General features: G+C 40.7%; 2 protein-coding genes across 2 annotated transcripts in view; one reads left to right on the plus strand and one right to left on the minus strand.

The window, feature by feature from the left end:
- Positions 1-18,593: 18,593 nt before the first annotated feature.
- FHIT (fragile histidine triad diadenosine triphosphatase) lies at positions 18,594-504,491 on the minus strand. The gene is made up of 7 exons (XM_009905926.2): positions 504,383-504,491; positions 471,378-471,499; positions 176,887-177,032; positions 175,990-176,019; positions 116,089-116,157; positions 26,852-26,955; positions 18,594-19,473 (listed from the first exon to the last, which is right to left on the minus strand). Exons 2-6 carry the CDS (start codon positions 471,475-471,477, stop codon positions 26,854-26,856), a joined length of 447 nt encoding a protein of 148 aa, XP_009904228.1. The 5' UTR covers positions 471,478-471,499; positions 504,383-504,491; the 3' UTR covers positions 18,594-19,473; positions 26,852-26,853.
- Positions 504,492-723,943: 219,452 nt separating this feature from the next.
- Positions 723,944-1,153,433, plus strand: part of PTPRG (protein tyrosine phosphatase receptor type G) — a 429,887-nt gene continuing 397 nt past the window's right edge. Inside the window, exons 1-29 of the mRNA XM_054160911.1 lie at positions 723,944-724,094; positions 820,854-820,958; positions 956,388-956,567; positions 961,931-962,079; positions 1,010,765-1,010,860; positions 1,037,772-1,037,838; positions 1,049,310-1,049,467; positions 1,054,196-1,054,388; positions 1,067,834-1,068,018; positions 1,069,973-1,070,081; positions 1,071,905-1,071,954; positions 1,074,117-1,074,915; positions 1,082,850-1,082,982; positions 1,112,193-1,112,284; positions 1,124,558-1,124,649; positions 1,135,161-1,135,257; positions 1,136,912-1,136,994; positions 1,137,212-1,137,346; positions 1,137,583-1,137,717; positions 1,138,103-1,138,275; positions 1,139,330-1,139,465; positions 1,139,800-1,139,946; positions 1,141,625-1,141,718; positions 1,143,472-1,143,548; positions 1,143,983-1,144,111; positions 1,146,331-1,146,477; positions 1,147,264-1,147,406; positions 1,151,280-1,151,415; positions 1,152,103-1,153,433. The exon at positions 1,152,103-1,153,433 is cut by the window's right edge and continues 397 nt beyond it. Of these exons, the coding sequence (XP_054016886.1) occupies positions 724,010-724,094; positions 820,854-820,958; positions 956,388-956,567; positions 961,931-962,079; positions 1,010,765-1,010,860; positions 1,037,772-1,037,838; positions 1,049,310-1,049,467; positions 1,054,196-1,054,388; positions 1,067,834-1,068,018; positions 1,069,973-1,070,081; positions 1,071,905-1,071,954; positions 1,074,117-1,074,915; positions 1,082,850-1,082,982; positions 1,112,193-1,112,284; positions 1,124,558-1,124,649; positions 1,135,161-1,135,257; positions 1,136,912-1,136,994; positions 1,137,212-1,137,346; positions 1,137,583-1,137,717; positions 1,138,103-1,138,275; positions 1,139,330-1,139,465; positions 1,139,800-1,139,946; positions 1,141,625-1,141,718; positions 1,143,472-1,143,548; positions 1,143,983-1,144,111; positions 1,146,331-1,146,477; positions 1,147,264-1,147,406; positions 1,151,280-1,151,415; positions 1,152,103-1,152,249 (4,272 nt within the window). The 5' untranslated portion in view covers positions 723,944-724,009 and the 3' untranslated portion in view covers positions 1,152,250-1,153,433. The remainder of the gene's footprint in view (positions 724,095-820,853; positions 820,959-956,387; positions 956,568-961,930; positions 962,080-1,010,764; positions 1,010,861-1,037,771; positions 1,037,839-1,049,309; positions 1,049,468-1,054,195; positions 1,054,389-1,067,833; positions 1,068,019-1,069,972; positions 1,070,082-1,071,904; positions 1,071,955-1,074,116; positions 1,074,916-1,082,849; positions 1,082,983-1,112,192; positions 1,112,285-1,124,557; positions 1,124,650-1,135,160; positions 1,135,258-1,136,911; positions 1,136,995-1,137,211; positions 1,137,347-1,137,582; positions 1,137,718-1,138,102; positions 1,138,276-1,139,329; positions 1,139,466-1,139,799; positions 1,139,947-1,141,624; positions 1,141,719-1,143,471; positions 1,143,549-1,143,982; positions 1,144,112-1,146,330; positions 1,146,478-1,147,263; positions 1,147,407-1,151,279; positions 1,151,416-1,152,102) is intronic.

Raw genomic sequence — 1,153,433 nt, forward strand, 5'->3', positions numbered from 1 at the left:
ATTAGTAATAAACAATGCATTTGCTACCAGTCTGTCATATAATTAGTCCTCAGAAAGTGTCAGTGCTTTTCATTTGTATTTAGCACTGCCTGAGCTTACTGCCAATTAAACACAATGTTGTTATCAAATCAGCTCACACGTGGTTACATTGGATTAATGTGGTTATTTTATTTGATCCACTATAATTAAAAATCACAGTTGTAATTTTAAACAAGTGTAAAAATATAATCAGTTTGCATAGGCAGCTGCCTTTTTCTTCTAATTTACTTTAATAAAATTTGCCTCTAATTAACAGTTGTGGAAGTCCTGGGCCCTGTTTAGCAGCTCAGTGGAGACAAGCACCGGAAGAAGCCCCACATGTGCCCATGTACTCTCCTTGCCCTCTGTTCTGCCACAATGGGTGACATTTCCAAGCCAGACCTATGGCACTTCAGTCCCCAAATAATCAAGGAGAACTCACCTCAAACTGAAAGAAAATACCCCTTTGAAACTCAATATTGTTTCTCATGAAGCCTAGTAGCTGAGTCTAACCAGCCACCTGCACCATGCTTGACTCCAGGCAGGCTCTAAACTTAGAGCATTGCAGCAGGCTGCATGGCGCAGGCTCCTTGTCCCCACAGGACCTGTCAGCCCCAGCAGCTGTGCAGTCAAGAGGAATATTTAGATACAGGCTTGTGCAACCATGATGTGCTGAGAAGATGTGAGCTCTTGCATGCCGGCACTGTAGCAATGTCTGCTCAGCCCTGGCTTTTCAGGCTTTTCACTGAGTAAGAGCTCTTGATTTTGGAACCTGCCACCTAGGAGGGGCAAGCAACGTGTGAAATGCCAGCACCCACACTAGAAGAACAATATTTTCCATTGCTGCCCATTTCCCTGGTGCTGATTGACAGGGCCCAGGCAGTAGAAATGCTGGAGGAGGCTGCTCCATTGCTGCAGCAGATAGAAGTAATCAGTCAAATCACTGTGGCACAGAGAAGGATGCTGGCCCATCTCCTGGCAGGCAGCAAATGACTCATTACATGACATCAGTATACAGATTTCTTTTTCCTTTTTTTCTCTTCCACTTTCAGCAGGGAGACAGACAGATGAATTTTTCAAAAGGCCACTAAGGCTTTCTCTGGGGAGCTTCACCAATCAGGTCTCCTAAGGCCACTGAGAAAGTCACCACCTAAATAAATGTCACCAGTGGGCATTCTGGAAAGGATGGAGTCCAAACGCATTGCTGCCTCTTCAAGAGGTTTAGACATGGCAAGGTGTGAACAGCTGATGAATAGTTGGTAAGTTGTTATTCACTAGCTTGACTGATCCATATGTACTACAGATGGACTAACTGGTGATGGACACTGCAGGAATATGGCAGCCCTGGATGCTCATCACTTCCAACCAGTGTAAGGACATCATTACTGTGCAATGTTCCCAAAGCACTGCTGGCTGGAGGAGCATTTTCTCAGCACGTAGAGACTAATAGAGAAGTGGTCTCATACTTTCTGCATCACTTCCAAGTGAGTGCTGACCAGCAAGCACCATGTTTGCGGAGATTTGGCCACTTCAGCTGAGTTTTGCCCACTTCAGCTGAGTTTTGCCCACTTCAGCTGAGTTTTGCCCACTGCTGTGCTTCATCAGATGCTGTTGCAAGGGTCTTCTGCACTACAAGATGAAAAGTTTGCCTTCTCACTGTGTAGCCGCCCTCACCAATTCAGAAACCAGATGAGAAATATCTAAGGAAAGAATTAAGCTTGAATGAGTGGAAGTTAGTGAAATAAAGCCATGCCTTGCTGGCCCTTCGGTAAGTAATGCACAGTGTTCTGCTGAGGCAGGGCTCTTTGTGCACATAATAAGTAATGTTCCAGTGAGATGAAACCTCAGGCTCCTGATTCAGCTGATATTTCTGGCAAATTGTTGCCCTATTGCAGTTTATCCAGGATTTTTCTAGTCTTGGTAGAGCAGCTCTAACAGGGGCAGATCTGTCATGCTGTTTCTAACAAATATGCAGCTTTTGTAAGTCTGAAAGTTCTAATATCTTGAAGCACCCCAGATCATAATTGCCTCTGTGCTCTGAAGTAGCGCTCTGTTTATAGGCGAGGAAAAGAATTAATTAAGTATTAATTAATAGGATTTAATATAGCCAGTGCTAGCTTGTCTCATAGCATAACTCATAGGGACAATTTTAATTTCACCTCACATATGTATATTGATGATTTCTTTCCCAGGCTGGAACCAGAGGATTGTGTGGCTGTGGTGCAGGCAGGGAGAAGGGCAGCCCAGCTAATGAAAAGTGGCTGTGGGGAAAGGGTTCAGCAGAGCTGCTTTTGCTCTTCCTTCTGCTTGCCTTGGAAAGGAACAAATACAGAAAACATCTCCTTGCCTGGCTTTGATGCAATGGGCTTGATGGGAAAATACTTTTCCTTTTGAGCAGTTTTCCCTGTTTTATGGTGGCACAAGCAAAACTTCAGTCATGTTTTGGATCTGTGAAAGTTTAGAGGAGTTTTTGGGGTTCCTGTTCCCTCCATCCTGTTTATGTCAGTTCAAAGAGGAGATGTGTCAAATGGAGTTACAAAACCAAATGCTGGCTTGTGCTTCAGCCACCTATTAAACCCAGCAAGAGGCTCTGGTCAAACCCCTTCTTTGAGTGTTGCTAAAAAGCTTTTATTATCAAAGAGCTGCAGCCTGTGGGGACCTGTCATACTGATGTTTCCCTCATTGGGGTCAGAGATCAGCCTAACTGCTACAGCACAATGTGTCCAAGTTGACTTTCAGTAACATCCTTTGGCCTCACATTTTATGTCACATTAAGGCTTTTCTCCAAAATGCTTGTGTTCAAGGTGAATCTCAGGCTGGACCTTGTACAAGCCCATAGGTGTGCACTAGTAGTTGGTCTCTTGGTGATTCTGGGGGGCTGGTGATTGTAGCTCAGAGGTCAGCCAGTGCACAGCTCACCCTTGTCTGCCATTGGGTGGACCTCTGCTGCTGCCCAGTGAGGATGCTTGCAGACAGCTGTAGTCTTGGGAATTGCTAATGAAACCTACTCTGCCAGCAAACTATTCTGGCTCCCCCACTGGCTGTGTAATTAAAATGGGGACAGTGGGATGTGAAGTTAATGCTGTATACGTAATGTATCTGTCCCAAGGTAAGCCTTCATATCTGTACTCTGTAAAACTGTTAAGTGCAGGATATAATTAAGAGAGTGAGGAATACTTTGAGCAGAACATATTGTTGTCCACCAGCAGCATAAAACACCTCTTGCTGCTGCAGCACACGGAGTCTAACCAGACAGAGTTAGAGCTGGTGGTTAAAAACATTCACACTGCATCCCCTCTCCACCCTCCCTTTTCTTCCCCCCTTACCCTTTGTTGTCATTGAGTACAAGGAGAAACTTCAATTGTTAATGCCACCAGTTCTCCATTTCACACTGATGTTCTCAGGGACAGCAGAACTGCCTGTAAAGTGTCTGTCACCCAAGGAAAATGGGGGGGGGGGGGGGGGGGGAAATAATCTTCCAAGCTTCTGTATGGCTGAGGCACTCATAAATAAGCTGTCACTTAATCCTTGCCTGCCTTCCTCCTCCTGCTGCTGAAGCTGAAGATGGTTAAATGCTACCCTCAAAATAGCCACTCTTTTGGGTGCAGGCAGTTGTGGGAGAGCTGCTAACAAGATAGATAGAAAAGAGCGGGGAAATACTTTTCCTAGTGTTGCAGGAACATGCATGGAAGTGCTTTTATGTTGGGGAGCCAGAAAGGCTCACCCAAGAGATTTGTAGGCATACCCAAACACTAAACTACCCACCCAGGCTTATCTTCCCACCTCACCTATTTTTGTTGCTAAATGTCAGTTTGCTTGTCAGCCTCCGGCTGAGGTTTTGATGCTATTTCCTCCCTTCTTTCAGCAGGATCTATTTGCTGGAGAAGGAGAGAAATGCCACAGCATGACAGCTCATCCTTCCTGGCTGGAGTTTTGTGGGCATACGGGAGGTTCTGTCAGTGACCAGGCACAGAGGCCGGACAGACAGACATCACATCTCCTGGTTGTGCTGGCAGCAGGAAAGGGAAGGAAAGATGTCAGGGCACCTGTCAGGTTTGAAACCAGCAACCAGCAAATTTAAATGTAAAATGTGCAGACTGGAAGTACAACTATCAGGTGGTTTCTCCTGGCACAAAGCAGGAGGATGCCACACATACCAGTCACTTTTCTCACCCACCATCAGCCCCCAGTGCTGGCTCCTTGGCTCCTGTTTAGCCAGGGCAGCTTGTAAGTCACTGGTTTGTGCACTGCATGCATATTGCAGGAGTTTTGTCCACTTACACCTAACTTAAATTACAAATGAATACCCACTTTTCATGTACAAACCTTTGCAGAACTACAGGGAGCAGTACTATTCCTTTTCTCCTACAATGGAGGTAATCTTCAGTGATGGGCTGCTGGTGTTCTGCCCTGTTTGTGCCAGCCTAGCCCTAGAGAGCTCCAGCTTTTGCTTGTGAGAGAAATACAAGCTGCTCTGTGCATGGGATAGGATAGGATAGGATAGGATAGGATAGAATTAACCAGGTTGGAAGAGACCTTTGACATCATTGAGTCCAACCCATCATCCAACCCCATCTGATCAACTAAACCATGGCACCAACACCCCATCGAGTCTCTTCCTAAACACCTCCAGTGATGGTGACTCCACCACCTCCCTGGGCAGCACATTCAAATGGGCAATCACTCTTTCTATGAAGAACTTCTTCCTAACATCCAGACTAAACATCCCCTGGTGCAGCTTGAGACTATGTCCTCTTGTTCTGGTGCTGGTTGCCTGGGAGAAGAGACCAACTCTCACCTGGCTACAACCTCCCTTCAGGTAGTTGTAGACAGCAATAAGGTCTCCTCTGAGCCTCCTCTTCTCCAGGCTAAGCAACCCCAGCTCCCTCAGCCTCTCCTTATAGGGCTTGGTTTCCAAACCCCTCACCAGCTTGTATGTACACACATCTGCATATTCTGGGTGTACATGCACATGTATGGTGTGGCCTAGGATCACTAGAGGATACCATGGGCACCTTTTCACTTTTCTATCTGCCAGGCAAAAAGCAAGTACTATAAACCAGGGCTGGAGAACAGTATTCATTAAAAGGCTGACAACTTCTTTGAACCATCTTACCTCACTGCCTGCCCAGGGACTGAAACTGCAGCGCCCTTAACTTGTTTCTGTGGCTTTGTGTCATATTTTTTTTTCCTCTTGGTCATTCATATCCACAAACCTCTACACAAATATAGTTCTATATGTATATTTTTAATGCATATATTTAGATATGTCCATTATACTCATACAGGGAGGCCTTTTAAAAGACCTTAAAAGCACAGCATAAAAATATGATTATATGATTATGATTTTATAATTATAAAGCATGATTATATAATTATATGTAGTATATGACATGCATGACCATATGCATATCATTTATTATAGTATATATAGCTATATGTATTGCTGCATGTATAATTATAATAGGTAATATATATCATCTATATATCATCTATATATATCATCTATATAATTTCTGATAGTATAGAGTTATGTATATTACAGTTATTATTTATATCAATATATAGTCATGTGTATTGTTGTATATATAGTTATGATAGGTTATATATAATCTCTTATAGTATATAGTTGTATGTATTATAGTTATTAATTATATCAAGTTTAGACTGCATGCATATATACATATCCATATAAACAGACATACACACATGCACAGCCATGTATCTAGTCCTTCCAAACCACCTTTATATACTTATATTTATGAGATATGTAATGCATATGTAAATGTATATATAATACACACATTTACATTTGCACATGTATTAGAATTGTATGCATATGTATAGAAAATACTTCTGTGTGCTTATATACAAATGAATATATATACAAATCCTTTTAAAAGTCTGTTTACATACATACACAACCAGCATATATATATATGTATATAAATATACATAGATACATGATGGTAGGCTGAACATGAGCCTGCAGTGTGCCCAGGCAGCCAAGAGGGCCAATGGCATCCTGGCCTTCATCAGGAACAGTGTGGCCAGCAGGAGCAGGGAGGTCGTTCTGCCCCTGTACACTGCACTGGCTACGCCACACCTTGAGTACTGTGTCCAGTTCTGGGCCACTCAGTTTAGGAAGGATGTTGACTTGCTGGAGCATGTCCAGAGAAGGACAACGAAGTTGGTGAGGGGTTTGGAACACAAGCCCTATGAGGAGAGGCTGAGGGAGCTGGGGTTGCTTAGCCTGGAGAAGAGGAGACTCAGGGGTGACCTTATTACTCTCTACAACTACCCGAAGGGAGGTTGTAGACAGACGGATGTTGGTCTCTTCTCCTAGGCAACCAGCACCAGAACAAGAGGACACAGTCTCAGGCTGCACCAGGGGAGGTTTAGGCTGGATGTTAGGAAGAAGTTCTATACAGAGAGAGTGGAATGGGCTGCCCAGGGAGGTGGTGGAGTCCCCATCATTGGTGGAGTTCAGGAGGAGACTTGATGGAGTGCTTGGTGCCATGGGTTAGTTGATTAGGTGGGTTGGATTGGTTGATGGGTTGGACGTGATGATCTTGAAGGTCTCTTCCAACCTGGTCTCTTCTCTTCTCTTCTCTTCTCTTCTCTTCTCTTCTCTTCTCTTCTCTTCTCTTCTCTTCTCTTCCTCTTCTCTTCTCTTCTCTTCTCTTCTCTTCTCTTCTCTTCTCTTCTCTTCTCTTCTCTTCTCTTCTCTTCTCTTCTCTTCTCTTCTCTTCTCTTCTCTTCTCTTCTCTTCTCTTCTCTTCTCTTCTCTTCTCTTCTCTTCTCTTCTCTTCTCTTCTCTTCTCTTCCTCTTCTCTTCTCTTCTCTTCTCTTCTCTTCTCTTCTCTTCTCTTCTCTTCTCTTCTCTTCTCTTCTCTTCTCTTCTCTTCTCTTCTCTTCTCTTCTCTTCTCTTCTCTTCTCTTCTCTTCTCTTCTCTTCTCTTCTCTTCTCTTCTCTTCTCTTCTCTTCTCTTCTCTTCTCTTCTCTTCTCTTCTCTTCTCTTCTCTTCTCTTCTCTTCTCTTCTCTTCTCTTCTCTTCTCTTCTCTTCTCTTCTCTTCTCTTCTCTTCTCTTCTCTTCTCTTCTCTTCTCTTCTCTTCTCTTCTCTTCTCTTCTCTTCTCTTCTCTTCTCTTCTCTTCTCTTCTCTTCTCTTCTCTTCTCTTCTCTTCTCTTCATTAAACAAATAATTTCTAATGCATGTGTTTTGCTGGGAGGGCTGTGGCCCTGGTGCCTGGCTCAGCTGTGCTCTGCAGTGCCCACGTCACCTGCCCAGAGGGTCTGGGGTAAGCTTCTGCAGCTGCTGCTGACCCTCCTGTTCAGCAAAGTGTAACTAAAAATGTGCACTGGGGCTTGATACGAGGTTGTTCCTGATTGTTTGTGTTTGATGCTCTGTCCCTTCATGCCACTGTATAGGGAAAAGATGGGATTTCCATTATCCCCCTTCCTCAGCTCCCCCATTATTTCCAGACATCTGTCTGTGTTCAGACCTGACGAACATGAGCTGTGCCAGAGTGTGTCCTGTGGGGGACACGCAGGTGTGCACACACTCCCAGGGCTCGCCGTCTTGTGGCTGTTAATTTTCTTCTCTTGTTTTACTGACAATTGTTGCCTCAACCTAATCAAAAAGTGACTGCAGAGAGTGGCTGAGGACCATGTAGAGCCAGAGCCCTGCTTCAGGGCCAGCAGTGATGGCTAGGTCTTTGCAGAGGAAACTGAAGGGTGGGAAAGGAATGTTTTTGTCCTTGGATGCTGGAATTGTCTAGAAATTGTCTCTCCAGTCTTTATAGCACAAATACTGATGGTTTGCTTATGATCTGCAGCCTGGTTTATGCCAGGAGAGGTTTGGGATTCAGTGGTCCCTTCCCTTCTGGTTATGGGGCTCAGAGGGGCTTGTGATTGCTGCTGGAGGAGCCTGACGATGTGGGCAGTAGCTGGAAAACTCGATGTAGCTAGGGCACAAACATCTGTGCAGATTCAAGGCACTGGAACATTTCTGCCTGCATGCAGTTAGCTAAAGTTGTTGTGTTGATTTTGTGCTCCCTGGAAAGATCTCTTTTTTCCCTTTTCTTCACACCCCCCCTCCCCACCCCCTTCTTTTGTACATCTCTGGCTTGAAATTTATAAAGTGCTTGATCACCCAAGGAGCTTCACAGCTTTACCATCTGCATTGCTGCATGGAGAGCAGGCAGGGACAGGCCACCTGCTTCAGATCTGGAAAGTGCCTCTCAGTACAAGGGGAAAAAACATAGAAAGGAGTTGTACACAGAACTGGGTGAAAAATCTCTCCTTAGAAAGACCAAGAATTAGCAGAATCTAAGTGGCATAGAGAAGGAAACCCTGGCAACAAAGCAAGCTGTATGTAATAGATCAGGAAGGGAAAGAATGGAGGCTTAGGTACACCTAGGAAAGACTGTTCAATTGTACATCTTCTACAAGGACAGGGCACGAGAAAGACTGCAGAGAAGACTGGAGGGCTACTGGCTGGTGGCACAGGGCAGGATTGTGTGGGCAAGGATGATACATGCCTCTTCCTCAAAGCAGGAGAAATGCCTGGTTTTTGGCTGAAGAGGAAGATTTGGAGCATGGGCTAGAGTCAGCATAGAAAAGGGAGGGAATACAAAACTGGAGGCTAAGATGAACACAAATGACAGCTGAAATCCAATAGCCCATGTTAAGTTAGGTTTTATGGCTCCTGATCACCCAGTGGAAACTTGCAACAGGATGTTTTTCAGCTATTTACATACTTCATTGGGTTTGCTAACCATCTAAGGAGTGGGTTTGGGTGCCCATGGACCCACAGGTGGGTGCTTAACAAGCATATCAGCTCAGAGGTGGGACTGTGTATACATGGCAGATGTAGTGCATCTACTTAGGAAGGGCTTGCTAAGTGAACAGGAGCGAATACTCAGTGTGTGGTGACATTTTTCTGAGAGAAAGACCATTTACAGAGACATGAAGGCAAATGGGATAAAATGCAACATGATTTATCAAGCAAGATTAACCTGAAATCCCTAACTGATCTTGCAGATAAAGGAAATCCAACAGTTCTCCTCCTCTGGGATTTCAGTGAATCCCCTGCCTTTGTGCTCTGAATATCTAACAGCATAAACCAAGCTGGAGAAGATGGTGATTAACTGAATACCTCGGAATTGGGCAGGAAACTGGCTAATAGGGCCCAGTAATGGTGAAAGAAGAGGTTTTTCAAGGACTGGACTGAAGCTTACTTTGATCCCTATCTATCTTCATTAAAGCTCACAGCAGAGGAGCATAGGCATTTGCTGATGGTATCTGGTGAGAAAGGCACAAACTAACAAGGAGCTTCAGGACATTATAGTGAAAGGACCCAGGAGATCAAAACTATCTGGTACAGGATTGTTGGGGCATCCTATTATCCCCCCAAAAGTCCCATGGCAAGAATGAACACATTCAGCTTGCCACACATGGTGAGATATCACGTGGGCATGCACCAAGGTGCTGGCTTTCCTAGTGCCCTACTCTAGCCCTGTGCCTGAAGGAAATCAGAGCTGCATATTGGATGCCATCAGCTGCATAAAGCTGTGATATGACGAAGCAGTGCTGAGGCTACCCACTAGTGGGCAACAAAGCTGGTGAGGGGCTTGCAGCACAAGCCCTCTGAGGAGCAGCTGAGGGAGCTGGGATTGTTTAGCCTGGAGAGGAGCAGGCTCAGGGAAGACCTTATTACCGTCCACAACTACCTGAAGAGAGATTGTAGCCATGTGGGGGTTGATCTCTTCTCCCGGGCAGCCACCAACAGAACAAGAGGACACAGTCTCAAGCTGCACTGGGGGAGGTTTAGGCTGGATGTTAGGAAGAAGTTCTTCATAGAAAGAGTGATTGGCCATTGGAATGTGCTGCCCAGGGAGGTGGTGGAGTCATCATCCCTGGAGGTGTTTTAGGAAGCGACTGGATGGGGTGCTTGGTGCAATGGTTTTGTGGATTAGATGGTGTTGGGTGATAGGTTAATGATCATGAAGGTCTTTTCCAGCCTGGTTAATTCTGTATTCTGTATTGACTGTGCAGGGTACACCTCTCTGTGGTGCACATGGGCTTGGGCTGAAGAGCATCCTGGGGAAAGCTGCATGTTGACATCTAGGAGGGTACATACAGGAGACTAAATTGACTGATGGGAGCATTGCTCTTGGGAGAGGCATGGGCTGCTCAGCCCTGAAAGATGAAGGAAGGTTGTAGACAGGAGGGAGTTGGTCTCTTCTCCCAGGCAATCAGCACCAGAACAAGAGGACACAGTCTCAAGCTGCACCAGGGGAAGTTTAGGCTCGAGGTGAGGAGAAAGTTCTTCACAGAGAGAGTCATTAGCCATTGGAATGTGCTGCCCAGGGAGGTGGTGGAGTCACCATCCCTGGAGGTGTTCAAGAGGGGACTGGATGTGGCACTTGGTTTAGTAATCATGAGGTGTTGGGTGACAGGTTGGACTTGATGATCTTTGAGGTCTTTTCCAACCTTATTGATTCCATGATTCTGTCTGGGGAAAAGCAGTGGCATCACACCTGGCTCAGCATCCTCTTGTTCACAGCTACCAGGGAAACCTGTTACAACCACGGTCTGGGTTCTTTTGCTACATTCCTCCTTGCTGTCACCCATCTCTCTGCACGTCTGATTTCTGACTAATGTAAATACCCGCCCCCTTCTGTAGCATAATGAATACTAATTCCTTAATATATGTTATTTGCTACTGTATCTCCATTTTCCTGCTATCCATCTTAAGAGCACCGACAGTTGCTATCACCATTTGTCTGCTGTGTGTATATAATTAGAACAGTTGGCTCAGGTAATTACTTTTTACTTCCTTCAGTTCCTTCCTCTGCTGTACTCTAGTCTGCCTTCTTGGGGTTTTGCTTCATTTCAGGCTCTTTGGAAGGTGTTTTCAAAGCAGGGTGTGTGCCTTTTTTACTCTACCAGCCATTGAATTGAAGGCCAGCAGCTGCTAAACACTCTAAAACCTCTGAGTTTGCTAAAAACTCCTGAGCAGTCAACTCTTGTTCTCCTTTTCTTATCCCTGAGGCTCTCAGTGGAACTTGGTAAATGATATTTCTGCAGGTGTGTTGCCTGGCTGAGAAAACTGCCCGGCTCGTTTTATTCCTCCAGGGCTGCCAAGCATCCAGCACAGCTAGTGCTCAGCTCACCTTCATTGTGCCCAGGGAAGAGATGTGAAGAAGATGGATCTGGCCAGCCTCTTGCCTTCTGCTGGCATGCCCTACCAGCATGGAAATCAGTGGATGCCAGCGAGACAGGAGGCTGTCCTCACTGTAGCCGCAGGGAAAGGAAAACTCCAGTGAAAGAAACCCACGCTGCAGACCTGGGAAATTCCTTCTCTCCTCTGCCACCATGTCAAAGTTTGTCTTGAAAGATTTGCTTTCACAAGTAAGTATCTGTTTAATTACAGTTATTGCAAAGAGAGATGATAGCTGATGAACACTGAACAAAACCACAGCTCTTGACCTTCCTGGTAAGTGAAAGCTTTTCTACATTCAAAGCCCAGAGAATGTGTGGAGGGACCATCAATTGCTGTTAATGGGAGCCACCCATGTAAATCCTTTTCATGTCATCACAAAACCAAGGTGCTTCACATCCAAATATTTGCATTTCATACAAATATTTTCTTTTTGGAGGGGAAGAAAGCGGGAGAAATGGTTTGTCTAAAGCAGAGTGCTGCAGGTTGAACCATCTCTGGCCACTCCAACCTCAGTCATCCCACAGTAACACATTGCTTACTGCCTTGAAGACTTTGGGTAATTTAATGCCCATGGCTACAGTTTCTCATTGTGATGGGATAGATATGTAAACTAACTACCCCTCTCCTGCCCTCCAGGATCATGACAGGACAAATCCAGGTTTATCCTGGATGCTGAGAATCATTGGCCTTTTGCCTGCGTGGGTGCTATCACTGCAAGGATGCAGAATCCACACCCCCCCCCCCATCATCCCCTTGCCCCAGCCAGCTTCTCTCTTTATTGATTTCTAAGGGGTATGAGCTTGTGATTATAGTTTGCTTGTGCTTAGGTACTTTCCTGAATTGGTGCTTGGGTCCTTACTCCAGCAAAAACTCCCACTGAGGCAGAGTAAGCCCTCAGGGAACCAGCTGCATATTTACAGCTTGGTGCTCTTCAGACACGCAACAATTTCAGGCCAATTTTGTAATATTTAATCAGCATTACTGGTGTGTCTTTAACTGGCCCTAAATAGGACCCTTGACTTGTCTCTAGTGCCTTGATATTCCAAGCTAGGCAGGAATTTCAGTCCTGGCTCACAATCAGACATTTCTCAGGTTAGAGGAGTCAAGAGCTTACTCTCGCCAAACTTCAGCCCATGTCTGTGAGCTGAGGTGAGGCTGCAGCTAACATTCAAGTGCAGGAAGAAGAGGGAAGGCTCCTTTTTTAGGCTCATTAGAGATGGTAAAAAGATAAAAAAAGACCAACACCATTTTACACTTGTAAAAATACCCCTAGCAGCTTCATATTTTTTAATCTTCAGTATAAAAGCTTCATAACTACAGCAAGGCATTAGTTTCCGACGACTAGCTACCTTTTTCCCTGTAGCCTCTGGCATTAAAGCTCTCAGCAAAGAGACACTTTAGAGCTAGTTCAGGCAGTTCATTTTCTGTCAATCAGCTCTCAGGCTGGAAGTAGAAAGGCAGTAACATGACAAGACTTCTATTTTAATATCTTTACTCTTGATAAGATAATCCTAGAGGGACGGCGGTGATCAAATATTTACAGGCAGCGCTCGCTGGCACAGTCTTCTGTAAAATTAAATACACAAAATTATGTGGGGATAATGTTAATGTTGTGATAGGAGGACAAAAGGCAGCGTGCTTGAAATGAAGGTTGACTCTCCTTAATATATCTTCCTTTGTGGCAGGAACCAGCACTGCCGGAGCAGAGAACAGAAGTCCTGCTGTAATTTCGCAATTTGCAACCTTTCTCTGCTTTGTGGCAGCTCGTTATTTAAACACACTTGGGTACTTAATGATCTTAATTTTTCAGTATGTGTTTGTGTGTGTGTATCCTGTGGGTCTCTCTGAAACGCACTAAATGACTAATAAAGCCGGGGAGAGAGGAGCATTTTGTGCGGAGCCATTCCCTTGCCCCACTGGGAAGCCAGGTTTGGTCCCAGCCCCGGTGCGGGCACCGTGGGAATGGCCAGCATTGCCTGAGGTCATGCAGAGTTAGGGTTGCAGGCTGGGAGTATATGTGGGGGTTGCAGTGAGCAGTCACCTCTGGGGAGCTCTTCCTGTGTACCCTGCAGCTAGGCACGTGCCCCAAAACACACACAAGTGCCCAAATCTCTGGTGTTACAGCCCACAAGACTCACAGGAAACACACTCAGTGAGAAAACCTTGCAAAAGTGGATTTTTGTCTTCCCCTCTTCTCTGTGCATCCCTGGTGTGCAACAGTGGGACATGTGGTGACCTGAAGACCCTATCACTGCCCAAGCTGTCCCATATGAGCTCTGGCAGTGCCATGATGCACCAAGAGCCCTCTGCCTTTTAATGCTGCTGTGCTGGGGCTCAGCCGGAGCCCAGGGTATAGGGAATAGGAAGCACTGATTTAGGCTGAAAGGCCAACACTAGCTAATATGGGAAATTACTCCAGCAATCATCACTCTTTTCCTGTCACTATGGTGACAAAAGAAATGACAAAAGCCTGAGCAGAAAGAGAGAGGGTGACACAAGTAAAGAGGGTCGGAGTAAATGCTCAGCAGCTGCAGCTCGGTCAGGGGCAGAGCCAAAGAGGGGACAGGAAGTGCTCAAAAACTGAGCTGGAGCCACCTCCCACTGATAGATACAATTGTGTCCTGCCTGGGCATGCAGGGGTTGGAAAAATGACACAAGTACTACACCCATGTTACATTAAAAGCCACAGCCAATGCAGCTACTGCAGGCCTAAATTAACATAAAAGTCTGGTCTTACCGATAAAAGGTTAAAGATTAAAGCAAAAAGAAATACATCAGGAAACAAAGCTGTGAGAGGGGATATACAAAAGATGGCAGAGCCCTGCAACACAAAGACATAAGAAACAAGGTGACCAAGGGAACCTTCCTTGGCCATTCTGCTGTCAAAAGAAGTGCAGTGTGCCAACAACTGTGTCATTTACCTGTCTGTATTTTTTTTTCTTAGCATTTTGTACACAGGACCTGGCTTGCTCCTCAAGAGATGTGCTAGCTTCGTGAGTTATCATCCACTACCCTTTTCTGCACAGAAACTGAAGAAAATCATTATCTTGACTCTGTATGCCAATTGTTTATTGCACACCCAGTACAGAACCCAGTTTTGGGACAACAATATGACAAAACTATGAGGCTTTCATGATGTAGTTTTAATCCCAATGCACAAATGGCTGATTTTTTTTCCACATCTTTCTGCCACAGCACTTGTTATTTGTCAGCTGCCACAAGGACAGGGTTTGCAACCAGCCTGGTCTCCTCCCCATGTTTCTGCTCTGGGCACCACCAGAGGACACACTGAGGAAGTCTGCTCTTTCCAGACAAAATAATGATCACCTGTGACTGAGCAACACATGTCCAAAGGAAAGAAGAAAGTCTGAGGGATGCATCTGGAGACAACCCAGTACCAAGAGGAGCAGCTGAAGGCAGGTCAGCAACTCTCGCTTTTTGGCCCCTTGTCTCTGTAGCGCTGCTGCTTTGGTTTACCTTGAGGTGCTTCCAGCACCTAGCCTCTCCCTGTGACAGATACAGGGTCACAGATGCCTAACCAGTAGGTTTTTGAGCTGTTTGAGGAGGGGATTATCTCAAAGAAACGCCAAAGAACAAACTGGAGATTGGCAGTAACAATTGCAAGTCCAAGGACAACTTGCTCAGGAGTTTCAGATGGAGAAGGTGCCAGCAGGCTGATGTCCTTCCTGCAGTGAGACTCCTAGCTCTAGGGGCTGGGAGGAGGTCAGATCAAACAGCATCCATTGTCTTTGCCACTTTGAGCGTAGTTTTTATTTTCTTAGAGGTACCTTCCAAGAAAAATGGATGGGGTGTTGGAGGGAGCAGTGGAGAAATGCCAAGCCAAACACCCCTCCCCAACCTCCCCACCAATTTTTAGGGGTTTTTTTTCCATCCTAGGAGGAAAATTGTATTTTCCAGCCAGCTCTATTCGTGACTGATTGTGCAGAGCTCTGCTAATGGGCTATGCCAAGCTGTGGTCACCCTACAGAGCTATTGGCAGGAGAGGTGGCAAGTTGGAGAGGACTACAAGGGAACTCTGCATGATATTTTTTGATGAGCTGATTATTCAGAAATTTCACAAGAGCTGAAATACATCACTCTGTTCTGAAACTCACAGCCCTGCCAACACGCAGGACAGCGTACATGAGCAGCAGCGTTTTTCCTTCCCAGCGCTGCTGGCCTGTGTTAAGAACCAGATGCAGGAATGGGACAAAGCTTTTCAGGAGCCATCGACTGCAGTGACAGCAAGAGATGGGGAGGGGATAGGAGGACACACAAAGCTGAGACAGAAATTGTTTAGGTATTTTCATGATGTTCCCTCTGTGTGTATTTGGGCTTGAAAGCTTTTCATTAGCTCCCCAGCTACTAGGGCATTATGATTGTTATTGCTTTACAGCTAGGATGTGAGATTTCACCCAAATACCACTGGCATTTTTATTTCAGGAGGCCTCAGTCCCCAGTCATATTTCAGGATGCAGTCACAAGCCAGGAGGTGACCTTGACTTTCCCCCATTACAGCCAGGAGTCTCCATCTTAGATGTTGTCCTGAGTCTGCAGCCAAGTCAGACTCCCATAGAGACCAAGCAGTCATTTTCCCTTCTCTGCAACATTAATTAAAACCACAACACCATGTTATTTGTGCACAGGATCAGATGAGAGCCTGATACCTGAGGGGTGGGGTCCAAGTGTGCTGGGGGAGCTTAGAAGCAACACAGAGATTATTTGTGAAATATTGCACAAAGACTTCAAGGACCTGATGTGGCATGTTCTGAGCACATTGATCTGTCCAACACACAGGCCCTTTGGAGCTACATGGGGTGGCAGTGGCTGTCCTGTGCATCTGCATCTGGAGCAAGAATGATGCAGAATTTCTGGAAGTCAATAAAGGCTTCATTGAAAGCACAGTACAATACCTGATTGCCTTAGGGCAAGCAGATTTGCTGCAGGACAATTCATCAGCTAAGCTGCCTTTCTGCACAAATAAACTTAGTTGTGTCCAGATGAGCACACTGGGAGGCGGTGGAATCGCCATCATTGGAGGTTTGCAGGAGAAGACTTGATGGGGTGCTTGGTGCCATGGGTTAGTTGTTTAGGTGGTGTTGGATTGATTGATGGGTTGGACGCGATGATCTTGAAGGTCTCTTCCAACCTGGTTTATTCTATGTAAATTCTATGTAAATTCTTTGTATGTAAATAGGAATGTGCTGGGTACCTGGGACCTTGCACAGGACAGCATGGGCCCATTCTAGTGTTAAAGCCTTCAGAACCCATTTCTAATGTTTTTGCCTGGTCCAAAAAAATATACATTTGTAAAATGATGGCTTCCAAGTGGCCCTGAAATGGGACTGGACACCTGGGCTGTCTGGGGGTGCAAAAATGGGGTGCATGGGCTGATGATGTCCCCATCAGATGTGTGCTCCAATATCCTGGCTCTTCTCTTGCCCTGGGACTAACCATGCCCAAGACCACTCTACTGCATTTTCTGTTTCTAGGCAGGCAGGAAAAAGAGGTCATGTGGAACCACATTGCACTTTTAGCCTAGGCCTACTGAAGTCAATGGTGGGCACTGTGGCTGAACCACAGTTGTTTTGCTAACGAAAGTGGAGGCACATAGGCACAGCCACTGCAGCCCCTAGGAGGAATTGCTTGTGCCTGCCAAATAAGCTTCTAGTAATCAAAAAAGCCTGAGAAACTTGCTTGCATGTAAGGACAAGGAATGAGGATCTGAGCCATGTAACATCAAGCACAGTTAGCTCTGTCCTATTGTGAAGCCACTCCATCAGGACCACTCTACTTGCACCATGTCCATCCATTGCACAGGCAATTTTTTCCAATGTTTTCTGCTTTTGGTGGAGGAGCTCAGCGCTCTGCAGGGCCCTCCAGTTCAAAGGCAAGCCCTGAATGTGACCCCCAGTGAGGGCAAGCTATGGAGGTTAAAAAGGATGAAGTTGGTTACAAAGTCTATCAGTGCCTTCAGTACAGCATTGCCAGCAGCTGTGTCTTTGTTTGCAGTGCTCTGCCTTCAGAAGACTAAGACAGAGAAAGCATATGAATGATCCAGACACCATCCTCAAGGCTCAGGCCTTAAAAAAAGGTGTGTGTGTGTGTTTACTCCATATGCTGCTGCAGGATACTATGTACTTCATGATCTGCCTTTTCTAATCTCTCCTTATCTCTTACTCCAATCCTTTCTCATGTTCCTCATCTATTGCAAATTCCCTTTCTAAGCCGGAGTGAAGCACATAAATATTTTCATGCTGCATAAACAGGTTGTTTTGTTCATAATGCCACAGAAATGTGGTGGTTTGGGTTGGTTTTTTTTTCACTGGGACCTTTAGTGCTGTGATAACGGCCTCCTCACTTACACAAATGAACTCTTCCCCACAGCTCAGCACTCATCTGCTCGGCAGCCCCCGTGCAAAAAGGGTTGGCGCAGCGCCCGCCCCTCCCGGGCTGCAGAATTGATACAGAATCTTCCACACTTAACAGGAAGCCATTGAGCAGCAGAGGTTTGGAAATACCTGATGCTCAGGTTTTTCTTTTAATGCTTCCCTGGCAGCACAGCCATTGTCTTCCTTCTATGTGAAAGCACAGCTACTCTAAATCTTGCAGTGCAAAAGGACAACCATTGGCATTAGCCCATGTGCCAGAATCTCTGACCATCCTGTCACCCTGCTTACCTTCTCCTCTCCGTTGCTTCTTGCCCCCAGCCTTAATTTCCTGTTTATTCAGCCCTTGTTTAGGGCCTGAAAAGCACAGACACTATCAAAATAGACTTTTCATCTTTGCCTGGAAAAAGAAACAGCATTACAATCTCCACAGTTTTTAGAAGGGCTACTAGAAGATAGTGGTAGTCACATGGGGTTATAGTAAATCTTTGACTCAAACTGGCTTTTTTAGGAGCAGAATTTTAACAGCACCACAGTAAAATCCAGAATCAAACAGCAGTGATTTTTGCTTTAGTGTTTCCATTTATATTTGACCAGCACAAAGACTTCAAAACAATGGAGTCAATTCCTCTGCAGTATAGAGCAGAGAGAGACTTAGAGGAAATTATGAGGTCATCCATTGCCCATTTTCACGCTTCTCAGGTCAAGCTGTAACTCTTTGGTACAGACTATGATGGAGCATTTTTATTTGTTCTGGACAGTGTCCATACCGTGTTGCCAGACATGCAAAGCACTGCCAGGCTGCAGTTTGGACCTGACCTTGACCTCCTCAGCATGGCTGTTGCTGAAAGACTTGGCGCATTTTGTTTTCCATCCCAAGTTCAAGGGACATAGAAAGCTTTGGTTGTCACTTCCCCACAATTCAAGAGCAAGATTATGAGTGGTTTTTTTCCATGATTGTCTTGCAGACTGATTTCTTCTCTCTTCCATCTGTTGTTTGACTTCTTTTCCTTTATTACATGTTGGCAATCAACAGCTAACCCATGGCAGGCTTCTTTCTGTGCAGGGTTCCAAACAGAGCATTTCTTGCTGAGGGACCCTTCCATGCAGGTGGCTCCTACTCGTGTGGTTTGCTGCTGGGAGCAGGACATTTGTGCCAGTCTAACCCTCAGGTGATTACTGTCCCCTTAGCAGCTTTGTATGTTCATTGATTCACAGAAGTGTTTTGCAGCACCTTAAACTCCAGAATCATCATGACAATGCATTCAAAAGAACAAAGAAAGGGAAGGTCTTAAGAAGTGTTATATTTCTTGTTCCACTACCTTACCTGACAAAACAGTTGCTCTTTCCAGGTTTATCTTAGCGAGTCTGTACCAGAGCCTGGGGTTGTGTGCATTGTCACACTGCTAAAAGATCTAATTTTTCTATGATATAATAGCCCACATAAAATAACCACATCAAAAAAAAGCACAACATGCAGTAAAGACTTCGTAATGTACCTAAACACAGCAGCAACCTGATTTTGCAAGCACTTTATTTCAATTTAGGCCAAGGGACAATTTAAGAAGATTCATTCCCAAGTACACATTTCAGGAATGGATGAGACACTACTCAGAACAATATTTTGAATCAGGGCTGTTAGTTGTCTTAGCTGAAATTCAACCTTGATGATATCCAAAGGTCCAATAAAATTTTTCATGGAAGAATCCTATTTTTGGAGAACACAATAAAATTGTTCAGCTGCAGCTCCAGGGCCCACTGAGCACTGGAGAGCCGAGGGTTTTCTTTCCGAGGAGTTTCATATGCCACGGGATGTTTTTCAAACACTTTGTTACCTGAGACAGATCAAACACAACAGAGAGTTACACATAATGCTATCTTTGATCTTTGTTAGTAGTGCAAAACGCCAGGCTGTTTGTTGCTAATGAGTTAGGTGCTCATTAGTACCTTCCAACGGGGAAACACTGACAGCGACAGGCAAAAGGAAATGTTTGGTGTTAAACCCACACACAGCACATTTCAGCTCCTGTTATAACCTGTCTCAGGGAAAGGAGAAAACCCTCGCACACAACTCTTAAAATTCTGTATCACAGCAAGAAAGAGAAGCATGTGTTTGTCACCTGCTTTTGCAATAAAGTTCCCTTCCAAATTATCCTAATGTCTGCATTTCACGTTCTGCTTTTCATTCCTAGCTCACAAAGTACCTTCCAAAAGAGGTCAGGATCATTTTACAAACAAAACAAAACCAAACCCCCAGACCAACAACCAAAGTGAAGCCACCTCTGTGATGTTCCTCAGTAAGACAGTAAGACAGCACAGTCCCTTGCTCTGTTGATGACTAGTCATAGGAACAAAGGATTAGAAAGGGCATCTTGTGTCATCAAATCTAGCTTCTTACTCTTCAAATCAATTTTGCTATAATAATCTCAATGCAAGAGTCTTTGGGACACATGATCTCTTATATAAGCTCCTGCAAATGCTCTTTCAAAATCATCATCTTCTGTATATCCTCAGCCATCCTGACCCTGCAGTGGTCATGCAAGCAGTGATTTGGGACCATCACACTGAAGATGCCACCAGTCTCACACCCTGGAGAACAAATGTGTTATTTCTTCCCATGTCTGCTCCGGTTTTTTTGCATCTCTTGGTGGTCCATCCCAGTAAAAAGCCTGTAACTGGCACTGTGACAGACATGCTAGGTGTTTCTGAAGCAGAGAAATAGAAATGCTGGGAGCCTGACAACTGCAGCCAACTGCATCTGGGAGCACTGCTTGTGAAATGCCTGCACAAACTGCAATTGTTACTGCAGAGTTAACTGGAGGTTTGTAGCTGCCCCATGTGCTAACCAGACAGGGCATTTGGGTTTATCCCTGCTCATATCTGTCCTTTTGTGTGAACACTGACATCCTGGCAAACAACAAAGCCTCAAGTATGCTCAGTCCAAGTTGTTTCCAATGTCCATCACCCCCTTCCTTTTTCAAATAACTGCTTACTGGAGTTGTTAATGCCTTTCCACCTACACAGCCCAGATACCAAAACTCACACAAAGGCAGCTTTTAAGCTTTGAGGTCACGTTTGAGTTGCTGCTTAGAGTGTCTCTCTGGGCAGTTCTATTATGCAGCAGCTACAGCAATAAGGTAACACAATACAAACCTTTGCTAATAACTGACCGTGAAGTGGGCTTTTTGCTTGATATCTTCGGTTTTGTACCTTCACTTCAGAGCATGTTCAGAACTGGCTTCAATACTCAGAAAATTATATCAGCTTATTAAACACAAAGTTGTTACCCAACTGCTAGACGAGGGCACAGCCTCCGAACTTGTTTCCTGGGGCTGTGTGAGGCTTGGAGCCTCTCTGCTGCTGCGGCTTTAACTCCCCAGCCACCCACTTCTTTGTTTGATTGTCTTTTCTCGCTGAAACATATGCTTCCCCTTCCGATGGCATTTGTGCAACAGTTTCCATTGTATGCCCCTCTTGACTGACAGTTTGATGGCAGCCTGTAAACTACTTGGCACCTGTTTTGTGAATCTGCTTGAAGGAGGGTCTGTCTGCTTACTAAGTGCATCCTCTTGCAGCTTTGGGGGCAAGAGATTAGCACCATTTTAGCACAGGTTTGGGTATAAAAGTGCTTGGCCACAGCTGATACCATCCTTATTTGAAGCTATTGACTGTCCTGTACTCAGCTCTTTTAGCCCTGGTCCTGAGACACAATGTCCGTCTGTTGTGCTCGGCTTTGTTCGTTTTGATCTCCTACAGAGTGACACACATAAAACTTAATGATGAATCAAGAATGGATCAGACTGAAAATACTTGATATTTGACAGACAGCCCAGGTAAGCATTCAGGCTGCTGGGTGTGCAAGTTGAGAGAACATCTGGCCCTCTGTCAGCTTTTTTTTGCTAACATTAACACATTTGATGCTTTGTCTTTACGCAGTACAACCTTGCCTGTGTCTCCTGCCGTGATATTTCTACTGTGGCTCTAATTACAGGATCCAAGTAGTGCTGTATGGAATTCATGTGCTCTTTACAACTGAATTAAATGGCCACCTATAGGGAATGGAAGTCCAGAGAACAAGGTGTATAACTTTCGGCACAAGTACTAGTTAGATCCTCAAAATAGAGCCCTGAAGTAGTTGTGAGAATGTTGTTATGTTTATGCTGGCCTTCTACAAGAGGAAGGCATTTCACTTACAGGCATAGCTAATTCTACTGCAGCTTTGTTGACAAAGAGTAATCATATGCTTGAACCAGAAAAATAATCAACCTCCACACTGAAGCTGCTGTGCATTAGCACACCACATTTATTTGGAGAAGCCTTTTGTCCTTCTAGGGTGAGTATTACTGCTGCACACAGCCACTGCACTTCATCTGGCTGTTTGTATCTTCCCTTGAAGAGATAATTTAATTCCTGTGCATAAACCTCCTCCCTGCTGCAGAGGTGGTATGTCTGGGTGCTTTTCGCTTCAAAAATAGCAGCAAGGGCCAGATTATGTTTGCCTGTTGGATTTCTGTTGATATTAACTTTCCTTGGCTTCTACTGAAATGACAAAGATTAGTTTATATGTACTTACTGCAGGAAAAAGGGAGAGGTTTGGGTGAAAAACATAGACCCTGTGATCTGATTCATCTATTCTTTACTATTTCCAACTACTTAAAGCATAATGTCACACTGAAGTGCACACTTCGAGCACTGCATTCCCTCCTGACAGATTGTTATGATGTTTTCCAAGGTCACCTTCACGAAACATGTTTCTTTTGAAGCTTCTCTTTCTCTCTCAGGTCATAAGAGTTTCACACAGACAAGCAAACCATTAGGTCCTGCTTTCTAATTAATAGTTCTTGGAGACTTCTGAGTGGAGGATATCATTAATAGCACTTAAGTCTGGAGTGCAGAGAAATCTATAGCTGATTACTAGGTTGTGTATTTACTTAGGTATAATGTGCAAACAGCTCTTGCATCCTGTTATGAACACATCTTGACAATGCTGTCTGGGAAGTCCCAACGATGAGGCACCACCTCAAGTCTAGCTATCACCCTACTTACAAAGTGAAGTTCTGCACCCAAGGAATCCCTGCCTGCTGTACCCCTTTCCCCTGCTCCCATTCTCCATACCGGAGTCCAAAGCATGTTGTATTTTCTATGACTGCATAGTGAGTCTGCTTACCAATGGCCTGCCTACAGTGGAGGAGCATCTGTTGCAGGAAATATCTCTGGCTGACTGTGTTGTCACTGTGGCACCCACCCAGAACACCATCTATTCTGTGGTCCATAATGCAGGTACATCATCTTCTGAGACAGGTTGTCCTCACTACATGGCATGTGTCCCAGACCCACTCTGTGGATCCACTCTAAGGCACAGCCATTATTTTGTGGTTTTATCCCATTTAATGTACTACAAAGGATAGGGGGGCTTTTCTCACAGTAAAGCAGCCAAAGGAGGGTGTTGTCATACTTCTCCATATTTAAGGAAAGTGATGGGATTGCTCTGGTGCTCACTCTCATACATGTATCATGGATTTTCAGAGGTGCAAGCCAAATTGCCAGCTTGAATTCCCTATGGTCAGCTGCTGCTAACAGCGGTAGTTTCCCTGCTGAAATCAATGGTTTTCATGTATGATGAGATTTTGGTGTAGAAGAGGCATCTGTAAGGCAGGATGAGTGCTCTCAAAGCCTTAGATTGGCTCTTTTTCAGTGGGCTCTAAAAAAAATGTATAAAATTCACATTCTCTGACAAAGCTGAAGAGACTGCATTGCCAGAATAGGGATGAAGGACTGACATCAGAAATCCTGCACGATGGTGCAGCCTGCATCATTTGGAGAGGTTTTTAAATGAATTTTGCATGTTGAATGACACAAAATACTCAGCTGGTTAAGCAATTAAAAGCTCCTGAATATTTGTAACTCAAAAAGCACTAGGCAACAGAACATCACTGTCAACCCCTTTATGCAAAGGGACATTTTGACATTGTACTTGAGACTGACTACTTCTCTAATGGTGTAAAAGTAGTACTTCAGTTACACAGAAACTGGGAAAACTTCTGCTGATGCTTGTGCAGCCTGGTTCTTTCTTCAGAAGCAACAACACAGAGCAAAACTGCCTTTGAAGACAAAAATTCTTCCTATACTATCTGAAGGTTTGCAGCTCTCTTAATCTTTAGCCTTTTTGCCAGCATGTGTAATTTAAAATGCACAAACCAGACTGTCAAAATAAAAACAGACTATCAAAATATCCAGCTAGTTAGGAAATTTAAAAGGTGCATCTGAAAATACATTTGGATGTTAAGATGCTGCACCAAATCCTGCTCTTTGAGTAAGGACTCTCCCTGTGGATCCACCTCAAAGAGCAACCAGTTGTCAAACACAGGTGACCGTACGAAAGCCAATACTGAATGAAGAATGGCTCCTCAGAGGTCAAATCTTGGTGCTTCCAAACAAAAGAATGACTAACTGGGGCAATTATATATTAAATATCTTATCCATAGAAAGGATTTTTTTCCCCTTTTCTTCTTTGCCTCCAGAGCCACCCAAAGTTCTGCTGAACTCTGGCTCTGCAGAAAGCACTGTGAGCAGAGCCTGCACCCGCTGGGGCTGTTCAAGAAGTGACAAGTCCTTCTAGTGAGCTGGGATATAGTGGTGTGGGGACATACAGTGAAAGACCAGAAACATGTGCAAAACACTCACTGATTGTGGTTTCATCCACTCTAGGCAATTGTACACACAAATAAATGATTTAAGGCAAGTAAACTTAGCAAGACTAAAGGTGTTCCTCTTCTTTAAGCAAGTGACTGGATATTTGTGATTATCTAGGCACCGGTGTAAAAGCACTCAGCTGTGGCTACCCAACTGGCCAAGAATGATCAGCAACAGCAAATGCAGCAGGGAAAGAATCAAAAGCTTCCTGCCTTGCTCAAGTATTTCTTAGGGAAAAGAAAAGTCATTGCAGACCAGAGAGTCTATAAATGCAGGCAAAAGGCACTACTGTACCTAGTCAAGACATACAGAAGTTGTGACAGTTGGTGAAGAGCTTGTGATAAATATAAGGGAAAAGTCTGAAACACAGCTCAGTCTGTCCAGGCTCATCTAGCTGAGCTGGGCTTCTTTGAACAAAAACACTTAAGTATAATGCATAAGGCCTTAAAAATGGACATTTATTTGCCCCAGTACAACCACATTCAGCTCTTTCTGACTTTCTCTTTGCTGCATTAAAAGAAAAACCAAAAAAACCCAACACAACCTCAAGTCAAAGAGTATCCAGGTAAACTTACAAATGGCAAAATAAAGCCTTTGTAGGTGAAACACAAAAATAGCTTCAAAAAAGGATGCACAGAACCTTGTCAATTTGCCAAAAGTTTTCAATCTTCATCACTTCAGAAGCAAGGTTAAGAGAGTAGATAAAAGTTGAGAAATTCAGGAAGTGCTCAGATATAGCTTTATCAGAGCCTTAAACTTCAGAAGAAAACAATGTCAGGGAGAAGAGATTGACAGTGATGTCTTGGGAATCAAAGGTTGGAAGGACTACCTGTACTAGGCAAAATACTCACATTATAATGATGGCAGTAAGATTTAATTTACCAGTCTGTTCTAGGAAAGGTAATGACCTTACTATCATGGGTACCTTATCAAGAGGTCATCCATGCAGACACAGGCTGATTTATTTTCATAATAAATGGAAATAAAAGCCCAGCCACATGAATTTGCTTGCAGGAATGAATTTATACCATCTATTCAGATTTGTGTTTCATATCAGAAGAGCCTAAGAACATTTTACTGATATGTGAGGATTTAATTCCAACCCCTTTGAGAATCTCTGCATTTCAAATTCAATTCTAACCAGACAAAAAAAAACCTCGCCCTAAACCTTACCACATATATAAAGGGGAACATCACCACACTGGAAGTAGGGTGCATCATTTTATCCTCATTACTTTTCATCTGCTGCTGTGCCATAGATGAAATACTAGTTAATGCCTCTGTTAGGAGAGAAGAGTGCTTACATGTGCATTACCTAAGGATATGCTCTTTCTGGCTGAGTAATTAATTTCTGAGAATCATACTTTTGAGAAGGTGAAAAGTGAGTGTCTAAATACAAACCCAGAAGTCCCTGTGGAAACTTGACTATGTAGTCCAAACTCTGCTGCTCCAAACCCTGTTGCTCCCTAGGTCCCACATGCCAAGGACAGCTTCCTTCACATATGGGAATGATGTGTGTTTACACAGCTTTCTCTGTGCCAGTCCACAGAAGGGTTGGCACAGCTAATTTGACTGGAGAAGACATGAGCGTGGTCATCATCGAAGAGAAAATGGAAGGAGTTTGATGAACCAGCCCAAATGGAGATGAGAGGATGGCACAGGAGATGAGAGCTGCCACGTAAGGGTGCCATGTGCACAATGTGTAGTTTAGCTCAAGATTTCTCAAGCTGGGCTGCAAGCAGTGAGTCACAGGCAGAGAGGAAAGATATTTATGGGATTTCAGTTCTTCAGAGCAAAAAATATAAAAGTCAGAAATGACAGAGAAATGAGAGTGCTGGATGATGGCAAACAACATATGGGGAACAGGGGAGAGGGAGCTTTTGGCATCATTGCTGCAGCACACATCCCAGCCTAACTCATATTGATCTCCGGGGGCCAGTTCATTTCTGCTGGAAGAATCTGGCTTCTGGGACTCCAGGTACAAAATGAAAACCTCTCAATTTCTAGAGCACCAATGTTACTGTTTGCCAAGTATTTTCTCTTTTCTATTCCTTCCTTGCTTTTAGGGCTTGTGGAAAATTTAGCAGAACAGACATTTTTCCAGCAGGCTTAATTTTGAAAGTTGAACTGATCAGATCATTTAAGTTCTAACAGATGAAGTCAGCATTTGCTTATCCACTTGAGAAGCTGAATTCTGCTGGGACTATGTATATATAGGTGCATATGTATATCTTGAGTGTACATAGACACAGAGTTTTCAGCTCTTCACAGAGGTACCTCTGTTGTAAAACCAGAGGGAGGATATAGGATGTTAGTTGCTCTTAAGCAACTGCTTATGATTCTGATTTCCAGCAGCACCTTATTCCAGCCACCATTGGAGTACCTTTTGGAAACAACAACAACCTAAATCTTTAATTTCTTTTGTTCCATTCTACATACTCCACCTCAGTCCTCAAGAAGCCTATGGGGCCTTGAACTGTTTTGGGTGCTGTAGGAATAAGTCAACATGTAAATCATTACCTTTAATTTTCCTGAAAATACTTCTTCAGAATTGCTGCTTCAGCTGCCATTTCTTCCTCTGTCCTCCACTTGTCAGGGGAATCCTCTTTGTCGTGTTGCTGCAACTTTTTTGAGGGAAGAAGGGAAAAAAAAAGGAGGTTTTTTGATATATTTTTTTTCAGTGTCGAATTCAGGGCATGAGTCTATGAAACCAATTTAACTTTTCCACATGTCTGTGGGATAGAGGTACCAGGTGATAAAGAGTTGAAGGGTGAAGGTTACTAGTTTATAGAGTGCTGACAGTAGTTAATGACTCTGATGGATTGATGATGATGATGCAAGGTGCCAAGGCAAACGATAGGCAGTGACAGAGTTCAACCTTTGTGAGCTGATGGTCAGATACCTTGGAAGTCTTTAATGCAAAGCTGGTAGGTAAGGTAATAGGCTAACAAACACACTCAGGTGTTTGGAAGTGCCCATTACATCAATGAAGTGAGCTAGACAGAAGCTTCCTGGACACCAGGTCAGTAATTCATGTAAAATTTTCTTTCTGGCTTTTCCTCTGCCCGTGGTTCCACCTTTCTCATCAAAGACCTATTGTGATAACAAGGCCCTGTTTCAGCTGCCTCCCACTGGCAGTTTATATCAGTAGTTTTCAGAAGAGATACATTCCCTCCCTGCATGCAAGTGATTTGTCCTTCCTTGCCCTTGCTGAAAACGAAACACATTCCCTGCTCTAGAACCAAAAGCTGCTATTTTAAGTAGAACTATATTTCATTGATGATTTACCAAGGAAAAAGACAAAAATTATGTGAAACAATTATTTTTTTTAAATCTAGTTTGCTTAATACACACACACACACACAAAATATTACAGACATGATTATTTCAAATGCATCCTTTACCTCTCCAAAGGTGAGAGAAACTGATAGTTTTGCTGCTTTTCAGAAGGGAGTTCTCTTTTATAGCAACTATAATGTGTCAGCCGCTGAATGACTATTGGTACACTTGTACATGTGTCAAGGAATGCCTGATACTCATCAAGGGAGGACTGCATTTACAAACAGGAAAAACATTTGCATTAGTGACTTAAGTATTGAGATTTCTAGCATGTCTCTAGGTACAGAGCACAGAACAGACTGTATTAACAGCAGCAGTGCTTCTGAGGAACATTACAGCATCGACTTTTTGTTAACGTCACAAAGTTGGAAATGAATGAATGTATACCTTTAAGTCCTGGACAGATTTTAGCACAAAAAATGAAGCAGTGAAAAAGCAAAGATGAAGCAAAACTGAACCTGCTAAGCAAACTGCATTGCTGTATATGGCATGCTTAGCAATAAAATAGGATTGTTAGCATATATCCAACTCACAAATACTTTTATTTGCGCTGTGCTTTTCCTAGTCTGAATTTTGCTGCCAGCTATAGGCCTATGTAATTTTACATTCTGCAGCACAGACTTCTTCCTGCTCAGCAGATGAAGCTGCATTAGAAAGCCATTTCCTTTCATGCCAATACAATACAGTAGCTGTAGGCAAATTAAAGTGTATTACTGTTCGACTAGTAGAGGACTAATCTTCATTGTTACATTAGCTCTAGGTGTGTTATAAATCCATCTGGTAATAATGCTACAGAATTATAGAGCCAGCTTCAAAAGCCAGGAGTTGGTACAGTGCATACCCTGTCAACATGCATCCTTTGTGTGCATGGGTCTGTTCTCACCCACTGTACACATGTATAAGGTATGTAGGTACCACAGCTGAACTGACAATGAGAGGGAGTTACAGGAAACAGCATACATCATCCTGTACTCCCTCTGGACTGTGAGCACTTGCACTTCTCACGAGGACACATCAGGACAGGCCAAGTGGTGGTAAATAATTGCCTGAGGTGTGAGCTGTTTTTCTAACAAAGCAATGCCTTGCTCACTGGAGCTAGCATCAGGACAGGATACAGCAGGCAACAGCTAGAAGGCAAGAGAAAGCATCTCCTCTTAATAATAATAATAACAATAAACCAGTTTGGAAGAGACCTCCAAGATCATCGTGTCCAACCCATCAACCGATCCAACCCACCTAATCAACTAACCCATGGCACCAAGCACCCCATCAAGTCTCCTCTTGAACACCTCCAATGATGATGACTCCACCACCTCCCCGGGCAGCCCATTCCAATGGGCAATCACTCTCTCTGTATAGAACTTCTAGAACTTCTTCCTAACATCCAACCTAAACCTCCCCTGGTGCATGGACTCCTTGCTTAAGCTGCAAAAAGTGCTTTCAGTGCTGTTGTCCCTTTCTGCACAACTCAGGTGAGACCAGGCCCCAGGAGGAAACTAGTCAAGTCAGGATTTGACTTGTAGTTTTTATTTTTATTTCCCCTGTTCAAAGAAAGTGAGCAGTAGTAAGGAGGCATAACTTGAAGTGGCTGTTCTTGTTGCCTAAATTAAAGCTGTGTGAAGTTGCAGACCACAGTCACTTCTCAAAGCTGACAAAGGAGAAGGTTTCTTTTGCTACACAATTGCTAACCTTTAAAAACAATCAATCCTTGACTTAAGGTTAAAACAGATATATGGGGAACAGTAATGATTTTTGAAACTTGCCTGGAAACCTAACCTACCCCAGCCCTGGCTTTTGGGCACACAGCCCACATTCCCATGTAGCGAGACCCAGCCCAGCACCTAAGCCTTGCCTTGCTCTGCGCCAGCAGGTGTTTACACCCTCTCATTCTCAAAAGATGCATCCATATTTTGTGGACATTGGGTATGAAAAACAACAGACACTAGTTTGAAATCACTGCCAGAGCTGACATATTCATTGTTCAACTGACTTTTAAAAATCTACTTCAGCATAAATTTGCTATGTCTACCAAAACCAGGTCCCAGGACTATTTCAAAACCTCTTCAAACCTCTTACTGTGTCAGTAATTTCAGAAGTGCAGTAAGCAATTATCACCCTAGTGCCACTTAGCTTCTGGTACAATCAACCACCGCAGTAGAGGTTTGGAAATCTGTACTACCATCATCCTGCAGCTCCAGTACAAGCCAGACCATACAGATACCCATTTTGAAGCACAACAGTTAAATTATGGATAACCTTGTGAGATGATGTTCCAGATGCTAAACGTCATGTGCCTTCAAGATCAATGGTACTAGTAAGAGGAAAACAAATAAATTAAGGGCTGCTGGTATTGCCTCTAGCTCAGACCCTCTACATTCTGCAAATTAATGGAGGTTGCAAAACACAATGGAGGCACATTCATGCCTAAATCTGCCCAGTTCCTCCAATTCCATAGCATCTGCTAGTGGTCTCCAATGGTGCCGAGACACTTTGGTCACACATCCACAGTTTGGTCTCACCTGGTTGTTTCCTGTGTTCTTATGTGAAACACTTTTCAATGAGGTTCACATCTCAGTGCGAAGGCCTCTATAAGCCAAAGCTGTGTTATTCAAACTTCTAAAAGTAATTCCTAAAAAGAGGCTAAGAGAGTCTCCATAGCATTTTGGCGGAGCTGTAAAGCTACTTTCAGGAAAGAACACCACGCATATTTCAGTATTAAATTGTATTGATTTAGAATCCAGGTGGGAAACAAACATAAGAGTCAATACTCATTTCTAAGGGACTGCTGTGCCTTGGGGTGTGTTCACATTCACATGTACATCCAAATCCCAGCTGTGCATCTTTCAATAGCATGTCAGATGTTTGTAAAGTTTGGATTATACAGGGGGAAAAAACACTCTCTTGCACCTGGCCTGCCTGACATGACTTTCAGAGAGAGAGGTTTTGTCCAGATTCCCTTGGACAATCTGAACAGAGGTGGGGACTAATTGATCCATATCATTCCTGAGACAAGGCTTTCAGATTATTCAAAGGCTGCTGAACAACAACTGTTGCCTTTTTGCAATGCATGCTTGTAGAAGAAAGCAATCTCTTTCCAAGGAAATGTGTGCATTTCCAGTTGTGATAGGTAGCTGCTATTTCAAGTGAGATAAAAATAGGACATGATGAAGTTACAAGAGTAACTTCTGTGCAAAACGCTTAACTAAAGGGAACAGGTATTGCTCAGGGTCTTCCAGGAACATCTGTGGGGTGATGGGGTCATTGCCAGGGAATTTTTGCAGGCACACTGAGCTCTCTTGACAAGTGCTCTTTGGTAGGTAGCAGGAGGCTTGTCTCCTTGATACCCAGGTCCCAGCAGACACAGGGCAGAAGCAAAGAGAAGCACAGTCTGTTTGCAGTAATGTTATGGTAATGTTGGCCAAAGTTGGCCAAATACAGACTAAAATTTGCAATCCCTGCGATAAATGAAAGGAAGAAGCATTAGGAAGATGTAACAATTCAAGAAAATAAATAAAAGCTACAAGGTTTAGGTGAGGAAGAGAGACAATGAGTGCCAAACTACAAGGTGACATGAGCTTAATCATCTAACTCTGACCAAATCCTTCCCCTTCCAGGCTGCACCCCAAGAAGGAAGCAGCATTTCTTGCTATCTGGACAGCAATTCCTTCTGCAGGACGTAGCCTAGGAGCCTAGGGGGGTCTGCCTTGCATGGATGCGTACCAGAGTGCACAGCAAGGCCCAGAGAGGGCAGACAGCAGTCTATAATACTTTTTCTGTTGAGCTCCACGGTAGTCACCGTACTAAAACTGCTGGTAGTGACCCTGTTTTCACAAAAGAAAGGTGATGCTAAAGCACCACACAAGACAGACAAGATGTTCTACTGCAAAGCTCAGAAAGCCTCAAATTCTCTGAAGCCAAACCCGTTGTTATATTACAGGAGTGCCTCAGAAACACAAGCATAACAAAAAGGTAAGCAACCAGATTACTGTAGCTCAGATAACTCAGGAAGGAGTGGATTGGATGAGAAAGCATGAGTATTTCTTTTAGTCAATCTCCATCATGCTTTTTTTGTTTTAACATTCTGAACAAGCACTAAGACACACATTAGTCAATGCTCTAATTGCAGTTGCCCAGCAAATTACACACTGTATATGCTCAACATTCTTCAAGCACTAAGACTCTTGTTCATAACTTAGTACATCTTCCTGCCTTGCAGTACAAATAAATGCACTACTTCTAAGATATGCCCTTCTTTAAGCAGATCATTACTGATGTCTGACTTCTTGGGCTTCCTGATAAATTATCCTCTTCTTTCACCTCAAGCAGAAAATGCTCTTCCACCAATAATCTATGATGTCAGTCTTGATTACTTGTAAACAGTGGAGCTCTTTGAATATTTCTGCTTGTGAAAAGTATTCATTGTCTCACTCATGTCTCCCAGTGTGAGATGCTGGCAGACCTGACAGCTGTGCTTTATGTTATTTTATTAAAGTTGTTAGTGCTGCAGAATGCTCCACGTTTTTATCATTGCAATCCTTAAGGGAAACGCAATATTGTTTTATAGCACATTTGCACTGGGGAACCTCTGCTCCTTGCCCTTTGTGGATGAGCCCAGAATTCTCACTGCAACAGACTACAGGGGGCCTGGGTCTGTGGTGTTTGAAGTAATGTCTCTGTTATGGTTTGTTCTTCTTATGCCATAATACCAGCAGAAAAGCAACCTGTGGTAATGCAGAACACTAGCCAAAAGTACTGGGGAAAACAGCTTTTATGGTAGTTAGCAGTATTCTCACTCCCCATGAATATTTACTGTTTATGATAGTTAAGTTTATAACCTCCAATGTATTTAACTAAAAGAAAAATTATAGTGATGGAGAGTAATTATGCCAAACTGCAGCAACATAACAAAACTCTGCTGCTTCAATGATTGTAAAATATAATATTTTCAAAAGCAGCTACTAACAAAAAAAGCCACCAGCAACAAACCAACCAACACACACTAATTTTTGCCAGCAGTTTGGATCAGATATTAGGTGCCATCCAGCTGCACCTTGGCATAGCCAAATATCTTTTCCATACTTAATTCCCAAACTTGTTTGAAATCTGTAGAGTGATGTTTCAGCAGCAGAGTAACAGGTGAATCATGAGGAGGCTGAAAGTCTCATCTATTCTCTCCAATGGCAACCCTTTTTCAGAGACTAAAGACAAAAAAGATCCCAGAGCTGCTATGAATACCTCTTCTTCCAACTCATTTGTGGGCCCAAAGCCATGTGACGAACAGACACCTACAGGAGCTCCTCGCCCCTTTTCTTGTGCTGCAGCAAGTAGTTGTGGTGGGGCTTCACCCTGGGCATCCCACTGTGTGGAAGAAATACTTGAGGACTGAGCTGGCTCTGACTCCTCAGCCCTTTGGTGATATGAAGGATCTACTGGTCCCAGTGGTGACTTCCAGCTTTTACATAAATTTAACTCCTGGATTGCCAGTACCTTTGCCCTCTTTTCTCTGGTCTTGTCTTCCTCGCTCTTTTCCCCCAGCGCTTTCTTTCCTTTCACTTGTCTTTATATTTAGTTTATATTCTCATAGTAAGACTTCATTTCTACTCCTCCCCATGAAGTGATTAAATGTGACATTTACTGCCATTATCTGTACCTCCTGCTATGCTCTATCCTTTCTTCACCCTCTGCTGTCTTGCTGAAATGAGTGAGCTTTTTGGTGGGCAGCACAGTCTGCTAGTCCATGCCTCCTATCTCCATTTGCCTTCAGTTGTGGTCAGAGAGTGTCTAGTTTATCAGCAATGCAAAGTGAAGGAGTAATGGATGGAACACAGCGGTTTTATAAAGCAGCTTCTCACAGATGCTGCAATCACACGGCCCTAAATCCCATTTTACCTACCTGCAGTAATCATTGCCAGAGCTCCAAGCCCTGGGCATGCCTCAGCTGGGATCTCCCCTGCAACTGCTGCAAGCTGGGCCACAGGAAAGGCAGAACTGCAGGCAGAGAACATGTGTGGCATGCTCCCCCTTGCCCACCTAAGAGATCTCCTACAAAATACTGTGTTAAAAAGGCTGCAAGAGGTCTGGGTTCCTCTAGTCAGCTGCTGCAGGACCAGGACTCGTTTCTGAGTCTTTCTGCCATTGCTCCAACCCTGCAGCCTGAGCTGCTCAGGCAGTTCGATGTTTTCCGCATCTCTGGGCCTGTCTCCATGTTTAATTACAGCTACAAGGCTGCTGTAATTTAATTGCTCTAATTTACAGTGAACGCTGCAGGAAAAGCCCCACATCATTTAATTTCCTCATCGTCTGACATCGCTTAAGATTCTGTATCATACCAAATAGCTGCATTTGCAGGAATCAGAAACCCCTGATTTTGGGGTGGTTTTTACTTGCTGCATGATATCAGAGTTATTTAAGGAGATGGAGAAGCAGCCCAAGTTGCCTGCATTCTCTATGACAGACAAATTTTAATGATCTGCTGGAAGAATCCTTCTCCAATTGTTTCATAACTTCTATATGAAATACTCTGCCACCTCACAGCTGCCGGTATTATTGCTGCAAAGAAGAGATTCCACTGGAAATCTCAGTTTATCAGAGCTGTGTTTTAGCAAGCAGAGGTGATTTTTTTTTCACCCCCCTCTCTTTTCTTCTATGAACTCTGTCATATTTATTCTTTTTCAGCTGCATTGCTGTGCTTTGGGGAAGGATGTGAACCTCACACTTCACATGGACGTAAGAATAACCGCATCCCTTTTAGCAAAGCGCTCAGATGAAGAGGGCTTTGTGTAAACTCACGTGGAGGTTAAGTAAAACCCTTAAGCATGTGTGTTTAAGTGCTTTGCTAAAATAAACTCCACGAACGCTAGTTTCTAACCCTTCTGCATACAAAAAAAAAAAAATATAAGAAAAAGAACAGATCTAAAAGACAGCCTAAGACATCCGCTTTTGAAAGTATAAAAGACAAGCAAGCCCACGAGCAGAATGATGGTTGTACAGAAAACACATCTGCCATTCGGCGAAATGTGTAGATCACACTCCGAAGAGCTCAAATCTTGACAGACTTCCATTTTGGCTCCAGTTGAGATAAAATTCTTGGAAAGTGAGCACATTACAAAGAAGATACTTGAAGGAATATCCACTGGGGTAAGAAGTCCTGCCAAAGATATAAAGAGCTGCTATTTACAACCTGATACAATCCAGACGAGACTCTATAAGAGTGGTTGGATGTGTTTTCACCGTGCTCATTAGCCTCCTCGTTAGCAGATAATGCTACAAACACCTCTGCAGTCTTCCTCACCCAAGAAGGAGAGGTAGATGACTGTGGGGAGCTGCCTAATGTCACTGACTAGAGGGGGCTGCCTACACAAGAGAAATGTGTTGCACAGAGACCTGGGTAAGAAATGGCAATGTCATCAATGTGGTAATGTTGGAGGAAACGTTATCCTCCAACACAGCCTGCCATGCAACATTACTCATTTGGAAAAAGGCTATTTTTAATCAAGGAAAAGCACTTTAATCAAGGATAGAGTCAGTGATTCAAAAATTTCATGCAAGTGCATGTATTACTTGACTGAAAGCCTTTTCCCAAAAGGTCAGAGCTGCAGAGCGATGTGCATGTTCCACTCCAAGAGCAGAGATAACCTCAAGGTATCAGGCTGATGTATTCTGGCTCCTGATGTAGAGTTTCAAAGTCAGAACTACCCCTGCTAATCTTCTTAACTTTAGACAAATATTTGCCATACCCTAAGCACACTCAATGAGATTCATGATGTGCCAAGGAAGACTCGTGTGTTAGGGAGGTTAAGTTGGTTTATTTGTTTCCTTTGTATTTTTCTGCCAGCACAAAGGATATCAGCAGGTCCTATGGCATCTGCACAAAGCCAGTTCAGTAATGTGGTGGATTGAAATTTCCCCCCAGCATTAACTTTTAGCCAGACCAGCTCAGTTAGAAGCAAATGAAGCATTTGCAAGCAAAAACTGCGCTCTACAATTGAATGCAATAAATGTGTACAAAATACACATTATTTAAGATATTGCACAGATATTTACAATTAGCAAACAACACAAACCCCTTCCCCGCCCCGGTCAAAAACCCAGGGAGACCTGTCCCACTGCTCCCCCAGAACCCCCTGTTGTAGAGAAAGAGGGAGAGAGGAGTTGAGAGAGAAAAGCAGTGGGTTAGACTTATCCAAGGCCAGCCAGAAGCACGTTATCTTCTCCCAACTGAAGCAAAAACAGCCAAGATCAAAAGAGAAGAGAAAAGGAATGGGAAACATGAAGAATTGTTATGGTACAGCTTCTCTTATCACAGACATTTATCCAATGAATTTGTTTAGAATAATATTTTGTTCCCCTTTTTACAGCCAATAGTGATTTATTTATATTTTTCAACTTTTCTGCTCGAAATCTGCAGCTGAATTTTAAAGGCATAGCCTAAAACCACCACAAGTAAGCAGGGAGACATGAGCCCACTGCATCTCTGGGAGCTGCAGGAAGAGCCTGCAATGGCCAGAGCAGAGAGATTTCTTAGGGGAATTAGCTTATTCCTTATTGGCTTTTGTTCCCATTAAACAAATCCCAACCCCCACCAACACTTTCTGAAATTAAGAAGAAAGCATTCACTCAATGTGTTCTGGACCAAGTCATATTCTGAGTCACTCTCTCCACTGACTGTAGGATGTTAGGGAGACTTCAGATGTCTAAAGTGACACATACCTCATGCTTGAAGCAAGCCACTGGGGTTTCACAGCCTGCTTTTGTGTGGGCTTCTCAGGGAGTCACTCACTCACCAACAGACTTTCCCAGGATGGTCCTGTCTGCACTTGTTGCAGCATTCAGGATCATGGCACTCCTGGATGAAGCTACATCCCCAGGATAGCCTTTATCCCCAGGCATCCCTCAAGTAGTTCTTTAGCTTTCAGCCTTGCACATGCAAGGCTGTCTTGCCTCTGAGATTGCCACCCCGGGATTTAAGCAGCCAATACCCTCTAGTAAGAAGGTACTAAAATAGGTTGAGGAATAAATTGCTCTCATTTAACACTCACTCCTAAAAATATGGCTGCATTTATGATGTAGCATATTGTTTTATATACTGTTTTGCTATAATAAGTCATGTTTAAAATGTCATGACATTTAAATCAACAGCAGTAAGAAGGAAATGCTGAAAAAGAGCAAGATGATCAAAAAGGATTTGAAAAATCCTGGTGAAATGTTATGGGCCAAACACCCTCATTATAGTAAGAATAAAGTCACAAGGGAGCTTGAAACTCATCTCAGAGAAACCCACTGTAAAGAAACATGCTCCTCCCCTCCAGGTCTCTGAGTCACTTTGGTTGTCTAGTGGCTAAGGAGTAGGTGAATAGCTGGGGCTGGCTGTGGTCAGACTCTCTGGCCCTTGCAGCAAAGCCTTCTCAGTGTCTCTGCGGTCACCTTACAGGTTTAGCCTCTCTCTGTGCTGCCCTTTGCCACTAAGTCACCACAACACTCTGGAAAACTCTGCTGAATATGTCCTTGGAACTTGTTAATGCCATTTGTCTCAGTGAGGAGCTTCATTTCAATGCCTGTGCTAAGTTATATGAATGAACTTTACATATAATATAAAAGCCTATTTTAATGTGGCTTCATAGCCTTTGAGGAGTCACAGAGACTATCTACCACTGATGATCTACATGCATAATGGCAGGTTTTCATCAGAAAGACCTTTAATGTTAAAAAGAAAATAGCTTGGATCAGAGGAGCTACTCTGTTCCTGGAGATTCAGTGCTTGTCTTTTACGTCAGGTATGGACCCATATGCCAGCATCCCTCACTGCTGCCTCCGTGCTCCCTCACCCCCCACCAAGGGAAAAAACAACAACAACTGCAAAAACAAAACAGATGGCAATGCAACGAAACATTAAACCCAGTCCCAATACCTGAGCCATACCATGAATATTTCACTGAGGCATGGGGTAGAAAAGACAACAAAATGACCTTTTTTAGCATCTTAAGGGATATCTAACCTGGTAATTGCTATAGACACACTGAGGATGCACAAGAGGGAGACCAAGACTACTTAAAAGAAGCTGTGTGTATATTTTTTTTTTTAAATTAGCATCTCAATGTTCCCATTATAACCTGCCAATATGAGTGACATTTACTCTTGCTCTGAGAAATGAAAAACTCTAAAAGACAGACTGCATTAAGAGTCTATTGATATTCCACTGACCTAGTGGCAAAAGTATCAGACAAGTTTTGTCAAGGGCAAATACCCCAGAGTCCGCAAATTCATCTCTTAAAGTAGTAGTAAAGGAAAGAAAAAAATCTCTCCAGTGCCTAGAATAGTTCTAAAACTCAGTGGAGGTTCACAGTTCCTGATGTCATGATGGCAGTGGATGGCATCACACCCAGCTATGGGCGCAGAACTGGAGATTTCTGATGGTCAATCACCTTCTCCAGCTTTTCCAGACAGTTAATGTTGCCATGAAACTTATGCAAGACGTTCTCTTGAGAGATATCATTTGGGGTTTTACCCAACTAACTTTTTCCCTGTTGTACAAACTTCACAACATCTTATTTATAGCAGAATATGGTCCAAGATTCACTATGGGATGGATGGATGCAGGAGGTGTCAGCTATGCAAGAGAGTCACGCATTGCCTTCCCAGCAGTAGTAGAAAGACCCATACAAGGGAAGAGGAGGAACAGTGAGGAACAGATTGGTATTGTTGAAGTAGGCTCCTTCATCCCTCAGATGAACTTCTTAACTCACATTAAATGAAATGAGAACAAAAAGCCAGACTAGGAAGCCCTTATTTACTTGGTGAATCTCAGGCTGGGAAAACAGTGGCTTTTTTAACAGGGTTTGAAGGGGCAGAGGCTACCTTCATTTTGAGGAGGAGGAATCTCTTTGTTCCTTTTCCAAAATGCAGTGCCTGCCTTCTGTTCAAGTTGATTTTCTGGGGAATAAGACCACAGTTCTACCCACACAATGCCCACATGGAAGAACAGGGGTGGCAAAATAGCCTAGGAATATAAGATTTTGCAATTAATCTCAGTGAAGGGACTGCGAATTTGGGGAGAATTAATTTTAGCTGGATACATGTTGCAGTTAATTAAGGCCGATAGCTGCTACTAGTAGGAAGGTGGTTTTGATGAAAATACGTTGAAAAATCTTATTAAACTGCCTTGGAAAAATCCAGTTGCCATTGCCCATGCTACAACCTCCCAGACATCCCCATGTTTCTGTGTAGGAATTATGAACTGATAGCATTTGCATAACAATTATTGTTTAATACGTAGACTTCAGTATCACTGCTTTTGGACAGAATTAATATTCAAACCTCAGAGCACAGACATTTCAGAAATATTAATATGGAAAAGTCCCAGAAGCCTTTTTTTCCTGGTTGCAGTGTTTTCACAAGTTCTGTTCCTGTGATGATGCCCCAACAGCAGATCACCACCTTCTGCCACCACGATTCAGAGGACATGCTTCAGAGCTACGGAAAAATCCGACACTGTATGGATGGGGCGATCACATGAACATTGGGGGATGGAGGGTAGGAAGGGCACAAAGACCTAAAAAGCAACCTGAACATTTCCAATTTTCAGAGACAAAAAAGTAATTTTGTTTGCTTTCAGTTCAATCAGTTTGTTCATGCCTTAGGAAACAATGAGATCAACAGGAATGAAAGCAATTTCCAGCAGATATGAATAAAACACGTGGCTCAGCTAAGAGGAGGTTATACATTACTCCAGAAGCTCAGTCAAATACTAGTGGATTAAGTGCTCTGAGAATGGATCTAGCATGGGTTTGCTTCATCTCAATTTGCCAAACTAGGCATTTGCAGGCTTCCCACTCGTTCTTTAGGAGGGAGTTGATTGAGGAATAGGTTATACAGTCACATACTCTGTAGAGGACTTGCAAAATAGCTTTATTTAGATACAATTTGAAGTCAGAGCAGGGTACCTTGCAAGCAGAACTTCCACAGAAGGTTTGCTACATTTTTCTCTCCTTTCTTTAGGTCTTTTCTTTGTTTCTTTGTTTCTGTCCTTTTAAAAAAAAATCTAGTCTTCAAGCAAGAATCCAAAACCCCTTCATGTTCTCAGTCTGTGTTTCCAGGATTTCCCTGTGCACGCACTGGGGTGTACAAAGGCTCACAAGCTCTCCTCATTCATTCCGACCTGTAAGCATTCTTGCGTTACATTTAATTGCAGAAGACACTGGCTTCACAGCTTTATTTCTCATATGACATCTTGTGAATTGCTTTTAAGAAAAGCCATTTACACAACCCCTATATATATGTAAACTAGTACTCTAATGTCACATTCTTGTTTGCACATACCCTTGTACTCATGTCAGCTAATCCTAATGCAAAAAGCAAGTGGCCCTTCATATCTCTCAGTTAGGGAACAGCAGCATGGATTGTCACAAAACAAAAGTTTGACTGATACGATGCAAAATCTGTTCCATTGGAAAACTGGCATCTTGCCCATCATCTTCCACAAAGTTCAGTATCTTTGTCAGTGCTCATCTACTTGACTTCTTAATTGTCTGTGTTCACTGGCTGCATCAAATGGAGTTTTCTTTTTGCTTTTGCTCGCTGTGTATTACATCTTTTAATCGGTATATTTAATTACTTACCACAATCTGCCATGCCAGATTTTCTAAGCATTACTCTAATTAACTTAAGCTTGATAATTATGTTTCAGATATCATAACAGTACGCACAGAACTTGCATATTATGCTCTTGGCTTCGCTGTTTCTGATATTTTTCTTCTATTCGTACTTTTCACTTTTTCCTTTTGCCTTTCCTCTTTCGGTACAGGGTGGGAGTGCAAGAAGAGAGAGAAATTGCTGTTCTGTGTTAAGGACTGGAAGGTTCTCTAAAAGCAAAAGCCAGCTGTTTCCAATAAGAACTCATCAAGTAAGTCAACACAAATTAGAACAGATCCACACTGTGAAGACTTTCTCTTTTTATAAGAATGAAATAAAATTATGTCACTGAAGAAAGAAACTTGAGCTTCTGACAGCAGAAATCATGGAGGAATCAAGTACAGACCTAGAGCACTTACTGGACAGCTATGAAAGCACTCAGACTTTCTGCAGGTCTCCAGCCTGAGCTACTCTAATTATATGCCTGTTGGCGACAGCATGTCGCCAGGGAGGCAATAAATAAGTGATAACATGCGTGGGACCTGGCACGCATACCTTTTCAGCACAGAAAGATCATCCCTCACAAAGTGATGCAGGCCATCTGGGCACATGAGATACACAAGCCTGAGACCTCAAGTATGAGTAACTAGAGGCAAAGGACACTTAAGTCACAGTAATAAAGGAAAGCAAAAGAAGTCTGCAACAGGTTAGAGACTTGCATTTGGCTTTCTGATGAAAGCCAGTTCACTTCACTTCCTACTCACTTGGATATTCTGCTTTTACAATGGAGAATGCATCCTGCCTTGTTTGGTTTGCCTTCCTCCTGAATGGAAGCTCAGTGGGAGATGGGGCAGAGCCAGGAATCATACAGAATACTTTGGGTTGAAAGGGACCTCAAAAGATCATCTAGTCCAGCTCCCCAGATCCCCTCTCCCTGCTCCCAAAGATCTTGGATCTGTCTTGCTGACTGGAGTCCAGCAAACCACATTCAGGATCCAATACCCAATAGGGGTATTTGGGCTGCAAATTCATTGATGCTACACCCAAGCCAACAGCCCATTTGTTTGAATTTTGAGTACAGTGGTACCTGCATGTTGTCAAGCCCACTTCAGGAACCATACCAAAGTCTCTGCAGTTACTCCCAATATTATTGGCGAGGATTTAATCATCCATGAAAGACTGCTCAAATGCTCCTATTTTTAACACAGACATTATGGGTATGGAGACATGGACAGGCAGTTCCTCTTGTTGAAATCACCCTCATTCAAGCCCTTATTTTCAAGTGACTGAAGGGCTGCCACCCTTGACAGAAAACATAAAAAAACCCAGCAGTCAAGGAAGCAATCAGGATGGCCAGCACATAAATAAGCATAACATAAATCTGAATATTAGCAATTGGCATCTGATTCAATCAGACTAAAACGTTAGACCACTGTAGCAGCAATTCCTTATAGGAAACTATTTAACATTCCAATTATCTTTAATGAATTAACCTCAAAGCATGGCTGAGGTGCAACATCCTAAGACTCCCTTTGCTCGTCTACAGTCCACTTGCAACTAATTTCACTTCACGAGCCTACCTCAATTAACATTTCTCCTGTATTTCACACATGAGTAGCTGCAGTACTGAAATATGCAATACTTTCCTAAATTCCTAAGCTGAGATGCCTTAATTTTGGGGTTTTTTTCTGGTTTTATTTTTTTTTCCCTAATTCTATAAATGCAGGAAAATAATTTCCTGCTCTATCTCAAACCAATTAAAATTCTTTTTATATTGGCTTTGTATCGCTTCAATATGTGTATGAACCAAAAAAAATCCTTTCCCCCCCCATTATAATTACTGGGAATTGATCTGCTGTGCAGCACTCCAAAGAAAAAGTGGCTTACAATGAGCAAATTTTAAACTTGGGTTGACATTTTTCATCACTAGAGTTTCTTAAAGAATGGTTTTGGTTGAATGTTTCATATCAGGAAAGCAAACTCAATCAGTCTAAGTGAACCACCTGAATTTGAGCAACAAATAATTTTTAAGAGTGCAAATTTATTGATAGGGTTGGAAGAAAAAAAACCCAAACCAAACCAACAAACCCAAAAGCAAATCACACACCCTCATTGGCAACTATGCAACTATAATAGCACAAAGAGCTATGGCAAAAGGAAGAAAGTTTTTGTATACTAGACCTTGGGGATTACGTAGCATGTTGGCCACAACAAGCCCATGCAGAGCTACAGGCTGGGGTCAGAGTGGCTGGAGAGCTCCCAAACAGAGAGGGACCTGGGGGTACTGATTGACACCCGCCTAAACATGAGCCAGCAGTGTGCCCAAGTGGCCAAGAAGGCCAATGGCATCCTGGCCTGCATTAGGAATAGTGTGGCCAGCAGGAGCAGGGAAGTCATTGTGCCTCTGTACTCTGCACTGGTTAGGCCACACCTTGGGTACTGTGTCCAGTTCTGGGCCCCTCAGTTTAAGAAGGATATTGAGACTCTTGAACATGTCCAGAGAAGGGCAACGTGGCTGGGGAGAGGCCTCGAGCACAAGCCCTATGAGGAGAGGCTGAAGGAGAGGCTGAAGGAGCTGGGATTGTTTAGCCTGGAGAAAAGGAGGCTCAGGGCAGACCTTATTGCTGTCTACAAATACCTGAAGGATGGTTGTAGCCAGGAGGGGGTTGGTCTCTTCTCCCAGACAACCAGCACCAGAACAAGAGGACACAGTCTCAAGCTGTACCAGGGGAGGTTTAGTCTGGATGTTAGGAAGAAGTTCTTCATAGAAAGAGTGATTAGCCATTGGAATGGGCTGCCCAGGGAGGTGGTGGAGTCATCGTCCCTGGAGGTGTTTAAGAGGGGATTGGATGTGGCAGTTGGTGCCATGGTTTAGTCATGAGGTCTGTGGTGATGGGTTGGACTTGATGATCTTTGAGGTCTCTTCCAACCTTGGTGATTCTGTGAATGGCAGATATCAAACTGTATGATTCTGAAGACCTACCAAATGTATTAAGATTGGTTAGACTGGTCACAGGCTTCCCCATCTGCATAGTGGGGCAACTGCTGGACCTGACTCTTTGCTTCCCTGTGGTCTTCGCATAAAAAGGCAGTGGCATTTAATGTAATCCCTGCTTTAACTGGGAAACGTGGCGAGGTTGCTCTTGCTTTGCACCATGGTTGTGGTAAAAGGAGCAGCATTCTTGAACAGATTATAAAGCTGACGTTATTTTCCTTTTCCTTGCATGTTTGCAGCATTATTTTAGCATTAAGAAAAATGAACACACATGTAGATAACAGCATCCACGCAGCAATATGGCATAGCTGTTATTCTTCTTGCAAGCATCCAATTTAATTTTATCATCAAATACCACACAGTACAAATTCCTCTGTTCTGTTCCTTACCGATTTTAACCTAAAGTTTAGATCTCGGTATTCTGTGCTGTGCATATCATTTAGAGCTCACTGCAGAGGAGGGACATGGGGATACAGCACATGAGCCCTCCTCATACCAGGATTTGAATTACTCCTCTCCCTCTGATATGCTCATGTGATGCCACAGAGTTCTGCTGTCATTTCTTCCCTCAGCTACTAAGTAATGCCATAATGAAGTTACACAGAGAGGGATCCAGATATAACTTGCCCATATAGCTGCATAAATAGAGTTCATCTTCTATATTATTTTTTGATAACAAATAGGGCTATGCATGGCCTATTGGGTTACATGAGGAAATCCGTGCCCTGAAAGATGATGTTCTCATTAAGCAAAGCTGCAAGTCCAAATCTTATCTAAAGTGCTGTTTACTGCTAACAGCCAGCATGCCACAGAGCATAAATCTTTCACTGTTGCCACTCAAATTGCAAGCAGCCCATAGAAAACTGACAGCTAAAAGAAAAAAAGAATAAGGTAAGAGGAGAACATATATTAATAATCAATACCTGCTTAATGTAGCTAACTTTATAAACTAACATTTTTAGACAGAACAATGTTTTTTTTCCTTATCACACCATTTCTCTCAGAGAATATTGAATATTGTAACATTTTACCCTTACCTGAATTTTTACCAGCCCTTGGGTTTTGTAGCATACTACGCTCGACAAAGTCTAAATAGCAGTTAAAAATAAACTCTTTGCTATCATCCTATTTCCACTACTTCCATTTATAACCAACACCACACTACATTTATGCATGACTCTGTTCTTCTTTCAAAACCTGTTTCAAGCCTGATTTTACTCATGCTCTTTGTCAAATGTCACCGAGCTCCAGGAATGGATTTGGACCACACAGCCAAATCAGGGAGAAATTCTTTACACCAAGTGGGCACTTTTATTCCTCAGCAAGTGTCCAAGGCCAAGTCTTTGCATGGTGCTCCACCTAAACTAATGCACCCTCCACACCTCTCTCCACACAAGATCACAGGATGTTAGGGGTTGGAAGGGACCTCCAGAGATCGAGTACACCCCCCCTACCAGAGCAGGGCCATAGAATCTAGCACAGATTGCACAGGAATACATCCAGATGGGTCTTGAAATTCTCCAGAGAAGGAGACTCCACAAGCTGTTTGGGGAGCCTGTTCTAGTGCTCTGTGACTCTTACAGTGAAGAAGTTCCTCCTCATGTTGAGGTGGAACCTCCTGTGCTGTAGTTTATATCCATTACCCCTTGTCCCGTCACAGGGTGCAATGGAGCAGAGCCTGTCCCCTCCCTCTTGAAACCCAGCCCTCAGATATTTATAAACATTTATTAAACCCCCCCTCAGTCTTCTCTTCTCCAGACTAAAAAGCCCCAGGGCTCTCAGCCTCTCCTCATAGGGCACATGCTCCAGTCCTTCTCATAACAGTCTTGACAAGGTCATCCTTCTTCCAGGAAGGTAGAGCTATCAGCTACCTTACAGCCAGGTTGAGCCTGCAGGGTAGCAGTTCACTGCCTCCTATCACAACTTACTGGCACTGCTATCTGAACTGATTTTTTTTTCCCCCCTTTTCTTTTCTTATTTATATTTGTAAAGTTTGCTTTAGATGACAGGACGACAGTGCCAATCATCCAGAGGCATTTCAGGAAGTAGTCTCAAGACATGAGGAAAGCTATAAATACTGTATTAGTGAGTATTTCTGTGAGACAGATCAAGCTGAGAATTTCCATTCTTCCAACTCATCTCTGGAGTTTTGGAGCATCAGTAAAAATTTGGCTGAATTCATCATTACAAAAAAAATTTAACCCCAGTTCACAATTTTACAAAGCCTTCTGAAAAATAACATTGTGAAGCTTCTCATGTCCATTGCTTAATAAAGGGGGAGGGAAAGGCTGAGAATAAGCTAAAGAAAGCAAAATAGTTTGCACCAGCTTGCTGCACTGAGCCTTTGCTTACCACATGAAGACAGAGCTTGTGCTGATTTTGGCACCAGTAGGAAAAGCCTATTATCCCCAACTCGTCTAATAAGGTCCTACAAAGGAAGGACATTTTCTCTAGATAACAATTTTGTCAGTAAATCAGAAGCTGATTCATGGCCCCATTCAGCAGCATATTTAAGTTTTCTTTTAATACTAAGTGCGTGCTTAAATCCTGTTTGAACTCACTTAAACTGATCACTTGCTTTAAATGCTAAAGTGGGATTGCACTGAATATCAGTAGGCATATATATAACTAAAAAAACCCTTCTGAGCCTAACAAGCATAGCTGGCTGTGTGTTACTCATTGTCCACATCTGAGGGTAAGGGCTCTTGCTTTAATTAAAGTGATAGAGTGAAGACATCCAATATTCACTTATTAAGGCAGTGAGCACGGTACGGCACGAGAAATTAAGTCATAGTGTGAGCCAGAAAACTGCATGCAGAGCTGGATTAAACTAGGGGAAAATTATGACAAATTGGTTTAAATTCTTCAGGAAGATGTTATCTACTACTCCAAAATAAAACATTCTGACAAATTTTAGGAAAGCAACACTTCCTTCACTCTTAGCATCTCTTCTCTTGCATCTTCAGAAGCTTCTCTTGTTATCACATTTTTCCACTGTCATGTTTCCATTGTAGCTAATGAACACCTACTACTATTTATAGTGTTCTTGTGCCTCAACATAGAAAAGATGCATGGCACTTAAGGGGTAAAAAGAGACCCAGACAGGGAGGATCACATCTTGCAGTGTTTACTCATAAGCATTGTCCTTATTCACCAGCATGTCCTTTGACCCACTGTGATAATTGGGGTCTGCAGGTCTTCCCTAATTGTGAGCTCAGCACAGGGAAAGGGGAGGTTTCATGCAATCTGCAAACCTGTAATAGTCACTGTTGATAAAAACAGCACAAAAAGGAAGGAGTCTGCATCCATCCAAACAAGACAGATCTGAATGCAATCTCAGAACTGTGATGAACACAGAATAAATTAGGAGTAGATCATAACTGGCACATCCACATTCACACTGAATTTGTGAAAAAAATAAGTTGAATTATACCTACTCTAATATTCCCACCTGACTTTGGAGCTTCAAAAAGAGGTAGTGTGAGAACAAAAGGAATGAAATAGGCTCCAGTGAAAGTGGGGAGAATGTTCCTATTTGCTCCAGATACTCAATTTCTGTCACAACTGTGCTGAGGCCAGCACACGTGTCAGGGCTCTGTTCTGCTGCTGTTGAAAGAGGTACACCACCACCACAGACATCCTCCCCTCCCTTTGTGTTTGTTCTCCCTCCATTATGTTCTTCTCTTTCTCTGACTTTCAGATTAATCTGATGCCTAACCTGATGCTGTGCAGCATGACTGGAGGGGGTACCTAATCCAACAGCGGTGAGAGGACAATGACAAGAGGGGCCTGGCATTTCTAATGGAGAAAGCAAGAACTGAGAACCACCAATTCACAGTCGAGTCCTGGTGTCCACAGGACTGTTTCTGCTAACAGACTTTCAAAAGCATATTCAAATCAATACCCCCATACATCATTTAACACTGATGTCAGAAGTGACATGGAATGAACTTGATGCATTTGTCTGTGAGGAGAGGTGTGCTGCTTCCATTTCGGTCTGCTACTGTAAAGCTGCCATGCAAACGGAGTTGAAAATTTCCTGCTGCTTCCCTGTGCCTACAAAAAGGCTATCCAACATCCACAGGTCCTTTCTTTAAAGAGATATATTTAGTAAAGATTGAGTAACAAAAAAAGTAATAAAATTGCATATTTGCATATTTTTCTCCAGCAACCACTTCAGCATTAGACCAGCCTTTGGCTGCCTTGGCAAAGGATAAAATCATAACGGGGCTCATTGTGGAACTGCAGATAAAGCAAACAAACCCTGTCCTGCTGGGCAGCTGCTGCTGCTCACATCTGAGCTGCTGGTAGCAGAAGACCAGGGCACCTCTTGCTGCTGGTTATTCTGCATTATCTGGGATAAGCCCTGGAGCCAGCACGGTAGCTCTGGATTTGCAGAGCTGTAATGGGGCTTTGATCTAATGTCACAACAGGCACAGGCAGCGAGTCAGGCCCCATTGGTGGCAGAATTTGACCCAGCCAGGGTCAGTGGAAAAACACCCATTGGCTTCACTGGAAGCTCATTCAGCATTTCGGTGCCAGCAGGGGGAAAAAAGCTCAAAAGGTCATACAGAGGAAACATAAAGGGGAAATTGTTCCAAAGCATAAGAAGCAGCTTCAATTTTTTTGTTCAGGCTGGCCTACAAGTTTGATTTTCAGCAGAGCCATGTATCTTACCATGCAGTCTCCCCTATCTAACTAACTAACTAGGCAGGAGCCTGATCAGTTTCAAAGAAACTCATGGGTTTGTCTGCAGACAACTCAATATTTCACTGCATCAGGCCCTGTTCTCTCATACTATTTTTTATTGATCAGAATACCTCAGGCTATTAAGTTTATTAATTAAATGATTTTTTTTTTTCCCCTGGTAAGTATACAAGGAGATAAATGTCTTGCAACTAAACTCAGAGCTTGCAGGCTGAGTCATGTGGTGATTTCAAAGTAATTTATCTTTCTCTCCCCCCTCAGCAAAAAATAATCATTGCCCCAATGCTCTGCAAGTCTAATGTTGCTGTGAAATGTGCAACATAAAGAGGTATTTTTCATTTCCAGCACAGTTATACCAAGCTTTTATGTTATACTAATTTGTAATTGCAATGCTAACAAGAGGATATAGATAGCTGCTAATCCATTTACGCACAAATTGCCACCCTTCTGAAGTAGAGAGTGGTCTGACCTCACTGGCCAAAGCCAACCTTTGTAGAGGTTGCATTCGGATTCGATTGTCTCTGTTGTTCAAAGACAAGTTTGCATATGCCTGATTTTTCATTTCTCTTCTGAGCCAGGCCTGAGGTTGACGGGTGATGCTTTAAATCTGAGAGAACTTACCCTTGGTTCTATTTTTCCTGGACTGAGCCACTGGAAACCATTCCAATGGGAAACAAGTGCCTTTTACCTCACCACCCGCCTCAGAGCAAGCAAGGAAAGTGGTCAGGTGCCTGCTAAGCTCATATGGAAAAATATCACAGTTCTTTGATCAAAGTTGCAAGTAAGCTGTGGATGCCAACTGAAACCAGTTAGAAGGGCCAAGTAACAGCAGAAACTCAAACAGCAAGTGTCCAGGTGAACAGAAACGAGTGTAGGTCCACACTGGAAGGGATAGGAAAGAAAGTTGCCAGGAACACATGAGGACATGTTCAGATACAGCAGTGGATGTAGTTCAACAACATGGGCAGTTAATCCAACTAAAATCTCCAGACAGTAAAGAGGCTGCATGAAGCTCCCACTCACAATACATAGTTTTAATACATAGTAGCATACCTATGCTTTAAGTGTTTGTAATTGAATGCACAGTGAAGCTGAACCCATTCCAGCATCCCTTATTTTCCTCTTGCTTTAACAGTACCTTTATTTTAAAAGATCATCATTAGGACAAGCACAGAGTGTAACAGCTGAAAGCCTGGGCAGTCAGAAGGATGTTGGAAAAGGGGAAAATGGTATGAACTGGGAGCAGCCTAAATAATTAATCTGAAACTGGACTGGTGTTCTGCAACAAGACAACCCAGCAACAGTTGACATCATTTATATGTAACTCTGCATTAATTGCAGTAGCCCACAGTGTTTTCAGACCACAGGATGGTAGTAGAACTGGAAGGGTGACACGGGCTCCTCTTGTGCTGAAGTCCACAAAGGTGCTTAGTAAAAGTAAGTGAGAATGCAAATAATGCACCCTAATTTTTGTGGTCTTTGAACTAAAAATTGCAGCTTTTTGTTTCTTCAGTAAGAATATTTTACAATATTCTTTGAAAGTGAAGTGTACTGGACAGCACAAAAAGGGACATAGCAGCATATAGGAAAAGAATGGTGACCTCTTGTGTGAAAACCAGACTCCAACATGAATTGCTTTTCCTTTTCCTCTGACTTGTTTTTCCCAAGCCAAGCCAGACTAAAAAGCCTCCTAGATTTGGCCTATACATTTCTGAACCTTAGATCACCTGCACCTTGGATACAAAATACAAAATATTAGTTTCTTTCCTCCAGCATTTACCAATACCTTAAAAATCACTGCATTATTTCTCAGTGATGGTACCCATGGTTTTAGGAACTAGTTTGGAATAAGATAGGCTGATTTGCAATGTCTCGTTCAAAACTGACTTAGTAAGAGCCAAATTCTCCTACACCTGCACAGTTTGGAACTGGAAGAGAGGCTTAGCAGAAAGAAGCAATTAAAGCAAAGGCAGTATTCACAGGGATATATTTTAAAAGAAATGGCACAGGAATATAGGGTAAAGGCCTCTAATTTTTCATCTTCCTTTCTGCAAGGAAGCAGCTGCCACAGTACCAGCCTACAGGCAGCTAAGGGACATCTGCAATTCCTTGGGGGAGGCTTAGGATGTTGTTCTGATAACACATTTGACAGTAAGAGCAAGAGACCTTTCTGACATCTTCCAGCTAGAAAGTAGGGCATGGTGTTAGCAGCATGCACATGTACACTACACACAAGTCCTTTGGCCTTGAGCACAGAGACCACATTCTCCACAAACCCACAGCCACCATGCCTCTGCCAGCAGCAAGCAGGTCAGACAGCTCCTTGCACTCTAAACCAGGCCGCTTCCATCGAAGCGGCTCAGGGGTGTTTCTGCAACATCCCATCCTGGTTTCCAGAGTGGTCTGCTTACTGTTCCAAGTCAACATCTAATAGAGCTTAAAAGAACCATAAAGTGTTTAAAGAAATCAAGACCATGAAGGTCCTGTGACAGCAGCGCTAAGAAACAGCGAAGCCGCACTGAGTGCTAGTTTGTCAACCTTTGCTACTTACGCAATTCACAGCCAATTTAATTAAAAATATAACAGATCTGAAAGCTGCTAAAATACTTGCAATGACAATCAGTCATTTGATAATGGTTTGAAAGAGCTATTCAAAGGCAACTGTAAGCAAACTTTCCCAAGGCTGAATAACAAGGGCATTACAGTTCCAACCATTAATGTCATGGGTTTTAAAAAATTAGCTGTCCAACTCGACCTAAAAAGTAAGCATTTTTATCCCTCACACACATTTACAATCAAAATATGTTTATAAAAGGTACAGTAAATTTCATGTTTATGAGCTGCACATTTTGCATTCTGAACACTAAAACAGCCTCTGCTGGCTCACTTCATCATTTACTTGATTTAATGGAAAACTTTTTTCCCCCCTCCTCTTTTCTGCTTGTTACTAAGATGAATACTCTGTATTCATTAGTAATAAAACACAATAGAAAATGTAATACCATTGCACAGATGAGCTCCTTTTATTACCAGTACCCTCATCTATAAACTATTTCTTGACTTTTTTTTTTTTTTTTCTAGTTCAGGTCATGAAAGAAATGTTGACAGCAAGGGCTTGGAAAAAGAATGACAAGTTAAATGAGTGAAAACATCCAGAATCAATGGATACTGGTTACACCATTAAAATAAAGTCATGTTTAGCCATCCCCACCAGCCTTGGGGATTGCCATTGTGGAACAGAACTAAGAAAGTATTCTACTGCCAGTCCTGAGCACAAATTCCGCTCAACTGCTTTTGTCAGATGAACGTTTAAATACCGATTGCCTCAACTCTGGGGCATGGATTTGTCTCAGAAAGTCTGCACAGGCCTGCCTGTCTCCCTGGTAGCAGAAGGTACCCACTAGATCAAAGTCAAGGATTCAAAAGTTCTGCAATCCTGCAGGTGTTTTAAGACCTTTGAGCCTCCAGACATTTGAGAAGGTGAAGATTTTCAGTCCCAGGAATGTACAGCTGGGGAGGTCAGAACATTATTAGCAGTGTTATTTGGCTGATCAGAATTCTGAAGATCAGATTTTGAATGCAATTCTGATTTGAACAAACAAAGCCAGAGGTATTTGTTTTATGAGATGCATTTCTCAAATCTGTCTTCTGAACTCAAGGACTTCAAATTATCTACAAAGACAGAGGAGCAAGTAGCTTTGGGTCAGAGCAGTTCAGGTGGTGTGCCCACAGCAAACTGCCAGTATACAAGCACACAAATGCAGATGTAAAAGGAAGCCTGCACTACTATAAGCCAGGACAGCTGGAAACAAAGGTCTCCTAGTGGGAGCCTGAGTCTTCAAAATCGACAAAAAACATGGACCAAAGGAAGAAAGAAGAAAGCAGTAACTTCCTTTGATTACCCAGCACCAAGAATGGAGATTTTTGTGTGTTACATGTGAAGTGCATATATACACACACAGAAACACAGAGACACACACATACAAATACGTATTTATATGAAAAAGAGCTAATAAACTTCATGCTGGAGATCACCCCCTACTCATACAGGTTCTAATATCTGTTTTCAGGGTAGCTTTATACATCTAATCACAAAATATATATATATTCTGTTTAAAACTAGCCCAGATTACTTGCTTTACTGGTGTTGCAAAGTTATAATATTTATACACATAACAGCAGATGCTGCCATATCTCTGTACAATATCATAAAATTTTATATCATATACTGTCTTGCATTTCTACTGTATTCTCAAACACTGAACAGAATTTAATACCAGGAAGCAGCGGATGCAGGCAATATACTGTATAAATTAGAGAAACCAGTGGTGTAGAGACACTGTATGATGAATAAATTAAGGCACTGAGCCATAAGGCCAACAAAAGAGTTAGAAAAAAATTAAGAGGCATATGCAGATGAGAAAATCTACTTTAAAAAAAAGTTGAAGAGACAGAGAGTTGATGAGGCAGAAAGATACATGGAGGCTGCTCCAGATGGTAGAAACAACAGCAAAGGTTTCTATACCAGAGTGGCAAGACTATGTACAAAGCAGCATGGGGTGTTTGCAGAGTCTGCAAAAAGACAGCAAGCAAAAGAAGGGGCTGCATGCATTGCTGAAATGAGTCACTGGGTTTGGAAATGATGAGGAACACTGAAAAGACTTAAGAACTTTTTCTGAGCATGGTCATAGTGCTTAAAGTACACATGAAGGCATCTGAGACTACAGCTGTGAAAGCTCTGGTCCTTGAAGAGTCTCTACTGCCCTGCCAGGAAGGCTTGCAGACACAAGGGCCAGAAGGAAACATAGTCCTGTGTAGTCTCATAACCACTGATTAACAGATAGGACAGACAGCTACATAAACCCATGCAATGAGTACACATGAGCACAAGGAATCACTTATCTACACCACAAATGTTGCCTCAGAGGTATTTGCCCAAATGTGTGGTTGCCCTGACATCCCCATAGTACATACTAGATATATAGCACATACCTGCTAGATATGTGGTACGTGCTAGATGTACTATATATACACTAGGTTCTCCTTAGGGGATCCACATCTTTTATGTGCAGTATATAGAAGCCAGTCCCTAAAAATACCCTGCTACCTGAGTAGTTTTTAGCACAGACCAAAATGATGCACTAGCATCACCATATTGTTTAACATTGAGAAAAGTCAAACATGACTGTGCTATGCTACACTGTTTAAAAATCTTAATAAACAAACATTAAACATTATTTTCGAATTTAGCTCTTGGGCCTGAAGCTATGATTACACAAGGGGCAAACTGGCATAGATGTGTTGGCCAGAATTTACTCAGCTCTGAACTATGTGGCGAAAGTGAAATCACCAAGCTTACATATTTTTGAATCCGTTTCACTCTGAAGTTGTCAGTGTGAGAACAGTGCTGAAAATAAACATTCCTCTGTCGACCTCCACTAAGAAGCCTACAAAACCTTTACATTTTCAGACTAGTAAGGTCTGGTGCTCATACGTAGCTTCCATAGTGGCATTTTCAAGCACAAAACTACATCAGAGACACATTTAAATCTCCTCTCCATATCCTGCTTTACTTCCTTGCCCATCATCTGTAGCCTCTGCCATCCGACTCCCTGAAAGAGGCTGGTATATCAAACCAGGATTTACTTGGAATGCTGGTACATGTGGTCTTGCACACCTCAGAAGACCCAAATATATAAATGCTGTGCTTAACATTCATCAGAGGGATCCAATAAAGCTGTAAATGAAAAGAAATTGAAGGGGCTATGTGCCTATGAATAAAGCTAAATTAAGTAGCAAGTGTTTATAAGATCATGACCTAAACCACTAGCTCCTGCAACATAGAATCAGTCACTTTGGCACATCTGGGCATTCACTGGCCAGAAATGAGCTCCATTCTTACACAGAAACTCAGTAAATAACCTGCAGGTAATTTAAAGGCCCTCAAGAGGGCACACAGAAAAAGACTAAGTCACTTACTGAATTAGTGGTGGGACTACATATGATAGCTAAACATCCATCTCTCTTGTGTCAGCTATGGAAAGCAGTAAATGTAAACTACCCAGAGCACTCAAAACAGCATGCAAACAATTGGTAGCAATATAGATTCACTTTCCTGGCTACCTCCCCCTAGCTCTTGAACTTGGGCATTTAATTTTAACAACAGATGCTTTAGACATCTTGGTATTACCACCTATGGGTAGCCAACTCGCATACACTAGTAAATAACTCTTAAGGATTGTATTTACTCCCAGTTTTGAGGAACAGGTCATTGCAAGGGGCATGCATTAAACAAATGCTGTATGATGTGCTTCTGGGTCACATCAACCTGACAGTCCAGAACACAAAATGCAATAAGAACTGATGCACTAAAATACAACAACTCAAACATAAATAATCATTTTTCAGGTTGAAGACAGGAGAGTGATGGTTTATATGAAACAGGTCTTGAGGGGGGAAAAAAGAAGTTACATTATTCATCTATAACCTAACTTGGCATTTAAATAAATCTGATAACTACTAACACTCAGAGATCATGAATTTGTTTTGCTTTGACTTTTCAAATAAATATCTGATTATTGGACTATTTAAGGGCACAGTGCTCTAAAGAGCATGGAAATGTCACATGTGTCCAATGCCTGTGCAGTATAAATATGAACAATCCCATGAGCAGAAGAATTATATGTTTTCATAATGCATTTAGGATAATGTCAGTTACAATCCCGTGGTTGGAACATCACGCTGAGATGCCAGCTGAGATCCTTAGACTGAGCTTGGGATGTCAGAAAAGCCCAGATCTGAACTCTTTGAAAATTATTTGGTCTTCCCTTGAATCACAGGCAAGAAAGCTATGTGGTTCCTTATGAAATTCAGGGAAATCTCTACCCAAAACTACAGGAAAAGAAAAGCCATCATCTTTCCCAAATCCAGAAGCAAGATGCAAACACTGGTGGCTAGGTGCACACATTATTTGGAAAAAGGAAATCACCAACCACACATAATCCACTAGGTAGGTAACCTGGCTGCATTTATTCAATCTGACTGAGCAGAAAAAGCATTATTAAAAGAATTAACACATCCCATCCTGAGATTTATTTGTATGGAAACAACTGGCAGGTGAGATCATGTAAGATTTGATTTTTCTGCCTTACTTAAAAAATAAGGTTATGTAGAGACCAAAAATCGTTATCTGAGGTGTCCAGAAAGCCTTAAGCAAAACTAAACCATACCTATCATTCACCAAGTGTATGCAAACATCTGATCAAGGGGTGGTAAAAGTTATAGAAATTGAGAAATTACTGAAGACTTTTAAGTCTTAAAGTATATCACATATTTTGAAGACACTTGGACTAACATGAAGTCATTTATTAACTGGGTCAATAAAAATTGCTGTAGCCAAGAGCTCTATTAAAAGTCCATAACGTTACCTTAATGGAGGAAAACTAATAGAATTCTTTTGGAAGTTCTTCACAAAATTAATATTGTGGAATCTTAGTGGGGATGTCTTAAATAGTTTAAATAGACATTTTTATTAACAGACCTAATAATAGAATTAAGACAAATTAAAAGTGTTACTTTCTCTAAATGGAAGTATTTACATTCCAAGCATCTTAATGGAGCTTATTCTTTAAAGAATTTAGAAACAATGCTCATTATTCAACATTGTGAAGTGGGAATTGGCTATCTGGCATCCAGGCACAAAAGATCTGCCAATTTGCAACTACTGTAGCACTGACTCGGAGCCTCTCTGTCTAAACCACTTTGGATGGCAGGCATCCAGAACCTCAACCAGCGACATAATCCACTGCCTTGTCAAGAGCTCTCCTTATTGGAAAGCATAAAACTCACCCAGCAACCAAGTACAAAAAACCACACCACCACCAAAAAAAATCCCCCAAACCAACCAACCACAATAAAACCCCTCAAAACCCAAACCCAACCCAGCAACAACAAAACCCAACAAAACACTGGGCAACCCACAAGGTAGATAACTGTAAGAAAAGTATTGTATCACCTATCTGCTCATACACTTTTCCCTGAGCATTTCACCACACATAATTATGCCCTTGGCTGATCCAAGGTTATGCTGTATTCCTTATTTCTGGGGCTAACTGCTTGCTGATGATCTGAGTGAAACCTTCCTATTTCAATCAGACTGGCTCCTTGACTGGCTACAGACAGCATTCCTAGTGCTGGAAGTGGCACATCCTGCCAAACCAAGCACAGCGCTGGAAGCAAGTTTTTGGCAAACTCTTCCAGCTCACAAGTTAGTATAGGATGGTGCAGGAAATGCTGTGCACCTTGCACAGCTGGATGAGACTCAGAGTCAGAGGTGAACTTGATCTGGTTGATCACCATACTTAAATTCTCTTGGTGGGCAGAAAGCAAAATAGGCTGTAGCTACTTTTGCCAAAAGCAGCCATGGAGCCTATGCCTGGGACTAAAACCTACAGAACTACAAATAATAATTTTATGTTGAGCTCACACAGGCATTTCTCAGAGGTTTTATGGAGAAAAGAGAAGACAGAAGAGAACTGAAGCAAGTTTAGCTTCCTATTGAAGTCTGTAACCTTCTGATTCTATTTCTAAATGAACAAGATGATAAATTTCTGATGAAACCACTGTATATTTAACATCCAACTGCTGCACATGGGCAATTGAAATTAATGCTTGTGACCGTTTGACGCTGTGCCTTTAAGGAAGGGGCACACTGGCTAAATGTCTATAAAATATTTTGGTACTCTAAACGAATTTCATTGGCCAAGTAAGGTGGGAGGTGAGATTGTTAGTCCCAGCGTGGCGGGAACTTTCTCTCAGTCTTCTTTTCCTCGCTGTCCCTTTCAGCTGGACTGCTTCTGGGCTTCTTGCCAAGAGATAAGATACTAACTAACTCCGTGCGCATAGGCCTCTGTCTGCTGTGCTAACCCCCCTCTTTTCTCTTTTTCTACCTCTTTGGGGGAGAAGGGAGGTAGGGGGGTGAAGGGGGCACAGGGGGACGCCGCCTCTGTTGGGGGTCTGGTTTCTGACTGTGTTTATTTGCTGTATATTTCTGTATATATTGTAAAATACCTGTATTTGTTGTGTTACATATAATCTGTTTCCTTGTAAAATATACTCTCATTTCTCCGACTGGGTTTTAGCCACGGTTTCTTTCTCAGTGGGGGGAGGGAAAGCAGAGCCTTTCCTCTCAAACCACCACAATGCTTTTGGAGTTTTATTGCCCTATGAACATTATCCCTGGTCTTAGGTTAGAAGAGTACACTTTCTTGACATGTCAGAATTGCTTATAATAGTGATACCAGCACTGGTTTTGTACCCTGGAGTAATGCATGTGCATGCCTGTTAAAGTGACCAGAAATTCCTGCCACACCCACATCTTCCTTACCCTCATCAGACAGAGGCAAAGAGAAGGTTCCTGAGAACACTGTCTGTGCAAACACAACCTGGCACCAGAAGCCAGCACAGATTCCAGGCTGGGCACTTTCATCCAAACATTTTAACCAAAGGACTCCTCTCCTATGTGCAAGTCATGGCATGCAAACACTGACTTATTGCACCAGAAAGAGTAGAGCGTAGTTTCTCATCATTGTGGAGGTAATACTGATAACCAGATTTTGCTTCTTCTTATCCAAGTTTGGTTGGAATAGATATTGGCAGAAGTGTAATAGCACATAATAATTGTTGACAGCACTGGGAAATGATTTCTTTTCCCCCTCTGAAACAGCTTGCCAGGGAGTTCAGGCCCTTCCCCAGAAACTGGCAGCACTACAACATTAGGAGGACAGACCAAAGTACTGGAAACTATTTCAACCGTTACCTTACCAGCCAGATTAAAGCACCAGATCCAAAGGCCCTAAAAGCTCCAGGAAACTTTCTGTAGTCTATAATGAGGTTTGTATCAGGCTCCAGGTCCCAAGAGGCCATTCCTAGTTTTGGTATTCATGTTTGCTAAAATTACAAAAATGTCTTTCATTCCAGAGAATCTTATCAGAAAATTGATCTCTTTATATAGAGAGTCTTCAGCCAAGGTAAAGTCCTTTCATGAGTTTTATGATTTCCTATCATTCTTTTCAAAACCCTCTGGAAACTGGAAAATATGCTGATACTGTTTCTATGTTAAAAAAGAATGGTTAAATAAAAGAAAAAGATGGTTCTCAAGTGTTTGCAAATACCCAGCCTTTCCTTGTTTCTCTGGCAAAAATGGCAGAGCTCAATAGTAAACAGGTAAAACCAATCATTTAGAACGGCACAACCATTTAAAGAAGCATCTAAACATTATTTCATTCAGTTTCTTATTTATGAGACTTACAACTGTGCTCTCTTTATGTATTTAAATTAAATGATCTAATGCAAATGGTATATATGAACAGCTCAACAAGACACTGCATTGTAACACTGCACCTTAGTCCATGTCAAAGCAGATTGCTAGTTCTGGGATGTGTCAGACAATAGTTTTATTACTTTGCAGATAGCAGAACACCCAATGTTCTGGTTCCCAAATGGTGATTGAGTGACAGCTTTTAATATTGTCTAATGATCACAAACATGTGGAGTCTTGTGTTAGCATCTGGTTTATGGGTAAAGTCACACGCAGAAACTACTCACGAAACAAATAACCCCCCCTGCCCTCCAAAAGCTAGAATTAATTGAACAAGCACAGGCTCTTTTATTGCTGAAGAAAATGCAGCAGGGCATGCCACAAATATTTCTAGGTATGCTTTATGTAGTGTAACTAACTGAATGGATCACTTTGTTCAAAAAGTTCTTAGAATACATGAGCTCTAAAGAGGGGAAAACAGTTTGTCAGGAACACTGGAGGAAGAAAGCAACCACAAAACTAAATCTTATAATTCTGAACATGGCAAAGCTTTCACTGTCGACAAGGAGAGCTTTGCCTAAGGACAGCCTTAGCCAGTAATATATGATGTCCAGGTGAGCTGGAGAACTCCCGAAGGTAAAAATGAAAACACTATGTTGGTTATTCCGTCCTTACGGCTCATTTTTCAGCAATGAACATCACATAACAAAATAAAGCCTCAAGCACTATTCAAAATCTCCTCACTTGGTCACAGCTACCTTTTACTTACTCTTCTACACAACTGTATTGGGCAGACACCACTGTGGGCATTCCAGCCTTTTCATTTATTCCTGTATCCCAGAAGTTGTACTACTGTACATTCTTCCTTTAAACGTTGTTTTGTTGTTTGGGTTTTTTTTAACATCTCTATTTCTCATGGGGGGCTGGACGTTTTTCTGTATGCCTAGATCTTTTCCTGTGTGTGTTCACACCTCAGAGCCCTGCTACTGGTATGACTTGCACAGAAGTCATTGTCATTTTCAAGGCAGAGAAGCAGCTCTGCTCAGGGATGAAAGTGCTTGAAGAGAAGCTGCACACAACTCTGGCATATCCCATTGCGTATCTTTGACCAACCTGCACCTCTTGCTGGGCTGTTCTAGAAGGGACAGCAAATTTATAAGCCCTTGGGCTGCAGAAACTGCTGCAGTGCAGAGATGCAGCAGATGGAAAGGAATTTATTGTAATTGTTTAACAGAGCACCAAGGGCATTGTGATCATTTTGCAGGCATCAAGAAGGGACTCATCTTGTGTCCAAGAGGCTTGTGAAATCCAGACAAAGGATGAGACTGCAAATCTACTATTCTACAGAAATAAGACAAAGAAAAGGTAACTCTCCTCCAAACAGGGTGTGTACACAAAGCCTGTTCATTGCACATACCCCATATGAACCACAGACCTCCGCTCAGCAACGCTCTTGCTTGCGGTACACAGGTGCATTATAAACACCCACCAAAGCGAGCAAGTTTAAGCTCACCAGTACTGACTTGGCCAAGTGCTGCAGAGAGCTATGGGCTCCACGAGCCTCTCCCAGACCCCAAAGCATATCTTTCAGACAAACTTCAGAAAAGAAACAAGGCATGATTAGTGCTACGAATGAGACAGAGAACAGCCTCCAGCACCACTGAAATTGTCACAGATCCACCCCTTTCCCTGAAACAGTTGGGCACGACAGCTCCCCCACCCCAGCAGCAAATAGCCCTGACTGTGAACTGTTTTCCATGAAGAGGAGATTTCTCAAAATCCCAAAATGCCATAGCTGAGATTTGGATGAGACTCAGTATCTCTGTCCTCTGGACCCTAACATATGCATATATTCCCTTTCACATTCTCACCCCTACAATTAATTGAAGAGACATATATTTTAACAAACTAGTTAATTGAACAGAGCTAAGCTGCAAAATTTAAGGAATTTGCAACATTTATATACATAGTAATGAGATCAATTACTTTCAGCTCATGTAGACATATTGAGAACTAATGAGGTACTTAAAACATGCATGGAGAAAGTCTACTTTCTATTTCCATGCTGTAACTTAGAGCTTGTTAGGGATTTAGCTCTTTATCAGTTTGAGCTATGGCACTTACATTGATAGAAGGCCTGTTAGCTGTGGCTCCCGACTGCATTAAAAAGCCTTTTAATGCAGTTTTGTAGTGGCATACATCTCATTACAGTGCAAAAATGGGCAAACACTGAAGACCATGTTGTTGAAAATACTTTGTCTGAGAACACAGCAAGCAGAAAGCTTATCCTTTGAAGGATAACATCCACCTCACTCATAATTTAGATAAGTAATCCAGAGACCCTTATAATGAGATAGCCTTTATCATTTTTTAAAGCTATTAAAAAAGACCTGCAAAGGTAAAGTGCCAAATTCTAGAACTGTTATCTTTATGGGTCACTTTTAACAGCAAAACACTCTTTCTCCCCATACAAAACACAGCAGTAATCTATTTCTTCAAAGAAATTGCACTGAGGGAACATCTACAACACGCTACACTTCATACACTGAGCTCCAGGTTATTACCTGGGAAGCCAATTTTCAGGCAGCGATTTCAACATCTGAGCGCAGACTTGGATACAGCTCCAGGCACATCCAAAGTTTCTCATTAAGTTAGGCATGCAATGAAAATGTTGAAAGTTGTTTAAAGGGTGAGGAGAAAAGGGATACAGATATTGTAAAGGTACAAGAAAGAACAGAAAGAAGGGGAGAAACCTTTGACTCCAGCATGGAGAGTTCCAGGTAAAGTCAGCCCAAGACAGTCTCACCACACAGCAGGTCTCAGTGTCCACCTTCTGCACAAGCATTCTGGCCAAGCCACAGCAAAGCTTTAAATCTTGCTATTTAGCAAATAAAGTTAGCTTCTTTATAACTTTAGTTCTGACCATGTTTCCTGACTATTAGACCCTCTAGATATTTTATTTCCCTGGCCCAGCTATTAAATGACATCCTACCTATGCAATAGCCCTCAGCCATTGGGCTGTTTTCCAAGTCAGCACAACACCTTTCCTTGAGGGACAGGAACTCCTTATCCGTGGAAGGAATACCACTGCACAGAGCTCTTGGCTTGACTCTCTAGGCCCATTCAGGTTATCAGGGGCATCTCTGCAGCATGACTAGGAGCTTCTGTTTTCCAAAGTGCACAAAACATCTCATTGCAGCTCTATCAGTTTAAAGCCTCTCTTTCATCCTTCAGTTAAAATTGTTCAACAGGTTAATTTTACTCACATGTTTGCAGTTCTCTTTTGAAATGCCTGTTTACAGCAAGACAATATCCACCAGGACAGCATCCCTTCAAACACCAAATCAATCCTGGATGTGAGGGTTCAAGGAAGGAGCCTCAGGAACCACCTCCCCTTGGAAACAAGATTTTCAGATATGACCTTCAGCTGCTAAGAGGAAGGAAGCGGGGAAATGGCCATGGCCAAATGAAACAACCCCCAGGCAGTAGGAGAGCAGCATCAAGATCTGGGTGAAAACATGCCCTTATATTATGCAGGGCTGTTCTGATGAGGCAGAAAAGCAGCTTATGCCCTGATTCACTTCAGGTGTGGATGCATCCCAGGGCTGATGATCCCCACCAGTGTCAGAATTGCCCTTGTGTTCTATTAGCCACCTGGTCAAATCAGCTGTGTGGGATTTTGTGGGCTTAGAACTGGCCAGTTTACAGTGAGTACTGGTACCAGCTATGTGGATCCATCAATTCCTCCTCCCTGCAGGAGATGACAACCTACAAAATGGGGGAGAAGGAGACAGCTATGTAGGCTATGCCTGGCTCTGGTTTTCTTTATGCTCAGTATGCATATGTTCATATACAGTATGTTCAGCCTGAATATACTGCTTTCTGTAGCACTGATCATACATTTGCTTGTCATTACAGTGCCTACAAGTAAATACAGAGAAATAAATAAGAATACTTAGCACTTTAAGCCCATTAAAGCATTGGCAAAGTTTCACATGAGATGGTCTTTAAAGCTTGATGTATGGCAATAAAATTAGTTCAGAAAGAGACAGCTGCATAAAAACAATGTATGCCTTCACATAAAACTATGAAAAATATTTTGACTGGCACAGAATTTAAGGTAGGCTTATTTATTGGAGCTATGCTTCAGTAATTTACAAAACAGAATCTGATAAACAGGAGTGTTGGATGCTTGCAGAGGAGAAGTCCAACACGCGCTCATTTCAGCCGGTGGGTTTGAAATCACATTAGACTCACATCAAAGATTTATACTCAGTGTTGGGGAATGATCACACTTTACAGAAACTGACAGCTAACAAAGTAAAATTAAAAATAAGTGGAGTAGCAGGCTGAAAAGACTATCTAAAACTATAATACGAAATGAGGCTCTAAAAATTAAAGATTAATTATTATTTAAAAATATCTGGGAGCATTGAGGTGGAATTAAAACCAATATATATCTTTTAAATTGTGCTTCTGGACTACATGTGTCAGAAAACCCATCCAATCTCTGTCTTTGATCCAGTTAGCAGTAATAGAAAACACTTTCCCAGAGAGTGATGCAAAGGAAAAACAGATTCATGAGAGCCTCCGCTCCTTTTTATAGCTTTATGCAATTTTTATCTCATATCCTTCTTCCTGTCCTTTAATTGAAAAGCAAAATTTATACCTAAGAGCAACAGTGCAATGAGAGATGGTGCCTGTAGATTGGATTTGAGTCTCTAAAGTGAACTGAGTCACATGAATGATGCAGTGTTCTAGTCCTGGTGTGCTCTTTGCTATCTGTTTAATGATGTCAAGACAAAGACACAGGACCAGCAGCAGTAGGCTTAGCTGGCTTTTTCTTCCCCTGCTTTAAAGCGGTGACTACAGCAGACTCAGTCCACACAGCCCGAAGCAAAATAGGACATCTTACTCCCTGGAAGTTGTATCATGAGCCAGAAACTTCATATTTTCAAACAAATTTTTAAGGTTTGTGCCTTTTGACAAGACTTTGGGCTTAAGAAAATAGATTTCTTTCCCTTTTCACACCAGATAAGAAATTCCAAATATCTGATAACAATTTGTACCGGCGCACCAGTTACGCCAGGGCCACCACTGAGCCTGTGTTGCACAAGTCCTATTTATGCATCCTCTTAGCTGTCCATATAATGAATTCTCACCACAAACTGAAGTCTGTGCAGTCACATGAAAGTCCATTTACGTTCTGCTGTGTACATGTGTGTTAATTCAGACTACATTGCTCTAATTGCACAAATTAATTGCTCTCTGATGATTTTTACACCACCTCATTTCTAAGGGTTTCTCCTGGAAGCACACTGAAAAGGTCAACAACACGATCAAGCACCACCCTGTTCAACGTGCTTTGAAGATTATAATTATATCTAATTAGAAGTTTTTGCAATTAGCACATATTGTAATTTTTCCATTCTGTGAATTAATAAGCTCCTTTTGTGTTTATTTACCCTGTATGTGTGCATGAACCACCCAACTGCTATTGTTAATGGATTATTTCAGCTCAGTGAGGACAATGGGATGTCACCATTTGGGAGTGTTCTCAGACAAATTTACCCCCAGTGTCTGTAGCCTGGCCAAGACTCTTAGGACAGAAAAAGAATACAAATGAGCTGATATTTAATGCCACAGATATTAGTAGCAGACTATGTCTTTGTGCAATCTTTTTTTCCCCATGAAAAAATGCTAATGCAAGGAGAAAATACTGAGGTGTCAGGTACTCTGTGGTGACCGCTGTACCTAGCCACTAGGCAAAGGACCAATGCATTCCTGAGTCTGCCAGAAGGCATATTTTTCTCATTCAGAAGGGTACAGATAACAGATTAGTATTCCAGGTATTGGCTGATTTTCAGCTCTTCTCTGAAAGCTACACATGCACTTGTACCCCAGAGAGCAATACAAGAGGAAGACTGTCAAGCTTCATCTTTGCTGTGGACTAATTACAAAACCTAGGAGCCTAGTTTGCAAACCCAGGCTTCCTTTGCTGCCTATCCATGTTAGTTTATGTATCTTAACAATATAGAAGACATTTTATTATCATAACAGGTATGCTCAGTTTCTGCTTATCTTTGAAACAGCAAAACAGAACAGTGGCAGTATCTGCAGCACCATCACGAGGAAAAGCTGGAAGTGTGCTAAATTCACATCAAATTAATTAACTGTTGAAATCACAACAGCAGTTAGTTTTATAACTGGAATTGTACCTCAGCTATAAACATAAAAAGAATAAAATACTTTAAAAGTAAAAATTAGCAATGGTGAGGTTGAGGTTTGATTTTCATCTCCTGGGACAGGATCTCTCACTAACACTCCAACAAAAACATACATGGCAATGATTGAAAGCCCACTGCTCTCAGGAAGATTTGATTCCTTTCCAAACACAGGAAGGAAGCATCATTCCTCAAAAACCTGTCTTCCAGAGTATACCTGGGGCTTTCACATCGTCATTCATTTAGAGTAGCAACTCACAACATAGTTTGTCCCATAGAAACATCATATCAAATTTCATTTAGAGAATGGCCCATCTGTAAGTCTGTCTGCTGCCTGAGTATGCCTAAAATTTCCCATTGAGCTAATGACTAGTTTAATGATCAGATTCTAACATTCCTGAGTTGCCACTATACTTCTCTTCCATGGGAATGGATTCACACATACCCTACAGAGCCATTTGGGTATTTACTTTTATATCCCCAGGCATGTTCTGTGTTGAGTTGCTCACTGTCTTGGGTGTAGCATCTTTGGGGAACACAAAATGCTAATAATACATAAAAATATCGATAGAAAGCATTTTAACCCTCATGGCAAATGTTCTTTGAACCCACATACATTTAGCACGTATGTGGCTTCCATATCTCAGCTTCAAGAATTCTGAATGTAGTATTGTTGGCAAACTCCTCAGATTTGTTTATAATCTGTTGTAACTGTTTATTTATTTATAGTTTGTTGTAACATCTCACTCACATCCATCACTCACTGGGGGGTTCAGTATAACAATCCCTAGTCATCAAGGAGAAGATGAGTCAGGTCTTTCATTAGAATTGTTTCCTTAAATCCTTCCTTGTTGTCCCAGAAAATTCAGGGAAAAGTGGAATTTCATCCATTGCTCAGCTACAACCAACTGTGACATGACTTCTAATTGGCCTTGACATTTGAGAACTTCACAGGATGGAAAATTACGAAGAGGACCTATAAGTCAGACAGGTTAAGAGAAGTTAAATAGAGAATAGCAAGAAGGCCAACACAGCCAACAGTATGTAAATTTGGAATTGTATTTAAGCTAACATACTGCATTATGCATGAAAAGGTGAGCAATAGCAAACAGTTTAAGAAATCTGTCTACAATTAATGAATCCTAAATAGCTCTATTAATGTAGGTCAAATTCCTTCTTCTAGTGGGAATTTGACATTTACTAATATGGCCCATATGAATTATTCAAAGAAGATATATTTTATATATATATATTTTTATATATATATACACATTGTATTGAGAATGGTCCTCAAAAAGGCTGCATTATACTTGCATTAAAAAATCTGCAGGGCCTACTTATGTTCTAATCCAGTAATCATTAATTAAAAGATATGTAAATCATACTCTAATACATCTAAATCCAAATGTTATGTAGAAGCCTGCAAAATATGGTGTGGTTTTTTTTTCATTTGTAGCCTGTAGCACAATGTCATCACCCATCATAAAGCAGGTATTCAAATTCTGTCTTATGTTCTTGTAAAATATAAACCCAGTATCAATTCCGACTGTGAAGGAAAACTATGATTAGTAATTAAATTACAGTGCATTAAACTTACTTAACTTAAGTTCACCAGCTGGGAAAATTCTATGCCTCTGGGCTTAACAGTAACTCCTAATCTTGCTGTTGCCTGTACACATTTTTTTAAGTTGTATGATAATTTCCTTTATTGGAATTCCATTTAAAAATGGTAATGTCATTACTCCTGCTAATGCTTAAAACCAACACCATAATCCTGAATTTTAATTAGTAATTATAATTAATCATTATTTCATTAATGAAATGTTTAGTTGCTAATTGTCTTTTGAGCACCCCAGTCCCTAGGCTTATAAGCGTTTCATAGCATCTAATTTCTCACCGTGTCTGATTAAGTGGAACCATCAACCTTATTCACATTTAACACATTCACGTGATGCAGTTCTTTGGGCCTTTTATTTACTATTTACACTTTGTGTAAATGGATGGCTTCAAGTCCTTATTAGCATTTAATTAATTGAGGAACAAATAACTCGGGCATGCAGTATAAAACACAGATATTTGGGAGGAAAAAGCATAGCTCATTCAGGGTTCTTTCCACTCACTTTGCTTTAACTATACATATACATAGAATAAACCAGGTTGGAAGAGACCTGCAAGATCATCGTGTCCAACCCATCAACCAATCCAACACCGCCCAAACAACTAACCCACGGCACCAAGCACCCCATCAAGTCTTCTCCTGAAAACCTCCAGTGATGGCGACTCCACCACCTCCCCAGGCAGCCCATTCCAATGGGCAATCACTCTTTCTGTATAGAACTTTTTCCTAACATCCAGCCTGAACCTCCCCTGGCGCAGCCTGAGACTGTGTCCTCTTGTTCTGGTACTGGCCGCCTGGGAGAAGAGACCAACATCCGTCTGTCTACAACCTCCCTGTAGCTATAGATCTTAATTTGCCCCTATCCCAACATGGCACAGGTCTGGATTCATCCATCTGATATTCAGCAACACAAAGATGGCCAAAATTAGGATCTGTGCTCTCCACAGAGGGAGAGTGGGTGCTGGAGGGTCTCGTGGTCTTCAAGGGCATGTGCAATCCTGACTATGACAGATGGGGTGTTTGGAGTTAGGTAGGACAATCTTGGGCCAGTCTGGTTACATGCAAAGACATGACACTGAAGACAATCTGTTTTTAGAAAACCTGGCTCAACCCTAGAATGACTGCAAGAAGAAATGTGCCAGTGTGACATCCTGGATCTGCGCACCACAAATTTTTAGAGCTAGACTACAATGTGCAAAATTTTGCAACACATAATTTATTGAACTGTTCCTATGAAAAAGTCTACCAGCTCTCTCAAGATCAGTTAAAACAGATTTAGACTGGGTACTAGGAAGAAATTCTTTACAGTGAGGGTGGTGACACACTGGAACAGATTGCCCAGGGAGGTCATGAATGCCCCCTCCCTGGAAGCATTCAAGGCCAGGTTGGATGAGGCCTTGAGCAACCTGGTCCAGTGGAAGGTGTCCCTGCCCGTGCCAGAGCGGTTGGAACTAGACGATCTATAAGGTCCCTTCCAACCCAAACTGTTCTATGAATCTCTGAAAGCTCTAGAGTTGATTGCAAGTCACAGTGATAATTGTTTTCTGAAGCTGCAGGGTTCTATAGCAATTGGCTCACTGACCAACAAATATATCACTGCTAACACTAATTTATTAACCTTTAATTTATAAATGGAACTCAGTATGGAGTGTAGCCAATTTGATCTGCAAAAGGGGCTGTGAATCTTACGAGGAATGACTGATATTCTGCGTCACCATTTCCTGAGTTAAGGTTCACAGGTTACTGACAGCCTGTGCAGCCCTTGCTGGAAGCCTTATCTGGTCCACGAAGATGTAATGTCCTTTGGGTATTTTTAATTTAATGCTCTTTGATAGGGCTGCATGCTAGCCCTAAGAAATGATGAGGACTAACAAATGGAGGCTGGCTCTAAAGGCCAGAAAGCTGGAGTTCTGAGTTTACACTTGCACTATATGGTATAACAGCGATGCAAGCATAAACCCCAAACTCCACCTTCCCAGCCTTTAGGGCCAGCATCTGTTTGTTATTCAACATTCACTGCATAAAATCTTGGAAATCCAATGCACAAATAACCTAGGATTTTGGTGAAAAACTAGTATTACTGCTTTTGCCCAGATCCTTGCAAGAGAATTAAAACAACAGGAATATCTACCATTTTAAAACCTGTTTGAGTTTTGGTACAACAAAAAAGTAGCACTCCTTTCACTCACACCACTTCAGTGTCTACTTACCTTGTGAATACACACAGGCAGAGCATTCACAGTGGGGAGAGATGCTTCTGTAAATTATTTTCTGCATATTTTACGCTGACTATTCTTTAATAGGCTGAATTATATGCACTCTGTTACAACGAAACACAAAGGACTTATTTTCTCTTTTTCTGAATATGACACAAGATATTTGATAGCTACCCAAGAGAGGGTCAGCAAAAATGTCTAGAATTGTGGTGGGATTTACATGCAAAGAAGTGCTGGATTTTGAAAGAGGCATATTGTGCTCAGGGAGGCACCTCCCTCAGCTGGTGCTCGAGTCCATTTGCACAAGCTGAAGGTGGAGTTTTTGTCTTAAGGCTGAAGGTTCAGAATACAAATCTTGGCCCCAGGGACTCAGAACTGTATGAAATACAGTACCAGAAAAGAGACTTCTTCATGGTTCACCATCTGCATATTATCTAATTATTAATTAGGAGACAGAATCACAGAATCATAGAGTTGTTTAGATTGGAAAAGACCTTTAATATCACAGAGCCCAACCATTAACCCAACAATGCCATGTTCACCCCTAAACCACGTCCCTAACCACCACATCTACATATCTTTTAAACACCTCCAAGGATGGTGACTCAAACAGAAAAGAAGAAGATGCAAAGGAAGATACCTCGCTATAAAATATGGTCTGAAGCCAGGAATATCTGACAACACACACACACAAACCCGTGATATTTGCAGACAAGGGTATTTAATTGAGAGTTCTACCATATTTTCATCTTTTCACAGGAAAGAAACATGCAGAAAGCCAAGAGAAGTTTTCTCTTTTATGGTGGCTGGACAATGACAGAACTACATTTCTACTTAGTGAACCTCTAAGATGGGATGCAACGAGGATGCTGCTCTCTGTATAATGTTATGTTACTAATGTAGTACTTGATTCAGTGAGAGAAATTCTTAAAAGATCATTTCGAAGCAGATGGGGGATCAATAGTTTCCTGTACAGTCTGTACTCTCTATAGACCAAATAGTATTCATACATCTGAAGTTTAGCAGATGGTGTTTTTGCATTAATTTTCTAAACTACCAACTGTAGGATACTCTGTTTTCAGAAAACCAGTTGCCTAAAGGCTTGAATTTTAAAAAGTATTTCGAACGTTTTCATGTGTTGTAAGCACACCTCTTTCTCAGGTTTTCTCTCCCAGAGGTGCTGCTCTGATTTTTGGACCTCAAAAAAAATGAATTGGCAATAGGCTGAGGCAAGTGGGTTCAGACTAGGTTTGTAACAGGAGGGTGGAATAATGCAGCAGCCTTTCACTGGAGGGCATTTGCTCCACTTTGGTCACGGAGCCATTCCCTCTGCCATTGCTGCTTAGAAGGAAGAAAACCAAATTGGTAGGAGGAAAGTACAATAAAAGCATTCAACACAGGATGCCAGGGCCATTTGCTTCTGTTTCAAATCAGTCTCCAAAGCCCACATCACTCTTGCAGCACCTATTTTCATCTACCTGCACTTCTTTTCTGATTTAATTTATTTCTGTAAACAACAGAAAACTTTAGGAATTATGAGCCAGCATACCACCTCTGAATATTTTAAGGAGAATGGATTCTGATTTTTTGGCCAGCTATTGCAAGCAATGCTTGCAGTTTGACTAGAGGTACATATGTCTGGGCAGAAAAAGTCACATGAAGGTCACCATCTCACAGATTTTATCTGAGTTCTTAAGGTCCCCCCCAAAACTGGGAAGTCTTTGATCCACACCAAAGGGGGAGAAAAAGCAAACTTCAAAGAAGAATAAAAATCCTCCTACTTTTCACTGGCTTTAACTGCAGACAGTGTGTATTATTTATCATCCTCACCTCACTTCTGCATTGCTCTAAGCATGTCGAAGTCATTCAATTTAGCTTTTCAGTTTGGTCAGCCTGCCAGGAAGGAGTAATCTTGCCTTCACCTTCTCTAGCCCTCTTCTGAACATAAATATAGTGTGACTACTAATTTGTTGATTTATACAAGGTTTAATCCACTAGAGTCATAAAATATTAAAGGAATCTTTCTTCAGTAAATTTACAGCTAAATAAAATCGTAGCTCTCAAGACCTGCAAGAAACTGGAGTGACATTTTATTTGCTTGAAATGCATTTTCTGATTCGGTGAGGTGGACTGACATGGGCAGCTTGCTTATTTAAACCACAGCGTATGCAGGGGGGTTGGATAGTATCTTCTTGAGAGAGAAAAATTGCTTCCTGACTTCACAGAACAACACAGCTAATGCCTTCATCTTGTCTTTTATTTTTACTGCTAAATAAATGCAATGAAAAAAGGCAGATAGTTTCTGCTATAATTAATGTGAAATAATTAAGAGAAAGCCCTGAACTAGTGTAAGATGTAAGCCTGGCTGACTTTGGCTAAAAATGCACACCCAAGCACTCTGGAAAACCTCGAAATAAGATCGTTCCTTCCTCTTCCCAATTAATGGCTAATGAAGTTGGAATCCATGTCTATAGTGAAGACTGTGGTCTATACACCCAAAAGACTACACAAAGGAGATAAAGTTTCCTGCAGCACATCTCCAAACAATTTCTATCTTGTACACTTTTGCAATCAACAACATTTTAGGCAGAACATACTGAAAAAAGGATAAAAATTTAACCTCCTGTTTATTTTGGATGGGAAGGAGAGCAGGCAAAGCATAGGAAAAACAGTTTGATTTTTAACCCATCATTTGAAAATTAAAACCATTTCAATTTTATCCCTAGGGTGATCCTGTCCATTTTTGCTTCCACACTTCATTTTATTTTTCCTCAAAGTCAGGCTTTCTTGAGTGCAGCACAGGAAGTCAAATTGAACATTTTTTAGCTGTGTGTATCCAGCACTGGATTTCCATTACACAGGGTAGTATGCAACCACTGCACAAAAAGAAAGAAAATAAACATAGGGCCATACTTTTTTTTGAGTAAGAAAAGATGGGGAAATAGCCTATAGATTTCAACTTCCTATTGTAGTCCCCCTATGTAAATACATAGAATACATACAATACACCAGGTTGGAAGAGACCTTCAAGATCATCGCATCCAACCCCTCAACCAACCCAGCCCACCTAAACAACTAAACCATGGCACCAAGCACCCCATCAAGTCTCCAATGATGGCGACTCTGCCACCTCCCCAGGCAGCCCATTCCAATGGGCAATCACTCTCTCTGTATAGAACTTTTTCCTAACATCCAACCTAAACCTCCCCTGGTGCAGCCTGAGACTGTGCCCTCTTGTCCTGGTACTGGCTGCCTGGGAGAAGAGACCAACATCCGTCTGTCCACAACCTCCCTTCAGGTAGTTGTAGAGAGCAATAAGGTCACCCCTGAGTCTCCTCCTCTCCAGGCTAAGCAACCCCAGCTCCCTCAATCTCTCCTCATAGGGCTTGTGTTCCAAACCCCTCACCAACTTTGTTGCTCTTCTCTGGACTCGTTCCAGCAAGTCAACCTCCTTCCTAAACTGAGGGGCCCAGAAATGGACACAGTACTTGAGGTGCAGCCTAACCAGTGCAGTGTACAGGGGCAGAATGACCTCCCTGCTGCTCTAGAGCAGTCTCAAGGAGAAGGACTTGGGGGAGTCAGTTGATGAAATACTCAGCATGAGCTGGCAATGCATGCCTGCAGCCCAGGCGGCCAACTGTATCCTGGGCTGCATCAAATGAAGCAGGACCAGAGGGAGGTGATTCTGCCCCTCTGCTCTGGTGAGACAACACCCCCAGCACAAGAGGGACATCGAACTGCTGGAATAGAATAGAATAGACCAGACCAGACCAGACCAGGTTGGAAGAGACCTTCAAGATCATTGCATCCAACCCATCATCCAACCCATCATCCAACACCATCTAATCAACTAAACCATAGAATACATAGAATAAACCAGGTTGGAAGAGACCTTCAAGATCATCGCATCCAACCCATCAACCAATCCAACACCACCCAAACATCTAACCCACGGCACCAAGCACCCCATCAACTCTTCTCCTGAAAACCTCCAATGATGGCGACTCCACCACCTCCCCAGGCAGCCCATTCCAATGGGCAATCACTCTTTCTGTATAGAACTTTTTCCTAACATCTAGCCTGAACCTCCCAGAATTTCTTCCTAGCATCCAGTCTAAACCTACCCTGGCACAGCTTGAGACTGTGTCCTCTTGTTCTGGCACTGGTTGCCTGGGAGAAGAGACCAGCCCCCACAAGAAGAGGGCCAGGAACATGATCTGAGGGTTGGAGCACCTCTTCTGTGCAGACAGGCTGGGAGAATTGGGGCTTTCAACCTGGAGAAAAGAAGGCTCCAGGGAGACCTTATAGCAGCCTTTCAGTACCTGAAAGGGACCTACAAGAAAGCTGGTCCCTCCCAACCCAAACCATTCTGTGATTCTATGAATCCATGAACATTTGTTTAGACGCTTAGTGTGACTTCTACAAGGCAAGAGAAGGTCTGACTAATGGGCATTTGTGAAGATTCAGCCCCTTATTTAATTGCCTAAAAACAAGATTAAAGAATGTGTCAAGCATCTGTATTAGTTTTGCCACAACAGATTATTCAAGTGTATTGGAGAAATATTAAAGGGTGTGAGCCCAATGAACATTAAAATACGCAGATTATCAATGGGAGAACTAACATCCTCCATTAAAAAAAAAATATATATTTGTTGAAGCTTTGACTTTTAAAAATGGCTACTCTCAATAAAGTAGGCTATTCCTATTAGAATGAAATCTGTTATTAACAAGTAGGCTTCAGCTTGAAATCAAAGTTGTTCCTTAGCGTGGTTTGGAGGCTCTTATCGACAAAGTTAAAAATTGTTAAAGATTTTAAACCTCCACGTGGGGTTTTCTAAATGTAATCATGCTGTGGTTTTCCTGATGTTTCAGCCTACAAGGCAGAATACCCAGTCCTTGATGATGATCAATTAACAACCAATCCCACAAATCCTGTATTTTCCGCGCAGTTTTCAGAATCCAGCAGTTTCTGAATCCGCAGACTTTGCAGTACCGCAGAGAATCTATTCAAAGTGCATCTGTGTCGCTCAGGATAATCTCTTTGATACAACAAAACCAAACCACAAAACAAATCCAAAAAAGTCTGCTCTCTGTGAGAGGTTTTTTTTTTGTGTTTTGTTTTGTTTTAAGGGGATTAAAAAAATTACAGTCTTTAGCTACTCTTCTAATAGCAAGCCTGCATCAGAAGGAATAATCTTCCTTGCCTCTTCATCACAGAAACAAGAGTGTTTTCTATAAGGATACAGCTTTATGGATATAACCTGATTTACAACTAAGATCACTCAGAACTTTACTGTGAGCTTTCAGAACTTGCTGCAGATGAAGATGAAGTGCACTGGCATACTCCTGCAAGGCACTGAAAGCCCTGGCACCAGCTCTGTTGCAACTCAACTGCAGCCACACCCAGGAGACCCTCACCACTCTCTCATCTCTGCATTAGGATTGGCATTGTTTAGAATAGAATAGAATAGAATAGAATAGAATAGAATAAACCACGTTGGAAGAGACCTTCAAGATCATCGTGTCCAACCTATCATCCAACACCACCTAATCAACTAAACCATGCAACCAAGCATCCTGTCAAGCCTCGCCCTGAACACGCCCAGCGACGGCGACCCCACCACCTCCTCAGGCAGCCCATTCCAATGGGCAATCACTCTCTCTGTGTAAAACTTCCTTAAATACAATATACCTTATTTCAAACTCTATAACTTGTTTTCAAAAAACCAAACAAAACCCCCAACAACAAACACAGAAAAACAAACAAAAACTGCAACCCACAAGAAAACCCAAAACCCCAACACAAAATTTCAGCTCACTACTGACCTGTAGTTTCCTAATATTGTTAGGATATTTGAGGTTTACATAGTGTTGACATGTAAACTATAGAGGATGTTTCCTTCCACCTTCAGTTTTTTCTGTTCTCTCCCTGTACTCTGCTGTGTCTGTACTGCATGGGAAGCAGAGTGTCTGCTGGTAAGTCAGCTGCATCACTTCTTAAAACTGAATTTCTCACTATGTTTGCCTCTGGTTTATCTTTAAAAATCTCTGCTGTTAAGCAGTCATCTTTGACAGATCTGCAAGCAGGCTGCTCCATTGCCCTTCATACTATGTTCACTTTTCACCATTAATTTCCTTTCATAACAGATTCTCCTATAATCTCTTTTCCTTTGTTTTCCTAAACCTGCACAGGAGCCACACCAGGGGAAGTTTAGGCTCGAGGTGAGAGGAAAGTTCTTCACAGAGAGAGTTGTTGGCCGTTGGAATGTGCTGCCTGGGCAGGTGGTGGAGTCACTGTCCCTGGAGGTGTTCAAAAAGGGATTGGACTTGGCACTTGAATCCATAGTTGAGTAGTCATGAGGTGTTGGGTGACAGATTGGACTTGATGATCTTTGAGATCTTTTCCAATCTTATTGATTCTATGATTCTATGATTGTTGCTTGACATAGTTTCTGCAAACCTCAGTAAGGCATCAGGTATAGCTTTGACTTCAGCTGCTGGCTAAACTCTGCCTATTTGATCTGAAAACCCTGGGTGGTGCACCTCTGCTCCTGCCTTGGTGAGTCACTGTAGACTGCTGCAACTCCAACACCAGTTCCACCCTTACACTACCCCATACTCACAAATTTAAGTCATCCACCAGTCTTATACTGCTTTTTATTTAACTTAAAGCTGATGCTTATAAAAAAAAACCCACTCCAGCTATCTACGGGCAACTGCCCCATGGCAATGAAATTGCCAATGCATATTTTACAGAGCATTCCTCAGCTGTTGAGCATCCTGAAACTTTTTTGAAACTTTCAAGAATTCAGTTGTGAAATGACCTGTGCTCCAAGCACTAGCCTCTGCTATCAGTGCTTTCATTGTGTTCTTCATTCAAGCAGGGATTTAATGTATTGTTTTGTTTTCTCTCAAAGCCTTCCTTTCCTACTACTGGCGCCACAGCTTGGTCTGACACCATTTCCATCGTGCTACCCATCACCTTTTTGCATACAATATTGCAGCAGGGATGGTTGAAACATCCAGCTCTTGGGGATTCTTGCAATGGGGTTTATCCACCAAGAGATTTTACACCTTCAGCTCTGTTCTGGCATAGCCCTAATACATTCAATATTCCCTCCTTTCACTCTTATTCTTGCAGCTGTTGAATTTATAAATCCTAACCTGTCTCTCTGGGATGGGGAGGTTGTATTGCACCTTGTGTGATTCTCTCTCTCTCCCGAGATGCATAGCATTTATTAACCGCTTGCAAAAACATACGATTGGAAGAAAGCTTTAAGGCAGCACCACAGATTAATCACAGTTCTCAGAGCTCCTTTTTAACATGGATGGCAACACAACAGATACACACAAACACCGCAGTTAAAATTTAAACTGCATTGCTTTTACCATTTGTATATAAATTATGCATCTAAACGGAAGTATTAATAATTTAAGATATTAAGTTGCTCAGCTAACATCAGATCTTAATCAGTCTTCAGTATATCTGTTCAAGTATGAATAGGTTGATTAGAACATGTAAATTTACTACATGTCTTTTCAGCTCATAGTACAAATGAAAAATAGGGTTTTCTGCTTGTTTGGGGAGGGGGTGGCGGGGTTAGGTATTCCAATCATCATGTAGACTTGCCATTCTGTTGTTGTTTTCTCTTAGAGGCAACAAACAGAAAGAAATACTTAAATTCAGAATTTTACTCGTAATAAGTTTTGGACATGCCTGGGACTTTCACTGTAAAACACGCTCTGAGTGAAGGAAGTAAAGATTTACTGCCATGGAACTAGCCGCAAGCAAATATTCTGGTGCAAAACAGTGTATCACAGCTGAATCAGAAACAGGACCCCAGGTTCAACAACACTGGGGAAATAATGATGATGGAAAAAACAAAAATCACTGATTTGAAAGCTGGGCAAGTGTTTTGAAAGTTACTTCTTTTGCCTTCACAAATACAGTGAACCTAATAGTCACCTGTTAGGTCTTTGACCAACAAGAGATGCCACATGCTTGGCTGCTTGCAGTAGACCTTTTCTTTACATATCACATATTCCTAATTGCTGCTTATTCAACTTTGAGTTTTATTTGGGGGTGAAGAAAGCATTAATTTAAACACAAATGCAGGAATGCTTTTTGAAAAAAAAAAAAAGCAGCAAGCATGGTTCAAAAAGGTTGAGAGAAGGCTTGCTCTTCTTATGGTTAGAAAGTTGAACATGAGCCTAGTACCTGAGTGCAAAGGTGTGTGTGCCCCTTGTCAGTGCAGTACCCCATCCTCAGCACCTCCAGCCTTGTGCCCTGCAGAATAGTGATTTGCCATTCAAAGGGACCACTGATGTCTGCAGACAACTGAAAATTATGGAGCACCTCTGTGATGTCATGGATGAGCACAGCTGGTGCTGTTCATCAGCTGCTGGGAATCAATCCCCTAAGTGGTGATAATGGTGATTTTGAACAGTCTCTAATGTCAATGGAGCTCTCAGATGAACCACTTCAGCCTGGTCCTGCATCCCTGCAGACATGGCATAGCCTCACATATCATTAATATATATATATATATAATTTATTTTTTTTTTCATTTGGATTAGGTCCTGTTCCACTCCCCCTCCAGGAAGGGCTCTGCAAGACTTGAGTCCATTTTCTGTCTTCATCTTTGCAGGGAGTCCTGAAGGTTCCCCCTCCACCCCCTCTCCCCCTCTCCCCCCTCTCCTTCCCCCTGCCTCCCCACACCCCCCCCCCCCCCCCCCCCCCCCCCCCCCGCTTTGGAAGAAGCTATCTCACAGTATCCAGAAATATATGTGGAGGTTGGGGTTTTTCCCCTTCATACATCTAAGACATTTTCTAGGACTTGTGAGTTGCATTCTTCAGTACAAAGTCCTTCTGGGTGAACTGTAAGAGCCCTGCTCCACTTGCTACCCGTACCTCTGCAGTTTCAGATTCATTTCTCATCCTCTGCTTTCAGTATTCTTTTTTGGTTTTTCCCCAGCAGGTTTGAAAAGACATGACTATGAAACATTTCCAGATACTGCTCTGTCAGTGTAAAAGTATATTTCATCTCTTTAGTGCTTGATTTTCTTTCCGGGATGTGAGAATTATACAAAACCCCTCACCCAAATAAGCAACTGTCTGTGTTCCTCTGCAGAAGAATATGTACATGCACATGCACAAATACATCTGTAACTTAGGAAATATATCCCACTTAGGCTATGAGGAGGAAGTTTTCTAAACTACATTCTCTATGACAGAAGAATTACAGAATCACCAAGGTCGGAAGAGACCTCAAAGATCATCAAGTCCAACCTGTCACCACAGACCTCATGACTAAACCATGGCACCAAGTGCCACGTCCAGTCCCCTCTTGAACACCTCCAGGGATGGTGATTCCATCACCTCCCTGGGCAAGTCCATTCCAATGGCTCAGTGAAGAACTTTCTCCTCACCTTGAGCCTAAACTTCCCCTGGCACAGCTTGAGACTGTGTCCTTTCAAGAAGAAGTCCAGCATCCGGGAAAAAAAATATTAACAAGAATTGTTAACACAAGGTGGTCAACTTTTACACGTCAGTTATAAAGAGTGACTAGCACCGTCCATATGAGAGAACTCTATCAGCCTTCATCACATGTGGACAAATGATTTTATGTGAAAACTGTGCAAGGAAGTTTTCAAACAAATAAAATCCCTTTATCAATGTTCACCTTCATTCCTAATGTTGGGCTTCATAAATAAACTTTCTAAAGCCATGAGAAGCTAATCATCCTATGAGCACCGTCCTGTGACTTTGCTGAGTTACAGCATTACAGTGAAATTCAGTTCATTCTAACTCCAGAGGACCTTGGCCCTCAGATTAAAAATTATGTACATATCTCCTCCTAAATTACAGGAAAGATGTGATATCTGCCTCATCAAACAGTAAGGAGATCCTAGAGGCTGAGCTATTGCAGTTAATGAGGCAGTCCCAGATGAAGCACACTAACCTAAGAGGTCAGAAACTGAGAATGTGCCCATAATTTGCAAAGTTTTTAATTTAGTATTTCAATTAAAAACCCTCCCTCACTGTTCTCTTGCAGATCAGGGCACTTTGATCAAACCAGGGAACATGAGTGTGGGCATCTCGGCTCTAAGTGAGCAGGTCCCACATGCAGCGTTGCTGAGCACAAGGCACAGTCATAGTGGCTGGGCTCATGATGGCAGTGCCAGATGGGAACAGCTCAGCTACAAACATGCTCCAGAAAAAAGAGTGAATCTGTCCTTGCCAGTGCTGACAAATGTCTGACTCAAAAGTCCCTCTGGCAGACTGCTTTGTTTCTTCTCCCAAGCTTAATAGAGGTTAGCAACAAAAAGTACTTCTTGTTGCTGTTGGTCTCCACATCTAACCTTTGGCTTCCAAGACAGCACTCATTATTGAACAGTCAGGGATTTCCCCTCAAACCCAGTCACAAGGTCTGTGGTAGGGAATAATCCTAAACCAGGACACACTGGGTATCAGTGGGTATCAGCCTGCAATTCAGAGAGGCCCATTTTCTCACTCTCCAGAGGACAGTGAGACCCTAATGTGGTTGCCCCCAGTGCTCTGCTGAAGCTGCTCAGCTCCATGGGGTGAGGAACACGAGCCCTTGCCAACAAGCAAGTCACAGTCATCCACCACTGCCATTTCCAAGGGCCAGGACAGCCATCACAGCTCCAAAACTGCTTTCGATCTCCATGGTTCAACTACACATCACCTAATTCTGCTGTTTGTCTCAAATATATTGCTTCAAAGTCTCATCACATGTCCCCTTCTGCCCTTTCTTTGGAGGAACAGTGAGCAGCCACCTCCTAGTCACTGTCTCCACGTTATTCTACCATTTTCAGAGATCTGTCATTCCTCCTTTGCCTCTTTTCCAGATGGAGAACCTTAACCTGCTTAGTCAGCCTTCCCAGGGAAGTTGTGTGGATTTTTCTGAAGCTGTTTAGTGGAATGGATTGCACTGAAATTTCCCTACATCCCCAAAAAATCAGTTCTGTACTGAACCCAAGTATAAATGCAATATGCCCAAGAGGAGGTTTTGTTTACAGAAAGCTGTGAGCTCTGGGAAGGAAAGTTATAATGGATGCTGCATTTCAACATTAATTGCATCAAAAAGGTTCCTGGCTGCTTCTGCCATTTCACATCTTTGCTGTATGTTCCAACCACATTTTCATTTCTTCTGCAGTTCAAATGCAGATCCCTCTCCACAGGCCTATTTTAATTAGCAGGGCTCCTTAAAAAAAAAAAAAAAAAGATGTTACATCTTACAGTGAACTTCTGCAACCACCACCTCACCAAAATACATGCTCAGACCAGAAACTACGCTTTAGCTAAAGGCAGAATCTAATTTGCAATCCTGATTTGGGCTGGAGACTTATATTTGAAGTAATTTCAGGGTAAAAGTTTTTGCTAGCCTGAGCTGATGAGCAAATCATACATTTTTAAAGTTAAATTGGAAGGATGGAAGCAGCTCAAAGATTCAAATTCAGGGTTACACAGCAACCAGATACCTGTAAGACAGATTGGAATTTACACCTTCAAATTTTTGTAATAAATATGTAATGCCAAAAGAGGGATACTTTTGCTAGGCTTTTAATTTTTCATGACTTGAATAAGGTATTTAAATAATTTACTTAAATTTCTAGCAACTGAGCTATGCCTTCTTCACACGTGGGTTTGAAACTTAACATCTTACAAGGGAAACTAGATCCAAAGTGGGAGGGGAGGAGATCTGAGGAGGGTGAGTGAGACATCTGATTTTAGGCATCTAATTCAAACGACGTGGCACAGTAGCCCTTCCCCTGCAATCAGGACAAGCTGAGGTCTCTACCATCGAGGCATTTACCCAACTTGAACAGATTTGCATGGATTAATAGCAGCATGACACGTCACTCAGCCCTGTGAAACACTCAGGGACAAATAAATGAGAAACAAATATTAGGGTGAAACTGGGTCCCTTGCTTATTTCTCCCTCATTGTGTTAATTAATCTTCTGCTTTGCAGTCATGCCAGCTCTTCCTTCTCATGAAAAGTGGGAGCTTGGCATGATGGTTAGTACACCCCACGCTGCGCTGCAATGGAACTGGAGTGAGCAAACCTCACAGTTAGACCCTCCAGGCAGCTCCCTTCCACCACTGCCACAGGACTTACTGCAGCTTCAAAATGATTTCAGAAGTGCATTAATGGAGCTCATTTTGCCTCAGAACACTATTAGGAGGTTAGCATGCCATTGACTTCCTTTTCTGGGGAGAGTGGATTAATTGCCATTGTTAAGCTATCATTACTGAGGGAAAAAAAATTACTTTCACTGGGAATATCTCCCCCAGGCACCACCAAGTTATCTTATGATCTTCTAAGTTGTTCACTTACTGGTAGAAACTTCATCATTTCCCCCTAATTTATATACACTCATATATAATATATATATATTCTAGACCAGTGACAGCTATCTTGTCCAATATCTAGCAGCCCATCAGGGCTAGTAACAGGGGCCTTAAGACATGGAAAACTACAAATCTCATTTCCCCAGTGGAATATGGCTTTATTTCTAGCCTTGAAAGGCCATGAAATGATAGGCTATAAATTGCAAGTTTTAATATCTATTTATAGGCACTTCTGTGGTGCACATCTATGTATATATATAAAAAAAACTTTCTGATCTCTAAAGTCCTAAAATATATTACTGTCCCCTACTTCCAAGGTCTTTTTGGTAGAAGTCACAGATCTAGAGAAGACAGGGTTTGCAAATGGGAGGGATCCATAAGACATGGGTAAGTTTGTGTCAAAGTACCAAACTGCTGCCTCTCCAGGCACTACACTCTGCTAGAGACATTGTCCACACCAGCATCATTTTCAGACTACCTGTTCCATTATTATCTAATCAATAGTGGAAAGGAAACACAGAGCAGGTGGCCAGGACAGCTGCTGCAATGTGCATCTGGAGCAGAAATCAGTTCCTTTGTGCCCCATCTCCTGTGACTCACACAACACTGTTGCACATTCTGTCCCTTGTGATTAGGAACTGTCAGAGCTGTCAGGACCAGGCAGCTCCTTGAGGCAGTAACTGCCTCCAAGGCTCTTCCCGGCTGGCCTGGAGTCCTGATGCTCATGAAGACAGCTTTTCCCAAGTCACAATGAGGAGACGTTGTGCCAGAGTCTGGACCATCACCCCAGCTGTGCAGCTGCTCTGCAACTCACATTTCTACCTTCATTTCTCTTGTGCAGCACAACTGAATCCATCCCCTTCACAGAAACCACTGCATTCTCTAGAAGAATAGAATACAATAGAATAGAATACAATAAACCACGTTGGAAGAGACCTTCAAGATCATCATGTCCAACCTATCATCCAACACTACCCAACCAACTAACCCATGGAACCAAGCATCCTGTCAAGCCTCGCCCTGAACACCCCCAGCGACGGCGACCCCACCACCTCCTCGTGCAGCCCATTCCAGTGGGCTCTCTCTGTGTAAAACTTCCTCCTAACCTCCAGCCTAAACCTCCCCTGACACAGCCTGAGACTGTGCCCTCTTGTTCTGGTACTGGTTGCCTGGGAGAAGAGACCAACCTCCGCCTCACTACAACCCCCCTTCAGGTAGTTGTAGAGAGCAGTAAGGTCACCCCTGAGTCTCCTCCTCTCCAGGCTAAGCAACCCCAGCTCCCTCAATCTCTCCTCATAGGGCTTGTGCTCCAAGCCCCTCACCAACCTTGTTGCCCTTCTCTGCACTCGTTCCAGCAAGTCAACCTCCTTCCTAAACTGAGGGGCCCAGAACTGGACACAATACTCGAGGTGCAGCCTAACCAGTGCAGTGCACAGGGGCAGAATGACCTCCCTGCTCCTGCTGGCCACACTGTTCCTGATGCAGGCCAGGATGCCATTGGCCCTCTTGGCTGCCTGGGCACACTGCAGGCTCATGTTCAGCCTACCATCAACCAGCATCCCCAGGTCCATTTCCACCTGACTGCTCTCCAGCCACTCTGACCCCAGCCTGTAGCTCTGCATGGGGTGGTTGTGGCCAATGTGCAGAACCCGGCACTTGGATGTGTTCAATCTCATGCCGTTGGACTCTGCCCAGCCTGTCGAGGTCCCTCTGCAGAGCCTCTCTACCCTCCAGCAGATCAACTCCTGAAGAAGGGGTGTCAGTGGCCACTTCAGCCTTCATTGGAAGTCCAAAACATATCAGAAACAAGACCTGGCTCTAATATCAAGCTAATGAGAACTGCGCACTGGGCTTATTCCTCCCTGCCTCACAAAAATCAAGGGAGTTATTCCAGAGTTGTGTCCATGCAGCAAAGCGAGGGGCCAGCCAGCAGCGCCACTTGGCAGGACCTGCTGTAGCAGCACATCGGAAGAGGACGACAGCTGCAGAGCTGCTTTGAGAACTTCAGATGACTTTTCCCCCCCACCTTTTTTTTTTCTCCATGTCAGCGCAGGCCTGAGCAGAATACTTAATGCTGGTGCACACAGCAAGCACAGTATAAGATTTATGATTATTTTCATAACATAGGCCTTCTCAGGGATTTTTGATTTGATTTTGGTCGGATTATCTATTGCAATGCCAATAACATGTTTCACAGGGTTTTTAGGATGCAGTGCAGTCAAGGCTGGTGGAAAGCAGGGACAGACTCACTTAAACGCAATTTGTTGGTGTCCTCAATTCTAGGAGCTGCTCCCCATGGGCAGCAAAGTTTGCAATGCTCTACAAAGGAGTTTCTTACCATCTTTTTTTCTTCCTTTTTTTTTTTTTCCCCTAGTCAAGTATTTCCATTAATTATTTGAATAAGATTTAACTGAGATGAAAGGCTCTGGTCTGCCTTTGATGTGAACGCAAAACTATCATTAACATTTTATTATTAATGGGAGTTGGGCACATACAGAGGGAAGAATAGATCCCTTCTTATTTTAAGCTCAAGCTTTGCATCTTTTAAACTCCCTGTTCCTTTTACCTCTAATGACTAAAACAAGGGATGAACAGCTGGACAAACATCTCAGTCATGTTAACAGCTCACAATACACCCTTGCTGTAATGGGAAGCATTTGCCAGCCTCCAATACAAAGCAGGCAGAGTGACTTCCACTGTACTGTCTGCTCTTGAGTAACACCCTCATGTGCTCACAGGAGGGTCACAGTTGGCTGACTCCTGCCCTGCTAACTACCTTTTGCTGGAAAATTTAGGCAGTAATTTGGTTGTTATTTTTATGTTAGGGGACAACAGAAAAATCCCAGACATTTTTCCACGGAGACCTCTTTGTTAGAGTTAGGTACAAGCTGCCATCTGAACCTTAGAAAGCATTTATCTCCTGCAAAGACCTTACCTGTAGAAGGAAATTGGACTATAAGCATGACAGTGAAATTTGCTGGATGAGAAAACTACTTCAGGAAAAAAATTCAGTCTAGGAAGAGTTACATTATAATGGTTTAACGATAGCAATGCAAGTATTTTACTACGCTATTACTGACTGATCTACAGCGGACAGGCTTTGTACTGCAGACATTCATGAGGTTTTAGGGAAAATTTAAAGGGTATAAACACTGGGAAAATTACTCTGGCATAAGCAGGGCTGACACCTCTTAGGAGTTTGGCCAAGCCTCAAGACCCAGCTCCTCCTAACAAAAATGCATACTCTCATGCATGTCTGTCATTTGAGTTTAGAGGAGGAGATTGTGTTTCCTTCTCAGAAATACCATGCGAGCGAATTAGCGAAGCTACCAGAAAGTTAACTTTTTCATTTCCAGGCTATATTATTTTAACTGTGCTGGGTTTATGGTGCATTAATGTTGTTGCTGGCATTTATATGGCACATTAATTACATTGCACTCAGTTATTTTCTCTGCTAAACTTAAAAGGTCATATCCTTTGTGTATTCTTTTCTATATGGAAATTCAATTTCTTTAGCATACCAAATAGAAGATAAATCAAGGAAATAATGCATTTTCTATGAAACAAGTAAACAGTATTCAGTGAAAGGACAGTTAATCTACAGGCTTGTTGGGAATGTTTGAGCAACAGAATCGATGTTTTATTCCATTTCCTGCAGCAGAGGATCTGCGCCACTCCTCTACAGCACTGCACACATTCTGCCAGTGCCAAGAAAGCTTACATCTGAGAAGGGAAAAAAGAAAAGAGGCAGTGTATATAGCTTTCTGTGTGCATAGTTTTATTTGTGGTATAGAAACACCTTCCCCAAGAAGATGGCAGCATGGAAGACATATGATATACTGCAAGCTATTAAGTTGTCACCACGTCTACACTGTATATCTTCCCTTGAGTGCAATTCTTGGATGTTTACCTTTTTAAAAAAACCTGGTTATATTTCACCCCCAAAAAATTCCCTGCAAAAATGAAGATCAATGGGGTGAGTGGAGAAGTGTAAATATTGTCTAGTGGGAAAGCAGTCAATGCATAAAAATTATTGACAACAGCTGGAGCAATACAATGATTTTCCACAGAGATGAGACCATTTCATCATGAAAAGTTAGTATAACAGGAAAATATTCACTCTGCTAGGGGCTTGCTACGCAGCATTTTTCACAGATTTCCATCGTGCCCCAAGCTGACGTGCAGGACACTAGTAAGAACTGCAACATTAATGTGCTTCTTGATTCTTACATTTCGGGAGTAAGCATTGCTGAGAGCACTCTGCTCCTGTGCTTGGCATTATGTAGGGGGCTCGCAAGATACAGAGGCCCTGTGGGCCTTGGAGGAATGACCCCCTGAAAACCACAGAATTGTGTCCAAGGGAAGCAACAGGAAGCAGCAGGAAGCAGGATGCCAGCAGCTGCTGGCAGCTTCAACAAGATGCCACCTGTGATCAGATATGCACTGACCAGGGTCAGGGGATGCGTGCTCCCCCTTGCTTTCTTAGCTAGAGAAGTGGCTCTGATGTAATGCAGGGAGACATTACAGCTGAGCCCTAAAATGGAGAAGAACGTGAAAGAAATGCACAGGACAGCAGCAGCACAGACAGTGGACTGCGTGCAGATGTGATGGGGCTTTGACAACCTCCTTTGGAGCCAGGCTGCCTCGGCCTCCCTGTTCTTCTTACGAACACCAACAACCTCATCCCCTCCAGGATCTGGGACTGCCCTATAACAAATAAACACTAAAGCCAATGTAATAATTACACTATAGTGTAATAACACCAGTGATACTCTACTGGAAACCAGACTTCACTAAATAAATACACTTAGGGATCTGATCCACCAACTGCAACAAGTCTTTGCACTGATTAGGTGACTGTCTTGAGACAACTATAACTGAAAAACATTTACTTTGACCTCTCAGTGGCTGAATTTCCACCAGCCATAAAATACTGCCTGATGCCTTGTAAAAGGCATTACACAGCTGCAATATACAATTGCCATTATGCTACAGATAGTTGTGCACTGTCTTGACTCTGCTGCTGGGTATCATTGGGGCATGCTCAGGACAAAATCCATGAATAAGGCTATCTGATGGCCATTCTCAACCGTATGTCAAAGTACTTTTCAGGCAGTTTCTGCTAACAGCCCCCAGTGTCATGACATTGTGCAGGGCAGGTACATATGTGTCTAAAGTATTTAGCACCACAGCTCTTAACTACCTGAGTTTCCCTTAAGCTAAGGAAATTACACCTAAACAATCTTGGGCTCAGAGGACAAAGGATCAGTGAATTAAGGTATTGAAGTTTTAGTATTTTAACTTAGTTTTTGAGAGCAGCCAAATTCCTTTCTGACAAAATAGTGCCCATCCTGCAAGGCAGGAAATTGCATATTTTCACCTCAAAAATGCAGGAAAGAAAAAAATGGACATAATGACCATATAGTTCCCTCAGGCCGTATCTGTTTTCTGTCTTACAATAGGCTGAGCAGAGTGATTTGTTTTTTCTATTTCTGCTAAAATGCAGAGGGAGTTATTGCTGCAATTAACAACAACAACAACAAAAAAAGAATTAGGAAAGCAAACAGAAAATAGTAATGACACATATTCAAAAACCCAGGCAAGCACACTGAGCTACAGCATTCCTTCAGCAGCTTAGGCTTTTAAAATATGTTTCCCTTGAAGAGGGTGGTTCCCTCCTATCACAACAAATATCTTGAAGGGCAGGAAACTGCCAGCAGTGGCAACGGCAATATATGAAATTGCTTCTCAATTTTTCACATCTCCAGTATGCCAGCAATTGTAAATCTAGCAATGGCAAAGCAGTATGAAGCCACTGGGCTCCATTTGTGCTTATTGTCGTGTAGAATGGCCAGAAACTAGAAATGAATATACAGCCTGGTGACCATAGGGCCACACTCCCCTGCTCTGAGTAACTCAAATCAAGATTAGGAAAGGATAATTGCCTGGAGTGGAGTTGTTTGTTCCTTTTCATTCATTTTGCAAATTTCTGTTTTGTTATGAGGCCACCTGTTCCTCCATAAGGAAGTGGTAGGGCAGGAGAAGTCTAGAGTCTCCTGATGTTTAAGGATGGGTGCATGCAACGGGGTTTTGAGAAGGCAGTGCTTCCTTTCTCTTTGGCAATGCAGTACATGTTATAGCATTGACTTGGCTCTTACCCCAGGTTTTGGTCATAGAGTAGGGATGACACACCCCTGTGCTGCATGGAAGCAGCCAACAAAGGACTCTCTTCTCTTTCACAGAATCACAGAATCGGCAAGGTTGGAAGAGACCTCAAAGATCATCAAGTCCAACCTGTCACCACAGACCTTTTCATTTCATCCAGTTCTCATACATCCTCTTCAGGATGCTCCAGAGGATGTTCCAGCTGAGGAAGTAAATGGATGGTAGAAGGCAAGGAGAGGATACACCTCTTTCTTAGCTCCTGAAATGGGGCTGTGATATTTCAGGGGAAAGGAAGATGGGAAACAGGTCAACTCTCAGCGCGTAGCACTCCCTGCCTCCTCCCTAGCATATAGCAACAGTGCAGACTGTTTCTGGGGCTGAAAAGTTCGCTGGAGATTAATACCCCAACCTGCCTGGAGCAAGCAAAGCTGGGCTTTGAACACACCAGGACTAGGTCAGCAAGGTGCATGTTCATTTAGAGACATTTAGGAATGGGCTGAAACCCAGCTGGAAGTAATGAGACTTGGTCACAGAGCTGAAAGTTTTGCTGCACTGAAGAAAGACAGGCTCAAAATTCAGGGAGCTCACTCAGGCACTAGCTCTGCCCCCAAGATGTTCTGTCTAGAGCCATCAAGCACCATTCCCTGCTCTGAACCCAGCCAGCTGTTCCCATGTCACCACTTCCCAGAACTTCAACTTTCCTAAAGAGATAGAGAAGAGGCCTGGAAATTAGAAAGGACATTTCTCCTCACACGTCCAGCAAGTTATCAATATTAGAAACTTAAGGTAAATTAATAACACCAGATTAGTACTACAACAGAAAATGAAATCAGTCTTCATCTTTTTAAAACAAAATTCCTTTTATGCTGCCTGTGTCACTGTGATATTAACAGTGTTGGAGCATAAATCCTTCCCTCCATGAAGCCAGCATAATTGCACGCTGCATGCTAGCTATTCTATTCACATCGGAAATGCATCCTTAAAACATTTCAGCTTAAGCCTTGTCAGTACTAATCCTAATGCCTGATGCTGAGATGTGTATTTTATTACTGTGTATAAATGAAAATGGAAAACCTTCATGGAGGATTACAGGGTGCAGTAATGACCTCCACAGCATTACAGCATGAGGATGTTCCCAGGCACCAAATGGGATTCTGGGATAAAAGTGACATGTGTCTATATAACCTTGGCACTGGCTCCCGGTACACATGTACCTACCAGCTGTGGGATTGTAAACATATGTCCCTTCTAGTGAGCTGAATTTTCATTTATGAGGTCGCTAAAAATGAGGAGCGAGCAGGGGAGACGGATCTTGTCTGAGGCAGCTAATGGGCTCTTGCTTGCCCCTAGCTGGGAAAAAGATTGTTGTTGTTTTGCGCCGTCATGAAAGTGTGGACCGAGGGATGGCAGTGAAAACAAGAAGAAATGGCAGAAGAAATGAAAAAAGAGAAGGGAACAAAGCTGGAGGGGAAGATGAGAGGAGGGGGAAAGGAAGTGAAGGAAGACGCTGGAAGAGGAGAGAAAGCAGCAAAGAGTTGGGGACGGAGGATGCATCTTCCTGCTTTCATGTCCCACTCCTCCAAGAGCAATATCCCTCCTGTGCATTTTTAGGGATGCTTTGGTGAGGAGCTATGACTGATGCACCCTACACTGGGTTGCTCCAGTGCAAGTGACACCTGTGCTTGCAATTACGCCAAAAAACAAGGAGAGGGAAGCACATATGGGGAAGGGGAGACAGGAAGGCAGTGAAAGAGGCAAGGTTTATGTCATACATACTCCCTAAAATTGGCCCTCGCTGCCTTTTCCAACAGTGGTGAAATAGAAGTGAGATGCTTTGAAGTCTCATTTTATTTGGCCCAGTTTTCCTCTAATCTGCCTGGGCCCAGAAACACAGCTTTTCAATCTGTCAGAAAGTTGTTCTGCTGACCCTGAAATGTCAAACTGTTATAGGGGGTTGAATCCAAAATTGATTACTTCAGAGGTCAGGCAATAGCCAGTTTCATAGTGATTTTTTTCTGAAGTCTTTCCTATGAACTGAAAAGAAAAAAAAAAAAAAAAAAAAAGAAGAAAGAAACACTTTTGAAATAAGAATAAGTAACCAGGAGTACAGAGCTTTCCCAGACATCAGCAGTGGCTCTTTGCAGAGGAGGGGAAGGACGTGCAGACTGATGCTAAGCATGCTGTAAGCTGACCTCAGGGAAGCGTGAGATCCCAGAGATACAGCATACTGGGCATGTTTTCAGCCCAATACTGGTACATGAACACAGATTTGGGGCCAGTTGGCTGCCTTGACTGCCTCCCAGTCCATTTCCATCACGAGCCTAGCCCTTACAGATGTGCAGAGAGCAATGTGCCTTTTCCCTCCACCCCAGAGCTATCCCAGGGGTTTTGGAATACACCCTGCAAGATCCGAACCTGCCACAGCCATTGCCAAGCCACAGCACTCACCGCAGAGAGCCCCACTCTACCTGTGCCCCACAAAACTCCCTCTGCCAAAGCCCCTTCTTCGAGTTCCTCTCAAGCGATGAGAAATGCCCAGAGGAAGCATTTGGATTACTGTCTCCTGCTATTAGACTGTCACAAATACTGTAATCTGTATGTTCATTCTCTGTAGTAAATATGTCCTCTTGCTAAATTTCTGCAATTACAAGTGCTTCATCCTTTTCTTTAGCCAGCCAGCAATATAAATACATTTAATTAGTTACCACCCCTTGCCAATTACAACATCTGAGGAAAGTATTGCTGAGATTGTTGGTCCTAATTATTTTAATATTCAGGAGAACCACTTTAACATAACAAGATAATTACTCATGGATAAGGGTTTATGAGAGCTGCAATCCTTTATTTTATACAGCACAAGCCTGGGCCTAGTTAAATTTCTGGACACACTTTCAATTTAAGATTAAAAATCACAATTTCTGAGAAATCATCAAAGCACCACATGTTGGGAGAAAAATAACTATATGCAATCTCTGTTAACACTATAGCAAAATAAATTCATTGTGTATTACATGTGATTAAGAGTGGAACCTAGGGGGAATGAGCTTATTTCTTTTTAAAAAGATCATTTTCCATGCACTGAATTGATCAGCTATGAAAAAACTCAGGCTGTTCCTCATTTTAGATGGAACGTGAGTTGTCCTTTATTAATGTAGATTGTATCCTTTTCTAACCATGTCAATCCTCCTTTCCTGCTAACATCCAATGGAAAACTCTCTACTGCATAGCCAAGAAATCATTACTTGATTATCTGTTTGCAGCATGACCATCAGTGGAAGAGCTATTCAGCTGAGAAAAGGTTAGTCTCAGTACCTGCTATATGTTAATACCAAAGTACACCCAAGAGATAGCCCACAAGGGTGTTTTGCATGCCAAATCCCAGGACTATATGCATGTATTCATTTAAAAATAGTTTGGCCAGGGCTGTCAAAAAATAATTGTGTGCTGTTCCCTTCCTATGCATCCAGAAAAAAAGCTTTCTTCCATGTCCCTAAAGACAGCTTTGAAATAGAGCCAGTGAAATGCTTCAATGTCTCTGTTTCTCTTTCTGTATTTGTACTCATGGAAGTACAGCCTGTTTACAGCAGAAGCACATTTTCAAAGGAAAATCTCTGTTAAGAAAGTAATTTGCCCATAACTCTCATGTTATGCATTTGATTGGTCTCTGTACAATGCACTAGTGGGAAAATAGGAAGATGAGAGATCAGCACCACCATTAAATATCTCCATTTGCTCTGTGTCTATAGAAGGCACCTGATGACGCAGCTCTTGCTCAGGAGGACATACTGTACTGGCTTTTGTGTTTTCCCTACCTGACCATTTGTCTTTAGACTCAGGAGATGAATAGACACCAACTAGCAATGTAGGCTCATCATCAGCTGTACCTTCACTACTGCCACCATTACATAGTAGAGCTGACCTTAGATGAAAGATGTTGGGTGTTTAAATAATGAGGAATAATTTAGAATCTGACCCCCCCCAAAAAAATGAAAAACCCAGCATTACCCATTACTTTTAGTCTATAATCACAATAATTTGAATTTATTTACCAGAATATTTACTATTTTCACAGTGGACTACCAGAGCACAGAGGAAAAAGGCTGCCTGAATAAATACACAGCACCAGAAAAGGAAAAGAAAGCTTCTTGTTTTAAGGAAGCAAACTTTGCCTTTAGCTCAACAAGTGTGCTTTAACTCAGTTTCAAGTGTTGCATACACAATGCATACCTAAACAGTGGTGATAAATTAGTGAAATTAATCCAGATAATAGGCAAATGTTAAGGGCAGCATATGCAGAATGATTGTAAAGTTGGATTAATTTAAAATAAACCCTGGAGTTATGTAACCAATTACAAAAATCGCATTGAGCAGTAAAAGAGCAATTAAAACATACCCAAAAATGCCCTAACCCCAGACATTATGTGCTGGGGACAGGGCTCGGAGAACTTGGAGATGGGCTGGAAAAGCAATTGAACAGAAAGTTTGTTTGGTTTTACTGTGTTGTGGAACCAAAGTGCTCAGATATGCCCTCATAACACGCAGATGAAAGGCTCGTTTCTCCCCAGATGGGGCTCAGCAATCAGATATAGAAACAGCTATTTTTAATGAAGACCTGCAAAATCATCAAGGCTTAGACATTGCTGGCTGGGATAAAACAACGGGAGGCAGACGAAGCAATTTGCTAATCTGCCTGGTGGCACAAAGTCAAGCCCGATCAACACATTTTTCATAGCAAATCACATTCCTCTAGTAGGGCTGGCCCAGAAATGCAGCCATGCCAAGCAAGAGGGGAGTCTTACGCCAACTGGCACACGTGCCACTCAGGTGGGAGAGTCCAAGCTGCATTACAGCCTTATATGTTAAAAGACAGAAAACACCTGCTGTATTTTTCGGTCCATCATCCTGACAAAATGTTCACATCAGTTCTTTTTTTTCCTATTTTAAAGGTTCTAGTCCAGTCTATTCAAACTTTTTTCCAGTTGGGGGTATTCATTTGGTATGCAGGCAGATATCCTGGTAATTACAGCAAAAGGGAACATCTCTGCCTTAACTCCTTGTTTTCCACTGTATGCACTGCATATCCTTTAAATTCAACACGCTCTGATATGCAAAGCCAACGTCATCTTTTAAAACAAAGTACTATCTTTTTGTGGCAAACACTCTGAAAAGAAGTGGCAGGGAAGATTTATTTATCTTTGTAGTGCACTAGAATGCTTACCCTGAAGTGTAAAGACACCAAAGAAACAACCACCAAAAATCTTAGTGGAGCAAACACAGTCTCAGGCAAGTCAAATGACTGATTTCCACACTAAGCAAACACATGCTTAAACTGCTGGCCAAACCAAGCTGAAGTTTTATACAGAAAGACTTGCAATGTGCAGGTTCTCTGTGGCACCCACAAACACAGTCTATGGACTGGGCACCAGAGAGTCATCATCATTCCCCACCTGTTGCAAATAAAAGAACTTAGAAAACAACTCTGCAAGAGAGAAGTGCTGTCGGATCCCTGGCAGCAGTGATACACATTGTTCTTGGCAAAACAAAGTCAGGTTGATCCTGCCAGAATAGAAAGGGATGCATGAGATCCTGGCAAAGCAAAGATGGTAGGAGAACTTCTACTCTGGGGGAAAAAACATAATTTAAAAAAAAACCCCAAACTAATAAAACAAAGGAAAGAGAACTTTACATAATTCTTGGCAATGAAAGTACATTGTGTGGGTCTGATTTCCTGACAAGACAACCTGGCACTTGCAGACCAATAACACCACACAGACACGCCACAGAGTTGCCAGCCCAACACAAAAGCAAAAGACGCAACAGTGGTTCTGCAAAACCATTTTCATTTCTTTGTGAATCCTGGCCAAGATATATCTCTCATGCCCACAACAAAGAAGTCCATCTTTCCCATGCAAAAGTTTCCTTAGGAGCAGAAAATGGGGATGGTGGTGGTATTACATTACATGCTCACCTCAGCAGAGTCATGGCTGTAATATTCCCGTAATAGAGCAAGGCAGAAAGGTGGCTAAGTTTCATAAAAAATGTTAAGCACTATTAGCAAGAAGTCAATGTATGGAGCTAGCCACAGCAACCTCAAATCCATTAAAAAGTAAAGTCATGGCTATTAAAGATACAGGACATTACCAAATGTCCATTAGCAAAGGCCAGTGAACCCCTGTAAGTGGGCTGTCAAGTTTACAATGAGCAAAACTCCGTATTTGTCTGTAATCTCATTTGGGTTCAGGGTTCTTCTGACTCACTTGGGTACAACTGGCTTTCAAGTATCTCGTTCAGGCTTTTTCTCTTTCAGATTAAAATCTTCTTAGTGATGTTGAATGCCAGAAATAAAAAAAATAAGAAAAAACACACCATACAGACAAAAATATTGTTTTGATGATAATTTACCTTACTGCTGGCAAGGTACACTGTTTTCACACTTGCTACTACTTCCTTGTCAGATATCTATTAATAAGGCTGTGCGAAGGAGGAGAAATCACAGAAATTCAGCGAATTACAGTTTTGTGCTGAAATATCTTTACCTTTCCATTCTTGGTAAAACAAGTACATTGTAAAGGAGGTCAGAGCATTTCTAGCATGCAGATGATTAGATGAAATCTGCCTTTACTGTGAAATAAACACTTGAGTAGCTAAAGCAGGGAAGAAGCCCTATCAGCTAGGGACTCCGAACTCTACCTGAGAGCTGAAGTCAAGGAACTTGTCTTGGCTGCTCTTTGACCTTGCTGCCTCACTGAAGCCAGTGAAGCTACCCAGCTCACCCTCCTTTTTGTCTTGTACACACCCTCAAGGTGGGAGAAACACCAGCACTGCAGGTATGGCTGTAGTTCTCAGACTCTGAACTGAGAAACTGCAAGGCATTCAACCACTGAGCTGTGTTTAGTCTATAAAAAAATCTTTGCAAATGCAGAGGTCCTAGTAAGGAAGTTCCTTACTGCTTCTTCAACATTGAGATTTAGACCTCTGCTTCCCAAGGTGCAATGCACTGCACTTTAGCTTTATGCATATCTAAACTGCTAGTCAACATAACTGCTATTTTGGATCATCACAGGACCAAGACCTCACTGCAAACATGTCATCAGGCTCTCCAGCCAGCACAAATCAATTACTCAAAGTCATCAGAAACCACACATGTTCACTAAATGAGACCTCTCTTTTATTGGTGGGTGGATGTTGCTGGGGTTTGGGGTTGTTTGGTACTGGGATATTTTTTTGGGGGTACTGGGGGGTGTGTGTGTGCTTGTTTTTATTGTAGTAAAATAAGATGCAGATGCAGCAAAATTTTGCCATATAAGCCTGTATTTACCTGAAAGCCTGAAGTAAGGGAAATTTGAGGACAAGCATGTTGACTCATTCCATTCAAACCCAAACAAGTTGAGCTAACTGCTGAAACTTTTATTTTATATATAGGTAAAACCTAAATGACACCAAAACTCCTATGAGAGGCAGAAGGTGCAATTTGCTAGCATGACACACAGTCTGATTACATGCTCTTCTGCCAAGAACTAGCAAACCCCATGGTCTGATAAAACAGAGTGCACAAGGGGGTCAAAACTCAGGCCCAGGAAATTTCTCTGTACCAATGACAGCAAAGGAGAGATGCCAACAGCCCAAAAGGAGGAGCTCCATCATTTACATAAAGAGGAAAGAGAGGGTTTAGCAATGTCATTTGTACCCACTGGAGAATTTTTAATTCAAGAGCCCAGCTTAATGTCACTCAAGCTTAATATATCTCTGCATTGGTTTAAATAGGAACAGGACTGGACTCTAAGGAGCCTGTGTGAGCACAGATGTCCTCAGCTCCCAATGCACTGAACAGAAGCTGGTGGTCCACATTCCTTCAATCAGGCACTAGCCACCCCCATATGCTATCTCAGTCAAAAGTGTTAACCACCTTCAGAGTTTAACATTCACTCCTGATACAGCCATAAATGAGTTCCAGAAATAACCTGCTCTGCTTTATTTATTAATTTTTAAAATCTTACTCTAATTATTAAGGAACAAAACACTGATGAACAACACTGACTGCATATTCCAAGGAAAGTACCCCCCTCCAGCTGCTCTTCTGGTGAATCCCCTGCTTGCTGCTTGTTGGGATTTACTCTCAGCCCGTTGCATCTAAAACTAATTACTGCAACACTATCCTCAACATTAATTCTATTCTCCTCCCTGGAATCAGAAGCAATATGGTGCATTCAGATGATAATTTTTCATCTCTCTTCCTCAGAAGATGATCTTGGCTGCTCAATGGAGATAATGGTAAGTGAGTCAGAAGGTGAAGCTCTCTGACATTCCTTTCACTGTCCAAAATTTCAGCTGGCGATTCAGGAAACTCTTTTTTTATATGAATGTCACCAAGACCTAGAGAAACCTGTCTGCTTCCTGAAACCTGTGTGATCTTAAAGACAAATTGCAGCAATATCTTGTCAACCACCTCTCTTAAACTTACTATACTCATCATACCTGTTTCACTATTATTTTTTTCCCTGGAATATATTTTGTCCAACTTCCTTTAGCAACACTGGCTTAAATTAACTATTTCTCTTCCTTTTTAATTAAATTCTTTTGTTTTAGAATAGAATAGAATTCAGAATAGAATAGAATTAACCAGGTTGGAAGAGACCTTTGAGATCATCGAGTCCAACCTATCACCCAACACCATCTAATCAACTAAACCATGGCACAAAGCACCCCATTCAGGCTCTTCCTAAACACCTCCAGTGATGGTGACTCCACCACCTCCCTGGGCAGCACATTCCAATGGCCGGTCTCTCTTTCTGGGAAGAAATTCTTCTTAACATCCAGCCTAAACCTCCCCTGGCACAGCCTGAGACTGTGTCCTCTTGTTTTCGTGCTGGTTGCCTAGGAGAAGAGACCAATCCCCACCTGGCTACAACCTCCCTTCAGGTAGTTGTGGACAGCAATAAGGTCTTCCCTGAGCCTCCTCTTCTCCAGGCTAAGACACCCCATGCAGTGGAGCACCTCTGCTATGAAGATGGGCTGAAGGAGCTGAGGCTGTTCAGCCTGGGAAAGAGAAGGCTCTGGGGAGACCTAATAATGACCTTCCAGTACCTTAAGGATGGAGAGAGAGGCTGTTTGCAAAGGTCTGCAGTGACAGAATGAGGAGCAATGGCTTCAGACCTGAGAAGAGCAGATTCAGATTGGATGTTAAGAACAGGTTCTTTACCATGAAGGTAATGGAAGCACTTATCAAGTGACCAAACTTACCAGGCAGCTGTATTTACGGCACAGCAATATTAAAAAGAAAGATTGTGCTGTCAGGCCCCAATACATTGGTGAGATACCCTGCTGCAGTTGGTTTCAGGAAGGAAAGCCACCCTTTGCCACCTGCCTGAGCTCACTCATGCCACTTCATCGCCCTATCACTGCATCTGTCTGGTCTCTGCACTCTTGTGCACCTAAATGTCCCCTCCCATCAGAGATTCTCAACTCACACTTCAGCAAGCAGCAAATGTGCTGCCACCCACCTATTTCCTTGGACCAGGCTTCTGAAAAGCGGTGCTTAAGATGCAGAGCCTTTAGTCCGAGAGGCATTGCCATAGCAAATACATACTCGTACGTTTGCTGCTACTCAGCGAGATGCTATAAATAAAAGGAAATGAAAAATCAGTAATTCATTCATTTCAGCAAGCAGATGTAACTTGTGCCCTTCCACATAAATTTCCCTATGCTAAATATTAATCATAACAATTAGACCTTCCAGCAGATGACATTGTGCTTTCTCAAATTGCTTCAGAGCATTCAGACTCACTGTTCTAGTTCTCTTGTGCCTCAACTACCGCATTTCTATGCAGAATATTAGGAGAACTAAACAATTCAAAGCTGTACTGTTATGACCAGAGTGAAACAACTGAAGCATTTTTTAGTTTTCATGTGAGTTCTCTGAATAGGATCTGACCCTTTCTAACAATATGTACAGAATGTTTACAACCTGACAATGCATTATAAAGAAAGTTTAAGAAGCATCAAGACAAAACCAAACTCAGCTAAGGACCAGATATCTCTGGACATTTAGGTGAAGATAAGAACAAAAAGCTGAATCATTTCAATAAAACTGTAGTACAAGTGCTCTCAAGATCTACTCCTCCACCATGTACAGCCAGTATTTTTTAATCTGTCTGGTGTTGGAGGTGTTCAGGAGGAGACTTGATGGGGTGCTTGGTGCCATGGTTTAGTTGTTTAGGTGGGTTGGATTGGTTGAGGGGTTGGACGTGATGATCTTGAAGGTCTCTTCCAACCTGGTTGTTTACTATTATTATTATTATTGTTAAAATGAAGACCTGCTAGCCTTGTCCCTTGTTATTTTCAGTATGTTGACCAAGTATTTACATTTGACCCTTGCTACTTGTGGCTCACTGATAATTTAAACAACCAAAAAGTTTTCAATGGATGATACTGAAAGAGAACAATTGAATGAAAGCAGCTTCCAGCTACTGAATTAATGCAAGTCCTGGAAGAAAGTCTATTTCTTTTGGGTTTAGTCTGATTTGGTACTGACCTGAAGCTTGGGTCACACACATGTCTTCTGTCCCAGCTGATTTTGTATCATTGCTGCCCTACACAATTCCTTGCATGGACAAGCCCTTATTAATGCCACGCACGAAGATGGTGAACCACTGTATTGCTCCAAGAGGTAACATCCCACTTGTTGTTGCCCCCTTCATTATGTTCGTGGGCTGTGCAGATGAGTCATTGGCACCTTGAGACGACTCTGCTGCATTAGGGGCTGTAATTTCCCCCTGTATAACCCACTTGTGCTTTGAGCACAGTTTTTCATGCCCACGCTTCAGAATGGCAGATTTGCAGAGCTGACAGCCGAGCTGAGAGCAAGCTTTGACTGTGAGGATTAGGAAAAAAAACAACCCTGCAACATCGTGTTTGTAGTGTTTTGTACTCTGTTGTTCCAAGAGATAATGGCTTTGCTTTTACTTGCAAGATCTTTGTGCTCCCCACTACAATCAAGGAGAAGAAATCTGACTCTAAATCTTTTTGTTCTATATTATCATTTCTTGTTGGTTTGGTGTGTTAATCAAAGCATCAATAATGGCTGCAAAGAGAACTCATTCAATCCTCAAATGAAGAGAAATCTGAGCTTTCTAACACTGGCACATTTTTCCAGTGGATAAGCTTTTCCCACAAAGTAATTATTTCATTTTCCAGAAAGATTACTGATTACATCACACCGGGAAAAACTAAGAGAGGGGCCCCTTATCTTCCCCATGTTTCTGCAATTCTTGTACAAACTTATACTTGTTACCATGAAAAATGACAAATTGCCATCTGATCAAAATGTTAACAAGGTAAGTGTCAGTGAGATGGATCACTGACTGTCACTGCAAGCCAGAACATGAGGATACATTGATATTTCTCAATATATTCACTGCTTCCCCAATGTTCGCTAACAACATTTCTACCACGAGTGTAATAAATCACGCAGAAATAACAAGCTGCATAGGATCTCTAGGATATGATAGATTTGTTGTAATAGCAGTATCTGCAAGGTAGAAAACAATTGGTAATGATCTATAGAAAGACCTAATCAACTGTCATTTGCTATAATGTGGCAGATGAAGCGAAGATATGAAATCCATAACACTTCTTTAGCCACTGCCCGCTCCCTAGACATACACACGTTTCAAGTGGGGAATAGTAAAAAGAATGAATGAGCTTTGGGGTCACAGAAGTAGAAAAGAAAGTTAATAGCATGCCCTGGATGCAATCATTAAATTATACACTGCTGAACGAGGCAAGGGATAATCACAAAAGCTGCACAGTTCTTGTAACAACAATAAAAGCTTTTCCCAAGCCAGCTCCTCCCTCTCGTGTTTTTTTTTTTTTTTGCTTTTTCATTGATTTCAGTATTTTTAAAAGTACTTATGTCAAAGTGAAACCAAATGCAAGAGGGGCTGGATAACCAAAGGAAAAGTCTATTATTGGTTGGTTTTTTTTTCACAGAGAGTCTCAAAGGACTGAAGGCAAGATGTTCTGAGATTCTCTAGGTATTTTGTGCAGCTCCAGAGATGACAAACAAATGGCTGTTTTACACTGGACTGTGCCAGGACCCAGACTGGTTACTGATGTTTTACTGCGCCTTTGCCTGCTCCCTTGTGGGAGTGAAACACCAACCTTACAGTTACAGTATACTGAAAAGCAAAAGTTTATTAGAAATACTTTTCAAGGAGCTCAAACTTTGCCTAGGGTAAAATCCTTGATTCTTGCATTTCTGTACAGCACATGCTCTCCCCCATTGCCACCCGGCTAAACTACAGCAGTCATTCCTTCACCCAATGACCCCTTCTCAGCCAAGAAGGAGAATCAGGAAAAGGAGAGGAAACCCGTTGGTTAAATGAGAACAAATCTAATGAGACAGCAAAACTAATATTACCACTAATCCCAGTACAGAGTATATGAAGTTATACTCAGCCTGTTGAATTCACAGTGTGCATGATAAATGGGAAAGCAGTCCTCAGAAGCAAGTCCCTCCAGAGATGAAGACCCTTGAGGGAAAGAGAAGGAGGAGAAGCCCTGTTTCTCACCAAACTTCCCCCTTTATACTAAGCATGATGTTTATGGTCTGGGATACACCACTAACCAGTCTGGGTCAGCTGCCCTGGCTTTTGCCACTCTCAGTTTAAGGTCCTGGTTACCTCGAACCTGCTAATGGCCTGCACTCCTCCACAGCTGGCCCAAGGGTTCTATCCCATTGAAACCAGCTTGCAGGTTACACAAACTGTTCTGCACAGATTTTCCCCTTTCCTTTTCCCTTTCCCTTCTCCTTCCCCCTTCCCTTCTCCTCCTGAAAGGATGGTGGAAGAATAATGGCTGCTTTGTGCTACTTTGCTTGCAAATCACATTTTGCTAAGTGAATGCATTTTTGGGAACACAGGAATTGTCATGCTGCCTCAGCACAGCAGTGCTCTGCTTCAGCATCCTGCCTGGCAGCTGCTGCAGGGGAATGTGCAGGAAATCTCCTAGTGGGCAATTATGGGAAAACCTGTTCAGATCCAAATTTTTCTCCCAGCCTCCCTATCAGTCAATAAAAATTGGCACTCCTTGAAATACAGAGGTTTGCCTCTTCTTAAATAATTGTTTCAAGTCCTTCCCAACATCTGTAGCCTACTATTCTCCATATCAGAGAGTTTGCTGAAAGCCATATTTTCAAAAGTCTTCATCTTCCAGCTCAAAACTGGGGGGAAATAAAAGAGAAAAGGACAGATTTTGGAAAGGTCTCAGCTCCTTGGTGAAAGGGAACTGCTGAGTACTTTTGCAAATCTGTCCTTAAAAGGTCACAACATGAGCTGCTCTGTGTTGAGCAGTTTTGAAAATCTGTCCTCACTGGGAGGTGCTAAGCCTTTGGAAAGCTGGTGCTCAACAGTTTTGATAATCTGGCCCCAAGTTAAGTAACAGGGGCCAACTGATGTGGTTTAGAGGCAAAAATTCCCTACTGACAGCAGTGGAAATTTCCACTCAGCAATGAATGGCTCAGCAGGATTCTGGAATAATAGAGCCATGAAAAGTGGATAATGCAATAAATAAACATCAAAGGGTAGGACTTTCCTTTTCAATCATGTCCCCTCACACTCTACATAAAAGGACTGAAATATTCTGACATGAAAGAAGGAGAAGGAATGGTTAACTGTACAGGCCTGCATTTCCTTTAAAGACTAAACACTGAGCCTTTTTCTTTTTAGGAAGAGTGTATTCATATAAGGTGTAACTGGTAGTTTACATGATATATAAGACACTGGTGCTACTTGGACTAGCCTCCTCTTCATATGCACAGACATGCACCAAAGAGAGAAGAGCCTTACATTTCTCCAGTTCTTTTCTACAGTGGAAGCAAAAGTTTTCTCACTTGAGCTCATCAATCTTCTGCTTATGTGCAAATTCTCTCCTTCCCTCTCTTTTGATATTTTGAACATTCTGCTACTTCCATCCACAATTCTGATCAAAAAGCCAAGTGTGCACACAATTATTTTATGATTGATTACGGCATTTTTGACTGCAAATTTCAGGGGAGCTTGCTGGCATCCATGGGCATCTGGCCACCACTGACCTTGAACCTCAGGCAATTTCCCCTCATTAACATGACAGTCCTGTCCCTATTTACTATTATAATTAAGACTTCTAGCCTTCACTTCTGCTGAAATATCCAGTTAACGGGTTAGCTGTCCCTTTAGAAGGGCAGGATTGAGCATGGAGATAAGAAAGGTATGTATGTTGTGGGCTGGATGGGGTTACATCATGTCTTCTTCATAGCTCCAAGTCTCTTCCAAAGCCCTTGACTAAAGACTGTTATTCATGGGTCCCTTTAATACAGCCCAATGTGGGGGCACAGAGTCTTTTGGGGGCCATAGGGATAGGCTATTCACAGAAGCTGGACACCAAATTAGAATGGCTGGGAAGATCTCAGGGTTGCACACTGAAAAGAAAAGTCAGACATTGGACTAGTTAGAAGGTCATTTAGCAAATGTAAATGGCAGCTTTCTGCTGCAGAAGTTCCTTGACTTGGTGAAACCATGAGGTAAGGCAGAAGTGACTGAATACATTGAATACATTGAATGAACCAGGTTGGAAGAGACCTTCAAGATCACCGCATCCAACCCATCAACCAATCAAACACCACCCAAACAACTAACCCACGGCACCAAGCACCCCATCAAGTCTCCTCCTGAAAACCTCCAGTGATGGCAACTCCACCACCTCCCCAGGCAGCCCATTCCAATGTGCAATCACTCTTTCTGTATAGAACTTTTTCCTAACATCTAGCCTGAACCTCCCCTGGCGCGGCCTGAGACTGTGTCCTCTTGTTCTGGTACTGGCTGCCTGGGAGAAGAGACCAACATCCGTCTGTCTACAACCTCCCTTCAGGTAGTTGTAGAGAGTAATAAGGTCACCCCTCAGTCTCCTCTTCTCCAGGCTAAGCAACCCCAGCTCCCTCAGCCTCTCCTCGTAGGGCTTGTGTTCCAAACCCCTCACCAACTTTGTTGCTCTTCTCTGGACTCGTTCCAGAGACATGGAAGATATCACACATCCCTTCCCCAAAGCAAAGGAGCACGGCAGAGGATGAATATTTCATTTCACCCAAGGAAAGCCAGTTATCAAGATGTAATTTGCTAATAAATGCTGCTCCATGTAATTAAAAGAAAACAACAACAAACAAAAATGACTGTGGACCAGCAGGAAACAAGAAACTCTCCACAGAGAGTGGCAATTCAGAGAACACCCACCATGCAGCCCACCTTCCCCATTCTCCCTCTAGAAACAGACCCATTTTATACATGGTGATTAAGGCACTAAAGAAAAAAAGTATTAGCATGATTCACATGTAGAAAACAAGGTTATTAGGACGGGGGATCATTTCAGCCCATTGTTCTCCCTAATAAGCATAGCAACAAGTAATTGAGTTTCAGGCAATCTCCAAGGTGGTGCTTTGTAGAAAAAAAAGGGAACTTGGCATGATGTCTACTTTTCCTTTAATTACATTGCCCTAATGAGCAACTCTCTTTACTCTCAGCAGATTTATTTCTTGAGAAGAAGCAACAGTAATAAATGCATTAAAAGGATCACCAGGTAGTATCAGAGAAGAAATACCAGCAACTTGAAATGACAAGAGGTTGCTAAAAGTCAAGGAAAACCACCAGATTGTTCTCAGCTTCATTATGTTTACTGCATTTAAAAGTGGAGTAAAGGATGTTAATCAATGGAGCACATTATCTAACCTGGGAACTGTCTTTGTTTTACTGTCACTTTCCTTCTGCATGTGGTCTTGGGAGCAAACCAGAAACATGAAATGCTGATACATCAATACAAAGCTCCTCTGCTCACACACAGCAGAGGGAAATTCTGTCTCATTCCCTTGCACAAGATGAGAGGAGAAAATCACACGCTGATAGCATCCTACTGAGCATCAATACTACCCCCCATAACCTAATGCGGAAGGATGAAGGGCTGGCTTTTCAAAAGTCTTTAAGGCATTTAGACAGCTCACTCTTGTTGAAAGTCAATGGCAGGCAAGGCTCTGGTTGTTTTGCCTGTCTTTCTTTAGGAAACTCCACCTGAAAAGCCATCTATGTCAAAGGACTCCCTAGATGCAAAGGACTTTCAGGAGAAAAAAAAAACGCTGGGATGCTCTATACATGTGTTCATTTTCACTTTCCCCCCACCAAGCATTTGCTAGGAGACACCATGCCAGGAAGGTAGGCCCACAGCACTAATAAACCTGCTTTTATCTACAGGTGGGTGAACATGTCACCTCTTGTTAAAATACCTGAGGTGTAGCACTTGCTACAGCTCACAGGTCTCAGCTGAATTAAACCAGCATACTCCTGGGTGGCAGCCTGACTTTGTAAATGCCAGTAGTATCAATCTCCACAAAAAAAGCTGAAGCAAAGTTCTTTAGAGTCATCCAGGTTTTCAGTGTTGCTCAAAGCTGAGGAGCACATCTCAGCATATGTGTCAGCTGGTTTAGGGCCAGTTTCCTGCAAGGAAACATGAACTTCACGTGTCAGATTACTCCATGTTAGCTGTAGATGGGTTATGGGGGGGTAGTAGATGGGTGATCAATCCACCTCCCTCCTTTTGCTTCAGATATTAATAGATGTAACTGCACTCAGCATCTTTACCTTCACTTATTCCATAACTTCACCTTGTCCCTTCCCCTCTCTGCATTGCACCTGCAAGAACTATTACTTAATGCAATCACAGCACTGGTAGGAAACTTAATTAGCATATATATAAAAATACTCTGAGGTCTCCAAAACCAGGCACTTCAGACGTAGAAGTGTGAAATGAAATTATCTTCAAACAGAAAATTTGAAAGTGCCAGTGGAAGCAGGCACCTAAGACCTTAAGTGTTTATGCAGCTTTATGTATTGTTATTTCTACAGTAAGACTGCCACAGAAATGGCAGGGCTATGGGAAGAAAGTATGTTAGCACTTATAGTCTACTCATAAATGCATTTAGTGCCACTATTTTCCGGAGAAAAAAAATCAGGAGGAGAGCAGAGTCCCTTCTCCTGGGGAGCTAATCTCAATTACTTCTCACAATCATGCTTTAGCTGAAGAAAACCCTGCATAACTCCCATGTACGTGCTCTGGCAGTCGTGTGCACTTGCCACTTCAAAGACACTAATGTAGTGAATGTGAATAGACATTTTTTGTTACAAAAAAGGAAGAAAAAGGTGATCATCTAAGGAAAAGAAACTTAATCTAAAAATAGGTACCCATTAAAACCTCCGTTTATTGCAGTACCTTCCTGCTTCCACAAAGATTACAATCCCTAGCAGCAAGTTGCCAGTAGACAGAAGTCATTTACTTAGGCAAAAGCAAGGTACCAAGGTTTAGTTAGAGATACTTGTACATTTAGCACAAACTCATGATCAGTTTCTACAGTTAAGTGCAGGAAGGGGTTCTTTGCCAGTCCCATACACAATGCTGCTACAGTCTGGGCAATGCGGGACAAAGGCTGCCTTATTTTTCTGCTTTCCCTGCTTGTTGGAATACCTGCATTTGGGTAGTAACTAGGTTGTAACTCAGTCAAGCAGCGTGTCAAAGCTTGCTTTTTCTTGAAGCAGAAAATGCTGTCACTCAATGTGGGCACCAGCAAACACCACCTCCATTTTTCTGCATGCTAAAGCTGAAATTTGGGGTGAACGCTGCACTGCGCTACAGTGATTTCAGTGGCTCATGGCAGCGTGGGGAGGCATTTTCAGATGGAATAAGTTGTTAGCACACAAGTTAGTTGCCAGAAAGAAAAATGTTTCCTATAAATGGGAAAAAAATAGAGTTGGTTTTAAAAGCAGATCATATGTTTCTGGTAATTAATTACATTTTGGAGTTGTTTCATTTTGGCCCCCCCCAAGGAAACACTGCGAGCTCCTCTCTTCTGAGCACCCTGTGTTTTAAAACACACACTTAATTCCACAGAGAATTAACAGTTCTGAAGACTTTGTAGTCATATAGGTATTTAAAGCATTACAAAGTATGGGATGTTAAGAGTGTAGGAGTTAAAGCTCTTCATTTCCCTGACCCTGACAGGTACCTCGTGGTTCAAAGCTGGGAAGCCTGGTTGCTGTGGTCTGCTAGTGGCAGTGCTGAAGTCCACCTGCCCTTGGCAGCACCAAACAAACCCTGTGCAGGGTTATAAGCCCGTGTAATAAATTTGGTAACAGTAGGAGAGAAGGGAGCAGATTCTCACATCATCAGGAGGGAAATAGAGTTTTAAAAAGCCAGTTGTGTCTGTGCACAACAATGAAGCTTTATGTCTATATAAACTGACAAGTCAAATTGTCCTCCTGGGCCCAATTCTCAACATCAGTGCCATTTGATGGTGATAGCTGCCTCCTGCCTCTGCAGCCTAATGGCTCTGTCTGCCAGGAGGGGCAGGCAGGATGATTAAAATAAGCATTAACAGAATGGTTTGGTAATTAGCTTCTCCCTCTCTCTTTTTTCTCTTTGCTTTCTTTGCTTTTTAATTTTTTTTACATATAGTTTTGGTCTGCCAAAGATTGCTAAAGCATTTTCTTCATTAGCAGTGTACTTAACAAGTGTAAATTTAAAGTATTCATTTTCTTAAGGCCAAGGATTAAAGCAATTAAGGAAAACTGCTGCAACCTAGCACTCAAGTCAAGTCCTTGACACAGAAAGAAACAATTGTGCATAACATATTTAAACAAAACCAAATTGTGTATAATTATCCTGACACTCTGTCAAACTAAATTTTCCCTGTGCTGAAATGATTTCTTAAAATCTCCTTTCTGAAACTGAAATAAACATTTTCTTTCCCAGTATGGGAACAGGTCTGTGGTCTCTTTGGACTGCCTCCATGGAAAAAGCATTGCAACAAAAGGTGACTCTCACTCTGTACTTATTTTGCCATTAACCTTCTTCCTGATATCCTATGGGCTTAATCCCTCACCAGGTCTGCCCATGGGAGAGCTCTTGCCTGGGTACTCATGTCATTGGAGCTCAAAACAGAAGAAAATAATTCTGAGCAAATGCCTCTAGGAAGGAAAGCCATATTCCGGCAGCATTTAGCCTCAAATAGTTTTGCACCTTTGCCTTTTATGCACATGAAGTCCCTCTTAGCATATGGCAATGATGGTACAGAACAGGGCCTGAATCTATCTTTGGCAATGAATTTTTTTTTCACTACTGCTTTAAATGCATGAAATTAAGACTTGCCTATGATAAACTCTATGGCATTTTTGCCAGACCAGAAGCTGTAATGTAAAGTGTTGTCTTCTACAGGAAGAGGTGAGGTGCTAACTGTGAAACCACAGAGAGCTGGTAACACAGAAGTGTTAACTATGGAGCCTCAAGGAAGACAATTTATATTGCAAAGTTGTTAACTGTTTCACTGATGACTTTAGTAGCAGAAATACTCAGCAAAGGCATGACATAATCAGATCTTGTGCAAAGATATAAAATGCTCAAATTCCATTGATTTCTGTGGAAAATAGAAGGTCCACAAGTTCCCACAAACACTAAGTTTATGAATAAAACCCAAACACAGAGCTTCGTCATTGTCAGGAGTCACCACCCCTGGAGATGTTCAAGAGGAGATTGGATGTGGCACTTGGTGCCATGGTTTAGGCACGTGGTCTGTGGACAGGTTGGACTTGATGATCTTTGAGGTCTCTTCCAACCTTGGTGATTCTGTGATTCTGTCTTGGTTTTGGCTGGAGTTAATTTTTTTCATATTAGTTATCATGGGGCTATGCTTTGGATTTGTGTTGCAAAGTGTTGATAATACAGAAATGTTGTCATTATTACTGCAGTGCTTGCACAGCATCAAGGTCTGCTCTGCTTCTCACACAACCCAACCAGCAAATAGGCAGGGGGCACACCAGGGGTCGGGAAGGGACACAGCTGCAACAGCTGACCTCAACTGGCCAAAGGGATATTGCAGACCAAATATAAAGCTGGAGGAAGAAGGAGGAAGGGGAGAGGTTTGGAGTGATGGTATTTTCTCTTCCCAAATCACCATTACATGTGCTGGAGCCTGGCTTTCCTGGAGATGGCTGAACACCTGCCTGCTGATGGGAAGCAGTGAATTAATTCCTTGTTTTGCTTTGCTTGCATTTGTAACTTGTGCTTTACCTATTAAACTGTCTTTGTCTCAACCCATGAGTTTACTCACTTTCACTATTCCATGTCTCTCCCCCATCCCACTGTGGGAAAGGGAGCAAGTGGCTGTGTGGAGCTCAGTAGCCATCTGGGGTAGAAGAACAGGCATGCTACAATAGAAAATGTAAACGTGCAGCATTATTCCACATCTGAGAGGGGGCCAAAATAAATACTCCATATGCTTCTGAGACCTCCACTCTGTCCAAATGTGCCTATAATTTTATGTTCATAAAGTATATGCCCATAAATACATGCATGCAAATGGATAAATACCTGCTTATTAAAAATGAGTCTTTTTATTCAGACTTTACCATTTTCACTTTAATTTTAATAAGAAATTGCATATTTAGAAGTGCCTAAATATGAGGTTTGGGGATTTTTGTTTCAACTTAAGCTGTCAGCATATCTTTTTGTTTTCTGAAAACCCTCAAACATTCAGTTCTTTGCTCTCTATTTTAGGATTATTGCCAGCTTTTCCTAACTGTCTTTCAGATCAGCTTCCTTCTACATTTGTATGTCCACAGAAGAAAAGGAAAACAGTGGCAAATATATAAAGGGAAAAGAAAGTATTAGGTTGGGAGGGGGTTTTTTGATTGGTTGGATGGGATCTGGAAGGCTTATTTCTCATATCTATATATTTTTTTCACTCTTTTGACTGAAAAAATAGATTAACTTTATCTTGCACATATTGGTAAACCCATCCCATCAGACTTTTATTTACTTCCCAAATAGGAAGAAGTCTTCTTGTGTGAAGACTTTCAAAACCTCCCTGTATGTGTTCCTGTGCACCCTGCTGCAGCTGATCCCACTTTGGTAGGGGGAGTTGGTGCCATGGTTTAGTAGTCATGAGGTCTGGGGTGATAGCTTGGACTTGATGATCTTTGAGGTCTCTTCCAACCTTTTTGATTCCATGATCTCTAGAGGTGTCTTCCAACCCCTAACATTCTGTGATTTTATAATTCTGTGAAGAGCACTTGGCTTTATTAATATACCCTCAAAGTTTAGGAAGTGTCAGGATTGTGTCTGAATCACTGAAGCTGCCAATTTAGTGCTAGGTGAGCCAACAAAACTGCCAGCAACAACCAGCTCAGACGGTGTCTCCTATGAGATGATCACTTTCCAAGTACCTGAACCTAAACAGGAGCTTCCAGAGGACAAAGCTGATCCCTCAAAACACTGTGATCCATATTTGCAAGATGGCAGATAAAGGAACTGTCCCAAATTACAATGAAAGAGCTCTTTCCTTGTGAGATCACAACCTAAACCATATGACTTTACATAGCTGCATGTGGGTCAGAGGGTTGGACCACTGCAAGCTACTCATTGTATCAGAAGGAGTCCTGTGGATTGAGAAGGGACTCTCCAAATTCTTGCTATCAGTAGAACCAATTGCTGAAGTCATCTGTTGTGCAATGCATTGGATTTCAGTGTGATTTACTTCGTGGGTTACCAACTAGCTGCTCCCATAACCTGAATCTTAAACTGAATGCAGGAGAGTGTTGAATCTTAAATTTATTGCAGCATTTCAGTTCAGAACAGAAAACTCTGTTTGGAAAACACCAACTCCCTGATAGGTTTGTTTACTTTTCCTCTCATCAATTCAATAAAGGTTGGGTATGTTCTTCCCACTAGCACAAATTCCGTTAACACTGTATCAAAAGATAAGCAGAGGTCTGGAGACAGTTTTACCTGAGGGACTGGGAAGCTAGGAGAAGCACCTCAGCAGCTAAGTAAATCCATGCTCTGACAGAGCCTTACTCACTTTAATACCCTTATCAACAACTTGTCTTCAGTTGGAGGCTCTTTGTCACTAAGTTGCTTGCCAACGAACCACCATCAAGGACACAAAAGAGCAAATACTCCATGAGTTAAACATAGCAAACATTCTACAGAAGGGGCCAAGAGATCCTTTGTAATGGTCACAATAATTTGTCTCTGCTATATTGCAGACTAAATGCAAGTGATTTTGGAAAGCTGATATTTTTTACCTATGAGGAAAATGGTTGTAGAAACCTTGAGGCAGGAAAGGGTAAGAAGCAGCCAGAGCAGTGATGGAATGCAGAAAGACAGCTGGGCTAGAGGGCAATGAGAATACATGATGATATGTAAAATGCCAAGTGTACATTACCTTCCAGACAAAGTCTAGGTGTAAAGGGCTTACGTGTGAGGGATGGCTGCCTTAATGGGAACCCTTCTAACCACTTCTAATTTGTTCTTATAGCTGATTTGATTCCACTTCTCTAGATTTGATTGAAGATACCAGTGAATGAAACAGCTCTCAATCAGATCTGATTATGATATCCTGCTATCCTAAAATAAGCACAGCAATATACACAGCCTGGAGGAAGTTCTCCGAGTTTTCAGGTGTCAAATTAAGAAATGCCTCACAAGGTTAGAAAGGGCAGAAAATACCACAGACAGTGGGGTTTCCACCTGGGGAGATACATGTGATGATAGAATGTCTCCCAGTATTCCTGCTGAGCTCTGCTGACAAATTTCTCAATTTGTCTTATGCAGGCTGGGCACATGCAAGGACTTGCTGGGCATGCCAGCAGGCTTCAGGGGGTTTTGAATCATAATTGGATAAAATATCATGGTCCAGAAAACAAATTATCCTGTTTAACTCAAAAAGGAAACTTGCTTGATGGGAAAAAAATTAATTGTCCCAGGTCAACTCAAAATCCCTTTTTGTCTGTTCAGCTACCAAATCCAAAACACAACTATTTGCACAGTTCTAGCTTCTCCTGCAATACCCTCAGTTGGAAATATTCATGCACACTTAATCTGACTTGCCCTGCTGGAGTCGCTGTAATATCGTAAGACTCATGAAGCAACTGGGAAAGGCTTATGCTCCTTGGCTAGCAGAGCCTCCTCTGATGCTCTCAGACAGAAAGAGCAATATTGGCAAGGACAGGATAAAATTCACAGCCTACTGGGAAGAATTTGTTTGCTGTCACATCAGAAGATAGGGAAATAAACTTATACCTGGAAAAAAAAGAGAATTTGGGGTGTGGTTTTTTTGGTAAAGGAAAAATACCACTTTAGATTCTGTGCTGCTTCCCTCCCTTTCCATGGTTTACCCACACAGGGTACAAAGAAAGCAGAGCCTGGCCCCAAGGGAGTTCAGAAGCAGCAGACTGATCTACCATCAGGCTCCAATATGTTCCCAGAAGGTGCAATATAATTGTGAGGCCAAGGAACAGCCTATTAGCTCTGCATGCCATTAATTTTCATGAATAGTTCAATCCAGTGCTCACAGAAGCTGTTGGGCATCTTTCCATTCTGTCTAGCAGGACCTGGATTGGGGCTTATTTATCTTTTCATGATATACCTTAAAGATAAGAAGGAAGCAGCCCAAGGAGTTCAGTGCAGCTGTACACATTTCAAGCCTTCCACCAGGCTCTGTGCCCAGCAGCACACGAGGTGCTGTCTGCAGGTCAGAGTGAAGGCATGTCACAGTTAAAGCCACTCATGGAGAATTAAACTTCAGGCTTGTTTGACTAAACTTCTGAATTCACTGCAGTTCTCCTGTATTGCCAGTCTGAAGAAGTGGCCCAGCAGGTTTTGAGTCACATGCCAAAATGCCTCCTTCATCCTCCCAGGAATTGGAAGTGATTACTAATAGGTATTCTCGCTGAAATGATTTAACATAATGTGGTGAATGAGATCACTAAGTCAAAAAATCTTTCCCTAAGTGACTCTCTCACAGCTTGCCTGAATGCCAGAAGGCAAGAAGGACAGCATGAAGCAGATTCTTTTGCTGGCTTCTGTATATTACAAAATCTTTAAGTTACTGAAGAAATCACATTAGGAATTATCACCTGGGCTCATTACAAAGGGTCCATGATGAAGGTCTGGCATGCAGCCAAGGGATGAAGACACAGGGGTTTGGGTTAACCTATCTCACTTATGCTTTCCTCTTTTACAGTATTTTCAGTTCTCTCCAGTCTAGGCTGGGAACTGAAGACAGGCCAGGACATGAGGTGGGCATGAAAACAAAGCTGGCATGGAGATGGGCACTGTTTGCCCTGCACGCACAGACCTGGAAGTGCATTGCCATTGCATCTGTTACAGCAGGCTGCAACCACCAAGTGAAACATTGAATTTGGGAAGGAACAGGGGTGTGCACTACCAAATACATCACTGCATGCCAAGGATGCTCAGGGTTTTGCTGAGTGGCCAGGCTGCCCTTACCCATCCGAGTCTGTCAGCCTCAAAATTAACTTATTGAGGTCAGTACTCATAACAGCAGTATTGCAGACTTCTGGTTCGGTCTTTCTTTCTGAGAAAGCCCGGTACTCTTGCCCAGTACAGCTATTACCTGCCAACCTAAAGGATGATGAATGTTATTTATATTGCAGTAATGGCTAACCACTCAGTGGAGACCAGGGACAGGCTGTGCAATGGACTTTTCAAACACAGACTGAATGAGGACTGCCCACAGATGGCTGAGTGTATGAAACTGCTGAGACATTTCAGGATAATGTTCTTGAACGCCTTGGACACGATGACCTCCAACAACTCCTGCAGTACTTGTGCTGACTGCAACAACACAGGGTGCCATTCTACAGAAAAGACATTCACTCATGTCAAATCCTTATCAGTTACTGTGACATGCCCTCACAACAGCAAAAAACTTGTCTACTTTGAGGTAGGCAATTGCTTGATATGATGGCCTTTAAATTCCTTGATTAGTAAATGCTTAAATAATCATCTATTTCATACTGAATAGAACATATAGAGGAATAAAGAGGTTTTCTATTGACAAATTTCCTGGTATTTAGCCACTATAATTTTGCTGTCCAAAAAATAAAGTAAACCAATGATTAAGAACTACTCAAGATGTAGATAACTAACCCAGTAATTAAGGCCTGGTCCTGTAAAAAAAAACACCCTGTAAGACCAATTTAACTCTGATGCACACACTTGGAGGATTAGGCTTCAACTAATTGCAGGGAAATATCAGAACTGAAAAACTATACCTTCAGCTTTCCACTCCAGTGAGCCCAGAGGGTGGATAGCTAACACTTCCTGGGAAATACTCTTCCAAGAAATAGCCCCACAAAGCTGCAGATGAAAAACATCTAAAACATTCAATGCAGATTTTTTTTTTCATTATTAATCACTCTCCCTGTAGCTGTGACAGCGACTTCTTTCATATGCACTGAGGTTCAGAAACCTAAAATATTAAGTGACATACTCCATCATGAAATGCCTGAGAGGAGCTGCTGTGGAGTAGGTGTCAGCCCCTCTTTTATCCCTTCTACAATTAACGTCCCAGTGTTGAAGTTCTAAGTATATATCCAGAAACCATCAGACATTAGTGTCCATCAGCAACCCTATTAAAAACCAAGTGCTAAAGACATACCTTACCTTTAGGTATACTCTTCACACATAAAAGCTGCTTTAAACAAGGCAGTGTCAGAGCTTCATAGACAAGAGCCCAGTAAAGAGACTAAGCAGGCATAAACCCTATAGGCTGTTTTATGTCTTTTCTATCAGATGAGTGGTCACTCCCAAAGCAAATGGGAGAAATAAAGCATACGGTAAGAGACTGCAAGTACTTTCTAGCTGTCTCAACTCTAGAAGTCTCCTAAGAGAACTGATGTCTCAACATCTGGGCATTCCTTTCACTGTCAAACACTCTCAGAGCAATGGGATTTGTCAACAAGCTGCTGAGCATATACGGATGACAACTGCTGGGCTTGGAGAGCTCAAAGGCATTTACAGACAGATAGGAGTTTGCAATAGATGTGTTGAACCAGAGCTGAGATCCAGAGTCTGTGAAAATTACACCCAATAGCTGTAAAGTCTTTAGCTGCATCAGTCTTTAGCTAAATCAGGCACCACAATATGCAGAATTTAGCTTAGATGTGCTTTACAACTACACAAACTGTTTAAGAGGGGCTGATGAGCTTCCATGTCACAAACTAGAAAGAAAAGGCTGTTGGGATGATTTTGGAAGGTGGTCTTTGCTCTCTAAACTACAACTCCATCTATCACTCAAAAACATGGAAATGAAGCATCGTTTATAAACAGGTTTTCAATTGCCCTAGGTACAAGTTTCATGGATGATGGATTTAAAGCTTTCTTCAGCATCTCCATCTCACCTAATGGTACTCTGTGCTTCCTAGATTTTCAGCCTGTTGCCCCACCATGACCTACAGATCTCCCTAAATCGCTTAAAAGATCTTGACAAAGGGCTATGTCTTGTTGGCCCAACAGAGAGATGCATTATATCAAAAGATTTTTGCTTTACTGTCATAAGCTCCAAATGATTACTGAAGTCAGCTGTACTTCCAGTAATTTGTCCATTTTGCATCTGTCTGTGTTCAGGTCATGTCCAGGGCTAAACTATGGCAGTCTTTCTATTACCCAATGATCCCTCCCCAGCAGAGAACAGGGATGGGAAAAAGAGAGGAGACCCACATGTTGAAATGAAAATGGATTCAATGAAACAGACAAACTAATACCTATGCCAGTATAAAGTACATAAAGTTATACTTAGCCCAGGGAATGCATGGTGGTTACCATAAATGGGAAAGCAGTCCTTGGGAGCAGGAAGAGCTGAAGCCAAAGCTGAAGCAGGAGGTCCCTCCATCCTCAGCAAACTTCCCCCTTTATACTGGGTGTGGTTTTTATGGTCTGTAGCCAGCTCAGGTCAGCTGCCCTGGCTGACTCCAAATTGCTGATGGCCTGCAGCCCATGGCTGTCCCAGGATTATGTCCTACCCAAACCTATTTTTAAAACTAGGTAGATCCTTTCAGGAGAGCTTATTGCCTAAGTCCCTCCATCCTCCAATCAAGCCAGAACTTTACATCAATTTTTCTTTTATAGCATCAAATAAGTTGGGTTTTTTTTTTTTTGTTTTTCCCCCTGGCACCCTAAAAAATTGAAATCTGTGTCTGTACAAAATCCTAAGTTAGCTCTGCAGTAGTACAGGACAGCTGGTTAGACTCTGAAGCTACACATTCTTCTGCTACAAGATATATTACCACATCTCTGTCTAAATATTTTTGTTCCCTGTCTGCTAAAAGCAACACCTACAATTCCTATAACTGCAAATGACAAGAGAAAGTATTTTTCACCAATTTGTCACCCTTTTGCATTTATCAACATTGTATGTAGAGTCTAGTTCATTAACAGAGTTTTGTCTGTATTTACATATAACAAGGGAGAAATAAATGTGTTAGAGAAGAAGAAAATGGAATTGTAAATGTGACAAAAATGGAAACAGAGTTTGTGGGTTGGTTCAGCATCTGAAATCACACATTTGAAAAGGGAAAAAAACCACCATAGAATCATCTAGGTTGAACCTTTAAGATCATTGAGTCCAACGCTAAACCATGTCCCTAAAGCATCACAAGTCTTTTAAATACCTCCAGGGATGGCAACTCCACCACTTCCCTGGACAACCTGCTCCAGAGCTTCACAACCCTGTAGTTGCTAACTTTTAAGTTTCCTCACTTAATTGCCTTTAACTACAGCAACATAGGAGATGATCACCACCTATTTTCATTTGATCTCCTTGCTCAGCAGCCTTATTGTAAGTTTTTACCCTTATTTAGTGGGGTTCTCAGTCTCTAGGCTTCATGTAACTAGTCAGCAACAAAGGTTTTTCACCACTTTTGAATATTTAAGTCATTATAAAACTTTAAAATACATTCCCATTTTCTTTGAGTGAGGAGTTGTCTCCATGTATATATCACAAAGGAGAAAATACAAAAGCATAAAATGTCATGAATTCTCCTTCAAGTAGATGGTATTGCAGTAGCACTGAACAAGTTTATATTAATTACTTTCAGAAAGAAAAGGAGATGTCATATTTGAGATAGAGGATCCTACCAAACTCACGAAGAGCCATCTGTAAATCTAACAATGAGGAGATTTTTTTCATTAACTCATTGTGACAGCTGTCAGGCTGGGGAAAACTTTTTGTTAATGCCAGTACAATTGTTCATTTAAACAAAAGCCAGTAATTCAGTCACACTGGAACAGCTTCTGTCCCCAGCTCTGCTGTACAATCAGCACACGTGCATATATTACATCTATATGCATAGCTGCTCTTCAGTTTTCATCTTTGGGGCTACAGTGTGATTTGTCCAGAGCCTGAACGGAGCTCTGCAAAAAGCAGGCCAGAAGGCAATTTGTGATTGGCTTGTAATGAGCCTTCTGTATTTTCCTGTGTTGAAAGGGAGTGGCTTGGCACCCCAGGCTAGCAGCCAGGGTAGGACATACCCCCTGCACATTAGGCTAACCATGTGGTCATCCTTTTACCTGTACCCCAATATAAGAAATCATAGAATAGAATAGAATAGAATAGAATAGAATAGAATAGAATAGAATAGAATAGACCAGACCAGACCAGACCAGACCAGACCAGGTTGGAAGAGACCTTCAAGATCATCATGTCCAACCCATTAACCAATCCAACACCACCTAAACAACTAACCCATGGCACCAAGCACCCCATCAAGTCTCCTCCTGGAAACCTCCAATGACGGCGACTCTACCACCTCCCCAGGCAGCCCATTCCAATGGGCAATCACTCTCTCTGTATAGAACTTTTTCCTAACATCCAACCTAAACCTCCCCTGGTGCAGCCTGAGACTGTGTCCTCTTGTTCTGGTACTGGCTGCCTTGGAGAAGAGACCATCATCCGTTTGTCTACAACCTCCCTTCAGGTAGTTGTAGAGAGTGATAAGGTCACCCCTGAGTCTCCTTTTCTCCAGGCTAAGCAGATGTCACCACACTCTGTGAGTAGAGACAGAAGTACCAAAAATGCCAGATGCATCCTCACTTGGTACCCTGTGTGACCTCCGCTGGGCCCAGAGGTTACAAGGAAATCCCAGGTCTTGGTGCTATCTCAGGGTCTTTGCAAGCAGTAAAGATGCAGAGATCCTATTAACTATCTCCACTCAAGGCAGGGCTTGTACCATGAAGGTTATTTTTCTAAATACAAAATCAAATCTGAACAAGAAAGCAAGTGCAGCTCTGCAGCTCTTACCTCCGTGTAGACATCGTCATTCCTGCGGAAGTCTCCGGCCCTCCTTGGAAGCACATGGACATGAACATGCTGAAAATGTGAAAAAAGATAATGGTGATTATCAAGCTCAGGACTTTCCCCCCCCCCTTTTTTTCTGGATTGTCAGCAGTATTCTCAACTCATTCACATAACCATGCATGGGCTCCCGCAGCATTATTTTCAGAGGAAAATACATTAACCTGTTCCATAACTGTATCACAATGCATTGGAGAATATAAAAGATGAAAAACATGAGAAAGCAGTTCTGCTGTATTATCTGAACTTCTGAGTGAAATGCCTGGAAGTTTAGGGGCTCTGTGGAATTATTCATAGTTGTCAGTAAGAGTCATATTTAGCCACAGCTTTGAAATCACAGTGTACCTCAGAGCTGTGTGTTGTGCCTTCAAAACTGAGAAGAACAAAAAGGTGCCAGTGATGGGACATGGCTGTAGGAAGCATGGGCAGAGGGCTCCCAAGAGCAACCCCAGGCTCAGTACTGTGCCACACAGGCTGGAGAAGAGAGGAACAACTGAGGTACACATCCAAGACCGTGCATGTAGAAGGGCTGTCAGAAGAGGCACCTCAGAGGGTGTAGACCACGGCTAATACCATGTCTTTTGCAAGGTTGAAAGGATTTTAATGCCTTTCCCCCACAGAACAGGGGGACACAGGGGGACACAGGGGGACACAGTCTCAAGCTGCACCAGGGGAAGTTTAGGCTCAAGGTGAGGAGAAAGTTCTTCATGGAGAGAGTCATTCGTCATTGGAATGGGCTGCCCAGGGAGATGGTAGAGTCACCATCCCCGGAGGTGTTCAAGAGGGGATTGGACGTGGCACTTGGTGCCATGGTCTAGTCATGAGGTCTGTTGTGACAGGTTGGACTCGATGATCTTTGAGGTCTCTTCCAACCTTAGTGATACTGTGATAAAACATGTAGCTTTAACACAAACAGACCCCAGTGGTATGGGGTGTGTGCTGGGGACACACCTGCAGGGATATTGGCTCCAGTCCGCCAGGTGGTCCTAAAACTTCGAGGCACATGAATTATGAGCCCAGTTTTGCAGAATGAAGCGTAAGTGTCATTCTCCTGATGGTAGGGCCATCACTTGGAGGGGTGGCACAGCTAAGGACCATGATCTGGAGAGGCAGCTTCAGGCTCCCTGCAATGGGAGGGAGGTGAAGGGCAATGTATTTTTGTCAATGGCAAGTTTGCTGGTGAGTTATGGGGGAAAGGAACTAAAATGAGAAAAGAAAGGAAATAGATGACATGCCACTTTGCCAACTTCACAAGATATTGCTACTATTACTACTTATTTTTTTCTGTTAGGAGATTATGGCAATCTTCATACCATATAGAAAGGGTAGCTGAAGATTTTTGAGACTCAAACTCCACAAGGAAACCAAACAAATACTCATCTATCTGCTCTCCTGCAGTAAGTTCAGCTCCAACATTGCAAAGTATTCTTTTATCTTTTCCCCTCTCTCATTCACCTTTCTTTGAGAAAGAAAAAAATACAAACAATCCACAACTGAGAATAACTCTTCAGGAAAAAACCAAAACCAAAACCCCAAACCAACACCATGCCACACTGAGGAATGAGTTGAGTGACAGACAACATTTCTGCATCTCCAGATATTTTCAGATGGTGCCTAAATCCTTCTAAAAAAAAAAAACAAGGATAGCTTACATGTGACTCCATTTGATGAGGTAGAAATCAGTTGGAAATCAAGCACGGCACTGAAACATTCTCAAAAGATGGCTCAAGTCTATAATGAAATCCAAAAATCAAAACAAGATTTTCCTAGGCTATTTGTAAGAAAATTCAAACAGACCTACATTGTGTTAGCTTCAATCCATAAAGCCATTTGCTCAGAGAATAAAGGGAAATCAGAAGGATGTTTTGCTTAATGAAATATTCCTAATACCACTCTTTTTTTTCCCCTCCCTTGCCCTAGAGAAATCGAGTATGTGATTGCTTATTCTTATCATTATCCACAGCTTTCAGTGTATTCAGTCCAGAGATGAGGATGATTCTTGAGGGTTAAAAACTGTGGTTTTTTTAGTAATACATCAGTGATAGTGTTCTGATAGTGTATTTATACTAATATATCATGAGAGCGATAGTGCTCTTGTGATGTATTAGTGCAATGTATCATCTGAACATCACTGCTCTCATGATGTATTGCTCGAAATCACAAGCAAGTTTAAAGTTGGTCTTCAGTAGCCAGAGGCCTGAAATTTTGGGTTTGTTTTTTTTTTTTTTTGCACAAAGGCAGACTTTCAAGAAAAACAAAAGTGAAAATTAGTGTAAAATTTCACTAGTGTGTCACATCTGTGGTTCTCATTAGATTTTAAATTGATTCATAGACAGAGAATAATCTGCCAGCCAGTTTCTTTCTATTCTGCTACAGGAATTGAGAGTTTTGCTACAAATAAATTTTCAGGACAATTTCTTGATGATACATACATAACCTAATATCAGCTAGCAACAACCATAGCCCCCAAAAGTCCAGCCACCCTTAAGAGTAATTTTTATCTCTGTGGCAGGATGTTCCAGGTTACACACAGGAAAATATCTGTGTAGCCATGACAGTTTGGAATACCAGGAAGCACAGAGGGATGTAGTCCAAAGCTCAGTGCAGAGATACTGCTCTGCAGATGCACACACCAGCACAGCAGGTAATGAATGAGCCTACTGTCATCTTCTACTCAAAATAGGCTCTTGCAACCAGCATGGGAAAAAAGAAAGAGGGGAAAAAAAAGTGTTTATGATGGTGTATAGGCCACTTGGCATCACTGGGGACATCCTCAAGGGTTACTACATGCATTAAATTCTTACACAAATACCAGGCTGCATAGCAAAATCTGTCAATCATAATAGAAAATAAATTAATATTTCTAAGGCTGGAGATACCTACAAACTTTATTTTTTTTTAATGTATATTTTTGTAAATTCTGTGCATGGAACACAAATACAAACCTGGATTGTCCCTACTGTTTGTGTAACAGGAACTAACAGGGGCAGCGATAGCGTCTCAAGTAATCTCCTTCTCTTCAGTTTTACCAAAACCAAGGGAAATAGAAGCAGCACAGAGAAGTAGCTACCACATTGTGAGAATCATAGAATCACAGAATCAATAAGGTTGGAAAAGACCTCAAAGATCATAAAGTCCAACCTGTCACCCAACACCTCATGCCTACCAAACCATGTCTTCAAGTGCCATTTCCAATCCTTTTTTGAACACCTCCAGGGACGGTGATTCCACCACCTCCCTGGGCAACACATTCCAATGGCCAACAATTCTTTCTGTGAAGAACTTTCTCCTCACTTTGAGCCTAAACTTCCCCTGGCACAGTTTGAAACTATGTCCTCTTGTTCTGTTGGTGGTTGCCTGGGAGAAGAGACCAACCCCACCCTGTCTACAACCTCCCTTCAGGTAGTTGTAGACAGCAATAAGGTCTCCCCTGAGCCTCCTCTTCTCCAGGCTAAACAACCCCAGCCTCTTGTCATAGGGCTTGTGCTTGAGGCCTCTCCCCAGCCTTGTTGCCCTTCTCTGGACACGTTCAAGAGTCTCAATGTCCTTCTTAAACTGAGGGGCCCAGAACTGGACACAGTACTCAAGGCAACCTAACCAGTGCTGAGTAAAGGGGCACAATGACTTCCCTGCTCCTGCTGGCCACACTTTCTCTAATGCAGGCCAGGATGCCTGGCCTTCTTGGCCACCTGGGCACACTGCTGGCTCATGTCAGCCAGCTGTCAATCAGTACCACTAGGTCCCTTTCTGCCTGGCAGCTCTCCAGCCACTCCGACCCCATCCTGTAGCACTGCATGGGGTTGTTGTGACCAAAGCGCAGCAGTGGCACTTGGACTTAATAGAATAATAGTATAATAGAATAAACCAGGTTGGAAGAGACCTTCAAGATCATCGCATCCAACCCATCAACCAATCCAATCCACCTAAACAACTAACCCATGGCACCAAGCACCCCATCAAGTCTCCTCCTGAACACCTCCAATGATGGTGACTCCACCACCTCCCCAGGCAGCCCATTCCAATGGGCAATCACTCTCTCTGTATAGAACTTCCTCCTGACATCCAGCCTAAACCTCCCCTTGTTGAATGCCATCATGTTGGATGCCAAACACTGAACAAGGGGATTTCACACCCTCTCTAATTTGCCTTTCAGCTCCCGGCCTTCCCAACTCAGGGTCACTGATATTTAGAGTCATTAGAAGTTCTTGAATTGATCATTTTTTGCTCTTTATTGCTATATGCTATAGCTAGAGCCTCGCTCCATCAAGGCACTTAAGCACCAGTTCAATTTTCAACCTGTGAAATTGTTCAGTGGGAGTATTCGCACCTCAGATATTATGTATATATTTTGGTGGTGTGTGTCCACTGATGGCTACAGGGAGGTCTGCCCAACTGGAGGCAGCAGAAATAACTTCAAGGTAGCTGTAAATTAGACTTGCTTCCTTCTATTTTGTTTTCCAGGCAAAACAAAAACCTGCATGCCTCAAAAAGACATTTTCAGTTGACTGAAATGTCTCAGTAGAGAAAAACAAAACATTTGGCTGCATTTTTTTTTTAAAATCAGACAAACACTGCTTGCAGACCAAAAAAACAACAACCAACCAACCAACCAAAAACCCAAACAATAAAATCAAACACTGTGCATACAAAATGCCAAATTTGCAGAATTGTCAGGGTTGGAAGGGACCTCAAAGATCATCTAGTTCCAACACCCCTGCCATGGGCAGGGACACCTCACACTAGATCAGGTTGCTCAGAGCCACATCCAGCCTGGCCTTAACAAGCTCCAGATATGGGGCCTCTACCACATCCCTGGGCATCCTGTTCCAAATAAAGCTTTTCAAATTTAGGGAGCTGTGGTTGCTTAACCTGGAGAAGAGGAGACTCAGGGGTGACATTATTACTCTCTACAACTACCTGAAGGGAGGTTGTAGACAGACGGATGTTGGTCTCTTCTCCCAGGCGGCCAGTACCAGAACAAGAGGACACAGTCTCAGGCAGCTCCAGGGGAGGTTTAGGTTGGATGTTAGGAAAACGTTTTATACAGAGAGAGTGATTGCCCATTGGAATGGGCTGCCTGGGGAGGTGGTGGAGTCGCCATCATTGAAGGTTTTCAGGAGAAGACTTGATGGGGTGCTTGGTGCCATGGGTTAGTTGTTTAGGTGGTGTTGGACTGGTTGATGGGTTGGACGCGATGATCTTGAAGGTCTCTTCCAACCTGGTTTATTCTATGTATTCTATGTAAATTTCTTTGCAGTTATTGGGGGTATCCTCATGTCTGGTGGGTATCAGACAGCCCCATCACATGGCAGCAGGCTCTATTCAATCACTGTTGATTGTATTTCTTTATATTTTTCCCCCTGAATAATTCATTTGCCCTCATTTTTCATTATTTTGTTTAATAAGCACAAAAAGCAGCATACAACAGCTGAGACATTTACACTAATGGGCCAATCGATAGCACCCACATCAGGGTAGACAAAATTCAGACACGTGCTTGCACTGCTTAGAATGTTAGCAGCCATTCCCCTTTCAGGTCAGACAGTGATGGAGAAAGCTGTGTGCCTACACAGGAGATAGGCACACTGGGTATGTCAATATGAGGGCACACAGCAATATGGCCTCAGGTGGGGGACATTGTGTAGGACAAAGATGCTTGAGCCTCACCAACCTGGTTTATTCTATGTATTCTATGTATTCTATGTATCTGCTTCTCATACCAGGGACAAGATTTCTGGTCTACCAGGAATGTCTGGGGCAGGAACAGTTGGAAGGAGTCTCTGGGGACTGAATTTTATAGGACATTCAAAATTAAAAAGAGACTAGCCTAACCATTTCCTGTGTCTGTATCTTCCTCTGTTTTCACAGTGGCTACCACAGTATAAATGAAATCTCAGTTTGGGAAATTCCTAAAGGTGAGAATTAACAAGTAATGCAAAAATCACTCTTAAGAGAAGCTTCCTCCAAACCTTTAAACCCACAATAACCAGAGAGCTAGAAAATGTACTGCAAGCAACAAATCCAAACTGCCATGGGGAAATTGTGAGCCAGAGCCAGCACATGCTGGCTTTGACCCCCTAACACAGTGAAAGAATCCTCCACTCAAGCTCCACAGCATTCCCAGCGTGACTGTGGGAGCACAGAGCTGCTGATGGGTACTCTGGAGCACACTCACACCACCACTGCTGAAATCTGGCAGCAGCACAGCCATTTGTGAGATTATGTATCTAAAGTCAATTTCCAGTGAATGAGGGATGCAAAATGCTCACAAAAGCCTCAGCCAAAAAACCTGGAGCCTGTTTTGTTGGAAAAACACCCATTCAGGTCGGGTGAGTTTTGCTTCAGCACTCAGGGCCATGCAGAAAGCAATGTTCCTAGTTATGGCTGTTTTAATATACTGAATTATGGTCGAATAACCAATGTGCCACCACTGCACTGGAGGAAAAGCAAAAATACTAGGTAAAAATAGACACTGAAAGAGATTTCCCAGGTAGACCAGAACAGAATAGTGAAGAGCAGATGACCCTGCCACACACCACTGGGGAGGACATGGACATTGCCTGCAATAATTCATGAACATTATGTTGTGTTCGCTCAGCTGCTGTGCTGGTTAGCGGAGCAACAAAGCTCAGCTTCCAACAGAAAGGGAGATAATAGCCTGTACAAGAGCTCCTCAGCATGTAAGCTGGGACTATTAGCAGTAAACGTTGCTATAGGATGAATACATAAGAACTGGCAACAGGTCATGCAACCTTGAGGACAGGGGGGCTGCCAAAAAGTTGGCAGAGGAAGGGCTGTTCCACCCTACACCTGCAAGTGCAGTACATGGCTGAGCTGTGCCTTCACGCAGCGAAACCAGATGCCTTTCAGCAGCTTAATCCTTTCCCTCATTACTTTTCATCCTTTCTACAGAGACAAAGCTTTGCAGTTGTGGGCTTCCACGGTCTCACGGTGCAGTGTGATTAGGAAGGGCTGTGATGCGGGGCATGGAGGGACATCGGGGCAGGAAGAGTAAGCTTCGATGTCCCTGCCACTGTAGTGCTCAGGCAAGAGGAAGGGCAGGAAGGGCATTGGCAGCCGAAGACAGCAAAACTTAGTGGCTAAGAGACCCCCATAAGCCAGTTTGCTAGAAAAAAAAAGAATGGTGGCTTGCAGATAAGACCTTGTTTGCTGCAAAGTCCTCTGTCCATTACAGAGGCATGGGCTTCTCATGGGAGGCTGTGATAATGCAGCTTCTAAACTACCAGATTAACTGTAGAAATTCCAAACTAATAACCATTCTCCAAGTAAGACTGTTAGTGTGTGATAAAGAAAATCAACCATAATACTGAGATAGCCACATGAAAAATAGGGCAATTTTGTCCTCTCTGTAAACTGGGCTTCCATGGAGCCCTTGTTTGCTATTCTTGATTAACTGCTCAATTATCCCTGTTACGAAATTATTCTGTGGAAAGCCCTGCCTGTATATCCAGAGCTCATTAACAGAAAGCACTCCCTCTGCCGTCCCTGAAAATACATCACATTACCCAGACACAGGCACACTTGGTACAATCTCTCTTTCTAGGCATTGATAGTAAGTTTCTAGCTCACTTGACTTGCAGGCCCTGGCAAAGATGTCTTCACGGAAAGCAGTTTCTGTTCAGTGAGTATTTATAAGTTTTTCACATTTTTGATAGTCCTGAATTTAGTTGGAATTGAAAAATAAAAGTAAAATATACAAGAGAGTCCTATCCATCCTTACAAACAGAATACTCACTTTTCACAGCCTTCCAAACTATTGCCAGCATTATTATTATTGCTGTTATTGTTAATTTCCAGGAGTTATAAATCCCACAAAGTAACACCACTTTAAAAGACCTGATTTTTATAAAGTACTAAAACCTGACAGGAAACTGCTTGAAACAATTCCTTTCCTACAAAAATGCCCCATTTCTAGGAATCAGTGTTTTTCCTTCCAGTTTCACTGAAACCTCATGCATGAGGCTGTATAGATGCAGACACTGGAATGCAGACACTGGAATGGGCTGCCCAGGGAGGTGGTGGAGTCACCGTCCCTGGAGGTGTTCAAGGGGAGATTGGACATGGCACTTGGTGCCATGGTCTAGTTGTGGGGTCTGTTGGGACAGGTTGGACTTGATGATCCTTGGGGTCTCTTCCAACCTTGGTTATACTGTGATACTGTGATACTCAGCACCTCCTCCCCAGATGCGAGCTCTGGTGGTAAGGGTTGCTGCATACCCAGGAAAGTTGTACAACCATGCTTTTGTAGCACCTTTGTTTTGGCTCTGGTTTATTAACACACAAAACTGAAGCTTGCTTTTCTACCATTGTGAGACACATAAGGATGCCATACAGACAGAAAGTAGTGGCACAGGCTGCCAGTCTCAAGAGTAGTATGTGCAGGGGCATAGAGAAACACTTTGGAAAGGAATGGAAATCCAAATCTGTCTCAGAAAGCTCAGGGGAGCAGGAGAGACACAGGTGGGAGTTGAAGAGCCATCAGAAAGCAGGTCTGGTGGAAGCTGCCAACAAAATGGAGAAGATGGTGAAGTTTTGTGAATCAAAAACACTGCAGAAAGAGGGAGCAAAGGGAGGAAACTGGAAAAGCCTTGGGAGAGGAATCACAGAATTGGCAGAGTTGGAAGGGACCTCAAGGATCATCCAGTTCCAATCCCCCTGCCATGAGCAGGGGCACTTTCCACTAGATCAGGTTGCCCAGAGCCACATCCAGCCTGGCCTTAAAAACTTCCAGGGATGGGGCTTCCACCACTTCTTTGGGCAACCTGTTCCAGTGTCTTACCACCCTTAAGGTGAAGAACTTCTTCCTAAGGTCTAATCTAAATCTACCCTCCTCTAGCTTGGATCCATAAGACTGTGTGACCTGAAGCCACACAGTCTGTCCACAGGCCACCAATCTTGAGTGTGACGACCCTTTCACGAGATACTTGTGTACACATGCATTGAACACATACACCTGGGAGAAAAAAAAGAGAGCTTTGCAATGATCCCTGCCAGCATTTGTGCCATGAATTTGCCTCTGGAACAGTAAGCATCAAGATACTTGCTCAGCACAGAGAACATGTACTTCAGAAAGCCACGAAATGGAGATTTTGCAATTATATCAGAAACCAAGTGAAGTGAGGGACTTGCAGCAGAGTACATCTTCAAACATGTAGACAGAGAAATGTGCAGATTCAGCATCCTCAATAAATAATGCATCTGTCAACTGCTATAAAGTTTTAAAGAAATGAGCTGTGGAGGAGCCAGAAAAGGGATGTAGACCTAATGAAAAAAATGTGCAGAAATAATTTGAAACCCACTTGAGATCTGCAGTTATAATTTCCACAGCTGAAAGTAACTTTAGCACTTGCAAGAAAATTGCAAACCCCTTCCCCACAGCACCAGACCCAAGAAAACTGGCACAGTAATGAGGGTAATTAGCCTGTTTATAGGAAGGAGTGATCCAAATGTAATTTTGACACCTCCTATGAGAGCCTCTGAAAGACAGTAAATGAATAAACTAAGTGGAACTACGGGTGTGATTGTGCTTCTGAACTCATATTTCCTGACTTCTAACCTGGTCCACAACTCTAGGAATGATGGTTCACACATGGTGACCTAGGCCTATCACCAGCTCCTCTCATCTGCCACTATTCAGTGTCAATCCCCTCCTCAGTACCCACACTGGATGGGACAAGCAGACCTACAGGAGCATCAACCATAATTCTGTGTGAATCATTAGGAAGAACACCACCTTAGTCCCACCAATGACCCTGATGGGGAAACTGCTATGCCATGTTTCCTGGATTATATATCAGCAACACTACTCTGTTTAGGCTGGATGTTAGGAAGAATTTCTTCATGGAAAGAGTGATTGGCCCTTGGAATGGGCTGCCCAGGGAGGTGGTGGAGTCCCCATCCCTGGAGGTGTTCTAAAAGGGATTGGACGTGGCACTTGGTGCCATGGTTTAGTAGTCACGAGATCTTGGGTGACAAGTTGAACTTGATGATCTTTGAGATCTTTTCCAACCTTATTGATTCTATGGAACACTGTGAGACCTGCACAGCATCTTCTACTCCCTAAATACCAAAGAACCACTAAAACAACCCAAAACCCTGGCAGCCTCTGCATAAAGTCGCACTTCCATTTTACAGATGGGAAGTCTAATGCACAACCCAATGAAGGTGCCTCCAAAGCTTCTTGGGAAGGAGGTGCAAGCTTAGGCACAGCTGCAGATCACCTGCCTTGAGGTTCTACAGCTTTGCCTTCCCTCAGAGTCACCTTGCCCAGGTGTTTTTTGTGCAAATTTGTTGTTACTGAGATGCAAATGAAAGCACAATTGCACTTCCTCTCACCTCTGATCTTTAGTTAAGACTTGATGAATGCATATTGTTTAAACACTTGTGATACGTATAATTAGGGTTCTTTAATTTATGTTTCAATAAAATGTTCTATAATAAACATTTACTGCTCTGTGAATAAACATTTAAATGAAGCTCCTAATGGGGGTTACATGTTTTGAAGCAGTTCGTGGCTTCACCGAAGTCTCTCCCTATACTTAATGAGAGTCATTTCCATAATCTGTGCATTATTGCTTAAGCCTCCCTTTAGGAATATTTTACAAAGTAAAATTCTGTGAAATATTATCAGCCAAAAGAGAAAATGCTAAGAGGATTATCAAATTGTCCCGTTAAAGGGACAGCACAAGCTTTCATTTCCCCCCTGAGATGCTAACATTGTAATTATGTAGACTGTGCTTACTAATTATCACACCAGTGTGTTATTACTGGCTTTTTCCCTCAGAGATCTGGTCTAAATGAAAAGGATGGAAGACTCCTAAAAGGTCTGATATGAAGGGCAACATAATGTTAATTTACTTTTGGATATTAATAAAGATCGAACCCCGCAGGTGAATCTTGTAGTTCAAGGAAGGTCCAGCTTCCTCAGGAGGGGCTGAGTGCTGTACATACAAAGCTGTGTGCAGCTTCTCCCACAGCATCAGCCCTGCAGCCCCATGATTAACACTCAGGGCCTCACCCCCATTTTGCTGAAATTTCCACCCATTTTCTCACTGACTCCTATAATGGCAGGACTTGGCACCCTGGCTGAGGTATACAATACACTAAGCTTGAAGGAAATATTATTGTTGGAATACAGAGGAGTTGCAACTCTCTTGAGTATCCGCAATGATACAAACACCTGTAAGATATTTCTTCCATGTGTCTGAGTACATTTGAGGAGAGCATAAAACTGAAATATATCTCCTCTCCACTAGCAGGGAGCAAGAGCATTACAGCAGCAATGGCCCACTCCTCCTTTAATGCAGCGGGCAGGGGAGAAGCGGCGAAGATAAATCAGGAATGGTTTGTGGCAGGGGGAAGACAAGCCCTACATACCAGTGACTCATTCTGAGAGAGAAATCATTATCTCTAATTTTTGTTGTTGTAGTGATTTCAGACAACTGTTGTTGTGTCTAGGATGATGACAAGGTTCCTACAGAATTAAAAGAGTGTTCCTATCTCCTTTCTCCTTAGTTAAAGATGCTCATTGAGTTTTCAAGTGTTTTGGTAGGGAGGGGGTGACACAAACAACTGCAGTGCTGGCTTCTTTGAGAAGCTGTTAGAAGCTTCCCCTGTGTCTGACAGAGTCAATACAAGTCAGCTCCAAGACAGACCTGGCAGTGGCCAAGGACAAGCCTGTCAGTGATGGTGGCAATGCCTCTGTGATGACATATATAAGAAGGGGGTGGATTAGGGTGGGAAATTCTGCAACAATAATTTCAACCAGAGAAAGGAGTGAGGCTATGTGAAAGAAACAACTCTGCAGACATCAAGGTCAGTGAAGGAAGAAAGGAAGGAGGTGCTCCAGGTGATGGAGCAGAGATTGCCTTATAGCCTCTGGTGAAGACCATGGTGAGGCAGGCTGTCCCCCTGCAGCCAGTGGAGCAGATATTCACCTGCAGGTGAAGGAGGTTGTGACCCCATGGGAATCCCACACTGAAGCAAGCTCCTGGCAGGACCTGTGGAGAGAGGAATCCATGCTGGAGCATGTTTGCTGCACCCTGTGGAAGGGACCCATACAAGAACAGTTCATGAAGAACTGCACCCTGTGTGAACTCACATTGCAGAATTTTATGGAGGACTGCCTCCCGTGGGAGGAACCTCACACTGGAGCAGGGGCAGAGAATGAGGTGCTCTCTCCATGACAAGAAAGGGGCAGCAAAACCAGTGTGATGAGCTGACCACAGTCCCCAACTCCCTGTCCCTCTGTGCTGCTTCAGTGGCAAGGTAGAAAAAAATCAAGAGCAAAGTTAAGCCCGGGAAGAAGGGTGTGGTGGGGAAAAGGTGTTAAGTTTGGGGTTTATTTCTCAATATCCTGATTTGATTAGTAACAACTGAAACTAATTTCCCCAATCTGAGTCTGGTTTGCCTGTGATGGTAATTGGTAAATGATCTCTCCCTATCCTTATCTCGATCCGCAAACCTTACGATGTGTTTTCTCTCCCCTGTCTGGTTGAGGATGGGAGTGATAGAGCATCCAGCCAGGGTCAACCCATCACAAGACGGAAGCGAGGTGCTACTACAAGGAGAAAGAAAAGGTTTCTAACGACAGAAACATAGCTGAGTCTCATAACTTTCTGCGGAGGATGAAAGGCATTCAATCCATGGTGCTTTCCATCACAGTATCCATCAGCGCTAGGGGAGACTTCCAAGGCTCCACATCCGTACTGAGGCATTTTATACCCTGAAGAATACATCTCCCAAGAAGCAGCAAATATCTCTGTGTGTACCTATAGCACTTACTAGACTGTATTTTGTTATTTATAATATTAAAATTATATATAGCAGCCATGGGTTCCAAAACATGGGCTGCTTCTCTGCTTTATTGCCGAATGTGCACATTCATCATTAAGGTTTAGCTGCTTCAGTTAAACCCTTTTAAATGTAAATTTTTTTCTGTTATAAAAAGCTGATTGTGGGAGTTTCAGTATTTCAAAGATGGTAATTTATGTGACTGGAACAAAATAAAACATTCAACAGAAACAGAATTTTACTTGATCAGAAACACTTTTATGTTTCAGTATAGTTTTCCTTTCATATTTTTCCTCCTGCAGCAGTGGCTTCTGTCTTTCAGTTAGCTTGAAACAGAAGATCTTAGATAAAACCATAATTTAATGCAATTTGCATATGTGTCATTGCACAACATCTTCACCTTGCATTTAAAGTATTTTAAGCTGTTATGAACCAATGCCCAAAATCCATTAGGCAGCTGCTCAGCTGAACTCCCCTTAACAGTCCACCAAAGCTTCTGGGATGATGCAGAAGCAGAACCAAGTCTCCAAACAACCCACATAAGTCTCTTTCCTTATCACCTCCAACTGTTTCAATGGCATATTCAGTGAAGGAGCTGAGAATCAAGGAAATAGATTTTCAGCACAGACTATATATGACTGCTGATCAATCCTGGTTTTTGCTTATTTCCTGCACACACTGATGAATTAGGGGTATAAAATGGTTTTGTGGAATAAATAGCCTCCTTGAAAATCAAACTGCATAGGTCACCTACAACATCACCCACAAATGACTGAAATCTCTGTAACAACTCCTTGGCCTCAGCAGGTATTGGATTAGGCCTTGCAGAATACCATGGTATCAGTACTGACATAAGTCACCTGTGAAGACTTTGACATGAACAACCTATACAAGATATTATCTTCTCCCAGGCTACCAGTGCAAAAGGACTTTCATTCTTGCTTTCTAAAGCAGCTAGGAATTTTCTTGCCATCTTTCATAAAATGCAGCCCTGCTCCAGTTCCCTTTCTGCTCAAGCCAGAGGCAGCACTTACTAACTTCAGGTTAAGTCTGTCATGATTTGAAGAAATCTGCCAAGCTGATGTGCTACTGATGGCAAAGGATACACAACAGCACGTTTCCAAACTTCCAAGCAAAATAATATGCATTACATCATCTTTATTCATGATGCAACGTTTTGAAATCGGGTTAGAAAAAGCACCAATGTCTCAAACTGATTTTTTAACTTCTTAAAGTACTTCTTTTGTAAGCCCTTGCGCGGCATGCAACATTTGCCCATCTCTCGCCTAAGTGCATTGAATGGCTGCAAGGCCAACACTGACAAACACCCAGAAATGCATTCTCCTTTGACAGTTTGCTAAAACGAGAACTCGATCATTTTAGCTTACCAATTTAATTACAGAAATGTATTATTGATTCAATCTCTCTTCATATTCACAAGGTGACTAGAGAGAAGAGTGAACTGTTCTGCTTAGTACACTTTCACCTTGACACGCATGAATTGCCCTAATTTGGAAAGGAGTTCTTTCAAAATTGTTTAAATCCACAAAATCCTTTCAACCAAGGAACTTTGGTGGATTTGTAATGCGCACTTGCATTTGCCAGGAACCCAGCTGAAACCACCAGACTTGCTGTCCTGGAGACCTTTCAACAGACAGTTTGTCCAAATGGACTTTGACTGTGAGTAGCAGGGCCATATGGGCAGAAGGGTAGCAGAGGTGAACAGTTTGTGATTACGTCCCTAAGTCGTTTAACCTTCAGAATTACGATTCCACACACTCTGCCACCCAACAGGAGGCTGTACAAGCAGGTGAAAAGATAGATGTCTATTCTTAATGACTGTTTAGGAGACTGCTGCGCTCTGGTCTGTGCCCATGTTGGTTCAGTTCATTAATGTAATTAACCAACAATCAATCTTTTTAAATTAGTTACACAAAAACAGCTACCGCCAGATCAACTGACATGAAAGTTAGGTCACACTCCATTTCTGCACGATTTAACATCCACACTGGAACAGAACACAGGGCATGGATGCATCAGAAACTGGAGCCAAATTCATTTGAAGCCCTACAACTTAATTAAAGTGTGCAAAATCTGTGCAGCTGGCTTGGTCTTAGCTGCATGGCCTTCCATGTTTGCAGCTAAACACCTTGGCAATATAAAAAAAAGTGCTCAGAAGACAGAAGAGGGAAAGAAAAAAATGCTCCTAAGAAATATTTAGTAGTAAAGGAATTTAAATAGTTTTAAAAGATAAAACTTTACAGCTTGAAAGCTTTCATGATACACCAGTGGTTCTCTTCACAAAACAAAAATACAAAAGGAGATGAAGTAGCTATTAATGTCTGCCCCTTTCTTTGGGCTAGGAAAAGATCACCAAAGTAACCTTGTTTTTCACTGAACACAAATGTTAGCTGTGAAGGGTTACAGCAGGGTTTCATTGTCAGCCTCAACATGCTGGTCCACTGTCCCAGGATCAGAGCTGGGAGCAGCTTATAACTCAGGTTCGCAATCCTCCCTCTTTCCCCTTCCTCTGGGGGTTGAAGAAAGGATTTGGTTGGCCTAAACCTGCTGCATTGTGTTCTCCAGAAGTGCTGGCTGAAGGGTTGCTAAGGTGACCAAATCCTGCCCCTACTCACCTTCCAGCCCCGTGCTGGAGGGATGGGGAGCAAACAGCAGCCCTGCAGAGTCTGGTTCAGACCTCACAGACCTCACATCATACAGACATGTCCTGTTTGCACCAGTCTGAGCTGTCTCAGGGGAAGGACCTCTGTGACCTCTGCACAGCAGCTTGTGCAACTCTGCGACCCTGAGGGCTGTGAGGGGAAGCACGTGCCCCACGTTGCTGGCAGGTTAATGCCGGCTCTGCCTGGCGGGTGTGGAGCATCTGCGAGCTCGGTGTGGGTGCACTGTCAGCCTGGTTTGAGACTAATAGACAATTTCTTTCTCAACCCTCTAATCTGAACCTGAACTAAACTGCTTTCAATTTCCCCAAAAGGCCAAGTTTGCAGCTTTGCCTTATGCTTGTCCATTAAGACAGCATCTGGCTTCTTTTAATCCCTTGCACTAACTGAGTTGATCCAATTGCTTCCACTGGGTATAATGCAGACATTGCTGCTGAATGACTGCCACGAAACCAGGTTCCTCCTCCTAAATCCACCACGAAATGGATGGGCAGGAGCCTCGCTGCGATGCAGTGCTGTAGGAGTGCTCACATTGTGACTCTGCAAACGGCTGAACACAACCTATGAAGTGCTGAGCACCTTCTTTGCCATTTACTAGAAAAGCCACAGAAGGTTGTAGAATCAGGCCCAGAGATTTCCCTTAACTGGAGACTAAGTGAATAATTCACCTGGTTTTCATTTTTGTGAGATCAGGCAATGAGACCAGTGCTGCAGAAAAGGGGGAGTGGGAATTGGGGCAGATGGAGAAGGAGAGGGAGGATGCCTGATCAAGTTTCTTTTTGAAAGCTGAATGTAAATGAACATAACTGGGGGGGGGGGGGGGGGGGGGAAGCTACTTCTAGAAGACGAATAAGGAATGTGCGACCTGTCACTTAACACTCCCCACCCTCTGCAGCATTGCTGCCAGAAACCCACCAGAACAGGTGCCTCTGGAAATGAAACTGAAGCAGACGTAAGTGAATTTAAAACCAATATCAGCAAGAAACTTTAATGAAAGTCTCTCTGCCTAGCTGCAGCAGCTTTTTTCATATAGGGTTTGGTTTTTTTTTTCCATATCTTTGCACTCAAAAAGCACTCTAAAAAGTTGCAGGGAACATAGTATCACTTTGTGCCTCTGTGTGAACACACATGCATCTTTTCTGCAGCATACATGTAACGGGAAAATGCCAGGAGCCCACCTTGCATCATTCCTTATTCATTACCCACTGATGTTTGCTTTCTTGGTATATGTGATCCTATGTCACTGCTCTATGATATATATATATTGGGTTGCTTCTGTAACTGGGGGACTGGATTACAGGAGCTGGAGGAGTGGACATCTTGCCCCAGGAGAAGCTCCCAGTTTGGCTTGGGTCTGCTTCACTCCACAAGATGAGCAAGGAGCCTGAGCTATTCATGGTTTTAGTATCCAACATTGCTGCCAGAGTCGAAAGCAGGCTGCGATGCACAAGGAATACAAAATTGAGACCTAGAGGGCAGGCAAAACTTTCATAAATTCAGCTCATCTACCAACATCGAAAGAATTACTAATCAGAGAAAGAAAGCCACAGAAGTGTTAACATTAATTCCACTCTGTTACAAGTCACGTGGCTAACACCATGACACCTTGCCATTTACTAAGGGAGAGCTATTTATTTATGTAACCTATAGCTCACATTTAAATAATTAGTCTGCCTGATAAATTTGAGAACTTGCAATCTGCATGCCACATTTGTGTAAGCACAGCATATTTAATTCAGGTACAGTTGTTTAACACCTCCAGAATCATAATAAAGAGTTTCATATCATTAGCAGAGTTAGCCACTCCAACTTTCAGGCCAGTTACACATTTTAAAAGATGTGCTAGTTGTACAGGGAGAAGCTGCTGCTCCAGAAATCTAGCCTGCACTCCTAACGAGGGTTTTTTCAGAGAGTGCTGCCTAGGAATAAGCAAATCGGGTCAAATAAGATAGGAATTGATCCAAAGTTCCACCCAAACTCTGCTGTCTTTAGTTTTCTTTCAGCCCACTAGGAGCCAAGGCTGAATTTATGAGATGCTGACTACTTGTTACTCTCTTCAGCAGGAGAAGCTCAGTGCTTGCTTATAGACAGATGCTAGAATACCACCTGCAGGACTGTGGATCAGAGCTGAGGGTTTTTCACATCACATCATCTTTGCTTTAGGCCAGGTTTCTAGCAGGTGAAATGTAACACTCCTGGGATGCTATTCCGGATGCAGACTAACTTTTATTCTGACTCTTTAATACACAGCACAAGTAGGAGTTGCATAAGGATACAACTAATGAGCTATATTCACTCCTCAGCAGAGTGCTCCTCACTTCCATGAGGTGCATCATGGATGAGCTTGATCTTTGTTGCTATTATTTTGACATAGTCAAGTGAGCAGAACCTCAAGTACATGAATAACACCATGGCAGTCTCTTTGCATCTCAACAGAGGAAGAATGCAAGAAATATGAAGTCCACATTGTAAACACAAAAATAAGCCTGGATTTCAGCTTAAAAACTGAATCAGTGGAGCAACCTGAGGTAAAACCTACACTCACAGAGAATGGCTGCCACTGGCATTCCTACTATATTAGAGTTTGCTAAGCAATACAAAGTGAACCAGACTGTATTTCAGCCCTTAGGGTGTGCAAAGTGACAATTAGAGGGCAAGGTCACATGCTGAAAACCAATAAATTCAGACGTTAGAAAGGCTTGCTTAAGAGCTTTCCTTTAGGCACCCCATCTGAAAAGAAGGCCAAAAGAAGTGTATTTGCTTCTTTGGTAAGTGTTGCTCTTAGGCCAGATATTCAAACACTCAAATGTAAAGCCAGATCCTGCAACCTGCAGCAACTGTGACATTGACACTTCTTGTCAGATTTTCAAAGCACTTCAACATTCAGCACACTTCAGAGAAATTAGCCACCTGCGTTATTGCCAATCAGCTCTGAAAACCCTGTTTCATCTATGTTAAGCTTGCATGGAAACTTCTACCTATATGTCTTTCCCAAATGGTGTTTAGACACTTCAGAAGCTATTCTAAGTTTGATGACATGTCAAGGTCCTTTGCACAGGGAATTATTTGCTAGTTCAGTCTATATAAAAATTGTAAGGAACTGACATCAACCCTCACCATACCTGTTTATCACAAAATCTTATATCATCATATGACATTCATCCTAGACAAGCAAAATGAAGCCAAACTTTGGCTTAAAAATAGCACTACACAGACTCCTACTTCAGTAATACAGTAATGCTAGGAGCATTTAACTCTCATACCAAACTCAGTCAAGCAAATAAACACCCTCTTGGTACTGCTGGAGAGAAGGAATAAGGGCCAATATATATTAAAGGAACCTTGATATCTCTGGGAATTAAGTCCTTATCAGTAGATAAGAATGTATTCTCCAAGGAGAACCGATGACAGCAACAATGACTCTTGGCAGGTGACATGGGGAGAAGAAGCACATGATAGAATAAGGTACATAAAAGACTCCTTTACTGGGATAAGAAGAACATAAGGAAAAAAAGGATGAAAGATTCTATATTCTTAGGTATGAGAAAGGAAGCAGTCCATATTCAGATGTCCAAGGAAAGAGGATACCTGTTATGGTTGGACTTAATGATCTTAAAGGTCTTTTCCAACCAAAATGATTCTATGATTCTCTATTCAAGCAATACAGAAAATACAGCCTGAGAAAAAAATGGAGTCTCTTTCTCCACAAAGGTAAAAGAACACCAAAATGCTCACCTGAACAAGCATTTTAAGGAGAGAGTTTTCCCCAAATTTTTTCAACAACCTAAAAACAGCTTCCCTCCCACTGCCATCTCCATGAGCAGCAAACTGCCCATTTCCTCCCTTTCCAAGCACAGAACCAAATCCCTGCCCTCTCCATACAAGAGAAGAGGTAGACAGATAAAGGAGAGAGAAACCTCTTCTTTGCCCTTTTAGAGAGGCTGCTCAACCAGAGAAACGGGTACTCTCTTGCCAAGGAAGGAGGACAATTGGAGTGGGCTGATAGCACTGCAGCAGATAACGAGCAAGGCTGAGACCATCCAACCAGTGTGAGGTCCATCCATGTGGTGCATTTCACTGTCGTGAATCATTTCTCATGTTGAATCAAAGCCAGAGTAAATATAATGGAGTAGGCTGGGAAATCATCCTTTGTAATCTGCAGCTCGCAAAAATCAACCACCCAAAGGGGTATTCCAAAACAGCTTCTGAAGCTGTTTGACAAAACCTGTGCATTTCAGAAATGCTAATCATAGCAGAATTAGCTAATCAGGGAAACGCCAAGTTAGACAAGGACAGGAGGCCAGCAGCAGATTACAGACTAAAAAGGTTTAAATAGACTTGTTAACATCTGCTTAGGGTGCAACTATAATTAGAGATCTCCCTTCCTTTTTTGGGGGTTTGAGAGATTTGTTTGTTTGGGGTTTTGTCTTTCCTAGTTTTCTGCCTTTCCAGTTCTGACAATGAATTTTGTATCAGGACCCTGGGGAAGCAGAGCAGACTTTCAGCATTCACAATCAGCAGGAGAAGATCATGACAATGGAAAGGCAGTTAAGTCCCAGAGTTGTTACATTCTTTTGGAAGCTTTTCATCTTATGAATACAAATCTCTAAGAATTCTCTTTGCTCATGGATATACTTCTTTGGGCAGTTGTATCGGTAAACAAAATCTGCACAAGTCATTGTTGCTCATTTGTCCATAGTTCTGCTACCTCAGTCAGAAAATAGTTAATTAATTTCTTCCAAGTGTATAAGCAATTAAAAGCAGGTGCCCAAATTATGCAACCCTCACTTGATCCCTTATCTCCTTCAAAAGCATAATCTTACTTGTAAGGTAACAGTTTTTATAGTGCCCAAATGCATTTCAAGGGACAGATTTTGAAAGGCAGATTTTCTTTTGACCATCCTGACCAGAAGCCATGAATTGGTGATAGCCAGAGAGCACAGCTTGGAGGGATAGTGGCTAACCACATCTTAACAGGACACCTAGACAATGGAAAACTAGCATTTGACTTTGGTAAGATAATATACATCTTCCTAAGTATTTTTTAGGGCCTACTTTAGGCTGTTGAACCTCATAGGTGGGATGGATCCAATTGTCAAGGAGCACTTGATGGAAGACTCACAAGGACATTATAGCATGACTATCTGAACATAAATTCCAGCTTTGCTTCTTTTTATTATTTTTTTTCTTTCTTTTTTTCTGGAATCAAAAAGGAAAACACAACAGAAATGCAAAGGGCTAGGGAAAGACCATATGGTCCAAAGCATCACTACAGGACTCAGTGATTAAACAGAGCTGGCAAAAGAAAGATACCTGCATCTAAATTTAGCTACCTAAATGGTTGGTTTGATTTTCAGAGGTGATGAATGCCTGCAGCTCCTGTCGACTTCAGGTGCCCACATTTGAAATGTTTGGCCTTTAGTCTTCAACTCAAACTAATTGAAGGATTTAACATTTCAAAGCTAAGGGGATTTATCCAATCCAAAGTGCCATAAAGCTGAAGTTCCTAGGCATGAGAGATATGACACACGAGCAACTCAAAGGCAAAGCAAGAGAAGAAAGATGATTATTCCCCAAAGTGCATACACTTGAAAGACAGGCTAATGAGTTCTTAAATGAAATAATTTAATCCCAAGGCTTCTCAAATACAATGCTGGAGTTTTCCCTTCCTCAGTCATTACAGAGTGCATAAGGAATTTTAATGGTACTTCTCCTGTCCTTTGAAATGGAGGAAAAAATGTGCCCCTCAGTTTAGTTCCCCCTGAGCTGCATAATAGATCAGACTAGCCAGCCACAGCCCTGCATCACAGCTGGGCAGGAAAGCAAGCCAAAGGGGTCCTGCTCTGCCAAAGAGCATGAGACACAACATTCTCACAAGGACCTAAGGCACATCAACTCTTGAAAGCAGCCTGCAGAAGACCATTGCCAGGGGATGAGACAGGCTTAAAGCACCTTGCAGAGAATGGGACACCTCTAGAGAGGTGACACTGATGCAGAGTATTAGACCCTGAAGTTGTTTACACAAGGAATGAACAGGTTTTCAAGAAAGCCTTGCAAGCCATTTAGCATTCAGTTCAACGGATGTAGTGCAGGCTGTGGGGTTTCATAATGGGGCTGTTCCTAGGAGCCTCTAACTGCAGGAGTCCTCACTGGCTTTGCACCAACTGTACTTTGGAAAATTAAACTTACATTGCTCTGTATCATGATAAGTAATACTGTATAGATGTTTAATTACCAGTTCAAACATTTAGTCAAATGCAAGAACAGTGAAAATATTGTGTTTTTAGAGAGGGCTGATAACATCAAATGCTCAAGAGACAGGTCTAGTGGCAGATTGAGGTTAAGTGAGACTTTCTGCAATATGGTCCTTGCTCTACCTGGTAGAGACATTTGAGAGTACAGAGTAAATTATGCATAAGACTGTTACAAGAAAAAAGGTTAAGGACAGATCCATAGATAAGGTAAGCAAACACTGCTTTACAGGCTGAGCCTATCCTTTTCTCTGCCACAATTTTGTACTTCTAGAAAAGCCACTAGAATCTCTCCCATTTGGTCACTTTCTGGGCATCCACATGTAACATGCTGGCCTGGACTGCAGAAATCCTGAGCAATGACAAGTGTAACTGTAGTTTCTAAGTGCCATGAGCTGAATCTGTCGTTTAAGTAGCTAAGTATGCAAAAGAAATCAAGCTCTAAAGCTAAGTTGTCACCCAAAGAGAATGAGCATTACTTAAAATATAAAATATATGTATTAATGCTTCAGAGACTTTCAGATACTCTGCTGAGAAGCTCTGTATGAAAGCTCAGAGGACATTAATAACCTTATATTCAGGGCAGAGTTTGGATGGCATCTAAGCATTGGAACTTCACACTGAATGATGCAGATAAAAATAAACACTTGATCTTGTCCACCCCGCGCACAGAATAAAGTAGCAGCTTGTGATCGAGTCATTAAGACTTTATCATATTTATGTTCCAAATTAAAGCTACACAGGCAGTCCTAATTCTGCCTTTCCCTAATCCTTCACAGTTTAATTTTACAGTTCTAACTTTCTTTAAACATGCAACTTCTCACACATCAGTAATAGTTTACCCACCTCTGGCAAGAACGCTTTACATCCAGTACACCAGCACAGTAAATTCTAATGAAATGATCTGATGAATCACAACATAGAATTAAAGTTAATTGCTATATTTGTTACATAAAAACATTGGAAAATATTTTTTTTGTGTGAAATTGGAAATTTTGAGGGGCTACCAAGTAAGATAAAGCTAATGAGATATGATTTAACTGAATATGTAACTTATATAAATAAGATTTTATGGTGTGCTCAATTCTAGCTCAATTTTAATTTGATTTAGGACACCAACATCAAACTCTCGGCTTTCAGATTTGTTTCAGTCAATTTCATGCCAGCTTTAAGATGTTGCAGGTTTTCTGAGCAACACCACTACCACTCTGCAGAAAACCCAAGAGGTGGGCAGGATTTGTCTAGGTTCAAAGGGGGTCTGCTTACACAATGGAGAGCTTATTATGTAAAAAGCATAAGATTAACTTTGTGGAGATGTTTCTGAGGCATGTAATTGCAATTCCCACCTACGTGCAAAGCTGCCACAGGATGGAGGATCCTATGGTGACAGTAATAGTACAGATAAGGTGGCTGCTGATGTTCGTTTGTACAAAACAATTTCTGTGTTTCTTACACTATTGGTGACTGGCATGCACACTTATAAAGCAGAACGATCTGGGCATCTGTTGAAGAGAAACATCTCTCCTTTGCCCCAGGTCCTGCCTTCCAAAAGTATAGAAACAACTTAGAGGCCTAATGTTCATGCAAACTATGAAGATCTCATCTGCTTTTCTCTGAGAAATACTTCTTTACCTTTGAGCTCCATCTACTTAACAATGACTGTAAAACATTAACATGTATAGTGATTCTCAGAGCACCACAGCTTGCACCCACAGCAAATGGTTGCAAGCATCTGTTTCAATGGCTCTGACATGCCCTTCTTTCTACTTTGTGGGAGAAGGTTCTACAAATGCCCATCCTTCATTTGCAGCCAAAAAAAAAATAGATACAGAGACTGGCAATGAACTGTGACACAAATAGAACAAGTACCTGGAAATGCCCAGAAACGAGAACACAGAAGAAGGGCGTTTCCATTATCTAGTGGGTATGAAAAGCCAGCTTCCAAATGTTGAAATCAGACTTGAGTGAAATAGAATAGAATAGAATAGAATTAACCAGGTTGGAAGAGACCTTCGAGATCATCGTGTCCAACCTATCATCCAACACTACCCAATCAACTAAACCATACAACCAAGCATCCTGTCAAGCCTCGCCCTGAACACCCCCAGCGACGGCGACCCTACCACCTCCTCAGGCAGCCCATTCCAGTGGGCAATCACTCTCTCTGTGTAAAACTTCCTCCTAACCTCCAGCCTAAACCTCCCCTGATGCAGCCTGAGACTGTGTCCTCTTGTTCTGGTACTGGTTGCCTGGGAGAAGAGACCAACCTCCGCCTCACTACAACCCCCCTTCAGGTAGTTGTAGAGAGCAATAAGGTCACCCCTGAGTCTCCTCTTCTCCAGACTAAGCAACCCCAGCTCCCTCAATCTCTCCTCACAGGGCTTGTGCTCCAAGCCCCTCACCAACCTTGTTGCCCTTTTCTGGACACGCTCCAGCAAGTCAACATCTTTCCTAAACTGAGGGGCCCAGAACTGGACAAATCGTGCAAAGAATAACACTTGACCATGTGAGCAGCACAGAAATCAGCAGTGTAAGCTGAGGAGCCCAGTTGGGCAGGATACAGAAAGGCAGGGAGCCTTTTGAAAGAGGAATTGTAATGAGCCAGTTGCGGAGCGATCTTCGAATCACTTCCGCAGGTGCAGGCACTGCCACTTGACAGAGTACTGCAGAAGCATTAAGCAAATGTTATCTCTAAGTCTGAAGAACCAAGAAGACATCAAACAACAACAAAAAAAAAACACAACTGAAAGTGTTCTCAAGATCATCACCAGCACAATGGTGGCAGAACAGCATCACTAAAAGAAACAAATAGCCAGCTTACTTTATTTTATGTTAACTTAGATGCTTATAATTCACATCAGAAAAGCCATTTGCCTCTTACTAATGCCAAGCAATTCAAAGCAAGTTCCAAGACCTGCTAAACCTCATCTGTTTACACACTTCTTGGAGGCATAGACTGAACAACAACATGCACATTTGGCCCTACCAACTTCATAATACATTGTAAAGCACTTCCTGGGCTTTTCCTGTCTTGGAACTGCATACTCAGATATAGACTTTCGTAAGGTCAGTAGATTCGTCTGCCCTTCTGAAGGACCATTACCCCATGCTCTACTTTTGATCCAACTATGCCTTTCTTAAAAACAAATAAACAAAACTCCCTCTAATATTTTTCAATTTTTGTGCCTTTTTAAATACTTCTTCAGAATATAAATATAAAATATGAACAAATCCAAAGACTCTAACATGATTTCTTTAATGCTGGGATCCCTGCATTCCTGCCATATTACTGACAGACAGGTGGAGGATATTGGAGGAAATCTGAGTGCTGATGATGGTTTTCTTTCTAGGCTAATCTATGTAGCAACATAGCACCTCATTAACACTCACTTTAATTAACATACTCTATAGCTTACCAACCCACTTCCAAAAACAGCAGCTTTCAAAAACAGTCCCAGTTCAAAAGGGAGAAAACACCTCCCGCCATCCTTTGAAGTGTCAAATGGGAGCCTCTCTCCTGGAAAACATCTCACTCTCTAGCTATCTACAGTCAGACAGACAGATAGGAACTCACTTTTTGCATGGCCAGAAGGTAAGATGCTGGCCAGCATGGATTCAAGCACCATAATACTTACAAGGTACGTGACCCAAGCTTGCTGGGTTTGGGTGGTGTTGGATTGGTTGATGGGTTGGACGCGATGATCTTGAAGGTCTCTTCCAACCTGGTTTATTCTATGTATTCTATGTATGTTAGCCTCTGTTCACAATGATGCTAGCACAATCTCAGGGCTTTTGGACCAGTGCTGCCTTGCATCCCTGTGACCTGCACCTCAGGCAGTGCTCACTTGAAGCTGTCTTAAAAACCAGGTAGCTAAAGGTCTTACATTACCTTCTGTGATTGTGCCTTTAGGCTGTTTATTTGTCAGAATACCTTTCACAAAGCAAAAAAATGAGACAAATCACTACATACCCTTGCTGTAGCTTCCTGCTTTAGAAGCATTAAGCAGACCTTTCTTGCCCTGAGCAACCTTTTAGATCAGCTGCATTCTGCTATGCCAACATTATTCAAATGTGAATCTGGTCTACATGTTACAGGACATCACTGGATACCATACCAGAGCTTTGGATCAGATATTGTAACACTACTGTCTTCTGTTTTCACACACAAAAAAATCATATCTGTATTGATATTCTAAAATTAGTGAATACAAAGGGCCTGTAAAACCATGATCCACCTAAAATCTAACAAGATTAGGTGGAGATATCGAGGTCCTGTGGTTTTGTGTTTTGTTGTTTTGGTTTTTTTTTCATTAAACCTGCTACATTTGTTGGAAAAAAAATGATTCCTACTAAAATGGAAACTCATTTTGCATTTCTACATAACTTACCTACTACATGAAGCTCCACTGGAGAATAAATAGTGCGTGAAGAAGACAGACAGTAACACTGACAGTCTGTGACATAGAGGGGTATCTTGTCATAAAAGAGATGCATATGCCTCTGATAAGAGTGTACAGTAGGTCCTATTGATATGGAAGGTTTGATAACTCCCACAGTACAGAGCTGTCACCTTAGGTGCTCCATAAAACAGTGACTTGTTTGTGTCTGATACACAGTCATTTACTTCTATGAGACAACTCAATAAAGGCCAGAGGATTTTCTGACTGTTGGTTAGACTGATTTTACTGCTTGAGGAGGAGCTATTAGCTAATGATAAGCATTTCCTTTGTAATATTCCCTTCATATTTGGGGGGAAAAAAATTCACAGCTCCAAGTAATTCAGCACTGCTCAGTTCATTATTCCTGGTTTCAGTTATTGTGTGTTTTGCTCAGGTTTCTGAGCAAGCCCAGTATACATGTTTTAACTTGTATAAGAAATAAACCATTAAACGACAAAAATTTTGATCTTAACTCTTGCCTGGCATTAACATTTATCCTCTTGTCTGAATTCTGGATAAGAACATTATCTTGCTTCTTCTCTATTGCCATGGTTATGTCTGTGCAGGTCATGAAGGGCTGTACCCTGCATAATCTACACTGAAGTAGCAGGAATTCTTAATCTGTTTTGTGTAATATGAAAACATTAGCGACATTTACAGTACTTCTGTGCATTTTTTGTACTGCTGCCCTCACTGGGGGCATTTCATTTTTTCACTGATATCGCTATGGGGGTGTTCTCTCTCACTGATACTCAGTTTGTGCATAGGATTAAATTGAACAGAATTGTTTATTTAAAGGAGACAGACCTGCTATTCATCCAGGACACTCTAAAACTGAATAGTAGCTAACTTTACAATAGGACAATCTGTAGAATAAAGCAGTCCCCAGTGTTACTGTGGCAGGGTGGAATCCAGACCTTCTCACTGCAGGTTTATAATGTGGCTATTTATGATCAATCCCAGCAAAATGAAAATGTAAGTGCTTCATTTTCTACGAAGTAAAAACAGCTTCACTACAATCACTGTTCAAGCAATTTGCCACTTGGTATATTCCATTCAGGTGTAGGTAGAAAGAATAAAATTACTCAGTCAAAGGTGACAGAATTCTGTGCAGATAAAAATTTCTGTAAAAGTAAGGGAGGAAGATAATTACAATCTTTCCAGCACGGGACCATTCTAACGTGCGCAGAACAGCTTTACCTAGTCTCAATCCACATATATTTTCATTCAAATCCAGCCCTTTGCTAATTCTACCACTCTCTAAAGTTTACTGCAGGGAGCATGAAAAAGATGGTCTTTACCAACAGATGGTCCTTTCAAGGAAATGCAGTTACACTTAAATACAGACAAATGTAGCACAAACTAATGGTCCTGTTAGAATGCAAGTTCTGAAAAGGCAAAATACGGGACCGCATAATATGCTAGTCCTTAATTACAGAGGGTTTTTTCCCCTTCTGAAGACAAACTAATCACTAATGAAGCTTAATTAGCAGTAAACAGGTACTAGTGTACAGTCATTCGTGTACAAACAGATGTCTATTGATTTTATTTGACTGAATACAAATGTGAGTAACTGTTGCTTAGGTATTATTAGTATAGGATGGGAAAATAAAATACAACTGCTAGCTCCTCTATGACAAGTAGCAAATTCAGTCTGTCGTGCACAGCTGCATTTGTTACAGAATCAGCTTACATCTGAACACTTGGAAGCAACCTCTTAGTACCCAGGATGCTACCCAATGAGCCTAGCTATATCTGAGAGCAAAGATGGAGAGATTTTTCCATACTACAGGACAAATGCACAATATGGTGGTCTTTGGTTGACAACAGGATTTGCTGATCTTAGAGACCTTAATGCTGGGGGTTTTAACCTTCTGAGACACTTTCTGATATTTGCTGGTTTCCACATTTTGCAGAGATCCTGCAATTTTGTGCATGTTGCTTGGGCCAGCTGTAATGTTGAGTTCAACAATGGACTAACTGGGACATAGAAGTCTGGTTCAGGCTTTTTGGGTACTGGGGATTTTTAAGGAGTCTCTCTTCTCTTAACAGGGTTCATTTATCATGTCCGTCAGGCATAAATCCGTGAAAGGATGCCTCAACTTAAGGAAGACATATGACTTTCATGGAAGCATAATACCTGGGAGTAAACACTGTTGGCTGGGCAATGTAATCATGCTAGGGCAAGATACAAAGAAACCTTGAAATTGAGAAGAAATCCTAATCTTTAAACTATATTGCTTTTTGTGTGCATGTGTGGCTGTTTTCTTTGAAAAGCTCCTTGAGCTCACTGTCTGAAGTTAGGGCAATGCCTTTCAAACCTTCAGCAGCCAGAACCCACTTTCAAGTCTACAAATACAATACAATTAAATCATGGAAAATACAACCCCACTGAATTCTTATTTCAACTGACAGTTTCCTGTTAATTATAATGTCTTGGGGTTTGGGAGCTTTTTTGGAAAACATATGAGCCAAAGTAGAACTCCCTTTCTTTTTTGCTTTCTAATGAGACTGGTGAACCATTCACCCTCCAGAGGTAAGCCCTGTGGTCTTCTCCATGGGTCATGGAAAAGAGCAAAATTATGTGAGTACTAACAACAGCCAAGATCATTCCCCTGCTGTGTTTGCAATAGGAGCAGCAGCACAAACACAATTCCACACTTGGTGGTGCCTCCTGCTGCAGGACTCCAATTTCTAGAGATGAAAAGTGAAGAACAACTTGGAGCTGCACCACGTCCCCAGGAAACCCCACTCTCTGGTTGCAATGGCACAAATGTACCAGGGTCTAACTGAGGGCAACAAAAGTCTTTCTGACATGATGAGGATGGATAGGTATCAAGAGCTACTCCCACTCCTATGGTTATTCAGCATCAGGAGGCTCTTAAGAGTCACCAGGAGACACCAATGCTTTGATAACTTAATTTTTCTCTTAAGTTGGAAGTAAACCTGTAAAGCTGTCTTTACAGCTTTTTTATTTTTAGTTTTAAAATCAGTTAAAAAAAAGATTAGAGATTATTTAAGAGTTTCTAGTAACTTTCCACACATTTCCCCTCCGACTTGACTTTGATTCACAAATCTCATCATTTGCATTGTTTCTGAAACAGGTGACATGTACTAGTCCTGCACAATTTCAGGGTTACAGATTCAAGATACATTTGTAACTGATTCTGCAGCACAGCCATAGATCAAAGTGATGATTAAAACCTAAGTTCTGGTGGGAGTTCAATCGCTTCAAAGCCTATACATAGCAACATTAACATCCAGCCATGCATAGTTTTAAAGAGTGCGTGGCTGGGATCAGAAGTCTCAGAGGGAAATGAGGAGGCATTTTTGTGGGAGCAGATAGCACTCACAATAATCAAAGATTTAACACTCAACTACAGCCAAACCTTCTTGGATGGTGAGAAGTCCTTTTGTGATTATCTCCAGAAGAGTAGCATTTTGTAAAGTTTTTTTCACTTATGCTGAAATAGTAACAGAATTTCCATACATGACACTAGATGCAATGCTGCTACCACTCAAATGCAGCTTGAAGAGCAATCTTTGCATCAATTGCAAACAGACATCTGGCTCCATAAATCCAAAAGAAAGTTATTTTGATATAATAAACTTCTACTGCAATATTCAGGAACTTTCCCATTGTATTCCTTTTTGTCTCATTGGATAATACCTTCACACATAAATGGTACTAAAGCAACCAGTTTACTTCTGCTATTATTCATTATTCATGTTGTGGGAGCACATAGAAACCCCAACCATGGGGCCTTGATCTTATTTGTACTTGCTGAACAAATGCATCCTAAGAGACAAGTTGCTGTCCTGACGAAACATTTTATTTACAGCCTAAACAGACAAGACAGACAAGGAGTGGGAGAAGAAATAATAAGGTGAACTGGCTTGCTACAGTCATGCTGCTAACCACTGACTTATTGAGGACAAGTAGCAAGCCCCTCGGAAGTCCAAGAACAGAAATCTGGTCAATGGGATTGCTGCAAAGGGTCAAACTGCTCAGCCTGGTCACTGGAGTACAGAGTGCTTTGACTTCAGTCACCATATCCATAGTGCCCTGAATGACCTGGCTTGACAGTTGTACAATCCATCACGTCTCAAATGCTTTTGCTCTGAAACCTTGAGGAGAAGCCACTAGGTTTCAGGGGGTTGCAGGGGGAGTATATGCTGTCATAGTTGCAGATCAGCAGGACAGGTTCACCCTGTGAGATGCCCAGTTCCTCCAGCTTTCATGCATATCAGGTGACACAAATTAGATCTCCCAGGATGCCTCAGTTACTAGGCTGCAGGTTTGCCTGGGCAGTGCCAAAAATACATTTATTTATTCATGCCTATCTCAGTGGCATAAGGAACTGCTTATGGAGATTGAATGTAGAAGTCTGCAGTGATTAAAGAACATAGCAAGGAGAACAGCTCGATCACCTTCACCTGAAAGACTCAGCCTAATTAGGCTCATGCGTTCGTGCAGAAGGATGTTAATTCACCCTAAAAAGGATGGCAGGAGAGGTGAAAGGTGGCTACATGTCTCCTGAGCTTACATATGGCACGATAAGCTACAATAGTTAAAAAAACCTCAAAACAACTGAAAATGAGTGTGAAAGGGCCTTGAATCACAATGTGGCTGGAGGTGAAACATCTGTCATAACCAGCTTTTACAGAACCAGAAAGATTCATTTATAACCCAACTCTCCACAGTAACATCTAATAGATGAATGATGTAAAACTTAACAGTTGCAGCTAAAAATGTAGGGAGACTCAGGCAACCCTCACCAAAGTCACAAAATGGAAGTGGTGACTCCTGGTCATCCCTGGTTAGATTCTAGGTGTCTGTTCTGTGTAGATAGGTAGGCTGGCACCAAAGTCCTGGGCAAATAGTAACTGAAATAACAATGTTCCATTCCCCCTCCTTTTAAGTAGCCATGAGATTTTTCTTATCACATTTTCACCTGCTGCTTTCAAATGACAGCACTGTGTTTTTCCAAATATGTGGCTCTGTTTTCTGACAGATGGAATAATTTTTATATATTGTTTTACCTGTCTCACTAGGGAGCTCTGCAGCATAATTAAAACACAGGACAGACGAAGACTCTTACAGCACAACTACATCCCTGCAACATAATGGTCACCTGAGCATCATTTATTTCTTCCTGTTTCACAAGGATGCAGCAGACAGTGCAATGCTTTTGCAGTGTGCCAGGCTGTGTGACTCCTCCTGGTAAGTGACTGGAGGTCAAAGCAAATGCAGTAATTCTGCCCCATAGTTCCTTGGCACCAGCTCGGTATCTAGATCTCTATTGCAATTCCTAACCTAAAATATTACCTATATGAGAAAAATATGTTCTGTGAGAAGGCAGATGAAACAGGTAATGGGTCCTCACAATGTTAGGCATGGGGTAGAGAAGAAACAAAAAAGCAAAACCCACAGCACATAAAACAACCAAACAAAGCAAGCAACCCATACAAAGCTGTGTGGCTATCTTAGTGCAACCATGACCGTACTATTGGTTACCTGGTGTTGGGGTTTTCAGTGGTACTGCCCAATGATATTTGTACATCTAAATCTCTCCATCTTCTTCAGAATCCCAACCTGAAGTTTATCGATAATCTTAGTATTAAAAGCTGTAACAGGAAGTATAAAAGAACTCACAACAACCACTCAAACCAATAACCAACCAACCAAAGCCAAGCCCGCAACCCCAAACAAAAAACTGTTTGGAAAGAGCTATAGTAATAACTTTATTAGCCTTTAGAGATTATACCAACATCAAAGAGCTGTAAGGAGTGTATCCAGAGGACTGATTATTGTATCATCAGCTACAATAGGGCTTCATCCTGACACACACAGAAGATTAGCCATTTGTCATGGATTGAGTTGAATCTGCTGCTGTTACACATACCAAGCTGCAGTCATGCCAGCTTCAAAAATGAAAGTGCTAACTGGAACAAAGTATTACGGGGCTGAAAGTTCAGATGGCAACATGAGACGCTTCCTGTTCCAGTTGCTGCTTCTGGGTTCTTGGCTCCTGGCTCTTTTCTGCCGGCATGGCAGCTCATGTTATATTAAACTCTTGTCTCTATCTCAACCTTGAGTTTTGTGTGTTACTTTTCCCCTCACTTCTGCATTGGGGGAGTAGGCAGTTTAGCCCTTGCACTAAACTATAACACTGTTATTGGTGAAAAATTGTTAGAATGACCATAAATAAATAAATAAATCACTGGTGTGAGCCAGCCAGGCTGGATCTCATCACACTGCCCCTAGGTTATTTCTTAGTGATCTTTTCTTAGTTTCTGTCTTTTATCACTCATTGGGCATGCTGTGCATGGGATTAAGAAGCAGCAAGAGATGCCCAGCAAGTTTCTGGATTAAGAATGACCTTCTGAAGCTGCTATGGTAAAATCTGCCCTGTTACTGCTAACAATGTACACTTTCAAGATGTAAACAGCAGAGAAATAAGATTCTGCCTCAGGATCATAGGGTATAATCCATAAACATGACAACTGCCCATCTCTGATCAGCTATACACATAGAATAAAGCTCAGCACTTTCACACAGGCTCCAGCTTTCTGATGCTATTTTGTTCACTTCTCCACAAAGACAACATAAAACACACGCAATGTTAAAATTCTATATGAGCCTCCAGGCAAATATCTAGAGAATTTTGAAGACTTCACCTCATTCCTAGCCCACTGACAAAGTAGCTTCACAGCACAGAAAATACAGAAAAAGTCTGTCATTTTTTTTTCCTGAGGAAAGGAAACAACAGGAAAAAAATTAGCTTTTAATTTTTTTTGTCTACCTTAGAATGAAAATTAAGCCAAAGACCCACAAAGTCAGCAAATCACCATAAACCAAATACTTGGATAAGGCATGTGTGGAATGAGTGGTTCAAATGGACTTGATTAGATGACATTAACTTACAAATCCATAAAGTAAAAAAGCAGTAGAACATAGGTGACCCACAAAGGCCTTGCAGACAAATGTTGTTATTGAGGTCAAAAAAACACTTTATGTTGTCATGCATTCATAAGCTATAGGGACTGAAGGTATCTATTCAATGGTGTGAACTATCTGCAAGTTCAGCAAAACCAGCAACTCATTGATTATTATTAAAAATCAGTTGTCATGAAGTCCTCTAAGAAGAGGCAGCACTTAGGACCAGAGAGACACTTATTGCCAATCTTTATAGTGACAAGATGAAAAAATTAGACTGACTGTTCAGATAAAACTCTCTTATCATGATTGCCTTAGAAATACCAGTGTTGGGGGTGGGGGGGGATCAAGTAAGATCTGTTGTTTAGACAACCTACAGCATGTCATTAATTTTGCTGAAATTTTAAATTTCACTATTGGTAATTTAAAAATAAAAGTCCCTACAGACAAAATTTATGACCTACTATTATAAACAAAGGGGCAGTGTAACAAAAAAATAGCTTAAAGGCAAAAAAACCACAAACACCACAAACAAGCAACAGCAAAAATCCCTCCCCAAAAAAAAACTCTTCACAAGGCAATATCCAGAGGAAGCAGAGTAAAAGACTGGATGATTTCTGCATGTTAGCAAATCAAGTTAACTCTGTTGTCAAAGAGGTTTTTTGGCTACGATTTTCTTTTTAAATAATTCATGCTCCTTTTTTGCTCCTTCTCTTACTAACAGGCTTATGTTTCCTGGTTTTATGTTTAGCAAAAACAAAAAAGTGTATTTTCTTATGTAAAGCTAAAAATATTCTGGTGTGGTTGGTTTTCTGACACGCATCGTGACAGTTTCTCTACAAAAAGCCTCTAAGATGCTATGGAAGAAATGCAACATCCAGGGACTCATTCCTGTTTAGCTACCTACAAAAATCAGATCTCAGCAAACCTACAGAGCCACAGGATATCTAGCAAGCCCTGCTGGCCATAAACACAGTTTATTGTTACATAAATACGATAATATGAAGAGTTCTTGGATGAGGAAGGCACCTTTGTATTTCTAGCCATCTTTTCCTAGTGAAATCTCCTTCTCAGTCTGTGTTTCTCCTTGAAATCTTGCCCCTTTCCTACTCATGTAAGTTAACTTTCTCTTTGGTCACCTTCTACTTTTTGGTCTTTCTCTTAGAAAAACTTTCTGTTTCTTCCTCATTTCTTCTTCATGGCTCTGTGGAATTGTGGCACCTTCCCTTTCCTTGGCAATCCTACACATGCACAGCAGCTGTTACCTGCTCTTGTAGAGGACTCGCAGGTATAGACCTTTCTGCACCAGACCACAACCACGGCTGCTTGTCTTGCTGGGTTGGGGCATTGTCCAAAACCATGGCAAATTTATACCTATTCCCAAAGCCTTGTAAAGATCTTCCCTTAGCCTGATATTTTTTTGCCATTCTACCTCTTTCTTTCTATCCCTGCATTCTCTCACTCTCTCATCTTGGTTTCACCAAACATGAAAGTTTTTGCTTTCAAGGAAGATCTACCTCCATTACTGATTGCACTTCCCTATAGCATTCTCTTTTGCTGTCAAATACTTTACTTCAAGATAAGGCACCATTTATTTAATTGCAAGCATGATTACAAGACTTCTGCAATGACAGAGGCAATTCCTGATAATAATTTTGTTTTGCTTTCTAAATAGTAACAGAGCTATCACCTGGAAGCAGTCACAATGTAACCAAAACCACTTTCCATTCAGCTGATGTGTAGAGAAATAAAAAATAGGAGGCACTAAACAGGTACCACCTGATGACACCAGATACCATTCGAACATTTATCACTCAATTAGGTGCATAATGCCTGATCCTCTCCCATCAACCAAGCTCTCTCACTAGTGCATTGTGCAGGGGACTGCATATCAGCCAAATCTCAGCAAATGAAACTAAATAGTTGCACAGAAAGAACTGAATGCTTTAAATGAAAAGTTGGTAAGAGATATATCAAGAGATATAAACCAAACAGAACAAGAGATATGTTGTGATAAGAATTCTCCTTTTGATCAAAGAGTTTCTCCTTTTTATCTGAGATGCAGCAGAGGCAGCTCTGACTTCTATCACCTTGAACACTTCTGGGTCTACAGAAGAAAGGTGAGGAGCATCAGTTAAATATTGCAGCCCGTACCAGGAGTCACCTAAATAATTTTTACAGAGATGAGCACATGCAAATCCAACAGAGATTTTTGCCTTGCAGTGTGTGTTGGGCTGTGGACTGTAGACAGTAACCTAATTGAATTTTGCTGTACATGCAAGCACTTTCAGCATGCCTCTTGCTTGGGGTGCTAAGCTTAAGCATCATTAAATTGACATAAATGCAATAAACTTCAAATAAAAAGCTGAAGCATTAGACCTAGAACAAAATTCTTGGGCCATTTTGTCTGGACCCCTACCCCTCCAGGACTGCTCACTGTGATAGATGCTGAAACACTGTTTTACCTACTCCTGTTGTACCTCATTTCACTCCTGTCTAACGTCAGCGATTATCACCTTGTTAACATTCAAACAAAGCAATATTCAAGGGCAATATTTAGTGTACTAGGAGTACCCTGTCCCAAGACACCACCCTGTTTGGAGACATTTGTAAACTTAAGCCTTGGTATTCACTTTTTAATTAACAAGGAAAGCTTAATATGCAATTTTTTATTTTCCACCCATCTGGCACTAAAATTGCTGAGTTGCTTCTGTTCTGTTTTCAGGAAGTTTGGGGCTGTTACAAGAAAATTACAGTATATTTCTCTCTCTATGGTCCACTTGCCTATTACAAAGGCAAAGTGTGTTTGGAATTGGAAAAACAAATGGTGTTACAGAAGATATTAACTATATTTATATTTTTGTGCATTCTTTCTACTGGCAGTAGGAAGGTCTTTTATTTGCCTTTTCATGTGTTTCCACTCTTCCATATCAAGTCTATGCATTTTTGCCCCATCAAATCTTAACATGCAAAGAAAGAAAAAGGGGTGGGGTGGGGGTGTGGAGTAAGAGGAAAGGGGGTGGGGGAGAAAAAAGAAAGCTGCAATTAAGGCATTGTCCATAGTTTGAAAAAGGCCCAACTTCAATTTCATTGTTCCAATTCAATGACCCTGTTGTGGTGAGGTAACTTAGAAGTAGAATATTTTTATACTGCAATCTACCACTTGTTCTCCTCAGTGATTCCTTTATCCTCTTGGGGGTATCTTCGGGGACTGTATATTGAGTTTTTAAATTAAACTCTCTGAGTCTTTTCCTTCTGATACTTTCAAAGTTTTCACTGATGGATTACGTTGGTGAGCTCGACAGAGTATTCTGCAGTACTCCTCTATCCATACCCCACCTGGCTTACTACAACTTCACCAAGTGCCACATTATAAAGAAATTCAAAGAAACTAGAAACAGCTTTGTTTCCAACTGAAAACTAGAGTGTGGAGACCATGCAAGGAGCACATTAGAAGCTGCTCTTCTTCCGACTTAGTTTCATTAGATATCCCAGTGGAAATATCACAGGGAACATATGTTCATAAATAAAGTGAACATCTGATTAATTCTGTTTCTAAGTTTTTAATTGATCCATTTCTCAATACATAATGCACAAATTACCATATCTACATTGCACTGGAAAGCTCACATGAAACCCTAGAATATGCAGTGGAAGAGGCCTTGGGGAATTTTTAGCACAAGGTAAGCTTTAACTAAGTTCATTCCCCTCCCCCTCCCTTCTGAAAAGCATTTAGTACACCCCATCTGAACAACAGCTCCCTGAAAGGCACCACTCTGTGACACTCTCCATACCACAAGTACTACCACCTCCTCCCTGCCACCCCAGCCCCAAGTCAGCCAAGTAATCCATCAGGGCCAGCCTCTTGCTGTGGAACTGGCAACTGCCAGATGCTGCAGTAGAAGCCGAGTATCTCTTAACAATACATCTAATTATCAATATTATCCAGGGGAGGAAAAGAGACTTCTTTATATCTCCACACGGCAATCGATAGGAGATATAATCTTTGATTTAACTATAATTTGTAACTTGCCTAGTGCCACTACAAATGTTATTCTTCAAACAGCAGCTACCAAACACCAGATAGAAACTTCAGAGTTCATTACTGCAGACACTGACAGTAACATCAGTGTTTTCTTTCCCTGGGAACAAAGGGCGTGTCTACAGGGCTATCATTGCAGTCCATCAAATGCTGAGTAATTGTTAATTGCCTTCCCTCCACTGTCATTTGCTGCAGGACCAAATAGGTTCTCTGAGAGGAATCAGAGAGAGATGGAAAATACAGTTTCAACTCAAGGAGGTTTTTGTCTGGATATGTTTTCTTTATCATTAAAGTCCATGTGTGAAGGAACAAACCTGCAAAGCTATGGACTCCAAAGTTGTCAAGAAAATCCCAAGATTTCTATGATGGCCTTGAGCATCAGGGACGTTGTCACAAATCTCAATTTCTCTAGTGAGAATTTTCTTGCTTTCTTGTTGCCCCCCCAACACACTGTGCTCATTTATGTAACTCAGGATTAATTCTTTCATTCATTTACAAACTAAATCAGTAAGTTTTGAAGAGTGTGAAAGCAAGAATCTGTGTCTTTTAGCCTAAAGAGGCTGAAATGCAAAAGGCTACAGATCTAGGCCTACTTCAGAGTTTGCTGTAACCAATATGAAAAAAAAAAAAAGGATACAAATTGATGCAGCTTATTCCCCTGGAAACAGGAATTTGAATTTACATTCCTTTAATCTAAACACATCAAAAGGAGCATCTTAAAGCAGAATGATGTTCCACAGTTCATGTGGCAATTACTATCGGGTCATGTTGTCCATTACTGTGGCTCTTCTCCTGTACTGTGAGTTTTCATTGCTTACTAATTACAGGAATGCAGAATCAATTAAGAGAAAATAATGAAAGGGAATATATAATTTCCATAAATAGAGGGAGCCACTTTCTTTAGAAACATTATATAAGCAAATGAAGGAAATCAGCTTTAATTTAACAGATGGCAATCCATTTGAAGACACTGCTCACCACTAAGCCATACTTCCTAATTAGAGAATTTTGTCGCTGTGAACCTTTACTTATTAATGCGTCATGATCTTTCCTGACTAATCTACTATGAAGGGCTAATTATTAATAACCCACACTAGCCAATGCAGATAGACTGAAGTGAAAAGAGAATTAGATATACATTATCTGGAAATAACCCTCACTCTGAAAAACAACCAAAAGACTTTATTGACCTAAATGTTCAACAGATGACACTTAAGTAATTCATTGACAAGCCAGAACAATGGCAGGACTGAAAGTCTATTAAGTCATTTCTCTAAGAGGCATCACACTGCATTGGCTGTAAATTTCTGGTGTAATTAATTAATTAAAACTTGAATATTTCAGTGATTAATGCCTATGAAAAAATAATAAAATACAATGGTGCTTAGGGATAGAGATTAAGGTTACCAGCACTTATTGACTGGGCTATAAACAAAAAAATCTATTTAGAAAAAAAGACCCTCTTCGAGTTCAGCCTCAGAACATGAAGAGGATTTACTGCAAACATTGTGAAAACAAAGTGCTGATACTGCTCTTACTTTTGGTGCATTTTCATTTTTCATTTGAGGACTGCTTTAAGCAGACTTTATTTAGGGAAGAATATTCAACTCGATTCAGATGCACACAGCATTTTCAAGTCACTTCATCCCAGGCCTGTCTGTTTAAGGGTTTGTTTAACATGGTGGTGCATCTTGCCCAGCTCCTTCTCTGTTCACTGCTGAGCTTGTGCCACATCCAGCCCAACTTCTAGACAAGAACATGCCAGGCTTTCCCACGTAACCTCAACTCTGTGTCCCTCTTTATTACATCTTGAACCTCCTCCCTTCCCAGTATCATACCTCATGTAGTTTTTGCCACCCAATATAATTTACACTTCTGCTTGCAACAAGTGGAGATATCCTTCCCCCCGCCCCCCCCCCGTTTTGCTTTACCACCTTAAAGCAATCCACTCACCTCGGCTTACTCACTAGAAACAAAGATTATTTGCTTTTATCCCTCATCCACGTTAAAGTCCCAGTCACACACAGAGGGACCTGGATACCAGAGCAAAGAAGCAGCGAAGTCGTGAAGGCACACAGTGTCTGCATAGATAAAATTTCCTTCCAATCCGCAGGAGATACTCACAGCTTTTAAAATCAGCAGGGAACACAAGATTACCTACACTGACCTCTGTTTCATGGCACATTAGATTTCTCCCAATTACCATTCCACTGTGATCTGCAGGTTTAGGCCAACCAGCTGACATTGCAGGATCAGGCTAACCTCTTCCATCCCACAGGAAGTAATAACAAGAAAAAGAAACTTAGAGGAAAATGAAAAGAAAATAATTTCCTGGCATTCTAGCCTTAGCTGTTATCAATGCATATTGCATTTCACTTCATCTTCTATAAAACTTGTAGCATATTCAGCACCTCTGATGAAAATCAGCGTGGTAGAACGACAACAAACATGCCCAGGGCTCTTCAACCCTCTTGGCTGTATCATTTTTATTTATCTGTTGTCTGCATAAGTCCCTCTTTCTTGAGGCTAAACATTAATGAGGGATATTGCAAACTCAAAGCTCAAGATTTCTGCAAGCTCAATAGAATTTATAATCATTGCAAAGGCTTTTCATATAAAAAGCTAATATTTTTACTCTTTTTTCTTTCCTTTTTTTTTTTTTTTTAAATTAAAAGCCTCTTTCATATTTGATGTATTAACTTGTATTAGCATTTGTTCTCTATGGATATCATATCTTGATGATAATTATTTGCATGTTAATGCTTATTAGTACACCCAACTGGATGTGAACAATAAATAGGGAAAAGTGTAAAGTGCAAAACACTTCACATTATGTATTGCTGGGAAAGGATGGGAAGCTGTAATTACCAGTGATTGCAGCCAAGCCTGCAATAATCAGAGTGAAACCTAAGGTGAAACTAATGTGAAAACTGTAGCATAGTTTTGTAAGTTAGAGCATTATAGTATTTTATCAAATTTGGCTAGAAAAATAGAATAAATTTAGTTTCTGTACATTTCCAAAGGTACAGCATTTAAAGTAAGATAAGCAGTTAAATAATGTTGTCCCCATAGTCTTCCAAATTCTCGCTGTAAAATTCACCTGCTCTGTGAAGCCCACAGAAATAGCAACACTGCTGGAGCTGGAAAGCCATGGGCTGAATGTAGCTCTAATGTGAGCTGAAAGCTGTGCTGGTGAGCACAATGTGTGACCACACAAGCTGGATGCTGATGGTCACACTTCAGTTCCTCATCTTTCTGGTTTATCAGATCTCTTTTCCTACAACTGCTTTTCATAGAATCATAGAATCAATAAGGTTGGAAAAGACCTCAAAGATCATCAACTCCAACCTGTCACCCAAGACATCCTAACTATCAAGCCATGGCTTCAAGTGCCACGTCCAATCCCTTTTTGAACACCTCCAGGGACAGTGACTCTATCACCTCCTTGGGCCGCCCATTCCAATGGCCAACTATCTCTCTGTGAAGAACTTTCTCCTCACCTCGACCCTAAACTTCCCCACGTGCAGTTAGAGACTGTGTCCTCTTGTTCTGGTGCTGGTTGCCTGGGAGAAGAGACCAACCCCTTCCTGGCTACAACCTCCTATTGCAGTTTAATTATTTTTTTGTTGTTGTTGATTGGTTGGTTTGGATTGGTTTGTTTGCTTGCTTTGATTTGTTTTCATAAACAAATTAAAGAAATATTAATTGGGGTGAAATTAAAGGCCTAGCAAGTACAGAAGAATCTTGTTCAGCTTGCTCTTTGGTGTCATTGTCCAGCCCTGTACTTCAGTCTTGGTTTTGCTCCTCAGGGATGTTAGCTCCTCCCTCTCACACACCACTGCAGGGTTCCCTTCTCAAGCCCAGATGCTTCCCTCCCTGCTGCCTAGTATCCTGGTAGGCTGCTGGCACAATGAGGGAAGGATGCCCACAATGACTCCCAGGAGCAGGAGGGGTAAGATCAAGCAGGGCTCTCACCACCCCATCACGTCTTTGGGGCAAAACTTGTGCCTTTGTGAATAGCCTCAGACAAGAGAGGCTGGCTCTGAATCCCACAGCATTTTGGGGAGCTGCTAGTGTGGGGGAAGGAAACACCTCACGTCCACTCCACAGTGACACACCACCAGCTGCCAGGGTTTGTGTTTGTTCTCTGTGGGAAAGCTTAGGATAAAGGGCTGCACTCTGATGATTGGTTAAATAAAAATCTGCTATGAGACAGTGAACATATTCTTGGACTGGACCACTGTGATTTGGACTCCCATTCTTGAGGGCACTTAAAAGTCTTAGCACAGTCCTAGTCAAATACAGCTCTGATGTAGGACTTGACCCTAATACAATCTTGGCCTGAAGGCAGGAGTCCCAACCAAGCGAGGCACACTAACACCTACGCTATGACAAGATAACCTCTTCTTTCTTTGTGAAAACCGAGTTTAATTGCAGTTTCATTCATGATAATGACCTACATAATTTTCAATAATTGGATACAATTTATCTTTTCTTAATGAAAAAAATGGAAATTAGCAAAGAGATAGGATACTGAAAATGCTTCATTTGAAACCTCTTCATTAATTATGAGGATATCTAAACACCATTTGGGGAATTGAACTTACAGAACAGGAATACAACTATTCTATATATATATATTTATTTTTTTTTTCATTCTTCTACAAAGTTTACTATTATAGAATCATAGAATCAGGCAGGGTTGGAAGGGACCACAAGGATCATCTACTTCCAACCCCCCTGCCATGGGCAGGGACATTCCACACTAGATCAGGCTGGCCAGAGCTGCATCCAGCCTGGTCTTAAACACCTCCAGGAATAGGGCCACAACCACCTCCCTGGACAACCCATTCCCGGGCTTCACCACTCTCATGGTGAAGAACTTCCTCCTCACATCCAGCCTGAATCTCCCCACCTCCAGCTTCATTCCATTCCCCCTAGTCCTATCACTCCCTGATATCCTAAGAAGTCCCTCCCCAGCCTTCTTGTAGCCCTCCTTCAGATACTGGAATGTCACAATAAGGTCACCTCAGAGCCTTCTTTTCTCCAGAATGAACAGCCCCAACTCTTTCAGTCTGTCCTCATAGGAGAGGTGCTCCAGCCCTCTGATCATCCTCGTGACACTTAATCTACTTAAAAGACAGCACCTACTTCTAGGAGGCACCTATTTTATTTGGGTACCATCAGCTCCATTTCTGAAGTGAGTGCTAACTCCACATACATTTTCCTGACCAGGTAGCACAATCACCAGTATAAATCTGAATTCACACTCTGAATTCATTGCATGAAGATGCTTAGGGCTTACTGATACTCTTTAAATTGGTCAGATCTTCCCAGACTTGTTTAGTGGGCTTCGTATCAACCAAATAATTGTTTAAATCCTTATTTCCAAATTAATTGTTATAGTTCACATCCCGTTCCTCATAACACTGACATCAGCATCTGATGGATAGACCAAAACAGGCCTGACTTTGAAAGGAGTGCTATACCTGTTATATTCTTGCAGATGACAATGACTAATGAGGCTCAGTGCGACACGATGTGTACCAAATCTCCTTTTACATTTGCCGACTTACCAAATTACTTTGACTATCTCCAGTTTATGTTCTACTACTGAAGAATAACTACACAACAGATGGCAGTGTGTTTGCATAGCAATTTTTTTTTTCTTTCAGCAGGTCAATCTACAAGGTGGTTATAGGGGTTGATATATATTGGTGAGCATGGGGGATTTTTTTAGCAGTATCAATCAGACAGTCAGTCAGTTGACATGGTAATTTCTAGATCGCAAAGGAGAGGTTTAGTGAACATATATCATTATGGACAAATCTTTAAAGAGCAAAACTCTAATACCAAGGACTATGATTAGAGCAGAGCCACTTTACAGAAAATGACATTTCTAGACAGAAGCATTTTTTTTTTTCCAGAAAAAAAAATTAACAAAGAATGGCTGTGAAACGATATTGGAATTCATTTGGTATGTAATTAAATAGCTGTAGCCATACCTATTGCATTCTTCAGCAATAAGCAATACATAATTACAGACTATGGCATGTCAAGTGAAAATAATATCTTGCAAATAATGAAAATATTATAAAGGAAAGCTGTGCTGCTCTGAGAGCCATGTTATTTATTTATCTGAAAAGAAAAAAGCAAATCTGAAAATAAAAGAAACCAACAACCAAATCCTTGATTCCTGGAATACAGCCAAAGATATTTGAATGAAAACTTGCATTTTCCCTTACACTGCAGACTGAATCAGACTCCTCAATCTAATGGGAATTACTTTGGTTGTCTTACCACAGCTACCACTCTGCAAGGCTACAGAACAGACTGATCCTGTGTTAAGACATGATGACCGTAGAGAAGAGGTAGGAATTGAGTCATTCTGCTGCTCAGGATGCCTGGCTTCAATTCTCAGGGCCACCCTTGTGCTGCTATCTGGCCCTGGATAAGTGGCTTTTAACTAGTTTGCATTTCAGTAATGAAGACAGTGGTTCTTCCTCTGAAACCTAAGAATATAAAGCATTATATCCAAAGTGAGGAACAGTTACTTATAGTTGATATACATTCTAAGTGCAACCTGTGTATTTTGTCAGGTTGTAAGAACTAGTAAGTGACATTGCAATTGATTTTTCAGCCAAAGGGACAGCTAATATTAATGACTCTCTGTCAAAGTCTTGAAACAAAATAATAAGGAAAGAGTTAACAAAACATTACTATTGCATGTTCTAGCAAGGAGCAGCACAAAGGCAAAGTTCTGATTAATTAGTGCATTTGGAAAAAACAACAACTTATTTTTTGGCATCCTGCTCCAATATATGACTGCCTTTGGGGAGGGCAGGGAACAGCTGTTTTCCATGAGAAATTCTAGCTTGTCTCTGTGGGTGAGTATTTCTATTTGTGATGTACCCTGCTTAGTGCCAGACCACTAATTTTTAGTAATGTAGGCTCTGTCTTTGAGGCACAAGAAGGGTGAAGTGGTGTAATAATTTGGAGGTTGAAAATTCACTGCTTGATGCCTCCTGTAGTAAATTTGACCCTGGAATATTAAGGGGTGTTAAATAAATTGGACAAAGAGGTGTTTGGGGAGTAAAAGTGCCAGACACATTGCCATGAATGAGCAATTAGATGTTCATGAACCAGCTTATCACAAATTACATGCCTACAATATCTATTACTGTAATGACCTTGAGAGTTGACTCATATTCTCCCTTAACCTAATGAGCATGCTGAGTATAATCAATTACGTCTGCAATTAAAATTATAATTTGTCTAACAAACTCTTCTTTGCTTTCAGACATTTTAAAACAAAATCTGTTACACACTGGCAAAAGATAAATATTAATTTTCTGTTGTGTTCTCTCCCACCCCCCACCCCCTTACTCTGTGGTTAATTAATTAAACCACGTTACCTCTCTCTATTATTTTTTAAGTTTTCAGCTAAATTTAGTTAAGTTTCAATCCTGAATGTCATGGGATAATTATAACATTTAACAGCAATTTATCATTTCCCAATAGGGTTTGCAATTTGTTTGCATGTTCCACTCAACAGTTGCTGCAAATATTCTGCCTTTTTATACACACACACACACATCCTGTTTTACTGGAGTGACCAGAAGACATTCAGCTGAACAGGGCTGACGTTTATCTGCCAGCCAAGACCTGCAGAGGTCAAGCCAAACCAATATAAGCAAAACACAGCCCTTACCATTAAGGAACAGGATGTCATTCATTGCAATCTGCCACTAATTATAGAGTCAACCAAGCAGGCAACTGCAGAACAACTTTTTGCATATGTATCCAGGTGTTCAACAAGCACTTTGAAACAATCTCATGGAAATTCAACATGTTAATCCTAAGGAAATGCAAAGAACTAGAAGAGAGGTTTAAAAAACAGGTCTATGTATTTTACTTAAACAAGCAAGTGAAACCCTTCCAGCTCTCAAGAAGGGGTAACCTTGTCTCTCCTAAAGTGCCACAGATTTGAAGTACCTGGGGCGGTGAATCCCTGCAGTAAGCTCAGAGTTTTGAGTGAAGCCATCTCTCTAACAGTCACTCCTCTCTGCCAGGGTCCTTACTGGGCAAACTGCCTGGGAACAGCACCCATAATAGCAAGGGGAGTGAGCACTTGGCTGGCTCTGCACCACAAAAGCAGCAGCTTGGCTTCAAGCAAGTGAAGGCCAGGATTTGTAACTGCATGTCTTCAGGACATCACACAAAGATACTCCACCAGACAAAGCCAACTTCAAGTCATGCTCTTCCCAAGGCAATATGCTCTGCTAAACAGAATCACAGAAACATTCAGGCTGGAAAAGACCCTCAGGATTACCAAGTCCCACTCTCCAAGGTTCACCCCTAAACTATATCCCCAAGCACCACATCCAAATGACCTTTAAACACATCTAGGGTTGTTGGCTCCACCACCTCCCTGGGCAGCACATTCCAATGCCTGACCACTCTTTCTGCTGGCCTGTCTGCAGCAGGCTAGCTCAGCACCAGCATGTTCCCAGCACAACGCTCGCTAAATGCATGCCCAGGTCCATAGAGGTGCGCAGATTCCCGCATGGGTAGGCTCAGAGCTTCCTGCAGCAGAACCAGCAACCTGGCCCCCTGCTTCAGCCTGCTGCCAGGCAAACCCAGCAAAGGAAGCAAAACACAGCCTTAGCTGCTAATGAATGAGATGCCATTGCCTGTTCTACAATCTACTGTTAATTATAGAGCCAAGCGGGTAGGCAACACCTGAGCCACAGATGCCATCAGAGCGTTGCTGTGACATGGTGCTGTGCTGAGGAATTACACCCAGGTAGTATCTCGCCCAGGACAGCAGCATTTTGGCACATAGCATTTTTCATGCAGAAGGGAATTAACTGAAAGGCTCATTTCCTGCTCCCATTATCTGCGCTTAAAACTCCCAATTAAGTGAAAGCATGTCAAACTGAAGAGCTTTATTTGCTTACTTTCCTTCTCCAATGTGTCTTTTTCCCAGGACCTTCACATACTTAATGCTCTCTATGAAATATTGATGTCTGCCTCAGAAAAGAGGAATGATGAAGCTGTTATTTATACAAAATGAATTAAGCTGCCCACACAAGTGAGTTTTGTTTCCTCTGGATTTTGGATCTTTGTAGTACATTAGTACTACACCTGGATGTGGCCTGGATTGATGACTGATTGTTGTGGAACAAAGCAAAAGCACAGAAAATGGGGGGGGGAAAAAAGCCCCTTTCAGGTACAGAAACACTCATGAGTCACTTCTCTCAATATGCAACAGATAATGAATAAACTAGCTTATCTTTTGTATTTATTTTGGTCACCAAAATCTAATCAAAGTTCATTTTTTTTAGAAACTCAATAGTTGCACTAAATTAGATTACAAAGAAAATTAAATCATAAATCCATGTAACTAGGGCCCTGCCTCTGTCTCTCTTGCTCTGAAACACAACTTTACTCTCTTGAGCACCTCATTTAAATCTAAAGAGGTTGAGCTTCCAAACCAGTTATGGATTTGATCATTTAATAACATGAAACAAGTAATTGTGTGGGGGAAAATTTATTATTTAATTAGGCCTCACTGGTAATCAATAGCAATTTATTAATTCACTAATTTGCATATCCCTCTTTTTTATCTGTGTCCACAAATTTTGGTAGATGGTTGGTTATTTTTTTTTCCCTTTTTCATTTATGAACTTTCTACCTTCGCTATGCAAAAGGAGGTGCTCAAACTGAATATATTAAGTAGAACAAATAACTGAGCAGCAGGAATACATGTATGCCCTATAGAACTGACTGCAGGACAAGATTTAATACTGAAAACAAGGGAAAAAAATAGAACAGTGCCTATTCTCCCCAGGATGCATGCATAATTCTCATTAATGTTAATGAAAGATAGTAAATGTATATGCACTGAGGGGAGTTTATTAGAACCTAATAAATTCTGGTATATTTTCATATTTTTATTTTGTTTGTAATTTTTTTCTTTTTTTTTTATTTGAACTAGCTGTCAACATTCAACTAGCTATCAGCATTCAACAAATCCAAGTGCTGGGTGCTGCACTTTGGCCATAGCAACCCCATGCAGAGCTACAGGCTGGGGTCTGAGTGGCTAGAGAGCCGCCAGGCAGAAAGGGACCTAGTGGTACTGATTGACAGCTGCCTAAACATGAGCCAGCAGTGTGCCCAGGTGGCCAGGAGGGGCCAATGGCATCCTGGCCTGCATTAGAAATAGTGTGGCCAGCAGGAGCAGGGAAGTCATTGTGCCTCTGTACTCTGCACTGGTTACGCCACACCTTGAGTACTGTATCCAGTTCTGGGCCCCTCAGTTTAGGAAGGACATTGAGACTCTTGAACATGTCCAGAGAAGGGCAACAAGGCTGATGAGAGGCTTTGAGCACAAGCCCTATGAGGAGAGGCTGAGGGAGCTGGGATTGTTTAGCCTGGAGAAGAGAAGGATCAGGGGTGACCTCATTGCTCTCTACAACTACCTGAAAGGTGGTTGTAGCCAGGAAGGGGTTGGTCTCTTCTCTCTAGCAACCAGCACCAGAACAAGAGGACAGAGTCTCAAGCTGTGCCAGGGGAAGTTTAGGCTCGAGGTGAGGAGAAAGTTCTTCACAGAGAGGGTCATTTGTCATTGGAACGGGCTGCCCAGGGAGGTGGTGGAGTCACCATCCCTGGAGGTGTTCAAGGGGAGATTGGACGTGGCACTTGGTGCCATGGTCTAGTCATGAGGTCTGTGGTGACAGGTTGGACTTGATGATCTTTGAGGCCTCTTCCAACCTTGGTGACACTGTGATACTGGAAAAGTTATGCCTCGTGGGCTGTTTTCTCAAAATTCTATTTGGCATTACCAGTTTTACCCATATGACCACTAATTGCAGGATGCAATGATAAACTGTATGAAATTAAAGACTTGCTTATACAAGTAGGGTCCAAAATGTATAAAAATGGCAAAAGAGCCATTAATTTAGTGCAGGTATTTTCACAAGTGAACTGAACCATTTACCATCAGAGAATGATCCAGCCCCAGACACCAAGGTTGTTCTACTTACGAGGGACCCGGAGATCAAAGACAGGTTACAGATTCATAATCTGCTAGGTCATAACTCTAAATGTAACTCAGAGTGGCCTCAGCAAAAAGCCACAACTGAAAGAATGGCTTTTGTTGAGTTCAGAGGTGACTTATTTGCAGGGGGAAAAAAAAGTTTCCATTAAATATGGTCAATATGAACTGATCTGCTCCTCCATCTAGGCAGATTGATCACCATGTAATGATGACTGCTTTCCAGTTGAAGTGTGCTAGAAGGCCAGGTAAGAAAACATTGCAGAAAAATTGTCTTTTCTGTACTTTCTCAGTGGAGCACTAGCAAAGCTCATTCACAGGTCCATTACAAAAAATCTACAAACAATGTACAAAGGTAGAAATGCACAAATGCACTATCTCTGGGCATTATCTTTACTTCAGATACTAAAAACTACTCTTCAAATTGGATATGGAAATTCAACATTCTTGGAATCACAGGGAGGAATTCAGCATTTCAGATTTTAGCATCTTTACAAGAAAGATCAAGACATGAGACTTTTCATTTTGTCTTCCTTCTAGCCCCTCACAGAGAGCATGTGGATCAGTGATGCCAAGCAGACAATAAGAAATGAAGATTTTCATGGTAGCAATGAAGGAGGCAACTCACCAAAACTGTGAATGGAAAAGAAAATGGTTTGATTTTTCAGAGATAATAATATAGGAGATTACAAAAGGAGAAACCATTTTTCTCCTAAAGACCTGAGCAATGCAGCAAAACACGGGATGTCTTTCCAATCTTCTTCCTTTACCACAGGCTATAGATTTCTCCTGCTTCTGGCTGCAGAGCCTTGCTCTAAATCAATACTGGGCAGGAGTTCTTTAGAGGGGATATGTGCATGGACACATCCACACTTAGCACTGGTCCTTGCACAAGGGTACAGGCAGAAACAATTTGTTCTGACTGCATATGTCATTCTGAGTCCAGAAGCAGAGGCAGCCTCTTAACCCAAGCCCAAGCCCACGCTAACAAAGCCAGCCTGCTTGCATCTGTCCATGTAGACATAGCCTGAATGGATTCCATCCATGATGAAAAACAAACTAGTTTCTCAGAGTTCTCCACTCAGACTCACTGTCCCTTCTCCCTAGAACTGCCACCATAGCAAAGAATCCCCTCCACAGCTTGCACAAAGCCCAAGGCCCAGATCATGGAATAAGGGGTGTGAGACAGAAAAGCTCAGAATAGAAGCAAGACATGGTGCAAATATAAAACTTAGAGAAGAAAATGTCACAAATGCTGGTAAGCATTCCTGGCATGGTGAAGGCTGGGCAGTGCCCTGTGACTCTGCACAGCCTGTGAAGGACAGAGCTGATACCAGTCCCAGCTTCTTCATCTGCTCAACAAAACAGAAATAATGACTTGGCCCTTCCTTAAATCACTTTTGCTGCAACAATTTGGTTGGTAAAATTGAATTAGCAGTCTGCTGCACCTATCAAGGGACTGAGAACTCCTGAAAGAGACCAAAGCATTTCAGACTCCAGAAAAAGGCAGATTGTGATGGAAAAGAAAAACGTGTGTGGAGACCTAATGGTAAAAGAGCAAGCTTCAGAATGAATTTTACTCAGCTGGCTAATTATTACAGGTGATTTTTCCTCTCTGAAAGTAAATAGTGTATCTCCAAAGTAAGTAACTGTGTCAAAGTATCTAAGGCATCTAAGCTTCTCTCCTCAAATCTTCTATCTGTAATCTCAGTTAAGGGACAGCGTAATTGTTGAAAGAGTCAGCTGGTTTTCCCCACTCTATGTCAACTGTGGTACCATTCCTAGAAATGTGAAATGTCAATATATTCAAAGACATTTTGAAAACACACAGAAATGCTTTTATTTACAGAATTCACTACTCAGAAGCTGTAATTCTATTTTTGTTTTCCTTTTACATCAAGGGGCTGCAGAGTGATTGTGTATTAAATGAGAATAATGAGCAGCAGCTAATTCAGGCACAGAATAATGTTCGTTTTGTTTTGTTTTCAAATCTTAATCCTGACTGACAACTTATCTACTAGTTAAGCAGGGAATTTCTCTCCAGAAAAAGCCTGGCTCTTGTGCTTAACTGCATCCACAGAATCACAGAATAGTTCTGGCTGGAAAAGACCATCATCTAACTCTACCAAGTCTGGTACAAAAACATGTCTCTCAGCACCACATCCCTGTGTCTTTTAAATAACTCCAAGGATGGGGATTCAGGAAGCTTCCTGGAGAGCCTGTGCCAGTGTTTGAGAACCCTTTCAGTGAAGAAGTTTCTTCTAAAATCCAGTCTAAACCTCCCCTGGTGCAACTTGAGGCCATTTCCTCTCACTCTCTCACTTGTTACTAGGAAGGAGAGACCGACACCCACCTTGCTCCAGCTTGCTTTCAGGGAGATCTCCCCTCAGCCTCCTTTTCTCCATACTAAACACACCCAGTTCCCTCAGCTACTACAGATGCTGGTATCTTCTATGCAATCCAAAACTGAGAGGAGGACAAGCCTATCAACTGAATTTTACCAGGTAAACGCCTACATTCAAGCAAGAATCAGTCTGTTCCATGATTATTCTGTTCTCTTCTTAAAGGCTCTCTCTTAACATTTGGTCTGTGTATGTGTCTGGTGACACTGGCATTCAGACTTCTGCAAAGGGGGAAGGTTTAGAGTGTTTCTCCAGCTCTTCAGGGAGTGCTATACTTCACTGGCCTAACAAAGCACCACAGTGCAAGCAGCAAAGCATTGCTCAATAGCTGCTGCTGAAAGAGTAAAACAAACCACCAGTGTGGAGTCACAGACCCCTGAAATACACAACTAGCTGAGACACTGTGTCACCACATGAGCAGCATTGCATAAGCTGCAGGTTTTTACTCCCATCACCACAAGCAAGTGAAAGGAAAATGCAAAATGGTGAGCACTACACAGGAGGTGTGCTGGCAGCCATCCACTTTCAGCCTCAGCACTGCAATTCAAACAATATTTCCACCACCAGCCAGGGTGGGCTTCTCCTACCACTAACTAAAAGAGGAGGGGCTCTTTGATAAAGCTTACAGATACTGGACTTTACAGGCAGATTTCACATTCTTTCAAACTAGAGCTAAGCTTTATGGAACGAGCAGCATCCCTGTGTATGTGCAGTCTTGCCAGAGGGCACTCAAGCAGCTTTCAGGAGGGATGGTGGCAATGCAGCTTGAGAGATGTGTTTTGCTTTGTTATGCAGGAAGCTCTTGACTTGCCCAGCCTGGATTGCAGTGAACACCGTACAAAAACCACTGCAGCATCCAGAATGATTGACCTTTTTTTTAAACCTGTAAAAATATTACATGCTCTTCACCAGGCCATGCTGTCTGGAGCTTGCTGACCAACTTTTATTCCATTATTTTAACCTTAGTTTTCCATCCTAAATCATTCCAAGCAGAGGCTTTTCTTTTTTCCCCTATTCTTTTCTTTCTTTCTTTCTTTTTTTTTCTTTTTAACTCTTTTTGCTGCAATTCCTGCATGGACTAACACAGTGCTGCCAGAACAGACTAACATGCATGGATTAGATCAGACACCCTTGTGTTCAAGGTCTGCTCAGAATTTCAGCAGTTTACCTACATTTTCATATGATAAAGGACCACAGGACTAGGAAAAGCCTCCATTCCCCTGCCATCACGTACAAAAACTTTACATGCACCCTCTCCCTGTTGACATTTTTAAGCCAAAAAAAAAAATAATCATGGAAGCTGTGCAGGCTCTCTGGGAAGCTGCAGGGACAGCTTTAATTAGACAGCTCTCTTCAGAAGGGGAGCTGACGTTAAGGAGAAAAAAAAATAAATGGAGCCAACTTAACATTTTCTTTATTACTGCGCTGATAAGGCAGCCAGGACTCTAATAAATGGGCTCTCTTTAGCTGAAACTGGGTCATTAACATGAGCAAAGCACTGTGGTTCTGCCCTTCCCTAGGAGACATTGGATGTCACCGCATCCAGCCAGACAGCTGAGGCACCAGTTTAACACAGATCAGTCAACTGAAAATGCCTTTGGGCGATAAACTTATCCACAGAACAGTTTAAGGGTGCCTGCTTACAGAGGGCACAGGTTGGCATGAAGAAGTCTGTTTTGCAGATGACCCTTTGATATCCCCCCTAATCTGCGATCAGCACAGGAATAGTTTTATGGTGGATCATTGGAGAAAGCAAAAGCAGTACCTGGTAGGTAAGAATGCAGAGACAAAAGTGCAAAATCACACGAAGTCAGAGCACTGGAACAAAACATCCTGTTGTAAAGTATTATATTAATTTTTAGAAAGAACTAGTCAGAAACCTATTAAACTGAAATGTAGCTCGGCAACACTTGCTTAATAAACAATTTCCACCTACTACAAAACAGAGAACAGCATCAGGTTACACATCTGAATTAAATGGGAATGCTTTTAGACATTTCTTCTTGAGCTACATGCTAGTTGAAAGTGATGTTTTGTAACAAAAAATAAAGAGAGAAATAAAGTATTCCCTGTTAGATGAGGAGGTTTATAAGATACAAGTTTGGCAAAGAGAAAAAGTATTATGGATGAGCTGGAGCTTGGAAAGAAATTAATATACTAACCACACAAAAACTAATCAGGCAGCCTTGACTATGCTATTAATGATTTTAGACCTCATGCTTTGTCTAGGATTTCTAGAGGGTTCGCATTTACAGTACAATAGGGTATTTGTAGGACCTGTACTCAAGAGTGGCATTTGATTGATTGTATATACTCAGAGAGAGAATGATTTAAATGCAAAACATATTGCTGTAACTTGAGAACAAAGAAGTGAAAGATACTTCCTAATTAAAACATGGGATTTTTGATCCTAATCTCACTCATTGTGGGGCAAATGAAGAGCAGCACGTAGAGCAGCTATTCATGGCTTTCTCAACATCCCTCCCTGCTGCACTGGGGTCTTTTTTCCACTCTTATTTTTTTGTTGTTGCAATTCAGTAAACCAGAAAGCATTTCTAAAAGAGGTTTTGTTTTCGTAAAGAAAAGAGTTTTGTTGTCAAAATACTCTGTTATGCCATTTTCATAAGAAAACTTTTTCACCTTGCTGCCAGAAATACCTTCTCATTTTGAAGTGTAACTGTTCATAGGAAAAAAAAAATAATAAAAAATGAAGAGCTTTCAACCTCTTAAATAAACCTTTCTGAATGACTGATTTGTTCAAGATTCTTCTGTCATGAAAACTGTAAATATCTGAGCACATACCAGGAAAAAATATGCAGAAAGTATATTTAAAATGTTTCTGTCAAAGCAAGAGCAGGCTCATCCAGAGCTGCACAAGAAGGGCAGAGCATGGGGAGCCCTGGCAGTGTTTAACTCTTCCCTTCAGTAACCAGTCAGGTCAGTGTGTGCAGCAAGAATCAGTGTTCCATCATGACTACAGTTCTTGGGGTGACTGCTCACTTTCCACTTGAAGTAGCCACTGGCACTGCCACCCCCAGCCCTGGCCTCTCCCCAGGCTTGCAGGGTCTGCTGGCATGTGATGGGAACTGGGATAGGCATATCCATGCCCCCACTGGCATTCCTGGAAAGTGCACACACCCTTCATCCCTGCAGGTTTTTAAGGCCAGGCTGGATGTGGATCAGACCAACCTGATCTAGTGTGAGGGGTTCTTGCCCATGGCAAGGGCTTGGAACAAGGTCATCCTTGAGGTCCCTTCCAACCCTAACAATTCTATGATTCATGTCAGGCGTCTGCAGGTACCTTTGCAGGTCTGCAGGCACTACATACAGTTTAGCCCTCACCTATTGATCTTTGTGAGAACAAAAAAGCCAGCAGTCATCTGCTGCTGAAGGGGATCATGCCCAGCAAGGGAAGAGCTGAATGCTGGATGTGGACAGCAGAGCCACATGACTTTTAGTATCTGTACACTAAGACATTTTGAACAAGCATTTGAGCCCACTTACTTGCTTATTATAGTTTGATTTAGACACTGTCAATAACTCTGAGGAGCTCTGGGGGTATTTTGGGAATGAAACTACCTAAAGAGAAGATTCATCTAAGAATTCCATATGGCAGGAAAGAAAGGTAGAACTTCTAGCACAGAGTAGTGAAATTTTCCTTCTCATTACTATTCTTCAACTTAGACATTTTGAAACTTCTTTAACTTTCCTCATTTATAGTTACAGGTTAATGTTTTGTTCCAGTGAATTTCTTTAAATTCTAGTCAAACAGACTATTCTATGTTTGTCCAGGGACAGAGAATGATGTTACAATTCAGGGATACAGCATGTCATGACATTTACTACTGGAAATTCAAAACCATCCAGATTCAGAACCATCATAATTCACTGCTAAAGAGAATCTTTCAAAAAATTTTGTCCCCATCCCTTCAGGGAACTTCACAGCCTGGTATTTCAGGATCAGACTTCATTATCCAGGTCATCATTTCAATTTATCAGTGCCTTGGAGCCTTTCGTATTCTCAGTTAGGACGGTGTCATGTCCATCAATCACTAGGCTGTTTCCACATAGCCAATTTTCTTTCATCTTCTTGAGTCCTCAAAAAACCTTTATAACTTCACATGGGTGTTTACTGAACACAGACACCTCTTACTTTTGTCAACTGTTTACAGATCCAGCAGTGCCTTTTTGGACTATAAGCATGGCAAACAAAAAAGGCAATCTGATGCGTTTCCTAGAAAGCTTATAGTTCAATCAAAACCTAAATGTACATGTAATCAACAGAACTAAGGATTTGACAAAGCAAAGAAGAAATTGGGACTCTATATTTATGAATTGCATCACAGAAAATATAGGTCAGGACAAGGGATAATTAGACCATAACAAGGCAGACTTTAAAGAAGGCCCTGAAGTAAAGGGTAAGAATTGTTATTTAGAATGAGTGGAAAACAAAGAGGTAGCAAAAGGCTTTGAGGGAAGTGGGTAAACTACCTGCATATCCCTGCTGCTTCCTCACCTCTGTAAGGGGCAGTATAACCCTAGCTTTGAAAATATACACCACTAACATCACACCAAAACCCACTCCTGACTACATGTAGTACCAAACCAGACAGAAAATTAGGAGCTCGAAACAGACATAGCAGCCCTGAGACTAATGAATTTTCTGCACCAATTACCTATCTGCATTATTATCTAGTCTCCAACCAAATACTATTAGTGTGTTTCTCAAAGCAATTCGAAGAGACTGCTGTATTTCATCAAATCTTTTTGGACATCCCACAAGCTTTCAAGAGAATCATGGTTCTTAAGAGTAAAGGAAACAAGACCATTTGTTCACATTCCAGTATGAGCCAGTTTTCAAAAACTTGTTTCTTTCTTCCATTTTACCTCTACTTGAATTTTTCTATTTGTTTAGAGTTAAGAAAAATCTTTACATTTCTTGAACGCCAGCTTTCTGTTGTTGTTGTCTTTTAAGAGAGCAAAGGGTGGCTTGCAATACCCCATTAAACAAGGACTCGCATCTGCCGGTCTGTAGGGAAAGCAAGCTGAGGCATCAAGAGTACTGCAGTTAGTGAATGTAATCCTTCTGATGCAATCAGTCTGCAATGTGATCTGATTAAATTTAGAGACTCGAACCTTGGACTCCAGTACTTCAGCTCCAGAGATAAGGAGACAAATAGTATGAAAGAGCAGTCTGCTATGGGCTTAAACCTCAGACTCCACAGTTCAGGTTAAGACTTCTAAAGAATGCAAGCCAGGTGGATTGGTTTAACACAGCATTTAAAAACCATCTGGGAAAGAAAAACACAACACACACATCAAAAATATAATTGTAAGACAACCTTCTTCAGTGTAAAATAATTAGTGGAACGTGTGAAATAAACTTCGACACATATACCCACACTGCCACCATCAGCCACAATTTCTCATTTATTTAGGTGAACCTGTAATTGGCAGACACTTACTCATGGATAACAGTGGAGGTGCTGAACTGCTGGAGACTTTAACACTGCTGCAGAACAGAGCATGTATTCATATGTGTTTGTGCAATGGACACTTGCTGTGCAATATTATCTTGTCTCTACAGATAAATTAGTTGCATCATGTTCCTGCCAGCTTGATTTGTTTAGCCTTTAAAGAGTACAGAGTACATGGAGTTTCTTGTGATTGAATCTCACATAAGAGGTAAACCTGAGAGTTTATTTTACATTATGCTATACATCCACCAAGGCAGCTAGAGCATTTGCTGTCTTGATGTTAAAAAAAGGCTATAAAATATACTGGGGAAATCTTAAAACGTCACTCACTTGACATAGCAGTAAGAGTCCTGCATTAAGATGCAGAGCTGATTTCCCCCATCCATGAAATTGCCTGGATATTTAAGGCATTCTCAAACAGAACCCGTGTGAAACTCATCCTCCATTCCTGGCAAAAGGACATTGTGACGTTTGTGTTCTCCAAGAAAAACAGAGCTCAGAATTCCAGAGATAAATATTCATTAAGAGAGGACCTAAACACACTTCCCTTATTTTCTCAAGCAAGAAAAAAAAATAAGCATTCAAAATGTCTTTAATGCTGGAAGATGATTATGCTTGCTGATACGCTGCTCAGAGATGCTCAGGTGAGCTGATGCAAGAACATTTCATGATAAAAAACACAAAAGTGTGCAAGGCTGTGATGACCTTTGGAGAGGGACATTTGTCTCTCTCATAAATAGGTGACAGGACTGGAAAAGGCACAATCTGTGGACAGCTATAATAAATATTATGAAGCAATATATCATATTATTTTATTGTCTGAGACCTGGGATATGGGTCAGAATTCCTTGGCAAACTTCCAGCTGCTAAAGGGTTAGAAAAGACTCATCTACAATTCCAAAGTATTGGTAAGCTGAGGGTCAGGTATTGATACCCATGCAAGGCAAACACAGAGACTGCAGTAGTGGGAGTATTTGAAAGGACCATAACCTTCCCTAGAACACTGTCCTGCAGGCTCTGCTGGCTTAGATTCAAAGGAAGACACAAATCAGAGTACATCAATAGCAGAGTTACTTGTTATATTATAAACAGCTCCCTGTTAGGTAACTACCCAGGTTTTAGTCCATGGGGCACCACTAAAGTATCCTGACATTGCAGTGTGGTGCATCTGACTGAAACCTGCACACACCAGCATAATGAACACATAACATTCACAGCCACTCTTATCACTAATCATACAGAAAGGGCAATCTTCTTTACACTTGGTGCATGCATTGCACATATCATTGTCTTCATCTCCATAGCAAAGAATGACCTGAGACTCACACTAAAACTGAAGTCCATGATTTTTCTTGGACATGGATTACCATTCCTGCTTGCTGACAAATAAAGAGAACTTCCTAAGCTGTTTCTGGAAAAAAAATCTCAGTTTTTGTCTTCAGCTATGCTGATAGTTCATCCCATTTTCCAGTAAAGCTTTGCATTGCCCAATTTAAGAACTAGTAGTCTTCCTCTGCTTCCTACATTCCTGATTCTTTTCCTACATAGTATACACCACAGCCTGTACTTATGCAGGTATACAGAATTATATAAAACATAAATGGAAGGACTCTTGAAGCCATCTGCCATGTGAACCTGTTCAAAGCAAGATCAGCCACACCTAATTAGCTCCTGGATAGCTTGCCTACCCTGTTGAAACACAGTATCCACAAACTCCCTTGGATATTTACTGTGATGCTTTGTTATTCTTACTACTAGAATGTTTTTCTAATGTTTTAGTTTGTTCCAGAAATTTTAATTCTAAGTTCCCCTAGAGGAATACTAGAGGATTATTGTGCATTCTGGTACATGAAGAACACACACACAGAAACACATTGACACTTTGGATTTAAGTTTCGTAAATTATTTGTAGATCACAGGTTATTTTGTCAAACTTTCTGATTCAAAACAGTTTAAGTGGAGCCAGCTATTAATGTATCCGCTGTACTGCTCACTTTACAGATCTTGATCATAGTGATTAGCCCCCCCCCCACCTCCCCCAATTCAAGTTTTGAAAGCTCTAACTTCTCTGAAGAAAATAGTTGTTGGCATTTGTGGATGATAAACATCCCAAAGTGATGATGATAAATTACAGTGTTGCCCAATGATGCAGAAAAATAGAGAAATGCAAACTGCTAACCTCTGATTTATGAATACACACTCTTTATTAGAGTCCAGGGGTTCACAGCTGTAAGAGAGGGTCATTTTCATCTCATTGCTTATTAAAAATGTGAGAAGGAAGCATGAAGGGTGGCTACAATTTTGCAATGCATTGGACACATTATCATTTAATACTCTTCAACTCCAATACAAATACAAAATGATATAGAATTTCTTGGCATTTTAAGGTCTACCTAATAATTTCTAACTGTTCACAATCACAGATGGGAATTTTTATGTCTAGTTTTCTCATTCCTATCAGCAAATTTTCTCTTACTAGAACAATTCGTACAAACCCTTTCTTTACATAGGAAAAAAAACACACCACTTTCCCCCCAAGATATTAAAAGAAACCCTATGATCTTCCTGTTAAAACATGCTAGTCTTAATGATAAAATTTACTTCAGAGAAGTATTTAAACTGTAGACCTTCACCTGTCAACAGGCAGTCCCAGTGAAACCCACCCAGGGCACTCTAAGCCACAAGGCAAGGAATCTGTTTTGTTGCAGTACTGAGTTAAATTGTTTTACGTTTCCTCATCACTCCTCAGCTTTTCAAAGCTTGGGGATTTTCAGATTTCTCTTTATCTCTCCATATTATCTCTCAGTTAAGTATTCAAAGCAGGCAACAAAAAGGAGTAAGAAAAATAAGGTCAAGACAGCAAATTGGAAAGAAGTAAAACGTTTCTATACGCCATCATTTGGTTGTTGCAGTTATCTTAATCAAGCCAAACAGCTTCTTTGAGACATCTAATTTGATTTTACAATGTGCTAACCCAGAGCCATGTTTGACTTTCCTTTGATTCCAAATGTAAAAAATAGCCTTTATCTAATGTTCAGGCATATAATCTAACTACACATGCATTTGCATTTGCATTATGAGGCAGTGAAACATGGCTGGAGAGCCATCTTGGATGTTATCTCTGTTATTACTCAAGTGGAGAGTATAATCATAAATCCTCTCTTCCCCTCCACCCCCCATTTTTTTTTCTTTTCTTTTTTTCCCCCCCCTTTTTTTTTTCCAGAAGTACACTTAAAATCTGTTTTTAAGCTTCACTGGCTCCATTACATTTGAACTTCAGTAACAAGAATGTGATAGGAATATGTAGAGAGAAAGCATAGACAAAAGGTATATTTTCCTAATGTGGTTCAGTTTAACTGTTCCTATAATTAGCTACAACTCATTAGGCAATAAAAAGACAAACAAAGAGACTCTGAATGGAAGGGCAATATTTTCTTCCTAAAACAAACAAAAACCTTAAACAGATGCCTCTTTTCTAAGGCTTTCCTTGCATAAATACACCCAGCAGCTCAGAAAAGACATTTTCATGATTGAAAATTTTTATCCAGAAAGAAAAGCTGTAAACATTGTGTGCAGTTTCAATAAAAAAGTATTTACAGCTATGGGACACTTGGGATTTTTGGGTTTTTTTGATCTCAAGGATGAGATCATGATGCAGCAATGGTCTGCAGATGACTAGTTTTGATCTTTTATTAGTTCTTATAATTGTCTCTTAATTTGTACTCTGCATAATAAGCACTCACCTTCACCGTTTGTCCAGCTTCGGGGCCATCCTGTAGGCAAAGGGAGAAGCCTCTGGTTAGAGGAGCTAACAAGGATCACACAGGAATTCAGACATCTTCCTCAGTAATGATTTACATCCCGTTGCACTGTATCATAATTTAGTGTATTTTCTCGGGGACCACTCGACACAAAGTTTTTTCCCCATCGGACCATGGCAAAGTGAAGAACTGCTTAGACCACAAAAATGACAGTTGTTATTTTTCATTCCTTCAGATCACATTTTTGAATAGCTAGCAATAGATTTCTGATCCTTGTGAATATAAAATCAGAGAGAATTTAATCAAAGCATGCTTGCTTAAGTTCTCATTCTAGTGAAATGGGCTTAGTCTCCTGATTTGCTTTAAACAGAGCTTTGGTTTTTTTGTTATAAAAACACCCTGCACAAATAACAGAAAGGTCATTACTGATAACATATTTACATGGCTACATGTCTTTGCCTGCATATAAATAGCTGTGAGCAGAAATTACCTGTTTCCATCACGAGCAGTGGGTTACCTGCCGAATGGGGAGACGTAGCTGCCTTCCATAGGTCAAACCTGCAAACACTTCTTTGAAAGAAGACTATTTGCTGAAGTACTCACAAACAATCACTGTGCCTGGGAATGTGCATAGGCTTATTGCAAGTTTTGCAGTTATTAATGACCCACACTTTTCTGCTGGTTTGCCTCCTCATGTGTTTTTTCAATGCCAAATCTGCCAGGCCGCAATGCAGCTACTGCAGGCCTTTTTTATTGTTACGATTTTGCATTTATTGCCCCTTGAAGTTTGAATGTCCTTTCGTCATTGGACTAGGGAGGAAGGCTGAAAGCCTGATAAAGCAAACTGTTAAACCTTTTTTAGTTGACTGGTTTACAAACCTGAATGGAAATGGTGAGCGAGGTGCCGCAGAAGTGTTTCTCCACCGCATTGCCAACTCTTTGCGCCGTATGAAATAAATCAGCCACTTCGTCAGGACGCAAGTCACGGAAACGCTCCACTGGCCGCAGAGGGCAAACAAGGACATCTGAAGGTGGTATTGTCAAGGCACCAAACGCAAGTCTGAGTAGTCCCAAAGGACAAACATCTCAATCCTTAGTCTGTAACCTGCTCCTGACCACCTTTGAACCGCCTAAGTTCTTCCTCTCTGAGGGTTTCAGCAAGAGCAACTAAAGCACAAGGCTAAATACAGAGAATCATATGATGCTTCATTCAGAAGTTTCCTTAAACCCCCTCAGATATAGACAAAATGACTAAACTAAGCTCCATATCTTAATAGAGACATCTAAAGGACAGCATGTTTTTCACAGACTCAAAGCTACCATTTTGACAGAGAGATGCTTGTATTTAACGCATCTGAGAATCGGAGACATTTCCTTTGGTGATTACAAATGGGAGAAAGCCAAAGGAATCTATGGAGGGTTTGAGTGTGTCGTTGGAGACAGCAGTTCTACAATGCTTTCCACATATGTGGTATGGATTTTTGAAAATCTTGATCTCACACCTCTAATTTTAGGTACTGAAAGGTGAAAAGCTGCCGGGATGCTGATAATAGCAGATAACTTATTTCTGCATCGGATTAATTACCATTCACAAGGAGTGCTCCCCTGTTATAAATATCATATGTTTTTAGAAATACATTCAGATAATGAAGACTATTCCCTTTTAAGCATGCTGTTCACAACACTGTAAATAGGCTTTGATTTTATTCTATCTGCGCTGGTGACTGCGCTTCATGAGTCAGTGAAATGAAACTATAAAGCAAACAATGGAAGCACACACACTATTCACAGTCATCTGATCTGCTGTGTTCACAGAAATTAATAATTGCTACGATTCCTCCCTTGAAAGTCAATTTAGTAGCATTATTAATAGGGTCAGAATTTTGAGCAGAGCCTCAGATGTGTAAATCCAACAAGCAGTACCTAAGATTTGGTCCTCAATTCAATTCCCTGCAGACAGTATTTATTTGTTTTTTTCTGCCTTACAGTATTGTGTTTGCAGAATGAAGACCTCAAAATCACCTTTAACACCATTTGAACTTTCATGACCAAAGGCTACGAAAATTAACAACTTCTTTTTTCCAGTATTAAAACAAGCGTTCGAAGGAGCAAAGAAAATGAAGTTCTAGGCCATTGTATTATAGTCAACTTAATTTATTTTTACTGAGTCTTGAAGCCTGCAGGTATCAGGAATATTCTCTCTACTCCAGGAAAGGTAACTAGGAGATGCTCTGTAGTTAACAGGTTCACACAAAGGTTACATCAACCTGATTTTCAAGAACCACATGAGACGTTTGAAATAAAGAAAGATTAATACATGGGAAAGATGATTTATTTCCATAAAGAGAGAGACAATATGCTTCCATTCACCAAGTTCATCACAGTAATCACATTTATAATTCTGATTGGAGAGAAAAAGACATTTTCTGGAAATAAAGAAGGAGGGGCTGGTTTTGACCATTTTTTAGAGTCCAGATGAGGACAGAGAAGATTGCAATGGATATTTGCTGAAGTGGGAGCAGATTTTTTTCCAAGTGAGCTCCACAGCTACCAGCTTGCAACAGAACAGAAGAAGACTGGCCCCAGTTTCTGGTGTTAATCTGCTTTGAAAACCTGGCCCTTATTTTTATTTTTTAGTAAATCATCACCTATGCCACTGCTATTCTCTTCTCCTGTTACAATGTAAAAAGGGGAAATACATATTTAGAAAGCAGGTACTTGGAAATAAACCAGTTCTGGGTGGGGGGGGGAAAACTAGCTTAGTGAGTTTTTAGTTCTAAAATGCTGCACCTCTTGGCAAGCTACTGGGTATAATAAAACTCCTGTAATTTATTTGTGCCTTCCCAGCACACTGTACAAGCTTCCATAAAGGATGCTATTGGCTCAAGTTAGGGCCCAAGGGAAGAGTTGGAAACTTGCTTAGCAGATCTGATTTCCATACCAGGAATAAAGAATAGAAAAACTAATTAATTTTACTCATATAAAGGAAATCCATGTCAACACTAAAACAGGAAAAAGGACATTCTTTTAATCTGAGTTCATTTTTCAAAAGGAGAGAAGGGAAGCTTTTACCCTGAGGGCATCTGATACTTAAGTAGATAATTATCCTTCTTCTGCAGCACTGCTTTATTATCATGGGTCAATGAACCATTTATAAATGAAGAATTTCCCCTCACTTACCTCTAGCAAAACTGCTGCTTACATTAAGACAAGTTTCCTTTAGAATTTTTCCCCAGCAGTTTCTCGCCCTCTGACTTGAACACGCCTCACCAGCAATTGTTTGTTCTCTACCTAGCTCAGGGCCACAGCCACAAGTATGAATTTTTCCATTAATCATGGTTTCTACAACCTTCTATTAGCACTGTACGATTTGCCACCGTGATGCATTGTGGAAAACGTGGGCTAAACACCACTTACGAGCGTTTTCGTTTCCACAGCATGCAGCACAGGGAGAGCGCGGAGTGAGTGCTGGCCATGACGAAGACAGGACATCTGTTTTCTCTTCTTAATTCTGTCACTAATCTGCTTTGTCATTTTGGCAAGTTGTCTCTGTACCTCTCCCTCTCCCCTCTTCCACACTGTATCTGTCTTATCTGCTTAGATAGCATTTGCCAGTCAGTGCAATGGATGTTTTGTTACTAAGCTGTGAGGCTTTCCGTTCATGTGGGGCTGTGAAGTGCTCCCACAATATCAAACAACACACCCATAAGCCATGTCATTCTGTAAAAAGGATTTTCACTTCCTCCTTACGTTACCAAGACTCATTTACAACTCAAACTAGATCTTAACCATATTTCTGTCTTTGAATGTGATAAATAATTCAAAGGCACAATCACGCGCCGGAGCATCTTTACTCAACTTACCATCATTTCAAAATAATTCTAAAAGAATAATGATAGAAATTCTGAATCAGAGCTAAATTAACATGAGAATGTAATTAGGGCAACATTCAAGTTATATTTAACTATGAATATATAAAGAGGCAAATGTTAAAATGAATGCATGGATTTGAGGTCATTGAGAAAACAACCATCCCCTGCAACTTCAAATCATAGTTTTTAACTGCTGGTTTTAATACTTGGATAATTTTTAACCTTATATCCCAGTCAGATTAAAATCTGGATAAATGCTCTGCTCACCTCAAAATTCTTCCAAAGCTTAGAATGAAATAAACTGTTCATTGCTTTCTGCAGTTACCTGCTGCAAACACTGCTATGAACTACTGATGTGCTTCATGTGACTGTGCATGAAAGACGCAAGGGAAAGTGAGTCTGTACTTATGTCTGTGTGCAATTACTCCCTAGACACAAGCATCCGATGCCATCTGAGATGCCTCAGGGCATCCAGCTGCCACTCCAGTAGGGCAAGAGCCTTCCATATGCCCCATGCCATATCTGTCAGCCAGGTGGGAAGCCTGAGTCATCCTAGGGTATTGGAAATTGCAGTAAAATGCTGATGTTTGGGCAACAGCCCTCACCTTTGCAGAGTGGCTAAGCAGGACAAGAGGCTAGTATCTACCAGACATGCTGCATGACTCAAGACACCATTCTGCCTGCAGATTGTCTGAATTTTATTTTTCCTTTCTCTACCCACCATAATTAATAATTTTGTGATTCCTTCATTCATTCTAAACTGCTACTGAAATTTCTATTTTTAATCTTTGATCTGCACAGCTGTCATTTCTTTCAAATTCTCTGAGTCACTCCACATCATTAGAATCTGTGCCATTTAATATGTCAACTTCTCCATTTTAAGGGGCGGAAAACCTTTACACCTTATTATAATTTCTGATTGTACATTCCTCTCTAGATCTTGCAGGAGCCTCTTAACAGATTTACTCTTTTCCTAATACCAAAATACACATACACAAATCAATATGCATACCCTCACACACACTAAAAGCTTCATTAAAGATTTATTAAACAATTAGGAATGTCAGTATTTTCCAAAGACTACCAGTAGACAGTAGTCTAAAACTCTAGGCATATTAGTGGAAGTGCATAAACATGAAGTAGCAGTAAAGCAACAGCTCAGCTTCATGCTGAGCTAAAAACAAAGGATGACCTATGATTTCGACAAAATCACTTGTCCTTATATATTGGGCACAGTAGAGCACACTCTGAACAACCTTGGGCAGGTTGTTTAATGCACCAAAGCCCATGAGCCTCCCTCATAACTCAAATTAACAGCCTCTGTCTGCTGGTCTATTAAGACTGTAGCGTGTTTGGAGGATCTCAGACTCATGGCCAAGCAGGCATGGTTCAACAAGTTTCTACACACCAGCAGAGCAAGGATGCTGAAACACGTGCCAGCTCTCAGCCCTCGACAGTCAAGGTTGCACACATGTCTGTAAAACTCACTAATTTATTAACTTTTTAGATCACAAGGACTGGAGCTCTTTGAGACTGGCATTCAGAGGCATTTCCTACTGCAACCTGGCTCTGCTAGGGGCACCTGGACACTATCAAAGCTATGTTCAGTTGCGCTCAGCCCAAATACAAATGGCCCATGTACATCTAAGTATTTAAGGATATGTTCACAGTATCACAGTATAACTAAGGTTGGAAGAGACCTCAAAGATCATGAGTCCAACTTGTCACCACAGACCTCACGACTAGACCATGGCACCAAGTGCCACATCCAATCCCCTCTTGAACACCTCCAGGGACGGTGACTCCACCACCTCCCTGGGCAGCCCATTCCAATGACAAATGATTCTCTCAGTGAAGAACTTTCTCCTCACTTCGAGTTTAAACCTCCCCTGGTGCAGCTTGAGACTGTGTCCCCTTGTTCTGGTGCTGGTTGCCTGGGAGAAGAGACCAACCCCTTCCTGTCTACAACCACCTTTCAGGTAGTTGTAGAGGGCAATGAGGTCACCCCTGAGCCTCCTCTTCTCCAGGCTACCTCCTCTTCTCCAGGCTTCAGCCCTGGAGATTATGGGTCAGTACTGAAAAGTGAGCATTTGTTAGCCATATAACAAATTTAAGTTAAGCAGTCAGAGAGGGCTCAGATTCCACAAGAAAAACAAAACACATGGCCAACATCTGCATGCTGACCACTTCAAGCACTCTTTTCCTTCCACTAATACACTGACTTGAGATTGAAATTCAAAGGCACAGAAACATTTTTTGCTTGCTTTATCTGAATTTTACTTTGAAGCCTAAATGGCTTCACTTCTGCATTTAAGGTCTAAGCCAGGCTCTGTGTTCCCTTCAGTGGGATTCTGATCAATGCCACAAAGTGCCCTTTCTAAATTTCCACACACAACTGTCAAGGTCCACATGTTCTGTACTTCTGAAAGGTTGAAAAAATTGCTTTGGGGAGGGGTCAAAAAAACAGAAAGAAAATTGAAATAAAGAAACCCTAAAGAGGTTAAACTTCTTTCTATGTGACTGAACACAGTTGTTTTCTGGTTAAGTTCATTAGTTTGCTATACAGCACACATACTTTCCGTTTTGTCTTGTGTATTATTTCTGAATTTGAACTTCAAACAGGACAATGCAAAGCTTCCAAAAGGAAAAAAATAAATAATAAAAGGTCTTCAGGTACTGACATTGTAACAACAGGAATAAAGCTTTTTGGTTTTGGGGGGTTTTGTTTCGTTGTTTGAGGTTTTGGGTTTATTTTTGGTTGGTTGGGTTTGGTTTTGTGCATGCGTTCATTTTGTCTTTTAGAGAAACTAATTAAAAACATGAAAGTAGTGAGGTTTTGTTTTGTTTTAAACATGGAAGGCTTTAAAAGAACAAAACACACAGGAAAAATGTAGGACATCTAAAAGTGAAAGGGTAATCACTTCCTGATGAAGCTCCTGGGTTTGACCAAGATTGGCAGTTTTCTAAAACATTTGTTAGGAAAAGAATTTCTTTTCAATGTGTAACCTGGTCACATGGGGATGGAAATACTGCTCCTGTCCAGGAGACTTTCAGAAAGACTTTTTATTAACAAGTCTTTCCTCTCACAACAGCATGAGAAGCAAAACATCTAACCCAAGAACAAACAAAGATGAAGTGTGGAAGCTGATACAATTTCCAGAACTTTTAAAAGTCTTGAAATATTAATTTTATTATTCTACCACTTTTACACAAAAGATGGTTTAGTTAATTAAAGTTTTTCTTAATAATTTAAGTTTGGCAAACTCGTTAAAGTGGACCTTTTCATTACTATTTTGGGTTTGACTAACCCATTTTTCAAGTAAAAAAAGATGTCCCAAACTATAGTACCTATAGAGACTTAAAATTGCTTCATGTATTTCATAAGCTTGGGTGATTAACTTAAATCACAGTAGCCTTTGTCTTTCCCTTCATAAGCTTGGGTGATTAACTTAAATCACAGTAGTCTTTGTCTTTCCCTCTCACAGATCAAACACTTCAATCATTCACAGAGCAAGAACTCCTGCCTTGAAGATCAGGGCTTTGCTCACTTTAAGATTAATAAAGACTGTAGCACCATGGACACCTCTTTTGAACAGCAAGAAGCATTTGAGATACATGTAGAGATGGTGTCCCTTGAGTGCAAGGCTGTTCAGTGACCACATCAGCACTCACTGAGGTGGGGAAACAATACTGTGGTGTTGCTGCTAGAAATACAGTGGCCAGAAGAAGCAGCTGCAGAAGACAGCAATAAATGATTATTCCTGACTATCACATCCATCTGTATGAAAGACTTCTTCTGCACATCCATAAGCTAGCTGATGGGAATGCAGAAATAATGTTCTGTGGGGAGCTGGGTGAGGGATTGTTCTTTTCTTACACTCTGTTTTACATGAATTTGCATCAAGTGCCCCAAGCAGAGAGAATCAGTCAGACGAAGCTTCAGGTATTAAAACTCACCACAATGTTGTCCCCTGACTCAACTGGGGAGTGTATGTAGGGGTATTGAATTCATCACTGCATCTAAGCAGAAGTTTTCTTTGTTCAGAAGCATTAATTGCTAACAGAAAGAAGTCCCATAGCTCAGAAAAAAACCACGGGAGAATGCATGACTAATAAAATTAATATAACTGAAAAACATCTGCAAGTCATTTATCTTTTTTTCTGCCCTTGAACAATTCTTCACATTTTGAAGGCTACAGGAGCAATTTCTCTGTGTGAAGAAAACAATAAAAGTTCCACAGACACTGCTTATAGGAGGAGTCAAAGCAAAACCAACTGAACTAGAGCACGCACCTACACAGGCAAGGCTTCAAAAAGCCTTTAAAAAGAGAATCCAATCCATATTCTGCTTCATTATGACAATATGTGAAGGCATCCTTTCAGTCCCCACTAAACTCACTGAACTAGGATGTAGATAAAACTATAGAAATGCAAGAACTAATGTCTCCCACCCCCCACCTCCTCTCTCCACCCTCCCAGTATAAACTTAATTCAATAAAACAGAGTGACTCACTTTTGGAAGGAAACCTGTAGTGACTATTTGGATTATGAGTGAGCATCTCATAACAGGAAGAAGTGGAGGAGCACTCCTTAGTAGGGTTTAGAGACAGAATGGAATTTAAATATATTTTAGAAGGGTGCTTTGGTACAACACACAAAATAGTGCATAAGAGAACTCGCTAGATTGGGAGAAAACTTACCTGTGAATGATGAAGTTGATTAATAACCAATGAAAATGCAATAAAATCACAATTCAAGTTGCTTCAGACTATTATAACTACATATAACCCTTTTTTTGGTTGATCTTGCTATGCTACATCTTAGCATTAATAAAGTAGTAAGATAAGTAAAATTGTCTAAACAGTTGATGCAAACATTCAAGACCAAAATCAATGTGGCCCCGGGCAACCTGATCTAGTTGGAGGTGTCTCTGCTTACTGCAGGGAGTGTTGGACAAGACCACCTTTGAGGGTCCCTTCCAACCCAATGCAATCTGTGAGGTAGCTGAGTACATGTTTACACTGATACAGAATACCAGATTTTATAAAGAAACAGAGAATTAGTGGTTCCAGTGGACCCATAAGCAATCAGTGCAAATCTTTGGCATGGATCTCTTTGTACTATGATATGTTTTAAGACCACACAGCAGCTTTTATGCAGGGGTTTGTGGGTTCGGTTGCTTTTTTCACTCTACCTGGTCTCACCCTACTGAAGTTACTTAAAATAATTCTTCTACAATAGATCAGAGAAGTGAACAATATTTTTTTTTTCCTGGTAGAAAAAGAAGCCCACACATCGAATTTAAATATAAATCTGGCTGATAGGCTAAGTCATGCTAGATAGCACACCAGAGTACAAAGTACTGCTACTCAAAGTACAGTGACTCCACAAGACAGAAGGCCACAGCAGGGAAATGTGAGATTCAGAACTGTTCACTTTTCATTTTAAACAAGCCTTTCATATATTTGATATTGCCTTTAAATGCCTTTAGGGTATGTCAAGTAGGTCACTAAAAGCTCAGTTCCTCATAGTGAGTGGTATTTTACTGTAGGATTCACTCTTTTCTGCTAGCTACTGACCTCAGGGGCAGCCTTGGGCAATAGCAGGTGCCTAAGTGGAACCACAGTAAGAATAGCCAGGGGAGAGTTTGTGGCTAAAAAACATACTTCTGATGTGTTTCTTTTTGTGGAAATTTATTGCAGACCTAAACTTACATTTGTACCAGGAATTATGATCTCATTCTACAATCACATTAAGCTTTTGATCTTGGAAGGCCCAAAAGCAAAAAACAGCGGCCAGATTGAAAATGCAAAAGTCCCAATATTAAAGTACTTCATCTGCAACTGTTATAATGCTCTGAGAAGATCAGGTAAGGAAATTTCAGGTAAGAACTATATCTATATTGCTGTGGAGGATATATGCTACTTCCAAATATATAATGAAACTATTCATAAAAACAGCCATGCCTGAAGGTGACAGCAGAAATCCACATGTAGGGAATAGAATAGAATAGAATAGAATAGAATAGAATAGAATAGAATAGAATAGAATAGAATAGAATAGAGTAGAATAGAATTAACCAGGATGGAAAAGACCTTTGAGATCATCAAGTCCAACCTATCATCCGACACCATCTAATCAACTAAACCATGGCATCAAGCACCCCATCCAGTCTCTTCCTAAACACCTCCAGTGATGGTGACTCCACTACCTCCCCGGGCAGCACATTCCAATGGCCAATCACTCTTTCTGCGAAGAACTTCTTCCTAGCACCCAGTCTAAACCTTCCCTGGTGCAGCTGTGTCCTCTTGTTCTGGTGCTGGTTGCGTGGGAGAAGAGACCAACCCCCACCTGGCTAGAACCTCCTTTCAGGTAGTTGTAGAGAGCAATAAGGTCTCCCCTTGAACCTCCTCTTCTCCAGGCTAAGCAACCCCAGCTCCCTCAGCCTTTCCTCATAGGGCTTGCACTCCAAACCCCTCACCAGCTTTGAGCAACACTGAGTTTTTAGGTCTAAACATTGGAGCAATGGTGTTTGCCATACAAAGCTAGTATGTTCAAGGAAAGCAGCTTAGCAAGTATGAGTCTCACTCAAATGACCTGCACCACCAGGAAGGGGCACTGAATTCAATTTACCAAACTGAACCCGGCTGGAATTGCAACATGTCGTTGCAAAGCCTCATTTCAAACAGGGGAAGTAACCTCTCCACCTGAGAATAAGAAACAACTTGTGATGAAATGCTTCAGCACTGAGGCTTAATTAAAGCTGTGGCACCATCATATTCAAAAAATAATGTTATCATTACGAAGTTGTATTCTAGCTCGTGATTCAGGGGCCATGAGGGAATAATTAATTTCTGAATATCAGTTATGACAAATTTACTTGCTTGCAATTTATTGGATGCCATATTTCAGACAAAGTTTTATTGGAAACAAGCTTTAACCTGGTAGAAAGATGCCACGGAATGTGTTGGGAATTAAAGTTCTGTACAAGCCATAAGAATTATTGACACTGTTGTCCGCAGTGTTTGAAAGTAAGAGCTTTGGGGGGGGGGGATGGGGGGGGTGTAGGGGGATGTGAGAGTGTGTGTGTGGGTATCTATGGCAGGAGGCTGCAGTAAAATAGATGAATATTTGGTGAATCTCCTTGGGATTTAGCTTGTCTAATTTTGAAGGTAAATTCTTTTGACTGACAGTACAAACCACTGAATTTGGAACTGTGAAAAGCCAAGTATTTTAGGATAGTGTTAAAGTATTTTGCTGCTTAAGAAGTTTCACTCCTCTCATCCTCTTCTGTTTTCTCCAGAATTCAGTTCTCAAGGAAGGTTTGGTTGGACCTCCTGCTTGAGAAGTTGGTAACAGATCCACTTCCTCTAACTATCTATCAATGGCAAATGATCAAGAGCTTTAGATGTACTCTTTATGACTCTGCACTAGGTCTACGTGAACAGCACAGAGAAAGATGAGCATGTGGCAGCACATGGCAGACCAACAGTACCTTCATTCCATAACCAGTCAAGCATCAGATGGAGGAATGCAGAACAAGATCAATTATCAGAGTGTCACAGGGGACAATGAATAATAATAATATAATAATCAAGGTTTCAGGTAATGAAGGTAATTTTGAATGTAATTGATAGATAATGAGGAACATGAATAACAGGGGGTTTTGGAGAACTGAATTTGGATCATTCAGGCTGACTTACACTTAAGTGTATTCCTCAAAGAATATTGCAATATATGCTGGGGTTTTCAAATTTTGAAATGGAATAAACCACCTGATCCCCAATAATTTCTCAGAACTGCTCCCATTAAAGTCAATGGAGAGCTGTGTTTGTCTTAAGCTGGAAGCTGTCAGGGTATGCTTTGCAACACTTAGCTACTGAAATTGCTTCTAAAGCAAAAGGATGCGCTATGCTGTTCCCTGGAACTATTCCATGAAAGCAGAATGTGCCTAAATTTCAATGGTGAGAAAGAAACTTTCCTGCAAAAAGGAGTGCTCTCTACATCCCTTGCAGGAATGGCTTAGCCCTCTGTGAGAACACCAGCACCTTCAGGAACAGCCTGGAAAACAGAACCTTCCATCTGCCTTATGAAAGCTATTCAGCACACTTGCACAGCAGAAACACAAATCTTTGCCCTGCAAGATCACATCTTTGCTGCTGCATCTAGAAATAAATCTGCCAGTGTTCCAGTTCCTCTGAATGCTTAAAATGCAAAGTCCATGGCAAAGACCCTAGTTGAGTATCTCCACTGCATTGACATAGTTGAAGTGAATGTAGTAGAGAGATGACTTTGCATGTAAAAGATCTTACTATTGCTTTTGCATATTTTTTTTCCTGTTTAGAAGGACCTACTGAAAACTGTGCTGTTTTCATCTAAAGGAGTTCTACATTATTCACCAGTGAAGCCCAGGAGCATGCACATACCCTTCTGTGCATTCAGGAGAACAAAGGATGACCTTTAGAAACCTTAACAGTTGGAGAACAAGGACATTGAAATGGAGAACAAGGGCAATGTAACTGGAGGCTGATAGAGGTATTTGAAAACGATGAGGAATACAGCAATAGCCTCTTCTGCAGTTTACTTATCTGAGGATTAAAACAACCAGTGCAGCAAAGCAGGGAATCAGCTTTCACTCAGCTGCAGTGGAGGAAAGGTGGGGTGGAAATACCAAAGCCCCTGTGTAGTGTTTGAGCAGAGATTCAGAGGCAGTCAAACATGAAAAGAAATTATTTTAAGACACTGTTCTTTAGCTACTTAATTTTGACAACTTATTTCATAACTGCTTCAACAGAAAAAGCTTGATATTGACAAGAATGTTCACAGAAAATGCATGTCTCAGGGGAAAATACTCCCAGAGATGCATTTTCTCTCACCTGCCAGTGGAGTCAGTTTTGGATAAGTCATACTTAAGGACTAAGTCTACCAGATGTAGATGACATCTTCAACATGAAACTATCTGTAAGAAACCCTTATTTTAATAAAAATTAAAACTCAAGCAGGGATGGCAAAACATAGCTTACAAAGTGTCTGGGACAATGAAAGCCATAAAGGAAGAGGAAAAGAGAAAATAGGCCTCTGCTCTGTTTTTCCCTTGCATATTCATCATATAGTTTAATCTGTAACGAACCTTAAAGCTGATCTGCCTTAAGCAGGGACACTTTCCACTAGACCAGGCTGCTCAGAGCTCAGCCTCGCCTTGAACACTTCCAGGGATGGGGCATCCACAACTTCTCTGGAAGCCTGTTCCAGTGCCTCTCTACCCTCATAGTGAAGAATTTCTCCTTATATCTAATACAAAACTACCTTGCAGTTTAAAGCCTTTGTCCTGTCATTACATGCTCTTGTAAAAAGTCCCTCTCCAGCCTTCTTGTAGGTACTGGAAGGCTGCACAAAAATCCCTCTTGGATAAGGACAACAGGGCCCTGTGTCATGATTGCCTCCATAGATGCTGTTCTAATGCTATTATTGTCATTAATGCTCACTGTTCCTGGCTCTGCACACCACAGCTCGGTGTTTCAGCATGCACAGTACATAAATCCATGCTCTCATCCAGGACTCCTGCAATATTCAAGAACACGAGAATGAAGAAGACAAACTAGCAGTTTAACTCCAAATAACCTTATTTTGTGTGTGTGTCTCATCTGAAACCATTACTTTAATGTGATTATCTGTTTTTATTATTTCCTTTCTGTGGACTTGGAATAAAAACACAACTGAGACTCTCTCAGACACGGTCATTGGCATCATTACAGTCTTTCTGCTGTCATCAACAGAGATCTGATCTGTAAATCAAGTTAAGACTGTAAGGGCTACTGAAGAGCAAGCACTCTTTATCATCCTATTACATACCCAAGCTACCACTTCCTCTGGCTCACTGAGAAAAACAGACTGTTTTAGTTCCTTTACATAAGCAGAGAAGTTCTTAATGCACAGATTATTGACTTAGTGGGGTTTTATCATGTCCCCATGCACCAGGGGATTCCTTAATCCAGGACTTCTTTACATGATCTATTTTCATGCCTCTTTTTATTGTCACAGTCTGTCATTTTAATGATTTACAAATCCAGAACCACTGTATGCTTAGCTCCTTAACAGGTGCTCAAGGAGCATGGAGGGAGCAGGCATTTCCCCCATCCTGTTTACCCTCTCACCCTTCACAAGCACTGAACCCCATCACACACAGCATGATGAAACCCTGCAGGGCTGAGCACAGCATGATGTTGCATGGCACAGTGTTGGCTTTCTGCACGCAGGAGCTGAATCATAGAACTCATTGGGTTGGAAGGGACTTTTAAAGGTCATCTAGTTCAATCCCCCTGCAGTAGCAGGAACATCCCCAGCTCCATCAAGCCTGACCTTGAATGTCTCCAGGGATAGGGCCTCTACCACCTCGCCAGGCAACCCTTTCCACTGTTCCACCACCCTCATAGTAAGCAACATCCTCCTAATGTCCAGTCTAAAGCCACTCTTCTCTAGTTTAAAAACATTGCCACTCATCCTGCTCCTACATGTCTTTGGAAACAGTGTGTCCTCAGCTTTCTTGTTGACCCTCTTCAGGTACAGGAAGGCTGCTATAAGGTCTCCCCTGAGCCTTCTCCTCCTTGCTGAACAACCCAAACACAGCCTGCTTTTGTAGGAGAGGTGCTCCATCCCTCTGGATTATTTTTGTGGCACAGCCCTGTGCCCACTCCATCAAGTCCATGACCTTTTTGTGTTGAGGGCCCCAGAGCTAGACACAATGTTTCCAGGTGAGGTCTCAGCAAAGCAAAGTGGCACAGTCACCTGTCTCAGTCTGCTGGCCACACTTCTTTGATGCAGCCCAGAATGTGATTGGCTTTCAGGGCTGCAAGTGAGCATTTTTTACTCATGTCCAGCTGTCTCTCCGCTGGTACACCCAAGTCCCTTTTCACAGGGCTGCTCTCTATCACATCATTCCCCAGACTGTATTGATAAGGAGGATTGTCAAGGGCAGACACTGAATGTCTTGCAGCTGTGAGATCAACAAAAAAACCCAACCAAGCAAGGGGTATGAAAAAATGCTTGGGGTATGAAAAAATGCTTGCAAAGATGAAACCTCCTGTGTATCCCTCTGTAGGCTTTTTGTCTGCAGAGGAACCTGCTCTCTTCCCTTCCGTTCCCTTCTCCAGTTTAACAAAACCCAACAAAGGTAACAGCACTCCAACCACATCCTGTCTGTAAGGGAGAAAATTGATACTGCATTTGGTATCACAAACTTTCTTCCAGCAAATACATTTCTAGATCTCTGTGTTTCTTCTTTAAATTACAAACACACAGAGTTTCTTGTGGGTTTATGATCACCATCAAAGCAGTCTTGCTGAGAAACATGGATGTCTTTCTCTTTCCAAAGGTCACAGAGTAGATATTCCATATCTAGAGGCTGAAAAAGCAGGAACATTTGGTGCTCCTCCAAATGAAAGCATCTCCACTGTGATTTGTTCAGCTTCCTCTTGTTAAGCTGCTGGATGTATATCACCCAGTGACCTCCCAACACATCAGGGATGGCTGTATGTACAGTTACAAAACTCAGTCTTGCAAAAGTGATGTTGCTCTGGAAATTAAATGTTCTCTACAGAGGCCTCTTGAAAATGCCTGTCTGCATTTCACATGCAACACCACGTTGATACTTGCCACTGGTTTGAAAAACACTTGTGAATCATTTTTCCTGGGCTTTGTATTAGTATCTTTAGGCTTCTTATCAGATCAGTCAGAAACTGGTGGCACACTCATTCTTGGCTGCATGTCACTGATACAGAATGGAAGACACAGGAGATGCTTAAGCAGAAGCAAGCAGACTAACAGCAGTATAACTAAAAAAAGGCAGAAAACACTGCTCTTCGGTTGTTTGAAGGAACTTCAAAGTTCTCCTCAGTTATAAATCATTCTGAGCTACCAGTCTGCCTAAGGATGGCTGTGCTTTTGAAGGTGAGAGCTTGAATATCAGACCTTGTGTGATAAAAAGAATGTTGGTTCCACTACAGACAAAGCTGATTGCAGAGGAGATAAAATGGTGTCCAAGAATAGGACAGATCAGGCTGAAATGTTTTTGCCATGCAACTAGTCACCAAGAGATAAAAGTGCTTCTATAAGATGGATTTATGGTAGGAGGGAATTAAGCTCTTTTGAGTCATATTTACCATCAGAAAGAGAAAGAATAAATAAGATTTCCATTTGAATGCCACTTTCTTGGGACATTTGATTATAATGGAAAGTAACTGAATGAAATCCCAGCCTTTTAAACCAAAATTTAAAAATAAATAAATAAATCTGAAACCAATAATGAACAATTTAAAAACCCCTTGCAGTCACGATGCCAGAGCCAATTATGTTTGCACTACTAATTTGTGAGTGCAAGACAAGCAAAATTATCAATGGAGATGAGAAGCCAAAGAATTATGAGAGGGAAGGAAAAATCTTCTGTAGAAAAACATGCTCAGGATGTCCTCAAAAGAGGAACCAAAGGCAATTTATTGTTGCTTCAGTCTTTGCTGTTCTAGAAGAGGCTCAGTCAGACTGTGCATGAAAAGAGAGATCTGGCTCATAAAACTTTCAGACAAGCTATGTTTAGAAAGCATTCAAAAAGAAATAATAAAAAAACCCACAACCCTGCCTTTTCCCCAAAGAAGGTGATTTGTATGCAAATATGCCCCAACATTTGTCACCAAAATGAAAAGATTTTGAAGTGAGAGAAGTTTTTTTATTTTCCTTTTTTTTTTTTTTAATAGAAAGTTTATCACTGCTTTGATGCAACGAGATGCCAGCTGCGAGGTTGCTGCTGTCTCCTCTAATACCAATTAAAAGGATGGAAAATGGAGCTCTAGCCTGTGCTCATAGGCAGAGCTGACACCACACATGTAGCACAACTCTTGACACCTAAGCCTCCAGGGGCAGCAGCTAAGACATGAAGGAGTTTCTATTTAGAAGTAAACCCCTAGACTTACTGGCAACATCTATGACCTGCAGTATTATGAAATGCACGAAGACGCCATGATTTTGAAGGTCTCTTCCAACCTGGTTTATTCTATGTATTCTATATTCTGTGTATTCTATTACTTATGACAGTTTAATATTTTCAAATGAGAGGAGAAATGGGGAACAATGTTTGAATAAAATACAATGCACACCGTGCTGCTGGGAAAGAATGGCCAAACTTGTGCTGTTTTCCAGGTTCTAACCTTCTTTCAGTTTGTTCAGAATAGTATGCTTACCCTTGGGCATCTTGGATGGCTTCATCCAACCATTCTAGCCAGCAAGACCCAAAGCAGGAATGAACTACCACAAATTGCACCAAGTAGCCATGCCTTCCTCCCCAAGCTCCAGGGAAGGGATAAGCCTTCCAGCACACTTTAAAGGTCAGCAGGAGCAGACAGAGCTCAGAGCCATGGAGTCCACTTAAAGAATGCCTTGTCAGCAATTCTGTCTTACAGATTTTAGATCTGGAAACATTCAATAACCCTCTGTTCTTTTTAATTACAACTTCTGCATCTTTCTCTCTGCACTTCTGGAAATACTGAAATAATGAATCCCTGCAAGGAGGAGCTCCTCCTCTCCCAGTACTTTTGACCCCTACAAGCACCAGAAAATTGAAAAGACTTGCTCAGACTTAGAAAACCGTCCACACCTCCAGATGCTATCACCATTGCTCTGCAATAGTCAATTGCTAATTGATTTCCTTTAAACTTGTGTGAGCTATAGATATATAGATGTGTACGTGCATCGAAACTCAAAGTGCGCTTCCTTGTTCAGATCTCCGATATCACAACATCTACAATCTCCCCAAGTGTGTTCTAGGACAACTTACAGGACAAAAGTTAATCAGTTTTAACAAAGCAGAAGAGATTATCGGAGAAAGGAACACCTGAAAATATAATTTTTCAAGTTATTTTTGTGCCTTAACTCGTATAGCTGCACAACAGTTGTGTTTTAGAGGATGACAATTCTGAGGCAGCCACTGTTTTATCTCACTTGGTGGTTTAAGTTACATGCCTGCATGTAAACACTTGCTTCCTCTGTTTGCATTTTACAAAGATTTTCCAGAAATAAGAGCCCTAATAGGTGAACACTGAAGTAATTAAACACAGTCTTGGATACATCAGAGAAAAAAAAAAACGTTCCCCCACTGGCAAACACAATGCAAAATAATATATCTGCACATAATGGCAATTAAAACATTGTGGAAGCAGATATCAAGAAAATGGTTTTACCTTGATTCAGTTTCTTCAAGTAGAAGGATTTCAAAATGCTTTTTTTTTTTTTTAACCATGGCTTAACACTGATGGGCAACAGGCTGAGATGAGCTGCTGGAATGTTTGCAGCCCCCTTCTCCCACAAGATACCTATGTAGGTGACAGCACATCTGTATCACAGTATAACTAAGGTTGGAAGAGACCCCAAGGATCATTGAGTCCAACCTGTCACCACAGACCTCATGACTAAACCATGGCACCAAGTGCCACATCCAATCTCCTCTTGAATACCTCCAGGGATGGTGACTCCACCACCTCCCTGGGCAGCCCATTCCAATGACGAATTACTCGCTCAGTGAAGAACTTTCTCCTCACCTCGAGTCTAAACCTCCCCTGGTGCCGCTTGAGACTGTGTCCCCTTGTTCTGGTGCTGGTTGCCTGGGAGAAGAGACCAACCCCTTCCTGTCTACAACCACCTTTCAGGTAGTTGTAGAGGGCAATGAGGTCACCCCTGATCCTTCTCTTCTCCAGGCTAAACAATCCCAGCTCCCTCAGCCTCTCCTCATAGGGCTTGTGCTCAAGGCCTCTCATCAGCCTTGTTGCCTTTCTCTGGACACATTCAAGAGTCTCAATATCCTTCTTAAACTGAGGGGCCCAGAACTGGACACAGTACTCAAGGTCTGGCCTAACCAATGCGGAGTACAGGGGCACATTGACCTCCCTGCTCCTGCTGGCCACACTATTCCTAATACAGGCCAAGATGCCATTGGCCCTCTTGGCCACCTGGGCACACTGCTGGCTCATGTTTAGGTGGCTGTCAATCAGTACCCCCAGGTCCCTCTCTGTTTGGGAGCTCTCCAGCCACTCTGACCCCAGCCTGTAGCTCTGCATGGGGTTGCTGTGGCCATTTATGATTTATGATTTATCCTGCCCTGGGCACATGCAAAGAAAACATCAAATGTGGCTGGTTGTGCTCCTGACATGCAGAAGGCCATGCACAGGGAACAGATGCACAGGTGGCCAGCAGTACACAGCAGCTCCACGGCAGGCAGAAGGACGCAGCAAGGCAGGGTCACAGCCCTCACCTTGTGCGTTACATGTTACCAGTACCCTAGCGCTCCCTCCCAGCGCTCAGGGGCTGTCACAACACAAATCAAGACACGGGAAAAATGCAACTGAAAGATTTCACATGCTACATTATACATCTTTAGGTACAGAAATAGATGCACGCACAGAACGAGCCCCTCTAGAGCTGTCAAAGACGATCTGAAACCCATTTTCTTTGGCAAGGGGCACACAAATCTTCTGCAACAGCTGAAGGAGATCTTGAGCGACGGCAGGAGCGGCACGCCGATCCTGTTTGTTTTGCACAGAAACCGACACAAAGTAGGAAGAACTTTGGGACTTCAGCTTTCCAAAACAGTTTTACTGTTTAGAATTGCTAACCCTTAAGATTAACAAAAAAAAAGAAGAAGAAAAATAGTTTTCCAAGACAACAACATTTTTAAGCTAAAACAACACTTTAAAAAGCCAGCCAAAAAAAATATATAGTAGAGAAGAAAGGATCCAGGGATCCATCCATCCTGCTCCATATAACCCCCAAACAGGCTGTGTGCAATAAGGAATATATTATTATTTAATATTTGTGCCTTACATAATTTAGTACAGCACTGGATGTTGTGCAACCTTTTAACCCCTGCATTTTTTTCCCTCTCAGTTTCCACACAAACTGGTGGCTTTTCTCTAAGGAAGTAAGGCATACAAGTTAATAAGTTGAGTAGTATTTCATCCTCACAACATGAAAATCCACACAGAATTCTTTAAAACACAAACCAGGAGAGATCCCAAACAGAAGAAAATCGGTAGTGATAGAGTTTCGGCAGAAATCAACAACATGGTCTCACCCGGAGCACAGCCCCTCACTCAAGAGAAAAATCAAAGGCATCCATTGCCTCTTCTACAAACGCAGTTTGGAAGCCACATAAAAGCAGCTGTAACACCATGTCAGGCAATGTAAATATGCAGGTAGGTGTCTAATTACTTCAGCTTTAAAGATTGGTGCAGTGTCTCTCTTTATAAGTAGACAGGGTGCACCAAGGTTTTGATACCTGTACTTGATGTATTTACCTTTGAAATCTGGCACTGCTGGTGACTGTTGTTGTTCAACCAAAGTGTATGCATGCAAAACCTAGATCATTTTCATCGTGCTGTGCATTGTATAGCTGTGCCTTTCAGACTACATATCTATACTGATGAAGAACATGCCCTTTTTCTTTTGCAGTAGGAGAGGACAAACTTCAAAGGTTCATTTCTTTGCAATGACTAAGGCCCTAATGAGCATAACCAACACAGTATTATGCTAGCTCCAGATTTACATGCAAATATATCCAAGGTAGATCTCTGTCAATACAGCTCATAGCAAAATCCCACATTGCTGAGAATAAAGTTGATATAAACTATGCTTTCACATATTACTTCATATTGAAAGAAATATTGGTGACCTTATCCAGCATGACTGTTATAATAGTAATAAAACTGAATCTTGGAAGATTACACTTCTGGTCAAGGTAGTAAAATGTGACCTTCTGCTATTCAACATTGACATTTATTATATTAATTCAGACACAAAAACTGCATTAAAATGATGTTAAGTGTCTGGATTTCAAGTGCAATAGCTAAGAAATTTGATCCTCAAGTAAGACTTCTTCGCCAAGTCTCCATTTCACCATTGTACTACATGGCACAAAATCTTTAACAGTCACCCAGAGGATCTCAAACTCGGCCATTTGGGGTCCTTCAGTAAAAATCTACTCGTATCTCAGTCGCAGGAATCATGAAAGGGGCATCACAATGTGTTGCATCTGCAGTGTTCACGCGTGATAGCGTGAATACAAAATAAAAAATACATAAAATAAACAAGCCCAGAATCAGGAATTCATCTTTGCTCTTTGAGAGGAAACAAACAGGACTAAAAGCAAAACTTTTACGAGCAGGCTGCAAGAGGAATGAACATTTTCACAGTCATTTTTAATATTGCAGCAGCATGTCCATTTCAAACACAGAAAATAAAACAATCTAGTCTCAGGTCAGCAAGAAAGAGTGAGGATTCTGCAGTCCCACATACTCTGAACTCCCACTGATTTCACTAAAAATACAGGACAAACAGAGAGAGCAGTGTATCACAGCAGATATGTGCACTGCAGATCTCAGAACAGAATGAGGTCTGGAGCTATTTTAGGATCTAGAAAAAGTTGAAAAGCAGAGTTATATGGCGGTTTTTTGTATTCTGTAGTCAGTGTTTATTCACAGGCAATCATTGCCATGCCAAAAGAATTTTAAAGAAAGAGATTTTTTTTCAGGTTACAAGATAATTTCAGGTTACAAGACCAAGTGCAGGGTCCTGCATCTAGGTCAAGGCAATCCCAGGCACAAATAAAGGCTGGGCAGTGACTGGCTGGCAAGCAGCCCTGAGGAGAGAGACTTGGGGGTGCTGGTGAATGAGAAGCTCAACATGAGCTCTCAATGTGCACTTGCAGCCCGGAATGCCAATCAGATCCTGGGCTGCATCAAGAGAAGTGTGGCCAGCAGGTCAAGGGAGGTGATTCTCCCCCTCTACTCAGCTCTGGTGAGACCCCACCGGGAGTACTGTGTCCAGTTCTGGAGCCTCTATTACAAGAGGGATATGGACATGCTGGAAGGTGTCCAGAGAAGGGCCACGAGGATGAGCAGAGGGCTGGAGCACCTCTCCTATGAGGACAGACTGAAAGAGTTGGGGCTGTTCAGTCTGGAGAAAAGAAGGCTCCAAGGTGACCTTATTGTGGCATTCCAGTATCTGAAGGGGGCCTCCACGAACGCTGGGGAGGGACTTCTCAGGATGTCAGGTAGTGATAGGACTAGGGGGAATGGAATGAAGCTGGAGGTGGGGAGATTCAGACTGGATGTGAGGAAGAAGTTCTTCACTGTGAGAGGGGTGAAGCCCTGGAATGGGTTGTCTCCAGGGAGATGGTTGTGGCCCCATCCCTGGAGATGTTTAAGACCAGGCTGGATGAGGCTCTGGCCAGCCTAATCTAGTGTGAGGTGTCCCTGCCCATGGCAGGGGTGTTGGAAGTAGGTGATCCTTGTGGTCCCTTCCAACCCTGACTGATTCTATGATTCTATGATAATCCCTGGCTTAAAACCCAATAATAATCCAATACTCTACTACTACTAATTTTAAAAGACTCCAGAGCCTAAGTGATCTCAGATCAGGCAACAATATGGGGATTTGGGCATTCATTTGGAGTGTGGCAATCCTGCACAGAAATCTGTCTCCTGTTATGAGTATCCTGACTGTTCTGTGTTATGTGCTCACAGCGATTTTTGATGAGAAATTCAACAGCCATTTCAGTAACAGCACATAACGGGGCATCAGCTAATTTTTCCCTGAACAGAACTCTGATTTCCTGGCCCGCTTAAATTTGCAAATATGCCTAATTTTAACAATTCTGAGAATTAAATAAGAACACTAATGCTTCCCACTGTGTTGGCAAGTGGCTAATTTCTGTTTCAAGTTTCAGACAGATTGAAAAGGGAGAAGTGTTGGATTTTTGAAATCCAAGTTGCGTAATCTGTCAGAAACAATGATTTGCATCTGGCAAATGCTGATGCACATTTTTAGCAGAGCTATGCAACATCAGCTCAGTGAAGAGAGCAAAATCGCATTCCCTCCCCTCTTCCCATGGGCCAGGCACTGCAAAATGAAGCTTCAAAAGAGAGGAAGCAAAAGTGGGTTTGCCAACAGGGTGACAGACAACCACATCTATTTCATTTCAGTAACCTAGAATACAGGCTTTGCTTTTTTTAGGCTACGACTGACAGACCTGCAGCTCTTTTGGAGCAAGGGTAACGTTTAATTTCAACAGCAGCTTCACCCCAAGACATCTTCTGCGCACGTACGCCATACTTACTTTGTTCCCAGACCCTCTAAATTTGCTGGAGCATCTCAGCAGCACTGCTCTTCTGCCTCAGCAAAAGTTGTTACCCCGGGGGGTGGGCTACCAGGGCAGTGCTCAGTATCTATGCAGATTCCTTGATCTGGTTCCCTTCCCCTCTCAGGGGGAGAACTGGGTCAGGCTTCCTTTTGTTTTTTTTCTCCTTTTTTTAATCTCCTTTCTGACACATTTCAGCAGATTTCTCCTAATCCACCCGTATTTATGCCTCATCTTCATACAACGTGCTCTCTTAACAATGCGTAATGCACAGCAGGCCCCAACACCTGGATACAAAAGCCTTCTTTCTTTGCTCTTTCGCTCTTCTCCTACATTATTTGCATCCTGCCACGATCCATCTCCTCTTATTTAAGAGGACAGAAATGTGACTAGTAAGGCATGTTATGAACTAGAGTATTTCAGAAAATATCTGCCAAGCGCTCCATGGCCCAACTAATTATAACTGCGCTCTCTCAGGATTGATGAAGCTAAATGGAGACATACAAACTGTCTTTGAAAATAGAAAAACAGGCAAGTGAAAAATGTTCATATGGAGAAAAATGCATAGAGCATCGAGGCTTCAGGAACAGCAGTTTATAGACCCAGTTACTACTACATGCATTTTAAATTTGAATGCCTCCTCAGTATTCATGAAGTGTACTACAGTTCAATAGTTGTTTTCATGAGTTGTGCCTTCATTAGGTGAACAACATTAAACACCTGGGATACTGTTCAAACTACTCCTAAGGGGCAAATTTTCATGACAAATGAGCTGAGATAAATTTTACAACTGGAAAAAAAAAAAAGAAGTCATCTCAAATTTGCAATGGTAAATTTACTGCTTCTTTCAAAGAACTCAAATAAAGCAACAAAAGAGACACAAACTTAATATTAGTATTACTTCTACAAAATCCCCACAGAGAAGCTTTCTGTTAGCTATGCAAATAAGAACACTTTGAAATACCAGAAGGAGAGTAAATATTTATTGACACGTGCTTTTTCCCCCCTCTCCTTTCAGGTTAACGGGGTTAATTCCCCACTATCTTTGGCAATTTCGGTAAGTTCATTATCCTGATGACTTCTTATGCCTCTGTGGTGAACAGTATCGTACAGGTTTTGTTCAAATCTGTTTTCTTTTCATTTAAGGCTTGTAGCATGCTTGCTTTAGAATAGAATAGAATAGAATAGAATAGAATAGAATAGAATAGAATAGAATAGAATAGAATAGAATAGAATAGAACAGAACAAACCAGGTTGGAAGAGACCTTCAAGATCATTGCGTCCAACCCAACATCCAACACCATCTAATCAACTAAACCATGGTGCCAAGCATCCTATCAAGTCTCTTCCTAAACACCCCCAATGATGGCAACTCTACCACCTCCCCAGGTAGACCATTCCAATGGGCAATCACTCTTTTTATGAAGAATTCCTTCCTAACATCCAGTTTAAGCCTCCCCTGGTGCAGCTTGAGACTGTGTCCTCTTGTTCTGCTGCTGGTTGCTTGGGAGAAGAGACCAACCCCCACCTGGCTACAACCTCCCTTCAGGTAGTTGTAGAGAGCAATAAGGTCTCCCCTGAGCCTCCTCTTTAGGCTAAGCAACTCCAGCTCCCTCAGCCTCTCCTCATAGGGCTTGTGCTCCAAACCCCTCATCAACTTTGTTGCCAACTTTGATTCTTATTAGGATAATGTTCCATTGGAGATGGACTAGACTAGACTAGACTAGACTAGAATAAACCGGGTTGGAAGAGACCTTCAAGTTCATGATGTCCAACCCATCAACCAATCCAAGCCACCTAAACAACTAACCCATGGCACCAAGCACCCCATCAAGAGTCCTCCTGAAAACCTCCAATGATGGCGACTCCACCACCTCCCCAGGCAGCCCATTCCAATGGGCAAATACATATTTAAAGTGTCCTCTCCATTATTGGAAGCCTTCCTTGTTCTGCACTGAGCACAAGTGTCTCAATGCAAGCAGAACCCTCTGTTTTCCCAGACAAAATATTTGGGAAGGCACAGAGGAAGTTTTGTATGTGGGGTTTTCTTTACTCACAGCTGGCCCTGTCCAAATGAGTGTTAACTTTGACAGCTTACTGAATGGTAAAAATATTTAAAATGATTTTGACTGGAAGTCTAACAGCTCAACACTTCATATCAGTCCAGTATCAATGACAGTGTGGATGAGGCAGGACTAATCTTTTTCAGCTGGCTCCACACAATCAAGGCAGCACAACAATCTCAGTCCCATGCCCTGCAGAGAAATATTAACATGGTCACCTGTGAGCTGACACTTGTGTCAGAGGCAATAAAGACATAGAGACAGACTTAGATGTCCATCTTGTTCAGACACCAAGATCAAGAAGAGATTGTGGAGAGGAAGAAAGGGTAAAGAGAACCAGACTGCTACTCCTAACGCTGCCAGAATCATTCAGGAAGTTTCAGTTTGTGGTCCTTGCATACGATGTCTTTTCCTCAGCAATACAAAAGTTGCAAATAAGCAAAAGCAGCTCTATTTTGAGATTATTCCAATAACAGTTACTGTTTCCAGAAACCTTCTTAAGTCACATTCTGTGAATGACACCATCACAGTAAAAGATAATGCTGTCTAGCTGAGTAAGATGTGCAGATGCACAAACACTCCTAGTGCAGCAGAAGCTCTCCAGACTTTTTCTTCTCCGTCTTTTTTACTGTTTTTCTGGTTTATTATATACCCTAAACAAGCCCTCCCTCAGGAGACCTTCCAGCTCTCTTCCAAGCAGCCACTGAGCCTTTCATACTTAATAAAACATTAAAATTAAAGCAATGAATATTAGAAAGATCCATCTTACTCGATTAGCTACTCCACAGTGGACTGTAGTCCTTTGAATGTGGTTGGCTAATCCCATTAGTTGGTCAAGCAATTTTCTCTATTGCTTCGCGGAGTACAGAGCTCACTAGAAAATACATTTAGAACCATGCTCACCCTTTAGATTAGATTAAGCTGCCTATACAACTCCAAAGTGTTTCCCTAAGGTTTAAGACCTATATAGTAATCCCTGTACTTTTCACAATTCAGTGGGTATGCACTGCTCCTAAAAATTACTGCAGGCTCGGTTTCACTTAAAGGTTAGACCCTCCTCCAAAGTACTGATTATTGTGGAATTACAGGCCAAGGGAACCAGGACTTGCTTTAAAGACTACTAAAATGATCTTTTCCCTTGTAGTAAGAAAGAATTCCCTCAAATCTGGTTTAATAGCAAATTCAAGAAAGGCTTCAAAAAGAGCAGGCTCTCTCCCCTGGATCACATTTCAATGATGGCTGGCCTTTGCTGTTCTAGTTGTTGCAAAATCTGACTCGAGTTCCCCCTGTGCTGGTCTCTATTCATAAGAACACAGGTTTATTGCAGTAAGCTTGGGAGAACAGAGGAAATGAAGGAGGACAGACAGAGATAGCTCCTGCAGGGAAGAGAACCTCTAAGAACATAACATCCTCCTTCTCATCTCAATACTTGAGACCACTTCCCTTTCAGAGGTGGTTTGCCTTGGTTTGAAGGTAAACAAAATGGTTCATAATCAACATCATTTGTTTGTTGGTTGTTGGTGTTGGTTTGGGAGATTTTTGTTTGTTTTGGTTGGTGGGGTTCTTTTGTCTGGTTGGTTAGTTTGGGGTTTTGTTGTTGCTGTTGTTTGTTGTTCATTTGTGGGTTTTTTTTATCAGCACTATAAAATACAAATCCCTTCAGGCCTCAAGACCAAAACTAGAGGCGAGGTTCTAGGTCCTGCACAGACTGTCAGAAATAGTCCTTGCTCAAAAACCATGCAGGGCAGATGGGAAAGGAACAAAGAAGAACAAAGGATAACACGAAAGAACAAAGAATAAAACACATGTTCAAAATAGAGATATACAGGACGAGCAAATAAACATCATTTCCTAAGGAAACTGTGCTAAAAATCTGTCATAGCCTAACTCAGCAAAACAGGCTGCAGATGACTGAAAAACAAAGTAATGGGTGCAAAGTAAACTCTAACCATGTGGGCTCATTTTAATACTGCAAGAAAGCAAATCAGAGCCAAACTTTGGCTATTTATATCAGATAAAAATGCCAGAAACACATTATGTGACTCTGTATTATATGCCTAAACAAAGGAAGCTAAAAGAGCAGAAGAAAGATATTTGAGAACAGTAACTAGAAAGGCAAATCATTTTAATTTTAAAACAGTGAAACCTTGGAAGTTTGCTTTCATGAAAGGCTCATAAATTGGCTGGTATTAGAATCACAGAATCAACAAGGTTAGAAAAGACCTCAAAGATCACCAAGTCCAACCTGTCACCGCAGACCTCGTGCCTACTAGACCATGGCACCAAGTGCCACATCCAGTCCCCTGTTGAACACCTCCAGGGACAGCGACTCCACCACCTCCCTGGGCAGATTATTCCAATGGCTAACAACTCTCTCAGTGAAGAACTTTCTCCTCACCTCGAGTCTAAACTTCCCCTGGTGCAGCTTGAGACTGTGTCCTCTAATTAAAGTTGAGTTTAGTTCAGAATATCCTTCATAGGTGAATTATTCAACCGACATGAGGCTACTGAGAAAATGTTCTCTGAGCTGAACCCCAGTTATAACAGGACACAATGTACAATTGCACTAAAAGAGCACAACTTTCAGTGACTATTGTTCTGAAAAATGCTACTTTTTGTAAGCGGTGTGAATTCTCTACATTTTCCAAGCAGCAGCAGAGTAATAGTAAATATTTGGCTGGCACAGCTTGGGCACACAGATCACATACACTGAGATATGAGGGCTCTGAGTCAAGAAAATGCTTCAGTGAATGCTTAAGTTTGAATATTTACACATCAGCTGCCTTCTTTCCCCACAGTTGCTCCCCACAAGGCCCCTGCATGACAGCACAACCCAGTAGATTAGACAGGCTGTGCTCCAGCTAAATCAAAAACAGGTACTGCTGTGAAGCTGGGAATGTCTGCAGAACAATGTCTGCCCTAAACCAGGGACATAAGGGCCTGATTTTCATAAGTGAAACATTTTCATAAGTGATACACAAGTGAGGACTTAAGCAGAAAAAGGGCAGACTGCAGAAAATACGTCAGATCACAGGTAGGCAGAAATATCCAACTGTAACACTTGCCTGAGAAAGGAGATAAACAGGGCTTTGATGGACAGGCTCTTAAATAATTTCCATGGAGATCTTTAATAGGAAATGCATTTAGAAACATGTTTGGCTGCCTCGAATAGCAAGGCCCACATTTTCCTAAAGTCAGGCACACTGAGCAGAGCATACAGAATGCAGAAGGCAGCATACAGGCACAGATCCCAGGCACTTACACCCAGTGTGAGCTCATCAGGGAGAAAATAGAGAACAGTGTGGCTCCCTGGGCACACCAGGGCCCCGTGAGGCCGCACAGACCTATGGAACTGGAGTGGACAGCGTGCTTGCCCTGAACACCCACTGAAATGGAGCCATAGAATGTCACACTGCTGTGGCAAGTGGTCCTGTGGTCGTGCTGATTGGTGTCACAGCTGCAGAAGCTCCAAGGCAGTAGATATCTATCTCTAAAGGCTTCTGCTATGCGCATCACTGTGCTGTTGCTTAACCCCCCCAAGTCCAGCCTGGTTCACTGACACTGTGTGCAATTTGGAGGAGTCTGGGGAGCCTGTGATCAGCCTGGAGTCACATTGTTTTCAGACTTTGGCACCTCTAGCTCTCAAAGAGCCAAGCTGAGCTCTGGAACAACTGAGGATCTGCATCACGATGGATCACCTGGCATCAGAAATACTGGCCACTTCAAGAGCTGAGTCCATAAGCAGGATGATATGAGCAGATTCATCTCATTGTAGACACACCTTTTATCTACTTAGCAGCATTTGACGTGTTAAGGGAGCCAACGTGCGTGGAGGAGAAAATGCATTTCAGTCGGTGACATTTTCACTACAATACTGAGAGTTAAAAATGCATTAGCAGTAACTTTCCATCTATCAAGAGCATGAAGCAGGAAGCAACACTTGCCTGGCAAAGTCTAAGAATGCTATTAAATGTGCCGGAGGCCAGACTCTGGCCTTTTTTATGATCCATTTGCATAAGTAGGACATTTTCACATAAGTCTACATGGCTCTAGGGCAGCATAACTTGCCACCTCTCTACCTGACTGCTACTTGCATTTTCTGACTACCAACCACCAAAGGCTGACTAAACATTAAAAGAAAAAAGTTTATACCCTGACCCACACAATATTTGCTTATTGTTTAGATTTCTATAACGTAGAAAGAGCAAGTAATTGCAATCTCTACCGCAACTGGAATGACTGCTGTGGGTACGAAGCTACCATGTATCAGATGATTTGCAGTTAGCTGTATAAGCATTCACTATCTATCCTCAGTGAATATATAAAGCTTAGCCTATGCTCAAGAAAAGAAAATTACTGCTTAGCAGTGAGATCTGGAACCCCCCCCAACACACTGACATCCCTCCCTCCATATGTGGGATCACTGAGTCTCCATCTTGCCATGGTCTTGCCTTGATTTGCAAACCAGTGAGCTACTCACTCATCCTTGCTTCTATCCAGTTACACAGGAGTGTAGATCACTCGCTACCCCCCAACAGCAGCTCATTTTTGCAGCTCCCCACTCAATGCAGGAAATGCAGCTCCTGTGAGTCCACAGCAGAAAGTCTAGGACAAAAGGAATTAACTGCAGGAATTGCCACTCCACAGTGACATCTTGCAAAATACTCAACTGCCCCACTCAGAAAGGCTGTGATGTTTGTTACAAAAGATTAGCAGTCAGAAGTTCACCAAAGCCTGCCATGTCAAAGGCTGTGCATCCATGCAGCAGGGCCTGGCACCATCCATAATAGTGGCCAGAGCATTCCTAGTTTGGCTGCCAGTGCTCCACCAATTAGCTGCTTCTTACCAGGTGCTTCTGTGTTTGCAGAATAAACACCAGAGTCCAGCATCCCGTGTTACACAGCACATTCAGTTAACTTTTACCTGCATACTCTCTGCAGAAGACTTTCAAAGAATCCTCTTTGCAGTGGTGTAAGGTAAGAACCAGCCACAGGCACACTTGCTCCTGCTCTCTGTGGGAGGAAAGGAGGAGGGCAGGCAAATACCCTTGGTGTCATTGCTTTTTCTGCTGTTCTAATGAATGCTCCTCACAGCTGCCTTTCTGACAGAAAGCTTGTAGTTTCTTTACATAATGACTTCAGAATAAATTGCATGGGGATCAGAACAGAGAGAAAATTATAACTTGCAAGTACAGTTCCCCGTCAAAGGCTCCTAGTTACTTTATTTGGATCTGAGTCTCCATGTTCCTGATGCTATGAATACATAGATGTGTGTAGTGCCTTTACCATGACCAGCAGTTACTCTGGAGTAAAGCCCTATGTGTGTGGGCAGGCATTTGAAGTAGTCAGTTGCCTAACTATGACTAGAATAAAAACAGGTTGCCTTGCCACTTCCTCAGGATCCCAAAAGTTAATCCTAAAACCTGTTACCTTTCAGTGAATTTTAGACACTACTTGAAAGCAACTTAAAGCTTTAGAAGTAGGTAAACTATCTTTTATATCTTCTTTAGACATCCCCGTTGAGCAATATTCTTTAGGAACTGTTATAGGCATCTGTTGGGCAAGACAGATTCTTCTCAGATTATGTTGCTCTTGTGGTCAGTGAAATGGTCAAGAGCTACTGCAAACTTGCCCAGTAGCAGTCAGAATGGCAAACCTGCTTCTTTTACCGAGGACAGGGGAAGGAAAGGAAAGGAAAGGAGAGCTGTTGTTTAAAGATGTAGTAACTAGCTTTCTGCAGACATAAGTCCTCAAGATGCTAAAAAAGAAAAATTTCTTCTGTTCTTGAATCCAAGACATGCTGTGGGGTGAGCCAAGGAAAATTCTCCCTGGGCCTTAAATATAATAGGATGAGAGTCATAAACTCCCCCCACTCATATCTTCCTGTACCTTGAGCTCACTTCACCTAACTTTAGCCATCTAAATATTAGGGTAGTTTAAATGTGTTTAAATCTAGTTTAAACCTGTCCTCAGGGGAAAGAGAAAGACTTCTCTAGAATGCAATTTTCCTGTCCTATGGCAGCTGTGTCAGGTAACCAGGATAAATTGTCTCCTGGAATTATATGCTTCTTTTCAGCCTAGATGACTGCTAGAGACCAGGGCTGATCCATGTGAAATACAGGGCTGGGTAACTACAGGGTATGTGTGTGTCAGGAGGTGATATAGTTAGGTTTCCAGCAAGCATAGAATGAAGATTACCCCAGGAAATGCATGGTTGTGAGGGCACTCTGCCTGGTTCCTGGCTTTATCACTAGAACTGCTTTCTGATCAAGAAAGAAAAGGCTGCCTTTGGCTTTTAAAGACCCTCAGATGCAGGCCTGACAGACTCCATTGACATGGAAAAGCCATCAATCCCTGTCTTCTGCAAACTGCAGTGGAGCAAAAGGAAAGCAGAAAGCAAAAATGATGGCAGTGTTAGGAACCTGTGCTGAATTACAACCTTGTGTATCGGGACAGCAGCCAGGTACACAGTGTGAGCTACAGAGGCAGTACCAATGCTGGGAGCAGCTCCTAATTTCTGACACTTAGATTACGTATTGTGCCCAGGTTGCTTTGTGTTAGCAAGCCATCCTGTTATTTGTGTCACCCTGGTCTGTATCATCTGCAAAGCTGAATAGTAATAGTCTAGAGCTTTCATCCTGACAAATGATAAAAGCGCCAAAAGTAATAAGGATACAGGGAAATCTTACACCAGTATTATCAGCTTTACCAGCACAACGTGGAATCACATTCAAGAAATGCACCTAGACAGGCTCATAAGAACCATTTGCTGCAAACTTAGTGATAAGCATTACCTTCTTTGCATTTCTTCAGAATTATTAATTAAATCTCACATCAACTGCTCTGCTAGTTTGTCATAAGCATCGAGCTTTCAATTTGTAAATAATGGCACAAATTTAGGTTTGTTCTAGTCTCCTGAAAATATCACACAGCTTTCAGAGTCTTATTAAGAATCAGTATTTATGGTCACCTCTTTAAAAAATTCCAGAACGTAAGATACATGGTAAATGTATGAACTGAAAACAAACAGAAAAATCATAGCTGGCTTTTGCTTGAAGACCATATTTCACAGAATCACCAAGGTTGGAAGAGACCTCAAAGATCATCAAGTCCAACCCATCACCACAGACCTCATGACTAAACCATGGCACCAAGTGCCACATCCAATCCCCTCTTGAACACCTCCAGGGACGGTGACTCCACCACCTCCCTGGGCAGCACATGCCAAAGGTGAACAACTCGCTCAGTAAAGAACTTTCTCCTCACCTCAAACCTAGACTTCCCCTGGTGCAGCTTGAGACTGTGTCCTCTTGTTCTGGTGCTGGTTGCCTGGGAGAAGAGACCAACCCCCTCCTGGCTACAACCTCCCTTCAGGTAGTTGTAGAGAGCAATGAGGTCTCCCCCTGAGCCTTCTCTTCTCCAGGCTAAACAATCCCAGCTCCCTCAGCCTCTCCTCGCAGGGCTTGTGCTCGAGGCCTCTCCCCAGCCTTGTTGCCCTTCTCTGGACACGTTCAAGTGTCTCGATGTCCTTCTTAAACTGAAGGGCCCAGAACTGGACACAGGACTCAAGGTGTGGCTTAACCAGTGGCAGTACAGGGGCAGAATGACCTCCCTGCTCCTGCTGGCCACACTATTCCTGATGCATGCCAGGATGTCATTGGCCTTCTTGGCCACCTGGGCACACTGCTGGCTCATGTTTAGGTGGCTGTCAATCAGCAGCCCCAGGTCCCTTTCTGTTTGGCAGCTCTCCAGCCACTCTGACCCCAGCCTGTAGCTCTGCATGGGGTTGTTGTGGCCGAAGTGCAGCACCCGGCACTTGGATTTGTTAAATGTCATCTTGTTTGACTCTGACCATCTGTGCAGTCCAGAATGCAAGATACATGGTAAATATATTAACGGAAACATTTTAATTTCCTAACCTAAAATTCTCATACAGAATTGGGCTAACAACACTACAAGACTTTCTTTCTATCCCTATCCCTCCTGCCTCACATTTCAACAAGTCTGATTTCCACCAAAGTATTGAGCACTTGGGGAATTATGAATCTTTGAAAGTGGTTGTGATTTTTCCCCCCACCCTCAATTATTTTGTCCCATGATTTTAATTTTAGACAATCATTAGATTTACACCCCTCAAAATGTTAAAGTGACCAAGTTGCCATAGATGCCTAGCTACATTTTGAATCACTAGGATATAAAGCTTATGGGAGACAGAGAAAGCACGAGTGAGCAAGCAGAATGACAGATATATTTGTAGGAACCACATACATGTCTCGATTGATAAATATATCTGTCTGCACAGGCATTTATCTAACAAAAGGAAAGAGATAAAATGTGCAAAGAGTAATAGTAATTGTAAATAACAGTCTCTGTTGCTCTTGTTTCTATCTAAAATTAGCCAATTTGATTTCTGAGGTCTTGATCTATATTTTCTATTGCAGATTATTTATTCCAAACACCAAAAGTCAAAGCATCTACAGAACTTCAGTCTATTATTAACCCTGGGACTAGCAGCTTATTAAAAGTCATAGGTTGAGTATTGCAATTATCAGCCAAGGAGATGGAAAGAAACAAACATTGTGACAAACAACAAGGGCATTGTGGCCCACCACATGCAGTAAAACCTTGTTTTGTCTGCTGCCTGTTATTTTGGAATAAAGTTCTCAGAGGCTAGAGATTGGAGATGTTATGCTCTTATTCAGAGATTCTTGTATGTTTCCCTCTGTTATGTAAATCTCTGCACTCATCAGGGATGGGAGCTATTAATAGAGATCACAAGGACTCGGAAAATTGCATATTTCTCTTCCTGTACTACTTTAGACTTTGATCCTGTAAGCACTGATGAACATTAAAATCCTCACAAACCTGCAGTACTTAAATGCGCAAGTGTCCATCCCAAAATGCTTCCTGTATTTCCTACCTTCTCATCTGCTCACAAAGTCATATTTTTTATTTCAAAGATTAGACTTCTGTACTGCAGAAGAGAAACTCTTGCTCTTGAAACCTGCCAATTACAAGCTGGAAATCCACATGTTAAGAAGGTGCCTGCTTCCAGTAGCCTGATAAATTGTAAGTATTGGCTATTTCATGTCACACAGAGATCACAGTTTTTAGCTTACATGACAAAATCCCTAGGTTTGGGACAGATAATCTATGTGTTTGCATATATAAGACACTGTGTTTTACGGTGTCTCAACTGCCTTTTTTATTACTTCCTATTTCTATCATCTATACAACTTTGTATCTACAATCATGCATTTATGCATGATTTGCCCTGCTTGTATGCAAATAGCTTACTAGTGGGATCATAAATGAAGTTTTCTCTGCAGAAAAACTAAGTGGCATGAAGCAGCTGTACCTACTGTTTTCTCCTGTGCCAGTCTTTGCTCAGTCACACACATTGCAGCCTTTGACTCTTCACACTGAATTTGCTAAGCTGATGTAATGGGGAACTGTGTCCAGTTCTGTGCCACTCAGTTTAAGAAGGACATTGAGACACCTGAACATGTCCAGAGAAGGACAATGAGGCTGGGGAGAGGCCTTGAGCACAAGCCCTGCGAGGAGAGGCTGAGGGAGCTGGGATTGTTTAGCCTGGAGAAGAGGAGGCTCAGGGGAGACCTTATTGCTCTCTACAACTACCTGAAAGGTGGTTGTAGCCAGGAAGGGGTAGGTCTCTTCTCCCAAGCAACCAGCACAAGAACAAGAGGACAGAGTCTCAAGCTGCACCAGGGGAAGTTTAGGCTCAAGGTGAAGAGAAAGTTCTTCACAGAGAGAATCGTTCGCCTTTGGCATGTGCTGCCCAGGGAGGTGGTGGAGTCCCTCCCTGGAGGTGTTCAAGAGGGGATTGGATGTGGCACTTGGTGCCATGGTTTAGTCATGAGGTCTGTGGTGATGGGTTGGACTTGATGATCTTTGAGGCCTCTTTCAACTTTGGTGATTCTGTGATTCTGTGAACGAGTTGCTTTTTCCTTTCAGGAAATGGTATCCAGGTATGGTCTTTTCCACTTGAGGACTGTTAGGTAAATCTAAATCAGTCATCTCCATAGATTATTATCTTTCCTTTTTTTTGGTACTGACTTGCAATGCACTATAATTCAGAATTACTTACCCAAATTCATACCCAAGTGCACAGTGGGTAATCATGGTATCAGACTGAGAAGAAACAAATATCCTTAAGACAAAACAAAAAATGGAAGTTCCTATAGAAGAACTATTCTTACTAATTGGAAGCCACAACTGCCTCATACAACCGTACAGAGGCAATTTCTGTGCCCCATTTGGAACACAAGCCCCACAAAGAGATACCGTTTAGGAAGAGATAGTAAGAATTATTACACTGAATACAAAGGAGCCATTGAAAACATTTGGATTGCTCCTGAAGAGTCACAGTTAAAATGCAGATTGGTATAACTTCAACATATGAAGAGTGCTATAAATGCATGGCACATCAGCACTTTGAAGGGAAATATATTTTTCTTTATATATCTCTTACTACTACTTTTGTACTTCAATTCCAGTATCAAATTCTTGCATCGAGTCACTTTTAGTGACTCAGCAAGAAATAATGCATATTAAAAAAAAAAGCTAGAACTGAAGCAAGCACAAGTGTGTAGTTTCTATTTTTTGTGTGTCTTACCACGCCCTAAAAGAAGAAATAAATACTAAAAAGAGATTTTTCTGCAGTGCAAAATGGAGAAGCCCCCTAATGCAGAACAGCTGCATAGCACAACAGCAACAAAGAGTAATAAGATCTGAATGTCATATCATAATATGATTCTCTACAGAAACAAAATACTTTATGAATAATAGAACACTCCCATTCAGAATTACAGTCTCACTCTTTTGTATTTTTAACCTCTCCTCTTATGTGATAAGGAAGGTACCCTTGCCTGCTTTGTACTTCTATCCTCTTGAAGCTGAAATGCACTGGCATATCATCTATGAGGCACACAAGAGACTTCATTAGCAATTCCAGGTTCACAATGCTATGAACTGACATCTCTAGTATGCATCTCCTTGTCACTTTACCCTTCCTTAGCACATATTAAAAAAAAAAAATAGTAAAAAAAAATTAGAAATGCTGTCAAACATACTTCTAGATATATGAGTCTCTAGATGGAAAGAGAGCATTTTAAAATCAAAGCCTCTAACCAGAAAAGGCAATCAGAAACCCAGTTAGTTATGCACAATGATAATATTCCACACTGATTATGAATCTTCAAGCCCAGTGGTATTACTCAGGAGGTTTCCTTTCCGTCATGGAAGTACTAAAAGTAGCTGCTTAAGCATAATGAAATCTACCTACAGAATAAGTGGAACATTCGTGATCAAATAAAACTTTGTGAAGGTCCACAAGAGCAGAATTACACTTTGGTGTTTACCATAACACCCAGGAAATACATCACAAAAACCATGGAATAAGCTTCAAATTTCCTAATTCTTAGTGTACAACAATAAGCAGTCATTTGTTAACTGAGTATCCTTCAGTCTTGTACAGGGAAGGTTTCACAGTATCACAGTATCACCAAGGTTGGAGGAGACCTCAAAGATCATCAAGTCCAACCTGTCACCACAGACCTCATGACTAGACCATGGCACCAAGTGCCACGTCCAATCCCCTCTTGAACCCCTCCTCCCAGTCAGTTCTTACGCCTCCCAGTCAGTTCTTTTGGCTTTAAAGTATCATATGGTGAGCACATAAACAAAGACCTGCTTCCCACTTGGGTTGCTTCTACACTGAGCAGCGTTGAAAGTGATCTACCTTGTGTCTTGGAAAGAACCTTTTAGGGACATACTCCGCCTGCATGTAGAGACACATCTCTCTGTCACAGGGAGAAAGGGCAGTTGTGGCATCACAATTAATTGACTGTTTTAAAGAACTGGAGAGGGTTGAAAATTATGTTTTCCTCCTAAGGAAAATTCTAGAAGACCATAATTTGTTTTCACCCCCAAGAGACAAAAATCAAAGCTCTTCTGAAACAAGATGTTAAACTTTTGACATTCAGGGGACAGTTTTTACATTTTGAAATAAAGATACACACTTGATGGAAAGATTTGAAAATTGTCATCAAGACAGATGTTGCATGACTGGAGTGCTATTTCTAAACATAAACAATTTGCAACATGACATGGCAAAAAGGATCTGTGCTGCTTAAATACGGTGGTCAGAAGACAAATCCTTACACAGTCAGGTTTAATTTTTTTTGAATTAAAATGTTAAGATAAGGGCTAACGCCACATTTGTAATAACATCTTTACTCTTCAGGTTTATATATTGCTCCTAACAGTTTCATCTAGAAGATAGATGGCACTTTGCATTCACAGAATACCATGTGAAACATTAATCACATAATCCTCACTGGCTCTCTGTAATATATATTGGTAAACCCATTTCACAAAGGAAGAATCCAAGGAGCTAGGCAGGTCGACCACAGGCAAAGCTGCCGTTTATATTTAAGCCTCTCTAATTCCACTCTCAACTCAGCTTTGTGCACCCTCCTAGACTCTACACAGCCTTCTCCAGTAATGCATCTACAGCTTCTCAGTGTTTACAGGCTGTCTCATTTCCTGGTGGTTTTGGTTATTTTACAATAAAGAAGCAAGCTAACCAGAGATACTCTAACTACCAAGACAGAAATGCACTCTGCCCAGCATAGAAGGCTCACAGGACACAGCCAGCCAGTCAGCTAACTACCCAGATATTTCTTTCCACCAAAGATGTAACCTAGGGATAGGTTTCAAATACCTGTGGCCCAAGAACTAGTGTGATGCAACACTGCTGGCTGAGCTTGGTCCAGATTTACTGCGAAAGCTATCACTGAGCTGGGATAGAGACCATGAACTAATGTGCTGCAAGACAAAAACAGTAAAAAGACCAAAATGTAATTTTGGAGTTGATAATCATTGCCTACTCAAGTGAAAAAAAACTGACATGAAAATATATAAAACGGTAAGAAACAAAAAAAGGCAGAAAAGCAGAAGGCAGCAACTTGGCAAGACTGAGCATTAGCCTTTTTGAAGAGACAACAGAGGTCAACAATTCCCCTCCTTTCTGCCCAGCCATCACAAACTCTTTGGTGTCTCCTTTGTGGTGGTGAGCATACTAGTGCTAGATACATTATGTTGTGCTTATACATATGCTGTAGAGACAATATAATGTGTGGTCACACAGCACATTTGTCCTAGCTCTTGTATATGATTGCTTCACCACCTATGAATCCAACCTCTTGAGTAGGAAGAGCATTCCTCCTCCCCGAGACAGAGGTTCAGAGCTGCAACATCTGATCTCACCAACCTGCACCATTGCTTCTAAGAAAGAACTGAGGTACAACCTCTAAAATTCAACTTAAAGTCCACAAGCAAAAGTTGAAATTCTTACATGAGCTACAAATTTACACAGTAAAAGAGTTAGCAGGATTAGAAAACCCAAAACAGTGCAACATTAACACCTGCCAAGGATATCTAGGACTCAAACGGTGTTAGACTTTGCGTTGAGCAGAGCAGAAGAGATCGATACCCTCCCATAACATGCATACTAGCAGGCAGGTGTCCCTGAACACGACTTGCTCCCCATTCCTTTTGAAGCCAGCACAAAATTGCCTTTGGTGACTGGGAAAATACACTCCAGGCTCAATCATCTGTAACTTATGAAGTGTTGAAGGATGTTTGGCTTTAGGTGTGAAAGCAGTGTGATATTTTAATAATGGATTTGAGTAGGTTCAAAGAATTTACAAAAAAATTCTGCTTGGTGAGTCTGCTGAAGTATTAGAGGTCTGTACAACATCTAAAAGCAGGCTGTGATCTCCATCTCTTCAAATCCAGACAGGATTTGAAAGGCAATTCATTTCATTTCTGTTCTCCTTGGCATGACAGCAATTTCTTTTTATGCCAAGATATCAGATTCAGAACTGAAGTAAACAGGATGCTCTTCTAGTTAAGAACATGTGACATCACGTTTGTTTCTCACAGGCTTGAATGTGGAGACATTCATTATCTAAACATTTTTCTTTACTCCCTTTTCAAAAACCAGTTTTGGTGAAAGCACCACTGAACCAACAACATGTGAACAGATAGCACATGGCATGGATTTGAACTTACAGTGTAAGATGCTGAATTTCTAGAACCAATCTTAATGACACTTAATTTCACTTCATTGCTCACTGCTCTCTTTCAGCAATAATAGTCTAGAACTTACTGTATCTCCCCAGTAGAGTATTGGGTTTCGAGGCTGACATCAAAGAGCCAGGGAATGACTACACAAAAATGGGAGGTGGGCCAAAAAGTAATTAACCTTTTGTTCTATCATTTCCTCATATTTAGATATACGTGGAAATACACAGCCAAATATCATCCCCAGGTTTTCTTTAATCAGGCTGAACAAGCAATGCTCAGCAGATGTCTAGTGGGCAACTGTCAATGAAAAGTTATGCCTTGGTCTGCTGTGGTTCCCTGACTGACCCTGAACATTTGATTTCTCTTACCATACTTGTTCCCCACAGTGGACTCCCTCCATGTGCAAGTAAGTACAGGCCTCTTAACTGCTGCTGGATTTTTTGATATCCCAGACTGAGCTGTTTGTTTAGCACTTGTCTATGGATTTGGTGACTGGTTTTGATTTGGTTCTTTCTCTCTCTTTTTTTTTTTTTTTTAAAATTTGGGTATTTTCCACTACACTTCTTATTTGCTGAGAGCTCTCCAAAGTCACTGGAAAGGCTTTCAATGAATTGCATGAGTTTCAGGTCAGGTCCTTTGGAGCTTTTTCAACTAAAGCAAAGCACAGCTCCAGGCTTCAAGCAGTAGATAAACAACAGTGATAGATTCACTCTAGGCAATGGTATCCACTGATTTTAAGGGCAAGAGAGAAAACATCTTAGATAGTTCTAGAAATCTTGTGACTTTACATGATCAAGCAGATAATGTGATACAAGATGGGAGTATAAATAATATGGATATAACAAACAAAAGCTCAGCTGCTCATAAAATCTCCCAAGACAGTCCCACTGTGGGTATCCTGTAGAATATAAATGAGACAAACTAATTTTAAATAGTACATTCCATATTTCAAAGGTGTATCTGAGTAACCTCTTTCCTCATATGTACCTAATACTTCACTAACTGTAACAACAACAACATAAACTAGACCAATCAATTCTGTAAATGCAATGGTTCCAAGAAAAAAATCCAGCCATTTCGAGTGCAAGTGTCTGCTCATTTCAAGCAACTTAAGAAGCAAAATAAAACTTTTGTCTGTATACCATGGAGGCCAAATGTCAAACAGCTCCAGATTGATAAATTTCTGGAGGTAAGAAGTTTGTATCCCCTTACCAGTCAATTAGTCTTGAGGTGCTGCTCAGAATCCCTGCAGGGATACTGCTCATTAAAAAAAAAGTCTGATGAATCCACTCAAATGGTGAGACAAACCATATCCACTTCATGCCAGTGCTGGCTCAGGAACAACCTACACATGTGTTGTGGCTGCATGCATCACCTCCAGTTTTACCGTTGCACCCTATATTTGCTGCCATTCTTGTCCCAGCATTGTGATTGGGGTGTAGGCTCACTTCAGACAGTAAGGCTGAAGAAGGGAGTTCTCTTATCTGCTCTATAAGGAACCTAATATGCCTCAGGGCATGACAAAGTAATGAAATCCAGTCATTTCATATCTTAAAGACATATAAAGCATTTGTCCCCCCCCACCCTTTCTTTTGTTTGCCTCTTCTAAATACCTACAGGTTAATTCAGTCAACTGTACTCAACTTATGGTAACTGGTAACTCACTGTAACTAATTAAAGCTGTTGGCTTCAGCATCCTTGAGTACAGCAGCACTGCGAGTCACAGCTATGACCATGAAAGCTATGTTGAGAAGCACTTGTACAATTCACAGAGCCCATTTCAAGTCATGTTGAGACCTATCTTTTGTCAAGAGCAATGCCTAAGTTTTCTGCATGCCTGTATCCAGCCCTTCTTAGTCCATGTCCCCCAAAATACAATATTTTGGTTTTAATCTGAGACAGCATTTTTCTTCTTTTAAAAGAACAGTTTGATCATTCCACATTTTGAGATCTTATATTTCATTTTATTTTAAAACTGTCTCATTCTTAATTGCTTTCAGGCAGACTTTAGGAGGAGCTCAGGATCTAACAAGCTCTCACAGATGGAAAACCTGTGCTGTGTTAAAAGGCCACAAAGAAATGCAACCTTTTCAATTTTTATCCAACCGATCAATACACAGAAACCGTAGTTAAGAAATTCGCATTCTTATGAACATCCGTTTTGAACTTAGCTTCCCACTGGCATCTCCCGAGTGATAATTCATAGCTCAAGACATACTTCACAATACTGTCCTAAATAGTGTTAAATTGGTATTCTCTGCTCCACTGGGCAACCTATCTAGATGTGTAAAGCAAAATCAAGACAGTCACAATTATTTATGGTTGACAGACACCGGCGACAAGGAATTGCAACAAGGAATTGCAACATAACTCTTGGAAGCTCTATACCTTGTTTGAACCATAAAAAGATGAAGCTTCATAGCAAATTCATGATTATGATTAGAAGGAAACAGCAACCACCTCAAGCCAAACACCTACTTCAACAATCACACGTCACTTAAACTACTTTATTCATTTGACATATCTCTAATGCAGAATACACATTACTATAACAAATGAAGAGTGCAAGCAAGATTTCAGAGGACAGCACTCCAGTACAGCCTGAGAAAAAAAATCAACTTAAAATGAATTTAGATCACAAAATCGATATCTAGGGATTAACTAAGGATCACTGAATCCTTCATTATCGATCCACCAAAATACCTTCCTCTTACTATGCAGCACACAATTACTTGTTATTTTTACAAATTCACACAATAAGAATCAACAAACTGTGTACTGATTAAAACTCAGGGCTGAATAAATTACACGAGGAATTAAAGCAATCTCAGAAATGAGAGCATGTTGCTACAAGACACACGGGCTTCATGCTCTCAACTAAAGATGTGAAATGTATGCCTGCTTCCTTGTCATCTCGTTTCAGTCTCTCTCAGATTTTGGTACTAACTGGTCCTCTACACCATCTCCTAACACAGATCTACATTTTAAAATGAAAATTAGTCAAAGAAAGTCTATGAAAAAATTTAGCTATATATTTCTGATTCATAAAGACAACTGGCTTGACTTTGTTTTCTTCTAAAACCCCCTTTGACTATGTTTTATTTGTGCATTTTCCCAATCTCTTATTTTTTCAGTGCCTAACTGCATTACACGAAAAGAACACTGCCATTCAGTTCATATTGCTAATAAATTGTACCATGCTAGAATATATTTCTTCTTTCAGTTTAGCACCTTACCTTGAAAAACATTAAATGGAATAAGACTGGTTAAAAAAAAAAAAAAAAAAAAAAGAAAAGGCTTTTCTGAGAACAGTATTAAACTTAAATCTTGTTCTCCATCAAGTAGCTGCATGTCCACAGAGCACGCAGCTTGTCACTGCTGAAGAGGGTTCTACATTTGCTCTCAGGACTGAAAGGCCCTGGCTGAAAAACCCAGAGTACAGTTGAGTTAAATCCACCAAAGAGCTTTGAAATAGTTGAGGTTTTGTTAATTAGCTAAACTTTGAGAAAAATGGGATGAAAGCTATTTATCCAAAAATCAACCACACTTAGAATAACAATGGCCTTATAAAGATATATCCATCTGGTTTTGAACAGGAACCTCTCAAAATGCCTAAATCATTTCTTTTCCGTGTTATTTTCCCTGAAATAATTATTGCTGATCTATTCAGTATCAGAATCCTATGAGGATATTGTCAATGAGCAAGCATGTTTTCATTTTCTGGTTTTTACATCAGTCAGAGCAGTGGATGTCAAGACCATGCCACAGTTATGATTACTACAATAGAATCATAGACTCAACCAGGTTGGAAAAGACCTCAGAGATCATCAGGTCCAAGTTTTCACCCAACAACTCATAATTAAGTAAACTACAGCTCCAAGTCCCACATCCAACCCTTTTTTTGAACACCTCCAAGGATGGGGACTCCACCACCTTCCTGGGCAGCATATTTCAGTGGCCAATTACTCTTTCTGGGAAGAGCTCTCTCCTCACCTCGAGCCTAAACTTCCCCTGGCACAACTTGAGACTGTGTCCTCTTGTTCTGGTGCTGGTTGCCTGGGAGAAGAGACCAACCCCCTCCTGGCTACAACTACCCTTCAAATAGTTGTAGAGAGCAATAAAATCTCCCTTGAGTCTGCTCTTCTCCAGGCTAATCACCCCTAGATCCCTCAGCCTCTCCTCACAGGGTTGAGCTCCAGACCTCTCCTCAGCCTTGTTGCCCTTCTCTGGACACGTTCAATTGTCTCAAAATCCTTCTTAAATTGAGTAGCCCAGAGCTGGACACAGGACTCAAGGTGTGGCCTACCCAGTGCTGAGTACAGAGGCAGAATGACTTCCCTGCTCCTGCTGGCCACGCTATTTCTGATGCAGGCCAGGATGCCATTGGCCTTTTTGGCCACCTGGGCACAAGACAACATGACAAAAGCTGTGGCTACCTTTGTGTCTAGTCTTAATCAAAATAGAGAAGACATGTCTATTAATATTAGTCCATTTTCTATGTACAAACAGAAATCTCTTGATATATGACAAATATTAGACCAAATTGCACGGAAACCCACTACAAGTTAAAAGATTTGCACCAGAAGAACCGCACATAAACAAAAGAACGAATAAACGTTCATCCCATGAATATTCTTAGCACAACCATGCATAGGTTTTTAGGTTTCTAAATAAATGCAGTCCCAGGACATGCAGTCACACAACAGACTGTGCACAAAGGAGGAGGAAACATTAAAAAAAGCCCCCAAAGTCAGAACAAGAGTGGAATTTTGTAACACTCTACTTGTTAGAATAGAAAGGATGTTTACAAGTCTGCAAAATAGTAACATCCCATCATATAGAAATCACAGAAAACATAAAATGGAAGTGGTTTATAGCTAATTTTTTTTAAATGGTAAATTAAATTAAGCAGTTAGGAGAGGCAAATGCTCTCACTATTCTGCTAAATTATCCTTCCCCATATCCAGAAATCAGCCTCCAAAGCTTCTCAAATCTCACCTTGTGAGGCACAGCTCCCAAAGGATGCCTATAAATACAGCCTTGCTTGACAAGCTTTCCACTCAAATAAAAAAAGCTGTTGCACTGCAAGTAAATTTAATTTCTAAAATTTCATTCCCTAGCACAATCTCTCTATCTTTTCAACATCGAGAGGAAGACAAAGAAAAAATAAATCATTATGTGGAGGCAGTAAAACAATATGGTTTATAATTTTCCTTTTTCTGACCTTTGAATGTGTGCAGCTCTCCCTGAACTTACTTCAGTGAGCTGTGCAGTGGTTGGCATTTTTCAATGTGAAGCAGTAATGAAGGAGTGTAACTATGACTAATGTGCCATAGTTGCCTTGCTCTATTCTGTCATTTCCTTCCATCGTAAATGGTAATATCTACCATGCATTTTAAAAGTACACAGCCAAGCTTTTCAGCACGCTCTCTATACCATCCTGCCACTGATTTCAAACCTGTTGTAAACAAGCTGCAATGATATTCACCAAGGAAAACGGGTTGACTGCAGTCTCAGGAAAGCAACTGGCAAAGAGGCAAATGCAGACGTATCAGGGATGGACAACAAAAGCTGTGAACTTTGCCTATTTTTAGATTGTATTACTTTCTTATATTTTCCATAATGCACTTTTAACATATCACAAAAGATATAATATTTTCCAAGTCATTTTTTTGGGGGAGGTGAAAGGCTGGATCCTTAGCAAAGCAGACAGAAACTGCAGAAATTGAGGTAGCTGCACTGTTCTCTTGAACCTCTAAATTAGCCCCATAATCTACATTTTGTTACTACAGAAGGTGAGTTTAGCAAATCAAAGCACAAGCTCCTTCTGTTGGGTTGCTTCTGAGGTTTCTCCATAGAATAGAATACACCAGGTTGGAAGAGACCTTCAAGATCATCGTGTCCAACCCATCATCCAACACCATCTAAACAACTAAACCATGCAACCAAGCACCCCATCAAGTCTCCTCCTAAATACCTCCAGTGATGGCAACTCCACCACCTCCCTGGGCAGCACATTCCAATGTGGCAATCACTATCTCTATGAAGAATTTCTTCATAACAACCTGTCTAAACATCCCCTGGTGCAGCTTGAGACTGTGTCCCCTTGTTCTGGTGCTGGTTGCCTGGGAGAAGAGACCAGCCCCCACCTGTCTACAATCTCCCTTCAGGTAGTTGTAATGAGCAATAAGGTCTCCCCTGAGCCTCCTCTTCTCCAGGCTAAGCATCCCCAGCTCCCTCAGCCTCTCCTCATAGGGCTTGTGTTCCAAACCCCTCACCAGCTTTGTTGCCCTTCTCTGGACACGGTCCAGCAAGTCAACATCTCTCCTAAACTGAGGGGCCCAGAAGTGGACACAGTATACTGGGAAATGCTATAAATTTAATCAGATATTATCAAGCAAAATCAGTTCTCTTCATAAAGGGTAGGCCAAAGGAAGTGGAAATACATATTTGGGGTTCTTTCAACACAGGAAAAATAACACCTTGACTAACTTTTTTTCCCCCACACAGCTGGAAAACATTCCCTGCTTTGTATGTTAGTTCCACATTGTCATTGAAATCAGTTGAAAATGGAGGGAGGTTTGGTTTTCTCCTTTAAAAAAAGTTATATGGAAGATTTGAATACTGCCTGCAATATCACACACCTCACAAGAGAAACATGAATGAATGCTTGCACCATCAGAATTGCATCCTCCTCCCAAAGTATTAGATCCATTTCTTTTGCCCAATAGTAAAGAACAAAAATAAGGTCTCTTCCTTAGACTGTTAATTCTTATCTGAATTTGTTGTATGATCTTACTGCTAAGTGCATGCTCTGGAAAAGCAGTAGACTCCTGATTTCCTAAGGGGAGAAAGCCCAGACAATAAACCTGTTCTTTTTCCCTTGCTCTGTGCACCAGCCTCTCTTCCTTACCTTTCCCATCCCCAAATGTTTTGCCTTTGGCAATGGGGTCTGACAAACCCTAGCTAGGAATAGCTCCAAAATAAAAATTCAGAGACATTTTCATAGATATTTCAAGGAAGTCAGCAGGTAGGAGAAGAGGAGAGAGCTGGAGATAACACCACACAGGGCAAGCTTGGGGACATTCAGCATCTGTAGCCTCTGAGAATTGTTTGGGCTACTTGACTGTGTGACTCAGGCACATTTAAGATGTCAGAAGACATATGACAGGATGTGTACACCATTATATATTATTCCACTCACGAACAGATAGTTGCACTGAGAGCTTGCAATTTAGGGTTCAGACTGCCAACAGAGGTTAGAGGACACACAAATGTGGATCAGGAAAGGACCTTCCCAAACTCTCCTCACACAAGTTCTGGCTATGCCAGAAGACAACACAAGCGCATAGAGGGCCACAAGTAACTTGGATAGTCTGAATAAATGTTCAATTCAAGAACATTCATATTTTCTAAGCAAACAGAAGGTGTGTGAGTAGGCAAAATGTTGTAATGCTCCTGTTCTAAGAAAGGGATATATCTTGCCCCAAGCACTAGGAGCTACAGTCAGTCTCTAATTAGCAGCATTAGAAAAGGAAAGGAGCACTCTTGTTCCCTCAATGACTTCCCTTGAAGTGACACATGACTGAAGGAAATTTTTAAAGCTCAAACCATTAATCATATTTGTCACAGAGCCTGCAGTGTGCAGAAAACATCTGGCTGTTTGTTCACTGATGCTTGTTTGTCTTGAAGGCTGCTTTACAAAGGTGACAATATTTGCATGGCTCTTGAAAACTTACTTCGTCGCTACTGGATTTCACACAGTACTGCACTTCCTAGCTCCTTTCATAATGTCAGAAAAGAGTGCCCTGCATTTTGCAACACTTGAACACTCTTGAACAAGCCAGAGAAGACCAGATACTCTCTGGCCTACAAGCTGGTGTTGGTCAGAGAAACAATCCCAGCTACATCAGCTGTTCAAGACACACCAGTTGAGAACAGGAAAACCATTTTATTTCAGCAGGGAGGACATTACAGTCTCAAATATTGTTACCCAAAAGAGGTTTCTTAGTGGGAATCAACATCTTGTATTTGCAGAGGCTTTTCTCATCTCCTAGCTCATCTTAGAATACATAGAATAGAATAGAATACATAGAATAAACCAGGTTGGAAGAGACCTTCAAAATCATCGCATCCAACCCATCAACCAATCCAGCCCACCTAAACAACTAACCCATGGCACCAAGCACCCCATCAAGTCTCCTGAACACCTCCAATGACGGCAACTCCACCACCTCCCCAGGCAGCCCATTCCAATGGGCAATCACTCTCTCTGTATAGAACTTTTTCCTAGCATCCAACCTAAACCTCCCCTGGCGCAGCCGGAGACTGTGTCCTCTTTTTCTGGTGCTGGCTGCCTGGGAGAAGAGACCAACATCCGTCTGTCTACAACCTCCCTTCAGGTAGTTGTAGAGAGCAATAAGGTCACCCCTGAGCCACCTCTTCTCCAGGCTAAGCAACCCCAGCTCCCTCAGCCTCTCCTCACAGGGCTGTGTTCCAAACCCCTCACCAACTTTGTTGCTCTTCTCTGGACTTGTTCCAGCAAGTCAACATCCTTCCTAAACTGAGGGGCCCAGAACTGGACACAGTACTCGAGTTGTGGCCTAACCAGTGCAGTGTACAGGGGCAGAATGACCTCCCTGCTCCTGCTGGCCACACTGTTCCTGAGGCAGGCCAGGATGCCATTGGCCCTCTTGGCTGCCTGGGCACACTGCAGGCTCATGTTCATTCTACCCATAAAATTAATATATTAACCCAGCAATGTATCAGTGGTACTGAAAATAACCCAGGAGTGCAACTTATTAATGTTATAGTGCATTGTGGGGAACCTTGCTGAGGCTGATGACCACTATATCAGCCCTTCATTTGGGATAGTTGTAGGTGAACACTGAGCTCACTTACAGACAGAAGGGAAAAAATGTAGTATGATCCGGCCCTAGATCACAGCTATGTCTCCACCCAATTAAAAACTAGTGTCCTGAATATCATGTGTGGTAACACATCTGAGAGAGAGAGAGAGAGGCAGATGAGATACAGATTAAAAAGAAAGCATTACTAAACTTAGCCTCAGTGATACTGAAACAAAAGAGAAAATTTGTGGTCATGGTGAATGAATCGAAGGATCCACTGGATCAAATGCCAGCCTTGACTTCTAATTGAAATAACACCTGCAGATTCTAAAGTTTGACATATTTTTGGCTCAAGAGACTACAAAATTGTTTTGCATGCTCCACAATATATCAGCTCTGAAGGACTGTATTTACTGGCAGATTTGTTATATCAGTATCTATACAAGTAACTGACAACCAAAGCTTTAGATTTTGCTTTGGATACTCCAGATTCTGCATTTGGGAGTTCTAGAGACTTGAAGAATATTTTTAATTGCTTGATCTCTATAGAAAGTCTAGATGCTTCCTGGATTGGTTATTATATTCTTAATATAAAATAAATGATGTCTTGTCAACAATTAGTGATCCAACCTTAGTAACAGAGCAGCATGGTAACGGCAGGGGGAAAAGAGAAAGTCCTTTGGCTAAAGCACTGAGAAGAGACGCTGAAGATGAGCACCAAATACCACATCACACCATCTACTTGTCCTACACACAGTCACCCTTGGGCTCTGTGGATTGTCTTTGACTCCACGGGGATGGTGTGATGAGACCTTTGGTAATAATCAGGGAATATAAAGACACTACACTCCTTTAGGCAAGTGGTTTGCTGGCTATTTCAGTCACGACTGTTGGTCATCCCTTAGGGTCCACGTAACATCTTGCTTACATGTAATTTAATCCCTCCATTGTGTTTCTCCCTAACAGGCAGAAGAATATAGTTCACTGCTCTTTTTGAGCAGTAAAGTATGTTGTCTGTGCTCAGACTGAAATCCTTTATTATAATTTTTCCAACATTCTGGTAGCCTGCCAGGAGATATTTAGAAGAATAATAAATCTTATTGGTGCCAGGGAAGTGGGAGAAGGGCTCAGGACTAATGCAGAGATCTGTTTTATGAGTGTCATCTGTTCCTGTTCTGCCAAAGGATCAATGGCATATTGAAATTACTGTGCTGTAGGCAAGAACAGCAAGGACAGCACATTATCCTCTGTTGGCACCCAGGGAGGAAAAAAAGGATAGAAAGAAAAACACTGATGCTCGTACTAGGATATATAGCAAATGATACAGCAGATGATGTGGTACAAGTTAAAATATTAAGTTACTCAAATACAGAGTAAAAATTCCAGGGAGTTCCACACGGTAGGCTGCTGTTTCTGTTTTTTTGTGGTAGGAAAGATTTTTGGTGGCAATACAGCGAACAGGCATGATAGCCTGTAAGCAGGAGAGGTGAAGGCACACTAGTGAAAGCGAAATGGCTCTCTTAATTCATATGTCTGCTAAGGGAGGCAAAGGAGCCTGGCACAGCTGAAACAACCAATACATATTGACTGTCCACAAAAGGACATAACGAGCTTGGGAAGATTTTATTGCAAAACTAAAGAGATCTTGCACATCTTTAATCTCCCTTGTCAAGGAAACTGCAACGAGGGCAGCTACTTATTTCATACTGTCTAGAAGTGAGCATTTAAATCTTTAATGGGGAGAATACAATAAATAAAGTTAAGAGTAAAGGGATTTTTCTTCTTCTTTTTATCAGATTTTGGTCAGCATCTACAATATCTGTATCGATGATGTTCATTTCTGATGAGCAGTCACACATCACTGACCACTGAGCTCTTTAAAATGTCTTCTGCCTAAGGTGGGTGCTGTGCTGGAGGCTTCAGACAAAAATCTAAATGACATCACTGCTAATGGGCTACAGGATCCTAAAAAAGAAAATGTGGGAGCATAGCAATCTTGAGATATATATGCATCTGTTGCAAAGAGGAGACACTTTTCTCCCTGTGTCTGATGGTCAGAAAGCATGAGTTTAAACTGAAGCATAAAGGAACCACTGGACAAAGGAAAATCTTTCTGTTGGGGGATACCCAGCAGGACTCTTTATCTGAAGAGGCTGTGGGACCTCACACTGCTGACAAAGCCACAGGTGATCCTGTCCTGGGGCAGAGAACAGATTAGACAATCTCCAGAAGTCCCTTTCAGATGTATTTCTGTAATTCTGACACAAGAACGTGTTGCAGTCATCTTGAGGATCAACAGGGCTCTGGGCAGCCTGGTCTACTTGAGGATGCCCCAGCTTACTGCAGAGGGGGCTGGACTAGATAACCTTTGGAGGTCCTTCCAACCCAGACCATTCTATGATTCTGTGATGAGGATGCTGCAATATTTAATAAAGCCATAGTGAATGCCTCCTATGCCATGATGAGGGAGTGGATGAGTTCTAGATAACAGCAGATGCTAAGGTAAAGGAAAATTCAAGGAAAGATGTTCCATTTTCCATTGAACAATGATGACAATTTATCACACACAGTATCACAGTATCACAGTAACTAAGGTTGGAAGAGACCCCAAGGATCATCAAGTCCAACCTGTTCCAACAGACCTCACAACTAGACCATGCCACCAAGTGCCACATCCAATCTCCCCTTGAACACCTCCAGGGATGGCGACTCCATCACCTCCCTCAGCAGCCCATTCCAATGACGAATGACTCTCTCAGTGAAGAACTTTTTCCTCACTTCGAGTCTAAACCTCCCCTGGCACAGCTTGAGACTGTGTCCCCTTGTTCTGGTGCTGGTTGCCTGGGAGAAGAGACCAACCCCCTCCTGTCTACAACCACCTTTCAGGTAGTTGTAGAGGGCAATGAGGTCACCTCTGATCCTTCTCTTCTCCAGGCTAAACAATCCCAGCTTCCTCAGCCTCTCCTCATAGGGCTTGTACTCAAGGCCTCTCACCAGCCTTGTTGCCCTTCTCTGGACACGTTCAAGTGTCTCGATGTCCTTCCTAAACTGAGGGGCCCAGAACTGGACACAGTACTCAAGGTGTGGCCTAACCAATGCAGAGTACAGGGGCACAATGACCTCCCTGCTCCTGCTGGCCACACTATTCCTAATACAGGCCAGGATGCCATTGGCCCTCTTGGCCACCTGGGCACACTGCTGGCTCATGTTTAGGTGGCTGTCAATCAGCAGCCCCAGGTCCCTTTCTGTTTGGCAGCTCTCCAGCCACTCTGACCCCAGCCTGTAGCTCTGCATGGGGTTGCCGTGGCCAAAGTGCAGCACCCGGCACTTGGACTTATTAAATGCCATCCCATTGGACTCTGCCCATCTGTCCAGTCGGTTAAGGTCCCGACTTTTGAATTTGGAGTACTTGGATAGAAAGCAGACATTTGTGGCAATAAGGACCAGCTGAGGTATCATCATTGGGCACACTGCACACACGTAGCTGCCAAGGCAGCAAATATTCAGTCAAGTGTAGAGGACCAGAGGACTACAGACTGGCACTCCTGAGACTTTCCCATGATTTTAACTATGGTTCTGGTCCTTTTTTGGTTTCCCCTTGCCCAAGACCCAGAAAGCTTAAAGTAACAAGCTGTTTTCTCCAACTGCAAAATTTAGTACACATATTGACATACTTTTCAAACTTCAAAAACGTATCATGTCAGTCTGTGGAACAGACTTGGCTGCTTCTTAGGATAACCACACCAAGTGACCCACCAACAGCAGAAACTAATTTTCAAAGGCGTAGCTTTCAAGCATGGCTTTCACCTCCTGAGGAGGAGAAGAAAGAGTTGCCTTTATGTAGAGATCCTAAAACCAGTGCCAAGTATTTATAAGAATCAGCCAGGAAGAATCTCTTCAAATAAAAGCATGGACACACAACAAATGGTATTTCAAGTGAAAACATCTCCTGTTTTTCTGAAGAAACTGTGGAAACTAAAAAGGGGAGCTTCACATGTTAATATATTCTAGGCACTGAAACCCTTCAGATTCACAGCCCTCTTCCCTGCTACCCATGATCCAAAGATTTCACCATTCAGCTGGGGTTATTTTGTGCCATAGAACCAGTGCTGCAAACGCTCCTCATGCAAGGAACAGAAAAAGAGCTGAAATATCAAGGCTTACACGTAACAAAGCAAAGAGTGAAAACAGTGTTCTGGTTTGAGGACAAGGCACAGAGAGGTGTCACAAAGTTGCACTTTTTTCAGGCAGAAGATGTCTATTTTTTAGCATGCCAAGCAACTGATGTTTTCACAGACTGAAATGGGATCAAATCCTCAGACAATGCACTGTAGAGAAGCAGGCACTCTGACTGAGCTGTTCTCATTAAAACAGTCTTCCCTCTGTCGATGCTAACATAACATTCTTTAAAAGGGGGGGTGGGGGGGGTTGGGGGGAGGGGGTGGTGTAAAAAGCCAAACAAACCCACACCAAACAAATCAGCTTTCATTTTCAAGTGACCTTTAAAAAAAAAAAACCCTTGATATAAAATATTAAAAGCAGTGTTGGAAAAAACACTCCTATTTCTGTGTTGATAAACCCACAGGTTGATTATATGCCTTTGTGGTTGTTTTTTTCTCTCATATATTAAGGTAGCATTGTGCAATTGTTGCTGACCTGGGATGAAAAGAAACAAAACAAAAACAAACAACCATAAACCCACAACTATCATTACCCATGTAGGCTCACCATGCCGATGCTGGGATATTAGCTTGAACTGTGCAAATACAAGAGAGGAAGAGACTGTGATAGATGAGGAGATAATGTCGCACAATGTCACCTAGCAAATGGTGATCACCATGCTCATAGGCAGCCAAACAGCCATGCTGATATCCAGCAGCAACATAATTATATTTCAAATTAGTTTTCTGCACTGCAAAAGGGAAAACAAGAAAGATCATCTGATGTGATCAAGCTACAGAAAGAGACTTGAGTAATATATTTGGGGTTCTGGTCCATTATCGTACACAGAAAATGAGGCTGTACAATTCCAGCTCATTTCTGAAGGTTCAGGGTCATCTTATTAGGAACAACATATTTACTGTGAAGCTGAAGAGCCAGTATTGATTTGAATAGAAGTGTTTATGCTTGGTTTTAGGATCCCTCTTTTCCTGTACTGTCCTAATGAGCCATGAAAATAATCTCAGCTAAATCAGAAATGCCCAACCACGGCTGAAATAGGCCTTGTAACTGTGCTATCATTTTGACACCAGTAACGTGAAAGGAACAAATTTCCAGCTGAGTGATTTTTAGGAGATACAGGAAAGCAGCAAGAGGCTATGGGAACACCAAGATTTATTTGCCATATAGTAAAATGCTTTGCAACAGAAGCACAATCCATGCTGGCCACACACATGATCCAGCCCATTTTTGTGCTTTGTCTGACAATTTATGAAGAAAGTTAGCATAGTTATTGCCAGACTCGGGAGTTTTGAACAAGTTCACACATGCATCAAGGAAAAGTAGAGTATAGCTGAGCAGTATCTGAAATGACACAGGCTTGCACTGTAAACTCCATGCTAAAACACAGGCAGGCTTCTCAATGACAGAAATAACAACCAACGAACCAATGCATCATCCTGTTTTGGTTTTTTAACTAGATTCATGACAAAAGCAGAGCCATTTGGAGGATTCTTTTTAAGTAATACATTTTAAAATTAGCATTTTTATATTCCTTTTTACTTTAATGTATTTCCCACTTCTTGGTCGATATTTTGCTAGAAAGAAAATGCCTGCCTGTGCACAGCAAACCTAGGAACTGAGTCACCAGCTACTGTTATGGGTGAAAATTATTTGAGGTAGAGGCATTTGGCAGCATCATTGCATCTGGACTAATTACAGGAAGCAGTTAGAAAGTAGAATAATTGATACAATACTGCCTTACCTACCCAAACATGGATTTCAGGAAAAGATATTTGTTAATCAACCTGGGAGGACAGGTCTCTTCTCCCAGGCAACCAGCACCAGAACAAGGGGACACAGTCTCCCACCAGAACAAGGGGACACAGTCTCAAGCTGTGCCAGGGGAGGTTTAGACTCGAAGTGAGGAGAAAGTTCTTCACCGAGCAAGTCGTTCGTCATTGGAATGTGTTGCCCAGGGAGGTGGTGGAGTCACCATCCCTGGAGGTGTTCAAGAGGGGACTGGATGTGGCACTTGGTGCCATGGTCTAGTTATGAGGTCTGTGGAGACAGGTTGGACTCGATGATCCTTGGGGTCTCTTCCAACCTTAGTTATACTGTGATAGGTTTGTTAGAAATTACCATCATGAGGGGTGAATGGATGTAGAAAGCAGAAAGAGAAGAGAAACACCTTCAATCTTTTAAGTGTTAGGCAGAGAGAAACATTCCAAAAGTTATATAATAAGAACTGAACTGGAAAAGTTGCCCTGAGAGACCAGGAACAGAGCCTTTGAGCAAAGCACTGAGAAAGAGGCCTGGCCTCAGAGGCAAAGAAAAGTAGTCTTGTTATCTGCTGCCTAATGTGTCTGGGGAAACAGGTCACAGGGTGCTTTCTTTGTGAATAAACTTGATGGCAGCAGAGAAACTCCAAAGTGCATCATCAGCTTCTCCTCCTCACGCAGAGTCTGCTAGACTCCAAGTGCTGGCTATCTTCTTGGTACCTTGCTGGCAGTAGTACTGATTTCTGCTTATAGGTAATTTTAAGCCTAGGCATTGTGTTTAAGCACCTCACTGAATAATGGCAACTAATTTTTGCAAGTATTTTCCTTCTGTTTTTGTATTGATTCTAGGAGTGCAAAATGTCACTTCTGTGTATAAATGCAAGCTGCAAGGTGATGTCTTTTAAAATGTAGTTTCTTTGCCTACCAGCAACAGACAAGCACTGGTCCTACTGAGCTTGTTGGCAAATCTGCTGCTTTCCATAGGACCAGAGTTAGACCTATACTTGTGAATCCTGTCACACAAATAAGCTCTGTAAAATATCAACACAAGGCTGGCAGCTCAGGGGCACCATGAGGCTGATGGGGGCAGAAGGCCTTATTTAATTTCATTTCTGAAGGCATCACCCTGTCTCCTTTCTGCTTCCTTTTCTTTCTTTCATTTCTCTCTGTCCAAGACCTTACTGTCCATTCATTCCCTTTTACTCCATCCCTCATTTATTTCTCTGCTGTCACCTGTGAATTTTGTTTTGCCCTAGACCACCCACTTTACTATTGCTTCTTTTAAATAAGCACTAATTCAAGGGTGAAAAGACAATAAAGAAACAAAGGAAAAGGCCTGGGGAAAAATGCTGAATATTCCTGCTAGTGCACTTTACAACTAATTTCTTTGGCTACCCTTGAAACCTGCAACATTTTCTAGCCATCGTGGTGTAACAGTAAAATTCAACCCTGATTATGAGGGTGGGAAAAGCAAGTGGCACAGAAAACTTGGTAATTCTCATCTAAGGGCTTCAGCTATCTATCAGCAGCAGGACTGCAGCGACGCAGTTTGTGATTTAGGGTCCTTACCAGAATATACACTGGTGTTATACCAACTAATAAAGAGTTGCAGCAGAGATGTGCTAATTATATTTTTCCACTTCAGTGTGTACTGAACATAGAAAACTATCATTTAGTGTCATTATTTTAATGATATATTATGTTGATAATACAATCTGGGTTAATTCCTAAATCTAGGGAGAAAAAACTAGTCTGATATTTTTTAAATGTGATGTCTCATTAACCCTAAACCAGAAACTACAATAGTCACAGTTCCAGAGAAAGCATTCATTTCCCAGCAAAGGTAGTAGCTGTAATTATTCTGGAAACAATTGTCCCCAGATGATTGTAATCTGTTTTTCCTTCTTTTATCCATTTGTTTGTGGTGGGTTTTGTTTGTTTGTTTTGTTTTGTTGGGGTTTGTGTTTGGGGGTTTTTTTGGAGGAGGGGACAAAGAAGAGATCAAGCCAGTATTTTGTATAGTAAGGCCCATGATTAAATGCTTTCTTTTAAGGCATCTATCACTGAAAGAGGGAAAATAGTTAGCAGTGTATTCAGCACTGGCACAGAAGGAGGAAATAGATCTACTCTTGTACGCCTGTCTCAAAAGTATGAGCATTAAGTGTAATAAAGTGAAAGCAAAATACATAATTCTAATTATCCTTGTTGCCCATCATTTTAAGCAGTAGCAGCCAACTGAAACTTTCAACACAAGTAATTGTTACCCCTGAAATGCCACCCAAGCCAAGAGACAGGGATTTTCTTGTATGTTCAGCCAATGACTCCAACACAAACCAGGACCTGGAGACACCTCACACAGATATTTCCTTGCTGCTTTATGCTTTGTCAACAGAGATCTCTGGGCTGCTGCAGAAGCAAGGAGACCTTGCTTCACTGCCCACAAAGAATTTAACTAATTGCTCGAGGACAAACTGGAAATGTTTATTATCTTGACTATCAGAATCACATGTTCTTCAGGGAGGTTGCTTTACCTATCTTGGTGTTATGGATTCACGGTTAACATTTGCATCTCTCTTAGTTTAAAGATGATAAATTTAAAAATGCTTTAAAGTCACTAAGAATTCCTAAATGGTGTTCAAATGGTCCTCTAGACATAAGCATCCTGACTTCCTCTTTCCCTAACACTCATGAAACCAGGAATGACCACCTTGAGTAACAGAGGAGTCTGCTAATATGGGATACGTCCATAGGACAAACAAATCAAGTCTAGGATCTTCAGCATCTGCTTCCTGCAGAGGCAGCTGGGGGAGCGCTGATCTACTGCCGAACTGGCAGAACAGGCTCTCTGCTAAACTCCACACACTTTCAATGCCAGCTACTTGTGAACAGAGCCCCAGCAGATTCATTCAGTATTTATCAAACCATGGAAAAATGGTTTTCCCCAGAGAAAGGCGGAAGAATTCAAAAGGACTCACAAAGCATTTACATGAGCTGCTGCCGGCAGCAGCTCACAGACACAAAGAATGAGTCTTTGCTAATGCAGCCACTATACTGGGTGAAGATTCTGGTCCCCAGCACTTGAGGAAGGGCTGCTCCCAGCAGTTACAGGCAGTCAAAGCAGTCTGAAAGACAATGGATTTTACATATTTGGAGACTACATTGGAAAGTGGCTAAAGCATTTCACCTTTTCATCAAAGACAAAGGTTTAAGCCTCACCTCTGACTGTTATTAGTTGACCAAAGCACAAGTAGAAGCTTGCCAAGGAGAGAAGTGATCCAAATTACTTCAGTTTATCCTGTGCTGTCCTATTTTTACCCCAAATCTACCCCAGCATAGGGAAGATGTGAGAACTTGCAGGTTACACAAGCCTGCATTTTCACAGTGCTGTTCAGCACTGTCATGGCTATAATTGTGATACACCGAGAACATTTGCAACCTTCTGTAAATCTCACACTCACACTTCTGCCCAACTGGTGTGATGTGCTCGTGTTATAACCGTTCAACGTGTTGCTACCAAAAGCTGTCAAGAACACTGTCTCAAAGGATTTCTCTCCATATACTGTCCTTTATTTAGGCCTCTACATCTAGCAGTTGGAGCAAGGGATTCAGACGCAGTGCTTCCAATCATTATTATGACACTGGCCAAACCATCTAATCTCCGTGTCTCAGCATCCTTAGCTGTCAGTCTGATATACTAATACACTGCTCACAAAGGCAAGCAATCACAGACTTGGGAAATTAAGAACAAGGTGGGTGGTACCTCTTTACATATAAATTAATCATGTAGATCAGAGAGAGCTTTATGACAGATCAGGTATTCCAGGAAATCTAACAATCTTGGTGTTCCTGGTCATATCACAGAGCAGTCAGATGTCTTTACCATCAGCTTACTAATGCCTTGAGGCAAGAATAAGAAAACGTTTCCCAGCAGCTGCACTCCAACAGCACTGCAAACGTTCTTAGTGAAAGATCCTGAGTGTTATGTCCAAACCTTGCAGAGTCGGGAAAGGAACTAACAACAAATGAAACCTCTCAAAGTAAGCCATTCCTTTTCCATTTCAGAACACTGCTGACTTGTGAGTTTTGCCTGGGGGATGGAAGCGGGGGGGATTTGTTTGAAGCTCTCCAGTTTGTCTGAGGGTTTCTCCTCCTCATACTTCTTGACCCTTTGGGAAGTTTCTGTTCTGTCGCATGCATAATCAAGCCCAAGGGGAAATTGAATGAGCTCACTTACTTAGTCATTATTGGTCTCCACAAAGCCCAAAGGGCTCATGCTTTCTGAGATTTGAAAAATAAACCAATCCACCACAAGAGGTTGCAAAATAAAAGAAATTAGGATGGGAGCAAAGTGACAATACAAGACTGAGGAGGTCTGTTGGAGACACCCTGCTTTTTGCAGCAAACCCAGCAAACTCTGCTAAGATCTGTTGTAATAAAAGAATCCTCATCTCTGAATCACTATCCCTTTGCAAAGTTGTTTCAGTTTGCACCACATGCTTCACCTGAGTGCTCCAGCTGCAGGCAACAAGGCTGGTGAGAGGCCTTGAGCACAAGCCCTATGAGGAGAGGCTGAGGGAGCTGGGATTGTTTAGCCTGGAGAAGAGAAGGATCAGGGGTGACCTCATTGCCCTCTACAGCTACCTGAAGGGTGGTTGTAGCCAGGAGGGGGTTGGTCTCTTCTCCCAGGCAACCAGCACCGGAACAAGGGGACACAGTCTCAAGCTGTGCCAGGGGAAGTTTAGGCTCGAGGTGAGGAGAAAGTTCTTCACCGAGCGAGTCGTTCGTCATGGGAATGGGCTGCCCAGGGAGGTGGTGGAGTCACCGTCCCCGGAGGTGTTCAAGAGGGGATTGGACGTGGCACTTGGTGCCATGGTCTAGTCATGAGGTCTGTGGTGACAGGTTGGACTCGATGATCCTTGGGGTCTCTTCCAACCTTAGTGATACTGTGATACTGTAACTTTGGTCTCTTTTTATCAATAAACAGATTGTCTGAAAAAATGAAAGCAAAAATCAGGACAACAGGCATAACCCATTAGGAAGGGCTGACAATAAATCTCTTATCTTTATTAAGATTCAAATCTTGCTCCACCCCACACAGACTGAATCTATTAATTTCAAAGTAAACAAATCTCTCTGTATGGATAGGCTGTATGGTGGATCTTGAATTTAATCTAAGTGTGCAGGTACCACGATTTAAGCAGTAAAAAAAATGGTACCATCACAACAGGCTAGGAAATCATCTTGAAAAATCTGCGTTCAATCAAAATGTATTCTATCCATGTTATTTGCTAGATTGTGTCCTTTTCTTAGTTCTTCAAATAATTTTAACCCTTCACAAGTGACACAACTGGACAACAGTGAAACACTCATACATAAGAATCTAGGAGGAAAAAAAAAAAGACTGATGAGTTGATCTACAATTTGTTTTGGAAAAAAAATTGTTATCCACTTATACCATCATTGGAGAAATTGCTTTTCAAATCTGTTACATCTCAGGCATACTAAGTGCACTCTAATGAGTTCAAAAATGTGTAATGACACTGTTAATTCTATGGCTAGCTTGGAATCAAGACTGTTTCTTTTCTTCAAAGGAAAATAGGATTATCAAGTGCACTCGGAGAATTTCCTTAACATGATTGATAGGAAGAAAGAGTAATCACCTTTGAAGTGCCACTACATATAATACCTCTCCAGTGTTCTCTTTCTCCTTCTGACATCCATGAGTAATTGAAAGTAAAGAAGCTGCTTAGTGTGATCAATGAAGCCCAGATGACAGCCCCTTCTACAACACCTACCAGCACTGTTGGGTGACAACAACATCATCTTTGATACTTTAGAGTTGACACAGGGCAACATATTTTTGAAGTGCCAGACTTCAGTTTGGCAGGTATCACATTTCCAAGAACACTAATGACTTGTATTAGGTGCTTCTCTGTCAGCACAGTGGGCCTTACACTTTGTGGCAAATAACGCTGGAAGTTTGGGTGGAAATCTGAGCCAGACACATGCTGGGTTTGGACTCAGTCTCAGTAGCATCAGGATTCTGCTACAGAAAAGTCTCAGGACATCAGTTTTGAGGCTATCACAAATGTAAGGTCCCTTCCTTGATTCAGGCTGTAACATCAGCTGCTGACCCTTTCCTAAGCATTCTCTCTCTGATGTTGCACAGAAGAGCTCTGTACACGTTAACAAGGAGGGGAGATGCTACTTCCTCACCAGTGTGTGATAAATAGCCCAAGCAGCATATATCCTTTGTTAGTCACAAATTCTGGTAATTGGACAAAATAAAACAAAATAACAGGGCCCAAGTAGATTGGACTTGACTTCTGAGGGATTACATAGTCAAAAAAACCCAAGAAAGTGTTTGCATTGCTTCACTTTTATCCATGTAACATCCTCTAATATTGTTTTGACATTAACAGCTTGTATATTTCTAACAAATTAAATTATCATTATACAAGGAGGTAGCAAAACAGCTACCTCTTTTATTGAATGCTTTTGCAAGGCGAGCAGCTGCTCTGAGCTGACTTTTTGGAGAATAATTCTCTTAAAATATAACCTTCTCTTAAAATATGAAATGTGAACAAATTGGGCTTCTATCTTGAGCACCAGGAAAGAAAAAAAAAATGATTAAAAACTCCAACACAGAGCATCTCTAAAAGAGAGAAAGAAAAAATGCAACCTTATTGAAATTTCAACAGCTCAGATCTATTGTTTCACAGTCCTAGGCACTGAAATTGGAGGTGACACACCAAGGTTAAATCACAGTATTGACAGCTCCTTGTGTCAGACACTTGTCAAAATGTAATAAGGGATCCGTGAAAAGAAATAAGATGCCAAAAGCACATCACAACAGGGCTTTTTCATTTTCATACATCATGATTCATAAAGCACAAGAACTGTATGCCTATGAAAACAAGGTGGCAGCTACACACCAACACTTCTTGTGTGGCAGAAAATTAAGACTGGGTCAAACCCCCATGTCCTGGCCAGGCATGCTGTGGAAGGCCACATACATCTACACATGAAAATGACCTACATAGGGCAGCAGAAAGTGGCAACTTCCTGCTTCTCCTTGTAGGAGAGGCAGAAGTAGGGTAGACTGCTGAAGTCTGGCCAAATCAATATCCCAACTCAGCACCCCATATCTGCTGTGTGTGCAGCTTCTCCATGGGTGTCTCCAGCACAGCTATTTTCCGTGAGTCCCAGCACACACCTCAAATCCAAGCTCCCTTTTCTGTATAAAAGAACTCAATCAGAATCAGACACGGTGACCCAAAATAACAAAACTGTTTGATTTTTCTCCCAGTCATTCACTGAATCAAGCCAAGATGCTCAAAACCATATTTAGTTAATCTATTTATAAAAGTCTTATCATTATAGCAACTGGACTAAGGCATTGGGGTTGAGGAAAAAGAAAAAAAATACCAGATGAAGAACAGTTTCAAATCTGCAGATGGGTCCATGACCACAGGAAGGGAATAAATCCAGGACAAGGACATAGGTCCAGGGCTGTAGCACTGAGTCTGATCATTGTAATTGAAGTGAAGTGACTTTCACACAGGGGGGCTTTCTGAATAGTATTCAAGTTATCAAACAATGCAGTCACAGAATAACTTATATACCATGCACCCCTCCTGGCTTTCAAGCAATAAGCAACCTCTAGTGAATCCCCTTTTGTATCCTATATTACCTATATTTATGTGAGAAAAGGCATTAAAACAGTAGCCAAAAGTTGTATATACATTATGTAGAGGTAATATTCAATTCCATGCAGACAAACATGACTCTCCTCTCAGAGCCAAGTCAGCTTTTCCTGGCTTGTTTTTAAAATAGCCCACAGGACAATGCTGTGTTTGCTGTGAAGTCTGCTTCTTCAAGTCGATTTCTTTAGAGCTGTGAATGATACTGCCTGTTCTGAACTACCTATGCCAGGCTTTGGCAGTAAGACTCCCACTGGCAGGAAGGGGAGTTTATAGCTGCAGCTTCACAAGAAACAAATAACATTTTCCTGTGATTATTGATTGCCATCTATTTTTATGACACATCTGTGACTTTCAGTGACTTACACAATAAGTGTTCTGCATTAATAATATATCTGCCCCAGTTATTTATATATTTACTTGATAAATTAAAAAATACATATTGCACAATGAGTGTTCTGCATTAATAATATATCTGCTCCAGTTAGTTATATATTTGCTTGATAAATTAGAAAATACTTACTAATAAAGCAAGCCTAAGATTTTGCACAGAGAGGACAATATTAAATGACAACTTTTATATGAAAGGCTACAGAGTAACTGCCACCAAGAGAGCAATTTGTTATTTGTACGTACACATGCATACATATCACATGTCCATGTATCAATGTGGGTACAGCATGTCCTTCTCCCTTTTCCTCCCTCTCCTTCTAGGTGGTTCAGCAACCTCCTACCTCCTCCTGTGTCAGAAGGGCCTGAAGCTGGCCTCAGCATCACAGAATCATAGAATCAATAAGGTTAGAAAAGACCTGAAGGATCATCAAGTCCAACCTGTCGCCCAAGATCTCATGACTACTAAACCGTGGCACCAAGTGCCACATCCAATCCTCTCTTGAACGTCTCCAGGGAGGGTGACTCCACTACCTCCCTGGGCAGCTCATTCCAACAGCTAACAACCCTCTCTGTGAAGAACTTTCTCCTCACCTCCCGTCTAAACTTCCCCTGGTGCAGCTTGAGACTGTGTCCTCTTGTTCAGGTGCTGCTTGCCTGGGAGAAGAGACCAACCCCCTCCTGACTACAACCTCCCTTCAGGTAGTTGTAGAGAGCAGTAAGGTCTCCCCTGAGCCTCCTCCAGGCTAAACAATCCCAACTCCCTTAGCCTCTCCTTGCAGGGCTTCAGGGGACCCAGGAGATACCATTCTGGATCCTAGGCTTGAACCCTAACACAAGCAATTTGAATGGGACAAAGTTACCAACAGTGGTTATTTCCTAGAGGCTTTTCATTCCTTTGCTACTGGCAGGACTTAGCAAGCCCAGCCACAGAAGAAAAATTATTATTAATCACATTTGTTGTTCTGCAAATTTCTAAACATCTAAATCAAACGTGATTAAAAAAGGTCTCACTGTGCTGGGTGCACACATTGCCACCACTCCTCCTCCCTGCAAAAGTACTAAAAACCAAACCTGCCAACAACAAAACCAACCAACCAACCAACAAAATAAAACCAAAACCCCAACCCCAACCACAACCCATCAGAACAACAGCAAAACACAGAGTTTGCCAAAAGGTTTGCAAACCATGTGTTTCAGTACTTTGGTTAGTCCCACATTTATCCATGGTCCAGCCAACGTCACATCCTCTGCACTGCATACTGCAACCATAAGTAGGCAAGAGAAGGAAAAAAAAAACCAACCACAAACAAACAAAACTCCCCAAATATTTAATTTGAAACAATTTGTCACATCTCCAATATTTTTCTTCTTTTTCTGTCTAGCACTGTTTTCCAGGCTGGTACTTACTCCTTAAAGTACCTACACTTGATGCTATCCTCTGTATTTCAACTTCTCTTGCTCCTTCACATTCCCAGCAGTACTGGATCTGGCCTTCTCATGCCTGCTGTGGTCTGATGCAGCACTGTTGAGCTAACTTGTGGCCTGCTAACAAAATAATCCTTTGGCAGAAAGTTCAGAACAAGGGCACACGTGTGTTGGTTCTTGCATTTAGAATTGCAAAGGGCAAACCTCATGTGACCTTTTCTATCTACATTGGCCATCAGTTTAGGTAGAATGTTACAGGATGCAACACTCCAAAACTGTGCCCTGCTGCTTGTCTAGTGGTAGCTACAACACAGAAATATCTTTTAATCAGTTGTCTTAAGCCATCTTCTAGTGCTGTGCATTTTATAATTAAAACATGCTAGCCAGAAGGAAATATTAGATTAACTAGCACTCACAACGTGCCTTTGAGCAGAGATTTACTGAGAACAAGTAATTTTAAATTGAAAAGATACTCCAATCCATTCTCAAAGTTCTGCAGAACATGAGCAGAAGTGTTAAGACAATAACCAGAACTATTCATACAGACTGCTAATGTCAAAGATGATAAAACTACAAACATCTGCATCCCTGTTACTGGCAGAAGAAAGATTCTGCTGTTCACCAAGCTCTGCCATCAAATCTGCCACCAGCCTGCCAGCTATCCCTGGAAATCAATTTTTCTCCACCTGCATCTCCCAGTGCAGAGAGGTTCCTCATCTCTTTGCTCACATGGTTGTCCTTTTAATTAAAATGCACTTTATTTATGATCTCCTGAGCATTTTGACCCTGTATTTGTGAAGTTGGTGACCTACATGATGGTTTGTTGTCTGTCAGGGAAGTCCCTTGATCCACATCACCATGCTGTGCTGCCATAGAACAATGGGTGGCATGGGCTTGAGAGCAGGAGACAGGGAAATATCAAGGACAGAAATCATTAAGCTGCCACTTAATGTGAAACCACAGGCCAGCTGAAATGAACTGGACACCCTTTCATTAAACTTATGAAGCAACAAACTTCAGCAGTCAGGCTGCCAGGGGAAGGAGCAGGTGTCAAAGACACTGTAGCATTATATGTATCTGAGTTGATTAACATGCTCATACAATCCATCTCTACAATCACACTCCTAAGAGAAGCCCCCTCACACTGAGATCCCTCAATAGAGAGATCCTTTCATCCTATGCCTGTCCACTAGCTTTGGAGAAAGCATTCTGGATTGAGCTCTCTGCCTGCTGCTAAACCAGAAGAACCGCGAGCCTAGAGTTAAACATCCTCTTCCGTATTCAGCCTGGCATTCCTGGTGATGCTGTGGAAATCCTTGCCTTCCTCTGCAGGACCTCCAAGCTGCATTAAACACTTTTACAAGCTAAGCTTTCCTTCCTTCAATGTTGATACCATTACCAAAATGGATGCTGACGGGCTCTGCTCTTGACCTCAGTTCAAGCTCCCTGTGTTTCTCTAAGTAGTAAAAACAAAGAAGTAAATGCTAAAGGTGGCTTACAAACACTAATGTCTTGGGAAAGGGTGAAGAAAAACTGCTTATATTATCACACTGCTACTGTGTAAATAGTTAAAGCAAAGGACTAGGTTAGATGCTACATTTAGCGTGCTATAAATCTGGAGGTTTCAGTCTTAAATCCCAAGGCAAATGTTTTTTAGCCAACTCTTCTCTTTCTAGCCTTTAGTGACTGCACCTTTTTCTCAGTCCTTGATAACATGCAGCTATGAAAACGCAAGAGCTGTTACAACTCCATCACTGAGCCCTTTCTTAAAGGGCAGGTTTTCTTTTATGCTTCACACTTCAAAATTGTGCAGCATTATCAGGCCAACAAAAGGAGCATAGATTGCAGCTCCTTAGGTCCTTCAGTTTATGCTTCTGGTTTTGAAATACATCAGCCTTTCTAATTGGATAATGGTTTTGTTGCTGATTTCTTTATCATTTCACATATATCCATTTACTTCAAACAGACCAAGATGAGAATGTAGGTATGTAGGTCAAATACCTACAACTGCTGGATAGATACTATCTACCCAAGCGATATTTGAACGCACAACACGCTGTTACAAACGTTGAAATAAAAGGCATGTTTCATGGCATGTAATCTAAATCACAACAGAAGAAAAGAGGAGCTAATTAAAGTACAAAGGTGAAAGACAAAACAAACAACAAGCAATGAGCCAGATGACAGCATTCTTTAGGTCATTACAAGGAGGCTACCTCTCCATACATGCTTGTTAGAAGCACCCATCTCTGATAGGAAGGTTTCTATCATCCTCTGCAAGGGCTTTTGTTTTTATTGGCACCAATCTTACTTTTCAAATGTACATTAGGTGGGGCAATGATGAGCACAGTGGAGTCTAGACTCCACCTGGGGTCTGTATGGTGGACACTGCAGCTCAATCAATTATTTGGTCAATTCTCTTTCCACCGGCTGAAGGAAGCTCTGGCTTTTTGATGATGCAGATGGGTCACAGGAAACCTTGCACCACAAAACCTCAGAGAGAAAGCCACTGGAGTTCATCTTCCCTTGTACAACCCACATGCCTGCAGCCAAGCAGACAGACTAAAGATAGTTTGTCTCTTAGCTCTTAAATAGTTAATCCTTACCTTCTACAGAAAATTCTAGCTTCTACATACACTCCTGTAAACCACTGAATGTCTGTACATTGTTGCCCTATTCTAGATTGTTCCATTCTGTGACACATACACTTGTGATGTGAAAGCCAATTGAGTTATACCTTTACATACAGTGACAAGGTCTTCCCACAGCATTCAGGAGCATTTCAGGCAAGAGAAGGAAACAGTACACAAAAAATTTGCCAGTTCTCACTCTCACAGATAGTTTGCCTTCAGTCCATCCTAAATGCCAAATCCTGCAGAAAAACAGCTGTAGTACATAAGAAATACTGAAAGAGCAACATAGCCAAGGATCAACACCACACCACCTCCCCCCCCCCCCCGCCCCCTAAAACACAGCAGTGTACTTGATTGCTAGGCAGTAATTTGTGGTTCTCTACAAAAACACATTATTAAAAAACTTCTTTCCCCAAAGAAATACACAATACAGTGATAAATTAAGTAAACTGTTAGAAGACCTTATTCTGAGAATCCCAAGTCATCAACAGTGTCTGGTCCTAAGAGGACACAGCTGTGTCATTTTGCAAATGACACACTTGTGCATTTCACCACAGCTGAAGAACAAGGGCTATATGAATTGTGGGCATTGTGGGACAGTCAACAGGATTTTCAGTGTGATTCACATCTAGGCACCCTGTGAATGAAAGTTGAATGTCCATTTTTGGGTCAATACAGTTAGGGTAGAACGTGGGTTTTGTGGTAATGAAGAAATAGGACCGTGTCCTGAGCAGTGTTCTTGCCTGTAAAAGATGTGAGGGGACAGGATTATGCTCTGTTAGCAGAATAAAACATGGCTGAGTGCTTGACTGCTCAGGAGTTTTCAGTGATTTCTTGACTAGTGCTTTCAGAAAGGGAGTTACTTTCATCATTTTCTCTTCTGTTATGAAGCAAATAAGGAGGTGCATTTCCCAATACAGTTCACTAGAGATTAAGTGTCCTTGTTCCCCAGGATGAAACACAACCTGTGAGCAGAATCTCTGTTTAAAAAGAAATGGTTCAATTACTAGATGTGTACATAACTGAGCCCCACAAGTATGTTGAAGAAAGACTTTTGCTAACTTTAGTAGTCAGGAGTGTTTTGTCAGCTTTATAGTATCCTTTAATAGGTTTTCAGGATAAGTTTGCTTATTAATTAAATCTGTCATATCAGGGACACAAATAACATTCAGATTATTTTAGAAAAGGACAAAAAAAAAGCCAGTGTCACCTACTGACGATTGAAAGAAGCAGAGAACAGAGCCTACAAATTCCCATTTCCACTTTCTTTGTCTCCCTTAGACCACTTCAGGTCACACAAATTTATTGCTACGCATTAAAATGCCAGGAGCAACAGCCACAGCTTCTGAGGAGGAGGTACTAGAGAGCCAGTAAGTAACAGGATGGGTTCTAAGACATGAAATGGATTAGGAATTCCAAATATAGGTTAGATTCTACTCATTTCAGCTCTCCTAGAGGGGATCTACTGTCTCCAAATCCTTAAATTAAAAAGTCAGCGAAAGGATGTGATGAATCCCAGATGTTAATTGCACGAACTCACTGGATTAGAACCACAGATAATTAATTGCCAAATTTTAGTACATACTGAGCTAAATGAATGAGAAGATTTACAGTAGGTAGTTCTGAAGTCCAGCAGGGGAAGATTATTTCTTAAAATGTGAGAGCCCTAGAGGTTAAAGCCATCTAAAATGTCTGATTTCACAAAGTTAGAGTCGCTTGGGAGACTGGTGGAAGGAACAAGTGAGGAGCTCTAATGCTTGGGTATACAGTGCAGCAGCTCGAGGGAATTTATATGCTGCTAAACTCCTTTTGGTAAGAAGGAAGCAGCTTTTTTAGCTTTCAGAAATGGGCAGGCATTGTTCACTATGCTTCCTGTAAGGTCACTTATACACAAAATGCTCCATTAGACTTTGCTTTACAAAAGGAAAAAAAAAAAAGAAGTAATAAACCAACCCAAACCAACAGATATCACACATTTACTGCTGTGATACCATAATCTCATTGTCCCAGTTCTTAGGAATTCAGTTGGTCAGTTAAAGCTCAGAGTAAAATAATGTAATGACAGCAAAACTAAGATATAAACCTTTTTAAGAGGAAAGATACCTATTTTTATGAAAGCATTTTTATCTGGAAAGTGGATAAAGCTAAACCAACAAGACTAACACAGTAAGGGATTATTCTCATCATTTATCAGTGGTAGATGTGGACAACATCAGCCACAATAAAAAGCCACGCCGTGGCTGGTGTTTACGTGCTCATTAAAATCTGAATTGAAAAAGAAGAGCAGAAGCAAATAGTGACAGAGGCTTTAAGACTGGAGCACTCTGTAACGGTTCAGAGAATTGAACCTCAGGCTTGAGTCCCTTGCCAAGTTTCTTATCCTCATCACGCCTTCCTAACTCCACGCACTAGAGCACCACCCTATTGCATGCTGCCTTCCTGGGGTTTTCAATGGCAAAGGCAGAATAAGATTTTAATCTTCTCCCCCCACCTCCCCCCCTCCAGAAATGTGCTATGAAGACTTTCAGACCTAAATTCACAGGTGTCTGCTGCGTACTGCTAGGGTTTTATTAGGAACGATGTCTGAGAGGTATAATTTGAAACCATTGTTATACTGATAAGGCCACAGCTTATTTTCCTATAACAGGTGACCCAAGGGAAGTAATTTCCTGTTTGATGAGACACCTAAATGATGTTTAGCTGTGGGTATCAGAAAAACATGCCCTGCAATTAGATTTAAGGAATATTGAGCTTATTTTTGGTTGATACCTAGCTTTTGAATTATATTTCATCCTTTGCAGTTCCTTTTAAAGGAAGTTTTAGAGTATCTGGTTTGCAGGTTCATGACCTAGAGGTCATTTTTGGTATCAGCCCATCTTTTGATTATCAGTTTAGCTACACGACAAAAACTTCTACATCTGCAGAGGACAGTAAGTATGGCTACAACTAAGGCTGTCTCAGGAGGGTGCTAGGCTATCATTCATGCTTTCATTACATCTCAGCTGGATTATCGAAACACATTGTTCACAGGCCTTCCAGACCAGACACTTCAGAAACTGCAACACAGCAACAATATTGAAGCTGGAAGGTAAGTAGCTGTCAGTGAGCGCAGCCCACTGCACCCATGCTGAGAGCTTAACAAGAACCTCAGACAAGATAGCAAACTGCACTTCTGGTCTGCCAACCACACTTCTAATAGTTCTCCACATCTGCACCAGCAGAGAGTCCAAGAAATAGATTTGGCCCCTCTGGGTGTTGTTTGGTTATTAATGACAGGGCAGACAGAGGTTCAAGACTTGTTGAGGACTCTGTGGTGCTCTGCACATCAGGCACCCAAGGGGTAAGAAGATTTGCCTCCCACTGTCCCAGAGCCCTGGGATTCTCTGTCAAATATAATCAGCAGACCCACTTTTCATTTACTCAAACCTATTAATTTTGTCAAAAAGAAAATGCTCTAGACCACCTGGGCTTATCGGTTTTCCTGGATGTCATCTAATTCACCTGAGTAAACTCCAGCTCTCTAGTTTGGAACTAGAACTGTTCATTTAAAAATAAATATATATTTAAAAATACAATTTTGACATTAAACCCAAGTTATTTATGTAAAATAGAAACTGTACTAACCACGCAAGATCTTAACATGTTACTCATCTGTGAAGTTAAAATACAGAGCAGATCACTCACTCTATTTTCAGACCGCTGCAGCTATTCCTCACTCTTCAGTAGGGAGCTACAGAGGGGTTGTTCACAGAAAAGCCTTGGGTTAGATGGGCTTGGGCTACAGGTGTTATGCAAAGCAGCTCCAGCAGCACTCTCATCACCTGGCAGCATGGTTACAAAGAGATTGTACAGTTTCCTTTCAGTCTGCATGGAAATATAACAAAGTTATACCAAATGCTCTTGGAGACCAAAAATTAAGACAGGCCAGAGATGACCCAAACACAATCAGGACTTCTGTGTTCACAGAATCATGAGAGCTGAAATGTGTGCATCTAAAACAAAGAGGTTTTATATTCAAATGAGTTGAGCCATCTTATCCCACCACATCTCATCACACGTCGCATCTCATCACACCACAATCTTGGGATAGTCTTAAACATTGATTAAACGTATTTCTTCAGCTGCATATATTCACGATGGCATCACAAATGCCTCTTTCCTTTAAGTACTACCTCAGCTTTCATTCTGTAGTTTGCTACTTCTGTGATTTTCTTACATATGAAGGGCATTCAGAAATTTACTGTATTCTGTAATGTATTGGTATAATTACAAAATCTCATTAAGGAGGACTTTATTATTGATTTACTGGTTTTCTATTCATTAAATTTCACTGTAAAAAGGATTATTACTTTTAAAGTCAGCATGCTTAAACACAAATGGAATTATCCTAAGAGAAACAACATAAAATGGAGCTATTAATATTAAAACAGCTATAGTTTGAAGATTATTCATTTAATAAATCTTTGTGATATTAGCAAGATTGATGAGTAGTAGTACAAATGAGGGGAACATGGGAGAGATGATCATTTATTATCATTACAGAGATATAAAGTATGATTCAGTGTTTCATAATGGATTTTAAATTTGATTTAACATATGGCTGACTCATTCTCTGAAAACTATTCTTAAAAGACATAAACTCATTGAAAAGTCAAATCCATTGTCTTAATAATACACATGAATTATCTTTTGATAAGAAAATAACTACTATGTCCTAAGTCAAATCAGGCATATTCTGGCAGAGCTACCATGCTGTATGCTGATAGCACAGAAAATGCACACCTATAGGTAGAAACAATGCCTCGAGCACACTGTAGTAGGCAAGAATTGAAAACAAGCAGAAAATGTCTTCTCCTTTTGCAGCAAACCCACGTGCCCACAGGCTACCTGCCATTTGTGCTGCACACGGACGCCAGACACTGCTTATACCCATACAAAAGACCACAGCAACAGCGTATCTGATTGTGAATACGGACGAGACTTCATAATTCACATGGTACATGACCTGCTTGCACTTCTTTGATGTGCAAACAGGAATCACTTCTCCATACACATACAGCTCATCCCTCACTTCTGCAGAGTAACTTTTTGCTAACACCGATGGGCTTTGAATTAGGTCTCTGCGCAAGAAAAACTACACTGAAGCGATGTAACAAATGCACCAAGGTTCGCTGAGAACACATCCAAGATGTATATTTTGGGTGTTTGTATGTACTGAACAGTACCTCTGAGACAGAAACAAGCACACTTAAGTTAGAACATCTGCACAACTCAAATACTACAAACTCCCTACAAAGCCTGAGCAGGAGGAAGTGAATTTTGCTGCCCTGTTAACATTACTCACACAAAATCAAACATACTGTAAGAAAGGACCATTAACTGCCTGATCACTAGGAAATACTACTGCTTTTGATATCCTAGCAGATTAAAGCACACATTTAACAAATGAGTCAACTTCAATGATTGACTGGCATTTCTTTTTGAATAAAGCCCTGGCAGACATTTTCTGAGTGTACATCTGAAAGAACTGCTATCCAAGTCAGCTGTGTTTTCCCTAGGAGTTCTGTGTCATAACGATGCTTTTACTGAGTCATCTGAAAATACTTCCATAAAACACTTCTGTAGGTCCACAATTATTTTGCTGTAAATTAAGAGCAAACAAAATGGCTTCTCCCCTGCCCTGTCCCCGAGAATTTCACCCTGACATAGAATAGAATAGAATAGAATAGAATAGAATAGAATAGAATAGACCAGACCAGGTTGGAAGAGACCTTCAAGATCATCGTGTCCAACCCATCAACCAATCCAACCCACCTAATCAACTAAACCATGGCACCAAGCACCCCATCAAGTCTGCTCCTGAACACCTCCAATGATGGTGACTCCACCACCTCCCCAGGCAGCCCATTCCAATGGGCAATCACTCTCTCTGTATAGAACTTCTTCCTAACATAAGCAGGGTAGAGATGAGACTGAATGAATACTATGCAGCATTCTTGGTACATTCAACACCTGTATCATGTGCAAGGTGTCCCTGTTTTCCACAGAGGGTACTTCTGCTGCCTCTTTCCTCACCTGTAGTTATTTGCCATAATTCTTAATTAGGAAAATAATTGATTTGATACCTGACCATGTCTCCCCCAAAATGCAGTGTTAATAGGAATTTAATTTATTCTTATTTTTCCCCCACCACCCTATTGTGAGAGTCTAGTCCTTGTTAAAATACTGGCAGCACAAGTCCCAGCAGGTGGTTTACTGGAAAGTTTACTGTTCTGGCCTCCCAGCTTCCTGCTTAGAAATCATCCTCAGAAACACAATCCAGCAAAGGTCTGATGCTTTAATCTCCTACCTCTACAGATCTTTACTTGTTTCTGCACCCTGTTATACGCTATAACTAATCCAGACTCATACTTAATGGAAAAGGATTGCTGAGCTGCCTCTGCTACTGCTTCTTAGGAAACAATTTAAATTTCTCAAGGAAAGGCTTTGTCTAACAAATTACAGGCCTAATCCTGGAGCCTGTTGCAGGATCTGGCATTTAATAACTGACATATTCCTATACACACATCTACCCAAACACCATCTCATTTAAGTGACGTTTGGCAGACTTGAATGCATGGAAGAGGAATGGAGTAATAATGTCTTTATTCTTTGAATATTGTAATAATGTAATCATCTGCTAGAATGTCCTGTTCACTACCTCTATTCAGCTATTTGTTTATTTAGGTAGGAATCAAATGGGCAAATCAGCATTACGTACATTTCCCTACTTTGCCTGCTTCACCTTTTCTCTATCTCCTATATAAGAATTTACTTTCCCTTATGTAGCACTGTTCAGGCAAACTTCCCAGTTGTTAAATGCACTAAAGAAGTATGAGAAGAAAATTGTGACAGGATGAAAAGGTTTCAGAACATTTGGCAATGGATGGATATGCAGATAATCTACTGAGGCAGAGATGATTTATAATAGGAAATTTCTAGAGTCTACATAGGTTTTAACTTGCTCTTCTTTGTAATTTTACAGACTGACAATGGATTCAAAAGCTCCCAGGAGAAAGTGAGCATGGCTGAAATGTAGGAGGTCTGGTACAAAGATGAACAAGCCTTGATAAGCGAAACCTTTTGAATATATATTCCTTTTTGTTGTTGTTGTTTGCTGCAGTGAGTTTCTCCAGTGCTAGTAATTCACTTCTGCTTGCTTACAATTAAAGGATAACATTCATGTTAGAATATACAAGTGCAAAAGTGCCTTCTGCAGGTGATTAAATGTCACAGAAAGTTAAGGATGCAAGCTAGCTGTGAAAGCTGTTAATTGCAAATACGCTCCAACATTAGCAACACTGTCCCTGCTACACTCTCCTTCCTAGCAAATCAGACCAGAAAAAAAAGACATTTGCAAGTCACATGGAGGCATGGACATGTTTTGCTGATGCCTTGCTGGACGATCCATTGATTCTCATTCTTGGCAGTTTCTCACAGGTAAGTAAACTGTCCAAAGGTAAAGCCCTGAATACTCAGTGAAGTGCTAAAGAGATGGAATTAAGAAAGACAGCAAGAGGAAGGAAGGGAAGGAAGGGAGGGAAGGAAGGGAGGGAAGGAAGGGAGGGAAGGGAAGGGAGGGAAGGGAGGGAAGGGAGGGAGGGAAGGGAGGGAAGGGAGGGAAGGGAAGGGAGGGAAGGGAAGGGAAGGGAGGGAAGGGAAGGGAGGGAGGGAAGGGAGGGAAGGGAGGGAAGGGAGGGAAGGGAAGGGAGGGAAGGGAGGGAAGGGAGGGAAGGGAGGGAAGGGAAGGAAGGTCTTAAATTGCTTTTGGAAGGTCTTAAATTGCTTTTGCTTAGTTTGTAATTAATCAAAATTATGCTTCTTTTCATGACAACATAGCAGACATTTGCAAAAATCTTACATTTTAATCAGACAGACAATCATCTTGGGCCAGATTAATCAATGGAGAAAGCAGAACAACCAGATTCAACCAGCGATGAGATTTTCCTGAATGTAGAGAAGTAGTAAACACAACCACAAGATTTGCACTAATGGACAATTTGTTGGTTACATAATGACCAAAAGATAACTAATCATGCAAACTGCGCCTTCAATCGCACTTTACCCCAGCATCATTTATTGCAGTATTGGACCCATCCCAGGTCATTATCTCTGTACCAACATCTCTTTGTTAAAGTATTCATGTTCTGCCAGGCTTGCAGTGTTTCACTGGACAGATCTACAGATCAGATACAGGTTCCTATTCTGCTGATTTTACTTTCCTTCCTTCACTTTGTTTTGGGTTGCCTCTAGTATGCTTTAGTATTGCTCTTTATCTTGTGGCTTTTTTTTCCTTTCTTCCTTTTTATTTTAATTCCTCATATGATGGGAATATTTTATTCCAGAGCTTTATCCTTTCACAGCCTCAGTCTTATTCCATCTGCTTGAGCATTTGTAAATGGAAAAGGTGTCATGTGAACATCTGAACAAAAAAACACCCCACAACTGGTTTGCTGTAGTGTTTGGAATTTCAAATAATGTCCACCTATTTTTGATGCTTGTCTTCTTTGGCCAAGTTGTCAGACTTATCAATTAGCATTCAGTTCTTTTACATCCACTGTAGCTTTTTCCTACTGTCTAGTATGGCATGCATATTATAGATACATAAACTTCATGAATCTTGCAGTTCAAAAATCCATACCATTTACTTTAAATTATGGGATTATACCTCCGTGGTTGTTACAAGTGTTTGAGAATGAAGACAACCAAAGCCAGTTAGTGTCTGGAACACATCAAATACCAAGGATACTAAGTTTATAATCTTGACAACTGCTTTCTTCTAGTGTCGCTTCAGTGGGACTGCCTTAACCTCTCTACACATCCAGTCATCACAAGACATGGTGATTTGCAGTAGCTGGACCTATTCAGGGCTGCCATCTTGGGTGAAGTGTGGAGCACATTTGCAGCACATTTGCACCACTGGTAAAGTACTGCCTATGAAAATGATCACAGCCGTAAAAACATGAAGCACTGCAGCACATTTATACCACTGCTGAAGTACTACCAGCCTACAAAAATGATCACAGCCCCAAGAACATGAACTACTGAGGTCTGAAAATGCTAGGCATATGTATAATTAATTATATCTTTTCCTTCACATGGTCCTTGCTTCTAAAAAGTCTCTCCAAAGAGAAGATGAGGATGTAAATGAGATAAAGATTTTTATGTGTGTGTGCAGCACCATGTTTTATCTGGATCTTTTCATTCTTTCCTAGTCAAGCATAAATGTCATGTAGATGATGTTCAGAATATATGGCTTTTCTGTTCTTCTTTCTTCTTGGGCTTCCAACACCAATGCTATTGTTGGGGACTCAAAGGCTCTTTGTAGCCCAAAATAGCTGTACCAAAGCTTTGTCATATTCAGTCATTTTACACAGAACCTGATTCTTATTCTGTGGAGTAGTGATGAGTCTTTTAAACCCTGCATGCTTTTGCAGGCGTTTAAGGTTCAAAAGTCCCTGATGCCTGGTTAATCAATACTTCAGGAGGATCTTGTGCAATGCTCATTAAAGTCTAATGCATTGCATTTCTCCAGCTCCTCTGTGCTCCATGCTCAGAACACCCTGCAGCTTCTCTGCAGCTAAATGGCCTTCGAGGTCCTCACACAGCTTGTTGAGGTGTTTTCCTGCCCATTTTTCAGTGATACAGCTTAACATCTTCAATAAATCTTTTGTCCTAAATCCTCCCTCTCCTGTAGATGATCTGTTGAGAAAATAAGTAGGGGGTGGGGAGAACCAACTTTTCAAGTGTTAATTCCTGGAGCTACTGCTGTGCTTTTTTTTGCTCTAAAGTGAAAAACCTGCAGGCTGTCAGAGGCAGCTGAGCACACAGCAAGGACATCCCCACACTGCTCCAGTCCACATGGATGAATGGCTGGATGTCTTTGAATGACAGTTATTTTCTCCATCTTGCTCTTTGAACTCAACTGTGGGCAATGCTGACAAAGGTTATATTGCCTCCTCTTCTGTCTGCTGCCTCCAATATCAGACAAAGAGATTCCAGGTCATGCCAGTCCAAAGAACATGAAGTCTCATTTAACCCTTAGCCAGACCTGGCCTCTGTGTGCAGGGTAAACCAAGACTTATACACTAATTTACTATCTCTGGGCAATTTAAAATGTTTAAGGCATTTATCTGCTACATCTCTGCTCAGGACTATATTTCACCCCAAATGAATTCCCTCTACTCTCAACCTGTAGCCTGAGCTGCTTGCAGTTGGACCTCCAGGGGTTGGACCTTCAACAGGCAACTTCACAAAATTTGACTCCAACAATAGTGATTGGGAGAGATATAGGAACAAGCACCACACTGGGCTGAAGGTCGCTCTGGGGAGGCATCATACTACATAACAGTCACTTGAGCATCATTTGGCATATCACTTGCTTGAGAGAAATATTATCAATGGTACAGCAAATAAAATCCCTATTTCACTACTTCTGGCTGTAAACTCAACCCATCTTCCATTCCATTCCGCTGGGGGTGGCACTCAAATGAACATGCTAGTTGCATTTTCTCCTTCCTTCCTTTCTCAATACTTATGTTACTCTGGATCAAACGAGATCTTAGCCAAAGTAAACAATATCTGACAGGAAATTTATAATCAAAAGGTCAAACAATTTCTGAACATAAATTCACATTCCCCTAATTGAGAAGAAAGGATTATAAAATAACCAAACCAATGGCTAACAGCTATTTAAATAAGTTTTAGCACCAAAAATAAGCTGCTCTCTCCAAGTCAGACAGGCAGGGCAGTGTTTAACCTCTGCCTGTGCTTGTTCTACCACGCATAAGCTAGGATGTACTAAGTGACCTAAACTGCAAGCTACTGTCACTCTTATTTGTAGCTGTGCAGCTTAAAATAGAAGCTCAGAAGATATATTTATCTTTTGCCACCTTATCTGGAAAGCACTATAAAATGACCACCAGCCAACCTCAAATCAGAGCTCATAACAAGTGAGAATCACATGTCTGTATTACTAGAATAATTCTGCATTCAGCTGATTTTTTTTCAAAAGTAGCTGTTACAGCAATCAAGCAGCAATATAATCATGCAGGTAACAGCTTCACAATGTAAGCCAGGATGCTTCTTGGTGTGTAAAGACACTTAATTAAAAGACTAGATGAAAACCACAGCTCAGACCCAGATGCATCTATTTTCAGATATAGAGTTCACATGCCTGCCCCATGAGTCTAGCAAAATCTTAGTTTGATAAGGCAGTCATGGATTTGGGAACGTGAAGTACATAAATGCAATCTACACTCCCACACACAGCCAAAGCATTTCCCCAAAGACAGCAGAAAGATCTCCATTCCACATAATACATATTTGCATTCTTTTCTTCTGAATGTTATTAATAACATGGTGTGACAAATTACCAGACTGGAGAAACACAAAATAAAACTTCTTTCGCTATAATTGCTTTACTACCCATACCTGTGGTGAAACACCTGTACTCACCCCACCTTAGCCTCACTCCAATTAAGCAGGGCCCACACAAATGTTGAAAGGAGCTGTCCCCACACACACACAAAAAAGAAAAAGTCAATTAGAATTGACATTGCTTGCCTTGACACAGGGCACAGCTTCCTAATGGCAGCAGCTACTGACTGCAAGGAGATGCTGGCTTCGACTTTCTCTGATGAGAGCTAGTTAATGCCATCAGAACTAGCCATTTCACCAAATTAAATCACAGTTCTCCTCTGGAGAGTGGCTGGCATTTCCAGAGCAAGTTTGCTCAGCTTCCTGCAAACTTAACCTCAGGCATATGAAAGTCAAGCTGTGCTCTTTCTGGTTCACACCGCAGAGGCGGCATCAGCGACAAGATTCTCCTGACCAAATCTTGCCCTCAATTACACTTGTGCAATCCGGGATCTGTGCGGCTAAGTGGAATACAAAGCAAGTATAAAGGTGACAAAGGCAGCACATATGGCTCAGGATATACAGGGGACTGCTTTGTTAGCTAAGGTGGTGACATTCTTAGGTTGATTTTTCTGATCTACTCTAACTGTCTGTAGCAAGCTATTTGTAGCAAACAGAGGAAAACATTACTGCAATTTGAAGAGAATTTAAGTAAGAACTTTTAGATTAAATCCATTCCAAGTCCAAGAAATTCCTTTGGGAACACAATTGGACATGTTTACTCATGCCTGTGAACACTAAAAGAAGGGTCTATTTGTTGTTCCAGTACCCACCAGAGGGGAGTTGACTGTGTTCTAAAGAGTGAATGTGCCAATTTACCTGTTCAGTGACACAGCCTTAATTCCCCTCCAGTCTTCATTTCCATTTCAGAACATCTTAGTCACAGACTCCTGGCATTCATGCAAGCAGCAGGTAACAACTGTTCAATTCATTCCCTCCTAAATGAGGTCTATCCTTTCTATTGCAACCCAGTGTCAGATAAAATATGTATACAAATGTAGTAAGTTCCCAATCACTCTTGATTTCAACTTTGGATAGTCATAGTGATTTCCTAAGGTAATGCTTGGGACAGAAATGTTTAGAGATGATTTTGTTTTCTTCTAGGGAATGAAGCACAGTAAACCTACTAATTTCTCAGTGCTTTGGACATAATTACTCTTTTATTGAGGTGATGCCTCTTGCTCTCAGTCACATGAGGTAAATCCAAAGCAACTACTTGACTTCAGTGAAATAACCTCTTCAATTTCACCCTTTGTTTTCATAAGCTTTTCTAAAAATACTCTACTAGCAAAAGCTACAAATCATAAATAATCATAAACTGCAATTTTAGTTTGACTGAGAGGAAAAAAAAACCACCTAATTTTACCTTAAAGAATAGAAACCAAAGCTTTACAAGTATTGCCAAAAGTTAATGGAACTGTGCAGTGATAACTACAGTAAGGAGCAGCAAAACAAGAGTGGCCTCAGGCCCGACCACAGACGTGACCCTATTAGAAAAGTCAAACCCCTGGCTTCCCACACAACTCTGCAGGATGTGCTCTGCCCAACAAACAACAAAGAGCTTCCTAACACCTTATAAAGCAAGGAACTCTGTTTTACCATGACAGAAGCAGTATCCTATCACCAGTCAGGTAGAATAATCCCAGGCTCTCATCTGTTCAAAAGGATCATATCCATTTATTTATTATAATCCTGAGCTTTTCTCTCACCTATTTCCATGACCTTCACATTTCCAAGAGAAAAGAAAAAGTACTATCACCTTTTAATTATTGCTTTGGTATTTTGTTTCTCAAAGCTATCAAATTCAGTGTAATTCCAGTCTTGCAGGAAGCAGAAATGGGGATGTGATCATTATTAGTAGAAAAGTTTGAAGCTATCCTCAAAAAAATAAGGATAAAACCGACACACACTTCCCCAAAGATGCTGCATATCACCTCTGTGTAATATTTTTGTCAGTTGTGCCTCAAAGAATTAATGCCTTGGGAAAAAATAATTGAAAGTGGCTTTCTGGAGTACTGTAAGCGTACCCTTGGGTTCTTTATTATTCTAACAGCTTCCCATTTTAAAATACACAGGTACTAACAACCAACAAATTATTACATTTCCTTTAAATGAACTGAAACAACAAAGATAATTAACTAAGAACATAAGCCTGCTTTCCATATGGTAATACACATCCCAAGGGCAAAGCACTTCTCTTTTAAGGAATTCCCCACAGACTTCTTATCCACCTTGTAGGGGTAATTAACAACTGCAAAACGCAACTGAACTTGCTTAATGTCACAATATTGTGCAAAACATTGCTTTTTCATGGAAAATGAATATAATCTGTGGGAAAGAACATAGGATCTTGGAAGAATAAGGTGCTATTCTCTGCCATGGAGCATGTTGATGTAGCTAGCAGTATGAAAACTCTGAAAAGGTATTTAGAACAATATTTACATTCAGGGTTATGTCAAAAGAAAGCTAAAATTGAAAGCATGGTTTCCCACTTACCTAAGTAGTAGTTTATGGTATCTCCTGTGAACAACAATTTTTTGGGGGAGGAAAGAAAAGAATATCTTTGTTTATAGATATCCAGTTTGTTAAAATTTAAGTTGTAAAAGGTATTATTATGATTTTATGAGTTGAAGAGGACAGAGAATATTGATGCTTTCTTAGAGTGCACAGCGAGTATTAGAATTCAAAAGCATCTTGTCTGCACTACGTTTTAAGCTTGGCAGGTGCACCAGGCAACAAGCCTATTGTTACTAGGAATAATACAAAGAAGAATGTGTTAAGTCAAATGAAATTAAAACTCAGGAGCTAAAAACAGGGTAAGCACAGGGGAGCAGGGAAGGTAAAGAGATGCCTTTGGATTGGCTGTGGATTTGCATGGGAATACAGCTACAGAGATAAAAACCTCACTTGAAAGAATCCCAGAGAGGAAAGATAAGACCCAAGTAGATCAAAATGCAGTAAGATAAATTATCACTTTTGTTTTACTACAGTAATGGCTCATTTGATTTTCCAAGAGAACTTTTCCGCAGCTGTACAATCCCTTCAGACCAATGATTTGTCTTTCACCATACAGGTGACCAAACTAGAAACTTCCTGTGCCAAAGTATTCAGGCAAAATTCTGGGCAAGTCAAAGTAAAGTTTGCCATCAGCTTCCATGGCACAACTGCTTGGCTTTACACATCTTTGAAATAAACACCCTCTCTCACACACACAGACACATTCTATGAACAAACCCCACCATTCTTATTTCTCTAAGGAAGATGTAAAGTAGCATTTCATCAAGGAATTCTTAATGTCTGCCAATTGCAGGCAGGCAAGCAGACAGGCTACGCAGTGATGAGCAACCCAACTCTGGTTCATGTTTAGGTTTTCATATTTCTTTATATTGCTTCAGTGAGGGATTTGACAACTTACCATTGGTGCAATGTGGACCAGTTTTAAATACAAGAACATTTTACGCGGTATAAATCACTGAGCTGGAAGAAACTGAATGATTGGCATAGGGCAAAAGTACTTTTTTGCTTCAAGGCTCTGGCCTGTCGTTTGCTGGAAAATCTGTTTTATTAAATGCCATTCACACTTCCCAGCTAAGTCACTGAGGGATATGCCAGATTCTTTCCCAAATACTACTTGATACTCAGTGCTGATCACTGATGCGAACACAACATCTCTTTTGATGGTCCTAAGCATTGAAGTGTATACATTTCCCAACATACCAAATGTTTATAAGGCTAAAGGAAAGAAAGATATCAACCTTTTGGAGAGAGAAAGGAAAGAAGAAACTGTAGTTTTATTTAAATCAATATAGCAGATACCTAAATAAGCGCAAGAAAACTCAAACCAGGTGCCAAATGCCTGTGAGATTATTTTTTTTTACTGCTTACTACTTAATTGTAGCTTCAGACAATCAAGTAAACACTTGTTACCAGGAGAGAGGATGTGAGATGGTACTAAGGTTTACTGTGTAACAGTGAGGTACCAAGAGTCCTCATCGTGGTTTCTGATCTGCTCCTGTAAAGTATCTCTCTCTAAACTGCCTATGCAGAGCAGGCTGCAGGATCATCACCTAAGTTTGCAGGTGACCATGAAGGCCAAAGAATAGAATACATAGAATAGACCAGGTTGGAAGAGACCTTCAAGATCATCGCATCCAACCCATCAACCAATCCAACCCACCTAAACAACTAACCCATGGCACCAAGCACCCCATCAAGTCTCCTCCTGAATACCATCAATGATAGCGACTCCACCACTTCCCCAGGCAGCCCATTCCAATGGGCAATCACTCTCTCTGTATAGAACTTCTTCCTAACATCCTAAACCTCCCCTGGCACAGCCTGAGACTGTGTCCTCTTGTTCTGGTGCTGGCTGCCTGGGACAAGAGACCAAACTCTGCCTGTCTACAACCTCCCTTCAGGTAGTTGTAGAGAGTAATAATGGAAAATGGTTTATACACACATTTGACTGCAGATGCACACAGATTCATTTCTTTGAAGTAAAGCCCCTCATTTGACTCAGCTGGTCTTTGTCAGATGTGACAGCTACACACACTGATATCATCTACCTCAATGGCTGCCTTTCACTACTGCTGTGTATGTCAAAGGAAAGTAAACATTCCAGTAACATCTAGCAATCAAGCAGATATTATTAGCATGAAAATACTTGCTATTCAGGGACCACACAAAATGCTTTTCTACTCAGTGTCCTCCCATCATACAAAGCATCTCATTTTTTTTAAACTGTTTTTTTAAACTTATGGACTCAGATTATGTTTAAAGAATTACAAAGTCCTCTGGTATCAGAAGTCCCCCAACACTGACCACTCAACATATATAGTATTTATGGCCACAAATGAAGTAGGTTTGCCATTAAAGCTGTGAAAATCAAGGATGTTACCACAGCATGTCTCTCCATCACCAGTACTTATTTCAAATGGCCTATTCTGCAGCTTAGGCATGTATTAAAATTTCTCAAATCAGGCACTGCACAGATTTCACAGTGCTATGTAATAGCACAGCTCTAACACCTATCATGCTTTACTACAGTGTTTAAAAAAACAATGTGAAGATTCAACCAAGTCTTGCTGAGTATTTTGCCTAGATCGTCTGCATTCCTGCTCTAACCTCCCTTTTTCCTTTGTATCAAAACCAATGGCAAACTGCACGCCCACATACACATTATCAAGAAGACTCACAACTAACCCTAATACATTATTCTAATTATTTTCCACAAAGGAGCACATTATACTTGATAATAACCAGCAGCAGATCGTTATAAATTAAATTTACAAACAGTGGAGGCAGGAAATAAACATTTATAATGCAAGCAAAGATCACTTAACCTCAAATGTAGCACAGTGTTTCTAAGGACTCTCAGTAAAATGAGTATATCCCATGTTGCAGACATGGTCACACAGAATACTACTCATCAGTTAATATCCAAGTGAAAACCAAATAACAGTGAAGGCTCTGATTCCTGGCAACTGCCATATAAGATTTACCTAGTCTGAAAATGCAACCTACAGAGCAGCATTTCCAGCAGAGCTCCAGGCTTCCATCTCAAATGTCCACTCCCAACCCAGATGCTGGGGTGGCATTGTCAGATGCACCTCTCAACCTGGAATTTCCCACCCCGCACAATGAAAATGCTCATTCCAGGTACCAACATATGCTATAAAACCCCACAAAACCTACATAAGAGGCTTTTTACTACTGCTTCAGGCACATGGCACCATTGCAGCTGGGCTCAGCAGGGGAAACCCAGCACCATCCAGGGCTACTGAGGCTGTAATCCACCCTCTGCCTATAGCTGCCCACATTCTTGGGATGGCCCTGAGCTCACTTAGTAAGCATTTTTGATCATTACTTAGGTCAGGTTTTGTTGCTTATGCTTTTGGATCAGCCCGCTGATGGGAGCTCTTTGTGAGAGACAGCACTGCTTGATATGAGAAAACGCCAGCATAAGCTGCTGTAGTTTCTGTATCAACAGGCAAGCACCAGCAGCAAAGCTGACAGAAAAATTATTGATCTTGCACTTCAGGCCTCTGCTGACACTGATACATTCACTATGGGGATTGAAAAATCTCTATTCTTAGTTCTCTTCCTAGTGTTCCTCCCTATCACACCCACCAGAGCTCTGAGCAGGGCCAGCATCTCTTTCACAGCAGCCTCCTTCTCCCTGAAGGCTGCTTCATTCCCAATGTGCTCCCAGCATGTGGCTGGGGAGGCTGAGCCTGTGGCCACTGCATGACCAGTGAGGCCAAGCCTGTGGGCATAGCTGAAGTGAGACTATCAGGAGCAATAAGCATAGCAAGGGAAGGGGTAAGTATAAACATACAGCACAGAGGTTTTACAGTTGCTCCAGATAGAGCTTTGTATCCAGTTTCAAACGGCTGATTAAAGGTAAAACAACTTGCTCTTGGGGCAAGATTTATTACAAGAACATGCTTTTCTCTATTCCTCTTTCCTTCATAAACCTAGGCTTTATCAAACATGTTAGCAGTGTGCTACCTCAGTACATCATAAAATATGCAAGAGTATACACAATAGCAAAGTGAACAGCTCCAGAAGAAGTGAGGGCCTTGATATTTCCTGACTTTGTAGTACTTTTCAGTCTTAGTGTTGCATTAGTCAGGGGCCAGTCTTATTTAATATCTTCATCAGTGATCTGGATGAGGGGATTGGGTGCACTCTCAGTTAAGTTTGCAGATTGAGCAGGAGTGTTGATCTGCTGGAGGGATCTGGACAGGCCAGATCAATGGGCTGAGACAGTTCTATGAAGTTAAACAAAACCAAGTGCCACATCCTGCATTTGGGTCACAACAACCCCAGGAATGCTCCAGGCTTGGGGCAGAATGGCTGGAAAGCTGCTTGGGAAAAAAGGACCTGGGGATACTCATTGGCAGGTGTCTGAACAGGAGTCAACAGTGGCCAAGAAGGCCAGCAGCATCCTGACCTGTATCAGGCATGGTGTGACCAGCAGGAGTAGGGAAGTGATCGTGCCCCTGTACTCAGCACCGGTGAGGCTGCATTTCAAACACTCTGTTAACTTTTGGGCTCCTCACTACCAGGACATTATGTTGCTGGAGCTAGAAAAGAGTCTGGAGAACAAGTCTTATGAGGACCAGCTGAAGGAACTGGGCTTGTTTAGTCTGGGGAAAAGGAAGCTGAGGGGAGGTCTTATTGCTCTCTACAACTACCTGTAAGGAAGTTGCAATGAGGCGGGATTTGGTGGTTTGGCCCTGGCCAGGGCTGAAATGCCCACCAAAGCCACTCTGTCATTCCCTTTCTTTGATGGACAGGGGATAAGGAAAATAGAACAAAAGCCTTATGAGTCAAGATAGAAGCAATTTAATAGGACAAAAAGTAAAAGCAAGGGCCACAGATGGAAGCAAGAGCAAAGAAAGATTTTATTACCTACTTCCCATCACCAGATGATGCTCAGCCACTCCCCAAGAAGGAGGGCTTCAATATGCATAGGGATTGCTTCAGAGGACAGACACCATCAACAAATTGCCCAACACTTCCTTCTTTCACTTAGCTTATATATCTGAGCTCTGAGCTGACAACATATGGCATGGTGTACTCCTTTGGTCAGTTTTGGTCATCTGGCCTAGCTGTGTCCCCTCCCAAGATTTTGCCCATCACTCAGCCTCTCATTTTGGGGGGAGGTGTGTGTGGGAATGTTGGAAAAGCACAGCCTTGGTGCTTCACTCAGGAGCAGCCCAAACACTGATGTGTTATCAGCACCCAGCTACATCACTGCAAAACACAGCACTATGAAAGATGCTCTGGGGAGAATGAACTCCATCTGAGCCAAACCCAGTATATGGGTGTTATTCTCTTCTCTGTAGTATGAAGCGATAGAACAAGACAAAATGGCCTCAGATTGTGCTGGGGGAGGTTTATATTGGATATCAGGAAAAAATTCTTTACTGAAAGAATGGTCAGGCACTGGAACAGGCCACATAGGGAGGGGGTGGAGACACCACCCCTGAAAGTGTTCAAAAAAACCATGTAGACATGGCACTTCAGGACACGGTTTAATGGCCATGGTGGTGTCAGGTGTTTGGACTCAATGATCTTAAGAGTTTTTTCCCAACAGAAACTGTTCTATGATTAGTGTTATTTTCAAGTGTATGATGCAGTATTAACTAGTGTCATGTTTTGAGAAATAGAGCTGTACAATGCTGCCTGAAGGAAAGAGAAAATTCCTTGAAATGAAATGTGTGACCATTTACAGTGCCAAAAGCTTTTTAGCTATGGGCATTATTTCATAGCCAAGGTAAGCACTCTCTCCTATGGGTACTGCTACACAGCTGCTGTTTAAAAAGGGTTTCTGTTTCCAGCCTATTTTTCCTTCTGAAATTCAGATTCATGAGAGTTGATCTCCCTGCTCTGGAGGTGACAGAACTGTCCCCAAACCAGGCCATGAGCAGCTATAAAGGGCCTTTCCTCCAGGCAGCCCCTCCAGCCCTTTGGAGCACATTCCCAGCACACAGAAGTGAACACAGCTGTAGGGAAACTCACAGAGCTGGCATGATATTGCTTGAAGGCAGTAAGGTGCCACAGGCAAGTCACCAGTGTAAGGCCATTATAACTAGCAGGGAGCAGCTGCTCCACAGGGAAGATGAATCACTGGCCACTCCAGAGACCTCACCCTCACACAGCCCTGAGCACAACAGCAAAGCCAGATAAGCCTTAAAACACCCATCAACCATCATGGAAACAGTAAGTGACAGACCAAAAATCCATACAGGACAGGAGATAGACACACCCATAACACAGCTCAGGGCTGAAAGGAAACCGAGTCCTTAGAGCAACAAGCTGAGGGTGTGTGTGGGAGGTCCCAGGTGATGCTGGTCAAGAGCAGTTAAGCAAAATCGAAGCCCAGAGATGGCTGCACATGGATACCCACACCTTGGCATGGGTGTCTACATCTTCAACCCAGAAAGAAGCAGGAGGTAGCAATTTTCAGATATCCCCTGTTTAAATATATTCTGAATCGCAGAGCTGAAACAAAAGGCTTCTGTTAGTCCTTTGTCTTTTGGCTCTTCAAAGCTACCCTTCTTGGTAGCAAGCACAGCAGGAATGAGTGCACACATACCCTCTCCATCAGCAGAAGCACACAGTGAAAAAAAAAAAAAGTTAGAAGTTGAATTAAAGCAAATAAATGCATATAGCATTCCCAGACAGGCATTTTATTAATTTCTCAGGTTCCTTATCCCTGTACAAGAAATGAATTTTCATCTCCTGAAGACCTGAAACCTGGACAATCTCTGGAAAACAAAAAATAATCTGCCTTTCAAGGAAACTAGCAATTGGAAAAGTGTATTCTGTGCAGCATAAATAAACCTCAGCCTACAAAGAGGTTGCCTTCAGCTATACATATATGAATGTGCAAACATGTAATTGATGCATCAATTTATTAATGCAAGCTCAGAAGCTTTACACCTTGTAGTCAAGTTGACATACGATCTTTTTATTTTATTTTCCAATAGGAGAAGAAAGTAGTGCAGAACTGATAAACCTGTTTGAGATTAAATTGGATTTTCCACTACAGAAAGCTGTTTGGAGACAGGTATTCCAACAGCAAGGCACGGTACAAAAAAGTCTCTCAGAGACTTTAATGAGACTGACAAGAGGGGGGAAAAAAGTGCCTGTGCTCTTCTTCAATGTTACTCCAAATGCTGCTTTTGTCATAAAATACTTCTGCTTCCTTGCAAGACTATTTTCTTGTTGTCATTATTTTGCAGTGTTTAGCTGAAAGGTTGGAACAAGAAAGCTGCATTATGTAAAAATGTCTTGTGTGCTATTCAAGCAAAATGTGACACCAGTTTTGGGAGCAGTGAGTAATACACTCATTATGCACTCATATGCATTCAAATATCTACGTTCAATATAATGAATCTAGTATATTTGGGTTCACCTGACAATACCAAGGAGCTGGCACTATTAGTAAAGTTATCACAAGAAATATGGGATTGCAGTTGGCCATGACTCCATAGAATGAGCTCACTGAAATAGTCCAGAGCTTCCTCCATGCTTCTATCTCTTGCTCCATGATGATTTCCTAGGTATTCAGCTCCTCCTTCCTCACACCATCAGGACTTCATGAAGTCCACAACCTTTTCTCTATGAGTGGGGATCACCTTGTCCCTCATCACTGCCTTCCAGGACAGAGGCAGCTGACCATGTCCTTAACACCCTCACATCACTTCTGCCTTTTCAGTTGTCGTCTTCTCCTGTTTCATTTTTCTCTCTGTCACCAGGAAGAGTTTCTTATTCTCTCCCCTGTGCTGAAGACAGCATTCATTCCTCACCACATACTACCTTCCAGCCCATCCCAAAATCTCTCATTTCTTGACTTCACCTCACCTCTGGGTACCTATGTACTTCCTCCTTCTTCAGCGTCCCTGTTACCTCCTGTTCCAGTAGAATGTCAAAAGTATTTTATTCTTTTTATCAGCCAGGATAAAGACAAAAGAAAACCTACAAATCCCTAATTCAAGTCATGAACAGCAGGACAAATGAAAAACATCCTTTCCTTCAACTCCCAGATCTCTGCGGTCTAGTAAGAGATGAGCTCTCATTGAAGCTTAGACAAATTGAAAATCCCATTGTAGATGTGAAGTCCCTTACAATCTGAGTTATTCTGTGACTTGATGTGAATTTGATCTGTGCTGGAGCTGACAAAAAGGTATAGTTGTGGCTCACGAGTACCTGTTGCCAGGAACGTGATGTTAACTTTTTTTTCCTCAGCCAGGTCAGACCGTTCCAGTGTCATTGCATATGCAGAAAAGTTCAACCCCAAAAGATTTCATCTAAAACCCACTTGGCTAAATGAACCAGTATTTTATGGTTTGGCATTGTTATTGCACAAAATTAATCTAAATTCACACAGATCAAAGAAAACTTCAGCTCAAAAAGAAAACCCTGTATGCAATTTATTTGACTTTCCTAAAGTGCAGAAGGATAGCAGGCTGTTGATGGTACTGCTAACTGAGCAGTAAAAGGGAATCTGTCTTTTCAGAAAAGAGCATTTGCAGGCTGAATTATCAGCTAAAGCTATCAAAAGACTTTGAATCAAATACTGAGGATTCAGAGAGTAAATACAGACTGGCTATGCAAGCTGCTAAAGAAGCTATTTATTGTGTCATTCACTAAAGAACCACAGTAGCAGGTTCTGATACACCCAAGGTTGTAAACAGATAATTTAAAACACAGATTAATTGAGCTTATTAGGTGGATAACAATGATAAGGTAGGAACATGTACCAGCACTCTGCTTGGAGTGTCTGGAAAGTTCTAGCTGTAATGTAACACATTTGTCCTGGGTGGCTGGTAAAAGTCTCAACTGAGAACTGCCATTTACTGCACAGCAATGGAAATATTCATACTCACTCAGAAAAGCTATTTCTTTTTGCCCTTTTCCTTTCCAAAAGGCACTCATTGCATATTTTGCCCTAACACCTTCTGCACTCTGAGTTGTTGCTGAGACAAACAGAACATCACAACGTCATGACAAATGCACAACAGCGTCCAGTAGAGTCCATGTTATCACAATCCAGAATTCAATTTGCCCTGCTCGTTACAGTTTCTATCTCACCTCTACCAAGTGAAAATGTTTGTCACCTCTAATAGAGACCTTTGCAATAGAAACTCTTTGAAAACAATGGCTTGAAAGACCTCTTAAAATCAGTTACTGATGTAACATTTGGAATACAGCATGTATGCATTCTTTGCAAAGAGCAAAACAAGGCTTTTCAAGTCTTTCAAAGGAAGCCCCAAGAGCATTTCAGCTCCACAAACCTGAAGTCACAACAGCCTAATACACAACACAGACCATTGCAGAAATGCATCCTAGACCTTTCCTTTTATATCATCACATGCCTATTGTCACAGAATGGGTATCTGTATACTGAAATTTAAGGGACCTCCAGCTGGGAACATTCCCTCTTAATAATGTCACTTTCCACATTGTCTACAGTTGCTTAGCAATGTCAACCAAATTTATAACTTTGAGCTGATATTTTCTATCTGGCATGTCTCAAGATTTTTTGGATTTTAGTTGTTTCTTAGTTACAGATAACTTTAACTTCTTTAAAATCTTAGCTGTGATCATTTATGCCATCCTATACCATTTTTATATAATATTTATCCCCATTACAGAGCAGTTTCTCCCAGTAGCATATTAATCAACTAGATTAACAGCAGTTATGTTTTCTGGTTTGTTTCCTGATGCTCTTTACAGCAGGCACATCCCAGCATTTTGAGGCTCAATCCAACACAAACTCTGCAACAGCAACCTGTTTGTGTGGGACATCCCTTTCAGGAGCAATGCCCACCACACTGAGACACAGATGGTTTACATTCTGATGGAAGAAAAATCACAGAATCAAAGAATGTTAGGGGTTGGAAAGGATCTCGAAAGATCATCCAGTCCAACCCCCTTACCAGAGCAGAATCACCTATACCAGATCACACAGGAATGCATCCAGGCAGGTTTTGGTATCTCCGGAGAGGGAGACTCTACAACATCCCTAGACAGCCTGTTCCAGTGTTCTGTCACCCTTACAGTGAAAAAATGTTTCCTCATGTTTCCATGGAACTTCCTATGCCTCAACTTCCACCCATTGCTTCTTGTCCTGTCATTGCCCTGTCACTGAGCAGAGCCTGGCTCCATCCTCTTGACACTCACCCTTTACAAATTTCTAAACATTAATGAGGTCACCTCTCAGTCTTCTCTTCTCCAAGCTAAAGAGATCCAGCTCCCTCAGTCTCTCCTAATAAGGAAGATGTTCCACTCCCATAATCATTTTTGTGGCTCTGCACTGGACTCTTTCAAGCAGTTCCCTGAGGTCCTTCTTGAAGTGAGGGGCCCAAAAGTGGACACAACATTCCAGGGGCAGCCTCACCAGAGCAGAGCAGAGGGGGAGGACTCTCTTGACCTAGTAACCAGAGCCCTTCTAATATACCCCAGAATGGCGTTGGCCTTCTTGGCCACAAGTGCACATTGCTGGCTCATGGTCCACTAGGACCCCCACGTCCTTTCCCCCTTCACTGCTCTGCAACAGGTGAGGGACTCCTCACGCTCTCCAATGCTTCTAACTCTGTGTTTGGATCCAAGTAGTGAAGCAAAGGAAGCCTCTTCCAGTCAATTGCACAGGTCATCTTAACTTGGGAATTTCCTAACTCCACTTTGCTACTCCGGTATTTGCTTTTAAAGTCACTTTGTGCCTTATGTAAACTGTATATGTCATTTGTTTTTTTAAATCAACTTCCTGGTTCTGATGTTTGACACATGTTAGTAGTTCAACAACTATTCTCAGGCACAGGTAATTGCCTGGAAGGACAGCGGTTACTGACAACACCCAACAGTCCGCATATAAAGGATCATTTACAGAAACCTATTGCTTTCTCCTAGATATTTCACAGGTATGTACCCAAATTGTGCTCAAGTAACCACTTCTTTTAAAAGGAAATATCATAAAAATTCAATGAAACATCTTCAATTAATTGCAACTTCCTAGAGAAAGATACACTTTCTGAACACAAAAGCAACTATTTGCAATCATTTATGGCAAATTTCACCTTGACTTCTTGTCAGCTTGCATTTGTTAACTATCCTGAACAGAACTAGCACATTATTCAAGGCTGTGTCAGGCCTACTAATCTTTGGTATTTCATGACTTCTTAGTTACTATTATTACTGAGAAATGGATTTAGATCTATGCTAGACTGTAGGAAGAAATTCTTCACCATGACAGTGGTGAGGCACTCAAGTAGGTTGCCCACAGAAGCTGTGGAGGTGCCACTCCTGGAAGTGTTCAAGACCAGGCAGGGTGGGATCTTGAACAGCATGGTTTAGTAGGTGTTATCTCTGTCCATGGCAGGGGAGATAGAGATAGACAACCTTTAAGGTCCCTTGCAATGATACTAATAGCTGACTCTTTTGGAGGATGCATTTCAGAGATTTCATTTCCCACTTTCAGCTACAATTTATTTGTATATTTTAAGAAAAATATTGATATTGAAATTAAAACCCATCAGTAACAAAACTGAATTACTCTATAGCATACACATATATTGATCAGGAATTGATCTGACACAGTGGATCAGATCAAGTCAATGTAAGGAAGAATGGCTTTTAACCTTTAGGCTATTTTATCTGGAAAGTGAAGGGGATTCTTTAACAACAGGATAATAACCGCAGTGTGTAAATATCCATATCTGTTTAGGCCTGAAGTACACACTTTGCATATTTTAAATGTGTGGAGCCTTAAAGTGCTGGAGGAAATATTAAAGGGTACTTTGAAGCAATTCTCTGCCCAGACTGACTGTCCCTTATCTGGGCAAAAAGGAAGGAAAGACTAAGCTCCTACATAGTAAGAGCTGGAAGCTGTGAGAGCTACCACATACACCACAGTATCATCTGAAATGTTTTGTACAAATTCTATTTCAGAGCAAGAACAAAACACAATTCTTGGAGATTAGGTGGAAATGCAGAGACTGGCCCAACACTTCAAATTAATTAAAGCAGCAGAGGGAAGATAGTCATGGATGTGTCTCCAAGAGCACAAAGACTGTGATTTCTGTTGCCCTAAAATCTGCTCGAAATACCTACTCAGGAAAGGCAGCTCAAGGATCACTGGACAATTAAACCTGCTCTGCTTAGGGGAATATCATTCTGTGTGAAAAATACAGGTAGGAAAGGAACATACAACCTGTGATCCTCACTCAGCAGAAAATACAGTTAGCATTCAGCTCTGCTATTTGGGCAAAGAAGGAAGAGATGAAGAACTGCACCATAATGGTTTGAACACACGTGGAATAAATTGTGCCCAGTAATGAAGTGAACTACTGAGGAGAAACTTTCCAGAGAAGCATGAATAAGGGGCCCAAGACCCTTTCCTTTGATTAACTCACAATACAGTTACACAAAATCTGCCAGCACATTGTCAGATTTCACCCACTGTGAAGTAGTTAAGTGGTGTCACTCACTTTGCTGTCCTGTGTAGCCACTGAAACATGCAACTATCTGTAATTTATTAGACAAAGAATTATTTCCCTTTGCCCTGCACTTCAGATCTATTCACATATCCATAAAGAAACATGACCTGCAGTAAATAGAACACTTTTACAGTACTTCATAAAACTTGCAAGACACACTTACAACGAGGAAGTAGGGTACAGTGTACCAAAACACTACTGGAACCTGAGGTCAATTTTCAAATAAAGCAAAGGAAAAACAAATTGCTGAAGGTCTATGGCTGGATTTGCAGTTTCCAAAAAATATCAAAGGTATGTGTGACTTACAGCAGCTTCCCAAAACTAAGATGTCTCATCTTACAGATTATGGCATTTTACTTCCCTAAATTTGCGTCTCGTTCAACACAAATTCACTTTATCTGCAGTTGGAATTCTGCTGCAGTGTTTTCTACTTCATGAAAATCCATAAGATAGTAATAGATAAAGAAGGAATACAGCCAAAAAACATTTAACCTTTCATTTGTCTAACTGAATGAAACTGGAAAAGCAGTAAATCAATTGGAATTTTGCCCATGATATTATTAAATCAAACATTCATCATTTAAATTTATAGTTCAAGCTGGTCAGTGAGATATCTTCAAAGGGTAGAGCAGGTAGAATTTTTCAGGGAACTAGAGTTTAAGAATATAGATGGTTTGGATGCAATTCATAGCAAGCATTCAGAACCTGAAACCTGAGTTCTGTTTATTACCAATTGGTCACTCAACTGGAGGCCAAGCAAAAATTTCCTTTAACTGAAGCGTGTAGATATTGTAATCCAGCACAAGCTTGAGTGGTCAGCATTAGGAGCATAACCATCCTTCTCTGTAGGTATTCTACCTTAGCTGGCAAATATTTGTTTTTCTTACAGCCAGCTTGCCTAGTGCATGCATTTGTTAAAATAATCACAGAGAGAGTGACCATGCAAACAGGCATGGACCTAGGGTACAAGCGTTACAAAAACAGCAGCAGAAATTTTGGAGCACAATACAGCCAGCCCTCACACAAGGGCAGGACACCCTTGGATCTGTAAGATTCTAATGAAAATGACAAATTAGAAAAAGGCTTTCAGCATTCAAATGAAACTCTGATGATTTCCCTATTCCAGGACAATAACAATTTATGACAAAGCTTTAAAAACCTGCATTACCAGGGTTTGTTAGAGATGAAGAGATTTTTCTGATAGGTAGATTTCAAAACAGGAACTACCTTAGCTCTTTGCTCTCATCACACATACAGAAAAGAACCAAGAGTTTCAGGGTTGGCTTTTTTTTCATAGCAAGCACGTGCATGCTTAATATATTCTGTGTAATAAACAGAATTTAAAAGCTGTAGGGATAACATTTTTAATTGTTGCCTAGTAACAGTTGCAGCATTGGAACTGACCTTCAGCTAAAAATAAAGAAAATATTTTAAAACAAAAATAGAGAGGAAGACAGTACTACTGTATTAAAAATAGGGGTTTTTTTAATTACTGTGCTACCCTTTGTAAAGGCTCTTTTAAACCTCTCCCTATTAAAATGTCTGAAAGAGTTAAACATTCTCCCCATTAAGCTCTTTCCAATTTCATCACCCAAGCTAACATTTTATGAAGTGTTGCTAAAACACGACACAGAGGATGAGTTTGTCACCTTGACAGCAAAAAATCAAATTGAAATCTAATGTAAGAGAATTTCAGGAGTCTGAGAATCTGCCAAGAATGCCATAAAAAGAGAGACTTTGCTGTATTTGCTAAATGCCTGCTTCCTTTTGTTCTTTTGCCATAAATCAAATATGTATAAAATTTGCACTCATCAAAAGAAATTAACAGATTCTGGGGAAATTCTTCCTTGTTAGAGTGCACTTACATGCAGCTCTGGCTGAAAAATCTTCTTTTACATGACTGAACAAAATGCAGACACATTTTCATAAACACAAATATTTTTACATATGTTAAATTGGAAGCACATAACATCCCAGACTATAGTTCCTCTTAGCTGTTGAAATCCTCACTTGTAAACACTACTTCTATTAATAAAAAGGATGCAGTAATACTCAAACATACAATTCTGATACACAGTAATGCTAAGTTCTTTCTGTGGCTGCTGAGTATTTCAGGGTTGGAACAGATCCTTCAAAATTCAGAGGTAATAAATCTGGAGTCCCTTTGCAGCAGCCATATGTATTGGATAACATATTTTTTCCATAAAAAGAAAATTCCTAGGTGTAAAGGTGGTCTTTATGTTAACCAGATATATACCTAAAGGGCATTCCTAGAACTGGTGTCTGTTTTCAGGTCAGTTCCCTTGCTTGGAAAGCTCAGCTCTAATTGAAGCAGTAAGTTAGCTGATTTTACACATTTGGATGGAAGAGGAAAATGGCTTTTGTGATGAGCATCTGCTGTTTTGTTAAAAATGTGGTTAAAGACATTAACAAAAGTGACATTACCAGCTGTTCTAATGTCAAACAGCTTAGTAAAACTGTTTTTTGTCAAATGACAACATATGACACCAAAATCAATTCCAAACCAATAACACTCTCTTAGCTGCAAAACAGGCTGCAGTCTAGAAAAAAAAAATGTTAATTAAAGTACAAATTATACTTTTTTTCCCCCAAAAGATTAGAACACCAGATTTACTGACAAAACTCAAGCTCTTCTAAATTCATAAAAGGCAAAATATAGTCTACGATAAGTTCTCTGATGTATAAATAACACCTTAGTCCCATAACATACTCATAATAGCAATGGAACATGACAGGCTGTGCCTTTCAGGGTAATTAAAGCACGCCTCAGGTGGTTAAAGTGCTGTGGCCTTTGGACTTGTGGCTTTCAACCCCCCTACCCCCCCCAGCCCTTTCGTGCTGTAATCATCAGGCAGGCGATGCCTGTTGCGTGCTGCTGTTCAGCTATCCCACGCTTGTGTTCCCGTCATTTATAATTATCAGATTATGAGAAGGTGACACATTAGCAGCCTTGTCAGCCAGCATTCTTCTAAGGGGGAGATTATAGTCACAGCTAAAACGTGTGTTTGGGCCAATGCCTTTAACATTCCCTAAAAGATTACTTGGAAAGAAAGAAACAGGGAAATAAACTAGCAAAATACAAATCACATCATTTATACCTCCAACTCAGGATCCAAGTCAAAAGTGGACAAATTTGCCCTCAGCATCTTAATCAACCTGGTAAGATCAGATCAAGTGAAATCCCAAATGCCTGGTGCAGACCTTATTTAAGGGGTACAACCTGCTGCCTTTTTTTACTTCTTCTTTCCAATGAGAAAGTTGCATGTCAGAAATGCTCGGGAAAATGCCTTCCTGAAACATACGGCAGATTACATGAGTGGAGAGACTCGAGGTAAGTTTAGTCCTCTGAGACAGCCATGCTGCAAAAGAGATCGGTGGGAGAAGCAAGCAAACAGCTGTGCCTTCTTGTTAACTAAATAAAGGACAAATGCTTTAAATCATGATCGATGTATGCAAACTCACAAACCTTGAAAAACATGGAAACTGGAATAATGGCTTCCAGATGGAATTGCCAATAGTGCTTAAGTGACCGAGGTACAGAAGTCTGGTGGCATCTGCTGGATTCGACGCTTCTGAACATAAACTCAGCTTGTACGGTACACATCGTGGCAATTTTCATTTCTATATTAAACTCAGCCCACTAAAATGCTGATTTTTATTAAAGTATTTTTAAATGGATGTTGTTTTCCCTTTGAAAAACCCAAACACATTTCAATACAGATTTCTAGCCAGCTCCAGCAAAGAAACAGGATATGTAACATAAGTGTTTGTTGCTGTCCCCTCACACCACAGCATATGGTAGGTGAGTTGCATACACTTGTGTTGCTGCTGCAGCTCTTCAAAACTAAATTGTTACATTAAAACCTTAAGCATATGGTATTTTCAAGTTGTAAAATACCTGCTTACTTAAACACACAGATGCCAATAATCCCCATATGTCTCGAGAAGATTTTGAATTACTTTTAATAATTGATTAGCTCCGCACAATGCAAATTTGAAAATGAAATGAGAAGCAGAAGAATTCCTCATATTTGTCAGAAGTAACTGAAGTGTAGAATACAGCCCCCTTCGCAGGCTGGAAGCTTATCTAGGGTACTGGACCAGGCCATTTAAGCCTTTGCCATTTATTCCTGGTCTACCTTCTCTGCTATAGATACTATTGCTCTTTTCCCTCTTAGCTCCTGAAGCAACTGAACGCAACTGTTGCACCAGCCCAGGAACCCTGGGAAACAGTTGCCTAGGATTCCCCTTCCAACCCTCCTTGATGATCTCCTGGACATTTCAGGAAACTGAGAATTACCTAACAGAAAACACAATTATCTGAATGCATTGTCTCCACAGACCTCTTTGCAAAGCCTCACTTACATATAACCATCATTATGTACAGTAAATATAAAGGACTGAAATCACACAGCGCAGCCATTAATCTAATGCTCCCACTGCATCCACCTAACTAATGAGATGCTTTTCTTTCCAGCCATCTGCAGAGCTACGGATTCTCCTCCCACAACTTCTTGTTTTAGCTTGCTCTAAAAAAAATAATAAATCACACACACACTCAGAAACAAATCAAGATATACATATTCCAAAGTAATTCATTAGGGTTTCCTAGCTGCTATTACTATTGATTACTAATTGTTTGCCCCCTGCAGCAAGTGGAATTTCTATTCTGCAGGTTTAAATGAGGCATCACAAAGGCAACTGAGAAAAAGGAAAAAAAAAGATGCAAAAGACCCACAATACTGATCAAACAGTCAAAACTAACCACACAAAAAGACAGTAGCAGACTGGTGTTTAAAGTGTAGAAGTCATCTGTAAATTTAAAGCTTAACCATTTTGTATGTTTGGACCAGGACACAACCCTATAATAAAATGCACACAACAGTGGGCTGCATGCTCCCAAGTCTGCCATTTCTCCCCAGCTGTGCAGTGGCAGGTTTCACTGGTGAAAATTAGAAAGCAATGGAACCTCAGCTGACAGGTTTATTAAGACACAGAAGACATTACACAAGCCCCTTTGACATTACAATCACTAACTCAGTCAGGAGTAGAAACCTGCTTGCTGCCTTTATTGGAAGTAATTGGTAAAAAAAAGAAAGAAAAAAAAAAAAGAGGAAGAGAGTAAGCAAACAGTCTTGTAAATGTCATGTTAATTATTTAGGATACAGGTGCTTTCAGCCACATAGATTGTGTCCCCTTTGTACTGCGGCAGCTTTCAGTGATCAGAAGTAAAGACCTAGTAAAAGGAGTCTACTTTGACCTTGCTCCATTAGTTCAACTGCTCTTATTTACACTAATGAACCTGTTTGCACTCCTGCTCCACAGCTAATGCTGTAGCGTTGCCACTCGTATAAGCCCCAGGTTGCAAGCATTTATAATTAAACTACACAAAATCGCTGTCGACTGGGAGTTGGTACACGCAGTCACATTGCAAGTCCTTTGACTCTTTTTTTATCATTTCTTAACCAAGTTTGAGTTTAATGGGGTTGTTTGGTAGTGTTATATGTGTTAGGGAAGGAGAAACATGTAATGATTTCTATAATTTCTTGTCCTGTCCTACATGGACTTCAACCTATGTCAGAAAAAAATGAATTCAAGAGAGTGAATGTTTCTTGGAAACATCTAAGTAGCTGTCAGCTCTTCACCTGGTGGGACAGAATCTAGTGTAGGTCAGAAGCCTTCCTAGTTTAAAGCCCTGCTCATTGCAGTTCTACCTCTGCCATGCCTCTGCTCTTCCTGCTGTGTCAGAAACCCTCGTGTGAGGCACTGAATGACAGAAACCCACAATTCCTGCTTTGAGAGTTTGCAGTGTATGTACAAGTGTCTAAAGACAAGAATGAAATAAGTCAATGGGAAGTACTAACTGAAATGGAGATGATATCATCTCTCTAACAAGGAGAAATCTGTCATTTTTATTGACAAAGGACAGAAGTTGTGCAGACTTCTTAGAGCTTGGGTAAGGTTCCCCATGCCTAACACTGTCTGAAGAGTGTGGAGGAAGACTAACTAATACCTTTTCTTTCTCTACTTCATGATTTAAGAGGGACTCAAACACTTTTCATCCAACTATTTCCACAGCTTTAGAGAATACTTGAAAACAAGACTAAGAGCCAGATTTTCAAGAGTTCTCAGCCACACTGCTTCTCTCACTATGACAGGGGCATCTGAGCACATGGAGGTTTTTCACACAAAATGAGTAATATTCCATACTTGACTCCTTTTGAGAGGGAACCAAACAATAATTTTAAACTATTTCAGTCTCAACATGTTTGAACTTTTGCTTTTTCTATGTTTTGTTCTGCTTCTCTGTGCAAGACCTCTTTTGCTCCACGTTTCCTGAGAGAGCCCAAAGCCACAGGAACATCCTGCTGTAGACCTACTGAAACTGCCTCTGGCTGGACTGACTGTTTCTCTCTGCCTTCAGGCACAACACAAGTATCTGGCATGAACTCCAATGGACAGCAGTCTCCCTTTATAGGGGAACAAAGTAAAGATGTTTATATTTGCAGTCTCTTCCACGTATTTTTATAGGACCCCAAATCAGTTCACTTACAAGCCTGATCCAGTTCTGTATGCCACAGCAATCAGGCATTAACAAGTGCAGACAGCAGAGCTCCTCTGCTAGCTTCAAAACAGGGACCACTTTCAGAGAAACACTGTGCCAGTGTTAACTGCAGCACACAGATGAAAAGAAGCATGAGTTCAGAGCAGAGGAGTCCATTTATTTTATCTTCAGATTCTTCTGAATAATAATAAATAGTGCAAAGCTAACAAACATTTGCCATACTGCATTTCCTGATTTCTACTAGACTGTGCCACAAGGGTCCATTTAATACAAAGGAATTGCAGACATTTGAATACACAGTTTTTTGATGCTAAACAGACACTGCAAGCATTAAATGTTCACTCTACCTGCAAGCATGCTTGAAAGATGTTTATAAACACATGTAGTGACATGACTCAGCCAGCTTTAATTTAAGAATCAACCAAAGGCCTTAGATGCACCTGTTTGATATACACACGATAATGTACACCAAGAGTTGTGCCCTGGAGGGACTTAATGGATGCTTTAGTGGGTGTAGAAATGCTTATGCTAGGGGGATTCCTTTCATTTATTTATTTTGCCTTTAAAGGCTTATAGTGAAGAGTAGTCTGTGAAGATGTCTCTGAGAAGGTCATACTGCTTGTATTTTTACACCTTGTACAGAAAGTCCTCCAGAGAGCTACCTGCAAGCCAGCAGTGAATAAACATTCTTTAGTGATGTTTGTTCCCAACATACCTCGGCAGCCTTCGAGGCAGTAGCAGCGCTGTGCTTTCCCTTGCAGAATGCATGCTTTTCAATTTTATGTGAGCTGAGACAAGATCTGCTTTTTGTTTCCTTTCATTTCCAGCTGCCTTTTTCCTTTGTCAGAACTGACAACTTAGAGGACAATCAAAACACTGAGTAAGAAACCTTGTTTGACCTTACTGCCAAAAGTCTTAAAAAATTAATGTTTACAGCTCCTTATATGCATTGGGAAATCACTCTTTCACCTTTGAGTTTAGATGTTTCAAACTGTCTTTTCCAAGCTCTCTGGACATCACCAAACTTTAAGAACTTTTCACAAGCCATGATCTTCATTTTAAAAAACATACAGGGACTGATAAGAAACTGATGTTTCTCAAATACCCAGTGAGAGATCTTCCAGCCACTTGTCCAGTGGGTAAATTCACTCTAACACAATTCCAAGCATAACATGTTTTCCAAGCATGCAGCTTCCAAACCCACCTATATTGCACAAAGTATTTTTCTGCTCCAGATCCATCAGCAGTCATTAATCCAGCAATATTTTCTTCATATCTAGAACAAAGGGGCATCCTCTTGCCTGTCTTTTCAGGAGTTAAAGTTGATCACTGTGCTAATCATATCACTGGACTGTTTTGCAGGCTTAACTTATTTTTTTCCAAATCAAAGATACACTTTTAGTAGTAACTGAAACAATTAAATTGCAGCAGTTAGTTAAAAATGCAAGAATAAGAATGGAAAATAAAATTAAATGATTGCACACACTATTATTCTGTCCCACACTGAACAGTATTTGTGTTCAGCTGCTGTGTATCTGTACTGTTTTGCTTGTCAGTAGAATTGGACACAAAGCCATTTGAAGCTTAAAGGTCAGAGGGTGCCTCTTTAACAATTGATAGTGTTCTCTAAGAAAACACTGGAGTTTGAACAGTTAGGTTTCTGGGTTTTTTTTTCATTCCTTAAAAAAGAAAAGAAAAGAAAAAGTGAATGCTATTTTAGATCTCCTAAGGAAGAGCACCACAAGTCCTGCAGAAATCAAACTAGAAAGACCACCTTGATACATTGTGATTCATCAAGCAAACTTTATCAGACATCAAGTCCTCAGCCAGTGCTTGGAAATATGTACCAGGATGTTCTGTAACATTAGGTGAAAATATGTATGCAAACTAAACGATGAAATGGTCCTTGATATGAAAAACAGTTTATTCCACTGCCCGTGATGGTGTTAGACATTAGCTTTACACAGAGAGGGAAAAGAGATAAGAAAGGGAATGCACAGACTTAATAAGGACACAGATGCCATTTTCTTTCTAGCAGTAGTCTAGCATCATGGAAATGTTTGAAAAATTGTTAAGTCAACTGTTGTGGCAGCTGAACATCCTTAAGGTTAGCCAATGTGATCTAAGCCTTCACAATGGCATTTGAAGATCCCACAAAGCAACCTGGATTGGAAATTGCAGTCGGGGTGAAAATGCAGCTTCTAGGTCTTTAAGTGCCAGGTGGAGATTGTTCTTTGCAATTGCTTCCTGCAGAGGAGGAGTTGGTTACACAGGCATTGTGAAAGGAAACTCTGTCAATCAAATTTTACAATTATTTTTTTTTCAATGGTTTATTTTCACCCCAAAGCAATGCAATTCACCTGAGTGGGAAAAGTGGTTGAAAACCTTTTGAAATGTCAAAGGCCACTTCTGTACAAGAAAGGTAGGGAACATGTCTAGTGTGTGCCATTAGGCTGGTAGTCAAGACAGCACCGGTACAAGGTGGATGATGGTGTGGATGTTGCTTTTTTTCATCCCGTTGTTTTTTTCAGGCAGTAGAGCCCCAAAAGAGCCACTGAGTGAGTAACACCAATGGAGTAAAGCTAAGCAGAATGACACACTACCAATGAATTGAAAAATAGATCTTCATTGATTTTATAGACATGGTTAGATTTCTGAGTAGAATATTATGTCTCCATAAATGCCTTTAATTTCAGCTGCTCTGCAGACTGTACACAGCAGAATCACTATGCCCTCCGCTAATGTGGATCCAGTTCTGGCGGTCAGCAAGAGCAACTATTACAGAAGGTTATGGAACGTCACTGTGGGTGGCTACATATGTTCAGTACAAGGACCAAAAAGCTCACCATGTATATGCTTGGGTGCAAAGCAAAGAAAAATATGCTAATTATGGTGGAGGAGGAGGAGGATATTGATAAAGTAGAAAGTAATCCTCAAACTTGCAATTTAGCCAGGATATCAGATTTAAGATGTAACGTTCAGCAGGCTTAGCAAGACAGCAATGCAATTTTCAGGAATTAGTGGAATCCAAGAGGTCTTCATTGACTCTTGTAGACTGAAAAACTTGGACAAGCTTTGACTCCTCAGCATTCTGCAAGAGCTGCCATGTGATAGACCAAAAGGGCACTTTCTGAGCAAACCAATGGTGAAGAAACTTAGAGAAGTATAGAGCTGAAAGTGAAACCACAGGCACATTTATTCCTTTTACATCTTGCTGTGTCTAATGATACCTGTGCATCCCTCCCACAGACTGGACTCCACTAGGCGGCTGCTGAAAAGGAGAAAGATTTACAACACTGCTGTGAACAGAGATATCACAGGATAATTGTTGTTCCATTGGATTTAGGTTAAATATTTACCACTACTTTGAAACCACAGCCTGAACAGGAATCTTCACAGATGTATGCACTCTTAGCAATTCTTTTTAACAGGGAAAAAGAATGCCAGTGTGTGACACAAGGATTAAGATTTCTCTTGCCCACCTCCCACAACGGTCGGGAGAAATCTTCCCGGTTGTCTCCTCAGCTTTTCTGCTGTGCTCTCTCCAAGCAGCATTTACACTTGTCAGAAAGCTGTGCTATTACTATGCTCTCAAATTTTATCTCACATAGTCAAAATGCTATGTTATGCCTATCTACACATTTCAGCACAGTGCATTGCAGCACGTTCATAAAACAGAAGTTCATACACACAAAGCCAACATTAATATGCAGCAGTTGAAAATGGATAATCTCAGTACACTGAATGCCAGTGTTGTAAAACTGTGAGATACCCTCAACTTAGATATACTGTCACACTAAATACAAAACTAATGTTACTTTAGTGGTGAAAGGGAGCATTGGAATTACCAAAAATATGTTCCTGCTGTTACAGTGGGAACAATTACAGGGTATTGAATATGTTATAGAGGGAATTTGACGATGTGAAACAGTGATGTAACAAGGGAAACGGTTTCCATACAGTTTCTAATCTTAATTCTTTTGGGTAACAGCAATAGAAAAAATATAGAGGGTAAGAGACAGAGAAAGAACACTAAACTATTTCTAATCACCTTAAGTGTACATTAGAGAATCTGACTCCAACATTAGTGAAATTACACAGCATATCTCAGATCAGGGGGACTGGATTTAATATACAGAAACCCTTTCATAGGCTGTACTGAGGATAATATGGTAAGGAACATTGGGCTGGAAATTTGCAGGGTGAAAAAAATGCACAGTGTGCAGTCTCATTAAAAGTTTGAGAACAAATCATGTCCTCCGTAACAAATCTTTCAAGAAGTTGCAGCAGAAAGACACAACCTAAAAGAGCCTTTAAGCTGCTAGCAATTGTACAACAGTTTAAATACAATACATGCTTGGCCAGGACAGCGATTACTGCATTCATAGGCAGTCTGGGCAGACTAACTTGAAGACATGAGGACCAGTTTGTGATATGAATTATTAAAAAACCCAAAGATGATCTTTGATAAAACCAACCTGGGTGGAACAAAGGCACTAGAAATTGCCCAAAGCACAATAACTGAACACGAAATAGTGCTGACACATTGAAGTTCTAAGGCTCAGCCAGCCATGCATGCATGCTTTCAATGCATCTCAGAAAAGAAGAAACATCTGGGAAGGCAAAGGGAAATCGTTAGGGCCATATAGGAAAATGTACATCTGTGGGCAAATGGTGGGGAATGTACAGAGGGAAGAATGTGTCTGCATAATACAGACACATGCTGCAACTAATATTCAGTGCTAGTAAGGCATTTAGCTATCCAGAACAAGTGGATCATGACATAGCTCAAACTAGGGAAACAGAACTTTTACTATGGGAATTGGATTTAATCAGGTCAGTGCCAAGGCTATCAACCCAGGAGACATCCATGTGACCAGCAAAGGGTCAGTAGATCAAGTGTGGTGAGGAGGATCACCAGATTTCTTGTCCCATCTCTCCACAGCTTTCACCTCCTTTCACAATCAGCAAGAAGAGGAGAAGCACTGGATCTTTTACTGCATGGATTAAAGAAGAGACACATAAAAGAGTAAAGCACAAAAATAATATGTGGAGAGAGATACAGAATGACAGGCAACAGATAGGAGTAGAACATCACTGGAAGGAGTTTTGTATGGAAAAGGGGGATTTACAAAGACAGGTGTTCAAAGAAGCTAGAATCTGTCACACAAGTAGAAAGAGTAGAAACGCAGAAAGAGCTGAGGAGGCGGCATTCATCCAGAATGAAAGAGCAGGGAATAAAACATATAGCAAAGACACAGAGAAAGAAGAGGGGCTGGAAAGAAAGATGTGTTTGCACAATTTTCCAGAGGGTGAAGAAAGTTCATGAGTGTACATAGAGGTCTGCAGTAAAGGACTGAATGCTGAAACCCACTTCTCACTCCAGTATCTTAGTCCACATTAATAAGACATGCTATATGGCAGATCAGTTGCTGCAGTTTTAGGTGAAGGCTGTGAAATGAGGAGAGTCATTCATTAAGATGGAGCAGTAGTTTATACTGTGTAGGAGGGTGTTGATCTAGTGTGATGCACTGTGTAGTGTATGCATTTACAGGAGTGCCAATAGCATAGACAGATGCTTTATACAACAAACTACAAACACCTTAAAAGTCAAAGGTACACAGATATGCCAAAACAAGGCCTACACTATGCTTGTCTTTCAAAGAGCATGAACAGCCCATTCACACAGATCAAATGTGGTTAAGGCAAACAAAACTAAACTAGGCTGAGATTGAGATTGACACATTTCCCATTTAAGCACTTGCAGAAGAAATGTTGAGCTTCATTCTCAAGGCACAGTGGTCCTGATCACTCCCCAGAATTGGAAACCTGTACTTTATCTTTTATTGAGAGAATCCATTTATACAATCCATCTCAGTAACTCTCAGATGCCTGCCTGTATCTTACCTCTGGCTGGGATCACAGCCCATCCAGCATGTGAGAAGAAAAGCGATTGCCTTTTTTTCTGGCAATAAAACCAGTGGCAAGCTTTACTTTGACAGGCTTCTCCAAGAGTTCATATGGACATTTGCAGTCTTCCAAAACAGGTTATGGGTGACTAGCATGACCAAAGATAAAGCTGGCTAAAGGACAGCTGCTGAAAGTAAGGAACATACAGACATATAAGCTTAGAAACTGAATATTTGAAAAAGCAATTTTTATCAGAAGGATTTAAAGATCCAGGAAAAATCCAGACAGAGGTTCCCATCTATGATTTTGCTTATGCAGTTGGAGGGATCTCCACTGCAAGGAGGAGGATGGCAGCCAAAGCTGCACAGCTTTTCTCAGTTCTCTCTGTCTAAAGCTCCTAAACAGTTCATATGGAAAAAAAATGCTTTCAAGTAGGTGGCACTGCTATGTGAGAAGAGAAATAATTTCTGCCTATGACCAGATAGAATCCCTTTCTACATAGATTGGAGAAGTGTCATGGGCCTGACCAGTCATTCACTATCTCCTGTGGAAAAAAATGCCCTGAGCAACTGAGGCTGGGAAGAGCATAGACAGGTAGGGAAGATTTAACACATCCAAGTGCCGGGTTCTGCACATTGGCCACAGCAACCCCATGCAGAGCTACAGGCTGGGGTCAGAGTGGCTGGAGAGCAGTCAGGCTGAGAGGGACCTGGGGGTGCTGGTCGATGGTAGACTGAACATGAGCCTGCAGTGTGCCCAGGCAGCTAAGAGGGCCAATGGCATCCTGGCCTGCATCAGGAACAGTGTGGCCAGCAGGAGCAGGGAGGTCATTCTGCCCCTGTACACTGCACTGGTTAGGCCGCAGCTCGAGTACTGTGTCCAGTTCTGGGCCCCTCAGTTTAGGAAGGAGGTTGACTTGCTGGAACGAATCCAGAGAAGAGCAACAAAGTTGGTGAGGGGTTTGGAACATAAGCCCTACGAGGAGAGGCTGAGAGAGCTGGGGTTGCTTAGCCTGGAGAAGAGGAGACTCAGGGGTGACCTTATTACTCTCTACAACTATCTGAAGGGAGGTTGTAGACAGACAGATGTTGGTCTCTTCTCCCAGGCAAGCAGTACCAGAACAAGAGGACACAGTCTCAGGCTGCGCCAGGGGAGGTTCAGGCTGGATGTTAGAAAAAAGTTCTATACAGAAAGAGTGATTGCACATTGGAATGGGCTGCCTGGGGAGGTGGTGGAGTCGCCATCACTGGAGGTTTTTAGGAGAAGACTTGACAGGGTGCTTGGTGCTGTGGGTTAGTTGCTTGGGCGGAGTTGGATTGGTGATGGGTTGGACGCGATGATCTTGAAGGTCTCTTCCAACCTGGTTTATTCTATGTATTCTATGTATTCTATGTATCTCAAAAAGTAACAGTTAGGACAGATAATGCATCATTTTAGCCAGGTGTTGTCAGATCAAATCAGAAATGCTGCTGCTACCCAGCTTCGAGTTAATGTAGGTCAAGGCACTCCATTCCTTTCTTCTAAATAATCTCCCACACTTGTTATGTAGATAAATACAAAACAAACAGTACACTAAAAATAGTCTGAAAAGCCAAAAAGATTACCCAATTCATGCTGTGAGCATGTAAAACAGCAGGAGAGCAACTGCTCTCAGATTTGGGAGATGAGCTATATTCATTTTGTTTAAGATTATTTGGCCTGTTTTCAGAGTACCCTTTAATTGTTCTTAGCTGATGTGTTGGAGAGCAGTGTCACAGTGTACACTGTATTCACAGCAAAGGTATATGACCAATGCAAAGCCTTTCAGTGGAATTTACAGAGGTGATAAAACGGATCACTGCAGAAATGCAGTGACCAAATCAAGTTAGCAAGCCTTTCGTGACAGAGTGTGCACTCAAATACATATAAATGAAGTCTCTCTGAAACAAGCCCTTTTTAAAACAAACTCAAGCTAAAAGCAGCCAGAGAAGCTTAACTGCAGTTGTGTTACACTGTTATCAGTTAAAAGGCTTAATTCAAAAAGATTAATTCTGATTTTTAATTAAAGATAAGAGAAAAATGTTATATATTGGCCCAGCGACAGTAAATGGTGCATAAAAAAATGGTGGGTGGGGAGCAGTTAGCAATATCAAAGTAAATAAGAGAAAAAGTACAACCTTCTGCCTCACACCTGCAGTGGAATCATCATGAAATGACATCAGAGCTTTTGGGTTGCCCAAGTTAAGGACACATTTGCTCTTTCCCTCATTTCCTCTCTACAGCATGACTTGAGAAAATGTAGGAGAAAGCACCAGGTTACACTGCTTTAAACAACCTTTATACAGGAACTTTTAAAATACTCCCATTTGTTAACTCACATCTTCAGCATTATCCCACTGCTGCTGAACCTTTTTGCTCTACAGGCTTCTCTTTTCCCTGAGTCTCTGTAGCAGCTACTTTCTTGGGGTAATAACCCTGCTCAGGCAGAGGTTTGGAAGTTACTGTCCAGCTGTGAGATGCATAGCTTCAGCTGCGACACACCAACTGGGCATCTGAAGCAACCAGTCTTACCTCCATGCAAAGGAAAACACTTCTGCCTAAATCACCTCCAATTATTTAAGGCCACCTTGCTGTGACTTCCACTAGAAAAGCCCAGGCATTCTTATGATTTCCATTGTGAGCAGAGCAGTAATTCCCATGTGAGGCTGCCATCTGCCCCAATGCATTTTCACATGATTTCAGTTTTTTGGGAAAAGGATGCTAATCCTTCCTCACCTATAATGCAGAAAGATGAGGATAAGTGACTCTCATGCAGGCAAAGTGAAGGGCACTTTCTCAGCTGAAATTCCTGCGCCTGTCCCCTGATTTGCTCCTATTTGTTGTACAACATTAAAATCAGCCCAGCTAACAATGGAGGGTGGGGATGCTCTAGTGCCATTAAATGTACTAAAATCTGTCAGGTTTTACTTCTGGTCAGTAATTTCACCAATATCTCCTTAAGTGCAGTGGGAAACAAACATGCTTTCTTGGCAAATGAACTGATGAAAGGGAGGGCGATGAAAGCCCAGGGGAGCTCAAAATGGTTATATTGGTGGCAGTAGCATTTCAGTGGTGGTGAAGACAAGGGAAGTATTCTAGGACTATATAGGTTAAAAAAAAACCCCACCCAACTTCAAAAAGGAAAATGAGTAGCCTTACAGCTTTCTTTTGCAAAATATGAAAAATATTAGTGTTAGCTTACATAGCACTAAATGGAATTTAAATGCTTTTGATGCACGTAGCATAAAAAGAATGAAATCAGTTCAGAAAGCAGTCAGGTGGGTGGTTTGAAGCACTTTGTAAATAGCAGGAATTACCCAAAGTGATATAACTGAGGTATTACTGCAGAAAACCACAGCTTACATCTCCATCCTGGCATATTATTTTTCAGTTAAACCAATTACACACAAATCCTCTTTTGATGGTTATCAGGAGCTGGTAAAACTATTCCATAAAGGCATTGAAAAGCTACATTCTGAAGTTAAAAAACCCCACCCACATTACACGGTTTTATCATTTATTTTCAAGTAAACATCCAACGGATTTGAAATGCACAGCAGGAGCTGGAAGTTGACAGGTACCATCAAATTATGAGGCACTAAAATTTTTAATTCTGGATTTTTAATCAAATTTTCTACCCTAAACATCAAACAGATTTTATGCCTAAAATATAACGTAAAAATGACACTCTTCCCTAGGAGATTTATTGCTTCAGAGCACAAACACAGGAATCTGATTCTGCAAATGCTCTCACACAAGTAACCTCTCAGATACAGATTGTCTCTCAAATAGCTTAAAGGCACAGATCTAGTTGAAGGTGGAAAATGCCCTGGCCCTACCATAATTTACACCACCTGAATGCATATCTCAGCTTCCACAGAATTGAACCCAACATGGATGAATAGCAGAGCTGTTATTCACTGATGATAGTAGCAGCTGCAGACAGCTCTCAGTCAGAATCAGAGCTCTACTAAAAAGCCTTTCCCACACAGAGCCTTCAATGCCACATGAGTAGAGCAAATTTTGAGTATAAAATGTGGAAGAGGCAAGTAACATCCCAAGCATGACACGATGGAATATATGAAAATATCCTGTAGCAGGGAATAAGGGGGGGAGATAAATCTTGCCTCTGTCAAATGAACAACAGATTTGTATTCTTTCACTAATCACGATCTCAGACCAGCCCAAGTCTACTTCATGAAAACATGCCATCAGAGGACAGATATTGAAACTGAAAATGACAAATCAGAATGAGTAAAAGTGGAATAACTGCCTCACACACTAAAAAAATAGTTCCATTTTTTTTCAAACAGCACCATGAGAACAGGTTGTTATTTCAAGGTAAGGAGTGGGAAGGGGACAAAACCAGCCTTGGCTTCATCAATATGGCAACAGCACGCCACCCCAAAACGAATAGACTTGGAACATGAACCTCCTATGGCACACAGCACTAGCAACAGACAACCATGACCAATGGCCACATGAAGACACTGGTTCATTTAGTCTGCACTCTTATGTGTATAAATCCTTCAGTAGCTCAAGGAATATCACCACTGAAAATGCTGCAGTTGAAAGAAATGAAGAGGGAAGAAAGTCTTTAAAATGCAATGCAAGTTGTCTCAAAATCTTCTTCACTGCTATGCATTATCCTACTCAGGACACAGGGCTCTTGCTCCTCAGCATATTGCTCTGGTCATCAAACCTTCCTTCTGTCCATCTAACATTTCTGTGGCCACTGTTTTTCACTCATATGTGTGGGTAACAATTTTACAGTGGCTGTATTCACAAAAACTAAAAATTAGTAAATTGGTGGTTCAGGTGTAAAGAGATGGTTGCAATGATTTGTTTATTTGTATCTGCTTCATAGAGATCAGCAACAGATCCACTTGATGGATACACTCATCATGAATCTCAAGAGGAAGAAGCACTGTAGCTACCATTGCCTTTGTCTCACTCCTGATGGTATTGGAAAGGAGCAGATTTCAATGCAATATGTCTTTTTTCAACACATTTCTCAGCAACAGCATTCATAAGTACAACAGAAAGAAGACAGTAACATTTCAGATGACAATCCAATTCCAATTTCAAGCCTCACAGGGTGCTATTACAAACAGCAGGGGGAAATTACAGAAGGTACTTTCCCACCTTTAACTTTTAATAGTCATTTTAATGCAGATTGTCTTGATATAATTTTACTGCCTATTTGGTAATCTTATTTGGAAAATGGAAAGAACAGAAGAACATCTTGCAATATACAGCAACATATATTTTTTCAGTATCTGTTTTCCTGAGCATCCTTCTAAGGGATCTTATCATAAATCAGTATACCCTGAACTGCTGGCATTTATTTGACTGTGTTGGTAGCTGGTGCTGATAGCTATAAACGAGAGTCACAGAACTGTAAATTAGAATATAGTACATCAAAGGATTTCTTTAGGTGGAGTCACAGGAATAACTGCATTTATGGCACAAGTGGTATCTTGAGTTTCTTCCAGCTTCACTTGTCAAGTCAGTTGAGTGGCAAAGGGACTTCAGCAAATTTTACTCTAACATTTCTCCCTATAAAACTCCCTCTTTTCCGCTTCTTGGGGAAGAGAAAATAGAATAACCAAACCCCACCCAGCTCAGCGGTATGTCCACGCAAGCTAAGATGTTTATGAAGATTCACATGAATTCTTTTGGTCCGTGTCCCTTAGCACTTCTGCATAAAGATTACAAAGCCAAAAAAAAACCCCTTCTATGTACAGCTTTACCAATAAGCATCCATAGAACAAGCAACTGAGCTTTAGCTAAAGTTTTAGTGCAAATCCCAAGGATGATCTGACATCCCACACATTTGGCTCTCTGCCTTCTGGAGAAACTGATGGGCCAAATGGTATGTTTTATATTTACCAATGTTTTTGCCATGACAGCAGGACCTCAGTGCCAGGCTTCCATGGGGTTTGTGTTTATACACACCCTAGAAAGAAAATTTTCTCTCATAAAGCTATTGAAAGAAACTTAATTAGAATGAATATCTTTTCCATGTATACTAAAATAAACTCTCTCACATTAGAAATCAGAGGGGAAAACAAGCCAGATACTTAGATCATTCAACCCTGATGAAAAAACAACAACCCACAAACCCAACAAACAAACAAACAAAGGACAAAAACTGGTTCCAGTTGAAAATAAAACTAGTTATTAAAAGATACTGACATAGCATAAATAGGAAAACAAACCAAACCCAACCAAAATACGTTTCTCTTTGACAAAATTAAAAGCTTGCATTTCAGCCTGGCATTTAAAAATATAACTAACTGTTAAGGCAATGGCTTGGAAGAAATCTTAGTCTGAAAAAAGGAAAATATTTATTTCAGAAAATGAGAAATGTTTCAAAAATGGTTTTGTTTTTCAATGACAAAATTGAAAAAAAAAAAAAATCTACTAATTGGCATTTTTGCCAAATGAAGCTCTGCTCCATTCCATCTGTTATGTATTTCAGGTACCACGATTGTTTCTACATTTGCATAGCTCAAAACGTGCGCTAACAATCTGTATTACCAGAAGTTTCCTCTGCGAACACACAGAGAATTAGCTGGGATCCATCATTATGCAGCACAGTAATTCTGCCTAATCCTTTCCAAAACCCTTGTGGGGAAAAAAAAAAAGCAACAGCAAAGGAAACAAAAAAGTGGGGGAAAGATCCATTTTAATTTCTCAGTGAAAAGAAAACTCATATCATCATAATGGGACGACGGAGACTGGAGTCAATACAGGTGACCAATATGATTGAGTATTGCTCCTTTATTGTTCCAGTATTGCAGGCCTATGGTGCAGGTACAGCACAGTAAAGTAAAGCATGGAAGAAGAAGGGAAAGGAAAGGCAGAAGTCTGTAGCAAGGGAACTTCTACAACTTATATAAACTCGGAGTGCCTTGTTGGCGTGGACTCATTGGTTCCCTATGAGTGACCACACATCGCACTATTACAGATTATTGGTCCAACACGCGATGACACACGAGGTTTGTTGATGCAGGGGCATGTCCTGTTGTCCCAAGATAACTTGCTGTGTTTATAGCTACCAGTGCCCTGCTTTAGTTACATGCTGAAGGCACAGCACTGTTTGGTACACTGCTAGCTGGCTCTGCACTTATGCTGAGCATGGCCTACCACCATGTCGGGCTCTAGGCCTGCACTTCCAGACTGCTCACACTGCTCGTTGCTGGCATTGCCACATCACCACATTCACTGTCCTTAACCAATTTTCAATTTTTCATTTTTTTTAATTGTATGTAGAATCACAGAATGGTTTGGGTTGGAAGGGACCTTAATGATCATCTAGTTCCAACCCCCACTACCATGGGCAAGGACACCTTCCACCAGACTGGGTTGCTCAAGGGCCTAACCTGGCCACAACCTCCCTGGGCAACCTGTTCCAACATCCCACCACCCTCAGTGTAAAACATTTTGAAACTTGAAACAGTTTGAATGTAAGAACAGTCAAGTAATCATTTATAGATAAACCTGATAGAAACAGGAATGAAAACCTGTTATATTCTATCCTCTGCATACGTCTTAATGTATTCACAACGCCAACATGTGCAAAACCAACTTAGGAATTCAGTCTTCCTAGGCTCTCCTCTTCCTGTGGAAAGGATCACTGGAATTACCCTATGGAAAAGCATGTGTGTAACATATAGTCCAATCTGCTAGTCAGGCCAGATGGAGGTAAAGTCAGACAGTGTAAATATATTTTAGATGCCTCTGCTGCAGTGACTGGACTAGTTCATGTTAGACCTCTGAATTGTGGAAAAAAACACATAAATTCTGAAGGCAAGAACCATTATCACATTTTTCACAAGATCACAGATATATAAAGGACCCAGGAATAACTCTATTCTTGTTTTTCAAGTCATTACTCCATCTGGAGGAAGAATGGCATACCCGGTGGTACTGAAGATCAGAAAGAAATGTGGTGTAAATTAGTATCTGGCAATTTGGAGATAACAAAGATTAAATATGTTGTGTTCAGAACACTGAGATTTAAGGAAAACAGAATTTTGTCACACATCAATAATATACCTTTAAACTAAAGAACTCCTAACATAAGTAAAGGCTGCCTGAAATAAATACTCCAGAGGTGGTAGATATTTTAGTTGTGACTTCTCAAATGTCAAGAGTAAAACTTTTCCTCTTATTCAAGCTATGTGATCATTTTTGGTCTATACCTGCCCCACAGCTCTGGCTGCCTTTTCAAAAAAATATTGTTCCTCACCTAAAAAAAATTAAAGTGATCACAATTAGAGTTTGCTGGAAGCAAGTGAAGCCAAAACAAGGGCAAATAAATATTTTTCTCTCCCAAGGGCACCAACAAGAACAAAGTGGTTCGAATTCTGAACCACTCCCCTGTCCTCTTTGTGCTTCTTCATCAATGATAATACCCTCAGTACTGTCACAATGGACTAGAGTTATCATACATTTAGCCTCTTTCTCATGCTTTGTACAAGAAAGGAAGATAGATAAAAATCACAGATATAATGCAAAAAGAGAACTCAAAGACGCTCAAGTTCTGCTAACAGGCTGTCCTTTGAGAATGGAAGTGTATAACTTTGTAATTAGACTTTGGATGAGAGGACTACCATGTCTTAGTCTATTGTTGTTTTTATCAGTGGTCTCTGGAGACGGTGGACAACATTCAGTAATGATTGCAGAATTTGATCATGTTTCTAAATTAATTGCGCTTTGGCCTGTTGGGAGTACGCAGTCATATCCAGTGGAGAGGAAGGGAATAATACTGTATCGTGCCAAATAACCCCAAATAGTCATTGTACTCAGCCTAGGCTGTGATCTAAATCAACTCAATTTACATAATCAAGCTGAACGTATTAATTTGCATAATCAGGTCTAAGTACAGTAAAGGTATGGAACTGCAGCACAAACGTATTAGTCACAATTTGCAGTCATCTGGTTGTATTCAAACGACCCGAAGGTTTTAAGATTTCTCCACTCTGTTAACATGGCAAAGAAAGGGATTTGTTTTCCTGAATAAAGTGGGGTTGAGAGGAAGATTAAAGAAAATCAAACATTCCACTTTCTATTTCTTTAACATTCCTTTGGGTGTGATCAGATGCTGCCTAATGAATATGCACCTCAGCATCTATGACCGCTCTGAATGGGATTCTCACAAGGAAGCAAGCAGCTGTGGAAAACCCTCTCCTGCAAAACCCCAAATAATTAACATTACAGTACTGCAAGTGAAAAAACAGGAAAGACTTTAGATATCATACAATTATTAATGTTGGAAAAGACACCTAAGATCATCAGGTCCAACTGTCAACCTAGCACCACCATGACAATAAAACCGTATCTCAAAGTGCCATGTCTGCATGATTTTTAACACCTCCAGGGATGGTGGCTCCACCACCTCCCTGGGCAACCTGTTCCAGATTATAGAATCATAGAATTGTTTCTGCTGGAAAAAAATCACTAAGGTCATTGAGTCCAACCATTTATCTTATCCTACCATAGCACATGAGTCTTACGAGGAACAGTTGAGGGAATTGATATTGTTGAGTCTGGAGAAGAGAAGGTTGAGGGGACACCTGATTGCTCCCTACAATTGCCTAAACAGAGGTTGTAGTGAGGTGGGTGGTGGTCTCTTCTCCCTAGTATCAAGTGATGGAATGAGAGGAAACGGCCTCAAGTTGCACAAGGGGAGATTTAGTTAGATATTGACAAACTTTCTTTACTGAAAGAGTTGTCAGGTATTGGCATAGGCTGCCCACAGCATTGAGCAACTTGAATGTTTACACCCAGCAGATTTCTAAGTGAAGAACAAACTGTTTTTTCCAGAAAGAGAGAAAGTTTTGGATTGGTGTTTATCAGAATGTGTCCTATAGAACTCTTGAAGGTGTTATAAACTCATTGCCTAAAAAGCCACACAAAAATCACATCAGAATTCAAAGAGGCCATTAAAACCCAGTGCCCTTAATTGAAGAAGATGGCTGTAGAATATGCAGGACTGGCTCAAACACAGCGTTTGCCTGGCTAAGGGCTGCTCTGCCCAAGGAGATGCAGTGCAGTGAAGCCTGAGTGAGCAGAAAACTGGGCTTCTTATCAGCACTATGAAGCTCTGGCACAGCTGGCATCTGCCTCCTGTGCTTGGACATTGACTCAACACTGATCTGTGCATTTCATTTGTAATTCTTCTAATTCTTGGGCTAGGGCACTTCCACTTGTACCCACTGATTCATCCTAGGACAAAGGCCAGAGCAGAAGCATCATCTTTCACAATGGCTCACAATACCCTTCATCCTGAAAACACAACTTCCTCTGCTGCACTGATGCCACTGATGCACTGCTCCTGGACTAGATTTATCTGGTCTCTACTTCTCACCAAAGACTCTCAGTGCTGAGCTGATGAACTCATTTATTGTAAGTACTACTGCAGAGAAGCCCTAATATTCTTCTTTTGGTAGCTGTGCCTCCTCTTGCCAAGCATGAGCTCATGGTAAAGCAGCTGCTTGGGCATTTGCACATCAGCTGTCTGTGCCACATGTCCAGCCCAGGGCATCTGAGCTCTCACAATCAGTACTTCATCACTCAGAGTAGACGCTGCATTTCTGGTCTCCTCATGTTAGCTGCAGGCTATCCCAGGGGATGGTAAAAACTGATTACACTTCAAGTAATTTCTGAAAGAAACACTGCTGTTTAAAATGTGAATGCCTCTATCCTGAAGTTGTTTCATTAGGTATAAAAGAGCAGAAACAAAACCAAAAAGAAATTGCAACATCACAAATAAAAACTGATTCACTTAGAGAGCTTCTAACGTTTCCATTCTGGCACAGCCTTTTCAAGCCAGTTTGAAGCAACCCCTGCCTACCAAATTGCAGAGGAATTATTCTCAATTACAGCCCTCCATCTGTTAAAAAGTATAGTCACTGATCAGCGCTGACCTCTCCCGTGACAGGTCAAACAGATGAAAAATTCTGACAGCCACTCGGTTTTGAAGATTCAGGGAGAGTGAGACACAAGGAAGAAGAAAAGAAACAAGGTTCCTTTGCTCAATTTGATTTCTTTTTTTTTTCTTTTCCTTTTTTTTTTTTTTGGTGTTATTAGTAAAACCACATTTGCTTTCCTGCTACTGAATAAATTGCACATGGCAATGCAATTTTCTTTAAAGTCATTAGCTTAATGTTTTAATTTAGGTATCATTTGTGGAAATCTTCACACAATCAATCACTTCAGCTTTTGTTTCCTGGTTCTGGACAGTTTTGCTGAGCAGCACAACTTTGCTCCTCTCTGCTCAGTACCTATATAACTAGGTTGCATATAAATCTGATAGGATTCAGCAATGTCACACTACTGGGAGACACCTATTGCTGAGGGCACCTTGCCAAGCTACAGAGTAATCACTGAAACACTCTTTCCAAGCAGATTTGGGTTAATTAAACTTAACTGCATGAAGAGAGCTTTCTTTAAAAAAAAAATAAAAAAATAATCTGACATTTACCTGTGACTGTTCCCTCCAAGGAAAGAGTTTCTGTGAAGGGAAGAGACACTGACCTAATGAAAGGTAAACACGAAACAGTCTCACATACAACTCCCTTAGCAAAGTCTATACTCTCCTGCATCCGCAAGGTAGAGCTGTTAATTAGGAGTGGGAACTATTTATATAGCTGGGCTGCCACTTCTAAGGATTTAAAAAAGATTAAAAAGACCAAAGAAAGAAGTGTCCCCTCAGGAGCACTTCCAACCCACATTTAGGTCAGCTCATGACAGATCCTTCAGCTATACCAGATGTGTTTTATTAGAGAATCCTGTGTTCTGCCCCCAAAAGAAATGCACTTACTTAATCTCGCTGGAAAGAGTAGAATCCAGCTAGTGCATGCCAGGCAGGCCAAAGGAAACAGGAAACCAACATTTTAACATTTTGCATATGAATGACAGAGAAAATGCTGATATTGACATTCATCTGCTGCTCTGCTATTTTTTCCACAATTAAATTAAACAAGTATGAGGCACCCATAGCTGTTAAATAGTTGGTTCTTGATATCACTGGCTAAAAGAGAATAAATTTTTCAAAACCATAGATTACCTACTACTGTAGGTAGGTACTGTAGCTATTACTGTGTCCAGTTCTGGGCCCCTCAGTTCAAGAAGGACATCGAGACACTTGAACGTGTCCAGAGAAGGGCAACAAGCCTGGTGAGAGGCCTTGAGCACAAGCCTTATGAGGAGAGCCTGAGGGAGCTGGGATTGTTTAGCCTGGAGAAGAGAAGGATCAGGGGTAACCTCATTGCCCTCTACAACTACCTGAAAGGTGGTTGTAGACAGGAAGGGGTTGGTCTCTTCTCCCAGGCAACCAGCACCAGAACAAGGGGACACAGTCTCAAGCTGTGCCAGGGGAGGTTTAGACTCGAGGTGAGGAAAAAGTTCTTCACTGAGCGAGTCATTCGTCATTGGAATGGGCTGCCCAGGGACGTGGTGGAGTCGCCATCCCTGGAGGTGTTCAAGGGGAGATTGGACGTGGCACTTGGTGCCATGGTCTAGTTGTGAGGTCTGTTGGGACAGGTTGGACTTGATGATCCTTGGGGCCTCTTCCAACCTTGGTTATACTGTGATACTGTGATACTGTGATACCTATAATTTCACAACAAGCCAAAATGTAAAAAACTTGTGAGGGTTTGTTTTTTTGTTTGGGGGGGTGTGTGTGTGTGGTTTGGGGTTTTTTGGGGGGTTTTGGTTTGGGTTTTGTGTTGTTTTGTTCTGGTGTTGTTGTTTTTTTAATTCAAACCAAACCAAACCAAACCAAACCAACAACAAAATGACTAAAACACCTGACACCACTTCTTTATTGAAGAGAAAGCGGAACCCTCCCTTCAATCTATATTAAGTGATTTCCAGGCTGGAATGCTGCATGTGTGTGATGATAGAACTTGCTTAATGAAATCAGACTGATCTTAGAAGAAAATGTTATTTTGGAACAAAACTCCAGAGTATTTTTAACATGTCACAGTTTTCCTACAGCTGTGCATGCCAACCACAGAAACAATTTTTTCATTGACTATTTTAAGCAGCAGAGAAGTCATTTGTGTGGAAAAAAAAACCAACACAAATTGAGTCGCCTGTGTATCTTTGTTTAAGGTGGCAAGAAACTTGTTTTTGTCGCTTCACTAACAGTGGGACAAACTTTAGGGTTTTGTTACCCTCAGCTTTAAACATGAACAACCACAGCAGCCTGGTTGACAATTTCACCCAGTGAAGCTGGTCTTCTACTTCTCATTCCTGCAAAGCTTTCTGCTTTGTTCTGCAAGCCTAAGAAGCCTATTAGCATGCCTTATTTTCTCATGACAACACTTACACCCAGTTGCCACCACATCCCTCAGCTTTCTTTTTGGTTGAATGACCAGGTTGAACAAAGGCTTCTCCATTCTCAGGCATTTTCTCCATTTGTTGACCCACTGTTAATTGCTCTTTTCTGCAGTCTCACTACTTCATCTGGTGAACACCACAGCTAAGCATGGCACCGTAGCACTGGCCTCATTGATGCAACATGCGAGAAAGTGAAAGGCTCTGGAGATCATTTCACCAGCTTCCCTGTTACCTAAAGACTGCTTCAAATTCAACACAAGATGCTATAATCATGCAAACTAGCTTTAAGTTCCCTGCAATTAATAGGTTGTTAATATTTTCAGCATCTTCAATTCTAGATATTTATTTCCCAGCAAACTAAAGACTTTCTTATTCTTAATTTCTCTGGTAATTTCTATAATCTCAGGGATGGGAATCTTGGTGCTGCAGGTGATTTCTAATTAGATTTTGATCACAACTCATTACAAACTTTATTTAAGATATAAAAGGTGGGGTTTTTTTTCCCCAGTTCATATATATTACTGGCCACAGCTATACGATTCCCAGCTCCTTCCCTGAAAGGATGAGCATAACAACTATTGTAAAAGCTCTGGCCTGCCCCACACCCCAGCTTCATCTGTTGAGAGGCTGTCCTAAAACAGCAGAAAATGACCTGTGATCCACCCAATCCTTGAAAACAAAAACCCCACAATAATTATCTTGAATATAATTGCAATTCCAATAATCTGACAAGAGACAGCTCAGAGGATACTCTGGAGAGCTTTGTCAATTAAACTCACCTCCTCAGTTACTGTTGCTACTTATAGAAGGTCTACAGCATTTTTTCACTTTGCTATCTTGGGTGATGATAAATACACTTTTATGACTTTCCAGATACATACATAGAATAAACCAGGTTGGAAGAGACCTTCAAGATCACCGTGTCCAACCCATCAACCAATCAAACACCACCCAAACAACTAACCCACAGCACCAAGCACCCCATCAAGTCTCCTCCTGAAAACCTCCAGTGATGGCGACTCCACCACCTCCCCAGGCAGCCCATTCCAATGGGCAATCACTCTTTCTGTATAGAACTTTTTCCTAACATCTAGCCTGAACCTCCCCTGGTGCAGCCTGAGACTGTGTCCTCTTGTTCTGGTACTGGCTGCCTGGGAGAAGAGACCAACATCCGTCTGTCTACAACCTCCCTTCAGGTAGTTGTAGAGAGTAGATGTTAGTGTACAAAGTCTCTTTCATTATTCATGCTCCAGAAACCCATACAAAGAGATGGGCACAGCTCAAGTGCATGAGAAACCTAATTCCAACCATCTCACTGTATTTTAGAAGTAATTTAGCAAGAGCATGCTCAGTACCCTTATTTATGAAGGTTATCAGCTTTAGAAACATAGAAAGCCTCTGGCTTGTCCTTCAACATAAGTTTTTTGGTACTGAAGATGTAGCATATCATGATAAGTCATGCAAACCAGGATAATGCTTGCATACAACAAAGGATCTGATTTAACTGACAATCTCTGTTTAAAAAGTAAAACTTCCCAAGGAGGTTAGGCAAAGAAGTTGACCTGAAGACTCATCCATCATGACTTGCATTGTTAAACACAAAGACTTAAATAGTCCAAGAGCCACCATGTAACCATGGCTGCAGCTCTTCTTCTTTTTTTACACAGAATTTCTAAAAGTTTATTTTGCATTTTAGCAGACTGGAGATTTTAGCTTAAATTATTTCTTAGCTACCTCATTGACCAGATTACACCATGGAGCTTCAAAATAGAAAATGAGGGGTTTGTTTGTCAGCTACAAAATGCTGCCAAAAGCACTGTTTTATATTAACATCAGCAAAGACTAAAATACTTCACCAGATTAAAAAAATTATAAATCTGTGTTTACATTTTACACATTAGCAGCATTTTGGTCTCCTCTCCCCAGATGTGTTCCAGCCTCTGGGAAGAGAAATCCCCAAACCACTAGTAAGCAGCAAGCAGATTAGCAGAGAGATCTTCAAATCCAAACAAGTCCCCCACCTATTAAAAGGTCTAAGTGAAAAGCAATAGCCCTAATTACTCTGATGACTCCCTTACAAGTGACACCTGTGAAGGCAGAGGGATAAAAGTCATAGCTATAATTGACACAGGGTGTGCAAACTGCCCAGTGAAGCAAATGATTCTCTGAGAGAGTGTTTTCTGAAGACAAGGACTAGGACTAAATCCAACCTGCAAGGATAAGGAATGACGGAACTATTCTGCCGTAAGTAGTAGAAAATGAACCAAAATCCTATCCCACATCTATCCGTACGTAGGTGGATGCTACCATTTTTAACACATAGTGCTTCATTGCCAAGAGATCAGTTAGAACATATGTATCAAATCATCACTTTCACAGAGCCAACTGTGAAGAAAGAAAAATAAAAAAAAGAAGGAAAAAAAAAAAGAAACTTTGTTCCCATTCCTTTAGGGGACACCAGTAGAACAAAACAACTGCAACCCTTTACCTGTACTAAGCACCCTTCAAACTCACCCCTTACCTACACCTCGGATAGCCCAGCTCAAGGGAGCATGTCCCTCAATTTCTGGACCAGCAAACTCAAAGCAGTGAATCCACAGCAACTCTCAGTTCTCAGCCTGGGGAGTGTGCTGAGGTGAATTCATGTTTTCTGCCCTCTCCCTATTGCTGACATAACTCCTACACCACCATGTAAAGGAAATGAGAAGATCAATGCTCTCTGGGACGCACCATCATGTTCCGCACATTCTGCGAAAGCATAACAAAGTCACTCATACACTGCAGGCAGACCTTCCTGGAACAGAGGGATAGACTTGCTCCAGTGAAACAAAAATCCAGTGTTAAAAGAAAGAAAACACTTTACCTTTTAAACTAGACCAAGGTAACTCTGCTTTAATGTACCCCGGAGATCCCTGCAGATTTCAATATGTAGATGCGGTAACATCAAACTATCTTCTGCCCACTTCATGTTAAATTACAGTTCTGCAGAAATTGAAGTGATAAACATAGAACTAATAAAGGCTAAAACGTTTAGACAATTTCAAGGGGATTTGTTACTCTTGAGAAGCTCCCAGCTCCATTTATGACATAAAGGAATTTCATAATTGATCAAAACAAGTTTAAGGAACTCTTGAGGAACCATGAAGGGATTGCGTGTCCACGTTTCTCACCTATAAACTCAGTTCTGTTACTATATAATTTTGCCTGCCTTTCCTGATGATGGATATAACAAACATAATTTGCCTCAGAGGCAAAGCAGAAATTAAAAATGCATTAATTCATGCAGACTGAGATCTGGGATACGGCCATTTTGTTTTGTTCTATTATTAAAAGTGGAAAGTTTAAACAAGATGAAAATTTAGTATGAAACATAATCCTGAAACTCCTGGGGTCCACTACAATGCTTGGACCAAAATCAAAGACATTTTATCCAGCATGGCACCAGCTTCTATCAAAAAATTATATGTTCAGTCACAAATGGTTATTGTAAAATCTTTATTAACCTAAGTGCATATAAAAATTGTGAATTCTTAATACAAAGCACTATTTGACTTTTAAATTTCATTTTAAGCTTGCCCTGTTCACTTGGAATGTGATTACAGAGTAAATTAAAAAGTAATCACATGTGAATTACATTTCCTCATGAATGTAATGACTTCAGTAGACTGATTAATGTTAAGCAGTGCCTGTCCTACCTCATGCATACCTTCCCAGGTGAGATGTACAAGATAGCTGTCGTGAGTTGATTTAATTTCCTTTCTCTGGTAGTCCAGTGAGAAATGCTGAACAGAAACCAATTCAGCGCGTTCATTAGATCTGTATATGTTCGCTTCTTTTGTCCATCCAAGCACCATCTGCAAAATGCTATCAGTGTCAGCTTATGATTGTGTGCAAGACCCAAGAGACTTAGCTCATCCTGTACACTGTATTCTAGCCAGGAAAACTCTTTACATTTAGATAGAACAACTCAGCTGGTGCATAGAGCAAGAGATACATATATGTCAGCATATTAAAGGCTGATGAAAAAGAATATCTTGTCAATAAACTAGGAAATAGGCCTGTCTAGAAAAATACACACATAAATATATATATGTGTATTTTTAAAAGCTGTACATAACTCAAAACTTGCCTAAAATTCTTTATGGAAAATATTTTTTATTTGGATGTATGCATTAAGTAGAACTCAGAATATTGCAGGTATAATTAGAGCTGTATAAATAACTACAAGTAAAAAATTATGTCTCTAAGACAGCAGTCTCACAATGGCCCAGTTCAAACTTTTTTTTCCACAAGTATTCTTTTTAATTTCAATAAGAAGCAGAAGCAATATCAGCCTTATCCTCCACTTGTTCAGATCAGTTCTCCTTACATCTCCTCCCCTCCCTCAGAGAAAGAATCATATCTCTTTTTGATTCTTGACTTTAACAGTAAATAGGAAACCACTTAGTATCATGGCTCAAGTGAGTCACAAGAAATAAATCCACCTCTCTACACAGGTTTGTGTATGTCTATACGTGGTTTCTATTCAGATAGTCATAGTTCTGCACCCTTTGTAAGGAAAACATTCCACAAGATACAGAGAAGCAGAAGGGTGTTTAACATTTATGAAAGTAAGAGGTAAGGAAAGGAAGATGTCTCAAGGAACCAACCCTACATGATCAAACACTGGTCTCAGGTGGTGAGACTGACATTTTCCAGTCTTAGACACCTAGATGGGCAACAGTATGAAGGTGAGATGACTATGTGGAGAACATCATTTACATGCTAACCTCTCACTTATTTTCCAGCCAGCCAGAAAAAAAATTTAAAAAAAAAAGCTAAAAAAAAAAAATTAAATAAGTATAGACCCAGCAATGATTTTAGACCAACCTGTCAGAAGATAAAAGGCTAAAACATTCATTTTGCAGCTTTATTCAGCCTTGTAAATACGAAACACAAAAGCATTGTCTAATTGCTCCAGAGCACAGTTCATTTCTGCTGGCAAGAGGACTGTTTTGAATTCTAAGTGTGCTTTTTAGTGGCAGCATGACAATAAATTCCAGCATCTTAACGAGGCTTTTTGCAATTATATATATGTGTATACATATTCCTTTTCATTACCTTGGGTTGTCACTTTCCATTATTTTTGTGTCCACAGCAGTAAGGCTTTGTTTCTTATTGATTTTCTTCCCCACCCCAAGCCTCTTCCATCTCCTCCTAGCAGTGCTCCTAACACAACACAGCCCAATGCTTCACCTACTTTTGCTGTCCGGGTTAGGTCCCAGGTGAAGCAATCCTCTGACAGCCTCATTTGTTGGCTGGCTCTGCTGCAGTATGTTCTCTTCCAGTGTCCAGCTGTGTCCAAACAGGTCACATTTTGGACTTATTAGATAGTAACTACCCCATTTAAAAATCTGTCTGTGTTCTGAGGCAGTAACAAACTGGACTATCTTCAGATAGGAACAAAATCCCTGCAAGTAATCAATTTACAATCTATATGTGAAAGATAAAAATGTCTAAACCATCTGCTTAAAAAGAAAAGGTCACCTGTAACAAGAGACAACATCATTATGTGACTATAAATACAACTTTTTTTTCTCAAAAGGGAGCCTTTACATGCTGTGTAATGTCATGATCATTTTCCAGCCCATGAGATTATTATTTTAAACTTTCCTCTTGACAGCCAGTTCTCCAGTTTCCCTTCCTGAGAAGGGCACACAATCGCAAGACACCATTTTTCAGACAACATAGAATGATGCTCTGCTTGTATCAGCTGCTTCTTTATTTCTCAGGAGGCTGTTCATAAAGACAGCAAGAGATACTGTCCTGACTACTGTTCCATCTCTTAAGTAATATAACTGGAAATTAATTGGCATTAATCCACTTGTCCAGAGTTGTACAGGACATGTTGTTTACAAACAGCAGTCACGGTTGACTGATTACAGACAGGCAATTAATTTAGAAAAAGGATATTGTAAAATAAGAATCCAATACAATCTCAGCAGGTGTTATTGTAGTAAGAAGAACCTATCAGAGAAAGAATGCTCAGTATTAAGACTGCACTGGCATCACGTGTCCTGCACAAAGGAAATCCTTTTTTCTATTTACCTGTCCTCTTCCAGTTGTAAACATATTTGTAATCACAAATATTCAATTCAGAGCCTGACTTAAGTTGGTTGTTTACTGGAATAAAAATGCAGAGTGCAAACACAGTATTTCTCTGCCCAGAATGAGAATCCTACAGCACACACTGCCTGTAATGAGTATTACCAGCGAAACATTTTTCTGCAAAATGCGTTTCCTGAATTATAAATGAAAAGAAAATGAAACATCTAGCTGGGCACAGGCTACTTCAGTATGCACCTACTGCCATTTTTCAGGGCAGGATATTTTCAGAGGCAAGGCAGTGAAGTGGACAGGATGTAATTGTGGATGTCACGATGCCTCAGTCTATTTGAGTTCTGCCATTCAAGTACCCTACCTCTTTTCCAAATGACATCTTACCTCTGTGCTGCGTTCTCCTGCCATATTTGCTTAGCATACTTAGTTTCCAGTCTCTTAAGTCAATCACTTTGTGTTTGTGAAGCATGTAACATAGCTGAGTTCACCTCTGACTTGGAACAAAGAGAATGCAGACATGGCCCTGATGAGAGGGGGTGATGCACACATGCGGTTCCAAAATTTACCATGCTGGCACTGAACTGTTGTGCAACACCTGGTATTTCCTTTTGAGACCAGTTCAGAAAATACAGTTCAGTCCAGCTCTATTTCTTACTGGCCTATTGTTTCTCCTTTCTCACAATGATAAAACGCAAAGCAGAAACCTCAATAAGCTTAGCATTGCTCTACTATCAGTGCTTCATGCACAAAATATAAAAATACTAGGAGTTTAATATTACCTGATGATGCATAGCTGTGAGAGAGAGATGGCAGCTAAGGCCAGGGTCCATATGCATTTTTTCAGCCATTTAATACATTTTCTCTGTTAGAAGTTAGGTACTGCAATACTGGTAGTATAATCAGCCACACAACGATGTCACTGAAAACCACACAGCAGTCTAAGGAAAACTTAGAATTTTAGACTTTGCTATTCTTAATCAAGTATTCTACTGACTATTTGCCATTTGGTTTTGGAAGGGAGCAAATGAGACAGGATTTTAAAATTGGTATTTACAGGGCACATCTCTGGAGCTTTCTCCTCTCTTATAAAGCAGAACAAAAAGAAAGGAGAAACCCAAAACATCTCACATAAGGCTCCACCTCCTTTCTGGGTTGTAACATAGCACAAGCATTTCTAACACATAACTGTTCTCTAGATCAGTTAATATCACTGGCTTTATACTGAAGATCTGCCCAGCTATCCATTGCAGTAGGCCACTCATGCCCTACCAAAACCTCAGTTCAGCTGAGTGAACATGACTCCCGATAAGCATTATTTGCTTCCTGACCACTTCCCAAAAATCCCCTCCCTGGTACTCTTTTCCTTAAAAGCTTGGAAACTCAGATTTGAGGCCCAAAGAGCGAAGACAGAGTGCTTCAACTACTGCTGTGAATTTGCAGCTTGGCATGCTAGAACAAAATTTAGCCCAGAGAGACTTTCTGAGGAAGCTGAAGGAGCTAAAGGGAATCAATATCACAGTATCACACAGTATCACAGTAACTAAGGTTGGAAGAGACCCCAAGGATCATCAAGTCCAACCTGTTCCAACAGACCTCACAACTAGATCATAGCACCAAGCGCCACGTCCAATCTCCCCTTGAACACCTCCAGGGACGGCGACTCCACCACCTCCCTGGGCAGCCCATTCCAATGACGAATGACTCGCTCAGTGAAGAACTTTTTCCTCACCTCGAGTCTAAACCTCCCCTGACACAACTTGAGACTGTGTCCTCTTGTTCTGGTGCTGGTTGCCTGGGAGAAGAGACCAACCCCCACCTGGCTACAACCACCCTTCAGGTAGTTGTAGAGGGCAATGAGGTGAGTATCTCCTCACCAAAGCCACTGTATTGTTATGGAGCTCCACAATACTGCACACATGGCTGTGACATGGCACTATGGCAATTAAAACCTTCTAAACTAAGGTTGAAAAGCCCTGAAGGAGTGGACAAAACTCTTCACCTGAACACACTTTATAAAAAACCCTTATTTGACTGTTACTACAGGATGAGAAAGCACTACATCTTTAACTGTCAATGCTCAGCCTCTGCAAGAACAAATTTATTATGCAGACAACCTACAGGAAAAGAAACAAAACACCACAACCCACACCCAAAACCATCCAACCAACCCAAAAAAAAACCAAATGGAAAAAAAAATCCAAAACAAAACCACACAAAGAAGTCTACAAAAAACCCCAAAGAAACAAAAAAGAAGACAAAAGATGATCAGTATACCTTCTTAAAAAGTGCAGATGCAGAAAACCCAACTTCAAATCCCTGCACTGTTTCTTTCCATGTCTTGAATCTGGTTCACGCCAAATGAATGCCCTAAGCACTCAGAAACTTTGAATTGCAGCAGGTTACTTACTCTTCTATTTTGTAAAACCTTTCAAAAGTTCTTTTCATTCCAGTGAAAATGAAGCTGATTTCACAATATCATGTCTTTGTGTACCTTGGAATTGGTGTCTTCCAGCCAGCCATATTAACATTCTTCCAGATTTCATTCAAATGTGAGTGAAATTGCCTCCAGTCTTCTCAAAAACCTTAACAGCCATTTAAGATTAATTTTCTCAAGAGCCTTGTCCTATAATTTCAAATACAGTCTGATTCAATAAGGTGTTAAGTAAATATTTCTTTAACAACTGATTTTATCTCAGCATCTGCCTTTACTTCCTATTTTAAGAAGCTGAACTAACACAGAAAAATCAAGGACTTTGAACAAGGAAATCAAAGTCTGCTGTTATTCTAACTGGCTGTAGAGTCCCATTGTCTTGTAAAGACAGCCAGTTAAATCCCCAGCAGTTACAACTGAAGAAACAACCTTTTTAATGCATTGATATTTTTTTTTGTCTGACTTTTGCAGTTAGGCCTTTTGCTACATTAATGCTAAAGGGCAGCAGTGAAAGACACAATAGTAATTGCTTCAAGTGGCACCACAACCTTTAGGCATCATTAAGAAGACCAGCTAGCTTTTTGAAGGTAACAATTACATCCTTACACCATGTAATTTTAAGACAATTGTCTGAAATACCAATTCACATCTTGTGTTCTTTGTCTTACTAATAAAATAAATAAAATATACTCCCCTACTAAGATTATTAAGAGGTACATTTTCCATTTGACAGAGATATAAAACTGTCATTAATATGTTATAAGAGAAGATTATAGTCCTAAATGTAGCTATCCTTTCCACTTCTGACACGTCAAATTAATCTTTGCTTACACCACTACATGAATTACACACAAGATGAAAATTCATGCCTCTGTGAAAGGCACTGTAAGACCTCTGCAATACTCAATTTCCATTGTAAGTGCTAAGTGAGAACATGGACCTCATTGCTGCTATGAGACTCCTGTGAAAGACTCACATATTTCCAGGACTGACAATGTAACCTCCTAAAACTGCAAGCAAGATGGACAAAGCAGTACAAGTGTTGCCTGCATTTGTTGAATTTTACCTGCCAAGGACAAATTAGATATACAGGATGTATTGTGCATATTTATGCTCAGAGTTGTTAATTCGTGATACAGATTAAAAAAAAAGTCCACATGGTTAATAATCAGGCAGAACTTGAACTGCCTTATGAGCCACACAGCAGATTATAAACTCATTTGACTACACATAACATAGACCTAATCTTCACTTCTCCGTGACAATCGCTTCATTCAAAGTTGGACTGCCTAATTTTGAGATTAGAAATGAACTACAGACCAAGATTAATTACATTCACACAATTTAAACAAAGATTGCCAGCTGACATCTTTGAGGGAAAAGGATCAAATTACTTCTGACAGCTTCCTTTTATACAATACGTGTTAGAGTGATAGGAAGGGCAATACTCGTGTTTTAAAAGTCGACTGCAGAGATGCTCAGAGAACCTGAGCAGAACCATGTATTACAGACTCCAAAGGAAAACAAATACAGAGACTGATCACCACAATTAATTCCTAGAGCTTCCTGCCACGACCATATAAGCCCAGTTCTTTTGTAAAATACATTGTAAATTACAGGGACTCAGGAAGCAAGTAAAGGAAGATGAAGTGAGAATGCTTTATCACCAAAAGTTTAAAACAGCTGCATTGCTCCATTAGGCCTTGTTTAGGACAAGAAATTAAGACTGTTCTGACTGTGCATTGATTGGCAGCTAGAGGACAGGGAGAATTCACTATGTCTCTGTGGTGTGTGGTTTGAAAATACATTTCTGCTATAAGGAGGAGATTAATGTTATCAGACAAAAACCCAGAAAAACCCAGATTGCCTTTCTCATTAACCTCTCCGCCCCTCAGAGATGTGGTAAACCTATATCAAAGCATTAAATCACTGAAATCTGGGGAGTTTTTCCACTGTTGAATTTCCTGCTGCCATCACATGTGTTCAGCAGCATTTGCTGAAGCAGGCCCCAGAGAGTCTGGTTCTGGGGAACCCCATGCAGCACCCAGCTGCATTTGGAGAGGCATTGCCCGCTGAAAACCCCACAGGGAGGAAAGGGATCTCCACAATGTCCCACCCGCTGGTAAGCAAGCCATGATGCTGTCTAGAGAGCTCAGCAGAATCTCCCAAAATAAGCAGCTCACAGCAGCTACTCATAATTTAGTTGTGTAGGTGGGTTGGATTGGTTGATGGGTTGGACGTGATGATCTTGAAGGTCTCTTCCAACCTGGTCTATTCTATTCTATTCTGCTTTATTTTTTTTCTGCACTTCTGATTTTACTAAAGCAGTGCAGCTGATACATCTTCTTATGCTGATTTTGGTATGGTTGATCTGATGTTCATCCAGAGCCACTGCAGACCACTCATGTTGAAACAGGAGCCTCTGCAAAATTGGTTCTTTGCAACTATTCTCATCTCAACATGTCTGAGTAATCTCTTTACCTGAAAATGTCACAATTTAAAGCACTTTTTCTCCATACCTGCCAGGTTTAAAAAGGCTGTTGGAAATCTCTGCTACCAGTGCTGAAAAGCTCAAGCAAAGATTTGGTATGTTGAAAAACACTGTACCTGAAATTGGTCCCTGACTTGGAATTCAGGATTATCCTTGAACAGTGAAACCCCTCATTTGGATATGAAATGATGAAATCTCTGTGACATGCAGATCTCCAAAGAGCAATCTGAAACAGTCTGTTACCAGACAGAAAGTTGGAGTGAGTCCAATGAGACATGATGTATACATATCAGGACAACATAATAGATAGAATACACCTATGCTTTCCTCTAATACCTGCAGATATATCAACACATACACATGTGCACATGCTGCTGAACTACAAATGTTAAAACTAGACATTGAAAATTTACAGACTCCATCTCATCAATCATTCAAGATGCATTTACCTTTAATTTACATAAAGAATGTGACGAGAAAGCCAAATATGTCACCCTTAATATCTGCTAACCCAAAGAGATTCAGAATGTTTTGGACAACCCTTTGATGCTATTAAGCATTTTAATCATATTTTTTATAGGAGCAGTCATGCAAATATATGTCATTGATGGAAACCTGACCAATTTTTTGGCCTGAAAAATGTGAAATGAGCCAAGAAGGCCCTGGAATCACCCAACTTTATTTGTAAACTTACTTTGCAAAAACTAGATATGAGGCTGCAGTGAAAGTCAAAATCTGAAAGAGTATCACAAAAGCCTATTAAAACCTACAAAGTCTACTTAAATAAGAAATTATCTAAAGCAGGAAGAGTACAACAATTATAATATTTGCTTTGATAATTTTTTTCAACTTAAACCACTATAGACCTTTTTCAGGTGGTCATTTTCAGGCATTTCAGTGCCTTGAAAACTGAAATACTGTCTTGAAAGAGCTTCCTCAGAGGCAGTGTAGCAAAAGCCAGCCATAAAACTAGCTCCTGGACACCCATCCTTTAGAATAGAATAGAATAGAATAGCATAGCATAGCATAGCATAGCATAGCATAGCATAGCATAGCATAGCATAGCATAGACCAGACCAGACCAGACCAGACCAGACCAGACCAGACTGGAAGAGACCTTCAAGATCATCGCGTCCAATCCACCAACCAATCCAACCCACCTAAACAACTAACCCATGGCACCAAGCACCCCATCAAGTCTCCTCATGAACACCTCCAATGATGGTAACTCCACCACCTCCACGGGCAGCCCATTCCAATGGGCAATCACTCTCTCTGTATAGAATTTCTTCCTAACATCCAGCCTAAACCTCCCCTGGTGCAGCCTGAGACTGTGTCCTCTTGTTCTGGTGCTGGCTGCCTGGGAGAAGAAACCAAGATCCGCCTGTCTACAACCTCCCTTCAGGTAGTTGTAGAGAGCAGTAAGGTCACCCCTGAGTCTCCTCCTCTCCAGGCTTTGTGTTACAGTAGAATCAAAGAAAGGCCAATGTAACAAGAAACCTGTAAAACAGCACGGGAAGCTTCTATTGCCTTTTAAGCTCTCCCACCAATCCAGTTTGTTTATTCTTAATCACTAAATTTGCAGAGTCAGGATGCTAAAAAGAAGCCGGCATGCCTTTCTGACATGCCTGGGCTGACAAACAATCTCTACACAGAATTACACTCATTTCCATTCACAGCAATTTTTGGCAATAGACAGGTTGGCAAGATGTGGGAGAACCAAAATCTGAGGTAATTAGACCATCAGAATATCTATTTGCACCTTGATACCTCAAGAAGGTGAATGTCTAGGAATGGGAGGTGAGATACACGTGCGTGTGCGTGCATGCATGTGTAAATGGGAGAGAACGTGTATATACACACTAAGTAATAAAATTATCAATGTCAATCCATGTCTTGGAGTATAGACACTAAAATAAGAAAGTAACAAAGTGCAATCAGCTTTCATTCAGCAGAACTCTTGCCCACTGTATGATTTGATTAAGCAGTCTCCTTGCAAGGTTTTGGAGAGCGTTTTTTAATGTAGGATGACATACATATGGTGGGCAGAAAATCAGAGTTTCCTGGTGCTCATGTTTCTATATGTCTAAACAAGTTCTGTTCAAAGTACAGGCATTGTTATTAGGCTTGTGTCTCAGTGAGGATGAAGAACTGCCTGAGTGTAGGACTGTTGATACCTAACAATGTTAAGGCAGTTTGTTCAGTGTTACTTCTTAAAAGAAAAGAGGTAATCCCATGATTAAGATATTAGCCAGGAAATGAGGGAATCTTACTTCAACCTTGTTCTTTTGTCATAAACTTAACTGTGTGACATTAGCAAATAACTTAATTTCGCTGTGCCTTCATTAACCTTTCCTGTTGCAAGTGTTTCATGCTGTTTAGTGCTGTACATAGCCCCATAACCATTATTAAACATGAATACCCATTTATTCATGAGATCATACATATGTTTTCTGAAATCAGTGCTGGAAACCAGGAAGGATAACAAGAAAAAAAAAATAAAATTAAAAATTCTGAAGGTAAACAGATGCAGAATGTACTACACAGAGCATAATGTTTTCCACATTCTAATAGCACTCCTCGTTCTTCCACTAACAAGAAGAGTGCTTTCTCCAGCATTTTGTAATTGTTACCTGAAAATCTGCCAGGTGAATATTGGCACCATTGTGTTTGTTTTGACTGAGCTGGTAGAAAAACAAATGTAATTGTTCTCTGAAAATGCAAAATGAAAGTTGGCTAATTTTCCTAAACAAGACAGTGGTTTTCTTTTTTCTTCCCCCACCCCTTTTGTAAACCTACCACAACTTTTTTAACAGATCTCTCAACCCTCATGAGATGAAGTCATCCCTAGTGTTTGACAACTAAATACAGTTTTAGTACTATACATAAAGGCAACATGATAATACTTTCAAAACAAATACACTCCAAAAATTCTCTTAGAGGCTTTCCAGTAAACCTTGTTCAACCTAGCAGAGAAGCAGTCTACCAGTGGACAGTAATCCATCTAGGAAAAATTAGATTTCATCCACATGACGGCATAGATTACCAAAAGACCACAGGCAATTTCATAGCATTACGTCCAAGAAAATAGGAGTAATCTTTCCTACAGGGAGGGGTCCTGATAGTGAGGGGATGATGATGACCTTGAAATATAAATGGAGAAGAAGAGATGAAAGGAAAATTATCTGTAATTTTTGGTCTCAAGCACTGGTAATTCTAAAGAATCCCTAGGTGAACTCCACACCTCCTGACTCTGACAGAAGCAAGGCATTCTCAGCTAGTTAAATATCATCCTGGTGATGGAAACTTGCTTATCCCATTGCTACGTCTTTCATAGGAAATTTCAAGCAGGAAGTTTTCCTGCTCTGCTCATGCACACACAGAAAGCTTGTTCAAACAATAGATACACTTCAGTTGCTTCACTGGGAAACTTTGTTATTGTTTTAAGAAAACAGCTTCTGCCAAGTGATGTTAAACACTAGGTCATAGAACCATAGAATCAATAAGGTTGGAAAAGACCTCAAAGATCATCAAGTCGGGGAGTGCCCAGGAAGGTGGCGGAGTCGCCATTATTGGAGGTGTTTAGAAGGAGACTGTATGGGGTGCTTGGTGCCATGGTTTAGTTGATTAGATGGGGTTAGATGATGGGGATGGACGTGGTGATCTTGAAGGTCTCTTCCAACCTGGTCTGGTCTATTCTATTCTATTTTATTCTACTCTACTCTAAGTCCAACCTGTCCCAAGGCCTCATGGCTACTAAACCATGGCACCAAGTGCCACATCCAATCCCCTCTTGAAGAACTCCAGGTCACCACAATTATTTCTTCCTTGAAATAAATAAATAACTAAAAAAGAATAGTTAGAGTGGTGCTCATTTTTAAACAGAAATAACAGCATATTTTTCTCTATCTGCTTCATTTTAGATATTAAGACTCAAATGTAAATACCAAATAAAAGTTTTCTTTGACCAGTGTTGCTTTCTTTTTCACTTTCCTTGTTTTATAATGGAATTTGGTGCCTTCCTTGCTCAAAATGGTGCCATCTTTAAAGACACCAGGTGAAAGATGCACTCTAACCAATAGAAGATACTGTATTCCTAGCACAACAAATAGGACATTTTATATTCCCTTTCATAGTCCCCAAGAGAGTCAGCCCTCTTGTTCAGAGAGCAGTGACAACATTAAATTCCAGTGGTAGCCCACTGCACTCACTACTATAGAAGAAGTCAAGAAGTAGAGATAGATGCAGAACGAACTTGTAGAGGAGGTAAACACCACAGGCAGCTGCTGAGTTCCTGTCACTCTTCAATCATTTCAGTTAAAAGTTCATCAATGAGCAAAAGCCACACTAAGGGATGGAGCCAAACAGCTTGTTGGTTTGCATTTTGGCATATGCTTTGATAGTATGGAATTATGGACAGAATGAGATCAATCACATTGCTGTAGATTTGGTAACAACATCAGGCTGCAAAGTCACCTCAGTCTGAAGTCCGAGCCAACAAAATACTAAAGGGTAACTAAGAAACAGCTGCATAACAGATAGAAGCACATGCAGAAATATGCAATGAGACACAGAGAAGGTGGGTAGAGTGTGAGTACTGTTCAGGCAATGTATACAGAGTAGGCCAGAATGTACAGTGAAGCATGATGCATCTAAATAGCCAAATTACACATATTGTACTTTAGAAAAAAATTAATGACAAACCAAACTCAGAAGCACCTCATCTAAATTTGAAATGGAAATACACATCTGCCATGTTTATTTCATTATTATTTCATGAGGAGCCTATGCTTGTTTATGAATTCTTAAAGTATATTTAAGCAATCAAGCATAATAGTGGTGTAATTACCTCAAACCTATTGCAGTTCCAGGACTTTATGGGAAATCTAAGTGCATTTCATGCAGCTAGCTCTAAGGTGTCTCACTCATGAGCTTATTCCCTGCTGTGTCTCACTGGAAAAAAAATAAAGAAAAAAGATTAAAAAAAGAAAATAAAAGATAAAATAAAGAAAAAAGAAAATAAATAAAAGAAAAAAGAAACTAAAAGAAAAAAGAAACTAAAAGAAAAAAGAAACTAAAAGAAAAAAAAAGAAAATAAAAGAAAAAATGAAATTTGAAAAAAGAAAATAAAAGGAAAAAGAAAATAAAAGGAAAAAGAAAATAAAAGAAAGAAAATAAAAGAAAAAGAAAAAAGGAAAAAGGAAAAAAAGAAAATAAAAGAAAAAAAAAGAAAAATAAAAGAAAAATAAAAAAAAGAAAGGAAAAACGAAGAAAAAAGAAAGAAAAAAAGAAAGGAAAAAAGAAAGGAAAACAAAGAAAGGAAAAGAAAGAAAGGAAAAGAAAGAAAGGGAAAGAAAGAAAGGGAAAGAAAGAAAGGGAAAGAAAGAAAGGGAAAGAAAGAAAGGGAAAGAAAGAAAGGGAAAGAAAGAAAGGGAAAGAAAGAAAGGGAAAGAAAGAAAGGGAAAGAAAGAAAGGGAAAGAAAGAAAGAAAGGGAAAGAAAGAAAGGGGAAAAAAGAAAGGGGAAAAAAGAAAGGAAATAAAGAAAGGGTAAAAAGAAATGTGAAAAAAGAAAGGGAAAAAAAGAAAGGGAAAAAAAGAAAGGGAAAAAAAGAAAGGGAAAAAAAGAAAGGGAAAAAAAGAAAGGGAAAAAAAGAAAGGGAAAAAAAGAAAGGGAAAAAAAGAAAGGGAAAAAAAGAAAGGGAAAAAAGAAAGGGAAAAAAGAAAGGGAAAAAAGAAAGAAAAAAAAGAAAGTAAAAAAAAAGAAAGAAAGAAAAGAAAGGGAAAAAAGAAAGGAAAAAAAAAGAAAGGGGAAAAAAAAGAAAGAAAAAAAAAAAGAAAGGAAAAAAAAAAGAAAGGGAAAAAAGTGTTGCACTGGCAACACTGGACAAGTAAAAAACCCAGCACACTAGCTGAATGGGGAAGGCAGCCCAGCAGTCATGTAAACTGACACCAGTCCCATAAACTGTGTCCACATCCTTCACTGCACCAGCCTGGAGCCAAAGCAGAGATCTTACAAGATCGTATTTTTATTGGGTTCAAAGATAACTCTGTAATGCATTTCTGAAGCTGGCATCTATGCCTTGCAGCCACTTTGCAATACAGTCGCCACCTTTAGGGGAGAAGAATACTGTTGAGGAGTTGGTATATAATGAAAATGATTGAAAAGAGGCTTTGCACTTAATAACGCTGCTGCCATGGTGATACCTTTTCCATTCTGCTGCTCGCTGGTTAGAAAGCACTTGCCTGTTCCCCTTCACATGTGCTATCAGCTCCTTTTTAGAGACAAAGGTGGTAATGCTTGGAAGCTTACATATCAGTAGGGCAGCATAAAGCAGGAAAAACTCTGTTGGGCCATAAAGAGAACAGACAAAGGAAATAGCTACAACTTGCAAAGAGGTTTTTTAGATGGGAGCAAGAAACTCCGTTTTGTGGATTGTCCCCAGTGCAGAAACAAAAAGGCAACACAAAGGATTATTCAGTGTTCAGTTTTTGTGGAAGACTCACTCTGTAATATTCTCAAGCTCCTATGAAAAGCTAAGAAGAATTACTAAGAAGAAAGCTAAAGCACACCAGGGAAAGTGACAGGCATTGTCAGAGAGCAGCAAAGACCCTTGCCTCCCTTCCAGACTGAAGTAAGCATCATGGCTCAAAAATCAGCTTGCTCAAGTTCGACAGAATTCTTCTCTGGATTTACTACTACCAGGGCACATTTCCAGTAGATGTGTGCCCCTTTTCCTGTGAAATAAAATATGCAGATAGGGTTTCAGAGTCCTATTCTGAAACTGTCACCTTGTATCGGACTCTCCTTTTCCAAACTCTTTCCACTCAGTCAAAGCAAAATGGGGTCAAATGTAGGAAAGATCATTCACTGCACAAATTATTCTCAAGCTAAGCTTTTCACAGACAACATATCTAATTATTAATGATTTGAAGAGTGTGAAAAGTGAGCTGCAGGAAAAATACGTTTGTAAATCTTGCCTGGAGATCTACCTTAAACTCAGCTCCAAGAAGTGCTGCTGCTCAAAATTCTGATACACACCTTTGAACTTTCAGTCTTGCTGTGGTACAATCAGGACAAATGGGAGGTGACAGCTAAGTAGCAATGGTTCTTTAGTATAAAATGAAATTAATTAGATGAACTTTCAAAGGGTCTAATACAGTGTTTCATACTGAAAGAGCAGCTTTTCTACTGCCTGTTTCAAGACATCCAAGACTGTCATGTTCCAGGACAAGTCTGGCTGCAGGGGAGTTTGTAAAAAAAAAAAAATCTGAACTGACACAACTGGATGCAGTCATTGACAAGGATTAGGAGGCTTCCTTTATGGTGCTACTGTAAAAGGATTAGCTCTTTGGTTTTACAGTGCAAATCCCCAAAGGGAGATTTTAGTTTTATTATATTTTTTTTTTAATATATGAACCACAAAACCAGCGCAGTATTTCTGTGTGGGATATGAACTTGTTGCAATTTGTAAAGCACTCTTCATCCTAATCTTTATTGCTGTGTTCCTGTCAACAAGCAACATTTCCCATGCAATCCTTCTTCTGTATCATCCTTTGCTTTGTTAGGTCTGTCCTTTTTAGCCCTAGTTTGACTTTTCAGGTGATACTTGATTAAGCTGTGGACACTGTTTCTGGGCATCATGTTCTTTAAGATACACTATTGTGCAGAGGATTATACATGGGAAATAACACCCTTCGTGTTCACTTCATTTATTATCCTTTCTCATCGTTCAGTGCCTACTTTTCCTTTTGTGCCACAAATACTGCATCATACTTCATGTTAGCCACTAAGTTTTTGGCATGTGAAAAATTCTTATCCAGTGTTATTGCATTTACTGTAGTTGTTGAGGGGTTTGGAACACAAGCCCTATGAGGAGAGATTGAGGGAACTGGGGTTGCTTAGCCTGGAGAAGAGGAGACTCAGGGGAGACCTTATTGCTCTCTACAACTACCTGAAGGGAGGTTGTAGACAGGTGGGGGCTGGTCTCTTCTCCCAGGCAGCCAGCACCAGGACAAGAGGACACAGTCTCAGGCTGCACCAGGGGAGGTTTAGGCTGGATGTTAGGAAGAAGTTGCATACAGAGAGAGTGATTGCCCATTGGAATGGGCTGCCCAGGGAGCTGGTGGAGTCACCATCATTGGAGATGTTTAGAAGGAGTCTTGATGCGGTGCTTGGTTGCATGGTTTAGTTGTTTAGATGGTGTTGGATGATGGGTTGGACACCATGATCTTGAGGTCCCTTCCAACCTGCTCTATTCTATTCTAAAGCTCTGGACATCTCACATTTCTACAATGCATTGAATTACATGGGCAAGTATATATTCAGTTGCTAAAATGCTTTTCAATTAGTAAAGACTCTTCAAAGTAGTTAACTACCCTGTACTATCAGAAACTATGGTTTAGATGCAAATTCTAACAGCACATAGATTATTCAACCTGCTTTAACCTAAAAGAAACTCCTATTACCTGGCATCAAAGCAATATGTACACACACAGTGTAGACCGTACACTAGAAGTACTTGGGCTCATGATGTCTTTTCTACTAATACTGTAGAAAGAAAAAAAACATACAGTATATTCCTTTGAGAGAAGAAGAGAGATAGTCTTGGATCCAAAACTGCTGTATGTTAAAGGACTTATTAGAATTTAAATTGCTATTGTGCATTGGTTTAATATGCCTTCACAGCATGCACTGTAACAGCTCCTTTGCAGCTATTATACTGTACTTTGGCTACATCAATTAACAGAAATGCACATTATATATTATGGAACTACATAATACCTAATACATTTTTCCACAGTCTATTTGTTCTTCCTAATGTGCATGCAGAACATATGAGTTTTCCTAAGAAAGGCATGTATCTGTGCACTGGCTCCAAGAACAGTGTGCCTACATGCCTACATCTGAATCTAGTGACTCCTTGTTAAAACAGAATAGTGCTCTTTTCTTTCCTTTTGCAAATGGGATTGGAATTCCACTGTGTTTATTTTAAACCAGGTAATTTTATAAGTATAGAATTAAATTGATGCTTTGTTTCAAGCTGCACCAGGGGAAGTTTAGGCTCGAGGTGAGGAGAAAGTTCTTCACTGCCCAGAGAGGTGGTGGAGTCACCATCCCTGAAGGTGTTCAAGAGGGGATTGGACGTGGCACTTGGTGCCATGGTTTAGTCATGAGGTCTGTGGTGACAGGTTGGACTTGATGATCTTTGAGGTCTCTTCCAACCTTGGTGATCCTGTGATTCTGTAATGCCAAATTTGGGACAAAACCTTACCAACTACAACCATGCAGCACAGAGAAACAACTTGTGCAAGTTCATGTAACTTTATAAACGTGGAAAATGTCAAATTTAAGTCAATGTGACCAGATGATTTTATATGTACTATTGTGCAATAAACAGACTGAAATATATCTAAGTACAATTCACTACATGAAGACCAAATGTTGAAACTGGCTTTCTTACAGACTGTCATTTCTAACATCAATATTTTAACAGTAAACTTGATATTTGTGACTCTGCCCAGAAAGAAAGAAATAAAACCTTTAAAGCAGTTCTGAGAATTTAAATATTTAACTTTGACAGTCTGAAAAAAAAAACCCAAATACTCAAGCATTTATAAGAATTTGAACCATGTAAAAATGAGAAGGTAACTTATACATATCTGACAAAACAAACTGGGCTGTTTGGGGGCCTGTTAGGGTTTTATTGCCAAACCAAAGTCACCTTTATGTTGAGCATAGCGACTTGTAATCACACATTAACGTTAAAGCATCATATATACATAATGCTACTGAATGCAAAACTCTTTAAGTATTTCCAGGTTTGAAATGAAGCATACATATGCAAAGAGGAAAAAAAAGTCTTTTCTAAACTTTTTGTAGAGGGTTAAGCAGTTCTGGCTGTTCACAATAACATAAAATACCTCTTATTTCAAGGCTGCTGATTTAAATTCTGTCCGTGTTAGAAATAACCAAAAGCTGCTTAAATGTGACATGGTCTGCGCGGAAAAAGTTGCTGGCTTTGCAGTGGTGGATAAGGACTCCTACCTTGGAAAGTTTCCTTGCCAGGGCTAAAAGTCAGGGCCATCTCCCAGGGAGAGGCTCAGCTCCTTTCTCCAAGCTATAACACGTCCTTGGCACAGTCTGGAGTGCTTGATGCTAATGTTTTAGTGAACAATTATTTTAGTGCAATGCTTGGGCTTCAAACCCACAGCTCACAGTGGCTCTGAACTCTAATTGCAGATCATAAAACCCTCCATGTGTAGGGTGAAGACCATTCAAAGGTTTAGTATTAAGGTAAAATTTTCAGAGGTCTTGAGCGGTTATTTCGGTGCAGAAGAGCTACACACAATCCTCTTTTGCCCTGTCCAGAGGACATCCTAGTGGCCTGGCTTATGGATTTAATGTGGGTTGAGGAGTGTACAAAGAGGAAAAAAAGAGTGGATTCCTAACACTTTCACAAATCCTTATTTCCTGCCTGATTCTCCTCCTTTAATCTTTCCTTTCATGTTTCTTTTCTTTTCTTCTTTCTCTCTTCATGCCCAAGTAGTGGTGCTGAATGCTAACTAGACCTGACCCAGTCAGTTAGTCACTTTGGATAACTTCTTAGGGTGATTCAGTTTTTGTGTACTCCACCGAGGTATCACAAGGTTAGACTCTTCATTGAAAGTATTGTTTCTGGTACCCAATTTTCAAAGCCTGCCTACCTGATAGCAATCTCCTGATTCCATATCTATTGTGGCTTTGGTTCTCTTTCACTGAGCCTTTTTATTTTCTCTTCATGGAAGTGCTTCAATCTATCTTACATTTTAATTGAATAAAATTTCATTTAAACCAAATCAAAGGTCCTTTCAGTACATCTACATAAGAAAGCACTTAATCTTAATAAACTACCATTTAAGATGGAAAGGGAATCTACAGTAGCAGTGAAATATATAGCAAATCAAAATTCTCTCTGTTCATATAAAGGAATGAAGCCAAAATAAGCTCACTCTACTGTTTAAACTGTGCTGCATGTAATGTGTAAGGAAGAGAAATGTGCTGCTAAAGTAATGCACTGTGACTGTGAACTATTCGCTGAAATCTGAAAAGAATCCCATTTCCCAAAGCAGCTTAGAAAATGACATTTGCTGGGACCCTGTATTAATGAGATGAAGATCCTTACCCCCTTCAGATTTTATTACATTTCAGAAGACATTTCAAAAAGTCAAATAATTTACTTTGCTTAGGTGAGGAGGAGTTAACCCTCTGGGATTCTCTGTCTCTTTAGCTCTATAGTTGTCTAGCATATGAATTTTACTAGAGCTGTTAACTTTTATTTCCTGCAATGCATAGATATGAAATACTAACTGTTCCTCCTTTCTCTTTTCTGCCTTTGCATTGAGAAGTGTGTACAATGCTTCAAAACCAAACACTGCAGAGTTTTACACAAGCTGGCCTGTATATTATTATTATTTACTACAATTTGCGTAAGAACTAACTCACATTGAAGAACTATTTGTGATCTTTCAACGGGAGTGAATAAGATACATTCATTTATGGCAGACAACTCAATTATCTTTCAAAGTCTTGCAAGAAAAACATTAGCTTTCTCCTTAAAAAAATCAAGAAAATAAAAAAAAAGGCATTTCTGTAGATTAGAAGTGAAGAAGAAAGCAGTGTTAGGTACAACTTCTTAAGTTAATGACTTATCAGAACCTTAAAATAGAGCACAATCTGTTCAAGCTTGTGGAGTCCAGAAAGGCAGCTCTAGCGCAGACTTCAGCTGGATTTTTTTAGCAGGGAGCAAAGAGCAAGCAGGGTCCTCAATAGCCTCTGCACTGGGTTCAGGGTCACTTTGTGATAATACCACACAGCTAAAGAGACATCACATGTGCTCTGAGCGAAACCTTGGGCACATCAGTAACAGCATTTTTGCTATGAGAGGTAAAAATGATCCCATGCATTTGGCCCCACCTGACACAATCTGTAATGCATTGGCAGACAGAAATCAGACTTTCCTCATTCCCCCACAGCTATCATTTACCTGGAGCATGTTTTAGCCAGGGAAGGAGAGCATGCATCGGTAGAGTCAATTGTTCCTAAACTTTCCATTCCTAAAAGTGTTGCTGAGACTGCATTTCATTAACCACTCAACGGCTTTGATGCTTGGGCAAACAAAAAGTAAGATTCTCCCAGGAGCAAACTTCCCTTTTATGCATGACTCAGACATCAAGCTAGCAAAAAAGAAGCTTCCTCCCTAGACATATTTCTTCCCTAGAACATATAGTAGATGGAAACAATATCCATGGCACACCATCAACGTGTATGGCTCCGCAAGGACCTGTCTCCCCGTCACCGGGCAAGAAACTCAACCCAGCTTCACAGTTTTGCCACTGGCTCTGCTGCCTCACTGCAAAAAGCCAGGCTACGCTCCCATATAAGAAAATGTTATTTAACCCACAGTCAGAAAAGGCATGGACTAGCTGTATGGCTAACAGAGACAGCCAAGGTAACAGAAAATCAAAACAAAACCACAAAATCATTTCAAATCTCAAGGATTATGAATTACATCAAGACAACTACTTACTGCATCATTCCTGAAACTACTGGGGGTGCTCAAAAGCAGCTGCAAGATACTATATTGACTGGACCTGAAGGTATTTATTCTGATCTGGAAAAAAGGAGTGAGTTATCTAAAGCACTGAGAAAGATGGCTCTAACAAAACAAAAGGGAGCAAGTTCTGCAAAATACATTGGAAAATTGTGAGGACAATGTGTGATTCTCCCTGTTGTTCTTTGCATTTCCAGCTGGAACTCAAGTGTAAGGACAAGGTAATTCATTAATCTCTCATACTCTTAGTTTTTAGAGTGTTTATATTTGGGACCAAACTGGAGGGTTTATACAAGGTAGCTCCTACTACCCTATGGAATTCACATAGAATATTTCAAAGTAGAGAATGTAAGATACTGCTCATGCTTGATACTTTTTTTAATTACTGGTCCTCTTCTAGGTGGAAATGATATACATTCAAGCAGTTTGAACTAATGAACTGAGGCTTACAAACGGATAGAGATGCTAAGAGAAAGAGGATTCTTTCTTTCAGTGGGTCATGGCAATCTGTATTAAAATTTCTTGCTATACCCAGTATTTGTTATTGTACTGTTTACTACCTATTCACTAGAAAAAAAAAAAATCTGATCTCTTCACAAAAGATAATAATTTTTATGCTCCTTTTGTGACATCTGATCAAAGTACATCATCTATGACAAAACTCATTATATGGCAGATACTAAATAAGGAACAATCCCTCAGAGATAAATAACATCCTATAAACTAGGTCAGCTCTTCCTCTTTAAGCTGAAAGGTCCTCCAGCACCTATGAGTCATCACAGGAAAAGAAAAACAACGAAGAAACAACAAAACCCCCCCAAAATATTCTTATTCTTCCTGACCAAGATATGGGTAACAATTAAAATAAGCCAGAGAAGATTTGAGCCAGAGAGAGAGCAGGTATATTTAAAAGCATTCATTTGCAGACAGTTATAATGACTATGTCTGGTCTCAGTCTAATCAGAATGATGAAGAAGAATTCATAGGCTCCCTTCAGCAGTACTGAGGACATTATGTGGCAGCTGTTTGTTGAGACGGTAAATGTACAACATCATGTCTTGATTATTAAATATGTATTTGAAGGTTTACAGGAATATTCCTCTGTCAGACTTCAGCATACTTTATATTCAGGTGCAACAGCCTTAGCTACTGTTAAGCAACATCAGCATATTAAGTACACTTTGATTTTCTTTCAGTTATTCCACCATGCTCAAAAAATTGAGTTTTAAGATTTTTATCAATGACCTTTAAGGTTCTTTTGGGGATGATTCTCTGCTATCATGAGGATTCACAATGAACTTACATGCCTAGTTGTTGTCCACCACTCCTCTGCAATACTCACTTCTATATATTCAAAAGCTTCTGAGAAACACTTAATTCTTTGTGCTAGATCAATTGCAGGAACATTTAAGGTCTCTTTGAGATTGCTCTTTCTGAGCAACTTCATGAACTATGATTTCTTCTTCTTAAATGTTAGAACTAATGACCAGGAGCTTGCAGTACCTGATTACATTGCATGATAATGAATTTCTCCTTTAATGTAATTTTATGTTACTGATCCAATTACACAGACCTGGTGTATAGATTTTTACTTGCATGCATAATTTCTTTTGCAAAAGTTTAAATGTAAATTGCCCAAAGCCTTCATTAAAGAGAAGCTTTGTACCGTGCTCCAGCCTAGAAAAACTTGGATCAAGCAATTTTTGTTTGAAGGGGCTGCCACTGCTAACGCATCTCTCCATCTACTCCCTGTGTCACACAAAAGAGCAGACCACCTTTATCTCAAATCTCCTTTTCAGTCTAAGAATCAGCTGTGATCTTAGTACAGCTCTCACCATTGCAACAGGATGCTCAGCTCAGAGCCAACAGTCCGGAGGTTCTTTTCTTAGGTAGTTAAAAACAAATTACCCTGATTCATGAATTCAACAGAAGACTCACTGGAGGAGAAGCATTTTCACAGCCCTATGTATACTTGGGGAAAAGGAAGTATTAACTCTCATTTTCCTTACAGCTGACATATCCATTTCTCTAAAAATTAGACACTAGTGCATACAAATTAAATATGTAAACAAACCCAGAATGTACACAGTACATTCCCACACAGTAACCCTAAATGTAATGGAATTCTCAGTCTATTTGTCCTCTCAGCCATGAGTGAGCTGACTCTGGCATCTGAACTCCTTTTTCACTCAAGCACACACCTATATAGGTCAAAGGAAAATTGCTTTTATAAAGACTGTGAAAATTGAGCAAGGAACATAGGGCCTGGTATACAAGTAGCAGGATGCAGTATGCTACAGGGAGATTACACAGTTTAGCTATCCATCTCCTCAGTGCTCAGATTTCTCTTAGCAAAAGACACTGCAGCAGAAGCATAAAATGCAGCCTACACACATTGTACATTTCAAATATAGGAGAAAGTGTCAAAAGCAGCCAAGTGAAAACAATGTCTAATATAGAGACAAGTGGAAACATCATGTCTCCTATCAAGACAATGGAGTCAAATTAAAAGCACAGTCAGTGACTTTGGTTAGGCATCTCCTCCTACTGTGAACATGTATGTGTAATTTTCCTTTTCCAGAGGTATGGTGTATAGCCCTCAGTGTTCTCTCCTATATAGCTGCTTTGCTAAAGAAAGATGCATGCTGGAAGCTGAGAAGTATGGTGGGGAAGCCCAACTCTTTCCTTGCCCTGTTCTGCTGGCCCTCTTCAGGACAAGGCCAGATGGACCTGTGATTGCTGTACTAGGTCATTTATGCTCCTTTAGGCAGAAGAAAGCCTAAAGTGAACGTCTCTTAGTCCTGCTGCCCAAATAATGGAGTATAACCCATACTTAACATGATATTGTCTTTGAAATGTCTGTACAGCTTGTACTTTATACAATTTCTAGAAAAAAAAAATGGACTGAATATATTTACAGAGCCTTAATGATACCTTGAAAGTAATTGTAAAAGGGCTTTCACTTCTAAGATCTGGTAATAAAAGACCGAGGGGAAAAAAACACCACAAAGACCTTTTTTGATTTACTTTTCACCAACAATAAAAACAGCAAAAGGGAAACATTTCAGAATGACTCATTTGTAACCTCACAATTGAAAAAATTACTTAAAAATCCCCCAAACTTGACAGCCTACAATCAAATGAATCAACTAGGAACAGAACCCAGCCAGAAACTCCTACCACATATTGATGTCTGCAAAATGTGACTCTGGGAAGCCATCATTCTTCAACTACAATGGCCTGAAATTATTTGGTAAACAACATGACTGCAATGTAAAGGTACAATAAACAGAGCAATATTAAAAATTCAAGCATGACTGCGGGGACTGAGGAAATTATTACTCTATGGGTTTTGTTTTATTCAAGTGCCAACAATATTTAGTCATCTTTCTTTCTTGTTTTCCTTTCTTGCATTCATTTCAAAATATGCTTGTTGTGGTAACGCACTAGGTTAACCCTAATGGCACTATGGAACAGCAAGCTTGAGCATCAGACACTGCAGTCTTTACAACTCTGAGGAAGGCCTCAGCACTTACTGGTTTTTTAAAAGAAAAATACACAAATGTTAATAAAAAAAATCAATAGATTTCAAGAGAGTGTCCATTGATTGTACTCTAAGGGGATTTTTATCCAAAAGTGCAGGCACAGCCATGATAAGTTTTTTAGCATTGAGGGGAGAAAAAAGCATTGCATTCAGAGAAACTGTACCTTCCTAAGGGCTTAACACACCAAAATCACCTGCAGACCCCAAACTCAGACCACCTCCACTGCCCCAGGAGAGAAGTTTGCTAAATTAGATTCCAGCAATGTAACTGAGGCACATATTCTCAAGTAAAACCTAAATAAACAGACTTGGAACACTCATTAACAAAGTGCTGTCTCTGATGGAGAGATGTGGCTGGTTCACCTCCACACAGCCATTCCCACAGCTTCACTGACACCAGCGATACCATGCTGCAGTGACCATCAGCAGAATTTAGGAAGAACCTGCAGCCAATAAATATAAATATGAGATGTTCATATTCAGTTGGAAAAGTTTGGATCAAAACACTGCTACGCTGTCCAAGCTACAGGTAACAAAATTTCAAGACGATTCTGCCTTGCCCAACAAGCACAGCAACATTTGTATTTTTGCCACGGGAATGCTCAGAGTTTGGCTGATTATAATTTCTGAGGATTAGGGCACAGGACAGAACAAATCTACACCAAGGACACAAGCATCAGAGCAGCATGTCCCTGACAAAGGTAGAGTGAAACAGCAGCCTGTGGCGCCCCGAGGACTTAAACTGCTAGTTTGTCCACATATATGCCATGCATATACGAGGCAACTGGTTCAATTAATAGAAGTGCAGGAAACCTTGCAAGGAGAAGATCACAGAATTAGTTTAATTTTGCTTGGCAAGGGTTGATGCATCTCTTCCATGCAACCTCTGTGTCAGAGGGTCAGAGGATAATGCACTTCCAGGAAAGACACAGAGGGGCTTGTTGAATTTATAGTTATCCTCACTAATGCACCTTTTTCTTTCTTCTTCTTCTTTTTTCTTCTTTCTTTTTAATCCATGTATTGCTATCCTTCAATAATGACCTTTCTGAGTTACAGAGGAAGATATGTGTTTCAAGTGGAAAGCAAATTTCTTTCTTTCAGTTCTATGGAAAGTGGAAACCTTTTGGTAGATAAAAAGGGAGTGAGAGTGACTATCCTACTCTTAGCATTCCCAGTTGTGTTCATTTTTCAACATGAGAAAAAACTAAAATCCAAGCACTGAACTTCACCCTTCTGTAATAGGTCACCCTCATGTCGAGATTCTTGAGCTTGGAAGTTACAAACTTCCAAGTGTGCAGACTCACCCCATGCTAGCACAATGTGAATTGAACTCAGACTTAGGACCCTGGGTTTCATTTGCCTACAGTTGTAAGTTAGCAAGGAACTGCCAGGAAATTCTATAAACGCACAACCCTCAAACTCTTAACTCAAACTCCAGGCCCTCTCACCCCAACCACGAAGAAGTCTCAAGTGAAAATGATGAGATTTTTTTATGTTACTATTCCGAACACTCATTGATTTTTATTGTTCTTGAAATAATTTAAGCTAATTTAAATAAGGTTATTTTCTACATTGCTTTAAGAAAGCTCTGCATTTGCCTAATAATATACCAGCAACCCAACATGGAAAAACATTTGGACCAATTGAAAATATGAAACAAGAAAATTACTCTGTAGCTAAAAAAAAAAAAGTGCTCACGCTTTCCAAATCTGGCCATATGAGTTTCTAACCTCTCTTTAGACACATGATACATTAAACAGTCAAGAACATAGATAACCGAGCCTGGAGCAATCAGTTTTCCTCTCCTGATGCATGAAGTCATTGCCCTCTGGCAGAAGCCCAAAAGAATTGCCCTATACTTTCTGTACTTTCCTGAAGCATTGTGTAATTTGCCTTCTTACAACTTCTACTATATGAGCAAGGAAAACTAAAGCTAAGAGAATCTCTGACTGATGAAACAATTAAACTTTACTGAGACCTCAGTGAACATTGAAGTGCAGCACACTAAAGAAAGTAAAACTGGGTCAGAATGGCAGAGGAAGCAAAGGTGTGTCACTAGCATTTTGAAATGGTAGGAAAAATACAGCTTCATAATGCTTTGAAGTTAAAGAAACAGGACACATACTATTTCTGAGAGAGTAATTCCATGGTGACACAGACTGCAGGCTGGATCTTCCAAGACCTTTATGATGCACCCACTTCCAGAGCCTCTTAATTCAGAATACTGAAGAAAAGGTTACTAGAGATTAAAATCATTAGGCTTCACAATCATTCGATGCTAAAGTGTACCCTGCAGAAACTAAGGAATTTGTCTGAAACCTTTATTCCTGAGGCAAAACTGAAGAAGCAGTACCTCAGCCTGACAGAATATTAAAGAGAAAGAACCACACACAAAAAAAAAAAAGGCCAAAAAAAAACCCCAAATTCCCAACCGACCAAAACAAGTAACAAAAAATAAACTAGGAGGTAGAAAAAAAAAACAGAAGTAAGCAATTTTTATTGCTAGTTTGAGTGCTCTGAGAAATTTATGTATTAAAAATGAGTTTGTAAGAATGTAGCTCATAATACCAATCATGTCTGCTACTTGGTTTTCTTTTTAATGTTAGGGGGGAAAAAAAAGAAGTTGTCAAGTTGATGAAATAACTTCTAAAACCTGCAAATTAAATTAAAGTAACAATGGCAAACATTTCAGCAATTAGTTCTTATCTCACTAGAACATAGATGTGTTTGCATTAACTAGGTAATCAGAACAAGAGCAGAAACTACTACTACTGTTTATTAAACAATAAAAGCATGCCATGGAGGGAAATGTGGCCTCTTTTCATTGTCTTCTCACATTGCACTGACCCAAAAGTTCTTTTCAGTAACATTAACTGATAGAAGCTCTGTTTTCTCAAGCTGTGGACCTTAGATAAATGTTTGGCCATGCAGTGACATTAATAAGGCTTTTGGTTACTATAGGGACCTGCCTTTGTCTAGTGAAAGCAAGCTCAGAGTTCCCACCACAAAGGTCAGGGACTATTCTTGTTATGCACAGTTCTTCCCATTGTCTCTCAATCATACACAACTGGTTTTGATAAGAATCTACTTTATCTTTGAACAAGCTCATGGGCAGCCATCTATAGCTTGCTGCTACATACATGTTAGTCTACCTTTATTTCCCAGAATATTTCTGGGCACTTCTGATTAAAACTTCAGCACTGATTTTCCCTTCAACTCCTACATGCCCCTCAGTCTCCTGGATTTGCCTTATGCCTACCTCTGATGGTTTTCCCTATCCACATTCAGTCCAACACTGCTAGCTTCACATCCTGCAAATCACACACAGCAAATACAAGTTATACAATTACCATTCATACAGTATATTTTAGCACAAGAAATTCAGCCATGAACATCTTTTACATCAATCAGTGCCTTAACAAATCAAAGGCAGATGTACAATCCATAACATAAGCTTACACAATAGAAGGCAAACCAAGCAACTTTGTCTAGAATTGCTGTAAGAATCTTAGGCTATATAATGTTCACGTATATGCTGAGTTATTTAACCACTCTTACTCCAAGAAAGGAAAGAGTAATCAATGTCCTCAATATAAACTATAACCATGTGTAAGCAATTCTTTCAGCTACACAAATTAATTCTTGTTGATAACAACTGCTTTACTGACTGATTTGCTTTAATTAATATCATTTTAAAAGAATATTCTGTGCAGTCACTGCAGTTATTCCTGCAAAGCAACACACCTAAATGTATATTCATTTTGACACTTAAATTCCCAGTATCATACTGTTTTGATCTGAACATGATGCTCATTAATCTGGCACAATTACCACCTTTTAAACATTACTGCGGCGTTTACACTTGTATATAATGAGAAGGACATTGTAAATTGGAGAGCACACTAGGGCAATAGTGTACTTTTGAAAAGAACAAAAACACCCCAGACATTTTGTCAAAAGCTGCAGAGCAGATTTAGGTGACAGACATTTTCTTAGATAGCCTTGTTTTTTAATTTACTTTACATATTCCACGCTGTGGGAAAACACTTTAGCCTTCTAGAAAGGATACATTATTAGTGGCTGCCGATTGATCTGACTAAAGCCTTCATCATAAAAAATGCATAGCTTCATATAATTAAAAAATCCAGGCACTGTGAGTTGACTAAAATACTGTGGACTCTTAAATAATTCAAATTTGTGTTTAGTTACAGCAGCTGCTTAATTAAAAGGTAGAAACTGCAACTAATCCACTATGGTTGAACGAAAGACAATCTATAACAGAGTTTAATCCCCCTGAGACAGAGAACAGTGATACGGATTCTGGAAGTTGGGGGCTCTATTTAATGAATCTCACAAAAGGGATCATAATACATCTGAGCCAGTGCATCTTTGTTTCTCTGATTACCCAAATAATGAATCATTTCCTAGCTTGGTGCTGAAATTATAGTTTCATATTTCAATATTAAAAAGCAAGGTCTTTCCATGCATTATGTAAACTCCTCTGCCGGAATTTATACTCAAAGCTTTACCAGAGTGAGAAATTAGATGCACAAGAATAGACAAAATGTATTTTTTTTGACTGTAAGCTAACTACCTAATTGTTCATAATTAAAACACTTTGTAACAAAATTCTTGCATGAATGGCCTGTAAATATCTTCTGCAGCTTAAAAGTCAGCTAAGGGAACTGCAACACACAGGAGTTCTGCAGTTGCCTGCCCTCACTCAGCTGCAATGTTTCAGGCACAATTTCAACTTTATATCAATTCCCAGAAGGACATTTCGAGGCAGGAACAGAGCAAAACATTTTTTCTTCACTTCTATATTTTTAATTACAAAACAGAATGAACAAAGCTAAAAAGCACTGTGTTTGCCTTCTCAGATGCAGAAAGCATTCATTAGTTTGAGATGTTTGCAATCATACTGAATTTTGTTTATACCAAGGCAGAGGGGCTATCAAAGCAGAAAATGGTAGTCCTTAATTAGAGAGGCCAGGTGGCACGCAGAGCCACAGCACAAGTGCTGCTCTGCATCCCTGCCAGTGATTGAAGACTTGACCTCAGCAACCATTCTTCAGGGGTGAAAAATAATACAGTCACCAGGTGGCCATCTCTTCAACATAGACAGCCATCTGCACCAAAATGTGCTAAATTATGTTTAGCTCTTTTTAATGTGAACCATTATCCATTAGAGTCACAGTGGGAAACCATGAGGTCCTGTTAATTGAAACTTCAACTGTGACTTAAACCTCTGTCCCAGACAGGAGACAGACACTTTACCTGCTGAGTCCTTCAGTTTAACATGGTTAACATTTATTCATAGGTGTCTGAACCAATATAGAACAGGAAAATGCCTGATCTGCAAATAGTCAAGGTTTTGTGGAAAGAGTCACTCTGTGGAAGAGTTTTTACAGGTTTCTCTCAGTGCTGAATTTTGTAGCCCAAAAATCAGTTTGATTTTGCACACCATTGTTTATTTTACTAGTGAGCTGAAACACAGTTGCACTTGTGACTTAACAAGCAGCTATTGACTAATTCTGAGGAATGCCCTGAGAAGAGGCAACAGAATGCAATGGAAACTGAGACATATAAAGAAAGAGGGCTCTATTTCTGCCAAGAGAACCCAAAAATTCTCTCCTAGTCTGTCACCTCTCCCAGGATAGGGAAGGCACATAGTTTGCTTGCTCATCATTCCTCAGGTATGCAGAGACTGAAAATCTACACCATGATGCAAACAGAGGATGAAGATACTGGAAAAAAGCAGAGACAGGAAAATCAAGAGAAGGTTGTATGCATTGCATACATGCTCCTTCCAATGCTCAAATCTCCCTAAAGTACCTTGACTGCTGTAATCACGAGAAGCTAAAAGAGTCCTTCCATCTCTATCAAGACCAGTGTCCAGTGACTCACCAATATTTCCCCTGGACTTGAAAAAGATCCGGCACTGAAAAATCACATGAAGAAAGACCACTTCAAGGACCCTAGCAGAAGATGCACCAGCAAGGCAAGGAAGTATCTGAGGAAGCTGAAAGCTTGGGATGCATTGACTCACTGCATTCTGCACCTCTGTGAAATAAAATACCTTTGACATTTCTGAAAAGGCTTGATTAGAAGTTCGTGGGCACCTCACTGGTTTGTAATGGACCAGTGGCATCATCAAGGTATCCATGCAGATGGAGTAGCACGCTAAGAGTTAACTTCCTGCACTCTTTTACATGTGTGAGGACTTAAGCAACCCTTGTGACATAGGTGGGCGAAGCCAGTCATGGAAAATCATGGCTCCTCACTCAACGATGTTTTTATTCAAAGGAATAAAACAGTAAAGAAACAGAGTGTTATGACTCCAAACCTGCACATTAACAGAATCACGGTTCATCAATTTTTAAATCCACGTTTAAAGCTTCCTCCTAAAAGCCAAAAAGTAGCTACAATAGACAGTCTTGCAAAACACAGCATCTGTTCTCTTTCATTCCACGGTTATAGATAACCTTCATAAGCTGATTTGCTCACGACAATAAATTTATTTTCAGAAATTATACTCCTGATCTAATATGAAACAATAAATAATTCAGAAGTTTCACATTATTACAGGGAATTATATTTAGGAGATCAACTAGGGATCTCTGTAATGAGAAACATTCACCTTGCTAAAGGAATGCTACTCTGCATTTAATCTTATAATATTCCCTTCAGGGTGTACAAGACAGCTTGCTGGAAAATATAATGACTCCTTGACTGTTTTCAGGGGTGGGGGGGAGGGGGGGAAGAGAGTAAAGAAAACAGTGATATGGAAACGAGATCTTCAATTCATTTGAAATTCCATATGCACCATTTTAAAGCCACCTTGTTTCAATATGCAGAAAAATCAAAAGATTTTGATGGGGCTGATGACATTAGTTAGAAAAAGAGAGATGAAAACCACAAAGAAACAAAGAGAAGTGGCACATGTGGTCACATTAATAGAACGTCACTTATATTTCACAAGCAGGGAGGGATCTTTTCCAGCTGTTTTTACTTTGTTATTAGAAGGAGAAATGCTGATTCACAAAGTTCCTATTGGCCAAAAAGTAAAAGTATCTGTTGAAGTTTCGAGTGACCTGTTAATCAAGAGCAGCAGCAATGATGCTTACAGCAGCACAGCTCCTATCTCATCAGCAGGCTTTTTGGCACCGTTCTCAGCTCTACCTGGATATGGAGGAATAATTTAGAGTACGGCCATATATATATGGACATACAACTCAGAGTAACTACATTTTAAATACATACTTTCTGTCTTGGCCACGCCTTCCAGCCATTGTAATATATGTTGGTCAAAAGAAGGAAACCAATTTTTCCAACCAAAGCTAATGTTGGGTGTCTGCTGCAGGCAGGTTAACAAATACTGGTCCAAATGAGGTAACAGAACAACACCATATGTAGTTCCCACCAGTCTGGAGTCTCCAAGAAAAAAAACCAAACCAAACCATTAAATTGCCAGTATGTATGATCAGCTCTGAAGGAAAAATAAATATTATTGATGATGACAGCATGCCATAATATCTCTGCATCATTATGCCAGAGGTGTACACTTTCAAAGGATCCCACGAGAAGCAGGCAGGCAATACCATTAATTGCCTGTGGGATTTCGGTGTGTCATTTAGATGCAACAGCCTGAAAAAAAAAACCCATGTCTAAATCTTCTAAATGCTTTCTTTTTTTTCTTTCTTTTTTTTTTTTTTTTAAAGCATCATACATTCTGCCTCAGAGTATTTCAAATTACACTCCTCAGTGTAATTAAAAATCTACTCACTATTAACTTTGTGGCAAAAAAAAAAAACCCAAACTCAATGATTAAAAATAGATAAAAGATCAGCTTGGATACTTTAAAAAAAAATACAGTGACATACAGTCTATAGTGAATAGAATAGGATAGAATAGGACCAGGTTGGAAGAGACCTTCAAGATCATCGCGTCCAACCCATCAACCAATCCAACACCACCTAAACAACTAAACCATGGCACCAAGCACCACATCAAGTCTTCTCCTGAACACCTCCAATGATGGCGACTCCACCACCTCCCCAGGCAGCCCATTCCAATGGGCAATCACTCTCTCTGTATAGAACTTCTTCCTCACATCCAACCTAACCCTCCCCTGGCACAGCCTGAGACTGTGTCCTCTTGTTCTGGTACTGCTTGCCTGGGAGAAGAGACCAACATCCGTCTGTCTACAACCTCCCTTCAGGTAGTTGTAGAGAGTAATAAGGTCACCCCTGAGTCTCCTCCAGGCTAAGCAACCCCAGCTCCCTCAGCCTCTCCTCATAGGGCTTGTGTTCCAAGCCCCTCACCAACTTTGTTGCTCTTCTCTAGACTCGTTCCAGCAAGTCAACATCCTTCCTAAACTGAGGGGCCCAGGACTGGACACAGTACTCGAGGTGCGGCCTAACCAGTGCAGTGTACAGGGGCAGAATGACCTCCCTGCTCCTGCTGGCCACACTGTTCCTGATGCAGGCCAGGATGCCATTGGCCCTCCTGGCTGCCTGGGCACACTGCAGGCTCATGTTCAGCCTACCATTGACCAGTACCCCCAGGTCCCTCTCTACCTGGCTGCTCTCCAGCCACTCTGACCCCAGCCTGTAGCTCTGCATGGGGTTGCTGTGGCCAATGTGCAGAACCCGGCACTTGGATGTGTTAAATCTCATGCTGTTGGACTCTGCCCATCTGTCCAGCCTGTCGAGGTCCCTCTGCAGAGCCTCTCTACCCTCCAGCAGATCAACTCCTGCGCCCAGCTTGGTGTCGTCAGCAAATTTACTGTTGATGGACTCAATGCCCTCGTCCAGATCATCAATAAAGATGTTAAAGATCATGGGGCCCAGCACTGATCCTTGGGGCACACCACTGGTGACTGGCTGCCAGCTGGATGTGGCACCATTCACCACCACTCTCTGGGCTCGGCCCTCCAGCCAGTTCATAACCCAATGCAAAAGAATTCCAGGAACAGGGATATCAAACGTTTCCACTGTAGTTTCTAACCATGCTATTATGCATCAGACGTACACAGCCAACTGCCATCGCAAAAATTATTAGGCCAAAAAATTTCTCCTGAAGAACTAATTGCAGAGTTGCACTTTGCAACAAGGATTCTGATGTAAAAATGTCTTACTGTAACTTTCCTTTTCTCTGTATCAAAACCCAATGGTCTATGTTATATTATCATAGTAGTATCATAATATCAGTCAGGGTTGGAAGGGACCACAAGGATCATCTACTTCCAACCCCCCTGCCATGGGCAGGGACACCCCACACTAGATCAGGCTGGCCAGAGCCTCATCCAGCCTGGTCTTAAATACCTCCAGGGACAGGGCCTCAACCACCTCCCTGAACAACCCATTCCAGGGCTTCAACACTCTCATGGTGAAGAACTTCCTCCTCATGTCCATCCTGAATCTCCCCACCTCCAGCTTCATTCCATTCCCCCTAGTCCTATCACTACCTGATATCCTAAGAAGTCCCTCCCCAGCCTTCTTGGAGGCCCCCTTCAGATATTGGAATGCCACAATAAGGTCACCTTGGAGCCTTCTTTTCTCCAGACTGAACAGCCCCAACTCTTTCAGTCTGTCCTCATAGGAGAGGTGCCCCAGCCCTCTGATCATCCTCATGGCCCTTCTCTGGACACATTCTTTCTGAAATATTATACAATAAGCTATAGTGAGTTGACTACCTTCCCTCACAGAATGCTCTTTTCCCTGTATCTTAAAGTTCCATGCAATAATGAGAAGACATTGACCCTACAACATTGACCCTACAACTATCTTTATCTGTATTTTTCCTCAGCTTTAATGGCTTTCCTCCAGAATTTATCAAACATATCCACAAATTGTTACCTTGCTGCTTTCATAATTGGAAAGTAGCTTTATTACATGTAAATAATATTGTGTAAACAGCCTAGCAAAGTTCCCTGTGCAATCTATGTGCAAAGAGACTCTGTGAATATGCAGGATGCAGATGTAATTCCATCCATAGGCAGTCAAAAGGATAAAACAGATTCACTGCAAATCCTCAGCCAAATAAGAAAGTGTTCTTTACCATAATTACCCTGGGACATGCAGCTAAACTATTTGTTTCCAGTGTTGCTTAACAGGATTCACTACAAATATGTTAAAATGGCATATATTACAATTAATTAGATTTCCAGAGTAGTAATGTGGTATTTGGACTTTGACATTAAATCAATTCAAGCTTTACAGATACTCTTGACAACCCCAGCTGTAAAATCAATAGCAAAACCTTGTATCACTTGGAAAGGACAATGATATCTATGTGAAAAGAGGAATTCAAATAAAATTGGGATTGTCTGCAGCACATAGCTTTGGGATTATTCTTGAACTTGTACAGTATTTAACATGACTTCTGAGATATTCTTTATCTTAAATTCCCAATCATCATGCAGAGGCTCTTTAAAGATGTAACTGACTATCTGGGATATTTTCTGCACGACATCATGCATGTGGCACTTTTTATTTTCCCCCATTATCAAAGGAAAGTTAAACAGTTTGGGGATTAAAATAAAACATGTATCTTGTGTTAGCACTTAGTCTGCCAAAGTACCTTCACAAATTGCACCCTGATGGCAAGATCCCAAATTACCCTTATAATAGGGAGCTGCTGTAACAACCACTATGGGAATAACTAGAAGAAGAGCAGCTCTGTTCCTTTGCACAGAATCAAACTTTTTATTTTTGTGCTACATAATAGAAATTATTACTTTTTAAGATGGCTTTTGCTGTTGTCACCACTCATCTTCCAGTTTCTCATTAGGCTAAACAACATCAGAGAAAAAGGGTTTTGTTGTTTGGTTGGTTTTTTCCTCCAGAATGATACCATGAGCATCAATCTAGGAACCAAGAGCTGGCAGTGACAGGAGGCACTGGCGAGAAGCGCATTCACAACCACTAAAAATATTAAGACTTGAAATGTGAAATAAAATGAAAGAATCTTGGAGGATGCAGCTACCACAAAACAACTCTCAATCTCCAAGAGAAGACTGGAAGAATATAAATATTCATTGTGTTCAACAGAGAATAGCACATTGCATGCTTGCTGCAAAACTGAGACACTTTAGTATATGTTGAGGCCTCCTAACAATGGGATTTGCCAATTAAATCTGAGGGGTGTGATCGTTTCCGTTGTGATGTGCTGAAAAACATGCTGAGAGACACCCAGATGAAAGGGGTTTGAATCACTGCAATATTCTCTTTCAGGCTGCTTTTTTTTTTTTTTTTCCCCTTGTTCTGTGATTTTTCCATCCTGTGTAAATATGAGAATGAAATGTGGTAGACAAGCCTGAGGAGACTTAAAGGAAGGTTATTTTGAGGTTGTTTTTCTTTACTTAATGTGGCTAAATGCTAAACTAATGCCAGCGATATTTACTTTTCTTTTAAAGCCTGCAAATTGCACTAATTAATAGACACTGATGAAATGAGATACCTGCATTTCCTCAGATTTGTATCTAATGGAATTTTTCTGTTATGTCTCATAATTAAATCTTGGGACTGTGCTGTGTATGTTGAAGAAATGCCTTTGGTTTCTTCCACCAAGTAAGTGCAGAGGGCAGAGGACAGAGGATGGTCACCCTGCCACTACTGTAATCTTAAATCCTTTCATTGCAAGCAGCACAAAAGCCTGTGACTCTCTGAGGCTGAGGTGGGAAAGGGAGGTCCTAATGCAACCTGACAGCATTCACAGAGAGCAGCACTGAAGAACTCACCGCATGCCTGCAGGACTCACTGCTAACAATCCTCACAAACAAATTAGTGGGTTTCATACCCCATCCTTTTCCAGGATGACTTAGGTGAGTCACTGAAAGGCCAGACCCACGACTATCATCACCATTTACACACAGGTACCTAGGACCAAAGTTATGGATCACTGCCCCCAGACTAAGGGCAGTTCAAGCAGAATACAAAGCTGTTTCCCTTGAAAATCTTATAATCCAGCAGAAGACAATGAACACTAATAGATGGAAACAGGTTAAAAAACTGCTGTCCAGCACTCTCTAGATATTAGCAACCTGCCTCAATAACCTTAAACTATCACATTTCTGGTGTATATAGCATGGAATAGGAGGTCTTTGAGGAGAGTTTTGAAGGAGAATCGATATCATTTTATGGGAGAATGTTGGGAGGTCCTTTGCCTGAGGGCATGGAAGCAGGTGCTGGCAGCACTGCTGACAATGTGGCCCATTGCACTCTGCATTCAATTCTTTTCTGAGGTGATCTGAGGGTCCAGCATGGTCATTATTACTGTGCCAATGGCAGGCACAGACAGTGAAAGAAACATAAATGGAAAATTCCTTCATGTATATCTATATTCCATTTCTTTTCAGATGTCTTGTATAAAACCCATTCGTACTAGCAACTACTGAATTATTTCAACCCTTAGCAGCTTCTCTAATACATTTTCTGTCATTTTAATATGACATACAATTATTGATTTAGAAAACAAACCATCCAGACTATAAACCTCTTCTAAAAAGCTACCAAAGTGTATCAATGACAATAGGTGGCTCTGTCTGGAGGATCCTTTAGAAGAAATCAACCAATATCCCCAGCTAATATATTTCATTAACAACTTTTTTGTTCATTAACATGGTGTCTTGTATTAAGTGACAACCAGCAAAGAGTTTTCACTGAGCATAATGTGTCTTACTTCAGGATGTCTCTATGGCAGATACCACATAACCTTCATGCATCAACATAAATTACATCTATGTTCATTGTTCCTCATTTACCCTCTTCCAGCAGCCATCAGCTTCCAGAGTATGTGCAGCTATATGCTAAACCCCATTTTGGCCTCTAAAAATCATTGTCACAATTTCCTTTGACTTCAGCAAGATTTGGATTTGGCCTTGGGAATTTATCCCATTTATTTGCAAAGCTTTTGCTAAGTTTATAAATCCCTGGAGTAATGTTCATATTGCAGGAAGAGAACATTCTTAAATGTGACAGAATTGATAAATTTCACAGGCAGAGAAAAATTTGGAGAATGCTATTGCTACTGTCTGAGAAGTTGCCTGGCACACTGGGTGACAGCAAACTGGTTAATCCAAAGGGCTCCATATTTTTAAACAACATTTCTCCTCCACACTTTTGAATGGCCAAACAACTACGGTCAGATTCTGTATGAATATGCATCACAGGGACAAAGATGTGACTCAATTAACCAGTAGTTCCCTTCTAGGCACTTACTGTTGATCCATAAGCCTTATGATGTGTAGGATCATCAGTTTGGAGGTCACACACTCAAGAAATTTAATTTTGCTCAGTTATCATAAGGACTTCACTGCTGCAAAATAATTCAGATTTAGCTAGAAAAATAACCTCACCAATTAGTTAAGGCTTAGCTCTGGACTCTTCTTGTCAAGAGTAATCCAGAAGCAGCAGAAGAATAAAAACAACTAAAGGGTAATGACAATTTTCATAAGCAAACCAGGAGCAGCTGCCCCAAGGTCAGTAACTGGAAAAATGATGTTAATGATCCTGCATTAGCTTGGTAAAGTGTCACTGTTAAAACAAATCAGTCCAGATTTGAACCATTGTGTGGCTCTACATCAGTACCAATTAAGGTGGCAGATGATGTATAAAGAGCCAGGACAAAGGATATTACTATGTTACGAGTTGCATTGATTCTTACAAGGCTTGTTTGATTGACCGACCGATACTATCAAGTAATTAGCTTTAATCTTGGGTTACGATGAGCAGAAGAAATCCTGAATCAGGTTATATTTGATCCTTGATAGCACTTCACTGATAGGAAAGTGCTTAAATAAAGCAGAATGCTAGCTTCATTCATAAAGCCAGTGTTACACTGGCAGTCTGTCTGTGGAGAACTTGGCACACCCAGGAGATGCCTGGGCTGCGCACAAATTCTGGTCACATAGTGAAGAACAACCCGGTAAGTGACTACAGCAAAAGAGTTCCTTATAACTGGTTTAATGTTTTGGCATATCTGACTTCCAAAAGCATATGCACAAAATACTATGCAAATCCATGGATTTCTTTTAATTTTTATTTTTTTTTTAAGATGCACATTTCTTTTTCCTAAAAGGCAGCCACAGACAATAAAGTGGGGGGAACTTATCCCACTGACAAAGCCAGGACATTTACAAGAGCATTTATGATTTGCAAGCTCATTAACCATAAGGAAACCAGACTAAGGTGGTGTCAGGGACCTGGCTTAACAAGTGAGTCTCTCCACTGCCTTTCTGATCCCAAATCCCAAGATGACACTTTGCTATCTGGAAGGAAATTACATGGGGGCAGAAGATCAGGCTACAGACATTTGCAACACCCCTCCTATGAAAACCAATAGCTAGATGTCTTGGTTTTGTCTTTACCAGCCCCAGCTCTTTCATCTCAGTTTCACAGATACACCTAATTTTAGAGCAAGTCTGTAAGAAAGACTGCATGTTTTGATCTTTGAGTTCCCCAATGCACCTGTTGATCTCCACGTACATATTTGCCTTCTTTCCATTTGCATATTGCATTCACTCAGTGGGCTAGGTCATTCTGCCTCCTTAAATATTGCCATCTATTTATACCCTTTTCCTGTTTCAACTAATAAACCCAGCAATCTGAAAGTAAGAAACCAGAGGCAAATGCCATCACTGAATTTGCTTGCCCTGGCTTCTTCATCTCTCTTCAGCATGTCAGCTTTCTGTGTGATAAGCTACACGTGGTTGCAACCATCTCAGCATACTTGTTTGTAAAGCATCTGTCAAACCTCCAGTAGCATGTAAATTGTAAATACTGCTACTGGAGATCAACAGCAGATGTGCTGTGATTTGCACGACAGGCAAGCCCCTCCGAGTTAAAACCAAGTACAGTGCTGCAGATACCTATATGAAAGAAAACCAAAACATTATTTCTGCTGCTGTGCTACTTATGGACTTGTAGTATATCCAGGCTCAAATATAACTTTCTTTCATCAGGATAATTTTATATTCATAGCATTTAAACATTTGGAAAACAGAGATAGCGTGAGAAAGTTACAGTTCAGCTCATTTCTGGAGTGCTTTTAATGTAAACCCACAGCCCTCAGTCATCGAGGCTGGGGGCAGGGGTGGTGGTGGTGTTGAAACACAGTAAGTTTTCCTGCTAAATCTCTTTTTCCCCTCTTTTATATTGATCTGCAGATCTTTGCTCCCAGAATGAATTCTCAGTTCCTTTTCTGGTGACACATTTTGTGCATTGATATTTATTGTGGCTTTGGCTATATATATGTATGCCCCAGGGCTTCAGCTCTTATCAAGAGAGAGATTCAGTTTCTCAAAGCTGCAGGTCCTGTTTTTTCTGGTTCAACACATCCTTGCTCTGGAAGTTTCTGGGTTTGCTTGCCTCTTGAGAATTCACAAACTAAGACAAAGCTCCAGAGTAAAGAGAAATGTCTGTATATGCATCAGGGGGGGGAAAATAAATTAAAAAAAAAAGAAAAAAGAAAAATCACAGCTGTTCTGATCAAATAACACTGCCAGTTCATTTGAAAACTAGTAATTTAGGTTGAAATAGCAGAAGCTGATGCATGCAGGCAGACATTTGCAACCACTCTGGACCCCAAAATAAAGCTTCCACCCTAAGGGCCTGCTGAGAGCCAGGTGGCCTTCACAGCCAGGGATAAAAGTTGCTTCAGCCTTATCACAGCCCAGCTCATGCCTTTGTGAGAGTGAAGAGGGGATTTGCCACTCTTTTCAGAAATATATGTGAGTTAAATGTCTGTGAGCAACCACTGACTGCATGCCTAAAAGGTCAAATGATGTGTTTTCACCTACAAATGGACTCTGTGAGTGCAAATTACACACACACACAAAACCCAATAACCAAGTTTGGGAAACGTAATTCCATATAAAAGGAACTTATTTTAGTTCCTCTCTTTAAAAGGAATTTGTATAACCTGCCATTGTTTTTACATTCTTAAGATGAAGCAGAATATTAAAAAGAACGTTTAAGGAAACAATAAAGTAAGCTGTTCCTTCTGTAACCTGTAAATGTTAAACCAGTGCTGCTGGCAAAACATCCCTGGTGTTGGAGATCAGGGGATGGGGAGGACAAGATCGAAGGCATCAGGTACAACAGTAAGACAATTCATTTTTGCATCTCTTGCAAAATCATTTTTTTTCACTTTGAAAACTGTCAAGCTGGTAACACATCTATAATTTTTTTTCCTTTCCCCCCACCCCCTCTAATTGTGTCCTCCAGGAGAGAGTTAAAAAGAATTTGAATTGGATAAATGCTTTTACCCATGAGGACAGAAATGGCTGCTATGTATTCTCAGGGATTGCCTTCCCTTTCTCACTCAGTACTGCATTCTTTGTTAAAGAGTGATAAAGCATATGCAGAGCTTCTTACAACAACTGTCCTTTTCCTTCTGATGGGATAACAGTTAAGCTAATGGGATAACCTTAGTAAGCAGAAATTTGACATAAACCAGACAGCAGGTACTTACCAAGCAGATTGCTCTGAAACAGAAATAATGCCACGTATCTCACAGAACATCATAAGCCTCCATCCAAAGCACCAGAAAGCTAACAAAGTTCCTAGTCCCTAAAACAGTTTTTAGCCTGAAAACAGAGGTTACAAAACTCCATGAAATTTAAGGACAAACGGCTCTAGATTTTCTAGGGAAAATAGCCAGATAATAATATGACATGCAGCAACATAAAACCCTGAGATAAACTGATTTAAAATGAAGCCAGTAAAACCAAGGTTGAATCTGTGCAAAATGAATATATTACATACTCAGCAGCAGGAGAATATCTCATGTTCATTCCATTTTGAGAATGATAGACAAATTATTCTTTCATGGATTGAAATTCCACCCCCAGCAAAATCAATAGCTGTATTATCAGAGATTGACTATCATCTCAGTCCTTATGATTGCCAGCTCTTTGGCCAATGAAACAAAATTTCACAGAAAGAATGCTATCTTCAGAGGATCTTTATGCACTCTAATATACAAGCATGGATCCCAAGTAAATTTTTTACTATTATGACAGACCTGATGTTCGTTTTTTGGTCATATGGAAAACAGCAGATGCCTTGCTAGGCAAAATGGGAAAGACAGGAAGGATAATGATAACATAAGAATGCTGTTTAAGAGGGGAAAATGTATTCTGGTGGGTTTGGGGAGTTTTCTTTATCTGCTTTATTGGAAAGAGCAGTATCTTTGTCAAACAGCCAATATTCAATAGCTATATTTGTTCTTTCTCGTTCTAAAATAACTAAGACAAACTACAGATAAAATTGAAGAGTTTGGGTTTGCTCTTATATCCCAGCTGTTGGACTGGCTCTGAATTTAGAAGCAGATGAAATTCAACACCACTGCAAGACTTCTCCACTCCCTCTGCCTGCCCCCCTAACTGATTTATATCCAGAATGAGAAACAGCAGATTCCCAATAAACACATACAACACATGCTAAGGGCTGTGACAATACAGCTGTAAAGGGAGATCCCGTGAGTCACCAGCAGGAATTGCAGCTCATGCAGCCCTGCCTGGGCTGGACACTCTTGTGGGGTAGCTGCAGTGTCCTGATGCCTGCTGTGGGTTGCCCACCACTCCTCCTAGGATTTATTACATTTCTCTCTTAGCCATGCCAATGGCAGGTCTCTTTAAGTAGTCTAAAGCTAATACAGGTCTTATACAAGCTACAGAACTGACTACAGTATAGGAGTGTCCACAGATACTGTGTTTCTGTTAGGACAGAAAACCATAAACTAATTTTGTGGTTTTTCTATTTCAGTTGCTACTGTCTCATTTCTCCAGTCAACATTGAGTTACAAAGCTGTTCTTTGAAGCTGACTGTTATTCCACAACAGCTGTTGTAACAGTAGATACCAAAAATCAGTAATATTTCATATTTTCTTACATTGTCTTGAAAAAGCAGAAAACCCTCTGAACAGGAAGGTTCAAAAGCAATTCAGATTCCTAAAGCCTGAGCAATTACCAAAAGGGCTTCCTCACATACCACATGCATTGAAGAACATAGCTATCTTTATTCCAAACTGTAGCTGAATCTGGTATGGATACTTGAATCATAAAAAAGTCTACCAGTATTTTCTTCTTATGTGTATAAGGAAACCTTAGCATTAAAAAGCAGTGTAGCAAATTAGAACTGAAATGCCTTTGTTTGAGCAACAAAACATGCTCTCTGGTGATTCAAATAGCACTACGAATCCAGTCAACATTAATAGTAATCAAAGCCAGCATCCATTCAAGGCAGCAATTAAAATAATATTATCTCCTGAGTTTTAAGAGGCACTTACTTAACAGGAAAGGACTTTATATATGCACTGACACGCAGATGGCAGTTTAATTCCTGTGAAAGAAACAGACTCAAATACCTTTCAGAAACATTCAGAACCCAACTGGTAATTTTAACATCTCCATTCCCAAGAGAACTGTCTGTATCTGAAGATCAATTATCAAATCATATGACTATCAGAACATGAATACATCTCAAATTTACGGTAATAAAATCAAATTATGTCTTTAACAAGTTCACTATAAGGCTAGGGAAGGGTTTCAAATCACAGCACCCTGTCCTATAGCCCTACACTTCCACTGTGAGCAAAAGAAAGCCCAAAACGGGACAAGCTGAGGTATTTCCACTAGAACAAGGAGCGGGATGATGACCCTGCAGAGTATGCCCCAAGGTCAGTCCCACTTGATTTTGCTAGCCAGGAGCACAGGGAGCCTCAGCAACACGCAAAGAGGAGGTGGGACAGGCACGACTGTGCAGTCCACAGCAGCATGGGAGCATAAGAACAGACTGCCCCTGGATCAGCCATGAAAGAAAGGCTGAGAAATCATCTAGTCTGTGAGTTAGGAGCATAAGAACAGTCTAAGAGCTGATGCAGCTGCCTGGTTCACATTTAACTGTATACACTTAAGGCTTAGATTTGAAGTAATTTACTGGGCTCACCAAATCAAAGTAGAGAGAGGAGATGTAAGACTGACTTCAGGTACTTGAACCGCAGCCCATTAAAATTGAAAGTCCATTGAAATTGAAAATTTAGTATTAAAAGGCAACCCATTTCAACATGAAAACTGAATGGAGCATTTACATTTACTGTATGCACTTGGACATTGCAGCAACCAAATGCTCATAATATAAGTACTTTCATTCCAGTCTTTGGTTCAAATCCAGGAGGGACTGAAGGTCATGACCACCTGGGTGCATACATGTGACCTCTGTTAATTCTCTCCTTCAGCCCATGTTTTCATGGACAGCTATCCACAGCACAGTTGCAATCACTAGCTGGTTTGGCAGTTTCACGGCTAAGCAAGATTCATGGAAGCTGTCTCTGGAAAGAGAATGAAATGTGCTTGCAGTTGGCAGTTGTGCCGGCTGGTTCTGCAACTGCATTGAGAGTTCCTCCCCTGAAACTGCTCATTCTCACCTTTTAAAAGTGCTAAATCTACAGCTGCACAGGCACAGCACGGATAGGCACAGAGAGAGTGGGAAATAGCATTCTTTGCAGCACAAAGGAGAGGTTATGTACTTTGAGAACTTAAAATATCACTTTTCTAAGGGGAAAAAAAAAAAAAAAAGGCTTATTCATTTCTGGCAGATTGTAGTGAGCTTCCAGACAGAATAAGTAATTTTGTGAATAAATGATTATTACTCTGAACTCAGGGTTTCTCTGCCAGCACATCTGCACAAGCACTATTAACTCAGCAAAATGCAACGTTGCCTCCTCCGCTGGCCAGCCTCGGAGCACAGAGTCAGAATTTGCAGTTACCTGGCGGACATCAGAGGAGTTTTAGCGAGAATCCCAAGTAATTGGAAACACCAAGATTTCCCCAAAGCAGCACAGACCCACTGATTTGGTTTAAATTTCAGTTTAAGATAGCAATTCTCAGCTCCAAGGGGGGAAAAAAAAAAAAAAAGGCATAGAATAAAACAATAGTGAGTAGCCAGTGGGAACTGGAACTTCTCAGATTTCTTCACATCCCTCTGCCAATTTACTGCTCAATATGAGCCGCGAGGTATCAAGGAGTGAAACATGCAGATTTTCAACTAAATAATGGAAATGTGATTGAGGCATGGTATACTAAGTGAGAGTAAGAGAGAATCTGGGAATATGCATATGCAATAAGGAATATTAAAAAGTTTCTTGGGCACTGCAGTATGACAATGCACTCTGATGATTATCTCTATTAGACAGCACTGGATAAAGAGCCAATTCATTAAAAATTAATGAGACAGTATTGCGATCCATACATTATACATACCCATAAAGTGGATGTGGACAGCTAAATGTTAAATCTGTTGGAAATAACTGCAAAGTGAAGCAGGAGAGTGTGCCATAAAATAGTAGGAACCATGTAATACGAAGGCCATAGAATAAAACGGGAGGGAAAGAAAGACGACCTCGCTGTGTAAGTCTGTAAAATCAAATAAGGGTATTAGAAAAACTACAATAAACCAGAACTTTTCCCTGAAATGGAAAAAATTCTTCCCAGAAAGTGTACAACAGCAAATAAAAGAACCTTATTAAAGAGCGACACCGGAGAGCGGTGAATACAATGACAAATGGCAGAGAGATGTGTGATTGCAAAACAGCAGAGCTATTCATGAAAGGAAAACAATTTTATTGTGCCTTCTGATGAAAGCTCAACACTATCACTGAGGTGGAATCAGTAATAGGTATCAAAACAGACAGATAAACCTTTTTTTATTCAATCACAAAATGAAAATTGAATTGATATCATGTTCGCTAAAGAAGTTTAATTTTAGAGCCATTTAAAAAAAAATTTACATTTACTATTTCTTAAAGTTTTGGTTTACAAAATGAATGCCTGTGAGAAGTTCCTCGGATTGGGGTTAAAAGCACTCTTCAGAGTAGTCATCTCTGCTAGGATGATTATTTCTGAGGTTTGCAGGAAGCGTTAGTGCGGACTTTACCTATCACAAGTAGACAACCATTTGATACACACAGTCCTAAAAAGATATGCCTTTAGGAACATTTACCTCTTCACATATTTATATAGCAAGATGCTTTCTGAAATTATTTTGCTAACACATGATTACTTCACAGTGCAGTGAGAATTAATGTTGCTCCAAGGTGGTGACGAAGAAGAAGAAATGAAACTGCGAAGAAAAACTGCTTAGCTCAAATACTTTCTTAAACTCTCTTAAACCTTCATATTCCCAAGACTCATTCACAAGGCACAGAGTAAAAATAAACATATTCAAACAACTCCATCCTTGCAAATCAAATTTCAAGAGGAAAATTATATAAAGCACCTATCTGCTTGTCTTTGAAATAGAAGAACCTGGTTTAGGAATGCAACATATACACATGGGTGAAATTGAAGAGCATGCACAAAAATTGGATCTACAATAGTTAGTGTGAGGCCAATAGTGAATTTTGACCTGGCTGGGGCACAGGAACAGCATTATTCATATTAAGAATGCCATTTAAAAATACATCTGAAACAGTCAAAGCTGCACTCATGTCTACAAAACTAAAATGAAATTCTGAACCTGCAGCTCTAAGAACTACTAGCTTGACAGTGACAGCAGGAAAAGCATCCCATGTCATCTACAGCTGACAGGCACTGGCATTTCTGAGCTTCTGCAAATGCCTATGCTTTGTGTTTCCAGGATGTATTTGGCTTTTAATTATCATGTTGCACTGCAATACAAGTCACCCTAAAAATGTATTGGTGAGGCCTCAGTGCAGCTTAACCCCCTGGACTAGATCTGAGCCCACCATTTTGCTGTTTGCAGACTTCTTCCTAATAAAGCCATGTGTTGCACATCTGGTTACATGATGTATTTATCATCATGGTTAGCCTCACTACTTTGATATTTCCAATATAGCTCCCTCAGACAACTCACAACCTTTTCATTGTAGCATCTTCTAATGGCAGTCCTTTGGAAGACGTGAGATACAGACAAAGATGAATACAAAGAGAACTTGAAAAACAAGTTTTGAGTTTGGGGTAGGAAAGACCCCTTCCACTTAGAACTCTGGAAAACATCTATTGCATGCCTCAAAGATCCTTGTGGATTATAAATGTGGAAACTATGAACAGAAAGAAATTATTCACCACATTATTAAACATGACAAAAAGCTTCTGAATTGAAGCTTAAAACAGGCTATTTAAGATTCCAGCAATCCCTGGGACTTTGGCAACAAAAATGTTCAAAAGCCTTTTATAGTTGCTGTCAGATTTATGTAAAGCATCTGAGATTCCTGTGAACTTATTTATATAACAACCTAAAACTTGAAGCCAACTTGAAAGTCTTTCCACTCTAATTATTCAGAATCGAGGTGCTGTACAAAAGATACACACTGTTCTTGCTTGAACAAGCTCCTAAAATGGTGGCTAGCAAAATGAGGTGAGCAGTTTATGGGAATGGATGTTGCTGTTGATGAGCTGCATCACCCGATTTACAATCTATTTGGTGAGATGTTTTCCTGTTTTCTGTTCAGAGTCAACAGGGGAGAGATCATCGTGTGCTGCACTCAATTCTAATTGACTGCTCGCATTCTGCCCCACTTGTGTCTCATAAGCATTTTTAGGAAAATGCTGTAGTATATAAACATAAAATAGGTGTTTGCATCTCTTTTCAGTAATATAGTACTTGAATACTCACTGGAATCAGACTTAGGATGGACATTAAGATATAACTGGGATCAGAGGCCCAGCTGATCTGGGTGCAAGGCACTATCATCCCTGGAGGCGTTTAAAAGACACAGAGATGTGATGGACATGGTTTAGCACCAGACTTGGTAGAGTTAGGTAACAGTTGGACTCAGTGATCTTAAAGGTCTTTTCCAACCACTATGATTCTGTGAAAAATGCTTGGTCTGTATCCTGTATGAACACTCTGCTATCATTCTAGGTCAGTCCTACAGCTCTAAGCTGGAAAGGATCATCACCTGTAAATGCCTCCACCTGTCCTGGCAGCAGAACAAGACCTAACTGAGTCTGCACAATGCAGTTAGAGCTACTATAGGGTAAAACAGCACCCATCCCAAGACAACTATCAAGCTTTATCTTTCAGGATGATTCGAACATGTTTTCCCTTTCATCTTCCTCTGTCAAAAAGCTCTCAATGTAATTTCCTTTTTTCCCAAATCCCAATTTTCCAATCACCAGTTTGCTCTCTCAATAAAGTCACTCAGTTCTCTCCAGTTTCAGCTAGCAGCTTCACTAGTCCATCCTTCACGTCAACACTTCTCAACTATCCATGCTGTGCATGCTTTCAAACACAGACTTGTCAAACAGGCTACTAATTACCTCAAATGTCTTTACACAGATACTGCATCAGGCTGTCTACAGCTTCAGAAAACTATGGGTCTAAGAAGGAATAAATACAAATCCCAGATAAATGCCATTCCATGTAAGCATTGTGAATTATAGACACAACCAAAGGGAATTTGTCTGTATTAGCTGGGGTGTGAATTATATTTAATAACTATTGTGAAACTCAAACTGGTTTATCCCTACATCTCTAAAATCACCCAAAGCCCAGCTGATGGAATTTTCATAGAACTTAAGAATCTCGTCACAAAGGCTATAGTTCATCATTATTATTTCTTTCTTTACCACATTGACCAGAAGCAGCAGTACACGAGGTCACAACTCTTTTCCGTTATCAAAATGTTGCCACGTCAATCAAGAAACAGAAATGTAGATGCAGTACACCTAAAATGAAATCCAAGTATTCAGTACTGCAAGTAGTAAGTATGCTAACCTGTTCTGCTTGGGCTTTTTGTTTGGTTCTGTATTGTGGTTTTGGTTTGGTTTGTTTTGGGTTTTTTTCCTAATTGTGCTGATGAGCATGTTTTAACACCCAGGGTTGTTATAAGCCAATGTAGCTTCTCTCTCGTCCTGTTTTTCTTTCATATAGGATTATTCCACGTACATACCGGCTGTGTGAGTTTTATGGATTAAAACAGAAGCCAGCAGCATCCTTTATTCACTGCTTTTGGCATTAAAACACCACTTTGATTGCTTTTCTTTTTTTCCCCTACTTAATCATGTTTTCGCCAGACAGCATCCAGATTTAACTCACCCAGGCTCTGCTTTGTCATTTCACTTTAGCCAGGAAAGGTAGAGACAGAGGTTACAAAGAGCAAGGAAAAGGTAATGTAATATTTAGTTCAATGACACTTGTGGAAGAATCTTGAGAACCTGTGCTGAGATCTCAATGTAACACCAGAGACTTATGACACAAAATCAGTGACATAAAGGGGTAACATGTTCATAAAGTCTTTAAGAGTCCATTAGCTACTGGAAATAAAATATTACCATCTCTAATATGAGCCTTCTTAAGACAGGCACAATGAATTGCAGGCCCTGGGTCTACCTCATGCTGTTTATAACAGTACATATCCTGCTGAAAAAGAAGATGGAAAACATGTCCATTATAGGGAGCATAATAAAAATGAGCACCTATCATTTCCCTTGTGTTGCTTGAGTCACTTAAGTTAAGCAAAGGGATGCCTTGACAACTTGTGATGTATTTAATTTACAGGCAGGTGTAAGAACAATCCTAGCTGAAATCTTTTTAGACCAGAAGCAAATTCCAGTGTTTTTTATCTCCTATATTAACTCCTATTTCCCAGGGATCAATCTGCATTCAAAGTGAACTGGAACATCTCTCGTCTGCCAAAGACCCTTACCATGAAAACAAAAGCTTTAAGAAAACATTTGAGGACAAACCACAAGGGTTGGGTACATACATCTCATTCTTCTTTGCAAAAGACATATTTTTCACTCTGGCAGCAAGAATATCCAGCAATCCTCTACACATGACAGGCAGGCATGACCTTCCTAAGCATGCTGATCCACACAATAAGCTTGCACTTGCTTCTAAGAAGGGCTTTTTTCATGCTTTTTGATCAGGAATGATTTACTTTGGGGGATTGTATGATACTAAGATTGCTAATAGGATACAGAGCCTTTCACCTGTAGGTCAGCATCTTCAATTTCACCCCAGCTTATGAAGCTTGATCTTGCAACATGCTGTGTGCCCCGCAGCAACTGCCCTCAGCTCCTGCAGACACCAGGAGCTGCTCCGGGCACTCAGCAGGGGACAAGAACACTCAGCACTTGGGAGAAGCAAGCTCTTGCTGACTTAAAGTCAACACGAGCTGCACAGAAACCAAGGTGAAACACACAGCCCTTCTCAGGTTTATTCATATTACATTAATAAAGGAAAATAGCAGGGCTGCCTCATTTGTTGTGTGAAATTGTGGTGACAGATGAGACTTCACCAGGTGTGCACGAGACCTTACCACTTTTGCAGCCTAGAAGAACCTGTTCACAGCAAGCAGCATGGAATGCACCAGCCAAGGGCTGATGATGCCTATGATTAGCCACAGAGTAACTAAATAGAGTGGTTCTCCAGCAACACAAATTCAGGGCTTTTTAAATACATTAAGTCCCTCTTTTTGTTTTGTTTTGTATTGAAAAAAGGATAATGATGTCTCGAATAAACTAATGGCATCCCGTAGTTAGGGAAGAGTTACTCATCTGTATGCATTATTTAGACTAATCTTTTCCCCAGGAAATAATGAGCTGAGTAAGACCCTAACAATTCCAGCCTGAGGTACAACGGTGAAGAAAGTCATCCTCTCATTTGCATTTAACTGTGTTACAGCTTTCTCAATGTCTGCATTTCCATTATCAGTTTGGAAATATACTACGAGTCCCTGGGAAAAAAAAACAAAACTAACCCAAAGTTATGTAACACAGCTGAACTGCTCAGCTGCAGATAATGCCTCTTGGAGTAGAACTCATTAGAATCAGCTAGGGAAAAAAAAAAGTCTTTTCCCTAGAAAACCTGAGTGATTTGTCCATTGGAACCAGTTAGCTCACCTGAAAAGCTAATGCGTTTACTTTTGACTGAGGTCAAAGTCACGTGGCATTGTAAATCCAAACTGCAATTCTGACTATAAAATGAGACCATATTTTGTCCTCCAATCTCAAAAACTGGAATTAAAGTACATTGTAAGTCAAAATGAAATGAGCCCAAAATATTCCCTTCTAGTTATTACAGGAAGATGCCTTTTGTCCAAATAAACATTTTCTGTTAAATAGAAATTTTGTTTTGACAAGATCATATTTTTGCTTTAAAAGCATTTTCCACAAGTAAATCAACCTGCTCTAAAAAACTAGGTGGGTTTGCATATGCTTGTTTTCTCACAGAAGAGGTGTCTGCTCCTCTTTTCTCCTGCCCTGTCCTCTGTCACATAAAACTGCTGTTAGAGAGGCCAGCACTGAATGATGGCTCATAGTAGTTGGCATACACCAGCTCAGTGTTCCAGTACATGTCTAAGTTTTGGCAAGATTTGACTGAAAAAAAAAAAAGGCTTTCAGCATCAAGAAATAAAAATTGTGAAGAAAATCTGATTTCATAATTGCCTTTTTTTTTTTCCTTAAATGTAGAAATAGACAATACAGATTTTATGGCGCTGCAGCCATCAGAAAACACAAAACCAAATATACAAGCCCTACCACTTTATCAATCCTAGGCCCATGACTGTGATATTTAGAGCTTTCTGCTTACTGATATTCTGCTAGCTGTCACATTGTATTTCTAAATTGCAAAAAAGGAAAAAAGAACCAACCAACCACCAAACCCCATTACCTATCAGCCCCTAAGGCATTCATTTTTCCCTGGACTTTATAAAAACTAGAACATGTTTCCGTGATATTTCTTTTACAATAGGAGACCTGTTAAAAACAGCATCATGAATATTCTAGTTCTGACAGGTATGAAAGGACATAATATCCAGGAAACAGTTCTTTCTTAACATATTCATGAAGGGGCCCCTGTCAATCACAGCTAGTGAATGGAATAAAAAAGTAACACTTGGAGTCCTAGGAGGATACAACTGAGTTTTACATGCTGGAGATATAAAGACTGAAGTGAGACCAGGTTCCACTAACAAGATTCCTGGCCTGAAGTGCCTTTGTGAAATTATTCAGAAACCTGCCAATAATAGTATTTCAGGCTGCAGCTATCTCCTTCGTGGCTGTGCTCTGTGTGGGTCCATGTGTTATTGCCACACAGTTAATGGAGTCTCTCAGCTGGCGCTTTAAAGCAACGACGTCGCCAATCATCCATTCATCTCGGAGTTTCAAAACAATGTGTTTTATGTCCTTGCTTCTTTTCAACATTAAAAAATTTACATCTTGAAAAATTCAGGAAATAAGAAATAAAATGCCAAATGCCTCAAGCAGCAGAAGAAATTACAAGGCTACTTATAGATATTTTCAAGTGCAAAAGCAACATTGTTTAGCATTTCTGCTGTGTTATCAACTTTTTCAGTGGTATCTGCATAGGTAATTAAACAAATGTTTATGTTAAAGTACTTTTTTGCTGCCTTTGCTACTTCTAATTTTAATTCTGAAGTTAAAAGTGTATCACCCAGTCAGATAACACTACAGTAAAAAGAGGGAACACGGGCAAACTGTCAAGTAGCAAAGTAAAGCTGCATAAAATGGCAGCCTCACAACTGGTGTTTTGGCATGGAGATCTCTTGTGCAAGTTTGGTTGAGGTAAAATTGACCTTTAAGCCCACCAGCCTCACTCCAGAAGGTTTGCTGCTGGACTCAAATGTTAAGTGTATACAAAACAAAAAACCACAGTCTAAATCCTGCAGGAAGTTATAAACTCCCTAAATTCAAAACACTGGGGTAAATTTACATCAGCTTTCAAACTGAGACCAAGCAGGAAGTGAATGTCTGAGATTAATACACATCTGGAATTTCACAGCCCTCCTCCTTCATGGAGATGGCAAAAATCGTGCACTGCTGGGCACAGCATCAGCATGTACCAATGTGAAAACTGCAAGAATAGTGAGGAACCACTATTTGAAAACAAGACAAAACAGATCTGAAATGTAAAAGGATGCATTTTCTGTGCACACAAGCAATGTATCTCATACACTTCCACTGGGAATCTAAGCTGATTCACCTTTGGTAAACTTGTTTCATTAATGTATTAATTGACAGTTGTTTCCTGTTCTAAGTGATTGCTTTCTAGTTCTATTATGTAGTGTCAGACAGCAACACATGATTAATTACAAATAAACCAAGAACTCTGCTCGCAATGAGATGCTTCAAAGCCTCCCACCTTCAGAAAAGGATATCTGCTACTCAGGTGGCTGGGACCTTTTTGGCAGCTTCCCCTGCAGTGTTTCAAACATACTTAGCTGCAGTGGTCCCTCAAGAGAGCTTGGCTGGCATCTGAGCTTGATACAAATGGTTGGGAATTTTTTGTGCTTTACAAACTGACCCCTTAAACACACAAAGTCCTATACCAGTGTTGGTCAGTACACAAAGCATCTATCAAATGAGAAATTAGAACATATACAGAGGACAGTAAAAGGCAATATAGTAGCCACTTTACCGACCTTCAGCATGAAGCTCAGGTCCAAAAGAAAGCTACCCCAAGCCTGTAGTCTCCCAAAGAATCTTCTGATCGATAATGAGAAATTAAGATACTTCATTTTGTTGTCAATATAGTTAATAAGAACTCCACTGAAGTGAACAAATTATCTACGGTCTAAGAGCTCACCAGAAAGAACTGGAAACTGAACATGTTGCAAGACCAAAGATATAAAGGAAGACAGCTGGATAGAGACCTCTGACAGGATATTTATCACCTACCTCAGCACTAATGGCAGGAGTTCATAATGATTAAGAAGATATAGCCTGTCTGAGGTTGAAGTTGAGGTGGTTTTAACTTTCCCTTTCAAATCTGTTTGCAATGGATTTCCAGGGCTCTTATATGAACAGTTACTTGAATTACAGACCAAGCAGAAGTCCCTTAATCAAAATATGAACTTGAATTCCTTAAATGTTCATATGAGCTGATTGCCTAACTTCATATTCAGTGAATATTAAGTCAGAAAGTATCCCCCTATATTTCTTTTGGGTTTATCTAAAAATTAGTTTCAGTGACTGACATTCCAGAAATTACAACAATAACTCCACCAAGTCTACCCTGTTGCTTTCTTTTCGAGCCTATCAAAACATTGGAATCACCTATACTGTAGCAGTTTGCTGTTCATACCGTACAGTTTGACGAGGCAACATTTCCAAAGGAATAGAGCTGCTGTTACTTAGGAGAAGCACACTTCCGTGAGTGAAACATTTTTCATCGGTTTCAATAACAGAAAATATTTATTACCTCTTGGAAAACGATTGTGGCCCTCATATTGTGTAGCCAAGATCAACAAACCACCAAAGATAGCTACACACTGCAGAAACGGAGACTACCAAATGTTTATTTTAAAACACAGAGCATGAGGAAATAATATTTATTCCTCTGAAAGCTATGGTGAATAATTCTGGTAAGGGCAGGGCTCACATTTTTGGGCAGGTTTAGTATGACCACTCTTAAGAACAAACAGAATTTTAAGTAGATTCATTTTCCTTCCTCCCCTCCCCGAATTAAGCTAGGCTATACATACATGCATATATACAAAGATGGCCCATCATAGAATAAAAAAACCCAACAAACACAACAATTAACTGGACCCTTCAGTGAAAACTGTTAAAATACATATGGTAAATCATGATGTGGGGGCATTCAGGAAAACAAGAGAAATGAAAGTCAGGGTCCACTTCTGGGCCCGTCAATTTAAGAAGGACATTGAGGTACTTGAACATGTCCAGAGAAGGGCAATGAGGCTGGGGAGAGGCCTTGAGCACAAGCCCTATGAGGAGAGGCTGAGGGAGCTGGGATTGTTTAGCCTGGAGAAGAGAAGGATCAGGGGAGACCTTATTGTTGGTCTCTTCTCCCAGGCAACCAGCAACAGAACAAGAGGACACAGTCTCAAGCTGTGCCAGGGGAAGTTTAGGCTCAAGGTGAGGAGAAAGTTCTTCACTGAGAGAGTTGTTAGCCATTGGAATGGGCTGCCCAGGGAGGTGGTGGAGTCGCCATCCCCGCAGGTGTTCAAGAGGGGATTGGACGTGGCACTTGGTGCCATGGTCTAGTGGGCATGAGGTCTTGGGCAACAAGTTGGACTTGATGATCTTTGAGGTCTTTTCCAACCTTGTTGTTTCTATGATTCTACTTTGATCTTTTGCACTTCTTACAACTTTTTGTTGTAAAAAGCCAGCTACACAAAAGTCTATTGGAAAGCAGAAATAACTCATCTGCCAAGACCCTTTGATTCTCAAACTGCCAATGGCCATGATTTACATGGCTTCTTTTACTTCTTGGAAAATTATTTTTGCTTTTGTTTTAAAGCAGTTTTATTCAAAAGAAAGCCCAGTCTCCAGCTGCCAAAGACTGAAAAACTAGAAAAGCCTGAACCTTTATATCACACCAACAAGGCTTATTTATTTCAGCCACTGTCAAGATGCCAACATGAGGCATTTTGCTGGCTGTATTCTTCATTAATATATATCTCTCTTTAAATATTACTTACTAAACTAGTGAGGGGGGAAAAAAAAGATACATAATAAATGGTATCTGCATAGTCTCTGTAACAGTCACTCAAACTTTTACTAAAATTATGCCAGACAACATCATCCCTGGAACCAGTTTCATAACTATACAAGGAGAATTTTAAAAGGTGAATAAATCACTTGCAAAAGCCTTCTTTCTATCACAATATCCTTCTTTTTCTGACAGGATTTTCTCAACTAAGTAATGATTTATTGCCACAAAGCACTAAATACTCATCCAAAAAAAGAATCTTTTCACTTTTGAGAAGAATATTATCTGTTTTATCAGAAATATTAATCTACATTTTTTTATTATTAACATTCTGAAAAACATTCTGCTTACACCCTTTCCTAATCCGTTCCTCCCTACGCTTTTTCTAATGCAGAGATGATCCTGCTTTGGGGATAATTCTCTACAATCTCATCACACTTCCACATTCCATCTCACCGCTGACCTACTTCAGGTCTGATGCAAAGCCCAATGAAGTTAATTGATCACCTTTCCTCTATATAAAGCACACTTGGATCTTTTTGTCTCCCTTCAACACCTGTGTTGTTGTATAGTCGTTTTAATCACCTTGAGCACGCTTTCAGAACAAGATGTATGCAGGCGAAGACCTTTATTACGTTACGTGGCAAAGTTATATAGTCTATCAGAAGGTAGAAGTGTTACATCTCAATTGGTCATTTTCTACTGGCATACGTGTAATTAAGGCATAAAATAGGTCAAAATAACCAAACAATATTTTAACACATCCAACCAAACTCTGCCCAGTTTCTCTTCTTCAGTTACAAGGTGGTTACATTACCCTCAGAGTCAAAGACAAAACGTAGCCCTCACTAATTCGAGCAAAGACAAATCTTCCCTATAGCCTTCCAAAGCTATCTGAAAACAACCCTTCTCCTACACACCTGTGAAAGTTACATTCCTCCATTGTTGCCTTGTTTCCACACCTTCATGTTCAGCTGCTCTCTGCAAAATCTCCAAAAGAGGGAAATTAAGAGAGTGAGTGAGATCTGCTGAGGGAAGGAAAAAGGGAGGCTTGTGGGTTAGGATGAATTGAATTCAACGTATCTGTGAGGCATATTCCAGAAGTGACAGATAAAGATACATTGTCCTTATTAGGAAAACAATTATTAGGGGACTAGAGCATCTCTCTTAGGAGGAGAAGCTGAGAGACCTGGAGCACTTTATCCTAGTAAAGAGAAGACTGAGAGAGGATCTTCTCAATGCATATAAATATCTAAAGGGTGGAGATCACGCACATGGGGCTGGGCTCTTCTTAGTGGTGGCCAGTGGGCAAAGGACACAAACTAGAACACTGGAGAACTTGAACCTAAGGTGAAACTTCTTTGCTTTGAGAGCTCCAGAGCACTGGAACAGGCTGCCCAGAGAAGTTGTGAAGTCTCCTTCTCTGGAAACTTTCTAAACCTACCTGGACACGTTCCTTTGCAACCTGCTCTTGGCATACCTGAGTTAGCAAGGAGGCTGGACTACATGATTTCCAGAGGTCCCTTCCAACACTACCATTCTATGATTCTATGACTAATTTTCAGAAGGAACTTACTCAGCAGAAGAAACCCCAACAGAGGAGCCCAAGTACCTAACTCTGGCCCAGAAACATAGGTCTCAACATGTCTACAAGCCATGGAAAAGTACTATTTTCAAAAATTACTTTCAGAGGCATGCAATAAAATCAAGTGTTAAAAAAAACCCACCCCACCTCAGCATTTGAAAAGGGAAATACATAGAATACATAGAATAAACCAGGTTGGAAGAGACCTTCAAGATCACCGCGTCCAACCCATCAACCAATCAAACACCACCCAAACAAGTAACCCATGGCACCAAGCACCCCATCAAGTCTCCTCCTGAAAACCTCCAGTGATGGCGACTCCACCACCTCCCCAGGCAGCCCATTCCAATGTGCAATCACTCTTTCTGTATAGAACTTTTTCCTAACATCTAGCCTGAACCTCCCTTCAGGTAGTTGTAGAGAGCAATAAGGTCACCCCTGAGTCTCCTCTTCTCCAGGCTAAGCAACCCCAGCTCCCTCAGCCTCTCCTCGTAGGGCTTGTGTTCCAAACCCCTCACCAACTTTGTTGCTCTTCTCTGGACTCGTTCCAGCAAGTCAACATCCTTCCTAAACTGAGGGGCCCAGAACTGGACACAGGACTCGAGGTGCGGCCTAACCAGTGCAGTGTACAGGGGCAGAATGACCTCCCTGCTCCTGCTGGCCACACTGTATGTATGGCTCTGTATGTATTTTATTTGGCTTAATCTTTTATGCCTAATGTTTAGGCACACAATGCAAGGCTATGTAACCCTTTCACTGTCTTTTACAATTATTTAATGGTTCTGGCAATAAGCAATTTAAAACTAACTTGCAAGTAGAATTTGTAAAGATCTCAGTCATGTCATTTTTAGACTGGGAGAAATGAAGTGGCAGATGCATTTTTAAATCATATAACTGATAGAACTTTTCATAATTCCACTTCTGAAATCAGCAGGAAAAAAGAAAATTAAAAATCACTATGTGCTTTGTCAGGAACCATCAAGGACCAGCGAGTGAAAAACAAAAAGGACAAAGTCTTGAATAAACAGAACGAAACAAAACAGTGCATTGTGCGTGATGCAGAATCACTCCTTACTTTTACAGCTGACATTCAGCACAGGCAGGGAGCGAGTATCTTGACAGAAATGAGCCAAACAAAACGCTGCTGAATTCCTCTGAGCTTTAAAGCCAGCTTTGGAAACAAATCCACTAGGTCAAGCTCCCTCTTGGGGCATTTTGCAGCCTTTTCTGAAAGATTTGCATTGGGTGGGGTGCGGAGTGTAGGAGCTGAGCGCAATGAAAGAGAACAGACAGTTGAGAGCCCATGAGATATAGAGAACCAGTGTAAAAGCTCATGCTTATGGGAGCACCTCTGCCATTCCATGCAAATTAACATATATAAGAGAGTTTCATGCAAATTAACATATATAACAATATACACATGCAGAACCCTGGAAACAGCTACATAACCCAGAGTGTAATTTTGGAGCTGTTACAGTAAGTTTGATTGATTTCTTTCACAAATATGAGAGGGGGTGTTTTGCACACACACACTCTTTTTTTTTTTTTAAAGAACTAAACAAAGCTGAAAGCACATTTTAAGGAATCCTGTCCCTTTGGAGTCAGGCACAGAAACATGATATTCTTCCACAAAGGATTTTTATTATGATTTTTATTATGCCAGGACTCTAAAACCCACAGGACAAACGACAGAAGAAGGATTAAGGAAAGCACATATGCTAGCAGAAAATAAGCAATGCTGCTCAAGTGCTTCATCTGAAGCACAAGAAGCTCCCACTCTTGGTAGGACACATGCATCTGAAAACCCCTTAATTTTAAAATGTCAATGTCTGAATAAAAATATTTACAGATATATTGGAACCTGCATATAATTGCATGGTCACTAAATTGTCATGAGAAATTACAGTGCACTTGACCCCACTGCTCATGTGACTCCTCATAGAGCCCACAGTCTACTAAATCAGCAGAAACCTAGACAGGCCAAAAAACTGAAGTTTCAACTATTTAGTTTCAGGATAGTTTTGTTTTGGCTGCAAAAGCACAAAGCTCAGCACAGGGAACTAAGTGAATACTTGTTTGCTTAAACCACAGTGAGCTCTATACTACCACGACGACTAACAAGCTAAAACAAAGCCCAGATCTGTAGGACTAGCAAAGTCATGTCAAGTATGACTGTCCAATGCCTCATGCTGATGACATATTTAAATTACCCTCTTTGAACACTTCCACTGTGCTACCTGTATTTGCAATTATTATTCATTACTGCTGTCACATGCAGCACTGCAGTTCAGCTGATTATGCACTGTCCATCTCTGCTCCCTGCCAGACAGGCTGGTGAACTCCAGCATCCTACCAGCCATGTGCAGCAAGACATCAGTCTCTGTTCCATGCAACACCCAACCTACTGGAATACCTGGACATTGTATTCTTGCTCAGAGCACTCTGCTTCTGGAAGAGCACCACCAGAAGAAGAGAGGAAAAGTAAGTCTTGTTCATAATTACATAGAATATACATAGAATAAACCAGGCTGGAAGAGACCTTCAAGATCATCGCGTCCAACCCATCAACCAATCCAACACCACCCAAACAATTAACCCACGGCACCAAGCACCCCATCAAGTCTTCTCCTGAAAACCTCCAATGATGGTGACTCCACCACCTCCCCAGGCAGCCCATTCCAATGGGCAATCACTCTTTCTTTATAGAACCTTTTCCTAACATCTAGCCTGAACCTCCCCTGGCGCAGCCTGAGACTGTGTCCTCTTGTCCTGGTGTCTTATCCTGGTGTCTGATGTCACTCTCAGTTAAAGATAAAAGGTCTAACTAGTAACTAGCCTCTAATGCTTCCCAGCAGCCTCTCAGTGGTTAAAAGAAAGGTTTTCTAAAATCACATGTTTAAAGCTATGTGAAGGAACAGAACTAATCCTCAGCAAGATCTAACCCACCCTAATGTCATAATGCAATTTTCCTCTATTTCCATTTCAAACATTAATGGCTACTTAGATATTTACCAGAGCACATCATATTCCTCCATTAATGTAGACAGTTGCCTCTTTAAGGCAGGCACTGTGTTATTTAACTCTGATAAGTACCAGGAGCAGTTAGTGCACCACATAAACAACAGGATATATACAGAGACAGGAGAGACACTGAGCCCAAACAGCTAGGATTCTTCCCCAAAATCTATGACTAGTGTAAAAAGCTGTGCAATCAAGTTATAAAGAGCAGAGAATTTCAGAAACAGATCTGTCTCAAGCATAACCTACTTTTTTTCCTAAGAAGAGAAATATTCAGCAGAGCTCAGAGACATATTAGCTATCAATAGACCAGGGGCCCAGAAGATCGGTACAAAAAGGATGTGCCCTGGAACCACCTGCTTTGTGACTGATCCTGGATGAGAGGAAGGGCAGAAGGAAGCCTTTGTGCTATTTTCCGAGCAAAGCCTCAAACTAGAGACTCCTTCATTTCACCCTTTGTCATGTTTCCCCCTCTCCCTAAAAGGCCTGCAACGAGTTCTGGAGCCCCTATTACAAGAAGGATCTGGACGTGCTGGAACGTGTCCAGAGAAGGGCCATGAGGATGATCAGAGGGCTGGAGCACCTCTGCTATGAAGACAGACTGAGTTGGAGCTATTCAGTCTGGAGAAGAAAAGGCTCCAGGGAGACCTTATTGTGGCCTTCTGGTATCTTAAGGGGGCCTACAAGAAAGCTGGGGAGGGACTTTTTAGGGTGTCAGGTAGTGGTAGGCTTAGGGGGAATGGAACAAAAATAGAAATGGGTAGATTCAGATCGGATGTTAGGAAGAAGCTCTTCACCATGAGGGTGGTGAGACACTGGAACAGGTTGCCCAGGGTGGTGGTAGAAGCCCCATCCCTGGAGCTTTTGAACACCAGGCTGGATGTGGCTCTGAGCAACCTGATCTAGTGTGAGGTGTCCCTGCTCATGGCAGGGGGATTGGAACTAGATGATCCTTGAGGTGCCTTCCAACCCTAACAATTATATGAAGATCTAAATATCAAAGGGCTTCAAAGCACACAGAGATAGAATACATAGAATACATAGAATAGAATACATAGAATACACCAGGTTGGAAGAGACCTAAAATAAAATAAGATAAAACTATGCAGGAAAAACAGATCATATAAAAAATACCATCAATAAAAGCAGTTCTGTGTTATTCTACCAGAATCCAGATATCATCCTTCACACTGTTTCAGTACCAGAAGCCTGCAAGCAAGCACAGACTAGGAATCAAATTGCATGCCCTGTCAGTCTAAGTACAAATAAATCAGAGTATCCACCAGCTTCAAACCCACACTAAATTAGTGTTTTCTATAGTAACACATCCTTACTACTACACTGACAAATGTTTAGGTAAAATGTGCTTTAGGGAAGTATTTTGTTGACTACTCATTACAGAACAAAAGGCTGGTTTAGATTGATTTTCTTAATACTAAATACTAGGCTTAACTCTAGCTTAAGGTTGTTCAGCAAATTTGTGCTTTAGCTGCTATACTGCACATTTTCTCAGGGTAGATGAGGATCACAACACATGCATAGTAAAATTTGATAGTACTTTTTTTTTCCCCTCTTTTAACAGTGTTTATTTGAAAACACTAAATAAATAAATGAATCAACCAAAACAAAAATCAACAAAACCAACACAACAACAAAACCTCAAACAAAGAGCTTCTGGAAATTTGACAGGACAGTCAGGTTTGACATCAGAAAAAAGCACTTCCCCCCCAGTGCAGGATCAGAGAATGGCTGGGTTGGAAGGGACCTTAAACATCATCTAGTTCTAACCTCCCCTTACATGAGCAGGGACACATCCTACTAGAACAGGTTGTTTAAGGCCCCATCCAGCTCACCCTTGAACACTTCAGGATTGGAGATTCCGCAGTTTCTCTGTTCCAATGTATCACTGTGCTCATGCTGAAGAATTTCTCAATGTTAAATCTAAATCCAGCTTCTTCAAGTCCAAAGCAGGACCCTCGGTCCTGCCACTACATGCCTTTGGAAAAAGTCCCTCTCCAGCTATCCTGTAAGCCCCCTTCAAATGCTAGAAGGCCCTCTCCAGGATGAACAACCACAATTCTAGTCTGTCTTCATAGCAGAGGTGCTTCAGTCCTCAGATGATCTTTGTGATCATCCTCTGGAACTGCTCTAAGAATTCTATGCCCTTCTTGTGTTGGGGGCATCACATTCCCAGATGAATAGTGTTATATTTTCCTGGAGATGCTGTGAAGCCTCCATCAGCAAAGATCAGAAAGGAAAAAAGGTTAAAAAAACATTTGAGATGCAGAGTACTGGCATAACCTAACACAGGCTGATACTACCCTGGGACAGCAGGGTACACTAAACTATCTCTTGAGACCTTCAAGTCTATTTTCCTATGATTCTAAATTGCCTTTGTATGTATTTTTCCCCACAAAAGGCAAACATACAGAGCCCAAGAGAAAGGCAATATTTAGCTTCAAGATATAAAAGAAAGTGCTTCTCTGGGTGGGTAGAAATGGGAAAGGTTAAGAAATCCAAACATGGCTGAAATATTTTTGATGCTGGCTTGAATGTGTTTCACATTGCTTCAAAAGTTTCAGATACAGAAATAATTTGTGAAAAAGCTGCTTCCTTGTGGCTCAACCCAAACACAGAATCCTGGATGGTGCAGGATGATTTTTATGTAAAGTTGCGCCTGTCAGAAGAATGCAGCTGAGCAAATAAGCATGGGTTCTATCAAGCAGTCACATTTCTACTTCTCAGTGCATCAATACTTCCAGTTATGAGCACACAAAGGATTTCACCTCATATTGTTTCAGAAGAGCCTCCATATCACAGCAGCTGATGCACAAAACACAGCTGCACGTACTGCCAATGGCCTCTCCTCGCCATCTATTAATATGTATGGACTGAAGTTTGGTGGACTACTTTTAAAAGTTTCTCCAAGTGGAGAGGCAAGGAAGGAGGTATGACAGGAATTTTTTAACAGGTAAGGAGGTACACAGGAGATCTTTTCATCTCTGCCTTTAAGGTGTCTGTCAAACCTTCCCACAGACTGGAAGTTAGTGGCACTGCAGTTAGCAAGGCACACGGAGCAGCGACCCCAGCCTCAACAGATCAACTTTTGTTCTGGGAGAGCAATTCCAGAGTGGAAGTCTTTCAGGCTAGTAACAGTTTAAGTACAGGATATTATTCCTGCATGATTTCTAGAGTCAGAGACTTCTATAAATTAGACATGTCATGAAAAATCTGAGTTACGCGTTGTGTGGTGCAGCAGAGGGTAATATACAGACCTTTATTATATAATAAAACAATTGTGTGCTGGGGAGATATTTATGGCTTAATCCTGTATGCCCTCATAGTACACTTTGGAAACATATAATTTAATACACACTGTATATTTTGGCTCTGTGTGTTTACATTTAAAGTAATGCAAACTTTGCTCTCTAAAATCCCAGCAATATATCTGGATAGGTTACTGCATGGCATACTGGTAAATGCCACCAGAAGCGATACACCCTCGGAAGAGACCACTCACTGCTGGCGACTCATTCTGCATATTTCTTTAATATTTTTTTCTTTTTAAGTCATTGCAAGCTTCCCAAATACTTAATGAGTAGGCTCTAAGGCTTTAATTTTCAGCCAATCCTAACTTTATTACAAAAGTTTATCAAGCTATAAACACACTACTTCGCTACGCTGTCATGTTTTTATAAAGTAGTTTATAAAAGGTGACATCTGGCAAAGAGGCAGATCTATAAAAATCATGCTGGTGGATGTAGTGTCATTTTTTCTGCCATCCTCCCAGAAAGAGTAATATTATTTTGACACACACATTCATCCCCACTGTCAAGCTTCTATTTTTATAGTTAGCTTACTGCACATATCCTTAAGCTATACAAAACCTTTGGGCTAATGTAAAGAATGACATTTCTGCATATTTATTATAACACTTATTTTAGGGGTTGACTTTGCCTGATAGGATTTTTCCAAGCACAATGTCATTTTCATGACAATACACTTAGTTCAGAAACAATAAATAAAGATGCACAATAAGTCATGAAAGGCCAAATATGCACGGACAAGTTTAGAGCAGCTCAGCTTGGCAAGCCCTACATTTGTCCTTCTTAAATATTTTATCAGATGTGTGAACTGTATGTTGGAGTTTAATGCAAATTTCAGTGTATGAAACATAATGAAATCTCTCTAGGACATTATAGACTCCAGCAGAGTATAATTTTAATACTGTGGAGTTTTTAGCTCTGACATGTTGAGAAATAATTTTCTTTCAAAGAGTTCAGCTTTTTCTGTGTTTATGTGGGCTCAGGCACAGCCGGGAAATAAGCAAGCAAAAGAGCACTGGAATCAGGAGGCTGACAGAGCACTTTTGCGGTTTTAATTACAGCAAATAACTGATTAATCTCTGCCATGTCTCAGGTTATCTCCAACCTTAATGATTCTGTGACTTTATGATATGAATCCTAACATACCACAGAAAGGTTGTTTCATTTGATTGTGCAGAATGACTCACTCTTTCTAGTCTCCCTCCAATATAATAGATATTTTTGAAATGGGAAGCCTATCATCATTCACCTCTGTTGAAAGCTAGAATTCTATTCCTCTATTCACCAAAAGCCTTTGCAGTGCCCTTTCCCAGTATTTAAATAAGGAACGGAAGTGTGCATTCACACCAACAAGCCCAGAAATTAGAGCTATTTCAGTGCTTTTGAACATGACACTGATGTAGACAAAACCAAAAATAGGAGTAGGAGTCTATTAATAGCAGCATTATTCTGCCATCAAAAGAGTTCAATACTAGAACATTCCTGAGCAAGGATCATTATTGGCAGTTCACTAAATGATAATTTGGGTTAGAAGCAACATTCTGATCCTCAGAGCACAGTCTTTGAAGTTGATTTTAGACTGTTCATTTTACACTGCATTTTTTACTGCTGCATTCCAACCAAAGAACCTCACAAATCTGCTAAGAAACCAATGTCACCCTCTGGATTGTTCACTGTAATTGTGCTACAGATGAAGTTTTGTCTAACTCGATTGTTTTAGGTCAGAAATAACAGTTCAACGCAGTTTTTATTGTTGTTGCCATTGCCCTTTTGCAAATGCTATTTTCAGATGCAATTAACCACAACATCCCACTTTCTAAGATTCCACTTCCACAGCTGCACATGAATAGCCTGATCTTTGCATCTGTATGATGCCCCTACAAGCTTCAATTACAGAATCAGGGACTATTTTGCTCTCTAATTAAAATAACTTCATTTTGAGCCATATAAGAGAAAGTCCTCAAGTGCCCTAAGCCTAGAGTTTCATAGGATTTTGGCTTCTAGGGCACAAGTGAGGGGAAGAGAGAATAAAGAAATAGGAACCTGCTATGAATAGGAACTCTCTCATGAATCCGTCCTCACATCTGCTGCTGTAACATCTTTCCATCTTTATATACAAACTATGTTTAAAAACAGGTCTTCAGAAATACCATAATACATGCCTAATTGTACTGAAATTTATGTATTAACATGCAGCTGTCACCCAATTTGCCAGGCTACCTCCCCAAGGTGCAGTCATAGCTCATTCGTGTCCCCATGCCTCCTTTGACCATTCTATGCTAAATATAATGCTATTGACTACCTACATTGCACATGCACCTGCTGAGAACCTGAAACAACCTTTCACTTCCAAATATTCTGCAATGTCTGGAAGAATCACTTCTTTTACACAAAACTCTTGAGCAGCCTCTCTGTCTTTCAATATCATCAAATATAAATCAGCATGTTATGTTTGGATGGTGAGCAAGAAAAAAGGGGGCCACACATACACAAGGAGAAAAACACCACAGAAAGATTAGGGAGGGCATTCTGAGAAGCCTAGGTTGAAAAACACTTTGCTGGAGAGTCATGTAAATATAATGCACTGGGAATACTCTTTATAGATCTGATCTATTTTGTATTAGTTCTGTGGTGTTTTGTGAGGCAGTACATTGTAGTGTCATAGTAATCAAGGACTGGAAGTATTATTACATAGAGTCAGCAATAAAGAGAAGAGAACCTTTAATTTCAAACTATAAGATAACACATTGATTAATAACCATGGGATGATTAGTCAATCCAAGACCTTAATGCACAATGGAGAAATTCATCCATTATCTGTTCAATGTAATTCTTCTTTCATCTTGGTGACTTTAAAAACAACCAAGGAAAATTACTGTCCCTCAGTAAAGGCTTTTGAATTTCATATGCATTTAATTAGATAACTGCCAGCCCAAGGACAGGAACCATGACAAATAGTTGTTCTTTTCAAATTAGAAGAATAGACTGTTCAATGAGCAATATTGATGTTCTCTTGTACTGAGTTATACAAGAGTTCTGCTATTACTTCCTTTAATTTATCTAACCTTTTAAAACATTTAATGAGTTTTTTAACACTATTTTAGTTACATATGCTAACTGGTCACTAAAAAAAACCCTGTTGGTAACAGTAACAGATACATACCTCACCACAATTCTCTTGGAAAGAAGTATGAAAGTACAATTTACATAGGAATAAGAGCTTTGGAAATTAAGAGGCCATCTTTATGTTAGTAGAAAAACACCAGTTAATCCTGTTTAATCTGTTTAATTGCTTCAATAGCCATAATAATAAAGATTAGCTGGCTGTGAAATACTAACAATAAAACAAGGGAGGATTGTTTTCCATTTCTGGTTTTGAGATGTTTTCTGCTCTTGTGGGATGAGGACAGAATGGGGAAAGGGCTCTTTTTCAGGGTTTGTTCTATTGTTTGGGGGTTTGCTAGGATTCTGGTGGTAGACTGATTTTCAGTCTTCCAAAAACTTTGCAGTAATAGTCTATCACCTTCCTTCCTGCAACATACAGACAAAAAGACTTCTTATTTTATTTCTTTATAGGAAGTCCCTACTTCTATTGCACAGGGAGCCAAGACTTGACCATCTTGAGTTTTGTGCAACAAGAGTATTTTAGATGTAAATGGTCAATGACAAAAAAAATAAGAGACAACTCCTGAAGAGCTTTCTGGGGTTTTTAAAAGCAAGTTAGAATGAAGTTGTGGTGTCAGGCTTGTCCTACCCAGGCACAGCAGAGAGGCAGGATTTCAGCTCCAGTCTTGCCATGGACTTACAAAACCTTCTTTATGATTAGAAAAACTATAAAGGCCAAGGCTGTGTTAACTGCTGCCATCTCCAGCTGCTAGCCTGCCTTTAACTTAGGTTAAGTCAAAGTCAAGTTTAGTCTGAAACTGTCCTGGATCCACGCCTCGCTGTGGGGTCCCATGGAAAAGCTTCCCTAGAGTTCTGGGCACAGATTTTTCTGCCCACAAGGAGATTAACTGCATTCAGTAGTCACCTATCAGAGATGTCTGCCTCAAAGGAAACCTTTCATATGTTAAATGTCAGATCTGAAATAATTTATTCTTGAATGGGTTAAGCCACCAGTACATTTTACTTGCTAAGTAAGGCAGTGTGCTCTCTAAACATGACATACCAATACCCAGTGATAAAATATTTCCCAATCTTCAGACCATTTGATAATTCACTGTGTGTGTGTATTACACACAATCAAGATGTACAGGTTTCAGAGGGATTCTGAGCACATCGCTCAGACTGACAGAGCAAGTATTCCAGACAATTGGCTCCCTGAGGGTCAAGACAGTGATGCTCAATCAGGATTCAAACGGGTCATAAACCCTTCATGGATCTCGCTCAAGTGGGTGGTGATGTCTCCCTGGGGCAGCTCATCATTTTCTGCTACAGTCAAGCACTTGTCATTACAGACAAACTCCCCGTCAGTCTTTGGCACTCATTTAATTGAGTCTTTGTGAGAACAGCAAATATTATCAGTGTCACAAAAACCCTAAAGAGACAAATATATTAATCACAACTGCTGTGATGGTAATTTAAGACACTCTCAAAACTTCGCTGGTGGTCCTTACACTAAGACTACTTTTTAATGTAGACTCAGATTCTCAAACCTGGGTGCTGAAGTTAGACTGCCATTTGGTCTTAAGACTCCTTAAGACAAGTGAACTACTACTGAGAAAAAAGGGGTACCAAAGTACCCAGTTGCTGAGCATGGGGACTGTGAGTGCAGCAGAGTGCTCCCTAATATTGAAAATCTTTCATTAAAAACTCAGGTAAGGATTTAACACACTAATTTTAAGAAGACAAAAAGGAAACAAGTCTTTAAACACCCAGAAATGCTCAAAAAACGCTAAACATTTGCTTTTGCAACAGTTCAGATAACCTGGCATATAACCAAGGCAGCTATAATACACAACAAGCCTGAAATAAAAACCTAACACAATCCTGGCAGCTTGAGACACAATGTTTTTATTGTTCTGTTTTCATATCTAATTACGCTCCCACGGTAAAAAAAAATAAATCCAACAACAAACACATGAAACAAACAAAAAACCCAAACCCCAAACCACCAAAACCAACAAACAGCAAACAAACCAAAAATGTAAAACACTGTTATGCCCTAGAAAAGGATTGTGATTACCCAAAATTAGGCTGGACTGGCTTTATAAAACCTTCCACACGAGGTTTGCTCCCTTTCCCCACACCATCCTACCACTACACAATTCCTCACTCATACAGTCCTAAATTTAATCTAGCTCAGAATCTCTGCACTGCTATAAACAGCTAGGGCTTTTATGTTCAGATCATGTTTTAGAGCAAAGCTGAACACATGATAATTTATTTCTTGGCTTGCTGTAGCATGCAGAATGAGCTCCTCACTCATTTAGCTGCACACGCACAGGTGGAAACGTAAGGCTGGATTATTTTTTCTTCTCCAGCAAAGGAGTCAACAAATGCAAGAGTGATGTTAGGTTCCCATGAGGACAAAATCCCCCAGTGATATAAATCATTGCTGTTATGCTACAAACTAAACAACTTACTGGGAGAAAAAAAAAAAAAAAAAAAAAAAAAGCCCCCAAGCCCCAATGGTTTCCATCCATTCCTCTCCATCTGGTTCTGATCTTACAGGATCTCTGTATCTGTTTTCACTTGTGACACTCCTCACACTACCTGCTGTTTTTCTCTTGCCTTCCCAAGGAATTTCAGTGCTTACACACCCAGAGATGCAGTGGTGCACACCAATAAACAAACCAGGCTCTGCCTGTGCACCTAGTCTCCAGAAAGCCCAGTAACATGCACAGCCCCAAACCTTTTGCAATTACCAATGTCTAGTGGCTTGACTGATCCATCTGCCGTCTCCAGGTACATTCCCCATAGAAAAGCATAAACATCTTTTCTGTCTGGTCTCCCTGAGGGATGGCTGACACTCCCATGAGCCTAAAACTGCTTACACATCAGAGAGCAGTGTTTAGCACCCATCAGTTCCCTTCACACGCACATGTATCTTAGATGCCTCAATCTTCTCTCTGTCTGGAAACAGGAAAGTTAATTCTTATCACTTCAGTTCTAAACCAAATTTCCTCTGCACATTTATCATAAAATCTAGGAATATATAAAATAAATATCTCCATGGCAGGGGGATAAAATATATTTCATTAATGGAAAACTGTTTTAGAGTTGAAAATCTTGCAATTGTATGCCAAAATATTCAAGCACAGACCAAAGAAGCATTTAGCAGGATAAACAAAATCAGAAGGTATATTTCAGTAATGGAGTCTTACAAGCTGCTTGTGTTCAGTTTTCAACACTAATATCAGCAGCACAATAAAAATAAATAAATGAGGCTAACAAGGCTACTCCTGCTATTACATAAGCTTCTTGATCCTAAACTTCTTGCCACTTTCCTTCAAAGGCCTCAGATCTGATCAATATCTATAATTAAACAGGTCTGAAAATCAAGCTATTTGTGCTTTCAATCCCCCCTGTTTTATGAAACAAAACCAAACCATTTCATGTGAAACAAGAGCAGATAACCCCAAAGCAATCTGAAACCTTTTTACAATACTCAAGACAGATTAGTGTAAACAGATTCAGTGACCTTAGTTAATAATAGATAATAATGTTCTATACATAGTGACCACACCAGAAAGCTTTGCAAATAATATAGAGCTAATCATACACAACTAAAAACTTAAGAACACCTGAAAAGAATTGCAATATTGGATACTACAGCACTGTCCAGCAAAGTACACAAATTTTTGATTGACTTAACTGTTCACAAGCTCTGGATCAATTTATGTAGTATTTGTGTAACAACTTACTGAAAATAAACTACCTAGAAGAAAAAACCTACCTATAAGACTAAAATAAAGTTTTGTTTCCTGAACCAGTAAAGATAGGAGGACAAAAATTATCCTTTAAATAAAGATCTCTATCAAAATTGAGATGAAATTAAAAAGCAAACAAGCACCCAAACAAAAACCAGTGATAGCAACCACAAAAAAAACACACTAAAAACACCAAACCACCAAACAAAAGCCTCAGATATGAAAAGAGCTGTAATTGTCCAGTGATAAGGAGCCTAGAAAGGTTGCAGAACTTTAAGTTGGACAAGCATCAATCAGGTATAATTTAGGCTCAGCTGAGCATAGGGATAAAATGGATAAACTCTCAAGGTCTCTTCAAGCCTATGGATTTTCTGAAGTGACTTGGGATCTATAAAGCAAAATCCATCATATAAACATAAAAGGGCAAAATTCTACTCTTTCTCTGGTGTGTAAGGCCCCAAACACAGCGGGAGAAACAAGCTTTCACTTCAAAAGCATGAAAAGCTTTAGTGCAAAGCCCAGTGTTATGATCAAAAGGAGGCCTGAGGTCTTGGATTGGACAGGAAAGAAGAGAGTTTACCACTGCTGCTGCAAAGCAGGCAACAAGGAGGGCCCAGGGTGCATACCTACTCTTGCAGAGTAAACAGGCATCATGTCATGGGAAGTATCTTCTCCTAAATTCTTGCAGACACAAGGAAGAGCAGCTTGCTACCTGGACCCACATTACCTAAGCACACCTCCAAATAACCGGCAAGGTGGACAGCATGAGCTCACCCTTAAAAACTCTGCCAAAATTCTGCATGTCAAACCACAGCTAAAACACATCTTTGGGGACTACTCTAATTTCAAAATGAGAAAATATTTTTCTACTCAAGATTCTTCCCTGATGCCTACTGTTTATGATATGAAACTACAACACTAGGTCTTTAATTTCCACCTCTTTGAATTTTTAGTGTCCTGGAAATAAAGGAACAAAATATGCTTGCTTGAGATTTTACTGAGATACTAAGAATGAACACACAATTCATTGTGTCACCAAGGGAGCATTTAGTGAACTTATAATTGAATAGAAAAATAGCATGCTAAGTTTACAGGTTTCTTTCCATCAACAAGTTCCATTTCTCTTGGCTAATAACAATATTTTTGATTGATCCATACATAGCAGGATATTGCTGTGTTGCAAAACACAAGAAAAGTAAAAAGACTTAAAAACATGAAACCTGAAATAAACACAGGAACAAAGCAGCTGTTCAAAAGCATCCACTTATTTAAACAAGAAGTCTGTTTGCTCGGTGTCTGTGGTGCAACTCAACTCCATTTTAACAAACTTTCTTCAGGCTCCTGTTTGGAGCTCACAGTGACAGTCCTATAGTAAAGGAGGACTTAGAGCAGTGCAGATCATTTAAGCAGCAACATGAATTCACCCTCATTTCCAATGAGTGGAGATGAGAATTCATGATAAGAACAATCACAGCATCTGCCTTGTTGGACTACAACAACTCTTTCTTTCAGAGCCATTGCACAGGTTCACGACTTGGTGTCTAGCAATCAAGGCTATACACTTAATAAAAGGGGGGTGAGGAATACTGAAAAATATCATAAAAAGGCAAATGCATTAATAAAAACAGCACAAGTGGACTGACCATCACTAACAAGTACTACTTACGTAGATCAGAACTTTTCTGATGAACTTTCATTCTTTCCAAACCATGTTCATAGTGTGAAGGTGAAACGGACATAGTGAAAAATAACCCTCATGCAAAATCAACATTTAGCTCAAAAGTCAGCTTCACTTTGATAATTGCCAAGTAGTGGAGCAAAAGCAGAGGGAGAAGAGACAGAGTTCCATTCGGAAATAGCCAGTCTTTTACTCCCCACCATCAAAACTAAAACACCAAAGGCCATTTTTCTAGTAGTGCAGAATACTCTGTATCTTCACAAAGAAACACTCACCCACTAAAGTAAGAGAGTCTTGAATGTACTGCCTGGATAAGTGCATTTGTCTTCAGAATTGAGGACATATTCAAGAGTTCTCCCATTTCGTACCACAAACACCTTTTCTTTTCTGGTTGCACTGGAGGGAAGTAAGGAGAGCTGCCAGTCTTGTGACTTGAAAGTTCTATTTCTGCCATAATCCCTATTCTTTGCTGCCTGTATGAAAAGTAAGAGTGGGTAGTCATTTCTACTTTATTGAATGAACACTAGTTATGAGTGCATGGAAAATTCCATTGAGGTCAGGAAAGGTGAATTTTCAGTTTTTCTCTAAAGCAGCTAGCCAAACTAAAACAAGAACATGCTAGAACAGTGATAGTCCTGAATTTTTCTATCTAAATTCAGTTTACCAAGATCCCACCTAGAGTACTGCATTCAGATCTGCGGCATCCAACAAAAGAAGGACCTGTTGGAGTGAATCCAGAGGAGGGCCACAAAGATGACCAGGGATCTAGAGCAGCTCTCCTATGAAAACAGGCTGAGAGAATTGGGGTTGTTCAGCCTGGAGAAGAGAAGGATCCAGGAAGACATTATAGCTGCTTTCCATTACCTAAAAGAGCCTACAAGAAGGCTGGAGAGGGACTTCTTACAAGGAGACATAGTGACAGGACAAAGGGGTAATGAATGAGAGAAGATTTGGATTAGATACAAGGAAGAAGTTCTTCACTAGTAGGGTAGTGGGGCACTGGAACAGATTGCCCAGCGTGGTTGTGGATGTCCCATTCCTGGGAGTGTTCAAGCTCAAGTTGGATGAGGCTTTGAGCAAGCTGTTCTAGTGCAAGGTGTCCCTACCCATGGCAAGGGGGTTGGAACTAGATGATCTTTAATGTCCCTTCCAACCCAACCATTCAATGGTTCCATAAATTGGTCATGACAACATTCAACATCTAGAGTATGGGGTTAAGTTTTTAAGTACTGGGGAGAGTTTTAAAATATTGTGGCAAATATGATGAGTTTTCATAAGTCAAACCTCTGGATTCTCTGTAGTAATAGGTTACATTAAATATCTTTTACACATTTAAGGGTTATGCTTCAGGTAAGTTCTATAGATCTGAGTACTGAACTACTGTGCTAATTTCTATATTATGGGACCTCTCCTTCACAAAATCTTTCATTTCCTGTAGGAATTGCACATGGGAAATAACCAAAAAGAAGGCATCAGACTCAACACATGGAGCTTAGCTCTTCAGCTTCCCTTCCTGACATAGAATTGCCACCAACAATGAGGAGTTTAATTCAGCATGGATCCACTCACATTTCATTTCATGAGATTAAGAGGAGACATTTCAAATTCAGAAACAGAAAAAATATCCATATGGGTCTCACAAAATCCCCTTATTTGAGAGATTAAAACTCTGCCATTTGACAGAGCAACAAGAGGAGAAGGAACTACCTATGTTTTGATCGGTCACTGCTCTGATCATTTTGTATTCATGCTCTGCCTTCTCCTTCCTCCTGTTGCTTGAAGTCCACAGGGGACAGAATTATGTGTTAGTGGGTTGTCCACTAACATATAATAAAGACAAGATTGAGAAAATAAACTTCTCTTTCCCTGCCTGACCCCCGCCTCTAGCAGTGAGAAGATAAAAAGATCAACTGTCCAGTTATTGCAGATAGAAATAATGGACATCCAAAAAGTATCCAGATCCTCAGAAGTGAGATTGTGTTTTCAGTTAAAGACCATTGATCTACCCCTCCTTGCTGGCTTAAAGGGCCTGAAAAAAAGTATAGAGGAGCAAGGAGAAATCCAGCTTTTGTAATCAAGCTGGTTTGCATTTCAAATGAATATTTTCATATTCCCTATAATTTGAAGATGTTCAGATCAGCACATGTTACTGAGCTGCTTTGGCAAGGCATAATCGGAATTCTTGCAGTTTGTCACTTGCTTTCCAGACAATAATGTCATGTTGTTTCTAAACATGGATCATAGTCACTTTCTCACTTTGTGTGTCCTGCAAATTGCTTTGTTTTACACAGCCATGGGCTGATGTATTTTCAATTACAGTCACATTTGCTAACTTTGACATTCTTAAAAGTACTATATGTTAATGTATTAATTTAAGGAACGTCAGATGAAGTGTGCAGACTTTGCACAGAACGTATTCTGACAGACCTGACAGAAAAACATGAAAAATGTGTGCTTTCTATCATAATGATTATTTTTCAGATAACACCAGCTGTGCAACTATTAAACCAAGTGACTGCTTTTCCACATAACACCAAGTACCAGCATTCAATCAAGAAAGAAATATAAATCTCCATGGGCTTTTCCCACATGCTTTAAATCAGCAGCAATCTGTGCCATTTGTATCTGCACTGAAAACATGGTAAAAACTGGGAATGTCTTCCAGCTGGAAACTTTTTGGCATCTTTATTGATACAGAGTATGAATGGTTAGGTAGTTCAATGTTTATAGGGATGTAGTTCAGTTTTAATCTAAGTTTCAAGTTAAATATCACACACACACAAAAGATTTCACTAAGAAAGTAACGTCAGCAGCTCCAGGAACTACTGAATCTTTCATTTCATCCTTCCCATTATTTTATCCTGGAAGCTTTGAATTTTAGAATTAGAATTAGCCAGATTGGAAGAGACCTTTGAGATCATCGAGTCCAACCTATCATCCAACACTATCTAATCAACTAAGCCATGGCACCAAGCGCCCCATCCAGTCTCTTCCTAAACACCTCCAGTGATGGTGGCTCTAATTTGTCATCAGCTTTAGGTTAAAGCAGTTCAAATCAAATGAACAACAAAAGGGATCATTCCCCTTATGAAAGTCAGCTCCTAAAGGGGTCTTACAAAATTGTGTTTACCAGCTGCATGTCTAAGGACAACCTCTCCTGACTGCTAACTAAATGGATGTCATCCTACATCAGATGCTGCAAGGCAAAACCAGTTTTCTGCCTTTTTTCCCCCTTCCTACTCATTAGAGTTCAGATGTGCTTATCATACACCTTTAATCCTCTTTTATGTTCATTTCAGCCTTAGAATCACACATCATCACTTCTATCTTAGATACTGAGGAGATCAAATGGAAACAGTCATTTTTCTGGGTACACTGTTTGTATATGTGGTGAGCTATGAATTCTCTAGGACCTTGGAAAATAATAATGTTTTGAACTGCTCTGTGCCCTCATAATAAAGTAATGGAAAAAGGTAAAAATGTAATAATTACATTAAAATATCTGATTTGGCCTATGACAGCAATTCTGGAATCAGAAGATGCAAAAAATGCTCTGCAAAGAAAGTTTGTGGGTTATAATGTGGAACAAATCACATACCTTGGGTTTGGCTTGGTACATGTAGGTCATGTAACTGTGGCTTGTGAGTAATAAGGCTCATAAAAGGTCTGGTCACACTGAGTGATAAACAGTTGCTTTGGGCCAGCATGAATTAACCAAAGAAGCAAACTTATGTCAAGGCAAAGCAAGAGCAACCTTGTACAGTGCAATGAAAGATGAGCAAACCCCTTCCCTGGAGCTTCTGCTGGCTCTCTCCCAAATCTGCCAGATTCTGTTACATTTCTCTCATTTATGACTATGGGAGAGAAAAATCAAGTCCTTTTGCAAAAGTTTTTTAATCCTAATTGGGTTGGGCTGGCTGCTTAGGACAAATGTTGCTTATTCTTAGTATTTCACACAAATATGTTGTTGGAACAACACAGAAAAGTAACAATAAAGGTGAAAAAATAAAAAATCATGGTTCTCCTCTATCCTCTTTTCCCCACTCCCAGCTCCAAGAGCCACAGGGAAAAAATGTCCCAGAAGAATAAAAAGTTCATATACCAGTGAGACACCTGGTCAGAAAAATCACAGTATAAAATCTGGGAAAAAAATAAATTAAATCAAATGTTCTACTTTGTCACTGTATTTATACAGAAAATAGAGTTAAGCACTGTCTAAACACACTGGGTACTGACATCCTTTAGTGGAAGACAAGAGAGTACTTGTGACTTGCCCATCGGGCACTCAAGACACTCTAACTTCCCAAACTCCTTCGGCACACACATTACAGCAATGTGCTCTCTTTGTCTCATAAGCACTTAGTTTCTAACAGCTCCGTGGGTCCTTCAGCATTCAACTCTATTCACAAACCACAGCACGCTGAAATTCCTCAACAGCCTAAACCATATCTCCACAGTTTCTTACAAGGATCTTTTCTGGTTTATGGATTACAACAAGAGGTAAAATCCTATCAAAATGAAAACAAACCCATCAAACCAGCAAAAAGCCCCCATGTATGTATCAAATAGCAACAGGTGATTTTCTGTTTCTTAGCAGGTTTAAATCACACGAATAGTTGAAATTATCTGCCATGTAGATGTGCCCAAAAAGGCCTTAGATCTTTGCATCCTCCACTGGTAACTTGCCCAAGAAGGTTATTTGTTATTCATTATCACTCTAGACTTCAGCAAATTACTCTGTTTCAAATGTCTAAGAACAGGGATTTCACTCTGGGCAGTGGACTTTTCCTTCATTAAAAAAAAGGCAGAGCAGTGCACTGCCAATCAGGTGCAGCAAGCATAATCTAAACAGACAGGTTACATTCCTTGGAGTGATTTTTCATGGAAATATTTTAATTCCAGATCAAGCATGGTTTCTCTTGTTTCAGCATCTTTTTTGTTTTGGCTTACCAGACTTAGAAATGTTACTCTTAAACAGTTATGATTCCACAACAAAACATAACATTGAATTACTTGCTAGTTAATGAGTGAACCTATTAAGGAAAGTATTGGTGTATGAAGCTACAAAACAGAGTCCACTTGGAAGTGTCAACAGGAGAAATGTTGTGAATCCTTAGCCATTTCTCTTTGGCCTGGAAAATAAACTGAGACAAGTCCCTACTAGGTGAAGTTGGCCTGCTAGCTGTTGTCTTTCCAAACTGTCAATTCTACCTACCTGTCAGGTCTTGTCAAAAGTAGAGGTATCACAGTACACTAGAGGTTGGAAGGGACCTCAAGATATCTTTGGATCCAATTCCCCTGCTAAAGCAGGATCACTTAGGGTAGTCTGCACAGGAACGCATCCAGGTGGGTTTTGGAAGTCTCCAGAGAAGGAGACTCCACAACCTCTCTAGGCAGCCTCTCTAGGCAGCCCTCACTGCAAAGAAGTTCCTTCTCATGTTGAAGTGAAATATTCTATGTTCAAGCTTGAACCTGTTGTTTCTTGTCTTATTATTGTGCACCACAGCTAGAGGGAATTGGCTTTGATGAGTTTGCTAAACAATGCTGTTTGGGTCACCACCACATGGTTTGCACATACAGAGAAACACACCTAACACTATCAGCTGCACAACATTTTTTTTCAAGGCTAAAACTGAGGAAATTGCCAAAGAACTCATGGTTTCTTTCACTGAAAAGCCCAGCAGTCAGCAGTTTTCTTGACAAAATGGAGCTCTGAGGGCTACCCATGAAGGTTGTTCACTCTGTAGAAGCAGCTGAAAATGCAGTAGAAACAACAATCAGGAATCAAGCATACCTTGAGTCAAACAACTCAGGTTCAAACACATTTGCAGTCTAACTCCTTTGATTTGTGTGGAAACCAAAGAAATTAGTGTTTGAAAGAAGAACTTCCCTACATGAAGCCATGAAGGTCATGAAGCTGCTCTTCAAGCTTGACCAAATCTGTTCAGCCTTTAGATATGTCTTTTCTTCTCAAAGTCTTGTGGATTTTGCCTTTTAAATGGTAGGATTTTCAGTCCAGGAGATAATATCCTTCCAGGTATTCAAATACTTGGTTTGGACCATTAAATATCAACAAATAATAATAAGCATTTCCATAGTTAACTTCTTAATTTTCTCACTGGGACAAAGAGGGACACAGAGAAACTATAGGCCAAGGTGGAAAAAATAAATGCAACAGATCAGGCAGTTCCTTAGTCCACGGTGCAGAATGACAAACATCTACAGTGCAGGTAGGTGCACACACAGGCTTGTCTGATCCATATACACACAATTCCATCCCTCTTGAACAGTAATAATGACTTTCTGAGGTATAGAATAGCCATAGAAGTATTACAGAAAGATAGCTACAGCCTTTAAAGGCAAGTGGCAAAGTGTTTGTTGTTGCACAGCAGCCATTATGCACTCAGCAACCTGACCTACAACCGTGAAAGTCAGTGTTGCTGGTTTATCAGAGTATTAAGTGATCGAGAGGCTGTTAGGCAGAACTTCTCTATCTGCTCTTGTTCTGAATCCTGTCATGTTATCTTTCAAGTTTATCTAAACCACCATGACAAACAAGCAGACAGGCTCTCAGTTTTCAGCTGCACTTCAAGCAGCTTAATCCAGAGCATTGCACTTTTTATTGCCAGGCACAAGATGAAGAGTACGTGCTGCTGGGTCATCTGCCATCGCCCAAGGCAGGGCAAGAACAGTGAAGCACAATCATTTCCTCATTTTTTATGACATGTGGTGTTAAACACTCCATAGAATCCCAGAATCACAGAATGGTTTGGGTTAGAAGGCACCTCCAAAGGTCATCTAGTTCAACACCCCTGCAGGGAGCAGGGACATACTCCATTAGATCACGTTGCCCAGAGCCCTGTTGAGTCTGACTTTGACTACCTCCAAGGATGGGGCCTCAACTACCTCCCTGGGAAAGCGGTTCCAGTGTTTCACTACCCTCATGGTAAAGAACTTCCTCCTCACACCCAACCTGAATCTACTCTTCTCTAATTTAAAACCATTGCCCCTTATCCTATCCCTACAGGCTTTTGTAAACAGTCCCTTTCCAGCCTTCTTGAAGGCCCCCTTCAAGTACTGGAAGACTGCTATTAGGTGTCTCTTCTCCAGGCTGAACAACCCCAGCTCCCCCAGCTCCAGATTTTGAGCACAGCAAGAGGACCAGTAATTGGTCTGGCCAATACTTTTCCATTGGCCTTGGTAGCTCTTTTTGTGCTTGTACTGGTCATTGCCTCTTGCATTGTGTATTTCCCTATCAGCTCGCGGTAGCATGAAATACCTGGGATTGTATCGCACACAGCACAACATATGGTGGATAACAAAGAATCTCACAGTATCACAGTATAACTAAGGTTGGAAGAGACCCCAAGGATCATCAAGTCCAACCTGTCCCAACAGGCCTCACGACTAGACCATGGCACCAAGTGCCACGTTCAATCTCCCCTTGAACACCTCCAGGGACGGTGACTCCACCACCTCCCTGGGCAGCACATTCCAATGACGAACGACTCGCTCAGTGAAGAACTTTTTCCTCACCTCGAGTCTAAACCTCCCCTGACACAGCTCACCTAATACAGCAAGCACTGTGATTATATCTGACTGGTTTTCCATATGTAAACTAGAAGACCTACATCAGGATCATGTGCCTCACACAGAGAACACCAACTGGTCCTTATTCTGGATATGGATTTCACAGTTCAATTCATGGCCAGGTTAGTAGAGGAGCAACAATATGCTATTTTCAATATCAACTATATAATATATGACAGTCTTCTCTATAAAACCTATCCAAAACAGTTCAAGATAATGAACTTAAATCCATTTTTCTCATCTCATAAACGCTTAAGGGATGGAATAGGATAGATTTTTTTTCCCAATTATTTAAAAAACCCCATATTTTCTCATCAGTTCCTTTGTCCAGGTTTGACACAGTGAATTACTTTTCCTGCAACAGAATTGGCAGACTTGGAAGTGCAATATTATGGATTTCTCCTGCCAGCATGCCTAGCAGATTGGTCTAACAGACTGGTAATAACAATACTGCATTTTCTCTAATGGGTGGAGTTCTCCTTCACAACATTCTGCTTACAAGCAAGAAAAAAAGCCAACCTTTTTTACACCTTTCTGGAAAGAAATCCAATCATTTCTGCAGTTCAGTAAGCCAGTAAAACCGCCTGCAATATTTCTGGGGTTTCAAACTCTGTTACACTTAACTTTGCTTCATAGAAATTCTTTTATGAAGCGATTTGGTGCTCTGGACAGACCTCAACCCTCTTTAGAAAACTGGTGCTGTTGACTGCAATAGATTTTTCAACAGAACAGTCAAACAACACAAGTGATTTGCAACATTGCAGGACCCAGCAATTCCCTCTATTCATCTTTTCAGAAGAGCTATGAATCCAATGAAGATTTATAAGCAGAAAGTCACTTTCATTCTCAAATAATGTACAACTGGCAGTACAACACACACAGTTTTAGCAGACTCTGCTTATAAGATGCTGCATCACTTTGTGTTATGACATGCTGTAAAGTCTGACCTAATTTGACACGACAGCTAAAATTTAAAGGATGACATTTCCCACTTCACTTCCAAATGGGATAGCCGCAATGTTCCAACAAAAGCTGGCCAGAGGAAGAAGGGCAGACGGGAAAGTGTTTGTGGTCTGCCAACTTCAAATTACTGTTGAGTAGTTCAGCATATCTCTAGAAAAATAAACCCTTAAAAGAGTAATTAATCATCATTTAGGAAAGGTCTTCAGTGAAGTGCATTTATTGTCTTTTAGTCAGGAATTCCAGTTTATAAACAAACCCTGAACTCTTTTACACACAGGTGCCCAAACCAGTAGCAATTCTAAGGCAGTAGGCTTTGTACAGTCAGAAAAATGTGGTCATTCTAAAACCCAACCCAAAATGTTCTCAGAGGTATCAATATTCTCCAATTGCCTGGAGTTCTTTCCTGGGGATGTTTGAATCCAGTGCCCGGTGACTTGGACACTTCTCCACTATTAATGCCCCTCCTACAATAGTCTCTTTGAAACTGTATAATGTACTGTCCTTAGAAATAAACAAATAAAATCTGAGTTTCAAGGATTGCAACAAAACAACTTAGTAATTCAGGTCAGAAGAGCAAATCCAGAGAGCAACAACTATGTCCTAACCACTACAAAACTTCTGCATTAGGAGTTTAATCTGTATCTGTGTACCATGGGTAACATCCTGAACGATTTCTCCTTCCTACCAGGACCTAACATCTCCTTGCAGCACAGAAGAAAATTATCAAATCTGTTTTAACATCTTAACTCAACATTAATTTCCCTCTTCACCAAAATAGAGTTTTAAAATAACAACCTAATTTCTATCAAACAGAAACTAAATCAAAATGCCACCTCAACTTTGTATTTAGCTCCATTAAACCAATATACACACCCCTGCATTGTAGAAGTGAAAAGGTGTTTTTCCAAAAAGAAGTAATTTCCATAAGTCAAAAACTTCAACCCAGCAACTGCAGCCTACACTGTACTCCAATCCCCAGTCAAGCAGACATCAGAGTTCAGAACACAGTCAAAACCCAAGAAAAAATGCCACTCAATAAAAGCAAATCCTCATCTTTTGTGCATTTTATGACGGTGGGACGTTTAGAAAATGGGATAATTTCCCCAAATCATCTTAATGTGTGGAAGTCATACGAAAATCTCCATTTTCCATCACCTCTGCACTTCTTTCCCTGAATGCATGCCTGAGGCAATCATTTTAAAATGCTACTAAAAATAAAGCTGGGGCAGTAGAAGCAAGCTCGCAGGCAATGCTTGCCTTTATCTGCTTCAAAATTAGGAGTCATTGTAGAAGACCTTAAAAAACACAAGTAAATTAATTTTTCATCCTTAGTGATAGATCCCTTCAAAATCTTGAGGGAAGCGAACTCTTGCTAGTGGTATCTAAATCCTAATGAAACACTTAGAGCAGTGCAAAAGGCACTACTCTCTCCAAAAGAGATATAACAATAATTTTTATACTAACTCTTATTTCTTCAGTGAATTAATAGCATTTCAAAGGAGACTTCTGACCTGTCCTTTCAACCTAAATCATCCAATTATAATTACCTGGTAAAATATGATGGCGTTTCCATGCATGTGGCTAAACCTGGCCTTCTCTTGACTCTGTCTGATTACATTCTAGAGGTGTAAGTGACAGATTTCTGATATCCTTAGAAAATTAAAATATATTTAAAAAAAAAAAAAAATAAGAATCAAGCAGTGTGAATCTCATTAGGGAATCATCTGTGGTAGTTCAAGCAAATCTCTCATTTATAACTTATAACCAGCTTGATTCTTTTTTTTATGCCACTGGCACATCCCTAGAAGTTTTGTGCAGTGGCATTTGATACTGATCTCTCAAGAATTCAAAGAAAATGTTTCTCTCCATCAGGAAAATTCCCCATTCAGCATGGCAGAGGCTATGGCTTTATTCTAAAGATCCCTCTCTGCTATCTACCTTCAGGTATTCCTCTAAGTGCTCATCTCAGAAATACAATAAAGCAATGGAAATCTAGAACTGTTTCAAATATTTTTGTAACCCAATTACTTTTTTCTTCTTTTTAATGTACTGAGCTGCAATGTGAACCCCTATGGGTCAAAGAAATGTTGTTATTTATAGCCACATTAAATGGGTGTGATGGGGTGTGTGCCAGTTTGGTTATGTTCCATGACCTGTCCAGTGTGTTATTTGAAATTATGACCCCACCAGATGTTTCATAGGGATGAGCAAGAATCACTGCAGTGCGCTGAAATAGGACATCCTCCATGAAGATCTCAAACTAATTCTCAGCAGTTCACAGCTGGGTTCAAACACTCATAAAGGAGCCCTTTTCTACTACCAGGCCTCCTTGGATTGTAACAAACTCTGAACATACTTGTTACTCTTTTAAATATGCAAACTTTCTAAGAAAATTGCCTTGGCATTCTTGGGTGTATAATCCATATTCACCACATGAAAGCATGAATAAAAATAAGCTCCAACACCCTTCTGAGACCACAAAGGACCCTCACTATTTCCTACTGGAAAACACTGATGGGGGCTTGCCCAGCTGCAACCTGTGGCAGATATAAGTTTCTCACTGATTTTACCTCTCCCATCCACAGGATCCTTATTTTTCTCCCCATATTGCAGAGCCCTTAGATTCAGCAGCTGAAATATCGCTTTCAGAGATGGCTTCAAACAATGCAATAAAATAAGGCATTCAATTTTAGTGTTTTCATCAAAGACTGAGCAAAGTGTGGCCCAAACCAACTAGGATGCTTCAGAATATACTGCTGAGGTCAAACTCACATCTTACATTGCAGCTCACTCCAAAATTTTAAATTCTCTAGTATATAAATTGCACTTTGCAACATTCTTTGAAGCTCTTCCACTGAATCTAAATACAAAGATTCCCAGGCTGTCTACAAAGGGAACTATTCTGGTCATGAAACATTACCTTCCCAGCATGTGGTATGCCTATCAGCAGAAAAGTGGTAAAAAAGAACTGACTAACTTTATTTATTACATTTGTATTGCTTACAAAACCATTTACTTAATGGATGAGTATCATTAGCAGTCCAACCACAAAAAAAGAATACAATGATGTGTTTCATAGGTTCATTAAAATAATATTTCAAAGCAATCATTAGAACAAGAAGCTAAAGATCCAAGAGACAGTAAGTTATCTGCAAATAAATGAGGCAGAACAAACATGTTTTGAAGTTAAGAAACATGTTTACAAATATATCACACCATAAAGAAAGCAAGGCATGAAGCTTGGAGAGTGCTGCTCATGTAACGTACTAAACAGAACAAAACTGGTAGCTACTTTTGATTCAAGGGTCCACAGACACAATCAGCCTTCTCTGCTGAAGAATATGTGCTTGAATACATGGCACACAAGAGTTCACAAAGCACCATAAATGTAGGGTTATGCATAAGACTCCCTTTAACTAAAGCCAGAGAAAGCTACAGACATTATCATCCCCTATTTTGTTTCAAAACAAACAAACAAAACCAAAACAAAACCCACCAAAGCCCAAACCAACCAATAAGGACCCCACACACTACTGCAGGAACAAAGAGTATCATTATGCTCACAGATTTCCATGGTGAAATAGAAATGTTTTCCAGTAGATAAGGCAAGGTTTGCCCTTATGATAAATTCAGTCATAGAAAGTATGTATGAAGGTTCTTAAACATTATAGCTATTTACTGTAATAGCTATTAGCAGAAAAGAGGAGAACAGAAATAAGAGGGAAATAGATTTGTCCAAGCATAAACATAAAAGGATGGTACTCAAATTATGATGGAAAAATGCAACACAAGCAGTCACGTTAGAAGAAAGTTTAGAGAAAGACAAAACACAAACACATAAAACCTATTTCTTATGAAGACCTACTAAATAAGATTAGGACTCTTCAGTTTAGAAAACAACCACCACCACCACAAAAAAAAACCCCACCAGCTGAGTGAGGATACTGCAGACATCTATGAACTTGCAAGTGGCACTGAAAAAGTGAATTCAGCTGTTCATGGTAACTTCCAGGCCATCAGCCCAGAATTAGGGAGATGCTAAGCTATCCGGTTGCAGTGCCACAAGAGAGACAGCTCCTCATACAGTGTGTGGCTGAGCTGGGAGTAGTCTTGTCCTGCAGTACTAAAGATTGTAAAACCTGTTGTGATATACAGGAGTGGCTGAACGTAGACAAGATATTCGTTGTCAGGTGTAACATGTACAGATGCACTCTGGCTCAGAAAGTCTAGAATTCCAGTGCAAGACACCAGTTTCTTTTGTGACTTCCCTTCTTTCTTGTATCCCTTACTACGAGCCTCTCTTCTGCATGATATTTTTAATGCCTCAGGCTCAAGCAGCCATCAGTGAGATAAGAAGTAATCATCACACAAGCCTGTCCTCCTTGCACCCACTGGTCCTTTCTGCTCCCTTGTGCCTGCTTGCCTTCAGAAACAGGATCAGATTTGAAAAAGCTTCTAGTGCTATGTGTAGTAGTGCCACTTCACTTTAACATATTCCTCTTCTCTCTAAAGAGGGAGTGTGAATATTGCTTTTGGTGATGATTTTTAAATAAAATCTAGTCTAACTAGAGGGAAAAGAAATGAAGAATATCATTAGCAGGAGCACTTTCCTCATTTCATTACATATTAAATGCTCTAGCTGATTTTCATTGTTCTTCTGAATCTTTCATCTTTAAAAAATGTAAACAATTGTTGCTGTCATGAAACTACAAGGACTAATAACTCTAGCCTATAATCAGCTGCTTAGAATTGTCAGCACCTTTAATTTTCTGGACCACCTCCTATCTAATGAAATTAAGAAAGCTGTCTTCCAGGCATCAAAACATAGAGCAGCTGACTGTTTGAGAGGAACTCTTGTGCTCTCAAAACCACCTGTGCCACTAATGTTTTGTTATGGGCCAGCAGTTACACAACTGTGCCTGCGTCAAACAAGAAGCATGATCGAATGATTTAATAAAGAATATACTGAAGGAGGAAGCAAAGAACATTATGGAAAGGAAGTAACAGCTCCTGAGTTAAAGCTGCAATCAAACCTTAGTACAAAGCTCTCTTTTAGAGGTCTTATAATCAAAACTATATTGGAAAAGATGCTCAGCTCAAAAATTGTCAGATTTACTCTGAGAGCAAAAGGGAAAGTTTACATCAGCATCAGCTCTATCCTGTTAAAATATTTCCATGCCTAAAAAATGCCTATCATATTTCTTAGCCCCATTCTCTCTTAAAAAAATACTAACTTTTCTCCAACCCCAGTATATCTTGCAGCTTTAAACCATACCACATCTTGAGCTGAGGAGGACTCATTATACACTGTGATAAGCAACAGTCATTAAAAGCAAGCCTATGCATTGCTGCTGTGGACAGCTTGGATCATATCTGAGATATTTGGAGTCTTGCCATTTGCTTTGGTAAGATTTTCTGCATGCATGACTGTGAACCATCTAGTAGAAAATAATAAAGGACACAGGGGGAACCTATAACCACCCAAACCAGAAAAACACTTTTACAAGTGACAGAGACCTTCCTGCAGAGAGGAACAGATATTTCTTTGGAGAGGAAGTGTTCATGAGACTCATGGCTCTGTGCTGTCACAGAGGGTTAAGTGACAGTTTTCTACAAGGAGCAGAACAATTCAGATTCACTTAAAATTCCAAACCAAGAACTACTACAGGATTTCACAGAACTGATGTCTAAACAAGAGCTCTCTGAAGTCAAAAAGTCTACTCACTGAGTTCAGGCAACAAGAATAAGTTCTGAATAGAGATGAAGCCTGAGTTTAAGTTATAGGAACTTACTCCTTCCTAAAATTTTCATAACATATACTGCATTATAAATCCACACCAGCCCAGCAAATCAAACACTGATATTGACACTAGACACAGAACAGGTAGTTTTTCTGGCCAGAAACAACATGCTGCATTGATATGAAATCAATGTTTTCGAGGCAGATGCAGACACATCATCAGACTGTACAAGACACACTGCAGCGAATGATGTCAATGAACACGCCAAAAAAGCTAGACATGATGTTCCATCGATGAATCAGGGAATGCCTCAGGTTGGGATGGATCTGTGAAGGTCATCTTACCCACCCCTGCTGAATCCCTCTGTTCAGTCAGGGTCTTATAGAGGAGGTTGCCCAGGACCCTATCCAGGAGGATTTTTTCATCTCTCTAAGGACAGAGGCTCTGCAGCCTCTCAGTCAGCCTGTCCCAGTGCTCAGTCCCCCTGAATGCAAAGTCTTTCTTCTGAGATATGAATTCTTCTAAGAAATTATTTTACTTCTAAGAAATGAAATATTGCCAAGAACTCAACCAATACCTTTGAAAAAACAAAGCAGACCCCGAGTTATCTTCAACTTCTAAACTAGTTTAGGATATTACTCAAAAAACCTTTCACAGCCTGGGAAGTTGTGTTCTCATTTTTATCTTACACCAATAGGCTCACTTAATTGAATCAGAAATGTTTTATATCTCTTTTTAAGGGGAGGGGCAGCAAAGGAAGAGGTTATAGTGTTGCATTTATGCAAGTTGAAGTGATTCATTAATATATATATAAAAGATCACACACACACTAGAGAAAAGCAATGCTGATCTTTTAATTTATTCAATTAAGTATTAGTTCAATGCATTAAATATTTAACCAATATATCTTACTATTGGAAAACTCAGACTTGTTTAGTGTATTAGAATAGAAGTTGACAAAGAGATCTCTGTTGTAATATCGATGAGGAACTGGGATGAGATAGAAAAAGAAAAAGGAGGCAAAAGCTGTTAAGCTAAAGAATACAGAATTAACCAGGTTAGAAAAGACCTTTGAGATCATCAAGTCCAACCTATCACCCAACACCATCTAATCAATTAAATCATGGCACTAAGAACAGGGTAAGCAAAAAGATAAATAATTACAAAATCAGTAAGTGGGGGGTTGTTTGTTTAGAATTTAAGTGATGAAGCTATGAATCATATGTCTTAAATAATTAGAAATCATACCCATGAAAGAAACTGCTAGCACACAATGAAACTCCTTGGCTAGATAATGCTCTAAGTGAGGGCAGTTTCTGCCTGGGGCGAGGAAAGCCCTGCTCAGCACATCCAGGTTTGCATGCAGCTGCCCGAGGCAATCGCCGTCAGGCTTCAGACCTGGTGTTCCTTGTCTCAGGACAATTCATGGGTGCAACTGGGGCCTCAGCCTGTGCAAGAATGCCCAAGGGTCTTTGAATAAATAAAACTAGAAAAATATCAACCAAGCAAGCAAGTGACCCAGTTTGATCATGCCATTTTCACTGACTCTGCCCTCAGGCTAACGCAGATTAATCTTTTTCCCTGAATAACAACATAATTAAAGAAAATAAAGTTCTCAAAAAATGTGTGGAGTGTCAGCACCTGCATATTTGCACAAATGGCAGCTTCTAGAGTAAGCAAATCCTGGTGTGGTGGGTTGAAGTTTCCCCCCCCAACATTAACTTTGCCAGACCAACTCAGTTCGAAGAAAATGAAGCTGTATATACAAGCAGAATCTACGCTCTACAGTGGAATGCAATGAACATGTACAAAATATACAGGATTTACAATAGCTATAGATATTTACAATTAAAAAACAGCACAAGGACCCCCCTGGCCAAGGCCCAGGGGAAGCTGCTAGCTTCTCCCTCCCTGCCTCCCTCTTATCCCCCTCTACAAAAAGGGACAAGAGAAATGAGCAGAGAAGTTAGACTAAGCCAAGGCCAGCCAAAAGCACATTATCTCTCCCAAGCAAAGCAAAACCAGCCAGAGCACAGAAGAGAAGTGAGAGAATTGTTATGGTACAGCTCATCTTATACTAGACATTTATCCAATGAATTTGTTTAGACTAATCATTTGTTTCCCTTTTTACACCCAAGAGTGATTTATTTATACTTTTCTACTTTTTCTGCTCAAAATCTGTAACTAAATTTTGAAGGCATAGCCTAAAACCACCACACCTGGCCAGCATGCAATAAAGGGCACAGTGACCTCTGTGCACATCTCTGCCAAAGCAAGGGCTGCACATGCTTGAAAAAAGGAACTCTGACTACAGAACACCATGAAAACTTGTAGGAAAGCAGGTGAGGAGAGTCATAAGTTCATTGATTAGGGCAATGGGCCTACTGCAGGAGAACCAATGCATATTTTTACATTACCTTTCCAGTTACCAAACCAAGACATTTCAATTTAATGAGCTTCATATTACAAGTGTACTACAGACTGTGAACTAGTAAGAGATCTATACCTATAACTTTTACTTGTGATAGAAGAGAATAGAATTAACCAGGTTGGAAGAGACCTTCGAGATCATCAAGTCCAACCCATCATCCAACACCATCTTATCAACTAAACCATGGCACCAAGCACCCCATCCAGTCTCTTCCTAAACACCTCCAGTGATGGTGACTCCACCACCTCCCTGGGCAGCCCATTCCAATGGCCAATCACTCTTTCTATGACAAACTTCTTCCTAACATCTAGCCTAAAGCTCCCCTGGCACAGCTTGAGACTGTGTCCTCTTGTTCTGGTGCTGTGCCTGGGAGAAGAGACCAACCCCCACCTGGCTACAACCTCCCTTCAGGCAGTTGTAGAAAGCAATAAGGTCTGCCCTGAGCCTCCTCTTCTCCAGGCTAAGCAAGATGAGACATGATAGAGGATTACTCATTGCAGAACAATCAGCCAATTTTTGCTCTTGCACTTTCAAGATCTACCATACTAAAAGTACCTATAATTCTGTTAATTACTAAGGATTTGTTCTTTCCTTTGAAGGAAAACTAGAAACACAGAAATGTTAAGTTTCAACAATTTGGGTTTGTTGGGTTTTATTAGTATGAGGTTTATGTAACAGCTGTAAGAAACCTCAATCATCAGAGGTAGAACAATCACTATTTTAAGAAAAGAACATTATTGTCACCAAAAGTAAAACAAACTTGACAACAGGAACGAGTCCAGAGAAGGGCAACAAAGTTGGTGAGGTGTTAGGAGCACAAGCCCTGTGAAGAGAGGCTGAAGGACCTGGGGTTGACTAGCCTGGAGAAGAGGAGGCTCAGAGGAGACCTTATTGCTCTCTACAACTACCTGAAGGGAGATTTCAGACAGGCAGAGGCTGGTCTCCTCCCAGGCAACCAGCACCAGAATAAAAGGTCACAGTCTCAAGCTGCACCAGGGGAGGTTCAGAGTGGATGTTAGGAAGAAATTCTTCATAGCGAGAGGGATTGTCCACTGGAATGTGCTGCCCGGGGAGGTGGTGGAGTCACCATCATTGAAGGTGTTTAGGAGGAGACTTGATAGGGTGCTTGGTTTAGTTGATTAGGTGGTGCTGGATGATGGGTTGGATTTGATGATCTTGAAGGCCTCTTCCAACCTGGTTTATTCTATTCTATTCTAACAGCAAACTCTTCTGCCCACAGGATAAGGACTGTTCCAGGTAGAATGACCTGGAAGCTCCCAAGCCCCAGAATTTTCTGCTGATTAGATAGTAGAAGGTAGAGAAATAGCCTGACTGTTATGTGAAGTGAGAATTTCACGAGGGAAATAAAAATACAGTATAAATCTTTCCACACAACCTGGCATGTAAGCATTCAGCCTATTTTCTGAACATGAAGACACTGATGTAATTCTGCCAACAGAGAAGAATGGGGATTCATAGGAAAAGTAACAACATTTTCAAAGAACTTAAAAATTGAATAATGGACTCATGAATTCATAAAATGAGTCCAATCATTTAATTTTTTTAAATGAATGAATTTCTTGTAAGTTGACATAAAATTCTGGAAAGTCCTAAGCATTGCAGCATTTGCCTTCATCAGAATTTTAGTTTAGTTTGAAATCGTTGGGATTTTATTCCTGGAGTGTTGGAGAGATGTTTGGACAGCAGAGAAAAAGGGAAGCATCAAAATGCTAGCAGTGATAATTACACCATGCACAGTGGTGTGCTGACTCATTCAGAAATTGCAAACATGAACTTTTACATTTAAAATGGAGGAATTCATGTATTTCTTCAAAGGACAGAGCCTCAGACCAAGTTACTAAATGTCTTCATTTCAGACAAAAGAGAGTGATACGAGATTTTCAAGTATCAAAAGCCGCACACTTTTAAGTGCTATAAATGGACTTGCTCTTGAAAGACTGTACACAGTACATTAACACAGATAAGGACAGCCAATTTCATTGCTCCTATGATGGGAAGTAACTAGAATTCAGCTGTGCTTATCTGTACAACAAAGTTTGTCTTCTATGCTATTAGAAGTCTGATATATCAAAGAGAAACGATTATAAACCACAGCATTGGCGACCCTCTAAGTGCTGGTGAGAAAGGAGAACTGTGACACTGAACCAAACCCATGTGAAGAAGTGAAACACTCGATTTCCAGTTTCAGACTAGTTTTCTTGGTTGTGCATGGAATAAAAAACATGAAAAGCACAAAGAAATAGACTATTGTCCTTGAAGCTCTGCCCCCCTAAAATGAATCAAGGTTGCTTGCTCTCTGTTCTCAGGCTAGAACTATTTGATCTGAGATAGTTTTCTTTAATGAAATTTATGCCACATAAATAAGGGTATTGCCTAGTCAATTCAAATGCATTTCTGAGCTCTGTGGTTTGCAAGCAATTCAGTCTTTGAGAAATACCAAGAAACTTTATTTCAGAAGTGAAGAGTACTCAGGAGCAAGAATGGACAGAGTGAAGTGCTTTTTCATATGCAAACAGATACCTGCATACACTCTATTCAGTATTTGCTGCAAGTTTCATCACTGCTTTAGAGTTGAGAATGAAGAAAAATAATTTTACAGGCAAAAAGCACTCAACAGAAACATAGCATGCCTCTCCTTTAATATGAATGGAAATCCTCCCTTGCACAATCAAAAGATAATCTTCAAGGTGTCTGTCCATGCTTGCTGCTTACTATGTGTTTGTTGGTGGCTTGAGGCGTAAAAAGCAGGGATGTGATCGGTCCCAAGACAAACGAGTGGGATCTGCTTAATTGTACCACTTAGTTATGGCCTGAGTTCACTCTTTCAGCAGTCAGGCAATGCTCTTGGCCACAGCTTTACTTGTGTAGAATATATGCAATTAATAGAACACACTGCTGCTTAGCACAGCCCTCCAGTTCCACAGCCTCAAAGCTCTTCAAAAAAGGAGAAAAAAAAAGCCCAAGGAGTGGAAGCAGGGATTTGGAAAAAAGAGAAAAGCTTTCAAGGAGTACTCTTAACATTGCTGACTCCCAGAGACCCATCTCAAGGCATACAAAGAATTAATTACTCCATGAGGTTCACAACTACATCATCACTTGAAACCATGTGACATTTTTGGATAGTTCCCAGACATTTGTAGCCAACACGTGCATCGTAGCTGCACAATTTTCTAATTAGTTCATGTGCTATACTTCAAAACTAATTACTAAAATGGCTGGATTATAATGTTGCAGGGAGTCATTCATGTGCCACCTACCATTAAGGGGAGGGAAGTTTTGTGAAGGTTAATTAGCATTTTTAAAGTACTTTGGAGATGAAAAGCTTTAACTATATGCCTAATAAAAGAAGTAAAGGTAATACTTTCTGTTCTCTGAATTCCTTTTGTAATTGAAAGTGAATTACAAGGGTTGCTTTAAATCCAAGAACATAAATTTTCGTGTACAAGGAATTAAATCAGCTCCCAACAGGATCAGCCTGTTAGGGAGTAGAGAACTCCAACAAGATTCAAGTCAACAGAGGTGACTAAGGTATCCTGGTGCAAAAGCGGCCAGTGCTGGCGTCCAGACAGAGATTCCGTGCAACTAAAAGCAGACATTTTTCTATAGCATGCCTTTGAAGAGGTCAAATAACCTAACAATTATGAATGGGCATCCTTTTAATTAAAATAAGGCACAGGTACTCTCCTTAGGTCATCTCCTGGCTGTTCTCTGCTCTGGAAACACCCACTGGCCTCCCCAAGAGGGAACCTATGTGTACCTTTAACTGAAGTCGCACCCTCAGAATTTTGCACTTTTGTTCACTACTGTGAAAATGTTTGGAGTGACAAAGGACTTTAAACACAGTTTCTATAAACAAAAAAATTATTTTCCCCAGACTTAGAGTTACATCTATTACTTTCAATGAACTTATAATTGCTTTCAGTGAGCTTAGGAGATAATGTGCAAGGCATTATTAAGCATACGCACACATTTTGTGGAAATTCTGTTTCTTCATGAGAACAATAGGGGAAAAAAAATTAAAAGACTATTCATTAATTAAAACCAACCAAACAAACAAAAAAGTATTCCAATTATTTGGTTCATACACTTGCTATTTATGCTGTAAATCCAAAATAGTCACTGACTTAAAAAGTTATTACTGTCATCAATAGAAAGATCATTATAGTGCTACAGATGGTTGTCCTTTTATAGGTCATTTTAATGACTTGTTCTTACCTAATCTGTCAGGCACTAGTTTGTTGTCATTATGAACTTTTTAAGTTTAATATCAATCCATTTTGATGTTTACTAAACAGATGGTGTTACCAAAAAAAAAAAAAAAAAACCACCCCAGAAAAGCATAATAAAGACATTTAGTTTTCAAAAAAAACATACTCAAAGAGCTACATATTTATTTTGTCAAATATGAAATCTGTCATTTGTTTGCATAAAAAAAAATAATAATTACATCAGAAACCAAATTATTCATAAGTTGTAAACTCAAAGAGCGTACAAAGCATAAAATCAACTGAAGGAAGGTTTTTCTGAAAGCAGGGTATTGAACTTCAAAAATGCTTGTCAATTAAGACACATTAGGAACCTGTTTACTGTAGTTCTCAATGCTCCTTTCTTTGTACAAAGTACTATTAGCAAAGAGCTGCAGTAATTGCTACGTGATGTAGATGATTATTTAACACACAGGTGTCACTCAGGTCTGCTGCTTGAAATCTACTTGTGAGTCGCAGCAATTGTGTAAGCACCTTGATTTACAGGAAGTGTTGCCTTACCCTTGCAGTCTTTATGATTCCTTTGTTTAATCAGTGCACCATCATCAAACAGACACAATGACTTGGAAAGCTGAGCACTACAGCAAACAAAATTACTCACACTTAAATGAACTAAGAGCTCAGAAGCCTGTAAATAACAGTTTACATCAGAACAATAATACAGTTGAATCCAACTTCACCAATATGAGCTGAGAAACCTTTCCCTCCCCCAGCTACAAGTTCTAAGATTTTGCAGAAATCTGTCTCAAAACATGCCTATGACAAAGTGAAGCACTCTTAGATTAGGACATTCCAGAGTTGACGATCTCTTAACTCTACCTCTTTCATACCTGCATTACAATACAGGCTTCAGTACTAGGGTTACTTTGCTCCAACACAGAATACCTACAAGGCTCCAAATTTCAAACAGCAAACAAAAACTTTGCTCACCTGATTCTGTTTCTAACAAATATTATAGTGGATAAAAGGGAACCATTATAATAAGCATTGGAATGTATCTCACAGCTTTCCCAAGCTTTGAATATCTCCTAGGATGGGTATCCCACACTCTTCTCTAAGCCTCAGCTCCAGTTTGTAACCACTTCTACCAAGAATCACGTTTCCCCTAACATGGAATCAGAATTTCCCTTGCTGCAGCTGGTGTCTTTTGCTCTCTGTCCTTTCAAGCTGCTCCTTTGAAAAGAGCCTGGTTCCATCTTCTCTCCAGCCTCATCCCAGGGGTGGAGGACAGCAACTAGGTCCCTCTTTTATTGATGGGACTAGAGTAACAGCATCCCAATAACCAATTCCACCTGATGGGCCTAAACATGAATTTTAATGGCCAAGGAAACATTTTCCACTTGCTTTGTAGAACAGGAAAAAGAAGAGAAACCAGGAAAACTGATACTTCACATTCCAAGTATTCTTTCTTAGTAAACTTCTTAGGGAGCTTTCCAGAAATTTAGGAAGTTTTATAGTCATGATAAAACAGTATGCATAAAATGCAACTAATTAGCCTTTGTTAATTGTTACCTGTTTACAGTATGTTGCAGTATCTTTGTAGATCTGCTCTCTTATTTAGCTAACAGATGTGTCCCCAGCAGGAAGTTCCTTCTACAATATATACTTATAATTGCCACAAAATGTGGATTTCTCTTGGCATAGGAAAAACATTGAAAAGCAAGTTTAAAAAAGGCATGTTGTAGAGGTATTGCTTTTGCCCAGGGAAATGAGTAAAGCCTGGCAGTTTGTACAATTGTTTCTAAGAGGGAAGGACACTTCCTAAATTCCCATTGCCCTAACAAGAACAAACATCTGTTAGTGCAGTAAGTGGCTCACTGGACATGACATGGGCCTTGGTGCCTGTGTTCTTGGTATCCAAAATGGGCAAAAAATTTATCTCTGGTACAGCTCTGTTTGAGCCACTGGAATTCCACCAAGTCCGCATTTGATATGATGGTGATCATTAGCAATAAGCTAAAGGAAGGGCTATTAGCAAGGCTGATATCATTGCCTTTCACCAGTCTTCTACAGGGGAAAAATGAGAGCTGACTTGAACTCAGGATGACTTTAGTTTTTTCAAAAATATATTTGGACTCGTACAATATCAGTTTCTCATTAAACCAAACTCATTCAGGTAATGACTGCAGGAAACAAAAGTAAATAGAACAATTTTCACCTTTTCCAAATAATACATCTATTTTTATAGCACTGAAGACTATCTCATTCATTACAGAAGCACAACTGCAAGCCATCTCTAAGCACACTTCTAGAGAAGTGAATGAAACACACAGTACCTGTGGCTGCAAACTCATATTTAATGAGGAGCATTTAGGCTCCTAAACATACAAAATCAAGCTCTTTTAATGCACCAAATACTCCCTGTTTTATCTTCATAGTCCTGCTCCATTTACATGTCTGGTGTGCCAACTGTTATCCTTTAAATTAATGCAATCGTCTGTTCGCAAGAAAAAAAAGAAAACACTGAACTATATCTAACAAGATGAAAGGTTTAGATAAAAGACATCTCAGAGACAAGCTTTATGCCATGTCAGTGATGAGCTGTGCCTCAAATAACCCTGGCTGGAAGCATATTGGTTTGAAAACAGACCCACTGTTCCTGTGTTTTATCTGGGCTATACTGAATGGCCCGGATTCAGTGTACTTTACTTTGGGCCACAGTGGGAGGCAAAATGAAGGCTCATATTCCCTTGTCTACAGACTGGCAGAGGCTGAATATACCACAGTCATAAAGAAATACAAACGCTGAGTATCAGAACTGACATGCCTTTGGAATGCCACATGGAATGGTACTTCCTGAGCAGCAGTCAGAAATCACATCCCTAGCATTAGACTGGATGAGAAACAAGGCTTGCTGTGTACTAAAAGAGAATCCCAAGAGTCTCAGTTCCTCAGAGACTCAATAAATGCTCCATCATAGACACAGTCATAGCTAATTATCAGAGGGCTGGAACACCTCTTCTATGAAGACAAGCTGAGAAAGTTGGAGTTTTTTAGCCTGGAGAAGGGGAGACATTCTTGCATCCTTTCAATACTCCAAAGCTGCTTATAAAGAAGATAGTGAGAGACATTTACCAAGGCCTGCAGTGACTGGACAAGGGGTAATAGTTTTAAATTAAAATAGATAGATTTAGATTAGATATAAGGAAGACATTTTTTACATTGGAGGTGATGAGACGCTAGAACAGAGAAGCTGTGGATGCCACATCCCTGAAAGTATTCAAGGTCAGGTTGGCTGGGGCTTTTGAGCAACCTAATCTAGAGAAAGATGTCCTTTCCCACTGCAGGAGTGTTGCAAGAGATGATCTTTAAGCTCCCTTCCAACTCAAAGCATTTATGATTTCCATCCTTTGATTCTGCTTTTGGTTTGAGGCTTTACCTTTACACTGTATATTTTACCTGTAGTGGAGCTCTTCTTAGGGCTCTCTACTCCATGTCTGGGCTTAACCCAGAAGACAGTAATTAGAAGACAGTAATTAGAAGCAAGCAAGTGTTACTAATAAAAGCAGGAACACCACAAAGATGTGCAGAGACAGATGCTCTTACCAAACAGTTGCTCCAATGTGGGACTTCAGACAAAGTGTAGAGCACAATATTTAAAGAAAGTATGATACAGACCTGAGAGCTCCCCCAAGAGCACTCAAGATCTTTCCAGAGGGCCTGCAGCATTCCCTGGGGCCAGGAACCTCTGGCCACCTGTCTGCTTCTCACAAGGAGCAGGCAAAATGGCATCTGCCCAATTTAAGGTCTGCAAATGTCCCTCTCTTTACTGGGAGGCAGCAAACCTAGGCTCCAACCAGGCTATCCCAAGCTTGTGGAAATAACGATTCTCCAATGAACGGGGAATGGCCCTGTAACAGTTTTGCTGCACCAAAAATCTGTCAGTAACTGGCAGGGCTTTCCTCCTTCCCCATTCCCCATTTATTATTCACATGTAAAGATCCTTCTTTTCACTTTTCTCTGCAAAAGGAATTCCTGCTCACTTGTAACACTGAGGTTATGGTTTCTAGATCAGCAGGGCTCATGTAATTAAAATAGGAGGAGGAAATTTGTAGCAGTTTTCAAGCACGTTGGTCATTCGTTTAAAGAACAATCTTCCCAGTTTCTGTCTGCATGAAAGTTCATTGTTAAGCTTTAGAACTATGTTTGAAAAAAAGAAAAGAAAAAAAAAAAGAAAATAAAAGAAAAAAAACACACCACATAACCAGGGTCCTGAAGAGTTGCTGCTGCTGTCTGGAGCAATTCAGAACAATTTCATGGAAAGGTTAAACAAATTCTGCTGGATGCTTGATTTAATTCTGTACCAAAGATAATGGGACCACCTTGCTGCCTGTAATTTTCCATTATTTAACAAACTCTCTGGCAGCTCTGTCTATAAATATTCCTACTTTCCATAATTCTGTGACTTTCACAGCCAAATCCATTAACCCTTTTTTTTTTTCCCCCCTCCAGTGACTGTACATAGAAGCATCACTTGGGGTCTGAAAGTTATTTTATTAGGAGAGGCTAAAAACACACAGAAATTGCAGATAAATACACAGAAAAAAACTAGGACTGAATGAAAATTAGAACAGCTTTCTGATGTGCTTTTTGGTACTCCAGCTCTTTCATCAGTGAGAAAAATCTCTTCTTGCCTATCAGGCCAAACGCATGAAGTGAAGTTTGATTGGGTTTTCAGCTCCTCTTGTGCTTAATTTCAATGCTGTCTCTTTCTCTCCTTTTTCATCTTTATTTTCAAGCAAAATGAGGGATGTGAATGCTTCAAGTGAAGACTCTTCTCAAACACTCTGTCCCTTAGGAGATGCTGACACAGCTCAGTATCAGAATTCCATGGAGCCTATCAAATTTTTCCATGGGAGAAACCACTGGAACATTTTCAAAGCCAACATTTTCCTTAATATTCTTTTTGGAACGAGATAAATAACTTCATCTCAATGTTGCAATATAATCAACAACGACAAAAAAAGAGTAAGTGTGCAATGAAACCACTCAGCCTAGGATCTAAAATGTGTCTGTATCTTGCATGAAAGAGCTTAGCCCTGAAGATAATACCTGGAAGAGCTACAAGGGAATGAAAACAAGATGTTTGAATGGGATGTTTTGGATGTCTCTGTATCAGTGCCACACATAAAAATGGTAATTTGTAATTCTAGAACAGTTTTGAATGACACTTGCAAAACTACAAGTCCATCGTGCGAAGCTGGCCACAAGTTTCTGTTTAATAATATTGAGCTCCTACTCCATGTGGATTTTGTTACCTCAAAGCAATTTTAAAACACATCAATCAAATCTCTGTGAATCAGCAAAAGCAGATGCTGCTGTTATAGGCAATATCACTTGAAGTTTCATTTTCTGCAGCACTCATTTAATGTAAAATGCAGAGGCAGTCCTTGGAGGGGAGACTAAATCAAGGGATTCCTGCCTGTAACTAAGTTCCCCTAAATTCCCCAAACTCTAGACTGCAGTGTTAGGTTCCCCTTTCTCTCTCTCTGGTTGCTTGAAGCTTGAAAATATTCATAAATCTGTAAATACCTTATTTATTTATTTATTCACTTTACAGAAGGCAGACTCATCTGGAAGAGTGAAGCCTGTCTTCACAGCAAAACAGTCTGTCCTGGCAGAGAAGGAACTTTCCTGAGACATGAGAGCTGAGGCTGGACCTGCTTGATAAAGCCTGACATCCCAAAGGATCCCTTCCTCAGCCATTGTGTGAAAGAGGCATCACCACCATCCCCCTTTCAAGTCTGCTAATAAAGAGGTACCTCCCTGTTGAATTTTTGACAAGTGCCCAACTTCAAGAGCCCTGTGATTCTCTGTCTTAAGTACATTACCCCACACCTGACAATGTTTAAACACCACTTTTTCTTCAGTATCCGTAATGAATAAGCTCAGGTCCAAAAGACAGTGACTGTAATATCACTCTTCCACCCATTACAGTCTGGGAGACCAGACATTAACTTAGCATCAAGTCCAAAAGCCACTTATGCACTGTGACAACTGAGCATTAGAAGGCACAAGCCACTCTGTAGATTTGGTCAATAGGCCACTATTGACCACTGTTTGGTCAATAACAGCAGCCAGTCTAATTTCCTACATGTTTTGAAGAATTATTATGGGAAAGAATTGGGTAACCTTATGTACTATGAATATGTAAATTAAATGTTCAAGTGGCAGAAATGCATTGTGCCTTTAAGCAACAGAATAACTATGGGCCATAAACCACTGCTGGCTCACACACAGATCTCTCACTGCTGTCAGTGGGAATCTCAAACACAGACTAAGCTCTGTATCTGCCCCCGAGAGTCTTTATTCAAATAAGAAATTTAAATGACTGGCAGGGCTGCAGGAAAAAAAAAAAAAGTCAAACACAAACCCTACTGCCTTTAACACTGGTAACTGAAAATTATAGTTTCTGCCAATTTTATCTCTAAGTTCCTTTTTGATGTCATGAAAACAGAGAATTAAGGTTTCCAGCTTTCCTTTCTTTCTCCCAGAAGCCATACTCTGGCTGTGGAAATGATGAAGAATCCCTCTGAAAACAGCATTTGGGCCAAATGTCTCACTTTGCCTACAGTGGAATTTTGCTTATTTAACACTAAGAAAAATGTTTGATGACAGTTTGGGCTCATTTTCATATCAGATCAAGCCCACTAAATTTTATCAATTCTTACAATTGTCATGAAGAACTTTTTTATTCCTGGTGGGGAAAAAAAAAAATACCCAGCAAAAACCCCACCCAAAGTGCAACAAGTTAAATCAAAACAAGAAGAATCATGAAAGCACAGCAGATTAATCTCCTATTAGTTTGGCATGTCTCACAAGAATTTTACTTTCATCAAGGACAGTTTTCCCTTTCATGCAATGGGAATTAAGCAATTTGCCAGCTAGTACAGCTGTCTAGAGAAGTGAACGTTTTCTAATAGGATAAAACCTTCTACAATGAGGACTACAAGCCAATCAATTAGACCTTAGAGGGGAATTACTGATAGTAATAAGTATTTGCTTTCTGTAAGGATGTCTTTATAAGTAGATGTGATCCAGAAAATGTAAGCTAACAGCAAGTGAATCACTCCATGTGCGTATGTGTGTCTAAGTAAAATGAGGATAAACCTGAGGCTAATGGATATTTAAGGAACTCCAACTCTGTGCTGCCAAGACAAATCCACCCCATTCTTCAATAGCAGGTCAAAGAGTAGTTCTGGGAATTCAAAATCTCTGAACTAAATGACTTGAATCAATAGGAGTGAATGCAGAAACAGGGTAAGTACTGACCACAGTATGCTCCCTTTTAGCTAAGACTTAGCTCTACTAAATACTAGCTCTAAATTACACAAAGTATTAGAAAATTCACTGCGAGCTTGATCAATGTGATCTATAGCAGCAATAAACTGCTCAGAAAGCCTGTCACTATATTAAGAACAAAATATTGTTCCTTTGTATTAGTACAGTGAGCTTTGTCTATACTAAATCTGACACTCCGAGGTAGAAAGCATACAATTCTTTCAAAGATCTAATAATTTACTAAGAAAGCTGATTTTCAAAATCACAGAACAAAATGCAAAAGTTTAACCTATTATCTACTGGAATTATTTCCAGAAGAAGAATGATATATATATGCTATCTTTTGTTCATCCTTAAAATGCTTACATAGAAAGAATGGTTTATTATTAGAAATACTAGGAAGCAATCGCATCACATAATCTGACATTGGTGGAAAACCTGGTACTCCATATTCTGGAACTAAAAATAAGACTTCTGTTCCCAACAGTTTTGGTTTGCCCCTATCCTTAGCCTGTATATGGTGCAGCTCACAGAGGAGATAAAAGGTGACAACATTCTTCCACCCCCATTTCTACAGTTAACTTCAGAGACCTGGAAACCTAGAGTGTTATCTTTTATCCCAGGATCAATTTTTGCCTTTCAATTTACAAGTTAGAGGCCACTTCCGAAGGCACAGAGCTTGAGGTCTGTTCTTCCCTGCAACAACTGAAAAGCAGGGCAGGAAACTGGCAAACAAAAGCCTGAACAGAGCAAGTCAGAACTTAAAATTAGTATTTATGAAAATATTAGTATGGAGGCAATTACATCTGTTTATCAAAAGTTATTTCTACGTTAGAAAAAAGTTTGTAAGCAAAGTAGAACCAATGTGCCCTGCCTATGAAAGATGGATACTAGCACGAAGGAACGTGATTTGAAATCACTGTTTGAAAATGTATTTTTCTTCCCCTCTGAAAGTTCTACACAAAAGACTATTAAGGAAAATAAGTACTGAGGGATGAGCAGTAAGGTGTGCCTTTTGGTGAAAATGTGTCTTAAATAGCACAGACATTAATTAAATGACACTAATTAAGACAAAAGTGAGAGGTCATAAAATGTAGCCCAGATACTCCTAATGTATTCTCCTTATTAAATAACAATGTATTTTTAATTGTTAGAAGAGCAATTTCCCAAGACATTCATTCCCTCTCCCCTCACCCATGACATAAAAAGCCCATCAAAGATATGGGCCTAAAATTTTGGTACAGCAACTTGATAGAAACAAACCCCAGATGATATCTTTCTAAGGCACATGCGCAGGGACAGTAAGAAGAGGGAGAACCTCATGTTCACACATTTTAAGTGCTAGAAGACAGAATTTTTCTTCCTAACCTCTACCAAGGACCATGTCACACAGTAAGTGAATTGTTTCATTTTCCTTTCAGCATTTGATTTTCAGCACTGTTAGAGAAATAGGATAATGGATAAGATAGACCACTAGCATGGTACTGTAAAGCAGTTCTTACATTCCCAAGGTACATTAAAAGGATCTGTTCTTCACTGGAGCAGTGAAAGCACAATTTGCTTCTCAGAATTCACACTGCCATGACTGATTAACAATTAATACATACAAGAGAAATGAGACAACTGAATAGGAGAGATGTTTCTGATACCAGTTAGGCATCTTGGTATCATTTCTAATAAACAGTGAGAAAAAAAGTATTAATCATTTGAAATGGCCAACATCTTAACTTAGCATCAGATACTCTTTTTTAAAAGCATGCTTCAATTGAAATGTTTGGGGGTTCATTTGTTTGTTTTTTAAGACAAATGAAGAAATTAATTTTGTCATCAGGCTTTATCACATCTGACACAACACACACAGATGACAACTCCTGGTCACCTCTGTCAAACTAAATCAGCATACTGCAATGTGACACCAACTGCATTAAATCTTTGTAGAGTCCCCAAAATACAAAACACATGAGCATCACACAGTTATTGTGTTGTGCTGCACTTTCCAATGCAGATTAGCATTGTTATACTCTATTGTATTATACACAGTGTATTTCAAATGTGATAAATCAAATTTTGTAGGATTTCTTACTAAGGTTCCATTCAATTACATTGAATGACAGGCAGTGAAAGGGAGAAGAGGAGAAATGAAGTGGACATCTGTCTTTTTTTATGCCTTTTTCTAAAAGCATCTACTAATAAGGAAAAAAAATAATACTAAATGAATGCAGAAGTAGTTCAAAATCTTCAGCCCTTCTCCTGAGGGTCTTCACAAACATAAATCTGTATCAGCTCCTTAGACAAGGCTCTGAAAATGTTAAATATCAATGCCAGCCACCTTAGGAACCCTTAGGACATTGCGAAGGGTCACATGTCCGATGATTCCATGAGCCCTGGACAAACCTCAAAGTCCCTAGACTTCATTGAAATGCCTCCCTGAGTGCAAGCATAATCCAAACTGTCTATCAATAGAAGATAAAATGTATCAGCTGCTTTTCTTGGATATTTGTTCACATTTCTCAAGCCCCAGCTTTTCTGAAACTTTGTAATAGTTCAATCACAACTCTCAGTTCCACACGGTCAAAATAAATACCAAAAGACAGCAGATGCAATCTGCAACAACTATTTGAGCTACAGAAAATCTAATTTATGCAAGAGAACACATTGGTTGAAAGTCTATATACTGTCCAAGACTTGAATGTGTGTTCAATTAGGATATAAATTTCTCATTAAAAAAAAAAAAAAAAAAAAAAAGAATAAATAAAATTATCATGTTGAACCTCAAAGCATACAAGAGTTCAGTATGTAAGTATGTGTCCAGTTCTGGGCCAATCAACTTAAGAAGGACATTGAGACTCGAGCATGTCCAGAGAAGGGCAATGAGGCTGGTGAGAGGCCTCAAGCACAAGCCCTATGAGGAGAAGCTGAGGGAGCTGGGATTGTTCAGCCTGGAGAAGAGGAGGCTCAGGGGAGACTTTATTGCTGTCTACAACTACCTGAAGGGAGGTTATAGCCAGGAGGAGGTTAGTCTCTTCTCCCAGGCAACCAGCACCAGAACAAGGGGACAAGGTCTCAAGATGCTCCAGGGGATGTTTAGGCTCGAGGTGAGGAGAAAGTTCTTTCCAGAGAGAGTTGTTAGCCGTTGTAATGTGCTACCCAGGGAGGTGGTGGAGTCACCATCCCTGGAGGTGTTCAAGAGGGGATTGGATATGGCAGTTGGTGCCATGGTCTAGCAGTCATGAGGTCTGTGGTGACAGGTTGGACTTGATGATCTTTGAGGTCTCCTCCAACCTTGGTGATTCTGTGATTCTGTTCAAAGTACACCACCATTTCCACTGCTAGAACCATCAAATATAAACAAGGTGAGACAGAGCCACAAGTGACCTACCACTCTCCTACCAGAGAAAATTAATTACCCCTTGACACGAAGTATCATTTTTATGTACAGTCTGGACCATAATGAGGTCTTTACTATGCAACCATATTTCAAGTAATTGTCATCTTAAGTAAACATGTTTTAATTACTGTCATTTTTTTTCATTACTCATTTTCAAGCCTACAATACCTGTCAGGGTTTAACGGATTGTCATCTCCCGCTGCTTTCCTGGGGCAACATATGTACCCATTTATTTTGCCACCAAATTAATTAAAATACACTGACTGTGCAATGAATTTAGGGTAATTTTGATGGTGATGGTGCTGCAGTTGTCCATCCTAACAAGTCTTCAGAGCTTTTATCTGCTTCTCTGAATCCTTTCATGGTTCTTTGTAACCGGAAACAAGGTGCTGTGTGACTGTTGTTGACAAAGTGACTTTTGCAACAAGCACTGTTATTTTGAAGAATATCCAAGAAGCAAAAAGGAAATCAATGTAACCACCAGATATCAACTCTAAATTTTCATTCAGTTACATGATATAGACTAGAATATTGAGAACAAGTTCAGTTCATGTAGTGCAAGGAAAGAAGTGTGCCTTCTGGAATAAAATACTGCACTCTCTCATGTCTAATTAATAATACCTTTAAAACTAAACAATTTCACCATGTATGGAGGCTGCTTGATTATTTCATTTATATTGGTTTTCACCATTAACTGTGGTCCACTGAGAACCTGAAAGCAAATTCATTCTACCACTTAACAATGTGCCTAAAATGTCTACTACTTGCATTACAAATAAAGTATCTCAAATGTTCAACTAGCTGCCATGTTCACACTTGCTGAATCTACTTGGCCCAGCAGTCCGTCATCAATTCCTGATAAATGTTTTCCTGGAGTACTGAAGTGAAGGCAACAACTGGGGATTAGTGTTCAGTTCTGTGCCAATAATTCTGACTAAAAGCAGCTTCAGAACAAACTACCCATTTTTTACATTTAAAATGCAAGTTAAAAATTAAAATTAAGAGGGGCAATAGCAGGAGCGAAAGAAGACAAACAGAGGAAAATAGTAACAGCCTGCATTATGTCTATATTAACCTCACTGACCATAGGGGTATTTACATGAGAGATTATACCAGATACATCCTGCCCTTGGAGCTATTTGTGCTATTTGGAAGGTAGTTGTCATATGTACAGTGAATTACACTTGACTCATTTCCAAGATTTCTGTTCTGAATGGAGACAGTAAAAGTGCAGTGCCTGCAGAAAATAAAGGCACAGCCTCATCGGTAGAAATTCTGATCAGCACTATGAAAAAAAAGATTATGTGATTAAAAGTATTAAATTAAAGACTCAGTGGCTTGTTTCTCTAAGTCACACACAGAAGTATCTACTTGAAAATCAAGTTCTGAAATTAGCATCTGTCTGTTTCTGCCTATCAAACACAATCACACTGGGCACGGCTGAAACTCTTACCGCTTTCCTGACAGACACCTGGAGCCAGTACTGTCATTGCTCTTTTTTGTAAGCAGTGTGGAAGTGAATGAAATGGACAGTTCTTCAAAGAAATGTTTAACAAAAAGCAGACTGAAGCCTTTTACAAAGACATCACCTTTTGCAATTCAAAAAGGCTCTGTTTGACTTTCTAGCACTGCCATATTTAGCTGTTCACCACCTCTTTTCTCAGACAGTTTTTCCCTATGATGAACCTACATTGTAAAGAAGACCAAGAAAGTCACCCAAAAGCTGATGGAGGAATTCGGGTCAGGTTGTGAAGGTGACGTAAGGGGAAGATGTGATTCAAGTAGAGGCCTATATGGGCATTACCAGGTCCTGCAGCAGCACAAGCAGAAGCTGAAACCCTGCTGTACTTCTGAGGAGCACACACAAGATTATTCTTCAGTTACAGGGTCACTGGGGCAGCAGTCAAGGCTCTCACTTCACCTCCCGCTCTTTCTGGGACAAGAACTAGCCATGGATTACTCCAGGCAAGCCCTGTGTTACTACAGGAACTGCTTAAAATATTCTTTTTCCATCTGACACTGCAGAAACTGGACTCTATTCATTCCTGACAAAAGCACACCGACATCACTTCTGGGCTAGTGAGCAGCTATAGGAGCTGGGGCATTCACAATAATTCTGGTCCTGTTTGGATGCCCTTAATCTGTGTCAAATAGACCATGCTGACTGCTGTGATGATATTGCAAACATGCCTGTGGCATCCCAGAAACCTTTAAAAAGATTCAGTGAAGCCTCTATTTATGTATGTGCTGGAGAGCTAGTGCTAGAGACATCCCAGCACAGTAAAGATTGTGATACCTTAAGACAGTATCAGCACACCACTGAATAAATCTTAAAATGGCCAACACTATTTTGAAGCTGCCAGGAGAAAGAGTCATTGACTCCTAACTACAGCTTATTTCTAATCACTGCTCCCTCCCCAAGCGATAAGAAATGCTTTCTTTTCTTCATCAGAAAGCAATGGTAGCTGCTGGAGCCATGGTGAATTATTTCTTTCATATCCTTGGAAACATATTATACAGCCTTAATTAAGAGAGATTTCCACAAGAATAGTAAACCACTCTTAATGGAAAAAGGACATTCTGGCTTTCAATGGCAAGGAAAATAGAACACATTTGTTTACTTCCCTTGATATTTTACAAGCCAGGAAAGATCTTCTTTCCATATCTCACCTCCCAAAGCTTTGATCTGGTCTATCGTGCAGTATTTCACTTTTGGGGAAGAGCAGGGGCTGTAACAGGACAGTCTTCTCTTACAATAATTTTATTTCTCCTCTGTACCTACATGTAATACAAGCCACACTTTAAAAAGAAGAAAAATATATCAGGAAAATAGGTTCTCCAAGGCCTCAGGATCCAGGAGGGTTGACAACAAACCTCCTTCAAAAAAAAACAAAAAACAGAGATCAAGAGTAGACTGTAAATCAAACACTAATTTCATTAAATTGGAACACTCTAACAAGCCCCTTGGGAAGCCTCTTAGCAGAGAAAGCAGAAACAAGGTATAGAGTGGTGCAGGTTACACATCACTGAATCAGTCACAACAGTGTCATATGAACCATACCTATGTGAAAAGGGAGGTAAGAAATTACCACTACAGTGCAAATAGACCAAAGATGGTTTGAAAGAAGAAAAATTGACAATTAGGAGCAATTACTCAAACAAGACTCATCAACCAGCCCTGTATCAAAAGAATGGAAAATAGGAGGGGTTTTTTTACAGTAACTACAAAATTCACATGGACTTTTATTTGGGAAATTGGATTTGTTTGGGGATAAGTTGAAACCCAATGCCAAATGTGGTTTAAAAGCATATACTGAAATGCAGCTGCAAATACATTTTAATACAATAATTAAAAAATAGATAGTAAATAAGGACCTGTAATAAACATGAAGGAAAACTAAGATTAATTTTCTCGTATTATTCCTAGGATACACCTCCAGGAGTACAGCATAATTACATTTCTGTTCATTGTCCAATCAATATCTAGGCATTCCAGCAGCAAAGATTATGCATCTCTTAGTATATGGACAAAAAACACCTATGAGAAAACACATACACATTTAGGAAAGAGGTAAGAAAGGCTGTGTGCTGCTCTAAAGGTGTTTTTTCTCAGTGATCATTAGGATATAGTTATTCTGAGGCTGTTTGTGATCACAACTATTTTAAGGGTAGAACTTAGGAGATTTCATTTTTGTTTCTTTTTTTTTTTTTTAAAGAATAAGACACTCACATCTTTCCTAGTTCCTCAGGATCACAAATCAAGCCCTGTTGCAGACTTTCAGTCATTATGTTTAAGCATCAGACTCTTTCTAAAATCAGAGATATACAGTGATCACCTTCCAATGTATTGCCCTTTCCTCATTCCTTTCACTTCCAACAAATGCACTCACCTCAGAGAAATTAGTGAGCAAACTCTTCAAGAATTCTTGCTTCCAGGAAAGCAAGTCTATTGAATATTGAATCTTATTTTTTCTCTTTAGTAACTTTTGGCTTCATTTTTCTTGCTACATTTGACTAAGTTTCTACTGAAAATTGCATAAAGGACAAATAAAATGAGCTACCTTGGGAGAAATTCACAGCGCAGATAAAAATACAGTGGGTCCTCTTAAAGTCAAGATCTTACTCTCAAGACTTTTCTTTGTTAACAAACAACAGAATGTAACCTACTTGACTCTGTGAACATAGTTTCCTGAAATCCATTCCAATTGCTTCAGCTAAATGTGGCACATAAACCAAGAACACAGAATTACTTAGATTATACCTGACACACAGGAACAAGCTTAACCTCAAAAAAAAACAACATCCACAATAAATTAGCCCCTTGCAAAGTCAAGATTGGTGAGGTTAGACAATTTCTGCTGTGAATGTCCTTCCTCTAAAAATTGATCACATGGGGAAAACTGCCAAAGGATGTTGCCAGAAAAATACAAACATGTAACACTGTCCAGATTTCTAAACATGGAAATTATATGCCTTGAATTTTCTCAGTAGATTAGATCCTCCCCCATGAACCACTGAGAATCAGTAACAATGCAGTGCTTACAGCTCCACCTGAAACCAAGATTTTGCTCATGTGAAACTCTTACTTCATTACCATTCACCCAAATGTGAGGTTTTATCCATTTACTTATAACTATCATATCCCACTATCATTCCTTTGAGTCATCCTCTCTGTCCCATAATGCACAGAGAACAGTAAAGCACAGAAAGACAGCCTGATGACACAAAAAATAATTTATTCCAAAGCTAAAGTGTTGACTATCAGAGAAGGAAAGGTTAATCCTCCATTCTCCAGATCTGCACACAAATAGTAACACCAGCCCAGACACGTTTCTCAAAGCTCTCCATGCGCAGAAAGTGACAATGGTATATAAAGAAATTGTTACAGCAATACTGGTGGGAAATCTTTCAAATGTGGAATTAAGTTGTGGAACACACCTCTACAGAACAGCACACAGGACAAGAGCATAAGAGGATTCCTATAGAAAGCAGATAGGTTACTTATTCTCCATGAACCTGTGATTGCTAACAATGACGCAACAAATTTACAGACTCGTCAAGTCTGAAATCATTGGTACTTCAAGATGGAACACTGGTTAGGGCACACCTTGAGTATTGTGTAGAGTTCTGGGCTCCTCAATTTGAGAAGGATATTGAGACACTTGAACATGTCCAGAGAAGGGCAACGAGGTTGGGGAGAGGTCTGGAGCACAAGCCCAGTGAGGAGAGGCTAAGGGAGCTGGGGATGTTTAGCCTGGAGAAGAGGAGGCTCAGGGGACACCTTATTGCTCCCTACAACTACCTGAAAGGAGGTTGTAGACAGGTGGGGGGGTGGTCTCTTCTCCCAGGCAACCAGTACAAGAGGACACAGTCTCAAGCTGCACCAGGGGAAGTTTAGGCTCAAGGTGAGGAGAAAGTTCTTGACAGAAAGAGTAATTGGCCATTGGAATGGGCTGCCCAGGGAGGTGCTGGAGTCACTGTCCTGGAGGTGTTCAAAAAAGGATTGGATGTGGCACCTGGAGCCATGGTTTACTTGTCATGAGGTGTTAGGTAATAGGTTGAACTTGATGATCTCTGAAGTCTTTTCCAACCTGGCTAATTCTATTCTATTCTAATATATACTAAGGGAAAACATGTCTTGTAACTATCCAAGAGCAACCACTACTGGGTACTGGATTCTTACTCCATTTCAAGTATGTGTGCATAGTATGAACTGCACCACTAACCACCCTCGTTGTCAGAGTGTTCCAGAAAAGGAAATGAAAACCTGCTATAGGATCAAACATGCTATAGGATCACCTTAACTTGTGGCCTCAAGCATTTTCTGCTATAATTAAGTATTTGAGGATGACTCCAAGAAAGAGGAGTGCAGTTTTCCATGTCTACAAGAAGGCTTGTAGAGATGGCCAAGACCACCAAGTAACATTTCATGTTCAAAATATTTACTCTCTGTGAGCAAAACATCACAGCTCTTATGTAACATGTTTGGAACAGATAGGTCTAAAAAACCACAAACTTCAGAATGGTTTCTTGAATTCTACTACATTGTCCCAACATTTGCACTAAAAAGATACAACTAATTAGCACATGCTACAGAAAAACAGCAATGCTGCTTGTTCTGACTAGAAATATACTAAAACAACTGCAAAAAGGAAATTTGTTAATCCTACTTCAGAAATGCTCTCCTTCCTCCTGAGGTTGTTCTCAGGAGCTAAGCATTGCTGTGGCAAAGACAAACCTTATTCCATTTTTCTCCCCCCAGACAAATGCAATCAAACAAGGACTTTCTGAAACATATTATAGCTTGTCTCTCAGACATCTGGAGCCAGGGCTGCCACAGACTCTCTGCTATTCAGAAGAAAAGTGAAAAAGACAGACAGCACTTCAAAATAAATCAATTGCATTTATTATCTTCTTTTACTGATGTTTTTGGGAAGGAAGGAACGGAAGGGAGAAGAAAGGATGAGGTTTTCAGCATTGAAGGTCTTATTTTCTTTGCTATTTAAAACTCCTATTAGTTCTAGTCCAGATCAATGGCATTGTACATTTTCCAGTAATTTGTCTGAGATAAAACTAGAGCTATAAAAGCTTCAGGATTTACTAAGGACATCTATTTCCATTCCAAGAGCCAAATAAAACCGGAAAGACAGATCAATTTAAGCCCAGCATAGTTGGGTATATACTTCCATGTCCACACACTGAAGCCAAGTCTGACTCAAGTTTGCCTTAAAGAAGTTCAAAAGTCAAAACATTTGCTTGCACAGATTTAAGAATGTCATAGTTCACACCATAGCTCTATACTGACACTTCAGAAGCACAACTGTTAAGCATGCATTTTAGGAAATACACTGCAGTCTCTGCAACATTCTGGAAAGTGGACTCTTTTCCACCTAAAACCAAAACCTGAGCATTGTATGAAGTCCATAAGGAATTGGCCATCAGAGAGAACAAACACAAAATCTTTTTGGATTGGAAGAATATGTCAACACGCTCAAGGCTTCTCACAGAAAGCTGGACATACTGGTTGTCAACTCAGAAGGAAGTCATCTAGTCATTCTTTCAGACAGCCAAATAAAATCTGATCAATTGTCAGAATAGTGGAGCTTTCTGAGCTGTATGCAATTGCATTGTCTCATTCCTCCTAAAATAATGCTTGTCAACACAATTAAACACAGAAATAGAACAGCCAATTCATTAAATTCAGTTTTCCTTTACAGTGCCATAAATTGGGAGAGATGAGGTAAAATAAACTGAGTTCATTCCTGATCTGTACTGATGACAATCAGAATCTGGCTTAAATATGATCATCTGCTAAAATCATGAACTAAGAATGTCAAAACAAAACTAAGTCTCTTCCTACAGAAGGCGACTGTAAAAAACTGAAGTCCCTGCTGTAAGAATGTTCAGTTTGATGCTATTTATAATTATAAAGGCCAAGATCCATGGAAACTTTCTTCTTGTTGGAAATATAATATGGTTTACTTCACTAAAACAAACAAAATTTGCCTTGTAAAAAGGCCAAACAAACCTACACTGCTGCTGCAGTCATTAACAGTACCTCCTCCATTCCAAATTTCACTTGGTCTTCTCATGACCTGAATAAGGTCCCAAAATACTAAAATGGTGTTTTGAAAGATTTATGATTCTGCTTGACTTCATAGTGAAAGTGCTTTGGTGTATGAGTGGGCGTGGAATGGGAAGGCAAGAAAGAAGAATACTGTGAACTCATTTTTGAGTACAAATAAGCTGTCGCTGTGGGCATCACACTAAGCATTGAAAAAGGCTACACTCAGGTCCATATAATTATGCAGAAAAGAGGTAGACACCTTCTGAGACTACAGACATTGAGTTCATGGTAGTCCCTAAAACTAGCCTGAAATAAATTCTGTAGCACCAAAGATCATAAACAGTAAAAGAAAGGATGAATCTTCCTGTTACCTACAATACTAATCAGCACTCCTGTGACTGTCTACCAACTACAAGTACTTCAAAGCAGGCTCAGTAAAGCAGTCCCAGGCACCTCCAATTTTCCTCCATCAAGCTCTAGGGATTCTCAAGTCTGGCTGAAGCACTGAAATTATTATTTCCCCTACCCAATATTTATATCAAGAATTCCTTTCCCAAAAGACCTTCCAAAATAAACTCTTACCAGAATAGAATAGAATATAATAGAACAGAATAGAACAGAACAGAACCGAACCAGGTTGGAAACACTTGTCAGGTGTGCATCAATTTACAAAGAGAAATAAAGAGGTTTTTGCTCAGACCCAGTTTAATTGAGAATTCTTCTTTTCTAGAGTCTCATAAGCAACATTCCAACCAAGCTACAGCCACTGTACTCTTTTCCTCTATACAAGAAGCAACTGCCAGAACTCTTGTTGAGCCTGGGCTTTCCAGTACTTCCCATTGTCTGTCAGATGTTTTAGATTTAACCATACAAACCACCTCACACTCCTGCCACAAATGGACTGAATGAGACTGCTTACAAAATGTGTAATACAGAAACAGTTAACTTCAGAACAAATAAAACTGAACCTTCCACTTGTAAGCAGGTGACTCAAACAGACCAGTTTTAGAAACTAAAATTCATTATTTGCAGAAACAGATAACTGGTTGAAATGAAGGAAGTGAATTTTTGCTGGTTGACCTCTGTACTTGTGTCTATATAGAGACAGTGATATCAGCTCAGCAATTCATAGAGACAAACATGTGTGGTTATACAATGTTTAACTGTTGACTGAAACAACACAATTTAATATACTTTGTTGCTCCTTTGAGTTGTTTAATGGTACTGGGCAGCTCTGCACCTCCAAAAAGCAGTGAGAATAATGAACAATCCTAAGACTGGAAAAGTTTATGTGGAATAACGTTTGGCACAGAGTTTCATGTGATCACTCTGACTCCCTGATAGAGCTGAGAATCAAAAATATGTTACAGAAATCCAGGGAAAATGCAAAAGACTTCAATTTGTTTTCATAGCCTTGAGACAGACCAAGGCAGTATCTTCCTTATGGACACTACAGTGAGTGTTTTGAGATGAGAGAATGACAACCTGCTACCAGACATTTATACCATTTTTACGACATTTATACCATTTTTACCTTGTCTATTATATATTTCTCAAAGATATCAAATTACTGAAAGGCGTTAGAGAGGTCAAAGTCCTCCTGGAGACACTTTCAAAAATACAGAGCTCTGTCTCTGCCAGTGAAACCTCAGAATCTGAAGGAAACACAACACAACTATAGCTGCCTCTTGCTTTATGAATAAAGAAGAACAGCATTGAGTATTCTGTTCCACCAGCAAATTAATGAGGAACAATGACTGGAAAACAGAATCTACTTTCTGGAACTTACATAGCTTCACAGTATCACCAAGGTTGGAAGAGACCTCAAAGATCATCGAGTCCAACCTGTCACCACAGACCTCATGACTAGACCATGGCACCAAGTGTCACGTCCAATCCCCTCTTGAACACCTCCAGGGATGGTGACTCCACCACCTCCCTGGGCAGCACATTCCAATAACGAATTACTCTCTCTGTGAAGAACTTTCTCCTCACCTCGAGCCTAAACTTCCCCTGGTGCAGCTTGAGACTGTGTCCCCTTGTTCTGGTGCTGGCTGCCTGGGAGAAGACACCAACCCCTTCCTGGCTACAACCACCTTTCAGGTAGTTGTAGAGGGCAATGAGGTCACCCCTGAGCCTCCTCTTCTCCAGGCTAAACAATCCCAGCTCCCTCAGCCTCTCCTCATAGGGCTTGTGCTCAAGGCCTCTCCCCAGCCTCATTGCCCTTCTCTGCACACGCTCAAGTGTCTCGATGTCCTTCTTAAACTGAGGGGCCCAGAACTGGACACAGTACTCAAGGTGCAGCCTAACCGATGCAGAGTACAGGGGCACAATGACTTCCATTGATACAGTGCTATGTAACTTTACAGAATCCATGTGTTTTCTTGTCTGAAATAATATAGAATATGTACACTGCCTGTACTTACAAAATCACAAAGTCAATATCCCTGTGCATTCACAAAAGCCAAAACATCACATAATACTGTCATTAAAGCACTCTGAGAACAACACTAATTTGAAGTGAAAAACACTGAAAAGGGACAGAAAATTCACTTGTGACTAATCATTTAAGACTTGCTAAAGAATCACCGACCTCTGAATTACTAAAACCTACTCTACTTAACAAAAGACATTGCTGAGGGGTGGGAAATACATTCAAACACTTTTCAGACATTTCCAGGAAGTGATTTATCTACTGGAGCAAAGGTTAAGGGCTCAGAGGAATAGACAGGTTAATTTTGAATGCAGGAAAGAAGACTACAGAGCCTGTTCTATATACGTAGGTAAAAATAACATCAAGGAAGAGAAATCCCAAGTTTTGACATCTATTCCCAATCTTCTTTTTATCCAGAGGAGAGACAAAATGCAAAAAAATAAATATTGTTGTGCTCTTTGAAAGTTAAAGATATCTTACAAGCAAAATTAAAGGGATGCATGGTTAACCAGATGGCTTAAGTCGGCAATTATGCAGAACTGTAAGCCCCCCAAAGGTTAAACAAGACCATGCAGAAGAGACGAACAAGGTCTGAAAATGAACTAGAGAAATGAAAACACCTGTCCAGCAACCTTACAAATTGTTACTTGCAAAAGTGGCACAAGTGAATACCACACTTGTCATGAGAATCTATGCAGATTCGCAGAGGGTCTTGTACTAGATCGCAGCACTACAGACCAGGAATACAAAGTTATTTGGCAAGTGATAAGTCCATAATAAGCTTTAATCACTTTTCATTCTTTTGAGGGTAGGAGAAATGAAAAGGAAAAAAGAAATACCAAATACCCATGTTTGAGTTATTGGGTACTTTGGATTATGGCTACTTTGCATGTATATTAAGAGCTTTCCCAAGGAATTTTACCATATATTTTAATGCACATAATAGACAGGAATGGCTCCCATTAGGAAAAATTATATGTCCTTAATAAAAGCACATAGAAAGGTATCTCTCTAACAGAGCAGCCAAGCACCACTCAATACTGGCAACCTTTTCAAAGACAAAATTACACAACAGATATTACACAAACCTGTTACTGCTAAGAAAACAGCACACCACACATTCTCTTGCCTCTTGACTCTGATTCTGGTCTTTCTCTACCTGCACTGGGAACGCTTATTCCCCATCCCCCAGTTACTATCTGGCCCATATTAATCTCCTGATTTTATCCAGACTCTGCTCATCAGAAGTTTGCAATTGGTGTGATCATTTTTCTTTTCTAAGGACAGTTTCTGACTGCATTCAATTTTCCTCCTGCTCTCTCTGTATCTGTGTGATACCTTCATCTCCCTCATTCAGAATTCCCATGTACTGATTCTGCATTGTTTCTTGCCTCACTTGTTGCATTATTTTGTATCAGATGTGCTGATTTTCCCCTGACTTCCTGGGCAGTATCTTAAACCACCTGGGCTCTATAGGAATTGGCTGCTGAGTCCACTGGATCAGAATTTCACTTTTCATGTAAGGAAACACTGCAGAAGGCTTTCTAACCCCCACAATCACTTCAAGGATCTATGATCAAAATCTCAGATTTTAAGTCCTATTTAAATGACAGCATCATAATCTCTCACACCAATCAAAAGACGTATGCCAAACACTGCCAACAGCAGAAAGCATTGTTGTTTCTTCTCTCAGGAACATTGGCTACATGGTTTGAATCATCAAGTTGCAAGACATACTCTTTGGGTAATGCTAATTATGATACACAAGTCCATGTTGTCCTAACAACAACATAGCTGGAAATATTGCTATGAATTTGATCATAAAGGTCCATTCTGACCAGCACAAGTCTTAGAGAAGAACTCTGGAGCAGAACAGCCACTGATACAACCAACTTAATGGCAAAACAGATCTAAGACCCTCAGACTTTGTTAGAATCACAGAATTGCAATATTCATACCAACCAGCTTTAACTTCTGCTTGGAACACCTCTGATTAATCTGGTAAGAAGAATGGAACAGAGGTTGGGTTACCTTTTCCTTTTGGGCAAAGGCTGGAAAGAGATGTAAAGGCTAAATCAACTAAATCCAAAGAAAGTGATAATAAAAATATGGAAACATGAGAACTCATTCCCAACTCTGACAGCACAGGATTCCCCTTCCATGCAAACCATTTGACTGAGTAAAAGTGATCCCAAAGGGTGCTCTAACAAGCAATCTGCTAGCTTCACGCTTGCCATCATGTTCAGAGCTCACCATCCACTCGGCCAACACATTGTTGGGAAAAGCCTAATGGTGATGCAGAAGTTTTTACAATGGTGAAAATGTTGAAGTTGCTACTTGGTGCAATGAATTGTAAAGCTAGGATATCTTAATTAAATCAACATGATAAGAACTTGCATAGAAGACTTGGAAATTATATACTACACCTATTTTTACCTAAGACATTGACAATAATGGTCTATGAGGTTCTAGTTAAGCAGTACTCTAAAACATATTTCAGGACCTATTTCAAGGCAAATAGATATAAAGAGGGACAATAGTTCATCTGCTTGTCCATCTTAGGGGTGGGGGTGGGGATAACTTCAACCCACCACATTAGGCAAGGTAATGCTTTCAAATCTAAGAAAAAAAAAAAAAAAGAAGAATATGTATTCATTAACAGTTCCCACCTTGGGTATTTTGGACTGATTCCTTATGTATTCTAGTTGCAAATACCATCATTCTTCAATGATCATAAGACTGACGGAAGCATTAGGAAAATGTAATGTGGATCTCACTATAAAGCATTCCAGGCTCCAACTGGCATTAGGTTCCCTAACCAGATTAGAGTAAGAGGCGGGTCACAGCAGATGCCCTGTCTTGGTTCATTACTCAACACCTGTTAAACTTGATTAACAGCCCCAGCTAATTATCTGTTAAGAGTAACTCATGCTGTAACAGATCCCAGAGGTCTGGGAAGCTGATTTCATTTACATGTTTGTTCCCTCTCACAAGGTCTCAGTTAAGCATCACCAAAAAAATGCCTTCCAGAAAACAACAAACCCCTTTTAACTAGAATACTATTGGCACTCATATGACCTACTTTATAGTTTCAGATGTATACCTGCAGGGAAAGCTTTACAACAGGATTTGAAATGCTCAAAATTCACACCTGCACTGCAATTTAAAACTGTCTTCATACAATGTGCAATAAACTATAGCCATGTGCACTGTAGCAGCTGAGACAGGTGTCATGGCAGCCAAACAAAAATATGTTCTAATTCCAAATTCAAAACCCTGTGCTTGCACAAACATGATTTTCCTAACATAACTCAAAGGAAGTGATATTTCCAGGTGCTGAATGCAGTACAGATATGTACTATAAATTCTGCTGCTTAGCAAGGTAGAATTGACACTATCACTCTATACAGACTCATGGTTATCACACATGTTTCAGTACTTTTCTAGATCTGAAAATAATTTTAGCTCAGGCTCTGCTACCAATAACTCCTGCAGTCCATGAATTAAGAAATTCTGGGTTTGATGGTTAACCTGTTTTGTAGGACACCGATTCCTAACAAATGAGAGGATTTCTACTCTGTAAGTAAATTGGATGTCTGATCACATGATATGCCCCACAGATTGATTTCCAACATTTGTTAGTCTGTTTTGGTGAAAAAAAAAAATCAGCTGTGGCAGTCATTTTACTCTGTTCTACAGATGTGTAACAACATGTAATAAAATACACTATATCCTCCTCTTTTTCACTGAGTTGATGTTGCTTCCACAAAACAGTACAAAAACATATAGACTACATCAGTGTTTTCCTTTCTTTTCCAAGAAAGTCTCATTGTGACAACTGAACTTCCTTTCTCTCCTAAGACCAGTTCCCTTTGCCCTGGGAACAGTGACAACACGTTCATCTGAGCTGCTGTCACTTCTTCCTTGTACACTTTCCATCTCTTAATCATCCATGATGACTGGTTATTAGACGAGTTGCGTCACATCTTTTGCCTGGTATTGGTGTCCTCAGAACAGAGATTTGTGTATCAACACTCACTGCTGAACTTTGCATGTCTCCATCCCAGGGCACCTCCTCAGCTCTGCAGGAAGACCCACTGGTGTTATTTGCCAGAGCTCCACATCCAAAACCTTCCTCTACTGTATGGTGTAAATGATAACTGAGAGCGCCACAAGCACATACATTCTGCACAAATGCTTCCGTCTAGATTCTTCCAAACTGCAAGGTGATTTTGCTTAGATCCAAAATTCCAAAGAACTGTCTAGGTTCTACCCTTACACATGTAGGTGCCTAATTTCACATCAAAGTCTACTGTGGCTCTATTTTTAAAAAGCAATGGGACACCATGCACTAAAATCACTGAAGATGCAGCCTAGGTATAAGACTGCATAAAAGCAGCATACATGTTTTTCCTTCAGGCAGCTTAAAAACACTCCTCAGGTACAGATTAGATTATCCTGACTTGCTGCATGTTTTTCAGCTCTTCCCTTATCATTTTCCTAAACCTTGCAGTAAAATGAAGGGGGAGTGTCAGCTTTAATGCACTCTCCTTATTCAGTCAATGAGCAAAGAAAATATTGTTTTGAAGCCATTTTGGCATTTGCCAAATTTGCTGTGTGCAAACAGACAGCACAGTTTTAGACCATGCTTACAGAAGTGAAAACCCCAGTGATTTTCCTAAGTCCCAGTATTTCCCTGCTAACTGACCTTTAGAGTAAGCCGACACATTACAACGGTCGCGGTAGCGTCACGCCACACAACCATACTGCAGATGGAAAGGAGAGGTTTGAAACTGCATTAGTATCATTTGGAGTTAATGGGGCACAAAATCTCAAAAGACAAAGCATCTTAACTCGTCCTAATGATGGAAGGAATTTCTGCATCTGAGAAGAAATTTCTGTCTGTTCGCGAGAATTTTAAGACTAAAATTTCTATGGAAATCTACGAAAAATAAAATAACCTTCACAACCCAGTGCCAAGCAGCCAATTCACTCTGTGATTAGGTATTTATTCCAATTACCCACTGTATTTCCTAAGACTGAACTTGAACAGTTCCCAAAACAACTGAAAGATGAATGATTATGTCCTACAAGGATAGGCTGAGCGAGCTGGGGTTGTTCCGCCTGGAGAAGAGAAGCCTCCAAGGAGACCAGTATGTGAAGGGGGCTTAGAAGAAGGCTGGAGAGGGGACTGTTTACAAAGGCCTGTAGTGATAGGACAAGGGATAATGGTTTTAAACTAGAGAAGAGTAGATTTAGACTGGATCTTAGGAACAAATTCTTTGCCATGAGGGTGGTGGAACACTGGAACATGCTGTCTAGGGATGTAGTTGAGGCCCCATCCCTGAAGATATTCAAGGTCAGGATTGACAGGGCTCTGAGCAATCTGATGTACCAGAGGATGTCCCTGCTCATGGCAGGCAGATTGGACTAGATGACCTGTGGAGGTCCCTTCCAACCCGAACCATTCTGTGATTCTATGACTGTGCAAATGTAAGAGGGGAAAAAGATTACTGAGTAGATCAGGACATGTATACTGCAAATGGATGATGACTTAAAAGAGCTAAAACCATGATTTTGTCTCAAAATACAGTGGTTTTTTTCCCCAGCAATACCAGTTGATCTAATAAAAGGCCTTATTTCTTGCAACCACTATATTACTTATGATTATTCTACTATTTCTTTAGCATCTTAAATGTCATATGAATCATTTTTACCTGTTCTTATGCCTTTTATGTATTCCATCCCTTTGATACTATTGAAAACAACCCAGCTACAATCAAGACTATCCTGTCCCTCCTTTCTTTGTGCTGTGTGTGCATTCTTTAAGGCATGAAGTAACTGGTTAAAATGTGCTGAAAGGAAGGAGGGGGGAAAAAATATAGTACCTCCATTTACTGTTATTTTTGCCTGCATTAAAGAAAACAAATTTCTACATTTCTGAAACTGCACAGTTTTGTACAGCAGCTAAAGAGAATAGGTAAAGAATTTGGATTTCATGGGACAAAAGGGTTCTTTAGCTTTAGATTTTTTTTTTTTTTGTCTGGAAGAACTGCACATGAAACAACACAGGAAGCAAAATAAATTGCACAGCTACCAGAAAGCCATATATTTTTGCACTTTGTCTAGATTTCCTAACAGCAGCCAGTATTGAAGTCGTTAAAATATTTCTCTTTTATTCAGCCCACCATTTTCAGCTTAACATTCCTATTTTCATCTCTTTCCATAGTGCCTTATATATAAATATATTTACTAACAAGCTCTTAAATCAATTCTGTCCTTCAGCTAGATCAGCACTGCGTTGTTATTATTCTCCTCCTTTGTAAGCAACAAACATCTAAATTTCTAATTTTCCCTTCCTTGTATCGCATCGAAATGTAGAATTGTGGTTTAACATGTCTGATCCTGATATCAAATACTAGCTAGCTCAGTTATGGAACATTTGCTGTCCCTTCAAAAACTAAGCACTTTTCCCTCATACTTCCAGCAGGAAAAGGGAAGAAATATTTTATAGATTGTCTGTAAATACAGACACTACACACGTTCATTTCACACCTACAGAAGATTTTCATGACAGTGTATGATAGTCCAAGACATGTTTCCTTCAGAAATAACAGACTGTAGATATATAATAAGATGCAATTTCAAGCTCTAGGAGCAGGAGTGAAATTATCATGTCACCAGTCTAAACGTCACCTTTTATTTTACCTCCTACCACCAGGTTCACATTAAAACTGCATGCATTAGCTAGCCTGACAAAGACATCATCACATTCGTTGTCTTCTTTCCTTCATTTCTTTCTTTAGAAAGTCAGTTTCTGATTCATGATAAACTCTTCTTTTTATCCTCATATGTCTGGAAATATTAATTGTTGCACAGCATATATGTGTCTCTATAAATATTACACAGATGACCATAGCGGGAACAGTGAAACAGAGAAAGCTCTTTTTCATCACTATTATGCCTCAGTGAAAGAAACAGCAGGCAACAATTCCATGGGCAACATTCAACTTGCATCCATAGCAGAAACAAATACCAACTGGTCACGCCAGAAATACTCTCTTGTAATCTGCCAGTTTTCCTTTCCACATTACATGGGCTGGATGTATCTTGAGTTTATTTTTTTGAGAGGAAAAAAAAGAAATTTGTCTGTCCCACTGAACAACAACAAAGAGAGTTTAAAATTTGCTTTTGCTTAGGGCAGACAACGAGTTTCTGCATTCACAGATGTGACACAACAAAGGGAAAATGGCAAACAGTAGAATAAAGACATTGCTGTCAAAGAAAGTAAAGACTAATAAGGACCATGCTGATTTACTTGGAAGACAGAGCTAGTACAAAGGAAGAAACCAGTTCATTAGTAGATACATATATTCATAAAGCAGGGGAAAAATGACAAGGGTAGGCTGAAAAATAGTTTAATGCTGTCAGGAGTTTTAAAATTTTCAGAATAAGAGCCCTCATTTTCTTTCACAATTTTGGAAGTCATCATTTATGGATCTACCTAACTTGTTTTGGCAGCTGAACAAAATACTAATAGCCACTCAGAGTACAATTCATCTAACATGAGTAAAATTCATCTAAATTCATCAGCTTTGCAGTGTGATGGGAACTCTCACAGAATCACAGAATGTTAGGAGTTGGAAGGGACCTTGAAGGATCATCCAAGTCCAACCCCCCTGCTAGAGAAGGATCACATAGAGCAGGTCAAACAAGAACACATCCAGGCAGCTGTGGAATACCTCCAAAGTAGGAGACTCCACAAGCCCTCTGGGCAGCCTGTTCCAGTGTTCTGTCACCCTCACAGCAAAAAAACTTTTCTTCTTAAGCTCCAATGTAACTTATTGGAAAGGCTGATGAGGTCTTACAGGAAAATAAAAGAAAGTGGCAGAAAAACAGAATAAAATGGGCTGAAAACAATGCTGAGGGAGGGGAAAAAAAGCAATCAAATAAAATTCATTTCTTTAACAAGAATAAACAGTGGAGAAAATGACTGCTCCATAGCACCAGTCCCAGGCTGTGAAGAGACTCAGACTCCACTAAAACGTATTTCACTTCATACTTTTGAAGTCTGGACTTCAGAGGGGGAAACAAGAAAGAAATTGCAAGCTAAGGAAAATAAAGCATGTTTATTTTACCTGAAAGAAAATCATGGCATAGAAACTACATTTTCAATATGAAAGCTGTAGGCCTTGTTATGAATAAGAAATAGCAAACAAAGCTCAAAAAAACCACCCCAAAACCTGTCTTAATAGTGCAAAGAGCTAATGAAATAAAGCTATTCCATGAGGCAGAAGCAGCAGTCAGAACTGATCTACTGCAGAGGAGGCACAGCATGCCTCTAACATCACAAGAGCAGGTAAATGCTACAGGACGCCGTAAAAATCTACACTTTAATATGTTACATACACACAAGCCAAAAATAAAACCAAAGCGGGGAATTTTTCCTTTCTGGAAAAGCTAACCTCTAAATGCCATTTAAATCTGTTGGGGAAAATAAAAACTTCATTGAATGGACCATAAAGTTAGAAAAGTAATAGACCAAGAGCAAAAGCGACGAAGCTGTGAAGAGAAATTTGAAAACTGGTAACAAAGGCATGAAAAACCCCACCAGGAAATGGGCACCCCATGCCAGTTACCTACCAAAGAGGACCAAAATCAGCAGCTAACTCACTTCACCTAGCCTACTCACTTGAAACTTTCAGCACTTTTTGGTTTGGGGAGAAGTACCTGCTCATCTTTACCAGCAGCCTCATTTTGCAGCTGCAGGTTATTACACGAGCAGCAAAAGATTAACAAAGCTGAAAAAAAAAAAGAAGTTAAAAAAGAATTCTCTTATGCCCACAGGCATCCATAGGATGTGAAAACATGAAATTTATTGTAATACCTATCCTAACTTTTTAATCTATGGTACTTCAACAAAAAGGTAATGATTAGAAACATCACCACTGATCACTTGCCTCCTGTGTGAAGATGCTGGCTGTGCAGACAGAGCCATTTTTGCTTTATTTTGATTGTTTATCACTTCTGTTGAAGTTCAGGATGCATCAGTTTGCATGTGGCTTCCTGCCAGGCCCCCAAGAGATTGACATGCAAACCACAAACACCTTCTGCTACTTAACACCAAGCTGAAGACACAGAATATAAAAACGTGTCCGAAAGAATCAAAAACCCTCTCAGATTTTGATGGATGTTAGGGTAAACTGGTAGGTTAAACAATTCCAGGAAAACCATAGTCATATGTAATGTGCTGCAGAGCTCTGGAGATTGCCTCCCATACATCCAGCCTCGCTGTAAAAGAGTTTCTACTTGAAACCAGCTCTTTGCATCCCTAAGAAAAGCAGCAGATAACATAAATACCTCAAGGTTAATGGAAGCACCATGATTTAGACCTGCTGGGACCCTAGATACTTATTTTACTATAAATATCTTCTTAAACTGTGCAAATTATTTAAAAGCTACATATTCATCCTTTTCAACTCCAGTGCATAGAGCAAACTGTTACGGTGTATTTAACATACCATGCCCAACATTTTCTTTTTTCTCCCCTCTGCCCTAGCCCTTTTACACAAAAAACTTTCATTTACACTTAAAGTATTTTAATTTTGGGTTCTCAAACTGCATCCACATTTTGTCACTTAAACTTTTATGAAGAGTAATGCACATGTGCATCTCAAAATATCAAAATAAAACATTTCAATTTACCTGGGTAAGGATGCATGAAGGCAAATGTCTTTCACAACTTGATAAAGGTAAATTCACTCTTTTGGAAATGCTTTATAATGATGATAAATGAAGACACAGAGAGCGTTTGTGAAGCACACTGAGTGAATGTACATCCTCATAGACTGAGGTAATTCTGTTTGCCTTTCTTTTCTTCCTGATAGCAACAGACTTCATTATGGTCAACACCTTATTTTATTTTATTTTTTAAATGTCTTTGATATTATCTGGCACACACACTAAAAAAAAAAGTAGTTGGGCCCTGCAAGCAGCCCACTGGAGGTTGCTGTGCTGTGTACCACCATGAATGATTTTTTTGCAAGTACTCTGGGTCACAAATCATTATGAAATCATGAAATAAGAGGAACAATGTAAATAACTGTGTTTCTGGATGAATGCTGGGACTGGGAAGTGGAAAAAAAAACCCAAGCAAACACCAATCTAAAGAACCCCAAACTGGTTTTGATTAAGCTATTCCATTATTTATCTTGTTTTTTTCCCATCAGACTTCAATGAAGCAGCACATAATTTTCTCAGTTCAGTATAAGATGGTTAATTCAGCTTGACATAAAATATTTATCACAGGTATCTATAAGAAAAGTGAAGGGAAAACAAGAGCATCCTTCAAAAAAGTTGAAGATAGAGCCAGTTCCCTTTTAACTGTACAGCTGGGGACTTAAAATGCCCTTCCATGAGCCTAGGGATGTGTTCATTATCCTCCTCTTTATCTCCCTGGAGATGTATTATGGACTACTCTGCTGATGAAGTATGCTCATTCTCCAAGTTAATGCTGTATAACTGCATTCACTGAAGCAAGTTTGGTACTCCAGAAATCCTCCATAGAGTATGAAGTTATTCCTGCTCTTTCCTTAAATGATTACTTCAGTGTTTCAAGGCAAAGAAAACACCTCCAGAAGGAACCAAAGGTGCTCAGACAGTTATAGTATTTATCTAAGCAGAATTTTGGCTTAATCCTTATTGTACTCACTCCAAGAAAGGGACTTGGGTTCTTCTTGCAGAAGTCTGTAGAACTGTTCCCTAAAATGGTCTGAAGCAAGTGCATCTACACAACACTCCAAACTTCATTTTCTAACAGAGTGGACACAATCTTACTACAGCAAAAGAATAAAGCAAAACATCACTTTCTATATATTTATTTCCTAGCAATGGGTTTTTTTTCCTGCCATCACTGAAGGACTTGAAGTTACAAGAACTTATAAATATGTATATTCATACACAGAAAAACAAGTAATAAGAAAAACATTTAGAATAGAATAAACCAGGTTGGAAGAGACCTTCAAGATCATCATGTCCAACACATCAGCCAATCCAACACCACCTAATCAACTAAACCATGCAACCAAGCACCCTATCAAGTCTCCTCCTGAACACCTCCAGTGACGGTGACTCCACCACCTCCTCAGAAGCCCATTCCAATGGGCAATCTCTCTCTGTGTAGAACTTCCTCCTAACCTCCAGCCTAAACCTCCCCTGGTGCAGACTGAGACTGTGTCCACTTGTTCTGGTGCTGGTTGCCTGGGAGAAGAGACCAATCTCTGCCTGTCTACAACCTCCCTTCAGGTAGTTGTAGAGAGCAATAAGGTCACCCCTGAGCCACCTCTTCTCCAGGCTAAGCAACCCCAGCTCCCTCAGCCTCTCCTCATAGGACTTGTGTTCCAAACCCCTCATCAACTTCGTTGCCCTTCTCTGGACACGCTCCAGTAAGTCAACCTCCTTCCTAAACTGAGGGGCCCAGAACTGGACACAGTACCCAAGGTGCGGCCAAACCAGTGCAGTGTACAGGGGCAGAATGACTGAGAAGCTCTAAGAAAGAAAACACATGGAAGAAAAATGTTACAACATGTATCTTCTAAAAACACTGACATGACTTAATAACATTTTTATGTTAAATCAAGTGCTAGACCTAGGACAACATTTTCTGATTGGCACCTATTAATTTGTTCAAATGAAGGCAAATTTCATAACTGACCATTTTAAAAAGTAATACTCCACATGTGGCAGTTCAGAGTTTTGGGCATTTAATATATCAGAACTTAATAATTACATTTGAAATTTTTTTGCAAACACAGTTAAGACTGTCACTTCAAAATCACTCATGACAGAGTAATTTTATTTAGCTTGCCCTACTTGAACCTCACGAAGTCCCATTTCTTTGTACAATACAGCTTGACAAACAGCATCAGATGTTACTGTATTTTTACAGAGAGGAAAAAAAAAATCCCCAAAGTTGTTTCTATGCAAAACCACAGCAGCAGATAAAATTTGTGACTAGCAATTTGTTAAAAATAAATGCAGATGCTCTTTCCTAAGAAATCACATCTGCAGACACAGTAAAAACAATCCTACCTAATTTAAAGACCAAAAAAAAAGCACACAAAAGTTTTTAGTGAAGCTCACAAAGGGCTACAGAAAAAGCTTGCAGAAGCCCAATCAGGTTACTCTGGCTGCCTGCTCTCTCCATATTGGGTGTTAAATATCACAGTGACTGCAGCAACTTAGTGAGGGAAAAATATCCTAAGCAGATCTTTGCTGAAGATTGATTTGCTGTCCAATATGAACAGACAAACTAGAATGTGCTTTCTGCAACAAATAGATGAAAGCCAAGTTTCATGGTTGTATGTATTCTACTTTGCAAAATGGACCATTTGTATATATTTAGTAATCAAATTGGTTTATTCTCTTGGTAAATATGATTCACATTCCAATTCTAAAGAAACATGTACAATTACAGTGTTACACAACACATTCAGGAGAACTGTGCTTACCAGAAAATCTCTCACTTTTTAACAAATTCATGTTTATAATGCATTAAGCTTACAAAACAAACAGAAAACCAAACCTAAAAAAAATCAAAACCCCAAACAAAAACCACCACAAAACCCCACCAAAAACTGCTGAAGATTCTGTCATGTTCCTCAAATGATCAATTTCTATATGTCATGCTATAATAAAATATTTAGATTTACAGTTCTGATACCTCACTGAAAGTGCAGACATTCTTTATACACTAAGACACTGAATTAATGGATGCAGAGGTTCCCAGTTGCAGTCCCAAAGGAACTAGCCCCTCCACTCCAACCCCGTTCTAAAGAAAGACTTTAAAAGCATTTGAACATTTGCACTTCAGAGAAGAGCTGTTAGAAATGTGCTGCACTTTTGCATGCAGGTTATGATCCAGCTGAATTCTCATTTAATGCCTAACACCATTGTTTCCAAGCAGCTGGCATTTAACCAGCCTTTTCAGCTATTTTGGTCAACAAGCCTTGTGGTGATTTTTTTTTACCTGTTATAATTTTGGTGACCTTTCCCTTGATTACACACTTGTAATTCAGGTGTCAGCAGTGGGAAGGAGCACCTCACTGGGCACCTTTGTCAAAAATCCCTCTACATTTGAATGTGCAGCTGAAGAAGTGATTCTGACATCATTGTGCCAAACTCCAGCATCACCAGAGAGACTCCATATGCTGAAGATTGCTGCTTCCCCATTGCTTAGTGCTAACATGACAGGATCCACTCAATTCATGAAAACCTTCCACAGGTTTTCTCTTTCTCATATATCTTTCATGGGATACAACTGTTTGTGCAACACCCTCACCACACATTCTCTCCTAAGTTGATTAGATGGTGCCAGATGATGGGTTGGACGCGATGATCTTGAAGGTCTCTTCCAACCTGGTTTATTCTGTTCTATTCTACTACTTTTATTGCCACTAAAAACTGGCCTAAGGCAGGAGGAGAAATAAACCAATTGGTACAACTCACCTTTAGATAAGGACTGCCATACAAAAAAACATTTAAGCTTCTTTGTCCTGATAAGAGCTCAGAGACCAAAAGAATTAGTGGTGAAGAAAGGGAAGCAGAAGAGTTAAGGGTGAAGTCTTTGAAAAAGACCAAGTGAGGAAGAATCTGGTCAGGAAGCCAACTGGACATGACAGAAAAGGATAGAGAGACTGTCTGAAGTGAATGGGATAGGAGGATTGTGCACTACCTAGAAGAGGGGAACAGAAACTAGATCTGAAGGGTACAATGCAAAGTAAGTTACTACTGGTTTTTTCTCACTGAATATTCTTTAGTTTGGTGTAGTCCTGATTTGAAAAACTGCCTCTTTTGTCTTCATAGATGCACAGCAGCAATGTTTATGCTCAAGCAGTGATGTTTATGCTCAGCTTCACTTGCATAAATGAGGATAAACACCATCAAATCATTTCCCAACAGAGACAGAGCAAGTAGAAGTTCATTACCTTTGTGAAGTTCACACATACAGTTCTGATAAGTGTCACCAGAAAGTCCATAAAGCAAATAACACTGCAGAAAGTCCTAGTGCAGTGCATAAAATCTAGGGCCACATACTGAATCATGCAAGGAAACAAAACTCAACAGCTGCTCCTGAAGCTAGCACTTCTCTTTCTGCATACTGAAAGATGCAGAGCTCTTAAAGAAAGAAATAATGTGATCCTATAATTTGAGATGGCACATGTATACAGGAACTAAATAAACCCCTGTACAGATTATCTTAATTCTGGTTATTTCCTATCTCCTGACTGGCTTTGCAATGTCAATTATGTTCTAGGTTTTCTCTGTTTATAGAAACATAGATAAGATTGAGTTATCTCAGAAGGATAACTCTCCTCTCTCTTGCAGACTTCATTAGTTGTGGTTGGACTTCACACAGCCTGACAAGCTGCATCCAGTAAATAAGACCTGTGCTATTTTCTGGTAATAATAATAGCTTCACTTACTCTAAAGAAAAAAAGCTACTGTTATTAAAGTGATTTACAGGACAACAGATATGCTGACTCTGACTGTGTTGGAACAAGATTATTGCTATTGAGATTATAATTGAAGCTTTCAAAGCTGACATGGGAGAAAGGAGGACTCTAAGCAGTTGTCATTTTGGAAAAGCGATAGGATTGTCATATTTAAACAAAATATTCTTAAATGCAGGAGTGATTTCTGAGAACAGTGTGTTTGTGTGTTACATTTTAAATTGTTGTCTGTAAGGATATCATGCAAAGCACAAACAATCACAGCAAGAAAGGGAAACAAGTTGAAAACAAGCTCAGACAGGCAAAAGTGGACTGCAGCTGGCCCTGAAGGAAGGCACTTTGGTGATATGGTGTGTCATCTATGGCTGCAAAACTAACAAAGCAAGGGAATCTTGGTGTCTGACAGCGAGCTTGCTGCTCTTGATATGCTTTGCAGAAAGCAACTGGCTTGTTGCGATGGTTGGTTGTTTTCGGGGGGGCGAGGGGGAGGGGCAGGGAAATAAAGGAGAAAGAATGTACCACTGGAACAGGTGTTTTGGACCTTTTGTAAGGTGCCATTGGTGTTACTTGGAGCACAAATAAAAGGAAAAGGTGGGGGATGGCGGGGAAAACAAGAAAAATCGTATAGTGTGGGTTTTGTACTGACCTGAAATGCTGTGTGACAACAAATTCTAGGAGCACCATGTAACAGCATGTAGATTAAAATGCAGAGGAAAGGCTGAGGGTATGGATATTCAGCAAGAAGTGAACAGAGAAAAATTATGTTCTTTTAACTTCTTTCATGCTGCTTATGAAGTTTTTACGTCATCATATTCTCTTCAGCCTCCTCTTCTCCCTAATGCAAATGAACCCATCCTTTTTAGACCATCACTGGTAGGCAACTCCTTATTTGTTTCAGCCACCTCTCTATAGTCTAAATTAATGCTGTATTTTAAGAATTGAAATAATAGCAGGCTAAACAAGGACTATGAAACACTCTCAGATCAATGTCTCTGGTGACAGGTTGGACTTGTTGATCTTTGAGGCCTCTTCCAACCTTGGTGATTCTGTGTGATGTCTTAGCCTGTATTATCTTTAGCACACAAGTGAAACCACAAGCTTTAATTCTTCACATCTTCCCTACTGCCATACTAGAAAGTTCTTGGCAACATGAATAGCAATGTAAATCTTGCTTTGAGGTCAAAGGCCAAACATATTTGGACAAATCAGACCAGAAGCTGTCTGGAATCAGCAGAGGGGGAACAGAGGTGCTTTCATACTGCTGAACCTGTTCTTTAAGTGAGTAACAAGCTTCTGTATGAGAGTGCTAAGAGTACTTATTTCATTAAGTACACTTTGAAAAAGTGCTAAGTTTCTGCCAGCTTCCTCAGTTCCCCACCAAATACTCTAAGGCAGGTAATACTGCTGCAAACAAGATCTCCTCCTACAGAACACTTCCGCATTTCTACAAACTGCATTCTTGAAGTGTTTCACTCTCTGCCTCACAATGCATAAAGTATCAACAACCTGAAGAATCTATCTGTTGAAATACATAATTTCTGACAAGTGGCACCTTGGTGTATGAAATTATCTTTGATTCTTCTGCCAGTGAGATATGGTTTGTGGCTGTTCAGAACAGACCACCACACACTGCCTGCATACAAGCTGCTGCTTATGATAAGATGAGTTTAATTTCAGCATACAGTAGTATATTTCTTGCTCTAGAATAACCTGACTTTGTAGCAGCTGGACAAATGCCAGTTTTTATTTGTTTGTATTTAGAGTGCTGGCTTTTCCCTAATTATTCTCATCCTGGGATACTTGGCTCATGTACTCCTCACTAGGTGCTAAATATTCCTTATAAAGTCTGTATAAGCTTTCTTGCCTTCTTGTATGACTAGCATTTTCATTACAAAATGAAGTCTTCAATTATTCTAAGCCTGGCAGTCAAAACCTTTCCAAGTTTAAAAGCCCATGCTATCTCAATTTTCCTTCCTTTTAGCCAACAGGCATTTCAGTGACTTCTCAGTACTTGAAACCTGCAGCTCTCTCTAAGTTACTAGGGCATTTTACAGTATGTTACAGGGAGATTGCAAAGCCTTGTTTTTCCTGTTGTACTTTGTGTTCACTTTGATGCTGCATTAGGGTAAATGAAGACATCTTCCTGGCACTTAGATTATAAATTGTCTTTCCATTCCTTCCTTTGTCTGGTCAAAGCTCCATACGTCAAAAGGTCAGGGGACAATGGATTTCCACTGTTCATATACACTGCTATTAAAAGAATTATATGCAATCTGTGTGTCATTTGCACTCATCTTTTGGGGGCAGGAACATCTTTTGTTCGGTGTCTATACTGCAATTAGTATAACAGCCCTCCTGAATTCCAGGCTGTGTCCTCAGGAGCCAATGTAAAATGAATATATACTAATATTAAACCTGTGAAAAGGATTGAGCTGGTTTTAAAATGCTATTGTATGCTGCTGTTTCATGGTGCTACTTTATTACTTGGCATCATACTCACCCTGTCCATTACACAAACAACAAAAGAGGTCAACTGCCAATAGAGCTGTGGCTAGCTACCAGTATTGTTGTAGGAATCAAAGCTACCCAGTATTGTAACTTATTACCTAACTTTTCTTCTTGCAACGGGAAGTTTTATGCACTTCGAAAAAGAAAACCTTTGTATCAAAATTTTAAACCATCTCTCTGGCTTCCAGAGTAAGCACTTGTCTGCTAAAGAAATTAACTATTTTCATTCACCTTTTAATCTCAGACTATTTAGTAATTTATAGATTAATTTATACTAAAAATAGTTCCTTATTATGCTTCATGCATAATAAGAGAAAGTCTGTCTCAAAAAGGTTACAATTTAATGAGTACATTTAAGTAAAAAACATGGGAGAGAAGTGAAACAATTATTCTGTCCTGTTATATGGAGAAACTGAGACACAGAATCTTAGATTCTGCCTAATTAGCAATCCTGCTGCTTTAGGCTCACTCTATCATCCATGGAGAAACTGGCACAGCCTCCACTACATGATTTCAGAACCTACACGAAATCTGAGTTCTTGAAATTACACCGACCATGAGTACAGTTTCACGGTCACTAAAACAGAGAAAACAAGGCAGGAAAAGGCAAAAAACTTTAAAGTTGGTCACAGGAAGACCTGAGACTTGACCTCAGGTCTGGTAAGACTGCAGCTTGCAATCCTCTTTTCCATCTTGATTCAACCATGCTGAATTCAATTGTCAGACTTTCACGAGCCACTATGTTTAAATCTTCTACTAAAACCCTCAAACTGCACAGTTACTCACTCTTACTTCATATGATGAATTCAACTATATGAAAGAGTGCCTTTAAATATCTTAAGATTTAAAGATAGTGCAGTACTAATTGATCACAAGCCTTCAGGAATATGGCTGCTTTAAAAAATATTTTTGCATTGCAAAGAAAACAAAAACCAAAGCAAACACCCCCAAAACTTAACTGGAGGGGGAAACCCCACATGTGTATTTTAAATTATTCCTTGAGAGCTATAAATACATGTCCTTTTTTTAAAGTAAACAAATGAGAGGACAGCATGGACAAAAAAAAGCCACATTAGACTGTTGAACAGACTTAAATAAGAGTCAAATGGCACTTCCCATACTGGATGTCTATGTTAAAACTCACACTAACACAGCAAATGTCTGCATATGATGTGCACATGAAAAATGAAATCATTTCAACCTGTATTTAGGCTCCTTAAAGTACGGAGAACATCTAAAAGAACTAGGTTACCCCAAGTCCTGCATGTTTGTTACAATCAAAGAGAGAGATCAGAAGATGTCACAGGGAATGACTGCATTATCAAACTGATGTAGAAAGGTAGTTGTAACTTACATACTTCACACAAACTTCAAGAGGTTTTTCCAGGTTTTGAGGCTTGAAAATAAACTCAAAGCCATTCCTCTAGGAAATGTTAAAATGGAATTAAACATCATTACAGAGATTTTGACACTTTGCCCTCCAATGATCCAAATTACAGAAACAGGACTGTGTACATAATGGTGTAATTACATGCAGTCATGAACAGTTTAATTACTGTATGCCTGAGTGAGCTTTATTTTTTTAAACTTGAGGGCACTGTTGGAATTTACTTACTTGTATACCTGACTGATTTTTAGTATATCAATAATATAATTTAGACCTAGATTACAATGTCAGCCTTCAGAAATTAATTCATGTCTGAAGCAGCACAGCACAAATAAAAAGCAAGCAAACATCACAGATTAAGAGATCAGTAATAGGCATGAAATGATACTCAGTGCTTCTCAAAAAGGTATTGCCTGTGGTCAGACAGAGCTATGAAAGGTCTTCTTTAAAAATTGATATGCACCAAGGTAATTTTGAAGTTGTTGCTGGATAATCAGCTGCATGTTTAGTGCCTGAACAGTTCTTAAGGCCTCTCCTCAGCTTTACATGGTTTTATAGACTAACCAGGTTCCCCTGAGGACTGCACTGTACTGCAAAGAAAGCTTCCAAACCCCATTTTGGGCCAGGCTAATGCAATGCTGCTCATTGAAGAGCTAAGTTGCAAAGCCATTTGCATTAAAGAAAAGCATGCACTATCCATGAAAGGCTCCACACAACTCTGTGTGCAGGTTCTGCTGGCAAGCTAGGAGTTGTTTCAGATGGACAATTGTACAAGATTGTTACCTGGATTACACTGTTAGGCAATAACAGTTTTCCCTGGATTTTCTGAATCTCAGTAGTCACTTCTTATCTGTAAATGAATTTGACAATTTTTACATCTTGTTCTCTCTCTCTTTTTTTTTTTTTGTTTTAAAACCTTCTCATTAGTGCTTCCACTGGATTAGCCAAACCCAGTGAGAAATACTTCTCCTAAAACCGCCTAAGGTTCATGAGACAGCAAGGAATGAACTGCGTGGCATTGCAAAGCAGGGAGAGAGCACTAAACTGGTTGTCCTTCATTACAGGAAAAGCCAGTGGGACTTGTGGATGAGAAAGGGAAATCAAAAGCAGGTCTTCAATTTTCAATTACAAAGAAAGCAGACAGATGCATGCCTTAACACATTTGTACACTCTGCACTAAAAAGATACGAGGAGTCTTGTTCTACTTTGCAGCACTGCAAGCTACAATTAAGTTAAATCTCCGGTATGTATAACTCCTTAATTAATTAGAATTCACAACCGCATTTCTTAGGCTAGAACTACATCCTTGCTCATCTAACCATCTGAAAACACCACACAAACATGTTGAGAATCTACAGCTGTACTGGCAATCCCACATTTCCACTGACAATGATTTGAAATTCTACTCCCATTTGTGAACAGTCCCACCAAAGAGAGGAACATTTGCACCCACATCAAACCCTCCTCTGTCACATGAACTCTACAGGCTTGACAGTTGCTATGCCCAGTCCCACATCTGCTAGGGAGAGGACAACAAAACAGAGACATATTAGAGCAGAGATGGAGACCAGGTAGAGGGCAATTTAAAATTTAACCATTAAGATTTTTTTTTTTGTTGTTTTATTCTAAGCTTGGCCCTGCCTCAAGCCAATTCTCATTATTAAATGTAATCAGTTCATCATTCCATAAGTGGGAATGTGCATTGCCAAAAAGCAAAAGCACCCAACTTTGCTGACCAGTAAGTTGTTATAGAATAGAATAGAATAGAATTAACCAGGTTGGAAGAGACCTTCGAGATCATCATGTCCAACCTATCATCCAACACCACCTAATCAACTAAACCATACAACCAAGCATCCTGTCAAGCCTCGCCCTGAACACCCCCAGCGTCGGCGACCCCACCACCTCCTCAGGCAGCCCATTCCAGTGGGCAATCACTCTCTCTGTGTAAAACTTCTTCCTAACCTCCAGCCTAAACCTCCCCTGATGCAGCCTGAGACTGTGTCCTCTTGTTCTGGTACTGGTTGCCTGGGAGAAGAGACCAACATCTGTCTGTCTACAACCCCCCTTCAGGTAGTTGTAGAGAGCAATAAGGTCACCCCTGAGTCTCCTCTTCTCCAGACTAAGCAACCCCAGCTCCCTCAATCTCTCCTCATAGGGCTTGTGCTCCAAACCCCTCACCAACTTTGTTGCTCTTCTCTGGACACGTTCCAGCAAGTCAACATCCTTCCTAAACTGAGGGGCCCAGAACTGGACACAGTACTCGAGGTGCGGCCTAACCAGTGCAGTGTACAGGGGCAGAATGACCTCCCTGCTCCTGCTGGCCACACTGTTCCTGATGCAGGCCAGGATGCCATTGGCCCTCCTGGCTGCCTGGGCACACTGCAGGCTCATGTTCAGTCTACCATCAACCAGCACCCCCAGGTCTCTCTCAGCCTGACTGCTCTCCAGCCACTCTGACCCCAGCTTGTAACTCTGCATGGGGTTGCTGCGGCCAATGTGCAGAACCCGGCACTTGAATATGTTAAATCTCATGCCGTTGGACTCTGCCCATCTGTCCAGCCTGTCGAGGTCCCTCTGCAGAGCCTCTCTACCCTCCAAGTTGCTCAAAAACTTTTAGAGGAACACTTTTTCTTGAGAATAACATTAATTTTCTGTTCTTGATTAAAACAAAAAGAGTCCTCATGTAACCATTGCTAAAGACATGCTTCTATTCATATTAAGACCAAAGGTAAAATAACTTTGAGACTGAAAGCAAGGCAAGCCTGATTAACATTCAAAAACCTTCCTCGGGCTGGAATAATTTCATACCTGCACAGTACTTTCTGTTCAACCAGAAGCCCCTTTTCCTCTGTATCATCAGTCCCTTACAGTCCACTACTAATTTAAGCACTGCCCTGTCTAGTAATTAGCTTTAAATGTAATTAAAAGTGCAGTAGTGCTTCCTGGGGGTAAAAGCATCTCAAAATTTAAACTAATTTTAGGAAGAGGAGGATGGCAGCAGCAAAGCAGATGATGGAATGAGCATTACCACCCCCACATGCACTAGTGGCTCAAGTTATATCCCAGCGTTCCATTTGGTAGTTTAAGACCATTCACTGGAGCTCCTGCAGGACGTTGGAATAACTAGTGGTACATCACATGGAAATGCAGATGATAACTCATGTCAGCTCTACTGGGGCCTGATTTTAAAACATACTTTAAGACAACACTAATTGCAGAGAAAACCCTATTTGCTTTAGACTTTTTTTTTTTTCCAAGGGTTCAGCTGTTTATCTCCCTGCAGATCCAAACATTTACTGTACTCTGAGAGTTCACTGTACTCTAGCAATTAAATTAATGGCTGCAGCAACAGCAAGAAATCCTTTAAACCCCTGTGGGCTTGTTCCTTTGATTAGACTAGATCAGTGAAGCTACAGCTATTTGCAGGCAGATTAGATAGGCTAGGTTTTTATTGCCATTTGCACTAGAGATTGAAAGGTCATGTTTGTTGACATCTTACCAAAATCCATCTGCGAAAGTTTACTCTGAAAGTTGTTCTTCAGGAATATTTTTAATTTTTAAAGAGTACCATATGGATTTAAGAATAAAAAGTGACCTAACCCTACCAATACAAAGCAGAGTACTACCCACTGTTTTGCAGCGAGCAGCAGAATATATTTAACACCCACACATATATTTTCTCTTCTCTAAAAGCAAAGTTTCAACAAATTACAAAACCTAGGGCACAATTAATGTCAGGCTTTGGGGATGAATCTAAGGTCTGCACCTCTCATCATGAATCATAATCTGCACCTCTCTCAGATTTTGTAATGGCTAAAAAAATGGATTCAAGGAAGGCTTTTATGTCATGTTTAACTGTACCATGCTAGCTTTACCTGTAACATTTTTTTCCAGCGATTAAGAATTATTATGACAGTCTTGTAGGTACAAAGAGCATCTCAGAACATCTTGCAAACATTTATGTTCCCATCCAGAGAAGGGCCACAAGGCTGGTGAGAGGCCTTGAGCACAAGCCCTATGAGGAGAGGCTGAGGGAACTGGGATTGTTTAGCCTGGAGAAGAGGAGGCTCAGGGGTGACCTCATTGCCCTCTACAGCTACCTGAAAGGTGGTTGTAGCCAGGTGGGGGTTGGTCTCTTCTCCCAGGCAACCAGCATCAGAACTAAGGGATACAGTCTCAAGCTGTGCCAGGGGAGGTTTAGACTCGAGGCGAGGAGAAAGTTCTTCACCAAGTGATTCGTTCGTCATTGGAATGGGCTGCCCAGGGAGGTGGTGGAGTCACCATCCCTGGAGGTGTTCAAGAGGAGATTGGACATGGCACTTGGTGCCATGGTCTAGTCATGAGGTCGCGGAGACAGGATGGACTCAATGATCCTCGAGGTCTCTTCCAACCTTAGTTACACTGTGATACTGTGATCTAAGATGTCAAATGACAAACACTGTGGTACCTTCACAACCCTGTCAGAACAACACTGCAATTCTTGGTTTAAAAGCGAGTGGCAGAGTTGGGACCTCAATACAGTCTTCTGAAGACCTTATCACCTAGCTTACCAATGAGATGTTCACTTTCTCAGATGGTTTGCTGCTTTGCAGTAATACAACATTTGTGCTTTGAACAGTAATAATGCTTTAAGAACTTCTCCAACAAACAGCAAGATGACAGCAGAAGTTAAACAAAAAGCTACAAAAAGAGAGTTCATATTTCCACTGCAGGGAAACAGCAGTAAGCTAATGGGGTTTTGACAAAAATGTGTTAACATTCCATATAATCAACCAGAACAAGGCCTTCCCCCTGCCCATTCACTCCTTAGGCATTAGAGTTCACAGGCCCACTGAGCTCAAACTACTGAGCTGTTTGTTTGCTTTAATATCAACATTAACATCATCAATACTTATCAAAAAAAGACATGGGCTAAAAAAGAAAGTTCTGTGTATTTTGCTAACACATTATTGACATCACCAGAATATTTTACTTCCTTTGTTTCAGATTTAAGTTCATATCTAAAGCAATTAATCATCAAAATAAGTATTATCAAAGATGAGATTTCCATCCCCTAAATGGGATAACTAGAACTTGTCTTTAAGAAACACTTGGTACATCTTGAGATTTTCCGAGTTCTCAATACCTGTACATGTTTAAAGTCAAATTGGTTTAAATAAAGAGAAAACCACAGAAAATATTTATAAAAAACGCAAAACATTTTGCATTTTGTAACATACAACTTTCATAGAATCCTAGAAGAGTTTGGGTTAGAAGGAATCTTAAGTATCACTAGTTCCAAACCCTTGCCATGGGGAGTGACACCTCCAATTTTCACACCAACTTATTCTATGCCTGTACTGCCAGTGATATTAAAATAAGTCACTGTATTATAACTGCATTATCTGGGCCCCATGCTCTTTAACATCTTTATTGATGATCTGGACGAGGGCATCGAGTCCATCATCAGTAAATTTGCTGATGACACCAAGCTGGGGGCAGGAGTTGATCTGCTGGAGGGTAGAGAGGCTCTGCAGAGGGACCTCGACAGGCTGGACAGATGGGCAGAGTCCAACGGCATGAGATTTAACGCATCCAAGTGCCAGGTTCTGCACATTGGCCACAACATCCCCATGCAGTGCTACAGGCTGGGGTCAGAGAGGCTGGAGAGCAGCCAGGTAGAGAGGGACCTGGGGGTACTGGTTGATGGTAGACTGAACATGAGCCTGCAGTGTGCCCAGGCAGCCAGGAGGGCCAATGGCATCCAGGCCTGCATCAAGAACAGTGTGGCCAGCAGGCGCAGGGAGGTCATTCTGCCCCTGTGCACTGCACTGGTTAGGCTGCACCTCGAGTCCGGCATCCAGTTCTGGGCCCCTCAGTTTAGGAAGGATGTTGACTTGCTAGAACGAGTCCAGAGAAGGGCAACAAAGTTGGTGAGGGGTTTGGAACACAAGCCCTATGAGGAGAGGCTGAGGGAGCTGGGGTTGCTTAGTCTGGAGAAGAGGAGACTCAGGGGTGACCTTATTGCTCTCTACAGCTACCTGAAGGGAAGTTGTAGACAGAGGGATGTTGGTCTCTTCTCCCAGGCAGCCACTACCAGAACAAGAGGACACAGTCTCAGGCTGCACCAGGGGAGGTTTAGGCTGGATGTCAGGAAGAAGTTCTATACAGAGAGAGTGATTGCCCATTGGAATGGGCTGCCTGGGGAGGTGGTGGGGTCACCATCATTGGAAGTGTTCAGGAGGAGACTTGATGGGGTGCTTGGTGCCATTGGTTAGTTGTTTAGGTGGGTTGGATCGGTTGATGGGTTGGATGCAATGATCTTGAAGGTCTCTTCCAACCTGGTCTATTCTATTCTATTCTAACTCTGTAATCCCACTCACTGTGCTACTAGTGTGAAGAATATGTCTTCAACACCACTCGCAAAGGCATTGCCTTCTATATGGACTCTGGCTCCTGATAAGATGAGTGGTTTCTACATTCAATTTTGAAGCATATGACTTCACCTGAAATTTTCAGATTTCAGAGTACTTGTAAAGTACCCATTCCTTCAGGGACTAAATCTCAGACTGCATGGTACACTCACAGCTCACCCTCCCTTCCACATGGACAGCAGGGAACACAAGATTTTGGGGGAATGTAATTCAATCCATAATACAAATCAGCTATTTTCAACTTGCACAAAACACCCATCTCCAAACCAAGCACAAATAGCTCTTCATTTCTACCTGATATTTTATAAATATTTATATGGCACTACAGAAGGTGTTCTAAAGTAAAAAGTAGAACATAATAGAATTGATTTTAAATGTATTGTACAGCTTATATACCTGCAGTTTTTCAGTTTGACATCTGTGCAGGAATCCACTGAGCACAAGGACGTAAGAAAACCACAAGGCAGCAAGAAGTCTGAGTTGTGAGTTACCTCCTGATATCATCACTCCTTCATTTCTTCACACCCTGCAGCACCCTCTACAAGATCACACATTTGTTAAATAGTCTTAGGAAAGGTGTTATCATTTCATATGTAAGGCAGTAGCCACAAAAATGGCTCTTAGACTTATTTTTTTTTTATTTCTCTGCATTCTAAAGAGGGAGCAAGAAAGCAAGAAACCTACTGGGTAAAGTTTCCAGATTGCTTTTCTAAAGAGCAGCTGCCTCCTACCAGAGAATAAAAACCTGTGCATTCAAATGGAACTCTCTAACTCTTCCCCAAAATCTCCATTACAGCTGCAAAGAAAAAAAATTACTTTATTCTCTACCTAAACAATGAAGTTCACAGAAAAGAAATAAAGAAATACATCAACTCTATGGCACTTTTGATTTTTTATTTGTATTCTATCTTTATGCCATGCACTGGTAATAAAACAGAGAAGTTAATCATTTGGTGAACTGATCTAATTCAATAAATCACTGAACTTGAATACTCATCTTGGGTAATAGCAGTTTACTAGCTACTCTGCATTTCTGAGGGGAGAATTCAGTTATCAAGTCCAGATTTTCCCTACCTTTCTCCTAGGCTCTACTCTCTCTCATTCTGATTTTATAGTAAAAACCAACACCAACTACAGAACACATTGATTCAGGTTTTCTCATGCTTCACCATCTCTAGAAGTCAGCCATAAGTAACCCTTAACTCAGAGTGACTAAGGAAACATGGCCCAATAACTTTAGTTTATAAAGCATAAATACAATAGATGTACGAAATAAATATGACATACAGAAAAGAGACAAAAAGATGTTCTTGAAATCACTGCATGTACTCCAGAAAAACAATGTTACATACAAGCTACAACTCCTGGATGAATTCGGTAGGAATTTAACTCATTCCTTCCCCTGGGTTTTTACATTAACCAAGTTTTAAACCTTGCCAGCTGTTCTTTCTTTCCCCAGTTAGGAATGAAAGGCTTTATCTAAGGCTGGAAAGGAAATTTTTATACCTAGGAAGGCCTATTTGCCATTGCTCTGCAGTGACATAACTTCCTAGAAAATTTATCAAATGTATGACACCGACCAGATGTTGCTTCTCTGCAGGAAGCCTCTCCAATTGCCTAGCAGATACATTCCCCTTCCTCACAGGGCTGTTTTCCTAAGACATTCTCCTCTAGTTTTATGACATTAAAAGATGCCTCAGTTATCTGCAAAAAGTAAACCAATGCATATCAAAATATTTTAGTACCCAGTTCATAAAAGCATTGGGATCCTATGCTATCATTAGACTGGCAGGCAATTTATTTTTTTTTGGTGATGCTTTCTGTCCCAGATGAGCCTTGGTTAATTTTTCCAATATCAGCCTAGAAGACCTTCCCAGTCTTTATTATCACCAATTAAGAGCTTGCTTTCCAGAGAAAACATGAACAGCATTTGTGTTCTACAGTCTTCCTGCTTAAGGACACCATAAAATTACAGTAAAGTTTCACACAATTGATATTTTAATACACCAGTAAACAGACAGATGGAATGAGGTAATACTCTGGAAAGTTTGCTGCTAACTGCAATCAACAAACAGGTTATAAATTTAGGTTGCTAATTTGTCATGTTAGAACACACTCAGTATCATTCAGAAAAACATGCATGTACAAGGACTTGGATGCATATGTTTTCATTCTTTCTGATATTTTGTTGCTTTAATTCATAACTTGGTCTGCTGGGTGGTTTTCTAGATATTTAATTGTGATCAAACATTAATAGGCATAGGATCTAGGCCAATTGTCTCTGGACCTAGTTCACACTGAAAGCACTTCCTAGGGGAAACATTACCAGCTATATTAAATATCCCACTGCTTAACCCCAGTGATCTTTGTTAGTAAAAATGACTGTATAAAAGTAGATCTGTAAAGCTTCATATACTAGAGCCCTGTCTTGTGACTATGGATATGACAAAGTACTGTATATACGGTGCACGGCAACCTGAAGCACGGACTTCATTCCTGACCACATCACTTCAGCAAGTCTGTCACTGGCCCTACTGCACAAATTTCCATTACATCCAGTAGCATTACAAATCCTTTGGAAGGTGTCAGGAAATCACACAGTATCGACTGAGACCTGCACCCTAAAGAGTTTGTTTGCCTTGTGCTACCATCAAGACTGAGGCAACAGATCACACAGAAAACTACTACCAAAGAGAAGATTAGATCAATCACGGTATAAAAAACACTTTTTCAGGGAGGATGTGAAGTAGGATGGGCTGAACAGCTAGAAATAAGTAAGCTGTCCTAAGCACAGCTTGATAAAATTTCAGAACCAGCTAGAGAAAAAAGCATTTTTCACAGCTATTGTCACCAAAACGGAGTTTGTGTTATGACCGGTATGCCCTCACGCTGCTCCCCAACAAGGCCTCACAGGACACAGCAACTTAAACAGTAAAAGGCTGCAGACACTTCTGCAGTGCTGCAGAGAAAGTATTGAGCTTCTCTGCCTTACAGGACGTAGCACATCCTATAGTCCAATCCCCCTGCCAGAGCAAGATCACCTAGAGTAGGTCACACAGGAACACATCCAAGCAGGGCTGGAATGTCTCCAGAGAAGTAGACTCTACAAAAGCTTGTGCCAAGGGCTGATTCTCAAGAGCCTACATCATGGGAGCTGCTTTGCTACATACAAAACCCTGACGCAGAATCAGGTCCTCGATAAGGATTTAGCACTGGGTGCCCCACAGTCATGCGGTACAAGATGGGAGAGAGGCAGCACCACATCTGTCCACCCCAGTGGCGCTCACCACTGAGCCTGCCCGGGGGTGGCCAAGCAGCTACCGCGGGCCCACTGCTGCACTATCGTAATGTCTAGGTGGGATTCTGACTTAGAAGCATTCCGTGATATACCCAGAGACAGCAGCCTGGCACCAGTGGCTCCTCAACCAAGTGCACACATCAGGAATTTGAACCTGCAGTTCCTTTTGTACTGAGCAGGGTTACTCTTGCACTGACACATCATCAGTAGACTAAAACTAACCTGTCTCCTGACAACGGGATGTCTGTATGACACTCACAATGAGGAGACATTTTAATAAGCACATTCCTGAAAATGCAAAAATTAAAGTGCAGCACTACTGCTAACTGCATTTATTTCTCATCCACAGATATCAGTTTGGGAATATTCTTTTCATGTCATCTTTTATTTTCATTTTCAATGAAGCAGCACTGCTAACACGTCAAAGAGTTCATTTGTTAGAAATCTGAAACTTTCTTATAACACTATAATAGCTTTCTCCCAATAACAGCTTTTTTTTATCTCTAATTGCATATTTGTACACATATACATACATCTTCTTCATTTCAGATGCATTATACTGAAGTTCAGTAGAGAGATGTTTTTATTCCAATACTGGCATTTCATGGATTTCCAGTGTGCTTAATTCTCCCCCACTGTCAAAGCTTTCCATGGTATTCATTTCACACAGAGAGCCATCATATTTCATGCACTTCCTCAAATATATCATAAAAATTGGGGATTTTTTTTTTTAAATGCTTTTGTACATGTTGTATTAACAAAAATTCCCAAACCCCCAAATGATATTAATGATCACAGGAATGGCTTTGTGATCTTAAAATTGCAGCACTTATACTATCTCATAAATTGCAGGAAAACCAAGCAGCTTGAATAAACACTGTTTGCTCCCCCCTCTAAAAAAAAGGAGCATCTGCCTCACTGAATACTAAAGCATACAAGAGAACAGGCTGCTGTCTTTTCTTTCTTTGTTATCTGATGTAGATCAAGTGTCATTAATAATAATATGTGCATAGCATCAAAAAAAAATTCTGTTAAGTCTTGATTTTTTCAAGAAAAGTAGATAAATCAGGATTACTAAGTCTAATTTGTTACCATCAATAAGCCAGTAAAAATGCTGTGTAAAAGCAGAACCCTTTTTAGAACTGAAGAGCTGTGGGATGAGGTCCCTCAGGCCTTAATTTTCCAGATGCCAAAGACTCTCAGGAATTTTTAAAATGCTTGTTAAATCCTCTAATAGAACTTCTCCACAAGCACAGAACTCTTCTCCTATTATGTTGCAGTGTTGGTTTTAACCCTTAATTTTTAAATATAGAAAACAGACTGTAAAGACAATGATAGTATATCCTACTCTCACAAACTTTTCTCTTAGGCAAAATCTCTGCTGAGATTTTAAAGGCATAGACTAAAACTGCCACACTCTTTTTCTTCCACCCCATTGTATCTTATTAACCATCATGTTGCTTTTTATGACTTGATAAAACTTTCTTTTGTATCTGAACATTCCACAGCAATCCATCATTGCCTTAGGCAGAATGCTTGTAAGGTACACCTCTCCTCAAAGAACAGCTTCACTGCCTTCTTTGATAGCAGCATTCACTTTGATATTCATTGTGACAGTATTTATGACAACAAAGTGTCTGAAACAGAACAGCATTCTCCTCCATCATGACTGCTGAGGTGGAAGAAGATACACACTGGAGACTATGTTGAGTCAATATGCCAGGTATTCTCAAATCAACACCAAATATAGATTGCTTTTGGCTTGATATCACTGCACCATGCAGTTTTAAACCATAATTAGTTGATCAAATCACATGACAAGTTTGTTTATTCACCATCTGTCAGTACCTCTAGGTGGTTACCTTCTTCCAGAAGAGTATCTATGCCTGTATTCTTGCTCTCCCAGATGTTATGGTGATTTTTCCTACCTGTATCCTATCCATCAAAGCCATGTAACAACCTGCTGGAAGCACACACAGCAATGTTGGACAAATTTACTGCAAAGCCTTTTGCTATCTGCCGGGAGGCAACAACAGATTTAGCACAACTCAGCTTAATGATACTCAAACATGCTCCTCCAGCTGGAACTCTCAAAGACACACTCTGAGCATTATGAATTGTTTGGGAAGGCTGAAAACAACTTTGAGATTCTCATTCCTGGGATTCTGCTGTTCTGGAGCTGCTCTGCCCTTCCAATATCTAGAATATGTGTCTCTCTTCTGTTAAGAGACTTGAAGAAAGCTAAGGGAAAACATAGCTACTGTTTGGGAAAACAAATCTTCCTCCCACTCCAACAGGAGTGATATATGTGAGGTTTTTTTGCCACTTCCCCCCTGCTATTATGTGAGTACATGGGGTAATATTCTTACAGCCTCCACGGCACAGATGCAGACAGCAGCAAGACAGATGTTTACAGCCTGAATGCTGAAACAGCACAGCACAAAAATATAGGAATAGAAATTCAATGCAGATGACTAGCTGGAAAAGTCTGTCAGGAAAGGAAGGAGTTGAATACTTTCCCTAGAAAAATGAAAAGTCTAATAAAAATAGGTTTTTAGTCATTCCTTAAAAAGATACACTAAAATCATGTTGATTAACAAAATACTTCTGTATTTTCTAAAATAAATAATTTTTGTAACTTAAAAAATAAAATAATTTAAAAAAAAAACCCTGTTATGTTCCAGAAGCAAACAAACCCTTTGGACAGAATCAAAATGAAAATGTTGAAACATTTTCATTCTATTCGCAACATGATAAAAACAGAGGAAAGGAAAATGTTAAGACCACCACTCAACATTACCTTCTAAAGGCTAGGCAGGATTTTTGCCAGTATTGTTTTAGTTACTGAATTTTTCAGTCAGCAGATTTCTCTGTCTTGGTATTTTACTGCATCTCCTTTCAAGTCCACTATGTCCTGAGTTTTCAGTCTTAGCTTTGCAAACAGCTATACAGAGCACCAAAGGGTACATGAGCTAGCACAAATAAACAAGCAACAGAAGACACCGCTCTAGGTGACAGGCTCCCAAACAATTGTATGTTTATATTCCCATGACTGCAACTAAATATACTGATCAAAAAAGGTTGTGAAGTAATTGTAAAGTTTCACTTTCTAACATCAATATGGTTTGCTGATAAGAATTATTCTTTTCTTATTTTATTTCTTTTTTCTTTTTTGAATACAGGAATCAATCTGATCAGCAGAACTATTTCTGTTCAGCTGGTTACCTGTGCTTCTTTCTTTAAGTGAGTACATAAAGAGCCAATTTAAATTAAAACTCAGTGTTTCTACTTTCAAAGTTCAACATAAAGGAAAGGATTAGACAAAAGACTTTCCACTACCAGTTCAGTATATCAAAGAAAACTTGTATGGCAGGAAGCATTGTGGCACACCAAAGAAGGAAAATTTAGTCTTCTTTTTTAACATTTATTAGCTTCTCAATGTAATGTACTTGACACATGTCTCTCTCTTTCACTACTTGGAAATCTTCATAATCCATTCCTTGATTAATATTCAGCAATGCAAGACACAAAGTACATGGGATTCAGCATCCCAGTCACACCAACTCTAGATAAGTTACCCTTCACTATTCATGCACTACTCCATGACACAGTCTTCAATGCTGCTGACTGCAATTCTCATTGCATTAAAAGAAAGGAAGAAAGCAAACCAAAACAGCTCTGAAAGCTGTGCTTTTCATCAATTACAAAGTAGCATAATCTAAATCTTTTCACTGGAGCTGCCACACAATGAACAACCACCTCAACCCTGGGGAAAACATATATATTGCACACAGTGCTTTTCTCAAGCCTTGAGTAACCTTGCTGAGTTCAGTGGGACTTGTTTGTGTACTGTTTATCAACTGTGTGAATGTTTCTTTACAGGAATGAGAAGCAAGAAGAAATACATGAAAAAAGGAATACAGCTGAGAAGAATAACCTGTAACACCAAACCAAGGTTTATTAGGCCATGGCAGATTCTTCTACATTCAAACATATCCAGAATTTTGTGATGAGGTCCTTATATTGTCCTCTTTTATTTGTATCACTGGCTACAGTAGATTCTCTGGATGTTTTGGTTGGATACAATCACAAAATTCTTGGTTGCTTATTTGTTAGAGAGCATTACAAGTAGCAGGCCATCCTCAAAAAAGCAAGAAATATTCCTAGACAATTTTTTTGAGTCCTTTCCTGTTCAGAACCCTATATCCAACCCACCATGTTCCCTTACAAGTCTGGCAATATTGCCAATGTTCCAACATCCATATCTTCAAAGCTCATTCCCTTTCCTACAAGGGCTATGGGAGGAGAAAAAAACTAAATACACAGGATTCTTGTATTCTACTCAGCCTAGAGTACGAAACAGCTCCAGTCTCATACTTTTTCCACCAATACACAATAAGCATGTACTTTAGTAACACACATATGTACTATACAATAGATACCATGATGTTAGTAAGGTAAGGCAGCATCTGTCAGAGAGACAAAAAAATGCATGGAAGTATGTGTAAGGTAGTGTATATTCCCCATCATTTGTGATCTACTAGCTTTTATGAATTAGAATAAGAAGTTTCGAGGTTTATGTTTTCATTTTTAATGTTGAGCACTCTTAATTGACTTCCAGCTAAGTTTTTGTTCGCTGGAATATAAACTCAAACAGACTCTGTTAGTTACTGATTAATTTCTCTTAGTTCAGTCTCAGCACACGCCTGCACTTTAATGTATGTCTAATCAAAAGTCTGAAATTAAACAGAGTCCAGCAGATTCTTACAGGATCACAGTGCAACGCCCAAATTACCTGCCACACATATGCCACGAGAGAAACTGTCTTTTAATTCTCAGTTTATGTATTGTGATAGTACCGTGAAAAAGCTGAACAGAAAAGCAGCCTAAAGTCAGTCGAGTGACTTCAGGGTTGCCATGGCAATTTGTCTGTTTGAGTTCCTCTGTGTGTACTTGGACGTCAGGAAATTCTGTATTGAGTACAGCGAGCAGATAAGAAGGTTTAGTTTATTTTAGGCTAAAGAAGCTTGTAGAAAAAGCCTGCATCCCACAGCCAAATTATGCAAGAAGTTGGCATTAGTAACATTTTTTAATTTCTGTAAGCATCTTACAACTATGAATAATTGATGTATAAACCCAAAAGCACTGTATCACCCTCATTCAACCAGAGAACCCAATGATGACTTCAGCCTCTAGCTGGGTTTCGTATGCTAAGTACCCACCGAGGTGTTTAAAGCGGTTACACACTGATCAGATCAGTGATCAGCAACGCAGCAATCAGACTCCAGTGCTAATGCAAGAAGTTTAAAATGGAAAAATAATTTTAAATGACTACTTTTCCAAGAGCTTACATGCAGACATTTTCTTGCTGTGGTACAATCTTACTGTAGTTTTTGTTTCTGCCCTCTAAAATGGCCCAGTTCTGTGTCACAGTTCTGAATAGAAATACTCAGGTAACAATTGCCTGTAAATATAGAGTATAAGTAAGCACTGCCTTGCACCTGGCAAGTGGTTCCTTCATCAAGGCTCTCTTTCTAAATAACTCTGAATATTTCTTTTTGAATAATGTCCAAAGCAGGAAATTTGAATACAGGCACACTGAAAGAATGGCCTTTTGCTAAGGACTGAAGATTCCCCGCCACCTCTCTGGCAATCTATTAATTCTAACCAAATAATTAGTTTTATTTTCTTTACCAACCTGGTTTCATCTTGAGTGGAGGGAGGGGGAAAAGTTGTACTAAAATGGAAACATTTTTCAAGAAGGCCTGTTTTTGAGTAACATTTCCTACAAGTGAATACAAATTAATTCTCCCCTTATGATAACCTCAAAATTTCCAATGTTATCATTTTAATTTTACTCTTTAGAGAGACAAAAATAAAACATTTCAGTTGAGTAGCACTTATACTTTGTGTAAAAGATTAAATTCATCAGCTGGAGCTATTTCCATACTAGAAAACTTCTATTCACATACCACATAAATTACACTTTCCTTAGGATCCAAATACTGTATTTTCATTACTACAACTGAAACCAACCTAAGTTTATATCAGACTTTTTATTCTGATATATTTCCATTATCTTCATTTATTTATGTTTAAATAAAGAGAATTTTCTACAGGATAGTATTGCTACTTCACAGTATCACTAAGGCTGGAAGAGACCTCAAGGATCATTGAGTCCATCCTGTCGCCGCGACCTCATGACTAGAACATGGCACCAAGTGCCACGTCCAATCTCCTCTTGAACACCTCCAGGGACGGTGACTCCACCACCTCCCTGGGCAGCCCATTCCAATGACGAACGACTCGCTCGGTGAAGAACTTTCTCCTCACCTCGAGTCTAAACCTCCCCTGGCGCAGCTTGAGAGCTTCCTCCCAAGATCTCTCCTACAATTGTGTTAACAGCTTTGTACATTGACATTATCTTACTCCAAAGATATTCCTTATTTTACAATTCAGGATATGGAATCATGGAATCATTAAGGTTGGAAAAGACCTCCAAGATCATCAAGCCAACACCACCATGTCCACTACATCATGTGCCAGAGTGCCATGTCTACATGTTTTCTGAACACCTCCGGGGATGGTGACTCCACCACTTCCCTGCGCAGCTTCTTCCAATGCCTGACTATATTTGTTCTTAATTCATTTGTAAGCAAGAAATACCACTGATGGCCTGGCTACTCTGGGTAGGGATTACAGATTCAGTGAATATCAAGGGTGTGCTCATTTGTCTGTGTGTGAGGACACGTGCATCTACATACACTTTTAATTATTTGGAGGAAAAATAATCCTTTGAGGTCACTTCTCCCAGGCAACCAGCACCAGAACAAGAGGACACAGTCTCAAGCTGTGCCAGGGGAGGTTCAGACTGGATGTTAGGAGGAAATTCTACACAGAGTGATTGCCCATTGGAATGGGCTGCCTGGGGAGGTGGTGGATTCGCCATCGTTGGAGGTGTTTAGAGGGAGACTGGATGGGGTGCTTGGTTGCATGGTTTAGTTGATTAGGTGGTGTTGGATGATAGGTTGGACACGATGATCTTGAAGGTCTCTTCCAACCTGGTTTATTCTATTCTATTCAGGGTTTTTTTATTATTTTTGCTTGACACTATATCTAACAAATTGAACATATTGAAAAAAAAAAAAAAAAGGTTCAAAAATACTTTCCAAAGAACCCTATTCCAGAGTGAACATGCTGCTACCTACAGCATTACTGAAAATCCTATCTAGCTTTGAAAATGGCCAGTAAAACCAGGGAGAACAGAAGGTGCATCAAAAGAATGAAATTTCTGCACTTCTGCCAGAAGGAGGTAAACCATGCAATCACAACCAAGAAATGGGTACAATTTCCTTTTGTGTTTTTCATTCCTCCATTCATGCAGCAAAAGTTCCAGCTCCTTTCCTGATGTTCCTGTTTGAGATAGCATTTTAACAAATGCCTTTCTGATCCCACTAAGTGGTATAACATGTCCTTTTCAGATCCATGCTTTCTGGAACATAATGTTTCCAGTCTAATTACAAAATTCGTAGGAAATCCTGCTACTACCTAGGGCAATAAAGTCCTGGCTAATAGAAATGGCTTCTCTATTTATTTTCAGGGAGTGAGAGTCAATAATTAAAGCCTGAAGCTTACCCACTTCTCTGAGCAGCCGTAATAACTAAAGGAAAGCTCATTTTGTTGGAAGTAGCCTGGTGAGATAGGCGTTTTAACAATAGGAAGAAAAAAAAATGAAGTGAGTATGGTAGTCCTATTTTCAGCTTTTATTTCATATTTCTCTCGTGAAAAGGTCAAGCATGGGCAGCAGCATGCAATTCTTTAATGAACAAAGCCCTGAGTGTTTTCCCAGCTTTCTTTTTGCTCTAATATGTGAGACATCCTTACTTTTAACAGCAGTAAGTGTAAAATCTATTGAATGCTGTGCTCCAAAGTCTATCTCTCAGTTCCTTCATCAAACTTACTGATCCTATTAACTCAGAACCATTGATATCAATTATACAATGGTTAACACTTTCACCATTACTTAGGTCACATGGAAACCGCTTTAAACATTAAGGAAAAACTAAATTTCATCTTCAGAAGGATGACAAATAAACCAATCTACATTATATTACGTTCACTAGTGTACTTCTGGTTAGTAATCTAAATAATTCACTTTGAAAAGCAAACAAAAACAACAGGAGAAGGGGGGAAAAAAGTTTTTCTTACTAATGGATAGTGAATGTTTTGTAATTTTTAGTTTATATTATATCAAGACACAAGATCTCCTACTAAAAGCATAAATACATCTGATAATAACATTAGCAATAAACTGTAGAGCATATACGTTTTCAGATGGTTTATTATCCATTCATTGTTACACTCCAGGTTCTCAAGTATGCAGAAGTTTTTCAAGAAATCTGGGGAATCATTAGCTTGTTGAAAATTCCTTTACTATTATCACAAAATGAACCATTTGAACATGCATTAAGTCACTGTTACACTCACAGGCCTCTCCTTTTATAAAAGCAATTCTACTGGAGATACAAACCAGAGAAGTATCAGAAAGTACCTTTTTGCTGGTAATAATATATATATATTAAAAAAAAGTCAAGCAGTTACAACTGTAGATAGCCTTATTACATTTTCTTTTTAAAAGCGTATTTTAAGGGCAATTAAGCCTTAATTCTGGAGAAAGCAAACCTCTTGCACTCTTATTTGCAAGAGCATCATCTACATTTCTATTATACAAATGGCAGCTTAAAAAGCAAGGTTTGCATTGTAATCACTTAATTTAAATAACACTTCTCTTTTTTTTCTTTCTTTAATATAAGGAATGATCAAATCAAGACATAAGGATTTGACTCAAAGACTCCAGTACCTAAAACCTTCTGTAGATTACAAATGAATACAGGAGATTAAAAACCTGTTTTCATGGGATTTATGCTTAGACTAGCAGGATTTTGAAGAGTTGGACGGTTCTAAAACTTGCAAGTCTCTTTCAAACATGAATCAATCAAAAAATGCAGGTCCTTAAGAGAAGGTCATATCAATGTTTCCTCATACACTACAAAACAAAACTTCAAGCAGATGTCAAGACCAATTCATTACTGACCTGAACAATGAGCTATGCACCACCTCAAAATACATATAACTGCGTCTATGTCTGCAAACTTGCTTCATACTCTCATTTGTTTTGGACCAAAGATCCTCCAGCTGGGCTTGCCACCTACTAAGTCTACTTTTGTTCCTCAAGCTACATTGCCTTTCCAATGTTTTCCCTTAAAAATTTTATGATATGGATACCTGGCAACAGGAAGCAGCACAGAACATTGTTATAAAAAGCCACAGAATCCCCACTAGCTCCGTTTGGTTTACTCTTCTTGAGTCCCTCATATTCAAAGTACAACAGTGACAATTGGAAAGGCAAGATTTCTCAATACTGCATTGTTGCTAGTTTGTCCAAATAACTTCTCTAACTAAAGAATATTTTACTTGTTTTCTCCTGGTCTTGCCTAAAACACATCAATGAGTAAATAGTAATACACAGGGGAAAGCTCTGAAATGATGCAGCTTTATTGATATGCTCCCCTAATAAAGGGCCTGATAGGTTAACAGAATTTTAATTAGCAATTTTAATTAATATTCTTTCTAGAAAAGAACCCCGTATCTCAATGAGAAAATGACAGAATGGAGGGAAGAAAGATTAATTAATAGGTTAAAAATGTCACTGTAATTGTCGGGTCTGCGGACAATTTCATGCCCAGCTTATAAGCCTTGGGGAAAAGCCTTTGTGAACCAAATGCTGCTATAACACTATGGCCATTACAAACAGACCACTATAATTATTTTGATTTGGTTGCCCTCTGGTTGAAAGAATTGCCATTCAGAACAAAACTGCAACTTCTTGCTAGAAACAGTCCATTGGAATTCTTGGATTACAGCAAACAAGACACTATTATCTATACAGCCACAGCCAGAAGATGTCAGGGAATCAATTCATATAACATGCCAGCTTAATAAAATCTGCATACAAAATTTATGAGTACAGTAATATTCCTTTATATCGCTGGTTATTAATGGTCAATTTAATGAATATCTACAGCTGAAGTGCTTCGGTTCTGTATGATATTTTAATCATCTTCAGCCACGTATTTAAATGCATTTCATTTTATAGCCACCAGCTCCTTACAGATAAGGCAGCCTTTACATTTGCATGGAGACATTTGAGGTAGCTACTAATTCTGTCTTTATGCTGTTATTGATTCCCTTAAAATTTACTACATCAGGAAGAGAGCTGCACATGCTTTTATACCACTACTTGTTTTAAAGCCCAAACTAATCTTAAAAGGTGTTTATAATCATTCTAATATTTCTTTATATTGAGATTGCTGGCAATGTAGCATTCTCTTCACACAAAGGAAGAAGTTGAATTCAAATGCCAGTATCTTTAAGATGAAGCAGTATTCTCCTTCTTCCATATTTACATCAAAACGATGGACTTGTTAAAAGCTTGGTTTTATTTTATTGTAATGAAGGTATTATTCAAAAGTTCATTTTGTTATTTATGTATTGGAACAAACAGTTATGAATATAAATAGTCTTATAATAGGTATCTGAAACTCCTACTTTTACACATGGTAGGTCAGGAAGGCACACTAAAAAGGAGTCCTAAAAGTTTTTCTTTATTATACAGGAAAACAGCATCTTTCACAGCAAAGCTATGCTTTTTTCAATTGAATTCACTATAAACACCTCAGAATCCCTACAGGACAGCAGAAAAGACTGAGACTTCAGGACCGGACATAGCAGGCATAGCTTTACTAAAGAATTCCAGCTGCTGAAACCTAACAGCCTTAAAAACACAGGTTTTGTTCATGGTCATTGAATTCTGAAGCTGAAAGTGACAAGATCTATTTGGCTCTATCATATGCATCTCCATTGTCTTCCTGGAATATGAACTCTCTTGAAAATAGCATACCAACGCAAAACAAAACAAAAATAATACTGTGCTCTCATTCTAATCAAGCTTAAGCTTTTACTAACCTCAAAAGTAGCATGTCATCCATTAACAGATTTTCTGAGAAATGTACTTTCTACTGGGAAATTCATGTCCCACTTGTAAGTGTACATAACCTTAACAACTATGGAACTAAATGTGTTTTTAACACCTGAATTATAAAGTTCCTGCTGAACATGTGGCCTGATTAATAATATCTACAAATGAAATTGATGACATCCAATTTTTGTGCTACTATTTTTTTGAGGCAAGTAAGTAATCATAAAATTAGGATATTCTTTTCACTTGCCATTTGTCTGGCACATATACCCAAAAGAAAATGAGTAAAAAGAGACTGCAAAAAGATAAAGGACATCACATAGAACACTTGGCCACGAAAGGTCTTCAAATAAAGTGTACAGCAAATGTATACTCCTATGGAAAACCTAAGGCACTTGGACTTGTAAGAATGAAAAACTCAATCTAAATGTCATGCTCATTTTCTACACCATTACTCAGTTTCTCTTACCATTCATTTTGAGCTAAATATAAATCTTTTCACCCTTATAAAATTTAGATCTACTCCTATTACTCTAACAGCCCACAAAGATATTTCTACCTCAGTATATGTTATGAATACAGGTAATTATAATTCATTTAAATATTAATTTGAATCCATTTCAATTTTCCCCATTGCATCAAGCAAAGTAACATATAGCAACAAACTAACTTGCTAATGGAATCAGCTAAATTACATTATATTGTACTAGTGTTCAAAAATAAAGCAATACCAGGAGTATCTGAATATACGAATTAACGTTCTCAGACAGAGCTGTAGTGTGATTACAACATTATATACATATCATTGAAATATTTCAAAGACTTCAGGAGAATTATTATTCTTAAATAGGAACACAGTTTCTTAATTTCTATATCATTAATGATACTATAAACAAAGGGGTTTATGAGCAGTGGAAATGATGAAGAAAGAAATAAAACCAAAACACCTAAACTACAACACAGCCTTAAACTGTTTTCCTGTGGATTGATGCCTTGAGGAGTCAGTTTAGTGTGACTTCACTACTGCCTAATGAAAGGAAAGACCCTATAAAATCTTCACTACAGGACACCATTAGGATCTTTCCTGCACTCTGCTGCCTGCTTACATTTGACATGTCTGCCTGCTTCTTTTAAGTTTAGTCAAAATTGATACTCTCACTTAGGAAACCAGTTGAATCTCTGAAACAGTAACATACTGTCCTCACGCATAAATCAAACCTTTCATGTTGAATAAGCTACACATTTGTAAGCAAAGGCAGTAATGTGCAATAAGGTATTTTAATTATAATTTTTTTAAACTTTAAAATTGTATTCTTGTTCTATAAATACAACATTAGCTCCCACAAGTTTGACTCCAGCGAGCGGGATTAAATAACCTCAGCTCAATCAGTAGGCTTAGGCTTAAATTAATAAGGACTATCCATAACACTACACAAAAGTCAAATTAGCATCACCTTTACTGCTATTTTGTGTTTGTTTTATTCTGTTCTGTGAGATTTGTGCAATTAGATAACAGAAGGGGATTTTTAAAATCACATACAAATCACGCAGGCTGGGGCTCTGACTTGCAGTTTGCTAGTGCAGGTTTTTAGAATAGAATAGAATAGAACAGACCAGAATAGAATAGAATAGACCAGACCAGGTTAGAAGAGATCTTCAAGATCAACTGCTTTCCAAGCCAGGGACCTCTCTTTTCAGGGCAACACATTATGCATATGTGCACAAGACAGCTCGCAAGCATTTGATAAACACTGTTGCTATTCTGCTACCTTTGCTGTAGGTGCAGCTCCCTGGGTATGTAAGGGATTTCACAACCAACTGCTAGAGGGCTGAACTGATAAACTGTTAAAGTTTTGGAATTGTATTCCAGTATTTTAAAAATAAATTGGTTTAAAATAAAAAAAAAAGAGGTGGCAACAATAATATCTCTCTTCCCCGTTGCCAGACTTTCATAATTGCCAAAGGGTTATGTCTAACATCTTTTGCATAGTCAAGGATAGGCTACTTCTCAGCTCCCTGGTAAAAGCACATACTTCAAACCACACACACCATGTTTAAGGTTTCCATTTACTGCTTGAGCAGTCATTTGACAAGCTGTGAAGTGGGAGTTCTAGTGAGATTAAAAACCTGTTGACTGAGGTAGAAACCCAGAGCAGCAGGGAGCAAAATAAGATTCAGAAGTTTTTAACACCTTGAAAACATCATACTGCAAATCACCTAGCCTTCTATTAGCCCATTCAAGCACATATACCTTGCACAGGGACCCAAGAGAACACATGCTTCCCCATAAATTCCAAGGCTGCCAACTTAAGCTTGATGTTGGGACTTACAAATCAGGAAGAAAAGGTAAATTTGATCATTGGGATTGTGGCTTATGCTTAATATAGAAATCAAGAAGCACTCCAAATTCCTGTGGGCATACCTATAGGGAATCAAAAAGAAGGGGGGGAAAAAAGAGACATTTGAACTGATGCTCTACAGAGTTCAGTAGAAATTACAGAATTCACCAGTGAAGAAAGGCAAAAGCCAATCTTACTAAACTCTATGCTTTATGTGGTTAAACTATGTGAGTACTTACACAGGGAAATAATTTTGGTATCTTCAGATGCAATGTATTTACCTAAGTGCCTACAGGATTTAGGATGAATCAGGAGATTCATATACCATGGGTCATCATGGCTTTTTCAAAGCACTGAACTGTGCTAGGAAGCAAGAAGAGAAATTTATCCCTGACTAAAGCTATGAACATCTCCCATATAAATCAAAGCCAAGGCACAATCCCATCTCAACATAAAGGTGTGTGACCCTACAGCATGACATGCAATTCCATCTGCACCACTTTCCTCTTCACTGTGTTTGCCCCTGGCCACACAGTATCACAGTATCACCCAGTATCACAGTAACTAAGGTTGGAAGAGACCCCAAGGATCATCAAGTCCAACCTGTCCCAACAGACCTCACAACTAGACCATGGCACCAAGTGCCACGTCCAATCTCCCCTTGAACACCTCCAGGGACGGCGACTCCACCACCTCCCTGGGCAGCCCATTCCACACGACACTGACGCCACTGTCCTATCTATACACAACCTCTTACTAATAAAAGCCCATTTGTAACCCAAATATACAGCATAGGGCCTCCCCCAATCCCACGGAAACCCTAAGAATTCTGAGAAAACTGGCTGTCAGTGAAATGATTTTAAGCTTCATCCTGTTTTGTCTGTGAACATAGCAGTTGATCCTTCAGCCACTTCTTAAAATGCCACCTTCCACTGACAAGTGCAGTATGGAATGGATCTGCAGCTGAGGGCCTCAAAATGATCTTCGAGCGAGACTCAGATCCAACAGAAAGCATGTCATAAAACAGTGTTAGTTTTTGTCCTGACAGGCAAAGTTCATTTTCACACAGCTTGTTCATGTCTCAGGTGTAAGACCTTAATTATCCAAATCAGCACAAGTTACTCATCATCTATTTCTGCAGGCAGGTTGTTCCACAAACTGCCTAAGTGTATGCACAGCTTTAGGCACCCGGAGGGCCTGTCTGAAAGCATATAGTAGTTCCTGACTAAGACCATCAACTTTCTCTGGATTTAAGTGAAGGAAAAATACCTAGCTGAGATTTCAGTTTAAAAGTCTAAACACTGACCTCTTGGAAGAAAATTCTGAACTCTGCATTTAGGCTTCTGAGAACAGAGGGTAAAATTGCAGTTCTGCTGCAAACAGCCTGGACAGTAGTTTTTCTTTCTACTGATGAAAAATGTCAACCAGAAAAACTGTGATTATTGATATAATCTTATGCTGCAAAACCCTGCAATCTAAAGATGTTTTCAATATTTAGCAGAAGTAAAAGCAGAAGTTAAAATATTATCTCTAGTAGTTACTCTTTGACACTTAAAACATGACCTGACCTACTGAAAATACTTTTTCTGATATTATTGACATTTGTTTAACCTATAACATTAATTCTTTGTAGCTCAATAAATCTGAGTATCTTCCCCCTGTATCAAGAGATTGGCACTGACAAAGAAAGTCAATCTGTGGCCCACACACAAATTATAGCTTTCCATTAGATTTGCCATTTCACCTGAATAATTCCTGATAATCATGAATAATGATGTTATTTGACATTCTAATGATACCAGGCTGTGCAACTTCAATCCATCAGTCACTGTCAGGAAGGTCAAATATTTGTATTCCATTACATTATGCAGAGTTCATTAAACAGTTAAATGACATTATACACCTTAATTATACTTCCAAATGAAACTAGCACATATCGTTTAGATTTTAGAGTCTATGTGATGCATCTACATTTAAAAGGAGGATCAGGGGTATGAATATTCATCCTCAACAATGAAATATATTGAAACTTCACACAATAGTTTTCCAGCTCTATCAACTCCTGATGTAAAGGTAAGTTTACTTTCTACACCCAAGCACAATGTTCTTCACAGCCTAAGAAAGCTTGTCATGTTTTCTACTGTGTTGCTATGGATTACCACTTACTGATCCTAACAAGGGCTCAAATACAGAGACATGACTGATATAGGAAACCAATTATGGACTAGAGCTATCTGTACACAAGACAAGAATATAATATTTATGTAAGAAAACAGGCAGGTAAGAAGAAGAGAAATTTTGTTGTCAGCAATGTTTTGAATTGTTGCTTTCAAGAATAAAATCTATCTCAACTCAAAAACTACTGTGCATCAAAACTGTCATAAGAAAACAGAAGGAAGCATATTCAATTATGGCATTCAATGAGTACTATTTTATTAATACCTAATAGTTTAACATGTCAATCTTACCTCAGGTTATCAGTGTAAATATTTACTAACTACTAGGGCAAGCAATCTAAAAGACTTGTTTTGCATGAATAGAGTTTTGTTTTTCCTCTGTCCCATCAAACCTATTTTCCTTGGGAAAAACAACACCACAAACAAACAAAAATCCCCAAGCAATATGGGGTTCTAAGATGGTCACTAAGTATCCACCAGAAGCTATATATTGATTTAAGCAGACTTTTTATGAAAGTCTTTGTGATTGTACTGAGAATTTCTACTCCACTACAATCTTATGAGATGCACATAACAGGGCAGACAAATGCAAAGATTAATCCAAGGGAAAATACATTTTAAATCCACAAAAAGTACAATTGGGGACAAGACTTTTGTTAGATTAATGTAGTTTACCATCTTTAAAAAGGGTCATTAAAATGCAGGGTTTTTTCTTAGCTACAAATTGTCTGCTTCCTAAACCAGTCTAATATTAATAGACCAAACCCAACCTTTTTATCAGATCCTCTTTAATTCATTCCAGCATTTTTCATACAGGAACAGCAGCAAACTCATTAGATTACAGCAGACACTAGGTGTGTTCTTCAGTTCTGTAAGCTACCTTGAATCACTGATGGGCAATGTGATTTCAAGCAATCAAAACCAATTCAATTTGGATAAGGAAGGCTATCCCTTCCTCCCACCGGAACTTGTCGCAGTGCATTCACCGCCTGAGTTGGAAGAATTCACATGTGGAAGTCAGATGTGAAAGGTCAGTTCAAAAAAAGCAACTAATGTTTGCTTATTCTTAAAACTTTTTTTTCTTACCTTAGCAAAATTTCAAGAATTCTGTTGAATGTGACCTGAGTAAATAAGAAGGTTTCCTTCTCCATATTAGCTTAGCCTCACTTGTAAGGTTATGTATGTTGGCACCTCTCATTTACAGAAATAGAGTTGAAAAAACCAAACCAATACAGTTTTGAAGGGGAAAAAAAAATCAGACATTAATTGGGTCAGTAACTACCACCATATAGACCGAGACAATGCAAAATGTTTATTTAAGTGTAAATATCTTCCTTTCACTATGCTATCTGCCTTTGTTTTCTGAAGAATTGAGGGGAAAAGTGCTGCTTGCCTTCAGATTACTTCTTTTGCTGTCCTGAATCTCTCACAGCTGCCAAAAGGTATCGGAGGGAACTAATAAATAAACAACCACCTTCTGGTTTGGGAATTATTCTGCATTGTTTCCACAGCTTCAGTATAAGAAGCTTTTGAGTTATTAGAAACCACTTCCACATGTCCATTATTTGGGTTATTTCTATATTCCAAAGTGAGCTGCACTGGTGTCTGCGTAGTCAAACCCAATTAATTGCTTTTCTATTTCCTTTTGGCAGTGCCAAATGCACCACCACATCCTTGTTACCAAATTCTATGTACACTGAAGGCCAGGCTTTGGGCACCAGCTTCTAGCAGAGTAGATTCAAGGCACTGAAAAAAAAATAAAGGCATATAATGCTACATCCTCAGCATTCAGTGTGGCTAACACAACTGATGCCAAGGATTGTAACAAAAAGGTGATGGCTGCCTTTTACTTTTCTATGGAATGAATGTTTTTTCAGCTCAGCCTTCAACTGAACCTACACAGGATGTTTTAGAGTTAAATTAAGCCTTCCAAAACAATACCAAACACACCCACTATTTTCAGGCTAACATTTTTGCATCAAGAGTCGCAAAACAAGTAATATCATAAGATGAAACATGCCTCTGAAATCAATCTTAAACTTCCCTAATTGGGCAAATTGAATTGCTTTCAGTATATGCAGCACACTTACGCTTCCCTTTACTTAAAGGCAATACAAACAATCCAGTAGTAACTAAGGTAATGATATTTAATTACTCAGTGTGAATGGCAGTTTTCAAGGTTTATCACTGTATTGCATATATGTTTATATTAGAAGTAATTCTGGAAGTTTCCCATTTCATTATTATACTGAACAAAGCAGGACTGTCATGAAATAGAATTACAAAGTCACAAAGGACCTTCTTAAACAGATATTCAGAATTCTGTGGCTCTGGCAGCAGAGGCTTTGTGGAGTGCAGCAGCGCAACTGACAATGAACAAAAACTAGATTCAAGATTAAGAATGATTGTAGGTTTGTATAAGTCTGCTGGCTTTCATTGCACTCCAGTACTGTGGGACAAGGAACCCTCAGCCCTACAATAGTAGGGCAGCCAAATACTCACTGTCTCTTGTAAGAAAGACAGAACACATGATTATACCTCCACATGGCTTCTCTTTTCTGTCCAGTATTTGTATTGGCATTTTCAGGTTTGAAATTAAGCACTTGCAAATATTTGTTTTTAAAGGACATATGTTACAAATTATCTGGATTCCAAGTGGAAAATGTTCTCAAATTCCATAGGTTTAAGAGGATCTTACACTATCTTTGTGGGTAGAAACGGACAACCGCCTGTGACTACTGACCAACTGGTACAGCATAAAACACAAGAATACACACCTTGCTTAAGAAGGACAAATAGTGATTGCAAGTTAATGAAACCGATGCCTTCACACCTGCAAGTGGAAACAATTATCACAGGAATCACTTTCAATTTCAGCAATGGCTTTGATAATCTGAGACACCAAACATACACAGATTAAAAACCTTAACCACCATTTTCCCTTTGGACTCAGCTCTGGTGAGGCCACACCTTGAGTAATGTGTTCAGTTTTGGGCACCTTGATACAAGAGAGATGCGGAGGTGCAGGAGTGAGTGCAGAGGCAGGCAACAAAGCTGGAGAAGGGCCTGAAGAATAAATCTTATGATGAGTGACTGAAGGAGCTGGGGCTGTTCTCAAGGTGCAACAGGGGAAGTTTAGGCTCAAGGTCAGGAGAAAGTTCTTCACAGAAAAAGTAATTGGCCTTTGGAATGTGCTGCCCAGGGAAGTGTTGGAGTCACCGTCCCTGGAGGAGTTCAAAAAAAGATTGGATGTGGCACTTGGAGCCATGGTTTAGTTGTCAGGTGTTAGGTATTAGGTTGGACCTTGATCTCTGAGGTCTTTTCCAACCTGGTTGATTCTGTGAAAAGAGGAGCCTGAGGGGAGACCTCATTGGTGTCTACAACTACCTGAAAGGATGTTATAGAAAGGCTGGTGCTGGTCTCTTCTCACAGGTAGTAAGTGATAGAACAAGAGGAAACAGCCTCAAGCTGTGACTGGGTAGGTTTAGACTGGACAGGAGGAAAAAAAAATGTCCATGGAAAGAATGGTCAGGCATTGGAATGTGCTGCCCAGGGAGCTGGTTGAGTCACCAACCCTGGGTGTGATTTAAAGGTTGCTTGAGGATATTGTTTAGGGGTGAACATTGGAGTGGGGGGTTATTGGTTGGATTTGGTGATCCTAAGGGTCTTCTTCAACATGATTGTTTCTATGATTCTGTGATTTCAAACAGCCACATGAATTAAAAACATAATTAGGTAAGTCATTATTTTTCTCCAGAAGTCTACAGGGATAAGTAGCATATGATGTCTCTGTGACAACTGATGATAATATTGACACAAAAATCACCAATAAAGCAAAAAGATTTTATAATAACAATGTATCCTTAAGTTGTACAGTAAATGGGCACAGCAAACACTTCAGGTCTACAACAGTTGACAATTTTTCTTACAAAGATTAAGAAGTTTCAAAAGGGAAAGGGAAGTAATGAGATAGAACATAGTTACTGCTGCTGAATCCTCTGACAGATCAGATGACAATTCTGATTCAGCTTTCATTATTTGAAAAGACAAATAGAGCATTTCTCTGTGACTTTTCAGTTGTGACAAAACACAATAATCAAATCATATTATCTTCTTTACTCTGGTATCTTGTAGGCAATATAAAATGGTCCCCTATGGACAACACTAACTGAAGAACAGTTAATTCATCCAGGTACAATCAATGTGACAGAAAAGATCAAGGAGGATCTCAGCCAAAGCTGGACAGCACAACATTGCCTTTCACCTGACAGCTCCATTCCCCCTACCCATGTTGGAAAAAAATACCTGAAAACCAGTAATTGTTTTGAATATAAGAAGGGCAACAGCAATCCAACCACTGCACAGAACAGGACCTTGCATAATTATTTTTTGCTCCTTTATTTAGCAGTGCCAGACTCTTTGTATCCATTTCATATCAAAACAACTCCTTCTTACACATCCTGTTATTTCATTTGGGAAGAAAATCAAACCCCATTACATTTCCAAATATGTCCTACATGCAATTCTTCCAATTCTGAACTAAGGCAGTTTTGGCAGTCAGTGTTACAAACTTATCCTCTACTCTGCAAGCACATATATGAATAAGGAGAAGAATCCATGGGCTTCTAAGAGACCAATGAATGTTAAAAAAAAAAATAATTATCATCAACTGATACAAAGAATCCACACTACATACCAGGGTTAGACTAAAATAAACAATGCTGCTGTGAATGCCATATAAATGGGGCTGATTTTCCTTGTTTAAGGATGAATAAAGCCTGACCCTGATTCTCACTAAGGATTTGTATTAAGTGGATTCACATACACAGCAAAACCCCACAGCTCCATAAACTGATCTTGACATTGTGTCCCCACAGTTTAAAAATGGGTCAAACAAGTTTCAGATTTGTATATATCACTCTGTGATTCTATAAATAGATAATGTTATAAAAACAATCACCACAAGAGAGAACTCAACACGCAGGCGAAAGAGCACAGCATAGACACAGACCTGCACACAGTGATACCGCCCCTTGCTCCCTACACGCAACTTATTATTTCCACACAAGGCATCTTTAGAGGCTAACCTGAGCCTGATCCACTTTCTAACAAATACTATTTGATTGGTTCTCTCTCTGGTGCTTCAGTTAGAATAAAATCTACAGCAACTCCATTTTTGTTAGTGTCTATAGCTGAACTAAAACATTTCCTCCAACTTTTAACTGTGTAAAACCCAATAAAATTAAGCAATAAACGACTAGTTGCTCTAAATGATAGAAACCAAGCTAGATATTATAAGCATTAAGGAAAGCAGTTAAATTTAATTCAAAATTTTCTCCTATTTTGCTCTTTCAGCTGAATACATAAACGCTCTTGTAAGCTGTTTCTGGGCGTTTGCTCTCTGAAAACACCTCTATGCATCAGATCCTTGCATTTAATACCTAACCTTCATGTAAGAAACAGCTTTATCCACATTCAAAATATATAATTGAATATTTATGAGGTATTTATAAGCAAGTAATAATTGATATTAAATGCACTGCATTTTATTTCCATGAGGAAATGGAGTGAAAATAAGAGACACTTCCACTGTCTGCTAAGCTAAAATAATGCCAGCAAAATATTGTGCTAAGTCAGCAGTGATCCATTAATGTCACTGTTTTCAGATTAAACTAAAAATACAATTACACAACTCCACAATATTTTTGTGATTAACTTCCTTTAGGTCAAATTCAGATATTTGTTTTAAAGACAGTCAACTGATAAAGTCATAGCAGGGAAACCTAAATCGAGTAGAGATGGCATTAGCACCCTTCCACATGACTGGATACTAATTAGGTGGCTTCTTTTTTAAAGTATTAGAATAGAATACATAGAATAAACCAGGTTGGAAGAGACCTTCAAGATCATCGTGTCCAACCCATCAACCAATCCAACACCACCCAAACATCTAACCCACAGCACCAAGCGCCCCATCAAGTTCCTACTATCTAAGAAGGGTAGCAATTCCACATTCTATATTAATTCAAAATTACTGCAGAAAAAAAACCCCAACAACACCATATTAAAAGCCCTCTTGCAATGCTCTGCTAGTTCCTCTGCAACTTTATGTGTGCAGTCATGTTTTTCATTAAAGATTTCCACTAAAACTTAAGGAGAATGATGTGAAAAATCCACTGATCCTATTTCAAAGTGCTGTGATGTTTTCACAATTAGACTCTGGGTTTCATCTCAGCCACCACCACCATTTGCTCATGAACAATATTTTTACCTCAACTTCATCCTCAGAGTATGAATGAAATGAACTATGCGCCAAAGGAGCTAGGTTCTATTCCAACTGAATCATCATTAACAAAACTGGGCGTGAGAAAGCGTTCCTGTAATGTACACCTACAGTAACTCAACTGCAATGCCTCAGTTCTGGAGACATTAATTTCTACAACATAACACAAATAGATAATCTGTCTCATATTTTTTTTCCTACAACAAAATTCTACCTAGGAGTGACAGAAAAATGAAGAACCACACAATGGCACATTCGTTAAACACGTGCATAAATAGTTACATTTCTGCATGAGGAGAGCAAATCCTTTCATTCAACTGCATGAAGTTCAGAGCAGACTGCATAAAGAGACGAATTCCTAAACTCACCTATTTCTAAATTCATCTGTTTAAATTCATATTCATTGCATATAATTTCCAGTTTTCTGCAAGCAGCAGCAATGAGGGTCATCTCAATGCAATTCCCAATTATTAACTGATAAAAATAATAAACCCTGAACTAAGAGAAGTTAGGTTTCGGCAGCTTCTGCAGAGAGGTCACTCATCTGAATGCAGCATGACATTAAACTGAAGAGTATTGTACAACATGAACATCTGCTGAAGAAAGCTTGCTCTGCTTAGGTTCTGATCAGAAACAGTAGAAGTCAGCAGGTTACAAGGAACAGCAAAATGTAAAATACACTAACAAATGAATAGCAGACTATACACACTTGTTCAGCTTCAGAAACCTTGACACAATATGACTGATAAAGAAAAATACCTGATTCAATGAATTATGCACTCCATTTCCTACTGTAGCCTCAATTTACAAGAAAGCCTCCATTGTCTGCTATGTTCACATCTAACTTTACACAAGACAACTTATTAAAACACAATTTACTCAATTACCTTGCTCAGAGAAGGTGCTTGACCCTCAGCTGAAGCTCTGCAAAGCAATTACAGGGCCACTTGGAATCACTGTCTTTGATAGTCTCCCCTGCCAGTTTCAAGTTGCAGAAGAAATCTTTTCCTAAGCAAACAAAGGAGCAAAGTGAGCAGCTTTGGGCACACGGCAACGTGGGAGTCACTGTGTGTGCTACCTTCCTGAGCAGGCAGCAGAGGAAAGCACACCTCTGGGTATGAGTTAACTGTGCTGCAGGGATGGAGAGGAGGAAATGGGGGAGGGAAGGACTTTGCCCTACCTGAAAGACAACAGATGCCAAAAGGGGGAATCCCAAGGGAGTTAGGGCCTTGCACCTCAAAAATTCAATTATTTTGGATAGGAATCCAGAAGTCTAGTACTGCTTCAGAGTAAAGCATCTGTATTCAAAATTATTCCTTTTGTGAACAGTTTTCCTTAAGTTGCATCTGAAGAAATCTGTGTCAGTGACTGGACTCTGTTCAGACCTCCGCATCTGCATTCACTGTGGGAATATAGTAAACTTGATTTACCCTCAAAAGTTAAACATCTACACCAGATATTCTGGTGATCATTTATCACTCTTTATGCCCTGTACATGGTATGTTGATGAGAGGAAGCAGCCTCAAACTGCAGCAGGGGAGGTTCAGATTATAGATTAGAAGAATATTCTCTGCTGAGAGGGTTATCGAACATTGAATATGATCCCCAGGGTTCAATTCCCATCATTGGAGGTATTTAGAAGACACAGAGATGTGGTGCTAGCAGACACAATTTAGTATCAAATTGGTATAGTTAGACAATTATTAGACATGATGATACTAAAAGTAATTTCCAACTAAAATGATTCTATGATTCCATGCTCTTTTGTTCCCTTCCTCATGGTGGGAGGTTGTACTGGTTTTGTCTGGGAAAGAGTTACATTTCTTTATAGTAGCTAGTATAGGGCTATATGTCATGCTGAAAATAGCTCTGATAACACACTTTTGTTACTGATGAGCAGTGTAAAGGCCTTTTCTGCTTTTCACCAGCAAGTAAGCCAGGGGTACGCAAGGAGTTGGGAGGCAGCACAGCTGTGACAGCAGAATCCAACTGATCAAAAGGATATTCCAGACCATAGGAAATCATGCACACCATCTAAAGCTAGAGGAAGAAGGATGGGGAGAGAGGGTCAGACCGGTAGTGTTTGTCTTCCCAAGTCATAGTTACACATGATGGAGTCTGGCTTTCTAGGAAATGGTCTTCTGATTGGGAGCATTGGATTAATTCCTTGTTCTGCTTTGCTTGGGCACACAGCTTTTGCTTTGTCCATTAAACCATTCTTTATGTTCACCCATAAGTTTTCCTCACTTACACCCTTCACTTCCCACCCATCCCACCCCCTCGCCCAATCCCACCAAGGGGAGCAGCCGTGTGGGACTTAGCTATTGACTGCTGCTAAACACTGACAGAGATCCTTTAAATACAAGGACCACAAGATGATTACTTGTGAGATTATGAAATATCTCCTTAAGATTATGGTACACCAAAGAATATTAATGTTGGCTTCAAATTAAAAATGTCTTATATTAGGCTCCTCACAGCAAAAAGAAGAGATGACAGTTTAGCATTTTATCACAGGATTTCCTCTTAGGAGATGCAATAAGAAATTCTCTTAAAAACATGTATGTGAAGAAAACCCATAGCTGTATTACACTGAAGAGCACAAAACATTCCAATATGCTAGAAACAATAAGCAATAAATGAAATTTCCAATTGACTTTCCAGCAAATCTATTTTCATTAGAAATGGAGATTTTTGCATGTACTGCATTACTTATGGTAATTGTGTGACATCTATTATGAATAACCATGTATTCCAATCATCTCTTTTAATTATATTCTGCCATAAAAGCAAACCATGCAATACCTTGCCTAGACTCAGTTAACTGTGTGTGTGCTGCTGATCACATTTTGTCATCTACGCTCAGGACAGAAGGTCCTAGACATGTACAGACTGTAATGGGAATGGCTTGTAACTGTCATCTCCTTCATTAGCCAGAAACTACTTAAAAGAATAATAAAAGCTGAATTTAAACCCAGTTATTCACTGAGGAACTAAGGAAAAAAATCTCTTTTTATGCCTCTTTTTTATGAAGTTCATGGTAATTGGTACCTGAATGCAAAGCATAGGGCTACCTACTAGTAATGCAGGTACTGAAATTTTCTGTAGTGTCAAAATTGCAATGGCAGCAAACTTCTCCTTTGTTATCTATTGTTCATATATAGCTGTTGAGTTTAGGTTTACTGATGTGATAAAAAGGATAAAATTACAGGTCTGTCCAATAACCACACCAATTACAAATTTGTTCTCTACCAGACTAGAAAATAACTGCTGGACTGAATGTATTTATTAGTTACGAACAGGACTGCACGCTTTTTAAACAAGAATGCAAATTATTGTGTTAATCCTCACGAGAAACATTCATTTTATCTCTTCTGAACCCTACCTCAGTTTCTCTGCCACTTTTCCTACAAAGGTCTGCTGCCTTAATTTTGCTTCCTTCTAAACAGCTGTGCTTTCCTGACTTTTAAATTTGATTCTTCCAGCTCTTTAGAATGAGGCTTTTCTCACTAAACATTTAGTCAGGTTTATTGCCATGCTAAAGCACAAATGGGTAAACTTTTTTTTTCAGGTATCTCTGTCACTCCAAAGACAGAACCCTCAAAGTAAATTTACCTTAGTCACTATAAAGGTATAGCTGTAAGCCAATGTGGAATTGCTTCAGAAATTCATGAGGGTAAACACGACAAAACAGGAGGCTGTATCTATCCTGACATACAGTGAAATAATTTTAAATAAGAATCTGAATTAATTTTTCTTTCAACCATCAAAAAAAAAAAAATTAACATCTTCTTTCATATAAAACAGTCTCAACAATTATGTCATAGAAACCATAAGAGACAGTAGGCAGCCTCTATGAAGTTAATCTGCTATAGCAATCATCACTCAGCTGATCTAAAATGTGAATATTCTACATTTTCTCATGATAGTAAGAACAGGTTTTCCACACTGTTCTTCACTTTATGGGCATGAGGTAACTATGCTGAATAGATATTACAATGGTGAGACTAGGTTTCAAAATTTTTTCTGCATGTCCTTGGAGCTTGTAAGGACAAGCAGTTCCACTTCAAGAGAACATACGTTAGTAACATACCTTTTAAACTGTACAGTGAGTGCCCTTGTAGTGCACAACGCAGTAGAGAGGTTCAATGTATAACATGGTTTTAAGTCATTTACAAGTTCCAAATGAAGATGCTGAACAGGTGAATAAAAGGCATAGATGAAAACAGAAGTGGATTTTTTCTTGGATGGATTTCAGCATGTGTTAGCAATGTAGCCAAAAAATTTAATTGCACAGGTCCAGTCTATTATGACATCCACCTTCTGAGCCCATTTTCCAGAGATCACAATACTCTCTGCATAGCTAAGTATCAAGGTCAGTTGAACACATCATTAGCAAGAGACTGCTCCGTGGCATTTGGTAAGATGCACCAGGGTCCCACCTCAGAGAGACTGCCTCTCCCAGATGCAACCTCTAAGACAGATTTTTTCAATACTTCTTCCAAAGCAGGCTGTGCTACAGCATGAGAAATTCTGCATCACCAATCTGCTGAATGCATGTAATGAGAAAGCCAACTGGTAACTTTGGTCACAAATCAGCAAAAAAAAATACTCTTGATTTAATGATCTCCATTTTTTCTTTCCATTTAAAATAGTGGCACGGAGCATTTAGAATGGGATTTCATCAACACCATCATATTACAACAATGCAAACAGAAAAGGTACATCCTTATGGTGAAGCACCTTCTGCTTCAACACTGAGCACCTTTCAAGCAAGACAAGATTTGAAGGGAAAGTACTTTTATCAGACCAAATAATACAGTTGAACTCCATCTCCACAAATAAAACAGACAAGCTTTCGTACACAGAGTCCTGAATCCATTATCTTCAGAAGAAGCATTTCTTAATGCGAGTCAAACACCATCCCTTTGTTTGTAGACTGCAAACAAAATGACTCCAGCCCTGAGATAATTAACTGGCCTCTCTATCACCACTAAATTCAAGTGGTTCGCATACACAGAGCAGAGCAGTCATTCTTTGAGCTGTTTGAGAAGAACCTTTTCCCAGAAGGTAGTTTGAGAATACAGTGAAGCTGATCTACTGGCTTGCTGCTGCCAAGGGTGCAGTCCCACTCCACATACTCTGCACAGCGTAGTTCAATTTAGTTAGAAATAATTAAGCATAGGAACTGCTTTTCTTACTGTCATCTGTGCAAGTAAACATTATGGCATAAATAAGTTCTATTTGAGGGATCATGACTGCTCATATAAGGAAGAGACGTAGTACAGCTTTATCTACGATCTGAGAAGGAAGGGAAACAAAGCAAAACCAATTTGGGGACTATTTCCAACAGCTTTGGTCAGATATCTCAAAAAAGGATGTACTAAATTCTGACAAGACAAAGTCTGAATCTCTTCTGTATTCCTGAAAAAGAAATATATTCTACACTTCCCCCCTATTTTCACACTAGGTCCATCACTTTTCTATGTTCCTCTCATGCAGGATGTCTTTTCTATACCAGTAAAGGTACTTGATCCTTTTCCTTGTATTGTTGTCTTCCAGAGTTACTAGACACTTGGAGAAATTCAGACAAGTAGTTCACTCCTAGTATCAAATATTTTCTGTCCCCATGCGATTCCCTTGCTGTCTCCAGCATCATGTAGGCTACAAAGTCTTTACCAACCCCTTTATTCTTAGGTCTTCTCTAAAGAACTAAAAGGAGCATGACTACCCCTTAGCATTGTGCTAAAGCAAACTAATAATAATAGAAATGCATATGAGGCTTCTGTTACAAGCACTAAAGAGTATTTTACCACAGGGTTTAATACGTGTAACATGTAGTTGTAAAAGTGCAGTGTAGATTATTGCAATATGTAAATGCAAATTTATATATTCTGCAATATAATTGAATTTTATTCTCCAAATCTGAGTTTTATGGAAAATATTAACACTTTTTTTTTAGGCTAAACCCCATAAAATTCATAATTATGTGACATAAACACAGATGTGATAAATGCACAATGCACAAACTGACTAAATCACTATAAGGAGCAGCTCTGTAACTTTATGAAGAATTAAAATTTCATATGCATGCTAAACACCATAGTTTTAAACTAAACTTGGGAGAGAAAACTGCTGCTCTTTCCACAGCCAGTGTGCTCTCTTCGATGGAAATTCTCTCAGGACTGTAATTAAATTGAAAGTTACTTTTAGAACATGTAACGAACAATGCTACTCAAAAATATTGTCTCTTTTTAACTGCAAATATTTTAGCTTTTCTAAAAAGGCATGTTGGCAATATTGTGACAACACAGAATATGCCAGTCTCGAGGAATATAGCAATCCTGACAGCAGACAAGAGGGAAGCTCAGAGAAATCCTACAGCAAAGCTGATGTTACTCTTACATTGCACGACCCTGGATCCTGTCCCACTCCTGCAACAGACACAGAACAATTACACTGCAGCAGCTTAGGGTGTTATCAAGTCTTTGAAGAAGCATCTGGTTCAGCTAATGCTTCCCCCACTCATTAATAAAAGGAACAAGCTCACAGTACAGCACATGGTCTCAGCAACAAATAATAACCATTAACTTCACATAGGGATGAAGTTGCCAGAAAAGTATCACATGCTTTGGGTTGTTATATATGGCTTATTCCACACAACCACTGGTGGGAAACACTAGATCTCTATGGAAGTAGCAATATCAAACAGTCCAGCAAAATCCAATATATAACAGTCAAAAAGTGTCTCTCTTGTTTCCTTTTAAATCTTTTCATAGACAAGATGAAAAGTTCCTGTACCATATTTATTCTAATTCACCAGACACACATACACTTACTGAAGGTGTCAAACTGTCCACCAGAAATTTCCATAAAATTGCTTGGTCCTGATAACCCTCAGCTCACTGTTCCCAGCTGGAAAGTCTGTTCTTTTTAATAACCAATTCAATAGACTGCTGAAAAATGCTTTGTATAATATATTTGTGCCATAGATCTGATGTTTGTCTCTGTCATTACATATTGCATTCAAATCAATTTACAAATGTTGCTGTGTTCCTTTTCTGATAGTTCTTAGAGCATCCTGAACACAAATCCAAAGATCAATACCTTGTCTACTAGGGGGGGGGGGGGGGGGGGGGGGGAAGACACAACAAATTAATAATTTTATTTATAATAAAAAGTCTTAGACCCCAAATGGATTCTACTAATGTTCAAATTCATTTTTCCACTTTTAGCACTAGCTGAAAGCAAGTACACTGCACAATGGGAAAGGCAGTGGTAAAAACACCCAGTTCATATTTACTGAAGATATGAGTAAAACCATGTAAAGCTATGGCATATGGCTGGGAAAGCAGCAATAAAATGCCAGGTCGTTCACAGAGTGCTTGTTACCATATTAGAGAGCAGAAGTCCATGTCAAAGAGTAGATGAATTTTGTTTACAAAGACACTACCGTTCTGCTCTGAACTACAGAAGCAGCAAGGCTCTGAATGAAGTAATTTAAGTAAGAAGATAATTATAAGTTTAGCTCGTGCTGGTTGCAGGAGCTGTTTCCATTTGTCATGTACTTTTTGTGTGACAGAAGCAATGCATTTACTGACAATAGACACATCCCTGCACTATTCCAGTTATTGAATGACTCCCTCCTCTAAAACAACACAGTTGTTCAAGGGAGCCACAAATGACTTCTTTCACAATTATTCTTTGCAGAGCAGCAAGCTAACAGAATTTACAGGAAACAGGGACTCTGTTTTTCAGAGAGAACTGTACAGGTACCTTTATAAGCATACGCCTCACAGCAAGCTTACAGAACAACCAGCTCCTCTCCTCTCCTCCCCACTCCCAGGCTAACTGCTAAAATGTGCATTGCATACAGTTTGCCAACCAAGCTCTTGGCTCCATGACAATTCACAGGCATTAGAAAAACAAAATCATATCATTTCTGTACAAAACAGAAACCCAACATAAAACACTCCAAAAAAATCCAACATCTCATCAGTCAAGACTGTCCAAGATATCAAGTGCCTGGACACTCTGAAAGAAGACAAGAGGGGCAGAAAGGGCAAGGAAGCCACATCTTCCTCTGAATTATATGCAAGAACAGAGAAGGTATGCACTCCTTACTTAGTCATGGGAGTTGAATGACTTGATGTCTTCAGACAGCAATCAGACACTTTGAACCTTAGCTATTTTCCTATTAGGTGACAGCAATAGGACTGGATGTCCTGAGGCAAACATACAATAATCCTGCACACTGACCATGAGTAGCCCTCCCCCTCCATTTGGTTGTGCCAACAAAAGTGAATGACTTTGTCACTACTTTCTAACATATGCAGAAATTTAGCTTGCACAGTAGAGATTCCAATCTAATGCCAGCTATCCCTCACTCAACAGTAAGATACCAGTTGTTTCCCAATTCAAGAATCTGCAATAATCGCTCAAAGGGATCCTATCACAAACAGGGTCCTGAATCCATGAAATACAGTGTGCCTATTAGACAGAAGCTGAGTGCTGGGGAGAATGAGGCAGCTCTCTCCAGGAACTGGGCAACTCCTTACTTGCTATGAACACTATGTTCTTGCTATTCCTACCCTTGGTTACTATTAGCACAGTTTGACTTTCACCTGTCAAGCTGAATTCACAGGACTGGCAGCTGAAAATAAACAAACCAAAAACTTTGTCAAGTTTTAACCGAGCAAGCATGCTTTGGCACTGCTCACATCACTAACTGAACTCCACAAGACTGTTTTGACTGATTTTATTCCAGAGCATAGCTTGATTTTTAAACTATTACAGCAAATTCACAAGTCCAATCCTATGTTCTGTTTCAAGATTGAATTTCAACCTTACTAGTTAATTAAAGCCACCACCTGGAGTGAGCTGGCTTTCAAACTGATTTCCTTTGTCTCTCTAATTCACATACATTAATATTTTATTTTCTACTGAAAAAAAGGGAAGGAAAAGAAATGTCACAATTGTGCCAAAGACAAGGCAGATAAAATTATTGCAATAAAACAAAGAAAATACACTTGTTACTGCCAGATCTCAAGATGAATGCTCATTACACAGACATTTTAAAGGCTTACAATTGCAAAATGCTCTCCTTTACATACTGTAGTCTAGCCTTCACATCAAGATCTTTTATAATTTTTTCTTATTGTAATGAGAAAGGGAAAGGGTTGGGATTTTATTACCTGAACATTCATTGAACGGAGAAACAAAGACTACATCATACATTACAACACATGAGCTATTAAAACAATGTGACACGGTAAAAATGTGCTGCAATACTCATTACGGGATAACAAAGCTAAATCTGAGCAAATAAATCTATCTGCCAAGCAGTCAGAAATAACTACATAGCTAGAGTTTATAATCTTTAATTATTTAAGAACGAAAGAAGCTTGTAATAATTTTTATAGGCTTCTTAAATTGTCATTACCAGGTGCTCACAAAACATTAAAACAAGTATCTTTCATCTGAAATAACTCAGATAACTCTTCTTTATTTGTAACAGATGCAGTTGTTCACTTAACTGATTAACTGGGAAAACCAAACCAAAATAAAATTTAAAAGCCAGCAGAACTTAAAATAAAACAACCCTAAACCACACACACAAAAACACCACCAACCAAACCCAACTCATAAACATTAACTATTGTTTTTGAAACTTCCATTTAACACTCTTTGCCCTCTGATCTGGACAATGCATAGAATAGAATTAACCAGGTTGGAAAAGACCTTCGAGATCATCATGTCCAACCTATCATCCAACACCACCTAATCAACTAAACCATACAACCAAGCATCCTGTCAAGCCTCGCCCTGAACACCCCCAGCGTCGGCGACCCCACCACCTCTTCAGGCAGCCCATTCCAGTGGGCAATCACTCTCTCTGTGTAAAACTTCCTCCTAACCTCCAGCCTAAACCTCCCCTGACGCAGCCTGAGACTGTGTCCTCTTGTTCTGGTACTGGTCGCCTGGGAGAAGAGACCAACCTCTGCCTGTCTACAACCCCCCTTCAGGTAGTTGTAGAGAGCAATAAGGTCACCCCTGAGTCTCCTCTTCTCCAGACTAAGCAACCCCAGCTCCCTCAATCTCTCCTCATAGGGCTTGTGCTCCAAGCCCCTCACCAACCTTGTTGCCCTTTTCTGGACACACTCCAGCAAGTCAACCTCCTTCCTAAACTGAGGGGCCCAGAACTGGACACAGTACTCGAGGTGCAGCCTAACCAGTGCAGTGTACAGGGGTAGAATGAACCTCCCTGCTCCTGCATGTACCAACACACTGTGAAGGCTCAATGTAAAACTACAGAAAACTAAGAAAGTTTTCAATAAACACCTGATGACTTTTCTTCTTCTCCCAAAACACATTCAGCCACTGCCTGAGTTCCTCCTAACATTTTACCATAGATGTTCAGGGAAATGGTCACTCTTGAGTACTCTGAAAAGTTCTATCTCCAACCACTGAAATCAGCACAATTTATGCAGCAGAAGGGTTTTGACTGGAAAATAATATGCACTGAATAGGTACGTTCAGTATTTTGCAGAATCAAGTTCCTATACAGTTTCTAAACTAAGAATTTTACTTACAACGTGGGGCTTCACTTTTCCTTGGGAAATATGTGCACTATACAGATGGTTTATTCAATCCATTCCTACCTAAATTAATCAAAGCAATCTGTGAAACTAACAAACAAACCCCAAGAAGAGTCTTCATACAGAATTCTGCTGCCATTTGACAAATCATGAACATTTAGCAAGAGAAGTGGCAAATCCTCCATGAAGAAGTTACCACAGCTATAAATAAGTGACATTATTACAAGAGAAGAAGGATGTGCTATTTAGCATAAAATGAAATTTAAACAGTAGCACCTCAGGTACATTTTAAAATGCTTTGAGTAGCACCTGGTTGTTTATACATCTTCTGTGGTGAAAAGGTCAATAGAAATTCACCTCTAAGGTCACGGTTGCTAAGCAACCATTTTCAGCAGTTCTGCAACACTGATCAAGCGTATTACGTTCCACTGCCTGGTTTCAGAATAAACCCCCACAGACTCCTACCTGGCCTTTGAAGCGCACCGAGCTCATCCTGCCTTTCCCAAGAGCGTTGGCACCCATGCTCCAGGCACTGCTCAAAAGGATACGGCCTGGGACCACTGGCTTCCGGTTCACGAGAGCAAAGGAGAGCTCAGTCTTCAAGAAGACCACAGAGGGCTTGATGAGGTGTTGCCCAAATCTCAGCATGACAAATGAGAATCTTCAAGGTCTGAAACAGAAAACAGTTAAAATAATGAAGCATAGAATCATGGAATTGTTAGGGTTGGAAGGGACTTCAAGGACCATCTAGTTCCAAACCCCCTGCCATGGGCAGGGACACCTCACACTAGATCAGGTTGCACACAGCCACATCCAGCCTGGCCTTAAAAACCTCCAGGGACGAGGCTTCTACCACCTCCCTGGGCAACCTGTTCCACTGTCCCACCACCCTCATGGTGAAGAACTTCAGCCTAACATCCAATCTGAATCTACCCCTTTCTACTTTTGTTCCATTACCCCTAGTCCTATTGTTACCTGACCCCCTAAAAAAGTCCCTCACCAGCTTTCCTGTACGGGGTGTACAGGAAAGATACTTTAAGATACTGGAAGGCCACAATTAGGTCTCCTCGGAGCCTTCTCTTCTCCAGACTGAATAGCTCCAACTCCTTCAGTCTATCCTCATAGCAGAGGTGCTCCAGCCCTCTAATCACCCTTGTGGCCTTTCTCCGGACACGTTCCAGCACATCCAGATCCTTCCAGTAATAAGGGATGAAGGTATTGACTGTGACTTTCCAAGCAACAGGAATAAGACAACCAAAATGTCTGGGCAGCTTCTGAAAGAAAGTGCCCCCTGTGCTCACTGAGGCATTGGGTGTTTGGGAAAGGTTGGCAAGCCTAAAACTATCACTTCTAAGTGGTGGTGGTGGAAAAGGTTACTTTGCAAAGCAAAAATTGTACATCCCTTTTCTCATCATCTTGGCAGGGCTACAATATCTTAGACAGTTTCTTCCTCAAATTTTCATTTGCTCTGTATTGGGTAATAAGTGCTTGGAGATGCACAAATAGTATTTCATATGCCCTTTGCCCCAATTCAGATTACTGCACAGAGGACTGCAAAATAAAGAAACTACATTTTAAGTATCAGTTTCTCCACTAAACATTTCAGTTGAAGAAATACTGTCAAATTAAGGAAAGCATATTATTTTCCATCCATGCTTTCTAGTTTGGGCAACTGAACATAAAGACAGTCAATATTTCTGTGCAATGTTACTTATTACACAGAGAAGGCCAAAGACTTTTCATTCACAAATTTTTTTTACTGATAAGGATGAAAATCCTCCTTAAATAACTAAGGCACAATCCTAAGAGTGTCTATTTTAGGTCTTTAAGCCCTAGAGTATTTAATTCAATCAGAAATATCCAAGGTGCTGCAGGGTAAAATATGAAGTAATAAAGAATTTCGTGTGACAATACTTTAGACACATCGAAAGCATTAAACTAACATTACCTTGCTTGAACTAAGTGACTCATCAGAAAACTCAGTTTTACAAGTTGTTTCAAATGGGGAAGTCTTTTGCTGCAGTCTACTGGTTTCACTCAGACACAAGCTTGGTTCTTCATCTAAAAGATTTATTCTAATTTAAGGTCCTTGTATCTACTCCAACAAAAAGTACATGCAGCAACCCCTTCTAAGTGTACACAGCTTTAACCTGTCTTTGAGGAGTGCTTGGTCTTTAGAAGGAAGTTCTGTGCTTTTCGGTTTCTGATTCCACAAAACAACTTAACTACATTAAACTAAGGGTAGCAGATGCACCTAGCCAGGCTTTTAAACCAGAAAAACCAACATATATAAAATTCAGAGTAAAATACAGTAACCAATCACATGACTACAAGCAGGAGACATTCAAGAGGCATCAAGTCTTGTTTTATTTTTGAAAAATCACAGATGAAAGGAAATGCTTGAGCAGAAGATATTAACCATCTACTAGAAGAACTGCTTACAGTAGAAACACCAGCTGTTTAGTCCTGATGTCTGGAAAAGAAACCAAACAAAAATCCCCTATTAGGATCTTCAATAAATCTTCCTCATTTCTCTTAAGCATCAACCACCATCTGCTAAGGTTTCTCTTTCTGATTAAAACATGGAAGAATATTCTTAGATAATATGATAAAGAGACATGGGTCTCTTTGCAATGGAGAAAATGTTTCCATAAAGGAGCACGACACATTAAATAGCCAGGACTACCATGGAGGGATGAAATTGCAAGCTAGTATGTCCAGTAGATAGAAAATCAAATGTACCACCACATCTACCACTGATGATCAGACAGCTGGAGCTACTCTATTATGAGGACAGGCTGACAGAGTTGAGGTTGTTCAGTCTGGAGAAGAGAAAGCTCCAAGGAGACCTTATGAGATCTTCCAATACCTGAAGGGGGCCTACAAGAAAGTTGGTGAGGGACTTTTTAAGGTGTCAGGTAGTAATAAGAATAGGGCGAATGGATCCAAGCTAGAGGATAGTAGATTTAGATTAGACACGAGGAAGAAGTTCTTCACTAGGGCAGTGAGAGACTGGAACAAGTTGCCCAAAGCAAATGTAGAAGCCCCATCCCTGGAAGTTATTAAGGCCAGGCTGGATGCATGTGGTTCTGGGCAACCTAGTCTAGCAGAAAGTGTCTCTGCCCATGGCAGCAGGGTTGGAACGGGATGATCCTTGAGATCCCTTCCAACCCTGTCAATTCTGTGATTCTGTGATCTAGCAATACTATTGAAAAAAATCAAAGTACTACCAATCATTTCTTGTTCTCTCTTCTAGACTACTGATAATTAGAAGCACTGTACAAATACATGGAATAGACTTAAACACAGAAGCAAGGATTTCAAACAACAGATGCTGATTTTAAAGTCTGATAATTCGAAATTCAATTTAAGGAGCCAGAGAACCTGAGATATTGGTAATCTGTAGGAGAAGCCCCCTGGGCATTTATAGCCATAAGCAAAAAAGGATAAAAAGCTACAGAATGAAGTTGATGATCTTGGAAATAAAGCCTAGATCACATGCTTCAACAGCTGAGACTCCAGGAAGGCTGGAAATTGGTGACCTGCATTTTTCTATTCTATCTGTCTGAAATTACTAGGAGCTCCTGTGAGTCCTGTCAGTCTAATGGTGACTCTTAAACTCACTGTTTAAAATAACCAAATCCCACTCTGTAACGTTTGTTTTGAAATTTCTCAGGTTGCAGAATAGAACAAATATTGACACACACATAAACCGAAGTTCAATTGGTGTTAAATTCACATTAAGAGCAAGAACATCCCCAAGCATAACATTTCACTAAACCAAAACATCACTACAGGTAGTGGATTTGGGAGAGACAGGCACCATACCAGCAGCAGCAATAAGAAACATTTTTATTTGAACAAAAAATTCAATATGAAGATCTTTTCGCCTAGTTTAAATACCCTGAATATTCAACCACGTACATTAGAATCCTACTATGCTATGATCCATGCAACAAAAATGTATTTCCCCCCTTTTAACCCCGAGGGTTTGGAATTCTATTAGACTTCATAGCAGACTACTAATCTGGCCTTAAGACCTCTACTTAACATCTACTTACAGGAGATGCTAAATTCATGGGAAATCCTGAGCGTTCAGTATCTCAAAATGGGAAGAGTTAGTACTACAAAGCAGTAGGTAGAATCTACCAGAATGATGGAATGGAGCCAAAACTCCAGAACTGACATCTGGGTTTACCTAAAGTCAAACACAGCACTGTACCCAGTAGGTACTGCTCCAGTAGGGAAGTGACAGAATTACCTGGGCCCCAAAAGTTCCTTCACTGCTGGAAATCAAGGCTGTGACTACACAGATCTTTACATCATCATTGGAAGCTTATGAAACCTCCAGTGAACCTATGGAGGATACACTTGCCATCAACTGTAACACCATAAAGAAGGGTATCTTCAGAATACCAGCTACTGACCACATGTTTATCATTGGAATATCCTTATTAAAATTATCTCTAAGCTGCATTGAGAGAAACACATATCTGATGGCCCTAGCAGAACAGTGCCATACATCCTTTTTCGGCTTTCAAGAGAGATTGCCAATAAAGATTTTGTTAGCTGAGTTGACATTCTGTAAAAATATATTCAACAGATGCCAAAATAAGCCCTAACCCTGCTGTCTAACATTGATGAGCATTTTCCTTGCTTGAAAAAAAAAGTTTTCAAATGAATTTTCAGGAAATGCTACATGGATCCATGCAGAGTTTCTGCAGACCACAGAATTGAGGCTGACTACACCACGTATTCATAATGCACTTACCACACGCACCGTCACTTATTTCACTGTCATCTTGTTTTAAAAGCCCAGAAAGGATCAGGAAAGTAAAAACACTGGTCTCTCAGCTCACTATGTGATAGTTTGAAGAATCAGGGTACAGCCCAGCTGGGTTAACTCAGGATTCTTAGAACACTGCTGAATTTCATGCACAGAATTAATGCAGGTATTAAAACTTATTCTATTTGCCTAAAATATAATACTACCTCTGAATAATGTATTTCTATGTCTTGACTCAGACTAAATAAACATAGCATGAGTTTCACACAAATATGTCAGCCATATTGGTTACACTAAGTAATACTACAGACTTCCCAGTCCTGTTCTCTCCAGTTCTGAAAAGGGATTAGAGGGTATTTGGGTTTTTTTCACTTAAACAACTATTTATGATCCATTGTATATTACTTAAGCTGTTTTCTGCCCTAGTGATCCTTGGTGATTTTCTGTAAAGCATGATCATCTGTGCTCAGAACCAATACAAATGCTAAAAAGCACATTAGAGAGAAGAGTAATGGGGACAACTGAAAAAAACCCTGGCTGTGTGGCAAGACACACTGCAGCAAGGCTGGAATATTCCAGAGTGCAGCGAGGCAGGAAACTGCTACCAGCAGAGCAAGTTTTTAGTCATCGGAATGATACCTGCTTATTGCTTGAATGGCCTGTAAACAAGCAGAAATCAATACAACACAGGTGCATGCATGCAGGTCATGAAATGCAAATAGTGTGTGCACAAGGTGTGGTCGTTTGAGGCTGTGCCTTTAAGAACAAACACTGCTGGAACACACTGGCTAATGTTTTTGGTACTAGAACCAAAACATTCTGATATTCTAAACGAATTTCATTGGTTGATAAACAAAAATTCAGCTTTAGATTGTGAAGCGGTTGGAAAATTTTTTCCTCAGTTCTGTTCGGTTTGGGAGTTGGGGGAGTTTGGTGTTTCAGCCTGTTCTCCCTGCCTGCTTCTTCTGCGAACTGCTGGACTTGGCCTTCAGATAAGCAAATACTAATCCTGCATGGGCTTTTGAAGCTTGCTAACAACTCTTTTCCTTAGTAACTTGCCTTTCTCTCTCTCTAACCCCTTTTTGGGGAAAAAGGGAGGTAAGGGGGGGAGAGAGGGGGTTCCAAAGAGGGGATCCCTCCCTGAGGGAGGGATTTTTGTTGTGTTATTTGTCTTTGCTGTGTATTTCTGTGTATATATTGTAAATACCTGTATATATTGTGTTATATATAACCTGCTTTCCATATATGCTTGTAAATATATAGCTTTTGCTCTTCGACTGAGTTAGCTGTGGTTTCTTACTCTGTGGAGGAGGGAGAGCTAAGCCCTCTCTCAACCTACCACATTTATTGGCGCCCAACGTGGGGCCAACTGCAGCTCGGATTGCAAAAGATGGAGAGTTTAAATTTAGTTCTGGGCGTCGGTTTGGGTTTGGAAAGTTGGGGCTCAGGTTTTGTTACCGGGGCGACTGTGTGAACTCCTGTGGACTGCAGAAGGATAGCTGGTGCGTAGCTGATGGCATGGAATTCCCTACTGTTGTTTGGGAACAGCGAGGGGTGGTTCTTTCTGTGACTTTCTGCCCAGGGTAGCTTAAGAGTGCTCGAGTAGCCTAAGAAGGCGAGACCTGCCTTCTCCTCGTTCTCTGCGGAGCGGCAGGGAGCGGAGGAGGGGCAGCGGGAAGCAGAGCGTGGTCGGCCCGCGGCCGCTGCGGGGAGCGGACACCCGCGGCGAGCGGGCAAGCGACTGCTGGAGGTGACTCGGACTCTGCATCGCGGCGACAGAGACGGCGGGGGCCGGGCCGGGCCGCGTTCAAGCGGCGGCGGCGGCACCGCCCGAGCCGGGCTGCGTTCAGGCGGCGGCGGCAGCTGTAAATTTTTCCCTGGTGTTTTCGGACGTGTTCCGAAAATGGCGCCGAGCACCTGGCTCCGCCTCCCTGCTTCTTCAGTGGGCTGTGGCGCAGCTCCTCCCTCTGCCGGGGGTGGAGGTTGTGCAGCCGGATGCTGTCCTGCCTCGGTACGCGAGCGCCCAGCCGGGGGGTGCGGCGTGCCTCTGACATGCATCCGTGTAGCTTTGGTCCGCGTGAAAGCGGTTGGCTGCGGCACCCTGGATGGATTGAAAAAGGCAGTCGTGGAGCCGGATTGCCCCACGTTGGGCGCCAAAAAATGTAATGGGTTGGGGCAGGTCCCCTCCCCACCACAGGCAGAAATAACGACTCAGGCAAACGGATTGCAAAGGTGATGAAAGTTTAAATAGAAAGCAGTGAATGTTACAGAAAACCCAAAGCGCAGTGACAAAGAAAGATCCCATCCCCACCTGAGGGTGCATGCAAAACCCCCAGGGCTCCTTCTTCCCCCTCCCTCTGCTGGGCTAGTCTCAGCTGGCCAGGCCTGAGACTGCCCATCCCCCTGTGGCCTTGGGCCCAATCAGGCCCATGGCCGGGAGATCTCTCCCCCAGTTACCAAGTCTCGGAGAGGGAAGGAAAGAGGAAGTGCCAGACTCCGCACTGGATCTTATAGTGGTGCAAAGAATTATGGTAGGAAATACACAATTTCCTGTGTCCATCCCTCTGGGCTGGACTTCTGGACACAGGAAGTGAATGCACCAGGGGGGCACCCAGCTCAAACTACAACACAAGGTTTCCCAGATGATTGGAATCACCTCACTAAGTCTGTTCCTCAGGGGTTTTCCATTTGTCACATAAAGAGGAGGTCATTGCCAGCTAAAACAGAAACTAAATATAATTGGTGAAAGACGTTTCTTCCCTAATGAGAGCAGTCTTTCTAATTCCCCCATAATAAGGAGGACAATTACATTGTAATATTAGAAAATGAAAGAAATCCATTTCTGATAAAGTTTCAGCCCAGTTTAACACAGTCTCTATTCTGACTGTTCAGATGAAAAGTGTATTTACTCTTCTTCATACTGCACATATACATTACATTACCTATTTCATCTGCCTCATTTTCCTAATTAAATTTCCTTCTAGCTGCATTGCTGCAGCTGTAGGTAGGAATATAGTATCATCATAGTATCAGTCAGGGTTGGAAGGGACCACAAGGAGCATCTAGTTCCAACCCCCCTGCCATGGGCAGGGACACCCCACACTAGACCAGGCTGGCCAGAGCCTCATCCAGCCTGGTCTTAAACACCTCCAGAGATGGCACCCCAACCACCTCCCTGGACAACCCATTCCAGGGCTTCACCACTCTCATGGTGAAGAACTTCCTCCTCACGTCCAGCCTGAATTTCCCCATTTATTAAAGGCCAAAGATATGTATTAAAGGATATGTAAAGATATGTATTAAAGGCTAAGATAGCAAGCAGACTAATTTCACAGCCACCACAAATCTCAGATGTGTATAACTTGTAACAGGAAAAACAATTAAAAATACAGGGGTGTTCTACATTAAACCCTAAAAAATAAGAGTAGTAAAATGAAGAAATTGTTGAAATATTTTAAATATTATTATAGTTCTTCAGTATGCCATGAATGGGCATGTTGCACTTGCTCTACTTGTAATTTTGAAAAGAAATCCAAACACAGGTCTGAACTCTCCAAGTTTGCCTTTTGCGGCTAGGAGGAGAGACTTTTTAGGGGGTCAGGTAATGATAGGACTAGGGGGAACAGAACAAAAGTAGAAATGGGTAGATTCAGATTGGATGTTAAGAAGAAGTTGTTCCCCATGAGGATGGTGAGACACTGGAACAGGTTGCCCAGGGAGTTGGTAGAAGCCTCATCCCTGGAGGTTTTTAAGGCCAGGCTGGATGTGGCTGTGTGCAACCTGATCTAGTATGAGGTGTCCCTGCCCATGGCAGGGGGGTTGGAACTAGATGATCCTTGTGGTCCCTTCCAACCCTACCAATTATATGATTCTACAATTTTTCTGTGAGTCTTTTAAATCACGTGAAATGTGGACTTATTGGTGTCAAATACACAAGGAACTTTGAACAGAAGATAAGGTTCATTGAAAAACAGGACTCTACAACATCAAGATACGTGTCTGATTGATACCTGTCTTCTTTAGAGTCATAGACCAATAGCCTGGAATGCCACAGAAAATTGCTTTCTCTGTCCTGACTCTCCAGAATGATGCCACTAATTCTTTAAGGCTGTCTCTCTGACAGACCTTCCCATTGGATGCTTACTTCATGTGGTGCTAGTTCTCCAAAATGCCTCTTTATTTAGTCATACAATAACTTGTTCTTAACGACAAGGTGTTGAGATCATCACCTGCTGGGAACAAAGCTCAAGGCTTTTGCTAAGCAATCCTGTGAGCACTGTTTCAAGAAAGCTACAATCTGGTTGTCAGGAGAGAACACAAAATAATGCAAAATGGGCTCCTAACTTCAAGGGTATGTATATTAAAGAAAAGCAATTACAATGCTGCTGTCTCTCTGTGCTTATACAAATGAATATTTCAGAAACAATCTGAGGAGCAGTCCTAAATTTAAAGGTCATCATTGCACCATATTAAGGGTCACCTGTCATTAATTTTGCTACTACTGACTCTGCTACTCAATTTCACTGTAAAAACAATGCAAACATATGGCAACATAAGAACTTTGCTGACTTCTATTTCTTTCTGAAGTCTCACCAAAATATTTCCTTTTAATACAGCAATACAGGACAACTTGTATCTCGCACTGTGGCTAAGGGAACACAGCAACTCTCCAGTAAGTGATGTTTATGGATAACTTCAGATTTTCCACTGCATTTTCTAAGCTGCCCTTTAACCTACAGAAGTGTATCTTCACATGTATACTTGTCATTTTTCCCTCTAAAAGATTTGATTATGTAGAAAGTGATAATCCTACTTATACATCTGAATTCTGCACCGTGTTCAAAAAGCAGTGAACTGCCCTGCACACCACCTCCCTTCTCTTCATGCTTTGTTATTTTTCACTCACGCCCTCCCATCACTGCCACTTTGTGAGCATAAAATCTACACAGCACAGAATATATTACTTATTCACCACAAGCACATAGCAATGAATGTCCTTGTTACTAGCAGTTGGGATTTGCCATTTTGATCAAAGAATACTTGCAAATACTAACAAAAAGAAATAATGTTCTTCTAAAATCACTTGGTTTTTCACTTGCTTTTTCTACTAGCCAGATGAGTTTCCTCTCTCAGCATCCTACGCTCCCATCTTGTACAAGATTTAGCTACCTATGCTGAGTTACTCCACATTCAGAAAAGGGCTTTTAATTAAAACAAAAAAAAAAGATTTCCTTCTCAGTGCAACCAAATAATGCACACTACTGCTATTTGTGTTCTAAAAAAGCAAAGAATTAAAATACTTGAAAAGGTGCTCAAGTATCTTTGATAGCCATAGCCTAGATTCTCTCCACTGGGATGTTATTTAATGCACTACATGGGATTGAGGGGAAAAGCTTGTTTGGATTTTTTTTTTTTCTTTTCTCCATTTTCAACACCCACAAAAGCAACTGAACAGAAAAGCCATTAAATGTGATGCCTGCGACCAATCCTGGCGGTGTTGGCAAGGACTGGTTTCTTATGTCATATGCAGATTATGATGGTCTTGAATCCACTACACGTGGCCTCCTCTGCTTAATCTAACAGGGAAGAAAACATCAAAATTACTACTCTTTTGATATAGTGCCATTTTCTTAGCATGGCCAATCAAGCTAAATTACCTCCACTTAATATTAAAATAGGCTATGGTCTGTTGCAGAGTACCAACATACCTTAAAGTTCATGATGGTAAAGAGTAAACCATTTGCAATCCTATAGCCAGCCTTCCCCCTGCAGGTATGTTTCTTTTCACTCAAGCTGAAGCAGCATTTTCCAGTTGCTCTGGGACAGTATTTTTCCATTCCTCCTCTCACAGTGCTGATCTCACAAATGTGCACCTGGAAGTCCTGGTATTGCTGTTACAGCATATTCTGCTAGGGCAGGGCTGTGACCGCCACAAGAATTGCCCCTTCATCTGCCTCCTTCTCCTACTGCCTGTTTGTAGCTTTTGGGTTACACCAGCAGACTCAAGAACACGCCTACACAAAGCTCGACCTAGCAGGAGCCCATCCTGAGCACAGCACACCCCAGTTAACATTAATAACATCACAAGCAAGAACCTGAGGGAGTCCTGACAAAACCTAAACAGTTCCCAATTATACTGAGTCTGACTGAGACAGGCTTAACTTCTACCAGAGTAGCTGATATAGTACTGTGTTTTTGTGACTAGAACTGTGTTGACAACAGACAATTCTGGCTATTGTTGTACAAGGCTTTTTCTTTTTCCCTGCTCTGCCTACCACCAGGATTGATGTATGTCTTCACCTGTGGCTTCTGACAGAAAAGCTGCATGCCTCTAAACCTATTTTAACACCTTTTGCACAACCAGTCTCACTCTCAACATATTTCAAGGGGGAGATGCACAGAATATAGTCAGAGCACTGTTAAGCTATTTAAAGGCTACAGGTCAAACACTAGCACACACCACTTGTATTGGGATCAGAAATCATAGCCACCAGAATAAAGCAAATCCAGTTGATATACATAGAATACATACATAGAATAAACCAGGTTGGAAGAGACCTTCAAGATCATCACATCCAACCCATCAACCAATCCAACACCACCTAAACAACTAACCCATGGCACCAAGCACCCCATCAAGTCTCCTCCTGAAAACCTCCAATGATGGTGACTCCACCACCTCCCCAGGCAGCCCATTCCAATGGGCAATCACTCTCTCTGTATAGAACTTTTTCCTAACATCCAACCTGAACCTCCCCTGGTGCAGCTTGAGACTGTGTCCTCTTGTTCTGGTGCTGGCTGCCTGGGAGAAGAGACCAACCTCTGCCTGTCTACAACCTCCCTTCAGGTAGTTGTAGAGAGTAATAAGGTCACCCCTGAGTCTCCTCCAGGCTAAGCAACCCCAGCTCCCTCAGCCTCTCCTCGTAGGGCTTATGTTCCAAAACCCCTCACCAACTTTGTTGCTCTCTTCCATCAGCCCCACATTGGATCTGGTTTTGTTCTTTTTCTGCTTTATGTATAAAGTTTACTTTTAAAATAAATACATTTTTCCCCCACATTGTTCCTCTTCAGGCATTAAACAGCTTGTCTACTGGACCTGATAAGCCAATGTGTGAGTACACACACGCACAGCTAGGTAAGCCTGTCCTCAGTTTTCTCTCTCTTAGTTCTCTGATCCTTGCTATGAGTTTTACAGTTAAAAAATAATTAAAATACAAACAACCAAAACACCACACCAAAAAAAAAATCACAAACCAACCAACAACAAAATTAACAACACAACTGCCCCCTCTCCCCCAGAAACACTCACACCTAAATATCACTTCAAACGACCCATGTCTTTTGTTGACAAGAAGGACAGACACCTCAAAGGATATAAACAGCTCTGTAGCAACACTATAAAGCCCTTACAACACTGGTAACTTAATCAACAAGTGCAGAATCAACATATGTATCAAAAGCAATAAGCCATCCATAATTCTACTGGAGGACATAAATATTTTCAAATGATGTAGAATTAGTTCTCCAATTCATTTCTATAGTGAACATTTGGGAACACAAATTAGGCCAACTTGTTTGTTTCTTATAATTCAGGTAAAGAGTGCAGTTATATACAATAAATAAAAGGGTTTGTAGAGGGAAAGAAAATAAAAGCCTCATAATGCATTAAACTTAAAGAAAAATGAGGGCTTAGAAGAATCATGAAAGCACTAAACCCATTCTACATTCTTCAGCTGTCCATATATATAATGTGTTCATTAGGAGGTGACTCATCTAATATTTAACCATACTGAGAAAATAATTCTGGCAGTGGAAGATCATTTTCTGCCTCTGAGCACAGCTAACAGCTCAATTTTAGAATAGAATAGAACTAACCAGATTGGAAGAGACCTTTGAGATCATCAAGTCCAACCTATCATCCAACACCATCTAATCAACTAAACCATGGCACCAAGCGCCCCATTCAGTCTCTTCCTAAACACCTCCAGTGATGGTGACTCCACCACCTCCCTGGGCAGCCCGTTCCAATGGCCAATCACTCTTTCTATGAAGAACTTCTTCCTAACATCCATTGTAAATCTTCCCATATACTAGGACCTTTTTGTTATATCAGTTTTTTGTTGTTGTTGCTATTTTGACATTCTAGCTATACCTGCAACTTTACACCTTCCAAAAATTTCTATAGTGACCAACATCAAATAAAATTCCTGTCTTGCCTTATACTGAGTTGGTTTATGTCCATTTTATGTCAGAATACACAAGCAGAAACCTAACACACTGCAATACGACAGAAGATACATTTCAAACGGAATCCCAATCCCAAGATTCGCTCTACAGCTTCACAATCTTCTCTGATAGACATTTGTGCCCACTTTCATTCTATATTCTATTCATTCTATTCATTTCATAATCCTAGATTATGATTCTATTCTTCCATGACCATCCAAGAAGATAGCATGAACCCCAAACCTATGACGTCTTCAAAGTCCATGCACTACATCAGTAATTTTAAGGAGGATATAGATGACACCCAATAGCCTAAGGGATCCTACAGGAAGGCTGGAGAGCAGCTTTTCATAAGGGTGTCTAGCAATAAGATGAGAGGGAATGATTTTAAACTGAAGGAGAGCAGGTTTAGACTGGATCTTTGAAAGAAGTTCTTCAGTACAAGGGTGGCGAGACTGGAATAGGCTGCCCAGGGAGTGGGGGTGTCCAAGGACAGGTTAGATGAGGCCTTGAGCAGCTGAGTCTAATTGAGGGACAGCCCTGCCCATGGCAGGGAGGTTGGATCTCTAAGGTGCCTTCCAACCTAAGCCATTCTATGATAATTTAAGAAATAAGATACAACCAACAGGTTCATTTCCTCACTGACTTCTACTGAAAGTGCAAAATACGCACAAGAACATACATGCAACAAAATGAAAGACATTCATAAATCTTTCTTTAGTGTAAAGCTCCAAGTAAAATAAAAAGAGAGACCCAAAAGAACCCCCCCAAACAAAAACCACAAACAAACAACAACAAGAAACAGAAAACCAAAGAAGCAAACCCACACATTGTATTTTAAATATTGTTTAATAACTTGCATGCACCACAGCTATTATCCTGATGCATGGAGAAATCAGAGGTTTGGGTTTGCCTCTGCAAGTCATTCTGATGAACGAGACCTTTAGTGTTGTAATAACTATTGTGATTAATGGAACAACCAATGGCTTTTATTAAGAAGGAACACTGAATAATGTATTGCCAACACCAAGATCAAGGAAAAATACGTTTTTATCAGGGAAAACATATTAATTTCAATCATGCCATATTTTAAAGCAGAAAGGTGAAAGGCAGAAAAGGAATAAATTTAAGGAAATGCTACACAGTATGAAGTAAATGGCAGAATTTACACTGTGAAAATCCTTTTTTCAAGGGTGGCTACCTAGGGTTACATTACATGCTAAGGGAACAGTAAAAGATTGTGACATATTTTGAGATATGTAAGTGTAAGAAAAACTCTGCCCTGGTAAAAGGGAGAGATGGGGGTGTAAGGTCGCTATAGAGACTAGCGCACTGCACATAGGGACACTTGAGTTTAAGCTCATTTCTTTTGAGGCAACAAACTAAGAGAGCTGACATGATGGAACAACTTGGAATGCTCTTTTGCTATATCCTTCAGTGGAAAAAGGTGGCTGTAAAAATGTGGAGAAAAGAAAAAGCTGGTGCATTTTAGCATTCTTATTTATTACTTATATAGCACTACATAAAGTCACTTTATAGGCTTTAGATATACACAAGACGACTAAGCCTTCCACTGAAGTGCCTTACTATTTCCTTTGAGTGAATGCAATTTGGACATCTATAGTATTGGACAGATGAGATGGGGCAAATAGAGTTGCAAAAATACAGGTCAGTAAGTGCAAAGATTCAAGGACTAAAAGTCCATGGTGATAAGACAGAAATGCACAATCAGAAAGAGAGAGGGAACAGAGTGTGCTACAGAAAAAAAGGAAGTCTACACAACTCTGGGCCAGCACAAGTCCAGACAACACTAAGTATGCAAGGAGCAAGAGCTGTCCCAGTTTCCAGACACTCTCCACCATTTTAAAACTTACATCACAGAGAAATCAGCTGCATCACACCAAAATTCCCTAGGAGTCAGCATGCACTTCTGAAGACTGACTTTCTGTATTTCAGGGTTTTGTCTTTTAAACTTTGATACTTAGCTCCAGAAAATTTGAAAGATGCAAGAAGTTTCACCTTCTTCATATGAAACTACTTTAAGAGACTCTGAAATTGAAGTAAATCCAGTCTTGCCAAAAAGAAAATATTGACAGAAAGATTGAGGCAGCTGACACTTCTGAAAATGTACAAAGAAAAGAAAAAGGCCATATTTATACAGTGAGTCCTGACCATACATTTTGCCCATGTAAAGAACAAGAAGCAACAAAGAGTACAAGTCAAAGATGACTGTCAAAGATGACTGTTATCATACTTCATTCTGAATGCAATGTATTAATACTAGACTAGGATTTTGCCTCTACATAATACTATGAATTTGTTTTATTTGGAGCAATTCCTGCAATGCCCAAGTGCCTCCACGAACATTTTATCTTGCTGAATTAATAAATATAACACAAATATTTAGAGGAAAATGCAGACACTGTACTTTACCTAACAATTCCTCAGGCATATAGATGAAGAGAGTAATTTTAACTACAATTTCTTGTCAGATTTACATTTATACATAGCTAATACTACTAGATAGTGGCTTCTTTACATTTATGTGCAGTGCATTTATGTCTAATGCTAGATGCTGGAGTCTTTAAGACATCTCATTAGCTTTCATTTTACCACCTTATAAAACTAAGTGCTCCAAAATCAAGCCATTTAAGCTAAGTTGTTCCATGGGCACTGGTATTATCAAAGGCTTGTTTTAAAGGATTTATGTCTCCATCTTTCCCACATTTCTCTTTGTTCCCCTCACCTAACAGTGAGAGCCCTCCCCCATGGTCCTTTGAACATTCCAGGCAGGTGAGTTAACAGCAGCACTGTGGTTAACTGAGGCTTCTGAATGTGTAATGCTACAGTAAGGCTTCCCTAGAGCAAAGAAATGGCTACTACACTACCTGCTGAAATAGCCATCATTGTTGCATACATCTCCTAAGCATGTTTTATATTTAATGATGTCTACTTTAAATTGTTTTCTTTGAGTCTTTCCCCACTGAAGGCATGAGCTCTTCACATGTTACCCATTGAAATGTATCATACAGTTTTCTAGCTTCAAGAGCTTACTTTCAGAAGCAGGACATAACTCCAATATTTTCTCCAATGATTAATTTACACAAGCAAAAGAAGTCAAAGATAATACTGTCAATATACTTCGAGTTAAATTCCAACAACATTGTCGCAATAAGGCATTCTCTCCATCGTAATACTTGCAGCAGAAGCACAGTGAAGACAAACCAGAGAAGATGCTGTGGTAAAGAGCCTAGAAAGTACTTTTCAATATGCTATCCTGCACCTTCTTTGGTGAAAGTCTAAGAGCTATTTCTTTATACATAGGAAAAATTGTAAGTGCACATGATTTCTACAAGTGTATTATTTTAATGGTTTTATAAGTATAATTAGTAGCACTAATTATAACACTTAACTGTATAGACACATTTCCCAGCTTGCTTTTTACTTCTTTGCCAAATATCCTGAAAAACTTGGATCTTAAATCCTTAGATCCTGGTGAGTTTGTGTTTTGGGGGGATTTTTTGGTTGGTTGGTTGGTTTTGTTTCTGGTTTTTCATTTTACATAGTAGTCTACATGATTCTTATTTTGCCTACTGTCACCATATGGAATTGCATGAATGAGATAATCAAGCCATCAACCAAGCAAATAGTTTTGCGTGGTTTTGCTGTATTGCTGGCTTCCTTTCCAACTCTGCATCAGCTCAGGCATCAACAAAAACCCCTCACATGGTAGTGGTGGTACTTTTAACTTTTCAAGATTTTAAAACACATTTATGGTCACACAGTGAATTGGAGTAACTGAGACAGTATTATGCTCTCATTTGTCAGTAAACCTGATGACATTTTAAACAAGAATTGGGTGCCAGATGACTCTTCTGCAACTAAATCTGGAACAAATTTCTGTATAATCTACTGAAAGTGCTTTGGCTTTCCTTGCCAGCAAGGCTTTCTAATAAGATATTCCTGAGTAATTAGAAATCTATAGACATGATTAAATCTTAATCTACAACCTTCAGGACAAATGTGTAGGCTGAAGCACAGTAAATTGGCAGAGAACTCAACTGGAGATCTCACTGTAGATTCAGGAATTTGGCTGGCATTTGTCAAAGCTGAAACTCTGATTTATTTGTGAATTCCTCACACTGCACTGGTTTCCAGTGGAAAAATAACTCATAAAATAGACTGCTAGCTCAGTTCCACAGCCCTCCACTTACAGCCTTGACTACTGTATCAAATATTTTACAGAAGATGGGCAAAACCTGGTTATTCTTTTAAAAAAACCTTTGGACTACTATTGCACCTCTTAAATACTGGATGTGATCTACCTGCTCTTTATTATTGAAAAGGTCATCTACATGATACATATGTACTACACAAAATACCCAGTAGGTAGCAATTATACTTAGTCAAGCAAAGTTCTCAATAACTTTCCATTTTCCCTCAACAGCAAACAGTTGTTTTGGAAATAATGCCACAGCAATACCATAATGCTCTGGGAATAGCTAGTTCTAAGCAGCCTGGAAATGGCTGCAATAAAAGAGACTGACTGAAACTACTGAAAATTTCATTTTATCTTGTTGTTGTAAGAGATGTTTTGGTTTCCACAAGTGCACTTCATAGCCAGGAGAAAACCTCCCAACTTTCAACAAATAGAATAGCCTACTATTTCCACAATAGCTATGCACTTGGCACAGTATGAGGAATGCAGTCTAACAACAAGCTAGACCTAGGCTAACACTAAAAAGGTATTTGAAGAAACCGCTTCTGCTAGGCAGAGCTACACTGAACTCAAGTAGCATTTCACTTCTCTAAATGTTGTCTGTTAAAAGTTTCAGAGAGCTTTGGGTAAATATATAGAATTATCCATCTTATGAATAAGAAAATCAAGCACAGACAGATTTAGGAGAGAACAAATTGCCAGAAAAGGATACAGTATAATCTTGTTTCCTTGGTCACCTTCTAATTACATGAACGTTCTCCAAGATTAACAGAAAGACTAAAAAAAATCACTATATTTAGTCTTGATTCAAATCCATACTGCTGGGTTAAAAAGACTATGAAGAACTAAGGTGTTATCTTGAATTATTTATGCTACACTTCTAAGCAGCCAGAAAGGCTAAAAGAAGAACTAACATAAAATAAACTGCCAGCAGAGAAAATATGAGTAAGATCAGGTATGTGCTATACAAAATGTGGGCACAACACAGAAATCACCAAACTTTTCCTGAACAGAAGAATATTATTTTGCTAGACTCAGTCATGCAGCTTATGGTATTTAGAATACCTTCAGAGAGAAAGGAAATCTGAACGTGCTATGAAAATAAATAATAGTACATTAGGAAAGATCCTCTTAATATTTATGACAGAAGAGCAGTACTACATCTTAGGCAATATAGTTTCTCAATCAATATTCATCCCACAAATAAACTGGGTCACAAATTTCAATATTCTCAATTAATCTTCTCCATTGCAAAAAAAAAAATCAAACAATAAGGCTTACAAGGATGAGAATTCAAGTAGTTTTTGTGATTCCAATTTATGTGCAAGCATTAAGAAACAGTCTGTAAGCAGAAAAAGATAGATTAGACTTTTCAACAGGACTCACTGTAAGTTATTCACGTAAGTTTTGTCTCTTTCAGAGAATGCTCAGAGTTTGTGACACTACACAAGGTGTCAAACAAAATTCTCCTTAGCAATCAATAATGCTATGTAAACTTCCAGTTTATACACTTGAGAGTCTGAGGAAGCTACCTAGACACAAGGAAAACACACCTGAAGCAGCCAGGTGTTGTTTTCTGAACACAGTATATACTACATGATCTGAAGGGCTCTAAAACTCCAATCTTATGTCTTAAAATGTGCATCCAAATTTGGGGAATTTTTCTGACCTTAATCTCTGCCGGTTCCCCATCTGCAGAATAGAGATAATACTGTATCCCTCACTGGGGTTTTGTGGAGATAAATTTAATTTAAAACCTGTGAAGCACTTGGATACAGTTGTGATGAGCAGCACAGAAAAGCCTATGAGGAAATTAATAATTCTGACTTCTGAGCAGGGTCTGAACAACGTGCTGTAAATATGGCTTTGGGCCATGTATCAAACACTGAGGATAATACGCCTTGAATAGCTTCTCATTATCTGAGTACTGTCCATCTTGTGTACTGAGTAGAGAAGTCTTCTGTAAAAGTATTTCAAGACTTCATCACAATGCATATTCACAAGAGAAACTGAATTTAGGTTGCAATGGCAGCCGCAATGTTAACGCTCTTCTCTTGACTGCTTGCTTTTGCATTCTTAACGTTCCCTCCGTGCAGTTGGTACACATCACATACACAAAATGAATTATGATCTCACTCAGGATCTCTGATTTCCATGCACAAGTGGTAATGAACAAAGCTTGCTTAAAAAAAAATAAAAATAATCCTTTAGGAAAGCAAAATGCCAAGCTTGCCTAGGCTGGGTACATTCAGCAGGGCTTCTAGTGAATTTTCTCTTCAATTGCTTGAATTGGTCCAAGTGCTACTTCTGTTAACACTTCCTAGCTATTACCAAAAGAGATATGGGAAAGGAAAATATATCAGGGGACTGTCCTTTCAATTTTTAATCAAAGTAATTCAGTTTTAATACTCCAAAATAACAGAAGCTGACTTGTTCCCGTTGCTAGTTCCTGTGAGAATAAATCAGGCAGAAATTAAGCTAGAAGTGGGCACGAGAATCAAGAAGAAATACCATCTCTCCAATATGCTGTCCAATGCCTACTTCTTCTTCCAAAAAAGGTCCCTCTGTACCTTGTACAGCAGGTGACAGATGATCTTGTGAGGGTTTTCTTTTCCAGTGATAACAACCTGCTTCTCCAGACCGCAAAAACACACACTCCAGGCAGATGAGTTACACCTAGCAACAGATGATCAGAACCAGATCCTGCAACTTTCAGCCAACAAATTCCCTAGTACTCAAGCACTGAAATAACAGAATGCATTAAAGTTAAAATGAAATTCTGGAATAAGAAATCATTTGAAAGTGATAATTTGAAAATTAATATTCTCTTTTAACTAATTATCAACAGTCTTAAATATCATCAAGACAAGTGAAATCTATTATATTCCAGATAAAACACGCCTTTGGAAAGTACTGGAAGACATTTTGTCCAAATCAACAGTATTCACACTACTGAACTTATAAATATAGCAGTAATACAAATCTAGAAGATGTTGTACATAAAATATTCTACCTTCTCAAAAGGGCAACAGAAAGCCAACATCTTTTAAATATTTAATTAGGACTAAAATCAAATTTACATAGCAATATGTCACATATTCAGCTACCGATGAAGACAAACATCTCTCCATATTTTCAGTACTCGAAAGAGTAGCCATTTCTATTTCACTTTGCTTACAGAGTGTCTCCAGAGATTTTTCACTCTATTGTGCATGATTTCAAATGCTTCTTTCGGTTTTGTATTTAACTAGTTCACTGTTGATACAAGCTGGGACATTACCCAAAGTTTGAGATATACCCTAAAATAATTGTATTTGCCTTTGGCAAACATTGTATTTGAGTTTTGAACAAAACTGCTGATGGAAGGTGACAGAAATTACTCCAGCTTGGAATGCACTGGCAGATGTGCTATATAGCAAAGGATTTCCCCTGGAAATTTTCTAATTTTCTTTCATTTAGAAAAGGTTTATTTAAAAACTGTTACTATGTACTAAAGTACAGAGGAACATAATACGTGAAGAAAGAGAAAAGGTATCTGAGACACTTAAGCTGTGGCACCTTGAAATGGTAAAAATCCATTCAGAAACCCTAAATATTTTAAATTATTTAACATTTTCCAAAAAGAAGAAGGGGGGGTGGAAATCACAAAACACCAAACCCTACAATTTAATCACCTTTTAACTTACCATTAAATTGAGCATTAATAAAATAGGTATGCATTTCTCACTTTGTAAGCTCTTGGAAAAAAAGGAACAGGGGGGAAAAAAAGTCCCAATGGAAGTTCTTATTTTACCTCTCTAATCAAATACTTAATTGCCAAGAAGCCAAATTTCAGTAAACAAATACACAAGCTCACAAACACTGCATAAAAATAAGCACTAGGGTCATCTCAACTTATTTCATGGTTCTGACTTGTAGCTAAAATTTCCCACACAGATGTTATCACCTCCAAGGAAATTTGCCTTTTGCAAAGTCAAAGAGGTATGAAATAATTTTTACACATTAATCATAAATCCTAAAATGACAATATATCTAAAACAAACAAAAAACCTCTTACCTTCAGTTAGCTAATAATTTTCTTTATTGGAACAGCAATACAACCAGATAAATTGTGCATTTCCCTCTCTCGCCAGCATTAAAGATCAGGAAGTCAAAGGTGCAGAGAGATATAGTAGCTGTTTTTATCAAAACTGCCAAGCTATTGAGAAATGTTGGCTGGAAGAGATCTCTACAGGTATTGCCCCCCAAGATCACAACAACAGTGTAAATACGGCAAACCCCAGGACATTTCTACCATGACTTTGGCCAAATCAGTCTCCAAGGATGGACATTCCACAACCAACCCCAGAAAGTTGTCCTACTAAAAGAATTTGTAGGCTATGAATGAGTACCAAAATAAACAAACAAACATTAGGTTTCCACTAAAAATATCATAAGCCTTCTAGAGTGGCTGAATTTAGGTTAACTCAGTATTACTTCCTCAACTTGTTAGATGACATCTTGCCACAGATTGGCTTCCTAATAATCATTAGAAAGGTGGAAGGTTGTGGTTTTCCCAAGTCTTCCCTTCCAATCTCTTTCAACTGCTTCCTTGCATGTTTAGCACAAGCAAGAGTATCCACATCTCTTTCACTCAAAGTAGTTACAAGTGCACTGAAGAAAGCTCCTTTCATATTGTTGGAATTAAGTTCTCCCAACTTGTCGCTTAGAACAATATTGAGAAAAACCTTTCTCTGCAGTAAAAATAGGTAAACTAGTTGATATTTTGCTATTTGATTAAACAAGATGTTTGTACATATGTACCAATATTGTGAATTTCCAGAAACACATCCTCTCTGTACCAGTTAAGTTTTTGAAACTTTCAAACTTTACAAATTAAAGCAGTTTAATAGGTAAACTATTTAATCATTGCCAAGGGAAGCTTTTCTTTGGCAGTACATGTTAACAATTCTTATGCTGTCTAAAGCAATAGCATTAACAATGTAACCTGAGTTGATCCAGGTTGTTTAGTATTAATCTTGGTAATTGATTCTTATTTTTAACACATGCTCATTAGCTTTGCATTGCAAAAGCTGAGTGAAGCTCCTAGCCTCTAGCAAAGCACCATGGTCTCTATGGGCTCCCCTTTGACCTGTTCAATAGCCCTTAACTGAGTTATATAGCATAGGTGTTCACTTTCCAGTCTCACACTTCTACAACTTTAAAGCTCAGAAGCCCACATTCACAAAACAGAACATTTCTTGAATACAGTGTTTGAAGTGATTGAAACACTGGAAGACCATTTTCTGTTATTTTGCTTGGATATAACACATGCCTAACACAGTTAGCTAAATGGGAAGTGAAACTCAATTGCTACACAACAAGAAGCACCAACATGTCCCAGTTTGTAATATGTACTGGGCACAGAACTATGACTAACATGTGTCTTATCTTTAGTTAATAGAATTTTGGGCATTACTCTTTAAGGTATAAGACTGATATTTCATATTTTTTTGTTTTAACTGCAGAATGTATGCAGGTTGTAATAGCAATAACTGAATACTCAAAATTACTGCTTCTACAAAGTACTTTGGTATGCCTTTATGTCACAACAGACAGCACAGGATGCTACATCTGTAGATGTGATTAGATCCAGGCTCTCAGTTTGCACTCTTAAAACATGCAAGTGTGCTTTTGGGAGTCTTCATATCACTGATAAAGAAGCTACTCTTCAGAATTAACACTTTACAATAAGTAATCCTGGATGAAAGAGTTGCATAGTGTCACAAGAACTCCCCAAAGCAAGTACATCTCTTGAAGTGTGATTTCAAACTCAAAAGTGGTGTGGGGAGCAGCTCCATTCCCTCATGGTGAACCCTTGTAGTTCTGTGAATGAGTGCACACAGAGCACCACGACCCTACTTTGCAGGGGATGTACCTTCTGAAAGGCACAAAGAGGGAACCATGCCTGTGCCTCCCCTGCATGGATAGTGAGGCTATTTATTAGTCAGAGAATATTTTTCCCCCCTCCAATTTCTGTCACAATGTCCATAGAGGAAAGCTGGTTTCATTTGCAGACCAGCTTTTCTATTAAAACAAGAAATGATGAATTATTTGGAACATTGGATTTCATGGCAAAATTCTGAAGACAAATAAGAATATATTATCAGTACATCATTAATTTGACTACCATTTGGTGCACACACTCAAAAAAATGAGGGGGGCTGGGGGAAAGGCCTGCAAACATTTTATCAGCTGTTTTCTTTGACAAAGAAAAACCTCAGTAAAGCATATTTCTCCAGCTAAGTACAAACCCTTTCATCTTTCCCATACTTTGGTATTCCATATCCCTACTGCACACACACACAGAGGAATACATTTATTGGGTAAACAGGAAACAAGCCAAGGCACCAGGAGCCAGAGCTATTTCTTTCTCAAGTTCAGAAAGTAGAGCATACCCACCCTGGTGCAGGATGTTCAGGGGAAAGACAGAAGAGAGTAGGACAATAGATGAATCTGGACTAAGCAACGCTTTGTTCTGCAAAAAGATCATGCTAATACAGTTGCATATGAATGATCAGCTCTTCCCAAGAGGCAGCCCCGTCCCCCAACAAAGGTATGGAATTTGACATGACAAATGCTTATTTCCCCAGAGGAATTTATTTTCCAAACACAGGTGAAGTATTATCTCAAATCAGCAATTAAAACTCAGCAGCAGTTTGCATTTAGAGACATTTAAAACTACTACAGAGTAGAGTGTATAACATGTAAATAACCAGGTAAGCCACAGTGAAATATCTACTTACATACAATTCTTGAATGTGTCAAGTATGTGTCATCATACTGAATTATTTCTGAATCAACACTGTTTAAAATTAATTTCTTGGTTTATTTTGGTTTAATTTACTAAAGGCACAACCCAAAGTCTTTTCACAGGAAGGCAAAATTCCCTTCACACTCGAAGTGACTCGATACATTCTCAGAAATACTGTTTAACACATGAATATTGTGGATCTTGTCTTCTCCGCTATTGTTTAGTGCCACTTCACTTCCATAGTGTTAAACAAGGTAAGTTTCCTCTGATTTATTTTACTGTTTGAAAGAATTTATAGCCTCTTCACCTATTTCATGAGTCAATTATATGGATCTCTCAGATGCAAGACTAGTATTTGACCCAGAGTTAACAGACTATAATAATTTAATGTCCCCCAAACTTGAAGAGGAATAGGAAGTGGATTATAGATGAATAGACCTATTCCATTCACACCTACTCATCCTATTCTTTCAACATGGATATACCAAAACAATAATATGAAATAACATGCAAACTGAAGAACTTAATTCTTCAGTGGTATGTACAGCTCTCTGACATTCCTCTGATGAATAAAATGCATCTGATACTATTGCACTTCTAATTTAGTCCACTAACTCATTATTTGCACAATTTATTTGAACTGCCTATGCAGGGCAAAGAGCTATTTGCAACCAAAAGTAACCCTAAGATGATACTAGTTAACTTTCTGTGTCAGCTGATTCAATTTCAGCAGTACGTATACTCCTGCACTGTTACAGCTAACACATTGTACATCAGTTTTATACCAGAAAAATGTTCATATACAAGAGGGGCAAGACCAAATCAAAGCAGATTTTTTTTCATTCATGAAGTATCAGCTAGAAAAAGTAAAAGTGCCATAACCAAAAACTTACTACCCTCATGTGTCCTTTTTAACAAGATGACCTAGGAACAGTTTCATCTCTTCATTCAATCAAGGAAGAATCATACAATGATCATGCTCATCAAGCTTACACTCAAACTCACCATCTATGGATGGTATTGCTTCAGCATTCAATCTGTCTGTCTCTAACCAGTGGAAAGTCTGTCCACAAGGACAAGTGTTATAGGAATTGTCTTAAGATTGTTTCTATGAGCAAGAAACCAAACCCTTCGGCATCTACAGCAGCTCCACTGAATAGAGATTGTTTCCACTACATGAGATGATCCCTGGGTTACCATGATCTCCAAACATCTCAAACGTAGCCCAAATTTTAGCAGTCGTTTTCATTTGCCTATAATTGCACACATTTCTATTTCAAAAGCTACTAAGAAGTGGAAATAAATGTGACAAGCTATAGTTTAAGAAATAGATTGATCAACCAATCCTAGACTGAAACAGAAAAAGAAATTTGTTGGCACAGTTCTTTGAAGACATTTCAGAAAGTACCACCATCGTGGCTTTGCTTGGCCCTCCCCCAAAACTGTAAGTGACGTTCAGATTCAGGTGCACAAAACACAACTACTCAATACAAGAAAACATACAAACAAGTTACAGTAAACCTTCATAATAAACTACAGTGACCCAATCACTTTAAAAGCCAGCTGAGAAAAAGTGTATGAAGTCAAGCACTGGCTAAGAACATGTCACAATCTCATAGAAAGTGATGAGCAAATAGGAGGTCAGAATTATTGAAAATAAATAAGCTAACATGGTTTAGCTGAAGAGTGAAGGATATATAATTCTGTTCCTAGCAATACATATGAGACACTTGAGCATGTCCAGAGAAGGCCAATGAGGCTGTTGAGACATCTTGAACACAAGCCCTATGAGGAGAGGCTGAGGGAGCTGGGGTTGCTTAGCCTGGAGAGGAGGCTCAGGGGAGACCTTGTTGCTGTCTACAACTACATGAAGGGAGGTTGTAGCCACGTGGGGGTTGGTCTCTTCTCCCAGACAACCAGCACCAGAACAAGAGGACACAGTCTCAAGCTGTCAGGGTAGGTTTAGGCTCAAGGTGAGGAGAAAGCTCCTCACAGAGAGGGTAATTGGCCATTGGAATGTGCTGCCTAGGGAGGTGGTGGAGTCACTGCCCCTGGAGGTGTTCAAGAGGGGATTGGATGTGGCACTTGAAGCCATGGTTTAGTTAGTCATGAGGTTTGGGGTGATAGGTTGGACTTGATGATCTTTGAGGTCTTTTGCTACCTTACTGATTCTGTGATGAGTCAGGACTGAGAAGTTACATAACTCAGCAGGGAAAAATTAAAATATAGACAAATGAATAGCCAGCAGAGTTGAGGACGTTGAGCAAGTTTTCATTAAGAGCACAGAATTTTAAGTGTGCTGTGTATCTGCATGCTTTGTGGCAAAAGTACTAACAGAAATATGAATACATAAAACTCAAAAGTATTCACTAAGTATTAGGCTTCAGGAAAAAGCTGGATGATGCAGTTGCAGGGTGAGGTGCTTTCTACAACAATAATTAGAAGAGAGAGAGATAAAATTAATCAACAATTGAAGAAATTAAGTAGACCTGGATAATGCGCACCACAGAATTTCCACACAGATAGCCAAGCAGCATCAGGAGTGTCAAAAGATTATACTGCAAAGCTTTAAAAAATAAGCAAGCAAAAAAATCAAACTGCACAAATTGGGCAAGTCAGGTAATTGCATTCTTGTTAGCCTGAAATCAGCTAATGGCAAAATACTGGGATGGTTGATATACGACTTCACTAATAAGCTATTAAAATAAAGCAAAACTAATGCTATTTGAGATGGATTTTTGGGACATAAAGTTAGCTATCCTCAATCTAGAAAAATTTTAAATTGCTTGAAAGCTTGACTAATAAAAAAGGCTCAATCTTCAAAATGACATACATATTTCAAACAAAAACTTAGCAGCCTGTGACATTTTCATTAAGACACTGGAATTATGTAAAGTCAACATCATATATACAAAATGGACTTTTGGAAAAAATCATTAATAGACATCAGTAACTAATTGTAAGTAAGGATGGCCTGGTTTCACCTGAACACTGCAGAATTTGGCACTTAACCCCATACTAACATTTTCAGTGGCATTTAAAAGGAAGCTTAAATCATTACAGATAAGCCTTGTGCATGATAAAGTGACAAGTGCTCTAACATTGAGTAGGACACCAGTGCTAAGACAGTAAATGGGCTGACTGGGAATGCTGAGCAAAGAAGAACAGAGGCTGTGCCCAACATCAAGTTTAACCAAAAATGTCATATTTGCATATCAAGAAATTACACTGTGAATCAGCAGCTTAGAAGAGACCTGGCATCATCACAATTAATCTGACAGCAGAAGTTCAGCATCATCGCTGGATGTGCACTCAGGGAAATCCCAAGCACGCAGAGGGAAGTTAAACCACTTCTGTATTAGGCACGGGTACAACCACAGCTGGAATAGGGCCCCATTCAAGGATTTATAACTTCTTTAATCTAGTGGAGACACTGGAGAATTTTCAAGCAAGACAAACAACAAATAAATTAGAAAACATACTCTGCAAAAGGGCACAGAATTCCATCTATCTTGCTTACTGAAAAGAAGTTTGATGAGTGTCTTGAGTGCAAAAGCCACTACAAGCCACACAGAGCCTCACGATCTAGATACACAGAGGTATCAAACCTTCTGTTGATGGAAAATGGTAAGTACTAAAAAATATCAGATTAGAAATTAAGTGCATGTTTTGTGTATTTACCTTAATGAAAATTTATTACTTGAATAAATTACCAAGAGCAGTGGCTTGCTATCAGGGGTAATTTTTAATAAAGATAAAATGTGTTTCTGAAGGATTTAGTCCAACTATGAATTAATTTGGGGAAGTCATCTGGCCTTGTCCAGTGACTGTGGAAACCAGACCAAGGTGACCACACTAGTACCTGCACCTCTAAACGAGGAAATGGTTCCTTTAAGCAATCTTACTGCTGTTCACAGCAGGTTCACCAATATTTTGGTGCTTTCATTGTCATGCTAACAATTGTTGAGGTGTGGTAGGGGACTGGGTAAACGAGGTAACTTGTAATTAAAATTAAATGCACGTTTAATTTCTGTTACACCTTTGATTCTGTTATGAATGCTAGTCCAGTACCTCTATAATAACCCACATTAATCAGCATTATCTTTGCACCTTTTTAAAAACTTGGTATGCAGCCTCTCTTCTCAGTGCCAGCAAAGTCTGCCACCAGAAGGAGAAAAACACTGATTTACATTCAAAATACAACTTATAAGATGGTGGGGTTTTTTTTATGACTGCTGGAAGGCTGGTCATCACTAATCACACACATCTTAATTTGCAATCAGGTATAAAACTGAATTTAAAGAGCTGATTAAAGTGTAAATACTTTAAGTACAATATTTTGGTTTGTAAATAAGTAAACAAACATTTGGCTTTTTCTCTCTGCAGCCTACTCTTCCAAAATTATGTAGTTAGAACTCAGCAAAGCTTATTCAAGTGAAAATAAATGAGGCAGATGGTTAAATGTCTGTATTGTCTGGAATTCCATCAATTTACCAGCTACCAAATTACCACTAGGTACAATTGCTCATCACCAGGACCAGAAAAATTAATTAATCCTTGGAGAGTTGTGTAAACCAGCACATGGAACAGTGGCCTTTCATCTCCAGTGGTCTTTTTCAAGTTTAGATTCCCACTGCAGTTCATATAACATAGTTCTAAATTTTCAGAGATTCAGATCCTGCTGCCACCACCATATGTCACAGTGTCTCTCCAGGCAGAAGAAAGTGGTGTTTCTGCAGCTTGGAGATCGATTTAGAAACGCACTAACATACATTTTTCTCTGTTAAAAACAAACAAACAAAAACCCCAAACCAAACCAATGAAAAAAAAAACAAACCCATGACAACTTTTTTAAAAGCCATTCCTATTCCAGTCAACACTCAAACATGTGTTGACACTTCAGATGAATTTCAATGCCACCTAAAATATAAGCATTATTCTGAACAGGAAACCTTTGAAAAACTTAGGGAAAGACATGCCAACAGGGCAACAGAAAAGTGCAGCAGTTTGGGGATCTTATATTATAGATCAAAGCATGCTCACTTATATTCCATTACAGCAAATGGCTGAATGAGTCTAGGAACAAAGATAAGCAATGAAAGCGTGTCTCTGCCAACTTCTGAAAAGCATATCCACATCCTACAGAGCTGGTGCAAGGTTTATCAAAAGTCTGTTAAAGGCCTCCAGGAATCGTAAGAGAAAGTTACTATGGAAAAAGCCCTGCTGCAAGGGTATGCCAGTACATACTAACCACATCCTGCCTCCAGTGAGGAGGAAAGGTGGATGCAATTCTTACAGATCTGTCCAAGCCAAAGCATTCCAAAGTAACTCTAAAAAGTTTAGAAGGAAAATCAAGTTCTATAAAAGGAAATCAGTTTACACACAGAGCTCAGTTATGTTTCACCGGATAGCAATTCTTGCAACCATAAAGGCATATTTAAACAGATGATGATCTCCAAAGAACCCACCTTTCTTGAGAAAATGGGGGGGGGGGGGGGGGGGGGGGGGGGGAAGAAAACCAAACCCACTATTTATAGGTTATGTACACAAGAGTAATTTCCTTGATTCTGGAAATGTAGCCATCTTTGGGATAAGATATAGTAGTTATACTACCAATGCAGAAAACTGTCATTATCTTCAGCTAGCAGTGATTCGCAATAACATTCAAGTTCATGATCTCCAGATCCCTTAAAAGGTGAACCAGAAGTACCACTAGTAAATCTCTTGTAAGAAACTAGCACTTAGCAGAATATAGTTTTTCTTACTATCTCCATGTCTCTGTGATTTGCTTAACCATATCCAGCCTTCTGTTTGCTTGGTTTTGAGGGAAAATGAAACATTCTCCTAGTCCAGAGAGCTATGTGGATTCTGCTTTCTTCATGTTCCTTTCACAAGGATGTGGAGGGGAAAAAAAAGGTCATTTCCCAGCATTACAGGGGCAAAACCCAAACAAAACCACCAACGAAGATATCCCAAATGCCCAGAAAAGTCAGGAGCACTAGGCCACACCTTCAGTATAATTCCACAAGATAAGAGATGGATTCACAAACAGAGGACCAAAAGTGAGATTTGGTTGACACCAAATACCACCTCAGTGGGAAGCAGGTCCCCAAGACCCAGAGAAACAGTTTCCCACATTTCACAGAAAAAATAGCAAAGACTAGTGACTCCTCTCACACAAAAACAAATCCCACACTCCTCTAGAATTTAAAATTGAACTTTATTAGCCTCACACTCTAATGACTGCAGAGTTTTGAATAGGAAAGCACCCTATTTAAAACCTCTCACTCTGTCTGAAGAAAATCATTTAATGATTACACTGTGGTACACAATGCCTCTGCTCAGGGCATGTTTTCATTTGTTTAAAAACAGAAGTCTTGTAAAACGCAGCTTACGTTCTAATACAGGACAGACTGTAAAAAGAACTGTCTTAGCAGGAGGCCCTGTACTCTTTAGGGACTGAAAAGCAAAGAAAAGAACAACTTAGAATTCTATCGGCTTCAGTCAGCATTTTGGCCTCATGGAAACAGGTATAGAGATCAAGAGCAAACAGATTAGCAGCCCTTTAGGCAAGGCTTAAATCTTGATCTTATCTGTCACAAGGCAGGAACAAAAAACAGTAAGAAAAGCTAAAGAGCACACTCTGTTTGATTTATATTTTTACATTACTGAAAATTAGAGAGGTATAATATTTCTTAAGGGAGAGGATAAACTTTTAATTACCTAAATGTTTAAATGTAAGCATATCAGACCTGAGCTCTGGATCTGCCTTGGAGACTAATCCTCAAATGCAGCCATTCCCTGTTTATGATATCATCTAGGAAGAAATGTCTCTTTCAGTTTGTGCTCATGTGTTATTCTAAATGATGTGAGAATTAATTTCTCTCTAATAAATAGCTAAGTATACATAATTCACATTGTTTTTTCTGTATTTCTAGATTTGCTTGTTTGGAGAAAAAGCAGAAAAACAATTGCTATTCTGGATACCTCATCCTAATATGTGGCAGGAATGCAGATCACCTACAGCAGCACTCAAATGCATGGCTTATATATATTTAATATCATTCTGTGGGTAGGGGGATGATGTGCACTAAGATGCGGGCACTTCTTGGCTTTCTTACATCTGATCTAACCACAAGTAATAGCAAATGCTCTGGAGACTGGCAACAGCTCATACCTAAAGACTTAGACCTAGTGGTTTTTGCATGTTTACCAGTTCAATGAGAGTCAGTCACAATGTCCTTGCAAACCTTTCCTTTGCATCTAAAGGGTTGAGCAGGTTTGCTTCCACTGTGTGGAGGAGCCTGACACTGGCTGTTACTGGTTTACTTCTTCCTCCTAAATTATGGGACAAGGATAATGAATGCAAAACAAGAAATTACCAACATACATGAGACCAAAAGCCAAAACAACACACAGAGAAAAGCTTAGGGAAACTCATTAAGCCCAGAGAAGGAGGGAATTTACCCACCACAAATTGGATAAAGGCAAAGAGACAAACCAGGCTAGCAGAGCTACTTAGTTCCCACCATTTATTCTTTAATAGCTTCTCATGTTATATTTTTGGGGCACATCAAAGAACAATATAGGCTGATGTTGGTAATCCCTGCCACATAATAACAACTTTCATTACAGAGTGTTAATGTTATCATTCTGAGCAATGGGGAGAGGTAGGGGTTAACTTTTTTTCCTGTCCTGGAGAAGAACCTAAGGTTCTTTCTCATGGTGACTGTATTGGAACTGCACAGCATGGTTTTGGTGGTTGGGATGTGATAGTGGCACTGTGAGAAGCTGTTACAAGCTTACTCTTTATCTGACAGACCCAATTCTGGCCAAGGATGACCCCATCAGTGGTGGTGGCAGTGCCTCTGGGACAACAAATATAAGAAGGGAGAAAACTTAGTGCACAACAGCAATTTCAGCCAGAAAGAGAGAATATGAAAGAAAGAACTCTGCAGACAATAAAGTCAGTGAAGGAGGAAGAAGAGGTGCTCCAGGAACCATGCAGCCTGTGGTGAAGACCATGGTGAGTTAGGCTGTTCCCCTGAATCCCATGGAGGTAATGAATGTGGAGCCGGTATCTACCTGCAGCCCACTGATGACCCCACACTGGTGTGGTAAGATGCCCATGGGAAGCCTGCACTGGAACAGACTCATGGTGCGAATTGTGGACGAGTTGAAACAGGAACCCCCACTGCAGCAGGTTTGCAAGGAAGGATTTGTGATAGCAGACCCATGTGGGAGCAGTCTGCTCCTGAAGGGACCCACACTGCAACCCATAGGAAGGGCTCATATTGGACATGACACTGGAGAACTTCTGTGGAAGGAAAGCCATGCTGGAACAGGCAAAGAGTGTGACGAGTTCTGATGAGACAACCCTATTGCCTGTCCCCATGTGCCACTGTGGAGGAGGGAGAAAGTAGAGAATTCTGAAGCAATGTTGGGCCTAGGAAGAGGAAGGAGTAAGGGAAAGGTCTTTTTTAAGAATTTTTATTATTTCCTCAATATTCTACTCTGATGTTATCAGAAATAAATTAATTTTTCTCTAAGTTGAGTCTGTTTTGCCTATGATGGTAACTGGAGGGTTGTCTATCCCTGGATTTATCTCAACCCATGAGCCTTATGTTACATTTTCTCTGCCCTAAGCAGTTGAGGAGGGGAGTAACAAAGCAACTTTGATGGGCACTTAGAATCCAATCAGGGTCTGCCCCTCACAGTGACGCTGAGTGCTTCTGCCAAAATTTGTTCTGAGGGCTGCAGATGTGCAATATGACAAAGAAGTTCTTTGGTAAATGGGAAAAAAAGGGAAAAAAAAAAGCTCAGACCACTTTTCTGTGCCAGTCCTAGAAACTGCTTTCCATTCTAATTAGTCTTAAAATATTTCTTGTAAGCACTTCTCTATTTTTCCTCACAAAGTTGTCAGCACTAGATTTTACAGCAGTGCCTCTACTGCACAGCTTCTCTTACAGAAGCCCAGTGAAGCAAGCTTTATTTTTCATCCATGAGAACTGCAGAGATCCCTTCCCTAAGGAAGTTTGTGTAGTCAGCATGTGCTAGCTAAGGTGCACCTTCATGAAGTCCATTTCACTTCAGTTCAATAGTGTTGCTTGTTTCTCAAGCTGAGATATTGCACTCCATGGCTGTCTTAATTATGCAGTTGTCAAAGGCTACCCAGGGAAGGATTGCATCTTGGAAACCAGCAGAACTACTTATGCATCTGGTACACAGCAGAAGCTTCAGAGGTTTGAAAGCATGGCACTGCATTTCCTAGCAAATTCAAGCCATCTCACTTATATTTAATGCACACATATGGAACTGCAAAAGGAGACTATGTAATAGAGCCAAGAGACTAAATTACCCTATCAGTCTTTAAACAAACAAATTGAATTAGAGTGATATCTGATTTACACAAAGACATTTACAGAGAATTAGACTCAAATTCATAGCTAGCCACAAAAAGCTCTTCTTGGTGCATCAAAAATTTCAGACAGAGGCCATTACCTATCGCCCAGAAAAAGAAACTGCTTACCAGATGCTGAAACCTTCAGCAGAAGAGAATCTATCGTTCTCTTCTCATTACTGTGGTGTACATGAAAAGTACTTCCCCTTGACTTCAGTGCAGTTAGATGACTACAAACTAGAAAGAGAAGAAACAGTCCCTATGTTTTATTAAACACTTTAAAAATTGATACAAAGAGTGCTCCAGTAACAAGAGCTGGCAGCTTTGATTAACGTAGCCACATTTCCTTCTGATCCCCATATCATATCCACTGCAATTTAAAAAAATAAATAAAACCTCTTTCTACTTCATAAAGTTCATGGAACTTCTAAAAGCTGCCTATTTGTAAGTTCAAAGCAAACAGCAAATAAACCTAAAACTTTACTCCCCATAAGTGATGCTACATAAAATAGAAGGGAAGAAGCCTCTGCCACAATTGTGTGGTTAAACATAACATTAAATACTTGACACAGGTGTCTAGAGTCACTACATTACATCCAGACAGAAAAAGCACCAGCATCTCTGCCCTAGACCACATTGTAGTATATACTAAACTTCCAAGCTTAGACTTCAAAGTAAAACCTCTTGAGAAGATTTATGTGAGACATATAAATTAAACTGGCAAGGAAAGAAGTGTTAAGAGCTTGTGGTTGACCATTGGGGCAGTAGAGGACAAAAGGACTGGGGGTCATTTAAATCCTTGAAGTTTATACTTTAATTTTAAATGTTTAAGATAATTAAAGTGACTACTTTCATATGTGTATAAACACTGACTGTAGCAGCAGTAGCTGTTGAGTCCAATTGCCAGGGCATGTGCACATCTACATGCTTCCAGCACTGGAAAAAATGCTCTGCTTTCGTGGACAGAAAGTTCTTCTATTAGTGACAACTATTAATAGTCAAATTCATTTCAGTAGGACTATTTCCATGCTCACCAACATTTCAACTGTGTGCACTACCAGAGCACAACCAAGATTTTATTTTCCTGGGCTCTTCTGGAAGCACTTTAACCACAAAAATTACCACAGAAAAGACCATAACATCTTAGGAATTAAAAAATGAAAAGAAAAGGCTAATGAAAGCCCTGCAATTTGCCTTTTCTTTTCTTCTTCCTTTCTTCTTCACTCTTTCCCCTTCCCCTTCCCCTTCCCCTCATTTTTCTGCTCAAACTGACTTGGACTTGTGGTATTCTTTTAATTCTTGCTTTTGTCTTTGATCTAGCTATTAATGAATGTGCCACTGACCTTGGCTGAATGACAAAGGTAATTGTTTCCCAAGGATGAATTGCTCTTAAACAGTTCTTTAATAATCAGGCAAGCCTGTGTTTTCTTTTAAAACACCATTCATGCCTCTATCTATTCTTTATTTGTTTTGATAAAGCGAGCATGTAGCAAGCTAAAGATCTAGTTTATTTTCAGCTTCATGTATTGCAGAGTACAGATTACCTTCTCATAGTTTCATGAAAGAGACCTGTGTGAACGGGAATGAGACTTTCAAGATGTTCAATATCCAGTAATTAACATTCACCTGACAGGAGCACAGAGGAGATTTAATCTTCAATTTATTTATTTTTATTTTTCTTTACATCTAGCCCCCCCAAAAAATCAAAGTGTTAAGCAATCAAAACCAGCTTATTCCAGTGCCTACATAAGTGATGTGGTAGACTTGATCAGCCTCGACATCTTATATAAACAGGCCAAACCTGGTTGAAAGAAAGAAGTTAGAGAGTTGTGGTCAATGGGACAAAATCTAGTTGGAGGCCTCTAACTAGTGGAGTCCCTCAGAGGTCAGTACTGGGACCAGTGCTGTTCGATATATTCATCAATGACCTGGATGAGGGCACGGAGGGCACTGTCAGCAAGTGTGCTGATGACACCAAACTGGGTGGAGTGGCTGACACACCAGAAAGTTGTGCTGCCATTCAGCAGGACTTGGCTAGGCTGGGGAGCTGGGCAGGGAGAAATTTAATGAAGTTCAACAAGAGCAAGCATAGAGTCTTGCACCCAGGAAAGAAAAATGCCCATGTACAGTCCCATGGACTGGGGACTGACCTGCTGGAGAGCAATGAAGGGGAAAAGGACCTGGGGGTCCTACTGGATAGGAGGTTGACTATGATCCAGCAACATGCTCTTGTGGCCAAGAAGAACACCGGACTAGGCTGTCCAGGGGGAGTTGTGGAGTTTCCCTCGCTGGAGATATTCAAGACCTGCCTGGATGAGTTCCTGTGCGGCCCAGTATAGATGATCCTGCCAGATGATCTCTCAAAGTCCCTTCCAGCCCCTAACATTCTGTGATTCTGAACTTATTTTTTGTGCCAATTAGCCCTCTGGATGCCTCAAAATGGGAAGAATCTCCACCAGAAATGGTGTCATTTGCTCAGAAGGAGGGAACACTTCCCAGTGTTACTGCTACACTTTTGCCACTTTCTGTTCCTTATAGGACCACTGAAAGAAAACAACAACAAAACTTTTTCCTCTTATCTTCTGTGCTATTTTAGCAACTTATATCTCAGGATTTGATACACCTAGACCCTTATTCTGACATAACTTTGTTTTTCTCCTTTCCTGCCCATCAAGTAGTGTGCTGTTTTTCAGTACCACTGTTAAAGGTGAACTTTCTGAAATCCAGACTTCTTATTTGCATTACATGCATTTTCCCACCCATTCTGCCTATAAAGTGAGAAGTACTGCCAAGCTGCTTGACGTAATCTGCATTTTACAAATCTACAGATCTGCAATGTAGCAAACCCCATTCCTGTATATTAGCACAAAATAATTCTCCTACTTTATACAGTGTGACCTCACATAAGTCAAATACCCTTTCTACCAAAGGACAGAATGACACTAGTTTTTTTGTACACATGAGGTTTAAAACGTTGACCAAGATTTGGCTATCATTGACCTATTTAGCTATCATCTCTGTGCCACCCAACAGGCTTCTAAGAAGAATATTAGCTTTATAGCACAGCTTTCTGATCTGAGCAAAGCACATTTCACATACAAGCCTCCAATACATCCCCTCTCAATGCAAAATATCAGAATTAAGAGGAATCTAGACTTCCATTAAGTTGTTTAGCCATTCATTCCCCTGTTTGGATTTTCCCTCCACATCTTTGCTTGCCTCTTCTACACACAATGAAAAAGAAAGTATGTGAAGGACCACGTTTGTTCCGATTTATCTGTGGCCATTTCTCCTTAGAATTGAATTCACTTTTTCCCATCTGTATGATCTTACTCTTCTTTCCTCCCTGTTATTTAGCGATATGAAAGCAGAAGAAGGAAGAGATTACATTAGTCTTGCAAATTCTAGTATGCAGGTTGCTTAATATTATATGCAAATACTTCATTAATATATTGATGTACTCCCTTTCAAGTTCCCTTGTCTCAAAGAAGCTGAGACAAAAGGTTCTTTAAAAACAATTACTGATGTCAAGCATTTCCAGTTCTCAACATTCAAATCAGAACACTATCAAGGTGTAAGAGTTTTTTACTAATGATCATTTTACTGAATGATATTTATCCAAAAAGCCATGAACTAGCTTTAGCACCTACTTCAAAGTAAAACACTCTTGATGGGATACACTCCTGCCACTTTCTTCCCAGGCTGTTCAACCTGCATCCTTCCCTCCATCCAGAACATCCCACTATATCTCTGTTCTACCAGTGTAACAGAACTCCTGTAATTCTAGCAATGCTTCACTAGTTCTCATGTGCTTTCATGTACCAGTAATTAGAAGTACATCAAATCAGAATGGTTTCTTCACTGGAAGCTGCTTTAAAGCATGTGGCTGCTCAGACAGCCAAATCAAACTTACTGAGCTAAAAAAGTTATTCCTCTTAAAACTGGTCACGGTCAATTGATGACTATTGCAGAACATTGTCTGAAAGTATGTATAAGGTAATATCTGAGACATGAATAGCTTGATGCTGCTTAATGCAAGCAGCAATAATCAAGAACACAAATAGTCAATTTAGTTTAAAATTGCTATTACTTAAACAGTAAACACAGCTCTCATAACTTTCAAGTGCAACTGCTAGTACTGGACAGTAATTTTAGCAAGCCATTTGATTTAATTTGCGTGTCTTTTAGTGAAATTCAACTGACAGAAATCAGCAGGTACAAGATGACTCAGGGTTACCACAAAGCACAAGGTCATGCTCCTCTGACTGTGATTTCAAAATCAGTTGCTCAGATATATGGTTTCCACTGAAGAGGCTAAATAAAGCTCTAAGGAAAGAGAGGGAATCAACTCCTTAGCAGTGATTCATTCTCAGACTTCAGATTATCTAAAATGAACAGAATTTACCTCCATGAACTTCCCCTTCAAGATAAAGCCTTCACCACAAAATGCTATTAGTATTTTTAAAACAAAATACAATCAGAGCAGGAAAAAAATTAATATCTGAAATAAATAAGGCAAAGCAATCATATGGTACAATCAAATCTTATCTGAAGGCAACAAAAGACACTTATGACTCTTACCAAGCCTATGAGGATTCCCCCTTACTAGATTCCTTCTTTAAATGGTCAGAGCAATGTACTATTTTCTTTATAGATGTACTTGTAGACATATACACTTACACACACACGTACTTGGATCAAGTGGAGGATACACAATGGATAACAGAAGGTGAGATGCTAGTTCTGTTAAGAGAAAGATATAAGAGACACATCCAGCAACATTAAAATAAATTCAGACTAAACTCACAAACTGAAGACAGAGCCTTTTCCTGGTTAATGCACATACTCTCTGAGACTGCAGTCACGGCAGATAAACAGAAATTGCAGTGTCTGTTTCCAAAGAAGCAGACATGAAGCCTAATAAACCTAACCATGAAACCGAATTGGATAAACTTGCTGTTGACCAGCCAGTACCCTTTCTCTGATTCCCCTTAATGACTGACTTCTCAAATCTTAGTGGAAAGATTTGCAGGTTCCTGTGGCCTAACAGAAAGTGCACATATTTCAACAGCAACAATCTTCATTCTGCTTGTTAGAGTAGAAAACGCAGGGTGGAAAAACAAAGCCATTTCAGTCAAGTTAACTAAATTCTGAGTCAAGTGAAGTACAACTCGAGCACAATTACATGCTAGATTTGATAAGAATCAAGCGCAAAGCAGGGGCAGAGTTTTCAGCATCTTATTCACCTCCCTCTCAAATATATACTTTTCATGTGAAGAAACTGATATCTTCAGGCTACTGTTTGTCATCTTAGAGAAGAGCTACAAGGAGGAAAACTATTAGTAAATGATCAAGGAGCATGAATACAGACAAAGAATAAGAATAGCCAACTGATGACTGATGCTAGGAAAACTACTGTTAGGACTACAGGCCACTACCTGTGCTGCTGCATATTCTTCTTGATAGAAGATGTGCACTGTCCATGTCTGTAATGCTTTACATTCTATGACTACTATACTATGACTGCTTGCAGCAGTTTAAAGCACAACATTTCAAATAATTGTCAGAGTACCTTGGACAACTCCAACTGAAAACATGGCTTGGTACAAAACAAAGGAGAAACCCTGGATCGGAAAAGAAGTGATAGCATTTTAGAATAGTTAAGGCACAGGGAACAGTCACTAAGGTAAGCTGGATTTGTCACTTGAGCTATAGTCAACACACATGGACTTATTATCTACAGTTTAGTTCTCTTCTTATTTCTGCTAACAGGTTATGCTGGGTTTTCTATACTTTTTTTTTTCCTAGCTATCAAAACAGAACCGCAGTGAGCAATATCTCATCAGACCTGCACAACAATCATGGTTTATACTAAAATTGTTGTATCCCTAGGAGCAGCCAGAACACAAGAATCAAATAATACCTATTCAAGGCCAGGACAGGTGGAGACTGAAATTTTAACAGGCTGTGACTGTTCAATTGAGAGACAACAGGAGTGAGAGAGATGCAGGTAGCCCAGACACACGCCGGTTAGCTTCAGGCATCAGGTATTCAGTTATCAATGAAGAGACAGACATGCAAGCAGCCAGATAATTTAGCTGCTCAGCTTCTTCTAAGCACACTATTATTTGGGTTGGCAGATTATTGAGAACACAATATAGTTTTAAAATAGCAATATACTGAACCACTTAAAAGTAAAAGATGAAAAGGAAACTTGCTTGTTTTTCTCTCAGCCTTGCTGGAGTCCACTGGAGATGACGACCATCAGGGAATGCCAGCCAGTTTAATCAAAACAAGACAACAATGGGAATTTTGAAGTTACAGTTAAAGCAGTGTCTGCTCAAAGGCAGATAAAGACACATTCATAAAGGTGGATCTACCACTTACTTTCAAGAGACAGTCAATAAATCTGAACTTCAGCCTTAGAACTCGAATATTTTTCCTACAGTTAGCAATAAATTTTTCCCTTGTCCACAAAGGAAACTTAATCATTGATACTTTTTCCCTAATAAGATAATATCTGGCAATAACAATTGTACTGATGATTTGATTCCAGCTAGCTTTGCAGGACCAAGCCTTGGCCATGAATGAATAATTCTTTTCCCTCTATCAGGGTCTATTAAGTACTAAGACAATGATTGAACTGGTGAAGGAAGCTTTCTGCTGCTAGTCTGTCAGCTATATTTAACTACCACCTACCTTCTTTTCCTAACAAACACACAGTGACTGGACAATTAAGCCTCATGCTATGTTTGCCAAATAATTGAGTTTTCAGAGCCCACTTCTGTTTAGCTCCTCCCACAAGAGCAGGCAGAAAAACCAGACTAGATGAGCAAACCACTGAATTACTGCACTGTCAGGAGCACTCTGCCTTTATGACAGCAAAATTCTTTGTAATTGATGCAAGAGAAATGAGCTTTGATAAATCACCTTATCCAGACCCCTTATTTTTTTAGGTAGAAAGTGGCTTAAATTATGCTTCTAGTGCATGAGAAAAAGCAACCTTCCATCTTGTGTCTTCCACCTTCTCTCTCATGTCCATTAACAATACCCCCAAAACCACTCAACACACCAGATACCTTCACCACCAACTTAGTGTAGGGTCAATGAAGACAGCTGGGCTAAAGTCCAGACACAGTTTGCCACTAGGCTCCTGGCAGTTTACATTATGAAAAATTCTCCACAGTGAATTATAACTAATATGAACAAATAAATACAACAGCAACATAGGGTAATATGCAAATGATGTTTGTAATTAACCACTTGTTCCAAAAATACAAATATAATTCCATTTTGTAGACTGGTTAATACCAAATTGAACAGATTATTTTTATTGCTGTACCAGAGCCTAGGCTGTGTGCATTATGCAGCTACACAGCATTGATAAAACTACTACACTGTTATACAGAAACCCAGAGTGTAATTAGTATTCTACTTTGCATCTGCAATTGCTGCTACTCTATAATAAAGAATTAGCTGATAAACAATATTCAGGATACAAACATTTGCCCTCTTTCCAATCATTGTATTTCATAATGAAACAGCATTGCTCAATTTAGCTTCTAAATATCCTGAGAATAATGAACTTGAGATGTTCTGGAAGGAAGGTTAAGGAATGCTGCCTTGTGTTGCTATGACAAGAATGCACTAGTAAAGTCTGCAAGTACAAATACCACGAAACACTCAAGCTTGCAGAAGCTTCACAGTCTGCCACAATTTTCATACAAAAGAACAATATAACTTAGGAAGGACAGCTCCAGAGATGCCCATGTCCCAGTCTACCTAGCATTTGAGACTGCCTTGTTCAAAAAAAAACCAACTTAGAATACTGAGAGTGGCAGCATGGAGCATAAACCAGAAAGGCTACTCAAATTATACCCTAAAGAAAATAGCACCACATGAATTCTGCTGCCTGCATTCCTCCCCACCCCTTGAAATCACTACATCAACACACTTAGTTGGATTCCATTTCTACCACTTCAGGCATCACTACAGTATTATGTCAAACTCCCTTCCTGCTGCAATCAAAGATGGCATTTTATAGCGGTTATGTCTTCTCTTCCCCCCCCCCCCCCCCATTTTCTGCTCATGTTTGGGATAATATTTTACAAAAGAATGCTGCTTCCTGTGGTGTACTCACCTGACCAAGTGCCACACTTTTAAATGCTCCTACATTTTATGCTTTTACTTCACGCTTCTCTAGAAGGGTAGTATCTAAACAATCTGGATAGGAGCAAAGATGAGTCCCTGAAGAAAGTACTTGAATGGCTGAAACCCCTCAAACACAGACAGAATTTTGCTCCGTTACCTCAAATCGCAGTTCACAGCACTCACAGACAGCATCCAGAAAAGTACTGAAGAAGCATTCCAGTATTTTTTTTCATGGTATCCAACCATATTTACTCAGATGAGGCTGTTAAATTTGAACTAGCGGTTGTTGTGGGTAAGTATCCTCTACCCATTCCCTCCACAAGTAAAACACTTCTTTAAAGTAAAACATACCTGTGAAATGAAAGGACACTCCCATTTCCAGAATACACCACTTGACATCAAAAGCAAAAGCTTTTTTCACTGTTTAAGAAGGAAATAGAATGGCAGGGCCCAAAGCAAGCTGGGATTAATCACCAACAGCTGCCTTCAGTTACATTCCAAATTCCTTTATTTTTCTCCTTAAACAAACTGAAACCATGCTTGATTAATTAAGCCAAGATTTTCCAACTTGGGTAACTCCAAATAAAGATTAGCTTCTCAAAATCTTTAGCCTATCACTAAAAATTAAAGAGCACTACCAAAAAATGGAGCAGTTGCTAATTCACTGTGATACAGCACGAGATCACTCTCAGCTCTTCCGGTAGCAGCACCTTTTAACAGGGCTTTCATTAACTCTCCCAAAGCACAGCTGTTCCCCAAGTCTTGCAAGGAGGATACAGATTAGAGAATGTCTCCTCCCAAAAGATCAAAGTTGTTTTCATTTTCAGAACTGAAGTTTACCAGTAACACATTTAGAAAAGCAATGTCACCACACTAAGTTTTTCACATCTTGAAAACAGTTTACAACATTAAGCTGGTGTCATTATCCCTTTTTTACTGAACAAGGTATAAAAATAACATGGCAAAGTCTTAGCAGCAGCAAAGCTGGAGACAGAATTTATATGTGACATCCTGTTTCTTATCCTACTTTCAAGGCTACACGTCTTCATGTTTATCCTATTATTTATGTGCAAATACAAAGCCTACCAGTATCAGGATATCTCTGTGCCCAAAGAAAGTTAAAATATATTAAAAATACCCTGGCAGCAACCTCTCAAATCTTCACTGAACAGGTTCTACTACATGTCACTGGGAATGTTTCAAGTTAGTCTGTGAAATTAATTCCTTTTTCTTTTTAGATGAACTTATCTGGAACCAGAACTAGTGTTAAGTCATTTGAAAAGAAGAATTGCAATGTCCTATTTTATACTTCATCTGACATCAAATCTGTGCTGGATATAAATCTCAAATATTGATCAGCTCCCAGCATAGGAGTTTGTAACATCTAAATTCTGGCTGCTTCTACAACATTTCAGAAGGAAAGCAGTTGGATCTTCCAAGGGAAGTGAAATAGAACTTGTTTTTCCTAGCACTTTCATTTTACATCAAGAAAAATTAATCTCCAGCATAATTTTACTCAATAAATTGGGGTTGGCTGATTATGTTTCACCAAAGCTCTACTACTACCACCACACTACTCTTTCTTGCTTTGTTAATTAAAAATGCAGGTCCATCAAACCAGCCAGAAAATGAAAAGCCTCCTCAGAAATGGTTTTGTCTATAGCTGCTAATTTTTGCATGCCTAAAGCCAGTTTAGTACACAGGAGAGCAAACTATAAAAGATATTTTTTTTTCTTTATGCCAGTGCAATGAACAATGAGTAATAAAAGGTATCAATTATTCACATTGCTTCCCAGCAGTTTAGAATTTCAAGAGGGGAAAAAAAGAGAGAGAGAGAGAGAAAGAAATAGATGAAGCTATACTACTTTTGAGTAAGGGGTAAAAAATATTTGGCTACATGCAGATATCTCTGAACAGAGAATTTAGATAAATCGATTACCATTCATTTGGAACCAAGATATACCCAGCTCTGTGTTTTTCTCAGTGTTTTAATAATATGGATTCTTTGCCAAAATATAATTTCCAGAATTGAAAACTAAGATCAGAGAAGCCACTGAATAGCTCACACTTGATGTTACCAAGCCAAAACCTATTGTCTTGCAAGAGCTGATGCTTCTGGGAATGTTGAGAAACCACGGCTGGCCCTTTGCCTCCTTGGCTTGAATCTGATGCATTTATGCACCAACAGCTGAATATCTGAACACTTGCTTTCACAGATATGGGGCCTGTCTCCAAATTACTGATGTTAGAAACATAGTGTATGCTTGACAAAGTCAGTTCCCCTTCAGTTTAGGGGGCTTTTTTTTCATTTGGTTTGGCGTTTTTTTTGTTAGGTAGTTTGGTTTTATTGGTTTTGGTTTTGGTTCTGGGTTTGGCTTTGGTTTTAAAAGAGGTAAGGAACAATAATGAAAGAAACAGGAAAATTGGGAGTGTCAAAAATGCTTCAAAATATGATTCATGAGCTAGTAAACATCACCTACTGATGAAGTAAACTTTTCCATACTGATGTAGATTATGCACTCTACATTTAAAAAGTTTTCATCTTGGTATACATGAAGGGAATAACTAAAATGAACATTTCTTTGTATTTCAGTATTAACCCATTCCCTCTCATTTACCCACACTAAAAAATGCATTGATTTAGATTTAGCTTGGTGGCCATTCTTTAACTCCACTTCAAGCATGAAAGAGTAGGAAGTAACCGGGATGTAAGTAGAGTACAGGCCAAGTTCACAGAGGGCTAATCAACAGAAAAGTTGCATGTTGCCTTTGAGAAGATATAGCATCAAAAGAACTAAAAAGAGTGAAGGTGTGCTAGAATTTGCAAAGACATTTTGTAAAATACCAGAAATTGCTTCAGGGATCAGAATTAGGTCTGATAGGTAAAGATCAAAGATGGCTACTGCAGATACCACAAGGACTAAAAGCATGGAATACAGTCAGGGTCCAGATACTCTCCCTGAAAAGCATCTCAAAATTTTTGCTGTCAGATAGAGGGTTGTCCTAGATGTGCCACTGCACATATGAAGGAGGATGTTTCACATAATATAAGCCAACTGAATTGAAACAGAAATGTTGAATATGACAACAAAGCAAAGACTAAAAAAAGCGAAGGCGTAGGGAGGGAAAGCACTGCACTGGAAAGTGAGCAGAATTCTTTGTGAATATCATGATACAGAATCAGTCTTATTAATCTCAAGACAACAGCCTATGGCAAGAATCACAGACTGACCTAGCTGTGACCAGCTCAAAGTACTGAAATCAGTTTTTGGGGACCACATTTTAGGATTAGAATTAGTATTAAAAGATTTAATGAAAGAAGTCCGAAAATAAAAGCGATGGTTGCCCTGCATTGTATTCAGGCAGCTGCCATACCCATGGTAACAGTATTACATGGTTTGCAAAAGCTACAAAGAAAAGGCAGGTTAGCTTTCTAAACCTTGAAAAGTAACCACCCTATCCATCAGGCACTTGACAAATTTGTCCATTTTAGCCCTTCTTAGGAGGAGGGACCCAACAAAAGACTGACTTTTGGTTTTTTTCCCTTCCTCAAAACCCTTAAATGATCACATTGCAGCGGTTTAGAATATTGATATGGCCATGCATTTTTCTGAATAATAAAATATGAAGCAGGGCTAGCTTTGCTTTATGGTATTTTCTTAATGAATTCAAGAGGGGGAAAAAAAGGATATCAAGAGTTTATGAACTGTTTAAACATAAAGCTGAAAAATTATAGATAAAGTTCCAAACCATTAATCCATTATATACTGTGAATTGGACAACCCCAGTGAGATATCATTTCCAAAAATGAATAGAGCAAAGCCATCAGCAAATAGTTAACACCCTGAACCCCTGAAATACTCTTTGATTCAATTCGAGCTGCAAACCTCTATGTTTAGAAGCTAATTTACACTGAAATCTGGAATTTAATCATCTCTTCTCATGCATTTGAAAAAAGATGACTTTACTTCACATAGTCTAAATTAACTTTGAAATTTTGCTTCACTTAGTAATATAATATCTAGTCAGATATGCTGATCTTACCTTCAACAAAATTAATTGCTTGATTCCTCCTCTTAATATTATCCTGCTGCTGATAAAATTTCCCTAGGCAGCACTATGAGATGCTCTGGACTTTGCTCAGATAGGGTAGCTTGTCTATAAACCCACATAAAGATCATCTGTGTTAGGAAAAGAACTACTTTGTATAGATAGGAGGAAAGAAGAGACAGAAGGGAAGTAATTTTCTGCTTGATTCAAGGTTTACTAATTTCAAAATAAATCAGTCAAAGGCTGTTGAAATAAATAAGAAAAAAAGTTGCATTTGCAAAGTGACTGTAATGTTAAATTCTCCTTCCTTTCTCCTCACCCCTTGTTTTTGTCGATTATAAGTCAATGTAACTTCTACCTGTGCCATTATCTTACTGCAGGAACGCTACCAAAATGATTAGCTACGGATTTTGGAGAAGTCCAGATGTTCATGCAGTAGATAAAGGGGAAAGCTTATGGTTTTCTCTTCCTCAAGAAACAAATTCTGCAATCGATAACAAAGGAGGGGAAAAAAAACCCACATAATCAATATGAAGAGAGTCTTCCTATGCTTCAGACTGCGTGAAGGCAGATGTGTTTTTTGATGAGTCCTCTAGCTCAGGAAGAAAAATGTCAAGTATTAGCACATCTAGTGGGTTTATTCTTGTTCAGCATTTGAAGAGAACAGCAAACTCTTTGATCCTTCTAAGCCAAAGTCCCTTTGCAGAATTACAATGCAGTCAGGCTCACTATTAATAAAATAAAACAGTGCAATATTAGAATAAGTTATTATTAGTTAACAAAGCAAACATTTAAAGTGGTTTGTTATCACCATGCCAGGCTCTACTGATCCACAGGTGTTCCTACCAGTGATCTTTCCACCAAACAGGATATGTGAGCTGACATTTTTAAGGAGACTTCAGAAATTCTCCAAGAGGAAACGCTATAGATGGACATCTTAAACGAAATTGCCATAAGGGGATAAGAATTTTATGGCAAACTGGAATAACCATGTTGTGGTATCTCCATAAAGCATACTGGTCCGCAGATTAAAGAAAGGCTTTGCTATTTCTACGTGATATTGGCGTCTTCCATTAAAGAGTAAGCAAGTGCAATGAACTTCCAATCTATTTACAGCATTAATATGCTAGCTAAGTGTGTCAAGCACTTTGTGATGTATTTATGCACCCAAGAAGCAAACCAGCCACATCATCTGTAGGTAAGGGAAAATGCCTAATTTTACAATATTTACATCACAAATAGTAATTGTCCACTGCACAAAGATACTAATCCATTCCACAGTGAAGCACTGGGAGAGTATTCTATGCATGTTTTTCTTCTTTAAGTTGTCAAAACAAAATGCCATTTCCTACCTATACAATAATTTCCTTTTTGCCTCTTACATTTAGTAAATTTTCAGTCAGTACTCAATTGTTTATATAGCTTGAAAAGAGTGTATTGAAAAATTTCAGAGGCAATTAAGGTCAGTTAATGCTCAATATATTGTGGAGTCACCATCCCTGGAGGTGGTCAAGAGGGGATTGGATGTAGCACTTGGTGCCATGGTTTAGTAGTCATGAGGTCTTCGGTGACAGGTTGGACTGGATGATCTTGGAGGTCTTTTCCAACCTTATTGATTCTATGATTCTATGATATTACTTTCCATTTGATGGCTTACACTACACTAAATTTCTATCTCACAACCACTTGACAAATTTCCTGCTTACTAAGCTAGGCTGAAGACTTCCAATGTCCTCTTTTTTCCTTCTGTTAGATTTTTACTTTAAAAGTTACAAGAAAAACTTCTATGTAAACATTTATTCTTTGAGACACGTTTATTTAACATACATCAGCTTTCATTTAAAAACTAGTTTCTCTTTTTTCTGGCCCTGAATATAGGCTAATTGCAAGATACCAGTTTCCCTGCTTGCAGAAGAGTCAATGGCTCTGCAGATGGCAGCTGTACACATTCAACCTGAGTTCCAGCACAGAGACAAATAGCAAGGTTCAATCCATGATGGGAGTAATGCTCCAAGGTGACAAACAAACATTGTGCTGAAACTCTTCTCCTCACTCAAAATTTCATGTGGCATCAGCATTATTCAGCTAACATGAAAATTTCAATCCATTCACTGATGAACCACAGCCACCAGCAGTTAACCAGGCAGAACAGTAAGCCAGGGTAAGCTTTAGCAGCAGCATGTGTGAGGAATCCACAGCACTTGGTTCCGGCCAACAATGAATCCATTTAAGATCACCCAGTACCTTTCTTAAGAACAGTCAAGTTGTGCTCAATTAGCTTTAACATTACTAGAAACATCAGAATCTATAACCATTCATGCCACTGACAAACTGACCTCTCTGGTTTTCCTGTTACTAGCAGACAATACAATAATGCCAGCAAATTGTACGTTTTCATGCATGCAGCTCCTTTAAGTGATTAACCATGTAATGTCTAATTTCATTTGAGAACTAATACATTTCTGCCTTCAGGGAAAAAACCCTGAGAAATAATTAAAATAAGCAGATAGAAGTGTATCTAGAATACAATAGAATAGAGTAGAATAGAGTAGAATAGAATAGAATAGAATAGAATAGAATAGAATAGAATAGAATAGAATAGAACAGAACAGGTTGGAAGAGACCTTCAAGATCATTGCATCCAACCCACCTAATCAACTAAACCTGGTTTACAATTTAAAGGGAAACCAACCAACCAACCAAATAAAATTAAAAGCTTGTGCAGTCATTTTCCAGGAAAAATGTGCAGCCAGAAAACAAAACAAACAAACAAACAAACAAACAAACAAACAAAAGGAAAAAGAAAGGTTGAAGGCAAAAGTACTATAAAAATAGAAGGAATATAAATTGTGGGGAACATTTATGACAACACCAGTTCTCGAAACAAATGCTGTGGGTAGCAGATGCAGAAAATTCAAATACATGGGAGCTATTTTGACTTAGTATTCTTCTTAATTTACATTTGGCAAGTCTCACAAAGTGAAAGGCTAATCTGGAAGAATTATTTCCAAAATGGATTCCTACCCTATAATTTTTCTGTATGCAGAAATGGAGCTTTATAGGTTTAACAACAACAGAGACTAATGACCCTTGGCATTAGAATTTTACAATGTCCTTCATGCAAATACACCAGTTCCTTGATTCTTTTGTAACACAATTGCAAGTAGACACTAGAATGAGGGGGGGGAAAGCAAAAGGAGATGCATGGAAATTACACAATGAAGTAGTTTCACTATGATATTGAGAGGAGTATGAAATGAATACAAGATACAATGATAAAGAGGTCTAGCAAGCCTTTTCCCTCAAACTATCCATTCACTTAGACTGCACTCATTGGGAAAACAAAATAAAACAAAACAAAACAACACCCAAACAAAAAAGCCCCACCCAAAACATTAAACCAAAAAAATACTACATTATTTAGTCTGTTTGGGAACAGCTTAAATAGCAGGAAACAATAATTCATTTTAGCCAGAAAATGAGAAGATTCTTCTCAAAGTTATAGTGCCAAGTGAAACTGACCCACAACTTCCCTACAATCACATCAGCTTTTGGAAAAATTGCACAACAGAATTTTGATATTTTAAAACCCTAGAAAATAATATTTCATATAAGAAGCCTTTTGCCTTTCAGTACTTTTAGCACAAATACAGCTGCACTGCATCACTACATGAAAGTCTGAAGAGTGAATATACAAAGGATGGCTGCACCAGCTCACAGTTTGATTGCAAAAGAAGAATATGTCTGCCCCTGAAATTCCTCCTCCATGTCCCCTGTTCTGCCTGACACACTCCCTCTGGTCAGCTCTGGCACCCAGCATGGCCTTCAGAAAGCACACTCCAACCCACCATAACGCACACTTTGTGTTACAAAGTTGTATTAGTTCAGTTCTCCCCACAAGGGACTGGGGAGGACAGTGACAGGTTGCCTGCTAGTGGTAGGGAGTGATGAGACAACTCAGCTGTCCTACATAACTTTACTTTAAATGCAAGTAAATGTTAAATATTTCATTTTCCGAAATCCCAGAAACAGAATGGAAAAGAAAATTAAGCACCTGTTACTGTAAAAGTATTTTTATAGCTAATGTAATGTGCTTTTAAAAAATGAAGATGTACATTAAGGTCATACCTATCACTGCACTGAAATAACAACCTGAGAAAGACTATCCATAGCAGATTACAAAGTTTGTGACCTTAAAGGACCACTAATGATTTGAGATGGCCATGAACAACTACAGGGTTACATCTCAACTTAAGATGTTTTCCTTTTAACCATTCTGCCTTTTACATGTTTTTAAATGCCTCTAGAAACCCTTATTTCTAAAAGAAGGAGAAAAAAGGTATCGAAAGCATAAATCTTCCCTTAAAAAGTATGCGCTAAATTGGCTGTCTTACTGCTAGCCCTTTAACAAACCAACTCATAGAAACAGACAAATTTGTCATGATGAAAAAAACTCAAAGAGCTCAGTTCAGGCTGGACGTTAGGAAAAAGTTCTATACAGAGAGAGTGATTGCACATTGGAATGGGCTGCCTGTGGAGGTGGTGGAGTCGCCATCACTGGAGGTTTTCAGGAGAAGACTTGATGGGGTGCTTGGTGCCGTGGGTTAGTTGTTTGGGTGGTGTGGGATTGGTTGATGGGTTGGACGCGATGATCTTGAAGGTCTCTTCCAACCTGGTTTATTCTATGTATTCTATTCTATTTAAAAGGACACAGCTCCATTTTTACAGTTTCTAACTGTTTGGTTTACTTTCTCCCACACTCACAATGATCTCAAATATTTCTGTTCAGAACTCCTTTTTCTAGCAGTTTGGTCCTTTTTCATGGACGGGCTTCATTCCAAATAAAATGAATGACCTCCTGCATTCCTAATAGAAAACCAGAGCAATGCTAGGTTGTGTAACTTTTCATTTGCACACTTTCCATCACCTGTGAACATCAGAATAACTCTGAGAACAGTTCTATTAAACACGTATTCCCTCTACCATAGCAAACTCAAATATTCCCTGACAAGATGCAACCAAGGAAAACTGGTTTTAAGATGTAGGAAAAGTTGCCTACCATGGGGCAAGCAGTAAAGACACTGGAATGTTTCTTTTCCTCATATCAAGAGCAGTGAGAAAATATTAAAGTAGTGGAGACATTAGACATTTACTGTTAAAACTCATAGCTAAAGATGTGAATATCACACATTAAAACAAAATAAAAAAGTCTGCAATAGCAAAACACAAAAAACAGAACAAAAATCCATTCTCAGGCCTTGAGGGCCAGACTTCTGTTTACTCCAAAAGAGAAAGACAATGGAACACAAGTGCTTGCCTTGATCCCAAGCAGCTTTATTGCACTTAGTGGTAGCCACAGCTACCTTCCAATAACCCAAACCCAAGATTAAATTGCTGTGAGCCAGAGTAAATAACCACTTGTTTAAGATTTGGAACATACTCCAAATCTCCTAACTACATCTAATGTAAAGTGCTGTAAGTAACATTAAGCATTTTGGGGGGAAGACTGAAATAGAATCAAGTTATTATAGACAGGTATTAGACCAGTCTGATGGGGGTTTGTCTGCATCAAAGCCAGCATACCCTACAAGAATGATTAGAAGATGCTACAGCACAAGTTAAAGAAAGATGAAAATAATTAGATATATAAGCAAAAAAAATCCATTTAGTTTCATTTCCAAAAAGAGTAAATAAACTCAGCTTAAGAATCAGACAAGGATTTGTCTCATGGTTAAAGCTCTACACATCCTAAGAATTAGCTCGAAACTAGCTACTCTAAACTATAAAATAGAATGCATTATGGGTAGACTAAGTGACCCTCAAACTTTAGTTTAACTACATATTACACCAGACAAATTGGAGAAGCAAAACAATTTGCTTTGCAGAACTCACACAATGAAATGCTATTTGCAGAAGGGTAAAAGTGTTCATACAATATTGCATGGTATTTGGATTATTTATTATATCAAAAGGCAAAAAAAAATAAACATCTTGAAAAGCAGATCCACTTGTCATGAAAAGGAAGTTTCTGGGGAACAAGAGAAGAGACTGTAAATTGAACTTAATCAAAAAGCAATCAAATTGCACTAGTACCAAAGTTTAAATGGGAAAACATATGCAAGATATAAAGGTTGTGAGGGTATTTCTTGTCAATTAAAAGGATAACATTTTGAGAGTTCTTTGTTCAGTATTTCTGTACTGCAAGGACTAGAATTACCACAACATTGGCTGTTATCTAACATACGGTCTATAAAGGATTGGTAAAATTCCTAGTTATGATCTGTGATTCCTATTGAATAGAAAAATAAATATGTTGAAGAAATTCAGAACGTGATAAAATACTCAATATTGAAGACTTTGGAAGCAGGAAAAGCTGTAGGAAGAAGAAAATTCCAGTCAGGGATATTTTCAACATAAATATTCAGAAAGGAAATAGAAGCAATAGAAGCTCAGAAACAAATAATAGAATCATAGAATCAACAAGGTTGGAAAAGACCTCAAAGATCATCAAGTCCAACCTGTTGCCACAGACCTCATGACTACTAGACCATGGCACCAAGTGCCACATCCAATCCCCTCTTGAACACCTCCAGGGATGGTGACTCCACCACCTCCCTGGGCAGCACATTCCAATGACGAACGACTCGCTCGGTGAAGAACTTTCTCCTCACTTTGAGCCTGAACTTCCCCTGGCGCAGCTTGAGACTGTGTCCTCTTGTTCAGGTGCTGGTTGCCTGGGAGAAGAGACCAACCCCCTCCTGGCTACAACCTCCCTTCATGTAGTTGTAGACAGCAACAAGGTCTCCCCTGACCCTCCTCTTCTCCAGGCTAAACAATCCCAGCTCCCTCAGCCTCTCCTCATAGGGCTTGTGCTCGAGGCCCCTCCCCAGCCTTGTTGCCCTTCTCTGGACACATTCAAGAGTCTCAATGTCCTTCTTAAACTGAGAGGCCCAGAACTAGACACAGTACTCAAGGCTCACTTTGCATGTATTTCATCCTCACAGGTACATCTGATTGGCATGGGGAGGAGGCAGCACTTTGTTAAGATATTTGAATGCAAGATGTAGTATGAGATCAGTGATGAGTTCAAAAGACTAGGATTTATTATTAAATGCTTTATATTAAAAAAAATCACCCATGGCAGGTGGCATGACAGGCTTTCAGGATAGCTTTGAGCCTTTAGGCTACCATTTCATACTTCTGAACATGTTTCTCAGTGTCGTGGAGCTGTAGTCATTCTTGCTGGGACTTTTAATAAAGTAGGATGCACCAATGTCAGTATTACCAAAAATCCCTCCACACTGAAACTCAGATATCCCAGAATATATCTTAGTGCAAATCGCTGGCAGGAGGATGACTCTTAATGTTACAGATGGGTCCAAGGAGGAGAATATAGACATTAATTTTTAAACCCTACAATACTTTGAGCAAACAAATCCTTCTTGTCACTGCATTTTTTTTTCAAATGATGGAATATGACTGGTCCCATTATGTGGCCACAGTTATGTAACAGCTTATAAATATACATGAAACTCTTCCTAGAGAAGATACAGTTTTTATTCCAGGGAACTTGCTGAGATGACAAATTCAGGAACCAAACCAAAACAACAAAACCACATGCACCCTGACGAATGTCTCTTTCCTTCTTGAAAATGCCAACTCTACCTAAAAACTTCCAGATAAATAGACAACATTTCACAGAACTAACCATGTTGGAAGTGACCTTTGAGATCATCAAGTCCAACCTATCACCCAACAATATCTAATCAACTAAACCATGGCACCAAGCACTCCATCAAGTCTCTTCCTAAATACCTCCAGTGATGCTGACTCCACCACCTCCCTGGGCAGCACATTCCAATGGGCAATCACTCTTTCTATGAAGAACTTCTTCCTAACATCCAACCTAAACCTCCCCTGGCACAGCGTGAGTCTGTCCTCTTGTTTTGTTGCTAGTTGCCTGGGAGAAGAGACCAACCCCCACCTGGCTACAACCTCCCTTCAGGTAGTTGTAAACAGCAATAAGGTCTCCTCTGAGCCTCCTCTTCTCCAGGCTAAGCAACCCCAGCTCCCTCAGTCTCTCCTCATAGGGCTTGTGTTCCAAACTCCTCACCAGCTTTGTTGCCCTTCTCTGGACATGTTCCAGCAAGTTAACATCTTTCCTAAACTGAGGGGCCCAGAACTGGACACAGGACTCAAGGTGTGGCCTAACCAGTGCTGAGTACAGGGGCAGAATGACTTCCCTGCTCCTGCTGGCCACACTGTTCCTGATACAGGCCAGGATGCCATTGGCCATTTGGGTTATAATGAAAACTCCACCAAAACAATCAAGTTTCTTACTGCTCTGTGTTTAAAAGGCTGCCCTTGGTTCTGCCCTGTAAACCTCATCCTGTCCCTTTGGGGGTTAAACCCTTGCTCTTTATTCCAAGGAATCAAAATGGTGGGCCTTGAAGGGATGCCACAGAATAAAAATTCTCATGAAACTGATAGAGCTGATAGAGTTTTATAACAGAGAGCTGAAATCCTGCCTGTAACCTGTCACAGTTATTTTTAAGTATCTTTCATGCATCGATCTGCTTTAGTCTTAAATAATGATTCTCAGACATACACTGAGGAATGAACATGTGTGCTGTCAGGGAAGGTCAAATAACTGAAATATTAGTGTAGTTCTAAGACACACCTGAAATATGTTCAAGTATAAAGTTCCTTAATTAGTAGATGGCTAGGGCTTTTGCTAATGTTTGTCACTCCCTTCAAAGTGCTGGCTTGAAAAGTCATGTTTATACACACATGATACACGTTTTTCTTCTAAGTTGGCCTCTAAAGTTGCCTTTATGCTGTCAAATTGCTTGGCTGTATAAATATGGGTATGCTTTTTTTTTCCCCAGAATGAAGTGTAGAAGGTTTTTAATGGGATTAATAAGGAAGACAAAATATTTTGGTTTTCTTTTATGTGGTGAGGACTTCTTTTAACAGCTTGGATTCTATAATTGTAATGGCTTCTGAAAGAGTGATATTAAATCAGCTAGTCATGAATGAAAAAGGAAAGAAAAGAGAGAGAGAGAAAGGCAAATTATTACACAATCACAGAATATATTTGATTGGAAGAGACCTCAAAAGATCATCCAGGCCAACTCTTGACACAGGACTGAAAGGTCAACACTAAACCATGTCCCTACAAACACCAGGTCCACACATCGCTTCAACCCCCAGGGATGGTGACTCCACTGCTGTCCCGGGTAGACCATCCCACTTCCAATTCCTGCAGCCTGAAACCATTTCCTCTAGCTCTGTCACTTGCAATCCAGGAGAAAAGGCTGTCCCCCTCCTCACTCCAACCTCCCTTCAGGTAGCAGTCTCCCCTCAGCCTCCTCTTCTCCAGAATGAACAACTCCAGCACAGTTCATGTGCTCTAAGCCCTTCACAAGCATCCTTGCCCTTCTCTGGACATGTTCCAGCACCTCAAGATCCTTCCTGTAGTGAGGCACCCAGAAATGAACACTATACTCAAGGTGTGGCTTTACCACTGCTGAGTACAGGGAGATTCACTGCTAAAACACCAGTGAAAGCAACCACAGACATTTCATACCTCAAGTGAAGTTGGTTTGAATGCTTGTCACAGCGCATTTTGTCCTTCCGTGTTCTATCAGCTAAAGGCTGTAAGTTGTGTAACAAAGGTAGGGTGTGCTGTTGCTTGAAACAAGACAGAATGTGCACAGTAAACCCCCCAGAGGATTGTCACCTTGTAAAATGATTCCTTGCTGTTTGAATGTCTTTATTAGATGTCCCCTTCAAGTTGAGAAAAAGGAGAATCAGCATTTATTTTCCTTCCCTTGCTCTTAGCAATAGTGAATACTAGAAGTTGTGAGTGACTGAACATTAGTGTTGAGCCATGGAGGCTCTTCAGAGCATGGTACATGGACTACTCTGTATTCATGGAATATTTAGGACAGGAGGCTCCATTCTTGCTTGATCCTTAGCCACTGATACAGCAAACTGCTTACACTATCAAAAAAAGTAAAAGTAGGAATCAAAAGCAAGCAAAAAATTGCTCTTAACTGTTACTGCTGTCATAGGTAATGCTGAAGATGGTTTCCTGAAGAAACTTCTCAGTCTCAAAAAGTTACTTTTCAGTGTTTTGACCTTCCGTTGAGGATTGGTACTGGAATGATTGGTTGTTGCTGCTTCTCTCCAGATTTGGTTTCCCAGAATTGTTACCTACTAAAATTCAATTACCCATGCATTAGTTTATTCTTATTTTCCCTCAGAGGTACTTTTATCATCTTCTCAGTCCCGGAAAGGTATTTTTTAGTGCAGATCCTTGTCTAGACATGGTACTCAGGACTGCTGAAACTTGTCAATGGACTATCTTGCTCTGGCAGTGCTCCCAGTAGCTGATATTAAGGAAGTCCCAAGTGATCTTTTCAGGGCATTTTCAGTTAGCTCTACAAATCCAGACTCTGGAGATCAACTCTGACATCTGCCAATTCTAATCCAGGTACAAGTAGCAGAGTGAACATCCTAGAGTGGTCATTAGCAGTCAAGTGTACCTTTTAAGGAGTCCTTACATTTTAAAATGCTGTATCCCTACCAACCAGAATTTGTACTTTGCTCAAGCCTTTCTGTCTGGTCTCACCGACCTTTCACAATACCTAACACTGTGCATATTGTTGTTCATTTTTTGTTTATGTTTGAGACAGGTGCTTTGGAAGAATAAAAAGTAAAATATTATTTTCTCCACTCTTCTGATTCAACAACAGTCAAATCCAAACACGGGAATTATGTTTCTAGAACAAGCTATTTCAGTATTCAGTATCACCAAGGTTGGAAGAGACCTCAAAGATCATCGAGTCCAACCTATTTCCTCTTTACAGATGCTTATGATGCTTTAAAAGACCAGAACAGGTTTACTAGATGAAAATTATTCATATTGATGGCAACAAAACAATAGACAAGTTACTGATGAGGAAATTGCTGTCCCACAAAAAGTTCACCTGCATAGAGGAATTTAACAAAATCAACAATCTATTATGTAAACCACTTTGTAATGTTGTCAAACATTCTGACAAAAGATTGTATTAGGTTAATTCTGTTCATGGTGGCTTTGTTCTTGCACCTAGAGAAATCTTCATGTCACTAACTTACAGTTACAGTGTGGATTGTTGTGTATACTTGTCTCCTAAACATACATTTGTATTTCCTCCTAACTCATTATCAAATCACATTTGGAAAAGGGAGTGCTGAGTTGCTTAGCTAGAATGCAGTCACAGGCTTGGCCTTACTCATGACCTTCACCAAGTAAAAGGCAGCTGCATACATCTTGGGCATGACAGGAATGTTTAATCTCCATTCTCCTATAATATACCAGTGTAATTGAGAGTGAAATGCATAGGGTCATACTGTCCCTTTCTTGCACACTACAAAATCTCTCTAACCATCCTCTGCACTGAGATATATGGTATGGATTTTTTTCTTATCCTTGCAGCTAAAATACTTCTGTAGCTAAAGTAGATCCAAACAAGGAGCTCTTAACTGTACAAGAATGAAAAATACCTTTACTTTTCTAGTCTCTTCAGGCAATGCATTGGTTTACTGTATAGTAGTAGGAAGTTGATGTCATTTCATGTTATCCTTTCAGAAGATCGATTAGCTCCAGTTGTGCTATCTGTGAGGATAGGGCTGTGACTTACCCTAAACAGCAGATCTAATTAAAACTCAGAATTAATAACCTTTGGGCTGAGGCTTAGAAGAAAACCTGCATGAAAAGATGTAAAGTTGAAGCTTCTCATCAAAGAAACATTAAGTTTGTCAAGGTTTTGGTTTATGACAAATTTTGGGTTTAGTGGTTTATCCTGTAGTATATGGTATTGATGGTAATGGTTTCCACTTATGGTATTGTTTACTAAACAGACATTTTGGCAACTGGTACTTTAGCAGGCAGCTGAGGATTGACACTCTGTTAATGATTATTGAAAAAAAATTGTATGGTTTTGAGGCAAAAGTATGCTCTTGCTACTATATACACAAAAACTGAAGTCAAATAGGAACTGCGTTACCCCAAACTGAATTGTTCCAAGGAGTTCAGTAATACTCCCATGGAGAATGCACCTCTTCCCAGGCAGCTCTGTAATCCTCTCTGTTCAGACCTCTAAGTTGCATTCTCTTTTGTTAGACTGAGTATTACATAGGAGAGGCCTCCTGCAGCCTCTTCATGTAAGTGTGTATTTCTCATCTGAATGTACTTGCTCTGTTCACTGGGACAGGAGACCTAGTCAGTGGTTTCTTCAGGCAATTCTGATAGCAATGAACAAAATGATGAATAATAAAATCCACACTGCCCATATCCATTTAAGTACCTATTTAAACAGTGTTTGGAAACAGTTTTGGAGTAAAAAGCCCACTCCAAAACAGGTAAGTCAAGTAACAGGAACCTCTGTGAGACTAAAAATGCCTATCTTGTCTTGGAACTGGGAGTACAATTTTGTGCATCAGAGCACGTTAGAAAGAAACAGAAGGATTGCAACAGATCCAGCAGCTTTAGGTACTCAGGGCGCAGGCTGTGTGTAAGACTTTTCACTTGAATATGGAATTAGGCTGGAGAGTCCAACCCCCAGTAGACAAAGCTGGAATGATGGCTGTTGTAATATAGCCCTTCTCCTACAGATGGCTATTTCACAATCTCCAATGGAGTTTAATCCTGAGTATCTCTTGCAAAAAAATGCTTTAATCCAATCACAACAGCAGATTTTATGAAGCTTGGGAGGCTTGGGATTGGTAAATAGAGTACTCAGCTGTAGACCCAAACCTCTGAAGAGAGATTGACTTTCTGATGAAATGTGTTGTGAGGTATGTTCAAATACAGACCTTCTCCTGCTTTCCTCTGCTTTTCCTGCCTGTAGCCTTCTGAGTCTTCTAATTCATTGCCAAGGTAATGTGATTTAATGGGGAACTGAGTTGTGCAGCTGCTGTGCCTATGAGAGTTCTGAAATTAATCTTTAGTCAAACCAGAGTATCTCCAGATACTGGAGCCTTCAGACTTTTTTCCATTCAAATGTATGTGGCAATAATGGGACCCCAAGTGGGTTGTGCTATTGAGCTGGTAATGTAATAGTAATTCCCTGAAGAAATTATGTAGTGAAATCAAGGCCTTTCAATACTGAACTGTTGGTTATGCAGGGAGAGAAAACTGCACTGGCTTTAAAGCTAAAAGAAAAAAAATTAATATAAAACTACTTTCACTTTGTGTAAGGAACCACCATGACATTTCTGATTTGGGACACAAAAAAGGGTTTTTACTGGTCGATGGTAGGCTGAACATGAGCCTGCAGTGTGCCCAGGCACCCAAGAGGGCCAATGGCATTATGGCCTGCATCAGGAACAGTGTGGCCAGCAGGAGCAGGGAGGTCCTTCTGCCCCTGTACACTGCACTGGTTAGGCCGCACCTTGAGTACTGTGTCCAGTTCTGGGCCCCTCAGTTTAGGAAGGATGTTGACTTGCTGGAATGTGCTCAGAGAAGGGCAACAAGGTTGGTGAGGGGTTTGGAACACAAGCCCTGTGTGGACAGGCTGAGAGAGCTGGCGTTGCTTAGCCTGGAGAGGAGGAGACTCAGGGGTGACCTTATTGCTCTCTACAACTACCTGAAGGGAGGTTGTAGACAGACGGATGATGCCAGTACCAGGACAAGAGGACACAGTCTCAGGCTGCGCCAGGGGAGGTTTAGGCTGGATGTCAGGAAGAAGTTCTATACAGACAGAGTAATTACCCATTTGAATGGGCTGCCCAGGGAGGTGGAGGAGTCCCCATCATTGGAGGTGTTCAGGAGGAGATTTGATGGAGTGCTTGGTGCCATGGTTTAGTTGTTTAGGTGGGTTGGATTGGTTGATGGGTTGGACGCGATGATCTTGAAGGTCTCTTCCAACCTGGTTTATTCTAAGTGGAGTTTGTCCGGAGACATGTGGTGCCCCACTCGAATAGGATTGTGGATTTGGTATGGTAAATTTTAGCGGAGTATGATGGATATGATCCAAGAATGTATATGACAATGTATGTGGCTGGCAGCGCAGCATGCTTAAGTATCAAAGCCTTGGGCAGATCATCAATTAATCATCTATGGTCTCAGATATTGTAAGTGGGGTGAAGTATGCTATGTTCTTACTCTGTAAATTTCTTGGCTTTTGGTTAAAGAGGAGACTCACCTGATTTGTCATTTCTTGAGTACTTCTTAGGCTCCAGATTCCTAAGAATGAAGGTTATTTAGCAAAACCAAATCAAACCAACCTCCCGCTTAATGTCCTCAAAACCATAAATGACCAATGCAAAGAGGGGAATTTATTTTGGTTTTCCTAGGCTGAAACAGAAGAGCTGAACCAGAACACACTGAAATTTAAACAACATTTTGGGTTAGATTAAAAATACTGCAAGGCTAGTTAAGCATGCAAATGGATCAGAAACTCAGTAATCGTCCCATTATGAATATGAATCAGTTAGGACAAGACTTCTGTCAGGCTACCTTGCAGCTCATAGCTTCTTTGATCATCTTGGATAACTGTAACAGCCAATAAAGGAATGACCTGCCTTTATCCTGCTGGAGGGTGAAAATAGGAACTAGATAATTTCCAGAAAGAGTTGCTTGCCCTTTGACTCACAGAATGGCATAAAATGAACACGCTGCAGGAGACTGGGGTATCGAACTTCTCTCCTCCATTTGTATTTTTATGAAGACAACGATCTATCCTCCCTCCATTTAAGAATAAAGCCATTGTTAAATGTGTAATGTGAAAGGGAAAATGGTTCATTTGAAGAGCAGCGGAAACAATCTGATTAATTGTTAAGCATTATGTATAAAAATTGTTTTGAAATTGCTACTTGTGCAGTACTCCAGCTATGGAATGAGCAACTCAAGCAATTGATGTATTGGCAGAGACATGCATAGTAAATGAGTTCTAAATTATTCACTCTGACAACCAGCAGCTATCACATATGTTGATATTCATCCCTTTTCCCTTGTATAAAGCTGTGGATGGTCATTATCAACTCTTGTGGGAAGTAATTATTGCTTTTTGGTGACTGGGAGGAGAAGTTGTTTTTTAAGTTTGTGCTTTGTTTGAGGGATTTCTACTTCCTTAACTGTGGGCAAGAAATATTTTTTTGTTTCAACATAGGTCACTTGCAAAAGGGAAACAAAATGCATGGTTGCATCCCTTTCCTTTCCCACAAATCATTTCTTCTGGTTCTCACCCCACAAGCTATGCATTACTCTAGAGAAACGAGGTCTTGTCCAGGAGAGGGACAGTCAACGCTGACCAAATAGCAGGAGATATTTTCCTTTTGGTGAAAGAAGAAATAATGTCTTCCCAGATCCCAGCTTTACAATTACAGTAAGAGAGAGAGGCAGGTGGTGGAGTCTGAGTCTGTTAGAAACAGCCTGCTCCCCAGGGAAGGTAAAACATGGTAGCTGAATGCTGAGAGTAGTGCGGGGGTTTTCATTTTTCCTCTCCTCCAATATTCTGATAGATAAGTATATTTAGTTTAGCCTCTGTTTTGAATGTGTGGGTTATAATTGCTCAAATGCAGTGGCCTAAAGTTATGAATCCAAGGAAATTATTCTCTTTAACTGTCTTGATCTTCAAAGTACTCTTGTCAGATAAGAAGTGTGCTATTTCCTGTCTTACAACTGGATCTCCTCGAGGGCACACTTGGAATAATAAAACAGTTGGCATTTTTCCCCATTGAAACAAATTTTAACATTTTTGCTAAATTCATAATGTATTTTTCTTAAAATCTGAAAACAGTGATTCAGCATTTTGGATGGTTGCAGGGTACATAGTGTACCTGCTTTTGAGAAGAAGTTACAAATGAACATTGAAGATTTTTAATACGTGATGCATTTGACATCAGTTTAGTGAATCAGACAAGAGACGCTTCTGAGTGGCTGCTAGCTGAGAACAAAGCACCTGGTGTTTATGGGGGAAGTACTTAGAAAATACCCTCTTGTTAATGACCTATTGCATGATCAGACATCTGGTAAACTAACATGTTGTCATCCTTGCAGTGAAAGCCATCACAGATCATTTAAGATATTAAGAACCACCCAACTTCTTTATGCTTTCTAAAATACACTAAGCATTGTTAAGGATTGCTCCTGTTAGCAGCATTAGTGAATGACGGTAACCCAAGACCAATCTCATAGTAGACTCTGTTAGCACAGACAGTAACAGATGTTCATTCCAGAAGTAGTTTCCCTCTTAAGCAAGCAGGGGGCTGTGGTTAGTGGAGGGTGTTTTCTGTATTGCATATGGTAGGACAGAGTGGAGATATTGTTTAATTGAATCCTGTAAATTAAACTCTTTTATTGATCCCATCACCGAAGAAGTGAGCATCTGGAGCCGTCTTGATTATATTTGTTTCAATGAGACTTCTCATGGTGAGAGGTGGTTTTTTTCCTATTGAAACTGTATATGTTTGTCCTTGAATATGCAACAAAGGTGATGCCAAGCTTTCTTAGAACTTTCCTGAGGACACAACTCCAAATGCAGCTTGGGCTGTCTCAGAGCCTTGCCTGAATTATGACACCTTCCTTTACCTATTTTAAAGCTGGTCAGACCTTTAAAGATAGTATTCAATTGTTTTAATGCTTTGTAGAATTGGTAAAAATATTGTTTTCTGACTTTTTAAAGTGTGGGATTCAGGGTGATGTCAAGGTGACCCAAGTTTTGTTTGTGAGGGGCAGCCATTTAAGATTATATGTTTGGTATAAATTATGAAATCAGAACTTGTTCAAGAGGAAGAATCATTAAAAGAGAAATGAAGACTCTGAAATAGATGGTACAGGATTTATTCTTGCACTGAAATGAGCAAGCTGAGGCAATAACATTTGGAGATGGAATCTCTAAGACCCATTTCAACTGTCAGGATCTTCTTGTTAGACTCCTCAGTTTAGTTTGGTGTCAATTTTCTCTTTTAGTGGACTTAGGAGGCAGCAGATAGGGATGTAATGCTGGTGATTTAAGGACAGATGGATGCAAAGCCCATTTTTGAAAAGGCCAGACATCTCTCTCTCCCTCTTTCTCTATCTGCACAATAACTGTCTTTCAAATGCTTGTCACCTTCTAAAGTTTATATCACTTGTTGCAAAGGTTGTCATAGTGGTTTATTTTCCATCGTAACTATTACGTGTAAAGCATTTGTTCCAACATTCTCTTTGAAGATGACCTTTCCTTAGCTTAAGTTCATGCTCTTTGTTGCTAGATTTGATGCAAGCTCCTGCAGCTTTATAAACCATACCATTGTTCTTGTACAAAATTCATGTGTCACTTGGCAAGATCTAATTAATTTTTTTTCAAAGGCTAGACCTCCTTCCTCTAAGGATTTTCTATTTCTTGTCATTATTCCAGATCTTCCAGTACCTGCATGATTGCATGATATCTTTATTTTTGCATACTGCCCTTAAAGCAGTTATTTGAGCAGCATTGTTCCTCATGTGCTCTGAGTCTCAAATATAGAATGGAATGGAATGGAATGGAATGGAATGGAATGGAATGGAATGGAATGGAATGGAATGGAATGGAATGGAATAGAATAGAATAGAATAGAATAGAATAGAATAGAATAGAATAGAATAGAATAGAATAGAATAGACCAGACCAGGTTGGAAGAGACCTTCAAGATCATCACATCCAACCCATCAACCAATCCAACCCACCTAAACAACTAAACCATGGCACCCCATCAAGTCTCCTCCTGAACACCTCCAATGATGGTGACTCCACCACCTCCCCAGGCAGCCCATTCCAATGGGCAACCACTCTGTATAGAACTTCTTCCTAACATCCAGCCTAAACCTCCCCTGGTGCAGCCTGAGACTGTACTGGCTGCCTGGGAGAAGAGACCAAGATCCACCTGTCTACAACCTCCCTTCAGGTAGTTGTAGAGAGCAATAAGGTCACCCCTGAGTCTCCTCCTCTCCAGGCTAAGCAACCCCAGCTCCCTCAGCCTCTCCTCATAGGGCTTGTATTCCAAACCCCTCACCGACTTCGTTGCCCTTCTCTGAACATGTTCCAGGAAATATATGTGTGTATTTATGCAAAAGATGACGTTTATACACAAAACCATTCAAAATTATCTAAGTCATACTGGTTGTATTTGAACCCATGGTACTATAGGATTAATTTTTCAGTATTATTTTTCATGGTAGCATTTACTCAAAAAAAAAATATTTCCATGTAACTGGCAACTAAAGAAATGACCCAATTTATGGGCATAATCTGCACTGAAAGAGTCAGCTACCTACTGCAATCTTGCTTTTTTATCAACTGAATAGTTATTCAAGATAATCTACCTGCTTTGACAGTATCCACACATGAATTTTCTCTCAATTTTGCAGTAATTGGTTTAAGCTATTTTAGGTTCTTTAGGAATGAATTTACCACAACTTACCTTCAAGTGTTCTGTCAGAACTGTTGCTAAACATCTTCTTAACCATCTTAAATTTTCTTTTACATTGAGGGCCCAGTTAGCTCTTGTGATCAGGAGTCTCTACTATAAAAGAAATGTCCCTTCTTTCTTTATGATTAGTACTTTCTGGAATATCACAATTATTGATCAAATTACTAGGAAGTACTTTTCTCTTTTAAGTCTTTTGAATACCTTTTAATGTAAATAACTGATTTTCCCCAACTGAAGCTGCATGGAGTCATGAGAGGGTTGTGTTCTGCAGGATAAACTGAATCTGATCTGATTCCAGCTGAGAATGTACTTCATGTAGGGCGAGTCACCCAACACACACCGGTTACTTGAACACTTAACTAAGTAATCATCTTAGAAGTACTGTTACAACTAACACTACAACTAACAAACTGTGGACATCTTCTATACCTTACTTTATTACTTGTTCTACGTGTCCTGCAATTCTATTTGTATCTATACAACTTCATTTTTCATTTCCTGAAATCAGCTCACGCTGTAACATTTTCTTGGTTTTGACTGTGCCACACTGCAGGGCTCATTGCAAGCATCTGTTGATTTCTTTTGCCTTCCTGTAAGGGAAGGGACCAATTTAATAATTGTCACATAAAATTCAGTTTTGCACTGCACAATATGATAGAAAACAGGCTTTAAGGAAACCATCCCAAAGGTTGATTAGATTATTTTTTTTCTAATGTTATTATTTATTCCTGGTAATAACCCTTCTCTCTTCTTATCCCAAGCACAGTTGTGAAAAGCACCAGTCAGATGAATATGATCCATCTCTGTTGACAAAACACCAGTGGCATGGGGACTGGCTTCAACACTGAACTATGTTGTTAGCTTGTATTCACACGGTGCTGGGTTTTCACAGAATCACTGAATGTTAGGGGTTGGAATGGACCTCCAGAGATCATCATAGATGGTTTGAGCAAGCACTGTCTGACTGACCTTAGCCTTGAAGAAAGTAAGTTATTTCAGAGTCTACGGTTTGACTAGACTGTTATATTTGAGTTCCAATAGGAATGGAAAGCTGACAAAGCTATTTAACTATGGGTTGGACGCGATGATCTTGAAGGTCTCTTCCAACCTGGTGTATTCTATGTATTCTATACAAACTATGTCCAAAAGGGATGTAAAGATATGTTCTCCTTTTTTTCTTTATGCAAAACTGACATCATCAGTTCCTACAGTAAATAGAAGCATTCTTTCTGAAGATAAGGAAGAAGAATCCTGAATCCAGAGATTTTTGCATATGCAAACATACAAAACCAAAGGATCTGGGATCATGCATTCATCTGCGCCATGTATTTGGGCTGTTAGGCACAATTCTGTCCAGGTTCTCTGTATAGGAATGAATAAGACGTTCGTCTCTTAAAGGTCTGAAGAGGGAGAACTCAAGCCATACTGGAACCTTTATTTGTCTGAAAAGCCTCCCTAAGATTCTATAGGGTTTTTTTCCACTGTGTAATAATCATCACTGACTTTTACTACAATGTTTTAGTTCTGCCTTATGAAAATAGAAATTATAATATGAAAAGAATTTCACTTTCTAAGTCTTAGACCATATTGTCTCAAATCTGACATCCCTAGCATGGATCATTTTTCTGCATTGGCTCACAAATAGCTGGCAGTACCTTTCTGAGCAGAACAGGCTGTGAATGCAAAATATTAATAAGCCAGAAACATGCAGTTCCAAGACAAGCAGTTTTTAAAAATTGCATTATGTATACTTAATGCCTAACTGACCTTTTCTGCTGTTTCTTAAATCTCTTAAAAATTCATCTAATTTCAAAGCCAGAGTATTAGCCCATTTATATGTAAATTGCCTTTAATTCATGCATTGATTTGAGAGACTAATCCAAAAGATCCTTTACCACAGGTGACCTTTTTGACACCGTACTTCTGGGAAGACTGTAAAGTGGTTTCTTATGACCTCACATCCACATGTTGCATAACATATGCCTACTTCAGCCTGTATAAATCAGTCATAAGAGAGTGGTTTTTCAACCAACATTGAATTATTAACACTATAGCTGTCTTGGTTACAGCTCTAGTTTAAAAAAAAAAGGTCCCATTTAAACGAATTATTATTTTCTGTCGGCATCCTTGCTTATTGTAGGCATTAAGTGCAGTTAAGGTGTTCACTGATTGTGTCCCTTGCATAATAATTAATAGTATAATCTAACTTTTAAATGTCAGGTTCCAAAGGTTGTAAGTTTCCAAAAGCATTTGATATTTATTATTTCTCAGAATTCCATGTCACTACAAGAGCTGCTAGAACAAATAGGCAAAAGCAGTCTTCTGTTCGCTAGAATAAAAGTGAAATGCTTCCCTTTGCAGATGGGAGTATACAAAACTGGCACTATTAAGTGTTAGGGATTATAAATCTATGTTTTCATACATTCATACTCCCAAAGGTGACTCTTAATCTACATTTACTGCAGTGTGCATTTCACTACAGAGAGTGAAATCTCACCTGGTGTGATGGGCAGTCTATTATTTACTATTTCCTCACTGTGGCAGGCTCCATAACAATTCTGCTGAATTCCTACAGTTGTTTGTTGTTAATATTTACTGTTAAAGAAAATAAATGCTAGTTTATTTCTGATTTCTCTTTTCAAATATTTTTTTCCAACAATTAATGCTTCAGAAGCAAAAAAGGTACACAGATCTAACATGGAAGATTGTTGCCAACTTGTATAGCCATCAATAAGACAACAAATCACCTGGTGTTCTGAACATGTATTTTAGTTCAGTTATGATACATTATTAGTTTTTTTTACCAAAGAAAACCAAACAAAAAGATCTGTCTTTTGAAATCTCTTCAGGCAATGAAGTATAATGGAATGAAGTTGGAGGTGGGGAGATTCAGGCTGGATGTGAGGAGGAAGTCCTTCACCATGAGAGTGGTGAAGCCCTGGCATGGGTTGTCCAGGGAGGTGGTTGAGGCCCCGTCCATGGATGTGTCTAAGACCAGGCTGGATGAGGCTCTGGCCAGCCTGCTCTAGTGTGGGGTGTCCCTGCCCATGGCAGGGGGGTTGGAACTAGATGATCCTTGTGGTCCCTTCCAACCCTGACTGATACTATGATACTATGATACCAGACAGAGTATTTCTCTATTATTATTCTTCAGTAAGTGAAGATTATTTTTGTGTTGCATGCTTCATATGAGAAGACATAAAATACTTTACCCTGAGTTATAATAAAGGAATAATGCTTTGCCAAGTTATGTATAGTTGTGGGGAAAAAATGCAGTAATAGAAACACAAATGTGTGGAGATAATGAGCTCCAAATTGGCCCATGTCTATAATTATCACATACTTTTTCTGTCGTGTCAGAGTAGATAAATATTAATGGTCTTCGTGGGAGAACAGGCCTGGCTGCTGTTGCCTGAGGAGATAATTTTTTCCAGAAGTATGAGAACAAGATGGCATCAGAAGTGATGTGTTATCATTTGATGTTAGCAAACACATGAAAAAAAAAGTCAACCCACACCCCCTACCCACCACTGTTTGCAGGATAATGTGTTGTTTGAAGCAGAAGATAGGATAAAACCACATAACAGAAGTGGGTGCTGGAAACAACATATCCTGACAGACATTCTTAATAATTAAGCTATCTACTTACCTGCTTTTTTAAGCATAAGTCATTAATTATATCTTAACTTGGCCTGTGGAGACTTCCTGCCATTAATAAAGTATATATTGCTACTGGATATATTTTTTTTCCCCCTTTTGAAATATTGATCAAGCATTCAGTTATCATGAGTAAATAGCGTTGTCTTGGCATATAAGGATCAGAAGTAGTTTTATTTAATGCAAGTAAATATGCAGGAACATTGGCAGAACATACCTGGTGAAAAAAGAAACTGGCATTTTGATGAGACTTAGCAAGTTTGCTAGAATTGACAGTGTGTGTCGAGAACGTTTTCAGTAAACTCAAACAAAAAACCCAAACCAACCAACTGAAAACAAACAAAAAGCCCCACCCAAAGCAACTACCCAAAACAACTACCCCAAACCCCCCCAGATGATGGGAGGATATCATAATGCTTTGGCCTTGTACTGAAAGCTTGAATGATTGTCGATGTAAAACTGACACACACAAGAGAACCAGACAAGGATGTATGTCAGTATCCATGTCTGCTTTGCTTATGCATGTGACAACTCCTATTTGTTAAAGTAATACAGTTCAGCAAACAACTGAGGAATAGCTACCAAATTAACCACTGCCAATAATTAGTAGCTCATGTCAACAAATGTAATGGTGTTTGTGGCTGAGCCAAGAGCAAGAAATAAGCTGTCTAATGTGAGAGTGGGAATTCTTGAAACATCCTTGTGGCCCTTCGCTGGACTCTGCCTTTTGATAGCTTGTTGGTACAGACCATCTCCTTTGTCACACTGTTTGCTATGGGAGGGTAGAAAGCCTGGTTTAGGCTGGATGTTAGGAGGAAATTCTTCACAGAAAGAGAGATTGGCCATTGGAATGTGCTGCCCAGGGAGGTGGTGGAGTCACCATCACTGGAGGTGTTTAGGAAGAGCCTGGATGAGGCACTTGGTGCCATGGTTTAGTTGATTAGATGGTGTTGAGTGATAGGTTGGACGCGATGATCTTGAAGGTCTTTTCCAACCTGGTTTATTCTGTTCTATTCTGTTCTATTCTGGGTTTGAAGATACCATGAAAAAGTTGAAATGGAAATTTATTCACAGAAAGAGTGATTGCCCATTGGAATGGGATGCCCAGGGAGGTGGTGGGGTCTATGTCCCGGAGGTATTTAAGAAGAGGCTGGATGAGGCACTTAGTACCATGGTCTCTTTGATTAAATAGGGTTAGGTGATCAGTTGGATTTGAGGATCTTGGAGGTCTCTTCCAACCTGGTTGATTCTGTGATTCTGTGATACTGGATTCCATTACCAAACCCAGGATATCAGGGTGATATGTGGTTATAGTGAGGTGGGAGTCAGTCTGTTTTCCCAAATAACAAGTGATAGGACAAGAGGAAACAGCCTCAAGTTGCACCAGGGAAGATTTAGATTTTACTTTAGGAAAAATTTTGGCACAGAAAGGGTTGTCAAGCACTGGAACAGGCTGTTGAGGGAAGTGGTGGGACCCCCATCTACTAAGGGATTTAAAAGACATATAGACGCAGTGCTGAGGGTTTAGTGGTCACCTGGTAGTGCTGGGTTAATGGTTGAACTCGATGATCTTGAAAGGTCTCATCCAAGCCCAACAATGCTGTGCTTCTATGTTGAGGTTATTTTGGTTTGCTGTTGTTATGGTGTGGTGTGATAAAGAGTAGGATATTGTTTACCATTACAGAATTTGTTAGCTTTTGTGCAGGTTGAAAAGAAACAAGTATTTGAATTTGTCTTACCCTGGTGAAAATACAGACATAAATATATCATAGAATCATAGAATTATGCTGTGAGAGAATCTGTCATAGACCCTAAAATCATACAATGATCCTATCCCCAGTAAGATGGGGGGGGGAATAACTTGTTTTTATTATTGCTAGTATTTAAATATTCTCATTATGTTTTCTCTGGCTGGATAATTGCATGGTTACTAAGAGGTGTTTTTCATCATTTTCTGGAGTGTACCTGAGAAGGATGGAAAGGAAAAGCACAGAAAAACAACAAATTTTGAGTGTTTTTTGAATTTGTGAAAAATGTGTTGCACTATGACGTGTGGTGAGCAATAATACTCTTAAAGCATTACTACAGTTTACTGCAACTATGAATCTGTCCCAGTGATGACTGTTCCTGAAAGCTACATCCATTAACCACCTTTCAGTTCTGGGCTGGGGTTTTGTTTAGCTGTTCTGAAAAATGGTGGATGCTGATATGGGGTAGCAGTACAGGGGAAAAAAAGACTTGAGTTTCCATTTGTTTTAAATTAAAGGATTCATCTTCATGTTTTTATGCATGCCAAGGTTTGTAAGGGCTAACCATTGTGCAGACAAATACTTGTCTCTTATTCACTGTGTGCAAAGTATATGAAATTATGAGCTTGATGGGCAGAGTCCAACAGGATGGCATTCAACAAATCCAAGTGCTGGGTGCTGCACTTTGGCCACAACAACCCCATGCAGAGCTACAGGCTGGGGTCAGAGTGGCTGGAGAGCCACCAAACAGAAAGGGACCTGGGGGTACTGATTGACAGCTGGCTGAACATGAGCCAGTAGTGTGCCCAGGTGGCCAAGAAGGCCAATGGCATCCTGGCCTGGATCAGGAAGAGTGTAGCCAGTAGGAGCAGGGAAGTCATTGTGCCCCTGTATTCAGCACTGGTTAGGCCACACCTTGAGTCCTGTGTCCAGTTCTGGGCCCCTCAGTTTAAGAAGGACATCGAGACACTTGAATGTGTCCAGAGAAGGGCAACGAGGCTGGGGAGAGGCCTTGAGCACAAGCCCTGTGAGGAGAGGCTGAGGGAGCTGGGATTGTTTAGCCTGGAGAAGAGGAGGCTCAGGGGAGACCTTATTGCTGTCTGCAACTACATGAAGGGTAGTTGTAGCCAGGAGGGGGTTGGTCTCTTGTCTCAAGTAACCAGCACCAGAACAAGAGGACACAGTCTCAAGCTGCACCAGGGGAAGTTCAGGCTTGAGGTGAGGAGAAAGTTCTTCACTGAGAGAGTTATTCACCACTGGAATGGGCTGCCCAGGGAGGTGGTGGAGTCCCCATCCCTGGAGGTGTTCAAGAGGAGATTGGACGTGGCACTTGGTGCCATGGTCTAGTCATGAGGTCTGTGGTGACATGTTGGACGTGATCTTTGAGGTCTCTTCCAACCTTGGTGACTCTGTGATACTGTGATTTTTTTCCCTGTAACAATTTTAAGTATAAAGAGATATTCCATTATAAAGCAGGAAATGGTGCTGCACTAAGCATTAAATTAAACACCAATTTAAATAAATAAACAAATATTTATTTACGTAGATAGATGTTTATTTAAATAGATGTCAAAAATCAGCTGGAGCTTCCAGTATCCATGACTTGAACTCCTGGTATCCCCACTTGACTGCTGCCAAATGGTTCTCTTCGCCACAGAATGCAACAAATGTGTCTCAATAGTGCTACTTTCAGGTAATGTCTCTGTTGGAGCAGCTAGCATTTAATGGGGTGGGACTCACAACTTTATGGAAGTCAGTTCCTGAGAGGTGAATTTATGTATGAACCTGGAAGGATCAGGGAGACTGATAATGATATATGCACAGGGTAACTGTCAGGAGGGACAGGATTGCAATACCAGGGATAAATGAAGATCTTTGCTCAGCAACATAATACTTCACAGAGTGACAGCAAAAATAAGATGACAGAATAGATTTATATTGATCAAAAGAAATACTAGCCTTGGGCTAAAGGAGCAAAGGGATTAACAAAAAGTGATGCAACTGGCATTCAATGACTACATTCTGACATGATTCAGTGGTCACACCTTGGAATATCTGTAAATTCATGTGCCAAGGAGAGGGTTTGATGGCTGTATTAGTGCTGAAGTATTCTTCAACTGGATGTAAACATAAACCAAAACATCATCAACAAAAAAAGGGTATGTAAAGGGGAATGTCAGATTATGGAGTGAGCTGCTTTCCAATTTTTCTTAAGACTGTTGTAGTGATGCCCCCAATATCACAGCTGGGGAAGGGCTGCATTAACTTGAGTGCCATGGAGATAGCTTTCTTCTGTGACTGTACTGTGTGCATGCAGGGTGGCGTAACGTACTGCCCACTGAACAGATAACTGGACTTGCCTTCATAAAAGATGTTCCAGTTCACCAGGTTTAATGTGCTGTGTTAGTGTGCTTATGTTTTATGAGAGTTACACAGGTTACAAGGAGAATTGGGGCCCTTTCTCTAGAGACAGATAGATGACTGTTATCCCTACTTAATTTCCATGGCTGGAGTTGCACCTAATTCAGTAGTGCCACACTAGTAAAGCAGGAAACGTATTGCTCCTCTCAGAGGAAAGGGGTGAACCCAACCTGTCACATCACCCAGGCATTTAGTGATATGGTGTCTTGGCATACGTGTCAGCTGTTTGGTTATGGGTTCACTGCTCTCCCTGGTCATCTAGTAAATGAGGTGCTTTCATTTCTGCACTCCCTATAAGCTTCTGAAATTAAGGGCTCAAAACTGAAATGCATTCTCTCTGACTTCTGCTATGTCTCAGTGGAGCAACAGCCCTATAATAAATAAGTGTATCAAAGATAATGTTTAGCTAATTTAGTTAATTCAAGTAGGTGAGCTGTAGGTGGACAGCCCTTTCAGTGCCGTTGGATAACAAAACCCAAACTGTTAAAGCAAGGAGTACATCAACATGGGGAAAAGAAGAAGATGGGAATGTTCCAAGCAGCCTTATCTTGCTCTGGATATTGTTAAGGAAAGTCTGAAGGTCATCAGAATTCATTGATTCATAAAATGGTGTAGATTGGAAGGGACCTTAAGGATCATCCACTGCTTATAGACTCTCCTTTTTTACCCAAGTAAGTCCAGAAGCACCTTGTTCATCCATGCTGGCTTCATGGCACTGTTTATTGCCTGCCTTCTTCCTCCTGAGCTTGGAGGAGATGATCCTTGAATATTGCTTTCTTGGGCCCCTCTTCCCTTCAGGGCTTTTCCCCATGAGCCTCTGCAAAGCAGATCCCTGAAGAGGATGAAGTCTGCTCTCTTGAAATCCAAAGTGAGCTTGCTTCATAATCTTTTTAATGCCTTGAGGATCTTCAGCTTCATCATTTTGTGTGAGTTTCACAGCACTCACCAACCCTTCCTTGTTGGTGAGTACAAGATCCAGCAGCTTTTCTTATATGTTCCTTTACCCCCTGGAAGAGAAAATTGTCATCCATGCATTCCAGGAACCTCTTAAGATTGCTTGTGCTCTGCTGTATTGTCCTTCTAATAGATATCCAGGTGGTTGAAATCTCTCACAAGAACCACAACTTTTGAATACCAAGCTGCTCCTGTTTACAGATGGCCTCATCCACTTGATCTTATTGGTCAGGTGGCTTGAGCAGACCCCCACTATGATGTCCCCTTCCCTTACTTTTCCTTTAACTCTCACCCATAAGCTCTCTGCTCCTCTTCTTCACTCCCCAGGTGGAGCTCCACAGACTCCATTTGGTCTGTGATGTAGAGGGCCACAATCTCCTCCCCTCTTTGCTAAAGAGTTTATATCCATTTAATCCCCCACACTGCTACTGGGTCTTGCCTAGGGCTGTGTGCATGAACCCTTGCCTGCCATTACCATAAAAGTCCCTCACTTGCCTCAATCTGGCTTTTGATCTTTTTCCTGCACTGCTCACCATGGAGTGGTAAGCCCTAGATGGGTTTGATAAGCTGTTTGCTTCCAGTATCAAGTGGGTCCATAACCATATCAGCAAATATGTCAGGCGAAGATCTTTCAGTGCCTCACTCCTGAGAAACAGCTGACAGATGCAGCATGCTCTGAGGACCCTAAAATCCAAAGACTACCTACAGAGGTAGTTTTACTGTATGCTGTACTCATTCAGTTAGCCACAGAGTTTGCTTTTTTATGAAGACACACAAAACTAGATCCTTCTAATGAAGCACTAGCAAGCTGACAACACTTGAAATAGCTTTTCCTCTGTAAAGTCAAATGGGAGTATTTAACATTCTTCTGTAATTGCTAAACCAAAGGCTCATCATAGCCACCTGTGACAGCTAATGGGTCTGTAGGAGTTAAGCTAGTCATGCAGATTTAACCTTCATTCTGTTCAGGTGATGTCCACAAGTCATTAAAGGACAGAATTAGCTGTAGAGTAGCCAAGCAATACAGTGCAATTTAGGGATGAGAGCTGCTTAATAGCTCTTAAAAAGAAAAAGGTTAAAAAAAAAAAAAAAAGGAAAAAAGAAATCTTCTTCAGTTTCTTGCAGATTTACTTAGCCATATGTCATACCTACAAAACCTTAACAGCAGATAAGAATTTGGCCATTTAAGAAGACTGCTCAGCAGGTGACCAACACCTTATTTCTGTGCTTCCATACTTCCACCTATTTGTCTGCACTGATTGTTTCCAGCCTTCCATTCAGAGGCCTTAAGCTCTCTGGATCAAAGAACTTTTTCCCTGAAAGACCTCTCAAGGTGGGCCCAGGTTTGCAACTTGTTTCAATGCTCTAATAATTCAATTTATGAGAACGTGGCTTGTCAAACACATGATAGCTAACGTGTGAAAAACAAAAATACATTGCGAAGCCTCTCCACGCAAGCCCTGTGAGGAGAGGCTGAGGGAGCTGGGGGTGCTTAGCCTGGAGAAGAGGAGGCTCAGGGGAGACCTTACTGATGCCTACAACTACCTGAAGGGAGGATGTAGACAGGCAGGGGCTGGTCTCTTCTCCCAGGCAACCAGCACCAGAACAAGAGGACGCAGTCTCAAGCTGCACCAGGGGAGGTTTTGGTTGGATGTTAGGAAGAAATTCTTCATAGAGAGAGTGGCTGCCCATTGGAATGGGCTGCCCAGGGAGGTGATGGAGGCACCATCATTGGAGGTGTTTAGGAGGAGACGTGATAGGGTGCTTGGTGCCATGGTTTAGTTGATTAGATGGTGTTGGATGATGGGTTGGATGCGATGATCTTGAAGGTTTCTTCCAACCTGGTTAATTCTATTCTAAGTTCAAATAGTTGTAAAGTTCTACCATTGTATGGGAGTGAGATGAGATTAGGCCAAGAAGAAAACCTAGATTAGTTGGTTGAAAACTGAAATTCTAGTTTTTGTAAAATCCTTATGCACATGCCTTGCAGTGACAGCAGCTTATAAAGGCCATTTCAGAACAGCTTCCACTACAGCAAACTTCAGGATGGATACTTTATTTAACAGCTGCTGTCACAGCTTGATGGCATTAAAAAGATCTGAATCTGGACACAGTTTCAAGCTACTCCTGGGGAGGTTTAGGCTGGAGGTTAGGAGGAAGTTCTACACAGAGTGATTGCCCATTGGAATGGGCTACCCAAGGAGGTGGTGGAGTCACCATCACTGGAGGTGTTCAGGAGGAGACTTGATAGGGTGCTTGGTTGCATGGTTTAGTTGATTAGGTGGTGTTGGATGATAGGTTGGACGCAATGATCTTGAAGGTCTCTTCCAACCTGGTCTATTCTATTCCATAATACATGATCAAGTAAGAAAATGCTAAAGAAGTAAAGTAGCAAGTAATTTATGTAATACAAAAAGTTTCTAGTGATCTGCTTGAGGGGTTTTAAAAATGTATTTCATGTAGTTGAATTCAGCCTGTGAGTAAATGGGACTCACTGGGGTAACAGTGTGCTGAGCCTACAGAAGGAGAAAAATGCCAAGAGTATATATAAACACATTCAATGTAATTTACATTCTGCTGAATTTAGTGTCTGCCAAGTCTAGTGTACTGCTTGAAATGTTGTATTTATCAGACATCTGGGTGAAATTTAGGAAAGCTGGGAGATACAGAATATTCAAAACCATTTGGAAGAACCTCATAATAGTTTATTGCCGTGCTTCAAGACAGGTCTTTTTATAATGCAATGACTATATGGTCACTATGAAACCATCCTAAAATTCTGATTCTTGAAGATAATACAAAACCTTTTGGAACTGAGTGCTTAGGGGATATCAAAAGGATGGGAACATCAACACATTCAAGTTTTGAAAGACAGTCTGTATCCAGAACTTTTACACCTTCAATTTAGAGAGCTCTGAAGGACAACAGCAAAAGCTTCATGTTTTCGGCCTCAACAGTTTTTTTCTTTTTCCTTCCAACATTGTTTTTAAAAAAAATCTTTCATGGTAAGATAAAGATCTCTTGAAAACTGCTGAAAACAAATGTGGAAGCTGTTGCAATATTCAACAGTGCATTGTTTCAGATACTCTGCTAGTGCTGAACAGTGCATAAATATTGAATAAGAATGCAGCAGATTGGCACAAACGATCACTACAAATTAGGAGGACAGTGAACAATTAGTCTGATCCTTGCCTTGATCATGACACAGCTATTTTACATTTTTGTCTAAAATCTTTGCATTCCAGAAGTTTCTGTAAAGAAAATCCAACCATAACAACAAAACCCCGCTAAATGTATGAGTATTAGTTTGCGAGAATGATGTGAAGCTTGGCCTGTGAAGACAATCAGCTTTCCTCCTGTATACAGTAAGGCAGGATTTAGCTTGCACTTCCCAGACCATTATTTTCCTAGTAGGCAGGATATCAAACTAGCATTTACAAGGAGACTGTACTTGTGGAGGAACATCTTCTCCAAAAAGCAGACACACAGGCACAGACATGCATACTTGTATCCCTAAATTTGCTGCAGGCCCAATAGCCAGAGAACATAGTAAACAACAAAAAAAGGTGAAAAATACAAAAGATTCATCACCCTGTTTTCTCATCTTACCCCAGTTTTGGGGGCACGGCTTGCTTCTTATGTGAAAGGCCTGGCATTCTATTTACCTTCTTTAAAATATTTCCTTTATCTATTCTCTTGTCATCTTTACATACTTCTTTATAAAATAGGCACGAAGCACTACCATCAAAAACCAAAACAATCAACTCATCCAGTCAAAAACCCACACAATAGCCACAAATGCAGGAAACAGTTTCCCACCCACAGCTTGTAGGCTCCCAGGGGTCCTGCTGAGTCGAGCTCAGTAAGGTAAGTACATACCTGCTGTACCTCTGCTAGCAGAGTGAAATATGAATTTTAAACCAAGACTGATGTTCAGAATCCTAACCAAATAAGGCAAAAACTTCAACAAGTTACTTTCTCCTGTGCTTAGGATGGTTTCCACTAAGTTCAGAGAGACACACTCAAAACACTTGAAAGTGCTGATGGACTGCATTCACTGCAAGAGAAACTGAGGTAGAATCAGCTCAAAGGAACCAGGCTAAGAGAGACAAGTCTTTTAGGTTTCAATAAATATTTGCTCAAAGGCTGCAAGTGAAGGGTCCAGTTAATAACTTGAGTTGAAAACCTCACAGACATTATGTCAGTATGTGGTCCCACGTCCACTACTCTTTAGTTCATTCCTGGATTTTGACTTTCATGCTTTTTTTTTTCCCTGAATAACCCTTTCTTTAGCTAAGAGCACATCTTGGCCACAGCAGAGATTTCAGACTATATTTTGCTACGCACTGTGAAGTAGCCAGCACATTTTTGGCCTGTATGTAAAATCTAAGGTCACATAAAAGCCCCAGCTCCTCAGATACATTGATCAACCAGTCCCATCCCAGTGCAGGCTGCTGCTGCCATGATGGTTTGCAATTTCAACTATTTTTTTCAAGTATTTTTGCCTGTTTCCTTTATGTTTGGGAAAAAAAGGAACACCAAAATAAAGGCAGAAAACCTAGTGCTATGCAATCTAAATTCATGAACTAAAACACACATTGCAATGTATTGCAGATCACCTAGAATCATTGACAAAGCTTCTGTTAACTTCAAAGCAGCCCAGACATATCCAAAGGTAATGTAATGAAAGAATGGCATCTGAGGTTCTCAAGTTCTGGTAGTAAAAAAATAAGAAAGGGGAAAGTTCTTCTACCAGCAGCTCTCTGCGGCTTTGCTGCAGTACTGCTGCTACAACCTGTGTTTATGTACCTAGGGAGCTCAAGGAAGTGACCTGCTGACATCCACACACTGGATTTGCTTCAATCGTAGAAGCAACTTCGCCCAGCTCCACTGGTCAATACTGATAGGTGAATATGCAGCCCAGTGTTGTGGATTGAAAATTCCCCCCCAACATTAAATTTGCCAGACCAGCTCAGTTGGAAGCAAATGAAAGCTGTATATACAAGCAAAACTACAATCTACAGTGAAATGCGATGAATATGTACAAAATATACAGTATTTACAATATTTACAGGGATTTACAATTAATGAACAGCACAAGGACCCCCCCGGCCAAAGACCAAGGGAAGTTAATAGCTTCTCCCTCCCTGACCCCCTTGTTGCCCCCTTGCACACAAAAGGGACAAAATAGATGAGCAGAGAGGTAATTTCTTAGACTTAGCCAAAACAGTGCAGCCAAGGTCAGGCAGAAGCCAGTTAGTACCTCCCAGCCCAAAGAAGCAAGAAGAGAGAGAAATTAGAATAGAATTAGAATAGAATAGAATAGAATAGAATAGAATAGAATAGAATAGAATAGAATAGAATAGAATAGAATAGACCAGGTTGGAAGAGACCTTCAAGATCGTCACGATCAACCAATCATTGAGCACCACCTAATCAACTAAACCATGGCACCAAGCACCCCATCAAGTCTCCTCCTGAACACCTCCAACGATGGTGACTCCACCACCTCCCCAGGCAGCCCATTCCAATGTCCAATGTCCAATTATTTTGGTACAACTAGTTTAAGTCACTTACCTCTCCAATGGGATTGCTTAGAACTATCATTATTTTCCTTTTTACACCCAATAGTGATTCATTTGCATTTTACTATTTTCTCTTCAAGATCTGTGAAAAATTTTAAAGGCACAGCCTAAAACTACCACACCTACTTAACATTTTCTTCTTAAGTTTGTGAATCCTCAGTATTTCAGAACAAATATTAGTAAAGGTTATCAAAGGTCTGCTTCATTAATGGAAACAGATAAATTTGTCAAAGGATAAGTTATTCCTTTTAATAAATATTCACAGAACAGAAGATGATGAAATGAAAAGTTACTGACAGGTTGGATACACCACATGTGTCTTCCAGGTACATTATCTCCACATATATATTTTTTTTTTACTGCTGCACATGCATAATTATGTTACAAATCATAATGGCTGTACAGAGGCAGTTAGGTACAAAGCATAAATAAAATCATGGTTCAGAACTGCATTAGCACAAGAAGTGCTCCAGCAGAGCTCACAGTAACCTGTATGCAAAGGAGAAGTTCAGAACAGAGTAAACGGATTAATCCTGTATGTGCATTAAAACCCTGTAACATTAGTTAAGCATTTATGAGCTAAATAATAGGTCCATGCTTTGTGTTTGGACTAACAATGAAGCAAAATCCATGCAACATAAATGTTACCCAAAAAACCCAGCCACTGTAAAGTCCACGTTTTCTCTTATTCCCAGATGATAAAAATGATTCTCCACATGGAAATTAGATTCTTCAAAGCTACCACACTGAATCATTTAATTTGTCTAAGTACTCCTAATGCAGTTGCATACTGCAATGAGCATTTGAATTTTAGATTAAGCAAATGAAGGGCAAGGTAGTCTTCACAGACAGAAACACTACTTAATAGCAGAATGCCACACAGCTACTGACAGTACACCATTGCAATTTCATCTAGCCATCAGAAAAATGGATTATCTTTTACTATTACTGCTTTTACTTAAATATTTAAATTGCAGCCCTTTTACATCTCTCTGATATGTAACAGTGTCTCATAGTTAATGCATGGAACTAACCTGATGTAGGAGAATTTCTACTTTGATTCACTGTCGTTCAAACTTTCACTGCCTTTGCCAACATCCTAACTTTTAAAAGCATGTTTATATAAATTTGTATCACTGGTAAGTCAGGGCAGGCATATCCACTGTAAAGTCTAAAGTTTCCACACACAGTATTCAGAGAGAAATTAAGCAATCTTAAGGTCTCTTAATAGATCTTAATAGTCTTTAATGATTTATTGCACAGTTACTAAACCTAAGCAGCTCAGGCTTGTATTCTATTTAGAAAAACAACAATAATGATAGAAGAACAGAACTAAACTCCAGGGAAAAGGTTTTGAAACTATATAATAAAGTATTTATTAATAATCTGAGTATTTGTTACCTTCTGAGACCAACAATTAAAATAGCTCATTCATGCAACTAAACATAGATCATGTAGGAACTCAGGTATGACCTAATAACACTACAAAAAAAGTAAAGCCACCTTTAGTACTTTAGCTAATTAAGAATGAAGACAGACATTTAGTGGGAACTAAGTACTCCATCTCCTTCTGGAGAAAGAAAGATCCTTATTAGATTTAAATGGCCAGAAATATTTTGACAGCCAAAGGAAATATATTGAAAGCATCAGCAGACAGATGAGAGGGTGGTATGTAGGGGAGGGAAAGTTCTAATATGAGGAGCTGAGTAGAATACATTTAAAATCCACTTGACACCATCTTTTCCCAGTCCCATCTCTATTTATTGCTATGTTTCTTGTGGGTTTAATATATAGTAGTATTCTTGTGTTGCCATAAGCATGATCATATTAATTTTAAGCAAAGGACTCTGTTCTGGGTTAATTACCTACAGCCTGGCAGGTCTGCAGGCACTTTGTGATCCTCACACGGTAACACGCATTCATGTGTTCAGTAATGGCATCCAAAGCATTAGGCAGATGGGGGGCCACTGACAGTTTTCTGTAGGCATCAGAAGTATGCATGTGGTTATTACAGAGGTTCATCTCTACAGTCCTGCAGAGTAGACAAGAATGGCTCTAACCCATGAAAAGGATGAGAAACAGCTAAACAGGGATTAAACATCTGCACACTACCCAAATGCACTTTGTCCCAGGTACAGTTACATATCTTGGAAAAGACTCAGGCTTGCATTACATATTTCAGCACCTAAACTTTCAGAAGCAGTTTGATTGTTTGAATTACTTTTTCTCATCCTTCTGTGCTATTCAAGAACCGTATAGATTAAATTAGAAAGTCACCTGATTTCCCCAACAATTATACATAGAACAGTTTACTGGAACTGCCAATACTAGCTGGGAAAACACTTCTAATAATCTGCAATGCTCCTGGGGAGTCCAAACCCTCTAATACAAGGTTTCAGGTCTACCAACACCAAGCTTCAGTCAGATGAAACTGAAGTTATATTTCCTAGCACTGCAAGACAAGCCATCAGTGTCGAATGATTTCTTCCTAAACCTGACTGCAAGCATAAACATAATTTATTAGAACAATTAGAATGCATCCTTGTTGTCTTCTAATCAGATTATGCCTTGTACTTGTAATTACATGAGACAAGAAAGGAAGAGCAGCTTCAGATTTCTAAAATCATCTGTAGAATATGTGAGGAGAGAATGATCAATAATGCTAATCTACTGGAACACAAATTCCCAGCAGGACATATTTTATCATGAGTGATCCTTTAAAGAATCAGCATTATTTCTCAAAGTCCATTTTACTCTCACTCAAGGGAATAAACACTGAAATAATCATAAAACAATCCTGAATAACTGTACTTTGAGGGCTACTAAGTGAAGGGCACATTACCACCTTTTTCCACCGACCACAAACTCAGAAGTGAGAGCTGTCACCACATTACCTTTATACAAAGCAAAGAAGACACGGGTGCAGAACACTCCTCCTCCCCCATGCAACACCAGAGATGTTCCAAAACACCTGATTACTTCTAATAGCTAAAGAGTTAACAGCATAACTTTAAAAGTATTTCCTCAGTGGGAATGCCATCAACTGTAACAGAAAACTGTTCACCCACACAGTCTGGTCTTTACTGTTTCCAAACTCCTCTGAACGTTGTTATCAATCTGTGCTGGCTATGTCAATGTTGCCTGAACTTTAAGAATCATTAAATATTTTTACAGCTGGGGGAAAACAAAACAAAACAAAACAAAGCAAAACAAAACAAAACAAAAGAAACAAAACAAAACCAAAACAGCAGGAGGGAAAACAGGCGAGGATGCGAAAGCAAAAAATTAAACCCAGCAAAAATATGAGAACAAACATGAATAAAAGGTTCAACATCAAAGCACAAAGATGCCACTGGATTTCTCCACATTAATGGCAGTAACCCTACAGCTGAAGGATATCTCAGAAAGCAAAAACAGCAAAGGGTAGTGTTAACTTTTATTATATCCAGCACTATCTAATCAACTAAACCATGCAACCAAGCACCCTATCAAGTCTTTTCCTAAACACCTCCAGTGATGGTGACTTCTTCAATGAAGAACTTCTTCCTAACATTCAGCCTAAACCTCCCCTGTGTCTTCTTGTTCTGGTTCTGGTTGCCTGGGATAAGAGACCAATCCCCACTTGGCTACAACCTCCCTTCAGGCAGTTGTAGACAGCAATAAGGTCTCCTCTGAGCCCCTATTCTCCAGGCTAAGCAACCCCAGCTCCCTCAGCCTTTCCTCATAGGGCTTGTGCTCCAAACCCCTCACCAGCTTTGTTGCTCTTCTCTGGACACGTTCCAGCAACTCTCAATGATCTCAAAGATCTTTTCCAACCCGGTCAATTCTATTCTATTCTATATCCCTGGTCCTTCCTTTCCCTACCAACACAAAATGTACACAAACTATAATGTCAGTGTTGATTTGTCAACACTGAAAACTGCAAAGCAGGTTAACCTCATCATTGTCAGGGCTGTGTTTAAGAAACAAGTGACACCTGAAATACTACATCTGCCATATTCCATCCTTCAAGCTATCCTATTCAAGAGATTCAGATTAGGATAATACTCCAAAGCCTTAACAGTTTTCAACTACAAAGATGGTACCTTTTTTCTGGAATGTTGCTAAATACTTGGGGACACTTTTTAGAATAGAATAGAATAGAATAGAATAGAATAGAATAGAATAGAATAGAATAGAATAGAATAGAATAGAATAGACCAGGTTGGAAGAGACCTTTGAGAGCATTGAGTTCAACCTATCATCTGTGATACTGTGATCATCCAACATTATCTAATCAACTAAACCATGGCACCAAGCACCCCATCCAGTCTCTTCCACCACCTCCCTGGGCAGCCAATTCCAATGGTTAATCACTCTTTCTAAGAAGAACTTCTTCCTAACATCCAGCCTAAGCCAGCTTACATTCCCACTTTCATATTTCACTATCAGCTTTAGGTGAGAGGAAGTGAAAGGCAAAGTCTCTGGACATTACTGAAAGCTTGAGCCTTTAAAAAGACATCAGCCTAGTAAATACCACAATAGTCAATGAGAAATCAGTGATGAAAATAACCTAAGTTCTAAGGAAAGGACAAAAAATCCTCTACTAAAATTCAAATAATGTAAAATAAGTAATAGAAAAAAAATGTTGGGCCATGGAAAAACAACCTAGCAGCCAGAAAGCTAATGAAGCAAACTAGAAGAGAACTAGAAGAATTAAAACTGGAATTTAGAAGAGGAAAACACTGAACATAAGTGAGTTCCAAAAGTTTAAAAGTAAAAATAAAGCTACAGAAGAGACTGGAGAAAGAAATGAGTAGGTAAAAGTAACTACCTTTACTGAGCATTTTAGTGACCTTCAGCTGGGATTGATTCCATCACACCTCTGCATAAGATTCTAGAATTTATGGTAGTTGATAGTGCAATCCAACAAAAGTTCTGCAACCCCTCTTTGAAACTTTATCTTCAGTTTAGATGTAGTAGAAGTCTGCAGACCATTTGAACACTAGGCAGTATTTTGTTCATTGTTCTAAATGATGCATTTTAGCAAAATCTTTCCAGGAGATTAAAGCCTTCCAGTTTATTTACTCTAAGCAGCGTTTTGTACCTTGATTAAAGGATGCTCATTCATCTACACTAATTGACAATATCTACGTAGACAATTCCCCCAGCAGAATTTGGGGCCAACAGACTTCCTTCACATCATTTCTACTATTCTAGGATCTATTCTAGGATCTTCTACAGAGTTTTCAAATCTCAGGCCTGTCACCACATAGCTGTACCTTCCCAGTTCAGATAACCAAGAGGTCCAAAGGCAAGAGATCTTTGAGCAACTTGAGATATACTTAGCCCTTACCTAACCTGAGACAAAAACTTTATGGAAATACATAATTCATATCAGACCTTCTCTGCTTGGACTTCCTTTTGGAGAGATTATATCACAAGCTAAACTTTTGTTGTTGTTGTTGTTTTTCAGATAAACTTGGCGGGGGGGGAGGTGGAATTTCCAAATTGCAACCTCTACACAAATCACTCATCTTTTGTCCAGAAAGCTATCTGGAGAACTGCTTGCACTTTGTAGGCCCTGAGTGTAAGATGCTTCCTTCTCTCCAGGGCTACTGGGAATATACAAACCTAGCTGCTAATCATGAAAGCAGAAACAGAAGGTCTAACCCATCCTAATGTCTCTAAAACTGAAAATGTTGTTTTGTGGCAGAGTAACTAAGGAAAGCTCAGATCAGAAAGTGGTCCCTAAAGTAGTGTGTTACCTTAAAAGTAAGATTATAATGTTACATGATCAAAAATAAATGCCCTCAGCAGCTTTCATCATCATTTCAGAAAAGATGATCTGGATTAAAATATGCAGTAGTGCTCACTCTGGAACAACTGGCAGCTGCTAAATTAAAGTAGAAAATTCAGTCTTTCACATTCTTCACTTTCAAGGATACCTCAGAAAAGCAAAGATCTGACTTATCTGTTGATAAGCAGCTTCCCTAAGTGGACTGCAAATAATTTTCTGAAAGCTTTGTAAAATCCTAGGTATTTTTTCAGTGCAGTACAAAGACAACAATCTTGAATTTCTTTTCCAGTAGACATTTCCACTTCAGTGAAACTGCAGCAGTAGGCAAATAGGAGATGACACTGTACAGGTGAGTGCACATATCTTCAGTAAAGAAGATATTGGCAATAAGATTTTCTAAGATTCATCCCAAGTCTGAAGTTCATGATCTTCCTGGGAGTTTGTTAGGGGTTTTTATTTTTGAGGGAGCTAGGAGGATAGCATTGGAAAGGAAAGGGGGGAAGTTATAACCCTCTCAGAATGTGACAAAACCAAAATTAATCACAGCTAATTGCATCTTCTGCATTTAATAGAGACAAGGAATTAAAGATATAAATAAGCTTCAAAGAGTTACTTACCATTTGGAAACCAGACCTAAATCCACTCCTAATCAACTCCTCCCAGCCAACTAAAAGGAAGGCACCCTACAGAGAGCCAACATGGTTAACGGCTGCTGAAGAATTCACATTTTATGAATCCAGTGCAACTGAAACATCAATATAGCCAGGAATTTCACATTTGCAGAAAGGGATTTACAATGATTCACTCAACTGGAGAAAAGATCTAACTCTTACACCAGTCAGCTGACAGCAAAAGAACAAAACCACAAATGCATGAATGAAGTTACAAAACTATGTAAATAAAACCACAAAGACATAAACAGATACAAAGGAAGGAAAGAAATGCAGAAAGCCAACCAAAACCCGAGACATAGAATACATAGAATACATAGAATAAACCAGGTTGGAAGAGACCTTCAAGATCATCACGTCCAACCCATCAACCAATCCAACACCAGCCAAACAACTAACCCACGGCACCGAGTTGCAGTAAAATGAAATGTAAAGAAACTTATTTCAAATAATATTACCCAAGGAGTGTGGAGAATCCTAACACCCTACCCATTTCACATTGGTTCTGTGCAAAGCTTCCCATCGTGAGATTTAACACATCCAAGGGCCGGGTTCTGCACATTGGCCACAACAACCCCATGCAGAGCTACAGGCTGGGGTCAGAGTGGCTGGAGAGCAGCCAGGCAGAGAGGGACCTAGGGGTGCTGGTCGACGGTAGACTGAACATGAGCCTGCAGTGTGCCCAGGCAGCCAGGAGAGCCAATGGCATCCTGGCCTGCATCAGGAACAGTATGGCCAGCAGGAGCAGGGAGGTCATTCTGCCCCTGTACACTGCACTGGTTAGGCCACACCTCGAGTACTGTGTCCTATTCTGGGCCCCTCAGTTTAGGAAGGAGGTTGACTTGCTGGAACGAGTCCAGAGAAGGGCAACAAAGGGCTTGGAACACAAGCCCTATGAGGAGAGGCTGAGGGAGCTGGGGTTGCTTAGCCTGGAGAAGAGGAGACTCAGGGGTGACCTTATTGCTGTCTACAACTACCTTAAGGGGGGTGGTAGACAGGCAGAGGTTGGTGTCTTCTCCCAGGCAACCAGCACCAGAACAAGAGGACACAATCTCAGGCTGTGCCAGGCGAGGTTTAGGCTGAAGGTTAGGAGGAAGTTCTATACAGAGAGAGTGATTGCCCATTGGAATGGGCTGCCCGAGGAGGTGGTGGAGTCGCTATCACTGGAGGTGTTCAGGAGGAGACTTGATAGGGTGCTTAGTTGCATGGTTTAGTTGATTAGGGGGTGTTGGATGATAGGTGGGACACGATGATCTTGAAGGTCTCTTCCAACCTGGACCTATTCTATTCTATTCCATCAAGAACACACCCACAGGAGTACGGATGTGTAATCGGGAGAGAAAAATATGAAAGAAATTTGTTGCACATTATTTTCAGAAAGGATTGGCTTTAAGTATTGTAAAGGTCAAGAATATTCCTGTAAGCCTGTTTGTTAATGAAGTACAGATATGGATATGCTACCATTTGGTTTGTTCATTCATACATTATTTATAAATGGCTTTAAATCTCTTACAATAAAAGCTACAACCAATAATCTCAATGAAGCAGCTGTCATCAACAGTCAGCAGGAAATCTGGGAAAACAGGCAGTGGCATCGAATCTTTTAAAACTCTCTTCTACCACCATCCACAATTATCTTAAATATAAATGACAGTCTCCCCAGTGACTGCTCCAAGGCATGCATTTATCTATTTTTTATTTTTCCTTTTTATTTCTTGTTTTAGTTTTCTATTTTCCCCCCTCTTTTAATTCCTTTATTTAATGCCAAAAATAATAAATAAATACTGCTTTTCAAAAACACAGAGGGAAAAAAAACCACCCAGAACTTAATGCTTTTCTTTAAGGGCATCCCTGGAGAGGTTTGCCTCCTGAACTGCCTTTTCACAGGAGAAAATTCAAATTATACTACAGATAACTCTGAGATTTGAAATTGCTTAGAGTTGTTTTAAAAAGGAAACTTTATTTGGTTTAGTTTAGACTTCACAAATTCCTTTCCACACCTTATTCTAGCATACATAATTTGATCCTCTAATCACTAGATTAAGCTTCATGTTCCCCAAATTCAGTGCTTTGCTCTGTGACAGATTTCAAGAGTAGCTTAACACATCACTTGATCTTTCCGTGGCTCTAATGAGGGTCAGTTCAGTGACGTCTGTGGCACATTCAGATGTCAGGAGTAGGAGAGAAGAAAAAAATGTAAATCCAGTGATGTCCCCACTTCACTAGTACCTGAGAACATTCTAGCAGTTTGCAACCTCAGAACATTACTGCAGTCCAAACCAGCAATCACTATTTTTCAGAGCTATACAACAGGCAAAATATGAATTTACAAAACTGATGCCTGCAACCATGGAGGTTTTTTCAAGTAAGTCTTAAATACAGGCTTGAGAACATACAGGGCACTGGACGTGAAAAAGCCTAAATTAACTTACTCCATCCACAAATAACAATGTAAAACAATAGCAATCTAAGAATTAGGTATCTGTGTTGTTATTTGCAATACCAAAGACAAGCAAAAGGCCCAAAAAAAGAATCTAATATTTTCAGCCACCAAAGTGGCAACAGATTTATTTCAATGCATCAAAAGCTAAATTTTAATATTACACTACAGCAATAAGAAATAAGTTTTATGGAAGAAAAAGGAGTTGGATAGATTATCCTAAAAAGGTTTGCCATTGTTTATTTGGTAGGTCACAGAGAAAACAGAAGCACAGATATAAACTGAATCCAACTTTGTATGCATGCTTAAGCGAGACATTGCTGAGAATCCACGTCATACAAATTGTCTTGCATTTGTAGAAGTACATTAAGTGAACAAGAAACAGCACAGAAAGAACAGATCTCATATTACAGACTTTGTATCATGAATTCCTTTAAAAAGAGAATCCATTGCAAGTACAAGGTGTTAAGGACTCACACGAAGGCCACTAGTACTACTTCTTTTAATCATTGTAATGACAATAGTTGCAGTTTACATACAGCACAGAGGTCCAGAGAGGAAAAAGCAGTATTATCACCTACTGAAAAGGCATTCTACTCAGCTACTTGAACTACATTAACACTACCTATTTGTGTCACTCATTCTGAAAACAGATTCAGAAACATGCAGTGGAAAGACATCATTGAACTGACACTTCGAGCATCTGGAGCAGATGTTAATACCTAGTTGAATTTTTGCCGTGTGATAGCATGTAGTCAAAGAGAAGAGCAAGTCCATTTAGCTTGCTGCACAAGACAAGTTTGAGAACAAATCTTTCCTGTAATAAATACTTCACACAGAGACAAATTTGCCAAAACAAAGCTGAAAAAAAAACCCACACTAAAATAGAGGAGATTTTGCAAATCTGTCTTAGGAGTCAGGGCAACGGGGCTGATCTTGATGGTCTTTAGAGATATAAATTATGTACATGGACAGCCACTGAAAAAAGAATTTATCTTTCAGGATCCTTCACAAATATATGCTACCTGTGAGCAAGAGAATGAAAAGGAGCACTGAAGGCTTGTTCCTAAGGCAAACATCCCTTAAAGGACTGAGCTCCTTCACCAATGGCACAGTGTATAAAAGCGGTCATTTAAAAACAAAAATAAATCAGGTTGCTGGCAAAACCACAGTGAGACACATTAAACATGGCTCATATTAATTAAAATACAGTAGAAAAATTAGTCATTTACTCAAGACTCCTAGCTAGATTTAGATGAAAATGACATCCTGTGGCTAGCAAGTCAGCATGATCTGGTACTACACATTTTCAGACTGCTTAATGAATCTCCTTGTTGCTGTTATTTGTAGTTGGAAAGAAAGTGTTTGAAAGCACGGTATGTAGCCAAAAAAAGAGAAAAGCTTAAAGTCTGGCAATAACTCCCAACTATTTGCACATCCATCACATCAGTCATTCCAGAGATCAATAAAAGCAGAGATCATCTGAAAAGCAATGATGAGATGGGAGATGTCCATCCTAGGAGAGAAGAGGCAAGGAGGACTGGATTAAAACTAGTTAATGTCATCTTTTTCTTAGAAATGCTAATGAAGTGCTGCAGGTTAATGTGACAGCTGTTCTTTAGTAACTGGATTCTACACAAGATATTACAAACAGTTCATATTTCCTGATGTGTTTTTTTTCTTTTTTAATATAGAAGCTTTTATCAAAACACAGCAGCAACACCGCTACAGCACCACCTTAGGCAAAGCACAATTTGCACTAACATAGAATGAAGAGGAAATGTAGATCCCACAGTTCACATAAACTAACTAATGATCTAAGAGTACAGGCAGAGATGAAGTGGTAGCTATTTTAAGTCATCTAGCCGAACTGGCTCTCTGAAGCCAATGGGAGGTCAGGAAATTAGCTAAGAATCTCTCTTGAAGGAGGTCTGGAGGGCGTTCCTTAGTGAGGAGCTCCAATTCATCCCCAAACTGAAGGAAATAAAACCACTCTCTTAACAGCTGAAGATCTTCAGACCTTATTGCAGAAGTGGAAAGCCTAAAACAGAACCTGATTATTTTGCTCTGTATGACACTGTAATTTAATTTTTTACATGTTTATGTATTTTTCAGATGTTCTGCTTGTTCAACATGCCTGCTGCATGTGTTGTGGGAATAACACAGCAGGTAAACCTCTTTGCTGCTTAATGCTAGACACTTCTAATTCTTGCTGGTCTGGTTCTCCATTAATCTTTACCTATGTCTTAAGCATCAGCAACTGTAAGCAAATTGAGATATCACAGAAATCTGCTAATCATATCTTTCAAGTGTTTTCATGTCACGCAAGCTTAAGCCAATTCTAATGAGCTTCTCTAAGAAGGCAAAATAACCTGGGATCCTGTGCTATACTTACAGTGGTGCAGTTGGAAAGAAGGAAGTTGATTTTTGTCTTAATTACTTTGTTGACTTCTACTAGATAATTAGCATTTTGCACCAAGATCTGCAAAGGATCAGACACTAAAAAGAAACAATCATAGAATCAATAAGGTTGGAAAAGACCTCAAAGATCATCAAGTCCAACCTGTCACCCAGCACCTCATGACTACTAAACCACGGGACCAAGTGCCACATCCAATCCCCTCTTGAACACCTCCAGGGATGGTCACTCCACCACCTCCCTGGGCAGCCCATTCCAATGGCCAACAACTCTCTCTGTGAAGAACTTTCTCCTCACATCCAGCCTAAACCTCCCCTGGTGCAGTCTGAGACTGTGTCCTCTTGTTCTGGTACTGGCTCCCTGGGAGAAGAGACCAACCCCCTCCTGGCTACAACCTCCCTTCCGGTAGTTGTAGACAGTAATATGTAACATCTTTAGGTGAGATGAGTATTACCTGAATCTTAGAAGATTTCATGCATTAATTCAAAGCAAGAACTTTGGAAGCCTCTACATGCTCGTTTCCCTAGACCAGTGTGACACCTAGAACATCATATGGTATGCAGCATCATTAAATACACAAATATCTAAGCAATATATCTGAATTTCTGCGCTCTAAAAAGCAGAGTGCTTAAATCATTTGGAAAAAAAAGAGTAAAGGCCTGATAAATCCCTAAAGCTATCCAGATTGATATACATTCCTAAAACAAGCACAAACACTTTGATAAAGCCAAGCCAGCTTTCAAAATTCCTCATTTGAGTTGGTAAGAAGGAAACAGGCTGTTATTAAGACGAGACAAAAAGTTTTATCCATTTGACATGGAAGTGTCCACTCCCTTAAAACAATGACAGCTGTTCAGTGAAACGTTACACCATCTATGCCATTTACTGCGGTCTGCTGTCAAGATCTTCAGCAAACCTCATTACCTCTTTTGGCAGTTCTGCTACTGTACTGAAAGCTTATCTGAACACCGTGTAACATCTTCTTCTGCAGTAAGAGTGGGTAATGTAAGGCTAAAACTGCAGCCTTCATCTTCCGTTTTCTTGCTTTTATTAGCATCTTTCTCAGTTCAAACATTTCAAAGATAATTATTACACCATGGTTTTCAAGCAGATGTTTAAGCACTTATATAAATAGAATTTGCACAAATACTCTTATGAATCTATGGCTGGTATCCAGACCCATCAACAGAACAGTAAACAATTTTCTAAGTTGAATTATGTTAACTATAGGTGTATACATACATAGAATAAACCAGGTTGGAAGAAACCTTCAAGATCATCGCGTCCAACCCATCAACCAATCCAACACCACCCAAACAACTAACTCACGGCACCAAGCACCCCATCAAGTCTTCTCCTGAACACTTCCAATGATGGTGACTCCGCCTTCAATGGTGGTGACTCCACCACCTCCCCAGGCAGCCCATTCCAATGGGCAATCACTCTCTCTGTATAGAACTTTTTCCTAACATCCAACCTAAACCTCCCCTGGCGCAGCCTGAGACTGTATCTTCTTGTTCTGGTGCTGGCTGCCTGGGAGAAGAGACCAACATCCGTCTGTCCACAACCTCCCTTCAGGTAATTGTAGAGAGTAATAAGGTCACCCCTGAGTCTCCTCTTCTCCAGGCTAAGCAACCCCAGCTCCCTCAGCCTCTCCTTGTAGGGCTTGTGTTCCAAACCCCTCACCAACTTTGTTGCTCTTCTCTGGACTCGTTCCAGCAAGTCAACCTCCTTCCTAAACTGAGGGGCCCAGAACTGGACACAGTACTCGAGGTGCGGCCTAACCAGTGCAGTGTACAGGGGCACAATGACCTCCCTGCTCCTGCTGGCCACACTGTTCCTAATGCAGGCCAGGATGCCATTGGCCCTCTTGGCTGTAGTATTGATCCTAACAACAAAAGCCAAAGAATAGACATGTATGTTTTACTGATATAAATCAGTGTTACAGAACAGTCATTTCTAAGGAAGAATAATGATGCCAGCGTGAGAACTTTCAGTGGTGTAACTGCATTTGAAAAAAAAAAAATCAAAAGGAAGCATTTTCCCAATAAAAAAAATGCTGTCATTAGAAAAGCAGAAGAAATGTAGTAAAAATCTGTATTTCACTACAGCGGAAGCAATGCCTCCATTTAACAAGACGCTTCAGGTTTCTCAGGAGAGTACTTTATACACAGCACAAAACACTACCCACTTCTCGTTTCCACTATGTCATGTGTCATTTGTCTTTCTGAAAGAAATCTCTGTTGTCAATACCTGTGTTATTGTTCAGTAAATTTTCATTACACATGTTATTATGTGTACATTCTGTGGCATACTTGCCATTTTTTATATTTTTGTAAGAGTAATATATATGTAAATGCACCTCAAAAAAACCCCCACCCCAATCTCAGAGGTGGCTGCCTCACCCAGGCTGTCTTCCCACCAAAAATTAGCATTTCTTTTATAAAAGAATAGATAAATTAGGCAGACATAAGTTGGTAACGTTTTCTGACTGTTTAATTTCTTTGGAAAAGGACTCACAGGTTGGTTTGGCTTATTTTAAAGGATGAAAAATGTTCTTAGCCCAGGGCTTGGCAATGGAAATCAGCCAAAAACTCAACCTGGAACCACTCACTCGCCTTCAGCCAAAGCACAGAAATCGATTTACCAAATCGGATGTTAACATATCTGTGGCCACAGGCAGAGACTAGAAGTCTTCTACATCCATTATAAAGATAAACAAACCCCCAAGTCAGTAATCTTATGTGATACATAAAACCACTACTTTAAAATTCAAAGGTGCACCTCTCTTAGACCTCTAGAGGACTGTTGATCTCCGAGCTTTGGATAGTTCTTCTCCTGCACACATTTCACATTGTTTCAGATGGCAGAAAGAGTTTGAATTTCTTTAAATGCTGGTCTGCTTTCCAAATCTCTGTGATGACTTTGTTCAAAATGACACTACAATCTTAGAGCTGAAAACCAGTTCAGAAATCATCACACTAGTGTCTCAGGTTTCTTCTAAGTTCTAGGGGAATCTTGCTTTCTGAGGCGAAGCAGCTGTGGCCCAGGTCCTTCTCTCACACATGGGAATGATATCTTTATCATTTGAAAACTGAAGCTCTCACAGAAATACTAACCTGAAAAGCCTCTCAATTTTCCTTTAGGAAGACAAACATGACATCTTAAAAATAAAATCTAATAACTCCTGTTCATTTTATTGTAGAACAAGACAAAACCTTAGGAAGTTCTTCACTACAAGGGTGGTGGGACTTTGGAATAGGCTGCCCAGGGAGGCTGTAGATGCCTTATCCCTGTGGGTGTTCAAAACCAGGCTGGATGAGACCTTGAGCAGCCAAATCTAGTTGAGAGGCATCCCTGCCCACAGTGGGGAGGTTGGAGTAGATGATGACCCCCAACATTCTAAGCCATTCTCTGATTCTATGAAAACAGCATAAAAATGTGTAGAAAAACCTGATTTTCAATGCTGTTCCAAAGTTACCTGTCTCACATGAAGATAAGCATGCTAGAATAGTTTGTTAATATAAAATATGTTGTCAGCATTGTTAATGTCTTTAGTTCTTTTGAAGAAATGTTTTGGCATTCTTATTTTTCACCACCACCACCTTCCAGATGACAAAATTCATTAGACCATTGCTCACAGCCTCTTCAGGGGAGACCATTTCTAAAATAAATATATATATGGAAGTCAACCTTCACATTATACAAATAAATCTAGTCTCAGTAATGCTGCCTTCTTATCTTCAAAATATCATAAGTCTATCAGTCACTCCTGTCAGTAACATTCCTGTTTCCCATTTTATTGTTATGTCAAAGTGAAGAGAATCTCTTTCAGAAAGATCCTGATTAATGGATTCTAAGGGGGCACTATAAAAGTCAAGAATAACTAATTTCTACAGTCTTGAAGAATGTTATGAGTGATCAGATTTCAGGATATTATTTGTATTTATATGTTCAAGTTTATCAAGCCTTGACACTTCCTGTCTGAGATGTCTGTAAGAGCTCTATTTACTTGCATTGTCTGATCCTGCCTTCAAGCATACTTGAGTACTGCAGTCATGGAAAAATCCATGTATTTTGTTCCTGTTGAAAAAGGTAGTAATGTTAACCACCCTGCTCTCTCAATTTTGTAAATCTATGCAAAACAAGCCAAGTAGAAAGAATCATAAAGAGGAAAAAACCCTATTCCTCCAAGGAAATGCTTTAATGAAGTAGAAAAAGGCACACACGCTTCTGAATGCCTCGAACAGAACATGGCAAGTCACATGAAGAAAAGAATACAAGGAACTTGAAAGCTTAGTAAGGTATTCTGTGTCCTATCAAAAAATGTCTGCTACATAAAAGCAAAAGTTTTTGCCCTAAGGGAAACTTGCATTTGCTTTGCTGTTTTCCATCAGGTTTTCCTAGAGTCATACTTTCCAGCAAGACAGAGCGTCAACAGGATCCAATGTATGCAGAATGAGCTAAACTGAAAGACAGAGATGTTAATTTTAAAAATGCTAAGTGAGACATTGTAGTAGCTCAATAAAATGCAGACAGCTAAAATGTCAAAAAACCAAAAAGCTTAAAACTCCATTGGCTTTCAATGCCAATGAAAGAAAGTCAGAGTAACAGTCAAACCCCAGTGACAGATGAACACTGACCCAAGAAATACTGCACATTTTCACCACTTTCCCTCTTTGAACAAATTCCTAGGCAACAGATGCTTATTATCCTAGAGTAAAGTCTGTAAGTCAGGAAAACTCAACCTGGCAGTCACATGAGTGGTATACTAAACCAAACAAAATTTCTCTTAACCTCAAGCATATTATAATGGACAGTGCAGGCAATTAAAGGCCATTTTATTACTTCTCAGTGCCACTCTGTCATTACAGTGCTGCAATGAGGCCACATCTGGAGTACTCTGCTCAGTTCTGGGCTCCCCAGTTCAAGGGAGACAGGGAAGTACTGCACAGAGTACAGGAAAGCCTACAGTTTTTAGGCAACTGGACCATCTCCCTCACAAGGAGAGGCTGGGATACCTGGGGCTGTTTAGCCTGGTGAAGAGAAAACTGAGAGGGGATCTTATTAATGCTCATAAATATGTAATGGATGGAGGTCATGAGGATGAAGCCAGTCTCTTTTCGGTGGTGCCCAGTGATAGGACAAGAAGCAATGAGCATAAAATAGAACACAGGAGGTTCCATATAAAGTAAAACTTTACTTAGAGGGTGACAGAGCTGCTCAGGGAGGTTGTGGAGTCTCCTCCGAAGTCTTTAAAAACCTGCCTGGACATAATTCTGCACAGCTTGCTCTGGATGAATCTGCTTTAGGAGGGGTTCGGTCTAGATGATCTCCCAGAGCTCCTTTCCTGAAACCCTACAATGCTATGATTCTGTAATTATGACCAGTCAAGTACGTCTTTAATTTGCACACCTCTTCCGAACGCTGATCATCTGTGTTCTGCAGCCATCTGCAAATACCTACATCAAAGATACCAACTTTCCCAGAATGTTAAACAGGGTCAATTGTACTTATATTCTTTTTAGAGTTCAAATTCAATGCTTTAGGCCTATAAACAAATTCACTTAGTCATTTTCTTACAAGTTATTCATGTAGAAACTATAATGTTCTGTTCTCCCCAGAAGCTTATAATACATTACATGGATAACAGCATTTCAAAAGATTAGGCACGAAATACAGGGAACATTGACAAAATTCAAAGTGTACCTGAGTCATCACTGGACAATTTCCATTATTTCTTAAAGAGTAGGTAGGAATGTAGGAGGGGAAGTGGGGAAACACTAAAAAATGGAAAAAAATGCAAAAACCTAATGGAAGTTTCAAAGAATAAATGCATGCAGGCCCTATTCAAGCACACAGCCCTTTCCACTCAGTACTGGCACTCACATGCAAATTGAAAACAACAAAAAAAATTCTATATGAATACTTTCATGTAGTAGAGAAATAATACATTCAGAAATACTCATAAGTAGCAATATGTAAAATAAACACTGACTAAAATAAACTAAATGATGTCACCACTAACTGACAGAGTTGAACACAGACACTAATTAGCATCAAACCAGGTATTTAAGCCTTTGAATTATACAAACTGACCTCGGACATAAACTCCTACAAACTAGAGAAACATTAGGCTCACATACACCCAATAGAACACAAATCTCCACTTAAAGACTCCTAAAACATGCAAAACACAGAAATTAAGTATTGAGAGACTTTGCTCAGCTGATGAGACAGTGTGAAATATTCTGAGTTTCTGCACCAGCTTGTCCACTTCGCAATCCCAGTTAGAAATGGCAAAATTCAAATTTCCTATTGTTCATATCAAAGGAAGTCCTCAGCAGAGTTTTTAACTTCTTTACCTCAGAAGTCATTCTTTAAGCAAGCAGGCATTAGTAGGAATATACCAATTACTTATACTTAAAATAAACTCCACTACTTTGCCAATTATATCAACAGAGTCATAATGGTGCCAGCATCTGAACAGAAAGTGTTCTCAGTGATCAACACCTCTCACACAGCACCTCATCGTGCCAGGATACAGAGAGATAACTGTAATTTAATAATGCTGTCTGCAGTGCCCAGCCAGCAGCTCCAAGCACAGAGAACAGGTAAGAGTTTCAATGCAAGCAAAATGGCAGTGCTGCAAGAACTAATAAAATGTCCATTCTTTTCTGTTCTTGGTACAGTAGGCAGGGTTAATACTGAGGCTCAGAGATTAAAAAAAGCATTCAAAACAGCAAATTAATTCAACAATCTCATTATGAGACTTTGAAAGAGAGCAAGATAATTAAGAATGTTTAGTACAAAAGATTCTTCTTTTCTGTCCACCCTGGCTTCTTCAGCTAATTCAGTTTGCCACTCATGACCAAACACATGCATGTGACATATCAAGTAAACAAGAAGTCAAAAGAACATCTTTTAGCACAGAAATAAAACTCAAACTACCCAGAAACCTTCAAAGCCCAAACAATCATTACTCAACTGAGTTCTGAACTCGCTTCATTCTAACACTGAAAGACTTGGAAAAAATGAGTTTGAGAGGAAATTTGTGCTTCACTTTTTACTTTTCTATTGTGTGTGCTGCAACTGCAGTGAACAATCTTCATTTCAACCAATTTTGTGTTCTTTTAAAGTATGAAAAAGGGTTAAAATGACTCTCATTGTCTTCACTGGAGAACATCAACATCTTGTTAAACCGCCAAGCTCTACCACTTCTGAACCTTCTGTATCTCTAAATAATGACAAACATTAAACCCTTTAAAGTGAATGCAGCATAACAGGACATAGTTTTCTAAAACTGCTAATGACTTTTTTTGGTGTGTACATAATTGTTCTGTATGAGCCACTGTATTTTGACAAAATTACATCTTTTCCGGTCATATTAACTATTACTTGTTCTGACACCCATTTAAGTGGCAAAGATTCAGTCATTCATTCGAAATAATTCCATTTGGTATGAATAATTCAAGCATTTTTTCCTGCCTCCTATCTGTGCACCTTCAGCATAACTTCAGATGTTTTTCCCACTTACATCCAATTTAGAAAAAAAACTGGGACAAAACACAATGCCACTTTCAAAACTACTAACAAAATATCACTGGAAAGGTGTATTAAACTGGCAAAACATGCACTGCATTCTCCTGGTTGAGTTAGCATCTACATTATTAAAGACAGATTAAAAGACAGCAAGTCCAATTCAAAATTTTTAATAACATTCAAGTGTTGGAGTTCTTGATATGGTACTGAACAATAACCACAAAATACAGAAGGTGCACCTTACTGGATTGTCAAACAGACCATTTCAATCAAGTAATTAGATTTTTAATTAATTGTGCTATAGCAACATGCAATTTTTCCAAATATTATCTTAACTCATTTAGTGGAAAATATTGTAGGCAAATATTTCATTAATCCAGTTCAGTAGTAAGTTCTATAGACAGAGACACTCTGAAAATCTAGGGCATATAAGCACGCAAAACGTGAATCAAAACTTCCTCAAAACATTCCATGATCCAAACTAGATGTTGTAAGACAAAAAGGGGGGGGAAGTATCCCTTTGCTCTATTATTTATATTCCTATAGAGCACAGTCCTATCACTTCTTTTATCACTTATATATGGATTTATTTTTACCCATGGGTTTGAGTTCTAACAGCTTTGCATAGAAGGAGCAGGAGAAAAGGAGCAGGTAAGTAGATGGCTTGAGCAAAGCAAACACATACTGTTGAAGAGAGATTTATCAAGTTGATGAAAAGTTGGGAATTTTTTTTTAAATAGAACTTGCTGAATATATTTATTAGTATTGACTATGAGCTGCTGATCTTTCCAAACACTAGAGTCAGTCAATATTGTCAATAAGAAAGATCAGTACTCCTATAGTCAGAAAATCACACAATCCTGAGGGCTGGAGAAAACAAACAGAATCATAGAATGGAATCATAGAATCAATAAGGTTGGAAAAGACCTCAATGATCATCAAGCCCAACCTGTCACCCAGGACCTCATGACTACTAAACCATGGCACCAAGTGCCACATCCGATCCCCTCTTGAACATCTCCAGGGATGGCGACTCCACCACCTCCCTGGGCAGAACATTCTCTCTGTGAAGAACTTTCTCCTCACCTCAAGCCTAAATTTCCCCTGGCACAGCTTGAGACTGTGTCCTCTAAATAGGTTAAAAATATGTAGCTAAACATGTCAAGTTGTACACTTAGGAGTCCATACACAAAATAACTGAAGAGCTGTCAATTGCAAACAGCAGATGAGACCCAATACCAGGATTTACTACAGAACGAGGCAGAGCTATTGTGGTGCACTCATAATAAAGTCATTTTGAAGCTTAAAATGCATGAAATTCCCTAACCCAACAGCCAACAGGTGACATGATATCAGGACTTATCCATCTAGTCCCAAACACATAAATGGAAGAGAAGTTAAGTTCACAGAAAGGCCGTTCAGATGGTTAGTTGAACAGCTTCAATGCAGATGCAACTAGCTCATATACAAATGGTTAGTTAAAAATATACTCATGTCCACAGACACAATTTCCAAGTTATGCAACACCTAGTTCTGGTTATCCTTCTCAATTTAAAGTAATCTGTATGTAAAACAGAACATGCATTGCTGCAGTGCATTTTTTTCCCTTACACACAGATTTACTTATTTCCCCCCCTAGAGAAGACTGTGGGGAATGGTAAACATTGCTCAGCAAGAAAGCTGATAGAAGCAGGATAACCTAATGCATAGGCCAGAACATGCTAGCATGAAAGTTTCCAGACATGTTATTTCTTCTATTAAAATCAATCTGCATTATGTTTCATTACCTTGGCTTAGCTAATGCAAAATACTTTGGTAGTTAAGAGCACTGCTGATGGTGGTGATAATCATTCTGTACAAAATTAATCTCAAGGGGCCTCAGAGTACTGCAGACTTACCGGAGTGAACACCTACCCCATTACACCTAGCAGTCTTAATTTACTCACTTAAACATACAGACAAATTTTACTTGTGACAGGTATTAGAAATTTGGCACCTCTCCAGAAACGACAAGAAATCACACTGAAGCACTGTTTGCATGAAAATGGAAGAGCATTAAGTTTCCATAAGTATTTGACAGCTTTTTAACTGTTCATATGCATTTCTTGTCCTATAGAAAGTAGTTCTGAGTCATCCCTTTCTGTTTCTTCTCTCTTCTTCAGCACTCAGACTCAATCTTGGCTTCTTCAGAGGTTTAGGCTGGAAGTTAGGAGGAAGTTTTACACAGAGAGAGCGATTGCCCATTGGAATGGGCTGCCCGACGAGGTGGTAGGGTCGTCATCGCTGGGGGTGTTCAGGGAGAGGCTTGACAGGATGCTTGGTTGCATGGTTTAGTTGATTAGGTGGTGTTGGATGATAGGTTGGACACAATGATCTTGAAGGTCTCTTCCAACCTGGTTTATTCTATTCTATTCTACTCTATTCTACTCTATCTTTCAAGGCGATGTGTCTGTGTTATAACCCCTAGGTTTCAAGCATCACAGTAGACAGAATCAACCTTATTGATATATTAAAGACTACAGATAAACCTGCTTGAAAGTAAAATAGGAGTCCATTTGTTTAAAGTGTATTCAACTTGCCAAAAAAAAAAGAGAAGAGGTGCTTGCTTTCTGTCTAGCCCAGAATTGGTGATTTCCCTGAATTTCTAGGAAGACCTAACATTACCTTAATCCCCTCTGTTCTACCAGTACCAAGCTGCAAATACCTTGCTTCAGAATGTAGGTGTGGAATATAGTTTGTGGGAAGTGGCATTAATTTCCCTCTGCTTTTTTCAGCCCAAATTTCTCAGTTTAGGTCAGGACTTGAGGAAGATGAGAAGATGTTGTCAGCTCAGGCAGCGGCGGTTTTTAAGGCTCACTGCCCTGCCCTGTATTTAAGCCATTCCGCTAAGTCTAATCTCCCAGGAAAGCCAACTGCATGAACATTCTTCATTATAACAGCAAAACTGCAATAATTGTCAGTTCATTTCCCTATTATTCACCATACAAAGACATTGTTCAATACGAATACAAAGACTGAATTCAGTAATAAGTTGACTTCAAACTCCTTCAAAAAACCCTCAAAAACTTCTGGTTGTTTTTGAGATGCTTTGATTCCTGTTCCAAAAGAACTAGAAGGCTCTTTCCTCATCATGCAGTCCAGTTCAATTCTTTTTGGCTCTGTTGAAGTTATTTCTGTTTTCAGTTGTTATTCTCAAAATTATTAGAAAAATATCACTTCAGGATCTAGCTATTGGCACTAGATTTCAACTCCCACCCTTGCTTTTGTAGCTAAGCACATTCCATATCCAAATCAAGAGTAGTAGTCAGGCAACTGATATGAAAAAGCAACTTCTGTTTTTCCTCTTAAAAGCAGAAGCTATATTTCTGTAACACAGAATCTGCACTACCCATTCTTAACACTTTTATAAAGCTTTTAAACATGGACTGCATTAAATAATTGATTTGACATTAACTAATTAATCTACTGACCAAAGAGAGAAAATGGCACTGGGAAATTATTAATTTGGAGGTGAAAGCAATTAAAAATAGTACAGTTGTGACAGAATTTAATCTCAAACTTCTCAGGAGACCCTGGAATCACTCAGAGCTGAAGCAATTTGTGATAAATCCATTGAGAGAGTTTCTAATGGAGGGGAATTAATTTGTGTTACCCCAAGGAGTATATGTGCTCACTCAACAGTGCTTACATTAAACAATAGTAAAAGTACACAAATCAAACAAACCATAAGAACCTGTCATTTGAGCTAGCATGTGATACATGCCCTTCAATATCAAGATATAACTATTTGCATCAATAAAATCCCAGGGATCACAATGGTGGTCAAGAGGACCAGAATATTTACAGTCTGTCTTTACCTGTGTGAAATGTGAATACACATCTCCTTGACTAGTTTAAGTTCAATTTTTGTAATTCTACTTTTCTCATGGCAACTTCTAATCCAACAACTTGAAAACTGGGGAATTACTTTAAAACACAGCTAAGACAAAAATCTATTATGTGCTTAAGGGGAGGAAAGAAGAGAGGAAGATAAACAGAGCTGGGGACAGACAAACAGAGGCAATCTCACAAATAAAGTTCTAAGCAACAGGGCCTTAGTTACCCAACTCAAAAAGAAGGATGACAGTGGCAGTTATCCTTAGTACATAAATACATTGAACAATGTACAATGAAGCATACAAACTATACATACATTGCATTCATTCAGAACTATTTTTGATGCTGAGATGAATAAAAAGCCTATCACTACTTTCCTTCTGATTAATGGAGGAGTTCTTAAATTAACAAAGAAACTGTACTTTGGTAGGAGTCCAGTTACATCAACAAACTCTTACCTATAACAAAACAAGGGTCATAGTTCAAGTAATAACCCCCCCCCCCCCCAATGAATAGGTATATGAAAGGCTAGTATTTCCTATCCTGTCATCAAAAACATTTTGCAGCCTGTTTTATGCTACTTGGCTGCAACCACCATTCAGACAAGAGCAGAAGCAGAGCAGATTGAGCTGCAATGAACCTGCCCATTAATCACAAGGCTGCTCATGGGCTTGCTCAGTGAGTAAAAGCTCACTGTCATGATAAGGCTTTGCAGGAACACGGTGAGCCCTGAGCACTGAGAGAGGCAGCATGAGCAGTTCCAGCTCCTGTTGCTTAGGATCAGGAACAGAGGAATAAAACATTCAGGACATGCATTTACAGAGATAAAGTGTTCATCATCCTACACATTTTGTTTCTTCTCAGCTAATTTATATATCACTAGCTGTAAGTCTTCCCACAGCAGAGCATGCAAAGGTAAAAGAAAGCAATCCCACAAGGAAGCATCCAAAATATCTTTCAATCTGCACAACTTCTTTTCCCATCTTTAGACTTGTGTTCAAGCATGTTGAAGTGCCATTCCAAAAAAAAAATGAAATATCATGGCAGAAAACTTTGTTCATATACTGAATAAAAAGACATCCAAGGCTCTATTAGCACTTGATAAACACCTAGCAACACCTATAGGTAGCACAGGGTCACAGACAGCACATTGCCAAACTCTACAACCCCCACCCAAACCCAATCATGTCATTTTTATGAAAATACCACCAACTCATAAATCATTCCTCAAAAGAGGAGTGTCTGGACCTGAATAAATAGATCCACAAATAAGTTCAGTGCCAAAGAAGCTGAGAAGGGGGAAGTACAAGCCACTCTTGTTAGGCTTCTGCAGTAACTATTGCTCTCTCCACTCAATTCTGTTGGAGCTTAATATAGGACATCCTGCATACATGAGACTTCTATGAAGTAAAGCTCTAATTATCCAAGTACTTAAGTTGTCTTGAATGGAGGATGAAAAAAACGCAGCTCAAAGATTCTTTTATCCCTGCCTTGTGCACAAGGTTGATGACAGAACCTGCTACATCTTCACAGAGCACTGCAGTAGAGTATACCTACAACTGAAAGCAAGAGAGGGATTTGCAGGTTTACACACATATAACCCAAATGGCTTCAAATACAACCCAAATGGCTTCAAATACAACCCAAATGGCTTCAAACTTACTATTGCAAGAACTGGTGATGAGGTAGTTATGGCAGCATAGTTTGCAGAAAGAATTGTACAATTTTGCCCACAAGCCAAGGTAAATAAAGATAAATTACATTAAGCATAGCATCTGTAAGAGGGAGATAATATTTTGTCCTGCTTTTGGTCTTATTTGCAAGGTACCTTACATGTTTGAGCAGAAACTTACACTGCAGCTTATGACAACGGCCACATTCGCTAGGTGGTAGTGTCAAACAAATAATAGCAGAGCTAATAACTAGAGGAACTATTAAGATGAATCAATATAAAAAGAAATGAAAATGCTCATGTAAAGCATTAATAGCTATTCACTGAAAAATTACAAACCACAGAATACAACTGATCTGGCCACAGCTAAATTGTTATTGATTTGCATTGAGAATTTTTCCCTTCTTGACATTTCTAGAATTCTTATATAACTATACATTATGGCTTATAGTGAAGATGAAATCTATTATAAATTCCACACATCTGCTGAGATATGTAATTTTGAAATTAACTGCCTTGAAACCTACATCTTGAGCACATGAAAGTTATTCAATTTTCCAATATTAACTCCTCTTACACCAATACCTGAATTTGAGATAGCTGGCATTTCTGTTCATGTTGTAGAACAAAAACCAGAGACTCCTTCCTATGGGGTCACAAGAAGCAAACAAAACTAGTAATTTTTGCTCAGAGGAACTGATTCAGCTGAGAAAGCTAACATGTAAGTGGCTGGATAAATCAGTGACTTACATTCTAAGCAAATGTCTGAGGCGAGCAAATCTTTTGAAATTTAAGTCATGAAAAATCTGATGATTAAACCTAAGTTTTCATTACTATTAGCATCATTCCTTCTTCATGTATAAGCATTTTAAGGCAGTTTTAACAAGGATTTTGGCACACAAGACAGACTTCTAACACCTAGTCTAATCTAATGAGTTTATGCATAGCTACTCAGGCCCAGCAAATACAGCTGCATGTCAGCATTTCTGAAAAATTATATACTTCTTAGCGTGCATTGCAAGTACATAAACATGTAAGTATGCATCAACAGAAAGCTACAGGGGTGCATGCTATTTGTCTCACTATCTTTAGCTTTATATTAGCTATCCTCAAAACACAGTTTTGAGTTCTGAGTGACCTAATGCTAATGGATGTGAACACCACAACTATCACTTTTGTGAGGAAGGTTAACATTTAAGCTTCCAAACCAACAAGCTACTTCCTGATTATTGTCCCTCAATCCTCATCACTAAAGTAATTTATCATGCCTCTTGTCAGCCATTGTTAATCACACACTCCCACACAAGGAATAAATCAGAGAGCAACAAACCAATACCTGCATTATCTGATACCATTAATGACACATTTCTTTATTAACAAGCAAAATCTATTCAACGAAGCTCCGGCTTCAGGTTTCACAATCAGCTGACCAGACAACCGGTCAAAGCCTTTCCTTTGGTCATTATCTGATAGTCTTTCCAATCATCTGGACAATTTTAGACTTGGTCTACCATCCAGCCTTGACATCTCTTTGCTCTGTAATACTCTACCTGCTCTAAAACATTTGTTCACTAGTTGAAGCTGGAGATACCTGACTAGGAAAACACTCAATACAATGAGAAGATGCACTACACCAGCACAGAGGCCAAGGTCTAGAACTGACAGTCCAGAACGTTGCAAGGTAGAAAATTTAAATTAACATTACAGAACAGAGTACAAACTGGGTCAAAGCAAAAAAGAGTCATTCAGGAGACAGTAAAGCACAAAATTTGCTGAGACCATTGATACTTCTCTTCTGTTTTTCCTTTCCCCTCTTTTTTTTTTCTTCTAAATAGTAATTTTGGTTAAAAGGAAATTTTCACCAAACTGCTTTTAACATATAAGGCAAGTCAGAAAAGACTACAAAATTATTATTTCTTATACCAACCTCTGCAAACTACCTAAAGTTGAAACACAGAAATAACTCAATATAGTATGCTGCAAATATATTTTATCTGATACTTCACTTGATACTCAGGGAGAAAACTGTAAGTTACTTTGAAGATGCTCCTAAATTAAAATTCCTTGTACAAATTAGAAACTCTGACATTTAAAATGAATTTTAATAGAGTAATAAACTCAGGAAATTTCATAACTCCATCCAAGGTACAAGACATCTCTGACCTGCTGACAGCTTACTCTGAATGAAAGTCATCATTAAACTCTCATGAGGCAGCACACCAAGACACACTTTGGAGTGACTTATTTAAGTGATGAAGATCAATATGAAAGGAAAAATATCCAGTTCAGCCTATTTCTAGCACTATCTTTACAAGGACTTCAAAAACCCTTCACAAAGTTGCAGGTTTTGCACAACTGTACAGCAGGATGCAACATTTGGTATTTTCCTTAAACACCAAATAGCCAAAGTTTTTCAAATATTCCCATTCTTTACATGCAAGCTACTTGTCATCTCCTTTCTTCCAGACTAAAACTTGAAAGATGACACCAAGAAGGCTAAGTGCTCTGAAACCAGGAAGTAAATAACAAGAACATCAAACATTAAATGTTTTCCACCTACCAGTTCCTTGGAGCTTGACTTCTTAAGGGATGTTCTTTGTATAATTAATTTGTAAAGCTGAAAAGAAAAATCATATTCAGTACTTTTTGGCAAGCCATACAGCATAAATACAGAGCTTTAACCATTTAATTGTTGTTTTTTTCTTTTTAGAGGCCAGCTACAATCCAATACTTTTTCTAATTATATTCCTCTACTGAACCCTAATACTACAATGCACTCAAACCCCAGCGCTTGCACTGTGGTTTTGTGTGGTGTGCTATTAGGAGTCCTTGATCCAAGATGTTCTCAGGATCATCTTCACCTCAAAATCTGAACTATCACATGATAAATTGCTGCTGATCCCACACAGGCTTCACTAGGAGTTATTTGTCCAGCACATCTTGACATGGAGCTCTTTTCCTCAGAATCATGCCATCCTGCCTGGCCTATTCCTCTCACAAATATAACCTCTGAGTACAAACAATCCTTAGCTATTTAGATGTCCTGATACTGACGACAGACTGACATTGAAGGCAGTATAAAAAGAAGCTGAGGTGATTGTACAGCTTGTATGTTTTCCTAGAGGTAACATTCCTGATGTTTACCATCTTTAATTTACTGTCATTTCAGTTAGGATTACGCAGGCATTTTTTAAAATCATTATTTCTACAGACTATTTCTCAATCAAGACTGTGGAAAATACAAAGCAATGCCACAGAACTGAAATAATCCAACAAACTGCAGTAGTGGCACAACTTCAATAGGAGAGATTCCACAAATGCTGCTACCAAAATAAAAAAATAATCCTTTTTTTAGTTCATCTTTTCTCACTCACTTGATTTCCACCTAACAAAGGCAATCGCTCCACTCTTTACTGTAGTAACAATGAGTTACACCAACAGCCACAATCTGTATTTTTGGAAGACTGAGGGGGTTTTTGCCCTGGGAGTTACTCTAAAATTACAAGATTTCTAAATAAGTATTTGCCACTGACTTTTTCTAGTTTTGCCTTCATAATCTATCAGAAGAAAAGTCTGCCATCTATATATTTCCTGCTATGAGGAACTACTACAAAATGAAATGAAGAACATTTTCTGTTCCCCCACTAGACATTTATATGAGACATGTCAAAAATTGATCCAAAGCAATCAATAATTCTGATTTCTGTGCGCCAGCTGGCTATAAGGAACATTTACCATCTCCTTCTAGAAACTGGGCAAATGTATAAAAGAGAAACAAACTTTGTACAACAGATAAGTACAGAAAAACTTAAGGTAAAATGCTAAAATTTCTTATTACAAGATATTACAGTTCCTCTTCTAAAAGTTACTGAAGTGCTTTAACTCAAGTAGGTGTCTCCCTGCACACTATACACCATTGCAGCTTCTTACTAGTATTATACTTTTTTAAAGCCTTAAAATTAACTGTGTCATAGGCAGCACTCATCCCTATTGCCAAGGAGGAACTCCACTGCCATCCCTATTCCAGCATAAACATCAAGTTGCTTCAATTCCACTGATCTGTAACAATAATGGAGGAAGAATTCCTGAAACCACTAAATCTCTCAAGTGCTTACTGATAAAAAGAGACAGGTTGTAGAGACTTGGGTTAGAGACCGAATACAGAAATATCACATTTGGTTTTCTTAGCCAAGTATACCAATTTTGGGTTTGAAAACTATATTTAAGCACACAGTCACAATAACTAGTTTTAATGAAACCCCATAGCTTTATAAGAAAATTGGAGTTTATTGCATTATAAAATGGAAAATATGAATTGTGAAACAGAATGATGTTGTTCAGGGCTATTACAACTGAAATAGCAACAGTAGCCTTGGAGGGGATAGAAAGACCACCAGTGGCACTGCTATTCATACTCTGCTGGTAAACTCATGGAAAAGCATTTACAAGTGGCTTTGTAAAGGACACTTCAGCAGCTTTCCAACAACAATAGATTACAGGAAAGAAAAATAGAAGTGAGGATTAAGGGAATGAAAATTGTTTGAAGACAAAAATCTTCTCTACATGACAAGAACAGACTTTAATTAGTAACACAAGTTTCTTTTGCAAATAAAGCTCAAAGCACACTATCAACCTGGCTCTGTACCTTGTCCAGGAATATCTGTCTATCACTACTCCTGTCATACTAGGAGAGGAAAGAGGTACTTTATGCACATGACATAGTCTATTTGCTAAGAGTGTATTTGCTGTTTCGTGCTGGCTGTGTTACTGGTCAGATGTAAAGGTGATTGATTCCTGCATGTCGCAATCTATATTGTAAAAGCAAATATGGAAACTATTTGCACCTGATTGTTACTGTGGAAGACTGCCACAAGGATAAAACAAGAAATAGAATCAGTATTTCTGCAGTTATCAATATAGCAATCAGCACAAGTGTGTTAGATTACCTTTAAAAACTAAGATACAGAACATGACTTAAGAAAAGATTAAGCAAATTAATTGCCTCCAAAACACTTCTAGGCTCAGTGTGTGACCACGGAATGGAATGAGTCCTATATATGCAAACTTTTGACTGAAGTTCAAGCTGTGCCTGCTTTGCAATAAATCTCATCTCACAGAGATTTGAGACAGAAATCAGACTCTTAAATAACTACATTCAACACTAAAAATCAAGATTGTATCAAGAGGGGAGATGAAAGCCTTTACTGGGGCTTGACAACCAGGTGTTTCCAGTGGACCCTGTAACTCTGCTTTGACTATGTGTTCCCCCCTAGAACAGAGGACAGGATACAACAGGCTAAAACAGATTTCAAACAGTGAAACCTGCAAACAGCTAAGTTGCAAGTAATTTACAGAAGCTTATAAAATAAGCATACAGAAAATAAATGGCTGTAATCCCCTGGTCAGCTGCAGATGAACCCTACAGGTTGACAGTTCTAACCCTCTGTATACAAACAATGCATCCACCAGGCTTATCAAGACAGGAAACATTTCAGCGACAGCTGTATTGGTAACACTTGCAATGGTATCAATCACACATCTCTCAACTAATGCTCCTTCCAACTCATCTAATTAAATCTACTTCATTAATTTGACAAAGATCTCACAAAGCAGCAGTAGTCTGGACTCTTGAGTTAATAAAAAATGTCATCTACATATTGATAACTGCATGTTCCCAGGTTACCTTCCAAAAAAATAGAGGTGAAAGAATCAGAAACAGATAGAAACACTCACAAGTCTAAAAATACAAGTGTGTGTGTGCTCCTGTGTGCGTGAATAATTGCTAAGCCATACCAGTAACAGTAAGGAATTCAGATTGCATTACTCAAATAATACAGAATACTGAAAGGCAAATGTAAAGTACCTAAATATTTTAGAATGACTAAAATAGGCATATCATGGTCTGTGCAAAGCATATAAATATTCTAGAATGACTAAAACAGGCATATCATGGTCTATGTAAGTAAAAACGTCACAAAAGATTAGCTCCCACAATTGGAATAACTTTTAAGTTTGAATCAGATTCAATACTTGACACTCTCCTTCAGTTTGCTGTTTAGGAGCACAGAGGGAAGAGTTTGGAGGATGCAGAAAGAAACAATATTTTTTTTTAAAAAAGTTATAAATATCAGCTTTTCATCTTCATTCAATTTTGGTTTCACCACTAAGCTGCAACATTCACTGCATTTTAAGCTGTAGCAGAAGGGAATCCTGCAGATTCTTGCATGTAAGATTCTCAGACAAGTACTGCTAATACCTTTTATTTCAGAGACAAGCTATTGCAAGGCTAGTTTGTCTACTCGTGCAAGACTCTGCAAATTAGTACCATTACTCACATGACCAGTCATATGAAAAGCACTTTAGAAATACAAGAGAAATTGGGGTACTATTATCACTGCATACTAATTATTTCCCAGCAAGTTGACACACACCTTTGAACGCAGACAGATTCTGCCACATAGCCTGTGAAAGACTGGCTGCCTAGAAGCCAGCCAAGTGAGTTGCACACCACCATCTCAAATAGATCCTGAAAACACGGGGAGATGGGAACCTATACACCATTTTCCATCGAGAAATTTCACTATTCATTAAGACCTCAAAGCCAGGGTTCCACCCTGCTCTCTAAAGATGTTCCATGCACATCATCAATTAGCAAGGGGAGGGAGGCTATCATAATCTTCCTATCCTCCCCAAGGCTCATTTCAGCAGTCTCCCCTTTGACTTATCTCCCAACTTCTTAAGAATCACTGAGGGGTTTGGAACACAAGCCCTGTGAAGAGAGACTGAGGGAGCTAGGGTTGCTTAGCCTGGAGAGGAAGAAGCTCAGGGGAGAACTTATTATTCTCTACAACTACCTGAAGGCAGATTGTAGACAGGCGGAGGTTAGTCTCTTCTCCCAGGCAACCAGCACCAGAACAAGAGGACACAGTCTCAAGCTGCACCAGGGGAGGTTTAGACTGGAGGTTAGGAAGAAATTCTACACAGAGAGAGTGATTGCCCATTGGAATAGGCTGCTTGGGGAGGTGGTGGAGTCACCATCATTGGAGGTGTTTAGGAGGAGGCTTGATAGGGTGCTTGGTCGCATGGTTTAGTTGATTAGGTGGGTTGGATAATAGGTTGGACGCGATGATCTCTAAGGTCTCTTCCAACCTGGTTTATTCTGTTCTCTTCTATAAAACAAGCACTATGGGTGTTTTTCTAGTATTTTTAAGCATACACATCATCTAAACATCCATGTTTTGCAAGAGATTTATCAACAAATTCCCTCATATTTATTCTGCATAAAATGCCAGCCCTTGTCCTCCTCCTTGTTGTACATATTTAATGACATTAAAAGAGGTTTCAAAATTGTTCCACATCCTCACACTTCATTATTTCATCACTCACTCATCTTATAAAAAGATTGCTTTAGAGATGTCTTACAAACACAGTTGTTAGGGTTTGGGGTTTTTTTACAATATCAAAGGGCAAGATTTAAATAAGAAAGGAATTCTACATTATTGTATGTCAGACAGGCTTAGTTTGCAATTAAACACCTTCTGGTACACCAGCAAATATCCAGTAGGAAGCAGAGAAATATAAGAGGACATGCTTTCTACTTTGAAGGCAAAATCAGAAAGAAACTTGGAACACAACACAGACTAATTACTGAATCAAAGTATTTCTCATTTTTACACTGGCTAAATGAAATATGCTTCTAATGAAAAGTTATTGCTTGATTTTGCATCTTTTAACTTAGCATAAACTTTCCTAAGGTATCAAGAGTGATGACACTGCAGCCAAGCTGTTTTCTCGTCATCTGACCAGAAAGTAGAACAATATGAATTTTAAAAAAGTATTTAAATGAAGGCTACTTAAAAATAGCATTAAGAAGTTTCAGGACACATGCCCTCATTTCTTGTGTGCCATCAAAGTTGATATTTGAGCAAATGACACAAATTTCAACAGACAAAGAGCAGCAGTAATGTTGCACCGTTTCCACTGCACAGAACAATGACAGCAACACAGGGATAAAACATTGTAACTATACTTGGAAAAGGTGTCTCAAAAGGATGATTTTATTTACAAATTAGGATTATAATATAATTATATATTATATTATATATAATATATATTATATAATATACTATAAAACAAACCAAAATACCCAGAGGAACCTTTCAAACAAAAACTCAGTATACTGGGCTAAGAAAACAAAAGTTTATATTTCTGTGTTCCTAGCTGTTAAACTAGTAAAGCCATGATCCCTGACATTTGTTTCTACCCAGTTTATCTGCCTGATTTAATAGGTTTTTAATTGAAAATTGAACCATGAAGGAGACAAAACTAGCTTGGATTATGTGTACACACAGAGAAAAAGCACATAAATACAGCATAACTTTACAATGTCTGGCTCTTTTTCTGACTTGTCTAATTAGATGAGTGTGATTTCATCCTTGGTATTTCAATTTGTTATTGTCAAACACTATCTGAATGTCAAGAACTGAGAAATAAACTCAGATAAATGCTCTCTTATAAATCATGCCTATGGAAAAAAACACACCACTACCACCACCACCAAAACCAACCAAAAACAATGAAACAAACAAACAACAGAATTTCAAGATTTTCATATTTCTCAGCTTCTTTTTCTAGCCTTGCTTTGCATGTTCCCTTTTTTCCCCCCTATTAAAGTTCTGTCAATTTAGGACATTCTCATTGTGGCTAAAACTTCCCTTTGTGGTGTCTTCTTCTTATTTTTAGTATTGTAAGCCAAATCAGGGAATAAACCTGCTGTCACATGCTCTGTAAACATGGATCAAAGCAGGATAGCTCAGTCAAGAGAGTGTAAAAGGCAGATGAGATTTTAAACAGAAACTATGAAGTGACATCATTGCTGCAGACATGCAGTTGCATTAGCAAACCCAAAGCCTACTTAATGTTAAGAGCTGCAAGACATCACAGCTCAAGAGATATGGTCAGGTTTCAATGCAGGTAATTCAGTAGCAATAAATGCATTTAACAGGAGTCACTTCTGAGTGTAAAGGGCAGGATGACAGAAATTCTGAAAGGTGCTGATCAGTAAATTTACTTCTATTTAATTATTTAAATTTCACTAAAACTAGTGGGCAAAAGTGCTGAGCTGACACATAGGAATAAGGAGGAGTCATTATCTGTCTGTATAGAGCACTGTAGGTCACCAGCCATAATTCACACTTGCACTTCAGGACTTCAAAGAAGCTATGCAACCAATGCAGAGGCCAATGCTTGGGGATGTCAGTAGATTCCAGGATTGCTTTGGTGTTTGGGTCATTTTTAATTTTAGAAAATGTTGTTAGAAGAAAGTAGAGATTGTACTGAACACTGCCCTTTTAAAAGTACAACACACACTCAGAGATTTTATATGGCTCATAGAGAACTTATCGTAGAACCATCTTCACTTCTCAGAAGTCACAGCATCGTAAAACACATTGGGTTGGAAGGGGTCTTCAAAGGCCATCTAATCCAACCTTCCTGCAGCAAGCAGGGACATCCCCAACTAGATCAGGTTGCTCAGAGCCCCATCAAGACTGATCTTTAACGTCTTCAGGGATAGGCCCTCCACCACCTCCCCAGATAACCTCCTTCAGTGTTCCACCACCCTCATAGTAAAGAGTAAATGTCCAATCTAAATCCCCTCTTCTCTAGTTTAAAACCACTGCCCCTAATCCTATTGCTACATGCCCTTGTAAACAGCCTCTCCCCAGCTTTCTTGCAGGTGCCCTTCAAGTTCTGGAAGGCCACTATAAGGTCTCCCCACAGCCTTCTCCAGGCTGAACAACCCCACCTCTCTCAGCCTGTGTTCACTGGCGAGATGCTCTAGCCCTCTGATCATCTTCTTGGCAGAGAGCTGTACTCCAGGACACCTGGACGCAGTAGTCCAGGCGAGGCCTCACCAGGTAGCGTGGCAGAATCATCTCTCTCAATCCACTGGCCATGCTTCTTTGGATGCAGCCCAGTATGCCCTTAGCCTTCTGGGCTGCAAGTGCATGTTGTTGGCTCATACCCAGCTATTCATCCACCATGCTGGCTGTCTCAAATCACCACCCAGCCCTCCATGTGCCTTATCAAAGCTTCTAGGAGGATCTGTTCAATGACCTCCCCAGGCATAGAGGAATATTTCTCCTACCCCATCATCATCATTTTCATCATCACCACCATCACAGTTACTGTGGAATGAAATAGAAACAGCAGCTGCATTGTCATCTCTGTGTAACTGATCAGTCCTGGGCTGTTAGAACGCAGCCTGGTTTTCTCACAAGGAGAAAAAGACATTAGTCATACGGAACAAGCAGCAGCACAGTTTTACAGCACTGTGGGGATTCTGAAGCTTTTAAGGATACTACAATTATTTGGAAATTTTCCAGAGAGCACTAGGTATCAAAAATAGCACCTGTACTCAGCTAGATTGAGTTACTTGTTTACCACTCACGAAAGCAAAATCATTTAATAAAATACTACGCAAAACTCAGTGAGAAAGCCAACAAAAGAGACTAAAGATCCAGAGACCTTTTATACTTTTACCAAGTATTAATTTGATACACATAAGTTTGAGGAAAATTGGTTAGAAAACGCCACAGACAGTTTTATAAAGTAGGAAAAGAAGTTTGTGTCAAATTTTTATTGAAGGAATTAGACTTTAATGGCCAACCTATGTAATAGTCTCTAAATCGGCAACGGCGCCTGGCAACAAGAGCATAATAGCATGGGATTTAACACCATTATCTTGCTAATTGAAGAGACCTGACTTGTCAGGGTCATGCACTGCGAGTCACAATGATAACACTGCAAATTATCACTGCTTTGCAGATGGCAGTGTCTCCTACCTGTAAAGAAAGCGCAACTAAGTTTGTTATATTCTATTGATTATAAAAAAGAAAATCCTTTTTTCCCCAGTCTACACAGTCTGTGGAAGCTTCAATAACAGAAAAACCTAAGGTAAACCAAAATGTTGGGGTGCAAAGGTTTTTTTCCCCTCACACTGAAAACATTCCCCAGTCATTTAGAAAACTAGTACACTGTTCCATGTATCATTGATATTGATATGGAGCTTACTAGGAGATGACAGATGAGAAGTATGTAAGCAATGATATATACACACAGTATCGATCCACTATTACCAACTTTACTCATGCAGTTTGCCTTTACTTTTACAAATAGTAGCACTGAAGTCAGTAAGACAAGTTAAGCTAAAAACCTGACCAATGACAGAAAAGTTCAGAAAAGCATCATGTTACTTATGCACATGTAGTTTTAGGACACTCAGTGTCTAATAATAATAATAATAATAATAATAATAATAATAATAATAATAAACCAGGTTGGAAGACCTTCAAGATCATCGCGTCCAACCCATCAACCAATCCAACCCACCTAAACAACTAAACCATGGCACCAAGCACCCTATTGAGTCTCCTCCTGAACACCTCCAATGATGATGACTCCACCACCTCCCCCGGCAGTCCATTCCAATGGGCAATCACTCTCTGTATAGAACTTCTTCCTAACATCCAACCTAAACCTCCCCTGGCGCAGCCTGAGACTGTGTCCTCTTGTTCTGGTACTGGCTGCCTGGGAGAAGAGACCAACATCCGCCTGTCTACAACCTCCCTTCAGGTAGTTGTAGAGAGCAATAAGGTCACCCCTGAGTCTCCTCCTCTCCAGGCTAAGCAACCCCAGCTCCCTCAGTCTCTCCTCATAGGGCTTGTGTTCCAAACCCCTCACCAACTTATTCCAGCAAGTCAACATCCTTCCTAAACTGAGGGGCCCAGAACTGGACACAGTATTTCTTCCCTGTTTTAGAAAAACAGAATTCCAAATACCTAAACAAGAGGATGTGACAGCCAGGAGTAAAGCTTCAGTTCCCTGTAGGAAATGTCCTTGTCATAAAGGAACATTCAGCATATGTATATACTGCAAATTCTACATCTCTGTTCTTGGCATTTAATTAGGGGTAAAGGAAAATGTGCAGGACTAGAATTTTAAGTGTTGGTTTAATAACCTTTATCCAGCTCATTTCTAAATGATTTTCCTCCTCTCTGGAGAGACTTCTAATGTCAAACACTGGTATTAAGGTGAGTCATGGTTACTGAAGAGGCATAGAGAAGGCACATGACAAAATTATTAATTATAAGAAAGGAAGGAGTCAAGTATTCTTTTCACTCCATAAATGTCCTCAAAAATGGAATATTGAATATGGAATTTAAATATACTTTCAGTAGTCAACAGCCATTAAAGTCTTGATGGTATCAATATAAATTCAAGGATAGAATTTAAAAGCTGTTGTAAATGAGACTTTTAGAAGGCACTGGAGATCCTGAGAGGGCACAAAGATTAGTTGTTTTTAAGTACAATAAAAGAAATTGGGCAACTATTTTATATCTAAGATATATCAAGAAGTTAACCTCAATACAGTATAATCATTCATATTGCTAGCTGTTACTGCTCATTTTTCAGATTCCTTCCTTTCACATCAAATGCTAAGAATTGTACCCATGAGAAGACCAACAGGAGAGGCTGGACAGTGCTATTTTCTGGTAACTGAAATGCAGCAAATCATATTCTAAAGACCAAAACGTGAGAAGGTGAAAAAATTGTGAAGCCATTTTGACTACAGAATTATATCACTGTAGTACTGCTGCTCCAAAAAGGGGGTTGCTTTTAGTTTATAAAACATGGAAGACTAAGCTCTGCTGCCAGTCACACAACTGCTAATGGTCAGAATTAAAATAAAATGTCCTGTCCTATAGCAATCCACTACACTTTAAGAGTCCACCCCTCTAATTTTCTCTTGGCCAAGCTCTTGCTTCCTATTTCCTCCAGTTTTTCTTCTTTCTTGTCCTGTGCCTTCCCCAGTCTCCATCTGGGTTTGACCACCCATAGGCTTTTTCATTGTTTTGTAATTCTTTTCCTTAAAATAGACTTGACCATGCCTTCTCTTCCATAATCCTCAAGGGTATTCTAACACAAACTCACTCCTGTCACAACTAACACAAACTGGTAGATTCTTCTCAACTGGTAAAATATATGAACTAAACACTGATTTTATCATTATTATTATTACTAATCCTGAGATCAAAACAACATTTTCTGGAATTAGAGCCTCCTATTTTATGTAGCCAGCTCCTCAAGAGCAATCTCACCCTGATTATTTGCAAGATAATGTTTTATATTTCATGTAGAACATTTAATAGGATTCCAAAACCCCACACAGAATCAAGTAAGGAGCATATCCAATCTTATTTAAAACCAAAGTCTCTAAAATATCCCCATGGATACATCCTGCTTCCCTCATCTATGATCACAGAAGAAAATGAAAACCTCTACAAATGACACACAGTAAAGAATTTCCTATTTCCATTGCCCATTCTGCATTACTCCAAAAAATATTGAGTCCTTGTTTCAAAACACACAACTCAGGTTTCCAATGGCAGAGAGCTAACATTTCATGGGAAATCTTATTTCTCCAATATTCACTTTAAAGAGAGAATTTGCTTGAAAAGGCACAAAAATACAGATTCTTAAGTGCAACACACACAATCCTTGATTTCAAGTCACAGAGACCCAAAACTTAACTTGCCAGCAGCAGTAAATTATAGCCACAAAAGTAGTTGCTATTGCTTGGGTATTATTACAGAATAAAGCACAGGCTTATAATATATTCCTTTGGAATAATCTATGGCAATATCATATATCATTTCAATACATTTTCAGAAAGCTATAATAATCTCTTTATAATTAATCTGTCATAGTCTGTAAGTACCTACATCTGTGTAATAATTTGTTACAAATACCAGTTGCAGTAGCTTCAAACCAAACACTGTTCTGCTGAACTGGAGCCAAGAAGCTGCATTTTAGCCTCCCATCTATTATGCTGAGCAGGCTTCACTATGAATTGTATCTTTGAACTAACCCTCTAATCACAATTTAAGCAGAAAGCTCAAGTAGAATAAAGCACAAAATAACATATCAAATATGATTCAGACTTTCAAAATGAAATATTTCCATTAAAAGTCAAAAAATCTGCTGATGTTTTTGTCTAGGAAGCACTTCATTTGCATTATGACAACTCTGTATTAATCAGCATTCAAGTGAGTCTTCAACTTAGTTTGCCTGATACAATCCTACTTCTTTCAAACCTCAGAAAACTGAACTGCCAACAAACTGCATTTCTGAAAAGCACAAGCTGCAAGTGCCAAAGGCCATGTTCATAAATGATGATAAACAGATTTTATGAAAGCTATTCTTGCTCTTTCCACTACAGGGCAGAGGGAAGAGTGAGAATACTAAGCTCAGCATATAATGGACAGCACACTGAGCAGACATGCTATTAACTACAGAAAAGGCTATTTCTGAACTTTTTCCTTAAAGAAAGATTTGATTTTTCAATAATTGCAGAAGTCCAAGGAAGGATGCAAATGGATGCTACTTATTAGACCTAGTATACTGTCATCTCTGCACTCCGTTTTACCATGTCTCCTACAATAGAAGCATTTCTTTTGCAGCTTCCAGTACATATGTTGAGCCTAAAACGTCTCAACATTCCTTAACAGCTCTTGTTCCCAGTTATCCCTTGTTCACTTCTTACAGCTTCCCTTCACCCAGCTCTCTACTCTTCAGCCATGTCTATCTTCAAGTTTTGATCCTGAGAATTTCAGCAAGCCTCCTTCTGTTCTTGCATTACACAAGCTCTTTTCCCAGCTTCCTTTACCAGTATTCAAGCTCTTTCTTTGTGTGACAGCAATCATTTCTGACCTTATCACCTGGAAACAGAGTTTGTTGTAGTGGTTGTTTTGTGGTTTGTTTGGTTTGGTGGTTTTGTTGTTGTTATGGTGGTGGTTGTAGGGTTTTGGTTGGTTGGTTTTGATTTTTGTTAATATAAAATACACAAACGTAATTCTTTCCCTTTCAGTCCTTTCCTTTCCTTCCCTTCCTTTCCCTTCCCTTCATTTTTGCCACACTCAGAATTTGTATTTTTAAGCCTCACATTTCTACTTGACTTCACTTCAGAATTCTTGCCTAGTCTCTGTAGAAAAAGCAGACTTTGGAGAAAACCTGTGATCATAAATGTAGAAACTATCTATGAACATATATAGTTCAGTCTTAGAAGTAAGAATAAGAAGTTTAACCTTTCTGCAGTGCACAATTGAATAAAATAAAAATGAGCTCTCCAGGTAAAGCAAGGCAGAGGAAGAAACACAGAAGGAAAAAAGATGACTTCACCAGCAGCATTCAGATAGACTGTTTCAATTATTATGTTTATCACAAGATAAGTGAAAGAAAACAACAGTTCTGTATATAAGAGAGATGCTTGCTGTCATTAAGTGAAACTTGACCAAAAAAAGTACCAACCACCTCAAATTTAATATTCACATCGTATTTCCCAATACCGAGTCATGTTAGGTAACACTAGAAGGGCTCACCGAACCGAAGATACAAAACAAATTCAAAATGACAGAGTAAAGTCCTGTGCATGACTCAGTTGTAAGAGCTAAACATCTTAAAAATCCATCCTAGTCTGTCAGCAGCATGCAATATAAACAATGTAAAAGCTCATCACTTCAGACCTGATATTAAGGTTTTGTCATTATTTATATGTATTCATTTTGCAGAAGTGGGAAAGGGGATGGGGAGGGGTTTTTATAATTTCACTAAGCAAACATGATAGCACCAAACACTCCCTCTAGGAAAGTGTTTCCACTAAGTATGAGTATTGTCCACATCAACTCTGTTCTGAAGTGGATCTTTTAATTACGAATGAACATCAATAGAAGCCTCAAACTCCACACACATACACACACACACGAATAGCTTAATACATTTAAAGCTTCTTTCATTTCAAATTGCCATAATATTGGAACTGGGAGACAAAATATATGCTAGTATCCATATTAAGGTCTTTAAGATATCAAAAGCAAAACCAACCCTTTTCCTCTTGACTTCTTTTTGAAGAATCACCTGTCACATTGAAAGTGAATCTGTGTGTGAAATAATACAAGTGATAACACATTTGAATTATAACAAAACCAATGGAAGATTGTTGTTCTATATTTTATTGCTTTTGATATTTCTTTAACAATCATCATTGCAGTCTGTCTAAACAATTCTCTGTGCACTGACATTCACAATAATGTGTTTTCATCATGAAGTTACACACTGTCATTAGGTTTTGCAAAAGGCTACACTTCACAGTTCCCAGCCATTTTTTTCACACCTCACTGCATCATTGGGATGTGAATGCAACAGTTTTTACATCTGTCAGCTTCAGTTATATTTACCTGAATACAAGCATTAATAACAGATTACTGGAAATCTGTAGAGATATCACGAATTAGTTACATTCTTATTATCCAACACTGGAATGGGACCAAGAAAGGAGTGTTTCTGACATTCTCTGCTAAGAGAGAATCTATCCATCAGCCATAACAATCTTCTACAAAGCCTGAGAAATGCAGCTTGTAAAAGGCACAATTATTCAGATCTCATTATTTCAAAGCCAATATTTTGCATACCAGCTCTTACAATACCTTTTGACCAGCACCAGAACAAGGGGACACAGTCTCAAGCTGCACCAGGGGAGGTTTAGACTTGAAGTGAGGAGAAAGTTCTTCACCGAGCGAGTCGTTCGTCATTGGAATGTGCTGCCCGGGGAGGTGGTGGAGTCACTGTCCCTGGAGGTGTTCAAGAGGAGATTGGATGTGGCACTTGGTGCCATGGTCTAGTTATGAGCTCTGTGGAGACAGGTTGGACTTGATGATCCTTGGGGTCTCTTCCAACCTTAGTTATACTGTGATACTGTGATACTATTGATTTCCTACAACTGTTTGGTAAAAAAAAAAATAATATTTGATTGTCAATAGCTGCAATAACTTGAGATACAAGCAAAAAATGTACTTAACCTACTCTGAAGCCTTTCCATGTTCGTGTGCTGGTGTAGGGAGGCTTTGAATACAATTCCACTCCCCCCTTTTATATTATCTTACATTTCAAAGCAATTGTCTATCATAGAACCATACCAACAGTGGAAAGTGTAAGGGAAGTTTTATCACACAGCTTGAAGTGTACTAAACACACCTTTATGCACACAGACCACAGACTGTCCATCTCCAGCAAGGGATTTTGCCTCATAAGCCTCTATCTGCTCTGAAATGGAATCTCCCGAGGACACCTGCTAACAAAATTAATCTGTGTCCAACAAGGGGTGAAGAAATAGGCATTCTCTAGCACAATTACACCACCCTAGCTATAAAAATGAGTATGTATTTATATGGAAGAGGGGGGAATCTGTTTTAAAAGACTGGTAGTTATGACTATGATAAATGATAGCCTCTGAATTCTAGAGTTCACTTAGACTCAAGCCCCAAACTGCCCTCTTCCACAACCTCAAATAATATAAATTTATTTTTTTTCTTAAACCTAGTTCCCTCTTTTTACATATATATCTACACACACATGTGTATATATAAAACATATATACAACACTATTCATTAAGAAGAGCTAATTTTGTATATACCAAAACATTAATGCTAAAAAAGCTCTCAGGTAAAAAATACCAAAAGCTGGGAGAAGAAGGCACAACTGAATGTTGTCTTAAAGTTTTTTAAATCTCAGCCAATTAGGCATCCATTGTCAGACAGTGCAAGCTGCTTTGTAAGCTTCTCACAGATAAGAAAAGCCGCCTCATTTATTCATGCCGTTGGTGAGTTCTGCTCTGGGGACAATCGAAGTTAGGTACCTCCACATTCAGCAGCAAGTGTCACTTCTATGTAGCCTAATTCCTAAAGTGTTCAGAAGAACAAAGGAAGATTTTGACCCAATGAGGAAAAAAAGGCATGACAAGTTGAACATCAAACCAAGAAACTTTTCTTTTATGTTTGCCTGATAGCTGTGGCTTTTTCCTCTGCAATTGCACTGCTGATTCTAATAGTAAAGGTAATGGTCATCATTTAGTCTACACAGACAGTAATAAGGCAAATCAAAACCAAGCATGAATATACCTGACTGACAAAAGGTTTAAAAGCACAAAGCTAAATCATCTGAAACATCAAATCCCTGATAATTGCATTCTACACATTTCCTGAACAGCATCACAAGAGAAGACAGCTTCCTTCCTGAAACTTTATCTTTCAGTTCAGCCCTACAGCAACAATTCCACCACAGTGCTGCTGAGCCCTGCAGGACCACATTTGCTCCCACATAACCCTTGCTGAAACTGCAGCACAGGTTTCTTTCTGTGACAGGTTCACTCTCTACCCAGTAGCAGAGTGGAATGGGACAACTATGCACTGCCAGCTCTGTGTGGGGATGGTTTTACATGAATCCCTGCAGGAGACAGAGACTTGGCCCGAAAGAGAGAATGAATGCCAGAAAAGCATCTCCAAAGAAAGGAACGCATGAGGTAATCAGCTTTGCATTCACCTGTCATTTGTCCATTTGTGAACTGGGCAGAGGAATAACATTGCACAAAAATCTGGTTAGTATGGGTCTAAAGGAGTCAAACAGACACTCCTAGCAATTATCTCAGGTTCTGTGTAACTGAGATCCTAATCCAAATACAGCAAGTTTATTCAAAGCCTTTAATCTGAAAGCTTTGCTTCATATAAAGGTGAGACAGCTCCAGAAGCAGACTCAAGAAAACAGGCATTATATCTGCTTTGGTACGGAGAATATCTGATGTTCTCTGCAGGCCTGGTCAGAGCAATAGCCCCCATAAGGAAGGTCTAAATTCAGGCCTAGGCTGAAAATCTGCTGACAGCCCTCTAGCTCCAAATAAATCTTGAAGCAAAATTTAATTCTGCATAAACAGTATGTTAGAACAATTTCTCTTCCAGGGACAAGGAATCTGGGAGGAAACTTGGGCCAGATCAGAAACACAAATAGCATTTTTCTAGTTATGAACACACTACCAGGACAAATATATCGGCTAGCTAAATGCAGTGCTCTATACAATTAAATTCTTAGTCACGTTTACTAAACATATCACTATCAGTGCAACAGAAACCACATCAGCTTGTCTCAAGACAGCAGTGATATATGGTGTCTAACAAGCTGAATTAATCCTGCAACAATAGCTGAGAATCATGTTTTATAGTAGTCAACTTTTCCAACCGCTCACAGCAACACACACAGATCACCTAACATGGAACTTTTCACACCTCCAGCTTACAGACAAAATACTTGTGTGTGTTTTTAAACATGCAAATCATACACAGCATATTTTTGTTGCAAATGTTTTCATATATATTCATTTAACACTAGACATCCAAGCACATCAAGTGAAAACTAGAACTTGAAACATCTTTCACAAGCTAAAGACAGCTTGAAAAATACCATACACCGTGTCTTAAATGTTTTACTTGATGACATTCATATTATTCTGAATGCCAAATAATAGATATTGGGGTTTGTTTCTTAATTCAAAGCAAAATAGAATGTTTTTGTATCAGTGCCTTTTGGTTCATCATTTAAACCCTTTCTAAATGCAAAGATCCACAGACAACTATTCAGAGTATTCCAGAGTGCATAAACAATGACTCCATTGTTTCTGTGATTACATCACATTGTCTTCATAGACCTGGTCTGCCTTGTATCTGTAAAATCCCAATATATCATAGTCTGTAAAAACACCATTCTTACTTAATTTTTTAGCCCAGAACATCTCAGCTTTTCTTTGTGCTTCAAGAAACTTCTGTGTCAATACTCTACACAGACAAGAGTCATTCTACTTTCCCAATATTTATCTATTTTAAGCTATTTATTTTTTTGCTGTTAACATAGAAACAGTCCATTAAAATGTGTAAGTGAAGGGCAATGGGGAGCTGGCAGATAGAGGTACAGAAACAAATTTTAAATCCAAATATGCCTAGTTTCCCTTGCTATTTTCAAGCACCTCTTTTCTCTGGGAAGTATATACCTTTTTACTCCTCTGTATCTTGGAGGGAGAATAGGAGACAAGAAAAAAGAAAAGAATCTTTAGGGACATGCTGCCAAGGTGAGAATCTCAAAGGCTACATTAATCAAGCAAAAGTTATGCTTTCAACACTTCACAACCTTCACACTGAAAAAATGTCAAGGGGATGAAAAAAGCACTCTTCCCAAGAATTTTGAAGACTGTTAAAGCATATTAGCAAGAACAAAAAATCTACAAGGAATAATATTCACAGATAAACCATCTTCCTTATGTCACATTCACTCTAAGAACAAAATAGTCCCTGGAAGAGTGACACGGTGGTCAGCTGTCAAAATGAAGTTTAATTTAGCTGTAACAATAGGCAAGGTATGTCAGCATAACTGCTCACATGAAGATCTCCTTGAATGAAACACTTTTAACATAAGTTGCATCTGTAATAAACTTTTAGTTCTCCATCTCTGGAATGAAAAAAGTACTATGGAATTCTTGCTTCTTATTATAAATTTTAAAACACATACATTTGGAAAATGTCATTTGGATTTTCTTCTGAAAATTACCATTTTTCCCTCTATTTCTCCATATATCTTTGTAAAAAGTACTGATGATTTTTCCAAACTAGACCAATTGCCTGGACAGTCCTGAGCACATGCACTTCTCTGCTGCTCCTAATCAGCAGTATAGCATCAAAAGTTAAGAGTTAGGCTCTGAAAGTAGCTTGTGTAATTTGCTCATGTTGATCATTTGTATATTAGTTCACCAAACCAGCTTTCTTTGGCTAAAGAGCAGAAGCAGCTAAGCACCTTAATACAGTCCTGTAGCTGCTTACCAAGTCACGGGATCAAAGACCTGTGCTAGAAGTCACTCTTGAAAAACAATCAAGATTTAAGTGGTAGAAGTGTTTTTGCAAAGCCTGGGGCATTTCACCGATTTAGCATCCCAACACCTCAGCCCAGCTTTGCAGTGCTGCCAGAAGGGAAAACAAAACCCCAAACCCAACAAACTTTAAAAGGCCAAGTATGAGTGTAATCCTGAGAGAGCAGAAAATGAGACTGACCTAAGCAGCCAGTTCAGAAAGAGTGAGTAAGGATTTCCTTACTGAAGCTGGAAACATGTGCATTATACTAGGAGAAGGTTAGAACCAAAGAACCAGCTGACTTTTATCATTGTTTTCTCCAGGCAGAATCCTTGCAGGCCAGCTTGTTGGCTAACCACGGATCCAACAGACAGTGCACCAGTTTCAGAGCACCATAATGCCTAACCTAGGTCATCACTTCTGGAAGCCAAGCATCAGCATCCCTGAGAGGCAAAGTCTGAGATTTCTCTTATTCTGCTCCCTGTTGCTGGAACAGTCCAGAAATTAATTTTTAACAAAATATAAACATCTGTTGGCAGGCAGCACTAATCAGATCTGGAAAAAAAAGGCAACTCTGCAGGGAGTTATCAAGAGGTAGAAGCTGCCATGTTATTTAAGACATTATGGTTGTTTACAAGAATTTCAGATTTAAGGGAGGAGTGAGACAGAGATAACAGCTTGCTCAACGTGCCTCTTTTTCAATTAAATTGCAGAGGAAAACTAACCTCTTCTGAAAACATTCAGCTTTCAGGCCTGCTTTTTGCCTTGCTTCCACGGGCCTGTTTTCAGATAAATGCCATAACTTTATTGAAGTAGGCAAAAGCTCTGAAAGCATTCATTTGAAAACAGATAACATGAATTAAGATGACTAAGCTTTACAATGTCTGAGCACAAGGACTGAATAATTGTATCAGCTTCTCTGAAACTTTTTTGGGGGGGGGGGGGGGGAGGGAGGGAAGGATTTTAGGGAGCTGAGAAGGGAAAGGAAATGGAAAAGAAGAATGGCTGACTGAAGATGGCAGGAGTTACTTCCCTGCAAATAATGACACCATTCCACTGTCCATCTAATAAACCAACAAACACTACAACACCACACACCCCAAACCACTCATTCAATAGTCAAATTGCTTGCTGTCCTAAACAACCCTCTGGGATCTTTTTGTGTGGCAGAGAAGAAAATCCAGTGAGTGGGAAATCATTTCAATTGAGGAGTTTCCTCAACAATGAAGATGCTGCTGCTCGAAAGAACTTTAACATTGTTTGAAAGAACTGCTCTGAGGAGTGCCATTATGCAGAGATGTATAGTTTCTGACTGTCTGTCTTCTTCTCCTTAGAGTCACTTCTATTCCTTACAGGTATTCCTATTTCAGGTGATTTGAAGGAGAAAATTAAACCCTATTTACAACCCTCCTGGTTTTCATCTGAATTTGCACTGTAATCTTCATTCTTCACAGGAGGAAAAAGAAAAGAAAAAAAGAAGAATCAATTATACTCTACAGACTGAGGATCAGGCACACATCATGAGCAGTCTTCTGAATTAGATGTTTCTTATTCACTGCTACTTTAAATATTAATATATACTAAGAAAATTAGAGGCACAAACCAGATTAACAGAGGTGACAGAGCTCACCTAGAAAGGGTCTGTATTAATGAAGAGCTAGTACAATAAATCTGTGGCACACAGAAGTGTAAACAAAATTTAAGCTCAAAAGAATAATTGGGAGGTTATCTATAGGTGAATTGCACAGATGCAAAATGGAAATAGCAACTTTCAAAAATGTTATTTACAGTGTTTCAAAAAACAATCAAACAAAAAAACCCACACAAAACTTTCTGCGTTCAGAGCTCAGAATGAGAAGATCTGTCTAGATCAAAGACTTGCCAGTCCTTCTTTTTTAGTATCCTTAAGAGAGATGGGCAAAAGACAAAGAGGGAAGCCTTGTGTTCTTTGTCTAAGCAGTTATCTCATTTCCATGCTGTGAGAAAGTTTCTGGAGAGATCAATTCCCAGGTCTTCCAACAGACACCTGACTGGGAAAACCCAGCTGCTGTCACCACATTCCCACTCCAAAACAAAAAGCAAAAGGTGCAGATACAGCCTGAACATTCCACACTCTCCTGTTCAAGGGACTAACTTGCAGCCCTGTGCTAAGTAACCCAACTCACTCAAAAGTATTACTTCTTGCAAGTCATCATTCCTCATTTTCTCCTGAAAGAATAGGTTTCACATTATATACTCAAAGCTCTGACTGTATATATATATATGTACACACACGCACACACACATATATATATACTCACATATCAGAAGAATTTCTCTGTAGATCAGAGACCCAAAACAAACACCAGAAGCACAACACTGACTTACCATCCTGTGTTCTAACCAACTAACAGTCTACAGTTTGGGTTCTGTGCTGTTATTTAAGGTAGCTTGCACATAGTGGGTAAGGATGTGGTTGAGATAAGCTTTTAGTCAAGCCCCTAAAAGTGAGGAACTTTGATGAGGAAATTAAAATAGTGTCAAGCCAGGTAAACTAATACTCAAAAGGCAGGTCATATAATGGCATGTGGATACACAATTGTCATCTCCTTTTTGCCAAGTTCAAACGAAACCCTGGATAATCGGACCCAGCAAAGTTTGTGTCTCTGTAGTGAAGCACAAAAAGGTCATCCTTAGTGAATTAAACACTCAATAAATCAAGAAGGAAAGCTGCATACTCACTGCAACTTTCTTAACTATCCATGTATATGTTCAGGAGTGAGAAAGGAATAGAGTGAAAGAAGCTCTTCATAGAAAGAATTATTGGCCATTGGAATGGGCTGCCCAGGGAGGTGGTGGAGTCACCATTACTGGAGGTGTTTAGGAGGAGACTGGATGGGGTGCTTGGTTCCATGGCTTAGTTGATTAGATAGTGTTGGATGATAGGTTGGACTCGATGGCATCTGAGGTCTCTTCCAACCTGGTTAATTCTATTCTATTCTACCAACTCAGTATTTCAGCAGAATTTTGTGCTATTCATTCTCACAAAAAAAAAAAAAATATATATATATATAAAATCTTTCTAACCTTCATTTTTTTTGGTAACATCTATAATATTTCAGAGTTTCTAACTAACTTAAATGAATGTGTGTTCTCTAATAATTCTAACAACATACCATTTGTGAAATTACTACAAGAATTTTATTACCTGGCCCCATCAGATAGTTTTCCAGGTTACTAAAATCCTTTAATAGGTTTTCAGACTTTTTGTCTAAAAGCTTTAGCATTACCCAGCAGCATTTCTAATTTTTGAATACACACAAACTAGACAGCAGCCACATCCCAAACCATAGCTTTCCTAAAGAAATGGCCAATGTAAATCAAACATAAAGCTGTTCTGCATAGTCATAAATAAGAGTCCTACTTGATCTATTGCTAAAAGCCTTGTTGTCTTAAATCTCTTTACTCATTATTAAAAACCTTACATCTCAGTGGGACCCATTAGTGCTTCAAGGTGCTTTGGGTTTTGCTTCTGGCGTTGACTTCTGGAAAGGCTCGTGCAAATCTCTTCTCAGTATCTCAGGTTCATGGACTCATCATCAAATGCACCCTGGGGCTCATTACAATGCAGAAAGCCCTAATGTGTCTTTCTGTTCCTACACTTCTTTTTCAGATCTTCATGTCTTGTACAGCTAATTGGACATGCTTCTGGAGGGTAAGTAGAGAGGAAGAATTAAACAAGTACTTAATAAGAAGGGAGAGCAACACCCACCAACAGACATTGATCTAGGCTGTCTCCTAAGGAGGTATGGAGAGGAAGGAAAAACAGTCCTTGAGGTCTGTACAGACAACCTTGCTCCTTGACTCCCCAGGCCCACCAATTCCCTCATCAGCCAAGTGGCAGGTTACCCTGGGTGGACACCAAGTGCCAGCTCTTACATTGAAAAATAAACCGAAGTGATTCCATAGCTATCAACAAGCAAAGCACAAATTGATTTTTCCTTTCAAATAAAGCAGATAGGAAGATTTTTTTTTAACCAGCACAAGCCAATGGCTAGGCCTATGGTTGTAAGCGCTACCCTTCCAGTTGGCACAACCAGCTGCCAATTTCAGTCTACAGTTTTTTGTGCTTCATATAGAATCATTATGATGTGAATCTATTAGTCTTCTGAAGACACCAAACACATTTCCATATGATTGCAGGAGCCACTAAGTCTCAGAGAAATACAGTACTTCCTGGAATTCCTGACATGCCAAGGAAGCAGTGTTATTACTATTACTCCTTGCTGAAAGCTCTTATTATCAGTTCTGCTATTAACTTAGACTGAAATCCAGTTCTGGCTAGCTCCTTGACAAGACATTTAAGACAAGCAAATCTTACAGAAACTCTTTTCATACTTTTTCCATGCAAGCAAAGAGAGTTCTTGTTTGTGTTTTGTTGTCTCAATTTTCTACTAAACCAAAAACTTTCTCCTTGAAATTTTCATGCAGCGTTTACAGTTGCCAGCACATTTTGCAAAATAGTTCACATCCATCAAACTTGTTTTATATTGTTTTAGGGCTTTTTTCAGCTAAACTGTTGTTCAATGTACTTCCAAGAAATCTGCTGATGCAGTAATAACTTTTTACTATACATCTGTACACATGCACATTGAAAAAAAAAAAAAAATCAAATGCCCTCATTTTCTAGTTTTTGAGACTGCAAAGAATTTTTACACAGCTTGGTGCACTTCCTCTATAGCTTCCTGTGAGTTCAGGATCTCTTAAACTGCCCCAGTCCTGCTGGGACAGTCACTGTTCATGTGCAGGAACAGTTTCCCTGTCCAGTGAAGACAAAAATAATCTACTTCCACATGCAAATCCCTTTGGCTTTGAAAGTTAGTGGGATTTATGAACAAGCTCCCCAAAATACTGGACAAAACCAAAATGATTATATCGGTGCCAAGCGGAAAGTCAGTGAGGAGCAAGAGCCAGGAACTGAGTTCCTATCTGCTGAACTTAAATCTACTAGTTTCACCCCAACCTTTCCTTTATTCTTCAGCACTACTGTGATATTTGCAGCTCCAAGGCTAAGGACTGGACATAATCTTAAATCTCAAACAGCTGTCTGTCATATCTGATTAATGTGTTCTAGAATCCAGAAGAAGAAATTTCTCTGCAGCTGAGTTAAAACAGTTATAACTTGCTGTGGCTGAGGGGAGAAGCCTTCAGGTAACAGTAGTGCTAATGGGCAAGACAAACTATGTTTGTTTAATGTCCATTTAATTTTTAGTAATACAGTTTAAGTCTCTCTGAGCTACTTTCTCTCATTCCCTTCTCACACAGAACACAAAGTTTACCCATTTAGACTTGGAATGTAAGTTAGTTACAATTATTATTTGTGGCAGTAAATAGAGATGAAAGTACAACTTAAACAGTCTCTAGCATCAGTACATTCAAACGTTCTGCTTTAGAGTTGTGTCTGTTCTCACAGCAATAGCTGGCAAATCCAGCTGAACAAGGAGGTTCCTGACCCACTACAAAAACCAATCATAGAGTCAAAAATTATTTGACCAAGTCAACTATAACAATGTCAGTACTGAATGAGAGGCAGGGACCCACAGCCCAAGCTGTGTCCATAACACAAATCAGAATTGTACAAGTTACCTAAAGCATTCTTGTAGTAAAGGATGTACAGAGACAGGAGCTATGTAAAAATATATATTTTTTTTAAAAATATGTATATCTATAAATAAGACTTTCTCCTCCCTAACTAATACATATATCTAAACTAACTATTTGCAAATAATGCAATGAAAGAATTAAATCAGGAAAGTCTGACCTGCAATGAAAGAAAACTGAGGGAACAGGGGGAAAGCAGTTTGCTTAGTTTTGGAGGCTGGGGCAGGGTGATAAGGAAATAAGTAACCAACATAAAACAGAACTGAAAGTTCCTCCAGGGAAAAGAGCTGCATAAATCTGTCCAAAAGATTGAGGGACTGCTAGGTTGCAGAAAGAAAACAGTCCATGAGAGGATTCAGATGACATACACAATGCTTCCATCTGGCATAGATATTGAAGACTTTCAAAACATGTAAGTCACATCCACAATATAACCACACAGACTAAGATGTAATGAAAAAGAAAAAAAAATTAAAAATAAAAAATAATTTAAAAAAGACACACCTGCTAGCAACAGAAATAGTTTCAAGATGATTTAAGTATGACAGAGTATTTGGTAGGATGAAGACCAGGACTGATCAAGTACACAGCCCCTCAAACTGCTCAAGCAGATTGGCCAATTATGGCAAAGAACAGTTATAGACTGAAGGGCAAGAATTGCTAGAATGGAGTCACCACTCTGAACAAATGGTATTTGGGGGAAAAAAAGCTACAGACTGGCATATATCCCAAATCAATAGAAGTGATTCTAGGATAGGGTATAACAGTCATGTAAGATAATCTAAAATGCAAATAACTTAGCACTAAACAACATAGTTCTTTTAAATGTGAGACAGCTTTAGAAATTCCATCCACCAAATACCCTGGCACATATTTTAATCTGTTATCACTCCCTTCAATAAACTACATCTATACCCAAATGTGCTCTTCCCCTCTTGAGAAAAAACAAACAACAACAACAAAAAAACCCCACAGAAATTTAAGACGACTTGGGCTGAGGGCTGTAGAAATAGTTCTCTGTATCTAAAATTTAATTAAGCCTGAAAGCTTGATTTCTGGAGACTAGTCACTCTCCATTCCTTGGGGCTGCTAACATTAAGTTGAAGGACTTAAAAATGCAAAAAACTTAACAGCAAATCAATGACATGATGAGAACTGAACATACAATTCTCATTACCCTTAATAGGGTGTTATGACCATACTTTTAATACACCAGAAAGATAAATAACAACACTGCAGGTAGGAATTAAATAACTCTATACATACTACAAAAAATATCCACAGCAACTTGAATTCCAACCTCTCTGAACCTCAGCAGCTGAAACAGTTGATCCTCATCTATATCTGCTGTCTATATCTATCCACCATCTCCTAGAACATCTCTTTCTATGTATCTTTTCTCCCCTAGGTTCTCCTTTAACCACTGTGAAATTGTTGAGTTTGCCACTGAGGATACTTGGAAATGTAGTTGCATCAGGATTTCAGTTGGAAAGAAGCTTCCTCCCACAAGAAAGACTCGGATTCTTTGCTGTGAACCAACAAAAACCTTATTTTCCACCCTCATTTTAAACAGCTTAACTTAAATCATACTATAAAAAAGTCAGCATTTAAGTACAAATTTATTGAAGGCTAAGAACTTTCCTGGGGGGAAAAAAGCTTTATTATAAACTGATTCCCATTACATTAAAATTATACTGCTCCTTGATGCAAAGTACATCATCCATCTCCTGTTAAATGGCAAGTAAAATGTCTGTTAATCAGAAAAGATTTTGTAAAATTCACAGTAAAATTCTGAACCAAAAAACACTGTGAAGTTTGCCTAGTATTTCCTCCTCCCATAGCCCATTAATCAACCTGTTCTTGGAAACCCGAGGAGATAATACCCTACACCTTTTATACCTAATCACAGACTCTGAAGGCAGTCAGCGTGAGTGACAAAAGGAGGAAACAATGTGTCACCTTGTCCCAGGGTGAGCAGAGTCCTACAGTGAGGTGTCAAATTGAGTGAGCACTCCACAGAGAAAAATTCTCATATAACTTTGAATAACTCATTAATTCATTCAACTTACTTTTCTTCCACTGGTGCTTTTAAGTTTTCCAAAGGCTACTTGGAGGTTTAATGATTTCTCTAATATAAAGCACTTGAGTAACAATGGTTGCTGAGGCAGCATCGATTTATCAAAATGCTACCTCAATATATTCACACTCAACTCTTTCTGCCCAATTTTGTGCCATTACAGACAAGTCCTCTTGAAGAGAGCCAGAAGCAATCAAGCACCTAGAAGCAATCAAGACCTAGAGTGATAAGCAAAGAAATGGAACTAAAGAGGTTGGTGTCAAACTGGCTACCCTGCCCAAAGGGCAAGGACTGCAATGCTGTGAAGCTGTCAATGAGGGCAAATAAGGATGGTTCAGAGTTATCACTGTCAACAGCTGTGGACATCACCTGGCTGCACAGATAGCTGGACACTGCTGTCAGGATAAAAAACAGGTTATGAACTTAAGTAGATGATTGGTAAAATCACATCCTCAGAAAATTCACAGGAACTCTATTATCACAGTATCACCAAGGTTGGAAGAGACCTCAAAGATCATCAAGTCCAACCTGTCACCACAGACCTCATGACTAGACCACGGCACGAAGTGCCACGTCCAATCTCCTCTTGAACACCTCCAGGGATGGTGACTCCACCACCTCCCTGGGCAGCTCATTCCAATGGCTAACGACTCTCTCTGTGAAGAACTTTCTCCTCACCTTGAGCCTAAACTTCCCCTGGTGCAGCTTGAGACTGTGTCCTCTTGTTCTGGTACTGGTTGCCTGAGAGAAGAGACCAATCTGATGTCCTCTTCCAAATCTGTTTGACATTAACACATGAATCTGAAGAGGGGACCGACAGACAGAAAGACAGCATGTTACACAAGTTGTGTGACCCAGGAAAGCATGCCAAAGATAGATTAACCTGATAAAGGGCAGAGAGAGCTTTTATGTTCCACATTTCTTGGTGAAAGATTTCCTGAGAATTTCACAAACCATAATTGAACAAAAATGTCAAAATAACAATATTAAGACAATTGCAATACTGAGTGCTGGAGCTATTGTCATTCATTTTTAGTAACCTTCAAGGTCTTTTCCAAAACAAATTTTCAGACATGCCATGTAGGTCAAATCTGGCATGACTAAAACAGTAACAAAGAGAAGCTTGTAGGTGACTACACATAGTCATGCCATGAAAAGAATGCTAAGCAGTAAAAGGGCAGAGAAAGTATCAGATGAGTTTCACAGTTGTGTTTTGTTGAGTTTCATAGTTGTGCTTTGCTGACTCCTGAACTAGACCAGAAGAAATAGATGATGAGTTTTTATTACTCTGAAAAATTTAGGCAAGGTAGAATATTGAATCAAACAATAAATGCTACATTTTCACATGAGAAGTCTCGCTTCAAGAAAAGCAACAAGTGGCTTCTTGTAGATCAAAGGCAGAGAATTGATAGAATGGCTGTGGGGCCTCTACACACTAAGGAAGGCAGTAAAATGCTATAAACCAGAATGGAATCCACCTCACAACTACAGCCATATAGCTTGAATGCACAGAATACCACCTAGAAGTCAGAATTCATCTACCTTTTCATTGAAGCTTCTAAGTTGTACACAGTAATTCTAATAAACACATCCTTAGAAATTAAGGGTGCTATATCCCCACAGGTATCTTGCAAAGTGTTTTCAATCATGTCTAGTTTTAGTTATAAGGCCGATGCCACTTTATTATCCTATGTAGATAACACTTAATACTAGGCAAGCTACACAATATAGCAGAGTTTGTCAACATGCAATATAATCATTTTTATTTCTATTGCAAATACAAAAGTAATGGGTTTAAGCCAAAGGGAATGATTCAAACATTTATGTCAATATTTCATCTTATAAAGCCCTTCCCTTCCCAGCACTTCAGCCTAGCTACACTTCTTGTTAAAATAAATAAATAAAAATCACTCTGTACTAATAATGTAATTTACACTTTAGCAAATTAATAACCTAAAAGACCTTTTACCGTATGTGAGAAGTCAGAAGTTAGAATTTGGCCTCCATGCCAAAGTCACAAGCCACATGAAACACAACTGAATTCAGTGTTCACTTTCCCACTTTTGATTCCAGTGTTTTGTGGGTATTTTTTTATGAAGTTGCCTTTAAAGAGTCAACAGGATTTCACAGAATTAAGCAAAGGGAGTAGTAAGGTCAGGATGACATTCATCCTGAAGAGATTTAGAACATGGGATCATATCCCAGCTGCAATATTGCAAATCAAATGCCATTTTTTCCTTCTTCTTCTTCTTTTTTTTGTTTAATCTACAGGGGCATTTCAAGCCATCGCCAAATCTTTTCACTTTCCAAAACTAAAAAGTACATTTGGCAAAAAGGTTTCTTCTTTTCCTTTATAAATCTGAGCCTATATACCCTAGAAAAGAGACACCACCATCTTTTGTTGTGTCCTATGCCTTTAGTTAACAGGGTAACTTTCATAAGCTATTTAAATAAGAAAGATTTAAGTAGAATTTTAAGCATACAATTCCTGGAGTTTATGAACATCATGGGCAACTTGTTCTTCATCATTGCTTTAGGCAGGTTTAAAGTATTTAAATTGATTGAACAAATCTGAACTAAAAGTAAACAGCTGCTTATTCTGGTCTCAACTCAAATGAGATACACTTGATATCCATGGGTCATTAAACACATGAAAGTAATTTATATTAACCAAGCTGCACACAGCATTTTTAACACCTGCTAATATCACTCCTTAAACCACAAGGCACAAAATGCATTTAGTTTTTGCTTTTTCTTTTCACTAAGAATCTGACATTACTGGTATGTCAGAGATGTCAAGAGATCTGGCAGAATCAGACATGTTGCAGTTACATACTTCAACTGTTCCTTTACTTCCAAATAACTAGAGTTAATCACTGGTTTGAGGTGGGGTTTATTTTGGTTGTTGGTTGGTTGGTTGGTTTTGGGCTGTGGGGGGGAGTGGTTTGGGGTTGTGGAGTTTTTTTGTGTCCTTTGTTTGCTTGTTTTGGGGGGCTGTTTGTTTTTTAGATCGTTGGGAGGGGTGCTTTTTGACAAAGCAAATCCAAGACTTTCAAGTATGTGCATTTAAATGACACTACAGATTCATTGTAGAAGGTAGGACACATTAAGTAAACTAAGGTTTCAGTAAAATAAATCATTTTGAAAAGCTCTCTGTAACCAAAATACCTAGCATATTGTAAATTATAATTCTGGATACACTTCTTGATATAATGATAAAATGAATTATAGAAGGCCTTCCTATTTACAGATTTAGATCATTTACAGTGACCAAATACTGACTTTATCTCACACTTTTACAGTTTGCCTTTCTGATGCTGGAGTAGGATAATTTCATAAAGCTAGTCACAACTGGGATTTTGTTTGGTTTCTTTTTGTTGTTGGTTATTTTGGCTTCTTTGGTTGATTGGATTTGTTGTTGGAGTCATGGGGGGTTAAGAATGTCCCAAAAGGGCTAAACTAGCTCAGGGTAAGACAAAAAAACCCAAGACAGATGCAAATCAGAATGAAGCCAGGTTCAAACCTCCCCATGCAGAACACAGTTAACTTTTTTGTGATCTCTGATTATTTACATTAGATCATCTCACATATTTGTGAAGAGGAGAGATACAGGTAAAATGAACAGCTAGAAGCAAAAAAACCAAAAAAATTAAGAAGAAACAGTGTCAATTATACTCATATTTTAAAAACATTAAACCTGTTTGGTTAAAGACATTCATTCTGTCACTGCAGATCTGTTCTAGAACATTAACAACTACTGTACAATTAAACCCAGTACCCTTCAGTTGCAGTAGCAGGAACCAGAAGCTCCTGTGAAACAACTAACTTACACATACCATTTGTACTTAGTTTTGTTTTTTAAGCTACTCAGATACCTTTTCCCTTGCTGGCACTTTTCTTGAAAGAAATAAAGAGTAAAAGAATTGAAATCCTGTACCAGAGCAATAGTACAAGCAAATTTGGGGTATTTCTGTGGAAGCATATCTGCAAGAGAATGAGTACAAATATAGGAAATGAACTTTACATATTATATGCCACACATAGATTTTCAAACACACAGAACTGTAGGAAGCTCAGACTTATTTTGAGCAAGTCTATCAAAATGAGTGCAGTACCAAATGAAATATTTAATTTGGCACTTAACTGACAATTCTGCACATCTTATTTGCTTGCTCATCTGATACTTCCATATCTACTTGGATGTCCAGAGAAGGGCAACAAAGCTGGGGAGAGGTTTGGAGCACAAGCCCCATGAGGAGAGGCTGAAGGAGCTGGGGTTGCTTAGCCTGGAGAAGAGGAGGCTCAGGGGAGACCTTATTGCTGTCTACAACTACATGAAGGGTGGTTGTAGACAGGAGGGGGTTGGTCTCTTCTCTCAAGTAACCAGCACCAGAACAAGAGGACACAGTCTCAAGCTGTGTCAGGGGAAGTTCAGGCTTGAAGTGAGGAGAAAGTTCTTCACTGAGAGAGTCTTTCAGCACTGGAATGGGCTGCCCAGGGAGGTGGTGGAGTCACCATCACTGGAGGTGTTTAGGAAGAGACTGGATGGGGCAATTGGTGCCATGGTTTAGTTGATTAGATAGTGTTGGATGATAGGTTGGACTCGATGATCTCAAAGGTCTTTTCCAACCTGGTTAATTCTATGCTATGCTATGCTATGCTATGCTATTCTACCCAAGAAGTTCCCTTGGAATAAGTCTATAAATTCCACACCACCAGCATCAGAGACCTACACTTTCCATTCTTAGCCCTTTTCCTGTCACCATAGATTACTTGTCTCTCTCCATTGGTTTAACTCTAAGATTAACTTTGAAATCCATTTGAATATCTATAGAAAAATATATAGGAGGAAAAAGAAAACATTTTCCTTCTGCTGGGTGCTACATATAAGTTGGAGACAAGATATAGTAATAATACAGTGTTTAAAGGGACAGAAAAACATGTTTAAGAATCAGTAATGGCATGGTGTACTTTGAAAAGACAAATTATCCCAGGGCAAGAAAAAGATTTCAATATGACTGTGCACTAATTAGTTCATTTGCATGTCTTAGAAAACTGCATGTACCACAACTTCAAGTAAAATTTAGTCCCAATAGAATTTAACAAAAACAATAAATGTTCTCAAAATAAACACCTAGAGTATTCTATCATCTGTAGTTCATTCCTTGCCCAAAGAAGCTCAGAAATTTAGAACTGATTAAAAACCATATGACTCAAATTGTAAGTTATGAAAGATCAAAGTATTTCCCGTCAATCCAATGAAAGGCTATTAACATCACTTACTCAATTTGAAGTTTGGAGCAATTTCATCTTAGCTTCAGACCAACAACTTTTGCAATCACTGATAAGCCTTGCTTGGCTATTTACCACTCAACAAACAAAAGAAAAACAAAACATGTACACAAGAGGCAGCCTGCCAACAGTGAGGTCTTGATATAGCATCACAGAATGGTTTCAGTTGGAAGGGACCTCCAAAGGTCATCTAGTCCAACCTCCTAGCTGTGAGTAGGGACGTTCTCCACTAGGTCAGGTTGCTTAGAGACTTGTTGAGTCTGACCTTCAACATCTCCAGCAAAAGGGCCTCAACAATCTCCCTAGGCATCATGATTCAGTGTTCCACTACCCTCATGATAAAGAATTTGTTCCTAAAATCCAATTTAAATCTATTCCTCTCTAATTTCAAACCATTGCCCCTCATCCTATCACTCCAGGCCTCTGGAAACAGTCCTTCTCCATCCTTCATGTAGGCTCTCTTCAGATACTGAGAGGCTGCTATTAGGTCTCCTCGGTGCCTTCTCTTCTAAGTATTCACAAACCCCATTGCTACTTTAAAGTCAGTCTCTTAGAAGACAACCATCCTTCAATGCTACCAGATAAGAAGCTGAATTATACATCACCATATATCTTAACATAGCTATTCAGATCCATAACTGAAATTACTTCAGTTCACATGCCTCCAATTTGTCCCTGCTACAACCTCTAAATAGAAAGGTATGCAAAAGAAAAAAGCAAAGCCAACCCACCATATTCAGAATAAGTCCAAGCATCTCTGGGGTATAATTTTTAACTCTTTTTTATATTCTACTACAGTGAACATCATTATGAACTTTACCTCCTTATATGCATAACTTAATATCAGGAGAGCAAATACTCTCTGAGCTGCCAGAACTCAAGTCCAAATCACAAATTTCTGACCTTCTCAGTTATGCAGAGTTTGACACCTTGCCCACTATATGAAAACATATATTAAGCTGGGACCTGCTGCAAATCTGGTCACAACTGAACTCAAATACTGAAGCCTATAAGCAGTTTCTCTAACTAGCAAAAAAAAAATGTTTTCCAAAGGTAGTAGTGACTTGTTATAAGAACATCTAAAAGTTTGAGCCACATCCTAAAAAGAAAAGTCATGTACCTTTCTTTCTAACAAAAAAATCAAACTTGAGACATTGAAGTGTGTCAGCAGTCTGCGTAGCTTTAGTCATGCATAGTTACTTTCTTAGCTTCTTAGGTGGCATTTGAAGGCAACAGAGAATTAGCCTGTGGAGATGCTCTAAGTCACGCATTGCATCAGCTTTCCCTCCCTTCTGAATACGAAGGGAGCCAAGGACAATTAGTCAACTCACTGGGCTAGGGTATGTGCCTAGAAGGAGGATAAAATGTTCAAGTCTTGATCAGAAACATGACATGATAGATGAGAGTACCAAAGCAGACATATGGCAAAGTAAGAACGATGGGATAAATGCAGTTACTGACTTCTATCAAGACCCTGTCGGTAAACAAGCTTTTTTCCCTGTGCTCCTTTGAGCCAGAAATACAGGGAGAGAAAAACAGCTAGCAGCACAAGATCCTCATCAAATGAACATTCTCAAATTACAGGGTGTGCAAGGATACACCCATCTCAGTTAAAAGCAAAACCAGACTCAAAACAAACCAACAAAAACCAAACCAAACCAGCAAAACCCAAAACCAAACAGTAAACCAGATTTATTCAGCCCTAGCAAAAGCATTAAGAACTATAAAAACTTACCATTTTGCATTTAATGAAATGCTACAGAATGGGATGGAATAGAATAGAATCAAATAGAATAGAATAGAAATGAATAGGAATAGGAATAGGAATAGGAATAGGAATAGGAATAGGAATAGGAATAGGAATAGGAATAGGATTAACAAGGTTGGAAAAGACCATAGAGATCATCAAGTCCAACCTATCATCCAACACCATCTAATCAATTAAACCATGCCATCAAGTGCCCCATCCAGTCTCTTCCTAAACACCTCCAGTGATGGTAACTCCACCACCACCACAGCTCCACTCTTGCAGAAACTTGACTCAATACAGGTGAGGCATTCCACTGTGAAGGCTGCTATGCAGAAGCAGCAACAGCTGCTATGAGCCACTATTAATATATGAACATATTTGTTATCATAGTAACAAGGTGTTTTCATTTGTGTTTAACATCACTTTTAGGAATGAAACACATTATTATTAACACACAATAATGCCTTCATGAAGTTAGCAGCACTGCCAAACCACAGGAATAGCTTGTTGTTGTTGTTTTTCATTTTTACTTTCAAGTTTCCTATCACTTATGCTTTTGATTCTTATTCTTCAGCCCTGATTTTCTTATTTAGATCTAAATCCATTCTTGTTCATGAATTCCTGTCCTCAACAACCCTTTCTTTGTTCAACAGTGAACAACCGTATTCAACTTTTCAAGTTCAACTGAAACCACTAAGTCCCTTTGCCAAGTGGCCATGCATACCAGAAGGGGCCCAAATTTAAGTTTGAGAATGCAGTATGTGACCAAGACTACCTATGGTACAAGGTTAAATACTCTGATGAAGTGTAAAATGGGGTTTTGTTCTGTTTTTTCCAGTAAAAATATAATTGGACAAATCTCAGAGCACTCTTTTGGTTGGCACTTTGGCTTTGTCTGCAACATTTTCTTGACATTTCTGAGTTGTTTATCTAAGAAGTTTTTATTTCTGTAGAGCTACTTCTTATTGTGGTTCCACGCCTCACACAGCAACTGTGTTCTGCTCAAAGGAATAGTCTGGTGAATACAGGAAGCTTTTACATGCTATTAGTTTTACAGTTGTGTATCTGAACACTGTAGTCTACACTCTCAGAAGCCTAAATGGCAGCGAGACTAAACATCTCCTATTCAATCAACTTCTGAATGAAGTCTTTGGTTTTTTTGCACAATACAGAGAGAAGAGAACTTGAAGGAAAGACAGAAAAGTTAACTTATGAAATACATTATTGAAAAATCTCAATTTCAATACCAGCCCTATCACAGCTGTGCATGTTCCAAGTCTCCAACTAATTATATGCAATGAAAGACTAATATTAAACCAAAAGACTATATTAAAGCAAACTGATTTTCTTTGTTAGTGAGTTGTATTATTATATTACATTTATACACCATAGTACCATCATAGAAATTAGAAACAAGAGACAGATTTTAAGTCCACTAACTAGACTGCTACCTGCAGAATAGTTTTAGAAACACTTTCATTGCTTTGACTGTAGGAGAAGGGTTGTTTTCAAATATCTTGAGGACAGCTATGTTTTGTCTTGAGTCCAGGAGTGTACACCTGATCAGTAACCGAGAGAGAGTCCAGGCAGGATTTGGCTGGATAAGTTAAGAATGCTAGCTTGTTTGCTAGCACTAATCCATTGTATGCTTTGCTTGAGCACATCAGTAGAAATGTAACCAATTAGAGTGTGGCAAGACTGCATTAGAAAAAAAAAATATGTTAAGTGTGTAACACAAGAATCATCTTGGCAGTAAAGGTCTTCACTGATCTTTGCAATAAGGGCCTTCAGCGGGCTTTTCTGGTCTTCACAATAAAGGTCTTCACTTGGAAGCCATGTTTGTGTTACCAAACAAAAGGTCTTCACTTGGAAGCAGTGCTTGTGTTACCAAACAGTGACCCTACATTACCACACTGGACAAAGTTAAAGAAATCTAGAGAAAACAGTAGAGAGTTGGTGAGACACAGATACACGCTTGCCTTCAACAAAACAACAAGGAGCAGGGAAGTAGAAACAAGGAGGAGGAAGTATTGAAAGTCATTGGTCACCTCATTTCTGGATGAGGCAAATGTTCTGAACATATTAACCTGGCTGTTAAAAATGTACTGCATTTGAAGCTGTAAAAAGCAGTTTAAACTAGATGAGAGTACCACATCACATGATTTCTCTACTTAAAACTTTAGCACTCACTTATGTGCTTATTGCACTACCTTGGAAGAAGGAATGCTCAAAAAAGAATAACCACATTGTGCCACAATGATATGGCCTACATAGGTGCTGCATTATTTGTAATCAGCAGTCAAAAAAAAAGAAGACATTTATATGACATTTCAAATACTTTTATGCCCTAAAATTATTTTATTTTTTTTTCAAACTGCAAATAAATAACAGTTTTCAAATGAGGCATTTTGGTCCATAAAGTCAAGTGCTGCTAATTAACAGAATGAGTGATGAATTCCAGGTTCACACATTAAACAAAACTGCATTTGACTGAGATTTATGAGACAGAAGTTGACGTTTGAAATAAAGGTTATTCTATTTTGAAAAGCTTCTAACACTTTTATAATAAAAATTAACATTCCTGATCATAACAGACTTCAGACTTCCAAAGCATTTCACAAGTATTACGCTGATACTGCAAATCCAGAAACTATATTTAAAGCACTTTAAGTGACCTGTCAAAGGATAAAGAACCAACAGCAGGAGTTTGAAGAAGTTGCAGGTTTGTTAAGACCTAAGTATCATCACTTTTACTACCAGATCTGCATACCTGGGCGCACGAGCAAGGAAAACAGGGCTATAAATCAAACAAAAAAAGCATTCTCTCCTAAATTACTTTCTTTCCTATCAAGCCAGCAAAACTACAGAGATGGATTCTCCCAGAAATAAAATTTTACTAATAAGTTTCTTCAGCTGGAGTTTTATCTTTCATTAATGGGAGTGAAAACATTTTATAGAAAACTATTTATTATTTTTTTTAATTAGAAGTGGTGGTTACACAACTTCAGTGATTAAAACCAACAAGACAAATGACTGAATGACATCTAAAATTATCTGACAAATGTCTTTTCCCCTCACTTTTCTATTTATGTGCTCCTTGTGTTAAAATACAGTGAAATTAGAACGTTTCTATTAAAATCTCCAGCCAAACAGGAACAGGTTTAATTTATTCTTTGACATAAGCCAGTGCAAATTTGCACATAGACAACTTAGCACTAAGACTGTTTTCTATTGATACAGTTTAAGCTTCTTTTAGATTAAAACCAGCTCAAATGCAACTCCATTCAGTCACCTGTAATCAAAACTTGCAAAAGGATCTACATGAAGTTAAAACTGATTTGGTCACATCAACTCCATTTTGTGCATAGACAAAGATTATTATAACTGAATAACGAGCCAAACATTCTTCTCAGCCGCAAAAATTATTTTGGAAACTCTGCCTAATGGTTAAAGCATGAGTCTTCAAATACAGACATTTTTAAATAGAAATCAATTTCATCATAGATCACTTAGTGACTCTGGGCAAGTTAATTAACCTCCCCACAATCTGTGAAATTGGAATGAAACCTACCTTGCAGTGATGCTTAATTCATAGAGCTTATGGAATGCTCTGAGATCCTTAGATGGGTATACTATAGAAATACAAACAAGCTTAATATTTCATTCAGTACTTTGGAACATCATGGGTGCTTGAAAACACACCTCACTGTCAAGTAAAATGTCAGTTTGTAAGTAGTAGTTGACAGACCTGCAGTACAAGCAAAATATAATCTACACCATATAAAAATCACAAGCAATACAACAGAAAAATGCTACAATGTTACATGTCCTTTCCTTCCACCATGCACAGAATTTATTATTACTCTCTATTTACCAGAACTCATCAGAACTAGTCAGCTGCAACTATGTACAGTGCAACTAACTTTGAAAAGCTCTTCAGAGTCTGCCAGTGCACCAGCATTCTTCTCAATTCAGAAGCTAGCTCTGACTGCAAAGGTGTAAAACGAACGTCCAGTGTAGCTCCAGTGCAAATATTAAAACTTTTCAATGTCACTTATTTTTATATATTGTGTAGCCCACTGACTGCTACCTGCCTTCAAGAAAAGGAAGTAATTCATTCCAAAAACTATGAGGTTAGAGATGAAACCTAAATGGATGGGTAACTTGCGGTCATCACGAGACATTAAAGGTATTCAGGAAGAATGGGAATTTTGAGAAGATACAGCATCATGAGGATCAACTTTCTTTCAGCTATCATGGTTGGCAAATTCTTGGAAGCACACATGGCCTTTGAGCACTCAGCTATCTCAAAGGGGTTTAGGAGGTTTTTTATGTCACATAAAAACTCTGCAAAATCTAAAATTGAGAAGTAGCTCCAAGTTCCATCCTCCTCAAACACACGTACATCATTCCTTTTAGACTGCTTCTTCTCCAGTTAAAACATGCTCTTATGCTTCTAAAGTTATTAATGCTTGTGCTTATTTTCAGTTTGGTTTGTTTCTTTACATATTTCCAGTAAGAACAAAGATTTTAACTCCTTTATTGTCTAATTACAATCTGCTGCTGCATAACAGGACATATTTTAACAACATTAGTGTTTCACTGGGCATTTGCAATTTCTAACACATTTAAGGTCTGGAAAAAACCTACAGGCCACTAGGTATGTCTAATATTTTTTTTCACCCTCAAAACACCTGCTAATACAAATATTGCATGTGGATAATTCAGTGCACTTTTAATACTTCATTTGACATCCTTACTGAAGGTAATTTAAGGGAAGATGGTTTCATATAAAGAAGAGTGTATCTAGAATAATTCATTATTTAAATGAAAAAAAGATCATTCAAGTTTTTCCATTCAAAGGGAGATCTTATGAGAACTTCATCTCTTGCCCTCTGTTAAAAGTTTTAATCTTCTGATAACAGTTCCATCTAGCAAAATTTCAGTGTCAAACAAAAATATCCCTCATGGCAATGCTTTGCTTGTATATAGATAAATCTGTTAATCAAATTAAAAGCCACAATATTACAATACCATGCTATGACTACTGTGGCATGCTTTAGTTAAAGCTTCTGAATGTACTCAGCCTTGCAGAAAATAGGTAGCAAAAACTCTCACACCCAATGCAATACTTCTAAGTACAAGCAGAACATTTACATTCCCAGTCTCAAAAAGAGCATTGTTACTACAAAGTCTTTAAGGCTCTAGCTAATGCATTTCACAGTTATCCTTCATCCTATAGCAGGCCGCCTTCTTAATGCTTTTGAGAGAGTTCTCTTTAATATATTTCAAATTACCTAAACAATGTAACTATCCTAATTGATGGAACAATTTCAAGCATTTTTGTGATGTCTTCTAGCAACCATGTTTCTGCTTGTGCTTCAATTACCATGACAGAAAGCCCAAAAATAAGTAACAGAGGCCACAAAATCATTGGCTATTTTTGTAACAAGTCACTGATGTCTAGTTGGATGATCTTTAGCCAGAGATGGCAGATATACAATTGTTTGACCATGGGCCAACAGCTTCAAGCCCAATCTCTAAGACCCCAATAGAAAATCAATAAATAAATTACCAAAGAAGCAGCAACCACTACTTCACTCCAAAGCTAAGGAATATATTTTCTTCAAAGAAATACTAAGCAGCAGCTCAGCTTGACATGCAGGCCCAGTACATTTTTGGTCTATGATTCAGTACTGTGAAAGCTCATCTTAGCAATTATATTTTCTATTTTAAATACAGATTAATGGGACTGTAATAGGAAATGTCAGGCAAAACTGCAGAAAAACTGATGGCTGCAGCAAGGCTGTGACTTAAATTTCTCCCCTTGGCAGTTCATACCTGGAACATTGTCAAAACAGAACAACAATGCTTTGCTATGTATTTCAAAAGGTTAGATGAAATAACATTAGAACGTAACATAGACAGACCATCACATACTACACTATTCTGCAGTCCCTTCCAAATGTCACAAGTCCCTTCACAAGTGTTCACAACTGAACGTATCCTCAGAACATCCAAGAGGTTAGAACATTTAGATAAAAGCACCAATCTTATAACAGAAGTGCAACATATTTTGTTTATTAAGCTCTTACATGTTCTTCTTCCTAAAGAACATTATACTTCAGAGCTAATATTTTTATAGTAAGTGTTTAAATAATACATACTAACTACACTGATGACAAACTTCTTCCCCAAGCTTGGAAGTTAACAAAAAAAACCCTCCCTGTTACCCATATACTCAATAAAAATTATCTTTGCTGTTTCTGTTCCTTAAGTGCCAATTCACAGCCTTTAAGACTTCACACACACTCTGAAAATGACAACATAATACTGTGACTCTTAGAAATACAAGCAAAGTAATTACCATTCTTTAGGGCTTGATGACTCCTTTCTTGGCCTACTGAAACACAGTTTACAGAAAACTAATTTTGTTAGTGATTAAGGAACATTATTAAATAACTTATTCCTCTAAGTCAAGAGTTACTGAATACTTCAATACAGCAGTGATCAATTATAAATGCATAATAATAATCTGTCAGCCAAAGACAACTGAATGGCAAAAATACATCATTAGGACCGTCGGGAGGTTCTACTTCAACTCTCTCCTGTTGGATTTCGAGCAAATTAAATACTTGGCAACTGATTTTCCTTTCCCCAGTATTAACAAAAAAACCCAAAACAACTCGGCAAAATTCTACTGTTTGTTCAAAAGCCAAGTATTTGGGGGACTTATTCTCCTAAAAAGTAAAGTTTTTCCACTCAAAGGTTTTAAAACTCATTAACAAATAAGTAAATCCTGTCAACTTGCACATAAGTAGAGAGAGCTCAGTAGTCTGAAGGGAATAAGGAATTCCTCAACGAGAGGTAAAGGTAGAATTTCCTGAAAATAGCACTGTTAAAGCAAACCATTGTGTTGGCTACTTTCTTTGGTTATTTGCCCTTCACATTCAGAAAGTTATTTCAGGAGTCACGCCACTTCAGTGTTTAAAGTGTTGCCAATATTAGAATTTGATGTTTCTCCAAACAAAATATGTGCAGTATTTTTCAAGCACTTCTCTAAACTTCTAATTCTGAATAATCACCAGTTCAGAAAAGCCAATTTGTCAGTGTCATACTAATTCTTAAAGTGATCCTAAAGCTAATCTCATTTTCCTTATAACTGAGTAATATACATTTTTAAAAGTTTAGACTAATAAATTAATAACTTCTCTCATTTTCACTGTACTCTACAATTTTCTTGTACTCTAGACCAACATGTAAATATCTCTCAATACAAAAAGACTTAAAACTCAAAAACCTGCTAACACCATTAAATGAAGCATATGTTTAGCCACAAAAAAACATCCCACTGCTAGAATTACCTTGATGAAATAAGTCAAGTAAAAACATAACCAAAAAAAGTGGATTTTGACATTTCATATTTTGTTGAATACAATTACTGCACAGGCAATCACTGTCTCTTACATATAAATTAACATCCTACCATCTGTCAAGTGTTCAGATAATCACAGGGTTTAATGCACAATATGGTTATTAGAATGTGACCCTACACAAAGAAAAAGAACACAACCTAATTTGGACTATGAAATCTATGATCTCACTTGCAAATGACAGTTTGACAAGCTATTATTCTGCATTTTGGCTTCTACACTAAAAGCAATTTTACGCATACGTAATTCTATTAGTCATACAGCCAACTGCCTGTGGAAGATTACTTCCAACTACAAAATTTGCTTGGTCATTCAGGATTGTGAACTTACACAAATGTTTGCACCATGAATAGGAATCTAATGATCTGTATGTGGCAATGCCAGCGACGAGCAGTGTGAGCAATCTGGCAGTGCGGGCCTAGAGCCTGACATGGTGGTAGGCCATGCTCAGCATAAGTGCAGAGCCAGCTAGCAGTGTACCAAACAGTGCTGTGCCTGCAGCATGTAACTAAAACAGGACGCTGGTAGCTATAAACATAGAAAGTTATCTTGGGACCACAGGACATGCACCTGCATCAACAACCTCGCGTGTCATTAGAAGTTGGACCAATAATCTGTAATAGTGCGATGTGTGGTCACTCATAGGGAACCAATGAGTCCATGCCAACAAGGCACTCCGAGTTTATGTAAGTTGTAGAAGTTCCCTAGCTATGCACTTCTGCCTTTCCTTTCCCTTCTTCTTCTATGCTTTACTTTACTGTGCTGTACTCGCACCATAGGCCTGCACCATAGGCCTGCAATACTGGAACAATAAAGGAACAATACTTGATCGTATTGGTCAGCTGTATTGACTCCAATCTCCGTCGTCGTCTATATCTGTATATGTACACCTAGGAATAAAACAGAAGTTGCTATGCAAAATAATCCTCTGTGATGGTGCTGTGAACTATACAGACTTCCCATGTCAATTTTAAAGAAAGCATGCAAAAAGTCATTAAACTCATTAATTATCTATCTATCTATCTACCTATCTATCTATCAACTGACATCAGCTGTTTCAGAAGTATGGAGTACAGGACAGTTCTCTATGCAATCTGTTTCACATGCAACTGTCATCTGCTTATAACCTCCATTAATGATAACTTTTATTGACAATATTACTTACATACTACCTTGAAGGCTTGCTCTGCTTGCAATATCTTGTTTTCACCAAGGTAAGTGTTATTGAGAATTGTCTCTGCTCAAGAGCACTGAAAAAATCCCATTATTCTCTACTAACAGAAAACTGTATCTGGCAAGCCTTATGTGTCCATGGCTCCCACATTTTTCAGTGACTCAACTACATTGCTAATGCTCCACTAAAATATATTTCTAAAGGATATATTCTAACAATCACTTCAAAGTATAAACACATGCCTGGGAAAGGTAAAATTACGTCTTCCAGAAAACAAATAAACAAACAAACAAAACATTCTAAGATGACACCAAAAACACTACAACAAAAAGTTCAACATAGTTTTATCACCTGCAGAACTTCAGGAGGATAACAACTATGTAAAACTTAAAGTCAAGAAGTCTAGTAGATTGTATTTCTTTACTTTTAGCCTTCACTCAGCCTCTACAGTTTTAATTTTCATGTTTTCTTCAGTCACAAAGAATTATCCATTTTCCTGTCATGTTGGTTCAATGTATCACAGTATCACAGTATCACAGTAACTAAGGTTGGAAGAGACCCCAAGGATCATCAAGTCCAACCTGTTCCAACAGACCTCACAACTAGACCATGGCACCAAGTGCCACGTCCAATCTCCCCTTGAACACCTCCAGGGACGGCGACTCCACCACCTCCCTGGGTCTTGTGAGACTTGTGAGTCTCTGCAGCAGAGAATCATGGGATCAGCCTGGCACTGTAAGACCCATAGAAATGAAATTTAAGAACTATGTGATAGATTTTTTTTCAAGCTTTAATTACACTACACAAGAACCTCACTCAAAGCATCGTGATCTTGCCTTCTTGCTAGAGGCAAGAAAAATCAGATCATGGTTTATGCAAGGCCTGTCAGCATTTCAAAGCTTAGTACTACTTACAGATGTACAAAACAGGTCCCACAAGGCAGAGGTCTGCTATTCTGATTACCAGAAAGGAAACAAGAAAAAGCAAGAACTAACAGGAAGGAATATTTAGATTACTTCATTCAGGTGCAGTCATACATGTAGGAAAGGGTTTTCCTCATTAAATGCCAGACAATATCTGCTGTAGGAGATAAACATCAAAAAGTACCATTCTCTAAAGCACTTGAGTGACCTACAAGCCTTATCCTTGATTTGAAAGATCACACAAGCTAATTACCACAGGTCAAACTCTCTAATACCTAATAATGCAGATAGTGGTATTTGTAAGACATGCTTAGCTGCATCATCCAAACCCATAACTGCTTTGTGAAACTAGTTCCTGTGTACAATGAGCCTCTGAGATTGTCTTCATGGGGAAGTTACTGTGATAAACAAAGATAAGAATAATCATAATACAATCTACTAATTCTCTGTATGCCTCTTAGGGTGTATTAAATGTGAGGTAATGCAATCAAAAGATCTTATGCTAGTGTGTTCTACAAGTGTTTACCTGGGAAATGACCACAGTTCAGTCTCATTGTTCATTGAATTCATGAAGTAAAAAATCATTAACCTTACTGAAAGTCAATTCTCTCCCAAAACTGGAAATTTAGGCACTTCATTCTGTTGGGTATATCTGCAAAATTTACCAACTTAACAATTTGTAACATTGTTCCTTCCTAATAATAACTGACAACTCTAACTAACATCAGGCTTTAACTTGAAAACCCTGCAGATGAAATCCAAGATAATGAAAGTTAGAGGACAGAATCATATTTGCCTAGTTACAGTTATTATTGTTTGCCTCTTCAGGGCGAACTTGTATTGACGCTAAGACTGAAGTTAACCTTCTCTGATGGCTGCTAATTGTTAGTTGCTCAAGTGACTGGAAGCATATCCACATGACCACAGCTGCTAAATCACACTTGATCATCTTGGCTGCTGTACGTGACACTTTGAACAGAATGTAGCTGACCAGCCTTACATAATCATGCAGATGATGATTTTAAGCTGCAGTCTTTGCTGGGAAACTGTGAAAATCACTACAGTCCTAACAGGACATTCTAGACTCACTTCAGGCATAATATTTCTGGAATACAGACTCTGCTGCACTTCTGGATTTTACAGCTTGTGCTGGCAGTTATAGGGCCAAGGAACAGAATGAAAATTCAGGCTTTGTCCCAGAAATGAGTGGTGAAAGGAGAAGAAGAAGCTTCCCACACATAGTGTAGCTTTCAGGTGGAGGAATAGCAGCAGCAGGGCTCACCAAAGATTGTTTACAGTAGACAGATAATTTTGGCTGGGTCTGCAACAGTCACTTCTACCACACTAAGAGGAACCTCCTCTCACACCATTCCTAGAACACCTACTTAAAAGAAAGCACCATCCTGACACAGACCACACATTCCAAGAGAGACTGGAATAAAACCAGAATGTACAGTGTAGGTAGGAAGAGAGTAATACCTGCCGGCATTGGAAAGAATCTTGCTTTATGTATGTTAAACAAATCAACTATTCCTTTCTGTTTGGAGGCAGCACATAAACTTATTCTTCATTTTGGAGCTTGGGTGGGGTTTTTTTGTATATGATTAGAGTTCTGCAAATAAAGTTCTAAGGATGAAGTTTATGCATTTCATAGAATCACAGAATGGGTTGGGTTGGGAGGTCTTCTACTTCCAAGCCCTCTGCCATGGGATTGCTCAAAGCCCAGTTCAACCTGACCTGGAACACTTCCAGGGATGAGGTATCCACAACTTCTCTGGGCAACCTGTACCTCATCACCCCTTCCTTATATCTAGTCTCCTTTCAGTTTAAAGTAGGCCTCAGTAAATTGTAGGCCTCCTTAAAGTACTGGAAGGCTGCTACAAGGACTTCCCAGAGCCTTCTCTTCTCCAGGCTGAACAACCCCAACTCTAAGCCTCTCTTCATAAGAAAGACTCTCCAGCCCACTGATGACCTTCAATCATCAAAAGATTTACAATCATTTTTTTTGTGTGTGTTTGTACATCCCAAAAAAAATGAAAGGAAAAGGGAAAAAAGTGTATCAAAATGTATCAAAAGCTACTATTTTCAGGATTCTTACACTGAATCCTGCAAACAAAGCTGAGAATGTTATGCACCTCTAGGGTACTGTATTTCACAGACTTTGATTTCCAGACCAAAATAACATTTAAAAGACACTGTATATACACAGGTCCCCCATTTCTTTTTAAGCAACTGACACACCAAGATGCACTTCACTTACCTATGGAGAGGTTTCATTTTAAACATTCAGGACATCACCTTTCAATTTTCTTTTGTTCAGAGAACAGTGTTCTCACAGGAAGCTGATCAAGCCTTTGTGTTTTAAGGTCAATTTGCAAGTACTTTGGCCTATACCATTCAACAGGGCATTTATATTATTATGATTCACTCATCTCATCTGCTTCATATTCTCTCATGGGAGCATGAAATTGAACACAGTAATATCAGAATAATTAAATATTATCACAAAGACAATGTAAGTTTTCCTATTGAAAGATTTAAAGTAATTTCTCACTAGGTCAGGAGAAGATGAAGATTAATGTCTGATTCTCCCAAATCAACCAAAATAACAGAGTAGCAGCTGACCTAAACTAGTATATTACAACTACCAAAAAAAAAGAGGCAAAAACACCTTTGCAAAGTGTGTAAGGGAAACACTGTAGGTAAGAAGAGAAAAACACTTTTGAAAGGGTATTTTTGGTAATCAAAGGAGCTTCATACTTCTCTTCCTCCAAGAATATTCAGCAAATTACATTTGCTTCTCTATAATAATTTCATCCCTAACAAGATCAGAGGAAATGATTTATTCCACCCCCAGTCTTCCTACATTTGTACGTCATCCTATGGGACACTGACATTGTGAATTGCTTTTGGCCATGTGATATTATATTACTGCAGCCTTCTGCAGAAGGAGCCAGAAAAGAAAAAAAAAAGAAGAGAAAATAATCAAAATAATTACATTGATGCTGGGAATCAAAGTTTATTGACTTTCCCTTGAGCTATAATACCAAAAAGCTGGTTACAGAAGTTATCAAATTATTTAATGATACCACCAACTCCTCCCTGAACTCATCAAAATATCTTCTGAAACCATTTTCCAAAAAGTTTTTGATGTATTAGCCTAGTTCATCTCAGTGCTGAGGACAACTTCATCTGCCTCTGCTCCTTCTACTTGTTTGTGCTTACTAAAACACTAAAAGAAACTGTTACTGTAACGAAAAAACCCTTCAAGGGTGCTCTGAATTGTTGTGTTCCCAAGCAAACCAACATTGTATTGTCACATCCCAAGTACCTCCTGCTTATTCTGCAAAATCTAAGAAAAGTTTTTATTAGGATACAGTTCTAATAAAAGTAATCATCTCAGACCTCCATGGTAGCTTGGTCTGCAAATTTGAGTATATAACATGGTAAGGGCAACAAAGTTGGTGAGGGGTTTGGAACACAAGCCCTACGAGGAGAGGCTGAGGGAACTGGGGTTGCTTAGCCTGGAGAGGAGGAGACTCAGGGGTGACCTTATTGCTCTCTACAACTACCTGAAGGGAGGTTGTAGACAGGCGGATGTTGGTCTCTTCTCCCAGGCAGCCAGCACCAGAACAAGAGGACACAGTCTCAGGCTGCACCAGGGGAGGTTTAGGCTGGAGGTTAGGAAGAAGTTCTATACAGAGAGAGTGATTGCCTATTGGAATGGGTTGCCCGTGGAGGTGGTGGAGTCACCATCATTGGAGGTGTTCAGGAGGAGACTTGATGGGGTGCTTGGTGCCATGGGTTAGTTGATTAGGTGGGTTGGATTGGTTGATGGGTTGGATGCGATGATCTTGAAGGTCTCTTCCAACCTGGTCTATTCTAGTCTAGTCTAGTCTACTCTAGTCTACTCTATTCTGCAGTATGAATGCTCCAGTGGACAGTTTCTCCATAGATCTTTATCATTTTTTCAGTTTTGACTCACACTGACCTCTCCAAACCAAAGTGTGCGACCTACACATGTATGTTCCAGAAGTTGCCTTTGAAACTGCTAACACTTCTTTCACAGATCTTCTCCTCTGTAAAGCAGAATTCCTCTCCCAACACATTTGCTCCTACACCAATAGTGTCAAAAGTGTCTTTTCTTTCTCTTTTTCAAAATGACTAACGTGTTATTTGAAGGAAGAGGGCTGGTAACAAGAAAAAATGGCCAGAGCAACTTTTTTACGCAAGGGTCAGCCATGCAACAAAATATTTGTCCCTGCATCATTTTAAACACAGCTTATTTAAAATTTGCTGAGAAACAATAAACAGATCCACAGGAATTACTGTTGTCAAGATTTCTGAATACTAACAAACACAGTACGTATTTAATTGAATGAAGAAGCTATAGCTAGCTAATCACTTTCTGTTTCAATATAATTGTGAGCATGCTGCAGAGTATTTACAGTAAACCTCTTCCTCCTTAAAAGGCTGGGACTAAGAATTCATTCTTTTTAAATCTAAAAAAAATTATAACCTCTTCTGAACATGCAGTTAGAAAGCCCATAAAATATAGAGCACATAAAATGTGATATTAATCACCATCGTTTTGGATAAAGGAAAGACAGATTTTCTGAAGAAGCAAGTGACTGAAATCCTTCAGCAAGATCTCCATTAATTAATCTGTTTCTTTAATTCATTTACATGGGACAAATCAAATTTGTTAGTTTCATTATTTGGTGACTGCACAAGGGGATTTATGCCAGCACACTCTTGCCAGGATATGATACCTGCACGTCTGTAACTTAATCTAACAAGTTTTAGTAGCAATAGATAGACCCTTTGATGTTATAGTGAATAGGCCCTTTGATACTCATTCACAGTCAATCACTGCATATAAGATCACTCTGCAATTGAAAACTGCTTTGAAAGTTTGACTTGAACATAAGATTATTCAAGAAAACTGTTCAAACAAGATATCATGACATGACAGATCAGAAGGAGCTTTCAATAAAGGCAGATGGGGCACGCTTGCCTTTTGCAAGGCAATTTGTTCTGTAGCATTAGAAGGGACAACATCTGATAGAACCAACAACCTGGTCAACTGAAGTGGGGTCAGTGCTTCCCACTACAAGTAGAATGTCTTCCATTTATGCATAGACCTGTCCTCTGAGAGGAAACTGAGACAGAAAGATACATACAAACATACATACACAGATATCTCAGGGAGCAATACACATGAATAAGCCCAAACTTCTGGACATTCCCAAAGTGCAGTCTGGTTCACTTACTTAAATTAACTTTTGCCAGGCAAGAGAAAATGAAAAAAAATTAAAGTTTCTAAGTTATGAGAGGCAAAAAAAAACCCCAACCCAAACCAACCAACCAACCAGCATTATAATACTCTCCAACCAATTTACAAAACTCTATTTCCCACCAAACTTCAATGCTGGTAACTAGTCCTTAAAAACATAAAAGCAGGGCAAGCCCTTTTTGGGACCATCCAGTGCTGTCCAGGCATAGAAGTTCTGAAAGAAATCTAGTTTGTAAAATTATTTAAACAGCAGCAGAGATTTGTGCTACTGCAGCATTACATGGAGGAAAATACTAAAATAAGCGTTTCTAAAAGACTGACCTAAAGAGCATAAACCACACTAATAGTTTCAGATTACCACTATCTGACTCAATCTCATTATAATAAAAATTAGCAGGTTTATCTATGTGCAGGTTAAAAGGTTTACTTATATTTTACACTGTACATATGAAATACAGTAAGAATTTATGCTCACTTCTACAATCTACAAAACACAGGAAGGCTGGAGAGGGACTTTTCATAAGGGTGTCTAGCAATAGGATAAGGGGAAATGCTTTGAAGCCGAGGGAGAGCAGGTTTAGACTGCATATTAAGAAGAAATTCTTCAGTACAAGGGTGGTGAAATTCTGGAATAGGTTGCCCAGGAAAGCTGTAGATGCCTCCTCCCTGAGCATGTTCAAGGCCAGGCTGGATCAGGACTTGAGGAGCTGAGTCTAGTCGAGAGGCATCCATGCCCATGGCGAGGAGGTTGGAGTAGATGATCTCTAAAGCAGTCTACTAACCTAAGCCATTCTATGATTCTGTCACATTGGGAAAAAGAATAATCAATCAGGTACTGCAACTTCTTAGTTCTACGCATTAGGAACATCCAAGAGGCAAAAAGGATTACAACAATTCATAACAAGGATATGGTAAAAAGCCATACTTGCCTTTAGCACTAAATCCAATTCTGAGTTTCTTTACAGTGAAGCTGCTCCTGAACACTCAGCCTCACTGAAAACACTCAGCTCTGCTACTTCAGACATGTTTCCAGTGCAGGGAGGCACAACTACCAGAACACCATATTCCAGGAGAGTAGCTGTAATAAAAGGCTCTGCTTCTGCCTTCTTTACTCATCTCATTCCATTGAGAAGATTAGCAGAGATTCCGAGAAACTCTTTTCATTTCAAAATGAAGATGGAAGACAATAGTTTGAGACACACAAAATGTGGTGTGGGTTTAAGATGATAATTAGAAGCTTCTTGAAAATTCTTTAATGAAAAGTAATTTATTAGAGAGTTGGACTACTACAGAATTATTGAGTAGTCACTGAATTAGTGATAACAAAATAGTGCAGCATTGATTGAAATTGTTAAAAATTTATATTCTTAAATGTGAAACACTGTAACATGTATTACAGTTACAGCAGTAGACTTACTTTGATCAACTTCTCCCTGGATGCAGTGAGCTACCTTAACCTGGATGGTTCCAGGATTGTCTGTAGCCTTCAAGGCCAGACCATTCTTAATCTGCAGTCTTCAAGGTCTGACAAATCTTTCTTGAGCAATCTTGGTCTGTTTGGGCCTACATGGGAGGGGAAGAACAGAGCACTGAAAGAAAGAGCACTGAGGCTTATGGTAAATGCCAGGTGGGGGAGAGAAAAGGAGTACTGGGGTTTGGGTCTGAATCAGTGGTTTGGGGAAGGCTTTGGCTTGATGGATTTTTTGTGTATTTCATATGCTTTTGCACTGCTTTGCATTGTAGTTTGTAGTTATTATTACCACCTTCCATTTAATCTTCCAGTAATATTCTGCATTTCTATCCAAATCCTGTGTGTTTACTTTGAAATTACTTTGAAAGTAATTTTAGAGCCTATCTTCCCCTACTGCCCATTAACTGAAGACAGCATTATATACATCTAGGATGGATAAACAGGAATAACACCTATGCCACACAGTAATAATGAAAACTAAAACTTCCAGATATAAATTGGAACTCTCACTGATTTAAGCCAGCTTTGTACATTGCCAATATACAGTACTGTATCCTGTATGGAATATTACAGTATACAGTACTAAAGACAACATTAGAATCTTAATTTAATTTCCACTAAGAGTTCAAAACTGCAATTTCAGAAGTGCTTGATAAAGAATGTCTTTTGAAAACTGATTTGCATTAACCTTTTCACAATGTTCTAAATTGAATTAGTTTAAAGGGTGCCTAATATCTGCAGTGACATGTACTATCCCTGTTTATATTCCTAACAAAGTTTCCTTGCCAGGGTGATGATGTATTTTAGTAGCTTTTCCTTCAAAAATATCTTCAATAAAACAATAAATACATGCCAGAGGTTACAGAGCCAAGGCTGAGGGGTCTGCCTTTTTTTTTTTTTTCCTTTTAATTTAGGGTTTTTAAAGCATAGTTGAAGAAAACAAGACTTTCTAAAAATATTTATTTCCTCATACTTCATGAGAAATGATGGCCTTGTCAAGCCTTGGATTTTGAGTCCAGCATTGGGTCTGCCTTTGCTCAAAAGACAGCTGAATGGTTTGTAACATTAGGTTCATCTTCATGCTGAAGTTATATGAAATGGAGGTGCCTGAATATGTCGTGGTTTTCTGCCAACTGTTCCAAGCTCCTTGCTAAATCTTCCTGGTGACTTGAATTCTCTACAGCTGGGACAGAGTACCTTTAAAGAAGTTATTTCCCAATAACATCATTGAGCCTTGATGCTTTCACATGGACATGTGTTACTTCTTTAATAGTGGAAAGTGTACAGCACTTTGCACTGGATGAAGCCTTCACAACACAATTTTCAGTAGTGGAACATGGAATGGGAACAATCCTTTTAGAAGGGCCTGTTGCAAGAGGACAAAGGGCAATTGTTTTAAATAAGAGGGGAGATTTAGCCTAGGCACATGGAAGAGTTTTCTTATAATGAGCATGGTGAGAAACTGGCACAGGTTGCCCAGAGAGGTGGTAGAGGCCCCATCCCGGGAAACATTCAAAGAAAGGCTGGACAAGGCTCTGAGCAGCATGATCTAGTTGAAGATGACCCTGCTCACTGCAGGGGTTTGGTCTGGATGACCTTTAAAGGTCCCTAAAGCTTTTTATGATATCAAATAAAGTAACTATTATTACATTATTTGTTCAACTACCTTATAAAATACAAATCATTTCTTCACAAAATACTTAGTATGCTCTTGTACAGAGCACAATGTTTTGCAGTGTCAAGCACCTACTTACTTACTCAAACCAAGCTTTTTTTTCCCTACTGGTCTTCTAGTGTTAAAAAACTTAGGTCAAAAGCTTTAATTGAATGATTAAAGTTTAATCCCTTACTAACTATGATTAAGTGGAATACCTTTAACTGTAATCTGAACATCTTTTTGCCATTTCTGCCCAGAAGAATACAGAGGGAATTCTGTTGCACATTACAGTTTTAGTAAGAACATCAAGCAGATCACGAAGCGTAATGCATTTTTTTACGTTTAACCCAGCAAAGGAGCTTCTTTCCCAAGACTGAGAAGTTTGCCTTTAACAAAAGCAACTCAGGGCAAAAGGATTATGAGAAATATATCAGCATTACCAATGGGCTTTCAAGTAATCTAATTAGGTAGCCACATGCTGTTTTATGAACAGCAACCTAATAACCAGATTGTCATCAGAAAATGAAAAATGCATGCTAGCAGGGAAACACTAGATTTTCCTCTACCATCTGCATCCCATAAAATCCTCTCAATATCTGACTGGGCTGATAGACTGTCTACTAAAATTCTTTTGGTTTGGTTTTTGTTTGGTTGGGTTTTTTAAGAATGCATAACATTTGGAAAACTACTTTAACTTAAGAATTGAGCTCTCAGTGTGCACTTGCAGCCCAGAAAGCCAATCAGATCCTGGGTTGCATCAAGAGAAGTGTGGCCAGCAGGTCAAGGGAGGTGATTCTCCCCCTCTACTCAGCTCTGGTGAGACCCCACCAGGAGTACTGCATCCAGTTCTGGAGCCCCTATTACATGAGGGATATGGACGTGCTGGAACGTGTCCAGAGAAGGGCCACGAGGATGATCAGAGGGCTGGAGCACCTCTCCTATGAGGACAGACTGAAAGAGTTGGGGCTGTTCAGTCTGGAGAAGAGAAGGCTCCGAGGTGACCTCATTGTGGCCTTCCAGTATCTGAAGGGGGCCTCCAAGAAGGCTGGGGAGGGACTTCTCAGGATATCAGGTAGTGATAGGACTAGGGCGAATGGAATGAAGCTGGAGGTGGGGAAATTCAGGCTAGATGTGAGGAAGAAGTTCTTCACTGTGAGTGGTGAAGCCCTGGAATGGGTTGTCCAGGGAGGTGGTTGAGGCCCCATCCCTGGAGGTGTTAAAGACCAGGATGGATGAGGCTCTGGCCAGCCTGATCTAGTGTGGGGTGTCCCTGCCCACCGCAGGGGGGTTGGAACTGGGTGATCCTTGTGGTCCCTTCCAACCCTGACTGATACCATGATACTATGAATTACCTGCCCTATTTCAGGCTTGAAACTGAGAGGCCTTCAAGTTTAAGCATCAGCTTCCAACAGAGAAGGATTCAACACCTGTACAATTTCGACTTAACAGTAGTCATTTTGCATTACATTTATGATTAAGTAAGACTCACTGATAAGATACAAGATAACAGTGATCCACTTAAAACTTGAGGAATGTATTATTAACTTCTATTTATAGATTAAATAGCTTGGTTACAGGTAGTAATTTACAAACTTCATGAAAGCGAACTTAACACATCTCCCGAATTACAGTTTATGAAAGTTAACTTCTTTGTTTTACTTAAAGAAAAAAAAAAAGCATTCATAAGTTATTTCAAGAAATATTTCTACCCTAACTGGAAAGCAACAGAATGCTAATCATGAGACAGCTGCATTTGTAGTTTCATCTGAACCCCCTGAATCAGAAATAAGTGCCATTCAACATGAATTTCAGTATGAAGTCACATCTCAGGTTGTATAGAGCCATTACATTTTAGTCCTGTCATCATATACAGAATTTTAAGACAATATAATGCTGTCAGTTGCAAAGCAGGTTGCCACTGCAGTTATCTCATTCTCCATCCATATTTAAATTCTAAGATAAATTTGGCAACAGATAGAAATCAATGTGGTATACAGCCTGAAAGGTATAATCCCAAATTTCAAGGTGTAAAACATATTAATCTTCAGAAGGTGGAAGGACAATGCCTGCTAAGCTCATGCAGTAAACACACTGGCAAAGATGATTAAATGAGAAGCCAGAAAAATCCTTCTGAACACTGTTTCTGTGCCAACATTCAGAAAAAAAGAAGGAACTCTTCCACAGATGGGGACAAAAACCACTGGCTCTTGTGGAAACACCGTTTTTATTATTACTATTCTTATTCACACTACATATTTTAAATCCCTATAGTATATGAAAAGTATAAACTAAATATAGAATCATAGAATCAATAAGGTTGGAAAAGACCTCAGAGATCATAAAGTCCAACCTGTCACCACAGACCTCATGACTAACTAAGCCATGGCTTCAAGTACCACATCCAATCCCCTCTTGAACACCTCCAGGGATGATGACTCCGCCACTTCCCTGGGCAGCACATTCCAATGGCCAACAACTCTTTCTGTGAAGAACTTTCTCCTCACCTCAAGCCTAAACCCTCCCTGGTGCAGCTTGAGTCTCTGTCCTCTTGTTCTGATGCTGGTTGCCTGGGAGAAGAGACCAACCCCCACCTGGCTACAACCTCCCTTCAGGTAGTTGTAGACAGCAATAAGGTCTCCCCTGATCCTCCTCTTCTCCAGGCTAAACCACCCCAGCCCCCTTAGCCTCTCCTCATAGGGCTTGTGCTCGAGACCTCTCACCAGCCTCATTGCCCTAGTATTTCAAATACTTGTGAAAACACTACATAACAGCTATTTGCCATTCTCAGTAAGAATCCTCCTCTTCTTCAGCAAAGGAACATTGTGTCCTTGACAAAAGGACACAAAAAAATCTACCCTATGACTGGAATATCACCCCAGCTGTATATGAAGTATTTAAGGCAATATGATACAAGAAAACTATTATAGAAAACAATAATGCAAAAAATTACTCCATTTAGCTATTCAGTTAATGCATACAAAAAGATGTGGCATCAACACATGCATGGAACTTGACCTGCTACTACTTCATTTTTACTTCCTTCCTCAACAATTCATCTTACTGACATTCAAAAAAAAAAAAACCCATGCACTGCAAAGTGACAAGTGTTCTTCAAATGATGTAATGATTTAAGTTACTGTACTGCAGGGTTCTGACAAAGTGGCTGTTGCAAATATAGTTTATTTTCAGCCACAAAGCTATGACAAAAACTTGACAATGGAAACAGGGCATGAATTCCTTTCATGAGACCCCAGTCTCATTTATTTTCTTATTCCTTCCCCTAGCTTTCAAAGAACCCTGTTGTGAAAACCTAGTTTTCCCTCAAATGCTCCATTTTAGGAACATTTTCTTTCTGCCCAAGTTATTTAAAACTATGTACTTGTTATCAATTCATGGCAAAGCTCCCATTGATGCCATTTCTACGACTGCTGTAGACTAGTTACCATATAAAGCCTTATGCAGCATTGTTTTGCTTCTTCTACCAAATTAAGTGGTGCTACAATTTGAAGACTTTATTCTTATAGCAAGAGCTTCAGAAAAACAGCTGTTAATAGCTATTAAGTACCCCCAAAATTGAAGACTTTAAATATAGCACACTATTCTAATTCAATACATTAAAAAAAGAAAAAAGAGTTCCTTTACTGTCTCGTTTCAGACACAATATGCCAGAAAGGCAACAGAAAATGTTGGGTTTCTATCCACTGAAAACACAAAAGACAATTCTCAATTATAAGCATAACATCCACTCCTCATTTTCTTCCCCAAGTCTCAGTAAAAGCATAAAAAGATTTTTCTTCCCTTCCCAGGGAATAGATTAGGTAGGCATGACATTTTTCCACTTCACTGTCATATGCGTTTATAAGCTTTCCTTTTGTAGCATTTATGAATTCAAACAGTGCTAGGGTTAAGCTGGAGCAAAGCAATTTGGCATGCTTGCATCTGCTTTTATCAGGGAAAGCAAAAAGCAATCCATGAGGTCTGGACTGACCTTAAAGCACAAGTATTTATCTGGAGATTCCAAGGCCTTACCAATTGCGTTTGGCAAGAGGGAACCTAAATTCGATCATGCTCACACACAGTGTCACCTTAATTCAAGCAATTGCCTCGCAGTTCTGCTGCTGCTTTAATAAGACAATTGGTATTCCATTACTGTAAACATTTTCTCTTTAAAAAGGACCTATTAACCAAACATTCCAATTCTGCCATGGTGCTTTCTACAGGGCAGAGTTGGGTTCCCAAAGCCAGCTATTTCCAAATTCAGATCATTCAGCTTTAAAAAATTAAATCTATGCTGTTCACTGCAATTGCATTTTCAAAGTATAGACATGTAACTCAGTGATGTCTTCTGTAAACACATGCCCCTGAAAAATACTAAAACCAATCATCTCATAAGCAAACAACTAATGCAGAAAATTGTCTTTGAAATCTCAGCTATATGAAGGAGATAGTTTGGAAACCAGGTCTTTGATGCCTTCACTAGGTAAGCTATTTCTAAGTTAATCTGCTGAAACACAAACGCCTTCAGAGAACACACTACATCCTCCAGGAACTGGACACTCCTGTTTTGTTTCAAAGTAGGATTGCTCCCATCCATTTGTGAAATTCGAGCAACTGTTAGTGTTTCCAGCTCTCAAGACCACAATGAATTCAAAGAAATGCATTATGACTGATTAGTGGAGAGACTTCTACTGCCTCTCAATGACAAAGATACTTGATTGAATTTAGACCCACTGCAACGCAAGCTGTTCAATCATTAAGAAAACACAATAATCTGCTGCTTTTCCTGAACATTTCTGCCTTTCCACTTCACAAGCATTACCATTATTGCCAGGTAGTGATGTGTCTGTGATTAAGATTTTATTATTCTTTTTATTAATTTAATCAGTCTTCCTCCATTCCTTTTTTGACCTTCCCTGGTCATTTCCTTTAACAAGGAAAGACACTTGTACTCCCTTCTTCTCCAAGCTGCCTTTAGAGCTCCTGTTTTTTGTATCTGGAGCCAGAGCAGTCCCAGTTAAAACACAAGAATCCTCAGAAATAGGGAATTCAAGCCACATGGATTTAGGATAAGAATAATGTTGATAGCACAATGATGGTTTTAGTTGTTACTAAAAAGTGTTCATACCAAGTGAAGAACTTTTCAGCTTCTCATACTGCCCTGTCAGCAGAGGCTGCAAGTACACAAGAAGCTGGGAGGGGACACAGCCAGGACAGCTGACCCAAATGAGCCAAAGGGATATTACACCCCATATGATGTCATGCCCAGTATATAAACTCAGGGGAGTTGGCTGGGCATCAGACAGTGGGTGGTGAGCTACTATATAGTGCATTACTTGTTTTGTATATTCTATTGTTGTTATTATTTCCCCTTCCTTTTCTGTCCTATTAAACTCTTTACCTCAACTCATGAGGGTTTTTTTTTGCAATTACCTCCGCCACCCTGATGAGGGATGGGGAATGAGTGAGCAGTTGTGTAGTGCCTAATGACCAGATAGGGTTAAACCGCAACACTTTTCTACATCATACCTCAATACAATGAAGAGCTACATGATTCTCTTAATTTGACATCAAATCCAGATCAGTAGCTTATGCTAAGGGGCAAATCATAGTAGCTTGAGCTCAGCTCAGCACTAAAGGGGTGAGACAGTAGCTTCAGGATGGAGCTAGCTTGTATTCACCAGTTCACAAGGAAAGTGTGAAGAGCTTCTATCTGCATGGATTGAAACATCTAAGAAATCTGCTCATACTAGGGCAGAATTAATCACTGCCTCCTCAGAGGACATTTTTCCTCTTGCCTCCAAGGAAAAGCAAGTCTGCCAATTAATGCAGGTAACAGCATCTGACAGCAGCTATGCAGATGTGCCACCTAAAGGATGCAAACACTGAAAGTTATCTAACACACATTTTTGCTCCCTACCCAAATAAAGAACAGGAGAAAGAACTGTGTGTGTAAAAAATGGAAGCCAGAACTATATAAACATAACAAGGATGTTTGGTTCACAGGTCACCATCTCTGGCATGCAACACTGAAGGTACCACAATACCTATAGTTAAAGAGAGGATTAAACAGGTACAGTTACAAATCTAGCACATATAAATGCTGCCACTCACATATAAATGCTGCCACATATATACATACACTTTCTTGCTTCTCTCACAAGTTTTCCATTGAAAATACTCTATTCCCTACAAACATTTGCTCTGTGTTTTAAAATTCATCTACCCATAAAAAGCTTACCAGTGCATATAAATATTAAAAATTAATTTACCATGTCATACAATGTAAACATGATCAGAAAAAACAAATCAAACTCTACCACAGTATAGTACACATTTGTTTCTTCTATATTGTACCAATTTGTTTAACAACAGTTTATTACACTGATTTACAATTTATGACAATATGCCAATGGCATCCTGGCCTGTATCAGGAATAGTGTGGCCAGCAGGAGCACAGAGGTCATTCTGCCCCTGTATTCAGCACTGGTTAGGTCACACCTTGAGTCCTGTGTCCAGTTCTGGGCTCCTCAGTTTAGGAAAGATGTTAACTTGCTGGAATGTGTCCAGAGAAGGGCAACAAAGCTGGGGAGGGGTTTGGAGCACAAGCCCCATGAGGAGAGGCTGAGGGAGCTGGGGTTGCTTAGCCTGGAGAAGAGAAGCCTCAAGGCAGACCTTGTTGCTGTCTACAGCTCCCTGAAGGGAGGTTGTAGCCAGGTGGGGGTTGGTCTCTTCTCCCAGGCAACCAGCACCAGAACAAGAGGACAGAGTCTCAAGCTGCACCAGGGGACATTTAGGCTGGATGTTAGGAAGAAGTTCATAGAAAGAGTGATTGGCCACTGGAATGTGCTGCCCAGGGAGGTGTTGGAGTCACCATTACTGGAGGTGTTTAGGAGGAGACTGGATGGGGTGCTTGGTGCCATGGATTAGTTGATTAGATAGTGTTGGATGATAGGTTGGACTCAACGATCTCAAAGGTCTCTTCCAACCTGGTTAATTCTACTCTATTCTAAATTCATACCAATTTAAATTTCACTGCATAATGTGATTATCTTGAATTTCTAAATCTTCTCTTCACATTCTACTGCCACAGTTCACCTTTCTGAAACTGATAACAGAAAATCTCAAAATGAAAAGAAGTTGTTGAAAACAAGTATGAGAAAACAGGATATTTGACCCTGACCAAAAAAGCTTATCAATGAAAATTAGTCTCTGTCAGGTTGCTTGATGTGTTATCCAATCTCTTTTTGGAAAAAAAACCCCAGACAACTCTTTCTATTAATCAAATATCATTTCTAAGTAAGCAGAGAATGCTCAACTATCTTCAAATGAAAGGCTAAGGTTAGTATGGTATTTTATATACACACAACCTTTATGCTCTGGTACTAAATTTTAGGTATTTATCCACTTAATACACAATGCAAAAACCACATCTATGCAGTATTTTGTATCTTAATTTCCTGCTTTCCATAGAAAGGCTCAAGGCATACTACAACATAAGCAAACCTCATGCAAATTCAGAAGAACCATAAAAATGCCACTTTTAATTTATTTTTTTTCCCCACCTGGCATTACACAGCTGGGGACCAGAAGCAGCAGCAGTGCATTTATTTTTAAATACACTAGCATCAATCTTTGCAAACACAACTATGCCAGAATAACTTAACCACGGAGAACAAAGCAGAAGTCAGCAGTCACTCTAATATTTGGCGACCCTCAGTACATCAGCTTTTTTTACTGTTTCCTCCTATCACTCAGCAGGGTCTAAAGAAGTTGTCCTGTCAGCTTTATCTTTAATCTATGCACTTAGGTCAGTGAATATAACACACACACACACACAAAAGGTGCATGGCAGTATTTGTCAGTGTATTTCATGAGGTTCACCAAGATCAAATGCAGGGTCCTGTATCTGGGCTGGGGCAATCCCAGGCACTGATATAGGCTGGGCAGTGACTGCCTTGAGAGCAGCCTTGAAGGAAATGACTTGGGAGTGCTGGTAGATGAGAAGCTCAATGAGGCACTAGTGTACACTTGCAACCCAGAAAGCAAACTGTATCCTGGGTTGCATCAAGAGAAGTGTAGCCAGCAGGTCAAGAGAGGTGATTCACCCCCTCTACACTGCTCTTGTGCTAGAACATGTCCAGAGAAGGGCCATGAGAATGATCAGAGGGCTGGAGCATCTCAACTATGAGGACAGACTGAGAGAGTTGGGGCTGTTCAGTTTGGAGAAGAGAAGGCTCCAAGGAGACCTTATTATGGCCTTCCAATATCTGAAAGGGGCCTACAAGAAAGCTGGTGAGGGACTTTTTAGGGTGTTGGGTAGTGGCAGGACTAGGGGGAATGGATCCAAGCTAGAGGAGCATAGATTTAGATTAGATATTACAAATAAGTTCTTCACCGTAAGGGTGGTGAGACACTGGAACAGGTTGCCCAACAAGCTGGTGGAAGCAACATCCCTGCAAATTTTTAAGGCCAGGCTGGATGTGGTTCTGGGCAACCAGATCTAGTGGAAAGTGTCCCCGCCCATGGCAGCAGGGCTGGAACCTTGAGGTCCCTTCCAACCCAGACAATTCTGTGATTCTGTGAATGCAATGTAATAAATACACTTACCTTTAAAATATTTTCTTTCTGTACAGCAAGGCTACAAAGGGCTAATAAATACCTATATATATGTGTAAGTAATGACCTATCAGTAAAAAGAGAACATTTGGTTTCTGTGTGTTTACGTTATTGTGCTATTACTGTATGAAAAACACACGTACGTATAAGATGCCACTTCTTTCTACTGCTCTAATGACACCACAGCTCAGCTGCTAACACTAAAGCCATCCGGCAGTCTTGCACACAGAGAAGGGAACCAAGGGTAAGGCCATTCTGGCCAGTACTGAAGTTACAGGGAAATGGCCCCATATGTACAGACATACAGCAAGACAACTCAACACAGCCAAGACAATGATTTGTACAAGCCAACGTTTACTCTGGAAGATAATTAACAAGTAGAACCAATTAACAAAGGAAGTGGACAATCATCCCTCTCCCAGTTTCTTCAAATGAAGACAAGCTTTCCTGCAGATACACTGTAGCTTAACACAAGTTATCAGCCTCCATCACGAGAAATGAATGAAACATACATTCCTGACAGGAGATCAAGCTAAATGCTTCAATGATCTCTTGCAGTCTTTACTACTATGAATCTATGCATCACCCTAGTAACACTATGTACAAGTTAACTCTTATTTTAGCACAATAGGATATAAAATTTGTCAAACCCCAAATTCTTATGAGCCCTTCCTTCAGTTTTAATGGAATAAGAAAAGAATGTAGTGAGGAAAAATCACCTCTTGTCCTCACCTCATCAGAGAAAAGAATTGTCTCTACTCTCTTCTCTTTTTCACTTGTTTAGACTAGCAAGACCTGGCTACACAAGAAGCAAAATACCCACTCTAACAAAACAGGGTTAAGTCAGGGGACAAAGCTGCACAAGTACTAACTAGGAATATAGGATTTAAAAGATAGGATCAGAGGTTTCAGATGTATACATCTTCACTACTGCTGAAAACTTTTAGACACTGCAAGTGTGCATTTGTGAATTGCAGAGCCATGTTTTCATCAGCATGCATTTGAGTTATCCTCTCATGTATCTTTCTGCTACCTACAGAAAAACTGGTTCAGATTTCAGTGTCTTACTACAAAAGACCAAGCAAACAAACCCATCCCCCCTACACACAAAATACATGTTAGCCCTTATACGTTATAGAGTTCATTCCAAAAGAAGGAGCCTTCAGCTGTTGCTTTTTGGGTTGTTTTTTTTAATATTCCTGTTCACTTATATGTTATTTGCAAGCTTGTTTGCTTGTTTCAGATATTCTTTTCACACCTGTGACATTACCAGGTACATTTGGGTAGAATAGAATAGAATAGAATAAACCAGGTTGGAAGAGACCTTTGAGATCATCATGTCCAACCTATCATCCAACACTACCCAATCAACTAAACCATGCAACCAAGCATCCTGTCAAGCCTCGCCATGAACACCCCCAGCGACGGCGACCTCACCACCTCCTCGGGCAGCCCATTCTAATGGGCAATCACTCTCTCTGTGTAAAACTTCCTCCTAACCTCCAGCCTAAACCTCCCCTGACACAGCCTGAGACTGTGCCCTCTTGTTCTGGTACTGGCTGCCTGGGAGAAGAGACCAACCTCCGCCTCACTACAACCCCCCTTCAGGTAGTTGTAGAGAGCAATAAGGTCACCCCTGAGTCTCCTTCCTTTCCAGGCTAAGCAACCCCAGCTCCCTCAATCTCTCCTCATAGGGCTTGTGCTCCAAGCCCCTCACCAACCTTGTTGTCCTTTTCTGGACACACTCCAGCAAGTCAACCTCCTTCCTAAACTGAGGGGCCCAGAACTGGACACAGTACTCAAGGTGCGGTCATAAGCCACAGGTTTTCTTTCTTCTGTGGTGTGACCATTTGAGGCTGTGCCTTTAAGGAAGGGACAGTTGCTGGGACACTCTAGTTGAATATTTTTGTAAATATTGATACTCCACACGAATTTCATTGGTAGATTGGTGGGAGTGCGGTTTTAAGCTTTTGGGGCAGTTAGAATCTTGGTCAGTGTGGGTGTATTCCTGCTCCCGTGTGTTCCTCTTCGCTGTCTGCTTCTGGGCTTCTGGCCAAATAACAAATAAGCATTAATCCTGCTGCACTAGGCCTCTGCCTCATTAATTCCCCTTTTCTCTTTCTAACCCTCTTTGGGGAAGAAGGGAGGTAGGGGGGTACAGGGGGAAACCCCCTCTGCCGGGGGTCTTGTTCCTATTTTTGTTTCTTTGCTGTGTATTTCTGTATATATTGTAAATACTGTATATTTGTGTACATCAATTCCCTGCGTCCTATATTGCTTTGTAGGTACAGCATTCCCTAATTTGCTTCACCGGCTGAGTCAGCTGTGGTTATTCCTTCTTAGTGGGGGAGGGAAAGCTGGGCCTTCTCTCTCAACCCACCACATGTGGAAACCAGTGAGTTTTCTGAATATATCTTCTTCTGCTTTTAATTGTATTTTATTTTATTTTATTAAGGAGGCTAACAACTAATGGTTTTACCAATAAACTGCACTCTGCAAAGTTCATTAATACTCTCGGCCTTCGGGATCCCAGAAGTCATTCTGGTTCTTTGTTATGGTCTCAATTATCACACTGAGTGAAGGTGCTCCCTAGAATGACCAGGTGAAGAGAATTCAGCTGAAAAAACTGTATCCAAATTTTCAAACCTAGAACTTTATGTCTCATTTCATTTTTATGAGATTTATTTCAAACTTTTTCCACACAGGTCTTGGGTACAAAGATGACATTTTTCTTCAGAGGTTTTTTTCTTCACAGCTAAGCCATCCACAGAACTCAGCTGAACTGTCATCAGCCATTGTTGAGCTTTACAACAGTCATATTGATTGGTATCTCCCGAAGGCATATTGTAATCATTTTACCACTGATAGGGTTACAGGCAGACACACACTTTGACATTCCCCTTAGATATGATAAATGGAATCCTCACTTTCTCAGATCTTCTGCAATTCACCACATATCCATCTATCACCACAGAATGACCCTTTCTATTCCATCTAAGTTGTAAAGCCCAAAGATATAAGTATCTTCCCAATTCATATATAAGCCATACATCCCATAGTCCTATTTATGACTAGTTCAGCTCATCATATGAAAGTATGAGCCAGTATATATGAGTAATTTTGTACAGCATCACTTTGAATAAAACATTATTAACAGGCTTCTCCCTCAGCATAGTCTATCTCATTTTTAATTACCAGAGGCTACTCCTGACAACTGTCACATATGGATCATTTTGATTGTGGACTGACATCATCATCCTTAGTATAAAAACCAGAAACCAGTTTGTGATTGTTACTACCTAAAGCAAAGATTTGATCTGTCTGCCATTAACAGCATGTTTTTCACTGATGCCTCATTATCATTCTCAAGTGATGATCAGTTTTAGTATTTGCCTGAAAAAAACACTACCAAAGCAGCATGTTAAGAGACTCACAAAATGCATTGGGTGGAAGGGACTCTCAGAAGTCATCTTGTCCAAACCCCCTGCAGTCAGCACAGACACCTCCAACTAGATCAGGCTGCCCAGGACCACATCAACTCTGATCTTGAATGTCTCCATGCACAGGGCCCCAGTCACATCCCCAGGCCACTTGTATCAGTACTTTACCACTCTCATTGTAACTTCAAAGAGTCCTTACACTGCTCTCATCACAGACCTTCAAATAACTCTGCATTGCTATTATGGCAAGGTTTGGCCTAGTATACAAAACTCTAGCTACACTATTTGGGGAAAATGCAATAAAATCTCCATACAAGTTTGACTATTTTAAATGCTAAGGAATGCAAACAGAGATGATTGGCACTGGCCTCCTGAACTACGGAAGTGATCTTAGCATAGGACCTTAAATATACAGCTAGAAGTTTTTTATCTCTCTTTTCAGATAAGCTAATTGCAAGCCTTCTTTAGAAAATAATTTCCATATAATCCAAACTCATCCATCCAGTTCCTGGACATTATTTTCTTTCTTTTTCTTAACTACAAGCCTGTTCATTATTGAACGTGGCTGGTATTTGCATCTCTAACACTTCATTTCACTGTGCTACCAGGGGTGTGAGCAGGGTGCTGACTATGCTCATAGGCAGGGAACGAGGAGACGTACTCTCTCCACATTTCATTCAGATAATAAAAATCTGCAAGCTGCTCAGTGTGACAGATGAGCAACTTGTTCCGCTTGTCAGCCTCCAAGAGTCTACAGCAGCAAGATACAATTGCGATGACACCCCAATCGCAGAACTAGGTCAAACATACGGTCACTTTAAAACAGAATGTCAACCGTTCTTTCTACTTGAGGAATTTGATTCAGTGACACTAAAAGCTGTTAGATACCATTAGCTTTATATCTAGGTTCAAAATGAAACCGTTACTGTGACAGTATTTGAAGAATCCTCTTGTGAGCCTTACATTGCCATTGAAGTCTGTAGGAATCACAAACTGTCAAATACTGTCACTATTGCCCACAGGGATTGGGTTCTTTATGACCACAAACACGCTGTGTTGCACAAGGGGATGTGTGCCTTTGGAGTAATATTTCCATTATGACCTTTGTCATTTCAATGGATTAAAATTCCTCACAGGATTTTAAAGAAGATTACACAGATATGATAATATTTTTAATTGCACAAATAAAACTTAGAAATACTTTTCATTCGTGCCTAGACATTATTTTGGTTATACCATCTTCTCCTACAGAAATTAGCTTCATTTTACTGAAATAGCATTACTAATAGAAGGATAGCAGACATTCCAAGTGAATTGAAAAGTAACATGTAATAATCTATGCCAAATATTTCTCTAAATCTTGGAAGATGCACTTGCAAAATGTTGTGATGATGAAATACCCTATGCAATACCACCAGCACACACTTCAGTATAAGTCACTGTGCTATAGAGATCATTCTATGTGGTGAGTCTAGATAGCATTTGGAAAAAGCAAATACCGAGATGAAGACAGCTCTTGCTGAGGAAACCCACTCCAGTCCACACTGGAAGAAGAGGGAACCACAGCAAAAAGAGCCAAGAAGGAGCTCTTTTGAGGGCTTTTTTGAAGCCAGGAAAGCAGCGTGCCTGTACTAAGTACTGGGCAGGCTGCTCAGGTGGCATAGGCAGGGCCATGCACCCCCCGGGGACACAGATAAACAAGACAGAAACACCACCAACTGAGAAGAAGCCTCAGAGACCCATCGCTGCCCACCAGAGCACAGAGGTGAGCTAAATTCATTGTAACTGGTCCATTCCCAGAAGAAGACCCAGCACAGTGACCACACAGATAAAAGCCATTGCCAGGAGGAGTTAGTAGACAAGTGGAGTTGCCCCACAAACATGTAGCTGTTGAAGTGTCCATCTGTTAGGAGTGTCTTGAGCCTGGCACTGATACCAGAAGACAGGAGAGGACACTTGTGTGAGGTGTGAGCACGTCAATGATCTGCTTATGCAGGTGGCAGAGCTGGAAGAGAAATTGGAAACGTTGAGAAGTATCAGGGAACGTGAGATAGAAACAAACTGGTGGAGCCACAGCTTGAGGCAAAGGCAGCAGATGCAGGTTCATCAAGAAGCAGAGGATCCTCTCCTCCTCCTGCCACCAGGCAAAAGGAGGAGACCTAAAAGACGGGGGAGAGTGAAAAGAGATTCCTGATGTGCCAGGCAGGTGAATCCTCTCCCAGCCTCCCTCACCTTCTCAGGTGCCCTTATGCAACAGATATGGAGCTCTGTAACTGGAGGGCCAAGCTACGGAGGAAGATGAAGGTCCATCCAGGGGACTCAGCCAGCCTCATGCTTCAGGACTACTGGTATTAAGAATAAAAGGAGATGAACTGTAGATGATTCCCTCCTGAGGGGAACAGAGGGCCCCATATGCCAACTGGATCCATCCCACAAGGAAATCTACTGCCTCCCTGGGTCCTGGGTCAGAGATGTCACTAGGAAACTCCCTAGTCGGTGTTCAAGAAGTGTGTAGATGTGGCACTTCAGGACATAGTTTAGTGGTCATGGTGGTTGGGTTATGTTTGGACTTAATGATCTTAAAAGTCTTTTCCAACCTTAACAATTCTATGATTCTGATCTTACTCTGACATTCAATCATCAGGGTCTTTATTAAATGACACACAAAACTATTTTCTTTAAGAGAATTACAAGATGTATGTTTCATCACAGATAACTTCTCTCCAAAAGGACTAGAAACATAGAAAGAAACAGCAGAACAGACATCCAAAAGTAATTTCCTTCTCAATACTTCACCAATTCATGTTGGCAGACTTAGTCAAGTTCAAATCATGGCCTTTGGCCAAGCTCAAATTCCCAGTCTATTAGATTCCACATGTGAACTTATAGGTATTTCAGTACACCATATTCAAACCATTTTACATCATTCAGATTTTGATAGATGTATTTTCTGCTTTGTTTCTATTACATAATTACCTTTCTAGTTCAACATAAATATTTTCAGGAAAAATATTTTCAAGAAAAACTCATGAAGCTGTTCAGCTAAGAAGATGCATGGGTTTGTGCAGTTAAAACCTTATATAATTCTTAAAAATAATTGTTGTTTACATGCTTTGATTTCTAAATGTCTTTGATCTCATTCATTAATATTCATTAGTCTTCTGATGTTGGACTAATGAGAATCTTAAGTGTTTGAGAAGCTAAACAATGTTATCAGATTTTTTTCTGAATGATTTTCATTGACACTGGCAACATTTTACTCTTTGTATTCTCCAGCATTTTCTTCAAACTTCCTGAAGACAGTCTGCTTACTCCAAAACAAAGTGGAACTCAACAAATGCCTAATTAATTCAGTCAGTTATGAGCGCAGGACCCTAAATAGTAACAGCATAAACACAATATATACAGACAGTATGAATAATGCTCATACTCAGCATCATTTACTTTCATTTTTTACATACATTATTTTTGTTTATGGTAGAACATCTCTGAATCAAAAAGAAAGAATACAGCGACCACCTTTCACCTCCAAGAATTTACAGACATAAAACAGAAGCGCTGTTACCAGCCACCGATATTTCACATCAGATGTGCCCACACAATAACATGCATAAAGGGTGAGTCACTTGTGTTCTTTGCATCTAACAAAGCATTAGTTATTTCCATATTGTTTCCACTCTGCAGTACATATTCAAAAGAAGTTGGAAGCAAGTGTCCCAGCACATACTGCACAAGATACCTTCAGTACATACACAGTACAAATTAGAAGTGCCCAGGAGAACCAACATTAGCTGTCTGAGATAATCCTTCAGAACATGCCAACAGTTTCAGATTAAATATCCACTGCCCTTTAATGGGCACTGTGGACATACACTGTTTTGCTATTTCACTGTTCAAAATGCTGATTAACAGCAGAAGGAATCCAGGCAAAGCAGCCCTAGCCTACTACATGTAACATGTATGCAAAGATAAAATACTCAGTAACTTTCAAAAACAATTGTTTCTTCAGAAGGATCTATGAAGTCAGCTGCAGTACCTCTTGCTTCTCCAAGCAACTTTAAAGGTCTTTTGATGAAATATCATTTTGGTTGAAGAAATTACTTGACACAAACCTCAGTGCTAATGAACATCACACAGTCACATTTGCTTCACTGGCATTGGCTTTTGTCCTTAAATGGTCTTGCTGGCCCAGATGACTACTGTGTCTATTACAGTTTATACATTCAGGGTTTCACTGGTAATTCTCCACTTAAAGATCAAATATAATACATTACCTTTAAAAAAAAAATATATATATATAATATATTTTTTTTTAAATTATTTTGAGATGAAGCTACATCAGTTTGCAACTATCCACTGAAACATTCTACCTAGGAATTAACTCCAACCACAACAGAAATATTCATTATGAGCTTCCTAATGACAGTAAAATAACTGTGCAAAAGGAGGAAAGTGTGCAACTACACAGTGCCCACTACAGCATACAGAGATCAGAACAGCTGATTACACACCCATACACAGAGAAAGCTCTGCAGTCTTGTATCAAATAATAACAGAAAAACTTCAAAGGGCTAAGTGTCCCTAATTCTAGGACTCAAACTTTATCTCACAGGACATTTAGTACATAAGAGCACTGGAATCTACCAAAGTCAAACATCTCAAGAGAATTGCTTAACAGCCCTTCACTGGTACTAATGTTTGATTATCTGGAAAGCTCTGCATATTAATGTGAATTTGATTCTATATTGCAGCACAATTCCGGAAACAAACAAACATAAAATGTGGAAGTGATTTTTAAAGCTTTAAGTAGTATCCAAAGTATTTATGTAAGCCAGATGCAGTGGATAATCATCCATTTCTAATTCTGATTATGTGCAACATCAGGCCTTATATATCACTTTCAAAGGTAAGATTATTCATCTTCCTCTAGCGAACATTTTCTCCCTCTTAATCCCTCTGTTCACGTGAACCAACATTAATGGAATAGAATAGAATAGAATAGAATAGAATAGAATAGAATAGAATAGAATAGAATAGAATAGAATAGAATAGACCAGGTTGGAAGAGACCCTCAAGATCATTGCATCCAACCCATCAACCAATCCAACCCACCTAAACAACTAAACCATGGCACCAAGCACCCTATCGAGTCTCCTCCTGAACACCTCCAATGATGGTGACTCCACCACCTCCCCGGGCAGCCCATTCCAATGGGCAATCACTCTCTCTGTATAGAACTTCTTCCTAACATCCAGCCTAAACCTCCCCTGGCACAGCCTGAGACTGTGTCCTCTTGTTCTGGTGCTGGCTGCCTGGGAGAAGAGACCAAGATCCGCCTTTCTACAACCTCCCTTCAGGTAGTTGTAGATTTAGATACAGATACTTGGTCTTCAATTCCAATGCCCAAACTGACTGGTTGAGATTTTATCCAAGCTAATCAAGCCTTAAAAAAGTCACACATCAGAATTAACATGACATAAGAAGTGTTAATATCACAATAACAGAGGGAAATTTCTCCTCCTGGTAGGTGGAAAAATAAATTTTGCAAAGCAGAAAATTTTATGTAATAGAAAATTGCTCCAAGTATATAAAATACATACAATAGGTTTGTATGGTTTATATTTTAACACACATCCTGAAGTTCCCAATTTTTTAATTGGTTTTAGGTTTGTTAAATCCAGGCCTAACAGCTTTTGCTTCAGCTGCAGCACAGGGAAGACTATGTCTCCCAACAGAAAGAAAACACGAGATTTTTTTATGGTAGGGTTCAAATACCAAACTGCGGAAAAGCTGACACCGAAACCTCTCTCATTGAAGACACTGAGGTAAAGAGAAAAGACAGTGCATGATACTAGCAATAATGAATCAGTGGAAGAAAGCTGACAAATTATACTAATTAGTAAGAAGTAGGCAAGAAAAATAAGAGTCTAAAAGCAGTAGCAGCATCTTGGCAAAACTCCCACAAGCAAACACACCACCAGTCCAGGCAGCACCATCCTTCTGTGCTGTTCAAAGTACACATACCCAGCGGTCAGCTCTTTGCCATATGAAATTAAAATCAACCAGCCTGGCCAAATACCCAATTTACTAAAGCAATTTTTTAAACTCAAAAGAAATCTGTGTCACCAATCTGTTGCTACTAATATCCAAGCTTGTTTATGTCCACATAAACTGAAGTGACTGCAGACTAAATATATACTAAATTAACCTTTGGCAAGGAAGATTACTGCTCTACTTAGAAAGACATCTATTACTCACTACTGAAAGAACCACAGCTTGCCAGATGAGATTTATACTTTTACCCACAAAAAGAGACTCAGAAAAATTTTCTACCCTGTCATAGCACTCCAAAGTATGTATTTCCTTTCTATAAACCATACAATAAAACAGAGTTCTCTTCAGTTGTGGTATCGTGTTCATTCAACAAGCATGTTCTGTCTCATCCAGATTTTATTTTCTGAAGTCAGAAAAGAAAGAGTACCAGAGTACTTGTGACAGACAAATCTGGCTTGGTTAAAGAGCTCAAGACCTTCCAAGTGAACATACACTTTGGAAAAGTTTCTCATGTTAAAGTGAAAAATTACTGTTGTGAAAAATCTCTTTATTGGTAGGACTTATTGTAAAAGTCAACAAAAATATTCCTACCATTCTACTGGCAGAACTACAACACAAAGGGACTTGTGTAACAGCCTTCTTTAGGACAAAAATTAGGCATCTTACAGACGCAGTTTCTCTGTATTTAATAGAGGGCCCCTTTCTTACTAATTGCCATTGATTCTGTGACTGAAAATTGCAATTAGTTATGCTTCACCGACACACACATGAATCCTTTTGTGGTTATGGAAGTCGATCTGAACATTAATAAAGCAAGACAAAGTCTAAGGGATTGTGCCACCACTCCTATTTTATTAAACCATTTGTGGCATAAGATGGTTAAACACTATGTATATTTTAAATTACTCTAGCTAGAAAAATGTTAGTCTGCCACACGAATGCAACAAGTCAAGCAACCAAAACCCCAATAAATCTAGTGTTTAATTTGTGCAATCAGTACTCAATTTTTAACATACATTATCAAAAATTAAGATGCATTACTATTCTATTTTCAAATCGACCTGATCATTACAAACAACCTTCACTACAGAAATAAAACTGACAGCCAAAAAAACAAAGGCAAACAATCTTCATTAGTTCAAATGAAACTAACAAGGCCTGCTAGCAGTAAAAACTTAACTTCTTTAAATTCCAAAATGAATCTCCTCTCCTGACCTTTATAGAGCTCAAGATGCATATGTACACAGAATAAACAAAATCATTTCAAAGCAAATTCACTGAGTGTGCCTGACCTTTGAAACAGCACAGATGATTTTAATCAGATTTGCACAATATTAGTCTGTCTCAGTTTCCATGTAGCAACACAAAGATGACAAAACTACTTAAGAAAAGAAGGTAACATTTAACCAAAATAAAACCATCTTTAAATGTATTTTGCAATAGCCAACGATCCTAAGAGTCTCGGCTTCAGGAAAGATTCCTCCCCTGCACAATCCTGCTCTAAAGAGAAAAGCCTTTTCAGCCAGTTAAACAAGTTTCTATCAGTCAATTGAAGAACTGACACCTAGAAGAATAAAATGTGTAAGTTAGATGAGTATTTTTGAAACTGGAGTTTGTGGGAATGGCCAGTACTTGCCTTCTTGATCACCCAGCATACAGGGTAGGCTACTTAAAGTTTTCCAGATATATTGATTATCTTGGATTTTCAGAGATGAGAATTAAAACCATTAAAAAAATAAAATAGAATCAAGATTTGCAGCATAAATAATCTGACAAGCAATGCTGAGTAGAAAAAATACCTGCTTAGAAAGACATTCTCAGAGCCATACATGAATTAGCCTCAGTTGAAGCTAGCTGCCAATTGTCTTCCTTTCCAGAAGGGCAGATGTTAAAACAAGGGTTATAAGCCATATATCAGCCACCAAAGCTGACCATGGCTTGTAACACCTGGAAAAACAGAGAAACTTTGTAATTTATACAACCTCCAAACCAGCTTACTGCAAGTAGTTGTGTTATTTCTGGCTGATGGAATGAGAACAATCAACATGGAGAACTGAAAGCCCTGTTCAGATTCAAAACATGTGGACCATATCTTCCACACTGACAGTGGCATCAGGGTTCTACCCAAGCTGGAAAGTACAGCATAAGAGTAAGATATAACCAAACAAAGACACTTCTAAAATGCTTTGTTTGGCTTTGGTACTTTTGAGACATGAACAATGAGCAGAACATAACTCCTCATTAATTATTTACCCAATTATTTGCAATACAGTTTTGTCAAATGCTGTGCTTTAACCTAACAGCACTAGTTAAGTCACTTCTAGCCTAGATGGTTTTAAAGCTCAACTTCTGAGTATTTACAGGGAGATGTTCCATTTACCAAACCACTTTAATAACAGAGCAGCCGGAATGGAAGTACAAAGTAAATACTGGTCACTAAATGAATTTGCAGCTCTGCATGGCTCGCAAATGAATTTTCTTCATTGGCTGTTTTCTTGCAGAACTGCCACCTCCCTGTAATATCTATGAGCAGCAAGGCAAATCAAATGTGTTTCTAAAGACAGAATTTGACAGCTTATCTGCACTCAGATCAAGAGTGAATATTATGACATAGCTTCTAAGACAATAAGGAACAGAACACGATTTAAAAATCATTTGAAAACAAGTACGGCTGAGAGCTAACACATGGTAAGGTAGGGTCATGAACAAGGCAGCTTTCCAGAACAGCAATACACCATTTCTGTATCACTGATTAACTACCTAGATTTGCTGTAGACCAGCCAAGCCTTTTTGATTATGGCAACAAGCACATTCCTCTTCTACCAGGTTTTTTTCTATCTCCTTTGCTCACAGTGGATTTTATCCTAGAGTTTGTCTTCTGCCACAGTTATCTGATATCCTCATCTTTACCTAATAATGACTTTAACTTATTCAGCTTATCAGGAAGGTTGAGAAGGGAGTTGATCACTGTGTACAGACACTTACACAGTCTGACAATGTAAAGCATTCTGACCTTGCAAAGTCATACAGGACCTACCACTCAGAAATAAATGTTAGAGAAACTGAAACCGGAGTAAGGCCCATTAAGTAGACACAGGAAGTAAATTAAAATGAGCTGAAAAGAGAATTGAAGTAACTTACAACTATGTTATTGCATTACAATTTATTAGCATCAAAGGAAATTACTACTCTGATGTAAGGTAAATTCCAGTTTAGTTTTGTTTGGGGTAGAAGGAAACCTACAAATACCATTGATTAATATATTGCAGTTTCCACTTAGGAAAGTTCCAATGCTCATCAGTGTCTAGTAAGGAAAAAAAACCAACAACACCACACACAACAAACAAACAAAAAAAGCCCTAAACCATCTATTTGATCACATCATTAAAGGAGAAAGAACATCTCTATAAAGTTGTGAGGACATGCAATACTCTGCTGAGCTCACTTTCAGGATAAGCTCATTGAGTCAAACCCCACTATTAATGCAAGATTTTTTTTTCTTAAACAAACAAAAAATAGACTGCAGAAACCTCAGCCTTGATCTGAGAATCTGTTACAATTGCTTTTCTCAAATTTTTTCAACTACAGCTTTCAAGATTGTTTCTAACACCCTGAAAATTTTCAAAAAAGGGACAGAGGGAGACCAGACTTCAGTCTAATTTTACTTCATAGTAAGGTCTCCTAAACTGTCAGGCAGAGTTTAAAATACAAAGTTTCTCCTAGGAACACCAAATATTTACCATCATGCATATTCCAAGCAATAGTCTTTAAGATAGTGTTTATTTTGAATGTATTCTAATGATAATTATATATATACACACACACACACACACACATTGTTCTGCTAAAGGTATAGAGAGTCAAATTCTTCAGAAGGCATATCCAATAAAAACTCCTTTGGGTAGTAGTGTGTAGGCCAACAATCTATCCATGCTCTGTTTCACTATATTTCCAATGCAGAACTTGCACAACCTGTCTGTAATGCACACTTGTAGGCTGTACAATGAATTGGAAAAATGAACTTCTCAAGTTTGTCAAGGTTGTAAACAACCCAGTCTTGTAGGCAGTCCGCTCTGGTGTCTGCACCGATCTGACTCACCACATGATCCAAGATACAGATGTATCAGGATAACAAGCATGTTACACATGGGAAAGGAAACCAGCAGATGAGATGGAGTTGCTTGATCGGGAGCATCTCTCTTATGAGGCGAGGCTGAGAGACCTGGGCCTCTTTAACTTGGAAAAGAAAAGGCTGAGAGGGGATCTGATCAATCAATATAAATATCTAAAGGGTGCAGGTTATGAGGTTGGGGCTGGATGCTCTTCAGTGGTGGCCAGTGATAGGGCAAGGGGCAACCAGTACAAACTAGAAGAGGAGGTTTCACTTGAAATTTTTACTTCTCTGGAGACTTTCAAAACCCCAGCATTCCCACCTGGGTTCACAAACCTGTTTCTGTGCAACCTGATCGAGGCATACCTGTCAGCAGGTATGATCTCCAGAAGTCCCTTCCAACCCCTGCTATTCTATAATTCTATTCTATGATTCTACCATGCTGCATCAAACAGCTTAAGTGCCACAGTCCAACTGACAAGGATGCTTTTCTAGTTCAGTACTTGGTAGATTTATAATGTTGATAGTCTAAATATTTAATAATACTTGTTAGACAAATAATAATTGAGTTTTTACTGCACAAATAACTGCTCTTACTCATGTCTGTAACAATAACGTGAACAGAAAATAGCAGCTGATGATATATTTGCAGTAACATACCAACAGGCACAATAGTTCACCAATCAACACTTCACAGCACAATCACATCACTGCAGTTTCATGACAATTTAAATACAACCTATATGCAAGTTTGCATAGCAATGGAGGCTGAAGACCAGGGGCATAACATTTTCTTGTGAAATATTGTGTAGACTATTAGCTCCTCATTTGAAATGTGCTTGTTTTTCTGCAAATATGTGAACCTAATCATACTGTAAACTAGACTACACATTTTCCTCACAAACTAAGCATCTTCATAATAAAAAATATGGCTGAGGAGATTTATAAACCTAAGATTTAGGCAAGCTCCTTTCTCTCCTTCCCCAGTTCCTTCTAAGACTGCTTTAAAGATAAGTTTGACCTGAAAACTTCTCTGCAATGAGAACAATTCTGTTATTCCAAAATCGCATTCATCACAACCACATCATTCTTAAATATTTTATAATACAACATGCACTAAAAACAAAACGGAAAGCCTGGAACCATTAGGAGATATCCCAGCACAAGAAATAAAAAGGAGTCACACATTTCTCTGCAAGTGTAATTTCAGAGTTCTTTCACATAGGAATCTAAAGACTGTCAGCTTGGTTGCTCTGCTGCTGTATATTAAAGAAGCATATAATGAAGCTACCGGTTGTGATACATTGAGATGCCAAAGATCATGAGTAAAGTATATAAAGCTAATGGTTGGGTTTTTTAATTATTTTTTTCAAGTGGATTACTCAGAAGGTGGTAGGAATCAGGTACACCATCAAAAAGAACAAAATACTGACAATAGAAAACAACACAAAGTCCAGCCCCACTTAATTTTAGTGGCCACTTAGAAAAATAACATGAATGTCATTTAAAAGCCATTTCCAAATCCAAAAAAACGCCAAACAATAACTACTATGAAATGCTTTAGATCTTATCAGTTCAGATAATAATTGTTAACAGAAGACTGATTCCCAATCTTAGATGCAAATTTGAGCCTTGTACATTACCCAGTGCTCTCTAATATGCCTTCATTATGTCTTAGTTCTCAGTTAAGACTTGTACTCGAATCCAGCAGAACAGTTTAGAAGGTATTTAATTTTCAGGATTTGCATAATACCATTGAACAGGACAAATAATATGCATACTTAGTGCCAAATGTCAGCACTATGCCAATTTAAAGCTTTATTCTTAAACATTTTAGAAGCACTTTTGAAAACAAATTGACATGTATGCCAACAAGTCAGTGTGCAATGACTGCTCAACAAAAGAACACCTTCTGAGGCCAATACCTACCAGACACATCAGATTTTTAGCAACCTAAGACCTTGCTAAATCTCTGCAAATCCTGATGCTAAAAAGCAGTTATGTTTAGAATTATTATAAATGTTTTTGACTATTAATGCACTAAGCCAAAGAATTATTTTGATAAAATAACAGGCAGCCCTGCAGTGCTGATACAGAAAATCTGTACTTTGAATGTGAAGCTGATAAATGCAGTTGTTGAGTTGGTTGCATTACACTGCCCATCTCATGATCTATACCAGGAATATTCAGTATTGCAGTGAAAACTGATGAGAGGAAAAGCACACGTTCTGATTAAAATCAAAAGGTTTATTTACATCTCACAATTCAAATGTTTTCTTTAGTGTTGCCCACAAGGTTTAAACCAGCTCTTTCATAAAGTCCCATTTAACAGTTGTCAGGTTTACTACTAGAATTACCCTACCACTTTTGAAAGGAGCAAGGCTTTAGAAGCACAATAGCATTTTGATATTTGAGAATGAGAGCTTGTTTTTGAAGAATCAGATTTGTCATTACCCAGACCTCTCTACCATCCAAGGATACTCCTGTTTCTCATGTCTCAAAGCCGTATGACCCTTTATCCTCAAAGGAAAGGCAGTATACAACATAGTTGGTTTTTAACATTAAGTCAGTGATAGCTACTATCTGGCTTTCCTATATTGAATTCATTAAATCATCACCTTGCTAAGCATGGTCTGCACTTTGCCCATCTATTCATTATTGGCCATTAAAATATGCCTGACCTTTCCAAGTTCATTCTAAGAAACTGAAAGCAAAAACTACCAGGGGCTTCTGGCTGTAATAAAGTCTTCGATTTTCAGCACATACCAATGCTTGCTGCTGCTATGGAGTTGCATGTTGATAATTTAAGTAATTTCTACAGGTTTCCTTTTGTTTGCTTGGGGGTTCTTTCATTTGCTTGGGTGAGGGTCTGTGTTTCTGAGGTTGGGTGGGGTTTGTAGTTTGGGTTGGGGTGGGGTTATGTGTATGTGTTTTGGGGTTTTTGTTTGTTTGTTTAAGTTGCAGGACTCTGCATTTCCTACAGGAAGGCTGGAGAAAGACTCCTCGTAAGGGTGACTAGCAATAGAAAAAGGGGGAATAGTTTTAAGCTGAGGAAGAGCAGCTTTAGACTGGATTTTAGGAAGACATTCTTCAGTACAAGGGTGGTGAGTCTCTGGAATAGGTTGCCCAGGGAGGCTGTGGATGTCTCCTCCCTGGGGGTGTTCAAGGCCAGAGAGGCTGAGCAGCCAAGTCTATGTGAGAGGTGTCTATGCCCATGGCAGGGAGGTTGGAGCAGATGATCTCTAAGATTCCTTCCAACCTAAGCCATTCCATGATTCTGCGCAGTTTTTCTAAGACCCAAGTGATATGTGGCTCTTCTGGAGAAGACAAGACTAGCAAACACATTATTGTTCTAAAGCTTTCACTTCCAAGACAAATCACTGTTCTGGGTCTTTACACCACAATCACCATTTCTGTGATATGCATGCATAAAGCAAGAATAAACTGCAATCTAGAATTCCTGCAAGAAGGATGGCATCGCAGCTAACAGACATAGCAGATATATGTCACTATTTATACAGGTACTCATACTTCCAAGCTCTCATATTCTGTACTCCTTGGTCTTCATTACAAATATTTGCAAGGAGAACATTTTGCTTGAAATGTGCATCAGAACATTCCCTTGCATGTGTTCTGCTCCAAGGAAGCTGAAACCTGGCAGATTAAGCAGAACAACTGGCAGAAGCAAGCTGGTAGTAAAATCTGGGCTGAGTAAAATCTGGAAAAACAAGTAGGAATAGAAAAGTCCAGCATCAGTGGCTGACTTTAACAGGGATAGTGTAAACAAAGGGGAAAAAAGTTCAAACAGTGTTAGCTGTGAAAACCTGCTTTTCTTTAAGTCTACTTGGTCTGTGACATCAGTCTGTATGTAAGAAGGAAGAGGAGGAAAAAGAAATTTCTAATTACTGCAATGAAAAGGAGCCTGGTCAACAAAGCACTTCCTCAGAAATGTCAGTAACATACTGTCCACAATTACAGTAATCTGATTACCACAAGATGTGCCTCCAGAGTGCTAGTTTTCCCATATTTGAGTAATTGCTATTCTGATTAAGCTCCTCTTCAACACCACCTAAAGTTTAAGCAGACTAAGAATTAAGGATGATTCCTTATGCTCCATTTGCCAACTAAAGCAGATTCTCTGGCTGAGCATGGATAAAAATTCTACTAAAATAGCTAACTGATCATCTGATTACTGTCCCAATCCTTGAAATCAGCAGAATGATAGCCACTTCTGGTGGAACACCACAGTAATCATAAAAGATCAATGTAAGTAAAACTGCAAATCTGATAAAATATTCATAAGGTTTGCTATGTTTATCTCCTGTGCTTCACTTGATGACAGGGGAAACAAGTGAAACATAAAGCACACCTTTGATGCACTGTGCTGCTTAGCAATAGGATTTCCTATGTTGATGATTTCAACTTTTGGGGGTGGAGTGGTATTCTTCAAAGTAACAAAGTTCAATGTGTTCCAACTCAGTTCTCCACTCTGTTACCACAACTGCAGGATCTATCCATAGACCTGCTGCTCTCTGAAGAGTAACTTCAGACTGCCTGCTCTGATAAATCTCCCTGAGAGATTACATTCTGTGAAATCTCCTTTTAGGAGATGGAGTATGGAGTTCCTTCTTACAATCTACGCACCTGAAAAGGAGTGCTCATTTTAACTCTCCACTCTGTTCTTGTAGGAATACAATGAACATACTGTCTTTAATGGAAGAGAGGAGGAATTAGTCTTAATTAAGGACTTCTGCAGAAGCTTTTTCAACAGCTGTCTTGAGAAAAATAAACATTTTTAAATTGCATACTCACCACTAAGACTGAATCAACACAGAAGGTGGTGGTATCATTCCAGTATTAGAATTTGAGCTATAGAAGTCAACAACGGTTTTCTTGCAGACCTAACATACACACTTGGGCCTCTGTAGTAAACATCACCAATTTGTCTGAAGCTGTTTATATACAACCTAAAGAAATTCTACAAACAAATCAGTTCACAAGGTTGAAGAGGGAATGTTTTTAACTTTTGCAGGTGGACATGGACAACATTGTAAATACATGAAGTTATATACATAAATGTAATTGACATAAATGAAGTTGCAGACACTGGAGATGAAAGAACAGCATGCATAAGACAGTAATTCTATTTACTGCAAATTCACAAAAGGATTCATGTGACAGATGACAACATGAATATGAGAGGATTACACATTGTAACTCTAAAAAGGCAAATCCTGTGAAGTACGTACACAGTGTAATATGCAAGACAAGTGGATAATCCTGTGCTCAACGTTGACTTATATGAGTTGACCCATGCCATTGTTCCCAACATCACAGTATCACAGTATAACTAAGGTTGGAAGAGACCCCAAGGATCATCAAGTCCAACCTGTCCCAACAGACCTCACGACTAGACCATGGCACCAAGTGCCACGTCCAATCTCCCCTTGAACACCTCCAGGGACGGCGACTCCACCACCTCCCTGGGCAGCCCATTCCAATGATGAATGACTCGCTCAGTGAAGAACTTTTTCCTCAGTTTGAGTCTAAACCTCCCCTGGCACAGCTTGAGACTGTGTCCCCTTGTTCTGGTGCTGGTTGTAAAGCAGTAGAGGGAAAAACATCATCTCCATATCCTCTAATTTTCCCAACATTTAAAAATATTCATTTGGTCACTAGTAAAGTCAATAGAATCTGCAAACACACAACTGTGAAACTGAAACTTTTTACTATTGCTGCAGCCTTAGCTTAATACACTTGTTGCATTGCTTTCAGAGACTGAAACATAAACTGCAACAAAGTTAATAAAATTATGAGCAACAAACATCTAAAAAATAGACTCAAACCCACTGTTTAATAAATAAGTAAATGAAAACAAGTAGGTTACAGTTTTCACATATTCCTGCCTCAATTCTTCTAAGTTTTCTGAAGACTGCAATACCAATTAAATTAGCATTATTACAAACAGCATGTTTTGAAGAGATTTAATTAGAACTTGCATCAGAAGTGCTATGCCTGGAAACATAACAGCTCATATTGAATGAAACTAACAACATCTCTGCACAAATATCTTATGAAGGAAAAAAAAAAAAATAAAAAAACCAACAAGCTGAAATACAACTAAAGGTTTCATAGTATGTGGCAGAATTGACAAGTGAACTAAATTCAGCTTTTACCAGCACTCTATGCCTAACACTCACAAGAAGAAAGGGGAAAAAAAAAAAAACAAACCACCTCTGTGTGTGTGCAGGATTTCTTTTCAGCACACAGAATGTAACTTTTAAAGACAGGAATAGTACTCTGCTGTCACTCAAAGATTTAAAACTACTCAGTATATCTAAAAACGCATTTTAGAGGAAATGTGAAAGCAGGTTATGAAATCAGGGGGCCTGCTATTTATTGGAGATAAGAGACATCTTGCCCTGAGGAAAAAGGCAAAGTATTTAATGCCATTTTTCCACCAGACATTTCAGCAATTCAATTTTAAAATTAAGTAGACAAGACCTTAGCACATGCTCTGGAATGTCTTATTGGAATCACCAACATCCAACATTTGAAAATTAATTACTCGGAAAACAGATGACACACTGTGCGCAATTATTCCTTGAACTGAACTTCGTCGTCTCAAGAATCTTATCATTTAAGATTTTTAATTAAACCCCACAAAAATAATTTAAGCCTAAACTGCTTTTTTCCATCTCAAAAGCAATTTTCAGCTGAACCTCTGAGCTCACGGGTTGTTTTTTTCAGTTTTAGCCTAGAACCAAGAACGGGGTAACTACTACAGGATTACTACTTCGTGGGGAGTTGTTTTGTTCGTTGGGTTTTTTGGAGGGAGTTTTGTTGTTGCTGGTGAGGGTTTGGGCTGTTTGTTTTGGGGTTGATTGGGTAAATTCTCCATCCTGATTTTATTTCCTAAGTGATTTACTAAGAATCTTCAAAATTAATGTTTCTTGGACATGTTATCCATAGAAAAACACAACTGCTTTGTTATGTGTATGCTGCTGTCATACAGTCTACCCAGACTCCGCTAAAACTCTTTACGAACTGGTGTAAGAGCACCAGATCCATCACTTGGGCAAAGCGTGTAAAGCACCCAAGATGGTTTTGTGTTTCTACCTCATACACTTAAGTGTTTGGATAGCTTCTCTGTGATATTAACACAAGCAGATCGTCGCAGTGGGGCGAGGATTCATTACCAAACAGGCTTTAACCCCCTGCACTTCAGCGGAGACAACCGGGTCCTCCCACCGATCCCCAAAAGGTCAAAGGCAGAGCAGTAAGGAGGAGATGGGGAAATGCCACCGCAGACTCCGCCTGTATCACTGCCCGCCCGCCGCCGAACGCAGGGCCCGGGAATGGAGGCAGGGCCAAGCGGTCCCATCAAATAAAACACTTAAACCAGCGCTAAGCACCCCCGAAAGTTTTTCAGTACCCCGCCTGAAGGAAGAGAGGGAAGGAAGGGCCGGAAAGCCGGCCTCAGCCCCATCGCTGCGAGAACAGAAAACAGCGCCAGCAGCAGCTGCCTCAGGCAGGGCACGGCGGCCGCCAGTCCTAAGGGAAGGCGGCGAGAGGCAGCTCGGCGATTCCCCCCCGCTCTCTTCCCCGCTGGAAAGCTCTGCAGACAAGCACGATGAGGGACGGGGGAAAAGAACACAAAATGGAAACTTACACTCCCTCTCCTAACACGCATGCGTGGCTCCGGGAGCAGGGGCGTTCCGCAGCGCGGAGCCCAGCCTGTAGCAGGCGGGAGGCGGGAAGGGAGGCGGGTTCGCCGGTGATGGCCGTCGGGCGGCCGGCTGCGCGCGCCTGTCACGGAGTGTTAGAGGTTGGAGGGGACCTTAAAGATCATCTAGTCCAGGCCCCCTGCCAGAGCAGATCATCTAGAACAGGACACACAGGAATGCATCCAGGCGGGTTTTGAATGTCTCCAGAGGAGACTCCACAACCTCTCTGGAGCAGAGCAGGGCCTTGGCTGTGCCCAGGCTCAACTGTCGCTGAAGTAAGTTGGTAGGGAAAGGTCTCGCAAGTTGTGTGGATGTCCCCGCCCTTTGCTCAGTATTACAAGTAGGTCATACTGCTGCAAGTGGGGAAAGTGGCATCACAGGGTGCGTCCTGTGCCTATGCTCTTTGCTCTGGGACCTACGTTTGACCCATGCCGGAGGCAGAGTTGGATCACTACCATCAATTTTCCTTTATTCTCATGCAGCTTTACTTTTCAGTTACTATGAAGTTGTCTCTTCTTGTCTCACTTGTAACGTACCTGGTAAATTCCCTGGCACAGACATGGGTGCGTTGCTCCTCAATTCAGTATCAGAGTCATACAGGACCCCCTGCAGCAGTAGGCAGCTTCCAGAGCAGTGCATCCCGCGCTGCACTTGGCTTCTGCCATTATTTCTCTCTCCACCCCTTTCCTGAAGGGAAGAAGGATGTTTAGAAAAAGTTTGACTCAGTGAGGTGAGCCTTTCTAGTGAAGGCAAGGACTTACAGTAGAAAGCCATTTTTTTTTAGTGGGCCTTTGGTTTGTAGGAGAGTTTATTTTCAGTTGACTGTCTAAGAAAGCTGTCTTACATAGCTATGTTTATGTATATCCACTATAGAGGAATAAAGTTGCAGAGTATTACTGTTGCTTCAGGCAAGCAGATATGCTGGGCTTAAGCCCAAACCTTGAACTTTATTTCATATTCTAGAGGAAATGAATATAACAAATGAAAGACAGGTTTGATGTATTTGCTGGTGTGAGCCAGTACCACTGAGAAGCAATGCAAGGCACTCTTCTTTTTGCTTCATATTTATTCTAATGAACACTGCCACAAATAATGACCAATGCCTCAACTATCATAGCTAATTGTGTATACTCATGTTGAAGACATTGTTGTCACCAATCCGTGAATGTGGTATCAAGTGTCATTATTACTTAATGACTACAGAGCCAAGATTGCCTTTTGATGCCACTGCTATGGATAATGCCTCAGTATCTGTACTTCCATATAGCAAAGTCTGCTGCCTAATCCCCCAAATCACTCCATGCTGAAGTGACAGCATTACTTCTCCTTGCTGTTATAGCCTGGAGAAGAGGAGACTCAGGGGTGACCTTATAACTGTCTACAACTACCTGAAGGGAGGTTGTAGACAGGCAGATCTTGGTCTCTTCTCCCAGGCAGCCAGTGCCAGAACAAGAGGATACAGTCTCAGGCTGCACCAGGAGAGGTTCAGGTTGGATGTTAGGAAAAAGTTCTATACAGAGAGAGTGATTGCCCATTGGAATGGGCTGCCCGGGGAGGTGGTGGAGTTGCCGTCATTGGAGGTTTTCAGGAGAAGACTTGATGGGGTGCTTGGTGCCATGGGTTAGTTGTTTAGGTGGTGGTGGATTGGTTGATGGGTTGGATGCAATGATCTTGAAGATCTCTTCCAACCTGGTTTATTCTATGTATTCTATACTTTTTGCCAGCCCTTTGGGACAATGCACAGTGACAGCTGCCTTGTGTCAGTTGTCTACAAAGGTACCTGAGATATGTCCCTTTTATGGTGCATGCACCTGTCTTCAAGGATTATGCAATTGATAATCCAATACTGGCTGCTCTTCCTGTATCCACTTGATCCTGAGAAACATACTAAGCACTCATTTTGTTTATGATTTATCACCTTTTGCAGTTGAACCCTGGGTGGCAGACAGACATTTCCCTCAAATAACCAGGTCATTGCAAATGTTAATTTCTCCGTGGTAAGTTTTGACTCTTTAAAAATTGCTTTGTACTTTCCTGAATTCCTAGTATGAAGTCCTAGTGTTTTTAATGAAATTACAGTTGTGCATTGATTTATTACCTTACACTGATTTGGTAGGGTTTTTTTCATGTCTTGTTGATCTCGCTGAACTGAGTTAATGTATACAGCAGGCAGATAGCAGCAGCTCTTTCCCCAAGTTGACTTGATTTGCCATTAAGAAACATGATGAGAGCAAAGTCTGTCTCTTCAACAGCCTAATCTTCATCACCTTGGTGCCTTTAAGTTATCCGACTTTTTTGTTCATTCAACCCTATGAGGATCTTTTTCCCTTCATGAAGTGCTTTACTCACCTGAATTGTTAAGAAGACTAGTAGGATCCTAGTAGGAGACTAGGATCACTAGTAAAAACACTGACTGCCTTTTATTATGTTGATTTACAGATGGAATTCCTTTCAAATCAAGGGATACTGTGTGAGATGATGTGCTCATCACAGTGATGAAAATACACTCATTTGTCTTTCCATGTGTGTTGTGCCTTGTTTGCTCAGTATTTCAAAATAGTATTCAAAAATGTTCCATCTTTTGTGGTCTACAAACAAGAGAGGCTGTTTTGTTGTCCCAAGCAGATGCTTATGATACTGTGAAAACAAACACTGAAGTATATACTGAAAAGAACGGAGACTTTGGCAAAGCAACACATCAGAAAATCTGCTTAAATATGTCAGAAAGTTTTAAAACCAACAACAACAACAAAAAAAAAAAGCTTGAATGTTATTCAATGGTGTTGAAAACAAACTGCAAATCCTAATCTCTTTCAATAGCTCTAGTCATAATTCTCCATTTCTAACGTCGCAACCACTGTCTGTAACCAGAGATTATGTGTTACATAAATACTTGCAACTGTTAAAATGTGTAAAGAGCACATGGAGAGGTGGGCTACTGCTACAGCAGAAGCTTTTTCTTACCCAAATAAAGATTTAATATTCTGTTATTAACAGAGAAAAACAAATGCAACACATAAGCAAAAGTGAAGTGTGCTTCTAGATAATCTGTTTCTAACATTCAACTGAGCATAAAATCTGCTCTTGAAGAAAAGTTGGGTAGAGATCCCAGGAAAACATTCTTTTAGCTCACTAGTGCTTGTTTGTTCAGTGGGACAGTTCACTTTGTTCCTGTCTAAAGAGCTGCTTTATACTTATGCAGAAACATTTTTTTTCTCCTAATCCTTAGCAGGAGCATAAGCCCTTAATATCTTGTGTTTGCCAGTTTTACAGTTTCAGTAAGTCGGGTCCTTATAAAAGGTGTTTTACTTGCAGAGTGATACATGAGAGTCTATCTGGCCATGTGATTCATGGAAATTATAGTTTATTTTTCAGTGAATTCTGTGATTTTCACTATGAAACTATTTTTATTCAAAGCACACGTCCTAGAGCAGTAACGTTACATAGCATATATTTCAACCAAACTTTTTCTGGGTTTGCCTTGAATACTTCTTTTGTTTCCAAGAACTAGGAACACAGTACTTCTGAAGAAGTAACAATGGCATTAGCAAGTCAAAATCTTGCAGTTTTGTTATTTGTCATGTAACAAGTGATTCTTATGGTCTCTTTTCTGCTGGGTCCTGAGATTTAAAGTGTGCATCTATTTCTTCTTTCTATATGAAATGACATTATTCACAATCCTGAAACATCTATGAGGAAAGATGTTATCATATAGCCATCAGAAAAGCAACAAAGCATCATAGGAGCTTTGCAATAAATTCTTGGGTTTGGGTTTTTTTTTTTTTAGTATTCAATTCTAAAGCTATCTTTTTTGAGTTTATTTAGATGGAATCAAGAGAATATACTGTGCTACATTACCATTACTTCAATACCATTTCATGACTGCTGCTTTATTGCTGTGATGCAGGTTTGCTCTCACAAAGTATTTTCTTCAAGCCACAATGTATTATCCATTGGTCAACTCAACAACTACCTCTTTAAGACCAATAGACTGTTTCTTCTAACTCACTATTAGTCATTTCTCTTTTCCTCAAAACCAGGAACAGTATTCGTGTTTTTGGCAGAGTAACAATGATACTGCATCTAACCAAAACAGCCCTGTCTGTGAAGCTAGTCATTAATTCCTCCCTGGTAGCTTGTCATCACCAGATGTCTCCTGAGTTTACACCCTGTGCATTTCCCGTGACTGCACCCACAAGGCATCCACAAATGATTCTGTATTTTCAATAGCAGCACCACATCCTTTTGTGAACTTTTCACTTCTTCAGCAGCTGCAGCTGCTGACCACAGAACTACCGCCTCTCTTTACGTTACGTGTTGAGCCTCTGTCTTGACTGAAAGAGCCTACCAATGGCATAGGAGTAGGTTACTTTTACTTTAAGGATAGAGTTTTATCACTTATGATTTCAGGAAATGGGGTTTGCTCAGAAAGTAGAATTATTTTACCTCCAACACAGAAAAACATTTTCAGATTTATATCAACGAATACAAATTGATTTTGTTTCTCATGAGAAGCACTGGCAATGAAGTCTAACCCTGCCAACAGCAAAGCACATATGAAGGAGGACTCTAAGCATGAGGAGAAGCGTAGGCACATTTCCCTCCAGAAATTGGCACTCACTGAACATGATCACCAGCAGTAGATGCAATTAGCTATGTCCAATTTACATTTGGAGCACAAGGGACAAGCTTTCACAGCATGCTTAATACAGCGAACACAACAAACTGGGTTTTGTGAATACAATGCACAGTTACTCACTTCAATGGGAAACTACAAAATATACATGCAAGGTATAATTACAGCATGCCACAAAGAAAATTTCAAAAGGATAATTGAAACAACACTCATATCTTGGAAAAGAAACTGGTTAATTGATGTGGGTTCACAGACATATGTCATAGCATACAACACAATAAATAAAATATAAACACCAATTTTCAAATCATTGCAGCTTGATAACTCTAATTCAAGTTTTAGGAACAGCAAAAAAACACCCACAAACATAAAGTAAGCTCTAAATTACAATCTCTTGGTCAGCTGGTAAAGATGAGGGAAGAATTTGGGGAACTGTTAATGTTTTTCTAAGGCATTAGGGGATCTTCCTTTGTTTTGGTTTTAGTTGGTTTTTTTCCCTTGCTCTCTGTGGCCGTTGAGACTAGGAGGAAATCAGCCAATTTTGGCAGAAAACTTTACAGAATAGCAGGGAGTCTCATCTGTCATCACATGCAATAGCAGCTGTCTCCATCAAGAATGAAGTTAATCAGTACAGACTAAATAAATTAGGTAAGTCTTTAGATGGTTAACAATGTACTTTGAATGAGCAAAGAGCAATCTTTGTCTCCTGACACCAGGAAACTTTTCAAATATGCCAGTTTTGTCGTTTGAAACTGAGGAGCAGTGAAGTTCCTTAATATATTTTTTGCACAAATATTTTTGGTAACTGAAGGTACATAAAACTAATTAAAATCAGTTATTGTTTTTAACAAAGTTCTGCTGGCCCTATTTAGAACTTGTCCTTTGAACCCATAAATTACCTGAAGGAAATTTACCTTGAGAACAGTGCAATAAAGTATCAACGAAAATGTAAATCATCCTTCGACAATTCCCAGTGCTTCTGAAAAACATTCAGTGGTGAAAACAGCTGTGCCAGCAGCTACTAAAACGCAATTCCACTCTCACTTGACCAAACCACAGAAAACCAAGAAAGCTGAAGGGTATTCATACCCCTGATAGCTTAAATCTTTCATGTTTTCCTCTTTATGCTCCAGTTTTAGTAGGGTAAGGGGTATTCCAGTATTTATGGATTTCTCTTTGCTTTGGTTTCCTGGTGGTTTCTTTCTGCAAGGGGTGGGGGTTTGAAGAAGCTGTAGGTTTCATAAACTGCATATTCAAGTTCATCTGTGAGCACCAATGCAGTCAACAAAGGACAGATGCTAGAAAAAACAGCAACAGGTTTTTAACAGTTCTGAAGTGCTGTCTCATAGTAATTTTTTTCATTGCAACACATTCTGACCTTTAAAAGTCTTAAGGAACTGATACTGCTATAATCTTTGGTAAATGAGAATCATCAAACTACTGTTTCTCAAGATTGTTGTGAACAGTTGCAAGAACTGTTGATGCTGTGGAGGAAAGGAGTCATCCATGGAGGAGCACAGTCTCTCCATGGTCACCCATCATGCTGTCTATACCAGAAAAGGCAGTAGTCCTCTGCTTGCCAGTCCTCTCCTGCTGGGAGGGAAGAATAAACCTCCACAACACGAATATCACAATACAGACATAGAGTACAATTTAAAAGCTGAAGTTTACAAGATGAAGTTTTACACCTAATGCCAGAATTATGATTTGGACATTAATAAACTTGGGTTTGGTTCCATTTCTTAACCAGTATAAATCAGGTTTGACTCACCTGGTAAATTCTTTATTTGGTATCTCTAACCAGTCACTTTTCCCAACTCCTGTCCAGAATGTGTAAAAATTATTACTTTAAGCATTAATTAACTGAATAATTGAACTACTGCTCTACAGTCATTTGTCAAGTGGTTGCTCTGATATCAACATGCTTGTGATTTGTTTGCTGAGATTTCAATTAGTTTTAATGATATTATTAATAATTGAATATTAATAATAGCTTTTGTAATATGTCATCTTGTTTATACTGGGGAGTTTTAATGAAGCACAGAAGCTCTGAAAGCAGAGTGGCAGTCTATGCTTAATTACTGTAAATCATTAATAAACCTGCATACCTTTAGATCCATGTCTCCAACCATCAGTAGAGGCACTTTTGCTGATATCCCAGTTTGAAATCCTTTCCTTTCCCTAAAGGAGTGGTGTAAGTGGGAATAATGGGACAAGACTATGCTGATACTGTGACACTTGAGTGCTCTGCTTTTGCTTTCACCAGTACTCTGGCTGTATGCTAACCAGCAACTGTCCAGAAGTGAGCTGAACCAACTGAAACTAACCTTATAAAAATACATGCTGCATAAATAAATCAAAAAGCTGTATTGCTAAGTTCAAGAGAAAGACCAAGATATTTGAGGTTCGGGTTCAGTGCTTTGTAAGCCTCCCAACTTGATCCGCTATTAAATCACTTGTCTTCTAGAAGATTCAATAGAGAAATTTACAGGTCTTTAAATTGCTTTGCTTTCATACTTTTTGTGCAGGAAGATTACAGTACAAAGCAAAACTGCATAGCTATCACAAGAAACTTCTAAGCAAAGCAAAATGAATATGAGAAGCAAGTAGAGAATTACAGAGGAAAATGGTGCTACTAAAGAAACAGATAGTACTATTAAGATCACTTAGTTAGCAAGACAGTGAGCCTGGACTGATTGCCAACAGAATGGCAATAAAACCATTCAGATAAATTCCAGTCTAACAAACGTTAGACCACGTGGGACAATTTAAATGCAATCTAGTATGCTTGCCTGAAGAAGACAAAGAATAAAAGAAAGTGGTGGTAAAAATATTTCTTTTATTTTGGTAGAGGATAATATTATGTTTGGTAAAGGAGAATGGCTAAAAACTATAGACAGAATTTTAGCCTAGACTGGCATTCTACCCAGGCAGTGAACAGGCAAAATACTTGTCCAAGCAACTGTATTTTATGATTCCAGTAAGATAGGGAAGGATTCTGTAGTCTCCCTCAATCTCTAAACAGGAAGCTACTCTCTGCTTGAAAAGGAAGCAGCATGCAGTTTGATTTGGTAACTCCATGGTGTAATACATTGGGTAGCATGAAAATAGCATAAAAGTAAAAGGAGAGAAAGTCAGTTAAAGACTTTTCCATCTTGAAGCTACAATGCTCAAATGAGTGATGCTCTGTCCTTGGGGGTTGAGGAGAAACCATAAACAACTTTTTGCAGGGGCTTGTGGCAATAGGATGAGGGGCAAAAGTTTTTAGCTGGAAGAGAGTAGATTAAACTGGATATTAGGAAGAAATTCTTTACAGTGAGAGTGATGAGACACTGGAACAGAGAGGTCAGGGATGCCCCCTTCCTGCACCTATTCAAGGCCAGGTTGGATGAGGCCTTGAGCAGCCTGACCTAGTGGAGGGTGTCCCTGCCCATGGCAGGGCAGTTGAAACTAGATGATCATTAAGATCACTTCTAACCCAAACCATTCTATGAATCTATGAGCTTCCTGTGCTCCATGTTTTTTCCTAATACCTATTTTCTCACTTCTGCTTTTCACTATGATCAGTCTCCATGGGGAGCAGAATCTGGCCCTGGCTGTTCTCAGATTTTTATGTGATGTTTAATAAATGGCTCTTGGTTTCAGTCTCTTTTCCATAAGATGTCATTTGAATTTTAATATATTTAGCATAAAATGTAAGGCCTATCCCTGTGCAGGTATTTTCCATATTACAGAAACTGCACACATTCCATTTGAATGCTATGAATGTACCTAAAAAATACTAAGGTACATAAACAACTGTTTTCAAATTAAGCTTTGAAAATTAAGTCAGAATGATCACTTCTGATTTTTATGAAAGGATTCATTACTTAAATTTCTTATGCAGCTACCTCCTCTTATGTATATATCACAAGTATATATCACAACTCACTTTAGAAAGCCACCTTTCTCTGAAATATCAAAGTCACCTGTAACTTAGAAAATCTTGAAGAATTGCTTGTATAAAGGAGATTTTTTTATAGTCATGCATATTAGGCACATTAGAAAGCACGTTGCATCCAGTATCACTTGAAATGAGCTGGATAAGTCAAATGCAATGAGGGTTTTAACTTTGAAGTCAATAATCTGTTTCTATAATCAAAAATGAACAGTGTGCTATGGTGAAATATTCCACTTCTAAACAAAAATACAACAAATCTGGTGCGTGGTGCATTTTTGCTGCATAACATGAATTGTATCTGCTTTTCACTTTATATTCAGTAAGATACAATGTGGGTGTGCAAGAGGTGATTTGTAAGAATTTACATGCATCAGATTCTCCCCTTTTTGCATAACAATGAGCCATCACACTTTCTGGAGATGTTGAGGGACCAACTATGAAGAAACCGTGGTCCAGAACCAGAGCACAGTATTCAGAGGTTTGAAACATTATACTTTCTTTAACAAAGAACATGTGACAGGGACAGAGTAGCACCCAGTAATTACAGGCATCATTCTATTTCCAGTCCCTTCTCTTACAGAAACAGAGAACCTCTGGCAGCTGTTGGGCTTGAAATTCTGCTCAGTTCCCTGGCATAGATTGCTGTTCACTCAGCTGTTGCACTAGGGTAAAACCAATGAAAGAAGGCTGCAAAGCCAGCCTTTTATGATACAATGGCAGGAGTAATACATGACCTTTAGCTGGCTTATTCACACGCTTGATGGCATTTGGTGGCTGTGCCATAGAAATGTCTGGTAGAAAGAAGCAGACTCCGAGCCCTCATTGTCTTTAGTTGACTATTAGCATGTCACAGTTATGCCACACTAGATAGAACAGTGGAGACAGAGCTGCACAGCAGTGGAGAAGTGGTCGTGATCATTTGGTGTCAGCTATATTTGTTGCTTTCCTTAAATATTGATGGCATTGTGCAAAAAGTCTTTAGTTAATACTTAAGAACCTTCATGTTATATTTAGTTACGCCCTGATAATCTGTCTATTACATTAATTATCTTGGTAGAAAAGGACTTTTATGTACTTGAGAAAGTAGACAAGCAAATTGGAAAGTGTCCTGCTGGCACACCAACATTTGGGAGAGGATACAGACAGTACATCCTTAGACATTTTTATTTATTTCCATGCTACAAACTGGCTAAGATATTTTATTCTATGCAAACACTGGCAAGAGATCAATACAAACAAAATGATCCTGGATGAGCAGCTCCTGCTCATTGTTATGGCCATTTCTCATGCAACTGTCTGGTTTAGCTATTGAACAATTGCTGGTGTTCCTGACTTGAGAGTATCAGTTACCTTTCTGTGAAGAATCTCACAAGCAAGGAGAAAGTGACAGAGGAAAATTGTATACTATGATGATATAAACTATATAAAAAATCATGGTTTTGAGGATAAATCTTTTATTCATAACCATAATTTTCATGCTATTGCATCTCTATTTATCAGCCTTCATACTATGTCAGTTTTCACATTTATTCTTTTGGCACTGCAGCTTCTAGCAGCTTAGCCAATAAGACAGATACTCAAGATCTCCATCCAAACATGCATTTTCTAGAACATAAGGTAAAACCAGATGGAAACTGAATTACAAAACTACAGTAATCTCAATCCATATTAATAACCTGTAAAAGCAGACTAAGTCTTTGAAATGTAGTCTACATATATGCCTTTTATGTAGTGCCTGAAGGTCTTGTTTTATTTATCATTATGGATTCTGAATGAAATAGTTAAGAAGATAACTTCTACTATAAAAAAAGCTACAGCTGGACCCATGATATTTACAACAAGTATTGGCTTCAGTCCAGTTAATATAGTGTCTGTTTTTCCCATGTTGAACTTAATTTTTAATATGCTCAGAATTTTCAGTATCAATTGAGTTGACAATAAGGAACAGCACAAAGAACTTGAAACAATCAATCCTTTTCTTTTTCTTTTTTTTGTCATATCTGTAGAGAGAGTTCTAATTACACAGCCTTAGAAAACAGCTTCCTTAAAAACTCAGGATGTAGTCCAGAGAGCTACTCCTAACCAATAAATTGAAGTCAGATGAGAAAAAAAAATCTGATATAGTCTTGTGACATAGTCCCACTTTAGCTCTAAGCAACTCTTGCAAATACACATCAGCATCAATTGCATGATTTCTACAGAATGCCATACAATTGGCAAACCTCTCTGGACCCCACGTTTAGATGACTCACTCCAGGAGCCTAGTTACTAAACTAGCTACAAAACCTTCTTTGAAACTCCAACTATCCAATGATGCAAGTTTTGTTTCTCTGGAGTAACCATTGTTTAAGAAAAGTTCACACACATACCTGCCTATACTGTAACTGTAGGCAGAGCAGAGCAGTAGTAATTTTTAGGGGTTTTTTTGTTAGGCATTACTCCAAAATTGCCCAAAAAAACCAAAACCCAAACCAAAAAGGCAATCTATATCAAGGAAGATCACCAATAAAAATTTAAGTCCCTCTGGTTTGGAATTAGGATTCCTTAATGTCACAATTCAAGGATTTAATTTTTATTTTTTAAATGTTTTTGTTTTTATTACTTAGTGGTACTTAATAAAATACTGGTTCAATTGTTCTGCCTTGCTCTTTGAAGAACCCTGTGGGTGGAACACTGCAAAAGAACATTTATACAAATAAGAACGTGGACATATCAGCTAGTTTAAAAGAATGCATTGTCCATAAGCATTTTTGTGTTAGATTTTGAACAGATGCACGTGGAGGATTCACTCAGGTTGATCATTAACTCTGAACCAGGAACACTTTCATTTTATATTAATCCATTCTCTATGTGCAAAGATTTCTTACCTGGAATATGTTGCCCCAGTTCAGCAAACTCTTAGCAGAGGAATAATGCTACTGCACTGCAACTCCTACTAAGTCCATGGGTCTATTTGTAAGCTCAAAGTTAAATCTACATATAAGTGCAGAATCAGAGTAAAATTTTAACCCAGCTGAAGCCAATGGCAAAATTTCCAGAGGCCACCATATTCGAACACCTGCATCTAACAACCTTCCTTAAATTACTATTTCAAAATCCATTAATTTAAATTGGCAAAAGTGATCAGGTGTTACTCCTACGTAGCTGTGTGTATAGAAAACCAATATATACAAAGCACATACTTTGATAATTTTATGAAGTGGTCACATTCTAGCATACAAGTTCCATGTAGAAACATCCCTTAGTCATAAACATGGCAACACAGTCCATTTACAAAATGACAAGGAAAAAGAACACAAAACAGATCTAAAAGTACAAGCAGCCCCATCTCTAATGGAGAACAGTAGAAATAATAAGGATGAGAGAGTGAAAAATGGAATTTAAGTTCAGGGTGTAACATGGGAAGAGAGATGAAGAAAATAAACACACTGTGGATAAAAGAAAAACAAAGATCATCTTAAATCAAAAGGAAGGTCAACTGATACTGGCCAGAAAGAAAAAGAATTGCTCAACATCTACATTTTCCCCCACTATTTAATACAAAAGAAGAGGGAAGGCATGAAGCTCAGTGAGATAAATATTAATCAGGCTTTGGGAATATCTGGCAGCAGAATTAATAAAAAGTAGGTAAAAGGATATTTAGATAATTTAAATATTTATGATTCAAAAGGTCCAAATCATATTCAACCAAAGGATCTAAGGAGAGCCTGAGAAGGATCTGACAGACATTTTTGAAACTGCATGGAAAAAAGGTGAGGTATCAAAGGACTGAAGAGGCATGACTCTTAAGAAGCAGAAAAAAAGGTAAAAAACCAAAGAATTTCAAGCAAGTTCCCACTATTCCCTACCATGCAAAATGCCACAGTAAATACGTAACTAATAGCATATCATTTAACTCATAGGGTATCATTTAAGTGTATCAGCACCATCAGCATCCTCTTCTGAGTCTGTAAATTCAGTGTCCCTGTCCACCTTTCTCTTTTTGGTTAATCATAGCCAGACAGAAGTGAAAGCTAATGAGTTTCAAAAAACTCAACCTACATTATTTGTAAACAAACAGATTATTTGCACAATAATAGAGAATATTTATCTACAAGTTTGTAGAAACTGAAAAAGTTTATAAAAGGCAACAAGAGGGCTACGAATAAAATTACTTAGAATTATACAGGTGTTTTAAACTACAGAAGTTCTGGAATGCACAACTTCAGTCCCAGCATAAATGGGACTCCTGGAAAGCAATGGTAGTTCTCATGGAAAGCAATACAAGATATTGCATAAGACTAAATTAGTGACTGTCTGTTTTAATCACATAACCATGTGCCAAGATTGCACTTTCCACTCTGAGCACAGTTAATAAGATTACTATTCAAAAGAAATAAAATTGTGTAAGATCCTCAACACTTAGAGGATGGCCAAGGGATCAGGCCCAGCCAGCATGGGTTTAGGAAGGGCAGGTCCTGCCTGACCAACCTGATCTCCTTCTATGATCAGGTGACCCGCCTGGTGGATGTGGGGAGGCCTGTGGATGTAGTCTACCTGGACCTCAGCAAGGCCTTTGACACCGTTCCCCATAGCAAACTCCTGGCCAAGCTGTCAGCCCATGGCTTGGATGGGAGCACACTGCGATGGGTTAGGAACTGGCTGGAGGGCCGAGCCCAGAGAGTGGTAGTGAATGGTGCCACATCCAGCTGGCAGCCAGTCACTAGTGGTGTGCCCCAGGGATCAGTACTGGGCCCCATGCTCTTTAACATCTTTATTGATGATCTGGAGGAGGACATTGAGTCCATCATCAGTAAATTTGCTGACGACACCAAGCTGGGCGCAGGAGTTGATCTGCTGGAGGGTAGAGAGGCTCTGCAGAGGGACCTCGACAGGCTGGACAGATGGGCAGAGTCCAACGGCATGAGATTTAACACATCCAAGTGCCGGGTTCTGCACATTGGCCACAGCAACCCCATGCAGAGCTACAAGCTGGGGTCAGAGTGGCTGGAGAGCAGTCAGGCTGAGAGGGACCTGGGGGTGCTGGTTGATGGTAGACTGAACATGAGCCTGCAGTGTGCCCAGGCAGCTAAGAGGGCCAATGGCATCCTGGCCTGCATCAGGAACAGTGTGGCCAGCAGGAGCAGGGAGGTCATTCTGCCCCTGTACACTGCACTGGTGAGGCCGCACCTTGAGTACTGTGTCCAGTTCTGGGCCCCTCAAGTTTAGGAAGGAGGTTGACTTGCTGGAACGAGTCCAGAGAAGAGCAACAAAGTTGATGAGGGGTTTGGAACACAAGCCCTACGAGGAGAGGCTGAGGGAGCTGGGGTTGCTTAGCCTGGAGAAGAGGAGACTCAGGGGTGACCTTATTACTCTCTACAACTACCTGAAGGGAGGTTGTAGACAGACGGATGTTGGTCTCTTCTCCCAGGCGGCCAGTACCAGAACAAGAGGACACAGTCTCAGGCTGCGCCAGGGGAGGTTCAGGCTGGATGTTAGGAAAAAGTTCTATACAGAAAGAGTGATTGCCCATTGGAATGGGCTGCCTGGGGAGGTGGTGGAGTCGCCATCACTGGAGGTTTTCAGGAGGAGACTTGATGGGGTGCTTGGTGCCGTGGGTTAGTTGTTTGGGTGGTGTTGGATTGGTTGATGGGTTGGACGCAGTGATCTTGTAGGTCTCTTCCAACCTGGTTTATTCTATGTATTCTATGTATTCTAAGATAATATTTTTGTTGTTCCACTCTTGTGGGCTTGCCTCTACTATCTCCTGTTCATCCCATTCACAAACTTTTTACATTATGTATTAGAAACTGCTAGGGTTTTGACATTTATTCCTACTGGAAGTTGTTCCAGTGTGTCACTCCTTCAATGACCAGAATCATCCTTCTAATCTCCAGCTAAAAAGTACACATTTTCAGTGTGAAACTGTCCTTTATTAGCAACACTTTCCATTTAAATAGCTGCCCTCTAGGTCTGGCGTTCTCATCCCTGCAGCTTTTGCAGAGACTGAGCAGAATCTTTCTCAGCCTTTGTTTTGCTATCCAAACAAGTCAAATTCTTTAAATTTCTCTAATTGTGTTAGTAACACTGTTCATTCAGCTTGTGATTCTCTACCACATCCAATATCAGGTCTTACATCATTGTCTTCTTGATAGACCCTAACATGCTTTTTTCCTTTCTCACTATAATTTTACATTGATCCTTACAGTTATCCTGCAGCTGATAAAGACTCCTAAATCTCCTTTTCTGGGCTTCAGCCAACTAAAAGCAAAAATTGTTTCTGTCTTTGAACCCACGACTTCACAGTGTGCAGTACTAAACGCTGTTCTAGTTGTATTTCTGAGATCACCAAATCATCCAGGTTGTCCCACATGATATTCCAGTCTACTTCTGTATTGATTACATCTCCCAATTTTCCAGTTTCATTACCACATTCTTCCTTTCTGTGTCATGCTGATTAATGGAAATATTCTGTCAGTCTTTGAAGAACACCATTAGCATGATCTTTTCATTGCAATGCTTCCCTTTTAAACTGTTATCTCTTCTTTAGATATTTCCTTGCCTGCTTAAGATTTCTTGCACTATTCCCCAACTTCTCTTGCTTAACTAGTAATTTCCCAAATGGTATTGTATCAACAACCTCTATGAAGTCCAGATAAACGAGACCTACTTCTTTCCCTTTGTCAAGAATCAGGAACTTTATCTGAGAAAAAATAGCAGATGTTACTCAAGTTACATTTTGCTGGTGGTTATATTGTCATTTTCCTTTTGCATTCTGATGACACTTACAGTACTGTGTTCTCAATTTTAAAAAACAACTACATGCTGCACTTACCCATGATCTGCATGTTGTTAAAATTTTCATGAGGAGTTTTAGTATGCAGAGGCAGTACTCGTGCTCATCGACTACATTAACACAATGGCTCTTTCGGAGCCATTACAGTTGATCGTGCCAATGATCCATGGATTATATACTTTTATAAGGTCTGATGCACTTGCAAACAAAAGGTTTTTTCCTTTGTGTTTCTGTTTCTCAGGAGGCATTCTCCCCCTCCCCAAATCATTCCTTAATATTAATGCAAAGCAACCAAACAAAGGAAGCCAGGCCACAAAAATTCTAGCTATGATGGTGTGATGAATGCACTTAATCCTGGAATGGAAAAGTAATTTTTGTCTCTTATGTAGGCTCTTCGTGACTGCTTTTCTGTTCCATGCTTCCATAGTAGAGAAGGGCCCTGACCCACTCTTGGGATCAGAAGCACACATTCAAATTTAGTCCCATGGCTCCCAGATAAAGAAGTGTTCACTGAGAAGAGCGCAATTTTTGTGTTTTTCATATCACATGTTGCCACTTACCCTTGATTCACACCATTCTCAAACAAAACCATTCTGAATCAGGTCCATGTGCTCTCCTGGCCCCTGGAACAGAGAAACCCCTGGAGACTGAAGGTAGACTAACAATATAAATTATTTAAGGTGTATAGGAATTTGTTTGTCCTGTATAATGGTAGTCTTCAGGCCATGCTCTAAAGCTGGGACAAATCAAAAAGGGAATACAAGAGGAATGGTGCCACCAGGCAGATTTTCATGCTTGTCATCTACTAATCCTTTCTTGCTGACAAGACATCTGTGAGGATCTGGAGAGACATGAATTTCATGGTTGGACTGTTTGGTGCATTGGTCGAATTGATTGCATCCAGAGGACAGTGGTAAATGGCTCCATGTCCAGATGGAGATTGGTGACAAGCAGAGTCCCTCAGGGTTCCATACTGGGACTGGTGCTGTTTAATATCTTCATCAGTGAGATAGACAATGGGATTGACAGCAGGGCATTTGGACTAGATGATCTTTAAGGGTCCCTTCCAACCCAAAATATTCTATGATCTCAGGGTAAAGGCCATGATAGAATCAGCTAAAAGCAAGCCCTGTGCTGAATGAAAAGATTCAATTAGCATGAACTACACTGCTGTGCTGATTCACCTGCTTGTCTCTAAGGGGAAGTTGTGCCCACTATAATAAACATACCAGTTTCTTACTTAACTCCATTCTGGATAAAAACAATTCAATTGCTGAACAGAGAGAACATAATGCAGATAAATCAGGGCAGTGTTACATGGTGTAGACACAGTGCAGTCGGAGATAAGATCTATTCCTTCTACATGATACAGAGCACCTTTGATAACTCAGCCATCTTCACACTCTCACTTCGTCCCACATTTAGTGTGGATACAGCCAGCTCACACCTGAAACCATGAACTTTGCTCACCATGTGCACAAGCCAGTTACTTGGGTCAGGTACCTGCTACACACATAATAAGATAGTATTAGTGTAACCAAGAACATTGACCAGCAGTAGGGGGGGCAGCAAAGTTCAATAAAAACAAAACAAAACAAAGCACCTGTAGGATATCATTATGCATATGACCAAAAAACCCACAACCAACAACAACAACAACAAAATTAAATAAAAAAAACCCCCACAACCCAAATGCCAGCTCCATGAAAATACAGGTAGTGAACCAGCAATGATATATTTCACAGTATCACAGTATCGCCAAGGTTGGAAGAAACCTTGAGGATCATCGAGTCCAACCTGTCACCACAAAATCTCATGACTAGACCATGGCACCAAGTGCCATGTCCAGTCCCCTCTTGAACACCTCCAGGGATGGTGACTCCACCACCTCCCTGGGCAGCACATTCCAATGACGAATGACTCTCGATGAAGAACTTTCTCCTCACCTCAAGCCTAAACTTCCCCTGGCACAGCTTGAGACTGTGTCCCCTTGTTCTGGTGCTGGTTGCCTGGGAGAAGAGACCAACCCCTTCCTGTCTACAACCACCTTTCAGGTAGTTGTAGAGGGCAATGAGGTCACCCCTGAGCTTCCCTTCTCCAGGCTAAACAATCCCAGCTCCCTCAGCCTCTCCTCATAGGGCTTGTGCTCAAGGCCTTTCACCAGCCTTGTTGCCCTTCTCTGGACACACTCAAGTGTCTCAATGTCCTTCTTAAACTGAGGGGCCCAGAACTGGACACAGTACTCAAGGTGCAGCCTAACCAATGCAGAGTACAGGGGCACAATGACTTCCCTGCTCCTGCTGGCCACACTATTCCTAATGCAGGCCAGGATGCCATTGGCCTTCTTGGCCACCTGGGCACACTGCTGGCTCATGTTTAGGTGGCTGTCAATCAGTGCCCCCAGGTCCCTCTCTGTTTGGGAGCTCTCCAGCCACTCTGACCCCAGCCTGTAGCTCTGCATGGGGTTGCCGTGGCCAAAGTGCAGCACCCAGCACTTGGACTTGTTAAATGCCATGCCATTGGACTCCGCCCATCTGTCCAGTCGGTCGAGTTGGTCGAGGTCCCTCTGCAATGGAAATGATTAGTTAGAACATCATGGAAGATTTCCATAAAAAGCCCTGCTGTAAGTTGCATAAAAGAGAAAAATGTGATTTAACGAGAGCTTTATCATCCTTGCAACTCACAGTTCATAGACACCTTACCAAAGAGTGAAGGCTTTGTTTGGAAAATGCCTGTGCCGAAGACCTCCTGTGTAACCACAGGAGTGTATCTTACTTCTCTGTACCTTTGTTACTTATCTATGAAATGGGTAATATATTCTTCCTTTCTCCGTTCCTTCTCTCATCTGTTTAGGTGTTAGTTTCTTTAAAGAAAAAATTGCCACTCACAGCAAGGGAAAAAGAGTGCAGGCTCAGTAATAATAACACTGAGACCTAGACAATGTCTGACAAAGGAAGATGGTTTGCTTTTTGTCTCCTTGCTCATCAACCAGGGGTACCGGGGTGTGCAATTCTTATGAGTCAGTGGGCATATAATGGAAGGCTACATAGATGGGTAACCACAGGGGCACTCAGTGCCTTTTACCAAGGGACATAAACTGTATTTGAATTAGGAGCAACTGACATTCAGGGTCTCCAACAATACAGGTAATTTGGGCTTTTGTAAGGAAGTAAGAAGTACTTATTAAATATAAAAATTGTGCAGAGTAGTGACCAGAACAAGAATATATAAGGGCTATTGTCAAGAAGTACTTGAAGTCATCATCCCAGTAAATTGGGGGGGTGGGGGGAACAACCCACACTTGCTGAAATACAGCAGTAGGGAGAGGAAAAGTCAGAGACAGAGAAGACTAATGAAAAGATCTCGTTTATAAAATCTAGTTCCATCTGCAACGTTGCCATCAGCTTTTCATGTATGGGATGCTGTCAGTCCTGGAAGGATGCAGTGCAGGAAGTCAGGGCTCAGATTATTGTTTGGTCACGTAAGTCCACTTGCCACTCTACAGATGAAGGAAGCTCTTAAGTATCATTAAAGTCACTCAAAGTAATTCCTATTATATGAAGAGCACACTGTTAGGATATATGTTCTGTAGTTCTATATCATCCTTTCATTGAGATCACTATGTAGGAGCAAGGCTGGAGGAATAGAAGTGTCACAAAGGCAAATCAGGTTATCTAAGGAACAAGGAGTTATTTTCCTCTGCTAATGAAGTAAATTCTTCCTGTGCCCAAGTAAACAGATTGTAATAGGGCAGTCTTCTAGTCTGAATGTTAAAATATCACTGTTAGCCTCCTTTTGTCTTGTTACAACATCCTCACCCAACAGATTTTTTTTTTTGGTGCAATAATTTCCCATGCTAAGAAATGTTGCAATTAAGATGCCAATTTTCCTTGGCCAGATAATCTGTCCTCTCAGATACATAACCATTACAGTTTTGTGTGTTTGATGATTGTCATTGATAAGAGTAAGAAAATATGTATTACATCCTTATAGACTTGTAAAGACTGTGGAAATGAGCATATGCTGTTAAGACTGATTTGTTTGACAGTCAAAACCAACTCTGATCATTGTGGCAGGCTCAAATTCAGCACTTACTGAGTTGCTTCACCATTATGGTACTGGCAAACAACCAGAATTAGTAATTCAGACCTCTTGGAGGGAGGAATACATTTCAGTGTTTCTTTTTTAAGATGAGTGTGAACAACTATGGCTACTTACAGGATGAAGAAAAGTAAAATGCTGGAGGACTAGATTTGCTGATCAATACCTTAGAATCCCAGTTGCACATATTATTTCCCTTGCACACTTGTAAAAGAAAGTCTTGTGTTGTATAGTTAGTTGTAAGAGACTCCAGACCTCACTGATCATAACAATTATTGTCATATAAAATATTTTAAAATATTTTAAAATATTTTAAAAGCTAAATACTTTATTATTCCTATTCTGTGGGACTGAAATGAAGCTGTCCCTCTGTTATCAAGTGGTCAAACTGATATTAGTGTAGTTACTCATAGATGAGAGTATGAAAAACACAGAATTGCACCTTTTAACAGCCCTAACTATTCACCTAATGACAGTTCAGTAATAGCTAAATCTCCTAAAGTGCTTATACTAGACTTAGATACCTAACTGACTTTAGACACTCCCATCACATTTAATTCTCAGATTTACTCTTCAGTTGCCAGCTGAAGGCTCTAAATGCAAAACTTGTCCACCAGTAATTGATCATGATCAGAAAGAACCAAGTAGTAATTGATCATGATCAGAAATATCTTTTGCCAGTGCTGAACATGAAATGTTTGAATGCACAAATTGAAGATATGACAGATCCATATGGAGTGTTATCTTTTCCTGGAGAGGACTTGACCCTGAAAATTCTGACATGTACTCCTCAAACCCAATTATTGATTACTTTAAGAGAGAATACTTGTCTCTTGAACTTGTAGCACATTGCATGGAAAAATTTATTATTAATGGAAAATTCAACATATTTGTATAGAGGGGAGAGAGAAAAATAGTGAGTGCAACTAAAATCTGTCTCTCCATTTGAGAAGTCAGGAGTCCTAGATTCTCTCTCCAATAACTTTATGTTTTTGAGTTAAGCATATTATTTCAGATAGGTCATGTCAAATGAGAACAATAACAGTCAAAATCAACCAGGCTGCGGAAAGCAGAAGTGTGTAGATGTATATTAAAATCTGCTGAACCTAAAAAGAGATCTGACTCTGTATTTTTCATGCTCTAATCCTTGATTACCTAGATAAAAAGTGGTGGCATGACCACTACTCATTGTTGCTGTATTTTGTGTAAAGGGATGAGAAGTACAGAGCCAACCATTCACATCTGTAAAGTTCTGAGGGGGGATATGCCATAAGAGAGCGGAGGTTGGGAAATAACTTTTTTTCTCCTTGACATTTACTATCAGTCACTTAGGCAGCATCTTATTCAGCAGCATGGCATTGAAAGATACCTGGTTCTTCCCTGGCACTGGCATAAGGAAACTAGTTATTTACTTTAGTAGGGAACAAGAAACTCCAGTGGTAAGCCAAAAAACCAGGTATTTCTTGCTGAGCCTAGGTCACCTTTGTGGAAGAGTTATTAATTATTTAGTGATTCTGAGGGATTCTGCCAGCTTTGGTTGTTCTGATGAATTTTTAATAAATCACTATTAACATAAATGGGAAGTATAAATTGCTTGCATTATGCTATATTCAGTAGTAGCAATGGGAGACTTCTGCACTAAGGTCCGAGATATGCTGCTTACCTAACAGACGCTGGCAGCTGAATGATCAGGTTCTCGTGGGAATGCCCTGGAAAAACCAAACCAAACCAAACCAAACCAAACCAAACCAAACCAAATCTTTCCACCATAAAGAAATTCTATTTTACAGTAGCCAAAAAGCACCTGAAGCAGTTAAGTTACCTGAAGAACTGAAGAGCATAGGCAGTATTTTAGTGATCTGCTCAAAAGACTTACCTGGAGATGGAACTATGTGACAAGAGAAAATTCAATTGAGCCAAAGGGATTTTGTTTCCTAATAACATCTGGCAAAATAAACTTCTGTTAGGGGGATGTGAGTCTTCCTGAAGCACAGTACTTCCTGGAGATATTTTTTGTAAATATAATATGTTGTTCTTGAAAAAAAAATAGAGTTTAAAAATATCAAAACAGTAATGTAAGGATTTGTTATCACTAGAGATATTGCAGTGCTTTCTGTTCTCCCAAGGAATTAAAGAATACATAGAATACATAGAATAAACCAGGTTGGAAGAGACCTTCAAGATCATCGCGTCCAACCCATCAACCAATCCAACACCACCCAAACAACTAACCCACGGCACCAAGCACCCCATCAAGTCTTCTCCTGAAAACCTCCAGTGATGGCGACTCCACCACCTCCCCAGGCAGCCCATTCCAATGAGCAATCAGTCTTTCTGTATAGAACTTTTTCCTAACATCCAGCCTGAACCTCCCCTGGCGCAGCCTGAGACTGTGTCCTCTTGTCCTGGTACTGGCTGCCTGGGAGAAGAGACCAACATTCGTCTGTCTACAACCTCCCTTCAGGTAGTTGTAGAGAGTAATAAGGTCACCCCTGAGTCTCCTCTTCTCCAGGCTAAGCAACCCCAGCTCCCTCAGCCTCTCCTCATAGGGCTTATGCTCCAAACCCCTCACCAACTTTGTTGCTCTTCTCTGGACTTGTTCCAGCAAGTCAACCTCCTTCCTAAACTGAGGGGCCCAGAACTGGACACAGTACTCAAGGTGCGGCCTAACCAGTGATGTTTCATACCTGTTTGTATCACATTCGGTTGTTTTGACACTTTTTGTACACTTACTGTTGATGGAATGAGTCAACCACAGCCCCATGTTGAATGTACCTGGACCTTCACCCCGGAGCAGACAGAATGGTTTTAAATTCAGAAGAGCTGACATTTCCTTGAAGATAAACTAGAAATTAAACTTTTAAATTAAATACCACTTACAACAGGCTCAACAGCTTCCCCGAGGAAGGAGCCTGCACAACTTCTTTGCAAGGCTCCACCCAGATAGACTTCTTAAAAGAACATAAACACAGTTGTGAAGATATAAATAAAACAAATACCATCTGTCATGCTAGCATTGGCCCATATGTATAGCCACCTTTTCTTAGGCCTTTCAACTGATTTTCCACCATACTCGAATACACATTTGGCTTATTAAAGAATTTTAGCACCTTATGGATGCTATTCCCAAACAGTTTAAGTGCAGTCCACGCAAGTACCCAAATAATTCTGTATTTCTCTCGTCCAACTACAGCCTTACTAGTCAGTTTGCTTACTAGTCAGTTGCAGATCAGCTGTACAGCTAAGCTCCTTTTATCTGAATTATCTGTGGGTTTTTTCAGTGCTTTCAGACCATCTTTTTCTGAGCATCCCTTACCTCTTGCATCAAGGAAAAAGTGAATGAATTACCTTTATTCGGTACAATTTTCCTGAAATTGAGAGCGTAACAGCATGCATGAAGTCTTTTTGCTTTGGAGCTGCCAAATGTATGTATTTTTTAAGCTACTCTTAGTTCTTAGCTTTGTGTCTCTTTTTATCTTAGTAAATGTCTCATTAAAAATGAGTTAAATTTTATTTACTACAAAGAATCATTGATTCCTGTTGAATAGCAGCAGAATCAGAAAAGTGATGCATTCACACCAATAGGCTGTGAAGCCAGAGACAATTCATGAATGAGATACTAAGTGGGTAAACTGGTGTACCCCTTGGACAAAATTGTGAGGGAGTTGAACCAGAAAATGAAGCTGCTCAGTACTTCCCAGGTTTGGGAAGTACTATAAAAGCCATTCAATTTCCTCACAGCTGAATTTTTCTGTGGCGACCTAGCTTTATTGCTAATACCAAAGAGGCAATCACTAACTAAGGCAAACCTCTTCTACTTAGTGATTAAATCAAGCATCAGGTTAGCAATGGTGTTTCACATTCATAGTGCAGAAAACCTAATTCCACAGAATTTATTAGTACATGTAATACAAGCTGCCTGAAAGTCAGACTGTTGCTATCAGACTGAAAGCTAGAAACTGAACATGCATGAAGTGCCCAGTTGTCCCATGGTGGAGCAAGAAAAATTCTGACCATAGATATCAGTCTGAAATTACAATTAACCATGCTTACATAAAGGTATTCATCTTGAGTGACAGTTTCAACTGTAAATTGTTCATTCTTCCATTACAGCTACAGTAAGTTCTGCTTTAGTTTAAAAAAAAGGGGGGGGCGGGGGGTGGGTAGGAGGGGGGATTGTAGTATAGAGTATGTATAAATGAAAGCTGTGGACATTCTTCTGCTCTTTGTTTAACATATGAACTCTACCAAGCCTAAAGAAATGTTGAGAACTAGTCTCATTTTAGAGAACATGTAAAATTTTTTTCCTGCATAGGGTAGGAGTCAAAGAGGAACTTGTCCTGTGAAGAATTAGGCCAAAAGAATGGCAATGGCTGTGTGTACTATTGTAAATTACATTTGCTATCATAGTCTTGGCTTTATTTCAAGCATAAAATCACAGTATGAAAGACAGGTCAAAAGGCAGTTTGAAAACCTGCTGTTGTTGTCTTTCTAGAATGTTTCTGCTTTTCCCTGTATTTTTTTCTATTTATATTGCAAGCTTCTCTACTGAAGAGCACAGTAGCCTTTCTCAGCAGCAATGTAATGCAAATCCACAGAAGAAAAGCTGTACTGTCTAGAAGTGTGGGTGTTATGACTTTAGAATTTGTCATGCCTTGGTAACATTCTTCTTACCATAACCTTACTAATATGGTAGACTCCTGATTCTCATGATAGAAGTACAAGTGAAAATGATAACATGGAATTTCTCTGCCTTTCAACCCTGTGGACCATAGCTGACATAGTAGCTCTTGAGGAAGATTGACAGCTGTAACTGCAAGATTAACAGTAACCTTGTATTAAACTCCCTGCCCTAGAAGGACAAGGAGCCTCCTACTAAACTGGCCACAGGCAGAGGAAAGCTGGATACTGTAAGGAAAAGTACCTATTGACAATATGGGAAAATATGTTGTCAGAGGAGGCTTAATTTTCCCCTCTCTTTCACCAGTGTCAGTTGGCCATAATTCCACAGTGGTGCTGAATTAGTGTTAAACCATCCAAGTGATGGAAAAACGAAGTTTAGGCTCACTTGCCACCGGCAGGTATACGACCAGCAAAAGCACTCACCTTAGCCCCAATTACCATTGAGCAGACACGAGATATTTCCCTTTCTGCCATCACTAGTGTGTTTTTTCCTATCATATCATCTGTTGTATTATAGGCACTTAATTTTCTCATTTATTATTGCAATATCAGAACACATTACAGCGTCAGATCATAATGTGAGAGCATGTTTATGTCTCTCTGCAAGCACAGCTGTATTGGTGACTTGGTACTCTGTAGGCAGAAGGGGGAATGACAGTAAATAATGAGTAAGGAAAATAAAAACAGATTTAAAAGCATGTAACATTTTGGTGAGGAAATTTTTTTTTATAGCCATGGCTTTGGAGAAAATTACTTTTATGGCCAGCTTTTCTACAGGCCTGCACTAATGTGCCTACAGTGTTTGCAGGTGCAACCATTTGTATGCGAGGCATGGCCATCTAAAGAAAAAGCTTTCAGCAGGCTGAGTTTCTTTTTTCTTGCTACTTCCTTTTAAAACAGGTCTTATAGGTAAGAAATAACAACCTCCAGCTGAGCTCCTTAAGCTATATGGTTGGAAGAAGGAGAAAGTCTCAGCATCTCGGGTGTTTAACTTCCCTGAAAATCCAGCACTGAAGTCTTCTGAATGTCACCATGGGTGCAGATGGGTGCAGAAGCTTGAAAAAGCTAGCCTTAACATCTAGGTAATTCCACATAACTTAGCCTTGTTGTTTAATTTCTCTTAATCTTCTCCTGCGCCCTTCCCACCCCATTTACAGGCACACATGGACGTGTGCCTGTACGTGTGTACATTTATATGGGTGCATGTACGTGCACAGGCACACCTGCAGAGAGAGAAACACAGACTGTGTATTTCCAAAAATGCAAATCTTTCCTATTCACTCAGAATCTGCCTGCAAGCAATGTGTTTAATCATGCTAGAAAAGATACAATTTGATAATTTTATTCAAATGAAGGAATTGAACAGAACTTAGAGGTTAGAAATCCTGAAGGCTGATTGCTGGAATTGAGAGCATATATTTATAAGCAATTAATGGCATGCTTGTTTTTTTTTCTCCTACACATTTTTTGCCAATGATAAAGGACTCCCTGTATGGTATCCACCAGCTGTATTTTCAAATAGAAAGAAATAGATGAAAGAAAAAGCCACAAAATCCTGGAATATACTTATTCTCTGCCTACACACAGCTATTCTCTCCTCCTTTCTCAGTGGGCTGTAATTTCTTCTTGCCTTTTGAAAGAAAGCAGAATTACAAAGAAAGTTGTAAACATGTTTAAGAATTGGTCACAAAATGCTACTGTTGTGTCACAACCTGTGCATGGTGAATGCATACATGTACACAGGAGCACTAATTATCAGGGACATGGACTGAAAGTGGAGGCAAGGAGGAGCAAATACTGTTTTCATTGAATATTGGACATATATGCTTTTAAAAAAAGGACAGATAAGATAAAAATTAATGAGGTTTTAAGCTGTTACATTCAAATTAAATCCATAGTTCTCAACTTTTCCCACATGGAAAACCATAAGTCTTCTTTCCAGCAGTTGGTTGGAAAACATTTGGAAGCAAAATATTTCCTGGCAAAAGGCTGATTTGTCAAGGGGAAAAGTTTTCACAGGAAAGTGACTTTTTTCTGCACAGGCAAAAAAATGTCTTAGGGTCAGAAATTTCTGGGGAAAGCTGAAAAGTAAGAAAGAGACTGGGAGCAACTCCAGAATGTTGTGAAGGTAGTGTGCTTGCACAAATGTGGGAGACCAGTCTACAACTTTCCTTCAGGAACGGTTAATTTCTTTCAGATTAATCCACCATGAGAGACCCTTCTCACTGCCGTCGGATATAGAGCCCTATCTTGTGGCATGGGAATATTGATTTACTCCTATTCTTGCTCCTTTGGGAATGAAAATGAAGAATTAATGCACCTAAATTCTGTATTAATTCAAAGTCAGGGACTACAATGACTTAAGAAAGAAAAATGGGGTTGGAGAGGACTTCAACAGATCCCATAGACCACCTGGCTGCATTGAGCACACACTGAGTGGACTGGATTATGATAATTTGGAGAAGGGATTTATGTGTGTGGTAGCTCTCTCCTTTGCCTTCTTTGGAACTACAGCCACTTACTTTGGAAGAATAGTGTAATATGGAGTAGAGAAAGGTAAGCCAGACCCTTGTCCCAGTAAATGGTCTAGAATTAACATGCATTACATTGAACCCATGGATTTTTTCCCTTAATCATCTCCATTTCTCCTCAGACCAGCTGACAAAAGTTACATATTTTACCAAAAGTGCTTAGTGTGTCAAGAAGTGTACATGAAATAATGGCAGAATTATTGGTTGTTTCCAGTCAAAAGCATCCATCAGTACCAGAGTGCTCTAGTCTTTCAATATAAAAACTTCAAGTCTATTGTATTACTGAAGTCACCACTGAGGCTTGTTGAACTGAAGCAAGGGGGGCTGGAACTAGATGATCCTTGTGGTCCCTTCCAACCCTGACTGATGCTATGATGCTATGATACTATGATCTGATCATAAAAATATGCACATCATTTCCTCTTCTACTAAATACCTTCTTTAGACATTTGGATTTAGTAGTCACATTTGTGCTTTGGCATTGAGAGTTGCTAGCCACCATGTTCTCATACTTTCTGCTTTGTCTTTATAAACGTAAGGAAACCATCCAGATGCAGAGCATTCAATTGAAGGTGAAACTTTCTGCCCTGCTGACCAGCACAGAAGTCATGCAATTTCTTTCTCAGTGTTCATGTTGGATGATGAAGTCCAAAGACTTTAGAAAGTCCAAACACATAGAAATTTCATGTCATCTCTTCTTGCCCCGGGGGCTAGTCCTAAAATTCCTGAAACCTGTTTCCCCAGGAATTCTTAACCCATAGCAAAATACTGGTTACGTTATAGATGTGTGTTGCTGTGCTGTCATCTAGTGGCAAGGATGAATTAGACGTCATTCAGTGTCATTCGGTGACAGTGGCTGACAAGGTGTCCCTTTGCTGGAAGTAAACACATGATGCTCGGAAGCTCTCATCTTTGCTGCGTGCAGCCACCACCGCAAAGGGCACTTCCTGACTCTGTGCTCTGCAGCAAATCACTCTTGTGTAGAGCCTGTGGAATGGGCTATGCAATGGAAAGTCGTGATGCAAACTACAGTCAACAGAACTGTGGCACTTCCTGCCACATGTCTTCCTCACCATCTTCTGTCATCCATCTTGTCTGTTAACTATTTGCAGAAAAAGACTAGAAGCTGAATTTTAAACAGTGATTGATATTTTTCTTAATTACTGCCATTTGGAACAATGACATTTAATGAAATGAGTATTAAGCCTATAATCACCAAAGACCAAAAAGAAAATTTTCCATCAGCAAATAGTCTTTCTTCCTGCATTCATTTTTAAACGACTGATGGGGATAAATAAGAAGTGCCACAACGCAGTTTCCCGGGAGAAAAAAGCACAAACATCCCTTCCTGGATGACTCCATTTGTTTTGGTATTTAGCAAGCTGTCAGTGGACAGAATAACTGCCACTGATTTCTAAGGGCTTTCTCTCAGATCTACACTATCACAGACCAGGTAGCACTAAACTTGCTTGTCCTTAGCATGCATTGGTAATGTTACTAAGAACATGCATAAATATTTGCAGTCCTGACTCTGTTTTCAAACTGCAAGTTGCAATGATTGAATTAATGTCTTGCATTACATTTGTAAACTGCTTATGAAATTAGGTAGAAATTAATAGGACCTTAACAATTACACTAGTGACAACAGCTGAAATATCTTTGTGGCATCACCTACCAAACACTGCTGAGCTTGGCTGGATTAGATAAACCAGCTGTAGCACATCCTTTGCTCCTGAAATGCTGATCTCGTTACCATTTTGATAGGAAGCTTGGCAGCTGCTTTTCAGAACCATCTTCTTTATAGATGGAATTTCTCATAGGAATGGAATAACTGGAGGACAATCTGTCATACAAAGGTGGATTCTTCATAGTTATCAGACTCTGAAAAGGAAACATCAATGAGCAATCCCCACTGCAAAGCACTGCTATCAAAGAAGCCTTTTGCAAATATGTATAAATGGTCTATTTTCATTCCTGCAAAATGGAGTCAACAAATAATGCTAAGATTCCTTTTTATGAGAAAGTTAGGATATGTGCTTATATTTTCCTGTCTTCTTACAGTACAAATTGTGCTCTATCTCTGAATTTAGAAAGGTTCCTCAGTTCAACCCAGCAGAATAAAAAGATGCCTAAATCTCTGAGCAAACAGAAGAATGTGCTGATATGCTTAACTGACGGGACATTTAAGCACATTCTTAAATACCTTGTCTCTGAGGTCTTCATTGAATTCTCAAAAGAGAAAAAGAAGGATGCTCTACATTTATGACCTTTCTTGTTTTGTCCAAATCACAGACCTCTATCCCTATAGTAATGGAAAATATTAATGAGGTTAAAAAACACTGTTTTCCAAATTAATTTTAGGTAGTCAGAGGCAGTAAATCAATGACCTTTCATATTGAAATATGACAAGAGTTTTCTTTTAAAACAAATTCCAGGATAGGTTTAGTTTATTTTTAGCTCAGAATTTCATCTTCTTTAGGTGCTTTGTAGAAGTGGAATTACATCTTTTTAATTAAGAAACTGAAAGACAAGCTCTAACAAGGTTAATCAGGTTAAAGTAGCTGACTCCTCATTATAATGTAAATGCAACTTCTGTTAACTTGTAATATTTTGATAAAGTAAATAGTTACATGCAAATAAAGTGTTAAATAAAAATAAAGAGGTGTAGTGTATGTGCTTATAAAAACAAAAAAGAGAGTTAGGCTTTCACACAGGAATAGAAAATAGAATTAGATAGAATTAGAATAAACCAGGTTGGAAGAGACCTTCAAGATCATCGTGTCCAGCCTATCATTCAACACCACCTAATCAATTAAACTATGCAACCAAGCACCCTATCAAGTCTCCTCCTGAACACCTCCAGTGATGGTGACCCCACCACCTCCTCGGGCAGCCCATTCCAATGGGCAATCTCTCTCTGTGTAGAACTTCTTCTTAACCTCCAGCCTAAACCTCCCCAGGTGCAGCCTGAGACTGTGTCCTCTTAGTCTGGTGCTGGTTGCCTGGGAGAAGAGACCAGCCTCTGCCTGTCTACAACCTCCCTTCAGGTAGTTGTAGAGAGCAATAAGGTCACCCCTGAGTCTCCTCCTCTACAGGTTAAGCAACCCCAGCTCCCCCCGTCTCTCCTCATAGGGCTTGTGTTCCAAACAAACTCTTTGTTAGCTAGTGTTAAGAACGATTTAACACACAAGCATCCAAAAGAAAAGGGAAAAAAACAAAGGCAGAAGAGATATCCAAAGCATTTCAGTGTCATATGAAACATCTGGTCATATGAGTAATGGCACTTGAAGCTAAGTTTGGGGTAAAAGCAGTACATGAAGAAAGTGCTGCAACATTCACTGACACGGTGTCTCCAATACTGTTGTCATAACTGAATGTTGCTTTGCATGAATGACAATTTGTACACACATTTCATCCTTTCTGCAGTCATTCTTTTCATGTTCTCATTTCTTTAAGTGGAGGCCCTTTGTGTCTGTCCTCAAATCCAGACCCTGTGCATGATCCTTGATCCCGATATTCACAACACCTGCATAAATAAACACAGTTCAGAAGTTCTGACACTGAATGGAGGGATAACATGTGAATTATTATTTTATGTCAGTTGGAAATTTGTAATTTCCTCATCAGAGAAACAGACAAAGGGGAAAAAAGAAGAAGCAAGGATGTCTTGAATTTTACTTGATTGTTTCTCCATTTGATTATATGTGGAAATAAAAGCATAATTATTCCGTTTAATGTCATAATCTTCTAGCAGCCTCCTACTTAGAAGTTTATTTCTCTTTGTCTAAGCATGGAGGAGTTCCATAAAATTCTGTCCTTGCCGATGACTCTTTTGTGTTGATAATCCTTGTTTTGACTTGGTTCTTGCTGAGGATGCTCTTAAAAAGTAGGTCTCAGGCAGAGTTATTTACTGTATGAGGCAGCTTTCAGATTTTCTTTCTGTTTCACCTGTTTGTCAGCATAAAGGGGAGTTTTTCCAGTTCTGTTCAGCTCCAGAGCACACATTGAAGCGTTCCTCCATTTCATAAACATGATCAATTTTCCCCCTTTACACACATTTGGTCTTTGTCATTTAAGGGCATCAACCACTGGTGCTATTGTTTTCATTTTGTTATTGTTTAACTTGTATAGTGGAACTCTTAAGATGGACTTATGATTAGGGTTGATTATTTTTATACTTGGAAAAAAACTTTCATTTATACACACACACACACACACAAAAATGCTGTCTACTTCCTAGAGATGAATTTGGTTAAATTCCAAGAAAGCTGAATTTTAATGTATATAGTTTCTTTTATTAGATGAGTGTGTAATTCCTGCGCCCACAGAGAATCTGTATAAATTCATCTGACTTTCTTTGGGTGTGCAAACAATACCAGAAAATAGCCAAAGTTAACATATTCTGCATAAAGCACATTTGCATATGTCACACAGCTTCCTACGCTCTTCATCTTTAATTTAGCAATGGCTGGATGATGAAGTCATTGAATTTTAGGAATGTGCTCAGGTCAGGGTCTAAAGCTTTATACTTCATCCAAATACCATTTTGGCTTGGCCCTTTTTACGGAGATGCAATCCATCGTGGTACAGATGATTTAAGCGGGTACCATCAATAAATCAAGAAATTAATGTTCTACTACAAATGATGTGGCAGCCAGCTGCAAATGCTGCATGACCAACTTTTCTTCTGAGTTTGAGGCAAAATCATGAGATTAAGGACTGAGCTAAAGTTTGTGGCTTCAGAAAGGAATTCAAAAAGACCTTGGATGCATTACTGTCTATGATGAGGACAGAAACTACACAAGTACTTTGTTTCATTGCTGTTGACAATAGCTATAGGAAATTGCTCTGACTCAGCCTATGATTTGTGCATACTTAATGCAAGTCTGCCTTTGTGAGTAAGGAGGCTTTTTACTTCAGTGATCAATCTGTGCTGTTTTCATGACCATAGTCAGGTCTGTTATATGCCGCCATGAGGCATACAGCATGAGGCCATGTTGTAGGTGACAAAGATGCTATTGCTTAGGAAGGCTGATGGAAATACATACCAAATGTTTTTATTTGGAGTAATTCAACGTAGCCATATTGCCTTTGTGAAAGTTATTCTGAAGTACCACAGCCAAGGAAACTTCCCCTGTTTTCCATCACATTGTTTCTATTTTGCAGTGGCCTCCATTACTTTCAGTGGTCTCTTTTCAGTCACTGGAGAAAGGTGAAAAGATCCAGCAGGTCTTGAGAAAGCACTCAAGGTCAGGCAGAGAGAATGTCTCCGTGTGTATCAAAGGGCCCCAGCAGACATTTGAACCAGTGACCAATTTGTCCTGGAGAGTTCTGGGAAAAGGTCACAGCTTCTGGGTGGAAATCTTTAGAATGCTAATTCCTCCAGGAGTTCTCATCAGGATACAGAATTTTCTCTCTCTCTCCTGGCAGGCCGCAAAGCTGAAAGCAGGGATTTCCATTTCTGCAGCACGAAGAGAAGAGAGATTCCGGCCTTTTGCATTAAGTAACCCAGTGATATTGGCGTGGTCACTGCCAAATGCCCACTGTCAGATGGCAGTAACAAATCACTAATGTAAGGAACCCTGTAGAGTGCCAAGAAGTAGGCTGAAGACTGTAAACAGGACAAGTTGTTCCACTTTTAAATTTTCAACTCAAAAGTTGTTCGTCAGGAAACCTGGAATGGAATGGAATGGAATGGAATGGAATGGAATAGAATAGAATAGAATAGAATAGAATAGAATAGAATAGAATAGAATAGAATAGAATAGAATAGAATAGAATAGAATAGAATAGAATAGACCATGTTGGAAGACACCTTCAAGATCATCATGTCCAACCCATCAACCAATCCAACACCACCTAAACAACTAACCCATGGCACCAAGCACCCCATCAAGTCTCCTCCTGAACACCTCCAATGATGGTGACTCCACCACCTCCCCAGGCAGCCCATTCCAATGGGCAATCACTCTCTCTGTATTGAACTTCTTCCTAATGTCCAACCTAATCCTCCCCTGGTGCAGCCTGAGACTGTGTCCTCTTGTTCTGGTACTTAGAGGTGTGTGCAGGAGATAAAGAGGGCACAATATCAGAAATATAGATCACTTGAACATTTCCCCTTGGGACGTGAAAACTTACATGTTCTCCCAGTGAAAAGGCTTCTTTTCAGTCACATATTGAAATGCAGGTCAGTATTAGGTACCCAGGTTGTAAACCCAGAAATTAGATGAGGAAAAGATAAAGCAACAAGCCACTGACAATTAGATCAGCTAGAATTTTATTGTCTGGCTATTGAAACAAAGTTGTGCATTTCAACATCAGCAAAAATTTGCATTTTCTCCACTGTACCAGACAACCATTTAGGAGGTATTTGCTACCAAGTGTGACTTTCTAATGCAAAATTCCTGTATTAATTTAATAGGAATGTAATTGTGTTGTAAAATACATAATCTCAGGTAACCTACTATGACATTTACATTTGATTACCATATCAATGGCTGTTCCTTTGCATTACAGATACCTTTGGTGGTGTTCTTTGAAAAGTGCAGAGATATAATGCAGTATGCAGTATTTCAAGCAAAAAAAAAAGTCTCCATTAGGAAGGAGTTATGGTAGTAAATGGCTCTCCAGTCCTTCAGCACCTTAATTGGGATGTTTCACTGCCTTTTTTTTTATCCTCCTCTCTTAACAGAAGAACACAGATAAAGCTTCCTAAGTAATTGTTTTCTGCTGCTAATGTTACAGACAGCAGAGGGGACTGCTGGAGCTGGTAGCTAGATTGTTCTGTGTTAACACTGTTCCAGCAGCTTGTAAGTGCATTACAACCCTATAGCATGTGATTTTTTTTTTAATATTCTTATGTCTCATGCCATGAGAAATAAAGTCAGGGGGAGAAAAATAGGCAGCAGGCAATGTACAGCTGCATAGGGAATGCTTTTCATTAACCTAGAACACTAGTAATAAAGCTAAATTAGACTTAAACATTTCCTGAAGCACCTTGTCATCATTATTTTAGGGAACAATTTCATTAAGAGACAGATGTTTCATATCAAATACTTCTAGCCAATCATCAGGAGAAGATATCATTTGCCATGTTTCCTATAAACTACATATTTTATCCTTCACCTTAATATTGCCCAGAAATAGCTTCCAGACATCTTCAAATTAGCCAATTCCCTTTAATTAAATAGGTTATTTTTCCTCAGTAGAACAATGCACCAAATATAGTGATATTTTCTGTTCTCCTTTTCCAAATGAGTAATACCTTTTTTTTTGCAAGCAGAACTGCAGTGTGCAGCACTGGGATGGAACCTGTGCAAATTCTCTGTAAACAGATTTGCATTACATAGCCATTCAAAAAAAAAAATGTACTAGCAGCTCTGTAGTTTTTATTTCATGGCCAGGGTTCAGAATACTTTGAGGCTCTGAAAACAGCTGCATGTACAAAACAAACTTTCCTTAACGTGGTATCTCTGTCAATGGCAATAACAGAGTGTGAATGCCATATTTAATTGGCAGGTCTGCTAAAGAAGAAGAGCCTGCTACTGTTATCAGTAGCCTCAGGTTACCCTCTAGCAAAAGCATCGCTCCCCTGGATGCAGAGCCTAGTCTTTCCCTGGCTGAGGGATTCAGTGTGCCTTTGGATTCCTTGCTGAAGTAACAGCAATTGCCCTTTTTATTACATGCTTCCAGAAACTCAAAATACAACAAAAAGATTGGGATTGCCCCAGTTCTGTTGCTGAGAGGATTCTAAATGAAGTTCTAAAATGTTTGGGGGTTGTTTGTTTGTTTGTTTTATTTTTGTGGAGGATTTCTTCCTCTTGAGGCAGACTCACAGGAACTGAACTGAAGTAAATGAAAATACAATACTTCAAGTGACACAAGCCCCTAAGATTGGCTCAAATCCTGACTTTTCTAATAGATCACTTTCTACAGAGCAGCCTCTTTCTCTTATGAAACACAGAATGGAGAGATCCCATTGACAGAAAGTGCCCAACTTGATCTTTCTGTGCTTTCCAAACACTTTCTGTAGGCCCATGTGCTTGTTACTTGCCTCATAAGGACTTTGATGATCCCAGGTATCTGACCTAATTGAACTGAACTATGGATCCACCACCGTGTAACCACAAAGCATCTTATAAATACCTTGTGTCTGCAGGCTTTGTCCCAAACAGCCAGGCAGCTTCATTAACTCTGCCTTCTGCTTCTGTCTTCCTTTTTTGTTCTCTCAAAGCACATGTTACTCAAAAACATCATAGCTGTACATCTACCCAATCTTATTGCCTCATCTTTCAGTCCTCAAGGCACTGAATTTCTTCACAGGGCTTTGCAGTTACATAGTGCTCTCAAGGAGAACTTTTGAAATCTGAAATGTAAGTAAATTGGTATCCTATGTTTAGAGTCTCTATTCTATGGTTTTCCCCTGAAGTTTATGTAAAGTGAATAGCCTATGAATTCAGAAATACAAAATCTTTGTTGTGCATTTTCTAAACATGTGGTCTTGGCATTTAAAAATCTTCTCATGTAATGAAGTTTTTTCTGGTTCAAAGTGAACTAAAATTAGTTCCCAGACCGAATGGTATTTTGTTTCTGTGCAGTTAGATACACTTAACCCCTGGGCTTCTGACTTGCATCTTTTCCTGTACTCAAATGGTCATTAAGACAGAAGGTCAGTAGCACAGATTTTGTTGAAAATGCATAGTAATAGAGAAAGAGGAAATCCCCTTTGCAAAGACCAACTGCTCTCAGGAACCACTGCATAAATATGGTTATTTATGACTTCAGTGCCAAAACTTTGACCAGCTGTAATTACCCAGTTCTAAAACTGGAGCATTTAAATCTCTTTGGACTTCCTATGGCTGCAGAGTCATGGCAGCTCTATGATTGTGGCTTCATGGTTTGGAAGAACAGTTATGTGCAACGCTTCTATTTCTGCGTGGCAAGCATAATCCCCACTATGGGCAGTCTTGCTTACTGGCATATTCCTGTCTCATTTAGCTCCAGGAATATGTTTTGCCCAGCTCAAAGTCCCTGGCCTGCAATGTCCCTCTGGTTCATTCAACCCCCAAAGAGGCTGTATCTTACATGCAAGGCCCCCTTTCCCTCCCCATGGTGCTTTAGTAAAATTTAGCTCTGCCATTAATGCAGAGCATTACAGTATATCTATAGCAGCTTTCATCCAAGCATATAAAAGTACTTGTAAATATTAATGTATTAAACCTAATAACACCCCTAGGAGGTAGATGAAAAATTTCAGGGTACACTTTAGTGGTGCATAAACACATAAAGAAACAACTTCGGACAGTGGTGGAAGTCTAAGATGGTGAAGAGAGTGCATTTAGGAGTGAGTCTGGATCACAGAGGCTCTGTGACTTGCCTGTTTCTTACATTAAGCCACTGTCTAGAGCTATATGCAAAATCCAGAACTACTTTCTACCAGTCATTGTTACTATTTCTCTTTCATTACAATTGTAATAGTACCTAATTATTCCAATTCAAAAGCAGGGCTCCATAGTTTCATAGTAGCATGGTAGAATAGAGTGGAATAGAATAGAATAGAATAGAATAGAATAGAGAATAAACCAGGTTGGAAGACACCTTCAAGATCATCATGTCCAACCTATCATCCAACACCACCTAATCAACTAAACCATGCAACCAAGCATCCTGTCAAGCCTCGCCCTGAACACCCCCAGCAACGGCGACCCCACCACCTCCTCGGGCAGCCCATTCCAGTGGGCAATCACTCTCTCTGTGTAAAACTTCCTCCTAACCTCCAGCCTAAACCTCCCCTGGTGCAGCTTGAGACTGTGTCCTCTTGTTCTGGTACTGGTTGCCTGGGAGAAGAGACCAACCTCTGCCTGACTACAACCCCCCTTCAGGTAGATGTAGACAGCAATAAGGTCAGAGCTCTTACCCTAAAGAACATAGAACTGAAGTAGGTGAGATATAGAAAGCTTAAAAGAGTAGAAAGAAATTCACAATGTGGAGATGGGAAGACACTCCCCAAGCCCGTGTCCAAGGACCTTGCCTTTAGCCATGATTTCTTTCCTTGATATTAGTCAACAGATAACTGATCCTCCCCCATTCAAATTAAACACTTCCATTAGTCAGGCAGACAACTCTCCTGATAGCTTGTAACATTAGGAAAAGGTTATTTTCAGTGTTTTCTAAACTGCAACATGACAAGGGGCAACTGGAATGAAAGGCAATGTTGAAAGCGATAGCTGAAAGCTGAGATTTGTATGAACTCCCTTAATGCCAAAAATCCAGGAGTGCTTCTTGCTTATGAAACACTGCTGAAAATTAATGTCTCTGAGATTCAAAGTTAGGATCTGGCTAAACCTGGAGTACAGCTATGAGGAGAAGGGACTGATGTCAACAGCTGGTGGATGAATATGGTGGGGACCATTCTAAATAAAAGTGCACATGGTATGCAGCAGGACAGCAGCTTATTATGGCCTTCATGTTCAGTGGCAGAAAACTGCCAGAAAACCATGAAAAGGCCACAACTTTATCATCACTTCAGCATTTATTTTCTGCTGCACAGAAACAAAGTTGGTGAGGGGCTTGGAACACAAGCCCTATGAGGAGAGGCTGAGGGAGCTGGGGTTGCTTAGCCTGGAGAGGAGGAGACTCAGGGGTGACCTTATTACTCTCTACAACTACCTGAAGGGAGGTTGTAGACAAGCAGAGGTTGGTCTCTTCTCCCAGGCATCCAGCACCAGAACAAGAGGACACAGTCTCAGGCTGCACCCAGGGGAGATTTAGGCTGGAGGTTAGGGGGAAGTTTTACACAGAGAGAGTGATTGCCCATTAGAATGGGCTGCCCAAGGAGGTGGTGGAGTCACCGTCACTGGGGGTGTTCAGGAGACTTGATAGGGTGCTTGGTTGCATGGTTTAGTTGATTAGGATGATAGTTGGATGATAGGTTGGACATGATGATCTTGCAGGTCTCTTCCAACCCGGTCTATTCTCTTCTCTTCTCTTCTCTTCTCTTCTCTTCTCTTCTCTTCTCTTCTCTTCTCTTCTCTTCTCTTCTCTTCTCTTCTCTTCTCTTCTCTTCTCTTCTCTTCTCTTCTCTTCTCTTCTCTTCTCTTCTCTTCTCTTCTCTTCTCTTCTCTTCTCTTTTCTCTTCTCTCTTCTCTTCTCTTCTCTTCTCTTCTCTTCTCTTCTCTTCTCTTCTCTTCTCTTCTCTTCTCTTCTCTTCTCTTCTCTTCTCTTCTCTTCTCTTCTCTTCTCTTCTCTTCTCTTCTCTTCTCTTCTCTTCTCTTCTCTTCTCTTCTCTTCTCTTCTCTTCTCTTCTCTTATGGGAGCAAATCTGCAGCACCCCCCGCCACAGCATGGGTGAAAGCAGCTTGTGTGTACTTGTGCAGGGAATAATTAGGCATACTGCAAGGCAGTCCAAAACCTGTAGATTTCACAAACATTAGGATTCCTGAGCAATAATATTTCCTGGTCTGCACCCAATAACGCCTATGCCCCAAGGAGGGGCAAATACGTTCCCCATTTTGGACCATGGGGATCCTCTACAGAGCAGGAAAATGGTCAGCAGCCCAGCTAGCATTTAGCAGATTCACACATGAATCAGGATCTGTAAAACAGCTACCTGGGAGACAGAAGACCCTACTGCTGATGTGGTTTGAGGTTTGGATGCATCCACAGAGGAGGGCTTGTTACCCTGCTACCCTGAGATTGTTGGCTTTTTGGTTGTAAATACTGCGATGGAGGAGAAGGCCAGGCTGACTGCACCTGTCATCTGAGTGCTGCTGATTCATTCCCCAGCTTCCACCTATGCACAGATGTACAGTGGTAACAAGACAGCATTCTGGAGCTAAATGGGCTTGTTTCTTTGAGGCTAAGAACAATTAATAATAATTGAGAAGTCCTGTGCTAAGGGAATTTATAACCAATTAATAAAAATGTGGCTGTTGCAGTCAAACACAATAAGAATTTCCCCTTATGCTCTAAAGGAAAGGCAGATACACTTAGATAATCATGTTCATGTCAGCATTGCTTAATGTAGAAGCAATTTTGTGTATATGTAGCTACATTTACTGGTAAAGTAATTATTAATCAGAGTTTGTACAATATTACACTCAGCATAAGATGCACTAAGCTGTTATCAAAGAATGGGCTTTTATGATATTTAAAATCAAACTATGGGAAAGCTGTTGAATTGCACCCACATGACAGATCTCTGCCAGCAGTGGCTGCCAGCCCTCACCTGTCCAGCTCACTCAGGATTGCAAGTCTGAATGAATCCATTAGCTCTGTGTTGAGAAGTAAACCCAAACTAAACTACAAATAATGAGCTGTAGTACCTTGGTCAAAATTAAAAACTTTGGACAGCTGATAGTGAAGCAAAAGGCTATCATAGTATCATAGTATCAGTCAGGGTTGGAAGGGACCACAAGGATCATCTAGTTCCAACCCCCCTGCCATAGGCAGGGACACCTCGCACTAGATCAGGTTGGCCAAAGCCTTGTCCAGCCTGGTCTTAAACACTTCCAGGGACGGCGCCCCAACCACCTCCCTGGACAACCCATTCCAGGGCTTCACCACTCTCACAGTGAAGAACTTCCTCCTCACATCCTGCCTGAATCTCCCCACCCCCAGCTTCATTCCATTCCCCCTAGTCCTATCACTACCTGATATCCTGAGAAGTCCCTCCCCAGCCTTCGTGGAGGCCCCTTTCAGATACTGGAAGGCCACAATTAGGTTACCTCACAGCCTTCTCTTCTCCAGACTGAACAGCCCCAACTCCTTCAGTCTGTCCTCACAGGAGAGGTGCTCCAGCCCTCTGATCATCCTTGTGGCCCTTCTCTGGACACGTTCCTGCACATCCATATCCCTCTTGTAATAGGGGCTCCAGAACTGGATGCAGTACTCCAGGTGGGGTCTCACCAGAGCTGAGTAGAGGGGGAGAATCACCTCCCTTGACCTGCTGGCCACACTTCTCTTGATGCAGCCCAGGATCTGATTGGCTTTCCGGGCTGCAAGTGCACACTGAGAGCTCATGTTGAGCTCTCTATGCTATAACATCAGTTTATTTGATTTCATTACTTTTGTGCTGAAACATCTAAACTCCAGGAATCTAAAATGTATCAAAAATCTCTTGGAAGACTCTCTAGTGGCACTTTATTGGAAACAAGAGAAAGATCTTTAGTTTCCATTTTATCCAAAGGATTTTATTCATCTTCTTCACCTAAATCTTTACTTCCTAGGGAATAGAGACTTCTTTCATCGTGTCTAAGGCCTGACCAGCTTCTTAGCACATTAGCATCTTTGCAGATTTACTATGATTTCCACTTCAGGTTATCTGTTGGGTTGGGTTTTTTTCCACTAGTCAGAAAAGCAGGATTTGTTTGTGTGCTCACAGTCACATCACAGGAAAAAGTACCTGGCACTACAAACTGCAGTTATTAACTGTGGGGTACAACCCTGGAAACCAAATGTTCCTTTCTGATTTGTGTGCTGTTGGGTTACAAATACACCACTTGCAGAAGATATTTCCTGGCAGAGAAGCAACAGACTGAAGACTCTGGTTAGCTTTTAGCTTAAATTAAAATAGAAAATAAATTAGAAAATCCCTGCTACATGTTGGCATTGTCTTTTAAAGGTAATGGTAAAATCATTTGTGGAAGGGATGCTTAGAGTACAGACAAGGTGAATTTCACCTTAATTTGGGTAAATACAGAATTTTCTGATTGCCATTTTTGAGGAACCACCTCATTTTGCATTTCTTTTCTGTGAGTGTCAGGAGAGCAAAGCTCAGAAGTAGCAAACTAATGTTTTAATCAGATTACTGTCAGAGAACATATGATTCAAATCATGACAAACCCTAAGCAATGGGAATGCAAGGTGGCAGAAGGCGGGGGGGGGAAATATTAAGACAAGTGGAGAGCAGGCAGTGCTTCAGTCTGGTGGTATCAGAAAAATATCTCCTGGTTTCTCAGAAGTGATGGCAAATTTGATTTTTGCTTTTCTGAAGAAAATAGCTGGGACTGAGGAGCAGAGAGAGATTTGTGGGTAGTAAGGCAGCAGCTTCTGGTTTTGTAAAAGAAGTGGAGAGAACAGTGCTGCTCCCTACCCCCACTTCTGCCTGCCCTGTCCTCTCCTATGGCACCAGAAGGAGCTCTCAATATGGCTCGAGGGTAAGCAAAATAGGGTGATGTTCCACAGCCAAGCCCTGGCTTAGCTTGACACTGATGACTGTTTGCCACTGTAGGCACCTGATCTTTTTTTGCCCAAGCTCAGTTTGGAGGGTGCTGTGGGCACCACTGCATACCAGAATAAAGCAAAGGGAACTGAAAACCTAGATCTATGGACAAAACTAAATGGCCAAGGATCAAAGAAACAAAACCAAATTCAGATTTTTGAAAGGGGAACTGAGTTTCCAAACAGGAGCTTGACAAGCCAGACACATGGAAGAGATGCAAATACAAAACCAGACACCAGAACATAAATCCAGTGTGAGATAATTCTCCATCGGATCAAGGTGTAACAGAGACAAATACAGAACAATGTTCTTGGTAGAGGTGTTTGGGAGAGAATTATAGAGGACATCAAGGGATGCTGAAGCTAGTTTAAAGAAAAAGATTAAACTGATGAATAAAGCTGTGTTCATGGAGCTGCAGTTCCAGCACTGACTTCCAGTAGGCACACTTTGATCAATCATGCAAGAAGCATGTAAGAATTAAAAATTATAATTACAGGGAGGAAGGTGCAGGTTTGCTGGTATGTCAAAGTAACAGAGGAGAGACAGGAGGAAAAGGTAAGATGCCTACATTTCTCATAAGCAAAGGCAGCTCTCACTGGAGGAGCTTGCATGTATTGAAGGCACAATATGCCCAGGAATCGTTCTCTGAGACAGCTAAGCACCTTTCCAAAGTATTAGACACACATGATAAGATGTATCCCTAGCTGTATGAAGCCACTTAGCAAGAACCAAGTGACAGACCTTGGAAATGCTTTGCAAGATCAAGATCTAGGCTAATAAACCTACATTTTTTCCCATTTGGCTATGAATACATCAGTGAAAATTACTTCAAAATTAGGGAGAGTTGAATTCTCAGGTCCATATTCATAGCAAGTAGTTCCCTGAACAGCAAGAACCAGCATTACCTGGTTTTCCTTGGATTACACGCCAATTGCTCTGTGCAGTTCCAAATATCTAATAAGACATGAGATGCAGCTGAGGTTTTTTCCCCATAGCAGAAGCAGCGTCACCTCTTTCCTTTCACTGGGCATGAAAGTCACAGGAATCAGAGACTTTCATCCCTCTGTCCATTCCCATAATTGCATGATTCCAATGAATAGGTCTGAAACATTGCCTGACCATGTTACCAAGTATCACAGTCCTGTCTGCTGGCCAATAGCTTTAGAGAGTCCTGTGTTAAGCTACCACATGTCTAGAGCTTCTGTTCTTCCCAGAGTTAAAGCACTAAAATGTTTAAAAATTATTTCTATGGTATGATGACCTGAAATGTTCAACATGCTCATTCACAACCTGGATAAAAACACAGTGTACCCTCAGCAAGTTTGCTGATGTTGCAACTCTAGGAGGAGTGGCTGACACACTCAGGCTGTGCTGCCATCAAGACCTACATAGGCTGAAGAGTTAGGCAGCGGGGAAATATCATGAAGTTCAGCAAGGGCAAATATAGAGTCCTGAACCAAGGGAGGAATAACCTCATGTACTAATATAGATTAGAGACTGACCTGCTGGAAAGCAGCTCTGCAAAGATGGACCTAGGAGTGCTGATGGACAACAGTTTAATCATGTGCCAGTAGTGTGCTGGCCAGGGTTTCATTAAGAAGAGTGTGACCAGCAGGTTGAGAGAAGTTCTTCCCCTCTGCTCTGTCCTAGTGAGGCACATTTAGAGTACTGTGTTTGGAGTACAGTTCAAGACAAGGAACTACTAGAGAGAGTCCAGTGGAGGCTATGAAGATTATGAGAGGACTGGATCACCTCTCTTTCAAGGAGAGGCTGAGAGACCTGGGGCTATTTAGCCTGGATAAGACTGAGATGGGATTCTATCAATGCTTATCTAAAGGGCAGAAGTCAAGAGGATGCCCAGTAGTGCCCGTATAAGGGACAACAGGAACAAACTAGAATGCAGGGAGTTCCATCTGAACATGAGGAAAAGCTTCTTTACTTTGAGGGTGACAGAACACTGGAACAGGCTGCTCAGAGAGGTTGTGGAATCCTCTTCTCTGAAGAGATTCAAAACTTGTCTAGACACAATTCTGTAAGCCTCCTCTGGGTGATCTTGCTTTAGTAGTGGGGTTGGACTAGATGAACTCCAGAGGTCTGTTCCAATCCCTATCATTCTGTGACCTAAGAATCATTCCAGGATACCAAGAAAAAGATGCTAATCCAGAGAAATTTGCCATCTCACTACAGAATCTTCAGAGGCATTTCTTCTTTTTGCTTTTTGATATGTCCATCTCTCTCTGTTTTTCTAAGTGTTTTCATTGATTTCTTTTCATTTTATGCAGAAACTGAACACAATTAATCAGTAGATAAAAAATATGTCCTGCAACATTGTCAGTAGCCCAACATAAGGGGGATTCAATTGCTGCATTGTCGTAAGATTAGACCTAAGCTAAGGTATAAGCTTCATTGATCCAAGCACAGCAAGATATCCATTCAATAATATGTGTTTTAGCAAGGTTTTCCACTTGTAAAGACTTCCTGCAAATTAGAGTTCATCCAATATGTGCTATAAACACAGTGGATCAAATCTTGCATCAGTTTAAAAAAAACCCATCTCACTCCTTAGGAAAGAAGCAGTGTAACTGGGTGTATTGTGTAAGCAGAGAGACACACATGTAATGAAGTTAGCTATCAAGAGAGCCAGATCTGTTGAGCTGCATGTTTAATAGACACTGTGCTTCCTGACAAGCTGTCTTTAAAAAGCCAAATGATGAAAGAACAGATGATGTGCTGATGTTCATAAAAACACAGGTTCCGTTAGGTTGTGCAGATCTAGCTGAGCAGACCTTAGATGTAAGCACTTGCAGTGGAGAGCTTACAGAAAGGTGTCTGACTCTGGTCATTGTACAGACCCATCCTTGAGGTATCTGAAAGTTGTACAGTGCAGTACAGACTGACCTGCAGTGAGACAATGCTCCTGCATCACTGTGCAGAGGTAGGCAGGAGCCAGAGGACCATTCCAGCCTTCTCTGTAACCCTGTCTGTTTCTCCTCTCAGGCTTGATTCCCCACAAGTCAAGAAGAATATGATATTTCAGTGGAAAAAAAGGATGTAATACCACAAGAGAGAAATAATGTGGGATTCAAAATTGTGTTGGAGGAAAAAGAAGGCTCTGGGCCACCAAGCAGAGCAAATATCATGGCACTGTGAATACTGAGGGCCCACATTGCCACCAGCATGGGGACTGCCTGATTAGCTCTGGTCTGGTGCAGAGACAGGTGCCAATATATGATTAGTATTCTATGGTGGCATTTTAAGTTAAGGATTGTTGAGTTCCTCCACACAGAGATCTCTGTACCAGCAAGACAGACAAAAACTCAAAGGGCAGAGGTGATGTAAATGCATCCAAGAGTTCATGTGGCTCCCTGCAATGTCCATTGCCTAGCCCAAGGCGTGCAATGGCATGGTTGTGATTAGACCTCAAATTGAAGCCATGACGAATGAAGTGGGCATGCTGACGCCAAAGGAAGAAGCTGAATGATTATAGTTTCAAAATTACATATCTCTTCCAGGAAGATAATGTTTTTATAGCACCTAAGCCTGCTTTTTCTTTAGAGGGTTTTCTTTCTTTGGATTCTGCCCAAACCACAACTCTTATTTTGTTCTAAATACCTACATGTAGAAAATTTTATCAGCCCTTCATCCTTCATAAAATCTTAAATGCACAGCATGCAGACTTTGGCATCAAGTAGGACTGGCAGTATAATGATTCTACAAATATGTGAGGCTTAAAATTACCACCAGTATGGTCTTATTCACTGGATGCTGCTCTTGAGAATAAACTTGAGTACTGGTACACATATTCCTGAATGGAGTCTCAGCTGGTACAAATACTTTGTCATCTTTTCACACAGATTAAGACAGCCCTTTATTACATAAATGTCCCCATTTTTTTTTTCCAGTTGGGAACTGATAGCTTATGTATACTAAATTGTTGGTGTTGCTTGAGGAATGAGTCATCCTTGTTTCCACTGAGAATTCCCCTGAACTACTTTAGTTCCATGTAGGGAGCTGTATTATTTTGCTTAATTACATAAAGATTTCAGATTGCTAAGATTTCATGTTATTAACACACACGTCAAATGATTTAAGCAAATTCCTAGAATACCTAAGTGGAAAAATCAAAACAAGTGCCTTAGAGAAACTGCTGCTTAAGTTCTGAAAGGGTGAGCAAATGAATAAAAAGATGAGTGAGTCAAGTATTTTGCTCACAGGAAAACTAATGAAGAGAAAGGCATGGCTGTCTTCCTTTGAAGGTGAGACCTCCTATGGCTAACGTTTCTCCTTCTATTATTTAGCTTAACCCCCACCCCCCCCCCCCCTTGCAAAAATATAAATGGATCTTTAAATTTATGAGCTTGAGAAGTCTACCCACATGAGCTTTTTGCAGGATCAAGACCTGAGAGAATGATTTCTGTTCATAAAGCACTTTTAAAGTTTTATGTGCCAAATTTTGAGAACAATCTATTTTCACCCACCCACTCTGACCTTATTTGCTCAGCAGGCACTATTTCTAGAGCTGCCAGAAACTTCAATGTGGCCATACATTTTGCTGTCGACTCTTGAGGAGATAAGGCTAGTGTTTTCAAATGCTTTATGCACTTAGTCAGCTGGTTGAATGGTTCCTCACAGACCTGCTGGGTATGGCATTCTCCAGTGAATGCAGATTCAGGGAAGCCTTACATAGGTCTATTTATGCCATGATTACAGTCCTGGGACAAATTTCCTTTGAATGCAAAGCATGACCTGCACAGAGTCAAAATGGGGGGGAAATGGCCTTAGATAATCTTTAGTAGAGCAGAAACAGATGAAGAGTCTGGTTCTTCCTCCCTGCCCCTCTCTCCCAAAGAACCAGGTGGCTTTTGTCACAGCAAAAATAAATCACAATGTTTCCTGCTCCCATCTAGTCGCTGTGTGTGAAATAAAACCTATTTCTAGGGCTTAAGTGGGATGCTAGGGGAAATCATAGCTTGCTTCAGCCTATGGATAATACACAAGGGAATAATGTAGTGCAAGATCTGGAGTTAAGGAAAAGATCCTAAATGTGTGCTTGCCCAAAGCCTCCTCTTTGTCTAGGAGTTCCAAGTGTGTAAGGCAATAAACTGGACTGACACTTGCTTAAGCTCTACTAAAAGGACTCAGTTGTACTTTGCTATTCAGTACCTTTGAGTTTCATATCAGAAATGTTTCCTAAATAATCCTTCATGATTGAAAAAGAATAGGTGAGTAACTTCATAAATGACAGTGGAGCTTACATGACTGTTTCCTTCTCATGGAAGATCCACTGCACAGGCTGGCAGCTGAATGGAAAGCTTTGCTGAATAAGACCAACAGTACCTGGTTTGAAATTCAGACTAGTAGACAGTTATCAGAGATAACAGCTTGTTTGAGCTTCTTAAGAAAAGAAAAACTTCCTAAAAAATAACTGATAAGCGTAATTGTTTCCCTTAACTTTTGCATTCAGAGCCTCTAAGATGTCTGTTGTACTAATTACACTTTCAAAAGGTTCATTTTCTCCTAAAATTCTCAGAGATTACAGATGTTTGTTTGGTTATTCCCTGAAGAACAGCCTACAGAATCATTTCTATCCTTCCAAAATCTTCCATGAGCACTATTCAAGCCTCTGTGTTACCGTTTGACACTGTGCCTTTAAGAACAAACACTGCTGGAACACACTGGCTAAATGTTTTCGGTACTAGAACCAAAACATTCTGATATTCTAAACGAATTTCACTGGTGCATGGATAAAATGCAACTTTAGATTGTGGAGCAGTTGGAATGTTTTTTTTCCTCAGTTCAGTTTCGTTTGGGAGTTGGGGGAGTTTGGTTTTCAGCCTGTTCTCCCTGCCTGCTCTCTCTGCGAACTGCTGGAGTTGGCCTTCAGATAAGCAAAAACTAATCCTGCATGGGCTTTTGAAGCTTACTAACAACTCTTTTCCTTAGTAACTTGCCTTTCTCTCTCTCTAACCCCCTTTTTGGGGAAAAAGGGAGGTAGGGGGGGAGAGAGGGTGTTCCAAGGAGGGGATCCCTCCCTCGGGGAGGGATTTTTGTTGTGTTATTTCTCTTTGCTGTATATTTCTGTGTATATATTGTAAATACCTGTATATATTGTGTTATATATAACCTGCTTTCCATATATGCTTGTAAATATATAGCTTTGCTCCTTCGACTGGGCTAGTTGTGGTTTCTTACTCTGTGGAGGAGGGAGAGCTAAGCCCTCTCTCAACCTACCACACTCTGCTAAAATGAATCATTAATGGGACAGAGATTGGAGTCAATACAGCTGACCAATATGATCGAGTATTGTTCCTTTGTTGTTCCAGTATTGCAGGCCTATGGTGCAGGCCTATGGTGCGAGTACAGCACAGTAAAGTAAAGCATGGGAGAAGAAGGGAAAGGAAAGGCAGAAGTCCATAGCAAGGGAACTTCTACAACTTATATAAACTCGGAGTGCCTTGTTGGCATGGACTCATTGGTTCCCTATGAGTGACCACACATCGCACTATTATAGATTATTGGTCCAACTACTGATGACACGTGAGGTTTGTTGATGCAGGTGCATGTCCTGTTGTCCCAAGATAACTTTCTATGTTTATAGCTACCAGTGTCTTGTTTTAGTTACATGCTGCAGGCACAGCACTGTTTGGTACACTGCTAGCTGGCTCTGCACTTACGCTGAGCATGGCCTACCACCATGTCAGGCTCTAGGCCTGCACTGCCAGATTGCTCACACTGCTCGTCGCTGGTATTGCCACAAATCATCACACTCTTAAGTAATGACATTCTCTTCTTTAAGTTTCTTTTATGTGTGTCTCAGATGCCTGATAAAAAAACAAACCAAACAAGCAAACAACAAACCATTAAGTTTGAGCACGGAGTCTGTAGGATTACTCCTACAAGTAGCCACTATAGAACCCAGTACATTTCTGGGATGTACTGGCAATTGCCATGGCATATCTATGATGCATAATGTTTTGGAAACATCCTTTGTTGGCTCCAGTGTGGTCACTGGGCACAGTATGGAAAGGGCTGTCTTCTGAGGATTCACAGAATCATTTTGTTGCTGAAGCAGAGTCTAGGAAATACTGAGAGTGCTGTGTGAGGCACAGCCTGATGCAGCCTGACTAGAGGGTAGTTCACGAGAGGTTCCCATTTTACTGATGAATCCCAGCACTAACTGTGAAATCCTACAAGGCTCAGGCAGATCCTCTGCAGTGCCCACCCATCCAAATACATTTTTTGGCAACCTTTATACTCAGAGGGGACTCAGCCCAGTTTCAGTTAGCTGAAATAATTGCAAGAAAACACAAAACACTGCTAACTAAATCAAACCATTCATATGTTACAAGTAAAATTATCTCCTGGTGGTTTATCCTGCAGAAAGTGGGAGAGTTTGGGCTGCAGTTAAAAGCTGAAAAAAGCAGCACAGAGGATTAGACAAGCTCAGTATCAAATTCCTGGCTATCTAAGACAGCAGCCCCAATTAATTTAAATATTTAAAAACCTGATTTTAAAGTAATATGAAATATTTATAGGCTATAATTACAAATGACAGTGAAAAACAGAGTTGGTTAGTTCAGACAAAAGTATCAACAGACGGAACTGGGGAGCAAGCACCTCCTCTGGGGTTGTATATCTTGTTATAAATATTTATATTGAAAACCCAAGAGCCTTTCCCATGTAACTCCTAGGAACAGACTTTTTCCCAGGTGTATCCTACTACAGGGATTGGGAATTACTTTAATGTGTAAGTAGCTCACCAGAAGGTGTTATGCTAGAAATCTAAATATGGTTACAGTCTCTCTGCAGGGCATGAGAAAAGAAGAGATTCTAGGAGGACTTGGAGGTATCACCTCCTGCCAGTCTAATCACTAAGACAGCTTGTGGTTCTTGTGTGCACTCTTAGCCATCAGCACTAAGCTGTTGTCATGGGGCTGGCAGCAAAGACAAAATGGGTAGCGATTGCTGGCCTGATGACACTGTGCTTCTCTGAGCCCCAGCGCAGATAGGATTGGGAAAGACCTTGCTTAGTTAAGGTCAATATACATCAGGGAAAAAGAGGAGAGCAATATTGCTCTCTTCATCTCTCAGCTATGGAATACGGATATTTTAGAACACAGAGTTAATATGTGGGAATCACTGAATCAAAGAGTCTAGAGAGAATTTACATCTCAGTGTAACTGAACAAGAAAATGATGATGTAGACTCAATCTTTAATGCCTTGCTGGATGCAACTTAGAAAATGATGATGGTTTAGAAGTAAACATTAACACCATGAGTTTTCAAAATGAAAAAGCATCATTCAGAAAAGCTGAGATCAAACTCCATCATCAGATACCTCTGATAACTCACTTGTGAAATGGACATCTGCTGCTGTTGCATGAAGCTGAAGTACTGCTACTGAGAGCCTGCTGGAGGGCCAGCAATTCAAAACTGTGTGCCAAAAGCTTGTACTGTAAAGGTGGGAGCAGTGGACAAACTCTCATCAGCAACAACAAGTAGCTGTCCAAATACTGCATGATAGGCACCATTATAAGGACATGGAAAAGCAGAATGTCTTTAGTGGAGGCATAAATAATGCAGACAGGCACGCATAGGCTATGTGAGTTGAGATACGCAACCTTTCAGGGCAAAATAGAAGTTATTTGCAAAAGGGCAGAGGACTATGGATTATAAACTAAGTGTTGAAAAGCTGATACCCCATAAATATTGTAAGAGTAGTTTATCTGCAGGAGGATTCAGAGACCAAAGAGAATTTCACATGCTTAGATGAATGTATTCCTGTTCTGCAACTCAGCTGTGGCTTCCCTCAGTGTACAAATGGAAAGCAGAAACTTGATTTATTTATCAATAAATCCACACTGTAATTGAACATACAGGGGGAAAAAATAGCACCTGAGGATAGTTGAAGCAATATTAAAGTACCCCCTCAATGTTTGCTGAATGTGCCACATTTGTCCCTGCAAATTTCAGTATGTTAGGACACCACTGCGTGGGGAATGAGTTCTCTCAGTGCAGGGAAAGAATCTGCATCAGACACTCTCTTGCTTTCCTCTGTTGCTACCTTTACATACCATCTGAGCTCCTTTCTAGGAATCCTCTGTTTTGAACCATAGACTATGTGATGCTGGAGAAAGACATGGAAATGATGGCCACGATGTTCAGAGAGAACCCTTTGTGTGCTCCCTTCAGCTCCAAACAAGTATCTTGCTCATGAATCTCACAGAGTTCCTTCCAGGACTTTCCCTGGACTCTGCAAGAAGAAAGACCAGGAAAAAAAAATAAACAGCAGGACAACAGGAGCTTCCCAGTTTTTCTGGGAGATAAAGATACAGAGAAGGCTCTTAGAGGGTGGGTAGCAGAATAGATATTTCTGCTGCCCCCACACTCAGCATCTCAGATCTATCTTTGTTTAAGATTTGATTACCTCTGTTCAAACACAGCTGAGTCTGGAATCATCAGTCAGCAGAAAAGATACTGAACTTGTTTTACTTATCTCCTATCTTTGAAATGCTAGGATCCACAGTTGCAAGGGGGTTTTTAGGTGTTTTGTTGGGATTTGGTAGGTTTGTTTTGAATGAAATTAGGATGTATATGCAACTCCAAAGCTGTACAATTGTAGCATTTCAGGAGTTGAGGAAGGCAGGACTGGCAAGCAGCTCAAATGATGTTTGGTGTGAAGTCCACCTCTGCTGAGGTATGTGGATCAGATATACCTAACCAGGTTGACAATTATTTTATCGAGCCTGTTCTTTAAAATCTCAAGTAATGGAGCTCCTACAGACAGTCTAGCAGCCTCTTCCAGAGCTTACCTAGGTTTCTGGTTAGAAAGATTACCACATTTCCTTTGTTGGAAATTAAAGCAATTTTTCCTGCCCTAACCACAGTGGCTAATGGATCATTCTCTTCTTCTAGTAGCTTCTTCCACACTGGAAGTCTGTTACAGGACTGTTTAGGAAGGATGTTGACTTGCTGGAACGAGTCCAGAGAAGGGCAACGAAGTTGGTTTGGAACACAAGCCCTATGAGGAGAGGCTGAGGGAGCTGGAGTTGCTTAGCCTGGAGAAGAGGAGACTCAGGGGTGACCTTATTGCTCTCTACAACTACCTGAAGGGAGGTTGTAGACAGGCAGATGTTGGTCTCTTCTCCCAGGCAGCCAGTACCAGAACAAGAGGACACAGTCTCAGGCTGCACCAGGGGAGGTTTAGGCTGGATGTCAGGAAGAAGTTCTATACAGAGAGAGTGATTGCACATTGGAATGGGCTGCCTGGGGAGGTGGTGGAGTCACCATCATTGGAGGTGTTCAGGAGGAGACTTATTGGGGTGCTTGGTGCCATGGGTTAGTTGTTTAGGAGGGTTGGATTGGTTGAGGGGTTGGGCACGATCATCTTGAAGGTCTCTTCCAACCTGGTCTATTCTATTCTATTCTATGCTATTCTATTCTATTCTATTCTATTCTAATGCTCCTCTCAATTGTGTGAAGGAAACAAACTCAGTTTCTCCAAACTTTTCTTCTAACTTCTGTTTATGGGTTTCTATTTTTCCTGTTCCTGCCCAGCGAGCCTGAACCTTTTGTTTAAAAATACAGTGCTTAAGCCATAGTCAATGTGGAGCGGTAAACCTCCAGTAGTTCCGAGCACAGCAGAGTAACTACGTTTGGCATGTTAGAAGCAGTGCTGCTGTTAGTACATTTTACAAGATTTGCTTTCTTGCAAGTACATCTCACGTCTCATTTACTGTGGACCTTCCAGGCTTCTGATGCCTTTTTGATATGTGGAGATTTGGCTTCTCCTGCCTGTACGAAGTTCTTATGTCAGTTGAGTGAATGTGACCTTGTTGAATTGGGATCATTTCCCTGGTTTACTGAAAGCACTAGTTCTAATTGTGGTGCTGTAATATTTCCAATCCTTTCCAAAACTGTGTCACTCACAAATGTTATAATCTTTAATTTATTCTTTCCAGTTATAGCTTGTTTAAAATTAGGCTGAGAAATTCATGGTTTCTTGAGAGTTCTTTTTTCCATTTTCTCGAAAGCAGGTACTATATTTGCCCTCTTCCAGTTTTCTGGGACTTGACATATCCTCCACAGGTTCTGAGAGATGATAAGTAATAATTAGGAAATTGCCCTGGTTAATTGCTTAACTGCTGTAGGGGAGCAGGTCTTGCTGTCAAGAATATATGCAACTTAGTTAAATCTCTCATTCTTTCTCCATTCTAGCTCACACTCCATTACCTGGTTAGAACAAATTATGGTAAGGATCAACTTACAAGTAACCCTTTTTGAGTTAATACTCTGAGATAGCATTTCAAGAGTGAGCAAAATTACTACTTCATTCTCTTGGCTCCTTTCCCCTTCCAAATGGGAGGGGAAAAATCCCACAGAGCTTCTGAGATGGAAGAAGTAGCAAAAAGTAGAGTGAGAGAACAGCAAAAGCTGTTGTAACTTGAACCCTTCTTTATCTCTTCATGTTGTCTGCTAGGCTTTCCTCTTTGTTCTAATTAATTGGCAAACTACTGCTCAAGTCATTCATTTCTCAAAATGTATTTATTTTGCCTCACAACATTTATTTGCACAGCACTACTGTTGTGTACAAATATTACTCTTTAATGGAGTTCAGAACACCCTTTCACAGCATGTGTTTCTGTTCAGCCCAAATAATACAATAGACCATACAGGCGAGTCTCTAACTTAAATTAATCTTGTTTGGTTTTACCCTGCTTGATTACTCGTTATATGCTTTCTTTAAGTCACAAAATTTTTACTCATTATTTTGACTATTTTAATTACTTGTTTTCACAATATATTTACAAGAATATTCTGCAGCTCCTTCCAGAACAGTTTGCATTACCTAACTGAAATAGATTTCTCTTTACAAGAACAAATTTAGATGAACACAGTCTTTTTAGTTCTCAGGTGTATTTTTAAGTAAAAGTGAGTCAAAATCAGTAAGCTCTTTAAAATTTGAGATGTTGGAGAAAGTGTTGGGAATGTTGCAGCCTGTCTGGATGTGAACATACCCCCTAAGAAGGTCTGTTTTATAGGCTATCTTGGTTGCTGCCTTGCAAAGCACAACAGGAGGACATGTCTGCAAGAGGGTGCCTATTTCTGGAGATCAAATAAAGCTGTCTGCTGGTTAATCTGATCCTCCACCCAGGTTTGATCCTCAGTGCCAGTTTACAGACACAACAGGATAAAACCTAGATGTGAAAGAAAAGGCTTTAAGTAGAGTAAGCATCATGTGCAATAAGGCTGAAATCTGTAACCTCGGCAGAGATAGAGGACATCAATACTGAGCAACTCAGACCTAGTGCAGTCACTCTTGGGAACTCATGGAGGCAGCACCCAGACCAATCTGTCTCGATCATGGCAAAATAACAATGAAGATGGACCCATGCTGGCTTAAGCAGACTGCAGATCCTGGCATTCATTCAAGCAATAGAAGTCAGCTGCTATGCTATCAATACTCAAACTAGCTAGGAAATGCTGTGGTAATGTGTCTGCTCACAGGGCAGGCCTGTTTCAAGACAGAGGTCTCAGGCTAGTTCTGTGCTGCAGCCCACACAGCACACTCTGCAACTACTGATTCGGCAAAGTGCAGCGGAGCAGAGCCCAGCACAGGCTGCAGCTGTCACTTAAGAGGCTCCCCCGGCCTTGAAGCAGTTGCTCTGACCCCCAGCTATGCTGGTAACAGCACCAGCATCAAGGAGTCTGAAGGGAGTGTGAGTGCTGGGAATGTTCTGCCTACTCTTGCTAACCAAGGGGAAGGCACCTTCTGCACTCTATCCTGGTTGTTTCCCTGAGGACAGTGAAACAGGCTAGGGTACAGGAATGTCTGCAGAGAGTAGTGACATGGGGGAAGAAAGATGAAGCTGTGTTTTGTCTCTTATCATTGTTATTTAAGTGACCAGTTAAGCCAACGTTTGTAAGTGATAGACAGGAATAACACCTACCTGATCTGAAAGCCTCAGTGACTTTCACATATACTGCAGATAAGCAGTATCTTGTTTGGTCATAGATGCACTATTAACAGCGCTGGTACTGCTGGTGTCTAAGAGGGCAGCTGCCCCCATCTGCACATGCAGCAGATGCTACTGGTACCTCTGCTTGCTAGATAAAGCCAGCCCGTAATATCGGCTGACTCCAAGCTAGCTTTATCTAGCTAGCATGGACACTAGTGACATGTGAGGGGTGTGCAGGTCTCAGGAGCTGCTCTCACAGATACTTGCAGTAACATTGTCAAATGCTCAGCTAAAGGTGGAGATGGCTGCTGCCAAGCATTTTAAATGCAGAAAGAAAGCCAAGTTATTTGTCTCATTTTATTTACAGCAATAGAGGACTGTTGAACAGCATGTAAGTGCACTACAATAAAATCAGTAGAGAATATTAAAAACAGAAGTAAAGATCAGCCAACCTGAAGAAACTACTAACTTGAATGAGAGGATCTAACAGGCAGGCAAACTGAAGGGCTCAGGAAAACCAACCCAGCAAAGCAAAAGGGAACAGTTCCCAGGTTTGATTAGATAAATCCTGAGCCTTTCACTGCAACAAACTACTCTTGACAAGATGGTTTCTCTGAAACATTTAAAACAAATTTTGCTCAACAAGTAATTGAAGTTTCACAATCAAGGGCCTGAAAATCACAGAATCACAGATGGTAGGGTTTGGAAGAGACCTCTGCAGATCATAGAAATACATAGAATACATAGAATAAACCAGGTTGGAAGAGACCTTCAAGATCGTCATGTCCAACCCATCAACCAATCCAACACCACCTAAACAACTAACCCACGGCACCAAGCACCCCATCAAGTCTTCTCCTGAACACCTCCAATGACGGCGACTCCACCACCTCCCCAGGCAGCCCATTCCAATGGGCAATCACTCTCTCTGTATAGAACTTTTTCCTAACAGCCAACCTAAACCTCCCCTGGTGCAGCCTGAGACTGTGTCCTCTTGTTCTGGTACTGGCTGCCTGGGAGAAGAGACCAACATCCGTCTGTCTACAATCTCCCTTTAGGTAGTTGTAGAGAGCAATAAGTTCACCCCTGAGTCTCCTCTTCTCCAGGCTAAGCAACCCCAGCTCCCTCAGCCTCTCCTCATAGGGCTTGTGTTCCAAACCCCTCAATCATTGAGTCCAACTGCTCTGCTACAGCATGGTTGCCTAGAACGGGTTGCACAGGATGGTGTCCGGGTGGGATTTGAATAAGTCCAGAGATGGAGACTCCACCACCTCTGAAGGCAGACTGTTCCAGTGCTCCAACACCCTCAGAGTAAAGATGCTCCTCCTCACATTTAGATGGAACTTCTCTGTTCAAGTTTGTGCCCATTACCTTGCCCCATTGCAGGGAACCACTGAAAAAAAACCTGGCACCATCCCCTGACACCCACCCTGTAAGTATTGATATACAGTGAGAGGATTCCCCCCCTAGTCTTCTCCAGGCTAATGCACAGGTGAATATAATTACAGAATCTACACTGTTACTGCAGGACTGCAAGCCAAATAGAGCACCTAACAAGTCAACAAGTCACTCTGTCCCTTCTGAAGTCAACATGAGTTTAGCTATTTGCCTTAGAATCCTGGGCAAAAATTCTTGCCCCATGCAAGGGGTGCTGGGTTTCTGAGTATTCTGACAAATGCTGTCCTTTCAGATGTAAGCAAGAGATGGCTGGTACTCTGAGTTAGCATGCCTGAAAGGTTTCCCTGTGGTAAAGTTACTCAAAATCTGAGACAAAGTTTAATTGGTAAAGTTGAATTCTTACTAGAAAAGCTGTTTTCTGGGTCACTGACCCAGGTTAGTGCAGTTTGTGAATGATTTACATGATAATGTGTACCAAGAAATTTGTTTATAAAAGAAAAAAAAATAGTGTTTCCCATTAGTCTAGTTTCTCTCTGATTTAACTGGACTGTAAATGAGCTGTCAGAGATAGCTACCCATTAGTGGAGATTACAGAAAAAGCCAACACTATACTTTGCTGATTATCCTCTCAGAAATCACCTGATCTCCTCCAGTTGTTTGTAAGGGCTGAGTTAAACCAGCTACCTCAGCTCTCACTGCAGTATTTCAGGCTGCTGTCATTATGACTATGGGTTAGAGACATCACCTGTCTTGTCTCTAACCAAAGCCTGTATAAAACTATGAGGACAATATAAAGGTGAAAACCTGCAGGCAGGTAGAAATCTTTAACCTGAAACTTGAAAAAAATAAACAATTTGGTAAAAGAAGGACATTGAGACTCTTGAACATGTCCAGAGAAGGGCAACAAGGCTGGGGAGAGGCTTCGAGCACAAGCCCTATGAGCAGAGGTTGAGGGAGCTGGGATTGTTTAGCCTGGAGAAGAGGAGGCTCAGGGGAGACCTTGTTGCTGTCTACAACTACCTGAAGGGTGGCTGTAGCCAGGAGGGGGTTGGTCTCTTCTCTCAGTCAACCAGCACCAGAACAAGGGAACACAGTCTCAAGCTGTGCCAGGGGAAGTTTAGGCTGGAGGTGAGGAGAAAGTTCTTCACAGAGAGAGTCATTATCCATTGGAATGGGCTGCCCAGGGAGGTGGTGGAGTCACCATCCCTGGAGGTGTTCAAGAGGGGATTGGACCTGGCACTTGGTGCCATGGTTTAGTCATGAGGTCTGTGGTGACAGGTTGGACTTGATGATCTTTGAGGTCTCTTCCAACCTTGGTGATTCTGTGATTCTTTTGTGTGCAAATCTGACCCCCTAAAAGTTGCTGGGCTTTAACTCTTTTTCTTTCCTTTACTGACACTGAATGTCTTAAAATGAATGATCTGAGGGTTTCATTCTTTACTTTTCCATTTTGCTTTTTCTCTATTATTAAATTTTCTCATTCTGATGCTTTTCAAAACTTTTTATCTCTCCAGTAAAGAACAGAACAAACAAACAAACAAACAAACAAAAACCCAGAACACCCAAACAAAAAACCCCAAAACCCCAAACAAAACTCCCACAAACAAACAAACAAAAACCCCAACAGACATCTGTTGGTTTCTTGGCTTGGTAATTGGTGGTTCCAAAAAGTTTTTATCTGCACATTCCAGTTCCACTGATCCCAAATAACTGTCCAGGTCATCGAACTGCAAATGCTTCACATTCCTACTCATAACTCCTAGGCCCAAACAAAACAGCAAGTAATAAAAAAGAACCATGTTCATTGATCCTACTAAGAGTGGCCTGCAGAGCACAGAAGGAGGAGAGGTCCAATGGCTAAAAATTGAAAGTCAGCTTCAAAGGGTTTCTATTAAAGCTGTAAATTAATATTTGCATAAAAGAGAGAACATTTTAAACTATGAATTTGCACACTTGTGCATTTTGAAGGAAACGTGTATTTCACATCGTAGTTCAGCTAAAAATTCTGTGCCACAGAAAGCAGCAATTATTCTGGCTCTGCATATTGTAAACCTGGTCACTGTCATTCTTCCTTTGCCTCCACATGCCTCAATGCCACTTTTTCTACAATCGTGGGGAGATTGCCTTGGCTCTCACTCAGCTGGCTCAGCTAATGCAATTCACAGGCCTTCAAATGTAAGCTTGTAAACTATTTAGTTCTTTTTCTCTATAACAGCTTGTCTATTAACAGCTCATTCAATGGAGGAGGGAGAAGAAGCTAGTGAGACCTCTTTTGGTATTGTTCAGCAGTGACCCTGGCTTTCTCAGACTCACTAAGCCAATACTCACTAAGCAGTGTTTGTCAGTACGTGTTGTTTTGCTGGATAATACTATATTGTGATAGCAACTGTCTGTATTAGTAGCAGGCAACAGTAAGCTGGCAAAGTAAGTTTCCTTTGTGGCATGGTAGGGTCACAGGAACGATGTGCAAAAATCCAAGAGAAAGCTCATTAGGATGGTCTGGTGCAGTGTTGGAAATCCTGTGCCACCTCAAGAGATCTTTGTGAGCACTTCCCTTTGAGCATTGTTCAGGAGCCTCATCACTGCTGCATCCTATGCATTGAGATGGACTTGGGGAAGGAGGATGGTTCACCCCTCAAGACATGCTACATGATTTTCAGGCTGTCCCTCTACTGCTTCTGGGCTGTACTTCATGAAAGGTGTGTTTTGTTGAAACACCAGGCTCATTAAATCCCAGAACCGGTGTACCCAGTGACTGCTCACACTGCAGACCATGCCCATTACTCCTGTAGCTATATGGCAGAAGGCTGAGCTATACATTACAAGGAAAAATGTGATATTGGAAAGGCTGAATCCAGTTTTGCCAAGCCACTGTTGTTCTCTTTTTGCCGTGCTCAGATAACACGTTGCAGTGTCATGCAATGAACCTGCCACATCTTCTGCTTTCCTAAATCATTAAATAACATCTGTAGTACTTTACTTTATTACCTGATGGCTGGGATTTCTTGAACTTTCCTTAGTGTTCTATATGGAAATACCAGGCAAGTTGGTGGCTTAAACAATGCTTAACAAAGAGAATCGTGCTTGACACAAGATTTCCCCACCAACAAAATCCTATCCACCTTACTTATAAGCAATTCATTTATAGAAACATCATGCTTTAGGCTTTGTTTTTTTGCCCTGCCAAGTGTTGCAGATCTTACGTTATCTCTCAGAGAAACTGACAAAGCTGCAGCACAGAGAAATCAGGTTTCAAAGCGAGTGATTTATGAAACATGAACTTTCCTGTGCATGCAGAGAGACTCCCCCGTGTGGTGCGACTGCTTTGGCCGATGCCACTGACGGCAGCTCAACCAGCGGGGCTGCGGAGCTGGGCAGGCTGACATGTCGGCAGTTAACATAATTAAATGTGGCCCAGTGAAGACTCCCATGTTCAGAAGTGGCCATCAGTTTGCAATTAATGTTGACCGCTAGAGAATAATGTTGTTCTGTTGTGTTTCTACTGTAGAATAAAAGTGCAATATTTTACTAACTGTGATGCTTTGGGAAGAATTATGAGGCCTCATATTTCTTTACCGTGAATCAGTCTTACAACTTTATTCTCAGTTTTCTTTTTCCTCACCAATGTGCCTTAGGATGACACCTTTAATAGATGCTAAAATCTATTTGGACATCATTAGCTGTTTTAAAATGTGGAAGTAAAAGTTCGTGTTGATTAATAGAGCAGTGCAAGGCTCTAAATACATTTTAATTGTACTCCTCTTTAGATCATTTATGATAGGCATTCACCTTTTGGGCTCGGTTCTGAAAGTCTTGCTCTCAGTTCAGAACAGAATGCTTTCACCCAATACCTCCATTAAAAAAAATAGTTAATTAAAGTTTATTCTGCTATGTATTGTATATGTTAAATATCCCTTCTTGAGCATGGGCCAGAGGGACATATTCTGTTCTTCCAGATTGCCCCTGCCCTGTAGTGTAATGGCTCAAATCTACCTGTCAGCTGAATGAAGAGATGTTAGATTTGTAACAGCATAGACAAAGGCATAATTTGGCCCAAAGTGTTTATCATTCTCAGGAACTTGGCATCCTTTTCTCCCACTCTCCTGAAATCAACATAAAACAGATGCTGAAATTCTAAAATGTTTTAAACCCTGCAATACCATAGCTGTAAGCACAGAGCATTGTAACCACCAGACCTTGATGGCACAAAGATATGCATTATGAACATGAAATCTGGGTAGAAAAGATAAGGACACAGTCTTGCAACACTTCCAAAGTCGCAGAACACAGCAGAAAGTAACAACTGCCTTTTTCCCCCCCTCTTTTTGGTGGCATTTAGTCACATCCTTCCTTGCACTGGCAAAACTTTGACTTGGATCCAAGTAGGTGTTGGAGTTCCAAGACAGTGAACGCCCAGTCATTTACATCAGTGGAGTTGTGCCCAGCTACAGTGGATCTATATTTGATGACAGTTGAAAAGATGAATGAAAATCATTTCAGTAGCATTAGGAATGTGAGCTGGCAGGGGTTTGGATTGCTGCTTATTCAACTTTTTCAACAGCAACTTTAAACATCTAAGAAGCTCTTTTTAGACCAGGTATCAAGAGGAGACAGGATGAACTCCAGCAATAAACTGTTTGAAGACAAACAGCTGATACTCATGACACTGTTCTTTGTCTGGAGAGTAAAGGAATGGAAAGTAGAGAAAATGAAGGATACTTTGTGGATGTGCTGTACTGACAAATCTCAATGGCCTAGATAGGTTGTTGTTTAGCTATTTCCATCAGTGCTTATGGGTATGTATTGATCTGACTAGCACTCATGTCTGTGAGGTCACTGTGGGTATCTGATTTTATCCCTTTCTTTGGAAGGTTTATTAATATTGACACTTCTTCATTTAATTGGGGTACTGGCTATGGAATCTCTTTCTAATGGAATCATACCAGCTAATGTACTGCCTTTCCACACTGAAATCCAGAGTGCTTCACACATGCCTATATTTGAGTCACTGATAATAAGAAAAAAACCCTAAAACACACAGATCTGTGACACCAGAGAGGAATGTCAAAGTCAGAACAACGCTGCAATGTGCAACCTGCATGTCTCTATGGCAGTACTTGGCACCCAAAATAAAATTAAGAGTTACTTGTCCCTGTAACACACAAATATCCTGTCAAGGCCTTGTCCCCCCACTCTCCACACCCCCACCCCCCCTTACCTTCCCCCAGGTAGCTACATTCATTTCTGGATGCAATTATTCACAAGTGTACAAGCTGATGTAAGTTATTACCAACTAAAAAATGGTCGCCAGAACATAAAAGTTTGCAGATCATCTTATACCTGCACTCAAAAAAGAGTGACTCTGCGAAAGCATATGGATTTGGCAAATGTTCCTCTTTAAATTCCTCTTCTGCCCATAAACAGATTTGGAGACTGGTTCTACCATTTACAGAACAGGTTTATTGATTTATTTGTTTGTTTGTTTGTTTGTTTATTTTCCCCCTTTAAAGTGCTCTCCTGGGATTGCATTGGAAAGTGGCTTTTTTGCAGTCTGCTTGATTTGGCTTCATTGTGGAGCAATTTCAGAGGCCTGGCTTTGGACACCATTTGCAATGGGTTTATATTAGAAGGTCATGTCTTGTCAGAGAGCCATTATTGCCTCTCCCTCTTGGGACTGTTACACACCTGTGACTTTACCCTTCACAAGAACGTTCTGACACATCTTTTTTTACATCCATGCAGGAAGGCAGAGGCATGTTGCACTAACTCCTTTGTCAGAAAGCAGCATTGAAATGGAAGAGGGGGAAAGGAACAGCAGTTCAATAAATTTATTCTTTGTCACTTTTACTTATGAGGAAAAGATAGTGTCTGGTAATTTGGTTGTAATGCATGAGGCCTTTAAATGAGTAAATATCACACTGGCTTTCTGGAATCCTCTGGAAGACAAGGGGTCTGGAAGTTGAGGTTATTAGAGGCAAGAAGATTGCTCCTATTAACTGTGTCTATGTCTAGGTCCAGCACGCTTGCACCCATGCTGTTCTTTACAGGAGCTTATATTCAGCCTGAGCTCATTCTGGCTGCAAACCCTGCCTGTTCTTGAGTCAACTTTACGGTATAGAAAAACCCAACCGTTGCAGTTATCTCTCTGGCAAGCTGCATGATAGTATTCAAAACATCGAGGATGGATAGAGCCTTCCCAGTCAAAACGATTTTTGCTTTTCTGCAACTAATGTTCCCAAGACTTAACTGAACTCAAATATTATTGAAACTGATAAACATTTTTTTTTTTCAGTAATAATGAAACATCACACTTCTGCTGTCTCATTAGTTTCTGCATATTTCTGGTGAGCTACTTACATGGTAACAGAAAAGCCGGATACTGAGCTGTGTCTTCTATGCTCATTCCTCAGCTCCAGTCATTAGCATGCTTGGCCTGCTCACTGCTACACTGATAATAGATTTTTTTTGTTCTTTTCTTTTAACAGGAGAGGATTTGTGAATTAAACACACAGTTACAGCCCTAGCAAGGTCATACCACAGGACTCTGAACTACAGTTCGTTTTGAAAGAGAGAAACTCATTGTTGATCAGTCTGACCCTCCCACCCTGCTGGTTGCTAACACAGTTTGACAGAACAGAGTCATTTGGAGGCCATTTCAGGAGACAAGAGAGCTGTTTGACTTGAAGATTAAGATGAAACTTTCAAGTAGGCACTTCAGCATGTGACCAAGTGTTTCTTTTGAATGATATAGCCTGAGGGTTCCTTAAGGTGGAGGTTGCTTCTGTAGACCACGAGAAAATAAACGTATTGGTCTTTCAGAAGAACTCAGTGCAAAACCCTGTAGGATACTGCCCAGACAGGATATCTTGGAGTATCACTCCAGCCAGCACTCAGATACCCTCATTTATGTAATGCTGGTAGTGCTACAGATGTGCACTAATCTCTGACCTAGAGTGTATGTCTTTACCTAGAATTTGCATCAAGACTTTTCATGATTTTTTTGCTTTACCTGCCTTTCTGGGTTATTCTGGTTTTGTGTCTTCATAAATCAAACAGCAGAGCTCATTGGTGTGATTGTATTGAAATAAAGCCCTCTGGGTTTTTTTTTCACTTTCCTTGCCCTCCACCTCTGTTTCTCAGGTGCCTTGCTAGGACTTTCCAAGCCTCACAGCATACCCTTACAAGAACGCATCTGTCCTGAGGCTATAAGAAAGTAACTGCAATAATATAATTTATGAAACTCCAGGTTCAGCATCCTTTTATTCCTTTCTATGCAAAGCTAGACAGGAACTAGGGCTGCTGAATTAACCTGCAAGTTTATATCTCACATTAGTTATAATCTGAACAGTAGCTGCTTCTTGCTACTTCACAATGATGTATCCTTTCAGGGCTAGATCCTCACCTGGTATTTTCCTCACAGGTTAACCATTCCAGCGAGGCTGGCTGGATGTAAATTGTTCAAAACTCATCCTTTTCTCTCTAAATAATAATAATGAAAAAATTAACTTCCTATATCCAATATTTTTCTTTGATTTTTATTTCCCCAATCCTTTATATAGTCATTACAGATGTTAAGAAGCCTGTTTTGGAAATGATTAATGCTATTAATATTTTTTAATTCAATAAACCCTCTCATCTTTGGACTCCTTGCAATATTTTTCTGCTTTCTTCAGCTTTCCACTAATTCAAACATATGACAAATGCGAGTCTTCATTTCAGTTTTCTATTATGCCTCACATCTGATCAAATAAATTAACAGACTTTCATTTCTTTCCCAGGAGTGATGCCCATATGTTGATGAAGGCAGCATAAAAATATTACCTGTTCAAACAGGAGGGAGGGAAAAAAAAAAGATAAAAGTTAGCTTTTATTCACTGTGCATGCAAACCAGAGCTGCTGATCCTACTCCTTTCACCTCAGCAGCACCCACTATGTTAACGGTAAATATTGCAAGATTTGCAGAACACCCATCAATCTGGTTTAACTGCACTGTATTATGATGTCCCCTTGCAATCTCTTCATACAGTAGCAGTCATTTTAATCACAGCCCAGTACTTTAGTCATTGGGAAAGAACCAGCTGTCCTATCTAATGTACATGCTCCCCAGTCACATGGCACCAGTCCGGCAGAGCAGCATGCTGCTAATGCAGTTTTCTCTGTTTGGATAGTTAAAGATACATCTCCAGGCCAATTTGTACTTGTGTATTGTTGATAGACAGTGTGCCGCTGGCAAAGAGATACTGCAGGAAATGGATTCTCATTTAACCGTGTTTAATTTTGTTCTCTAGATCTCCATCATACATCTTTCCCTTTCTCTGCCCACCCAAATTGCTAATGCGAAACAAAGCTACTTCCGCCGCTACAGCTCCTAAACTGATGTGTGACGATGCGCTGATTGATTTGCCACTCCAGGAAAAGTGGGTCATTGGACACGTTGTACCACAGCACGCTGAATCAAGCTGGCCGTGCCGACACTGGAGTTTGACAGATTTGTTTTCAGAAGTTCAGACCTGGCGGGACTACTGTGAACATCCAGCCTGAACACTTCTGGGGTTGGATGGGATCACTGCCATTCTACAATCTTCCTTCGCAGATCACAGAGGTCTGGAGTCATCTGTGCTCCTCAGGAGACACCATTCTATCTTATCCGCCTGTTTGCCCCGAGGAGGGGAAAAAAGTAGAATTTCTCCCATTCCAAGATGCAGGGGCATTTTTGGATTGCTCTTTTTTCCAGGACAATAAATTCTAAATGAATGTAAAAAACTACATTTAAAATATAAAATGGTAGAGTCGACAGCTTTTGTGAAGGATTTGGCATCAGTGAGCCAGCTCACTGGAAAAAAAATAATAATACAAGATCCATTATCCATTCTTTTTCTGTGAGATTGCAATAGAGTTTAATAATAATAATACTACTAACAGACCTGTTGAAACTCATTTTAAGTTTGCCCCTTACAATACTAGGGAGCCATCCTTAGAAGAGCTAAGTCTCAGTACTGGAGGTAAACCTGTCTACCCATCTGTTGCACCGGATCAGTAATGGTAGGAGTCAGTTGCTGAACAGGGAATATTTTGCAGGGTTTTTTTTCTGGAGCAGCCCAAGAAGTAACTGAGCAGGTGTCACTGCAGAATCCAAAGGTCAAGGCAGGTGGGGATTTGTGTTTTGGTTTTCACAGGAGCAAAAAGTTCAGGGAAATATCTTAGAATTTTATCTTAGCCTTTATGAGAGTGAAAACCAATCTCCAAACCCCACCTGTTTTGAAAACAACTTAATGAACCGTAAGTTGGGTAGGAACTTTCTTCAGGGCCTGCAAAATTCTTGGTTTGTTTAAGTCCACATGCATTTGCCTTCTACAGTCTTTGCACACCTCAAAGGGTGGTGCTCTGAAAGGCAAAGCACATTTAATCAGGTCCTTAAATCCTTACACTAGTAAAACCCCTATTGGGATAAACAGTTTTGCCTAGTCAGGACTGCACTTTTAACTTCCAGCTGTAAATTTTGGCAGGCACAACCTGGGATGGGGAGAGGAAGTCAAAGAAAACCCCATAAAAATGCAGTGCTTCCTAATTAGGGGCTCTTTGGCTGCAGCTTAATCCACTGATTTGGCATCCTGTGCTGTGCAGGGTAAACCTGGATAGACACAAAGTCACTACCTCTTCCAGAAAAGTCAGAATGAGGCCATGGTAAGTACCCAACCCCCAAGGGCTCAGCTCAGGTGATCTCCAAATTGAGGCAAGGAGAGAGAAAATCACTACCATTCCACTGAATATTGGGTATTCAATGGATTGTCTTCTGAATTTTCCTGCTCTTTTCCTCCTCCTGCCACCAATCTCTTCCAGAAGAACCATAAATGTGAAAGGTTTGCAGGTAAGCAAAGAGGAGATGGTCACAGCAAATGACAGAGCCAGAGCTCAGCACAGCATGAGCTGGTAAACCCCTGCCAATCCCTTTCCCTGCTGAAACAGAATCCCCATAATGGAAATAATTACCAAAGAAACAGACAAAAACTACTTCTGAATGAAATTTAAGCTTCAGCAGACCACAGCACCACCAGGAAATGCCAAGTACGAGCAACCATCCTTTCATCCTGAATTCACACCATTTTCTGTTTCTGTTTCCTGTGCAAAGTTATCAATTACTCAGAAACTGCTGCTGGGGTGGGGGCTGGAGATCAAGATTTGGATGCAGAATGCCCTGGGACAGTGTTCATCTGACTGTGCAAAACCAGCAGAGAACTATCTCGTTTGGAGTGGGCTCTCTGGAAATACATAGAATAGTACAAAATACTGGGGAGAAACCCAGCCATTTTGTGGGGGACCTATGGCAGTACCCATGGTGATGTGTGTTACTGGGAGGGAGGAAAGATAAAGGATTTGTTGGAGAGGAGGGAAGGAAGAGAGGTATCTGGCAGTACCCAGTATGATATTGATGAAAAAAAAAGGCTGTAAGATTTTGTGAGGGGCATCTAGCAACATCCAGAGGGATGCACAGTCCTGGGGGACAAAACAAAAAAAGCCCTATGATTTTGATGAGAATTCCCAGCAATACCCAGCGCAGCGTTAGGCTGTAAGATTTTGTGGGGGACCTCTGGCAATACGCAGTGATGCACGGTACTGGAGGGAACAGAGGACGCTGGATGATTTCGGGGGGGTGGGGGGGGGGGGGGGGGGGGGTAGGGGGGTGTGGTGGTGGTGTGAGGAAGGGAGGAGGGGGCACACGAACACCTCTGGCAACCCACATTGTGGAGGGAGGTCACGGGCGCCCACCACCAAGCCCCGGCCCCCCTGCAGCAGGCACCGCGGGCAGCATCGATGACACACATAACTTCAAGGAGACAGGGCGCGGAAGGGAGCGCAAACCCCGACCCTGCCAGCAGCAGATCTCCTCGGCTTGGGGACACGATACCCCCCAAACACTCGCCCCCCTTCACCCACAGGCAGCGCGCGGGGAGCGCTCGGGACGCGGTGTGGCGGCGGGCAGCGGCTAGGCTGCGCGCACACGAGGCGGAGAGGGGGGGCCGCGACGCGCGCGCGCCCCCGCCCCCTCCGCCGCGGCCGCTTTAAGGGCGGCGGGGGCGCGCCGCCGGGGCGCCCGGCGCGCCGCCGCCTCGCTTCGCCTCGCCTCGCCGCCGCGCCGCGCTCCCTCTCCCTCGCCCCGCTTTAAAGTCTCCGCCAGGATCCGGGCTCGCCCGCCACTTCCTGTACGGCAGGATGGAGCGCGCCGGGGCCCCGGCTGACCGCCGCCCGCCCGCCCGTGCGCGGAGGCGGCTTTGAGCGCCCCGTCCGCGGCATGCCGCCCGCCCTGCTGCCGCTGCCCGCCTGAGCCGCGCTGCCCCGCGCCGTGCTGCGCGGGGGGTCCCCGCGCCCCGCCGGCGCACCCGCTCTGTCCTCCCCCTGCACCCTGTCTCCGCGGCTTTTTTTCCCCGTGGAGGAGGCGACCCGGAGTCCACCCGCTTTCTCCCGCAGGAAGAGGGGCGCGGGGAGAAACTTATTTTCAACAAGTTTGGGGTTTTTTGCCTTTTTTTTTTTTTTTTTTTTGCTTTTGGGTTTTGGTTTTTTCCTTCTTTTTTTTTTTTTTCCTTTTTTTTTTTTTTTTCCCCCCCCTCTCCTGTGCGTTAATTATTTTAGTCCCTATTCCCCTTTCGATGTGCGGCTTTGGACATGCGGAGGCTACTGCAACCGTGTTGGTGGATCTTTTTCTTGAAAATCACCAGCTCCGTGCTCCATGATGTGGTGTGCTTTCCCGGTGAGTAAACGCGGCAGGCGGGGGGCTTTCCGCTGCCTCTGCCACACGTGTCTGCGACCCCCGTGGGGTGCCGGCGGGGCACCCTGCGAGGGCGGATAATGCGTCGGGGGCCGTGGGGGCCCCTTTGCACGGGTGGCTCCAACACTGGGTTTCCCCCAGCTCCATAGCACTCTCTCGGCTGCGGGCAGCGCTGCCCGCGAGTACGGCCGTTCGCGGTGCATGGGCTCGGCTCCGCGCTCCGGGCGCGGTGTCCGCTCTCTCCGGTGCATTGCAGCCCCCGACGGCGTGGGGCGGACGGAGGGGGTCCTTGTGTCCTGCCCTTCCTTCGCGGGGCTGCCGGGGCTGCCTTTGTGCTGCGGGACTGCCCCTCTCCGCCCCGCAGGGAGCGTGACTCCGTGCTCCGATTTCTTGCTGCAGCCCCCCGTTCCCCGCCAAAAACTTAGTTGTGCGCGGGTCTTTGCCCTAACCACCCCACTCATGTCCGCGGTGGGTGTCTCGCCGTGCCAGCGCACTGACCTTGGTAGGGCGGGAGGGGCGCAAGGGCTGCGCGCCCGCTCCGCACCCACGGCTGGCTCCCCGCAGCCATCCCCCACGCCCTTTGGAGAGGGGTTTTGAGGTTGCGGGGCACCGGGCGGCCGCCGTGCTTCCCACACGCCTGTGAACCCCGTGGCTTGTATCTGTGCATCGCTGCTCGCCGTCCCCTTTCCCTTTCGTCCGGAAATGCATGGGCTACCTATAACGGGGTCGGTGAGCGCTCGGCCAGCTCCGCGCCCCGCGATGGGACCCCGCGCCCCCGTCTCCCCTAACCCCCGCCCCGGGAGCGCCCCCGGCCCGGGGGGAACTCGCGGTACCCGCGCGGGGCTCCAGCTCCCGTCGCCTCCGCAGTGCCCCCGGCCAGCCGCAAGGGGCGCTGTCGCGCCGCCGGCGCCCCCGCGGGGCCGCGCGCCCCCTACTCCGCCGGCGCGCAGCGCGAGCCCCGCCCGCGCGCAGCCCCCGCGAGTCGGCCCCAGGACACCGCGAGCGCCTCTCGTCCTGTCCCCTCCGCGTGTGCGGCTGACGGCGGCTGTCCGGGAGCGGCCGGCTCCGCTGAATGCTCGAAAGCGCTTTGTTTAATTACTTGTGACGGCGCTTCCCCCCTTCTGGCAGCGGTGGCTTGGTTATAGTGTGAGGGGCCATGGGCAGGGCGAGCCCCCCATCCCCCTGTGAGGGCCTCAAGGCTCCGCGACGACTCCTGTCTCTTCTGTGAGTTCCCTGGTGCAGCTGGGTTTGTTGGCTGCGTCCAGGTGTGCGAGTGTGAAAAAAGATAATTAATTTCTGGAGGCTTAATTTCGAGAAGTTCTTTATAGGAATTTCCACTTCGCTTCATTTTTCTTCTCTTTTCCTACAATACTGTTTTTTCCTAACCCAAAACGGGGGGGATAATTGGACAGACCCATCATATCCCAGTCCTTGCAGCAGCTTCTCGTATGGTAAAATTAAATGAAGGGGGGAAAAAAAAAAAGTTGGAGGGAGGGTAATACCGCTGCAGCTCTTGAAGAAACATTTATCATCTTTATATTGATTTTTTTTTTCTCAATTCCAGCCCTCAGAGTGAAGCCTTTCTCTCTGGTTCTGATATATATCGTATAGTAATTACTTCTAGAAGGCAGGCTGCAGGAATGCTTCAGGAAAACGAGCTATGATGTAGGTTTAATATGACAGTATTGTATGACTTGCTGATTTAGATCAGTGTGTTTGAAACAGATAATATTTGCATTATGGTTTGGATATAAAGACAAATGCAAGCAGAGAGTAGTAGGTCTAGGGACGTTTGCTGTGTGTAGGTGAAGCCCCTAACGCTCGAAGCTGTAAACCATCTGTGTAATGCTTGGGAATGTTTCAGGGCTGTTCGTAGCTAAAGATTTGCTTGGGAAGCAAACTATTTTCCAGAAGGCTTTTATGCATTTAGTTTTTGTACAGAGCTGCTTGCTCTTTTATGCCTTCTGCTTGCTGAGAAGCAGCGATATCTGTGTGTGCGTGCGAGCAAGGGGGTGGTAAGAGAAACATCGTGATAAACGGGGACGCTCCAGACTCTGATCCGGTACATCAGAGATGCCAGAGGCAGGAAAGCTGCAGGGAGGATCTCGGTGGACTATAACAGGACATTGGTGCTGACAACATCCAATGGCAAATCATCGGAATTTGTGTTGGCGGGGAATCCCGGCCAGATATTAACCGTTTAGTATCTACAACAAAATGTTTCATTACCTTTTCATAGCATTTTCTGGAGGATTAGAGGATTGAAGTATTTGCTACTTTGTGTTCATTTACAAGTGTATTTCTTTCCTCTGCTTCACTTTGTGAAGAAACAAAAAAACTACTTTTTCTTTGTTCAGCAACAATAAATGAAGCACGCAGAAAACAAGTCTCTGCAGTATTCCTTTGTTAGGGAGATTGTGGTGGGTTTTCACTGTTTAAGTAGGTATTTCTGTTGCTGTTTATTTGGTTGCAATAGAAGGAAGTAGTCGTTCTCACACAAAAGAAGCAAAACATTGCCCATATCTTTCTCAAGTGTTAAGTGTAGTGTGTTTCTCTGTGGGCTTGTCATTGGTTAATAAATCAAACTAAGACAAGGTAAGAGAGGTTGTTTCCATGGGGTTTGTTGGCTCATTAATCTAAATTCACAGAACCAAAAATCAGTGAGACACAAATATTAACTTCCCTGTGATATCCTTACTACCTAGTTTCCAGCACTTTGCCAAGAAAGCATGCATTTTTGCCTTAAAAAAGCACCCAACAAATTTGTGCCATTCTTCCTTGTTGCTGTGACAGGCCGGTTGAAGGAGTGACAGTTATTAGCATTCTCTTAGGCTAGATGCATAAATGGAAGTAATTTTCTTGAGTCTAGATTAACTCCTTGGTAATGGATCAAATTGTTGCTGACCTGGTAACTGCCTGTAAATGGGTTTTGGATTTTGAGTCTTTATAGTTCTGAGCTGAGAGTTAATTTTGCATGTAACTGTCTCCTGCTTGGAGAAAAAAAATACATGAGAGCTTTTCCCTATGAACTAATGAAATGCTACTTCAGATTTTTTTTAAAGGAATAGAGAAGACTGGCTTTATTTAGTAAAGCTTTTTAAAGGGGAAGGTGCGTTGTGCACGTGGAGAAAAACGGAATGTACAGGAGAGGGCCCTCCAAGACTTTATTTAGTCCTGTGGCTTTTATGAAGATGACACTTCTTACATTTTAATTATCCCTTATTTTCAGTGCCTTTTAAAAACATGCCTTGTTACAGGAAGTTGCTAATGGAATCCTTGCAGAAAAAGAATGTCAAGTGAGCCTTCCCAGGCTGTAAGAGCTAAGCTTGCTGGTACGTTTCTTGGGTGGCAAAACTCAAGGGAGAGTTTTTCTGTCCATTAGCAGATTTACAGGAGCTGGTTTGCGGTTAACGGAGCCTGGGTACAGCTTTGGAAAGGCTTCAGGTAGTCACAGGAGCTGTCTGCACTAGCAGCAAAAGTAGTAGCTTCCTGAATTAGAGAGGAAGGAAGAAGCATCATGTGAGGAAGCAATTTTGGTATATTCAAAAAAGATAGAAAACACCATTTGAGGGTAATAGGAATTCCTTCAGTCATGTTGAGGTGTTTGCAGTGTCTGCAAAACCTGTGTTCAGACAGGATGTTACTCTGCGTGGAAGAATGAGGAGGATTTTTTGCCTCTGTGTATGAGTTAAGGTTTTTTATTACTGCTCTCTTAGCCCCTCTCTCCTCTCATTTTGGTCTAGGAAATGGAAATTAAAGCTTTTTTAAAATTCTTATTCTGCTCAGAAAATGGATGTCTTGGTCAGAGCGGTGAAGAGCTTCCATGAATCGAGCGCAGAGATGTTCCATTGTTTCTGTCCCTTCTGCATCCATGCGGGGAACCTCTGCTGGACAAATAGTTCTTTCTTGGTGCCATAAAAAAATCACTAGAAAACACCTATTGATTTTGGGGTGATGGTTTCACTCCCAGTTTCTGGGTCTTTGCAGGGACAAGCGTTGTCTGAAGTTTCGTATGTGCACTGAGTCAGAGCCGTACTGTTGTCAAGTTGTGCAAGTTTAATAGTTGGGGTTTGTTTCCCCTTACAGAGAAGACAGATAAAGGTGTGGACTCTATTACATCTTTTGATCAGTGCTCCAGGACTAACGTTTCTGAAATAAAATGTTATTAGTGTTGTCTCTAATTTCAATGTGCAGGTTTCATGGTTAAATTAAAGAAATGAGTTCAAACTGTTAATCTCAACTGTCCTTGGAAAAATTGTTAATCATTTGGTTGGTGCTTTTTAGCAGCCAAATTAATATGATATGCTCTGAAGCCTAAGGGTATAGTAATAACATTGTACTTTAGCTAATATATAACTTTAATCTGAGAGAGAAATGATGGAAAAGATGAGACTAATTTCTGTGTGCTTCCATTTTTAAAGATTGGAGTTGTTCCTGTGTGTTGATGAAATTGTAATTATTTATAGTTACATGCCCATGCTACTTAAAGTTTAATTCTGAACAGAAGTTTTAAAGGATTTGAGGAAGTGGATTCTCATCAGGTGATGAGGTTCTCTTTTTTTAAAGCTATGGAATCATTTGAGGATGCAGATATGCACTTCAGGGGTTAACTTAGGGTTTGATACACCCCCTCTGGGGACTGCTTAATGCTTTAGGTGCCTAAATATCTTTACATTTTTTTCCCCTTCTTTGTGAGGTAAACTTCTGTCAATGTTTCTTCCAAGTTAAAATTGAGAACCTGCATCTTCTTGTACCAAGCTGATGGGAATGTGACTTTATCCATTGCCAGAGTTACTCCCAGAAAAAACTGTATCATCTTTGTGGAGACATGCAAGGGTTGGAAGCAAAGCAGAGAAGGAAGATGTGAATTAATGCACACTTTCATACTAAGCAGAGGAACCTGGAGCATGGCCAACTGGAGATGCCCAACTAGAGAATAACTTTGATGAAAGCACTTAGCTTTTACGTGTGCCAGTAACCTCACAGGAAAAAAAATGCAGAAAAATGATCCTTAGTTGCTGTTAAATTTTCCATTACTCAGTATCTTGTAGCAGTTGATCATATGTATTTTGTATGTTGACATGTATGCATTCATGTTACTTGCCCTGGGGCAACTCAGACTGGCTTCTTTCTTTTAATACTACTAACACATGGTACGGCTCAAGTAATTTTGCCCCACTTCAGTGAGGACAGGTGTACGCTTAGATGAATCGGGGCTACACTGATCATGTCTTCAAATGTTTGTCATTCAATGTCCAGTTGTGTTGCAGCACAGCTGCCAGGACACAGTGAATTCCTGGTTTATGCCTTGAGCTGTCACTTGTTAAGCAGAAGTTCTTCCCACCCAGAAAGTGAACAATGAGTGAGGGTGCAGATTGCAAGCACAGCAGTGAAGATACTGTAGTACTCCATGGATCTTGCTGGGTTTGTTTCACTTTTCCTATTCTCGGATTGCTAGCAGTATTAATGGAAAGCTGAAGGAAACAGTGGTGGTGAATGAACTCCCAGCTGACTGGAGGAGGACGGAGGACACAGGGCAGTAGAGAAGTTGTGCAATCACTGTAAGATATGTTTTTATTACAGTGAATGGGCTCCCTTTACAGCAATTTGAATTAGTCTAAAAGTGAACTATGGTTAAAGTAAAATCAGTTAGTACATAGCCTTATTTATTTTTTTTAATGTGGTTTTATTATGCATCTCTAACTTTGCTTGGGAGTTGAAGTACTAGAATTTGTAATTATCAAGTCATCTGAATAATGATGAACCATTTTCTAGAACTTAAAACCTGACCACATCATGCTCCTGCCAGCAGTACTGACACATAAAATCTCAACTGATGTGGGTGTTGCAGTTTTTCTATGCATAAATTATGCAGTGATGCCTGAATATGTTTATCCTGTGCCAGTGCTTGCTTGGAGGGACTTTGCATTCATAGCATGGAGGCCTTTCTAAAGAAAATCTAGGTGTTTTGAGACTTGGATGCTTAGCTTAGGAAAGCTGCTTTGAAAAATCCTTTTCTCTGCTTTGCAGATATGTAATGAATGAGACCTTGAGTCCTGAAGAGCTGAATTGGTATTTAGAAGCAAAATGTGGGATGTTATTTGGTCTTCTGGCAGCTGTTTTGTTCTCTTTTGTGAAATAAAATGTGCCTGTCTCTCTGACAGAGTGCTGTTAAAGTTCTTCTGTTGGGAGTCAGTTTATTCTGTTGACAGTAAAGGAAAGCTATCTGATAACTCCTTGAAGGCAAAGCGGACAGTTGGCTTATTCCCCACACTTCACTCTTTCCATTCTTTTAGCAGGCTTGTAGGAAACATACACAATGATATGATGCTTGTTTTAATCAAAGTACTCCCTTGCTCCTTCTTTACATACACAATTTGGATTATTGTTTTTTAGCAGTCTGAAGTCTTAGTCCTGCAGTCCCTTTGCCAGATTGTCAGGCTGGTTGAAAAGCAATGTCAGTTGTCCCAGAACGGAAAAGCACTCTAACAAGTGGTGAACACTAAGCGGGTTATGACAGTAGACTCACTTGTGCTACTACACTGGATAAGCCATTCTGCAACTGCAGAGCTGAATAGAAACAGTTATGTCCCAATCTTGCTGATCCTAAACAGCAAAGCCAGTTACTTTCTTTGGGCTTCCTTGCATTTCTTGAAAACAAAGATGTCTCTGAAGTAACCCCTGCACCCCCGAGAACCAGTGCACGCTTTTGCATCAGTCAGATGTGCTTAGAAATGTCCTACTGTTAAATCTCACACTGTTAAAGTGTGGTTGTTGGTGTTTTTTTGGTGTTTTTTTTTTGTTTGTTTCTTGTTGTTTGGGGTTTTTTTGGTGGTTTTGGTTGTCTTTATTTCTTTCCATTCCCCCTCCTCCTCTGGATTTAAAAAACTTGTTAGAAAGCAGGGAAGTTACTGATGCACATCTCAAAATAAGTAAGTCTTGGCTAAGTCTTTTAGAGCAAATATAGGGATGATGTTTACTTTTTAATTGTGTGGTAGGAATTTTTTTTGGGGGGGTGAGGAGGGTCTAATGTATATTTATTTAACCCTCAATTTAGGGCTCTTTAGCATGAGATTTACGTCCCTCCATCCCTGTCCTACTCCCCACCACCTGGGAGCTCCAAGCTGAGACAAAGATACCTAGTAGCTTTCAGATAATTAAGTGCAGATTACATTGCTATCACAAGTGAGTTTAGGGATTAAATTTTCGATAGACTTTCACTGGTATTTAGATTCCTAAGGTGCTTTCAGACTTCTGGAGATAATGGTATAGATTTGCTGCAATCAACGTAGAAATGAGAGTTTGTGCGACATGACTTAAATGTTGCATCCATGTAGTAGGTAGGCAGAAATAACCAGTCCAATATTTCTTTTGTTGGATTCCAAGCTATTTGCAACTAGTTTACTTATTATTCTTATAGTGTGGTAGCTTGTGTATTTTGTATTTAAATCTGTGCTTAAATACAACTAAAATTTGCCTGTTGACAGCAGTTGCATCATATTTTAATTGGTGAGAGCTGCTAATGGAGAGTCTAAAATTAGTTGTGTATTTTTTCCTTCTTTGCCCAAGGGTTTTGCATCAGATTATGTGGCTTTTGTATAACTGTTTGTGTTCCAAAGCAACACCTTTGTGCAGTTTTCCTTAAGTGTTAAAATGATGTGTTCAGTGACAGCACTTCTTTAAATTGTTTCTTACTACATTGTTTTTGCATTGTAAAGCACTGTTTTTCTGTTTACCGTGAATTAATTCACTGTTACCTTGTAAACCTGGGACACAACATGTGCAAGTTTATAATGTTTTGTCTTGGCATAATGGCAGGTCCTCAGCTGCTGGAACTTCTCATTACGCGATGTTTCTGTGGCAGCTTTCATCAGGTGAGCTTTTGCACCATAACCCTCATCATGGCATTATTCTGAGAAGTGACTGTTCATGTTCTTTTCAATTTGTCCATGATCTGGCTTTGTGTCAAAGGTGCATCATTTTGATGCAGTCTTTGTGCTTTTTGGAGGGTTTTCTTTTACTGTGTGGTCGAATACAAACCCATGGGTTTGTATGAGTCCGTTTGCTGTGAGGCAGAGGTGTCCAGTTCTCTGGCTTTTTGGAGGACACTTACATGTTTCAGTCCCTAGAATTGTTGTATGGAGACATGTCTAGTTCTTTCGGCCTTTTTGCAAAGGTATTTGAGTTTTGTCAAGTGCTGCGAGGTGTTTTTTAATCAGTTGTTTGGTGTCCATTCTCAAGTGATGACGACCTTTTATTGGAGTAAAGTAGTTATTAAAACAAACAAGCAAACAAAAAAGTGGTTATTTGAATTACCTGCTGTAGCTATGGAACTCAAATACCACTTTAACTACTGTCTTACATGTTTAATTTTTCTCTATTAAAGAGCCTTCCTCTGATAATTTGCTACTGTGGAAGTACTTGCATGTTACAATAAAACCATGTCACAGTGTCCTGATTAACTCAGTGACCTGAACTCAACAAGCCCTTTGCTATCGCATATTATCCAGGCCTTGAGTAATTTTTCTAGCAGGGTTTTTTTTTGTGTGTGTATGTGTGTCTTTTTTCCAGTCTCTTCAACTTCTTTTCAGAAAGGTGCACACCAGAACTGAACACTGGTATTGTTCATACCATACTTGTGTGATTCTATTGCCCTTTCTGTTTGTCCAAGTATTTTCTGTGGCCTATTTTTCTGCCACAGCAAGAAAGCGTACGTTGATTGTTTGTCTGCTATGACTTTTAGATCCTTATTGGAGTTAGTGTTGAACAAACTCATCTGCTGTTCAGTGGATGTGGTCTGGATCACTAATTCTTAGGGGTTTTAATCTTCATTAAAATAAACTCTTTAAATGTGTCTCTTTTCTTACATGACTCAAATACTGCTATTTTTGCAACAGAAAGAAGGGGAAGCTTCTTTGAAGTCCTCTGTGATTGTGATGTCTTAGAGGCATCATTTGTTCTGGTTTACTTGATACCCTTTTGTAGCTCCACAGTTTTTAAGAACATAGCCGTCAGTTTATCTCATAACAGTCCAGGTACCTTTTGTGGAGTTACCTAAAATGGGTATCTTGGTTTGACTTGTGTTACGTGTCATAAACCAAAACCTTTGCACAGCTGCAGAACAAGATGACTGTGGCCTTCTGACAGTTAGCAATCGTGTGTGGATCACACTGGCATGAGTGTCACAGTTGAGCTTCATCAGAAACTTGGAGTGGGGTTTATGATTTGAATGTAACCCCAAGGAGGCAAAAGGTTTCTTTGGTGCTCTTGTTTTTCCCATCCATTCCCAAACCCTGTTACCCTTACTCATGCAGCTGCTTTTAGTAGTTTTGTGTAGTATCCTCGCTCTCTGCTGCTTGGAGTTGAGGGGACTGAATAGTGAGGGAATAGCAAGATCTGCTCTGTTACCTTTGTTTTCTGTTAGAGTGGCCTCCCCTGGATGCTCTCAGCTTTTCATCTGAATTATGTTAGTTTTGGGCAAACTTGCACCATTCATCAAGTAAAACTAATCTCTTCTGCTCCAGCTAATATTATCCTGTCTAGGAAGATGCTCTGGTGTCTGTGGAGGTAGATGAGAACGTGGAGAGATCCTTATGACTGAAGTAGAGAGAAGTGCAGGCTTCCAAATGCTGGAGCCAATAAGCTTGAGACCACCTGATCCAGGTAGTATTGGATCAAGTTCTGGTACGCTGAAAGGATCAAAAACTCGGTTGTGCTTGATCAATACTGATATTTCTCATGTATTTCAGGAGGACAGGGCACATTTAGAGTCAGGTTGGCCTGGGCAGTGCATACTGCTTGGAGAACAGAGATGAATGCCTAGTCTTCAAAGTGATGGACTAGATGGCTATCACCAGAACTCCCTTCCTGTATTGTTCTGTGCTGCATATACTCTTACCGTGCACCCATAGGTCCTGGCTGTCCCTGCTGTCCCTGTGCTTGCCCCAGAGGCTGCAGCTGCTGTGAGAGACTCGTGGTCCAAGCTCTGCTGTGCATGGGAGGGGAGCGTGGTGCCCAATGTTATTACTTGCTGGAGCGTGAAGCCTGCAAGTAATGGTTATACAAGTGTATTTCAATTTGTAACCTGGTCTGTATCAAGATTGGACTACTTCTGTTCTCTTGCACATGTGCATCACTTGGGAAAACACGCTGATAGTACTTAACATTTAATTGCTTCTCTTGATTTTATTTGTAAATTAGAATCTAGAGGATCTGTAAGGAAAGGGGGGAAAAAAAAAGTAGAGCTTAATTGGACAATATTTTAGAGTAACAAAAAAGGCATGTAGCTTTCCAGGGTTTGGAGCTGAGACAAATGCAAACTTACTTATTGATCCATATGTATGATATCATATTTTAACTACTGTCTAAACTGGAGGTCATCTCTGTACTAGATTGCTTAAGAATCTGTCTATCTTATCACATCTTGTACTCATTTATAGTTGTTTCCCTTTCTGGCTTCATTGGAGAGACAGCTAGTGTTTCAACCTAAATTAAAATCAATAAGAAGCAATTTTGTTTGTTTTTTAACTACTAGAACAGACTTTCCTTTTTTAGCAAACCCCTGAATGTTCAACGAAGACAGTTGGTTCTTTCCATCAAGATAATTGCCAGACCTCATTAATTCCTAATTTTTGCATATGTAGGAATGGGTTTGTTTTCCAGTATACCTAACAAAATGTCACATATGATTTAAAAATAAACATTTATTCTAAATCAACACTGAGAAATAAATGTGGTGAAGAATACTTGGCAGTTAAAAGTAGTTTAAAAACCACTGCAGGGGAAGCATATGCTTGTGGGCTGTGGTGAATGTTGTTGACCCAGTAGTCCTGCACTGGCAGGGCAGCGCAGGCTTCCCCCAGCACATTTGGGCACTGCTCTTCAGGGATAACTTCCAGTGGAAAAAAGAGTCTGATTCTGTGTCTTTAGTCCTTGGCTTGGATATTTCTGTATCACACCATGTAAGAGGCTGTTGTCATGTTGTCAGCTGGCTTTTACCACACAGCCAGCAGATTGCCAGCAATAGCAATTAACCTGGGTTAAGTTCAACGTGGAATTCAGACTGAAGCAGTGTTGGTGCTTCCTAGATAAGGCAATGGTGAATCATAATGCAGTATTAAAATAAACATATGAAGGTGGTGCTCTGGTCAAGTGTCCAAAATAAGATGTGTTGGTGTTGCTGCTCTGGTGAGCTGATCACAGGGTGCAGGAAATCATCCTGTTTAGATTGCAGTACAGGCTGCCCAGATGGACAGAAATGGACACACGACTCTGTAATGGTCACTTTTGGGGTTTACAAAGTTTATGCAAGTTCAGTTTTCACTGGCAAGATTTCTGGTTACTGATGTAGGTATCCAGTTGGAAGAAAGAGTTTTGTCTTAAGAAAGAGCATTTCCAGGAAGGATAGACCCACTGCTGTGCTGACAATCTGTCTCTTGCGGCAGAAGTTTTTGCTAAGATGTTTGCCCTGCCTCTTCTGCTTTTAATTCAGGCCAGTGTCTGTATGAGCATGTTTGGGGTTTTTTTTCCACCTTTTTTCAAGTTGTTCAAGGTGAAACTTGAGTCCCTGGTAAAAAATGCATGCCAGTATTTTTACCAGCTGGTTCTCTAGGTTGCTGTGACTTTGCCCAATGCTTCTCAATTTCAGAAATGTTCAAGAATTCCTGGAGTTCTTAATTCCAAATATAAGAACCTCTTGGGTATTCCAAATCTCATTTCCTGTTTGGGGTTCCTTTGAAGCTCCCAAGGATTATGAGCTACCCGTTACTTTAATCTCTTGCATTTAGCTTTTTTTCTCACTTTCTCTTTTACTCCCACTTGCTTTAATTCAGGTATGTTCATGAATCAAGGAAAAGGGCAAACCATGGGCCAAACCAGACAGATCTGGCTACCCTGGTAATCAAAGCAAGGCTCTGTTCCCATAAGTAAACTATTAAGCAGGGTTTTGTAGGAACTAAACAGAGTTAGCAACTGGATGACACTAATGAAGAGCATATTTCCTTCATCCTTGAAGGCAATAAAAGTTGTGTGTGAATTGCTTGAAATTGATACCAAACCAGCAAACCATTTCTTTTAAACCAATCGCTTAAAACCACACAGGAATTCACAGTATCACAGTATAACTAAGGTTGGAAGAGACCCCAAGGATCATCAAGTCCAACCTGTCTCCACAGACCTCACGACTAGACCACGGCACTAAGTGCCACGTCCAATCTCCCCTTGAACACCTCCAGGGACGGCGACTCCACCACCTCCCTGGGCAGCACATCCCAATGACAAATGACTCGCTCAGTGAAGAACTTTTTCCTCACTTCGAGTCTAAACCTCCCCTGGCACAGCTTGAGACTGTGTCCCCTTGTTCTGGTGCTGGTTGCATGGGAGAAGAGACCAACCCCTTCCTGTCTACAACCACCTTTCAGGTAGTTGTAGAGGGCAATGAGGTCACCCCTGATTCTTCTCTTATCCATTCATTTTATGTGCCAAGAAGCTGGCTGTGTTAAATATATGAGCAGACCTGGTACCCAGTGATCTGGGAATGTAAGGCAGAAGTGACTTCCCCACACTCTAGTGACACCTAGCTGAGTGGATCCCGAGCAATACATTACAGCACAGATTCCCTGTCAAAGAGGTAATTAATACCTCATGTCAAACACTATCTGCACGTACTGCTTTCTCTGCTTCAAGTTATTAAGCAGTGTGACCTCTTGTCTTTCAACAATTAGCTTTCAAGGTGAAAACCAACTTAGGAAGAAAATTAACTTTTTTGATTGGATCTGAGGAGCATTACAATTTTGTGGTAGTCTTGATTACACCTTCACGCTTTACAGTTTTGATTGCTGTCTTGATCGATGACTCTTCATTTCTGTAGTTTGAGATTGCATTCCCCTATTTGCTTTTGTAGTTGGGAGACATCTTCAGGCATTTTGGGTGCAGACTGTGTCTGCAGAGCCAGATGTGGCTTGTAAGATGTATGCTGCCAAGGAGTAACAACTCCAGCTCGTCTCATTTGCACTCTATTAGTAACAAACTCACTTGCTGAATAATTCTGTTCTGATCTTCAGTTTTTAATTTACCTGACAGTTGTGTTTTCTGTTTAACTGAGACTATGAGCACCCACTGGAATGAAACAGTAATCTCTTTCTGGATGTTTCTAAGCCACATACTCTCCATGAGAGACCATGAGAGACAAGGCATGCAGTTCAATTTGTGTTTTTACTTCTATTTGTGAAACAGGCTGTCCTGGAGCTTGCTACTTTTGGTTGTATTCCATGGAAAATATGTTGAAGCACATGGGTCTTACCGAGAATACTCCCTTGATGAGCTGGAAATAAAACACATCGTTTTGGTGAACATCATTTCTCACTGACTGTTTGGGTGATACAATACTGAGCAAAATAAAGGATCAAAGCCAGTAGCACTGTCCTGTCTGCTGTGGAAGGCTGATGAATTGTTCCGTGCTTCCCTTGGCGCTTTTCAGTGACTTCTGCTATGATCGATACAAGCAGCATTACAACAATTGGAACCACCTTCTAGCTCTCATGCTTGCAAGCAAAGTGGAGAAGGCTCGATTTGTTTTGCTGCTTAAACCCTTGCTCTCCTCAGATATGCTATATGAGAGCCTGCTTGTGTTTTATTAAGTGGTTCTGTTGTCCTCCTCAGGATGATGCTGCAGTAATGCCAAGCTGGCTGTGAAGGAACCAGTGCTGAGGTTTTGTGTGTGTATATATATATATGTGTGTTTATATATCTATATATACACACACAGACGCTCCAGACCTCTTTGAGCTGGACTTCAAAGATAATAAACTGTTAGGGTGTCTTTAGTCTAGAGAAATGTTTATCCAGAACTATCAATAGCTTTAGAAAGGTGCTTTGCCAGTCCTTTGCTCTTTCCTCTTGACTGTCTTCCTTTGATGAATTGTTCTGACGGTCACTGGCCTTTGTAGTTATTCAGGCAGTCATTACTATGTGGGTACCTGAGCCACCATCCTTGCTGCAAAAGCAAAATGCAGCAAGACCTGCAGTGCTGCCTTCCTGAGCATTGTGTTGTCTTTCCTGTAGGGGTTTGCCTCTCCTCTGCATGAACCCTCCCGTTTGGATTGATGGCTCCTTTCTTTTCTCCATATCCCTCTCTGGTGTAGCTGGGCCCTTGCGTGAATGCAGTGTTTCCTATCCAGGCCTGATGTGGCCTTCAAGATGGAATAGCCAGAGGTGGATGTATAAACTGAGGCTGTGTTGCTCTTTCCCTTAATGCTGAGCAGTTGAAGCAGCCTTCCAGACATTGGGACCTGATTTGGGGTATTTTGTGTCATACCCTTGCTAGTAAGGAGAATGCTCTGATGCTTTAGGATCAGCCCTCTGCTTTGTCTGGTCTGTTGGGCACTTCTGAGGTGCTGATTTGCATTCAAGTTGCTATGTGTTGATACATACATATGTAGGAATACTAATGGGTTTAAAAATCTAGCATAGTAGTAATTAAGCTTAGGAGTTATATACCCAAATAGGTTTCTTCCATTAGTAAAGCAGTTAGTAGGTGGATTAGAATGAATATTTAGCAGCTGTTGTAGTAGTAGAGTAGAACTGCCTTTACCTTGGGGATTCATAATGTGTGTCAGAGTCTATGCTTATAGGCCAAACTGCAAAATGAGATTAGTGTTGTTTGGGTTTTCTGGGTTTTATTTTTTGAAGAGTAGCACTCTCCAAAGAACAGATGAGGCTACTTTATAGGGTAGGTGATGCTGAAGTCAGATGCCCTTGTGGTTCCTTTTGCTGAAGTGTGTTTAGCTAATGGTTTTGTGTAAAATTTAAAGACCGAGATGGTTGGATTTGTATAAAAGCTGAATAGTGCCTCTGAATTTTGCACCAAAGCTGGAGTGGTATGGAGGAAAGCTATATTGCATAGTAGCAGGTCATTACTTATACAGAACTCTTGGTTTTAGTCTGGGGAAGAAAAACTCTGTTCAGTTCAGTGGAGATTTCCACTTTGAGTGTGATGGCACTTTGTCAGATGGAATCTGACTAGTGAGTGATTTATTGCAATGTTGACAAGAAAAAAAATGTCTACTATAGGATACAGTGATAGAGGACAATGATACTTCATTGTAGCTTCTTCCCTGAAAAGCTACAGTGGCATTGATGTTTCATTGCTTACATGTTGCTTCATCAGTTTGGGCAGTTTGTGTCATAGAGGGGAAATGTGTGGAGATTGCTTGTTTTCAAACACTAATGCATATAGACTTCCCCCTCTTCCCCAAGAATAAAGCCAAAGCAGCAGCAAACAATTTGTACCATCATGTTTGCAGTCAGCTGGCTCCCTTTTCCTGTCTGTGCTCCATTTTACCAACTATATTTTTTCTGTAGTGTTTCAAGAAAGACCGAAAAAAGCAATAGAAACTGTGGCATGGAATCGGCATAAAATAGATATTGGTGTTCTAAAAGTCAGTTTAATTTTAGCATGTATTTTAACATAGACTTCAGCTATATTTTTCTTTGCCTCTTCTTCCCTAGTTCAGTCGTTTTCCTTCCATGCCAGGAGTGTTTGTGAAGCCCAGAGTTTTCATTGTGCAACACATGACAATCCTGCAAGTGACAACAGGGACACTGCATGATATAATACACCAGATGATAGGTGATTTGCCCAAGGCATATAATAATTGAGAGGATCTGATGATAATTTGAGGGTGTAGAAAAGAAACCCAGCTGATTCTGGGGAACTGTGTTTTGTAGAATCTTGGCAGTTTCTAATGTCCTGATTTCAACCCTAGTTGGAAGAAGCAGAAAAGCTATGGGATGCGTGGTCCCTGAAGCCCTTGATGTCTCCTGATGTTCCAGTATCCCTGAGAAGGGCACCAGTGGACAGGGCTGTAGCTATTTTTGAAATTATGAAAGTGGACAAACATGCTAAAAATACCTTTCTGAAGTTGGCTTGTGTGTAACCAGAACTTCTCAGATGACAGTTTGCATTTTCATCACTTTCAGGATGTAGAATCAGGTTGAATTGCTCTAGCTTTTGTTACTGGAGTTGGATCTGACAGCTACAGAAAAGCTGAGTCTGATCCCCTGCCCCACTGCAATGGAGGCTGGTGTGAGCACATCACACCTGTAACTGTCAAACTGAACTCCTTTGTTCTCCTTAGACCAAAGTCAGTCCTGAATGAGAATCATTTAAATTTGATTAGGCTGGAACAGTTTGGACCATGTTCATCACAATACACAGTTTTTCCTGGCTTCTTGTGTTCCTCTGTCTTGTGTGATACTTAATGCAGTGAAAGGAGACACCAAGGGAGGCATCCAGTTGTTTCCTTGCATTCAGTGACACGGATTGTGAAACAGTGTGAGATTTCTCATTGCATTCTCCCAGCTGTGTGAGTGTGGCTTGAGAGTTCTGGCTTGGTTAATGTGGGGGCTTGGATAACTGAAGACGTGTATTTGGATAAAAAGCTCTGAGGAGGGTGGTTGTGCTTTCTGTCTCCTAGACTCTGGTTCAGCAGGGTGCTAGCAGAATTATTGATGGTGCTTTCAAGTCTTGATGCACAAAGATGAGCTGTTGCATGCCCAGGCATAATGCACTCAAAGCTTAGTGAACCAGCTTGCTGAAGCCAGGATAGCTTCTTTCACTGTTGTGGCAAAGGAAAAGGCAAACTCATGTCCTGCAGCTCGGATTTAACTGAATTTAGATATCAGCTGGCAAGACTTCCTCCTGCTATTATCCCTGTGAAGACCAGGAGTGAGAGAGCAGCCAGGGTACTGTGGCACTCTGTATCTTGGGAGAGACAAGCACCTCTTTGGTGCAATGCCATGCCATCAGTGAAGTTACACTGTCAGAAAGCCACCTTAGCTGGGAGCTATACATGAACTTACCAGCTTAGCTGATCTCTCTCCTTGGATATGAAGACCGAAGGTGTATATTGCAAAACAAAGGAGTGATCTGTTTGAATGCATCCAAGATACTTGTGGAGATTGTGGTATGTGTGGGCACTGTGTATGGCACTGTGGCGCTAGGAGACATTCAAAGAGGAAGAGATGGTGTACAGTCCCCAGGAAATTGATTATTGTTTTTCCTTTAATGACTGGAATTCCATTTGCATGTTCCTGTCTATCAGACCACCCAGCACCTCAGAAAAAGAAGCCTTTCCTCAGTGTTATCAAAGTTCTTCAGTCCTAGAGGACATTACAGCTACACCTTCACAAGGTTGGCTTCTGGCTAAATCTGGTTTGCTCTAGAGCTTCATAATCACGATGTCAGCATTGACACTGAGCTTGTAGAATTTCTCAAAGAGAGCAAATAGCAGTAGTCTTTCTATTTCTCTTCAGGGAGATCTCTTCTAAGAGAGGCCAGAATCTGGTAAACTAATGTGCAATGGCTGAGACAGATAAAAAAATTGTTTGTCCACTAATTGCTGAATAGTATTTGAAAAGGCAGTTTTTTGGTGTATGTCTCTGGGTGATGTTATTGGAATGCTGTTCATCATGTAACAACCATCTCTGCAAGCCTGAGTTTCCATTTAAAAAGGCATCATTGTGTGTTAAACGTTTGGGCATTCATACTCCCCCTGGGTTGATCAACTGTTTGAAATGAGTTATCTCACGGTTCTGTCACAATTAAAGAATGGTATGCTCAGGTGAAGGGGTTTGTCTGTTTCATAGATCGGAGAGATATGCTCGGTGAAAATGAACATCCTCCCAAGGTTAAATTATCTATTTACAGCTCCTCCAATTACAGTGTTGGGTAGAAGTATTTTTATTATTTTTTTTAATGTAGATAAGACTTAGCAAAGGACAAATGATATAATTGGAGGGGGAGAGAGAGACTTAATACGTGCTTGCTTCTAAAAGACTGAGGATAAGAAGACAGCAGTGCCAGGGAACTGCCTTTTGAATTCTTAGTCCTTTCTGCTTGCCTTAGTCTCAAGCAGGCTTTGCAGGTTGGGGCTGGGGGGAGGGAGGAAGGGAGGAGTTGGTATTTGTGTAAAAGCTTTTTGGAACTTCTCACAGGTGTGCTGTGTAGGTCTTGATGCCACCTGGCCTTATTGTAAGAAAAAATAAACAACAACACTCAAATTGGGATGCATAAATAGTCTGCATTTAGCTCTTCTGTAGCACAGAAGAATGTATTAGCTGGGGAGTTGAATTGACATATTCCTTTATGCACAAGTTATAGCAACTTAAATGAAAATTACACTCATAGCAAGAGAATGCACTCTGCTTAAATTAGATAAGGAGATTATGACAGAAAAAGATCACTGAATGAAGGGGACTTTAAACTAGCCAATGAAATAAATGTATGACTTCAAACTTTGTCTTGCCAGAATTTATTAATAAAACACAATGAGGTTTTTGGAATACAATGGAGACCTCTTCCTTTGAAGGTTGCAGTGTAATTTGTGTAATTGTGTTAGTGTAATTTGACTTCAAGATACGTCCTTGTAATTTGGTAAACTGCAGCTCTTGCTCTGATCTATTGCGTTTTTCTGGTGCCTAATATTGACGTGCCTAATTGCCTCATAAGTATATACTCAGTTTAAAGCTGTTGCACAGCCCTCTGGACCTTGAGAAATTCACTTTGCGGTCTGCAATGATAATCTCTGTATGGATCTTATCTGTGAAGCAGCTGGCCACCTTTGCTTCCTCACTAAGTATACACAGCTAATTGCTGTTCCAAATAACCTCATTTTGCTGTCATGCAGCCGAAGAAAACTTACTTCATTTTTCCCAGTTGCAGGATGCCCTCTTTTGGCAGGGAGGCCGGAACACAGCAGTGACAGGCATCCTCTTGTCAGGAGCTGGCTGATCCTCACTGACAAACCCCAGCATTATCCATGTTCCTGGATGTGTTCCTGTGTGGCCTGCCCTAGGTGATCCAGCTTTGCCAGGGAGGTTGGACTCGATCTCCAGAGGTCCCTTCCAGTCTCTATCGTTCTATGATTCTGTGTACAGCTTAGTTTCACCTGGTCCTGTACTGAAACTGAGTTTCCTGCTGGAATGAGGTATAAGAGTAGCTTTGGGCAAGGCAGTGATCAGTGTTGGTAAAATGTATATTTAATCTGGAATGTAAGCTCAAACGCTGCAGAGGAAGGTAAAACCAAATTGGAAAAGAGGTGCCCATGGAAAGGTTGAGGGCAGAGTGTCATGTTGAGAAGGCAAGCCAGTGGAAGTCTAGGAGTAGGCAAAGCTGATTCAAAGATGGGTTTTATTATGTTGCAGTAATTGCTTTGTGCCTTTACACAGCAGAGCCCAAAGAAATGGCTGGGTTTGTAACCATTGGATATGTAAAGTATCTTTAAATCTTAAAATTGCACAGAATCTTTGTAGAAAAATATTTAGGAAAGATGCCTCTTCACATATGTATTGATTCTTAAATGAATGGCATGAGACTTGAAAAGAAATTGCACCATTTACAACTTACTTTACAGCCTTGAATTGAAATATGTGTGGAGTTCAGAGCAGATGATATTGAGTGAAGTTATACAAGCTTAATAAAAATAAACCTAAACATGACTTTGCATAAGGCAGGGGGGTGGGGGAATCAAAGGACTAACACATTTGCATAGATAACATTTGAATTGTTAATTCATATTGCACTTCATTGCAAGGATGTCATTTTTAATTAAGAATAAAATGTGGTAGATATTTTAAATGAGAAATGATTATAATTGCAGATGGAATTGAGGTAATGAGAGCTGGCTTAATTAATTGTTAAAACTGAACATTTTTCTTTTTGGTTTATGAGCTTTTTAGTCTATGGACACTGGCATTTGTAGATGTGTATATCTAAACATACAGTGATTAAGACATGAAATGTTGGTGGCCGATACAGTTTTAGTCTGAATTGTATCAGTTACTAGAAAGGGTCTGTATGGATGGACTTTTGAGTGTCTTTGGTAGACAGTCTTTGCAGGACTGTTGTGAAATTGCAGTGTAAAAACAATTTCCCAAATGTCCTTTGTAAACTATATTTGACTCTTTACTGTGGGTCTCACAGACAGTGGAGAACAGAGAGTCAGGGTTTTGTTGGACCGAACTACCTTGGAAGTTCTCCATTGATGAATATGACAATTCTGTATTGACCTGAAATTAACTTTGCCAGTTTTTGTTGATCCAACATGCTCTGTCAGTGGTTAACCAACATGACCCTTCTGGAAGCTGTGGGCAGTGCTTTGTACAGCTGAACAGATCCATGCCTGCAGAGGGAGGGATGGAGAAACTGGCATGTGGTGTTCCTATCATCAAAACCCCGTTGTATTGTCTGGAGGGGTTCCCGTAGCTCCATGCAGCAGCACATCCAACAGAAGTCTGCCAGGGGAGAACATTGTGATACTGGAGGGAAAGAACCTTCAGGACTCACCTCTGCCTGGAAACATCATGGAACGGTTCCTTCTAGAAGCTCTGATAAGGCACACAGAGAACAGAGAGATTATTTCAGGCAGCCAGCATGACTTTATGAAAGGGCATGTCCTGTCTGACCATCGTAGTGGCTTTCTACAATGGGCTAACTCAGTGCACAAGGGGAGGACAGTGGGTGTCATCTATCTGGACTTCCACAAGGCCTTTGACACAGTTGTCCCCAACATCCTTCTCTCTAACTTAGAGAGATAAGGATTTGATGGGTGGACTGTTTGGTCGGTTCGGAACTGGTGGGATGGTCACATCTAGAGGGTAGTGGTCAATGGCTTGATTATCCAGATAGAAATGGGTAACAAGTGGTGTCCTTCAGGGGTGTGTATGGCACCAGTGCTGTTTAATATAGTGGCCTTTCAGTACCTGAAGGGGGCTTACAAGAAAGCTGGAAGGGACTGTTTACAAGGGCATATAGCAGTAGAATAAGGTGCATTGTTTTTAAAACTACAGAAGGGTGAATTTAAATCGGACATTAGGAAGAAGTTTTTTAGTATGAGGGTGGTGGAACACTGGAATGGATTGCTCAGAGAGGTGGGTGCCCCATCTCTAGAGACATTGATGGTCAGCCTTAATAGGGCCCTGAGCAACCTCATGTAGTTGAGGATGTTCCTGCTTACTGCAGGGGTACTGGACTAGATGAACTTCAAAGGTCTTTTCCAACCCAGTGCATTCTGTTTCTATGCCTATATGGAAGCAGCCCTAGTATTCTGCTATGCTCTCAGAGTAGTTTGGGCATAACCTGTTCTGAGCAGAACTGAATGGTGCCACTGTTGAGGGTCTTTTGGCCCTGTATGCAGCACTGGAGTCTGGGCCCCTGTGGGAGCTGTCTGTGGGGTTTGAGAGTGGGACGCTGTGGAGTGACATGTAACTTCTCAGTATGCATGTCTGTATTACTTTTTTACTTCTTAAAACTTTAATAAGGTCTCTTAAGATTTGCCACCTTGTTTTTAGGGAAATACAGCACAGGAAACTACAAAACAAGCATGTTCTAGTCAGAGAGCTGTGACATGAGGTAAACAAATGTATGTGTAGAATTCTTAGAAATAAAGAATTCTTCTGCTATTTGGAAACTTGGTAAACTTATTTACCAAGCTTAGAGCTTTGTGTCCAGAAAGGATTTTGGAGTGAACAAAATTAGTGTTGCCACTTCTGTTAAGAACCATGTATGAAGTCTCTGTCATCACTGGCTGCAGTGGGACTTGGAGAGAACACAATTAGCACTAATTGGAGTTGCGTCTGAGTCTTCTGTCTGTTGGTATGAGAATGGACCCTTGAAGTGATTGGCAGGAACTACCTGGCTGCTCTAATTCCCTGAAGAGCTGCTCTGTTGCATTGCAGCACATCAGAAATGAAACGAGTGTTTACCAGAAGCGACCAGCTAGCATGCCCCAATTATCCATGCAGCACAGATGCTGAAATTTAATGCAAGTTACACAGTATGCTGGGTACTTGTAGCTCTAATAAAGATGCACTACAATTTTTATTATTTTTTTTTTTCCTGAGGAGTGTAGAGTTTTGATTCCTGCAGATTTCATTGCTCTCTGATGCTTTGCAGAATGGGTGCAAAAGAAGGTTTGGCATACCACGGAGTTGTGTAACCTTTCTGGTGTGAGTGGCGATTTTATCGTTTTGTTTTGTGGTGGTGTTTTGGTTTGGTTTAGATCTTTGTCTTGTCAGGTGGAAAGCAATGCTTCAGCTGAAATCTATCTCCTACTGCCCATGTTGGTTGTGTGGAGGGGGAAAAAGAAAAGGCAAAGTAAATAAAAACTTTATGTGCAGAAAGATACATCTCCACTTCATTTTGTTGCCCCCGGGTAAATGAAATGGAAACCCGGGAAGTACACTAATATTCAGTGAAATGATAAAAGAATTTACGTGAATGACAACATAGTGTGGCCAGCAGGAGCAGGGAAGTCATTGGACCCCTGTACTCTGTGCTGGTTAGGCCACACCTTGAGTACTGTGTCCAATTCTGGGCCCCTCAGTTTAATGAGGACATCGAGACACTTGAATGTGTCCAGAGAAGGACAGCAAGGCTGGGGAGAGGCCTTGAGCACAAGCCCTGTGAGGAGAGGCTGAGGGAGCTGGGATTGATTAGCCTGGAGAAGAGGAGGCTCAGGGGTGACCTCATTGCCCTCTACAACTATCTGAAGGGTGGTTGTAGCCAGGAAGGAGTTGGTCTCTTCTCTCAGGCAACCAGCACCAGAACAAGAGGACATAGTCTCAAGCTGTGCCGGGGGAAGTCTAGGCTCGAGGTGAGGAGAAAGTTCTTCACTGAGAGAGTTGTTTGCCATTGGAATGTGCTGCCCAGGGAGGTGGTGGAGTCGCCGTCCCTGGAGGTGTTCAAGAGGGGATTGGATGTGGCACTTGGTGCCATGGTCTAGTCATGAGGTCTGTGGTGACAGGTTGGACTCGATGATCTTTGAGGTCTCTTCCAACCTTGGTGATACTGTGATAGTGAATTTTTTTTTCCTCTGAAGTATGTAACCAGAGATATGAAGTATGGTAATGTCACTAGGGTAATATACAGCTGATAGCAGTGCATTCATTTGCATTTCTTCTCCTTACCTTGTGTTTCTTTTTTTTTTTCCCTCTGCAGCACATGTGTTGGGAATTGGAAATGCAGTTTGCCTCGTAGACATTGGCAGTAATCTTTCAATTTTTTTTAATGTAAAAAATGAGGCCACAAACACGAGCAGCCACTGATGTATGGGGCTATTGATGGGAATTGAATTTGCAAAGGGAAAATGGGATTTGGTTGTAGTCTGAAATGATAATGATGTAGCCCAAATGGATTTGTAATGGTCATTCTTTTCTTTTTTTTTTTTCTTCCCTGCAATTTTGTGGTTTGACAAAACATACTTATGCAGGTGACTAGGGAAGGAGCAGAGGCCCACTGAGTGGGAGTTAATAGCTAATGGCAAATAATAAGTATGCAAAGTCTGAGCTTGAGCCTGTTCCCACAGACTTCATTAGGAGAAGGAAGGGATGGTGTGATTTATTTTCTTAAGAAGGGGAAAAAATGGTTGGAGTAGTGCTTCTTTGGGAGGCTTAAGAAATTGTAAAAGAAAATGTACTTTGGCATGAATTCTTACTATATGGATTGGTAGTAGCAACACAGTGGATGCTCTGTGCAGTGCATCAAATGTTATGAGAGGCTTTTCACAATTTCGGCCTAAACAAAGTCTTTGCCCTGAAGAGTTTCCAGTTGAACTAATGATCAAACTAATGTGCGTTGCATTGAGGTTCTGTGTTAGATACTTGTGTTCCTGTAAGCTGTAGCTGTAGCAGTGTGACAATCCCCCCAGCCTGTCGACTGAGTTTGTAATTTGGGCTGCCAGGGAAGTGCAGGATTTTCTGTATATCCTGGGTGCAGTTTTATGTGCTGCCTTATGCTAACTTGCATGTTGTTGGAACTCTGTCTTCCCTCTTGTGAAAGCAAGGGGAGAATGACATGCTAGTGTTCGTATAGGCAGAACAAACTGGTGCTGACAGGAAAATTATAATTGAATGGTATGGATGTTTTTTTGGCTTTGTTTTTCTCTTGTTTCTATATATTTTTTTTTAATTTTTTTTTTTTTTTTTGACCAGTGAAAGGCAGTTGTAAACTGCCTTCCATTTTAACTGGAGTATAGCCCTTGTTAAATGCCAGGCAATTTAGAAGCATGAATAGAAGTAATTATAGAGTGTAGGAAAAGTGCTTCTGGATTTATAAATATATTCCCTATTATATTTTTTTCCCCCACTTAAAATCAATACAGCCAGTGGTTCAGATGCAAAGAATAAAACACATGCCCATGTGTAGCAATGTGCTTTCAAATTGCAGAAGGCAAAAAGGGAGTGTGTGTGTGTGTGTGTGTGAAAACAACGCTGATTTACCTGTGGTTGTTACCCCCGTTTTCCTCGTGCTGCTGATTAAAGCCTGAGCTTTTGGAAAAAGAGCTTGGCTTAATGCTCTGAAGCCAAGCTGTGATGCAATCCTTGTGGGGCCTTCCTGGGGGAGAGAGGCAGCTCCAGGGTTGCTTGTGCGCCGCAGGAAACCGCCTATTGTGAGCAGAATCGCCTAAGTATTTCCTGCAATGTAACTCCAGCTATTTTGGCTACAGGCCTTACTGCTTTTGTAATTATTTTTTTTGGGTAAGCATTCCATGAATGGTCCTGGTGCAGAAAGGCTGCGAGCATCATAAGTCTGTTTATTTTAATTGGCTTTGCTATCCTGATAAGCTAAAGGCAGAAGGAGGCAGACAGCTCAGAGGGCTGTGGGTGTGGTTTCATTTGCTTAAATATCAGCATTTGGAAACTGCTGGTTTGATTTATAACCGAGTGAGACTGGAGTGAGCTGGGTTAGTCTGGCATCCCACGTGTGTGAACTGTTTGGGGCAGAGACTGTTTCCCTATCTGTGTCGCGTTCAGCATGCTGCAGAGCTCCCGGAGCTTTAGAATGCTGCAGCAGTATAAATAGCATTAAGGGATGGTACTTTTCTCTGTCTCCTTCCTTTGTGAAGGATAGCAGTTTCCTCTCCTAATCCATTGTTTTGGTCCATTTTGCACAACGATAAAGAAAAAACTGCCAAATACCAATACATGCCTGTCACTCTTAAGTAGTCACCTTTGAATCGAGGAGAAAACTGCTGGGTCTGTCCTTATAAGAGTGCTTAAAGAATAACTTGTTTGGGTTTTTTACTATGAAACTGCAAAACATTTTCCTTCACGATTTTCAGATGTTAAAATGAGGCTGCATTTGCCAATGGTTATTTTAAAAACACCATTGTACCTTTTTAATCTCTTGCTTCTAATGGAGTGTGTTTTCTGTGAGAGATTTATTCTTTATTATTTGTCTATTTAGGGATGGCTGCTAAATAAGCCAATTCCTTCCTAATCTATAGCAAGTCATGTTTGTAAAGCAGTGGTCTAGAACTTTTTCAGTTGTGATGCAATTTGTACTTTTAAGGAACCATCGTGGGAGGAGGTGGACTCCTAAAGTTACTTTGCGGTTTCACCCCTGTGCAGTGAGTGTTGTGAAAGGCCAGGTGCCACCAGTTGTAAAAGCTTGGCTGAGGCAGGGTTTGTGAGTGTCTCTTCTGGACCAGCACGGTTGCAAGCATTGTCAGAAGTCAGGAGAGCTCTCAGACAACACAAGCCTACAGCCAGCCTCTGAGATGTTTTGCTGTTGTGCTTAAGGCACAGCCAAATAGTGGTGGATGGAATCATGATGTTGTTGAGTGTTGAAGCAGGAGCATTTTGCTAACATGGGATAGACTTTTGCTTCATGATAATGCTGTTTTTGCACTCTGTGCGTTCCCAGCTAGGTTGTTACGTTGCAACCATCGCTACCTTTGGTTTAATGCTGTGTTCCTTCTGCATTGGCTGAACAGCCCATTTTCGCCTCTTGGCTTTAACTCAGGAACATACTTAAAAATGAACTTAACTCAGACTCTTTAAGTGTGTTATTGAATTGGAGCCAAAGCAGTGGAAGTGAGAAGTTTCTCACTAAACAAGATGATAATTGTTCTTTTTTTTTAAGTTTTAGAAACACTGAAAGTAAATGATTTTTCAAGCTGTGTAGATGATTTTGCTGCTTGCTGTTGCCCTTCTGTTTTGGCAAAATATATATTTGTTGCTCTAACTTGCTGCATGTACACTTCAAATGCCCTCTTAGGCACTGCAAAGGGAAGAAAGTCAACTTGCCATTGCAACTCAGTTTGCTCAGATAGAATGGTAAAGTCTCTGCTGTTCTGAGGGGTAGGCTCTGTCTTCTGACTTGGGCAGCGCTGTAGAGGTTTGCGCAGCTACAGCTCCATTAGGAAGGATTTTGGTGCTACCTATTAATAGGGTGTAATTGTCAAGAGTAAGCCAGTGAAGTTCTGGTTGATGGGTGAAGGTGTTTTACAGTGTATCTCTGTATGTGCAGATATATTTTTTGGGAATACTTTTATTCAGTGACTCAAGGTTCAGTTGTTTTACTGGAAGTAGCAAGTATTTTTTGTCTTTTCCTGACTTAGCACCCGCATAAAACATTATGCTCATGAAACATTTATGGTAGCAATCCATTAACAGGAAGACAAAGGTTTTCCTCTGAAGAGAATCGCCAAAATGTCCTGCTGAAATGAAACCTCTTCCCCAGCTGTTTTGTATGCATTATTGCTGCCTCTAACTGAAAGTTTAAAAGGTCTGTGTGATGTAATGCAATGATACCTTTGTGTGCAAAGCTGCTTGGAAGCAATCTGAGTCAACAGGAAAGCAATATCTTCTTAAAGCGTGTGACTTATATGAGTTTTGTGATCTCAGGTATGAAGGAGATAAAAAGGGCAAGGGTTTGCTGTAGATTCTCTTGAAGGCATGTAGAGTTCTTGAAGCAGTAATAAATGGCAGATTAAAATTGATCTCGGTGAGACTTCCAGTGTTAACCAGTGTTATGGAAGTAAATGACTTCGGCGTTCTGGCTGCTTCATCAAACAGATCATGTTGTATGGTGCTGTCAGAAAGCTGTTTTACCTGAAAATTTCAGCTGTGGAAAGAGCCTTTCTGGAGTATCTCTGAAATAGTAAGCTTAAAATGATAATGAATGATTGAATGACTATTTGTGTGTATATACACACACATCATTTTAATGGAAGAGATAATGTTCTCAAAGACAGGATTAAGGATTCAGAGGAGCATTAAAAGGAGAAATATTGTTTCTAAGTGAAAGGTAGATGAGAATTTATTATTAAAATGTTTAAATAATAATTAATACTGAAAAGAAATGGTAGAAGAAAAAAACTGTCTAGTATATATGAGCAGTTTTAAAACCATGATATGCAATGAATCACTTCCTTGAAGTGACAGGATTACTTGGTGTGTTGTTACCAGTGATGATTCTGTTGGCTTGAGTGCTTTCAGTGGAAGAAAGGAAATGTGTTCTCTTACGAATGAGGCCAACTGCTAGATGAACATGGTGATAGACCTGAAATGAGGAGCTGTTTGAATAAAGAGCCTGCACACATCCTTGATCAAGGAGCACTGGTTTTGTAAACCAGGGGTCGTGAGTTGGGTGGATGTTAGGAAGAAGTTCTTCATAGAAAGAGTGATTGGCCATTGGAATGGGCTACCCAGGGAGGTGGTGGAGTCACCATCACTGCAGGTGTTTAGGAAGAGACTGGATGGGGTGCTTGGCACCATGGTTTAGTTGATAGTGTTGGATGGTGGGTTGGACTCGATGATGTCAAAGGTCTTTTCCCACCTGGGTTATTTTATTCTATTCTAAATTTACCATCATCCAAAATGAGCACACCTCTGCTGAAGTCAGTGGAGTTGTGCCTCTTTTCACTACTTAAGCTGGCAGATGGTTTGCGATCAGCATTCAGGTATGAACTGGGTTAAGTGTCTGCTGCTGTGTGGAGAGTGTGGGGCACATCCTTGGTGTTCTCTGCTGTTGAGATACCTCTTCATTGTACTGTAGTTACATGGAAAAAAGTTTTTAAGAAACAAACAGAATTTTTATAAGCAGTTCTTTCAGTTTGTTATAGATCTAATTTCTTCTGGATATGGGGACTGTAGGTGATTAGTCATGCCTGGCACAGTTATTACCTCAAGATCTGTTTCCAGCACTTCTGTCCTTCACAGGAATGCTCCAAGGTTTAATCGTGTTGTCCTGGCAAATGCTCAGAGAGCCCTGAATGAAAACTAAGTAGGCTATGAGTTTTGCTAGGCTCTATAGTTTCCAGAAGAAAGAATCACAATTTTGTGAGTTTCCAAGTGCTTAAAATGTCCAAAATCGGATAGAGAAGTGATTGGTTTTCTAGCTAAGGCCAGAACTTAGTATATTATATTCCATGGACGAATGAAGTTATTCAATTTTTGTTCTGCCACACTAGTGTTAAATTCATGAAATGCAAATCTGAAGTGTATGTACTGTCCATATTTGCCTTTACACTGGAAAGAAATAGAAGTTTATTACTAAGCAGAGAGCAATTTTTCAAGGTGTCGGTTTACATTCCTTTTGCTTACTAATGAACTATGGAAATTGCTTACTAATGAGCTATGGAAATGGAGGTTCTGCTTTCTCCCAAGTATGAAAGGAAGTAAAATGATTTAGGTTGTGGAGACTATGGCTGTTCAGCGTATTGCTTTTATGTTCTTTAGGGCCAAACCTTTACCAGCTCCCAACTTTGCTATTGCTGCCAGCAGTTTTCTTCTAATAGTTATGAAAATAAGTTTGTCATCAGTGCATAAATCTGCATCACTCCAGTAAGCCGAATGATAATGAGCCAAGAGATACTGAGTCAGAACTGAACTTGGATGGTTTGGTTTGCATGAAAATGTTGCATTTCTAAACATTGGGTGCTGTGTATTGATCCTTGGCTGCTGTGTGATGTTTGAGACCAGCTGAGCTGCTCTAATGTCTAGGTTGGTTTTTTTTAAGTGCTTGAGGACAGAAACTGGAGTGACAGGATCAGTGGAATCTGTAGAAGGAGGTGGAATGTAGATTTTGTAGTAAATCTGCTGGAGATGTAGAAGACCTTTCAAAAGAAGTTAGTAAGAGCTCATCGAGTTCTGTTTCAAGTTTTGTAAGTTTGAAGACAGTAAGTTTATGTGCAAATAAAATGTTAAGGATAAACTTTTTTAGGTAGTAGTTTACACCCCCAAAGCATTAAAGACTTCCAGTACTTTTTAGGACAGTGGAAAGCGTGAGGGAATTGGAGAACAACCATTATTTTCAAGTGATTAAAATATGGATGAACCAGAGACAGTATGCTGGCCTGAGATCCATTCTAGGGAAAAATAAGGAAAAGCAGGTTTTGGAAGCAATAAATAGGGGAATAAAAGAAAGTGGCATAATTCGTGTTGACCATCACTGCTTTATGGAAGCAAAGTTTGACTGAAACACCAGAGTGATCTGATATACTTTGATTTCTGTAGGACGTTTGACTTAGTTCTTCATGAGATAGAAGAGGAGCAATAAGTGAAAGTGGGCAGATTGAATCCTAAAATAAAGCAAAAGCACTCAGTCTGTGTATCCCCACTGGACGAGTTTGGGTGCTGGCCCAACAGCACTGTGTTGCAGTGTACTCCCGTGATAGTAGGATCACAGTCATTCTCTGGAAATGGCAATTAACAGATGCTTTTTGTCCCTTACACGAGCAGAAAGAGCTGGTGCAACAGGAGGCTATGTCCAATGTGAATACCACCGGTTTGTTTGTTTTGCTAGTGTAATACTGTCAAGGCTTTATTGAATGAGCTGACTTCAAGCTGTTGATATAGTTCAGACCTTGGCAGCTCTCTAATCTCCTTGAAGCTTTAGTGTTTGATTGCGTTCGTTTGCCCTGCAAATAGTCAACTGTGGAACTTATCTCGAAGTGAGGAGATATCTCAAGCCTGTATTTATAATGGGCAAGGTTCACAGGAGTGCAAAGACCTTGTAAAGCATACATGAGCTCTTTTTTGAATATGCAGTGAAATATTGAGTTCTGCTTCCTGAAACCTGTCAAACCGTGCGGTTACAAGAATCCTTTGGACACTTAGCTTTAATTATTTAATGGTGTGTGAAATCACTGTCTGCCTGTTGTTGGCAGGTCACTGCTTCGTTTTTTTGTTGGTATTGTGTGCTGGAGTTCTACTTGCTGCATATATGTGAGAGAATGGGGGTTTGTCATCTTTGGAGGAGAGAGTGATGAGTTACATGAAGTGATGTATTATTTTTTTCCCCCCTTAACTCTATAGTCTTCTTTAGTAGATGCTTGCATTTTGTGTGTGTTTTTTCTTTTTGTCCCCCATGCTTTGTCATCTGTATCCAACAAAAATTCCATTGCAGGTTTTTGGTAAGGTAAGGAGTTCCAGGAAACATGCATGCAGTCTGTTCCTCAAATACATGTTTCAGTCTCTCTCTGAGCAACAGCTGTGCGGGACAGAGTTAACCTTGAACTAACAGATAAGAAACTGAGATTCAAACTGAACTAAAACTTAAAGTTGCATTCTACCAATGAAATTCGTTTAGAGTATCTTGTTTTCGTTATTATTCCAAAACATTCATCCAGAGTGTTCCAGCAACTGTCCCTTTCTTAAAGGCACAGCCTAAAACGATCACAACATGATAGCCCAGGTACAATAGTTTCATTCCAAATGGCCCCTCCTAGAGCACTTTATTTTCTTTTGGGTACCAAGTTGACCAATCTGTGCTTAGTGCAGAATAACACTGCTGAGAGTTGGAGACTAGTGAAGAAGAGTGTGTGTTTTAAGAAATACAACCTTTTCTGCATTCTTTTTTCATGTGAACTTCTTAGTGTGTTTTTTTTGTTTGTTGGGTTATTGTTTGGTTTGGGGTTTTTGTAAAAGCTGCTTTGGAGGTAAGAGCAAAGAATATAAAGCACTTCTCTCTATTTCATGGGAAAGTGTTCCAGAGTGTTTGTCCCTCCATTCCTATCCACAGTTTCTTTTGTGGAGGTGGGTTGGTGGTTATTTTTTATATCCTTGTTCTGAAGGGAATGAACACTTGAAAGCTTTCTGGTTTTGAGCCAGTGACAGGTAACAGCAGTCTATGTGGCCATTAAGTCCTTTGCCTTCTTAGGACAAGAAAATAATTAAATCCATCCGAACAAAATCCCACAGGTATTAACTGTCCAGGAGTCTTGAGGATGGTTAACTCACATCTCATCAACACAAACTCCAGTAGTTAGTACTGCAAATTTTATTGTTTTGAAGGTGAAGGGTGGATGAATGCTCCTTCCTTAGTGTCCATCAGTCTGTAGTTCTGTTCAGGTTTTGCTGTTCTGACTATGGTTGGCTATTCACCTTCAGCTTTATTTGGAGACTTCCATGATGTGTTGGCACAAGTATTCTCCATGTCAGGGCAGTGATCAGATTTTGTGAGGAAACACCAAAATCTGTTAAAATATGTCCTTTTCCAGATGGATCTGGTGCGTTGCACAGGTGTTCAAACCACTGTGCTGAAGCAGTGAGGGAATTAACAACTGGAAAGGCATGGAAGCATGTCTGCTTCCAAAAGTCTAAATGTAGCATGCTGTTAAGTTTCTGTAGTTGTTTATCATTCAGCTGTAGTAGATCTTAAAAGCTGCTGATCAATAGAACAAGCAGGTGATTAGCAGTTTGACTTCTGAACACTTCTTTTAATTTGGCTGATGCAGTATGCTGAAAATTGAAGGATGCAGTAAGAGAATGATGGTGGCATGAATGAGGGAAGGAAAGCAGAACTGAAGGTTATTTCCCAGGGTTGGTAAGTTGTCAAATTGGAATTTGTTGCATGTTTTAGAATCAGAACAAAGTCACTTGGTTACTCAGGATCTGCCAAGATCACTATGTGCCATTGAAGGAAATATTCAGTGGTTGAAGAGAGCAGTTCACTGCGTCAGATTATACAAAGGGATTGTTTTCCAATTTGTGACACTTCAATTAAACACTGAGTATTTAAGTTCCTCCTTCATGCCTCCTGACAGAGCCTTTGGAAGTTTTTTTCTTTTCAAGAGATATGTAAGTATGTCAAAATTCAACTGCTAAGGTCATAACACTAATTGAAAAGAAGCAGAAATGTGAAGTCTGTCAAGAATGAGCTTTCTTAAATGCAGCACAACTTGAAGCAGCACTGGAATGCTCTACTAGGATGCTTTTTTCCTACAGCTATAACACTTGTAGGTAGTTCAGGGTGCTGTGGTGTTTGTCGTTGCTCCCATTCCACTGATGCATTGATTGTGGCATGAATCTTCTGAAAGTATCTAATTTGGTAATTCATCTAAGGACCATAGTGTCATGCAAATACAGCAGGCTGAAAAGTCCCTTTTGTCCAAATTGCTTTTATGTTACCACTTGAACGTTTCAATCTGCAGCCTTAAAATAACTTTCAAATATAGCCTTCTGAATGGAATATATAAATAAATGCACTCTTCCTTTCCCAGAGAGGCAGGAAGGGTGTGTATGAGTTTAACTATTTCATCATTCTTTCTCTGATGAGTTCCAAACATAAAACAATACTTCCCCACCCCATTCCCCTGCCTTGTACCAGGTTTGAAAGTAATGTTTATTTCTTGGTGGAACATGTGGTTGTAGTCTGATGTGATTAAAGACTTACTTCAAAATTTATGATTTTCCTCCCAAGCAAGCAGAAGTTCAAATTAAGGCTAAAAGTTTGAAATGGCAAGAATAGAAATGCAGAAAGCCCTTAGAGTTATCTATATTAATCTAGTTGAGAATTGCAGTCCCATCCTTACATCTAAGACTCCCTTCAGCTAGCAGCTTCTGAGATGTATAGGCAGGTCCTTCTTTGTCTACTTATCTCCCATTGTGTTTTCAGTTGAATTGGCTTCAGAATTTGTGCATTTCTGCTGCTCAAAGAAAAGCAAACCTGAAACCTTTATTTCAGCTTTGCAACTCTAATTCATCTGGTAACTTTCTTCTTTCTTCCTTTCTCTCTTTCTGAATGTTCAAGCTTTGTTGTTACTTACAATTTCAGCTCCTTCTCCTAATAATCTCCTGCTTGCACATACAAGATAACAGTCACATATATGGTTTTGCTGGATTACTAAACTGACAGAAGAACCAGAATAAACAGCAATGTGTTGCAAGTTACATTAGCTGATATTTAACCTCCTTTTTAATTTATTCAGGTTCTATAATTCTGCTTGGCTCTTGTAAAAGCAGCCCAATTGCTTGCTTCAGATCATTCTGTAGCATGCAAACTGATTGCACTAACCTGTGAAGATGAATGCTGGGTGTAACTGGGAGAGCCTGGAGCCAGAATATTTGCAGGATTTCTTTTTTTTTCCCCCCAGCAGACATCCAGGAAGAATTTGCTCAGTAATCTGTAAATGTGTAATCCTTTTAATGCATCAACTTTGTTAGAACACATTTGTGTCAGATGTTATTTAACTAGAATGTTTTAATCTATGAAGCATATTGTTGAAATAAAATTAAACTGGAAATGATGGGGAGAGGGTGCAGAGTGGCAAGCCCCATGAAATCTTTTGGAGATGAACCTGGGATTATCTGCATTAGTTGTTCCCTGTGCTGGTGGCATTACATTTCTGTGTGCCTTTGGTGAAGGGGTTTGACCTTGAACCTAATGGTGACTCACCTGGTTTGAACTAACTGGAGAGGAGGCTGTGTTGTCATCTAAATGATTGCATTGGATTTTCTTGTTAATTTCTAATCTACATTTACAGCATAACCTGATAGATTTCTAGTGGAAATCTAGCTAGTTTATGAAGGTGCTTTATTACTGAAAGTTTCTGTTTAAATGAATGTACAACTGCCTGAAGGGAGGTTGTAGCCAGGAGGGGATTGGTCTCTTCTCCCAGGCAACCAGCACCAGAACAAGAGGACACGGCCTCAAGCTGCACCAGGGGAAGTTTAGGCTTGAGGTGAGGAGAAAGCTCTTCACAGAGAGAGCTGTTAGCCATTGGAATGTGCTGCCCAGGGAGGTGGTGGAGTCACCATCCCTGGAGGTGTTCAAAAAGGGATTGGACCTGGCACTTGGTGCCATGGTTTAGTAGTCATGAGGTCTTGGGTGACAGGTTAGACTTGATGATCTTTGAGGTCTTTTCCAACCTTATTGATTCAATGATTCTGTGATTTTATGTCCCTTTACAGAAAGCACATGGGAAGTTTGTGGTGGTCAAGTTGTTATGAAACTTTTGAATTGCCTACTTCTAGCTTTGTGTGGGTTTTGGAAGCCGGGGAGGGGGGGAAATGCTCTTCTCACTCTGAGGATTTTTCCTTCCTCTGTAATTTTAAACCCATTTCCTCTCCTTTTCTCCATGAACAATCCAGTGTGCAGAACTTAGATTTTTATGGTTTTGGTTGTTTTTGTTGTTCTGGTTATGGGGCAGTGGGGGGAAAGTCTGTGATAAGCATCAGTGCAAGAATCATGCACCCAGGGCCTGTGGACACCTGGGTGGGGAATCTTTGTTCTGTACTTCTGTAATACTTGTTTCTTTCTGCCCCTTCATTGTTTCACTTGCTAGTACCCAACCTGTGTCTGGGCTGGATTATTGATGTTTCCCAAGCTTTATGTAGGTTTAGGATATTTGTCCCTGCCATGACATCCTCCCAGCTTGTAGTGTCTCCTCAGTGTGTTAGGCAGTTAGTGTATTGATGGGTATTAGATGGGCACAGAATCTTTAAGATTAATATAAATCAAAGCTTTCTTGGATTTAAGCAGTGCATTGGGTTGAGCCTCTTTATCCTTAATGCTACATCCTCCAGCTCTGGCCAGACACTGTAAATCTGCAACTTCCTTCTGCTGCCTTATGCAGACACTGAAACAGCCCAACCTTTTATCTTAAATTTATCAGTGCCTTGACATTAAATATTTCAACTGGGTTTTGTTGAACTGAGTGCAGCTTTCTTTGTGTGTGTATGTGTTCTGCTTAAAGGTTACTTCTTGTTGGAATGAAATCGAAGGCTGGGAGTTCTTAGCAGATGTTATGATTAAATCTGACTGGTTGTAGGCTCCTTCCTCCCCCAGCTCCCAAATGTAACATTTGGGATGATGAATAGCAGAATTTATAAGTGCTGTCGGTAGCTCTAATTGTTCAGGTTGTTATATATGTGTGTGTGTGCGCATGAATAAACTCTGTCCTGTGAGCAAAAGCTGTGCTGCAAAACTGATGGTTCTTATCTGGCTTGTAACTGTATTTAATAAGTCAGCGAGTCCCCTTTGTACAGGAGCATCCTGATAATTGTGAATGAGTGGTCTGATATATGGCTTCAGCAGCCTCAGCTGAAGATAAATCACAGAAAGGACTTGATGTGGGTTAAGTCTTTTCTATATGTCTGGTGGACAAATTTGATGTGCTTACTCATTTCAGATAGATTTTGTTTGTTTTAAGTACAGCAACTAGATGTTACTAAATCTTACCTCCAAAACAGTTCTTATTTCTTTTTCTTTTTACAGTGAAATTGCTCACTATCAGGCTAGCATTGACCCAGACGTCTAATATGTGCCTTTTTTGCCTCCAGCTCTCCAGCCTTCGATTTGTAAAAGCATTGTTAAATCGAGTTCATGCTGTTCATTCGGTTTCTTTCATTGTGCAGTTTGTCGGTTCTGTGCTCACTGCCCTTGTGTAGGACCTTTCTCAGCTTACCCCAAGGGAGGCAGTGTGTTTTCCACAGCTGCCTTTTGGGGATCATGTTGGGATTGTCTAGCAGTGAAAGGCCAGGCAGAGGAGTCTCTCTCAATCAGCACACCAGAATCCTAAGTGCTCTTGTGGAGCACCTGGAGTACAAAGCCCTTGTTTTTCACAGAGGCTTGTTGCTCAGTAGCTGAATGGCATCTCCTCTGCCAGCAGCAGAGGGACACCGCTTTAGCATCTGAGCTGAGAGAGAAACTGCTTCACCAGGGTTAGGCTTATCATGAGCAGAGGGAAAAATAACAACCCTGCCCTGTATTTAGAACATCTCTGTAGGCTACCAATTGCTTAGTATCTTTTATCTTTGGTGCTGTTACTCCCCAGTAAAAGCACTGCAGTGGTTCCGAACAGTTGCTGTATTTCCAAAGGAAAGAGAGCTACCTGTGAACTGAGCAAAGTCCTATCCCACTTGAATTTTTCTTTCCACAATAAACCAATGTCTATATCATGCCACCATTGGGACAAATGCAGTGGAAATGGATTGTTACAATAGCGCTGGTACAGAGAAGCCGGTGTTGAATACCCTCTGGATGCTAAACCAAGGTTTAGCTGCTGGAGATGTGCTGAGGGAGGGTAGCTAAGAGCAGCCCAGCTATTCCTCAGCGTGCTGTTGACACTGTTGTTTAGCAGAAACTGAAATATTAAGATACAGATACCTGAGGAGCTGACTGTTTCTTCTTGCCATATTTCATAGATGTTTCATGAAAGCTTTGAATGGTTCACCAACTACTAACAAATAAATCTTTCTATATATAATATCTATGGCATATATATATATAAAACCAAACATGTCTTAAGTCCACTGTGAAAAAATGTGTGTCCTTCTCTGATACAATATTTAACCTTAAATTTTAGTGGCAGCGTTGTGTAATGAAAATGAAATCGGTGTCCCTGTGTCTGAGCCCTAGAAATAAATGTTACCAATACACTTGTAAAACTAGACTTCATGCAGTAGGCATGTGTGTATAAAAGTTGGTACATTTGTTACCAAACACAGCAAAGAAACTGCCTGAAACCACTGGCAGTATTAGGAAGCAGACGGTTCCTTTATTACAGCACTGGACGCACAGAGAGATTGTTCCACTGAACTGTGCCAACCAAGCATCATACTGAGAAGATATGTTGACATTCTATGCATATTCTCTAATTTTCCAAGAACGAATTAACATGTTCATGGATCTCAATTAATATATGCAACTGACACCTTGCACATGTTCCTTAGGTTGCTTGGTGTGATTCTTACACCTCATCAGCCCAAAAGCCAGCCTTGTCCAGTTTGCTTCACCTTATCTTCCTGTCCTTACATTCTGGATTGCACAAGTTCCTTTTATCTTGTCAAGCTCAGCAGCCCTTATCTGTTCAGCCTAGCAAGCATCCCTAGAAGCATCCTTAGCTATGAATTCCTTCAGGAATTCTTTGTGTTTTGCTTCAGGTACCACATTCAGATCAGGTGAAAGCTGGGCTCTTCTAAGCAAAGTCCAGAACCTTCAAAATCAAAATCACAGTATCACAGTATAACCAAGGTTGGAAGAGACCCCAAGGATCATCAAGTCCAACCTGTCCCAACAGACCCCACAACTAGACCATGGCACCAAGTGCCACGTCCAATCTCCCCTTGAACACCTCCAGGGATGGTGACTCCACCACCTCCCTGGGCAGCCCATTCCAATGACGAATGACTCGCTCAGTGAAGAACTTTTTCCTCACCTCGAGTCTAAACCTGCCCTGGCACAGCTTGAGACTGTGTCCCCTTGTTCTGGTGCTGGTTGCCTGGGAGAAGAGACCAACCCCTTCCTGGCTCCAACCACCTTTCAGGTAGTTGTAGAGGGCAATGAGGTCACCCCTGATCCTTCTCTTCTCCAGGCTAATCAATCCCAGCTCCCTCAGCCTCTCCTCATAGGGCTTGTGCTCAAGGCCTCTCACCAGCCTTGTTGCCCTTAAAATCTCAAAACTGAATCAGACCCTGCCCCATGCATTCATAACATCTAAAGCTACAGAAGTTTTTCATACTTTTAGTTCTTAGGCTTTTAAGATTTGTTTTCACTGATAATTGCACTTCTTTTTTTCATGTGACATGAGCCTACCAGTATGTAGTGTTCTGAGTGACATGAAGATGTGATCAGAGAAGATAGTGAACAAAGTGTTTCTTCCTTCATGAGGTCCCTGACCTCTTCGTGCTATACATGTCAGGGAGGTGAGCAGGGTGACAACTGTAATTACTGTACCTCATCACTTTTTTTAATTGGTTTTGTTTTATGTAGAAGCAGCTAAGCTATTTGCAGTCAGCTTTCTTGGATGATCTCTGTGGAGCAGAATCCTTTAGTTATGTTACATATACAGTACTACACCTCTGCAGTAAAAGGACTGATTTGGGGCAGAAGTCCATTATTTCTGGACAGACTTCATTTAAAGTTACTGGTTCACCCTTGAACTGCTGGCCATTGTTTGGGGGCTGTACAAAGGAGCAGCTAAGGCTTATTGAAACATAAAATCAATTAAAAAAAATTCCTCCATCTCTGTATATCCATTTGTGACCTCGAAGTGGAGAAGGCACACGGATGCCAAATTGATCCCACTTCCATCTGTGATAGATATTGATACTGAAGTATGTTTTACAAAGGTCTGCCCAAATTCTTAAAAAGAATATCCTCCTCCAGATGCTTGTTACTGTCCTGACATAGCTGAAGATAAAGTATATTAAAATATTCATGACATGGTTAAAAAAAAACAAAACCACAAAACAAAAACCCAACAAAAACCCCCCAACTGGCTGAGTACAGTGGGTTCCAATGTCATGTCTGTCTGGAACAGCACTGAGACTGCCGGTAATGTGACTGAAATATTGCTGTTGATAGTTGTGGGTCTGACAGTCTGAACTAAAGCAGGATGTTTTCAGTTGTCAGAGTGACAGTAGACTCAACATTTAGTGGTCTTTGTTCATACAGCACCAGTCTATATTTAGTAATCTTGAATCCTACTTAAGAAGCAGTACTTAAAAAAAGAGGAGGAAAAAGCTGTGTGTTGAACAAATACAGGAGGCCATAGTCCTCTAGTGCCTCTGACCTCTAGGATGAGGCAGGTGTAGCTGGAGCAGGGCTGACCTGGTAATCTGTGTTCTATTTCAGGTAGAGGTGAAATAGCACACAAATGACCCTGAATTATGTATCAGGATTCCCAGCATGGACTGATCACATTGTTACTTTTACTTGTCACTCAACTACTTATCCAGTTTCAAATTTTAATGAATCCAAGAAAGTAATATATTACTTTTAGTCAAAAAGTGTTTATTAGGTGGAAAATACAGTCTAGGAAAGAGGCTTTGGTTTTGCCTTCGGTGAATCAAGGCTTTAATTTTTTTTCTTGGTGCTTTGTTAAAATGCTGGAGAGAAAACAGAATAGTCTCTACTGATAGACCTGAATCTCCTGCACATGCAGGCTCAAAGCAAGCTGCCATTTCAGTGAGACAAAGCCATTTGATTCCTGGTACAAGTCTGGCCTGAACCTTTCTCTCTTAATGCTGCAGTGGGTGCTGCATAAAATGGTTTCTGTTCTTTAGGATGCAAAGGGCATGCTTTTGGGAACATCTGGCTGGCTGCTTAGTAGATGCCAGTGATCTAAGAGCTTGAATGAGGTGCCCTTTTGAGTGTAAATCTGTACTCATTATTTCTTTAATATTAATAGAATGAGACAATGCATGAAATCTTGGCTCCAGCACACTGGATGGCAGAACTCCCACTGATTTCAATATGCCTGGGCTTTTTCTTTCTGTGTCTTAGTTGCTATGACTTTTTCCCCCCCCTTCTATTAATGTTGCAGTGAAGTGTTCAAGGAAAGGAGAAGAGCAGGCAAACTCCATGTAATTTAAGCTGTCACTCGGCAATCGTCCTGCACAGAAGCTGAAGGAATGTGACACTCTGGTGGTCATATGCCTTGACGGTGAACTTGGACACATAGAGACCTCTCCAAGAGTACAGTTAATCAGTGTTCCTCCAGAGACTTTTGTCATTCTCACTTGCCTCTTGCTTATGCCACTGTAAATTAGAAGTTACTCTACTGAAGCTGAAGCAACTAAATGAGCATTAAGTGAGAACAGCATTGGGCTCGTGCCTCTGGTTTTTAAATAAATAAAAATAACAAGACCTTAGGCCTTTTTTTAAACAAAGTTCTCTGGAAAATAACAGGTCTGGTAATTAGCAAGTGAGAGCAGACATTTCCCTGTTAAACTGAACTGACAGGCTTAACTTCATCTCCTTCAGACTATGAAGTGTTGTCAGGATTGAAGGTCAAAGACCAGTGATATGTACTGGCATGGGATTTTGAGGGTTGGTTTGGGTGGGTTTTTTTTGTTGTTGTTGCTCTGTGCTTTGTGGTGAAAGTATTGGAACAAATCTGGGCTCAAGAAGGAGATACCTTCCAGAAGAGACCTTGTTAGCGAGAATCTTTACACCACTGGTGGCCTCATTAAACACAGTGTGAGTGGATGTTGACTTGCTGTGTCTCCTTTTACACCTTGCTTTCCTTACCTTCAGGGAACCAAAAAAGTGTTTTCCAATTTTTCCAGTGTGTGGCAATAAAGAATACAGAGAGGTCATATTCATGACAGAATATGCTCCTTTTACTTTCTTTTTTGTTTTTTCTTTTCTTTTTTCTGGTGGCCACATGTGAAGTAGCTGGCCACACTCGAGAATTACTGCGGGGGATACAAAGCCACGGAATTGGAGGCCTTTGCCTTCATCCATTGTGCCATTGACTTAATGTCAATGGGGGGCAGAGCCATAGCTCAGTTGGTAGTGCATGAGACTGAGTGTTGAGGTCATGGGTTTGAATCCTGCAGTGGTCAGCAGAGCCAGGGGTGTGCCTCCTCTTCAGTACCAGGACAAGAGGACAGTCTCAGGCTGCGCCAGGGGAGGTTCAGGCTAGATGTTAGGAAAAAGTTCTATACAGAAAGAGTGATTGCACATTGGAATGGGCTGCCTGGGGAGGTGGTGGAGTCGCCATCACTGGAGTTTTTCAGGAGAAGACTTGATGGGGTGCTTGGTGCCATGGTTTAGTTGTTTAGGTGGTGTTGGACTGGTTGATGGGTTGGACGCGATGATCTTGAAGGTCTCTTCCAACCTGGTTTATTCTATGTATTCTATTCTATGTATTCTACTCTTGGCTAGACCTGCTGGGCTTTCTACTGTTGTGCAATTTTTGAACTACTTACTTATTGCTGCAAGTAAAAGTAAGCTGGCTGAAAAAATGATCTTGTATTAACTTAGCACCATTGAAAGTCATGCAAGGCGCAAAGATAATTTGACCTCTGATTTCCCGTGGAGCATAAACCCAGGGGCTTCTGCTGTCTGCTGCTTTGCGTTTGTGGAGGAATTTTGCACGTTTTCAGCTTCTAATCTTTGTTGTAAACTACATTAAAAATACCAGCACAAATGTTTTTGAACCTCTTTCACGTGGGAACAGTGATTCAGCAGTCTGAAGCTTATTTTGTGTGTGTGTGAGGAACATGGTGGCAGTCACTCAATGGTAAAACGTACTCTAATGATGCAGATAAATTGTGCTTGCTCTCCTCTCTGTATATACATTTATATTTCTTCCCTGCTGTGCACAATTTTAGCGCCTGATTTATCAACCTCAATTACAGGGACAGAGCTTGATCTCTTTTCCTCCATCACTGCTATATGCAGCCAGATGGGTGCATTGGCTGCCATGTTTTTTAAAAACCAAAAACACTCAGCAGCCCATCTGGAATCTCGGTTGGCTTTGGCTAAAGCCAGCGTCAAGCAGAGATTCCAGAGAAGTGCCAGCAGCAACACATTTCTCACTTTAAAAAAAATTTGTTGTTTTCTTTCAGTTCTTGAGCTGAAACTGAAGATGGAATCAAAAACTGTCTTAGTTCCAAAAATGCAAAAGCCCTGAAATGTTAATACTGGTGCGTTCTGAAATATTCAGGCGCCGTACTGCAAATGCGCAGAGAATCCTGGAGCTTCGCAAAGAGGCTGTGGTCGTGCTGCACTTGAACTGGATTGCAGTATATGCAGGCATTTACCTTGTACAGGCTCCACATGGAATATATTTGCCCAGCAGGAAATCTGATTACAGCTTTGGGTAGCTTTCCTGAAGTAAAAATTGTTATTTTCAAAGTGAAATAGGCTTGAAAACTCTGATCTTCCCATTTACCTATAGAAGTTGTTCAGTGTGGAGCTAGAAAACTCTCTGTTGCCCAAGTTGCTAATAAAACATGCACAAATTTAAAGTTTGTTATGATAAGCAGAGTGTGTGTGGGAAGTAAGAGCAACAAAATAGTCCTGCCCCAGTATCTTACTTCCAGAGCAGATATGTTTACCTTGGGCTCTGTGTGAATGAGAAAAAGAAATCATGCCTGGATTTCTTTTATTGAAGGAATGCTGTATGATTGTGGTTAATTGCTGCAGTAATACATGTGGCTAGAGTGGAAAATACTCCAGAATCTAGCTTGAATTTTTTTCTACAGGCTTAACTCTTGGTGTGAAGTGAAATGGGAAGCTTTGTTTTGTGACTCTGGAGCAAAACGAACCCATCTGAGAAGGAGCTCTGCCTAGCAGTAGAGGGGATGCAAAGACACTTTGTCCTTAAAATCTGATGCTTAATTCTGTGTTGTTCCAGCTTTATATCCAGTTTTTCAACAAGGAGGTTAAATCTGTGCATATGTATTCTTTGAGTACGTTGCAAAGGCTTATTATCATGTGCATGGGATTTTCAAGTTGTTTCCATTTTCATCCATGATGAAGTATTCAGAGACTGTATGCTAACACAAGAGCCACAATAAAGTTAGCTTTATTTACATGCAAGTTACGGGGTATAAAATCCAAGTTAATTCATACTGGTTTGCTGCATTAACTTCTCTCCATCCTCTTTAGGATGCCAGAGTATTTTTGTTTCTTTAGACTAGAAATTTGCTGCTGTCATTCAGGTGGTAGAGAATAGGTAGAACCGGAGATGAGCGCTTAGTCTACTTCATCTGTGTGTGTGCACCAGTGCTGAAACCAGTGCTGTACATGTCTCTGATTATCTTAACAATTGTGATTTATTTATTTTGAGCAGTGACTTCCAGTATATCAACTCAGTTCTCCCCAGGCTGCTTTCATATGTAATTTCCCCCCGAAATGTGTCTAGGTGAAATGCCAATAGCAAATAGTGTGTAACTTTGTTCTGTAGGCTGGCCTGATGCATTTATTTAGTGGAATGGCTGATGGCAATGAACAGAGGAAACCCTGCTCTGTTGTTGGACTCATTTGACTCATACTGGGAAGCAGTGGGAGCCCCTCATACTGGGAAGCAGTGGGAGTCTTTGGCAAGCCTAGGAACGTGCCTCCCATGAATGCTTTCTTGCCTACCTCCTGTCACTTTTTCCTCCCTCATCCCAGGGAGCAATGCTTTGACTGTGTAAGGGAGGCACTGGTTGAGAGTGGAAGGCCTCAATTTTTATATGGAAAGGGGGGATTTGATACATGGGAGGTTTAGATGCTGCTGACTAATTTGGGTCTTGCTGTCTTTGGTCACTACTTTTAAAGTGCAGTGCTTTGGCAAGCTAATGTGAGGTGAGACACTGAAAAGTTCTGGTGTCCTGTCATCTGTGACATGGGCTGGGCTGTGGTGGGTCAGTCTGAAGTAGAAGTAGCTGCTGCCTGGTTGTTGCTAACAAAGTAAGACTTAGAGGACTGTGGGGTGAGTTTTGAAAGCTTTTCTGCTTGCTGCTGAAGGGTTCCACTGACATTACATGGTTACTTTGTCACACAAAAAAATTAGACTCATCAATATTATAGTTTAAAACTGTACTAATAAATGCAAGAGTTTGATATCTCTTTACAATTTAGGTACTGTGTTCCTTTTAATGTACTTTGTAGTCTGCCTACTTTGAGTGGTATTTGTCTTGTACAGCACTGTAGAATAGACGTGGGAAATGAGAGTGACATAACTGAAACATGAGAGCTGGCTGGGGGTGTGGGAGCACAAATAGGGCCCAAAGCTTCCAACTTGTGTTTTGTATTTTCCAGGTTGTGTTTCTTTAAAACTGGAATGACTTTTAGCAGCCAGAAAATGCTGAAGCTTTAGCATAACGATGTGTGGGTGTGGTGTCAGGAACTGTTATTTCCCTTGAGAATATTTGTCATCCTTTGAATAAGATCAGAAATAGATTTGAGCACTCACTACTACAATTTCCACCCCCCGCCCCGACGCCCCTTTGGTATTTATTTTATTTTTCTGTTAGATGCACTTCACCTTATTATTTCCTCCTCCTCCCAATACCTCTTACCCCTTCTGCATGTTTAGTCTCCAGCTTGTCCTGTCTGCCATGTGGGTTATGACCTGTCTTGGCCAGGAACCAATGAATTCCTGGAAGGGAAATGGTGGTGTTTATTGTTCCTCCTGCACCTTGCACAGCAGGGCTCTGAGCTTTCCCGTGTGCTTGGAGGCATTGCTTTAATACTATGGTAAATATTTCTGCCTACTCTTCTGGTGTATTTCTTATCTTCTGAAGATGACTCTAGCTTAAAAGAAAGAAAATCAAACAAAAGAAAGCACTTACCCAGAAACAGCTCCATATACTGAAAGTAGGAAATACTCCCTTTACCCTCTTCCTTGCTGAACACCCATTGAGCCAGTTAAGTTGAGAAACTTCCTGAAGTTTGATGCTGTACTTACCACTGGATTTAGCATCTGAAGAGATGGGATCTCTGTTGTGACCTCCAAAATCTTCTGATCACCTAGAATTTCTTAGGTTCTGTTACTAGAGTACAAATTTGACTCTCAATTTCTTTTGCATGGGAAGAAAAAAGAAGAGGGGCTGCTCTCAAATGTGTTTCAGTCTGCTCTGAAAAGCTAGTCCTAAGCCATGTGTACACTGTTTCTCATCAGTCCAGGCACAGTTCTACTACATAAGCATAGAATAGAATAAACCAGGTTGGAAGAGACCTTCAAGATCATTGTGTCCAACCTATCATCCAACACCACCTAATCAACTAAACCATGGAACCAAGCATCCTGTCAAGCCTCGCCCTGAACACCCCCAGCGATGGCGACCCCACCACCTCCTCGGGCAGCCCATTCCAATGGGCAATCACTCTCTCTGTGTAAAACTTCCTCCTAACCTCCAGCCTAAACCTCCCCTGACACAGTGTGTGTTCACTACCTTTGAAATGCTGTAGAATATTTGAGTCAATGCCTCAAGGTCTGTAAATCTGTCACAGGACCCATAGGATGCCTGGGTTCTTCTGAAGCAGCCTCTAGACCTTGGTGAGTTATCTTAGGAGCATCTGAGATGGCATGTGAATGAGAAACTACAGTTTCATGTGTTTTCTGCCCACATTAGACATGCAATTTCTGGATTGTGTAGTGATGGAGACAGGAAATATCTTCATCTGTCTATTAGAATGAAACTTGGCACAGCTTGGGTACCACATAAGCAAAATTGGATCTCATCATCCATAGCTCATTTTTATTAACTTTGGTACCAATATCAGCATTTCATAAAAGAGAACTGCATCTCATCTCATCTCAAGTCAGCTTTCTTCTCTGCTGCTCAGTGGATGGGATCTGGGTGGCAATAGGCCACTAACTCAAAGAATAATTTTAATACTGTGTCTTTAGAGTTCCCTGTTCAAGAAGCACTGTTAAAACTATTCTGTTTACGTAGAGCAACTTGCCACTGGCAAGAAACAAACACCTAAGAGCTGTCTGACGAATCTGTACTTTCAGTGTTTCTTTCAACTTTTCTGTCCATTTGCCCTTTTTTATTATTATTATTATGGGGAAAGACTATACTTTGTGCTTTATTTCTGGCAAAATTGCTAAAAAATGGCTGTAAGCTTATTTTTTTTTGTTGGGAAGGAGCTTCTTGCTCTCTGCCGTGGTAGAATTCCTTGCTCATATGTAGGTGTGTGTGCTTGTATTTGGCAGCAGAAATTTAGGAGACCTGTACAAGGTTTTCTTGCATATCTGGAATTGGAGTAAGTCCTTGGTGTTTTATGACTCCTTGCCTGTAGAAAACTTGGTGTGGTGGTGACGACTGTCATTCTGTTGGGCAGGATGATGTGGCTTCATTGTTTACCCTTGTCTGCTCAGTAATTAGTGGATGGAAGAACACTTCTGAACTCCCTTTCTTTAAATCTAAAAATTTGTAGCAATCAATAGACACTCTCTAGCACATAAGTCAGATCAGCAGATGTAGCTGTCTCCCAAGCAGCATTAAGGATGCCTAATAAATAAGATCAAATCCCTGAGAAAATAATGCTGCGTTTGAGGGGATGTGTGTTATCTCCTTTTATCAGCCTCTGAGCTGCTGCTGTTGTGCTCTTTACATGGGATTAGTAATAGTGGGATTAGTAATAACATACAAGACCTAGGCAAAAGGAAGGGAGATACCACATTATAAAGCTGCACAGTATGTCCAGGAGGGAAGGATGTTTGAGTGTTTAGGGGCCAGCTGTTTATGCTATGTTTGGTGTGGGGTTATTTTTGAGGGCAGGAAGGACAGTTGTAGTCATGTGTGAGCTCACCAGGCAGGTAGTACTGAATTTTCTTCATCTCTCCAGGGTATCTTCTTGTTCAGGCATTAATCACAGATGACATTGGATTGGAAGGACCCTCAAAAGTCATGTTGTTCAACCTCCCTGCAGTCAGAAGGGACACCTCCAGCTAGATCAGGCTGCCCAGGGCCACATCAAATCTGACTTTGAGTGTCTCCATGGTTGGGGCCTCAGCTGCGTCCCTGGGCAACCTGTTCCAATATTTTACCACTCTCATTGTGAAGAACTTCCTCCTAACTCTAACCTGCTCCAGTTTAAAACCATTGCCCCTCCTCCTATCACTACAAGCCCTTCTTAACAGACCTTCTCCAGCCTTCCTGTAGGTCCCCTTCAGATATTGAAATATACCTCTAAGGTATCCTTGGAGCCTTCTCCAGGCTGAACAGCCCCAGTTCTTGCAGCCTGTCTTCATAGGAGAGGTTGTCCAGCCTTCTGATCATCTTTGTGACCCTCCCTTGCACCTACTCCAGCAGGTCCGTGTCTTTCATGTGTTGGGGGCCCCATAGCTGGGCACAGTACTCCACCTGAGGTCTCACCAGGATGAAGTAGAGTGGCAGAATCACCCCTCTCAATGTGCTGGCCATGCTTCTTGTGATGCAGCCCGAGGATGTGATTTGCCTTCTGGGCTGCAAGTGCACACTGTTGGCTGATGTCCAGCTTCTCATCCACCAGTACGCCCAAGTCCTCTGCTAATCTGTTCTGGTTAATATATATTAAGTAAATCTGTCTTCTCTGTCATACTCATTATTTCTGTTGATCCAGCCAAAAGACTACTTCAAACCTACTTCTCCATGAAATTCCTTTCTTAGAAATCCTCTATGAACTCTTCATCAAGTTATTGTATCTGATGGATACTTTTTGTCACTCTTGAAAGCTATACATAGCTGTGATCCTCTCCATTCAGCTTTGCTCGCCAGGCTTTCCAAGGTCTCTTGTCACTTCTGCTCTGTGACTTGCTTGTCAGATGTTTCACGATCCATCTTTGTGCCTCCTTCTCTGTGGCTCCCTAGATGTTAATTTGTGACCTCCCCGCATTCATATGCACAGGTCCCTATCCTGTCTGCTTTGTAAGTCTCTCTTGAAGACCCATGTGTACTGTGCTGCTCAGTGAACCAAGCTGACAGATGTACAAATTGCTGACTGTTCCCTGAATCAAGGTTCAGAAAAGTGTTTGGAAAATGCCTCGCATCTATATTTGCTGGCAGCACCCACAAAGCAATAATACTTGAAGTGGAAATCAGTCTGACTGCTTGGTACAACTTCTCCACTTGTAACTCCTGGCATGGATGGCTGAATCATCTTCAGCTAAATAGACAGTGCTGTGAACAGATGGTAAATAATTTACGAAAAGTGAAGCTATGAGCAGCCCAAGATTGAACTTCATGTCATATCTTTCTTACTGTCATAGATGTAGACTTGCAGCTCTGAATCACAGCAGACTATACTCCATTTATAAGATGAATTTTAAATCATTTAAGAGTAAATGAGACAAAGCTGAATTTCTTGAATTAGGCTAGTAACAGGCAATGATCCCCCAGAACAAAGGGCTGCGAAGGGACTGAAAAGTGCTGCCAGAAATTCATCTTCTGCCTCTACCCAGCAGCCCTGGTCCAAAGTAACGCTGAAGCCACTTGTCATTTTCACTTCAGCTGTTCCACTGACATATTCAAACCCAGCACTAGATGCTGTGTCAGAAAGTTTCTTGATGTTTGAAGAAACAGTGTGAACTGTGAGTTCAGGAAGATACCATGGGAGGAATGGATTCAATATTTCAGAAGTAAGGGGCTGTACTGGTAACTGCATGCTTTAAGAATGTTTGCCAGCAGTGATACCTTTGTACTCTTGGGGTGACTTGGATAGCAGTCCCAAGATCCATAGTATTTACTAGCATTCAAGAGAGAAATGCAGGTTCTGCAGTCCTTGAGTAAGTTACAAACATGTTCTTGTAATAAGGAACTTAAAGTGCTATGTGATGTTACTCCTCTATTTGTTACAGTTAACCTTGTGGATGTGTTTAGATTAGTGCAATTGTTTGTTTGTTTCCTCCCTTCCATTAGTTTACCAAACTGTGGTTCTCTCTAAACTCTTCTAGGGGAAGTACAGAGTATTAGTTCCAGTTTAATGTCATATTCCAGTATATGGAGCACAAATGATCTTTCAGGCCTCACGTGATTGTTTTGGAAGGAGAGCCAAGATAAAAATGCAGGGATGCTCTGACAGTCAGCAGCACAGGTTTGCAAATAACCAACTGAAGGCTAAATTGTCTCAGTGCTGTGGTTTTTATCAGGTGAAACTGGTCAGGGAGAAGGTGATCTGGGCCAGCCTAAGAGATCTTGGAGAAAAATGAAGGAAAGCAAAGAGATACAGTATGTTTTCTCCTGTCTTTTTGATCAGGCAAGTCTGTCCAGATGTTTTCCATCTCCCACAGCAGTTAAGCAGGCTGGGAATAGCTGCCCAGTTGCTCCTTCCAGCAGCTGTCTGTCAAAGGCTGTGTTGGCCGAGTACTGCCTTGTCTCTTTCTGTGCTAGGAATGAGAGTGTCTTTGAAGTCAGAAGGCTGAATATTGACTTCTGTGGCCTGAAGTAGTCACCATTCTCTTGAACAATTCCCTGTTCTAGAAGAGACCTTTATTGACCTTTGGAGTATTCCACCCCTGCTTTTTTTTGGATATAGGCACTTCTTCCAACGAAGATCTCATTCTTGGCAATGGCTATAGTTCTGTTGACACAACTTAGTGGAAAACCCATTGCTTAATTCAGCAGCCTGTAGCACAGCCTGCCCAGACTAGGCATGCTGTGTATTGATACCTGCAGCTGCCCTAAGTAATTGCAGTGTTGCTGATCTCTGGCAATATACACAATGGGGACTGTGTAACTCCTTGAACAAATGATTCCTGATTTACAGGGCCACCATACTCCAGAGAAATAACAGTCAGCAATGTTTGCTGGAAGCAAACAGTGCAAATGGTATCTGACATGTGATACTCAGGATTTAGCTCTAAGATGTGATACAGAAAGGAGTTTCACGATGATTGATATGTGAAAAGCCTCAGATGAAGTTTTGGGTTATATACTTCTTAAAAAAAAGATTGATTTTTCTATTTTTTTAAATGAGTGTTCTTTGAACTTACACCCTTTAATCAGACAAGTCAGTGGTGAGGCTGTTCTGCAGCAGCAACAACAGATCTCATTAGTTGTGAGGGACAGACTTAGATTTCAATCAAACTGATGAGTAGAAATTTTGTTTGGAATATCAAAGTAGTGGTGCAGAAGTTTTATCCAAGTAATGGATAATTTTGGTTTATTTTTTTTTTCCCCTCTTCAGTCAGCCTTGTGGCTAATGATACAACACAGATGATGGTCCCTGCACAGAGAGAATGAGGGCATAATTCTGCCAAATGAGAAGTTACATGATTCATTACAAGGACCCTTAATTTGCCTTATTAATTTTTTAGGAGTAATTTGTGAAATCTCTTAAGCATGGTAGTCTTGCTGAAAACTGTGATCTTGAAATGGCAAGAATTTTCAGAATTATTTTTGTGATGAGTGCTATCCTGGGCTAAAAATACGTTGCACTGCTGCAATCATTTCGTAGCTGGATTCACTCCATCACACAAGCTCTTTATCTGAAATTGCTATAAGCCATAACATAAAGCTTTTTACTTGAACACATCTAATTGAGGGAATATTTATTTGCTGCATATTACACTCCAACTGGCCTACTTCTGAAGAAATATTTATGACTTCAAATCTCGGTACTTTGAAGAGAGAAGTTTTAGAGCAACTCTCACTCATACGACAAAGTTAATTAAAAGCTCGTGTTTAATTCCTGTAATATTGAAAGGAAGCAATGTAGCTTTCGACAAGAGAGGCACAGTAAATCATGATTTGTTGACAAAATGAAGCTGTCAATGAGAATTTAACTTTTATTGGGCACATTTTGAAACAGTTTACAGGATATGTATGGAACTTCACAGAGAAATCTGGTGTGTTACAGCTAAGAGGTTACAACGCAGCACTGCCTATTCTGGTGTTTACAGTGTGATCATGTGTTATGGATGCATCATAAAACAGGGACATATTCCCTACAGTTGGCCTGGGAAAGCAGTGTGGCTAACAATCCTAAACTCTTTTTGCAAACTTTTCTTTTTTTTTTTTTAATGCCTACAGATCAGTATCAAGAACCAAATCAAAGCTGTCTCAAATATTTATTAAATACAAACCAACCTGTTAGCTCTCACCATGGTTGTAAAACTGTGCTTGTGACTTCCAAGTAGATCCTGTAGCACAATACTCAGCTTCTTCCGCTGGAGACTTAGCAGCTTACTGCAATCGCAACCACTTCTCTTTTCTCCCAGAAACCACACTGAAGCAGTTCTCTGTGTGTGTTTTGATCCCTCTTCCAGTAAACTGTGCTCTCTTGCTGATGATAAAGATCAAACTGAGGTGCTAGAAATCAGCAGAAACGAACAGGAATTATGGGCTGAGGCAGTTGTGGTTACGTGCAGCATGTGTTTAAAAACAGGTGAGAAGTAGGCCCTTGATTGTTACATGGCAAAAATATTGCCTTGCATGTCCAATGCATCTGTCTAGTTGTGTTGTACTGAGTTATTGGTGCCTTAGACAAGGGTTGTGCTTAGGACACCTCTTTACCGTGAGGGTAGTGGAACAGATTGTACAGGGAGTTGGTTTGGGCCCCATCTGGAGAAATTCAAGGTGAGGTTCAACAGGGCTCTGGGCAGCCTGGTCTAGTTGAGGATGCCTCTGCTTATGCAGAGGGGATTGGACCTTTGGAGGTGCCTTCCAGCCCAAGCCTGTGATTCTATGACTTTGAGCTGTTTGCTCTTTGACTGTAGCTTTCCTCCACCCAACTCAAGTCTCAAGTCTCAAGTGGGCTAAACCCCAAACAACTTGGGTTGTTAGATGTATTCATGGCAAGGTGGACTTGCTTTGGTGCAGCTTATGTTTCAGATACATCACATGTTAGTATCTTCCCTAATTTATTTAGCTTTCAATGTGCTTAAAATTGGCTAGAGGCCAAAACACATTCTTTGCTTCTCTTGCAGTTCCTAAAGAAAAAAAAATATTGCTGATCTGAGCAGAGCTCAGGCTTCAATGTGAACACACAAAGGGATTCTACTGTATCTAAGCTCATCTAGGCATATATATGCTACTGTGTGTATGCATTTTTTTCAAGAAGGCTCTCTTTGCCCTTTGCACTTCTGTGATGTTTATGCATAATATCTGATATGTACCAGTACAGGCTGGGGACTGACCGGTTGGAGAGTAGTGTAGGGGAAAGGGAGCTGGGGGTCATGGTGGATAAAAGGATGACCGTGAGCCAGCAGTCTGCCCTTGTAGCCAAGGGTATCCTGGGGTGTATCAGAAGGGCTGTGGGTAGTAGGTTGAGAGAGGTCATCTTCCCCTTCTACTCTGCCCTGCTGAGGCTGCATTTGGAATAATGTGTCCTGTTCTGGGACCCTCAGTTCAAGAAGGACAGGGAACTGCCTGAAAGAGTCCAGTGCAGAGTCACAAAGATGGAGTGGAACATCTTCTGTACAAGGAAAGACTGAGGTTGCTGTGGAGAAGAGGAGAGTGAAGGGTGACCTTACTCATATTTATAAAGATGTGAAGGATGAGCGTCAGGAAGACAGAGGCAGGCTCTTTCCAGTGATGTCCAGTGACAGGACAAGGAGTAAGGGGTGCAAGCTGGAGTATAGGAGATGCCACATGTACACAAGAAAAAACTTTTTCTCTGCCAGGGTGACAGAACATTGGAGCAAGCTGTCCAGAGAAGTTGTGGAGTCTCCTCTGGAGACATTCAAAACCCTCCTGGATGTGTTCCTTTGTGACCTTCTCTAGGTGATCCTGCTGTGGCAGTGGGGGTGGACTCAATGATCTTTCGAAGTCCCCCCTAACCCCTAACATTCTGTAATTCTGTGTGAGTCTGTGTTGTGTAAAGTCTGAGGAAGATACAAATAGTATCAGCAAACTCCTTGGATGTTGTATGGCTTTGAGTCTGCCCAGGTGTAGCTGAGGGAGTAGCAATAATCTCCTTTTGAATAAAAGTGATATGAAAGCTAGTTCATATTACTTAAAAGTACAAAACCAAAGGGAAGTCTTGACCCACTCATGAGCTAACACAGACCAAGGAAGAGGTTGGAAAAACCTGCCTGAATGTGTTCCCGTGCAACCTGCTGTAGGTGACCCTGCTTTAGCAGGGTGCTTGGACTAGATGATCCCCAGAGGTGCTCTCCAACCCCTCTCACTCTGTGGTTCTGTGAAACAGTATTTGCTTAGACCATCCAAATCTTGACCTTCTCTCAGTTCTGGAGTATGTGATAGAGGTGCACCTTACGCTCAGAGTGTGTTCTAAATTATTAAAAGCTCATTAATATCTGTTGGAACTATTTGAGACCAGTTTTAAATATAAATGTAACAATTCAAAATGTAATGGGAAATAGGACACAGAACCAAAGTGAAGGTTGTAGTATATGAAAGGAAGCTTGGGGAAGGAGGAGTGCAACAAAAATGCCTGGAAAGCCAGGCACATGGAAGAGTCTGTCACAGTTTTTGTGCCAGCCTATCTAAGAGTTTTTGTTCCTAGAATGCCTTGAATATTTTTCTTCCTCTGGCTTGGTATTCTCAAATTGCAAAGTGTAATAGTGAAGCTTATAGACTACCAAAGCACAGAGTTCCCATCCTGTGATGAACCATTAGGAATAACTTTCTAAAATGGTAAAAGCCATATGCCTAAGGAAATAGCCTGTCACAAAGTAACTGGAAGGCAGTGCCATGCAGTATGTTCTGCATCTGTAACTATGTAATCATAGCAGAAATTGATCTTCTGGTGGAGTGGATAACCCAGCCAGAAATTCAAGGTGCCATTGGCTTTTGGCTATCTATCATAATGTCATAGCTGAATTTAACCTCGGAATATTACAGGCAAGGAGCAGTAGTGCGGCTCAGTGATCTCTGCAGGTGGAGGGAGTAACTGAGGTATCCAGAGAGGTGCTAGTGCATTAGCCTAAGCTGATGAGTAAGTGAATCAAGAATCACTCTGAATGTTGCTAGTAGATTTTTGTTATGCAGGTTTTATATAGTGTGCAAGAACAGGGGATGATTCTCTGTTCTCTAAGTAACCACTGACTGTTAGCTAGATGGGAAGCAAACACGTGAGGAGTAGACCTACTGTGAAAGTATAGAAATAACACCTGGTTGCCAGGCTTGAGTGGAAAAAAAAGCCCCACTGATGTTGCTGAGAAAGTTAGAGACTTAAGATACTCAATGCATGGAGTTCACTGACCTTGTACTTTAACTACTTACTATGTTTAGCCCTATCAGTAGCTACAACCTACTGCCCTCCAGGTGCTTATTTTTCAGCTAAGAAATTGTTCAGCACTTGATGCATGTTGCCTGTGAAGGAATCTTGTTTTCACTTTTTGGGAACATGATCAGCTTTTTGTTTGACTGCGTCCTTGAAGTCACCTGTGAAGTCAAAAGTTTCATTAAAAAACCCCAAACCAACAACTAGTGAAAGCACTTCTCTTGATTCCAAACCAACAGATGTTGATTTGGAATAGATAGAAACAGCATAGGACTTAAAAATGTGGATGTGTTCAAAGGGAACGTGACTGGGGATCTGAAATCATGCATGTGGTGACTCCTGAATATTCTGCCCACAGAACAGAAGGGATTTGAAGTGAAGGGAGTGTTAGACTGAATGCTACACCAGTGTTGAAACTCATGATTTTAACTTTTATTTTTTCCTGTGTTCAATTTACTTGCAAGCACATCTGCTCAAGACATGGTTCAGTCATCCCTTTGAGAAAATGGGGAGATGAAAAAAGAAAACCACCTCAGGACAATGGATTCTCATGGAGCTGCTCTGTTTCTCAAAACTACTTCAGGCAGGGACTGAGAGTGGTTTTTTGGACAGATGTGGATTCACGCTCTGCTTCAAACAGTTGTAGCTACTCTGAGCTCCAAGAGGTAGCTGTGATCGTATGTTTAACACGGTGGATGGCTAAGTCCAGTTTGGCCAGTGTAGCTGCACAGACTTTAGTCCAGGCAAGCTTGTATCTGCCTGCAAAAGACTATGTGAACAACCTTTTTGGGAAGAGCAGACTTCCCTGCTGCTTCTTCATCTCTGTTTTGAAGAACTCCTGCCTGTAGTGAGCATTGCACGATGGAACAGAGCAACAACACAGCAGGTCTTCCAGGACTGCACACTTGGCTTACACGCAGGAAAAGGAGCTTGGAAGGCTGTGTACTGGTAACTCTTAAGATTTAGAGGCAGCCTGCACTAATAACATGCAGGTTGTGAGATCTCGACCCTTGTAGGAGTAGATGGTACTCCAGAAGTCTTGTTAGGTATGGTGGGATTATTTGTGGTGTGAGGGAGTGTGTAACACAAGTAAGGCACATCACAAGCTGTCTGTCTAAATTAGCAATCTGCTACAAAGATGAAATTAAAATTAAGGTCAGATTTCCATTCTCCCATCCACATATTTGGCTGACATGCAAGTCAACAAGAGTTCTGTGTGCAGCTCAAGATGCAATTTGGCCCTAAATTAATTTCATTAGTAGAACTGAAACTCAAACATGGTGTGAATGAGACATCTGTTAGTCTGCTGATTCATGTCTAAAGAGAAATGTCATAAGGATTTTTAGAATGCGATGCTGCATATGAGGCAGCTGCACTGACGTTGCAGACCAGTCTGTTTCAAATGAAGTCTTAAACAATAAACCCTTCTGTGATTCTTCTTGTTGTGAATGTGTGTCTTGGAAAATGCAGGGAAAAAACCGTGTGCATCAGTGAAAATGAGGTAGGAATGCAATGAAGAAGGCAGGGAGGCTTCCAGATAGTGCTGACCCATTAAGGTTAGAGAAATTATCGCTGTTCTTGCAACTTAACTCCCCTTCCTTAAATCCTCTTGGTGCTTTCCTTCTCCCTCCCTGCCCCCATGAGGAGAAGGACTTCAGTTAGGTATGGCAACACACAGAAACTGTGTACCTGGGAAATCTTAGCTTCAAATGCCAGTCTGTTACCCTCTTGTCTAAGCTGACATTTCATCTGCCTTTTGCATTTCATTTCATTGTATGTATTTTGTGCTGGTGCTTTTTTTCTTGTCAGAGATGTATTTGCTCCTACTGAATACTCACATAATCACAAACCTCCACTAATGGTGACAAAATGTTATTTATTTATGTTTATTTGTTGTGTTTTTTTTTTCCTTATTGGCTTTTATAGCATCTGTTTCCTTTGGCATGTGAGCCTCCCTGCTACAAAAACTGAGATTTCAAAACATGAGCTGAAACTGCAGTAGGATTGCACTTAACTCCTTTTTGTTGTTGTTTTTGGGGTTTTTTGGGTGGGAGCCTGGTTATGGAGGGATGACAGGGTAGCTAGCATTCTCCTTCCAGTGAGAATAAGCATTAGGAACACAAGAATGTCAGAGCAATAACAATCCTGTTTTCATGCAAATTTCCCAGGAGTAAGAGAGGCATATTGTAGATGACACATTAACAGGCTTGTCTTTAAATAGAATGTTTTTTTCAAAGCCTTCCTTGGGGCATCAATGACTGTTCAATGCAACATTAATGGATGCGTTCTCCTGATAGAATAACAAGAATTTGGAGACTGAAAAAGCTGCTAAAGTCGCCTACTGCCAGATTTTGCACGTCTTTGGTTTTCTTCTAAATGTGTACCTGGATTGAGGGTTTGTTGTCTCACAACCGGGAAAATCCACCCTCACGTCTGCAGTGCCAGTGACTGTGTTTAGAAGAAACTCTTCTCCTGTGTAAGATCAAGAGATTGTGAGTAACCAGAGCAGCAAGTGCAGCTGCTCCCAGTGCTCTGAATACAGGAAATCTACTATCCAACAGCTGGAGTCCTGGGGGGGGTGAAGTATCTTCTGACTGTGGTTCCAGTGATGCAAAGATAATAGAGAGTCTGTGCAGTTCCTTGTACCCACAAGTACTGTCATGGAATCATAGAATGGTTTGGGGTGGAAAGGACCTCCACAGGGCATCCAGTCCAAAGCCCTCAGGTTGTTTACAGCTTTGTCAAGCCTCACTTTGAGTATCTCCAGGGATGAGGCCTCAACTACCTCCCAGGGCAACATGTTCCAGTGTTCTACCACCTTCATGGTAAAGAACTTGTTCCTAACATCAAATCTAAATCTACTCTTTAATTTCCATCTGTTGCCCCCTCATGCTATCACTCCAGGCTTTTGTAAACAGTCCTTCTGCAACCTTCTTGTAGCCCCTTTCAGGTACTGGAAGGCTGCTATTAGGTCTTTGTGGATCCTTCTCTTCTCCAGGCCGAACAGCCCCAGCTCCCTCAGTGTATCCTCACAGGAGAGGTGCTCCAGCCCCCAGTCACTTTTGTGGCCTTCCTCTGGACCTGCTCTGTCAGGTCTTTATTCTTCCTGTGTTGAGAGCTCCAGATGCATAGTCCAGGGGAGGTCTTACCAGAGCATAGTGGCAGAACCACCTCTGGATCTGCTGGCCACACTGTCCATTGAGTCAGTTCTGTATCATCACGCAGAAGCCTCTCGTTGCCTGAGAGTCCATGGGGCAGTGAACAGCTGCACCACAAGCAGCAACAGAAATGAAAAACAAAATACAGTTTGGCCTAACTTTGAAGAGTGAAGTGTATTTATTTTCTTCCTTGATTGCAAAGGAATTTGCCCTTCTCCCACATTTGATTTGGTAATAATTTAGGTCTGTTTGCCAAAATATTCTATTAGACTAGTCATGTTTCTTATTCTTTGTCCTTATTTTCTTTTTGTACCTTTTATCAAAACCAAGCTCTTCAAGGGGTGTCCCTGTTCTTATTCGAGAAGGCACTACAAATCATTTTGGGTGCTAAAAATCCACCCTTTTGCTGATCTGTGATTCCTTCTGTGTTGTCGTTGCAGCACCCCGTTATACACCTCACTTCAGACTGTGGAAAGGCTGCCTAGAACAGCATTTTAGTGTCAGCAGGTTCCACTGGCTGTGATGATTTGGCACAATTTCCATCTGAGCTATGCATGCTTCCCAGGTCTCTTTGTGTCACAGGGACAAGAAAGGCTTTGTATTTTGACAGGTGTCTATTGTTTGGTTTTTAATTTACTTACTGGGATGAAGTCATCAGCTTGAATGGATGAAGGTGGCATAAGTTAGCATGTCTGCAGAAGACCTAGATTGCTACAGCAGAGTTCCAGGGACATGAGGTATTTCAAGCCTACCAAGTACGTCTTCTCTTCCAGAGTAGGTCTTTTATTAGTTAATTTCCACTGAAGCTGTTCTACTCTCTGATTTAAATAGTCATTTTAGCAGAACCTGGAGTATGAGTTCTTTTCTCTTTCCCTTTTTCTGCCTTTGGCAATTGAGGCTTTTTCTGATCCAATGAATATTAAAATACTTTATACAAATATTTGCTATATATTAATTGAGAACAAGTGAGCAAACAAGAATAACTCCATATGCTGATGCTTACTATAGTTTACTGGTAGTGGGGTAACAGGATAATGGTAGAGCTCCAGCACATACTTTTGCAAGTATTTGTTAGGCAGAGTGAGTAGTTTTAATGTGATGTTCTGCTCATTGAATATTCTGTGGCTTACTAGTGTCAGGGCATTCAGTGAGTAGGAGATCCAGATCTGCCAGAAAGGAAGTTTTAACCTGCTAGCTTCCAGGTAAGTGTTATAATTGCTTATTTATATTTAAGTTCATGCAGAATTCATGTTCCTTAAAACTTGGATGAGGACCATTTTGGACCTCACCAGCTTGTGCTACGCGAGTCACCTGCCCTTCTGAGGCCTGTGTACTTCTGCATGAACTGAGAACGCCAGGGAAGTGATAATGCAAAAGCCCCTAAGATTGAAGTGCTCCAGTATACTCCAATCACTTCTTTTTAAGAACAGGAAAACTGGAATGCACCATACATGATGATGTAGACTATGTTGCTTAGTTCATGATTTTGTGAACCAACACAGAGTCAAATGCCATTGTAACCATTAACTACTTTGCATAACCCCTTTCTTTGAGAGGTAGGAAGAGGGAAATAAAAGGAGCTGGATCTCAAAGGAGTGGCTAATCTTTTTTTCCCTTTTATTTTACTTTTCATTGTTTTGTATCCTTAGCTGATGGGAAGGGGAAAAAAAAAGAAGACTGTTACATTCCAGTATGTAGGTGTGCTAAATATCACTCTCTTGTCAAACAACCACTTCTGGCTTAGTACTGAACCATTAACTAAGAGTGAACAAAAATACTGCTGAGCGAAAAATAATGATGTAAGGTTCTTGTTTGTGTGGGATTTTGTTTTATTTGGTTCTTTCCTAAAGAGATACCTGGCGAGAGAGTGCATGGCAAAATGCACTGTAATAGGCCACAGGGCTTTTTGTCTTGGAAAGTACCTTGCTTGTTTAAGAAAATCACTTGTCTTTGTTGCTGGTGATAATTATTCTTTGTTGGATGATGGGCCAGAGGCTTCTAATATTTCTCACTCTAGTATTGGGCTTTCAGGATTGAAACCTGTTATCTTACTGCGTATTAGTTAATCCTATTAATGGTGATGACTGTAGATGTTTCTCAGCGAAGAAGCACGTACCTTCATGAACAAGCCAGTCTGGCAGTCTTCTTGCTCTCAGTGCTGCAGGAAACAATAGAGCATACCAGGAAACACATTACTCTTTCTGCATACCCTTGAACTGAAATCAGTGGCTCAGACTCATCTGTCACTGAAAGAAGATGCTGATACAATGTGGATATCTTCTGTTTGATCAAAAAGACTTGAAGAAAGCTTTTTCTTCTGAAGACCATGTATTTATCGTGCCTGAAACTAACAATAATTCTGAATTGTTTTGCCAAGCTGGGGATGGAAAAGAATGGACACAACAAAAACCCTACCCAAAACAAATCTCTAATTTAGCAGATTTCATTAAGCTGGAAGAGACATCAGAGCTGGCAAGTTTTGAAATGCTGTCTTTTGAAGCTTAACTAAGCGTTTTCTTTTAAAGCTAACTATTCCCCAATCCCAAGTTAAACCTTGCTGTCAGCCAAAACCAAAATTCCAATAATGCATTTGTACAGAGCTGAAGCAGCTGTTGTGGTAGAGAACTGGAGATTGTGTGCTTCATTTCCTTCTCTCTCTTCCAGGAAAGTAACCCAGAATATTCATCATACCTTATTGTTTTAGCTTACCTATTAAGAACCCAGACTATGCAGTATGTTTTAATTGTGTGTTGATAAACCATGGTGGATCTTCAGAGTATAATCAGCAGCCTTCCCTTATGGAACCCAGAAGCATTGGATTTCTGTTCTCAGCTCTTTTTCTGGATGCCTGATCCCTGGATCCCCTGTTTGGTCTTCAAGTGTATTAGTCAAGAACTTTTCAGGATCTGTAAAGATGGAGCAACTTAGATTCAGGTGATAGAGCTTCTTGATTTGAATTAAAAATACTGAAAAATTGCTTGGTGTTTTGGTTGTGGTGTGGGTGTTTTTGCTAATTTTATTTATTTTAGATTAATCAAAGTCTAAAGAATTTCTAGGTCAATGTTTGTAGGTAAACTTGTTTGGTACAGAGTCCTAGTAAGTATTAAGAACAGTTGAATGCCTTTAGCAGTGTTATACAACAGAGTATTATAGCAACAGTTCTAAGATATTATCACAGTATCGCCAAGGGTGGAAGAGACCTCGAGGATCATTGAGTCCAACCTGTCACCACAGGCCTTGAGACTAGACCATGGCACCAAATGCCACGTCCAATCCCCTCTTGAACACCTCTAGGGATGGTGACTCCACCACCTCCCTGGGCAGCACATTCCAATGGCGAATGACTCAGTGAAGAACTTTCTCCTCACCTCCAGCCTAAACTTCCCCTGGCGCAGCTTGAGACTGTGTCCTCTTGTTCTGGTGCTGGTTGCCTGAGAGAAGAGACCAACCCCTTCCTGGCTACAACCACCCTTCAGGTAGTTGTAGAGAGCAATGAGGTCACCCCTGAGCCTTCTCTTCTCCAGGCTGAACAATCCCAGCTCCCTCAGCCTCTCCTCATAGGGCTTGTGCTCAAGGCCTCTCCCCAGCCTTGTTGCCCTTTTCTGGACATGTTCAAGTGTCTCGATGTCCTTCTTAAACTGAGGGGCCCAGAACTGGACACAGTACCCAAGGTGCGGCCTAACCAATGCAGAGTACAGGGGCACAATGACCTCCCTGCTCCTGCTGGCCACACTATTCCTAATGCAGGCCAGATTATTATAATATTATGTTAATATTCAGCAGTATATCTTATAATTCAGTTGATAAAATGGCTCTGCAAATAAGAAAGCTTAACTTTCTCATCTCTGGTAAAAGCCTTGGGGCTGTTGTCTCAAATCCTTGTCAGTGTGGGAACTGGGCTATGAAAGCTCTGGTGATACAGAGCAAGAAAGGGGTATTTGACAGTTCAGTTTTGTTTCAGTTTTGTGTTAACATGTAATAGTCTGGAGTATCAGGAACAGCTTTCTAGAGCCAGCAGTGAGTTCAAATGGCCCTAGTTTTACTTCACTGCTTTTTTAATTTGTGCCTTACTGTTTTGAGACATTCCTGTCAGAGAGCAGAAAGCATCTGGTTTTGTGCATTGTTTTGTTGCTTTGGAGGTTAGTATGCTTTAACTAGTTGCAGAGAAGCTCCAGTCATCTGGAAGGTATGGACTGAGCTTTGCTCAGGGTCTTGCCTGCTGCACAGCCCTGGCACTTCAGACAGAAGGCGCTGCACATGCTGTGGCACAGCCAGCTCGGAGTGCAGGGCTGCTTCCAGTTGCTCTTTTCTCCCTGAACCAGCAGCATCGGTGGGTTTGCACTGCTGGTTGTGAGTGCTCTGTGCTGCTAGTTAGAATTAGCCCAGAAAACCATGACTCTAAGGGGACTTCTTGAAGGGAATTTAAACATAATTTTGAATTTGCCTAAGCCAAGCATTCGCTGGAACGATTACAGAGCATACACTCAGCGGATAGTCTTTGTGCGGCTTATGGCTGATCTTCTCGCCAGACAGGGGGAAGAAAGCAGCACTGCCTTCATACAGCAGGAGAGCATAGTTTATTACCCAGTAGGTGCAATTTAAAAAGATCTGAGGGAGAGATGACAGATGTGAGGAGAACTTATGTCCAAGTAGGGTCAGTTATATTTAGATGCCCTGGTATATTTGTGTTTTGAAATGGCTTTTTGAGAAATAGCGGTCTTAAAAGGCAGACCAGAGCCTAGCCAAACAACATGCTGTTTGATTTTACATCAAACCTTTAAGACAGGATAATATTCACTCCAGGGAGAAAGAGTGACTGAATTAAACATGTGGAAACTTAAAGGTACTGAGGTTTTGAGTAATCAGTGTGCAGTGTCCAGCAATGTCTACAGAAATTCTATGAAAGAGCTCAGTAACTTTAGAGTAGAATTTAGCCTACACTGTAATTATGGAGCTGGGTATTTTTTTTCAGAGCAAGTCACCACTGACAGTTTGTACCAAAGTTTTTTGAGCAGAGTTGTTTTGTTTTGTTTTGTTTTTTAAGTGACCTGTGCTATTTCCAAGTCATTGGCTGTTGAATCTTAACCTCCAGCTAATATTGCCACGTTTTCAGTAAGTCTGTCAAGTCCTTACCTTGTCTCCCTCTTTCGTGACCTCAGATGAGTGCTTACATAACTGTACGATCTGATCTTCTGCTTCTGCTCCCCTCATCATCCTCATCTCTTTCCTTGCCTTTTGAAGTGGAGTGATAGGTCTTTGGGAGGGCACCTGAGTGTCTCTGTGGCCATGAAAAAATAGAATAAACCAGGTTGGAAGAGACCTTCAAGATCATCGTGATCAACCTATCATCCAACACCACCTAATCAACTAAACCATGCAACCAAGCACCCTATCAAGTCTCCTCCCGAACACCTCCAGTGATGGTGACTCCACCACCTCCTCAGGCATTCTAATGGGCAATCACTCTCTCTGAGTAAAACTTCCTCCTAACCTCCAGCCTAAACCTCCCCTGGTGCAGCCCGAGACTGTGTCCTCTTGTTCTGGTGCTGGTTGCCTGGGAGAAGAGACCAACCTCTGCCTGTCCACAACCTCCCTTCAGGTAGTTGTAGAGAGCAGTAAGGTCACCCCTGAGTCTCCTCTTCTCCAGGCTAAGCAACCCCAGCTTCCTCAGTCTCTCCTCATAGGGCTTGTGCTCCAAGCCCCTCACCAACTTTGTTGCCCTTCTCTGGACACGCTCCAACATCCTTCCTAAACTGAGGAGCCCAGAACTGGACAAAATACAAGCCTGGTGAATTTCTGGGCATGAGCAGGGCCTGAGCTCTGATTTTTCTGTGTTATTCACTAATGAAATAACTATTGGGGAAAATACCAAACCTTTGATGGAACAAAAACATGTGGCAAAGTATTAGAAATATATGATGAGGATAGAAAGTGGATGGTCCTTCTGATTTTCCCCTGCCAGCTTAATACTTGATTATAGACAGTTTGGGGGATTCTCCCCCCACACCCCCCATAATGAGGAATTCTTGGCAGTTGTATAACAAAGCATTGATTTTAAATGTTGTTTGTTTGTTTGTTCATTTTAATGTGGAGTGAGCCTGTTTGGTTTTCTGGTTCTTTCTTTGTTTGGTTTTTGTTTTAAATTCCTATGTGACCTAAATTAGGCTGTGTGAGACTCACATGTAAAGAACCTTTCCATCCCATCTCACCGCTGATACATCCTTATTTGCTGCCTTAGGTCTCTGGCTTAATAAAAGGCATTGGTTTTGCTTTTTTTCCTTTTGTCCATCCAATTGGTACTCCAACAGCTGCCTCTCTGTCAGTTTGAGAAAAAGCCTGTTGTGCATGGAGCCAGTTGTGCATGGCACTAAGTGAAGCTTTACATCTTTTTTAGTATAACCTACCAGTAAGGATTTGACAGACTTCTTATTTTCCCTTCTCCCTCCTACGTCCAACTGATACTCTGCTGGTTCTGTGTTCAGTTTTATTTACCGTATGTTGTTGCTGCTGCTTCTTTCTAATTCATGGATATAAGTTTGTGCCACCCTTGGTGCCCAAATTGTTGCATATTCTCCTGGGAAGTCCCAGGTGTGGTGTTTATGGTGCTACACAGTACTTTTCCTATGTGTCAATGCAGAACAATTCATCACAGGTGAACAGGACAGAGGGATGTGCAGGAAAGCTGTTCCAGGGCTTAACAGCCTACTGTTCTTTGACCCCTTTTGTATTGGTTGGGAGAATTCCTGTGATAGTTAAATCAGAAACCTACAGTACTGCTTCTCTGAAAACCTTAGTTCCTGGAGACATGGGATTATATCAGAAGGCTGCCTGGAGTTCTTCTATTGGTGTGTGATTTGCTTGCCTTTTCATAGAAATAGAACCCTTGGTCCTTAGAGCTTTAGAGAAAAGCTTAGAAAATGTCATCCAGTAAGGTCCAAAACCTGAAGGGGAAGTTGAAAAATAATGTATTATTTCCATGTAAAGCCACACAACAGGACAGAATCCTCTTGTGACTGTTTTAAGCTTTTTATGAAAGGTCTGGGCTGTAGTGTACACTGGGAGGTAAGTTTGGAGTAGATCCTGCTGATTTGTATCTTCTTGTATTACTTTATCCCTTTTCCAAAGAGGGAAAAAAGGAAGAGGGAGAAATAACTCAGAAACCTTTGAGGTGAAGTGTTGTGTATGTCTTAAATGAATAAACATCCCCCTGCAAGCTGCTGCTCTTCTTATTTTTAGGTAGCTTTAAAATCATGAGCTAGATAGTGAGGAGGGCAGAATTTTTGTCTGCTTCTAGCTCAGAAGTGAATATTTAGTCATGTGGAAAGGGTTTATGAAAGCAGATTCTTTTTTCAAAGATGATTGTCACAGTAGCTTAAATTGTCTGCCAAGCATCATAAGAGAGTTTTACTACTGTGGGAAAACAAAAGCAAAAGATAAGCTTAACTCACTGAAACAAAAAGAACAAAGAAGGGAGAATAGCAAAGAGTCATTGATGACAAGAGAGCACAGTGACTTCCATGCAAGAAACCATTTGAAAGGGGTTCATGAAATAAGGTTGAAACACTGAATGGATTCAGAGGTGCTTCCCTTCTGCAACAGGGCTCAGATACTGTGGTAACAAGCATGGGGGAATGGGTTTGTGGGCTCTAGAGCAAAGCCACCCTGCTGTTCTGCAAGGAGGAGCCTTGAAGGCAACATCTGGAGTAACATGCCCATCTGAACATCTTGCTGAGCACAGAATGAACGGGGGTCTTAAGCGAGAGAACTGAAGAAGGGATGCAAACATGACTCAAACCTATTCTTGACCACTTCATTTCTTGCCACCTTTGTTCTTCTGCTAGAAACTGGATCAATTGGCTAATCAGCTCTTTCCCTGTTTTCAGTTGATGCTAAAGATGTGGCATAGGCCAAAAGATGACATGAGAGATGTTGAGTTGCAGCAATGATACTACAAACTATTTTCCTTTCCAGAAGAAAAGAGGTGCTTGCCTTTGAGATGAGCAGTTATGAGTCACCAGCACTATCAGAGAGCCAGGGCTCCATACCAGCATGAAAATGTCATCTACTGTTTCTGTCTAGCACTTCCAGGCTCTTAAGACTTCCTGTTTTGTTTTAATTTCTTAAATTATTTATTAATATTCATTATTGGATGTGAAATGAATGAGTGAGTATCAACCAGGTGAATAGTTCCTAGGGCTGTAAGACGTACTGCCTATTGGGATGGCGAGCTATCTCTGTTTCCAGAAATTTAGCCCTGATCTTGCATACACTTAGACATTTAGGTTTCCTGTGGTGAATATTTGTGTCCCTAGACTTGAATGTAGGATATAAACCTGCATGTTACAGTATTAACACGGAAGTGCGGAAAGACTTGCCTCACTGCAGTGCTCTCTGAATCGCCCTGTGAGCTCCACTTTCTTTGCTTATGGAAATGGTAAAGAATACATTACAAAGCCTTAATAGTAGCTGGGCTGCACTATTTTTCCTCTTTAAATGTTGTGGATTTGGTGGATTTTTATTACTGCTTTATATTTAAATTGCAAACTATATACAAAAGGAAATAAGGAGCAGAATGTCAGCTGTGTGACTGAGGCTTACAGCAAGCTTCTCTGGCTGCACTGCTTCTTGGAGTCAGTGAGATGCTGCAGGTAGGGGGCTTGGAATGCTGAGCTTTATGTTTAGACTTGTAATTAATTAATCTCTTTTCTTGAAAAGGGATCCCTGACATACATTCTGGAGCAGTGATAGGGAGCCTTTTGATGCTGTCCTCTGTGGGCTGCATAAAGGACACAGCTAAAAGGGTTGATCCCATGGCACCTCTGTGTAGTGAGGCAGGTGGGGTGAGCTGCAGTGCCTCACACTGGCTTATTTTAGCCATCTGTCTTTCATCTAAGGTTTCAGCATAACTTCACAACCAGGTTATATCTGTATGGTAGTCATTGTGGCTTGCTGGACCAGGTGTATCATGGAATAGTCTGGAGTGGAAGGGATCTCCAAAGGTCATCTAGACCCAACCCCCTCTGCAGGAAGCAGGGGCATCCTCAACTAGATCAGGTTGCCCAGAGCAAGCCTCACTTTGAGTATCTCCAGGGATGGGGCCCCAACCACATCCCTGGGAAACCTGTTGCAGTGTTCTACTACCCTCAGGGTAAAGAGCCTGTTACTAACATCTGATCTAAATCTCCTCTTACATAGAATATATAGAATAAACCAGGTTGGAAGAGACCTTCAAGATCATCGCGTCCAACCCATCAACCAATCCAACACCACCTAAACAACTAACCTATGGCACCAAGCACCCCATCAAGTCTCCTCCTGAACACCTCCAATGACGGCAACTCCACAACCTCCCCAGGCAGCCCATTCCAATGGGCAATCACTCTCTCTGTATAGAACTAGAACTTTTTCCTAACATCCAACCTAAACCTCCCCTGGCGCAGCCTGAGACTGTGTCCTCTTGTTCTCTAGTTTGAAACCATTGCCCCTTGTCCTATCACTACAGGCCTTTGTAAGCAGTCTCTCCATCTTTCTTGTAGGAGCCCTTCAGGTCTGTTGAGTTAATACTATTTTATTTTTTTCCTGCAGCAGGATACTGTCCTTTGCAGATACAGGAGAAATGGCTGTTCCACCTCTTGACCTCATTGTCTTGCTGTGGAAATACTGGTGGGTGTTGGGTGCAAACCTGGCTAGATAATGGTTATGAGAGGCTACTTATGTTGTATATGGGATGTAATGCACTGAGAATGACTAGGAGAAAGATCTGTCCTGGCACCATTTCTGCTTAGTATTTCTGGTTTTGTAATGATTTGGATGATGCAGAAGGGAGTGTACTCATTAAGCTTGCAGATGACGTGAAGCTGGGCTGGGATATAAATACATCACACAAATAATCTTAAAAAAATTTGGAAGCGATTCATTGAAGATAAATGTAGGAACAATCACTTGGGTTTGTGCAGAAGCTGGGCCAAAGAAAAATAATAAAATGTTCTGGAGCTGTGGTAAGTCACAAGCTGAGCATGAATCAGCAGTGCCATTGCTGTGAACACTTTTCACAGAAATCAAAACTCCTGGGTGTGAGAAATGCAGCAGTCCTGCTGGCTGTCCTGCTTGCAGGTCACCTGGCATCATCCATCTGCCTCACACTGTTCCTGAGTTATTGCAGCTGGTCTGGGACATTGTGCTTCAAGGGAAAAGGTGAGGTTACCAAGCTGACTTGACTTGAGGCTGCTTACCCTGAAAAAGGCTGGCAGGAGGTATGATAATAGGCTTTAAGAGAAATCCATTCTCTATGTTCCTGGTGCAAGAAACTTACATGTAATGGTCAGCTACAATGAAAAGCCAAATAATAAGGTGGGGAGATTTGGATTAAATGGTTTGAGAGGCCAAAGGTTTGAAAACCTTTAACAGATGGCAGGTGAGATCTAGTATGATCAGTTCAGTGTCTTTTGACTATTTGTTGTGAATTACAGTTGACATTACAGCCCTGCTGAATTCAGCCTTTCTCTGAATTAAGGCCACCAATTAGCAATGCTTGGTGCCTCATGTGCCTCCTAGACAAGGCTTCACTAAGCCTAGTCCCATGGCAGCTCAGGGAATGATGCTGTGAACTGGCACAGTGAGATGAGTGGGTACGTGTTTTATTTATCTCTATCCATACTTTTGTCTAACCCCAATACAAACATTTCTGCTGAAATACTTCATGAAAGCTGTGTGTCTGTTTACTCTCATTATTGCATGTAGCTGAGGACATCTTGTGAGGCTTGGAGCATTGGAGTGCTGAAAAGAAGTGCACTTGTGTCTGGGTAGTTTCTGTGAAAGCCAGGTCTTGGCCTAGCAACTTGTCATGGCTGGAATTTGTGCTGCAAAGGTGTAGGAGGGAGCTCTTGTTGCTTCCAGAAAGCATACCAAGAAGAAACACAGAGGTCTATTACTTACCTGCTCAGGGTATGTTTTGCTGCCTTTGATATGGTGGCAGTGCATGTTCACTTCTACTGCTGCCTCCTCCTCACTTGCATTGGCATTGCTTTAGGCATTATGTGATGTTTATGGGCCCACATGGTGACCCGAGTCAATGAAGTGAGCTGAGCTAGATGTAAGCATTAAAGAAAACTGTTATTTTGCTGAAGGCTTTTTTTGCCTCATGTGTGGTTCCCCACTTGAACCCACAGACAGCTGTACCAGCCTAAGTAGGTTTTTTTGAGCAGGGAGAGGCATGAATGGAATGGGAGAGATTGAAGGATGCCTGAACTTCTACTTGCTCTGGAAAAACCGTGTCTTGCTACAGCTCAGGGGGTCCCACAGCCAGAGCAAATGTCTCAGTCAGAACAGCTTTGGAAGCTGTTGACTTCAGATGTGCCACAGAGGCTGTATGTAGCGTGCATGCAGCTATATTGGCTGTCAAGTAGCAAACATGCAATTTGTATTCTGTGTAAGCATTAAATTACATGCTGTTAGAGTTTTGAAGGAAGATATTTAAAGCCATCTAAACTTTAATGGAAACAAGGTTTCAATTATTCTTTTAATGATAAGGATGAAAGTTTTCTAGTTTATCTAGAAAAAGCCTTGTTCTTTAATGAATGTCAGTAATTAGAAATGCACTAGTCTATAACTGAATTTCTAATGAGTAATCTATACATTTAGCAGGTTTTCTTCTTCCCCCTTGTCCTTTATAAAAAGTTACCAGTCAGCTACATATTTCCCACTGTGTACTTGTAGAGCATGCCACTGTCTTGCCATATGGTTGCCTTCCACTAGCACTTAATAGGCTTGTGTGCAAAGGCCTCTGGATCTTTGGGGACTATATATTTGCTTGTGGTCCTGTCAGAACATGCAGCATTTCGATAGGCAATTTCTCACATCTCTGTCCACTGAATAACAAGCTGCCCAAAAAACAGCAGAATAACAAAGTTGTGCTGTGCTAAACCAGAGTGGTCTGGTTTATATGATTAAAAAAAGAAGTTAGGGTGGCTATATCTTTTCAAGCTTCTTGGTTCATTTTCTAGAGCTAGTTTTTATGGCTGGATGCACGTTTCATGGATGCATGTAATCGGTTTCTTGGCAAATGTATTTACAAGGACATTATTTACAGTCATTTTTTTTCCCCCTGCATTATTTAAACATTAATATGACCCCCAAATAAGTAAACTTGAAGGACTCAAATAACGTTGATAGAGATGTAGAAGGGGAAGGAGGAGAAAGTATAGAAACCATAGTTAAAGGTCTCTATTTAAAAAAAAAAAGGGAGAAAATGATTGAATAGCAGTGTATTGATGTTGCTGAGCACTGCACCTTTACCCCATTTACATGAGCACTGAAGCATTTGAGGAGTATTTTAGATAATTTCTACACAGGTTTTTCTTCAGAGTTGAAAATTATAGGCAGCTTTTTAGAACAATTTTTGTGTGAATTATCTCTTTGTGCTCCGGGAGCCTGCTTGCCTGACATTTGAAAGTGGCTATGCATGATTTCCCCTTCCTCAGAGCTTTCATTATTGTCTCATGGCAGAAGCACTTCTGCACGGAGAGACCCACAGCATTCGAAGGTTTGAGCCGCTCCATGTTGTAACATCACCTCTGTGGTGTCCATCCCTCTGCAATTTCCATTTCACTGTTGTTTCACATTCTGTAGGGCTGTCTGGGAAATGACTGCCAGGTGAATCTGACCTAGGTTCAGTGAGGTAAGTATTGTGTTCTTGTGCCTATGGAGCGTGGGCTGCTCTTGAGGAAGGAGGACTTTCAAGTATGAAAATATGGCTCAGTGGCTTTAATGGAAATGGAAGAATCTAGGCCAGTTCTTGGGCTTTGGGCAACTCTGAACAAGACCATTCAGAGCTATTTGAGCTGTGATTTGTTGAAGGATCTGTATATGCTACAGTAACTAAGTAAAAAAGGACCTTTTCCTGCATGCCTATGAGGTAATATTTAGATGGAGTTTAGTGCAGTGTGGGAAAGATGTACTGCATCTTCTGCATAAAAAAAATTCTTAGCAGTGTTGGGCCTGAAGTGGGTTAACAAAGCTGACACTGAGGAAGTCAAGAGGTATTTCAGTGCACCAATATTACAGTGACTTGAGGTCTTGCTTACCTGCTGAGGAATTCTGGAGGTTGTTTAAACCTTTTTTTTCGGTAAGGAAGGGAAAGCAGAGAGAGAGGGTGATGGCAACTAATCCTCTTTTGATGCTGGAGATGATGATTTTACTAAGTCCGTTAAATTTCTGTGGGTCTGCTTGGAAACTGGCTTTAGGGCAAGGGATTACAGAGCTTGTAACAGCTATCAAATGCAGAGTTGCAATGGACTGCCACTGGGTCCTCTACTTAAGCTTCTTCTAGTGCCACATCAGCACATCTGCTTTATGTACTTATCTTGATTCCAGGATACCTCCTAAACATCTTGGAGAGAGGTTCTCCCCACCCATCCAGCTTAACTCTGAAAGGCTGGTATCTGTATTTTTTCTTTCCTTCCCTCTGCCTCCCCAACCTGTTTCACCCTGGAATGGAAACAGGAGTAAATCACACTGAACTGTGCCCTGTGAGCATCAGATAGCTTTGAGCAGATACCAGGGATGGATGCCAGGTTCCTTTCTGTCTAGAAACCTGTTGAATCTACATCAGAAAATTTAGCCAGGGCTTTTAATACAGAAAATGTAGCTGTCACTCTGTTGTTGCTGTTAAAGACAGTTATGTGATCTGACAGTGGTTAATGAGTAGAGAACATCAGTGCAGTCTAAAAAGCTATTGCACAGGAAGAATCCCTTAGATTTCGTGACTGTGGATGCATTTTGCCTTTTTAGCTACCTTGATGAGGACAGAAACTCATTTATTTTAAAGTAACTCTAAGAAATTTGACACACTTGATCAGCTTGTGTCCCTTTCCCATTAGGTTAAATGTCTTTAGGTAAAATGAACAATGACTGTATGTGGATTTGGGAGTAACTGGAATACTGCAGTGCTCCAAGAAAGGTTGATATATTGATAAACGTGTCTGATACAGGAACATCCAACAGCAAATGAGTGAATAGGAGCTGAACTGATAGATTTTTGGGCTTTTCTTTTTGGCATGTGAGTAGGTGGGGAGGTGTCGGCCCCCCTTCTAGAGTGGCTAATTACATTTCCCACATGACATTTCTCTCTCCTTGACATATCCCATCATTCGCATCAGTGATGATTGTCAGCAGTCCCCCCGGCATCTCCTGTGCTTGTTTGAAAGATGAAGCCATTTGTTTAGGGGGGTGGGGGAGAAATCCCAGTGTTTTGGTTTTTCCCCCCCCCCCCACTGTCCTATTTTTCTCACTAACTTAGTTGAGATGCTCTGTGAGCTTTTATTCTCATAAACAAGTTTGTTCTCCAGATAGGCTTTTCCCAGTTGTCCCAGCCCTATTAGAGACCTCAGTTTCCCTGTGTTTGTTACCTACTAGAGGAGTGTGCTTAACATGGGATTTTCCCAACTGGAAAAACATATTTATGTTTCATATCTATTTCTATTCCATACTGCTCTGTGTATTGAGTTAGAGCTGGTGAAGCTTTTTTTTCAAGTAGGCATTCTGTACATGTCTCAGCGTCCAAACAGAAATACTCTGTTTGTATAATGTATTAAAAAATGACACCAGCTTCTTGTCTTCTGGAGGACAAAAAGGGTTTTATCAATTTAAAGGCCTCTCAAGGAAAGGGAACAATACAGTTGTACTGGTTTATTTATGTTGCTGGTGTTGTACCAGTATCCCATTTAAATGGTCTTATTCCAGAATAAGAATCCACATGGATGTAACAGCAGTCCTCGTAGCTAGTCCAGGAGTAGCTCTAACAGAGATGAAGGCAGTGCAGCTTCCTGGGAAGATGCTGACCTTTTGCTCTGGTACAGGGTATCCCTTCTGCTTAGCTGTCTTCTTCGTAATGTCTCATGAGAATGGGATCAATGCTGTGACTTACAGGAGAGTGCTGCCTACTTTGTGTGCCTTCAACATGAACATTGCTGAAAGCTGCTCAGATAAAGGGTCTCTGACTTTGTTAATCAAAATAATTCTCCCTATGATGTTGCACAACTGCATTAATTTTTTTTCACCTTCACTTAGACAGATGTCCAGTTTCTTCTTCTCTAGTTGCATTTTAAACTCTTCCCTGATATCTAACTCCCCCCTTGTTAACTATTCCAGGAGATGTGAAACTTCAGTGTTTTTACCTCACAGCTCATGTCTGAAACCTGGCCAAGCAACAGAAAATTAGCTTTCTATCTGGGAAAAGGCTAATAGTGGTCATCTCTGTGGTCCTTATGACACTGCATTCCTTTTCTGTGTGAGCTGAAGAACGGAGAGGAGATGATTCCAAATGATTTAGGTTGAGATTGAGGAGCCAATGGAAGGAGTGTCAGGGAGACCTGGGATGGGGGGCAGCAGGGTAGTGCATACAGTCTGGGACACTCAGGTTAGGGGTCATTAGACCTGTTGCCGACCCTGGTTGACTTCTGAATTAGCAATAGTCTCATGGGGACAGAAAACTTGGGCATTAAGGTGAGCTGCTGAGTGCAACATAGTGGTGAATGCTTGATGGCAATTATTGATTCAGGTCTCAGAAAGTGGCGTATATATTGGATTTCAGAGGTGATGTGTTGGGCTGTCGGAGAGGAGCAGACAGTTTCAGCTCTCCCTCTGACAAGTGGATTCAGTCCTAAGACCAACAATTGCAAGGCATTAAGTTTCAATGGATCTAACTGCCTGGGGCAATTAGGGTTGGTGCTTGTCTGAGTGGGGGGAAAAAACTCTTCTGAGGTTAAAAAAAAAAAAAAAAGAAAAAGGAAAAAAAGCACCCAACAAAATAAAGCAGAACTTAAAACCATTCAAGCCTTTGTCCTTTGCCAAAGGCACTGCTGAGAAATAAAGGAAGATGGGAGAATGTTGTATATGTGTATGCATAAAAAATTACAGTGAAATCTAAATGATTTTGTGAGGAGTGGCAGAGAGGAATTTGAAAAGGTTGTTGCCTTTGGAAGTTGGTAACAAATACCATCTCTTGGATAGGTAAACTGATATCAGGGGAGTTGCCAGCATATCACTGAAGAATATGTTCCTGAAAGTCTTTCAACCTTGTCTTGTACTGAAGTGTAAGGTACACTAGATACTGCATATCCATCTTAGTCTTTTTTTATTCCTAGTTAAACAGAAATGTTCCAAAGGTGTTTAGTCTGTCTGACCTTGGGCTCAGGTTCCCAAGGGTCTGTACAGGTAGACAAAACCATGCTGGACCTACGTGGTGGTAAATGGCTGATGCTACGTCAGGGTAGTATACTTTGAATGTGTTTTAAAAATGAGATACAGCTAACTGGGGACTTTGCAAGCAGGTACCAGGATAGCAGTGTTGTCCTTGCCTGTAATATATTGGTGGCATCAGGAAACTCAAGATTCAGTTAATGAAGGCTCCTGCATTTTCTCAACTGGCATTGAGTGCAAAATCTTCCACTGTTTTACACAAGAGGACTGCAAAGTCTGGTAGATGCAAAGGCAGATGGGCCAGAGGTAAGAAAGGAACCTCCCATCTGCACTGGTAGTCTATGACATTTTACATAATAAGAAGGCACAGCAGTGAAATACCATTCAACTGTAGTGCAATAAACTTTAAGTGAGGTATAACAATAGTTTTGGGAATTCTGCTCTTATTGGTATAAATCTGTAGATTCAGTGGGGTTACTCTGGCTCAAAATTGTGCAGTTTAGAAAAGCTATGGTGTTTTTTCCTTAGAGCTCTACTCATCAGGCACAGGATGAAATGACATCCTTTTAGAAGTCAGTGGCAGAGCTCCCACTTACTTTCATGGTGTCAGGTTTCATCCTTTGCAAACTGCCGAACATCACAGAATTCAGTCAGATGTAATCAAACTACACCAATTTGCATTTATCATCTCGTAATGTAGCAAATACAGGGGGAGTATCTTACTAGTGGTGCTGTGAAAGACACATCTGCATATTTCTAATGCACCTACACTGTGATGAACAGATTTAGATATTATGTCATTATGATCACAGGGGAGACACATTTGCAGTGTCGTTGACTGATTGCTTCTTACTCCTTGTTCTTTCTTAGTAGGAAATCTTGGAATTCTGATGGACAAGGCAGAAAATTTTAGCTCTTTGTGCTGTAGTTTCAGATGCTGTTGAGCTCTCCACCACTTGGATGTCAGATGCACTATTGAATGGTGAGAGGCAGTGGTGTTTCATTCTTTGAGGAACTGAGGGGGGCAAAGGAGAAGCACCTAGCCATTATCAAGGAGTTGCTGTGATGGTAAAATTACTGAGTGCTGATTAAGTACCAGCTGCTTCAGAGCCCTGTATAGATCTTCTCAAATCAGTGTTCTATTGGGTAGTGTTTTGAGGTAATTTCTTAAAACGTAGAAAATACTTCCCAGAAGCTTTTGAAAACTCAATCTGATTTTTCACAGTGCTTTCCAGAGAAAAAATTCTCAGGACAGTGAGAGTGCTGGTGATGGGATTTAGGCTATTTACTTGGTACAATCAGTCAATTCGCTGATTAAACTGTTCTTGAACTTTTATGATAATCACAAGTTTAAAGCCAGAACTGCTATTTTAAAACTCAGGCTTTAAAAACATTGAGGGGGAAGACTACCTCTTCCAAGTTATCTGAGTCAGCCTTAGAAGCCTTTGTTATCCAACATTATTCATTTTAGAGACTGCAGCTTGTGAATCAAAACGGGGCTAGGGTGTTGAAGGGGCAGAAAAGTATCCTAATTTATCTTCCAAGCAACAATCTAAACTTGAAAGTTAGTTCCTTCCTTTCCTTCCCTGCTAATATTATGGGACATAGCAGTGGATGAAAAGTACAAATAAGATAGTTGGCAGAGTTGGAGACAAGTTGGACAGTGATGAGAGTTTTGGAAATGGTTGTGTACAGTTGCATAACTGTCAAGTATTGTAAAAACAAGCAAAAAAGGGATCAGCATGGTTCTTCAGTGTAAACCACTAGGTCTCCACAGGTTATGAGAAGGAACACAGGTAGGGTTTGGAGGCAGTTCTGAACAAAAATGAGCTATATATTTGTGACCTTTAATTTAGGGAGCTTTGATTAACAGCAGTTCATGAAGTTTCAGAGTCTGTTCAGCATTTCTGTCACCAAGTGTTCTGGGAACAGGAGAGTGCTCCTGCTGTTAAGGCAGCCATAAAAGCATCCATAAAGTAAGTATTTCTGATAGCACCATGAGTCTCGTCACCTAGGGTTTTGAATTACAGTTTCTCCATGAATGTGTGCTGTGGTCAAAGGAGAGGAGTCTGTAAGACTTTTGAGAAAGAGCTAATGCATCATGCTGATGCCTATTATAGTGTGACATGAGATTCCTTTTATGCTGTATCACCGTGACTGAGGTGTTCCCTTCCTTTGTAGTGGTGGTTGGAAGCTAACCAGGGGATAGGAGCTTATGTCTCATTTCTGTAATGTAAGTACTAAGTGCTACTATGGGACTTTTAATAGTTAACTGCTTCAATGTCAACATATTAAGCTGTAGGGTGTCCCCTAGGCATTGTAAATGATCCTAATAATAAATTTAGAAGTATTTCATGGGAGTGCACCCACAGCAGCAGGATGGAGAGTGGGGAGGAGGAGGAAAAGGAAGGCAGTGGGCTTTTGCCTGGGCTTCTAATGAAACTTGTGTAATTGAACATGTACTAAATGAGAGCAGCCTCTTAACAAGAGTATATGAGCAGAATGACAATTGAGGCCACACACTTCAGGCTTAAAACCAGGAACAAGGGCAGTAAACATACCAGGTATTAGGTAGCCAGATAACAGAAAGTTTAAGACTTAATAAAAATGAGCAATGTTCTTTCTTCGGGAACACAAAAAGGAATGGGTTTGATTCCTGTAGCATTGTATCATGTCCTTTCTTTGTCCTTAATCAGCTGCAGCAGAGGCTTGGAGTTCAATACATATTGACTTAGAGCATATGCTGAAGTCTGAACTACTTGGGTTTCAAAACTTCAGTTGCCAGGAGCAGCATACAAATCTGGGTTAAGCTATCTGTTCTTTTAAAGTTACTTCTGCAGCGTAGCCACAATTTTAATTCCAGCGTCTTAAACTTTGAGCTGTTTAAAAATCCATGCATCCTAACCACTGAGCAGCTTGTTGGAAGAGCAAGCCTAGAACTTATTACAGAACTGTGTCTTGAGACAGGCATTGCCTGTGTCCATTAATCTCAGTAACTTTATATACACATAATATATTGATAAAATGTTAATGACCTAACTTAATGCCAATAAAAGCAAGAAATGAGGGTGTCGGAGTTCAAAGTGTAGCACTCTTTAGCCTTCAGTCTTTCTGGTTGGTTTATTTGTTTGCTTAATGATTTTTTACTATTTTTTTAACACACCGCACCCCTCCACAACCCCCCTTCCTGCATTGCACCAGGCTGTACGCAAAAGCACACATTGTGCCCAGATTCTAAACTAGCTATTCACACATCAGAGCATGAAAAATGTCCTCAGACTGGCCAGTGCACAAACGTTTTGATATTCTGATCTCCTTTGCCAATTTGTGCTGTTCTTTGGGTACCTTCTGTGTGCCTTGCTTGTTGCACCAATGCTTCAGCCAACAGTCGGTGCCTGCTCTGCCCCTGTTGGCAATCAGTGATTGAGTTGTCTAATAGCATGCCAATCACTTATTCCTTTACTTAAAAGGCATCTGGTAGCTTAACAGGTTTTCCACCGGTAGTTGGAGCACACCAAGTGGAATGGTCTCATTTGGAGCCTCTCAGGATATCTGTGCTTACCGTCAGTAAAAGCAATGGCAAACACTTCTAAATAGCTCCTGAGCCATACTTTGCTGCTGGTACCTACCTAGTGCTGTGAAACCTGATGGATTTCTGTAGCTGGAGCTCAGAGAAAAATACAGCCTGGTTAAGGCATTAAGCCTTCCAAGTATTTCAATTAAAACTTAAATCTGAACTCTGCAACGCATTAAATGGACAGAGGAGAAACAGAGCGACAAAAATCAATATAAAAAACAGTTCATGCTAATGACATTTAGCAGTCCTGCCCTGAGGTCTGCTCTCATTCAGGGGGGGAGGCAAGTGTATTGGCTATTGGAGTCTTACATAAAGTGTGAAATGAAGAATGTGTGCTGGAGGGCACCAATATAAGTCTTCTAATATATTTAAATTCCCCCCCCTAATTAAACCAAACAAAGCTTATGGTGATCCTCATGGGAATTTTCTTGAGAAGGGGGGGAAAAAAAGGAACTGAATCGAGGTTCTGTATATTGAAGGTTAATTCTAATAAATCAGAAAGCAAAGATCTTGTAATGGGAAAGTATTTTCTGTGCTCACCCAATTAAATGTTAGAAGCTGGATAATGGAATAATTGTAGTCAGTCAATTGCTACAAAGTCATAATAGCTTGAGTACAACTAAGACTCCAAGGCAGTAAAATGCCGGTGGTAAAATAATAAAACCATTATTTCAATAATCATCTCAAGTTAATTAGAATAAGGCAGCGCAGTGTATTTTTAATACTAGACAAAAACAATTAGCATAGTGCTTAGTAACAACAATATCCTTATTATCTGAAAGACAAAATAGGATTAATACAGCAGTGGAGCATTGAAACCATATGTCAGCATAAGAACACAGGAGAAAAATAACCTTGTCAGTCGTCCAAGCCCAGCACAAGTGATGGAATCTTCCACCTCTAAGGAAAGAAGAACTTGGTTGTAGCAGATGTATGGTTGAGTTTCTCAATATGAATGTGGTCTTTCCCCTCTGCCAAATGTTTATTTGTGTGGATTCATTCTTCACAAAATGTCTTGAGTCAGTTCTGATTATTCCTCCCTCTTTTTTTATCTTGGCAAGATTGAGACATGATATATCTGCACATGCCTGCTTGAGTACAAAATAACTAAAAGTTAAGGCTAGAGGGATTATTTAAATTATGCTCTGACCTCCTGCAAAGCACAGGGCAGAGAATTCTGCCCCCTTACTTCTGTATTATCAGGCTGACATTTGAAGTAGATATGTGTTGTAGGTGCCTCAAGTTTCAGGACCGCTTTACAGCACGTGGCAGTCAGTATTCTGACCCCATCACTTCCTAATGACGGGGTGAAAAGCTGCAGTATATTTTGTTGCGGTTGCCCTGATAGAGATCTGGAAGGCTGAGAATATATTAGCATTCAAACCAAGCCTCATCCTACTGCTGCCGCAATCTTTCCATGGGGACGTGTGAACACGGTCTTTTTACTTGCAGAGAACAGTCAAGAACAAAATACTGATTTTTGTTCTGAAAATCTTTCTACTTGCTTTCAAGATGATCCATTGATTGTTACGACATTTTTCACTTTGGTGCTTTTGTCTCCTGTGGGCTCCTGGGTAGCCATTAGGTTTTCAGAGTTTGAGATGGAGCAAACAATCTTATGCCTGCCCTTACCTGCACTGTTACTCATGGGGAAAATGAGGTACTCTCCTTCAGGAGGGAAAAACAGTGACTAGCAGTAGTTTTTGTGTTAGTTCAAGTCCTCTAAGCTTCTCTGGCTTGCTGCCTCTGGCTTGTGTTTAGTTTCAGGCTAATGGCAGATCAAGGGGTTGGTCAGCCTTTCTTCTCAACCTCCTTTTGAAATTTTAGGGAGGATCCAAAGTGTGTGCTTAATTATGTCCAGGCCCTATCCTTGCAGGGTAGGAAAGTTTGCAGGGTACTTCCTTTGGCTTTTCTGGTGAAATCTGTTATTTGGTCATTCTGGAACAGCACAGGGAGAGGCTTTCTGCTCGTGCTGCCTGACACCATGCTGGTAAAAGAAAGGTAGAGATTTTGTAGAAGCCAGGCTGTTCAGAGAAGCACCACGACTTCCTGCATAGCTACCAATATCTGGATTATAATATCTGCAATTCAAGCCTTAAGACATAAATTCAGGAACTGCAGCATAGTCAATAAACTAAAAAATTGCTTGGTGTGGGTAATTATTGCACTGATCTTGCATTACATTTTAACCTATGTGAGACCCTGCTGACTTGACAGTGTTAGTTACTTCCTTGTAATGCATGTTACATTGCTCTGGTCTAGCAAGCTGGCAAAAAAAGGGCCATGGATCTGTTCTCCTATTCTCTAGTAAAGCTATTCGATTACCAGCAGTTTGTATTCTGAAAAAAAACATCTAGGAGATGCACAGTAGGAGGAAATGCTCTAAAATCATAACTTCAGTTTATTATCATTTATGATTTCACTGTGAGTTGTGCATTCCTCTTGGGCTCTATCACTGGGAATAACGGCTGACATTTGGTTGGGGAAAGTGGGGTAGCGGAGAAGGTTAGAAAACATCCCCATTCTCTGTCATGACAGTTTTCTATTTAATCTAGATAAAATAAGAATCCTAATGAGATGTGTCCTATGATTAATTCGTAGCATTTTGCCTCCTGTTAATTATAACCTGCTGCCTGGGGAATCGGTAAGAGAGGGCAAAGTCTCGCATACAATCAAGCATTTGAAAGAATCAAAATACATAAGCTAATTCCCACAAAGCTATCTTGAAGAGAGAGGCATCTCCCAAAGGCCCTTTACACGATGGGAAGGCTCTTATTTTCAGCAACATCCTAATGTCTGTGTGTTGCTTGAGATTTTCATGATGCTGTCAGCTGCTGCAGACATATGGCTCCAATTGATTTGTCCTGACAATAACAGTTACCAGCACTCATTTCTCTGCACTCAGAATGAGGCACATCTGTTATAAATTTGTTGACCGTCAAGGACCAGTAAAGACCTATCTGAAAAACATCCTCTTTTTGTCTCATGCTTCCCCCACTGTCCTTGCCCCTTCTTAAGCATGGTTGTAGCCTGCTCTTAGAAAGGGGCTTAGGGCTAGTTTTTCTTCTCAGAGGCAGTAATTCTGCCCCTTTGTCCCATTTCAGGCCATAAGTGATTATTTTAGGGCGTACTTTTGCCTTTTAATGGCTAACAGAAGTTTATTTTGAGTCAGGGCTAGAAGATTCCTGCAAGCTATAGTGGGACCTAATAGAAAGACCCCCACAAAAAGTCATCATCTGATTACAATGTGGTAAATTACATAGAAATGCTTCTCCTGCTTGTAGGGAAATGTTACACATGCACATGCAGCATGAAGTTATCATGTGCATCTTCCATCAGTTTCTTCTGTGGCTGTGTACCTGGGATGCACTTTGAACTAATGCAGTCCCTGATCTTCTGTCATCACCATGTATTTTAACTTCTGGAGGACAAAGTGGTGCAACTGCTTGGATGGAATATTCCACCGGCATCCAAGCCTGATCCTGCATTTTAATCCTGGTTTGGCTGATAGCCATCAGGTGATATGGAGTAATGAATTCTCTTCTCTGCACCTCTTGCTTTTCTGACAGCGACAATCTTTGCAAAATTGTATGTTATCTAGCATTGTACAGGACTGTGTGAGTGCAGTTTTACCCACTTGTGATAGAAAACCTTCATTACTTGGCAGGTGCAAGGGAATGAGCCTTTCTGCTTTGCGAGGTGTGAGCTGTCTGCAATACGGTGATGCTTAATCACTTCAGCAGAAGTGTGGTCCAGGTCTTGAGTGCTGCATGGGACTGCTTTTTGGGACTGCTGATCTAGCAGCAGAGTAAAACAAACTCTGGCCTTCTCCTGCTGTTTCCCACTTGCTAACCTCCAATGCGTTCCCATTGCTCTCATCCACCAGGATCAGAAAGTGTAAATATCTAACAGATAAGGGAAGTTTGTCTGTAACCAGTCCAGGCAAGATGTGCCTGCCTTCTGAGCAGGGGAGGAGGCACTGCAGGTATTCTGCTTTTCTTTTGACTGGATTGACTAATTTCAGAATGACTTCAGTTCCCTTGCTCTGCATTTCACCTGGTATAAGAATGTCTGTAATAATACAGAGTAATAAGCTCCACCTGCTCTCCTCTACTTCAGCAGGTGGAACGTGCATCTTGGCTTTGGACCTTTGCCCTTAGACTATTCAAAGATGCAGATTTTGACTTTCTGCTGTCTGAGACTTAATGAAGTTTGAGGCTTTCCTTCAGTTTGCATGAAAATGGTGGTTTCCTTTCCTGCTTCTCATTCAGTAGCTGAAGCTGGGATTCATAACACTGCAAGGGAAATATTAATTTTAAAGAAAAATCCTTTTCTTCCACTTGAAATTAAATTTAAAATGAAGGAATACATCTCTATTCCTCCCATGGTAACCTTTCTTTTGTTTTTAGTACAATGTATTACAACATCATAAATAGAAATCTAATCTTATTAGGAGACATGCAGCAAGTGCTACTTTATTGGAAACTTTTTATAAAGGAATACTTTACCAAGTTGAAAGATTCATTCAGCTGGTTGGAAATGGCTAATTTTTACTAGGGCATAGTCCTTTTTTAAAAAGGCAAATTTAAAATAGATCTGTTTTAAAGGAGTCAAGTTTCTGATAGTGCCAAGCTTTTACTAGCATATTCTGGCACCAATATATATATATTTATTTTTTTAAAGCCCTTTAATGGTAAATAAATATAAATTAAACCATTTTTTTTTTCCTGTCCCCTTTTTCCTCTGTAATTGTAAACTTTGTTCCTATTCCACACTCAGTGCAGCTATCTTAAATGTCACTTGGCTTCTGTGTAGTACTAATAAACTTACACCAAACTCAGGCCCTTGCCTGTGAATGGCATAGTGTGTGTGTGACACTTTCTCACTTACATAATTTGACGGGTCATGGCCAAGAAGGCCAATGGCATCCTGGCCTGCATTAGGAATAGTGTGGCCAGCAGGAGCAGGGAGGTCATTGTGCCCCTGTACTCTGCGTTGGTTAGGCCGCACCTTGGGTACTGTGTCCAGTTCAGGGCCCCTCAGTTTAAGAAGGACATCGAGACACTTGAATGGGTCCAGAGAAGGGCAACAAGGCTGGTGAGAGGCCTTGAGCACAAGCCCTATGAGGAGAGGCTGAGGGAGCTGGGATTGTTTAGCCTGGAGAAGAGGAGGCTCAGGGGTGACCTCATAGCCCTCTACAGCTACCTGAAAGGTGGTTGTAGCCAGGAAGGGGTTGGTCTCTTCTCCCAGGCAACCAGCACCAGAACAAGGGGACACAGTCTCAAGCTGTGCCAGGGGAAGTTTAGGCTGGAGGTGAGGAGAAAGTTCTTCACTGAGCGAGTCATTTGTCATTGGAATGGGCTGCCCGGGGAGGTGGTGGAGTCACCATCCCTGGAGGTGTTCAAGAGGGGATTGGATGTGGCACTTGGTGCCACGGTCTAGTCATGAGGTCTGTGGTGACAGGTTGGACTCCGTGATCTTTTATTCTCTTCCAACCTTGGTGATACTGTGATGAATGCAGCATTGCTGAATCTCAGCTGCTTAGACCTCAGTAATTAAGAACTTGCAGCTTTTTCAAGGATTTCTTTCCTCCTGACTTGACATATTCCTTACTGTGACCTGAGAAGTGCTTCTTTCTTTTACCTTTCCTTACCCATACAGACAATAATGAATAGGTATTGATTACATGTTGCTTAATGGGCTCTAATAAATTCACACTTACAATAAAATTTCAAAATGAAGTGTTTCCAGATTAATCGAGGCTTGGTTCATTTGCGGTCAGCGCTGCTCTGCTGGAGTGGAGTGACTAAAAATTGCAAAAGCAGCCTCCTACTCTGTGTCTGATTTTGTTATTTTAATATTTAGACTCACATGAGTGGGTTACTGATAAAGTAATCAGTGCCATCATAAATTTATGAAGGGTACTCAGGAAGAACTTGGGCAGTCACTGGCACTAAGTGGAATGTCTGTCAATGTGATGTTTGTTACTGTTTGATTTGTCCTGTGTTTGGGCTGGACAAGTCCTGCCCTTCTTGCCCTGTCTCCAATCTGTTATGGCAGTGCTTCTCTGCAGTCTTGGCTTCATGTTGTCCACCCTTTTGCTCCAGCTACCTGGGGTCAGCAGAGGCTGTTGTGTTCCTGTCCCAAAATATTATTTTGTTTTCAACTGCTGTGAGCAGTGCTTTTGTCCTGCTGACCTGTCAGACCTACCACCTGAGTATGTTCTTCCAGCCAGACCTTTCTTAGCATAGCTGTGCCATGTCTGAGCATTCTGGGTTCTTTCCACACAGCATCTCTAAGAAATAGTCCTTCTCCATTGACCTAGCTACATCCCTCCCCAGGGTTTTGTCAAACCTCCTCAAACCTGAGCACTTTGAGTGATCTTCACTGATCTTGTGTTTATTTTGCAAACTGCTGGGAAGACTGGTTTTCAGGCCTGTCTATTTGAGTCTGGGACCTTTTTCCTCTATTGCACTAACCTTTTTCACATACCCTGTGGCTCAGTCGTTGTCCCACATGTCCAAATTACAGCTGGGGCTGGTTTTGTCCCATTGCTGCTGCTCAGTCTTAAGCCTTAGACTCTGTGCCCCTTTTCTGAGCATTCTGTGGGGAAAATGAGTGTTGTTTGCTGGAATTTTTGTGGATGTAGGGTGGCTGCATTTTGGACTGCCAAAATCCTGGCAAGTCCTTGTATCCACCTCTACTAGCATAATGACTGAAGCCAGAAGCTAAGCTTCTTGCAGTTTCTTGGTACTTCAGCAGATCTGCTTAAAGTAATGTCTCATGTTGTATCTTTAGCTCCTTTCAGAGCCCTGAGGTAATGATACACCATGCGGGCAAAGATGGTCTTTGTATACACCGTGTGAACATGGATGGTATCAGTTGCCAAATGCGCTCTATACCGGTTTTATTTTCCTGCAGCTTTAAATGTAATCACATACAATAGATATTTTACAAAGCAATACATACATCTTTTCAAAGTCCTGCGTTCCAATCGGATTTGGTTGGCAGTTGGCAAGTAGCTTGAGTATACAGATGCTTCTGTAATTCATCAGTTCGTTCATCAGAGAAAACTACAATGTCAAGAGTCCTCTTCTCCCACTCCCTGAAATTTTGATGCGTGTTTTTTGAAGAAGTCATGAAAGGATTTAAATCTAAAGCTGAAAAGCCTGACTGGAACTGATTGCTTTGAGCTTCTTGTTTACAACATACAAATTGAGGGGGGTTAAAGAAAAAAAAAAAGAAGAAAAAGACAACAACATGAGGTTTCCTTATGAATAGTCCTGCTTTTGATTTCTCTAGCAAAGGCTGGTGTATATGGAGAATGCAAAATAAGAATAACAATAAAAGCATATTTAATGGTGAACAGCTTTCTGGAGGAAAAATCATTTTTGATAGTCTGCAGTACTGGAAATTGTTTATAGTTGTAAGATGCAGCTTTGCAGATCCTTGTCACGGAGAGGATGAATGCTGTCGCAGAGCAAACACTGATACGCTGTCAATGTTTAAGGCATTTGTTATTTGAAAAGTAATTTCCTTATTATAATGTATTTTTAAATTGTTTAGACTGTGTGAGAGAATATCTGTTGTGCTATTAATATTTCCTTTTGTGAACAAGCCAGGACATAGGATATTGCCATGAGGAAATCTTTTAAGCATTGTGTGAGAGCACGAATCCGTTTTTAACGCTGACACCAGCTATACGGGCAATGGAATATTGTTACAGTTCACAGCGAAAGCATAAAAGAAGCAGCATAGAATATGGAAATAACAAATGCAGAGCACATGCACGTACCTTGGAATTAACTTGCCTAAGGGGAGTTATTTTCTTGAGTAATTAAATTTTCTGTGGGTATTGAGGACCATTCTGGGGCTTTCTGAGTCAAGTGGGGACTAAGTACAAAGCTGTATTGTTATTAGACAGTCAAGACAATCTGCTTGGGAAGTGAGAAACCTGCAGCAGTCAACAAGCTTGCTTTCTGTAGGTGGGCTCAAGTGTCCGTGAGGGTTCCTATGATCCTAAGGAAACAATCACATTTGACAGGCTGTGGGCTGTGCACTAGATCTGTCTTCCACCACACAGTGCTTTTGTTGTGTGTTTTTAATAACTTAAGTGCTTGTAATAACTGTAAGATTAGTAACAGTAGAAACTGGAGAATGTTGCAGACTGGTTGTAACTGGAATAGGAAAGGAGCGAGCTTTTGTGTCTGAACCTTCCAGAGAAGAGGAGCTCTAAGGGGAAGTGAAAGCTCAGGCATCGAGTGTGCAGCTCTCCAGCTTTCTTCTACCCATGCCAGAGCTACCTTCTCCTTTGTTGGCCTGGCAACATGGGACCTGTTCAAATTGGTCAGGAAGGCTGTGTGCCTCCCTGCTGACGATCACTTAGACCATGGTCTCTATTCTCAGCCAGAGCCTATCTGCAGTAGCACTTAAGCAAAGCATGTTTTGCTCCCAGCACTTGTGCACTAAATGTCTCTTCTCAAACCTGCCCCTTGCTTAAAAGATAGTGTGCATTTGAGCTCCCACCGTGCTCATTACAAGGTGAAAGCATCCCTTTGTTCCTTACAGAGCTCTTCTCTTCTCCTCTTTCACTCTTGTGCTATGAGAGCACTTCTTGTCTGAAGATCAACACTTCTGAGTGCTTTAAAATCTAACTCTTTATGAGGCTTGTTATGAAAATTGATCTATGAAACAAGGAGGTAGAGAGTGGAGTGTTTGAGACTTGGAAATATATGAGCATGAGCGCACAAAAACAAGGCCAGGCAGAGCTGAGCAGCCTGTGGCTGGGCTGTCCAGACCAGCGCAAAATAGGGCACAAGGTGGTTGTTAAAGATTATTTGATGCATTCCATGTGTCGTGTGTCATCCCTTTGCATTGCTCCTTCACCTGCCTTGGGTCTTAGATTTTTGCTTAAAAATGATGATCTCTATTATTTGTCTCTTTTTTGAGTAATGGGCCTCAAACAGCATGTGGCACTGCAGTGACAGTCTTGCCAAAGACTGTCTAAAACTGAGTTATTGCTTCCAGTATCTCTGCATGTGCCCCAGGATAGCAACTGCCTTTTTCTGCAGTGGTATTGCAGCATGAACTTTCATCTAATTCATTATCCACCCTAATGCTCAAGTCTTTCTGCATTACTGCTTTCTAAACAGCAGTCCCTCACTTCATTCCTGCACTGCTTATTATTTCTTCCCAACTGCATAGCCTTATATCTGTCTTCAGTGGAATGTCTCACTTACATCAGCCCGTTTTGCTGAACTTGCCAAACAGCCAAATATTTTGGAGGCATTCTTGCTTGCTTCTCTTCCTCTTGGTTTAGCATCATTTACATTTACTGAGTGTGGTGTTAGCTTTGTCCTGTAGGTAGTTAAACTGGCTGTATAGGAAAGAACAGTGACCCTGTGCCTTTTCAGACTGTGCTGCATACTGTTGCTGTATGATTACCAAGTGTGCCTCAGTACTGGCAATTTTTATCTATTTACTTCATCTGAGCTCTATTCCTACTTTTTTTTGTGTGTTCCTGTTGCCAAAGGCCCTAGTAGTCTTGCTATTAGGAGTATGAGGTTTTGTGTCAAGTGCTTTACTGCATTCTCCAGAGACAAATGACTAAGGAATCAAGCATTAGTTTTGGACCCTAAACCACACTAGAGCCTTCTGCTGGGAAATTTCTGGGGAAAAAAATCATGCCTGGGTGAAAAAAAAAATGGAGGACTGCAAAGCTAAGATGGAAGTTTGATTCATTTTACAGATGATATCTGTAGTATTTGTCATGTCTTTTCCCTTTGAACAATGCAACTTGCATGGAAAGAAAAGAAAGCGCTCTCAAGATGGCAGGTCACATTTTGTGGTATATATCCCTGACTAAACTTGTTCAGTCAGCACAAGAAAACCCTCTATTTACCTCAGTTTTTCACTTCACATTTGTATTTTGGGAAAGAAGTGTGGATGAAACCTTTTGCTGCAAAATCTGCATGTAAGGTGTCAGCACAAAGCAGGTGGAAATCCCTCTTTTGTAGATCGTAAGCCAAATTAATACATCTTTACACAAATAAAAATGAATGCTTATTTTCTTGGTTCTACCCAGTGTGATCCAAAAATTATTTTTGTGGATCTGGCTTGATTTGCTGTCATGTGCTTGAGGCACTAAATCTGGACTGCCCGAGTCCTGCTGATCTTTTTCAGTGCAGAGTGATTTCTGCTTGATCCAGGGGAGAAAGCTGGTTTATGCCCTTCCATCTTTGCTCAGGGAAATCTCCCATCTGTAAATGGTGAGAACAGACTGCAAACTGAGAGGAAGACACCCCACTGTAGGACTGGAGCATTTCTCCTTTCTCTTCTCAGATTGAGCTTTCTACCTTCTGCATTAATTTGAAAACCTGAACCAAATAACCAGCAAAAGATTGATGTGGCCTCACTTTATTTCCCACAGTCAATAAGTTGTTAAATGGGCCAAAGGACACAGGTTAAAAAAAAAAAATGTGTAAAGAATGAGGGATTTTTATTAGCTGACAGAGCCCCTGTCTCTGAAGGTTTTATAATGGGCCATGCACCATGCCCTGCAGTGGGAGCAGCTCCATTGGCTTCATACAGTCCTTTGCTGTTCTCCGTGTAAATGAAATCCACACTGTGCCCTGCATTTTCTCCTGGCTGAATGCTGACTTAGCTGCTCCTTTGATGCTGGAGGCAGGTCAGTTTGAAGGGATGTCTTGGAGCGAGGGCTACATTTACACTGCGGGCTGAACTCTTCCCCAGGAGAGATTTGTCACGCTTACACAAACCCAGGGTCCACGCTGGGAACTCTACCTCAGTTTAGCAGACTTGGTTTACCCTGGTTTGCAGATGCATGCTTGTCTTTCTTGTCTTTACTGCTATACAAAGGTGGCTTTAATGGGATGATGACATGAGCAGTGAAATTGTAGATTACCTACAGGGAAGCCTGAGCATGTCTGGAAAGATGGCAGCTGGAGTGGACAGAAGTCCTGCACAGAGCAGGTCTGCAATACAAGGCCCATTCTATGGTTCTTTTGATGAGTATAGTAAATATTTTTTGTCAATATACTTCTGATGTGACTTAAGGGAATCTGTATTGGAAATGTAATAAGGCTGTACTAGGACAAATGCTGGCAGTAGATACAAGCAAATTATTTCCAGAGCAGTGAGGTGAAATCAGTGGTTTTGCAGGAGCTTGTGTGTTTTCCTGAGTATTACTGGCTTTAGTGAAATGAAAATTGTGTGATTCTGCATTAAAGAAGGAATTAAAAGTACAAAATGCTCCATTAAGGTCACATTCATTTGCTGTTCAGAGGCTGCTCTTCTAACAGTGTGCATGCTGCAGCACCTGGTTGTGTGAGAATGATACACAGGTGGTTCTGGCCATGGTGTAAAACCTCTAAGATTTAGGTAAGGCAACAAGTGAAATAAAGCCCCCTGTGGCCATTGTGAACTTGTCATGTGAACAAGTCTCACAACATGTGTTCCTGCATTTCCTGGATAAACCATGCCATGAATGAAGAGACCAAGATTGCCCCTTCTCAGTGTGCCTCTGCTGACAGATTCCAGTCCCTTTGGCACAAATACATACATAGAATACATAGAATAAACCAGGTTGGAAGAGACCTTCAAGATCATCGTGTCCAACCCATCAACCAATCCAACACCGCCCAAGCAACTAACCCACAGCACCAAGCACCCTGTCAAGTCTTCTCCTAAAAACCTCCAGTGATGGCGACTCCACCACCTCCCCAGGCAGCCCATTCCAATGTGCAATCACTCTTTCTGTATAGAACTTTTTTCTAACATCCAGCCTGAATCTCCCCTGGCGCAGCCTGAGACTGTGTCCTCTTGTTCTGGTACTGCTTGCCTGGGAGAAGAGACCAACATCCGTCTGTCTACAACCTCCCTTCAGGTAGTTGTAGAGAGTAATAAGGTCACCCCTGAGTCTCCTCTTCTCCAGGCTAAGCAACCCCAGCTCCCTCAGCCTCTCCTCGTAGGGCTTATGTTCCAAACCCCTCACCAACTTTGTTGCTCTTCTCTGGACTCGTTCCAGCAAGTCAACATCCTTCCTAAACTGAGGGGCCCAGAACTGGACACAGTACTCGAGGTGCGGCCTAACCAGTGCCTAACCCCCTAACCAGGGGCAGAATGACCTCCCTGCTCCTGCTGGCCACACTGTTCCTGATGCAGGCCAGGATGCCATTGGCCCTCTTAGCTGCCTGGGCACACTGCAGGCTCATGTTCAGTCTACCGTCGACCAGCACCCCCAGGTCCCTCTCAGCCTGACTGCTCTCCAGCCACTCTGACCCCAGCCTGTAGCTCTGCATGGGGTTGCTGTGGCCAATGTGCAGAACCCGGCACTTGGATGTGTTAAATCTCATGCCGTTGGACTCTGCCCATCTGCCCAGCCTGTCGAGGTCCCTCTGCAGAGCCTCTCAACCCTCCAGCAGATCAACTCCTGCCCCCAGCTTGGTGTCGTCGTGCTTCATCTGGATTCCCCCTTGTTCAAACCTTGAATTCAAGCTTGCCCTTGGGGAAATAGTGCAAAGATGTTGGACCTGGCTTTATGAGCAGTCATTTTGCCCTGATACCTGCATTTTCATTGCCTTGGTTCACTCTGACCAGGCTACCCTAGATATTGGAGAAGTGAGTTTATCTGTTTTCTTGCTCGTATCTTCTGCAAATCAGTCAGCACTGGCAGAGAGAGCATCAGCTTTCCTGTGGAGGTCAAACTTACTTATGAACCTCTGCTCTGAAGTTTTATTTCTGTGTTTGCATCACACAGTGTTATGAATAAAATTCAGAAGTGATGTGAGCCTTCTGAAGTACAGCATGGAGAGGTGATGAACAAGGATGAGGATTCCTCCTTTTAAGAAATGCAGGTAATGATGGTTAACAGAAGTCTGAGGGACTGTGAAACATGTGCAGACCAAGAGTTTTCAAGGTTACAGAGTTTTCAAGTGCTCCCAATTATTTTTCTGTCTGACTACACAAATTAGACATGTCTGAAGAGGAGTCTGATTTTTAGGAAATAATGTGCATTGGTTATTTTCAAGGTATCTTAACTTAGATGCCAAGAAAACCAGTGTGTTCAAGAAATTTTTCTTAAAGGTAAATGGAGTTTATCTCTGTGTTCACGGGAGGGTCAGGGAACACTTCAGCATGATGAAGGTTTTACTCTGAGTGGACCAAATGCAGCTGGTTTTGGTGTGTTTGCAGTTCCCAGTGATTGGGGATGCGTGTTTCTGATGCTGGGGTCCTCAAACTTTGTTTCTGCAGCTAGCACCATTGCATGATGAGTGTGACATGAGCAGCAGCCGCTCCACCCTGGAGGAGTGCAGTTGTTTGGGCATTTGTCAAAAGATAACAGACTGGGCTCTTTCATGACACGCACATATGGGTAGATTAGAGCTCCTGTACTGCACTCTGAGAACAATCTAGTATTTTCCAAGTTCTCTGGCAGCTTTGTTGCAGGTTGCTGTTCCTTCTGAAAGGGATGACGTTGCAGTTGGTCTAATTTGTGCTTTTATCTTGAGGTGGAAATTTTTGGCACTGTTGGTTATGGGTCTGACTGTGGTTACTCTTAGCAGAACTGCTGCAGGTGATGACAGTTGATATCAGTGGTCCAAATTCACAGCTAATGCCAGCAGAGTGTAAGCCATGAAAAGGGAAAACCCACCCCTTTCTAATTGTCTAGCAGCATCTGTCTTTTCCTGGCTTCCCAAGCTGCTTTTTCTCAGTCCCCTTATTCGGGCATCATTAATGCAACTTGAAGTTGCCTTACTGTCTTGCTAATGAGCTTTGCTCATCTTGCTTATAAAGCCAGGCAGACTGAGAGAAGGATCTGTGGGAAATTGTGACAGGAGACTGGTTTGCTTTTTCTTGGAAGGACATTGGCTCTGCTGGAGAGTGGCTGATAGCACTGGGCATTGTGGTACCCTTGTTCTGATTTGGCATAAGGCTTGCTCTGATGTAGGAGATACTCCTGTTACCTTTAAGCTCCCTTGTAACATAAGGGAGACTACACTGAAAATCTGTTCTCTGTTGCTTGTCTGCATCAGCTCTAATGCTTTGGGAATTGCATTGTGTTGATACATTGGAGTAATATAAAATTGCATTACACTTGCTGGCTTTGAACTCAACAGGTTACCAAGGGTTAATGCACCTGGTGACTGGTGTATTCATGTTTGGGATAAGGGCTTTTAATTCTGCTAGTTAATTTAATCCCCACAGTTTGACAGCATGTTCCCTGGACTATTTTTCATCTTCAAATTGCAGTCTGCTGGTTAGTTCCTGTAAAGGCCTGCTGTGCTCTGCATTTATGTTCTTGTTCTTAGGATTTGCGCTGTAACCACATCATCTATCAGGCACGTGAGCACCAGGGAATGAATGGTGTGAGAAGTCCCCCTGTCCTCTTTAGGAACAGACCTATGGGTTGTGCTCGTGCAGGAATTAAAGGGCTGCCTGGGTCACTGTCATCTGGGAAGGGGCTCTGCATCTCTTGGCAGATGGGTGCCACTTCCTTGTGAGAAACTTGCGACATGTATCTCCCATATTTCATTAATGGAAAGCTGCAAAAATTGATGTGCTGCATTCACAGGAGAATTGACTTTGTCTTTTATCTGATAATCAGAAGAAATCTCTGCAGCATAATCAAAGGAAGGCGGCTCATTCAGAATACAATTTGTTGATGCTGCCTGACCACCATATGCTGTTGTAACTTTCATCCTTCTTTGGCAAGATATAAAATAATCTGCAAAATATGGGAATTTGTGGCTGAAGAGTCTGTTTTAAAGTAATGCACTATCAAAATGGATTAGCTGTGCCTGAAATACTTCTAGATTTATGTGCTGTCAAAGGATGCTAAAATATTTAAGGCAAATAGCCTATTTTTGTTTAGGAAGTCATCCATGAAAGAGCCTGGAGAGATGGATCTAACCATTATTTATTTTAATTGTAGGAAAATATTTTAATTGTTCTGTATTATAAATTAATTTCCTATCAGTTTTTTCCCTCCTCTGTTTTTCCCCTTCTGGCCCACTTGACATTTATTCTAAGAAATTGCCTGGAAGCTTAAACTCTTCTCAGCAGAGCGTTGTGTTGCAGTCTGGAGCACTGCGGTGTCTTCAGCTTACCTGCTTCTCTTTAGTGCAGTCCAATTAAAACTACAGTAAACTCACCTAGATAGAGCTGCTGCATTTTTTCCATGAGGCTTGCTTGAAGCTATAGGCTTGCAGATGGCTAAGTGCCTTGGCTCAGTGATCTCTTAAAGTCCATTTGAAAGATGACAGGAAAGCCCTTCAGGTAATGTTTCTGTGTCCCCTCTCCCTTGTACAATGTGGTGGTGTGCAGTCTTAAAGGAAATAGTGGTTTACTTGTTTGTGAGAAGTTTCCTTTCTGCTGGCATTGATTTAATAGCTAATTTCTAGCATTCCTTATAATTTAGGGTTTTTTTTGCTACACACTAACAAGATTTTATTTTCACACACACACATATTAATTGTTTACAGTGTGACGCTGCTCTAGATTCTTATAGGCACTTGTCCCCAGAGGCTGGCTTGCTCTCCAACAGTAGCACCAAGTTGAACTACATTAGTGGAAAAAGTACTTCCACATTAGGGACTAAGACTGAAATGGATTCAGCTGCGAGTATAGTCCACAGTAGCAAGCCACAGAATGATGATGAGCTGGACAATGTGCATACCTTTGACTTGGTACCATTTTAATTGGAGCAGCTGGAAACAATTTGTGTGTAATCTTTGTCTTCAAAGAAGGCTTAAATGAATCCGAGTTTGGCACACAATCTAGTTAATCTACCATCATAACTAATGATTTCACCATTCAGACATAAAGTATTGACCTGAAAGGATTTTTTTCTTACACAGCTGGTGGGTTGATACCTTTTAAACACTAATGCCGGGGATATAATCTCCCTGAATAGTATAATAGTTTTATATTTAAGGTAGATTGGGGATAAAATTTTGTGTTTTCATGTGGACCGCGAATACCAGTAAGGTATTCAGGCAGGAATTACCTTATCGTACCTTTGAGGGCACTTATCAAATCATTTTTATTGGGAAGTTAATACATGGAGACAGAGAGAATGGAAAGCTGCTCCGAATGCTAAGGCGTTGCATTGGGTTTGCTGTCTGCAGCTATGCAGCACGGGTTGATTCATTTAGCACATCATCTAAAATCATGTAGCGCTCAGTACCGATTAAAATTATATGAAATTGTGTGTAAGAGATGTCTCCATGTTAGCTTTGAAGGATCCTCTGTTCCTTGCAGAAGTAGTTCTGATAGGCAAAGCACAACTCCACTGACTGGTGTCTATGAAGCGTGACACCTGCAATACTGCACCAGCAGCCAGAGGACTTGCTTAGGATTTAATTTCACGCTTGTGTATTTGAGCGTAAAGATTGGTTCCCCTTCTCTTTTAATCGTGTATCTGCAAGTCTCACACCATATATTATGGTATTCATTACCCCTTCTACCATCAGCGCTGGCATGATGTATCAAAGGAGAGCTTGCAAGGCAAGATTGCTGTCCCTTCTCTCCCTCTCTGCCTCTTGCTCTCCTGTGGGTGCCTATATTCTACCCCATCCCTCTGTTTTGGCAGCTTCATTTTAAGCTTTCATGGAGCATGTTACCCCAACCTCCCGCCCCCCATTGTCCCGATTTCCACTTCCCCAAACTTTCCAATGTTCCCAGAAGAAAGGAACCTCTCCTGTGTTTGCTCCATGCTGGACCAACCCATCATAATGGCTGGCTTTTCTCCAGCATCCCATTTTGTGGGAGTGGAGCAGGAAGCCTCTTGGCTGCTCTCTGTTCTTGAGCTGTTAACTGTCTCCCAGCTGAAAAAGACTTGTGGAAACTTGTAGTGATTGGTGCTAATATAGCTTAGCTTCAATATTTTCTGCAGAATTTGTTTAGGTGGAACATCTTGACTGGAATATGCTAATGGAGTTTGAGTCAGTTATGTGCATGTATATTTGCTGAAACTGTGGAACTAGGGCATTTAACAAAAATGAATAAATGCACTCTAATTAATGGAGCTGAAAAAGGGGGTTTAGGTGTGTATGTTTTCAGGGAAAGAAGCAGATTCAGCAGTGTTGGGACACCTGCTGAATTTTCATTGGTGGTGTCAAGTTGGTTTGGTCAGAAGGTACATCCCCAGCCTCTACCAACATCTGGAAAAGGCAATTATTCTGCCTGTAATATGAGATGCTTTTGATACATAAAGCACCCTCTTTCTGTAGTGACTAGAATGCGTTGGCTCTTCCAAAGTTCTATCTGAAAAGCCAGTGTATGCTCTGTTCTGTGCCTTGCACCTCTTCAGCACAAGAGAGCCCCTTGACCCCAGTTGACACCACAGAACAAAAGCACAGTTCCTGATGACTTTACCAGTATTGCCAACAATAGCTATTTGTTCCCACGGTGTTTTCTTGGAGTGTTTGTGTAGCCCCATGCAGAAATGCATGGCCATGCTGCAAACAGGCTGGGGAGCTGAGCTAGCTTAGGGAAGAAGGGGATGCTATGATTCTTGATAGGCAGACCATTACCCTTACAGTTCACAGAGTGACCAGAGATCCTGATCTCTCATCCTATCTTCCAGAATTTCTTCAGCTATCCAGTAAATGTATATCTTCCCTAAATTGCTAATGACTGCTGAATTGCTGCATGTTTGTAAGGGGACTGATGACATTAATGCTGGGCTGTCTTAACAGGGAGGCAGAATTTTATTAAGAACAGGATGTTCCAATTTATTTCTTTATCAGTCCTTCAGATGATGGCTAGCAGTATCACCAGCAAGTCCCTTCCCACAGCTCTCATGACGAATACCTGAACTCCCCTCTTGGTTTGTAACATCCTTTTTGGTGGAAATAAGTCAGTTGTACAGTGTGGCTCTTCACCACTTACAAGTGTAGAGAAATGTAGGAGTCTATGAAGCGTCTACACAGAAAACTAAACCTGCATGTTTTCACAAGAGTGTCTGGGGTTTAATTGCATAAGTAAGATGCTGACTGAAGCAAACATTCAATTTCACATTAAAGTTGGGCATTCATAAAGGCTTGGATTTGCATAATTTAATTTTCTGCACAGGGGATACTGAAAATCAATGGAATGATTCATTGCTGTAGCATGGTTGCCATGTGGCTTTTTGATAGTTCAGGCTAGAAGTACAAAGGGTTTTACAACTTCAGATGTTTTGCACTGACTCAGAGCCTTGTTTACCTTCAATAAATATGGATTATTTAGACATAGCTGCTTTCTTCTGATGGTAAGGCACACAGAAGGGCTCCCTGAGCAGGTATCTGCAGGAGTACCTTATTTCTTGGAGGAGGCAGGGTGAAATCTTCATTCTGCCTGCAGGAATCAATTTTTCTGGGCAGCAAAACCCTCACAACTATTTGCTTCCTCTATGTAGAAGATGCTCAGAAGAAAGCTGCTGTTGTCTTTCATTTTGTAATAAGGATGGGCTTCAGGTGTATTTCTCAGCACATGCACTTAAATGAATAATCAGACCTTTCTTTCTTTATTTCTTTCCCCCCCTAATAAACTTTCTAGCCATCCAAGTTATTTCTGTTTTCATGGGATTTTTATGCTCTCAGATCTTTTATTTTTTTTCCAAGAGAGCTTGGGTCTGCACATCCCTTACCTCCTTTTTCCTGTTGAAATGACTGTCTGCTGCCTCCCAGCCAGGTAGACATAATGGGGTAAATCAGAAAAGAACAAGGTATGTGACGTAATGCCGCCTTCAAATGCTGGTAGCACGATGTGTTCCAGTGTTTCTAGTTCACAGCCTAGAGAGAATTAGCATTTAGATAGTTGCCAAGAAATCTGTAAAACTCATTCAAAGCAGAGGCTCATAATAAATTGCACAATTAGTACCTTTGCTCACACAAGAGAAAATTTGGCAGGGGCAGACCTGTAATGCCTTTCCTGAGATTGCATGAAATCCATTAGCCATGTTGCAGAGTGAAAGGTGTCTGTAGACCTGCTCAGCGCACGTGGATAGCCCTCAGGCACGGCACGCGCTCTGCTGCTGTGGTACAAAGTGGGTGTCACTCACATGGCTTTCCAAAAGGGAAAGAAAGCCAAGCTCTGAGTTACTGGTGCTTGATGTTCAATAAAGTCCTGTTACAAACTTCATTTCAGCCCAGCTGTAATTGGCCTGGGAACAGAAGGGAATACAGTGCTTGATGACTGCATACAGGTAGCACTGCTTTACATGGTTTTCTAAAGCTAATTTCTTCCTGATCAAATAAGTGGTTTGGGATTAACTGATCTTAAATTTCCATAGAGACATTTGGTGCATACTTGTCCTTCACATTCGGCACCTTCAGATCTAAGAGGGTTTTTGTTTGTGTTGATGTGTGTTTATAATAGCACAATTTTTTTTTTTGGCTGTGGTGCTTTGACAAAGGTAGTTGAATTCATTAAAGATGTTTGTGAAGGCACAGACCTCCAGCTGGATTTATTCAGATGCATAGAAACAACAAGCAAAATTTGCACGTAAGAAACTCAAGCAATTCACATTCTCATGGAAGGTGTGCATTCCATTACAAGGGAAAAAAACAGTAATATGTGGTTTGAGGTATAAAAGAATGGTCCTGGCATGCAATGTAGGATGTGTTCTTTTCTGGGTTTGCTGATGAATGTAATTCCTTCTACCTTGTAGAGCTTTACAAAGATGTCTTCATTGTTGGCCTTTCCCTGTCATATTGTAAGGCATTGGTGTTCCATGTTTGGTCTATGTCTGATGTGCACAACCTTCCTCTGGCTAGAATACAGTGCTACCCATGTGCGTCATTCGAGTGAATCATATGAGGTGACCTTATCCAATCCTTGCTCATGTTGAGGGAGTTGCCCAGTGTGTTGTGGGCTCAGATCTTCAGGCTGTAGGTGGAGGAGATCTATTTGGTCTTGAGTGATTTTTCAGATGTGGCTTTAACTAGGTGCAGTTATGATAACCAGGATAACACTGCACCATCATATTCCATGTGCTTGCATTTGTGTTCTTTTAAGGATCTTGATAATAACTGCCTTGAATTTATAATTACTAGTTAGGGATTCCCTAGCTAAGTAAGCTATCTTTTGGGTCTAGGCAAAGCAAGTTTGGTCATTGAATCATGGTTCATACTCATTTGCTTGTTTCTGTCAAAACTTCCTGGTGGGAACTATTGGTGTTAGGCAGGCGTGTGCCAGATGGGAATAATGACATTATTGAGTCCTGGCTTCTGTAAATCATCCTCGGATGGTGGGTTGTCATGGGTAAGGAACACGCCTGTTAAAATTATTAAGCAATGCCAAGTTTGTAGTCTCTCTTCAGTGAAGAATTAAGCTTCAAAGTATAAATTCTAGGGAGTAAATACCACTTTCCTAATGATTCCTGCTTCTTCTCTTCCCAGCTCTGACTGAAGGTTATGTTGGCGCTCTGCATGAAAACAGACATGGTAGTTCTGTGCAGATACGGAGGCGAAAGGCTTCGGGGGATCCTTACTGGGCATATTCGGGTGAGTTGACTTCCTCCGAAGAGTGAAACATAAAATGTCTCCACACCCAAATTATTTACTTGCTTTTGGTTACTACTGCACTCAAAAATAGTTTAAAGTAGTCCTACAGTGTATTTTCTTCTGCTGGCTTCCTTACAAACTTTCTTTACACATCTCCTTCCTAGCATTCCTCTCATTTACCTGCAGGATTTGCCTTATTAGTCTCCTCCTTCTCTGTCGGCTTTAAGCATCCATATATACATCCAGAAGGCTTTAAGCATCCATATATACATCCAGATTTAAAACAAAATAAATAGGAATTTTGCAATTATTTCTTTGTGCTTGGAATTTTTTTGTGGTAGTGCACAATGATGAAAATGAGACCTGTCAGGGCAGCATCACACCAGGATATGGAATGCTGAGAGGGTAGGATACTGGAAGGGTGTTTTATTGTTTGTCCTGCTGCTCTTTTAAGTCTTACAGAAAAACTGATGTGTCTGCACAATTTTGAAATGTCACAAATCAAAACATACTTCAAAATGATGTGGTTGATGTATGGTTTGACAGTTGGTTCAGGGCTAGAAAATTCCAGGACTGTATCTGAAGTTGTTAAAAAACTCAGCAACTTCAAATCACATTAATAGCTATGTTGACTCCGTGGAGAAAATACCTAATATCTAGACAGTTTTTATGAAGAGTTCAAGCATCATGAGGAACTTGTGCATGACTTTTTTGGAAGACCTCAGATGCATTTCAAACACTTGGTGCTTGTCCAAGAGGAATATTATCCAGGCCTAGTTTTAGGTGAAGGGAAAAATACTACTTCTAGGAAGTCTGAATACTGATACCAGATAAACAGGCAAATGTTAATTTTTGACTGCCACCTCCTCTCTTATACAGTTCATACATTTCATTGGAAAAGAATGGTTACAGGTAAGCTTAGGGTTTTTCCATGAATACAAAAAAGCACCAGATGTTGCGAGTTTTCTCTGTTAGATGTCAAAACAGAAGCTATCTCATTTGCAAATGAGGTTATGCTAGGAAAATAGATCTGAAAGTTTCAGTAATGTAGGACAAATGATGACTTTTTGTTAAACTTTGAACTTACCAGATGGACAAACATTGCCACAAGAGATATTTCCGCACCTCAGCTTTAAATGACTTTTTTTTTGTCATTTTAAAGCCACTATTCCTAAAGGATAGGAGTAAGTAAATATAGGAAAAAATTGTATGTTGGAATGAATGGCCTGGTCCTGTCTGCTCTCTTGAGTAAAATCTTAAAGTGTCACTTGCCAGCCTTTATTTTGTTTCTGTTACTTAAAATCATATTTGGGATATTCACTGCAAGTAGCTAACTAAAAATACTTTAGGAAGGATAAAGCACTGATGGAATTATTCTGTTGTTGAATCTGTCAAAATTCTTTGCTTGAGTTACTGGACTTTCTGTTTATCGTTTTTCTAATTAAGAATATATGAGGGGAACAAAACCCAAAGTAAATAGCACCTACAGTTCTCAAAACAAGCAAACAAAGCAACAAAACCCATCCCCCCCCTACCAGTTTATGCACAGACAGTTTTCTTAATGCTAGTTTTGTGATGATGTTGTTCTTTCTTTGAGTGATATCACTGGTCTGCCTCACCAAAAAAGCTTTTACCACCCACGAATCCTTTTAGATTTGTGTCAAAGTAAAATGTATTGACCTGAGGTGTAGTTATGCCTTTTGAGGTTTTTGCATCCTTTTGTCTTTTGATAAATCTTTTGCTTCTATTAGGGAAATGGCCCATCTGTTTTTCAGAGAACAGATAGGAATTTCTGAGCTGTCAATCACATGGCATTCTACCTGATTAGCGCTATCTAATTAGAGCCTTTTTGTCCCTATTGCTGATAGGAGTAAATTAAGAGATTAAAAAGGTGGAAATTATATATTTACTAGCACTTTCCAAGAAACCAGATAAAATATCATTTCTTCATGATGCTTTGTCAGGCTACTGTTTAAACAGGGTGACTTGAAATGTCATTCCAGAGGAATGCCCTTTGGAAACAGGTATTTAGCTGCAGAATCTCAGTCTTTGCCAAGGTTTCATGACATGCAATCCAGGTGTCAGCAAGCAGCCTAGGTACTGCAGGGCCCAGTTGTATGAACTGGGTGGAGATCGGGTGTGCTCTTGAGCAATGGTGTGGTCTCTGCCTGCAAGGAAGAGCATCTGTGATTTGCTAAACCCCACATAGGGTGCCTGGGAGCAAGAGGGACAGGGACATGTGCTAAGTATGAATGCTGAGATGAAGACAATGATTTGGGTTGTGTCTGAGAGGAAAAAAGTAAAGGCAAGTGTAGAGACTTGGGAAAGACATGTTTATTTCTAATGGGATTTTCTGGGCTTGATGCTATGTCCTGCAGCAGTCTCAGTATTGCCAGCACCTCCTTGAGAAAGGGAGGAAATTAAAGATGAGCGATTAGGTGAGGAAAGGAGCCCATGCTCTGCGAGATGTGGAATGTTTCTACAGGCTGCTGCTTTCTTATGGCTTTTCTATGTAGAAGCTCTCTCTTTCCTCCCCTCACTTGATTCCATCCAACTCCATGTGAGATTTTTCTGCTGGCTCAGCCTCTCTTACCTAATGCCTTCCGTCCATATTTTCACACTGAGGGGACCAGTGGTGATGAAAATGCCTAGCTTCTGTGTTTAGGTTGAAGATGGAAATAAATGGTGGGTGGCAGAGCCCAGATGCCAGACAGATGTTTGCTTCTGGCTGGGCACAGTGAGGACAGATGATCATGCTATCCGTTCTTTTCTCCTTGCTTCCTCATTCCCCAGAATATTTCCCGTGAACCCCAAGCAGGGCTTGGTTAAGCAGTTTATGTGCTAACAATGTTTGTCCTGCGGGTAGGGTTTTAGACATGACTAGGAAGTTTACATGAAATGAGCCTACAGAGAGTGGAAACTTTACTCTGCAGTAAGCAATTAGCCTATGTCAATGGTTTCCAAGCTCTTTTATAGACATTATCTGGTAGACTGCTTCCCTTCCCTATCCTCTAATGGTTAGGCTAGATCCCCTCCAGTTAGTTGTACAACATCTGCTGGCCCAGCCCCAGCAATTATGGGCAGGGAAGAAGTTATGCTTGCCTGTGCACTTGGTGAATCTGAAGCTTATTCTGAGGGACCTTGCCAACTGCAGTAAATAAGACCAGGACACATTCTGCCAGCTGTCAGTGGACAGCCATCCGTTGATCTCCAATACTGACCAGCATGCCCATGTCTAGGCTGGGCCTTTTTTAGACTAAACCATGGCTTTATATTGATTTCAATTGAGCTATACTAATTATAGCAGTTGAGGCCTCTCTACATTTATGGTAGTATCAGCATGCTTGCAGAGCTTGTGTAGTTTTGAGCCTGTGTTGTGTAATAAATAAATCCTGAGGTGGGGGGCAGAGGTCTAAAAGCAGCCAGCCAGTTGTGGTTTTCCTGCCTGAAGGTGGAAAAAGGGCACAGTTGTACTGTAGAGCTGTCAAGTTTTTGTCTTCCACAAGGTATATCTGTCCTATACTGTGCTTTTAGAGTAATTTGTTCTTAGTCCATAGGAAACCCTTCTGCTGCTCCATGCTCTTGCAGAGGGTGAACGGTCCAGGAGCTGGTACGAACTCCAGAGATCAGGAATTGTTCTAGTTTCATGAGTGATTTATGGCATTACCATGTACCGCCTGGTAATTTACTCCTCTTGGGCACAAGAGTTTAGAGAGGTTAAACTTCAATTATTGATCACGGCTGAGACAACCCTTGGGTCTGTAACATTGCTATAAGGCACCTATGTATCTAAATGACCCTGTGTCCTCTGCTCATAGTGCATGTGCCCTGGACAAAGCCTCAGAGCTGACAATACAGAGCTCTTGTTTCACTGTCTGATTGTAAAGGAGAGGATTTTTCAGCCTTATAAAATAAGCCTGTTGTCTACAGACACAATTCTGACTGTAACATTTATTCCAGTTCAGAAATAAAACTCTCAAAAATAAAGACTAGATAATTAAATGAAGAAGGCCTATTTTAAATGGCTTCTGTCAAAAAGACAGAAAGAAACACAATCAGCCTTTCAGAAGAAACTTCGTTAAGTCTGTGCTAGCAGCTCTTTAAACCAAATTCAGAAGCAAGCAAACACTGAAAACAGAAGACTATCTTGTCTTAAAATAGGAACTGCAAGACTCAACAGAGACTGAGATCTCCTAGATGTTCTTTTTAGGATTTTTCAGGAAGCTGAAACTACTTTTCTTTGGGGATTTCTCTGGGGGTGTGTATTTGTGTATATTTTGGCAAAGTGTTTATTCCATGGTGGTGTCTTATGGTTTGCCAAACACTTCCGAAATGGTGACTGGCCGCGTTACTTGCAGTGTAGAAGGAATGTGGAATAGACACAGCAGAGTCAAAGCAAAGTGGGTGTGGATGCTGAATGTGCTTCAGCACAATCTATTTCACAGTAATCTTCTCTGTTATGTTGACCACCAAATGGACAAATTTGAAAGTATGTCTAGCACATCCTTAGAACGGCCACAGAACTCGGTAGTTGTCATATATCTGTAATACTAACAGAGAGCTGAGGTGCCTTCTCAGATAGTTGAGGTGTGGAAATACTTCTGTAAATACATAAACTGTTTAAAAAGGAAACAAAACCCCAAACCTACAACAAAAGAAAACTTGAAAGACATTCTACAGAAATATGCAATCTACCAGATCCAGGGCTTTCTGACTGGCCCTCTCTTGTGTAATGTATGCTGCTTCACAGAGCATAATACTCCGGATATTGAAAGATGCCTCTTAATGTCAAGTGTTGCATCTGTCAGTGCTGAGAACACTTTGCTGGTGACATGAGCAGACCCTTATTTTGCCTTGCAATAGGCTGAAAAGTGATTAGTGAGAGGGCCAAGTTTTTAGGAGGAGATTATGGTATGACGTGCTGGCACAGATGTTTGTATCTTAAGTGCTAGTTGGTCTGAACAGCCCATACCCACCCTTCTGAGAAACTACTGTGCAAAATCTGTGACAGTTCCCCGTGAGATTGTGGAAACCCAAAAGTGGCTGTAGGGAAATATTGCTCCTTACTGTATTACTCAAATCAGGAAACTCCTCTTGGAGTCTTCATATTTAAGATGGAATGGCTAATTATTGCCAGTATTAACATGTGATCAATGGCTATGTAATGGGAGGTTACACAGCCTTGGAGCAAGATGTAGGCAGCTGTGCTTTAGTCACTGGAGTTTCCCAGCTGAGCTGTGGAGCTGGTGGTGCTGATGTACCTTGCTCTCTTGATGGCTGTTCTGCTGATCAGTCTGTGCTGCAGGCTGCCTAGTTCAAAGAATACTCTTAAGTAATCAAACCCATTTGGGCTTCTTAGAGAACAAAAAAGCAGGTACTGTATGGGTTCTTTTTACTTGTTTATATAACTACATCTTTGTAAACAGAAGCCTATGTAGTAAATGCATAGTGTTGTTTTCTCTCTTTAATCTTATGGTGTATTCAAGGTATCTCTTTGCCCCTTTGATCTATCATTTTCTGTGCGAAATTATTAGTACTGCTCATAATACTTCTGTTCTTTATGCATGTCTTTACTGATGCACTTTCTGTCTAAAATGTTGGGTCCTTTCTCTCCAAGATTCTGTGCAACTATGACGAACATTAGGAGAAGTTAATAGAGGAAAAAAATAAGCTTCAGAAGAGTGAGGATGACCCTGTGAGAGGGGAAAAGTGTCCATTAAGAACAAGAACTGTAGACATCCTGTCATGCTAGTGGACACTAGTGTGTGAATGCTTTGTCCTGCAACACTTAGGCAGTTATTGCTGTCCTTTGAGGTGCTATTAGTTAAAATATAACTAGTGGTGAATATAAGAATTGAATGTTCTTCTGAAAAGCAATTGCTGGCATTAAAACAGGAAAGATCAGTAAAGGTTATTTCCTGAAAGAATAGCAAATGGCGTTAACTGTGATGAAATGTAACTTGGTGATGTCCTTTGTAAATGTGTGAATTTCTCTCTCTCTGCTTAGATTGTTCTCATTAAATAAGCTGCTAATGTGAATTGGACAGGAAATAAGCAGCGCATAGTAAGGAAAGCATCAAGACTTATTGAACTGAGAGGTAACTAATGGCCTATTTGCCATGGTCAGTATTTCACTCTTTCTATCCCTCAGAATAATAAATCCTGATATTGACCAAAACTCTGGCATACCATGTGCACAGTTATCATTCCACTGTAAGAGTGCTCATCTCCATTAAGTCCGGGATGGCCAAAATGAGCAGGTTCTGGCTCTTTCCCTTCCTCATGCTTCTAAACTAATATTATAAAGTGGAACTAAGCTGAGAGAAGTATGAAAGATACTCCCATATCTGATCAGTGAACTGTGGTTTGAATGTTTTATCTGTGTTCATCAGAGATGAATGGAAGTCTTTACTGAACCCTGCTGAAACCAGCTGTGATGCATTCTTTTCTGTGTGCAATCTTAGAGTAACAGTTGTTCCAGAAATCAATGCTACACTTTCAGATGAGAAACATTGAAAACCATAAATTGAGAGTTTGCCGTTACTGTCCAAGCATGAACCCTGAATTTTTCTTAATGTGCATAGCTTGAGCAAGTTGTATACTGCTCTGTGTTTTCTCAAATAAACAGGAAATACCATCTGTGTATCTTGATTGTTTATACTCTGACGGTACTGGGTCATGAGATTCATGTCCATGAGCTAGGCACTGTACAAATGTGCACTAGACATACACTTGTCTGCAGAATCCATCTCGAAATGTGTGCTTACTAGGAAGATGTCAAGGAGAATGTGTTTTATCTTTTTGTAGCTATTCTGCATTGTGAAATATAAATACAAAATACTGTCCTGTGGGGTTTGTTATGAGAACGAAGAAATAAGTTTTCAAGTTCTTATCCCTGAGAACAGGATATATCTTCCTAACCAGAAGCTAGCATAAATAAGGAATTCACAATCACATGTCTCTGAGTATTTAACATTAGCAGTCGTCTAAGGAGAGCCAGCCTTGCCAGAAGCAGTCCAAGTAGTCTGTGTCATTTTTACTAAGCCATTTTGCTGGGGAGCACGGCTCTGATTGAGAGTCTTGTCATTTACTTTGTTTATCTATTGGCAAGTTTCTAAGTAATCTACTAAGAAAACCTCAGATAGTAATTTAGTTTCTACTTAGACACAGACATGATTTCCTTATTGAATACCATTAATACTGCTTACTCTCTCTTCTTGCCACCCTTTCTTGCGTGCCACGCTTACAGTTCATTCCAGCTACTGTCATAGTCAATCGTGGTATCCAGTCCATAATGAAACGGTTGACTGAATTTTTATGCGATGAACACAGTTGTGGTGAAGTTGCTTTCCCTCCCCCTCTTTTTCTTTTCTTTTTTTTTTTTTCCTTTTTAAATTTTATTTTTAGCAAGTTTCTTTCTGGAAGTTGGTGGATTTTCATGACTAATACATGAAAGCAAATCTGATTTTTGAATGCTCTGAATTTGTTTTTCTTCACAGTTTGCGAGTAGATAGATCATTGGCACATGAACAATTTTGAAATGCAAAGAAGCAGATATTTCTTCAACTTTCTTTCATGAAGTTTTCCCCCTATCACAGCACAAAAGTATAAAGTAACTGCAACAGATGCTAGATGAAATCTTTAGAGCTTCAGATACAGTTGTTCCAATACTACATCAAAGTATTTTCACTTTGTGCTGCTGTAATCACAGTGCTGGCTATCTATGCTGAAATGAGAAGGCACAGAGAGTGACTATTGCTGGGGAGGGGGAACCTCTCACTTTAAATGTACTGTGCTTTTTGTTGCATTTATTTTCAGTGGGAACACTGGGACGTTTGTAGAAATCCTCTAGAATGGCAACAACCAGGGCACTGTTTCATAAAACTGAAAGTGTGCTGAAATGCAGCAAAAAGTTGTCAATTTAGCTGATTTCTAGGCACTGAAATAGGAACTAGTATAAAACATTTCAAGCTCTTTAGACGTCAAAACGTGTGAATCGCCTATATTTTAAACATACAAAAGAAAGATGGACTATTTGGGTAGCAGCTGTGATGCAGGCTCAGCAAATGGACTGGAGAATACACAGAAGGTTGGAATCTGCTGTTGCCTTGAGGTTCTTGAATGATTGCAGTAATACATTGAACTTCCAATCTTGATTTCTTATGGAACCGAATGCATAGAGGAGAATAACAATGGGGACAAAAGTATGCAAACAGCAAGGATATGGCAGTGAGAAACAAAGCAAACAGGGAAGCTCTGAATTGCCTTGTAGTGTGTGGTCTAAAAAAAAAAAAAAAAGTAGCTTGGCACAAACATTATTGCAATAGTCCAAGCATGAAATAATCAAGGAATGAATCAGAATTCTAGTTGCAGAATATAAGTGGAGCCTTTGTACGAAAGGGCTGAGCAAGGCCAGTTCTGCAGTTGATGTAGGATTATTTCTATTATTTTTGCAGTGTCAGATGGTTGTTTTGTGTTGTTCCAGTCACTGTTCAGAAGATAATCTTCACTTCAGTATCTCTGCTTCAGGAATTGCCCCATCTCTCCCTTTCCCAGAAAGAGTCTCTGTCTTGCAGAAAATGTAGCACTGAAGACTTGTAGTTTTTAATTAGGATCCTTGAAAAAGCAGTCCTTGTCTTCGAGAGTACATCTGCCAGCTGGGTTCCCTTGTGAAGGAAAGAGTGAGTAGAAGTGCTGCGGTGGGCTGCTGGCAGGGCATTCCCATCCGGTGCCTTGTCAGCTGCAGCGAAGCAGTCTGGTGGGTAGAGGTGCCATGTATTTCTTCTGTGTTGAGTGTCACATGCCTATGAGGGAAAGGTAGAATTTATAATAGTCTCATCTTTGTATGTTTGAGGTGTCCTTTGGCACTGCAGCGTAAGTGCTTAGCAGTTACAGAAATTCTAATTCTTAAGAATATCTCTGAGGTAGATATCTTGACATAGTGGGGAGTGAAGGACAAGCTGGTGGAAGTAACTTCTTTGGTACACCCCTATGGCCTTCTGATTTGGAAATTCAGCCCAGGTCCCAGTGCTGTGCACTGTTTATGAGGCCATACATCCAACCTTACCTTACCTTACCTTACTTAGGCTGGAGGTTAGGAGGAAGTTTTACACAGAGAGAGTGATTGCCCATTGGAATGGGCTGCCCGAGGAGGTGGTGGGGTCACCGTCGCTGGGGGTGTTCAGGGCGAGGCTTGACAGGATGCTTGGTTGTATGGTTTAGTTGATTGGGTAGTGTTGGATGATAGGTTGGACACGATGATCTCGAAGGTCTCTTCCAACCTGGTTAATTCTATTCTATTCTATTCTAAATGATGACTGAAGAGATCTTGTTTACCTTAGAGACAGCCACTTCTTGAGGGAGACCATGTCAGTAGCACAGGTGTTGTGAAGCTCCTGAGATAACAGGAGGCCTTCCTGGAGGTGATCCACCTATGGAACTAAGTTCTTCCTTCAGCAGCAAGCTGAACTTCTCCCTATGCTGACTGCTTTGAAGCTCTTGATCTGTTTGGTGTTTGCAGATTTTTTCCCATGGGGCTGGGACAATGTTGGGCTTGAGACATTCTTTTCCTATTCAGTGAACTGAACACTTGCTCTGAATTGCAAAGCTTTTTTATTAAAGACTGCATGTGCCCAAAGAGTTGGATGGGCACACTTTTAATCATCAAATTAAATAAATATGAAATCCTGCAATGGAGTGCAGAGCTGTGCATATAAATTACATCTTTAAACAGCACTTGAATGATTTTCTGGAAATGTTTTTAACTCTCCCCTGAACTCTTAGGGGTCATCTGAGTAGCCTTCCTATCTGGGGGAGGCTCTTGGCACCGGAATGATTTATTGAAGAGTTATGTTGCTGTGTGATATAAAAGTAATGTCAAGCCTTACTGGGGACCTGAGTATCAAGCTTCTGTTTTTTGTAGAGCTGGGAAAGCAAGTGGGTTTAATTCAATTGAACCCTGAATTAATGTTTTCTAAGTATGTATTCCCGCCCACTGCCGTCTCTTAACACTACACAGTTGTGAGGTGAGTGGGATTGTGGTTGATAATGTTTTCAGGACAGTTAGTGAGATGACTAATCTCATTCACGAAGAATTAGGAGCCCTATGTCCCTGTTGAAGAGATTTGAATATTGTACTTTGAGCTGACAACTGTAGTAAGGACTGGTGGGCATCACTGACTCAGAATCCTTACAGTTAAACCTTAGTAGGGTGAGATACCTTTGAGACACAGCTACTCTAAAAATACTGAAGTGAACTGATTTGACCAGCAAGCAGCTCTTCAACCAAAGAAGTGTTTGTTACCATCTACCACGAGCATTAGACCCTCTATCTTTCTCCATCTCAGAGAAAATCCTGTCTGCTTTCTTCCAAACAGTTTAACATAAGCCAGTGTGTTCTACCCAGAGGAAGTAAACCCTTTCTCATCTACATTTCCCTTTGAATGCAGTCTTACTTCATGCATATTTGCTTCCCACTGCTATAGGATTACAGCCTTGCAGGCATGCGTGCAGATAGACATCTGTCCTACTGTGGCTGCTATAAGGCTAAGGTCGTGTAGTGATCACAATCGTAAAGGCTGGGAGGGCATAGAGAGACTGGGCACTCTGTCTCAGGGTGCCCAAGTGTGCCTAAGCAGAGGGCTGAACCTGGGAGCTCTGAAGATGGCCTTCCCTACGTTTGTTCCCCCCTGAGCCTTGCTGTAATTAGAGCATTCAGGCCAACATCTAAGTTGCACAGCAGCCAGCAAAGCTCAAGAGGAGCTGTTTCACATGGGGTTCATTAGTTTTGACACACTTTTGAGATTTTCTCAATTGTCTTAGTGTATACATTTCCCCAGAAACAAACCAACAAGGAAATGTCCATGCAGTTGAATGCCTGCAGGTGATGAACATTGGCATGTGCACTGCACTTTCTGTTGCTTTTCCTGTACAGAACAGTGAAACAAATGTCTCCTCCCTCCTTCCCAACTTGTAATACTCACAGCTAGAGCTGAGGTGACAAAGGTCCCTTAAATGTTGATCCTGTGTTTTCGCATGGTGCTGGATCAGGACCTCACTGAGGTCAATTGTATGTTCCAAGCTCCAGTATGAACAAACCATTAAGAGTACATGCTCAGAAGGAAGGGTTGAATGTTACTTGATTTGCTTTGTGTTTGAATATATTTCTCAAGCACAGAAGTAAGATTTACCCTGAGGAAACTATGGCAGTGAAGTCATGGAGAGTTTAGATCACTTCATGTTCACTTTTACATGCTGTCTTTTGCTCCCGAGGTGCGGTGGTGTGTCTCACGCTGCTGGGCTCAGGCTGCTGCTGTTGCCTTCTGGCCCTTTGGGGTATGAAAAACCATTTTAAGTGCCAGATGCTAGTCTGTTCCTAACCAGAAGTGACGTGAACCTTCGAGATAGATTCCAACTTGGAAGCTTCTGGGACACTTCAAGTCGTGCTTTTAATTTCTATATTTCTCTTGCTTAAAGACTTGAGACATGTATCTGTATCATACAGTATTGTCATATGCTGATCTTGGAGGAAGGTGATTTGCTATGTGAAGATAAGTTTGCAGAGAGAACTGGATGTGACTTTTGTAAAGGAGGATTAGGTGTATGTGGTTCACTTACTGTTTATATTGCACAAGGGATGCCCAGATGTCTGCAAGACTTAATTGCTCTCAGTGCAAACACAGATAAGTTACCTCTACCTTAAATTTGTACAAGCCACCTGAGAGATGACTTGGTGTTAAATGCGTGAATGGCTGAAGCAGAGTTTAATGAGGTGAGGACTATGAGCTGGAGAAGGTTCAAAGAGCCTTCCCTTTCTCTGCTGTTAAAAAAGCCAGAACTCTGTAGCTCTATAAGCAGCTCAGTGCTTCATATGCTGTAAAAAGTCTCAGGTACCTAAGAAGCTTTGAACTTCTTTCATGGCCTTCAGTAGTGCTCCCTGCCACTGTTGCTCGTGCTGATGTTTGTGCTTCACAGAAGTGGTAGCTATGCTATGGGATCACCCACTCCTCTCAGATCTGGTCAGAGTTAACCAGCAGGTTTGAAAGCCTTGGCAGGGAGGGAAGGTGAATTGGTAGACTAGATGCAATAGAAGGCTCAAATACCTAAGCCTGTTTCTTTAGGAAACTAGGCTAATCCATTGTGGGCCCCTATTCAAAACGACAAGCTCTCAGGAGCAGCTTTTCAGAGGACATTGCCAGTTAAGTCCCTCTTCTGCAAGGAAGTCCCTGCAGTTTCAGCAGGTGGGTTCTTTAGACTGGAGAATGTCTGGCTATTGCAGGTGATCAAAATGTAAGCTGAATTTCTGTCCTGTTGTCCTAAGTGAAGAGTAACTGTTCAGAGGAAACGGCCTAGGCCCCTGCAGCCTTGCTGTTTGAGGCCATCCGTGGACTTGATCACACCTGCCAGTGAAGGTGGTCGGCAGAGAAGCCCTTGGAAGAGCATGTGGTAGCCAGCCATCTGTTTGGCATTAACAGATTAAAATAGGGAAGGTGGTCATGGTGTGGCGCCTGGACTTGCGATTCAACATTGCGTCTCACGGTATCTGTATGAAGCGGAGTGCACAGAATATGATCAACTTTTTCAGCTCTTAGCCTTGAAGTAGTATTGGAAACTTTATTAAAAAAAAGTCACTGCTGGGAAAGTAGTTTTGCTGAGTTATGCTATTTTTGAAAATGCATAATATTCCATGGCTTTTAAGTGATACTGGGCATATTTAACATTCTTTGATGTTAATTTCCTGGCATGTGGACATCTCAACTTATTAAAATAAATAAGTACTTTCAAATTTAATGAAATGATGGAGGAAATGGCCTTTTCCCCCACATCCACGTCCGCTTCGCTGGATAATTTAATGTTTTAAAATGTAAGTTCATATTAAAGTTTAAAATCCAAGTATTAGTTTTTGAAAACCGGTAATAAAAAGGTTTTGCTGCAGGAGAGATGTATGAATTAGTGCTCGTGATAACACGATTAAGGAAGTCTAGCTGGTGATTTCTTCTGTACAAAAGGCTGCCTGCAGATCCTTCCACTAGGACCTACAGTGATGGTCTGACAGTAGGACATCCTGGTTCTTTAGGAAGGATGTTGAGTTGCTGGAGCGTGTCCAGAGAAGGGCAACAAGGTTGGTGAGGGGCTTGGAGCACAAGCCCTGTGAGGAGAGGCTGAGGGAGCTGGGATTGCTTAGCCTGGAGAGGAGGAGACTCAGGGGTGACCTTATTGCTCTCTACAACTAGCTGAAGGGGGGTTGTAGTGAGGCAGAGGTTGGTCTCTTCTCCCAGGCAACCAGTACCAGAACAAGAGGACACAGTCTCAGGCTGCATCAGGGGAGGTTTAGGCTGGAGGTTAGGAGGAAGTTTTACACAGAGAGAGTGACTGCCCACTGGAATGGGCTGCCTGAGGAGGTGGTGGGGTCGCCGTCGCTGGGGGTGTTCAGGGCGAGGCTTGACAGGATGCTTGGTTGCAGGGTTTAGTTGATTGGGTGGTGTTGGATGGTAGGTTGGACATGATGATCTCGAAGGTCTCTTCCAACCTGGTTTATTCTATTCTATTCTAGTGTAACTGTCCCTTTCTTAGGGCTTTACTCTGTAGCCTGCCAGACCTGCTGACTGCCTGTAGTCCTGAGTGAGTGCACATCAGTGGAAAATGTCTCCTGCATTGCTCTCCTTTTCATTTAGCCCCCCATGATTTCCTTTCTCTTGGAGTTTATGCTGTAAGCTTCTTGGGGCAGAGATTGTAATATATGTTGGCTGGCAACAAGACCTTGTATCTTTTCACGTTGGATTTGTATGTTTGCATCTAGTGGGAAGGATTCCTTCATAACTGTAGGTGTTACTGTGTTACTAGTAAGTATAGGAAATGCACTTTGGTCCTCTTTCTGTGCTGAGAGAGGGTAAGAACTCCCTGGAGGATAAGTAATGCTGAATTTAATTGACTGGATATAAATATTTGAGTCCTAAATATTTAATGGAAATCATTGTGTTTGAGTGTAGGGATGTGCAGACCATGAAAGTTTTGCTTTGTCTTGCATTTCTTTTGAAACTGCTTATGTGCTTTCTCGAAGCCAAGGATGGCTTTATTTCATTTCAAGGCAGACTAGAAACTGAAGAACTGATTTTCAGGGAGAAAAATGGTGAGGGACCCAAATGAAAAACCTACTCAGCTGAAGCAGAGGTGACAAAGTTCACTGTGATTATATTGATTTTAAATTACTGTGTGGAGCTGGTATGAGCCCATGTCTAGTCCTGCTCATGATGAGAAGAAAGGAAGAAGGCATGAGTACTTCTCCCCTTGCTTCCAGCTCTTGTTGCCAGAGTGATAACTGAGAGCAGGCTCATCTTCCTAACATTCCTGACATCCAAAGGCAACAGCTTTCAGGCATCCTTGGTAGAGCTGAAAGGGAACAAGAGGCACAGTGACTGAAATGTGGTGGGGTTTGTTTTAGTTTTTAACCTCAGCAGCTTACCCCTGAACCGGAGAAGCATGCAGTGCCCTGTTGCGTGTTAACAGATGCCTCCAGTCTGTGTGTGCTCCCAGCTCTACAAGAGATGACATTAATAGGAAACAGAGCATGTCTGAAGTTTGATGCATTTTTGGTGAAAAGCACTGCAACTGCTTATATCAAAAATTACAACTAAGCTGGAATTAATAGCAATTAGCAGAACCAATTTACTAGAAGTCTTATGGAAAAGTCATTACTGCTTAACATTATGAAGATTGCATTTGTTTCGTTGTCAGTGAGAAAACTTTGCAGTTTTGTAAGAGTTAATGTTTTATTTTAGGCCACTCTTATCTATTTTAGTATCTAGTGTGCCTTTTGGGAACAAGAACTAACAGCAAATAAAGCTAATTGTGACAGAAATGATACATCATTGTAATGAATGCCGTGTGACTGAAAGAGCACAGAAGAATTTCTTTCACCTGCACTAAATTCAGCAAAGATGATGAGAGATGTTGTGTCTCCTTGTTTGGGGTGATGGAGAGAATGCCTGGGGCACTTGGGTGGAAAAGATGCCTATTTCTGTTTCCTACCCATGGTTTTTCAGCAGTCTTGACATAGTGTGCCTGCCTGGGCCTATGCCAAGTAGAGAAGCAGCCTCCAAGTGAGATTTTATTACTACAGTCCTAGATGATTAATTTTGTACCAAATTGTATGGACCTGATTAACCCAGAACACAGCGATAATGCTGTTTTAAAGATCTTTAGTGCATCTATTGCTTCCATTTCCAGTGTGCCGCTTCACAAGGGAAGCATTTGTGTTTTACCATCAAGTCTCAAGGTAGACTATGGGCCATGAAAACCACACTGAGCTCACAGTGACTTCTGCATTTCTTCATTGTGGGAATATCAAAAATATTCTTACCTGTAACACTTTAGTAAAGCCAGAGATTATTTGCCCCTAGCATTGTAAGAGAGAAAAGAAAGCCGTTATATGTCTCTAGACATCCAGAAGCCTGAGAAAGCTGAGACTAGAACTGAAATCAGAGTTTGTAGGTGTGCTTCAACCCTTTCAAGACAGGCTACTTCTGTGTGTCTGATCCACCCAGGGCAGCAGATGCTTTATGTGTTTTTCAATCATTGAGGCTCTGGCTGGACATACCAGGGGCTCCCAGTTCTCCCAGTGTCTATTGATTGAGGCTGCAGAGCAGGCAGGAGGCAGCTTCCTGCCTAGTAGTGTTGGGTCTGTGGAAATGGGAGGAGGTGGGGTGGTTCTGCAGGTAGGAGGGGGTTGCTTTTGTATTCCCAACACATTTAGCTGTTGTATAAGATACTGCAATAGCTTTGGAGTGTTTGTTGAGGTGGTTGATTTTTTTATGTTTGTTTGGGTTTTGTGTGTGTTTATTTTGTTTGGTTGATTGTTTGTTTTGCTTGTTTGGGTTTTTTGCATTTTAAGACTTTGCAAATCTCTGCACCTTAATATGTTTGTCAAAAAGCATGGTTTTGGGTGCTGCTTGGCCCTTAGAAACCCTGTTTGCTAAATCACTCTTGAAGTTTTGCGTAGTTCAGGTCTTCAAAAAAAAAAATAGCAATAAACTCTCCAGTCTTCCTATTGTCCATGGAAAAGCCTTGTACTCTTACCAGCATACTCTGGCTTGTCTGTGGAAAGCAAATACACCCCCTCATATTATTTCTGTGGGTTCATGACTTCTGTGACCCATTGCAGTGGAGTGTTTGCATGAATAAATAATACGGTGCTGACTGAACTTACCCAGTCTGGGAGAGCAGTGATGGTGTGAAGCAGGGAGTACCCATGCAGACACTTTGCTTTTGAAAGTGTTTTTGCCAAGTTTGGAAGAGGGGAAAAAACCATATGTGGGAATCTGTATGTCTGCATCACCTGCATGGCTCCAGCAGAAGGCCTCTGCCCTAATCGCAGGTTTTATGTCCAGCAGAGAAACAGGTCAGACTTCATATGGCCCTCTTGGGCCTTACTGATGTCTTTGAGATGAGGGTGCTTAGCAAAAACCAGCTCAGGTGACCTCCATTTTCCAACACATAGCAATTCTGCTTTCTGCTTCTTCTCAGCCTAGGTCAGACTTCAGCCACAGGTGACCAACTCAGGTCTCATTATCTGTTCTTACCAATCTGCAGTTTCTTTCCTGCCACACATCTTTTTTCTTTGAACATCCCTAGCAGGGCAGAGATCTCCAGCTGGTTACTCTGTTCAGTCTCTCCTGCAAACACTTTTTGGAATAATTTTGCCCTTTGCCCCCAGGACTCACTTTCACAAAAAGATACATTGCTGACTTTTTAGACACTAGATCCCATTATCTTGATGTGAGAACATTGTCTCCCCAAATGAAGGGAAAATTATTTTTAATCAATTGAACTGTAAATGCCATTCATACATGGCTTTAAACCCAAAGTACTGGAAATGATCTGACAATGTCCTGCCCACCAGTGCCTCTGAGAAGTGTTTCTACAGCTAGCAATGTTCATGTAGGCTGACAGGGAAAGCTTCCTTCTTAAACAAAACTGGTTCCAAAGAGTCAGGTTTTGGCTCCCTGGAAGCCTATATTTTTTGCAGCCACCTGTCCTGACTGCTTCCTGGTGTGATTTAAACCCGTGCAGTCTGCCAACGTATGCTGATAGAAATTGTTTTACGGTAGGCTGGGCTGTGGGACCGTGTCAAGATGCGCTCTAGGAGTATTTCACTCCCTCCACAGCGTGGAGGTGGGCAAAAACCCAAACCCTTGAGTCAAAACTCCGCATGGTTCATATGAAGCTGTTAGACTGTAGGTTTAAATTGCACACAGATTGAACTGTCAGAAACTGGGTCCGTGTTCACTTACAAAAAGGACAGATAAAGGAAGAAGCATCTCCCGCAGGCAACTTCTATAAGTGGAATTTTATTACACCCAGACCTCCAGGACAATCAGACAAGGATTTTGATTTATGAGATAACAGTTACCTTTAAAATACTGAAGGGAGGATTGAGGAGAAGGTTACTCTTAGATTAATTAGTGTTGATAGAATTGACAGAGGTATAATGTAACATTGCCACAGCAGATTGAAGTCACTGGGTAGACAGCCAGAGTGAAAGCATGCTTGTTTAGTTCTGTGCTCACCTTATCTCATTTATTGTTGTACAGGTGACTCATGAACAAACCTGTGCGAATGTGGAATGAGGTTTTCAGTGTTTAATGCTCTGATAAAGAACTGAATGTTAAACTTTGTATATAGAAAATGTATTATAAATTAATTGAAATGAAGCTCCTGATTGAAAAGTTTCTCTCCTAATGTTCTGTGATCCTTGTGTGGGAATTTTTTGGCTGGTTGGTTGGGTTGGGTTTTTTTTACTGAATAGGGACATTAAGGAAAAGCCAATTGATGGAAGAGAGGAATATGTATTCCACAGCACTAAAATAGATTGAGAGTTTTGTCTTTAATGGCTTAAGAAGGTGCTTTCGGGACCTTGCGGTATGAATAAATTCTGCAGACTTAAAGCTTTTTGCTCGTTTAATCCAAAACGCTACCAGGATCTCCTATAGAAATTGATAATACAGGGAAAATGTAGGACTTTGTTTTCAGGGACTTGAATTTGGATGAATAAATGCTACTGAAGGGATAATTTAAGAGAAGTCTTGATAGAAATATCCAGTTAGTTGAACGGCTGGTTATCTGTGAGACGACATAATATTTACTCAACACTGGAAGAGTTCTATGAAGAATAAGGTAGAATAAGATTAAACTTTGTGTACTGTGTGTTGTAAGATCCTGGCAGTGTTTCCAAGGCTTTACAGTTTAGGTTTCTGAGAAAATATTGGGAGAAAATGATTAGTGGGAGCATATTATTATGATAATGACAGTGTTTGGGCACCTTGTTAAAAATCCTTGCCCAACAGTCATTTTATTATACTTGGTTTAATTTGATAAGCAAGGCTGGCAGGATGGGGATCTTACATGTTTATGAGTAACGGCAGCTCTCTATCCCTTTTAGTGCATAAATACAAATGAGTTGAAACAAACCGAAAGCTCCCTGGTAAATGGTATGAAGTGTGACCCCTAAACTCCTTTTCATCAGGTACTTCAAGTTTAAAAAACAATGGTAATGAAATCCCCCAGGAAATAATTTTATGAAAATGAAAATTCTATTCTCAGTCCTAGAGATGTCTTGAGTCCTGCATTAATTAGTTAAAGGTGTGAGGATCAGGTGAAGTGCTCATTTGCAATTGCAGGGGGAATTTTATAATGTAAAATATTTATATGCGGCTGAAAAAGTATAAGGGAAAATAACAAGAAACTGAGCGGCTCTGTATCCATCTCTGAGAGGTTTCCAGGTAGTCTGCAAAATATCAGTCCTCAAGCAGTGGTATTTCCTGCTGTCCATATTGTAGTGTTAATTTGGGTGTTCATCACCTTTTCTGAAGCCAATTAATATCAGAGAGAAGCACACACCTAGGAGGACTGTCTACCCCTGCTTTCGCATGTTGGGTTTTATTATCAATAGGAGATTGACCTGTGCTGGTTTATGTTCTACCGCCTAGATGATAGTTTTACTTGATGAAAACAGTGGACATCCAGACTTCTGAGGTACTCTTGTGCATTTGGGAACCAAAGCAGCCAGGGAGTTGTGTCGTTAAACACAAGTAAAGGAAATGCTACAAGGCTAGAGTTGTGAGATAAAGGGCCACTGGTACAGAACTTAGGGAAGGAAGTAAATCAGAGCTGCATCTTCTCTTACTTCTTTTGCCTTATTGCATCACTGAAGTGTCAATGTTCATATCTCACACAGCACTTGAGAAATAAGTGTCCTGGGAGATGGTCCTGCAAAGCCCTCAAGTGCATGCAGTCTATCATTGCATATGTTGTAACAAACCCCAAGAAGGAGGAGAAAGAGATGAGATTTTTTTGGTCTGGAAGGATCAGAGAGGAAAATAAGATGCTGTTACTTGGTGGCCAAAGGCTAATCATCACCTGTTGCTCCCACAAGAGCAGAGCAGGGGATTAGCTTTCCCTGTTCCCCCCTGCTGCTTCTGCCCTCAATCTGAATTTTTTTTTTTTCAGACCCTGTGTGAGATGAAAATTCAACAGTCTGGCATGAATGAACACTGTTACAGATCTCTAGCCTTCTTTCTCGCTTTAAACTCAGTGATAGTTAAGACAGGATTATGAAAAAGCAAGAAAAATTCAGCTCAGAAGTCTAGAAATCAAAGCAGTTCAGTAAAACTAAGGTGTTCTTAAACCTTTGTGCCAATTAACACTGGGCTGTGACAGCAGAGCCTCTTTTACCTCATAAAAATTCTAACTTGTGCTCATCCTATAAGACTTCCTTTTGATTAGCTTTCCCCAGGCATTACGTCAGATCAAGCAATGCTTGACAGCTGGATTTTTATCACTTCAAAGAGGAAAATATTTAGCATGATGCAGTGATTAGATGCCCATGCTGATGCTGTTAACTGTGCTGAGGACATGAGGGTTTTTTTTACAGCCAAGTATGTCTCACCAGATATTTCTTAGAGCAGAAGCATTTAAGTTTGTGAAAATTTCTATGAATTTTGGTTTAAATCCTACATGTGTGGAATAGATTTGTGAGCTCAAATTTTGCAGCCACATAAATAGTCACGACATTGAATTCCTGTCAATAATTCTGCACAGCTATTATTGTGTATTACACTGCATATATGTTCTTAACGGTGGTGTGGCAGTGCCATCCAATTGTGCATGAAATAAATATGAATATTGTTGTGATCCTCTTCAAGCTTGTTTAAAAAAATACTGATTCAACCCAAGTGATGTCATTACTGATAGAATAGATCATAGAACCGTAGAATAGTGGACCTTTTCTATTTTAAAATGAAATTAAACAAGGCATGGCTTAATTACCTTTTTATTGTGTTCTTTTGAGAGAGAGAAATCATTGGCTGGTCTTGCAAAATGTAGTTGCTTGAAAGAAAGAAAGAGAAAAATACAGTGTTTTCCAACTACCTAGGTTCCCCTGAGAGCAGTGATGCTGCAATATACAGAGTTCACACCATGCACAGCTGAATTTTGGTCAGCCAACTCCACGGTGAAATGAAACAACTGTTAAACAACACTTAAGAAAGCACACACACAAAAAAAGATCAGCCTGTGGAGTGAAGAATATTAAACTTCACTAAAAGTTTTAGGTGAACAGAATGTCATTACTAAAATTGAAATTGTCAGACTCCTGGGATTAATATCCCTGTACTTACAAAAATTGCTGTAATATCAATGACCACAAGTAGCCATGACCTCAGTTCTATTTGGAGAGCTTTTAAAGGTCTCCTACTGACCTTAAAAACCTGATTTCCAAAGTTTTAGATAAGCCCATTATTGCAAAGATAGGAACACAGTAGGATCCTTACTGGAGCAACGATTAGGTACATTTGTTCAAGGTTATATCTCCAGCCACAGTCAGTGCTTTGTGCTTGTGAATTTTTTATTAAATACAGAAGTAATGCTACCTGACTACAGGCTTCAAATTGCCTCTGTGTGCTGCTGCTTTGTGCGGTGCTAGGGCTGCCAGTGGTGTCTGCAGAGAGAAGCAGCTGTTGCCATGGGAATTTTGAAAGCTGTCGTTGTTTCACCCTTTGCTAGCAGTTGTGGAGAAACATGACTCACTGGAGCAAATTCTTCCTGGGGTGGAACTCCACTTGGTCCTCCCAAGATGCCTAACAGATGTGGAGACTGGGATAGCTGAAGAGGTGGATAAGAAGAGGGAGGCTTGCTTTTTCCCTGCTCAAATCACTAGCAGAAATTGCAAATAACTGTGCTGTGGGGGTTATTAGGCTTATTCTTTTCCCAGGGCTTGTGCATCTCCAGGATGAAGACTTAAAAGGAGTTCTCTATTCCTGTAGAAAACAGTTGTGAAAATGAAAAACCCTTCTGTAAAGGTCAGCCTGAGCAGGCTGTTGAATTGATACATATGCCTTTCAAATTTTCCTCTGAATTGTTGCTTTGTTATGCAGGATGGAGAAATAGGGCACTAAATAATTCTGTTTCATCTTTTTGTTTACTTGGTTTTTTTTGATTATTATTATATCACCTGTTGAATATATCTCTCTTTGGACAATACTGGTATAGACAGCTGCTCTTGTGGTTCCAATCCACATTTTCCTGGCAAGGTTCTCCTTCAGTCTGACACTTCACAAGCTTTTCCCAAGCTAGAGATGTAAGAATACTCTTGGAAAGTCTGCTAAGATTCTTTAGCCTGCTATTTTCTGTGCTGTCTAAGAATTTAATCCAATAACCATTTCTAGCAGCCGTGTCACACTTTTGGATGTGACCCAAAGCATGCCCCAAAAAAAAAAAGGTTTAGATGTTTGAGAAACATCCTTCCTTGGCAGCAGGCTATTGTGGGTGAGTCTATCCCCCTAATTTCTTGTGTGCCCCTGTGCTCAGAAGAGTTAGAAAGAGAACACAACTTTTTCTTTCTTGCCTGTCACTTCTGATCTTCTAAGAAAGTAATGGCATGACTTCATTTTGTTCCTTTCCCTGTTTTCCAGGCTTTCACTTCTTTCCTTTCCCAGCTTGCTTATGGCATGGAATGTGTAATATAGTGACATATGGAGGTGATTCCCCAGTTCTACCTGTTTAAAGCCTGAAAACTTCTTCCAGATCTTTATGAATCTCTCTTCAGACTACAAAGGAATGTCATCATAAGGTGGTTTTCTGGATGTCTGATACCTGACTCTTGCCCCATTTTCTGTGACTTTATGGCCTGATGGATCTACACATCCTACATCTGTAACCAAAGAACCACCAAGCGTGAATCTGTGTTTCCTTGTTCTGTGACCTCTTTCTTGATTTGCATTGTATTTGTGGGCTACTAAAGCAGGTGAAGAGCCTTATCTTACATGAATCTTTGAGAAAAGATAGAGCACTGCTTGTGAAAATGTCTGCTGGGTTATCCACCTTCACACCACGTGTACAGTGGTGAAGAAATCACTGCCCGATCTGCTGATTTCATTCATGTACTCCTGACTTGTCCGTTTGTTTTCCCCCAAGCTAAGGATGACTTCTTCACTGAGGGCTGTTTTTCCTCAGTTATCAGAGCACAAAATAAAGCAGCTGTTTATACCAATTTCTTTCATACCATAAGGATCATTTAGTATGCAGGAGACCAGAAACTTCACATGCACCACAAGAAATCATGTGAGTCTAATGATGCCATTTAACAGACAGTGTTTTTCTTGGCATAAATTAAGACCCCCTTAGAAAAAGGTTATAAAAATTGGAACAAGCTGTATTGTCTGAGGAAGATGCTGAAAAGGAGAGGGGTGGATTGAGAAAGACAGTTTTGTAGTTCTAAAAGCTGATAAATCTTCAGCTGAGCAGGAAATTTACTTTGCCATACACTGAAGTTTAAAAATCACTGTTGTTTTCTGAGTTGGGATGAAGTTCTTGTGTTTATGTAGAGGTATTAAGTTGAAGAGTTTATTTTTTAGCCTAAATTCTTGTAATTCTAGGGCATTGACTCTTGGCTCTTGAGAGAAGACTTTGCAGAGGAGACAGTCTCAATTCAAAGAGCTTTTCAGAAAGCAGTTAGGAAGAATTCTTCATTCTAATACAGACATGCAAAATATACTAAACAGTTTGATTAAAATGGCCACCCACCTAAACCTGTCAACCAGAGCCTCTGTCATGCCTGGAGCTTGAATTCTTAAAAGGAAATCCTTCTCTTGAACTCAAGTTCTCTATTTTCACAATCAAAAGGAGTCTGACATTTCCATTGGTTTTGGTTCTCTTTTTCACTGGTCTGTCTTGAAAATCTCTTTTCTTCCGTTGGTATTCCAAGCAAAGTTAGACTGATTTGTTTTTAACAGTAACATCCTGGAATCCCATTGCCTCTCTTTCTTGCATCAGTTAGCTCTCTGTGAACCAGGGGTGCTATTACTTTCAGTATGTCCTCAGAACTTGTAAAAAGATAATTGTTAACTTAGAATGCCAATAGGACTTTAGTGAAGACTTGTTTAGAGCTCCGAGGTTTCAGCAGGAATCGATTTGATAAAAGAATGGCTTTTCTTCTTATGTGGATATATTTCTGTCTTTTCAGGCACTGCTTGTTGAATAGAGGGAAATGGTCATCAGATCTATGGCCCTTAGTAGAAGGCTGCTGAAAGCAGTTGGGCTTTTTCCCAGCAACTTGAGTCTTGAGTCCTTTTTGATTCTGCAAGTGAAACATGGAAAAATTTTGTATGGTTCTGTCAGTTTTGTTCCAATGCTTGTCAAAGCATTTTATGCCACATGTTCTTATCCAATCTCTTGTGTTTTGCATATTATTTTTTTTAAACTAGGCTTTCACTGTTTAAACTTTTGATGGATGTAGGTGCTGGCTGTTTTAAGCATGTTTAAAAACCTGGCAAAAAACCTCTCTAATTGGCATCTAAACGTTTGTGCAAATCTCCTGCAAAGCCTTTTAGGGATGTCTGGTACTGCTGTGGCAGCCTGCTTTTAGCAAACAATTACCTCCAGTGGCCTGCACAGGTAGGAGGGCTTGAGAAGTCAAGGGGATGTGTAGCTGTATTTAAGTGCTATGTTGGCAGATCCCCCTGTATTAAGTGATGCTGCTGCTGCTCCTTTTCTCTTTAACTCTTTTGTTGCTTAAGAATGAGTTGTAGGCTTCCCTGATATATGTTTGCAAGCAGTTCTGAGTGTGATCTTGTATTGGTTTGGCTTTTTAATTCTGAATTCATGCATTGTAATTCAGGAAGATAAAGTAGCCAATTCTATCTAACTGCCAGAAGCATGTATCATCTTCTCTAAGAAATAACTTCTCTGCTTTTTAATTTGTCCCAGAGGGCGGCAGATTTAGACTAGATGTTGGGAGGAAATTCTTTACAGTGAAGGTAGTGAGACACTGGAACAGGTTGCCCAGGAAGATCATGGATGCCCCCTCCCTGGAGATGTTCAAAGCCAGATTGCAGGAGGCCCTGAGCAGCCTGGTCTATTGGAAGGTGTCCCTGCCTCTGGCAGGGGGTTGGAACTGAATGATCTTCAAGGTCCCTTCCAAGTTAAACCATTCTATGAATCTGTGACAAGTAAGTGCATTGAGACATGTTAGCAGGTTGGGGTCTTGCCTGGGGGACTTGAGGGCATCAAACTGAGGAAGAAGGCTTTTCTTGGCTCCCTGATCCCCTCTCTGTTTGCCAGTCATGTTAGGAAAAGGTTCTATTTAATCTTTTTCCCTTTGCTCTCTTCATAATCTGCTTTGTTCTTTTGTTTGGGACTTGCTCCTGAGAGCAGGGCATATCCACATGAATGATTTTTTTTTTTTTCCTTCCCCATTTCTTTTTTTCCAGTGAGTAGAGCATGCTGATGGTGCCCAGATTTCTGTATTTGGCAGAACAGCTGAGCTTTCTGATCCACAGTCAGATGTGATTGGTAGGAACCAAACACACACCTCTTGCTTCTCTCAGAGTCGAGCCATGACCACAGGCTACAGAGTCCTTCCTGATTTTTAACAGCGTGAACATGCTTTCTGCAAATTCTACTAATACATCATAGTTTGTTTTGACTTAAACATTGTCAGAAAAACTTAGCATCATGGTGTCGATTTCTGTGATGTGATAGAGAAGAGTTTAAGAGTTGGAAAATGAATGAATTTAAAATCGGATAGTTGAAGGTCAGAAGCCTATAGTGATAACTCAGCTAATGTAATATTCATCCCTTGGTCTGAAGTAGTGCAGTTTATCAATATGTTGTCCCTGTCTGCCATGATTATATAGGGTAGAAATACATTTGGGCACTGACAAATATCTAAGGGAGAAACAGAAAGGGTCTTATCCAGACAATGTATAGGAAAATTCGGGACTGAGGCGCCTGAAAGAATTCATAGGCTGTGATCCATTATTCTCTTCTGACTAAAGCAAACTATATTGTTTAAACATTAACTGCTGTCAATACTTGCCACAGTGGAATTGCCAGGAGCATCCTTCAGCTCATCCTGTGCACCAGATTAATGCTTTTTTTTCTCCCTTTTTTTAAAGAGCACTGAAATGAGGTGGGGGAAAACACCTGATTTGTTTCTAGTGACATCCAAAATGTGTCCTAAGGACTGAAAATGATTGTGGCCCCTCCAATGTGGATGGAACAAATGAAACACAGTGCATGGGAAAACAGATACACTAACACCACATAGTAGTTCAACGCAGGTTGACTTTCAATCTATTCCAGGTCTGAGAAGACATTTCCTGCCTGGACATTTTGGGAGTCAGAGGTCTGTTTTCTGTTGGCAAGATTTCACACCCTGGCTGCTATCTCTGTATCTTCTTTGGACTATGTTTTCTGACTATAGAAAATGTCAAGTTAGTGTTCAAATTCTTTGTTATGCTTTGTCCTGCTGCAAGAAAAGATACATGAAGTTCTGTGAATTGTTATCCATCAGTTGAATGAAGATGGTCTGTAAGTTTGGTTTTAAGAAAGGTGCATGCCATGCCCTAAAGAGATGAGGTGAGTAAGATGAGACCATAGGACAGGGCCAGTTTGGATCTCTTGATTACCAGATAAGAATGAGGAGGGACTGCAGTTGTATTTGCAAACATTTACTTGTAGCATTTATCCACAAGCTCTGATGAATTGCTTACCAAAGAGACTTAGCACCTGAACTAATGAAAAACAACCAACCTGTAGCTAGCTAGATGAAGCTTCTGTGTGCATTCATACTATCCTGCTCCAAAAAGAACACTTAGTTCTTTACTCTCTATCACAAGCAAAGGCCAGAACTCTAGAGCCGAATTTTTTCAAGAGGAGCTATAGTAGTTATCTGAGTTAGGTGTGGGGTGGGATCAGGATTTAGTATTTGTTGTCTTTTGGTTTGGGTTTTGTTATTTAAATCATTGGGAATTTGCCAGTGAATCCCACATCTCTACATACCATCCCCATAGCTATGTTGCAAACCACATGAACATCACAGCATCACAGTATCACAGTATAACTAAGGTTGGAAGAGACCCCAAGGATCATCGAGTCCAACCTGTCACCCAAGACCTCATGACTAGACCATGGCACCAAGTGCCACGTCCAATCCCCTCTTGAACACCTCCAGGGATGGTGACTCCACCACCTCCCCAGGCAACCCATTCCAATGACAAACGACTTGCTCAGTGAAGAACTTTCTCCTCACCTCGAGTCTAAACCTCCCCTGGCGCAGCTTGAGACTGTGTCCCCTTGTTCTGGTGCTGGTTGCCTGGGAGAAGAGACCAACCCCCTCCTGTCTACAACCACCTTTCAGGTAGTTGTAGAGGGCAATGAGATCACCCCTGAGCCTTCTCTTCTCCAGGCTAAACAGTCCCAGCTCCCTCAGCCTCTCCTCATAGGGCTTGTGCTCAAGACCACTCACCAGCCTTGTTGCCCTTCTCTGGACACGTTCAAGTGTCTCGATGTCCTTCTTAAACTGAGGGGCCCAGAACTGGACACAGTACTCAAGGTGCAGCCTAACCAATGCAGAGTACAGGGGCACAATGACCTCCCTGCTCCTGCTGGCCACACTATTCCTAATGCAGGCCAGGATGCCATTGACCCTCTTGGCCACCTGGGCACACTGCTGGCTCATGTTTAGGCAGCTGTCAATCAGTACCCCCAGATCCCTCTCTATCTGGGAGCTCTCCAGCCACTCTGACCCCAGCCTGTAGCTCTGCATGGGGTTGCCGTGGCCAAAGTGCAGCACCTGGCACTTGGACTTGTTGAATGCCATGCCATTGGACTCTGCCCATCTGTCCAGTCGGTCGAGGTTCCTGTGCAGAGCCTTTCTACCCTCTAACTGACCAACATCTGTTCCCAACTTGGTGTCATCTGCAAACTTGCTGGTGACTGACTCAACCCTCTCATCCAGATCATTAATGGAGATGTTAAAGAGGATGGGGCCCAGCACTGATCCCTGGGGGACGCCACTGGTGACTGGCCGCCAGCTGGATGTGGCACCATTCACCACCCCTCTCTGGGCTCAGCCCTGCAGCCTGTTCCTAACCCAGCACAGAGTGTTGTGGTTCAACATGGTCATTGCCAGGCTAAAACCATGAAAACACTCTGCTCTCTGGACCAAAAAAAGACTAGTTTGAAAGAGCTAATCCACTGCCTGAATAGCAGTGAAATTATTTTTTCTGGCTTTCAAAAGAGCACCTTTCACAGGAACATATGGCAGAGGATATTCTGCAAAGGAGGAGAAGCACTTATATGCAAAATGAGAGCTGAGCAAAAGAAAATCTTCAAACTTGTTAGACAACCCAATTTATAAATACAAATATTCTTTCTCTCTTTCTTCCTGTTACCAGATTCCTTAAGAGTCAAGAAAATTAATTCAATGTAAGCTGCCTTAAGACGATATCCAAAGAGATATTGATTGTTTTAAATGCATTTCAGTTTTTTTGCACAGTTGTGTAGTTTATAAACCCTTTTAACCCATGAAATGGGGAAGAAATCATTGTGTTATGTGACAGGTGGTTGCAATAATGATCAAATGCCTGTCACTAGTAATTGTGCAGCAGTAACGGGGCGGGGGAGCATGGGGAGGTTTATGGTTTCATGTCATTAATGCAATTCCATGCTAGTCTCAGTATTTGTATAAATATGTTGAAAAAGCCTTTGAATGTGCTATATTTTGTGTACAACTAAGAGGAAGATGGTGTTTTCTTTTCAGAAAAGATACAGTCAGCTGCTTTAAAAACAACATTTGAAATTATAACAATCTCTGGGGGTTCATCTTCTGGATTTGTGCAAACAAACCTCTCTCTCTTAAAAAGCTGCTTTCTTATACAGCAAAGGCAGAATTCAAACAAAAACAAGAACAGCAGATTTGTTGAAACGTCCTTTTCGGATTCTGATGACCAGGAGAGAAGGAAGAAGAGAGAAGCTTTGCCCCAGGCTCTCTGGTTTGCCCCCTTAGCCTGTCCATGACGTGTATGCTTTTGCTCCAAGCCACAGGAAAGCTGTGTGCGTTACTTTGGATGATCTGATGTTTTGATTGCCTTGGTGGAGGCTCAGATGTAAGGGGTCATCCTCTTCCTGTCTGTTTGGTCTTAAATGGTTAACAGATGTCTGTCCTGGGCTTAGGCAAGTTGTATAAATAACTAAACATGTGAGGTTCATGGCACCCATAGCATGGAGGCAAGATGGGTCTCAACAGGTGGCAGGTGTATGGCCTGTGACAACAGGAGATGCTAATTCCAGCCCAACAGGGAAGGCGTCACTGAGAGTAAGAAACCTGTAGAATAAGGAAATTCCTTCTCCCACTTACTGAGAGGAATGAGAGTTCAAGGTCCAGCCTCTGTTGGGGTCTGACCAATGTGGCATGTTGGATGATGATCAATATTGTCCTCTCTTTGACTTCTCCAGTCTCACTTCATTTGTGGACAAATTTAATCTAATGGCAGCACAGGGAGAAAACCAATGTTCAGTCAGGAGCTGAGCCTTTGGTGTGACCAACCTGGTGATGCTCTCCCAGTGCTTCTCTGGTGGCCAGTGAGGATCCCTACAGTGGGGGGGCCTTACTTTCTCGGTGGTAGAGGATCATGTCCCACCCATGACCACAGTCTTCACATCCTAGATGCCATTCTTCTTCCTGTACTAGACTGTGTACCCTTCTGTATCCGGTGGGGCAGCTGTGGGCAGGGCAGCTGCTGCATACCGACATGGTGTACCATGCATTAAAAACACTCAGTAGGTTTGGTGCCTTTTGTCTGTCATCAACACAGGGAGGGGAAAAATAAACAAACAACCCAAGAAAGAATCTTGTGAACTTCTTGTTGGCAGTTTCAATAGAGAATGTAGCAGAGAGCTAGATGGTACTGTAAGTTCCTAATGGATTTTTAAACAAGACTTTATTATTTTTACCTTTTCTTTTCCTAAGTGCAGGCTGAATTAGTGTATTTGAGAGCTGTGAGAGATAACAGACAATTTTCTATCACATAAAGCTTTAATGTTTTATTTTTCCTTAAGTAAATAACACCTTGCTGAGCCCTCTGAGGGTGTGCCAATTTCTCCCTGGTAAGAAGACTGCAAAGGTGTTAATTACAGTGAGCAAACTAGTTATTAATGATATTTTTACATTCGTGTCATCTATTGGAGGCTCAAGAAGGATGTGGAGAAGGGATGCTTCACTTGTAATCTAGGATCTTTTCTACCAGCAGAAGTAGGATAGAAAGAATAGAGCATTTTCAGTTTTTCTGTAAGGGTTAAAGGAGCTGGCGTTTGTGCATGGATGGCTGCTTGATAGAAGTTCTAAAGAGTTGCCTTTACTGCCTTTCACTTTAGTGATCCGTGAACTAAAGTGTCCCCAAGTAGGATATGACACAACAACCTATGACTTGCTCATTAAAGGCTCATATTAAGGCCTGTCTGGGAACTCTCTAATGCCAGATCACTGAGACCGTGGACCGGAACAGCGCCTTTAGAGCTCTGGTGATCCCTAATGGTAGTGCTTCAGTATCTGGCTCATGGGCAGAATGTACAGCATTGCTGTCCTGTGGGATTGTTAAAGACTCTTCTCAGAGACCCTTTAAGATGAAGATGATTGATACAGTAGGCTTAAGGTGATTACTGTTCTTTGTGCCAGTAGCATTCATGAGGTGGCAATAGAATCATGAGTGCATAGACATTATTTTGGCTTAGTAATTCTATAGACATAATTCTCACAGTAAAGTAGGGCCAGCCTAGGAGGTCTCTGAAAGACTTAATCTGTATGTTTACTTTATATTGCTGCTACATAAAACCTTGGTGTTGATATACCTGTTGGTATACCTGTATCAGGTGCTCTGTATAGTTCTGGTACTTGCACCTCAAGAAAAGTATAGTGCTAACTAAAAGAACAGCAAGAGCTAATGTTAATTGTCAGAGGTTAGCCTTTGAATATTTCTGATCCAACCTGCTTTTGTGCACTTCCTAAAGAGTTCCCTCAGTTGCTGCTGCTGGAGAAATAACAAACAGTAGGCTGGCTGGGCACTGCTCTGACCCGCCAGGACATCTCAGCCCGTTAAAGAGTGTCATATGGGAACCCAGACGCAGTGAAATCTGACCAAACTCAAATGAGAAGAAACAGCAGGGAGCAACTTATGTTTGAACATTAGGCTGCTTTGATCATCTATTTAATCTCAGTATTTTTGAAGATAGAGTTGTATGGTCAGCAAATGTGTCTGGCAATGTCATTTCATGCTGACAGAGCATAGAATACAGGCTGATTTTACTGATAGGTCTTTTTCTGTGAAGAGGTTCGACAGAACTTGGGTACAATCAATTATTCAGCTCAGAACAAAGATATATGGCAGTGACTTAACAGAAAATGGTTTGGTGTACAGATATGTTTTAAGGAGTTGCACTGTATTACAGAGAGAGTAAAAGTGAACAGTGTAGTTAGTGTTTAGGAGGCTTTAAGGGGGTTGCTTGGGTGGTTTTGTTTTGGTTTTTTGATGTGTTTTTGTGTGTGTTTAGTTTCTTTACAGACTATCAGCACAGCTTGTGACATTTATGTGTTAGCAGGAGCAAGGAAGATCATTTACATGCAAGTGTAACACTACATTCCTGTCATATCTCTGCTGTTGATGTATGTAAACTGGCCTGTGTATGTACAAGGAAATGCTCTCCAAATAGCTTCACATTCAACAGCTTCTCAGGCCAGAGTTGGGCACTAGCAGCTGATTTAACAGCTAGGTTAAAAGCAGTTGTTGCTAATTGAGTACTGGGAGTCTTGAACCCGGCTTGGAGAAGTCCTGAGTGTTGGCTTGGACAAGGCGAACCTCTGAAGGAATAAGCTGTGTTTGGCACAGTGGTAGACCCTACCACTGATTCTGAATATGGACATGTCTGTTAAACTGTGAGGGCTAATCCCCATACTGACTGAAAGTTTGATGGATGGAAAGTAATTTGGGGATTTAAAATATGTATCAAAAGGGATTTTGAGGGCTGTGGTCCTTAGTCTTGATTTCCTGGTTTGAATGAGAAACATAATGAAGATGTGTTTTGTACTTCACTGTATGAAACTGTTGTGGTTCAGTATCAGTGTTAGCCATTTCCTTCTTTTCACCTTTCTTGCCACCCTAGTCCCTCAGAGTTTTCTGGTGTTGTTTCAGCATGCTGTATTTTCTTCCCACACAGAGCTTTTTCTGATTTGGGTCTGTCTGGATGGGTTAGGCACAGGGGTTGTTTATTCTTGTGCTGCTCTATTGCATGGTCATTGCTTTTGATCCCTCTTATTTTCTTAAAGACAGTTATTGCTTTGATAGTTATTGTTTGGTTTTAGTTAGAGGTTGTTTAGCTCTAGGTCTTCCTCAGAGACTGTGGGTCAAATCTTTAGCTGGGTAAAATCAATATAATCAATAGAGCACTGCTGATACACATCAGCACAGATGAGCCCTTGTGTAACATCAGCTCAGCAGAATTCCTCTCAAATCTTTGCTTTATTTCCCAGTTCAGCTTTTGGAAGGCATTTATGGTCACAAAACACTTGTTTCCTTTCTGCAAACCCTGTGGTTTTCAAAGGGTAGGGCAAACAGAACTCAATTAAGAATGATAGCTTCCCGTTAGGCATGTCAGAAATGTATCTTTTGTTTCTGTACAAATAAATGGAAGCTTGGAATATTTTAGAGCAAAAGTTGTGATCTTTTCCCCAGTGATTGAATCTATTGGTTCACAAGTTCCATATCCCAGGCATTAGCCATTTGCCATTTCATGACACACTTTCAAACAACAGTGATAACGGTTTATGTGGAGTATAATTAGGGAAATACCCGATACCTTTTTGCCTTTACCTTGGCAGTAAATCCCACACACGTGTGGGAGCAAGGACAGCCAGCACCACTTGGCCAGCCAATTTCTCAGAACATCAACCAGCAAATGTTCCTTCTACAACTGGTATTCCACTGACCACAATTTAAAACCATTGGTTTAAATACCTGACCTAGCTACTACTAAAGAGGCAGCGAGAAAGCTACCACTGGAGCCCAGCAGTGGTGACTTTCAGTCTCCTTCTCTAACCTTTATATGTGCTGCCTCTGTGTGTCAAGAGACAGTAATACATCTTCCTAAAATAGATGGCTGCAGCATGTGCTGATGAATTGGTTGACTGACAAAATGAGCAAAATCAAGAGACGTGTGGAAGCGAGCGGCATCACGCACACCGTCCTGGAGCATCTGCATGGGCAGTTAAGACTGGCAATTTGCAAAGATTGAGAGATGCAGCTTCTATTTTATTTTTTTTTTAATGTCCATTGTCTGCAAAGGAAGCTGTTAGGGTGAAAAGAGAAGATCTTTCAAAATATGACAGTAATTACAATCTGTCTGTGATGGAAAGCCTCTTCACTAATGGGTGGATACCCTGCATGGTTCCTATGTGTAGCACACCCACTACCTGTCCCTGTTTCAAATAGGAAGGGCTTAAAACAAAGAAGGGAAGAGCACTGATTACCAGGAAATTGCAACACAATATGAAGGAACAGCAGAAGAGTTATGTTCGAAACTGGCTTCTCTTTCTGACCTGAGCTGCAGTGACATATGGGTCACAACACAGAATCAAGCTCTTCATCTACAGATGCTGCTAGAGCAGACAGGAGGGGAGTTGAGCAGGTTCCTTCTAGTAGAGATCATATGTCCCAAGAGCTGAATGTGGCATGAAAAGCAAAAAGCAAACATTGACGGATGTGTGAGAGGGAACATATTAAATACTTGTCTTGCCTCAGTAAACTCTTGAGTTTAGCCCCTGCAGTATTCTCTGAAGTGCTTGCAAGAAGCAGGGCCATTATTTTCCCAAAATACTTGTGTCTCTTTGGGCACCTTTTGATACATTTCTCACATGCAGATGGAAATTTGCGCAGGAAAGTTGCATCTCCTTCACATGACCTCCCCTTCTGTCTCAGACTTACTGTCTTAAAAAAAACAAGGATATGTTAATGAGTTAGGATTTAAAACAGCAGCCCACTCTAATGCATAGTTGTACAATGCTCAATGCAACATTTTCTTGAATGTTTATGGAACTGTTGTATTCCTTGGAGGCTCATGGTAGCCCTTTCCCGGCTGGTCCCTGAAATCTAAATCCTTTGTGTATTTCAGCAACTGGTGTGTGAATAAAAGTTAAGCGTTTAAATACCTTCATGGATATAAGCCTGCATTTTTCCTGGTTTGAAACATTTTCTTAGTTCAACTCCTGCCTTTGGTTTTAAGTGGTCCCACACATTAAAGAAGTTTTTTCAGCTTCAGGGAAACCATCTCTTTCAATCTGAAAAACGGTGTCCTAACTCGTATCTCAGACCTATCTTTGAAGATACCCTTGACTTAACTAAATAGAAAAGAGACTTCTCTTTTCTATTCTAGTAAATTCCAGGGAAGGAAAAAAAAAAAATAATACATCGTTACCTAGTCATATACACATAGGAAAATTTCAGACCATTCAGGGTGATTAACAATTTAATGTATAATACTTGGCAGTTAGTGTAGATGGAGGGGCCTGATTTAAGGGGTTTTATGTCACAGTTTTTAGGTGCAAAAGTAAAAGGAATAAAATGTCTGTTTAAAGAAAAAAAACACCCAGCTCTTCTACTTAAAGAGAAATATATTTGTCTGCATTTCACAATGCTCTTTAGAGCTCCTAGTGCTGCCTGAGTGTGTATTACAGACTTGCCAAGGCTCTTCCTGCAGTTACACATTCACTTGTTAATGACTTTGTCTTAATCAATACTTTCTCAGAAGGAGATGCTCAGATATTCTGAGAGTCACCTCAAAAGACCTCTGGCAGATAAATAATTAAATGACCCGCTGGCTGCCTTCCTGCATGCAAAAGAACTTCTGATAGAAACCTAATTGTTTGATTTCAAAAATCAAACCCTGCCAACGTCTGTTTGAGGAATCTCATTGCTTGTAGCAGGTCATTGTAGTGATGGGTTGCTGAGTGAAAGAGGAGCTACTTGTAGTCCTTAAATATTGTGGCTTACAGAGTAGAAGTGGAATGGAGGGGGAAAATATTGAAAAGCAGTACATAATAGCTCATCTTGTCAGGTTCCTAACTGGAAGCTTGATCCTGGAATTGCTGAAGTGTTTGTACAACTTTGCTACTGTGAGTTGTGTTAACTACATTATGCATGTGCGTGCCTCTTGGAAAGATGAGACACGTGAAATCTGAATCTGTTTCTTTTATTGCCCTGGCCTTCAGTGGTAACAGGGGAGTCTGAGTGTTGGGGCTAATTATTTCTCTCCTCTATGGTCTTCTGATCAGTGGGGCCTCTGCTCTGACAATTTCAACTTGCCAGAAATATTTTGGACATGGTGATAAGATATGTGTTAAGCTTCACAAATGTGTATGTTAATTTGATAATGAAACGAGTTAGTGTTTGTCATTGTTGCTTATTAGATTGATGTATTATATCTATCTAGACAGAAGTCTGTGTCTTTTGGAAGCAGTGCTCAAGGATGACAGCTGCTAGCATGGAGAAAGAATGGAAACTGAGGTCTCACATTCCTTGTCTTCAGGAAAAAAACCCCAAACATTTGTGACAACTGGTCTTTTAGTAGCCTTTCCACGTTGTGTCCTGTAGTTTGTAAATCATAGCAGGCTTCAGTAGATGAGCTTAGTCACCCCAGAGAGTAGACTGGGAATTTAATTAGGTTATGTGTATTGAATTGAATATCAAGGTGGACCTGTCAGACCACTTGGCTGGTTCTTCGAGGAAGCAAGATGTGCAAGTCTAGATTATTAGATTTTAGGCAACATCTGATGCAACATTTGTCTTGAGAATTATGTGAAAATAGTTTCCTACTGCTTTGAGACTGTTCTGAATGCCCAAGTGCTCTGCTGTCAGTGTCTGAATTTCAGTTACATGTGTAAGCTGGTGGGAAGTTTGAAGTCATGAGTGATGGCCAAATCTTCAGTGCCATGCTAGTAACCTCTTTCCCTTGAAAGGTGCTTCTCAGAGTCAGGCAGTCATCCTTGCTAGGATGAAAATAAGCCATGCTTGGGGCTCACTGGTGAATGGTGGCAAAGTGGTGTGCTGCTGTGGAGTTTGAGAACCTCACAGCTAGGCTTGGCACGCAGTCTTGATGAACAGAGGTGGCTCTGTAGATATTAGTATGCATTGGAGAACAGAGCTGAGGTTCTTTGCCCTCTTTGTGTGGATTAGTTTTTCATTTTGGTTACCTTTTTTTAGCTTATTCATTCAGATGTGTTTGCATCACGTATAAAGCAGTACAAACACTGTCTTTGCATTACATTGAAGATCAAATTAAAAGTGTCTTGGATTTCTCAAGGAATTAAAATAATAATTTAGCATAATATCTGGAAATAAAAGGATTTGACAATCAGTTAAAAAAAGTAATACCTCAGAACTGATGAAGGATTATATCACTGAGTTTCGAGGGTAAATGTAGTTGACGAGAATTTTCTCTGAAGTTCATCAAAATGTTAAAACTAGGAAGGATTCAACTCATGCTTTCTGTGGGTTTGAGTCTCAGTTCATGTATTACAAGAGGGTTTGGTTGTCCTCCCTTTGACCTATCCTCTTTCCTATCCATCTCAAAAAAGGGATGTGAGGCTGCTTTCTCTGCTCTGCCAAGCACTAAGTTTCTCTGATAAACTGTAATTTTCTGAAACTAGCCAAAATTTTAACATGTTTAGTTCTCTGCAGTTATTAGATGAGTGTGCTGGATATAGCAGCTGAGTGTAACTTGGTATTTATGGACTTAACGTGGCTGGAGAAACCTGAAGTCCAGCCATGCTCAGTAACTTCTGCAAAGCTCTCTGTTCAAAAATTTTCCCCACTACCGAGAAAGCAATTTCATCAGGCCTTTCCTTCTTCCCTAGTCAAGAAGATTCCACTTTAGGTAGAGCTGAAACATGAAAAGGGAGAAATGCTTTCAAAGTCCCCTTGTCTGCAGCAGTTCCAATCTGTGGAAAAGCTCTCAGATCCTACAGTGATGAGCAGAAGTAGCGAAGCTCAGTGACAGGGATAGGTAAAGAAATGTTAATCTATTCTGCTGATTTTAACAAAGAGGAGTGGCACATAGTGTTTAAATCATAAAAATTCACATTGTGTGAGCTTGATTTTTGGATCTTGCCATCTGTATTATGCAGAAATGTTGTTGCTGTTCAGTGAGAACAGTTTTGTGGTATAAGTTGCATTGGGTGCACCCTCTAAAGCTTCCCAGAGCAATACTTTGGTTCCAAAATCAGCAAATGATACTCGTAAGATCCTCGAGTACATGCCTGGGGGAACTTCCTACTTGAAGCTGGTGTCAGGTTTGTTTCACACCCTTCAAATCTGACATTCAATCCTCATGAGCATATTTGTCACTTTGTAACTACTTGTCATTGCTTGTAGGAGCAAATGTTCTCTTCCAGGACGTGGCTGAAGGACTAGACTTTGTCCTGTTGCCCTCTGTGATGGGCCTGCAAATGAGTATTTTTCTCTAAACTGCAATTCTGCCTTCTAAAGATGCTCACTTTGTGTCTAGTAGTTAGTGCTTCATTTCCAGAGGAGCAGTAGTAGCAAAGGCACAGGCATGAGCCCTTACCCTGATTCCTTAGTGACTTTATTGCTGCTTTAGGGTTAGGATTCTTAAATTCTCTTTGAGACAGTTGAGAGGTAGCACAGGATTCTCCTGCTCTGTCTTTAGCTTGTCTGTTCCCACAGGTACTCATGGAAGTAGAGGGGTTTTTGCAGACCAGATAATTCCCATAGTACACGTGAAAGATGTCTGATGACTTTGCTTCTCCTCCTGGTATATTTCCCAACTCTCCAGTGAGGGTTGAAAGTATCCAGATTCTGGCAATTCTCTCAGCCTTAATCCTTGGAAAGCCCAGTCTATTAGTAGACTGGGATTAAAAATCACACTATTGAGAGGAAGGAAAAAACCAGAGCCTCTGATATTCTTTTGAGTTTTTCTCTAAAGCTTTTTGGGTGGCATTTCTCTAGCCTTTTTGTTTGTTTGTGAAAATTTCATTCTCTGCATCTCTCTTTCTGGCTGGAAATTGATAAGATCCTCCTATAAGCACAGGGTCCCAGAAGCTGGCACTTACATGCCAAATACATTTCCAAAATGTGGTATGAAATACCTTCCATCAGTTTTGTTTGGCTGTCATGAGCTTGAAGAGCAGTTTCTGAAGTCCTCATTTCTCCTAAGGTGATCAGCTCATGGCTGTGACTGTTGTCTGTCATGCGTTTGAACAAATCATGGCCCTGAGATCACATCTGATTGGGAAGCTCCACTGTGCAATGCATCCTCCACAGATGCACTCCCAGGAGGTAAAAGGGGACAGTGTTTTGTGAGCTGGCAGTCTCCTCTACTCCTTCCATATCTGTAAGGGCCCTGGGTGGACCTGTTGTCATTGCATGTGCTCGGCAGGTCAAGACATCTGGCTGCATCTAGTGATGCTCTCATAAGAATAGTCAGAGAGGCATAGTTTGTAGTGTGGAAGGAGAATTTAGGTTTAGCAGGCTCTGGTTATGTGGTCATCTGCTGGTTGTCCTGCTCATGGTATGTTCAGGGCATTTTGCCTCTTCCTAAGCAGATTTTTCCTCTTTCTTTGGAAGCCTTCCAGAAAAAAATGCAAATAGAGCAGTGTGATGGAGCGCATGGTAACACTGATTAGTTTTATTCTGGAATGCCATACACACAATCTCAGCTAATCATGCTCTCTGTATATATATATAAAATTAGACTGTTTGTCTGTAAGGAGAAGACTTTCTTCCTCTTCAAAATTAATTTTTTAATTCCTTATTCTTGCTGGAAAGGTGGCATACAGACAAAAATTTAATTAAAGGTATACGAGGCTTTGTCAATCAAGGGAGGCAGAATTATGCTTTGGGTACCTTCCAAAATGGCAGAGGCTTAAAATCAAACCCAAAAAGCCTTCCCCAAAGTCTGTTAACACATCTTGACCATACAGCTTGTGTTTGTTTTGGTTTTGTTATTTTTGTTGGGTTTTTTTCTTATGCCAATAAGAGAATATCATTATACTCAAACTGAGATCTGTTAGTTTCTGGTCATCACTAGCTCCGAGCTTTAGATCTTTTTCTGCTGCTCTCTGTAGCTTTAATTAAGCATCAGGTCACTTTTGGAGGAGAAAAGCCTTTCATAAATTAATATGTAGGGAATGGTATTACAGTATTTCTTTCATTTCAGTAGAGACTTTACTTGTTGTCAAGGCAAGAGATGCATAAAAACAACGGTACGCCTGGAAGGAAGTACCAGGTATCTTCTTGTTATGATAATGGAGTTTTGTTTACCTGACCTTCCAGTTAGTTAAATGTGGATCCTTGTTTGTATCCTGATTACCTGAGCTCTGTGGGTTAGGCTGGTTCACATACAGATGCAGTATTTAAAAAATAAAAAAAAAAAAAAAAAGGAAAAGCAACCCTCTCAAAGTTGATTTTCCTACACTCCCCACAGCTTGTAAAGCAAATAAGATTTCAGCATGATATTAATGAATAGTAACAGAGTCAGAATAATTGGTACCTTCCTGGTTGTGATTAGGATTCAGAGGAGTTACTTAACAACCACTGTTTCTTAAATATGAATTCTGATTAATAACAGAGACCTTTTTCTCTCATCTACTGTGTCTGTTACTAACACACTTTGCAGTTGCAGTACTTTGAAATCACATATTTCTTGTTCTTCACTGTCATGTCTTGAATTGTAATAATGTCAGTGGGAAGTATTGGGCAGTACGTGTCAGTGAGGCCCTCGATTGCTGTTTTTATGTTAATTTATCTCTTTGGGTTTGCCTTTATGATTATGGATTACATGGATAGTGTTTAAATCTACTGCCTCTTGTTGTAAGAGATACCGAGATAAAGGTTCTTGGTTACCTCTGGCAATAAACATGCTTTTGAGAGTGACTGTTATGTAAACACATGGATGCTATAAGTGATTTTGTTGTACCCAGTGAGGGCTTATACATAAACTGTTAATGTCACTAAAGTAATTTAGGAAATAAACTTTGCTGGGGAGGGGAGATGTGCATGTTTGGTTTGGTTTTACGGAGGTCATAGAGCTCAGGAAAAGTGGCAGAGCTTTCACAGCAGTCCTGGACATGTGCAATGCATTAATCCCAAGCTAGCTGCCATATTCACTGCTCTCCTTGCTGTTACAGTTTGGTGCATGTCAGTCTTCATTAACCGACTATTTTAGGAATCTCTAGCCATTCCCTGGCTGCAGCTAATTAAGAGCATTCTAGTGATAGGAGTGCAGGAGGTCAGATGCTGTTTTATGAAGTGCAGTTATGTGTCCAGCAACCCTCCAGCTGCTACTCAAATGTGTTGTGCTGTTCTGGAAATCTGCATGAAGTGAGGGGAATGAAAGATTCCTGTCAGTGCATTCCATCTGGGGTTTCAGTCCTGGGACATCACGGTGTGCTGGATGGAGCAAGGAGCATCAGTAGATTTGGTTCTTCGTTGGATTTGTCGGTTGGTCCGGAAGGGCAGAACTGTTCCTGTGTCTTGGGTTTTTAGATTGAGAGTTGAATGTGTCTGAGGAAAAAGTGCAGCATGGAAAATGAATGTTTCAGGGTTTTGCATCATTACAGCAGAATTTGCTGTAAAAAAGAGCGAAGCAGCAGATTTTTCCTACTTTTTGAACTTGCTAACAGGTTTTCATATAAATGTAAAAATTTCCTCCTGATCCCAGCAACAAATGTTTCAGAACTTACTAGGTCAGATACGGGCAAAAAGCACTCAGTTAATACAGTATTAATATTTATAAGAATTGCATATTTATTTGGAGATCTCAAATCATACTGCAGATTGAAGGAATCGCATACAACGCAGGCTGAGGTGCAGAGAAGTTAAATCACAACGCAAGCCATCCAGGCTTGGAGCTGCTGAGGTTCTTCAGGGAGTGCAACTTTATGCACATCCTAAGTGTTTGCAAAGTGCTTTGTGGAATCAGGCTTAGTGAGTCATTGGCAAGGCTGGGAACTGAGGATTGCAGACCTGTCTTCCAGGCTTGTGTTTTAACCAGCGGACCATACTTCTGCACCTTACTTCGGCTTCTCTCAGTGCTAATTTGAACTCTGAGTTACCCCAAGCAGAAAGTTAATTTGCCGTTGTCAGTCCTCCCTCTTCTACATCTCTCCTGATGATCAAAAGGCGAATTCCAGTGCAGATGTAACCATGTTCTGTTAGGGGGCTTTTATTTCTAAAAAGGACTGGAAATGAAAGACTCAGTCACCCGAATCATGTAGAAATGACTCAGATAGCAAACTTTTTAGATTCTCAGGGTTTTGTTTTGTTGTTTGGGATTTTTTGGGTTGGTTTTTTGTGTGTGTTTGGTTGGTTTGGGGTGTGGTGGTTTTTTTTTTTTTGCTTTAGAAGGCTCTGAATAAACTCCAAAAGGAGTATTTAGAGACTTGGACTGGAGGGAAAGTGTTGGAGCCATTCAGACTACCATTAAAAGCTGGTGGTATGCCAGCTTGTGGTCAGGCACTGTTCTTCACAGTGTAATTTATTTTACTTCTAAACCAAACTGTCCCTACTAATGGCAAACAAAAAAAAGCTTCTTTCTTCCCAATTTTGATTGTTGAATGAAAGGATTTAGGAATAAGCAAACCTAACCCACTTAAATTTCATGGCATGCAACTTCATTGAAGAAAATAGTTTTCTGCTTTTGGGTAGCCAGGGATATTTTTGTCCCTGTGTTTACTTTTCCACTAAATGCTTGTGTTGCTGTAACTTTCATTAAGATCAGAGCAATAAACGAGAACCAAATTCCAAGCGTATTATTTGCACCTTACCTGGGCATTCTGGCCCTGACCCGTCCTCAGTGGTGTGAATAAGCAAGTAATTGTGGTGATTGTGAGTCCCAAATTTCAAATTGAAATTAAACACAAATGCAAAAAAGACTCTTTAATATAAATCCTAATTTATTATTTTTTAAGCAGGATCATGACTGAGATGTTCAAGCTCTTGAAAATACAGACTTGTAAAACAATTGTGAAAGCCTGGAAACTCTGCAAGATGCTGAATATGTAGAAACTGGGTATGAAATGAGTATTTTTGGAGTCTATAAACATGCCTCTGGCTGTGTTGCCCAGCACTACTGGGAAAGCTGCAGTTTTCTAGAACATTATGGTTTTGATCCACAGAACCATCAAACTTTGTATGGTTGTTTCAGCTCCCCTCTTTTAGCAAAGATATGAAAACCAGGTGAATACACTGGTTCAGTAAGGGCTGGTGCAGAAGTAGGTCTGCAGTTCTTTGACAAAAAAGGGGCCTGTTATGAGGAATTGTAAGCAAGGTACAGATTAAAGTAATTGCAAAGTCTCAGTAAGAAGTGTGTCGCTTTTTATGCATGGTGTTGGCATTGTTTTGATCCTTTGTACACATGTAATTTACTCCCACATAGAAGCCATTTACACTGCTCCTTGCCCTTTGGGAGTGATTTTAAATTATCTTCATGTAAATGAGAGCCCTACCTTAAGGTCCACGCTTCCCCAGCCTGCTCCCCGCCTCTTACTGCCTGAGGCTTGTTGCAATCAATGTGATTGCAAAGTGTGTATCAGGGCTGTAGCTCTGACCCCTAAAACTGTACCTCTTGAGTTTTCCAACAAGAAACACTCAGAATGGGATCTCATTACTTATGTAAATATTTTTTTTAAAGCAAATGAAAGGAGGGTATTTCATAATCTCCAAGGAATCTTTTCATGGACTAATGAGACAAGAAATATGCATCAGGCATTTACAAGAAAGAAGACTGTTCAGGCAAGAGATCTTGAATGGTGTTCTATACTGTACGAGTGCCATTAGACTCAGTGGTCCAGAGATTCATTACTCCTAAATTGTGTGGGAAAGTATTTGCCAAACCTTGGAGTATTTTTGGTTTAATGTGGTTTAACTTGCTTGTAGCTTTCAGGTGTCATCTAAAGAGATTTCAGGATGCTTTTTTTTTATGCCCGTGTTGTTCCCCCCACCCCCATTTTTTGTTGTTCTTGTTTTCTCCTGATGCTTTTACAACTTGGTTTAAGAAAAGCAGGGGGAAGGCATTTCTACAAATAGAACTAACTTATGCTTTTACTGCAGTAATAACATCTCTCTTAGAAAATGCCATGTTTTGGCCTTACTTACCAGTGCATGCAGAGCTGGGTTTGTAAGCTGAGGATCTGAACTAGAGTGAGCAAAATCCTGCTACAAGTGCCTGGATCAGTGAGGCAGCTGTATCTTGTGACCTGGAAAAACAACACTTCCTGAACTGTAGTTCTCATTGAAGGAATTGGAGAATGTACCTATTTTTTATTCTTTTTTTTTTAAATTTTGGGTAGAAACTAGTGAGATTCTCACAGTGACCCCTCCCACTGAATTAGTGAAGCCACTCTTGGCTTCTGCTGTCCTGCTGGTTTGATTTGACCTTTGAAAAGGGATAGCTGCTCTGGGAACAGCCTCAATTGTAGGTGGATTCAGCCTTTTCATTATGACTTCCAGTTGATTGGACTGGATGCTCTATGGCAGGTGCCACATGCTTCTTTCTGACAAGCAAATAAACATACTGGGGCTAAGCTGTCAGGTAAAGGGTGCTGACCCACAGCACAGAAGGGTTTGTACTCCAACATTAGCATTTAGCAGTGTGCCCAGGTGGCCAAGAAGGCCAATGGCATCCTGGCCTGCATTAGGAATCGTGTAGCCAGCAGGAGCAGGGAGGTCATTGTGCCCCTGTACTCTGCATTGGTTAGGCCACAGCTTGAGTACTGTGTCCAGTTCTGGACCCCTCAGTTTAAGAAGGACATCGAGACACTTGAACGTGTCCAGAGAAGGGCAACAAGGCTGGGGAGAGGCCTTGAGCACAAGCCCTATGAGGAGAGGCTGAGGGAGCTGGGATTGTTTAGCCTGGAGAAGAGGAGGCTCAGGGGTGACCTCATTGCCCTCTACAACTACCTGAAAGGTGGTTGTGGCCAGGAAGGGGTTGGTCTCTTCTCCCAGGCAACCAGCACCAGAACAAGGGGACACAGTCTCAAGCTGTGCCAGGGGAAGTTTAGGCTGGAGGTGAGGAGAAAGTTCTTCACGGAGAGAGTAATTCGTCATTGGAATGTGCTGCCCAGGGAGGTGGTGGAGTCACCGTCCCTGGAGGTGTTCAAGAGGAGATTGGACGTGGCACTTGGTGCCATGGTCTAGTCATGAGGTCTGTAGTGACAGGTTGGACGCGATGATCCTTGAGGTCTCTTCCAACCTTAGTGATACTGTGATTATTTTCCAAGCTTTTGTTCCGCTTCCACAGAGAACTTGAAAAATACACCTAACAGAAAGTGAGCAGGGCTAATTTTCTTTGTGCTAGGATATTATTTTATTTTTTTAATAGAGCTTACTTTACCTTTAGCTGTAAAGCCTACAATTTAAATTGCTGCAGGCTTCCTTGAGTTCCATGGCTGAAAGAAATGCTCTGTATCATTTTGCTATTCATGTCATTACTCCCAGTAATCACCGCACTCATCCTTGCACGGTGGAGTATGCTCAGTTGAATATCTCTGACTTTCAGGAGGCTTCGTTGCTGGCTGTTGTTTGTTTCTGAAGCTGCACAATGACATACTCTGTTGGGCTAATTTGATAGTTTGCACTCCAGTTGCTGTGAGTTAGGAGATGTTTTTTTCTGTTTGCCATGCAAATGAGGAATTCAAACTTACAGGGAATCATTTGCTTCTCTGGTCTCTTCATCTGGCTTTACAGCTTTCCCGTAATGGTACAAGTTTGGCGAAAGTTGAAAACTTTTGCCCTTTTCTTCTCTTTCTCCACCTCTGTAGAAGATAATTGCTGCTGCTGCATATTCAGCAGAGACCTGGGATGGAAATGCAGGAGAGTTAATTTCCTGCTGAATATTGGATCGCGTTGCTGCTTGGACTCCCTTCCTGTGATCAGATTCATGCACTCAAGCGTTCATGTCCTCGCATTCACAGGGTGATCAGTTAATTTCCCTTTCACACTTGTGGCTGGAGGTGCTTCTTGTGAACAGAGCAAATTGTCCTTGCCTGAAAACACTCAGAAGTGTAGAGGTGGAAGCCAGTGGACACTGCAAGACTATGCTTAATGCTGCTTTAATTGCAGTATTGTGAGTCTTAACACGTGTGACTAGGTATGTTGGTGAGAGAAAACATTTTGCTCCTAAAGACTTGTGAAAATGCAAATTTTTAATATGGTTTGGAAAAGGTTGGTTGTCCATCTACCCTATACTATTGTGTTGCCACAAAAGACTCAGACTGTGGCACAGACAGCAGAAGCCCAGCAAGATGTGGTGTTCTGGGGGTCAGTACAGCTAGCAGATTTGTGAATGAAATGGACATAATTACAGGGAAGCTTTCCTCTTCATGCTCCTGCAGCAGGCACTGCAGACACTTCTCCTTACTTCATGCTGGACAAAGGTAGATCAATAGAAAATGTATTTTAGTGTATTAACTTCCTGTGGCAGTGATTTACTTCACAGAAAGGCTTCAAATGATCCCTTTGTTTTCCTAGAAACACTTGGGAAGTACAATGATGTCAGTGCCAGTGTGATGAGACATCTTAGATTCTTATTTGCTCATATCGTGAGAGTTAGGATGGTCTGCCCATTTCCAGTGTCAGAATGACTCTCTGGACCTCTTGTGCTTGCCAGGTTTGAACTAATATTAAAACCTTTTGTATTCTTAAGAAGTGGTAGATTATTTACAAGACTAGCAAGTGAAAACTCTGACATAACCTGCCCCTCAGGTTGTGGTGGCAAGGAAACAAATCTTTGTGTGGAATTTGTTTGCTTGCTTGATGTGATTTTTTTTAAAGCAACAACTGAGAACTGACATCTTAGGAATTTCCTGACCAGAGGTTGCCTTACTAATTACTGTTTTTATTACAATCCTGAGATTTGCATCATGACTGCGAGGGAAGTAAAAATAAATGCAAATATGCCACTTGCATCCGTTTTAATTTGTAGTAGATGAGATGAAGCCGTTTGTGCCCTGCTCACCATAACAAACCAGCTGTTTTTAAAACGTCTGTGTGTAGATACATATATATGTATACACACAGACATGCATATTCAAAGTTGGAGCTTAATCCATATTAAGCTCTTGTATCAGGGAAGCCATTTTTAAATAATTATATTTCAAGAGTAACACAGGGGAAGTCATGCCCAGCTCCAGAGCAGAAAGCCTCAGTGTGTTTTGTAGCTCTGTAATAGCTATTATTTATCACAAATGTGCCGTCTGTTTGTTCACACTGAGTAATGAATGACCTTTCTGTTTCCACAGCTAGACCTGTGCAGGCTTCAGCTGATGGGGGTGTAGTGCAGTAGCTATTTATCATGCTTCACTTACACTGATCACTGGTTTAAGCTCCACCACCAGGGAAATATCTTGGACTTCTGTTATGGTTCAAAAAAAGGAGGTTTTATGGGGTTAACAGCAAAGAAAAGCAGCTCTTTTCTGTCCCTGGCTGCTATAATTCAAAATTGACTTTGGTGGAATTTGAATCCAATTACTGCCAATATTGTCATAAGCAAATTTATCAGCCAAGGGCTTGTTTACTGTGTCTTAGCAATGCGGGACCTGTTTTGTTGTCTTTTTGCGGGTTTTGTTGGGCGGTTTTTTTGGCGGATCCTTTGTAAAGCTTCAACTTCTTACATTGATAAATGGGATAGAATATATGAATGAGAACGAGGTAGCTCAGAGGAAGTAATGCATATATTTTTCAGCGCATAAAAGGTATATGAAGAAGTTACATTTTTAGCCACTTGTACTCTTCAGAAATGAATAACGTAAAGAACAAACCAGATTGTGTTTGGGAGGGCAAGGGAAAGGTTAAGATGGGGTTGGAGAGTGAAGTAACTGAACTGTTCTTAGAAACAATCAAGGTCTCCTGTTTTGTTCTTGCAGATTGTACCAATTAGTTGTGTTTTACTGATGCAATCCCTGGATGTCAGAAGTCAGTCTTTTCCCATATGGCATGTTAAAAAGTAAAATGTGTTATTAATGCTTGAGGTGGGACCTCTAGAACTGTGGTGTAAAGCGTTAAATGGCATAAATTTAGATAATAATACTGTCGTCACACTGTTTTACAAGCCAATAACCCAGCTCTTGTTCCCCCTAGTAGTTTATCTCAAGGAGGGAAGTGGATTATTGCCTTAGAAAATAGGCACAATGGTGTTGGTGCCATTGTTCTGCTATTATTACAAATGCTTCAGAAATACTAAACAAGAGATGTAGCTGAACAAAAGTAGAGAGATATGAAAGCCTACAACAGAGCAGCATTCACCCTGTCTTGTATAAGTTAACTGAAACCTGCAGAAAACATTTCACATCTGTTAAGACATGGATGGGAATATCTTCTCCACTGTAAGAGCATGACCCAGGAGGCACTTGCTCTTCTTTCAATACAGACCACTGGACTGGAAAGATTACTAATAAAAAATTTTGGTCTTGAGGTGTGCTTGCAATTGTATCGGCATGCATGGTCCAGGCTGAAGTTGTGCAGTTAGAGCAGATGCTAAGGTAACTTTTTGCTACTTGCCAGTTGGCAAAGCTCCGTCACCCAGCTTGTTCTTGGAAAGCTTTTGTTGTTTACAGTCTTGGACCAGCACATTGTGGATTCTGTAGGGTGTTTCTGAAGGACAACATGAGGTTGAGACCAGTAAATTCAGCACTTGAAGCTGAGGTGACACAGGGATGCTTGGGTTTGAGGATGAAAAGGAAATTGGTAAAATCTTAGCTTTGAACCTTGCTCTGGAACTCAGGCAGATGGGTGGGTGCTGCTCTATCTCCTGCTGCTGAAAGGGATGAGGTGTGCATGGTAAATTCTTCAGAGGGAAGAATTCACTTTTCAAGGTACAAACCACTTTTCTGTTGCCTGGCAGACGAGCAGTATGTGGTTTGGCACAAAATACCTTGTAGCAGTGCTTTTTGCGTGCAAAATTAATCGTCTCTCTGCTCATTTGATCTTGAACTCGTTTCAGTAAAAGCTTTTCAATAAAAACCTTTACAGTATTCAGTAAGATAAGTGGTAAGACAGCAGCATTCGATTATCTAACCTTCTCTGTTATTTGGAACACGGTCATGTCCCCTGACATTAGTTAATTACTCTGAAAATTACCTCGGTTATCCAAAACCTCAACTCTCCACACACATCCTGTGTCTCTGTGACATTCAGATGCCCAAGGTTGTGCTGTATTAGCATAAATATCTGACCAGCTCCCAGGAACTAAACAGGCAGATTTTGGCTCACATTGCATCTCTGCATGTCTCTGCCAACTTCAACAAGTCTGCTTTTTTTTATATTCATTGGTTTAAACTGGCAATTTTTGCATTATTATGATGGTCTCTCTCTGTTATGTACTGCAGAAACCCATAGAATTATACTGACTTCACCTATTTTTTTGGTACCATCTATTACAAAACTCTTTTTCCTTCATTTGTAAAAAAAATAATACATTCTTTTGTCTGCTTCAAAAGTGACATTTTATTGCTGCTGGTACTGCAAAAGTGCTGGTTCAAGACAGAGAAACGTTAATGTATCTGGCATTCCAAGTATGTTTTAAAAGGTTTCACTTTTCCTTTGAGTAACTTCTACTCGGAATTAGGTTTTGCCTTGTTTTTCAGTAAGAGCATTAGATGATACTCGTCTATTTTCAACATTTTGTGGGTTTGTGTGTTGCAAAACACTGTGGAAAAGCTAAATGACATTATGGATTGATGCTTAGGAAGTTTTTCTCTTACTGCACCATTCCCTTTTCTTCTGAGTCAGAAGAAATGGGGAGTTAAAAGGAACAGAGATATTTTCTTTGTCTCAGACGTGATATATGTGTTACAGTTTACAAAGACATTGCTCAGGGTAGTTTGCATGAGGCAAAATACTCTGTATGTGGGGGTTTTTAGGTATCATTACATGATTCTCAATAGAAAGTAGCGTTCCAGATCTGTGGGAGAGCATTTCTTGTTGATGATCTGGACTTCCATAGATTGAATATGTATTTCTAAGCCTCAATACCGTTTGAGTGAATGCTTTCTTTCCCCATAAGTGCTTATAATAGGAAAAATACTTACTAGCTAAGGGGGGAGTCTTGCTGTTGGTGGTTATATTTATTGGGATGTTTTGATTGTAGTTATTCTGTTCTCTGCTCACACCCAAACCACTTGGCGTTAGAGGTGGCTCTTATTGTGAAGGTCACACCCTATGTGTGCAATTATGCTTTGAATAAATCTGTCTTGATTATTAAATGCATCTTGATTGTTATTTTTCTCCTACTGGAATAAATAATGAACTAGTAATCCATAAACCTGTTGATTTACCAGCAGTTAAGTGCTTCATGTGGATGAACTGAGTTGTACTATAGGTGATGCTTAAATACTTGCATTTTTGAGCATCTGTAAGTGGTCTTGCTTCAAATGAGTGAAAGGAAGAAGGACTCATTTTAATTCTTTGTAATGCCTCAAGGAGCTAAATTCTCTGAGAAGACACGTTCAAAGCAAGGCAAGGATCTAAATAGGTTCAGAAATGCACTTTCACATTCTTGATCATAGTTATTTTTAAAATTACTTGAAATGGAATGATATTGATAATGGTATTGTAATCTGGGAAGCAAGATGGTGTTACCATCTTTGTCACAATGCAGAGAGTATATGTGCCACTGGCTCTTGTCTTCAGAAAATTGTTCCAAGCCAACATGCCGTTCACTGCCACATGCCTCTGTCTCCTTTCTCACAGCCGGGTTTGCACAGGGTGGAAACTACAACTCTTGCTTTTTTGGCTTCTGGACTGTTGCATGGATAGCTTCCTAGATGTGGAGGCAGTAGCAGAAGGCATCATTGTCTCTTATGCTCTCTTGAAGATCATCAGTGCTGTCCCTGAGCTCATAAAAGGAGGACTAGTCCTTGTCTACTCCATACCGTGGCACACAGACTTTGACCAGCAGCAATAGTGAATATTTGTGTTAACAAGCTAAATCATGACCCAAAATGCTTCTGCCCCCTTGAAACATTTCTTTCTGCATCTGGCTGACAGACAGTGCAGTAACATCTTAAGCTTTGCAGGAGGACAGCAGTGGGAGCACAGATCTGACTTTTTTTTTAGCAGTATAATGAATGATAGTAGGGATGTTCTAGTCCTCTGCTTGCTGAAGAACAAAGAACTTCCTTCTTGCTGATTTCTGAGCTGAGCTCACAACTTCAGCTATTCATTGCTGAACAGTAGGACAGCAATGGACACTAAACATGTCATGTTTTCTGCTATTCCCATGTGGTCTGCACAGGGAAAAGTGAGAAAGTGGTAGAGAACAGGCATTATTTCACAGAGCTATCAGCAGGAATATTGACTCCTGCTGTGGTTCTCTGTAGGAAATACTAGTTACAAGCAGATTGGTCTTGGTCGTAAGCACCATAAAGTGGGATCTGTTACCACAATAGTACCAGAAAGGATTCTCTTACAGAAAGCAATGGAAAACACAAGTGTATTTCCTGTATCTGAGTACACTGCAATGATTACAAGATATGGTGGCTTCTACCACCTAGTAAAAACATCACAGAAAAAGGTATTCTCCCAAGATAAGAGAAGTGTGTTTTGGTTTTCTGCTGGGAGTGGTGGGGGTGTTTGTTTCCCCCACAAAAGCAACTAAGTTTTTTGAAACTCTTTATCTTTCTGGGTAGTTATTATCTCTTAATATCTTAATAGGGATGAGTTTTTAAACTCTGACCAGCAATGGTTTTGGTAGCTAAAAAGGGCACAACTGAATAGGTAAGGTCCAGGAAAAGTAGCTATGTTCATTTAACCTCCATGCTTTTCTTTACATTGGCTTCAGGATACCCACACACAAGCCTGCAGATGAGAAACCATTAAATGGGCTAATGGGGCATTGAACTAACCTGAGGCAATGTATGTAGGGAACTGCTTCCCTCTTAACATCTTATTACTATTCTCTCAAGTATAACAGGAAGCTAGAGGTAATTAAGCTAAAAATGCAAATAAATGTGGTGTGATCATTTTTATGCCAAGTGACCAGCTAAAAATAAGTATCTACTTGGCATACATTGTTTCCATGGAGCAGGGTAAATACAGGCTTGCTGCTTGTTTCAGGGTCATGGTTTCCTGCTGTGGCCCAGATTGAAAGGTGAAGATTGACAATATTTATCCTTTCAGTGAGTATCTGGGGTCCTGTTACAGGAAAGAGAAAAGGATGGACAGTTTGGTAGGTTGTCCGAGTAGTCTTCTCTCATTGGGCCACCAGTTTACCTGCAGCAGAAAAGGGGCAGCTGTTATCAGCACTGGCTCTGTGGGGACAGTAAAAATGAATTGATGGCTCTGCTCCAGCTCCTCATAGTGCAATTCTCTCTAATTGTGCCTTTCTGTAGACTCTGTAGAGAAGAAATGTTTAGCAGAACATAGAGGATTAACTATTCTTCGTCCACTGAAGTCACTGATTCCGAGGAGAGTGTGAACCTGTTCGAGGCAAGACTGCCTTGCTATAACATGTATTCCCAGATTAGCATCAATTGAGGGTGAAATCACTCCATCAGGTTTTAATAGGAAATACAGTATTTCTTTGAAGGTTTTCCTCATGGCCCCTGGTCCTCCATACAGCAATGGAAGTTTTGCCGTTTTCATTTTAGTCATCAAACAGTTATTGAGGGAGCTGAATGATGCTCACCTTGTGAGCTCCTTTTGGCAGTGACTGCCTATGCTGCTCATGTTCACAGCACCACAGCTTCTCATTATGTCTCTAAGGATCACAGTGCAAAGCTAATGGTGTGCTGCATTGGTTTTGAAGAGGAGCAGTCTTCCTGGTAACTTGGACTTTACCTGAGCAGTTGAAAGATCTGTGATATTTTTCCCGAACAGAGGCTTTTTCTCAAGCAGGGCAAGTTGTGTTTAGGCTAAGTTTTATTCCCTCGGAAGATGTTTCATTCAGCAACTGTCTAGCGTGAGTTCACAGTAGAAATTTGCTCGATGCTGAATGCTCTTTCCTCCTGTTGGCTTTAAAGCGACTTATGGGTACTAAGCTTCTTGCAGGATCGTGCACCATCATTTATTTTACACAACAGTCTGTTTTACATAATGAGATTTACAACATCAAAGACAGCAAGAATGTTCTTTTTAAGAAAGAGAGTGTGAACCCTTTACACGCTTAGGAAAAACATTCATATCCTGTATGTATTTTTCCCATGCTGGAATGCCTGCTATTTAACAGCTTCTAGGGATTTAAATGAAAGCTGACAACAGAAATATCCCAGACATACCTCTTTTGTAAATACCTTTAACTTCTTTTAGCTGTCTGTCTTCCGGCTTTGCTTTGTCACAATAGAAGCCAAAATGTTAGAACTACTTTGTTTACAGGATTTCCAGAATACTCCAAATCAGTTTTGTGCACAGTGGAAACCCAGTAAGGACATGTGAGAGAAAGCACTGAGGAGAAGGTACCTGGCCTTGTGTGTTTTTTTCACATTTAGCAAAGCAGTTGCATTCCTATTGATAAAAAATTAAGGCAAGTCCAGGCCCTTTCCTTTACAGCTTTTGCCCAAGGAATGAGCTGTGGAGCACAAACCATGTTTCCTTAATCTCACGTGTCCTGCCTGGCCTTCCAGTATCTCAAGGGGGCCTACAAGAAGGCGGGGGGGGGGGGGACTTTTTAGGGTGTCAGGTAGTGATAGAACTAGGGGTAATGGAATGAAGCTGGAGGTGGGGAGATTCAGGCTGGACATGAGGAGGAAGTTCTTCACCGTGAGAGTGGTGAAGCCCTGGAATGGGTTGTCCAGGGAGGTGGTTGAGGCCTCGTCCCTGGAGGTGTTTAAGACCAGGCTGGATGAGGCTCTGGCCAGCCTGATCTAGTGTGGGGTGTCCCTGTCCATGGCAGGGGGGTTGGAACTAGATGATCCTTGTGGTCCCTTCCAACCCTGACTGATACTATGAAAAAGAGCAGGAGCACTCCAGAGAAGTATTTGGAGAGCCAAGCAGGGATTTGTTAGGTAATGTTTTCTGGTGCAGGGAAGGTTGAAATGATACAAAAAAAGATGAGTAAGGTGCTTACAGGTGAAGTGATTAAAGATTAAATATACAGAGTGTGTGTTAGGTCTTTGCTGTATTCCCAGAAAGAAGACAGTGACATACAAATGATGTAAGAGGTGGGCTTTTAATGTCTGTGAACCAGGAGGTTAGGAAGGACCACTACACAGAGCAGGGGTTTTTGTGAGTTGTTTAGTGAGTAGAATGCATAGAAGGATTGAAGTTCGGTGCAGGAGTTTGACCAGTTGTTTAAAGCATAATTTTAAGTCTCCTGCTCTCTGAAAATTTTAGATGACTCATTCATTGGAGTCTTTTAAAGCCCTTTGCTGTTTCCATGTCCTCTGTCATGCTTTTCATAACCTTGTAAAATGGGCTGGCTCTGCAACCTAAACAGACTTTCTGGCAGCTGCAGTATCCCAGCACTGTGTATTTTGGGGTTTTGTAGCAAAAAGAGAGCCATGGCAAGCAAGATCTTTTTATTTTATTCCCCCCCCCCCCATAACATTTAGACCATTTCTGTGTAAGACACCACTTATTCCTGCTATGTCACACATAGTTGCAGTGTTTCCTAATTTTATTAAGATCTAAAATGTGCTTTTAAATATACTCTGGAGAAAAATTTTGCCATGGGAGGAAATGAAGATGATAAAATAAACTAATCAGTCGTCTTTGTCACAGGTTTTACGATTCCTTTTTATGGTACTGCATCTTTATGAAGTCATCTTCCAAGGTCTGAAATTGTCCTTGTTTGCAGGACTCTTAGAATGTTTTGGAATTCTTATTTGCAAGCTATCTTTCAGCTGTAAGTGCACCAGAAGATTAGGATTTTGCGCTGCTGTTTTTCATAAGTGCTTCAAGCACAATGTTCATGTAAATGGAGTAATCCCTTTGCTTCACAGTCTCTAGGTCAAAACTGGAAGACTGTTTGCAGGGACCTGACTGCCTTTTTTAGCTGGCTCCTGTAGATGAGAACAGACAGACAGTCATTGGAACAGCTCGTGACATATGTTTGGCAGCAAAAATACCCCCGATTCCAAGTTCCAGATTATACTTCTCAGCTATGGCTGGCCCTCTTCCTGGGCACTCATTAGCTTTTCTTTTAGTCATTTTACACCCTACAGAGGTAGTCTCCTTCTGCTGAGATTTTCCTGTTATTCTTTTTTATTGCAGAAGCTCTGTTCTCTCCAATGTAGTGGTGTGAATGTGTTGGGATTTTCTTTGGGTGAAAGGGTTGCTGGCAGAAAACATGTACATTTTTCATAATGGAGAGGGAAGTGTGAACTGGGGAGAAGAGTTCAGGAGAAACCTGAAGTACATCATGGCTCCTATCTTACATCACATAGCCCTCATGTATGCATGCTTCTGTGAACAGCAGAACCATTTCATCCCCTCTGCCTCAGACACCTGTGTACATGGACTGATTCTTCTGTGTTTCGAGCAGTGGATTTCTCCAGCATTGTATGGGTGGTGTCCACTTTTCAGACACTTGGGGTCATCTTCCTTTTCTGGCTGCAACATCCTGTGTTTCTGAAGAGCCAGCATCAGGATGATGAAAACCACCTACAGCATTTAAAGCAGAATGAATAGCCACAAGAGAAACCTCAGAATGCAGAGAGGTGACTGGCTGGGGTGATTTGAAATAAAAAACGGCTCTTGTCTAGCAGCTCCTTTATAACACATAGTTACTGTCCAGAATATCTCAGGAAACCATTCTGTATTCTGCTAGTGTAAACCTAGATAGCAGCTTTATCTTTAAAGATTAGGAGTTACTTGGGAAAGTTTCATTTCATTGTTGTATTTAAAATGGAACATTCCTGCTGCTTTGTCATCTAACTGTGCCGTATAGTAAATGAATTACTTCAGCAAGGCTGAGTTAAACAAGTATTAGTCAGATTGCATTTTTAAGTCTACTTAGAGCATCAAGATAAAAACTGAGTCATGCCATGTTATAAGCGCTTCCCTTCTCTTCCCTCTACTCCCCCAAGGAGGTTTACATTCTCCGGTTGCCTGTGTTCTTTGAAGAACATGAAGGTTTTGCACTTAAGACAAGCCCATTTCCTTTTTTTAATGGGAAAAGCTCCAAGCATTGCTTTTCAAACAGAAGTGGAAAGATTATTTTTGCAGACTTCTGTTGAGCAGTTTTGGACACCACCCTGTAACAGGAAACCATGGCTACTCCTAAATTTCTTCAAGATGAAACTAGATAATGTTCCTGTTTTAAATCAGTACCTGCAGTTAATGCTTTGATATTATGACAGTGATTTAGAAATTGGTTTACCCTTTTTTTAATGAGTGTAGTCCATTGTCTAAGTTGAAACTCATTATCAGCCATAACAGTATTTGAACTTGCAAGCTTTTTGCTACAAAGAATGATGAAGACAACCGACTCCTTACGTAACAACAACGTTCATACGCAGTGGGTCTGGGACTAGACTAGACTGGTCAGTGTTGAGACTAATGGATTAAAGCACAGGTTAGAAATAAGGTTAGATCTTCAGTTAGAGATGATATTTTGGGCCCTTAAGGAATGAGGTGGTTGAATTAAAGGAACAAATATTCCCTGTTGTGTTGCACAAAAACATCAAGAACTTTTTTCTCAATCCTTTAGTTTTTTTATCTACTGATGAGTGTAGGTCATAAAATTATTTCAGGAATGCCAACTGAACAGAACCACAGCTTAACAAACTAAATATAACCCTGACTTTACAAAGCATCAAAGCATTTTTGCACATGGAATGATGTAGTGTGGTCTGAGAAAGGATATAAATGCCTATCTAATATCCAAAAACCTTAGTTTGTATTTGAGGAGTAGTAGGCAATAAGTCCATGCCATGCACACTGAGGGACAGGGAGAACCAAGCGGTATTACTTGAGTAGAGGACCTCATATTTCTTGCTGTTCTGGGTGTCTAGGACTGTGAATGACTAGACAGGGAACAAGTCTGAAACTTCTGACTCAGTAGGATGACAAATAGTTTTAGGCCATGCAGTATAGTAACATCATTCAGCACTTGAGCCCAATTCCTAATATCTGCATGCTTGGACTAGCTATTTTAGTCAATGTGAATGCCCTTGATGCTGACGTATGGGGTCAGTATTACAGGACATGCAGTGAATGATTTGAAGATAAAAGTACTGTGACTGAAAATCTTCAGCATTGCAGAGTTAGGAGGAATGGCACTGTTTTATTAATAAGATACTGTTGGCTCTATCTGACGAACCCAAAGCAGAAGATTCTTCCCCACAACTGGTTCTTAGTAAGAAGTGACACCTAATCTTTCGAACTTTGCCTCCAGTATGTTCTTGTGTCATTGTATTCTGTGGAAAAATCATCAAGGAGGGTCCTTGCTCTCTGTTAGCTTTAAAAAAATTAAACAAAACAACCTCTCCCCCACTAAAATTGTTACATGATGTTTAGATAAGGATGTTGTAAAAAACAGTATATAATTTTTTTTCACCCCTGCTGGTTTCTGAAGTTCCAGAACCTTATGCTCATTTCTGTTTCCTTTTCTTTTCTTGTTTATTTGAGTGATGAGAACAAGGCAGAAAATAGCTATTTGGCAGTAAATGCTCTCTGGCATTGGAAAGTATTTGATGGTTAGGTTAAGAATGAAAAATACGGGGTTGGAATATGTGGTGGTTGAGCTGCTGTGCTGGCTGAACTCCTTCCCGGATGGCCAGGCATGTGTCTTCATGCTGTAGATTTATACTGTGGCATTTCTGCAGAATAGAGAAGAGAAGGCTATTTCTAAATGGGGAGAGGAAAGGTTTTGAAATAGAGAGCTGATTTTACTTTGGTTTTTAGATGCTTTCTGAAGTCCTTCCTCACACTTGCATTTCTTCCTGCAGAGTTCATTGCTGTACCAGAGTTTCTCTCTTGCATGTCTGTAGAGCATTGAGCCCACAGAAGCCCAATGCTAATGGAGGCATAGGCCATAGTTTATTAATAATAATGCCATGCTACCACATCAGTGTTATGTTTTTCTACTATGGAATTACCCTTTTAGCCAGATAAGTGACTTAAGTGCCTGCTTTCCTCTTTCTATTCCCTGCAAAAGTGAAACTCGTTTCACTGCTCACTAGCTCAGGAAGAAGGCTTTGAACATGAATTTCTTTTGCAATTGCCACAGTGGGACAGTAGTGTAATTTGCATTGCTGTCTGAGGACACTTCTATAGTTTAAGCACTTCAGGAGCCACCAAAGCAATTTATGCACTGGGCAGCCAAATGCATTCTCTCCTGCACCCTGCTGTGTAGCAGATCTCTCTGCAAAACAGAAATCCCGTGTATTACCTTACCTTCTTCCCACAATCTCCGTCCTAGATACACTTGTTTATCAAATCAGCTTTCAAGCCAGAGACCACTGTAGAAGTGACCTTTATTCCTGAAGGAGTCTCCTTTCCCTACTGCTCCACTCCGCTGAGGTTAGCAGTGCTCTGTACTGCACCAGCAGCAGCTGGAGAGCACAGCGCTAGGTGGGATTGATCTGCTGTGCTTTGGGAGCTATAGAACGGTGATTGTGGTGATCTTGCACTTCTGTATAGGCAGCTTGACCCAGTGTATGTTCCATAGGGGAACCTCATACTTAACAAATGAGGGCAACATAGAAAACCACTTCTGTTTATTTGTTACTAAATATACAGTTTAATTGCCCTTGTAAGCTGGTTATGAGTTCTGGTAGTAAAGTGCAGCTTACTTTTAAACTGAAACCAACTTTTGTGGAAAATAACCTTCCTACCACCTGTTTGCAGTGTTGTGCCTGAGAGCTGAAGGGAAAAAAGAATGTGCTATTGCACATAAATAACTGCTGTGCTAACAGGAGCACTACTAAGAAGTGTGATACAGCAGGGTAAATGATAGTATGGATGCTTATACATGGAATTTGTTTTTGTTTGATAGGAGGAAAATGATGATGACATTAGAAGATCTAGCAGAAGGAAAATAAGTATGGAGATGGCAATTGGTTTATATAGAAATAGTGTCTTATCACATGGATACTTGGCATTTTATAACAATAGATACCAAGGTAGTACTTAAAGCACATATAGCATGATTTATATTCTGGTGACTGCTACGCTTTTAGGAAGGCATATGGTTTTAATATGTTGAAATTTGTCTTCAACAGCAGAATGGTTTTTTTAAATACTATTGCCTTTCCCTCTTTGTATGCTTCTCCCATTTCTCATCTCCCAAATTCCATGAGACTCAGCCATCTGGCTTTCTCATTATCTGGCACCATTGTATATTGTTAGTATTCCTTTCTCTGAAGAAGAGGAGACAAAGAAATTTGGTACTTAATTTTGTATAGTTACTCATTCCCTACTTGGAATCAGAGTTTAAGTTCATTTGTGTTTCTTGGTCCTGTCTGCTGGTACTCTGTGTTAGTGCCTGCTGATGGCTGCTAGCTCAGTGTGAGCAAGCATGTGCTGTGCAGGGTGACAGTTTTTGCTTGCTGACTAAATGTCGTTGGACATTTTAGCCCTTTGTGCAGCAGGGAGACATGCTTCTTCTATGGCTTGAGCACAAATTCAACAGCTGCAGCCTGGCCAGCACTGGGGCAGGTCTTTATGCAGAGCCACTTGTTCGTTTTCAGGAACTGTGGTCCAAGAAACTCTCCTGGCTGAGGATACTTCCTTCTGCAGGGGCAAGGTGGTGATAGCAATTACTTGTGCTGAATGTTGCATTAACCTCCTTTAATGCCCTGTAGTGAAAAGAAGAGTAGAGCAGTGGCTGTGGTATAAACCCCTGAGAGCAGGGAGTGTTGTGTGAAGGTGGTCAGGAGCAGGTGGAACTGGGTCCTGGAATGAGCTACTCTGGGTGCACTGAGAGGAGTGATATGGCACAGTGAGAGAATCCAGGTAAGAAATCTGGAACTTTCTTCTGCTTATTCCACCTGAATGTCTTGAAAATTCAAGTAGTATTTAGAGGCTGCCTGGAGGGACTGAGTGGGTTGGATTGAACAAGAGCATTTCAGCATGTAGTAGGGGCAGAGGCATTTCTGTCTCTGCATATCCAGGCTCTGTTCCATGTGAACTGGAAAGGTTTCTATGGCCTCAAGGAAGTACAGGAGTCAAGGAGTGGGAGAAGTTAGCAAAATCCATTGACATTAATCCAAATTAACCATTGAACATCTCACGTTTTCTGAATGCTGTTTTGTAAATGGCAGCAGACAGCAGTAAATGATCTTGTTTAATATCTCTGGGCTTCAGTGAATGTGAAACATTAGTATGAAATCTCCTTATTGTTATAATAAATATCTGGTTTAGCCTGATAAGAGGTGAGATGGTTCATAAAATGCTGGATGAGTAAGCCTAAAGAATCTGGTTAATTGAATCTTCTTTCTTACAATGTCAGAGTAGTCGAAAATAGAGGCCTGGGGAATTATGGTAAAGTGCTGCTTTGGTGTTTTCTCATTGGCAGGCTGGGCTGGTGATGATCCTGCTTTGGGTCCCCAAGAAACCAATTGTAGGCAAGTGGCTCTTAGCAGACAAGACATTTTCATATAAACCTTGACTGTATGAAAATGTGCATGTGTGGGTTGGGAGGCACATAGCATAGATTAATTTCACAGGTCAAATGAGGAAGCAAGGTTGAATTTAACCACAGTGTTTGAAGTAGCAGGAAATGTGGTTTTTTACCATCAGTATTTTTCCATTTCTTTTAGGAATCCCTTGTGTGACTGCATAGGGAGCACTCCTCTGAGTTCTGTCTCTGAGTCCCTCTTGTTTACTGATGTGACCTTTTATATAACTCTCAAGGGTGGAGGTGGGGTTTTCCACATGTAAAATGAAGCTTAAATGTCCTGTACCACTCATATTGACATGGCTTGGTCTTACAGAAGCTGAACAAGTATCCCTGCCTTGAATGAATAATCCACTGGAGCTAATTTTCTGAGAAAAGGCTCTAAGCCAAGTTAATATTTGCTACTTTAAAAATATCTAGGTTGCATAGGTGACAAAAAAAAAAAGAAGGCAGAAGTACAAAAAAAGTGTTTAGCTATCACATAATTTACAAAAACCTAAGCACTTCAAAGAAAGTTAACAGGAGGATCATAATTGTTATGTCTAGGTAGCAGGTATCCTCATTATACTTTCCAAATACAAAAAAAACCCCACTTATTTCTTCACACATAGGTCTGAGCTCTCTCCTACAGATTTTTGAGACTTCTAAGAAGTGGCTTCTCATTTTGTCTCCATCTTACTATTTCCTGCCATGCTGAAGCCTTATCTAGGAAGAATCATGTCAAGTTGCCAGGCAGACTAATTGGTTTAATATTTTGTAGTTCTTTCACTTGAACACTGCTTCTTAGCCAGTGATAAAATCACTTCTGTTTAAATGTTAGTGTCTTTGGCAGATAGAAGTTTTGGACACTTTGACAGGATTTTTAGAATCATCTATGTTTTGGGCATTTAATTTCCATTAATTTCTGAGCAGTTCTTCGCTCCTCTCAGGACACTTTCAAACTCTCTGTGGGCAGAGTGCACATCTTCCCCTCAAAATGAGCTGCTTTCCACCAGGACCAAGGGAAGGGAGAGGGCTTGGAGGCAGGGAAGTAACCCACAGCTTGTGAACCAGTGAGACCGCTGTGGGCTCCCACTGGTGTACTGCACCTTCGCATCTCCCATTGCAGAGAGTCATGCAGAAATTCCTCATAGCATTGCTAAAAAATGGTGTTGGAAGAACTGTGTAAATCTGATCTCCTGTGACTTGTTTCGTATCCTGGAGTGTGAACATAGTAGGATGCTCAGCTGGAAGGCTGCAGCTCTGGAGAGATTAGAAAAAGGCTGGTATTAGCTGTAGAGCTTTTCTTGCTGTTTTGTTCAGAAACATACAGCTTGAGGAGCTTAGTAAACTCTGGGTTAAAACTAGTAAGTGAATTCAAAGGCAGACAATATGGCCTGTGAAATCTGGGCTGATGACTTCAAGAAAGCAGAACTTGTAAAACAATGGAGCTGGAAGCAGTCTGGGAACACGCAGCAAGAGCTGTGCAGCCTTAGGCTAGCCTGGGAGTTGAGATACACGTGATGAAAGCAGCCTGGTCCAGCAGGGAAATTCTGCCTGAAAACTTCACTTCTGCCCTGGAATCATCAGCCTTCATCTCTATATTGGTGACATTTCTTGGCTCAGTGATTTGACTTGTCACTAGCAAAAGACAATGTGAGAAAAAACACTTTGCAATTCATGTTGTTCCTTTGAGTTTGTTCAAAATGGCTGCTGGGCAAGGGAGACAAAATGTTTTTCCAAAGTTTAAGAAAGGGAAACGCAGTCGAGAGGTCCTGGGTCATGCTGTAGTCTGGCTGTGTCAAGTTTTAACGGTAATCCTCCAGGAGCTACTTTGGAATGCCTGAAGCTCTGGAATGGTTTCCTAAATGGGCCTTTTCCTCATCAGAAGGAAGGGTGGGGAGACAAAAGTGACCTTTGAAGTTTTCTTGTTGAACCAGAGTTTGCAAAAAACATGGCTCTGTTGATCAGAGGCACTATTTTGAAAATAAAGGGCAACCAGTATGCTGTCTCGATGTTTCTGACTTTTATTTGTCTGCTCTTGGTGAGGTCCTGTCCTTTGTCTTCAAAAGCACTAGAGAGATGTGCAACATAAAAGGAACGATCATGGGGCCACCACAGAATCCCATCTTTGTTGTTGTTTATACCAAAGTATTATGTTATGCTATTGGCAAAGTAATTTTCAGCTCCAAGTGAGACAAGATCAGTCACAGTGGTTTTCGCAAGATTGATGTGAAGAGCTAGAGTGGTGCTAATTAATCAGAGATGGGGAGAGCGTGTGCCTGCATACTCAATTAGTGTAACGTTTCCTAAATTGGAAAGGAGCTCAGCCATACAGTAATACTATAGCAAAGCCTGAAGGGTGCAGAGATACAATTCATAATGAACTACCTTAACTTGTTACTTGAACATTTGTACCCCAAGACGCTACTGAATGGCGAGCCCAGAGTGGTGGTTTTTTTCCTGTTGCAGATACTGCAGTGCTGGGAATTGCCAAAAATGCTTGAAAGGCAGCATTTCCTTTTATTTAGAAGATGTTATATAACTAGGCTCCTTAATTATATTTTTACTTGGAACAGCAAGAGGAATGGGTGTCTGTTACAGTAAATCATCTTTGACATAAACAGTACTTAGTTACAGCTGCTTTTTTACTGTCCTCTGAAATCCAGGCTCTTTTGAGAAAAACTGCAGGTTGTGATAGCTGTGACAACACTATAAATAATAATAAAATGGTAGTTCCAGCTTTGTTCCAGTGCTGCACATGGAAGCTTAGACACGAAAACTGAGCTCCAACCTAAAAAGTGGTGTAGATGGTAGGGTAGAATACTTCCTGCAGCAATTCTCACTCTTAAACTCTAGTATTTGTGCTTGTTTGTGCTTCTTTGTCACTTTTTCTTGCCCATAGGTAGAACAACCTGTGAGCCATTGTGATCCAAGGGGGCAGAAGATTTTTAAGTCTTTGAAAACAAAGCGGTGTAGCAGCTGTAGTTTTATACAGATTTGTAGTTTACATCAGGCACAGCTGTTGAGTAAACCTGCAGAATGAATTAGAAATGGATTAATGAAGCTCTAAGACAAATATATTAGACTATTTTAAACAGCTCTCAAGGAAACAGCTTTATTTGATTTTGGTCTTGTAATGGCTTTATACTCTGAAGAAAATGAAGTGAAACAATAGACTCAAATTCTAAATTGACAGCCAGTGTGTGGGTTTTTTTCCACAGTCTTTTGAAACATGCAGACCCATATAGTTATTTTCTGGCTAGTGAAATTGGTTCATATGGCTTGTGAGGAAAAGAAGCTCTCCCTAACAAATACAGTCTGTGGCAGCTGGCCCAGTACCTGCTATGCCACTCCAATGGCTGTAAAACCAGAGATTATGGTCCAATTTCATTTGTAGTTGTGCTGCTATAAATCTGGAATAAGTTCATTGCTCTGATTCCAGATTTAGAAACCTAAGTTACTTTTCCTCTCCCAATCCCTGTCATTTCAGGCCATGTTCTATGCAATATAGTGTGGATGAAATGTGTCTAGTATCTTTGTTATCTTAAGTCAGAAACAGGTTACTGATACTTGATTCGCCAAGGGAAAAACACTCAGTTCAGCAGCTGGAGAAGGGGAGATGAGAGATGATAGCTTCTGATAGATTTACTCAATTCAGCTCCTCAAGCTGATACTCTGCCTTACTCAAGTTTCTGCCTTGTTTCTGTTGAAACAGTCCTTGCAAACATGAACTTCTGAAGCCTCTAGGTTTGGTGGAGTAGTCTGGGACCTAGCTGATATCTTTGTCTTTGGGTTGTTGTTGCCATTGTTTGAGCATGCGTTATTCCTGTAGCGTGGCTAACACAACAGGAGCTGCCTAGCAAATGTAAGACAGTGCCAGCAGGTTTACTTGTCTTAATCATTCTGCTGTAGTTAAATTGCAGCAAATCTCTTACAGTTCAGAATATTCTCCTTTTTGCAATTTAGCTGAAGTGTTACTACCCAAAAATGTAATTTGGCAAGAAGATGGCTGTACCTGTATGGAATGAGTGGTGGACTCCCACTGATAGACACACTGCGTTGCTGTGTAGCTGTTTGTTTGAAGTGTGACTCTTGAAACTGTCTGGATGGAGATAGGTTTATTCCTGTTCTGCTTTTTTTGTGGTGTTTGCTCGCTTTACAATTGAACCTATTCCTGTAAGAAGTAGAGAAAGCGTCAAGGAATGCTTAACAGCCGCAGAGGTACTTGGGAATCTGGATTTGACAGTGTTTGTGAGAAATAATTCTTTGCCTTGCACTGAAGACATACGAGGTGTGCTCTTCACCTCACCAAGCATAGGTCAAACTGAGCTTAGCCCACTCTTGAGAGATTTGAAAAGCCAGTGCATGTAGTTGAATTGTAGTGCAGTGGAACAAATCCTCTGGTTGACTTCCTAGGGTAGATTGTTTTTCTAAAAATGCTGTTGAAATTAGAGAGCATGTATAGGACTTCGGCTTGGCCTGACCTTTCTTGCATTGTTTGAACTCTTACCCCTTTGGCCATAGCACATGGCTGATCTTTCTTGGTTACCTGCTTTACACCCTGCAGAATCACCTGGAGCAGCATGTTTTGTTTTGCTGTATGACTTGTCTGTGCTTAAGGTATATATGAGTGAAAATAAATAAACCCCAAATCAGTAAGTTATGATGAATAGCATCCTTGTTGCAGGTATAATATGACACTGCAGTACCTCAACCACAGAAAATGCATCTTAGACAAAAATGTGGTATTTTTTTAACAATCCAGAATGTAATTTTCCCACTTCTGTGTGACTTCATGGTCTAGTCAGAAAAAGCTCCTTTTTTCTTCCCCCCCCCCCCCCCCCCCCCCCCCCCCGATCATAATTTGTCTGTCTTTGTTTCTACTTTGTTGAGTCCTGTAATCAATCCCAATTATCTCCACATCTCTGCATCTGATTTCAAAGGATGGTATCATGTCATACCTAAAACAACTGGGGTTACCAATTACATAAAATATTGCAGAGTGGGTTGACATATTAGCAACCTTTGTTCAGAGTAGTTTTGCAAGGATAATCTGAGCTATTAACTAGCTGAACAGAGACACAAGTTTTGTCATTAAATGCAGCTGACTGAAAATTGAGTTAAGTCTTCTAATTATATGGACAGACAGCCTTGGGAGCTGTTTCTGTTCAAGACATTGTTGTCTGATCAAAGGGAATTTGTGGTAGCATTGTCTTGTTTTACGAGATGGGAAATGTGTCTTGTATGAAATGTGTTACCTTAACGTTTCTGTTGTGTGTGGATGTTTTCAGACATCTCAGAATGGCACATGGTCCTGTAGTAGACATAATGATAGTTTTTTTGGTTGGTTGGTTTGGGGTGTTTTTGCTTTGCATGGAAATGGTGTATTTCTTACAGTTTTGTTACTAGTTTAATTTTAGCCTCGATGTTAGCTGTGCCGTTCTGATGTTCTCAGTGACTTGTGTGAAATGGGGTGGTGTTTTAGACCCCTTTCCAAAGAGGCAGGCAATAATTTCCCATGAACGCAGTTCCTCAGGGAGGAAACATTTCAGGCTTTTTAATCTGTGAGGGAGAGAAATGAAAACTAACACTCAGACCCTGTGAGTCACACAAACAAAAATGATTCAGGGTCACAGACCATTGGTCTGAGCTTTTCTCACATTCCTGAGTTCTTATGTCATCTTTCTAAGAGCATCTGTGTCAGGGTTCTAGGTGCATTGCAGGATGACTTTGCACCAGCAGTACTGTGTACCTGGCATGGAAGAACTGGGAAACAAGGTTGCAGTTACCTCAGCTAATTCAGTTCAGAACAGACTTCCCAGTTTATGGAGGGAGGTTCTTGTTTAGGACCATTTGGTCCTTGAGTGAAGGAGATTGTAGTGAGGTTGGGGTTGGTCTCTTCTCCTTGGTATCAAGCGATGATAAAATGAGAGGAAATAGCCTGAAATTGTGCCAGGAGAGGTTTAGATTGAATATGAGGGGAAATTTCTTTGCAGAAAGAGTGGTCAGGCATTGGAATAGGTTGCCCAGGGAGGTGGTGGATGCACTGTCCCAGATGCATTCAAGAAACATGCAGACGTGGCACATCAGGACACGGTGGTCCTAGGTTGATTGCTGGACTCAATGATCCTCGAGGTCTTTTTCAGCCAAAACAATTCTGTGATTCTATACTATGATTCAGTTATAAGCCCCCTTATAAACCAATAGCTCTGGGCTGTCTAATCTGGACACACAAGCTTGCTTCCTGGTGGCACTGCTTAGGTCCTGAACCAGTATTAGTGTCTGGTGTAGGAGGAGTCTACTGTTTGCCAACTTGTGAGAAGCTTGACTGAAAGGCACAAATTGAAATCTAAAGAGAGCCTTAATAGAAGGGCCAAGCAGATGGAGATCAGTGTGGAGACTGGTAAATGAGATAGTAAGACATAAGACACGACTTGTACTGTTGCCCCCAGGCTGCATCTGTTACAGGAAATAAAACTTGGGGTTGTCATTATTTTAACTTACCAAATATATGTGAAGTGACAAAAAGCAATTCTCATGTCTCTGAGCATTTTCTTGATAATGCATCTTATGTTCCTGCATTAGGACACAGCCCTATTGCTGCAGCTGCACCTCGTAATGCAGACGCTGAACACATGAAGCAATGGCATCTATTCACACCCATATTCAACAGCACACATTGGCTGTTGATCATTGATAAATTGTATGCCAGGCCAGCTGTACAGTTCAATTCCTGCCCTCTGTCTGTTTGCAAATAACATGACTATGCATACTGAGTCATAGTTGAGATACTTTATCGACAGTAACTTCTATAACCTTATACCAATTGTTTAAGTGGTTTATCATTGGCTATATCTCTACAAAATACATTAAACAGAGTTATTTATAACAAAATTACTCTAAAGCTGTGAAGTGATTCTGGTGTTTTCAATAAGCAAAGGATTTGGAAACCACTGTAGCTTCCATTTGTGCAAGTGAATGAGTATAATTGTATGTTTTAGTGACTAAAAAAAATAAATGGCAAAGCATGCTCTTATTGTATTAATAAACTTGACTGAAACGCTGATTCTTCAAATGTATTCTGCTAGGTAGGAAAGGATGAACTTAATAAGATAATAGCCTTTTATCATCTCTGTAGTCTGAAAGGCTGATCGATTTTAACATTTTTGATGGATTTCCCTTTTTCTGCCTTTGGGGTTTTTTTTGTGGATTTCTTTTTTAAGGCTTTTGGTGTGGGATTTTTGGTGCTGGTTTGGGTTTTTGGGGGGACGGGGGGTTGGTTTGGTTTGGGTTTTTGGGTGTTTGTTGTTGTGTTTTCTTTTAGTTTTCTGAATAGAAAAGTAAAGATAATGATGAGAAAGTACCCACTAGATGCAACCATGCAAGTGTAGTCCTGTTCTGAACTGAGTAAAAGTTTCTAAATCAGATGCTTTGAGTTCCAGGTGATCCCTCTTCATTCATTCCATGTAGCGCAAAGCACAAATCACTTGTGCTGCATGTTAAACTATCAACTTTAGAAGCTGTGATGTGAAAATATTTTGGCCATCTGTTTAAATGAATATTTTTGTTAATGACTTTTGATTTGAAGGAGCATTTAATGCAGGTGAAGTGCATCAAGGATGATGTTTTAGTGCCTGGTATAAAGACGCGTTTCAATGGAGATGTATTTATTAGTAAGCTGTAAGGTCCCTTCCTGCACTGGGACCTTGACCTCAGGTTCCTTCCTTGCTCCCTGTTGTGGTTCTCATAGTGGTAAAATGGACTCTTGCTTATGTATATGAAGTCCTCTGAGCTTGTCAGGGGGAAGGTGTTGGATATCCTGTGAGTGAAGTACGTAAGAGTAAACCACATGGGAAGTGGTATAGCGTCCACTGAAACTGGCAGGTGTCTTGTTTTAAACAGAGTTGAATCAGAATAGTTCTTGGGTAGGAGTTCTGCATAGTGCAGCATCTGTGTACAGATCATGTACAGCTATGATCTAACTGTGAATGTGTTAAAAAATTGGCTTTTTATACAAGCTGTGGTTTACAAAATGTTTCCAGTAATTAGATTTTTGTTTTATAAACTCTCTTCTGCTTTTGATTAATGTCTGGGTGTAATGACTTGGTTCTTATATGTTCTTTTATAATTTTGTGTAGGAACATTCAAAACCTGAAGGGATTCTGCACTGTTTCTGTATGAAAACAGTGCTGATGGTCTTAATCTCATCAGTAATTAAAACCAAGTTAACTTCATACTTGATTGAGACATAAGGTGGTTCATAATTCAATGTTTCCTTCTCTAGAATATTAGAGTTTTGGAGGTTTGGTTTACATCAGCATTTCACAGTCATTCTAAGTCATTGAATCTTATACCCTTGGGGTTATTTAAAAGTTGAGGGGGTTCCCTTGGATAAATAAATTTTGATTTGAGCATACAGGTGGCAAGATCCACAGAGGTCTGTGTTTACTGAGTTGCATGCAGCAAGCAGTGTAACTTTTTTTCTTTAGGCTTTGCTTTTTGGTGGTGGCATCCTGAAATAGGTGGTTATGAGTGGCTGTGCAGTTAACTATACAGAACTGCACTGTTGCTTAAGGGACTGTATGCCAGTTTCTTCCTGTTCATATAAATTCTGGGGATAATGGCAGTATTGTGTAGTCTGAGACCCTGTGTAGGATAGACATAAAAACATATCCAGTACTTCCAAAGCAAAGAAGTCCTTGCTAATGTTTGTCCTTTCTATAAACACAGTTTTTGCCTACAGACTGACTTTACAATAGCTCAGTTAATTCCCCTTGCTGCTAGGTTAAGCTGATTTCTGCCCCAGCTTCTCTGGAGTATGTTGAAACTGAATGTCTTCTAGAAGCTCCCAGAGCCCACCAGACAGCTATTCCTCAAGGAGCCTGTATGGCTGATTAATTAATTTCTGCCCCATGGAAATTAAAAACAAATAAATAATTGCTACAGGGTGATGGTGTGCTGTAATGTAAGTAATAAATTCATGGTAAATTATATTTATGCTGAAACAGGGAGGCACCATGTATCTGTAGTGATTTATACACACAATCTGCCAAGTTACTGAGCTAATATTAATTTGTGGGAGATGTCAACCTTAGTCTGCAAGATAATTTAGATTATTCCTTGTATGATTCCAATGCTTTATATGAAGCTGTGGGAACAATAAAATCTTAATAAAGGACTTAAAAGTGGGAATGCTCATGGGAAAGGAGAAGCCACATACATCCCTGAATAAATCTTAATTCTTACTCTGCTGTAGTATATTTTCTATAGTGTTCTGGCCTGTCTTCATCACCACGGTATTTGAATACTTTCACATAGTCCATTAAGTAGCATGTTCATCAGATCATTATACCTTGTCACTGAGGAGAGGATTAAATGGTGATATTGTATCTATTAATCTGGGAAACTCTGCTTCAGTTACAGCAGACTGGAGAATAGATGAACAGTTGAGTTTCATTGGTGCATGCCTTTGAGAGAATATCAGTGGTTTACTTAATTTGGTATTTTTTTCTACTGTACTTGTTGAGAAACAAATAGATTTGAAAATCCCCATATTGATACAGGAGGATTGCCTATCTCTTACTAGTTAATTATCAAATGACAGCAAAAGTCGTATAAAGAGAAGAATGTTAAAACCTGCCAATCCAAGAAGGGGAAAAAAACACCAAAAAAACCCAACAAACCAAACATTCTTTAAAATTGCCATGCAAGTAAGCAGTGAATCTCCAAGGAAGTGGTGAAGAGTAAAAAACCACTGCAATGCATTTAGCTAAGAGTACACCCACTGTAGAGGAAAACAAACCAGAAAATTCTTTCTGGTGGAAGTTGAAAAAGAAAAAAAAAATCCATCTGCCAACAGCTGAGGTCAGAGGGGACATAAGGAAACATCAACCAAAGTTATGATAAAAAATTAAAGAAATGCTTTACATAGAATACATAGAATAAACCAGGTTGGAAGAGACCTTCAAGATCATCGCGTCCAACCCATCAACCAATCCAACACCACCCAAACAACTAACCCACGGCACCAAGCACCCCATCAAGTCTCCTCCTGAAAACCTCCAGTGATGGCGACTCCACCACCTCCCCAGGCAGCCCATTCCAATGGGCAATCACTCTTTCTGTATGGAACTTTTTCCTAACATCCAGCCTGAACCTCCCCTGGCGCAGCCTGAGACTGTGTCCTCTTGTTCTGGTACTGGCTGCCTGGGAGAAGACCAACATCCGTCTGTCTACAACCTCCTTTCAGGTAGTTGTAGAGAGTAATAAGGTCACCCCTGCGTCTCCCCTTCTCCAGGCTAAGCAACCCCAGCTCCCTCAGCCTCTCCTTGTAGGGCTTATGTTCCAAACCCCTCACCAACTTTGTTGCCCTTCTCTGGACTCGTTCCAGCAAGTCAACCTCCTTCCTAAACTGAGGGGCCCAGAACTGGACACAGTTAAACTATTCCCATGCAGCATTCACATTTCACTGTAAGTATGTGCACCAGGACATATAGTTAGGTGATACTAGCTTGCTGGAGCTAGATGGAAAAATGGAGAAGTTAGGTAAAGGGTTTCTCAAACCTGCATCCTGGCAGGAGAAACAACTGTTGGGAATGGTGACAGGTAAGAATTCTATAAATTTTTAATTAACCAAATTAATTCCTTTTTTGAAGTCTTTTGACTACATAATTGAGAGGAAAGTTTTCCAGAGTGATGTTCTTCTGCCTTTTTCAAATGTAACAAAGATTTCATGAAGCTAACCCATTAAGATACTTGTCTTCATCAAGTTATGCATTTCTCATTTTTCATTTATTTTAAAAGCAATCATTTAAAACCCAGGAGGGAAGAAACTGGCAAAACTTGTATATTCAGCTGAGAGAGCTTCACGGCCAGAATATCCAGGTGGTTTTAATAAGATCATGATTCTAACAGCAGCCGTAAGGTTTGAAAGGCTTGCTCTGAAAAGGCTGGTTGGCAGAGCAGGAGGGGCATTGATGGTGGAACCTGCTTGGACATGGCTCTTGATGAACTAAAAAAAGCCAAATGTTTAAAATAGCAGATTGTTCCATGGTGTGGTGGGCTTATTGCTGATTCTGTAGATTGTAGATTCCCTTCTAATGGAGTCCCAGGCTAGAAGGGGAAGTGGTATCGCACGGGGTTGTGCTGCCTGAGTTTGGTTGTCCTTACTCTGTTCCCAGTACCATGTGTCATCAGAAATATGGGAACTGGAGGGTTAGCAGGAGGGTGATGTAAGGGAAAGCAAAAGTAAATGTGGATTGTCCTTTGGGTTATAATACCACCATTGGGAAAATGCAGAGACTACTTCCTGAATGCTTCTGAGCACCAGTATTTCTCCTAAACAGAATGAGCTTTGGCTGGTGTGTTCTGTGTGCCTGCTTTGCAATAGAGACAAAACTATATAAAGAACAAAGTGCAAGCTTAGAAAATGCATTCATTCAGTGTACTGCTGTACCATCTATTTTTTGACACTTGTGATTTGTTTATCTTCTTTTACTGAAACAATTAGCTCACCCCCATTATTCTCTCTAAAAGTCTTGATGATGAGCAGTTAATTATGAAATCACTTTATCACAGTTTCTCAAATGCAGTTTGTTGATTGACCAATGACAACATACTAATAATTACCTGTAACTCTTTCTGATTTATCTTGTTTTACAGTAAGCTATTTAATAATAGCAACCTTGCTTTTCCTCCAACTCTCTAGAGACTTGCTTAAGGAATAATTAGTTGCAGATGCAGCTCATTTGTGCCCTGATTCACACCCATTCAGCCCCAGGGAGGTCAGGCCTTTCACATTTGTGTTTTCCATCTTTAAGCAAACAAACAGTATGTTGATAGAGAACAGAGTGTCAAAAAGAAATAGTGCAGGATTTGTGTATAAAAGCTGCCCCTGGGTTTTGCTTCACAACTTCCTCAAGGGATCCCAGCTAGCTCGAGGTGATAGGGACTGCTTTCGTTCTGCCACGTGATTTATTTGGGCAGAAAACTTGAAAAACTGCTTTTGACCATGTCACAGTGCAGATCACCTGGCTTAATTTCAGAGGCTGATGTTCTTGTCCAACTTTCTGTATTCCCCAAAATCTCTCCTTCTGTTGTCAAGACACCTGAATGTTACGGGACAGGAAAAGCAGGGCTGTTTGCACTTGGACAAGACAAGTTTCGTGAAAGCAGAAGCCAGGGTAGAGAAATGCAGCTCTATAAACGCCACTCCCTGGAAGGAATGGTACTGCAGGCACTGTGCTTTCAGTAGACATCAGGGAATCCCCTTGGGGAAACAGCTGTTGTGAGTGCCTTGACTCTTGGATGGGGGAACCTTAAATCAGATTACACACACTATTAAACACTGGTGATGCTAACCACACGACGCAAAATCCATTGAAAATCCAAGTTCCATTAGTTTTGCTGTCCAGCTTCCCCTAGTGAGTACAAGGGTCTGTTCCTGTGAGATGCGGAACACCTTTAGCTGAAGTGGAGTCCGATTGTTGCTGTTCGCTTGTCTTCAGCCTCTCCTGGGTCTTACAGGGATTTAAAAGGGTTTATGTTGCGTAATCACACCTCTTCTGAGTAGGCATTAGTGGAGAGGATGTGGGAAATCATCCTGTGACAGGTTTTAGTCATGAAATTTTAAAAGTGCTTTTTGCCTGTGTGTGTGTGCCAAGCAAGGAAAGCTCCATATATTTCAATGCATTGTCTTTGGGTAGCAATGAAAAAGGTAACTGACCACTTGATTTTCTGGGAAAGAAAGGGACATTATCAGGGAAGATACTGGAAAAGTTAATTAGACTACTAAATGAGCAAATATTTTACTGTCATTACTTAAGCTTTCCTAGGAAAAGAGATAACTTAACATTAATTGCCTATCAGAGAAATGGTGGAGGATTATGACAAATGAGTATGTGGGATGCAGGGTGAACATTCAGATGCAGGAGAAATAGTGCAAAACAAATAAAATTAATAATAATAATTTGTGAATGTATGTGTCAGAAATAGTTGAAAAATGCTTAAAAAATTTAATTAATCTTGTGTGTGTGTGCATGTGCATGCAATTTTTTTATTGGATTAGCAGGGACATCTTTCAGAATTATGAAGTACAAGCTGTATTCTCCAATACTGAGAGCTCTTATAATTGCCAGAAGTACAGTAAATGTCCCTATCATTCTCTGGGTTTAATCTCAGCATAATTAGCTCCTTGCACAATAGAGTGTTTAATTTGAATGGCTGCCAAGGCTCATTAAGTTAGAGAAGTAGTTCCTGAGATCTCTGTTGTTAAAATTGGGACTTTAATACGGGAGAATTTTCACTGAAGTTGTCGTAGAGTTGGTTTTGATATTTTGGCATTAATTTCGGGCAGAAAACTAAATATTTAAAGAGGTATTGATGCATCTTTTTACCAGGTGCTAAAAGCTGGACTGCACATGTTGCTCAGAAATGTGCCTGCAACCCAGCAGACCTTTCAGAGGGAACCAAGAGCGGATCAGGGCGCAGTTACTGCTGCATTAAGCAGTGAAAGAAAATATTTTTCTAAGGGCAGGTGTGGATCCATTTTTGCTTCTGATAGTTGCAAAGTAATTAACTCTTCTTAATATGGAGAATAGGAACCCTTACAATGAATATTATCATGAGTTTTGTCATAATGAAATCCTTTCATCAAATCTTTTCACTCATATTAAACATCAGTTTATTATGAATTCTCGGCTCTGATTATCTCTGTTCTGCTTCTCTGAATTGTTTTCCAACTGCAGAAAACTATTTCCGATGCATGTAGCTGGCAGAGGGACTACAGTGCTGACTGAAGGCAATTGTGTTCCTCATCTTACCTGGCAATTGCCTGTGACTCATTCATATTGTCACCTAAATTAAAGCGATGCCAGACTGCATCATTTTGATGGATCTTATAGTTCTGGTTTTGGTTGGTTTTTTCCAGAATAGGCTACTAACAGTGCTGCTTCTTGTCACTTTCAGACTGTTTGAAACTAGATGTCAAAGGCTGTACCAGAAATATTTGAAAAACATCAGAAATCAGCCAGTGTGCTTGCAGAGTTCGAGGCCAATTCTATGCAGAATAGCATGCTGCTTTACAGCACTGGCATCTTGTCTGTGTTGCTTGTTGCTTAAGGGGTGAGATGCAAGCTGATGTGAAGGAAAGACCCTCAAAAAAGAGCAAATGACTTGTCTATAAACCCTATTATTTTTCTCTGAGCTGATATATTTTGTTCCTTTCTGAAGCCTGATCTATTTTGATTTATAGAGCAGACTGTCTGTTCCTTTATTGTGTACATTCTGATGGACTTAGGACAGTAGAAGTTAGATGATAAAACAGTGAAGCATCAGACCTTTCAAGGAAAGAAACTTACTGCATTTGTTGCTGACAGTGCTGAGATCTGAAATTTGAGGAATCTATACCAGATGTCTTTACATATATGTTGTCTACTTCTTCATAGTGACCTGTGTTTCCCATCTCTTCAGATTTCACAGCACTAGACTGTTGGACATGGTTTCCATTTAATATGTCTGAAAGAGGGTTATTGTCAGAGTCTGTCATGGTTTATGCAGATGTGAAATAAATATATATCTTTTTGTGGATCATATTTCTTCAGATGTGGCACATTATCTCCATGAGATTTTCAAATGCTTCTCCATGGTCATTAGTATGTCTGTGTGGAAAAAATTCCATGTTGTTTCTTTTCGAGACAGTCTGGGAAAAGTGTACAAGCATCAACTTAAAACACCTGAATTCTGTTCCTAATGCTCTGATTCAGAGGAGAGTGAGCTACTTCATCTCTTTTTCTTTACTCCCTATGATCCTTCTACTACATTGTTTTAATATCCCATGTTGGCTCTGTGGGGCAAGAACTATTTCTTCCTCTCTGCGAAAGACACAATGGGACCCGGGGCTCAGCTGGGCCTCTTAACTTCTACCAGAGTATCAGCAAAAGTTAGTATTAGCTTCAGCCTTCAAAAGGACGTGGAGGGTGAATTATTTGTTAATTTAAGAAGAGCTTAAAGAGCTTAGATGTCCATGTTTGCGTGAATTGTACGTTGCCTTAAAATGGCTCTTTACATTTTCTGCACATTCCAGTGGAGGTGATGGAGCTGTGGGTATCACTCTCCTTAGTATGTGATTACATTGCACCACAATGAAGTGTCTCATTCACCTTTAGAAAAATACTAAAATGGCCATAGTGGTCCAATTAGAGATTATTTTGCCCAGCGTTTTGTATCTTTTGGTAACTCAATAAGACAGGCTACTGATTAGGGAAGGCTGTAGGGAGGCGGCAATGTGTCTGCGGCCTGCCTTGCCAGACAGCGATGGTCTGTGCTTGAGGGGCTTCTGCAGCCAGAATGTGTATCTGCATCATTGTTTTTAACAGCCCATGATTCAATTTTCTCCCAAGCATTTGTCTAAATGACTTTTTGCACCATTTTATTATTGTTGGCCTCTGCAGTGTCTTGCGGTAGTGCATTCATTAGGCAAAAGGAAGAAGCACTACTTTATTGTTAACTTACTGCCTCATAATTCCACCTGATGCTCTGGAGCCTGTGTTGGCACAAAGCGTGAGCAGTAGCTCTGGGTTCATCCTTTCCATGCAAGTATTGATGTTTAAAGACTGCTAGTATATTCCATTCTCTCCACCCTGGACCATCTCTTTTCCCAGACTACTTTTTTGTCCATTTGAAACAGAAGCCATTGCATACCTGTGCTTGTTCTTAATGCCCTTCCTGATAACTCTCTTTTGAAAGGAGTAAGCAGAACTGCTCTCAGTGTTCAGGTCATGGGTTTTTAAGATAGTGGTGATGGTGTTTCATTCCTCTCTCTTTCTTTCGTAGTAAATCCTTGGGTTCTGTTTGCTTTCAAGCTGCTGTGGATCATGGAGGTGACACATAGAGAACTGCCAGCCTAAGTGATTACTCTGAAGTCTTCCCTGAATATTAACAGCTAATTTCAAGTCCATCATTGTATATATAATTAGGGCTGATTCTGCATTGATTGTCATTGAATTTCATCTGCTATTTATTGCACAATGATGCAAAATCCTTGTACTACTCTTTGCAGTCATTTTTGGTGCAAGGCAGGTGGCAAGGTCTGCTAATCACCAGAGTCATCTATTTTTAAATTATCCACAGATAACTTTTAAACTCCTTTTCCCATATAAGATTTGAGCATCTGTCTTCAGTGGGAATCTCCTGTCAGCCTCCTTCTATGGAAGAACCTGCCCATTTGTTACCACTGTTCCCTATTTTTGAACAGGATCAATTTAGCATGCCATGTGAACATGTATTTATTTTGATACATTAGTGCTGCCCCACTTAGGGTATATTTATTTTAGGTAAGAGTAGATTGTATTGTTGCAGAGTAAGTTCAGTGGAAACATGTTTAAGTTCATTCACGCTCATACTTTCCCCTGCCAGATTTTGTACCAGTTTAACACAAATGGATTAGAATCCAAGTTGGTATCAGAGTATGTGAGAAACCTTTACAGAGATGAGCACATGTGGAGCTGACAGTAACATTTAATTTCAAAATGTGCAAGAGGAAAAAAAAAATCAATGAAATTTATTTTTAAATAAATTGGGGCCTTAAGGCAGCTATTTTATATATAAAGTTACTGCTCTGAATTTATATTCTCTAGATTTGTCTGAGTCACTGAATTCAGCTAAATATTTCAACATGTAATGAAACCCTACCATATATTACTTTTTAAGGATCACAGAAGCTGTCATTTAGAGATCTCTTTCTCTTCATCAAATAATTAAAAGCAATAAACTACAGCAGCCAATTTTGAAGTCAGGATAGTGCTGGACATTCAATATTGTTGTGTTATAACCAAAGCTAAAAATAACCAATGACATGTGAATGCTTAAAATCTTCATCTCTTCCTGCTTCCAGGCTCTGATTAAGCCAGTGGGAGCAGGATGGATCTAAAAAGATTGGGAAGAGGGGGTAAAAGGTCCTCAGGGAAATTGCAGGATAAAATTGCCAAGTTAGAAGTCTCTCTGAGCTGGGGAGCTGTGAAGAAGACATGACTTTCATCCTAAATGGGTACTTAAAACCAAGGATCATCTTGCCATTTGTAGAAGTGTGAAACTGAATTTCCTTACCTTGGTCCTGCTTAATGCATGTAGTCCCCTTAGCAGTCATCAGAATAAGCGATATTCAAGGCTGAGGGGAAAAGAGAAATTCCCACGGAACTTTTCACCTCTAGTGGACATCCTGCCAGGGAAGATCCATTTAACAGAGGAAGGAAATGCTTTTGTAGTAGTCTGCATTTACACACATTTTTAATGACCACCTGCAAGTTGTTGTAAAACATTAAAAGGTAAGTGCAGTTAGTTCCATGAGGGAAAAGGTAAATGTAGTTCCAGGAAAGAGTCAGTGAGGGTGGATTTGCAAGCCTTTTGCTCCACGCGTCAAGCATGGGAATGGCTGTGGAAACAGCTCCTTGCAGGGAACGTATAGGTCTGGCTGCCTGCAGGCAAGTAAAAGAACTGCAAGACAGTGATACATTGTACTTGTGTCAATAATGTCATTATATTATATTGCAATAGAGCTTAATTTGGGGGAGAGTATTTTATGTTTGAGGGGTTTTTGTGTTTAGGTATGAGAAACTGCCTGCAGCATTTGCAGAGGTACAAAAAACCCAAGACATAAGTAGAGCTGTTCTTACCAGCACAACTTCTTTTTATTAATATATTGTATGCTCTTTTTGGATTTTTGTAGAGAGAAGGCAGAATTTAATGTGGCCAAGGGATTCTAGCAGAAAAACAGAAGTGGGATGGTTTGTGACTACTGCTGGTCTATGAGGAGAATCTTGCCTCTGCCTTTTGCTAGAACTGTTCTTCGAACCAGCTCTGCAGCTGTTCTTCCATTAGCCCAGTGAGACAACTACAAAATACAATATTGATTAGGCATAAAAGGCAGAGCATGGCCCATAGTCCTGCAGTTCTGGGTAGACAATTCCTGTGCTAATGGCTAAATTATGACCTCAGCCCTGTCAGCCCAAATCTGGCCCGGCTGGAATCAATAATGCAGTTGGAACTAAGCTATATTTTGCCTTTCATCTCCATTAGGTCTGGAGGTTGACAGTAGAGAGTAGGAATTGGCGGTTTGCCTTGGACTACAGAGATGGCCAAAAGTATGAAAATATGATCTTGTTGTTCACTCAAATGAACGTCTGCCACAGGCTACTGAATCTTATCACACTTGTTTTGCTTGTGAAATATTGTTTGAACTGCAGTGATTATTCAGCTGGTCTTTTATTTCCATTCATATTTTATCTATATCCTTCCTAAAGGAGAAGGGAAGTTATTTTATGCTTAATTAAGTCTAAATAAATGATTGCCTGGTTTTGGTTGTTTGGTGGTTTTTTACTTTTGGGGGCTTTTATTTCTTTATTTCTATGCCTGCTTTTCATCTGTGCTAGAAAACTGATCTGTGAAGGGATTGGTCTCTTTTAAATAAGTGTAAGCTTCATCAAAGCACCAATCAATACATGCATGTGGTTCCTGGGTGCTAAGTAAACTAATGAAGTGCTATGTGTACCCTGCCAATAAAAGGTGAAGTATGGCTCCTATTTTCCTAATATTACTCTTGGAGCTTTGCAGCTGGAGCTAAACTGCTACTTTTCTTGTAAATTGAGTTGTAAAGGGCTTGTGCCAAAATGACAAGGAGTTGCTTGAGAAGTTGGAAGCCTTCCTTTGGCCAAATTACTGGGAGCCTAAGTTTAAGTGTATTGTGAGGGTGAAGAATGTATCTGTTGTGTTCACTGGGTAATGTGTACAGTGCTGGATATGAGCCACTGAACTCCAAAAGGGATTACGTAGGGTTGAGATTTATACAAGAATTGGAAACTGCAGAGAGGTTGACAGAGAAGGTAACAGCAGAAATTGGAGACCTCTTCACTGCTCTTTTCTGACACTTTTTAATCATTTTGTTTCTGGCAAAGAGACTGTGAATTCTTCATGTTGCAGTCTCAGAGAAACATGGAAAGCAGCCACGGACTGCTTGGATATAGATGTGTCCTGTAAGAACTAATACTGTATTAAATACAAAGCCTTTTTATCTTCCTGCTGCTTAGGAAAAACAAACAAGCAAGCAAAAAAAAAAATGACACAAACAAACTAACCCCCCCCTGCATTTACAGATTCCTTAGACTTGTTATGCTCTGCCAAATTATTCAGTAATTTTTCATTTTTCTTGTTCTGTATCTGGAAGTCCAGCAGATAACCTCTCTTGCCCCTGTGTAGATTCAGTGGATAATCACAGTCATCTCTTTTACTTAAAAATAGTTCACCTCTGTGAAGGTTTTGATGCTTGTTTTTTGCAACCTTTCACTTCTGTATGGTCAAGTGACAGTATAGGAATGTTAGCTTTCATTTTTGATACAAAAGAAGTAGTTTCCTGGCCTTCTGCTTGGAAATATAACTGCAGTGCACTTTTACATTATGTCCTTTGATAATCCCACAGTAATAATCCTTCTTATTTAAGCTTTGATGAAAAGTGTCTATAGAACTACAGGCATTAGGCTGTTGCATTAGACTATTGCTGTGCTTGGTGGTAGAAATTTAACAGTAATGCTCCAATGTTTAAAAATATTTAGGTTTTGTTGAGGTTTTTGAACAGTAAATGAAGGTTGCAAAAATCACAGTATCACAGTATAACTAAGGTTGGAAGAGACCCCAAGGATCATCAAGTCCAACCTGTCTTGACAGACCTCATGACTAGACCATGGCACCAAGTGCCACGTCCAATCTCCCCTTGAACACCTCCAGGGACGGCAACTCTACCACCTCCCTGGGCAGCCCATTCCAATGACGAACGACTCGCTCAGTGAGGAACTTTCTCCTCACTTCGAGTCTAAATCTCCCCTGGTGCAGCTTGAGACTGTGTCCCCTTGTTCTGGTGCTGGTTGCCTGGGAGAAGAGACCAACCCCTTCCTGTCTACAACCACCTTTCAGGTAGTTGTAGAGGGCAATGAGGTCACCCCTGATCCTTCTCTTCTCCAGGCTAAACAATCCCAGCTCCCTCAGCCTCTCCTCATAGCAATGTTAGCATTGCTAACAAAAGCTGGTATGTATGTATTCAAGGTAGAATAGAATAGAAAAGAATTAACCAGGTTGGAAAAGACCTTCGAGATCATCAAGTCCAACCTATCACCCAACACCATCCAATCAATTAAACCATGGCACCTCATCCAGTCTCTTCTTAAACACCACCAGTGATGGTGACTCCACCACCTTCCTGGGCAGCCCTTTCCAATGGCAAATCACTCTTCCTGTGAAGAACTTCTTAACTTTCAGCCTAAACCTCCCCTGGTGCAGCTTGAGACTGTGTCCTCTTGCCTGGGAGAAGAGACCAACCTCTGCCTGGCTACAACCTCCCTTCAGGTAGTTGTAGAGAGCAATAAGGTCACCACTGAGCCTCCTCTTCTCCAGGCTAAGCAACCCCAGCTCCCTCAGCCTCTCCTCATAGGGCTTGTGCTATTTCATACTTTTAATACTATAGGTTTTCTTGCTGCATGGCTCATGGCAGATCCTATGGGTTGTGGTGGGTTCTGTGTGCTTGCAGTACAGCAATTCCTTCAGCAGCTTTTGTAGAAAATGATTTCTTTGCATGTATAGTAATGGTTCAGGGTGGCTGGGTTTTATCATGAAATCACTAAAGGGTTAGTTTCAGAAGCAGTGTACTGTCCTTTTTGGCAAGCAGCAAGGAGCTATCAATAGACAGTGATGTTGTGCATGGAGATGAAGTTACTAACAATATTAGCACTTGGAAAAAATTGTTATAATTACTGTCATTATCAATTACATAAATTTTAATTTCCCTTCTTCATGCACATGGACTTAAAACAGATGAAGGTTAAATCTGTCCAATGCAAGTTCTTGGACATACCAGAGTTTGAAATAGTCAGCTATAGTAAGTGGAGCTGAGTGCATTTTGCTGTAAGAGCAGAAAATGATGGAAGTAGGTTTCTGTCTCTCTCTATCTAGATTTGTTTCAAAAAGCTTATAGGATGTGGTGACGGAAAAATATATACTATGTTGTCTCTGAGGCCAGCATAAGTATTCTGGGTAACAGAAAGCCCAAGACAGGAGTCCTTGGTAAAATTCATGTTATTTGGGACACATGAGAACAGGGTTGAAGACAATGGTAGAAAAGAGACTCTAGGGAACGATTGTGTCCTGCCAGGTGTGTGAAGCAAATAGCATAGCAGAACTTTTTTTCTCATACTACTCAAAGACATCACATTGTTGAAATGGCCCTTTGTGTTTTTCAAGTTTAAGACATTGCATTGTCTTAACCTCTTTATGGAACATTACACTGTGCAAACAGGTGTTGGAAAGAGAAGATGCTTTGTGTAGTTGTCTATTACTGCTACAATTACGAATGGAGTACTCGGCCCATTTGCAAAGAAAGGGAATACCGTGGGCCATGTTGATAGTATAAGTCACTTCTATGTTTGTGTACTTAGTTGTTTAGTTTCCTGTTTGCTGAGGAAGCAGGAACCATGTTTCTAGAAGATGTCTATTATGAAAGAAAGCTATGAAAAGTTATTCTGTGCTATTTAAGTTACTGGGATATGATGATGCTTGAACCATGTCAGTTAACATTTAGTGCAATACTTTAGTCCAGTTGGTTTGTGCTGTTTTATGTAAGGTAGCACAATTTACTTTTCTCCAATGCAAAAGCAGAAGTCATAACTTGATTTAAAAACTACAAAATAGGTAATGTTAATTTTATGTTAAAATAGCTCTGCTTTGTTCATATGGAACCATTATAGGACTTAGTTTTACAGTTCTTAATGTGTTAAGTGGCCTCACAGGTTAATGTTGGTTAACAGCTGAACAGAAGGTATAAGAGAGTAATTAAAAGTCAAATTTTATGTGTCCAAGAGCTATCTTACCAGTTTTCTAACAAAGGAATGTAACAGATGTTTGTGCAGTCAGACTTTTATCTTGATAGGTGACACATCATTATCAACAACTGTTGATTAAGAGCATTTAATACCCTGGGGATACAATGTTGTAGAGGTGAAGAAGCCTTCATTGGAACACGTTTACATCTGTGTGTGCTTAAAATTTAAAAGCTGTTATCTGACTTATTAGGAGTCTTTTTTTTTTTTTTTAGTCTTTTTTTTTTTTTTAATCTCCTCACTTCCATGAAACACCAGCACTGAAAAATGTTACATAAAATCAACTGATATTGGCAAATTTGGTGACATTTAATGCCCCTTTTAACCTTCCATTCCACCTCCCAAGTCTTTTATGTTTGCAAGTTATCATGAACTTGGAAAATCATCACAGGTTTCTCGGATGCTTTGTTCCATTTCTGTAGCCATTGCATTGAAAGCTATGCTATGGCTTTCTCTTGCTTTCAGATGCGTGGTTGTTGAGTCACCACATATTTTCTCAGTTTTGATAGGGTGCACAATCAGTAGCTAATTTTGTAAATTGAACCACAGGGCACGACCTTGCATTTTTGCAGCGAAAGCCCTAAGCCTAGAAAATGTAGAATGTATTTCAAGAGCTGGCTTCCTTTTAGTAGAGGGATAGCGTGTTGCCTTCTTGACAGAAAATCACACCCAGCAATTTGTTACAATTTAAGTTCTGGGCACTGTGACACTTCCAGTTCTTTCTAATGGCAGGTCCATAATGGGTGTTGGGACATGCAGCAAGGCAGAGGGAATCGCCAAGCGGTGCTTTGAGAGAAATACTGTTGCTTGGGGAATTCATTAGGTTGGTTTTGATCATCTTCAGTTATTAAAGAAAATAAAAATGTATTTTATTTTTTAAAGCTCTCTTTTTAGGAAAAAAGATGCTGCTTTATAAAAATACTGCATGTGATGAAGCATTGGGTTGCTATTATGCTGAACTCATGTCTCAGTTATGCATATTTTTTTTTTTTATATAAGGCATTTAAGAAAGCAGTATATGGCTTGCTTGCTGCCTATAAATTCAAATAAATCCTCCACTGAACTATTTAGACACAGAGTTTTGGGGGAAGTGGGACTTCATTACATTTCTGAATGCATTTAGCTACATTCAAACAATGTTAAAAGTTTGATTTAAACTGACAAATGCTGGAATGTCTCCGAGTCGAAGCAGCAATTAGGGCAAATAGACTGTGCAAATAAAGATATGAATCCCTATGGATTCTGATAAAATCCATTTTTATGATCCCATATACTGGTATACAACTTTCTGACCTCATGCAGATGGAAAACGATGCCGGAAGATGAGTTCTGCTGCTCTGGCGCTAGTTCCCACACCCACTGGATGTGGGACGTGGGAAACTGCAAGAAGCCAGGCAAGCACTGAACTCTGCCTGGGGATGGGTTTGTGTGTGTGTGAGATGCCATGAGACTGGGTCTTAGTCCTAATGTACTGTTTGTCTCTGCTACAAAGGGGCTTTCTCAGGCAGGGACTGTTCTGAACAGCCTTGGGCCCAGGGAGTGGGAATGTGGGAATGCTTTTATGGGATGGATGCAAGTTCTTTGGCTGGGTGGCTTTGTTGGGACAAGTAATAGAAGATAATTAGCTGTACAATGATGAGAGAGGGAAATTGAAGGAATTGCCCAAATTATGGCTTTCTTTCCTTTTCCTTAGCCACTGGAGTGCAGAGTGTCTTACATGCTTATCTACCTAAGAAATCCAAGGAGAAAAAATATCTTGGTAATAGCAGTATTGAATTATTTGTGGATGTGATTTGAGAAGCAGGCACGAAATACTTTTCTTGAAGGGCAAGAGCAGATGAGCAGTGAGGACAGGAGACATTCCCTTTTTCACTCATGCTTCATGCCTACAATTTCTAACCACTTACAACCTTTGAGATTACCTTTCACATAGAGGCATGCTGGCAACACCACTTTATGCAGATGTTCCAGTAAAGCAGTAACATTCATATTTCAGTTGTTAAGAGCAAAGTGTACATGCATGTGTGTAGTACATTTCTGCAGAGTTCATGGAGTTGAGTATGTGGTATGTACTGGTACTTGTCTCTCACATGTGAGAGCAATTCAACATCCGAACTGAAGTGAGCACCCTCAGCCCTATAGCCCTAATGCGCTATAGCAGCTATGACTGCCACAACAACAGAGTGCTGTGTATAACTCCTTCTCTTTCGTAAAGGGCAAGTGCACTATGAAAGCAAATGTTTTGTGTTCGTTTGTGGTTTTGTTGTTGTTTTTCCCTGATGTGTAGATCAACCTGAGCTTCCTATCCTGCTCAAATAAGGCAAACTTCCCAGTTGAGGAGAGTGAATTCTGCCCAGGCTTTTCACAATAGCTGGGTTTGTTGCTAATTCCCTACCCACAGCCCTTGTGAAATGTAGTGAAGGTTTGCTGAGGGGATGTGCAGGCATTGTTGGGTTGGAGTGGGCTGATGCTCTAGACCCCACACAGATTCCCTCTTCCCCTCTTGAAGAGCTGTTGGCCAGCTCTGTCTACCTATTTGTGCCTTGGTTGCTAAATATTATTCCATTGAGGCTGACTGGGTGATTGGCATGTCAGATTCACCCAGAAGAAAATAGGTCTTTCATCTTGACCTAAGGGGCTGCTGGAGTCTCTAATCAAAGGAAATTGCTTCTGCCTTAGTGGAGAGGAAAGTAAAAGCTTTTGGGTCTAGCATCATCTCACAGCAAGGATTCTTTAGAAATCCTTCTCCAGCATCCCTTAATTGTGCTTTTGGACTGTCCTCCTGAAGTGCTTATCTGGAAGAGTTAAATTAATCACCAAGTCTTGGTGCTGTAGCTGTTTTCATGTTGGGTTTTTTTTTGTGCTGTAAGATTATTAGCTAACTGGACAAGCTTGGCATCTGGAAATCTGAAACTGTCTCTTGGCATTTTTGTATTACTTTGAAATGTTGGTTAACATTTAGTAAATAGTATTAAATATCACTGTACCCTGGGTGTTCTAAAAATTGATAAACCCATTAAGAGAAATGCAGGGCAGGTGAGCTATCACACAGTGGTTTCTTAGAAACATTAAGTATGTTTTGTATGTACTGGGGGCTGCTCTGTCACTTGGTAAAGCTAGCTGAGAGTGATTTGGTTGATGTACCTGTCTAACTGCAACTCTTTGTTAGTAATATGTTTCCATGTAAGTTGAAGTTAAAAATTATTTCCGGTTTTAAATAAGTGGGTTTTAACTGACCCAGACGTCAAACCTCCACTCCAAATGTTTGTACAAGAAGTATACATCCTCCTCTCTTTCTGTAATTAAGCAATTATAGAAAGGAACAGTTGGAAATACAATTCAGTAATTTTCCTTTTATACATCTATTTGTTCATTTTGTTCCCGTCTGTCACACTAAAACTCTGCAACAAATAGTAAATGAGCTGGCTCTGCTAAACATTATTTCTTCCTAAAAATACTGAATAAGCTTCTTTCATAGTTAAATATGAATGTTAAGAACTTGGCTATGAAATATTTACCCACTATTAAGAGCATTATACTAACATTATGCTAACATAATCTTTATGATTCTATGAAATGTGAGATGAAAAAAAAAAGAATGGCTTAAGTCAGAAAGGGACTTTGGAGATCTTCTATTCCAGCCCCTTGCCATGGGCAGGGACACCTTTCTTAGCTAGACTTGGTTGCACTCTGGCCTCAAACACCTCCAGGGAGGGAGCATCCACAACCACTCTGGGCAACCTATTCCAGACTTGATAGGGTGCTTAGCTGCATGGTTTAGTTGATTAGGTGGTGTTGGATGATAGGTTGGACATGATGATCTTGAAGGTCTCTTCCAACCTGGTCTGGTCAGGTCTATTCTATTCTATTCTATTCTAAGTTTCACCACCCTTGTACTGAAGAACTTCTTAACACCTAGTCTAAAAAACTTGCTTTCTTTTTTGAAGGGATGAGCTGAATATCCAATTAACAATGTGAACTGAATATCTTCGTTCTTAGAGGCGAAATATTTGTGGAAGTTTCTACCTCTAGATTCCATTAATATATATTACAGTTATGTTACTTAGAAGTTACAGAAGTGCCGAACTGTATACATGGTCTTGAGTAATTGAGGAATCAAAGAGATGCGTTGTATTCTTACAGGAAAAGCACATGAATTTTCTACATGCTTCCCTACATCTTTTCATGACAGATCAAAGTCAGACTGTGATTCCAGTAGTGCAAATAATATCTTTCAGCCTTGCCTGAATCCGAGTAGTTCTTCAGATCTACCAGCTTGTCTTGTGACACTGAGTTGATTTCCCAGAATCTAAACATCTGTCAGAAAAATCCAATTGTGGAAGGAAGGACTTCAGAAATTCAGTCTGTGTGAATCTCATCCCACAGTTCATTCATTCATGTGATCCTTCCCATTGCTTTTCAGTGTGGGTGGGTGCAATGAAGGTTCATGTAAGGCAGTGATCACCATTCTTTTATTAATGAATTAAATTTAGAGCTTTTCAGTTACTGAGAATGCAGCAGTCTGTAGCAAGGGATGTGCCACAGCAGGGTGAAACAGCTGCCTTCCTCTCCCTTTCCCCCTCACATATTGTGACATTCTGAAGACCAAAAGGTCATAACTACATTTAGACCAATCTTCCAAATTGCTGGGAAGATGTAAGCCAAAGAAAGGAGTTCTTTAAGCTGAATAATCTACAAGTATTCCCTTTATTTATGTATCAGAGGAAGTCCAGTTCTAGTGTTCATGCCTTGAAATGCAAGCTACTAAATACTAAAGATTTATAAATGACAGTTTTCTTGGATGTGATTTCAGAGCTAATAAAACATCAGTATTAATTTCTGTGTTCTCCACAAGTGCATAGACATATATTTATGCAGACAATCGGAGCTACATGGGATATCAACCATGCTATTTATCCTACAGAGAGATGGCCCTTTTCTACCTTGTCTTTTTTACTAAGATGGTTCAGCAGTGAGCCCTAAGCATCGATCAGATAGAGCAAATAGGAATCAATTATGTTTTATGAGGTTAAATGGACCATAATGAAAAGTCTGTTGATATAGCACATATTTATTATAATTAATCTACCTAAAAATGAATGATACTAATATAAAAATAATGTTAGCAATATCAGTGTGACCTGAATACTAAACTCCTTTTGAGGTCAAACCATTGTATCTGCCACCTTAAGCAGGGCAAGCTGGGATAGCATATAGTTGTATGGTGTATTCACAAGGAGCCATCAGGACTTTGGTATTTATGTGGTTATTCACTAGAGAACTCAATGGGAACTGCCCCAAATCTTTGTAGCCAGGGTTCTGTGAATTCTACAGCATTCCTTTCCACAAAATAATCTGCAAAGAAAGCTGACCAGGAAACATGCCAGATGATTTCATTGCTGTGGTAGGTAAGAGATGCTCATTCTGTAAGGATTCAGATGCTTTGTATCCGTTCTGGTTTTCATCCAGCAGTTTCAAGTAACATTATGGTTCCAAGTTTCTTGGGTAGCAGTAGCTTAATTTTAAAATATGTTAAGCTATTCTCCCTTTCACTTCTTTCAATCAGATTTATAGGTGATAGGAGCCTTTGGAAATAAGACATGTTTGCCAAATTCCAGGTTCTTCCTGACCTGCAAGTCACACGAATGGCCACCAGGAACTGTGCACTTAGCAGAAGAGCAAACTAATTTGATTTCATATGCTGTAAAAATGCAAACCAAGCATAGCTATAAGGATAATAATGCAAAGCATAACAGTAATATTGTATTATGCTAACCCTTTGACCCAGTGGTGTTTAAATCTTCAATATTTATGTATTCATGTTCTTCGAGAGGTTTCCTTCACTGCTGGCAAGTGTGTTCAGGGGAGGAATTTGGAGATTTTTTCATCTTAAGTGAGGAGAAACATTTACTGCAGATTATTGCTCTCTACAACTACCTGAAGGGAGGTTGTAGCCAGGTGGGGGTTGGTCTCTTCTCCCAGGCAACCAGTGGCAGAACAAGAGGATACAGTCTCAAGCTGTGCCAGGGGAAGTTTAGGCTCAAGATGAGGAGAAAGTTCTTCACAGAAAGAGTAATTGGCCATTGGAATGTGCTGCCCAGGGAGGTGGTGGAGTCACCGTCTCTGGAGGTGTTCAAATAAGGTTTGGATGTGGCACTTCAAGCCATGGTTTAGTTGTCAGGAGGTGTTTGGTATTAGGAAATAGGTTGGACTTGATGATCTCTCAGGTCTTTTCCAGCCTGGCTGATTCTATTACTCCATGCTGCTTCTAACTTCCTAAAAGCCGGTGCTTCTAAGTGTTGCTCAGAGAACATTAGGGGTTGGAAGGGACTTCAAAAGGTCATTGAGTCCAACCTCCCTGCAAGAACAGGATCACCTAGTACACTCAGGACACTTGCCCTTAATGATGTTGTTGATGCTGTTGTATTGCTGAGGAAATAAATGTGGGGTGGGTTTTTTGTTGTTGTTTTTAACCAAATTTGCCTGCAAAGCAAACTGTACTTTAGAGACTTTTTTTTTTTAAATTATTGCTTCTGTTTTTAATTAAATTTTAATTACAGATTCACATCCCAGAGTTTATAATCTTTTAGCATTAGTTTTTCCTTATGAAACTGTAACCACAAATTTCACATAAGAAAACAATTGCCCTTTGATTTCAGATTACAGATTTTTCTCGTTGTGATTGACTTGAATGTACTAAAAACAGTGAGATTTGAAGACGCTTTGATGCTTTTATTTTCTCTTAGAATGGTGCATAAAACAATTCAGACAATTTTCATTCTTTTGTTCACATCCTTAACATTAAATCAAGACTAGAAGCTTTAAAAACAAACATTTGTAGTTATTAGAATACATAGAATAAACCAGGTTGGAAGAGACCTTCAAGATCATCGCGTCCAACCCATCAACCAATCCAACACCACCTAAACAGTATCACAGTATCACAGTAACTAAGGTTGGAAGAGACCCCAAGGATCATCAAGTCCAACCTGTTCCAACAGACCTCACAACTAGATCATAGCACCAAGCGCCACGTCCAATCTCCCCTTGAACACCTCCAGGGACGGCGACTCCACCACCTCCCTGGGCAGCCCATTCCAATGACGAATGACTCGCTCAGTGAAGAACTTTTTCCTCACCTCGAGTCTAAACCTCCCCTGACACAACCTGACACAACTGACACAACTAACCCACGGCACCAAGCACCCCATCAAGTCTCCTCCTGAAAACCTCCAGTGATGGCGACTCCACCACCTCCCCAGGCAGCCCATTCCAATGGGCAATCACTCTTTCTGTATAGAACTTTTTCCTAACATCCAGCCTGAACCTCCCCTGGCGCAGCCTGAGACTGTGTCCTCTTGTTCTGGTACTGCTTGCCTGGGAGAAGAGACCAACATCCGTCTGTCTACAACCTCCCTTCAGGTAGTTGTAGAGAGTAATAAGGTCACCCCTGAGTCTCCTCTTCTCCAGGCTAAGCAACCCCAGCTCCCTCAGCCTCTCCTCATTGGGCTTGTGTTCCAAACCCCTCACCAACTTTGTTGCTCTTCTCTGGACTCGTTCCAGCAAGTCAACCTCCTTCCTATAGGAACTGAGGGGCCCAGAACTGGACACAGTACTTGAGGTGCGGCCTAACCAGTGCAGTGTACAGGGGCAGAATGACCTCCCTGCTCCTGCTGGCCACACTGTTCCTGATGCAGGCCAGGATGCCATTGGCCCTCTTAGCTGCCTGGGCACACTGCAGGCTCATGTTCAGTCTACCGTCGACCAGCACCCCCAGGTCCCTCTCAGCCTGACTGCTCTCCAACCACTCTGACCCCAGCCTGTAGCTCTGCATGGGGTTGCTGTGGCCAATGTGCAGAACCCGGCACTTGGATGTGTTAAATCTCATGCCGTTGGACTCTGCCCATCTGTCCAGCCTGTCAAGGTCCCTCTGCAGAGCCTCTCCACCCTCCAGCAGATCAACTCCTGCCCCCAGCTTGGTGTTGTCAGCAAATTTACTGACCGTGGAATTCTTTTTTTCCTTTTTTTCTATTTAACAAATCATCATAGGCCTGTAAAGTTCTGAATCACTATAGAAGCTGGCAGAGCACACGATCCAAATGACTTCTGCACTGCAGAACATAATGGAGATTCCTGAGGAAAATGCATAAATATATTGGAGTCCCACATTGATCTGATTTTTCTTCAAATTATGTTTAGCTAAGCTGTCGTCACTTCATCGTTTATTCAATAAGCACTCTGTAGCAGCATCGGTTTTTCAGTTACTCTACCTCTGTGTACTGTTGCTGTTTACCTTGGTTACATTTTTCTTAGTATGTTTATCTTGATAAAAGATGTCCTTAGTGTATTTAGTCTCCACCAGTGTGTGACAAAATAGCTTCTTGGGAATGTAAGAGGAGAAGCATGAATGCAGGAGGAAACGCCCAGGTAGTCAAGAAGGAAGCCCTTAGGTAGCAGTCAAGAAAGACCTGTTTGCTTCGTACTTGGCCTCTGAAAAGATTCTAAGTGCTGACAGCCAGTGTTTTCAAAGCTCACACCCTCAACTCACCTTTTGTTAGCGTTTTGAGCATCCCTGTCTGAGATTTACTTTGGGTGGACTACTCTCTGACCTGTTGCTGCCTGTGTGCTCTTCCCTTCTATGCTCTGTTCCCTGAAGCAAACTTTCTTAGCTGATTTGGGCACATGCTGCAGAGTAATTGCCCACTTGAAGCACTGTTCATGCTTTGCTAGATGCTTTTGCTGATGCTTGTTGAACACACTTTCTTTTGGAGACTTAGAAATGAATTAACAAAAGAAAACCCCTTGTATCGCTCACAGAAGACAGCTGAGTGAAAGGGCACACTGAAGCTTCTAGCCAACAGCTTTGTGTTGTTTGCTGAAGGTATTGTTGGAATGGGACATGTATGTGCAAAAAACTGACTCGCCTCTAATAGTCAGATAATAAGCAGACTCTTAAGTTGTAGCTTTTCCATATGGTGTAATAAGTTAATCTTGTTATCCTGAGTTTGAGCTTGCTTCATAATTACTGAATTTGCTAATTTCCTCTTGCATGCTCCTCTTCCTCCTGGTCTGTGCATGGTCTGCAACCACTTTCCCTGTGTTTAAGCTAGAGCTAAGAGATACTGAACAGCTGTAACCCCTTTCTGACTGCTTCAGAGCTCTACAAGCTTCCAGAGGCCTGTTTGTGGAGCTCAGGACTCTAGCCCTGAAATGGGCTGTGCTCTGTCACCTTTACATGACATGCAAGATAAGCACCTAATTTGTTGCATTATAAAAGTGTCTAGTTTTTAAGGCTGAATTCATGGTGGTTCCTTGTGACTGTCCTGGGATCCTGTGCTCAGAGCAGCTGTTGTGCTTCTCTTGTTGAAGGGACTCAGCCTAACCCATGGCAGGGGGAGATTTGGTGCCTTCACTTCTGCTCCGGCTACAGCTGCTTTCAAAACCTTTTTGTTGTTGTTGGTGGTGGTGGTGTTTTTTGTTTGTTTGTTTGTGGGTTGTTTTTGGTTTTGTTTTATTTCATTAAATTTAAGTGAAAAGCAGCAATGAAATTTTATTGAAAGCATTAGCTTTCTTTGCATTACTGCAGTGGAAAGTAACTACCAAGAAGATCAGACTGGGCAGCCAGGCCATGATTCACAATTGCAGTGCGTGGCTTTTCATCTTCATTTAAGAAAGCTAGATTGAACCATTAAAATGTATATTTTACTTTTATCAAGAGTGCTGGTTGCAATTAAAGAGCCACTGAAGGTTAGTAGTAAAAGGCTTGGAAGTGTGGGAGCCGACACCTTGAGAACATGAAGATTATAGCTTCCTGCAGTAAAACTGTGGACATTTGAAACGAGTGTAAATAAAAATGTATTCTTGGTGGACCTCTTTAAAGCTAGGATGTTCAATTCCTCCCTGGGGAGCTCATTATCTCCTGAGTGTGCTCAACTTTACATGGACTTCTTTTTGAGGTAGGGGAGGTACAGCTTGGGCTGTTCGCAGCTGCCTGGCAGTGCTCAGCCTGCGTGCGAAGGGCTGTCGGTATGGTGTGCTGTACACAATTTTGGCAGTGTCTTTTCCTACTCCTGCTAATCTGATAGAAACCTGTGGCTGTGACAGTCTTCAGGAGGCTATGAAGAGTGAGCTCCCAGCTGGGAGATATAATAACTGTTGTCAGGAGTGTCCCAGCAGAGGGAAGATAGATGGATTTTGTTTGTTTGTGTCTTTATTTCTGTGGGGAGGGGCAAGCACAGTGAAAGCCTTTTTATTTTATTAATCTCATAATTTCCTCCTTTAATTTTTCCTCAGCATTTAAAAGGAGCAAACAGAAATGAGTAAAAGATGACTGGATGCCCTCAGGGGTGTTGTGGTAACGTCCCTCTTTGGGCTCTGGCAGCTATAGAGGAGCTTTGTTCGGGAAGATGATTGGTATTTTCAGTTGGGGTTACATCTAGAGCAACGAAGACCTGCGGTGTCTGTTCAGTCCCTGTGCTATCCCACATGGCTTGCTCCTTGGAGGAGAGGCTTTTGTGTGATAAACAGCAATAATATCGATCTGCAGATGATCTACACCCACCTCCCACCCCCCCAAATCAGAAGAAAAAAGCAGTAGCAGTGCGTCATCCGCATGTCTTTTAAAAGACAAAACAATGGTCTTGAATAAACACAGCGGAGGAAAGGATGCCTTTGCTTGGGTTTTATTGCCCTCAGCATTTCCAAAGAGCTAGAGAATTACTTGGTGATTGGTTTGAGAACCTGGAGAATTGTGCTGAAATCCTGATTAACACAGACGTTTTTCAGGCCTCTCTTGTGCTTTTGGTGTGAAAGGCATTGGCATTTGCAAGAGAAAGAATCATTGTTTAAATAGCAGTGCTAAATATCTTATTTATCTTATCGTTTTCACTGCCTTCATGATTAAGGTGAATGCTTGAAGCTTGCAGCCTTCCTTTTGCAGTACACTCGGAGCTTTATATAAAAAATGAGCAGCTGAGGCATTCTTTCCTTTTCAGATGGTGGTGGTGAAAGAAGTGGTCTTAATTCTGTAATTCTGTGATTGTTTTTAGGTAAAAGGAAATTAATTTTCCAGCAAGAAAACCAAACCTACCGGGAAACCATTAGAAAGTGCATAGGATGACACTGTCACTGTTTTGATTTAGCATTATGTACCCTAACATCTGCAACTAAGGGGACAATGGAGCAAATCTTAGGCAATGACATTGAACTGCAGCCAATTCTGTTTGCATTTACTGCCCCTAGCTGAATAGCAAAAAATAATTGCAGCCAATTCCTGAATTAATGTTCCTGTGCCTCTGTGGATTAGAAAATATGTGGGAAAATAAAATACAGTAAACTGCTCATCTACTGGAGTTAATTCTAATAAATCCAGAAGCCAAGAAGCAAAGTCAGGTTAGGGCAGAAATTTTTAATAAATATTTCTGTTCAGTAAATCAGATGATGTATTCATATTAGATGTTAGTGATTAACTACATACCATCAGACTGACAAGTAGGCATGATATTAGACAGAAGGTATTCAAATCCATCATTTTTATATCAGTGGGGACAGATAACTTGTATCCAAGAGTCCTTGCAGAGCTGAGGAGTTGATTTCCACTAAGGATGAGTGCTGATGAATTGTTCTGAAGGAGATGCATACTCAGCTGAGAAGCAAGTTGTAAAACTACTCAGTCTTATTCTCAGGCTCTTGTCTCTCCAAGTCTGTGAGATTGGAGGTCCAGTGTTTTAGTTTCAGAATCATTGACCAGAAATGAGATGCAGATCTCCATAACTCTTACATGCAACAGTGTTGGCCTTGTTGCTTGAGGCTGGGCTTTGTGACTTACCTCAAGTCCTGTAAAACTCTAAAGTCTCAGGAGAATTGTGGCTGGCCCCCCAAGGTGGCTGCACAGAACAATGATAATGTTGTTTTAAAACTGATTCCTGGGGTTTTATTTTCTGGGTTTCCATTTTGTGAAACATCTGAAATGTTAAATCAGAAGGGAATCTATACCTTACTTTTTCTTCCTTGCTAACAGGAAACCAGAATTTTAATTCATTTCACTGTGAATATATGTGTTGAGAATCACTTTACACAGATAATTGTCTTTTGAACTGTACGGTATGTGCAGGACTAACCAGTAGTACAGGAGTCCTTCATTTGCATTTGTAATGCATGCTTCTGTAATTGCACCAGAATAAAATCTGAAGCTTTAAATATCTGTCTCTTGCTGTCCCTTAAATCCTTGTGAATAAATGTGACGTTCTTACCCTGACAACGAAGGGACAGACTCAGTTAAATATTTTAACGCGTGTGGGTAGATCGATATCTCACAGCCCTGTGTAGTGTACACGTCGTGTGTACTTAGTCTCTTTGAAAGCCAGCAATCAGAGTGATACGGACTTCAAAGGTGTGCTCAGAAAAATCATCTCCTAGTCAGGTGTGCTGGCTGACAGTGGTTGTGTTCTAGGTCAAAGCATTAGTTAATGCTTAGTGGGCACACTGCAGCTGTTGAAACAATATGAATTTGGTTGATGGAGACATGCCAAGTAAGACTTGTATCTCCTTATTATGCTTCAGGAACTGTAGCTTTCAACAAGCCTCCTGCCCTGCAGTGGCTCAGATCATTGCATTGCTATGTCATGCTGAATAATTCGCAGCATTTAGCACTTAAATTGGCTCATTGCAGACAATCCAATTAGAATAAAGTCTATTATCATTTTGGAACCTTGGGATGAAATAGTGTTTAAGCGATGAGCGTGCTGTACAGCTTGCCTGTGCTTCCTGTAGCTTCCCTCTAGTCTTGCAGGTCTGGTGTGCTGTGCTGAAATGGTGCCTGATGCTTTCAGAGGGGAGCTCCCGCTCAGCCCTTGGTTGCAAGCTGTGCTTTCATCTGAAGATGTATGGGAAACCCACAGTCTCGAGAGAGGCCCGAGGTGCCTCATCTTTTTGGCTGTTCACATGTAAAACTTTCTAAGTGGTTTTTCTTTTTTGTCAAGGCAGACAAATTAAAATAGCTGGTGCTGTGATTTGAGCACTACAGCTGGTGAAATTTGGTGTGGCTTTACTGGCTTGTGCCGAGCTGAGCTGTTTGCCTTCCAGGCTCAGGAGCCACACGTTCTGCTGTGAATTTTGCTTTTGACCTTTTGCTTGCATGCTGAAATTCAGCAGGGGCCAGGATTGAAAGAAATGCAGTAAGGAATGCACAAACCACCTGGATGATGTAGGCCTCTAAATCCCATGGACTTGTTGGAAACAGTGCCTGAGCTACCAGAGGTGTACTTGAAATCCCCACTAGATCTGTCCCTGTATTGTTAGATGTCTGTGCTGGGCCTTTAACTTCTCTCTGCATTAGGATACATTCTTTTGGTTGTATTTATTGGTGACAAATTGGGTATGAGTGTTTTTTACCCCTCCTCTCCTAGCTTGTACCCAGCTGTGTGCGTTCCTCTTGTGCCAATTTTTTAGCTATGCAATGAACTGATTTGGGAAGTGTGCCAGGTTAAAAATAGCTCTTTTCTTCCCCAAACTTTAGCAGATGACATACCTAATGCATTCATATCCTTTTCTTGTATTCAGTTGAAAAAGTGTAATAAGGGAGATGGAAAAAAAAAAGTAGGAGCAAATTCCTGTGTTGAAGTGTTGTATATAAGGTAAAACACTGACAAGAGAATAATACATGAATATTGCATTATAATATTAATATTGATTCCTAATGCTTAGATAAGTCTCTTGGAATTCAGGATGCTTCACTAAGAGAAGATAAGGGCCAAATCCATTAGCTCTGGTGAGATTTAGATCTGCTTACCTTTGGTTTTTTTGAAGTCAGGCACTTGCATCCTGAGCAGCCGCTGCACTGTGTTAAGTACTGCTGTGCAGAGCAGGCAAAGCTGGGGCATGAGAAGCTCGTAACAGAGAAGGGAGTTCAGCAGGGAGAGCATTTTTCAAGTGGGGAGATCAGATGTGTGTTCTACATATCATTCATCTTGTGGAAAGATTTTTCCTTAGATCAGGCTGTGTATCTAAACATACATGCGTATAATAACATTTTCTCAGCCTTGAAAAATGCAGGCTGGGAAGGGTTTTTGCAGTGCTTTGTGCTGAAGTATTTGCCTTATTTCGCAGTGGCATTAAAGAAATTGTCCACAGAATAACAGTAAGCACATTAATCTTCCTATCCAAGAAGGTATTTCATGCACAGTGTTTGGTATGCAATAGCTGCAGATTACCAAAACCTCTTGGATAACAAAATTCTTTCATCTGTTAAAAAAAAAAAACAGGCCAAGTGTAAGTATTTATTGCATGACACTTTGACATTCTGACATATTGAAAACTAGTATTTTAATATACTAATTAAAAAGATGCCAAGTCTACATGTTAGAGTGCCCCTGAATCTTGTAGTTTAAGCAGCTCAGGATTTATGGAGAGCTGTTTAATATGGGCAACCGAATTTTGCTGCAGAGGTTAGACTGGTTTTCTTACCCATCCTCATGGTATATGTGGTGCTTGAGATGAAGTGCTTTGGCTTTTAAGCCTTAAACACCTGAGTGCAGCTGAGCCATGCCTCCTATCCTCTGTTGGTCCATCAGTTGCAGAGGATTGTTCCATTACATGCAAAAGCTTTTTTTGTTCAGCAGGAAGATTTTTAAAATATAATTACCTTAGAGTCACAGGTTTGTGGTGTACCTGAGGCAATGCAAGCTTGTGCCACAGTTCTGTCCTCTGCCCCAGCCATGTGATACTGCCTCTTCCTGAGCTCACGTGGCTGTGCTCCTCTGACCCCCTTGTAGTCTCCTTAGGAATGATTCACCTTAGGAAAAGATGAAGGGAATAGTTTCAGGTCCCTATGGGATCAGCCCAATGGTCAGAGCAGTGGAGAGGGCTGTAGGTACATAGGAGAGGAATGTCCAGTTGTTACAGCAGCAGCCTCTGGTTAGGATGGCTCAGCCATATGGTTGAGTATCATTCTTAAGTATCACAGTCCATGCTGTCTCAGTATTTTGTTTGGACTGATATTTCATTACTGTGCTAGGAGCTCTGTGACGTTGAAGAAAGCAGAGTTTTTACATTCACTTTGTGTTTGGGTCAGGATAATGCTTTGAGAGGAGTGGGTAGGATGAAGGAGTAGCATTTCTATAGCATGGCCTTTTCTTTGCTAGTGACTGTGACACAGCTCTAGGAAAGGTGATAAAAGGATTGTCCAATTGAATGAACGCTGGTTTGAAAATGAACATAGCACCTGCCTCTTTCTTCCCTGCTCATCAGTGTGCTGGCCAAGTCTGTCTGATGCCATACTGGTTATATCATGCATATGCTGGGGGATACATCAGTATCCTGCCGAGGTGGTATTTGTGGTTGCTTTTAATACACCTGTAGGTGAGAACTGGGAAAAGCTCTACATGTCTTCTGGGTATACACCGCTGTAAAATGCAGGAAAGAAGTGAAGTTTATGTTGATTAAAAAGCCTCTTTGTTTATTCAACGGTGATTAGCTTCAGAGCAGTGGTTGGGGTTTGTTTTTAATTTGTACATTCAGAGTCTCTCATAGAATAGCCAATTAAGGAAAACATACATAACGAACACTTACTTTTAACTGTCCTAAAAATAGAGGTTTAGATTGGAAGTGTTATCTCAACTTTAACTACACAGTAGCACAAGCTATAATAATGTGGTAATAGCTGGAGTTGACGCAGCAGGTAATGAATCTTCAGTTGGATATGAACTTTATTATCCAATGTATGGTTTCAGCTTGAGTCTGTCTCTTGTTGTCACAAGAGTAGCATTTGCATAATTAAATAAATGATCCTAAAACTGTCTGCTCCTGTGTGTCTGTGAAATACAACACTGCTTTCTGTCAGTGCTCAAGCTCATACTTGTGGATTATTGGAAAATGCATCACAGAAAATTAACATCAAACCTTTGGTCTTTATGAAATATACAGCAAGCAGAGGACTTACCGAGCCAACAGCCTGGGTTTTGTTTCTCAGCTCACTTAATTGATCTTATCAGCAATTTTTCATTAAAGAGAGGGATTGAAAAGGGTACTTTGAGGGCTTTTTCATACTGGCTACAAGTTAAAAAAAACCCCATGGAGTCCTGAGGAAGGCTGAAGGCATTAGGTATTCTTGAAAGGTGGGGGGAGATAAGCTCGCGTTCTGGTTTTTATTTACTTTCAGTATTTCATGAGACAGATTACACTGAGACTCATTGCAGTGTATTAACATCAAAAGGCATTTCAAGGGTGTAGCTCCCACTCTCTTCCTGTGTGCTTTTGTTTTATTATTATTGTTCTGTATATTTATTCTGTGTCGTTGCTAAGGGCTACATTTTCTGTTTTCAATTGAAAAAACCAGTGCAACCCACGTGCTGGTGTGTCCCCATTGTCGTGTCCCGCAGAACATTGACCTGCCGTAGCTGTGCTCCAGAAGTGTTAGGTTTTCAGCTTCTAACCGTTGTAGTTCTGGAAGCCACCAGTTCAGTCCCTTGTTTTGGCTGAAACTGTGTTAGAAGCAAAATAGCATGATAGCATCATTTATTTTTCCAGTTTCTTTTTGGTTATAAGGGTGACTGTGTGTAGTTGAAACAAGGTGTAATCCCATGCTCTTCACCTTTGGCACATGCTTCTCACGTGGGAGGTCTTTTGATCTTTTTCCCTCAACTGGTGGACAGAGCTGTGCTCAGTAGCTTTACTTGCTAATGAAGCTGGCAAAGCACAGGGCAGGGTGACTAAAAGCACGTGTATTACTAAGAAGAGAGGGTACATGACCCAGAACATCTTTAGAATGCAATGGAGGACTTTAAGATGCTCATAAGGAAACCAGGATTACATTTTGCATCTCACTTTGAGGTACAAACTGCATAAATTAATTCATGCTGAATTTTACAAATGAAGTCTCCTAATGACTAGACACAGCCATCCAGGGCATTGAATGCAGGCAAATAAATAGCCAGAGAAGGAATGTCAGTGCCATTGATATTCTCTTTCTGTCCTCATCCAGCATCCACTGAAGCCCATGGGAGAAGTTCAGCAGGACATGTTTCAGGGACTCATGTCACTTGAATTGTTACACAGGCACTGGCACTTCCCAGGAAGAAACAAAAAAAAAAAGAATGAAATAGTGCTAAAATGCCATATATGTTTCCAAGCTTTGTATTTCCTTAAAGGTGTCAATTGTACCATGATATTTTCCAGACATAATAGAATGTCATAGTTCTACCAAAAATCTGTGATTGATTGCCACTATAATGAAAGGCAGTGTACACTGACATACACATTTTAAACTGTTTTTGCCTTTATGCTTTCCTTGTTTAACCTGACATTTCTGATTACTGTATCTAGGTGCCTAAATATATCAAATGTTTATAATGCATAAAGAGCTTTTTCCTTTTTTTGCTGTGTTTTTTCATTCCTTTTTGAAAACCAGCAGCAACCCTGTTTGAACCTGCAATTTCTTGAAGGTTTCTCCCCATTGTTGGACATGATGTTCTGCTGAAATAGGAATATAAAATACTGCTCTATGCTTGTGAAAGGAGGACAGATGATTTATAGCAGGAGTCCAGTCCTCTTTTTTTAATCCATTGGCTGAATTCAGCTTGTTCATCCTAAATTTATTTCCCAAGACATAGAGCTAACATTTAGTTGAAAAGTGAGTAGCTTATTCTATTTCCATATGTTTTTAATTGTCCGGTTCCTCTGAGAAAAGATCATTAACTGAACCAAATTACAGTTTGGATGTGAATTTTTCAGTGTGGATCTCTGCCCAAAAGGTGATAAATTAGATGCTAAACTGTCTTTGATAGTGACCTGCGAGATTAACATGAAACTGTTTTGAAAACAGAAGGAAAGATTTGTTAGCCATACAGTGACTGTCAGGTTTGGGCATCATAAATTCCTGCAGTAGTTGCCTTATTTGAAGTGAATGACGATAAATAGGAAAATTTCGAGCAAAGTTAACCCTTTGGCATCCCCATAAATCTTGGAATTAAACTTGAGCAGCAGTAATGTTGAAATTGTAACGAAATAAAAAACCATCTGTGGACTACTGTTAGCTGTTTAAATATTTGGTTGCTTTGATTGGTGCAGGGGCACGTAGAGGGCTGCTGGAGATCTATAAAGAGTATGATGCCTGTAATCCTTGGGGGGGCTTCGAGTTACAAATGAAGCAATAACAAAATACAACTGCATGATTAAATCTCAAGTCCTCCGTGGCTTTCTTTCTTGTGTTTTGGTTTTATGCAACAACACAAGTAATAGAGAGGTGTGTTTTTCCTCCACTACTTTTAACAGCCCTCCAGTTAAATGAGAAGCATTTAGAGTGTTTTGTGCAGCTGTGTTTGATACGTTAAATGCACAGCCATGCTGGCTGTATTGACCTGAAAAAGGAGAAGATATGCATTCCTGTAATTTTAGCTGCTTTGTGGTCGTTAGGAAAATGTCATCATTTTAATGCTTGCATCTGCTATTTGATGATGACCTTTGGTGAATGCTCACAGTGCCTCTAAGCCCTTTAATGCTTGCTGCTGTGTAATGTAGTGCTTTACTGCAACGTGGCTCAGGCGTGGTCCATCTTGCTGTTGGAGAGTCTAGATGTGGTCAGCGTAGAACACAAGTTTCAGCTTCTCTTAACCGTATTTTAAGGGATTCTTGTTTAAAAGGTATCTGTAGCTGGATCTTGCTTCCAGGGTGAAACTGGGAAGAAAATAGTTTCTGAAGGACACTCATTCTCCTCTGCTAAACATTTTCCCCTTTAGAGAAAATGTCTCCTCCTTCAAGGGACTTGAAAAGAGCCCGGGCACAGTGTTGGAGTGGATAATCCTTGCAGCTGCCTTTTTGCAGCAGACCTCTAGGGAGAAGGGAGTGAAGCAAGCATCTGGGAAGCCAAGAAGACAAGATATTTCTTTGGACAAGTTGAGAAATAATCAGGGGCTATGGGAGGCTTCTCGGGTTGAGAATGCAAAGGAGCAGATGGATTCTGGAGATTACCCAGCGGGATTTAGTGACCACATAAACATGTAGAGAAGGGAGAGGATATTCAAGTTTAAGAAGTGCTCTGATTGCTTTTCTTTTAAGGCAGGCTTAAAACTATTTTCAATTTTAAGACTGGTACTGTGTGCTATTTGGGTGCTACCAGTAGTCTACAAGGTTTGACTAGGTCAGCGTGGTCAGTCTCAAATGTAAAAGTAACAAAGAAGGGAGCTGCCAGCAAGGAAATAGTAGCTTTTACTTTGAAGAAAAACATTGGATTTGCAATTACCATTAGGGCAGCTAGGAACTCATATTTGTGGAATTCAATGAGAATTACTTTTTGTTTCCTTTAGGAAATGGTTGGGATTCAACACTTGCAACTTTCTCCTGAGTCCCATTTTACTAGGCTTATGTTTTTAAAATCCCTGTCTTTGGTATTTCCGTGTCGTGGTCAGGTGTGAGAGCAGCAGGTCTGGGGCAGAGCCCCTTTCAGCAGACAGGTTAATTCAAGCCCAACGCCAAGTTACATGCTAAAAGGAAGGAAAGAGATCACAATTTTCTGATACTTGAACAGGGCAAAATTATAATATTTTCCTGTTTGAGGCACTTCTTTGTAATGACATGCCCAGGGAGGTGGTGGAGTCACCATCATTGGGGGTGTTCAGGAGGAGACTTGATGGGGTGCTTGGTGCCATGGTTTAGTTGTTTAGGTGGTGTTGGATTGGTTGATGGGTTGGACGCGATGATCTTGAAGGTCTCTTCCAACCTGGTTTATTCTATGTATTCTATGACATAGGTTCGTTCTCTTTCCTTAAATAGTTAAACTTAAATATGCAGCAGCAGAATGATAAAAAGCATGAACTACCCAGATTATTTCTGGACTCCCAAGAAGACTTGAAAATGTTAAATTTTCAGATAGAATTATTTTTTTAAACAAGTTTAAGCTGTAATATAGAATCTTGCCTATCAAACATTGAACAGCACTATTTTGAGCTGTCAGCTCTCCCATGAAGGGCATGGGGAGACACATTTATCCCCTGCTCTCTTTCTGATGACCCTGTTCAATGTAGTTGTAATATTCTTACATTTTCCTTACCTATTTTTAGACATGGTTATTCTTTTGTTTCTTGTTGCTTGGCAAAGCCACTTGAATGAGGAAAATCTCCGCAGAAAAATGATTATAACTGCATAGAAGTAGTGCCTACAGGGTGATGCTAAGAAATGACTTGAAATGCTTGCAAAATAGTTTGAATTGATTTGGCTGGATTGGTAAGTTACTCTAAAGGCATAATGAAGAGCAAATGTAAATAAAAGAGGAAACACTGTTCTCAAAAGGCAGGTAGCACTGATGTCCATTCTGCTCAAAATGGACTGTAAAAGGCTTGTAGCTCTTTGTATAAATCATGCTCCCTTCAGCTTTGTGAAAGCTTGCAGTGGAGCTTTTGAATCTTAAACAGGCAAAGCAGTCATATCAGATGTAGACTTTTTTTCTTTCTCCTCCACAGGGCACATAACAGTAACCAGATGCAGTAGCAGAGGCTGAGCAGACAGCTGTAATCCCCACTGCCTCTGTCACTGCTGCTGATCCGTTTTATTATGTGGCTCGTTCTCCTACTTTTCACAGTTATAATGACCCATCTTCTGTGTTGCTGCATGTCATTTTTAATCTGCAAGGGCCTCCTTTTGGGTTTTCTGTGTGTATTTCCACTTCCAGCTTTGATGAGAATGTCACATAATAGCTACAACTCATAAACCGTGAATTACAGCTCCTCTCGAGACTACAGCTGGATGTAGCGCTGAATGTGTTTATCAGGTTGACGTCTGTAGTGGTATTGGCCAAAATTTTGTGCAACTGTAATGTTGCAACCACAAAATGTTTCGTTTTGAGAAGGAAACCCCTTCTTGGACACTCCAGCCTCTTGCCTTGCAGGTCTACATTTGGAGCTAGATTTTGGGGGGGGGGAAAAATATTTCAATAAATAGCATTTTCTGCATAATAATTTGTTTGGGACAAATCTGTTTGCTCATATGGCTGGCACCTACCTATGGAACTGACTTTTGTGGCACTAGTGGCCTTGAATAAGTGAATGTTCCTCTTCCAGACTTCTTGGAGTGATTATTAGCAGTTCCTAAACCCACGGTGATTACCAATGGAATGCCTTTTTTTTGTTTGTTTGTTTTTACAAACTAGTGGTGTTGCTAAAAAGCTTTCAGGGAATGTAATAAAGGAAAAGGGAATCCTTGATCTTAATTTTGAGGTAAAACAGGTTCTTTCCAGCAAGTACTTAATGAAAACCTGCAGGACGCTAGCATTGCGTTCCATATTGGTTTCCTGTTCAAATCAAGATTAATTTTGATGTGAGGACTATTACAGTGTTCTGTGTCCTTCTCTAGACAGTTAAGTTTATATGAACGGCTTATTTGTGTCCTTGCAGTTATTGTTAGGTACTTGTGTTGTAGATTTGACTGGATTTTTATAGTGGATTGGGAAACAGCTGTAAATTTCACTGGAAGTGTCACCAGAATCAGTATTTTGCAGAAGAGAAGGGATGACCACCACTCTGCACAGGTTGTAGAAACTTTGATTTGGGTTGCAGTGCTTAGGACAAACAAAAATTTCTCCCTTCTGTTTTGCATTATGATTTTCTTCTGGTTTTGTAACTGACACATGATTTTGACCTGAAGTCTTGATACATCTTGATTTGAGATGTTAAAATCAATTGATTCTACTTCTGTGGAAAGCAGGAAGCTTTAGTCCATCCCAGCTGCTCCTTAACTGCTCTGTCAAAACACTTGCTAAATTCATCTCCTATTGTAAACCCTTAGCACTCAGCTGTGATGGCTGGGCCCCTGGCAGCCTGATCAAGTTGGAGGTGTCCCTGCTTACTGCAGGGGGAGTGGACAAGATAACCTTCCAAAGGCATGCAATCTGAGAATCTGTGAAAAGTGCAGAAAGCTGCTGTTCGCAGCTGTGTGGAGCCTGTCTTGGCAGTGGTGTGGAGACTGGCCTGGCTTCCCTTAGTCTCCAGGGACAATTCTTGGTATTGGTACTGATCTGTGGTGGTCTTTGTAATTTGGGGGCCTGGCTGTTGAGGGTACTTCTGGGACCAAGAGCTGTCAGAAGTGGGGAGACCAATGAGAGGCTCATGTGTTAAATGTCAGGAGGAGGATCCATTTGCTCAAGCAGCCTTAGCTTGGAATTACCTTCCCCCAGTTGCTTGTCAGTTGGTATCTGCTGGCATTCGGGAGACCGTGGCAGGCTCATCTATCACCTGTGCTTTTGCTCCCTGGGCTGATTGTAGAGATTGTGATAAACTTAATCTAGGGTGGGAAGTCTATTTTCCCTGACATTAGTCAATAAGCCATATATATTCTTGTACACAAGCCTACAGACCACATGGGATGATGCATCAACAAAACCCTAAATAGATGGCTTGCCTTAACTTAATGAGCACTTTTTATATACACGGGGAATGTGGCCACAGAGCTCTTTGGATATAGTCAGCTTCTGCCTTTGATGCATTTCTCACATCTGCTCAGAGGTGGTACAGTCAAAAGCATGTAGCTCAAAAATACATTGGCTCAAAGCATGCCTCTGACCTGCTTTACTACTTCCCTTTATGATTCCTGCAGACATGTGGACTGGCTTGCTGACCACTCTATATGTGGATGTTAGCTCCATTAGACAAATCTCTAGCAGCAACCGAGGAGCCTGGGTGCTGTCAGTCAGGGCATAGGAGGTTGCTCATCTGTGTTCACATCTGCTGGGACTGTCACTGCCCCTCCTGGGATTCAGCCATTCAGCAGGACTGGAGAAAGGCTGCAGAGGTTTCCCATATCTCATCTGGTAGAAGAAACCTTGGCAAGGTTGAGTTCCTGCCTCTGTAGAAACGATGGTGGCTGCAGAAGGGCTGGTGACTGTATTTGGGGGAGAGGGACTGAATAGGTTATCTGCAGCCCATGGGGACAGAGCATGCCAGGGAGAAGGGATGAGTTACCATAATATATCTGTGTATTGAGGAATTGCTTTAATATGTGAGCTGTCTGCCATGTTGCATGACTTTGCTTCGGAAGCCTCTCCTTTTGCTAGCTGCTTTGTAAATGCATAAAACAGGAATGTTTGCAAACCAAGTGCTTGCAGTTTGTGCAGATCCATATCACACATTAAGCATTCGCCAGGACCACTGACACATGGCTCTCCAAGCAGCCAGCTGGCCACTGCCATATATAAAAGTTTTGGCAAAGTCATAGAAACAGATTTCTCTTGGGAGAGAAAGATGTGCTGGCTTGAATGTGTCTGATGAACAAGGTGGAGTCACAGAAACAAAACCCAGCATTTCTGTCCTCATCTCTCCCACCTGCATCTTGAGCACTTTTTACAAGGTGATATATTTGTTTTAGTAACTCCTCCAAACATGCAAAAGCTTGGAGTCGTATCTGCTTTATAGCACTAAGGCTAGGAGGGTTTTTTTGAAGCTCTGAGCCTTAATGATGATGTTCTGTGTATGCACCTTTTTGGACTCATAAGTCTTTGAAAGTAAGTCAGAAATTGCCTTCAGTGAGAAAAGAAACTATCTCACAAAGTGACTGCCGGTGTGAATGTTTGTGGATGTTTTGTTGTGAGTCTTTTTACCTCTGAAATATGAAGTGCTCTCCCAATATATGGGCCCATGTGTTTTAATTCTGCTGTGAACCTACCCCTGGTGGAGGTAGCTGTTCATACCAGTATGTACTGGTACTGTTGGCATGAGCAGTTATTACTTGGAAAATTGGAAGCCATAAATAGCTATCACTTGTGCCTGGATGGGGATTTCTTTCCGTTCTCCTATCAACGTGTGCAAACACAAGCCGCATTGTTGTCAGATAACCTTTTTTCTTTGGGCCATAGAGAGAGAATTCATCTCAGAAGCTTCTCAGGGAGAATTCCTCATGGCATTTGTGTTGTGAAAAAGGGCCTTATCTCCCATCTTCAAAACCGAACTTGACAGTGTTGTGCCACCTGTGTGTGACTGAAAAATATAAGCTGTAATGTGAGTGAAATGATCACCAGTGGAGAATAAGCAGGAAAGGAAGATTGGAAAGCTCAGATGATAATGCAGCTCCCAAAGGAATGGCAAACACTGAGTATCATCTCCTTGGCTCCTTGTCTGGGGCGGATGTGTTTGGTGGTAATGCAGGGAGGCAGAAGCAGGACAGGGTGTGTTGTGTTTCACATTGTGTAACTTGAAGAGCAAAGAGTGCCTCGTTTCTCCCAAGCATCAGCATCCTCCTCCATTCTCCTCCCTCCTAGTGTTCTATCAATTACTAGTCCTGCATCCTAGGCTTTTTTTTGTTCTGTTTCCTGTAGAGGGAAGGACAGCAATTCCATGGTTGCCCCAAGAGCACCACTGCTCTTGCAGCCTCCCACTGAGTGGGAAATTAAATCAAAGAGTCTTCAGCCAGTCTGGAGACCTTGGATGACTGCTGGTGGGTAGTTTAATTGTGCTCTGCCAAGCTTTCTATGACGGCAAGCTGCCACATGAAGTACCTAGGCTTAAAATATCCAGGAAACTTACTCAGTTTCAGTTAATCTGTGAAAATACCTTAGGATCTTATCTGAGAATCAGAATCTGTTGCTGCAAAAGGATTTCATATGATGAGACCTTTGATGCAATAGAATATGAAAAATCTTTCCTGTTAGTGGAGAACATAGATGCCTCTGTGAAATGGGAAGGCCAGGAGGAATATAATGGGTTTCTGTCATTGCAGGAGCAAATGTCTAAGGACTGGGAGGAGGAAGAAATGGGGCCATCTTTCTTTGACAGTACCAAGATGTCAGATGAGATCTGCTGGGTCATTTAACTGCCCTCTGGATATGTTTGTGAGAATTCAGAATCCTGATTTGGGTGTAATAGGGTTTATGATTGCTTAAGGACAGGAAGCTTTACTGGGTGAGGGATCAGCTTCTTCTCATTTCCCAACAGTGTATTAATATTTCCCTCTAGCCTGGTCATTATTTCCAAAGAAATTAGATTAAGCTATTGGTAGTGTTGCTGAGGGACAGAAAGACTCAGAGTGAGCCAGAAGAACTTTTAGATTGCTTTTTTTAATAGCATGATAGAAGTTCCACCAGAAAGCCACCATATGGGGAACTTTGCCACTAGTGGCAATTTTGCAAGGTTAAGTACTATAGATGTGGTATATCTGTTTGTTGCTTGCCACCCTCTTCTGCTGTTGAGCTCCCATAGTAGAAAACTCTACACTTTGGGTGCTGGAACTTGGAATGAGGGTAAATGGCTCGGGCTCTCGTGTGGGGTGGGAAAAAGGCTGCTGGCCGGTGGGAAGGAAGAGTTCAGCCCATGAGGACAGGACCATGTCTGCTGTGGTCTCAGAGTGAAACAAATAACCCCCTGACTTTAATGGGTGTCTTCCCTGTGAGTTTTTTCTTTCTTTTTTTTCTCTCTGTTCCTCAAGCATTAAGGCTGTTTAAAATGAATCCATTGTAATCCATGTAGCAAAGCCTCATAATGCCTGTTTGGTTGCTTTTCGAGTCAAGATCCCTAATCTTTTATCTGTGTCTGTCTTTAGACTGAAATTTTACAGCTGGGATTATCTCTTCTTTGGGTAGTTGTGTCAGTAGTTCATTTCTTGAGACAGCAGCCAAACAGAAGGAAGGGGAGACAGGAACTGTACTGGATTGATTCTAAAAGAACAGTACTGAGGGTTTGGGTTGTTGGGTGGGGTTTTTTTTTTTTGGTAAAAGAAACCAGTATCTTTTCAGCCATACAAAATGCCCCTTTAAAAGGTGTTCATCCTTTTCTAAAATGTTGCTCCACTGCAAACCCAACCATATCTTAAAACCATAAAATTACAGCATTTAATTTAAGGCTAGTCAAAGGGAGAATGTTTGCTTTTCAAATGTTAATCATCATTTTTTTGCTGATACTAATCAGCTGCTGTCATATAGGTGTTTGAACCACCCCGAGCACAGCTTCCAGGACAAGATGTAAGCAGGCAAAGGCCTTTATTACATTATACAGCAGAGTTATATAGTCTATCAGAAGGCACAGGTGTCACTTCTTAATTGGTTATTTTCTACTGGCATGCGTGTAATTAAGGCATACAATAGGCTAAAATGACAAAACAGTATTTTAACACATCCAACCAAACTCTGCCCAATTTCTCTCCTTCAGTTTCAAGATGTTTACATTCTCTTCTGAGTCACAGACTAAACATAGCCTTCTCTAATTCGAACAAAGGCAAATCTTCCCCATAGCTGCCCAAAGCTATCCCAAAACAGCCCTTCTCCTACTACCAGCAGACTATACTAGTTTGAATCAGATTAACGTTAGAGTGCACAAAACTAGCCTTTTAAAGTGAACAAACTGTATGCCAACAAACTCTAGATTAACTTGTGTGCATCCATAGCAAATCCTGCTACCTTTGTCTTCTGCTGAGAATAGAGTAACATTTGAAAAGGAAGAAAGACGTTCCAAGTGAACAGTATGCAATGTGGGATAGAGGGATTCAACAATCCCATGTTTCTAATTGCAGATAGGTGGAGGTGGTTTTGGTAGCAGGGTGGAAATACTATAGTTAAAGGGAACCATCTGTTCCCCTATTAGAAGGAGGGTTGCAAGAAATGCCTGAAATAAGTCATCAGTCACTGTCTGCCAGTGGCTTAACGGAGGCAGTGGACAGTGATGAGAGCCAGACGTGGAGAAGAAGCCCTGCAGAATTTCTTGGCATTTCTTCCACCTCTGAATCTGCCTGTTCACACTGAGGTCAGGGAATAGCAGCACCGTGTTTAGGAAAGGCTCATGTATGGGAGGAAATGGTTCTATTAATTGCCATTGAGGTTTTAAAAAACTTGTATCACTTTGATCCAGGAAGCTGAGTGGTATTCAATAACCTTAGACTGTGCCCTGGAGAGATGTCTCCAAGAACAGAAGCCAGGAATAATTAAATTTATGGATGACTTTTTTTTCTCTCTCTTTTTTTTTTTTTTGGTTATGCTACAATCATGGTAAAAGTTTTATAGGCTTCATAAACCTGACTGGCACATACCTTTGTTCAAACCTGAAGGATCACGATGTATCACAGTGCTGGACAGTGATCAATAGTACAATAACAGCAGCTATGAAAGGCTGAAGACCCAGAAGATGCACTAATGAGAACGCTTTTTTTGCATCTTAAATGTGACTTACACTCCCACAGCCTCAATGCTAGTCCAGGGGAACAACTTTGTAGTGAGCTGATCTTGCATCATGTCAGACACTAGCATTGAAGACTGAGGCTTAGACCTTCAGTGAAAGGCTGGTGAAAAACTGTGTTGAGGATGTTTGGAGTGTTGTGGGATTGTGCTGTGAGTGAATGCGTTTGGGTCAGGTCATGCTCAGTCCTCAGTTTATTTGTCAAAGATTTCACAAACCCATTTTCCAGGAAGTTCCTTCACTAGAGATATGTGAAGGTATTAGTCTTCATCTCATTGTTTAACAGAGCTGTCCAGGTGACTATATCTAAGCTCTCAGGGTGTACGAAGAGTGAAAGCTCCTTCAACAGGAATTGCACCTCTTTGAACAATGTCATTCCACATACCTACTGGTTGAAGTTCAGGAAATTTCTTCCAAGATTGTCAGTAGAATAGAATTAACCAGGTTGGAAAAGACCTTCGAGATCATCAAGTCCATCCTGTCATCCAACACTATCTAATCAACTAAACCATGGCACCAAGTGCCCCATCCAGTCTCTTCTTAAGCACCTCCAGTGATGGTGACTTCACCACCTCTCTGGGCAGCCCATTCCAACCACTCTCTCTGTGAAGAACTTCTTCCTAACATCCAGCCTAAACCTCCCCTGGCACAGCTTGAGACTGTGTCCTCTTGTTCTGTTGCTGGTTGCCTGGGAGAAGAGACCAACCCCCACCTGGCTACAACCTCCCTTCAGGTAGTTGTAGAGAGCGATAAGGTCACCACTGAGCCTCCTCTTCTCCAGGCTAAGCAACCCCAGCTTCTTCAGCCTCTCTTCGTAGGGCTTGTGCTCCAAACCCCTCCCCAGCTTTATTGCCCTTCTCTGGACTCGTTCCAGCAAGTCAACATCTTTCCTAAACTGAGGGGCCCAGAACTGGACACAGGACTCAAGGTGTGGCCTAACCAATGTTGAGTACAGGGGCAGAATGACCTCCCTGCTCCTGCTGGCCACACTATTCCTGATATAGGCCAGGATGCCATTGGCCTTCTTGGCCACCTGGGCACACTGCTAACTCATAGAATACATTGAATACATAGAATAAACCAGGTTGGAAGAGACCTTCAAGATCACCGCGTCCAACCCATCAACCAATCAAACACCACCCAAACAACTAGCCCACGGCACCAAGCACCCCATCAAGTCTCCTCCTGAAAACCTCCAGTGATGGCGACTCCACCACCTCCCCAGGCAGCCCATTCCAATGGGCAATCACTCTTTCTGTATAGAACTTTTTCCTAACATCTAGCCTGAACCTCCCCTGGCGCAGCCTGAGACTGTGTCCTCTCATGTTCAGCCTACTATCAACCAGTCCCCCCAGGTCCCTTTCTGCCTGGCTGCTCTCCAGCCACTCTGACCCCAGCCTGTAGCACTGCATGGGGTCGTTGTGGTCAATGTGTTACATGCTGGGAATAATCCCAGCTCCAGTGAAAGCAGCACACCAAGTAATGTACCAGTCAAGTTGTCAATGCTGCCTTGTGATGAAATGTTTGTTTGCAACTTTAAAAGAAGATCCTTACCAGATCAATATAATTTGAGAACTGAACCACTATGAAAATGTTTTAGTGATTGTCAGGATAGGATTTGCTTTGTTGCAAGTGAACTGTTTTCTAAAACACATGAAAAAGAAAATTGGAAAAACTAATCTAGCAGGCTCTTTCTTCCTCCATACCAGGAGGGACAGTTTCACAGACATCTTGTGGGTGTTATTTTGTTTTCATTTGTTTTAATTGAAATGCTACATTCTGCTTTTTTTGTTGTTGGGTTTGTTTGGGTTTTGTGGTTGGTTGGTTGTTTGTTTTTTTTTCCCCTCCTTGCTGAAAAATATTAAACTGAATGATAAGAATAACACACAAGCTGCTCACTTCACAAACAAAAAACTCTGGCTGTACAAGATTCTCAAGAGTGAGCTTATTTCTAGTTGTGGATAATAACAAATTTTCTCCTGGTATTTGAATATAAAATCTAAAGGAAGCTTAGGGTGGCTTGCAGCATGTTGCTGTCTTCTGGGCAGCAAACTGTTGTCAGCATAGTTATTTCCCCTTTGCATCTTGTGGTCTCATGTGTACTGCACAGTCCTTAGAGAGTGAAATGGGGAGTTAGCAGAAAGGTCTGTTGGTACCTCTACCATCTGCTATCATTTTCACTTCTCTACTACTTTTCTGGATTTTTTTCTTCATGTTTTTTCCTTTTCCTTTTTAATATTTGGGGTTTAAAACCTCAGCCAAGCAACAAAAAAATTCTTAATGAGTTGTTTAAAATATACTGAGGTTTTTCCTTGTGTCTAATTCTGTAGTGTGAATGGAACAGACTTCCATGTATCATCTCTTCCCAGTTTTGTCCCTTATGGATTTCCCCGTTGAACTACACATCATCTTCACTTTGCTGGTGAACTCTTTCTTGTAAAGCTATTCACTTAGATTAACAGTCCAACCCGTCCTGACATTCACAGGAGACATTTTGCAGATATTATGCAAGTTGAAGATGGTTTATCTGCTGAAAGGGTAGATGTAAAGTAACTGCCTTTCTGCTTTTTCTCTGTTTCGAGAGGCATTGTTAATAGGGGTAGCATACAAGCAATATGTGATTATCCAGGCCTGATGGATATCCAAGATATAAATAATTTTCTAAACATGTGCTAAGAAAGAAAGTGAAAACATTGACTTTACTTGGATTCCTCACAGAGCTGTTAAGAAAACACTTTGTCTCTGAAACTGAGAATTAAATGAGTTTGCCATCTTCTTAGCCCCATTTGGCTTCTGTGATATACAGATGGGCCTAGATGTAAAATAGGCCTATATAATGCATGCATACATGCACAATAGATACACATGCACATAAACATTTACAATGTGCATTAAACTTCTGATTGATTTAGGCTTTAGAGAGAAGCCTGGCATATGGATTTTTCAATGCTTCTCACAGTAGTATTTCTTCTTTTGTGTGGAAGCAAATAGCCACTGTAAAAGCAGACTCTACTGGAATAATTAAAAGCAATTAGGTCAGCGTGTTTGTAAGTAGTCTAACAGAGTGTCTGCTGAAAAATAATCACTGAAGTCGTGGTTGTCCTGTAGGGAAACCTGTAAAGAGGATGAATACACAGGGGAGCACCAGTCAGCGAGATGTGCAGTCCTCTAGCACTTAACAAATCAGCTGACAAAGGGAGCTTTGAGAAGAAAATCAATTTAGGTGAAAAGAATGCATTTATCAGAGTTTGATTAAACGATGCAAATATATCACAGGGAAAACAAAGGTTTTTACACAGCTGTTAAAAGTTGTGCTCATCATAACGACAGATGTATGTGCTGGTGTCTTTGTTATGGATGTTGTGTGATCCTGGACACACACAGATGTACACTTGCTGTAATCTGTCCCAGGTTTGGGTTTGCAGACCCTTGAGGAGCCATGGGTTTTTTTCTTATATGGGGTTTGTGAATGGTGCCTAAGAAAACTGATTATCAATGAGTTTAAATCCACAATTACTGGGATCTGAACCCTCTTGAGAGATGTTTTGCAGTATACAAATCACAAAGGTTAAAAACCCCAGGCCTTACAGCATTTGTAGCAGTAAGAAAATTAGTAGCTGCAGGATTAGGCACATAGTCCTTATGAGAGCTCCTGTGTGTGTACAACCTTTCTGCAGTACCTCATTAGCCTTCAAAAGAGTGAATTTTTTTTCAAGCCTAGTTCTCATGAGTTTTGTGACCCCAAGAGTTCGTTATTGTAGCAAGGAAATGATGCTCTTTTTTGTTTCATGAGAAGTAAATGCTCAATGAATTGAATTTTAATGTTTATTGTGGTCCCAAAGGAAGATAAAAGCATTAGCTAATGACCATAATGATGAACAGATTTTATTGAAATTTGTAATAATATTTGATCTGCTGTGCTATTAATGGTAATTCTGTTTAACACACACACACAAAAATCCCCACCAAAAACACACCAATAAAGCCCTACCTCTTCTGTACAGAGTCATAGAATCATTAAGGCTGGGTAGGACCTCTAGGATCAAGTCCAACAATAACCCAACTGCTATGACCACTAAACTACATCCTGAAGCACCGCACTTCTGGAATACCTCCAGGGATGGTAACTCCACCACCTCCCTGAGCATCCTGTTCCAATGCCTCACCATTTTCTCAGTAAAGAAGTTTTTCCTAATGTCCAATCTAAACCTTCCCTGGCACAACTTAAACACATTTCCTGTCATCCTGTCACTAGTTGATGAGACCAACACCAGCCTCACTTACAATCTCCTTTCAAGTAGAGAGCAATAAGATCTCCCCTTAGCTTTCTCTTCTCCAGACTAAACAATCTCAGCTTCTTTAGCTGCTCTTTTGTAGAAGGATGTCAGGTTTGGCACCTCCCCTCTTAACCAGTACTGCTGATAGATGAGGGAGAGCAGCTTGGCATGTTTCTCTGCCAGCTCCCTCAGCATTCTTGGGTGAATCCCATCCAGCCCCATAACCTGTGACCGTCCAGGTGTCATAACAGGTCATTAACTGCTTCCTTCTGGATTGTGGGGAGTTGATGCTGCTCTCCATGCCTATGAGGAGACTGAACACCCTGAGGATAATGGGTCTGACTCTTAAAGACTGAGGCAAAGAAGGCATTAAGTACCTCAGCTTTTTCCTGATCCTTGATAGCAATGTTCTCCCCTGAATCCAACGAAGGACATTTTCCTTGGCTATACGTTTGTGGGGAAACTCCGTTTGGGTCCCCACATTCCTCCTGGCAGTGGCTTCTACCTGCATGGTCACTATGCTGGGTCTTCATCTGGGAGGCCAGTTAAAATAAACTGAGCTCACCTCTGTGCTCGGTAGGCAGCAACGGATCGCTGCTGTCTGTCGCTGCAGCTTCTTATTAGGTGTGGTTGTTTCCATGTCCTTTAGCTGTGCCCCCAGGGGTGCTGGCTCTGCCCACACCACCTGAGCAGCCTGCCCACATCTGCTAGCCCTTAGCACAAGTGTGCCACTTCAAGAAGCCCCCCAAAGAGCTCCTTCTTGGCCCTTTTCACTGTGAATAAGGAGTGAGTGTGATTTATACAAGCAATATGAAGTTGAAGGCAGTAGAAAGAATCTGTTTGGACTGGAATTTATTTATGTGCAAGTTTAGATGCTGAAGATAGCTAGAATTTTTTCCTCATTTACAAAACCAGAATAGCAACTTACATTGCAGTTACCTATTCCTTTGGAATATCCTTCCATTTCTATTGCCTCAACAACAGAAAGGGATTAGTAATTATCACAGAATGATCTTCCAGGAATTAAAATTCCTAGTTCTGCTCATCACAGTTTTTTTCATTTGATTTGTTTTAATTGGAGGGATTGTACAATCTGCATGATAAATATAATGTTTAAGGTGTATTCTATTTAAGCATTTCCATATATCATCACAGAGGAAATCTCCAGCATTAAATTTTTCTCAAGTGTTGTCTTCAATTGATAAAATTGTGTGCAGTGTTTAAATGGAAGGAAAAAAGAAAAGACAGGAAACCCAAAATACCCATGTGCTGTCAGTTACCAAAAAAGCTGCTTAGGGAGAGCTACAGACTCCCAAAAAAACCCAACCAAAAAAAGGTATTTATGTATTTCCATGTAGGGACACATCTGTGAGGTTGTTCTGGTTACACTTGCCAAAGAAAAACAGAGTTCTGTAAATCTGGGCTTGGTGCTTTGTCACTTATATAAGACCCTTATAAGAACCTGCTCTGGTCCCTTGGGTTCAGAAAGCCAGAGTGCTGCTAATCTCTTCAGTTTGCACCGAATGAAGATTTGCAAAAGAACCTCTGTGCTGTTACAATCTTTGGTGTGGTGCTTGGGGCATTGTGCAGTCATCATCACTACTGTAGGCTTCCCTTGTGCTGTTGAGGGAGCGAGAACAAGGAACCTGGGTCGTAAGGGCCTTTCAGGGTCCCGGTTAACATCTGGAATTGCACATGGAAGGAAATTGCAAGCCCATAGAGGGTCTGGAGAACAGATGGAGCATGTTTCCCGTAGTTAAAGGGGTATCATTATATTGAAATACAATCAAATTAAGTAAAAACTGGACTTAAAGTCTTTTATTGTTTCTAACCTTGGTTGTCCTGCCAGAATTTGTTTTATAACCATGATTTATGAGAGAATGAGGTGATACATATATCACTAAATTGGTTGTACTTCTTGGTGCTGCTGATCCCTGCCAGATACTGATGATAAATCCAAAGAAATTTTCCTTTTACCTTTGTTAGTGTCAGTGAACTTGGATGCTGTTTTGGACAGGAGTATGTAGGCACATACTTTTAAGCTTTATGTCCTTGTAATGTCTGTGAAGGAAGCTTGCAGCTTCTGATGAAGAGTACTGTAGACCTGAAAGAGATTTGAGTCTGCAGTGATCACCCAAATCTTTACAAGCCTGCAAGAGAAGGCAGACCTCTGTCTTCCTTGTTAAGTTAAGACCATTGCCTTCTCCATAGCACTAGTTTATTCAGCAGTTGAAGGCATTTTGTGCCATGTGAATCTGGCTTAGAAGTCCAGTTAATATGGGAACGATGAACCCATTCATCCTGAACTGTGGGGGAGTTGCTCATGGGAGCATTTTACGTGAAGCCTTTCCTGGCTCTGCACTTTTATGTAGATTTAATTTGTGTATCAATTAAGAAGCTACCATTTAAGTGACTCTTTAAAGACCCCTGTAAAGAATTACTGACTGTTTGTAAGGGTTGAAAATGTTGCATTCACTGGTATCCTCTGCAGTGTCACCAAAATGTTCTAGAAAAGAAGCTTTCCTACAGGAGCTGGTGAACTGCTGCAGGGACCACTGCCTGATCCTCTGAGCTGTGTCAGATGGGCAGCCACACGAACAGAGATATCACTTTTCTGTAAATGTTTGCACACAACCTGGCAAAGAAAGCTCAGGACACTCAGCTGTGAGGACTTGAATGTTAAAATGGAATTAAGACACTGTCATACAGATTAGAATGAAAAAAACCCACAGCCAGATCTTTAATGTCATCTCTTTACTGTGCACACCAAATAATAATAGTTATTATATGAAGGTAGTGCATGGTAAATGTTTATAAACAAAGCAGGCATACAGGGAGACCACAGTGAATAAATAACTTCAGGTGTATTGAAGTTCTGTTTCAGAATAAGCCACAATTATATTCCTTGCTATAATCAATCCTTCTGTTTTCCTTTCATGGAGAGTTGTACAATTGTCAGTGTTCAGTTCCAGTGGGATGACACTGGATGTGTTCTGGCTAAATTTTGGTTTAATACCAAAGCAGTGTTCTTGTACCATGTGTAAAAACAAATAATCTCTAAATATAGATCTTTTTTTGGCATAGTAATTATGGCTTCACCAACTATAAAGGCAATTAAGCCCCAATTAATGAGCAGTTTTCTACATTATAGTTATTCTGCTCTATCTTAATAACACTTATCTCATTAAATAGCTTTCTTCCTTTGGAAAAGAAGTGTCTAAATTCATTACTCGTTTTACAGCTATTGGTCAGAAGAGCTTAATCCTTTTATCTTTTAAGGCAGTTTTAGTTTTTCTCAGGTGCATCTGTTTCTATTTACATTTTTTACCTATTTAAATTGGTTTCCCCAGTCAGCTTAGAATATAAAACTTACTTTATCTGCAGGGCCAGGGCAGAGGCTTTAATCTGAAAGAAAGGGACTTAAAGTATGAATTGAAGTCTTTTTGGCATATCTTCTTTTAATAATTCAAAGCACTGTATTCTGAAAGTCAGTAGCTAAAAAACTAGTAAGGAGCTCTGTATTGCATGGTTTGGTGAGGAGCTGCTCAGGATGCAGATGGCCCAAAGGGCTAAGGCAGCACTGCCACATCTGGCAGTCTTACAGTATTTGGTGGTGGGTTGTTTTTTTTTTTCTTAGAGCCACAGCTGCTGGAGTTTTCTGGTGAGAGGAAAATTCATCTGCTTCCATGTGAAAGTGCAGCAGTGGTTGTGGGAGAGGAAGTCTGTCCCAAGTATTTCTTTCTGACTGGAGTGGGAGTGTATGAAGTCATATGAAAATGCCTCCAGAACACTAGTCATATTTTTGTAATCAAATATCATAATCTGGAGACTGAAATGCATGGTGGGACTGGGGATACTGTAAATCAAGAGGCAAATTCTCCCCGAAGGCCCCTTCTTCTTCCTGATGTAGTACTGGCTGAAGCGCCTGTGCAAAAGCATCGCTCTGCAGGACCTGTGGGCTGTGGGGAAAGCCTCTGCAGCAATGGTTTCAACACAGGTGTGCTTTCATTTTTTAATTTAAAGAGTAAGCACATCTAAAATGGGTGGAGAAAAAAAATATGCTCATGTGCTATTGAACGGTGTTGTCACAATTATAGTCGGCGCCAAATCAATGTACACAAATGCAATTGCAGTAACTCCTATGGTCACTTAGTTTTCCTTTGTAAGACGCTTGGCAGTTTAGAACTGAATCTGTAGAAGCATTATTAAATAAAACCTGAGTATAGCATATGTGCCTTAGGAACATTGTTTAGCAAAGCACTTCAATAAATGCGTGATTTGAAGCCCGTGAACAATACGATACCTGTGCAATGAGCAGTTCCTGTAAGCGTGTGCTCAGCATCCAAGATATGTGGAGCCCTTGAACTGGAACTATTTGCCCACCATCAAAGTTAAACACCTGTGGAAAAGACTTGGATTATTCAGCTATTTAAAGTAAAGTATATGCATAAATACTTTGCTGAATCAGAGCCTATAAAAAGAAATGTTCACCAAAACATGTGAATGCTGAAAATGGAAACTAATCGCTAGCTAACTGATACTGCGTTGCAAACGCAATGAGCTAAAGCTGAGTACAAGACCATTGCTGGCCGAGTTAGTGCCATGCATCTCACAGCAAATCTGTAGACTGAGCTTTGCTCCTGAGCGCTTGTGCTGGCTACCTTGGGTGAGTAACACTGGAGTCTCTTCTATGGCAATAAATCCACTGCTTAGTTTGCAAGTCATACCAGGAGCGTTATGCTGCATGATGTGCATACTATAAAATGCAAGACTTCTCTGAACCTCTTAATCGAGGCATAAAGTGGAGCTGTGAGGTAAACTCTAGAGGCTGTATGTGAATAAAGATCAATAAGATGTGTTTCAGTAACTACTAAATTAATAAGCTTCTACTACTGATTTACTAGCTTCTCAGTGTTAGTGGAGTTATAAGTGGTTGCATCCAGAATTTACTTCAGAATTAGCACTGCTTGGTTTTTTTTGCTGCTGTGCAAACCTTGTGAGACCAGGAGGTGTATTATGTGGGTAAAAGTCAGCCAGCATCAGTCACTGTTAGCAAGAGACGTAGAAAACCATTGGTGCAACTGCTGTTACAAAATGTCAACTATTTGCAAGAGCGTTTCTGTTCCTCAGGAATTAATCTGCTCCACCTCAGCATGTGCACCAGGTTGTGTTTTGGAGAGCAGCAGTTCACATCACAACCAAATGAGGCAGGAATGCTCTATGTGCTTTTAAAATATTCATTAAAAAAGGCCTAGGAAAGATCCAAATAAATCAAATTTCACCACCCCCACCCCCCCTTTTCTTGATAGATAGTATAAAGTATTGTGGTGTTACCTGGAATAAAGCCATACTGAAATGAGCACAGTCGGTGGGTTTTCACCTTTTTGCTTATAAAGAGAATGGAAGTGACTCTGAGCTGAGCATTGAAGGGTGGTTGGCATTTAGGTACATGTGTGGATAGTGTGTATTAGCCCAGCTCTTGGTATTGATGGGTTTGGTTTCTTTTGTTATTGGCTTGGCATTTGTCAGTAAACTCAGGTAGACTGGATTACTGCCAGGATCAGTTCCTCAAAAGTAATGAGACCAAAACAAACTGGGGGAAGTGGAAGAAAGTTGGTAGCTTTAAGGCCCTTTTTTTTCTTGTGATTTCAGATTTTCCTCTGAAGCCACGGAGCCTAGGAACTTTCTAGCTTATAAAAATAGATAATAATTCATTCTCATGAGACCAAGACTGCAGTCTCTCAAGTCCATCAACTGCAGCTTTAATAAAGACATTAAATTACCTAGGACATGCTTTATAATCACAAAGGTTGTGTTTAATTATTTATTTTGCTCCATGTTCCCAAACACTGATTCCATGGCTCTGTTGCAATACTCAGAATAGTCTAACTCATTCCTATAGGTTTGGACTAGCAAGAAATTCCAGATGTGAATTGAAATCTGTTTTTTTATTTTGCTCTGAGCAAAACAAAACCAGAGTCAGACTGCTCTTCAAAAAGCTCTTTGCTTAAGGGTAAGACAATAGGTAGCAAAGAAATGCAGACAAGGGCAATGGTGTGATGGGACTGCATTGCTTAGTGTAGTGGGAAGTGATCTCGCCTCCACCATGACCTTAGCTGGCATCCACATTTTTGTAGATGAAACTATTAAGGGCTGACCTAAAGGGGAAAAAAAAGAACTTACAAACGTAAGTGGCACTTAATCTAGGTGTGTTTATCTGTTTTCCCCCTCCATTTCCCTGTGGCTGTTTCAAGTCCATTGGCAAGTTCCAACAGAGCCAAAAGAAGAAATCTAGGCTTTTGCAGGATGTCTGTAATTTAGGAGGGACAGGATTCCATTACTCATCTTTGATCCAAGAAACATCCTCTAAGGTCATGGCTCTTCTTAGATCTCTTCAGTGTTTTCACTGAATTTCCAGCCTGGCTGACTTCCTTGCTGGATGATGATCCTGGGCAGTGTATGACCTTCCCCCAGGGGGAAAGTTGTCCAGCCCCAACTGCATTTACTAATTAAGACTGCAGACGTGTGGATAAGTCCCTTGAGGATTATGCATCTCTGTAAAGGGAAGACACTGTCTCCTGAAGAGCTCTTGCAATTTACCACTAGAAGGCAAATGAAGACTGGGCTGAAAACATGATGTGAAGTAAACTAAGCTGCAGATCAAAACTTGGAGAGCATTTAAACACAAAATAGTCTTTGAAAACCAATACAAAGCAAAAAAAAAACCAACCCACCCCACAGTAACTTCTCAATACCTTTCTGAATGAGGTGAGAACTGGTTTTAAGGCTCTGGAGAGAAGTAACTTTATGAAGTGTAATGACTCATACTCATTGTGTCATTTTGTGTTACCCAACTGTTTCTCCTGGCATGAAAATCTGTTACTTTTTGCTGATATTGTAAATGTGACAAACCAAACAAACCCTGAAGTTTCTTTCCCTGCAACACACCAAGTTCAGCTGCCTTTTGGAGACCTAACAAGGTTTTTCTTTGTATAGTGAACTGTTAACAGACCTGAGTAGCTATCAAGTATTCCAGTGGTTGTTAGATGGGGTAGCTAGTTTTTGATGAGAAAAGAATAGAATAGAATAGACCAGGTTGGAAGAGACCTTCAAGATCCTTGTGTCCAACCTATCATCCAACAACACCTAATCGACTAAACCATGCAACCAAGCACCCCATCAAGTCTCCTCCTGAACACCTCCAGTGATGGTGACTCCACCACCTCCTCGGGCAGCCCATTCCGGTGGGCAATCACTCTCTCTGTGTAAAACTTCCTCCTAACCTCCAGCCTAAACCTCCCCTGGTGCAGCCTGAGACTGTGTCCTCTTGTTCTGGTGCTGGTTGCCTGGGAGAAGAGACCAACCTCTGCCTGTCTACAACCTCCCTTAAGGTAGTTGTAGAGAGCAATAAGGTCACCCCTGAGTCTCCTCTTCTCCAGGCTAAGCAACCCCAGCTCCCTCAGCCTCTCCTCATAGGGCTTGTGTTCCAAGCCCCTCACCAATTTTGTTGCCCTTCTCTGGACACGCTCCAGCAAGTCAACATCCTTCCTAAACTGAGGGGCCCAGAACTGGACACAGGACTCCAGGTGTGGCCTGACCAGTGCAGTGTACAGGGGCAGAATGACCTCCCTGTTCCTGCTGGCCACACTGTTCCTGATGCTGGCAAATTAGAAATAACAAAACCTGGTTTCTATTTTGTGCATGAATATGCCCTTCAAGTGAAAGGAAATAGTGTTTAAGGAACATTTGGCGTGTAAATGAAAAGGTTTTCAGTCCTGGAGTAGAGAATCTGTATACACTATGCAGCCAAGATGAAGACTGCTCTCTTGGAGGTGGAGCATGTGCTTCTGCATAACAGGTGAACTGAAAATGATAGATATGGCAGGAGCTATATTTAAATGAGCCAAATGGAAAGCAGTGCACAAACAGAGGAAAATTATATACACAAACCATGGCGAATTCTGTCTTCCACAGATCTATTTCTTTTGTCACGATCAAAAATTGCTGTTATGGAACTTGAAGATCTAACTCCTGTGACCACATGAGTCGAAACGACAGTCTGAGTTTGGCAAAGGTACATGCCTTGTGGTACATGAAGGGGAAAGGAACAAATGTCTTCTGGACAAAACTGAGCATAAGAAAGGTTTCATTTTTCTGAACTTAAGAAAGATTTTTCCTTGTGGAGAAGGAAACCTCAAGATCACCATTTCCAGTGTTTTAGGGCAATTTGGTCATAGAACTTCTCAGCAAGAATTTGTCACAAAAGGTCAGAGTTAGGATTAATGATACTGTGAATGGGTCTTTGTCTTAGCTCAGTCTTTGCATTTTTTTTTTTTTTTGAGTATTCTTACATACTTTTTGGAACTTCAGCTATTTTTGGTTTTAAAGGAAGGACCAGGGCAGTGTGGAGCAGCTGATGTATGACACTAGCCAGACTACACCAGTAGTCTCTGGTACTGAGAAAATATTAAGGTAATTAAAGTCATAGTTTAGAGCATGTTTGGATCAGGAGAGCACTCCAAAAATGCTCTGGTGTCTTTGTATTCCCAGGGGAAAGTCCTGGTGCTAGCAAAGCCTGTGTGAAGGCAAAGACTGCCTTTCATGTTTCATCTCACCAGTCTGCACTTGGGTCAGCACAGTATCCCTGAACTGCTTTCTGCACTAAGTTACCATTCTTCTGCACCATCACCTTTCAGCCTACAGATAGATAACTGCAAGAGCAACTTTACTCTAGTTTTACCTTTTGACATTACTGAGATGACTTGTGTATTTTCAGTCATGTTCCTGGGTGGAGTCTCTTAGCTGGAGTGTATAATAAATTGCATGGTTGTATTTAGGGAGTTTTCAGTGTCATTGAACTCCAGGCTTAAAAGCTCTCTCAACTTTAAAATATCAAATTATCTTTTTTTTCTTTTATTTGATATATAAGTTGGAATGCACTGTTCTGTGCTTCCAGACACAAGTAATCTTAGTAATGCTTCACTAAAGCAAATCTCCTCTTTGCTTTGGGATTTTTTTCCCCTTCTATAACATATGAATCTTCTGTCTGTCCTTGTTGCACCAGACCCTCCCAAGGATCATTCAAGTTGATTTCCATACTCATTCTTTCAGTGAATGTCTTTACTGCTTGCCAGATTTTTCTCCCCTGAACTTCCTATATATTGAGCAAAAATGATAAGAATTTCCTTTTTCTCTTACTACTTGAGAAGCTCCTGTTGGTCTGGGCAGTATGGTGCATGATAGTGTTGTGTCAGAAAGAGCTGCATTTCTCCTAAGTAATGCTTTGTTGCGAAGTTCATTTGACTGAAAATATTTTGCATGCCTAACTACCTGCTGGTGAATTTTTCCATGCCAAGGTAATGTGTCAGGAGCTAGCAGAGCATAGTAAGTTAATTACTTGTGTGCATACTGTGAAGGAAAAGCAAACAGCAAGGCACCAGTGATACGAAGAATGAGACTTCATTTCAGTCACCAGAGATTGTGTTGTTAATGAATCTGCTCAATCAGCAGGGAATTGGTAATGTAGATAAGACCAGGTATGGCTGTGTACTGATAGGAAGATTAGTCCCTCAACCAAAACATTGGTTTTAGTCAGGGTTTGCTAATATTAAGCAGGTTTTTTTTTTCAAAAGCACCAGTGAGGTAGAGTAACAGCCTGAATAATTATGGCTGTCTTGAAAAGACATGATGATGATGATCTTCTAATGTGCTCTGCAGACACCATATAAATCCAATACCTCACAGATTTCACAGTTAAGTGATACACTCCAGATTCCATTTTATGGTATATGTCACTGTGGGCTGCCCAAATGCTGCTGTGACTAAACAGCACAGGGAAGTGTGTTGAAAGCTGGCTGCTGCCTGCCTCACATGTGCTGAGAGGGACAAGGAATACTGTGGGAAAGCATCTGCCGTGCTCCTGAGCATCCTCTGTGATGGTACCTGAAAGTGTTCCCATCAGTAAGAGTGGGCAGCTGTGTGAGCTGCAGGCAGGAAGGTGAAGGGACAGGTGATGCTTCTACCTTGCTCCGGGAAAAATCATCCCTGTGACGAGCTGTGATCTGAAGCCTGCAAACTGCACTCTGGGGTGACCATCCCTAAACAAAATGTTTGTGTAATGCTGGAGAAAAGAACATTTATCCCAGCCATATTTTTTGTTTGTTTGTTTCACTCAGCGTTTGAATGTGCAGCACTGGTACTGAGGGAGTGACTCTCCTGCAACACTCGCCCTGACTCCATCCATCACAGCAGTGGCTTCGCTGCCAGCTCTCTGCAGCAGCTGGTTTTCACCCACAGCAGCTGCTCAGCCATTTGTGTGCAGGTTACCTGCCGCAGGGCAGCGCCAGCAGCAAAAAGAGGCTCAGCCTGTCCTGGCTGAGCAAGACCATGGGGCCAAGGGACAAAAGGGTGGGAGGGGGCTGCTGCCTGTGCTCTTCTCCAACACTAACAGACTTCTACCTGAAACTCATCCAAGCAGGAGGGATGCAATGCAGTAGGATCCACCTTAGGAGCATTAGGTTCTCTTGCTAGCATTGGATTGTTAGGAGTTAGAATACATAGAATAAACCAGGTTGGAAGAGACCTTCAAGATCATCGCGTCCAACCCATAATCAAAGTTGTTGCATTTTGGTTTACTCTTGGGTTTTTGTGCTATAGTGGTGGGTTTTTTTTAAACTCTGGACTTTCCTAATTGGAAAACTAAAGCTGCTTTAGAGTAGTGTCAAGCTATTTAGTACAACATACAGGAAATGGCAGATGTGGAACAAAAAATGAGAAAAATGGCTGTGAGTGTTCTCTGCCAGCTACAGAAGCAGCTCTGTCTGCTAGAGTACCTCAGGCTGGATGCTCTGCCTGCTTATTCTCTTCCTATTTATTGCTACTCCTGATACTCTTAAATTAATGGCAGAAACATAGACTGAATGTTAATGGAAGTTGAGGCCAGGGTTCACGATGTGTCGTTAAGTAAAAGCTGGCAATCTCTCAGAAACTCTCCTGGGAGCTATTTTACTGGTGCATATTAATGAAAGGGACAGCTGGATCCAGAAGACTGTTGTAACAGGAATGCTATTAAGAACATAGTTGGGCAAAAGATGATTTTCACCTAAAAAGGAAGTGTAATAGCAAAGCCAGTGTTTTTCAAGGCTTAATGAGGGATTTTGGGCACTGCAGTGTTGTCTGTGATATAATTAAACAGTAAGGTCCTAGTGTGGTGGCTGTCTTCTGGTCAGGTTTGGGATCAACAGAGGGGTGTGGGAAAGCTGAAGGTGACGTGTGTTTCAGCAGCAGATAACTTTGTCTTCCTGATTTAATTTTTAAGCCACTCTCTGCTTAGGACACTTCTGGGTGTTGTACATTTCAAACCCGAGCCAGAACAACAGTGAGAATCATTTTTGTAGCAAGTTTCTTTTGAAATCACGAGTACTTTGACTTCACTGGTGCCTTTGGAGAGCCTTTATTGGTATCAGCCCTCCCTCTCTTTATTCCCTTTCGATATTGCTCCGTGTTCTCTCTGGGTGTTTTATTAACCTGCATCCTGCAAAAATTCAATAAAAATATACAATTTTTTCCCTTTCTTTCCTCCTTTCCCCCCCCCTCCATGATGTCTCTCAGAGGCAGAACTCTGGGGAAGGCTCCTTTGGTTAGTTATGAGGAACAGATGGGAATCAAGAAAAGGCACTTTCTGTTCCCATACCCACCTAAATTGGAGGTAATTAAGTTACAGTGAGGCATCATTTACGTTAGCAGTTTCTTTGGTGAGATCAAGGCTATTAGGGGTACATGCAAGAAGCAGCAGGATTCAAGTCCGTGGTGCTCTAAGAAATAATTGGAATTGTGTTTTTCCTGAATGCATTTGCAGGCAGCCTTGGCAACCAAGGTCCAGAGTGGGACAGTTGAGTCTTGCACAGTTACTGTGCTTTTCATCTCTGTGGCTCTCCTCAACTTTTGAGCAATCCTTGCAGATGTTCTGATGAGACAGGTGAACTTCTCCCTTTATAAAAGAAGAGAGTGAAATGGAGCGTGTAGCTCCTGGTGGTAGGAAGGAGACAGAGAAGCAAGATGGGAATTGGAGATTTCCTGACTTAAATGTCAAAGCTTATTATTGTCACTGTCATTTGGCATTCATCTCTGAGCCGCTGGGCAGGTTCAGCAGCACAGGAGCTTTGATGCTTCAGCAGAGTCTCAGTCAAGCCCTCAGACAAGCCAAGACCTCTGGTTTAAAGGCAAAACACCCTCATAAAAGTGTTCCTTAGCCCACCGTGCCTGTTCTTGCAAGTTTTCCTCTTGCCTCACTTCTGCAGCCTGAGGTTTCCCTACCACAGTTTCAGCTTCAGCAGCTGCTCCCAGGCTGCTGCCTAGTTTTGTCTCAGGCTGTGTCCTGTGGGGGCCATCACCCACAGTCTGATGGCAAGGTCACAGGCACAGAGCAGCAAGCTGTTTGCTCAGCCCCTTCTGTCCGTCTGCTCTGAATGTTTGCAAGGGATGTAGTAATTAGCACCAAGCCAGCTCAGGTTTTCTTCCTTCCTATTCTTTCAACAGTCTTCTGAATCTAACAACTCTTTGGTGGGAAAGTTTCATGCCCAGTTTCTTATTATTATTTCCTCTATTTTATTTTCTCAGAGCTTTATTCCCACTGTGCTTTCTCCTTCCCAGATGGAAGGAGATAATATTAAATATAAAAATAAATATAACTAATAAATAAATAAATAACATAATAGCTATATAAATAAATAACTAATAGATTATAAATAGAAAAATAAATAAATATAGATATAAAAATGTAAACCATGGGGTTTATATCAGTGTTATATGTGCTTGTGCTCCTTCTTCATCTCTTTAATTCCATGAAACAACAGACTCACTTCTTTGATCTCTGTGCTTTGGAAGAATTGGCATTTCCTTTCTCTTCTGTCCCATGGGAAAGCTGATCACCTTTCTGTTGTGCTAGTGGTTTGTACAGCTCTGGGAGATGGCTTTGGAGAAGCAAGCATGAAGCAAGGTTGTTACAAATGGGGAAGGTTAGCCGGGGAGGACCCATGGGAAGGTTGATTACTTTTCTGTGGTGCTAGCAGTTTGTACAGCTCAGGGAGATGGCTTCGGAGAAGAGAGCTCGAAGCACAGTTGTAACAGCTGGGGAAGGTTAGCCCAGAAGGACTGCATGTTTTCAAATCTGAGGTGTTTTGTGTTGGCTTGCTTGCAGCTCTGCCTAATGTTGTTGCCTTTTCAAGGCAGGAGCTGTTTGCTGTTCTGTATATGGAAGAAAGGACCCTTTCTTCCTTCTGCAGTATTTGGACACTACAGCAATATTATTTCTGCTGTCAAGATCCATCATTATGCAGCTATTGCCTTCTAAAGAATTAAAAAACAAAGTATAGTAAGACAGAGAGACCCTTTCACAGAGAAAGTTGTCCTGGGCATGACCTATCCAAGGCACCCATGCCCTGTCCAAGGCACCAATAACTGAAATGTATGTCTTCCTCCCAGCAGCACAAAGTGCTGTCATTGAGCTACTGCATTGGCTCATAATACCTCTTCATCCAGTAATTTCCATTAGGATTTATTCTTTTTTAAATTATATTTGGGGGGGGGGGGGGGGGGGGGGGAAATCTATTTTTATGTCTGTCCCTAGCCCTCATGGAGCTTTATTCAACAAGTATAGGAATAGAAGAAAGTTAATTTACGATGTCTTCATATAAATTAATCTCCTGTTTTCTCCTTATATTGTAAGTTATCACCTCGTTTATTATATGCAGCTCAGGGGTGAGCAGTTTTAAAAAGGCCTCAGACAGTTATAAAATGAATGGTGTGAGGTGTCAGATACATTTATTAAAAATGCAGGAAATAGGAAAAAAAAAACCAAGGAGGATGGAGATGTATAGTGTCTCAGTCGCCACCATCACACCCCTTCTGTATCACAATTTATCCTCCCTTTCAGTGAGTTCTGAGTAATAATTTCATTGACGTTGTTGTGCATGGTGCTCAATAGAAATATATTTTAAATATTTAAGTTGCAAAAATCAACAGCTCCTTGGTTGAGTCTGTCAAGAATTTGTTGTGCAAGCCACCCCTTAAAACACCCCAAACTCTTTGGCCAACCCCGCTAAACTTAGCACCATTTTCACTTCTCGCTGGTGGTAAATTATTCATCTCACAAATGCTAAAATTTGAAATGTTTATGGAAAAAGCTTGTTGCAGTAATTACCCTTACTCCACTTTATTGTGAGCTTCCTGCAGCATTTGTCTTAAGGTCCTGGTGCTTCCTGATGTTGGTTATTTATCATACATTTGTGCTGCTGGCAGGTTGATAGGTACAGTTGGGAGCTTCATACAAGATTCATGGCAGCTTCATACTTTTTTGAGGAACAAAATGAGGATGCAGAAGCCATGGGGGAGAGATATATGTATTAAAAAACCCCAGTGTGTTTGTGACTGTGTAATACAGATGTTCACTCACATACCAAGGAATGCAAAGGTGTTGATAAAATAGATAAAATTTTTGCCAAAGATAACTGAAGGTCAGAAGGTTTCCAGCAATAATTGTAGCATCTGTGGAATTGGGAAATTTAAGGAGAACATGTACCCCACTCTGTATTCAGATTGGACAGCTGGAGACATTATAGGATAGCTTATATTTAGGCATGTGATTTAAAGCCTTTCAGTCTCTTTTTGCATTTGCCACACTTTGGCAGTGAGACAGTATCAGTGACAAAATCAATTCCAAAGATTAGCTTTGCTTTTACAGCCCCATAGCTGGGCATTTCTGTAGGTGTGGTAGCATCAGTGCAGAAAGGAGTTGGTGGTGGTGCTTCTGTGTTCTCTGCTAGCAGTTGCTCAAAGGTTATCTAAATCCAACTCCTTTTTGTTCCCTCTTCCTGTGTTTGTGTTTGTTCCAACAACTGCCGGTTAAGATACTCTTTATCAGAGATTGTTCTTGAGGAAAATTTCTTTCAGCTTCTTTCAGTTCTCCAGAAAGCTCTCTATGGCTGTTTAGGACTCTCACGTGTTTTAGGCACACTTTTCTATATTGAGCTTGCAGATTGGATGATGCTTAGACCTGTCTGGGTCTCAGAAAGCTCTTCAGGATCTTGCTCTTGGTATTGGGTCTCATTTTTCAAGTAGTAATTGGAATTTTCTGCAAGCATGAGTGTCTCATGTTAAACAGAGTGATGACAGAGAATAATAAAATGAAAAGCCCTTTTCCCTCAGGGCAGGAAAGCCTTAAAATCTTTGTTTAAAACAGCACTGTGAACTCTAACTACAGCCTCTCCTTCTCCATCTCTTTGATTCTGATATACCATCATTTTACAGCAAGACAGTATAATTTCAGCAACTTTTTCCCCCAATGTGAACAACTCGATTCTTTTCTCTGCAATGGGAAGGTCCCTCAAAGATGCCACTGATTTTTATCAAGGGATTTTTATACCTTCACCCTTTTAGCCCCACGGTAAATCACTTGACAAAAGATATAATATTCAAATAATTATTTTCTGCCTTGCATCTAAATGCAGTCTTTAGGCTTCATCCTATAGGACTGACTGTATTTCTTCTTTGTAGGAGGGAAGTGAAGGTGAGAAGAGTGTGAAGCAGGGGCTGATTTTTCAGCTGATTTGTATCTGTAGTATGCACCTGTCCTCCTGTCACAACTCAGGGCAGAAGTACCTGCCTTTGGTGCATTCCTTGACTTACTCTGTGTTGGTTTTAAGTGGCAAAAAGTTATATGAAGTCCTGTTTATGGCATATGGCAATTAACATTTGGAGTCCTTTTGTCCCGGGTAACAGAGAGAAGCCCCAGACTGAGATTTTTGGAGCATCTTAAAATACATTCAGTTCTGTAGTGAAATTCACTGGTATTTGGCTGTTTTAAATACATTTTTTTTCCTGTTTGACAATTCAGCCTGCTATTGAAATTCACTGCTTTGTAGCTAAGGAAGGATGCCACTTTCTTGCTCTTTCTCAGTGTGAAAAAAGGAGCCGTTTTTGTTTACCGGTGGTGACATTTCTTTTCAGTGTTTCTTGAGATTTGGCTCATGATGGAGCAGTTCAGCTATGACAGACTCAGGGGGAAAGATTCACATCTTCAGCAGTGCTCAGCTAAATGCTGAGATGGTTGAGCAGGTCATAGCTGCCAACTTGTTCAGAGTGCTGCATCCCTCTTTTCCCAGAGCCTGTAAAACTTGCAGAGGTTCTTACTTGCTGTGATCCTTTAAGTGAAGCTACTCATCCAGAGCTGTACAAGCAAAGGTTGGGAGGCTTTTGTGTGAAGAGGAAATGCTATTTCATTTCATCCATCTTCGAGGACTGATGAATTTTGCCATAAGAGGAGCCTAGAATTTTCCTTTTCATACCTACTTGCACTGAATGGCATGATACTGTCATGTCTGAGGGAGAGAGATACTTTGGGAAATGCCATGTCTGACACTGCCCTCATGGAAGTGAGATCTGGATTTTCAGCACATGAATTGTTTCTGATTTTGTTTGTTGTTCTTTAAGCAGGGAGGCAGCCTGTGGTAGATGCTAGAGGCAACCAGCTTGGTTGGTGTCACTAACATGCTTGACCAAATGCCACTGCTATCCAAGAAAATACCAAGCCACTGCTTAGCAAGTATTTTGCCCAATTTTGAATGAGCTGGTTCCACATCATTCCAACCCTGCAAGAAAAGAGCCTTTGCCACTTTACATAAATTATGGGGATGCTGCCTCTAGTGCCTATCATGTTTTCATGGGGTGAGTTTCTGTTTGCCTTACAAAATTGAATGTAAAAGTGAGCAACAAGAACTTTCTTCATGTAGGTCAGGAAAGACAAAGCAGGACTAGAAAGCAGTGAGGAATATAACCCTTTTTGCAGTGGTTTGGGTTTTTTCCCCCCTTATGACTGTAAATACCCATAATCATGGAAAAGGATCTCCTAGTTTAAGAAGATGGGGTGCTTGGTGCCATAGTTTAGTTGATTAGATAGTGTTGGATGATAGGTTGGACTCGATGATCTCAAAGGTATTTTCCAACCTGGTCTGGTCTGATCTGGTCTGGTCTGTTCTATTCTATTCTATTCTATGAAGTGACCAAGCTAATTACCTTTAATTGCAGAAATGAGGAGGTTTGGTTGCTTTGCAGTCATTACTACCATTTTCATTCAAAAATGAAAAGCTGAAAGGCAGGAATTACAGACCAAGAGCTGTCTGAGATAATTTTGTTTAAAAAGAACAACCCCAAAACACAACAAAAGCAACCAACCAAAACTCCCCAAACAGCAACAACAACAACAAAAAACCCAATGAAACCTAATCCCCCTGAACTAGTTATTTGCATTCCAGACTTGGGATTTAAAGTCAGATTTTTGTGAAAATGTTAAACCTAATTAAAAAACCTCTGAGTGTTGATATTTCTGCCTCTTTCCCCACTTGGAAATGAATTATCAAAATCACATGGCTCAAAACCAGATAATGTATGTGACACTGTATTTGGATGTTGTAGAAGGACATGTATGTTGCACACCAGTCTGTGTCAGAGTAGCTGATCCATTAACTGGAAAATGATTTAAAATCAAGAAAATGCTAGTGGGTTTAATAAGAGATACTTTCAACAAAAGATTGTGGAAGGACCAAAAAAAAATAATCTATCTGATTTTTTTTTCTTTTCTTTGTAATGTGGAAATCTTTCTGCAAGCTTTAATTAGATTTTGGTGGAATATGCTATTTTTAATGGTTTTTCATTAATGAAAACTGCTCATTGTCTGGATGTACAGTAACAGGAAGGAAAAAAGTCATCTTGGCTTCTATTTGAAGAGCAGACTGTGTATTAAAAATCTGCTAAAAACATTGCAGTTATTGTCAGAGAAATTTTGCATGAGAAAAGAATGCAGAATTCACCTAGGAAGCATCAAGTAATTTCAGATGAGAGTGAGTGATAACATCTCTGGTGTTATGTGTTGGTTGAAACATCCCAAGCCATAGTGTTGCTTAGGTTCCTGATCACAGTCTTGCTTTCATACCTTGGAAGCCAGCAAACCTTTTGCTCCTGATTTCAGTGGAGATAAGGTCAATCTCCCGGCAAACTGATGGCAATTCATCATGAGATAGTAGGGCTGCCAGCCCCAGGAGATCAATGACCACTGCACCTCCCTGAGCTGCAAGTTGGATGCAGGACAGGGATTTTGGTAGGGCTAGAGGTACTGGGACTGCAGTGGAGAGGTGCTCCATCCTCTGTGGCAGCCCAAGCCAGGGAACAGAGCGAGTGTCCATGTAGCTCAGTGCATCCCGTCACTGGGGCACCCTCCAGTCACCATCTCATTTTGCCACCATGCTTTTGGTTGACCTAAGATAGGAATCCAAGTTTTCTTTCCCAGTGTCTGCACTTTGTTGTTGGGCCGAAGCACCAGTTCTAGAGGCAGGACACTGACTTCAGTAGCTGCAGATGTTGCCCCAACAGCTCAGTGGAAGTGTATATTATTTATTATCAGAGGTGAAGGCTCTTCAACTGTTTGGGGTTTTGAAAACAGAACTTTTTTGTCAGCCCTTTAAAAATAGAATAGAATAGAATAGAATTAACCAGGTTGGAAAAGACCTTCGAGATCCTCAAGTCCAACCTATCATCCAACACTATCTAATCAACTAAACCATGGCACCAAGTGCCCCATCCAGTCTCTTCCTAAACACATCCAGCGATGGTGACTCCACCACCTCCCTGGGCAGCACATTCCAATGGCCAATCACTCTTTCTGTGAAGAATTTCTTCCTAACATCCAGCCTAAACTTCCCCTAAACCTCCCGTGGCACAGCTTGAGACTGTGTCCTCTTGTTCTGTCACAGGTTGCCTGGGAGAAGAGACCAACCTCCACCTGGCTACAACCTCCCTTCAGGGAGTTGTAGAGAGCAATAAGGTCTCCCCTGAGCCTTCTGTTCTCCAGGCTAAGCAACCCCAGCTCCCTCAGCCTCTCCTCATGGGGCTTGTGCTCCAAACCTCTCCCCAGCTTTGTTGCCCTTCTCTGGACACATTCCAGCAACTCAACATCTTTAAAGTCCAGTCCAAATTAATTCCAGATCTTTATTTGATTAAAGCCATGATGCTTAGCATTAGAGAAACGCAATACAAACAGCCATAAGTTGCCCTGTTTCAGATGTGTAAATGTCACACACAGAATGAAGGGATTATTTTTTTTTTTTTAACTAGGTTTAAGTGAAACAGAGTCTTTATTTAGTGTCATGTTTTTATTTAAAAGCATTTATTTAAAGTTCTAAAAAACAAAGAATTCAATAAAGCAGGACAGGTGTAACTGCAAATGATTAATGATATAATTCTCAGTACTTTATAAGTGTCTAACGCTGAAGAGATTTATACAGTGCAGAATGGCAATTGTGCTTTGATGGAAGGAATAGGTAATCAATACCTGCAAGCTTAGAAAAAGTGTTCTATTTCCTCCTCTAATGATATAGGGTTTTTTTGCAAGGCAAGGATGTCTGGAGCATGAGACACTTGGAAGAAGAATTAATTTGAAATCTGTAGTGGAAGATCAGTTTCAATTAAAACTGCACCTGAATGTTCATGGAAAAAAAAAGCAGGCAGCTAGGCCTAAACCTTCTGATGGCTACCCGTGAATAAGTGAATCCCCCTGCACTATTTTTGATTACAGTTTTTATAGGGTTGGTGAGTTTATTTTTTTCTGGGTAGGGCATATAATATATTTTCTTTGCTATCAAACTCAAAAAATAAACATTTTCTTTGCACCCTCTAGCCCTACTTTGCCTTTTCACGCTGATTGTTAAAGCTGGGATGGCCCCAGTCCTGTGCTGCTGGGAATGGAGATGTTTGGGTCGTGGCCTCTATTTCTGTCTAGAATTGCTGCCATAATGGTGTAGGTCATCTTGCATGTAATAATTTGCATATCAAAAACTTCTGGAAGAAATTAATGAAAAACCTAGCCGTTTCTAAAGTCCTGTGCTGATTTTAACTAGCAGGTCTTGAACCTCTAAATCAGAGCTTAGCCTTATGACTGTAACTTGGAATGTCAGGACTTGGAGTCACAGCATCAGCAGTAAGTTGGGGTTTTGAATGGCAGAGAGAGTTTCATTGCATTAGGTTTTTCTTCAATAATTCAGCACCACTATATAGAAACTTTTTTTTGCATGAAAACTAGTACTATCACATGAAGACAGCAGAAACTGCTAAGCCCCTTTTTTGGCAAATTGTAGATTTAGAAGCAAGGGAAGCTACTGTTTTTATTGTAGAAAGAGATGGGTTTCTATTAAATTAATCCAAACAAGTTGTTTTCATTTGTTTGTTTTTAAACAGACTTAATTGATTTTTGAAAGTGATACAAAGGCTATACAAGCCTTTAAAGGTCTGAGAAAAAAACACTCTATTTCAGCAAGAGTCAATCCTGGTACCTTCGTCACTGGAGGTTTTAATTCAACATGGGGGTTTGTTTGTTTACCCTTATTTTAGTCATTTTGACAAGACAGTTTTCACTACAAATTGGTTGAAAGCTGGCTATACTTAGGAAAGGAGAAAAAAAGTCTTTGTGACAAGATACATGGAAGGAACCCTACAGTCACTGTTAAAATAAATCTGCCTACTCCAAAAAAAAAAACCACCAAAAAATCTTTTCCAATTGACAGTAAAATACTTTAAAAAGAAATATTTGAGTGCACAGTTCCTTTTGAATGCACAGCTGAAACCACTGTGATAGCCTCTGTGAGCAGAGTGCTTTTGAAAAGCTCACCCCATGTTTATAACAAAGCCAAAAAATGAGAGCTGGCAGGTTTGATGATTACGTGTAGTACTACACAGTTCAAAGCAAATTCCCAAATTCCCAAATTTCATGGAGTAAATGCAGGGTTACATGAAAAGTAAACCTCAATTGCCAATTAATTCACTGCAGACTGTTTACTAAGAGCATCCTGATTCAGGAAAAATATCTGCTTGAGCAGATCACATTTGGTGTTCCACATGTAGGATTTGTAGTAATTCTGTTCTCCTTGGTTGTGATACATTGGCAAATTACCTGGAAGTGGCTTATGCTGACAACACAAGTTGAACCATGAGGTAAATGAAACTGATTTTTTTTAACCTGGAAAGATGATGTAAATGATTTTTTAAAAGATGTTGCAATTTGCATAATTCTGGTTGGAAGCAAAACACGATCTTGTTGGTTTGGTTTCCATACAGTAGTTGTGTGCTATGAGTGAAGCACAAAATCGTGCTATTGATTAAGTGTTCTGCATTAGCTCATAGGAAGTTAGGAAGAATGAATTTTGCAGCTGGGCAGATTAAAGCCTAGAGGCTGAAGAAACTAGCCTTTGCAACTGCTGGGTTTGAATGGCATTAATTGAGTTTACGTTACCTTCTCAGGTGCAAGGGTGATAAATGTGTATCGGTGCATTGTTTACTGCTGTCTGCCTAGACATGCTGACTATGTAGTTCAGAAGGGTTCAGAGGTACGATGCAGGTGTGACATCAGGGGCCTCAGGAGAGCAGAGTTCAGCTCTTGGTTGTAACTTGGGTTTGGTAGATGAGCTTGGCCAAATTGCTTCCCTTCTTGGGCCATCAATTTCCCTGTCTGTACATGAGAATATGTTGCTGATCTCTGCTGTAAAGCACTTCAAGAACAATGAGTGAAAAGTGCTTTACAAGAACTCTGCACTGTTTTTTTCAGAAGCTTAAACTACTGTTTGCATTCATAGGAAGATAATCTCTTAGTCTCTGTAATAGAATTTAAGAGTGGGAGAGGGAGATCGTAAGACAATTGAAATTCACTGGAGATCCTCCTGCATGTATTGCCAAGGGTCCCTGGTGTTACAGTACATCTACAGCTACATATGGTGGGGATGACAAGGTCTGAAACCTTATATTTTTACATATTACTTTTGTTGACTGTTGCAGAACCTCACAGAATGGGAAGAGTGAGTTAGGGCTGTGGCAGACAACCACTGGCATGTTTAGTACTGGTTTGCAATACCACCTCTTGCAGAGCTCTACTACCACAGTGTAAGACACTGCTGCTTTTCTTCTCCCAGCAGCAGTGTTGGTGCAGTCCTGTTTTGAGAGGGTTGAGAACTCAATACTCACTAATCTGGAGCTGGCAAAAGCTCTGGAACAGGAGCAGGATGCTGTACTCCTGCATCTTGTGAGATGGGTGGACAGCTGTGATAGCAGTGAGTATCTTAAAGTCCTAAAAATTACTTTAAATCATTATGCTAACCTTATGAAGACCCTGACATGCTGGGGGCAGAGGCTGCTGATGTCATTTCTCTTTGCAGCTGTAGCATGGTCTTCTCTTACTGACCTTGAATGGTGGCTAGTGATAACCTAGTAAAATATGGAATCTTATATTGCTTTCCAGAACTTTGACTATTCCCTGAAATTTTCTTAGGGAGAGAGTAGAAGGGTGTGGAGGGTAGGAGAGGTAACAGTACTAGGCTCTGTGCCTGCTTTTGGTCAGCAGCTATGTTATGTGGAGGGCTCTGATGTGCCCAAGCACAGCCACATATGCAAGACACTGCCCATCAGTCCTTACTGCTGATATGTGACTTGACTTGTTTTGAGAGAGTTTACAGCAGGTGGCTTGGGCTGTGCTAATAAGGAAAGCAGAAAACTCATGTAAGAAGAGCAGCAAAAAAAGTCTTACTATTTTCCTGACAGGTCATTGTCCTCTTTACTTCCTCCATCCAGAACGGTTTATATTTTTCTCTGTTGTTTTCTTTAAATTAACTAACGTACATTGAGCTTTATTATTATTATTCTTTTCTCTTTTTTTTAATCTTTTTGAGCTCCTAGACCTCCAAAAGAAATGAGATCATTAATAAAGATCATATTATCTAAGCAGAGTATTGCACAAACACAAGTTAATGGGTAGCTGTTCCATTATTTGTCTCATGTGAGAAGGTAAACTATAAAGTAATATATTAAGGCTGAAGCATTAGGAAAGTTCCTGTAACACCATGCTAATTGATAACACATGCACAAGGGGTACTTGGGAATTGCAGATAGTTTTATTGAACAGTAATTAAAAGAAGGCCATTGTTCCTTACTGCTGGAGGCAAAGTTGAAGTACTGCACAAAGCTGATGGATTTCAATCTCCTTCTAAGTTTACAAGTCCTAACCTCTTTCACATGCGAGAAGTGTAACCTCGGTGGAGTTACCTGGAGAGTTTAAGTGCTTCATCCTCTTTCTTAAGAGTTATCCAGGACTGTTGAGCCGCTGGGATGTTAATTGGCATTGTTATTTTTTAACAGGTACCTATGGTCCCGAGCACTGGGTTACTTCCAGCGAGAAGTGCGGAGGGTCTCAGCAGTCTCCCATAGACATCATCGACCATCAGGCCCATGTTGGAGACGAGTATCAAGAGCTGCAGCTTGATGGGTTTGACAACGAATCTTCAAACAAGACTTGGATGAAAAACACAGGAAAAACGGGTATGTTCTTTTCTGTTTGTCTCCATAGCCTGCCTGCAGTCAATTAAAAATTCAAGCCGTGTTCCACCCTCCCACCCTCCTCCTTTTTCATTGTTCTGTTGTTTGGGTTTTGCTGCTGCCTTTTTTTGGTTTTTAAATAATTTTCCAGCAGCAGTCACCTATCTCTGCCTCTGTATTCTTCTGCAAAGCTACTTCTGCAGATTGATTTTAAGGAGTTTTTTAAGGGATTTTGTATGTGTACGTGTGTGTGATTCTCAGTATAAAATAATTCTCCTGGTAGTCAGTTGTTCCTCAGAATAAAAGGCTGTATCAGAGTTTGAAGGTGTAACCTTGAATTATCAGCTTTGGGAAGCTGTAACATCTAATCCAAAAGAATGCTGAGATGCAAGGCTCAGGGGGAAGGAAAAGGAGAAGTCTTCAAAATTGGAAGGTTTTAGAGAAGAAAGAGCAATAACTGCTCAGAATAGTGGGGGCTTATTAATGTGTTTCTGATACGATTGTAGCACTGTGTTTTTCATTGAACTGAATCCCTTTCTGCTCTGTCTGTTCTGGATTTTAGAGAAAAGAACAGTCAGAGTGCTGCTTATTTTTACCAAAACAGTTCACCAAAAGGTCAAGGTTGATTTATATGCAAAGCCGCATGCATTTGATTACTCTTTAATTCTAAAAATGTAAAAAGCAGAAATTATAAGGCCACCCTCTTCATTTGACAAGGTCAAATATTTTTAGGGAATTGGATTAAACCACTAATTAATTCAATTTTATTTATTGGAAGTGTATTTTTATCTTTATTAACATTCGACTTGCATCTCTGTAGTGCTCTGTGTAACGTGTCCCTAGTCAGAGATCCGCTAGCAAAACGTAGCAGGGCATCTACCTTCTCTGGGCATTTGCAACACAGCTGTGCACGCAGCGTGACCTCAGGTACACCCACCGCTTCCAGGGGACTTTGGATCTGAGCCACAACCTGCAGTCCAGCCAGCACTTCAGATCCAGTTCCAGTAATTCAGGATCTTAGCAGGAGCTGAGACTTACTGCCTCTCAGATGAGATGGAGTGACAGGCTGTGATCCTGTTTTCTTCCACCACAAAGTAAACCCAGTTAGCATAAACCACTACCAAGTATAGCTTGGCATTTTGATGCATTACTGAGGGATTTTTCCAGCCTCACTAAATAAAATGCTCCTGTTTGCTTTGAAATCCTGACTTTGCTGCCCTTTGTTGCAACATGAGGTTCAGGCAAGGTTGAATGATATGGAAATTTGGTGCTTAATTAATCTATGCACGTTATGCACCCTGCCCTTTTCATCACAAAGGGGTGTTTGTAGTAACCAACAATAAATTTAATTAGCAATACCACAAAAAAGTGATGGTGCTGTTCTTCTAAGAAAGGCACTAATGCTATACTGTGTGTGTAATAAGAACGCATTGCTGCACGTATAGCAGGAACCCATGTTGAACCAAAACGTGCCAGCAAATTTTCCAGTCTCCATGCAGTTGGCAATGAAATCTGTACCTTCGGTCTTCTCTGCTGGGTGATTTTAGCACTGCTGCTATATTTGATTTCCTCACCCATTGGGGTATGGATTTTTGCTGACAAGTTATTGCTTCACAGAGCACCAGTAACTGTCACTTTTCTTGGTAACTTATGACCTTTTTCTGGTAACGTGAAGACTCCTTTTGCCTTGCTGTCATCCTTGATTTCTTCTGCCGAGCTCTTAACTCCTCCCTTATTTTATCAAGCCCCGATCCTTTCCTTGGTTTTCTGACCTTTTGAAATAACTTGCTTGGGATTAATTTCTAAGGTGGTAAGTGATAGAGCAGCAAACCAAGTAGGATGTTTTGGCTTGTGGGTAGAACATGGGGGTAGGTTGTGCCATAAATTGTGAAGCATTTTGGCAGCAGAGTCTGGGAGCAGATGGCCACATGAGACCTTCATATTGCAGACCGACAGAGACAGTAAACTAAGTATCTGTTTAAGCAATGGTGACGGATGTAGAGGGCATTTCTCAGCAATTAATGACTGGTTAAAGGAGACAGGGGTCCGAGGGAAAGCCAAAGGCCCTTAGCCTTGATGTTCATTAACTGGCAGGAAATGTGTTGCTTGGGTTATTGTTATTGCTGTTGGGCCTAGTCATCTTTTTTAAGGACAGAACAATTAGTTATTTTTATGCTTTAAAATGTTAAAAGGTAAAGAGGTTATTGCTCTCTAGATTTGTTGTGCTTTTTCTTGTTCCCTCCCTCTTCCTATCAGGTAAAGGGCAGACAATGTACAGAAAACAGCATTTCATTCAGAAAATGGAAAAGGCTCCACTGAGCCGCTGTCTCGACTAGAAGTGCTTCTGTGCGTGGTTACACTGGCAGAGGCACTAATGTTGGTCCAATTTCATCACCATAGTAGCTGGTTCCCAAGTGGTAAAGATCACTGGGAGAGTATAAGCACATTACATAGTTTACTTTCATTAGTTGTTGCCATTTGTGCCACCTTACAATTAAGCATAGTTGGTGTCAGCTGAGCCTGAGGCTTACAAGGATTTTTCAAGCATGACCTGCCCCATGGGAAGAGTACACATGGGAGCAGTACCCTTACCAGCATTATACAGACATTGCCACTTTACCCCTTTTTAGGTCACTGAGAACTAAAAAAACTCCTTCCAGTTGGAGAAACTTACTACACTTTCTGCCAGAAACGTGTTTTCGTTAAGTACTTTTTTCCTATGTGATGTGCATCATTCAGGCTGGACCAGACCACCAGAGCTGCTCTGCTAAGGCAGGAGAAGAGCTGCTTTCTATCCAGGCGTATTTTGGTCTGATGAGTGTTCTGGCCATACAACTCCAGCCCTGATCCTGGAAATGGCATCATGTGATTGTGATCCTGGTGGTTGTGCACCGCTTCCTTTGGTTTTGTAATTTAAATTAGTATTTTAAATTAGTGAGCCTTTGGGGTTGATTCCTTACTGTGCACTCTACAGAAATGACTGGATAGAAGCAGTGGCTCCCAATGCCCAGAGATGTGATGTTTGGTTATTCCAGCCCCAAATACTAGAGAACACATGGAAGGGAGGGAAGTTCCCAAACAACTGGCAGTAAGTGAATGCTGCTAATGATAGGAAGGTGATGGGAGCATGTGTCATACAGCTCAGCAGTGTAAGAAATACTGTAAAATGAACAATTAGATGAACATTTCAGATTGTACATCCTCCTAATTATCCTTTTAATTATTCATCTAAAACAAGTAAAATGACCCCTGACAGAGCTATAAATGATTTAGGAACTATCAAATATTTATTAGATGCAACTGAATCCCCACAGAGGTTTTCAACAGATGCACACAAATCTGCTTTCCTGTGTTCCTCATCTCCTACAATTTTATCTATGGAATTTATAAGGCTCGAGGTGAGGAGAAAGTTCTTCACGGAGAGAGTTGTTAGCCATTGGAATGTGTTGCCCAGGGAGGTGGTGGAGTCACCGTCCCTGGAGGTGTTCAAGAAGGGATTGGACGTGACATTTGTTTCCATGGTTTAGTAGTCATGAGGTCTTGGGTGACAGGTTGGACTTGATGATCTTTGAGGTTTTTTCCAATCTTATTGATTCTATGTTTCTGTGAGTGAGGTTCTAGTTACTTATGGATGTTTTTTTAAGGCAGGAAAAGAGTAGCAGTACTTTCAGTCACTCAAGTTTCACAGATACGGTGTTATAAGCCAGTGACCACCAGTAGTACTGAAGTTGATACTGAGCCAGGCCTACACTCCCTCTCTTCCTACAGAAACACTCTGATGGAGGGAGTGCCAAAAGAACCATAAATCATGGAAGAAAGTAGCCCTGTGATGTGGCTGTCATGAATTAGATATATCTGAACATCCCATGCAATTTAATATTCAAATGGTTTTACCATGAACTGCTTAAAGTTGAGATGGGTCTAAATTGCACCTAAGATGAGGCCATTGTAGCTGTCTGTACTGAGGGGAGGGCAGCCCTGCTGTAGCAGAAGGCCCAGCCTGCAGTGAAGCCTACCACTGATTCGCCAGCAGAGGAGTCACTTATTTCACAACTAATTTCTTATTTTCTTCAGCAGTGAAGAAAATCCTCCCTCTTACACGATAAAATTGGATTTATATTAATGTTCCCATTGTGATGACACAGTTGGCACACAGAAATCCGTGTGGGTTATGCTATTCCCATTCGAAAAAACAAAACAAAACAACAAACTAACCCAGAATCTTTAGTGGTAGGCTTCTGGGCACAGCAAGCAGTGGTCTGCAATGGCTTTTAGAAGAAAAAAATTCTAGTTCTGTTTTTAAGCAAAAGTTTTGTGAGGGATGCTAGGAAGGGTTTTGTAGGGAGTCATTTTTAGGAAGCATGCATATTAAAAATGAGGGATGCCAGAGTGGCAGGTGGTCTTGTAGTGAAAGCAGCAGACAGGAAGTTTTTGAAAGCTGAATTCTTGGTTGGACTATAGTTCTCCCTGCTACCAGCTTCCACCACATGATTTTGCCTTCTATTTATACATAAAACTTTAATCATGATACAAAATATAAGGGCTTTTGGAAATTAAGAGAAAATACAAACAAGATCCTTTTGACTCTTTCTGAATCGCACAGTGGTAAGAATACAACAGTAACTGTAATAGCGCACAGTTTTTATGGAGGGCATCTCATGAGTAGGTCTCAAAAGCCTTATTGTTGCTTTTCCCATTTTGCAGAAAGGAGGAGCAGGGAGGCTAAGGGAAGATAGACTAGACTAGACTAGAATTAACCAGGTTGGAAAAGACCTTCAAGATCATCATGTCCAACCTATCACCCAACACTATCTAATCAACTAAACCATGGCACCAAGTGCCTCATCCAGTCTCCTCTTACACACCTCCAGTGATGGTGACTCCACCAGCTCCCTGGGCAGTACCTGCCATGTCCAGCAGTAGAGGTGGGACAGGACACAGGGCTTGCCCAGAACACATCCAGACAGAGGAAATACAAAAGACAGAGCATCCATTCTTTTCCTAACTTGTATTCTAGAGACCTTCAGGGATTTGTAAGGACAGGGAACATGGTCAGCCATTACTCTGTGGAACCACACTAAATGTATTTGATGAAGTTTACCATTTAAATTTTAATTGAAGTCCAATAAGGAGGGTGAAAAGTCCTTGAGAGATTTGAACTTTGGGTTTTTCTGTAGTCTATGTAACTTCTTAATCACCAGCATTACTTGTAGTCTTTTTTCTTAAACCAATCCCCATAAAAAGGAAAATTATCACCAACCATTTTACTTGCATTAGAAGTAGTATTCTAGGATAATGTGTAATAACTGTAAATGCTTGAGAGAATTTGTGCTAAGAATGTCTTTCTCCTTGTTCTGTGTGTGCAGTTGCTATCCTGCTGAAGGATGACTATTTTGTCAGTGGCGCTGGGTTGCCGGGCAGATTCAAGGCAGAGAAAGTGGAGTTTCACTGGGGTCAAAGCAACGGATCCGCTGGCTCCGAGCACAGCATCAATGGCAAGAGGTTCCCCGTTGAGGTGAGTGGAAAGACATGCACTTATGTTCTCCACAAAAAATAAAATCAGAATGTATTGCTGTAGTTTGAGATGACTGGGAAATAGGGCAGTGTTTCCTTCAGTGAACATATCGCTTTCAAGGCCCTTCCGGCCCTCGCAGCACTCTATCTATCATCTCTTATGTGCTTTTGCAATGTCAGCTCTGAGCTCAGCTTTGCTATCGTTGCCAGCTCTCATGTCCCATGGGTTAAGTTGCAAACAGCCACTTTTCTCCTTTCTCCCATAAGCTTTTCATGTGTGGGATGATCTCCTTGTAAATATCCGCAAAGTGACCTCGTCGTCCTCCAAATCTTTTCTTTCCCATAATGCTCACAAGCAAATAGCTGCAGTTTGGGAGCTGCCATCCTGAGATGCCTTTCTTTTATCAGTATTGCTTCCTTGCATACACACACACACAGAGCCTTCTCTCTACCTGTATTCAGCTGCAGACTCCTGCCTTGTACTAACAGGACATCTACAGAGATCTGTGCAAATAGCTGTGCATTTGCTTTGCCTGTGCAGGAGCCAGCTGGAGCCAAGCCAGCCCTGGTCTGACAGCCACCCAGCTCTCACTGCTGCAGCATGAGCAAAGTCTCGGCTCGGGCACAGCACCCTGCAAATGCAGCCGTGTTCAGAGCATGGTGCTGGGTGGTCTGGAGCTGACCCTGAGGATGGCAGGGAGGGTTCTGGCACTGGGGGCTGCTGTGGAGCCTGGTGCAGTTGGGTCTTGGCTTGTGACTGATAGTCCTAGGTCTCTCTGTCGTCAGTGCAATGTTTTCTGTGTCAATAGAGTTTGTTGATACTTTTCACTCTATATTCAAGGTATTGCATGGTGAGATAAAACAGATGTTATCTGGGATTACCTTTGCCTTTCAGTAAGCAGATAAGCACTGTCAGAGTGTTAGTGTGAGGATGTGAGCAGGTTGCCCAGAAAGCTCACGTGTAGGCCACAGCAACCCCATGCAGAGCTACAGGCTGGGGTCAGAGTGGCTGGAGAGCAGTCAGGCTGAGAGGGACCTGGGGGTGCTGGTCGACGGTAGACTGAACATGAGCCTGCAGTGTGCCCAGGCAGCTAAGAGGGCCAATGGCATCCTGGCCTGCATCAGGAACAGTGTGGCCAGCAGGAGCAGGGAGGTCATTCTGCCCCTGTACACTGCACTGGTTAGGCCGCACCTCGAGTACTGTGTCCAGTTCTGGGCCCCTCAGTTTAGGAAGGATGTTGACTTGCTGGAACGAGTCCAGAGAAGAGCAACAAAGTTGGTGAGGGGTTTGGAACATAAGCCCTACGAGGAGAGGCTGAGGGAGCTGGGGTTGCTTAGCCTGGAGAAGAGGAGACTCAGGGGTGACCTTATTACTCTCTACAACTATCTGAAGGGAGGTTGTAGACAGACAGATGTTGGTCTCTTCTCCCAGGCAAGCAGTACCAGAACAAGAGGACACAGTCTCAGGCTGCGCCAGGGGAGGTTCAGGCTGGATGTTAGAAAAAAGTTCTATACAGAAAGAGTGATTGCACATTGGAATGGGCTGCCTGGGGAGGTGGTGGAGTCGCCATCACTGGAGGTTTTTAGGAGAAGACTTGACAGGGTGCTTGGTGCTGTGGGTTAGTTGCTTGGGCGGAGTTGGATTGGTGATGGGTTGGACGCGATGATCTTGAAGGTCTCTTCCAACCTGGTTTATTCTATGTATTCTATGTATTCTATGTAAACAGTTGTCTTGTGAGGCAGGTCTTGCAAGAACTTGTTTCAGCCCCTAGCTTGCCATATTTTGTCACATGTGGCATTAGCCAATTCATATTTTTCAAGAGGATGGAAGGTGCTTCCAAAGCCCAAAGGGAGATTGCGATAGACTCTGGTATGTGACCAAGACCTTCCTGCTCCAAGTGCCCCATAGCACTAGAATTAGAAGCCATTTTTTGTCTCCCAGCTCTGAACGTATACATTGGATGTTCTGTGAGGCAGAGATTGTTTCATATTCATTTCAACAAACTTTTCCAACAGCTTCTGGTTTGAGGCATCTGTGATTTCACCCCTGAACACATGGAGCAAAGGCCCAAACATTGTCATGCTGCCCTGAGTTGGCAACACTGGTGTTTATTACCATGTTTCTGGGTGGCAGAAGGAACACTCAGGAAGTCTGCAAAGCCAGTCAACTCCTCTTTTGTGATTTCAGGGAGTGGAGATGGTAAAGGAGCCTGAGACTTCTTATTTGTGTCAGAATAAGTATTTCCATTTCACAAACCCTTTCTTATGATGCTAAGGCTATTTCATGCTGTCCTGATGAATGGAAGCTATTTTACTTCAGCGAAAAGCAAATTCCTAAGAAATAATGTTCACTTGGTTTAAGTATTTTTTCCTTTTCTTTTCAACTGGTTGGAAAAGTAATTTTTTTCTATGCTAAAATTGGGAAGGAAAAAAAAAAAAAAAGAAATGGGTGACTGCCTGTCAGAATGTAGGTCACTTATTTATGAATGCTGCCCAAATCAAGTTTTGCAGCATAAGATAGGTTTAGTGTTAATCCTAATAATGAAATGTAATTTATTTTTTTAAGTGATTTGTATTCGTTGTGGTGACCTGAACTTGCTCTTCTCAGGCATTAGCAGAATTCCCACAGTCTTTCCTTGACTGTTTTATAGAGGAAGAGCAATTTCCAAAAGAAGACTTTTCCCTTTTTGTGGTGCTGTCTACTTCCTGCTCAAGAATCCCAAATATCAATCATGTACTGAGAAGGATTTTCGTGGGTAGACTTTGAAGTGTCCAGTAGGTCTAAGGTTATGAAGCTGAGTCCTTCCTGCTGATACATGCAAAAACAGCCCTCATAGTTGGGATTAGAACTCTCAAACAGCAACTGTACACGTATGCTTTTAATCTGTACTGCTAATTGTAGTGCAGCTTGCAACTGTCTGATCCAACCCTAATTGCCTGCTGCTGGGAGGTCTATGCCAGCAATACTGTACTTCATTTGAGAAGTGGCATTTCTAGGAAGACTGTAGGAGGTAAAGAACAAAATCCTATCCTGCAGAAAGCAAAATATCCAAGTCATTTTGTTTATTCTGAGCCTATGGACATAGGTAAAGCCTCTAAGGAGCTAGCAGGTATTGGCATTCCTGGTCTGCAGCAGTTACAGTGGGACACAGCTGAAAGGAAACATTTTCCAAGTCTAATTGTGCAACCAGATGCAAAACCCATTAGTTCCAAAGCATGTCCCAAGGGAACGCAGATAGATCAGCTTCATCCATAGACTACGCTCTGTGCACGTGAAGTGTAGATGTTTTTTCCTCTGGGAAACAAAGTGCTTGCTGGTATTCTTTTTTCTTGAAGAGGATGCAGAAACTAATTAGAAATGTCAGATATAATACAGAGGATTATTGTTTGACCATGTTGTTTGGGTTTTATTATTGCAACTAATGTGTCAGATGGTAACGCTGTCTACGTTAATTGGTTTCCTTCATTGAAGCCCATCTGGATCATATTTTGGGGGGGGGGGTGGGGGGGTGATTTATATGTTAAATTAGTTGGTAAGATATATGAGAACATCCTTTTGTTTCCTGCTTTAAAGGCATGTTGGATCAAAGGCATACTTTAATGCATATGTAGTATATTGGGCTTCCTTTTTCAAGCCATGACATTTGTAATGGTGTTCTTTAATTATGTGATCTTGATTGATTATTTATTGATTAGATTTTCCTCAGTGATACCCAAGATTTATGAAGCCACTCTGATGAGCAAGACTGTCTCTGAAGCAGCATTCATGAACAGAGATGTTCACATGCTTCAAACTTTTAGCCACAGCCAGATTCCAGCTTGTTACCAGGCCTGGTTAGCACTGGCCTGAAGTTTCTTTTCCTCTTCTTCTTGTCATTTTAACATTATCATCTAGATGAGGCCAGGAACTAGTGCTGTGATGCTGAAGATTAAAGCAATACCATTAGTATATTGCTGTGAGAGTGGAGCGTGAATTCTAATGAGGTTGTAGGCTCTGTGCCAGCTTAGAAAAACTCTCTCTTCTTTTTTCTTCAAGTTAAGAAAAGTTTTTAACATTGCCTTCTCTAAATTTTAATGAATTGCTGACTCTTTTGTATTTTGTTATTGTTCTTCTCCACTATAATTACTCAGTTTTTTTCTTTTTCTTTCTGAAGTCGAAGCAATATAAATGAACATGCAAAGGCTAGAAACCATTTAAATGGTGAAGTGACAGAATTAAAATAAAGATGATGAGCTTCCCTCAGGCCAGGAGAGAACCCAGGTTCCCCTCATTAGAGCCAAGAGGAGTAATTGCAGTGCTTTAATCTCCAATGTCATGGCAGCGGTTACCAGCCCTGCCTGCGCGGAGCTTGCAGCGGAGCAGGGCACGCCGTGTGGGCTGCCTGCTAGGAGGGAAACCCAGCACTTAATGTTTCATAGGCAGGCAAGCAGCTGACGTGGCAGTGCTGTGCTGGCAGGGTTTGGTACCACTGTCCCAGCATAACTGTGAGGGGGGTTTTGAGCTGCCTCGTACTCGTTTTGATGCAAAATGCTGATTATTTCTGTGAAGAGCAGAAATCAGAAGAGTGATTTTAATCATGACTGTGTTAATTTGATGTGAGCTTTGGCTGTTTATGAGCTTTCTCTTTAATGGTGCTAATTGTCAGTTATAATGTGAAGACCATTATACAGTAATATACAGTAATTTATTTAGTAAATGAGAATCTTATTCCAAGGACCATACTGCAGTATGCCATAGGGACCTCATCCCTTTAATCTTACATGAACAAACTTGCAGAGTCTAGGCCAAATTGGTAATAGGAACATCAACTTGGCTTCTGAATTAGCAAGTGATTTTGTACCCACAAGTGCCAACATGTATGTTTTTGGAGATCTCAAGTTCTTCTCCATTTAATAATAAATAAAAAAAAACCAAAACCCTAAAAGATCCCAACAAAACCCCACAGACCATCCCAGCAGAAAATTAAGAGCTAACACCCTTTCATGTTAATTAATGAGCTTTTACATTATCTTGATAGATTCATTTTACTGCATTATTATTACAAAACAATCATTTGCATTAACAATTCCAGCTCTCCTTTAAGCATGTTTCTTAGAAGGCTTTCCAGGTTCTAATGGTGTCTTTGTTCTTACTGCTTCTTTGATTTTCTTCCTTTTCCCTTTGACTATACACACGAACTTCAGTGTGGTCTAGATCTACAGCTAGTTGTTCTAATTTGAATGCTCAGATCTCCTTGCCAAAGTTTATCACTGTGTGCTACCCTGCTTCTTGTTATATCATTTAATTTTTGATGTTCTTTCTGTATTATCACAGGCAGAAGACAGTATCCTTACTGTTGAAGAAATATGTTGTATTTGTTGCATAAAAACCTTTACTGCAGGGAATTAACTGAGACTGGTTAATGGTTTGGTTTAGGTGTTTTGTTTGTTTGCTTTACCCTGGCTGTTAAGTCTTTCTATCACACCTGGAGCCGTCTACACTGTATGTACAGCCTTTTGTTCATCTGTCAATGGCAGGGGATATTTATTTTTTAATGCTGGAATCAGGGCATTTTCTGTTCTTTAGTTTAATCTTGGTGCGTTTGTAAATCGATTTAGATTTGTGCACACTTTTTGATAGTGAAAGATGACTGTATCACAGTATGTTTTCTTGATGTGAAGGAGAGGACTAACACCCTGTGTTGCAGCTGGGTTTATTATTTCTGGCATCCAGCATATCTGGGAATTGTAATTTTGCAAAGATCTCTGGTGTTGGCTTGAAGCACAAGCAAAGACTAACTGTGAAACAGGGAGCCAGCACTGGTTTTGTTTCCTTATATTTCGTTTACTAGTTGCTTTTCAAATTTCCTTTCCTCCATCTGGCAGGATGTAACAAAGTAGAAGTAATAAATGATGGAGGCATCTAAAGAGGACTACTGGGAATATATCACAGTGAGAAATTTTGACTGTCTGAAATAATTTCACTGCAATATTCACTTAAAGGACCAAATCCACACTTACATTGGTGTACACAGAGCTCCCAGTGACTCTGATGGGAGATGGGCTGGTGAAACTTTGAGTGAGGATATGGCTCCATACTCATGCTGTCTATGCTCTAGAGTGTCCAGGGAATTTAGCATGCACTGCTTATTCCTTCTACATCTCTTACAACACCCTTGACTTAATCAGTCAGACAAGGAGGATGGTCTTGGGATTTTCACATTTAATTTTTTTCCCCTCTACTGACACTTACTATGTCATATTTTTTTTCAGCCTATTTTCTTAACAGCCTTCTGTCTCCCCCTTCCCCACAGTCTTTAGGGATCTAGATAGTCTTAAAATACTCTGAAAATACAAGATGCTAAAAAGGCAAAACTGCTGCTCTGTCTTCTCTCCAGCAAAGTAAGAATTTACTCCAGGAGTTTTCAGACTTCACTCTTTGCTCTTCACCACTTTTAAAACTTGTTCAGGTTTCTCATTGTTAGGAAATCAGTGTGCCTTAATTTTTAAACATAAAATGGATGGATGTGTTGGGCATACATCTGAGTTTCTGTCATGTTATACTGTAAAGACCATGAGCAGTGCAAGTTAAACATCATCTTATAACTGTCATGTTTACTGTTTATCTTCCTTGGTGTAGCTGATATGCTGCCTCCTCACAGTTGTCTTTAGTGCCTCCCCTACACTGTCAGGAGAATCAGTTGAGACTTCTAATTAATGACTTTATTGCAATCAGGGTTCCATTTTAGTGCAGAATGCTTCATCTTGTAGTAGTGAAATATTTAGTCTCCATCTGGCTGATCTTTTCTGTGAATACCCCATGATAATTAAGAAGAAACATGAGAGGATGGGCTGAAATTAAAATATGTTTAGTGGAGGGTTAGCCTGTCTTGGGACTGGTTGTGTAGAGACCCAGACAACATTTAGGGATGTAACAGCAGTTTGGTTTTATGGCAGCATCTTCCTGCTGCCTGCCAGTAATTTCTAGAGTGAGTTGCAAATGTTACAGTGCATCTAGAGTTTTATTTGGAAATAACTATCCAGGAACATGAACCAGATATAACTCTTTCCATGTTGGCTGGGAATGTCCTGCTTTCCCCAAAGGATTTCCACCGACCTGTTGAAAAGGTCAGAGGCAGTAGCAGTATGCTGTAATTACAGTATGTTAATGATGAGCTAAGAGTTGTTCATTCCTCTTAGCATAAATCCCTGATTTTCTACATGATTAATTGGAATCTGGAAAGACTGACAAGGAGAAGGAGAATCAGATGAGGTGAAAGTAAGAGATAAGAGGCTGACAGCCAGCTCTTGTTGTAAAGGAGAGTTATTTTGAATAGGAGGAAAAAAATCAATACAAAGGTTGGAGAATTTGACAGAGTTATAAGAGCTACTTTAATGAAAGGTAGCAGATTCAATAGGATTGTTACTTGAAATGTGGGATTGTCTGAGTTAGAAAAATGGGACTGTCTCTCCCCAGCTGTAAAGGTGAACTTTATGTGCTGAGTTTACTGGATACTTAGTCCACTGGATTTCCTGGCATTTACTCTGGGCACTCAATGTGGCAAGAAAAGGGAAAAAGGTATGTATGGGAGCTTGATAAATTCTGTTCTTCTGGAACAGGTATTTGATTATAGAAGAAGGAAGAGGACAGCAGTTGATAGCTATTTCTGCTGCTTCACTATGTCAGGTAGCTACCATGTTAGACTATCTGACAGTTTTCTGCAAGGTAGAGTGTTTCATTATGAGGAGACAGCTTCTTGGTGCCTTAGCTGTAAGGCACAGGCTAGGGCTTGACAAGAGGGGACATTTAGCAAGAGCTCTTCTCTGACATGTTCATGTCAGCGTCCTTCCCCTAGCAGTGATGGTGAGAGGTGAGCACAGGTCGGGAGGCTGTGCATGGAGGCTTCCCTTCCCAACCCAGGTTAGAGGTGAGGTGAGTAGTCAGCTGAACCTCATCATCCCTCTGTGCAAATACATCTTAAAGCACCACTTCATTTAATATGGCTAGTTATGGGCACTTCAATAACACTGGGGAAAGAAACTTACTCCTGGAGCTACTAAGAGTGCTGTTTTATTGTTCTTAGTGGAAATGGCCACGTCAGACAGAGCCAGGTTTTCCAAAACTGCTCATACCTTTTTAAGTTTGAGAACTTAGGTGCAAGGAGGCAATTTTTCTTCAGACTCAAATGCACAGTCATGAAGTGTGGTCTCTTCCAACTGTGGTGATTCTGTGATTCTGCTATTCTGTGTGAGGCATGCAGAGAGGTGGGCTGCAGGTCAGTCAGTTGTCCCTGGCCTGTGGCCTGGGATCATGTGTATGGATGCACCAACTGGGCAGGTTAGGTGTGTTTGCATGCCTTGCTGTGCCAGGTTGTGTCCTGGGATGCTTGTTAAAGCACATGAAATTTGGTAAGTGCTCAGCAGCACTGCCTTCCCCTGGAGCTGTATGGCCCTTCATAGTTATTCCAATAAGTCTTCTGGAAATAACAAAGATAACATTTTGGGGGGGGGGGGGGGGGGGGGGGAAGGAAAAGAAAAGAAAAGTAAAACCAAACCAAACCAAAAACCCCCAGCCAACAACACTGCATAAATGTGTTAAGAAGTGATAATGCTTCCTTGGCACACAAAAAATTGAAATAAAACCTTAATGTGGTTAATGGGCTTGTTGGTAGCTTGTTGGCCAGTGTTTCCCATGAAAGTCATTTCACTGGGCTTCAAACAGTGTGAATAAATTTCACCAATGTTAATCATGATTTAAGGCAGCAATCAGGAAATGATTCAAATTGTCCATTGTACTGGTGCTTTTCTGATTGCACTTTGGGGTTTTGGCTTGTTTATTGGGTTTTTTGGTCTTTTTCCTGAAGAATTCTAAATAGCTGCTGTAACTTCATGCCAAGAGAACAAATGACATCAGATATGGTTTTCACAGTTAGAAAACTCGATATGTTTATTATGGTTTTACTTTTCTTTTTTTTTTTTGCAGGTAACACAGGCTGTGAAATGCCTTCACTGTGGACTGTGATGATTTGTAGTAATCATATTTACATTCTTGCCCTCCCACCTGAATCCCTCTGCTGTCTCTTATACTGAGTTAAAAAGGTCTTTGTGACAAAGAATTGTCTCTTTGCTGGGTTTCTGCAGTGCCTGCCCCAGTGGACTTACTACTCTGGGATACAGCAGTGCTGCTGCTATAACCACAGGCTTTGCAGGGATGAATTGCTTTGTTTTTTCTATGATAAAGCTTCACATGATGTAAGAGATCAGGCAGCAATATGAGTGTAGTCCCTGTTATTTCCCCAGTTCACAGGCATTGTATTTCCAGACAGGATAGGAAGGTTAACTAAAGTTGAAAAAGGATCTAAAACACAGCAAGAGTTTACTGTCTGGTAAAAATGAAATAACCATCAAGTGGTTGAAAATGAGAAAAATGGTGTGTTTGCTCATGCTTTGAGACACACAGCAGTCATCCTTCTGTGAAGAAAAAAAAACAATGTTGGGGAAATACTTGTATTCCTGAATATGTGTGTCTTCTTGCTCCCTCTTTTTCTACCCAGCTTAATAAGCAAAATTCTGTATTCTCAAAGTAATGGGGCTCTTCAGCACATACCTCAGAAAGCCAAGCATGTCCTTTTCTATCGCCATCCCACCTAGGCTCTCTGTCCTCAGAGGGACCTTTTCTGTATCCTACGGCTTCAGAGAGGAGGCAAAGCAGGCTTGCATTCCCAGGAGATCACAGCCCCTTCTGTTTCCTGCCTGCAGCTGCCTCAAGCCGCTCCCTGCTTGGCCGGGAAAGCCTTTGTTACCCTATCCCTCTAAGAGGCCTTGGGTATCATTGTCCATTGACCATTCGGGAGGGCTTTTTGCAAAACATAGCTCCTGCTCTACACGTGTAAGAAATACAAGTTTTGGCTTCCCATCAGAACTAGAAATATTGTTACCATGTGGGAAAGAGCTTTTCTCCCTGCAGTGGGCTAACAGTTTGTTAATAGTTTATTCAAGCACAGAAAATGGCACCTGGTCTGCCAAAAAAGCTTTAGTGTCTCCAGAGGGGACTGTTAATTGTCCAGGAAAAGAAGATGGAAAGTGTATCCCTGATAGGGATAAATTGTTCTTTTCTGGGACTAGGGACAAATTGGATTTTTGAACAGACTCTCAGAGACCAAATAAAGGGTGGAGAGGGAACCTTGCTCCCCTCAGGTGGTGAAAGTAACTTGAGAATTAAAAACATGTGACAGCACAAGATCTATCACACACTTGTTACGGAAGGGAGAGGATGTGATTGTGCCAGGGATGGATTCAATTTCATGAATGTTGTCATTTTTTGTTTTCATACAGCTTTTAACTACATTCTGTGTTTGGAAGTTCATACCTGCAACACCACTTCTGTTTGCTCTTTGCCTAAACCAGACGGCTGGAAGGGTGATTTGTAGCTGATTTTTATTCCTACATCGATCCCTTCCAATCCTGCAGCATGGTAGTGCCTACAACAAAGATAAGAAATTCAGTGCTCAGTGCCTGCATGCATTGCTCAAGGGTTTTCAAAGAGTAGCTTATTTAACTTGTCAAAATGCAAAAATACCCACAGGTGAGTAGCCAAAATTACAACATTCATTCCAAAGGAAGACGAAAGTTCTTTTCTTTGCTTCTCATCAGCCTTGGTTAAGAGGGAAATTCTATTCTCCCTTCTCTGAGGTCTAGATCCTTTTAGGGCAGGCCAGTGCTCTTGAAGAGAAGGTGGCTTGTTGAGAGTTGAGTGACACATTTAATCTTGTGGTGGCACGTACCAGGCAGGACCGTAATATCCCTTAAGAAAAAGAAATGTCGTTACATCTAGCTCAAAATAGGAGATTGGAGGTAACAGAAGGGATTTAAAATAGTTTCATTTTAAATCCTTTGCTTGAGAGGTCTCATTCTGTTGGGGAGGCAGGAATGTGAGCACTCACTTAATGAGCTGCATTCAAAAGATGAAATTTCAAGAGAGTAACGGTAGAACCTGTTATTTCCTGAACACAAAGGGAGTCATCCCTTCTCAAATCTATATCCTTGTGTTTCTCTTCAACCTCATCTAATTCCTCATGCTCCCCATTTAACTAGGAAAACTTTTAGGGGCCTTTGCTTCCAGGAAATACCCTCGGTAGGTACCTTCAATCATACCAGTCAATGATGTTAAACCACCTGCTGTTTGCTAAGTAATGCTGAGAGCTACATGCTGTTGTTGCTGGCATACCATTTATGAAAGGCCTGTTAGCCCTCCCACTGAACCATATGGTGATTTCTCAGGCTGTTTAGTAGTACCAAGTCTCAAATTGGTCAGAAAATAAAAAGTATTCCTTGTGTTGTCTCTGATAAGATGTTCCTGTTCCCGTCCCCTTTGTGGTATAAGGGGATATGTTCTGAGGTGTATTGCCCTTTACTGGGCATAGCCTGGAAGGGAGTTGCTGTATTTCTAGCATGCAGCATTGCAATCTTACAACTTAGTTTTTCAAGAAACTGAAAACAGCAATTTCTGGATGCTTGCAGCTCAAACAGCTGTTACATTGGTCTATTTTAAAGAAGAGAAATATATAAAATATGTATGAAAAGTATGAAAGCTGAAGTGCAGGGCTCAGCTCTGAGGAGCTGGAAGGTGAGACCATGTAAGAGGAAATGAATGCTTTCTGTAGAAGAAAAGCGTGCTGTCATTTCAAAGAAAGATTCCTAGCAAACCATCTCGGCCTGCTTAACACCTGAGGTAACAAAACATCCACACGTGATCTCTGGCACGATATTGCTGCATTATTAGCAGACTTCAGGTGTTTTCCATTCATGATCAAGTAAGATAGAAGGAGAAAACATTTTGGTAATGCTGCAAGGAAAAAATTGGCAGCAATCAGAAGCTGGAACTGGGAAAGGGCAGTAGGAGACAAATAATTAGCAAGGATAATTTTCAGGCCTTGACAGCCTGGCGTGTCTCTCTAGCAGTGAATGGATTCACCTGACACCCAGAGATAGCCATCTGATAATAGCACTCATAAGATCAATACATCGATACTATATCCTTGAAACAGTATTTAAAGTCTGTTCTTAGGTTCATTTCTTTACTTCTGTAAAGTTATAACAATCAGGGATTTGAGATAATGCAGGCATTGCAGTTTTATTGGCCTTTCTTCATTCACTCTATTTTAATGCATCTACCGTGATTGCTGAGGAAGGATACTCAGTGAGCTTAATCTGCCTATGCTTTAAAAAGAAAGGATGCTCAAAAGATTAAAAAGGGGCCTCATGCAGAACATGTTGGAGAGTTTGCAGTGCTTACAATGGCAGGGTGTTTGCACAAGAGGTATTTTGAATGTAAAGCTTCCATGGTGCTGGCCCTGCAGACCTCATTCATGGTGAGGAGAGGAGGGGGAGCTAGGCACATCTGAGATTTTGCTTCTGTAAACTGAGACTCTGCCCAGGCTCTTGCATGGCTAATAATGCCACAATATCACTGGGTAAAATCTAGTGCTGCTTCGTTCTGTTAATGTATCTTGCTCTGGTCCTCGTCTCTTCACATTGCAGAGAATTATGTGTGAGATTGAGATACAGATCCCAGAACTCAGGAATAATGTGTGCCTGATTAAAATAATGCAAGAGATTTAGATCTGTTTCCTCTGCATAGACTCACCAGATCCTCCCAAATGCCTGCATTCTGAAAGAATTTAAAGAGGGATGGACATTTTATTTTTAATAAACACTGTTGTGAAGGACAGGAGACATACAGCAGGGCAGTATCATTTCCATGATTGCACCATGTGTATGTTCTGTCTCTATCAAGGGACAAGCTTCTGTTGAAAAAGACCTATTTATTTAACAACTTCCACAACAAAGAAATCCTTTTCCTGATAAAGACCAGAAAGATCAGTGGCTGCCCTCTGAGCGCCCAGGAGGAATTATTTTGTATCTCTGTCTCTTGGTATTGACAGGTGCTTTTCTGCAGCAGCCTGAGGGACTGATCCCATCCCCACCACACCACCAGCAGCCTTGCTGGAGGGTGGAAAGTTCAGCAAGTTCAAAAACGGTGGGTTTTGCTCGTTTTAAGCAGATTATGGCATGAAAGATGAAAGAGGAGATCAGAGCCAGCAGGAAGCTGTGATTTGAATAGGACCTTCAATTTCACACGTTATGTCCTTAAGAGAGGAGCCAGTGCCTGGTTTTTGTTGACAGGTGTGGCGAGGGCCTTGAGGGATGATGGGCACTTTGGCGAGTCACTAAATTGATTTGATAATCAGTAAGTGAATTTGCTAAAAGCAGGTGCTACGTGCCTTCTTTGGGGCTTGCTTAACCTAGTGACAGCTCATTTTAAAGTGTACTTGGAGGCTTTAGTTGATTTTTCCTTCTCTCTTCCCAGTGAGAACTATACACAGCTAATGCCAAATTAAAGAAGCTGTTTCTCCTCTTCATAAATCTAACCAGATATTACTTTTACAAAGGAGCTGCTGTCCCAGGTTAAATTCTCCATTTTCTCCAGATAGGATCAGATACTGGTGATCATCATTGTCAGTCTGTAATGTTTATGCCCTCTCAGTGGGGCCATAGTATTTCATCATCGTTGCCTTCTCCACACAGAGAGCTTTGGTATCACAGGCAGCTTTTGACAGTAGGAGCCTTTTATAACTGTCCTGCTTCTAGTTTCAGTTTTGCTTTCCCAGCTGGCCCTGTAACCCATACACTTTACCTCCTTTTGGAGCACAAAGTGGAGGTTTTCCCTTTCCCTAGTGGTACGCATGATGGGTGCTGCTGCATGAGTCCCACGCCAGCAGGGTACGAAGATGGCAGGCAAGTGTTGCCTGGGTGGCAGGTAGCTGTGGCTGGAGGTTATTTCCCTCCAGTGCCATTCTGTGTAATCTTTAGGCTGTCTGTGAAGCTCCAGGTTTGGGTTTGCAGTTATCTCCTCAGTAGCCCTGCTATTTTCTATGGAAACTTGACACAGGACCAGTCTGTCAAAGTGAAATGCACTGCCTCCAGCATCAGGTATGCTTATTAGAGTTCATGCTGGCTTATGTAGGAGCTATTCAGAAAGGGGATTTTACTCCTGGCATTTGTGAAAGGTGATGGAATTTGTAAAAGTTTAATATGTATCTATTTTCTGGTTCCCCAGCAGTGCCTGCATTGTTTGGTTTGGTTCAGATCAGAAATATTTGTGTTCTAGTTAACTCACTCCCCCAGCTATTAGAAATAACAGATTTACTTTGTCTCCTATGTGCATTCATAATTGTCCTCTGTTCTTAAGGCATAAATTGAAGCTGTGTCCTTCATACCATGATGCTCGAACGATTTCCTTTTCAACAAAGAGTACATAATAAAGGTTAAAAATTATTTTTGCAATCCATGCATTTAAGTATACATTACTATCTGTTTTAAGGATGGATAATCAATGTAAAAAATGATACTTCCGTGTATTCCTAATAGGTCACTGTGTAAATATCCATAATGGAATCGATCCCCCTTGGATTATGGCAACCATTAGTACAGAAAGGGGTTTCACGATTAATGTATCAGATATTTGCCTTTCATACTTACATGCAAAATGATTATTTATTGATTATTTTCAATCCAGGTTAATGATGTTGAAGAGGTTTCAGTATCTCAATTTAAAGTACTTAAAGTGTGGTTCGAACTGAACTATCATACCCTTTCAAGAAGTCGTGACTAACATCTGATAAGTGCATGCATATATGCTGTGTATAGATTAAGGATGTTTGTGCACCATGATGCATTTAGTGTCAGCCTGGAGTGGTAAGCTTCACTATTTCTATAGGTTTGCTGGGCAGCAATAGGCTATTGCTAGAGCCAAGCACCTGGGGGTTCACCCTTCTCAAAGCACGTGTGACTCTCATTGTGGTTCGTGGGAGCTGTAAATTTGCCGCTACAGGGAGGAGGATTTTCTTGCTAAGTGTAATTTTTGCTTTTTTCAATTGCAAATGTTTCCACAAGTAGACTAATGTATTCCATTATTCCTGTTAGAAATATCCACATAAACATGAGCATTATTATCTCAGGTAACCAGCTGAGGGAGCGAGAGCCAAGATGTGGATTTGGAAACCAAGCCGATTCCCCTAATATCTGCCAAGCACATTTTCTTGCAGGACTCTGCTGAATGCAGGGGACCAAATGGTAGAAGAGGAGGGCAACACTGTGCTCACCCAGACTGGCATCACTGCATATGCCAAATTCTGAAAGGCAGAGCCCAAATGGAAACCTTCCCCCTACAATGGGTGTTCAGGGTCTCCTCTGACAGAGGGGCAAGACAGCCAAGCATGGTCACTTACTACTGCAAGGTGAAGATATAACATTTACTGATGCTGTTTCAGTAGTGATTTACATGAAAAAACTGTAGTGAGTGGATGGGAGTGTAAGGCTGGCCAGGCTTGACCGTTGCACCCCTGGTGTGAGTGTGTAATGCTAGCCAGGATTAGACCATGATGACAGAGTACTTAGCTGTGGAAGTGGAATCACAACAGAGGAAAATTACTGCATTTCATCCCAGTTTAGCAGAAGCCATCATCTGACTTGGTTTTGTTTAGTAATCAGCTTTTGGGTCAGGAAAAATTATACCATTACCTACTGTTTTATCTTTAACAAACTGATTGCTGCCTGAAGTATTGTAACACTGAGCATGAAAAGCATGTATGAAAGCCACACTGTGTGCTAAAAGACTTGCTTGATTGTCGTAGAACATTTTACATTTGTAGAACTTTCCAACTGAATATCATGGAGCTGTTGGACAATATTAATGAGCAGTGGGAAGAACATAACAAAAAAACTGTATACGACTTAGGATCCTGTGTCACATTTACGACGTTACGTGGCACGTGGCTCTGACTATTTTCAGGTCAGTGCATGGTGGCTTCCTCAGTTCCTGGAAGTCAAGCATCAACTCAACTGTTTAGTCCAGAATGAGCTTGATCTCAGCTTCTGGCATCTCTGGTATTCATTCACGTCCACAACCAACCTCTCTTGTGCAAGGAAATATCTAAAAAGAGAAAGATCTTTCCCAGGCAGCCTGTCCCAGCACAGTCCAAAAGGACAAAGGTGAGATGAGACAAGGACAGAGTCTGTTTTTCAGTAGAAGCGGAGGATATATTCTTTATCCTCTGTGAGGCTCCAAAGAAACCGAGTTCCAGAGAGTAAGTGTTTCAGTTCAACAGGGCATTGAAGTGACGTGCTTGCCTCTGCTGGATCCCATTTACAAGCAGGAGGCGGAGCTTGCTGTGACAGCCTGGTGAAGTGGCGACCTTGGCCGTGAAGGACTAGGTATGGTGCAAATTCACCGGCCCCATGAAAGGCAGAGCTGGCATTTGAAGGTTGCTGGCATGTGCTGCTACAACTGCTGTGTATAAGCTCCAAGCTTAGAAGGCTGACATCTGCTTTTGAATAAAACTCTCTATACTGGAAGCTGACATCAACCCTCTATGCTGCTTTAAATTCATATTCTTGGAAAATAGAATCTATGATTTCAGTGCAGCTTTGAATTCTTTTTTACATGTGGGTTTTCTAAATACTTTCCTGCTGAAGTATAGGCCCCTTTTCAGTGAGTTCAAGCCTACTGACAGTAGACTGACTTTTCTTAATTATGTTCTCCAGACCCCTTTAAATTAGTCCCCCAGGGGTCTGTGGACCTCATATTGAAAATGACAGCTTTAATATTTCCTTACGAAGTACTTATGGAGAATTGTCCAGGGATGCAGACTCACATAAGATTGCTGATTCCCACTGAAAAACAAAAGAATTCGGTTTTAAGCAGTAATACATGTGAGGGCATGGGGCACAGTATGGAGGAAGAGGAGAATGGCCAGCAAATGTGAGCGTGGCTTTGTCCACACTGAGAAATGGGAGAGTGTGGGAGGGGGAAAATCATTTCAAACCATTGAACTCATGCATAAATGTATAGCTTTCAAATAGCTAATTTTTTTATGTCATAAAAGAAAACTGGCTAGGACTGGTTCCTCTTTTATGGCCCTGTCATAAAGTCTGAAGAATGAGGTTTGTAATTTATGGTTTGAAACCACCTTAACTATTGCAATACAAACAGCATCACTGTACTGCAGTTTATTTCTAAAATGCCTCTGGTGACAATATTGCAGTGCCATAATTAACTAATACCAAGATCCTGTTTGTGGCGCTTTGTGCTGCTTTCTCCAGAAATATGCAGTTAGTAAAATCCTCAGGGCTCAGAAGATGGTGGTGCTTTGGAATAATCTCGCATCACCATGTCAGTTAAGACAATCGCTAATATTGTTTCTGTGGCTCATAGAAACCATCCCATCACTGACTGGATTTATGAAGAGAGGATTATATAATTTATTTTTAGATATATATATAGTGTGTGTGTGTGCATGTCTGTTTAAAAAAGTACAGAGAAGAACAGCGTGCATGCTGCCTCCTAATTACTCTGTTTTCTGATATCTCAGCAACATTGATCTTTCAAAATGATCTCTTGCTGGTGGCATCGGCTTTATGTTGGAAAATATTCCTGCAATTCTGGCAATGATAAACTAATTACAGACTATACATTTTTAATGATTTAATCTCTTGTCATATTCCTAGAGAGAAGTGATCCTGATTTCAAACAAATCTCCCATGCATGACCAAACACTCATCACGAAATGTATGGTTTTCATTAAACCCTGTTGTTAATACAGGCTTAGGATTGTTTTGTTAAAATGGAGAGAGGTTGGGGAGTAAAAGCATGCTGAAAGATTACTGTAATCATGCTGCAGTAAGCATTTTGAATCGCACAGATCTCCCAGCAACATTCCACTGACATGTGCCTCCCATTACAGAGGGTTTTGACAAGCCATATGTAACACTGGAGCCACATGTGTCAAGGGGGCTTTCAGTGGTTGGTAATCAGAAAGATACATTCATGGTCCTTATTCTTTGCTAGAAATCCAGGTTTGTGTCACCCCAACTATGTCAGTCTTTAGGTTTGGGAATAATCATCAGGCAAGCAGTGGGTCAGAAAACACCAGCTTCAAATGAAATTATGTCCTTTTTTCTACGTGCTGAGATTTCTGCCTTGTTTAACTACTGTTACGTAGTTTTATATCCTTGTTTTCACTTCTGTCACATTGTTGTGTGCCTTGGTGGGGGTCTGCCTCTTAATCTTGCATAAAGGGTAAAGCAATGTGCCTTGGCCTCTGCGAGTCTGAGGGTGTTACTGCAATGGGGAAACATAAAACAATCCTCTCTCTCTCTCATTTACTGCAAAGGACTGGATCTGTAATTCTCATCAGTAGTAGCTCCTATAATTGCACATCAGATCCAGAAATGGAAGAGGGACTTGGTTCTCTTGAGAGCACAGATGTAAGAGGTGTTGGAAAGATGACAGGAAAAAACAATTGTTAGAAATTTCTTTTACCTGGGGGAGAAATTTCAAGTAATTTCAGCAAGCTGTAAACATTCCTGCCATTCTGCTTGCTTTCAGGTGCCTTTGCCCCTTTCCCAGAGAGCTGTTTTGTTGGTTTTAATGACTCCCAATCTTCAGGAAGTCTGAAGATAAGAACAGCACTTAGAGAAGACATTTAAAGCAAATCATAATGTATCTGGACTGGCTGTGTGCGTGCTGAAATGCTTGTAGGAATTTGAATCAGATGCGTGCATGTTCACATAGCTAATAAAAATCAGGACCTATAATTGCTTAACCTAGAGAAGTGAGTGTGTGGAGGGTGAATTAAGGTTCCTGTGAACTTTTTGTGGTTTTCCTGGCACAGTGAGGATGAAACTGTTATTATGAACTAGAACTCCAATTTTATTAATGTTCTGAAGTATGGAAGGAAGCAACAAATCTGATTTAAGTGAAGACATTTGTCTCGGCAGTGTGATTTACTCTGGGGTTGTAAATTTGACATGATGGAGACTAAAATGTACTGAAACTTAAATTTCTCCCATATCTCACTCAAAGTCAAATGATTTAAATAGCAGGATATGAGAAATGACATGTATCCTTGGATGCAAATATATTTTTGATGCTGAACGCTTTAATTTCACATCTGAGGAAATTCATCCATTTGAGGACTAAACTTTTAGGAAAACAAGGGTCAAAATTTCAGGGCCTGGTATGGGGATGCAGCTTTAAGGAGTGCATCACCATATGCTGCAGTGAAGGTTTCCTGCCTGTTAGCCTCCTATTTGGTGTCCAGTAATGATAAAACAGGTATTATCACAGGTGAAATCTGCTTTGCTGACACAGATCCTGATAATGCTTCCGTCCTGCAGTGCTCACCACGCTTCTTGCTGGCATTGTGCCTCCTCTGTCTCCTGTGCTGTAAAAATCTGTTCAGGACAAAACATTTAAAAGCATTAAAGATATAACGGTGTGAACAAACCAAAATGGAACCGAGGTGGGTGATTGCGTTTTTGTTGCAGGCAGAAGTCCCTCAACACGATGCAGCATGCAGTATCCTGCTTGCTATCAATATGGGGGAGAATTTGTTGCTCTTCCCCCACCCCCCTCCCCCCCACCTCCTAGAATGAGCCCAGGTAAGTGGACCTAACCAGGGTCCCTAATTTTGAACTCTTCACTCTGGTTTTCCTCTTCATTCAGTGATAACTTGCACATTTCCAAGGGTCACTGAGCGTTGAAGGGGCCCTCTCTTTCCACTGGGGATTAAGGGATCTTATGGGAACTTCACTCCTTTATTCCCACATGTTGAATATGCCTGCAATTAATTTTCAGGCTTTGACTATTTGGTAATCGCCAGGGAGACTTTTTTTGTTTGCGATGAATGTGACTTTAACCCGATGGCTGTGCGGTTGATTTGGTACAGCTCTGATTTTCCTATGCATTTTCTGAGCAGTGTTTTTAAAAAAAAAAAAAAAAACCAACTCATATTCTGGAAGTAAAAAATCAAGAGTGTGAGTTTAATTTTTTTTATTATTTTTTAAGATAAGCCAGTAACTTTTACAGCCTTGCTTGGTGATTCCGTGAAATGGGATTAATTTCTTAGCAGCACCGGGCCTCCTCTGTCAGTTCAATAAAAGTAATGTGGACAATTTCAGTCTATTACTTTTAAATTAACTCAGCCCATATGACTCTTCCTAATACACTGCCACCTTGTGAAAAACAGGGTTGCATTTTATTGGTTCATGTGATAGATGAGAATATTAAGTGTTCCCTGGCAAACTGCACCCCAAACAACACGAGGCTCTTAGGCATGCCAGGACTGGAGAACTAATTATGCTGAGACAGAAGAGGTTATTTTACTCATATGTTGTAAAATGGAAAAAATATTCAAGTAGCTTTATAGCTTAAAAACCCCACACCACCTCTCCTCCATCCCCACAGCCCGGCTGATACAATTTGTCTTGCCATATTTTAAGTTGGTTTCTGAAAATGCAGAATTTAAGAAGGTCATTAGGGAGTGAAAAAGAAAGAAACCAAAGCAGGGAAAAAACCTCAAGCCAGTGAAAATATAAGGAAATGAAAAGAGGCCCTTGTAACATAACACACCTGATTATTTTTTTTTCAGTGTGTGTAGTAGCCCTGTTTCCCATGAAGGGAGAGGGATGAATGGCTGCTGTCCCTTCAGAAATCAAAACTTTACAGAAAGGTGCTTGTTAAAACTTCCCTGGGTGAAAAATGAAGTTTGGAAAAGCTGGTGTGACGATCCTTTGAGAATATTTTAGAATGGTTGTAACAATAATGCATTAAAACGTCGTGAGGGGAAATGATTAATTGGAATTGCCTTCATTTTTCTCCTCCATTTGCCTGTATTCCTGTCCTCAGCTCCTCATATCAAAAATAAAAATAGTAACATCCAGTCCTAGCACTATATATGAAGTCTTTTATTACTGCAAAGTGGCACATGTGAAACCTTGCTACTGACATTCATGGACTTATATGCCTACTACTTCAATTACTTTATTAATGTTTTGGCTTTCGGCATAAAAGCTAAAACACTGAAAACCACAGAAAATTTCTGACCCTGGCAGTAACATTTATCATTCTGCAACAGAAGGTGTAGTAGATTGTTTGCTGTTGCTTTGCTCTTTCCAAGACAGAGAAACTAATTTTCAGTTACTTTATTCTCGACTCTCATCCTCACCTATCAAGGACTAATCCAAGCTGGCACACTGTACGAAGTGAGGATTAGCAGTAGAGGTGACTTTTGTTCTTGAGGCTCTTAAACACAAGCAAAGGGGGAGTAAATGACAGACAGATGTAATAGGAGCAAGAGAAATTGGAAGCTGGAAGTTTATTTCATGAGATGCCCATGCTTGCTGGTTAACTCCTCCAGAAGATGAGCTTCAGAACAGGCTGGCTGCTAGGCCAGCATCTGAAACCTAACCTTGTGTGAGTGCATCTTTGCTTTGTTCATTTTCCCTTATAAAATCTATATGGCATTAAAACTCACCCCAGCATTAAAAAACAACAACTATGTGGCACTTTATTTCTTCGGAAGAACTGGAGGAGAGGAGAAAAAAAGCACCAACAACCCAGGCAACATTACAAATAAGTAAAATAAGTAATCTCCTTGTTGCTTTAGGCATGTTTCTGCTCATTTTAGTTTGTTGTCATTCAGTTTGATTCACTGAACTGATTCAATTTTAATGGTTCACTTATGCATGCAACTACCTGGAAAAAAAGATTAAAAAATCCCCCTAAAGCAACTCTTACTGAGATTTTGGTCAAAAAAGGATCATAAATAAGCAGAAGTAAGAGCAAAAGCTAAAACAATATGGCACACATCAAGTAAAAAGAAAGTACAATATGTGAACTGAGAGCAGCAAACAAGCATGAGCTACGAAATGTAAGTTAAAAAATAGTACCTGAGGTAAAAAAAAATCAAATTCAATATGTTTTACAATTACACAGGAGAATGAGTTTCTTCAACCTTTAGATTCTTTCTTTATTCAGTTAATTTAGAGACAACAAGGCTAGGAGGGTGTCTCTTCCAAGGCACCAGCAGTTTCTTTAGAGCCCTCGCTGAATGCCGGAAAATTTAGCAAGGGGGAAAATTGCATATACTAAGAATATAACATGATGAATATGTTGTGTCACATACATACCATCTGTGAGTTATTCTGATAGACAGAACAGCTTGTCTGCCAAATCCTAAAGCATGGCTTTGATTAGTGCATACGTTGTAAAATAATCATCTTGGGGACTTTGGGTGAATTAAAGTATGACCTTGAACTTGTACTTTAAAGATCATGCCATCTAGGTCTCTACTTCTATAATTGGGTCTTTCTATAATGAATGCTGTAGAACAGAAGTTTTCACAAATGAGGCTGCCAGCAGTTACCCAGAGAGAAAACATCAGGACATAATTCCTAGGGAGGAGGGATAGTGGGGTGTTTTCCTGCAGACTTCATGATGATTAGAAAGACAGGATGTGTTCAATCCAGAGCTTGATACTGGGGGGAGAGTAATGAGGAGGGGAGATTTGAACTTGCCAGGCTTGCAGCCACTCAAGGAAAGGTGTCCTGTGCACAGTAATTTATTAATTGTCTGCACAGTTCTATAAATCATCCCCTTTCGCGGTGGTCACAATGTTCCCTACATTTCATCCCCACCGAAAGCGCTTCTGCAGTGGGAGGATGATCAATGTCTCACTGATTTGGTCCTTGCTATTCTGTTTTTTAGCAGTGTTGAAAGTTAATTTCATATGTTATCATTTACTTAAAGTTGTTAAATGTTAGCCTGGGTTTTTAAAAAAAACCCTCATTTTTGTGCAATAACATGATTCAGCTGCGATGGCTGCTGCAGTAAATGTCTTATAAAAGAGGTCCCTTCCTGAGCTATAGTGCCCATAAATATTAACTTTATTTTTATAAGTAGTTGCTTTTTGAGCAGCAGAGTAGCTGTAACCGTAAAAATGCTTAATAAGAAATGCTTTCTCAGTCGCTCTTTATATGGTTAAACATTTAAAAAACCCCCATTTTGTATTTCCTGAATAGCCTGTAACATCCAATCTGAGCTGTAAGCAATTGTTTTTCTGTGGTTTGGGGATTTTCTGCATAATTACTCTGAGTGTTGGAAGGCTTTTATTCTGGGGGTTTTTTTTATTATTATTGTACTTTTTTCTTTTCTTTTGAAAGTGCTGAGCAACTCTGAGAGCTGAAGAGTTAGATTTTCAGAGTGAAGAAACTTAAAAGAGGCTCCATGCAGATCCTTTCTCAGCAAGTTGTTTTAATACAGATGTCAGCAAGCAGAACTGAGGTTGCTTCAAAATGTGAACTTGCTGTTTCTAATTGGTTATGAGACACCTTGACTCACTGTTGTGGGTGGAAAAGCACATTTTCCTGTCTTTCCCACTTTCCCATGTTGTGTGAAAATAATAGGAGGGAAACTAAATAATTTAGGCTGCTTTTTACTAATTCCATGGAGTGACAGGTGAAAACTCAGGTGGTTTAGGTGACTTTCTCCATAGGCTTTAGTGGGAGAAAGAACCTAATCTCTTGGCGTGTCAAATCCCTGTTGACTTTCATAGTCTTCTATGAGTGGAGGATCTCAGCACCTTTCTGATGTTCTTTGATAGGTATAAAAAGCTGTGAGCATTGCTTTTGACTCTCTGGAAGCAGAGCAGAATCCTGTTAAATGATTTGTGACTCAGCTAGTAGCACTTCTCTGTGTTAAGGTTTAAGTGCTGCCCAAGCCTGGAGAAACCTTTTAAGCATAGCAGACTTCAGAGTAGACTTAGTAAACTCTTCCATTTGAGTCCTGTCCCAGAATATCTTGTGCTTTACTGTATGGAAAGGGAAAAATTCGACTGAACCCTCAGCAAAAATTCTACCCTGTCTTGTTCATAAGTGCAGTCACTTGTAAGCTTTTGCAGAGAGAAGAAAATCTGTTCTTAAAAGTTTCGCTGCATGTGTTGGAATAGTTTATTTTGGAGTCTGCATTAAAAGACCCCCAAAAAATGGTTATCAGCTAGGAACTTATCACTTGATAACCAGAAGGCATAGTGAAACTGCAAAACTCATTTCCAGTGTCTGTTTGATTTGGTCCTGTAAAAATCATGACAATGAGCACAAGCAAGCATAATATATTCCTTCATTATGCTTCCATATTTATTTTGTGTAATAGGCAGGGGGGGGAAAGGTGTGTCTCTAGCAGTTTCCCTTTTTAAGAATATTATTGCTGATTTAAATATATACTTTTAAAAAGTTATATATCAATAGGATGTTTTCACTTCAGAGGTGGTTTTGGGTTTTTTCCCCCCCGCATATTCATGTTTTAAATCAACACTGTTGGTTGGAATCTTTCCTGAATAATTCCTTGAAAGAAAAGCTCTGCTTATAGTGGCTTACACAAATGTCCAAGTTTCCTTCAGGCACACAGGAGAAGTCAGTAGCTGTCCTAAATAAGAGATGTGATCAAAGCAAAACAATTTGTGATGTGCTATTAGATGTCATTTGCAGAACACCCAGAAGATCATCACATAGCAGCTGTGGTTGCTTATGTCCCTCATAGTGAAATCAGGTAGCATATGAGTTCTGTGGTTCACTGCTTCTGTGTCCCATTCCCCTACTATTTTCGGGTGGGTTTGTTTGTTTGTTTGTTTGTGGTTTTTTGGTTTGGGGTTTTTTTGTGTGTGTGGTTTTTTGTTGCTTTGAGGGTTGTTTGGTTGAGGGTTTTTTTTGTGCAGGGTGCAGTAATTGCCTCAAATGCTGCAGAGAATTTGCAATCAGACGTATTTTCTGTTATAACAAGGGGGCTCACCTTGAATGCCTTTACCAGCAATAGATCTTGACAGCAAATCCTTAGGGGAAAAGTTGTCCCGAAGCTGTTACTGAACAGGAGACCAACTCTTAAAATTGACAAGCAGTAAGTGCAGGTGCAAGAGTATTAGGGTCATATGTGGTAATCTAGTATGAAAAATGTTCTATCTCTGAATATCTCTTTGATGCTGCCTTGGCCACAGCACTGTTTAAATAAAAAGAGAGGAAAAAAGTTTTACATGGCGGCATGGGAAATGTGAATTTCCACAGATAGGTCCAGTTACAGTGGAGACCAGTTCTGTGGAAGACCGTGTGCTAGGAGAAAATGTTCTAGTCCAGAAGGAAAAAAACACACCCAACTTCTTAAAAACTACGTCTTAAAATACTCACTCAGCTCCAGATAGCAGATGCTCTCCACTCCAGATGCAGTATTTTGGAAGATGTCTGCATTTTTTTTTTGAGCTGCTGCTAATATAATGGGTATTGCATTTCAGACTGGAGACACTTTGCACTTCAGGAAGAAGTTTCCCAGATGGAAGGATGTGAATTATTTATACAATGTTTATCTCAGGGTTTACTTCCCATCACAACCAATTAAGGCTATTTCATTTCATTAAAACTAATGTTTTCACACTGGGGATATAATTTATCTAAGGAAAATGTTCTAGTATCCACTACTGAAAAGCTTGGAAGCTTCCATCAATCATAAAGGCTCACATTCTTCTAAAAACTTACAAGGTGGGAAAATAAGACATTTTCCTGTATTAGGGCTTGCCAAATTGAATTAACAACAAATTAAGACATTAATTATTTTCTCCTTGCTTAGTAGAAAACAGTGGGTCAAAAGTGGTGCCCTGTCACCAGTTCTGCGATCCTTGGACAAGCCTCAACTAATTTTTATCTGTATACTTAGAGCAGAAAAGGAGCCTTTGTTCCTACTGAACTGTCTTAGGACTTTTTTCTATGAGATGAAGCCTTACAGAAACAGAATGTACTGTGAAATAAAATTTGCTGTTTGGTATGCAACTGCATTTTTAAGCATGTGTGCTTGTGTGAATCTACTGTAATTCTTGTCTTTGTTCCTCTCCTCTGTCTGAGTGTGACTTGTGTGAAGTGCACCATTAGGTATCTCTGATAGCCAAGGCATTAAACTGAAAGGTCTTATTATTATTAATTTTAGAACTATTTTCCAGTAGAGATACTGCCAGGTCTCACTGAGGTTTCAGCAGATTAGATGGTCTCATGTATAGACCTGCTTTAAATGAATAGCATCCATCCTGGAGAAGAGGGGAAGGGAGAAAGCCCATTTCTGTCACTTGACAACTTAATTTCAGTTCTGCCCCTAATAATTATAGATCACAGAAAAGCTAAATTTCGGAATCTGAGGAGTTAAGATCTGATCAAACAAATCACTGCCTGGTGCTGCTTTTTTAAAAGCCTAGAGTGACAAGGATGCCAATCTGTGAAATATGCTAGGAAAATGCAGACAAACCCAACCAGCTTTATCCCAACCCAACCTAATACAGCTTTCTCTTGGTCTGTGATAGGTTTAAAATTATAGAATGTGCTGTGGCTAACTTCCCTGGTGGCTCTTTGTGAGGTCTAGATCAACAGTATCATGGTAAGAATGTTAAAGTATCGATTTGTTCTTGTGGCAAGCAGGATTCCTGCATTATCTCCATCCTCTCTGGGGACAGGCATTAACAAAGGCCTTCGGAAGTTGTTCAAAACTGGTTTGCAAACAGCTAAAATTTCTCCTGTTTTATAAGCAGACTGTAGTGGTCTGAAAATCAGTTACTGTAATTTCACACATTTCAGGGGAAATAAACATTTTTTCACAGAATCCTGCTGAAAAAAGAATCTATTGTTTCCTTGAGCTTGTGGGTGTACATGTGTGTTTATTTATGTGGAAGGTCTGAACCATATGCATATTACTGCTATTTCTTGGTGAGATGCAACAAAATTCTGGATGTGATAACAGGGATCTAACAGTGGGTGAAATTTCTTTATATCATGGATTTAGTGAAATACCTGACATTATTATTGCTGAGGAAAGTTCATCCTTATTTATGCCCTGCTGCTCTTAACATGGAAAAAAAAGCAAGATGATAGTGATTACAAACTCAGATTTGTATGTGGCTCTTATTGGGCTGTGATGTGGAAGGAAGGAGGAGGAAATCTCGCCAAAGTTAAGTCGACTTCAACAGTTTATGTTATGCATTAGGTCTTCCTTAAATCATCTTCTCCCCAAAATATTTGCCTGTCTAGGTAGGCCAGAGAAAATTCAAGTAATCCTTTTTAAAAGATCATTTATCTAAGCTGAAAATACTATGCAGAAGTCCTGTGGTTTACATGTTGCTGCAGTTATACCATCTTTTGAATGAGCACCAAGCAAGGAGGCTGCCCCAGGTCCCAGTAGAATAGGATGGAATGGAATGGAATGGAATGGAATGGACCAGGTTGCAAGAGACCTTTGAGATCACTGAGTCCAACCCATCATCCAACACCATCTAATCAACTAAACCATGGCACCAAGCACCCCATTCAGTCTCTTCCTAAACACCTCCAGTGATGGTGATTCCATTACCCCCTTGGGAAGCCCATTCCAATGGGCAATCACTCTTTCTGTGAAGAACTTCTTCTTAACATCCAGCCTGAACCTCCCCTGGCACAGCTTGAGACTGTGCCCACTTGTTCTGGTGCTGGTTGCCTGGAAGAGAGTAGTTTCCAAAGGCTGAGCCTCCTGCAATGTGCCCTCACTATCACTGACTTGGTTTTATTCTCAGCATCCAACCTCTAAGATTTAATCCCTGTCTATTTTAGCACTGTTTTACCTTTTTTTCTTTTTTTTTTTTTTTCATGTGTGTGTGGGTGAAAAAGGAATATCTACATGATACAATTTAGATAACAGGCTTACACCTATGGATTGTGCAGTGTTACTTTCTGTGTAACTTATGGCATTCATCTGGCACTTGTCATCTTGCACTGGTCAAATGCTTTACATTCTGAAAAGGTAATTTAATAGAGACAGCATTCAGTATGTTTCCATGAACACTTCTGCATTTGTCTAGAAGATTAAATTTGGTATCACATACTATAGCTAGCATGATTTCTTTTGGTGTGAAGGCTTAGTGTTACCAGCTTATGAATCTACAGATGGGAGTGTGGTTTTCTAAGGGTTGATCTGTAGCTACAGAAATCACATGTCTGAAACCTCATAGAGTCCATCCAGACTTAATAATAATGAAGGCACTGTATTTATTAAGGACACAATGTTCCTTCATATCCTTTCTTACTGAACTGATAAGAGAGCGTTCAAAGGAGACTTTACCTCTACCAGCTTACACCAGAGCTTCATTCCAGAAGGTCTTAGTACCACAGCTCTAGAAGCTACTTCTATGTAAGGTTCTGAAAATTAATCTTAGGCATTTATTGCATTTCAGGATGGGGAGACATGGAGCTATTGCTTCTGTTTCTCTCAACATCTTACTGACCCACAGAAACTGAGGCTAGATATAATGGAGCCATTTGGAGGGAAACTGAACAGGTCAAGGTGAAGGCCACATTCAGGTCACGGACACATGATGACATCATGCAGTAAGAGTGTACTCTTGGGTGGCCATATCCCTCTGTTTCTATTCCTGTGGCCACACAAGAAGTGTTTGTGACTGAACCTCACACATAGACTGCTTTTCCTATATTTCTCAGACCTTTCTTCCATTCTACAAGGGGGCTCAGCAAAACAGCCATGTGGCTTTATTTAGTATTCAGCCAGGCTTCAATTGTCAGTGAGATGCTAATGGAAATTTATCACACACTGAACCCAAAGTGACATATATATATATGTTAAAATGCTATGTTTTATTGCACACCTAAAAATACTACACTGTCCTTGCTTTTTGAGCTTTTTTTATGTAAAGTCTTCCATCATTGCTTAAAACCTGGCACTTCCTTATTAATCTTTCTCTTATTTTTTTTTAATGTAACTTTTTCTAATGAGGAAAAAAGTACAATGGAAACTTTTGATCATCAAGTTATCAAATCATTCATCTCATTTTCATTCGTCATTCAAAGCAGAATTAAGTACAGGACACACTGTCAGATGATGATGAAACTACTTGATACCAGGGGCCAAACAGTCAGCTGCTACAAATTGGCTTTACTGCAGTAAATTTTGCTGCTTCTTTCTCTATAAATGGAGATGGCCTCTTCTGTGTATTATCGCTATCCACTGAAGTTGGGACACTGAGTCTACTAGCATGAAGTTAAACACAGTCTGACATGGTTTGCTTTGGAGAACTCATCGTTTCTGAAGGGTTCTAGATGCCCCTGAGAGTTAAAATAGGGTCAGCAAGGGTTTTATGCCTTTTGCTTCCAATAGTTTGGTCTTGACTGTGAAAAGGCAACCTTCTCCTCTATTCAGTAACAATCTGAATTGCTCTATTCACAGATCTCTGGTGACCACAGAATGCAAATTTCTTGCTCTAGGCTCTATTATTAACAGTAAGTAACAGGCAAGCAGGGGGAATTTTAGGAAAAACATCTTCAGAGAACATGAATAAAGGCAGCAATTTTTATGTGAACAATAGGTCTGCATTTTCTTGATATTATCGAGGTTTATGTATTACATAAAACCAGGTACATCTGAAAACTGTCTCCCCAGTCATATGATTCACTGGCATGACTTTGGATTGAATACTACTTTGGTTCCCTGAATTTGTCTGCTCAGCAGTTCTTCCCCAGAACGACAGAGGGACGTTCTGAAAGAACAAACCAGTTATTCCTCACCAGTTAATCCAGAAGAATTACAGCATTTTCAGGAGTTCCCACTCAGCTATCCTGTCCAGTTATTCTTCCTCTGATACATTGTGCTAAGAGAGCAGTCTCCATGAGTCTGACTACTAATTTTGCTCATAAAGAACCTTTGTTTAGGTCTGCAAGAACAAATTTGTGTACTCTGCCTTGGTAGAGCAAGTAGGAGGGGCTGCCCTGTAATTTTCCAAGGAGTTGTCTTTGAAGTCCAGCTAACAGGTGAGGACAAAAATGACCTATTCCTCATCCACATGAAGACTAAAATGGAGTATAAGGTATTTATCACCATCTTTGTTATGTTTCTGAGAGATTTAATAGTCCCTAGAATTGTTCATTTTTTAAGAGCTATGTGCTGTTAAACTGAGGCATTATTTAGCAATTGGTGCTGTCTCAAGAGGATAATTACTCAGAAGTATCTATTTGAAAATACATCTAATGCTAGTTGTATAAATGTCTACAGTGCCTGAAGTATTTAAATACTAGGAGGCTTTATGATTAAAGTTACCATATTTCAATATATAACAGGATTGTAGTTTTCTATTAATATTGTGTGTGCTTAGATCCAAATGCTGCTATTTTCTCAGTGACTCGTGGGAATGCACACCTATTGATGTCAGTCCCAATGAGTAAAAGCAAGCAGGTACGTTTTTATGACCTGGTACATCCCCAAGTGCAAAAAATGAATGCAGGAAACCTCCCAGGTCAAAAAAGCCTCGCCTTACCTGTGTACAGCACTGCTGGCTTTGGGGGGAACATGACAGTGGTTGAAGTCGTGCTGCCCTTGCTAGGCATGATGATGAAATGCTTTGTGAAAGAGGACAGGGAGAGTCTTCAATATTTGATCCATAATTGTGAAACTAATTGGGTCTGCCTTGAATTTCTCCCCTTAATTACAGAGGAACTTGCATGAGTGTAAAGTCTTTGAAAACCTGAATGAGCAATCAGGTTTTGATGAAATTGGTCAGTGCGCTCTGAAGTTATCACGAGGGGCTGACATGTCAGATGCAGATACACACAGAAAGCAGAATCATATAAATCTCATTTTCTAGTTTAACTGCATTAAAAAGAAGACCAAGTTTGCACATACAGTAATGAACATGAAATTAGTTATTGCCACTCAAGAGAGTGTTCCCAGAGTCCTTATTCCAAGCTGTCTGAAGATATGAGCTCAGTGCTCAGCAGTGGAAAAAAAGACAAACAAGAAGATTAGAAATTGTTAGAAAATGAGTACAAGCAACAGGGAAAATCTTTGCTCCATGGGGCATATGACTTGGGCAGTTCTGATTGCCTGACTGCAAAAGTGCTTTCATAAAATGGCTTAGGTTGGAAGGGACCTTAGAGATCATCTACTCCAGCCTCCCTGCCATGGGCCAGGGATACACCACAATTAAACCCAGCTGTTCAAGACCTCATCCAACCTGGACTTTAACAGCCCCAGGGAGGAGGCATCCACAGCCTCCCTGGGCAACCTATTCCAGAGTCCCATCACCCTTGTACTGAAGAATTTCCTAAGATCCATTCTAAACCTACTGTTCCTTAAAACCATTCTCCCTTGTCCTATTGCTAGTCATCCTTATGAAAAGTCCCTCTCCAGCCTTCCTGTAGGATCCCCTTTGTATGTCCCCAAAATATAGAGGACTTCCAGTGATATGAAACATCTTCCATGAGACAAGAAGCAAAATAGTTGTGACATCTCAGCTTGGAAAAGGTGACTCAGAGCACATTATGAAATCTTAAGTTAGATAGATGTTACTTGTTATGCTTCACGTTATGACTAAGGATATGAGCTCAAAAAGACAGAAGGTGCACATTCAACAGAAAGAAACACTTTTCCTCAAAGTACATGAATTGTAAACCCCTAGTGAAAATATCTGCTAGTGGTCAGCAACAAATACATGTTGGCAAAATGATTTAATAGAGTTTTAGACAAAGCAGTCAAAGGATATTCATTGCATACCTCTTATCTAGGAAGGGCCTCTGAGACTTGCTGGACGCTGCAAGGGACGATTGCTGTCTGTCCATCTAAACACACACTGTATTGTTTTTACTTTCTCTTAGTGCTTGGTACTTGAGACAGGATAAAGAGTTAGATGCACCTAGTGCACCAAGTGTTTTGATAGGGGCTCTCCAGGGCTATATTAATGCAGCCTTGAGTACCAGACAACATCCACAGCAGCGTGGCTCTAGACAAGATCAGCATGTGGCATTGTTAAGAAGCTACAGAAAGAGGGTAGATTAAAATGATCTAAAAAGCACTGAGATGCCTTCCAAGGTATATGCTTAAATAAGAAGTGAATGGAGATGGAAAAGAGTGGGTCAGAACTGGTGCTTTGTAAATCACTGGTGGACATAATTAATGGATGTGCTTATGCCACCCATAGCTCTTGGCTGGCAGTCTGTGTAAGGAAGTGCTTGTGAGTGAAAGGACCAGGTGATGTATTTATAAAGAGAAGGAGATAAAATATATTGCTTGCAATGTCATGATCTCCTGGGACCCTGTAATAGCAGCATACCAACCACCACATGATTGGGTGTTCTGGGAAGACAGTTGTGATCCTCAATGTGTTCTGACCTGCTCAGAGCAGCAGTGTGGGAAGCTACCAGAGCTGCCACTTGATTTCATCTAAATCTTCAACAGCTCTTTGGTGTCTTTTTTTGTCCTTTCCCTCCTCCATCTCCCTTCCTTTCCTTCCTATCTCCTTCTTCCTTCTGTTTTATACAAGCCTGGCACCATGAGCCCAGACACACTCCCTTTCACATTGCTGCTGCAATCCCATGACTGGTGAGGCAGGGAAAAGCTGTGCCCTGTGCCACCTGATGGTAGTTACCAGGTGTTGGAGGGGCTGGTAACAGCCACTTTCATTGCCTGTTTTCTGCTGTAATGAAGTTGCAAGTATCAGTTGCAGATGCTGCATTATCTGTCTGTGCACTTGTTTTCTCTTTGCTGTTACTTTTGTTTTTTCTTTTCTGCAGAAATGAGGACTGGATTCTGAACTACCTATAGCCTATCTTACCTGTTTTGTTTTTTTTTCTGAAGAAGATTTATTGCCACATTTTAATACCATCCAAAAGTTGTCTTTCTAAGAAAAACCCATTTGTTAGCAGAGATGGGGATATGGCATATGGTGACACTCAAAGACTTAATTGTTTGGATTTTAAAGTCTTTATTTTTCTATACTGTTGTTAACTTTTATCCTATATCTTTAAGAGGTTATAAAGATGTTTAAATCATTAGTGTTGCCATGGAGCTGAGCAGCCTGGGTCTGTGCTCCCAGCTCAAGCCAAGCTGAACTGTTCAGCGTTACAGACAGGGTCATGTTAACACCTTAGCTTATGACTCTTTGTACTCCACTTTATTAACGTGAGTGAGCCAAGATGTTGGTTGCTTTTTCCCCTGGAGTCACAGGCTCTGCTGCTGGAGGGCAGGATGAGGTTCTGGGTCACTGGTGAATACTGTTACATGAACAGGGTAGTTCAAATCCCTAAAGATCAAGCAGATGATATTACAGCTGTTTGATCTGGGTCTCATTCGCCACTTTTTCCTCTACAGCTGTGAGAGTGAGATGCATGCTTTTAGTAAGTGAATATGGCTCTTACTGAGTAAACATGAGACTTTCTTATGCAGGATTCTAATTACAAACCTGTAATATTTCTGTCATAAATTGGCCTGGAAGACTTCTCTTAGTGAAGCATTAGCATTAGATGCTGACAGCCTTTGGAGAGTGTTTGACAAGGGATGCTGTGGAAGGAAACCAGGCATGCTGGATTAAAGAACGAAGCTAGCCAGTGTGGAAGAGGAAAGCTAAGGAAAAACTGCAATAGGACGTGAACCAGCTATCAGAGACAACAGACCCTTAGCCCCTGCAGCAAGCACTACTGCTCCTGAGGTGTTGACATAGGAGTCAGGAGGTGATGCTGGGACCTAGTTCATTAGAGAAAATACTGTGAAATGAACATGACCTTTAAAACATACTGGGGCGTGATTATTTTGTGCATCTGGTGAGGAGGACCTCATTGTTCTTCTTCTGAAATGCCCCCAGGAACAAACACTGACATTTGCTGATTGAAAAAAGTATTATGTTCTTGAGATGGGACATGTTGAAATATCCTCTGGCTATGCACTCTTGGGTGGTTGGTTATGATCAAGGTTATCTGGTGTGGACACCATTTGCATCATGTCTTTTTACTATGTAGTAGGTTAACTTTAAAGTTCACTTTGAGATGCTGTTCTGGGGTTCATCTCCTTTCAATATTTGAGTGCAGCATACACTCACTTTTTCCTAAACCTTTGTTACAATAATAGGAAAGTTTAAAATTGAGATCAAGGCTTTAACTTTAATTCTGTTCCTTGAGCCATGGTGTATTTTCATGGTGGTATATTTGAACAGTCTGTTTGGCAATACCTTGCTGACCAAGGCTGAGATTTATGCAAGTAGTTTTATCTCAGATTTGTGATTCATAATATATCTTGTTAGGAAAAGGTTAAATAAAAGAAATACAACTTACATAGAGTACAGGCTACAAACAGGCTCTTAAATGAACCAGTGATTTGTAGGTGAATATTTGAATTTTAAACTTCAGTGCCACACTTTTAATATATTTCAGGCTTCTTGATCCAAAGCTTACTTTATATTCTGAAGGTGTGCCATTGTTTGCTGTAATCTCAAGAGAAGATAAGCATGACATCTGGTTCACACCTGTGGTTTTAGGGATAAGAGCGTAGCTGCTTTATGTATTATTCAGGGCACTCTGTTGAAATTGCAAGGAATTTGACTCTTTGAGGCCCTTTGTCCCTAGGTTTTTATACTTGCTTAAAGTAAACATGAAATATAGGAGTCTTCTCTCAGTAAGTATTAAATAGACTATTTATTCCAACCTATGCCTGCTGCCAAAAGGGAAATTAGTTATGCAAGTTAATTATCAGATTTATGATGAAGACTTTGCTTGTGTAACTCCCATATTTCAAATGTTCCATTGAGGCATTTCATACTGTGACAGAACAGCACCAGGGAGCTGAAAGTAGTGGTAACACTTACTGCAGTGAGGTTTTGCATCACAGGCGATACCCTCCCTGCCCACCACAGCCCCAGCCCTGGCCTCAGGTGGCATGTGGAATGCTCTCTGTGTTATATGACAGGGAGAGGCAGCAGCATCTTGCAGCATTTCCAGTTTCCGTTCATGGTTGCAGGCACAAACCAAGTGTCTGGGCTGGTGGGGACAGCAGTGGCATCAGCAAGAATTAATTTAGTTGGGCACTTCTACAGCCAAAGATCCCCACAGTCTGGAGCAAAGCCAGCAGCTGCCATACTGAAAACCAGAACTTCTCTGGTGTCCATTACCCAGGTGAATTGTCCAAATGGAGGTGCTGATGCAGAATAGGTGATTTCAGATACCCGCAGATGTGAGTGAGGGTGGAAATGTGACTCTTTGGCTTGAGATTCATTTCTGCTGTTAAAAGGCAGAGCAAAGGGAAGGGATGAGGCTGGCACAGAGCCTGGCTGAGCAGAGACACAACTGTGCATGCCTCCTACAAAGAGTGTATGCTGAAAACTGTACTGAACCGAACTGGGACTCAAAATGCCAGTCGGAGAGCACCGTTGTGTTCATCAGGAGTCCAAAGAAGTTCAGCGTTCTTGGGTTTGTTTGGTTGGGTTTTTTTTTATCAATGGACCTTTAAAAAAATCAGAAGTGTAAAAGCTGAGAGGTTAGTTTATTCACATTATGTAAGGTGATGCCACCAGCAAGCAGCAGTCTCAGATGCACCAGGGGAGTCTCAACACAGCATCTGCAGACAGATATCAGCGAGTGAGAGTGGGAGGGGTAAGAGTTAGATTTATGTTTCTGTTTCATAGGCATGGGAGAATAGCTTTGACATTTAACAAAGGACCATTACAGAATGTGTTGGCAAATGGGTTTAAGGTGCTGGAGCGTGTCTAAAGAAAGACAATGAAGCTGTTGAAGGGTCTAGAGCACACGTCTTACGAGGAGTGGGTGAGGGAACAGAGGTCATTTAGTCTGCAGAAAAGGAGGCTCAGGGGAAACCTTATTGCTCTCTACAACTACCTGAAAGGAGCTTGTATTGAGGTGAGGGTTGATCTCCCAAGTAACAACTGGTAGGACAAGAGGAAATGCCCTCAAGTTGCACCAGGGGACACTTAGGTTGAACACCAGGAAAAACAATCTTCACCAAAAGGATTATCAAGCACTGGAACAGGCTGCCTAGGGAAATAGTTGAGTTCCTGTAGGGATTTAAAAAGTGTACATGTGGCATTTAGGGACATGGTTTAGTGGTGGACTTGGCTGTGCTAGGCTGATGGTGGGACTTGGTGGTCTTAAAGGTTTTTTTCTAACCTAAACGATTCTATTTGACAGTGGACAAGATTTTAACCTGAAAAGGTTACACAAATTCTAAAACTTTGACCTATCAGTTTTGAAGCTTACTTGAGTATTTTGCTTCTTGCTGTGCTAAAGTCCAGTTCTTTGTGACTTGTTAGTGTTATGCAGAAACATGTTCATGATGCAGAAGCTGGTGCCATTAAGGTGCAGTATTCAGCTACACTGTGTCTGCATGTCTGTACACAAAGTCACTAAGACAAGACATTTACAGATTTCTTAAAATTGCACTTCAGATGTGTGCAGAGTTCAGTTTCTACTCCTGTAAAACAGAGGGTAAGGGTAAAGAAAGGTAGAAAATGAGAGACCAATTAGAGAGAGTTTGCATGCAAAGTTTTTCAAGATACTAGACAGTTTGGGTAGGTACCCCATGGTGGGGAAGGGTTCCAGTTTGAGGAATTTTCAAGAGATCCTGAATTCTGGTCTCTTGTCCCAGGCAACCAGCATCAGAACAAGAGGACACAGTCTCAAGCTGTGCCAGGAGAGGTTTAGGCTGGATGTTAGGAAGAAGTTCTTCATAGAAAGATTGATTGGCCATTGGAATGGGCTGCCCAGGGAGGTGGTGGAGTCACCATCACTGGAGGTGTTTAGGAAGAGACTGGATGAGGCACTGGGTGCCATGTTTTAGTTGATTAGATAGTGTTGGATGATAGGTTGGTCTCGATCTCAAAGGTCTCTCCCAACCTGGTTTATTCTATTCTATTTAGGATATAGTGTACTCTCTCTTGCATATTAAGCCCTGTTGAGAAACTTGAACTGATCGAGTACTGTGTCCAGTTCTGGGCCCCTCAGTTTAGGAAGGATGTTGACTTGCTGGAATGAGTCCAGAGAAGGGCAACAAAGGGTTGGTGAGGGGTTTGGAACACAAGCCCTATGAGGAGAGACTGAGGGAGCTGGGGTTGCTTAGCCTGGAGAGGAGGAGACTCAGAGGTGACCTTATTGCTCTCTACAACTACCTGAAGGGAAGTTGTAGACAGGCTGATGTTGGTGTCTTCTCCCAGGCAGCCAGTACCAGAACAAGGGAACACAGTCTCAGGCTGCACCAGGGGAGGTTTAGGTTGGATGTTAGGAAGAAGTTCTATACAGAGAGAGTGATTGCCCATTGCAATGGGCTGCCCGGGGAGGTGGTGGAGTCACCATCATTGGAGGTGTTCAGGAGGAGACTTGATGGGGTGCTTGGTGCCATGGGCTAGTTGTTTAGGTGGTGTTGGATTGGTTGATGGGTTGGACGCTATGATCTTGAAGGTCTCTTCCAACCTGCTTTATTATTATTATTATTATTTTCTATTGATACACCCACATTCAGCAGCTGCATTGGCAAAATCCCTCTTGTGTTCAAATGGGAAGTCTGTGGCAGAACTGGTGTTGACCCAACAGTGCAGGTCTGTCCCACCTTCTTTCACTTATTTCCAAGTAGCTACTGAGACCTTTTATGCTGAGCACCCTGCATGCTTTATCTTTGAGATTACCGTGGTGCCTTAGATAGATGTGTATTCTGCAAAACATTGGAAAACCCATACTATTTTTGCCCTCTGATGTGCAGCCCTCCATGTAAACTCTTACTTGTGGACTGTTTCTACTGTCAATGACCATATACTTTCTAAATAAAAATCACTCTGCAAGTGTGCAGCCCAGAGGATTTCGCATCCCCTCAGAGATAGGAATGGCCTTTTGCCCAGCAAAATGCTTCTGAAAACGTGCCCCATCTGCTGCATGGCTTTGAATCCAGAGATGCAGCATAACTATAAATATCTCAAAATTTGTTCTGAGGCATTTTGAAGATCATTAAACCACATGGAACTTCTCCCGCTTAAAAAACAAAACCAAATAAACCACCCAGGACCTTCTGAATTCCACAGTACAAAAAGAATCATTTGTGCTAAGATGTGAGCTCTCAGAGGAATGAATCCTTGTGCTAGTGCATCTTTAAAGTGAATGGTATATGAAATTCTATTAATCACACATGCTAGGAAAAGAGTGCTTTTGTAGGGTTTATTTTTAAAGTACAGTTCTTTTCCCTGAAGAGCACTGGAGTGTTTCTGCTAGGAAATCCCAGCAGTTCTCTCCATTGTAGCAGCACTTCCTGATGTTTAAGAAAGTAAATGGCTTCTTGAGAGGCAAACTGAACTATGGACAGTTTGGACACTTTAAAGTTAAAAACTCTTTCTTCTAGAGTTTAGTTCTTGTGTGAAGACCGCAGGAAACAGATGAAGGTATTATCTGAAACAGGCACTTTTGGTTTGAGTTCAGAGCTATTCTGTTCATACAGTCAGTCCATCCGGCTTGTTTTTGTTTACTGTGGCATTTGGTGCTTAGCCATTTCCTAAATTGCCTGTTTCAGTTTGTCACCCTTGCCAGCAGCTAAGTATTGCTTCTAATTTTTCCATTTGGACAGTTCTAGAGAGCAAAGCTTGTCTCTTGCTGAAGTGGGAGGATCAGCGCTGCATGCTCCGCATGCATGCTCCTGCTGTCTGGTTTAGAATATGCCACAGTTAGACAAAGCCAGTGTGGGTGAGACTCAGAACTACTTGATAAATAAACCAAAACGTCTCTGGGAGAGTCCGAGTCTGTTAGTGCAGCCAAAGACGGGTGAAAGACCCTAGGTGACCTCCAGGAGCCTGGGAATGCTCTTGGGTATGTGGGTTCAGCACCTTGCAATAAGCATCTGCACTGACTTATGACATCAGCCATGTGTCAGATGTGAGCTGTTTAGAAGTTGGTACCACTATTAGCAGGCACAAATTTCTGTCTCCATGAAGTACTCATGTGATTCTTCCTTATTGCAATATCAAGCAAATAAAAAACAACCCTGAAGTGTGGGGGTTTTATTCTACTGCACTCCTGCAAGTGTTGGATTTATTTCATATGGCTTTTAATCCATTGTCATTATTCCCCTTAACTTCCAATCTTTCATATTTTCTTTTTCAGAAAACATCCAGTTAAGGGAGGGATGAGCAATGAGCATAGTTTGCACATGAGGATGCCAAGCCCAGAAATGGGCAGTGATTTATGCAAGGCATCAGAAACTCGTTAGTAATCTGGGAAGAGAAGCCTTTGCAGTCCAAGAACTAGTAGGCTGATGCTTCATCTCTAGACCTAATTTGTAAGAAATACTCCTGCTTCTACCCAAAAATCAGAATACTGAGCTATTTGTCTCTCATTTCATTTTATGAGGTGCTTAGTCTTTTCAAGAGGGAAGGAGTTTTGTATTTCCAAGGTTTTTCTCACAGGCATGAAGTCAACAGCCACAGTGATTTTTGAATTGCAGTGCAGGTTCTCCTGGAATCATTTCGTTCCAGATCCTTGGACTTTAAGTGAAATACTGTATGTCAGGAACCCTTTGATGGAGAGGTACAAAAGAGCAATACTGTGGTGTAATCTTTTATCCTCTTTCCCCCCTCCCACCCTCTTTTGACCTCCTTCTCCCTTTGGATCTCTTCCATCCCTTAGACATGTGGTTCACATCCTTTTTATGAGCTGACTGAGCACCCTATTATACATTTATACCACCCACGTTTCCAGAAAAAGAGCCTCCTAAAGGTTGAGTCTCAACAAGATGCTCCGATGGATGTGGATCCACAGGTATAATTACCACAGGCTGAAGACACTCAAAACATTTTTAGAAGATGAGAGAAGGAGGAAAGGTTCAAAACAAGCCTCCTGCTCATTATGCTTCAAGTCTTGTTTACGTCGTAGTTTGAAAGTGCCAGTATTATAATTTCCTGTGTTTGGGAGGAGGTTAGATATGAAACAACATTTACAACAAGGGAGAGGATCAGAAATGAGAGGCGCTGCATGGGGAGGTAATAACCACAGCTCTATAATTCAGGGGTCTTGTGTGTTGTGAAAGAGAAGACTTACTGCTGATTTTTTTGTTGGTTTTGAATGATTTATAACATTTTCCTCGTGGCGGAGTGTTGCAATCCATGTTGTCATGGAAATTCTATTGAATTTATAGTTCCATTTATCCAAAACGATTTTCCAGACTTCATTTCATGGTGAATCATATGGCTGTTACTTGGAGTACAAAGCAATTGGAAAAAAGTTTCATGTTATGGAAAGCATAAACACTGAAACCGTTATTTTCATATTACTGAAATACAAATGAATGCAACATACAGCCTTTCAGCATCAGATATGCCTTCACTGGTAATGACTCAGTGTGCATGCATGAGATGGATATTCTTGTTTGGGATGGGAGCAGGCCTAAGGGCTATTTATTTCTGGCAGCAGAGATCAGGAAAGTTTCAGGCTTGCCAAGGTACTTCTCTCTTAACATTCAGGGCTTAATACTCAAGATACTGAGTGATCTGGCTATCATCCAACAATGCATTGAAGCCCAGGGCACTCCTATGGACGTCGTGTTGCCTCACCGTTCCTACTGGGCTGTTACTGGACCACTCATAGCTTTGAGTGCTGTTCAGAGGCAGGGGCAGAACGTGCAACAACTACCAATTTTCAGGTGGAAAACAACTATGAAATTGCTTGACTAATAACGTAGATACACCTACTGCATTGTTTGTAGGCAACAAAGCAATAATTAATGCTTGTTATTAAAAAAGATTAAAGGGAAATGTACCATACATCGAAGTCATGTGAATGTCTAAATTGAGTTAATTCTTTTATTTCGCTTATGTGATCTTTGCTCTTCCTGTTGTTTCAACTCCTTTCATTTTTTTTCCAGCCTAGCATTGTCTTCATTATCAGATTGCAATTACATTAGGGCAAAGACCCTGTCTGACTCTTTGTTTTGCAATTTACCCAGCACGCTTTTAGGCACTGTAAAATCCTGAGTTATGACATTCAAAATACATCTCTGTACCTGCCTAACTATAGTTAAAAATTCACTGATGAATAATAGACTAGTCAGGAAAAACATGCCATTATCTGCTCCTCTTCAACTTTATCTTTTAAAATGAATGCAGTATACTCCATGTTCGTACATCGAGCTCCAGTAGAACTGGAAAACATCACAATTCACCCTCCCTCCTCGCCAGTCAGCTTTCTAAGCAGATTTTCAATATGTTATAAATGATAAATTTCCTGGGTTTTTAAAAAGAAAATATAATGAGAAGTCAAACATCAGACTTTAATGCCCCGGTGTGCATCTTGCACTCCAGTAAACACACGGAGTGCAGGGCAGTTATTCTGAATTTTCAGTGCTGCGGTGAACATTACGTTATGTCTGTAGAACATTTTTATTCCAGCCAAATGGATCACATCATCCAGGGTGCTAAAAATCTATGCACATATTTAAAGCAGAAGTACGTACATAGGAGCTTTCAATTAAGAAAAATCATGTATGATTCATAATGTTAGCATAGGATTTGGGTGTGTGTGAGAGGTTTTTAAATCCAGTCGAAAAAGTGGCTGAGAATAATTTATTCTTACAATATAAGCTGCAAAGGTGCTAATTAAGAATTAGTATGTTCGATGATTAACTCCATCGTTTAAAGCAAACACTTCCAAGTTTTTGTTTCACTACTCTGCAAAGGTTTGCAATCTCCCTGCAATGTCTGAGTGTTTTGCTCTTGTGAAAATACTCTCAGTCTCTAAAGAGGTACATAATAAACCACATCGCTGTTGTTGCCTCTGCGTCTTGCCACCTGATTCATCAAGAAATTGGCTGGCCTGTGAAACTCCTTTTTTTTTTTTTTCCCCTCCTTTTTTTTTTCTTCTCCTTTTTTCCTTTCTTTCCTTTTTTTTTCCCTTTTTCTTCCTTTTCTTTTTTCCTTCTTCTTTTTTTTTAGCTTTCAATTGCCATGGTAGTCCTTGGATTGCTGGAAGGAAATGAGCGGAAAGCTAATTCCGATGATCTCTTTCCCTTCCACCAGAATTCCTGATACTATTGAATATTCTGCACTCCACATCTGTGACAGCACAATGAGCCTTTGTTCACTTTTTAATCTGAAGAGAAATCTGCTGTAGGAGGTTGCACAGGGTGATAGCAGCCCAATTTAAAAGTCTCAATTATTTATTTTTAAAATACTTGGCATCTGTCTATGGAAAATGTACTTGCTTGCTTTCCAGTCTCTTCGAATTGCTTTGAACTCGCTCACATCTTCTGGGATCTATCAAATGCTCATTGTGGCTTTTCTCTCATAAGTGCTGAATGAATTTAGCCCTGATAGTTAGTGTTGGATGTAAGCTTTCTGTCTTTGTAGTGGGGTAATAAGAGCAAAAAGATGTTGTGCACAGGAATGGTGATTTCTGTCTGGATGTCTGCCTTGCCAGGTGGAGGAGGAGCAGCTGAGCAGAGTGCCTATTTGTAGATGGGTGGTGAGGAGAATTCTTTCATTTGAAGCAGGCTCAGTTTTTGCAAGCCAGTGACATTGCATAAAGAGGGTTTAATCATTCAGAGGCAATTGTACTAAATAAAATCAGAGCTGATCTCTGGTGGGCAGTATTTCTCAGTAATACACATGCACATTTTGAACCGCTTGTTCTTACAAGATCAGAGTGGTGACAGCCCAATTTTAAGGCAAAATCTCTTAAGCACAGAGCAGGGTGTGATATTTTGCCTGGTCTGGATAACACCAGGTTTCAGCAGAGACTGGAGGGATGCAGATGAAGAAAGGTGTTTCTGCAGAGAGTAGCTTGACCTCAAGGAGGAGGAGATTGCCTGCCCCAGGGCATGGTGGATGGGTGTTGTAGCTGGTAGGAGCATGGTGAGAAAGATGCTCTGGGCTGGGAAATTACTCGAGTGTTGGCTCTATGTGCTGTATTCATTTGTGTAAGCATTGTCATCTGGAAAAAGGCCTGAGTGCTTGGAAACTGAAATGGCTGGGCACTGGATCTTCCTGGACAGAACTGACTGGAAAACATGACATGGTTTTATAGGGTGACTGGCAATTATCTCCTGGGTTGTGGCAGAGTGAGGGTTTTCCCTCTAATCCTCTGTTTTAAGGCACTTGTAACATTCTGAGGATTTTCCCCTTCAGTGAGATTTTTCTTTTCAAGCTTAATCTGTGCTGTACAGCAAATCTCTCTCAAGTTTGTGTGAAAACAATTCTACTATTTTAGTGTGAAGAGTGTCAAAGCGTGAAGTTTTTCCATTAAGGCAAACTCTTGCCCTGCTCCCTGCCTTGGTAAAGCTCTGTGGCTGCGATAGTTGTTGGTTGCATTTTAAGATGGGGAGTCTTCCTGCAGGAAAACTGCCCTTGTGTCACTAGGGACAGAATTGTTTCATCTTAGCCTTATCAAAATACTGAAAATTTAGATTCCTTGGACTCTGCATGTTTTTTGTGGTAGATCTTTACAAGGTACACACGGGCGCACTGCTGGTTGCACATCTGAGATTAAGGAAGTCCATGTAAGCCTTTCTCAGCCTTGTTAGTTGTAACAGGGCTAGATGTGAAAGACTTATAAATCTAGTATATTGTGCTAGAGAGAACAGCACTCTAATGCCCTCTGGGACCTATGCCACCAGGAAGGCTATTTGGAGCACTATCAGCAGGGATGTATAGAACAGCATTCTGACTGCAGACAGTTCATGTCACGCTACAGAAGCTACAGTGGATATTTCCCATTGCTAAGGGATTCAGAGACCTTGAATTTTGTGGGTTTTGGTTATTTGGTTGGTTGGTTTTTTAAAATTATAGGAAATAGAGACCATTGTGAAATCACATGCAGAAATGTACAAGAAAACAATGTTTGTGGTACTGAAATCAGGTTGCATGTGCATGCTTGGGTGATGCTCCATTCTGCATTTCACAAATAGCACGCTCTAAGATGATCCCCATCTTCAGCTTAAATGCCCCTTTGTTGCATTCTGTGCTACTGCTTTGTATGTACCAGCCAGAGACAAAGTTATTTATATGCAAAATGCACCATATATTGTATATACTAATTCTATAATAAGGAGTAATAATGAAAATTTTCTGGCATGTTTAGACCACTTAAGTATGCAGTGAAATTAATTTTATGGTTAACTGTCTTATTCCCTATCTGTTCATAAAGACCATCATGCCATCCATGGAAAGTACTCCATTAAATATCTACTGACAAATGCATTCAATATTGGGTGTATTGTGTAGAGAAGAACAAAAATACGTTAGATATATTTACATTTTATTGGAAATGGGGGAGAGCAGATGAGATTGTATTATGGAATAGAACAATATGTGATCCCATAATTATAAAATTGTCATAATAATAATGCTCAGAGGTGTCCAGGTGTGGTTTTATGAGCATCCTGAACCGTGGAGTTTTGAAGATGTTACTTTACCGTCTTCTTAACATTGTTTTTGCAGTGAATGCATGTGTAAATTATATAATAGCCATTCCTGGGAGATTCTACTCCTAAAATGTTCCTTCTAGCTGTATGAACACATAAGGAAGCTACTGTATGACAGATGACGATAATTTTTCATACAAGACAGTTCCCCTCGACTTGATGGATGCCGAGAGAGGAACCACGCTCTCTGGAAAAACACCAGGGAGCAGTGGTAAAATGTTTCAATGTGTATGGTAATCAAGGCAGAGTGTGGTTCTTGATTAGTCTGTGAAATTGCACTGCTGAGGCGAGGGATCTGAATTAAGGACTTTTTTACCAAAGCCCTTTGCACTGCTATCCAAAAGAGTATTGTAAAAATTAATTTCCTTAGAATGCCAGGAGCAGAATTGATCCAAAATGATTTTGGCATATGCTGAACTCACTCAGTGATACTTTTCTTCATAAACTCCTATGAGAACTATATACTGAAATATAAGGTATGCCTAATTTTAGATTTTATTTTAAAGGAGACTAAAATGCAGTGTGTGAGTGTTTTGTGATCTTCTGTCTGTGCTGGCTAAATTGAAGTTTAAGCAATTCTACCTGAAACTTACTGTTTCTAATTTCTGCATCAGTGGCTGTACCTTGGTCTACATTTCTTCAAAGCACAAGTTGTCAGAACCTGGAGGCACCACTAACTTTGTTCTGTGTGAATATATTGGGAATAGGAAGGCCAAAATAGGTGTAGAAAATTGCTTTCAAATTTTATGATGCTAAATTGAATGCCAGACAGTTGGTTGGTTTGGGGTTTTGTTTTGTTTGTGAGCCACTTGGAGTGGAATCTTATTTTATCCTCCTGCTGAAACAAGTACCTCTACCTCTCAAGAGACTGATCTTTATCTCTGTCTTTTCTCTATACGGTGATGTTTTATTAGATGTATAGGTACTTTGCCAGTGTTATACATTACAGCAAATACATACAGTCAGAAGCCTCGGCATCAGTATCACAGTATCGCCAAGGTTGGAAGAGACCTCGAGGATCGTCAAGTCCAACCTGTCACCACAAACCTCATGACTAGACCATGGCACCAAGTGCCACGTCCAATCCCCTCTTGAACACCTCCAGGGATGGTGACTCCACCACCTCCCTGGGCAGCCCATTCCAATGACTAATGACTCTCTCGGTGAAGAACTTCCTCCTCACCTCGAGCCTAAACTTCCCCTGGCACAGCTTGAGACTGTGTCCCCTTGTTCTGGTGCTGGTTGCCTGGGGGAAGAGACCAAACCCCTCCTGGCTACAACCACTTTTCAGGTAGCTGTGGAGAGCAATGAGGTCTCCCCTGAGCCTCCTCTTCTCCAGGCTAAACAATCCCAGCTCCCTCAGCCTCTCCTCATAGGGCTTATGCTCAAGGCCTCTCCCCAGCCTTGTTGCCCTTCTCTGGACACGTTCAAGTGTCTCGATGTCCTTCTTAAACTGAGGGGCCCAGAACTGGACACAGTACTCAAGGTGCGGCCTAACCAATGCAGAGTACAGGGGCACAATGACTTCCCTGCTCCTGCTGGCCACACTATTCCTAATGCAGGCCAGGATTCCATTTGCCTTCTTGGCCACCTGGGCACACTACTGGCTCATGTTTAGGTGGTTGTCAATCATCACCCCCAGGTCCCTCTCTGGCAGCTCTCCAGCCACTCTGACCCCAGCCTGTAGCTCTGCATGGGGTTGCCATGGCCAAAGTGCAGCACCCGGCACTTGGGCTTGTTGAATGCCGTGCCATTAGACTCTGCCCATCTGGCCAGTTGGTCAAGGTCCCTCTGCAGAGCCCTTCAACCCTCTGACTAACATCTGCTCCTAACTTGGTGTCATCTGCAAATTTGCTGATGACTGACCCAATCCCCTCATCCATATCATCAATGAAGATGTTAAAGAGGATGGGGCCCAGCCCTGATCCCTGGGGGACGCCACTGGTGCCTGGCTGCCAGCTGGATGTGGCACCATTCACCACCACTCTCTGGGCTTGGCCCTCCAGCCATTTCCTAACCCAGCACAGAGTGTTGCGTTCCAAACCATGAGCTGACAGCTTAGCCAGCAGTCTGCTGTGGGAGACAGTATCAAAGGCCTTGCTGAAGTACAGGTAGACTACATCCACAGGCCTCCCTACGTCCACCAGACGGGTCACCTGATCATAGAAGGAGATCAGGTTGGAGAGGCAGGACCTGCCCTTCCTAAATCCATGTTGGCTGGACCTGAGCCCTTGGCCATCCTTCAGGTGTGCAGTTATTGCCACCAGGATAATCTGTTCCATCACTTTCCCTGGCACTGAGGTCAGGCTGACTGGCCTGGAGTTTCTGGGTTCCTCCATCCATCCCTTCTTGTGGATGGGCACCACACTGGCCAGTTTCCAGTCATCTGGGACCTCACTGGTGAGCCAGGACTGGAGGAAAAAGATGGAGAGTGGCTTGGCAGCTCATCTGCCAGTTCTCTCAGCACCCTAGGATGGATCCCATCCGGTCCCATGGACTTGTGAGTGTCCAAGTGGCTCAGCAGGTCCCGAACTAATTCCTCATGGATTTCTGGGGCATTACACTGCTCCCCGACCCCATCGCCCAGCTCAGGAGGCCACTCGTCCTGAACTCCTCCTGCCTTGCTGTTAAACATTGAGGCAAAGAAGGTGTTCAGGACCTCAGCCTTTTCCTCATCTTCAGTCACAGTGTTCCCCTCCAGGTCCAATAAGGAGTGGAGGTTCTTCTTGCCCTTCTTTTTAGTGTTAATGTATTTGTAAAAATGCTTTTTATTGTCTTTGACAGGTGGCCAGTTTCAGTTCCAGCTGGGCCTTTGCCTCTCTAATTTTTTTCCCTACATAATCTAACAGCTTCCTTAAACATACCTCGAGAAGCCTTCCCCTCCTTCCAAAGGTGGTACAGTAAATATGAGCAGTAACATGTCTGAACAAGATAAAAGGGTATCATTTCATCTGGCAATACACAAAATTTCAGAATGTGCATTTGTGAGTACAGTAGGATTTGTCATGCAGCACAATCTTGGCGGGGGGGGGGGAACCAAACAGCTCCCAAGAAGTTACTGGTGCCAGCAGAGCATTTGTCTGTGGTCACACTTGCAAGGATGGAGCAGTGCTCAGACCAGCAGTGTGTTGGGAGGCATGGACAGTCTCAACTAGACCTTATGTTTCCATTTAACTGTGTATGGCGTGGCTATTTCTTATCACCTAGTAATGCTTTGACAGGCCTGGATATGCCAGGTTACAGGTGATGGGGAGCAAAGACGCAGGTGCAAAGGCACAGGTTCAGGCAAGAGGCCAGTGGCAGAGAAGCCTGATGGGTCCATTCTTGTTTCACAGCCAGGAACAGATAATGTTTTTTCTGGAGTCGATGTGTGTGAGTGAGCGTATGTATTGGCCAACTGTCTTGCAGTAGTGTTGCTCCTATGGACATGGCAGTGCTGGCTTGGACTGTGAAATCCATCCAGATGCATCCCTGAATGGCCCCAAGTTCAGTCACTGCAAAGTCCAGTTCTTGTGTTTGGCTGTTACCACCAGGCACATGCAATTTAATTTGTTTGTGTAGGGCACACATACAGCAACAATTAGCAGTTCTGAACTGATTCTCTGGAGGTGTACACACCTATGTGGTGTAACATGTTGCATGTTTTGGATGTAAACCATGCTTAATACAGATGGACTAGCACTGAGGACTTCCTTGGAAATGGAGAGGCTGAACAACTGCTGGAGCAGCAGCACAGCATTAGGATTAAATTGAACAAGAACCATATGAGAATTTAAGAGCAGTAGTGCCCACAGGCCTCTATGAGTTGCCCTTTTTCATGGCATGTGTGTATGGCAAACTGGAATGATTCAACAGCACAGTGTATCAAGGAAGCTATTTCTTAGTCCTTCTGTATTTGTGTAACAGACATTTGTTGTTTGGGGGTTACCATTGTTTTCACCTGCTTTCATTTTGGGTTTGCCTAGTTATTAATATTCTTCATCCTAAAATGACATCAAAATATCTGGGTTTGTCTCATAAGTGTTGCAGTGTACTAATGCTTTGGAAATAAAAGTCATGAAATTTAACTGAACTGAGGGAGAAGTCTGACCCTAACTGATAGTCCTGAATATCAGAGGCTCATAAAAATGCATTGCTACAGAGACAGACTTTTATCTTACAAATTGCTTTAGGAGTGAAGGAATTACTCTAAACATTGGAATCCTTTTCAAAAATTCTCTATGGTTTTTGAGATAAATATGTTTAGCACATTTAGCAGAGCAAGAGATGAGCCTGCTATGAGCAAAGAAATGAAGAGATCCTGGCCAAAACCACAAAGCTTACCATATAAACAGACTGACCATACTATTTATCCTTAGGTTTGGTATTAAAATGCATTGCATTGCCTCTGTTCCCTGGTTACTGTCCCAGTAGGGCAGTCATGCTATTAATCAAGATGCTAGTTAAACAATATTGTTCAGCAGAATTCCTTTATCTCAGATTCATAATACTGGGTTTACACATGACTTGTATGCATTACTTCATTTGAAAGCAGTATGAATCCACACTAATGTGATTTTGTTGGTTTTAATTTTTACAGATGCAGATTTACTTCTACAATCCTGATGACTTTGACAGTTTTGGAACAGCAGTTCTAGAAAACAGGGTAGTAGGAGCCATGGCCGTGTTTTTTCAAGTAAGTTTAAGCAAGGGCTATATCCATAAACCAAAGCATTCACCAAGAACTATTTAATTCATTGAATTGTTTCAAGCTTAATGGATGCATCTGTTTTCTTGTTCCCACCTGTCTAAGTGAAAGATATTTCACATTGTCTATGTGTGATTTAAAATGTAAATAAGTATATTTAAAAACATAATGAAAAATTTTGCATGAATTGTTCTGATTTTATAGCTACTTTACAGATGCAGATTGGAGAACACATTTATCATGGAACTTCCTTCACCGCTGAAGCACATTGCTGCAGTCTCTGGAATGCTAACAAACCAACACAAACTGGTTCTGTGTGGAGAAAACTTAAAATTCAAACATAGCTTGAGGGAAAATTAATCAATAAGTTTCATCAGTCTTATCCATAGCAGTTTCTTCTAAATTGTCATAGTAACAAGTTCTTGAACAGAGCAGGTTTCCGAATGAGTGACTTAATGCATCCTGTTGCTTAAAATGCATCCTCAGGAGCGTGACTGCTCGGTTAGCTCATTTGTTGGTTTGGCATGCTCGAGAACTGCAGCATGGGGTAGAAACTGCTGCTTGCTGTGGCTGGCAGGTCACACCACACGGCAGTGGCATTCAGCAGTGTGAGCTTTTTGTCAGGTTGCGTCAGGAACAGAGTTTTTTCCTTTTGGACTTGAGGGAGAATTGAACAGAGGGAGTTGAAGCAACTCCCTCCCACCGCGGTGTCACAGCAGAGAAGTGGCTAATGAAGATTTGAAATATCTCAAGGAGTTGTTTTTTCAAAGGAGAGGGGAAGAGGGAGGGAAGAGCAAAGGAAAATGCTTGTCCTCCATAGCATTTCACACTAGTTGTTATTGTAGAAGAAAATGAGCTTACTGTTATCTTTGAGAAGCTAGATAAAAAAGAATATTCAAGTACCCATATGTAAATACCCCCCTTTTTCTTATGATGTTAGAGTGACAAGCCTGGCTCTCCTGCTCAAATTAAGTAAGGTTGTCTTTTTCCATGTCACTGATTTTGATCAAATGCTTTGGTAAGGAGAAAAGGACAGATCCTTGTATTGCATAAATTGCTATAACTGGGCTGACATCAGGCTAGTGGAAGCAGGCATGTTAAATTCATCATTGTTGAATCCTGAGCACTTCTGTGGCATTTCATGTTAAGGTAAAGTTGGTGCAACTGTGATAATTTACAGTGGCATAGCAGGATGGTTCCCCAGACTTCTTAATCTTAATGTGCTGTGGGAAGCACTGAGCAAATTGAATTTGGCCTTACAAGACAGAAGTTTAGAAACAGAAGAACCAAAGGCACTGTTACCTGGTTCCTGCCATAGTGAAGAGCTGCTCGGTACGTGCGTGTACTGTGTCAGAAGGAGCATGTGTCATGCTGTGGTGTGCAATGAGTGTTGTGGTGTCATCTGGCTGGAATTTAATTGCTGCATTACCCTGATGTGCTTCATGTAAGCCATGTGAAGCACCACCACACGTCGCACCATTTCCTAGTCTGTATGTGACATTTATTCCATAAACCACTACATCCTGAAATTGTAGAGGGACTGTATTTTGTATTCCCCACCTGCAAAGCCAGGTGCTTTGCTTACTGCAAGTCCCACTTCGCACTATTCCAAGGGAGCCATTAAACTCACTAAATATACCCTAAAATAGTTTGTAATGCTGTTAAAAAAGCCATCTTTGATTGTAAGAGACCTCAGGCTCTTTAAGACTACAATCAAGTGTTGCCGTCCCCTCAGGGAAGCAGAAATCCATACTTTTCATCATTTCTAGCCCTGCAGGCCACAGCACATTAGGCTGTAAAATCTGGATGGTGGTGCAGCTGGGCTCCTCTGGTCCAGGAGCCGTGAAATCTGAAGACATTACTGATAAAACAGTCACTGATCTCTTCCAGAATTTAGGGATAAGGTAATTCTTTGGCAAAGTGACCCAGGGACAGCCTGTTTTGTGTCTGCAAGGAAATGGTTTCCCTTTTTTGGTATTTTTTTTTTCCTTGCCTTTGGGTTGAAATGATAAATCAGTGATGTGCCATTAAACTTAAGAGTGTATCAGGTCTTCCTTCTGGGTAGCTCTGCTCCAAGACAAAAAAACTGTTAAGGAAGATTTGTAGAGCCCAAAGTCCCTGTTCTCGAAGGGAATTCTGGCCCCTGTAAGTACGTTCTAAGGACTTCAGCACAGCAACTGCTATTTTGGCCATCATGAGTGTTTTCCAGAGCCAATCTAGTTGGCATTCAAGGTGCCATTCTAGTTCCCTCAGCTACATATTGTACACTGGAGCTGCTGAACCACAATGTGGAATAACATTTATGGACAGTTTTGTTCAGAAATTCTTGCTGCTCATTTAGCCTTGCTCCTCAGGGCACCATGTGCATAAACTTGCCATGGCTAGTATTTCATGCAACTGATTCTTAGTAACTTTTGATTGAAATGTCCCTCAGATGTCCATAGCCACATTTTTGAATGGCAGCTTTGACTGTTCCAGCATTAATTTTGCAGTTTGCTGTTTTCTGGAGCTGTACTCCCGTCGCTAACTCATTTGTCTAGAACACGGCCCCGTAGAGGTCATACTGTTGTTCACAAATACATTAGGAAACTGAATTGTGCCTGCTTTTCTATGTAAATATTTTAGCACACAAATTATTGCATAGGTTTGCCATTAAGTCAAGACTTGGATTTTTGCTAATGCGTTAATGCTGTGTTGGAAAGAATGTGTACTGCGCTGACTGAGTTTCTAGTCTGGCAGGTGTTTTTTGTTTGACTGATGTTCACAAATGTTCCTTTGAAAATCAGGTTCTCCCGTGAGTGAACATTATACTGAACTATATAATTATTGGTGAAACATTAAATAATTAAGAACCCTCTTTCCTCCTTTTTAAATAATTTAACTTGGACTATATAAGAATTTTCCTTATTGAATTCACTGTTTCAGGGGCAATTTCCAGGCAAAGTACATTGGTTCTGAACTTGGATAATTGAAGCACTTGGAACTTTGTTGTAATTGCTAATTAAATCTGTGGTTTTCTCATTGCTTTCATTGGAAAGTCTGTTTATAAATTCTGCTTCTGCTTGCATGCTGCAGGTTAGCTGACCTGACAAACAAAAAATATTACTAGCTAAAATCAGGCAACAATTCTTGCATATATAAACTGCTATAATTGCTCATCTCTGTATTTCATTGTGGGTAGAACTCAGAGGGTCTCACATACAATAGCACTGCAGGGACTCTTGTAGCAGGTATTCTCAATGTGCAAATGAGATGAGCTGGCCTGAAATCTCTAACTGGGCTCTGAAAGCTGTTTTCTGCATGGAGTACAAGTGGTACAGTTAATAGATATGTCGAGGAAAAGGGTCCCAGAATACTTGGTCCTTTCCTGAATGTAGCATCACTTCAGGCATCTTGCTTGGGGACTGTTGTACATAGAGGGGAGTGAAGCAAATAACAAAGGGACATATGGTTTGGCTCTGCTGAAAATTCCTGCAGACTTTTGTTCAGTGGTTGTGTGTTTGGGACAGAAGGAAGTACCTCACTGGTGCAAAAAAACAGACAGCAGGCAAATTGAACCTTGCACCGTGCTGTGGTGTTTCCTTCAAGATCCTCTCTCTGAGGCCCAGTGAGTGTAATACAGGAGCAAAGTGGCTTAGGAACCTCTGATCTTTTTAGTTCAAATTATTTTGAAAGCTATTCAGTTGAGACAAGATGAAAAGAGCAGAATGGAGCTCCAGCATGCTGGTGACAGGTAAAATGGTTATACTAAAGCCCATTGTGGGTGGAGGAATCCATGGAAAAAACATCTTTCTTAAAGTGGGAATTTTTGTGGGGGAAAGAAAAAAAGTCAGTATGTTTCAAGGGGGAGAGGAGATAAGAGTATTAAACAGCAATGTGATCCAAAAAGGTCCTGCTTTTTTGTTGTTTAAGAGAATTCAGTTGTTTTTCTAGCAAAAATCAGAATGTTCTGGAGACAAATGAAGAATGCCAGTGATTTTTCTTTGCTTCCTGACAAGTTTTTCCAGAGAAAACAACAAAATCATTTCTGCCAGTATTGGTGTTACTTGGTTTTTCTCAAAATGAAACTCACATTAGTGGAAGATGGAACTTCACATGTCAATTACCTCTCACCAGCAGTATCCTCTTGGTCTGCAGTGAAGGCTTCTGGATTTGCAGAAACCATAGCACTGCGGTGACAGGACCCAGCTGCAGGGATTCACCGGTGTGTGGGTTTCTCAAAAGCTGCACTGAGCCCCACCACTCTGCTGAAACATGCTCAGGTCCCAGCCTAGCAGGCAGCTTCAGTTTTCATTTAAATGATCCTAACTTGAATAGTTGGTGCACGTGCCTAATTTCAGCCCACATAGTGTTCAACTTGTACTTAATGATATTCTGGCTCCAGGCCTTGGTTAATTGTCAGGCTGAGCTGGATTTGAAGCAAGCCAGGAGTGGAAGGGAAGGCCCAGATCTCGCACTGGTTCCCGAGTCATCCGTCCGTATATGCACTTGTAATACCTATTTACAAGTCACAGTTGAAATGAGTAGTTACTTGGATTAAATGCATTAAGACATATCACACGGCTCTGTTTTAACCATCTAACAATATAATTCACTGCACACTTCACTACTTGCTTTAATAAAGCCAAACTTGAATGTGTTCAAAACAAACATATTGCTTTTTGCATTTGAAATATTCATCTTTTGGGCCTGTGGTAGATTCATTATGGTAGAGAATACTTCATTCCTTGATTACTGCTGTGAAAAGACACAATACTGATTCCCTAAGCACTCATCAAATATTCGATAACTCAGAAATTCAGGAGGAGGTGATGGAATTCTTGTTCCTGCAGGGAGGGCATATAAATCTATTTTATTATTTGCAAAGAAAATCATCGGTGATTAGTTAGTGTATTTCAGGTACTCTGACAAATCACCTCTAAAGAAGTTAAAGTAAAAATGAATTTTAAAAGAACTTTTAGCAATACTTTCATCATTAAAATTATCTTCATAAAGATGAGTGGTGTTGATACCTCGATCACTCAAGAGCTTTAGCAGCACAGGGGTAGATTTTTAAAGGTAATTAGATACATGGCAGCAAATAGGCAACTAAAGGAATTTTCAAAAGCATGTGAGAGAAAAATCCCAAGTTTCTACAGCTCCTGGATGCCATTCTTAATTCACTTTTCCAGTGCTAACATCTTTTTTCAGAGGTTGTTGAAAAAAATATGGTGTAGCACTTTTCACTTTTAGATCAATTTGAGTCTAAATGTCTTTGTATTTACTGCTGACTCACGGATGCAGAGATTTGTTCTTCAGTGAAACAGAGTACTCGTGGCCTTGCATTTTGGTTTTTTGGCTAGCAGTGCTTCATGAGGGTGATCAGTAGCTCCCTTCTCACAGGCACCTCAAAGAACTAAACACAGAACAAATCAGTGGAACCCCATCAAAGCCATTGACTGTTTGGCACAAATATACTTTTTAATGTATATTTTTAATCTGTATTTCTCCAGTCACAGAATTCTGCTCTTCACTTCGATAGAAGCCCATTTATCTCCCTGAATCCTTTTCTTTGACCGCTTCCTGTGTTTTCTGTCATACCCAACTACATTTGGTGAATAAGCGCATTAAATGTAGGAGCTATTAAGAAAACCACATCTGGTAGGAGACCAGGTTCCAAGTTTCCCATCTCAACTCCTGGCAATTCCCTAATTCCATCTCTCCATTACTACAGTGCTTTTGGAAAGTGAGCGAAACTACCTTGGTTTTGAAAATGAGAGCTAAGAGGGAGGTGTGCACTTTCCCTTAGGCCTTATATCTATCTACATGAAGCATGATCAGTGCTCCAGGGTATAGGCAATATCTTAAAGTTGATTTGCAGTAGTGCAAATAACATGTAGCATCATTAACATGCAGGGCATCATCCAGAGTCATTGAGAGCCTTTTCATTTATTTTAATAGACTTCAGATACATGTAAAGACCTTAAAATTAAATTACAGTATTAATTCTTTTAATGGTTACATTAGAACTCTTGGTGCTTTATTAATAGTAGCCTATGAATAATAAAACTATTATTATTGATTAGCAGCATTATTTAGTAATTAGTGCAAATATTTTTTATTGTCCTCATAACATGAATGTGTGTGCAGGTTAAAGCTACTTATTCAGTGCCTTTGGAAAGTATACTTTATATTTGTCCAAGCATATGCATATTTACTGGTAATTCTCCATGGAACAAAAGACAAGCAAAGTAATGTGAAGCATGCTCTTACAGAAGTTCACTTTCTTAGCTTTTTGAAATTGTCATAGCTGATTAAAACTTTTAGTTGTTACTGATGAAAGCAACACCTAGAGCCTTTAAATAGCTGAAGAATGACAGGAGGACACAGTCTCAAGCTGTGCCCGGGAGGTTCAGACTGGATGTTAGGAAGAAATTCTTCCTAGAGAGAGTGATTGGCCATTGGAATGGGCTGCCCGGGGAGGTGGTGGAGTCACCATCATTGCAGGGGACTTGATGGGGTACTTGGTTGCATGGTCTAGTTGATTAGATGGTGTTGGATGATAGGTTGGACATGATGATCTTGAAGGTCTCTTCCAACCTGGTCTGGTCTGGTCTGGTCTGATCTATTCTATTCTATTCTATTCTATTCTATTCTATTCTATTCTACTCTACTCTACTCTATTCTATTCCACTCCACTCTATTCTACTCTACTCCATTCTATTCTATTCTATTCTATTCTATTCTATTCTATTCTATTCTATTCTATTCTATTCTATTCTAGCTAGCCCAACACATGAAGGATGAGCAAATCAAAGTAGGCAGAGATGGCAAATACAGCACTGAGGGTACCTTTTTCTGAGAAACAACTTCAACAGAACATACAATGATGTATTGCAATATGAAGCATCTCTGGAGAAGAAAAGTCATCTCCTGATTTTCCAGTAAATAAAATGGAGATGGAATTACCAATAAACCAAAAGTGATCTTGAGTCATGGAGAATTTAAATATGAAATTGTGAAAGCTTCCTAAAGCCTGTTGGATTTGGGTTGAGTTCAGTATGTAAATGGCACTGAATGGCCTACAAAGATGGTTTCTTCAGCCAAAAGATGCATGTTTGGGTGCCTAACAACAGGTATTCATGCTGATCAGAAAACTTGCACTAAAAGTCTTTTCATTGGATGTCAAGTTTGGGTAGAGGAAAAAAAAAATCAAAGAAAGTGTCATTTTCTAAAAAATTTACCTTTCCAATAAAGAAAAGAAAAATAAGCTTGACATTCAGATTTTTATTTCAACTTCTGTTGAAAGTTTCTTTGGGAAATGTGAATATTTTTGAATATTTTATGTAAAAGAAGAAAGAAGAGGGAGAACAGATGGAGAATAGCTCTGTAAGTAAAAATACATATATATCATTTCATTTGGATGATTATTGAGTTGAAAGTTCTCGGTGATGAGGCTTTACCTTTGTTCTGATCCATACTTTTGTCCACATGTGTCATGTTTCAGGTGATGTTTAATGGTAAAATAGCTGTTAACAGCAGAAAGGTTTTTAAAAACAGAGGCTTCTGTAATAAGGTTTTTCATTCTTTGTTTCACTACCTAAATGAGTAGCTTAACTCTTGAGAGCACTGGGCAAACAATTCCTGATGAAGTCTTGAGTTTAATGCAGAAGCTTCCAAAGGTTTTTAGCTGTGGAGTGGGATGCTGTTGTGAGATGGGTAGGACTGCACCCCTTTCTTGAAGATCATTACTCGAAGCAAGGCAGAGAATCAGGTAAGGAAGCAGCTGATTGCTGGGGTGAGCCCTGGGACTACACCAAGCAGAAGCCATGAGCAATTTGCAGAGCACAGGGGTTGGCACTGTGATCTAAGTGCTTTCAGGCTCCAAGAACAAAGAACTTTCTTAGTGAGCTGATGGCCTGTTAACCTGTGGCTTTTTTTCTTTATCCACGTGGATAATTTGTTCTTCAACATAATCTTGAGTACTGCAACTTTGATGTCCATCAACAAGAGGACTGGTACACACCTTTGCTGCTGGGGTCTCTGTGCAGAGCCTGTGCTCCTGGTAATCCCTCATTTCAAATCTCATACAAACATGAGCAAAGATTTCGTGATTCACAGGATAACTGTGGATTGAGGCCTTCTTACTCACACGGCTGCATGTTTGTCATGACTTACCCATGAGAAGGAGCCCACATGGCTAAGTCTAGGAGTGCTAAGAGCAGAGGTGTTCACACAGCAGCCTGAACATCCTGAGCAAGTGTGCTTGAAGGAATGAGGTACTAATTCGTGAGTGAAAGCAGGGCTGAATTTGGAGGCAGACAGACTGACAGGGCTGCTGAAACAGATCGTTCTTGGAAGCAAACACATCGTTCCACTTCTGCTTGCCTGTGTTCTGCCAAGAGGCATTTGCAGTCTCTAGATCATGATGGCTGCAACCTGCTGTGTTGAAACTTTTCTATCCACAGGCTGACTGTGCAATGTAGAAGGATAATCTACCTTATGCGCACTTATCTTCTTCAGTGCCCAAGCAATCATCTGCCTTTCCCTCCTTCTCTTCAGCTCTAACAACTCATCCATGGTATTTTCCAATAAGGTAGAAGAGCAGGAAGCCAGATTTTATGTCAGATGACTTCCAAAGTGCAATGCTTTCAATTAAAGCCTTTTTGTTAGGTTGGTTTAAAAAAAACAACATGGGCTGTACAGAAAGCAGTGTCATGCAGTTCTCTTACAGTACAGAGCAAAATACCCAAATGCTCAGAGTTTATGACCATTCTTGGTTTTAGTCTCAAATATATCTAGATAAATACAACTTCCACAGTGTCTGAACAATCTCTACTTAAAGGTTAAAATTTTATATATATATATAATTTTTTCAAATGGTTTCTTTCCAAATGCACTATAAATGCTTTCTCAACTGCAAAGTCTGAGATCATAACTTTGTGCTGTCTCTGGTTTGTATGCATTGGCAGGGAGGGTGGCTAGCAACGGTGATGGGTTATTGAGTGACTTTTACTTTTTGTGATAAAACACAGTCCATTGCTCTGATTTATTTAATGGAAGATTAACAATTATTGATGCTAAGGAGGAACTTGCTGTTGAGAGGACTTGCACTCCAGAGTGGAGCAATGCTAGAAATGTGAAAAATGCTCTCTGCACATTATATGGAGTCTCTCCTCAATATCTCAAGCTATCCGTTGTTACAGTTAATGAAAGCTGGTTGTGTGCATTGCATGGGGAATAGATGTCTGCACTTCTCTAGCTGAATGTTCATTTGAATGTCAGGATCACTATCTTTCAGTTTACAGCATTGGAAGTGGTTTTGACTTGCAGATTTTTTGCTTTCCCAATGCTTATTAATTGATTAATGTATTATGATTAACCCCAAGTGGGATGGCATTATGAAATTGCTTCATTAAATTACAAACCAATTTGTTAGCCTTAATTCTTATAATTGTCCCCTTATATTTTACTGGTTTTATTTGAATAACTTGCCCTAAGAACTTGATCAGCATGCATTTCTGTATTCTTTTGCCTCCCTTTCATTCCTCTCACCCTTGATGTTCAAAAGTGTAGTCAGTTTGCGAATATTAATAGTACCTAATGTCAGCGTCTTAAACACAGTAATTTACTTCTCTGTGATTTAAAAGTATCCTGTCTAAAAATATGTAATAAACAATCACTTTTGTAGCCATGCTGTAAAAATCTTTAAATTGATAGAAAAATGTCTTGTGGAGTTTTCATTACCAGACTCCTGAAAATGACACTTAGATATCTAATATGTAAAAATTACAGTCTTCAGCCTATAATCTCACCCCCTCTGTGGCTCAGAAAGATTGATACTCAGGAAGTCTGCTGATTATAACCATTAGACTAAAAAACAAATTAGTTGCCTAACTACAGAAATGCCTTTTGCATTTTACTCTGGTGCGCTTTGTTGATGCGTCACTTTGTCATCGTGCAAAACATCACAAAGCAGACCTGGAGAAGGATTCCATGAGAGCTGGACCCCCAGCCTTCACACAGGCTTCCATCATTTGCCTGTTGGTGCTTTAAGGGAAGTAAAACAGCCCCTTGTAGAGTCTCTCTTTGTGTCTTTGAGCATTGAGAAGTCATTGAACGTGGCTTGTTTTCTGCACTGTAAGTTCTCCTCTCTGTAATAGCAACAGTTGCTTCGTCCCCATTCTTCTTAGATGTTCCAACTCTGGTGCATTTTGACTTGATCTTTTTTGTTTAAGAAAAAAAAGAGAGAGACACAGAAACTGGAAATCAGGCTTCCTTTTTTAGCTGTCCAAGTCTTTGGAGAGTTTTGCTACAATTGGTCTTACAGAATCAAAGGAGACATAAAGCTGTATGTTCATCTCCTTTCCTTTCTCCCAAACAGAGCTGCTAGCTTTGGTACCTTCCTGTTGTCAAACATCCAGCCTGGGTGCCAGAGAGATCATCTTTTATGCCTGTCTGCCCACCTCTTCTTTAAATTTAATCCCATTTCTCTTTCTGCAGAAACCATCCTCTGTAGCCTTCCATTTGTCTTTCAGAGGGCTAATCAAATACATTACATGTGGTTTACATTCATGGGGCACAGACTGAGAAATCTAACATATGAATCAGAAAACTCCATCTACCCAGTCCACATGTGGCCCAGTTCTGCAGAGTTTTGCACCAGATTTACCCCTTAGAAAAATTACACTTTCTCACCCTCTGTATCTTTCATGAACATGTTGTCTTCTTATGTCTCTGGTTACCAGTTAGTGTTATAGCACATTCTAAGTGAAGGTGAGCACAGGATCTATTCATAAATGATTGCCTTGTTTCACTTTGTACCATAAAAGAGAGATTGGTTGTAAAGTCTGAATATATCAAATAGAGGGGTAAAATTGGGGCTTCCTTTGCCTTTAGATCTTCTGGCTCAGATGAAAAAGTTATCCTTATTAAATTTAAGCTGCTGTGCCTGAAGAATTATTACTGTAGTTCTCTGATATAACAGTGCCAAGTTTCTCCTAGTATTGGCAATAATAAACAATGCAAGCTTCAGACAGAATTTCCTGGGTAGCATACCAAATGTTCCAGAAAACCTTCTCGGACAGCAGCTAATACATTTTTAATATAAATAAAACATAATTCTTTAGTCTCGTTTCAGTTTGATCCCTAAGGTAGAAAAAGTGTACTGACTATGCATAATTTATGTATTTGTTTGAAGTGTTTACCCAGATACTCCATTCACAAAGTCTCTTTTTGTTAATAGGTTGCTGTGAGATGTAAGAATCACTTAGGGCTGGCATTGTACAAATAAATGGAACGTGTCATTCTTGTACCATCAGTGAGGTGGTTATGAGTCATCCTAATTCTGCCTTTGTCTGCACTGCCCACCGCATCCATCCTTAGCCAAGTCACAGGACAGGTCTGGCTGAAATGTCAGTGTGTTTTTCCTGGATGGTAAGTGAAGAGAAAGGGCCATGAGGATGATCAGAGGGCTGGAGCACCTCTCCTGTGAGGGCAAGGAGGTGGTGGAGTCACCATCCCTGGAGGTGTTCAAGAGGGGATTGGACGTGGCACTTGGTGCCATGGTTTAGTCATGAGGTCTGTGGTGATGGGTTGGACTTGATGATCTTTGAGGTCTCTTCCAACCTTGGTGATTCTGTGACAGGGTGAGAGAGTTGGGGTTGTTCAGTCTGCAGAGGAGAAGGCTCCAAGGAGAGGGACTTTTCTAGGGTGTCAGGTAGTGATAGGACTAGAGGGGTTGGGTCCAGTCTAGAGGAGGGTAGCTTTAGATTAGATGTTAGGAAGAAGTTCTTCACCATGAGGGTAGTGAGACACTGGAACAGGTTTTCCAGGGATGTAGTGGAAGCCCAGTCCCTGGAAGTTTTTAAGGCCAGGCTGGATGAGGCTCTGGGCAGCCTGCTCTAGTGGAAAGTACCCCTGCCCATGGCAGGGGGGTTGGAACTAGATGATCCTTGAAGTCCCTTCTAACCCTGACAATTCTGTGATTCTGTGAAAGCATAGAAGCATGTAAGGGAGGGAAGAGGAGCAGCTGAGAGCAAAGGGTGCTGCCCACCCCTTTTGGGGACATCATCGGTTGGTGTCAGGTCGGTGTGTCCATGTAAGCACCACCCCAGTTATTACCAGCGATATGTGTGGTTTCCTGTGTAATTCCTAAACATTACACACAACGCAGAGCAGGCATGCAGGAAAATATCCCTCAGTAATTTAATTACGATCTGTCCTAAATTACTGTAAATCCAGTGTTACAGGTTACTGCCGGAGGGTCGAGTTGTTGCTGGTTTTTGTCATCTGTAGTTTCTGTGCTGCAGGACAGATGTGGGAGAGATGATTATCAAGGGTTTTCTGAGCCGGTGGTTTTCTTTCCAGGGGTCAAAGAAAGGCAATGAGAGTAAATCAGAGTCTAGTCTGGTCGCTCTCTTTATGTCTTTGTACAGAGGTAGACATTTGTATGTATGGCTGATGGCTTAACTGATAATGCTGATGGCATATCACCCCCCCACAATAATTCTGCAGCCGAGATGGCGGCTTGCCCAGAGCAATCCTTGTATCTGATGCTTTACCTCCTGTGAATCTAAATCAGAAATCTTCAAGTTCATGGGGTGGAGATGAGGGTGTGTAAGCCTGGGAACCCTTTTACAGCATAGTTTTACTAGCTTTCCGATGTATCCTCTACATCTGAGATTGACTGAAAAGCACACTAATCCACCTGAGACGATGAATCTGAAATAAGCTAAATGGTCCCAATGGGAGTGATATCAAACTTCCTTTTGTTTTAAGTTGAGGTGTGCTTGTTTCAGAGTTCCCAGAACAAAACAGCAAAGAAGCTGGGATGTGCTTTAAGCACAGTGAGGTCTATTGGAGATAGATGAGAGACATGAATGCCAATCACCATCTTATTCTATGCCAAAATTTGAAATATGTGTTAAATAAAGATTGCTTAAATCTGTTCACAGCAGCTCTGAACAGCGAGTTTTCAGAGGCTTGCAAGATGGAGCAGGAGCAGTGTTTGTTTCACAGCTCTGGGAGCACTGAGAAGGCAAAGAAAAGCTGCCTGGCTGATACCATCAGAGAAGGATTTAGCTGCTGATTGTAACTGTACCATTTCTGCACATCCAAAATGCATTGTAATGCAGTTATTATCAAGAGTGAAGAGACCTTCTGGAGGAAGGTATTGGGTTTGCAGCATCTGTACTGTGTCAAATGAAGCCTAACTGGAGATTTGGCAAACTGTTCTTTATGAGTAAAGTGAAATGATGTACCACATTAGAAAGTAGCTTGGTTATTAGAAAGCTCAGTCTTGCTCCTGACAAAATGGATTTCTTTCAGCGTAAAATTCATCTTTACTTGCTGCAAGAATGTTGCTAAAAGAGATTAACTTTGGATCTCAGTGTATTTTATGGTGTGTCTCGTGTTATTTTAAAGCTGTAAATATATTAGCTGATCTGTAAGCTTCACTTAAGTTACTGCTTTCTGCATTTTTGGACAAATAGGATCATATTCTGTAGAATTCAGGAAGATTGAATTAAATCACCCCTTTTGATATTTCTTTTTCCCCCTCTCAGGATTGTTCTACCAGATCAATATTTAAAAACAGCTATATGGGAAAGCATTGATTAGAAAGCAAAACTGCATAACCCTGACAGCTAAGCTAGTAATTTTTTCATGTGGTTTGTATGGCCTGTGTAGTAGAAGCCATCAACATAACATTTTCTTATTTCTTCCTCCCCCCTGCCTACCTTGTTACCTGGTAAACCTTCTTTATCATATCTAAATCCTATAAAAACATCTAACATAATTTGAAATCTGGTGTGAAACATGATTAGACTACATCAATCACTTTTCAAAGACTTCCCCCCCCCCCCCCAATTTTGTATTCTAATCTGCTAAAAACACATGCTTTTATATTCTGCTGCATTTCATGGAACACAAGCAGACAGAGAGTTCCCCCTTTTGGGTGAACCAGTCTTGTTAAATACCTTCCCAAAGTGCATACCAGTCAAATTAAGCTTTAGGCTAATGTTTTGGAATGCTCACTTCTTGCCAGCCAATTACTAATGATGTGGCTAAGCAAACTGTTGCCTCCTGCTATTCCAGATATCTACAGAGATTTATTATATTTCATCTAATAAGCTTCCCTTCTCTACTAGCACATGGCCCACCCTGCCTTATGGCTCATCTTGTCTCTTCTCATAACTTGGGCAGAGAATTAAAGGCCAGAAGTAAAGCTGGCTTTTAAACCTGTCTAGGTAGAGCTGTTGTGGATGGAAATACACATCACTTCTGAGTCTGAACTCTCTTGTTATCTAGACCTGCTCTGCTTTACCTCAGGTCGAAACCAACACATCTCTGCGGACAGCTGGTGGTGGGAGAGGGGAGTGATGCCCAGGCGGGTGGCACCACCTCTGTCTGCTGCAGGGCCATATGGGCACTCAGATTTTAGAGAAACTTGGTCTGTGCATGCAGTACAGCTGGCTGCTACCACACCTGTCTAATAGAGTTGCTGAAAGGCCGTATAAATTCTTGCTGAGCTATGGAGATTATCTCTGTCAGCTGTTCTCATGTCAGGAGCAATTTTTTTAATGCTGCAGTTATGTTGTAAGTGCCCAGCCTGTGCCTACCTTTTAGGAAGCACTCACTTCCTTTTTTTACTGCTTGCATTTCATCTGAGGCATAGAACTAGTGCCTTACCCTGAAAAATTAGAGATTCTTTTAATGCTTTCCTTCTCATGCCATATATTAAAATGTTTGCTGCCTCCCTTTGTGTAGACAGAGCTGCAAATGCAGATGTGCCCTGCCAGTATGCTGGGGTTACAGGCCAGGCATCAGAGAACATGGGATGCTACAGCATCAAGCTTTTTGAGTACTGCTGCTTGCTGCAGTTTGCTCTGAAAAGCCTCTCATCCTCACAGCAGCCATCAGTGCAGTACTTCTCATATGCATGTTACAGCTGGGACAGAATTCAAACTGTGTTGGGTCTCAGGCATTTTGGTGAGAATTGCCTGTGCAGCCTGGCAGTGAACATGTTCCTCTGTGCCAGACTTCTGAGGATTGCCCTTACAGAGCACTGGGTTTTTAGCTCACTCCATAAAGCTCAGGCATTTGGCAGAGAAAAGCCTAATGTGGGTTGTAGTGTCAGTTGCAGATGGTGACATCAAAGGACCGTGCAGCCTGACAGATTTTGAGAATAGAGATAAGAAACTTTCTAGAGGTGGATACCAAAACTGGGGTAATGGTAAAGCATGAGCTGGGAGCCTGGTTGATGTTCCAGCTGACTGGCCACAGCCTTGGTGATAGGATCGTAAGCAGCATACGTGATCTGTGGACACACAGGTGTTAAAGCACTGGGGTGTGAAGAGAAGTAAAAAAGAAGGAAGTAAATATCTCAAATTAATAGGCAGACTCTCTGTAAAGCAGATTCAGAGAGTGTGAGAGAAGAGAGGAGATGGAAGACTCTTCCTGAGAGCATTCCTCTGTACACCTACTTGCAGGAAGCGTCTTCACTGCTCTGGGTCAGACTAGACTTGTTCAAAGAGCACCTTTTGTTCTAGACATTTTTTAAGTTTTGTTTTAAACCGTATTCAGCTGCATTTTATTTCTTTTCTTGTACTTTTCCCTGAGATTTTGAGATTCTGGCAATTTTGAAGTTACATCCTGTGTAGGAGGAGGACTCCCTGACCAGAGACAGAGCTTGAAAACCCCCTCCATAGATGGGTCATGCTCCACAGGAGCACCGGAAAGCTGTAAGAAGCCCATGGAGTGGAGGTATGAAGACGAGCATCCTGAGGAGTTCTGTGGCTTTAAGACTATCATCTACTCAGTGATTGAATAGCATTCACTTTGCCACTGCTGAAATGTAGAACATCCTGAAACAAGCATACATGTCATGTTAGGTTTTGTATTTCTTTGTGTTTCAAGAGGAAGAAACTGCTGCCACAAACTGAATGTTTCCCAGGCTTTTAATGCACTTGTGTTCTAAATGTTTTTTTCTGCACAATAATTTCCCCATTTCCTTTAAGTACAAGCCATGATACTTGTTGAAATGTTTTTGTAAGGAACTGAGTGAGCTGTTGGGTCATTCTAACCAAGAGAAAAATAAACAGCTTGACATATGCTCTTCACTGTTGTGTATAGTGTTACACCAGGTGAAGTAGAGGCAGTTTGAGCTGTACTTTTGTTGCTGCAGGAACTTGAGAAGCTTAGAAACAGCTGAGAAGAAAATTACAGGCCACATCCTGCCACACTGAATTCAATGGTTTAAAAGAGATTGAGAGAAGACTGTCTCATCTCACCTTACTTCTCAGAGTTGTGAGTGCCCTGCTGCTGGTACCCACCCTGACTCAAGGATGTGGCTCTTGGTGCACCTGAACTTGATGCCTTCACTAGCTGTGAAGACCTTGACAGTCCTGCAGCTGGTGTTCTTGGCCTCTCCATCTGCTGCTGTCCAAAGTTTCCCATGGACAAGCTCATTTGCCACACTCAGTAGCCAAGGCAGCTACTTCTTCCTATCTCCTTCCTATGCCCAAGTGAGAGTGGCTGTGCAGAGCAACTTCTTGGTGATGCAGGAGGTAGTGGGTGGAGAGGAGGAGGTGGCAGAGTTGTGCAAGGGTGTGTAAGGAAGGTATGTGGAACAGTTTGAGAAGAGAGGATGCTGTAGTGTTGGAGGAGACAGAAACAGCTCACTGGGTGGGAAGAGGGAGTGAGGAGGATGTGGCAGGTGGGTGATGGAAGAGGGAGGCAACTCAGAAATGAGAGCGGAGGCAGAAGTGAGGAAACTGAGGATTAGCTGCTGCTTTCTGCCTTAGGCACTGTGAGCACTGTGCAAGTTCATAACGTTTTGCAGAGCTGTACACATCTGCAAGAACTTACATGATACTGAAAATTTATAAAAGATAAGTAAAAATGGAAGTACTTGCTTGAAAGAGAACTACAAATACAAAAATGTATCATAGTTGACAGACTTATCCTCTTGTGCCAGAAAGCTATTAATGAACACTACTGATCTAATACTGGGTTCCTGTACCACAAGATGCCCAGAGGCCTGAGACCCTTCCCAGCCCATGTCTGCTACATTAGATGTGGGGAATTAGCTATAGCAAAAACTCCTGCAGCAGTTTCAATCGATCAGTCCACACCAACTTCCTTAAAAACAAGGTAAAAGGGATGGCAAGCAAACTAGGTTGGGGACTGATGTTTCAAAGCAGGAAATTAAAAAGTAACCAAAAAAAAAAAAATTAAAAAGCCTGCCCTAGAAAATTTTGTTTTCACTGGGTTTCTAATCTAATTGTGAACTGAGGTGTGGTTGTCATTTGGGGAAGTGGCTGTGTAACTTAATTGACATTTCTGCATCCTTTGTGTTTGTGACTCATAGATGCCGGCTTGAGTCATCTTGTACTGGCGGGCTGGAGGGAGCTGCTGCTGCCTTTGTGGGGAAGTGAGGTGAGGGCAGTGCTGGGAGAGGGAAGAAAAAAAAGAATTTTTCATGTAGAATGAATAAAAGATGTTAAACTGAGACAACTCCTTTTCTTCATTTTAAAGGGGGTGATTGTTGTGACCTGTCTCACCAAAATCCTTTGTGTTGGTTGGAAGAGGAGGAAAAGACAGGAAATATCTGCTGCATTCTAGGCAAGCTTAGCTGGAGCAATTAATTGACAAAGCCCTGCAAAATACTAGGGTTCCAGATGCGCATCTGAGCTGTTCCCTTCTACCCTTTACAGTTTGCCAAGCGTATTTTCTTGTTTAGCCACCAGATTTCATTGGTTTTTAGGGGGGGGACAAAAAAAAACCAAACTGAAGATATTTTTTTCTCAGCTACAAACGTTTATACCAGATTCAAGCCAGGAGCAGGAGAAAAAGGAAGCTGAGTTCCATTCTTGGTTTCACAGTTTTGAGTTTAACCTCTCCAAACGTGTGAAGCTGGATATCAAAGAGCAGGAGCGGCTGCTGCAGGATGATCTGGCTGTAGGGCTCGAAACATTTTTTCTCTGCACCATTTCATTTTCCTCCCTACTTAGGTCAAAATGGTTATTTTAATTTATTTTTTTTTACCCAAAAGCTCTTCTAAATTGTGCAAATTGTGGAAATCCTAAAAGGGACTCCTCTGCTTTTTTTTTTTTCTTTCTTATTTTTTTTTTTAAACTCAGATGGTGAGAACAGTTTATAACTGATGGCAGTTTTCATAAAATAGCCTCCATCCTGATAAAATGTTACCCCCTGGTGTGTCATTTTTCCAGCTGAACTGCTGGTAGGATTGAGAGATCTTGCACACTGCTGCTTAAATAAGTAGACTACATGCTCTACGAAGAAATCATGTTATTTTCTCAAAGGAGAACAAGTAAGCTCAGTGCACCAAAATTGCTTTAAATAAACTTGCAGCTACTCCAGACCTTTTTTTTCCTTGCGCAGCTGCAGATGGTACAGTCTATCAATCAAGCTTTCCCAGCTTTGAGAATCTGCCACTGAAGCTGTCTCTCCTCTGTGCTGCGATTACATTTTCATCTTTTCCAGAGCTTTGTACCTCAGATACACCGTTGCTGCTAATCAGATTGTGCTTTTGGGCTGCAGATAGCTTTCGGGTTTGCTCAGATATATGTGTATTAAGGTCTTTCAGTAATTTGTTAATTGAATGTGCTATTCACTTGCAGTAAATTAGCTGCATCGTGCTTTCAAAATGCAAGAATACTTCAGGGAAATTAATGCCTGCCTTATCAATGGAGTGTGTGAAGTTTAGGCTGACAAGTGGCTTACAAAAAGAAAGGGAAATACATTGCTGGCTGGTTTTTGCCATCCTGGTGGTTGCAAATCTTGTGGTAGTGAATGGAGGTAATGCTGCGGGTGGTAGGGAGGCTGCAAAGCCTTCCTCAGCCCGGTGAGCTGATCTGTCAGCTGCCAGCATGTGTACAATACACGATCAATGCTTCTATCTGCTAACAAAGAAACTCAGTGTGCACAAACACAACATACTCTGAGCTGAGTTATTAAGTAGTACTTAACTCTGCCTCTGAGTTCCATGCTCTTGCTTTTCTGGAGACAGTCTATTATATCAGCATGTTGCCTTGCAACATTCTGGTGCAAATTCTGCTGTATGTTCTTCTGAGGCAGTCTGTGCTGTCCCTTTGCTCTTTTTATGACGCTAATATTTCAGCCAAGCTTTGGTGCAAAAGTGACTTTTTATGCTTCTTGCATTTTCACGTATCCCTGCTGGACATAATGAAAGTGGAAGTTGCTGATCTGTTGCTAGTTTGCCCCATCCTTGTCCCAGGATGTCTGTAAATAACTCAGGTCCAGAGGTGGCAGGTACAAAGCGAGGGAGGGGATGAGCTAAGGCTGAGAGGAGCTGTGGTTACAAGCACCTGCATTGCACTCAAGCGAAGATGAGTGACTGCCAGAACATCAGACTTTAAAGGCAGTTCGATAGCTTTTTAAAACCTTTTTGGACTTTAAAAATGAAAAAAGGGAAAAGTGCAGCTTCCTCTTTGGCACCACTAGTTAATATCTCACTGTAGATACCCTCCAAAGCTGTGATGAAATATGAAGTTAATACATCACTAGTGAGCTTTCAGTCAGAATGATGTATTAGTCAAAGTGGAATTAGCTAGAAGGATCAATGCATACCCATTAGTCTATTTAAAATAATCATTGGAAGACTCATTAACTTCTTTTTTTCCCCTCCTCTCTTCAAACAACATAGTGAATGAGACATCTAGGAACACCTCTTCTACCAGCATATGCACCTCTAGCTTCAGTATATTTTCATTCATAGCAGGATTATTAACACCTGAAGGCCAAAACTGAGATTTAACTCAACAAAATTTGCCTTCAAATCACTGAACCTGAAACCAGTTGCCACGGGCAAGGGCAGACTCAGCTCTAATGTGGGTGCCAGCATAAGGCTTAGTGTCACATCTTGCCTGAGTACCTGTTATTCTCTCTGATTTTACACATCAACAGCAACTTGAAGTATTAAGGGGGCTGTTTCCATTTCTTGGTTTTCCCTTGCAAATATATTCTGCAGAATATACTTTGGGCAGTCCATTCATTACACGGCAAATGCTTTCTGTCTCCCAGCTCACCTCTGTCAGGCTGCAGGCTCTTGGCCAGATTTGTCCTTTCGCATCAACTCGTATGGGAGATGTGCAATTATGGCGTATATGGGGGAGATGGGAGAAAATATCATCTGTTGAGGAACAGGAATATATCATTTTTGGATCATTTAGTGCTTGTGAAGGTGAAAAACTGTGTTGGGAGCTCTGTAGGCATTTTCTTAGCTTCCCAGATTGCTCAGTGCACTGTAGTGTCGACCAGTATCTCTTCTTACCGTCAGTTCTGCTGAAAAGGTCCAAGTAAATATTTCCTACTGTATTTCAAAGCAAAGCACATGTAAACTTTTCGTATCTGTTCATCCACATTCCAGATCTGGCTGAAATCTTTCACTTCCTTTTATTCAGAAATGTTTAAGAACTGAGATATTTATCCACTACCAGATTTTACAATGTGGACTTCAAAAGGGAGAGAAGAGGGAGGTGAGACAATGGACTTTGTGCAGAGCAAAAGGGTGCATACCACAAAGTCAGGATGTGTATCCTTTCTCAGTGCTGCAGAGCAGTGCAGAGTTCAAGCATCATCGTTCAGAAGGGTTAGGAGTAGGACCTACCCCAGCTGGCTGTGAAACAATCTGTTCCCGAAGACATGAATTTGAAGAGTTTGATAAGCTATATGCCAAGTACTTCCTTTTGCTAAAAGTATGTATCTTTTGACTGTGATTAGCTTGGATTTTTTGAAATCCTGTTGCTATGATGTTAAAATGCATACTGTGTAGCACAATGTTTGCATTAATAGGATTCTTTTCATTTCTGTTCTAAAACATTGAAAATCAGGTCCTTTCCCATAGAGACTGAGGACTGGCATCTGTCCAGCACTGCTGAGCTGATAAGAGAATAAATTGTTTAACCATGTTGATTGTCCTGAAACCCTACAGGACAATTTAATCTCTGCAACCTAGTTAATTTAGAATAGTTTTCTTTTTCTTCTTAGTTGTTTGTACAGAGTGTTTGGAGACTCGAGTATTTGGCTGGTGAGCTATAGCTCTTAACCGCAAGCTGAATGGGAGCTGAAGGCATGTGGTTGGGGCAATATTACCCCTGACTTTCACTGCTGTAATTGAAAGTAGAATTTGACACATTGGCATCTCTCTGTGTCAGCCATTGTCACTGGCTTCAGCTGCCACGGTTAAGTACGTAGTCATTCATCCTTGGCAGACACCGTCCTTTAGAGCAGAAGAGGATGGTCTCTGGATGTTAATGCCACAGCACTCTGGGAGCAGCTGGCTATATCGAATTCAAGGCATGCAGATTGTCTTGGCCATTTTACTTAGCAGATGGGTAAGGTTTGATAGATTGAAGATTTAGTTTCCAAGTCAAGGGCCAAATGTTGCAGAGGGAGAGAAAAGTAAATTATATCACTATTCGGAGGGGAAAGGCTCAGGTACTGTATCACGAAATTGTTGCCATTCATTTTCCTTTGACTTGCACAAAATGCATGTCGTTGCGCCTTTCACTATAGCATTCTGCCTTTTGAGATGCTTTGCAATACTGTCTGTGAGCCCATTTAATGAGCTTGAAAGCAGCTGCTAAAAATTTATGACAGTTTAATAAGTCTAAATGCCAGATTATTTTTTTTAAGGCAGAAATGAAAATCTCTATTATTTTTTTATCCCCCCCAAATAGGTTCTTTTTTTTTCCCCATGCCCTTTTTTTTTTTCCCAATACAACGTATCTATTTAAACATAGCTTTAAAAGGAAAATGTAATCCTTACTCCTGAGATGTTCAAGCTATTAATATTCACCTACTTTTCACGAGGTGACTGGTACCAGTGATCATTAGAGAGCTTTGTGGTGCTTTCTCCAGCCCTTCTCATTCTGGCTGGCGGGAGGCTAACTTGGCTTTTGGAGAGCAATGGGAAATGGGGAGAGTCTGGCCCTTTGGGTAGGTGTCTTGGAGGCAAGATCTGATGTTGCTGTATAGCCTCTCTAACTGCCTCAATGTGGATTTGAAGGATCTCTTCTTTCTATTTGTTACTGTTCCTAAAATAAGCATTGTAAGCTCCAGGTTTTTTTGTGTGAGACATCTTTTTTTCCCTCTGCTTTTTAGAACAGTTTCCATCAGAAAGAATGGTCATGGATTACTTTGCCTTTAGCATATGTTTTAAATTATATATCATGTGGTATAAATTTTAACACTTCACAGCTCTGCTGGGTTTGTAAAATTCAGGGGGTTCTGAGTTTGTCCTATAAAATAATCAGATGAACAAAATGCTTCAGCTGGTTAATGTACAGTGGAGGATAGAGAATGAGAATTGTCTGCGGTTTTTTAACTCACTAGAACATGCTTAGTTACTGCCATAGCACAGGGGCTTTCTGTAGAGTAGTACCTTGCCCATTGAAGAGTTTTTTTGCCTGCTGTGGCTTGGTGCCCATACCAGCATCATGAACCTGGTTGTAGTGCTGTCCGTCCTCTTATCGCACTACTGCTCTGCTCCTTTGCTGGAACTTTCCTCTTTGGAGTATTAATAACTATCCTGAGAAGGTGCTTGGCTCCCTGGCCTGCCTCCTGCCCTATGGATTCTGAGGGTAAGGCTGTAGGAACAGAACTTTCAAGCAAAGGAGCAACAGGTTGTGCTGCTGAAAGGTACTAATGCTGTTGTCGATAGAGTTCATGACTGATCAGCCTTGTTGTTCACTGAGGAATGAATCATTTCTAAGTCCTTGCATTAGCTGCAGGAGCTGTAAGTAAACGCAACCTGTCTAGAGTAATGATTTCTACCATGACTTCACTTGAACATCTCTGTTTTAGGACTGGAGAATGGGGTCACTTGTGCATTACCTTCTCCTACATTGCAAATGCTTGTTTTATTCATTGCATTAACAGCAGGCCATCATTTTACTCAGAATGGCATGTGCAGCAGATAGCGAAGTCACCTAAAGGATATGATAAACGAAGAGATTGTGCTCCCTCATGTCATATTCATCCCATATTTACCCTATGGTGAAAACTCTGTTAGCATAGGAAACTGCTTAATGATAACTCTGTGTTTATTTCCCCCTTGTGCTTAGGATGATAGTTACCTGTTTATTTCTGCTGAAGAGGATTACAGGCATTTTTCAATTACAAATGATGCATGCAAGCATTATTTATCCTCTTTGCTGCAAACCTGTAGAGTGTTAGTCAGTCTTGAGCAAAAGCATCTTGTTCAGGAAACAACATTTGTAGTAGTGGTACTGTGGGTATTTTATGGCAATTTCAGGATGGTTTTCCATCTGTCTATTAATACTCTGTGCAGCATGCTCATGGCCAGCAGCATAGCAGGTTTGTGTTTGCATGTGAAATTCCTGCGCTTAAGAAACTGTCATTCATGATGGTTTTTCTGTGTTAGCCTCTTAAAGGAGGAGAGGGAAACTCATTACCTGTCTCTCACAGGAAAAAAAACCACCTTTAGTCAGCTTTGGCAGGCATGTAGAATAGTAGTAGAATCATTGAGGTTGGAAAAGCCCTCCAAGATCATCAAGTGCAACCTTCTACCAGCGCCTCCATGACCACTAGACCATATCCCAAAGCGCCACATCTACTAATTTGTGCAACTCGCGTTGCATGAAGCCAGAGTGCTGAGACCCAGTTACAGATGTGTGGTCTTTCCCTAGTGGCTAAGGCTTACATGTGGCATGTAAAGACAGTCTAAACAATTCACTGCTGTTTTCCTTTAGGATATACTCAGAAGATAATAAAACAAAAAACCTCAAACAAACAAAAAGCCACAACAAAACACTATTGAAGTACAGATTATATAACAGAAAGATAAAAACAATTTGTGGAAAGATACAAGCTCAAGCTTCATGACGTGGAGTCATAAAGGAGGTCAGAAGGACACTTCTTATTCTAGAGACTTTTGTCCTTTTTTCCCTTCTGCCCTCTTTTTTTTAATCCCTTTTCCCTTCCTTTCTTTTAAGTATCAGCTGTTGTCAGAGACAGAATTCTTCTGTGGATAAATCTCTGATCTCAACCAGCATGGTAGCTCCAGGACAGTTGAACCAGAGACATACAGCAAGGGGGATAGAGCTTGACATTCTGGGTTTCAGAAGCCTCCTTTTCTCTATGAATACAGGCAGAAAAAGGATACAGAGAAGTGAAAGGAAAAAAAGTAAAAAGGGAAATTCAGGGGTTTGTTGTTTGGGGTTTTTTTTTAAAGAACTTGAAGGAAAAAAAAGATGTAAGAAAAGTTGTGCTCTGAAGCCTGAACCATTCCACTAAATGAGAAAACTTTTTTAATGGTCTTGCCAAGATCCTGAAATGCTTGTTGTGAAGTGTGGGAGAGCAGTGTGTGTGTATAAGGAAAAAAAAAGAGGAAAAGCATCTGGCAGGAAAATAACACAATATCCCATACAGGTCTGCACTGACATCTCCACAAGTGGTACTTGTTTGCCTGTGATTTTTAAAGAAACATGAGTTCCCACTCCCCATACCCTTGGAGAAAACACGATTACAGATACACTGAGCATTTGCTTTCCAGCCCCCAAAGAGATAACATGACTGTTGATTTCATGCTGCTGAAGAGCACAGCACATTTGCAGAATATGCTATCAAAAAGATTGCGTTAGCTGGATCTATATAGGCATACCACCTCAGCAGATTAAAGGAGCACTGCCAAGGCTGAGGTTAAGAATTGATCTGCTTTGACAGAAAATCCCAAAAGGAAGAGTTTTAACCTTTAGGATGCTTCCCATCTATTTGCTTTCTTCAAAATTATTGCAGCTGTCACCAGAAATAAAAACAAAGCAGATAAAACACTTTGCAACTGATGCTAAGGAAACAATAAACAAAATAACTAAACTAAGAAAACAAGTAATTAAAAGTTGTTCATATCCAGTGCAAGTTTTTCTTACAGCCTTGTACTAAATCACTGTTAACTTAAAAATATATATATATTTTTTTTTTTAATAGGTTTGGGTTTTTGTTGGGGTTTTTTTTGAGTGGTATCCATGGCTTGGAAAAACTTGAATAAATGGAATAGATGCAGGAATGTGTCTTGCAACATCTCTGCATTTGTTGTGTTTGCTGTTGGTTTGCCAGAAGCCAGACAGAACCTACAAAGTGGGTCATGGGGTTCAGCATCCTGTGATTATAATTTATACAGAATCCAGAGTGTACAGAGCACCCCTTTGGGCATATGAAAGTTCATGCTTCAAAGATTTTACAGCCTTCAGGGCTCATAATATTATTGCCAGTAACATACAGGCTGTATATTTTTCAAAGCTGCTGTTGCTGCTTTCTTAATTTTACTGGATATCTTGCCCCACCTGATTGTGGCAAGTTCTGGAGTACTGAGATGACAAAATGATCTTCCATTTCCATTTAAAACACCAAACCTAAACTTTGCCTCTAGATGAGCATGGCAATGTGTCTTGAGCATAGCAGGGCAGTTCAAAGGACAAATAAGAAAAAAAAAGAAAGGTGGTTTGTTGTTGGATAGGAAGATAATGAGGTTAATAATTAGTCATGGGGAGGAAGGATGAGAAGAGACATGCTTGTGCTTCTTGTGAAACTTGGGCAGTGAATTCCAGTTTTTGCCTCAGGCCATTAAAATTTGTGACAAAGTACATGTTTTGGATCTGCTGCAGTCAATGATGTCCTCTTCCCAAGATGGTTACTGCACCAGTGTGTTCCCTTCTGGGCACAAGGTCCTCTCTCAAGGATTTCTCCTTTTGTCTCTACTCATTTCCTCATATGTTAGTTAATACATGGACTTTGAGTGATTAAACTCTGTTGTCCTTCATGACATTGAAATTATGGGCAAGCAGCAAAGTATAGAGGAGCTCTTTTGGATTTGATATGTTTGCCCATTGGGAGAAGTCCATCCAAAAATTGTTAGCATTGCTGAGACTTCAGATAATGACTGGTGACAAAAACAAACAAAAAGGAACTAAACAAAACAACAAAACCAGTCCCATATCAAAGGGAAGAGGGTACACACCAGTACTTATTTCCCAAAAGTAAATCGGCAAGCATCTTAAATAATGGAACATCTTCACATAGACTGTGAGTTATTCCTTCAATACCTCTGAAGAGGCAAAAGGTTAAAAAAAAATGCATTACTGGTTCTAAATTCCTTGCCTGTGTCACAAGTAAGTGACAGAAGTGTGATGGGTTTAATTTGGAAGCTGTGGACCTCAACAGTGTTAATTTTTTCCTGCCTCCTTCTCCTCCTCTCTCTCGTGCTGTGTCTCACCTGGACACGGGTGATTACCGGATGATAGAAGAAATACAGCAGGATACCAGTTCTTGGTCTGGCAATGTAGGCAATTACATTGTCAAAACTCCAAGATTTCCTCTGGATCCTCTTTCAAAGCTTTTTTTTTCCTTTCCCGTTGTCCAAATGACACTAAAATTAATGAGTGCAAAAATACGACTAGCAGAGATGCCAAGGCCCAACTCCCGTGACTGCTGAAAGGGGTCTGGCTTCACTGATTTCAGTGGCAGCTCCAGATGTATTCCCATATCAGTAAGGGGTGAACTGGTCTGAGATAACTTCTGTCTATCACAGCAGTTTTTCTCTATGAAAGCAGAAGTAGATGGAGAAAAATAAGCTTGCTTTTCCCCTCCCCTCCCCCTTTATTTTGGGCTTTGCTAGGCTGATAATATGGCTGATGTTTTAATGAATTCAGAGGGTGCTTTCTTTGATTTAACCTTCCTTTATTTTATTACACCACGTATCTTTGGCATTTGGTGAAGAGCCACTGTAAATGTGAGAGCTAAGCGGCTTGTTAGATAAGATCTGGGGTGTTTTTTCTTTCTCTCTATAAGATTAAACTGAGACTGTTCTGCCTGATGCCAGAATAGATGTAACCAATCCTGTATCCTTTGCGTGTAGGTCAGTCAGAGGGACAATCCAGCACTGGATCCCATTATCCATGGGTTGAAGGGCGTCGTACATCATGGTAAGTAGCTGCTTAAACTTTCTTCTTGCTGGGAAGGGGAGAAGGGCAGGAATATTGTCCTTATGGGATCAGGTCACCCCTGGAAGGACATGGTGAGCCTGCACATTCCTCATTCACTGATGTTTAAGGGCATTGGAGCCTTTATTTGATTGGTAAAGATCGGAGTCATTTGTTACCTGAAAATGGTTTGGGGTTAACAGTAAACAATTTGTTTCTTTTCAGTCAGTGCTCTAGAACACGTAAGTTATCAATCAAACCCCACTACAATATATCATTCATATTAGTACTTCGAAGGCAGCATTGATGCTCCAGTCCTGCTATTTATCTTCTGTTTGCTCTAAAAATACTCCTCTCAGAAGTTTCTATTTGTTTATAAATTATTTGTCTTTCAAATTTAGGGAGCTGATAATGAAACAGAAAATTAACTATCTATGAAAATTAATTAAACTTTGCAGCAGATGAACATCTTTCTAGTGCTGACATAAATATGATCATTTGGCTGTTCTGATGCATACAAACCTATTATCCTTGGATTCATAGCAGGCACTGAAATAAATATTAATATATTTTATACTTCTATAACCAGTTTTTACTTAGGAATTTTCCTGAAACCTTATCAAAGGTAAATGCATCATTAGCAATGACATCAAGATGCTCCAGTTCCCAAAGTACTCTTGTCAGGCTTTAATATAATGATTTGTAAAGTTTTAATAGTCTCATTGTAATTCAAAAGGCATCTGCTGGAATGCTGCTAGGTACTGTAATAAATCTCCGTCCCATCTATAGTGCTGTGATAAAACATCTTTGCACCTTTTCTGAGGATTGTCTTTAGACATTAGCTAGTGCTGCAGAGCTTAACAAACAGGTTTTTTTTTTTCTCTTGACTGCAAACTTAAAACTAGTTGACAGTGTTGGGTTAGAACAAATAGGATTTTGGATTAATTGCTCTACTTTCAGAGTCATTTAACATTGCAACCGGGAACGCTAATAAATCCAAAGAAAGTAAAAAATAGGGTTAAATTATACCGTACCATAAAGTCCTTAATTTAAAGAATATTCCATAGGTTTGGCTCTTTATAAATTGCAGTGTGGTACTGTGAAATAAAAACACCACACTGAGCTGAAAAACTGTTGTTTTCCACAAAAATAGGTGTTATTATCTAGCTCCCACTGGGTAACAAAACACACTCGCAAAAATAAAGCAAGGACAAATTGGGCAGCAGAGATTTTTCAGTGGCTATATAGTCTGACACTCAAGTCAAGCTGCCATTTAACTGGACCAGGATCTCCTTTTAGCTTTGTTTTCCACCTGCCTTCTCTCTCAGACTTTCACCCCCTTGCAAACACCCAACAGTGTTTTAGCCATCCCAACTTTTACACTGCTCAGAGGGAGCAGTGCAGCCGAAATAGCAACCTAGTGCATAATCACACTGGTGTCTCCTAAGGGTATTATTCCATTCCCAAAAATAATTGTTTGGTAAGATGCAACATGGTCCTAAGGTTGTGATTCCCTGACCACATAATGATCAGTCCATCTTGGTGCTGCCTACCCACAGCAAAATCTGGGTGGATAAAAGGCATTTATTTTTGTTTTGCTCACAATACCAAAAGGCTGCTAGTGTTTCAAGTAAAGGAAATCGCTTGATATATTTCAATAGCTTGTTTCCTTTTCAAAACATTCAGAAGAAAAAAAAGGAAAATCTTGCTTTCCTTCCTGTTTCAAAGGCTATGATTAAAGTCCTTTTCTGAAGTTCTTTTGGTCGCTAGAGCAAGGGAATTTCCTCCTACAAAGTAGTTGTTCAAAGAAATTGCTCGCTGTAACTTAAATATTGATGGAACGCTTCAGTGAGGAATATTCATATCATCTCTCCCTTTTAATGTTATTATATAGAATAATAGTAAAGATGTGAGCTTTTATTCCAGACACTCTCATTTCTTTTCCTCATGTAATTTACTTACATCTTATGCGAGCACATGTTTTATGAATTTATCTGAAAAGTCTCTTCCTGCCTTCCATTTGGCTGTGTTCAACTGGGACCCTAAGGCAACATGGACTTTTTGGCTGAAATACAGTGAAAAACTCTTGTGGTATTGGATAGAGTGGTTGGATCAAGCAGGGAACTGACAAAAGGAACTGGAGAAGGGCAAAATTGAAACCTTAAGTTTCTTTGCCTTTTATAACATTTCCAGGCCCATGCTGTTTTGAGGTAGCCATCACAATACAGGGCCACATCCCTGTAATGTAGAAATCAAGAGTACATATGAATGTTGAGATGATGGCCTTGCATTTAAATTAGTCCATATTCATCCGTCCTCTGCTGACTGGAGACATCACCGGCCCTTCAGCTTTGCTCCTCCTGTGTGCTTCATTGTACCTATTTAAATAAGATTTTCCTTTGTTGGTCCTTCCAATCCACAGAGCATCCTTCCTGAGTTATGCTGGACAGTCATTCCTTCCTCACAATCATTCAGTTTTCAAAGAGGAATGCACCCTCAAAAACACTCATCATCATCCTTGTGTTTTCATTTGCCTTGTGGTGGTACTAGAAGGCCTGTTCCTACATGGGGTCTCCACTCAGCACCATACTGTGTAGGGTACCCACACTGGCCTGTCTCCATAATGGTGACAGAGCCAATGACCCTCAGTTAGATGTAGGGCTGGTACTGAGGGGTGGTGAGCTGGATTTTGATTTTCTTCTTGCATAGCTTTTCATTTTTCTTCTGAAGTTCTTGCATTCCTCCAGCGTCCTTCCAGGGGTAAGTGAACAATTAAGTGTCAGAAGGACTTTCTGTGGAAGTGAAAGCAATTTTTGCTTGAGATTTCGTCAGGGATTTGAATTACTTACTAATTTGATGGAACATAAATAATTATGCCCTTCACAGTGTCACCAGCTTAGTAACGATGATAGAGAAATGCACACGTAGAAATCAATAGAGGCTTAGGCGCTGCTCAGAGTTCGCTTTATTTCTTCTTCTTCAGGCATAATTTTGTAGAATCTTAATGCCACATTAAGCTTAATTTTTACATGAACGACCATATAAAGTTTCTTAGCTGGAGGGAAAAACCACCAAGCCACCTAAAATGTTTGGATCTGTGGTAATGCTTTCGGGTTTGCTCCACATCTCCCTGCCGAACAGTACGTTCCCATCACATCCGCGCTCCCCAGCTCCCGCATCCACCCTCACAAAGCATTGTAAAGGCACATGAATGCCGAGGAGGCTCTTTGCAGAGCTGTCAGAAGCCTATTGCTGACTTTAAAATTGCTTTTGGTTTTGTGCTCTGCCAAGGATTTCTCACACCTCACATGCCAGCGAGGTGCCTGCTATGCTCATTCCTGCTTTCCCTGCTGCAAAGCGCACCGTGTGTGCGTGTCTGCCACGGGGCCCACCAGGCACTGACAGCTGGGAGCGTGCAGCCTTCTCCCTGCTGAAGGGATGGAGCAGGGGCAGGCGTGACAGGAATTTTCCCGTGCTGACTTGGTAGCATCTTTCAGCTCTGACTGCAGGAGGTCTTTTTTAGCTTCCCTTCAAATGCTCTTCTCATCACAAAAGCTGATGGGAAAGGTCTCCATCAGTGCTGGTTATGGTGGGATGATGCACGTCCCTAGTTGAAGTTGGCTCGTTACGTAAATAAAATCACTGGTACCTGGCTGCTCTTGCGCTACGTATGGGACAGCATTGGTGCTGCAAATCAAACCGTCTCTGTTTTGCAGTCAGTGTGGTCAGCTGAGTTTCCTGAGTGCCTCTCTGCTCCTTGTCCTTCCTCGTGATGCTCAGGAGCACAGTGCAGGGCAGAACTGCTCCTGTGCAAGGGTAGAAGAGGCTCCCGAAGACCTCAGAGAAAAATTGTGCCTTTGTGGCAAAAAGGGAATGTGAAATACCAGGCTAGGTCTTATGCAGTTGATTTGCATTAAAATGGTTATTAAAGCTTTTGTCTGCTCTGTGCTTCAGCAAGATCTCAGAGGAACACCTAGCAGGATGGAGCTATAGTACAGAAACACTGCTTTTTCCTACTTCTGCTGTCTTTGGTTTGCCCTTTTTGGCACCATTTTGTATGTAAGCCTCTTAGAAATGCTTTTTCCTTGTTCTCACCAGCCTGAAAGGCATTAAAATGAGTCTCCTGTCCTGCTGTCAGTTCTGGAGGCAGCTCCCAGAGCTGGAGGCTGTGCAGCATTTGCCCTCTCCAAGCCAGGGCACAGGTGCTCTACACAGTCCTGTTTCACCATGTAGGCAAATGGTTGACAGAAGGAGAGCAGCCCACCCTACCCCCAGACCCCGGGAAAATCTTTCATGGTGATGGAAACCATGTTTTGTCACTCTGTCTGTTCTCTGCGTCTGTCACCAAGAATCTACACGGATCAGCAGAAAATTATTAGCAGAGCACAAATAAATTACCACAGCAGAAAAGCCTCTATTAATGTCACAAAAATGGGGCTCTTATTCCCTTCCTTGTCAAAAGTGAGCACTGAAAATCAAAGTGCAGCCAGATCAAAAGCTTAGGTACGAAGTGCATCAATGGCATCTGTTGCTTGTTTGCAAACATGGGGTGGGGTGAGGAGAAGAGAGGAGCCTTTGTTTATCTAAAAAGGAGTTTAAAAAAAAAAATCCTGCTTTTTTCTTCTTCCTTTGTATTATTAAAATGCCATAACTTAAGCTCAATATATGGAACAGGTCTCCCTTGAGATGGGCAAGAGGTGTTCAGGCAAGCTGCTGGTGACCACTAAAGTTTCAGGGGCTGCTGGGGAGCCTGTACTAAGGTAGAATGGAAACAGAATTGTTTTAATAATGAAAAAGGATAGAAGACAAATATGTTGCACAGCTCTCCAGTTGTTCTAGGGGGGGGAAATAATAAAAAAAAGCCAATGAATAACCTGATAAAATAAAAATGAAGCAATCTAGACAGTGTTGGTTACCCTGTGGATCTATCACACCAGAAGGCATAATAACAAGAAAACACCATTAGCAGCATGACAGGTTTTTGCTTTTGTTTTTAACTTTAACCATAACACCACCTGACAAGCTGTTTGCTTTCTACACCAAATACCCAGGGGTTGCAGAGAAGAAAGGTGGGGGAGAGGGGTGAGGGTGAGATGTGATACTGTGGAACCTAATCTTCTAAAGTAAAACTTTGAAGAAAGCAGCAGCCCAATTTGGAACAAGGAAGGCCATCAAAGGGAGAGCAGCACGATGTGTTAAACTGAGAGGGAAATGTGGAGGAGCATTTTTTTTTCTTCAGGGATGATCTCGATGTATTCTTTTGTTTTCTGATCTGTTCCTATGTTCACAGTCAAGAGTAGCCATGTGAAAGAGGCCAGGACACGATTGCTGTGGAGCAAAGGGGAGGAGGAGGGAAGTGGGAAATGAAGATGAGAGCAGAGGTGATAAGTTCACACCTTTATATAGGGCAGCTCTGTGCATAGCTGCAGGGGTCTGTATCATTTAAAAGAACAAATGATGGAAGTGTTGGAAATCTCTGGTCCTTCACCTGTCTGCTCTGCAGAAAGCGGTGCTGGGCATGGCTGACTAAAGACCAGCGAGCTGACAATAGAATCAATGTACTACACACAAAAAGCAATTCAAAGTAAGAAAAAAGAAGATTGTAATTGTTTAAAGTTAACAATTAAGGTTGATGCTGAAGGTGAACCAAATGGGAAAGGAGATGGGTGCTTTGTTGCTGGGTTTTGAGGATGTTTGCTGAGAAGAGAGGGGTGATGAAGTCTGAGAACAGGCCGTTTTGATCTGGCTCCACTGCAGCAGCTGTGAACAGCCCATGCTCCTCTGACTGTTTCTGCCTTACTTCACCCTACCTCTGCCAGAATGTAGCTTGCTCCAGGGATGCTTGTCTCTCTAAACATCTTGTCATCGTTTCGTTTTCCTCCTATCGCCAGAGCCTATTCTGTATTTCTTAGTTTCCGTGTCCTTCCAGCCTTGGCTCTGTGTGTACCTCTGCCTCAGGGTAGGTTTTGTGAAACCTGGAGTATTCTTATCCCAGCCTAGAATGGCAACAGCCTCTCTGCCAAGCTCTGCATCAGCAATGATAAGCATTAAAAGTTGGGAATTTTATTTTACTTCTTTAAAGAGTTAAGACCTGTCATCCCCAGCTAAACCTTTTCCTCCTGAGCTATTTCAAGAGGAGTGAGAATAATTAATCCTGAGACCAACACTGGGCATGGAAATATTCAATATTTTTTGCACAGGAGACTTACCTTTTTTTCCTCTCCTCCTCTTTTTGATACCACCTACTGGTTGTCTCATATTAAATTAGTCGGCAGTAAGTGTTATTATCTCATTCCCTTCCCCCCCGCCCGCCCCACCATGCTGTGCTTTTGCTGTCCTTACAGTACCTTAATATTGTTCAGCGGAGTCTCTGTTTAAAAAATAAAAGGGAGAAAAATCATTGCACAATAAATAACAAAAACTATCCTGACTCCAAAGGACTGACAGAAGCTGCTCTTCATGCTGTATTTACACAGCAAGTCCTCATCTGCTGACCTTTTCAGTTAAAGTAACACTTGTAATCTCATCTTTAAAGTCACCACCGTGAGCCTGGGCTCTGGCTCTTGTGTGCAGCCTGCTTTATCTGGGGAGTTCTGCCTCAGTGGGTGTGTGGCACGGTGTCCTTTTGATTATTTTTGTGTGTTTGCTTTTTAAATGTTTGAATGCAGCAGCTTTAGAATGACTTGGCTCGTTGCAAAAATTAAATTGGCAGTAACGTTGTTTAACAAATTTGGGAGACTTTCAAAGCCCTTCATATTAGTATTGCAAATTTCAGTTATTCAAAGTGTAGCTGGGTAACGTTTCCACCTATCAGGCATTGCACATACGTTAATTTTGGAAATAAGCTCATTTTAAGAGATTGTTTTCAATGCAGCCAAGTTCCTGTTTTCTTACAGAAAAACACGATGAAAGTCCCAAAGCATTCTGTGAGATATAAATGGACTTGGCATGTAGTTATTTTCTTGTGATCTCTAATCCAAGTTTCTGTTAGATTTAAACAGAGTTTTGATCGCAGATAGTTGTGTGCTGTTCACCTGCATATCTCAAGAAGCCTCTTTAATCAGCAGTGATTTGGTTAAAATTCTTCAGCTCTGTCTTTATCCAGCATTTCGCAGAATATGGTTTTGGCGAGTCAGGCCTTGAACTCAAAACATTCAACTGATGGCTCTTCCTGTGCTTGTTGGCATCAGCTTTTGAAAACTGCAGTAGCTGGTGGACACCCACTGCTGGTATCTGGATTAAGATCTGATTTTTAGCTCTGCTTGGAAAACTGTTGTGCACAATTCAGCATTAGTTTACATCCAGTGGTGATGCTTTGACAAATAAAGAGCGTAAACAGGCCCACTTTCTAAAGCTAGCCTGCAATTGCTCTGCCTTTGGGTTTAGGCTGTCTGAAAAATGGCCCATGGTCCCATGCAAAACAGTGGGGAGATTAACCAGGCAAAGCCAAGGGTATACAGGCCAGGACTTTTCATGTTGCTGTTAGGAGAGAAGGACCGTGAGGTAGACATCAGAAGGTCAGATATGTTACCAGCTGGCTCTGTTAATTGGTTTTTTTGTGACTGTAAGAGTTAAAACACAATATTGTCCTTTTATGGTGTGGAACACTCAGTAGCTTAAATGTCATTCATTGTCTTAATTGCCAGCAATGAATCTGCAGTACTTGCTAATTTTTCCTTTGGAAATATCAGAGAGAACACTATTTTAAGAGCCTTGGTGCTGTAAACAAAGAAATTGGCTGTACTGCATTTAGTGGAGCATCTATAGATATTTTGAGTGCTGCTCTTCCCTGCATTGCCAGGGAGTGGTGGCCACAGCAGTACATTTATTGCTGCTTTCCCAGAACAATGTTCTGTAGCTTTGAGAGGCTATCATTAGGGTCACAATCTCTGGGACTCTGATTTCCTGGTTGTTTATTTTAATGCTTGGGTGCCATCTGCATTGGTGTGCTGAGATAGTAGTAGGTCAGAGAGCAGCAGAAGAGCCTGCTTTGATGTGGGCCTCTGGTTTCTGTGTAAGAACGAGTAGGTGGCTCATAGATCTGTTGTGCAGTGTTGATTGCAGTGGTTCACAGGTATTTGCAGGTGGAAACCTCTTTTCACTGGTACATTTTATTACTTTTGCCAGTTATTTCCAAATACCTGTCAGCAAATCCTATCTTGTAGATCATGTATTTCCCAGCCTTGTTCACTTTCCCCCTTCTAGAAACTCCTTACTCTGCTCAGTCTGTTCCCAGCTTTTCGGGCACAGTTTGTGCCCATTCCCTGAACTGAAAATGGAAAAATAAGAGCTGGTCATAAAAGACAGTGAAGTCAAGAGTTTGATATTATTTCCAAGCTTGTTCTTTCCCATTTGGTAGGAAATATATATGCACACATATGAGTGTATGTATATGTATATAAAATATTTCTACCATATTTAGTGAAAGCTGTTGCTTAGCTCGCAATTATTCTCCTTACAGTTTTACCACAACAATAACTGATTTAAAGTGACTTGAAAATCCCATTTTCAAAACCATCTCAAGCTCTTAGGAAGACAACTTCATGGCATGTGCTGTTTCAGATACCCCTGAATGTATGGGACATAGACTCCTAAATTTCCAGTTCCCTTTTTATTTAAGCTTCACGTGGACTGTTTGACTCTGGTTCCTAAAACTCTGCGCTAGGCATCTAGATGGAGCTGATACAAATGAATGATCTCTTTTCAAAAGTGTTAGGCTATTAAAGCATAATCAATTGATTATAATCTATTTTAGTAGTCACTTTAATCCAATTATATGTTTGGGGTTTTTTTTATTTTAATCTTTGGAATTCATTAATGAAAACTTAGAGCACTGCTTGTAGCCATGAAATATTTGCTCGAGTACGCCCTGCCCTACTTTAACTGTGTATTAGCAAAGCTGCTTCTTCCTCAAGAAACACTCTTTTTTTCACAGCTGACTATGACTTTCCAAATGCTCAGGAAAAAAGCCACCCTAATTGATAACCAAAATTTAATCATAGCCAGATACTTCCAGTTTGCATTCAAATAAGGTATTTCTCTGTCTAAATAAGCTTCCCTTGGTTGATTATTCATATTGTAGTTCAAAATGTTTAAAAATGAAAGACAGAGTTGGATGAAATGTAGACTACTTAATACAGTGTGTATTTAATATAAAAGTCATGCATTATTCATGTTTGCAATTTGAATAACTTTGAATTTAGCATCCCTCTTCTTCATCTTTTCCTTTGATGAACAATTAATTATTAAAATATAATATTGTCAGCATATGGCACAAAAATCCTTGAAAGTGCAAAATGAGCTTCGTTCTCCTGCCATCCTTTGATAAAGGGACACTCCATATTCTCGGTTTCTCATGGAATGTTTATCCAGCATCTCAAGTGATTCCATCATTCTAAATAAAATGTTAGAAAAGTTAAAAAGAGTTAAGTTGTTAGTTTTAACGGAGACTTTTTTTTTTTCCTTCAATGTAAGAGGAAAACTCTCTTCAAAATGTGCCTCTGCCTCCCATCTATTCCATGTATAGTCATTGGCTCTTAATGCAAAGAGGATATTTGCAAGTTCAAACACTTCTTCAGATTCGTAGCGGTCCACTGTGTGCTCAGCTTCCATATGGAGAGAGGCAGTTTCTTAAATAGAAAACCCTTGTCGTTTTGCTGTGAGGATGTGTGCTGCATTTGGAAATCAAATCCTGTGACTGAGTTTGCAGGTTTTCTAACCAATTTTTCTTGCATCAAAATAAGCCAATCAAATTAAATACGACCTTTTGCTGTGATTATGACTTCTTGATTAGAATCTCTTTGAACTTTGGCCAATCATATGTATTTTACTATTTATTATCTAAGCACGGTTTGTTTTTATCCCCAGATAGGTTGTGAGGAGGAAAAAAGGTGGTTTATTAGGTTTTTCTTTTTGGAGGTGGGTGATACCTGCTTGGATTAGAAGGAAAGAAATTGTCAGTGAGATTGCAGTATTCTCTTACAGTGTGTACTTTGGCTTTAATATCATTACTTATATTTTGGAATGCTAAAGGCTGTGAAAACATCGCACACCTGTTGATACTGTGCGGAAGAACAGAGGATGTCTGAAGCGCATCAGGTATTTGCGCCTTCCAGGAGCAGTGGAAGAAAAAAACTACCCCTGAGTATCAGACTGCTACTCACAGAATCATAGGCAGCTCTTGATTTGATCAAGACTTCTAGAAAACTGTGGGATGCTATGGAAGTTAATTCTTAGACTTCATCTTTTTTCTTTTCCTTCTGACTCTGGAAGATGTGTGTGTCAATCACCAGCCTACCTGCCTCTCCACTCTGCTGAACGGGGAGCAGGCTTGTTTAGCAGCTCTGATGAGATGGAGAGAAGAGTGAGTTTCTGCTACACAGACATGGATTCTTGTTTGAGGCACGAGGAATGTAGAAAGTGAAGAATAGAGATGTATGGGAGAGCCTTGCATGTCAGCATGCCCTGAGGCAGTGAACACCTTTGCACAGGCTGAGAAGAAGCTTTGGTCTGTGAGTCAACATAAATTGCAGAGGATAAATGCGGAGGGATGGCAGGGAAATTGTCTTGCCTGCAGCTCTTCCCTCCTTTCATTTATTTATTTTTCTTCACACTGTTAAATATTACCAGCTTATCACTGTTGTTTGAAGCTAAATGCTTTAAGTTCTTAGGTTTGGATTTCAGAGCAAAGAGTTTATCCCCCAACCATTGGACCCTGGGAAGACACTTTCTGGATTAGGGAGAAAAGGTCTTATGCCTGAAACATACTTCTGGTGCTGTACTGACTGCATCTAACAGCACCCCTGGTAATGCCTGTGAGGCCAGATGCAGGCAGTCCTAAATGAGCATTGTCTGGGTGCTACTTCAAGTACCTCACTGAATTTCTGAAGTGTCTTTCAGCAGTGTTCCTCAGCTCACACCCCCCCACACACACTTCCCCAGTTGCCCCCAGCAGCTCCCAGAGAAGTTTGTCTGAGCAGCATTGCTCTGCCTGCTCCATCTCAGCAGCACACAGAGGGACCGATCCCATTCATCCCTTTGCCCTGCAGGTGGGAATGGGATGGGTTCACTATGTTGGTGGGGCAGCAGCAGGCTGGGTCTTGGCAAATCCTCACTGCCATCAAGCTGAAGAGCCGTTTCCTGAGTGCTGAAACCACTGAACATGGTGTTATTTCTATGATAACAGAAGCCCATGGGATAACGAGGGCTTTTCACACCTGCACACATTCAAAATAGGAACGCTCATGTTCGCTTATAGGATTGACTAGCATTTTGGCTGCTCTTTTAATAATCAGCTCTTACAACTCTTTCTGATAGGCTGTTTTCCTCTTTCATTTTATATATATATATATATATATATGATAAAATATGTTGTTGCCATTACACCTTGTTAGGCTGCCTATCAATGTGATGTCTGTTTTAAAGACACATTAAAAAAAAAAATGTGTAATTCTACTTGTCAATCTTCCCTGCAGAGAAGGAGACCTTTCTGGATCCCTTTGTGCTGAGGGACCTTCTGCCGACATCGCTGGGGAGTTACTACCGCTACGCAGGTTCTCTGACAACTCCTCCCTGTAGTGAGATCGTGGAGTGGATCGTTTTTCGGAAGCCTGTTCCTATTTCGTACCATCAGGTGTGTTTATTTTGTTAGTGAAGTCCATCCCTTGGTTTGCCCTCTTCAAGGCAGTGTTTTCAAAACCTGCCATTTGAATTTTAAGAACAAAAATGTTTCTGTTGACAAAAAAGGAAGTGTCGGTGATTTCTTTATTTTTTTTGTCTCTTAAGTAATATTGTTTCTGAACATGAGCCATCAGGCCTAAGAAGACAGTACAACATGAAACCCAGTTTCCTCTCAATGATTTATTGGGTATTGTTTTTGTTAAGATTAAATTAAGCTGTGATGTAAATATTTACATGGAGTTCCTTTTTATTCTTTGTAATTGAAACTTGCCTTTCAAAGTGAAGTGAGTGATTTCAGTTCTGCTCAGATTTAGTAATTTGAACTAATTACATTAGAAAAGACATCTTTCCATTAATTCTCCATGCTTAACTGTTTTTATAACACAGTAAAGCTGCCATTATGTGCTCAAAGAGTTGGTGCACAAATCTTTAAAATTAGCACACAGCAGCTTTTAATGCAAATAGACACAATGTCTGGGATTTGTCTGGGGAGGAGCACTCCCAATAAAGTAACGGCTAGATGGAGTCAGGTGTTTCCCAGTTGAGGGTATTTTGACATTGGAAGACTGTTGTCTTTAGAAAGCTATCCTGCTGAAGTTAGTTTTTCCTTTTATTCATCTGGGATAAGCCACTGAAAACAAACATTTTAAAGACACTTATTGTGTAAAGCAAAAGAGCATACATAGTTCACTGGGTCATCCTAGCTGACAGATGCTGGTTCTCAAAGACTGCAAAAGGATGAAAAGGGATCACCGTGCCTCTGCTCCAGACTTTTTTTCCTGTTTTCTAGATCCTGTTTCTTCTCCCATAGCCTCTTTCATCTTTTGTTTTTGAGTGCTGTGGTGGAGTCACCATCACTGGAGGTGTTTAAGAAGAGACTGGATGAGGCATTTGGTGTCGTGGTTTAGTTGATAAGATGGTGTTGGGTGATGGGTTGAACTTCATGATCTCAAAGGTCTTTTTCAACCTGGTCTGGTCTGGTCTGGTCTATTCTATTCTATTCTTATTCTATTCAGGGCCATCCTGGAGTCGAGAGACATGGCAGGATTCACACGTCCAGCCACCTATGCTGGTCTTATTTTGCCTTATTCACAAAAACATGATGCTACTGCTCATGCTCAGCCTCTGGTCAGCAGGAACCCTTTTGCTAGAGGCTTTTCCCAGAGTGCTCTCTAGCAGTGCTGGGCACATGACGTGCTCATGCAGCCGACTGCTCGGGCTGAAGCGTGGGACTCTCTGCACATGGTCCCGGTTGAATCAGACCCTTTGTTTTTTTCAGGCTATTTCTGTGATTGTCGAGATCATTTTGAATTCTGTCCTTGCCTGCAGGATACTTGCAATCCCTTGTAGCTTTTCACTACATCAATAAGTTTACTGTTTATTATTTGGTGGCTGCGAGGCCTGGCCCACACTCAGTTTTATACACTGTATACACATCAGGTGGGTCACGACTTCTTTTCTTTCTCTATTTTAACAAATGCAAATAAACTGGTAAACACCAATTATGGCCATCACTATAATGGTGTAAAGGTACTTTATCCTGGTATAGCTTCTTTCCTTTGCTGCACAATAGTAGCTGTGCCAAGTCAAGCCTTTAAAATGTGGCGTTGTGCTGCTTTATGCACACGTGTGCTTGAAGGGCTGGGAATTCTGTGTGTAGACAGACTTTCATTGATGCTACAACACATGTAGAATAAATAATAGTATTCTTCCCCTTGGCAGCTCTAGATGGGTGTATTTTAAGAGTCTGCCACCCTGCCATTGCTATGATTATTATTTGTTCTTCTAACAGAAACAGTGCAACATAATCCATTGCCATAGTTTAACCTTCTTTATCACAAACCCTGTGAAGCAGCCTGTAATCCCAGAGGAGGAAAGTGATATTGTTTAAGCTTTGTTGCTGTTCCAATTAAATCCTTGCTTTTGTGCAAAATACCTTGCTGTAAAAAGAACAGTGCTGAAGTGGTCCATTTGTGGAGGCTTCTCTGTTTTATTCTCAGTGTTTCATCATCATCATCTTTCTTGATAATTAGACAACAAAACAGGACAAGCTGTGTCACCCTGCAGATGCATTGTAAAGCTAAGTGCATTCAATGACCCAAAGCGTGGCATTATCTCTCGTAATGCATACCTCAGACTATCTCATTGTGCTTATAATGGTTTCAGTATTTTTAATTGCCATTTGTATATCCAGCCCTTAGAAAACTGTGCACATCAGGCTTTAATGTTTTGTAATTACATGACTCCGAGTTTTAGATCGGGTTTCCCTGTATCTACAATAGGCTTACAACAGCTTTTCATTTCTTCTTCTGAAGGGAAGCTCTTGTACTCCTTGACTGCAGCTCTTACAATTTTTTTTTTCCTGGCAGCTATAGATAAATTAATTTCTCATTTGTGGTAGATAACATTTTCATAGTAAAAATGAAGTTGAAATTACTTTATATGTACTTTGACACGTAAAAAGGGTAAGGTTAAAAATCATATTTGAATTGGCAGTTGTTAAAATGCAATTATACCTCCCCAAGGTAGCATGGCAGAACAAAATATTTTAAAACTTCTCTCTGAAAGTTTAAAAAATTCAATTAATGTCATGGATGTATAAGCCTAGAGACTTGACTTCAGAAAAAAGCAGTTGCTAACCAAGTTCTTGTAGCTTTCATAAAATAACCTTAAGCCCTGTTAGCTGGCTTCATCAAAGCTGTTTCAAGTGCATGAAGTGCAGAAGATACGTAAATTCACAAGGGTTTTTGTCTGTGCTTTCACAGAAGTGCACAGCAGGATCATTTGTTGGGTTTCTTTCCGTAAGACAAACATGTAAGATAATAGTTCCTTTACCCCTTTTGTAACCTATCTGTCAATGCATGTGAGGGGCTCCTGCTGATAATTATGAAAGTTTTCAAGATGTTTCTCTGAAGAAACGGAGAATTGTAGCTGAGAACCAGGGCACAGAGCATTGATTTAGGATACAGAAAAAGTACAGTCCAAATCCCACCATCAGTACCTCAAGGCTGGAAGCTGTACCTGAGCTCCTTGTCACATCTCCCTGCTGGTAACCTGTGGGACCTCTGCCTCAGTTTCCCCACTTGTACAGTAAAAAAATTAGTTGTGATTAGGGGAAGATACTTCTAAAAATGTACAGGTCTGAGTTGTGCTGTTGTCTCAGAGGTGATTACCTGTAGCAGGACTCAGTTCCCTTGATTTTCGTTTCCCTAATGTTTTAGTGCAGAACTGCCAAATTCAGGATTAGTGCTGTGAGCTCCATCCTTTCTCTCTCCCACTGTCCATGAGCTGCTCCCAGTGATAATGTTCTGGTATAGAATACATAGAATACATAGAATACATATAGAATACATAGAATAAACCAGGTTGGAAGAGACCTTCAAGATCATCGCGTCCAACCCATCAACCAATCCAACTCCGCCCAAGCAACTAACCCACAGCACCAAGTACCCCGTCAAGTCTTCTCCATTAGCTAGCTCAACATACCACCCAGTCCAGAGAGACTTGCTTTTGAAATGAAAGGTGTAAAAATTGACATTTAACTGCTCTGTTACACCTTCCTTTGATAGTTCTTATCAGTATCAACTGAGCCTACAATCATCATTTTGTCCGGTTGCAAGTTTCAGAACCCAGAGACTTCTCCATGGATTTTGAGGCAGATGCACTTAATGAAAAGGGTGTAGCTTTCAGAGTAACCTGTCATTAAGCTGTCAGTGTAATTCAAGTTTCCTTTTAAAGTGTTGGGACAGATTCTGTACTCCCAAAATCCATACTATCAATATATGTAATTGATGTTGATGTGAACAATGTCAGGACTGAGTCCTTCTCAGCTCTGTCTTGCTCAGTTTTTCCTGCAGCAAGACAACTAATTCTAGTTCTTGACCTGAATGATAACAAGCTATTAGTAAATGCTACACTGACCTTCATAGCTGTGAGAAAAACATTAGCTGAAAACATTTTCAACTTAGTTTGCTAGAAATTTCTTTCTAAGGAACACTAAGATAAGAAGTAACAGAAAAAGTTTTTCAATTACAGCTCTTTCTTACAGGTTAATACATTTTATTAAAAATTACTCAGATCTGAATCCAACAGAAGAAACTTATTCCCAGAGGAGTATATGCTAACTGTACCTAAAAACACTTTTTCTGTGTTATTTTTTTCTCACACTCCAGTTAGGTATCAGAGGAAACAGTGATTGGTAGGAAGGTCGGGACATTTGTAGCAAGTGGTCTTCAGATTGCTCCGTCATCGTACTGATCTGTTCCTGGTTTTGGATGTCCATTGCCCAGTCATGGAGAAGGGTTTTGGGATGGAATGATCTGGAAGCACTTTCTGATGCAGTACTGCAAAACAAAACAGTGCCAGGGGTGAGGAGGGCTTGGCATGGCTGTGTCACACAAAATCCTTGCAGACAATAGGTCAAAAATGTTTCCTTGCCCATTACAGACGTCCACAGGTTGCTAGAAGGCCTTCTCCCTCGTTGGGCAGGATAAGCACTGTGGCGAGATAAGACGGTTGGCAGAGATTTCAGTGGGCAGCCTGACTTCCTGTGTGGTTTATCGGTCTTGGCATCAACATTTTACTTCCTGCCATTTTACTTTCTTATCAGCCACCCGGATTTCACCACATTGTTTTTCTAATTAATGTTCTTTCTCTCTCCTGCTATGATGGCTGCAATCAGCTGGAGGCCTTCTACTCCATATTCACCACTGAACAGCAAGACCATGTCAAGTCCGTGGAGTACCTGAGGAATAACTTCCGACCACAGCAAAGCCTGAACAACAGGAAGGTGTCTAAGTCTGCCGTGAAGGATGCTTGGAGCCAAGATGTGACCGACATCTTGGAAAATCCACTCGGCACAGAAGCTTCCAAAGGTAGATGACACTTAATAATTGTTCACTTGACTCATAGGAGAAATGGGTTTGTCTATTTTATCATCAGGTAGTGTTGAGGATCGCTGTGAACTACCAAAGAAGTAACGCAGGTTTTACAGGTATTCCTTGTTGGTTTGTGTCAAGAATTTAATGAATCCTTTGGGTGCCTGCAATTACCTGTGAAACTCACTGTCACAAAGAGCCATGACAATAAAGGCCAAAAATATGTGAGGCACAAACTGGAAATGCTTCTGCCAACTGGATGTAGGGCTTTAGAGATTCCTGACAAACGGGAAACATGAAGGGACAAGGTCAGAGGTAAAATTCCGGCCCCATTAGCACAGACTCATTGAGTGTTCAGATGGGAATAGAGTGTCCAGGTGTGGTTATGGGCTTCATTTTTACAGTAACAAGACTTTTGAAGCACTGTCCACCTTTTAACTGAACATTTGCATCAGTCTCCTGATAACGGTGACAGGGGGAAAAGACCTCTTCCTTAGAGGCAGGTGATTTGCTAAAGTCTTGCTAAAATGTTTCTTGTGTCTTTGTAGAGCAGCTGGTGCTTGCTTCTGTCAGACACTGGATAATGAGCTGGATGGAGGGAGGTGGAAGGGAGGTTGCAGTTGTTGCATTGACACAGACAGCCCTGGCTACAGGAGCGCATCAAAAACTGAGAGAAATGTGTGCTGGGTAAAATAAGGCTAGAAATAAATATTGTTTGCAACCTTTATTTGCCTTTAGTTTATTGAGTGGTAGTATTTATAGATAGGAGGAATGAGATGTACTTCCCAGTGTTCAGCTTCAAAAATGCTTGGTGCTTAACCAGTTCTGGGTAGAGGTAAAAAAGAGAGGAGCAGTTTCCCAGAAGGAAACACCTAAGCAGATTTACAAGCTTCCCTTTTGTACCTGGCATTTTCACCTGGCCAGGCACAGAGAGTGTAGTTTTTAGAGGACGTGAATTGTGAAAACAGCTGCGTTCAGCAGTCTCACCCTCCCGAGAGAGCGCTGGAAGAGTGTATTTCTCAGGGCTCATTATTCTGTGAGCATGCTTATTTTTATATATGTAATATACACGTACACAAACCTCATGTACATTAAAGGCAGCCTTGGGACAGAAAATTTACATCAAAGGTGAGAGGGAGATCTTGGGAATGAAGAAAACCTACTATGCTCTGATGCTCTGGCCTGCAGTTCTCAGTTAGTGTTTTAATAGCAACATGTGTTGATATTTATTTCTGCAGTTATCCTCTGCACATATTACTTACCCAGAATAGTGATGAAAGTTAATAGTTACATTATGTTAAAAGTGACAAAACCGACTAGTTTGTATTTTGAGTGCAGCCAAAGTACCTCTGGTACATGTGGTGCAGTATTCAAGAAGATTTTACTGTTTTGGCCACATGCCTGCATATTCCTCACCTCACTCGATGGTGTTTAAGATTATGAATATGCTTTAGGTGATTTTCAGCCCCACAGTAAATAGCTGAATCCCATGATTTTGCCAGAGCATAACAAATGCTAAGGTCTGTGGTTAATGGGCTGATACTGAAGTCAGAAGTGTTGATACCAAAGGAACACTTGAATAACTGGGTAGGTTCTCATTGACTTTGTTCTTTAAGAGCTCAAGGGCCCGGATTCAGCCAAGCACACATGGCTTAGTTATGATGTGAGCCAGTGTGCAGGAGAAAGGTTGCACAACCATTAGTCCACGTTTAGATAGCTTGCTTCCCTGGGTACTGGGAACTTATTTCCTGAGCAGGTCCTCACTAGGTTGTCTCCCATCATGTCCAGGTACCATAATGCTCTGTGGTTGTGCCTGCTGGGAATTTGAGTTTATGGCTGCTCAAGTGAGACCCTCAGGTTGTGGGCATGCGTTTCCTGTGATCTGACAACACAGAGCATGCCATCTAATGGCAGGTATGATGCTAGCATCAGTGATTTGGTATTTTCCCTTGAGCTTTTGCTATAGGCTAATGGCTGGGCAGCCAGCCTTTTTGTAATGGCTCTGTCAACTTGTCACTTTTGGGTTGTGTGCACACCAGGGGACACTGAAAATAGGTGCATTTTGTTCATGAACTTAAAAATAAATAGGTTGCTGCTGTGTTGCTAACACAAAATGGATTGTAGCGTATTCTCCAAAGGTTACAGGGATGAGTTATAGCTGTTCCAGAGATATAACAACGTGGATGTTTCTGGCCCTTCTTTTGACAAAGGTGAACAGTGATGATGTGCCTGGTCCACTGCACATTCTGAACTACTGACATATAAATAAAATGAGTTGAAGTCATAATACTTGAGTGAAAGCAAAACCTATTGTTTATTCAGCTAGTAAATACAGTACTTCTTTATATAGTGTCATTCATGCAAAAGTACTGAGGAGCTGAGTGCACAGAGAGCTTCCCAGCCAGACAGTCTAGCATACAGATACAAAAGTGTAGGGTTGCATAACAAATTTATGTTATGCAGATTCTTCTGCACACCTCATGGTTGCATCTCAGTGCTTTCCACATTGCATTAAGCAATGTGACCACTGGCTGTCACATGTTGGCTCTTCTCTGCCCTCCCTGTGCTTAGATTTGTGTGTTGCAGAACAAGGCAAGGTCGCGAAAATGGCTTTTACTTGCTGCAAGGTGATATGGTTTGTGATGGTCTTCAGCTCTGGAGGGGAAGTTTGGGGTTGTTTGTCGGTGTGAATTTTTGCAATTTGTTTTCCCTGTCACACTCTGTTAAGTCTGTGGACAGTATTGCTAATCTAGAAAACAGTGTAGCATTCGTTATGTAAGTCTCTCTTATTTTGGAGGAAAATGTGCCCAGAACAATTTGCATAATGTTCAGAATCATTTTCAGAATTCCCTGGTGAATAGGGAATTTCACATCATCAGAGAGTGATGCAGTTCTGCAGCTGTCCATTGACAAACTTGCTACCCCTAACAGTTTGGCACCAGACAGAAATGTCTTTTCTCCCAGCTATCAAAGCTATCTCAGGTCACAGAACTGTGACCAGGAACATAACCTGCAGATACACTGGAAGAAAACTGTTTCTCACTTTATATGCTGGTCTTCTGAGGATTTCCTTAGCAAAGCCTTGTAAGTATTGGTAAATGTCTTCTGGGAAAGGCTATTCTAGGTCAAGCAAATCTGTCAGAACATTTGGATTCAGTTTGCTAGCCGGTATGAATGTTACCAGCCTTTTGTTTTGTAATTACTCTTTTCTCCCTCCCCTCTTTTTGATTTTAAAGAGGCAAGGAAGGAAGGTGCAGTATTTTCAATCATTAGAATACATGATGGTGACAATATTTTATCTAATTGGAAATAATGTAGAGGGCTAATTTTTCACTCGGGGGTAAAAACTCCAGTTTTTCTTTGTGTTGAAATTTAGCAAGAAGAGTTTTCTTTGCTTTCATTACCTCATTTTTTTTCCTGCTGTTGACAAAAGCAGATTTAAAGCTGTTCTCATGAGGGCTTCCTGCATGCCTGGGATACAAGGATATGCCTAAGACCTATGCTTAATTGAAGCCCAGGAGCTGAGCTTAATTTTTAAGTTGACCCTGGAGCTGTTTCACAACCATACAGTTCATCATGAAATGCCTTATTTCTGAAATATAGCAGTCAGGATAAATACTATTCAGCTATATCATTGTGGTGACTGGTGGATTTATGATAAACCATCACACAACAATATTTTTCAAGAAGATGAAACTTCCAGAGATTTAAGGTATACAGGGGATCATGCTGTGAAATCATGCAGATCATCAGGCCTGTAAAGTTTATCAAGAGGGCTCACCAGTGTTACAGTAGTGATTTATATAAAGTTTGGAGAAGTGAGAGGTTCTCTGTACAGACATATTAAACCAGGGCTGTATTTGTAAAATACTCATCAGTTACTCTAAGTATCAGTGACAGTGGCAGTGGTTGAGTTTTTGTACATGACTGCCTCTGTTAAAATTTCTTCTCTGGCCTGTCTTCTGTGGCTCAGGACTGTGTCACTCTGTCACATCACATAATGTGCTCCATCCAGTCTTCTGGTGGGCTGCTTTCAAGCAGCTATGCTAGAGATATTGCTAATTATTTATCAGTTTAGTAGTGTACATGGGTCTTCAGGGACAAATAGAACTCTTACATAAACTCCATCCAGTTCAAGGACCAGAGTCTGTGTGTTCCTTACTACCTTCACATGTTGTCCCATCAAGAAGAGAAGTATTTACAAAATACTACCTGCTTCAGTAAAGGTGTAGGCTTGGAAAGTCTGGAGGAAAAGGTGTTTCATTTCCTTGTTGGGATGTACCTCCTGTGCAATAATATTTGCCCATTTTATTTTGCTGCTGATTACCACCATCAAATGTTTCTTTCTCTTTATGTTTTTTTAATGCTGAAAAACAACCCCTTTAACCTTTCAGTCTCATTAAATGTGCTGCAAGACTTACAACACTTAAACAAGCATCCCATGTGAGGGGCTCTTGACATCAGAGTTTTCTTTCACAGATGCCTGATTACTTCCCCAAAGGTGTCTGATTACTCTTCACTGGAGTCTCAAATGATGCTGTTTCCCATCAGTGGGAATTCGCTTCAGAGTACCATCTTTAATTATGATCTTAGACTAAGTTAAATAATGAGCAGTCATAAATTCACTCCAGTAAAACTTCCTAAGCTTTGGACTCTAAATGAACAGCTGGGACGTTCCTCTAGTAGTGTGCAGATGATAATTTTCCTCACTGTTCTTTGTTATGCAGTAATGACACCAGTTTTGAAATCCTTGTAACTTAATGCTACTAAAATGTGGATAAAAGACACTAGGATTTTCCCTCCTGCGTGCTTTGTAGCGCCAGCTATCCACCTGCAGTCAAAAGGCACATCACTGCTCAAGCAAATTAGTTTAGTTCTTGTTCACTATTTCACAGCTCCTGAGGTCCTAAATTAAGGCCTCCAACAAAGGTATTGCCTTTTCTTCATGGTTGTGGCATTGTTGCCTTGGAGCGCACCTCCACCGCAGCAGCACCCAAAGAAAGCTCTGAAGATTCAGAGCACTGACATCACCATTTTGAGGCAGATCGTTTAGATCACTGGCAGCAGTGTTTCTGAATGAGAATAAGTTGTCTCATTTATAGCCTCTGTTATTACTCCCAGTAATTTGGTTTTGCTTTCTAAATGCCCATGTTTTATGAGGACTCTCTAAACAACTTTGCAGTCTCTCCATGCCCCCGGGTTCTCTCTGGGAGGCCAAAGAGAGCATCAGGCGGAAAAGTTCTGCTCTTGCAGAGTGTCATTTATCTATTTCAGTCAAACCCAAATGGCCACAAAATACTCTGTAGCAATGAGTGTAATCTACCCTAAACAACAACCTGGTAAATGGAAATTTTAAATGATCCATTATGCTAAAGCAAAACAGTAACTATTTGTTTTCTTTAAATATCTTAGGGAAAGTGGAAATAAGCAAGAAGCTTTTGTAGTTAATTTGCAATGTGTGTACCATTGCAGCTGATTATTCTTGCCCTTTAGAAGAGTCATGAAAGATTTCTTTATAAATTAACAACTTTTTCCTAGTTTCCTTGGTTAACTGGGCACCCTCTACTTTCCTTTACACTTCACATTGTTATGAGGATTATCCTTTCCTGATTATATTCCCCTTTAATCAGTCCAGCACCCTACCACAGTGTGCAGGTGCAGGTGAAATTATGTAGCATTATTAGGATTTCTGTTGCTGCAGCAGACCTGGCTCAGTGCAAAAGGTTGCACTTGGGGCTGGTAACACCATGCTGCTAATTGCTTGCCCTGCATCTTCTTTGCACTACAGACCTGCCCAGCTGCCACTGAGCCTCAGTGCTCCAAGTAAATGTACTGACCTATTGCTGTGAGAGTCTCTTGTCGTGCACCTGCTGTACTCACATTTTAAGCAGAAATCAGTGTGTTCTTTCTGCGTATCTCATCCCTTCCATCTCACCCATGGCTTGTTCTGCAATGCTGGGTTCTCATCTATGCAGTTGTCTCGGAGCCTATCATGCAAAAGCAGGAAAGGACAGGCTGCTGCCTTCTGAAGAGCCTCAGATCAGTCAGGTAGACATCAAAGTGTTTCAGAAAAAATAAATGGACTCATTTTAAGGGGGAATCGGGTACAAAAAGATGTGGTACATATACCTGGGAGAGGTCTCATGCTTCACCTTGCAGTAGCTCTGTTCTGCAAGGTTCTGGTTTCACCACTAATAACTTCTGTGTGGTTGTAATGGGAGCAGTACTTGTGTCTGTGCCTGAATGTAGCAGACAGCTTGCCAGTAGATTTATTAATGAAAACTTGCACTTATTTAGAGATTATAAAGACCCCAAAGCAAAAGAGCAAGAGAAATTCGGTGTGAAAGTTTAAGTATGATTTGGTTTCACAGCTGCCACTGAAGCTGGAAGAGCTGAGTGCTTGTAAGGCAGCTTGATGATTTATTCTGTTTACACCTGCAGGGGATTCCTTTCTGCACTGCCTACCTTCCAGTCCAGCTGTTTGGCCTGCAGAAGTACTGATTTTAATTTCAGTCTTGACAGTACTTTGGACCAGGAGTGCCTGCAGCCCATCCCTTGTGTTGGAAAAAGCCTCAAGAAGCTATAAAAATTAAGCTTTTTTCCTGGTCTGATTTTGGGCATCTCTCAGTCACTCATTGGGATGCTCTACGAGCCCTGTTGGCTGCTTTTTCCTATGGTCCCCAGTCCAAGCAACCCTCGTCAAGACCCTGGGAAAGGGTGGCTTGGCTAACATGGGAAATACATGTTGTTCTGGCAGGAGAGCCTCCTTTCTCCCTGTTGACTCCGCACATGCCACTGAACGTGGTCACACATGCGCAGTGTAAATAAGGACACAGGTGTACATTTTAAACACAGGTCACCCTCTGCATGCCTGCCTGCTTGTGTGCAGTACAAACACAAAACTTGCAGGGCAGATCCTTGGCAGACATCAGTTTAGCCCAGCGTGGCATCTGACGGTGCGAGGCTGATCTGCACTTGCGGAGCGTTTGGGCCACAGCTGTAGAAACGGTATTTGTGAAACATATAAAACACTTGAGCTCAAACACCACGTAGTAAAACACACAGTCCATCCCTGCCTTTCAGTAACACTGGGGCTGTTGCTGCGATGCCATGGAAACTCAGATGCTACAAGGAAAGCCATACAGGAATGAATCCAAATGCTGGCTGTGCCTTCACCTCAGGAAACAGGCAGGCAACACAGGGGCAAACCCCAGCTTGTCCAGAGTTCCTGTATCAGAAATGCCCCACCTGCCAGTTTGCTCATGAGGTTCTTTCACTGGGCTCATAAAACAAGCACAGAGTCTGTCGGTGTCTCTCACACCATAAGAAACAACCCTGTCTGTTTGAAGCATAGAGGAAGGTAAGAGCAGGGAAGATAAATAGTCTGTCTCCTAGCTACATTCTGCCTGTGGATTGAAGTAGATCAACACAAATATTTGTGTGCACGGCATGCTCCAGAGCTTGCAAATGCCTGCTGGCAAAGTGCAGGCAAAGGTAAAGGAAAAATGCATGCTTCACTTTAAAGCAATTGTCCTTATATATTAATAATGTTGTTTATAAGCACTCTGAGAAGTTACCAATGTATACTAAAGTAAAGCCAAAATACTGCAAACATTTAGTGAGAGGAGAAGGGGGGACAATGTTCTAAGTATGCCTCTTGGCACTTCTCTGTGTGTTGAAACCTGTGTTGTCTCCGTGTATGATCCTCGTAGTCTATTTGTTATCTCTTGGGAGTACAGCCCTAGCTGAACTCTGAGATTGAATCCGACAGCCCAAAGACTGCTGTTGTTCATTATGGATCAGAGGCTCCTCTGAAGCATCTGCACTGAATCACACCAATGCCAAGGTAGCTGAATGTGGCACTGTGTCACTTCCCCTACCATGACACTGTTGGCATGGCACTGAAAGCAAGTGCAAGTTTTGTGATTTCAGCGTAATTCATCTTTATGCATTTCAGAGCTTATTTGAAGTTTTGAGGGTCTAATCATGAGAAGGAACACATGTATGTGTATGTATTTGTATATGTTTATATAGCTGAAAGTATTTTCTTCCCTCCTCTGTTCATGGCATCACTTTAATCTTGTCTTCATTTGGATTCCTGGGGACTACGAAGCTGAGTGAACTTGCTACAGTATTTTGCCACAGTTTTCAAGCTTCTTTGAAATCAGAGAAACTTGTGGAGGAGTTGGGTGTCGTTACAGCAACAGCAGCAAGTGGTCTGTCTGTCCTGCAGAACTGGCCCCTCCTGCCCCTTCCTAGTGGGTAAAGAAGCACCCTCTCTCCCCAAAGAGCTTGGCCACCAAGTTGCTTGTCCTTATGGGGAAGAAAAGCCTGAAACCCCTGTACTATCTCACCTTATAGCCAGGAGCTGCAGCAAAACGAGACCCTAATCCAATAATGGTCTATGGGTATATCCTGATGCCACTAGTTATTCCTTTCAGATATAAATTGCCCTAGCAGATCCCTGCTCATTTCACTGAGAGGGATTCAAGAATTCACTGGCATGTTCCTTCTAAGTGCTGAAAATTGCTAGGGTTTCGTCACACAACGTATGTCCCACAGCACTGAGAAGAGGAACGACAGTTTTGCATTGCTCAGACATGCAGCAGGAGGGAGAGATTTTCCAAAAGAGGGCAGAGCACAGCTAGAAATAACTACCTTTAAAGTGTTGACATTTTTATGTACGGAAGAGCTAACTTAGAACATTTTTTAGGGAATTTTATAAATGCCTCTGAGCCCTGTGCCACTGGATTCATCACATGAAGCACCTGTTTTACAGGGAGAAGGTATTCAAGAAACAGCCAAATACATGGTTCTTGTGCTCTCTCAGAATTTCCCTGAATAGCTCTTTTTATAACCACAGGTAGGATATTCAGAAAGCACGATGAAACCCAGACAGTTTGGCTGGTTTTGCATTTCTGTCTTTGAAAGAGAAGCCCCTGAACTGTTGTGTTCTTTTAGATGCCCTTTCTGCATTCATGGGTGTATCTTAATATCAGTGATTAATTTTTGCAAAACAATAAGCCCCTTTTTTGTCTTTCCTCTCTCTGAAATGGAGCTGCCAGGAGCTTCTGGATGAAGCTTTATCAGGCTTCAGTTAGGAAAGCCTCGTGGAGGTTGCGTAGCCAAATACAACAGGCAAATCAAATTAAGGGAGAGATGGATGCAGAGTTGTTAAATTAATTTTGTTTGTTCCAGGCCGTTGGAATGTTTTTAACATGAAGAAAATAATTCTCTGCTGTGTGGCTGGCCTGGCCAGCGCTTAGGTCTGTATTAGCATGCTACATTTGTCTGCAAGTGGCAAACAGATTTTCTCCGGGCTTGAGTGAGCCCTGGAAGAAAAAGCTAAGCCAAGATGCTGGCTTGCCCCCTGCCTTCCCTGGCAGGCTGATGTGCAGAGAAAAGACCGTGTCAAGCTCCCAGATAGTCCCACACATAGCCAACAGCTGGAAATGCTGGCTGGGGCTGCCTGGATTAGGTCAGAGGGCTTCCTCCAGATGCATTCATGCAACCCTCCCTGTTCTGCAGAACTTTTCCATAAGGCAGGAGTCAGTGTGTTTGTTCAGGTCGTCCCCAACAAGAGGGTGAGGAGATTATTTTCACTCCGAGAGATGTGAGGTGTGTCACGTTCAAGGCATTGTTACCACAGTTTAGTTGATTAGATAGTGTTGGATGATAGGTTGGAATCGACGATCTCAAAGGACTCTTCCAACCTGGCTTATTCTGTTCTATGCTATTCTATTCCTATTTCTATTCTATTTCTATTTGATTCCCATTTCTATTCTATTCCCATTTCTATTCCATTCCATTCTACCGTGAGGCATTCCCATGGTACTTGCCTGTTGAATGCATCTATGCTTGAGGCACTGGTGAGGTGTTTCTGCCTGCAGGACTCCTGGCATCGATGGTCTGCTAGGCAGGGAATGGTGGTTTTGGTGTCCTGCTAGACCTTTCTGGGGCCAGGTCAGCTGTCTGCTCAGTATTGCACTACACCACAGAAAGGCATCCTGAAAGCCTTTCAGCTATTTTTATTATCCCTTAGAATCTGAATTTAAAGGAGAGCATTGGTAATATTTTTTCTATAATTAGTTGAGATCTGCCATTTCAGTGTGAAATTATGTTGCTTGTTGGTTTCAGTTCTTTTTTGTTTTCTTAAGCAATCCTAAATTCACAGTCTTTTTTGCTTATTTTGCCTAGTTTGAAGAAAAAAAAAAATGAAAAGGAGAATCTGGCATTTCTCTTCAGTATGTCTTTTTTTCAGTTTAGAGGAAGATGCAGACTTCTCCCTCCAGCCTCTTTGTGTATTTCTATTTGTCCTTCAGCTGCAAATCTGCGGGGGGGGGGGGGGGGGGGGGGGAAGAGAAAAGAGGCAAGGAGCCTGTGATTCTTTTAATCTTCTTTCCAAAGTCCAAGGCACACAGAGTATTGAAAGGAAAATTAGATCTCTGGAAAATGCCAGTTGTTTTATAGATGGTCAAATCATTACACTTTTCTTCCCCCTTTGCCTTTCAGACATTGCTACGTTATTATGTATCACTTTAATTAAATCATCAAATTGAATTATTAGATTAAGTGTGGGTTGGTGGTGGGGTTTTTTTTTTTGTATTCCATTGTGTCCTGAGCAGGTTTGGTTAAATTAATAAAACCATATGTTTCATTTTATAAAGAAAAAAAAAAAAAAGATTCCTTTTTGCCCATTTGTAAGCCGTTAGGAAAAAAAAGAGAAGCGGCTGAACAGAAACGGTTGGTTATTACTTAATTACATCAGGTACTGCTATGTGCCTTGGAGTAATTGGAACAAAGTCATACCAAGTCATGAAAAATTTGTAAGATGTACTGTGAAGCAGCACTATTGTAAATGCAGTGCCCCTTTAGCAGGCCGTGAATGAGGTTTGTCCTCTTCAAAACTTCCCAGCTAAGTCATTGGTGTCACTCAGCTGCTTAAAAGTGCTGATGATCTTGGGTTGGATCAGGGTGCAGAGGCAGGGAGGGTCTCCTAACTTCAAGCCTGTCAGTCTCCTATTTATCCATGGGAAATAACCACTTCTTTTCTTTGACTGCCATGAGCTATTCTGAATGGCATCAAAGGTGGCTGCCAAGAGTGGCATGGAATAGGGTGGCTCCTTCCTAGGTGGCTCGGGGTCCTCGCTAGGGTGGCTTGGGGTCCTTGCTGAAAATCAGCTGGCGAGCCATGGTTCAGAGGGGGATTGCAATTGAAGTACATCTATCAATCCCTTCTGAAGGTTACCTGGTTGAATTATTACTAAAACAATTTGATGCATGATTACTTTAAATGTATGTCCTCCTGAAGGAGGAGGACTGGGTAAGACTTATAGGTCTGAGTAGTCCTTCACCCTGGACTCCTATCTCTGATAGGATTTGTTTAGGTGGAGAGACAAAGGCTGGCCTGGCATTTTGAAGCATAATTTTGTGATAACAAAGGGCTTCAAAGGGGGCAGTTATGATTTATTGGTGCAGTTATCAATAAACAGTGATGTCAGTGAGAATTGATCTGACTATCTCAGCAGAAAGACGTGAGCACAGAGAGACATACCAAGGCTTGTGAAGCTCTGTAAATAGCGATAACATCTACTTCTTTCAGCTGTACCCTCTTGACTGGGCCCTGGCCACCTTTGTGTCATGCTCTACCAGCACCATAGCCCTGTGGGCTCCGTGCAGAGACTAGGAGGGAAGGGGTCTGCAGGTAGCAGACCGAAGTGTTGCTTCTAGCTTTGTGATATTGCCAGCAGAATGCCATTTTGGTCCCTTCAACTCAGTGTCAGTAGAAACTCATATTTGTTTTGTCAATGATCTGAGGTACTGCAGGGTTTGTGTGCTTTTCTGGGTCATCCTGGTTCACACAGAAAGTTCTGCAGCAAAATTGCAAGATTGCCACCACTCATGACAGGAGCAAACACTAAAGATCTTTCCTGCCCACCTGCATTTCTGTAATAAATGTTCTCTTGACCAGGCTAGCTACAAAATGTGAGTTACAGCTGCACAAATACAGATATTTTTCTGTTGTAGGGGTAATATTGATGTTTACAGCATTTAATCATTTTTATTTAGGAACTGTAGCTATTGCAGCAATGTAGCAGCAGAGCTACATGACCAGCCTGCAAGTCCAGGCATTAGGAATAGACATTTCTCCCCTTCAGTGCTGTCAGGACTCTTTAGAAGTGAAATAAAGGCCAAATATACACACAGTCACATACCTGCAGAGTGCAAACAAGCTGAATGTGTTGGCTTTAGATGGAAAAGTCCTATTGGGAGAAATAATTCTGCAAACAGTCTCAGTGTGGTGGGCTGGGTGACACTTCAACTTTCCCTGGCAGAAGAGACCAGCTCCTGTGCCATGGCACACGTTCTTAGGTATCGTTGTGAGTGATTTTTTTTTCTTGGTTCAGAGTTTATATTGGGGAAAAGAATGTGGGAATCTGTCTTGAATTGTGTGTTTTAAACACGATTTTTAAAGCTTGGAAAAGAGCTAAATTCTTTGTGGTTGGGAAGCGCCTGATGTACTTTTTCAATAGCATATGAGTGCCATCTAGCGGTCTTCACCAGTACCCTGACCTTCACGTTTCGGTGCCTTGAAAAATGTGTTCTGCCGCTTCACGTGTACGGGGCTGGGCTTGGTCTCCCCTGCAGAAGTTCAGGTTTTGGTGTCTGCAGTAAGCAGAAGCTGTGTTTTTGCCTGCTGGTTAAGCTGCTCCTCTGCTGACATTGCCACCAGCTTAAGCCTGAGTGAGAAGTAACCAGTGCCTCGTTGAGGCAGGCAGGGTTAGGGAGGCACAGCTTTCTGAGGCTGGTTGGTGGGTTCCCATTCCCGTTATAAGAAGGAGATGGCCAAGGGCCATTAAGTGCCACACTTCGCTGTGCTGGTGATACATTTCTGACAAACAATTGAGAATCTATGAAATAAAATAGATAGAGGAGTGTAAACTAACTTCTGCTCATGTGAACAGTGTACTAGGTTGTGATGAAAGTAATTACTGACCCAATAGTGTCAATGTTTTCACAGGTTCAAGCTGTTTCCAGGGCCTGTAGAGCACACTGGAGTGTACTTATCCCATCTGTGTGGCAGGAGATTGTGGGCCCAGGAAGCTGAGGCTCAGTTTGATTTAAGTTCTTAATATTACATTGCAGAGCTCTTAAGTGACCAAGTTAAAGTGTACATGTGAACATCAGGATTGAAAATAAGTTGAAAACTAAGGAACCTGCCTGCAGAGAATAGGTTCTCTCGCTCTCTTTACTCTGGAGAGCAGAAAGCAGCTGCAGGTGGTATTAAATCCCATTGGTCTCAGTGGATTGCAGTCTAAGCTATTGCTGTAGGCAAGGGCATTAAAGAAGAATCCTGGCTCATAAAGTGAGGCACAGTTCTTCCTGTTTGTTTTCTCTTGGCTGTTTATGAAAGCTTAATATATTTTCCTTCTATTTTTTAGCTTGCAGCACTCCCCCAGTCAACATGAAAGTGCAACCTGTGAATAGGACAGCATTACTTGTAACCTGGAACCAGCCAGAAACTGTCTACCACCCTCCAATCATGAACTACATGATCTCATATAGCTGGACTAAAAATGAAGATGAAAAGGAGAAGACTTTCACCAAGGACAGTGACAAGGACCTGGTAAAACCACAGCATGAATCTCAGACATCTCTATCTAGCTACCCTTATGTTGCTGTTCTCTCAGTAGAAGGAAGTAGAGGAGGAAAACAGTTGTGACCTTATAGTCAGGCTAGTGCTTGACTCACAGTGAATTGCTATTTAAATCTTCAGCATTAGTTGAACATTGTGTAACAGACTGTCCAAAACACTAGTTGGATTTATAGTTCATGAGTGCATAAAGGACGAAATGTGTAGACACTTTTTCATGTACTGCTGCCGAGAAGCAGCTGGCTAGGGAAATAGTTAGGCTCTGAACACCTTCTGGCTTCTGTTCAGCTCATAGACCTTCACATGAGAAGTCTGATCCCCCAGAATCTGTTCCTAGGCTCAGGTTTTCACTGTGCATAGCCCCTTGCAGTCTTTGGAGCAGTTTCTGGCAGCCAGTGCTGTATGGTCAGATCTAGAAGGTTACCATGGAGTGGCCCTGTACAAACACTGCCTAAGTCTGGCAGTGGGAGAAAGAGGGAAGAGCAAGACAGTTCCATTGCAGATGGAAACACCAACCTATCTCCTCCATTTAGGATTTGATCTGCTTGTCATTCTTGTCTAAGTGGAAGCAAGTATTGTACCAGTCTTTAACATTCTCTGCATATAAAATCAAAGTGACATATTCAGGTTTGAAAGGCCTCCGTTTATTGTTAATCAAAGAAAGCCTCTAGAATAATGGAACCAGTAATTGTATATGCACATGAAAAATGCAGCAGCACAGACTGTTACTCCTAATGACTGTTACCATATTTTTTTTTCCAAATGCACAGTCCTCTGGGCCCATTCAATCAGTTATACAATAATACTTCTCTTATTCCCTTAGATGAAGATTCTTTTACTTCATTTCCATTTATATTTTCAATTTCCCCACTAGACATTGTTATCTGGGTCACATTAGGGAACGATGTGCCTCACGAAATCAGAAAGGAATCTATTGAAAGGCACCCAAGGTTATGATGCATTGTAACCTCTCTCTTGTCATAACTTTACACTCTTAAGGGAGACATTTTTTAATCAGGTATAACGAGGAGAGCCTTAATCAGCAAAAATGAGGTGGGCACAGTGAAAGCATCCTGCTCCATGTAAAAGAAATAATTAAAAATGCAGGGGATGTGATGGAGTGATAGCTTGGAAATAAATTGCAGTGAGACCCTGTGCTGTGCAGCAGAGCTTGGTGGTGAAGAAAGCAATGCCAATTTAGTCTGTTTTAGGGGCAAGAGAATAAGGAAACTCTTTTTTTCAGAGGAAAGTGTAATTTGCTTTCAGTGCTCTAGCAGAGATAGTTGGGCTGTCCTGTCTTAGACAGAGCTAGGCAAATCACTGCTGTTTGAAGTGACCCACACAGCTACTGCTGATGTCTGCTGCAAGACATGAACTGATGTGATGGTGGACTAAGGAAACACAGAAGAGTATCTGGAAGACAGCAGGGCAGTGTCTTAGGTCTAAGAATACACAGGGACGTCCCAGCCCAGGGTGCTGTGCCATCATGTCATACAGGCTACCAGCATCAAATCGTCATAGCCGCTTTGTCGCAAAATAGAGTCTGAACGTGCAGCAACGTTTCTGGCCTTATTCCATGTTTGGGACTTCGATCTCCATCTATAAAAATCTTACTTCATTTCCTGCAAGGTCAAATGATTTTAGGTTTAGGTTTTTCTGAGGAGTGTAGAGAATTTCAGGCATGAAGACTGTCACAAGAGCATATGCAGGATGTGTTCATTTGTTTCTCATGGTCAGAGTCTGGGTGCATCATTGTGGCATTGTCTTCTCCCGGGGGGGGGGTCTTGTGAATATTTCTGTTTAGAAATAAGTTTGTCTTACGTGGCATAAATGTCCTGTGTTAGCACAATGCTTTATATATTTCAAACTGATCGTGGACAGTACTGTGGGGGTAAAAAACTGAATAATATCTATTTTTTTTAAACAGAAGGCCATCATTAGCCATGTCTCACCTGACATCCTTTATCTGTTCAGAGTTCAAGCAGTTTGCCGAAATGAAATGCGTAGTGACTTTAGCCAGACTATGCTCTTTCAAGGTAAAAAAAAAACCCACATGCATATTTTTACACTAAATGATTCTTTGTTTGTTTAACATTTTCTTTACAGAGTGTAATATGGTATGGAATGATTTCAGAAGATGTTTGAATGCGTGTAGACAATGCTAATTTCAGATTGTGGCCAGTGACTTTGTCAGAATCCTATTTCTAGTGACTGGGGGGTTGCCTATGCCACTGCTAGCAGGGTTTGTCAGGGTTCAGGAGAATTCAGAGCTTTTCTTGCTAGTAGTTTGCCAATGCTTATGCATCAGAGGCACAGCTGTGGCAGAATGTGAGTGTGAGTGGTGTCTGTTTAATGCAAAGAGGAAAGGAGATTCTTCCTACCTTGATAAATCACATGTGGACACATTCAGGTTTTACCATGCACATAACCTCAGTGATTTCCAGAATGCACATATTTAAATGAAAAGAAAGAATTGAGTGGTCAAGCTGTCCTTTATAATGGATTTCCTTTTAAGTTTACTTGAGAAATCTGACAAAAGTTGAGGGAACTTGATGAAGTTTACAGATGTAGAAACCTCAGAATGAGTAATGGAAGAACAAAACAAGCAGAGAGTTAAAAAATCAAATCCTTGAGGTGAAGCAAAGGCTTATGTCAGTTGGGTCTCATGGCACAGACTCAGAGTATATGGAACAAAATAACAGAGTAGCGTTTCAGACTGATGTTCAGAAACTGTGGATGTTTTAATCCTGCTCTCTTAGTATTTAGCATCTGAAGAATACCAAGCTCTGGACCCAACTTAGTTCTGTGGAAGTGTCATGCACAGTGTTGGCAATACTGCAGACAAGAAAGGTCCTGTCCAAGCAACATCTCACATGCAGCTTTCAGTTTCTTAGTATCTCAGCACAGAGTTTTGTGCTTCACTTGTAAGTGCCAGAAAATTGTATATTATTGATTATCACTTCTTTTGGCAGGTAATAAAGTGGAAAAATTCTTTGAGATTTGACCATGGCACTTATTTAATTACAGTTAAGAGTAAATTGGTATTGACGATTTTGCCAGATACTCTCTGAGTACTCCAGCCTGGTGTTCAGAGTGGTGGAAGTGATACACATATGCCATGGAACAGATGTTGCATTCCCTTCATATCTCCCCAAAAGGAGCTATTCTTCTGACCTTTGGCTGTACCCAAGATCTAACCTAGAAAAAAATCTGCTTGAACTTTCAAAGTATTCTTCAGAGGCTAATTATAGTTGTCATTGAGATAAATAGCAATAAATAATAATAGTATTATCAGAAGGGCATAAAACAACTATTGTCAGGTGCTTATGCTTCTTGTGTAAGTCATGGAATCATTTCAGTTGGAAGAGACCTTTAAGATCATCAAGTCCAGCCATTAATCCAGTGCTGCAAGGTCACCATTAAAACCATGTCCCTCAGCAGTGCTTCTGCACGTCCTTTAAAATAGCTCCAGGGATGGTGACTCCACCACTTCCCTTGGCAGCCTGTTCCAGTGCTTTACAATCCTTGATGTGAACGAATACATTTTCCTAATATCCAACCTAAACCTTCTCTGAAACTCGAGACCATTTCTTCTTGTCATATAAAACAAGGACATTGACAAGTTAAGGACGTTTGATCCAACTTGAGTCTGAAGGAGGGCATGTGTTTTATGCATTGTCAGGCCTGAGCTGTTAAAGACAAACGAACCTCTCTTTAGATACAAGCGGCAGGCAAGGTGGTAACTCCAGAGCCCTGTGTGCATGCTGTTTTGTAGAAGCCCCATTCAGCAGTTGTGTAGCAGTTTCACCAGTGCCTGCCTCCCTCCCAGCACGCTGACGCTTTGTTCTTTGTTTCTCAGCTAACACTACTCGAATTTTCGAGGGGACCAGAATTGTGAAAACAGGAGTGGTAAGTCGTGGCCATGGGTGACGGGGGAGCACGAGTGGGTGGTGGTATCGGGGGTGTTGGCTCCAGGGGGGCGGCGTTCCCACCAGGTGGCAGCACGGGGCTGGGAATCCGCGGCAGGACCAAGCTGTCCTTTGGAGATGCTGGTGGACACCAGCCACGAATGGGTTTGTAACATACTACTGGAACTGTTTGGCTTCATAGTCCAAGAGGCTTTGACTGCTGGAGAGTCATGTATTAAAAAAATCTACCCGTGTAGGTACTGAACTCATTTAAAGGGGATTTGTAATGTTAATGACGACTGTGGAAATAAATTCTGTTTTATTAACTGTATAACCAGAAGTGAATGCAATAAGAAAAGCCTTCACACACAGCATCTTTGTTCTTCTGGTGCTTTAAGAATACCTGCTATTGTGTGACTAAAGCCTTAACAAGCTCTTTGTTTTAATTTTACTTCAAGTGAGACTGTAATGACTCACTGACGCTGACTTTTTGTGTTCAGAATCAGAAATGCTGATACATGTACAGCAAAACTGGAATACACTGTTTCAGTTTTGAAAACTTGACTAGGTTATTTAACATAAGCTATCCATAACCTGAAGTTCTTGGCACTTGGTATACTGAATTGTTCAGTCAAATTTATGGACTGAATTCATACCATAGAATTTACTCTAAGTAATTTGCTCCTGGTTTTATTCTGTTCCAGTCTGATATACTCCCTAGTAAGCAAATAACACATACAAACCTTGAATTTGAATGAATAATGTTTGTTTAATGATGTATAGAGGTATTCTAGACATAGAAAATCTGCTGTCAAATTCTAATACTCAGTCCAGCTTTGAGAGTGTACATGCCAGCAAATAGCAAATCTCACAGTACCTTAGGGATTCACACTGATAAGTATCTGAAAGTTTAGATGCTTATTTAAAGTTTTGGCTTGAAATCTCTGAAGCACAGGTTTTCTCCTGAGATCTCAGGTTCTCTGTGATTGCAGTGGGTCAAAAAATATGTCAGAAAACAACCTTCCTTGGGTTGTTGCAGCATTTCAACTACACAGGCTGACTAAAACCAGGAATTGCAGAAGGACATAGAAATAAGTTACAAAGTTCAGTTCCAAAAAGAAACACTACAATTTTACTCCATGTTCAGTAGCACCTATTTAACCCTCATTTGTCCTTGTCTCGTGTGTACCTCTCCAGCTAATGTTCCTCTTGCTGATGAATTCAGTAACATTGAGACATTTTTCGGTAAGCTGGAGGGAGTACGGTCAGGCTGGCCAGGCAGAACTGCTACCCCAGGTCTTCCACAGAATTGTTCCTTGTCCTTAGCTGACTCACTTCAGTGTCTTTTTCCACATGTACTTCAGGCAGGTTAATTGCTTGTCTAGTAATGGGGAATGCTGAGTCTGTACATGGGTGCCACAGCCTGGTGGTCCTGGTTAGAGGCTATGGAGACCCGCCAAAGGGTTCCTGATGTTCTCCAAGTCCTTTGTGAGTCCCCCACTGGCTGTGCCGCAGGTCTTTTCTAATGAGAGTGACACCTCCCTGTAGCACCAATCCTTAGGAGAATAATGCCAGTGGATAAATTAAAGAAATAAAAATAGTAATGTTCGAGGCCTTGACAATGTGTGTGGGAAGAGGCAGAGTTCCCCATCAGAGCAGACCCAGGAGCCACAGTTGCTCACACTGGTAACACAGCCCTTATTTTGGGACAGCCCTTATGTAACACTGTATTTTTAAACTTCTTTATACTGGGGATTAAAGCACTGTGAGTAATGCAGCTAAACTCATTAAACTCCTTTACATCCTTCTCACCCCTGAAAGGAGACGTTATTCACAAGTCACCAGTGACGTGAGTGGAGAAGATCTCACTGTAAAGTAAAGATAAGGATAAAGAGGTTTTAAATTATAATCATAGTTTGGAAATGGAGAATGCTGGGAGATTTCTTCCCTTCCTGGTTTGCAGTGTAGCTCAGTGACATGTCCCATTCCTGGTTTGGCCCTGCATCCAGCTGGTGCAAGTCTCTCCATTTTAAGAGAATAGAATCATGTGTGTGGAAAAGGAGGGAAAAGAAAAGTAAAAATTACTCTGGGTAGCATGTTGGGACCTCCACTGATGCTCTCTGCTGTGTTTTCTTCCCTTCTGCTGCCGGTGACCTCCTCAAGCCCACAGCATCTCCTGCCTCCTCAGCTGACATGGCTCCCATCAGCTCCGGCTCCTCCACCTGGACCTCCTCAGGGCTCCCCTTCTCATTTGTATCCATGGCCACGGGGATGGGGCCTTCCTCCAGTGGCAGCCAGGCCACCATGGCCTCAGTGGTGACCAGCACTTTGCTGGCAGGGCTGGGCTTCAGCGGTGGTGGCATCTCCTCCTTCCCTAGCAGCGTGTGGCCCACCCGGCTCCCCGCGGCGGCTGCCCCCAGCAAACAGGCAGGGCGGCCGGTAGTGGCTGCCACCGAGGCACCGGCTGCCGCCTCCCCTGGGCCAGAGCGGGACTCGGCACTGACAAAGGACAGTGAGGGAGCCGAGGAGGGGGAGAAGGATGAAAAGAGTGAAAGTGAGGATGGGGAAAGAGAGCATGAGGAAGAGGAGGAAAAGGATGCTGAGAAGAAGGAGAAAAACAGAGCGACGGCTGCCGCAGAGGCACACAATAGCACGGAGCCCAGCGTGGCCACAGCTTCCCCCAACCGGACTGCTGAGGAGGAAGGAAATAAAACCATATCGGGTAAAGAGCCAGACCAAAACATTGCCCCCACGGCTGGAGGCCCTGAGAAGGAGAGCTTTGCCGAAGCAGATGCTCAGCCACAGCCGCTCCCTTCCACCCAAGTGCCACCAGCGTTCACCAACGAACTTTACCTGGGGAAGATCCCAAGAAGACCAGAGACAACAAAAAGACCTCCTTCAAAGGAGGATAGGTTTCCAGAGGAGTACCCTTCAGATAACAAATTCATCACCATTAACCCAGGTGAGTGACCTTCAGGGAAACTTTATACCAGCATAAGACTGTTGGAAAAATGACACCATTCAAAGTCCTTACTGGTTTCCAGTAGATACAACATTTTTGTGGTTCCTCACTTTGTCACAGGACCCAACCCACAAAATGTTATTGGGGGAAGAATCATCCTTTTACTTCATTGGGACATATTGTATTGCTTATGGGAAGATAAAATTTGGAAAGATGTTAACCCCCCGATGTGATGAATTAAGATTTCAGTCTAGGAAAAAAGAAAGGGGAATGCAGTGAGCTATAACTGTGAAATTAATTTGGAAGTCCAGGTGCTGTGCCAAGCTCGTATTTCATGGAAAGGTTCCTATGTGTGCTGTAAGCTACAGTAATTTATCTGCAGGATTGTCCCTGATTTGGCTTTGAGAGATTCTCCCAAATACGGGATCATCAGTGGTTTAGTTCTTATTTAAAGCCTACATGCTATGATCTTCCAAGACAAGGTACCTTTTGCACTGAAGTTACTTCTCCCTCCCCTATGAAAAATAAACCTGCTGGCAGAGTTCATGTATTTTCTTGCTTGTCTTGGTGAGAATTACCAATGTTCCTGTACACGCCAACGCTGGTTGTATGTACCAGCTCCCCAGTATGTACACAGCAAATACGACCTTCTGGAAGCATGCCCTGATGATCTGCATGGGCACCAAGCCCTGTGTGGTCAGGATTTGCTGACAAGCCTATGTAAACATGTATCTCACCGTGTTCCCAACTTGCTGTGCAGGAAATCCCCTGCATGTGCACATGTTTTTGCTTGGGAAGCTCCAGGCACTGGTGAGGAAAACAGATCTTATAACTGCAAGGAGCAAATGGAGTACCTGTGTATGGATTTATTTGCAGAGTAAGGGCTGAGATTTTGATACTGTGATGAGTTTGTTGAGTGGTTCTGTGTATTGCCATAGCACTTAGGAGATAGTGCACCGTTTTCTTTGTTTGCTTGATGGGATTTTTTTTACTGTTATTGTTTGTTTTGCTAATCTAGAGACTACTCTGTAATTTTGTTTTTCCATCAAAGCTACTCAAGAGTAGAGTGAAAAAACCCGACATTAATTTTTCCCTACATTTATAAACACAAAAATGCAGACATTGTGCACTCAGTTATAGCTCAGAACCAATTTAGAAAACAAAGCTAAATCCAATCTTTAATAACATTTGTTACAGAAATGCTGACCTGACTCTAATGCTGTGAATCATAACTGTTCTGTGAGAGAACAGATTAACAATGTGGAAGCCAAGAAACCTGCACCAGGTTGTGTTGATTTGTTAGAAATAGAAATGTTTTTTCTTACTCCTACACTGGAAATATTCTCCAAAGTCTAGTGCTCCCACTGAATATGGTCTGAGGGAGCCTGTCAGGCAGCTTTCAGTGTGCCATTTGGCCTTGTTCTAGCCATGCTTTGTAGTGTTGGGAGAAAGCATTCAGACCCCAGAAATTCAATCTGCCTGGGTAAATCTGACTCTGATATAGTTGTCTTCATCCTGCCTTCTGCTTCCCTGTTCCTCATGTGTCAGATTCTTGGATGGCCCAAGTACAATATCCCTCATGTAAGACCCAGAAAGAGCCTCATGGTGTATTCTCAGCCTAATAAATTCAAGGCAGGATGGGTAGTTGGTCTTGTTTCTTGGCTCACAATGGTATTGTTATTAGATTGGATTTTATTCTGGATTTTATTCTGTGGTGAAGTTAAGATGAAAAAGATGAAAATCAATGACATGGGGAAATATTGTTAATATTGCTAAGAAGTACTTCCTGGTTATTGTGAATTGTATCCCCTTAGTCTACAGTGATTTCTCTTTTAGTATGCAGAGAACTATCACTGAAAGTGGTTCAATACATCTTTGCCTCCTACTAGACAGCCTCTTTTAAGAGCTCAGATCACCTGCAGGCTTGGAGGCTTGAAATGACCCTGCCTGAAGGCTGCATGCAAAGCCAAGTCTTGAAAGGACTCTGCAAATTAGGTTTTCCATCTTTTTATATAGAGGGAGGATAACTTACTAAGATTTTACAGAAGTGTTTTACAAAAATGGCCTCCACGTGTAGGAAACCACAGCTGAAATAAGCAGCACATGTTAGCTAGGGGGAAAGATAAGTGGAAAAGTCACCTCTTTCACCCAAATGAACCTTGTTTAAATCTCCCTTGAACTTCTGGTGACATACCCAAGATGAGGAGAAGAAACTACCACATTTTCAGCATCCCAGACTACCTTCTCCAAGGTCCCTCAGTGTACAGAGGAGGACACTTGGCAGCAAAAGGGCTGGGAATGGCTATTCAGAGATGAAGGAGGGCTTATTTGCGCCATTTTCCTTTGGGTAGAGGTTCATTCTCTGTCCTTTACCTCCAGGTGGAAGAAGTCACAAATGTGGTGACTCTGCTTCCTCTCCAGACATTGGGACTGTCTATTGATTTTAAGCTCTGAGAACATTTTGAGGTGGTTTTTATTTGCTTTGGGACAGCGGCTTTCTATGTGAATCTCTCTGTACCAGGTGTGAGGACTTTGTCTTTCAGTCTCTTCAGGCATGTCCTTTTCTTTGCATCTCATCTGACCAGGCTTCTGCAGTGGATAGCTGAGCTCTGGTTAACCTAGAATTTGTCCAGATATTTTACTGGATGGCCTATTGAGAGTGCTACCCTTGTGAGAAGACTCTTAGGAATGCAAAAGGAGCTTTCCTACCAGGCCGGATCTAAGTTACCAGAGCCACATGCCAGCAAAACCCACAGCTGGTAAACTGGCCTATCAGTCAAACACTAGCACAAAGTCTCAGACTAACTGCTTCAGCTTAATTGTTTTCCACAGAAATACAGAAATTTGCAGTTCATACAGGCATACCTGACCTAGCTTCCACAAGCAGCTGAGTTCAGTGCAAAACTCCAGACCTAAGCAAGGCCCCTTCCTATGAGAATGGGACTTAAAGGTTTTCCATAACAAGGTAAACCTGAAATCAGGACAATGACCAGCAAAGCCAGGAGGTTATTGCCAGATGTGTCTGAAAGCATTCTTGAATATCAGGACAGCTGAAAGAGACTGAAGACCATTTCCAAAGTGAGCAGAAAGAATACCAGTGGCATAGAATCATGGGTAGAAACTTCTTTGGACACATCCTTCTCCGGGAAAGCAGTTTTTAAAAGCTGTCCAGGTTTGGAAAAGAAGTTTTTGTGAGTGGAAAGTTTAATCGTTTTGAAGAGTAGAAAATTGTTTCATAAGAATGTACACTTGTAAAATTAATTGTATAGCATCAAATTAGCAGTTGTAAGGAGATAACTGAATGGGGAAGTACTCATGAGCGTGGATGATTAGAGGAGAACAGGGAACACATGAGAAATTACAGGGAAAGTGCGAGGCCAATTAGTACAGCAAGGCTCATTTTCTTTTAGTGCTTATTTCACACGCACATACACACACACACCTCTCCTGAGGCCATGTCATTATTTTCCAAATGGCATTGGCCTCTTCTTGTGTGGTGGTATCGGCCAACACTAATGATTTTCTCCTGTCACTGAACGCTTGCTTGCATTCCCCTCTTTCATTCTCCTGATCATCCTTTTCTCTGTTTTGGTGCCCGCATTAGACTAATTGTACCTTTGATCTGCAACTGTTACACGCACAGCTGCTCAGCATTGTCCGTGACTCTGAAACCTGAAAATTAGAAAAACAGCAATTAAAGTGGTGCTCTACCAAAAAAAAAAAAAAAAAGAAAGAAAGAAAGAAACCCAGCATGATTCAGTTTAATCAAGTTAAAGTAAATACTATCCCAGAGAATTTTGGTTTGGCTGGACAGTTAAACAGATCCTTTTTATTTGACAGGAGGTGACAAATGGGTTTTTTTGTGAGCAAAGTAATAGTTGTCCAGCTGGGACTAAGAACAGAAATGTGGGTTTGGCCCTTGATCCAAACTTCAGTCAGGTCCTCCTATCCGTCAGCACTCACCCACATCTGCCGAGTTCCTTCCATTAGAGGGCTTTGTAGAGACATCATGATGTGCAGTGATAAATCTCAGACCTGGTGTATGCTTTTAGCAGAGACCAAATTTTGGTTTTGTAGAGCAGTCTTTGCCGGGTCTGAGGTTGCAAAAGCCTTTTAGGGATAACCTCATTAAGATAATTAAACATCTGTGTAATTCGTTCTTTCTCCATCCATGGCAAGGATTGTTAAGCTGTATTTTCATGTGGCACTTGAGCCATTTTGCCTGGCAACTTACAGGAGCAAACAGCAGAATGGCTTCAAAAAATAAAAGGATTGAAGTATTTGATGTTTGCAAGTATGAATTTCAGCTACCTAGCATCAGGATTAAATATGATTGGCATCTGTTTACAAAACAGTGAAAAGTCATGCTTAGTTGTGCACAGCCCATGCATATGATTGCTGCAGGAATGCCTTTAAAGAAATGGGGAGAAAATAGCTGCACAGTGGCATGAGCTTGTGCCAAAGGTAATACTTTTCTTGAAAGCATATTTGCCTTTTCATAGTTGAATAATATGGCCAGTACCATTTTTCAGAATGAATTGACACCTTTGTGTAAATCCATAATTTCGTTTACTCAAAGGAAAGCTGAGATGCTGACTTTCTGCAAGCCTGGATGGTTGGAGGCAGTTCAGCAAGCAGGGGTTTTCCTTTGGCCTGCAGAACACCCTTGTTGTCGTAGGTAGCAATATCTGTAACAGTACAACAAACAGTACTTTGGCCTGATGGTTTGTGCAAGGACAAGGGATGATAAAGGTAGTTAGGTTATATAGTACAGTTTTGGCTGCTTACTATAGCAAGCAGTGTTACAAAGGGGAAATCAACATGTTTCCATTCTCAGGAACCAATTACCAAGAATACAGGGAAAAACAGTACATTTCACAAATTGTAGAATGCCTCTTTCTTGCCTTGACCTTTGTGCAAAAGCCGTGCTGCCAAAGCCTCCCTCACTGCCTAATGCCCTCTTATACTGTGTCAGGGCCTCATCCATCCAGGACCTGGATGGAACTGCTGAATGGGTGGTTCACTGGAGTTACAGATTTTTCCAGACGCAGGAATGGATTCAGCAGTGCCAGGGCTTGTATTGTGTGGGACCTCCTGAAACAGATATGCTGTAATAATTTTTATTCCTTCCTACTGGGATGAATTCCAAGCCAGTAAAAGGCAAACTGAATTAATTCAACGAAGGCATATGCCACTGGAAACTGTTTACATTTCTTAGCAAAAATGGAGTTTCCTGGTCCATTTTTTAAGCTTTTCCACCCCCCCACCCTTCTGAAGTACAGCATATGGTGGGCACCGTTACAAGGCTATGCTACTGACACTACCAAGCCTCAACATTCTTGCTTTGGAAAAGAGTGAATTGCTGACTGGTTTTTAATATTGTAATATTTTGTTAGTGAGGCTGTAAAGGCCCAGTTTTGTCCTATTTCATTTGTATGTTCCCAAACTCTTTTTCCAAGCTACCCAGTGTGCTGCCTTTTCTTAGACTCTTCTGCTAAGATACTCAAGAGACAGGCACCAGCTCTCTAGCTGTGCTGCTGTATCTGGCCCAAGCATCATTCTATTACAATTTTTATTGGCATTGGTATGTTTAAGCTCTCTCAACGCTTTACTTAAGCAGCTGAAAACACCTAAGACTTTTCCTTCAAAGCCAGCATAGGAACAGTCTCTTTTTTCTGAAGTACATCACTGGTTGGACATTGCCAAATGTAATTTAAGGGCTGGCCATCAGCATGCAGGAATGATATTTCCTATTCTGGCTCTCAGCATACTGAACGTTTTCTTATCCTCACATCTGTGGTACAGGGAGTTGGCAGGGTCAGATAAGTGTATTCTCCACAGTAGACTGACTAAGAGAAGCACTGTGAGCACTGCAGAATTTAATAGTGTGCGTTGGGACTCCAGCCCATGCTGTGCTTACAATGGAATTTAATTTTCTTCCCATGCAAACAGAGACATATGTTTTTGTGTTGAAACGTGTGGAGGTGAAACTAAACAGAATACCGTCCTTGGAGAGAAATGAAGCAACACCCTAATGGATGTAAGGTGGTGGAACTGTTTAGCTCTCCCAGGAAGTTTTATTACACTGCATGTTTTTTTTGCTTTGTCCTCCTTACCATTCTGATTAGTAACACCTCACAGGCTTAATTTTTTCATGCTCTTAAATGCTTTGAAATGAACTGATAAAAACTGATGCCTCAGGGCTTACGATTTTTGCAAGTTTGGCAAACGCACAGAATAAGTCTTCACTCTGATTTGGGGGTTTTTCTTTTTCTTACTCTTTGCTAGTCACAGAAGTCAAAGACCTGTCTTAAAAATGGTGTGTTCTGTATTATTAGTAAGCTGTGAAGAAGAAAGCTCACCGCATGCTCAAGGCACGATGTTGTGTGCCCGTTCGGCAAAGTGGCACTGTTGGTCATCTCGGTAGCCTTGCTTACTGAAGTTGGAGACAACTGGCTACTCATCTCTCTTTTGATCAGTTCTATACTCAGTGCACGTTCACTTCCCCCAAACATCCCTCTGATTAGCACCTCATTTAGGCTGCTTGCTAAAGGGCATTACCTCCATCAGCCTACTTCTTAAAACTAGAAAGATTTCTTGCTGGGCTTGCAGCAGCCTGCAGCCTTGCTCTGTTTTCAGCAGTCAGGCAAAAGCATTTACAATTAACCTTTACTTCCATGTTAGTTGAATTTTACTCCTGCCTATAGAGGAGCATAATCTAAATGCTATTAAAATAGAGTATGACTTCATATTATGTGACATCTGGTGACTTCCAATTATCTGTGTTTTGCCTGCCTATGGTGAAAAGGCAATTATGTTCTTCTGGTAGGATTTGCAGCAGTTTCAGAAGATATGATAGTACAATACTGAACAAGGGCAAGGAAGCACATTGGTAAGGAAAGACTCACACACAGGCTAAAAAGTAGAACTCAAGTGTGTATATTTCAATCCTTGTTGAAATCTGAAGCTGTTTACACTAATCCTTTCCCATTACATCCTGTTGACAGGTATTGATCAACTACTGCCTGTTTGTTAGGAAACACGAACAAGATACAGAATCCACTTCTGTATTTTTCTTTTATCATTCTGTCTAAAACCATTTATTTGTCAAGCCTATGTTAATTGGCACAAACTAGATGTCTTTTAAAATATGTTGATACTGTGTCTATGCTCATTGGCTGCAGTACTTACAGAACCTCTAGGTAGTCATCCTATATATGATGCAGGAATTTTAACGAGATGCCATGTGCAAGTGAAACAGAGTTACTTGGCCAAATCTCAGGATATTGACCAACTTTAATTTTGTTCAAAAGCTGTGGCATAATGATTTCTTCTGTCAGTTACAACACATCCTATCCATTCATTCTTCCATCCATCTTGACAATCCATATGCTAAAAAGTGCTTTCGTATGCAGCAACTCACCAGATTGTGACAATTCTGCAAATGATGTGACATGACACCCAACATGTTGAGGGGTTTTTATTTTAAGATAGTTACCAAGAAATGTGTTTCTGAAGTATTACACTAAGCTTTACAAACAGGGCTGTCCTGTAGTGTTGAGAAACAGAGTGCATTTATCTGCAAACACTGATGACCAAGCAAGGTGTTTACTTTCTTACCTGGACTCAATGACTTATTGGAGTACTTCACATATGATAATAGGCACTTGCACAATAGAGTCCTAAAATTTTCTATGAGACTGTAATTAAAGGCAGCAGTAAAATCCAAGCCATATGTGGCAATAAACACCATACTTTTGTGCTCTCATGTCTCAGACTAAAGACAAATGGAGTTCCACCCTGCATCTAGAAGATCCTTGCTCTGTTTACTCATACCATGTAAAATGGACAATCTATTTGTTTTTCTTACACATTTTTCCATCCAGTAATTCCCTTTCCGTTTAGTGACTGTTTTTGTTGTGTTTAACTCACAGCTGACAAGAACAGTTCCAGCATGGCCACAAGACCTTCTCCTGGTAAAATGGAATGGATCATCCCGCTTATTGTGGTCTCAGCACTGACCTTCATGTGCCTCATTCTTCTCATTGCTGTGCTTGTCTACTGGAGGTAAGCCTGTTTCCTTTTGATTGGAAAGTGATTATAATTTAAAACACATTTCAGATAATGTTTTTTAATGTGGTCCTGTGCTTTTTAGTTCATTAGATGTTACAGTGATAGATGCATTGAATAACACTGGAAGCTAGAACAGCTCTGTGGGTTAACTGTTCTGCTGATTTAAATATTGATTTTTGTGTCATGAAAATAAGCTTGATAGAGCTCTAGCAATAGTAAAGCCGGCTGTAAGGCTGGCAAATATTTTCACAATTAGTCCCTCTAATATACCTATTGTCTTGGCCTTCAGGAGAGGTCATCATGGGCGAAAAGCCCGGTAAGACTGGGCTTGGTTCTGTGGGTGGTTTGCCACAGACTTCCTGTGTGATCTTAAGAAGTTCTTTTCTTCCCTTGACTGTGCTTCAAGAAAGAAGGATGAGCTTGTTTCACATTGCATAGCAATGCTCTGAGTTCAGTATCATTGTGAAGTGTTAGAAGTGCAGCCTGCAAGATCTTGAAAATAAAGATTGCCTCTCACAAAGAGGTACTGTCCTTTACAGAAGTGGCCATCATGGCAGTGGTGGAGACCAGGGTTAGCATCAACAAAACTGTATCCATTTGATTTAGAGTAAATTAAAATCTCCAGCAACTTCTTGTGCTAGAACCAGAACCCAAAGACACCTCATTTATCTGATAGTAAATCAGAGATTAGTCTGTGCCACACCAGCCTATTCTATTTCAAAACCTGATTAAATGGAACGCAGAAAAATATCCTTGATGGAGAAATAGAAGTCCAGTGATCATTATATTTGCAGAATTGCTTTAAAAACTACCAAGCCGGTTTTCAGTGCACCCATTTCACTGACAATTAGTTGGCCAAATTGCTGAGGTTGGGAACAATTAAAAGAATATTAATAAATAGATTACAATAATCTTGTGAAAATAATTTCTATGAACATTGTCATTGTAGTAGGACAATAAAATTGCAGCTATAATTGAAAAGGTTCTGAAGAGCCAATTGGAGTATCCTTCAATGTATTTTCTTTATTTGAAGAACTAAACTTGGTCACATCTACACCAGGCAAGCCCTTGAAGGATGTGGTATATCCTGAAGCGCTGCAATGACAAGCTTGTAGTACTTCTCTTGCATTGATGCAAAATGCTCTTCTAAGGAGGAAAGGTTTTGAAATAAAATACTAACAGTTATTACCAAGAAGAATGTTGGTACCTCTCAGTGATTGGAAAACATTTCCATTTCCTGAAATTTCACTCATGGATCTATCTAGAAAAGCAGTTGCAAAACTAGTGTTTAATTCACTTAAAGTAACAATGCCATCCCTGAGAAGATACTGAAGTATCTACTGGCATAGTGACCAGGAGTTACAGGCTAATTTTGGTAAAAATAGAATAGAATAGAATAGAATAGAATAGAATAGAATAGAATAGAATAGAATAGAATAGAATAGAATAGAATAGACCAGGTTGGAAGAGACCTTCGAGATCATTGTGTCCAACCTATCATCCAACACTACCCAATCAACTAAACCATGGAACCAAGCATCCTGTCAAGCCTCGCCCTGAACACCCCCAGTGACGGCGACCCCACCACCTCCTCAGGCAGCCCATTCCAATGGGCAATCACTCTCTCTGTGTAAAACTTCCTTCTAACCTCCAGCCTAAACCTCCCCTGATGCAGCCTGAGACTGTGCCCTCTTGTTCTGGTACTGGTTGCCTGGGAGAAGAGACCAACTTCTGCCTCACTACAACCCCCCTTCAGGTAGTTGTAGAGAGCAATAAGGTCACCCCTGAGTCTCCTCTTCTCCAGACTAAGCAACCCCAGCTCCCTCAATCTCTCCTCACAGGGCTTGTGCTCCAAGCCCCTCACCAACCTTGTTGCCCTTTTCTGGACACGCTCCAGCAAGTCAACCTCCTTCCTAAACTGAGGGGCCCAGAACTGGACACAGTACTCAAGGTGCAGCCTAACCAGTGCAGTGTACAGGGGCAGAATGACCTCCCTGCTCCTGCTGGCCACACTGTTCCTGATGCAGGCCAGGATGCCATTGGCCCTCCTGGCTGCCTGGGCACACTGCAGGCTCATGTTCAGCCTATGTTCAGCCCATGTTCAGCTTCTGCATTATTCAAGCATTATTCAAGTCCAAAATCATGGTATGTTGATTAAAGTTAAATACTTTTTATATTCAAAATTCTTAGCTGTTGACCTCATAAAAAAATTATTTGCTTCATCATAACCAACATGCAGATAAATCCAGGAAGATGCAGGAACAAAGACTTGAGCTGAAACCAAATTACTTTTCCAGTGATGTTTGTTATTTTGCATATGGACAGTAATTGGCTCTTATCTGCTCTCCATAATCTGCATGAGTACATAACATCCATCTATGGCTTTGGTGAAATTATGAGCATTGTCATTAATACCCTTGACAGCAGTGGATCAATTTTTTTGTGTATAATTCATATTGCAAAAAAGGTGGATATTTAAAATTTAATATAGACATCGAAAGTATCTCATGCAGGAATCAAAGTTTTTTGATAGATATGAGAAAGCAGTCAAGCTTGTTTACTGAGGAACAATAAGTAAATTGCACTCCTGTGTCCACCTTCATAGTTGTGAGGATTTTTTTAACAAATTCAGAGGCTGTACAGAAGTAAACTTATGTTTAAGGTTAAATCAACAAGCAACTGGAGCACAAATTGTCCGCAGTAACATTTCACATTGTGCAGACCGTGTCACTGAAGTGGCAGCACAGCGTTTTGTGTGCCCTTTTCAGTGTGATTGCCTTTCCTTAGGAAAAATAAAATGTTTATCTCTGTGAATGTTTTAAAGAAGGATAAAAACAGATCCTCAAACACTGCAGAGTCTAATTTACAAGTTTGAAAGGAACAGTGATCTGGATTTTCAGGAAGAAATACTTAGCTTAAAATGTAATGGGCAACATATGGAATAATTTGCTAAATAACACCATCAAAGCAAATGGCATGAAAACGAGTTTGAGACAGATTTTTCAGTGAGGGAAGCATGGTACTGAAGTGCACAGCAGAGAAGCACTTGTTATGAAAGGATAACCCTCAAGGGGACAGGCGTGCTGGACCAAGGGGTCCTCTTTTGCACAGCAGTTCTTTGTTTTGGTGTGAGAAAAAGCATTACAAAACAAAACCCAGAGAACTAGAAAATGCAAAAGAGACATAGTTACCCTTTGGCAATACATTCTGAGGGTAAAACAAATGATATTTTCACTTTTGCGTTTTTGAGCATTTGTGGGATTAGATGATTTGAGACCAGAGGTGACATAAGTAGAACAATGAAGCAGAGAGAAGCCTTCTGCTTGTTTGCATTGCATCGATGCCCAATTATCCAGGGACCAAAACAAGGATTAGGGATGTTGCTTGTGAAGGTTTGGCAAAGCATTTATCTCTGTTTGGATCCTTTGTAACTCATTCTGTGATGCAGCAATGAAATAAGTTTTGTGATGATGTCTTGTCATAAGGAAGCTTTGTTTTCTATTCCCTTTATTTGAAAAGGAGAGTGATAGGAAGCAGTCGTTGTTTGATGAAGCTATCTGTGGAGCTTCCATGCTGTGTTCATTAGAGACTTCTTGTAATTGAATATATTTGGAAATGATCTGTGCCATTTCTGAGCGAGTCTCCCTTATTTGCAGTGGTAATCTTCCCTTCTTGGTTTCTTTCCATGTGAATCCTGGACAGACGGCAAAAGGATATGACTGATGTTGAAGACAAATGGTCACCTCCATCTTTTTAGCATGGTGGCCATCTCAGTAATGAAAATGGATGGGAACTTGCAGGCAAGCAGCAGCTTCTGCATTGCCTTTCTACTAAAGTTCCCTGGATTCAGTACTTTTAATGGCACTGCTGTGCAAAGAGGACTATGTCATTTTAAGTTGGTAGAGTGGAAAATAAACTAGGTCAGCATAATGAAGCTGCAAAAATGGTGCTGCCTTTTATCCCAGAACAATGAGGAGAGCACTGTCGCGGGGTGACCAGGAGCCACAACGTCTGCTGGGGCTGGTTGGCAGTTGGGCTTCCTGGGCAGATGGAACAATGATGGCTGTAGTTTAAGTTTGCTTCTGTGCATCTTTGATTCCTGTTGAGGAAAAGCTGGCCTGGCTGATCCTTGAGCTGTCATGGGCATGATGAAGAGGACTGTTGCTTCCATGAGCTCTAGTGATTGAAACTGATTTCTTTTAGCATGGAGTTGATAATTTGACTCTTAGCAGACTGAAAAATGAGATCAGGTCCTCATTTTGCTCAACATGTGGATTCACCATTTGCTTCTGCAGTGGCACAGTGGTATTTCTTTTATGCTTTCATTCCTTTTGTACTGGTTCCTGAAATTGTGTACTGTAGGGACACAGCTAAGTACTTCTGAGAAGTGTTCACTGAGATTTCACTGGAGCACTACCAGCTCATCTAGAGCCTGTTAAAACATGTGCATTGTGAGGTGCAGCTTCCCAAGCACATTATTTTTGCATTTCTGGGCATTTGTTTTGCATCTGTGATTTTATATCCAGACTCAGTATCATGACATCCTTCTGCAGTTCTTCAAGGTCAGTTTAAGATTTAACGTGGATTGTCTGCAGCCTTTGCTACTGTTACTCTCACAGCCTTTTCTATGAGCCCTGAGAATTGCAGCGTGTGTTTGATGGTGACCTCCAAACTATTTAGGGATTGAGTGTGACTTCGGGTTTGAGAGTGTTTTTTTGCAGCAAGGCGAGCTCCTATAGCATGCTGAGCCATAATATGGCTTGAAACGTGTATTTTCTGGGAATTCCACTATATTCTGTTGCAAGTGAACAAGTCCTTAGTATTGACATTTCAAGGGAAACCCAGGGTCAGTGCCACCTTCTGTTTCACAGAGAGGTGCAAGAGGGTGACTAGTGATGGGAAATCAATTAAAATACTTTGATACATGTTAAGTTCTGTTATTTTAGGAAAAATAACATATTTGGGGAGTGACTGGTGACCTTCCACTAGCTTCCATTCTGATTTTTAATCTAAACACTACAATGCTATAGAGTGTGATTTCAAAGGAAAAAATAAAGAGAGAATATTAAGAAGCAATTAAGATTTTAGAGTTTAGCCAACAGCAACTTTTAAATGGGAACTAAATTATAGCTATTTCTCATTTTCAGCTGAGAGGAAGAAATTAATTCACAAGTATAGCTGGAGAGTTTTCTTTTCCTTTCTTTTGAACAGATACCATAATTCACCTCTGAATTATTGCTGCCATCAACATTGTGATCCCAAAGACAAAGAGGGAATATTGTATTGCATTCCTTATTAAATCAAGCTGTTTATACAGTGCTAATATGTTTACATTCAGGAGGGATTTTTGGAAAAACACAGCTGCTGCCTTTCAAAGAGCAAGCAAGCTTGCATTGCTTGTTTATAGTCATGTGTATATATGAGACAGCTTGGGAAAAAGATGCCTTTAATTTTCCTTAGGCAAAACCTTGCGGAATTTAGCAGACAGTAAGAGTTTTCTTAGATTTTTTGTTAAGCATCTTGTTGAATTGAACAAAATCCTTGGGGTGGGTCCTATGGCAGAGTCTCATATGTTTCTGGCAGCGCCTTTCTGTGCAGAAGAAATGTCATTGAGCACCAGGAGATGTGGGTTCTTTTTCTGACTTGATCATTGATTTTTCTCTGTGACCCAGGGCCAAGTCACTTACGGTTTGACAGTATTGTTGTTGAACTCTGTGTCAAAGACCTCACTGAGAGCAAGCTCAGGTGTTCAGTATTTCAGCATCTGAGCCTGTCACTGTTAAAATAGCACTGAAGAAGGTTGGTCAGTTGTCTTTGTAAATCAGTTTGCAATATAGAAATGAAAACTGCAGCATAAAACTAAGGACTATTGTAGTTACCATGCCTTGGGAAACCACCTTTTGGTACTAAATTCTGGAGAACTTGCACAGCTCTATGGCTGAGACAGTGTTAAAACTTCATTGTGGGAAAAAAATAATAAATAACAACTTCTGCCTGTAGTGGGTTGTGGAAAGTGCTGAAACTGTTATTTGAACATATCTCTAGGTTTTATTTTAAGAGTACCCAACGTTTTGTTCTTCTACTGTACTGATTGAAAAAGGAATATTGCAGATTTACAGACCATTGTAAAAGTGCTTGCTTGCAACGATGAAAGCTGCTCTCAGCTTACTCTAAAATATTCGTGATTCTGCTCACTTTCTTACTTGTGGAGGGTGCTAGGTGGCAACGCTGTCTGAGAGCCTGCATGTTGATTTTAACAATGCCTCAGGTGCGCTTGCATGAGTATTTATTTCAGCAGCAGTGGTTCAAGCGGCCTCCACCGTTCCTGCCCTTGTTCTGCCCTCTGTGATACCAATGCAAATGTTTGTACAACCATGTGAAGAGCTGGATTGAGAAATAATCCATGTTTAAAAAATAAAAGGAGAGAGACTTCTGTGCCCAGATTTAAGACAGATTAGCTCCCAGTCTCTGGTTCATGAAGGAACTGGATAGAGTTGTAGCAGAACAACTGAGGGACCAGCAGAAGGCAGGAATGGGCAGGAGAAATGGGGATGCTCATGCTGACGCTGCCCCCAGGGATGCCTGAGGACTGCGTCCAGGCACTTGTGCTCAGCTTGAGGGATGGCAGTGCCCCAGAACACAACTTGTGTCATGACAGGCAGTGAGGAGAATTAGCCGACCAGGGCAAGCGATTTCCTGAGCCAGGAGACAGGCAACACCCCAGGGAGACAAGGAGAAGTGTGGAGGTGAGTGGCATGCCTGAAACCTCTTGCAGCTTCCATCTCTTTTCTAGTGACCAGATGTGCCCTGCTTGCACTGAACAGGGCATGCCTTTATTTTCCTCTGGGAACGGCCGCATCTAGTCTCATATGATGACAGACATCCTCAGAGGCATGGGGACGGGGCAAATGGTATGCGGTCTGGCCTGATTCAGGGTCCACTGATCTGTCTGCTTCAACCCAGGCAATGCAGGCAAAGCATTTTGGCTTTTATTGCAGAAGATCCAGGTTGTATTTGATTTTGCCAGTGCTGGAGGTAGAAGTACTGAAATACTGGACCCTTTTGTGTACTGTACCTCAAAGTGCTGCTCGTTTTCATTAAAGGGGAGCAGTCCTATGATCAGCTCCTCCTTATCCCAATGTGGAGAACCAAGCTCATCCTTTGTGTTGATGGCAGGCAGTTTGCTTTCAAGCCCAATGCTTAGGACAGCTGCGGGTTGCTTGTTCTAGCTGTTGGTATCATTCTTAAGCGCTCATCATTCTTCCATTACGAGGACAATCAATATGAAAACTTCTCTGACAGCATCTGTGCTCTTTCATCCAGCAACGCACAGCCTGGGGTGAAGAGGGGAGAGCCCACAAGTAGATCCACTAACGCCAAATCATAGCGTGCTGCTGCTGTTCCTTCCGTTGTCCGCTCGTAGGCTTTTATCTTCTCTTGTAGTGAGCTGAAAAGGATCCAGCCCAGCTGTTTGCAAGAGTGGTGGGGCACCAAGGTCTCCTCTGTGCATGGAGGGCTGAGGTAGGTGAGTGCAGCTGTGTGCAGGGGTGGCTGGGACCTTGCACCGTGACGTTCCTTTGCAACTTCTTGTTCTATAACCATTCCCCAAAAGGCTACTTTAGGGCCTTTCAGAAATCACAGTTGTCAGTTGTTATAGTAACGGACCCCCTGCTGCTGAATTGGCCCTGAGATGCCCATTTGGGCTTTCAAACAGCCTAACTCATGCTCATTAGACAAAATAAAAAAGAGAGACAGATTTGCAGATGGAAAGTTGTTTTTTTTAAGCATGCTGGATGATCTGTTAAGAGGTAGACTGTGGAAAGGGGCATGTTCTCTCATTATATGCCTGTTACTTTTACTCTTCTTTAATTAACACTAGATTTACTTTCTCTTGTAAACCAGCACTCTGCAAGATTTCCCTTACCTCACGGGTGAGGCCAGTAGTGAGCTGATACTTTACAAACACATTATTTTTGCCTTGAGAAAGAAAAGAAGGTGGAGAGGGATTTGCCAAGCTTAAATGCAGATTGGTGGTGATTTCCTGAACTATCAGGATATCTACAAAGCTCAGAAAATAGTACTTCTAATACTAATTATACAGGAGCAGGAGCAACACCAAGAATCAGTAAGCACACTTCAACCCAGGAATGTCCCATTTCAAGGAATTAGCACAGTCTAGTTTCTGTTTCAGGTTTAAATCTGAGTAGTTGCACTGATGTTAGCAGAGTGACTCTTGAATACCTGGTATCAGCTAGATCAGCCCTTGTCCTTGTAAATTTGAGTCCACATTACTGAAGAACCTGCATCACCTTAAATGAGTTCTGAAGAGTGTGCAATTGCATTAGCAAGTTACTTCTTACTGGGTATTTGAAACCAGCTTCTTCCTGTGTCACGCATGTCCAACCTTCTTCTGAATTTCATGAATAAGTGTTCTCAGCCATGCTGTAAATGAAAAAAAAACCCAGATCTGAAGCAGACTGGTGTATCTCCAGGTGTAAATAAGGGAGGACTGTGGTGGTGGTTGTTGTACAATATGCCTTTGCCATGAGGAAGCTAGTTCAAACCACATGGGCAGGCAGGGTTGTTAGCAGAGAGGGGAAGGAAGAGCTCTTGATCATGAAAAGGGTCTGCAAGCAATACATGATCTTCTGCACCCATTGTGCTGGGGACGACAAGTCTTTGGTTCAAACTGCAGCAACACAGAGCTTAGATTTTTGACATTACAAAAAGGTTTGTGATAGGAAAGACAATAAAGAAGTGGTCTGCAGAATGTCCATCATTTCTAGATTCTGAAACAAGGTTAAGCAGCCATTCATCAGGAGCACCACAGGAATCATTGATCCTGCACAGGAGCTTCGAGGCTTGTTCTCCACAGCTCTGCAGCGTGAGCTTTAAAGCACGCATGCAAGCGTGAGGAGGAGGAATGGCGTAGTGTGATAAATTGTCCTGCAAATCACAGACTAGAAGCCTGAAAAAATGTTTGGAAGACACAGTTTAAATGCATCATGTTTGAAGTGAATAACAAGAAGCCAATAAGAAAGCACATCTACAAACTGTGAGGAGGAGAGAGGGAGGGCTCTAGCTTTGGAGAGAGAGTGAGAGGAAGATACGAATGGGCAGGAAAGAAACTGCAAAGGCAGCTTGCAGAGGACAACTGTGTCAGAAGACCTGCAGGTTGGTGGAAGAAAATCTGTTTGGAGTTTTGTTCCATCTGTTCTCCTGCAGCAGGGAGCCTAAAAGCAGGGAAGAGTTAAGAGTGTAACAATTATTGGAAGTTTGAAAACAAAACAACAGCAAAGGGGTTGTATAGCTGACCCATTGTGTATTATCTAAGGCACTGTCCGTACTGCATGTGTCAATACTGCCCCCATCATCAGTAGTGAGTAGCAGTATGAGGCCACCCCCCACACTCAGGGTGACTCATTCTAGATATCCTTGAAGATATCTAGAAGAGGTTGTTCTATGAAAGTATTTTCTTGCAAAGGAGACAGGAAATGGGAATTACAGTATCACAGTATAACTAAGGTTGGAAGAGACCTCAAAGATCATTGAGTCCAACCTGTCACCACAGACCTCACGACTAGACCATGGCACCAAGTGCCACGTCCAATCCCCTCTTGAACACCTCCAGGGATGGTGACTCCACCACCTCCCTGGGCAGCACATTCCAATGATGAATGACTCTCTCCGTGAAGAACTTTCTCCTCACCTCCAGCCTAAACTTCCCCTGGCACAGCTTGAGACTGTGTCCCCTTGTTCTGGTGCTGGTTGCCTGGGAGAAGAGACCAACCCCTTCCTGGCTACAACCACCTTTCAGGTAGTTGTAGAGTGCAATGAGGTCACCCCTGAGCCTCCTCTTCTCCAGGCTAAACAATCCCAGCTCCCTTAGCCTCTCCTCATAGGGCTTGTGCTCAAGGCCTCTCCCCAGCCTTGTTGCCCTTCTCTGGACACGTTCAAGTGTCTCGATGTCCTTCTTAAACTGAGGGGCCCAGAACTGGACACAGTACTCAAGGTGTGGCCTAACCAATGCAGAGTACAGGGGCACAATGACCTCCCTGCTCCTGCTGGCCACAGTATTCCTAATGCAGGCCAGGATGCCATTGGCCTTCTTGGCCACCTGGGCACACTGCTGGCTCATGTTTAGGTGGTTGTCGATCAGCACCCCCAGGTCCCTCTCTGTTTGGCAGCTCTCCAGCCACTCTGACCCCAGCCTGTAGCTCTGCATGGGGTTGCCGTGGCCAAAGTGCAGCACCCGGCACTTGGACTTGTTGAATGCCATGAATTGCTGGAAGAACCAAGATTGCACAGCTGTGAAACCACCCATCCCAGTGCCAGCAGTCCTGGTGTCCCCTGGATTGTGATACTTTATAACAGTAGCTTTCAATGAGAACTCATATTCTGAAACTGTGAGTAGTCCTCAGCTCCTGGTGTGTTTGTACCATGTGGGTCAGCTGCGTGAACATCTTCTCTGCAGGCAGTTTTATGGATGTGGCTACTGAACTCAGTGAGAGCCCAGATCTGCATCACCTTTATTTTAAAAGATAATGTCAAGCATGCAATCATAAGTGAAGCAACAGCAGAATACATGCTTCAGTCGTGGAAGAATAGAATTCAAAATACCATGTTGGTGACCTTGAAAACTCCCAAGCCAAAACAAAGTATACCTTTTTTTACTTCTGATTTGCTGGACAATGTGTGCTGTAAGAGCCTAGACATTTAGGCTGTGCTTTGCCCACAGGCCCACACAAACCTTCCCTAAAGGGGGTGAAGTTTATGCACAAGGCAGCAAGCTAGAAAACTGCTGTTGACACAACTCCTTGCTGCTTTGCTTAGATGTGTAACGCTATTTCCCCCCATTTCTGGAAATACTTTCTTCTGAAGAGAGAGCAAAGGGAAGCAGGCAAGGGCAGCTGAGGTCAGGCAAGGAGGGATCTGCAGCACAGCTGCAATTGATCTTTCTGTTTGGTTTCTGTGGAACTAATTAAATGGATTAATTGCAGACTACTACTTTTTTTTTCTGGAAATGCCTTTGCCAGTGCTGCAGTAATGGTGAGGTATCACAGTATCACAGTATAACTAAGGTTGGAAGAGACCCCAAGGATCATCAAGTCCAACCTGTCTCAACAGACCTCACGACTAGACCATGGTACCAAGTGCCATGTCCAATCTCCTCTTGAACACCTCCAGGGATGGTGACTCCACCACCTCCCTGGGCAGCACATTCCAATGACGAATGACTCGCTCAGTGAAGAACTTTCTCCTCACCTCGAGTCTAAACCTCCCCTGGCGCAGCTTGACACTGTGTCCCCTTGTTCTGATGCTGGTTGCCTGGGAGAAGAGACCAACCCCCTCCTGTCTACAATTACCTTTCAGGTAGTTGTAGAGGGCAATGAGGTCACCCCTGATCCTTCTCTTCTCCAGGCTAAACAATCCCAGCTCCCTCAGCCTTTCCTCATAGGGCTTATGCTCAAGGCCTCTCCCCAGCCTTGTTGCCCTTCTCTGGACACGTTCAAGTGTCTCAATGTCCTTCTTAAGCTGAGGGGCCCAGTGAAGTGAAAACCAAGATTTTGTCTGGGCAGTAAGTGAATTAAAGGCAGTAGTTTACAAGGCAGAAGCTTGAATGGATATTTTTTAACTATTAAATTGTTCTAGTTAAGCTCCATCAAGAACTGGTTCATAGGTGCTGAGAGATAGTATGCCATGAGGAGTGTGGGGTTTCTGATAAGCACAGTGATAGGGGATGCCAGGTGCCACTGGCTTCTACTCATCCCTTAGGTCTTCTGGAAGGTATTCTGCAGGGAAGTTTTTTACAACTTTGAACTCTGGCCTGCAAAGCTATGATAGATGCTTCAAAAACAAATTGAAATTAAATCACAGAAAAAAAACCAACAACAACAACTTTTCTTCAGAAGATGGATGCATTCTTTTCCTGTTCCTCCTGTCAACTCAAAGAAACAGCATTAATCTGTTGTTATTTGATCTGTTGCTAGTTTATGTTTTCAATCTGTTGCTGGATTATCTCCTTTCTATAATATTCTCAGTGCATACAAGTATGTGTTCAAGTGTGTATACAGGTATATCTGGAGTAAACCCACTCTCATAAATTGGTAGGTTCAGAGCTAGAGGAATGTCTCAGACAAACTGTGAATGAAATATCCTATAATACAAGATGTACCCAGAGGGAACAGTATACCTCTGCTGCAAAACTGTGAATTAACCACAGCCACCAGATAAATTATATTTTTTCTCTCTCCTTGTAACCATAAAATATAGCTATTGAAGGGCCCTGTGCTGTCCTAAGTCCCTCAGCAGCATTTGGACTAACATTAGCACTAGCTATTTCACAGCATGATGTGGGCTGAGTGTAAAATTATAGGGTAAGAATATTAAATCAATTTAGCAATCTTAACTGCTTGGATAAATAGTAGGAATCATCAGCCTAGTAAAACAATAACAAGCAGGGGTGGACTTAATTTTACTTTTCTTAAAACCTGTGCAATTTGGGGAAAAACAACACCTTGGAACACCAACGCATGTTGTGCTGCTATTACAAATGCTGCAAGTAGGAGAATTCATTCAGTGTATTGTAGAACACTGAGTTTGTTTGTTTAGAGGAAAATGTTTCCTCTGTTGCTATGAACAGCATGTATTTTACTCTATTGACTTACAGGTTAAAATCCATTTGGGTTCTAGCTTGTAAGCTGAAACAGGCGTAGGTGGAAATGGCCTGCGTGGTTCATGATTGGTGGGTTGTTTCATGTTTCAGAAATCCTGTCTTTTCCAAAACAGAACAAAAATGTTTTGAAATATCTTACAAAGTGACATTTATCAAGGAGAAGAGAAATAAGCCCAGTTTGACTTCTTTTTTTTGTTTGTTTAATATTGTAATGTTAAAAGAAAAAGAAAATAAATCATACCATTTCTCCGTGACAAATGTTCTGCTCCCCGAAGACTCAAGCTTGGGTTTTATTTTCCTTCTGATCAAATTGTGAGTTACAGGGATTTATTTTGGCACAATGATTCGCACTAAAACCCGTTTTTAACCACCATCATAAAGTTTCCAGTGGGTGCTGGTAATATTCCTCATGTTTTGTAGCAGCTCAAGCTTATCTCGTTCACCCCCATGTCAAATACGTTTTAAGCCGTTATGGATCGAGGCATGTTCTGTCATGCCACAGACTGGACTCAAGGCTATGATGCTGAATGCCTACAGATGGTGGCTTCTCCAAGTCATGCATAAAGGGATTTCTTTCACTTTGCACAGGCATGAGGCTGGTGATCCAGGTGGTCCTCAGCTGGAGCAAGTCCCTCACTAATTGTGGAGGGAGACAGGAAATAAAGTTTGCTCCTGCTGATGGATATTTGGCATAAATTTGGGGTTGAATGGGAATGAAAGAACAGCCCTCTACAAGGAAGGCAGATGGGGAGTGCATCTCCAGAACTCATGGGAAATTAATCTGTCAACCTCACAATTTATTGGGAGATGAGCAGTTCATCAGTGAGCAGAATTTTATGCCACTAGAGAAGTGATCAAAGTAAACTGGCCTGTAAGCTTTCCAGGTGTTTTCCAGGTTTTCTTAAGGCATGTATTTCTCCATGCCAGTTCCACTAACACTGAGAGGAAGAGCATGGAGGGATGTGCACTACAAGGGCAGAAGATGATAAGCTGAGACCAGGGAGACCCTCTTCTCCCACAGTGTCAGGCTGTGCTCCCCTGGCAGCCCTGGTGCAGATCAAGATTGCAGCAGTTGGACGGTGCTAGCAGTACTGAGGGCACAGAGGACTTGCAACTGTATCACAGCTCAAAATGATCATAATTTGCTCTTCAGTCTTCTAAGTTTCCTAAATTTCAGAGTTCGTTGGTAATAGCAACTAGTAATACAGACAGGAAGTTAAAGCTGTGAAGATGCACTCCTCCTACCTGTCATTTCTTGTAATGTTCTTTTCCTGTATTTTATAAAAGGCTAGGACATAAATGCACCAGTGTGGTTAGTCTCTTCCCATTCATACAGCTCCTTATTTTTGAAGCATTCAGGGTGCCCTTACAGTCAGGGCCTAAAAGGCTTGCTTTGCAGTTTGCTTTTCAGAGCCTGCAAATGCTGGGGTTTGTGAGTTGAGGAAACTGTAGGCTTCTTTATCCACATAACCAACATTTACACAACAGCCCTCATATCATTACAGGCTTCATGTTCATTTGAATGAACTTCAAAACTTTCACCACTTTGCTTACAGCTATAGGTACAAACAAGCCTTGTAAGCTAAAAGGGCTTTTCCTGCAATCTGTTTATTCTTCAGCAAGCTTTTCTGTAGGCTAACAGAAGTTGTAGCTGTGTTTTCTGCTAATGTCTTGTCTCCTACAGTCTCTTATCTCCCTCTACACTTGTCCTGTGCCCTTGTTCTGTCTAATTTTGCGAGTGGGTGGAGGAAGAGAGAGAGAGATAAACAGCCTATCAAACATCAAGGACATTTGCTTGGTTTACATCTGCCAGAGTTACTCTGAACATGCTTTGAGGTATTAATGGGGTGTACACCTTTTATTTATCAAGATTAACTCTTTAAAAGACAAAAATCTATTAATAAGAATAGAATAGAATAGACCAGACCAGACCAGACCAGGTTGGAAGAGACCTTCAAGATCATCGCGTCCAACCCATCAACCAATCCAACACCACCTAAACAACTAACCCACGGCACCAAGCACCCCATCAAGTCTCCTCCTGAAAACCTTCAATGATGGCGACTCCACCACCTCCCTAGGCAGCCCATTCCAATGGGCAATCACTCTCTCTGTGTAGAACTTCTTCCTAACATCCAACCTAAACCTCCCCTGGCACAGCCTGAGACTGTGTCCTCTTGTTCTGGAATAATTAAGTGACATCATTTGCATGCACGAATCACCATAGTCTGACTTGGGTGATATATAGCACTGAGTCTCTCTAGGCAAAACAACTGTATCTCTGTGGAGGTCAATCCTAAAGAATAAAAAAGTTGAAAAGATTTCTAAAGTAATTTGAGCAGAGAAAATGTTGTCTCTTTGGTTGCTTTTTTCCCTGAGACTATGGAAATAAAGTTTTGGCTTTCCAAAGGAAAATGCAATAATTAGGAAATTTGCAAATGGAAATTAGCCTGTGTTGGTCTTTGTCTTTATTTATGTCATTAAATGGGAGTCTTTAATTAGCATATATATTATTCATGTTTCAATATAATCCATTTTGTAACTCCCAAGTTCAAATATAAAAATCAAAATGGGCTTGATGCACCCTATTGTTCACATGCAAAGCAGCTAGCGTAGATGTAAAGATATGAGGTGAATTGAAACATTTATATTTCATAAGCATGCAGTCTACATTTTCTGAAATTATGGCTTGAACTCTTATTTTTAACTTTATCTCATTTGCATACATATTAGTCCCTGTTTAAATTATGTGTTAATTCTATTCATTAGACTTCAGTGAATGCTTCTAACTCTCCTGATAATCAAGCACAGGTCCCTGGAAAGCAAATTATGGACTTTCATGTTGCAAAACCCGTTGTAAACGTGACATTTATCACTGCAAAGCCAATTCATATGGAGCACTTGGCTTCAGCCAGGAGGGCAGACCCCTTCTTCTTACACTTACAGAAATGACTGTCATCTGTGAATAAGGACCTGGCACCAGGTCCCTAGTGTCACTTCAGAAATAACTGGGCACTTCATAACTGCAGCACCCTCTTGATGGTAAAAATGTCAGCTCATTTTTTTGCGGGAGGAAGAGTAACTTGACTCAGATTCTTACACAAAGAGCTTCAAGAAAATAGGTGATCAAGAATCTTCTGTTCCATATAACATGGTGGTGGAGTTTGGGGACCTACAAGGGCTCTGAAGCTCTCTGGCTGTCAAAGCAAGAGCCTGCAGCCTTGGCTTTGCTGCTATCCAAATGCAAAATGCATTTGTTCTTCAAAATCTCCAGAACTGTGGTCCTGAAAGCAAGAGTAGGGAGGTGACAACTGTGCAACAGGAGTACTTCCTCAGGGTCTTTAAGCCAGACCCTGTAGCAAATGTGGGAACAATCTGTAGGAAGAAAAAGGGCAATGAAATAGTATTGGAGTTAGGCGTCTGCTCTTGCGTATCGATTTGCCAAGCTGTGACAATTCATCTTTCTAATTCTAGGTACAAAAGCATTGTTATCCCAGTGGTAAACCTGAGGTGGTAATTTTGCAAGATTTTATGTTGATGGGGTGAACCCAGAGTGGTGCCACACAGGGAGTTGCCATGTGTGCTCTGGTTAATAAAAAAAATGATGGGAAGAAGATTCTTATGCCATCACTGTAAGGAAATGCTTGGCATCTTTAAAGGCCCATAAGTCTCATTTCTATCTGTTTTTTGCAGAGTCTAGGCCTTTTCAAAAGCAGCGCTGATGTGCTGTAGGGAATTAATTCAGTTCTTTGTGGTAGCTGAAGGCTAGAGGTCAACTTCATTGGTTTTGTATCTGCAGAGTTGCATGGAACAAGCTCCCTGTTGTATACTTTAAAGGAATAGGTGGAGACTACTTAGAAAGAGACCTGTTTTATTCAAGATGCACAGAATAAGAGCAGAAGATAAGAAATCACAGTATTTGATATACATTCTCAGCAGCTGCTTCATCTCGCCATGTCTGAATGTGTAATCTCACTCTTGGGAGCATTCTGTCTGAAAAGCAGCTGGGTGCTTCCAAACATACAAGAAATGCTCCCATTTCACCAGCATTTGTGATAACCCAAGCTGCAACTTGGCCTACAGGGAAATGAAAGGTCTGTGGTTTATTGCTACTCTGAGAATTCAGTGGGTTGCAGTGTTGTCTATAGGATTTGAGCTTGCACTTGGATGTCCTCTCTTTTCTTAGCAATGTTTTCTTGTACTGAAAGTGTGCAAGACAATCCCTGAGCTTTATACCAGCTTTTCTGAAACCCTTAATCCATCTGCAGCCCTCTCCTTCTGCACTCCTTCTGCACTCCTTCACTCCTGGTGAATGGGGGGGCGGGTCTCATTGGCTTCTGCACTGTCAAGCTGGGACAGACTGTACTAATTTTACTCTGTGTGTTCAGCACAGAAAAGGATGCTGAAGAGAAGAGGCTTTAAACAAACCCTAGCCCAGGGTTTAAGGTTATCCATAGTTCTCCACTGGATTATTTATTTATTTATTTATTAAGCCTGGAAGGTCAACAGCTCAGCTCATGGGGGAATAAGGCAGTGGATGAGCTTTCCCCTTCCATGCCTCCTTCCAGCATCTTTTTCCCTCAGTGTGCCAGACAGCAATTCCCCACCCTAGAGAGAAATGTGTTGGCAACCTCCTCAGTTTTTTTTCTTGTGAGTGGATTAACTTGAACACTGTGATTTCTCTCAGCCAAACTTATTGTATTTACTCAGTTTTCTGTGAAGAAGGAGTTAAACTCATATGGGGTGAATGTTTTCTCTTACAACTCATGTTCTGTTTTGACCTTCTTGGCTTCATGTATTTTCACCTCTTGAAGTTACTAGCTGTATCTGAGTTCTTAACATCAGTGGGCTGCTTTGTGGAAATAAATACTAATGAGATGGCTGCTGATAGCATCGTATGGCTAGAAACAAATGCTTTTATATTAAATGGAATTTAATGTTAATTGAGTGGTTAGGAGTTAAAGCAGGATATAAAGCGACAAGCTCATGGCACAGCAAACTGCCCTTTGCAGGAATCCAATTAGAAGAGTGAGCAGCAAATTGTAAGCAAAGTTGCTATAATCACATGGGGGCAATGCAAGAGTGGAGCGTAATTTGGAGCCGGGCACCTGTCCCCTTGAACGTCTCATAATTTCCATGAATCAACATTTAGTTACTTGTGTGGTGCCAAGTTTGCATTCTTCAGCTCTTTCCTGGCGATGCTGCATCCCATTGCTCTAGTCAAATTGGAAGGAGCCAGTGTGTTTTGCAATAAAAGGGCACATCAATTAAATGCTCTGTGTTCTGCTACACGTTCGTCGGAGGAAAGGGACTCGTTTGTTAGCCCGCTGAAATGACTTTGCATTGAAAATCTTGTGCTGATCTTACAGGGTTCTTTCCTAATCACTTGAAGCTGTTCCTTTTGCCATTTCCTCAATAAGAATGATCAAGAGTCATTCCCTTTCCAAATTGCAGTGTTTGTTTATGACTTAGATGATTTGCTGAGATGTGTTGTAGATAAACGGTTAAATGCTGCCTGGAGTAACCAAGTGCAATTGTCACAGCTGTATCTCATGTCCTAAAGAGCGATGTAGAGTGTTCATTGGATTTGAATTGTTCAAAAATAGTTTCTCTAAATATTATGTATCATTTTCATCTGGCAGATGGAGTTGCAGAAGCTGCTACAGTGAGAGTTTGTTTGTGGCATTTCAGACAACCTGAGTATTGTGTGAAATTGGCTTAACAAGCCTCCAAAAGGAGGGTGCAGGATGTGAAGTGGGGGTGTAGGAGTGATAAGGACCAAACCACAGCATCTGGGAAGTAGGGGCTGTACTTCCAGGCTGATGGAGAGGCATGTGAAAGGAAACAAACAAACAAACAAACCACCACAAACTAGAGAGCAAGTCTATTTATCTGTTCTGTCAAAATGGCTGCGATCAGCCAGGAGGCAAATGAATAAACGGATCAACAAGTAATTCACACTTGCGTGTTCTCGATAGGAAATCACAGATCTGAAACCAAATGTCTAGGACAAAACTACCAGAAATAGTGGCAAAATACTCTGCTGTTTAGTCTGCATTTAAAACATTTTTTATCTCACGAAACTCCTTGAATCAAAATGCTGGAATAACACAGGGATTTGTTACTACAGTTCCCAGTTACAAGCAGAGAAGAAAATAGTTGGGAGGGGTTTTAAGAGCAGGATCTTGGTCTCTACTGGAATTGCCCTTTGCCTGCATACCTGAACACCTCTGTTGGCCATGGTGATTGCTGCTGTCTGTTCTGCTCCCAAGCTCACTGTCTACTTGCTGCAGTAAAGGCAGCAAAAAGCACCAAAGATCACATCAGAACATGGAAATGAAATGCATAAATACAGTAGGAGGAAAATTAATCTGACTTGCTAGAGGTGTCAGCACTGCACATTTCACCTAGGAGCAGACATCTCCTACAGTCTTTGAGTTTAGTGTCTGCCTGTGCAGCCATGTCACTTCATGAGCTTCAAGAAAAGGAAATACTGAGCTAAGAGCTTGTGTTTAATTTGCATGTCTGCTTATGAGCAAGTGTCTGATGGTTCCAGGTGCATTCCTTCATATGTTAAGAAGCATTTGTATGTTTGTGCTAAAGATGCAAACTGCAGTTCTTGCGAGCTTTTTTACTCCTTTTCCCCAGTCCCACATTTATCAACACTGAAAGGTTATAAAGAGCTCAATAAAAGGTAGATTAAAGCTTTGGAAATAGTGCAAATAAAGAGAACAGTCTATAAATAGAAAATATATTAAACCATATCTGGTGTTAAGGAATCTAATAATTAACAGAGGTTGACTGAATTTCTCCTGTTTTGCTTATCTGCAATGAAATTCTATCTTGAATCAAAGCATTCTCCTCCTGTGATTAGTTTTGTTATTAGCTGTTTCTACACACTGATTAAGACAATGGGAAAGCAATAATTTATTTGCCCAAGTGTACACTTACTGGAAAAGACTTTGTCATGGGGATGAAAGCAGCTTCTAATTTTCAGAATAATTTTGATTGATTTCTTAAAGGCAAAGGCTCTTCTACTGTCTGTTACTTAGTGATTTTTCAGGTCTTTACTGTGTAATTGGAGGGCTGTTAAGAGACTTCATGGTAACTTTCTTGGTATGCCTTATGCTTTGAGTCCTTTTAGTGTGATAAATTTGTATTGCATTGACACTGAGATTCAAGGAGCTTTGAATGGGTTATAGGCCTGAAACTTCAAAAAATACTTTGAAAAGAAAAGTCTTCCTCACTTTCATTTCAGGCACTTTTAGGCTCATCCTTCTAGTTCTCTCTGTCTCGTGGTGTAATGGATTCTACCTCTGTTACTTGCTTGTAATAGATCTATAATTTTTATTTAGTCTGTGGAGATAGTAAATTAAAACTTAATTTTTCCCCTCTTTATTTCTTTATTATGCCTAGGTGTGCTTAACATTGCTGGCTGCATTTTGGTATTGATTAGATCTTTCTCATAGTACTAACTATATTGGTATTTGTTTGACATTATTGCTATTGGTTTTGCTATTTATTTTTTATAAACATTCTCACAGAAAATACTGTTTAATGCAGATGATACTGGAAGGGTCTGCTGATGTAGAGGCTTTTTGCTCTGATGTATTAATTGATGCGGGTCTGTTGCATTTGGTGAAGGGAACCCAGTGGACGTGTTCACACCAAACTGCTTCTCTGGTTTAACCAGGACACCACTTCTGTGAATACAACTTGCTTGTCTGTGATATGGCTCTATTAGTGCAGAGCTATGCCCTAGGCACTTAGCCCAGCAGATAAGGAGTATTGGAGCAGGCAGAGCTCACACCAACAAGCCTGTATGTCTCCTGGCATCTGAGAGAGGTCACTGGGGTCTGACTTGGGTATTTTTACAGAGCTAGTTAGAGATGTACTCAGCATACCGCAGCAGAATGAACAACATGGAATTTCTCAGCAGTTTGGTTCAGTGGATGGTAGTTTATTGTCTCTGATATTTGTGCTTCCTTGTCACATTTGTTAACCTTTGAATGCAAGAAACTCATTAAAGCAATTCCTCGGGCACACATACTCCAGGCTTCCCCAGAGCTCTCAAGTCACTACCAGATTAGTATCAGCGACAGCAAGAAGCAAAGCTCCAAATGGGTTGATTGATAGTGAGATTAATGATCCTCAAGACTTCTGTCCAGGTTTATTATTTGGCGGCTTACAAATCTTTGCTTTCAGGGAGATGGGTGGGGAAGGAGGACCAGCTGGCTGCCACCCGGTCTGTCTCTATTAGCATGATGAGGTGACGTACGTAGCCCTGTCAGAGCAGTAGCATTAAGTAGTGTATTTTCCGTGTTCTCATTATCTGCCAGGTACTAAATAATTTGCTTCTCTGTTCTTGGTGCCAGCTGCTCTTTTATTTTTGTGATTTCCTTCCAAAGGTATCTTTTTGTGCCATTTTTTAATTATGTTCTAAACAGGCTTAGCTGAGAGATCATAAAAAAATTTGCAGTAGCCTATTTTTTTTTTTTAATGACTAATGAAAAGAGCCCACCTTCCAAGTACAGGATGATGTGAACAGAAATTAAATAATCACACTTTTAGTACTTTATCCTGATCCCAAATAAGCTAAACATGAAGTATGTCCAGCAGTGTTGAGAAATCTACCTAGTCATTCCATGTAGCTTTAGCCCAGGTGCAGGTGGAAATGTCTGTTGAGAAAGATGGAACTTCCCATTGAGTATTTGATTATGTTTAACAAACTTTCATTTCTCCCTGAAGATGAGCAGGGACATCAAAACAGAGTGGGGGAAAAAGTGTGCCTCTGTGCCTAAATGTTTTAGAGTATTTTTGTGTTATGCTTAGATCTTGGGCTGTGGCCTTGGATACCCAAAATAATTGTCATTTGAATACCTTGATGTCCCATTTGGAGGAAAGAGAGAATATTTTTGCAAAGAAAAGAACAGGGCTCTTCCATTTTGGAGAGTAATTAGGGAGATTAGGTGAATGTTCCAAAGAAAGTTTCTCCTGTCCCCTCTTAGATGGGATGATGTCTGTATTGTTTTTCTCATACCACAATTCCAGTCCAGATGAATTACACTTTGCATTGAAAAATTCCTGTATTTTAACCTCCCAGTGTGCCAACCTGTTTTTATTCTTTCCTTTCCTGAGATTAATCCCAAAGGGAATTTGTGTCCTGAAATAATATCAAGTATGCCCAATTTTGAGTTCTTAGAGGTGCTACTAAAAGCTCCTCTCTAGTAAGAGGCAATCTTCATTGATTGCTGCAGTTCTTGTGATTACAGAACAACTCTTCACTTGGTTAAATTTAGCTTCATTCTGTGAGAAAGTTTTAGGCTCCTTTTTAATATTACATGATGTTTAGGGCATTGGAAGTACACATTTTATAGGAACTGCCTAAGGTATTCTTTGATTGGAAAAGGCATGTCTTTGTTTTTCTCTGTGATTTTCTAGTCTTTGTTATGAATGTTACATTAAATAAGTAGTTGACTCAGGGAGAGGAAAATGAATACATCAAAGCTTCCCTTTGGTTTTTAAAACTGTGCCTAATTTTTAAACCATTTTAAGGTACTACCCATAGGTTTCTCTATCCCATTTTTGCCTGAAGACATGAAACTTTTGAGTGTTAATGCATATAACCACAGAGCGTGTTCTCTAGCAGTAGAAAATACTGATGAGTAAACCCATTCAGTCATCTGTAAAATTGCTGAATGTATCCAACACAGCTGTTGTGAGTATTGATTAAAGCAGGAGGGGAAGGTCTGATGCAGCTAGCCCTGTCAGAGGTCACCAGGAGAGTAATTAGCTACCAAGTGTGACAGGGCCAAGTGGCATCACAAATTAGGTTTCACCATTGCCTTTGCTGTTCTCCAGGGACACCAGGAAGATGGGACAAGGAAGCGTGGAAAATGTTTGTGCTCAGTTGAACTAAGATTTATCCACTTACAATTTGCAGTTAAAGAGCTTTCTAAGTGCATCTTTGCACTGGCCACCTGGGCACTTTTCTGGTTGCACAGCTGATGGAGAAGGGAGGACTTAAAAGCAGCTCATTTTGGGGTGTATTATCATTTCTTGACTGCTTAATTATTGGAACACCCTTCTAAAATTAATATTTCCTGCATAATGTTTGAATTTGATACCGAGTCTGATATAAATGGGTGTCTATTCTCTGGTACATGATGAGATCTCAGAGGATTGGGAGAAGAGAGGCTTTAATTTTGTGGAGAGCTGTGTAGTCAGCTGGCAAATTCAGGCCATAAATATTAAATTACCTGTCTTTCTGTGTCAGAAAATCCCTGGTCTTGTTTGCAGATTATTTTTTTCAGATGGACAATTTTTCTAGTGGTGTGTTCTTCATAATAAACACTGCCTCAAAGCTTTTGTCCACCACCTTCTTTTTTTTCTCCATCTGTCTTTTCCCAGCCTTTTTCTTGCCTTTATTTCACTATGATACTGCAGAATGTGTGGTTGTGTGCGGTTGGACTGGAGATTAGCATTTGTCTCCTTTTAGCTTTTGCACAACTGTGTGGGTTCACAAAACCTCACATATGTGAAAAAGTGTTTCTCCTTGCTCAGAAGTCCATGAAAGGGACAGACAGCATTCTGTCTAGGAAAGGATGCCAAGGACTTGGCACGCTGTGAACTTCTGAAACCTCTCCATGTACCATCTAAACCTCTCGTGTTATCTGTGCAGTGCTTAACACTGCTCAAGAAGATTGCAGGCAGAAATTGTTTTGTGGGGAGAAGGCAAATTGTCTTCAGAAGGGATATGCAGGAGAATCAGCATTATTGTAGGGAAATTTTCCTCCTTTTTCAGCTTTCCTTTGTTCTCTTGGTTTTATACATTCCTGCTTTGTATATCCTACTGAAGCTCAAGTTCGATCAGCTTGCACTCCCTTACCACTCTAGCATAGCACAGGTTCTTTTATAACCTGGCTTTCGAATTCTGATTATTAAGCATTAACACCTGGGAAGGAAAATAATTGTAGAAAATTGGGGCAATAAAAGCCATTTTCTGGCCAAAAAAAGTAAATGCAGACGTCCCTTTGATAGACTGAATGTAATATCACTGCTCCATGCTGGTCACTTATTCATATTTATAAGATCAGCTTTTTTCATGTGGTTCTCTCTTCTCTTTTTCTTCTTAACGCTTGAGTCAGTTTTATTGCTCATAAAAATCAGTGACTGATGACCCCAGCTAGAGCAGTGCAGACTGCAGACAGCTGTTGTCCAGGCTCCCATCCACTGCTCTGCTGGTGACATGGTCATGATTTGCAGCGCTTCTGTTGTTCCGTAGTCTGCGGCTCTTTTCTAAGGAGTCATTGCCAATTCTGACAGTGAAAAATGCTTGCCAAGGAATAGTGAAGCTAGTTTAAAGTGCAGAGCCATGTGTTACTAGTACACTTGACTGCATACATACTCTGGTTTTAGTGCCAGCAGAAACCAGTCTTAATTGTGTCTCCTGGAAAACATGTAAAACAGTTCAATGAGAATCTGAAGCATCTTTTCTTCTATTGAAAGTGAGCATGAATGTGCATTGGTAGTGAAAGGGATCATTTCCTGTCTTTGGGTCATTCTTTGGGAGTTACTTGCAGACTCCCCTGTGATGAAGAAGCATGGAGAAGTCTGTATCCAGGTTTCATTTGATAAAGATTGAGCCATGTTGCAGACTGGTTTGGAAGTCCATTACATATCCTAGTTTGACTCCTCTTTGATCGCTTCCTGTTCTGCTCACCAGCTAAGGACTGTGTGTGAAACTAGGGTGGCTGCAGGGACTATTGCCCTCTGTTAATAAATGCACATTCTGCAAAGCTCCTATCTGTGGTGGGCTGTTTCTGGAGGAAATACACCCAGAGGACCAGATTTGCCCCACTCTGACAGTAGAGAATAAGCCTCTAGGATGCTTTCAAGCCATCAGCCCCCAAATTGGTCGTGCTTTAGGAGGTAATGACCCAGGAAGAGAGTGGTTGCAAGAAACTGGAAGCTTAAATGATATTACAGAAATAAAGCAATATAAATCTGGCTAGCATTGGAGACAGCATGACCACTGCTCCAGCCAAAAGAAATGCCTGGAATGAGTAGATGAGTAGATCCCTAGTGAGCAAAAGGAGCAATAAATGTGCCCACCACTTCAGCATGTGAAGCAGCACATGACTCTTGGACATCCCCAGAAACTGAAGCACTCCCCTTTGATTTTCCTGTGTCCAGCCACGGTCCTGGTGGTTTGAGCCAGCTGCAGCAGAGGCAATCACTTGCCCCTCCACAGTAGTCCCTTGCTCCTTCTCTTCCTGCCTCAGCTGCTCCAGAGCACTGCAGATCCCTCGCCTGTCATCACAGATCAGGAGATGCTGCCTGTGCTAGACAGAATACAGAGCAGTAAAGGCCAAACACTGCCCTCAGAGCAATTCCCAGCCCTCCCATCACTGTGTGTTTGTATTGGAGGCAGTATAAACTAAACGTAAGGTGGTATCTTCTATGTGAAAATAAAATGCATCTATGCTTTCAGGTCATAATATGATCTGTTCTCCCTCTTGCTTTTAGATGAGTATAAAGGAGAAGCTGCTTGAGGTTTATTAACTAAAAACCAAGGAAACCTGTTTTGAGTGTCAAAAATCTCATGAGGCATCTCTTCTTCTAAAGAAGCTAATCTAGTATTTTGCTCAGAGGAGATGGAACGAGCATTTAACCTAGCTAATCAGAACCATCTCTTGGCATATTTTTATGCTTTCAGCTTGATAATAAGGTGCTGCTGCTCTGGACCTTGCATCCTGTTAGTTTACTTTAATAACTCACTGACAGTATCTCTGCAAAAAGATTCTGGGCAGGGAGATGTCTCCGTCGTATTGTCTTTGCATTCCAGACCCTGCCTCTGCTCCATCTCCGGGGAGATGCTAATCTCACAACGTTTTACTTGCTGCATTTTGGTCCATATGTGACAACTGTGTGTCTGATCACCACAATCTCACACAGTTATTGTACCTCAGGGAAAGGGAGTCAAAAAAACATATGGGGCTAGAGAAAACGGTGTGCTTCACCGCACACAGTTGTGTTTCAGGGACAAGAGACTCTTTGGTATGTTGCAGAAAAGATGTGGGCTCTCTGAAATTTTCTGGTAGGGATTTGCTTTTCTTCAACCAGTACTGCAGAAATGCAAGAATTATTCCAAAATTAGTGTTTCAGTTATTAAGAGTTTAATAATAATTAATGACATTGAGAAATCTTAGTTGCTCATTCATTAAAGACTATTTTTATTTGATATACATATATTTATATAGAGATAGAGATAGATGGGTTTGGGGTTTTTTTCTGCTGATGGTGTTGATTTCATGTGCAAATGTTCACACAGATGCAAACACCTGCACGTCTACACGTGAGGTTAAAAGTTACAGGCTGAAGTGCTTACTTGGAAACAGTTGTAGACTTGCACCCTCTCTAGCCCTGCATCCACCACACACCTCTCTTCATGGATGCTTCTCTAGTGACTCAAAACAAGCAATTTTCTACTCTCATCCTTTTCATTTATCCAGCCCTCCCTGTATACACAGAGATTTACTGCAGCCTCTTGTAGCCTTAGCAACTGCTGCCACGTAAGGTTTGTATCCTGAGAGAAAGGTAATGGGTAGAGGAAATGCCAAGGGATAGAAAGGAGCATCCTAAACTGGGGGAGAAGGCAAATACTAAATCGTGTGAAATGCCTCTTAGTAGCATTTACCCCAGCTATCACTATTTATTACTGCAAGCTAGACAGCAAGTTTGCAAAAGGCTATTCTTGAGCCTAGGTGTTTCCTCACTCAGCACCTGCCTGGTCCATGCACAGAGAAGAGATGTGAGAGTAAGAAACAGACCTGGCAAGCATAACTTGCTAGAACTTGTGTGTTTGTGAAACCCATCAAAAAGAGGTCTTTTACAGATTGATGCACTTTGTCCAACTCTCAAGTGTGAGCCTGGGTAGTCCCATCAGAGCTGTCACTGAGAACCCCTGAGACATGAAGGGAGTCACCAGGACAAGGATGCAATAGCCTGTGGATGGAGAGCTCAGCTATAGAGGCTAAACTTGGAATATTTGCAGCAATTATAAGCAAGTGAAAAAGAAGAGTTTAAGAGGCATGTCTTCACGACATATTGTACAGGACTGAGTGTGCTGCATTAGGTATACATTAGAGAAGAGTGCATTTTAGTGTCATGGTTTTGTCTTGAGAAGACTTTTCTGCCATATTTCATGGTGACTGCCTTTTAAAACCAGCTACAGAAAGTCTTCCAAGAACAAAATGCAGACGTTATTGACATCTCTATGTTATGACATTAATGATTGCAACAAACTTTGCTATGTGAAATACTCATTTACTGCATTATTATTGCAAGACTGTGCTCAGCAGAGATATGCTGGACTGGGTATTCAGTTATCGCCGTCGTGAGTCTCACAGTATCTCACAATGTGATTATCCAACACAATGTTTTGAGGCTATTAAGAAAAAGCTATCTTATGGCTGCATTAAAAAAAAAAAAACCAAACCCAACATAATGCCAGCCTATCAGAGCCTCCCAGAGTATAAAATAACAAATTAGCAAAAAATAATTGCTTTTCTTAAGTATCATCAGCTTAAAAAAATCCTGTAAATCCCTGCGTAAAGGTCTGTCTTCTTATCAAACACCTTCTTCAGGCCTTCATTACCAGGAGAAGCTGTTCAAGGATTTTTGTTGTATTAACTCAAGGGAAAGAGCCCCAAATACATCAAAATCAGGAACATTTTGCCTGCTTCATATTCATAGTTTCTTCTTTATGTGTGACTGATTTATTCTGCTGCGTGCCCCCAGGGTGTGCATTGTCCAAAATAAAGGCTGCCAAAAAAAAAAAAGGAGGGAGAACAAAGAGCAAGTAGAATGGGGGGAGTTCAACTGATATTTTTAAATGCTGTGAGACTATTGCACATCTTGCATCCTTATGTGTGAATTCACTTTATGGTGTTTCTTAACAAAAGCATGCTCACTAAACAAATAAGTTCAGCACAATGCAAGACATCGTGCCTGAAAATAGAAAGCTGCTCCGAGACAATTACTCCATGCTGTGAAATCCGCTCTCTCCTGCTCCTGTATTGTCTTAAGTTGTACTTGTGCTGCCATAGCATGTGCTTGCATTGTAAAGCGCTGTGAGTGTGCAGCAGAAAGTACAAATGCATGGAAAGCAAGCACCAATGATTATTTTAGGTTCTGGTGTTGCCTAAGAGAGTAGTTTGATCTTCAGTGACATTTTGCACTCTGACATCTATGGATGTCGAAAACAAAGGGAGCACAAATTACTTCAACAAAGTCAGCCAAGCTAGCTCTGCAGAGTGGGCTCTCTATGTGCACAGTGCCTGAAGTCCAGAGGAGTGGGCTGCTAGGCACAAACTTAGAAGCCACTACATGCAAATATGTCAGCAGGGGAACCAGCAAGTTGAGAAAAAGCACAGCTCACAAGGATGCTTCCAAACTTTGCCCAGGTGTTGAGGAGAAGTTCACTAAGGGCTGCAATGAAGGGGATCTTTCTGCACTGGGAAGCTATTGTTTAGCACCCCGACAGATGAGAGCAGACCCTTCTCCTGCCACAATAGCTGCTCACACCAAGCAAGACTCATTAAATATTCAGTTCCAGCCTCAAGCAGCTCATTAAGTCAGCAATGAGCAGTGACGCTGGTGTTGGAAAACCCTGCCTCGGTTAACATCACCATGCAGAGTCTCCTCGGATCCCTTGATGTTATTCTGCTCAGTACCTTTTCTGTGATGACCAGCCTGTGCTCTCTACTTTGCATTAAATACAGGTAAAACAGAGTCAGGTAGATTTAAGTTCTATTCTTTATAGGCCTCTTCAGAGATGAGTCCTGGGGCCCAAGCTAAGTGTCTGTTGCGTTTTTCTGTGGGAGCATGTGTAATAAGAGTTTGCAGGAGGATGGGCTGAGGGGTATTTGTCTTTAGCGCTGAAAAACAAACAAATAAAACCCCATAATGTTTGAAGGTTAACTTTTACAACAGAACATCATGACATGCAGCAGTTACAGATGCTATATGACTGTCTGTTAGCTGTTACAGAGCAGAAACTTTTACAGTGAGTGTATTTTCTCTGGAAATTCTAGTTTGAACTGTATGCTGAGTATGTTTCTTGTGTGCTGAGTTTCTCAATGATGTGTTTGAAACCTGCTTTTGCAGCCACTAACTTTTCTGAGTACAATTTTGTATCCAACAGCGCTTGGCAAAAAATGTATAGAGGCATTTATGATGGCCAGATATCAGATGTCAATGAAAGAGAGGACAGCTGAATCCAGAATTAGGATAGTAATTGTAGAAAATGCCCATATGTTTTCACACATTAGTATTTTAAAACTAACATCTGATAGGATGGGGGCAGAAATGGAACCGAAATGGAGAACACGTGCAAAAAGTTTCCAGGTTCTGGTTTTGTTGTTTTGGGTTTTGTTGTTTTGTTGGTTTTGTGGTGGTTTTTTTTTTTCCAGAGGGCAGTTTTTCACAGCCTGAATCTATTTTTTATTTCTTTTCTTTTCAACAGAAAGTGTTTTCAGACTGCCCATTTCTATGTGGAGGACAGCAGTTCCCCCCGTGTGGTCCCCAATGAAAGTATTCCCATTATACCTATTCCAGGTAAGACCTGTGTTTGTGCTACTTGGAGTCTGGTTTAATTATATAAAGAAGAAAAAAAAAAATCTGCTTGTGATAAATCATACATTTATTAATTTATTTTTAAAGTAATTTGTTGTATTAGTGCTGCTTCATTTAACTGAAGGTGCTTTGCAGTGGGACTGAGTGCCAGTGCTTTGTTTTTCCATAGGCACCTCTCCCACGCTGTTTTTGCAGAGATTTCAGAATAACCTTTGTAAAATGCCTTTGTAAAATGTCAAAAACATGAGCAACACTTCTTAAAAACACTAAGGCATTTCATCCAGGGTGAAACCAACTGCTCCGTGGGGACAGGTTGTGTGTGAGGGATATGCAGCTCCACTGCTCTCTTAGGACTGGGGTCTTGCCCCCCACTTTCAGTGTGTGCAGAGATGGCATCTGCTGGGTTTCAGGGAGGAAAGCAAGACACAAGGATAAGCAAACAATCTCAAGTAAAGTCCAAAGCCATCCATTAATTTGGTATTAATCAAGTTACCAAAGGTCAGATTCTCCTCTCAGCTATTCTGAGAGTGAAGCTGGAAGCAGAGTTTAGCACTATTCTCTCTTCATGAGGCATTTCCCCTGGGAATTATTAAGTGCAGGATCCAGCTCCCTGTAAGCTGCTATGACAGAGAGCAGCTTGGTGTTACAGTGGCCTTTGCAGCCCTTGCCTTGTTGCTAAGTTTTACAGGCAGCATTAAGATACTCAAAGTGTTGCATTGACCTCAGTCTGTCAAATGCTTGTACTTATTGCTTCAAGGAGTTTTAAGTTTCCTTGTCATATTCTGTAATTTGTGTTATTATTCTAGGAATCAGTCTGCAGCTAATTATGTTCATGTCCCCCAAAAAAACCCAAAAACATTCAAAGGCCTCTTTGAGACACTAAGAAATATGCTTCCTAGAAAAGTGAGAGAATTCAATTATGTGTTCTTTGATTTTATTTCATAGACATGTGTGACTTCTTTCGAGAAAGAGTCTTTCAAAGTACCTATGGGAACTAGTATGAAAGGTTAGCTATTACATTCCTCCAGAAAACTTCAGGCAGTTTGCCTTGCAGTCTGATGCTGTGCCACTGAAAAGGAAACATGCTACCATCTCCTTTCCTTTCCGCTGCAGACTAAGATTCATGTCCTGACCACCTCAGTTCTTTAGCAAGAAGCCACCTTTTCCCTTCTCCTTTAGGGTGTCAGGAGGTAGGAGGTTTTAGTTTTAGACCACCTGCAATAAGGTTTCCCAAAATATGCTGAGTAGTTGGAGAACTCTATTACCAGGAGGTATTCTAAAAGCAGGAGGGGCACTTCACTGTTGGGGCTGCTTTGAGCAGTCAGTTTAATAGTCCCAGCATGCCTGCTCTTGAGCAACACTTCCTTAGAGCTTGTGTGAGAAAGGAGGGTGAGCTAACGTGGACTCTGCAGAGCAGTATCAAAACCCAGGGGATTGCAAGCACAAGGCAGTGGGAGGAGAGAAATTCTCCCATCAGATAGAAGTCTCTGTCCAGCGTATAGCTTTTTACTGTTATTGAGGCAATATTTTCTTAGATAAAGAGAACAGCAGAAAGCTCCCCTTTTTTTTATTCTGTAGTCTGTGCTGTTCAGACAGTGGTTCTTCCCACTTCCACGGGGATGTTTTGATGGTCAATCCATTAGAGACTGGCTGGCATCCGTATAAATTGTAGCATACACTGAGGAAGTTCCATTAGAACTCTGCATGTGACAGGTACTGTAAGGCCAGCACGTGCACTGCTGTCTGTCCAGCGGTCATTAAAGCATGTTACAAATGACCGAGATTAAAACATTGCCTTCTGGGGACATCTTCACATGACTAGAGCAAGCCAAGCTGTTGGATCACAGCAGCTTTGGGACTGACATGCTTCTACCATCACTGTAGTGCACACTTTGGTCTGCTCAGACCCAGCAGTGCTAAGAGAACGCTGAGCCCCCCTGATAATGGGCACTCTGGATTAAGACACCTGCTGAGCAAGAGCTGCAAGGCACCTCAAGAAGCTTCCTAGTTAAAAATCTGCAAGGACTACTGATGAGCTCTAAAGCATGTGAAGAACTGGGTCTTAGAGGGTTAGTCTAGTTGGATGCAAAGGTGAATTCAGCCCCTGAATTCCCAATCTAATGATGAGAATTTTGTGGATACAATGGATATTTAGATACTTGCATACTGACATCTAAGTGGAGGTGCTTTACTCTGAAGCTGAATCATGCCCAGAAGGCTTTAAGAGAGAATGAACTGATGAACTTGAAGATCATGGCACTGATAGTAAAGCCATTCAAGCCATCAAAGCCATTCTCTGGAAGTGCTTCTCTCTGCATGTATTAGCTATTACCTGTACAGGGAGTCTGTAATGATACTCAGAGTTAGCAGAGATAAATTCCAGCTATGTTGACTTTTCTCAAAGATAGAAGATAACTGCCTGGAAAGATCTTGAAGCTCTCCTGAATATTTTCCTTGTTTGGAGATGTAGAAGAAGCCTGTTTCCCCCATGTACCTGTTGCTAAATGACAGTCTTCTCTGACGTCAGCTGCTGCACCCACATAGGCAGCCTACTGAAATGCCTTAAAAACACTGAATGACAAAATTCTGCTTTGAACTGATTGCAGCTGATGAAATTAAAAGCCCCTGAACTTTTCCTCTGGAAGCTGCCAGAGGGTGTGAGAAAGTCTTACTTGCCATGTTGATCCTAGAAGCAAAATATAAGTAGCATTTTCACAGAAGCAAGTTTTTCAAAGTAACCTTGTTAGGTTGTGAATCCCTATCCTTGAAAAAGAAATCTCAATAGATCCCTGTGGGACCATGCATCTACCTCCTACAGTTCAGTGGACCAACTCCTACTCTCAGGAGCAAGCAGCAACACTGATGGCAATTTAGAGCAGTATGTCTGAAGACATTTACTAGATTTGCCAAAGCCCATCTACAGCATGCAGTGAGCTGCTGGTTGGAAGAAGTGGAGGGGCTTGGGGATGGCTGGTCCTGGCCCAGGTGCGGGGTGGCTCTGCCAGGTGTCTGGGAGCCAGGCACAACAACATCCTGATGCACCTCAAGAGCTTTCAGAAGCGACATTTGTGTCTCTTCGTGTCACCACTCTGCTCTGTGACATGCCAGCATGCTCTGAGATAGCTTTTGTTTTTATGTCAACATCACCCTCTGCTCTCATTTGGGCAAACCCTCTGTTTTCTCAGGTCTGTGAACTCAAAAATCAATCTGCCAGCTACCTGCAATAGGCACACAGTGCAAGTTTTCAGGTCCAAAATCTAAAAAACATCTTCTTGTCAAGGAATGATTTTACTCATTTTCTATTTCACCTCCCATGGCATACATGCTTAATTATTGTGCACAAAGCCACATCACCCATAGGCATGTGCTTATCTGTGCAAATTTGTTCTGAGATCCAAATCACTATCATTATTCATAATTATCTGCACTGCTTGATCTGGAGAAACACAGGACAAAGGAGCTATCATTAACCAAGTCACCCACTGGATATTACAACAGAGGTATAAATCTAAGCTCATACAAGCCTTGTGCCTGACAGTAATGCATCTGTAATCAATGGCAGATTTCTGAAACTCCCCTGCCATTTAGCCCAACAAAATTATATCTCCATATCTTCTCTCTTTGCTTCCTCACTCGGCTAATTTTGGCCAAGTCCATGTAATCTTTCCCTGGGCATCTTCACTCTAACACTTGGTCTTGGTAAGACCTCTTTCTCAGCAAACCAGCTCCTGTTCCTTCCTGGAGGTTTTTTTTCCAGCTGGGTCAGTATCTGATTAAAGTGTTTCTGGACTTGATCTTTTTCAGCAGAATTGGATAAGCAAAAATAAGAGCAGCATCATAGCTGCAGACCTGTGTGTTTTGCCGCACTGCAAAACAAAGCACATCCCTTACCGGTTTTCTTCTCATTGCAAGACTTGCTCCATGACAGCAGCGCAGAAGTGCACTGCTGTGCAACTCTGATTATATCAAATAATGGAACTAGCACAGATTCTACTTCTACCCTCCTCCTATCCTTTGTTTCAGAGTTTTCCTGCTCCTGGATAGTGTGTTTTTCTGGAGCTTGCTTGGGCTTCATTGGTTCCTTGCCCAGCCAACAGACGCTGTGATGCTCCTGTCAGCAGGACCTATGAGATCAGTATAGAGATAGCTGAGGCTTGACCCTGTGGCAAAACTCAAAACTCTGCATAGTCTTGACCACAGTCCAGGGAAACATGGCTCACAAAGAACACAATGGCTGGCCAATGCAGCTGGTTCATTTAGCATATTATTCCAGATGTCTTTCACCGGTTTTAGTATAAGTAAGATGTCTCAGATGTGATGCCAGCCATTTTAGCTGTGTCTAGACTGCAAGGCTCAGGAGCACTTCCCAGCACTTGGATCAAGGTGCATAGAGTTGTAAGTGTGAAGGGCAGTAAATTAGTTTTTTACCTAGTACTGGAGTTTATTAATACTATACTTAAAATAACCATTGGCAGAATCTGATGGAGAAACACTCTCATGCTTCTTCAACAATGACTCAGTGTGGGTGAAAGAGCCCAGGAAACAGTGGAGTAGCCAAGTACATTGCAGTGAAAAAATGTCTTGACCACCTCACTCAGTTATAAAAGGGTGTGAAGGCCAGTGCAGCCATGATCCTCCCTCATTTCCCTCTGTCTTCTCATGTTTTAAGAAGGAGCCTATAAGAAGTTCATCTTATTAACTCTTACCTTCAGATAAATCTCTGCAGAATTTTGAAGCCTCTTCTTGATCCCTTTAATAAGCACAATTGCCTTCAGCCTTTCCTGATTTGATGTGTTTTTCACAAACTCAATTCCTATGCTTCTGAGATCTTCTGGTAGCATCTACCCTAAGAGATTGTAACAAGAAAACTGCAGGTTACCAACAGAGGCTTGCAATCTTACTGTTTTCTGCCGAGAGGTAGGTGTGTCGAGTTGCATCCCAAGAGCAGAGCATCAGGACACGTCTGTGGCCACTACAGTGTCAGTGTACACAGCACAGTCATCCTCTGTGCTAGAGACTGGCAAAGTACAAGGAAAAGTGCTAACTGCAGCTGAGGTCTTATTTCTCAAGGGCATGAAGCTCTTCACTGAGCACAGGGGTAGTGCTCTTCAGCTGTTTAAGACTTTATCTCCGCATTCTGTTCCCTGTGGATTTATGTTCCAGCACCATATTGTGAATTGTACCTATCTTCAGCTTCAATTAAATTCATGAATGCAGTATTGCAAACACAGCCATCCTTTCAAGCCAAGAAAATATCAAGGTATTTTAGGGAACCTTCCTTTTTCTCTGCTACAAACTGCTACTGCTGCAGCACTCTGAAGAATTTATGGTATGGTATCTCATCATGGTACTTGTAATGGAGGCTTCAGGAGTTGGCTAAATCGCCCAAAAACATATTTTCATGGAGGCCATGCGAAATGTGGATAGATACTTTTCTGAGAGCCATCACACTGGGCTGCAGAGCCCTGGAGCTGAACCTCTGTGTGCTTAAATGTAAGGCATGTGTGTAATTGATGGCACGACTGGGACCTGAGGACAGAAATGTGTGAGATTAAAATTGTGTTCCTTAGCAGGCGATGCCAAATAAGATCATGTTTAATGTCTGTGCTAAAGGAAAATTCACATTATTTCATTCCCTAGGACTGAAATTGGTTTTTTGCTTAAAGGGAAGAAGTGTATTGCTATTGCATTTATAATTAATGATAACCTAATCTAAGATTTGTACAAGCAGATTTAAACTGAGCTCTTATTTTGACACATATAAAATTTTATCATTAACATCTTCATATTCCTGACTGACACATGGCTAATAGCATTGTAGTAGATTAAATCTGGAAGGAAGAGAGATGAATGTAGCTGTAATATTACACAGGTGATTCTTCATATTCTGCTTTTTCATGTGTCTCTCCCCTTTATCAGAAACCTGCCCTTGTGTTCATTTGACTTGATTATAACAAATTGATAGCCATTATCTTGCTGGAAGGACCTCAGTATTTTTCTTTCAGCACGCCCACCTATGCAGGACTTTCAAGTGTATTCGTGATGCTTTCTGTGCCTTTCCACTTTGCAAGGGCTTCTCATGGAAAATAGTACTTGATAAACACAAGATTACAAAAAATGTGAGCATTAGTGAGGAATAGGGTCCCCAACAATCAGCTCTTAGTAATTTATTCTTTATTTTATTTTAATTTCTAATTTGTCTTAGTTACAAAAGTCAGTGACTTCAGGAGGCTGTCAGCCTTAAAGGGCTTCAGGAGGTAGTTTGATCTTCTAGAATGGATTCTCCTGTATTGCCTTTTCACTATGTATGCAGATATGGTCTCCACACCAAGCAGATACCTTCTCATTACTAAGGGCTATACTTTTATTACTTTGTTTCATCCTATATTAACTGAGGCTCATGTTATACAAATAAAACTGTTCTTCTATCTCTTGCCATATTTTATATAGCAAGCAGTGTGTGAGCAGTCAGAAGAAAATTAATTATTCCAAATTAAACACGATGGCTTAGGTTGCATTCTCATTTTAAATAGGTAAAGGAAAGCCAACACACTGCAGAACTAAAGGCTCTGGCTGTCTAAATGTGTGTATTCAAATGCATTTGATCTAAAATGGTTTGAAGAAAGTTGGACAGCACCCATTTTTGTCTGTGGGATTACTCATGAAGTCTGTGCCAAAATTAGAGCTGCACATGAAGTCTCTGACACTTGTAAGCCTGCACATTTCAGGGTATGCACTCAAACTGTAGGTTCAGAGGGAACTGTAGAGGGAACACCTGACCTCAGTGGAGTTGATAGTAGTTTTTCAATATGCTCTGCTGAGGCAGAATTTTACCCAAGGGTATGCTATTAATCCTTGCAATATTCTTTACTATCAGCCACTAGAGACAGAGCAAATACAGGCATTTGGGCTTTACATCCCCATTTAGTACTGTGTGTTGTGTGCACTTTCATACTGCATGGTACAGCTGCGTGGATCTAGTTAAATCTAGGCTCTGAGTGCCCCATTGCTGGCTGTGAAAATGAATCTTGCACTCCACGTGGTTACTTGGTTACTGGGCTGCATGTGAAGGCAAGCTTTGGCTTTAGCTCTGCAGCCTTCACTCTGACACTTATTGTAACTTATGAAATGGCTGTTAGGCTCAGTTTTAAGTAATATGCATCCTCAATATTGATGATAGGTATTCCAACTGCTTGCAGAATTTTTCCATCCTTCTTTGAAAAAAGAAAAAAAGATTCATGAACCCCACTGAATGTGGTTAACAATAAAATTAATATCTATTTAAAATATTGGGATTGCATTCAGTGTTCTCTCCAGCAGTGGAGAATAAGAGGATGGAAGATTAATTGATTTCATCCCTGGAGGTTTTTAAGGCAAGGCTGGATGTGGCTCTGAGCAACTATGTTGATCTTGCCATGAGCCTACTAGTAGATACTTCTTTCCAATCAGGACAGCATTTTTGCAGAAGGGCTATGAGGATATGCTATTAAAAGTGAATTCTCCAGGATTAATGTCAGTAACAATGCCTCTATTTTCACAGTTGTCATGAGACAGATTAGGTTTCTGCTGCCTTCAGATAGGACAGTTTCCATGTCAGTTTACTATTCCTCATGGTAATGAGTAGGATCAACCCATCTACCACAATGACAACTAATGCTCCTTCCCCTTCCCCACAAATCAATTAATCTTTCCTTATATTCATCAGCCAGATCAGCAGACTGATTCAGTTCACTGCTCAGCCCCGCAGGCAGGGAGAAGGGAGTGGGAGAATCCCCTTGTCCTTTGGCTGAAGCCAACTGTGAAGAGCATACTGATGGAGGTGCTTCTGAGATGCAAGGGGTAGCACAGGGTTGCTGAGGAGTGCAGTAAGTTGCTGCTCTCGGGGCAGGTGGGCCCAAGCCACATGACAGCTCTGGCACACGAATCCAGGTGGCTTTGCAAATGAAAAACTGAAGTGCAGTGACTAGCAAACAAATGAAATAAGCTTTCACCTTAAAAGTAAGGCATAAGATACACAGAGTATATGGGATTTAGTATACTGGGTGAGACAACAGCTGAAGAACAGAGTTTACAAACAGAGTGAAAGACATAGGAGAATTTTCTTTCCAAAGCTTCTTCAGGTGTCAAATGTCTGGTCTTCAGAAACATCAAAACTCCAAACTAGACAAAGGTAATATGAGGAAGCACTTTGGTTTTGACCTTCTGGATTAATTCCTGACCCCAAACCATCTATTCCAATCCAATGCCACTAAACTACCCAGCGAGCTCTCAGGCTGTAAATGAATCAAAATGAATCTGAGATCTTATTATGTGGAAATGCCATCTCTGATATGATATCCCATTTTTCTTTTGAAATTGGTCCCTATTGCTTTAACATTACAAAGGCAGCTTATTAAGTAGGAGATAGGGGAAAATCCTTCCTGGTAGGATTACTAATTAACCAAACTTTAAAGGTAACCCAGTTCAAACTGTATTGCTTCTATACACTTCGGGGTTCTTTTGAAGATGGCTGTCTTCTGAAATAATTCATGAAGTATTCTCCATTGTCAATTGCCATTTCTTTTAAAATGAGATGCAAGTGAAGGTTTTCCTCTGCAGTCTTTTTTTTTTAAACCAACATGACAGTCTTGACATTCTCCCTTTGTGGCAGGAAATGATCCCCTTTGGGGGTCCCCTTGGTTTTGTGTTTTGATAATTAAACGTACCCCCCACCTGTCAGCCTAAGTAGTGTCTGATTATAAAGCATATTATTATATTATTAGCAGTAATAATAAATGGATATACGAGTATCTTAAAGTTCTGGAGGCTTTTGCCCCTGTCCATCTAAGATTGCTTCATTTTCTGCCAACACAAAGGTGTGGTACCCGATTCAGCTCACATTTTGTAGTGACATAAATCCAGAATCACTTTATTGACACTGATAAAACAGATGGCTAAACCCAAGCTAGGCAGAACTGGAATTATATCTGCAGTGTTAGAGGTGAAGGTATGTTGTTGAAACATCTCCCTCTTCTCTTTGAATAATGTGTAGGTCTTGTAAAATGTAAGCATCGTACTGACTATCAAATGTCACTCTAACTTCTGGATAGGAAAGAGTATATGGTGCAAAAGGGAATATGCACGGAAGAGCTATGAGAGCTCCTAATTAGCTATTATAGGATTCCATTAATCTCTTCAATCGACTAAAAGAATTATAATCATTGAGGTCCATTTGTCTTAAGATGGAAAGAAGGCTTAAGCAAAGCCTTTGGACTGATGATGGTGTGAGGAAATGTACTCTGGTACATCTAGCTACATCTGTTGGTTTTCTCAGGGAAGGTCACAGCCATCTTAAGGTAATGTCAGAGCAGATGTCATTCAAGAGGGTGGTATATATTTTGCTGGAGATCTGACAAGCTGCCCATGGCTAAGCATGCATGTACCCCAGCTAAAAGAATTTGTGTTCCTGGGTGGGAGTCTGGAGTTGGAGGTTATAAATAGAAAAATACAAGCCCAAATTGCTTTTGCACTTTCCTGTTTTACTGGTTGGTGTAACAGACTATATTTTAGGTACAGCTGCTTTCCCATGGCTCTGAGCAAGGGGCAAGATTGCAGCACAGCATAGCTTTAGGCTGCCTGTCCTCTTGGGGCTGTACATGTCCCTCAAGGAGCGGCTTCCTTGTGGATTCTGAGCAGTAGCTGCCAGATCTTGCAGTCAGTGGGACCACATTATCCCAGAAGTGTGAAAGCTGAAAAGGTCCTAAGCAAGTTGGCGTTTATTTGCATTTCTAACTTCCGTGGTTCTGATTTTCATCTTCCTAAGAGCAAACGACTACGTTTGCCCCAATATGGTTTTCCTGAGTTCGTGGGCAGCTTCATCAGCATAAGCTCCCTCTCACCCAGTGAGCTCGTATGTGAACAATATTTCCTGTTTAATTTATTTCATGTTCAGTTGCTGCCCACGTTATCACATAGGGTAAGAAGCTGCATTGGGTTAATTCTTCTGGAGGGAATCCAAAGCGTAAATGCAGAAGAGAAAAGGAGGAGAAACAATAAAGGATAGTGAACAGCAGAGAAGTGAATGAGCATTGGCTGTAAAGGTGGGGACATACTGCCACCATGCAGTGATGATGATAAAAAGGGAAATAACCATATTGTGCCGTGGATCTCTGGTGCAGACCCATCCTTGAAATTGGTGGGGATTCAATGGACCAGAGAGCACGTTATCTCTAATGTGTTTTTTGGCTCACAGATCACAATTAAAATTAAATTCTGCCTTCTGCAAAATTAGATTGGACACACTGGTCTGCTGCAGTGAATCCCTGATCTTGGTTGGTCTCAGCTGAGCTAGACTACTCAAGAAAGAAAACCAAATTATAACTATGGAACTTTTCTTGTGAAAATATGTGAAACTGCTATCACAGCGCAAGTTATTTTCAAGGAACTCTGGGATGGATGGGTTATTTTTCAGGAGAGAAAAGATCATTTTACAGGCTCTTGCTATTGTTTTACAGGCTCTTCTTCCTATAGGCCATTCCATTGAAATGTTTTGGCTGCAAAAATATTAATGCAAATGTTGTTATGAGACGATGATGTCCTCAATATTACATAGAATAAATGTTATCGCTTAAATAGTTTAAAGTGCCAGCACTTCTGCTTGCTGCAGCTTTTTGCTAAGATAAGCATACTCTTGTCAGTTTGAATTCCTTATTATTCAGTAAATGAGCATGTGGTTAATTAAAGTAGCATTACGATACTGGGAGGTGATCAGATTGCAAACATATCTTTAACAATTGGCTCTTGTAAATAAGATGGGAGAGAGCTGGCTGAAATCTGAAAATGTCAATAGATGCGGAAAGCCACCTTAGAGCATAACCTGATAAAATAAGAGTAGAGGAGTAATGACATGGTCAATATTAACTGCCATCAGCTGGAAAGAAATCAGATTGTCAGGGATCTATAAAATTCTTGCCAAAGTAGAACCTCATTTGCACATACAGATCTTCATACCCTTTGCTAAGGAAAGCATATGTGACAGCTTAGAGGTTTCAGCTGCCAAAGATCTTTCACTCTGAATACAGTAAATGTCACATCTATTTATTTATCGTTAAATTTTGCTAAGTATCTGTAGAAATATTTGGATTTTTTCTATCATAATGTAGATGTATAAAAGGAAAAGAATCCAGATTATAATGCAGCTGTAGCACCAAACCATATGGCTGCTAAATGGGAGCAAAAATACACCACTGAAATACTGGAAGTAAACATAAACTGGATGTGATCTTCAGAAGAATATTAAATGGAATATATAAATACCAGAGCATTGCCATAAAATCATGCAAACAGACAATAGTAGCCATCAGGCAATAGACTATTTCACATGCTGAAAGTAATCACAGTTGTATAGCAATTTATGTTTTCTAAATGCCAGGCTGAAAATATTAACTAATGAATCTTGGCAAGCACAGTGTTTCACCAACTGCAGTGGTGGTTATAACAACATCTAGGCCTTTTTGTTGAGCGAGAGAGAAATAATGCAACCATCCTACAACCCAGCTTTATTAGAATCTGTCCAGAGTCCCAGGTGCTGGAAACAGTCTTGTTTGTCTTTAATTCAATTCAAGCCTTTGAGTTCTTTCTTTTAAGAAGATGTCTGTGGGTGATTTATTGGTATATTGGGTGGAATTTTCACTGCTGAGCAAGAACAAATGGTCCAGTGGAATACATATTCAATGTTATGAATAGGGTCTGGTGTGAGAGAGAGATCAAATTAGTGTGGTTGTTCTGTTGCCTCTTCTTTTGCACAGAGATAGTTCCATGCTAAGTCCATTTGGATTCTGCATTGTTGTGTACAAAGGAAAAAGTGACTTTTCAGGAGAAAAGCCTGTGCCTCTGCTTAGTCTGGTAGAAACTTACTGGGAGCAATTACCAACTGTACTTTAATATTTTGAGTCTCTTCAGTTCTTCATCCCATACACATCCACCTTCAAACTGCAACAAGAAATAAACGATCCTTGAACTTCAAATGAACTTGGTAAATTAGCATCCCAGGGAATAGATTCTCAATATTCATAGTTGCAGTAATTAGAATTAGAACTATAATATGAAGAGTTTGCTTCGAAATTGGTCAGATTCATCAAGATTTCTTACTGCTGCATATTGACCTGGCTCTGCCCCTGGGAACTCGGATCTGAGTGATAATGAGTGAAGATTTTCTCTCATGAAGTTTCACGTATGAGACAAATGGCAACTCTGAATATCTCTCTCTTTCCACAGATGATATGGAAGCAATTCCAGTCAAGCAGTTTGTCAAACATATCAGTGAGCTGTATTCTAATAACCAGCATGGGTTCTCAGAAGACTTTGAGGTATGATTTAACAATCCACCAAAGAAATGTTGTTTTCTTAAAGTTAATTGTGCATTAATAGTTAGGAACTGTGTGACATCTGTGTGACACTTTCATGTCAGGTAAATGCAGTGCTCAAAATTATGGGGAGTTTGCCACCAGGTGTGAGCGATGCGAGAGTGGACATTTACAGATGATTTCTATCCACCACAGATTTGGTTCCTTTAAGGGGGCAGGGAGAGGGACACACAACTTTCCTTTTTGTTTGTTTTTTTTTTTTAATTAAATAGGAAAAGCTGCCTCCAATCCCCAAGGAACCACACAAAGATACGAGCAGTTGTTTTTTAAGTCCAGGCTTTTCTTAAAATCTGCAGTTTATTTTATTCTTGTTGGCCCAGAATTTGCTCCTCTTAGTCACACTGAAAAGTCCCATACCCCCTGAATAGCCCCAAAGGAGCAGAATAGTGCTTACTGCGAGCAAGAGTAGAATTTGGTCTTTTATGAAAACCCAAATTATAGGTCAGCTCCTGGAGTCCTTGCTCATGCTTTGTTCAGACAAGAAAGACTGATGTTGAAGTCATTAGTCATTTTGTTTGAGTAAAACAAGGGAGAAAGGCTTCAGGATTTAGTTGGTGGTATTTATCTAATGTTACCGTCTTAAAGTTTGTATCTTGTTTCCTGTTTAGGACAGATTCTGACCTATAAATCTGCCATAAATTAGAGGTAATTCCAATGAAGTGAAAATAGCTTTCCACCTCTGGGTTACCAAACCCATATTGTGCAAGGATGGTAAATATCACACAGTATGAGGGCAGGCTTCAGAGTCAGGCCTTAATAATCACAATTAAATATCCTGTGGCTAGTTTTTAGGCATTTCTTCAACTCAGTCTAATCACAGTCACTGCTGAACTTGGGAGCATTGAGAAGCAAGAGGAGGTCCAGGAAATGGTGTTGGAGTGTGTCCAGAGAAGGGCAACAAAACTGGTGAAGGGTCTAGAGCACAAGTCTGTGTGGAGCAGATAAGTGAACTAGGGTGGTTTAGCCTGGAGAAAAGCAGGCTGAGGGGAGATCATCTTGCTGTCTACAACTACCTGAAAGGAGATTGGAGCAAAGTGGGGAGATCAGTCTGTTCTTCCAAGTAACAAGTGATAGGACAAGAGGAAAGAACCTCAGGTTATGCCAGGGGAGGTTTAGGCTGTATTTAGGAAAAACTTTTCACAGAAAGGATTCTCAAGCCTGGGAACAGGCTGTCTGGAGAAGTGGTTTGATTACCGTCCCTGAAGGTATTTAAGAGCCATGTAGATGTGGTGCTGAGTGACATTGTTTAGTGTAGAGCTGGCAGTGCCAGGTTGACTGTGGGACTTAGTGAACTTAAAGGTCTCTTCCAACTAAACCAATTCAGCAATTCTATGAAGCTGCATGGAACTGTGCTATTGGCTTCCTCACCAGCAAAAGGACATGTGGTTTGTATGCCGCATGTGAATCCAAGAGGCAGCTCTTCTTGCAAACAAGGCAGTGAAACAAAATAGGTGGCCTAATATCTATGACTTCTTCACTTACTGCAGTAAAGACAAGACTGTATGCAGGAATTGTTTTTAATGGGATCATTTAAAACATTTATTGTTGCTGTTTTGTTAGTGTCTATAAAGAGTAGCTGCTTTGTCTGATGCCCAAAACCCGTCGTGTAAGTTAGAAACATTTTGTATTCATGAGGAAGGCAAATGTGTAAGGTGTTAAAGTGATTTAGTTCCATTGACTGCTGGCTGGATGGCTGAGCAGGAATATTGAGGCATTTAACAATGCTGATGGTATTCAGGACAAACATTTATTCTCCAGAGAGTAGAATTTGATCAGGATGATCAAATGCGACTCACTCTTCTCAATTATTTATGAATTGCGACCCCAGTGCTATTCATCACAGCTGGGTTTTACACCATTTAATTATTCAAAATAATCAGCAACACATCTGTAAACTTGGTCTGGCTTTAAGCAGGCTTTGCTTCAGCTGTCACAAAATCACTGCTATTAACAAATGTTGGACACCTTCTGTCTGTGTTTTAGCAAAGAAAAACATTGTTCTAATGGCCTTATTTTACCTCTCCTCCTGGAGCTCCCTGCCATGAGTGCCATGCCATGGCAGCCAGTCAGAGAGATGGCTTTGGCCAATTAGTTCTTGTGCTGGAGAGCGCAGGGCCCTCTCTGAAGGGAAGTTAAACTCCTCCGACCGCACTGCATGCGTCAAATTCTGTTCTCCGTGCTAGCTTAAGATTTGGAGCAGCTGCTTTGAAGGCAGTGTAGCTACTCCAGATGTATGTCTCCATAGCTGAGGTCTCAGCTTCCTAAAGACTAAATTAAATCTGCTCCCAGAATAAGGAGGAGGAGTAGGAACAAGGCGATGACTGTCTGGGATAAACCATCCAGCTCCCTCTCATTGCATATGTTCTGCCTTGCTGACAGTGGACCTGATTTTCTTCCTTATGGTTCATGGTGAGGGGAATGAAGAGTGAAACCCAGGATTTTTCACAGAGCCTGCAGGGGAAATGTTTCTCAAGTGCCAAAAAAGACTTGGAGATCACAATTCCAGTTTTGAAAATAGCTGAGGGATAGATGAGCCTGAGCCTACATTTTATACAGTAGCTGTTGAAAGTGGCTAGTGCTGTAAATTCTCATGTCTGGTCATATCTAGCCATGATGTATGACTGGAATTGTATATGCCAGCTCCAGTAAAGACTTAACTAAACTTTTATGGAGAAACAGGAGGATTTCCAGCTGAAACAGAAAACCCAGTGCTGCCATCCTTGGGTGGAAAGTAGCGCAGCCATACCATGCCTTTGTGCCTGGGAAGATTCTGAAAGGAGGTATTAGGCTCTGCAGTCAGATGAGCTTTTTGCAATAAATAAATACATACTTACCTTCTTTTTATGTCTAAAAGGAAGGGAGAACAAGATGGCAAGAAGATGCTAAAAAAATCTGATCAATACTGCAGAATAAATAAATCTTCCTAAGGATAGCCAGCACATGGCACTTTTTTTTTAAAGGAAAAAAGGATCAATAATTTATTGAGAAATTTCTTGAGTAATTTCAACTGGAACCCGTGAAAGGAAAGACTAAGCTAGGCACACACATACTTTGCCTGAAGTAGAAGGCAAACGTTCTCCATTTGTTTGTTGCTATGGTTTTGGTGTAAGTCCCTTCCTGTGTTTTTGGCAGCGTGTTGTGGGTTATATTGAGTTGATTTTTACGTGAAGAAGAACTGTTTGAAAGTAAGTTGTGTGAATACTCCCTCCTTCTCTTAAAATGAGCTGTAATTACAGCTAAATATTTTGTGAATGTGCTTAGGAAGCATTTTACTTGCAGAGAAAGGAGGACTCTGAACTCACAAATCTTTCCTTGGAAAGTACATCCAAAATGAATTCTTATTCCCTTTGGGGAATCGTAGGACAGGTAGGCATCTTTATTACCTGGTGATAGCTGAGCTTTCTTGTATATACAGAATTGTTAAGATTTCCTTTGAGTCCCATGAATTTTCACTTTTTGGTATAAACTAGAAATACAGGGACCAATTTAATACTGAACAGCAAATAGCTTTTAAAAATAAAGTCCACAGTCGCACGTTGCCAGTGCTGGTCTCTCGTACAGCTCTTTGTATGCTACCTTGGAATTTGTTCAATTTAATACTGAAAAACATTCAAGGGGGGGTTTTGCTTCCTCTTAGGCAGCTCCAGCACCCTCTTGCTATGGCATACAGGGTGAGGTACCACATTGGCCATTGGAATGGGCTGCCCAGGGAGGTGGTGGAGTCACCATCACTGGAGGTGTTTAAATAGAGACTGGATGGGGCGCTTGGTGCCATGGTTTAGTTGATTAGATAGTGTTGGATGACAGATTGGACTTGATGATCTCAAAGGTCTTTTCCAACCTGATTAATTCTAGTCTAGTCTAGTCTAGTCTAGTCTATTCTCTTTTTACAGGGAAGGACATGGGCGGGACTTGGTGGCAAGACTGAACAGGGATTGAGAGGTTTCCTGGGACAGAGATTGTATCTACTCCTCCTCTAGCCATCATTATTGTCTTGGCTTCATTATGTTTAACAGACCTATCTTTGATAGACCTATCTTCCATACATTTCTAATTGCCTCTTGAACCCTTTTAGACTTCTGGTGTCCAAACCATCCTATGACAATGAATTCCACAATTTGTTTCACAAGAACAGATTTCCTTTTGCTTGTAACTCATGCCTAATAACTTCTCTTGGTGCTTCCTAGTTTTTGTGTTACGAAGTACATCCTTGCTCTCTCAAATGCCTCACATGATTCTGTCTGCTTCCCTCATATTCCTCCTTTATCATCTGTTTTCATCTGAAAAAGTCTAAACTGTTTGAGGAAGCCATTCTAGACTTACAATGACTTGTTCTCTTTGTACTGTTGTTTAATTCCTTTTCAAGATGGGAAGGCCCAAACTGTGCACAGTATTTAATGAGTGGGTTTACTGCAGAGTTTTGCAGGAGGACACTGATGTTTTCTGCTTGGTTTTCTATTACTTTCCTTCTTCCTAACATACTATTTGTTTTCTAACAACTACTGAGCACTCAGCTGACACCTCCAGGAAACTACCAGCTGTGACCCCAAGGTCTTGTCACCGAATGGCAGTAGCAAATTGGGGTCCTGTCAGAATGTATAGTTAGGGTTGTTTTTCCCAAGTACCTCACTTTGCATTTATCACTATTGAATTGCATTTGCCATTTTATCACTCAGCCAGTCAGCATTGTGAGATTGCTCTGCTTCCCTTCACAGACAGTTTTTGTTCTAATTAGCCTGAATCATTTTGTATCATAAACACACTTTATCTCCTCTGCAGTCCATTTATGAATAGATTAGGTCCCTGTGATGAAATCTGAACAATGACAATTTCTGGGCAGGTAAGTCCCTCCTGTAACCTGTTAGTGTAGAAGTCCGGTTTTCCTTTTGCTCCAAGACAGATGAATTTTTAAAGTAATGTTTTCTGAGAGGTCTTTTCACAACCATTTTGGAAATCCAGATATGCCCTTCTCTTGCAGACTGTTCTTACCTGTTTCTTTAGGGACCTCTCCACAATGTGTTCGAGGCGTTCACTATCTCTGCTATTTATTACAGTGTCTAGCAGTTTGCCCCACAGAGAAGTCAGATTTAGTAGGCTGTAGTGCCTGAAATCCCTTCTGGATTTCATTTTGAAAACTAATGTCACATTTGTCATCTGCTGTTCCCCTGATAGCCTGCCTATATAGGGCATGTTCCCTCCAAATTCTTGTATCAAAAAGAGTGTGAAGAGCCACCTCCCACAGTAAAGCTTTTCACTCCCTCCCCCTGGCCAGTTACTGGAATAACACAGTAAGGGTTTTTTTTTTTTTGAGTAGTGTGCTTTTACTCTAAAAAAAAGGAACACCAAGCCAAGAAATCATTCTCCATCCCAAAGCTAACTGAATTTTTATAGTACAATGCAGTATCTGGGCTTCTGAGATCAGACAGTTTTATTTCCCTCCTCCCTAATTCTGGAGTGGGTTGGTCAGTGCTGCCGTGGGAGCGATTAGAGTGGGTGAATGCAATCTCCGCAGACCTCTCCTGCCTTTGGCCATGTGAGTGCAATGATTCATTGCCAATTTGGAGTCTGAACAGCCTCACTGAACTCAGAGGCAGGCTGTCTAGCTCCCTCATCACATAAATTGAAAATATCTTTATACTCCAGTGGCACCTTCTTCTAAATGTCCTAAAATGTAAGAAAATAGCATAAATCTATATCTTCAGTGATGTGGCAGGGATTTGCTAACGTTATTCTCATGGCTGCTGCTGCTCCAGGCAGGGGTCAGTAGCGTTTTTTAACCAGTGACCTCAGAATGTAATTCTCCAGAGAAAGGCTGCATTGAAGACAGATAACGCTGCACTTTGCACATTTCTTGAGACACTAAAAACGCTGTGCAGCTATACTGTCATCCCTTACAGATTAGACACAGCTTACACCAGACACATGCTTATAACTGCATCTACACCAAGGAATTTGGCAGTGGAAGATGCCATTTCAAAAGCATGCTGCTAGCAGACATTACTGCACTGGGAAATGTTTTATAACCCTGGCCCAAAATTGCCATAATTAGAAGTATTCTCAGTTGCTGTACTGAAACTAAAGGGAAGCAGCACTGTGAAGCTGGAGGAGGAAGGATTGCTGAAGAAGACGGTCTTCTTGGAGTTCTTGATTCTTATCTCACTGCCTGACCTACACTAAGAAACTGGCATTGTGAATTAAGAGATAAGGTTGAAAAGAAGCAATAAAAGGAGTTCAGGTATTTGGGCTTTCTGTTACTAAGCACAGTACTGCAGTCATGCCCAACATTTCTGCCTGGAAGCCCTGCTCAGGTGCTCTGCCACCTCCCTGCCTAAGGAGGAGCAGGATACCTCAAGCAGACAGACCTCCAGTATGTCATTCATTTACGTGACGTTTTAACTATCTCTGCTGTTGCTTCTGTGTGGAGTCCTTTTGCTTTGTTTATTTTCCCCTTCTTTCTAGGCTGTCCCCAGCTCACCTCCCTCTTGAGTGCCATCAGAGTGTTTATACTAGTGCTAAATTACTGCAAAAATCTACACCATTCCTGTGGGATATCTTCAAATACTATCTGCTGTCTCTGTTGGCATGCCAGTCTTCATGTTTGCCATGATAAAACAAACTGCAAGAACACTACCACAGAATTCTCTAATTCAGGATTAAAGTACAAGATCAAAAGTGATTTCAGGGGTGGATGAACTAGCTGCCTCCATGCTGAAAAATATGACAATGATATCAAAACATAGCTGTGGATCCTTGCTAATTTAGTCCTTCAGATTAGGATCTTTTCTTTGTTCATGATTCCTCCTCATTGCTATTCATAGCCTTTCACAGTTCAGCCCCTGCTAGGACATCAGACTGAAGTAATGGGAAACAACAGCAGCACTGCACTTATGCCTTAGACAAATCAAGAAACCAAGCTCTTGCTCAGTCACTGTAGCAAAAATTCTTGCTCAGACCTTTATATTGCCAGCAAGACACTGGAGCAGTTGATTTTGCACTTAAATGGGAATTCTTTGAAGTTTAGAAGAAACTAATCTGTAACTTGTTTCAGAAAGGCAATGCAAATGGATCGTTAAACCTGGGTGTATCAAATTCCAATTAGCATTAGCATGGACAATATAATTAAAAGGTAAATTAGGCATAATAGCAGAGACTAGAACACTTTTTTACAGTAACTAACGGTCAATTGAAGCCATGTACTTTGGTTTCTTGGTTGTCAATGGTAAGTTGAAAGGGCAGAGTAAGAGCCTGTATCCATTCATCTTTGGCCAGTAATGTGTGCTGCAAAGTTAGATGTGAAAAGCAGCAGTGTGCTAGCCACTGAAAGCAGTGGAAGAGTCTAGGCCAGATTAAAGAAAGCTAAAGAAAAGAGTCAAGAGCTGAAGAGTTTGTGGATGACTTCTGGATGTGGTGATATGGATGCTATCTGTCCTGCTCCAAGGTGCCAGTAGTAGTTTTGTGCTAATTGGAGACAAGTTTGTTTAGGTTGCAGTGAGCTGACTGGGATCAGACCTGACCTGGTGGCTGCATGAAAAATTAAGTTGTAATAATAATATAATCATGGTGATGTTTTAAATGCAAATGAAAGACTTAGCCAGTAAGATTTAGAAATCCCAGAGTGTTTATTACATAAGCAGCAGAAAATGCTGGGAAAGTAACTATGTAATATATGTAAATGTCTAAAGTGGCATAATTAGGACGGTGACTTTTTGGAACTTTCTTCAGGGTGATATTTATTAACACCAGGCTGTCCTCTACTGCCAAAGGGTGAATAGTGCTCTGAACAGAGGCATAGATAACAGGCTGCAACTAGTCTTCTTGCAGCAGTTTGTGGATTGATGAAAGGCAACCACTTTGACTTTAATAACAAAGGAATGTTAACTTATGCCTCACTGTCTGGTGAGGTGATCCTGTGGTTTAGTAATTTGCCATTAGGCTTTGGAGAGATGAACCTAGGAGGGTAAGAGAGCATAATACCCTGCTCTCAGCCTGATCTGTGTGCAGCACAGCCAAACATCCTGAGTGGCCAACACAGAGCTGGAGGATGTCCTCAGTCACCTTCGCATTAAACAGTCTCTGCATCCCATGGTATTGGTTGTGTCCTGGACTGGGGGAAGTGAAGTCAAAATGGCCTTTTATTGTTCTATGTTCATTTTCAAAAAGATGAAAAGAGTTGAGGTGCCCTAGCAACAGGGAGCTGTTCCTGAACAGTCTCCTTTAGCCATTATGCAGTGTGCAGACACAGAAATCCACCATTAAAGCAGCTTTCCAGAGTACTAAAAATCATTCAGAATAGCATGTTTTAAGAAAAGCCATTTTCAGATGATCAGCTCTCACAGCATCAGACCTCCTTTTCCATTGCTGTGTTTTTCACCATCTTAGCTTAATCTTCCTCTTCTATTAACTTCATATTGGCCAGCTGGGAATATATACTGTTGAGAAAACAGTCAGCATCAACATAAAAAGGTTAATTAAAATGATTAACCTCCCCAATAATTCCCTTATGGAAAAATCCTATAGAATCTAATAGAAAGTGATACATTTACTATGAAGTATTTAAACTGTCAGAGAAAATTCCTTAGCAAGGAGGTAATTCCCTATTAAATTCTGTAACTTTTTAGAGTATTCTCCACAGAACCTTATTGGATTCATCTGTATTAAATTCTACAGCATTTGGCATAAATGTTTCAATGCTAATAACTTCTGGAAAAGACTTTTGTAGTGATGGAGGGACATAGAGTTTGACATGAGGCTTTTCAGAAGCAGGAGGTTGGTTTTTAGGAGTGACCTACAGTGGTACAGCAATAATGTTACATGATTTCTAAATGAAAAGAAAGGAAAAAAAAAAGGTGAAATGAAATTACATTAAATCAACCTAACATGTAAGTAATGTTGCTTTTCCAGTTATGGCTTAGGCAGAACTGATCTTACTCACTGTGTAATCAAAAGTCCCTTGCTTACTGCAGCTGACAGGCAGAATTAGGGGAAACACACACTTTAATGTGCTATTTTATTTTACTTCTGTGATAAAAATGGAACTATGAAAATTCTATTAGGGCCAGCTGAGAATTTTGCTTCATTCCTCTTTCTCTTTGCCCAGCTCATCTCTTTGAATGTAGCCTGTTTCTCCCTATGGAGAGTAGGGGGAAAGAGAGAAGCAATTGTTACTTGGGAGTGTCATGTGAATATAAAAGCCATAAAATGTTCAAGCTTTTAGTATACTTTGCACTTTTAAAATGTAAATGCTGGGAAAGTTATCAAAATTGCTGTGCAAGTCCTTTGTGGAATGTCTGCATAATGTTGAACTCTGTTACATCTGCTGTTTGTATAGCATTTCTCTTGATAATTTTTCTTTGTCACTTAGCTCATGATCTTTGTAGCAGCTGCAAGCTCCTAATGACTTTCCCTCTTAGGCAGGTTCTATACTGTTATTTTTAAAGCCTGAAGTACAAACTAATTTGACACTTCCCCATATATCCCTGGGGGAAACTGGTTCTGTTTGGTTCCATTTCTGGGACTCACAAAAGATTTGAATAAATGTAGTTTCTCCCACAACTTTGTAAACTCCAAGCATTGATATGTATTTCAAGAATGTGTTTTTAAACTAGGACTATTGACACTACTGATCAAAATGGGCTTAGCTATGTCAGGAATAGATATGCTGTTGGATTGTGTAAATCAAGGGGTAGGTTAAGGACTCTAAAAAAATATCAGTGGGAATTAGGTGTCTGATTTACAGTCTCAATTAGACAGAAATCTACATCTCTGGCTTCATGAACACCTTGGCAAGCCTGGCCCCTTTCTGCTTTGTGAATGTATGTATACATGGATACAAGCTTTTCTCTTGTTCACTGTATCGTGGGCTGTTAATCAGTGTCCAAGCAGTGGTATTTAAAGCGCTGGCTGTTATCTTCAGAGATCTATTTTATTTGTATTTTATAAAAGGCACCTCTCTGCAGAGAACTAACAAAAGGTCAGTGCCAAACCTAAATGTCAGAAACTCTGTTCTGAGAAGTTATAAGAAGATAAGGTGTGCAGTGGTCAAAGCCTTTTGTTGAACTGGGTTTTGTGCTTAGTTTCTCACACTGCACTGGCCACTCTTGCCTTTAAGAGAATCTCTTCCCATCCCAAGAGGGGTGAGAGTGAGGCATCACAGGAGATGCAGGCCAGAAGATGGATGGACTGCTAGTCAGAGGGGACAGTCAACCTTCAGGGTGCCTGAAGTGCCTCCCTCACCAAGTCTGTGGACAGGAGCATATCCACACACCAGGGAGCAGCTAAGAATTTGGTTCAAGCAGGACATGTTGTATAGGACAATACTGAAGGACTTTGTGCTCAGTCCAGCAATTAAGATAGCAGTATTTTAAACATGGTTTCTGCAAGCTGTTGTAAAAGGAGATAAAATTTAATTTTTTTTGGACTCACATATTTTCCGTTCCAATAAATGTTATGCTTAGGAAGTGCAGCGCTGTACGGCCGACATGAACATCACTGCAGAGCATTCCAACCACCCTGACAACAAGCACAAGAACAGATACATCAACATCCTAGCCTGTAAGTAAACACAAAGAATCAACCCAAAAAGTCACTCTCTTCTTGCAGTGTGTGACTGGAAGAGCAGGTGGCTTCAAGTTACCTTATCGCACAGTAATTAATAAACACATAAAAGTGTGGCTGGGAGATCATGTCCCTTCTGAAGGCAGTGGACACTTTCACTTCTCTGGGGCCCAGGGTTTTGCTCCACCTTTTGTTTTAAAATAGTTTGCAGTTTGATGGTCCAAGTGTAGTTTTTGAAGTATGATTGGTATGAAATTTTATGGAGGAATAACAGATAAATTGCTGATGGGCTCTTCTGCCCATCTAAAGGAGGTGCATGGTGGAGCAAAAGAGTTCTATTGATGATCCCTGGGATTTCCTTATAATCCCATAGGTGCTAAATCTTACAGCATATGTGCTGTATTTCAAACTGCTTCAGCAGTGTGTATGACTTGGACAAACAGTGATCTTTGTAGCACGCTGCAGGCTTTGCCTGTATTCCTCTGAGAACTGCAAATCTGGATTCTGGTCTAGAATGCAGATTATTGCAGGTCTGGGATGGAAATGGGGTGATTTTTTCCATATCTTTCTCTGATGTGGAACAAATAACAGCTGCAGCAGTCACTGTGGGTTTGGAACAAAAATGGGGAGCTGCCAATAAAAAAAGTTCACAATGTTCTGTGATTCATAAATATTGCAAGAAATCTTGAATATTTTTGATGGCATAGGGAGGAAATGCTTGTCTCTAACAGATTCTCAGAAGTAATCAAGGTGCCTGCTGAGGACCAGTTCCCAGACCTGTAAAATCTTTCTATCTGGCCTTGGGCAAGAGGAATCATTGTGGTTGTCATAAGTCTGATTTTAGACATAGATGTCTGGTCTCTCTAGGCAGAGCAAGAAGTACCACTGGAGCAGACACTCCAGTCCTCCAGACTGCCTCTGGAGGAACCTCTCTCTCTCTCCATTGGTGCTCAAGAAAGGCAGCTGAAAACAGATTCTTCGTGCTTAAAGTTATCTTATGTCTCATCTCTGCATGTGTTGGAAGGGCCATACAGCCCAATGCTGCTGCCTAAGAGCAGGAGAAGGACTGCAGCTTTTCTTCTGATTTGAGCCGAAGTCAGGCATGTAGGTAGAAGAAAAAAAGAAGCTAAAGAGTGTAATCTTGATGTGATGAGGGTAGTGAAGGAGTGAGGACATTCACTCAGCTCCCAGAGCCAGCAGAGCTGTCTGAGCCCAGCATTGAGTGGAGGACAATTCAGACACTGAGCCAAGCAAAGGCAGCTCTACTGCCTACGAGAGCTGAGACAGTGTCCCTCCATGGTGTTACACAGCCCTGGGGGGCTCTGGCTCTGTGAATCATCTATCTCTGTGAATCACACTACACTGTGTGATGTGGATGATCCTAGAGATCATGCTCCTGAGGCTCCAGTGCCCTTTCAAAACAAGCTGTTCCAGCATGAACCACAAACTTTAAGGGATGTGAAGCATGAGGACCTGCTACCATGAGGAGATGACCAAGAATAGGTACGCCCACCTCCCCGATGACTTCAGTCCGAGGCCAGTTTCTTCTGTGTATTAATAAGTGCTACTCCAATGCCTAGGAAATGGGATTTTTACCTGCAGTTCTGCACTATTTCCTTAATGCCTCACTGCTCTGTTTTTTATCCTGCAGATGATCACAGCAGGGTGAAGCTAAGGCCTTTACCAGGAAAAGATTCTAAGCACAGTGACTACATTAATGCTAATTATGTTGATGTAAGTTGTTTGAATTGGTTTTTCCTTCTCTAACTCTGAATCCTTCCACACGGAGGAAGTATTGCCACTTGAGATGTGGTCGTGTTTTCCAGCTTCGCCTGATAATTTTGCTACTATTCTGAACGAGAAAGGCACCTTTCTTTGTTACCTTTAAAATATTAATATGTCTGCCATGATCTTGCTTTCATCTAACTCGGCATTATGGTTTTCTTTGAAGGGTTACAACAAAGCAAAAGCCTACATTGCTACCCAGGGACCTTTAAAGTCTACCTTTGAAGATTTCTGGAGGATGATTTGGGAACAAAATACTGGAATCATTGTCATGATCACAAACCTTGTTGAAAAAGGAAGAGTAAGAGATTTTCTAGTTTCTTAGAAGTTGCTCCTTACCACCTCCCCGAATTGTGTGGGAAGAATTTGTTTTTAACTGGTTTGGGGTGATAGATATTGATGTGGAATATATAACCATCATAACAGAGGGACAGCATAACCAGCCATGATCTGACTTATTTTTAAAAAGCTCTAAATGTGAGTATAAAGCAGCAGGTTGAACCCTTAGCCAACCCACCCAACTCTGTCTTTGTCCAGAGAAAATGCGATCAGTACTGGCCGACGGAGAACAGCGAGGAGTACGGCAACATCATCGTCACGCTGAAGAGCACAAACGTTCATGCCTGCTACACTGTGCGCCGCTTCACAGTCAGGAACACAAAGATGAAAAAGGTGAGAAAGCCTTCCCTGTTCTCGTCCAGGCGCCTTCTGCATTGTGTAGGATGCAGGAGCGAAACTCGGCTTTGCATAGGCAGCTTGAAGTAGCAGGTAGAGGGGGAAGAGGTAAGCAAAACCAGGATGACAAGGAACCTGGTGAAAGATTTCATTTCTTTTTCTCGAGTTCACTGCTGTTTTGGTGTCACAGTTATTGCTGTTATTACCTGTCCCCACATGTGCTTTTTCCTTGAACTCTGTCTCCACCTAGCAGGAGGCAGAGCTGCAGAAGATTTCTTGCAGCACTTTTTCAGCTGAGCAAGCCAGTGGCACTGAGTATCTTTCTAAGCTTCCCTTCCCTCCCCTGATCTTTCTCTTCCTTCTGTGCACAATTTGCACACAGGGTCAGAAAGGAAACCCCAAAGGGCGGCAGAACGAGAGAACGGTTATTCAGTACCACTACACTCAGTGGCCTGACATGGGTGTGCCAGAGTATGCCCTGCCTGTGCTAACCTTCGTTAGGAGATCCTCTGCAGCCAGAACCCCGGACATGGGACCAGTGGTGGTGCACTGCAGGTATGGTGGGTGTGATGAACTCTTTGTGGCAAACATACCCAGTGCACAGCACATGCTCTTTCTTATGTTCTTGGTTGATGGGTTGGATGCGATGATCTTGAAGGTCTCTTCCAACCCGGTTTATTCTATGTATTCTATGTGCTGGCTAAGACAAATGTTGCATGTTATTAACACACAAGGAATGTGCAGGCTCCATGGGGTGCAGGTAGATGTGAGCTTATTTCACCTACATCTGAAGACAACTCCAATGCAAAAGCTTCCCAGTTGCATTTGTGTCAATACTGAGCTGCTGAGCACTGATTGCATGGATGTGGTTTTGCCCATTCAGTGTGTGGGCAGGCCAGGATCACCTCTGCTGGCAGCTGACCATGTGAACAGATGGACACCTGGGCACATGATTGTTACTAAAGCACACTAACATTCACTGGAACTTGCAGTCAAGAGGATTTCCCTGAAATGAGTTAAGGGATGTGGTTGTCTTCACTGTATGTGAAGGGGCTGCATAGCCATAACCAAAGGTAATGGATGGTGAGAGTCAGAGCTCCTTCCTGAGCACAAATTGGGAAGCTCTGAAGAGTTTTGATCTCCGCCCTCTCTCTTGGGTGCTCCTCCCCTTCAAGGAGTCCTGCCTCCACAGGATTACCCCCTCTTACACTTTTGCATAGTGCTAGTACCACTTGCATTTCCAGAGCTGGATTACAGCTCCACTATGAAATTTAAGACTGAAAACAACCAGGGCAGTCTCACAGCCTGAAGCAACATAGGTGGTTCAGGAGAGCAGAAGTTTGGCACAGGGTATATCTCTTTATGGTTTCTTCTAGCCAGTACTAGTAACAACAACAGTGGAGACAGGACAGCCAAGTGTCAGACCATGAAATATAAACCTGGTAAAATTCCCAGAAACCCAAAATGTTTTGTTTAGAAACTTTCATAATTGGGGCTGGCAAGGAAATAAAAATCTGGACAGGAAATACCTGTTTGGTTCTGGTCTGCAGTTGCAAACAGTCACTTTGGTCCAGCTGTATAACATGGGTTTCTCTTATGTCTTCTGTAGTGCTGGTGTTGGCAGAACTGGTACCTACATTGTGATAGACAGTATGCTGCAACAGATAAAAGACAAAAGCACAGTTAACGTCCTGGGTTTCCTGAAACATATCAGGACACAGCGCAACTACCTCGTCCAGACAGAGGTAAAGATTGCAGTGGGGTTGGATTTAAAGCCATTTTTATGTTGTACTCAAAAAGAAAATGGATTCTTCCAGTTACATCCCTGTGAAAACTGAATATATCACCAGGCAATTTTTGCACTGGAATGTCTCTTTTTCTAAACCAGAAACTTCAGATTTTGCCTTTGACTTACTTGCTTGTACATGCTGCACTTGTAAATGTTTATTCTGGATTTGGCAGTATTTGCATGGGTGGCTTGTTTTGCACACCCTTTCCTTCAGTGTGCTCTACCCCTTGGTTAAAGCCAGCTGTTTATTTTATTCCAAGCTCCTACGTGACATGCTGTTGTTTTTCTAGGAGCAGTACATTTTTATTCATGATGCCTTGTTGGAAGCCATCCTTGGGAAGGAGACTGAAGTATCTGCAAACCAGCTGCATAGTTATGTTAACAGCATCCTCATACCTGGCATAGGAGGGAAGACACGACTAGAAAAACAGTTCAAGGTAAGGCTTATCACTGCCATCCAGAGGGACTTAATTTCCCTACTTTCTTTGGTATGGCCTGACTTCACTGTCAGTTGTCATAGATAAGGAACCAAACCAGAACACTTGATCAGCACAGCATCTTGAGAACTTCAGTCCTCAACAGTCTTAGCTACACTGCTGGAAATCAGTGCTAACACTCTTGAAGTCAGAGGCAAGAAAACAGACATGGACACTGGTTTGAAGCATACCACTGGTCTCCCTCTTAGCTAGGGGGCTCGGAGGTTCCTAAGTCTCGGGTTAGCATGGCTGGAAATCTTCCTCCAAACTGTGGCTCTCATGCATATACATGGAGAAAGACATGAAATGAGGTTCTTAGCACCACTACTCTGTAAGCATTTGATAAAGAATCAAAAATGTTTTAAGACCAGGAAAGAAAATATGCCTGTCTTATTGCTAATAACTTTGGTTCCTGCTTTCTCCATAGCTGCTTTCATCCTGGCCAAAGTGGGTTGTTTGGTTTGGTTTGGTTTTTTTATTTCCCAGATGTCCTATTTGAAACCTAAGTTTTTCTGATTGAATTTTATTTGAATGCAATTAAAAATATTTTGTGAGACTATGTATCAAAAGAAGGTTATACTTGACACTTGTTTGCACAGCTAAACTCACTCAGTTATGAACTACCTAAGGAACTGAAACTGTTAAGTTGTACCAAGTGCCAAGCTATTCAAACAATGAAGCCTCTTCTCTGAATTTACTTACAGAAATCTCAGCACTTCTCCATTAGTCAAGACATCCCAGATGCTTTATTACTAAATTAAAAAACAAGCACAAGCACACAGATTTGCACACAAAATGCAGCAGGAGAAAAAGGATTTTGTATTATAAAAAAAAAAAACAAACAACAAACCACAAGCATATGCCAGTACAGAGATGAGTTGGGTGCTGTCTTGTTTAGAATGCATTTGAAACTGGGGTGTGACAAGCAGCAATTACTAAATCTTTCCCTTGTTTCTGTGCCACCACAAAGCCAGCAGAAAATAACTTGTGCTCATGCCCTGGTACAGTAGTTCACATTCAACCATCTTAGAGCAAAATTACTCTGAGTAGCGAGTGGCTGGTGCAGGAGATGGAAAAGCCACCTTCACCCCTTCACCCTCTTTGCTCTGGTAGAGTTTCCCCATACAGAGGGAGAATACTCAGATACACCTCCCTGCCTTGTATTTGTGCCTCATAAGCAGCACGGAGTGAGCTTGGCAAACCAGAGAATTTAACCCATAGCCTTCAATCTCAGATACTGGCATGGTGGACTCCCCATAGGCCTGGCAAAAAAAAAAGACATTCTACAGGAATGATTTGGCTTCTATTTTAGAAGAAAACACAAAAGTTCTGTTGTTTTGAGACCTGCTTGTGACTGAGCACATCTGCAAAGATAACTAAACGTAGTGTTCTGTGAAAACACATTTTTATGGAACTTCATTTTCAGGGTGTTTCAGAGCTGAGAGCAGCAGAGATCTTTTTATCCATTAAACACGTTGTATGAAAAGGATGGTTTCCACTGGCATCTTGAGTACTTTAAACAAGTTTAACAATGCAGTTTATTCTTCTACTGATGCATCTTCGCAGGAGTTGGCAAAGAAACCTTCTCTCTTCACTTAGTGTGCTGTGAGGACTGACTAACTACTTGATTCTCTTTCAGCTGGTTACACAGTGTAATGCAAAATACGTGGAATGCTTCAGTGCTCAGAAAGACTGCAACAAAGAGAAGAACAGGAACTCATCAGTCGTGCCATGTAAGATCACATCTTCGGTTTGATTACTGCCTAGCATAACATTTTTGTACTGAATTCTCCTGGTGTTACGCATGAAAAGGCATAGCCACTAGGAAGCACAAATGTAATCTTTTGTTCAGACCAAGATGTCTTGTCTTTCAGAATTATCCTGGTGAGACTGAACAAAGGAAAATAGTTACAGTGCCAGCCAGATATACTGTCCAAGTGAAATGTTAATTTGAAGTGCTTAAAAACTGGAATAATTAGGTAGGGGATAAATCTGTGGAATACTGAGAGAATTACTTTGATACTGCTCTCAGCTCAGGTGAAATCTCCCAGTTGATTGGTAAAAGTTGCTTGAAATTCAGCTACTACAGTCAATTTCCACGTGTGAGCCTTCCCCAGATTTGAGGGTATTCAGTGCCTGAGGCCACAGATTCAGAGTCATTAATATGGAAGTTGCAGGTACCAAGCAGTACAAATTTACACCAGCCAAGTACAGGCACAACCTCATGACTGTCACATTACCCAGCATACAGGGCACACAGGTCAAGCCAAGCTAGCATGCAGTAGTCATGGCACAGATGCAGTCCCCCATGAAGCTTGTTAATAAAAAGGAAGTCATAGGATCATATAAAGGTTTGGATTTGAAGGGACCTTAAAGTTCATCTAGTTCCAACCCCCCTGCCATGGGCAAGGACATCTTCCACTAGACCAGGTTGCTCAGAGCCCCATCCAACCTGGCTTTGAACACTTCCAGCAATGGGGCATCCACAACTTCTCTGGACAACCTGTTCCACTGCCTCACTACTCCTAATGAAAAATTTCTTGGTTACATCTAATCTAGATCTACCTTTCTTTCAGTCTCAAACTGTTACCCTTGTCCTATTACTACACTCCCTGATAGAGTCCCTCCCTATCTTTCCTGTACTTTAAGTACTGGAAAGCTACTGTGATGCCTCCCTAGAGCCTTCTCTTCTCCAGGTCTAAAAAACCCAACTCTCTCAGCCCAACTCTCATGGGTGCTCCAGTCCCCTGATCATATTCATTGCCCTCCTCTAGACTGACACAAGTCTGTGTGTTTAAGCTGGAGGATCAGTCAGAATATATCACAAAACCAAATGTGAACAGGACAGAAATAGTCTATGCAACGTTGTGTCATGTAGCTGCAGTCATTTCGATTTGGCACTGGGAAAGCTGTCAGTTGGTTTGAGGATGTTGTTGAACTCAGCCCTCAAACACAGAGAAGTGTAGGTCTGCTGAAGAACACACACACACTTCTGGGTGATTACCCATTAGGGAAGGGGTTTCTCTCTGGAGGTTCTCTCACCCTCCAGCTGGGAGGAGTTAAGTGATGGTAGTGCTACAGAGCGGGAGGGGGAAACAAAATAAATCAGCTGGGTTTGTGTGCTGCTGGAGACAAATGGAACACTACAGTCAAGAATTACCTGAAATCCCCTGTTATCACTGCATATACTGTTATTTGGTAATTCAGCCTGCTGTGAAAATCTTTGCTATAGTAAAATTTGATTCCTGAAATTACTTTGTCCTTGTGGGAATATTGTGCAACATTCTCTTTTATATCCTGTGTTAGCAGGCAATGCTTTAACGCAGTTAAAGTGCTGGCCTGCTCCTGCGGGAGATGGGAGCTGCACACTGCTTGGTTTGTTAACATCTGAGAAATTCTTACTTTCTGCATTGTGCCATGACCAGACTTTGATTATTTTTTCTTTCTTTCTTTCTTCTTTTTTTTCCCCTTTTTTTAATCCTATAGCTGAGCGTGCTAGAGTGGGCTTGGCACCACTGCCTGGAATGAAGGGAACAGATTACATTAATGCCTCTTATATCATGGTGAGGAAGCCAACACCTAATTACAAAGTAAAATCAATTCTAAGGTGCTAAATACCAGATGCCTGTAATTGTCTTAATTCTGTATGTAATGGCTGTGTATTAAGAGATGAGATTTTAACACTTTCCCCATAATGTAAAGCTATTAGCTGTGTTTTATTAAAGATTGGTGCCTAAAAAAAAAAAAATTAAATACAAGATGCATTTAGATGGAGTGTGTATTTCCATGAGATACAGTCAAAGGAATAGTGGGATTTAGAGTAAAGGAAAACAACAGGGACTCTTCAGAATGAAAATGGAGCTACAAAATTACAGTCTGTGTGAAAATATTGTGGAATAACATGAAACAGGGTCATTATGTGTCCCCAAAGATGAAATTAATGCTTTAAAAGTATTGAAGGCAGTAAGTAACTGTGTGGTTTGTTTTGCTGCAAAAGGGCTACTACAGGAGTAACGAGTTCATCATAACCCAACATCCACTGCCACACACAACTAAAGACTTCTGGAGAATGATCTGGGATCACAATGCACAAATCATTGTCATGTTGCCAGACAACCAGAGCCTGGTGAGTTGAAGTTGTCCCTCCCTCCACAGTACCAGAGGCACGGAGCCCAGCTGGCCACCAGCATAGGTTCATTTACTTACAGGCTGTGGCTATTTCCTGGATGAAAGAAAAAAAAACAATTTTTGACCACTGTCTCAAACATTGCTGTAAGCTTGTTAGAAAAAGACAGGTTCCAAAATGTGGGGCCTGTTTGTTGCCCTCCTGAGCTGGATGAACTACAGTGCTTACAGGCAGCACGCCGGTGATGATGACCCCTGTGAAGCTACTAAGGGCTACCTGGCTGGTAGGATGCAAGGCACTGAGGTTACTGGGTGGCCACGGGTGAAGACTTGGAAAGGAGCAGAAATACAAATGCTTATTTGCCTGGGAGCTTAAGACTCAGGCCATGCAAGACTGTGGCTGTGCAAGGTTACAAATGCTATTTTTGATGAAAGTAAAAAGCAAACATGTATGTTAATTTAAGTGGAAATAATGAGACACAGAGAGAATAAAGAGACACAGGTGAAGTGCTAATCACTTCTTCCAGATTTGCTAACATCTCAAGAGGACACGTTGAAAAGGATTAAGAACTAAGTGGTTCATTTTTTTCATGCACACATCACCGAGGTGAACAGACAATTGTAGCCAAGAGTGGAAGAGAAACCACCTTCATTACAGCAAGAAAATAGCAGTCATGAGGGGCTACTAAAGAGGCAGCAGTCAATATGCTTCCTGTGTGTGGTGTGGTGTGATGAAAGGGATTGCAGGCACTGCAAGGCAAAGAGCATTTGGAGAAATCCAATTGAATCAGAAAGTGCTAATGAAATGAGAGTGTGTCAGGTGGAAATGAAGAGACTGATCTTGTCTTTAGAAGTACATCAAATTGCTCTGGAGAACAATAGTGATTAAAGGGTAAAGGAGAAACATTGCACTCAGCCACATCCCTTGCCTGGTCCTTTCTTTCAACATCACTGTTCCCAGGGTGGAGGTTGGTCAGCAGGGCATTGGCATCCATGTATTGGCTTAGTGTTTGGTGTGGGTTGTGTTGGCTGGCAAGGAGGGGTGGCGCAGGATTGAGACAGCATCAAGGTGCTGAATGTATAATGCCAAAGGATAAGATGAGGACCTGTTGTCACATGGCCAGAGAGGTCACCTCCCTGGCATTCAGTGATATTGCACTGCTTGCTGGCACCTCTGCTTTTTGAGAGCAGAATTGTCAGCGTGCTCAGAGGACTGAGGACCCTAAGTCTCACTTTCAGAATAAACAGTATCTTGCACATCATGTGCATCAAAGCTCCAGGCCCACAGAAATAAGCATGCTTTTAGAGATGTGCTCATGGCCACAGCAGGATGAAGGAGATTTGTAGTTCGTGTTTTCTCACGAGTAAAACGTGAGCTGTTCAAAGTGCTGTGCATGCTGCCAGGGTAGCCTCTGTGCTTATGCTGCAGGGACAGCAGACCCCATGAAGCCAGGAGGAGAAACAGGCTTTGCATGTATGTGGTGACAGAGCCTAATTTCCTTTCTCTGCAGTGAATTAGGAATTCACTGTTATGTTTTTAGGGAATAGCTTTGACAGGATGTTGTCTACATCCTGTCAGTTAGGCTACTTAAGCACTGAGCTTCTTCAACCATTCACAGTCTCACTGAGATTTTAGTCTTCCTTCAGTAAAGGAGTTTTGCTGGAGAACTTGAATTAAGTTAAGCCAGTGATTTTTTTTGAGAATAAGAATATCTGGGTTTTTTCCTTCCTCCTCACTCCTCCCCTCACTCCTAAAAATTCAAGCCCTACGTAAGTATCCATCAATCTTAGACTTAAACTTGATCCACAGACCTTGAATTTTGGATTAGACCACAATAAAAATAAATTAAATATAATAAGCAATTAATTTTTAAAGGTCAATGAGTTTTTTCTAAACAGATATCTGACTTAAATGCAAAACTGTAGGCTGGAGGAAATAATACCCAGGATATAATATAAAGGTTAAATGAGTGAGCTAAGATAACTATTTCCCTATGAAACCAATTAAAAGGCTGATGTTACCTGTTTGGACACACAAAGGAAGGATCCAGCAGGCTTGCTGCCTGCTGCAATAGTCAGTTTGGTTTAGACAGAAGTGGTTTTTAAAGGTCATCTCCTGATCATCTGTATTTATCAATCCAATTTTTTGATCCACTGGATTTTTCAGGCACACACCAGATATCTGAAAGGCTGCAGTATTGTTTTGTTTTATTCCTCCAGGCAGAAGATGAGTTTGTGTACTGGCCAAGTCGTGAAGAATCCATGAACTGTGAGGCCTTTACAGTGACCCTTATCAGCAAAGACAGACTGTGCCTCTCTAACGAAGAGCAAATTATCATCCATGACTTCATCCTTGAAGCTACCCAGGTAAAGCTCCAAATGCTTGGCTTTTCCCCAGAATGTTGTTGATGCCATCTAAATATGGAAGAAGAAGAGTTCAGAAACAGTTTTGAAAAAGATTTACTTGTAAACACATGTGCATGCATGTTGCTGACAGGGAAAGGTATTCTTCTTGGCTCTTGCTCCTGCTCACATCTACTTCCAGGTAGAGTCCTCTAGCTAGGGAGATCCTAGTGTTAGTTGTTGGTATTATTTGAAAGGGAAGACACTGGGTTTTCATTCTGAAATGACTCAAGTAGATTGAATTACTCTTTGTAAAGTGCCTCAAGGTTCATTGTCCTATTTCTGCTTATAAAATTCAGCATTTACAGTTTGCTTAGGGCTCTTAACTGAAAGGATTTACACAAGCACCTTTCTTTTGAGCTGTAAACCTGCCTCTAGTTTGCTATCTGGGCTGCAACTGGATTTTGCTGTAAAATGTTAGGTTGCAAGCCCTTTTAAATCCAAATCCTTTGCTTGCTCTTCTCTTTCTTGCCTTTTGGGCTAGAAGAGCTTTGAGTTTAAATGGATATAAGACCTGAACTCCATCACAAAATCTTTTATCAATTAAACATTTCATTAAAGTTTTAATTATTTCAGGGTGTTCACTGCTAGAGGTGCTAGAATTGTGTGCCTGTCATCTTCTTTCTACATAAACTGTTTGAGGAAGGAGGTGTCTCTGCAGTTTGTAGTGAGGTTCTTCCCTCTTTCTAACCTGGAGTAGATAAGTGTTAAACTGAAGTAGCTAATGCCCAGGCTGTTTTTTCGTTGCAGGATGACTATGTTCTGGAAGTCCGCCACTTTCAGTGTCCGAAATGGCCAAACCCAGATGCTCCCATAAGCAGTACCTTTGAACTTATCAACGTAATCAAGGAAGAGGCCTTAACCAGGGATGGCCCCACCATAGTTCATGATGAGTATGTCAGCTCTTTTTTCCTATTTATATGTAGGTTGTGCAAGGGGTTACTCAGCTACAAGACCACTTGTCCATCCTTGCATGGAGTGGGTGGGATTAGTGCCATTTTTACATCGGTCATACTATTAGGTGGACTCAGAAAGTGAGGCCGTTTGCTTTGCAAGCATTTTGGACTCTTCTGCATCTGCAAGTATACAAAACAAACACTACAACCTGTTTCAGAACTCAACAGTGCCCTTGTTCAGATAAGGCTCTACACAGCCCAATATGGGCTGATGGAAACCAATTTCAAAACAGCCTGAGTCCCGGTCTAAGAGCTCAGGTGTAATGCACTATGTAAGACCGAACGAGCTCAACTCGGCTGTGTCTCAGGATGAGCAGCAGAAGTAGCTTGTGACAAGGGGCCCAGTTTCAATGACAGCAGATTTAATTTTCCTCCTTCCCTGAAAACACTCCAGGGGGCCCATATGATGCCAAGTGGGAGGGAAGGAGCCTGCTAACACGGGGCCAGCATGCCCCAATACTTGTCTCTTTTGTAGTGCAGTGGTGAGCATTGTCTCACCACCTATGCTTGAATGCCTAATTATAAAGGATGCCAAATACTGCATTGCATGGTATTACTTTGCACATACATGGAGCTGCAAAGTAGCATTACAGTGAAGCTGGAGCCTCTTTGAAGGGACTGTTTCCTGGTGGCCAGAGCACTTCCCAGAGTCATTGTGCTGTTAAAATCCCATGGAAGCGCAGCTTCTGACACTGCTTGAGTTGCCCTTGGAAGAAATGCTGAGCGAGCATAAACAACTGCTGTACCTACAGCTCCTATTAGGTGTTTTGTCAATGCTACAGAACAGACTTAGTGGGAAAGTCTTGGAAATCTTCACCTTCTGTGCAAACATGTTATCACCATACACTGGTATTGCAGTGGCCAGACCAGCCTTTGTGCTGACGTGCCATCACGTGTTTATATCTGCTGCTGCTGAAGGAACTTTCACTTTACGTTGGAGTGCTGCTGCTGCAACAGGTTTTATCTCCAACCAACTCTTGCAAATGGTGCCTGGGGCTGCAGCAAGTAGTTTTTCTCCCACCATCTCCTGCCATGCTAATGCACAGTGTAAGCTCTGTTGCCTTTTGCGAGCACTGATTAATTCCAGGCTTCTTTTAATATTCATGCTGTGGGTAGTCTGAAGTGAGGTTTTGCTACTCTTGCAGTATTTAAGATTATGTTTTACAAAATTAGAACCATTATTGATTTGGGCATTTCATGCTAGACCCAACCAAAAAAAAAAAAAAAAAAGCAATAATCAAAATCCCATTCCTACCAGTGCTGAGTCATTCTTTCTGTAAATTACTTTTTGGGTGTATTTGTCATATTCAATGATCTTCTTTTTCTGCCAAATACATAACGTGGATTCTGCTTTTCACTGGAGCCTAAGCAAATGTAGCTGCAAATGATCATTTCCCTTTTCTGCATGCAACAACTACATCACATAATCCACTAATAATTACAACTGCAGATTAATTCCAAATATATGAATTTGCAGACACTAATTTCGTGTGGTATTCAGGAAGTACATGGTGGGATGAACTTGATAACAACGTTTCAAAGATGTTCAGAAATTCCAACTTGAGGCAGTTGTCACGATCTTTAAATATAACTGCCCATATGTAGGCAACTAGATAAAGATTTGCTGCATAATTTTCCACCAGAAGAGCATTCAGATTGTTGGGAGCTGGAGGTTATCAGCCCAAGTAAAAATAAGGCCATTAGGCCCTCAGAGGCATTTAGTCGTGTCCTATCAGGCACATGCACTGTCCCTGTTGTGCTCTATCCCTGTAGCTGATCGGTCACAGCCAGCTATCTGGTGGCGCAGAAGCCCTGCTTCTCCTTCTATAAACTTTTCATCAAATACAGCAGATCTATTGTGATCTGATTTCTGCTTCCCATATCTAGGCAAATTGAGTTTCCAAAAATCATATGAAATTAAGTCAGCATATGTCACAATTTCCACAGGAATGCTGTAAAAAATCTGAATGGTAATCTTATGATACCAGATGGCATTGCAGCACTTGCTGATTATTTAAGTTTTCTTGTACAGTTCTCCAAACAGTTTACAGAGCAAGTCAGCATTGATGTTCCCTTTTACAGGTGGGGACATTTAGACACAGGTTTTCCTAAGTCACAGAGCACAGTCAGGACACAACTTTGGTCTCTGGAGTACTGGGAGAGCAGAGGAGAGCTGTGGCTCTTCAGAAACACTTACCAACCCTTGTTCACAGTATCACAGTATCACAGTATAACCAAGGTTGGAAGAGACCCCAAGGATCATCAAGTCCAACCTGTCCAAACAGACCTCACGACTAGACCATGGCACCAAGTGCCACGTCCAATCTCCCCTTGAACACCTCCAGGGACGGCGACTCCACCACCTCCCTGGGCAGCCCATTCCAATGACGAATGACTCGCTCAGTGAAGAACTTTTTCCTCACCTCGAGTCTAAACCTCCCCTGGCGCAGCTTGAGACTGTGTCCCCTTGTTCTGATGCTGGTTGCCTGGGAGAAGAGACCAACCCCTTCCTGGCTACAACCACCTTTCAGGTAGTTGTAGAGGGCAATGAGGTCACCCCTGATCCTTCTCTTCTCCAGGCTAAACAATCCCAGCTCCCTTAGCCTCTCCTCATAGGGCTTGTGCTCAAGGCCTCTCCCCAGCCTTGTTGCCCTTCTCTGGACACATTCAAGTGTCTCGATGTCCTTCTTAAACTGAGGGGCCCAGAACTGGACACAGTACTCAAGGTGTGGCCTAACCAATGCAGAGTACAGGGGCACAATGACCTCCCTGCTCCTGCTGGCCACACTGTTCCTAATACAGGCCAGGATGCCATTGGCCCTCTTGGCCACCTGGGCACACTGCTGGCTCATGTTTAGGCAGGTGTCAATCATCACCCCCAGGTCCCTCTCTGGCAGCTCTCCAGCCACTCTGACCCCAGCCTGTAGCTCTGCATGGGGTTGCTGTGGCCAAAGTGCAGCACCCGGCACTTGGACTTGTTCAATGCCATGCCATTAGACTCTGCCCATCTGGCCAGTTGGTCGAGGTCCCTCTGCAGAGCCTTTCTACCCTCTAACTGACTAACATCCATTCCCAACTTGTTGCTTAGGATCCTCTATCCCATGCCCCACAGCTGCACTCGTGATTCAGGCATGCCCACAGATTTAGCAGCAGTAAGATTTCTACCTGACCAGTATCTCAAGGACACATTGAGTTGTGCTCCTGATGAATAACCGTTGCTCAGGTTCTTAGGAAATGACAGCACAGCTCAACTCTTCAGAATCGGTAATGTCTCTTGGGTGCCCAGCTCAGGGATGCTGCCTTTTGCCAATGAATCAGACCTAAGGAAGACTTTGAGATGTGCCCCATTTGCTTGTAAGCACCTCATAGCCATGTTAGTTTTCTGTAATTGTCAGATGTGGAGGAAGAGGCAAAGTCTCATTTCTCTCTAATCGTTTATGTTTTGCTTGAGCTCCCACTAATGAATTTAAAATACACTCAGCTATAATGCAGATGCTTTCAGGACATGTGGCATGTGAGAAGTGATTTCAGTGTTGCACTCTGCAGGCTGGGTGTTTTCAAATGGCTCACGTTCTGCTGCTGATACAGTTCTTCGTACTGAATGCTGCGGATCTCCTGACGTGACTGGTGTACCATCAAATTTCTTCCATGAATTAAAATGACTGAAACTTAGCCAGTATGAAATAAGCATTTAATAGATACAGAGATGAACTGCAGCCATCAGATAAGACTACATCAATGTGTTGATGACTCTGTATTTGTGCTCATGTATGGTTCCAGGTAACTTAGCATTTTTGGGTGGTTTTGCAGGTATGGAGCTGTGTCAGCAGGAACGCTATGTGCCCTTACCACTCTGTCCCAGCAGCTGGAGAATGAAAATGCTGTTGATGTTTTCCAGGTGGCAAAGATGATAAATCTTATGCGGCCTGGAGTATTTACAGACATTGTAAGTCTTTAAATGGAATAGAAATGGGTAGTTTGCAAGGTTTTCATCTGAGACCAAAAGCATGGACTAAACCACACACTGCATATGTTATCAAGCCCTACTGCAACTGTACCAAGCAGAACCTTTGCACTTGGGCTGGTTTTTGTATAGTTGTCTTTTATAACGCACCTTAAACCCACACTGTAAGCCTTTGCTCTGCAGTTAAGCTTATTTCTTGTACAGCTGGGGCACCACTGTACAGGCAGCCCTAGCAGAGAATGACCTTTCAGCTTGTCGTCATCCCCTACCAGCCCTGTAAGTTAAGCTCTGCTATTGAAACCTGGCCCAGAGCTGCAAGGAGATAAAGCTTCTGCTGAGGGGCTGTTAACTCAGGGTACAGCAAGAGCAGCACCTTTGCCTCAGTGCATGGCTTTGCCAGCTCTGGGTCTGAGCTCTGGGCTTGGATGCTGTCCTGCCCTCCTGTAATGTTTAATAATGTATCAGGATATAATCTACCTAAAACTGGAGGTGTGGGGCTGACAGGGTTAAACTAGCCTAACAGAGGTAATTGCTCTGTAAGTCTTGTTCTTTGCTGTACGTATGCTTCTAGTAACGAATTTCCATGACCTTCCCTGGAAATGCCAAATTTAAGTGCCACTCATTTATGAACACTGAAAGGATTGAAATAACCTGTCCTTTCTTTTCCAGGAACAGTACCAGTTTCTTTATAAGGCAATGCTAAGCTTGGTCAGCACTAAGGAAAATGGAAACGGTCCCATGACACTGGACAAAAACGGTGCTGTGATGGCCAGTGATGAATCTGATCCCGCAGAAAGCATGGAGTCTCTTGTCTAATTGGAAACCTGAAAAGGCACTTAATTTGTAGAACTTCTGAAGACTGAGTGAACTTTTTTGAGGCCTTTTTTGCCAGACTCTAGGTTATACAATAACCCAATTACTTTTTTACACTGATAAAAGTTTTGATATTTATTTTTTGCCATTTTATGTCTTAATGGTATCCTACTGAGCATTTGCACCTCTGTTTATTTCACACAGTGAAACGCAATTTTATCTAGTTTGCACTATATGATCAGTGTTACTGCCTATAATATTCTAATACAAGACAAGCCCTGATGTGACATTCCATGACAACAAACATATGCTTTTTCTGTTTTGTCTAAATGCAGTGAAGTTTTGCTAACTACGGTGACCCTTGAATCTTAAATCTTGAATGCTAGGCCAGATGGATTCTTTCTACAACAGATACTGTACCCCCTCGTACCATATTTATTGTTTTAATGATCAAGTCACAGTTTTGGTAATGGTATTCTGCATTCCAGTGGAGTGGATGAGCAGTGTTCATCCTTTCTTGACAAAAGTGGCAGGTGATGATTAGCTACAGTGAAGGCGTAATAGCCTTGTGGAGCTGAAACAATTATTTCTGTATTGTTTCAAATTGCTGTTTTGTACACTTCCAGGCCTGAGACTTGCTTCACATGGAGTATATAAATTACCTCCAATCCAATTATGAATTAGATGCAATTCATATGTGGGACACAGTGATAGGTCTTGAGTTTACAGTGTCACAGTTCCCCCGTGTATTCAGAGAAAAACAATGACAATTTGAGAGTTTTGATGGGAAAATATTTTGGGTTTATTCTCCTCAGAGCCAGTACAGTGAGAAATTTATTACACCCCCAAATCAGACCTGTTTTCAGATACATTGAAGGTAGCAATATTTTACACTACTAAGCTATTCAATATTTTAAACACATTAATTTCCTTACTATTTCTTGACTATGACCTCACACCTAATGGTATGTTACATGATGACAGGCGTTTCTTAATTTCATAACTGTTAGATGCCATTTTTACAGGTGTGTAATTTTCATACTTTAGTGCTAAAACATAAAGTACTGATCCATATTTACTGGTGAAGCAAACTAATAAAAAAAAACTACCTATAAAGTTACATTCTCCCTCTTTTTTGTTTGCCAGACTAATTCTTTAGCACAAACTTAGCTTACTGTGTTTTCCCC

Source organism: Dryobates pubescens, chromosome 1 (assembly GCF_014839835.1).
Source record: "Dryobates pubescens isolate bDryPub1 chromosome 1, bDryPub1.pri, whole genome shotgun sequence".
NCBI lineage: Eukaryota > Metazoa > Chordata > Aves > Piciformes > Picidae > Dryobates > Dryobates pubescens.

Bases quoted from the DNA above. Each gene is read 5' to 3' on its own strand.
- FHIT (XM_009905926.2), bottom strand. From the start codon at position 471,477: ATGCTGAGATTTGGGCAACACCTCATCAAGCCCTCTGTGGTCTTCTTG. The intron at 176,020-176,886 runs GTTTGTAAACCA...CTTTGCCTACAG, and splicing joins CGCTCACCATTTCCATTCAG to GATGGCCCCGAAGCTGGACA. The intron at 26,956-116,088 runs GTAAGAGCTGCA...CCCTCAAAAAAG, and splicing joins ATGACGATGTCTACACGGAG to TTGCAGCAACACGACAAAGA.